Raw genomic sequence first — 992592 nt, 5'->3', positions numbered from 1 at the left:
TTTCCGTTTTAAACTGTCACGTTTATATTGTCTACCCCGTTACTCCTGGTGGCAGATTAGTCTGGAGTGATGGAAAGCACTGAAGTAGCTCACCTGAAGCTGAGCACAGTAAAACAGGGTTTAACAGTCCAAGCCAGATTTACAGCAGCCCATAGTAGTGTAGTGCTGTAATTAATGGGAGACAGCAGTGTCAGTGCTGTGTGAAAGTTCAGTGAAGTCTGACTGTAGCTGTGAGAAAATCCCATTTCTGTAGAAATATTCTGTGCTATAAATGTTTGTGGTGAGAAGGCGATAGACAGCGACGGTACTTGGGAGTGAAAAACCTCCCTTCCTTTGGTTTTCTAGCTTGATTCTGAAATGTGGCTGAATGTGGCTGTCATCTTCATATCTCACCCAGATGATGAAAACTGTGCAGAAAGCCTGCTGACTTCTGTCTATAGCATGAATTAACAAACTATAATTCTGTTCCAGGAAAAAGGATTCTGAGGAGGCTGAAGTGAGGGGAGCTGTGATGAGGCTGCAAGTTCAGAATTCATCCTTTTGTTTGCATGGGGTCTTAAACCCAAGCAAAATGACCTTATGGATGTTTATAAGTTAGCAGTAGGTGCAGAGAAGTCCCCAAAGTCCTCTAAATGTACCTGTTGCAATGATTATTAATTTAAACAACAGATATACAGTGAGCTTGCAGTGAAACTAAGGTATCGTGCATAGCTGTGGGACATCTGCAGCCCATCTTCTCCACCCTGAAGTCTATGGAAAGTGGCCTTTGCTTTTTCCTCTGTACGGCAGAGTCTGCACAGAAGTACGTGCAGAGCCCGTGCTGTTTCCCTGCTTTCATCAAAGCCGAAGGCAGAGCTCTCCAACAGGCTTTCACAGTTGAGGACCAGAGGCTGATGTGAAAGGATACTGGGGGAGAATGGTTTGCATCGGCAATGTGCTGTCTCATCTGATAGTTCAGCTTCTCTCTCACCCCTCTCTAATACCTCTGATCTGCTTTGATATTTCTTTAGAGAAATGTCTAAAAGGATATTTCTCAGAGCAGCTTTCAGAGTTCAGAGTGGCAATTTATCAATTAAGAAGTAGATAATGCAGGTAGCACTAACTGAAATCAATCTCACGGAATGATCTGTTGTGACATTTACATGGTAAGTTTTCTGAAAAAGGTAAGTTACATCAAGAAAAAGGTTGGAGCTGAAACCTTGCCGTAAAATACACACACACACAAAAAATCTGTAAAAAAAAAAAAAATCTAGTTGTTAATCTACACCCAGCCCCAGTTTGTTTGTGATTTTCAGCCACTGAGGCTTTGATGCTGCATATCAGAAACATGGGGAGAAAGGCAAATTCAAAAAGCAGTATTTTTACAATCAGTCAGACCCATTTCAGAGCACATTCTCAAGGCAGACATTGCTGCCTACGTCACCCAGTGCAGGTTGTAGAGATGTTTGCAAAATGCAGCTATAAGATGCTTACTGCCTTGTGCTGCTTTTCAAACAGGTTGAAGCTGAGAGCACTGTTCAATTATCCCCCATTTGCTGAACAGAGCATGGCTGGAAAACAAAGCAAAACTAAAAAAGCATAAATGCCCGATCTGGTAAAAATCTACTGCATTTTTTCATGCTATGATCTGTTTTCTTATGCCTCTGTGTGTGTACTACAATTTGCCATTGGTTCTGAGCCATTTTTTTTTTTTATTGCAAATTTACTCTTTGCACATTGCTTAAGGGTTTGGCTGCACTATTGATGCTGTGTGTTGTGGGGATGGTGGAGTCAGCAAAGCAGAAAAGCTAATTTGTCCCTTGCATGTGGGGACCATCTCCAGGTAGATCTGCGTGGTGCTGGCAGAGTTGTCTCCTTCTAAGGATAAGGAGAGAGTTTTATTTTCTGGGGCTGCTCATACATCCCCTTCTGTCAATATTATGTGAAGCCAAGTAAGTGAATATTTCTCAGCAGTGAGAAGATGCATTCCAGCTTACTGCTCTTGAGGAGAGTGTGTGAGAATTCCTAGAAGAGTTTGGTTCAGTTACAAAGGTTGGAACTGAAACTAATGGTTTATTTAGCAGGGAACAGAGCATTTTTGCTAAGATGGTTCCATATGAATTCCAATGGGGGGCTTGGGCTCCTCAGACACCTTCTTTAAGTAAGATGTTGTACAATGAAATCCATTGCAATTGAGATTTATCCTGATTAATTGTCATGTTGCTTAGGAAGTTGTCCTCTAATAAAGCAGCTGTCCCTGTTGGCTCTGGACTTCCCTGTTCACAGAGCACTGTAGCTGACTTGGTGTTGTGCTTCTCGTAACCACAGTGATGCCAACAGCTTCATTTATGAAAGATCGGTTTTGCTTCCAGAAATATTTGAAGACAACAGTTAAATTCAGAAAAACAAAACATGAGAAATAACTCACAAACACTGAGAGTGGAGTGAGAATTGAAGAATCATAGTCAATCCTATGAAAATATCCTCGGTTTCTGGCAAAATCCTTAGCTATATCTCTTATGGTGTCTCTTCTGATGGAATTTAAAAAAGTATGTTTTTAGATGTTTGTAAATACTGTCATGTGGTTATCCAGAACTGCTTGATACACATTATAGAGGTGTCCTGACCAAATCAGCAGTTAAGATTCTTTGAACTCTATAATACAGTGATTCCTTTACAGAAGAATATGCTTATATTGTCAGAATGCTCAGGTGAGCTTTTGTTTTGGGTCCACGACTCTAAAAATGTTTCTGAAGAAGGTCGGTCACGTGAGTACCACAGGAGAAGCCTGCCTGGGAGTAGCTCACCTGCAGAAGCAGAGAGTAATTGTCATCTTGATTGGAAACTTAGTGGGCTTCACTCAGAGCATTGAAGAAATGCTCTCTGTTGATTCTTGAGTGCTTTCCCAGAATGAGGAATATTATACTGATCTGTGTTTTTTTATTATGATTTTTTGTTTGGTTTTCTTTTTGTTGTTGTTGTTTTTTTTTCTTTCTGCATTATCTGCATCCCCCCACCACCTTCTTCCTTTTGGATGGGCAAGTATATGTCTGCATGTTGCCTGTGGAGCAGAGCCACTCTTCCACTTGGTCAGGTAATTCATTAAATGTGCCTCAGTTTGCCTTGGGTGATGTGCAAAAAAGGGATAAAAATACAGATTATTGCAGATCCTAAAAGTGCCAGCAGCCACTGAAGATGCAATGGATGTGGTAATACTTTACAGAGGGTAAATCTTTCCCCCCTGTTTCATTGCAGGTATTGTTTGCTCTGCAGACTGAGTCCAGGCCAAAGCAGCCCCTGTCCCTCTCTGGGCAGATGTGTGTTGGCAGAAGGAGCCCACGGTCTGGGGGTGCACAGCCAGCTGTCCCTCAACACCTGGGAGCAGCAGGTCCCCATAGCTTCAGGAGGGACAAAGATGAGCTGTGAGGTAGGGGGAGCAAGCAGGAGAACAAATCCTTGCTGCAAATACAGTTAGTTTTTCTACCCTTAAGCCAAGCGGTAAGATAAAAGACCCCGCTCAGCTACCCTTGTTCAAGAGGCATTTGGATAATGCCCTGAATATGCTTTAATTTCTGGTTATTTTTTAAGTGGTCTGGCAGTTGGACTCGATTTTTGTAGATCTCTTCCAACTGAACTATCCTATCCTATTCTATTCCTTACAGTTTTTCAGCTGCTGTCACCAACTCAAGCACCAGATGTCTGCACTGGAAAGAAAAATGAAATATAGCCTCCAGAAAAGCAGTTGGGAAAAGGAAAGGAGAACCAAGTGGCAGGGAGGGGAAGTGCAAAGGACCTCAAAGGGCCTGGAAAGTGAAGTTCGTCGAGTTCCAGATAGCCTTTGTGTAGGATGTGGTAGTGGCAGTACACATTTGGCATCAATATTAGGGGGTACTGTTCATGTTATTTACCCTGGCAGATGGAGCACTGTGCTCCCCCAGTCTTCAAGGTCTGGAGTTAACCTCCACCTCTGACCCTTGGGGCCTATAGGCACACACATATGTTTAAAAAATTTCTGAATGAACTGCATGAACGAAAAGGTAAAATATAATTTAATTACAATCTTAAGTACACTTCTATCTGTACTGCTGTAAGAAATGCTCTCAAATTTGTTGAGTTAAAGAAATAGACAGGTCCCCCACACCCCCACACTGTCAATTAAAAAGTTGCAGTCCAAATGCATGGTTTTTTTTTATGTTGGTGCTGTCTCTGCTTCTGTGACCTCCTGTAGGACACAGATAGCCAGCTGTTTGTTTATTCACATGGGTCCAGCGAGACATTTTTACCATATGTTCCTCTCGCTTATTTCTGTTTTTTTTTTTTTTGTTGTTGTTGTTGTTTTTGTTTTTTTATCTTTCAGGCTAACAGGTCTGTCACATCACAGAGGAAGAAAAACCATGCACGGTCATAAGCAAGAGTCAGTTTGTCCAGATAAAGGGATGGAGTTGGGCAGCAGCGAAGAAGGCTGACATGGTAAGTACACAGTCATATACAGCCAAGCCACAGGAAAAAAATATACATGTAATTCAAGACAGAAAAATGTTTAAGTGCATGCCTGCCTAGTGCATTCAGTCTGAGAAAAACATGCCACCTCCCTAAATTCTGCAAGCCTTTTTTTACAGATGTAGTACAGTTATATTTTTTATGAGCTATAAGTTGTGATTTCTCTATTCCACTGTCTCACAGACATCTCAAATGTCATGTCTCTATCTCCCTTGTCATGTGCAAGCCTACCTCCGATTCTAGCTCCCCATTTTTCTGGTCCCTATAATTCACATTTATCTTTCTATGCTGTCTTATTAGGCTTGGGATTTTTTTTCCTAGCTTTCAGGTGCCTTCCTGCAGCGCCCTGGTCACATTAACCACAGAAGGGCACCTAGCCACACGTGTGAGATTGTAAGCCATGTTCAGAGCACCACGTCCTGAATTGCCTTGCTGGATGAAGGGAGGGCAGAGCCACTCACAGAACACAGTTACTTCCTACTTTTTTTTTTTTTTCTTTTTAGCATATTCAGCTTCCTCTATGAATCTCAAATGCTGTTCTCCCAACCTGGAAATAAAACTAGCTTTCTTGTTTTTTACTGTTGCTTATAAATGCCTCAGGGCTGGCAAGGTATGGTATATCATCTCTTTGTTCTGCACTGAACCACCCTCAGTGACTATATATTTATTGTTTGTTTCCATTTATTTTCTTAGAAACATTAACACAAAAAGGACTGTGTCTGCTCAAGGGAACACAGAGAGGCTGAATGAAGAATTTGAATGGGAAAGAATGTACTGTAGATTATTTTGTGAGATAAAGTAGTAGTCATTGTGTGCTTAGAGGAGAGAAAAAAGAAGTGGTTCCAAAGGTCTTGACAAGGTGTGTGAAAGGCATGTGGATCCAACACCCTGTACAGTAGCACGGGGTGGCGTTCCTGACTCAGGTCAGCCAGTTCTTGTGCTTAAAATGATGTACAGCCTGAACTATCTCACTGAATCACACTATTGAGAAGCTCTGGAGTAGTATGCTTATCACAGAACTTGTCTTAAGTCTTTTATTAGCATGTCAGCTGCGGGAACTTTTGGGGAGATTAATTAGTCTGATTTGTCCCATGATATCCGTGGTCACAGGATTCAAAAATGTAGCTGCCCCATGTCTCTATATCCACTGCAGGGTGACTTTAGTGCTCCATCATGTCAATCTGATTTTGCCTCCAGGTCCCAATAGAATCTAAATATGTTCACTGCCCCTGTTAATGGTCATGAGTAGTGATGTCCTATGTAACAAAACTGCTAGCTGAATATTTGCCTTGAACATGTGCTTGTAGCATTTTAATCAGATCACCATTGTTAAGGTCACACACTGCACTTAGACAGGCTACTGTTGTGTAGTTATAAAGCTGCATCTTATGGGTTGCTAGGGGAGGAACATCACAGGCAATTGTCACAGGGTCAATGGCAAAGAACATCAGGTAGAGTAACTTGATTAAGGTTGTGTAATGTGTCTAAAACTGGAAAACATCAGCAAGATACAACCCCCCTGGGAAGCTTTGACTTCAAGTGTAAGTGCTGGGTCAAATACAGGCTTGTTGAAATTCAGACAATATTTCTTCTGTAATACTCATCCTAAACAGAGGAGATCGTTTCATTTTTACTTCCAGTTCCAAATGCAATACCATGTAAAAGTATCAGAAAACACACTTAAAAATAATTTCAGTATTGAAATTGCAATTCTGAAAGGCTGGCCAGGGATAAAACATAATAACTTTAAAGGTCTTGATTTTCTTATATTGAGATGAGTCCTGTTGCTTCTTGAAGGACATTAGGAACATATGCCATCTCTGCATAGCACCACATACGGATTCTGATGCTAGGAGGCTCTGGAGGAACTTTGGACTTGTTTTTTTAAAAAGACAACACATTTTAATTCATGTTGTTTCAGGCATTAAAACTGGTGAATGATGTATTTATTGGTCCTGGTAAAAAGCCATCCTTTTAAATTACTGATTCAGCAGATTAGCCACAGAATTAAGAACAAAATTTTTACAAAGCAAATATGTCTAGGAATCAGAAAGGAAGAATAGTGTTACTAATCTGTAATCCCCAACCATTTCATTCTCATCTGCAAGGAAAATATATTTAATAACATCATTTGTTCTGTTTCAAAATGTCAACTTTGTAACAGCAAGGCACAATCAAAAGCTCCATATTTTCATGTTCCTGCTCCTCCCTACTTTATGGTAGTAAATTTGATCCAGTTTTTGATAATAGACAGCATTGCAAATGGAAAGGATTATAATTAGGACATATCCATTATACTTTACAGGTTTATTACTGTCCCAGAGGCTTGCAAATAGTTGAGTGGGATTTATAGACTATATATAGACTATTTATAGACTATAGGACTTGTGCAATACTGGTGTTCTTTTAGTACGTGCTGTCCAGGAAATAATTGAAAGTGAAAACCAAGTTGCTTCAGAGCAATTTCAACTCTATCTCCTTTTTATTGTGAGAAAGCCAGGCTAAATTCTTTTCCCACCTGGAACAGCCAACAGCCAGGCTGATTTCTGCTTTCCCAGGCTGATTAGTTATCACAGACTTTTTTTTGTTTGTTTTTTTGTGCTCACTAAAGATCTCAGGATGTCTTAGTTTCTCAGGTACCCAGCTGAGATTCAAAGATGCCAGCTACACTTCTCAAGGATGATCTCTGGGTTGCCAGGCTCTGAGATCCGAGGCTGGCAGATATCTTTCTCTGTCAGTATTTTAGTGGACATCTTATTCCATCAACATTTTTCCTTTACGGCTGCTCTCTTCACACATCCCTCTGCAGAGGCTTAGAGGGGTGTTTGGGCATCTTACTATAGCTCTGTGAACACTCAAGGTGGCCAGTGACAGTGCAGGGCTTTGCTGTGTACGGGCTTTTAGAGTCTTCTCTAGGTCCACTGTGACCAGTTAGGCTGCTAGATCAGTGTCCACTTATTGTGAAGGCAGACTGACACCTGGGTGTCCAGAGGATATCTCTCTCCTCCCCCCCCCCCCCCCGTTTATTCCACCTTACCCACACACAACCCCATGCTTCCCATGATGGCCTTTCTCTCCTGCCGTCAGCAGGTCTGCCCAGTGGTTCCTATCTGTCATTGCTGTCACAGGAGCCCCTTTGGGCAGGGAGCTTTGCTTCTGTGCTGCCATTTAACAAATCTGTCTCCTGTGAAGCCAGACCTTAGAAATTAACTTGGATCAACAGCAAAATCGTTGCAGGTTGCACAGCTAGTCACTCAGTCCTTGATGCACATACCTAAGTTACACTACAATAGGTATTTTTCATTTAAGTAGGGTAGTTTTTTGGCATTTCTGTATGGGGAGAGGAAGGAGGAATTCTCCTTTCTCAGTGAAAACATCTTTGACCCATGAATGCAATTACAGTTTATCTCAAAGGACACACCTCTTGATAGACTGATTTCTACTTGCATCATCTGTAAAAGTCTCTGTTTGATTTCTGCAGCATCATGCTGGTCCAGAACCTCATTATGAGTGCTGAACCCAACAACCTGCAGCACTGATCTCTAGATCCTGCATTTTTCTCAGTTTCCATCTGTTCTGGAATATAAAGATGGGTGATTGCTGGTGACTTTCAGTTGAGGCGAGTCGCCTTTGAGTGGGTCATGTAACAGCATGACCTCCAACTCCCCAAACCTAAGCTATAGTACACTCGTGCTAACCTGCTCAAAAGGCAAAAGAAAAACCCAGAATAAAGCTAGAACAAATAGCCAGAAAAGCAGGTTTTGAAATTTTTGAACTAACTAGTACCACATCAAGTTCATTCTGAGTCTAGATTGAACCAAGAATTCCTAGCTGTATCCCCCTCATACTGCCACCCTGAAATGCTATCTAATAAGAGTCTCTGTAACACATACCAGACATTTTTTAGAATAGGACATCTTCGGATTTCTAGGAATATTGCTGGTTCTGTATACTCTGAAGTATTTCTTTACTGGGTTAGTTTTCTGGAGCGTGTTTCCACCCTCCCCCTACACCCTATCTTAATCTTTGTAATATCTTTTCCACCTTACATGTTCCCAAATTGAGAATAAACTGGGAAAAAAAAAAAAAAAAAAAACATACCTGAAGCAACTTGGGCTATGTTGCTCTTTGAGAACTGATTCCTATGTACACAAGTGAGGATGTTACGCATAAGACATAAGTCAGTAGTCTATTGTGCTAGGGAACAGCAAGAGGAGAGGTGCTTTCTAAGAGAACATGAGCCACAAGCCAGGCAGGTGAAAGGGACACAGAAATCGGACAGCCAGCAGGGCCAGGGCCTTACTGTCCAGGGCCCCGTGCAGCAGTACCTGAGTGAAGGAGCACAGCAGAACCAGAGATCATGGCCAGTCCAGCCAAGAGTCCACAGGATTAGGCAATATCAACGTGATGAGGCAGATCCCTGGTCAAGCTGAAAAATCATTCCATACGTAAGGTTTAAGATCAAGGCCAGCATTGCGAGGCAGAGTAAAACGCCAGGGCCAAGATCAAGCCAGGAAGTCAATCTACAGAATGAAGTCTGGATCAAGGGGCTTGAACAAGGAGCAAAGACCCTTGGCTGAGCTTAAATAGAGCTCCTGGACCCATGGCTGTGGGGAGGGGGCTCCAGTGAGGGTGGTCAGGGCCATTAAGGGTTATTAGAGCCTTCAGGGCCTTGATAGTGTGTTCCTTTCAGGGCTTTGCCACTCACTTCTGTTTGTTCACAGACTACTTGTTTCATTTCTCTGTATGGGACTGTACTGTCCTTGCTTTTGTTACCTCATCTAGTGTGATTGCAAACACTTAAAATAGGAAGTCTTGTTCCTTCCATGCCTGCGCAGAAACAAGTGTAGGAGGGCCTTTGTCTCGACTGAGTCTTCTGATAATAAAGTGTATAGTATCTGTAGACAAGTGTGTTCCTGGCAGGATTCCCACAAAAACATACACTTTTGCAGCAGGAAAAGAGGATGCTGACAAACTGCCATACACCTCGGTGGATGTGACAGAATTTGACTTTCAGAGCACAAGCAATTGCTGAGGCATGTTTTCTCATCAAATACTTCTCCTCTGATCACTACAACATTGGCATTCGGAGGTTGTGAGTAGGCAGCAAAATGTACAGCCACTGTTTATTTATAATTTTGTCTTTTGTAATCGAGAGGTAGATTGTAAGTAAATGTGTGCAGCTATCTTCAGAGGGGTCCTGTTAGTCTGCATGACCTGCTTCTCTGCAACCCCAGGCAGGGACTGTGGCAGCCACACTGAACACGGATGCCTGTTAAAGTCAAAGGGGGATTTACAGGTGGGAAAATTGGCGTTTGCTCATGTGATGGAGTTGCCTTGAATATTTATGTCATTGATATGCCTATGTGGAGGTTTTTCGCCGGTGGGGCTGTCAGGATGTAGAAGGGAAAACAGGAGGGATTTCAGGGGCAGTGTGAAAACCACTGACTTAGGGTATTTCTCCTCCAGCGCTGGCAGCTTTGAGCAGCAATTCTGAGTTTGTGAGTGGGACAAAAAAGAATCTGAGGTGAATGTAAAGATGCTCCCAAGAGGAGAGGTGAAGTATAGAGGAGAAAAACGGAGACCCAGAGTCCTAGAGGCTACGGCTTGGGGTCAGACTGAGCCTGCCTGACAGCGCCAGTAGGAGCAGCGTGTGTGCAGCTCCTCGGCTGTTGTGAAATCCTTTCACTCAGCGTTTGGCACTGTTTGAGCCAGCGCTCCTCGAAGAGAAGAAGCTGTTTGGAAGCACCATGAAGGTACCTGCCGGGAGCGAACCACCCCTGTGAAACCGGGAGCCGGTGTGGAACAGGGGGCAGCCGCGGTGCTCCAGCCCGGCCGAGGACGGACCCGCGGACAAGCGAAGGGGCTGCAGCAGGCAGGAGGGCTGCGTGCCGGCACCCGGGAGCCGATCGGTGAGCGAGGGCTGCAGGATCCCTGCAGCAGCTCAGCCGCCCACCCGTGAGACACGCCAGGCCCTCTCTCCGGCCCAGAGCCCCCTCAGCACCGAGGCCCGGGCGGGCACTGCTGCTTCCCCGCCCGCCCCCGCCGCACCTCCTGGCCACCCGTGACGGGCAACGAGCACGGCGGGCGGCGGCTTTTCCACCCACCTCGGCTCTGCAGAGGCATCGGGCTGAGCCTGCCAGGTGAGAGCAGCCCCGCGAGGAGGCCGGGGGGGTGCTGGCAGAGGCACCGGCTCAGGGCTGGCTGTGGTTTGCGAGCAGCGCAGCCTGGGCACCCAGCGCTGGCTTGGGCTGAATCCGCCGGGTGGTCTGCGTCCTCCTCTCCAGGTAGGGTGAGCCTCCCCGCTCCCCAGCCCTGTCTCGGCCAGTGGTGGACCCACGGAGGATGTGAGATGCGTTGTAGGAAATGAACAGGGGATGCTCTCTTTTTGTCTCTTCGCTTACAGGTGAAGACTGCTCAAACCTTTGAGGTGTAATGTTTTGAGTTTTCTGTTAAATTACTTACTACCGTGCTGAATTAATTACCTGTCTGGCCTTTCTTGAGTCCTGTTGTATATGTAGCCTTGAGAGTTTCCTATACCAGCAGCCAATAAAGGGCACTGTGTGGAAACAGTAACATCTCAATGTTTGCTGCATTGTGCACTGCCTATTAATTTTGCACATGCGATGGGAGAAGTTCCTGTGTTTTCACTCTAGTTCATTTGTTACATTATAAACTTTAACCTCCAAGTCATCAGCTCTTTATTTGGTAAACCTGTTGTGCTGCTGCATTCAGTCTTCTTACTGTGTTTCTCTGTGCCTTAGGCATTCACCCTATCCTTTTTCAAAGGTCATTTTTTAAGTCTGTGATGGCCTTTTTGAAATGTGGTGAATGCTACTGCATGTAGTATGGGAGGCTGTTGTGTGTGATAGCAATATTTCCAGTAATCTTCATTTTTACCTATGTATCAAAACAGTTTAGTTTTATTGCGTGCTGAGATAGGATTTTTGGTTGAGCCATAGGCATTAACATACAGGTCCCTCTTGAGAGATAAATTGATTTGCTACCTTGATGTGCAAGTTGCTTAAATTCTCTTCTGCAGTACTGATTTATGTGTGATGAATTTTATTAACAGCATACTGCTGTCATCAAGCCAAAGCACCATGCAGCAAGACTTCTATAAAACTTAGTAAAATACTATATTGATAAGGCAAAGATTGGAATTCAAGGGAAAAAATCTTGTTTCACCTGAGACAGGTGTCTCCTGTGCTGTGGTGTTCTGCCTCTGCTACAGCAAGGTACAATTTAACAGGCTTCATCAGGAACCTGAGCAGGCTTTTTTTGAAAAACCTCTGTGTGGTGCTAAGGCCTGGGCAATACAGCCCTAAACTCATCCCTTCTCTTCCAGAGGAGGTCTCTGTAGGCTCAAACTACACCAAGCTGTGACCTGGCACTGTTGTGGTCCACACGTGGGATCTGTAAACAGGCATTGCTCCAAGATTGCTTCTGGCGTACAGTGGGTTAGTGACTGTTGAATACTGGACCACTAAAAGCAGTGTGCTAGTTCCCCCCCCCCCCCATATGCATGGATTGAATACGCTCGGACCTGAGCAGCAGATATTGCTTCCTTGCTTCTTTTAAAACAATAAAAGATACGCCAAAGCTTGTGTCCAGGGAAGAAGGTAGGTCACTTTGCAAACCTGCTGAATGCTGCTGATTGCAACAAGGGCTGGGAGAGCAAGTGTTCCAACAGGAATCCAAGCTCTTTTTTCCTGGTCACTTTTCCTGAGTAGATGACAGAGAGGAACAGTTTTCCATGAAAGTAGTAGAAAGCAGTAGCTGCTGTGACACTAACAAGCCTGAGCCAGCTTTTAATGTTTAAGAGCTACAGAACCAATGCCAGCTGCCTGCTGTTGGTGGGAGTACATCAGGTCAAACTGTGTTCAGCCCTCAATTTGTTATCAAAGGACAGTAAAGTTGCTGAAACTGTTGGAGTGGGTCCTGTATGAGGAAGGACTGATTAAGCTAGAACCCTTCTTTCTGGGAAAGAATTCAGACACACATTAAGGCAGAAAGGTAGGACAAAAGTTTGCAAAATAGCATAGAAAAGGTTAGGAGAGAGAATTTTTTCTGAAACTGGCTCCTCCTAACTTTGATTTGTACCTGGTTTTGTGCTGGAAAGACAAATAGGAGGAAGTTCTTCAGGCAAGCAACAGACCTATGCAATTCCTTGCCACAGTTTCTGCAGATTTGAGGTTTACAGGGGTTAGAGGGAAGACAGGACAAGTACAAGGAACAGAGATCCACTGAGGATTAAAAAATGCCTGTTGGCCTCAGTAATCTGAAATTTGGAACACCATTTCAATCAAGTAGGCTCTACAATTGTCCTGTTGATACCCTTTCATGGCGATCTCCTTATGGCCGCAGTTGGAGACAGTTTATGAGCCTGCCAGATCCTTGTTTCCTGGTCAGTATGCCTGTTTTTTAAAAAAATGTTATTTGCCCATATCTTTACTAAATCACACATTCTTTCTGCCAGACAGATGTATACCCACTCATTGAGTTTGTATGATCAATAGCTATTCCTCAATGGGAAAATGAAAGAACCTTTCTTTTTTCCATTTAGCATATTCCTTGATTCAACAATAGAACATGAACTTTTCTTCTTGATTGTTTTGCTTTTCTTGATTTTTTTTTCTTTATTAGGCTGATAGGAGCTTATATATTTCTTCAACAAACAGTGACAGCCACTTTTGCTTTGTATCTACCAACCCACCACCTCTTCTTTGCCCTGTACTTCTCTGGCTTTCAGGACTGGGAAGGATGAAAGCCCTCAGCTACAATGTTTACTGCAGTCTACCTCAAATTTAGCTGCCAGATAAATAATTACCTGCCCTTTAACAAAAATATTTTACTTCTGTCTGTGTAACTAAGTAATATTGCAAATGTGTTTTTGCACCTAGGTCTCTGGACAAAATGGGGAACTTGTCAATGAAACCCAAGCACCTGAGACAGCCAGATAGACATGTAGCAAACCTCTCTATTGGTTGTGCTGGCAACTATAAGTTTCTGAAGGACCCAGGTCTAGGCATCCATGTGACTGGGCAAGCTGATGCTCTTTGCAGCAGGGTGGTTGAACTGGAAAAGGAGCTGAAAAGAAAAGATGAAGAGTTGCAAGAGGGTCAAAGTCTCGTTGCTGAGCTTCAGGAGCAGCTGGCTATGCAGACTAAGGTCATAGCAGAACTCACCAAGGAACTTCAGAGCAAGTGTATACAGCTGAACAAGCTGCAGGATGTTATTAGTACTCAAGGAGAACACTCTCTTCAGCCTTCTCCATTTAGAGCAACTCCAAAGAATCAAGTCTCTGCTGACAGGAGGAAAGGAGCTAAGGAAGGTGTATCTGCAGAGCCAACAACACAGCTATATGATTTGAGCAAGCAAGCTAGGTTTTCCTTCGAAAAATCAAGAGTCCAAAAGGATTTCAGGTAAGCTTATTGCAGAGTGGTTGTATGTTTGTGTTACAGGAATATAGCTGCAATCCCAATGATATTGTCTTTGTGAAAAATTACAATTTCAGTACCCAGCTTTTTTTTTTTTGCATAGGTTTTGTCACTATGGTAGTTAGATGCTGGCTGGATTTCCATTTAGCTTTCAACCAAGAATCATCTGCAGCCCCCTAACTTCAGATCAAGTGGTGGGTGGCATCTTCGCTTTTAGCCCCTTCAGTATTTGTCTTTACTGTCAGCTAAGCAGAACCCAAGTCTCAGGTCCAGGTTTGCCTACTGCTTAAAGTTTAAGCTATTCTCTGGAGTACTGATGGGCAGAAGGCTGGATGTCTTCACATAGGGGCAGATTCTTAGTCCTGCCTTATGGATAGCTTAGGAAGGAGCAGGTGGCCTCAGTTCAAGTGCAGCGTAGACATCAGTTCACAGCTGTGTACTAGCTTTGTCAGCCTGGTGTCAACTCACTCGTGCAAAATATACACAATTTTTTTTACAGCATAATTAACCTGTTAGTAGCTTCCTCCTCTTCCCCCAGTTTCAGTCCTTGTTAAGGAACCCATTTTAACTTTTTCTGCTTTGAACCATTAAACTTCTAGCCTCTACAGAAGACAGAAGGAGCTGCAGTTGCAGCTCGCCTTGTGGACAATTTTCAGACTAGTATTCCTACCCATACTGCAGACCCTCTTTTACCTTACAGTTTAGGCCTATCCTGATTATCTGATTTAATATCATGATAGCCAGAAAATATGTGGACTGCAGCCAGCAACCAAAGTATCTCCTCTTTGTGGGGAGCTTTAGTATTTTGAGGAGTTCATGGCGCATTTGAACCTGTACTGCAGTAGAACTAGGAGTTATCAGGCTCAATGTAGTTGTCATCCATCCTGTGTTGTATCCTCAAAGCTATCTTTTGAACCTGAAAGGCTGCCTGAATTACCCTAAGGAGCTGAAAGCTTCAGCAAGCAGTGTTTTTCTGTGTATGGGAACTAAGGGAACTGTAATTACAACTTGTGATAAAATGTTATTACCTGTCTTCTCCTTGGCATAACCCTTGTGCTGAAGTCCACCAGATTGTTTTCTAGGGTGCTTTCAGAAGTAGAATTGTAATAATACTGCAGAGTGAAGCACAGGACAGGATGATCTACCAAGTGCAGCACAGACTTGACCATTCAGTACAAAAGCAAATATTGCAGCTTATGCAGTCTAAATGTAATGCTGATCATACAATAGATAAGAGCCAGGAATTTTCTGTCTTGATTCAGTGGCCGAGCAGTTCTAACACTGCCATTTTTCTTGAATGCCATCTTCATTTTCTTGTCTTCCTAAACAATGGCATGAAATGGAAAGGATAAAGCAGAACCGGTCTTTTCATTTTCCCTCCCTCTAATCTTTAACAATCTGGTTCAAAATAGTTATGGTAAGGCTCCCATAGATCCATAACAATTTAGAATACACCATTCCTGTATTGATTTGATCTTGACTTTAGTGGAAACAACTTTTTTAGTATTCACCCCAAAAGCACTAAGAACAGACCACCCTACTCTCCTCCCCACCATTTCCAGCTTTTATATTATTCTTTTCACCTTATTTCCTTCTGTTCAATGCTATCCATGTTTCCTTTATTTACACTTCATTTTTTATTTTAATGGCCATCACGGAAGATGAGAATTCAACTTTCATTTGTCTGCTAATTACTGTCCTGAGTATAAGTAATTTTATAGTGAAGTTGAACTCATCATTTGTTTCATTACACACTGCTAGTAAGTGCATCAACTCTGCCAGAGTAATTAGCATGAGAGAACTAGCTATGTGTTCTATACAAAAAAAAAACATTGCTCCCTAAGCTGAACTGAGAAAAAGTAATAAATAAATAAATAAATTTGGAAATGCAACCAAAACTTCAGCTTTAACATTAAATATTAATGGAAAATTTGTTGTAGCAGACTCAAGAGCTCACGTGAACTTATTTCTTGGCAGGATTATGAATGAAGAAAAGCATATCATAGAATCTTAGAGTATCTTTATTAAATCAGAAGAGCTAGAATTAGGAAAAATGATTTCTAGGGTATCCTAAGTATTCGATAGATCATGCCAGAGATTAAATTACCTTTTCTTACATTATTAAACTCAAATTCAACTTCATATTTTACCCATTGTTCTTAAATTACCAAGTAATCTTCCATAATTAACCATTTTCTAGATCTATTTTTGGTAGGACATAAAATGGCAATATATCTATGTTTTACTTGTAGATCTAGGGACATAGTCCAATAGTTACTAAGACAATTAAAAAGCTGATTATGGACTCTTAATAGCATTACAGCAATAAAACTTACATTTTTTAAGTGGTGCTTTGTAGTAGGGATTTTTTTTTTTTTTAAGTCTAAGAAGTAATGTAAAAGCATGTCAGAATAGTTCTGGTTTTATATACACTTAGAACTGTCTCCAAGAGTTCATGTCTTTCTGGCTGAGGTTCTGAAACTTTAGTCTGCATTATGGGCAGAATTCTGTTATGCAGTCGAAGTGACTTTGTTCAAATGTCTTGGGATTTGAAAGACTAGAAACACCAAGAACTGGTGCCTTGAATTAATATAAGTGCAGTACACTATCAAAACCTCATTTCCTGTGGAATAACGCTCAAAGGGCATACCCAAAATATTTTATTCATTTGCAAGTTGGCATATTTTTTTTTCTGTTGCAGTCAGTATTTGTTGGATTTATGTCTTTTGGACAGCTTTTAGACTCAGACAGAATGTTTAGTACCTTTATCAAAAAGCTATTTTATAAACTCACATACATGATATGCACCAAGGGAACAAATTAGATTTTACCCAATGAATCAAGTAATGGGTGAAGACTTCGCTCAGACTTCTGGGAAGAGGTCTATCTTTTGATGCAATAGTGGCCAAGCTATCTTTTGATCTTCCAAATGCTTCAGAAGCATACAGAAGTGAGGAAAGTACCAGAAGTGCTAGAGGCATAGTAGTGCTGTGTCCACCACCTAGGTAAGCCTGTGATACACGTGCACTTGTTGAAGTCATCCCCTTGCAATTGAGATAAAATGCCTAGAGGTTCAAGCATTTGGTTTTCTTACACAGGTCGTAAATACTTCAGGCAGGTCTAATTCAAACAGTTGGCATTCATGAAAGGACAAAGTCTAACCTTGACTGTCTACGGAGTTCTGTCCATCGTGTTTAAAAAAAAAAAAATGTTTCTTTATCCTAGCAGTGGCTATAGGAGCTTTTAGAGTTGTTAATGTAAGCAGCTGCTTCCCCTTTACAGAGTAAGGATTTAATGGAGCCCTGGGGGGAGAATAAAAACCTATCTCACACTTAACAGTTATGTCTCCTGCCAGTCAATACCAACAGAAATCCAAGATCTCTCATCACTAGGACAAAGTTAGATTGAGAGAAATCAGCGCTCCCTGAACTATGTCATACCCTTAACCTGTGGGATGACAGGTATCTCCTCGGGGAGGAAATTAACTACTGTTCACAGAAAGATGTTTTTGAACTGTCAAATGGTATTTATGGGGGTGTGACTGTTTTGAAAAGGGCCGCATGGAACATTGGTAAAATTGCTAACAGCAGGGAAGGGAACCAAGCCTGTACAGAAGCGCTACAGCAAAGCTCAAGCAGTGTAGTAAAGGAAAGTCCTGCTAGTGGTGGGACCCAGAAATACCTCAGGAACACCAGAACAGTTGTATGGAGCTGTGCATCCCCTTTTTAGCCTCTAGAAAGAACAGTGCAGTAACTGGTACAAATATAATATCAAGTGTCACCTGTCCTTTCAGGACAAGTAATTATTTCCAGCAGATCTTAAAGCTAAGGTAGGTGTAGGGGAAGCAGAGAAAAACAAAACAATATGTACTGTGCTGGATGCCTATGAAATGAGCAAGCAACTGATTGAAGAGCCTGAGGCATGATTATGATACTTCTAGGTCCTTTGCTTAGTAGCCCACTGCACTTCCTGAAACAGCAGCATCAGAAGATTCAGTATTTCTGCAAGCTTTAGTGCTTGCTCTTAAGTATCAGTTTATAAGCCATTACTGTATTTTATTGCAGTATAATGTGCATGATGCAGGCCAGGATAAATTAAATAAGCAAGGTCATTTTCAGCAGAAAATCAAGTTAGAGACTATATTCTAATAATGCTGTTGCTTTCAGAAGAAGCTAAATTATTATCTCTATTTCTAAACACAGTCTTAACCATTACTGCTTGATTTTATTTTCTTGCCTCTTGTCATTACCATTACTGATTTTCAGACATTATATGCCTAGTAACATGTTAAATCTACTTTTGTTCATTCCTGATTTCCCTCAGGAAACTTTCCCACATTACCTGCGTTTGATGAAAGCTTTGCCTTGTTTTACAAATAGAAGCAAGAGGAAACCTTAGATGCTCCAGAAAGCTGTGAAGGTGTTAATTTTGTTAGGCAGTTTGCCTACACCAGCATAATAGGAACAAGGGGACTTGAAAGCAGAATGTAACTTTCACTGCAGCAGTAAGAAAAATCACTCAGCAATTCCTTAAAAGATTTATCAATGCAGCGTTTGTTTAAATGCATTCACTTCTGGCATGCATTCAAAACACTACAAGGCTTTTTACAGGAAGCCTTTGACCTAGAGCATGTGTCAGTCAATCAGACTTCACAGGCTGCCCAATGTGTATATAGAGCCAGCTTTATCTCAGTTGATCGCTCATTGTTAGTCAGTTCAGCCAGCTTTGATTTTTCCACATTCTCTCCTTCTTAAAATCCAGCCACTGAGATCTTCTATCAGCTGGAAAAATACACTGATCTTGTCTTTGCAACATCCTTTTCTATATCAACATTTCCCACTCCAGGAGATAGTGCAGAGACAGCATTGCAGGGAGCAGTAAGGACATGGCTGGTCCCCAGGGAAAAGCAAGCCAGGAGCCACAGATGACCACACAGCACCCTCACTGACCATCCCACAAGGGACAGACAGGTTAGGCAGAACAGGGTGGCGATGGCAGCATCCAGCATAAATCCCATCCAAGAAGCAATCAGTCCAACTGCAAGCTCTATCCAGGAAACATAAGCAAAGTACTTACAGTGTGGTGCCAAAATCCCTCTAAAAGAAAAAATCAATCCCTATAACATAGCTCAAATAAAACCAGACTTCCCGGGCCTGAGCGTAAATAGAGTATGCAGGCCAATGGAGCAGTGGGTGCGTGGATGGGGGTCCCAGGTGAGGATGGTCAGGGTGGTGATGGCCTGTTACTGCCAGCAGTGGGGTCCTCGAAGGCTGCTCCTTGAACTCTGGTGTGCCTACTTTACATGCCTTTTGTCTGACTTTTGTGAATACCCCAAAGCTTTTCCAAAGACATTTCAATGAAACCACCCTGTATAGTTGTACTTTGCAAAGGGCATGCTTAGGGAAGACTTCTCCCCTGTCTGCTCCTTCTTAAGGAGACAGGGCCAGTTTGTCATCCCAAATGGGCAGACCACTACCACACTTTTACACAGATAGGAGCATTTATGCTGGTTTTTGTCATCCACGCAGAGGAAGTGGATACAGCAGAGGTAGGCAGAGTTTTGTGTGTAGGAAGATAGAGGACAAAGAGCAGTGCGGAAGGGAGCTGCATTAATCCCAGCCCTCATCCCTGCCCACCCCTTACACCCTCTATCCTGGGCTTATTGTGCAAATGTGGGGACAGTGTTCAGCAGGTACTCTGCAAGCTGACCTTTCCATGGTGTCCCACTCATAACTTAGTTTAGTAGCTATGAAAAGGGAATGCCATAGGATCAATGGCCTTTTGCAGGTTCAGGGCAAGTTCTCTGTAGTCAGTTGTTTAACCGCAATCATTTACAGCTTGCTTCATTTTTCCCACCACCAATGTCTTTTAACATGTTCCTAAGAACCAGCAGTGCCTGTTAATCATGCTTTGGCATACTTTTTTTCCTTGCTGCTTACCTCACTACAAAGGAGAAACTCTTCATACCATCAGTGTTGAATTTAACTCTGTTACTATCTTCGGTGTTTTGTTTCTGCTGGCTATTAAGAACAAAATACACTGGAATGTTAGAAAAGTGGACCTGATTTTATAACAGGTTGCCATTCCTGTACAGGCAGAGGTATGTGAAGACATACCTTTCACATTTCATTCCTTCACATAAGCAAGGCTGTATATTTTAGTCATGCATTGCAGAAAGAACACGGTGAGAAACAGTGCGAAACATCTGGGGAGCGTGCCTTCTACTTGGAGCCTTTTCACATCTAACATGATGCTTTCTTTGTTGGGATTATGCAGGAGGAGAGAGGCCATGGTGTGGCACTGCTTCTGGGATGCATGTTAGTTGCAAGGATTGTAATATGCATAATTGATACTGGTCATGTTTTCAGTGTTAGAAATTAGACGAAGCATGTTGAGAGGAATGAATGCCTGGTGAATAATATATCCCAGCAGTGCTTGATCTTTGACACTTTGCTTTTTGATCGAAACCAGTGAGAAGAAGCTCATCACAGACGCCCTGAATAAAAATCAGTTCTTGAAGAGACTGGAGCCTCAGCAGATCCGAGATATGGTGGAATGTATGTATGAAAGGACTTTCCAGCAGGGGAGTTATGTCACCAGACAGGGAGAGCCAGGCAATCACATTTTTGTGCTCAAAGGTGAGTACTGCTTGCTTGTACAATGCGTAAGTGCTAAAACCAGGAAAATAATTTATAAGTCTTTGCAAGAGACAGGAATGTTGATATCTGCATTCCTAAATGACTCATGCTGGCCCCACTGAGGGCAATGCAAGTTTTATCTGTGATTTCTGTGAAACACTGAAACAACAAAAAGTACCCTAGAAACTTGAACCTTGATTTAATGCTATTTCCTAGTAAAATAAATTGGAGTGTTTCTTTCAGCTCTGAAACTTAGAGGCCAGGAGAGGCTGGTTTGTACCTGCATTTCAAGGCACTGTTTGCATCCTTGCTGCTCCCATTTCTGTGCTTGAGGGAGTGGTGAAGCCAGAAATGCATTGATTTACTTTCCCTCCTTTCTGTGGAACAGAGCTCAGATTTAATGCATATTATCCTGATGATTTTTGACAGAGGGCAGACTGGAAGTCTTTCAGCAGAATAAACTCCTCTCCTCAATACCTGTGTGGACAGCATTTGGTGAACTAGCCATTTTATACAACTGCACACGGACAGCTTCTGTGAAAGGTATACAAAGTGTATTATAACAACATGGTGTGGACTATTGTGAGGTTCCTGTTATATCCAGTTTATCTTTGAAATTGTCATTTAATAGATGTCAAAATCCTAATTCAAGAGGTAATAGAGTATGTAGGAATTACTGTTGTACTTTTTTGTTTCCAAATCATTAAGTTATTGAGTCTCACCAAGATCCCTTTACATGTTGCATTTGTGACTGGCATTAAGAAGAAGGTTGAGTTTGATTGTGAAGAAGATAAGGAATTGCTAGGTGAGACATCCTGCTTCTCCATGGAAAATACTGGCTCTTGCTTAGTGTTTACTGTCTGACCAGGATAGAGGTCAGTGCTGCTGGGATACAAATATCCATCTTCCTTTATTAGACTGGGTATTAATTCATTAAATATCCCTAGATTCCTTTTCTAGCCTGCCATATTATTCTGTGACAGACCAGTAAGTGACCACATAGGGTTTTCATTCCTCATCCCCATTTTTCCAGTCTCCACCATTCTGTGAAAATAACTTGTGTTTGGAGGCTTGTTTCTGGCCTCGTCTCAACTGAGGAACCTTGAACCACCAGTAAGTATGAAGAGTTCATGTTTACTTAAAAGGGAGCAAATGGAATAAAACAGAAGTTGTTTGCTTTAAAAGCTTCTGGTCTTTCTTCCTGCACCCAATTTAAGTACTTAATCATTGCTGGCTATGTAGATGGAGTAAGCTCCTGTAATCTTTTTTTTTTTTTTTTGTGGCTGCCTGATAAATAGAACAGCATCACTAATGTGATTAGTTTTTGTACTAGCATTTGAATATGTTCCCTATTTTTCTTTTTTGCATGCTGTATAGTATTAGCATTGTAAAGTGATGTTTCAGCATAGTAAGATGTCATGCTGTTTTGGATCTTTATTAGTGTGAATTGTTTTTGAGGTAGGACAAGGTCTCTCCAACTGTTGACAAGAAAGGATATTTGTATACTTAAAATCCCTCCAGAAACCCACACCTCCCCACTAGCTTTCCTGTGTTTCCTTGTGGTGAAGGAAGAACGCTGCAATGCCCAAACCGAGCACAACTAGCAAATACGTAGGCGAAAACTCTGATGTGGATGCTGGATCTAGTCAACCCCCTTACCTGCAATGTTTGAAAAATGACAAGCGAAGGAGTTTAGCCAGACAGCATTTTAATGACCATGGTTACCCAGCAGCATCTTTATATGCATTAGCTGTATTTGAAACTGAGAACAAGATTTACTGCTGTGTTTCTTTCTAGATTCCTCTTTCTGTCTCATCTTTGAAATTGCAGGTTTTTGTTTGTTTGTTTTCTAGCTATGTCATTGGTTTATTTAGTTAAGGTACAAGATACAGGAGATGGAAAGCTTTCATACTTTCCATATTTTCTTCATGGAAAGTAAACTGAAAGATATTGTTTAGGAGAAAACCAAAACCAAAACAAAACCTTCGGTCTCCCTTCCAGCATCCAGAAATATTTTTTGAGCTCTTTTAATATATGTCAGTTAAGAGTGTATGTGTACATCAGGATTAAGTACAGTGACTGACAACTGACCTGTGCATCTTTTTAAACCTAGCATTTTTCTTTCCTGTAAAAATGGCTTTATGTTTCTGATAAATAGTTAAACTGGGGAAATAAGTTGTTCTTTTTTTTTTTTTTTCTGTAGCTTTCTGTAGCATTTATCCCAGAGAAAAGTTTTATTCCTTCAACTTACAGAAGGAAAACTACTGAGTACAATGTAGCATCTTGAGAGAGAGAAATAGAGAGAGATTAAATTAAATAGAATCACCATATTTTGCTGAAAGAAATAAAAAGTGCAGTGTATTCTGTTGTGTCAGTGACTGCACACAGAGGCCACTTAGTGGTTTGCATCTTTGATGCTGGGTCTTGTGGACATTTGCTGCATTAATATTTTTATTACCTTCCTAAATATAATCAGTAAACTGTAAGATTTGTTTTGATTGCTCTTCTTTCCCTTAGAAAATGGTTAAATTAGAGGAAAAAATGTGTGAAGATCATAGGATTAAATGAAATTACGTGAATTTCTTGACCTCTGTTATTCCTATCTTCTTGCATATCTCACAAACGTTTGCATGTAATCAATCTGAATTAGAGATGGATCTGAGCCATAGTATTCAACATTTATATCATACATTTATGTCACACACACTTCAGCCAACTCTTCTTCTTTCAAGTCATCTGTTTTACAAATTACATTGGAGTTTTCAAGTGCAAAGTCTATCCATGATTAGGAATAGATTTTCATGAGCATTCAGCCCTGATTATGCCCATAGCAAATGGCTAGTTTTTCAGGGTTACTCACTCCATGGGGCTGCTTTGAAAGTGCACACTGAAGGAGCCATTTGGAAATCTAAGCCTTATTTTAGTGAGGGTTACTTATGTGGGAGCTGGATTCTTTTAAAAGTCTGATTGCAATAGGTGTTGCAGGTTTAAAAATTTGTCCTTGGGCAATTTGAAAAGGCTAGTCTATTTTGTACCATGGCCTGATACTGTAATATCTGCCACCAGATCATAATGAAACATTGTTGATTTGTTTGGTTTTATTTTGTTTTCTTAAAGCAATCACCAATGTAAAAACATGGGCATTGGACAGAGAAGTGTTTCAAAACATCATGAGAGTGACAGCACAGACAAGGCAAGAACAGTACAGAAGCTTTCTTAGAAGGTAAACCTAATGCATTTGTGTTTTCTAAGTACTGGTCTGAGCTACTTGGTAAGGTGCACAATAGTATTGTGCTTGTCTGTCTTACAAAGGGACAGAAAAAGAGGTGCATTAAGGAATGCAAAGGGCCTTAATAACCTGAATATTTATCTCTTTCAAATTTTTAGGATTCACATAATTATTTTGTTTATTTTGACTGTCTTTATCTATTGCATTAGGAAACAGCAGTATCTGCTTGATGAAATGCATGCTTTTAAGTAATGGAACAAATGTATAGGCAGGTTACATGGCTAGAAGTTAAAACAATGTTTTCAATGAAGACAGTTAATGAAATCGTCCTACTAGAAGTTCATTTGCTGTTGGAGTAGATTAAATAATATATTCTTCATCCCTTGGAGACTTGAATATGAGAACTACATATCTTTATTTATGAACTCTTTCCAATATAAATTACTAGGAAATCTGTAGAGAGGTAAAGGAGAATAATACTATCTCCTACGGGGAATACTGAGAGATGTGCAGTCTTTTTCCTTTAGAAGAAATTACGTTAGAGGTTCCAAATCATAATTAGCTGATTTCATATTTTCTTTTCCTTTAAAAAAGCATCGCCATTCTGATATGGTTTCAAACTGAAATCTCAAGCCTGGCCTTGCATGTCTTTTTGCATCCACTGCTTGTCTCCATCTTTGATTTCCATCAGTATTTCTTTGTTGAGCCCAGTAGCTAGAGAGCTCCACGATTTCCAAACTTTTACTAGTCAGAGTGCTACGGAGGAGAGGTTTTTCCATTCTTAGCAGCAAGTTCACTAAGTCATCACTGTAGCTGAATTCTCTTTTAATAGTTATAAAAGTAATAGTGAAGTTTCTAACTTTGTCTGATTTCGCAGTCTCTGCAGTGCTTTTGAAAATACATTACTGGAGTATTATAGTGTCTTGTTTTTGCAATGAGTGGATTCTGTATGACTTAATTTTGAATTTGGGCCATGTGCCTGCTAGAGCTTTTTCTACCTAACAAAGTACAAAGGTGATTTACAAACTAAGCAATATTTGCTACATTTCTATAATTGTGCAAGTTCTACTTACCTAAAAAGCAAGATGTGAGAATGTTTCAACCTTTCAAATAAAGATTTAGTGCATGTTTTATATTATGTGTTTTGTATCACAACACCAGTTTAGCTAGTTATAAAGTGTGATTGTACAAATTCTATAATGAGAAGAAATCATGTAAAAAAAGTGGAAAAAGTGTTAGTCATAATTTTTTTGTTTTTTTTGGCTTGGCATTTCTGTTTTCTGGTAGTGTGTCTCTCCTAAAAAACTTACCTGAAGATAAACTAACCAAGATCATGGACTGCCTGGAGGTGGTAAGATACTGTTAAGTTTTCCTGAACAGTATTCAGTAAACTTTTAAAATAATGAATAATAAGTAGGTTAAAAAAAAAAAGATTATCTTCTTTTAATATGACAGTATTTTTGAAGTGGTCAGAGTGGATTCCAAATACCAACATTTAGTGGCATATAACGAAGTTATATCTTTGGCATCTAAGAAGTCAAGCAACTAGTTAAGAGCATATTCTGTCTATCTTATATTAGGATTAAGCACATAGTTGCTGTCCAGTTCTCTGATTCGTTTTTGGTAATCATGCTTTACTGGCATACAATATGGATACGTAATATTTTCATTTGCCTTGGAATACATACACTGCAAAATGTAAGGGAAAAAAGACCTGTCTGTCTTAGGGATGCATCTGACAACAGCATTTGGAGGTAAAGTTTAGGTATATAGTCGTAGCTGTGATGTTTTCAAAGAGCAGTGGTAGCTATTGATATTATTTGTATTGGGAAATTCTTTAGGAACTCCAGTCTTGGAACAGTTCTACGAATAATTGGAGGAGAAGAAAAAATTAAGTGGATTTTTAACAAATCACTAAACTGAAAGTTATCATGGAAAAAGTTCTTGACTGAAAGTTAAAGAATAGGGCAGTGAAGGCGGGATTCCTTAGCAGAGACAGAAAAGCTGGTGTTTTGGTAGCTTGGAATAGATGATTTAGGCACTGCCGCTGAGGTGTCAAGCCCCAAATTACTTTGAAAATGGGACTTGGATTTGGAACTCTTTTAACAGCTTTTTATATTTTATCCTCATTTTTTCCCTGCTTTGTAGGGATGATACCAGTGCTAATATTTTTTGTTCCATAGTACTGCATTTAGATATGTTACAGATCAGCCACCAAGCTTTACACAGTGGAATGCTTGCATGTTATTATGGGACACAACCTATGCTGGAGTTAGGAAGTTAAACATCAATGGAACATTGAGACATATTGACAGCTCTGCAAATAATCTGATTTATCAAAGAAGCTAATGATATATCAGGCAACATTGTCTCTCTCTTTATCACCCAACAGGAGTACTATGACAAGGGAGATTATGTTATTCGGGAAGGAGAAGAAGGAAATACCTTCTTTATAATAGCAAAAGGAAAGGTAAGATGTAATAAAACAAACTTATAACAAATACAAACACTGGTATTTCAAAAGCTATCTTGAGGGGTGTGGTCTTCGGTAAAATGTGTTCAGTTGCTTTTATGTTCACAATGCTGTGATAAAAGCCTGGACTAGTATTGCAAAGATGGGAACCTTATTTTCTTTGGAAATGAAGCCATGTTGTACTGTTACAACGTAATTCAGGTATGTTCTGAAGCTTCTCAACTCTGTAGCAAAGATGTAATGTCGTTTTTTTTTTGTAAATGAGATTTGATCCTCTTTCTTCTGCACATTTCATTATCTGACAGGTTAAGTAGACCATTTTACAGTCCAAACACCAGTAGGAGCCATGTTTTACTTATTCGTTGTATTTATTTCATGATTTGGCAATCCAGGAAACTCATTTGAAACAGTAAAGCACTACTTGAGGAACTAAAGAATATAATTTGCTTCTTCCAATATTTTAAACTATATTGGTGCTCAAATATGTGGTATGATAAAATATTTTTTAAAAAATGCACACAAATATAAAACTCTGATTATTTCATAAATTCTCAGGGATGATTTATTTGTAAAGGTACAAAATGTTAGTTAATATTTCTGCATGCTGTTTAACTGAGAAGCCAAAAAGATAATATGATGTCTGCCCACTGTGGGAACCTGAAGTATTTTTCTTTTTTCATTGAAATTGGATTTATTTTGCTCTTATTTTGCTTTTAAAAGGTGTAATGAGAAAATGTTAGAGGATGAGAAATAATAAATAAGTTTGGTTTTGCCATTTCAGCAAAAATGTGGGAAGGGCTGCAGGATGTTTACTGGTTTTAATTTTTGAGAGAAAGTAGAAATTACATTTATCTGTTAAATACTGCAGCTTCACTGAGTTTTAAGAATTTATGAAATATACAGAAAGAAGGGGAAACCATGGGATGCTTTGACTTTTACCTTCCTAACTTTTTGTTCCTGTCCTTTCAAGGTGATAGTTACCCAGAGTACTGCAGATCACTCACAGCCTCAGCTGATCAAAAGTCTACATAAAGGAGATTACTTCGGAGAAAAGGCTCTCATTAGGTTAGTTCTCACTGTCTGGTGTATAGTATTTCAATGGATATGTCACTGTGTCAGATTGTACACTTCATGACTGTTTTGAATATAATCTTTGTTTTGATTGAAATGCCAGCAGGTCGAGGCAATGGCTGAATTTGTCTTAATATGTTTTTTGTTTTCAGAAAAGACTTTAAAACTTACACTGTCATTTACCTTTTTTTATCCTTGAAAAAAATAATAAATTGCTGGCCCTCTCTGCATTGTTGCTTTTTATTTCTAAAAAGCTGTGATGAAAAATTGTTGTTTCAGGCTCTCTATGACTCCTAGCATGGATAAGTTCAATTGTTAGGAATACAGAGAATATGTGACCTATGAGCCAATAGCTTCTTCCTAGTAAATGTTTTCAGGCTTTCATGAGCTGTCAGAAGGTCTTGGTTTATTATTTCTGGGCTCCAGATAATTTTTACCCACACTGCTGCATTACGTGATGCCAGCCCTGTTTTGAAAGAGTACTTAAGTTCTGGCTTCTGGGGATCTCTTCCTGATAGAATTTTTGTAGTGGATTGTAGTGGCTAGTGAAGTTGCTGTGGTCACTCATTTAATTTTAAACCTGTGTTGGATAGCACTTGCAATAAATAAATTAAAAACTTCTAAGCTTTGGAGAACTTCTTTGTGCTCAGTATCTTGAGCATTCCCTTTCTTTAGTTTATTTTCTCTGTGCTTTGTTGGCCTTTAGGAACTGCTCAGGGTATTGGGGGCACTCACGTCTCATAGGCTACATTAAGACTTTGAAAAGATCTTTCTTTTTAGTAACCAACTGTATGAGTAAATTCACATAGGACATAAATATTTTATAGTAAGCTTTCTTCATTCCCTCTCACAACTGAAAATATGACAAGTATGAATAATGCGCAATAAACTCCCAAATACATTTGGATGTAAAACAGCCACTGGGAAGTTGGGCCAAGAGAAGAAAACTGCACCTCTTTTTACAGTTCAGATTGTTGTGTTGTTTCACATGTAGGCACTCACGTGTGTGATTGGGCAATAAGCAGTATTGTAACAATCAGGCTGATGGAAAAGGAATTACTTCTTAAGAGGACGTTTACAGAAATGAAATTAAAATATTTGCATACAGGCTACTAAACAACAACAACGAAAGATTGAAGAACTTAGAAAATACTCAAATTGATAAATAAGTTTCTGGGCACCTTGGCATTCCTTTCTATGAATATTTATGTGGATGATTGAGTGGAAAATGTTTGGTGTGTGGAATGTTTTATCTCTGAGGATCAGTTCTGAAATGCATAGTTAATCTGTTTGAATGCTATTTACATCTCCACCTAATTTTCTGGGAGGTTTCTAAAGAGTCATGATTCAAACCCTATTGAAGTGGGAATACAAACTGTGCTAAACAATAGTAAGGACCTGTAAAATGCTAGAATTGTGTATTTGGTTCAGCAATATTAATACAAATACAACCTACAGAGGTCTTGCAGGAGTTTCACCTCTAGCAGCTGTTACCCTCTGTGAATAAGTACAGTGTGAGGTATTTCAAGGATTTTGATATGCTTCTGAATTCTTCTAATCTGTTTCAATTCTTAGTGATGACGTCAGATCAGCAAACGTTATTGCAGATGAATATGATGTGGAGTGCCTTGTTATAGATAGAGAGTAAGTATCATGCTATGCTTTAAGGAATGATCTGCATTCTTTTTAGGCAGAACAACAGTAAGAAGTAACTTCAGCATGAGCACAACCACAATGTTTTCTTAAGTGAGTACTGAACAAGTGGTTATACTTTTGGTATTCTGAGCTGTGGTCATGCTTTAGACATAGACCTAATGAAGAAAGGCTCACAGAAGGTGCACGGAGGGAGCAGAGAAGCTTAGGAGTAATTCAGTTATTCTTTTCTTTCTCTCCTCATGGTGGTGATGTTTGACATTTAAGTAATATTCTTTGGCTCAGGGGACAGCAAAATCCCTCACGTCCCTGTTTTGGGTATGTTCATTTGTCAAGGGGATCGTGCAGCCCAATTTGCTGGTTTTGTCCAGTAGAGGCCAATTGCAGACTTTCTAAAGTAGAAAAAATGGAACAGTTGGAGGATACAAGGAAGAAGATTCCCAGTGGAAAGCAAAACAGCAAACCCACATTTCTCAGGGCTAACTGCTTCAAGGATGCCTCCTTGGAACGTGGACAGCCACCCTCATTTTCCTTGCTGAATCCCCAAAAGGGTCCTGCTGAGGGCTAAGATTCTGGCCCAACCCAGGAATTGACGTCTTGGGCTGTGAATGCATTTTCTTCTTTAGTTCTTTAGCTTGTTTAAATGGGTTAGAAAGAAGCATGCCAGAAGCTGGTGGTACATCATTCCCACTGTGCTGTCACTCACCTGTGAAGAAGGAGAGGTGATATCAGTTGCTTTGGCACTGCATGCCCAGGGTTCAGTCCATTGGAGGGAAGGAGTGACAGCCTAGACTCACACTACGCTAGTTCTTGTGGTAGGGATAGTGGAACCACGCTTAATAATCGGTGTCTATGAGAGTCAAACTATGTCCAGCCTGCTCTGAATTATTTCAACATAACAGGAAATGATCTGAGATCAGGTGCTTTGTCCCCCTACCCTTTGGCAAACCAAATTTGGTACTTCAGTGGGTTAGCACCTCATCAGATCTCTTAAAATTTTTACCATCTAAATAATAGGGTCAAGTTCTGCCTGGGTCATGGCTTAGGGGCAATGTAAAGTCCTGATACAGCAACACAGATTTTGGTTTCTTTCTCTTTCCATAGTATGTACAGTAGTTCATACTGTTTCATTGGGGTTTTAGGACATTTAATCAAACCGTTGGAACTTATGAGGAGCTCCAAAAATACCTTGAAGGCTATGTGGCTAACCTGGCCCGGGCTGATGAAAAGCGACATGCAAAGTAAGTCAGATCATTTGTTCTTCTTCGTATCTTCTTCAGTAGATAATCACAAAAATAACCGATAGATATGTCAGTAAAATCATGGATGGTAGTTGATGGAGACAGGCCTTTGGGAACGATAGGAATCACTACACTAAAACTGTGTAGGTATGCTTATTGAGTCCATGGAGTTTTCTTTTCTGAAAATTAGAGTACATAGAATCTCAGTATATTGACTTCCAACCAAGAACTAACTCTATCCAAAGAAAACTGAACACAGAAAAGTGAAAGTGTTTTCAAATGATGGACTTACCTTTTGCTTTCTGATGGTAAGTTGACTGGTAAAACCACTAAAGGTCAACCTCAATCCCCAAAGGAGTTAATAAAGCTGTATTACTGTACAAAAGATAAATTGCCATTTCCAATAGAAATAGGCAGACATAGAAGAAGCAGTCTATTTTTGATGTTTCAGCCAAGCAGTAGTGTGGTTAAAGGGTTTGCTTCTAATGGTGGACCACACCTATTTTTTCTGTGCCTCTGATTTCAGCCTAAGCACTGCTGGAATAATAGCAGAGTATGTTTTTCTCCTGTGTAAAAATATAGCTGCACTTCTGTTTCTGCTAATTCTGCTTGAACTGTTACACAGTCCTAGAGAAATTTCTTCTCCAAATTGAGAAGAAATTTTGCCTCTCCTCTCCTCTCTTTTTATAGGAGTATTAGGGTACTGTGATACACGTTGCTGGCAAGGAAAGCGTTAACCTATGTTAATTGTCTTAATGCAGAAGAAGATCCTTCTGTGGACAGTCGACCAAAGAGGTGACCTTGGAGATGATACAGCTGCAGGAGAAAGTAGCCCAGTTCTCTTCTTCCCCATTCCAGAATTTAGAAGTTGTCACAACTCTCGGTGTTGGTGGGTTCGGAAGGGTTGAGCTTGTAAGAGTTTGTTTTAAACATATTCAAGTAGTTCTCTTTCTTAAATAATTGATTTAGGTGCTGAAAGATGTGGAGGATTTTAACATTTATTCTGCATGATGTGATTCCCAGAGATAATTCTATATAAGGCTTGTTAAACGGTGTTTTCAGGACTTAGATGTTCAAAAAACCAAATCCACTCTTGTGTGCTTTCATCTCTTGTTGTTAAAAGTATCTTCCTCATCACTATACGTATATTCATCAGTTTGCGTGTGTGACATTTACCGATGTGCCTACCTGCATCGTGTCCCCTGAATTGCAGGTCCTTTCCCCAGATTCTGCCTGAAGTTATCTCCAGGGTCATGACATAGCCTTTGTTGTTGGAATTGCTTTGTTATGCCCAACAGCTACAGGAAACAGTGTGATCTGATTCTGAGCTGTGTTCATTTTGAATTTTCCCGCAATTTGTAATGGCTCTTTTGGGTCATATTCTATAATATGAACAGCCACATTTCTGGGATGTGAAGAGCCTCATTAGACTTAAGTCTTAAAATTCCACTTTGCTCTGGCTGGGTACCAAATATCTGAAAAAAAGTGTGAACACTTCTTCTACAGGTTGCTGGAGTTAATGGTAAACAAAAGGTGATTCTAATGAACACATATAGTCTTTACAGTAGTTAGACAATCAGTTGTTTTATTCTGAATCAGACTTCACCAAACAAATTTCCACATTGGTCGACCGCCAGTTTGGGAATTCTACAACTTCACCTGGAAAATAAGCTAAAAATTAAATTCTCAGCTAGCCACAGAGCACTGATAGCTGCTACTTTGATTTCCTGGAAACCCTGTTTTATCTTCCATTTTGGATAATATTTCATTGTAAACTTTCTTCATAAACTGCCTCTGCTTTTTTTATTATTATTATTATTTGCATTATGCTAGTATTTAGAGATCTCAAACTGAAATTAGGACCCACTGCAGTATAAACTAATCTTAAAATACAGTGCCTATCCAAACTGCTGCTGTTTTCTGTACATAAAAAGGACAAAGATAGCATTCTCTTCATTTTACAAGTATGGACTGGGACCCTAAAAAGCTCTGATGCTTTACTTAAAATCATACAGAATAGTTGTGCAGAAAATCTGGCATTTATCCCTCATTCTAGTCATCAATTTCAGTCCCGTGCTGTGTTGAAATGGACCGACACCAATATACCCATTGAGAACAAATGGGCAAAACTTCTTTACCTCATATGTACTTACCATTTTTATTCACAGGTTAAAGTGAAAAATGAGAACATCGCTTTTGCTATGAAGTGTATAAAGAAGAAACATGTAGTGGACACCAAACAGCAAGAGCATATCTATTCTGAAAAGAGAATTCTCGAACAGATATGTTCTCCATTCATTGTGAAGTAAGTTCACCACAGAGTTTCCTTAAAAGCTGACCCACTGAACAGCATTAGAATGAAGTTTCACATAAATGAGTTCTGGAGAAAAGACATTGTGGGTCTTGCAATTCATTTTGCTTGTCCTAAATAGCTGTTTTTGTGTCTCCACAGACTATACCGTACATTCAAGGATAGTAAGTATGTATACATGCTACTGGAGGCTTGCCTTGGAGGAGAATTGTGGAGCTTACTGAGAGACAGGTAACAGCAACAGAAGTGGAACCTTGTCCTTTGAAATCACCAGTCAGCTCCATACATCTGCTGAGTAGGTTCTCTATTTAGCTTGACAGGTACAGATCTATTACGGAGGCTGTGAATGGGAAAGGGATCAGATTTTCAAAATTCATTGCCCTACAATACTTTGTATACAGCCCCCTTCTTCCCCACTCCTTTCTAAAGTTAGAGAATTTGTTGAGCAATCATCACTTCTTTGTATACGCAAGATGCTGAAAATAAATACATCCTGCTGGTTTCACAGAAGAGCCATACCATTTCAGTCTCACTCTATTAATTTCCCATTGGATATGAAAAAAGAGACTATTGGGGTATTCAAACATTCTTGGTGGTTGGTTTCTAAGCAGCAGGCATAAGCCAATGCTAGTATGTTTCTGTATTCATGGCTAGATTTGCAATGTGTGACTGCTTTTAGCAGAGCAGCACGTCAGCGAACGTATTACAAAATAAGAACGGGATAGCATAAACATTGTGCCAGAGGCCGTCTTTGAGCTGCCTGGAGGACGTAACCCCTGCAATTGTTTGTTCTTTAGGCTCAGCTTGTCTCCCATGGCCCCATCTATGTAGGTAGAGGAAGAACATGTCTCTAGTGGTTCTAATGCTGGTGTCTCTGAGCTTGCTGCTGCCCACCACCAAAGTTCACCATCTCTCCAGGAAGCAGAGAACAAGTCCTATGAAAAACTGAACAGCAGCTTCCTGTACAAAAGGAGAGAGATCTGTAGAACTTGAGAAGGGGAATGAGTGAAGTGTGTCCTAAGCTAAGACATTGCATTATCAGGTAACTAGCAGCAGAGCAGTCTTTCCATGCTGACAACCGTGGCATGGGCCACTGCCATAAGAGTATTGCACTGTCTGCTGCTGAAAAGTCAGCAATGAGCTTGAGAAACAAAACACTGTAAGCAGCCCTCTGACTGAGAGAAGGGAAATCCTTCTTAGCAACTAATGGAATCCCTGCTCTGGCTAGAAGTGCTGTGGGATCTCTGTTAGCATTAGAGAAGCAAGATGCTCGCTTTCATGAACTTGTCTAAAAATGATTACCTGGAATAATTTATTTGTACACATCCACAAATGTAGAGACTGTAAGCAAGTTAGGAGAGATCGTCTCTTTTGGTTGTTTCTTTATGTACGAAGAGGTTGGATCCAATCTGTCAGCATGGGAAAAACCAAATTCAGCAAGAAGTACAGAAATAATTTGTTTGAAGGTATTCTTGAGTTATAACGATACTGTTGTCCTAACACAATGCTTTATTTAGTTCACATTTGGAAGTGCTGTCCTTCAGGGAGGAAGGACTGAGGATCTTGCTCCCTTTCTTTCACCAGAAAGTGTTTAAGGCAAATTTGTTTCCAAGTGGGGTTGTTCTCTATAATAGCACCTGGCACTTCAATTCATTGAAAAATTCCTTATTCTCAATTTTTATTTTATACTGTGGTGTCATTTAGCTCTGTGTTGTTATAAAGTGGCTGCATTTCACTGTCAGATGAAGTTATTGTGCACTTGCAGTGTATCTAGACCTTTGGGATTTTTTTGCAGTGAGAGATGAAGTATCACTCAAAATATTGTCAAAACAAGCAAAATCATTTACAACATGTGATGATTCAAAGGCTGTCCCATGAAAAGATATTTGGTTTAGCTTCAACCACATGAGTGACATACAGAATGTCAATGCAAAAACGTTGTTCATGTTCTGGGTGTTACATGTTATCTGATTGCTGACTGAGGTATTTTTAGAAGTTAATACTGTCTGCAAAGTTAATGATTGTTTTTTCTTCCAGAGGCAGCTTTGATGAACCCACTACCAAGTTCTGTGTTGGGTGTGTGACAGAGGCTTTGGACTATCTACATCACACAGGAATTGTCTACAGGGACCTGAAGCCAGAAAATTTAATTTTGGATGCTGAAGGATACATAAAATTGGTAAGATGTACTGTTATCTTTTTGTGCCTGTATCCTGTTTCCTTGCAGGGGGATATAAATAGACAGCATGTAATTATAGTACCAGGATCCTGGAGTTTAATATCCCTTACTTTTCAGTAGAAAAGAGGGCAGGCTACTGGTTGTGTGGTGAGGAACAAAGGCATTGCAAAGCTATTTCAAGCCACAAAATGGGGATCTGCAGCCTCCAAGAGCTCTTGCCACAGTGTAAACCCTAAAAGTACTGTCTCCCACCAGCCATTCTTAATGAAAAGGCAGGAAACGTTTTTTCCCGGGACCAGAATGCCCTCCCTGACCAGCCTCAAGAAATCATAGGTTCTACATTACCTCTGTAGAAAGGGAACACAGTGAACAACTCCTGATGTACTTGACTGTGACAGTAAAATTGGAGAGAGATTATCCTCCAGAGAGCTTGAAACATCCACTCTTGAGGACAATGAGCAACCCACCCTTTTCCATGGGCTGTAAATCTTGTATCCTCAAGGAGAACACGGGTTGTTCTGTCCAAAACAAGAATCGTCTGGGAAATTACTCATGAAAGTAAATGGGACTACTCTGTAATATTCAGTAATCCCATGGAATTACTCCTCTATCCTTCCCAGTAACACTGTAATTGTTCAGCTATAAACAATTGGTTTTACTGGTGACTGTGAGATCTCTAGAGGAGGTGTGGAAGCAATTAGGACCTTAAACTTTCTCAGTGCAAAGCATGTCTATGTTATACAGCATATGTTCATTTTCATCAGGTTGATTTTGGATTTGCAAAGAAGATCGGGTCAGGACAGAAAACCTGGACATTTTGTGGAACCCCTGAGTATGTTGCCCCAGAAGTCATTCTGAGTAAAGGCCATGACTTCAGTGTGGATTTTTGGTCCCTTGGGATTCTTGTGTACGAACTCCTTACTGGCAGGTAAGTGCCTACTGCTCCCAAGTTCTTACCTTATTTATCTGTTTTGAAGAACACTTTAAAGGTTATTTTTAAAAGGAATTTTGTTATTTTCCCCATCAGTAAACAGGAACAACTTGCAAACTGATATTTTTTTTTGTCTCTTCTGTATGTCTACTCATACATCATTTCAGAAATGTCACAGACGATCGAGGCAGGGGACATATCCTCAGTGCTGGCTTATCCATCCAAGGAAAGAGCCAGACACAGGCTATAGACACAGGTGTAGAGCTCCTTTAACAGATGCTCATGCTTCCTATAAGGAAGACCTAACAGCAGGCTGTTCTCACCTTCAGTGGGCGAAGGGGTGCAGTGGGATGGGTGAACTGTGAGCAGGGCTCATTCTTTGTCCCCATGCACACTTGCATGACACTTCTTTGTGTCCAATTGATATTAGTACAACATGGAAGCTTCTGAGTCAGGCTCGGGGCAGGGTTAGCTTTGACAGACATGTGTCATGCAGTATCCCTGATTCCTACAGGCAGTTTGCCAACTTCACACCCTTCAAGTATCTTAAACAGGCTGAAATGCAGGTTGTCAAGCTAGGAACGTGTTTGTTTTTTTTTTTTCCATATTCTCAAATGTTTGCTTGGATAAGAAATGGCCAGATGTGTTCTTGCCAGCAATTCTATGTAACAATGTGCTTTCTTTTTCTAGTCCACCATTCTCCGGGGCTGATCAAATGATGACATATAACTTGATTCTCAAAGGCATTGAAAAACTGGACTTTCCTAAAATAATAACAAGGCGGCCTGAGGATTTGATCCGCAGACTTTGCAGGTAGGAGGGGCAGTTTGTGAGAGACTGGGTGTAGATAGTTAGAGCTATTTAAGATCCAGATTAAAGTCATAAATTCCTTACAACTTCATTTAACATTGTTATGCCTAACATGGTCTATTCTGATTATATTCAGTACACATGCATGCCTCTGAGCGTGTCACGCCTCTTAGTCTGCACAGCCTTAAATGCAGGGTGTGGGCTTCCTCTTTAAGTATGAATTTTTCTGTAGTTTTCTGAAAGACATTTTAGGGAAAATGTGTGTAGCTGAGGGCTAAGGAAGGAGCTAGAGAACTTAGTTTTATTATCAAGTTTTAAGAAATGCTTCCAAAATTACTTAGGCATATAGCTCCTCCACAAAGTTTAGGTCCTGATTTAAGGGCTGGCTTAAGCCCATTCAAAAGTGTGCAAAAAGGTTCTGTTTCAAAAGGAGCTGTCTAACTCAGAAGCATTAGCACATTGTCAGAGTCACGGCCTGTGACTGGTGACACTGCTGACTTTGAACTCCCAGCTCCTGTGGGATTTCATCCACGGCTCTAGGAACACATAGCTGTGTTTGCACAGTGGGATTAAAATGACCTTTGAAGCTGCTAATTTTGGCCTGCCTCCTTTTACAACTCGTGAACAGACCTGCTGGCCAAGAAGATGTAAGGTGTGCAACTAAAATTCAACCACTTAACTTCCTGCTACTTCTAACAGCAGAGTGACACTGTCTTGGCTTCCAGATTGGAAGATTTCTCCATCCTTGGGAGAAAGGAGGAGAGAGAAACACCTCCTTATGTCTCCTCATGTGACTATATGTTGTATGCAAGCTTCCTCCCTGAGTAACTGTTCAGTGCAAGCAGTCAGGACCAATGCTCTTTTCCAAAAATAATAACGTTTTCAAAATTTTTATGCTTATTCTTTTTCTGTTTTTAAGGCAAAACCCTACAGAAAGATTAGGCAATCTGAGGAATGGAATTAATGACATCAAGAAGCACAGGTAAGTGAAAGAAACTGCCAGGAAGAAAATTTGTTTTTTAATTTGAGAATATTTTTAGTATTTTAGAACCCAGTCCACTAACTCCATAAGTCTTCAGACACTTCCAGACAGATTGTGTAAGAGATACTCGCGTTGCTATTGAGTATGTTTGCTACTTCAGCAAGCAACAATATCAACATAAATCCTCAGCAGGATCAACTAGAAACATCTTGTTGTTGACTGGTTTTTGTTACAGGTTGCTGACACAGAAGTTTAATTCCATTTGCAGAGAAATTAATGCCGGTAGTAGTCAGGATTATCTGCCCTCTTAGATCTCCTGAGTCTCTGATCTAAAGCCAAACAGTTGCTGTTCAAGAAGAGTAGTTAAGGGCTCTGGAGCAATATCAGATTTATGTCCTCTTTCTTTTAATCAAGAAAGACCTCAGTGGATTAGACATTTCCTGCTTTTTCTTTTCATCTTAGTTATTTCTAAGCCCTGCAGTTTGTTCTGTGGAAACGAAGTGCTTTGGCTCTTCTATTTGTCTCCCTTTTCTCATGTTGTTAAAAGAGGGCTGAATCCCAAGGCGACACATACATCTTTGCGTGGCAGTGCTTAGGCATATGCATCCATGTGCACTAAACCATCTACTTTAGACTGCCTGCCACTTCAACACTTCTGCAGAGAGGAGATGCCATGTACCTGGTGGTTCTGAAGCTCTCCCTGCTACTGCTTCCTTGTATGGCAAAGACAGTGCTGAGTTTCCCACTTCTAACAAGTGTGTTGTCACATGGACTGTTGTCATGCAAAAATGTTCTATAGCCCTTGTTCACATGCATTTAAGCTTTTAATAATACAATGCTTCTAACAGAAAATGGTCTGTCTCTCAGTCTCTCCCTGTCAGTCTCTCATTTCTTTTTAATCAGGTGGTTGAATGGTTTTAACTGGGATGGTCTGAAAGTGAGGAAATTAACATCACCTTTAAAAAGAGAGGTATCGGCTCTGGCTTTCAATATCTTCATGCTTTACTAATATAAAGGTGCTTGACTCCAAAGAAACAACTGATGACAAGTGCAGAATTTCCCCAAAATGTATTTGCATTATTATAGCTCTCCATGTTTAATGAAAGCTGAAGGAAGGAGAGAGAGACCCAAGCGATACATAACTTAAATTCAGTTAGATAATGGAAATGTTATTCTGCCTGTGTACTTCACAGTAGTTTTTCACCATTATTATAAGAAATGGTGAACATTTATTGATGAACAGTGAAAAAATGTATTTTCTTAGACGGAAATGTTAAGATGCACTGGTCACGTTACTGTGCAGAGTACAAATTCCTGTATTTTCATGGTATTACGGCACATCCGTAGATAAGCTTCACGTTTTAAGTGGACCATTTCTCTTTGCCATAAAATGAAAAAAGATTGAGTGTAAAGAATCTGAAGCTCACTTTGAACACAATTTGAAACAAACAATTCCACAATCTGCTTTGAGTAGTTACCCCATGTTTGTAGATGAGGTCTTAAACAAATTTGAATCAAAACCGAACTTAGCGTGGACCAGTTTTCTTACTAAATTCATAGGCCTCTGGATGAAATCCTGGATTTCATAATATTTGGGGAGTGTTTTTGTACATGGATGCTAATGTTATTGTTCTGTTGTGCAAGTTAATTTCTAGAGTTCTAGCTTTTAAAGAAGGAGGAATTTAATTCAATGAAAGAAATCATCCCTAGTCATGTTAGCCTTTCCTCCCTCCACTGGTAGCAATACAAATGACGCATAATCAATTGAAAGTATTTTCAAAAGGTACCTTCTGAAATAACTATTTCTTTGTGTTTTTCATGTCATAGTTGTCTGGACCAACTGATTACAGCTACTTTGATAGCTATCCACCTGAAGAGGGAACCCCTCCAGATGAACTTTCAGGCTGGGACAAGGATTTCTGATACTTCCTTCTTCCGGGACATTTATAGAGACTCATAGGCATCAGTTCTAAACCAGTTCTCATGTTTCTTGCTTAAAAGCAAAGCACGCAAAGTTTTTGACAAGCATGATGTTCCCTGAAGAATAGAAGACAGTGCAGCAACCAGAATCTGTTTGGGTAATGCACCAAATTCTCTGTGTGCCTCCTTATAACAAGGGCATGCAGATGCAACCTGAATACTTTTTGATACACAGTGTCTCTGTGAGCATTTTCAGGCACTGTGGGTGGGATGTATGATTTGCTATTGGAAGTTTCACTAGCTACTATTTTGATATTAAAAAGGTTACTATATGTCTTAATTTTTAAAAAAAAGGGCCAGGATTAGAAGCCCATGTGGCATGTGTCAATAGCTGACACTATAGGCGTTTATTTTTCATTCTATTATAAATTTACTGGTTCACTTTTTCCAGTAAGGGACAGAACTGCTTTCATCCAGAAGCATGTAGAAAAGACTTCTTCTGCAACGTTGATTTGATTTGATGCTGCAGTTGGAAACTGCTTACCAGTTTAGTTTTGCACTGGGTTGAGCATGTGAGACAGGCCATAACACATCAAAGGAAAATCCAGTAAGAAATTAGTTGTATGCATAATAGAAGTTCTCTAACTGCTTCAAAGAACTATGTCCATTTCTTAAAATGTTGTGCTTTTATGTAGTATGAAGATAAAATAGATGGACAAAAATCATTTACCTTGCAAGAAAAAATAAGTAAGTACAGAATCCTGTGTTCTCCTTCAAGCGTTCTTTCATTGATATTTTAGTTTTCATTGGTATCTTGCAGAAATGCTAGATATGCTTACCTCAGTGCTAAAACTCCCACCCATTTACAACATTCTGCTTGCTCTCACTAGATGTGAAATACCGTTTCAAATCATATTTCATTAACATATACCTATTCTTAGTTCTACATGTACAGTGGGAAAATAAGAGAGGTGTTTTTTTTTTTCTGTTGTAGAAAATTCTATTCATGAATCAGTTAAACTATTGTGTTCTCTTTTGACCATCTTCCTTTCTCCCTCCTGGCTGCGAATGACGTTTAGAAAGGCAAGAAATGATAAGCCTTTCTCAAAAACAGTATAGAAATATGATTGTTCTTTGTTGCTCAGATGTTCAAGCTCTGTTTTCACCTACTTTGGCACAAGGAAACAAATTGTGAACCAGAACCACCGAGCAACTTGAGCAAGGAAGGCCAGCAAAAAGCAAACAAGGTGGTCAGGAAGCTGCGAGGAGAGTCTGAGGGACCTGGGCTTGTTCAGCCTGGAGGAGGGAAAGCTTTGGGGCACTTTGTATGACCAGGTAGAGCCTTGAGCATCTCAGTCTGAATTCATTGTTGGTCCTGCTGTGAGCAGGAGGTTGGACTGGATACCTCCCGAGGTCCTTTCCAGCCTGAACGATTCTGGGATTCCAGGAAATAATTTTAACTGTCAGCCAGTGGTGTAAGTAGAATATAGCAAGATGTGCTTTCCCATATGACTTTATATATGCCTGATTTTTGTCACTTATCCTTTAGATCATGAGAACAGGGGAGTCAGTCTGAAATGTTGATTGGATAATAAATGCAGTTGGATGTTGTGTGTTCGTGGTTTAAACAGAAAAACTCTGCTGCGCTGTTATGAGCCACGACTGCTGTAGGAACAGACGTGTTCCTGGGGGTCATGCTGGGCTTCGGGCTCAGTGCATCTGCAGCCCCTACTAGGATTTGTTTCATTTCCCGCTGAGGCAAAATCCAATCTAAATGGAGATAATGAAGATGCCTCAGCACCCTGCATTTCACATGCTGGATGGAAAACCTCCCAGGAAACTTGTAAAATGTGCTCAGGGCTTAGTTGCTGATGACTGCTATATGCTTAGTGGCTGGTCATGACCTTTCCCAACTGGGCAACAGAGGGACTGCCCCAGGGACTGTCCACTTTCCCCATTTCTGGTAAGTGAAGGAACCTGAACCTCCACTTCCTAAGGCCAGTGCCAGACTTCAATTTGCCTTTAATAGGAGTCTACAGGGACCTGGGGCTGGATTCCCTTAGTAATTGGTGAGGAAGGAATGTTCTTTTTTTGGGGAACTTGTTCTTCACTGAACCTCTGCTGGATGAACTTCTGGTTGTGCTGTGGCAGAATATTCATTTGGCTGGTTTGGGCAGAAGGCTAACAAAATGCTTCCATAAAAAATTGTAACAAATAAGACAACGTATTTATTGAACTTATTTGTTACACTGTGTGGGCTAATTGATTTTTCCATGTTAACAAGTATTTTTTACTGTTGAGTGGTCATTGTTTTGACAGCAAATCACTTTACATATTCTGTAGAAAATTCAGTCCAAGTAAAGTAGTATTTTCCATTGAATGTAAAGGAGGTTGGATGGAGCCCTAGGAGGAAGACAGCACGCATTTTGCAGATTCTGTTTCCCTGCCTGGTTGTAAGCTATCACGGGAGCTCGAAGCCAGCAAAGCCTGTGTGAAATGATGGTAAGCATACACAGCCAAGAGGGTGGAGCAGAGGCTTTAAGCTGGGATGTTAGATGCTTCAAACTCTTGCAGCTAACTCTGCTTAGTAACACCAAAGAGCAGATTTTCTTTTCAGGATTTAGACAAGCATTAGACGTTATGGATGTGTTTCCCTGTGTGTCTGTTTCTGTCTTTCTCTCATAAATATGTTTATTAAAATACCGTTGGGCCAAGTTTTATAAAAAGCTTTCAAATGTATTTTTCCATTGTATTTATAGGTAATTTTCTTTTATATATATAAATATATGTTTTTTAAGTGAAGAAATAAAAGTAGGATGTCTAGTGCAGTTAGCAATTAAGTCTGTGCAACTGTAGGATGTTTTCTTTATACAGCAATCATATATTTTGTTTTACCTGCAGTGTGTGCAAATAAAAGAAGTCTACAGTGCAATGTGCAGGACATTCCCTTTTTACAGTCTCATTCCATACAGCGGTCTGGATTCTTAGTCCTGAATTGTACTCGGGGTCCACATGTTTCAGAAGAGACTGAGGCAGAATAGACTACCCTGGGCACAGAGTCACAGATGTTACTTCTTTCAGCACCCCCCCCCCCCCCCACACACACACTATGCATTCCCTGGTTGACACTGAGAAAATGAATGCGTAAGACGCTACAATAAATGAGGTCCCAGGTCTTTTTGTATTCATGTAGAGGTCCCACATACATTGGATTCATTTCATTTCTGCCATGTATGCAGATGACTGAGCTGTAATTTTCCAGAAACAGAAGCTCATACAGTAAAAACTAAACATTACTTGAACTAACCCAAACTGTCTTTAACAGATGAAAGTACTTCAGGCTTCATCTCCAGCCCCAGTGGAGTTATGCTGTTGTAAAACAAGAGCTCAAACTGGCAGTTCAGGCTCGAGTACCTCCATGGCACTGGAGATGGTGGGAGATCTGAATGGACAGCTATGACTGTGATCACATTATCACTTACTGTTGCACTTCACAATTTTAAGGTCAGTTAAAAACAGGTTTTGATACTCAGGTTTTGGGCAGACTGTGGGTACGTCTGAAGTCGCTTGTCTGAGGTCTTTCCTCAGTGCTCTCACTTCCATTATACCTTTCTGTCAAATTGCTTTTATTTCATAGCTCTGAGCAACCTGGGTCTCGCTCTGCTTTTTTCCATTAACTTCTGCCACTAGAGGCAGGAGGGATGATGATTCTTCCCAGCGGAGGACAGAGTTGAAGACTGGTTGGCCTGGGCTGCACAGATGGAAGCAGCTCCTCTCAGCTCCCACATCAGAACAGAGATGTGGGTGAGCACCTCAGAGGGACAGACGGGCAGGAGCAGCAGCAGAGTGTAAGCCAAGATTCCCAGGTATATGCTATTTCTATCCAGTTAGTGGGAGTGATTAATTTTCACCATGTCCTCACAGCTGCCCCATCGGGCCTCAGGAAGGGGGAGGCTAGCTACTCTGTTCCCTGAGATAACAGCCTGGTTCTTTACATTGTGCGCAAAATCACGCTAGACAGAGAGTTACAGTTTCAGAGTAAATTAGCCTGCACGGTAGCAACAAGGTGGCTAATTATTTTCTTCCAAGTCTGTTATTCCTTGTTTGCCCCACTAATGTTGCCTGACAATCTATTTTGGGGATAGCGAGACATCAGCAAGATTTCCCTCAGTGTTCAAGTGTATCCTTTTGCAGAACTCCTCAGTGTTAGATCGTTGTGACTTCTGACACACGGAGATTTCCGGCTGGTTGGTGGGAGCTGACACAAAGCTACTGAAATAAGGTGAGCTCCTGATCCACACAAGTCAAGGGTAAACTGTGGCCAAGTTCCCTTAGCCAGTATTTCATTGATGCACAGCAGATGAGAAGTGGCAAATGTAATTTTTTAAAGCTTATCTGATGTTCTTTGCAGAGCCAAAAGCCATTACCCTTACCAAGGCTGCCCGCCAGCTACATCACAAGCCAGAATGAGTATTCCAATTAAATTATTTGGCTGATAGCAGCAGGCATGACTGCTTAATTATCTAGTAAGTCACTAGGGAAGTCAAGTCCATCCCTGGGAAGATGGCTGGACACACCATTTTGCTAAAGAGAAAATGCTCAGGAAAAGGAAAGCTTAAATACACCCTGGTGTGTCTCAAAAAGGCCCCCAGCAACGTTGTACGGCTACACAGCTTTAGTGTCTGGCTGCCGAGGGCTTACATTACTGGTGTTTGCTGTCACATTTCCTTTTGGTTAGGGAAGCCGACAGAAATGTGCCGGACCTTATCATGAGCTATGTCCTCTGTGGCACGTTGCCCTGCCGGGAACCAAGCGAGAGGGGACGGTGTCCTTGTCCTCTGGGTCAGCGCATTGCACTTTATGCAGGGGATGTCGGAGGCAGGCGTCTGCGCTGGGGGACACTTCCCCCAGCCCCTTTGCATCCAACTTCATGCTCGTGCTGTGCCTAGGAGGTGCCACAGCCAGGCAGGCAGGGAGGTGGGAGCATCCCCCATGCTGAATTTAATACTCAAGTGGTGACAGAAGACATAGACTGAGCTGAGCTGAGCTCAGCCCTGACCTTCTGCCCCAGAGCCAGTGGCTCCAGCTTCCCCCGGCGAGTGGGACGCTGGGGCTTGGCCAACCCTCACCTGGCGGGGGCCTGGTTCCCCTCACATTTCCTGGGGGACTGACTGCCCCTCTCGGAGGCCGCAGCTTCATTTGCAGTGTGAGGATGCTGTGTTGGACAGCTCCAACGTACCTTCTCCTCTGTGGTGGGTGAAATCTGTTTTGCAACAAGCTCTCTACAAATAGAAGATTAGATTGGGTTAGGTTTATTGTTTGAGCTTGCGCGCTGTTTAGTAGTAGCCATTATCGTGCAGAACCGCATAAACAAGGTATTTATCCATGCAGCTGTTACAGAAGGCAGCTAGGGGAAGCCCCTACCTCTTCTCGTGCTTGCAGGTCCTGCTGTCCGAGAGCCGGAGCCACCTTCCAGCTTAGCCAGTGGCCCCCCCATGTGCCCTGGTGACACCAGGCCCTGCAGCAGAGCGGGGGGTTCACAGGTGAGCCCCACAGGACGGGCAGCCTGGTGCACGTCGCTGCTTCCGACCGTCCTTAAAGCCATGGCTGGAGCCCCCCCAGCTCAGCAGCACAGACAGGCTCATTTTCACCGCCAAGACACAGCATTGAAAAGCTCTGCTGTCTGCAGCTGCCTGTCATTTCAGCCATTTCAACTGTCTGTCAAAGAATAATTCATCAGCGTCGACATCCTGGCCCAGCAGTCTGTAATAGACTCCCACAGCGACATCCCCTTTGTTTGTTCATCCCTTAATCCTTACCCAGAGGCTCTCAACTTTGCCTTCACCAACTTCAAGATCCACACAGTCCATCCCCTCCTTCATGTACAGCGCCACCCCACCACCTCGCCTACCTTGTCTGTCCCTTCTGAAGAGCCTGTAACCATCTATTGCAACACACCAGCCACAGGACTCATCCCACCAGGTTTCGCTTATACCAATGATGTCGTAGCTGTGGGACTGGGCCAAGACTTCTAGCTCATCCATTTTATTCCTCATACTGTGTGCGTTTGTGTAGAAGCACTTCAACTGCGCTTCCCTGCATGCAGCATCTTGTGGAGCCGACCGAAGGACCTCACTAGTACACAGTCCCTCTGATTCTAGTGCACCATCCCTCAGCTTATCATTCCTTTCCCTCTTCGACTCTAGTTTAAAGCCCTATCTATCTGCCCCTCTAACTCCTGGGCAAAAATCCTTTCCCCCTCTGAGAGAGGCACATCCCATCTGGTGCCAGCAGGCCCGGTGTTGCATAGACCTTCCCATGATCAACAAACCCAAAGTTCTGCCAGTTGCACCAGTCTCAAAGCCACAGTGTTAATGAGTCTGCTTGTCGACAAAGATCTCCCCTATTGGAAGGACAGAGGCAAACACAACCTGTGCCCCTGAACCTTTAACTAGTCTCCCTAAAGCCCTAAAGTCCGTTTTGATTGCTCTCCGACTTCTCCTTGCTACTTCGTCATTACCAGCCTGAAAAACCAGTAGCAGGTAGTAGTTGGTGGGCTGTACCAGGTGAGTGACTTTCCTGGCAATGTCTCTTACCGAGCCCCAGGGAGGCAGCAGACTTCCCTGTGCGTTGGGTCCGGACAGCCCTCTGTCACTTTCAGAAAGGAGTTCCCCATGACGATAACCCTTCTTTCCTTCTTGACAGAAGATGTAGCGATGCGGGGGGTAGGTTGCCTTGCCTGAGGCACCCCTTCCAACCGGGATGGGCTTTCGTCTACATCGTTGTTTTGACTGTCGTGTTCTAGAGCCTCATAGCTGTTATATAAGGGTAGATGGGAAGGTGAGGTGGGCAGGGACAGGGCTCGCCTACCACCCCGAGCAGAAACCTGCTTCCATTCCCCCCCTTGGCCTACATCCCCTCCTACTGCCTGGTGGGATGGGGGCACTTTCGTCTTCTGTGTAGCAGGAGGCACTTGTGTTGTGGCAGGCTCGTGAGTCTGTCTCAGGGAGGGCAGAGCATGCTTCCACCAGTCCATTTCCTTCTCTGACTCCCTGATGCTCCTTAGCCTACTCACCTCCTTCTGAAGCTCCGCTACCTGTTTGAGCAGCTCTTCAACCTGGGCACACCTCCCACAGGCATACCCTCCGCTGCTGCTGTCAGACACCGACAGAAGACTCGGGCACACCCTGCAGCCCAAGACCTGGACGGCCACGTGTTTCCCTAAGACCTCTGTCTGGGTAGCCACATCGGTGACTGCGGCTGGAGAGGCTGCAAGAGATGTGGAGGCCATGGTTTTCTGCCTGGTGGCTAGCATGGCCGGGCTCTTCACGAGCAGGTTACAACCACCGTTGGAGAAGAGCGGTGACAGCACTCTCCCTGCTCATCCTGCCTGCACGCACTGCCACGCAAACTGCAGCGCCCTGCCCTGAGTGCTGTGCCACGCTCTGTTTGCATGTCCTGGTCGCTCGTGCTCCACAGGGGCTGACTTTGTACGGCAGGGAGGGGTCGCTGCTCCCAAGGCTGCCTCGAGTGGCCTCGATCCCCCGCTCCGCTGCAGAATGCGTCTGCCCCGGAGCCGATCACCTCGGCGATGGGAAGCACTGGAAGCAAGCAGATTTGTATCGGCCCGAGGGCTGGTCACTCGTCGTTTTGCTAATGGGCAGGAGAAAAGAAGATCCACGTACAGAAACCGATCCACAGACTCACTCACAGTTTAAGATTACTCTTGCCCTAACTGTCAAAGCATTCGCCTGTAGCTCACATATCGCCCTGTCCTCCCCCCAGCTTCCATTTTAGTCACAAAGGACGGAAAACCACCCACCGCTGTGGGACCTGCAGGCAGAGAACTGGGAAGGCTCTGGCTCAGGATTTCTATTTAAGCAGAGCTCGCCGTGCTGCCTGGTCTAAGTAAGATAAGGGCCACTAGCACCATCCCATAGCAGCAGGGAGGGTTTAATGTGTGAAGGAGTAAGGGCAACAGAACTGATTAACAACTGGTACGGCCACGTTATGGACAGGGGGAAGCCACTGGGAGACTGAAATCTGCAGCCAAGGAGCCTAGCAGTCAAAGCAGAGATCTGGAAACAAACTGTCTGCAGAAGGAAATACTGTGGAGGTGCCGTTTGCGTCGCAGGTCTGGCCGGGCAGGCGGGTGCAAGGAAGAAGCCAGAAACCAGAAGTCTTTTACTATTCCCCCAACGCCACCCCAAAGAACATTTGATCTAAGGTTTTTTACGGAAATGCACTCGTATGCCATCAATAACCATACAAACGAGCTGCCGCTGCCTAAGGGGAAAGAAAGACACCAGCCAATCGGTTAAATATTTTGCATAAATACTTATAAAAGTGTCAAAAAACTTATAACCGCTTCCAATTTATTGCTTTGGCACTTGGACTGTGACAGTACTGGAGGAGGAGGAGAGGGATTAGTGAGCAGGGATTAGTGAGCACTGCTGCCACCCCGCGCCAAGTGGCAGCCCCGATACCCGCGGCTCTACCTGCCCACGTCCCGCTCCGGCGTCCCCAGGCCCCCGGCGCCCCCCGGGGGCCGCTCCCGGGCCGTGCTGCGGGGTCCGGGGCTGGCGCCGCGGCCGCGGGGCCGGTGGGGCCGGGCGGCTGGAAGCCCCCTCCGCGGCGAGGGCCGAGCCGGGCTGCCAACGCCCCCCGGGGCCGCTCCTCTCCTCGCTCTCGGTGTGCTGCTCTCAGCACAAAAAGGGTTTCTGGCTGCTGCCGCCGTGCGGTGGGAGCGAGAAGCCGCCGGCTGCAGCGAGGAGAAGCAGCGCGGGGCCCATCGGGCTGCGAGAGGACAGAAAGAGCCGGGGCAGGTAGGGGTCGGTGCCTGCGGCACCCGAGCTGGAGGCTTTCTCCCAGCCGTGGCCGGCACTGAGAGCCCCTGGTGAGGCGAGTGGCAGCACTGAGAAACTGCGACGATGGACAGACCAGGAGCCGACCTGGTGCTCAGGCACCAGCACCAAAAAGGTACAAATTTCACTTGCTTTCTACCCAAAAGGAGCCCCTCTGCAGGAGCTTCTCCACCAGAGCCTCTCCGCAGGGGTCTCCCGGCCATGCCGCATCTCTGGAGCCAGACACCCGGTGCCCTCAGTGAGTGTGGTGCGGGCAGCACCGTACAGGCGTATGTGGATGGGTGTGCGCACACGGGTATGGGAACACGTACAGGTAAGGGCTCAGGGGGGATACACGTGCTTCAAGAGCTGAATTCTGTATTAACTTGTAGGATAAGCACCTGCTCTACTCCTGTAACAGATGCTGGCCTTCCTAGTGGTAATTTGGCTCTAATTGATGGTACGTTGACACCTGGGTCTGCTAAGTGGCGTGCCTGCTAACTGGGGGTAACTGAGCCCGTAGACATGGGGCCTCTCAGTCCTTGTGCACTGCAGACTCCTGAGACACCTCCCCCCGCCCCATCTCTGCTTTCATGCACCCTGGTGGATGTTGCTGTGACTGCTTTGGAGGGCAGGGAGCTCAGGTGGCATCGAGGGCTGTGTCTTCCCAGCTGCAATACGAGGCCACCACCTCACTGGGGGCTTCTCCAGCACAGCTGGTGGCACACGGGAATGGCCAAAACCTATGAAGTCTCAGCCCTGAGCCCAGACGAGGAACATGGACCTGGCAGCACCGGGGGACATCTGCGCTAAAGGCAATGTCCGGTGAGTGCCCCGACGGTGCGGTGCGTGGGGGCAGCTGGCAGGGTCGGGCAAGCAGCAGCTACCCAGGGAACCCCGAGCTGAGGAAGCTGGCACTGGCTAGGGATTAGGAGGAAATGTTTCTGCTTGTAGTTTCGTGTTTATTTGTCACTGATCAATTTGCTTGGTTCGTCTTTGGTCTTTAGCCAGCTTGCTTGGTTTGTCTTTTTTTGACTTCAGACAATTTGGTTTGAACGCCTCTCTTTGGCGTTGAGGAACCTGGGTGGGCCGCCAAGGGATTGGGTTGTATTATTGATGCTGCTAATTGATGCCCAAAGTTGATGGAACTTGCAGCTAATCACAGCTCTGGCTCGAGAAATGCTCTTTCTTGTTACAAGGTGCCTCAAAACTCCAGCCCTACCCAGCTCCTGTTCCTGCTTGTTGCAAGCTCGCTGCAGTTCCAGCTCAATAAAAGCTCTTTCTGGTTCTAAGCTAATGGGAGCTCCGGCTCCTTGGAGCAATCTGGTGTGTGGCCAAGGTCGTAAATCAATCACTGCCATAACTTCATATTAATATGACCTGTCATAATTGTCCAAATATGGTGTAAATATTGGACAATTAAGGCGGTAACTATTCCAGACAATGAGTACATGTGGGAAGGGGGGAAAGTGCCTTTTTGCTCATCTCGAACACTTTATTCACCCTGATGCATGCCAGCGTCCCTGGGGTCAGGGACTAACACGACCGGACCCCCACCTCCAGCGAGGGTCTGCACGCCCAGGCTGCCCCCCTCCCACCGCCCAGCCCCAACACCCTCCTCCCTCCCTCTCCTGCCCAAAAGCCCACCTATCCAGGGCACCCCACTGTGAGAAACATCTCAAATAATTTTCTTCAGACAGGATCTTCTGTGAAGCTATTTTATTCGCGATTGCAATGGCAGGCATCCTGTCAATCAGGAGTGCATTTTGGTAAACAAATCATAACCTTATATTCCCTATTACCTGACACCTGATCACCTCCCCTGTTTCCTCACTGGCTGAATACTACAGGCTCACAAGCTACTCGACACTCCTCTATACCACATATGTACAATTTTTCTTTTTTTCAACCCTTTAATTTCTCCTTTCTTATGTTTTGAGAACTTGTGATCTTTGTTTTACTGTCCTCACACTGCTCATCCTGTTTTTCTCAAGCTTCTACCTTATTTTGGAACAGTGAGGCCTTCTACCGTCCACTTATCTACTTACCATTTCTCCTTATTATGACTACACAACTACCTTGGAATACAGAAAATTAGTTCTGTACTGCAAAAATACAACTTTGTTTCTCACAATTCCCCCCTCTTCTTTTCTTACTCCTATTGTTGTTTTTGCACCTCTGCACATACCGCACTCTTGAGCTTTTCCAACATTAAGGTGCAGTGTTCTTCTTTGGATGTCACGGGGGATGATAGATATACAATGCCATTATTATTACAATACCAACAAATAATTGTTTGAGCCAATTCTATTCAGGTAATCACGAAATTAGTTTCTCCCAAATGTTTCTAAATCCCCAGGAATTGTCATCTTGAGCTACTCTATGTAGGATCTTGTGTTTTTTTTTTCCCCAAATATTTTTGAGATCAGTCAAATTCATCCTATTTGATCTGCATATATACAGCAACTAGTATTAATTACGGTGTACACTCCTCCTTATGAGATTATTAATAAATCTAATACTATTTGATTCTAGAGTACTATTTTTGCAAACTTATCTAACTTATTTTCTAGATCTTCAATATATTTACAATATTTTTGTATTTTGAGATATTTACAGTAGCTTTTTCTAATTCATTCACCCTTAACCAAGGTAAAAACCACCTTGCAAAACTGTGAAATGCTAGAGAATTTTACTAGAGGATTATTTGGAGTCCACTTAATTCTGCGTGTGGTCTCAAGGGGCTTTGGCTTTGTGGGTCTTCAATAATAGTTACATTTGGAATTATTTCCTCCAGGGTGCAAGCTCCCTTCCATCCTAGGGGCAACACCTTCCTGGCTTTATTACCACATAGCCAGTACCACACCTTGCCATTTGGGGCAGGCCATCTGGTTACAGGATTCTCATGTTGTATCTGGTGCGCATTATGTATATTAGCATTCCCGTGGCTACCATATTCAGTACAGTACGGATTATTCCCTATTTCATGGATATTTCCACACCCAGGGTCAGTAATACTGCCCCCTGAGTTTTCTATCAATGTTGTTTAAAAAGCACCTTTGATAACACAGTATATTGTAGCCAGGACTATGTGTAGGGAGCTCAGCTTCAAAATCTATTCCTTCCCGGGACTGGGTATGATCTGTCATTTTGAGAAATCTAGAGAATCCAGACACAGTTGCTGTTGGAAATAGCGATCAGGGACAAGGCCTTTTCAGTCTTTCTGGGCATCTGGGTGCAAATCCAACAATTATTTCGAGATAGAACTCAAGAGATGTTCTGGATTAATTGGAAATGCTGATTTTTTCCCTCCATCCTATCGCTAATCCATTGAGAATAGGTATTACCAAGATAAACTTAAAATACATCATTTCTATGTATACATCGCTATAATAATAAAGAAAAACAATAAAAATCACAAACTAATAAGGATTCTTCTGGTGGGGATTAAACACCCCCCTTTTCTCCCACTTCCAGGGAGTGTTCCCTGTAAAGACTCCAATTCTGTGTAATTCAATCCCTTTTACTCATTAATTCATTAAGAATTTTTCTAAGGAGAAGTTAAAGGTTTACAGTAGATAGTTTTAACAGTTTTTTAACCTTAAAAGTCTTTGTTAATGCAGTCTCTCAGGTATCGAGGTTAACTGATGCTTTTACCCAGGTATGAGTCCACCCTTTCTCAGCTGTTCTTACTGTCATCTCAGTAGTCAGGAGCACTTGTAACAGTCCGTCCCACTCAGGTTGCAGTTTCAATTCTCTCCATGTTCACATCAAATCCCAGTCTCCTGCTAGGAATGGATGGATCAGGGCTTCCAAGGGTGGGGTTGGAGCTAATGATCCACAGGTCATGAGAGATGACAAAGAGGACGACAGCCCGAGTATATAGTTCTTAAGAAAAGCATCTTTTGTCTCAGTTTGAGGTAATTCATTCCCTTTGTCCATGTACAGCAATCCAAATAATATTTCATATGGTGAAACTCCCACATCTTTTCTTGGTGCAGGTTGAATTTGGAGAAGTGTCAAAGGTAAGCACTTCGTTTGGGGAAGCTGAGTTTCCAGAACTTAGTCAATTGCTGCTTATTGTCTGATCCTCTCCACCCTTCCAGAAGAGGAAGGATGCCAAGGAGTGTGAAATTTCCACTTAATTCCTAGAGTCCACATTAGCCCTTGCAATATTTCTGACATAAAGTGATTTCTTTGATCAGAGTCAATATTTTCAACAATTCCATACCTGGGAGTTATTTGTTCTAGAATTGCTTTAGTTACTATGTTCGCAGTAGCAGATACTGAAGGGAAAGCTTCCACCCACCCTGACAAATGATCTACCGAGACTAACAAGTATTTAAATCTACCTACTCTAAGGAGTTCTGTAAAATCTACCTGTACATTTTGGAAGCGTTGAATTCCTGGTTCTCACCCCCCTTTGGGCTGACTGCAGATAATTTTCCTATTCACCTTTTGACATACTACACAACTCCTGCATACTTGTTCAGCCAGGGTATTTGTATTCCTACACATACGTATTTCCATAGCACAGCGTCACACATTGTTTGAATTCCCCAATGACCCTCTTGATGTAAAACAGTTAATATTTGCCTCATTAGCACTTTATTCAGCATTTCTCTCCCATCAGGGAGTATCTATTTTCCTTTGGACTTCGTGACTCCTAATTCCTTAAAAACCTCTTTCTCTTAAAACTTTTACTTCTTTTTAGTTTTGGGTAGGGGTAGCTCAACAATACCCTGAATCCTCTCTGGATTTATTCTTCATTCCCCCTCAGATACTAGATGCCCTAAATATCTGACTTCTCTTTCTATGAATGGAGGGCTTAGGCTTTTGGGAAGTTTCAGCAATTCCCCCACCCTCTGGCTTGCAGCTCGCTCTCCAGCCCCAAAAGGCAGCGCTGGCTCTCCATTTCCAAGCTCTGAAAACGAACAACTCAGCCTTGTTTCCAGAGCCCCCAAACCACACGACTCAGCCTGCGCTTTCAGACACTGAACACATATGACTCAGCCTCTGCTCGAGCTCCAGAAACACACCTTCGGGGGGGTGCAATCGAGCCCCTAAAACCACCCTACAACCACCAGCCCTGCTCCCCTGCTCAGCCCCGGCCTTACCCCTCGCTGTCAGCCGCTGCACACCCCCCGGTCCTTCCCATGACCCTCAGGGAAGCCCAGCACCGCCTGCTGTGCCCCCAGCACAGCCGCAGCACCCCGGCTCGGAGGCCGCAGTGCGCAGCGGGCAGGCTGCATGGCTGCAGGACCGCAGCTCCACTAGCACAGCACACCCTGCCCGGCCTTGCCGTGAGTTGCGGGCAGCAAGCGGGGGACACGTGCTGGGGCCTTATGGGAGTGGAGCCATGTGCGGCAATCGCCGGCCTCGCTGCTGGCGCCATGGCCCGGGATGCCCTCGGCTCTCAGGACGCCAGCGCACGCGGCCGGCTCGTGCCCGGTTTTCATACAGCCCCACGCCCGTCTCCTCAGCGCGCTCCCTGCCCAGCCTGTGCTGGGGCTCGGCGCTGCCCCGCCTGGGTGCGGGACCTTGCACTGGTTGGACTCCAGGCCGTGGGGAACGTCACCGGGTTCACTTCCCAGCCAGCACGGCGCTCCCCACCTGCTGCACTTCAGCCCCCTTGCTGTGGCTCCATTTCTGAGAGAAAGCAGCCCGCTGGGGCGCAGAGCGAGACAGGACGTGGCTTGTGGTCGTTAGAAGGAGCTCGCGATACTTTGATACCGGAGCAGCCTTCTGACACAGCAGACAGCCACCTACCCGCTGCTCTTACTGCCCGCCTCACCCTTTCCACGTAGCTTGCAAATGGGACTGCTTGTGCATCATGTTTGGGTCCACAAAACAGAGACAAGGCGCTCGTAAGGCCGGAGGACCACGGGGCCACAGACAGGCCCACCAGGAGGCAGCGCATCAGTGAAACTGACCAGGTATCCCTGCACCAGGTAATAATAATACATGTGATGTTTACGTCCTGGTGACTTTAACTGGCCTTTTCTGCAGCACAGATAATGTCCTGAGGTGTGTGAATGCCGAGCCTTACGCCATCTTCATCTTGTTCTCGGTGCTAAGAGCTCTGCCTGCGATATCACGGTGTAAGTGCTCTACTGCACCACGCCACCCTGATCCTCAGCTCAGGAGTCATTCCCGCTTTGCATCATCGCAGGTAAAATCAGACTCAGGCTCCACAGCCCGTCCTAGCACTCGCCACTTCAGGCCTTTTTTTAGCAACTCTTATTCTTCCCAAATGAATTCTTGTCTCCTCTCCCTACGTAACTACAGTTCCTGTTTCACAAACGTTCCTGTTCCTGTTTTACAAACGTTGCCTCCAGGTGCTGGGGTACCGGCACGGAGCCCTTCCCACCTCGGCAGAGCCAGAGGCTGCCCCAGGAACCTCGCAACTGGTGGCTGCAAGGACCACAGCTTCTGCCCAAGCTATGGGGTGCCGGGGGTAACGGCCCTCTGTCAGATTTAATATTAAACAGCACATGCAGATGGATGAAAGCTATTCTGAAGCGCTGTCTGATAAGGCTACGCCCCACTCGTGGTTTGAGATGAAACATCTCTTGTTTTATGTATTGTGAGCTGACCAAAGGTCTGCTCTGTGCCAGGGCTGTGTCACACACCTGACTGCACAAAACACAGGTCTGAAAGGCTGAACTCCCTACTTAATCAGTTACTAATATCCAGGTTTTTTTTGTTTTGTTTTGTTTTGTGATATGGCCACAGGTTCGTCTTGAAATAGATGTTGAAAAATTTATGAATGTTTGTTATGCATTCTCATCTGACAAATAAGTGTGCCAGGGTTTCTTAGTAGCTGACAGGCAGATGGCAGGCATGGCCTTGAGGACAGTAAGATAAAAAATAAATTGACTAGGGTGGAAGCTCCTTATCTCTCAACATTCAAATCAGTTACTTCAGAAGGAGCAGGTTTCGAGCCCTGCAGCAACATGAGGTCTGGGTTCAGCTGCTCCTGTGAAGACTTTGTGTGACTGCAGTCACAGCAAACCCCCTGAGATGTTAGTCTCCCCACTGATGAAATCTCTTGTCTTACTGCTCAGGAACCATGTGCCCACACTGTTCGTCCTTCTTTTACTGCTAATTTTAATGCAATTACCTCAGTACTATACTCATACAAAACTTTCAAGCATCTCTACAACTAGTGAAGTTCACAGCTTAGTCCCAGTAGCCTCACTAGACTGACTCCCCACTTGATCCGAACAGTTTATGTGCTTGCTGTATGCGAGGAAACCTCACAGTCAAATTAAATAACCCCCATCCACCCCCACAACGCTGCAGGAAGAGAGGCTGAACACTTTTCACTCCTTGTTTCAGACTGCAACGCAAATGCAGGCTGCAGCTCTCTTTTAGGTGGTCCTGAAGGCAGGACCAAGCACGCACTGACCTGCTCGGAACTGATCTGCACAAATGATCTGTGACCTCAACTGGAAAAAAAAACAATCACATTGCATTCTAAGGGTGAGTACCTATGACAACGAGTGTTGTTTGTCATCTCCGTTTTCCTTCTTTGCTTTATCAGTCATGCTGACAGTGATAGCCTCCTCTGGGTCATGTGCTAGTGCTCTGGTTATTGCTGACTCAATGGGGGATACCCGAAATGAGACCAGGTGAGAGTGCAGATGTGCTCCCTGCATGAAATACTGGTATTTTCTGCATTTATCTAGTCATATAAATACCTTGTCAAACACTACTGGGACCACGCTGTAGCCTTCACTAGCTACTAGGACGCTTGCAAGTCTTATATAAATATAAAAAATTAAATCATGTTAAAATTAGTAATAAAAGAAAGGGTAAGAGCCCAGGAATGCGATTCCCGAACATTAAGAGATTAACTCACTCATCTACAAAAGCTGGCTTGGCGACGGTGCCGGGGCTGCAGGCACGTGACAGCAGCACAGCCGGGCTGCAGACGGAGCTTCTCCAGGCGCGACTCGCCTTTGGGGCTGCTGCGCTTGGGATCTGCAGTGCACCTGGCACAGGGAAGCAGGACAGGCAGCAAACCCGAGGAGCAGAGTGCTCAGCACCACCACCACCACTGCGCGTGTCAGCGCAGCTGCTAGAAAGCCGTGGCCTCTTTGAGAGGATGTCCAGGCACAGCCACGGAGACAGCATGCGCCAGGGACCAAGTTGCCTGCATCAGGCTGTGTCAGGCTTGGTTCCCTGCACAGCATCAAGGACATGCCCTCGCCCGTTATCCCACAAAACCACCACCACTCGGCAGGCTGAAGTAAGAAGAGGTGAAAGTCCTGCCTTGCCCTGGCCCTGCCCTCTCCTTACCCCTGCGGAGGGTGGAGACTCCCCTGGGTGACGGCGCAGGGGGAACCCAACTTTAGCAGAAGATGCGATGACGCCGGAGCCACAACCCGTCCCTGCCGGCCGAGCCAGCGGCTGGGGACACCGCTCTGCTCCCCACGGCTCCCACTGCCCTGCCACCTCCTCAGCCGTCCTGCTGCCCTGACCCAGCGCTGCGGGTGAGTGACCAGCCGCGGCCCCGCCGCTGCGGCTGCAGCAGGCACAACTCAGGCTGGTGGCTTGCTCTTCTGCCCCCCGGGGCACACAGGGGCTGCTCTGCCACTGTGAAGTGTTTCCATCATGGCGTGCTTGGGTTCGGTTTTCTGTTTTATCCAGTGGCTTTGAAAACGTAACGAAACACCTGCCTACTTTTTCCTAGCTCTCCAAGGAATTGGATTGAGAAATTCGGCATGGAATTCATGAATATATGATTTGTAAATGGGGGGAGAAAGCTTCGAGGGTTAAAGTAAAATTAGTGAAACAGTGAAAAGTTAAGACTATTTTGCAAGAAGAGCCACATTCAGAGCTTGCCTGTGTGTCTTAATGCACTGCAGACAACACTTACCCGAGTGCAGAGGGCTGCTTTGCACCAAAGGCAGGCTACAAATTCCCAGTAAATTGGTTTCCAATTAACTTGCAGATTGTCCGAATCGCATTATCCGTACTTACTCGAGCAGTTTTATTTTCCTATGCGTTTTTCTGAGAAAGAAGGCTGTGCGGTGCTGGGCTGGCAGTATGAGGCTGTGCAGCCCTCTGAATTTATATTTATCCACGGTTTAAGATGCATGTCTATAATACAAACCATTTCAGCTAGCACGCCACAAAGCTAAACTTTGTCCCCATTATCGATAAGAGAAATAAAAGCTTTTTCAACAGTAGTTTCCCTGGCAGGCTCAAGGATTCAGAAAAAGGAGGACAGGTTATGATTTGAAGGCTTAGACCTTCGTCTAGAAAACTTTGCCGAAAGCTGCTGGGGTCACCAAAACTCTTCCTCCCTAAGTAATTTCAACTCCAATTCTCTATAGAGATAAAATACTTAAAATAATCAGACAGATTTTCAAAAATCAACCAAAATGCACTGCTGAATTTTGCCACTTGAAATTTTGCCGCCACTTCACTGGGATGTTTTTTTGTATTTGAACTGCACATTTCGCCGGTGCCAAAGCTTTGAGGAAGACTGGCATGAAGGAATGTCACTTAGCTTTTACACATACAATATATCTTAAGGCTTTCAAATCAGATTCACTAAAACAGTTTGAAAGACTCCAGATAGGGTTTGGTGCAGTTAAAAGATTAAAGTAAGATTAAGTCAGTGGTAGTTTGTTGTATGTTTAGTTGTTTCTCATTTTGCTTTGTGCCATTGCATATGAACAGAGAATAAGACTTTGTACTTTGTAAGTCTGAGAAGCAGACACAGAAAAGTGAGCACAATGAGTTTGTCTTCGCATTTGAACATCGGGCAATGAGATTTCATGGTATATTTAAGAAAGTAGTTTCATTTTGCCACTACTAAAATGTTAAATCTCAAGATCCAATATTTTGTCTCCTGAAAAAAATCTCTGACACTAAGTCTCTCTAAAGGAAAGTTTTTTCCATTAGGCTTGGACTGAGATCAATGTTGAAAGCAGTTGCAACAAAAATATTTTAGACGATGTGGGGAAAATAAATCCAATTTTTAATAGTCCCAAAGAGCGCATCAATTTTATATTCAACTGATGCAAAAATAATGGATTTTAACCAGAGCTGGTTTGATGAGGATATGAAATATTTCATCGTATTAATAAGTGTTTCTGAATACGGTGGCCAGTACACAATGTCATTGACTCTCCTGCTCCTTTCTGATCTAAAGGATTTGATATTTGAAAGCAATTTGCAATGAATTCTAGGCAACTTCATTTAGGGAATTCTAGCTTGCATATGAAGCAATTTGATTAAGATTTTGTCAAGGTTGTTTCTTTGTCCTGCAAGTGTTCTGAATTAACATGCTTCGTAGCTCTATCTCACATTAAACTTAATAAATTTTCTCTACAAGAACTACAGTAATATTTACAAATCCATTCTGAAGAAGCAATTACAAACAGCTAACAATTACATTTGCCATAAAGGAGCATCCTCCTGTATTCCTATGGAGAAGCTTAGTGATAGATCAGAAATGGAAGGGTTTGTTTATAAAATGAGCATCTCACTGGGAGCACTTATCCTACAGGAATGAGGAAAAAAAAAAAAAAAGGTTTCCAAAAGAGAGAACCAAATTACAAGCCTCATGCTGGGGCGCACAGACTTTACTTCTGTGGGTAGCGCTTCCTCCTCTCCCTGCGCCGTGGCAGCTGCAACCCAAAGCACTGCTGGAACAGTCTCCAGCTGGAGGTTTCCACCACAGGAGCTGGGGATCGTCCTGCTCACAGCTGGTATGCAGCCTCCAGAGCTCCCTTCCCACCAGCACGTCCAGAACCAAGGCTGTGTTATCACGCCGAGCACAATGGCCATACTCCTTTTAAAAACTAACACAGATTTCACATAGCAGCTGACAACTACCCACTCCACTTTTAAGCAACAGAGAATTTTGCCGTTTCGTTCTTCAATGACCACTAGTCGCTCTGAAGAGCCACCGCAGCCGCTAAGCACCGTGCTGACATACATCAGCAGCCTGGCTGTGCCAGTGCCCTTCTGTGGCCCTAGCTGCCACTAAGCAGCAAACCCAAACAAAATGAAAAACAAGGAAACCATTCCACAGACTCCCACCTCACACACAGCATGTTCGCAATGTTCCATCAGTAATACTGAAATATTAAGCTGAGAAAAATCTGGGTGAGTAAAATACTCACCTAGGTACCATACAGATGCATCAGTATACCTAGGTCAGTACTGCACTTTCTTCTGATGTATTCCGCACCCACACCGTGCAGCTGGCTGCCCAGTGCTTCAAGGGATTTTGTAACGGTGCCGCTCCACAGCTGAGGGTTTGGTAGCCCATACGTGTGCAAGCAAACGTCCGTCTGCTCAGCGCACGGTGAGACTGTTGGCGACACGTTCCCCCAGTGGCTCTGAGCGCACATCTCTGCTTTAGCAAAACCTCCTCTTACAGGGCAGCAGTTGGTGCCCAGCCAGGCTAGTCCTGCTGCTCTCCGGCAGGCAGAGAAGTCTTCCCTGGGGCAAGCAGATAAGAGCGCAGGGAGTTTGTCAGTAAAAGGCCTCCAGGCTTTAACTGCCGCACATCTAAATGATGCTCAATTTACTGAGGATCCATTTTAGCTTAACTTAAAAATAAACCAGTCCCATCCTAATCACATGTGGAACGCGGTTTCTTTTCATCACGGGAAAATTGGTGCAAAATTATGTGACGGGCTGAAACACTAAGACCTCACATTTCTGCTGGCAGGGAAGCCCATGGTTTTGTCAGAAGAGGTGGCCTTGGTGGGATCGTGCTGCTGGCCACCAGCCCTCCCATGGAGAAAGCCTGGTCCTGAAGGCAGCACGTCACTGTGCTCATCGCCGCCGGGAACTTGGCTGGCTGTCAAACAACCACAACAGCATGCCAGCATCAGTGGAAAAGATAAGGGCTGGGTTTTTATGTGACCATATGACTCCGTTAGATTAAATGGCTGTTTTGGAGAGGCTCGTTTTATTAACTGCTCTCCCATTTATTCAGCATGCCTGAGAAGGTCTCGCCATCTGTGTTTCCTGCTGCAAGGGAACAGCCACATCAACGTAGGGGACTGACCTTCCCACAGCTCCTGGCAGCTCCTCTTGCCTCTCTGTTGCCCCAAACTGCTGTGTTACCAACATTTCCCCCGGGGCCAACTGCCCTAGTTAGACTCCGAGCAGTCCCCCGATATACACTGAGGGGCCAGATCCTGCCCCTGTCTCAGCTAGCCCGTGCCACTCGGCAGCACAAAGGGGACAAAGGTCTGCCTGCGCAAGGCTGGCCAGCATCCCCCAGGAGCATGTTCCTCCAGCGCAGCCTCCCCGTGCTGCCTGCACCTTGAGATGGGCTTACAGGTAGGAGCCTGGCTGACAAGGGAAGGGGTGAGGTAATGATGGTTATTACACTGCAACAGCCTTCCGGATTTGACATAAAAACAAGCCCAAGGAAAAGAAAGCCTTGGGAATGGTGCCAGTTGCTGTGTTCCTGTAGCCTCACCAAATTATTTCAATTAAAAACATAAACCAACGATTTCTAAATTTTACTGTCACTGCACAGGAGTGCCAGGGGTGAGAGGAGTATCAAGCCAGGTCCCCCTGCCCCTCACAGGTTGCAGCTGGCCTTTCAGAGAGCCCGTTGCGCCGGCGGTCTCAAACATGCTGGCAGAATTTATGTGCAGTGCTCCTCTGTCCCAGGCTGCCCTCCAGGAGGAGCGTCAAGTCAGCAAAGCCCTGCAGTGAAAGGTGCCTGGAGCTCGGGCAGGAGAAGGGCTCGCGAGGGCTGGGAGGCTCCTCCAGCTGCAGGCGCTGCAGCCGTATCCTCGCCAGCTCTGCCTCACCTCCAGCTGCAGGACCCAGATGGAGAGAGACTGGGATGGATGCATCTGCAAGGGCCCCAGCAGGTCCAGTGCCACGCACTGGGACAGACACATCTTTCTTCTCCATACCTAACCAAGCTTCTTCTCCCCCCCCCCCCCCCCCCCCCCATTTTCTTAATTTCTAGAGGAAAAATGGCAGGAGGCCAGTCCCACATAAACATTCAGATGTCAGAGTCGAGTACAAACGGCATCCCGAGCAGCAAGCAGACCTCTCCAGACCTGGCAAACCAGGGAGGAAGCACACTAACTTTCCACAACATCTCCTACCATGTGAAGGTGAAGTCCGGGTTCCTGTGCTGTAGAAAAACAGCCAGTAAAGAAGTTTTGAGAGATCTCAAGTAGGTATTTTGACCTCTCTTTGGAGTAAGCCCATCTTTTATTTCTGTCCTGGCAGCGAAGCCCACTGCCATCACTCAGCTACTGAGCACAATGCGCAGAATTATATATATGTTACATGTAATATATATACTTGCTTTCACCTGCCTGAGTTATGGCCATGGCCAGAGTACTGTGGCTGTGGCAAATGAGCCACTTGTGCTCACTGCACGCTGCCCGGCACGTCTCCCACTGTGCTGTGGTGATAAACACAGGCAGCTCCTCCTCGCTCGTGCCTTGGCTCACCCCAGGAACACAGGAAAGACCAGCGGGTGCTGGATTCACACTGTGGGTCTTTTGCCCTATGCAGTTCCCGTGTCTACAAACCATGACCTGGTAAAATCTTTCCCACTGTCCTTGAGGGCCGCACGTTACGATAACTCACCTGCCTTACGTTGGTTGTTTGCCACAAGGCAAGAGAAGGCCCGTCTCCTGGTTTGCTTTATGAGACCAATGCTTAACATGCGTTATTCTTTCCCTTTTTACAAAAATTGCAGCATCTGCATTTGCTTCATTACATACTGGTTTTTGTGTTAAAATCACATATAAAGCCACATATGTATACTGTGTATGTTTCTTAATCTGTAGAACCAGAAATTTCCACGATAAGAAATTAAAGGGGAAGAAGCACGGGTCAGAAAGTAAAACCAAGCCTCCAAGGCTGCACGGTGCTAGACCACGAGAACGGCTGTCCTGGGCCAGACCCAAAGCCCAGGTACTCACAACGGGGACTGCTAACAAGCAGCACCAGAGTTCAGTGCCAGACAAAGCTGGCATCACAACACGCAGGCATTTGCACGTGCAGCCTGCCTCTTGCGTACACAAGTGCTCGCTGAGTGCATGTTTAGGGGCTAGGCAGAACTACCAGCAATGCCTGTGCATGCTCCAGCAACCAGGAGAAAAGGCAGCAGCATCCCCATCCATCATTTCTACAGGCTTTTCTCCCCAGCGCAACACTTAAAAACTGTTTCCACCCGGCTTCTGAGTGTAGCCTACCTGAAAATCAGATTCAGAGAAACTCTGAACTACTGATGCCATCTATCTATTTTGTCTTACAGTGGCATCATGAGACCAGGACTGAATGCAATTTTGGGGCCCACTGGCAGTGGTAAATCTTCGTAAGTGTCCCCTCTGTTCTATGCATTATTTACACCAAGGAGAAAATGAATCTGCCCATATTTTGCAGTAATAGACAAGACTTTCAGGGAAAGATTTTGTTTTCATTTACAACTGTGCAAATCTCACTGATTTCTGAGAAATATGTGAATTCAAAACAGGCAATCAGCTTAAATGACAAATATGTAATTTAAGTGTAGCACACTTCACTGATACACTACGTACCATTCCGGGTTAAGCTCCTACTATTGAGTGAATGGACACAAACTGTGAAATTGCACAGACCTCACTTCCTTAAGAAGCCAGGAGAAAAGAAACTCAGCCCCTCGAAGGCTGACGGATGTTTTCTAAATGGCATCTTTCTACTACAGAATGCCTACACATCGCTGTCCATCTTGTGTCATCTGACCTCGTACATGCTGATTACACAAAGTGACCTCCTTCTCTTCTAGGCTGCTCGACATTTTGGCTGCAAGGAAAGACCCTCACGGGCTTTCTGGTGACATTTTGATCAATGGAGCTCCTCAGCCTGCCAACTTTAAATGTACCTCTGGATACGTAGTGCAGGTAGGAAAGCATTCATCTCCCCAAGGCTGCTCCTGTCCCCGCCTGCCCGCAGCTGCAAGAAATAGCGGCAGCGCTGCAAGTACACAGCTCTCACCTCCACTTGCCCGGGGTGGTGTCACCAATGCCGTGGTCTGTCCAGGGTGGGCTGGGGCGCAGCACATGCCAAGAAGTGATGGAAAACGACATCCCTCCGGGCATACCTTTCCCTCCTTCCTCCTTGGAAGCTCCTGCCACATGTTGTGGCAGTTGCCACCACCCCTCTCCATGCAAGGACCACATAAAACACAGCTAGATGCAGTTATCAGAGGAAACACAAATTGCCGAGTGAACACCGAGTATCTGCTCTTTCTCTTTTGAAGGACGATGTGGTGATGGGAACCCTGACCATCAGAGAAAACTTCCAGTTCTCAGCAGCACTCCGTTTGCCAAAGTCTGTGAAGGAGCAGGACAGAAATGAACGAGTTAATCAGATCATCAAGGAGCTGGGTTTGAGCAAAGTGGCGGACTCCAAGGTAATGGCATTTAAATGCAGTGCTTAAATCACGAAGAAATAAGAAGTGATTTAATTAGCCACGTGACAGATGAAAAAAAAAAAAGTAAAGTAGTAAAGTAAAGTAAAGAGAATTTCAGTACTGTAAGAATTAACAACACCTCTGCGTGGTGACCGGTACAGGCTCTGCGCTGCTACTGCATGCGTTATCACACCGTGGGGACGGGGAAAGGTAGTGAGGATACCGCAGCTAACTCTAATGTCAAGAAATTTCTTACAGCTATTCCAGAATGCCGCCGTGCCAGGAGGATGCTGGTCACTGCAGCATGTGTTATCAGGCCATGTGACACAAATTTCTTGTTCCGCACCAGGTTGGCACCCAGTTCACTCGTGGGGTGTCCGGGGGAGAGCGGAAAAGGACCAATATCGGGATGGAGCTCATCACAGATCCCACCATCCTCTTTTTGGATGAGCCAACCACTGGACTGGATGCCAGCACCGCTAACGCCGTCCTGCTGCTACTGAAAAGGTGATGTCCTTGGAACCAGTGCCTGCACTTGGTTTGCACTTGGATTATGATTAGAATAAGCAGACAGGGAAATCACACGTATCACTGTTTTCCACCGAGCCAAAACTGCAAAGGCAGTAAGAAAAGGCAGTCTGGTCTCCCAGTGCCAAGCAATGTCCCAAGTGCACACCAGGGCTGCCGTCTGTCCCTGACAGCTATGTTCTTAGATGCAAGTGTTTATTTTCACATCTGCCTTGGCCAGAACAGTGATAAATACGCCTGCCATACAGTCTGACTACAGATAGTAGTTAGAACGCAGCTAGATTCTTCCCCATCACAACATCTCAGCCCTATCTTTGGGAAAACAAAAACTTGCAAATTTTACCTCATTTTGCATTTCTTACACTTCAACAACTTAAACGCCTCTCTCCAGAGCCTTCCAATTTGCACCAGAGCCTTCCTGGACCTTCTCCCCCAGCAGCCTCCCCAGCGAGAGGGAACTTCCCTTTTCTCACAAAGGCACTTTAGGTATCACCTATAGATTTCCTCTGCATCCTTTTTCCTTCCCCCTTCTCCTCTCTCACACGCCGACTTAATTGCCCTTGACCAAGCCTTAACTGACCTTGGAAATTCTCTGTCTAAATGCTGAAAGGACTCTTGCAGCTAACACCTCTGTTATTCTTCACTCTCCGTTCAGGATGGCAAAGCAAGGAAAAACAATCATCTTCTCCATCCACCAGCCACGGTACTCCATATTCCGGCTGTTTGACAGCTTGACACTCCTGGCCGCGGGGCGGATGCTGTACCACGGCCCCGCTCAGCAGACCATCGGCTACTTCCAATCTATCGGTGAGCTTAACGCACCGTGGTGACTGCTGCGCCTACATCCGCAGCTTGCACGAGCATTTGAGCAAGACAAACGGCAATAGCGCGTGATGAGAACTGGATGCGGTATGGATTAGCAAGCCCAAGATTTTAGCAGGCTGAGTGTTTCTCTTGGGGTTCCACCTCCTGACCTGTATGTTTTGGATGACAGGGCTGACTTCTAATCAGCTGTTTCTGGGCACGTGTTAATCAGACAAAGCGTGGGCTGGGGTTGAGCAGGCGTGCTGCCCTGCCTTCACTGATGGCACGTCCGGCAGCGCCGCTCATCCCTCGTACAGGCGTGGTGGCTGCACACAGCCTCTTGCCCATCACCGAGCTGCCACTTAGCGCTTGTCACGCTGTCACTGCAGGCTACGAGTGCGAGCCTTACAACAATCCTGCCGACTTCTTCCTGGACATCATCAATGGGGACTCCACGGCGGTGGTGGTGAACAAGACCGACGAAGCCCACTCAGGTACAAGGCAGAGAGCTGAATGCAATATCTGCCACGTGTCTGTAGCCGGGCGTCCAGCCCGACACAGACACATCACTCACAGTGTCAGACGAGCAGTAACAGTGTTATACGCGCATGCGGTTATCTGTATGCCTCGGGTTATCATGTACTGCTGACCCATGTTGCTTTAAGGCTATGACCTTCCTAAATACTGTTTGTTTATACATTGAAAATAATTAACACTTCCTGAAATAAATACCAAATTCATGTACAGCCCTACTATATAAAATATTCCTGTCTCTGCAATAGTTTGCCTCTCATAAAGAGGTATTTATTAATTTATTGTTGTTATCCATTTCTTCAACAAACTGACCTGTATGCTTTTGCGTCACAATCAAATTACTAGGTGTTAAAGGCACAAGAATATTTGTCTGTGCTGAAGCTGTAATGTCTGGGAATTTAAGGAAATCTTGTTACAGCTCAGCACAGAGAAGTAGCTGGTTTCATCTTCAAGGCAAATCAACGGAAGCCCTGCACTAGCCCTAATGATAAACTGGGACAATTATTCCGGTTAGGAACAAATTTGGTGTAGCTATGCCAGTTATTTTTAACATAATGGAATGATTTATCTGTTCTGAAATTCCTATTTCCCACCTCCTCGTAGGCTGGGAATAAGGACAGGGAAATGCTTCCCTGAAGTTGGGGTAAGGCTGAAATCATCCCCAAACCAGCAATTCTCACCTGCAGTCACGCACGCTTTTTAGCACAAGGCTGAGTGCAGCGGGTCTCTGGAGCTAAACATGCATATCAATTCTTCTCCTTCGTTAGTAATGCTCCCACCCCAACTGCAGAACTCGTTAGACCTAGCGCCTAACGAATCTTCCCATCCCTTACACTACTCTTTTTTTAAATCTTTTTTTTTTTTGAACCTTTCCAGCAGAGAGCATTGAAGAACACATTGAATACAACACAACCTTGGCTGAGAAGTTATCAGAAAAATACTGCAACTCTGCCTACTACCAAGAAACAAAAACAATACTAGAGAATATTTCTTTGGGAAATACAAAGAAAACAAAAGCATTTTTCAGACAAATTACATATACCAATTCCTTCTGTCATCAGCTGAAGTGGGTGTCCAGGCGCACGTTCAAAAACCTGGTAGGAAACCCTCAAGCTTCCATAGCTCAGGTAACGTTACTTGTATCTATCTGGTTTGCAATATATGTTGACTTTCACCCGCTCCTGTATTAGACCAGCCGTGGGGAACAGTTTTGCCTCTTGGTATTTTGACTGAAGGTAGCATCTGAAAAAAAGTGTGTGCAGGGTCTGGACACCTGGTTCACCAGAGGATGCCCTGAATGCTCCCATATGACCAACGCAATGAGTTCAGTGATGTATTTTGGGCTACATAAAACCTCAGGAGGCAGGATCTTCTCCAGCGAGGTGTTCTGCTCCCTGCTGCTGGCCAGGGACAGATGACCTCCCCGTAGTTGCACACCTCGTCTCAGGAACATGCCTCAGACTCTAGGCTGATTGTCCAGCCTTGGCACAGCAGGATTTGGCCTCAAATCTTGCCCCTCACCTCCACCCAAGGATAGTTCAATGACTACGCTTGCATAATTAATTATCTTAGCTCACTAAGTGTTGGCTCGCATGTAGAGATACTTTCCCAGTCCGTTCACAATGAGTGTGATACCTTCTGAAAAGTAAGTCATTAAAACCAGAGCCTGGCCCTTGCTACAGAACATGAGCATGTTCTACCAACTGGCCCTGTTAGCACTGCTTTTTCAGCAAAACCAAAGCCAGAAGTGTGGTCTGGTTCAAAGTCGCGTGTTGCCTTCAAACACGGAGGCTACCAGGCCTCAGGAGTCCCCCAGTGCACCAACCAAACCCTGCAGGCTCTGCGCCAGCAAAGCTCCCATGGCGATTCACAGCAGGGGAGGCAACAGAAAAATCCAGCCCAAGGCAGGGGCAGGGACTGCTGTTTTTGTTACATTCTACATAACAAGTGAACAAAGCAGCCAGCGTGGAGTGGAAATGAGCCCAGAGTCCCCAAGGTTAAAAGGCTCCGAGTACGTGTGTGTGTCTGTATGCTGATATTATGGAGATCCTTAATAATTGCTTTGTAAAAGCTTGACCTTGTGACAAGAATTAATCTCCCACCCATCTCATAATACCCCAAGGTTAACGGTCCTGACTTTTTCTCACAATCTCTTTTCTTTCCCCACCTCGTTAGAGATGGATTTTACACGCATTCCTTTACAAGTGCACGCTTCATTAAGCCTTGTTCATTAATCTCCTCCAAAGGGGTCTTGCTAGGATCCTTGCTTTCCCGTACCCTTGGCTTCGGAGCTCAATTATCCCGACACTTGTTCCTGTCAGCAAGATCTTCGGGACAGGGTACCCCAGACCAAGTGATTTGGTGTGTTAAGGCTCAGGCATCGCTGGGGCTTACAGATGACAGAAATGCCTGATACCAATGCTGTTAAGAACAAATCCCGTGAATAAGGTGTGCAACAGAGCCCCACAGCTGTACACTGGGGAGTGTGAAAATAATTGCTGAGGCTTTGAAAACAATGAGAACAATACTTTTCTTGCTCTTTTCTTTTTTTTACATTTAGGTGGTTGTTACAGTTTTCCTGGGACTGATTGTAGGTGCCATTTTCTTTGGACTTAAAAATGACACCTCTGGCCTCCAGAACAGGTTAGTCAGTTCACTCACTGGATTTCCAAAAGCTCCCTCGTTGTTCTGATAGGATACGGGACAGGATGGGATAAGCAACCACTGAGAGCATCAGGAAATCTATTGGCCTCATTAGAGCAAACGCTCCTCCTCAGTACGTAAGGTCATGCTGGTTTAGTGATGTGGAGGTGAGGGTGGTCTCCTTCGTCCCTGCCCAACAGCGATGCAGGAGCCCGGTCCTGCCCGGTGTGCTGCAGCCTGGCTGAGCCGTCCAGCTGAAGAGAACGATGTTCCTCAGCAGGATGACATTTTTCAGTGTCCGTCAGGCAGCTGAAAATGCAGAACAGCAGCAGACTGCAAGGAACTGCTTCAAAGCACTGACATATCTGCCGTCTAGTTTTAAACCACTTATAAAAGTGTGACAGCAAGGTTTCCTTGTCTTTTATCAGACATATGCTGCGCAGCCAGAGGATTTTTAAACTCTCAGGAAATTAAACTTAAAAAAAAAATGGGAAATTCAGTTCATTTTCAAGCTTTTGACCATATCAGAGAACAGACTGTCCTTGCCCTCGTGTAGCAAAATGCTGTGCGCACCATGTCAGCTTTGCTGTGGCCCCAAATTTGCAGCCACGCGTTTTCCTGGGGAACCCTGTACAGGAGGTCAAACATTGCCACACTCCAGGCACTATGCGTGGGCCTGCACATGCCGCAGTGGAAAAACCACATTTGTATAACATTTTTAATGCTGCCTACCGTTTTGCTGTTTGTAGAGTTGGTGCCATGTTCTTTCTGACCACCAACCAGTGCTTCAGCAGTATTTCAGCTATTGAACTCTTTGTTGTGGAAAAGAAGATATTTATGTAAGTAAACCCTATTAAAACATGAACATGGTCTATTGTTAGAGAGGTCATCTGTTTGCTTATCCTCCTGGACATTTAAGTATGCCTTGTGTAGGGTTTTCAAATTACTTCCCTGTCAGTGCTCCATGCGTACTCTTAGCCTGTTTGTTAGTGAACTGTCTGCAAATCCCCCAAACCATATCTATGATTGCACATGCCTCAGAGTTTTAAATTAATATTTATAGGAAAAAAATCAGTGAACACCCTATTTAGGTATTGATCAGTAAGATTGTGACTCGCTAGTGACAACATTAAATAGTGCCTCACTGGACTCTTTAAGGCTGTACAGATTGCACTACCGAGAAAAGGAAAGTTAATTAAGCATTACTCTCTCTGTTTTGCCAATACAGACCTCTACTAAAAAACATGTGCACAAGTATTCATATTGATTTGCATATGAAAACAGCACCATTACTGTAGTGAATGGCTTACTGGACGTTAACATTACAGTCTATCCATGAAAGAACTTTTTTTTTTCCCCTTTTTCCAGTTCACGCCAGACTTCATTTGTCTCCAAGTTAAAACAAATGTACTTTAGTGATCAGATTTTGTGACATGCTGTACATATTTCTGTGTTCCAGACATGAGTATATCAGCGGATACTACGGAACAGCTGCATATTTCATCTCAAAGCTAATGGCTGATTTGATACCCATGAGGACTTTACCGAGCATCATCTTCACCTGCATAACATACTTCATGTTAGGCAAGTATTGCCTTTCACAGTTCTGTTACACCCCACCCCCCCCCAATAAATTAACAAGACTCTCACTTGTATATATGTATATGTATATACGTAGATTTATATATGCTAGAGCGCTACATTGGCATGGCACCAGTTATTGTGCTTGCCTGCAGCATACCATGCTTTTACAGACACACTTCTTAATATCTGAGCATTTTGATCAGAACACGTAGTGTGTTTCTTCTCCACTGCCCTTAGAAAGAGGAGAGTCACAGTCATTACCATATGTGTTTGATTTCTTCCTTTTCATTTGTAGCTGTTTTAACTTTCAGTGACTCTTACAAGATACTTTTTTAATGCTTGCAGTAATACCTATCAAAGGAAAAGGTTTTTTTATAAGAACATCGTGTAGTGTGAGTTACTATCAACTTACTCTTTTTGGTGAAAAGTCTTCTGGTTAATGAGCAGAAACTTGAAAATTGCTGGCACCAACTTTTACAACACTGCAACACCTTCAAATGCCATGCTCAAACATGTCCCAGGCAGACTGTTTTCCTAGCATAAGGCTTTTGGGATGTCCCAAAAGCTTGAAAGTACAAACCAAATTACAAAATCATCACAGTACACTTTGATCAGAGTTTTTCCCCCACGGAATAGAAAAGAAGGCAGCATCAGCTGTCATTAGACTCAGTCATCTCTCATTAGACTGTGAAACTGGGTCACGAGAGACCTTGCTACCAAAGCCACAGCTACCAAATACCACTGGCAATTAGGGGAGCTCTCCGCTGTAAAAAGTGAAATACTCCATAATTGTCACTTATGGAGGCTCACCAGGAATTGTTGTTTTCATAGACAGCATAGAAGCCTTCCTTCTCCTTGGCCTATGTGGAGTACCCACTCTTAACTTCTACCACATCTTGTGCGAACTTTCTCCAATGTTACTGCAGTTACAGGCATATCCCTTATTCATCCTGCCCTCTGCTAACAGGGCATGCACATTTTGGATGTCACAGTCCAGCTGCAGTCTTGGGTCTCAACTGCACAACCTATGCTGCCAGACAAGACAGTCTGTAGGCAGCACAGCACTGTAGAGCTTGTGGTATCGCTTTTGGCAGGATCATACTGAAAACTTTCTTGTTCTGCTCTTTAAGGTTTGAAACCGACAACAGAAGCCTTCTTTATAATGCTGTTTACCCTTATGATGGTGTCCTACACAGCCACTTCCATGGCTCTAGCCATCGCAACAGGACAGAACGTGGTCGCTGTAGCCAACCTATTTATGACTATCACATTTGTTTTTATGATTGTGAGTAGCATTATTTACTTCACTAGAGAGAAATCCAAACTGCACAGAGTTCAGCCAAATTCTGCAAAAAGACCACGGGGTTGAGTTTGGATTTGTGCTTTCCAAAACAACCTGGGGCTGGGTGCAAGGCGGGGAGAGTTTCCCTGCGGTATTGTCAGCAGCTCCGGCAGGCAGAGTACTGCCAGCAATGTGGAGAAGTGCTCGGAGCGATGGTCCATGGACACGACTAGAACCCCTCGCTCTCTGAGACCATGACTGTACTTGCCCCTGCGCCTGTGGCACCAGCCACCAGGCAGATTGGAACTACAACAGCCGAACCAACAACCAAACCTGCCAGAAGCGGGCTGCCTCAAGCAGAGTGTATGCAGCCGAGGAGAAGGACCTCATGGGGCCACGGCTTCAAGCTCGGCAGCAGAAATGCTTCCTTCCCCACCCCACTGCAAGAGCTCCTTCCTTTAGAAATGCCTGCCAACTTGGTTTTAATCTGAGGAAGAGGAGTCAAGAGCTAGAAAATACCATGTTAGCAGCAACTTTTTTTTTTTTAATCTTTTTTTTTTTTTTTTTACTTTATTTTCATTTACTCTAGATTTTCTCTGGGTTGCTGGTAAATCTCACGAGCATCATGTCCTGGCTTTCCTGGCTCAAGTACTTTAGCATCCCTCGATATGGAATGACAGTAAGTGCTGTAGTTTCCTGTGTACTGACATGAAGATGATTTGCTTAAAAGGAAGCCCTTTACTAATGATAGAAGAAATTCCAAATTTAATGCATTAGTGAGCAAAAGATGAGCTAGTTAAATACAGCGATCTTCAGACTTAGTGTGGTATCTTGAAAGAAGGGCTTCTCATCAAGTAGCACCCATGGCTGTTTAGAAGAGCTGATTTCTATAAGAAGGAAGGACCTCAAATGAGAGAGAGAGAGAGAGAGAGACAAAGCTAAGCAATTATATGCACTGGAACATAATGGGACGAAAATGATACAGCGTAAAGAACAGTGTTATCCCTCAAGAAATATTTTTTCTCTTTGCCATCAACCAAACCCACACCAAGCTGACAACTTTTCTCCTATTTTTTGATAATTTAAGGCACGGTCGTGTTTCACTGAGAAATCGGGACTGTGATATTCCTGTGCAAAAGCACTCTAACCCATGGGTGGTGTTACAGCTTACAGACACTCGAGCATTGTGCTGTGTGGACTGCATGAATTTCTCTCTTGACAGAAAAGGCACTGTGCTGCTCTTGGTTAAAAAAAAAAAAAAAGTATATTTGGCCAACATTATAAATAATTATACCATCACACTTTTATAATATATAGCAATTGAATTATGTCTCAACTTGCTAACTTATCATTCCTTTACCTGCTAATTTCTGTTGTCATTGTTTCTTTTACTTTAAAAGGCATTACAAATTAATGAACTGTCTGGTCTGAACTTTTGCACCATCAGTAACAACACAGGGTTACCTGGCAAGAATAACTTTCAACAGCTAATCCCTATGTAAGTATTTGGGTACATTAAAATGAATCCCACCATGAGTCTTAGTCTGTTCATGGACGTTTATCAATGACCAGCAGAATTCACAGGAGCTTTTATATGGAAGATGGACTCTTACTGGGTTTTTGCATAGGTCTGCAGAGAACAGTCTATGCTTTGTCACACTTCATTAACATTAGACATACCTGGCATTATGCTCTTCTCTTTTTTTAATACTATATTTACTGAAATGCATATGCACATTACGATCATGCAGCCTAACAAAATCAGTTTCAGCCTCCTGCAAGAAACTGACTGTAGCTACCTGAAAAATAAAATTATAAATAGAAAATAAAACTGTAACATTTAACAGAGGTTTGCCCAGCCTCCTATTGACACAAAATCAGAGGACAACTTCTAGGGATCTTCCTAGATACTTAAAACAGACAAAGTTTGTAAATGTTTGTATTTATCTGTAGGTGGTGTACTGGAGACCAGTATCTTCAAAATCAAGGCATTGACGTGAGTACCTGGGGCCTCTGGCAGAATCATGTGGCTCTTGCCTGCATGACAGTAATATTCCTTGCAATTTCATACCTGAAACTCCACTTCATGAAGAAGTTTTCTTAAACCAAGAAATAAAAATTCAACTGGCTCTGTTCAGCAGCCTGATAAACTGACCATGCAACTGACTTGATTATTTTTATGATACCTCCTTTGTACTTTCCTGATCGCAAAGCTCTCTGATGTAATGCTTATCTTTGTGTAACATTAAAGACACAGTCTGAAACATCTGGCACGCTTCAGTTCTGTTTATTGCCGTAACAAGCATACAAGTCCTCATTTCCTCAGCAAACCACCCAGCACGTTCCTGTTCGAAATTTAACACATGGAACTACCATTTAGTGGCTTAACCCGACAAAACAAACGGCCCTGTACTCTCACCAGCGGGCACGGAGGGCAGCCCTAGCACAGCCCGCCTGAGGCAGGGCCATGCGGCTCCCCTCTTTCTTCTGAGGAGATTTCTCGGCGGCACCGTCCCCAGCACCCGGCGCCGCCGCTCCCCGCCTCCCTCCCCGCCACACGCCGACCTACCGGCCGCTCCGCCACCCCTTCTCCTCCTTCCCCCTCTCCTCCGGCCGCCACCGCCGCTGCCCAAGGGCCGGGGGTGGGGGGCGGTCGCTGGGCTGAGGTGAAGGGGCCGGGAGAGCCCGCCGCGGGCTGCCCGCGGCCGCCGCTTTTCAACCCGGCCCCCGGGGCGAGGGGAGCTACGAGACCAGTGCCTGAGCACATCACCAAAAAATACTAGAGGGACTGCCTCCACATCGTACTTACAGCCATTAATTTTGGCCTTGAAAGAAGTACTCGACTGACTGTCCTCCCTTTTACACAGCCTGCGCCTAAACCAAGTCACTTTAGTTCTAGTCACCTAGTCACTTTACACAGCACACTTAATTTAAATATCTGGAAGTGCTTCTGTTTCAGAAAGTGCCTGAAGGCCCAGTCCTAAAACCAGTATCTTTTTTTTAAACAGCAGGATTTAGTATGGTTTCTTTGCCATTGCTATAAAGGCAAAGATTACTTGAATTAGCAGCTGAAAAACATTCTTTAGAAGTGTCTTTCATAGCAGACAAAAGATGGAAATGATTTTATTTACAACTTCACCCACACTTTATCATTCATACATTTACAATTCTGAAGAAGTTTCAAAACTCCTAATGTAAGGCCAACATAGAAAGTTTTAAAAAACAAATAATTGGTCACGCTTAGTCAAAAATTTATTGCCAGTCCTCAAAAAGTATACATATGCAATCTTATACAGGAAGGTGTTAAATGTGACCTCGATTTTACAGAAAAAAAAAATACAAAGAACACATGCAATAAAATAATACACACAAAAGAGATCCTTGACATTGCCAAGAGCCCTGAAAAACTGAGGAAAGCTAAGTACTTGGAAGATCATTAATATATCTCTATTTATTTACTTGAACATACTCAGTTTTCCCAAAATAGGTTATGATCCTGTTAGTTTTAAAAGTAGCCTGCCAGTTTTGCATTCCAACATATGCTGCCATCCATTCATATTTTGATAAAATAACATTAGTTTTTCAAAATATAAACTTCTTGTTATCATGAAATGATCTCCTTATTTAAAGAACTATGCAAACATTCTTTATTTTTACACTGTTATGGGTGAACCAGAAGTCCGCCTTCAAGCATTTCCATGTACGTAAAACTAACAACTAGAACCAAATATGAATGAAGTAATAGTTTTGTATTAGTCAGGTCTCCTATTAGTTGATTTTACCACATATCTATTTTGATTTTATCACATATCTAAACATACAGACTTCCAAATTAACAAAATAAATATACAAATAGAGTATTTCTGGTTTTGTTTTATAGTGAGACTATGAGGCCCAGCCTTGACACAATCTTACAACCCAGTAGCATGACAAATATTTCTGTGTTTAAGCAAAAGATTTATTCTACATAATCTGTATTTGCCATAGAGACATCTCAGCAAGCAGCATATGGCTCTGATTTTGCTATGCATAAAAAGATGAAGTAACCAAACCTAAGTTGCTCCTGTTCAAGTCCTGAATTTGGGATGTGTACATTCCATCTTCATGGCACTTTGCTCAGTATAGGCGCTTGCTACTCAGTGACATTTTCTGCAGAGCATAAATATTACTTGCAGTATAAGTTTGAGTCTTTTGCTGTATGGGAGAAAGAAGAGATCAGCAAAACAAACCTCAGGTTTCTCAGCATGGCAGTTCCAGCTGTATTTTGTGGCTGAACAGGGTTTGAGTTCGGACAGATTTCCGCCTTATACACAGCAGCAGGGTGAAGGTGTTACGGATTCGATGTTAACTCGATCAGGAAGCCAGCTTACTTTGCTTTTATCTCATTTCATTTACTTCTATAGATTCTTTTTAGAATTGAATTTATTAAGTAATGCCTCTCTATACTACTTTCCATATATTGATAGACATACACAAATACATATAAAATATTTTACTTACACTGACATATTGATCATTTATATAAATCGAATTGTGGTTTTCTTCTTCTTTTAGGAGTCAGGTCCCATATGCTCTTCCATAATTCTGTAGAAAGGACTGCATTTAAGCCAAAACAACACATCATTTAAGACAGCCTCACTGGGATAGATATATCTCCGAGTTGTTGCTTATTTGCTTTTTCTTCAAAGTGTGCCTTTTGTTTTTGAGGTCTGGCAGAAGAGTCGTGGTATTACTTTGTTCTGGGAGATGTGACCATACCCAGCTTTCTCTCTGCTTTGGTTTTAAGATTTAGCCAATGTCTACTTTTGTGTGCTTTCTGCAAAAATTCATACATAATTATTTACAAGATATAATTATGTGAACAAAGAGATCACAAATATTTTTTTGGAAAGGAAAGTAACTGAAGCTAGGCAGTATTTTCTGTAAGTCTTCTTTGGGACAATATTTGTAATTTTTTTTAAGTAATCAAAGCGATAACGGGATCAGGTTAAGTTTAGTTACTTGCCAGTAAAATAATTTATTATTAAGAAATAGCATATGAGCACTAAGTCCTATCTTCCTCTTTTGCTCAGATTTTACTTAAGTGAGTTCCCTTCAATATCAGTGGCAATATATTTCATAAAAGCTATTTAAATATGGAAAAGGATGTCAGGATTCAGCCTGACATGGCAGAATTTCTCATACAAGGAATTTGTGGAAGGAAAAATGGAGAGGTTGAATGTCGTTCCTGTTTTTGTTCACATTCAGGATGCCATGGCAAGGGAAAACAATATTTTTTTTCCATTCATCAGCCTCAGTAGTCCATATTCAAAGCATTTGATAGCTTCACAGTAAGCCTGCTGTACCATGGCCCTGCTCGTAACATTTTACAGTAACTTCAGATAGATTGGTGAGCTTTCACCAACTGGGGGCTCTAATCACGAGGACAGACTTAAACCTTTCACCTTGCACTATATGGATTGTGTTTGTAAAGAGAAACAACATTAATTAGAGTCCCTTTGGTTATGAAAGAAAGATGTAAATATAACTTACCTCGGCTCTCTTCTGGTGAGGGTCTGAGATGATAGATTGCTGAGTAAAATGCCAAGACAACAGGTTCCCATACAGCTTATAAAGAGACTCTGTTTTCATTAAAGTACGACACTTCTCTGGTTTTAAATGACACTGTACTTACTGTCAATTTAATTCACATACCCTAGCTCTATTATGAAATGGTGTGCAGCAAACCATTTACCTGAATATTTTGGAACTCAGTCATCAATTCCTGGGGTAGGAAAGCTCTGGTGACCAGTGCTTTGCAGTCGGAATGTCCTGCCTCCATCTTCAACATTTAGTAGGACCCTAGGAGGAATTCATGGACAAAGCACCTAAGTGAGTCACAACTATTTGGAAAAGATAAACATGACATGCTCTCTATCAAGTGGTACATTCCAAAGCTTTCAGAGCTCCAGAAACAAGTATCAGCAATCTGAAATGCACCAGAAATTAATCATGAGCCTTTCTCAGGCCAAGTTGTAGGGGTAGAGGGAGTATTTTTCCTATTTACCATACAAACTGCCTGGAAACTGTCCTTTATCTGGTAGTACTTTGTAGATGTTTGTTAAGAATATGCCTCCCACGAACACCACAGATGGACATGGTACTCGCACGATGCAGGTAATTGTTGTAAACTGCACAAAATGGAAAGGACTACAAATTTCTAACTATCCACACGAACAGACTAAGATGCTTTAAGCCACCAGATCTAATCAATACTCCAGAGGGAACCAGGGATCTAGCAGTACTCCGTTACAGTTATGGACATGTCCTACATTACCTTAAAATACCAAAGAAGTTTTCCACAGCACCCACCACACCGCATCCACCACTGTAGCGATGGTTCATTTTCTGATTCAAGTGCCTATTTTAATGTGAGTTTCTGGAAATACAGGGAGGGTCCTCTCTATTCTTATCTGAGCTCGGTAGCTGAACTTTCATCTTTCCAACTTTGCATCTTTCTGACTGATGGAATGAAGTAAAGCACTGAAAGCATTTATGAAGTGTAGACCCAATTATGACCTCAAGACTTTGGCCCTTTGCCATTTCTGCTAACACTGGGGCTTTTTTATTAGTTATCTGTAGTACCTATGTGACTACTTTTTACAGATGTTTGTCATAGTGTTAATCTTAGAGTATTCTGTACCCTTTAACTAAATCTTCCATTACTCATTTTTTAATGCCCAGTACTGTTTCAGTTCTTTGCAGGTTACAAATGTGAGCCCAACAATGGTTCTGATTTTTTTTCCTGAATGTTACTTATCAAGAATCAATTGCTGTGGCACTGAACAAAATGTACATGTGACATTCTTACCAGTATAAAAGGATGGTTCCTTTTTCTCAGAAAACTGTTTCACAGATTGAGAATAAGCAATATTAATATTTTATTTGCAAGATGGTAATCTATTTCCCCTAGTAAAAAGAAAACCATTATTAAGTTAAAAAAAAAAAATCTGAGACTGGATTAATCTTTATGCAAGTTTAGGGGATACTTCTAAAAATCAGTACAAGGTTTACATAGACATTGGTAAAGATGGTTTTATATAAATTGTCAGACTAGGCAGACATAAGGAAATGAGGCCTGTTACGGCATTCTTTTTGAAGATTTCTATTCTCCTTCCTGTTTGCAAGGATTTAAAAGCCTTCCAGCATGTCACCATTTGGTATCTTTCTTGGGTAAAAATTTTAAAAGAAATTGCATTTGAGATTTGAATATTTTTTTAGCTTTTGTGCTTGCATTCTCCTCAAAAAAAAATCACCTTGTCATTACATTATTCCATTGAAATACTGAAAAATAGTATATTAAAACTTGGTGAAAAATCCAAAGTGTGTTTAGTCATTAAAGCACTTGAACTGAAGCAGGGATTCCAGCTTGTTTCATGACTTGCATCCATAAATACTTGTGTATACAATTAAGGCTTTACTACTTGGATCAGAGCTTCTAAGACAGTAACATAATAATATATGTTAGCCTCTTAAGAAACCCAAGGGAACTTCTTCGCATACTGAGGATATAGCAAGTCCTATGATTTGTTTTTGAAAGCTCAGTAACACACTTTCTATAAACTATATCCAACATCACTAGGCACGATAGCTAAGAGAAATAGGTGCTGTACATACAGTGTTAAATACAAACATTTCATTTCTTTACCTGTGCAACTTCCTTGATAGCTGTAGTATTACCAACTTGTGAGGCATACTGAGAAGATAACATGGTTTTAAAAATGCCTTCTTCCTGCCTCATTCAGGTCTCTGTCTCATGGAATTACCCCAACATAAATTTCTCTTTTGATTCCTTGCTTTGAGGAGAAAGCTGCAGAGAGGTGAACAAAGAAAGCTAACAGAGCTTTCATTAGTACCATTTTCCATTTACGTTTTTTCCTTAACAATAAAATTAGTCAGCAAGGGTCTTGCTGAACTGATCAGTAATTATTATATCGCTTTGATCATTTACTGATGGGGAAAAAACAAAGCCTTCAGAGTACCAAAGCTGCCAGTCAGTGTTTCTTACCTGCAGTTTACTTACATATTTTTCCTTTTTAAGTAGAAGATAACACTGAGGAGATCAATGGCAATGAGTTCTTGCAAAGCAATCAGCAGAAGAGTACTACAGGTCCTTGTACAACACAGAAACATAAGGAAAATTAGAGAAGCTTTTTCTGGAAGAGAAAAAAATTCCATCAGCCCAAAAAAAAAAACACAACGCACCAAAAAAACTCTGGAGATAAAAAAATATGTAGTCACTATCACATGTACCTTGAAGAGCAATGGAAGGGGAAAATAAAAGTCAAGAAGAATTAAAAAAAAAAAAAAGAAAAGAGAAAGTAATTACTAGCATTAGGGCAATGAGCCCAGAGTCCCCAAGGTTAAAAGGCTCCGAGTACGTGTGTGTGTCTGTATGCTGATATTATGGAGATCCTTAATAATTGCTTTGTAAAAGCTTGACCTTGTGACAAGAATTAGACTCTCACCCATCTCGTAATACCCCAAGGTTAACGGTCCTGACTTTTTCTCACAATCTCTTTTCTTTCCCCACCTCGTTAGGGATGGATTTTACACGCATTCCTTTACAAGTACACGCTTCACTGAGCCTTGTTCATTAATCTCCTCCAAAGGGGTCTTGCTAGGATCGTTGCTTTCCCGTACCCTTGGCTTCAGAGCTCAATTATCCCTGACACTTGTTCCTGTCAGCAAGATCTTGGGGACAGGGTACCCCAGACCAAGTGATTTAGTGTGTTAAGGCTCAGGCATCGCTGGGGCTTACAGATGACAGAACTGCCTGATACCATTGTTTTTGCTGAGATTTGTCATACATACTTAACTGCGATGTAAAAATGTAATCATTCTGATTATGTCGCTAACTTGATTGAAAATGTGTTTTTGTGTATAAAAATTCCTGTTGTAGTTTCCTGACATTGAAGAGTAAGTGATTTAATCTGGATTCTAGGAAACTTTAAAAGACTTACTTGTGCAAGGTTTTATTAATTTTAATCAGAATACATTATCAAGCTTTGCTGAGGATTTGCTGTATTGTAGTCCATGGAATTTCAGGCTGAGTTTTCAAAATTTTAGTTCTTACAACTTTGGGAATACAGTTAAGTATTACCAATACAGAAAACAAACTGCCTAATAATTCTTGTCGTGTACCACTATTATTAATTTTTGTTATAAAGTTAAGAACGTTACTGATTTGAAAGTATTTTGCCCTAATTCCAGACTAACAGCCTTCATTGACTATGCAAGTGGTTTGAGTCCAAAAAACTGCTGGAAGAGAGAATTGCCTTACAAATACAAAAATTACACTGCTATGCTACAATTTCACCTCCTAGTTTAAAAAAAATCCAGAGCTTCATAAATCCATTTCTGTTGTTTGCTCATATATATATGTATTTGTCTTTTGGTGTGGTTACTACAGCTTTTGACAAAATCTTAATTTTAGTTAAATACATATTTATTACTTTGTTATTTACTTTTCTAGGGATAATTGTTGTAGCCATTTTTAACGTCTGGTTTACAAATTTTCTATGTGTTGCTGATAAATATCTTAAGTATTGGAATTTTTCTTTCCTGGATAAAATATTTCAGTATTCCTCACTATAGCCCAACAGTTCTAGGTTTTCTGCACATTTTATTAAAATAGTCTTCTAAGAGGGACCCTCATTGAATTCTGGGGGGGGAAGAAAGCAATGATTTACTGACACTAAATGCTAAATGCTAATTGTTGTAAACATCAACTTGTCTCTTGAAGGTTTGGTCAAGTGCAATCACTGTCTTAGCATTTATCTGTGTATTTTCACAAAAATGGTATAGCACAGCACGAGAGAGCACAATCTCAAAATGTAAATAGCAGCAGTGCCAACAAAGACTTGAGTTAGAGCTATGTATCTTCCACGCTACACATTTTTATTTTCTCAATAATCTACTGTGTATTTGTGTGAATATCATTCTAACAAATGCAAATAACTTCTTTCATCCTAAATATTTCACATTTTTTAATTTAAAAAAAAAAAGTTCTCCTTCTGTCAGAACTTACATTCATCTCACTGCTAGCTATCAAAAAAGGCAAATGTCTTCTAAGCATAAAGTAAGTGATTTCTCTCCACATCTCATTCTCCCTCCTTCTGCTTGTGGGGAATGAATTCAGAAGAATTATGTGGCTCTTACTCCAAACATGCATCTCAAGCTGCGCTTCCTGAAGAAATTTTCCAAAGTCAGCAATACTACAGCATACACACAGCACTCACTAAGAAAGCTTCCCTCTTACCATGCTCTGTGACTTTTATAGTACACTGACTAGAGGATTAATACTTAAACTCAGTATGTATGAATTTCATTAAAGATTGTGATGATTTCATATTAAGCACTCAATTCTCATTAATATGGTTTACTTTTTTGCTGGTGAGACAGTTGCCTACTCTTTGCTGCCCGGGCAGAACTATGGAGCTTGTATGTGAGCCTGGGATTTCCAAGGTGCATGCAACCCTCCAGATGTAGGATCATCTGAAACAAAGGGAAAAATTAAGGGGAGAAGAAAAAAAGAGTAATGGAGTCAGCTTAAACAGCAACTGTGAAGTACTAAAGGGACAGAGTTATTCGCAGTCAGAGCTGCTACCTGAAATAGCAGAAGATAGATTTATGCAGATATAAAGTGAAGCATTAAGGAAAGCATTGTTTGGGCAATGAAGCAGTTGGATCAACCCAGTCCTCTCTGCTCATTTACAGCCTGTACTTCCTTTTAACATTATTATTTCTTTTGAGAGTAAGGTATGATAAGATGCAAGTAATATTCACATACAAAAATAGCATTCTTAATGTTCCGTTACAAATAATCCACATGTATGGCACAATATTGGCTTTACAGATTATATAAGAAGTTTATTAGGAAGTAAAGTGCTCAGTTTTACAGATCAATACATTCTTGATCATTGTAGAAGGCTTGCATAACTAATAGCTTCCTAATAAGACCAAACACTGTACATTTATTTCCTATGCAAACCTTACCTTATTACTAAGTGACAAATGATATTAGAATCTAAAATTTAAAAATGAAATAATAAAAATGTTCAAAACATTTGTCAAGTGCCCATGCACTTACTGCAAGGCCTATTGTCAACACACACGGGTACCCCATGAAAACTTAATGCACTTCAAGATGAAGTTTGTTATTAAGTAACGACACGTTACAGAAATATACCTCAACAAATACAGCTATGAATGCACATATTTTCATTTTCATAATAAACATATACTACAAATAAAAAGGAGCTGCATGATTGAATGTACATTTTCAAATACACGTTTTTTTTTTTCACAGGCCAGCTATTTCAAACCATACTGCCAGGTCTCTCTTGTCAGAGAGCATCAATTTTTTCCTAGTGCAGGACAAAAAAAAACAACACAGAAACAAAAAGCCCTTCACAAGACTCACAATCTGTTTTCTCACTTTGCTCCATTCTTGAGCCACAGCTACCAAGAAATTCCAGTCTCCGCACTGAACTTCCTCCTGCTCCACCTTTTATTAAGTAAGTTTCTGTGCATAGGGTTTCTCGTAAACTTAAAAACAGGAAAAGGCATAAAGTCTTATTTAGTTTTTGCACATTCTCTGATTAAAGGGAATGCATTCTGGGTATGTCCAGGCAATGTAGTGATAAGAGCATATGCAAAATGTAGCTTTGCCCACATAGCACCACTGCAAGAAGTAGTACTAGCCTCTAGCAACAACTTTAGTTTGAAACAAAAATACACCAATATAACATAAATATGCTATTTTTACTTCATTAAGTAGGCATTTTTCCTCTATATCTCCTACTAATAGCTAAGATGTATTTGATTATGTAGCTTTCTGTTTTCCTTTAAGCCAACTGTATGAATTTAAATACAAGACAACTGCCATCTTCAGGATAAAAACACAACTGACAGCCTCTCTCCTAAACCAACAAGCCATAGACTGAAACAATCTGCTAGGCAAAACCACACACACTGTGCTTCAGTGCCTTCTAGAGGAAAACAACATAATTTGTGGTGTACCTCCTTTCAAAAATAAAGCATCTGTGACATGGAAAGCACAGAAAATTAAATACTAAAAATCAGTGGTTACACTAAAAACACCTTTCCAAAGGAATCACGTTGAATCCCTGGAGAAGAGAGTACGTAAAAGCATATCTAATAATTTTACAAGCAGATCTGTTAAATGTAAATACAGGCTAAATAGATGAGGTGCGCTTCGCTGAGCACTTGATTGGGTTTTCCCTACCATTGGGCGCCCTGCCCATCCAAGGAAGAGTTGGCATTTTTCAATCGTGTGTGATTTTAAATAATGTGTTTTCTGCCAAGTTACTGTGTTTACCTAAAGAAGCGAGGAATATTTATCCCAATAACACTTAGATCTTCAAAACATGGCACTAAAAATGGGCACTGTACAACAGAGCTGAAGACGATTACATTAACTGGGTGTAAGAAGGCAATTCTCAAATATTACTTTTTAAATGCTAATGAAATGGAAGGAGGCATAGCATATATGGTTTCTATTACAGAATGATCTGATTAACAGGTGTACAAACTCAGTGCACTTTCTTCTGTTTAAAGACATGTAGTATTTCTCAATAATAGGAAAAAACGGCCATTTTAAAGTAAAATGTTAGTACACCAAGAACAACTCCAGAAAAATATACAAAAACGCAGAGTTAAAATAAAAAGATGTTGATCTGTCTCTTTGAAAAGGGTTAGTTAAAATGAATGAGACAATAAACTAGTGCCGTTTTCTTTAAAAAATGTTTTTCAAAACTTTTAAAAATTCTGTTTTTCCAATAGAAAGCAGAAAACCCACAGCTCTTCATTTGAATGGTTTAGCTAGAGCACATTTTGTCTAAAGCTTGCTGTCCTCGTGAAGCTGTTCCCCATAATACATATATCAGAATTCTGTCCAGGTAGATTTCCTCTTGCATTTTCACTTCCAAGGCTAGCAGGCTGGCTGTTGGTGACTTAAGCCTGACGTGTGGCTTATGTAGGTCTGAATATGCCTTATGAAGAGAGTGTTTCTTCTTACACACCACTGGACCTTTCCTTCAGTGGTCTGATCAGAATGATCACCTTAAGCTGGGAAACAGTGGAGTCAGGTGTTTGCTGGCTTAATACTGGCCCCAAACTACCAAGCCGATCCTACACATGGATGTTACTCCCCCCATTCCCTCCTCCCCCATCAATACCATCCGACTGCGAGGAAGATGGCCGCGAGTTCCTCGAACGAGGCTGGCCGTTCAGTCCAAGCGGTGTTCCCAAACGATGGCTCATTTGGGATGCCGTATCATCTGATTCCCACCGCTCCAACTCCTCTCGCACAAGCCGCTCCATTTGTTCCCTGTGGATTTCATTGTCACGACCCAGTCTTTCATCCTAAACAGATACAAGATGCAAGATGTAAGTACAGTTTCCAAACTGCAGCCTCACCAAAATCCTATGCGATACAGGAAATCCCTGTAGCACTCAAGTGTTTCAAGAGGCTAGAGGCAAATCACAGCTAGTGCAGTAAATGGCTTTCTTTCCACTAACGCAACTCCCGGGTTGTTTCCTTCACTTATGAAAGCGTAATTTGTATTACACTTTTTAATATTTAAGTCTGCCTCCAGAAATGTAAAATATACTGAGGAAAGAATGCCCCCAAGGAAGCTCCAGATCAAGAATCAAGCAGATTTTTTGGGTGCAACAACAATAAAAGCCAGGGACACTATATTCATGACAGGGCAGCTGCGAGTCTGACCCACATAACCCACCAAGACAGAACATCTCACCCACCCCTTAGCAGCCCTTTTCTGACTGTTCTTGACCCATCAGGGAGCTGACAGGTTTTAGTGTCTGCAGAAATAATGCACTTATCCTGCTGGCTGCTTCCACGTGGCCCTTTGAAAACGGAAGGTAGGAAGGGAGGCAACAGGAGCTAGATAACCACACACACTCCCAGAAAAAATCAGGAGGAGAAGAGCAGGCTGCACAGCCTGCTGGGCTGGATCACCTTGACTCTGCCAGACTAGTCCATAAAACTTTGTATTCATCCCAACAGACAACAAGGGATGAAAAAGCTTCTTCAGTAACTCCTCATCACCACTGCTGTCCTGTCCAGGGGCTTAAAGGGTGCTCTGCAGCCACAGTGTGACACGGGTCTGCTAGAAGATGGCTTCTCATATCTGAAACTTGCATCATGTCCCTTCAGTAACACAAAACTCAAGATTGCTCGGCCAGTGCTAAAGCAGCCACGTCATCTTTACCACAAGTCCCTGCACCCTCCCAAGCCAAGCAGCAGAAAACAAGTACTGACACTAAATAAGCCATGCCGGCTGTGACCAGCAGGTGACGACACAGGACAGAGCGGGGTTACTTACCTCTGTCACTCCGTCCAACAGTCTTCCCAACACATCTCTCCTTTTCAGTTTGGCTCTCTCCATCGCTTCAAGCTTCACAATAACTGCATCGATCTTGGAGACGATACTGCCGATTGAATGCTCCATGCGATCAACCCGCCTCATGAGTCTGAGGGCAATAAACAATAATTCCAACTTATTGAACTAAGTTGAAGTGCTTTGTAAACTTACACACCTCGAGATTTTACTACTAGGAAAAAAAAAGTAGTAGTTTTCTGGCATTATTCTAACACAGCTATTTTCTCTGTCGTTTCGGTGACCAGGTTTTCACTTTCTTTCTTTGAGGGGTGGGAGGGAAGGGACAGACTCCCATGAGCCTCTCTAAAATACAATTCAAATATTACTTGAAAGCTACAGGTGACTTCAGCACCTGAAAAAAACTGACTTTTACTGAATTATTTGACTAACATTCAGTTATAGGAGAGACTACAACATACCTTACATAAAAATTCCCCAAGAGAAGCCCCACCATGTAGTTTTGCTCCCCTAGGAGGCTCAACTTACACTTGGAACTCTTCGTAGGAAACCCCACTAGAGCTGCTGCCCCTCCTCCTGGAGCTGTGCCCACTGTCTTCGTCCTCGTCCTCCTCAGAGTCATCCAAGCTCCGGGGGAAGCTGCGGCTGCTTAGAGGACGTGGCAGAGAGCTCCTGTCCAGGTCCAGATCCTCCTTTAGGGCAACACAACCCGCAGACAGGGAAGATATAAAGACTTGTCACCTGTGCATTGGGGAGGCCAAAGACCTCCACCTTGCCATTTTACAGTTCTGCTAAGACAGCCAGGGTAGAAAGCAAATGCAAAAGGAAACAAAAGTTTTCTTCTGGGGCAGCAAACCAGCACAGGGAACAGACTGGCTGACGGTGCTGATGGCAAGCTATTCCTAATGCTGAGCTCACCCTCTCTTTTTCCAGGTCATCTCTCATCTGCTGGTGTTCATGCTCTGTCAACTCCTGGTCCCCATCCTGATCATATTTGGTAAATATTGCTTCAATCTCTGCATCAGTGTGGCCCTTCCTAAAAAAGCAATAAAAACAGATCCCTTACTTTTCATTTTCAGATGCTAAATCAACTTCATGTGCTGGAAAAGCAATTCACTCCCAATGAACTTTCATCCCCAAACAAAAGACACAATGAACCCAGAGCTGTCCATAAATTCTACCCCACCAGGTATACAAAACACTGACCACAACAAAGTTCAGCCCTCACTTTTCATTACCTCATGGCACAAACCTCCCCTGACCTGCACCCTGATCCTTCCCAACCATCCTTGAACTTCTGAAAGACATCGCAGAGGCAAGAGCAACTTGCACGGAAGACTTCACATCATACGCCTGGGCACACTACTCAAGATTAAAAGTAACAGCTTCCTTACCCTTTTAGATCTTGCCGGAGTTCATCAAAATTTAGTTTCCCCCCAGTTTTCTTCAGTTTAAGTTTGACCATGGCTTTATTGTAGCCCTAAAAGAAAAAAATGAGATTTCATGTTTTACTTGGCATGAAGCATTAGCACTTGATTTCCAATACACTTCTTTTGTGGATTACCAAAATCTACTAGCATACACAAGCATTCAGTGTGTTCCAAAAGCTCTGCAAGAACCTGTCTTTTCCTCCAGTTTACCCATTTTTTATTTCAGTGCTTAAATTAACAACATGAAAATACCCCTGCAGCTAGAATTAAGGCTTTTATCATTCAATTGGCACTGCAGGTCAGTAGGAATAGATTATTTCAAGACACCTTTGGCAGCTACTGACAGTTAAGTGACAGTTTTAAACAACGCTGATAAATTGGGTACAACTTATATTGGTCATTTTGCTTCCCTCATTCTTCAGTTGTACGAATGATTTCTAAAAACAGTCCTCATCCCAACAAAGTAAGATTTCTCATTTTTCCCTGCTCTGTTTTAACAACCAGTTCCCAAGTTTAAAAACACTGAATCACTGGTCATGCTAAGTATGTGTTTAGACATTTCTGACCATGGTACAGCACCGCACCACCCATGCCAGAGCACATGCAGGTGCATGTGGTTTTTCCTAAACTGAGATTCAGGTTGAGCTTTTAATTCTGTATTTGAAAACCTTACCGGCAGCTGCCCTGGGAGCTCCCAATATGTAAAACAAGACTCGACTCATCTTATAGCCTGATATGAAATAATTTGGAATTCTGTGCCCAAACAAAATGGCACTTCAGCTTCATCAAGTGAATATCTCTCTATCCACCTAGACAGACATATCCTGTGTCATATTCACTAGAGGCTGATCCTCTGACATAAAGTCTCACATTGCTAAAATATGTTGTGATGCAAAGCTTTCATTGTTTAATTTACATTCAACTCACACATTTATTTTAATTAAAAGATGTGTGTTTTCAACAGCTGTTGCCAGCTTTACTCTTTAGTTCCTATAGTGTTTTCTGGATTAAGTTCAGATGTGAGGAATGAGACATGAAACAAAACAAAACATTACTTTTACCTTTCTGATAAGGTCAGACAGTTCCATTTCTGCCTTCTGTTGTGCCATATCCGATTTGACTTCAGAATATGTATCATTGATAATGGCCAAAAACATGTTCTGTTCATGGAAGAAATGAAAAAGACGCTTAAAAAATCTCCACAAGTCCAAATCCTATTACACCCATGGCCTTCATGTGCAGACCTACACATTTGTTTTTTTGTTTATTTTTTTAAAGGGGCCAGGAGAAAATGGTGCCATATTTAAAAAGCAGTAACACCAAGTGCTTAAGGTATTGAAATACAATGCCCTTCAGCTTTTAATCAGAATTACTGGTAATTAACCTAACTGGGGAATTTGTTTCTAAAGAGGGTTCATACCTACACACGGTGGTGCCAATAAAATGTGTTCTACCTGCAGAAGGTCCAACTCGTACACAAAACATCTGTGAATTCATCTCGGCATTACAGCTGGCAACAAAAATGCCATGGAGATGCAAGTTAATTACTCATCCCCTAATAACCAGCACAAACACAAGGATCTTACCCTGTTACAGCCCTTCTTGTGGTTCAGAACAAAGATAAGAACAAAAAGATGTCAAATCAGACACTTGGCATGCTTGTCACCAACTCTGACATGACTTCGGTGGCTTGTTCAGAGAAGAGAAAGAAGTGGTCTCGCTGCCCCTGTGCCCAGCATTTTACTAGACCTGTGCAGCCATTACTGAAAGTGTCCTGCTGACTGTGGAATACGCATGACTGAACTGCAAGCTGGACATTTGAGTCCAAAAAGACTCAACATACTGGCATATTCAATGTGCCACTCTTGTGGAAAAGCTTTGTTAACATTATTTCAGATATAAAAAAAATCCTTTTAGAAGAATAGTTTTCCGATGTCATATTGTTATACATTCTGGTCTAACACCAGAAAAAATAAGAGATACCTGGGCTACTGTCTACTTTGCTTTCAGCTGCCCAAATATAAGTGTCAAGGATGCTGCTTTCTGCCTATCTTCTCTAACTTTATTTCCAGGTCTAAGCCTGGTCTCAAGAAGCCTTCACCAACATATCCCTCTACCCAAATTAGAGCATGTGCACGTTAATAAATACACAAACTGCACTGAGCGTCTGCTGTGCCTTCACATTCCTGAGCTTTTCTGCTATCCCTTAGAAAAAAAATAAAAATGTTTCTTTCCCTTGCTGGCCTCTGCACCTCTGGATTTTGTGAGGTGATTCAAAGCACCTGCCTCATGCACTTCTTTGGTCAGAGTAACCCATGTATTATTTTCCAGCTGTCTCCTGTTGACTACCACTTCTTCTCATCCCAAAGAACAAATAAGAACTCACTAATGACAAGGGTCATTAAATCAGTCTGCGAGTCAGGATGATACATGACTGCTGTACAATTTTAGGTTAGTAAAATCCTGCTTTGATTGTTGCCACCTTATCAAATCACCAGAAGACACACCATTCTGGGAATAATCTGAGGACATCTTGCTCACAGAAGTTTCAGCCTGGAGATAGCATTAGAAACCAGATTACTGTATAGCAAAGCTAGTACCAAACTACTGGTAAGCTACATACAGGTAGAAGATACTGGGACTCTTAACTTATATTGACAAAAAAAAATGGTTTTACATGATGCCCTGGGTTTCGGAGGTCTTTCTCACTCCACCTTTTGGTATTTAACTTTCATTAATAAGACTGTAATATGAATTCAACACTACTGTGAACAGAGAGTATACAAACGATGGCTACTCACTACTAATATCTGTACTGTGTGAATTTAGTTGAGACACTCATGTCTACATACTGCTTCTCAGATACGCTGAGCCTCCTAAAATACTGTTTGTCTAGAAGTACAGGGGTAACCTGCAGGGGAAGGAGAACCCCAAGTTGTTTTATGGAAATAAAGAATTGGTCCAGCTCTGCCCCAGACGAGGAAGACAGGATATGGGCTTGCTGTGTATACAAGCCAGGCACTGCTTAGAATTAGAAATGAAAAATTCTTCGTAATAAATAAAAAAGTAAACCAACAATGTGGAGCACTATAAGGGAGAGACAACAAATACACAACGCATATCTACTTAAAAGGAAATAAAAAGCAAAAAGTGTAGTGAAAGATAATGTAAAAGTGAGGCCCTTTACATGGAACGCAAATGTGCTCCAAGTAGCAGTAGGAATCCAAGAACAAGAGATGCAAAAATGGCCATAAAAAGAAACTTGCCACCTACCCACCCCATGTAAACAAAGGTGTACATACCAAAAGAATGAAGAACATAAAGAACACAAATGTAGTGAAATAAATTGGTCCCAAAATTCGATTAGCTTCTTCAACCTCTGTGAAGTTGAAGTCTCCCAAAATGATGCGGAACTGAGTAAATCTTTAAAAACAAAACACATCCAGGAGTTGAGAAAAACACTTTTGGAGCTGTGCACTTCTCAATCTATTTCACTGTAACAGTCAGATGGGCAGCAGAGAGGTCTGCACTACTATACTTCATCAGACATTGCCAAGTCAGTTTCTCAAACCCACCTTTAAGCAAAACCAAACCTGTGATCAGATACAACACATGAAGCATAACTAAGGTGGTTATTTCTGGCTTTTGGTCACAACTGACAATGGCAGCAAGAGGAAGCAAAGAAAACCAATGACCCAAGCCTGTCGCTCTCCTATCTCTTCTGCCCCTCACGTACGTAAAATCCCAACCATTTCCTTCTAAAGCTGCCTCTGCCTCTCTACAGGAAACACTTTGCTCCCTATTGCCCCAGTGTAAGGGGGTGTGGGGGAGAAATCTGTCAAAACAACTTGGTAATTACCACACTTAGAATCAGGTTATGTTGTACCAAACCAATACAGGGGAAATTGATTTACTGTCCTATACTGAGTCCAACCAATCACTCATGGATTCTCGTAGATACCGACAAATGACTAAGCATTTCTAAAAAGCAGCTACTGAGCTACACCAGTATTGAGATGTCTACAGCTTATCTCTTTAGATAGATGTTACAGGATTTCTTTGGTCTCTGTTGAGGTGTACTGAGAAATTCTTTTCCTTTTTTATTATTTTACTTACATGCAGTCCTGGAAAGTGCTGAAATCATCGATCTGAGTACCAAAGACAAGATAGGCCAACTGAGCGTATGCTAAGAAAATAATAAAAAACATAATAGCGAAGCCAACGACATCTTTGACACAGCGAGACATGGTAGTGGATAACTGACTCATCGTTCTGTTGAAGTTCACAAATTTGAAAAGCTGTTAATAGAAAAAAGAAAAAAAAACTGTGAAGACAAGTAAGACAGTTTCTCATCACAACTGCTCTCTGGCTTTTTACACAAGACGCCCTACTGAATTTGAAAAAGTCAGGTAATTTATATTCAGAAATATACATTGCTTCCAAAAAAACACTAAGGCTTGAAATGTGAAGAAAAAAAAACTGTGAGAAAACTGACTTCCATTTGCACTCCTATTTGAAACTCTAGCTTCGGAGCAGTGTTACTGATATGCTTTCAAAAGTCTATTTATTTATCTTTACATTCTTTCAGAATGAAATAGAAAAATGTGAGGAAACACAATCTCACAGCTGACCTTGCTTTGAGCAGGTGGTTGGACGAGAAACCTCCTGAAGTCCCCTTAAACCTGCATAATTCTGTTTCTCTGCAGCTCTGCAGTTAGTTATTTCTAATAATAAGCTGCTTTGTTTTTACACGGTGACGCAAAAATTGCATGCAACTTTGACCTACAAAACAGCAGGAGACTGGATAACTTGCTTGATAATTTAAGTATCAATTTGGAATATCATAGCTGAAATGCATTTATCGTTGCTCTTAAAGTTTTCCACTGCTAGACAATTCATAAAGTTAATGTTCCTCTGCAATTTTTACATGCAGAGGACAGGAAAGTCAGGAAGACAAGTAGCACTAGGAAAGAGAAATTAAAATGAAAAAAAAATAAGTTAAACTAAAGCAACATATCTAATTTTGGTATGAATTGGACTAGCTTTCCCACATTTATGACTTGAATCAGACACTACCAACACTTCTATAGATACAGAATTTTTGAAAAGATAAAATGGGTACAGTTAAGCCAATCTAGGAAAAAGCAGTATCCAGTACCAAGTCCTGATTTGTCAATTCAGGAATAATGAAAACATTTCCTCACATTCCTGCTGTGACAAAGCACTACAGACTGCATCTTCAGTACTTAAACGAGAGCTGAATAAAGCAGAGAGAGAATTATAACCTTGTTTTTAATCTGCAAGAAGGTACCCTTGTGCTCTCTATCTGTTCCATGACCAATTTTAGGAGAACATGATGAAACTGAAAGAAATACATGACATGACATTCAGAACACTCTGAAAGCTTACATCCTGATTTTAGAATAAGGACGGGAAACTTGGAGTTACCTTAATCCAGACAAAAAACACAGTGACTGCGGCAATGTTGTTGAATTGCATTTGCCAATAGGCCAAGGGTTCAAAGTTGGGGAATGAGTTCTGATCTTCCAGCAGCTTCTTCAGGAGCATATCAACAGTTGAAGTCCTGTAGATGCTAATTCCTATAGCTGCCACAGAGAGCTGAGAACAAGAGAAACGAATGTGTGAAAGGTGATGAGAGTTTTAAAACACTTTATTTTAGCCTAAAATATTCACAAATAGGATGATGGCACTACCCTTTAAACCCACTATGAATGCAGTGCCATTAACATCTCCCACAGAGTGCATTTCAGAAAGCAATTTCAGGCTATAAAGATTACCTACCACAATGATAAGGATATCAAGACAATTCCAAAGACTTCTGAAGTAGTGCAATCTATGAATGTGAATTTCTAATATCTCTTCCACCGTATAGTAAAGAACAAAGAGACAAAATGTCATTTCACAGGCTGCCAGGAAAAAGTCAAAAGTAGAGATGTAGTGAATCAGCTTCACTGGCTGAAACTGCCAAGACGTAAGAAGGCCTCCAGTTGCTGGAAACTCCACTAACAACCTGCATTTGGAAAAAAAAAAAAGTTTCATTTAAACAGTGTCCACAAAAAGCACTACTAAAGAAACTTGGTTTTATTTATATTATTATTTAAATCAAGTGGAAATAGGCAAAAGCCCACACACGCTTCAAAGAAGTCTTCATACAGTTGAGTAAACCCAACTACTGTTCCCTCAATTTTAACTAAAATCCAAAGCATTTCAGAAACAGTGAAGGAATGCATAAAGATCTGCCTGCATTTCCACCTGTTTCACACTACGTAAAGACTGGCGTTGCACCAGTTGGTGTTCTCCACCTATGTACTATAATGACCAGGGAAGTCATACAAACTGCACCCAAACTGTTGCGGCATCAGGAAAATCTGAACTGCCTCCAGATGCTGAGTGCAGCCACAACATGCAGTCCCACTTCCTGGACAGGGAGGCATGCCACTTCAGTAGTCTGGAACAAGCTCTCCCTGATGTCTCCTTTGACTCCAAAACACACGCTTACCCATGCTCTTAAAACTAAGCAATCAGAAGAAAATGCCAGGCCCACAACCTACATCATGCCATGTGAACGCCACTGGTGTTTCTGTGCATACCTTACAACGCAGAATAGGTTGATGTTCGCATTGTATACGGAGAAATCAATGAAAGCTGCTCTCGTCCCTCTGTCCAGCCACAGGTTTTTCTTAAGGCTGGCAATCTGCACAGCTGTCACTTCCCTGCTCCTTGAGAGGTCTTGGTAATAACCAGCCCCGCTGTACGTGGCGAGCAAGCCCCAGTGGCTGCTCCCATTCAAATCCTTCTCGTTGGTGTACGTCCAACTAGTTCAGAAGTAGTGAGACAGAGCATGTTAATCCTTCCACTTTCAACTTACAATTAACAAAACAAATAAAATCTGACCAAAAAAACCCACCACCAAGTTTGGTAAGGTTTCTTCAGGAGTAGACTTCACAGTTTGCTGGATTTAGGTAGCTTTACAAACTGGATTTTAGCTGGCTTTACAGACAGAACATAAAGCAATTCCAGAGTTGCCCCTGAGAAGTGACTAACCATACCATCCAGCATAACCCAATCAGAAAAAACATACATCTTTGTGACAAAGAGTACTACGTACGCTGTCCCATTTCGAAGCCCAAAAGGTGCAGTATCTTCATTAGCTACAGAATAGACATCGTAGCAGTCTTTGATTTCATCCTTTAGATCCTCGGGTATGGAGCACGAACCATTTCTCACTTTCAGCTGCCGAATGCGAGGCACCCCTAGGAGCAGGTTCTCATAATAAATGAAGCTTTTGTTTTCTGCCATGGTTTTGTTGTTGTACCACATATCCCAGTAAAGACCATCCAGCAGAGGACCTTCTGTGAACTGCGGAGGAACACAGAATTTTAGTTTGCATGTTGCCAGCACTGTTTTTATACATCTTAATTCTGTGGAAATGTAAGAATATTTTTTTTTGATGTTAAGGCAAAGGTCTTACTGTTAGCTGTCCTCCAGAGACATTCCCCAGCCCTGCCCTGCCCTACTAGCATTACCTAGCCTAGCATTACCTTCACATATTGAAGGCCAACTTTGTTCCATCGCTTTGACAAAGAGGTCTTCGTGAACCAACCCCGTCATGCTAGAAAAAAAGAGCTTGCAGATTGAATTTACAGGCCAAGACAGGAGAAACAAGTCACAGCAGCAGCAAGCTAACCATTTGTTTATAGTATTACCTTCCAGAAGTCATCCATTGTGGACAATGTTTTGAAGTCAGTTTTCTCCATTTTCGAGACAGGTGTTTCCAGGAAGAGCTGTGACATAACCCTCGTGTAGTAATACATACTGGAACTCACTGTCCCGTAAGTCACTGCAAGAGATTTGGGTAGGGGGTAGAGTTTAAAGGGGGCAGGGGGAAGAAAAAGACAAAGAGTACCTATTCGCTTGTTTTGGACAGATCGGGTTGCACTTGCATGGATTCTGCACTAAAAAGTCTAAGTTTCAGAACAAAGCCCACACCAAGCAGCAATTGTCTGTCAGCTGTGATTACAATATAAAAAGCAGCGAAGAACAGATCGATCAACCAGTTCAGAACACACAGTTCTCCTTCCCACACCTCACTTGCAATTAATGCTCCTACAAAACCCAACACCAAGAACCACAAAGGCAGGACTCAGCAGCCTGAAGAGAGGCAGCTAGTGCCATTTGAGGTGTCCTGAGCTATCCAAGGCCTCGGCAGAGAGCTGGAACGGATGATGCAAGGTGTTGGAAGAACCATGTCCTGCTACAGCAGAAAATGATACTCAACGTAGGCAGCGTGGGGCATGACAAACAACACTGAACGTGTGTTGTTAGACAACAAAACTCCACCCAAGGTGTGCAGTGCTTATAAGAGAATCTCTCCGCAGAAAATAACGGCTGCATGCTACTTCTTTCCCTTGCGCTGGGCCAAGCATGAGGCTGAGGACCACGGAGCATAAATTATAAAATGACATACAAAGCCCTGACGGCTTGAGAAAGCAGTCTCTGGCACTGGTACTGCTACTGCCTATAAATACTTAAAACCATTTCAAGGCTAAAACCCAGAGAAGCTTGAAAGATCACATCTATGGTGAACAATTTTCATCTGTTCTCACAAACTTACAGAAATATTTTATTATAGGGAAAAAAGCACGTTTTCTTTAGCAAATGGAGAACAAGAACTATTTTTAGTAAACGTCTCCTGCTGCGTGGCACGTTGCATGTGAGCCTCAATTGTGGAATACCTGGATTCTCGCAAAAATAAATAACACAAGGATTGCTAATAGCATTTGGCCAGAAGCAGAAAGCACCCTCCTAAGGCGTGTCACACCAAAGACCAGACTGTCCCATAGTTACTGCTTAAGTGTAAAATTAAAAGAGATCGTACTTAAAAAAACTTAATGAGTTAGCAGTGTCCGTACACATTTGGCATACTACATTTTTCCCCACATTCTGTTACCAGAAATATTTTCTACAGCAGAATGAATTATGAACAGTCTGTAAGCAAGCTGTTCCCACCAAAGACAAATGTGTTCTCATTCAAGTCCCTCATGCTACACCTCTCCCAGTGGTTGAGCCACAAGCAGCCTTACAATCCCTTGTCCATAAACCTGCACCAAGCACTCCTAAATGTCTCAGGAAGGAAATAAACATTAGAGTTAGTACATAATCATTCGTGCTGTACATCACCTAAACAGCTGTGAGTTGTGTCACCAGAATAAGGCTTGTTTTTTGTTTTAGTAATTGTGCTGTGGACAAGCAAGGCACTTGCTCCCAGAGCTGTTTTTTTGTTTGTTTGTCTGTCTGTCTGTCTGTCTTCAGGGGAAAAAAAAAAAAAAAGGTTTTAATTCCCCAGAAATAACAACAGCACCTTGCCCTGTTAGAGCTGATCAAAAATGACAACTTGAAAGCCATTTACACTGTGGACATTTAGAACAGAACTGCGCTTGCTAAGAACTGGGGGTAACCCACCAGGTTACACTAACTTAATGCACACAGATTTTTTTGTTATTCTCACTAGTAACCAAGTAAAACATCTATTTCATCAACACCACATCAAGTTTTATTTTGCACTGACTTGCTGATTGTTATGCAAATATATGAACACACCTTGTTTTGGCAATTAATATATAAAAAAATAAAGATTCAAATCTAAGTTCGTATGCCCAGAAAAAAAAAAACAAAACAAAAAAAAAACTGCCCTCAGATCTGTTATGTTACACCTTAAAGCCCATTTTGGGTCCATGAACATTATGTGCATTAGGCTGGAGATCCACCAAACTCCTCACTTCTGCCTGTTTTTCTCAAGCGTGTCTTTAGTAAAATTGACTAACAGTATCTTGCGTGGACTCTAGAGTACATACCTAAAACCAGTCATGTGCTTAAAAGACAAATAAAATAATAATTTTTTAAGAAGTGAGTGGAGGTTTGCATTCTGCTTCCTCTCTAGGCAGTCAGTAAGATTGCAAACCTTGAACCAGACAGCCATGTCTCGCATACTTGGACGTAACACTCATAAGCAGAGCCTTACTGTGTTTCATATGAAAGATAACAAGACAAATGACACTAAAATCATATAAGTCTCCAGTGATCCACATACACTCGAGCATAAGGAACCACATGCATTAATGCTGAAGGGTACTTACGGACACACAAGACCACGAGGAAAATCATGTATGTAACCAACTCCCGTAAAACACTTTTCAGGTATCGCTCTCTGCTGGTGTTGCTTTCTTCCATGAGTCTTGTGCCCCACAGACCTTTTAAGAAAAACACACACAGTGATACACACAGGGGTCTGAGACCAGATACACAAGTGGCACAGTTAGTCGAGTGGCTTTGAAAGCTTCACCCACGTCATGTCTGCCACAGGTTCTGTGCTGGATTTTAAACTGATCTAAGCTCAAGCAAAAACTGCTTCTCTCGTTACCATTGTGCAAGTCGAACTGGGCCCACAGCAGTGCTAGCTACTCGTGAGGGACCATAATCATTTACTAACAGTGCAGCAGAACTCTTGTGGAAGCTGCTGAATATCTGCCAGAAGTGCTGCCACTTAAATTAGGTGGTATGAAAACACACCCAAGTATACAAAGGCATGCACAGGTAGCCATCCTCCAAGATATGCTACAATTCATGTTGTTTTTATCCAATTTTAATATGAAAAGCATTATCGGATGAATGAAAATGCACATTCAGTACTGAACCTTTATTAGTAATTCTAAATAACTTTCTACCTGAAAGGGATGGTAGGTCTGTCAAACACCTGTAAAGAAAATATGTTGTAACCTCATGTTTCTTTCCTTGCACAGCAAAAATTTAGCAGCAGCCTACGGGACCAGCTGATGTTGAGCTGTCAAACTGGACAACTGCGTTACAACATCCGTGTGCTACTAGCTTCGTGGCATTACACCCAGCATTCTCAAGACAAGAGTGTATAAGAACTCACTGGACGGTGCTCAATACTTCCAAAAGGGTGACAGAAAAGCAAAAGGATCTATTAAATGGAGTTGTTAACAGTAAAATGCATGAGAGTGGAAAGCAGTTAGTAGCAACCACGCTGATTTCCTGTGCCTAATACCGGAACAGAACAAAAATGGGAACAGCTGGTGCTGTTCAGTCCAGGATTGTTACCTTCAGGGAATTTATCTTTATTTAAGCCTAAATAAATTTGACCTTAGTTTATGGTGGAAGGAAAAGCATATAGAAATAATATTTTAACTCCTACAGCAGACTGCCAAAATTCCACTCTTTGCCTTATCAGGCATCTTAAACTGCCAACCTTTTCAAACATTCTTCATGTTCCCAGTAGACGGAAATGAAGCGACCCCAAAATTCCTAGGAAAAAATCTTGGATCCTTCCATCATGCCACAGTAATTTGAAGGGAATGGAACAGCAACAAGAGATAGCCAAAACAAGCTATAAAGCTGACAAGGAGGAGAGGGTCTGGTTGCTTTACAACCTCTGCCGCCCAGACCAGGACAGCCAAAGGGCTAAGCTGCTCCCGCCGAAGAGCTCCATCTGCTAACAGAAAGTCAGGAATGAGGAAGCTCTTCACTCAGCCTGACGAGGAGTTCTATTCAGAAAGCATTAAGGCGCCTGATGTTTGCAGAAGCCTTGCAGCTACCACAGACTGAGTTGTGACCTAACCACAAAGTCAACTGGGAAACCTCTCGCGCATATGCCCAGCAAGCACCGACAGCCTTCGCGCTGATCTCTGCTCATGCTCCTTGATTGGTTAATTACACCCTTAATTACACCCTTCACTGGCATCGGCCCCCAGAAGAAAAGAACATTTCCAAAGCTGTTCTATAAGGGTAAGTCTGAAAATTTACGAGTAAGGACTGCTGCTTTACTACACGAAACGCCAAATCCTCACCATTAGGTCATTCTGGAAGGCAGAAACACAAAACCAAGAAGGTTTACAGAGTCACTAGTAGCACAGAAGGCAACAAATTCAGCCCTTAATCCAGCAGTACGTTGCACTAGCAACCCTCATAATAAAACCAGGAAAACACTGCAGGAGAGAGGAAGAAAAGGCTGGAGCAGGCAGTGAGCTGAGCTGGCGAGAGCTGTGTCCAGGCTGTCAGCACATTACTCACCAGCAAGAAATGTGGAGAAAGCTTGCAAGCTTCATTTCTGTCCTTTTAGAAAACCGTTACAAGTCAGCAAAGAACAAGAAGTTTCATATGAAAAAAAAAAACAAAACAAAAGAAAACAAAAACCAGCACCAGAGATCACATAATGATCTCTCTGTTAAATGAACGTTGGATTTACCCAATAGCTAGCTTGAAGCATTCATTAGCTGCCACGTTTTTAGCAAACACACACAGTACTTCCATTTTTTACTGCATTAGAATATTATTTCAGATGCATCTAAATGCATAGTGGTGATAGGCAGTGCTGGATTTAAGTTGACATCTAATGTGAGCACCAAAAACGTTGTTTCTAGCCTTGATTAATTATTTCATTTCATTCCTTATATACATTTGTTACGCAGGTAACACAGGAAATTAAAATCTGTTTGCATGCATAAAAGTAGTTTGCATGTATATGTATATATGCACTTGTAATATAAACACACAATGGACATATATACACACACACACATACCCCTTTATATACGTAAATCCAAGGTTATAAGGTACAGAAGGCACATAAACTAGTCAGGCTTTATGGAAAACTTCCAAAGGCACCCAGTAGCTCTGCAGGGACGGCGCTGCCACCCCCCAGGTGCCCACGGCCATACACCTGCCCAGAAATGCAGAGGGAGAGCAGTGTGGCCCCAGGGAAAGGTTCCTCCTCCCGAAACAACCAGAGCAACAACACCGCCTCCTGCTCCAGCTGAAGTTAACACTCCTTTCAGAGCCAGTACTAACCCAACTCGGTACAGATCGGATGACTGTTATCACAATTAATGAATGGCTGAAAATGGCGTTTGACACTGCCATTTAACAATAACCAGGAAAACCTCTCAAGAATACCTCCACATGCACGACCTCGTACTGACGCACACGAGGACACAGTAAGGCTGGGTGACCAAGCACAGCTCCTGCGGGAAGATAACTTTTCCAGCCTGGCTCTGGAAACGGCCCTTACCCTTGCCCATCAAACCTTCTGACAACTTTCTCAGTAGCTGAGATGAGCCGCCACCTCCTCCTCTCCTTCTGGCAGCTGGGGAGATCTGCAAAGGCAGGGGAGGCTTACATTGCAAATGAGAAGCCCCACAGACAGAAAACTAAGAGACAAACAATCGTTATCAGTCGAGTTTCTATTCACTTAGTAACTCCTGTTGCAGTCTCCCTGATCGCTGCAATTACCAAAATCCTGTTTCCAGCAATCCTCTTTGTTAGCATGTCTATTTCACAACCGGACAGCAAGCAAAGCATAAGCTGTCATTTAACAGCACTCAGCTGATGAGCAGCAACCTGCTTATCCACGGTACCGCTATTATTTTTGGTATCCAAAGGATTAATCCTTCTTGTATTGCATCCTGTCCGGTGAAGCAGCATTTCATCAAATAGATCTCTGCTAATTTTCCTCTAGTTATCTTCAAATAAAACTAAGTTTGCCATATCCCAGTGTTCGAAGATCCTCGTGGTTATCCACGAAATGTCACTACCGAGTGCCGTTTCCAATACTGAAACCTCCATTTTCTCTTTGACAGTTATCCTTCAAGTGTCCCGTGTCAATTTCAGGCTTGCAATCAGCCCTTTCGCTATGTAGCCTGAAGCCATCACATTCCCCAGAGAAGGTTCACTGCCCACACAGCAGGCAAACGCAGTCCCCAGCGGTACCCCTACGGCACGAAAGTAATTTCCTCCACCTATAAAATTAATGGCAACCAACATTCTCGGAGTTACAGAGCCAGAAACAAACCTGTCTACTGCAGGAACTTTGGCTGCACTTGCCTGTAAGCACAAAACGTACATGGGTCAGAAATCAGCAGAAACTGCAGATAGGAACCACAGGAATAAATCCACTGCGAACATTCCTAGGACATGAAACCAACTCTTTGTACTTTGCGGCTAAAAATAGAATATGAACAGCGTTCACCGCCTAAAACACCAAGAGACAGCTTAGTCCATAGCCATTATCAAAGATTTTTTTCTTCAGTTCTTTTTTCTTTCTTACAGTGCAAGAAGATGGAACCTGGCACCATTTGCCAGGCAGCACACGCTTGATTAATTGCTCACACCCAGTAACAGAAAGAGAAGCACACCGGTTGTGTAACATTACCATGCCAAAACTGGTCCTCATCTTTCAGCCTGAGAACAGAAATTAAATGTTCAAGTTACAGATGTGCATCGGCTCCCAAACTGCTTATTCCAGCTGAAGCCGTGCTGCTTTTAGGCAGCAGAACAGGGCCTGAACATCTCCTCCAGCAACGCCTGCCTGGAACCAGTGCTGCCCTGGGCTCATTCTGCCCAGCACAGCATGCAGCTTCGCCAAAAAACGATCCCTCTTGGCACTGCTGCTCACACCACTGAACTAGGTGAAAATACACAAACAGCCTTAAAAAAATAAATAAATAAATAACCAAAACCAAGCATACTAAAACCAAATAACCCTCCTGCTCCCCAAGCCATCCCACACTGCACTAAGCCATGGCTGCAGATGCACTGTGTGTGATTCAACGAGAAATTTTACCAAACCTTTGCTAGAATGGTCTCTCATAAGGTGGATAAAAGCATTGTACTTTCTTTCCACCTAGAGAGCACTCTGACCTTACTCAAATCACAGAGCATTTAGCTTTGACTTCAGATTCAAAACAACTCAGAAACCAGCACCAAAACCAGTCCTAATGCAGATAATCTGTTTTGAGCACTCCAGCAGAAGCCAGGACTGAGGTGAGACAGCAGCAATTAGGCCAGGTTGGAGCCATCCTGAAATCGCTGTCACATTCGCCTCGCGCAGAACCATGCCTTTTCATCACAGCTGCAAGCACGCACAGCAGGATGCTTCTCATCGCTGGCTGGTGGGAAGGAAGCACTGTTAGCTGTGCATTTCTATACCAGGACTTGACTTTCTCTGTGTTAAGCAGCTCCTACCCAAACCATTTATAGACCTCAGTGACTCACTAAGCTAAAGACACCACCGCAGACTCCAAACAGAGCACTGTCAGTTAGTATATAATGTGTAATTATCACTCACATTTTTTTCCTGGGCATTCTGGTCTCTCGTTATAAAGTGACTTAGTTCACTGAAGCAGTCTCCCACTAATACCTGCTGCAAAGATCCTCTAATCCAAAACCTCTGCAAATCCGACTTGCACCCAGGTAAAACACCCCAGCGATCCAGAGGGATTTATTTTGGTTTGAGACAGCTCAAGTCAGAGCAGTCGTAACAGCAAATGGCTTCTGAATGCACACAAAAAACAAGTGAAGATGCAAACGGCGCAGAACCGTCTGCTTTACAAGTCCCTGCTTCAAATGGGGTGCGTTTTAACGCTTCTGCTGACGCTGCGACAACCAGTAACATTAGTGTCCACCACACAGGAAAATTCATGTTTTGTAAGAAGGCTTAATTTATAAAGGTATTCTCTGGCCCTTAAGCACAGTAAATCTTTGTGCCTTGATGCTGACATTTCACACTTCTCCCAAGAAGCAGGGGGGCTCTCGCAGGAGCCCTGAATCAACCCCCGGGGTCGTTCTCTCTGCCGTACCGGAGCCAGAGGGCCAGCTGAGCAGGGAACAGCCCTCCACATGCCACGAAGGCCCCGAAGCCGCTCGGGCCGGCCTCGCACTGAGAGCAGACAGAGCGCGGAGGCACAGAGCAGCGAGGTGCGCGCAGGGCGAGGCTGCAGAGGCGGCGGGGAGGAGAAGCAGATGGGAAGGAAGGGGGGTGGACGGGCAGCCCGCCCGCCGGGGCTCTCACCTCGCAGGCGCCGGGCCAGCCGCTTGGCCCAGGCGGCCCGGTGCGGCGCGGCGCCGTCGGGCGGCCCCTGGTGGCGGCTCGGAGCCTCCGCCGCCCCGCCGCGCCCCGCGGGCAGCCGCCTCCGCTGCCGCCGCCCGCCGCCGCCCTGCCCCGCCGCGCCGCTGCCCAGCGACGCCGCGGGGCTGCCCCACTCCACGTCCATCTCCAGCACCGGCCCCCCCGCCGCCGCCGCCGCGGCCGCCGCCGCCTCCTCCTCCTCGGGCTCGAAGCCCGGGTTGTCCCGGCTCCACGCCTGCCGCGAGCAGGCGGACGGCGGCGGCGACGGCGGGCAGGGGCCGGCCCGCGCCGCCTCGCCCAGCCGCTCCAGCTCCAGCTGCTCCCGGCCGCGCCGGCACTCGCCGCGGCCCGCCATCAGCCCGCCGCCGCTGCCCGGGGCGGGGCGCAGCCGCCACCGCCCCTTCCCCGCCCTCCGGGGCCAGCCCGGAAAGCCCGGGGCACGGAGGGAGATGTAGTCGGTCCGTCCGGCGGTCGGACGGTCGGTCTGCCCGCAGCACTGCTCGCGGCCGGCCGGCTCTCTCCCTCCCTCCCTCCGGCGGCCCTTGAGGGGCGCGCCCCTCCCGCTCTTTTCTCCTCAGCGCCCCTCCCGCCACGCAGTCGGGCGCTGCCGAAATAAAGTTTTGTGGGTTTGTTCTGTGTGTTTTGGTAAAAGCAGAAATAATCACAGGACACACACAGACGAGTATTTCACCTCATGTACGTGTGGAAGCTCCTCGCACCATGAGCTACGCAGCTCCCCCCCCCCCCCCCCCCCCACAGCAACACAACCCTGAGGAATGGGTTTTTTGTGATTTTATTTAAATCCGGTTACAAAATATACACAGGCAGCAGGATGCGCAGCATCCCCCGGAGGCACCGCTCCCCAGCACCCCACCACAGCCTGGCTGGGTGGCCAGGAAGCAGTGCGCCCCAACTTGGGCATTGCCACGCACTCTGTGTTTACAGATACCACAGCAGATCTGCTCTCCCCCAGCCCCACATTTTGGCAGAAATTACAGAAAGAAGGAACACACCAGATTTCCCTCAAATTGTGACTTCATTGTTTTCAATGCTGTGATGCTCTCGAGCATTCTCAGCACTCTCCAATGTCTGGTTGCTGGTGTCATCAATAGTGGGGATGCTGGCAGCTGCGCTGACCCGTCTCTCCCTGCTCTCCAAGCTGTGGCGGCCATCTCCTCTGGCACCATCCTGGCTGTCACCTCCCTCAACCTCGGGGCTGTCGAATTTCTGACGGCTGTCATTTTCCATGCTCTGGTGGTGGGTGAGCTCGCTGCTGTCCCGCTCATGGCTCTTGTCCAGCCACTCTCCACTGACAGCGCGCTTCCCTGGGGCACGGTGGGCAGCCAGTTCCTTCTGCCAGAGCCCCACTTGCTGGCTGTCCCCATGCAGGGCACTCTCATCTTCCTCTGTGGCATCGTCTGCAATGAGCTGCATTGCACAAAGGGAAAATGAAGAGCCATCAGCCGCCTGCCACCTGCACTGCAGTGCTACACCTCTGCTCTGAGACAGTGTGGACTTACACAAACCGGTCATGTTATAAGAAACTCAGGTCTGATCCTGGACTCAGATTTCCTGTGTGCAAGCCCATCAGGGCAGTGCAACCCGCATTACCGCCTTGCTTGCAGCAGCGGGCTGTGCTCCTGCCTCTGCATGTCCACAGCCCTCACTGACTGGGGGTGTCCAGAGGAAAGGCACCCCTCTGGTTACGCCTGCCTTTACCTCCCGCCAATCCTTTTCAGAGCTGACTCCCATATGATAATATCTCCATTCTCATCTTCACCACCCTTTTCCAATACCCGCTGCACAGCCCCATTCACCTTTCTGGCAGCTTTGCGGAGCTTGCTCGATTTCACCATGCTGGCTTTGGCCTTCATCCTGTATGCCATGCTGTCGCCCCTGCCCGCGTTGTCCCCACGGGTGAAAGGGAAGGGAGGGGAGGGTGCCGTTACTGGGATGTCAGTGGGAAAGTCTGTGACAACCTCATCAGACTCGTCGGTGTCATTGGAATCATTATCATCATCATCATCGTTATCGTCATCCACAGCCTCGTGGCTCTTGCTTGGCACGTCAGGAAAGTGCTGGAAAGCATTAACCATGCATCAGTCAAATCAACATACACCGAGGCATGCTGAGCAACGTCCCTCCTGCTAACCCAGTGCTTAGGCACTGTTGCAGACCTAAGTGCCCAAATTGTTCCTAATTTGCCCCATCCTGCCTGAAGCCTTGCTTTATTTAGGGGGAAATGTTACCACAAGAACTGCATTTGGCTGAGGAGAGCAAGTATGGCTATGCACTGGCTGCCCTGCAGAGCTCAGCTGGCATTTAGCCATCCAAAACACTTACCGGTTTTACCGGGACATTTTCAGCATTTTCTTCTGAAGAGTAAAGAGTCTGAAAACAACAGAAAACTCACTATATTAGCACAAAGGGGCGCATTCAGTGGAGCTAATAAACAAGCTCATTATTCGTAAAGCACTTAATCCTAAATCACAAGGTTTGGCATTGAAAGATGCCACACTTTCTCCCCCAGTCAGTTGGGCGTACCTGCTGAAGTGATGCCAGGTCATTCTGCGGGTGCTGCAGGAGCTCTTGAGAGTGAGAATTCACAAGGTCGTGGTGTTGTCTGTGCGAGTGATGGCCCCTGGGGTCCTTCAGGAGAAAAAAGGAGGTTTTAAGGAGGAAAAAAGGAGCAGAGCAGAGCCGGTGAAACTGCTGGTGCCGTGCAATCTGTGTTCACGCAGGTGTGGCAGCTGCAGCACGTACTCTGTTCATACAGGATGTGTCCTCAACCATCCCCTACCACAGGGAGAGGACTGGGAACAAGCCACAATCACAGATGAATGTTAGACCCAAATAGGATGGTACAGCAGATGTGCCTGTGCTCATTTTAGTGACATTTGGAGTTATATCTAAACGCTGTGGTTTCTGCTCATTCTCAGGCTCTTTTCCCTACAGTGATCTATCTCCCTCACCATCAAGGCCCCAAACTAAACGCAGTAGCTGGTTCTTAGAGAAAATAATTGATTTTACAAGTTTTGTAGTTAGTGATGGGGTATAAATCAAATAGCTCTATACAAGATGAATATCATTTGCTCACACCACTCCAAAATTCACAGGAAGTGGGCTGCAGTGCTCTTCTAACACTAGACATTGTTATTCAACCCACACTAGTGTGTAGTAGTATAAATCACAACTGCTTTGTTAAAGACAACAGATAGAACAGAAGGACAAAGAAACTTACGTATTTTTCTTCAGAGCTGGCAGAAATGGCATGCTGCTTGGATTTAATCTTGAAGGGAGGAAAGAGAAAAAGGGTTTATGGGTATCAATTTCTCGCTAAAGTGCACAGAAAATATTGCAAGTGATCACTAATACACATTTATGATGTACTCACCGGCCATGCAGCAGCAACGCTGATAAGGCATAAGCAAAGAACTGTCACCTTCATTGTGATGTTTTACCTGGAAAATAAGTTGTAACGATAAGTTAATGAGGTTAATGAGGAACTACCACAAAAAAAATGCCATAGGCTTTTTCTTTCTCCTGGTGTCCTTTACTGTGCCTAGAGCAACTCTCTAACTCGGATTCAGCCTGCCCATTGCCATCTTATTCTTCTGTCCCCCAACTAGCTGGTTTTGCAATGACTTAGCAACTCAAAAGCTACAAGAAATTTAAAAGCAGATATTGAAAATTGCTGAGCAGCGGGGAGAGCAATCCCACTGAGAGGACAAGCAGACCTCTTCTGAAAAATAAGGTGCTATGCAGGTCGGTAAGGGTTTGTTATCATCGAGTTAACATCATTTCTTCAAGAGACCAGACAACAAAAACCCAGCTTGGATTTGTTTTTCAGTTACTTTAAAACTAGTTTTCAGAATTATTAACTAGAGTGGCTGTGAGTAAATTCACTTTACGTGAACAGGAACCGCTTTTATGGACAGACTTTCGTTTCCCCTTCAGAATTTTGAACAGAACAAGCTGCATTTCCAAGCAGGAGATGAAGTGAAATAACTGCTCACACTGCAGTTTTAGCAATTTGATAAAAGAGTGGTGCCTGTGGGACAGTGCTGAGCTGCAGTAAATTTTGGTGCTGACAGACCATTTCCCAGGATAAACAACATCCCTGATAAATTAAGCCAGTTCTGGAATGAACAAGGAGCATTTAAAACTTCAGTAAGTCATAGCAGAAACGAAAGGCTACTACAGACATTTAAAACATATTAATAAGCCTGGCAGTAAGGCAGGGCTCTCTGTTAGAGGTACTGCAGTCCCAAGAGATACACAGAGAAGGGCACACATCCCACCGCTTCAGTAGCATGCAGCACCAACTGCAAGCCTGCCAGGAGAAACTGGGATATTACAAGGCTGTGGTTACACGCAGAAGGAAGCTTTCAGGGTTTTCAGTAACCTCCTGATATCTATCAGCACACAGATTTAAAACTGTGATTTTTTTCTTTTTTGTGGTACTTTGTATTGCTTCAGCAACCACCTTCTCCCTCTAGAAGCAGACCTTTTCCCACAGAGAAGCATCAAATGTTCCTGCCCAGCAATGCAGCTCTGGAAGCTCGCCTTGGGTGAAGCTACAGACAGATAGGCATGCATTGGGTGAAAAAGCAAAAAATTACCTTTTCTGGTGCTGGAGGAGTCTGCTGTAGCAGGAGGGCTCCCAGTGATCCCAGCAGCAGCTCCTGCTCGTTGGCTGCAAGAAGCTCTGGCTTTCTCCCTTCGTCCCTGACTGCCTGGCATCTGCAACCATGGGGAATTTAAACCCTGTCCCCGAGACTGGCCACCAATCCCTGCGTGGCGGAAAAAGCTGAGGTCATGAGGCTCCTGGCCACCGTCCTGCCCACGTTCTCCTACACTTCCTCTTTGGCTTTGTGGCTTTTGAAGCAAACAAAAGCCACTCTATGGTTAAAACATTACTTATGGGCAAGATCATTAACCAGCAGGTTTGTTGAATGCACAGCAGTTGGTATCGTGTAGGAGGACTTCAGGGCACATCCGTCCTCCTTTTGTAAGGAGGCAGAGCACTCCTTCCCAGAAACCTTTCACGCCCTGTTCTGTAAGGGGTAGGGATACATAATGCCTGCAGGAAGACCTGAACATAAAGCTCCCCAAAAATGTATTAAGGAGATTTGCTCAGCAGGTATACATCTTGCAACGGGAATTGCAAAGGCAGGGCGCAGAAGATGGCTTTCTGCCTTTTCAGTCTGAACAAGAAAACAATATTAGTCTGTCTCAATAAGCTTTCTGCTTCCAGAAACTTGTTTGGAAAGGTACACCAGATCCACTGATATGCTAATTAAAAAGGGGTTGTGTGCCATTATCTGAAATTCTCTCTCCGTTTCCATTCAGTAGTGTCCCCTCTGGGTCCTTTCCAGTTTCATTCACTCTTTCAGCTGGACCAGTTGAGTCACCTGCTGCAGCTGTCTGCTGCACTGAGCCCGCTGCAGGATCCTTTCCAAGGACCAAATTCGAGGCATATACTCCATCTCAAGAAGTGCCATGACTAGTATTGGGAACAAAGAGATGTTGTGGGATGAATTTCCACACCTGCCACCCACTGAGCAGCATGTCAGCTCTGCCGATGGGCAACAGGTCTGTTCTGATAGCACCTGGCCTGGACAGCCTGGTCCCCCTGCCTGGTCTGTGACTTGCTGCCAGACTTGCAGACCCCCTTCCAACTGGTGTGCCTTTAAAATAACACAGGCGTGCCATTGAAGCACAGAGAAACCTTCCCAGCAGTCATTTTAGAAGGCAAAATATTCATAGCTGTCTCAAAGCCCTTATCTTTCTCCTCATTTCCGATACCTGGTTAATGTTTGATTTTGCAGCTTAACATCACTGAAGATGTTCATTTTGTGAGAGAATGGCTGTCTGTCCCTGGTCTAGCAGCAGTGAAATAGACACCTTGTCATGGCTCCTGTCACCAGTTACCCTGTGCTTACTAACACTTGTGTTGTTTATTTGGAAACACCACCAGAAACACACCCAAGTTAGCTCAGCAACTGTCCCCCACAGCATCACACAGAACTACCTCATTGTATTTTTGAGTTCAGATCAACAACAATTATAAGTTTAACTTAGCCTGCTTAATAATGTCACCTTAATAATTTAAGTTAATAGTGTAGGAGAATTGGGTAAAAAGCTAGGACGTCACTAACAGCTCCGAACATTCATGAGCCCATGCATGCATCCACTTGGATGAGGGCTGTCATAGCTTTCATTTTTGGAGCAGCAGAATCACAATTTACTACCTTGTCAAAGATTTTTAAAGCATAAAAGCCTTCAGGAACAGAGGTTTCCTGAGGATTTAGATGGCTTCTGTCATCCCATCGCATCCACAGCTTGGTGCTTTTGGAAAGCAGGCTGTTTACCGAAGACCTTGGATGCAAATGCAGGCCTACATCTGCAGGTGGGTGTTCGTCGGATATTTTAGCTTCAGCATTAGGTAGTAGCTGATACACCGAGTTAATCATACGTTGATACGGCTGTTGTCTCTCACGAGAGACATGACATGAACCCCAGGGAGTTGTTTCTGGCAAACAACTGGTGTTTCCAGCCTGCTGGGAGATGGCTATGCTTCTGAGCACCACTGCCAAGGCCACGGGACTGATTTTGTAAGAGATGGAGAACAATAGTCATGTTTTGCGCTAATTCAGAAGCAGGACATGCAGCGACCGTTATTACTAAAGAGCTTCATTTTATGCACGATCAGCTAGTATGGAGCTGTAGTAAATTTAGCACTTGTCTCATGCCCGTCATTATGTGGTTATTCATCCTGTAAATTGTTTTGCCCAGCCGAGAAATTCCTGTGCCTTGGCAGGAGGCAGTGCTTCTCGTCCTGTCAGAGATAAGCAACAAGCGGAGCAGAAAGGGGGTAGGCTTCCACCATTTTCACTTCCCACATTAAGCTCCCAAATTCCTGCTCCATCTTGGGCATGGGGGACCCCTGCCTGCAGCTACCTGAAACACCCCGTCCAGGAGAGTCAGCCCTCCTGACCTTTCCCATATTGGCCCTGCTCGCCTTGTTGTCCCACAGTCGTCAGTCCTCTGGTTACAATCCCGCCTGGGTTTCCTACTTGCCCTGGACCCCATTCAGCACATCGGGCTGAGCAACAGCTCCAGCTGCACTCTGGGACCAGAGCAGCATCCTCTACGTGGTTGTGACTAAGGCCAGGACAGAGAGGTTATTTTTTTCAGCAGCGTTACGAACGCTGTCAAGGAGAAAACCCAAGAAACCCCAACTTGGCAGTGCTCTTATAAACAACTGCTCTGCAGCTACAGCATCCCAAAGAAAAGCAGGCTTGCAAAATGCCGGTTTCTATGAAAAACAGATGGAAACCAAAACATTCTTGCACCGCAACCATGTTGTGTGGAGTGACACGGCCATTGCAGAATGATGCAGGGACCTATGACTTGTCTGCATATTGCAGCACCCAATACTGGAATACACGAGGCAATAACATTTCTGTTCTGCTGCGCAGTGCAGATGCCAAGCTGCCAAGGCGAGTGCCATTTAACCCTTGCTCAGGCACCAAAGGGGATTTCAGAATCCCACATACCCAGCGCCAGCTCTCGCCCTTCCAGGAACAACGCTGGCCCAGGAGGGATGGATAGGGACAGAAAGCAGACTTTCTGGGAAAACAACCCAGATGTAAGCAGCCAGCGGATGAGAAAGTGCCAAAGTTTGACAGATAGCACCAGCTTTGGTCTGCCATTTCCTCCCCCTATACCTGGAGCGTCCACTGGCTTCCTCCTTCTGACCCTATGAGGCTAGCTGCTACCTGTTTGCAGTTTTGAGTGCCTTCTCAAAAACAGAGGACTAAATAAATAAATAGATAAATAAAAGAGAGAAAAGAAAAGAAATCTGAGAAATAGCCATACAGCTGTAGGCCAGAAATCCACGAGGCTGAATGGCCTCAGCCAGATTACAGCTCTAGGATAGCCAAGAGCCTGCTCCTACTACAGCGTAAATACAGCCCAGCTGTCTGTAGCTTCCTAAAATGGAGCCCTAGATGAGTCTCCTCCCTTAGCTTTCAAAGCCAGACATAAAATAATAGCAATAATAATCAACTTTTCTGGATCATTTTTCCCTGCTGAAATTCACGTGATTTAATACCAAAGCCAGCGGCGTGGCTGCAGGAGCCAAAGCAGCACAGAGCAGTTGTGTTATTTTCCCATCCGGTAGTCCCTGGTACGAGGAGCAGAGCTGCAGACACTGCTGTACTGCTGTGCTTCAGCACCGAGCTGACAGGACAAGAATTGCATTTGTTTCAAATGGAAAATTTAGGAAACTGTCCGGACTACTATTAGAAACAAATGCAGCAGGCAAAAACACATAGAGCTGTGCATGATTCTTCCACAGCGGTGCCATTCTGTGGTGTACGTAACCCCTAAAAAGCAGTTGTTTGAGAGCTGGAGGGTGAGGCTTGTAGCACCCCAGCAGGGGCTGGGCTGAAGCAGCTCTCTTGAGGTGTTGGCTCTGAAGCCTGAACGCTGCTGCAGAAAGCCCACAAGACCTGTGCTTAAATCTTCTGTGTGCTCCTAAAAAGTCACCAGCACCCTGCCCGCTCATGCCTCATGATCCAAGAACTGAGGGCAACCTAAGCGTAGAGACAGCTTTGCGGAAGACTGCTTTTTGAGCAAGGATTGCAAAGCATGGTGACGAGCCACTTCCCTCTCCCCCTCCCCTGCCATCTCAGCACCCCTGTTTCCTATCCCCGCAGCACAATTTTCTCCTCCCAGGGAGAGAGGACACTAATGGAAAGGTCCGCGTGTGCAGAACAGGCATGGAAAGAACAGCATCGCCTCGCTCTGCGTTGCGAAACTGCCGGAAAGTCACAAGACACCCATTCCACCTAGCAGAGGGAACGGGGAGCAGACAGCCTCCCCAGAAAAGCTGCTACCTGTGCCAGAGGCAAACGCTGAACAGGGCAAATTTCCCAGCACCTCCTGGCAGGGAACAGCACTGACCAGGGAATTTGGAGCACTGCCAGGCGCTGCACCATGCTCCGCAGCACGCGGGTCTGTGGTTACCCGCACAAAAGACCTGTTGTCCACATCCTGCTTGTGCTTCTCTGTCCCCAGAAGGGCTGGGGAAGGTGAAGCATGAGCTGCGATGGAGTGCAGGACTGCCGGGATGGGCTGTGACCCTGCCACTGAACCTGAACTTGGACCCAGCCTGGGCTGAGCACCAGAAACCACCCTGCTTTCGCACGGTGTCAGTTTTTTTTGTGAGCAGTTTTCATGGTTTTCAGTCTGGGGCCGCTGTGGTGGGAAGGGGACGGATGCAGCACTGAGTCAGTGTGAAAGCAAACATCTCTCCTGGGCACTGCACGCGGAGTGGGAGGAAAAATCCTCTCATGGACCCGGTGAAAGGAAATTAGAGACCTGGGGACTGGGTTTGGAGAGGAAGTAGCTTGGTGGAGAGGCTGATCTGATTTTGTGGGAGAACCAAAAACCATCAGGCCAGGGTCAAGGCGTCCTGCCCGAGTCGGGAAAGGCTCCCCGCCAGAGGCTCAGCTCCAGGCTGGAAAGGCAAGACAGCTCCTGCTCATCAGGGCAACCTGTTTTAATTAGCATCGGGACAAACACCTCCAACACCATGCGCAAGCAATGAGCCAGTATAGAACATCCCTCACATCCAGCACTTTCTCCTCCTGTTCTACCTAAAATTGCGTTAAAAAAATTATGAATGTAATTTATTTTTTTTTCTGATGGAATGGAAAGTAGTCACTCACACCCGAGAGAGATATTGCCATCCAGCAAGTCAAGGGACAGATTCAGTTTCCTAATCGTATACTTGCTCCCCCGGCAGCCTGCCACGCGGGAAGGACAAGCTCCTGCTCTCCTTCCTTGCTTTCCAGCACCCTTAGGAAGGGAGTGTTTTTTTGGGGAAAAAAAAAAAAAGATAATCACATCCAGATTTAGGAAATAACATTTTGCACATAATTCATAGTGGCTACCTAGAAAGATTATCGGTTGAGCTTACAGCTATAAATTTGACAGAATAAATGGCAAACTGTGGTTGGCATAGGGATGCAAAGCAGGAAGTGCACTGGAGCTATACATTAACTAGAGGAAAGGAAAGTCTAAGAAACTCGGTTAATGAGCAGGCTCGAAAGCAAACAGCAAGAAGGGACAGCCACCAGGACAACCAGTCCTGGAGAGGCATAGGCAGCATCAGGGATCTTTGCATTAGGAACAACATTACAGGCCAATAAATAACAAGCCAGAAGTGCAGTTTGCTCACAGAGCCTTGTTTATCACCAAGAGGTCAAGTGACTTCTCCTCACCCATGGAAAATGTGAGCACAGAAGATGACAAGCAATTTTGGGAAGCAACATCCGTTCTGTATGGAGAAATTTGATCTGTTGTACCCAAAATAACTGATGTTGAAACACAGCCTAACTCACGTCTAAGCCATCGATTAGACAACAGGAGGAAGCAAGATGGTTTTTGGGAGCTCGGTTGGTCTCATCTCAGGACGGGGGGCGGTGGCAGAGCTGCTGGGCAGCACTGACTGTGCCCCTGAGGGGCAGCAGAAACACCAGCACCTGCACCTTCAGTAGCACTGACGCAGCAGCACCTGACCCACACAGCTCCCCAGTGCTTCACCCTCCTGCACCACCCTAGCAGCAGCATATGGATGTGAAAAGCAGGAGGAAAAATAAAAAATCAGATGGTGGCTACAGCAAAACGCAGAGCAAGGTGCAGGTCAGCAATGCTGCTCAGATTAACAAACCCTGGCAAGAGTGTTCTTCTGTGTTCAGCATTTGTCAAAAGGTGCCGAGCTCCCTTGGGCAGGCTCTGGTATGCAGGGGCACACACAAGGTATTTTTGCTGTTTTGAAACAGGAGGCACGATTACATCCAGGGCTGCACGATGGCAGCACGATGGGAGCGAGCTTCCTGCAACGCTGCTGCGCTTGGACTCAGCCACGGCCGTGCATGCACACAGGTGTGCACATAGAAACACATCCACATGCGGTTAATAAGTTACGTTCCCCTTTCTGTCCCAAATGAAATTCTGGAGTTCTGAGTCACACGGAAGCTACAAAACAAATGGAAAATCACAGCAACAAGAGAGAGACCTGGAGCATGCGCCTGTACAGTACGTCAGAAGACCTAATGCAAATAACCCAAGCCCCCTGCTTGAGAGAAGATGGGAAGAGGAGGGACGAATTCCCACAAGTAGTCATGGGTGTGGGCATCTCCTCTGCTTGCACCCCAAGCAGACACAGTGGTTGTTTTCAGATATACCTTCCAACCTCCCGGACCCAGCCGCCCTGCCTCTCTGCTAGGTCACTGCCATCACGGGAGGCTGCAGGGTAACACAGCATTTGTACCATTTCACAGATTCACGTAGGAGGACAAGTGGGACCAGGTCTCAGGAGCAAGAGCAGGACAAGGTGGGCTGTGCAGAGAACACTCCCTGTGGCTTTTTGGCAAACACTGTGAGTTTCACTGCAGGGCAGCACGGCTGCTTTTCCAGTTGAGTCACCCTTTTCCAAAGACATGCCTGCTGGATGGTCTGGGCTCTTAAAATGATTGCAATTACATTGATTTTCCACCAAAGGTGACTATAACCAAAACACAGTAGCATCAAAATCCTAATGGAAACCACTCTTTGAACTAGCCTTTCATTCAACTCGATGTCTACCAACCCTTCCCACCCTGATGTCGTAGCATGTAACTCACATCGCTTTCAGCACGGGTCAGATTCATCGTGGCTCTGTGCAGGCCCGACATCGCAGTGCTGCTTCAAAGGACACACGTTTCCTCACGGGTCGTGCAGCTATCAGGTCCTAGGTAAGGTATGAAAGAAAGGAGCCATCTATAAGAGAAATGGTAGTTCGCCTTTTTTTTTTTTTTTTTGTCTGTCAGCCCCAGCTCCGTGCTGCCCACACATCAGACGGGGCACAGAAGCCCCAGAGGTGCTCAGATCTCACTCTCAACCCACAGCTATGCCAGCATTTCTCCCAGCACACTGATTTCCCATCAGCACGGATACTGGCAGCAAACCCCACAGATACAGAACAGCAGAACAAACAGAAACCTGGCCACCTAATTGCTTTCTGTGGCCATCACTTCTAAACTCTAGCGGGAAGTCCTCCCCATAGACTTCGGTGGGGAAAAGCTGCATTCATACACGCAGGGACTGTGTGTTGGGCGGCTTTCTGTTACGTGGGCTGTGCAGACGCTGCAAATTGAAGCCTCAGACAGCAGGGCTGCTCCTGTTTCACCACCACACGGCCTGTGGACAATTAGCCCGTCTGCACCCGCTGCCCCACACCATCCACACGCAGCAATTAGTGGGGGCACGAGGAACCCAAGCCCAACAGCTTGCGTTGGGCCAAATCCTGCCATCCAGCAGATGTGCTGTGAGCATTTCTCCTATTCGTCATCGCAGTGGCCATGGCTTACTTCTAAGACCTTGCACCTTTGTCACACATGTTGGGGTTAATTTTTCATTTTTTTCAGCCGTGCATGAGGCATCCCAGCACATATTTTTTTAGCCCTTGGCTAAGAGGTGTCCACCTGTGCTGCATTTCAAAGGATCGTACCCTCTGGTGCTTGGGAGCATTTTCAAGATGCCCCCACTTAAACAGTACACAATGCTCCACTAAGTCTCGCTAACTCTCCTGTTCGCTCTTCTCCACTTACTCCTCCTGTATTGGTGTTATTGCACATTAAAGCCATTATTCTTTAAAAACCACACTGATGAGCACCAGTTCCACCACCCACACCACACTCATGTCTTGGTCTTCTCCTCCCAGCTACCCACCCCAGCAGGCTGCCCAGGTAGCCAAGCCTCCAGTGGGAAAGGTGTTAGGAACACTCTGGTGTTAAAAAGCTGAAAACAGGGTCTGGAAGAGAGCAGTGCCCAGAAGGAGCATTTTTCCTGCAGGTTGTTCAGCTGTTACTCTCCAGGAAATCTCTTCATCCGAGCAGAGCCTACTCTGACGAGTGGCAGGGGGGAAACTGGGCTTTCCAATGAAAACAGCGGTTGGTTGGCTTGTTTGTGTTTTCATTTCAACACAGTAATCTCTCTGCAGAACAGTCTAGGAAAGCAGAAGAGAAACGTGTTTTCTGTGAAATGTAATTAACATGGTTTTCTTCCTGTCGCGAGGTATAATTGCACATACAAACCGAAGCACAAGAATGGGGTTATTCTGAGCTCTGGTTTGAGCATTTCAAAACACTGTGATGGGTTTGGTTTGTAAAACTGAAGAGAGGGCAGACGTCTCTCTGCCTTCCTGTTTAAGGCAGTGGTCTGGGAAGGGCTGCCATAACCTATAATGACAGCTGGCTCTCTGAGAGCAGCTTGTTCCCCCCAGTCTATAAATGCAATTTTCCACAGAGTAAACATGTGCCACAACACGCGTGTGCTCGTGAGCCACTGCTCGACATGACAAACCCCTTTCTGATCCCAAGTAGTTGTAAAACTTGTGTACAAACACCAGTCCTGACAATCCGCACGTGGCGTGCACCGGGGCATGAGATACTCCTGCAGAATTCCCAAAATCCGCCCAATTCTGGGCAGCAACCAGAATCGGCCCTCCTCACAGTCACTGCCTCTCCCTGGCCTTCGTGCAAGGAGTGCTGAGATCCAAGACGTGTTTTCTGAAATGAGAGCAGCAGTGGAGGAGAAAGGTAAGAGAGATGAACCGAGCAGGCAAATATTTTGATTTCCAGGGAACTGCACAAAGACCACAGGACAAAGCCTGAGAGCTTCTGGAAGCACGAGCTCCTGCTGAAAGTCAGTCACCCAAAAGGTGTCCCTCTTGCGTCTGTTTTACCATGTTCTGGCCCATTAGGTCCAGGAGGTTACTGTGTTACAGAACACTGACTCAGTGTTGGCTCAGCAAGGGTTTTCCCAAGGACCTGGTGCTTCCAGCAAGCATTTAGCAGCAAAATCCCCTTTCAGCTGCATTTGCGGAGGCCGCGACTGGTCTAGCCATGCTTCAGAAGCAGGCAGGGATGCTGAGATGCATGCCCTGCCCTCCCTCCTGGTCACCGTCACCACCAAGGCGTGCAAAAAAAGCCACCCAGGGCAAGCACCAGCCTCACCCGCGTGTTTTGGAGAAGCATCCAGACCCCAGAGGAGCTGAGCTCCGACCTTGCACCTCAAGGTACCGAAGGGCAAGAAAACACAAATAACTTCTGAGCCACTCCAGAGGTGTGACAGACTGCAGCATCTCGGTAATGTGCGATTTTCCAGCAGCCTCCTGGCTCATGAATCATGTTTCCTCAGTGCCATCAGCAAGGTCAGCGTGCCAGCTCTGGCCCCGTTGCTTGCTGACAGAGCAGCCCCAGCAGCATTGCTGCCCATCCTGGCTTCCTCTGGTGCGCGTGAGATGGCAAAAACACCCCCAAAATGGGAGTGATTTCCCCTGAAGGTCAGGGACCTTGCTCTTGGTGCCTGGAGCTGCGTGGCAAAGGCTGTGCTACCTCCTTGTGGTGCCAGGAAACCCTGAAACTCTCTGCCTGCCACACCAACTGCATGAGGAGCGGAAGGCTTGACTCTTCCCACAAGGCCCAGCACAAGGCAGGTGGGAGCCCTTCAGAGACACCTCTGGAGCTGAAACAGCCTGGGTATTAATTACAATTATCCAAAACCCCACCGCCATCTGCTTGCAGCATTTCTCCAACCCCTCTAGACCCAGGAGGGCAGGACAAGAGGTTTCCCACCACAAGAGCTGTGGCATCACCGCATCCATGTTAACGCGGAGCGAGCAGGCAACCAAGAAAAACAGCAAGCAGAGCTTCGTGGAGAGCACAGAGCAAACGTCTCACACTTTTGGGGTGCCCCTGACTTTAAAACAAAGGCACCGTCGGTACCTGGGTGATGGTGGTGGTGGCCCCACCAGCTCCAGTGGCCATAGTACCTCATCTTTCCAGGTGGGGCTTACAAACAGGCTGGTGGCCATGCCAGGATGAGGAGCTGCTGCCGCTGCCCTCCCCAAAAGAGGGATGGTGCTTCCTCAGGGGCTAAATAGCTGTGGGGCAGGGTGTCCCTGATGAAGGGCCGGGCTCCTCCCGGCACAGCTGTGCATGCTGCAGGCAGGAACAGCTGCATCAGGGCCTGGGGAGAGGTTGAAGCTGCAAAACCTGGGGTTTTCTGCTGCTGAGGCCACTGCCAAAAGCCTCTGCACCCCGTGTGCCAGGGGGCCGAGACGCTAAACATCGCTGGAAACCCACTGTGGCTGACATTTCTCCCATAAGCATTTACCCAAATAAACAGCTGCCCACGTGCACCTGGCTGCTCTCCCTCCAAAAGCCTTTTCCCACTAGATGGTGCCCAGCTCTCGCCAGTGGACAGCACAGGGACACGATGGGTGACGGACGGGTAGGAATCGCGTCCGGGGGGGCTGCTTGCGGGGCTCCGCATGGCACGCCAGTCCCCACTGTGAGCACAAAAGTCAGCAGAGCCTCAGTGACAGAAATGCCTTTATTTCTGCATCGTGCTGGAGGCTGGAGGACACGGGGCTCTCCTCACCGTTTTGCTACGCCGCCGCCGAGCGCGCGCTTTGTTACACTGCTGATTTTTGGGGTGGCGGGAGGGGGGGGACACACACTGGTGGCACCTTAGAGAGGCCCAGAGGGGCCATGGTGGAACCGCGCCGCCCCCCTCCGGGCACCCCACCCGTCCTCCTCGCCGCTCCCGCTGCGGCTGCCTCGCTCCCCCTCCGAGGACTGGCTGCTGTCGGCGCTCCAGCGGCCGGCATGGGCGCGGGGGGGCATCGGGGGGCTGCCCCCTACCCCGCCGAGGCTGTACAGGGCCCGCTGGTGCAGGTGGAGCTCGTCGGCATGCCTCACCTGGTCCAGCTGCCTGGAGCGCTCCAGCGCCGCCAGACCTACCAGCCTCCGGCCTCCATGCAGGCGGACGAAGCCCCCTGCTGAGGCCGAGGGCGATGCCTTGCTGCCCTCAGGGTGCTGGGCCCGGGCTCGGGGGCTGCCCCACAGCCTGGGGGCTCCCGGCACTCTGGCGGCGGTCCCAACGGCATCCCCTGTGTGGGCTCTGCCAGAGGCCAGCCTCGCCGCTGCCCTCCTGGGTGATGACGCTGCCTCCGTCCTCGCCGCCTTTCCGAGTTCAGCTTCCTCTGGCCAGGCCTTGGGCCCGTCCTGCACTGGGGACGCCGTTCCCACCTCCCCGCTGCCTCCTTGCCCTGCAACGGCGCTCCTGCTTGTGTGCCCAGCCAGTGTGCTGGCAGTGGTGCTGCAGTCCCCTGTGGTCAGTCCTGAGGATGCCATGCTGCTGGCACCCCCGCTTGTGACAGCAGGCCTCCCCCTGGACCTTGGCCCCTCACCTCTCACCTTGTCGCCATGGTCCCCATGGCCATTGACCACTGTGGTGACAGTAACGTCACCCTTGGTGCTTCCCTCAGGGATGGGGACCATCAACCCTAGTCCACTGGGGACAGCGGTGGCACCGCTCCCATCATTCTCTGTGGAACGGCCACCCCCAGGGCTGCTGGTGATGCTGTCCCTGTGGCGTGGGGTGTCTGTGGCGGCCAGTCCCTCAGGCTGCCCCCAGGGCCCAGTGGTCCCCACGGTGGGGACGGCGCCATCCTCGCTGCTAGCGCTGGTGCTGCCCGGGGTGCCACCGTGCTCACCCATGTGGATGTTAGCCCTCCCGATGAAGATCTTCACCTCATCCTCTGGGGTGATCTCTGTGACACCAGCACTGCCTGGCAGCCCCCTGGTGATGGTGATGGCACCCACATCGGGAATGTAGGCAAACTCATCCACGCCTTCGGCGTCCATGTGGACGTCCTCCTCCTTCTCGGTGACAGAGCTGACAGCGGCGCGTCCTGTCCCCATGCCACCTGTGCTGCCTGCCCGCCCTCGGCCAGGCGTGGTGACATCGCCGCTGCCCTCGTCCCCAGCCCCTCTGGCAGCCGAGACCCTCTCCCGCCCAGCTGTCACAGCCCTGTCCACCAGGACCCCCCACACACCACCATCACTCCCATCCCCTCCATCGCCGTCCCCACGGGGGCCACCAGGGCGGATGCTCTGCAGGAGGATGTCCTCGCCACCGTTGACCTCCTCCAGCGACACCAAATCCATGTCACCACTGCCCTCCGAGCTAGCCAAGGTGGGACCCACATGCGTGCTGGCACCCAGGCGTGGAGCATGGCTCTCCCCGCGGCTACCCGGGGTGCTGCGGTTTTCAGGCTTGGGGCTGTACCCATCCTCCAGCACATAGCGGCCTCCGCTGCCTCGCACCAGAGCCTCCCCATCCTCCTCTCCTGGTTGGTGCACGGGGACAGCGCTCTGCTCATCAGCCTCTTCCTTCTGTGGGGGGCAGGGGGAGGGTGGGCATGGGGCAGTGGGCGCACCTCGGGGTCCCACACCACCCCCGGCACCTCTCACCTTTATCTGCGTCTGGTTCCTCCGTGTGGAAAACGAGTACACATATTTGAAGATGTAGAAGCCGTGCTTGGTGTTGCAGCCTTTCAACAGTATCTGGGGGGAGAGGGAAAAATAATTTCCTTCTAAAAATGGTGGCAGAAGCTTCCCTGCAGTGGGGTTCCGCTCCAACCACCTCCCTCACATGCCTCCCGGGCTCATGCGTCCCATGTCCCCTGGCTTCATTTCCCAATTTTCCATGTGCTTTTTGGCATGGCCTGACCTACCCGGTGCTGTCCAACGCAGTTCCCACTCACCCTGGCCGGTGGCAGCGGTACCTGTGGGCAGGAAAACACCAGTGGGAGCTGCAGCCTGGTACCCGGGATTGCGTGGGGTAAGCGGATCTGAGTGGTGCTGCGGGCTCTGCTGCCACAGCACTAGCAGGGTTAATGGGATCACTAATGGGGTAGTCACTGGGGTGGTTAATGGGGTAGTCACTGGGGAAGTTAATGGGGTAATAGATGAGGTATTCGATGGGGTACTTAATGGCTTAGCTACAGGGGTAGACGATGGGATAGTTAATGGGGTATTGGATGGGGTATTCAATGGGGCAGTTAATGGAGTATTCAATGGGATATTTGACGTATAAATGATGCATTTGATATGACAGTTAATGAGGAATTTAATAGGGTAGTTAATGGGGTATTCGAAGGGATATTTAATGGGGTATTCGATGGGATAGTTAATGGGGTATTCAATGGGGTATTCAAGAGGGTAGTTAATAGGGTATTAGATGGGATACTGGATGGGATGCTCCTTGGGATATTAGATGGGATGTGGGACGGGGCAGGGGACGGGGCTATTTGGTGGGTTGCTCCCAGTGGGCAGCACCATACTCACGGGCGTGGGCAGCACGGCGCCCAGCAGGCAGAGGCAGAGGAGGGCTGCACGCATCCTGGGCGGCTTCCGGGGGCACAGCATCACCCCGTGGAGGGCTCTGCACCTGGGGTGTGGGCGGGTGGCCCCAGGGGCAGCAGGGCAGGGGGGGTTACCTGTGCTCCTCAGAGGCTGGTCCCTGCAGGCGACGCTGGGGGCTCTGTGCCCTTGGCTGAAATTTAAAGTTGCCCAGGGGGGGCCCAGAGCCAATCAGCTCCTGCCCAGGGCCATTTGTCAGGGCTGGGAGCGCCTGCGGACGCTGGGCTGGGGAGGGGGGGAGTAATTTCCATCTAAAAATGAGCCTGTGGTGGCAGGCAGCTATCAAATGTTCCACCTGGCCGCGCAAACAGAAAGCACGGTGTATAAATATCTGTCCCTGGGGGCTGCAATTGCCCGATAATTAGCGCGGCTCGCAGCCTGGCACCCGGCCAGCCCTGCCGTGGGAACACCAGGGCCACGCAGGGACCCTTGGACCTGATGCTGGCGTCCACCCCCCAGGGTTGCAGCCGCTCCTGCTGACCCGAAACGCTCATCCAGAAGCAAACCACGCCTCACGAGCCAGCTCCGTTCAGTTGCTTTATTGCATTTGGGTTGGTGAGATACACAGAAAATGGGAGGTGGCTGCTGCGCGATCCCAAGCGCTCCTGCGCTCACTGGCTATAGTAGTAATCCTGGCCGTAGACGTCGTAGCCATGCCCCTTGTAGTAGCCGTACTCATCCTCGTACGCCCGGTAGCTGTCCCCACGTGCGTAACCCTCATGATCCCCGTAGCTGCCCTCGGTGGGGCCCTCGTCCCCGCGGCCCCCGGCCGTCACCACGTACTCCCACTGCTCCTCAGCCGTGGTGGCCTCAGTGTGCTCCCCGTCGCCTGCCGTGGTCGCCTCGACCAGCTCGGTGGTGGCAGCCACAGTGGTTGCTTCAGGTTCCTCCTCTTCCTCCTCTTCCTCTTCCTCCTCCTCATCTTCCTCCTCCTCCTCCTCGGCTGCCGCGGTGCCATTGCCATGGGGCCCCTCCGTCCCCGCCGTGGTGTTGGTGCTCGTCCCATTGACGCTGCTCTCCTGCTCCTCTACCTCTTCCTCCTCCTCCTCCTCCTCCTCTTCCTCCTCATCGCTGTCTTCATCCCCACCCTTGCCCTTCGGGGCCCCCTTACAGCCCTGCAGCACAAAGGAATAACCCAGCATCAGCTGTGCATTTCAGGGGGCCCAACTTTGGAGGCCATACACTGATCCCCCCGCCCCCCTGAGCTCACCTTTTGGGGGTATGCGGCATCCCCCCCCAGCCCGCCGTCCCCAGGGGCCACCCCCTCGCCTGCCACCTGGGTTCCTGGGTGGGACGGTACCTGTGGGGACAGGAGGGGACACAGCGTCAGTTGCATTCCCGCCCCCCCCCCCCCCCCCAAATCCAACGATGTGTGGGTGTGAGTCCCCCAGATTTCTGTGTTTTTTCTTCTCCAGGCTGGAGGGCCCCCTATGGCCAGTACTCACCCCACCTTCCCCCTCCTCCTCTTCCTCCGAGCCGTCCCCCTCTTCCTCCGAGGAGTCGCTGCCCTACAGAGGTGAAGAACGTGCTGCTGGGTCCCATCAGTGTTATGAGCCCCACGGCCTCAGCCCTGCAGGTGCTGGTGTGGATGTGCGGGGGCATTTTGGGGGCAAAACCCCCAGGTGTGGGGCTGAGATGCCCGTGAAGCCCCCAGTGGACCCACCTGGTAGCGTTGTTGCGGCAGGTAGGCATAGCGGTACAGGTAGTACCGGCGACGGTTCTTGAACACCTGCAGGGGAAAGGAAGGAGGGGATCAGCCCTACTGCTTGGGGTCAGCCCCCGCTGCAGATCCCCATCACTCGGGGAGGGATGCAGCGACCCCGCTAACGCTGGCACCACCGCGGCGCGACCCTACCGTGTTTTCCTCCGAGTCGTCCGCCCCCACTCGCCGCAGCCAGCTCTTCACCTGGGGGAAAGGCTGCGTTGGTGTCAGCCCGGGGTGGGGCAGGTCAGGGTCCCCCCATGGTCCCCACACTCACCGAGAAGGCGGAGGCCATGGCCAGCAGGCAGGCGAGCAGCAGCGCTGTCCTCATGGTGCCGGGAGCAGCGGGAAGAGGCAGAGGCTGGTGCCGTGCCTGGGGAACACCACAGCTATGCCCCAAAAGGCAGAGGGGACATTGGCATCTGCACTTCCCATGCCCAGCCAACCCCTTCCTAAAAACACGGGGTACTGCTTGGAGGAGCTGTGTCCCCATGAATGGCGTCAGTGGTGCCGGTCCCTACCCTGCATCCCCACCATCGCCAGCAGGATGCTGCTGCCATCCTGGGTGGAAGGCAGCCAACCCATATCCCCAAGCCATCTCATACAGCCATACAACAGCTGAAAACACCCCATGCCCCCTCTCAGCCCCCCCAAAACACATTAAATCCATGCAACCCCGAACAGAAAAAACTCACGCTCTGCAGCACCCGGGGCTCCCAGCGAGTCGGCCGGCACTGATTTCCCACAGCTGCTGCCCTGTGGGATATAAGGCGGCCGCGGGCCCCCCCTTTCCCCCCCAGACAGTCGCCGCCCTGCCCTGGCCCTGCCCACCCAGAAAACCCCCAAATCTCTTCAAGCCAATGGCCAGCCTCGTGCTGATGCCAGGAGGGATGTGCCGCTGCACTTAATTGAGGGTCTGGCCATGGCTGGAGGGTATAATAATGTCCTGGGCCTCGGTTAAAATAAATATTGGGAATTCTGGTTTTGGGGTGTTTTTTTGTTGTTGTTGTTTTGTTTTTGCTACTGCTGCCTCCCTCTTTGGGAAACTCTGCTGCTGTTTTTTTCTGTAAAACAACCAAAATAAATAAATAAATGGCGATCTCAGAGGCCCAGCTTCCACGGTCCAGAAAAAGCGAAAGCATGGACCAAAAAAATGCTGAGTCCTGACGGATGGGGCTGCCTGGAGAAGCCCCTGGTGAACTCACTGCCTGGGACAGAAGTGTAATAAAAAACGCAGAGCCTGCTCCCGTGTGAGGTGGGATGGGGCTGGAGATGAAACGCTTCCCGTCAGCTTGTCCCCAGGTCGGGACCGCACGGGTGAGGCATTGTTTTTTTGTCCTTGCCTTCATCCCCACATCAGCACGGAGATGTTGGGGAAGGGCTCCCACCGTTCCCACATCTGAGGGGACGGAGAGGTCCCTCACGGCCACCCAGGGGACCGGTGGCCCCGGTTGCAAGCATGTGCCTGTGGGGCAGAGCTGCATGTGCCCAGCAGGCTTCAAAGCCCACGGTGTTGCTGCAGCCATAATTACAAGGGAGCAGCAGGGCTGGCCACAGCTTTCGGCCAGTGCCTTGGGCCAGGAAAACCCGCAAAAAAAAATTATATATATATAACAACAATATATAAACAATACATTTTTCCAAAGCCATTGCAGTGCTCTCTGTTAAAGAGGGAAAAAAAAAAATAGGGCTAGGTGGGGATGGGGACAGGCACAGCTTGCCCAGGTTGGAGTTTAAATTTAATCAGAGCTGGGCTGCAGGAGGTGACCCGTAATGTAATTAGAGGGACACTGCCTTTTAAAAAAAGAACTTTGACTCTAAAAGTGCTGATTTCACCCAAAATCCCTAAAAAAGCCGGGGGATAATGACCGTGTGCCCACACACCTAAGTTTAGCTGGCAGGGCAGAGCCGGCACCAGCCAGCCCCGGTGTCCCCACGTCCCCTGATGCCACCCGCGATGGCGCACGTGGGGCTCGCTGTGCCGCAACCCAACACCCGGGGCTCCACAATGGGCTCATTACTGCAGGTGATGACGAACATGGGGCTGGGAGACCGGACCCCCTGGAGCCCCAAGGAGGAGGAGAAGGATGAGGAGGAGGATGGGGAAGGCACCCCTGAGCTCTGCCCCACAGGACACGCGCCTCGGGGCTCGCACCGGGACGCCCCGTCCTGGTGCCAAGCGGCACGTTCCCGCCTGTAATTGGTATTTTTGCAGCGCGGCAAGGCGGTGCCGTCCCATCTCCTCGCCCTGCAGCTATTCTGGCAGGAAACCTCAGCACCAAAAATAAGTAAAGCAAACACAGGCAGAAGCTCACTCGACACGGGAGGTGGCGGGGAGAAGGGCGGCGTGTGCCCCCAGATCCAAAGCCCATCGGCCGGGCATGGGGCTGGCTGTTTTTTCAGCAAGCTGTCAATTTTAGAGTAAAAGCAGGAAGGGAGAGCACCTAAAACTCTTCAGGTATCTGGCTAAGGTATTAGCACCCAAATGCTTGCATCAGCCCACTGCAAACACACGTTTCATATTATTTCCCATTTTCTCTGAGGCACGAAACCACATCAAAGGAATTAATGCTATTTATGCACCCAGCTAAAAGCAGGCAACGACTGGGGCTGCAACGCATGCTCCCGAAATGCAGGGACACGGAAACAGGGCAGGTCCATGAAACGCAATCACGGAGCTGTCGCAAACCCGAACCTGTCAGATGCTGCCCGCGCCAGCAGCAGCAGCGCAGGGCTGCAATGCGTGCGGTGTGTGGCCGAGCTGCTACGTCAGGAGGACAGTGCCAAAACCCACACCAATCAGTCACCGTGCAACTCGTACGGATGGGCTTCGACGCTCGCCACCAACCACCTGACTGCGTACAGCATGCCCTTTCCAGCTCAGGTGCTCGTTTTACTTTTGCAGAGGAAGGCTCTGGGGGTGCGTGTGCTGTAAGGGGTGCTGCGTGCCGTAACGGACCTCGTGCGCTGCCTTGTGCTTTGCAGATGGCACAGCACCGGGTTTCGGCTGGCAGCAGCAGGTGGTGCCTCCTCTCCTCTTCTCTCCAGACTTAGCTCTTCCTCCAGAAACCCGCTCCCTGCAGCTGAAATAAAATAAAGCAGTGCCTCTTCCCGCTGCGCGTGAGAACCTTGCAGCCTGGCACATGAGGCACCCGCCCGGCACCCCTCTGCAGCTCAGATTTGTGCCCAAAATGGCAAAAAGGCACCCCAAACCAACCTGCTCACCTTACAGCATAGCCCCAACCTTCCTATGGCCCAGCCCATTTCCTGCTTTTCTACCCCAAATCTCACCCAGCTGGGGGCAGAGCCCGGTTTGGGTTAACCCCTTCTTGCCCAGCAGCTCCCTCCCCCCCCCCCCCCCCCCCCGCAGCCTTCTGGGAAAGAAAAGCAGCAAAGCCAACAGCAGTGGGGTCTGATGTTTTTTTAATGTTGATGAAGACGTACACAGGATATGTTTCAGTTTCGAAAAGGTAAGTGCCATTGACACAAAAAGGATACAATAGAATGCTTTCTGTACATTTCTTACAAAATATTACATACACCTCATCCTGACGTGGTGTGACACTCCACGCACGGCTCCCCGTGCAGCACAGGTGGGCACTTTTAGGGAGAGTGCCGGGACGCATCTGCTTGCGATGCAGAACTTGGGTTTTACCCGTGTCCAGCAACCCCCTCACAAGTGACTGCCCCACATGGCCAGCCCTCACCCATTTTGTCCATAGCATCTTCCCTGGAGGAAGCTGACCTGTCCACACAACCAAAAAGTTATGTGCTGCTCTCAGTACCCATCCTGGCAGTCGTTGTCGTCATAGTCAGCGGCTGGCTTCCTGCGGTAGGCGTCCAGCCGCCGCTTGCGGCTCTCGCTGCCCAGGCTGCGCGGAGAGCTGGCGTCCTCCTGGGAGTGGCTCTGCTCATCATCCTCGTCCTCTGGGGACGCACTGTTGGTGCTCTCTGTGGATGTGCTGTCCTCGCCTGTTGTGTTGTCTTCATCCTCGTCGTCCTCGTCACTGCCCTCCGGGGATGCGCTGTGGCTCTCGGCCGATGCACTCGGAGCATCCTCATCAGGTTTGGAGCCGTTCCCATCCTCCTCTGATTCCAAGCTGTCCTCTGTAGACTTACTCTCCTCCTCCTCCTCCCTGGACTTGCTCTGCTCTTCCTCGCTGTCGAGGTCAGATGGTGCGCTCCTGTCCTCAGGGGACGCCCGCTCCTCCCTGCTGCCACTGCGCCCCTCTGGTGTGCTCACTGCCTCCTCTGAGCCATCCTCTGCAGATTCTGTGGACTCCTTAGCCTCCTCATCTGAGGCCTCCTCATCTGAGGCCTCCTCATCTGAGGCCTCCTCATCTGAGGCCTCCTCATCTGAGGCCTCCTCATCTGAGGCCTCCTCATCTGAGGCCTCCCTGGAGGGGCTATCCCTGTCCTCATCGTGGCTGTCCTCGTCCTCCCCAGACCTGCTGGCCTGGCTGTCCTCCTGCGAGTTGCTCTTCTCCTCAGCTGAGGGGCTGTCCTCCGTGGAGTCAGTGTCCTCGGCCTCCGGGGACCGGCTGTCCCCATCCTCCCGGGGGCTGATAGAGGCCCCCCGGACACGTCGCCCTCTGCCCAGATTGTCGAAAACTGAGGGGTCATCGCCCTGCATGCCTTCACCGCCCAAGCCGGCGCTCTCCTCCTCGTCCTCCTGGCTACTGCTGCTGCCCCCTCCCCGCCTGAAGCTGCCACGGTACCTGCTGTAGCGGTGCTGGGCCATTGCACTCTCACTGCTGCTGCTGCTGCTGCTGCTGCTGCCACCATGTCCTCCACCATCCCCAGTGCCATAGCTGGGCCCTTCACCCTCTTCACCGTCCAAGGTGTCGTCCCCGCTGTCGTCCTCCTCGTCCGCGGGCCAGGCAGGCAGCCCGTCATGCTTGGCAAGGTCCTGCTCCACGTGGTTCCCAACAGCGAGGTCCCTGTCACCGCCGTCCCCTGGCCCCACGCTGGCACGAAGGTGACCGAGGCTTCCACCGCCCAGGAGGGGGCCCAGTACCCTCACCTCATCCCCCGGCACCGTCTCCTGCAGGTAATAACAGCATGTAAGTTCCCTGAGCATCGCTGCCGCCTAAGCCATGCAAGCCTCTGTGGACCCACAGCATTTCCCACCTCACCCCCTCTGCTACTGTGGGTGGGAGAAAAAAATCCAGCCCTTCTTAGCTGGGGCCAGGCATTACAAGAGACTGTCACCTTATGTGTTAGGTGCCATATCATCCTGCAGAGATGGGACAGGTCATCATGCACAGATATATGAATAAGAAGGCTTTGAGCTCAGGGTAGCCTAAACCGCAGCAGTTGAAAGCACAGAAACTCCTTTTTTTTTTTTTTTTTTTGCACAAGCATAGTGGAGCGCTTCAGGTTAATAGAAGACATGCACAGAGAGACAAGGTCACTTGAGCTGAAGCCCCTGCAGCTTAAAAAAACTAAACTGATGGGACAAAGCTCCTGGACCCGCAGCAGAAGCAGCACTCCCCACGGGGAACGTCCCACTGCCACGGGATGCGGGCACCTTACCTCAGGCTCCAGGGGCGCGGAGAGGTGGTTGTGCACCTAAACACCAAGAAAACACCTTGCATAAATTTGGGGGCAGGAACAGTGGGGTTTGGAGCTCGGGGACTGCGCGGGGGATACTCACAGGGTGGGCGTAGGCCGCAGCCCACAGCATCAGCAGCGCCAGCAGCGCAGCCTTCATCCTGCTGCCGGTGCAACGCAGCCAAGGCACGGACGCGTGCGGTAGCGTGCAGCGCGTGTGCTGCCGGCCCGACGCTGCTGCCCCGGCATTTAACCGCTGTCCTGGGCGGCCAGCAGCCAATGGCACCAGGGCCGGGTGCGGAGGTGTCGGCGGGAAGCGGCCTCCCACACTTCCTCCACGGACGCCGGCCCCAAAAACAGCTCCTGGTGGCGGGGGGGGGGGGCAAGTGGCAGGGCTGGCCGTTAATGAGCTGACAGGCCTGCGCTCTGTTTTCCTTGCTAAATTTGCGCCCCTCCTGTCAACGTTCCCCTCCTCCTCACCCGATTCCCCTCACAGATACCGTGGGACGTGTTTTCCTCTTGACCTGTGACCAAATTATATCCCTGGCCCCCGCCAGATGCAAGCATGCATCACCGGCCTTATTTTAGGCACCTCGAACAATTACGATGTGTTGTTTTGCTCCCTGTGTCCAGCCCGCATTTAACTCGGCCCCTGAGGACCCGGTGACTTCTCACATCCCTGCTTGGGAAGGGGACTGGACCCCCAAAACAGGCATCAAGCAGCAAATCCCCCAAGGAAGGAGCCAGGGCCGCATCGGGTCGTGATTTGGGGTGAGGTGCCTCAAATCCCAGTCACGTACCATTGCCGCTCCCTGTGACGCGGGTACCTGGAGGGCAGCCATGCTCCTTGCCTTCCTCTGCTGTAATTATGCCGCCCTCCTGCTATATTTACCTCTGCCCAGTGGAGCCGGACAGGAAGCATTGCTGCAGCCCAGCGAGAGCCTGGAGGAGCAGGATGCGGCCCGGGAGGCGAGCAGCAGAAGGTGCTGGTGCCCAGAGCCAGGAAGTGGTTCTTGTTCACCCTCAGCTCCTAAAAAATGGTGTGAATACTGAGTTTTGAATGTCAGGAGGACAAGAGAAACCTGCAGTGACTCAAAATGCAACCAGAAGCACTGTTACATTTACTTTAGGAAAAAAAAAAAAAGGCCGTGTGAGAACTGAGTACTAAGCATTTCCCTCACGCACCCGGTTCACATCTCTGTGCAGAGAGACCCATGCAGGTACACAAAGATTCCCTTCAGGTTGGTTTTTTTGGGGTGGACTAACTTTTCGACTGATGTGCTTGGCAAATGCTGCCCTGAGGGTTTCTGGCAGTGCCCGGGCAGTGACACCATGCGCTGCATGGTCTGCTGGACAGAAGTGGCCTCAACCCCCCCCACCAGACCTGGGGAACCTCAACCCACCCTCACCTCCAATCCATGGCCTTGTGAGTGCGGCCACCCAGCCCAGGCTCACGTCTTGCCCATGCCCAAAGCCGCCACCTCTTCATGGGGCTGCACAAGTTCAGGTCTCCCCCATCACCCCACTGACAGTGTAGTACAGCTCCTTGCCATTTTGAGATCCTTCTCCACCTCCATCGGAGGAAAACACCATTTGCTCCTAACACAAAATGTGTTGGAAACCCCCAAGAATGCACAGGCAGCGCTAAGGCACGTAACTCAGCAGGGTATTACACGTGATGCATAATACTTGTGCTTCTCCAGAAGGCTCCAGGTGCACCGTGTGTCTGGAGTGACCAGAACTACCACGAACTTGAGCTGCACATGGACATTGCCCATCTTGGGTGCTTGTGGTGGAAGAGCACTCACATTACCCACACTGGCCTCCACCTCCGCTCCTCCTTGTTAATGCAAGTGCATGCCTGAATAAGGCAGCAAGGCAAAGCACATGGCAACACACCTCACCCCAAGGGGATCCAGTACAGATCAGGTCCTTCCAGCTTACCTCTGTGTCTGCCTCATGCTGGTTGAAGGACCCTTCTTGTTCTGTTTTATTCTACTTTTTAAGAATTTGGTCAGCGTGACACTTTGGACAGTATAGGGCATTAGTTGAGTCAGTCTGGCTGAGGGGCAAAAATAGCCATCCCTCCGTCTGCGCTTTAAAATAGCTCCTCCCCAACGGGAGTCAAATGTTCCCAGGCTGGGAGCAGTGTTTATTTCTCTCCCTCTTTTTTAAACTTTTAATTTCAGCTTGCGTAGGCTATGTGGTCAAACATGACACAGCCCAGCACAGCAGCTCCGAGGCGACAGGGTTTAAGTCTCTAATACACCGAGTGCATCACGCCTCAAAGGCCCAAACCCAATTTAGCAGCCACATACGGGCAGCCTCAGCTGAGCGTTTCCGAGCCACTTCCCGCACACAGCCAGCACATCTAGATGGCAGAGCCCTGACTGCCGTTCTCCCCTCTATCAGGAACACCACACACACAAATACAGTCACTACAGCTTTTATTCAAAACTGATAATGAAATAGAGAAGTACAATACAAGAAAAAAAAAAGAACCAATCAACACAAATGAGATCCCTGAAAACCATCGGGCTAGTTCTTTGCCTTATGCACACAGGGCACAGGTCAGCTCACCCACGCCAGGCTCATCAGCCACCAGGGCTGCAACATCTGCAGGGACAAGCCCAAGGAATCCCACCTGCTCCCAGCTTTCCTGCAGTATTTTTCAGTAAGGAAAAACAAAGCGATGATGTCAGACTCCTTGACTAGCACATAAAATCAACTTTGAAAGCACCTAGTCTGTATGCCTCTGGCTTGACTTTTTTTTTTTCCCCCGAAAGGAAGATGAAATAACCAGCTAAAGAGAGCACAGGAGGATTTTTTTTCCTCTGATTTTCTTTTTTAATGATATGCCCCTATCATAGTGATCTTTTGTTGATATTTTTCCCGACAAGTTCTCCAGAGATAGCTCAAGTAAGAAACATTGTCAGTTCATATGCATTTATTATTATGCTCCAACTTAAGAGCTGCTTGTAAATTTAGACAGGCACAGGACACTACCCATTTCAGACGGATAAACATAGCTTTTAAATTCAAGAAAACAGTGCTAAAAGTTAGGTTTTTTTAGAGTATGCAAATTTCAGTAAACAATGAGCCTTCAGGAGGCATTTCAGTTTTCATTTGTTTGAGGTGAAATGGAAAGAGCAAGACAAGTAGTAATGTGAGCCAGTACACAGAACAAAAATGAACACATGATAATAACGTACATATTCAAACACATCGATTATAACCACTATCAGCACTTACTTCCAATAGGGAAGGCCAACTTTTTCAGCATGAGCTGCTACAGGTTGTGATCTTTCCAAAGTCTCAAGTGCTTACATACAAATATTCTAAATGAGAGCCACCTCACCAGCTCAAAGCCTTAACGTGCATCATCCAGCACGGAAGTTAGAGCCCTCCCTTCGTGCCTGACCAGCTGTAACCCTAAGTCACAAACAGGAGGACTTACGCTCAGAGCCCTGTCAGCACCACCAGGCAGACTACAACCCCAAACCACCTAGGGAACCTTGGAGAGGCACATCCACACTGAATGACCAGCCCTGGCTATAAGCAGATTCAAAATGGTTTATTTTCTTCCAGTAGTAAGTAAAAAACCATGTGGACACATACAGTAGAAATAATATGACAGAAACAACAGCTGGTGTATTTACAGTTCCTTTATATTCTAAAGCAGCTGAATTTCAAAATATTTATATTATTTCAAATTAGCATAAAGCGTATTTGATAGAAAAGTCACATTTTATTTGGGAATCAGAACTGGCACCGAGGTCAAATTGTACTTTACATACAAAAAACCTGTAAATTCAATCCTTGTACCTGGTATGCAAATGGATGGCTCAACACCACTCTCTTGTGGGCACAGGTCTGAAGGCCTGTGGCTGTATCAAGCACAAAAATGTGCAGATAGTTGCAATAAAAACAAACCTGTCCTCAGTCCTTCCTGTTACGCAACACAATGCAGGGCACGTGTATTAATCAACAAAAAAATACACTTCTCTCCGCTTTTCCTCTTCTTGCTTTGTTTCAAGAGCTCATTTAGCAACACAAAGGGGAACCAAAACAAAGGTATCAGGACCTCCAGCATAACTCTGGTACACAATAAATTCATGCTCTTCTATACCATGGAGCCATCCTTGATGCAGTCAGACACTCCACTAAAAGGTCACCTAGCTGTCAAACACACCAGTGCTCGAGTACATCACCCCAAGTCAAATAAAAGGGGGGAATAGGATATAATTACTCAGTTTCCAAATGATATCATCTAATGAGTCACAACAGTAATTTCTAGGTTGCAGTTTTCCGGCACACCAACTACTCAGCTTCCCTCCCCCACATACTTTACCATGACAGTACAGCATCTCTTTCTGGTGATGGAAACATCATTCCATAAACCATAGGGTTTCCTAAAATGACCCTCCCTGGCACTGCAGGACTCACTGCAGTCATCCCCACCAACACCTATGACTGAGACAAGCTCAAGCTACCTGATGACATTCAGGGAGCAGCCAGGGGTCTTTTCTTAACCGATTTTTTTTTTTTTTAATCAAAGGCAAAAACAGACTTTGATTTGTGGAACATTCTGCAGATAACTAAGAGCTTTGATAAGCTACACCAGTCAACAAATAACAAAGGCATAATCTTTCAAAACCTTCAAAAAAAAATCAAACCCTCCTCTTCCTCCCCCAAGTCCCAATACATCTGTTGAAAACCAAGATGGGCAAAGCTTTTAAATCACATACACCTTTTTTTATAACCTTCTGGCTCCTACAAATTCCAGCCTCAAGTTCCTACACAGCTCTTTGCACAGCTATCAAGAATGTGATCTGATCCTAATTCTTGGGTGGAAATCCTTACATAGACAGGGTATTTGAGAGAATCTGGCACCTTTTTTGTCAAGTGGGAATTGCAGGTCAATTTTAATAGCTACTGTCTCCAAGTGTTACCAGAACTAAGCCTTGCATGTTTTAGCTAGTGTTAAGATTAGCATTGGACCATTTGTTCTAACCTCTTGGGAACTACCTGCGCATTGATTTGTTAGCTGAGGATCTGCCCATACTTGGGATATTTAATCATCACAGAAAAACACTTACCTCCCATCCCCCAATAAACTTAGACATATTAAAAAGAGGGATGTGCATGGCGCACTGCAAAATTCTAAATAAATAAAAAGGATGGTCTTTTTATTGATACACAACAAAAAAAACAAAAAAACAGAAGTTCTGAAATCTCACCTCTCCCTTCAGATGCTGACTAGCTGACAGAACAGCAGAATTTCAACTCCAATAGGCATCAATCAGTTTCCAGGGAAAGAAGCAGAGACAAAAGGGGAAGGGATTTAAAGAATTTCTCACAGGCTTTTTGTCAAAGTTTGATTTTCTGTTTGGTTTACAGAGAGATGGCTCAGCTGTGATATCAGCCTTTTTTTTTTTTTTAATTCATTAACAATAATTTTCATAATTGGCCATACAAAACAATGTAAGTTTTTGTACACTTCTCACTGTAGCTCGTCTACTCAGATTCACGATATCTGTTACCTTGTGGTATGAACAGAGTAGAAGCTAGTACAACCGTAACCTTCAAAAAACATGTCAAAACATCATCCAAAAAGAATTATTTTTCAGAATTTGCATTACAGTTTGCACCATTCATGCAATTCATTTCACTTTACTTTGACCTCTCTGCCAATTGTGTAAGGACAACATACAAAATGCCCTCGTCAGTAATGGATGATATTGGAAGAATGGGAAATAGGAGGCTGGATCTGCTGAATCTACCGCACACACCGCTGAAAGTGCCTCTTCTCGGTGCATCTGCTCCACTAGTTGTTATCTGAGAACCTCCTCTGAAGTATGTCAGCTCAGGAGATGTATTTTCTAGAACAACAAAAAGGAAAAATAAAGATTAAACTCATTACTAGGGAGTCAGTACAAAACCAAAAGCCACCAGGCACCTGTTCCAGACAGGTGCCACCTACAGAGCTTTTCACACATACACGAGCTCACTCTGCTAGTACCATCACTCTCCAAGAGACAGCACAGCAATGGCAACAGCATTAAAAGAGCCAATGCTCAAGAATTATGCAAAACTCCAAACAATCCCTTTGTTATCATCATCTACTTTTCTTTTAATTTAGAGCTTGACTTTTCACTCCTTTCCCTTCTTTTCCGCAGGCTTGCACACACCACATGCAGTATATTGAAACGACACCAAAAAGCTCAGCAAGGACCAGCATCCTCCCTGCTTCTCTTGCTCCCAGGCTTGCAACGTGACTGCCCCGGCCAAACTCGTAGCTCAGCTCTTTCTGCCACACTGGCTGGCCTCAGAGCTATTGCACCCATTCCCTTTGGCTCCCCTCCCCCTGAAAGACTAAATATGTCCTTCCCACACTGTGGCTGAGCTCCACTGGCCCAGAGCCTATGAACACTGAATGGTCTTTCTCATTCAATTAATTCAGCAGAATTTCACTAATTTATCCCCCCACCCCTCTACCTCATCCTGTGGAAGCCTAAGAGGGTGGTTCATTTATTTTTACTGAGATCCACAGAATCAGATCTTCATTCTCTGAAGCTCACAGCAAAACATTTTCAGAGTCCATACTATATGCTAAAATATACCACAGGGAAAGAAGCAAGATCTTGCAAGGCTCACGGATTTCCAGCGTGTCAGTGGATAACCAAGCAGGAGCACCTCTTCTACTGCTATGGTACTGTTTCTTTACTTTTTAATTAAAACCATAGAATATCTTCTCTAATCCTCTGTTTCCCCCCCTGTGGACTGAAATAGCTAACGTTTTCTTAGAGTACTGTTGCTTATTTTAAGGATAAATCATATCAGACATTTATGCCTGGAGCAGGAAGAAACGTGTTCTGTAGAAGAGAAAGCACTGTATAGTTATTGTGTTGAAAAAGGTGACCTTTATCTTACTGTTGAGACCATTATTTTCCCTGTGATCCTGCAAAACAATAAAGCATTATGTGAGAGCCAACAGCAGTGAAGCAAAATATGTACCTCTTGCAGAAGTGTACAAATGTCCACTTGAAACTGCTGGGCAACCTGGTTTCCCAACATCTGACAATTTCCTGCATTACCAGCTCAAGAACCTCATCTGACAGAAAAGGCCACAAAAAGCAAGGTACACCCTTGTCCTTTCCCATAAGGAAGTGAAAACACATGAGCTGTGGCTGGTCTTGGAGGAACCTTTCACAAACTTATTTGTAGAACTGGTAGAAGCCTGTAGAACCTACAGGATCTGCAAAGGAAAGGCAGGTTCAGGGACACGGCAATAATCACTAATTCATAAGAAATAGAGAAAAACATTCTCACTATTTAAGAGGTCTCATTTCATCCCATCTCAAAATGAATCAAAATAGCCTGAACTTGACTTAAACTACTTAGGAAAGATAATAGATCTAACAATAACATTAAGCACAGATGAAATATTTTATTTAATAATTGTTTCAAGGTGTCCTCAAGTACTTTCGTTTCATATTTTTGAATTAAACAGCCATCAAGACCAAAGGCTTTTGCAGCTGTAAAACTGGTAACATCAAAAGGATTGAGTCTCATTAGCAGCCACTTCCTGGTGCAGAGTGAAAGTAGAATAATTTCACCTTCTGGGATATGCTTTTATTACTTTCTCTTCATTTACTCTGATCAGATGTAACTGTGCCTTTGTTCTGTATGCACATACACGTGATTCAGTTTAGGTATGTGTGTGTACACACATACTCCTACAAGAATTTCTGAAACAGACCTACACTTACGAGCTCTGTACCAATTGCACTTGAAGAACATCACATGCACATCTTGGTTATTGCAAGACTTTGTACAGTGAATTCTTAGTTTCCATACTCCACCAAATACTTGTACACAAAACTTGATCCACTCACAACTATTTGTGCTGTGATTATCGCCTAAGAGGTCCACATCTTAGAAGTATTTATCAGTGAGGATAGGCATCAGCATCTGCATTTCCTACTAACAGAGCTGACACACCACCAAGGACAGTGCTTTCACAAGAATTCAAGTAAGACTATTTTATTGCAATCTCAAACTGATTCAATGGGCTGATTTCACAATTCGTTGCGTATCTTCCTGATGATACTTTAGGGTACGTGAGCATAAGCTAAAGCTTCTGTCATTTAATGAATTATGAAAAACATCAACATCTTATCACACTTCACCTGACTCTCAAAGTTTTAAAGAGCTCATAATCTAAAGTCTCATCCTTATGAGATGAGACTTGGTGTCCCCTGTACACAATGAGAAGCTGAGTTCCAAAGCTGACTTGTCTTCTAATTCTCTTTTCTGAATTCTGGACAACAGCCACGCTCATTAGTGATGGTGGCAGATTAGGTAACTTCATTTTCTAGAGTTAGGTCTAATGACCAAGGACCATGCAGAATTATCTCCCACTGCCAGAGCTGAAACTAGGTCAGTTCACATGCTTTCTTTTGTCCATCACAAGGCATTTGTCACCTTCAGCCATGACCTCCACCAATTAATCATTTCTGGGTGGCATTTCAAAAGGCTAGAGAACCTGCTACGTGTCAGCTGCATGAGACTTGCTATTTCAGTGGCTGAACAAAAATGCTCAACCAAAAACAAAACAAAGAAGTAGCAGTAAAGACTGCACTTGCCATCTCATCTATTCTTGCAGACGATTTTATCTGATTTCCCACTTCAGATGCAGGCTTCCTGCTGTAAGCAATGAGAAACAGTGAACTGTTGTCAGATCCCTGGGTGACTGAGAAGAACTGTTATTCAAAATACATGTGGTACAGCACAGCTGAGGACAGGCAAGACTGGCAGGCAGGTCAAATGTCATTACTTCTAGACCTCTAGACAAAAATCACGTCATTGATCAGTATTTCAAGTGACTGCTGACACAATTGATTAGCAGCAGCCCTTGCACAGTCCTCCTGTCAAGGATAAGCTCACAAGAAGTTTCTTAGATGGCCAAGAGTGCATTGCTCGAGTGTCTGCTAAGATGCCAGCAACTGCAGGACTAGGAGGAGTGAAATAAACCCCTGAGCAATCATCTCTACAACCTAAGTTTGGAAGACATGAGCAGAAGTCTTATGTAAAACTTGAACCACTGAGTTACAACCATCAGGTTTCCAGACCAAAGACCTAACTATAAACACTGATGTCTGTCATTTTTAATACACTTAAGGATACACTGCAATTTAGCTTGCGATCTGTTTTTCTCTGTCCTGTCTGGATGGACATGGCTATTGTTTGCAAGTTCAGCAAACCAAGTAGATTAACATACATTGTTTTAAAAGCTATTGATATGTCAGATAATTTCATTTACCGTATCATACATTTCTGCAGCTCTTGCTGGTCACAGGTCTGACCACAGGCTGCGACTGGTGTTCACTGTGCTTAGGAGGCCATTGGGTACTTTTGGAGATGACCATGTCACATGCAGCCCATACTCACAGCCAACTGCTCCTCATAAAGTAACTCCGCTCATATCCTGACAGAGGCTCTCGTGAGCTGGGACTACTCCCATGTGCAAGCGCTGCAGGAACCTGCCTTGGAATGACTGAACATGGCCCAATGTACCTGAGTCCAACAGGACTGAGTGCACAAAAACTTCCTTAGCTTCACCTGTCTCCTCACAGCAGCTCTGCACTGTTATCTGAAAAAGAGACTTTTTGGGTTGTCTACTCAAAACGACTGTCACTGGTGAAGCAAGGCCTTTTTTTCCCCCATATTAAGCTGAGCAGCACGTATCCTACAGAGACCCCACTATCATGGATGAAGTGAGTCAGAGCTTTTGCCTCCTCCAAGTTTCAGGTAAATCAATTTCTTTCCAAGACTGAAAAAGGGCAGAGTGAGGGCCTGGTTAGCATTGCTTTCTCAAGACCCCAAACAAAAGTGTTTTCCAATTACTCATTTCTTTGTCCAAAAATTCCAATTTAAGACACTGCATATTATCTTTTGACCAAGCCTTCCTACAGATTTCACTGCAAAGTGTGGTGACTGCGTTGCTCTATGTAGATGGCTGCTGCTTTTAAAATAGCTCCCACCGTAATACTTCCACACTGGCAGTTCTGCTGATCTCAAGCATTACAAAAGCTTGTTTTTAGGCACTGTCCTGTAGTATAAATTTGAAAATTAAAGTAAGAACAAATTGTCTTCACATTTAGATCTCAGTGTAGAAAAAAGGTACTGTCACAATGCAGATCCTTGCATCATATGACAGTTAGGTAATGCTGAACTTCTTCCATGACCATCAACTTAATTACCATGCATTACTTATGACCCACAAAACCACTCATCTCTGCACCTGCCCAAGCTTCTGTAACAATGACTTGTCTTTTCTAGCACCAGAAGGCTAAAAGAGCAAGTGCAAAAATGCCATTGCCATGACCTTGGCAGCAAGAAGGGCAGCAGGCTTGCAGGAAGAGTTCTTTGTGCTTTTTTCCCCCTAACCTCAAACTAAATCCCCTGCTCCAGCAAACTGCCTCAAATCCTTCACATGGATTATTTGTACCAAACCCAACTGTTCTCCTGGGTTCTGGCAAAAGATCCTTGCATATTTCACAGCCAAGCCCCTGGCGCCTCACCGAAAATGAAGCAATGCCAAAGGAAACACTGGTCACCCCTGGAGGACCGAAGGGACCCCAGCCCATTGTACAAGGATGTTTTTTCCCCTTTATTGAAGCCCAGCTGCCGTGTTATTGACTTTGCAGCTTTTATGACAGCAATCCCAGCTTCCCCCACTGCTCCCCCTTCTTTATGAATGCTGCCAGCACTGAGTTTTTTTATTTTTTTATTTTTTACTGTGGCTTTTGAACTTGTTCAGTAGTTCCGTCTGCCCGCCTCAAACAGCTCCCTGTACTGATAGCATAATGGAATTGGCACCAGAAACAAAACAACGAATTAGATATTTCACTCACAGCAGTCAGGTCCAATATGAAGCACCAGAGTTCTGAAGAACCCCAGAACTCCTTGCTCCAAAACCCATGCGAGGAAACACTTCCTGCATGCTATTGCTGCCATATTGAAAAAGGGAAACAACAGGAATTAACAAGGGCAATACTTGCGTAAGCATCACAGCTCAAGAGGCTGTTTAACTCTTCAGATGCTATTTGGTGATTTGTGGCAGATTATCCCACTGCAGATCATTTTGTAAGTGCTTGCAACTCATTTGGACTATCACGACAGGAAGAGATGCTTAACTAGACTTAGTTCCTATACTCAGTTCAAGTAGGTCAGACTTCTCTGATAATTAAAGATTGATTCTTCCCATGGGTGACTGCAGGCTAGTGACTAAGAGAAAAACAATGCAAAAGATCTGTTTTGCCGCATGAACTCAAGAGTTATTCCAACCATTTTTTTGTTATTTGGATAAAGGTGGTGGAGCCAACTTACCCAGTTAGAGCCAGATTTGAAAAACCTAATCATAAATCAAATCCATTTATAGCTCTCAAAGTACTTTACCAGAATAAATGCATCTAATGTGATTTTAAAGCTGAGAAACTCAGTGATGGGAAGACGTGCCCAGAGCTGCTTTGCTAGCCAAGAACAAGGAGACAGATGAAGACTACCTGACTTGTAAAACTGCAGTTCAACTACTACTTCCCTCGGTCACTTGCCAGGCCTTCAAGAGCATGGCATACAGTTTTTGGGGCTATATGTTAATAATCAATTTGATTACACCACTTTCTTGTAAGTCACCTGCATGGCTCTCAGTCTAACATAATGTGCCTTTAATCTGAAGTGATTGCCTATATGCAATAATTAGGAATTCTGCATATCCTCTTTGATGGCTTTTGTTATATTCTGTCTCTATGAGAGAATCTCAGCTAACCCTGGATGCCAAAGAGATAATTGATGTTGTATGTTGAGCCACATTTGGAGACTGAATTAGTTCATTGAGAGAAAAATTGTTTGCATACTAGATGTGCCCCACTAATTAAGTATTTTGCTCTTCATTAACTAAAAGATATTGACATTAAATAATTCAGGAATGCTGGAAAACACAGTAAGCTTCCAATCTGTATATTCCCAACAGATCTAGGCATGGCAGGAACCAGGATGCTTGTTAGTTGGTTCACACTCTGGCTCCAATAAGCACAAGCTCCTCTGGAATTCCGCCCCCCTTTTTGGGTTTTGGTGTCTATTCCCCCCACTCCCCAATCAAGAACAACTGCCTGGATGAACATTTGGAAACCATACACTGAGCCTCATGCATTTGCATACGGTTGACCTAACTGAAAGAACCACTGCCAATTTCTTCATATGCCAAGGAGCTTGACCAGTAACAGAGACTACAGTGCATCAGTTAACAGAGGAATAGGTGTTTCATTTAGATTAATAAAGGTGTGGGGGGGGAACGAAAATTTGTGATGTAGAAATTGAAAATATTTTCAAGGGCAGGAGGGGGAAGACAGAGGAGACTTTCTAAGGAAAAGAACAACCATTAACATGTGGACGGAAACAGAAGCAAAGGAAAAATGTTACGGAAGGAAGTTACGACCAGGGGTAAAAGTAGAGAAGGAAATGAAAAACAGAAAGAAAGCAAAAGAGCAATAAAGGATAAGCATTCCTTTTTTTTCCCCCATTTTTCCTGGTGATACAGCTACAGCTATAGGAACTTCCAGTGCATGTGCTCTGCATAGGTGAGAGAATATACTAGCGATACCTGCAAGGTAAAAATAAGTTGCCACTCACTTAAGTAAAAATAAGTTCTCACTCACTTAAGAAGGTTGGCTCAGGCAGAACTCCAATTGCATCCCATATTCTTTCAGCTGCTCGTCTCACACTGGTATGTAGCAGAGCTGGGTTTGGTGCTCCCCAAGCAGGACTCAAGCAGTGCACTGAGCATTCTACGCAGAGCTTCTGGCTTTGAAACCTGCTGGAACAGAGCTTCACCACCCAATTCTTCCCACTACTGCAGCACAGTACAGCAGCCCTTGGCTGTAGGGATGCCAATCAGGCAGCGTCCCAAAATTGCATGAGGAGGGACATGTTTTCCAAGAAGTACTGTCTCAGAAGAGTGGATAAAGCTTTACAGGACAGAACTTATAACTCTGCCTTTCAGTGAGCCCACTAGAGTTTGTGGGTACAGCATGCAATCTAAGCTCGGTAAAAGAACCAGGATCAAAGCACCCCCTGAATAAGCTGGTCTAACACCTGAATTCACATACAAGTGGGCACAGCATCCAAATGTTACAGGGCTTCGGACTGATCTGTACCATACAGCAGCCACCACGTTGCTTCCATCCATTATTTCTAAACCATGATATCCACAACCTAACTTGGTTTCTTTTGATGTTACTTGCAGAAAGGAAACCTTCAAACCCTTCCATTGTACCACTAACTATTGGCCTGTTCAGGAGATGAAAACCATGAAGACTCTGATGCTCTTGATTTGCCTGCTAGGATCAGCTTTGGCTATTCCAGTAAGTGCTCACCACACTATTATTGCCACTCACTTGAACTTTCCTTTCCTGTGAATACTCTCTTAATCCACGTAGTTATACAAAATTATTTACATACAGATTTTTAATAATTGCCTCTTCTAGACATATCCCTTAAACCACCAACTTGGAGCCTGGGGACAGAAAGCTGCAGAAAAGGTACTGATGTTCTTAAAAGCATTAAGAGGCAATGTATATTTTTGATACCAACTATGAAAAGCCATTACCACATACATACCCTAACACCCCCGTCCCCAAATTATTACAGAGCATATCATGCCTCGCACATCACATAGCTAGCAATGCAACAGGACAAAATCTAAAGCTCAAAACAGAAGTTTGACTTATATACATGTATTCCCTTATAAACATTGCACTCATTTTCATAGAGGCAATAAGCTCCACCAACAACCCAGCTTGTGATCCTCACTGCTCCATTGAAGGAATAAGATGCAATCCTCAAATTATCATGTCAAGTCATCATATGCAAAGTCTCAAACGTAAAAATTTTAGCCACCATAGCTTTTGTTATTCGCTATACAGAGCACTAGAAAGATTCAGCTCGGAAAACCGTACTGTGGCTGAGAAGCCAGATAGGCAGCTCTGATGGTAGTGAGAACAATGACTTCAGCAGTGCCAAGCCATGCATGCGGGCTAAGGACAGAGCTCCCAATTTTTCATTCATGGTCAAGCCAAATGAAAATTGCTTTGTAATGCACCGTTCTGGTGAGCATCTGTGGCTCAGACAAAATGGGCACGGGCTCCAATCCAATCAAGTTTTGTAAAAACTAAATTCAGAGGATGCTGTACAGAACTAACATACAAAATCCCTTCTCCCCTGCTAACATTTTCCTATAACTATATCCAGCTCCGTGCAGCTTTCTAGATGCATTCTATGTCACTCCAGACAGTGCTCTGTGTTATGAAAACCAAGCAAGTATCTGTTCCTAGTCAAGTTTTCAGCAGAACTGGGACAGTTGGCAGCCTACAGCTATATCCCAGAAGCAGACACCTGCATGAAAAGAAATCACTGTGATACCAGACAGATAAGCCATCAGTTCCGCATCAATACACAGCATTTCTCCAAGGCCAGTTGTCCCTAAGATGTGACGACTACAGCTACATTGACCAAAACTTAGATCATCATATTAAGGGACCCCAGTATCTTTACAAACAAAAGAGTCATAAATGTTTATTTTAAAATAAAAATAATGGCATAAAAAAAAAAAAACAGTTGAAAACCACATCCAGGCACAAACAAATTGAAGCTGCAGCACATAAAAGCTTCCTATTGAGACAGGAGACAAAATATCTTCCTCAAAAAAAGACTGTTTCATCAAACAGGGGCACCCAGAGCAAAGGATTTTAATGAAGGCTTGACCTTATTTTTGTTAACTATACAGAATTCCAAGCCCTTTGCAGAAGATTGGTTTTGGTTCAAGATAAAGGCATAGTATGTTTCAGGCCACAGTGCCCCAAAACATAGGAAAAACAAACTACTCATGAAGTTGAGTTTGGTTTGATTTCATCTTGTGATGCTTTGTAATACATAATGACCTTTTATAACATCTTCAAGAAAAATGCATTTCATCTGGACAAAGTTCCCACTGACCTTATTAGATTTCAGTCAATATGCATTCTTTTCCTGAAACAGTTAAGAGTTGGAAAACATAAGGTGAATATTTTGCCTAGTACTTCTCCTGCATCACTAAGTACACTAGACAAAAGAAACAATTTTTAGATACCATCTTGACATTAGGAAACAGGATATAGCTTATCTGCCATGAGCCAAATAAATACATCTAATCCTACAGTATTTGTTTTAAATTATTTGTCTAAGTATTTGTTAGTGGAGTATTTGTTTCCAAGCTTTCAAGATTCTTCCCACACTAAAGGAAATGCTTTTCCATCAACTTGGACACTTAGAATTAACTTCTGTTTTCATAAATGACTCCCGAAAGCTTTGAGGAAAACCAGTTTCAGTGCTGTACTTTAGTAAAAGCAACACCGAACACCCATATGTGCTCAGAAATACATCAGAAGTTCCTGTTCTCAACCTGCAGTAGCTGTGATGCTGTTTAACAGCAGAAAGGGAATCCCTGCAGCAATAGGGAGCAGTCATTTTAGAACTTGCTTTCTCCTTGAGGATTTGTACCTTGCCCTCAAGTTACCGGTTTTGCTGTTGACGTCACTGCACACAATAAAAGCCTCTCAGCTCCCCTCAAAGCTTAGGTGGAGTTGCATGGACTACTTAAACTCTAGCCATGCAGAAAGAGGGGACTGAAGCCAACTCACTGAGAAGCAGAAAGGATATCAGATGTCAATTTCATCATTTGACCTAACTTGTTAAAAAGTCACTTACAAAGAACATAACAGTGTCATGTTTCTCTGATGTATATGCCATTGCACCTACTTCAAAATGAAGCCCTAAGACTTATTAATCTACTTGTTAAACGTCTTTTTTCCTTCAGACTAAGCCTATTCATTCTGAAGCCCAAGAGGAAGGGAAGACAAGGCCTGCAAACGAGGGTGACTTGCAGCCCAGTCACAGAAACATAAAAGCAAAGACACCAGTAGCAGATGCTGAGCACAGGGAGAAGCCCTGGACAGCTAGAAGACACGGACAAAGTGGTCACGAGCATCAAATGAAAACCAGTCTGAAGAGCATTAACTTCCTTTCCCTGCAGGGTAAACCAGGCTTGACTTCTGATAGCCGGGAGAGTGATTCTGGCAGCAGTGGAAGAGAGCGGTCCAGCTCTGACCACTACCAGCTCAGGAGGCATGAGAAACACAGCAACACAGCCAACCAAGCACTGGATGCTGGAGAAAATCCAGTGGATGCTCTCAATCTCGATCATGAGCATAATGAATGGAAATATAATAAAAATACAGTTGACCTATCTGAAAACAACAATGAAAGCGATGAAGAGGAAAACGTGGAAGAAGAGGACGAGGAATGGGGGGAAGTGACTGATTACAGGGATATGAAGCACAAAGCCCACCGGACAAGTCACGGAAACCAATACAGGAGACAGCAGAAAGAAAACAGCAGGCAGTCTGATGAAACACTGAGAGATTCCAGTCAGCCAATCCAGATAACCAAGAGACACGGTGAGAAATTCAGCACAGAGGAGGAAGAGGAAAGTCATGAAAAGCCCTATAAGGAAGAAAAAATCCCCCTCTCAAAGAAAAGTCATAATGAGAATGAAGATGAAAAATGGCAAAGCCAAGAAAACAAAGATAGTTTTCAAGTAAACCATCAGAGCGATCATGGCATGGTGATGAAAAGACAGGATAAGGAGGGCGGTAGTATTGATAAGGATGATATCGATAGTGGAGATGATGGTGAGGAAGATCTCAGCAATGCCTGGAAAGAAGCAGCCTATGAGGAAGAGGAGAGAATCCAGAGGAATGACCAAGACAGCACCAGCAATGAGCCTGAAGGAGAAGGAACCACTGGGGATGCCAGTGCATTTCAGAGAGAGAGATGGGATCACCAAGGTGTCAAAATTAAAGACCTTACTCACTCTGAAGATGCTAACTACCACTATGAGGTGCCTAATTCTGACAGCAAGCAACAACTGCAAACAAGCGGCTCTGTTCAGAGTGTGAATTCAATGGAACCTGTAGATGAGGTAAATTTTCTTTAAAATATAACTGGAAGAGTAGAGAGGGGAAAAAAAATCAGTCCCATATTTAAGCTTCTTGTGATTAAGAGGTCCTTTATGTGCTCCCATATGCCCCTTGCAATTAAGGGGACATTTTGGAGAAAAAATGGGTCTACCAAACTTAATGTTTTGGAGAAGTCTGATCTCCTTTTACACATTGTTAACCTAGTTTGTTACGCGTCACTTCATGTACAACATTGAAATAAATTGTCCAGAAAGGAAGTGAACACAGCTCACGTAATAGCTTCAGTCCCAATGGGCCATGTAATGAAACGTACTTATAAACATGGACACTTCTATAACAACACTTGGAACCAAGTCTCAACCCAAGTACCGAAGTCTGTTCACTCCCCTCTCCCACTTTCATGCATACCTTTCCTACAAAACTGAACATTTTTCAAGGGAAGGGACAGGATTCCCTGCATGACCACCCCAGCGGCTAGCAGACTTTTGCACAAGATGAAGGATATGCACTTTGTCCCTTCAGACAAAAGAGAATATTGCACCCTGACCTCCCACATCAGTGTCAGCCACTAGCTAAGCAGGAGACGTCCATTAAAAATAGAGACTGTTTGCTACATCTGTTAGTTCAACATCTACACTGTTGAAAACCAATGAAAGCTTTCCAGATGGAGTATGGTAGGCACCTCCCCACAGCACTGTAGGAGGGACAAGACTGAGGACACATCCATCCTTTCTCCTTCTTCACACACAGCATGGCCACTCACAGCGCTGCTGCAGCTCCCAGGCACTACTGAGATGCTGTCTATGCTCACTGACCCATTGGGACCACCGACCCAAGTAAGGACTAAAATGCCAGTTCTGCCAAGCCTCAAGGCAGACCACTGCTCTATGTCAGTCAGTGCGAAACTACAAGGAGCCCAGGTCTTGCTGGACTCCTAGCTTCTCTCCACCCATTACTTTTTCCCCAGAAAAGAGAGCACTAATACTAGGCCTCATATACTACCTCATACTAGGCCTCATACAACTGTCACACATTTTGCACAACAACCCCTTTCTGTAGCAAATATAGCAAATTGAGTCAGGTCTATATTTGTATCTGAAAAAAAATTTCCCAAAGTATTTTTTCTTTCCAAGATTTACCACAGCTTCTGCTTCTCTCTGTGACTGTACAGGTTAAGACCACAGGCAGTTCATACAGTGTGAGAAGTGCAAGCAACAGCACTGGGGAGGCTTTTCCGGGTGAGTAAACCACATGCAAAGCCCACACATCACCATAACTCTCTTTGACTGGGGAATGTGCTGGCCTGCAGTTCTTTTCTGCCTTCAGCAGCAAGCCATTTCACATGACTGACCTGCGCTGGTGCATCATCCTGCACCACAGATATGTTCCAAGAACAATCCCTTTTGCACACCCTTGGATTCACTCATTTGTTTCTCAAAAACATTTAGATAGCGTACATATTTTTGTGTCAGCATTGCAGAATGGGAAACATTTTCCACTGAAACTCCTCAGTTTAACACTTCTAGCCTGAATTAAACTAGGAATGGGTCAAGTGTCTCAGATGCAGCAAGGACGCATGGGATAAGTTTCAAAGAAAGCTGGAAGTGAACGTCAGCCCTTACAGGAGAAAGCTTTTTCTAAGAAACGTTTCCCCATCCAACTCAAGCCTGGGAACACCATGAGTCCCTCAAAATAATGCACTTAAAATTTGGCTCTATTATTCAGTGAAAGATCCAGCTATGTTTTCATAAACTTACAAAAAACACTTGACTCCTTGGTGAGTGTTTGGCTCTATTTTGCTTCAACTGTAAGCAGTACTTGACAGAAATGCTTGGTTTCATCCTGTTCTAACATTGCCTCCCTCTTGATCTTACCACTAGACCCATGCAGGAACTTCCACTGCAAAAGAGGAAAAGTCTGCCAGGCAGACAGACAAGGGAAACCCGGCTGTATTTGCCAAGATCCTGCTGCTTGCCCTTCCACCAAAGATTATGAGCGTGTAAGTATTACATTCAGTGCACAGCATGTGGGAAATCCAGCTACAACACTTACAGGATACCACATTCCCCTGCTATTATTTCAAATAATTCTACCCTAAAAATCATGCTAGTAGGTTTGGGTCATTTCAGTAACTGTCAATGTAAGCACAGAGTACCAGCATTTACAAATACTTGAGAATAGTATTAACATATGTAGCTAGAAAGTACTTACTGTGATTTTCTGCCATTAGTCTTCTCTCAGGGAACATGGCTTTTTCCTGCCATTAAAAGTAGTCATCATCCATTTAAGGTTTCCGAGCATATAGCAAATACTAGTGCAATAGTCCAGCAGCATCTCAATTGCTGTATTATTACCACATGAAAATAAATTCAAGTGTCTTGAAATAGGGTGCTTAAGTACAGTCACCTAATCTCTATGTAGGCATATTATAACCAAAATTTTCAGTACTTCTGATCACATCCAGTCTCTGTGGGGCATTCACAACTGCCACAGCATATTGCAACAACCACTTCATTATTGTAATGCCTCCTTTACTGACCAGGTAATTTTTCAGAACATGGTGGGGGTGTGTTTGTTTTTCACTCCTTTAGGTTTGTGGCACAGATAATAAGACTTATGACGGTACATGCCAACTCTTTGGTACCAAATGTCAACTTGAAGGAACAAAAATGGGACGCCAGCTGCACCTAGACTATATGGGCTCCTGCAAATGTAAGACTTGTTTTGCCATATAGAATTGACTTAGATATAAACAAGCCTTAGCATCACTAGCTAACCGTTAGTGATCTGCTTTCTTCCTGTGCTCTCCCCCTTCTCCATCAATTAACTCATAAGTAAAACTGACTTTCCAATTCTAACCATGTCAAACAACTCACTTTTCCTACAGTTAATGTTATTAAGTGGCTGAATCCCAAATACATCCCTCCTGTGCTTACAATCAGCACAACCCCAGCACTATTGTTGTATTTCTTTACCATCTGAAGATTTTTCATATCTTTACTCTCAAAAAAAACCCCACCACAGTACATAAATCAACTTAATAGATGAAAATATCAAGGTAAAAAACAAAGTCACCTAAATACAGGAGTCACGATCAAGAGGCTCTAATTGATTTCTAAGCTCTTCTTCAGTTGCCGTTTATCCCAGGAGGAGGAGATTCCTTTTCTCCTAGAAACTCCGCTTTCATACAAGTAAATAGATTGATCATAGCTTCACTGCACAATTCTGCCTTTAAGGTGCACAGGTGTGTAAAGCTTGTGGCTTGTGCAACTGGTAAAAGATGCACACCAATCAATGAATTATACATTTATTATTGAACCCATTAGTTGCATTCCCGGTTTTATGTATTAACTACATCAATTTTAAGATGAACTGGAAGTTTGCTAGTAAGAATCAGGTCTAACTTGGCTCAGAAATGCTTGAATGAGTATTTAACAAGCGATCCATTAACAAAAACTTTGTTGTCTGGCACAGACATACCTCACTGTACTGATTACGAAGTAGATCAGTTCCCCCTCCGTATGAGAGACTGGCTCAAAAACATCCTCATGCAATATTATGAACATGATCAGGATACAACTGGATTCCTAACTGAAAAGCAAAGGAATAAGGTAAGCAATCCATTTTCGAATAGGACCATGCAGTTACATTGTTAGAGTGTGATGAAGCAGCCCGCAAAAGCCATTCGCAGAATCACAGAATGGTTGAGGTTTGAAGGGACATCTTGAGGTCATCTGGTCCAAGTGAGTGACACTCAGTTTTCAAGTGAAAACCAACTTTCTACCACCCAGTAGACCTAAAGCAGAATCACACTACATTGGCTTAAAGCATAGTTAGCATTTACTGCCACTGAGCATTTTTGTTCTTAAATAGGGGGAGACAAAGGATTTACATCAGATAAATTGGCGACAGTAGGCAGTTTCTGAAGATACCAACGTCATAACTGCCTAAGAGCTGATCTGCAGACAAATAGTTAAAGTTGAACAAAACCCTGGGCTGCTCTAACTCTGGAATCAAAGATGCAAACAGCAGGCGACAGCAGGCTTACACAAAATGTTCTTGAGGAGTACCAAAGACTACTCCTATAAACACCAAGAGGGCCTGTGGCTGACCAGGAACATCTCATACTAAATGGTATGAATTACCTGGTATCTGATATGGCTTATTCCATGCCAAAGCGGAGTTGCTTACCCCAGAACAGTGGCTTGTGTCTCATATCCTGAGGCTACTGCCCTGTTTAGCTGGCCCAGATAACTACATTGTAGGGGTTTGATTTCCTCTCCAGTTACTACTGAAGCTCACACAGCCACCACCAATCACTCGGCAAACTTGAGGTAAACTTTCTGTACAGCATACAGCCACAAACACTAAACCCCCTTTCCTCTGTAGTATTTTATCAAGAGCCACTTCTTCAAATCATCTCCTTGCTGGAAAGCTCTCTTCAGGCCAATCTTCCCCCCCTAAACAAAAATGGATTTCTCTGTGGTCTTCAGGTCAAAAAGATCTACCAGAATGAAAAGCGTCTCATGGCTGGTAACCACTCAGCTGAGCTTCTCTTGCATGACTTTGAGAAAAACTATCACATGTACGTGTATCCTGTGCACTGGCAGTTTCATCAGCTTGATCAGCATCCAGCTGACAGGTAAAAATTCTTTGCATATTAAGTTCTGATTTGCAGGTCAAGCTAAGGCTGTTTTACCTTGCTATACCACGTCAAGCATCCTCTGACATACAGGACCAGTCCCTCAGCCGATACAAGCCAGTATCCCCCCCTCAGAACTCAACTGAAACACAGGACATTTCACTGCTGCGCTGGAGCAGTGTCTTGAGCCAGAACCTGCTATCTTCTTGCTTTTCATAATCATGTTACAGCTAACTCTACAGCTTCTTAATTGCTACTCATGGCCTGATCATGGAGGAGAATGCAGTTCATGAGATCCAGCTGCCACAGAACCTAGGACAAACAGGCTAAATACAATGGGCAGATGCCTGTCAGCAATAATTAACTAGTGAGGTACTGTTTATTAAACCAATACTGACAAGCTCTCAGTTTAAGGAGCAGGTACAATAAGACAGCACTAATGTCACAATTCAGAGAAAGCCCCAGCTTACTTCTGAAAATAAGACTCAGATTTCAGGCCCTCCATCAGAACACTCAGCGTTGGATCAGTGTCCAACGATTCAAGGGTGCAGGCCCTTAATACCTCGTGTTGATCACACCTAGCATCTTACAAAACAACTAAGCACCTTTGCAAACTTCTCCTTAAGATCAACAGCAAAATGACACCACTGGTGAACTGTAAACACAGGACAATTATGCTTGCTGTAGGTAAAAGATTTTAGAGAGAGCAGTTAAAGCTTATGTTAGATTATCAGGTATTATACATCACCCTAAGGACACAGGACAGAGTCACTACAGAAGCACCAGAGCTTCTCTGTCAAAGCCACTGCTGCCATCTTCTAGCCACACTGAGCATCTTTGATGATCCTGGTGATTTATCACTGAAATATACCTCTACATATCTGCTCTTTCAGATCACTGACACACTCAGAGCTCGCTCCCTTGAGAGCCTCCCTCGTTCCCATGGAACACTGCATCACCCGTTTCTTCCAGGAGTGTGACCGAGACCAAGACAAACTCATTGCTTTGAAGGAGTGGTGCCACTGTTTTGGGATTAAGGAAGGTAAGCCTCAAAGACCAGGAAGGTGTGCAGGACAAAGTGTTCTCATTAATACTTGGCTAAGTCTCAGGCCATAAAGTACAAGAAAAATTCTAGACAGAAGCTACGACTAGTGTGCACAACAGCAACAGGAATAGTAATGACAAGACAGTGAAAGATGCAAGGTTCTGAAATGGTTGACACAACCAGGAAAAAGTCATGTTTTTCACTAGGAATAATTTGGGAGGTAGTTTGTAATAAATAGGAAATCGCTCCTCTCTGTGGTGTCTGACCCTGTATGTTCTGTCTCCACCACTCCCGAAGTATTGATTTTTCATCCTTTAGTGCCAAAAGCAAGGCTAAGCAAACTTGTAATGTAAACCAATGGTCAGAGCATACCGACTGAAGATGCACTTGAAGAATCTCAGGCCAAGTAGTGAAATTAACTGAGACATCTGCAGTTAACTATACTCATCTGTACCTGACAATATGCAACACAATCACCATCGTCACACTGCAGCAGTAGGCCGGGCAGTGCATTTAACCTAACCCGTGCCTAATGCGACACATGCTGAGGCTGCCCACCAGACTTGGTGCTTCCTGAGGCTTCAGCAGAGGGATTTTCTCAATCCTACACGTGCTAGGCATATGTTTGGCTCAGGTCGATCCAGAGACACCTGAGATATCTAAAAGGCTAGGCACTACTGTGCTTGTGATGTCTCCAAAATTAGGCAACAGCTGAACAGAAGCTGCTGTGACTGATGTTACATTAACATGATGACATTCCATCTAGGGCACTCTTTAGAAATCCACATTATAGCCTTGAGTGACAGCTAAGCAATGCAGCCAGTTTTTAAACAAGGGTAGCAGCAGTACAGGTTAAACCTAGAACAGGTGCATGATAGAAGCTGAGCTAGGAACACAGATTGAAAACTTTTTTTCAAAATCCTACTAGCTACTCCCTAAACTCAACCAGAGGCTGATTAGCAGAGGTCAGATATTCACTGAGTTTATACTCTGTACACAATTTTTCCAGCTCTTCTAACTACACTTAATGAGTAACAAACCACGTGTGGAAATAAGCTACGAGTTAAAATATGCATGTACTGCTGCTAATGATTGCTCATCCAGAGAAGGTCTTAGGGTTCATCCTTTAGTTAAAACTGACGGTAAGGGCGTAGGGGATTCTCAACTCACAAGCAGCTTAAGACCTAACACAATGAACAATGAAGCACCTACCAAAAAGGCTCGAAAGGAATGGCTCCTGACTATAACAGCAACCGTATTTTTTAGTGCCAATAATGTTCCCATACCTAAGCCCGATTAAATTTTCCCGTGTCAATTTCTTAATAACAACACTACATAAAAACAATACTTTGGCATCAAGTATTCAAATGTTATTAACATTTTCTTCTATGTTGCAGAAGACATAAATGAAAATCTCCTGTTCTGAGCCTGGATGAGCCTGTTCTGAGCCAGTATCCCAGTGCTGCACTACAACTGGTCAAATATATAAAGCCCATTTATTACTGTAATTAACAGCTTCATAGTTTTCAGAACAAAGTTGTCATAAGGTTCTTGTAGGCTGAGTTATTCTCAAATAACACAAGTGCATAACTGGTATAAATTCACTAACAAAAAAATTTAAGAACTCCAAGTGGCTCATTGCTGAACAGAAGTGTTCTCCTCCGCATGTACCTATGACCTCTCTGAAGCAAGAAGTAGAATTAGCCCAAGAGCCGAGTTGTTGACAAAGCTCTTCTTCAGTAGAACTATAGGATGTGGATCTGAAACCTATCTTGACATAGGATTTATTTCTTTTCCTGTTACTGTCAGTTTAACATTCTGCATAGAAGTGTCAAATAAAGATAATGTCTACCTAGATTTTTTTTTTGTTCTGTGGTTTGTTCATTTTTAAGACTTTTGTCAAAGAAAAGCTCAAGGTAAAGGTTCAGTGGAAAATCCATGTTAAATTTAAGGCTGGAAAAGAAACTCCAGGATAGATCAGAATTATCAGAATTTGGCAGTCCGTAAATTCTAATTCCTAATGCATGAACATTATCGGCTTTTCAGCAATTCCTGTCCCTTGGAAAAAACAGTAACAGTGCAGGAAGTGTGTCACACACTGAATTCCAGCTGAGCAACTGTGTAACAAACAACTGAAAGGACCATAGCAAGCCTGGGTGTGCATACAAAGACAAATTAGTGATAGGTCCACAAGAACGCAGGAGATATCTCAGCTGCAACTTCTCCTCCAGTGGCTTCCTTTCCTCCACAGAAGCATTAACTACTGCCACCATTTTTCCACAGAAAGAACTGCCACCTACTCCTTTCACCACCTGCCAACTCTTGTTTGCCTGAAAGCGAGCACAATTTAGGCATGGAAAAGCAAGGACAGAAATATTAGTTTTGAATCCCAGTAGCTTTGTGATGTCATGCCAAACACTTCACAAAGAACAGACACCCCAAGTGTCTGCTCTACACAGGAGACCCCAAATACTCTTCCTACAAAGGCAGACCCCAAACCACCCAACCCCCCCCCCACCTGAATGATGGTACCCTCCCAACAAAAGCGAATGCCATTGCCCTTACAGTTTCCCCTGTAAGCCCGACCTGTCACCCGCTGCACCTTCTGCGACGTCACCCAGCAGCCTGTACACATAAACCCAGATTAGATGTACAATGACACATGCACTGCGCTAATTCCTTTTGATAAAGAGCCTTTCTCTGGGACTTGACATCTCTTAGGACGAGGAACTTTTGACAGCCTTTTCTTCTGCCTGCCCGCAGCCTATTGCTTACTTGCTCTTTCTACAGCCATGAGTCAGCCCACTTAGAGCGATCCAGGTGAGTTCGTTGCCCTTTTTAGGACAGGACAACACACAAGGGACTGTCCTGTTCTCCGCAGGCTAACCCACCAGTGCTGTGCTCCAGCCAAACGGTAGGAAAAGATGCAGCAAACCAGAATTCATTGGGACAAATGGGAAAGAAAGGCCCTTAAACCACCCAAGCTACATGGGGCAGACGAGTAGACCCCAAGACCAGTACAGCCATGGAGATCTGAAGCACCTGGCACGTGAAGGAGCCAGCATCCCACCTGCTCCAGAGGTCTCCGTGATGCCACTGCTTCCACGTTCCCACTGTGGGGCACAGAGGAGGAGCACCTGCTGGCGTTCACATGGAGGGATGCTGCTCTCCCAGAGTGCTACACCAGTGAGATATTCAGCTCAGCTCACATCTGCTGCAAAGGGGGGAGCTCCACCAGTCCATCATTAACCTACAAATCATAAAAAACTCCATTAAGAATAAGGACCATAAATGACCACCTGTTTCACATGCCAGAAATAGCACCAACCAATAACAGTAACAGTGCAGTTAACTTAAAAATATCTTAACACTTATCACTTCATGTCTTCACAGTATGGTGAAGTAGGCAAAAGATTGTGAACCTCTGTGGACTTGATTGCTTCCATTTAGTTTTAACGAGCATAAATTGAAATTAGAAGTATTTTCTCCCTCCACAAGCGAGTATCAGCAGTGAAATGTCATTCCCCTCCAGCTTAAGGCAACCTAATTTGAGATACAGGCACACACACACACACAGCGCCCTTCCAGCCACACTCCTTGTTCACACTTACCATTGCACAGTTTTATCCATCATGGTTGGTTACAAGCAACAAGGCACCAGGACGTTGCTACCCAACACAGGTTGGCTGCTTACTTTTTACTGACTTGGCAATCTGATTCTTCTTTTCCAGCTCCCTGTGCTGTACTGCTTGATACCAGAGATGTTTACATTAGGTTTAACTTTCAGTCTGCCTGTTTGGCCTGATGGCAAACACTAGAAAGAAAGAAATACAGGAAACAACCACCTCTGCTGCTGTTTCTCGCTCCAAGGTTCATGCCAAAAGATGCGGGGTCACAGTTCTCATTTTGTTGAACACTGACCAGCTTTACCTGATTGCATTCCCAAAAAACATGTGCACACTAGGAACCCCAGATTACACCTCTGCCTCCATGGCCTTGCATGCGTCCTAAAGGAAAACATATTAGAATTTCTGCACATTTTCTGCATGCATCTCAAGTGCATTTCTACTTGTACCTATCTGGGTTTTTTAGTCACTGCTAGTGATTTCCATACATGGGGACTTTCAAAGAAGTCAACAAATTACTTAACAAAAAGAACACACTACACCAATAAAGAAAACCCACTAAAGAGCACAACAATTACTTTCTGCTCTTTCATCCCCATACTCTGGAACAAACTGCTCCACCACTATTGCAGGCAAAGAGCATGCTTGGTAACAAACCTTGAGTAAAACAGACATCAGCCATGTCTTTTGTAATAGACGCATCCATTGCCAAATCTGTCGATCCCCCGAGGATTAAATAAAAATCATAATATAAAGGTCATTTGCAAAATCTGGCGGCTTTATCAGGTGAAAAGTAATTAAACAGCCAGCAGGGTTCATGAGGATATGACACATGACACCTTCCAGATTCCTGATGTGTGGCACACTACCCAGCAGCGTATATATAGATGCCGGCCGTCCAGGCAGCGCTATCACCGCAGCCAGCCGACTTCTCCTGACCCGCTGACCAGCCGCTCAACATGCAACCCAAAGGTAGTACCGGGGCGAGCTCTTACCCCACTGCCCTGCAGGACAGAAATCTGCTTGGGTATGGCTGCAAACTGCAGGGAAGGGAAGGGAACAGAAGGGAAAGTCCACGATGAGGGTGGGCAAGCGCTGGAATGGGTTGCCCAGACAGGTCACAGAGCCTCCGCCACAGGAGATGCTCAAAGCCCAGCTGGAGCAGCCCTGGACCAGCTGCTGCAGTCAACCCAGCGTGCGTGCGTGCTCCCCGCGCCTTCCCTTCTGCTGGAACTGGGGCGCTGCAACTCTGTGCCATCTGCTCCACAGGCGTCTCGCTCAAAATGAAGCTCCTCTTGCTGTCCTGCGTCGTGAGCATGGTCCTTGCTGTCGCCAACGCTGTAAGTACCGAACAAAGAAACAGGCGGGCGTCCAATGCGGGCAATCTCCATGTTGTCACTTGGAAATTGCAAGGTTTTTTAACCGATGGGAGAGCCTCAGAAATACCAATGGCTGGTGCAAGGCTGAACACATGTACTGTACTCCCATTCCAGACTTCTGGCTTAAGATCGAGTCCTCCTCAAACTTTAAAGCAAAAGAGAAATTGCAAGGTCACTCCCAGCCCATCAGTGGGGGCCCCCAATTCCTTTGTCGCGCAGCTGACCATTTTCCAGACACTGAAGAACAAGTTTCTCCTGCAGATCTTGGCTTTCTAACAGGACACACTTAAAAATAAACAACTGAGCACTTTGTTTAAAACAAACAAAGAAAAAAACAAAGAGAAGTGTGTTTTTTCAAGTGTGTTTTGCTCTAACAAAAAGTTGTTTCTTCTTCTACAGCAAGACGACAGCGATAGCTCTGGTGGGGAGAGCACTGAGGCGGTAAGGCTTCTGTTTCTAAATTACTGGGTCTCACCAGTTGTAACATTCAGATTTAACCAGGCAGTTGGCCCTCACCTGGGAAACACTGACACACAATGCCTTTCTTTTCACAGCCACGAACAGGACCCTTTTTCCGGCCCTTTCGTCCCTTTTTTCGCCCCTTCCCGAGAAGGCTCAGGGCTGCTCAATCTTCCTGGTTGCGAGCCTGAGGTAAGCAACCTATCTTGCTGTACAAAAACACATCTGCAGCCAGCTCTATCACGACATTTGCCTACTTCTCACTGTTAATATTTCAATTGTGCAAGAAATTTCATGGCCCAAGCAAGCATCAAGATCTAGCTATGAAGATACTTGAACAGGCATAAAGCAATGGTGCTCTGTACAACATACCGTCTACGATCAGGTACTCCAGCTGAAAATGGTCTAGCTGGAAATCTTTCTTGGGAACAAACGACTACCAAAAAACATATCCAAGCCCCCGTACCCCTGCCAGAATGGCCTGAAAACTGCTGAGGACAGGAAAATCATTAAGAATTTTTACTTCCACAAACAACACACTACCCTTGTGCAGTTTTTAAATCTCATCCAGCAGGATACTTTCAGTGATTTTCATTTCCTTCAGCACTGCACATTATCTTAAGCACTTCACAGAGAAGAAAAAATCATGCTACTTGGACTTGCCACACCATAGCCAGCCGTATACCCAGCTGTCAGGAGCTGCCCAGCCACCTCCCGTCAACACAGAAACAGCCTCCTCCTGGGGCCATGGCTTCAAAAGACAATTACACTGCTAAGGGCTCAAATAAAACATTCATTAAGACGTTAAAACAATTAACTGCTCTTGGTTCTAACCTGCAATTCTCCTATTGCTCTGCAGGTGCCTACCTGGATAACCATGGCTGTCTCCTGCAGGATGCTGCTGCTTCCAGATGATCTTCTGCTTCCCACATCTCCTTCATATCTTCTGTCACCAATGTGCTGAAAATGGAGGACCACCAACAACAGGGTCCCTGTTTCACACGCCCACTACTGAAGCTGGTGTGTGGCAAAGTGCATGGCTCTCAACCCTTCTCTGCTTAATTCCTAAATCTGAATAAATGCTGAGCATCAAATGACTAAGGTCTCTTCATCTCTTAATTATTTCTTGGGAAAAAGAAACACATCAACGTCACTTCAGCGACCCTGCTTGCAATGACCATGAGTAGGAAAGGAAGGGAACTCCTGAGGCTGGCTTTGCCTTTTGTCCATGCTAAGACTCACAGGCTCTCTCAGGTCTTCATCTGGCCCTACCAAATACTACCCAGCACTCTGTGCTTTTAAGGGCTTGTTTATCACAAACATTGCTGCTGAAGAAAACACCAGATTTTAACTACAATTTATGATAGTGGTTTTTGTAAATGAAGGCTGTGGAAGTCTACACAGCAACAGAAACCACTGATGCTGTCTTATAACACTGCTGATGAACTGAAATGTATAGGAGTAAGTAGGGCAAGGATTGACAGGAAAACTAAAAGCTCTTACCTTCACTTTTTCCTCTGAAAGTTAACTAATATACTCTCATGCTATTTCACAGCTAAGCTTGACTAAGCACAGGAAAAAATGGCAACCAATACATCTCCTGTTGTCAACAAATGCCTCAGAGGGCCCACGTGCGCCTCTTGACCAAAAGTTACACACATGACCTAAAGCATTAAATACAGCCAAAACATTTGGAAGATTACTCTCGAGGCCACACATCCCAATGATCCTGCGTATGGCACTGTCTCCCCAACAGCTGTACTGCCACGTGCAGTGTGAAGAGAAGAACGTCCGAATGTGATTTGCCCAAAAAAACCAGTCAATGTATACCCTCCAACCGTGATATTTTTAGATAGACACACTAGGACATTCTCATGTGAATACCATAGTGTTAACTAGAAAGTAACTAAAGGTGAAAACTCATCTCAAATAAGACTTTTATTCAGTGACTTTTCTAAGGAGAAACCACTCAGAAACTTCGCTTTTTTACATAGCTCTTTAATTCATCTTAGAAATTAATTCAGATTATCATCCTACAAGTCTCACAGGCCTGAAAGATCCATTCTCCTGATAAGAAATCAGTGCAAAAATACAGAGTTCAAGTGTAGCTCAGAACTACAATCAGTCAAATTCCCAATTATTTCATAAAACGCTGCAGATACGAAGAATGGCTGAAAACAAGTAAGACAAGAAAGAAGTTAACAGCTCCACATTAATCTCATTTTACACTTGAGAAATCCAACAAAGCCATTTTATATTTTCCAAAAGCCTCCATTACGGCACGTCTCATTGAAGCCAAAAGTTCTGGCAGATATTTAGCCAGAGCGTGACCCCACAACTGTAACACTGCATGCACTTGACACAGTCAATGTTATACATCACTTGCAATGCAACCTTGCTAATCCAGGGAAGAGTTTTTGCCAGCTGAACTTCAGCACTGAAAAGGACGTCATTTCAGTTTCAAGGCTGGGCAGCTGGTATTCCCCTCGTGTGGGAGTCTGTTCCTCATTTACATCACTCACGGCACTCAGGATCAGGATCCTCTTGCCAGTGGGCTCCCCGTTTCTCAGTCACAAGCTTAATGAAGTAGCTATGGTTGGCATACAGCTTGAGCTTCTCACTGATGTCAACCCACTTCACCATCCCAGCATCATCACCTGCTTCCAGAGGCAAGTTATCCATTGTCTCACCTGTTCACAAAACAAGCGTTAGGACATGCTGTTTTCTCCTACTTCCTCTTCTCACACCTGACCAGTTCTTCCTTTCCACAAGGCTCCCTCAAAGGCAGCAACCTTCAACCATTTCTCAGAGAGAAACCAATCAAGTAGCTCAATGAGTCTGTGCTAGAAAACGTTTCCAGACTTGAATTAAACATTTTTTCGGAAATTTGAGTGGCACAGCTACAACTCTTTATGGCCACTCCTAGGTTAACACCAGGAGTGTGACAAGTTACCAGAAACCATTACAACAGCGCAAGTTTAGCCAATCCCTCTGCATCAATTAAACGTTTAACATCTGATTGCTTACTTTCTCAGGTACTCAACAAAATAGGAACTGAATTCTGAAACTTACATATGCCTGCAATCCTGCCCCTCCCCTCCCCAAATTACTATTTTATCAAAGTCACCAAAGTAAAAAACATAACCAGTACTTAAATAAGGATGCAGAAGGGCTTTCTAGTTGCTCTGAAGTTGTTAAAAACCAAGCCAAGAAATGCTTATTAAAAAAAAGTATATTGGAAACAAAGACCAAAAGAACACCATGTTCATTTTTTTCTGGGGGCTAATAAATCAAAAACCAGCAGCATATTAAACTTCACCACTGTTACCTCTTAACTACCCAAGAGTGAAAATATCACTGTATGACTTCTGTCTGTCTGATTTCCAGACAGAGAAAGCAGACCGATTCACGTCAAGAGGGGAAAGATGAGCATTCAGGATAACAGATCGATGCAAGAACTAGCAATGTATGCTCATTCCAATTAAATGATAGAAGGAATCTAAAGCACAACAATTGCTCTGGCAGAGTAACAAAGATAAAAGGTGTCAAGAGACAACAAGTAAGACAACAAAGTCAAGAACGCAGTAAAGACCAGCCAGCAGCCAGAGGCAATGCACCTAAAGCAGGCACTGGTACTGACCGTGAAGAAACGAAACCCAAGAGACTTCCAACTCAGTCATTGAAATAGGAAATTAAACCAACTCAAGCTAAATACAGTGACCGGACAGTGACTGGCCTAGTGTTCAGTCTATATAACAAATGCACATTCTGCGATTTGGAACTAGCTAACACAAAAATAAATTATTTTCAGGCAAATCCCTTATGTTCCTTAATTCAGGACTGAAAGAAATCCAAGGGGAACGACAACCAATACTGGCTGTGAATGAACGTGACAAAAGATGGGAGACCCTCACACCCATTGCTTTCAGTTTAAGAATTAAACTCAACTTGCATTCTCTTCCACTTTCATGGCTCACCCCAGCCCCACGTACACAAAAACAACATCTACAGTAAAAAAACAGCAAAAAGCACAAGCAGCAATGCCTACCTGTTTCATCGTGATAGTTCACAGCCTCCGTCTCCATCCACGCGTTGTCGGTGTTACGAGGGTCATCCACATATCCTCTGTACACCTTACTCAGAGAACAATCACAAGAAGTTCAAAAAAAGGCGGCATCATTAAAAATCACCCACAGCCACTCTTACAGAGTATGCAATTGTCTCTTCCCTGTCTTATATCACAAAACCCTGAGCATCACAGCTTATTTCGATGACAGTGCATTTTTTCAACTCCTAACTAGGTACAAGTTACCCCAAGGCTATCTCAAAAACACAGCTTACCACAAAGTGCTCCTGGCTGAACAGCCTCTGCAGTTGCTTTTCCAAGCTTGCTTTTTCCTCAGGAGATTTCTGCAAGGAGTTCAAGGCCTCTTCCCCAAATTCTCGCTTCAGAGTAGCGCTGATCTTCTCCCCTGGGTCCACCATCCCCTGAGAGTGGAGGAAAAAAACACAACTGAGGAGCCTAAGACCTCCCTTGCTATCACTCTTTTACTGGTGCTTACGACATTACACCCATAGAAATCACGCTCTGGTTATGTGAGAAATTCTACACTTATTTGTAAAAAGCAAGCAGACACATCCTTCAAAAACTACAACAGATGAAATTATACCTGCATTAAGCAAAGGACACCATCAAAATTAAATACAAGTACTGCCCTGTAATGCAGGAACAGCAGAAAGCCTATCAATTGACGCTTGGGAGGATAAAGACAAATTGTTTATAGAACCTTTCTCTTCCCCTCTACATCATGAGGTCATCCCCAAAAAGTAATTATACCACATGTATGCCAGTTATCTGCTTATGGACTTGCCAGAGAGATGTCCACCGTTTCCAGAGCTTTGCTCTTACCCCCGGGATGGCCCACTCCCCACAGTCTCTCCTCTTTATAGCTACGAACTGCAAGATGTTTTTGCCAGTAACTGCGTGAGCGATCTTATTGCCACTTCCATCCCTCTTCCACCTGCAGAAAACAACACATAAGGACATTTGTTGCTGCTGCTTCTTAGAAGGAAACCAAACAGCAGAGCTCCCACACAATGGCCTGTTGGAGGGCCAAGGCAGTGGATCAAGCACAGTTCTGGATCAAAGACAGACAAGAGCTGTCTGGGAAGATCTCGTCCCTCCATTTTTGCAGCTAGGTCCAGAACATTGGTATCTACTGTAACTCTCACTGTGAAGCCTTTACGTCTAACTGTACTTCTACCTACCTGTAAGATAACGATAACTATACTTTCTGCTATGACAAAGTATAAATTCCAGCTGCAACACTTTCAAACCACCCACTCAGCACCAACAGAAGGCCTCAAACACCCACCACTGCACTCAGGATTTAGAATAACTGCAGTAATTACAGCAAAAAACTACTTAAATAAAGACAAAAATCAAATCCGTGTTGGTTTTACTTCAAAGGAAAAAAACAGCAGCATCGGTAGCCTTCTGAAAAGGGCAAGAACTAAAAGGCAGCGGCGTGACTTTAACAATGGTTCTGTCTTCAACGCGGTGTTCCTTAGCTTGCAGTTTGGTACTTGCACCAGCTCCTCTGAAAGCTCTAGGTGTAATACACTTGACATGAAATCACACAGGCTCTGGAGGCAAAACCACCATTAAAGTAAAGCACACACTGACAAAACAGACTAAGCAAGCCCTCATCTCCTTCTCCTGCACACCAGGCCACCCCAGTGTTTCCTCCTGTGCAAAACCAGGCACACCACTTCATTCACAGCTGAGGCACCAAGACAAAACCCTGTTCCTGCAATTTATTATGCCTCAGCTATGGTCTTTTGGTGCATTATTCAGACAATAACAAAATGTCATGTTATCTTTTAATTTTCACGTTTGTTACTGAAGAGCATTTGTACAGTGTATTTCTACTGAGTTACACTTTCTTGATCTTTAATTTGCCTTCTCAGCATTTCAGAAGCAATGGCTTATAATGAACAGCAAGTCCTAAGCATTTTCCAGGAACAAAGGCTAAAATACTTTTGTGTTCCACATATCTATACATCTCTCCATGCACATATACATACAGGCTTACACAGAGCAACACACAAAAAGCCACCTGACATGTAATTGCTGGTTCCCAAATGCACAGAAAAAGATGTGAATGCTTTTGCTTTACTGCACGCCACCTTTCGGTCGCTTGTTCCTTACCTAGTCACAATGGGATCGGCGGCGTGGTTTGGCCCCCAGCGCCCTAATAGTCCTCTGCCTGTGAGACCAGTCCTTCCCGTGGGATTTCTGAAAGATGCAGCACAGCACATTAAATAAGTGTATGGCCCCACGTGGAGCTTCAAGTGTTCTGCAAAAGCAGCTCTTAAGGAAGCTGCAATAACAAAGCTAAGGATAGCACCGTACATCCAGTGTCAGCAAAAGCTTTAAAGAATAAAGAGATTCTCTCCTTCATTATCTTTTTGTGTCTGACAGTACAGGCAAAGAACAAAATAGCTTTGTTATTTTCCAGATGACATATTCCTGATCAAGTTTTACTCTCATCACACAAATATCACCTGGTCTGGGAACCTAATCCAGTTTTCAGTTTACCAGACTACACATGCACGTAGCATTTAATTACAAAAAAATCCCAGAGGAAAAAAAAAGAAATTAAATTCAGGTCTGATTACACATCTGTGCTACACGAGGATTTGTTAGTGGATCTCATCTACTCTGCCGTAGCGCACCTGAATGGTATAAAAAACTTCAGAGCACAACACGTGGTCCGATTGAGGGAGCTACTCCACCACACCCTACTATCAAAGGTGCTAATGACCTCCTCCTCCCAGGTTCCCACAGCCCAGTGTTGGGGCACAACTGGCTAGCATTTCAGTGCCTCGCTGCCACAGCCTTCTTCCCAAAAGAACCTTCTGGCACTGAAGTATCGTTTCTTCTGTCTCTTGGGAGGACCCTCTTGATTTTATTCTAGCAGGTACCATCTACCTAAACTGATACAGACCCATAGGAGCTCTAAAACTACATCACTGAAATGAATATGCAAAGAAAATCACTCACCGGGGCCTCCCATTTTCAACCACATACAAGCCATTCCGACTCGTCCTCTCCACGTCTCCATCTCTCTCATTAAATTTGGGAGAAAAATTTTTATCACTGCAGAAAAGAGTAATTAGAAGCAAGTTAAAACCCAACACACCCCCCTTGCACCAGAAAAGGTTGGAGGCCAGCCACCCAATCTACAACACCCCTTTGGCTAATGGGCAGGTTTAGATGGAACTTAAAGTACAGGCCCTCCCTCTCCTGTGGGAAGCTATACAGTCTGAGCAATTACTGATGACTATCTCTGTATTTAAATCTTCAGCTACGCGTGGCACTCTAAAGCATTTAACGTTTTCTCCTCCTACAATTTCATTTAGAGGATGTTTCAAAGCTGTTCTTGTTCACGTTAGGGAGCATTAGATTTTATCCAGTGACAAAGCCAACAAACACTTTCCTAACTGAAGAGCAGCGAGCAGTTACATGCTAAAAGCAATCAACAACTTTGCAAAAGTTTACTGCCCATGCCCTGTGTGCACCTCTGAAAATTGAAGCACACGCTGGTAGGGTGGCCTACAGAAGCCTCCTTGCTGCTCCCCAAAGCAATTCCCCTCAAACCACCACAGGAGTCAACCTACTGACCAGCTTTTTCCTCACAATCCATTTGGGAAGCTACACTAAAAACCAACTCTGCATTTTCAAGCATTACCAACACCTCCTACAAGAGCATCTGGCAGTAGGTAAGTGCATGCACCTAATCCCCTCACTAAGCAGCCTACGGCATTCCTCAAGAGGAGAACAGAGAACGTGTTCACGGAACCAATACACACATTCACAGAGCAGTCACCATCAGGCATTCAACTTGCTGCATTTCCTGAGTCAGAGCTCAGCTCCAGACCTCCAGATCTAACTAGATTCTTCTCATCTTGCATCCAATTACGCATGTACGTACTGAAAACTTTCTCCCAAGCTCTTATTCGCACTTATCAAAAATATTGGAAAATATGTATCAGTAAGGGTTCTGAGAATTTTACTTCTCTCACAACACACAACAGCTGTAGGAACAGTTGCCCATTATTGCAATTAACACTACTGCTTTACCTCAATCACCAGCTGACTAAAACCATGTGTCAAAGACATTCACAGCTGACCCAAACCATTCAGTCCCCCAGCCACCATCCCCAGGTCTTAGCCTGCAAAATCCCTCTAGCATCACGTGACACTTAACTCAGCCGATCAGTATTTCCTCCTGCCCAGTTCAAAAAAGCCAAGAGCCACACTTTCCACTCACTTGAGCTGAGGATCCGCCCACTTGGGTCCGGCCAAAACAGCCGCTGCAGTGTACTCCACAGGATTATAACCTTCCCACTGAGTTAGCCAGCCCACTTTGTCTTCAGGAACTTGGCTACGCTCAATGTGCGATCCAGGATATGGGGAGGTGAGAGCTTTGCTGTGGTAGAACTTGTTAACGTTACAACTGTTGAACATGTTAGTAGGGTGGAGATGGGACCAATGGGTTGCAGACAAGTTACTGAAAGAAAAAATAAATATCTTATTCCTGAACACGTAACGAGTAAGTATTAAGCCTGTTATTAAATCTCACATCTGAATATGAGACTAGAACAAGCAGAACAGCCTAGGCATTTTGCAAAATGACAGCTTTCAGCAATGCATTGCTGTTTCTTTCAGAAAGCTTGCAAACAGTCACTTGGGACCAACAGGTTCTGAGCTTTTCCTCCCGCTCTGTGAAGCACCAAGTATTTCACTGGACACATGAGGACTTTGCTGCACGAGAAGCTGAGAAGTGTCAGTGCCATTCTGGGCCGGGCAGTGCTGTGACCATTACTGATCTCCAAGGTACAGCTCAGGTGTTGACCAGGACCTGCAGCTGGGAGGCCTGCACTTGGGCGTTTCATCAACAAACCAGCTCAGCCTTATGAGAGGCCTGCTCTCACAGCTAGCAGCAGAGCAGGGAAAACCAAATAGGAAATAATCCAGAAGCCTTAGCAAAACAACCTTATGAGTTGCTCTGAGCAACAGTTTTGTGTGACATAGCAGAGAGTAACATACACCTTGCTCTTCTATTTCTGGGAAGGCTTTGAGCACGCAACCAACTCAGTGAAAAGGAAAAACCTTGGTCTCCTGTAATTTTACTTTGCCATGGGTGTTGCGGAGCTGACATTCTGCAGCTGATAATTAAGTTTTTAAAAGTATTTAGGTTATAGTGGCTGATGTGCAGCTCTTAAAAATGCTACGCAGGTTAATTTCAGTGCACGAAGCAGCCTTCCTGTACTCATAATAATATGTTTATAAACTGTCCCCAAAATGCAGGGAAATATTCGAAGAGGCTCAAAGTACTGCAAGGGGCTACAGTCTTGCAAAGTGCTTAAAAAGGAAAATATTTACAAGCTCTCAGCAAGAAGCCTTGCGGTTTCGGTTAAGGAGTCCCGGCACATGAGGAAATCCATCTGCTCTGTAAAAGGGCGTGAGCTTTAGCAACCGCCCGTGCTGACTGCGTGAAGACGGGCAGCGAGCTTTTTGAGAAGAAAACCCCCAGTTTATATTACTTACTAACCCCATCGCTTCACCTCAGAGGGGCACAGGAGGCTGCACCAAGCGAACCTCTCCCAGAAGGGCCCCTCCAGCTCCCAGCCGCAGCCACGCCACCCGTGCGGGCGCCGGCCGCAGCGCTTCTGCCGAGCGCCCCCCTTCCCCCAGCAGCCCCGGGGGGCGGCCTGGCCCCTCGCGAACCCCACAGCCGGGTGCTGGCGGTACCTGCGGGGCCGCAGGGCGCAGCGGGCGGCCGGGGGGCCCAGCGCGGCGGCGAGCCCCAGCAGCGTGAGGGCCGGCGGCAGGCCGGGTCCCGGCAGCATCGGCAGCGAGCGCGGCCGCCCCTCCTCCCGGCACGGCTGTCCCTGGGGAGGGGCGGGGCTCTGCCGCCCCCTCCCTCAGTGCGCGGCCAGCGGCCCCTGGCGGTGGGCGCTGGGGGCGCTGCGTGCGCTGGGGGCGCTGCGTGCGCTGGGGGCGCTGCGTGCGCTGGGGGCGCTGCGTGCGCTGGGGGCGCTGCGTGCGCTGGGGGCGCTGCGTGCGCTGGGGGCGCTGCGGTTCCTGCGTGCGCTGGGGGCGCTGCGTGCGGCGGGATGGGCGCGGTGCGGGAGCTGGCGCTGTTCCTGGGCACGCTGCTCTACGCGTACGCCGAGGCGGCGGTGCGGCTGCTGCTGCCCGCCCGCAGGAAGGCCGTCGGCGGGGAGCTGGTGCTGCTGACGGGGGCCGGCCGCGGGCTGGGCAGAGCCACGGCCCTCGAGTTCGCCCGGCGCCAGAGCCGCCTGGTGCTGTGGGACGTCGACACGGTAACGGGCCGTGAGGTGGGGGGGAGCGGTTGGGGGGTCGCTGAGGCACGGTGTAACGGGCACGAAGGGGGGAACGGGCAGCCGTTGCCAGCAGCAGCAGCGCCGGGACACGCACGGGGATGCCGGCCGGGCAGGCGCTGCATCGCGTTGCCAAGGGAGACGCTTGAGCCCAAAGCTTTTGGCAGCTAAGGTGATGATGTAAGATCGGAAAGCATGCCCCTGCGGATCTGGTTTCAGGGTAAAGGATAGACATTTCTCTAACATAAAAGACAGCCATCTTCGTCAGATGCTTCTCCACTCCACTGGTTTAAAAATATATTAAAAAAATCTTCTCCAAAGGTGCTCTCTTCTCGAGGTCCTCCCCCCGGGCAACATGTGGGCGCGGTACAGTGGCACATAACGTCCGCTCCTTTCCTTCCTCTCCCAGCACGGCCTCAGGGAGACGGCTGCGGAGTGCGAAAGGCTGGGAGCCACCGTCCACACCTTCGTGGTGGACTGCAGCAAAAGGGAGGAAATCTACGGCGCTGCGGAGAAGGTAGGGGAGCAGGTGCACGAGCGAAAGCTTAGCCAGATGGGCTTGGGTGTCAGGAAGGGCTGGAAAACTGCACCCGAGGTATTCCACTCACGGCGTGCAAGTCTTAAAATTGCAGCTTTTTTGTTTCTGTATGTACAGAGAGGAAAGCGGCCCTTTGGGTATCACAGCCCAGCTCATCCTCCTTTGTGGGCTTCTGTCCCTGCGAGCCCCCACTTTAGGCTTTAGACCCATGAAGGAACGTCTTCCTTTTAGCTTGCTGAGAAACAGGCAGACACCACTGTGGAAATTTGAAAGACTATTGTAGAAAGTAAGGTTCAGGTGGTCCAGAACATTCAGTATGTCTACAGAGCCAGCTATGACTGCAGAGCATATTTTTCTGTGGGTGAAGATTCTATAAAAACTGGCATGTGTAAAAACATCACATCTAAATCAGCTTCCAGGATACTGCACACTTCCTACTGGATCAGGAAACACAGCATGATTTTCTTCTCCCTGAAAGAAAGAGTTGTAAAAATTAAATTAATTGCTGCTCATAACCTTGCACTATTGTGATAACAAATGACACGTGGCTGCATGTTCTTTTTGCCAAAAAGGTGAAGAAGGACATTGGCGATGTCTCCATCCTCGTGAACAATGCTGGTGTGATCACGGCTGCCGACTTGCTCTCGACCCAGGACCACCAGATTGAGAAAATGTTTGAGGTCAACATTCTCGCCCACATCTGGGTAAGGGCCGCTAGCGCGTTCGTCCCTCTGTGGTGGTGTGAGTGTTATTGAGGAGGTGAGGGCACCCTCAGCCAGGCACCGAGACCCTGCAGGCAGGAGATGCATGGCTCAAAAATGCAAAATGTTTTTTTGTAGCAAAGCCCTGAGAGCAGGCAGCAGGGCCAGCCTCTTCCCAAGTGCTCCTGTCAGCCCAGCAGGGCTCCAGGTCTCTACCCCGGGGCATTTTGTACCTGCCTGCATTGCTGACTCTGTTCTGGGCTCCTGGCACTGTCTCAAGCCCATCCTGGAGCCTTTGCCTGTGTGTATCACCTTCCTTATACCCCTCCAGAACTTCTCTCTGCATGGAGGTGACATGGCTGGGCCCTATCAGAGCTAGGCCTTGCCTTTCCCCTCTCCGGGGACAGGGACAGCTTTCAGCAGGGAAAACAGAGTGGTCAGTAAACAATTTCTGCTTGCAGGGGACTAAAAGGTGTGCTACAGATTGGTGTGCTGAGAGATACCGGCAGCGTGGCTACTGACAAGTGAAACCTAAAAACTAGGCCAGGAGCAATGTGAACATCAGCTTCTGTCAATCCCTGGCTTTGCTGAAAGGCTCCTTTTGGAAACTGGGATGCAAATTGTCCCAGCTAAAAGGAGACTGGGTGTCTCTGTGGTTCTCAGGAGCTTGGTGCCATGCAACCCCAGCACTAGGGGTAGGCTTAGTCACTTAACTGCACATAACTGAGTAACTTTATTGCACATAATTGGGGCCAGCGTTGAAGACTCCTAAGAAGTTATTGTTTGTTTCCTCCTCCACATGCCCCACCTCTTCTTATTCTAAAACCCTTTCCAGACAACCAGAGCTTTTCTGCCAGCAATGATGGACAACAACCGCGGTCACATTGTTACAGTGGCTTCTGCAGCAGGTCATTTTGTAACCTCTTTCATGGTGGCTTATTGGTAAGTGACTTCCAAATCAGCTCTCTTCATTTCTTGTTTTTAATTGTGTCTTCTCCACCAGCACACACGGAGTAACCGAAATAAACATCCCACTGAATAAGCTACTTCCAAAGAGCAATGCTAAGGAGAAAAAAAACACAACACCCGTCAAATAAGGACCCACAGAGGTACCCACTAATTTCATTATTAGCTCTGATTGAGGTGATTCAGTAAAGGATTAATGATGTGACCAATCAACTAATGAAATCTTCTTACTTTTTTCTCTCCATACCTAATCCAGATTTTGCTTTGTTAAAAAAAAAGGTATCTTCCTTCCCTTCTCCTCCTTAGAATGTAGCACTCCTGTGAGTTGGTGTGGTGTTAATGAGAAAATCCTTACTAAGCAGCTTTTTGCATTTCTAGCATTTGTGGCAGTGACTGCAGTGGATAGAAACGCTTCTGCCATCATCAGATAAAACAAGGTTTTGACTGTAAAACTACTGTAATCTTTTGAGAAGATAAAAGATACAGTAATACTGAGTGCTGTAAGGAACATGACACTGCTGAGAGGCCAAAGTACTGCCCAAGTTTAACAGAGGCACTGGAAACGCATGCACAAAATTGCAGAAATACTGTTGTCTGGCATAATGTCATACTGCATCTGACCTAGCCCTCTACAATAGTGTTTCCCAGCAGAAGCATCTTTCCCTGGGTATGTTCCTTCATGGGGAGTCACTGTTGGCCATGTAAGAACACCTGAGCCAGGACTTTTAGCTGTATTACACTGTTAAACTTATTTGATATTGCTCATTTGATTTGTTTCTGCTTGGTTCTGTTTTATACTCCTGGCCTCCACAAACTTCAGTTGCGCTAAATTGCTTAAGTCCTTTGTTTCAAATCTCGTGCTTCAACGTCACAACATGCTCCACGTGATACAAGAAGCAGTAGGATTGTTGCCCATACCTATAATCCCATTTGTTCTTAATTTTGCACACTTCAGAAAATTCTTCAGAAGAATTCAGCTTAAAACATTCTAAGTCAGCTGTATGGATTCACACACTATAGTTTCCTAGCATTTATCTGCCTGCTCAGTAGTAACCTAAGATTTTCAGAGTCACCCACTTCACATCTCACTATGCCCTCCCCTGGCAGCACTATCTATTTCTGTGCTACACTGTGAGACAGTAAAAGCCAGCATTAGTTCCTGCCCTATCTCTTAGGGATGGATTACACGTCTTCCCCTGCTAGTCAGTATTGGGTGTTCTTTCAGCCCCTTTCTATTTACATCACGTTGGAAATAGCATTCCCATCTTCTCATTTGTGACATTTTTTCCGTCCAGTTCAAGCAAGTTTGCTGCAGTTGGATTTCATAAAGCTCTAACCGAGGAACTATCTACCCTGGGAAAGGATGGAATAAAAACAACGTGTGTCTGCCCAGTTTTTATGAACACTGGATTTGTCAAAAACCCCCGTACAAGGTAATGTTTTGATAAAAGCCACATCTCAGCCTGCCTTTCTTTGCATTTAGATGTATTTACCCCTGCTTTAGGACTTGCTTCCAACCTGTATATCAAAGGGTAAATAAAATTGGCTGAATATAAATCTCTATCTGCAACATCACTTCAACCACAAGACCTGCATTTGAATTACCTGACTTTGCCTGCAGTCAAAGTATCCTACTTCACATTCAACTCTCCCATGTTTTACCTATATCATTCTTAAATTTATGCTTTCCTTTCATTTTAGGCTTGGAAGGATTTTGGAAGTTGATGAAGTTGTGAAAGAAATGATGGAAGGAATACTGACTAACAAGAAAATGGTTTTTGTTCCACCACAGCTGAGCATTGCTTTACTTTCTGACATGTAAGTGGCATTAAAAAAAAGGGGGGGGGGGAAATATTCAACACAACTGCGTGAGTGTAGAAGCATCACACTTGAACCATCTAATTCAAGTTTTACCATTGGAATAAGTGTCTTTTGCTTTCACAGTAGGAAAACTTTCAGTTGATATCATTGAAATAAATACCCCTGAATGATGGCTAGACACCCAAAGTCTACATTCAATCCAGTTCCATTTATTTTCTACCATCTTTAATATCTTTAACCAATATACTAGGTCATTAAATTCATTTCTTATTTGACTTCAGTATGTCTATAGCCACTTGAAAATGTGCATCAGTCTGCAGGAGACATTTTTTTCCCTGACTGAATTACCTCAAGCATCTTACACCACATGTCAAGGCTAAGGAATTACGTGGTGATTATTCCTAATGACAATAGGAGAAATAAAAGCATTTTGTTGAGTCCTGTCATAGGTCATTACAACCCACTGTTTGCAGAGAGCTGCTGAGTGGGGAACTCGACTGCTCCACAGGCTGGTAAGGAGGCAAAGGGAGACTGAGGGATCTCTCTTCCTTCACAGACAGGATTTCTCATGGGCTTGCCAAGAACAGCTTCACAGGTTCTCTGAACCAGCAGCCACAAGCTCCAGAAGCAGCTGAGGAACTGCTGCATTTTAGCCTTCACTTCTTCATGTCAGCACCGGAAGGTCTAGGCCACAGGGGCTGGGAAGGGTGCTTGAGAAGGACTCTGCTGCTTCTCCTGGCCATGAGAAGCACAATTTGTCCTCTCAGGCTTCTTTACCAAGTTGTAGTTGCTCTGCTGGGACATTTTCACCAGAGCTCAGGTTCGAAGCCTAGAAGGCACATCAGAACAACTAAATTGCCATGTCAGTTAGCTCCTACAGTCCCTCAAGAAACCCTTGGTAATAACTCGTTTGTGAGAAGACAACTTGGCTCTAACCAAAACCTCCTGTTTATGAGAGGCTGTAAAGATTCTTCTGTTTTCCCCAAATTCCTCAGTCAACCAGATGAGGTTTTGAAAGCAAAGAAGGCAAAGGCAATTCTCACCTTATTTTTAATGCACATGCCTACGTTTGGTGTTAAACCTTCCTGGATGCAGCAGCAATGCTGCAACCAACATCCTGCCCAGGGGATACCTGTCCTTGGAGTTGTCATCAAAGGAGGAAGGTGGTGAAGGGATCAGAATCAAAGCTAGCCAAAGAATTTCAAGGGCTACATATCCTTGGGAACTACTCCCCAGTTTCAGTTTTGGTCTCTGTCTGAGGCGAGCACACATTCTGCACCCAGACCAGCTCTTGTCCCACCTGTGCTGCCACTTTTCCTGTGACCCAAGTTCTTATCCTAGATTTCATCTCACGATTTTATCTTTCAGGTTGCTTCCAGAACGTGTCTCAAGAGTTCTGAAAAAGCTGACAGATGTTAAGTTTGATGCAATTGTTGGACACTGGAGCAAACAGTGAACAACAAGTCGTTTGTCGTTTCCCCATGACACGAGTGAAAACAGAACATGGACCATGTGTAGCGCAGCGGTTTTGATTCAGAGCAGAAGCAAGACAGGTACTTCCTCCAGGCCACCACTGCCCTTCACACCTAGAGGCTTATCCCACACCTGCAGCAGGAACACACCTGCATAACATGGAGTGTTACCAGAGCAGAGATGCAGCTCTGCAAGTGAGAAGGGCTGTTTTAGCTGTGCATTGTGACATCGCTAGCTCCTTCCCTGCTTCCCGCATGCACCGAGGCAGCCAGGAAATGCAGCAAAGCCCGTTTTTGGGCAACACAGGGATTGCCTGAGTATATTTATGTTAATCTGGACTCATCACTGAGCAAAGTGATCTTGTGGGAAGAAATTCATACGGGTGGTCTGCTTCATCTCAATGAATCATTTAAATTTAAAAATCCTGTAACACACACTCCATTTTATGTGCTTTTGTAGTGAGTACTTGAAAGAACACAACCTTTTAATCAAGTGTTACCTGAATGTGTTGATTGTCGCTTTATGCATGAGCAACATCAGCACCACTTGTACAGAATAAATACAGTTCTTTACCCAAAAGTTGCCTCGCAGCAGTTCAGCCATAACCATGTCCTAGAGGTGCGTTTAAGGCACAGCAGCGTCAAGTAACGCGCCCTCTGCCGGTGTCATTTCCCACATGGCTTATCGGTAATCCCCAGGCTCTTTCCAACCAGCTTCCTCTGAAACAAGCACAGTATTTCTTGGCCAGTTACCGGGTGCCCTCCTGCATTTCGTGCTCACTTGAGAATGCAACTTATTTCAACCAAAGGTAGAAAAAGTTGCACTGAAAAAAAAGAAGATATGGACTTATTGTCCTCACACTAGCAGGCACTCTTGTCTTTAAATAAAAATCAAGGAGATGCTAAACCTGGAAGCTCCTCATTGAGATGCCAGGGGTGAACTGAAGTAGAAGTCTATGGGACTTCCACACACACTGCTGCATTAGGCACGGCTACATGTGGGTGGCTTCCAGTGTAATCCTTGCTCTCCATACCAATGTTCTCCTGGCCTCCTCAGTTCTCTTCCTGGCCACCAGAGTCAATACAGCTCAAGCTTACCCCAAAATCTGGTTGTTCGGGGTACCTGGTGGAAGCCTATGCCATCAAACTTCATATAGCCGCTTCCAGCAAAGCCCCACACTCAAGCAGAGGAGTCTTGCATGCCAGCTTAGGGCACTTACGAGCCTGGTGGGGACTCTGCTGTCATGCTCTGCTTCCGCCTTGGCCACCTCTTGGAGCTGGCACTCCCCTGCCTCAGCCCCAGCCCCAGCTGGAGGCCCATGCCAGGAAGGCGGCAGCACTGCTGAGCTGTGAAATCAGAGCCTGGCTGAACCACCAAACATGTTAATTGGGAAGAGGAAAAAGTTCCAGGAGAAAACCAGCATCTAGCTCTGAGCATCCCCACTGGCATCAAATATCTTCTCCCACTGAAAGTATGAGCAACTGTGGAGCCAAGGTACAGCAACAAAACCTCTAACAACTCATTTTAGCTGTAAGCCAATACTAGTTCGAGGGCAGATGTTTAGGGAGATATTTATTTTCCCAGACTAGGGAAAAAATCCTTGTGTACAGTTATAAACACGATTCAAATATATCCAAATTTCAAACTGAAAAGTAAAAGAAAAAAACAATCTCTTTCAAACAAGACTAAGCAGTTACATTGTTTGAGGTGGGTGAAGGAACTCAAGTGATTCACAGTTGAATTTCTTCCATTTTCTACAATTACTATGTTATAGTAATAGTAGGAAGTAATACTACGTCCTACAAAGGCAGGCCCCACGCCCCCCTCCACCTGAACCACAGCACCCTCCCAGCAAACAATGAACGGCAGCCCAAAATGCCGTTGGGGCGGCTCAGGATGCACCACTCCACCTGCCTCCTACTCCTTCACTCGTGAGCCAGCCCAGCTCCAGCCTGATGCTTTGCAAGACAACAAAAAAGCCAACAGGATGCTCGACACAGGAACGTCTTTCATAAGCTAAGGGCGGCTGCCCAACAAAACCCAACTCGCTGACAGTTTCCCTGTAAGCCTGACCTGTTACCACGTGCACCATTACCCAGCAGCTTGTACACATAAACCCATATTAGATGTACAAACAGCACACACAGTCTGCTAATTCCTTTTGATAAAGAGCCTTTCTCTGGGACTTGACATCTCTCAGGACGAGGAACTTTTGACAGCCTTTTCTTCTGCCTGCCCGCAGCCTATTGCTTACTTGCTCTTTCTACAGCCATGAGTCAGCCCACTTAGAGCGATCCAGGTGAGTTCGTTGCCCTTTTTAGGACAGGACAACACACAAGGGACTGTCCTGTTCTCCGCAGGCTAACCCAGCAGTGCTGCGCTCCAGCCAAACGGTAGGAAAAGATGCAGCAAACCAGAATTCATCAGGACATACGGGAAAGAAAGGCCCTTAAACCACCCAAGCTACGTGGGGCAGACGACTAGACCCCAAGACCAGTACAGCCATGGAGATCTGAAGTGCCTGGCATGTGAAGGAGCCAGCATCCCACCTGCTCCAGAGGTCTCCGTGATGCCACTGCTTCCACGTTCCCACTGTGGGGCACAGAGGAGGAGCACCTGCTGGCGTTCACATGGAGGGATGCTGCTCTCCCAGAGTGCTACACCAGTGAGATATTCAGCTCAGCTCAGCTCCTGTCCTCTGCTGGGGGGGGGGGGGAGTTGCAGTTGATCGTTAACCTACAAATCATAAACACCAGTAAGAATAAGGACCATAAATGACCACTTGTTTCACCTGCCAGTGTGTTAACCAGTAACAATAACACTACAGTTAACTTATGAAGTCGGTAAAAGAAAGGTTGTGACCCTCTGTGGACTCGATTGCTTCCACTTGGTTTTGATGAGTCTAAGTTAAAATTAGTCATAAGTATTTATCCTCTCTACAAGGAAGTATCATCAGTGAAGTCTCATGCCTACCCAGCATCTGGCACCCTCCTTAGAGATACATCCCCCCCGGCCCTTATGAACACACTCATTGTGCGAGGGTTTTAGTGGGAACAATCTTAACTCTGCAGTTGCTTAAAAGATGAACCAGAGTAAAAATATCACATTTATTGACTTTCCTTCTATTCCAGTGAAAACATCAGGTCAATGTTAAGTGAGACGGTAAAAGCAGATACGGCTAAATGTTCTTACACAGGTCCATTCAGGTAGATACGAGTTCAGGATGTATATATAACCTCCAGTCCACATTGAATAATAGCTGTACTTTGTTAGGCTAAAGATCAAAAATACTCCACAAACAGCACAAATCAGCAAAACAACCTCCAGCTGGTTTCCACTGAGTGGAACCCAATCATAAAACTCTTCTCTGCAACTTAGGGAAACTGCTCAGTTAGGTGGGTTCCCTCCACACGTAGAGTTGACCGCCTCTGCTCCAACATTAACAAGCCACCAAGATACAGCTGCTGAAGACAAGCAGCCTTCTTCCTTTTCACTTACCTGACAATCTGAATCTCCTTTTCCAACTCCCTGTGCTGTACTGATACCAGAGGTTCTTGCCTTCAGTCTCATTTCAGCCCACCTGCAGGGCCACATGGAGGACTCCAGAAAGAAGGAAACACTGGCCTCACAGGTCAGCAGTAACTAGAATTCACAAAGTCCTGCTTCCTCAGGAATTCCAAGGTCCTTCTCCTCTCAACATCACAGAGTGGCTTAAATTGGAAGGGACCTCTGGACATCATCTGCTCAAGCACAACCTAGGTAGGCTGCCCACGACCACACCCATGTGGATTCCAAATACCTTCAAGGAGAGAAACACCACAAATCCTCTGGGCAACCTTTGCCAGTGCTCAGTCATGCCCACAATAAGAAAGAAGGAAAAAGAAAAAAATGCATTTCCTGATGTTCAGAGGGAACCTCCTGTTTCACTTTGTGCCCATTGCCTCCTGACCTGTCACTGGGCACCACTGAAAAGAGCCCAGCTCCAGCTCCTTTACATCTTCCCTTGTGGGATTTACAGGCATGGATCAGATCCCCCCAAACCTTCTCCTCTAAGCTGAACTGTCCCCACTCTCTCAGCCTTTCCTCATAGGTGCTGCAGGCCCTTAATCTTCTTTGAGGCCCTTCGCCAGACTCCCCCCTGCAGCCCCAAGTCTCCCTTGTACTGTGGAGCACCCATCAATACCCAGCACTCCAGGTGTGGCCTCACCAGTGCAGAACAGAGGGGAAGAACTGCCTCCCTCAACCTGCTGGCAATGCTTTGCCTAGTGCAGGCCAGGACACCAGCAGTCTTTTTCACAGCCAGGGCACATTGCCAACTCACATTGAGTGTGGTATCTCACCCAGGCTGACTAATGATCATTTTCTTGTCCTTCACATGCCTGGAAAGGGTCTCCCAGATCAGCTGCTCCATCCATTTTGGACAGCGTAACTCTCCATCTCAGTTAGCAGCTTCAGTACTCTGGGCACTGTTACCACACAAGCATTCCTGCAGCAACACTAAAATGCAGAACCCTATAGTCAGGTGAAGATCTTTAGTGAAACAGACAACAGCCATTCCTTTTGTAACATATGTTTCCACTGCCAACTCTGTCGATCCCCCAAGGATTATATGAAAAACATCATATAAAGGTCATTTGCAAAATCTGGCTGCTTTATCAGGTGAGAAGTAATTAAACTAAACAGCCAGCGGGGTTTATGAGAATATGACGCATGACACCTTCCAGCTTCCTGATGTGTGGCACACTACCCAGCAGCGTATATATAGATGCCGGCCGTCCAGGCAGCGCTATCACCGCAGCCAGCCGACTTCTCCTGACCCGCTGACCAGCCGCTCAACATGCAACCCAAAGGTAGTACCGGGGCGAGCTCTTACCCCACTGCCCTGCAGGACAGAAATCTGCTTGGGTATGGCTGCAAACTGCAGGGAAGGGAAGGGAACAGAAGGGAAAGTCCACGATGAGGGTGGGCAAGCGCTGGAATGGGTTGCCCAGACAGGTCACAGAGCCTCCACCACAGGAGATGCTCAAAGCCCAGCTGGAGCAGCCTTGGGCCAGCTGCTGCAGTCAACCCAGCCTGCGTGCGTGCTCCCCGCGCCTTCCCTTCTGCTGGAACTGGGGCGCTGCAACTCTGTGCCATCTGCTCCACAGGCGTCTCGCTCAAAATGAAGCTCCTCTTGCTGTCCTGCGTCGTGAGCATGGTCCTTGCTGTCGCCAACGCTGTAAGTACCGAACAAAGAAACAGGCGGGCGTCCAATGCAGGCAATCTCCATGTTGTCACTTGGAAATTGCAAGGTTTTTTAACCGATGGGAGAGCCTCAGAAATACCAATGGCTGGTGCAAGGCTGAACACATGTACTGTACTCCCATTCCAGACTTCTGGCTTAAGATCAAGTCCTCCTCAAACTTTAAAGCAAAAGAGAAATTGCAAGGTCACTCCCAGCCCATCAGTGGGGCCCCCCCCAATTCCTTTGTCATGCAGCTGACCATTTTCCAGACACTGAAGAACAAGTTTCCTCTGCAGATCTTGGCTTTCTAACAGGATACACTTAAAAATAAACAACTGAGCACTTTGTTTAAAACAAACAAACAAAAAAACAAAGAGAAGTGTGTTTTTTCAAGTGTGTTTTGCTCTAACAAAAAGTTGTTTCTTCTACAGCAAGACGACAGCGATAGCTCTGGTGGGGAGAGCACTGAGGCGGTAAGGCTTCTGTTTCTAAATTACTGGGTCTCACCAGTTGTAACATTCAGATTTAACCAGGCGGTTGGCCCTCACTTGGAAAACACTGACGCACAATGCCTTTCTTTTCACAGCCACGAAGACGACCCATTTTCCGGCCCTTTCGTCCCTTTTTTCGCCCCTTCCTGAGAAGGCTCAGGGCTTCTCAGTCTTCCTGATTGCGAGCCTGAGGTAAGCAACCTATCTTGCTGTACAAAAACATATCTGCAGCCAGCTCTATCACGACATTTGCCTACTTCTCACTGTTAATATTTTAATTGTGCAAGAAATTTCATGGCCCAAGCAAGCATCAAGATCTAGCTATGAAGATACTTGAACAGGCATAAAGCAATGGTGCTCTGTACAACATATCGTCTACGATCAGGTACTCCAGCTGAAAATGGTCTAGCTGGAAATCTTTCTTGGGAACAAACGACTACCAAAAAATATATCCAAGGCCCCGTACCCCTGCCAGAATGGCCTGAATAGAAAACTGCTGAGGACAGGAAAATCATTAAGAATTTTTACTTCCACAAATAACACACTACCCTTGTGCAGTTTTTAAATCTCATCCAGCAGGATACTTTCAGTGATTTTCATTTCCTTCAGCACTGCACATTATCTTAAGCACTTCACAGAGAAGAAAAAATCATGCTACTTGGACTTGCCACACCATAGCCAGCCGTATACCCAGCTGTCAGGAGCTGCCCAGCCACCTCCCGTCAACACAGAAACAGCCTCCTCCTGGGGCCATGGCTTCAAAAGACAATTACACTGCTAAGGGCTCAAATAAAACATTCATTAAGACGTTAAAACAATTAACTGCTCTTGGTTCTAACCTGCAATTCTCCTATTGCTCTGCAGGTGCCTACCTGGATAACCATGGCTGTCTCCTGCAGGATGCTGCTGCTTCCAGATGATCTTCTGCTTTCCACATCTCCTTCATATCTTCTGTCACCAATGTGCTGAAAATGGAGGACCACCAACAACAGGGTCCCTGTTTCACACGCCCACTACTGAAGCTGGTGTGTGGCAAAGTGCATGGCTCTCAACCCTTCTCTGCTTAATTCCTAAATCTGAATAAATGCTGAGCATCAAATGACTAAGGTCTCTTCATCTCTTAATTATTTCTTGGGAAAAAGAAACACATCAACGTCACTTCAGCGACCCTGCTTGCAATGACCATGAGTAGGAAAGGAAGGGAACTCCTGAGGCTGGCTTTGCCTTTTGTCCATGCTAAGACTCACAGGCTCTCTCAGGTCTTCATCTGGCCCTACCAAATACTACCCAGCACTCTGTGCTTTTAAGGGCTTGTTTATCACAAACATTGCTGCTGAAGAAAACACCAGATTTTAACTACAATTTATGATAGTGGTTTTTGTAAATGAAGGCTTTGGAAGTCTATACAGCAACAGAAACCACTGATGTTGTCTTATAACACTGCTGATGAACTGAAATGTATAGGAGTAAGTAGGGCAAGGATTGACAGGAAAACTAAAAGCTCTTACCTTCACTTTTTCCTCTGAAAGTTAACTAATATACTCTCATACTATTTCACAGCTAAGCTTGACTAAGCACAGGAAAAAATGGCAACCAATACATCTCCTGTTGTCAACAAATGCCTCAGAGGGCCCACGTGCGCCTCTTGACCAAAAGTTACACACATGACCTAAAGCATTAAATACAGCCAAAACATTTGGAAGATTACTCTCGAGGCCACACATCCCAATGATCCTGCGTATGGCACTGTCTCCCCAACAGCTGTACTGCCACGTGCAGTGTGAAGAGAAGAACGTCCGAATGTGATTTGCCCAAAAAAACCAGTCAATGTATACCCTCCAACAGTGATATTTTTAGATAGACACACTAGGACATTCTCATGTGAATACCATAGTGTTAACTAGAAAGTAACTAAAGGTGAAAACTCATCTCAGATAAGACTTTTATTCAGTGACTTTTCTAAGGAGAAACCACTCAGAAACTTCGCTTTTTTACATAGCTCTTTAATTCATCTTAGAAATTAATTCAGATTATCATCCTACAAGTCTCACAGGCCTGAAAGATCCATTCTCCTGATAAGAAATCAGTGCAAAAATACAGAGTTCAAGTGTAGCTCAGAACTACAATCAGTCAAATTCCCAATTATTTCATAAAACGCTGCAGATATGAAGAATGGCTGAAAACAAGTAAGACAAGAAAGAAGTTAACAGCTCCACATTAATCTCATTTTACACTTGAGAAATCCAACAAAGCCATTTTATATTTTCCAAAAGCCTCCATTACGGCACGTCTCATTGAAGCCAAAAGTTCTGGCAGATATTTAGCCAGAGCATGACCCCACAACTGTAACACTGCATGCACTTGACACAGTCAATGTTATACATCACTTGCAATGCAACCTTGCTAATCCAGGGAAGAGTTTTTGCCAGCTGAACTTCAGCACTGAAAAGGACGTCATTTCAGTTTCAAGGCTGGGCAGCTGGTATTCCCCTCGTGTGGGAGTCTGTTCCTCATTTACATCACTCACGGCACTCAGGATCAGGATCCTCTTGCCAGTGGGCTCCCCGTTTCTCAGTCACAAGCTTAATGAAGTAGCTATGGTTGGCATACAGCTTGAGCTTCTCACTGATGTCAACCCACTTCACCATCCCAGCATCATCACCTGCTTCCAGAGGCAAGTTATCCATTGTCTCACCTGTTCACAAAACAAGCGTTAGGACATGCTGTTTTCTCCTACTTCCTCTTCTCACACCTGACCAGTTCTTCCTTTCCACAAGGCTCCCTCAAAGGCAGCAACCTTCAACTATTTCTCAGAGAGAAACCAATCAAGTAGCTCACTGAGTCTGTGCTAGAAAACTTTTCCAGACTTGAATTAAACATTTTTTCGGAAATTTGAGTGGCACAGCTACAACTCTTTATGGCCACTCCTAGGTTAACACCAGGAGCGTGACAAGTTACCAGAAATCATTACAACAGTGCAAGTTTAGCCAATCTCTCTGCATCAATTAAACGTTTAACATCTGATTGCTTACTTTCTCAGGTACTCAACAAAATAGGAACTGAATTCTGAAACTTACATATGCCTGCAATCCTGCCCCTCCCCTCCCCAAATTACTATTTTATCAAAGTCACCAAAGTAAAAAACATAACCAGTACTTAAATAAGGATGCAGAAGGGCTTTCTAGTTGCTCTGAAGTTGTTAAAAACCAAGCCAAGAAATGCTTATTAAAAAAAAGTATATTGGAAACAAAGACCAAAAGAACACCCTGTTCATTTTTTTTCTGGGGGCTAATAAATCAAAAACCAGCAGCATATTAAATTTCACCACTGTTACCTCTTAACTACCCAAGAGTGAAAATATCACTGTATGACTTCTGTCTGTCTGATTTCCAGACAGAGAAAGCAGACCGATTCACCTCAAGAGGGGAAAGATGAGCATTCAGGATAACAGATCGATGCAAGAACTAGCAATGTATGCTCATTCCAATTAAATGATAGAAGGAATCTAAAGCACAACAATTGCTCTGGCAGAGTAACAAAGATAAAAGGTGTCAAGAGACAGCAAGTAAGACAACAAAGTCAAGAACGCAGTAAAGACCAGCCAGCAGCCAGAGGCAATGCACCTAAAGCAGGCACTGGTACTGACCGTGAAGAAACGAAAGCCAAGAGCCTTCCAACTCAGTCATTGAAATAGGAAATTAAACCAACTCAAGCTAAATACAGTGACCGGACAGTGACTGGCCTAGTGTTCAGTCTATATAACAAATGCACATTCTGCGATTTGGAACTAGCTAACACAAAAATAAATTATTTTCAGGCAAATCCCTTATGTTCCTTAATTCAGGACTGAAAGAAATCCAAGGGGAACGACAACCAATACTGGCTGTGAATGAACATGACAAAAGATGGGAGACCCTCACACCCATTGCTTTCAGTTTAAGAATTAAACTCAACTTGCATTCTCTTCCACTTTCATGGCTCACCCCAGCCCCACGTACACAAAAACAACATCTACAGTAAAAAAACAGCAAAAAGCACAAGCAGCAATGCCTACCTGTTTCATCGTGATAGTTCACAGCCTCCGTCTCCATCCACGCGTTGTCGGTGTTACGAGGGTCATCCACATATCCTCTGTACACCTTACTCAGAGAACAATCACAAGAAGTTCAAAAAAAGGTGGCATCATTAAAAATCGCCTACAGCCACTCTTACAGAGTATGCAATTGTCTCTTCCCTGTCTTATATCACAAAACCCTGAGCATCACAGCTTATTTCGATGACAGTGCATTTTTTCAACTCCTAACTAGGTACAAGTTACCCCAAGGCTATCTCAAAAGACACAGCTTACCACAAAGTGCTCCTGGCTGAACAGCCTCTGCAGTTGCTTTTCCAAGCTTGCTTTTTCCTCAGGAGATTTCTGCAAGGAGTTCAAGGCCTCTTCCCCAAATTCTCGCTTCAGAGTAGCGCTGATCTTCTCCCCTGGGTCCACCATCCCCTGAGAGTGGAGGAAAAAAACACAACTGAGGAGCCTAAGACCTCCCTTGCTATCACTCTTTTACTGGTGCTTACGACATTACACCCATACAAATCACGCTCTGGTTATGTAAGAAATTCTACACTTATTTGTAAAAAGCAAGCAGACACATCCTTCAAAAACTACAACAGATGAAATTATACCTGCATTAAGCAAAGGACACCATCAAAATTAAATACAAGTACTGCCCTGTAATGCAGGAACAGCAGAAAGCCTATCAATTGACGCTTGGGAGGATAAAGACAAATTGTTTATAGAACCTTTCTCTTCCCCTCTACATCATGAGGTCATCCCCAAAAAGTAATTATACCACATGTATGCCAGTTATCTGCTTATGGACTTGCCAGAGAGATGTCCACCGCTTCCAGAGCTTTGCTCTTACCCCCAGGATGGCCCACTCCCCACAGTCTCTCCTCTTTATAGCTACGAACTGCAAGATGTTTTTGCCAGTAACTGCGTGAGCGATCTTATTGCCACTTCCATCCCTCTTCCACCTGCAGAAAACAACACATAAGGACATTTGTTGCTGCTGCTTCTTAGAAGGAAACCAAACAGCAGAGCTCCCACACAATGGCCTGTTGGAGGGCCAAGGCAGTGGATCAAGCACAGTTCTGGATCAAAGACAGACAAGAGCTGTCTGGGAAGATCTCGTCCCTCCATTTTTGCAGCTAGGTCCAGAACATTGGTATCTACTGTAACTCTCACTGTGAAGCCTTTACGTCTAACTGTACTTCTACCTACCTGTAAGATAACGATAACTATACTTTCTGCTATGACAAAGTATAAATTCCAGCTGCAACACTTTCAAACCACCCACTCAGCACCAACAGAAGGCCTCAAACACCCACCACTGCACTCAGGATTTAGAATAACTGCAGTAATTACAGCAAAAAACTACTTAAATAAAGACAAAAATCAAATCCGTGTTTGTTTTACTTCAAAGGAAAAAAACAGCAGCATCGGTAGCCTTCTGAAAAGGGCAAGAACTAAAAGGCAGCGGCATGACTTTAACAATGGTTCTGTCTTCAACGCGGTGTTCCTTAGCTTGCAGTTTGGTACTTGCACCAGCTCCTCTGAAAGCTCTAGGTGTAATACACTTGACATGAAATCACACAGCCCACATCATTTCAGCCCACCTACAGGGCCACATGGAGGACTCCAGAAAGAAGGAAACACTGGCCTCACAGGTCAGCAGTAACTAGAATTCACAAAGTCCTGCTTCCTCAGGAATTCCAAGGTCCTTCTCCTCTCAGCATCACAGAATGGCTTAAATTGGAAGGGACCTCTGGACATCATCTGCTCAAGCACAACCTAGGTAGACTGCCCATGACCACACCCATGTGGATTCCAAATACCTTCAAGGAGAGAAACACCACAAATCCTCTGGGCAACCTTTGCCAGTGCTCAGTCATGCCCACAGTAAGAAAGAAGGAAAAAGAAAAAAAAGTGTTTCCTGATGTTCAGAGGGAACCTCCTGTTTCACTTTGTGCCCATTGCCTCCTGACCTGTCACTGGGCACCACTGAAAAGAGCCCAGCTCCAGCTCCTTTACATCTTCCCTTGTGGGATTTACAGACATGGATCGGATCCCCCCAAACCTTCTCCTCTAAGCTGAACTGTCCCCACTCTCTCAGCCTTTCCTCATAGGTGCTGCAGGCCCTTAATCTTCTTTGAGGCCCTTCGCCAGACTCCCCCCTGCAGCCCCAAGTCTCCCTTGTACTGTGGAGCACCCATCAATACCCAGCACTCCAGGTGTGGCCTCACCAGTGCAGAACAGAGGGGAAGAACTGCCTCCCTCAACCTGCTGGCAATGCTTTGCCTAGTGCAGGCCAGGACACCAGCAGTCTTTTTCACAGCCAGGGTACATTGCCAACTCACATTGAGTGTGGTATCTCACCCAGGCTGACTAATGATCGTTTTCTTGTCCTTCACATGCCTGGAAAGGGTCTCCCAGATCAGCTGCTCCATCCATTTTGGACAGCGTAACTCTCCATCTCAGTTAGCAGCTTCAGTACTCTGGGCACTGTTACCACACAAGCATTCCTGCAGCAACACTAAAATGCAGAACCCTATAGTCAGGTGAAGATCTTTAGTGAAACAGACAACAGCCATTCCTTTTGTAACATTATGTTTCCACTGCCAACTCTGTCGATCCCCCAAGGATTATATGAAAAACATCATGTAAAGGTCATTTGCAAAATCTGGCTGCTTTATCAGGTGAGAAGTAATTAAACTAAACAGCCAGCGGGGTTTATGAGGATATGACACATGACACCTTCCAGCTTCCTGATGTGTGGCACACTACCCAGCAGCGTATATATAGATGCCGGCCGTCCAGGCAGCGCTATCACCGCAGCCAGCCGACTTCTCCTGACCCGCTGACCAGCCGCTCAACATGCAACCCAAAGGTAGTACCGGGGTGAGCTCTTACCCCACTGCCCTGCAGGACAGAAATCTGCTTGGGTATGGCTGCAAACTGTAGGGAAGGGAAGGGAACAGAAGGGAAAGTCCACGATGAGGGTGGGCAAGCGCTGGAATGGGTTGCCCAGACAGGTCACAGAGCCTCCACCACAGGAGATGCTCAAAGCCCAGCTGGAGCAGCCCTGGACCAGCTGCTGCAGTCAACCCAGCGTGCGTGCGTGCTCCCCGCGCCTTCCCTTCTGCTGGAACTGGGGCGCTGCAACTCTGTGCCATCTGCTCCACAGGCGTCTCGCTCAAAATGAAGCTCCTCTTGCTGTCCTGCGTCGTGAGCATGGTCCTTGCTGTCGCCAACGCTGTAAGTACCGAACAAAGAAACAGGCGGGCGTCCAATGCGGGCAATCTCCATGTTGTCACTTGGAAATTGCAAGGTTTTTTAACCGATGGGAGAGCCTCAGAAATACCAATGGCTGGTGCAAGGCTGAACACATGTACTGTACTCCCATTCCAGACTTCTGGCTTAAGATCGAGTCCTCCTCAAACTTTAAAGCAAAAGAGAAATTGCAAGGTCATTCCCAGCCCATCAGTGGGGGCCCCCCCCCAATTCCTTTGTCGCGCAGCTGACCATTTTCCAGACACTGAAGAACAAGTTTCCTCTGCAGATCTTGGCTTTCTAACAGGACACACTTAAAAATAAACAACTGAGCACTTTGTTTAAAACAAACAAACAAAAACACAAAGAGAAGTGTGTTTTTTCAAGTGTGTTTTGCTCTAACAAAAAGTTGTTTCTTCTTCTACAGCAAGACGACAGCGATAGCTCTGGTGGGGAGAGCACTGAGGCGGTAAGGCTTCTGTTTCTAAATTACTGGGTCTCACCAGTTGTAACATTCAGATTTAACCAGGCGGTTGGCCCTCACCTGGGAAACACTGATGCACAATGCCTTTCTTTTCACAGCCACGAACACGTCCCATTTTCTGGCCTTTTCGTCCCATTATTCGCCCCTTCCTGGAAAGGCTTAGGGCTGCTCGGTCTTCCTGATTGCAAGCCTGAGGTAAGCAACCTATCTTTTTATACAAAAAAGAAGTCTGCAGCAAGCACTACCATGACATTTGCCTACTTTTTACATTCTACACTGTAATCATTCTGCAGAGTACTTTTCAGAACTTAAGTGATTTTCATTTCCTTCAGCACTGCACATTATCTTAAGCACTTCACAGAGAAGAAAGAATCATGCTACTTGGACTTGCCACACCATAACCAGCCGTATACCCAGCTGTCAGGAGCTGCCCAGCCACCTCCCGTCAACACAGAAACAGCCTCCTCTTGGGGCCATGGCTTCAAAAGACAATTACACTGCTAAGGGCTCAAATAAAACATTCATTAAGACGTTAAAACAATTAACTGCTCTTGGTTCTAACCTGCAATTCTCCTATTGCTCTGCAGGTGCCTACCTGGATAACCATGGCTGTCTCCTGCAGGATGCTGCTGCTTCCAGATGATCTTCTGCTTCCCACATCTCCTTCATATCTTCTGTCACCAATGTGCTGAAAATGGAGGACCACCAACAACAGGGTCCCTGTTTCACACGCCCACTACTGAAGCTGGTGTGTGGCAAAGTGCATGACTCTCAACCCTTCTCTGCTTAATTCCTAAATCTGAATAAATGCTGAGCATCAAATGACTAAGGTCTCTTCATCTCTTAATTATTTCTTGGGAAAAAGAAACACATCAACGTCACTTCAGCGACCCTGCTTGCAATGACCATGAGTAGGAAAGGAAAGGAACTCCTGAGGCTGGCTTTGCCTTTTGTCCATGCTGAGATTCACAGGCTCTCTCAGGTCTTTATCTGGCACTACTAAATGCTACCCAGCCTCCTCCCTGTGCTTTTAAGAGACTATTTATTACAAACATGGCCACTGAAGCAAACACCACATCTTAACCATAATTTAAGATAGTGTTTTTGTAAACAAGATCCATGTAAGCTTAAACAGCAACAGAAAGCATTTATGTAGTGTTAGTAATACTATACAAGATATAAAGTATGGGGAAAGAAGTGTACAGGGATTTAAAGGGAACCTCAAGGCTATTAGCATGTTTTAGATAGAGACACTCTAAGACATTAGGATGTGAATAACTGTTAATCCTACACAGGTATGTAACCAGGGCATCACAGTTTATTTCAACGGCAGACATATTTTTTCAACTCCTAACTAGGTGCAAGTTACCCAAAGCTATCTCAAAAGACACAGCTTACCACAAAGTGCTCTTGGCTGAGCAACCTCTGGAGTCGCTTCTCTAAGCTTCCTTTTTCCTCAGGCCATTTCTGCAAGGAGTTCAAGGCCTCTTCCCCAAATTATTGCCTAAGAGAGGCACTGACCTTCTCCCCTGGGTCCCCCATCCCCCTAAAGGGGGAAGGAAAAAAAAAAAAAAAAATACAGAACTGAGTATCCCTAAGGGCTCCCTGGCTGCCCCCCTTTTTCAGCGGTGCTGAGGACACTGCACCCCCTCACGCCAGGCTGTGCTTATGGGAGGAGTCCCGCGTTCCCTTGTCAAAAGGAAGCAAACCCCAGGCTAGGAGAATTTAAACTCGAAAAATTAGAACGGGCTAAAGGACACCTGCCCTAAGCACGAGACACCACCAGAATTAAACACAGCCCCCGCCCTGCGGACAACAGACAGCCCGCGAACCCCACACGGGCACCGGGCACCCTCCGCCCGCGGCCCCTCTGAGGCGCCCAACGGGGCCCCGCCACCGCCCCTCCTCCCCTCATTGGGCGGAGTCCCCGCCCCCCCCCGCGCTGCGCTCTCCGATTGGCTGCCTCTTCCCCCGCCCCCCGCCGCTGTCAGGGTCCCGGGCTGCGGGCGCTGCGTGCGCTGCGGTTCCTGCGTGCGCTGCGGTCGCTGCGTGCGCTGCGGTCGCTGCGTGCGCTGGGGGCGCTGCGGTTCCTGCGTGCGCTGGGGGCGCTGCGTGCGGCGGGATGGGCGCGGTGCGGGAGCTGGCGCTGTTCCTGGGCACGCTGCTCTACGCGTACGCCGAGGCGGCGGTGCGGCTGCTGCTGCCCGCCCGCAGGAAGGCCGTCGGCGGGGAGCTGGTGCTGCTGACGGGGGCCGGCCGCGGGCTGGGCAGAGCCACGGCCCTCGAGTTCGCCCGGCGCCAGAGCCGCCTGGTGCTGTGGGACGTCGACACGGTAACGGGCCGCGGAGCCCCCCACTCCGCCCAGGCGAGCCCCTGCGGGGTGCATGGCACATAACGTCCGCTCCTTTCCTTCCTCTCCCAGCACGGCCTCAGGGAGACGGCTGCGGAGTGCGAAAGGCTGGGAGCCACCGTCCACACCTTCGTGGTGGACTGCAGCAAAAGGGAGGAAATCTACGGCGCTGCGGAGAAGGTAGGGGAGCAGGTGCACGAGCGAAAGCTTAGCCAGATGGGCTTGGGTGTCAGGAAGGGCTGGAAAACTGCACCCGAGGTATTCCGCTCACGGCATGCAAGTCTTAAAATTGCAGCTTTTTTGTTTCTGTATGTACAGAGAGGAAAGCGGCCCTTTGGGTATCACAGCCCAGCTCATCCTCCTTTGTGGGCTTCTGTCCCTGCGAGCCCCCACTTTAGGCTTTAGACCCGTCTTCCTTTTAGCTTGCTGAGAAACAGGCAGACACCGCTGTGGAAATTTGAAAGACTATTGTAGAAAGTAAGGTTCAGGTGGTCCAGAACATTCAGTATGTCCACAGAGCCAGCTATGACTGTGCAGAGCATATTTTTCTGTGGGTGAAGATTCTATAAAAACTGGCATGTGTAAAAACATCACATCTAAATCAGCTTCCAGGATACTGCACACTTCCTACTGGATCAGGAAACACAGCATGATTTTCTTCTCCCTGAAAGAAAGAGTTGTAAAAATTAAATTAATTGCTGCTCACAACCTTGCACTCGTGTGATAACAAATGACATGTGGCTGCATGTTCTTTTTGCCAAAAAGGTGAAGAAGGACATTGGCGATGTCTCCATCCTCGTGAACAATACTGGTGTGATCACGGCTGCCGACTTGCTCTCGACCCAGGACCACCAGATTGAGAAAATGTTTGAGGTCAACATTCTCGCCCACATCTGGGTAAGGGCCGCTAGCGCGTTCGTCCCTCTGTGGTGGTGTGAGTGTTATTGAGGAGGTGAGGGCACCCTCAGCCAGGCACCGAGACCCTGCAGGCAGGAGATGCATGGCTCAAAAATGCAAAATGTTTTTTTGTAGCAAAGCCCTGAGAGCAGGCAGCAGGGCCAGCCTCTTCCCAAGTGCTCCTGTCAGCCCAGCAGGGCTCCAGGTCTCTACCCCGGGGCATTTTGTACCTGCCTGCATTGCTGACTCTGTTCTGGGCTCCTGGCACTGTCTCAAGCCCATCCTGGAGCCTTTGCCTGTGTGTATCACCTTCCTTATACCCCTCCAGAACTTCTCTCTGCATGGAGGTGACATGGCTGGGCCCTATCAGAGCTAGGCCTTGCCTTTCCCCTCTCCGGGGACAGGGACAGCGTTCAGCAGGAAAAACAGAGTGGTCAGTAAACAATTTCTGCTTGCAGGGGACTAAAAGGTGTGCTACAGATTGGGTGTGCTGAGGAGAGATACCGGCAGCGTGGCTACTGACAAGTGAAACCTAAAAACTAGGCTAGGAGCAATGTGAACATCAGCTTCTGTCAATCCCTGGCTTTGCTGAAAGGCTCCTTTTGGAAACTGGGATGCAAATTGTCCCAGCTAAAAGGAGACTGGGTGTCTCTGTGGTTCTCAGGAGCTTGGTGCCATGCAACCCCAGCACTAGGGGTAGGCTTAGTCACTTAACTGCACATAACTGAGTAACTTTATTGCACATAATTGGGGCCAGCATTGAAGACTCCTAAGAAGTTATTGTTCGTTTCCTCCTCCACATGCCCCACCTCTTCTTATTCTAAAACCCTTTCCAGACAACCAGAGCTTTTCTGCCAGCAATGATGGACAACAACCGCGGTCACATTGTTACAGTGGCTTCTGCAGCAGGTCATTTTGTAACCTCTTTCATGGTGGCTTATTGGTGACTTCCGAATCAGCTCTCTTCATTTCTTGTTTTTAATTGTGTCTTCTCCACCAGCACACACGGAGTAACCGAAATAAACATCCCACTGAATAAGCTACTTCCAAAGAGCAATGCTAAGGAGAAAAAAAACACAACACCCGTCAAATAAGGACCCACAGAGGTACCCACTAATTTCATTATTAGCTCTGATTGAGGTGATTCAGTAAAGGATTAATGATGTGACCAATCAACTAATGAAATCTTCTTACTTTTTTCTCTCCATACCTAATCCAGATTTTGCTTTGTTTAAAAAAAAAAAAAGGTATCTTCTTCCCTTCTCCTCCTTAGAGTGTAGCACTCCTGTGAGTTGGTGTGGTGTTAATGAGAAAATCCTTACTGAGCAGCTTTTTGCATTTCTAGCATTTGTGGCAGTGACTGCAGTGGATAGAAACGCTTCTGCCATCATCAGATAAAACAAGGTTTTGACTGTAAAACTACTGTAATCTTTTGAGAAGATAAAAGATACAGTAATACTGAGTGCTGTAAGGAACATGACACTGCTGAGAGGCCAAAGTACTGCCCAAGTTTAACAGAGGCACTGGAAACGCATGCACAAAATTGCAGAAATACTGTTGTCTGGCATAATGTCATACTGCATCTGACCTAGCCCTCTACAATAGTGTTTCCCAGCAGAAGCATCTTTCCCTGGGTATGTTCCTTCATGGGGAGTCACTGTTGGCCATGTAAGAACACCTGAGCCAGGACTTTTAGCTGTATTACACTGTTAAACTTATTTGATATTGCTCATTTGATTTGTTTCTGCTTGGTTCTGTTTTATACTCCTGGCCTCCACAAACTTCAGTTGCGCTAAATTGCTTAAGTCCTTTGTTTCAAATCTCGTGCTTCAACGTCACAACATGCTCCACGTGATACAAGAAGCAGTAGGATTGTTGCCCATACCTATAATCCCATTTGTTCTTAATTTTGCACACTTCAGAAAATTCTTCAGAAGAATTCAGCTTAAAACATTCTAAGTCAGCTGTATGGATTCACACACTATAGTTTCCTAGCATTTATCTGCCTGCTCAGTAGTAACCTAAGATTTTCAGAGTCACCCACTTCACATCTCACTATGCCCTCCCCTGGCAGCACTATCTATTTCTGTGCTACACTGTGAGACAGTAAAAGCCAGCATTAGTTCCTGCCCTATCTCTTAGGGATGGATTACACGTCTTCCCCTGCTAGTCAGTATTGGGTGTTCTTTCAGCCCCTTTCTATTTACATCACGTTGGAAATAGCATTCCCATCTTCTCATTTGTGACATTTTTTCCGTCCAGTTCAAGCAAGTTTGCTGCAGTTGGATTTCATAAAGCTCTAACCGAGGAACTATCTACCCTGGGAAAGGATGGAATAAAAACAACGTGTGTCTGCCCAGTTTTTATGAACACTGGATTTGTCAAAAACCCCCGTACAAGGTAATGTTTTGATAAAAGCCACATCTCAGCCTGCCTTTCTTTGCATTTAGATGTATTTACCCCTGCTTTAGGACTTGCTTCCAACCTGTATATCAAAGGGTAAATAAAATTGGCTGAATATAAATCTCTATCTGCAACATCACTTCAACCACAAGACCTGCATTTGAATTACCTGACTTTGCCTGCAGTCAAAGTATCCTACTTCACATTCAACTCTCCCATGTTTTACCTATATCATTCTTAAATTTATGCTTTCCTTTCATTTTAGGCTTGGAAGGATTTTGGAAGTTGATGAAGTTGTGAAAGAAATGATGGAAGGAATACTGACTAACAAGAAAATGGTTTTTGTTCCACCACAGCTGAGCATTGCTTTACTTTCTGACATGTAAGTGGCATTAAAAAAAAGGGGGGGGGGGAAATATTCAACACAACTGCGTGAGTGTAGAAGCATCACACTTGAACCATCTAATTCAAGTTTTACCATTGGAATAAGTGTCTTTTGCTTTCACAGTAGGAAAACTTTCAGTTGATATCATTGAAATAAATACCCCTGAATGATGGCTAGACACCCAAAGTCTACATTCAATCCAGTTCCATTTATTTTCTACCATCTTTAATATCTTTAACCAATATACTAGGTCATTAAATTCATTTCTTATTTGACTTCAGTATGTCTATAGCCACTTGAAAATGTGCATCAGTCTGCAGGAGACATTTTTTTCCCCTGACTGAATTATCTCAAGCATCTTACACCACATGTCAAGGCTAAGGAATTACGTGGTGATTATTCCTAATGACAATAGGAGAAATAAAAGCATTTTGTTGAGTCCTGTCATAGGTCATTACAACCCACTGTTTGCAGAGAGTTGCTGAGTGGGGAACTCGACTGCTCCACAGGCTGGTAAGGAGGCAAAGGGAGACCGAGGGATCTCTCTTCCTTCACAGACAGGATTTCTCATGGGCTTGCCAAGAACAGCTTCACAGGTTCTCTGAACCAGCAGCCACAAGCTCCAGAAGCAGCTGAGGAACTGCTGCATTTTAGCCTTCACTTCTTCATGTCAGCACCGGAAGGTCTAGGCCACAGGGGCTGGGAAGGGTGCTTGAGAAGGACTCTGCTGCTTCTCTTGGCCATGAGAAGCACAATTTGTCCTCTCAGGCTTCTTTACCAAGTTGTAGTTGCTCTGCTGGGACATTTTCACCAGAGCTCAGGTTCGAAGCCTAGAAGGCACATCAGAACAACTGAATTGCCATGTCAGTTAGCTCCTACAGTCCCTCAAGAAACCCTTGGTAACAACTCGTTTGTGAGAAGACAACTTGGCTCTAACCAAAACCTCCTATTTATGAGAGGCTGTAAAGATTCTTCTGTTTTCCCCAAATTCCTCAGTCAACCAGATGAGGTTTTGAAAGCAAAGAAGACAAAGGCAATTCTCACCTTATTTTTAATGCACATGCCTACGTTCGGTGTTAAACCTTCCTGGATGCAGCAGCAATGCTGCAACTAACATCCTGCCCAGGGGATACCTGTCCTTGGAGTTGTCATCAAAGGAGGAAGGTGGTGAAGGGATCAGAATCAAAGCTAGCCAAAGAATTTCAAGGGCTACATATCCTTGGGAACTACTCCCCAGTTTCAGTTTTGGTCTCTGTCTGAGGCGAGCACACATTCTGCACCCAGACCAGCTCTTGTCCCACCTGTGCTGCCACTTTTCCTGTGACCCAAGTTCTTATCCTAGATTTCATCTCACGATTTTATCTTTCAGGTTGCTTCCAGAACGTGTCTCAAGAGTTCTGAAAAAGCTGACAGATGTTAAGTTTGATGCAATTGTTGGACACTGGAACAAACAGTGAACAGCAAGTTGTTTGTTGTTTCCCCATGACACGAGTGAAAACAGAACATGGACCATGTGTAGCGCAGCGGTTTTGATTCAGAGCAGAAGCAAGACAGGTACTTCCTCCAGGCCACCACTGCCCTTCACACCTAGAGGCTTATCCCACACCTGCAGCAGGAACACACCTGCATAACATGGAGTGTTACCAGAGCAGAGATGCAGCTCTGCAAGTGAGAAGGGCTGTTTTAGCTGTGCATTGTGACATCGCTAGCTCCTTCCCTGCTTCCCGCATGCACCGAGGCAGCCAGGAAATGCAGCAAAGCCCGTTTTTGGGCAACACAGGGATTGCCTGAGTATATTTATGTTAATCTGGACTCATCACTGAGCAAAGTGATCTTGTGGGAAGAAATTCATACGGGTGGTCTGCTTCATCTCAATGAATCATTTTAAATTTAAAAATCCTGTAACACACACTCCATTTTATGTGCTTTTGTAGTGAGTACCTGAAAGAACACAACCTTTTAATCAAGTGTTACCTGAATGTGTTGATTGTCGCGTTATGCATGAGCAACATCAGCACAACTTGTACAGAATAAATACAGTTCTTTACCCAAAAGTTGCCTCGCAGCAGTTCAGCCATAACCATGTCCTAGAGGTGCGTTTAAGGCACAGCAGCGTCAAGTAACGCGCCCTCTGCCGGTGTCATTTCCCACATGGCTTATCGGTAATCCCCAGGCTCTTTCCAACCAGCTTCCTCTGAAACAAGCACAGTATTTCTTGGCCAGTTACCGGGTGCCCTCCTGCATTTCGTGCTCACTTGAGAATGCAACTTATTTCAACCAAAGGTAGAAAAAGTTGCACTGAAAAAAAAGAAGAAGATATGGACTTGTTGTCCTCACACTAGCAGGCACTCTTGTCTTTAAATAAAAATCAAGGAGATGCTAAACCTGGAAGCTCCTCATTGAGATGCCAGGGGTGAACTGAAGTGGAAGTCTATGGGACTTGTACACCAGTACAGACCAGAAGAGAAAGCCTTAACAGGGACGCCAGCGACTCCTGGATAAGCCTTCATTTCAGCTCACTGACGCTCTTCAGACACACATGCACAGCAATGAGGGTTTTCATATTCCACTCCTCTCGAACGCTGGCACTGTTCATTGCACAAGCTGCCGCAGCTCCAACAGGCTGGGATGATTCCTGGCTTCCCCCTCCCCACCCTGCTCTGCCCCTTGCAGGGGAGCAGCAGAGCAGGGTTTGCCAGCAGGAGGAGACAATCCCAGCGCTGTGGCCAACAATCTGTCAGGCACCTCACCCATGGGGCACTGGCCAGCCCCACTCTGCCCCTGGCCCAACCCAGCAATGAAGTCACAGCAGGAAGGCTGGGTCAGGATCAGCAAGGCACTGAACACCTACAGCGCCACCAACGCACAGGCTGGAGCTTTAACGTGGGTGGCAGGCCAACGGGCAGGCCTATGTGGGGCCACGGCCCCAGAGGAGCCCCGCTCTCCCTCACAAGCCTCCCTCCTGCTTCCCTGGGCACCACTGTGACCAGGAAGAGGTTAAGCCTCCAAAGGTCTGTGTAAACTCCCTTTGGCCTGCGGAACAGCAGAACACCGTGCGATGAAACGCCGGTCAAAGACCTCTTCGGAGCACAGAGAGGTTTTCTGCCTACTTGTGCAACTGCTGGCTGCAGCAGGCACTTGCTGGCTGGCGGCCATTTGAGGGAGACCTGAACACACTGCTGCATTAGGCACGGCTACATGTGGGTGGCTTCCAGTGTAATCCTTGCTCTCCATACCAATGTTCTCCTGGCCTCCTCAGTTCTCTTCCTGGCCACCAGAGTCAATACAGCTCAAGATTACCCCAAAATCTGGTTGTTCGGGGTACCTGGTGGAAGCCTATGCCATCAAACTTCATATAGCCGCTTCCAGCAAAGCCCCACACTCAAGCAGAGGAGTCTTGCATGCCAGCTTAGGGCACTTACGAGCCTGGTGGGGACTCTGCTGTCGTGTTCTGCTTCCGCCTTGGCCACCTCTTGGAGCTGGCACTCCCCTGCCTCAGCCCCAGCCCCAGCTGGAGGCCCATGCCAGGAGGGCGGCAGCACTGCTGAGCTGTGAAATCAGGGCCTGGCTGAACCGCCAAACGCGTTAATTAGGAAGAGGAAAAAGTTCCAGGAGAAAACCAGCATCTAGCTCTGAGCACCCCCACTGGCATCAAATATCTTCTCCCACTGAAAGTATGAGCAACTGTGGAGCCAAGGTACAGCAACAAAACCTCTAACAACTCATTTTAGCTGTAAGCCAATACTAGTTCGAGGGCAGATGTTTAGGGAGATATTTATTTTCCCAGACTAGGGAAAAAATCCTTGTGTACAGTTATAAACACGATTCAAATATATCCAAATTTCAAACTGAAAAGTAAAAGAAAAAAACAATCTCTTTCAAACAAGACTAAGCAGTTACATTGTTTGAGGTGGGTGAAGGAACTCAAGTGATTCACAGTTGAATTTCTTCCATTTTCTACAATTACTATGTTATAGTAATAGTAGGAAGTAATACTACGTCCTACAAAGGCAGGCCCCACGCCCCCCTCCACCTGAACCACGGCACCCTCCCAGCAAACAATGAACGGCAGCCCAAAATGCCGTTGGGGCGGCTCAGGATGCACCACTCCACCTGCCTCCTACTCCTTTGCTCCTGAGCCAGCCGAACTCCACTCTGATGCTTCACAAGAGAACAAAAAAGCCAACGGGATGCTCGACACAGGAACGTCTTTCATAAGCTAAGGGCGGCTGCCCAACAAAACCCAACTCGCTGACAGTTTCCCCGTAAGCCTGACCTGTCACTACACGCACCATTACCCAGCAGCTTGTACACATAAACCCATATTAGATGTACAAACAGCACACACAGTCTGCTAATTCCTTTTGATAAAGAGCCTTTCTCTGGGACTTGACATCTCTCAGGACGAGGAACTTTTGACAGCCTTTTCTTCTGCCTGCCCGCAGCCTATTGCTTACTTGCTCTTTCTACAGCCATGAGTCAGCCCACTTAGAGCGATCCAGGTGAGTTCGTTGCCCTTTTTAGGACAGGACAACACACAAGGGACTGTTCTGTTCTCCGCAGGCTAACCCAGCAGTGCTGCGCTCCAGCCAAACGGTAGGAAAAGATGCAGCAAACCAGAATTCATCAGGACAAACGGGAAAGAAAGGCCCTTAAACCACCCAAGCTACGTGGGGCAGACGACTAGACCCCAAGACCAGTACAGCCATGGAGATCTGAAGTGCCTGGCATGTGAAGGAGCCAGCATCCCACCTGCTCCAGAGGTCTCCATGATGCCACTGCTTCCACGTTCCCACTGTGGGGCACAGAGGAGGAGCACCTGCTGGCGTTCACATGGAGGGATGCTGCTCTCCCAGAGTGCTACACCAGTGAGATATTCAGCTCAGCTCCTGTCCTCTGCTGGGGGGGGGGGGAGTTGCAGTTGATCGTTAACCTACAAATCATAAACACCAGTAAGAATAAGGACCATAAATGACCACTTGTTTCACCTGCCAGTGTGTTAACCAGTAACAATAACACTACAGTTAACTTATGAAGTCGGTAAAAGAAAGGTTGTGACCCTCTGTGGACTCGATTGCTTCCACTTGGTTTTGATGAGTCTAAGTTAAAATTAGTCATAAGTATTTATCCTCTCTACAAGGAAGTATCATCAGTGAAGTCTCATGCCTACCCAGCATCTGGCACCCTCCTTAGAGATACATCCCCCCCGGCCCTTATGAACACACTCATTGTGCGAGGGTTTTAGTGGGAACAATCTTAACTCTGCAGTTGCTTAAAAGATGAACCAGAGTAAAAATATCACATTTATTGACTTTCCTTCTATTCCAGTGAAAACATCAGGTCAATGTTAAGTGAGACGGAAAAAGCAGATACGGCTAAATGTTCTTACACAGGTCCATTCAGGTAGATACGAGTTCAGGATGTATATATAACCTCCAGTCCACATTGAATAATAGCTGTACTTTGTTAGGCTAAAGATCAAAAATACTCCACAAACAGCACAAATCAGCAAAACAACCTCCAGCTGGTTTCCACTGAGTGGAACCCAATCATAAAACTCTTCTCTGCAACTTAGGGAAACTGCTCAGTTAGGTGGGTTCCCTCCACACGTAGAGTTGACCGCCTCTGCTCCAACATTAACAAGCCACCAAGATACAGCTGCTGAAGACAAGCAGCCTTCTTCCTTTTCACTTACCTGACAATCTGAATCTCCTTTTCCAACTCCCTGTGCTGTACTGATACCAGAGGTTCTTGCCTTCAGTCTCATTTCAGCCCACCTGCAGGGCCACATGGAAGACTCCAGAAAGAAGGAAACACTGGCCTCACAGGTCAGCAGTAACTAGAATTCACAAAGTCCTGCTTCCTCAGGAAATCCAAGGTCCTTCTCCTCTCAACATCACAGAGTGGCTTAAATTGGAAGGGACCTCTGGACATCATCTGCTCAAGCACAACCTAGGTAGGCTGCCCATGACCACACCCATGTGGATTCCAAATACCTTCAAGGAGAGAAACACCACAAATCCTCTGGGCAACCTTTGCCAGTGCTCAGTCATGCCCACAGTAAGAAAGAAGGAAAAAGAAAAAAAAGTGTTTCCTGATGTTCAGAGGGAACCTCCTGTTTCACTTTGTGCCCATTGCCTCCTGACCTGTCACTGGGCACCACTGAAAAGAGCCCAGCTCCAGCTCCTTTACATCTTCCCTTGTGGGATTTACAGACATGGATCAGATCCCCCCAAACCTTCTCCTCTAAGCTGAACTGTCCCCACTCTCTCAGCCTTTCCTCATAGGTGCTGCAGGCCCTTAATCTTCTCTGAGGCCCTTCGCCAGACTCCCCCCTGCAGCCCCAAGTCTCCCTTGTACTGTGGAGCACCCATCAATACCCAGCACTCCAGGTGTGGCCTCACCAGTGCAGAACAGAGGGGAAGAACTGCCTCCCTCAACCTGCTGGCAATGCTTTGCCTAGTGCAGGCCAGGACACCAGCAGTCTTTTTCACAGCCAGGGCACATTGCCAACTCACATTGAGTGTGGTATCTCACCCAGGCTGACTAATGATCGTTTTCTTGTCCTTCACATGCCTGGAAAGGGTCTCCCAGATCAGCTGCTCCATCCATTTTGGACAGCGTAACTCTCCATCTCAGTTAGCAGCTTCAGTACTCTGGGCACTGTTACCACACAAGCATTCCTGCAGCAACACTAAAATGCAGAACCCTATAGTCAGGTGAAGATCTTTAGTGAAACAGACAACAGCCATTCCTTTTGTAACATATGTTTCCACTGCCAACTCTGTCGATCCCCCAAGGATTATATGAAAAACATCATGTAAAGGTCATTTGCAAAATCTGGCTGCTTTATCAGGTGAGAAGTAATTAAACTAAACAGCCAGCGGGGTTTATGAGAATATGACACATGACACCTTCCAGCTTCCTGATGTGTGCCACGCTACCCAGCAGCGTATATATAGATGCCGGCCGTCCAGGCAGCGCTATCACCGCAGCCAGCCGACTTCTCCTGACCCGCTGACCAGCCGCTCAACATGCAACCCAAAGGTAGTACCGGGGCGAGCTCTTACCCCACTGCCCTGCAGGACAGAAATCTGCTTGGGTATGGCTGCAAACTGTAGGGAAGGGAAGGGAACAGAAGGGTCCACGATGAGGGTGGGCAAGCGCTGGAATGGGTTGCCCAGACAGGTCACAGAGCCTCCGCCACAGGAGATGCTCAAAGCCCAGCTGGAGCAGCCCTGGACCAGCTGCTGCAGTCAACCCAGCGTGCGTGCGTGCTCCCCGCGCCTTCCCTTCTGCTGGAACTGGGGCGCTGCAACTCTGTGCCATCTGCTCCACAGGCGTCTCGCTCAAAATGAAGCTCCTCTTGCTGTCCTGCGTCGTGAGCATGGTCCTTGCTGTCGCCAACGCTGTAAGTACCGAACAAAGAAACAGGCGGGCGTCCAATGCAGGCAATCTCCATGTTGTCACTTGGAAATTGCAAGGTTTTTTAACCGATGGGAGAGCCTCAGAAATACCAATGGCTGGTGCAAGGCTGAACACATGTACTGTACTCCCATTCCAGACTTCTGGCTTAAGATCGAGTCCTCCTCAAACTTTAAAGCAAAAGAGAAATTGCAAGGTCACTCCCAGCCCATCAGTGGGGGCCCCCCCCAATTCCTTCGTCACGCAGCTGACCATATTCCAGACACTGAAGAACAAGTTTCTCCTGCAGATCTTGGCTTTCTAACAGGACACACTTAAAAATAAACAACTGAGCACTTTGTTTAAAACAAACAAACAAAAAAACAAAGAGAAGTGTGTTTTTTCAAGTGTGTTTTGCTCTAACAAAAAGTTGTTTCTTCTTCTACAGCAAGACGACAGCGATAGCTCTGGTGGGGAGAGCACTGAGGCGGTAAGGCTTCTGTTTCTAAATTACTGGGTCTCACCAGTTGTAACATTCAGATTTAACCAGGCGGTTGGCCCTCACCTGGAAAACACTGACGCACAATGCCTTTCTTTTCACAGCCACGAACACGTCCCATTTTCTGGCCTTTTCGTCCCATTATTCGCCCCTTCCTGGAAAGGCTTAGGGCTGCTCGGTCTTCCTGATTGCAAGCCTGAGGTAAGCAACCTATCTTGTTATACAAAAAGAAGTCTGCAGCAAGCACTACCATGACATTTGCCTACTTTTTACATTCTACACTGTAATCATTCTGCAGAGTACTTTTCAGAATTTAAGTGATTTTCATTTCCTTCAGCACTGCACATTATCTTAAGCAACTTCACAGAGCAGAAAAAATCATGCTAATTGGACTTGCCACACCATAGCCAGCCGTATACCCAGCTGTCAGGAGCTGTCCAGCCACCTCCCGTCAACACAGAAACAGCCTCCTCTTGGGGCCATGGCTTCAAAAGACAATTACACTGCTAAGGGCTCAAATAAAACATTCATTAAGATGTTAAAACAATTAACTACTCTTGGTTCTAACCTGCAATTCTCCTATTGCTCTGCAGGTGCCGACCATGACTGTCTCCTACAGGACACTGCTGCTTCTAGATGATCTTCTGCTTCCCACATCTCCTTCATATCTCCTGTCACTAATGTGCTGAAAATGGAGGACCACCAACAACAGGGTCCCTGTTTCACACGCCCACTACTGAAGCTGGTGTGTGGCAAAGTGCATGGCTCTCAACCCTTCTCTGCTTAATTCCTAAATCTGAATAAATGCTGAGCATCAAATGACTAAGGTCTCTTCATCTCTTAATTATTTCTTGGGAAAAAGAAACACATCAACGTCACTTCAGCGACCCTGCTTGCAATGACCATGAGTAGGAAAGGAAGGGAACTCCTGAGGCTGGCTTTGCCTTTTGTCCATGCTGAGATTCACAGGCTCTCTCAGGTCTTTATCTGGCACTACTAAATGCTACCCAGCCTCCTCTCTGTGCTTTTAAGAGACTATTTATTACAAACATGGCCACTGAAGCAACCACATCTGAACTACAGTTTAAGACAGTGTTTTTGTAAACAAGATCCATGTAAGCTTAAACAGCAACAGAAAGCATTTATGTAGTGTTAGTAATACTATACAAGATATAAAGTATGGGGAAAGAAATGTACAGGGATTTAAAGGGAACCTTAAGGCTATTAGCATGTTTTAGATAGAGACACTCTAAGACATTAGGATGTGAATAACTGTTAATCCTACACAGGTATGTAACCAGGGCATCACAGTTTATTTCAACGGCAGACATATTTTTTCAACTCCTAACTAGGTGCAAGTTACCCAAAGCTATCTCAAAAGACACAGCTTACCACAAAGTGCTCTTGGCTGAGCGACCTCTGGAGTCGCTTCTCTAAGCTTCCTTTTTCCTCAGGCCATTTCTGCAAGGAGTTCAAGGCCTCTTCCCCAAATTATTGCCTAAGAGAGGCACTGACCTTCTCCCCTGGGTCCCCCATCCCCCTAAAGGGGGAAGGAAAAAAAAAATACAGAACTGAGTATCCCTAAGGGCTCCCTGGCTGCCCCACTTTTTCAGCGGTGCTGAGGACACTGCACCCCCTCACGCCAGGCTGTGCTTATGGGAGGAGTCCCGCGTTCCCTTGTCAAAAGGAAGCAAACCCCAGGCTAGGAGAATTTAAACTCGAAAAATTAGAACGGGCTAAAGGACACCTGCCCTAAGCACGAGACACCACCAGAATTAAACACAGCCCCCGCCCTGCGGACAACAGACAGCCCGCGAACCCCACACGGGCACCGGGCACCCTCCGCCCGCGGCCCCTCTGAGGCGCCCAACGGGGCCCCGCCACCGCCCCTCCTCCCCTCATTGGGCGGAGTCCCCGCCCCCCCCCGCGCTGCGCTCTCCGATTGGCTGCCTCTTCCCCCGCCCCCCGCCGCTGTCAGGGTCCCGGGCTGCGGGCGCTGCGTGCGCTGCGGTTCCTGCGTGCGCTGCGGTCGCTGCGTGCGCTGGGGGCGCTGCGTGCGCTGGGGGCGCTGCGTGCGGCGGGATGGGCGCGGTGCGGGAGCTGGCGCTGTTCCTGGGCACGCTGCTCTACGCGTACGCCGAGGCGGCGGTGCGGCTGCTGCTGCCCGCCCGCAGGAAGGCCGTCGGCGGGGAGCTGGTGCTGCTGACGGGGGCCGGCCGCGGGCTGGGCAGAGCCACGGCCCTCGAGTTCGCCCGGCGCCAGAGCCGCCTGGTGCTGTGGGACGTCGACACGGTAACGGGCCGCGGAGCCCCCCACTCCGCCCAGGCGAGCCCCTGCGGGGTGCATGGCACATAACGTCCGCTCCTTTCCTTCCTCTCCCAGCATGGCCTCAGGGAGACGGCTGCGGAGTGCGAAAGGCTGGGAGCCACCGTCCACACCTTCGTGGTGGACTGCAGCAAAAGGGAGGAAATCTACGGCGCTGCGGAGAAGGTAGGGGAGCAGGTGCACGAGCGAAAGCTTAGCCAGATGGGCTTGGGTGTCAGGAAGGGCTGGAAAACTGCACCCGAGGTATTCCACTCACAGCGTACAAATCTTGAAATTGCTGCCCTTTTGTTGCTGCACATACAGAGATCGCAGTGGCCCTTTGGGTATCACAGCCCAGCTCATCCTCCCTCACGAGCCTCTGTCCCTGCGAGCTCCCACTTTAGGCTTTAGACCCGTGAAGGAACATCTTCCTTTAATCTTGCCAAAAAACACACAGACACCTCTGTGGAAATTTGAAAGACTTTGTTGTAGAGAGTAAGGTTAAGGTGGTCCAAAATATTCAGTAATGTCCACAGAGCCAGCTGTGACTGTGCAGGGCATATTCATCTGTGTGATGTATAGAAGACTGCAAATACCGGCAGAAATAAAGGGGAAAATGTCACATCTAAATTGTCTTCAAGGATACTGCACAATTCCTACCTCAAATAAAAGAATTGTAAGAAATTGCTGCTCACAACCTTGCACTCTTGTGATAACAAATGACATGTGGCTGCATGTTCTTTTTGCCAAAAAGGTGAAGAAGGACATTGGCGATGTCTCCATCCTCGTGAACAATGCTGGTGTGATCACGGCTGCCGACTTGCTCTCGACCCAGGACCACCAGATTGAGAAAATGTTTGAGGTCAACATTCTCGCCCACATCTGGGTAAGGGCCACTAGTGCGTTCGTCCCTCTGTGGTAGTGTGAGTGTTATTGAGGAGGTGGGGGCACCCTCAGCCAGGCACCGAGACCCTGCAGGCAGGAGATGCATAACTCAAAAATGCAAAATGTTTTTTTGTAGCAAAGCCCTGAGAGCAGGCAGCAGCTGATACCTCGCCCCAGGGGCTGGACAGGGTAGGGCCAGCCCTGGCTCTTGGCCCAGCTCGGACATGGAACAGAGCTCATGTACAGGGGCAGCATTCAGCAGGGAAAACAGAGTGGTCAGTAAACAATTTCTGCTTGCAGGGGACTGAAAGGTGTGCTACAGATTGGGTGTGCTGAGGAGAGACACTGGCAGCGTGGCTGCTGACAAGTGAAACCTAAAAACTGAAAGGAGACTGGATGTCTCTGTGGTTCTCAGGAGCTTGGTGCCATGCACCCCCCAGCACTAGGGGTAGGCTTAGTCACTTAACTGCATATAATTGAATTGCTTAATTGCACATAATTGAGGCCAGTGTTGAAGACTCCTAAGAAGTTATTGTTCGTTTCCTCCTTCCCACGCCCCACCTCTTCCTCTTGTTCTAAAACCCTTTCCAGACAACCAGAGCTTTTCTGCCAACAATGATGGACAACAACCGCGGTCACATTGTTACAGTGGCATCCGCAGCAGGTCATTTTGTAACCTCTTTCATGGTGGCTTATTGGTAAGTGACTTCCAAATCAGCTCTCCGTTTCTTATTTCAAATTGCCTTCTGCACTACCAAGGAGAGTAAGAATAGTTTGCCACTGAATAAGTTACTTGCTAAGCAGGACGGCTAAGGAGGGGAAAAAAACAAACAAACAAACAAAAAAAACCACAACACCCGTCAAATAAGGACTCATGGGTGTACCCAGTGATTTGCTTATTAGCATTGACTAAAAAGGAAGAATGTTTCAGTGAAGGAATGATGATGTGATAAATCAACTAATAATGTCTTCCATTTCTTTTTCTCTCTATACCTTCTCCAGAGTTTGGTTGGTAAGAAAGGTATCCTCTTTTCGTCTTACAATATCATAGTGCGCTTGTGAGTTGTTGTAGTCCTCAAATAAACAATAGGTAGTTTTACTGTTTTTTACTATTCTCTTTCTTCTTCATTTTAAAAACTTAGGCAGTATTTTTGTCCCCTGCAGTGAGAAATGCTGGACAGCACAGGCTTGCCTCAAGTGCTTCCTTAAAAAAGGAAACACTAGATTTATGCATGTGAATTACTGTTTCCTAAGAATTCTTAATATTCTTCTGACTATTCACTGCTAGGGTAACCTATGTTTTCCCCTCTAAATTCCACAGTGTCTTCCCCATCAGCAATATGCATTTCAGCACTATGCTGCACTGAAAAGCAGCACAGGGGAAAGTAGAATTATTCCCTGCCCTCTCAGGTGGATCGCCTTTTTTCCCCCCCTCAAGTCAGTACTGCATGTTGTTTCAGCACATTTCCATTTGTATGAGGTTGGAAATAGCATTCATACCTTCTTATTTGTGCTTTTTTCCCCACCAGTTCAAGCAAGTTTGCTGCTGTTGGATTTCATAAAGCTCTAACTGAGGAGCTGTCTACCCTGGGAAAGGATGGAGTAAAAACAACATGTCTCTGCCCAGTTTTTATAAATACTGGATTTGTCAAAAATCCCAGTACCAGGTAATGGTCAAAATTCAGCATTACATATTTGAATCTGCTTTACAACTGTTATTCAAACTGAGTATATAAAAACTGAGGTTAATTGATATATACAATTGGCTAACAAAAATTTGCAACATTTTTTATCCTACATAATGCTCATCTTTTAATTACCTAACTTGGTGGAAGCGTGAAACATCCTACTTTATATTCAACTGCTACCTTTATATTACCACTGTTGCTCTTATATGAATGCTTTCCTTTCATTTTAGGCTTGGAAGAATTTTGGAGGTTGACGAAGTTGTAAAGGAACTGATGGAAGGAATACTCACTAACAAAAAAATGGTTTTTGTTCCATCAAATCAACGCTTTGCTTTACTTCTTGAAAGGTAAGAACAACATAAGTATTGGGAATAAGTCCATGCGTGTACAACTATTAAGCTTGTAACATCGGATTCAAGTTTAACCATTAATTTAGAACACGTGAGGAGACAATGAAATAGCATCATGTTTCTTTCTAATGAAAACAGCAGAGAACAAAAAGTTTTTGTTGAGTCCTGTCATAGGTCATTACAACCCACTGTTTGCAGAGAGCTGCTGAGTGGGGAACTCGACTGCTCCACAGGCTGACACGGAGGCAAAGGGATACCGAGGGATCTCTCTTCCTTCACAGACAGGATTTCTCATGGGCTTGCCAAGAACAGCTTCACAGGTTCTCTGAACCAGCAGCCACAAGCTCCAGAAGCAGCTGAGGAACTGCTGCATTTTAGCCTTCACTTCTTCATGTCAGCACCAGAAGGTCTAGGCCACAGGGGCTGGGAAGGGTGCTTGAGAAGGACTCTGCTGCTTCTCCTGGCCATGAGAAGCACAATTTGTCCTCTCAGGCTTCTTTACCGAGTTGTAGTTGCTCTGCTGGGACATTTTCACCAGAGCTCAGGTTCGAAGCCTAGAAGGCACATCAGAACAACTAAATTGCCATGTCAGTTAGCTCCCACAGTCCCTCAAGAAACCCTTGGTAATAACTCGTTTGTGAGAAGACAACTTGGCTCTAACCAAAACCTCCTGTTTATGAGAGGCTGTAAAGATTCTTCTGTTTTCCCCAAATTCCTCAGTCAACCAGATGAGGTTTTGAAAGCAAAGAAGACAAAGGCAATTCTCACCTTATTTTTAATGCACTTGCCTACGTTTGGTGTTAAACCTTCCTGGATGCAGCAGCAATGCTGCAACCAACATCCTGCCCAGGGGATACCTGTCCTTGGAGTTGTCATCAAAGGAGGAAGGTGGTGAAGGGATCAGAATCAAAGCTAGCCAAAGGATTTCAAGGGCTACATATCCTTGGGAACTACTCCCCAGTTTCAGTTTTGGTCTCTGTCTAAGGCAAGCACACATTCTGCACCCAGACCAGCTCTTGTCCCACCTGTGCTGCCACTTTTCCTGTGACCCAAGTTCTTATCCTAGATTTCATCTCACGATTTTATCTTTCAGGTTGCTTCCAGAACGTGCCTTGAATTGTCTGAAAAAGCTGACAGATGTTAAGTTTGATGCAATCATCGGGCAGCGAAGCAACCAATGAACAGCAAGTTGTTTCTCGTTTCCCTGTGGCATGACTGAAAGCAGAACACAGACCGTGTGTAGCACAGCAGTTTTGATTCAGAGCAGAAGCAAGACAGGTACTTCCTCCAGGCCACCACTGCCCTTCACACCTAGAGGCTTATCCCACACCTGCAGCAGGAACACACCTGCATAACATGGAGTGTTACCAGAGCAGAGATGCAGCTCTGCAAGTGAGAAGGGCTGTTTTAGCTGTGCATTGTATCAGCCCTAGCTCTTTTCTGCACCAATACAGACAGGAAATGCAGCAAAGCCCATTTTTGGGCAACACAGTGATTTCCTGAGTATAAATTAATCTGGCTCATCACTGAGCAAAGTGATCTTGTGGGAAGAAATTCATACGGGTGGTCTGCTTCATCTCAATGAATCATTTTAAATTTTAAAAGCCCTGTAACGCACACAGTTTTATATGCTTTTGTAGTGAGTACCTGAAAGAACACAACCTTTTAATCAAGTGTTACCTGAATATGGTGATTATCGCATTATGCGTGAGCAACATCAGCACAACTTGTACAGAATAAATACAGTTCTTTACCCAAAAGTTGCCTCGCAGCAGTTCAGCCATAACCATGTCCTAGAGGTGCGTTTAAGGCACAGCAGCGTCAAGTAACGCGCCCTCTGCCGGTGTCATTTCCCACATGGCTTATCGGTAATCCCCAGGCTCTTTCCAACCAGCTTCCTCTGAAACAAGCACAGTATTTCTTGGCCAGTTACCGGGTGCCCTCCCGCATTTCATGCTCACTTGAGAATGCAACTTATTTCAACCAAAGGCAGAAAAAGTTGCACTGAAAAAAAAGAAGAAGATATGGACTTGTTGTCCTCACACTAGCAGGCACTCTTGTCTTTAAAGAAAAATCAAGGAGATGCTAAGCCAGGAAGCCCTTCATTCATGTGCTGGGGTGACCTGAAGTGGAAGTCCAAGGGACTTCTACGCCAGTATAGACCAGAAGAGAAAGCCTTAACAGGGAAGCCAGTGACTCCTGGATAAGCCTTCATTTCAGCTAACTCATGCGTTCTTCACAGCCCAACGTAAAACCAGAACTGATACCAGTTAACATGCAAGTTTCCATATGCTTCTGTTTCTTATCTCTTCAAACACAAACGGAGCTGATTGAGGGCAAATTCCACTCCTCTTAAACACTGGCACTGTTCATTGCACAAGGTGCCTCAGCACCAACAGCTCAGGATGATTCCGGGCTTTCTCTTCCTCACCCTGCTCTGCCCCTTGCAGGAACAGGGGATCAGGGATGCTGCACAGCAGGAAGCAAGCCTGGTGCTGCAGGTGTTGGGGCCATGGCCCTAGAGGAGCCCTGCTGTCCCTCACAAGCCTCCCTCCTGCTTCCCTGGGCACCACCGTGACCAGGAAGAGGTTAAGCCTCCAAAGGTCTGTGTAAACTCCCTTTGGCCTGCGGAACAGCAGAACACCGTGCGATGAAACACTGGTCAAAGACCTCTTCAGAGCACAGAGAGGTTTTCTGCCTACTTGTGCAACTGCTGGCTGCGGCAGGCTCTAGCTGGCTGGCGGCCATTTGAGGGAGACCTGAACACACTGCTGCATTAGGCATGGCTACACATGGGTGGCTTCCGGTGTAATCTGTTCTGATGTCCTTCCTGAGCATTTATCTTGCCAACTGAGATTCTTCAGACAATTGAGAGCTCTTGTAATCCAGCTTTACCTGCTCTTATGCAGCAACAGGTCTAAGTTTGTGCTGCTGGCAAGAACCAGCAGGAAAAAAAAAAGAAAGGGCTCCTTTGGTACTCATACAAACTGCATGGAACAGGACTTTCTAAGCACAAGTTCCCAGGTTGGGACAATTTGATTCCTAGTTGTTCCTATGGCTGAGAAAGGGCTTGTGAAAATTCCACTCCTGGAAATAAGTTAAAATTAATAATGAACAAGTTATCCAGGTAAAGGAAATACTAGTTTTGCATTTCAAACTAAAACCCTCCTAATGGCAAAACTTTTGAGAAGTGTTGTTGGAGCCACAAGGGAAAAGCAGGCTAATAGGCATGCATGTCTAGTGAATTATTTTTTCTTCTCCCTTTCTCAGAAGCAACCCTGAAATTTGAAAAGAGCATTTTTGTCTTGCATCTACTCTGAATTAAGTTCTGTGTTTTTGTGCGGTTCCTGCTTTTATTTGAGCTGCATATTCCCACTTTTGCTTGGCATAAAGGAACATAAAAGTGAGAATTTAAACCTAGCAGAAGCCTATGCCATCAAACCTCGTATAGACACTTCCAGCAAAGCCCCAAATTCAAACAGGGGCATCTCACTTGCCAGCTTAGGGTGCTTATGATCCCGGTGGGGACTCTGCTTTCATGCTTTGCCTCCCTTTTGGCACCTCTTGGAGCTGGCACTCCCCTGCCTCAGCCACAGCCCCATGCCAGGAGAGTGGCAGGACTGCTGAGCTGTGAAATCGGGGCCTGGCTGAACTGCCAAACGTATTAATTAGGAAGAGAAACAAGTTCCAGGAGATGACTAGTGCCTAGCTCTGCATGTCCACACGTTTTCAGATGCCTCTAAGAGGCTTCAGCTCCTCTCGGGTAGACCCACTCTTACTGACCTCCTACTAGCACGGGTTAAAGCTCCCCACAACACCGCAACGTGATCTGTCTCTTCAGCAAAGTCTGGGATTACCAGCTCTGCTGCATTTTCCAAAGTTCTTGAATCCTCCTCTCTGTGTTACAACTATCATCCATGTTGCGTTTCTTGTCACAAACAGAGGACACTTACAAGTGAAACTTGTGTCTGTACCTCATATTGCCAGTGTCTCTGAGCACCAAGGTAGCACTGAGGCCCCAAACTCATACCTGGGGCAATACTCATAATTTAATGCTTGCTGGTAATGCCAATATATGCATGCAATAATATGCAAATTTAGGCAGCAGTTCAGGAAATGGAACTCTAAATGCACAGAACTTCCTCAATCCAGAAGCTTAATGAAAAGGATTTTTCCTACTATCCCACTGAAATTAAGCATCTGAGATCACTGTCTGTTCACCAAGGGTGAAAGGCTGCCTGCCAAATTCTCATCTGAAACAAATTTCTCTTACCCTAAACCTCAAGGATTCTTTTAAGTCTGCATCTAGCCATGCGTTTTGCTTTTTCGAAGCGCATCTCTTGCTTTTGATGGTACAGTTTGAGCTCACCACCACGAGTACCTCGTCCTCACTGCAAGACCCCTATCAGCGTATGAATAATTTTACACTGACCTACAGACCTCTTGCCAGGAATAAACCTGCTCTCACCCAAACTATTTCCCCCTCTGTGTTCTCAGCCTTTTAGCGTTTACAGCTGGCAGCTGATCACGTTCCAAAACATCACAAGCAAAATCGCTTACTCTCATCTAGTAACTTCCGTGCCCGTACAGGCACACGTACAGGCACAGGGACCCCTCCAGGCGCAGCCCGACGCCTTCAAGCACCTCACAGGCTCTGTGAGGGCTGCCCTCCGCTCGCGCGCGCTTCCCGCCTCCCTCCCTCCCTCCCTCCCTCCCTCCCGCCGCCGCGCATGCGCCCTGCCCACCACCGGCGCCCCCTCCACCGGCCGGCGCGCGGCGGCTGAGGCGCAGGTGAGCGGGCGGCGGGGCGCGGCGGCCCCTCGCGGGGCTCCCCCGTGACGGGACGGGACGGGACGGGACGGGCGCGGGGGGGGAGCTCGGGGGGCTCCGGCCCCGGCGGAGCAGGCGAGGCCGCCCGGCGCCTTACGTAACGCCCGGCCCCTCAGCGCGGCGACCGGGGCCTGCGGATCCCAACGGCCGCCAACGGCCCCCGGACGGCGGGGACGGGCAGGGCCGGGCCGGGCCCGCTCCGGGGGCTGCCTGGTGCCCTGCCTGGTGCCTCGCCCGCTGCGGCCAGCCCGCCTTTACCTCTGCAGGGAAGCTCGCTGGTGGGTGGGAAATAGCAATTAAGCAATTCTGCGCCGTTAAGAGGGGACGCGCAGACCGCGTAGGGCTCGTTTATCAATCTCCTGTCCTAATGACTCTGTATTCACGTATATATGATGCATCGTGTATATATAACGACCGGGGTGCGTAGCAATGCTGAGAATGTGGGCTTTCTGGACCGCTCGCAAAGGCTTCTGGAAGCGCAGCCAAGGCTTATTTTTGCACCTGTGACTACCAAGTAGTTTCTGCCCCATTTCAGTATGGGCATATTTCCACCCACCGTGTTCCTTCCTGGCAAGGCAGCTGAAGCCAGCCCTAGCGAGCAGCTGCTTGAGCAGCTACTGCTGGGCTGCAGTTGGTGCTGTGCTGCATGCATCCTGCCTTCACCGCCTCTCTTGCACTACCTGCCCTCTGCTGTCCAGCCTCAGCCAGGGAGGATCTCATCCCTGACGATGCCTCTCGCATGTTGTGGGCAGCAGCACCATCATATAGGTACCTGTAGAAACTCATCAGGCTCTGCAGTAGACTAGTCAGTGTTACACATCCGCACTTGCACAATTAGATTTATGTGTACTCAGATCCAATGCCTGTTCATAAGCCTACCAATAGCACAAAACCCCTCGTTTGAGCATTTCTAGTTGTGAGTAATACCTAACTCATGGTTCCGTTTCCATATCCTGTAGCTGAGATGCCCTCCTCCGTTGTGCCAGCGGAGCTGGGCAAACAGTCCTCTTGTTCTGGGGCATCATCTCCAAGCTGGTGTGCTGGGGAGGAGGGCATGTGCTCCATGTGTAGGCTGGCCTGTTTGTCAGTTCACCACAGAGGAAAACAGCGATGGTCATGCCCAGCTTGTGCCTGACAGCTCTTCCATTTTGCTGCAGAATTCCTTGAGGCGCGTTACTTGTACTGGACCTAACCGCTCTGTCAGCCTCGAGGCATTTTATGGTTGCTTCAGTTTCAGTGTTTGGCTAGAATGAACAAATCAAAAGCGAACGAATCACTTCAGCACGTTATGGTTAGCTGAACTGGAGCAGCTACCTTGTGCTTGTGCTCTGACCGACCACTCCTGCTTGTTTCTTGAGAAATAGCTGGGCTAGGATCCTTGAGCCCTCTTCCGAGGACCGGAACATCATCTCTGGACGGCTGCACTCTGCCAACAAATATTTCTAAATGTTTATAACTTGACCAGTAAAATTGCTGTGCTTCTGCCAGCAAACAATAGTGTGATACAAACAATGTGTACTTTTTTTTTTGTCAGGGCATTACTCTTCCATGGAAGGTGTTAGGCTGCTGCCTACAGACTAACACCGGATGATGCCATGAATGAGGCACTTCCTTCAGCTTCCTTACAGCCAGTAACTTACACTGCTCAGGGAGGGAAAATGCCAGTCTGTACGCAAGCGTGGATGCTTCACTGCCAAGATAAAGAGGACAGTGGCTGGCCATGGCAATACTTGCTTTTAGAGAAGAAAGAAAGGCGCCGCATGATTTGTGCGCAGCATTCTCCGAGCACTAACCTCCCCTCACGTAGCTGCTGTTACATTGCATTCTTGTTGATTTGAGGAATGTCTGCAAACAACTTTTCTCTGTTGGTCTGTGGAGTCGTGGTACGACACTGACAGAACATCATGCATGCTAATCTAAATGCTTATTAAGCCTCCTAGCAAGTGATTTTTAAACTAGAGTACTTGTATACAATTCAGGAGATGAAAAATACAACTTTGTTATGCTATCTATTTAAGGCTGTGCAATGGCAAAACAATTTGTCATTCCAATTCTGGCTAGGAAGAGGAGTAGACTGGAGCTGAAGCATGCTGACCTTCAAGACTTCTGCGAGACCTTCACGTTTCTGCAGTTCACTATCTTGACTGAAAAAGCTATTGCTAAAACTCATCGCTGGTCTGTTTAGAAGCTGCGAACAGCAAAGGCCTGTAGCCAGGCATTCATATCAGCCCAGACCGGTATTTTCTGCAAATTACACCTCTCTTCTCTCCTTGTCCCGACAGATTGTATCACAGACTTCCCATACGTGTTCTTAATATTGCGTGTTACCTCTTCTAATATTACTCCTGTGTGTAACTCTACAAGCATGCCGTGTGAACGCATCCGCCTGTTTACAGGAAGTAAGGTGAGGTACAGGCTGCTGACTTCCTCTAAAACCTCTGGTTGTAAAAAACACTTGATTTCCACAACAGACAACAGTAATGCTCACAGTGATATTTCTCAAGCGAGATACAACTTGGCAGCCCTTAGTTATCCCTGGGCAGCTGCAGTTATACAGGGACCTCCATCTCCTTCCAAGTTAGCTTTTCAGCTGCCTCATGGCTTCGGCTGCTCTTTTCCATAGAAGCCAATGATTTGGTTAAAGACTTGAAATCTCAGATACTGAAATTAAGACAAGTGTCAGATTTGGGGATAGAGTAGCTAAGACGACCTGAGGAGCAAGACACATCACAGAAACAAGATGTTCCTGAATTGGTGACTTTGGGGAAGAACTAAAATCTTAACCTAAGATATTAATATCTGTCCCAAAGTCTCATCACAATGAAGCTGTGGTGCGTCATACTACTTAGTATCTGAATTTCATATTCATGTTTTATTAAACCTGTTAATTTTAACATGTCTTAAAGTAACTTCTTTTTACCTGAGGTTTACCTTAGTGTCATGTGCCCATACACGTATTTGATATTGCCGTGACCTGTATCAGAAGCTTCCCCTGGTACATGTGATTCCTGTCCACGACTTTGTGCGTGTACAAAGCCTTGGTCTCCCCAGTGTGATTTCTAGGTTCTGCCCCTGTAGTACCATGTCTGTTCTTGGTATGTACCAAATATATCAATCCACGTAAGTGCACAGACCATCTCCAACAGCTTCATTTGATATGAGCATCCTGTGAGGATGAAAAACATTGCTTAAAATCAGTTACGGTTGGCTTTTGAGTTACTGCTGAATTTATTACAAAAATAAAAAGCCGTCTCAGCAGTGTTGATTGAGGTTGGGAAGTGTGAGTTTGAAGATGGTGTTCACAATGTCCTGTCCAGAAAGGGTGAAACTTACACCATCAGCCACTTTTATGAAGGGTCACAGTGTAGGCTTGTAAAGCTGGGTGTGCAGGTGCAATTAAAACATGCAGACACGCTTAGCACGTACACCAGGTGGCATAACCGTATTCATTAGGAGCTGCAAACTATTGCCTGCGAGTCAATGACAGTTGTCTGAAAGCAGTGTTTCTATGCCACTGTAAAAGTACCGTCACATGCTACATCTTACTTGTGAATAACACATGATGCTCTTCAAAACCCTTGTGCAGCATTCTAACTTGTGTCTTTTTCTTGGCTGTCTTTTACAGGAAAGGTACCTAGCTTGCAGCAGCAATAGAGAATATTCTAAGCACACCGCACCGTAACCCGCCTGGCCAATTGCTGCCACCCGAGCTGTAACTGCATGGAACACGGAGCTGTCAGCCACGCTGAGACCTAGAGCAGAAATGTATATGATCGCCTCAAGTCACTTCCTGCTCTTTTTGATGCTTGAGGAGTTGCACATTTACTAAGGGGCACGGGTACCTTAAAAATATTCCAGAAGAACAGAAGTCCTGCGTCCAAACGTGACTTAGGTTTTTATTTTAAAAGTTTCTTACCTGAGTCAGTCGGCTTCCTCCAACACCGGTGCCCAGGAGCAGAAATCGCGGGGTAAGAGCAATGATCAATTCTTAGCGTAGAACGAAGAATGCTCATGCAGAAAGTTAACCAGCAAACATTAAACCCAAAGCTAGCCAGTGTAAGAGAGGCACACGCTACTAAATATTCCCTCTGCTTTCCAGAGACTTTTGTCTTAAAACCTTACAGATCCATTTGTTTCCCTTGCCAAAACAGCTTGTAACCTGAATCAGTAACTGCATGCTTTCAATCAGTATTTCATTTTTCTCGTGGGCTTCATCATCTTCAATAAAGCACAGCCTACACCTCACTGATTTAATGTGATTCAAGTTTTCATGGATTTGTGACACAGATGAAGATTGAATTGCGCTACTGAACTAAAAACCAATTTGCTGTTCCCCTACTACTGAACTTTTATTTGCAAATAAAAAGGTGGACTTCAAACTTAACCAAATTGAAGTCCACAGCAGCAGAAAGAGTGAAATATTTCTGTGACAGAAGCAGAAAAAGCCTTTTCCTCTCTCCCTTGCCTGTGGTATCCCAGATGCATATTTCAGTCCTGGAAAAGCTGTGCTATCAGTACAACTAAGATTCTTTTTGTCAGAACATTATACATCTTAGACACCACAAACTTCGTCAGCTAAGATAAGTAGACTCTAAAAAAATAAAAGCTAGCAAGCAGTAACAAACTTTTGCAGGATGCTCATTTTCATGCTTTAAACATCAGTCTTTGGGTTAATGTTAGATAAAAACAAATCATTTTCATTCCAAAGTTTCTCCGTAAATGTAAATTTCTTTTTAGTTCCTGTTGAAACAGTATTAGAGTGGTTTCATTTTTGCGTTTTGCTTTGTATATTTGCATAAATACACAAAACACTTTAGGACGGCTTTAGCTGTTGAGTTTAAGGAAAACATATGTACTTAGTAATGTGTACATACAAACATACCTGCTGGGTTAGGATCAACATTCTGCACGTGTCCCTCTGCTCCTCTGCCATCCACAGCTGTTAGGTCAGGAATGGCAGAGAACACATCCTTGCCTTTTTGTTTTTGTTTGCTATTTTCTCCAAGAAGTGAGGGGAACAAGTCCATAAACAAGGGGTTTTCCTAAAGGTACCTGCGTACCATTTTGTCTCTGGGCCTGTTTTACCTTCTTTCTCTCTCAACCCACCCCAAATAAGAATGGAGGTAGTATTTTTTGCATGGGATCTAATGGTAGGTACTAACAGTAGCTAATACCTCATTTGTCCTTTGGTTTGTGTGTGTTTTTTTTTAAACAGGAAGATGAAAAGGACTTAGCTGCATTTTAGGACTGACCCTGATGGGCTGGATTTTGTCTTGGCAGGAGCATTTGAAGATTCACGCTGAGAAAGACAAAACAGCCAATGGCTTCAGAATCCTTGGTCTCCGAGCAGGGAAAGCAACATCTGATGAAGGGAAGAAGGCGGCCACAGCAGCAGCAAACGAGATCTTCCAACGGTGACGGTGAAGACGACATCTTCGTCTTTGAGGCGAATGAGGCTTGGAAGGATTTTCACAGTTCTCTTCTTCACTTCTTTGAAGCTGGAGAGCTCTGCGACGTGACACTGAAGGTGACAGTGCCACCCTCATCCATTGCGTTTAACAGGCTGAGGATCAGCCTTTAAATAAGTGTGTTGGAGATGGCAGCGAATTTGGGCGGGGGGGGCGAAAGCAATACAATACTTGTTGGATCTGAGGCATGTCCAGATAAGCTTTTTTTTTTTTTTGTCATTTAGAAAGTTCACAACTAAAATGTGAATGTTGAAGATACTGACAATCCCAGAGATCAAGAACGTGACTGTCACCTCACCCAACTTGCCTTCTAAGCAAGTTCCCCCAATTGATCAGTTCATTACTATGCAATTTGATCCCAATTTTTCTATTTTTGCATTCTGTGTTGCTCTTATGTACCTTTCCTGGCAAACAGGATTTCTGGAACAAATCTAACTCCCAGCATTCGCAAAGAAGAAAAAGAACCTCAGACAGTCATGTCGTTCTACAACCAATCAAAGTGTAAATGAGAAGGAGGGAACCAGTTGTACAATTCTTGCACTGCATTGTGTTTAAATGCATTCTTTGCAGCTCAGCTCTATCTTATTTATACCCTGATCACAAGAAAATTATATTTACCATTTGTAGCTGTGGTTGCCAGCACCTACAAACCTTCTTTTGGGGAAGAGCATTTCAGAACTCTTAACAACGCATCCCTTCCCTTCGCTTCTTTTGACCTCATCTTCTCCTTTCTCCCCTTCCATCCACCCTTGCAAAAAAGCCTCCTTTTCTGTTTATTTTATAATGGTCTTATTGCTTACAGTTGTTATAAGCATAGTTAATGTGTGTTCTGGCTAGGGAAATTGGGCATGGAAAATATACTTTCCTATGGCTGCAATTTAACTTTCCATAAGTTAGGCTTTTCTTACTGTTCATTTTTATTTGTGTGAAGCTGTTTTGGTAATTTAAAAATATTAGATTGAAGGCTGCCAGTCCTGAAGTGGAGAAGAGGATCTGCGGAGGCTAGAGCAACGGCTTCTTACAGAGTACTAACACTGTAACCGTCGTAAGCCACGGGAGCACACGGGGAGACTTGTGCTCTGCAAACTTAAATCAGGAATTTCTCCTGAAGTACTGCTCCTGTCGTGTGAACAGCTCATTCCTGTCTTTGAATCTGTCCTTATGCTCCTCCATGTGTATTTGCTTTTGGAACTGAATGTGCTGCTCACTAAACAGCTTACACCTGTGTTGATGACACTATTAAAAAGGAAAGAGCGATTCTGTATTGAATCACATCTAGAAAAACTCCAAAATATCCTATAGAATTTAAAATCCCTTTTTTTTCCTTTTAAATCACTCACACCTTAATCTGAAAATGAAGACGTACTTGAAATCTGTCAATGAAATTTGTTGCTTAACTCCCATCCCTTTATGTTAGTACAGACTGAAAGATGGCCAAGTTTGTAAGAAATCACTGCTATAACACAAGTATTAGGTTGACTATCTTTTAATATAATTGAAATCTGCAGATTTCAAAGTGAAAATTTTGTTTCACAATTTCTGATCAGAATTTTAAAAAATATGTGAAATAGTACATCTTTTGAGCACATCTAACTAACTTCTAAAGCCTTGAAGTGATTGGTAACCTTTAATAATCCCTATGTTTATTTATACTTGCTCTTATTATTGCAGTTTTACATGATTTTGCTTCTATGAAGAGCATTACAGACTCCTCAAACAGTAGTAAAAGTGCAGAGGTTTAAATTAAATAGTTTTAAAATGTCACTTTAGAGTTTTTCCTGCAAAATCTCTACATGCTCATAAAACAACCAAGATTTTTTTTGGCAGTCACCTCCTGTCTCCAAGATGCTTTGAGAAGGTTCCTAAGGAAGCTTCCTTTAAAAAATGGGGCATGGCTCTTGAAAGACAAAAAAGTTCAGCAGATGAATGATACTGCTTCCTTGTGTTATGGCCTTGCCATGCTCTGGTGGCCAAGTTACAGCTCAAATCTGCTTGGGATGCACTGATCTAATGTCAGCAGTACAGAGCAAACAGAGTGTGTTTGTTTCAGCAAAATATGGGAGCTCAATGCGTATTGAATCCAGAATTCTACATTTTCAGCTTAACTGGCCTTTCTTGTAGAGCTGAAGGAAAGTAACTGAAAAAATAGTTCTTTCTTTTCTTTTTTCACAGGTTGGTACAAAGCTCATCTCCTGCCACAAACTGGTGCTAGCGTGCGTTATACCTTACTTCAGAGCCATGTTTCTTTCGGAGATGGCTGAAGCCAAGCAGACTTTGATTGAAATCAGGGACTTTGATGGTGACGCAGTAGAAGACCTCGTGAAGTTCGTGTACTCCTCCCGGCTTACGCTGACTGTAGACAATGTCCAGCCACTCCTGTATGCTGCCTGCATTCTTCAGGTGGAACTGGTGGCAAAGGCGTGCTGCGAGTACATGAAGCTGCACTTTCATCCCTCCAACTGCCTGGCGGTCAGGGCGTTCGCAGAGAGTCACAACCGCATCGACTTGATGGACATGGCCGATCAGTACGCCTGCGAACACTTCACTGAGGTGGTGGAATGTGAAGACTTTGTGAGAATCTCACCTCAGCACCTACATAAACTCTTGTCCTCCAACGACCTGAACATTGAAAACGAAAAGCAAGTTTACAGTGCTGCTATCAAGTGGCTGCTAGCCAATCCCCAGCATCACGCTACATGGCTGGATGAAATACTCGCACAGGTAGGGCAGAGTGAGGCACTGGGTGCCTGTCTCATCCCTGGTGTGGTTCTATATCAACTGTTTATATTTGGGTAGATTTTGAGAAGAAAAATGCTTTTACCAGTTGGTGCTTCATCTTGTATTCATAGTGGTGTGTTGACAGCGAGAGCAGGTTAGGCCTCAGGAGCATCAGGAACAAATTATGTTCTCCAGTCTCTGTCAAGAAAAGAGTATTCACTGTAAGCTCATCAGAGGAGGGAGCTGGGGGAGCCAACACAAAGCTCTTTCTGTGCCAGAACAGAGAATTCTTAGATTTACATGTAGTGGAGAACCTAGAGCCATCACTTCACATGCTTTGATACTATGCAGCCTGAAACTAACTTCCCTTGCTGGTAAGTATTTGCACTTGTGAAAGGCGAGCAAAGCTGTTTGTCACATGGCTAGGAATGGAGATAAGTCGTCAAGTCATGCTACTTCTAGAATGTTTTGTTATACAAACAGCAAAAGACCAAGGTTTTGCAGCCCTACAGACAGGCCAGGAAACACATTCTAGACCTTTTCAAGGTAGAGTATCAGCGCTGATTACCTGTAGGATCCAAAAGGAGTTTGCATTTTTCACATCCTTCAGATGTGTTAAGAATTTACTGCTTCTGGGAGGAAACCCTTAGGCAGGCATCCCTTACAGCAGGGCCACTCAGCTGAACATCATCCTGTCAGAACGGTAAGAACTTCAGTTAAGCTCTGCACGTGCTGGTTATGGAAGTTTAAAATACAGCGCCTGAGACAAGTAGGCAGAACCTGCCCTGGGGAGGAGGGAATGTGCCACGTGCTGCAGAGTGCCGCACGTATCGCCACAGGAGGGATCAGCTGTGGTCTGACAGTTGTCACTGAACACCAATTTGAACGCGCTGCATCCAGCAGAATTTCTAATATTTACATCATGCGAGTAACATGCTGCTCTTGTTGCCTCGATGCATTATTTTTTCATTTTTCCCTGTAAAAGATCTCAATTGTTTATTAAGTGACTTCCAAAAATTTTCAGCTGTATCTAGACTGGCATAAAATTTTTTGATACAAAAACCCTTCTTTAGCACACTATTAATTAAATTTACAGGCCATATAACTTGAACATTTTTAAAAGAAGAATTAGGTTGGTGTTTACAATCCAGTTATGCTAGCAGATGAGATTAATGGCTTTACTCTATTCATGGAAACCAGAGTCCAGAGCAAAACAATGAGAAAGTAAAACCCTTCCTGCAAATACAGGTTGTTTGCCAAAATGTGTGCAGCCTGCAGTTGCATTTGACATTATTGCTAGCAGGAAACAGGACGGGCCTTCCTGACAGTTATTATCAACACCACAGTAAGTTTTATGGGCTTCACTGTTACAATGAGGTTCTGAATTTTCATCAGCCTTGTGTTGTTACTGCATTATTAACCTTGTGAGCTTATTAGCAGGACTATGGTAGTGCTTTGAGGCAGCCTAAAATAAAATGGGGCCAAAGGGAAGGAAGAAATGGGATTGAAAGCAAGTGGTTAAGGAATAATTGCTAGAGAGACCTGCTTACTTGAAAGACAGGGGTACTTGCCAGCCGTGAACAGCACCGTTCTGCTGCTCTGAGAAGCCCTGGAGGTGCTGGATTTGTCCTTCACCATTCTTGCTGAGCTGCCTGGAAGCTGTGTGACGGTGCTGACTCCAGCCCTTAGCAAGCCAGGTGGTGCTTTACTTCAGTTCACCCGTCCAGACCTGTCCCGCCTGTTGGCCTTCCTGCTGTTGCCCCACTCCGATTGTCCTTCGTATTCCTCATTGTTTCTCTCAGAAGGACCAACGTGAGGTTTGCAGAAATTAATTCCTATGGGGAGGGACATTTCAAGGTGGTCTTTGAGAGGCTGACCCTATTTTGGAGCTGCTCTGTCACTGGGGATTGCTCGAGGCAGGGACTGCAGGTGGCCAAGCAGCACTGTCCCACCCAGGCAGCGCCTGGTGGTTGTGTGTAACACCACCCATCAGGAAAACTCAAGTCTGAGCAATATAAATGTCACGGTATCAACAGGCAGCTGCCAGCACGGTTACAGCCTTACAGCTCTCGAACCTTCATGTCTCTGCCTCACCATTCTTTTTTTTGATATTAATCTTTTTAATAGTCTTTAACCTGCTCCTGATACATTCCAATATTAATCTGACATCAAGATTTTATCTTAATTTGAGTGGACTGTACAGCACTGTAGCTCCATCTGCTCCCTGTGGACTTTGGCAATTAGCTGTCCATGGCCTGTTTCTCTTTATCCTGCAGCCTGTCAAGTCATCCTAGAGAAGGGTGTAACTGTGCAGTCAGTAACACCTCCTTAATATTCACTTAGTTCACACTGACAGACTTGCCACCCAAGATAAAACTCTAGAAAAAGTCCTTTTGCACAGGCACAGCAGTGAGCTGAAAATTGGTACCCTCACCAGACTAACCAGAAATGGGCGATCCCAGTGAAACGACCGACCCTGCTTGGGAAGGAACAGCTGGCCACGCTCAGGGCACCTGCAGCCACGGCCCTCCTGGTACAGCCAAGCTGCCCTTCTTCCTCCACTGTGAATGCATTGCCTACAAATGCAAATGGTTGTAGCAAACATTTGTCACTAAAACGAACTGTTTGTCTCAGTGTTGTTCTGGAAAAGAAAATGAAAGTTGCTCTTTTTACCAAAGAGCACGGGGCTGACAGTAGGCTCGGAAGTTGCAGTCTGTTACGCGTACGTCACTGTAAATGGTTAGATTCAGTTTAGCCAGTTATTCCAACTGTGTTCATTTCTGTCAGGTACGACTGCCTCTCTTGCCCATTTGTTTCCTTATGGGTGTTGTGGCAAAGGAAGAGATTGTCAAGCAGAATCTAAAATGTAGGGATTTGCTGGATGAAGCAAGAAACTACCACCTTCACCTGAGCAGCAGGGCAGTGCCAGACTTTGAATACTCCATTCGCACAACACCAAGGAAGCAGACTGCTGGTAATTAAATGTGTGTCTGATTATCCAGTATGAAGTGGTGTGGAGAAAAGACAGCGCATCTGCGTAGGGCTAGACAGCTTGGTATAAATGGTTGTTAATGCGTAACTGGGAAAACCATTGTGTACCTCTGTGGTGATTAGGTTCTGTGCTACAGTTTCTTAACAGAACTTTAGCGGTTTTTTTTTCTTTGTTTAGAGCAGTATTTATTCTGATCAGCCAGAACTGTTAAGTGTATTATGTGCAGGCAGTATGCTCAAAGCTCTGCAGAAAGCAATGGGCACTTACCTTTTGGTGCGAGAAGGCTGAGCTAGCTTTTAGATTCTCTGCCTAACCTACACCAAAAGCAAGTGATATTACACTGCAAATTCTAATTTCTACATTCAGTTAAGATTTAACAAACAATCAGTTTCTCTCCCTAAGCAAATCAGAAAACATATTTAAAATATGCATTGCTTTTGCAAGAGAGTAGACAGTTAATTGCCCTAGCAGCATGCCAAACAAAGCCCAAAGTCCAGCATCCAATATGCAGGGCAATGACTGTGCCCCTTGAAGGGAAATACAGCTTCTCCTGAACTACATAGTTTTCCCTCTACTCTGCTATACAGTTTTATCCCTGTTTTCCCTGCTAGCTCTCTGGAAACCTGTTATGTCTCCTTCAGGTGTGCTGTTCTGCGTCGGTGGTCGAGGAGGATCAGGCGACCCATTTCGCAGCATTGAATGTTACTCTATAAATAAGAACAACTGGTTCTTCGGCCCTGAAATGAACAGCAGGAGAAGACACGTGGGTGTCATCTCCGTGGGAGGTCAGTAACCTACTCAAGCAACCCTGTTCAAAAGGGACTTGTTTGCACATTTTGCTGGAATTGGTGCTATTGCTAAATAAATGCCTTGCATGGCTTCTCAAATTCATGTTAGTAAAGCTTCTTCTCCATGAAGGGGTTGTTGCTTCTGAAACAATCTCAGAGCACAAATTCCTAAAGTGGAGTTACTCAGCAGTCACCAAGACTTCGCTAGTACTCATGCTAGTTTCCTTCACAATAAAATCCATACGGGCAAATTGCTAAGACTGTAAGGACAGACCTACCTTTAGTTCTGGGTCTTCGTCTTCTGCAGCCAGGCCCGGGCAGTCCAGAGCAGATTAGCACTCATGATGCAGCTCTCCTTTGTACATGGTATCCCCTGCGTTGCTGCAGCAGAACAGAGATCTGCTTTCCCTGTAGAAAATCTGGAGAGGCTGAGGTAAACATGAAATGGATCTGATCCACGCTACTTGAGCTACGGGAAGAATCCCTGTTTAAATATCTCAAGGTTTGTGTAAAGTCTATGATAAAACAGCTCTCTGATTGAGTACAGCATATAAAAATATCGGGTCCTTAACTTAATAAAACCCTGATACGGAAAACCTTTAAAAACATTAACCTTTGTTTGAGCTTATTTCTCCACATAGGCAGGGAGACTGTACAAGTGAAAACTGAAACACTGCCAGGCAATCTCTGTATCCAAATAATGTGCATGCCTTTCAGGTAAAGTCTATGCAGTAGGTGGACATGATGGAAATGAACACTTAGGAAGCATGGAAGTGTTTGATCCTCTCACAAACAAGTGGATGATGAAGGCATCGATGAACACAAAGAGGTATGTGTCCCAGGATCCACACGGGACAAAATTTAAGTCTACTCCACAATACATCATTTCTTGTTAATGCTAAAAAACTGTGCGTCTGTCCTGCCTTTATTTGGGTTTCCAAACTTGGTTGTTTTTTTTGTTTGTTTGTTTTTTTCCTATTATGTGGCCTGAATGCTAACAAACACTTAATATCTGTAGAGCAAACAAAAATCTGCATCACATACTTTCATACATCACATATTTGCATGAACACAAAGTTGTTTGGAACATACTAAGTGTTTCAGTGCAAAACTGCATAATTCCTTCTCTCCAGCAAGAGGTCCTGGCTGGTAATGTGGGTTTTCTTTGCTCTTTTGTTTTCTGTTGCCCCCCCCCTCCCCCCCAGTATCCTTGTTTTGTTTTTCGTTTTGGTGGTCTGGCTTGTGAAGCAGAGAGAACTCTTCCATTGCAGCCCTACTTATGTTCTGATAACTAGGGCCTTTCTGCTAAGACAGATAAAAATTCTGAAACTGGTTAAGTGTTTTGGTATGTTATCTCTTTTAAGCAATGAGCAAGATACGTCAGCATGACATGCATAGTAAAATTGTTAATGTCCAGTAGTTACCTGATTTTTGCCACTGGAAGCACTAAAACACTGAAAGACACATTGTGGATTTTTCTTGCCTTTTGCTGCTGTAAGACTCTTCTATGGAGTTATAGAACTCTCAGATCTCTGTTTTTTTCCCTGTCATTTAAATCAACCTCATTAATTCTACATTTAATTCCGTGATTTGTTGTTTCTAAAAGTGACATGTACAAGTAGGAGTGAAATACTGGCCCTGGCTGCACCCTAACAATTTGTGGCTGTGACCTAATCAAAGGAGAAGGCCCAGAGTTGTAGAAATGTCTTCTCACTCCTCTTCCTCCCTCCTGCCACCATGCTGGGCATATTCTTGGTGAACTTCAGTTCCGGATTTCTGTGACATTTCTTTCTCAGGAGATTGGTAAATGAAATGGCTGCTGTGCCTTGGCCACACCCCACCCCTCCAGTTCAAGAAGGCAGTGCCAGAACATTTTATTGAGAGAAAACTGCCACCATTGGTTGTGACTACAAGTTACCTGCTGAGGCAATATAAGATAAGCCCAGGATATCGCCACAACCTTTATTCTGTTGAGGGATTCTACCTTCTGCACACTTATATCTGCAAACTTACCCTCTGTGCAGTAACACGAGAATATTCTCAGAGAAACAGTAAATCAGATGTCTTGGTAGTTTCAGTAGTATCTTACCAGTTTCATTCTAGACCACACTTTACACTAAGCTCTCTGACAACGACACATTTCATTTCACACTCTGATTGTACTCTCATATTGCTAGATTTTGCAGCACAGGTTTGCCTGTTAGTATGTATTATCACCCCTCAAAAATTGATTTGCAAGCTATAGCAGCAGCTATACCAACAAAGTTAAAACCAGCAGGTTTTAGTTCTCCATCAGACACAACAAAGACAGAAGCTGCAAGATTCAGTATTCAGGTAGAGCAATCTAATAACTAAGAAAACCTCATATATTCACACATTTGATTAGAATACTTATGCCTTTGATGACATGCAATCAAAACAGTATTCCATGCTGCCTGGCCTTTTTTCTTTCTTTCTTTTCTTTTTTTTTTGTTTTTTAATAGGACTTTCTCTTTTTGCAGTCTTAAAATATTGTAGCTTCAACAGTCCTGTTCATGGATGGCACAATAACATATAGGTAAAGCTGAGGTGAAGTTAAGATAAAACTCTAGATTCCCCTCTAATGGGAGGCTGCAAACATACAAAAGACTTTCTAGGTAATGCTGTGAGGCTGACAGAGCTGTGCAGAGAATCAGCCACAGTTACTGATCATTATTTATTTAAAACGTCACCTGATAACTTTTCCTGATAACCTGATAACTTTTCTCCCATATTTTGACATACTTGCCAGTCAGGTAATGTTGCACCTGATGCACATTTCCCATTCCCATTAAGGATTTGCACTGTGGTATTGATCCTATGGTTTTCTTAGGAGAGGAATCGCTCTTGCCTCCCTCGGCGGCCCCATTTACGCAATAGGAGGCTTAGATGACAACACGTGCTTCAGCGATGTGGAAAGATATGACATTGAGTCTGATCGATGGAGTGCGATAGCTCCCATGAACACTCCCAGGGGAGGAGTTGGCTCCGTAGCCCTCATGGTGAGTTACTGCTTCCTCCCAGCTCTGCAGCAAGCAGCAGAACTGACCTCGGGGACTGCTTTTCAAATCTTGTTTTACAAGGCAGAACACAGGATTTAAACCAAATGCAGCTGGTAGGGCTGAGCTCCTCTGGCTGTCAAAATCCTACAGAAGCTTGCAAAAGGTGTGGGTAGTGTGGGTATTTAGGATAATACTCCTATCAAACTGTGCTCCCTGTTTGAGAAGTACTCGAGGTACTGTGAGCAAGCACCAGGACACTTGAAAAACAACAGGGGAGAGCGAGGCTAATGCTGCAGGTCTCATTCAGAAGACTCTGCTTTGTTATTGCCACCATCTTTGAACGTGCTGCATTTTATCTCCACTGTAATCCTCCCTGTGTACTCTGCAAAACATCTGCAACAACACACAACCTTTTCACTTCTTTAGCTGGAAAACAGCATTTGCAAGTTAGATAAATTTGTTGGAATTCCTACATCAAGGTAAATAATTAGGAGGGCATGGTTATACCGTATTTTCCTGTAATTCTAACACTGCCTATGAAAAGCTACCTAAATACATATGTATTACAAATAATCTTTCTCTATACAAATTTTTCAGAACCACGTTTACGCAGTGGGTGGCAACGATGGTGTAGCATCTCTTTCCAGTGTGGAGAAATACGATCCCCATTTGGATAAGTGGATAGAAGTGAAAGAGATGGGCCAGCGGCGAGCTGGCAACGGTGTCAGCGAGCTCCACGGCTGCTTGTATGTTGTTGGTGAGTAGGTGTGGGGCATTTCGTCGTGCAGTTTCTGCCAAGCACTAGTGTTTGGAAGGGGCTCTCCTTGCTAAAGGAACTGGGGAAGAGACAGACCTGGCCTGTACTGCATGTTCTTGGGCAGAAGAAAGTAAGCACAACCAGGGCACATTTAACTAATTGTGTATGCTAAAAGGAAATAAAATCCAGTTCCTAACTCATTTCAGGAGGGCTATACTGTTCAGAACAAGATGTCTACGTATGAAATCACTGTGCAACTCACTCATCACAAGTTTCCTTTTAATATAAGTTATTACTAAAAGTTGTTACTACACATACGTGCAAAGCACTCGGTTCTGATTTCAGCACAGACCCCAGCAGCTGTCTGGTGCAGAGATTACACTAAGTCCCTGGCCTGCTAATAACCTGGGCCCGACTTGTTCTGCTCAACTTGCATTTACCTTCTTTCCTGAGGGAGGAACATTCCAACTTGGGATGCCACAATAATACTGAGTTCTGCGTTGTGTATTAAAAAGTAGTAATTAAATCGTTTTTGAGTAAAATGTACCTTGGACAGCTGACCCCACCAATGGGAGTCCATCACTGAAGTCAGTCTTACTTGAGGATTTTTTCCTACTCAAGTTTTCAGCAATTGTTTCTTTTGAACATACTGCAAGAGCTTGTTTTATTTAAACCTGAATGAAATCAAAAACCGTGCTTACACCAGGCTTACCGTTTTTTTTTCCATTCCAAGTTAGAAGCCATTTCATTATAACTACATGCAATACAAATTCAAGGAGCAAATGACAGAAATAGCTCTTCCAAAGTGAGTTTAAGAAACAGCATTAATGTGATATGTGTAAGGTGACAGCATAGAGAGCTACTAGATTGATTTTTAGGACATTTTAAGAATCAGATAAAAACACAGACCTGGACACTAGCCCACTCTATACTAAGAAAGCCCCGATAATGCAAACCCGGAATATCACTACCACCACCAAGTGGCCAAATACGAGTACATGATGACTCCTTGCAGGTGGCTTCGATGACAACTCTCCACTCAGCTCTGTGGAACGCTTTGACCCACGCAGCAACAAGTGGGAGTACGTTGCAGAGCTTACAACTCCAAGGGGTGGAGTCGGCATCGCAACACTGATGGGGAGAATTTTTGCAGTGGGAGGTCACAACGGCAACGCATACCTGAATACAGTGGAAGCATTTGATCCCATAGTGAACAGGTAATTTAATGTTTTTCATTTGGCTTACGAAAGTGCTCATATCTGCCTATATGAAAACACAGCTTAATAGAAACTGTGTGTAGCAGGAGCATGTCTGTTGTTTCCTGGCAGTAATTGAGTAATATTCATGGTGAGTGATGCAGGAATGCTGCTCATGCTGCTGGGTTCTTGAAATACTTAAATACATTCTCCTCCTGCTTCCTCTTCCTGTCTATCCCTTGTCCTCTTACCTTCATTCAGTTTGTGGTGGTCTCAATCTGATTTTGCACTAAACTTACCAGAGAAATAACAAAAATGAACTAACAGGTTGTATTTTTGTGCAGAGTTAACAGCTAGGTTCTACAATAGAATTTCAGACACTGGAAATAAATAGTTCAGGTTGCTCAGAAAGGCCAACAGCTTACTTCTATTTTTCTCCTTTGCCCTCTCCTCTAGGTGGGAGCTCGTCGGCTCTGTGTCACACTGCAGGGCTGGGGCAGGCGTGGCTGTGTGCTCCTGCCTCAGCAGCCAGATCCGTGACGTGGGCCAAGGATCCAGCAACGTTGTTGATTGCATGTGAGCTCTGCTGCCTCCTCCAAACTCCAGAGGAGTCATTGTACAGAGGCACTACAGAGCTTTTAAATTTGGTGTTTTGTGTGGTAGGTTAAGAAATAAACACTATACATTTTCTCTGTGAAAATGTTACCTTCTGTGACTTTCAGGCTTTGGGTGGCTTTCTGACAATAGCTATACAGAAAAGCCTGTGAAAACACGGAATAACAGTGTGACTTACAGGAGAAAACCTGCCAAGAGCTGTAATCATCCCGTCTTTGAGAAGCTGCAATTTCAGTCACTGGAGGCAGCTGCTGCAGCGACTTGTTATTGAACTGTAAACCAGGCACGGGAGGGTGAGGAAGGGAGAGCAGCAGGCAGTGCTGCCAAGCCTTACCCGACAGCCCTGCTGCATGTTTCTGAAGGACCAGAGTGCTGTTTATTAATGTAACTTATTTTCAGGATTCAAGTCTTAAGCATTTCCTAATTGTAGAAGAGCTCTGAAACACAAAGCCTTCCAAGTTTTAGAAGGTAACGACATCCGTGTTTCTCATGAAGCTAACTGGAGTACAGAAGTTAACTGCACACCTCCCAAGGGACTGTTGGCTGCAGTGGGAACTGCAGGTAGTCTTTCTCAGGCCCACACACTTGTTAGAAAGCTGAAATTTAGCCTCAGCCTGAATTTAGCCACTGGACTACTCAAATTATTTTATCCTCAATAAAATCTGTAGTAGTGACGCCCTCCAAAAGACAAATTTCTATGGAGAGATCATTCCCAAAGTAACCAATGTAATTTGGCCTTCTTGAGATGTGTGCCAAAATGTAGGCTTCAGTGGTCTCAGAATTACCTTTTTCAGACTAAAGGGAAACATAATGTAGTTGCAGTGTTCACTTAAGACCTTTAAATGCAGCTCTAGGAAATGACACGTCCAATTTCAGTACCCAGTAACAACTCTGTGGCAATAGTAGGGGTGCTGGCTCTTTTAAGATCATTCAGCTAGAAAGATCTCTCCTCAAAGCAGTTTCATGGCTTAAAGCTTAAATAAACCAAAGAGAACCAGCAGCAGCAACAAGTGGAAATAAGCAGTACTTACCTTAAAGACCAAAATAGGAACTTGACACTGCTCCGTGCAAAGACATCTTGTTACACAGTCACAAACCTTGAACGCGAGGTCAAGTCTGGCTGGAAAGACCAGTGTCCTGGTCTGCATCACCGCCAACAGGTTGAGACTGACGCCCTGTGGTGAGCAGGGCCCCCAGGTGCCACCGTGTTCAAGTGACCAGGGAGTGCAGCAAACTTCTGTGCCTTCAGTACCAGGGAAGAGGTGCGACCACCAGCATAAAAGCACAGCCACCTTTTACTGTTGTGTTACCATCATTTCGCTTTTCAGTTTCAAACAGTTTGCACGTGGGTAGCACCCAGGGACATAACAAACGGTACTGTAAATAATTAAACACTGCAATAAAATGTTTGTACTTCACCTTGTTTATAGTGTGAGTGGATCGTGCTATCTTGGGGAAACATGAAAAGAGGGAGCATTTCTTGGGGGAAACATGAAAAGAGGGAGTATTTCTCGGTTCCTGCAAAGTGCAGCTCTGAGCAGGAGGCCTTTGTCCGTGGGGACAAACCTGTGCTAGAGCCACGAGCTGTACCACCCAGTACCCGGCTCAGTCAGGGCACGAGGAAGGGGCGATGGATCACACTGCACTGGCTGCAGGCTTGCGCTGGCACTCCAGGCGTAAGCTGGGACCTTTTGGACCTTCCACAAGGCCCAGTGAAGCCGCTGCTACCCCTGCTCTCCTCAAGATCAGAGCACTCTGAAGGGCTGCAGCCTTGCCCAGAGTGCCACAGCAGCACGGCCTGCAGACACAAAGCTTTTCTCCTTCCCAGTAACGAGGCTGGAGCCAGGCCGCCTGCACACCACCCGTGACATCCTGCTCCAGACCCCAGCACAAATGCCCCCATGCAAGGGTTTGGTCACCCCTCTGGTGACTGTGGCACAAGGCAGAGCAGGAGCAGGCTCTGAGCCACTCTTGACCTGGCCACATGTGTGAAGAAAGGTGTTTTTTTTAAAATACTGCTCTCTCCTAAAAGCATCTCCTTTCCATCAGCCAGGCTGGAAGCACAACTGGATTAAACATCCTGCTAAAACATTCAGCAACAGCTCTTAATGCGAACACCAACCAGATGTGGGGAAAAGGCTGTAGAAGGTGCTGCACTCGATGCTTACATATTTCCAAGTGTTCAAAAACCATGCGTGCACTCTTAGTCCCATCAGAAAGCCTACGTGCTGCTTTTCCCCTTCCTGAAAGCCAGCTGAGGAAAACCATTCCCTCTGCTCGATCCCACTGTGTCCAAGCCCGGGCAATGGAGACGCACAAAGCCCAGTGGCCACCAGGCTCCAAGTCCCTGGAACTTGTAGGAGGTCACCGTGTTGTTCACAACTTTTGTGTGCACTTACCTAAATCCGTGTCCCCACTGCATGGCCTTGGCTTTGTGCATTCCCCCTTCCCCTTTCAACAGCATTTTGATTCTGAGGTGATCAACAGGAGTTGGTAATGAGCTGCACCAGAAAATTCACATCAACATAAAAATTCAGCCAATTCACCTGTCCAGGCTTAATTACAACAAATGCCTGGAAAGTCCAGGTTATTCTCACCTTTAAATGGGGCCTTTTATCTTTATTTAGGCTGAATCTACTTTTAAAACTATTTTCAGCATCACTGCTGTGCACTATTTTGCAAACCTAAGTACTTTATACCAGATGCTCCCCTTAAACGTTTTGCTGACCGCTTCTGCCACATCTGTATTTGTTTTCTGAACCTTTGCGTGTTCTCTGACTGGAACTGGCAGAAAACACAGCACTCCTAGCCAGGAGATTAAACTTATATTTGTAATTCTTTCCTGGCTCTGTCAGCAAGGTTGGTGCTGCTGTCATTTCATGACTTTTTTTACGCAATTCCTTGGCTTACAGTTTTGTTTTAAAGCTGTTCCAGCACCAAAAGCAAGTCAACAGGCAGCTGCATTACGTCTGCCATCTGACTTGTGTGGTCAGAAAGGTCTGCAAGGGTTGCTGTGCGCCACCACTTGGAACAAAAATCCCACACTGATAAATACCTGCACTGTTTCTAACACATCTCCACCGACCGGGCGACTTGACACTTTGGTCCCTGCCCGCAGCTGGCGTCCGGATGGAAATGATGACTGGGCTGTGAGCACAAGGGGCCTGGCCGCCCCGCTGAAGTGCCCCTCTGCCTGACAGCGACCCACGGGAGCACCTCTCTGATGCTTTTTTAACTATTGGTCCTGAAAAGGAATGCTCTAAGCAGCAAAGTATGCTGTTACAGCCATTCCTGGGAGTGGCATCAAGGCTTGGCTCTGGTTACACAGCCAGCGAGAAACTTTTTTGTCTTTGCTTGATGGTAAGACTTAGCTTAGGCCAAGAATCATAAGCAAATTGTCTTCCCACACATGCATTTTCCAAGAAAAACAAGAAAGGAGAAAACAGAACAGTGCAAGTCAGCACACCTAACCCAGCACGTCTGGGAGAAAGTAATTACAAACCCACGCGATGGGCACCCAGCTGCGCCCTGAGGCCTTGCTTCAATTCAAGGAGACGATGTGCCCCTGTCTCACCTGCAGCCCCCGTGTGCCCCTGTGTGCCATGACCGGGATCCGCCTGCTGCTGACGGCTGGTTGTTAACAGAAGGTGAACTAAAATTCATTAATTAATTTTTTCCTCACTGAAAGAAGGTGGACAACACAGGGTGGTCAGGTGGATTGCTGGCTCTGCCTTCTCTTTAGTGCCATCAGCAGCCACAGGGCCAGATTACCCTGCATGAAGGTATCAGGAAAGAGGCAAAAATTAAATGTGACCCTACCAGGCTCGTGGTGCTCCTGAGGACAATTTGCCTGGTAAAACATGCCTGCCCCTCACCAAGATAGATGCAATTTGGAAGCACACATCAATTTTTTTTTGCCAAAGCAGTACTTACGGATGAGCGCCAGCATTGCTGTCTCCTCAGGATGGACACCTGGATGTCAAACTCAAAGGTTAAAAAAAAAAACCACAAAACATACTGCAACGATGTCTTCCTTCCAAAGGCAGTAAGGAGGTGAAGGTGTGTTCATGCCACTGAGTTTTTTGGGAAATTCCAGCATGTGCCAAGGAAAACGCTGCGCTCATGCGTGGGCAGAGCACGGCTGAGGAAGGGCAAGACCGCTCAAGCTCAGGACTGCCAAAACAAGAAATTCCCTTCTCCCCTCCCTCCCCCCAGGTGGCTTGTTTGCCATTTCGCCTTTAGATTGAACCAACATCTCCTTCATCTGAAGAATTTAAAGACAAGCAAGTCAAAATTCATTTCTTTTAATTATATATATATATATATATATAACTATACACACACGCGCACACAACAATTCATCCCCAGTACAGAAGACAGACAAAAGATCTGTGGCACAATTTCTTTGGAGAGATTTTTGTTTGTTTTTCCCAAGCTGTATCACAGATCTGATTTTCACCTTTTTCAAGGACTATAAAGGCAGCTACTTCTTACTGACAGAAGCCTCAGAGTGCAGATTCAGCGCCGCAGCCCCAGTACACCTCCTTTTCTGGGGCTAACTTGACAACATTTACAACCCATGTTGGGGGAACTCCACAGTTACTTTGTTAAGGACATCCTCACTGAGAACTGCAGTATTTTATTTATGCTTTAAAAAGCTGAGCAAGGTAGGGTGAAAAAAGAAAAAAGGAATTAAAACACAAGCCCATATGATAACTCTTGAAATACAAAGCCCACGGCGAGGACCCAGAAAGGCAGGGGTGAGCGTGGCAGCTGAGCAGCACCTGCCGGGGGGGCCCTGCCACTGCCACACACCTCTACTCTGCTTGAGAAGTGCCGTATGTGAAGCCTTTGCGGGCACAGGGTGCATCTCACCAAACCCTGCTTCCTGGGGACACGCGGAGAAACCAAGCAAAGCAAAAACCCTGCCCCCACAACCCTCACCAGCTCCTGCGGGCAACCAGCAAGGAGGTGCACGGCTCTGAGCAGCTTGCAGAAATGCCTCCCAGCAGCAAGGGGCTGCGGCTGGGCAGCCACACGCTTGCGGACATCGAAGCGGAACAGAAAGAAGCCATCAGCTGGGTTGCGGTTTTGATGGCTTAATGGAAGTGGACAACGCTGCTGTGCTGTTACGACACGAAACGTTGGACCCAGAGAAAAGCTTAACCTCAGCAATACTGAGTGGGAGAGGACAAATCCCAACAAGACTTCCAGGAGCCTCGTACCTTGACAAAGCCCATCACAAAACCCCACTGACAACACGCTGCAGATGTAGCACGTACAAAACGCTTGCTTCAGGAACACAAAGTTTATGGAAACAGATTGAGAAATGCTGACGGTGGCCTTGGAATACTGCTGATTCCGGGTAGTGACAGTGGTTACTAACAGTGCAATTCACATCAAGAAAGCACAGGCTGCCAAAGAGAGATCTCAGTGTCTGGAGGCCAGCAGAGAGCTGAGCGACTGCAATCAACCTTAATGCAGCTGGTTTGCCAAAAATAACATTTGCCTCTGAAACAGATAAGCAAAGCCAAGGAGAGAAAGACAGCTAATCCATAGTGTATAACAAATCTCAAAATAAATTATACACGGCTGCAAAATTAGGTTTGGTCAATACAGGCTCAATAAATAAACACGCAAAAATAAAAACCCAACCCCAAGTACGTCACTGCCACAGGACGCCCAGGCTGGCACAACACTGCTGCAAGCTCCAGGTTTGGCTCTGCCGGTCACCAACAGCTCGCCCCGTGGCCACCCTGCACTGTGGCAAACCTCGCAGGGGCCAAGCTGGCTCCAAGCTGATTGAAACATCTTCTGGTTTTGGCAAACTGTGTCCAGTGCCACCTTGCCGCAAGCTCCTCCTGTCTAGTCCACAGCTCAAGACTGCAGCAGGTGCTCACCTGGGGATGTTTCACACTGCAGTTTTTGTCAAACTAGTTGTTCTTTTCCTTTTACTTCAAGATCAATTTTGCCCTTGGGATTTTACATGCGCAGTGAAAAACTGCACTGACCTAAAAAAAAAGTGTACATTTCCATATACGCCATCTGTAAGAGCAACATATCTAATGAGTATTAAAACAGATTTCAGTATTCTCTACGCTTTAGACACTGTGTTAAAAAAAACCACATCCATTAGTAGCAAACATCGTAGGTGCAATGCATGTTGCAGAAAGGACCTGAAATAAACACGGATTATACCACAACAGTGCATAGAGATGCGAAGCCGCTCTTCCAGGGAACCGTGACGTTTTCCAACGGCAAGCAGAGAGCAGAACACCCAGAGGAGAAGCGCGAGGCCATGGGGACCCCCTTAGGCGGGTGAGGGGCGGCGGGGCAGACGACCCCGCGGGCTGACAGGGTGCCGCTGCCCCTCGCGGCACGGCACAAAGGCACTAACCAGCCCGCCTGCGCAGACCTGGTTTCTCGACAAGAAGCTGAGAACATGAGGACTCTCGCAACGACTCGTAACAAATGGGCTACTTCATTTATTGTTTATTACCCCGTAGGAATGAATCGACCATCTCGGACACTCCACCACACACAGGGCAGAAAACGGTATTTACAAGAGGGATGTGCATCCCCAAAATAAGTTTAAGATGTACAGATTTGCAATGGGAACCAAGAGGGAGGGGAAAAAAAACACAAAAACAAGGACATTGCAGTCAGACTTTGACTTTTGGTTACAGAAGAGATCTCTGTCTCCATGTAAGTGGGGCTTTCCAACTCTTAAATAAACAGCATCTTAAAAATAGAACATTTGACAATTTAAACACATGTATTATTCCTTCTAAATAAATATTGTGTGGAAATGATGCTTTGTTGCCACCATACCCTCCATCTCTCCTTCGGGGACTCAACCATCACCTCTGTTTTTCCTTTTTTCCTTGGATGCATGGTTTTGTTTTCTAATGGCAAATCCTATTTCCTTTTTTTTTTTCCTTTTTTTTTTTTCTTTTTTCCTTTTCCTTTTCTTTCCTTTTTTTTTTTTTTTTTTAAAGGGCCTGACCAGACTCAGGTGAAAACTATGGGCATCTTCCCCTATCCCTCACAGGCCTCTGACCTGGCTCATGGTTGAAATACGATGGCTTTCTAAAAAGTAACAACTATGTAAGCAGTCTCCTCCGTAACAGAAAGAAAAAGCCGGCTGCTGGCGTGCAGCCGGTTACCGACGCTTCCACAGGCCCCTGGCCTTTGAAACGAGAGCCCCCCACCGCCCCGGGCGCGTGCCAGCCATGCAGCTGCACACACTCCGCTCGCCCGCTGGGCAATGGGTGCTCCCCATCCGGGTTGCAAAGTGCTTGGAGGGCCGGGGGCCACGGCTGGGGACAGCACATGAAATGCCGTCCCAGGCTGAGCGCCCTCCCTGCTCCCACTCACCCTCACCCTTGCCGTGCTTCTTGCCCACTCCCACGCTGCTGTCCGGCTGCCATGAGGCTTTCTGCCTTCGTCCTGCTCGGCTGGTGGGCCTGACACTAACTCTGCACCAAGACCAAGTCAGAAAAGGCCGCTGGCCCGCCGACCAACCCCAAAGTGCACACCAGGAGCTGGACCTGGCTGTCCCCTCCCACGCTTCCTGAGATCGCAGCCCTAAGTCCCAGCCTCCCCTCCGCACTCGGGCCAAAGCCGGGGTAGCGCACGTGAGGGTCGGCAGGTAAATCAGGCAGGGGACAGGGACCTCCCTTCCACCACTAGGGCAGCTTATCCCTGAAATGCGCTAAGGCTTTGAATAAAGTGAATGTAAGACGACTCGAAGGTCCGGGAAGACGCCCGGGGAGGTGCGTCTCCGGCACGGCACGCTCCCGCCAGCTCCAACTGGAGCTGAGCCCCGCAGCAGGGGCCACTTCTACAGGACCTACTTCTGGAAATGCAGACCTTTTGCTGATATGTGTTCGCTGCTGGTTTTTGCGAGCCTCTAAACCACCAGCAGGTATTTTACAATGGAGGTGCTGCTGCATGTGTGCAGACCTGTTCCTCCATCCTGGTATTAGGTGGGAAAAGGGAACTACTTCACCGGAGACATGTTCCTTCCTGTAAGCACAATGATTTTGGGATATCATCCTCCTCTTTGCCACTCCCGCATCTGAGTCAGCAACAGGGCGAGGGATGCGAGAGGGGACCAGAGGGCTAAGGCACACTATTAGACATGAGGATGGCAGGATGCTGCTGTCATGCAACAGGAAATCTTTGGGTACAGAAGGCTGTCTTTTTACTGAACGCACAAATGCCGCAGATACTGCCTTCGCTCTTATTGCCACTTGCAAAATCGCAATTTCAAATGTGCAGCTCCTGACAAGGAAAAAAAGGCTTGCAAACACCTCATTATTCCCTTCCATGATCCCCTGAAGACAGATTTCCAAGTCCCTGGGCCCGTCCTGGGGCTTGGCTGAGGAAGAGCACATGAATTACCTCCCACACAAAGAATGCACGACTTGGGTACCAGATCCTGCTCTTAGATACTCACCAAGACCTGCGAGGGTTGCGTGCCGATATCCAAGTGCAGGATTTGCCTCGCTTTCCACAAGCAGCCCCTTCCCGCTCACCCGCAGAGCCCCAGAACGGCCGCGCGCCCCCACCCACCGAAACCACCCAACGCAACCGGACGAGGCGTCCTCAGCAGGGCGGGCGCTGAGCTGTTTCCAGCCACACCTGGTGATTTCACCACCTTGACCATGTTCAGCTTATGTGGCTGAAACCGAGTGAGATGGCGAGCAACACAGCGTTAGGGGCGGGCGTGTGGGTGAGCGTACGGCAAGGAAGAGGACCGCAGCAATGGTGACTCCAGAAGTGAACGTGCAGCACCGATGGCAGGGCTTCACCCGACTCTCAGCACAGGAGCTGGCTGGCGAGTGCACGCGGGTGAGGCTGGGAAGCAGGCGAGGCAGATCACTCGGCTGTCTACTGTAACATAATGCTGCTGGGTGCTGATGAGGACGCTACTCGCCATCCGAGAACCAACGTGGTGTGATGGACAAAGAACCAACGCGGTGTGATGAACTGCATCCGTGCTTGCAAAAACACTTCTCTGACATCTCTTCTGGGCACACAGCTGTTGCAGACTGTGGCATGTTGCATAATAACTCACCTCTGGAGGCAGATTTCCTTCTTGTCGGCACTTCTTCACGTGTGATTATTGTCCTGCTGGTTATTCGTAATAGAAATGTTTATAGACCATCAATACATTGAGCCATTCAGACAATTCATTGCACTTTGTTGTTTTAAAGGAAGGCGACATCAATGCTGGGGCCCTCCTCTGTCTCTTCTTTTTCAAGGCAGCAAAATGTTACCCTAAAAACAAAGTTCATTTTTTTTTCCAGTGTAACCAGATCCCTTCCACTCTGATTTATTTTCCCTTGCAGGTGCTTTGTATCCCATGATTCAGCAAGCCAGACTGTTTCTGAGGCTTCCAAAGTGCAAAAGAGTTCAAGGTACTTAACCACCTTGAGCACCAGTTAAGGCGTATTTGTCTCCAGTCTCAGCCACTGTAAACCCTGTCTACTGTAGTGTACCAGTTCGGTCATGCTACTGTTCAGTGCCAGAGGGCACGCCGCTGCGCTGAGTTCAGCAAAAAACTCTAGAGAAGGAGGGGAGAGAGAGAGAGAGAGAGAGAGAGAAAGAGAGAGATAGAACAATTGGTTGGTTTCACACAAGAGGCACAGCCGATGGGCTGGGGGCAGCGAGGGGGGACAGCAGCAGTCCTCAAGTCTCACGAAAGACCTTGTTAATGCACAAAGATCAGGGCTTTCGCCAGTGCAACAAGCACGTGACGCAGGGCGCATGCAAGGATCACACACACACGCACTGAAGTGCCTCCCCACGTTCTGGCATCGGAAGGACATGGACACTCCATGGCAGGTGAGCAGGAGTCTGGGTGTTCGTAGCTCAGTCCCTGCCGCGCATGTCCCCCGGGTTTAAGAAGCCAAATTTGAGCGTTTTTCTGAGTGCTGCCTGGAAGCACGAGCAGCTGTCATCAGACTGGTCCCTGCTGTCCTTCCATCCTCAGACCACGGAGACCTGACAGCTCCTCAGCCAGACAGGCCTCCAACGTCTCCACCAAAACAAGTGCCAAGCCTACATGACTATTCACTGTTCTGCATGGATCCACGCCCTCAGGAGCATTTAACAAACCAGCCGTCATTCCCCTGCACTGAAGCAGCAGCCTAGAACAGGGGTTGATTTTCATCTTGCTTGATGCACGGTTGTGCTCTGCCTGCTCTCCCGTGGGTTTTCTTCCATGACTCATTCGCTCTGGCTTACCAGCACATGCCTTCAGTGTGGCAGCCTTTGATCAGCCTCTCGAGGATACAGCCCAAAACACTACACGTGAACTGCTGCTGTGAGCACGCATCTGCTCAGCAGACAGCCAACAACTGGAGTTACTTTATTCAACACTTACTTACACAGCCTTTTGAATTTCAGAAACTGCCTTACTAGCATGAGTGTTTTTACAGCCTTCCAATAATTTAGGCCAGGCACATCCTTGTCATTTTCTTTTGCAGGTTTGGCAATACATCCCTTCACTCACAGTAGCTGACAAAACATGGTGTCCTATGAACAACGGCACTGCGAACACCACGTGGGCTGGCTGGTCACAGACTGAACTGTGCCCGCTCTGGGGCTGTTGCTTACCCACAGCTGCTTGTGGGACAATGAAACACTATTTGAAACAATAAATCTCTAAGGTAAAAAAGTAGCAGAGGATTTAGGAAATGCTACTGGCAAATGCCAGTCACATGCCCAACAAGGGCTCCCATTGAAGTGCTGCTCGCCTGCTCTCTTATGGCAGGAAACCAGCCTCGCCATTTTCAAATCAAGAATACCTGGGAGGCTGACAAACAAAATGAAACACCAGGCCATTGGGCACAAACCTGTTTGAAAGTTGGGTGAACCAACTCCGAAAACCTAAGCTTCCCACAAAGGGAAAAACAAATAGCAGAAAAACACTGGTGCTTCTCTTGCTACTGTGAAGCAATTTGCCTGGTTTTCTGTGCTCGATACTCTCACCCCCTAGGCTGTTAGACTTCTGAGGCTACTGAGAAGTACTTTTAATTTGGAACACTCACCAACGCACTGCCAGCAAGTATCTCTGCCTAAAACCAGCCAATACACCACAGATGTCTATTTCCACATATTTGAGGCTTTGATCTGTAGGCATGGTGTTTGCTACACCGAGCGTTAGGATTTAAGCAGGCACATGCAGATAAACACAACGTGCAAGACAGAAAAGCCAAAGGGAAAAAACCTTACCCTTATTCTTCCTGGCCAGTGCATCAGCCTGTTCCCAAATATCATACGCATAGAGGATATAGGAAGTGATGTTGACATATGAAGAGGTGATGCTTGGGATATTATAAGGGATGGTGACTGAAGAGCTAATGCTGTTGCCACCACAATTGCTAGCATTTGATCCTGGCTGAGAACTCATGGATCCAGCAGGAGAGGGCATTGGAGAAAGAGGAGAAGGCATGCCTGTGCTTCTGCAGGAAAAAGAAACACCACCATGAATGTTACCTTCAGCAACAAATGTCTTACCACAAGGCTCATACCAGGAGCTATCCCATGCCATTTGGGCCTGTGCTACGGAGTGTTGAAAACTGAGAAGTGTTCAGCTAGAGAGGACATAATTATCCTTCAGGTGCAAGGCCAAGGTTTTTCAAGTGATCCCCAACTCCAAGCACTCCTCTTGGGACAAAAGAAACAAGGGATCGGACACCCAAAAGCATCACCCATCCACCTTCCAAAAACCACACCTATTGGTGGAAGCCTTCACCAGGTAATCCAAGTGTTTTTACCTAACGACTTCAGGCATGCTTATGTTGTCCCCCGCTTATGGAGACTGGAGCTTTCTGGCAGCTAGTCCTTTACTTGCAGACCTGGAGAAGCTCAATGTGGCCAGCTCAGCTGCCTGCTGGCTTCACCCCATCATTGCTTCCCACTGCTTCACCCAATCTAGTTATAATTTACTTGTACAGACAGCCTCCACCACTGCTCCTGGGAGACTATTTACATACTGGTCAGCTGTACTGCACAAGGTGGCATAAGAATAACTGGAATTTCAGACCAAACAAGCCTCTCAACCACAGAGTTTAAATGGAACAGATGCAGAGCTGAGCATCTATTTGCCACACACCGTTACTGCAAAACACAGTAAAACTCCTAGCGCTGCTAAAAAGCAGGCCCAGTGTGCTGGGCTTTGGGTCAAACACTTTTATATGACAGCTTTCCTTTTACTTTTGCTGCTACATATACAAGAACTCTGCAGCAAATACATAAGAATGACAAGATGTTCAATAAATCAGAAGTCAGAAAATGTGTTTCTTTTTCTTAATCAGCAGCTAAATCGGAGAAAAATACGGAAATACCACTTTAAAGTGAGGCTGCCACATGGTAAAGGCATAATCCCACTGGTCAGTAGCCAGGGAGAGGGGATGGTGTCCCAGCAGGTCTTAGAGATCTCTGACATCCAAAGGAAGGATGAGAACACCAGGGACTCTGAGAGGAGCTCAGTGACATTACTCTCCCTGCTCCTCTGGTGGAAAACTACTCTGCATGATAGGCGCTAACCCTCTGGATCTCACAGAGAAAAAAATCCCTCTCCGATGCAGAAGATGGAGAATAAGAGAGCAGAAACATACTTGCACCCTGTAACAAAACGATTTCAGGTGGCAGGGCAGAGTCAGTCGCTCTCAAATGCGGCTAGCATCTCAAAGATCCCCGCTACTGTTTTCGCTTACACCTTCATGGACGCACCACAAGACCCATATTTCTACATCTTACCTTGCAACACATGGAGAAGGTGCTTGTGTTACTCTGGAAGAACTCTGCAGCAAGGAAGAGAGTTCTTGTTAGTTTTGTTGGCCCACACCAGTAACAGCTACAGCTGTTCAACTGGCAGCTTGGCAATACACGTGCCCTACCTTGAAGTGGTCATTCAGGATCCTGGAATACTTTATTGCAGTGTCCTTTTTGTAACGAAACATTGCCATGTGCAGGAGGGACTGGCAGCGCATGCTGTGAACAGAAAGAAACCCAAGAGTCAGCACCTGTGCCCACTGCTGCTGGCTCGCCAGCAATCCACCATGTGGGATGGGGCAGGCACCCATCAGCCTCTCTGCAAATTCAAGAGACCTCAGGATTTCTCCTGTCCTGCTCATCTCAGAAACGAAGACTCAGTGAAAAAAAAATCACACAACAGAAAAAAAGAAAAAAGAGGAAGGGCCACGTTTTAAAGAAATGGGTGCCCAGCCTCTTACGGATGTCATGGGCTGAACGTGCCCCTGTCCAGCAGCACCTCAGCTCTGTTCAACATGGCCAAAACGTGGGCAGGCACATCACATTCTTCCACCTGAGGTGAAAGTCCTTATGTGCTCTCAAGTTACCATCAGATCAAATTTTAGAGCCGGTGCCTTCCACATGTGGTCCCTTTAGGTATTCTGGCTCACTTCAGAGATGTTCCAGTTTGCTCTGGCTTTTATATTGCTTTTTCCCTTGCAGAACTCTGATTCCCATTTCACTCATTCCTTTGCCCCGACAGCAACAGGGCTTTCACTATACCAGATCTAGGAACAGACTATGAAGTCACAGAGAAAACATTACGCACCATAACACAGCAAAGATTTTTTCATGTGAAGATGCTGAGGTGTCCGTAAAGGGTTTTAATGTCATTATGAATCTAAGGAAACAAAAATAACAATCATATCAGTCGTCAAGGCTCTTAAGTCCCACTGTTCACGAAAAACTAGCACATACCTCTGTAGAGAGGTGGGGGTTGGTCTATTCTCCCACGTGCCTAGTGACAGGACGAGGGGGAATGGGCTAAAGTTGCGACAGGGGAGTTTTAGGTTGGATGTTAGGAAGTACTTCTTTACCGAAAGGGTTATTAAGCATTGGAACGGGCTGCCCAGGGAGGTGGTGGAGTCACCATCCCTGGAGGTCTTTAAAAGACGTTTAGATGTAGAGCTTAGGGATATGGTTTAGTGGAGTACTTAGTGTTAGGTCGGAGGTTGGACTCGATGATCTTGAGGTCTCTTCCAACCTAGAGAAATCTGTGAATCTGTGAATCTGTGAATCTGTGAATACCACCATCTTAAACACTGGTCCAAAAACCAGGAAACTTGACCTGAATCCTTGGTGCTGGCACTGAGTGCTTCGTATGATTCTGAGCAGACAACTTTGTCTGAAAATGCCTTGTGTCACCCATAGTAGGAATAGATGTAGCCCCTCACAGGACCTCCTCTCCTCTTAGACTGATTAATGGGCAACATGCGCACATGTACAACTAAGTGCCTCCCCAGGGAACCACCACAGACCTAGGGTCCCCCTGAACTGAGGGTGAAATATTAATTCCAGTGTTTCTGGCCAGGATAGACATCTTGGTGGAATTCTTTCTTTTTGGAAGGTTTAAAAAAAAAAAAAAAGGGCAAATCTCCTTTTTGAAAGCAAAACAACAACAGCATTGTGGAAATACAGTCTGTCAAAACCATAGAGCAATGACATTTTTAAAAGTAAGTTTGAAGCCTACTACAAAAAATAACAGGCAGCTGTCTCAATCAGCTTCACAGGCATCCAGAGCCATCCTGGTTGCAAACAAATGACACAACCAACGACTCTCCTCCAAACATACTGCCTAACCGTCACGGTTCCAAAACCACTTACTTGATGAGATCTATCGTGTCGGCGAATATGCTGTAAGCAGATTTTGGTGCTGATGCATCTGATTCCATGGCAATCCCATATTCAATGAAGGAAAGGGCAGCATCAAGGTACTGAAAGGCCTTTCCAGTCTTGTCGGTCTGTTGGGAAAAAAATCCCATTTTCAGACTACGGAAAATACTATTTCTCTCTACCCGAATTCCTTTTCTCCTCCTAAATAGGCAGTATTTGAATAAAAAAAAAAATCACGTCAAACCTCCAGGTGATAACAAAAGGGTTCTCCTCAGGGTCCCTAACGTAGTCCTAGTCATCAGCTCTGTGTGCTCTGGCTACCTGGGTCTCCACCTTATGCTCTGACACAGCCAAGTGATTTTCTCTGATAATTTATTTTCTTCACATTCTTTGGATACTCTTGGCTGGCACTGGGGGCAGGCCTCATGCGAGGCAGGTGGGGTTTTCCCACTCTATTACTTTCCCCACTTTATTTTCACAGGGGAATGGCAAGTGGCAAACATACATTACCTGACTGAGCCATATCTAGCAAAAAAAAACGTAGTTTAACCATGCATGCTGTTAAACTGCACGCATCTGAGACAGCCAGCAAAGGGCACTTTCAAGTCTTGTTCACCAGCAACACAATCATCATCAGAATCTTGATATTTCAGAGAGAACTGCTGTAAAACCAACTCTCTGAGCCATCTTCTCAAGACAGAGTGATAGCTCTGCAAAGCAAAGAGGCCTGCTAACCTCCAAGCCCATTTCGATTCCTATTCTCCAGGCATAATCTCTAAGTGTGTTTATACAAAGGGAAGTGCCTGAAAATTAGGCAAATGAAAACAGCCTCTCCACGTATGACTAAGCACATACTCCGTTAGGTGGAAGTGACATGAGCCAACACAACTTGATCACGTGCCTGCAGCTATCAGATCCCCGTGCAAGAGCCGCTGGACTTTTCTAGCAGAGGTCCCAGGCTTACCATTGCATCAGCTTTGTGCTTCAGCCTCTTGGCCTCTTCTATGTGATATTCCATCGAATGCTGTCTGAATTGGGGGCAGACAGAGGAGAAAAGACACAAGAAAAAAAGCGTAGTGTAAGTATTGATTTTACCTTATCTAGAGGATGCTGTGACTCCAGTACAACCTGGTACTGTTACCAAACGCACGTTAGAGTTATGATAATCACTAAATCAGTGTTATCTGCCTGTTCGTAAATACACAGCTGCTGAATGCACAAACAAAATGGTATGAAAAGAAGTTGATTTTTTTTTAAGACTATTTAAGGATATGATAGAAAACCAGGTAAAATTTACATTTGGACATAAAAAAATAATAGGAAATTAGTCTTTTGCGAGTACAAGCTTACTTCTTCACTTCTATGTAAAAATAGTAGTCATGTGATTGCCTGTCATTCCTCAATCACAACACCCCCATATTTTGTCTGAAGCATACAGCACACCTTGCAACACGATGCACTCATCTCAGAGCACAAGAACTTGCGTTCCAGGTAGCTCCTTACAAAGGATGGGGTCACCAAGGCTGCTGCAGGTCCCAGTCTCCTAACTGATGATAAAGCAGGACCAGGCATGATTCTGAGTGCGGGAATAATCTGTTCACCGCGCAAATGGCATGGAGCCACCTGAGCACTAACACAATGAGCCAGAAAGGAATCACGTCTTCTCAGAGACATCAGTCTCCTGCACAGCACCTTGTCACAGACAAGTCTACCACCTGTCAGGAATCAGACAAACCAGCACCCATCCCTTGCAGGCAGGCAAAAGAGACACGGCCTTGCAGAGGGGGATTGTCTCTGAGTTAAGAAGTACCTGCGTCTACACCAGCTCCCTCAAAACAAGAGCTGGTGAGAGGAGGGAGCTTTGCTTTGTGGTGGGTGGGGAAGTCCCAGAGGTGAGAAGGACGGGGCAGGTCCTGTATCTCTCTCTCTCACAAAAGCAGTGCTCAATATGGAGCAGAAGCCCAGTGTCTTCAGAACGAACAGATGAGGAGCACAAAACACACACTTACTTTTCAAACTTGACTTGAGGTCTCCTTGGCTTGGAGGTACCATTTGGCAAAGAAGGCACTGGGAAAGGATTCGTGACATCCCCTGCAGATCCCTGAAAAATCACAGAGCGAGATAAAGCTGGTTAGAGACATCCATCTAAAACTGTTCTAAAGCACAGCTTTCCTAAATTTAAAGAGAAAATGTTTATTTGTCGGAGACATAGTATACTTCTCCAGGCTCCCCGCTTTCTTCTTTCTTTCTTCCCCAGTCCCCACTCCAATACTGGAAATGAAAACTTGGCTTCTCGCTAGACTGCTGGTGAGGGTTAATACCATTCAGATTTTCCCTGAGCATGCAGAAATTAGGTAGCAGGTTTCCTTGCACAATGGCTAAGAGAGCAGCAAGGACGCTAGGAGCACATTTTTCACGGCCACTAGAAAAGGCAGGAACTAGTACTACCTATTCACACTTACTCCTAGTTTAACCACACAGCAGTTGCTGACTCTGCATTGCTATCTACAACATCGGGAAAAAGAAAGCAGTTAGAAGCCAGCACAGACAGTCTCCATTAATGTGCACACACATCAAAGTCCCAGACCACAAACATCCAGGCACTTGTAAATGGCAATATAATTGAATTTTATAACCCAATAATGCAAAGATTCAGCTGCAAGAATCATTAACAATAATTTTGTAAGCAAACTATGAAAGCTCATAGTGAAGATTACAGTTAAAACCAAAGGTTGCTTATTTTCAAGAATGAACTTTTTTTTTTCCTTTTGTAAACACACTTATTTTCACACCTGTTGTATTATACTCGCAGTTGCCTACAGTCAGAACCAGGTCCTGGCACTAACACGATTCTCTTGCCTTTAATTTTTACATGGTCACAGCTTCTCATTGTGTTTCACAAGTAAGATTAAAATAAAACAGAAGATGGAAATTGACCTGAGATATTACAGCACGGGCGTTAGGGCTAGCAAGATAGGGTCACAGATAGCCACCGAAGGGGCAAATATGCTTCAAAGAGCTTTCTCTAGTGACTGGCTTACCCTTCTTTTCGTTCAATATCCTAAGGGAAGGTTTCTAAAGCAAATCACACAGTACCCACGGGTCGCAGGATACGCCAGCAGTAACGGATACCTACTTTGTTGCCCTTCACCTGTTCAGGGTGCTTTCTCTCCACCTTCTTGTGCTTGGCAGACAAAGGATCCTTGTGGCTGCTTGAGTCCCTGGCAGTGTTGTTTTCTGTGGCAGGCAGCTGGCCGTTCTCACTCCTGGGTCTCTTTTGGGCCATCTTGGTTGACTTTGGTGCAGAATGTGCGGGAGACATGGGTGGCAGTGGTGGGGGTAGCAGGAGATCTTTCTTCTGGGTCTCAAATGATGCTTTTGGTGCTCTAGAGGTGGGAAATGAATTTTGCAATTGGCATGAATACAATGTCTATATAATATAGGGATTTTTTTTTTTAGCAGAAAAAACAATCAGAAAACTTAAATACATTGTGTACCAATTCTGTTCAAATATCTCTGGAAATGTAAACTGACTTGTTAACAAAGAATCTTGCAAAAGCAAAATGAAACCTCAGGGACTTCACAGTGCATTAGATCCCACATGTTCAGCTGTCAACAACGCACAAGCAAGTTGCTTTTGAAGTAGGAATAAGCCCCAGGGCTTATCCTTGGAGGAAAGACTTGCAACCAGAATGTCAGAATGTTGCAAAAATGACATCCCTCCAACACAGCACCTTTTCACTGAAAAAGGGGGAGAGGTAATTCCAGCAAGTAAAATCCCCGGGACACTTCACCCAACATGGCAAGTGATGCACAGCGCTGCCCCTCTCTCCCGTTACGGTAGAAGATATCTTTTACAGTCAAGGATACTTGCCCTGACACTTGATCCTGTGCGTGCTTTGACAGAATTAAACTGAGTTGTTCCTTTGGGACTTGCCAGCTAAACTAGACAACACATACGAGTTGGGAGGATATGAGGGACAGAGACTTAAAATGCTGTGCTTTTAAATGGCAGAGCTGATCATATTTAATAACTCTGTGGCAAATTTCTGATCATCTGGGGTTAGGATTACCAGGGAACTCCAGCAGTTATAGGCAGCACGCAATAGCACTAAACCTTGTTTTGCAACTACCCGTTTTTATTTCATTTTCCTTCAGCTCCTCAGTTTCCAAGAATGCACAAAATGTCTAGAGCAGTGAATGCCAACCCTCCAGCTGCAAAGTCAGGAGAGGAAGAAACAAAATGAAACGCAGTGAGAAGTGTGAAGTTGAGCAGCTTGCTCAGCTCTCCCTTCTTAACTGTGCCACCTCGTGCAGCACGATCCTCCAGAGAGGGCCTTTTACAGGGAGCAGAGCAGCAGCCCCAACCTCCTTCCCAACCTCCAGCCAAGTTAACCTGCATCCCTGACCTGACCCTGGAGCTCTCTCCCCACAAAAAAGGATCCAATTCTTCCCGCTCTAAAGGTCACCACATGGCTAGAAGGGGCGCTGGTTTGCTCTGAGAAAAGGGGAGGTACGAACCCTGGATTCAAAACCCTTCCATTATTAGCAGGGCTGCAAAGTCCCTTCACCTGGCTAAACCCCAGTCCTGACGTTTCAGTTCTCTGTCTCACTTGCTCTGTGAGATGAGAATTTTCTGGCTGTAAGGGCCACCTGAAATTTGAGACAGGGTCACGATTCCAAAGGCACCCTGGGCGTGCGTTTGTTCAGTCACACGAGCTGCATTTAGTGGAAAAGGGAAATGCTCCCTATCTATCCTCACCTACATACACAGATCTGTTTTCTGGACCATAAGCATTACAGCCCCAAAAACAAGTAAGACAGCAGAAACCAAGAAGGGGAAAATGTGTAATGGATGGACCAGAGCACACAGCACTCTGAACTGCAGGATGGACAAGTTTGTGTTGAAAATGGTCAACTCTTCATTCCTTCTCAGCTGCTAGAAATCAGGACAAATACCACCACATTCAATGGTTTCACAGCAGCATAATACAAGTATGGAAGGGGAAACAGGCACTACAACGTCACCTTGTGCTTGAATAACAAGAACATGAACATTCTGCATTAAAAAGGCAGAGGAAGATCAATGACACCAAGTATAATTGCACATCTGCAACAAATAAAGAGGCAAATAAATTACACTCTCATAGCCACATGGCTGGTGTCAGGACATACAGACAAATTTGCAGCAGATTAAGTTTCAGAAAGCACATTATGTTAAACAAACTCACAAGAAGAATAAAAGGTACAGTTCCTTGCTTTAAGCTTTAAAAGAAAGGCTCAATTTCTGCTATCCCACCGCTGTATACTCACTTCTGTTTAGCGGAGTCTTTGTTAGTTGAAGACTGCAATGATTTTGTTTCTTTGTCTGATTTCATTTTCTTCCTATCAATCTCCTTCTCCATGTCCCTCTAACAAAAACAAAACAAAAAAATCACTCAGATCTAGGAAGTTCATGTACAGTACAGACCAACACAGCTACATTTGATGGCTTCATGTTAAAAAAAGAAAAGAGATTGGAACTGACAAAGTGGAAAACGAGAGCACAGTTGATTTCAGGCTCAACGACAAGTATTCTAACATGACATTTTATCTACTTCTGCTGGTTAGAATAATTATTTTGTAGTGGAGGGGATGAACTGCCTAAACCTCTCCTTGCCAACAGTCTGAAACAAATGTACTTCTATAGCTGAAGCATTTCATGATCTGTTCTGGGTGTTGGTTTTCTTCTCCTAGTGTTTTGTGATACGTTTTTGTTTGTTTGTTTGTTTTTGTCTAAGGGAAGGGAAAAAAAAGCATTCATTGGAGACCTAGACTACACAGGGATGTAGTCAAGATGTTTTACTAGCAAGAATCAAGTATAGCATGAAATTTTGAAGTGTCAATTAAATTTGCTGCCTATACACTGAACAGCAGGAACCACTGAGGCAGAGGGAAAATAAATGACACTTTTTAAGCACACTCTACAAATCTTACAATACAAAGCATTCAGTACCAAATTATCGTCTCACCTGAACAGAAAACCTTCAGAATAATTCATTATAAGACAAGGAAATGCAAAACAAAAGGAGCTCTTCAGCCAGCACTACCCATGGAGTGCCTGGTGCTAGCCCAAAGCATCCCAGGACTTTGCATCTGCCTCCAGGGGCACACGCAGGTTAACCTCAGCGCAATGGGAGCTCTGCAGGTTGTGCATGGCACAAAGTCCACCTCTGAGCCTCCAGAGCATGGCTCCAGCAGGTGCACGGGTTAAGTTCTCACACTGCTTGTCAGATTGAGCTTCATGCTGCTGCAGAAAGAAGCTGTCTGGGTTAAAGCCTGAGCCACCACAGGCACGCTGACCTAACGCGGGTGGTGAGGCTCTGCAATGGGTTTTCCAGCTGTGCAATGCTTAGGCTGCAGGGCACAGGATGCCCGGTGTGGAATAGCTCCTCTCTTGGGTCTCAGGGAGAACAACAGGAGCAGTGAGAGATTTACTGCCTGTTTATTTACTGCCTGTTTACCTTCCTCCTGCTGCTCTGCAGGACAGGGACTGCTTGTGCCTCCCATGTTTCTTCACCACTTCCCTGCTCTTCTCAGTTCTCCCATGTAACCATGGGAAGCTCACAGGGTGACAAGTGTAAATGAAACCCACCCCAAACCCAGTTATTCACCCCACATGCTAAGCCACCTGCTCCTTGAGGAGGGACCAAAAAGATATATAAGCAGCGATGAATACATGCAGCAGGCCTGTTCATTGCAAGTCTTGCAGCTAACTTGCTGTGCAGGTGAACCAGCTGGCTGTGAGTATATTCACAGCCTGCTTTGGGAGGCAGCTTTCAAAAAACCACTTGTGAACAAACCAAGCGAAGGAATTCAAATGAAAGCAACTATTCCTGCTGCAGGACTCTGCAAAGGGATCCCTGGAAAGCCCCTTACTGGAGACGTGCATCTTGTGAGCATCAGCATCTCTGCCAGTGCCACAGCAGCTCCAGGAGAAATCAGAGGCTTTTTCGATGTATTCATCCAAGCACTGAGACGCACAGGAGGGTTTAGTGATGGTTGTTATTAGCAGTGGTTTAGTTCAAAGTCTGCATTTAGGGAAAAGCAAAAGGCATGGAGCTGCTGGCATCACCCCTGGAAATCACACAGTTCACAGCTGCAGAATTTGTTCTCTCTCTGCGTAAGCCAGCCATCACAATTGTTTCCCAGAAACCCACAACTCTAGACAGGAAAAGGCCACGCTACTCGGACTGAGGCTGCAAGCAAGATGTAACAGCAAGAATTCTTTGAAAACACCAAAGCATTTGTTAGACAGCTTGCAGGGCTTTTTATTTGCTCAGCAGTGGATTTTTGACCAATAAGAAACATCTGTGAATAGTTTTTGACACATCTTCCCTTTAAAAGTTTGGAAACACCATGGTATGAGAAGGACAATGAGCCCAATCTGACCCTATGAAGCAGAAACAAACTCCAAGCACGGGATTTTCAAACAGCTCCACACTCCCTACACATCACTGCAGTCCTTGCACAAACCCACCTTCACCTCCACCTCTACCTCTCACCTTCCTCTTTTTGAAGGACTTGTCAGGAGTGTCCGTGTTTCTCCTCTCCACATCCTGTCCCCTTGCACCAGGGAACTCCTTTGCCTCCACTCTTTTCTGGTGACCGCCTTTCCCGGGGAGCTGGGGAACTCTTGACAGCAGTGGGAGATCAATTTTAACCATGAGACTGTGAGGGACATGCACGTCCCTCACTGGTGACAGCAACTTCTTCTCCTTGACACACAAGGGAAGCTTCTCCTTGTCGAAGTCCTCTCTGAGCACAGCAGCAGGTCTGTGGCCGCTAGTCCTGGTGGGAGTCGTGCCCTGGCCCTGAGAGAGGGGGCTGAGAGTGAGGTGCTCCTGGGTACTGCCCACCACAATGTCCCTCGGGGGCTTGGGGTCCAGCAGGGCTTTGGCGCTGGCCTGATGGGAGTTCTTGTGCTTTCTGCTCTCGGGGGGCTCTTGCAGCCTGGGTTTCAGTTCTTTTCGGTCGCTGGATTTTGGCCTCCCTTTCGTTTTTACTTTTGGCTTGTCTCTGGAAGACTGGTCTCTAACCTCGTAAGGACCAGGTTCGCTCTCCACCTTCAGGCCTCCCTTGGGCCCCTCGTGCACTGGAGGCTTGCTGGGCCTTTTGATACCAACAGTCTGCCTCTGCGAGGGCTCCTCAGCGCACACGGGAGACTTCTGGCAGTTGCGTTTGGTCGGAAGGTGAGCATCCTGAGAAGCCCTGGCTGCTCGGACAGAGCTCTTGTATTGAGGCTCCCTCGGCTCAGCGTGCTCGTGGGAGGAATCGCTGTCAATATGCTGTCCTGGCTCCTTGTCCTCCTCATGTCCATCTGTGTGGGCAGTTTCTCTGGGGCTCTCTGCTGGCACTGCTGGAGGGTTCACCTTGGTGAGCCAGTTGTCAAGCTGCCACTTGTTTGAAGTTGGTGGGTCAGGCTGCAGACAAATAGAGAAAGGAAGGATGCAAGACTGACGCCTTTATCTCAATCCTAACACACATTATCAGAACCCAGTAAAATTTCCCCTTACTGTTAAAGATGAAAGACCATGACAAAGTGGGGACGCTCTAGTACATACACATCAACATTTAATTCACAAGCACAGGACCAACCACGTGGTACAGCTTTCCTGGATCTCTGCTAGCCCTACCTGTTGTGCAGTAAGAGATACGCCTGAAAACCCCTGCTTGGTTTGCTCTGTGCCACTACCCAACGTCTTTGTACAGTCAGACAAGTACCAACTGTGAAAACAAAGTAGGTGCCATCCTCACAATGCATTTACAAAGTAATCTGCACAAGATGGACCAAGAGCTGTCCCAGCTGTCACATCTCGCTGAAGTCTGACAGGTAGGTTGGCAGGCTCCCTTGGCTTAAGCAGTTACCAAAAGAATTTACACATCAAGCTCAGTTTCTTCCAAGTCCTCTGCCTACACAATCCAACACTCGCGTCCCCCTGGGTCAACCAAGGCATGAGCTACGACTGACTACTGAGGGCCTCTGCAATCAGTCAGATACGTAACATAGTTAAGAGAAGCCCTGCCTAATCAAAACAGAAGTCTGACGTATCAGGAGAAAACTTAACCAGCCAGCTGTAAAAACAGACATCTGAAGCTGCAAATTAGGGGCACAATTCTCTAGGGCCCATTCTGAAAATGCCGCTTAATTTTCAGCATTGCTCAAATGTGTCACTTGCGATCTGGGCACCATCAGAGCACAGCTACGCTTGTGCCCTCACCAATCCTCCCCAGCCACAACTCTCTTCTGAGGACAGCCACAGCACTTCTCAGAAAAGAGAAGCCCTAGCACATGAAAGGCTTTCCAGGACTAATTAATCCCTTCTGCTGGCATTTTCTTCTCCACCCAGACTCTACCCTTCTTTGCGACGTACAACATGTTGACAAAGAAGACGTGTCTTCAGCTGTGTCTGGGTGACTCCATTTAGAAAGTTGGTTTATAAAATGGACTTGGTTTTATCACATTTTAAACTTCCCAATCACAAATGATAGTAAGAGACAATATTAAAAAAATAAATAATAATAAGCAAATACTGCGTATGGTTCCTAAAGTCTTTGCTTTTATGTGAGGAGCTGGATATAAAAAACACAGAGCATGTGCACCACTTGACTCCTTGTGTAAAATGAACAGTTTACTGAATAAAAAGGGGGGGAAATGGTCAATCCACGATAACTAGGACTTCACTAGAGTGAAAACAACACTGTAATACAGTATATTTTCAGTATAAAGCAGGCATGATTTGGTGTAAGAAGGTAAGTATAATATCTGTTTCTCACATAGCACAAGGCAAAGTCTGTGAGTGAACTGCTGCAGAGTGAAGCGTGTTAGATGTGAGATCAGAAGACAGGTCTTTTCAAAGCTTCTGCACGCAAAATTCTCCCTGTTAATGTGCTTCTAAGGTAAAAGAAAGGAAAGCTAAGGCTAGGGAGATCAAAAGGAATAAATGACAAGGTTTCTGGGCTTTGTGAGAATTATCTCAAAGCTGTCAGTGGACTGGTTTATATAAGCTGTGGTCCATCAGATATAACCCTGCACTTCCTGCTGGCCCAAGAATGTTTTGTGAGCTGGAGGACCTGTTTTAAACCGCAGGACACGAGTACATTTGTAGCAGATTTTTAAAAGCTGCATGGTCTCAATTATTATGCAACTTTGAGGCACTAAGCTCTGTTTGCCTGCTTTTCCCAATAAAAGCCTCAGAAACGCCAGTGCAGCACTATGTGAGCCAAACTCAACAGAAGCAAGTCTAAGCACATTCCAGCCCTTCCTGCAGGCCTGATCACTTCAGCTGGGAGAAGCCAAGTCTGTCACTCATGCGCAGGAGCTGCAGAGGGGCAGTGGCAGCTTCCCGGAGCATGTCAGGGAATTGGGCTCACCCTGAAGCAGCTGACAGCCTCAGCACCCTGAAGAGCTGCACGGGCAGAGGTGGGCCCCAAGCACTGAGGACAAGCTGCAGTTCCCACCTGTGCCTTGCTTGTGCCTCATCAGTAAAGGCACCAGTTCCTCCAGGAGTGCTAGCCAATGACGCCAAAAGGCAAGGGTCAGGCACTTCAAAGTCTAATTTATGCTATTACTACAGGTTATTTCATTGACAAACTCCTGCAAAGAAGCAAAGGGCAAGTGAAGCTTGATGATGCAGCAAAGATGCCAACAGGACACCTGAAGGATGATGGTATTTCAGGTCCCCTGTCTGACTGCGTTCAGCCAGCAGAGAGCCTGCATTAAGCAGCCCCTACAGTTCACGTGCATTCACCTCAGGAGCTGACACTCTCGGAGGGTCAGGGTCGTTGGCTTCACTGTCACTCGAGCTGCTCTCCGTCTCCGAGTCTGAAGAGCTGTCTGAGTCACTGGTGCTCCCTGACTCTGGGCTGCTGGAATGTGCTGATGCCACGCTCTCGGGCTTGGACTGCAGGGCACTGCAAGGCCACCAGGAGATAAAATTAGAAAGCAGCACGCGTCAAGGTTACTTACTATATTGATATGGAAGCATTCAGAAATAAAACTTAAAGTTTTGGCACTGGAAGGAAAGGGGACAAGGCCAAAAGAATACACTGCCATACTCCAAGATAAAGCACCGGAATAAAAAAACCTCTGGAAATAATAAAACCTTCAATTCCAACCCAGCCATAACTATACAAGCAGGATGTCACTGCAAGAGTACAAAGCCGCATTTAGCCAACAAAAGGCTTTAAAAAAAAAAAAAGCGACAAATGCTATTCTGCAAGTCCCAACACTCAGCAGAAAAGATGCCTAATAAAGACTAACAAGACGGAAACGTACATGCCCGGATGGTTTCTCTGTTTTTATTTTCCCCCTTCACAAAAAGGGGGAAAGCAGGTTCTCACTTCTTCACCCATGTTACTTGCTTGAGGTGCTGCAGCTGTTTTGTGAACAGCCCCAAACAGCAACATTTTTTGCAAAACCCATCCCTGCTCACAAGTGCTTTGCCCCAGCCCTGCTGACAATGGGAGTGGATGGAGCTGAGGCATACCTTTTTGTTCTGAAACCAACTAAAGAAGTCAAAACATTGACTTCTGACTCTGAAAACTGTTTCCCATGTCAGCTTAAATGCATTTGTATGATGTGGAGGCAAGCTCCTTGCTGATGCAGACTGATATTGCAAGAACATACTGTTTCAAGAGCCTGCAGAGACAGTCGGTCATGCCAAGAAATCGATACGCCCTTGTGCAAGCCTGACTTTGTAGACTGTCACCAGTGCTTGAAGAGCACACACATCAAGCCAGAAAGGTACATAGGTGCTCTCTTGCTGGGGTTTCTCCACCTTTCTGCTTCTAATCCAGGTATGTGGCTTTTCAGTCAACCTTGAATACTGCTTCTAAGTTGCCCTATCAGGAGGGGCTGAAGCAGCCTCAGCAAATTTCTTCTTCACCTACTTGGCTGTTTCTGGCTTCCTTCCGAACTACAGCTGCACTCATACCTTAGCCATCACTATTACAACTGAAAATCCCATCATCTCCAGTGTGCTCTCCAAATAATGTGATGGTGTGGAAGAGGAGAACGGAAGGGAACAGATGGGGAAATACAATTCTGGTTCAAAGGCAAAATCTAGCATGCCTGGACTGCTTTCTAGTTGAAGCTTTCTGTAAAACCTCACACAACTAAAGCCAATTTGGCTTCAGGCAGCTAGAAACCAAAGCTTGCATCTATGACAGAAATGAGGGACCCTTTCCCACCTACCCTCATATAAAATAAACAATTCTTTTTTTCCTCCTTATCTGTCTACCTAGCAGTTTGGGAACAAACCTGTACCTTGGAGGAGCAAGTGAAGAAGGTGGCTTTTCAACAACCTGTTTTGTTCACAAAAACAAAGAGGAGAGGGGGAGGAAAGGTTAGCTTAAGGAGCTCAGAGCAACGCAACACGTCGCGATGATTTAACGGGATGTCTGTGGGCGTAGGGTATAAAACATCTAAAACTGACTTGGTCGTCACCACTGTCTTCACTATCACTGAGCTGCAGGTCGTCCTGGAGCATTCTGAAAGACAACCAGAAGATACACATCAGCCAGGGCAGACACGTTTTCAAGCAGCAGACACTGAAAAAAGACTTGGTTTGCACTTTCCAAAACAAACGGACCTCCCCAAGGCCTTTTAACATTTGGCATGCTCAATCTGCTAAATCCTCTCGTTACCTGAATGAACAACAAAATGGAAACACACAGCCTAGGCCTTTCAGTGTGCCTTCCACCTGACCTCAGGGCACTTTGCAACACAGGGTCAGTACCACTGGCTGCCATCTGCAGACAACTGCTGGAACAAGTCCAGTCCTGGTACAGCAAGAGACGGGCAAGCTTTTAGCTGGCACTAGCTCCCCAAGGGGCAGAAAGCACCACAAGATGCGCACGTTCACATGTCCTGCTCTTTGTGGGCTGCAAATACTTCTCCTGACACAAAGCTCCTCTTTTTGCTGCTCAAATCTCCCATCACACACACATACCTAAGCAGAGGCCAAGGTCAAGCCAAGCTCCTATTCCTACTCTGCACAGCGAGAGCCCTAACACTGGGGATTCACATACCCAAAGCAGTTCCTGAGTGGTGAGGCACAAGTCCTGTTCTAGCATTGCTAGAGCAGACAGTGGGCTGCCTGCGAGTGTTTCCAGATGCACCATTCAGTCCTAAGTCTGCAGGTGGTACCTGCTGCTTCCAATTTCCCCGTCCTGTATGAAATTGGGGTCCTCAAAAGGCTGGAGGAGAGGGATTTGTGGGCAGAGACCCCACGTTCTCCTGAACTGTCATTCCCCCCCTTTGGCAGCCACGTAGGCATCCTAAAAAAAAGCCAGAAAGCAGAAAGGCGAATCTCTTATTGCTTTAGAAGTACGGGGATTCAAACCTCGGGCCTGCCTGGAGACTGCTCAGCCTAGAGAGCTCCTATTTATTATCCCCACTAACTCAAGTCACCTTATACTTAGACCAAAGCAGTCAATAGGCAAAGAGATGCCTTCATTGACACAAGACCATGTTTAGTGTCAAAGCTAGCAATGTTCTCACACCGAACGAGTCCACAAACCGCAAGCAATGAATCTCAAGTCCAAAAGAAAATTTCAGAGCAATTGACCTGTCAGTCAACAGATAAAATCTATTTCAGCAGTCAGTAACTGAGGATTAGGGTCAAACAATAACTTAGGCATTATCTCAGTACCTTTCAACCTTTCCCAGCACCAGATTAAAGCACCATAATTCAAAGGAAAGACTATCTTTCCTTCAAACAGAAAGCTACGTCACTTCTATTAGCTCTAATGGAAATTGCACATTCAGAACGAAGAGAGAACAGACTCCAGCAATTATTCTCAAGGTTTGTTTCTGTTGTTGCCTGTTTTATGTTTCCTTTTAGTACCAGGAACAAATCCTCTGCTTCCACCATTTGAGGAGGGAACCCAGCCCTGTACATAAAACCACGGGAAGCGCAGTCAGTGATTTCCTGCTACTTGAAAGCCTTTCTGCTCACACTGAAGGTCAACCACTCACTTTCTAGGGCACCTCAACCCCAGCTGGAGCAAGCGAGATGTCGAAATCAGCCGGGAGCCCTCCGGGAAACTCCACACCCCCCTACAGCCACATACCAGCAATGACAGCGCATCAGTTCGGCAGGACAGCCTGAACATGCTAACACACCCATGGCCCCGTCTGCTATTTTTAGCAAGGAAGACAGGTCCTTGACACAGGTGCCTCCTCACGCTGGTGCTGGGCGACAAGCACTGAGCTATGGGGAAGGAGATCGTTGGTGAGGCTTCGCCATCTCAACCACTGCGTACTCAAGGGCGAGTTGCTCTGAGCCTTTCACAGCATTCACAACGGAGACATCTCTTCCAACAGCTTTGCTGCTTTTACACGTCATTTCCTAATAATATATATTTTACTGTGGATGCCTCTAAGAAAAGGAACATCAAAACACTACTGCTGAAGTCCCTTGAAAAGACAATTTCAAATGCCTAAAACCAAACACTTTTATTTTGGTTTACAAGCAAGTTGAGATTCTAATACTTGTGCGACTGAAAACCGAGCATACTGCCCTCCAGAATTAACTTCTCTTCATGCAGTGCTGTACATCCTCACTATGAAAATCAGAACTTGTTGCCTGAAGCTGAATATCCACTAATGAGAAAACCCCAGACCTCCAGTCTCTTTGCAAAACAACACTCCAATACTGTGGCAGGCTCTCTTACTGAATTACACATTGCATGTCTGAACTGCTGTCTTCATACATTGCTGTCATCCCATCTGCTTGCACTATTAAGCTGAAAAACTTCGGCCATCCAAATTAATCTCTTACTAGGGATGTTGCCAGGTTTGATTTTTTTTCCTTTCTTTTTCTTTTTTTCTTTTTTCCTGTATGGGGTTTGGGTGAGGGGCCATTTCCGTTTCCCATGTGCTTGCTGTTTGTTACACTTTCAGGCTCTTGGTTTGGAAGATGAGGAAATGGGAATGTTTTCCTCCCTGTTAAAAAAAAGTCTTTTTATCTAATCCTTCTTATCTTTTTATTTACATCTTTGAATCTAGTAAAAATTTGCTATCCTAGGGTACATTCTCATTTTGGCAAGATGTATACTTTGGTACAGTTTCCTTCCCAAGACACCGGGGTTGGCAGCTCTGGACCCCAACTGCTGACTCTGATGAGACAGCATCTCTTCTTCATGCATTTTATTTTCAAGTTATAAACCCCTCAAACCTCAGGACAGAATGTAAAAATGAGTTAGGTTAAGAAGGTCAGGGTGTCCAAGTAATAAGAGACAAATTGAGTTCTCCTGCCTTCCCTTTTCCCAAACTCAGACTAGCTACTCCCACTGCAGCACCAGCAGTGTAATTCGTTGCTGCTGACGTTATTTTTCCAGTTACGAGGTCTTTTGTTGAAACACGTTCACGGGGCTGCTAGCGTACAGTTCACAGAAAAAAAATTGGCTTCAGAAGGGTATGTTTCTACGTGACACACATCTGAGTCAGAGTTTACTAAAGACTAGGGTTGGGACCCACGCTCTTGTACCTGGAGCAGGATGGCGCCCAGAGGCCTCCGGTGCCCACCAGCAGGGCCCACCCCTCCTGCACAGCACTGCCTCCCGAGGAGTTACCAGCCCCACTGCCCCGCGTTACCTCACACTGATGCAGAAAAGGCTCTTGGTGCCATAAGGGCTCTGCCTGCTGTCACCTTCGCAGAGCTACGTGTTTTCTTTGTTCAGGCATTTTGACTTCGCCATTCCCTCGTGGCTGTCCTCTTCCATCTCCCAGCCTCCAACACCTCATTTCCTCACACACATTCCCTGTGGACACCACCTGGAGCCTCTGCTTTTAGAGTAAACACTGGAGGGAAGTGCTACGAGACACTGATGTGGCAAACAACCCCCCTCCATCTCCTACTGAAGGCAAACGGCATGCAGCCCACAGCAACGTGCGCACACTGGCTTCAGCTGGAGCCAAAGCTGGTCTGCCCTGCAATTTAAACACACTTCCAGGGATGTGAAAATGTCCTGGAAGTTTTTCCTGGGTTTTGTTTTGTTTTACCTTAAGCACTCTGGCCTACAGATGCATTTCCTTTAGAGGCTAAAGGATACACTAGGCAATGCTACCTAGATTGTCCTTTAAATCTGATTTAACTGTTTCTACTCAAAAGAACTGCCTTTTTCACCTGAGCTGCTGGTAAGTAAAGCACAGAGTGCGAGAACATTGCAACCACTTAACTTCAATTTAGGATCAAGGAAGAACATTGCTACCACTTAAATTCAATTTAGTATCAAGGAGGAACATGAAAATTTTATATGAGTCACACTTTTGCATGGCTAGACAAAGCCACTTTCCCCAAAACAAGGTTTCAACAAATTGTTAAATAGCCTACTTAAAGAAGATAAATCTGCCCTAATAATCTTTATACTTTAATTAGCTCAGCACTTAAAAGATGCTGAGTTTTCATTTGCAGGACCTGCCGCTTATGCACACATCATCAATATCCCTGTGAATCTATTTATAAAGAGCTCTTTTCGTGAGATGAGTGGCGCTAAAATCAGCGCAGCTTGCCCAGCAGCTCCACTGAAGGCACGGGCTGGCCCCTCTCTGCTGGCTGTGCTGAAGATGCATTGCGGAGGCAGAGGTCGGCATCTCCCCCGTGAGCAGGAGGGTTGCTCCCATTCCAGCACAGCCAGGAGCTGACCTGGGGGCTGCACCCAAGAAGGAAAGCCACCTGGGAACCTGTGCCTGCTCGGGGAAGCTGGATGCTTAATTTGGGCACACAGATGCCCAGGGATTTCAACCTCTAATTAAGCAACACAAATGCTGTTTGTGTTCAGCCAGCCACAGTTGGTAACACGAGCTACTATCGGCAGCCGAGTTTTCTGAGGGTCACGTGGCTTCTGAAGAGCAAAGAAAGCCCTGTTTGGCAAAGGAGAAAAAAAGGAGACAAAAAGAAGGGATGCATCACTTCAAGGGGAAAACGCAGGGCAAGTCCTCGGGTAAACCTCCGTTCAGTCCATTTAGGATGTCAACCTAAGCTGCTCTGTTCCTCTGCCTTCAACTGCCTCTGTCGATGTATGGCCACGGTAAGTGAGCGCTGGCTCCAAGATGCTAATAAAAATCACCACGAAGGGAAAGACATTCACTGATGGACATCAGCAAACCGAGGTTCCCTTTACCCTCGAGGAGGACCAGCCCGTGAAGGCAACCAACGCCCAGGGACGGGGTCCCTGGCTTGAGCTGCCTTGTGCCTTCCGCTCAGCTGGTCCCAGAGGGCTTGTGTTTGTCTTAGTTCATATGAAATCCCTAAACGCAGAGGCTCAGTGAGATGCTACCAGAAACCAGCAGCAGGAAGGTTCTGGCTGTCCTTTGGAGACTGGTCAGGTCAGGAAGGCTCGAATGAAAAGCCTGAACACAAAATCTTGCAATTCAGCTGAGGAGGAGAGCCTCTTGCTTGTGCCCTTCCCAGGTTTTTATTTTAATTGAATTATTTATTATAAACTAAAAAAAAAAAAAGGTGTAAGCTTTGTAGTCTGCAGTTTGCAGCCTTCCATGGAAGGATACAGTGTGAAGTAAAACGAGCTCTTTATCACTGAGCTGACAGGCATTTAATGCCTGGGCAATTGACTCGCACACAGACCACTTAGCCTCCTGGATGTGGAAAGGTTTCTATTATTCAAGGCTCAGAACCCATCAACGCTGCCATCTGGCCAGGTTAATCCCGAAAGACTCAAAGTCAGCCCACACAAAACTACTTTCAAGAAATTCCTGTGATTAACCTAATTAATAGACAACCACTTGAACCTACCAGGACGCTGCCAAGTTGTTTTTTTTATTGCCATTATGGATCTTTCCCACCAACTTACAACTTGATATTGAAGCAATACAAGTATTAGCTGGCATTCCTTCCCTGCCTTTGTAAAACTGTTGCCAAGATTATGCACAAAGATCTGGGACTCCAATTCTGAGAAGCCTTCTCAGAGAAACCATAAAATAATAGGGGAAAGAAGAGACACAAAGAGACAAAAGAAATATGTAAATAATATTAAAAAAATATACAGGACCCCACTTTGCACCTTGCTAACTTGATTAGATAATGTAAGTTGAGGTTTTTAGAAACTTCATATGAAGGTAGTTTTTTTTTTTGGAGGGGTGGAGGGTTTAAATAAAATTTTTAAAAAAATTGAAGAACAACACTTCTCACGAACTTTCCCTTGGACAACTGAAAAAAATTATACCCCATGATTTCTATAAGATGTGCAAGTTTTCACAAATTTTGTAAGCATAGCTTTACTAACCTTCACAAATTCAAAATGGTATGCTAAATGGATCAGATTCAGTTTGTTTCTAATTTATGTCAGTTTAATGCATTATTAATACACACACACTGTGTGACAACGTATTAAGTAGCCACAGATTAACAGAGCAAAACCCCCTCCACTTGGTATATTAATAGTTGTGTGGTTTTGTGTTTGTGTTTTTTTTTTTTTAATACAGTAATGATAAACATGAAACAGCAATATTGCTGTGGCTGTAAGTTCCCTCCATTGAAATTTTCAGAGAAAAACTGAACTAATAAACTTTAATCTTCAGAAACTTCAAGTAAGGCATTTTTTAATTCATTACAGATTCTTTTAAGTAACTGCACAGTAGAGCATGGGAACTGAGTCTGGTTACTTACGATGTTCTTGGTTGAGAACTAGGCAACGTTTTTGAAGGTGCGTCATACTGTTCTGCAAATCAAAAACAAATCAGTTCTTTTTACTTGCCTCACATGAACTGTATTTTACCCTACAGTCTCTGGGTGTCACAATTAGAAAGTCACTCTCTTCCAGGATGTAATTCCTTGCCAGTGAGATTATTCATCATCCTAAGTGGGATTTCCTAACAAAACACTGTTTGTTCTCTGCTGAACTGCTGCTTTACTTTCCAAGTAAGGAACGTACACAATCTCTGAGGCATTATCTAAATTCTTCAGTGTTCAACCAAGCCCAGGAAATTGTGCTCCTTAATCAATGTAAACATTTGATATTCTCATCAATCTCTCACACACAACACACAAAGTTATCTGTGAGCTCATACAGACATTGCTGTGTATTCTTTGGATTTCTACTTACTCTGATTCTGTGCTACAGATCCAACATGCTGTGATTCCTGCAAAGAAAGGACAAAGCGAAAAGTTGAGAATAAAATACACCAGCTCTCTCTCAATAGCTGCATGTTGGTGATGTGTTTTCAACGTGTAACTTATTGTAATAAAAGTCAACTTAACCACAGCTTGCCTTTGAACTGTCTAAGAGTTTAGGTTGCTCTGACGTAGTTTAGCACTAACATGATGTGCTACTGCCACCAAAAATGTGCTGCTGGAAAACTAGCAGTATGTGCCTTTTTGAAGGAATATAGAAAATTTTGACAGAGCTGCCAAATATTTCTGTTTAATGCAGCCAACAAATATTTTTCTTGAAAGTAAAGGTTAAAACTTTTTTGTGCTGCAACAGAGAGGAGATGCTTAAAATGTTTCTGCAAAGTAGTCACATTTGGAGTCCACAATTCGAACAAACATCTATGTCATCTAAACAGCATTCATTCACCCTTCTCTCTGGCTCAAACATCTTACAATTCTAAAAATATAAAGCTTGCTAAAAAAAAAAAGGTAAAAGATAATCACACTACCACATAGCTCACTCAGAAATAATTACTCGTAAGCACCATCTGATCTAATTCTCAGTAAAATTATGCATTTCACGCAGCAGTTATGTAATGTGAGATCCACTGTGCTTTCGTTTATCTGATTGCTTCAAAAGATAATCTCTCCTCACAGCCTTTACCTAAGAAAGGGATGGGGTCAAAAATTAGATGAATACACATGCAAGCTGGAAAGCTGTCTTTAATATATCAAAAGGTCTGACAAAAAGAGGCTGTTTTACCTTTGTTGGAAACGGAAATTTTGAGGGCTCTGCCGTACTAGGTGTATGAATAGCTGTCAGAGGAGGTGGCCATGAGTGGGTCATTTCCTGGAAAGAGATGGAGAAAAGTGGATTAGGGTATTTTTGCTGATACTTGCAGTGAAGTTTTAAGCTTAAGACTCGTATCTACCTAAAGTCCTTGTAGGCTGGACTGCAGACCATGGAGACAGCACCGCAGTGAGAAACCATCCTTGGGATGCAGCATCTGCCCTGTGGTGAGCACTTGCCCCTCTCTGCAAGCACATTTGCATTGCCCAAGCAGCAGCCATCTCAGCACAGCTTGCAGAGCTAAGCACCTACTGCGTTTGCAGCATCTGGCCTCGGCATTACAGCTAACAGTTAATAAAAGGAAAAGCAAACAAAACCTGCACATGAGTAGCTGTGGGCTTTTTCAGAGTGCAGACTGGGCTCGGTGACAGCACATGTGCGAGCAGAGCAGGGGCAGCGCACCATGGGACAGGGCTGGCTGGGTAGGACCAGCCTCAATGCACGTGCTCGGCTGGCACCGCCGTTGACGTGCTCAGAACGCCTGGCACAGAGCAGCAGCTCTGCCTCCAGCCGGGGCTAACACAACACTGGCGCTGGACTCGATTTACAGAGGTAGGAACTGTGCTCGTGCTGAACGCATCTCGAGACAGACATGCACCACACGTGGCTTGCCTGAGGACTGGAAAGAAATGTATGGAGAAGGTGCCTGCAAACTATATGGCTGTACCGCGTGCACCAAATACACCGACTGTGGTGTGAACATCTCTACCGGGCTGTAATTTTGGGGCGCCTGTTTTCGTCAAGGCACAAAAGCTCAGAAGTGGCTCCAGTTCCCTTATCAATTAGGAATAGCATAAAACATGAAAATTTATAGGGAAGTGACTCCATGTGGCTACCTTTGACTCTAGAAGCAGGGATTGGATAAATCTAGGAGGATTTTGTGCAAGAACTGGAAACAGCCTTCAAGTAACCTGTGTAACCATCCGGTCATGTAATTATCACCCTTATCTTCTTGTTTCTCCCCTTCCACTCCTCAGCTCGCTGCTCTCTACACTCTCTAGCTGTGCAATCTTGCAATAGACAGCAAACCCCTCAATATACTGCTCTACATCTCTTCAGGCATGTGTATGTGTTTCCTTTTGGTTGCATCAGTGTCTCAGAAATATCTAACAGCAGCCCCCTGGCCTGGCCGAGGAGTAGCTCTGGCTGGTTCAGGTGATGTGCCCATCTTCCTCTTGGATTGCACAAGGCTGCGTTGTGTGTATGCACTGATGGGTGTGACAACTCCAGCTGTATCTGAAGCTGTCACCTTACTTCTCTGCAGCATACCCAAAGACATGCTTCTGGTGATTGCAACACCAGTTGATAAAAAAGAAGCAGAGCAGTATTTCCCCCCTGCATGTTATTTTAATGCAAGCAAAATATAAGGAAACACAAGATGTGGTATTTAACAGCACCCACCTTCAGAATTTCTTCAACGCACTGGACATCACTGGGGAAGGTTTGCTACAACAAAAAGAAGAGGAAGAAGTGTGAGTTTGTTTCAGTTTTACCAACTGACACTGGGCAGATAAACTCAGCAAACATTTGCTCACCCCTAGTTCTATAAGCTTCATGGAAACTCATTAATTAAAAAAATGCTAGCAAGAAGTAAAAGGCCATCAGAAGGGCAGATAATAACATGCCTCTACAAAGCTTGTTGTTTTCAAGTATTTAGCAGAAGCTATATTCTAAGAAATTTGAAAAAGTAGGAAAGTGTCTTCAAACAGCTTCTCCTGAAGAAATCACGTAAAGAGAAACAGAGCTTATTAAACAGTGCTGGGATTCTCCTCACTTTGTGACTTGCCTTCTTACTTCTACGCAGCCACGTGCACTCAGCCAAAAAAGAAACTAAAGCCCTAAGCTTAGAGAAGGCAAAATAGAGGTGGTTTTTAAAGTGGAGGTTATCGTGCACCAAGAGCTTGAATTCCAGCTCTCAGACTCATGTGAATATCAATTACCATTAAGATACTGACATTTAAAAAACAGTGCAATCGTGACGCGCACATCTCAGAGCAAAACGTTGGCTCTACCACCAAGTTGGAGCAACGTGCTGGCTTTTGGCAAAGCCTGCCACGAGTCCCAAGCAAAAGCAATGCAGGGGCTGACAGAAGCGCAGCCAACACCTCCTGCTCCAGGGGATGCTCCCTACTGGGAAGCAGAGGGCAGCGAGCTCCCCTGTGTGGCCAAAGGGATCTCCCCCAGCAGAGGTAAAGCAAGAAAGGGCTTCACAGTAAAGACCAAAAGTGTCCTCAGTGCTCACACAGGAAGGACACTCAACTGTTTTCCATATGCTACACCACAGAGGAAACAGCAGGTGAGGAACCCTTTTGCCCTGCATCCTCATTTGCCTGTGTCTACACAAAGCCCTCGTGGAACAGTACTCATCTGCCAAGGATTTGACTGCTCTTCAGAAAATCATGCACGCAGGGCTGCCACTTACTCACCCAAGATCAGTGGAAACAGGGCACGGCAGCAAACTTGTACCACGTGGCAGAGTTCAAAATGCTTCATAACTCATGGTGCTGAAAAGGGATCCTTCCCTTCTGCTTTTTTTCTTTTGCTAGCAAGCTTAACCTGGTAGCATAGCCACCTAATTCACTGCTTAATTTCATGAGTTGTGAACAGCAGGCACAGAAAATTGCATCTGGTTGTACAGAAAAGCAGGATTCAGCTAGGAGGTGGCTTCAGAAAGCTCCTGAGGCCTTGATGATCCTTTCACTTTATCAGAGCACAGGCAGCCTGATCTCGAAGTCAAGAGCCAACCTCGCTGCCGCGCTGAGGACCTATGAGGAGCCACCCAGCAACATCTGGGGTGCCACGGGGGTTCGGGAGCAGCAGGAGGAATCGATTCAAAGGGCAGGTGGCCAGCCCGAAAGCCAGCACGCAGACATGTGAAACATCCTGAGCTGCGTATACATCACCTGCACTTGTAACCCTGCGTGGTTTTGCAAGGGAACATGAAGGAAAAGCATTGCTAGCACAACTGCTGCAGTAAAAAAAAAAAAAAAAAAAAAAAAAGAAAAAAAGAAAAAAAGAAACCCCTGCACTTCTGTGCAGTTAAAATCTCCCCCTTTCCACTCTATAGTTATTCATTAGCTGCACGCACACAGCTTCCAAGACAAGCCATCCAACTATAGAGACGATGCATGTTTTTAAACAATCTTCTACTAACCTTGATTACGAATACAGAAACATTTTACAGCATACTGACAAAGCCTGCCAAAATTTGAGCTTGCATTACCTTGTTGCTCAAAACAAGTGCAAGCAGAAATTTGTGCAGATTTTCTCACACGACTGTGAGGAACATCAGACACCGAGCAGATTGTCCTCCAAGGGTGCGTAAGTGCTCCGTATCACAAAACAGGCTGAAATGCATCTATCAGGCAAAGACAGCAGTGAGGATCTCAAACTCAGCTTGCTCCATCCATGATTTTTAGAGGATGTGGCAACACGGCTGCTTTCAGGGAAAGCTGAAGCAGTAACACCTATTAATCTGCTTGTAAAGCATGTAGCAGAACAGCTACGAAGACTGTGCGAACACACACGTGATGAGTATCTCTTACTGCAGAACAGGCACCGCTGTCAGCATGCGGTCATCATGGGTGGCCGTAGAACATGTTGTTGAAAGATGTTTCTGTTTTGCTGCAGACGGAGCACATTTGTTCAGCAGACCTCTTGCTTTCAGGCACTTACCGATGCCCCGTAGCGTCTGACGCACGGGAAGCCCTTTCTTCATATGCCAAAAGACAACTTTTCTCAACTCTGTCACCTAAGGCTTTATTGTACAGATAGGTTCTTAAACACCCCTTCACAGAGTATCTCCTGAATTCGACATCATTTTCCTATCATGAATAACTACTGTTACGATACGCAAGAAACAGGGGGCGAATAGAAATGAAAATGAGATTAATTAGACAACAATGCTAACAAGGTTATCATGCCTGCAAGCTTTTTTTTACTTTGTGATTCCTCTCGCACAGCCTCATCCAGCAATTAAATGTGGCCTGTACAGCAAACATTTTCTATGTCAACCTGGCAGACAACCATTAGCTCTTCTGCTTTTTCTTTCACTGGTGGCTCTCTCTTTCTGGTGATTCAGCTCCTTGAACCACCTTGCCACAGCACCAGATGAATACAAGAAGGGGTACAAGCAAGGGGGAAGGACAACTCGTGCTAACACTCAGCTCACCTGTAGGGAACAAAGTCTTCATTTTACACAATTTCAGTGTTAGGTAAAACTGTGGAATCCAGAGCTGACTACCTGAGGTCAAAATCTCCTCTGGAAGCACAAAGTTCCCAGCTTCACCCTGCTCCTGCAGTGCTAAAACTCCTGGGAGGTCCAGTGGAAGAAGTGTCACAGGTCTTGGTGTTTTTCAAACCTGGAGTGCCTCTTACGTTGCATCTCATACTGCATAACTTGAAAGTAACCATTTAAAAAAAAAAAAAAAAGATGAACTGGCTATTTCAGCTTTCTGAAAAGATATCCTCCCCTGCAATGTATGCTTTGCTACCAGCTCATTTCCTGTTCCCTAGAAAGCATGCAAATAGGTGCCACGACACTGCATTTTCTTCTCTTGCATGCACTAACCCAGTCCAAAGCATTGTTTTTGCCTCAGTTCTCAAACATGGATCAGATTTCTTTAATTGTTTGCAGCTCGGCAGACGGGAAACAAAAGAAAGCGATGCCTTAGTTCTGAAGTGCAGGACACGCTTATGAAACTCACTGCCCTCAAGAGCTCTCTGAGGCGTAAAACCACACTTGTTTCCCCCCTGCACGTTCTGTCAGCACCTGCCCCTCTGATACTCCACCACAGATTCAGATCGGGCAGCACCGGGCACTTGGTGGAACTGGCCTTGCCCATGCAGGTGAGCCCCAACCACGACAGTCGGCTGCCACGCCGGCTTTCCCAGCTGCCAGGAGCAGCCTGACCTCGAAGTCAAGAGCCAACCTCGCTGCCGCGCTGAGGACCTATGAGGAGCCACCCAGCAACATCTGGGGTGCCACGGGGGTTCGGGAGCAGCAGGAGGAATCGATTCAAAGGGCAGGTGGCCAGCCCGAAAGCCAGCATGCAGACATGTGAAACATCTTGAGCTGCGTATACATCACCTGCACTTGTAACCCTGCGTGGTTTTGCAAGGGAACATGAAGGAAAAGCACTGCTAGCACAACTGCTGCAGTAAAAAAAAAAAAAAAAAAAGAAGAGAAAGAAAAAAAGAGACCCCTGCAAACCACAGGAGAACTGACTGCACATGGGAACCTGTGGCGCTGATGAAGAGCTAATAAAAGCAACAAAGCTGCACCAAAGAAAAGCGGTGCAGGAAGGTAGATTTTCCTCTGATTTCTTTCAAGTTCACAGATTGTAAGGTTTGGGTTGGTTGGTTGGTTTTCTTTTTTTTTGTTTGTTTTGTTTTTCTCCAAGTCCTTAAAAAAGTATTGGAAATTTGAAAAGGAAAAATATGGAATTTGACCTAAAACTTGCTGAGATGATTAAGTCTTTATGCTCTTTCCTGTGAGCTCTGGTAAGTCAGTAACAAATCAGACTGTGCAGACAGACTTAAAAACAAGCGGTAGTTTAAGAATGCAACCACCCCTTCCCTGACTTCAGGGTGGGAATACTTGTGTAAATTTAGGTTTTCCTTAATGCGATTTCTCTACTAAGTCCAAACACATTTATTTCATTAACTTAGAGTTAAGCAGGAGCTTGTATTATCTAATTGGAAATCTTTGTTGATACGATTTGTTTAAAGCCTCGAATTTGACCCAGTTAAATACATCCTTAATGACTGGCTCCAAACATGACAGCCACAGGTTTTAAACACCATTTTGTTATGGGCATATTGCCCTGGGTTTCATTACCACTGTAAATTAACACACAGATAGTACCTGACAGCAGGGTCCCTGTAACAGCAGCTTGAATGCTCTAGGAAATTCGGGGAAGTGCTGTCAGAGGCAGGCAAAGCCACAAGAAGAAAAGTCAGTTTTCTCTGCAGGTTGCCCAGGACCAGGATTAATTTTCACAGCAGGTGAAGAATTACCATGGGACTCATCGTTTTTAAGGACGGAAGAAAGCTTGCTTGATTTCAGCAAAAACAGGACAACCGCAACAAAAACGGTACAAGAAGGTAGAAGACAGAGGGACAAAAGGAAGAAATGGAGAGGAAACTGAAATAGAAAACTAATTTTATAAAAAGCTCCTTCTTGACAAGGAAAAAGTCTCTGGTTCATATGCCTTTGTCTGAAGGAGCACAGTGCTTTGTGCAGATACATTTTAATAAAGGACCTTCCAAAATCGTGAGCTGCTGGAACGAACTCCTGCAGCCCTATTAGCCCTGCCCTAATAATACTACAGCTGAAACCCAAATAAACAAAACATCAAAAGTAAGTGCTGCAGCAGAGCCTGCATACAGCCATGCAGACCAGAACTCCAGCCAAGGCCGATGATTTCATTAGTTAATTAGTGTCCCCCTGACGTCTCCAGAAGGAAAACAAGGTGTCTTTCAGCGTAAGTGTTGATGGTATGAAAACCACTTCTGTAAGAGCTGCAAGTCATGACTTTGAGTATTTTTCCCTTCCAATCCCCCCTTGCTGCAATTTATGCCATTAGATATACTTGTTACACTATTTTGAGTAGCCTGACTCCACAAAAATGTTGCTCGCCACAGGTGATGGAGATAAAGCTGAGCAAGCAGAACAAACCAGAACTTGTACCAGAGGCAGTTTGTTGTTGACGGTATTTGTCAGATGAATAAATGAGGCAAATCTGCACACGTGCTCTGTTGGCATAACCACAGTTACGTGTGAATTTCTGGTAATACAAACTACTCACAGGAAGGGAGCGGAGCAGGAGGAGAAATCATGGCTTTGGTGATTTTGGTCTGGGGGAGGAGGGGAGAGCAGCACAGGCTGGCTGAAAGGTGGTGGGAGTCAACATTTTCTAAAGCAAAGAAACGTGAAGTCAGGCATTATGGTGCATCAACATGTCTGCAAAATTTAATACATGATCATCAGCAAGAATGTGCTATCACGGTTAAGACATATATATGCCCAAGTGACCTATCAATTACAACAAGGTTATAGCGAAATCACAGTGTCGTAACTGAGTAAGGAGTTCATAAATTCAAATGATGGGCTACGTATTCCCAAGGTTTTGAATTTCTCAGTAGCTCCAGCTTTACTTGCTAGCATGATATAACTGTTTAAGAGTCCATGTTTTGGTCAAAGTCAGCAGGAATTATGCTCTTAAAAGCAAACAGCTCTTTGTAAATAAATTCTACTCACTAAGACCAAAAGTGAACATAGCAACTTCTTGTTCTGTTCAAAAAAAATATTGTCTGTTCTTCTGTTTAAAAAAATATTCAAAATATTCACACTTCTGAGAACCTACACATGCTTCCCAGACCTCCTCTCTCCCCCTGCCCATTCCTGCCCACTGCTGTTTGTCTTGCCGACACTCGGTGCCCACCTCACAACCCCCCAGGTATTGGCACAAGGAAGTCCCTTCCAAGGCCCTCAGGAACTGCAGCTGTGAGCAGGCTGACTTCCGATGTCAACGAGACTGTCGGCGCTGGACTGCTTTCCCTTGCATGGTGACAGTAACGCCGTGCACGCTGCCGTGTTACAGCTAGCACGATGCACTCCCAAGTCGGAGGCAATGTCGGCTTGAGACAGCATTTGACAGCAAATTCTGATCTTCACTTGAGTTCAACAAAGGCACGACAGCAGTAATGATATTTGTTAAAACCATCAAAGAAACAGGAGGTTTTAGCAGCGAGAGGTATGCCGCAGTACTCAGAGCAACTCATATCATTACTGACTGCCATCTCTCACAAGCTTTTCCCTTTCCAACCTCACTTTCCCCTTGGAAAAGGAGGAGAGCAAGAGTTCTCCTGGCAGCAGTGCCACCTGATGCCCCCAGCTGAGCAAACAAGCGGTGGATGTGGAGGCCCCAGCCCGGAAAAGCACTCCTTCCCTTTTCTGAACCAAGACCTTGGGCTCATTTGTGGGTTTGCAGCTCCCAGAACCATGCAGCAACCCGTCGAGGAGCACCAGAGCTCAGCATCAATGCTGGTGCTGCTATGTCAGCAGAGAAGCGGGTGCTTGTCAGCGCATCCGGCGTTGCCTTCCCAGGGGAAAAGGAAGCAAATGTGAGCCTTTAGAGAAGACAAGTTTCACCTCTCTCCTTACATGAGCAGAACTCTTCACTGAGAAACAGCCTAGGTGCTATTTTTAAAACTCAGGAAAAAAATTAAGAAATATTTTCAAGTGCTTCCAAACCAAGGAACTTAACCTGTGGGAAATAAATAGCAGGATATCCTTTTGCTTGTCAAGGCAACTTTCGCCATTGTTTTACAACTGACCTGAATGCAAACAGAGCATTTCTAGATTGTATGTTTTGGAGTCGAGAGAGAAGAGCGTCTTATTGTCAGTGACATTATTTGAAGTCACGTACGCTCAGATGAAAGGTCGTCTCCCTGAGATGAATATTAGACACATGTCCCAGAAAGCTCCCCAGCCTTGCAACAGAAGGCTCGAAGCCTGTCCTATGACACAACAGAGCGCACACACCGGCACCTCCATCCCCTCCTCTGCACACAGCTTTGTGCACTCAGCAGCGTGCTTGCCCAGGAGGTACGGGGGTGTCCTCCCCACATCCAGAAATACTTTCCAGGCAGGACAGGAAGCTGCTGGGTGCGCTCTGCGTCGGCAGCTTGGCGAGGCCAGAAACCGAAGCTGAGAAGACAGTAGAAAGGCAGCTGTTTGCTCCTGTCCCCTCCCATCTACTCTGGGGGGGAGAAGCAGCTTCTCTGTGTATTTGAAACACTCTGACTGCCTTGTAATAAAAACCCAACCAAGGGGAGATGGCTGCAGCATGGATCACCAGGACACCAGCAAAATTCTGCCTAAGGGAAAGTTTTTTGCATCTTTCCCTGAAGCAACTTTAGTGGACAGCAAACAATGAGACTTACTTGTAGCCCTGGAACATATTCCTCTTGAATAGACAGACATATCACATGGCACAGAATATATTCCTTCCGCATGTCCAGCCAATGGAGCACAGCTGAGGACTGACAAGCTACAGGAGAACCTTTAGCACAGTGCTTCCTTCAAGTGAAAACATTCAAGCTGCAAATACACACCCTTCCACCTTGAACAAACAGATGGCATCCAACCCAGTCTGAATTACAGTGTAGTCTGAACTGCAAGGAGCGGACAGGCTAGCAAAAGAAACCAAAAGATGCCTTTTAAAAGGAGGTGAAGGCTGGAAGTCTTCAAATTTGACTCAACTTTGTCTCCTGCTAAGTCAGTTTGCCCCGTTTTCCAAACCCCATAGCATTCTTCATAAACCACTGCCATTCAAAATGCAATGTGCTGAAGGCACATCATAAAAATCTGGGGTTATTACGCAAGGGAAAAAAATGCTCTTCAAGTAGCGAGCATCTTGAACTATACGCTTTGAAAGAAATATATGCTACAGTGCTAATACGGAATCATTCCACACATTGTTTATTTTACAATAGACTCTTAAAATGTGCAGCCACCAAGCCAGTGTTTTCATGTTAGGGACACAGAAAAGACTTGTAAATATATACAGCCATCAGCCTTAAAAATCAGGAATTGCTCCTTTTTTTTTTTTGTTTGTTTATCGAAGTCAATATGCATTAAAACAAATATTTGAGTTTAGGTTCTCATTCAAGAGGGAAGCTCTCTTGTAGAAACCCTGCTGATACAGACACCCAGTTCTCTAAACGTCTCTCAAGGTGAGGGAACAGCATTGCCATGTTGTCCTTATTCATTCTAAATTTAAGCAGCCAAAGATAAAGAATGATCCTCTGAAAACGTGAAATACCCACCAGAGTTTTAGAAAAACTGAATGCTGACCATATTTCTCTTCTGACTTAACGAAGCTTAACAAGCAAGTCAAGAACATATTTCTGGCTGTGGCAATATCTGAGCTACTCAGCATTTATGAGAGCGAAGTGCGCATCTGGACCAGACACCCAGACCCAAATATCTGCAAGTGCTGCGAGTGGACGCTTAGCTGAAGTTTCACCATTTGCTAATTCTGCAGCTGACCAACAGGTTAACAATCAGTCCCTGCACCCAGAGCTATTGGTCTCCCTTTCCTTAGCGGCCAAGGCAAACATCAGGCTGGCTCTTCCCTCCCGTGATTCAAGAAGAGCTCCATGTTAGGAACTGGCAGAAAGGCCAAGGGATTAATAGATACAGGAGCCTGGAGAAGCAAGCCTCACAAAAAGTGGCAATGCCTTCTGCTAAGCCAAGCTGGCCGCGGGGCAGGAGACGCCTTCCTTTGCAGCATCAAGCCCTTCTCGGGTCTGAAGCACAAGGCGGCTGCAGCTTGTCTTCTGTGTGGCTGGGGACGTGCAAAGGCGGCCGGGCTGAGGGCAGAGCCTGGTTGGGAAACCCAGCCGGACCTTTTGCTCGGAGCGGGACGGAGACATCATCTCATCGGGCAGTATCTGCAACACTTGGCCGCAGACAAAAAGAGCACGCTGATGTCTGATGATATTCATAAATGTCTGACCAAATGCACAGGAAAAATGGAAACCTGCTAATGCAGTATAGAAAGTGAAATTAGTATGCTGAAAAGCGGAAGATGGAAAAGGCAGGAACATCACCTTTTCCAACTGGGAGTTAAAATATTCTGCTGCGAAAAACAATAAGATACAACTTAATTGTCCAAGTATCATCATTAAGATGATGAAAACTAGCAGCTAAAGCTTGGGAAGGAGGGAAGGAAATACTAAAGATGATTCAGGCAGCGACATCATTAGACATCAGTCAAAATGAACCATGAGACCTGAAACTTTGAAGTGCAGCAGAACCCCCCACAGAGGCAAAAAGAGAGGCACAACCGACAGCAGACGGACTGTGCTGAGCACGACGTCAGGGCGAGAACAGCACTGCTTTCTGAATGTTCCTTCCAAACCAACACACCGGTGGAGCCAGGGGACGGCCAGGAGGAGCGCAGCCCCTGCTGCCTGCCTTCCCAGTACCACTTGGCCAGGCAGAGGAAGAGCCACACGCAAGGTTTTACAGCTGGTCACGGCTAAGAGCCCCTCTGCCCTTCCTCTGGGGGCTCCAGAAGCTGCTGCCAGCCCCGCTGCCGCCAGCCCGCCCCGAGGTCCCTGTGGCCAGCGCCGGGCGGCGCGTGGTGCGCTTACCTCTGTGAACATCTCGTAGGGCCTTCCTGCATGGCAAGGGAGATGTCCTGTCTTCGTGCATCCCCTTGCTGGCCCTAATCGGTGCCAACAGGTTACGGTGCCTTTTGTGCTGGTGGCGGCCCTGGCAGGAAAGAACTTTTCTTCTCTTCCCTCGCGCCGAGCCACAAGAAGCCGCGAGCGCTCCCAGGCATAACTCCCTTGGCTCCTCTCCGAAAAACGCTCTCTCAAGCACACGGTTGCTTAGCAATACTCGCCTTCCCCCTGTACGGTTCAAATTGGCAACATCTGTCCCTTCGGCACTTTCCACTCGCGCAAGAAATGGTGCGGAGAGTTTTAAAATCTACAGGCAGGTTGGCCGAAGAGGTTTCGTGTGAGCTGCTACAGCTGCTTGGGCGCCGTTTTGCTGGTTTATTTCCAGCCTGGATAAAACGTGCTGCTTCTTCCAAAGAAGAGGCACACAAGGGAAAAAATGTCTTTTGCATCCGGTGGGACTCACCTATTAAATCAAATACAACAAGTAGCTTTTGCTGTTTATATAATTACTTCTGCATGCTTTGGCTTGGTTTAAAAACAAAACAAAAAAACAGAACACCACACCATGTGGATCCCTGTCCACTGGGATCGGGCTCAATTCCTCCTAAGGACGTGCACATGCATCAGGAGAGAGAAAACAAGGGAATCCAGGAGTTGTTTGGGTACTCAGAGGCACAAAAGCTGTGTGCAGCCCTGACCCTGTGCCCAGACGCTCTCTGTCCCTCTGCTCGCCTCTCCTGAAGCTGCCCGAGGAGCGCAGGGCAGGATCCATGCCTGTGGATGGACCTGCAACAGAGCTGGGGAGCTCAACCACAGGAGGGGATAAAAACAGCAAAAGCAGTGCAAGATCAGAAAGGGATCCACCCGCTTTCATCTCCGAGAGCCTCAGAGGGCCACGGGGAAGACCCAGGTGAAAGGCTCCTTGTTCAAGGGTTGATGCTCACCCCTCGTGATGCTAGCGGTGACTGGATGAGACTGAAAAACCTGTGCCACAAATGCACCCCTTGCACCTCCCTGGCATGCATTGGGAAGAAAGTGGGTAGGGCAGAAAACAGTGAAGACAGTGAAGAAACCCAGTGCAAGCTTGGTGAGGCACGGGGGAGAGAAGGAAGAGAGCAGAAGGCAGTCTGACATACCCAACCAGCTGCTCATCCTTTTTTTGCCTCTTCCATCTTGCTTTAGCAGAGAGTAACATGCTGCCACTGCAAGGATCCACTGAAGCGTGAAGTTTTCCCTAAGGGTTTCTGAAATATGCCCCAACCACAGCAGCCTGGGTTGCAGAGGATGGATGAAATCAGCCGTGTCCAAGACAGAAAAAAATCTTTCTCCAACCCCGAAAGAATTATTAAATAAATCACAAATTAAAGACACCTTGGCCATAGCTCACATTTAAACATCTTTTAGGTAAGAAACAAGCCAGCTCTCAGCTTTTCATTTTAACAAGCTTACCACCCCAGGCTGAAAGAGCAAGAAAATCATCTGCCAGTGGCTGCCTAACACAGAGCGCACCACGGATGGTCTACGCAGTGGGATTTTTTTTTTCTTCCAAGAAGCGCATTTAGAATGAATCAACACTTTTTGTACCCCCCGCCATCAGAGGCCTTACAAAACTGCAGGATGATGGAGGCTGGGCGCCAGGCAGACCAACAGCTGAGGCCAGCACCGTCACTCCTCCTCCGAGGCAGATCTCTGCCCTGCTTGGGAAGCCAGCTGCTGGTGGCTGCCTTCGGTTTGCAGCCCATCGGCACGCACACCGCCTGCCACCGGCGCTGGCTTGCAAGTTACCTGGTTGGAAGGCTTGGCTGCCATCCGCTGTCAGCCCTCCTCAGGCTTTGTGCATCACCTTTTTTTTTTTTTTAAAAAAAATAATTATTTTTTATTACTCAGAACATCGGGCAGTCACAATCACAGTAGCAGCTCTTGCTCTGCTTACCAAAGCGTGTTAGTAGCGTGCTTTGAGGAAAGACTTCTCAATTCCCTTTTGATACCACCTTCTCGGCACTACATCCGAATGTTTCCTTACTCATGTACTCGCTTTCTGAAAAGCTGCGTGCATTAGTACACATGGTACAGATGAAGGTTTGGAGAATTTCTCTTAACCACAATTGCAGGATATGCATTTTACTGCTTAATGCACAGCCGTTGACTTAAAACGGGTTATCACAGAAAAAAAGCAGCTATTCAGATACACAGCATTTAACAAGCACTAATTTTGTGCTGCACAACAATGGTAATTAAAAACGGAAATGCTCTCAAGTTCTTCCTAAGTTCAGCTTGGCTCCTGACTTGGCAAACCACAGAGGACCATGGGTTTCCAGTTGTTTTTACTTTTTCCTCCCTTTTTTAAGCAGCTCTCTTTTATGCAAGGCAAAGGTCTACATGCTATGTTGGAGTCACAGCTGATTGCAGCCAGGATGGCTGACCACAAGCCCTTCACAGGCAGATCAACAGACTGGCAAACCTCAACCCCCCCAACATGGTGGCAATGAATACACTGTGGTAGCTCGCTTAAGCACAAGTTTGTCACAGCCCGGACGAGGCACTGAATTCTGAGTCACCTGGAAAGATGCAAGGCAGCTCACGACTCAGTCTCTTGTTGCTTTGTGAAGCAATGGATTTAGCAACTGAATTTGGACAAACCTGGTGCTCTGAGACACTCTGGAGAGAAGCCAGCTCTTTGCCTTATGCCAGGCACGGTCCACCCATACCTGCTGGGAGAAGCTGGTAAGGACTGAGCCACTCTAAGAAACACCGAGTGTTTCTGAAGGCATCCCCTCCTCCTTCCCCTTCTCACCATACTCCAGGCAGATGCAGCACCCCCACTCCTTTCCTCATGATACCCCCTTGCTGGCCTTCCAAACAGCAGGAGCACAAACCACCCGCCGCTGTTGACAGCTGAATGCAGCACTATGGATATTTAACCTTTTTTTTTTTTTTTTTGGAGGGAAAGCGAGCGCAATTCCCCTGATATTTGGTATTCTGCGTAAGAGCCAAGGCCAGATCTTGGATCCAAGCGAACAAGCAAGGATCTCCAATCTGAAGAGCCTTGCAGCTGAGAACTGGGAGCTGAATGTGACCGGAGTGCACCTTCACCAAGCGTAAGAGGAAGATGAACGAGCACTGCTAATTTATGACCTCTGCAGTCTGACACACGAGCTTTGAACATCAGCGTCTGGTTCAGCTGCAGTAACAATACAAGACGTCCTTTTGGCTTCTGAACCAAACACCTGCCTCCTTGCCCCGCATAACCTCACCCTCCAGCTCTTCCAGAGCATTCTTTGTTCCCAGGACTTTCAGTAAACATTAAAAAAAACAGCAGTAACAACTGTCATTAATGTTTGATCTGCCTGTTTTGCAGTCATGCACCAACAAAAAGACAAATTTACACAATCCTGGCGAAGCAAGGAAATCCATCTCAAGCCACATATGACACTTCTGACCACGAAGAGGGCAGCAGGGGAGACACGTAACTAAACTAACAACCTGTGGCTTCTCTCCTGGTGCGAAGCAAAAAACAGACACACAAAAACAAGGAGAGTCAAAAAAGGAAATCAATCTCCCCCCCATTTAATAAATGTTAAGTAAATACAAGGTTGGTGAAAAGAAGAGAATAGCACCTTAATCCAGGATTAAAACAATACATTTATTTCTAGTTTACAGGGCTCAACTGTCTGGCCACTTCTGTCAGTGGAAGAGTTTAGTTGCCATGGAAAGAAGTCACTGAAAACCTAAAATGGACTTTTTATTCATCATCTAAATGTCTCGCTAGGTATTTAGTCACTCCTATATGCTATACCATGATCACATTTTAACTGGTGACCCTTCAAAGATGTGTACTGAGGTGAACAGGGCTCAACGACAGCAATCCCACTGTGAAAGCTGAGATCTTTTTGTATATCCTGTGCCTCAAGGATAATGAAGTACTACCAGAAAGACTTAATATACCTTTATGTGTTTTTTATTTTAAACATTGTTTGTTTGTTTGTTAAACTAGTTGCTTCCCAATTTACTTCCCAGTTTGTAGGTGAAAGAGGTGGGTCCCGTGACGCTTCATCGCATGTGATAAAGCAGCTACCTACTAACATTAATAAAACTGCGAGGAAAACAAAGCCAAATCTCTTTAGACAACGTGCCCTTAATAAAGCTTTAGGATTTATAAACACTCTTTCTCAAACCAGCCTCACTGATTCTGGGCCCTGCTGTCAAGCCAATTCCCTTCCAGGCATCTCCGTCTTTGCAAATGGAGGTAGTAGGAGCGTTTCTGGTAGTGCTGCAGCTCTCCTGAAGAGATGGAAAGAGAGACTGGCTTTAAAAGCATATTTGTTTAAGAGCTGTGAAGAGGTAAAACTTGGTACATTTAGAGAACGCATATGTTTACGCTTCACGCATGGTTTTTTTTGTTTTTGTTTTTTTTAAGTCTTCTCAATAAATTTGGACAGCTGCCTTGAAGAGAAGGGGATAAAGTATGAAAGCAAAGTTTTTTTATTTGGAAGAGATGGGAAAGGCTGTTCAGCTTCTGTATATGAATGCAAAGTGAGTCACCACAGTTATCTGCTGTGGATTCATTCACTTGACAGCGAATCTGCTCGTCTATTCAGACTGGAAGGTTTAACTCCTCACTGTTGCCATGAGCAGAAGCTGCCGATAATGAATTCACAGCTGCAGGTGACACGCCTTCAAAATTCAACTAACCTCAAACCATGTGGTCAAAGAAATGGCTTTCCTAAATGATGTCGGGAGATCACGGGAAAAACTGTACTTTGCATGTGGCTGTTCAGCACAATTGGGGCTGAAGGGGATAAATAAGTGTAAAACCAGGCTTTGAGTTGCTGGGAGGGAGGGGGAAGAACTGCAGCGTTTCTGCTAGCCCAGACCCACTCGCTGCCACACTTCACCAAAATCATACAATGGTCAACCTGTGGTTGAAGGATCCCCTGATTTGCCTTCCCAAGATCCTACCTGCCCATAAGACGCCTTGCTGTTCCCAGGAAGCAAGCCAGACCACCCCTCTCCCCAAGCCACTTATCTCATACTGCACATCCAGCACATGGACTTGTCCAGCTGTGCCATAGTACCCTTTTCCCTCTTCACTCTCCAGGCTTTACACTGAAATACTGTGTCATTAATGACAAAAAAAAAATACAAAAAAAACCCCACAAATAAGTAAATACCATAATGACAAAGCTCAAAACAGGCAGAAAATGAAGTCACAGATTTTCTACTAGAGCTTCTTATAGCCATTATTCCAAATGTCCTTGCACAGAAAACAGTCAACAGAGGTCACAGCCTACCCCATGGGAGGGTTATTCAACACATTTACTCAAGGGGTCATCTATCAACTTCTAAGTTGTCCAACCATATAAATAAAATCAGGGTTTTGGCTTGTGCAGAATCATTTTCTACATTAGCTTTGATTCCCTTTTTACTATATTCTTACTCTGCCACAGATGTAACAGCACTCCCACACCAGCACTGCTACTGCACAGCTCTGGCAGCTGTAGGATTTTGGATAGGCATTTAGAACCAAAGTCATGTGCTTAATGGAAAGTGAGCAGAGAAGTTTCATTCAGTAGACAGCATCGTGGCTAACAGTGCCCTATCTGAGCTCAGATTCAAACAGACACATAAGCACACAAAGCATGGGGTTGTGAAAAAAGATAAGATGAAAACAGTAATGGAACCAGAGCTGGGACAGAACAGGGAAGTCTCATTTCTGACAAGTAAGCGCTCTTTCTCAACGGAAAAGACAACACCAAGACAAAATTCAGGCTTTACAAAGACAGTTTTAAAACCAGAAATGCCCTTTATCTTTGGGGTAATGGGTAATGAAGAATGGGTAGTGAAGAAGTTAAGACCCCGTGCGTTGCTTTATTCCTCCCTCAGGAGCAAAATATCTGGTCGAGCAAATAATGAAATCCAGACCTCGCTGCTCTTTCCTTTTTGAGTTATGATGTGCAATGCTGAATCTACTTGGAAGCAAACACTGTCTCTCAGCATGAAACTATTTTCACAACTTCTTGACAATGTCATTTTGCCAGCTTCCTCTCATTTTCCACAAGAAATTGCCTACAGCTACTTGCAGCTGATGAAAACATCCTACAACACTCTTTTCCATGAAAAGCAGACCGCACCCGTCCTATCCCTTTTTATTACAAATGCAAAATACAACTTGAAAAGCATCTCTGCAGGTCTCCTCACCCAAATGCCTTGAGGTCAGCACTGTGGGTTCCTACATGCTATAACACACAGGATGAGCATAAGGACAGGCATGGTAAAGCTTCCCAAAACACGTGCAACAATATTGCTCCTACTCTCAAAGTGCTGCATCAGGGCGGGCTGCAAGCCACTTGATCCTACAGCACGTCTCAGAACCCCAAGACTTGTCCGCCACCACATGTGACAAATCAGATAGGTGACCTTGGGGTAGGCACAAACAGATGGAGTACAACGAGGGATCTTGCTGTCTCTAAACAATTACAAAGGAAAGGGGAAGCATCCCCTGGTTAAGAAGCGACTAATTCCAGCCACTCCTTCCCTTAAAGTCTCCCCATAGGCTCATAAACAACATACCCCAGTGACTTCACGGCAGGGTCCAAACATAGGTGCGAGATGCCTTCTAACGCTGTCAGAAAAGCCGTCCAAACCACTCTGACAGCTGCTCTGGGCTTTTTCTCTGAAGCCAAAGCTAGAACAGACTAGTCTAATCCTGTTCAAGTGTGCCAGTCTCTACCACACAGTGCATATAATCTCTAAACAACTGAACTTGCAGAGAAAGCTACACAAAACATCTGTATCCTCAGAAGATGTTTTCCCTTGCTGGCACGAGTGGCAGCGTTCTTCTGAATCACACACTCCATGCCCAACCTTGCTGCAACCTATTGCAATGTCTCAGCCTGGAAAACAGCAATTCATGACAACGACTGCAAGGGGAGAGTACACGATGAAACGACATCTCAAGATTGAAATCTAACTGCAGATCTTCCAAGCCATAAACATGACCAATTTTAAAACGGGGCGCAGATGAAGAAGCGTTTGGCTCTCAGGAAAATAACAAGTACTAGGAAGGAGCTGTTCTTGGATGCGCAGGAATAACTGCACATTTACATGCAGCAGATCTGCCATCTTTCCTCTGCAAAAACCGCAGCTTCCCATCCTACGCCTGTTGGGACATCCCACTTCCTCTCACTCCTCGGGAGAGAAAGAACAAGAGCTAGAACAAAGGTATGCTCAAACGCGCAGGCCAGGCCGCTCTGTGCTGGTAAGAATGAGCAAAAAGCAGACTTGTTTTCATTTTTCTCCTGGTTGGGACAAGGAAGAGGGCACCTCCTTTGCTTGTATGCCAAATATTACAGAACTTCTGGGATCCTATCACTGAGACTTCCTCCTCTGTGCTAAGATTTACTTAAACCTTCAAAACATGCTCAAAAGGGATGTGAAGAACGAGAAGACAGAATGGTGATATGTTTCCTGAGGATGCTAGGCTAAATTCTTCTGGCAGAAATCTACATCATGTTTTTTCTTCATCACATTCTTGCCTGACACACTATGGTGAGATCTTGCAGACTGACTTTGGTGAATTCTGGGGTGCTCAGAGTCACGTACCACAGCGCCCCAGAAACTTGAGCCTATGGGGTGACCGTAGAAATCACTGGACGATCAGCTGTCCCAATATTCAGCCAGTATTTGGGGCCTCTACCCACCAGCACGGAGATACAGAGATAGAAAACAGCCTCTCTAACCACAAAACCTGTCGCAGCCTCATCAAAATCACCATGAGCACTGCAGTTTCACCACTCAAAGAGGTATCTCACCCAGGTCAGCTGAAGCCAACCTCAAAATGCACCTTCTAGACATTGTAATGTGCACAGCCGTCAGCGCTGCCAGCAGTCAACAGAACAGCCAACTGGTCTTCAGTGACCTGCTCTCCCACAGCTCAACGTACCCTGCCAGCCAAGCCCCCCGACCACTGCACTCACCTCAATGGGCTCAGAAGGGATTTTCAGCTTGGATAACTTGGCTTTGGCATTCGCCTTCAAATCTGAGATTTTCTCATACGGTTCTGTATGGTACTCCTCTGGGAGAGGTTTGAGCTCCGGGGATTCTACCGGTGCCTGATCTTGGCCATCCATTGGCCTGACATAGGCAGTTGGTTTCTGCTGCATTGCACTGGTTTTTGATGGCAAAGGTGGGGGAAAGGTCTGCGAGGAAGGCTGAGTGGTGCCAGCCAAGTTAATGGCTGAGCTGTCCCGACTTTCATTCTCCTGTGAGCCTGCCACTAGGTCCTGAGGTGATTTTGTTTGAGTGTAGGTCGGCCCATGACTTTTGCTGCTGTTCTGTGACCTGGAATTATGCTGGCTGGAATGTAGAGGTGACAGAGGTGCCACTGGAGTAGACAAAGATGACAGCAATGGAGAAAGCTCCAGAAGGGAGGCCTGAAGTTCATTAGCACGACCCTCACCAACAGCGCGCCTCTCGGTTCTCTTGTGGCGAGAACCTGTGTGACTTTCCTGCCCACCACGACTGTGTTCTTGACCTTGGCTCCGGCTGCTGGACAAGCTGTGACTCTTGGCATGCAAACCTGAAGCCGGTTCTGTTCTTGATTGTGCCTTTTGGTAGTGAATGGAGTGGCTTGGAGGGGGAGGAGCTACAACCGGAGGTCCCATGTGTGGATGGCGGCTTGCATGGTGGAATGAAGATGGTGTATGGCTGGTCTTTTCAGGGAAGAACGGGCGATCGGGCTTTCCTTGAGGGATCAGAGGAGCGATGCTTTTTGGTATCCCTATGAGATTCTGATGGCACCTGGCGCTGATAAGCTCCTTGACCTCCTCGTAATTGCCCAGCATGTTCTGAATACGGCTTGACAACTCATCCTCTTTATTAGTCTGAAACAGAAGATCAGAAAGTGGGAAATTTAAAAAGAAAAAAATAACCCCAGAGATCCAGCTCAAGAAGAGACACCCTTCAGGATCTTATTTTAATCGCCACGCATCACCACAACTTCAGTTAGGCAAGCTCATTTTGTTTCTGCAGGCAGTCTCTCCAAAGAGAATAAGACCGCTCCTAGCAGCATGAGTTCTTCGTTACAAATGCTGCAGGCCCAACTGCAGGTCTGCGAACATCAGACCACTTCGTTTCAACCATAGCTGCAGACAGATGTGTGGCCAAGCTACGTGTGAGCACTCTGCCACAAACTTCCAGACTACAGGAGGCCCCCGAATGAACCTGCCCACCCCAAAGGCCATACTGTACACTGCCACCTGCACAGCTTTATGAACATACACTGCTGATTTAAGTGAAGCAGATGGGACGTTGTTAGATCTGTTAATATCGTACTCAAGCCAACTATACTTTGCGCAGAGGCCATGGCTCTGCTCTTCTGCCCCAACCCTCTTTTCTCTTTGCCCTCCACCACACAGCCCTACCGTTACCTTGTAGGGCTCGGCAAAGAGTGGGGTGTTCTCACTGAACTTGTCTCTCTCCTGCAGCGCCTCCTGATTCCGCCTCTCTCTCTCTCGAATACGCAGCAGGTTTCTGTCCTCATTGTACAAGCTTCAGGAAAGAGAGAATAAAGGATGGTTAACATTTCATGAGCAGCACTATCAACAGACATCTTTGTGCAGAACCCTTGGTTTTCAGACAACTGTATCCATCCTGCACAGCAGCCATTCTGAAATGCACAGGGTGCTTACCGACAACAAATTGTTCGCATCAGGTATTTGCCATCTAGCATTGTAAGGTAACGTACCGCATCCAGCGTGTACCCTTCTCAGTCATTGCTACTGCTGATACCTTATATCAAGAAGGACGGGGAAGGAGGAAAATATTCATCCATTTAATGGTGAAAAATGACTTGAGAAGTACTCCATAGTTCCACTCCAGTTCTTCTCTTGGGGAAAACGAAGTTTCAGAGTTTGAACTTTGCTGACTTCAGAAACAAGCCTGTTCCTCTTTACTTTAAATGGACATTTGGAAAGCAGCTTACTTGGGAAACCATTTAGTTGCATTTAAAGCCATCACATAGCCATATTTAAAGAGAAGGTCTCAGGAATTTGGAAAATACCAGGCAAAAACCCTTCCTGAACCACAAACGCACAGTCCTCACTCCATCAGCCCTACATCAAAACAGCAATAAAGCTGTCTCGTATGCACAGCGGGACGACTTCATGGAAAACCAGACACTGTAAGCTAATGCTCCTCTGTGAAATATTACTGCAAAACAAGGAAATCCATTGCTCAGATATTTCTGGACATTTAGAAAGAAAAAGCATGCCCGTGTAGTGTGCGGACGCAGGTATTTCAGCCCTCCTTCACCACCGTGCAGCCTACTGCATGCATGCAGATCCTCTGCTACTTTTAGGTTGGCTCTGAAGCATCCCAGTGTGGAAGGGAAGAGCCACGTCTCGCCCCCGAGCAATGCCTTCTCAGCTATCACACACACACAACCACCTACTGAAGGTTTAACTTGCCCTAGAGGAGCAGAGGTTCTGCTCCAAGAGTTAGCCAAGAGGTCTGACAACTGCACAGGGGTATTCCTGACTCCATACAAATCTGGAAAAGGATGCAGCCTGGTGGCAAATTTCCATACATGGAACTGCAGCAAGGATGTACTTGTGCCACTAAGGCAGAAAAGCATATTCAGGGGTCAGACGACACGCATTTAAAATAGTTTCCAATTTTTGCTAGTGCTGAATGGTTTCCAAACATAGCAAACCAGAAGTTTCCATGTACTATGCTTCCAATTACTAGGTAACCCACTTCTGAAAACAATGCAAGAAATTAAAATAATAAAAAGGAACCACAGATCACTGATTTGGTAAATATACTCAACCCTTCTGTTAAAAACAATATGCAAGAGAAATATTTCCTCTGTGCATCTGATGTCATCTTGCATGTGAAAAATGTCCTATTTATAAGCAGTTTGTTGGTCAGCTGCCCTGTGTGTGTGCGCTGGGAAACCTCTGTCTAGCCAGATGTGATAGATATCAACTGCAGAATAAAAGAATTAGGGCAAATTAGACGAAATATTGACTGCATCCACTCCTTGAAACCGTGTGTATGTGAGAGAGTTCTTAAATGAATGCATTTCATGTTGACAGTATTTTCTAAACATTTCTGTCTGAGTTATCTGGAAAATTTTTACTGAATGAAACATCATTTTCCAAACATTCCAGGAAGTAAAAAGTGATTCCGTAAATATCCTTTATATAACTCTAAAAAAAAATCCCTTCAGAGCAAGCGTGAAAAAGCCCTGAAACATCTTTTTAACTGCTAAGAAGTTGGCTGTTAGCACAAAGCAATCCCCTGACACTTCCCTTGTACACAGCTGTGAGATTACAGACCCATTTCAGGAACACTGATGCCAACCATAGGATAAACTTATTACCAGATGAGTGAGATTTAACGTGGACCAGATCCTCTTCCCCCGCCGCCCCCCAAAGCCCTGTCGCATTTCCCAGGTGGCTGCACAAGCCAACAAAAGCGGAGCAGGGTGGCTGCCCTTGGTGGCAGCCCTCACTTCTTCTTTTCCTGTCTCCTTGCCCTACAGTCATCTCTTTCCCTGAGCAGACTACACGGCTCCCTTGCAAGCAGCTCTCCTGACCCCTGTTTGGGCTCATTTCCTCCCTCACTGTGACCACGTGCTGGGCTCCAGCTCTGCTCCCAGCCTTGACTTCTGCCCGCCAAAGCCAGCACCAAGTATATATCTGAGGCTAACAGCAGCATTCAGTTCAGCGCCAAAGCTACAACGGGAGCATGCACGTAGAGCCAACTCCTCGTGGTGTCCCAAGTCCTCCCCCACCCCAGCCACACAAGTGGCAAGAAACAGGAGACAGCATGCAGCTAAAATTAACTCTTCCTCCTGGTGATCCCAGGAGACAGCATTTGCTACTACAAACAAACCTGAGAGTGTTTACACACAACGCACATTTACTTGTTCTGGTCACATGCCACATACTTTTTTTTTTTTTTCCTTCATCACACACACCTCTTAGGGAAAGCAGACGACACACCTTTTGGACATAGTCCCATCTCAGGCTGCAAATGACTTTCTAAAACACATTTCTCCACCACTTCCTTTGGTATCAGTTGTTTGCCTGGTCAAGTTTTCCCCTGGCAGTGCTTAGGCCATTGTTTCCATTGCTCCGTGGGCAGGAAGACATGCAAGAAATTAGCGGACACAAAGGGGATCTACTTTTTGCAATGTGACAAAGAGTAAAAAGAGCAAAGCTCCTTCCCCTCCTTCATGTCTTTGGATACACATGTGCATTTTGGCCTGCACGGCACTGACAACACCTTAGGCTGTCCTATAGCTATTTCTTTCTTGATGCACGCCATGGATACCAAGCGCTTGGTTCTTTGCAATACAACTGCTGCACTAAATATACATCCTTGTTTTTGTTTGTTTTCTCCCAAGTGCTTATTAAATTACTGACAGTGTTGGCTGAAGTACAGTACTCGCAGATACTGTGCTAGCTTTCCCCAACACAGATTTTGCTAATGCAATTCGCAGATTGTTGAGGCACGCTTCAGATCCAGGCCTCCCGCGGGTGAACTGCTGAACTGGCACAGCTCTGTGCTGAAGCGTGAGATCACAAGTAACGAAAGCAGTTTAAAATACTCATCTAAACAAGACAGAAGGACAAATGCAGCAGACAAACCATCGGTTAAATCTCATTTTATCTCCCCAGGTGAGAAATGGTTTGCCTCTTTCAGTGAGGATGGGGAAGATGAAGGCAAGCCTCTTGGAGAACGCTGTCACGACCAAAGGAGTAACTTCCCTTCTCCCAGCCGACCCACTCCTGACCATCACAACAACCTCAGTTACCTTCAGATATCCCTTTATAGCCTGCCTTGTTGTTTAGCAAGGCTTTCGCAGCAGGACCCAAGAGCTGAGATCTGACGTGGCTCACTCTGGCAGTGCCCCCACTGCAAGGCGCTCAGGGCTCGCAGAGCCTCCAGCTGATGTGGGGAGCTGGGACCAGGGGAAGGATGTCCACGATGTGGCCTGTGCTCTCCCTGTGTATGATAAACCCATACAGAATTTGACTCTGTATCAGCAGTTTTTGTTAATGCTTGCTGGGTAAGAAGGGCAGGAGCAGTAACCTAGTCAGATGACCCTTCTTCCAGAAAAAAACACCCAAGATCACACCACTATCAACAGCAAGCCAAGACTGAAAAGCACCTGGGGTGATCCACAAACATCAGCACAAGTACGTGTGTATTTTGTTGGCTGGAAGAGCACTGAGGTTATGAATCGCTTCTCAGCTCGAAGCTGAGAAGCCAACAAGTGGAAATTCTGACTGGGAGGCTTCACCTTTTGGTCACTTGTCCCAGCTTGCGGAGCAGGTGGGTGAGCCAAAGCCCACTGAAATAGGCAAAAATATTCCTATCGACTTCAATGGACCGCGTGCTGGGCACCGAGTGAGCATTCTTCAGTCATGCAAAACAGGCCTGACCTTGGACACAGATGAGCAACGCAGAAGGAAGGAGCGTCGTCATTTGGACGCTACGCAGCAGCTCACAGGGCTCAGCTCTGGTGCCTTTCCAAAAAAGAAAACAAACAACAAACTCGAAAAACTTAAACATTTAGGGTTTGAGCTGCTAAACATTAGATGTAAACCAAAGCAATAGTGCCACATTAGTGCACACACCACAGGACTGCATTTTGTCCTCTTTACCAGAAGCTGTCTCAGCAGTAACATCACAACTATTAAGATAAAGCAGGCCGTGTGCGTGCACATACATACAGGAGCAAAAACTGACGGGAATGGAGGCAAGAGGAACATCAGTCTGAGATTTTTGAGACCACAGAGGGGGGAACACCCTGGGGGCTGTTTGTGTTTGTCCTACTGGGACAATGCCTGCTGTCAGCACAGAAGGAGCAGGGCTCTGGTTTTACACTGTGCCCTGTCACAAATGTCTCACAAGCTCCCAGCTTAGAGCAAGAGAAGCAGAAAACTCGCAGGCAGTTTAACAGCAGCAGTAAGAAGGATCCAAGCCACGTATTATGACCTTGCAAATTGTTTTCTGAAGCACTGCGTCCATGTGGATTACGGATATCCTTCTATTTCTAGGCTGGCAAGCATCCAAATTCAGAGCCATTGAGCTGTTTTCGTCACAGGTCCTGATTACATCCAAACAAAAGGAAAACCCTACACAGTCCAAACTCGCATCTCCTGCAACCGTAATATTTACAAAGAGACACAGCTATCTTTGCTCTGTGTATCCCAGCGCTGAACACTAAGCATCTTACGTGCTGCTTGCTGCAGAAGCAGCAGCTGTAACACGTCTAAGGACCTTCTCTTTCCCTGAACCCTCCTTGACCCGCAGCCTGCTTCCCAGCAATAAATTCTTTTTCAAGAGTGTGTGAAGAGAAGAGGAGGAGGGACCGAGGGGGTGGAGGGATGCTGCGTTCCTGCCCTGGAGCCAACTCCAGCAGGTCTGAAAGGAGACCGACATGCCGACTCCGGCAGATACAGGCACTCTCCCACGGATGGGCTGGCAGGCACGGCTCGGCAGGTTGCCCTATTCCCCCCGGCACTTCATGGCTGGGCAGCTGACCACCCATCCATCACCTCGGGAGGTCACCCGCTCCATTTTGTGCTCAAGGAGCCCCATCCACGCTCATCCATGCTTTCCAAAAGCTATCAGACCGACTTTCGTTCAGAATTTTCCTTCCACTTCAGAGCACAGAAGGGGACACATTTTCAAAAGCAGAAAGGGGATAAAAATCTCATCGTGCAGTTGAGAGAACCTACCCTAAGTTTGCTTTAAAAGCTAGCCCTTAAGCTAACTGAAGACAAAAGCTAAAACTCCTGTTAATTCATGTATTTTACACTGCAAGTGTCAGGTTTCTGTGCACACCACCTCACAGTGAGGGGCTTTTGTTTGGAACAACTTTTGTTGCATTACACTAGGTGGCATTCTGAATTCAGACCACGGGTATTCGCGTTCTGCTGAAATCTCCATGCTTTTTAACACAAGCCTGCAGTCATCCGAACGCCAGCATCTGTGTTTCAGTCAACCATTAACCTGACCAGCTGGGGTATGCCCCCACACTGACAGCACCATCCAGGCTCGGGTCGGTAACGCGAGCCATGAAGAGAGCAGCGTGCTCTGAGACCATTCTCACAGACATCGCAGTCTTTGCCACGGTTTCAGATGCTGGCAAGTGGCTATCTAGCCCATGATGCCATTTTCAAAAAATAGACAGCTGTGAAAGGAAAGTCTGTCTCTGCTCCTGACTTGCGTGTTCTCTGTATGAAAACAAAAGTAAAATAAAAATCTGCTTTAGTTTTAATTGCAGTAAGATCTGCTGCTGGCTCCCAAAAGGAATTACTCCAGCAGCAGGGAAGGGGGTGGAAAAAGGCTAACAGCAAACACAAACAGCGCTCACTTCCTTCTGAACACACACAACCTCTTTCTCCAGAACATTAAAAGGGAACATTTCCTTTTAGTACAACTGCAGGAAATCACAGATTTATTAAAGCCATTTTGGCATTAAAACAGATTCTCTTTTATCACGAGAAGCTGCTGATCAACATTTCTCAGGGCTGAGGGACACGTTCCTGCCTCATTTGGAAAGCAATGCAGATCAGGCTCGGCTCTCGCACCGCAGTGCCCAAGCAGCTCGCCTTACAATGTGGCTGTGAGACAGGCAGATCAAAGACAGACATTAAAGCTAATAGCAAACACCATCAAACGAGCCTCGTCCCAACCTTTCCTTCCTTTCCTTGCTGGAAAGGCTGCCTCACATCATTAAACACTACTTCACAGAACATACACAGTTTGAACAGAAACAGACGATAGAAGCAAGCATATGGCAGAGGCGCAACAGATGGTACAGTTAGTCAATTATTTTCTGCATCGTCATCACACACCAGCTTCGGTGCATGCTTTCCAGAAAACACATCTTCACACTGGAGAAATAAGAGGTGGAACTTGGATTTCAAGCACTGGCTCCCCTCCTCCTTCAGCTCGCCACATGTGTGCAGCCCTGTTTGCTACCCGCGCGACAGCAGCGTTACACCTCCCGGCCCACCTGCAGGCCCACCATGGCTGCAGGAAAACTGCTGCCCCTGAACTACAACAGCCTTCCCAGGTAACCCAGAAAGTCAGAGAACGGTTGGGGTCTTTTAACGGAGGGCAGGGAATCACCAGTTTGGTTAAGGAGAAGTTAAGTTGGCTTTTTCCAGAAAAAAAATCATTTTTACTTAAGTAACGTCAAACATCTCCACACTGCCTCTCCTGTGGTAATCTTTGGGTTCAAACTCCTACTTGTTTCCTATTGCTGTCGCCAAGTTTAAAAATACATTAATTACTACAGTCATTAAAAGGTTTTTGCTTCCTTTTGGCATCAGTAGGCCTTGATTCACCCAGCAGCTCCCAGGAGTAAGCCCAAGTGTCTGCTGAGAGGAGCTGAGCCCCTGCAGTGCCCGGTGACTTGAGCAGCAATCGGGAGCTCGCCTCCTGTGACGTTCTTCACACAGGACAAACCCTTCACAGAATTGGGCCTACAGCCGCCCACGGCTCAGCCTTCACAGACACACCACTCACCCTACGAAAAGAAACATGCGCTGAGGGCCAGCTTCACTTAACAGCTGTCTACAGCAGCAGCCTAAAAAATCTGCAAAGACGTGACAATTATTTCACACGGTCTCCACTTTGTCATCTTCAGTAAGAGCACTTAACTACGTTGTAATCAAAGCACCTCAGCAAACCAAAAGAGGCAGTCTCTCTGCCCAGGATGCCCCAGAAATGAAGTCTCCAAAGAAACCCAGGCTTGTACCCTCTCCCCGGTAGGCTGATGTTAATAGAATGCTGTCAGGAAAGGCGTTAATTACAAGTTATGCAGGGAACACGAAAGTTGTCATTCTCCATCTAAATGCAAATATACCGGGAGGGCTTCTATGAAGGTGTGGATGTGTGAAGAGTAATTACAAGGAGCACAGCCGAGGCGGCGGAACAATGATGAATTTAAGGCTTTGTTTGATCTGGAAGTGGCAGGCACAGGAGGAAATGTGAAAAATTTAAATCACCGGGTAGAAGCAATGAAAAATCCTGACCACTTTGTCTCTTAGAGACGAGCGCTCTGTATACAGCAGCCTAATTCATCAGGCACACGTCTCAGGATTTCCCCAAGCCAAGTATGTGGTCCGACCACCTTTCAGCCCCGAAGGCACTTATGTCTCTTCGGGTAGTTGAGGAAAGGAGAGGAAACTGTGAGCAGGCAAGAGGAGCCAGCGTCTCTTGTCACTTCATCGAAAAGGATCAAAAGATTAGCCTACTCAGGACACAGATGCGCACACAAATCACTGGGGTTACTCTGCAATGGGCAAAACTGAGTTGGCAGTTGTGCAGAACTTCGTTCTCCCTGCCGAAGCTGGAGACTTTGGCCTGCCACTAAGGTGATTACAGCCCAGCAAACCTTAGCACACAGACACAAGTGCTCCAGAGGCACTGCCACTGCATGCTCCCGGAGAGCAGACTAACCTGCGCTAAGTTTCGATGGTATTTCTGGAGGCATGTGCCTAGCTTGCTCTGACAGCACCTTACATCCTGGCTGTGAGAACCTGCCCCTCGGAGAAATGGCAATCCTCGCTGCGCGGATCCTGCTTGGCCAGGGAGGGGACCCTGAGTCACCAACCATCAGCCCCATACTGGTCTGCAACGAGTCCTGAAGAAACTACCACACTGACAGAGAAGACATTAACCCTGCACAGGTATTTACATCACGCCTCCCTAGATCAAAGGCTGCTGCAAGTAAATACAAGGCCTTGGCATTATCAACCAACGCGCAGGGTGGGGTGTAGCCTTTCCGCCAGAATGTAAACTTTGGCTCTGCTCAGAAGTTGAGCTCCGAGAGAAAACATCGACTGTCAAAGCACAGGGAAATCAGATTTCAAAGACCAGCCTCTCCATTCCTCTCGCTGCCCTCACAGCCATCGTGCTCTTATTTCGCTTTCTTTTGCCACCTGTCTTATTTCAAGCGGCCAGACATCGACTTACCATTTCTGAGCCCTTTTTTCAGACACTGCTTCAGCATGCAGACTCATAAGCTATTTGGAAAAGACTTTTGGGAAGACCCCCTGCATAGCGTTCGTTAAGCACCACCCATCACCACAGTGACTGCAGAATCGCCTTCGACTTTTCATCTGTCACTCTCCATCTTCCTTTCGGACGTGCCTGGGTGTCACCCTGCAGGATCTCAGGCCCAATTCTGACAAGTCTCACTTGTTATCTTCCTGACGGCTCCTTTACGCTGAGGCCAACTCCTGCCTCGGAAGTTTATTTTTCCATCAGAACAGCCACGCTGCATGACACTTGCTGCGACTCTGCACCAACAGCCTCGAGCACTTGCCCTCACGCCGCCATCTCCAAATGCCTCCACACGACAGAGCAAGCATCAGCAGCGTTTCGTCTTCCTTCTGAACACCCACGGGTCCACCAGCGATGAACAAGAAGTGAGCTGCCTGTCTACACGCAGCTCGGGGCAGCTGAGTTGAACCAAGCAGGCAACGTGGCTTCGAGGACAGGAGAACATCCCACCTTTTCACTGACAGAACTGACAGTCTTAAGAGTCCTGGGAATTGCTGGGCACAGACCTGCTGTAGTAACTCACCACTCTGCTTACACTGCGCTGCTTTAGGAACTCTTTTGGATTGCTTAAGAAGGACGCAGTTTCTGACTTTAAATGCACAAGCAGGAAAAAAACCTACATTCCTAAAACAAGCTTCTTCAATTTACTAAGGAACGTTTACTTGGTGGATAGCTTTAAACCCTTCAGTTCATCTCCTGTCTCTCCTCCCACCCTGAGAAGCATGATTTCTGAGTTTATGTTGTAGCACACTTTTTTTTTTTTTATAGAAGAAACTCTGGCTAGCGTAACTTATTATTCTAAGTCACCAAACACAAAACAAAGCAATACTTTTTCCAGCAGAGCATCATACAGCAATCAGCACACAATAATTCAATTTCTTCAAGAGAGTTTCATGAAGAACACGTACAAGAAAAAGAATGTCTTTAAACTGAAAATTCAGTCCATTTTTGCATTTAATATAGTGCCCAGAGAGACTCACTTCTGATCAAACACTTCATATGTACAGGCAACAGCTTCTCTGATAAAAAGCTACACCCCAGTAGCAAGCTCTCCCTGGTTAGGAACAATAGATTATCAGCAGCTATGGAATTTACGCCTGTGAATCACCCTTACCACAAAAACTGCTATTCCTTTTTTAGCTTTATGTTTATGTTTTTACCTACCAAGTGCCATGCAGGCTAGGAGAATAACCTTACCAGCACGTATACCTGCCAAGTGCTTCCCTGCCTCCCTGATGCAGCAGAGCTCCCCACCTAAGAACTGGGACATATTTGCAGATCGAAGCCCAGACGTCCACCAAATAGAGGATAAGGAAAAAAAAAGTCATTACAAAGCCCTCGGCAAATGTCATGCACTCCTCTGTAGAACTAATGCAAAAATGACATGAGGAAAAAATAAGGAAACAAGAAGAAAAACACAGGGAGGAATAAATCACCGAATTTTCTTCAGTTGTCTTATTTTTCCCAGTGATTTTTTCATGTTAGATCTTGAGAAACCTGACCGAAAAAATAAACTGTCAATGTGCAAGGGAGAAATTAACGACATACTCTCATTTGATTTCCTCAAATGATGAGGAGGAAGACAGAGTTGAAAAACCCTCTTTTATGTAAGTCGCGGTCGCTCTCCAGGGCTGATGGGGGCTGGTCTTGTTCCTCACAGCCAAAGCATTACAACACAACCTTGACACGAAGAAACTTGAGGAGGAAGCGACCTATCTCACTAAGGAAAGTGTATGCTTAACTCACCACAGATGTATGACAGCACACCAGGGGTGCAGAAAGGCTACTGTCACGGTACACAGCCTTCTGAAAAAGTAACCTGTTTTCCAATGTATGCAACTTAAACGTGCCACCCAAAGCCTGAATGTATTTTACCTATGGCAGTGAAGAGAAATCCTCCTGCAGCTTTTACACCAGCTGTTCCATGTGCAAACCCACCCTGACCACAAGAGCAGGATCTATGTTTACCTCAATTTCCCATTTTCAGGATTTAACAGCCAAAGGTGGTCATACAGTCTCCCATCAACAAAATCTACCTCGCGTTATTCCCAGTCTGCCAGAGGGCAAGCGCAGGCACAGCGGCAGTAGGGTAACAAACCACTGTGCGCAGCCACTGGGCAGGAACTGTTTCAGAGGCACTTACCCTGGCCCTACAGCACCAGGAGCTTGCTGCAAGGGAGCTTTCCACTTGATGGGAAATGGGGGAAAAGCACTCTGCAGCTGCCACGTGCCAGGGATGCGTACAGGAGATCAGATGTGGCCGTGTCAGGATGGCACGGCAGCCATTTGCTTGGAGAAAGGAACGGTCAGGCAGTAGGACGCAGAAAAGGACCAACAGGACAAGTTGCAGCATGGGCACCTGTTCAAGAGCCAAGTCTCCACCAGGGCTGCGGTACCTGGATCAACTCCCACTGCTCAGGAACTGACTCAGCTGCAGCATCACCCACTCCCACAGTGTTTCTTCCTCTTGATTAGCTGCATCCCACTCATAATGAAAACAATTAAGTCAGCCCAAGAGACATAAATAAACCCAGATCAAGTGTTAGCTTACAAACCGCAGCTTCTGAAAACGATGAGACTGAAGTGAAATACGTGGAGGAACGCCGAAACACAAGTTAGGTCAAGCACGGCAAGATCCTCCAGCACTGCAATTCAACACGCACCGCTGCAGCCGTGCCAAATCTCTGCTGTTACGGCTCTGCAAGTCAGTTATATGAGTAGAGGAATGCAGCGGCTACCACGTGGCAAGCAGCAAGCCTCTTTGGCAGGGACGGGCTCTTGCCGCGTGCGTACTGCATGAAATCTTCTTCTCTCACCATAGCCACCTGCCTCGGTACTCCTGCTCTCAGTAGAAATGCAGCAGCTCTGGGGAACTGCTCTAGGCTTGCCTAGGAAGAGAAATAAAACCTCCATTCTGTTCCATTTGCGTGGGAACTATCCTGCCTGTCGATTTGCATTGAAGTACTGCGTGAAGTAGCATTTGTTGTTGTTCTGTACAATCAATTCATTGGTAACATGCTTAAACACAGCAAGAGAACCGGGCATTTGCAGCAGAGAATTACCAAGAGAGGAACAAAATCATGAAATCAGGCTTCTGTTCCCTTACAACAGGTTCCAGAAGTCTTTCACAGGTAAATCTGAGATTAAGTGGAAAAAGCTGCAGCAAAGTTGCACTAGTGCAGAAAGAATTTAATAGTCAAGGGATCGAGTAAAACATATTTTTGCCTTTTAAGTATCAATTTCTCAGACCCATTTCACAGAATCACAGAATTGCAGGGGTTGGAAGGAATCTCAAGAGATCACTGGGTCCAAACCCCAAAATTTCATTCATTTGTTCACACAATCACAAGATTTTGATTCCCACACACCCATTTTCATTTTACTGATCATAAGAAAGGAACTGTGATTACTTAGAACTAGTGTTTTCTTCAGACCAACTGTCCTAAAATTGTGTTCCTGACCTCGCACAGAAGTACTCGGTAAAGGAAAGCCCAGTGGTCCCCCAACACACTTGCTCTTTCCTAGGGGGCCGCACAAAAATGGGGAGCCTTTCCAACAACTGTCATGGTAAAAGCTCTGAAAAAAAAAAGTAGGTTACAAAAAAAAAATCCAGATATCAACATATCAGAAAAAAAAAAAAGATGTTTAATTATCCACCTGAAATGACTTTGAACAGCAAATCAAGGATTCATGTCTTGCAATCTATTATTCTACCTCAGTTCATCCAGCATACAGCAATGTTTATCGCAGGTGCAAGAAGTCAAATGCAATACATTTTCTACTTTAAGGCTACATTAAAATTATTCAAGCAGATGTGCTCTTTGTTCACTTTGTTCACTGATTTTATAGAACTAGCTCCTTAAATCCTCTTAAAAAAACCCAAGAAGAACACAAAACGTTGCTCTCCACTTCACCAAAGAAGTTTAACAAGATATATGTTGTTGGATAAAAAAACAAAACCCTGCAATGTTTACTGAGCAGCTGCTTTGTGTGCCTGCATTTTAAATCTCTTGTTGAACAGCATCCTCACCCTACAGCTACCGCCTCTGCATGTCCAGCTGAGTGAGCACGCTGCTGGGTTTCTGCAGAGCCTGCTACCAGCCGACCTTGTGCAGGCTGCGCCAAGCAGCTCGTGAGTCCACCAGGACCCGAGAGCTACGCAGTCCGTCCACGGGTGCCCCATCATGGCCACGCTGCCAGCCAGTGCCCCACGTCCTCATTTCACGTGTCATTTCAAATGACACCTCATTTCAGTGTCAGCTGCACTGCCTGCACCACCATGTGCCTGCAGACCACCGGTTTTGGCACTAGCAAAATCAAGGAATATTAACGGCTTAAATTCTTCCATACTTCCATAGAAACGGGCAGCAAACAACTCATGCAACAAGGTTTCCTATTCCCCTGAGTTCTCCCTTTATATAACAGCACCTACAAAGTAACAGGTTGAACAAGTCTTATCTGCATAGCAAGGACTAAGTAGGAACGGAAAGAGATTAGCACTGTTTGCAGAAGAAGCCTGCTTATACGCTCAAAAGCCTATTTAAAAAAAATCTTTCCTGCACTCTCTGCCAGGTTACAGGTATTCCACAAGTATTTCCTAATTTTTCCATCCACACACAGAACCGTCTGCACATTTTCCCATGGTTTGTCGCTTTTGTTTGATGTTATTAAGAGGTTTCAAACTGCATTTGAACCATCACTCTGATGTCTCTATAACAAAGTGGCTCATTGTCATTCAGAAGGGCTTGGAAAGCATTCAAACCATGCAACGGCAATAATCCGCGACAGGGAGCATTAGGCAGGTACTGAAGCATGCCTAATGCACGTTGCAAAGCATATGTCCCTCCAAAACACATGCGGAGGTGCTTCGCCTTTCCTTTCTGCTGCTTGCTAAAAATACGCGTATGCGGTACATTTTGCAGGGGCTACAACCATCAGCAACGTGGGCGGGCACGCGCATGCTTCCCGGAGAGCCCAGCCGCAACACAGGATGTCCCAAACTTGCAAAGAAAGGCTCGGGCAACCGAGGGGCTCCTGCCAGCATGTGGAGCCAGCACAGGGATCGCCCACGGTATGCGGTGGAAAAGGCAGCGCTGACAGGAACCAGCAAGGCCGCTTCCAAAATGTTTACCCTGCGTGGGAATTCGCTGATAACCCTGCTCTGCTTGGGAGAGCACACAGCTGTACAACCAACACACTGCCAGACCAATACTGAGCCGCTCTGCTTTCGCCTGCTGCTGCTGAACCTCGGTGAGATACCCCAAAGATTGACACGGCGTCTGTAAGGCCTGATGGGCCTTGGGAGGCTTACAGCAGTACCCAGAAATCCTAAAGCCAACGTGCCTGCAAACACCTCCCCTCTGCGGCTGGAAAGCCACGCGCTGCTTTTTGTGAACCACGTAGCAGCCAAAGCCATGATTTTTGCAGGAAGGCTGAGGGACAATGCATTTTCCAGCTGAAATGGCAAACTGCTGCACAGCAGGAGTCATCTGCCAGCAACTGGGCAATCTGCTGATGAACACTTTTTTGGGGTTGCCTCAGGACAGAGCAGGCATGTGTATCTTGCCACTATTAATTGTTCTTTGTGTATTTATCCCCACAGAATTTAGGTGTCCCACACAGCGACTACATCAAACGAGGCAATTTCTGCCTCCAAAAGCACTTACATTGTCCATTTATTTGCAATGCTTAGCTTGATGCTCGGACTGGCAATAAATTATCCTTCTTAAGTGTTTAGCCTATTTCTATTAATATTCTTCCTTCCCCACCACCCTCCTGCGAGTACAGTAACCACGGGGGGTGGATCGACATCGACAGCACTGCAATTAAGAGATTACTCTGTGAGGTTTTGTATTTCTGCCTGGTTTCATGTTCCCGTTAAAAGCACTTGGTTAAACAACTGAGCAACTGAAGGCAACGTAACCACGGGAGCCTTGCCAGCAGATCCCGGTAAAGCAGCCCCAGAAGGGCAGGCAGCGCCCGAGCGGGAACAGAGACGGGCTCCCAAAATCAGGGAGAGGACAGCGAGCACGACTGCAAAGGGGCCAGCTTGGAGGGAGTGTGGGAGGAGCTTACCGCCAGCCGGGAATCTGGGTCAGAGTCAAGAGCCACTGGCTGGACACCTACATGCAGGACAGGAGGGTTTCCATGCAGACGCAGCAGCTTTGGTTGTGTCGAGAAAGAAACTGCAGGTTACTGCTGGAAGCCCCCACTTTGTCACCTGCAAAACTTCAGCCCTGAGATACGATCGATACAGTGAAGCCCTTGCCAAGTACCAAGGCTGTGACAAATGAGAAAGATGCTCTTCCTCCCGCTCAGCTTGGCAGGAAGCTCACGGAGTGAACAGAAAGATCAGCTGCAACTCCTGCAAATGCAAATCAGAGAGGAAGCTCAACTTCAGCTAAATAAAAATAGGCCTATCTCAGCCATCACAACATATGGTCACATCACATCAACTTTGCTTCCCTTTTTCAAGGAAAGCAAAACCTGACAGCCAACTGGTAAAAGGCAACTAGTCAACATCCTTGTTAATTACGTTACAACTCTTCTATTGTATTGGCTTCAACACCCTCTCTATCATTCTGTTTCCAGTTTGAACTCTCTAAGGGACTGGGGTCTTTCCAAGCCCATTCTGAACTGCTGTCCTTCTGTCCGCAGAAACCACCACTCAAAGGAAGTCACATCTGCTCAGACGATAACAGCGGTAATTTCATGCCAAACCTGCAACCACGGCTGGCAAATTACACCAATGTGCCGTAGGATCTCACAGGAGAAGCTCCACGAGGCACACGCAGCCTTCTGTCCATTCAGGACTTCTTCCAGGGGCAGGTCGCTTCCCTGATAAAACCTCTGGAGCCTCTGCCCATTCAACGATTTTCACGGCAGTAGCCCATGGCCTCTTCCAGTCCCCATCCTCTATGGCACGGTGGCAAGAGGCAGCTTCAAAAGGAGAAGTGAATCAACACCGCCTCTCCCTGGGGTTCCTCGTCCTCAAACCTCCCACGTGCCTTTTCCAGCCAGGCTTATTCATCGCCCTGAGCAGGAGGCTTTTTGCTCTCCCAGGGTCTCAGCAGATGCCCTGCATTAAGCACCACGTCAAATTTCCAAAGCAGCTTTAAAATCCTTCTGCGTATGCTGACGGGGATTCTTCCTCATCCCCGGCTTGTGCCTGCCACTGCTATACGCGGTGTGGCAAGCCTCGCCAACAGCCTCTCCCCAGGCTACAACACCTCCAGCACGGGCTAACCCCCAAAATAACCCAAGCTACATCCAGCCCAGTCATCTGTGGAAAGCTAGGCGTTTTCAAGAAAATACAGGCTGATCGTAAAGACTTGCAGTAACTCTTTGCCTTTTTTTTCATTGTTTTTCAAACAGAATTTCCCTAAATCTTCTGCACATACTCTCTGCAGAAGTCTGTATCTTTTCCATGTTACTCAGTGGTTCAGTTGTTACAATTACTAAACACACCACCAGAGACACATAAACGTTTTTGCACTACAGATGTGGTACCTGTATTTCTAGAAGCACCTGAAAAAATGGGCAGGAGGAAGGAACAGAATCACTATTGCTTCTTTTGCCTATTCTACCTAAAACCTTGCTTTTATCCAACTTCACCTCAGAAAAACTACTGGAATCCTTTCTGGCCAGTATTTTGGTCTAAAACACCTTTTTTTTTTCTTTTTTTTTTTTCCTAACTTAACACTTCTTTGCTTTAGAAAATATGACATTTGCAAGAACCAACACAACAGAAGAACAGGAATAGAGGAAATGGTGAGACTAACAGCCTTCCCCTCTCCCACATCACTTCTCTGTCATGCACACACAGAGAAGTCACTCCTCAGTTTAAAGCTGTGAATCAGGAGCCCTTTTTGAGCACCTGCTTACACAGATGCAGACACAATAAATATCCTCCACATTTCACTTTCTAGCTCCAGGTCAAGAGTTGCTGTTGTGCATACACTCGAGCAGGGCTCTTCACCGGAATGCTTTCTGGAACTGGACTTGAGAGCTGAAAGGCAACAAGGAAATCAGATCTTGATCGTAAAAGTGGTCGACTGCCTTACAACACACAAGCTAAGCCTTTCAAAAGAAGGGGACAGCTCAGCTGGCCACGAGTTGGACCTGAGCACGAGTGACAGTGATGGAATTTGGAGCAGAAGCCGTGCATCGCTTCCACCCAGAGGCTACTGCGTGCTGGGAAGACGTGAGATGCTTGTCCTTGCTCACTGAGGGGAAAGAGAAGAGGAAGGGTGAAAGAACCATTCGAGGACTTTCTAAGAAAAGTGCATCACTTAACTGAAGACCTTTAAAAAGCACCATATTAACCCCAGTGACTGCTGATGGTGTCTCAGCCCTCCGAGCCTGTTTCACACGTGTTGAGGGACTCCTCTAGGGGAAGGAAAGAAACACTGAACAAACCTAAACAAATCATAATTTGCTTGGCAGATTACTATACATAAATGGTCTTTAAAGTTGTTACACTCAAGTAAACATAGCTTATATCAATTATCATCTGTAAATTTCCATTGTTAAGCTGGGAGAGAGGTGGATGGCACATTTTCAAAGGAAGCCATTTTAAAAAAAGGAAACCACTACCTTGGTATTTAATACACGCACAAAGGAACAGACACATAAAGAAATTATTTTCCTGATATTTCCCCCACCCAGAAGTTGTTTATTTCTTCATCTGGCCCATGATCGACATCTCTCACCCACCAAGGTCACAGCAGGAAAGGAAAGGACCAGAGGAAGACGTGAAACGGTGGATAGCACAGAAACCCCTCAAAAGAAAAGCAAAAGATAGGCTCAGAACATGGAAAGAAGAGAGATCTCTTCACACCACCATCTTCTATACGACATTTCTATCTGACTTTTTGAAGGGGGTGGGGGAATATGTTACTCACATTACTTTTGAGTTTTACATTTGCAACAGCTGAAAACGACTTTTTCTCCCCTTTGCCCCTGTTCTGGCTAGCACAAGTAATTGTTGCCGAATCTGAAAGCCCCAAGAACAAGCACTCTGAGGAGAGCTGGGTGGACACAGGGCCACGTGCACCATCCTCACCTGAGACAACAAGTGATCCGTGCGTGTTGCTACCAAGCGAAGTACAGCACAGAGACAAATCCAGCTCTTAGGGCAAGGACTGAGACATAAGATCCAGTCTCTGAAAGGTCTGAATGTCAAATTATTGTTCATTAGATTCAAGAAACAATCCAGATCGTGTCTGGCTTTGCATGCATTAAAGGATAGGTTTGTTTTGGTTTTGTTTGTTTTAATAAAATAGCACTTGGGAACAGATTTTAATCAATTGCTAAGCTTCCACAATAAATTCAAATAGTGGAACAACATCAACACACACCAATACAGCTGCCAACAACCAGCCTGAGGTGGGTTTGGTTGCAATTATCAGATTGTGTGGCAATTACAATCTGTTTGCATTTATTTAAAAAATCACAGAATGAAGGTTCTGGCTGCGAAAAGCAGTGCTAGACTGTATCAGATGTCTGAGCTGTAAGGGAAAGAACGGGCTCCCTGCCCATCCATTCCGCATGTGCCTCCAAAAACCTATGGGAAAGGGATGCGTAGTTAGGGAAACCCACCTACCACAGGGCCGCTAGCTTGACTGACTTGGAAGGAAAACACACCTTCCAAATCATCAGGAACCAGACCGATTCATGTATTTTGACAGGGCTTGGGAGTGCTTGAGCAGCGCTGCTCAGCGACGTGCCAACGTAGTAGGGGTGGAAACGCCAGCTCGGGGCTGTCATGTTTTGAGTCACTCAAAGGCCGAGCTCATTCCATTTACCCATCGAGGGCTTCAAACTGGCCTAGAAGGAGGAGAGGATTAAAAAATGGAAGAAAACTTCAGGGCAGCTTCAGAGGGGAAATCTAGGTTCTGCTGGAAACCAAGCTGTTAGCATCATTTTTTCTTCTCCTTTCCTAAGTCAAACTCATCATCTCAGACAGACCGGGCTGCCTTGCACACACAAGGTCATGTAACGGCACAGAAAGTCTCTGGCTAAAACACGTTTCTAGCATGGTTTACTCCTGCACAAGAAGCTGCAGGTTGTAGATGGCTACTCAGAACCAATCCTTCAGCACACCACTGTACTCAGAGGGGCTCATTTTATGAGATGAGTTTACCTGAGCCAGTAACTCTTCCTTTAGCCATTGTTACTAATGGCTCCCTGTTAGGCTGTGGAACTGCTCAGTACAAACACTTGTATCCTGCTAAGACGAACTAGAAAGTGAAGCTCTTTTTCCCCTTAAATAGAACTTACTGAATATGTTAAAAATATTTTTTTTTCATAGGTAACTTATGGAAAAAAAATCTCCAGCACCTGTTACAACTAGACGGCCCAACTCCTACAGCACTATTAGCATCATCTCTGCTCTCCTTCAGCTCTTGTACTTGCAAATCCTTGATTACATTATACCATCTAACTGAAAAACTCTGCCTTTTCCCAGCAGGGAAGAATTTCAGCTAGCTCCTCCAAACATCACATCATTTTTATCCCGATAGCTTGAGAACACTGAAAAATCCTGTACCGGAAGAACAAAAGACATAGAGCTATTCCTTTATCAGCATGTGCTTTAACAGAGAAGGCTGGGATTTTTGGAACAAATCATAGAGAACAATGCATGAAAGCTCCGTGGCACTAATTGACCCAAAGTATTTTTTCAAAGGCGAAACATTTGAGTTGCTGCATTTTTCCATGTCAGCCAGTTTAGGAAGTTTTTTGGTCTGTTATTTTTAATGCCTCGATGTATGAGTCAACTGATTTTCATGCAGAATGGCATGGAAAAAACGTCTCTGAATACCACATCTCGTTATTGTCGTGCCTCTGAAAGGAGACAAGACTTTCTCAAAGAAAAGAACACAAATCTAACTGTTTTTCTTTCCCTCCAGGATTTGGGCAGTTCAACAGAATTTTCTTAGTCTCTAGACCAGCAGCTTTCTTTAGGCCTGTAGCCCATTGCACAGAACCAGGCATTTACTCCTAGGAGGTTCACAAAGCCAGCTAAGCAAAGCAAGCCTATTATTAGTTTGCTGAAATCAGCCTGTGTACAATGGACAGGGGGTTGCAAACAGATAAAGATGATTAACGGTGTTCTCAAACCTCGGCGTAACGATCGCGTTCCCCTAAAATATTAAAAGGGTATCTTTGGTCTGCAGGAAGTTATGGAACATTGTCTCTTAAATCAAGGATCTGTGAAACTAAAAAACCATCACTTTAAACATTTCACAGACACAGCATTTAAACAAACTGAAAATCACAAGCTTTCAACATAAACGTGCATAAAGCATAGTCATAGATTGCGGAAAGAAAACAGCTTATGGACTTGACATGCTTGTGAATTGGCACCGACAGAGCTTTAAAACCAGCCGGTTGCTCCTGCAGGAGAAGCACTGCCTGGTGCACTGTCACGTGAGAACCTCAGCTGGCCATGGGTTCAGCTCAAAATCACAGGAGACGAGGCGCAAAGTCTCCGGTATCATCATCTCTTTGCCTTGTTTCCCCCCGGACAGGTACCACTACCAAAGTGTATTTCTTGTTTCCAACTACGCTGCAGTAGCAAGGAAAATCTACTTTTCCCAAGAGAGGCATAGAGCGTGTGCCCAGTGATGTGTGTCCAAGGCACCTTCACCTCTGCATCTATAGAAACCACAGGGGTTTTAGCGCTTTTAAGATAGGCAGCTCCAGGAGCTCAGCGATACGGTGGAGCTGACGCTCAGCGCTGGCCAGCAGTTATCTCACCTCCGCAGCCTATTTCTTTGCCTGTACTTCCAGCTCGCCAGCCAAACTCCTCCTGGTAAACACACAGACACAGGCACTGGTGGCTCTGAGCAAGCCCAGTTCCCTGCCCCAAACAAATGTGCTCCTAGACTGACGACAGCCTGTTCTCTTCCCAGCCCTCAAAGCTGGGTGTTTTCTCCATATCAGCCTGCTGGGGAGAGAGAAGCCTTGAGCAAGAGCTGCAGAGCAGTCATGAGGGAGAGTTTCTCAGCCGTACTTGCAAAGATGGATTAGCTCTGTAATATATTTGTTACATACAATCTCACAGACTACAGAAGCGCACAAATATTGAGAGCAATTTCTTACCAGGTGTCTCGAACTCTTTGAAGATGTAAAAACCCCTTTACCACTACACATTTTAATAATTCCTTGCAAGTTCAGATGCTAACAGCTGTCAGTATTTCAAACTGCAATGCCTGTAACTCAGCTCAGGAAAGGAGGAAAAAAAAGACTTGCCTTTCAGAGGAGGCACCCGCACTCACATACCTCGCATACACACACCAGCTGCTAAACACTACTGTGCCATGAAGGTGCTGCTCCTATGTTGATGAACAAATACATCAATTACTGCTTATAGATTACACCATAAATGGTATTCTGAGCAAAAAGGTATATATACACACACACACATATACATATATATATATCTCAAACACTACCATACACTTCTTCTCACTTTGCTTTTCTTAAAAAAAAAAAAACACACAAAAAAACAGCATCTGCTGTACTCTTCCTGTTTAGGTTTTGGTGAGGATTTTTTTTTTTCCTTTAACAAGTACACAAAGGAAACCCACGCTTTAGGTTGTTGGTTTTCTTTCTTTTTTTTTTTTTTTTTTTTTTACAGTTCTGAGAATGAGTTTTACTGTTGTCACAGAGGTTAACCATTAACCATTTGCTTGTTGACCTCTCTCTAAAAACTAAAGCAGGGGCATTGCTTTCTCTTAACCTGAGGGGTAATGCCGCAGAACAACACTGGAACTTCCCATCACTGTTAAAACAAACATTTAGTACAATGAAAAATGACAGCTCTAACTATTAAACAACAAACAAGGCTAATGCTGAAGACAAATGTGTGCAGATGAAGCACAGAGCAGCTGTGATGAAGCTGGTTCCCTCCCTTCCACTACAAGATCAGGGCAGCAGAACAACCCTAACACATGCCAAGCCAAACCCGTGTGGTAAAACCAGGCGACGGATGACTTCCGCACCTGAGCAGCAGACAGCACCTGGGGGCTGCTTCCCCAAATTGTCCGTGAACACACAGCTGAGGAAAATCTGCACGAGCACTTGCCTGCTCCCCAGTAAAGCCTTTTACCCGAGCAAAGCAGCTCTGCCTTCATCCTCCCACGGTGACACGACGCATCTCGGAGTGATGTCTGCCCCAGCCAGTCGCTCCACCCCAGCGCTACGTGTGTCTTCTGCCCTGCATCATGGCCAGAACCAGCCCCAGGAGCCTGAGTTGCAACACGGAGCACGGCCATGCTTTTTTCACGGTGATGTACCGCAGGGAAAAAACCTCTGTGCCATGTTCAAGCCCAAACAGGATGAGTGCTTTCCTATAAATAGAGGTTAAACAGCCTCTGAGCTCCCTGCCGCCCTGTACTTGCAGCTGGCAGTAGGAAGGCAGCCTGCATGCTGTGGAAAACTCTCCCTCGCCTCCCTGTAGCCCACCACGACAGGAGGAACAGTCTTAGCAGCTTTCCTATGTATTTACTGAGGTCCCTTCGATAACATCTTTTAAAGGATTTAACAGCTTCATGCTCTCGTTCACTGTGGCTACACACAGAAAGAAAAGGCTGAGGAGAATTGATGCAGTTCATTAAGAGCTTGTTTCCTGCTATTTGTGCTGCATCCTGCACTTTCTCCTAAAAAGCAGCAAGAAGATGCCTCCCTCTACAATACAGATTCAGGCCCAGCAAAAATTACTTGATCTGAGGAAACGTTCCCTTCCATCCCAGGGCTGGCACACTGTGATAATAGCAATTCCAAGGTTTCGGGGACTTGGGTCCTATTACAGCTTAGACCTGTAATCCTCACCACCCCTAACAAACATCCTGGGTGTCCTCTTCCCCGGAGGAGCTCCAGTCGTGGGCCATTTCCAGCTGGGCTGCCCCACAGCAAGCTCAGAGAGCCCAGACAAGTAGGCAGCTGTGGACTGAAACTCCCCAGGAGCCTGCAAAGCATGCTGCAGGGCAGCCAGACATCGCATGCCAGAGAAAACCCAAGTGTAATTCTCCAGGATGATTTCAGAGAAGCGTGGTGGATGTTTTAGCTTTCAACTTACAGGTAAGGCACACTTGGACACTGTTTCAGCCCTTCTTCACCTGCCTCAGCTGACTGGAATGCAGTATCACCAATACTCACATCTGCCTGTATCAACAGGACCCGCAGAACAAACATGTTATGAAACGTGTCTGTTGATCTGGCCTGGAAAGCTGCAAAACGACACGGAGCAAAAAATCAAGCTGCATCATTCAAAGTAGCTCTTCCTTGGGAAAAAGCCTCGGCATCACTCCCTTTAGAAGAGACTGTTTTGCTGCATACACTGTGTTTTAAACGCTGGTACAGCCACAAGGTTTTTTTCGGCACATCATCTGCTCCTTTTTCTACCCGAATGAGTGGTCTAGCCCCGTTCCGAGGCGCCCCTGGGGCCAGCTGCGGTGATGGGGCTGTCGGGGTGGAAAGGGAGGGCTCCCCAGGGTGCTGCCCATCCTCACCCTTCCCTGCAGGGCCAGCTCAGAAGGAGCAAGGTGAGCCTGGCGGGGATGACGGCACGACACTGATTGTACGCTGCTCTGACAGTGCTGCCCTACAAAGATAAGGAAACGGAGTTGGTTCTGCCTACCTGCAACCACACTGAGCACATCCAAAGCCAAGTTTTACAACAATCAGGAATTCTTAGCATCCAGAGTAACACAGTATCTATCCATAATTTTAAGTGTAACCAACAGGGTCCACAATGATCCTGACCAGCCCAAGAGCAGCAGCCTACCTCTTCAAAAAAGCAGCTATGCATTTAAAGATCCTCAGCTTGCGATTGCTGCAGCAGAGCTTGTTTTTTAATGAAGAAGGGAGCAGAAGAGAGCTGGGCTCCACCACCCGGCAAAGGAGCCACATCCTTGTGCCTCACTGACCTCTGCTTGGAGCTGTCACATTGACAGAGGGTCTCAGTCAGTCCCACATACCTCCTAGGGGTCCTGCCATACCTCGGAGCATCTGCATAACACTGCTGAGCATCATACCGTATCCAACAAGAAAGTGAACTTGTCCTTATTCTGCTCGATTCAGCTTCTGAATTTCACACGTTCCCGAATACAGCACAAAAACCTGACAGAGGCCGTGCTGCCCGGGGACACTGCAAGCATCAGATCAGCCGCACATTCCAGAAGTGAGTGCATAGAAAGCTACGGCTGCAAGCCTACAGCTCAGCCAGCAACTTGAAAACAACCCCCCTACTTTCTGCACAGAACAACCCAGACCGAGGGATGGTTTCTCCACCTAATGATTCTGGATATAAGCTAATTACAGTAGCCAGTAGCAGAAGCTGATTCATCTCAAACAGCTAAAACAAAACACCCAACTCACTGTGTAATTCATTCTTAAGATTCAGTATGGAAAAAAAAATTGTTACGGCACCCATTAACACACCAGTTTCTCGCTCACTACTACTGTAGTTTTTAAAATGCTGGCGAGCAGCAACAGGCATGTTTTACCACCTGGTTTTCTTTATCCTTCCACCCTTCAGAACAAGGGAATCCAAATGCTATGGGAGCTGCCCTGGATCACAGCACTGAAGCTGAAGGATAGGTGCAGGATTTTCTTGCTGCCAAACCCGCACCCTCCCCAAGTTCACATCCCTTGCACTAGCTGTGCCTACTGAACACCCAGCATGAGAAACAGCAAGCCCAAGCAGATGGAGGAGTGCCCGAAGATCTCATACTGAGCGATACCTAAACACTGTGGTGTTCTGTATCATACCAGCTCATCAGTAATTTACTGAGCTTGCAGATTTTTATTTTTTAAGAAGAGATGCAAAACCAAAAAGCTCGCCCACATCTTTCATCAGCTGCCTACCAGGGAGAACCCTCTGGCATGTTTTAACAAATTCATTCCAGAGACATTTGGCCTCTCCTTCCTATGCAGCATAACTCCAGTTATTTATTGCACATACGAATTCATCCTTTGCTGTTGAAGAAAAGCTTTTATGCACTCATACAGCACGTATCTGTTGCAATGAGGCGGATAACACAGCCAACTTGTGCCACCAAAAGAGGAGTATCACAAACACTAAGCTTACTGGTAAACATAGCCTCTCTCCTGCAAGAGATTCATTTCTGCTGCTCGTTTTCACTCCTACTCCCTTTTAAAGGTCTTTTAAAGTGATCAGTTATCAGAATTGAAGACTGATCTTGAAGCACACAGAGGTTGCCTTCTTACTCACCGCGCCGAAATGCTCTGACGCAGATTTACAGTGTAAGAGCCTCACACCATCCTGACAAGAAGCAGAAACCAATGCACAGAATGGAGGAGCAGGGCGGCAGGTACGTGCCGTGGGTCACTCATTCTGCAGTGCTTGGCCCCACAGGCCAGCCCTGACCTGTGTCCCTTCTATTCTGGGCATCTTGACGGACAGAATTTTGCTCTTGGTGGAGCGGCGCCTGGCCCAAGAGGATTACGCCTCCCCCTCGTGGGTTACAGATGGGGCTGGGGGCTGCTGCTGGGCCCTGGCACCCAAGAAAATGGCTGTGCGACCTCTGAGACAGCAAGCATGCCCCTGGCCTTGGGGCCCAGCCAAGCCTCAAGGCCAGCCAGCAGCACCAAGATTTATGCTGAACCCTCTCTTAGCATGTGGGCCTATTAAAGCAATGCACTGATAATGCAGGCCAGTAAATCATGCGAATCAAGCAATCGCACAAAGGGGGAGGCAAAAAAAAAAAAAAAAAGCTGGAAAATTAAACCTTGGTCTCTTTGTTAAGTACTCCCGGGCTCCCCACACACAGTGAGAAGAGCAGGCAGTTGTAGCTCGACAAGAGTTCAGCTGCTAACAAAGCAATCAATCTTCCAGCCCTTCCTCCCCGAAGCTCAGGGCTCTGTCATTTTGCAGTTTGTAATTTAAAGCCAGCTCCCGGCTTCAAAGCTGCAGCGAAGCGCCGCTGCGAAAGCACAGCGCCGGTGCCAAACTTCTGCTTCGGCGATGCCACCATTTTTCTTCCTGCGCGCAGGGAAGGGGAGCGGGGCGGCCGTGCGGTGCGGGACGAAGGAGCCCGAAGCCGAGTTCCTGAAACGCCCCCGAGAGCAGCCGAAAAGCTGCCAGGTGTTTCCCACGTCCCTTAAGGAGCGTGGCTTCGCCAAGCGCGGCGGCTGGGTGAGGAGAGGCTGCCTTCGGGCTGCCTCCCCCCGTACCCCGCTTCTCCTTGGCGAACCGCAGCTCGCCCGCAGCCTGACCCCGGGCTGCCGCCCGCAGCCCGCGCTGCCTCCTCACGCCGAGTTACGGCACGGAACCGCGACAAAACCCCCCAAAAACGAGTACCGGGAGCAGAGGCCGGGATCCCACCCCCCCCCCCCGCTGCCGGGCCGTACCTGGAGTGCGCAGCCATGGCGAAGCTCAGCGCCGGGCCCCCATGCGGCGGTGCCTCAGCCGCCGGCCGGCCCGGGGCCCCTCGGCCATTTGCCGGCCTCGCTACGGCGCCGCCCGGCAGCTGCTCCTCATCGCCCCGCTGGCGGCGGCGGCCGGGGCTGGCCCCGGCTCCCCCCGCCCCACGGCCGGGCCCTCCCCCGGCTCCTCGCACCGCCCGGCGGCGGGGAGGCGCCGACCGGGAGGCCCCGGCGCCACAGAAGGGCCCCAGGGGCGGCAGCGGGCCCCCCTCCCCCCCGGCCCCGTCGCCCGGCGCTGCCCGGCCCCGCGGCGGGCAGCGAGCAGGGGGCGCCGCGGCCCGGCCGCGGCCCCTCGGGGCCCGCCGCTGCCCCCCGGCCCCCCCGCGGGAGGGGCGCTGTGGTACGGCCCGGCCCGGCCGCAAATGGAGGCACGGGGGGCGGGCGGAGCGACTGGAGCAGCCCGGGGGGGTGTGGGGGTGTGTCTGGGGAAGCGCTGAGGGGAGAGCGGCGGCCGCGGGGCTGGGGGCTTGCTGCGGGGGGCTGGAGTTGGGCGAACGCAAATAAAGCGGGTCGCGGGCAGGGCTCTGAAGAAGGTTAGCAAAACGAGGGGCAGCTTCACAGCGCGGCGTCGGAAGCGGCTCAACGTGCAGGTGCCCACGCCTCAGACTGCAGGCTGGGAGAAGGGAGAAGTAAAATAAAATAAAAACAAACCCCAACCAGTTACGCAATCGGTGTGCGAACCGATGCAGAAAGCAGCGCTACCCGTCCCTTTCTCTGGGTGTTCCTTGGCACCATTATAAAACCCAACTCCTGCAACTCCTCCAGGCCAGTCATGAAGCAAACACTCGGCAGGCAGCACACTTACCGACGTCCCCTCAGCCTTTCTTGGCAGCTCGGGCACAGCCAGCATTTCCACCGACACACATTCCCCATTGCTGTTTTAAGCCCATCAGTATGTCAAAGATCAAAAACCCAGAGAGCAGCTTGTACCCCATTCATGTGAAACAGTAGATTAGATCACAAAGTACTCACCACCACTACCCGCAACTTCTGCAGGCCTACTGGTTCAAACAGGCAGTTTAAAAACATGATAGCTACACGATTAGAAAACATCCCTGTCGGCTCAAGGGCCACAAAACATCGTCCCCTGTTGAGCAAATGGGCCAGCCCTCCATCACTGGGGGCAATGGCAGGAATGCTGCCAGCCCCAGCAAAGCAGGCCTTGCCCTTAGCCAAGCGTCCACTCACGATACATGCTTCTAAACTGAAAAGTGAGCCTTTTCCCCTTTTTTAAAGTGTTGTTTTGCAAGGCAGAATCATAATATTATATAGGTGCAATGTGCAGACATCAGTTATTGCAGTGTCTGCCCCCAAAACACGACCGACTTAGATCAAGTTGCACTGGAGATGGAGACTCTACAAAATCTCTGTGCCCATGTTCATCTTCTCTACCAGGACATTCACCTCCCTTAAGTGGCAAAATCTGGATTCAGTGCGATGGACATGACCAAAAAGAGTACAGGAGCAACTGCAGTTTTCAAAATTTGTATTCTTTTCTTCTTAGGGCTTGATCACATCATTTAAAATTATGACTTAAAAAAATATATACATAAATAATCCCACATCCTCTTTGAAGCTCATTTGTCACTCCAAGGAACTTCATTTTTCCCCTAAGAAAATAATAATGCCAAGAATCTGACATCTTCAGAGAAAAGAATATGGTTCACTGCTGCTAGAAAGTTCTAAGTATGTAAGTATAACCAAAAGCACTGATAATGAACCATACTATTACTGGCACCAGAACTGCATATCCAGCCAACGTTTTAGAGGGGTTTTCCCACTAGAAGAAAGACTGCCCTAGAGAATTATACGTATAATTATTTTCTGCAATTTCAGCTGAAGAGATTAGGAAACAGGGAAAAAGGGAAGGGACGCATTTACTTTTTTAAGAGTATCTACATTTTTTCAAGTCAAGTAATTAAAATTTCATTGAACCGTCTTCATGCAAGCAACAACAGAATCCTTTTTGAAAGAAGGGGTACTACGCAGAGAAAGGAAATGAGCTGAAATCTATCTCAATGTTTCATCTTTGATATTTTTTTCCTACATAGATGTATCTAGGAAGTTAAAACACTTCTGAACATTCATAATCTATGGGTAGAACATGAGGTCCTTTCACCCTGCTGTTTAAACAACGAAACAAAAAATACGTCCTGCCACACCAAGTCACACACCCCGCAGGCTCAGCGCTGGAAATGCACAATGCAAACGGGGGCAATTAGGCCTTCGGCTACCCCACACCCTGCTAAGACCTGCGACTCCTGCACTGCTCCAACAACCTGCTTGCTGGTGTTTTCCATGTTTTTCACACGCAAGTTGGAACTATTTTCTGCATTTAACAGGACGGTTTGCACTTGAATCAAAGCTGCTACAAAACACCACAAAACACAGCAACCTACTCCCATTGTCTGGACGGTAAGTGTGCACAAAGCAGGCAATCCCATTACTTTCATTCAACCCTGCAGAAAGCCCGTGATGGAGGTGATGGCGGTCAGCATTCCTCTCTCCAAGCCCTACACTTCAGCTGCTCACCCACACGAAGGGAATGCTAAGTACTCCAGGCTCCTCAAGTGCTTAGGGAAACATAAAGACTCGGACCAAATGTCAGATCTGCTTGACTAGAAATGAATTTGGACCTGGGCCCAAAGTCCAGACTACATTTCCAGATGTTTAATGTAAGCCAGGCGACACAGCTTTTAAGAAATTTGTCAAAGAAGACCATTAAATGAAAGGGTCATTTTCCTTCCTGTGAGAACAAATACAAATCTTCTGAAGACACGCCTGGATGCTTCAGTCCCGTATGAAGAGACTGACAGCATCAGTAAAGGATATCTCAAGCCCCTTGCCTACACTTAACCAGGCTGGAACCTGCTCTGTGTTCAAGACAATTTTGAAAATTAGATACTTACAGGCTTCCTCTTTGTCTCCAATACCAAACAAAGCTTTTGTCTGTCCACACTGCACAGATACACCACTTAAGAAATTTTAAGAAATGTCATTTGTCAAATTACAGACAGAGCTGCTGTCTGTTTTAAGGCCCTCTTCGGCTGTTCATAGAGCTTCTCTTAATCCAGATAGTACAGGCTGAAGATTTCCATAAAGGTTATCTCCCTGAAGATTAAATACAATCCGTTTCAGCCCTTTCAGGCATAACAATAGATGACGGAAATATATATATACTCTTGCCAGAAGAGCTAAGCTTTTTTCCAGGAAAAATCATCAAAAACAATATGCTTTGTTTGCATTGAAAGTTTCTAGCAGTTTTCTGCCCTTTTGCTTGAGAAGCACTTGTTGATTCCCACATTGTGCAAAGGCATTGATGTTTAACAGGGTGATGGCCTTCCAGCAAGGTCTTCTGCACTGATCCGAGGTATGCCAGGCTGTGCCAAGGTGAGGCACTGGCACAGGTAGCACAGAGGCTCTCCGAGAGAACATGGCAGGAGAGAGCCCTCCATACGTCACTATCCAGCATTTCAGCCCTCCTCACATCTCATGAACGTCCATGAGAGCCGCTGAGACAGGATAACAGATGTCTACCACCCTTCACGCTGCCAGGTGAGGATGCCTACCACCAGTTTCTTCAAAGCACAAAGCAAAGCCCTTTGCTGAGCTCTGGAGAGGCTACAGACCTGCAGGTCAAGCAAAGGATGACTGTACAACGCCGTGGCACAGGAATGCCAGCCTAGCAGCTGGCTTTATTTTTTTAATTGAACTTACACTGTGATGAAAAGGATGCTATTATTTTTGCAAAGGTGAGCACTTCAAATTTAAGAAATGACAGTATCACTGATGCCTAGGCAACAATGATGAATGTGTCTTTTAAGACATGGCCACGAACCACACAGATCCCACTGCCAGTCCTCAGGACAAAGCAATCCTAATGGTGTCCTCCCGTCCCCAAACTGCATCATGCTGAATTTGGCTTGACAGTGAATTCAAATAAAAAGCGTACGAATATCAGCCTTTAAAAAGATGAACAAAGTCACCATAAAGTCACGCAACGCATAACCCCTGGACAGAGCTTCTAAGTAACATCAATACTCAAATAATTTGAAACCTTAGTGCAAAAATTGCACAGCACAGCTGGAGAACATCAGGGTCCTGCTGACTACTGGACCGGAGGAATAACACAACCAGGAATTGAAGCAGGAAAGGACTGCGATATGTAGGACACTCGCACTGTGCTTCCCCTAGTGCTGCTCAGTTACATGCTACTTCTGACTTGCAGAGTGGTTTGTACTCCTTTCCGAGGAAGATATCTCTGGGGAAAGAAAAGGCAAAGAATACTGGGAGTGACATGTGAAAACAACATTTCAAGCTTGGTGAAGATATAAAAGGGATTTTAAAAGATTTTAAAAGGGATTTTAAAAACAAAACCGAACATGTTCTTTGTCAAAGCTGTAAGTTAACAAGGAAGACAGTAAACTGCTCAAGCACATCCTAGTCCTTTCAGATTTTCTAAAACATCTCAACAATCCTACTTGTGCTTCCTGGGGTTTTCCAAAGAGGCTGGGCAGGACAGGGAGCTGCTTTCTACCAGCAGAGATGAACAATAATTCCTGAGCTGTGCTGGCATCCACTTTCCATGTTAAAGGAAGGAGAGGGAGGCAGAGCACGGAACAGCCCACCCAGAACAAAGCCTCACAAATCCCACACCACAAGAGTTTCATGTGAAGCAAATGCCATTATGATGCTATTTTTTAGGTTTCAAACTCACAACCCAGGGGACATCCGAGAGGCCCTGCATTCCCAGCCTCTGGCTTCTGGCTCACCAGCTGCCCTAAAAACAAGATTGTGCCATTCCGGTTGGAAGGCTTGATGAAAACGGATAAGTTCCTGTGGAACATTTCAAGTCCAACAAATCAGTGGTTCCCCGAAGAAAGCTTTCTGTCCGAATACATCCTGTCAGCTGTAGAGCCCTCCCTTACATCTGTTTTCAAGATTAGCAGGCTGCAGCTTTTCCCCACCTGTTTTTTTATTCACCCACCAGGGTTACAAGTTTCCCCTTTTCAAGTCCGTGTCTCTGAAAAACACATTCCAAGCCAAGGAAACAGTCTCCATGAGGTAAAATGCAAGCAGAACAAAACAATAAAATAAGCTTTTCATACTCCATCTCATCACACGCTCAGGAATGCACTTCTGAGGTGAGGAGCAATACTTCTTAAAAACACCACAGGAAAAGCTTCCTACAGGTGATCACAATTCAACAAGTATTTAAGCTATTTAGCAGCATTTCGATATTAGAAGATCCGCTCTTATCTACCTACGGATTGAATGAGAATGGATTTCTCCAGAGATGAAGCTGGTGATTAAACATCGCACAGAAATGCAAATCCAACTGAACAGCAAATGAAGCTGCACAGGCAACCTAGATGCCATCATTTCCTAATTCTGAATTCCTGAAAATGCCAGACTACTGACCTCAGGCACCAATGGTAAAACACAGGATGCGGGTACATTATGTGCATTTTATACATGAAGCACCGCCTCCTCCAGCCATTTACCTAGCTGGATCCACAGGTGCTGACCAAAAGGAAGCTGACATGTATAGGGAAAAAAAGAGGCTGAGATTTTTTGAACATAAAGCGACATTTTCAAATAAGGTGCAGAGGCTGCGAAGAAGTGGCCCAAGACAGTACCTACAGCATCGCCAACAGGATTAAAAATCAATGCTCCTACTGCAGGAAGAGCATTATCTCTCAACCCACCAGTAACAGCACCTGCCATACCTGAGTATCAGTTCCGTACTACTCAGTTCACACATCCATGGATTTTGAAAGATATCATGTGGCATTTTATCTTCAGCTTTGTTAATCCATTAAACCTGATCCTCCTGAAGCACCTAGAAGCTTTCCACATCTTCACAAAACTTCAGGAAGACAATCTTTACATTACTCTTTTTTAACCTGTTATGAAGTTTAGTTGCTGCAGGGCATTTTCTGCTATAACATCTTTCAGGGGGCGGGGTGGGTATGTATGGGGGTTCTTCTAGGTTTTATTAAAGAAATCTTTACATATCTTTGTTTTCAAGAAGTGTTAAAGAAGTGGTGGTGGGGAAAGAACAAAAGAAGCAAAAATATTAATGACAGAAATCAGTACCTAACTTCTGGTGCAAGATTCCAACAAATATGGATCAGGGACTGTTCAAATGGCAATACAGCATCCCTTACTCAGCAAAAAATTGCAGTAACACATTAGACTAATAAATGTATGATAATCCATTAAGTTTGTGTGACAAATCCCAGAAGCTTACACTATTGCAAAACAGTTCAGCAAGCACAGAGGGTGAATACAGGAGTAGATACCACACTGTATTAAAATCATTAGACACTACATGGCCTGTAAGCTTTCCTCAAGTATCACATTTGCTGTAAAATAAACCATATGCTTGTTTACACCCAGAAATAGGTCAGCTTCCTGCCCTACCAACCTTTTCAAAACATCTCATTACACTGTACCACATCTGTGTTTTTTTTTAAACAGACACACACCCTTACTTTCAGTCTTCAAGAGTCACTGCTGTCTTTTAATTAACGTGGGCCCTCCCAGCTCTGTTGACTAGAAATACATCTCACCACCACCACCATTTATTGCCACTGATGAGTCCTACTCGTTGGGGGGTGAAAAGGGTCAAATGCGTATTGTGATTCCAGATACGTGAAGCGGAGGGTGGCCTTTTCATTTGCAAAGGGGACTTCTGCACCATGTCAGAAGGAAAGATGGCACTCCTGCAAGGCTCAGCTGCCCCAGACTTGCAGGAGATTTCTAACCACTCAGCTCCAGGAGTATTCTTAGCTGTCAGCACCCTCCTTCCCCGCTCCTCCTCCTCAACTCTGTAGAAAACCCAAGGCTGCATGCCAGCAGACAGGTTCATCCTTAAAGAGCAGCTAGCGTTTTGGCAATCCCAAACCCTGCACAAACCTGTCAAGGGCTTGATATTCTCCTGTCTTCCTCCACTACCAGCCGAGGAAGTAGCTGCGCAACAAGTATATGCATTGCTACTGTAAAGCACAGGCTACACCACCATAAAGCAGTGTTTCACAGGCTCCACATGTTTGGAAGAAAGGAGATAGATTAGTCTGGTCCCCACACTCCTGCCTCCAAAGCACTATTGGAAAGCAAGTAAAACTCAGAAACCCGTACATGCAAGCATGCACAAAAACCAGTTTAGCAAGGTAAATCAAGCTGCCTGCTGTGAGCAATGGCAAGAGCCTGGAGAAGGCTGAGGTAGCAAAGCTCTTTGTTGACCCTGATTCAGCAGAGCACTTCTCCATAAGCTTGCTTTATCACACCTTCTTCAACTCGGCACTTTTCAGAACTCGAGCTGGCTGCCAGCAACACATCCTTGCCAGGCAATGAAAAGCACTCAGATTTCACCAGGTCTAACCCATACTGCATGACTACAGCAAGGCTACAGAAGCAGCAGGGCAAAGGCAGGAAAATCAGTACTGTAGTGAAAAAAATAGGGGAGGAATATAACCAAGAAGTTATTTTGACTTGAACAATAGAGGACTAAGATAAATGCAGGCAGTTATGGAAAAAAATGTTCTACAGATGTTAAAAATCAAACATTTGTGAGAAAAGAGAGGAAAGCAACCCTTTGTGCTTCAGTATTTAAATTAAAGGAAACATTTTTAAAAAAAGAAACCACCTTCTCCTACGAATGAGACTGCACTGGAGGCTGCACCCTACTAGCTTTTGGCAGCCATCAGGAGGAATTTCCACCATCTTCCTTGGCACTACTCACTTATCGCTCCTCATGTCTTTGAATGTTCCATCGCCAGTAAGGACTTTCACAAACAGCTCAAATCAACAGAGAGAAGTTTATAGTCCTTGTTGGCTTTGGCACTGGAGCTGTCAGAAACCACACTGTGAACGAGTGTTAAATATCCTGATTTATATTCCAATTGAATCAAGATAACATCTATGTACAGAACACACTGTACCCTTCAGATTCACTACAGCTGTCAGATTCATTTCATAGTGATATCTAATCCCTAGATGAGGCAGAAAGGTATGTAGGACACTAAGCAAGTGAATGCCCACAGTTTTGGTTTGCATTTTGATCAGGCAAAAATACATTATATTCCCAACAGAAACCATCCAGAAATAGATTTTTTAATGGCTAACTCTTCACAGCTATATCACCAACTGTGATGTGATCACCAACTATAGATGAAGATGTACTTTGGAGGGTGACAGCAGAGGAAGCACAGTAGAATTGTTTGAATGTCTTCACAATAGCTAAGTTTAAGTCTCTGCCCACCCACGCCTCCCCCCTTATGTGGCTTTACAGCGATCGCTGTCCTTTCATGCCTCAGGACAAGCACACAAAACAGGGGAAAAGAACACTGACCTGTAAAAAAAGCCTACTGGCAGTTGTAGAGAGTCTCATGAGACAGTAATGGGAATTGCAGAAAAAATGACCCCCATAAAATCACTTTTGCAAGTTAGGCATCTAAGGGAAAACCCTCATTGCCCCAGTTTCCAATGATGTGTGCTTGCAAGACTCAGCCCCCTGGTCAGGACTGATTTTCTGAACTCAAAGGCATTAGAGCACAGGGGTGATTATTTGAAGGGCTGGGTTTGCCTCATGCAGATCAATGGCAATGCTGCCCCCTGTGATGACGAAGCTGCGAACCCAACGGGATATGGAACAACAGTGCCAGTGCACTGCTCTGAAGAGATGGAGGCATACTGTGCTGCAAGAGAATGCCCCAACTCAGTGTGACACCTGCAGATTACACAGGACAAGGGGCCACTTGCATCAGTGAGGGTCCCACTGAGACCTGGTGTCAAACACAGTTCATTTCACATTAGATGCAGGTTACAAAAGGCATCAATTCTTTGGTAAAAGATAGCATTAGTTTGAAACCACTTCCATCCCACCCAGTCATAATGATTCTTTCATTGAGGTTTTTATTTTTTTTAAACCATCTCAAAATTAGTCTCAGCACCTGGGTAGCCAGGATTACACAAAATGAACTCCTACCTGTCTGTGGTGCTCTTGTCGTCTGGAGATGCCATTGCTTTGTTTTCATTTAAGTCACCTCACCTGGAAGAGAAAAAGCAGGTATTGAACATCTCTTTTGCAAAAGAACAGCACATTACACTCTGCTGATGCAACCCAAGCTTTGCTTCAACAGTCAAAGACCAACACAAGAACATCCTTCTTCAGAGTCTGAACAGAGAGAGAAAACAGAATTAAATAAGGAAACCTGAAGTACCTTCAGTGACCAAAGAAGCAAGTCATTACAGAATCATCCAGGTTGGTAGAGACCTCCAAGATCACCTAGTCCAACCTCTGACCCAACACTAACAAGTCCTCCACTAAACCATATCACTAAGCTCTACATCTAAACGTCTCTTAAAGACCTCCAGGGATGGAGACTCAACCACTTCCCTGGGCAGCCCGTTCCAATGCCTAACAACCCTTTCAGTAAAGAAGTTCTTCCTAATATCCAACCTAAACCTCCCCTGGCACAACTTTAACCCATTCCCCCTCGTGCTGTCACCAGGCACGTGGGAGAACAGACCAACCCCCACCTCTCTACAGCCTCCTTTAAGGTACCTATAGAGAGCGATAAGGTCGCCCCTGAGCCTCCTCTTCTCCAGGCTGAACAATCCCAGCTCCCTCAGCCGCTCCTCGTGAGACTTGTTCTCCAGGCCCCTCACCAGCTTCATTGCCCTTCTCTGGACTCGCTCGAGCACCTCCATGTCCTTCTTGTAGCGAGGGGCCCAAAACTGAATACAGTACTCGAGGTGCGGCCTCACCAGAGCCGAGTACAGGGGGACAATCACTTCCCTAGCCCTGCTGGCTACACTATTCCTGATACAAGCCAGGATGCTGTTGGCCTTCCTGGCCACCTGAGCACACTGCTGGCTCATATTCAGCTGACATTACAGTATGGTGATGTCTAAAATTTTTGTTACAGTGAACAGAAAATGAAATCTAAATGTTTATTTCCCTTCTCTCTCTGTACACTCTGCTTTTAGGTTTGGATTTGTGTTACATCCAAAATCTCTGTTTTATGTTAACTCTCCAGAACCATTATGCACTACAAAATTAAGACACAGTACTCATCCCCCCTGCCTGATATTTTCAGAATTGTGCGAATGCCTCAATTCTCCCTAGCAGTCTAAATTTTCTCTCAATTATGTTCAGGGTGACAGTGTGAAATAGAACCCAACAGAAAGGTGAGACATAACCTAATGAATAGATTGCTTATCCGAGCAATCACTTGAATTTCTGCTGCACGCTAGGTTGGTAGCTTCAATCCCCAATGCACAGGCTGAGGCACAATCTCTTCATCAAAAACGCTTACAGTTTAAGAGACTGAATACTGGAAAAACTTGGAAATGCTGGGACTGGTCCTGTAAACACTTGTTAAGTTTCCAAGAGACCTCTTAGAGCCCCAAACACTCATCACTACATGATAATGAGTGCTTGCAGGAACTGGTCCTAACTGTCTAGGAATAGCAAAATGTGTTTAGCAATCATCTGACTGGAACAGCAATGCAGCAGGAGCCACCATGGGATCCTGCTTCTCACAGGCAGGTTTTTCCAAAGGTCTAGCACCCACCTAAGCCAGCAGCTATGCCACTCTCTCTGCTGAGCCTTTCAGCATTGAAAACAAGGAGTTAAGTGGCAGCTGGCTCAATACCTGCCTGAAGTGGGGAGAGAACATCGAGTTCTCCAGGGACACAGCATGCACAGAGCCCCTGATGTCCAACTGGCAGCCACTGCAGTGCTCCCAAACCACGCAAGCCAGATGTATGGATCACAGGTAAGTAAGAAGCAGGGAGTCCTGAGGCGCATCTATCCCTTGTCTCAGCAGTGATCCTGCGTTTCAGAGAACTATGGGCTCGGCCAAGAGCGTGACAATCCAGGCTCCAGGCTGTTCTGTTCAACTGCAGAACAAATATGCCATTAGGGCACTCCCTTCAGACAACCAAGTAGCCTTCTGATGAACGGAAACCTTTGTGGAAAGGGGAAGGAGAGAAAAAAAATATTTAAAAAAGATACAGCTACTGATTAACAGGTAACACAGGAAAAAAAATTCAAAGCAGCAGTGCTCAGGAAGCAAGGAGGAAACAGAAGGGGAAGGATGTTGCAGTAATTACTGCAAGAGACTGACTCTTGTGCTGCTGTAACAGCAGTTCCACCTCTCAGGGCATTCAGACAGGTTTTAGCCACTACACAACTAGTGCCATTTTGGCAGATTGCAGAACATACATCCAAAAAAGTCTTCCCTCTGCTCCTGTGCACATGAAAGAGACAAACGTGGAGCATAGTTTGTCACAAAGCTCTTTTCACTCTGTCCAACACCTCTTCCTCACCTTCCCTGCTTGCCCCAAGCTTGCCTTTCTCAGTAGGGCAGAGGAAGCCAGGCGTGTGCAAGACTGACAGCACCTGAACAGCTTGCAACATGCTTGCCACATGGGTGCCCCGTACAGCTAAGAAGTGGTCTACAAGAAATTTGCCTGGGGACACAAAGGCAGGATAACAAGCTGGGCTTAATCATCGTGCAAGATCACCTCAGCAGAAGTGACAATTTGCAACAACAGCTGAAAGCATCCACATTTCTCTCTGTGACATTAATTTGCAGCATCTCACATGTCTGAGGGAGCAAAATGATTTCTGTCTGGAGGGCAGGCTACAGGAGCAGCATGCAAAGCCATGTGAACTTTTTTAAGGTAACTGAGAGTAAACAGGAGCAGATGCTATGGCAATTAGATGAAGCAGCTGACCTCCAGGTCATGGTTTTAATCCCAGGTCAGATACCATTGTATGACCACTCTACGAACTGCAGAAAGACACAGGCCACTGACGATGGGAATTCCTTCGGACAACCACCTCGACCTGCGGCTAAGAAGACTACAGATTAGACACGCATGCTAAGTTTAGAAAACAGATCTGAGCGGGAACAAACCCTTAATATCCGTTCCCTTCTAAGAACAATGAAAACTGTAACCTTCACTGGTGAATCAACACCTTAAAGGGAAAGGGGCATCCACTTGAATTTAAAATAAACAGAGCACAGACCTCACACCTTGCAATAACGTAGGCAGATAGAGGTGCATTCACACTTCTGATGAAGCTGGGTGCTGGGGACACGTACTCTTCTGCCAGCATCTCTTTAACAAATGCGCACGCATCCAACAGCAGCAACTGGATTTCCTTAAACTAGCTACAAGTTTTGCAACTGCCTGTAACAGCACCAGGTTTTCAAACAATGTTACACTTACAGAGCTGCAGCAGGGACTTACCCTGCGTGGGCACCACTGATCTGTCACACTTCGACAAGTTACAAATGCTTCTGCTTTTATTTTCTACAACCAGACAATGTTTATAAACACAGCCTTTCATTTTCTCTTCAATGTCAGTTAAACTATCTGGGTAATTTAGCTAGGATGCTTCTTCCTGTTCTAAAAGCAGCTATTTTATTAACACTGCTTTTTACTTAAAACGCTTCAAACTTTGTTTCTTCACTCATTTTCAGTGCCATCCACTACCTCCCTGATGTTTCAGGGATGCTAGAATGCCGAAGTTTTCCTTCAGAATCTGTCCGGAAGCCTCCTGTCTTCCACAAGATTTGCAAACATCACTTTTTAGGTATGACACGCTAACCATTTCTGTCGTTTCTTTTTCTTTGCAGTTCTTTGTTTCATTCTTCAAGAATCAAAGCTACAAAACCAGACTAAAAATAGAAATTAATGCCTGTGCACATTTATTCAGCCTACTAACTTATCCTCCCAAAATGGTGACACTAACAGTCATGCAAAAATGAGCTAACATAACAGGAGACACAGCTTGCTGTATGGGAAAAGGTCACATTTTTATTATTTGCTTTACTGAAGTCTTAAAAATAGCAATTCTAATATTACTTCACTATAACTCTTAAAGGAGAAAAAGGAAAGGCTAGCACCGCATGCCTGAGCATATGCAAAATACTATAAATGCACCCCTGACAGCCCCTGGAAGACAAAACGCTGCAAGCCCACCTTAGTGGTGACATTGCAGAAAGCCCAGGCTCCTAACCACGAGGGGTAGCTCATCTTCTACCTGTGCCAAACCCTGGTGAGCCAAGCTCTATTTTAAGCTGTTAGGTGCAGATTAATCAAGAGATTAGTTAAAGCTGGGGAAGTGCAGAGCTGCTGGGGGTGTACCCTGTGCTTCTCCAATGGCCAAGAAGAACACATACTCTAGCAATTAGTTGAAAAAGATAATTGTCTATACTGAGAGGCAACAGAAATGCTCAAAACCAGACTCTTCAGGAGATCAAAATTTTATGAAAGCAAAGCGAAATAGCTACTGTCATAGACAACCACAGAGTACCATGAAAATGAGAGCAGGCACCTAAGTGGCACTGATAGTTCATTTTTTATTTGTAATAAGTTGCTTATACTCCTGTATTTGGCAGAAGTAATTTTTGCTTTCCTTAGCTGGACATAACTGTGTTCTTTCTGCTTTTCTCCATCAAGCCACAGGCAACCAGCTGCTCTGATGAACCCAGAATCTGTTGGGAAGGTTAAATCACATGTACCCATTTGAAGAGCTCCCCTTCAGGCCTGATATAATTAATTTGATATTGTTATGGAAAAAACCTTACATATTTGTATATACAAAATTATTCAAAGAGACACCTCAGTGCCTAGAGTCAGATAAGACTTTGGGTTATTACAACAAATAAAAACAGTCAACAGTTTGGGCTTCATCTCTCTAATTCGTATTTTTCCCCACGCAAGCTTTACCATCTTCCTCCAAGCCAGTGAGGGCTACAGCTGAACACTGACCAACGACTGTGCACAAACAAGAACAGTGCTGGTACTCAACCCAGCAAAAATGCCCAGATAAGCTCCTTTCCCAGAGCAGATCCCCAGCTAATCAGCTCCCAGCTACACAAACTGGGGGGCAAACAGAGAAGCCCATCTCTGCTGGGCTGCAGAAGCAGGCGTGCAGAAAGGTGTGAGGCAGCTGGAAACAGGGCAGGAGTGGAGGGAAGAGCATGATGCCATGAACTTGCTTTGTCAGCACAGACCTGTTTCTGCCATCACACTAGTACATGCAGAAGACGTGTAAATTCTTGTCTGGTATTTCTCCTCAGATTCCAGAAGCAAATGAAAAGCGTCTAACCTCCGAACGTGCTGTGCGTTCCCAAGGAGCTCGCTGGTATAGGAAGTGAAACCGAACAGAAACACCAGGAGAACTGATGGACTGAGAAGGCTGTTTGCCATAAATATTCTCTTGCTATCTTACCCCTCTTTTTTTTTTCCCCCCTAACAAGCAAAGAAGCATTTTCAACACAGGACATCTAGCAGAGTACAAGAGAACTCCCTCAGTGTTCACACATGCACGCACATGCATTCACGCTGACAGATTATCATAAAACCTGTGCCAGACCCTGCAGACAGATCTTCGGATGTACATGTGTTCTGCACACAGGAGAGAAACCACACACAAACAATTTCCACCGTATTCCCTGCTTCACCCAGCTTCCTGTGGGCCCTCTTGATGTATTAAACAGCTTCAGCCAATTAACTAAACAACACATGAATTTTATCTCATCACAAAGCCTGCCACAGAACCTACCTCAGGCTGAAAACCACCACAAAGGTACTAAGAATTGCCTAAGCACTTGGCTAGCAAGGTCACTATGTGCAAAGAGCAACTTTCAGGAAATACAAAAGCAAAACACCAGCACGAGGTCTTGCAGCTAGGAAGGCAACAACTGCAACAACTGCTGTTTCTGTAGAGTAATATTCCTTTCACAGAAATGACTTCCTAGCAACAGCAACTATTTTACTGCCAGCTATTAAGCAGGCAGAGATGTGTGGAAGAGCAGGAAAGTAAGTAATTAATATAGTAACATCTGTGTATCCTAGGACCTTCCAAGTCTTATTTCAGACTCAATGCCGTTAAAAGATTAATTTCGTGCTAGCCACCGTCTCAAAGCTGCTTCTGTCAATGCTGTTTAAATATCGATTGTCTAAGACTCACTCTCATCTTCATTTTTTAGTTTTAATTCAAAGGGTTAGAAGATTGTCTAACAGGAGTGTTAGACAACAGAAGGATGCCCCCCAAATCATAACACTCTGAAATGCCATCTGTTCCTCAGAGATTTGCAGAATTATGGAGACTGCTGTGTGCAAGGCCTGCATACTGTTTTGCTGCAGCAGTCACACTGCAGTCGGCTCGTGCCGAACCTCTGCCTGATCTTGTTTTGTTACGTTGCCAGGGGCAGCTGATTCAGAGGAAACTTCAAGAAACCCTCAAAAAGATATTTTTAGGATCACTAGCTGTCCCAGCGGTAGCGCTACTTCCTAACCACGCACTAGCTCTTGGTCTGTGCTTTGATACAATTCTGCTCTGCAGAGTATTTCACTTGGCTGACCTTGCTCATGCCAGCCGGACAACTCTACATGGAAAGACGCCTCCAGGTTGGCAGCGCAAATCCAAGGGGCAGTTTTATGGTGGAGACATATCCTTCCTGCCAAAAGTTACACCCCTGCAAGTCTCTCCCTTGTCCAGCCTTCCCGCGAGAGAGAAATATCATGTGCATGACACCGAAATCTGTATTTGGCCAGGTTGCTTACAACATTGCAGAGATGTAGGATCACAGCACAAAACTGTCACTACGGAGCGCTCATAAACAAGAGGGATTGCATGGCTGTCCTAGTCCTCAAAGAGACGTGTGTTTAATGCTCAATCAGCACCAAGCCCTCCTGGAACCTTACACTCTCCACTTGAAATTAATTTCACACACTGCAGGCTGTTAAAAATAAAAATCCATAAAAATGGCCTTACCCACAATTTGCGTGGTGTGGGGACTTCTAGCAGAGAAAACAATTTGTGGCATCCAGCTTGCAGAGCAGAGAAGTAGAAATCTGTAGTTAGAACTGTAGTAGCAATTTTCTCTCCTAAAAAGGAAGTAAGAGAAAACTAGGACTGCTGGAAGAACTGCAAGGAGTCACCAGGTTCAGCGTCCTTTATCCTCTGTACCATATGCACAGAGATCGAGGTCAAAGATACTATCTGTGCTTTCTGTGAATGAAAACTAAGGGACAGCACTGCAAAGGTACAGCTCTGACCATTTCCAAAGCCACCTGTAAAAGCAATGCTTAAGAAAATAGCTAACAGTTGAGCTTGTGAATTACGACTTCTGAAATCTAACAGAAGTAGATGCTGGCTGCTCTGGGGACAGGTCATAGTTTTACCACGTTTACAAGAAACCCACCCCCAGATGAAAGAAGGTGAATTGGCTGAACCCAGAGCTTATGATTTTTTTTTCCAGGCCTTAATTTTCAAATGAGCTGTGTGATTTTGAGGGTCAGCTGAATGACAGCATGACTGTCAAGGGGGGCACTGCTAAAGCGGTGGTGCTGCGGAGACCTGAAGGGAGGCATACCGCCACGCACACCTACCTTCTAGCTCCGCCTGAAGGTAGTGGCGCTGTGACTCCCCATGTCCCCCGGAGCCGGGCACATGGGTATCACAAAGACACTGCCAGCACCAGCATTGTGACCCCACTGCCCCGTGTTCCTAGCTTCGCAGGGACAGCTTGGCCCCATCACCCATCTCCACCTGAAGCTGGGGACATCAGGACAAAGGCATGTCATTAGTACATATAGCACAGATGTACGTGTATGACAAAACCTCCCAACCCCTTGTCCAGAAGGTGGTAAAAAGCCATCTCAGGAACCCTTAGGAACCAGGACCAGAAATGTGGCTTATTTTTTCCAAAGGCTGCAGTACCAGAGGGATTAAGTGGAAAAAGAAAAAAGGCGAGAAAACTAAATGAAATAATGACTTGCACATTTCATTGGCAACCACACACTGATGGAAATAAAAGGAGGCTGAATTTACCTATCTAGACAGGCTAACTTTGGACTGGGGCCTTTACAACAAGAATTTCGTATATAAATCCTTGGTTAAAGGAAAAAAAACCTCTCGAAACTCTGATATCCTGTAGCCAGCCAAACACCACAGCAGTCCAGCTTTGAGCAGGAGTGTATGATTCACAGAGTCTTCTCAAGTTTCCTTAAATTGCAGCTACTTCTTGGAAGATTTAAAATTGAAAAAGGCTTCTGCAAACCTTCCCAAGCATCCCCATCATATTGTGAATGCAGTATTAAATTTCCTCAGTGAAATATAGACAATTAATCTAAGAAATTCAAAATGAACACATCACTGAGAAGGCTTAAATCACCAATTCAAAGAATCAAAGAGATTATTTGCTCAGCTCTATGCTGACAAATACTTGTCAGACTTTTTCTTTTTGGTGAGAGGTGATTCATGCAGCTCAACTGCTCTACTCACTTGCCAGCTGTGCAATCTTTTCAACATCGAGTCTCTGCACTGCAACTCTATGCCAGATTTATTTTTGTTTTTTTTGGAAGGAGGGGGGAATGTAATCCTGTAACAAATTCCTATTTAGGATGGCTTTCAATCACAACATTAACAGCACTTAACATTTGATCTCATACACCTTGGCTTTGCTGGAAAAGCTCTTGGTTTGTTACATGATGAGCTGGTTTGCAGAGAAGTCCTGCCCTAATGCCCTGGAACCCAACAGGACAGGAACTCTTTCATCTTAGAAAGATGGCACGATTTCAGCAAATTAATTGAATATTCTATGCGTTTCTTTCCATTAACTGTACGTACAATAAAATGAACTGTCTGACTTCCAGCCTTTTCCATGGTAGACAAGTGTAAGATGTCTGGGGCACACAAACTGCTCAGCTGCCTCATTTTTGGACTCCTGCTGCACACCGCTTCACATTCCTTGGCATTTTTCTGACAAAGCAACAATCATTAGATATTTTACCCAAAATGTACTGCCTGAACAATTTCATTTCAGTACGCAGTTCAAACCATAGTTGTTAACAGAGCAGTTATCTTCAGTATACGTTTTCCATTAAAAGACTCGAGAGGCATCAACCAGCACTGAATTCAGAAGCAGAACAGCACAGTCATTTCCAGCCTGGAGGCCTGAGGAGACAGTGCTTGGGGATGTTTTGGCTTCCTTTTGCTGCAGATGTAACAGCTATCACCACCTAGTCTCTTTCCACCTAGCCTGCTTTCACATCCTGAACTTCTACAGTTGCTATATCCCTGGAAATAAAATCAGACTTTTCATTTCACCTCAAATTGTTTTAAGTTTTCCTACATCCTGAGCTTTACATTTGCAATTTTGCTTCAAAGAAGTTCCCGTGTCCCATTTTCCCATGGTGAATGCTGGAGTGACAAGCATCAAGAACTATCTTTCAGTATTTAAAAAATGAATCAATCCCCATTTATTTCTTCACCAACGTTCCCGCAAACAAGCATGTCCTGTCCCAGTTAAAACCAGCCAGTGCACACTCGTGCTGCACAGTCTGTGCCCTCCTCACAGCCCTCAGGAAGCACTGAGGAGAAGCAGCAGAGGGTTTGGGAACACTAAGATGGGCGCTGTGCCATTCCAGCTCTGGCTACCAAGCTGCAGAGTGCCATCTCGTCCTCACCCTCAGGGTAAATCCTGCTCTTACGCAAAATGCCAGCAGGGGGAAGTCATGCTTCTGCCTGTGAAGATGGTTTTCCTCCACTAGCACCATAAATACTCTGAATTATTTGCTTCCACAAAACCTTCAGCCAGATAATCAGCCCAGAAAGGCTGCTGGGTGTCAAGGAGCAGGTTCCTTGTGCTGGGATCAGCTCTGTGGCTGTGAGCTGCAGAACTCTTGGCACTTTTTAACTCAGCCAGTCTGTTTACCCTAACCTATTACCTGCTTGCTATTCAAATCAACCCTACGTATATTCGAATATAAAGGGCTAATTCCTCCCAGCTGTGTGGGTTAGTAAGGATTTGATGCAATGACTGCAGGATATTTGCCCCCAGCACCAGCCTACATGCACATCATTTCACACATCGGTCTGTACCATGACTACTTTTTGCCCACAAACTCTTCTTTGGTCAAAAAGATTCCAGCTACTCCCAGGCACTACAGCATCTAAGTGACTAATCCTTTACAATTGTTAAGTGATCAGTATTTTCTGATTCTTTCAAATAAAAATTAAGAAAATATGTTAATTTAAATGCTAGAGCATCCAAATGAGAGTGGACAGCGGACACTTGGGGAGAAAACACCTGTGAGAAGTGAAAAAAAAAAAAGGATGTGATTTTTTTACTTGAAAAAAAGAGTCTGGACTATTTTTTCATTTGAAAACATTTCTCTAAATGCTCTAGAGGCCATTGCCAGGAACGGGCAGGGCAGATTTTAACTTAAGGAGCCTATCACAACTCTTTTCCTGGTCCCTTTTGGTTCATTTTTCCTATTTTTTTTCCTGTTCTCCTTACTCTAACCTAGAAATTCTAGATCAAAAGAGCCTGAGATAGGCCCACTGGATTTAGGAGAAAGGATTTTCGTCAACTCTCTTAACCTTCAATCAAGCCTAAAGGTCAGTTTTCCTTTTATATACATAAGAGCAAAATTGAAGCTGGAATTAGCAAGTTTATTCACTCTCTTCTTCATGGTTTCTTCAGAATCGGGTAACTAAAAAAGAGCACAGATTCCAAGCAGCAAAGCTCCTCAAAGCTAACAGAAACTCCTTTTGTAGGTGGGCACCGAGGCAAAGGAGGCAGTTCACTGCAGTTTTTGCCACATGTACGGAGGTGAGCTTCATAAAGTGCAGACTGCAGAGTACAATTTACACGGAAAGAGGACATCCAATCCTGTGTAAGTGACACAGCAGCACAGCACTGTTCTTTACACTGCTCTACTATATTAATCACTCATTATTAAGAGACTGCAACTTAAACATGCTGGGCAGTAACCAAAATACATTGTAAAAGGGACTCAGCCGAAGATGTACATAAAAATGCTCCCCACTAAGCTGACCAGGAAAGGCAGGGACATGATTCTCCCTTGTCTGGGCAGAAAGACAGCAAAAGCACCATGACAAGAGCACCACCACCAGCAGCTTCTTGCTCACGCATCCTGGCAACCCTTCACATGCGATGCGACAATCACGGAAGGGGAAATTTCAGCTTGCCAATGCCAGGAAGCTAGCTAACATGCTAAAAGAGGCTTCAGCACGTGCAAGATGAAATGGCAATCCTTATGTAACAGCAAACACTAAAAAACAAACCAACCACCCACCCCAAACAATGTAGAAACCACACCACCACCCAAGCCCACCAAAAATAACAGTAGATTAAACATGAATAGCAGCCGATTAAGCACACATAAAAAGCAGAAATAAGAAATTTAATTCATTTCTGTATCATCTAAGTCAACAGCATGACTTCTCAACCTTCACTTACCTATCTATCTGTCTGTCTGTCTAAGCCTTTAACTGTAATGGTTTCAACTTTCTTTTACCTTTTCTGGCGTGACTACAAGTCCAGTGACTGTAATGGGAGCATGGGCCCCATGTGGACATGATGAAACCTACGTCACTTCCCAATGATCAGGCTGAGTCCCGGCCTCAAAAAGGACACAGGTGCTCAGTGTTAGAGAAAGTGAGTGGGAGACAGGAGCTGAGCTTGAGGATCCCTATGCTTCAATTCCCATATTAGAAAAGGGGATTGCAGGTAGAGGCCCTGGGACTGGAAGGATTCCCTAAGCCACTGGAGCCAGTCCTTCCCAGTCACTGCTAAACTAGGAAGTGTATCCTATGTGTATTTAAATCAGCAACAGCACTTTGAGAAACCTAATAGCACCTAAGGTGTTTATGCAGACAAATCATTCTGTTTTCTCTGAGCCCTGCAGTGTGCATAGAAGCACAAAGTGCAGGGTCTTGTGCACATAAATAACCCACTTTCCCCAAATCTTGCCTTCTAACTCCTGGAAAAGCAAATTAAAAAGTTAAGAGAGAAGACATGTAAAAAAATTGTTTCTCTTCTCAGATTTTACCAAAGAAACAGAATACTTGTAAGCTGTGCTTAGTGATGCTAAGGTCTGAGTTAGAGCTGTGTGCCTCAGGCCCTGCTTTCTGCTGATTTGGCTACGAACGTGTTGGGCTTGGGCTCATTACACTGTCACACTGCTCTTCCTAAGCACCTTTCTCCTAAGACAAAACCTATGGAAAAGATGAGCCTGCAAATCACTGCAAATCCAGAAGATACTGAAAGTTTTCTTCACAATGTGAAGAATCCCCTGATTCTGTGTTTTCATTTCTATTAAATCTACTCTTTCTGTCACACTGGGAACATCACAGGCACAACCCCATGGAGCCAGCCTTGCAAGAACCGGGAAAGCACGGAACGGCTGCTTATCCAGACATTCCCAAGAGACACACTGTCACACTGCAGAGAGCCATAACTGTTGAGAGAGGCCTGATACCACCAAAAGAAGGTATTGCCTGCTTTCTGAAGCAGCACAGGGCCATTCTGAATGACGTGCCTTCAAACCTGGTTAATCTGAAGGGATTCCACTATAGGTGGAATTCCATTCATAGGTGCAAGGGACCGATAATGACACTGACCGCAACCTTGAAACAGTCAGCTGCAAAACGTGCATATAAAAACTAGCTGAAGTGGTTGCTGTCTTCACGATTAATTCTTTGATGTCAAAGTAAAACATGTTCTAAGTGGAAATATGGGAAAAACAATTAGAAAACCTCTGGGTTCTATTGACAAAATGAATTGTCATCACCCTTTTCCAATAGGGAAACCAGAGCACAAGGTGGCTATATTACCCATTTTAAGTTGGAATCTGACTCAGGTCTACTTGAGTCCCACCAGAAGCCCATGCAGAAAGGAGAGATGCAGCAGGAGAGTAAGAAGAGAGACGGACATGGCACTGAAAACTGCCAAGTGTTTGCACTTGCCTTGCTTACAAGAAGTGCTTGATTCCCAGTTATGCAAACTCAAACTCACTCTACAGCCAGCCAATGTGCAAGCACATCTCACCTAGAAGTCATGGGCTGCACGAAGTCCAAGCTAGCCCCTGGCAGATGCGGGGATTGCTTGAGTGAGGAATTCAATTTGCTAGTCTTACCCCCATGGGAAATTCCCTCTCTAAGTGTTAAATCTCTACCTGCCTCTGAAGGGCAGTGCTAAGACTATGGAAATTGGATTAAAGCTGGGCAAGATTCTAGCTCAAAACCCCTTCTGTAATCATTTAAAACTCTTCCTATCTTCAGCTGTAATTACTGCAAGGGGAGAAAGCAAAGCCACTTCTCTAAATCTTGCATTAAAGCACTCTCTTTTCACTTTACAGCTTAACTTCTTAAAAATACATTTTACAAAAAAAAAAAAAAGTTTATTTTTAACTTCTGACGGCAGCAGCTTCTCAGAGGAATTTCATATCCCCCAACAATCCTTTCAGGATTAGCGACAGCACTGAGTCAGACTCCAGAATGTAAATGCTAATGTAGCTGAATTGCTTCCTGTAGAGCTGCATACAGAGATGTCAGGTGCACTGGGTCTGTTACTGGTAGAAGTGACCTAAACCAGTTGCTTATTTTGACCAGGCAATTCCAGCTTGCTGACTAAAGAAGTCTGCATTCTTATCCTCTGGAATTTCTGTGTGTTTTCATGAACAATTTTTTACAGATAAGCTGTGATTTACCATCTGATAGTACTTGGGCATGTTTGGCAAAATCTCAACATTAAACTCAGGCTGAAAAAAGGGAAAAAGGAAAGTTTCTGGTAATATGCACAGCAATTCTTTACACAGAAGATGGTAAAGAAAATGATATGAGGAAAACTTCTCGCATTCCTCCCCCCCCTCCCCCCCCCCCCCCACGTCCTGGGGAAATAAGCACTTGCTAAAATCACATCTGCAGGAGATAATGCTTTCCTTAATTAGACCATGAATGATACAAGTGTCCAATCCTGGGAAATAAATGAGAAAACAAAACAAAACAAAACCAACTATTATTGGAAATCACCTTTTCCTGGGAGAACCCTACTGTTGCAGTTTGTACTCAGTACACTGCAGATAACTGCTGAAAAGGTGTCGGTATCATTCTGTTGGCTCTCTTTTGCCCTTGTAGCTATAGAGGCTGAAAGGACTTCTGAATTAAAAAGAATAGCTAGGATTGAATTCCAGAGCGCGCTCAGACAGCAAGCTGCATCTGACCTGCACGGCACGAGGATTGGTGCAAGACGACCCCTCCCTCCCTCCGAGCACAAGCTGATGCCAAACACCCCAAGAGCCCCATCCGCCTGAAGCCTGGCGCCCCAAAAGCTGCTCGAAAGGCTGAGGCAAGAGCGAGACAGGGGAAGCCTTTAGCCTGAAATAAACACTGCCCTTCAGACCCCGCACAAGGCTTTGTTGCTATTATTTACCTCCTGGGTCCCTCTCTGGGAGGAGTCACTGCACGCACAACAAACAAGGAAACCTTACGTTCTGTGGGAAGGGAGAGATTTTACTACTGTTAAAATGCCATTTGTAAAAAACAAACCAAAACACTTCCTTCCATTCCAGCCTTCAGCTGTGCTCTCACGCAGTGCTTCTTTGGGCTTGAGGATGAATTTCTATAAGCAGGAACTGACTAAACATAGTACATTGCATCTTTCTGAACACATAAGGTGATAAATTTCTTGGGTCAGGTCCTGATGTGCTTTTGCCTCATACCAAGAACATTGGCAAGTCTCAGCAAATTATGGGAGTGAGACAGCTAGGAATCATGACACAGCACGACCGCACAATACATCGTGCTAGGGAAAAGCCAGGAGGCCATGCTTGCTGTGGTTCCCTCAGTTGCACTGGTTTTCTGCCCAGCTCTGTAACTTTGGAGCATGGAAGAAGGTTCTTGCATTTCTTGGAGCCTCTGATACCATGCTTGGATTCTGAAAAGAACAACAAAGAGCTGTTCTCAAAATGGTCGCAGGAAGGGCTTACCGCAGCACACCAGAAGTACTGAACACTTACAGTGAGCCAGGGATACAAAACAACAACCACTAGGGCTCTGCTGGAAAGAAAAAACAACGGTACGTGGAAAAACAGGTTGCAGCAGGGGGACAAACACACAATTTTCATATGAACAAACAGCCTTGCTTGTTTAACTGCAAGCCTGGCTCACATAGCTCCTGCATAAATCTAACTTTGCTTGCTAATGCTTTATGTTTTACTGAGGAAAGCCAAGCAAAGCAGGCAGCTGTGCTCTGGGAATCGTTTCCGTTGAGGCACGGGGAAAGAAGATCGAATTATGCTGATGGACAGACTGGCAGTGCCCTGGGCACAGTACCGTGGAGGAAATGCCTCGTGATAACCACTTGCTCCCATCCGCAGCATCAGTATGATAACCTTTTCCAGAATAGAGCTGACAACGATGCCCTTGTGTCACTGTCCTGAGATCCAGCCTCAGGAGCTAGCAGGCAGCATTACAGTTGCTTCACAGCATTCAGAGCTTGTCAAAAACACTGAGACAAACAGACTTGACCTTACTCTGTAATTTCATTTGTTGTAGCTGAAATTTTTCTTTGTGGATACATCAAGCGGACCAGGACCAGTTATTTTAATCGTCAAGTCTGAGGTCACTGGCCTTTGAGACATTATTGCTAGAGAAATAACTGCTAAAAAAAAACCTTGTCATTTCCTAGACTCCACTGAACAACGCCAGCACCTAAAGACAGCCTTGACCTCGAGGAGCTGACAACCTATATATAAAGAAGCGACAGAATGACAGCAGATGGACAGAGAGCACAGGAAAGCAAAGATACTCCACACGGCAGGCTGACAGGCCATATTTGAACATACCAGCAGCCCACAGGGCATCAGAGCAAGGGTGAACTACGACGAGACAAATGAGATGACAGGCTATCAGCTGCTGGTGTTGTTTGGGATGGCTCCAATGGGCTGGAAAGGTCTGGCTTCAGTGGGTCCATGGTGGCACTACTCTAGAGGCGTTCTGCTTTCCCTAATCCCGAAAAGGCCATGCAGAGGAGATGCAAGAAGATACAGTCCTGACTCTTGACCACTCAAGGCCAGGATATTTTTAAACCCACAACTGTTTGATGCGAGAAATTTATTTGCTTGACAAATGTCAAAATAGCTGTGGGGAAAGTGATCCCATTTTACAGTGCATAGCCAAGTCCTCTTCTGCTTTATCCCCTAACTCTGTCCAGCTTCCAAGTGACTCCTGCTGCTCACCGCATCGAAGCTGGCTCTCCCAGCCCAGGCAGGAAGGTGTTAGGTGCAAAATGCTGAAAGCCCTCAGCTCTCATTTCAGTAGGCTCAGCCTCAATGCCCAACACTGGTAGAGGAGGAACCAAATTCCAGCTGTTACTCAAGCTTTGAATTCTACCTCACTCAAGATTTCAAGGCAAGAGCAGTGAAGTTTTGAATGCTCATTATTAAAACAAGTCTTCTAACTACACTTATCAATTAGAGAGTGCTTCTGAGTCCTTACAGAGTTTCCTGCAAGCCTGTTAGGTTCTGCAGCTATTAAGGACCTGCCCCTTGCAGTGCCAAGCACAGCATGCCCAGCTGAGGGCAGAACTGCAGCTACCATCACAGGGAAATTCGCTGCTGGGGAAACAGGAACAGAAAACACCACAACTCCTTTGCTTATCTTCTGGACTCTTTTGCATACTTTCTTTAACTCAGTCTGTTAACTAAAGTTGGGTATGCATTCAGACCCAACCTCACCATTTACAAAAGAACCTTCCACTTTTGGAAAAACCAGCAGCTGGAACACACAAAGGCTCACCTCAGCGCTGGGGGATCCATTCATTGTCAAAGGCTGAAGCAATGTTCTAGGAGCTGGAATGGAGACTTGTAGAAAAGAAGTACAATAGGATGGAGAGGAATGTTAATGTCTTCTGCCTTTGGGCACGCGACTAACACCTGGGTTTGGGATTGCGCTATTAGTCAGACAAGGAATACATTCTGAAGCACGTATAGAGTCTGCCAGGTCTCTGCTTAACACCAAGATGATAGATGGTCATGTTACGACACCTGCACAGCACCCAGGGATATTCTGAGGGACAAGGGGCTTCATTTTCCATTGCCAGCGCTCCGTCAGTTTTCCTTTAACCAGTTCTCCATTTGCCTCATGGGCCGGGGAGAAGATATCCAAAACATACTTGCTGTCAACAGTGCAACTGTGTAGGAATTTCAAGTATTGGAGTCTAGTGTGATTCTTTTACGTACAATTTGTCAGGTGTACAAGCAGAAACTTACGCCTGATGTGAAAAAGGAACTCCAGGTGCTGGATTTTTGCCAGTGATTTGTAAGAGCAACAGATTTCAAGGAGAACATGCAGCATTGAGGAAGATGAATAGAGGAATGAAACTCAGATCCACAGTCACCATAAAATGATCCAAGCAAGGCCAGACTCCGTAAATGTTTCACAAAGGGGCACAACTGGCCCTAAAAGGCACCCATGAGATTATTTCAACAGAACACCTCAAGAAGTTGAAAACCAGTATGAAAAATAAAGAGTGCTCTGAGGTAACACTGAAACTTTTTAAAGGATGGTGACACTACAAGGAAGGAACACTAAGATGTTTTTTGTCCTTAGCCTTCAGTAGGGCCTGTAAATTCTGACTGGCAATGCCAAAAGCATTGCTGATGCTGGAGATGCAAGAACTAACAAAACAGACTTATGCAGCGAGTTCTTGAGGAAGGAAAGGCTGAATAATTGGCATACTACCTTATTTTCCACAGCAAAGCTTTCACAAGAATTTTTATGAAGAAAAATAAAAATGGTTTAACGTCTGTGGAATACAACCCAGCAATAGAAAAAGGTGGTGCTGAACATGTTCTTCCCCCAAAAGAAATTCAAAGAACTAAAAAGCATACACACAGAGAGACACATACACGTATACATAATTGAGAAGAATTATGAGCATATGTGAAAACACAGCTGCAGACGTGTCATGTGTTTTTAATGGGATATTTCATTATCTCTATCTGCTTGAGGACAATGTGGAAATACTGTATATCTAGCTTTAAAAGAGTTGAAAAACCAAATTAGTCCATGCAAAGCTCCTTGTTAATGAATACCAGGTTGTTTCTGTGACCAAGCTGACTCATTTAGAGGTAACACTTTGTTTGGGAATCTTGTTATTATAATCAAGTAGCAGTCACAGCCCTACCAGAGGAAAAAAAAACCAAACAAATACTGAGGTCATCACAGTACAGCAATGGAGATGAAATCCACTTCCTGGGACTCATCTAAGCAAATTAGTAACTAAATCTGCTCCCAGCCCAACAATTTCTCCTTCAGATCCCATTCTTTTAGCCAGCAAGATCTTGCCTTCATTAAAACAAAACCAACCTCCCGCTCCCAACATCTCATTACAAAACAAAGCTCCCTGCAGAGCCCACTTGACTAGCCAAGACAAATCAGTAGAAACAAAGCACAACAAGAGAAGTTCAAATTCAGGTCTGAATGCCACCTGCAGAAGGCATTCTTCAGTTTTATGAACCAGCACTGCTCACACCCCCTCCCAAGACTTTCAAGTGACTCAGTCGCTCTTTTTTCATAGTTTACACAAAAATAACTGCTGGGTTACACCAGACACACTTGTATCACCAGTAAAATCAAGTAACGCAACACAGAAACACAACAAAACTCACTGTGCCTCTAACATTCATAGCTGTTGCTGGGCTGTCCTCTCAAAAGCTGCTTAAATGATGAGTAACATTTCCCAGAACCCTTCGTTTGGCCAAGATCAACTAACTGAACTGGAAAGGTAGCGCCGAACAGACTGTCCACTCCAGCAGGGCGAAGAGCCGCAAACCATTCCACGTTTGCCCCTGGTTTCGTTACAACTTGACTATCGGTGGATGCCATAACAAACTCAGACTGGCATCCCGACGATGCTTCACATTCCTGAATGTTGGCAAAACACCTCCCACTCACTCAACAAAAGGTGGCCCTTGGCCCATAGGTTTCTACCCCTGGGGTGCTCTAAAGCAGACATCACATATCGTGCATATTAATAGCAGGTTTGTTTGGGTGAGAAATACTACGATGACATAAACCAAGAAGTTATAAGCATATATGAGGGGCCAAACCGCTTTGGTTTCCCAGTGGGAAAATATTTTTCAGCAGAGAAGTCCAAAGCACTTCAAAAGCATTATAGCGCCTGCAAGTCAGCTGGTTTTTCAGCTTCCAAAGCTTAGATTTTGTCTTTATTCTACGTTGTTCATCATATGCAGTACTCATGGCCCAGACATTCTGTTGATGCACCTTCCTGTAAGGGGTTTGCAGGGGTGGGTTATACCACTGGCTTCTGCCATGTCTGCAGAGTCACTCCAGAAAACCTTCGCTACCATGCAGTTCACTATGCACAGAGTTGTTCAGCTCCTGAGATTTCTCCTGTTTCATCTTCCATAGTCCTCCTCAGTCCCACCTCACCACACAGACAACAAAGTATGTGCAGCTGTGGAATTATCCGGACACCCAAGAAAGTGAGTGGCTGTTTGGACTTGCACTGTCAGAAGATGACAGACGAGAGCTTTAATGGAAAACAAGCCCACGTCCCAGCAAGAAGCCTGCTTCCTTTTACTTAAAGCACCTTTTGAAATCTTTCCCTCCTGCCCTTTAGATCTTCCTGCAAAACACTGGGCAGTTGATGCAGGGAAGCAATCCAGAGTTTTCAATCATTCCTAAGTACTTACTTTCCCCAGATAGCTATTGAGCTAGCTATAGAAGGAAGCCCACTGTGAAAGAAGTGGCTGCTTAGAAGCATTCAAGGAACAAGAGTAATGAGTCCTCAGAACAGCCTCCAAGGAGTGATTGGAATTAATTCTTCATAGGCCGTTGCCCTCCTCTTGCATAGAGGAAGACCATCAACAAAAGCCAAAGTACAGATAAACTACTAATGGCACAGGGCTGCTTATTTAGCAAAGCACATATGCTTCTGTCAGCTAATTCTATTTGGAAGAAAAAAGAATCCTTCCCCTGTTAACACAAGGACAATCCTTTAATTAGAGCCATAATGGGGTATGTATCAGCTTTTTCCCTAGTCTAGCAAACTTCCTGCTGAAAGTCAGATACCCTATAAAAGGGAAAATCCCTTTCAGCTCTAACATGCCCTGGTTGCTTAATCAGCAAGACGTCGCAATGTTATTTAAAAAAAAATAAAAAAATAAGTAAATAAAAAGGTGTGTGTGTGGGAGCACTCAATATTTTTTTTTTCCCCTGAGAATTATGTGGTCAGCCTCCTAAGAAATCACAAAGTATTTATCCATCCAGGGAAGTAGCTTCTCAATCACTTTTCCTCTACCTACTTTTAAGGGGACATAAAGATTTCAGGTAGTCTAACCCTGTGGAGAAAGATAACATCACTGCTTGCTTCCAACCTGATTCCCCATGGATACCAAGCTTAAGCAATGACATTGTGTGAGCATGTGCATTTTCTGGTAACAAGTTTTGAGCTATGCGGTCCATTTCAGCCCAGTGTCACAGATGGTGAGTTCCACCTGTTAGGCAAAAGACAGATACCCACCTTTCTCAGTGCCCTCAACAGGTACAAGACAAAGGAGCAATTTCATCTTTATTGGATATCAAATTCCTCAAAGCTGAGACACGAACGGGAAGAAATTCAGACCAATTTTTTCTTTGTTTTTTCCTGGGGGTGGGAAGGTTTGGTCAAGCTAATTATCCTCCGCTTTGGTGCACCCATCATTAAAAGGAAAGTGGGTACAATATACCATACTGTAGATCTTCGTATTTGTGACAACAACAAGCAAATCCTGGAATCTTCCACTGATTTCTGTTTCCCATGGGCTGTTTGCTGTATTGTGCAGATTGTTTGCACAATACAAAAGTGGGCTTCACATAGCATAGCATATAAAAAAGTTCCTGTTTCTATACTTTTTGTCTTGTATATGAAAACATCTAAGGGAAGAATTTAACAGCTTTAAATATAATGTATTTTTATTTTAATAATGTAATTTTTTATTTTTGAAAACCAGACATACCCAAATCCTCTAAACTCACTACTTTTGTGAAAACAGTAGCAGCATATCAGCTGTCTTTACTTACTTTGCCTGTTGACAACTGTAGTCCTGAAAATGTTCTCTCGTTACTTTAAAGCTCCTTCATACAGGTGTACTGTCAACATGGCTAGTCAATTTGCCTCTGCTTCTCACTATGCACACAATTTGTTTTCCTTCCTTAATATACACTGCTCTTAAAAGGCGTAATTTTTCAGCTGTGCTGGTAAGCTGGAGGGAATAAAGATCATAGCATTACTGTGACAAGTGAAAAAGGCTCTTTTCCTTTCTTCAGTCATGCTATTGCTAGTTATATTACCATTAATAATATATAATGCCATTAAATAAGCTAGATGGTGACCGTTCCAGGGTTGGGACAGCAGAACACTGTGGGGTATATGGTGGTTTCACACCGGTAGGTAGCTCAGCACCACCACGCTGCTTTCTCGCTCCCCCTCCTCAGGCAGACAGGGAGAAAATACAGTGAAAATAAAGCTCAAGGGCTGAGATAAGGACAGTGAGATCAATACAGCTACTATTTTGAAGAGTGAAACCTTGGAGAGTCACAGGTCTCTGAACTTATTTTTACCCTTGCAATGCAGAACGCTTCTAGCAGTTTTTCCATCATCAAAAAATGCCCACAGAGCATAAAACTAAGATTTCCTTTCAGAACAGTTGGCTGTTTATAGTATCACTAAAACACTAAGTTACTTAGGACTCAGTATCCTGCCTTCCCCATCAAACGTGGCTGGTTTAAGCAGAGCAGGTTCCATTGTTGTCAGCTCATTGCTACAGCATCCAAGTACCAACCCACCATAAAAATGTGATGCAGGTCTCAACACCCACGTATGCTGAAAAACAGGGAGGGAAGGGAAAATAACTCTTCCTTTCACCACAGTGTGGAAGCTCTCTAGAACGGAACCCACAGTTCTGCAGCTTTTCTCAAATGGATACTGAAGAACAGGCACCAGGAGGGCCCTTTTGTTGCCAATCATGTAAGAAGTGTAGCAACCACAGTGTTAGGGAAGGATGCCCTGTTAGGCCAGGGAAACCAGTAAAAGGACACAAAAATACCCAGATCCACTGATCAGTGTATTTTAAGTGTATTTTTATTTACAGAGTAGAGATGCCTAATAAGTTATAAGGTTAGACATCTGATAATTCAACTTTTTTTTTTTGTAAAAGTATATAAATATATACATGAAACTCTATCAAGTAAACATTATTAACTGTGATACTTACAGTAAACATTCACTACTATCCTTACGCTAAAAGGCATCTCTTAAAGCTTAAATACTGATTTCAGGATACCCTCTATAAAATAGTTCTAACTGTACTAAAAGGACAAAAAAGTCTGTGCCATAAACAAGCTTTTAAAAGAGACTAGTAAAATATCTTCGTAATAAAGTTGACCAGGCCAAAAATACTGCTTTATCCCACCCCCCGAAGAAACAAATACCCCAGAGCAGTTGCAGAACTGCAGGAGGTATTATAAGATTATTTTTTTCTTCATTGTTTTTTAATTAAAATATTTTTATTTCAGTACTTTATCACATATTAAGGATGCTGCAAAAAAATGCAGCTTTTATTAAATATTATTTACTGTTATACAAGTATCTCACAGATGTGTCCATGGGCTTAAGACACTAGTGGTATTGCATGAGCTATCCCTTTTCCATATACTATATACCTTATCTGGAGTGATGAAGAGACTATTTAGAAAAAACATTTGACAGCAACTGAAGAAAATGACTGGAATAATATTAGCAGAACAAATAAAACAGGTGAGAGTCTTTAGATCTCCTTGCTTCCTTGTTTTAAAAGCACTTCCATTCATTATTTTATTTCCCTCTCTGTTCTTCCTGTTGGAGATGGTTCAGGACACATAGGACAACTTGATAGCAGAAAATGTACTGATCCTGCAAGGGAAAGGAAATCAGAGTACACATGAAAAACGCTTGCACCACCTAAGCAATTCACTCTCACCTGCCACAGCACTTGATTTCAATACTATTTCTATAGTAAAATAAGCCAAAAAAATAGACAATTGAGAAATATACAACCTCAACTTCAAACAAGGATAGGTACTTGCCTGCCACTAAAGGTATAGTTTTACACAGGGCATTTATCATCCTTTCGTTTCATTTTTGATGTGAAATAGAATAGACTAAACACTTCACAGAAGCAGAAATGAAGACAGCAAGTGACCTTTAAAGATCTTTGATCACTCCAACTAACAGAGAACTCAGATTACTATCTGAGATTAACTAATAGAGAACTCAGATTACAGGGCATCTTATCATCTTATAATCTTAGGTTTTATAGGCCAATACAGGTTTGAGAGCTAATCTTCATTTTGTGGGAGAGCTTGGGGTGATAGTTCTTTCTGGTTTATTTTTTAACTGCAGTTAGACAAGTCCTTCATGTTCAAAAAGTGGTGCAAATCCAAAGTAAGGTTAAACAGCTCCAGATCCAGATTACTCCTAAGATACTCAAATTTATTTCTAGTTAAACACCTCCGCCTAAAAGGTGGTTTCAAGATGTCTCCAGTAGTTTCAGCGATTCACGGCAGCTATATAGTTAGGCTTTCTCTTCAGCATGCAATGCAATTCTTTTTGACAAAAAAGCTCATCTGATTTCTACTCTAACATATGCTTTAGAAGAAGAAAACTCTAACTCCAGCTCTATTATTTTTTTAACCACAAACTGAAAGAGCACAGAGCATCTGATTTAATTCCCCCAACACAAACATTGCATTAGAGGACATGAAGACAACCACTGCATGCCTTACAAAAGGCTTCCTGGCACATCAGAGTTCGAATTCCAGCATCTTTCCTGTAGCCGGAAGGCTGAACCTGGAGAAGCCAGACTCACCTCTGTCTGAACCATCCCATGCCTCTGCAGACGCATCGTGCGCACCAGGTCTGAGATGTCAAACTACAAAAACAAACAGCAAGTGAAATGTTGAAAGACATACTGCATGTAAGAAAATGAGCATCACACAAAAGAATCCAACTAGCTACATGAAACATTTCGTAGTGAAACGATTTACAATTCAGTGTATCCTGCACATATTTGGCAGATTACCAGCATGAGCTATCTTGGAGCGATAAGGATGTGGCCCTCCTACACCATATACCTTTCTCTTTTTTCTTCCGCTGTACGCCTCTATTGGCTCTCTTGCTTACGCATACCAGGAACCAAGTATACAGAAAACAGAGCCCCTCATCCCAACCTAACACAACGCTTTTAATTTCTACAGGTCTATACGAGTTCTAGACATTTAGTGGGTGCTTGGAAACCCTGCTGATGACATCATAGCTCACCTCTACAAAATTCACAAAAACATTTGCTACACCGGTCCAGCGAAGGATACAAACATTAAGGAGGCTAGCACCCTCCTGTGGATCATCCTAGAGAGCAGGGTGCTGTCTCAGAATAAGGTGTTTGCACTGTGTGTTTTTGATGGATTTTTGTTACTTGTTTTAAACACGGAAATTACACTGTCACTAAGATTGGGATTCAGTTGCATAAACATATACTCTGCTTGCCTTTAGCAGCTCTGCAACTGTGCATCAATCTCTGGCTCATCAAGCGTCACATCTGTCATCTCTACTGTCATTTACCGTAAGAGTTTCTCAGATCTGTCAGTATATCCAGCCAGTACGGCAAGCATTTTAACTCTTTTCCTTCACTTGCCTGAGCTCTTGTGGCAATACACTCTTATTCCCAAGCCACACTCTGAAAATCTGCTCAGTAGATCTCCTTGTAGCACAACCTAGAATATGTTAGGCGGCACCTCATATAGCGTTACTGAGCTCTCAACAACCAGGACACTTAAAGAAATTCCCTGATCTAATCCAAGAACCAGATGTTAGATCTCTCCCTGCACCCTTCTGCATCCCCATCATCATTAAAGAAATATTTGCACAGCTGCTGCTGTTTTACATCCTCATTTATGTTACACTAAGATGTGGACTACATGCTGACCTCAAAAGCATGGCATTTTCTCGAAACCACTGATCAACTCCCATTGAGCAGCTCCTGCAAGTCAAAAGCACAGCTTACCCATCCTGTCAGGTACTTACATCGAGATCTCTGCTGATTAATCCCAGAACTACATCTATACATATGAGGGTCCCTGACCGGCCAATGCCCGCACTGCAGTGAGTTACGATGGGTCCTGATTTGTAGACATGCCGCATGTATGAGATAAAAGTTAGCAGGTCATCTGGTTGAGAAGGGGTGTCATGGTCAGGCCAGGCAATGAAGTTCAGATGGGAAATGTGTCGTACTTCACCTGTCTGAGGTTTAAGAACAACAGGAACAACAAAATGTTACACACAGAATGAAGAAAAAGACAGGTAAGTTCTCAAAAGAAGCAGTTTCTGAAGAGACGGATTTGCCCCATGGAAGTGGTCTCTAATCCAGTGAAACAAGAGAAGCCACGAGCTAAACTCCTAGCTGATAATTAAACTGTATAAGGTTCAATGTGCAGGCTGAGTTAATCAAAAACAGGAATGAACCAGACAAACTGAATAATGAGTGTTACACCCTGATATATCTTTCTGTTTACATGACCAAAGGCACATAAAGAGCCACACTAGCATCATAAAATCACCTCCTGGCCCATCAGGCCTTCTCTTGTAAAAAGTCACTAAGTGGCACAACTTGCAAGGCAGAAGAGTTGCTCAGTAACATTCATTGGCCAGAGAGAAGCTCCATGTTACATCTCCACATGGACATTGCAATTGAAAGCAGGCAAGCCACAAATACGAGAACTAAAACATCAGCACCCAGGAAGAAGTTCTCAGCATGCCAAATGAGATGCACTTACCTGAATCTCTTCTAGCTCCAGCACTCTAATGATAAAGCCTTTCAGCTGCTGGAATCTTACTAGAGCAAGCCGTAGTCTGTCAGTTATCATGGTAGTTTTATTGAGTGCATCTGGCCAGTAACGCTGGCATTTTATCTTTTCTCCTTCAACCTCCTGAGTCATCATGGCAATCACAGTACATTTTTGTTCCCAAACCATTTGCCAGAAATCAGCTACAGTAGTAGGGAGAGGTCCTTGACATGCAATGTAAATGAACTCTTCGTTCCCCACTGGCATGCGAATGAAGCTGGCATTGATGTATCCACCTTCAGTCCCAAGAGGTACTCTAGTGGTATCATCTGCAATCCCAACGCAACAGAAATACTTTAATGCTATGCATGCACATTAACAGACCTTCACACAGTAGAGATGCTGAGCCTTGCACACTCACATGGTGCTTATCTTCAAAGATGTTTCCAAATTTTATTAAAAAGAAAACCCAAAACAACAGAAAACAATATAATACTTGCTTTAAGATACAAGTCAGTACTTCTTGAGAAAAGAAGATAGCTAGGGGAGAAACTTAACCAACAGACAGGCAGGGTATGTCACTAAAACTGCATCACCTTTGAAACTGAATTGGAGTATTTTTCACTCAGAGGTAGCCTCTGTCAGTTCTCACTACTCCTCAACTCATCTCCCAGCTAACAAACCAACTTTTATTGTAGGAAACTTACTGGCAATTGCATATACGTTTGTTATTCCCAAATGTACATGGGTAAAACTGAAAAAAGTTCTCTGGCTCCATAAATATATCTCATTTAATAAGTGGAACCTTCTCAAATAGCTGCCAAACCCACGGACATCCATTCCTACCTACCACATGAATTTGTTGCTTACCAATACTAAACTGCTTTATAAATATTCAATTTAAACTTGTAGAAAATGACATTAACTTTTCCCTACTCAGCAGTAGAACTGGGACTGGGAATCAAACCATCTCAACTTGTGATCCAATTCATGTGACCATACAGATGGAGACAAAATATCAACAGTGTCAGATTAGTTAGGACTTACAAGGAAGTATGTTTTTGTATCTGTTCTTCTTCCTGTTCTCTTTTGCTTGTCCAATCAAACACTGATCCAACGGTTTTAACTCTTGAAGATTCTGCAAGGAAGAAATAACTTATACATTACAATGCAATGAATGATGACAAGTGGTAAAGCAGTCTCTCAAAGACACGAAACAAAGAAAATAGTCCTACTGTGGATATGCACAAAAATCAGGTCACAGAAAGGAAGCCAATGTCAGATACCTAAAAAAATACACCACCATGAAACAAACCAATGGAAAAAAACCCTGTGATCTAGTGAATACTTCAGCTCCTTCTCCTAAAGGAGAGTTTAACAATGTTGAGACATGGAAAGGACCGTTTTCTGATTCTGCAGCTAGATTTTGTAGCATTTATTTACCTTATCCATGCCTGTATATTCATTTAGGATAGAGAAATGAAATAAGAATTTACCAAAAATTTACTAAAAATAAGAATGACGTAAACACATTTTTGAATTGAACTGCCAGCTCCACCTCATCTCATCTCTCAGCAGCTGGCGGGGGGAAGGGAGAGATGTTTGGTGAAGGAAGTCTTTTCATCCTTTTAAAGAGCTGCAAATCAAAGCGCTGTGGTCTTTAAGGCGGTGATGAATCAACCATTCTATTTCTAACTGTTTCATCCTCTTAAAAAGCAAAGTTTTAGAAAAAAGGACCTAAGGACCTAAAAGGACAAACAGTTACTCACTTCAATCTCTTTAGAAGGGACTCCCTGTTCCAGCAATCCACGCAACATCCTGATGACCGACTTCAATTTGGCTCCTGAGTACTTGCCTCCAGGGAGCACATTCACAGTAGGGAGGGAAGAGATCTCTTCATTTGTCACCAAAGGGAAATCTAGCAGAAGAATAAGGCTGATTTAAATGCCTGTATAAACAGCTAAAATTAAGGCAACATAAAATGCAGTGCGGTGCTAGATTTCTTTGTTACTGTTATATATGGTTTTCCTGCCATGCAGGGGTGACTCATACATTATTACTATCTTTTACAAAAAAGGCATGACCAATAAAGCATCTTTGAGTGAAACAGTCTTTTCAATGCTATTTGCTACCTCTGTAGATAGTTCCTCAGTTTGACAGGCAAAACCAAACTAACAAACAGCAAGAAGCAAAATTGGCTTTCATTAATCCAGGTACCAAATGGAATGTTTTCCTGAACTTACAATAACTAAACTAAAATAAACTCCATATATACTTTAAATGTAGGTTCTTAAAAACAATAGTCTACTAAATTCATAAATATAAACATGGATGAGTTCAGAAGTCTCCAGTTAAATAAAAATCACATCCTGTGAATTCATCTGTAGCGCTTTTAAGTCAAGATGGCTTTTAAATGTTAATTGTAAGATGCATTAAAAACACTGTTTTCTCCAATAAAGCCTGCTTCCTGTAAGACCTTCAGCGCTCCTCTGAAACACAAAAAAATTCATAAACCAGAAGTCTCTGCTATTGCAATTAAGTGTCTTTTTATCTACTAGCTTAGGCAAAAGGTTTACATGGATTATTCTTTACTTCTTTTAATGAATACAGATACTACAGACAAAATGCTACTGTGTATGAATTTCAGGAGCTAACATTTCTAATCCTATCTCAAAAGGAAAAGACTAGCTTCTGCCAAATGCATCAGACTTCGCAGTACTTCACCCTGCCAAATTGAGCAACAGTGGAAAACTGAGACTCAATATAGGGGGAAAATATTGCACAATTTGAACATGCAGGTACTACTTCAAGCACACAAGATACTGATTTGATCATGGTTAAACCACACAAACCATCAAATGTTGCTACAGTTTTTGTCAGATAGATGCTATGGGAGAGAACTGGTTTCAACTCTACTACAACTAGAGGCCAAATCTTGACAATACTTGTTCTGATCAGCTCTCACACAGATACTACAGCTGTAAAGATCCTTTCCAGTGGGTGGTGGAGCTGTTATATTTCCCATTATACCTATCACTACACCCTCAAAACACATCCTAGACATTTTACTATTCAGTTCTGACATATTGTCTCCTTAATGTGATCCTCAGTTTTCAGTTGATTATTTGCTGAAGTTCTTGCCTTTATTTACACGTTCCTGGTTGATTGATTCAATTGGCAATTCATCGCTTCCCCACGTGATTTCATCTTCATCTGCTTGACTCAAGGGAGGTTGTGGAGGTGACCTACAGAAGACAAGGAACATAAGAAACAACACCCAGAGATAACACATTTGCAATCTAATGAAACATTACCAGGAGGTAATTTATAGCTACGAGTTCTTCTGGACCAGATCCATATAAGTGATCTCAAAAAAAAAAAAAAAAAAACCAACCCACTTTTTTTCCAATCACCTTCAATCACCACTGGGGATTTAAAAAAAGATGACAGTGGGGAAAGAACTCGGACAATATTACTCTAGTAATAATAATCACTGCAATTACATTTCAAAGGCAAAGCAGGCAAATAACATCCAATAGAATATTTGGACCATTCACATAATTCAACACGTATGTACTAGGGTACCTATTTTAAACTGCAAGTTTTCTACCTTTGTTGAGAATGGCAATAAAGATATCAAGTAACTACACAACATAACGGCACTGTTTAAGCCAAGATTCAACTCAAACTTTCCAGAGGCTTTATCAAAACAGAAGCACATACATCTTGACTGAAGCACTATTTAGACTAAGGACAAATATTAGCACAGAGAAACCACTGTGTGAATTTCCAAGATTCAAGGTGTCTCGAAGCAAAAGCTGGAAACGTGGCCAGGCGCATCCTTAGTTTTCCATGTAAGAAGAGGAAGCCCCAAACACCCAAGTGGAAACAGACTGCACACACGTCCTAATTACATGTTGAAACCATATATCAAAGGAATAAATACAGCCAGGGCACAGTAAACCACAGAAAGGTGACTAACGTTCAGGTGAATTATAACCTTTTCAATAACAAGAACAGGCAGACAGCAATTCAACAAGACATTACATAAATAATTATCCGTATCCCTCTTCCCCCTGCACACACACATATGCTATATTTGCATTGTAACAGCTCTCTTCAGAGCTTCATATCTCACCGGTTTACTTTCAAGCAACACTAGAAATCTTACCTTTCTGGCACAGCTTTTTCTTCACAATGGTCTTCACAACCATTTAAGTGCGTTGGCTAGTGGAAGAGAAAAACACACACATCAAGATCATAGTCATAATGCTCATCCACTCTAAATTATCAAGGATGTGAGCAGTTATACAGAGTTTTTCTGAAGGGGACTAAGTTCAGAGCATCAAATAATGTAAGAGTTTACTATTTTAGCTCACTAATGCAAAATAACAGAGAAGAACACTGAGCACTTGGAAGAAGGCTGCACTGTAACAAGGCCAACAGCTATCTTAAAATTATTCCTGACTCATGGCAGCAGTAAAGCCATCCACATTTTTTCCAGGTGACTTTTTTGTTTGTAATCCTTAAAAACCTCTTATGAGGCAAGTCTGACAGTGAACACTTAGGCATCCTGAAAAGCCACCGCTGCCATAAAGAACAGAACAGGGCTTTACCTCTAAATTCTAGGTACTCCTATCTATGTCTTACTCAAAAGACAAAGATGACTCAGCAAAGAAGAGGGCATTTAAATTCTCCTTTGGAGAAAGAACAACTCTCCAAAATGATTTATGCTTATTAGGCCATCCTGGAAGTTTCCACTGCCATAGTCAATTAATTTTACTTTTGGATCTCCTAGAGAACGTGACAGAGAGCCAGATTGCCATTTTGTCTCTCAGCTCTCCCTGACTGGACAGAGAAATCCACAACAGCTAGGATATGGCAGATACAAAGGAGTTCTGATAATTTGAAGTGTGAAACCATACTAGCGCATCTAGTGACTGATATAGAACAGGACATGTAATAATGTAGGGTAAATCGCACGTAGAAGGTATTCAAGTTAATGAAAGAATTCTAGCAAAAAGTAAGGAGAAAAGAGGCCTCAAATTTATATGTTGCACAGATAAATCTACACAATATTCATTGTGACTACTTCCCTTATTTGAGCAGGAATCAAGGCAACTTTTGAGATGAAATGACTGAAGTAACACTAATGAGGTATTTTATCACAAAAAACAACAACACATGGAACAAAACAAAAACTGGTTTTATATGAGAAAAAGTTTACGCTAATTCTATGCTTTGTTCTCTTGCATAATTATTTTATTAAAGAGTAATCATACACTATTTCAAAAATAACTTTTTATACACCATTTAAAGCTACTATTGATAAAGATAATTTCATTTAAAATGCACGTTAAGGTTATTTCCACAAGGCCTATGCAAATAAGTAAAACAATAAATTAAAACAGACTGACACAACAAAATCTGCAGACATGTCTGCCATCTTATTGCCATCTCACCTCTGAAAAATCTTCAGGTAAAGATGACCCATCACAGTCAGTATCTTCAGACTTATCTTCTGTCAGCTTCCCATTCATTTCTACTGTAGCAGGAAAATCAGAATGCAGAAGACACAGCATGAACACAATGAAAGTTATCCTGAAACTACCTTCTCAGACATGTATTCCTGTGTAGGGCCAAACATGTGTAACAGGATTCACAGGTGCCAGAATAATCAAGAAACAACTTTTAAGTCCCTTTACTACCAGCGTGCTGGAGAATCAGACCTACAGCTTCCTCCTTCTTAACTAGAAGAGTTGTGATTAAAAGCAAGGTTGTTTGCACAGCTAACAGAATGTATGTTCCACAGTGTAACAGACGGGCAGGCCAGTGCTAGGAAATCATCAGATTCCCATGTCAACAGTGTTTCTGCAATTCAATTACATTTAGACCTGCAACGGTTATAAACAAGGCTTCTACTCTCTCCTTGTATTACCAAGTCCTAATCAAAAGTTCTGGATAAAAACTGGCTGCTATAGCAGTTCTCTGCTGCCCTGTCTTAAATGTACAATATATGTTCATTTGCAAAGAGATCGCAGCTAAAAGAAATTGCAAGTAGTGGAGCTCAAAAAATGATATTCCTCAGGTAAGGTCCTGGCACACCCAGAACCTTAGTATTCCTTGATTTCTAATATAATGACAGGTGACTATAAGCCAACGAACTTAAAGAGCAGCAAAAAAGCTGAAGTAGTTACAATTTTGGAAGGTTTATCTTCAATTCTGAAAGGAAACTCTATACAAGTTAGCAAGCATCTTGCTTGAGCAGTGGGGAGCATCCATAGCATGACACCACAAAGAACAACAAATCATACTGCACACAAAGTTTCAGTTAGTAACAACTGCAGCTGAGGAGACCAAAAAAAAAGAAAATAAAGCTGCACAAACAGAAGCAGCTACTGAAAAGATGCACGGTTTTCCTAAGAGATAACGCATGTTGGAACAAACTGTTTGGTTTTGAGAGATCTCAATACATTTCCAAATTTTGCAATCTGCGATCAAGGCAACATTGGAATGCCAAAAGTGTGATTGCAGCTAAAGAACTAGGTACCTAGGCACTAATTCCACTCATGAAACAATTTGAGAACAGAACAGGATTCTTTCTCCCAGATTACTGAATGCAATGATTCAGATTTATCAACCTAGAACTTGACATACTAACTGCATCTGAAGTTCACTGGAAACAGCAACCATTTGTAGTCTACTTTGGAAACTTTCACTTCAGAAAACAATTCAATGTCACCTGTCACACTTGCTGCGGCTTACTCAGCACCTATTTCACAAGGCATGTTGTTTCTAGTCATCTGTTTTTTCAGTGGCTCACAGTACCTGACAGATGATCTTCTGATGTGGCCTTCTTGATGTGTAGAAGGTTCTGGGCATCTGATGTAGCGTTACTACGATTTAAGAGGTTCTGGGCTTCCTCATCTACAACATCCAACAGGTATTGGACAACTTCATTGTGATCGTCTTCATCATAATATTCATCATCTGGAACCTCTGTTTCTGAGAAACACATAGCATAAAATGTCAATTTTTCCCAAAATGGGTTGGGGGCGGACGAGGAGGAGAAAGACAGGGGCAGACAGCAAGGCATTATTCCTAGCTGCTATCGTGGCTTTCCCTCATTTCCCTCTGACGCAAAATCTAATTTTCATATATCTACTTCCAACATGAACTAATTCCTCAAGAGCACACCACGGGGCTTGAAGATGATCTTTTAATGTTGACTGCCAACCTAGCTTTCACTAATTTCAGTCTATTCAAACTCTATTACCTTGATTCTCTTTCACCCGCAAACAAATGGTCCCTTATCTCATCTCTTCTTACCTGATTTGTCACTGTGTTTAGAAAAATCCGCTATCTGAGTGGCAAAGCCAAGGGAAGAGACATCTCCAGACCCTGTGAGATTCATCAGTCCTTTTGTGTGGTGGGTGTTATTTTCTGTGTTTGCATGAGATGGTCCTAGGATGCCATTGCCATTGACCTAATAAAGTGAAGAACACTACAAATTAACTCTTAAAGAGTTTGGCATCTTTTTAAGCAGTTTAGCAAGTAAAAAGCACACAGCTCCACTTAGCAAAAAGCACAAAGAAACTAGTCATATCCTATTTCATCTCAGACAGCTGGGTGATGGGTGGGCAGAATTCTACTTGCCCATTTGGCAGCTTTAAAGTTTGTTTGAAGTTTCAAATGACATTAGCAAAGGAAAAGAAAGAAAGTAATTAAGAAAAAAACACACAGAGATGAAGAATTAACTACTACAAGAAAACACACAATAACATTTCACATTATATATCCTCAATAAAATGTGCTGGCTTCAAGTCTTTTGGTGCCACATTACACCTTTTCCTCAAAAAAAAAAACAAAGGCGAAAAGGAGAAAGCAATCTGGTGATGTAACATGCAAGTATCTGCAGGAACTGGGAAGAGAATAGATAATAGCCTTGCATCCTCTCATAAGATCACTTGTCTTTCTATAAGGCAATCCTAAAGAAAGAGAAGATGAATTCCCAAAACTAGCATATTTATTATCATCACTGCTTTTTCATAACAAATGGCAACAGGGGATTTGCATAATTAAACAGTGCATTAAGTCAAACTAAATTCTTCTTTAAAAAAAGAAAAGGAACAAAACTCTAACTTGTGTAAACTATATTCTTTTCTCTAGTTAATGAAAATGCGCACCATAGAGGAAATGTTTACCTTGGGCCCATAAGCATCGGTTGTCTTTTCTGTTTTATCACAGGGATCACCATGAGAACAGCCTAAACAAAATGGGGAAGAAAATCAACAACTTAAGAACATTATTTTTACCATAATTAAATTAGTCCCCATCAGTTATTATTATAAAATAAACAAGATGTTTTGTATTATATTGTGAAATGAGTAACATGTCTGCCAGTCTGATTAATGGACATTGCCAAGCTTACATCTGACAAACTAAAACTTCAAAAAGCCATAATAAAATAAAGTTCAATGGAAGGGGAAGCTTGACTCCTCATAAAAATAACCAACTTTAAAAAAAGACAAATGTTAATAAATAGAGTAACAACTTAACGTGTAAAGGCAACACTGGCATTCTAGGGAAACAGGATATGATTTCCTTTCCCTTCAGATGTATAGATTACAACCCTGCAAACATCTGGTAATTTGTTGCTTGTTTATTTTTCAATAAACATCATCTGACATATTGGTCCTTGTTGTAAGGTACCTTCCCTTCTTGGTCAAGAAAAGAGTGATACCATGATACATAAGACCATTGCTTATGTCAGACATCATATTACTGGTATAATAAATAAGACAAAGAGGAACCACTTGATGCTGTGTATGTAGCTTCTAGTGGAGTTCTGGATTTCCTTACACATGCTTTTACAAGCTGAGAAGCGTTTAGATGAAATTACCAAAAGGTAAGAATTGCTTGTTGTGAACCTATGCATGACAAGTCATCTAAGAGAAGGGAGTTTAAGGTGGTATCTTTGAAGATTCAGTTAAAAGGCATCTTCCTAATCAATATCTTGACTAACTCTTTTGAAACAGAATGTTTAGCATAGTTGTCGAGTATGTGAACAACAATGAAATGGAACAGTTCAATAATTTTACAAGGTGAGATCAATATTCAAAACTATCTTGATACATTAAAGGCAAGTGTGAAAAACAAGACCTTGATGAATCACAACAAATGCCAAGCACCACACTTTAATGGAAGAAACAAATGCTTAAGACAGTGACAGCATAAACATTGGTTCAGCAGGGAAGCAAATGTAGGTGGTAAAACATCCTGAATTTAAGTGAGTGAACAAGGTACTATTTAGCCAAACGAAGTTCATCTCATCTCACTCAGGAAGCACTAACAGGAATGCTGTCTACAGAAAACTACAACCAATTATTTCTGTCTGCTTGGCCTGTCTGTGAGCCTCACTCAATGTCGTGTGTGACTGGAGACACCATGTTTGAGGAGGAAAACAGCCCAATGTAAACAAACTGGAGGGGAATGATAAGATCAGTTTGGGCTTGTTTGGTCTGCAAAACGATTAACAGGTGACCTGAAGCCCTTGCAAATGTAACAAAATGATATTTTTATGCCTCGTCAGAAGATACGGGACACAAGTAGAATAATTATTTTTATTATAATTATTTTTACAAGTATATCATAAAAAAAGATCAGTTGAACTTACTCCTTTGGCTTGTTTTTAGAGAAAATTTCTAAATTTCAGTAGAAACAGAAACACAGAGAGACTATTGCTGAATCTCTTTTAGTGCAGCTTTTAAAGCAAAGAGCCAGCAGACACCTGCTGGAGCTGATCTCAGTACACGGAGTTGCAGTGCAGCAACTGCACTTGGATAGCATCTTAAGATGCATACAAGTTCCTTCATGTTCATGGACACATGCATTTCACCTGCAATAAGTAACCAAGCAAATCTTACCATTAGATTTTTTTGACCATGAATTTGAGCTGTCGGGGATTTTGGATTTTGGAAGCACTGGATGACCATCTCTATGAAAAGAAATGTTTACAGAAATGTGTATTAACATATATAAATCAATAAAAGCATAATTATTGCATATACATACATCAATATCTGATGACCAGTAGAACTGCTAGTTGTTCTGTCTATTACAAGAGCTCTGGAACTTTAAAATATTCCATAATAGAGATAAAAGCACTGGTAGTTTGGTTAGTTCCTACTTCGGGAAGGAACCAAGACTTGGTTAGAGATGGAGTTTCATTCTGGATTCCCACAAAAAGATTTGACCTCAAAACTCTTCCCCTTCTCTGACAGAACAGAGGAGAAAGGTGGGGAGGGAGCAAAGAACAGCAAGCATGGCTGGAAGATTTCAAAAATGAGGTAAATGTCACTAGGCTTTCTGTCCCAAGCAAAAACTAAAACTCACAATAATCTGGAGAGTTTGTTAGACTGCTGTATTCCATAAAAGAAGCAGCAGGGATTAGTGAAAATGCAATGGTAGACTAAGATCTGTGCCAGAGGGTTTTGACATTCAAGGCTGTGCCAGAGCATCCATGCGATGACAGAACTATTTAAGCACTGAACATCAGTTTATCTCCTTTTTATGCTTACAGAATGCTCAGTAGCAGTTTGATTTAAACAACAACAAAAAGGGAATAATTGCATTAAAACAACCTGTGTTATATTTTGAAAACGATACTTTGAACACTTATGTTTCATGGATGGACACTGCCGTGTGTTCCCTAGAAACACAAAACACAACAAGTACCAAGTACCCTTCTCCCCTGAAGCACAAAAATTGGGAATATACATCCCCTTTTTGTGGCATCAGTCTTCAGTAACATGACAGCTGGTACCACTCCGGTGAATCAGCTATCATAGCATGAACGCGTTTTACCCAAATACTCATATAATCATTTGTGGTTTTTTTTTTTTTGAGTAAAACGAAAGGGAAGCATTTGCTTCCAACATACAACATACCTGGTCGCTTTGAGCACCACTTTAGGAAGGGATGTTTCCAATGACCTTTTGGCTTCTTTCAGAGACATTCCCTGTGTGCTTACTCCATTAATGTAATGGATAATATCTAGCTCATGGAGACTCTCTTCCCTGGCAGCAACTGATCTGGGGAGAATGTCACTAATATACACAACTTGGTAAAGGCTGTCATGACCTCCTGATAACACCAGACCTGTGTAGGTAAAGAAAAAAAAAAAATCAAGTTCTTGCTTTGTAAATGAAGAAAAAAAATCGCAGTAGAGAAAAAAGCTGTATAATTCTCTGTTACCTAGCTCCTCCTTATGACATGTTAGTGTAATATCAGGCAGTAAATGAGGCAATACTGGCATCTTGGGTAACTCCAAAACGCGTCCTAGCACTAATCTGACAGTTTTGGGGGCAGCACGGAGAAAATTTACTGCATCTGTATGACTCATGTTAGTGACATCAATGTCATTAACCTGCGAAGAAAAAAAAAAAAGAAGCATCTCCCAGTTAGGTTCCAAATAAAACAGACAGTGTTAGAATAAACAATCACTACTGTTCCTGTTGTTGATGCTTGACATTAAAGGACAAAACTATGGATGCTTTATTGACAACACTTGCGGTTACTCATACTTATTTCCTACTTTTATTTCTTTTGTCTAACTGCTATCTAATTATGCCTCACAAAATGTACACACCTTTGTTCCTTAAGCACATTTACTTTAGCACACAATGGAGTTCACATTTATTTTAGGGTCAAAGTTGTCCTTTTCATGCAATCACTCTATCTGGAAATGGTAATTCTCTCACTTTTATTAGTCGGTCTCCAGGTCGTAGTCTCCCATCGCTTTTGGCAGGATCCTGAACAATGTCATGAATGTAGCAGCCAACGTTATCGTTACCTTTGGTCACTGTGAAGCCCAGACTACCCTTTTCAGACTTGGTCATGGTGACTTGGAGCTCTACTTCCTAGGGAAAGAAAGTAGCACTTTACAACGCATACAAACAGAAGCAAACACTTCACTGAATTTAAGAGCGTCAGAAATATAAAATGGATTTACCTATCGGTTTAAATGGAACACAAGCCTGAATAAGTACTGAGATGTCTGTCTTAGCAGGCTCAGCTTAGCTGCATCAAGTAATTACCTCTAATTTGGACCTCTTTTTCATGAAGCTAACCTTGTGCCGAAGGCCCATTATCTAAACAGAGTTGTCAAGGTACCTGTCAAAACTGACACCTTAATTTACCCTCAACTAGCTGCCAAGCAATAAAGACTCTGTATTTTCCAAGAAAGACAATACAGCAGCAGCTATTCAACTAAAGTAGGCAAATATATTTTCTTACGATGGGATACAACACTAGCTTTTCTTAGAACTGAACACAGGCATATGTTTTGTCTTTTTTAATTTGCATGATTTTTCGTTTGAAAGATGCATATCTACTTCACTTGCACATAAACTCACACAGCACCATGAAGATTTGAGGAAAAACTTCTCCAAATGGAGTATAGGCTAGAACAGCTCTGTAACTTGGAAGACTCTCATGATTAAAAAATATCGAGCCTCGCTTTTCATTTTCTTTTCTATCTGTGAATCGATTATGGGAGGCTATGGAAGCACAAGTCCCTTCTGATACACAACACAAATGTTTCTCAGGTGGCAGTAAGCTATCTCAGAAGAATCTTAAAAATAAGCTGCATTTTGTGGCAGAGCAGAAAATTTGGGGGATTCAGAGATACTAAAGCAGCAAAGAACAGGGTCTACTCAGTTCCCTTTTGCCCTGATTTATCCCATTCTCTCCAAACAACCACAAAGCAAGGTAACTGCCATATAAGGTTAATCTAAGAACACTGCCTAGAGCTCAATAAATGCTTAATGCCAAGCGTTCTAAGGCTGAGATGACACATGAAATACACACGCATACATGCATACAGGGAGGCTTCCACACTCAGAGGGAAACATAAAAAACCTTGAAAAACCCAGGCAGAAAGCATCTGCCAACGCTTGTATGAACAGCCACAGCTCAGTGGTTACAAATGGCAGATGTCCATGTGCCATTTATAAGACACAACTCCAGTTTACTGCAAGTATAACTTACAACTATCCCCTTTGTAAATTAACATTCGTAACTTTCATACTGTCACTCCCAATACCACAGCTATAAAAACTTCCAGTTGGCCACAGCAACAAGTATGCTTATATTACTGAAAGGCAGAAAAAGGACATTACTGGCTCATATTCTTCAGCATTTTTTTCCAACTGGCTGAGTAACGATGCCATTCCTCCCAGGTGTGGAGTCAGCTCAGATGCAGGAGTAGCAAAACAGTTGTTCATTAAAACGGATGTGGTAACATCAGGAACAGTTCTACAGGTTGGGATCAGTGGCAAATCCAATGGCACAGTGCTAAAGATAAAGAAGAAAATCAAGGATCAGTTTACACAATGTACCTATCACCAATAAATGAATATACAAACCACTACAGTATTCCATGTATTTCCATGAGTAGGTCCAAAAAACTATTTTTGTAAACACTTTCTGCAGCACTACAAGGGTCATTATGAGCAACGTACCTGTCGTCCTCTAGCTCCGACTTGCTAGAAGTTTCATGAACAGAATACAAGATGGCGCGAACAGCCTCTTCCTGCCCGCTGCGTGCCTCGTACTGGCTGTGTGCCTGTGTCACAGCTTCACCGGATGTTTGGTATAGGGCAGAACTCCAGCCAGAGCCCACCTGTGCTGCTGAGTCCATCACCTCCTCATCACCACTTCTGCTGCTGTCACTGTAGCTATCTCTCCTCGAGGGAGATTTTAGTCTTTTCTTGCTCGGATCAATGGTTTCATTTTCATCTGAGCTGTCACCCTGTTCTCCAGTCGACGGACCAGAAACTTCTCTGCTGACATCTGGAAATACTTGGTGGGGTGAATGGATGGGAGTCTGCAGAAAGCAAGGAGATTTAATGCATCAAACTCCAATTTTGCAGAGAGAAGAAAGTTGCAAAGACTGCATTAAATTACCAGAAGCAGTCAGTGACCCCTTCCATTTAGAAGTAGCCTCAATTCAGTGAACATACTATGGTGCAGTTTTACCAAGTTCAATGCAGCTTTGCCAAGATGAATTATGCAGAACTTGGAAACATATATTGCTAAACAACTGCAACATCATCTATGGAAAACAAATACACTCTGCGCTTTTGCTTCTGAGAGCCTGCTGACAGGTGCTTCTGAGCTATGAGGAGCATAATATACTGCTGATGGTTAAAGTGCAACATAAGTCAAACTGATTTCACACAGCAGGGAATCAGAAAAAGTTTTAAACAAAAAGCTAAACAATAGTCTACAAAAGCCATCAGAATTTACACCAAACGGAGACTGTTTAGCCAAGTTAACGACTATGGTGAGGATAAAAGACGGTTTGGCCAACCATCACATAATCCCAAGAACGAAAAAAAAAGTTTATAAGCTTCACATATGCTTTTATGGCCAAATTCTTGCATTCATGACCATGTCCATCTGTGTTAGTGTTATATACAAAAATTTTCACTTGATCATTTACTTATTTTAATATATGTGCTCCTTTATTAAAGGTATTCCTTACTAGAAATGGATTATAGGATTAGTTGTTTGTATTATTATGCCCACTTGTTCATCTCATTTTCTTACTCTAATCTTTGCTTTGCTTACATTTTTATTTGTACATTTAGGTTTCTGCCATCAGACTTGAATGGATTTAACAGTGTGAACATGAAATTAAGTAACTTAAATAGAATTTTTGCCATTCCTTTTATACTTTTTTCCCTGTATTATGGAAAGCCTACATTTCAAACTCCTCTATATATTCTCTTTTACTGAAATATTTGTTTTTTCAATTTTTCTAAGTATCCTTCTGTTGAACAGAATGTTCTTCTGTTCTTTTGATTTACTTACTGGAGTGCTTTGTAACATGTTCTTTGGAACATCTCTCAAGTCCAGCAAGTAAATATAACAATCTTTTCCCCAGTTTTACATGTGCCAGAAGCAGACAAATAGAACATACTTTTCAAACCTATCATCTATTAATCAACCCCCTCCCCCCAAAAGTTTAAGCCAATCTCAAATGTTTTAGACTACATAACAATATTAATAAACAAACCACAAATACATTATGGAAGGCTTGCATTCTTTTAGTATCTGTGAAATCCTTGGTACACGGATAAAGGAATTTACCAGAGGAACAAAATTTCTGTGAGTGCCGTTCACCCATCTTTCCACCCCCATTTTGCATTTATTTAACTAATCCACCAGACCAAACAAATAAACCTTCAAACAGTAATTAAAAGAAAAATATTCTATGCCATAGACCTTACCAACAAAGAAGGATCGATGTCTGGTAGTATACCAGGTGGTGGCCGACAAAGGAGAAGAGAAACTTCTGGAGATGTTCCCCTCAGAGCAGAGATGACTTCCTATGGCCAGAGTTGGATTCAGTATTAGACACAGACACCAAGACTTCCAAGGCTACCACACCACTAAGACAGACGGTAGAAAGCACATACCTGCTGGGATAAACCCTTCAGTGATGCCCCGTTCACTTTGAGAATGACGTCCCCAATTTCTATCTGCCCACTTTCTGCAGCAGGCTGCCCAGGAAAGAGCTTTTTCACCCTCACAATGGTTGAGCCCAGCTGCTCTGGGGTAAGATTATCCTCACGGCAGAAGCTGAACCCAAGGCCTGAGCTATTCTTCAACAGCTTCACCTCAAATGTGTTCTCTGCAAGAGAAAGAGTTACACATGATTTTCTACACCATGCTGGTCATTAAAAAAAACAACAGCATGTGCTCTGACTCCAGATGTGACATTGCACACTCTCCCCCCTCACACAGTTCTCCTTCACCTTCCAAGTTGCTGAAAGCCAGGGCGTCTCCAAAGCAGTCCATTCAGGAGGCTGTTACAGCCGAGTGGTGTAACCGTTCTGGCCACTGATCAAACATTTTTGAGAGAAGTAAGGGTAGATCCTGACAGACAAGATAAACCCCACATGGGAAGACAAAAAGCCACCTGAAGTGGCTTTGCCATCTGAGTAGGCTTCCCTCCCTTTTCACACATCCCCAGCAGGAGCTGAAGAGTGCCAGCCTCTTGTCAGCCAGAAAATTCTCACCTTTCCAGTCTCTCTTCTGGCCTCACCCAGCTCTTGATGTCTACTCTCATCTAGACAGGAACAGCAGGACCTACAGGAGCTCTCATTTACACCTGAGTATCTCGACCTCCACTTGGTATGCTTTTCTTAGCAGTACCAGAGTTAGCAGCACCCCTTTTACCCCAATCTTGCTACCAACCTGGGCTGCAAGGCTGGCAAAATTGGGAAACAACCAGGAGCAGTGAGAGAGGAAACAGTTAATAGCCACTGAGTTATGTTAACAAGATGAGAAAGGAAACCTTCACAACAAATGCAACAGCACAAAAAGTAAGAAACTCCATTATGTGCTGGTGCTTGGTAGAGACTCCTACCAGCTTTGTCTCCTGTCTGCCTTTCTATTTCACAGAAGATAAGAGAAAACAACTAATAAAGCTAAAGGATGCTTTGAGCCTTCAGACAATTTTCCTACAAGACCCGACCTGCAGTGACAAAGCTGTAGTCTTTGGCATTTGTAGCTTTTATCGCTGGCTTCTCCTGAGGCTCACATTGCCCCACCTGATTTGGAGGCGTGCACTGTGGCGTTACCGGAGCATGAACCTTTGCTGCTGAAAGTTGCCCTTTTTCCAACAGCAGATGCACCACCTAAAGGGATGAAACAATCTCTAGTTAAGTTGCAACAGTCACAGAGATGACACACAGTTTATGGTTCTTTCTAACTTCTCAGGATCTTAAGTTTTACAGCAGCAAGTTTTATGGACACCTCCCTCCCTCACATGTCCTCAGTTTGCTCCTTATTTTAAAGGCTGTGAGCGACAAGTTCCATAATAAACTAATGGGCTTGCAAATTATTTGTCAAGGCAGAATCAGAAAAGGTTTTCTTCCAATAAGGCTCTGAAGGGGTTAAGCGTCAAAGATGGTGTGATTTTCACATGGGTACAGGGAAGAGTTAAAAGCATTTTATAAAGTGTGCACAGACAGTAATCCTTCATAGTTCTGGATGTGTGCAGTCACTGGCTATTTTCAGGTATGCATGTACTTCCACAGATCAAGCAGCAGCCATGAACAGCACTACGAGGAGACACTGCTGACAGACTCTAGTGCCTTCCAAAAAGATAACACTCAAATAAAGCTACTCACACAACATGCAAACACAGCTGCACACATGGAGGCCCTTATGTTCCCAGTGGATCAGATTCAGGACCTTACTGTAGCATGCCAGAGCTGTTTTCCAACCCACGTGCCCCAGCTTCCTTCCTACGAAACTCAGGGTCAAGCAGAAGCCAATGGCTTGCAGATCTCTCACCCACACACAGCACCAGAACTTGGCTTGGATGGACAGAGAGACTTGGGACCCAGGAAGCAACAGTCTCTGAGAAATCACACCTGAAACAACCAGCACACTGCGGAGAATTCCTGTCTGTAGTTTCCTCTATTTTTATTCCCTCATGAACAGCCGGTTTACTACAGACAGAAGGAATGAACAACCACCACTTACCTGCCCAGTGTTTCTCAGTGTTTCCACAGCTTGTTTATGGGTAGCGCCTTCCAAACTAATCCCATTGACAGAAAGCACACGGTCACCTACAAATAAATGATGAGTCCTTTGAGAAAAATTAATCAGAACATCTGTAAAACATACGTGACATACAAAAACCTTCAAGTCTCAGCTAACAAAGGCAGTTACTGAAGTAAATCCTCTCTCCCCTCCGTTCTCTGAACAAAGAAGAGAACTAATCTGGCATAACAGCGTGTCAAAGCCAGCATTAACTGTGAGAATGCTATCTGCCACAAACCTCAAAATCTTTATTAAAAAATATTTTAGTCTATAAGGGCAATTCTCTCTTTAGTAAAGAATGAAACCTGGCTTAGAAACACGAAAAATCATAGCAATTACATTGATTTTCTCTGTCAAGTTACCCTTAACAACAAGCAAGAGGGCCACAAATAAAACAAAGCCCTCTCCATGGCTGGCACAGAGAAATATTCTGCATTACCACAGGCTGCATTAGGGAAACAGAAATCATGCAGCGTATTTCATATTTTTCCTTTCCACCATCCCTGCACTTTTCTGTTGGTTCTGCAATTGTCTTAACATTTTATCTTTCCCTGCAGAATTACCTGTCAAATCATTTGAGACAGTATATAAAATTACAACTGCAAATGCAGTAGCTCAGGGAAACTGCTCTTCTTCTCAGTGCCTCCTCTAATCGTACTTTCATCCAACATATTTCCTAGCTTCTAGGCCACAGCGTACCCCTCAAGTCCACCACAGACAGTTATCTGTCATTTTGCACATTAAGAGTCTGACTGAACCAAGTGAAATATTACCTTTTTCTATCCTGCCATCTGCTTCAGCTGCTCCCTTAGGAATAATCGCTTTCACATAAATGCCACCGTGCCGTATGCTAGTATTTACACCACCCTAAAAGGAGAGCAAAACCAGGATTTGTCAGCCTTTTTTCAGTCAGAGCACTGTGTAGTTAAATGCTATGTCACACAAGGATAGCTGCACTCAGGAAGCACTCTGGCTACTGCCATGTATAAGGAACAGCCAAACCATCAAAAGCAAACTGTTTCACAAAGCATGTTCCCACAGTCATGCAATTTGTTACAAGTGAAGCTGGGGTGGGAAGACTGTAAAAACACAATGCTTCACAGTGTAGATGCACTCAGGGCAAACAGGCGTCTTTCAGCAAAAAGACGTCTGCTCTGCAGTTGAAGGCTTGCATGCACACAGACGCTCCGAGATGTTTGAGAGCACAGCACGCATCAACAGCCAAAGCAGAAGATGCATACCATGCACTGTCCTACTCCGATTCACCCTCTCTGATGTAACACCAAACTAAGGAGTGCTGCCTTCTCTCACATCATAGAAGTCTGAAGGTTTAAGCTCAAAACACCTGCCCAAGCTCAAACGGCACTGCTTTTTGAGGGCCTTAGTGATTCTGGCTCACAGACAGCTAATGCTGCACCACCAGAGCTTCTCCACAGACTCGGAGGGCAGAGGGAGCCCAGCAATGAGTATATTGGAATATTAAGCTACCCAAAAAGCATTTTTTAAGACACAACAAAAACAGGAGCTGTGAAAAACGTGTGCATCTGAGTTCTAAATCCTTCTCATCACCCCGAAGCGCCACTCTGCAGGGTAGCAGGCCCTAAATGCAAACTACCTTCAAAATTTTATAACCTGATGAGAAATTTGTCCACTAAAAAAACATTTTTGATCTCATAAGGCAGTAACCTTGCGAGGCAGTGTCAGCCAGGTCTAATTTGGATCTAAGTATTTTTTTTGCTTTCTGCCTTTTAACCAGCAGAGGGAGAACAAAGAACACGGTGCATGTACGCATGGAAGTGCTCAGATACCCTGAGGTAACACTACTTCCACTGCCTGCGATGCCCATCAGAAAAGGTCTTATTTCTCTCCCTTGCATGTTATTGGATGGCAGGGGCCAAATACCATCTTTTTATTTGTACTTGCAAGTAGTTTCTACGATAAGATTCTACTAGGACTTTGGGGATTTACCATAAAACAACAAAAGGGGAGATGACAAAAAAGGGACTTAAAATATTATAATTTTTCAGCTTTGGTGAGATGAATTCTATGTCAGTAAAGCTGTATACTCTGCAGTGACTCCAGAAAATGTTTTGCTTCCTTGTAATTTAGTAATTAATGGGTTGCTGGGAGTAGAGAAAAAGAGAAAACATCTAAAAACCTTGTCAAACAGTACCGTGACACTTATTCCCAAGCCGTTATCTTTTTTGGCTAGTTCAACCTCAAAGATATCTCCAGGTTTAAGAAGTGCTGCAGTAACCTTTTTAGAATTCGTTTTGTGTGCTGTATTCGCTGAGGAAGATTCCTTTATTTAAAACAAAAAGCAAAAAGAAAAACAAAGAGAAAGGTTTCTGTTAGAACAGAAGTTTGCAGTTAAGACCCCCACAGGATGAGCTTTTGAGTCAGATGCAGCCAAAAGGAGTCCACATGGGAAAGGACCCACCAGTCTGACTCGTAAGACTCATAGCTTTAACTCCTCTAATGCTGCAGTCAAAGTTTTAGTGCAGAAACATGCCTGGCCTTCAGCGGCTGAGTCTTTACTGTCAAAGTGAGCTGGTTGTGGAACAGAGAAACTGTTAACTATAAAACTTCAGTATTACAGCAGCCTAGGGTCTGTTGGATTATTACAACTTCACTGAACTATCTCCATCAGCCAAAAATAGGGATCACTGCAAGTTAGGGATGAATTTGTAGTACTTTCTCGTGTGCTTTCAGCAAGGTGAAGCAGCAAGCTCTCTGCTCGGGCATGGCTCGCTGCAATGAAGTTCTCATTAAACAAGAGCATTTTTTCCTTGATTAGATAATGAACTCCCAAACAATAGGAGTTGAGCTGCTATTCTAGCTACTCATTCCAGACACATCACTACTAATTTATCTAATCTAGGAAAAATTTAAATTATCTTCCAGGTAAATTAATTTATCTTCGGGAGTGGCCATTACCCCACAATCACACTGGACAAAACCAAAGAACTGAAAACATGTTCTCTACAGAATCAGCAAGAGCACTACACATTCATCCCAAAGCAGAATCTGCCTCAACTAAGACATGCCCATGATGTGATATTGGAAAGCTCTTGGAAGTCACAGGAGTGATTTTCTCCACTCATTTTGAACAAAATCACCAAACTAGTAGAAATTAGCTACTAGCATTTGCCATTAGCAGGATAAGCTGCAGGCTAGGCTGGCCTTCTCCCACACCCTTTCACCTTATTCACACCCACAGGCAGCTATTTCATTCCCACTCTTAACACCAATGGGAAATGCTCATATGAAATAAACTATGCCTTTTTATCTGCCTGCTGCTCCTGACTGCTGGAGTAAGTTGCTTCATCCATGTCAGAATCTCCTCGGTCAGAATATTCCACCGACTCTACTACCCCAGGCCTTTTAATTTTTGCTCGAGCACTGTCAGACGACGATCTTCTCTTCTCATTACTTTTTGAAAGCCCAGTCTGGGAATCACTGTTGTTCTGAGGATCCTGCTGGGCTCTGCCACTTGCACGTTTGCCAAAGAAGCCGGCAGTCTGGCTCTGAGACAGGCTGGCACTCTCAGTTCTGGAGTCCTGGGAGCTCATGCTCCCATCCCGCTTGGCTCCTGACAAGCCAGACAAACTCCCTGAGACAGGCCTCTGGTGGCCATGGGGCCGGTTGTGCTCTTCCGAAGAGGACTCTGCCTCATTGTCTTGCACGGACGACGGCCTCCTTAAATAAGTCCTGGTTCCATTAGTGAGGTGTGCAGCGTTGGATGATGCTGAAAGATCATGAGACAAGACAGTCAGGAGCTGCTGGTAACATCTTGTCTGCAGTGTTACAGAAATTTCTCAGTTTACAGCCATGCACGGTTTTACTGGTCCATATCACGTAGAACACTTTCATCTTAAAGTGCAAGCAGTGTGTCCTCACTAAAGTTTACCACAAGTTATCTTACTGCTAAGTTCAATGCGTCTGCTTTCAGTCCCAAAACACAACTTCAAGCACGTATTAGCTGGGTTTTCACAGAAGTGACTGAAGTTATGGGTGGCTAGGTCAGTTGCTCAGATCAGTGAATTAAAGGAAACAGAGAAAGGACTTTACAAAAGTTGTCAGAGAAGGCAGATCGCTCAAACTCAAAGAAGAACTCTTTAATAGTAAAGAATATTTCTCTCCGTACCTTTGGATAGCTTGTCCTTGGGCTGAGAGATAACAAGTGTCACATCTTCAGGTGCATTCTCTATAATTTCTAATGCTGCATGATGGCTGACACCCTCTAAACTTGTGCTATTCACGGATATTAGTCGGTGTCCTGCACAAAATGATTTGTTCAGATACAATCTAACATACATATTTTCAGCCATCGTTGATGACATGAGTGTGCAGGTCTGAACACATTTATGCAAAGCATGGAATAAAAACTACTAAAATTAAACTGATGCTAGGAAAAGGAACCCCAATCATTAATAAGAAAAAAATCAACAACTGATGATATTTCCTTTTTTGAAACTGCCAAACCTTTCCCTGTTACTTTTTCCTGATTTTTTTTTCACTCATTCAACCTTTTCCTTTGCCATAAGCAGAACGGATGCAAAAACAGAAACTGAGAAGTGAAATAGACTGTGCAGTTCAGTTCAAGGCACAGACTAAAATAAATAAGCACTGATATTACATAAAATCCATTTTCTCTCTTTTTTTAAATAGTATTAACAGGATTACATGCACTTTTCCCTAAATCCTGGTATGGATTGGGAGTTTAAACAGTTTTAAATTAGAAAGTACCAATCAAGAGATAGTATCAAAGAAAACCTCTCTCTTTTTACGAATTTTCCATTTTCTACTCCTTCAAGTTTACAATTTTTATTTTGATGCAAATGTCGTTTATTTTCATATTGTCTAACTGAGATGTACATCACCAGTTTTCTAAGTTATCCTGAAGGAATCTGAAGTTTGGCACGTTTAAGGGACTGACTTCTGCAGCCATAGATGACAACTGCACTACATAGGTGTTTGGCCTTTTGTGTCATGTATACCCCTCTCCTAATTTACATTATTCACCTGGCTTTAGAGATCCTTCCAGATCAGCTGGCCCTCCAGGAGTAACTGAATGAATAAAAATTCCCAGATCAAGTTTGCCAGTCTTCTCTCCACCAACTATTTGAAAGCCTATTAAAAAAGGCCCGATGCAAATATGTCAGTGATCAAAGTTTATCTTAATACACTGCAAGTCTATATTTCAAAACAGACAAAAACTTAGTCATTCCAACATATGTAAAGTAACAGAAAATCATCTATACATCTCGAAGAATTCTACATGAAAGTAAACGCTAAAGCTTTTTGATAAAACTTTACTGCGCTCTTGTTTTTTAAGTAAGCAGTTCAGACTTTGTCTAGCTGTCAACTGTGGCACAAAAAACATGCACAAAAAGATAACATTATATGTCCATTCACTGACTGGATGAAATGTATTTGCACTTAAAATGTTAGATGCTTTACTTAAATGTCTGACCCTGATATTAAGAACGGGGTTCGTCAAACCCCAGTTTTGTGTACTGAAGTGCAACATACCTAGGCTTTCTTTTGAAGCTTCTAAGATCTATCTGCCAATTCTACAAGCTAAAGCTGGCAAAGATGTCCATGATCAAGAAACAAAAAGGTCAAAGATGACAGGTCTCCTCTACTCTAGCAGAACAGCAAAGTAACAGATTGCATGGGAAAGAAAAGGTAAAGTTCATATGAACTGCTATCCTTTTTGGTCAGCTCTTATCTTAACGTTTAGTGTTGACCCTGCACAATATGATCTTGTCGACTTTTTCCCTCTTCAAATTTACAAAACAGTCTTATGTGGAATGACAGAACTATACCCTAAAGGATACTTCAAAGAGCCTCCCCTCAAGTGCAACTGTTATCAAACTAAAGAGAAAAATTACATGGGTTTATGGAAAACAACAACAGGAAGAGGAATGGAATCCAAATATCTCAACTTCCAGACTCACTAAACCTCATACTAATGTTCCATTCAATGATATTATGAGAACACAATTATTTGTTAACAGCTTTATAAGGTTTTCTTCTTTAAAACCTCCAAGTTGTCACAACTGTGAGGTGTCCATGTGTTAGGTGAACACAGAGACAAACTTCAAATGCTAACTTCTATGATGATTATTTCGCAATAATCAGAAATGTTATACCACACGTAATATAGAGAAGCTGAGAAACAGGCTTGCTTAACACCAATCAAGTCAGTAGCGTGTGCTGTTAAGAAAGCCTAGCCTTCTGCATCTTAAACAAATGCCTTAGAAATCCAACTCATGTCTGTTTTCCTCAGTCCTATGATAAATACTTCAAAACAGAACACCAAAACTGTATTTTATTTTCAGCTTCAACGAATATAAAAAATAACAAACTCAACAATTTTAAAGTCACTTACCTAAACCCATTTTTTCATCCTTTTTCAAGTTCACTAAAGTGATCTCTCTTTCTGGCGAGGAAACTCTGCTCTGTGTTGTTTGCAGAGAGTCAGCTGAAAAGCCAACATTTGCTGATCAGGCACGAGGTGAACACTTGCACATGCACATCCTTTTAGGTTTGCCTTTAAATCCTATTCCATAGGAGAAATTAGTCCTCTGATAAACTGAAAAGCTTCTCTGAAGCAGTGGGTCCAGCTTGGATGTTCCAAGCCACGTATGAGTAAAAAAGAAAAAATAAAAAAAATTGCACCTCATCTCATCTTCATCAGGTAAAATCTTTGTTTCCTCCTAAGAAAAGCACTTAGCGTAGTCTGAGCTCACCTGAGCCTTAAATCTTCAAATTGGTAGGTCTTGGTTCTGCCAGGTATATAGATCTGTGGTTATGTACCCTGCCCAGGGACACAGGGCTTAAACACATTGGTAAAAGTGAAACTGGGGCTTAATATATTAAGTTACTAAAGGTTAAGAGTGAATTCTCTTAATGACGGTCCTTTGTTTAAACAGTCAACATTAGAAACATCTTCTAGACCCTATCTTGTTTAAATTGACTTCCACATTTGCAGGTCTAAAGGCTGGTGACTCTGCCGCTTCTCAAATCTGAGCACACTCATGGTAGCTTTATGTGACTTATGAGTGTTCTCAACAGGCTGAAAGAGATCCAGGCACTTAAGAGACAGAAGCAGCATGATTTGGGGGAAAAAAAACCTAAAAAAAAAAAACAACAACAAAACCCACCACAACAACATCTCCTGCAGTTCAAAAAAAGGCAATGTATTCTAAGTCTGACCTCATGACTTTTCTACCTGTAGAAGATGGAACTCGTTTAGACTGGACAGTTAGCTCAGTTTTGCTGTAAATGGTACAAGTGCTTCCACAACAGCAGAAACCTAGTGTGCTCTGCACACCAGTAACAAACAAAAAAACCTGATGCGAGAGAATGTGACAGACTTCTCCATCTGGAAAAGGGTTATGATCCCCACTGCAAAAGTCAAAACACGTTCTTTTGGGACCCTACAGCATCATTAGCCTCACAAGTAAGGGAAATGAGCTTGGAAGGGCATGGCATGTTAGGTAACAACTGTCCAAGCATCAGGCTGAACAGACACCCTCCACAGCAGAAAAGCATTACACAAACGTAAAAATCTCCCTCAAAAAGCCATCCAAAACAAATATTGGAAGCTGTATCTAGCAAAACGTTCCACATCCAACTAAGTGGCAGAAGTATCTGATTTAAGAATAGCCAAGAAACAAGACAGGTTCAAGTAAAGCACTTGACAAGTACAAATTAAAAGTAACTGACTGAAATAATTAAATGGACATGCTATTTATCAACTTACTGCTCTCTTTTAATGGTGTTGATGATGGAAGATTTCCAGAACTATTCATGCTAACGCCTGCAACATGAATGCAAATATTAGACATTATCGTTTTTTTCATAAAGCTATGGAGAAGCTTCAGATTTTACACAGAACATGCATGAGCTCGTGTCACAATATCAGATTACTTAGTTGAAAAATGACACCAAAGAAGTTATGGTTTAGCAAATTGTGGTGATTAAAGTACTTTGGTCGCAATTCGAAGTTAAGAGAGGGGGGTAGCTCATGCAAAGGCAAAGAATTAAAGAAAGGACAGAGCTTTGGCCTTCACAGCCACTCTTAACTTCAGATAAAATTAGCAGGGTTTTAAGGAAAGGCCTAAGTCAAGGACTAAATTTTGTTACACGACTTGATGAATATACCTAACCTTATAAAGCAACAGAACAGTAGCCTTGTAAGATTTTATACAGTAACAAGCAAGTTTGGGCAGTAACAAGCCACTTGGACCAAATATTTCTATTCAAATTGGTTTGCACTTAGGACCATATTTTCTTTGGAAGAAGCAATGCTGAGTAAATAAGGCTGTACTTTACAGAGGATGAAATAATAAATGTACTAAGTTATGGAATTAAATGAGTTAAGACCATTCAAGCTTTTTAGCAAAGCAGCGCAGACCTTCTCAAACTCTAAACCCTAAAGTTTCAGCTGATGAGTTTCATCCACAAAGAATATATGTCCCCCAGCAGCATCAATGTCCAACATGTAACTAAGATGGTTATTGGACTTGCTGACCCAGAGATCATGGGTTAGCACATGATAACAAGACTAATTGTAAAGCTAAATGCACAGGATAAATGGCTGCCATCAGTCTCTACAGAAATTCCATGCCTCATCTCACTTCTGAGCAGCTGATGCTCTTAATCCAGAAAAAGCTTGGTTCCCAGTTCAGTCCTTGTTTTGTGTGCAGTTGTTAAGTATTGGCACATCACTATTTGCATTTTTTTTATTTCACAGAACAGAATCATAGAATGGCCTGGGTTGAAAAGGACCTTAAAGATCATCTAGTTTCAACCCCCCTGCTCTGGGCAGGGTTGCCAACCACTAGAGCAGGCTGCCCAGAGCCACATCCAGCCTGGCCTTGAATGCCTCCAGGGATGGGGCATCCACAACCTCTCTAGGCAACCTGTTCCAGTGCCTCACCACCCTCTGAGCGAAAGGTCCACTTCTATCGACTCCCATAAACTTAACATTCTCCCACTTGTTTTCAAATTCCGTAACCAATCAATGTTATGATATTAAACACACAAAAAGCAAGTTAAGGTTGCAGATACTTCAGTCATCCTTGCTTCTGTTATTTTAACAGGGAACCTTCTATAACCAGAAATTCATGACAGAGCTACTAAAATTTTATGTTCCATAATCCAATGATTGAGTTTAAAAGCATTCAGCTTGTTTTTTTGTGAACTTGATTTTTACTGTCTGCTAGGACTTATTTGTGCAATCGGTACCATAAACTATTGATTCTTTGCATATCCGTGTATAGACTCGTTTGTCATTTTCTCCATAGGAGTATTTTTTTTTTTTATTTCTTTGCTACAGTTATTCTGGAACTACAGGCGATGTGTCTGGAGTACTTTAACATGTGATCCCTTTTTTAAGTCCAAATATTACTACCACTTAATATGTATATCAAAGCATTACATCTGAAGCAATTTTAGAGGTTAGTTAGTAAATACCGCAATAGGATTTTTGTATGCTGACCTACAACATAGGCTTGACCAGTATCTTCAATGGATGATGAGTCCGATTCATTTTTCTTTCTTTCAGGACTTCTACTTAAACCTGCATGAGATTTTGAACTTAAAGGGGAGAAGGAGAGAGGGGAAACCAGACAGAGGGAAAAGGAAATTGGGAGAGGGAAGGAAGGATCAATGTAATAAAATAATGGTATGAATAATAAATCAAAACCGATGCATATGTACATTGACTGTACACAAAGGCATTTCAGGGTGGTCAGAGAGACTCTTACTTGCTCAGTTTTAATGCTCCTGCTGCCAATCCAGTATCAAATTTCGGCATTTGCTGAAAGACTCTTCCCATTATGTCCTCTATTTTTTGGGAGGAAGAGTCCAAAGCAGCAATAATATTTTTCCTTGGAGGGTAAACCGAGATATGGCTCTGACTCAGATCATGAAATGATTTGCTCATAACCCTGGGTCTGTCTTCCCATGAAGTCTTCTCGTTCTTGTCCTTTGAAGAGCCAGGAAGAGGCTGGAAGAGTGAGAGCTCGGAGCAGGACAACCTCTTCAGAATCTCTGCTTGAACTGACAGAGGTCGGACAGCAAGTCGGTTCAAAGTACTGCTGGCCAGGCTACCGGTACTGATTGCTCGTCCCATGTTGAATCCTTTGACAGACTCTGCATGAAGGTTTAGACTCCTAAATGAAGCTCGCTCTGCAGATTGTTTTTTTTTTTAAAGAAGAAACAAATTCACATTATAAAACAGAGCTAATGCAACCTCTTTGTATAAGGCATGCATTTTAAACAACCAACTCAAAGCTTCTTTTTTTCCTGTAGGCATAACACCCAAAAGTATGCACCATCATCAGGTACATACATATGACGTCCATGCAGCTTGCTCAAAAAGCAAAGTTTGGATTTAATGATAGTATGCTAACCTAACTGTATGCTACACTGAAGTTCAAAAACACTAAGTTGAAAAACATTTATCCCCTTATTAGTACAAAGATTCGTACTTCCTGTTAAACTGCCACGCCGCCTTATGAACAGGCACTTCACTTCCGTCTGCCAAGCAAGTCATCTTTGTCGCATCTCGAGCCAAGTGAACTGTAAGACTATACCTCCTTTAACCTGCTCGTGCAATTATTTTCCAGAATTTGAACAAGCAGCGCTGCCCCACATCCACGCTATCAGATCCCACACAATTTCCATCCAACCACTGGTTAACTCTCTTCACAAGTCCCTGACACTCTTACAGCCCTGTTGGCTAAACGTGGCAAGGTTTTGGTAGTAGGGGGCCATAGGGGTGGCTTCTGTGAGAAGAACCTAGAAGCAGCCCCATGTGAGGTATGGGCCCCACTGCTGACCAGAGCCGAGCCAATAAGCAATGTTGTTTGCACCTCTGTGAGAGCATATTTAAGACGGGAAAAAAAAAGACGCTGCCACACACAGCAGGTGGGAGAGAAAGAGGAGTGAGGAACAGCCTTGCAGGCGCCAAGGTCAGTGAAGAAGGAAGGGGAGAGGTGCTCCAGGCGCCAGAGCAGAAGTCCCCAGCAGCCTGTGGTGAGGACCATGGTGAAGCAGGCTGTCCCCCCGCAGCCCATGGAGTACCACGGTGGAGCAGGGTTCCACACTGCAGCCCATGGAGGAGACCATGGTGGAGCAGGTGGACCTGCACTGACGGAGGCTGCGGCCTGTGGAAGACCCCTGCCGGAGCAGATTCCAGTCTGGACCTGTAGCCCGTGGAGAGGAGACCACGCAGGAGCAGGTGACCTGGCAGGAGCTGCTGCCCGTGGGGGATCCAGGTTGGAGCAGTTTGCTCCTGGGGGATGGACCCCGTGGTACGGGCCCATATCTGGAGCAGTTCTTGAAGAGCTGCTGCCTGTGGGCAGCCCACACCGGATCAGTTCAGCAAGGACTGCAGCCCGTGGGAGGGACCCCACAGCAGACAGGATGAGAGTGACTGTAAAGGAGTGGCAGAGACAAAGACTGACCACAGACTGACCACAACCCCCATTCCTCCATTCCCCTGCGCCGCTCGGGAGGAGGATGGGGGGAAGGCGTATTTGGTTTCTTTCCTTCGTTTCTCGCTTCTCTAGCTTGTTAGCAATAGGCAATAAATCTTACTATCTCCCTATGCTGAGTCTGTTTTGCCCGTCACGATAATTGTTGAGTGATCTCCCCGTCCTTATCTCAACCCTTGAGCCTTTTTCATCGTATTTTCTCCCTGTTCCTCTTCGAGGAAGGGGAGTGAGAGAGAGGCCGTGGCGGAACTCAGCTGCCCACTTGAGTAAAACCATCACAGCTTGGCAGCATCTCTACCCGGTACAAGAACATCAGTTCACTCAGGTGAACTTGGGGACCTCCCCTGCCAGAAACATCCTAAATGTTCTAGCACAGAACAGACAATGTGGACTGGGGTTTGCCAGACTTTATGACCCCTGAAATCCCAATTCCTTTAAGCAGCAGAGAGAAGCAGGTTTTGGATTGTAGTTAAATTACTGTGTCAGCTGAGTCGTGGGAACCGTCTGGGTGAATATTCTTAGCTGAAAGCAAACACGAGATAATATAAGCTAGCCTAACCCCGCCTTATTCAGAGCAAAGCTGAGCTGAGCCCACATCTATTAGCCTAACTGCCTCCTAAGGCTAGCAGGTAAGTTCCTGTGGCTTGGCTCTCACACAGAAGCTTGATAAGCTGTGGCAACATGTTTGCTGGTTAAAACCTCTAAAGGAAATCTGGCCATCTGAACCCTTCATCAACTTCACTGATGTCCTGGAGTCAGTTCAGAGGGAAGATGGAGGAAAAGCAATCCTCAACCACGTAGATAATTCTCATTTTCTGTTAGCTAGTGTTTTAAGCTCCACACATGCAGCTGGGAAATAAGCTGCTTTTGGAAGCAGCAGTGTAACTTGCAAGGGAAACGTTACTTTTTTGCAGGCATCATCCAGCAGCACTACTAAATGCTGAAGCATTCACCACTGCAGAGCGCATTTGGCTACCACAGCCTCAGCACTGCCATTTGAGGAAGACAATCCTTCCTCTAGTAGGAAATTAATGTCAGAAATTAACTGCAACAGTAACTCAATCCTGCTCTGTAATAAACACACAGATAGAGAGAAGGTTTAGTTGTGGAACACATTTTGTCATTTTAAAATGTGAATTAGCATACAACTATTACCTCCCTATCCACATCAAATAGCTGATAAGCAATGTAAGAATGGTTCTGCTGGATCAGATACACACAAATCTGTTTCCTGACAGTGACAGAAGCTCAGTGATGCTGGCTCTTGTTGCGTTCACATCCTGAGGAAGAGTACCCCCATAAAACATTTTAAGATTTCTATTCTTGACCTTGTACGTACCCTCTGACAATACAACACTGAATTTTCCTATGGATTTCAGGTGAGTGTTTTCTGCCAACCCCATAACTGAGAATTCTCATGTGCTCTAAAATCTTCCTTTGTAAAACTGACTTAACCCTTCAATCTTTGTGGTTTTCTATACACCCTTTCAAGAATCCAAAAGATCCATCTTAAAACTCGGTGCCTGGTTCTGTTTGCTGCATTGACACAGAAGCTGTGCATAAAAGAAGTGATTATCTCTCAAGTTATAGCTAACATCCTTTCTTATGTGCCATAAAATTGTTCCTTACTTTTTTTCCCTGAACTCTGTGTCTCATCTCTTTTTATTCATGCAGAAAGAATGTTATCCAAGAGGCACTCTCCTCTTATTTTCCCAACCTATTTCTTTTCATTAAGTTTGTGTATGTTAAAATGTTTTTTCCCAGGACACTGTGCAGCAAGTGAAAAACATGCCATGGAACATCACAGGAACTATCAAATTGCTCTCTGTTATGTCTCTATCCTCTGTTATATTCCATGAAAATTCATTCTCTGCCATTATGCACACCAGATCTTCTCCCTTTTCTCAGAGTATTTTCTCCACTTATCAACTGAAATCACATGCGAGTCTGCTAGACACAGTAAAACTGTATTTCTGAAGTCTTTAGAAGCATTTGAATCCTCGTCACTCTGCTACTCCAACCCATGAACGCTGTAAGCCTTAGGTACACGTGTGTTTACTCTGTTGTTAACCCACAATCAGCCCTTAAGAAGCCTTCGACACGTGCAGCTTCTGGGATGATCAGCCTAGAGTTACTAATGTCCTTATTGACCTGTCCTTTTCTTTACTGTTTTGCTGAGTTCTTCCAACCACCACTTTCTGTTTTCTTTTTTAACTAATGTTTTAATAGCTCTGGGAAAAAAAAAAAGAAAAAAAAAAGGATGCTTCTGCAGATGAATAATAATGCTTCCCAAATACTGCTTGGGATCTCACTGCTCTAACAGAAGGAAAGCAGTATTTGTAATTAATATGCTATTTGAATTAGCTACTTCATTACTGTTTTCTCCTATCTGTATTGCAGTATTTTTTTATTTAAAAAATACTATTGTAATAATTTTATTACTATATATATATATATATGCAGGAAAGAGAAACAGGGCTAATCCATTTAGGTCAGTGAAATTATGGCAAAAGCAAATTTTTCCCTTGCATTATTTTTCCTTTTAATGATAGAGCACAACAGAATTAACCACAGCACAATCTTCTTCTGGTTATAAATGACTGATGAGACTTGAAACCGCTGAATTCAAAGAAACCTGCACTGCACAGAAATGAACTACTATTTTCCAGATTCTGAAAGCATAACACCTACCTCATCTGCAAGCAACCAAGTTTGCCTGCCATGACAGCCTTGCATGTACTGCCTTTCTTTGCGTTTCAGTGCAAGCTAACACTAAGTGCAGTACCAAGCACCATACCAACGTACCCTGTGGTCCCACTATGCACTAACAAGTTGGTTGCATCTGACTGAATAGAAAAGGCTGCAATATACATATATATTTATATCACAATCTCTACTGCAATGGGGTCACGGACTCCATCCCAGCTAGGATGGTGGAAATCTGGATTAACAGCAACTGGAATGCAGACAGATAAAAACACAGAACAAAAAGACTGAGCAGACAGACTGACCAGAACTGCATTTTCAGGTCTGCACTGACGTCAGGCAGAGAAGCCAGCTCTGATCCAAGTAGGCAAGAAATTACTACAGGGGCTGTTTTTTTCTTTTTAAATGAGTGTTCATCAGATACTTTCCGTCTAGAAGAACACCACTTCACTTTCTATTATATACACACAAATTAGATGGCAATTCCTATCTGAAGAAAATTGACTATCATCAGTGTCGTTCCTTAGTTGGTCCACCAAAAAGTAAATAGAATAAAAAAACAGCTACCCTCTCCACTTACAGATGCAGCAGCATGAAATGCTCCCTGGTTTATTTGCCCTAGTGAGTTCACACAGTTTTATCCATAATTCCACATGATGAAATCAACGCATTTCACATTAAGCAAAATCTACAAATCACATTTAGGAATTATCTTTTTTTTCCTAAAAAATACCAAAAGCTATTATTCAAGATTGGAGAGCACTACTAATGACCTATTTTTAGATTCCTTGTATTTAAAAGGAACTGCTGGCTGCCAGCTCTGTGCGATTGCCAACTCACTGTCTCAAAATAAACCTAGCTAGTAGATTCTCCTTATACATTCTCTCTAAATGTAGAGCTACACATGTAGTGTGAAGCTGAAGTCCACTTTTTTCTCCTTATAAAAATACATATAGACTGCTATTAAAAACCACCACAGCACCACAGTCCTTACCAATGTCCTGAGTGTCTTGGTTGCTCTGCCTGGTTCTCATCTGTAACTGGAACTTATGCTGGGAAGAGCAGAGATGCAGAAGGTACTGACAGGTCTTACTATTGTCAGTCTGAAACGCATGCTTGATACCATCTGATGTGTTCTGCAAAGTTATTTTCTTCTTCTACATGATGGGGGAAAAAAAAAAGTTTAAGACAGTGATTTCTTTTACCCTATGAATAATTTTTTTATTTGCTTTTGCATAATGACAGCATTCAAACTTTCCTGAAAAAAATGCATCGATGGGAGAGATTTCTGTTTAAAATAGGGGTTGAAAGTAATTTGAGATTTACAAAGAAGCACTTTAAAGCTACTTCTGGGCTAGCTGAGATGGTACTTCATTATTATTTAATTAGTCTCTGCTACTGTTACTGCTGAATAACAACTAGCACTGTCACATTTAGCAGGATGAGTTTTTGAAAAACCTCTCCGAAATTTACGGGGGCTGGTACCGCTCAAGAGAAGAGGAACTATAAGCCCATCTATTTATGAAATCTATCAGCTAATGCTTCAGGTCTTTTTAAGATTCTTGAAATTTCAATTGACCATTACAATCCTAGAACAGACAACACAAGCTGCAGCTTTTCAATATGGTATCAGAATTAGAAGTACTGTTTTCAATACCTCTATAAAAGCAAGCATTGGCAGCTCATTAACAACTGACACACAACCCCCAGTGTAAGGTATGCTCCCTGAAGTTGGCTGGTATAGCCCAGACCAAGTGTCTCACCCACTGCCATCCAATATATCACTTAGCTTAACGACTCTTTTAAACACCTCAGCTGACAAGCAAGGTTGGTGCAACAACTCTTTCCAGAGAGCACTGGCATTTGCCAGTACACGGTCCACTGACACAGGATTCTCACCCTAGGGCTCCTTCACTTCTCAGGTGCCATACAGGGTGCCGTACAGCAGCGTGGGCAGAGTGCCCAGAAATGCACTAGGTAGGTAGAGCTCTTCCCCACACTCCCAGTAGCCTCTGATCTATCTTTGCATTAGTTCTTTCCTAGACAGCAGGGAAGCCATGTTTCATACCATTACAGATTTGCTGTAAAGCACTTCAAAACACAGGTGCTAAAATCTCTTCTGAGGCTGGAACCTGAGCAGCATAGAATGCACGCTAGTAGAAAAAAAAAAATCAAACAGGGAAAGAGGCTGACTTACACTAAAGGATATTTTCTTTGTCTCTCTCCATGGGAAGCGTAGTACAGGTGTGCGAGCACCATTGTGGACCTCAAAAATAACAACTCCTTTGGAGCACACTCCCAGAAGGATACCTGTTTGGGATCTCTTCTCAGGCAACACATGATGAAGATGAATGCCATATTCTGTGAGCCTCTGACACAACTGCATAGATCAACGCAAAGAGGGTCTGAAGTTAAGGATACATAGTACAAGTACGAAATATATATATTTATGTATACATATGGATTTTGGAAAAAAAGATTGCTCTTCATCTGGTGATTCCACTTAGGTTATGAATGTGATGATAACACACATCAACACGAACTGTTCTAGATGGTTTTAAGTCTTGGCAGTATCTGCTGATACACTGGCCAAGACCACAGCAAAGGATTCATTAGGATTCATTACAAAATCTAACAACTCAAGTATGAATAATGAAAACTGAAATCAAACTTTCCACACATTAATTGCTAAGAATAAATTGTAACCAGTCAGATGCATTTGTTGTGTTAAGACATTTCTTAAAAGCAGAATTATATCTACGCTTCCATTCCGTGATCACGGTAAGGCATCCCCACAGCTGAAAGAAGCAGTTTGGCTCACTTTGCACTCCCAGTCCTTCTTCTCGCTCTCTCTTCAGTACTTGCTTAAGGGACTGATGCAATGAATCAAACGAAGAAATCCAACTGCTCTCCCTACCCCGCCCCCAGCCAGGCTAGATTTGGGTAGGATCAAGTCCCCAGCTCTTGCTCGCTCTAATTCCTGGTGGTTATAAGAATGTTTCTGCCACATGAGCAACAGCCAAGACCACCTCTGCCACTGCGGTCTCTGAGTGTGCCGCTGCAGTGCAGAGAGTGACTCTGGAAATACAGTGTAATAGTTATCCAGCATCTAAGTTGCATACTCTCAGATGCTTAATTCATTTTCAGCCATTGAATCAAGGCTGGACTTGATCATTATCTCATGAGCAACAGCAGCAAAGCCCATAATTATATTTCTTAATCGGTCCTTTTAGAATAAAGCAAGTATGTCTGCAATTATAGTTTTCCTATCATCGTACACACTATCTGCAAAAGGAAGTCTGCTTGGTAATGTTTCTGGCTCGCTTTATACCATGTGTCCTAACCAGCATAAAAGGTATTAGATCTAACAAAACTTTTCATGATTTAAATTCTCTTTTTTCCCCACAGCAGAAAGAACAAACTAGATAGGGCATGCAGGCTGTGCTGCCTCATAATCATGGCTTCCTTTAGAATGAACACAAGAATCAATAGTTGCTTTTAATTAACCTATTTGAGCTAAAGCAAGAAGACTACTGATGATGGAAAAAAAGCATAAGGGATTTTCTCCTCATCTATTATGATTTTTTTTCCACTTTTAACAATTAATCTTTTGAGATCTTTTCAGCTTTTTTCCTTTCAAGCTGGCTTCCTCTGATTTCATTTGAAGTCCATGCACCCAACTTCTCAAAAGGAATTTCAAGCAGTCAGACTAAGGAAGCAAACAGTTACCACTTACCTTCAAGAATTCTAACTCTGTCTCTTTTTCAGAAGCACCCACGTAAGTGCTGTGCAATTTTGGCAGCTCTTCCTTGATGTAGGATGTATCTAGTTTCTCCATCACTCTAGCTGGGACATAGTGTTCTAGTCTGAAATATGACATGCCATGCACCTACAACATGAAACATTTTTGTGACAGCATTTCCATATGCTACGGACTATATGGGTGTGACTGAGTTTATTTAGCTTTAAGGTTAATTTCAGGCAGAATTGCACATTTGCAAACTCAGACTGAGTAAGGGGACGGATTCAGACTCCCAGCTGTGACCCACAGCTTAGTTTCACATATAGTTTCAAAGCCCATCCAAGCCTGACTCCACTTCTACCGAATAGGGAGGGTTCAACATCTAGATCTTGAACTAGGTTCCGCAACAGCCCTGTGCATGTTCTCTGTTAGACTGTAAGAAAACTACAGTTGTCAGCAGCATATTGGCTGACCTTTTTGTCTAGGGCAGAACTGTGAAGCACGCATGGCTGCTCACAGTCCGTTCTTTTATTAAGCAGCAAGAACACAAAGAACACAGTTTCTCAGAGATGAAATTGATGGTGTACCTCTGCCTGGTAATCTCCATACTCAGCTTGAAGAGCTAGGGATGCTAATAATAAGGCTGTCTCATCATCACAGTGCATCCTGTCTTCCAAGATGTCCTTCCGCAACTGCAGATAATACTGGTGACAAGTGAGAGTATGCCTAGAAGAAGGAAAACACAAAAAAAAACACAAGAAAACACACCATCTTTGGTACTGTTCCTTTTAGGAATTTAGAGTGTTTGATTAATATCCAATTTCCATACATAAATTTAGGGCTTAAGAGGTTAAAAAGATGTTCATACACTCACTGTATAAGACTGACATCATCCACAAAAAACTTGATGCGAAAAAACAGAGTGAAGTTGACAGGGGGCTTGTTCTTTTTCTTTGGTTCTTCTTTCCATCCTTCTGGAGCTACTTTACTTAGCTTTATGTCAGGATCAACGAAGAAAAATTCATTGTCTGCCATGAATGTTAAAGAGAAGCACATGAGTAAAAACATCAGAGTCAAGTAATTTTTCCAGCTGGAGGATCAAGACCAGATTTTTAATTCTGAAACTCAGTTTTATACAGTAAGGTTTTCTGATGGCTAACAAAGGCTTATGAACAGAATGGCTATTGAAGGGAAGAAACACTGAATAACAGTATTAGAAATAATTTTTAGTAATGACAAAAATAGGGGAAGGGAAAAAAAAGTAATATTCCACGATAGCCATGAAATTGGAGCTACGGCGTCTTTAAAATTTTAAATTTCTTAACCCATAGGAATTTCAAATCTGTCATTCCCTCCCTCCCTTGCTACTTATGTCCAAATTATGCTTCTGCAAAGTATTTTCAAGGCTTTCTAAACTGCCTAGGGCACTGGGAGGCCGCCACAGACGGAGAATGTTCTCAGGCTGCTAAGGTTTTCTATCTCTTGCCAGTACTCTGAGTGCTACAGTTCTGCACTAGTCCACTAGACAAGAAAACAGGAAACTTGTGTCTCAACACGTTAGTTCTGCCAAAATGACCTTCCCCCCAGTGAACAAAAAGAAATCCAACTTCTGGTCTGTTCTAACAGCAAAAAATAAACAGTTCAGAAGCAAACCTTTTTTAGCTGAACACAACTCTCTCTACACCAGGAGCCCTATTAGTTAACCCAGCACCCCCGCGGGCCTGCCCCCACAAGAGGCTGCAGCATTGCTGAGAGCATATTATCAGAACCCAAACCCCTCTCACATCCTCTGAGGGGTGCCATACAGAGCAATACACATTGTGAAGGCAGCAAGCTGCAGTGAAGAACATGCAGCAACCAAAAGGAACAGGCTGCCTGAGCCGAGATGCCATTACTCAGGCAAACAAATGATTTTAATGAGTAGAATTTTTCTTCACTGCAGAACATATTTTGCCTCAGTACAAAAGCATGTAACTCAAAGTAAATGCCTTGTACGTGCCAGGCAGTCTCTGATCATCTTGTCTCAACACCCTGTACTTATCTCTTACTGCTCTATACCAGTCTACTACACAAAAAGATTATTCTTACCTCTTAAAGTAGCCAGCCCAAATAAGTGATGCTCCACTAAGCCAATATGGGCAACAACCATATCAAAGACATCTTTACATATTGTTTTGGTGTCACAGGTCAGCTCCAGCTTCTGCCCACTTAGAAGCATCACATTTACTTTCCGCCTTGTGTCATCATTCTTCCCTTTCTTCGTCTGCGTTGTGTGAAATAAAATATCCCAATGTTCACACTCACGGTAAAAGTGCATTTGTTTATTTGTTCGTTAAACTTCCTACACCTGCCACTGATTGCTCAACAGCCCCTTTCTTACCAAGATAGACTTAGGTAGATCCAAGGAGATGAACGGCTCAATCGTCATTTTCACAAACTCAGGGCCAAAGAAATTCTGCAAAGCACAAGCATATGAATGAATACTGTGTTGCTCGAACAAGAGACCAAGGGACGGTTAGTTCCTGACCTGTACACACTAAAGAGGAACTGAAGGCTGAAGCTGGAAAATTGTTATGAATTCCTCACAGGAGCTGGTCAGTTATTTTGTCAGCATGCACGCCAGATGCGCTAGCAGGCTGCAGTTTTGATGGCATTGCTACTTTACATGTTTTCCTTCCTTACCCGGGCAAAAAGCTAACACTCTGATATTATTTGTCTTCCTTGAAAATATAGGGGTGTGTGCTGCATATTAGGACCATCTGGGCTTATTTCAGTAATCTATGTCCTAACATTGCTAAGGTTTTCTGCACTGGCAGCAACTCTGCCTTGACAGATCTCTGCGTGCAACACCCAACTCTCCTGTCCTGAAGTCTGAAATGCTTCAGTCTCATTCTGTCTGCTGGGTTCAAGCAAAGGTTCTGGCAAATTTCTATCTGCCTGTAGGCAAATAAGCATTACGTATTTGTTCTCCTGTGAATTACAGAAGAGCATGAACTGTCTAAACTGTTCAAAGAAGTCCTCTGCACAATACTGACTTGAATATTGCCTTAAGGAAGTGGTCTAAGATTCACCTAAATACTTGTTAGTTAAGGCCTATGTGAATAAACTGGCCAGAGTGCTAGGGACTGGAGACACACAGAGCCAGTATGACGACTGCGAATTCACCTGCAAATCTTGTATCACTGTTTCCCATGCATACAAGAAAAAGAATTCAATTAACTGAAAGCAGCAGCAGAGGGCATCAAACTGTCATCTCCTCTGAACATCATCCACTCCGTTTACCTATGTCTCTGTCTCCCTCTTTAATCTTGTACTTCATCCACATACTAAGAGAGCTGGGAAAGCGAGGGGCAGTTTGCACGACGAGTCAGGGTGAACCCAAACACAAAATGTATCACCTTTTTGCCATTCTTTCTTTACCTTCCCAGCTTATTTAATAACTACTGATGGTGGCGTGACACATCTACTTTCTACTAAGAGGAACCGATACTGGAAAAAATATACCTTATCCCCATTAGAGCTCTTGATTGTTTAACCTTTAACCAATGCAATGTTCAGTCAAGGCTTGCTGTCTGTTTCAGTATCTTTTGCTGCTTCTTTATGCTACGCGGCCACTAACACCACAAAAGCTCAGGAGTTTACTTTGTGAGAGTTAAGCCTTTCCTACCACAGCAACACCAACCACCTAGTATTTCATCTGTTTATGGCAGGACCCAGTTTATGAATCCCATATATTTCAATTTCAGTCATGACATTGCTCCATTTCAATGAAAATAAGAGTTCACCTGAGATCAAGGCATTACCCTCAGTTTTCTTTGAGTCATGGCAGTTTCCAGGGCTATTTCTCTCAGCGGATCTCTGGTGATATCGAGCATTGAGGACCTAATTGCATCTCCAGGGTAGAGGTTCGGTCGGGACTGCCGAAGAGCCATTCTAGCTTGCAGTTGCATCATTTCTTCTTCCTGACGCTTTAGCATCACTTCTTGACTTATAAGATTGCCTTCAAATTGTGCTTCATGCTGCCTGTTACATAGTCAGAGAGGATAAAAGACATTACGGGTGTGACTAAGACATTCCTCTGCATTAAGCACTTATCAAAGTGGAAACCCAGAAACATAAACAAGCTAACCAATACTATGGTAAACTCAACATTTATCCAGCAGCCAGGAGATGAACAGGGTGTTCCTAGACAGAAGCACTCCATAGCAAGCAATCAGTATGGAAAATGAGTAGAACATGCCAAGGTTCTACAACTGCCTGTCATTTATCTGTATGAAAATAAAGGCTCAACTGCAGTCTAAAAAATACTCGACACTACAAACCAGTGGAATCCATACAAAACCAGGCAATCTACACGAGGAAGAACAACTGAGTCTGTTCAAGCAGAGACTGTGAAAAAGGTATGCTTGAAAAGATGTTGTAAAAAATAAAAAAGTGTACTTTATATGGGTACGTATTGCTCCAATCATTTCCTCCACAGCAATTCTTTACTAACTCCTTGCACAACATTGTATTTTATTCCCTGAACTTTTCCTTAGCAGGAAATATAGCTTAAAATATTTGCTATGCTTTACTTGAAATATTTACTATATTTCATATTTATATAAACATTTTATATGTTTATATATATGTTTATATATATATATTATATGTTTATATGTTTATTTATATGTTTATAATCAGCATCCTAAGTTATTCTAAATACCATACTAAAATGTTTTAATCATCTTTTTTTTTTTCCTGGAAAAAAATAAATGTTTCTCTTAAACTCCTAAGAATAACTTGGGTGATATATAGGCATGACAATAAATTAAGTAAGAGTCTAAATGAATCATTCGAAGGAAAAAAGTAGAAGAGAACAAAAATAAAAAGCCACCACTGTTTCTGTGAAAAGAGCAATCTAGCCTCCAGTTCTTATCTCAGCAAATATGGATCCCCAGTATCCTACCAATTTTATTCTAATTAGGAAAAAAATCCAGGTCTCATTTTGGGTAAACAACCATTTTTATTTGAAAAATTGGAAAAAAATAAACACAACTTTGACTTCTCTCCCTGTCTCCTGTACTTACAAGTAAAAAACACCTCTAAACCCCAAACTAAAGAGAAATGAATCAGGGCTTATTGTTCCCCCTCTGTTTACAGAACTACACAGACACAATTTTTCAACACAAGTAGACAGGAGAAATTAACAAGAAGTTCATCTACCAAAAAATACCTTTAACAATGCAAAGGCACTTTGACCAATACCAAGCTAAATTAGCTCTGTTAGCAATTCTGCCAGCTAAGTTAACAACTCTATTTTTCAAGAGCTAAGTTAGTTCTGACGGCACACTAGAGCAATGAAAAACACAAAAGAAGAAAGAAAAAATGTTTTGAATCCTGTACACCCCTGCACTGAAATTTAGGAATACAGAGGAATGTGAAACAAGTCCTGCACTGACACTTTGTAGTAAGAAGGTAACCTAGAAACTTCTTCAGACAGAAAAATTTATCATTAGTTTCTTTTAAGAAGTAGGCATATAAGTTTGATAAATGACAAATCAGTTACCAAGAGAAAAGGCACCTGCCCAGACAGCACAGTTGTCTACGATAATCTGTGGGCATAATTTCAAATCTATTTCCATCATCTCAGAGCAAAGCTTCTAATGAATGCCAGCAGTGTGAACCATACAGCATGTCCTCATACATTTTCTGATATTGGAGTTCCATCGACCAACATACAAAAATTCCAAACAATAAAACGGCACAGATGTGCCAAGAGCTGAGCAAAATAAGGCAGAGGTTCCTCAAACGGAGTTTCAGGCAAATTCTTGAGGAGTTACAGAGAAACTTATTGATGTCAGCCCATTATCCTTCCCATTGTGCTGGGCTTTCCTAGCATTGCTCCCCTTCTCCCTCCTCTGCTTCTTTTTGCAGCAGACTTAATAACGTGCACCTAAAAGGCCAAAGTAATGAGGAAAGTGCTCAGACCTGCAAAGACTTGTGCACAAGCTTAGCTTTTCACAGAGAGAAGGCTTATTAAGATCAACATAGTCTGTGTGGGAATATTCACAATGAAGTTAGTTAAATACGCCCACAAGCACTCTTCAGATCAAGGTCTAAGGATGGGCTCCAAAATGAAAAAAAGAACACAAAACAAAACCAAAACACTTTCTGAATGTAAATATCTATGAATTATCAAAGTTGATATGCAAAAGTGAGGCATGTTGCAACTGGCTGTATCTGAAAACACTTGCTAATGTGAAAACCACCCCTACTGCTGAAAAAAAATGCCTTTTTAATAATATATAGATCTGTGCAATAGCAATAATAAATTACTGTGCAAAACAGTCTCGTTACGCTGGTTTATCTTTTTAATTCACATGCATTTCTCTGAAAACGTGAGTGGTGGCAGGGAGAGGAAGCTCAAAAATCTGATGCTTCAGAAGTTTTCCCAGCTCAGGATATAAACACTGTCACCACCCAGAGAAAGCACACTCCAGCATCCCAGATAAATACAGTAAAGCCAGGCTTGGGCAGACTGTCTATTTTCCATGGAGGGTGGCAACTTGATTCCCTCTCCAGGTCCCAAGACAAGAAATATACCTCTTTCAACAGCGGAGAAGATACTGCTGACAGATCCAGGTAGAGCTCTTTTGAGAAGTTTGGAATAGGCAAGTGTTATTACTGCCATAAAAAAATCCCAATGACATTCCTAACAGATAGCAGCGTGTTTCCTATGGTTCCCCATAAGGCAAGTAGTTGGCTGCTACTCTTTATTTTCATCCATGTCTGGCTGCAAACCACTGTCTGGCGGTTAGATATTAACCTAGGATGGCAGGTGAGCAGTCACCTGGAAGGCTGACTCCTGTCAAAGCAGCAAGTGAATTCACTCCTCACCTAGCATACTTACCACGGCATGAGCACATAGTGGATCACAGAAGGAAACAAGCTGGAAGAAGGGGAGCAGGTAGCATTCTGCAACGAACAGTGCAGTGGAAAGGTTAGGAAGAGACTGAGAAAGATGGATTCACAGTGGTAGGAGAGGACGGAGATGCAAATGGAATCTAGCAGGTAACTGGAAAGAAAAGGCAACAGAAGGAAGAGATCCATGTCAGCTGCTGCTCCTAGAGAGAAAAAGGAAGAAATAGTAAAGGAGGAAAAAGAGATAAAAGGACAAAAATAAGAAATACGAGAGGCAAAGAGGAAAAGGTCAAGTATCCATTGCCAAAAGGAAAGCATTCCAAGAAGTTTAAAGGGTAACAACTGTCACAGAACACAAGAAGGGCTTGGGCTTACTCTAAAATTACTAAATAAATAAATAAATAAAATCTATGGCTTATGTTTGTTTAGGAGCAGGCTGCTCCCCCAAACAGCACAAATCTTGCTGCAGCTTTACCACTTTCTTAATATCAGCTGCTGACTTCCTCAAATTCAAATCCCCCCATTTGATATACACCTCACTTGTATGAGATTTATTCCATGGATAATTAAGCAGACTGCCTCTAAGGACGTGCCACAGGAGCAGTGAATTTAAAATGTACCAAAGTACAGATGCTATCTCTGAATACAGAGAAAAACACTCTGAACGGCTGCAGGGACTCAAGTTATAGGTTCGTTCACATGTGCCTCCCCAAACCCGGAGCAAAAACCATTGAACTCTGAGAATGTGCTCCCTGGAACTACTTGCTATCAATGATTTTACTCTGACAGTTTATGGTTCTGAAATTATGAAAGTCATGGTCTTCTGCAGCATGGAGCATTCTGAAGGAGCAATACACAATATGCTGGATACAAATAGCAGGTTATTTCCTTGGAAATGTCCCTGCTGAACCAGCTACGATCCGTCAGTGGTGGTACTCCTTTCCACACTCCATACCACCGGGAAGTTTTAACAGCTGTTGGAGAAAGACACAAAGAGAAAGAGACAGACAGACAGACCTGTCTTCTGTTCAGCTCACATAATTAACAGAGATATTATCTAAGTATCATTTCAGGACCAAATTCTGCTCCTGGCTGCTTTGCTCTGTTTCTCAATGGGTTTAAAAAAAACAAAAAGAGTAAAATTAGCTTTCAGGAATTCAGTCTAATTTTTTATTTTTATTTTTTATCTTGGATATACTTACTAGTCTGGTACTGAGAAAAAGGTTTCTCAGCTTATGAAAATAGGGTGTCAGTTTCTAACTCTGTAAAGAACTACCTGTGGTACCCTTCTATACCATTTTTGTGCAGGTATAGAGTGGTATCTTTCAGCAGATGCAGAGATATGCGGCCAAGCAAAACCAGCAGATCAAAATAAATATTAAGCCTTGGAGAAAGGCTGTAGAGTTCCATAAATGTGAAGCTCACACCACTGCTAAGCCAAGGAGATGATTCTACGCTGCACTTACAGAACAGTATTTTCCTGCTGGATTTCACACATACACAAATTACTTCCATTAAAGGTACCAGTCTTAACAGAACAATATAAATTAAAATAAGACAATGTAAAACGAACCATGAGAAAGTATGTACTCTTTTACCACAGCACCTTCACTTGCATAATAGGCCTGATTCATTTACAACAATGTGACTTGTTTCCATACCACATACTACACTCTGTTTCTGAAACGTTTTGTAAATAGAAACCCAAGCTCTCTACCAGCATCCACCAACTACTGACAGGTTATTCTGAAGCACTGCTGCAGCGTTGAATTGGCAGCTTCCTGGCGTCAAAATCAGCCACTGTGGAAATGAGGCTGACATAGCAGTATTCACCAAAAGGAAAAGCAAGGGCAAAGAATAAATTTATGAGCTCGTTCTGTGCACTCAGTGGAAGTAGTCGCTTTGCCATTTTACTGCTCTAAGGTAGCATAAAATTGGAAGCAGAACTTTACAGCTCTTTAACAGGTTGACATGCGACATGAACCTGTAAGCAGGGTCCTTGAACATTTGCCCTGCAAGCTCCCATACAAGCCTAAATCCTCTTAAGTCACAACAGGACAGATCTCTTAGATTGCCTCAATGTTGCAGCACAACACCTACACTGTTATATGAATTGATACTGTATTTCTGCCCAGCTAAGTAATGCTTAAATACTTCTCCGCCACAAGAAATGCCAATACATATATCTCTAAACAACTTCACATTTTCCAGGCAAAGTGCAAGTGGTAAGGAAACCGATACATTATTTCAACAGACCTACAGAAGCCATAAAATTTCCAAGTTTGTTCTTTTTCTCATCTGCACCCATACACAGCCCACCTGAGACCCTGCCTTACTCAGATGCATTTAGGGGAAACAACATAGTGCAAGAAGGACATGTTATTTTATTTTAATCTCCATGTTCAAAGCATAGCTCTATAGGCTAAACTACAAGGACATATCTGGCAGCCTTGCCACATTTCCTGAAATGTTTACAATCTTCAGACACCTCTGAGTTTCTTTAATAGAATAAAGCAGGATTTCCATCTGGTCCATGCTAAAAAGTTATAAATATCCTACAATACTGAGCACAGCAGCAATCATTCTCCCGATCTATCCCAAATAAAGCTAAAAGCTGCTGAGAGATGGCTGTAGTTGTAATGAAATGAGAGGAGAGAGAGAAAACACCTCTTCCCCGCCCAACCCAAAATGCTGTTGGAATATTTTTGATCAAATATTCCAAGGTGATTCAGCATGTGACAAAGACTAAAAGAGGAAAATTTTCCATCTAAAATGTTCACGCCCATAAAGATTATCAAACATTTACAATGGAACCACACACAAAACCTAGCAGGTATGGCTAGAGTACCCTCTGCTGTACACAAGTACAGTCTAAAAGAGAACCTGCTTTTTAAAGCAATATTGATAAACAGCATTTAAAAAATAATTAATCTAAAAATGCAACAGAATCATACGGACTTAATATTCCAATATACCATATGGTAAAATAGGTTTCAAAAAGCCTAAGTTGTTACTAAATTGGCCAGCCTAACCAGTGCTGAGATTATACAAAAAAAAGAAAATAATCTAACATTATCATAAACCAAGAGTTTGTCAGAATAAACAACCAAATGTATGGCTTTTAGCTTATTTCAAAGCAATTGCATATTATCATCTCATTATTAAATGAACACATTTCAAAATAATACCAATACTTCCTAAAAATTTTAGGCAAGTATACCAAATAGAAATGATTAACTATTTCCAAGCAGAACATAAACCTTGACCTTCTAACAGATATGCCAACATGACAGAGCGCAACCCAGTCTCCAATAAATACAGGAGCCAAATTTGGACTCACAGCTGGTATAGTTACCTCTACACCACATGCACGATGAGACTTGGACTGACTGCATTACGCGATTTTGAAACACCATCATCGTTCAGACAACAATTTACTAAAATTAGTAAACAGAAGCTAGGATGGGAGTGAAAAATTGGTTTGCAGATTTACTATAATTTCTCTGATAGAGACTGAGCACTCCAAGACACAGTTTTCACATGGTTTACCTGGCTCTCTGAGAATTAGCTTGACTTGACGTTGAGATATCATCAGCGCCCGGTAAAGCACCGTTGGCATCATCTCTCTTGAAACCTTCATTTCTTCTCACTAGCAAACCAAAAGACAAATTAATACCTGACTGGGCAAACAAAGCATACAGAACGATCCCATTTAAAAATCAAGGATTTATCAGTCATATGAGATTACTTAGAAGGAATCAGATTTCTATGTTCCGCATATTAGACACGCTAGTATTAGGAAGTTGATTTCAGTTTTCAGAGAAATCTTACTGCTTCCCCCAGTGAAGGTAGCTACACTACAGAATTCCTTTGAGGAAGAATACTAAGGAAGGCTTAAAAAAATATGCTGAAAAAATAAATACACGATTGCATAGACACCTTTCCAACACAAAGGGTTTCTTTTTCTGCTATTCTATTGAGACATGAAGTGACAGAGACACCACACAAAACCGCTCCAGAACAGTATCAATGCAGCTAGACAAGGTAATTCTGCATCCAGTTCACAAGAAGGGAGTTAAGAATCCAGTATACTGCTGAGCTCCTGTGATTAATTTTTGTCCCTGAAATCTGATCCTTTACTATGAAAAAGTTTTTTTTTTTTTTTTTTAATAATAAACTTATCTGCTTTCCTGTTTATAATGGTTAGCTCCTTTGCTGGTGTGTCTTCCTGCAGCAGCACCTGAGATTTTAAACTTCTGACCTGATTTTGCAAAGTGCTTGGCTTTGATTTCTTATTGTACCCTCAGTGAACAGAGGTAGTAGCAGGAGAGATCTTGGACAACACATTAAAGCCATGTTGATTTTGAAATTGTTCTTTATGACACCCATTTCATTGACTCTGGCTACTGGTACCCAAAAAGCAGCTCTCTCTCACCTGTACAGACTTTGGATAGAAACTCTTAAGTAGCCTGTTCTAAATGGCTGGAAACAGATGGGAGGATAGTTATTGTGCCTCAAGACCACTGCTGTTACTTGCTGCTTGTTTCTGCTTATTAGGCTTCAGGCTCAGTATTTAGGAGGACTGCCAAAAGATGTGGAAGGAGTGGTGAGCACAGGGCAGCTGGGTTGGAGCATATTCTAGCACTGCTTTCATAAAACACCCCAAGCACTTTTTTCCATGTTGTGAAGAAAACCTTCCTGTCATATATCAACAAATAATACCATTGCCTGTTTTTCCAAGCCACTGATTTAGTAGAACTTACATAAATTTGTCATACAGTTAGCCTGTACTATCTACTTTTTTGCGTTACACCAAAATCTTTGGTTTATAAATTATTGACCGTTTTATCCTCTTAGTAAAGCCTATGGAAATCCAAAAAATTAAACCATATACGTTCCATAGAAAGCTTTTACAAGTTACTGAGATTGCACGCTAGCAACAACTAGGATTGTTTTTGTGCCTGTGAAGACTGTGTGCCATTTAAATCAAGCACTCCAGTGAAGTTAACCATTTCCACCTTTTCCTACCATGTTCCCTTTCAGAGTGCTAAATGTCAAATTCATTTCTGAACAGACTGCCAATTATGCTGAACTGAACACAATTATTTAATTACATGAGATCATCTTACAACTTCATATTAGTAGTAATTATCAAGCCTCCTACTAATGATTTAACTTCCCTCATTTTTTTTTTTCCTTTGAACTTTCTTCTTGCCTTTTTTTTTTTTTTTTTAATTTCTTTTACTATTATTTTTAAACACAGGTCTTACCTTGCCTGAAATCTGGTTCCGAGGAAATAACAGATGGGCTTTCACTCGAAGTACTATAAACATCGCTGTGGTAAGATTTGTACCTTCTCAGAGGCTCTGAAAGTTTAAATCAGGGTGTCAGAAAAGAATAACAGTTCTAATGCAAAGTCAAATACAAAGCAACACTTGAAATTTGATCTGTTCAAAACATTTTAAATGCCAGTCTGTGGTTTGGGAGTCTGAAAGCAAAGGGAATGCTCAGTGGATGCTGTGCAGAAAACTAATAGTTAGAAGAAATTAAAAAAAAACACAGAAAAACCAACCTACCTAAAGCCCCACAAGCCAACAAAACACACAACAGCTACAAGCCCCAGTATCCAGACCAAAATTGACTAAAACATTTGGCGCATGCCTCGTGTGTAGAAAGCAACAGCCAGGACTCAGCCCCTGGCTCCTTCTCTATGAGAAAGAAAAAATATCCATAGCAACAAAGCAGGAACTGGAAAATGAGAATTCATTAAGCCTTAATTTGACATCCATAGAATATGATTAGCAATCAATTATTAAGTCCCTGCAGGATTTTTAATTAACCAGAAGAGCTAATTGCTTTTGAAGAGGAAGCAAAACAACGCAGCCTCAACTCCTAGTGTCAGTGAACTCTCCACATAATGTACTGAAAGCAAAAGGAATTGGAAGGGATACGTACTTGATATTTTCAGCTATCTTCAAAACTTTGTCATATGCAAGGCAGGGAACAACCACGTACAACGCTTATAAGCAAGAAACAGAAAACAAAAAAGCCTCCACACTTGGAGACTTCCAAGGCTTTGCTGTCAAACGGAGCACACTTCAGATGTCCTTCTTTCCAAAAGGCTGTCTTCGGTCCACTTAGAGTTAACATTTTCGAAAACAGAAGTGATGATACAGAGCAAGCACATGTAACAGCTGTAAATACAAGTGCCAATTACTGCAGTAAGGCATGTAAGGGGAGGAGTAAAAAATGGTGAAGAATCGAGCATGCAGCAGCAAGAGATGTGAAGTTATTGCAGACCACAGCTTGACCAGGTGTGATTAACACTAGTGATAAATTTACTAAGTGAACCATCTTAATAACAAAATTATTATATAGAAATAATGAAAACATGTTTTCTACCCAATCCAATGTTGCCGAGGACACAACTGGTAAACTAAGCTTATTTCCAAAACAAGCAAAAAACCAATACAGAGGAATTCAGTTAATTGCACTTCCCCCTTCTGGACGGGAGCAGCAGAATCAAACCATAACCAACCAGAACATCATCCACCATTAAGTGAAACACTGCTACTTCCTCTACAGATGATGAGAAATAACTGAAAACAAAGAAAAGAGGGAGATGGGCAAAGGACTCCAGCATCAGAAGTGCTCTTCTGAACAAAGCAGTTACCTGCTTTGTTTGGAAAAGCAGAAATGGAGCAAAATTGGCAGGATGAGATATTTAGCTCAGTTCCTGGGAACAAGTTTTCCAGTACAAGGTTACCAGTATGAAGGGACAGGCTGAGCAGCAAGGGTGCAATCCATCACCACAAGAGCTGGACGTGGCTGATCCAACCCCAGCCCGCCAAGGCTCCACAAACAGAGCCTGCACCAAACTGATTTCTGTCCTCCACTATGTTCTCAGAGAACTAGAACCACATGTTACCAACTGTGCCCTGTCACTACCTGCACAACCTCACTAATTATTTTCCACTAATTATTAACAAGCAACATATTTTAGGCTCACAAGTAACATTCTCAAAACTATCTTCTGACGCGTGGTTTAAGCCACATCCTTGTTTTTCCAAGATGATTCTGCAAAAAGGAATTCTGAAGTTCCATCTTCCCACATTCAAAAGACAAAACCCTCTGAGAAAAAACAACAACAAAAAAGGTGCAGCAAACCCTGAATGAGGCCAGAGGAAAAGTCGGACATGCAACTGACAGCACTACTTGTTTGGATTTGGCATGGTGGCAGAGAAAGCTCCAAGCAAGAAAAAGATATGAGAAGAAACTAAGTGCTGCAGTAGACAAACACTGAAGACAAGATTGTGTTAATTTTGCAATACTCGTTTCCAAAACCTCCAAAAGCTGGTATTTCCTACAACTGCCTACCAGCCCACTCAGTTGTGCAGCTCCCCAGGGCCCCAGCAAATGCAGCAAGATGCTGCAAGAGACACACAAAAAGCTGAAGCCCGGTGAATCCTACACACATGCCTCACTTGATTCTCGCAGCTGAGCACCACTGCGTGCACATCTGCAAAGCGACCTACAGCTCGATGCAGAGAATTCATTGGGGGGTTGGGGGGGCTTGCTTCAGCCTTTCACAATGGCTACTTTCAGCCTTCTGGATTTTACACCACTGAAACCCACCACCAATCTAGCAATGACTTGCCTAAATAGGAAAATAACCCCCAAGTTCAGTGGGAAGCCTTCTGTTGCGTATTTTAAAATGCTCCCAGCCCTTCAAATGCGGCATGAATCCTAACATGAATACTGAAGCTACAGTGGAGAAATGCTTAAGTGAAAACAGATCTCCTCTTTCCCAGTAGTTTTATTAGCTGTAGATTTTGCAAGTCTGCTAGACCGTCTTTGAAGCAAAAGGAAGGGAAGGGAACAATAAAACACAACATGAGATTTTAAGCAGATTTTTTTCCACCTAGTCAGCAGCCTGGGCTTCCTGAATTGCACACAGAACTGTGGCTCCGTCCTGGCTCTCTGAGACATAAAATTTTGCAAAAAGAAAATATACATAAAATGGTAAAGCAGAATATGAAACAAGCACTTGTTGCGGAGCTATCACACTCTGCGGGCTGTCCAGCTTCCCCTCGCTCAGCCCATCAGCGGATGCCCTGCTGGAGGCCACGGGGGCAGCTCGTGGGCCAGGAACACCAAGTGAGATTCCCAGTCACCGCTCAGAGGTTTTGCACCTCGCCACAGGAGGCCCAGCCAGCTGTAAGTCTGTTATCGCAGTGTTAGCAAGCATAGGCAGAGCTGGAACCAGCTGTGCCTTGTCACACCTTCCACTCTAAGGAGGCCAGACAGCTTTCCCTAATAACACACGCAAAGATCATCTTCTCATTTCCCCAGTCATTTTATAACCTTCCCATAAGGGGCCGTGCCCACAACTATCAGCCCTAGCTTAAGAACAGAGGTTTAGGGGCAAATGAGAAGCCACAGCCTCTGCTTCGGGGTAAAAGCAAGAGATTTTTCTTTGCTTCGCTCAGTTTCAGGAAAAATATACATAGCAGTGGAACTGATTGCACGGACAGGATACATGCTGCAAGAGGGAGATTCAACCATCAATACGGAGACTGCTGTATCTACAGTGCTTGCTGAATTCACCCAGTAATTCATGCTTGCTTCTCTCCTCTAGCAAATTCTCTTCAATTCTAACATATCATATTAGGTTTAACTTCAGAGAAGGCGTCTGGATCGCGTCCAAACCAAACCTCTTCTAATGAAGAACTGGCTTCCAAAGGTCACGAGTCCGCACTCTGGGACTGAGCTGAAGCTGAGCTTTTCATCCAAGAATTTCAAAAACAAGGACCAACTTTTAGCCTGAATAGCTTGGAAGGAACTGTAAAATGAGATCTGCAAAAGCTAATGATGACAATAAACAACTGGTCTCCAGAATTCACATTTTTCCCTGGGATTTTTGAATAGCCTTGGTATTTTTATTTTTGTTTTAAGAGTCTGTAATGAAGATGTAGATATAAAACTTGTAATAAAAGTGCAAGCACCACAACATGGGGATGAAAGCTGCCGTACAAATGGAAGAAAGCACGTTTGTGCCATTTTTGTAGCACTGCAGTGGTACTTTTTGAAACTCCCCGTGGAAGCCAGCAGAGCACAACCTCACAGGCACCTAACCCAGTACAAAACAACAAACCACGCCATTTACGCAAGGCAAGACGTGCAAGCCCAGGCTCGTAATTTACAGAAAGCCTCATCCCAGCCAACTTCAACAGAAATCAGAGGACCGCATTTAGCCTGGAACGTCATTATCCCGAACACATGACTCACATTAGATACACAGGTTTTCAAATGCGCATTATTACAAAATTCTTACTGGATGTGCAGAGAAGGAAAAGGATAGAGATAGAAGAGTTCAACAAGCAGTTTCCCAGCAGGGCGGGTGTTCTGGTTTGTTCTTGGGGTTCTGGTGGTGGGCATCTTGAGTACTGAAGAGCTTCACTGTAACGCCATGAAACTCATCCGTGGTCTTTTGAGAAAGGGCTGGGATGTGCTTCTTTCACAGAAGCATAGAAAGTAAGTTAGAGTCATGTTTACTCTTCCCTTTCCTCTTTTCGTCGAATACAACTTGAATTACCTTCTGTGAGGCAGCACGGCAGATGTTTAACAGAGAGCGTAGTGACCCAGAATGAATCCCTGGTAAGGATTCCTATTTGACACATGCTCACAGGTAACACACAGGATTTCCACCATCCTGTTTTACTACCTTTTGTTAAGCTATATAATTCAGAACAAAACAGCTGTGCCTGATGCCAGAGTACTTGTACCTTATAGGTATTTCACACAAGTATTTCTTATTTTCTTCCTTAAAAGGCCAATTTCCACAGCACCAGCTTAAGTCATGACCCGAAGTTTTCTTAGTTAGGAACAGTTCATTAGCCTACCCTGCAGCTTCATGACTGTGATTGCTGAACAGTAACTGAACCTTATCCATACCGGACATACCAGCCACATGACAATTCCTTTCACCGCCACTGAGCTGAAATCACACTGCAGCAGGATGAGCCTAAAACAAGTGTAAACTGAGCCTCAATTTGCTTTCACATGCAAACAGCATACATCATTGTGGGTGACTCGCATTTCCTCCACTTAGCTTACCTGTAGAGTACATACAACTCAACTGAAAAAGAAAGTATGCATGTCATTGAATCCGCAGAGGTGAGTTTGCAGAGCAGCTATTCCTCCTCTGCCCTACATCCCACCTCCTGCTTAACCTGCTTCTCCTGTAGCTCCCCAGTTCCAGTCTCTGGGCTTCATTTGCTGGAAGGCATTCGCTACCAACCTGCTTACCCATAATATACTGACCACAATAACTTTTCCTTATTCCCAAATGCAACTTCTAACTAAGAGTTTTAAAAATCTGAACATTTAGAGTACCCGCAAGCTTAACTCGCCAGCCGAAGACATGCAGCCATGACATGGAAGGTGTATAAGTGGGGTCCAGACGAGTCTTCTGGGGAGCACATCAATTAACAGTCTTGCGAGATAAATACTCAGAAGACTTGGGAGGCAGAGGCCAATCTAGAAACACAGAATCCTACACTGTCTGCTGCTACCTCTTAGAAGCAGACACCACTATGTGAAGAAAAAACAGAGCTAATCATGCAGGATTCCAGTTGAAAAAAACAGAGGAAAAAGAGAGGGGGATAAACACAAGTTGAGGCCCTGGAATTCACATGGTTCCCAACTGCAAACGTGTTGAACAAAGACAGCCTTGAGAATATTCCCCAACCACCCCCAGTCCCTCACCCCTGTATCCAGCATTCCAACACTCCAGCACAATCAACTTTTTTGGTATCCTCCCATTTTCCCCCCGTGTGCTATTTAATCCACAGCCAGCTCTGCATTACTACTCTCCCAACCGCCTCTTGTGCTCCTGTGCACCAGGACACAGAGAATCTTTACTCCTTGCTCCCTCTTGCATTCATTTCCAACGTTCCCATAAGCAACACTGTACATAAAAAGGATACACATTTGCTCAAGGAACACAGAAACCAATTCCCTTATAACTATGAAGATGCATGAAACAAGGGGGAAAAGGCACCTGAGCCAACGAATGGGGGAGACTGTCAGTAGTCTGTCTCAGAGCCACATGCCTGCATATCGTGCCAGCTGAAGGCAGGCCCAACACGAAAACTGAACTGTTTATGCTTTGCAGCTCTCAGAAGATACCATCAGTTCTGTGGGTGAGAAGGCAAAGAAAGCTGGGAGTAAGGGAGAAGGCACAAGGCTCTCATGCTCTCGAGCAGCGATCCAGGCTTGCAAGATGCCAAAGGCAGAAGGTTGTTGGCTCTGACAGGGGGTGCTGTCTGGGGGTGCCAAGCAGCCATTGCCAACTTGCAGATCATCAGCACCATCAGCTCACTCGGTACAGAAGAGCTGCTTGGGTTTAACACCAAAGCTGACAAACTACATGACAAAAACAAGAACAAATAACAGCAGCAGAGATACAGAACTCTCTCTTCCATCACTTGACAAGATGAAAACACATTTTTGGAGTCTGATCTGAGCGTTCAGAATTGGCTGACGTGCACCTGAGCTGAAATAGCAGCCATCTTCTCTCCCCCCCAGCTTGTGGCCAAGCACCTGGTCACTGACAAACACCCAAACTTGGTCTACGACAACCACCTCAGCCCTCAAGCAGCACAGAGGACAAACATACAACACAGCAAGTTTGTGAGCAAGACACTTGGAAGACGCTGCCTCTGGAGGGTTTGGGAGGCTGCATCCAAGACGTTCCAACTGCAGATTATAATGCAGTGTGGATGGTTAGTAGCTCGCTACAAACTACCTCATTACAGCACAGCTGTAATTAAAGCTCTGTCATTCTTTCCACTATAAACTCGGCTTTTCATGAGTTTATAATTTGGGTTGTAAAAATCTGTTCCGAGTGAAAGCTTGGCGTACCAGAGCCTACGCATGGGAACATTTTCTTTTTCCAAGACAGTCAGCTCCTTAAGGTTTTATGAATAACAAAAAAGCTTGCCAGCTGAACCCAAAATAAGCTAGGGAAGAACTAAGCCACGTGTCACTTAAATTCCTTTGTAGTTTGAAGAGGGAAGTTATATCTGGCAAAGCTCTGCCTGTGCAGAGTCCGATGACTTTTCACAACTGAGAAAACAAAGAGCTGAAGGCAGAGGCTTACCTACTGTTAACACGTAACCTCGAGTGGGACTCAGGCAAACTGAAAATATCCCCAGACGTACCAGTGAGCAGGCAGATGCCCGCCCCTCCACTAAGCCCAACCACTGACCTTGCTCCCATGACTCCAGGCTCTCCTCGCCCCTCCAAGCTGAGCAGACCCTTTGTTCCCCACTGGGCAGCTTCCCAGGTACCTGCTGCTTTCTCTACCTCGCTTCTCTCAGTGCTGCCCCGTGGCGGTCACGCTGTGTCAGCCCCAGAAGCCTAACATAACCCGTAAGGAGAAGAAGTGCAGTTGCTGTCGTGTTCCCCAGACACCTCACGCACGGTGCTTCTCACCGCTGCCCACCAGCTGCAGGCAGACAGCTTGGTACCACCATGTGCTGCCCAAGACAGCCACCACCCCTATCCCAGCGCTGACAATTGTTAGCGCAGCTCTCAGCCAGGCTGGCTCTATGTCAGAAGAGCAGATCCACACGCACTCGGTAGTACCTGCAACTTGGCAATATCCATCTACCCACTACTTGCCTGAGAAGTACACACAAGAGTAATGCACAGAGAAATAACTTACATGCTGTGGTTTTGCTTCTTAGACAGATGAAGCTAGCAGTAGACTCTCTTTAGGAAAGGTCTCAAGGCACTCATCTATTGCAAACAAGACGTGCGGTAAGAAATAGCAAAATGTATGGAACAAAGAAAGGAAGTGGAAAAGCAGCCTGAAGAGACTTCACATCTCAGGGGGTTTGTGACCCTGCCCTCAAGGAGAAAAGGAGTCCTTTCAGTCAGACTTCTCAAGCCACCTCCAACCCAACAGCAACCAAGTCCTCTGTGAAAAACCATTCCCCTTTCATCTTACTCAAATACCTCTTTGCACTGACTCTCGTTAAAAATTGACATTCACAGTCCAATTTTGGCCTGAAACTTTTAAGAAGTTAACTGAAAAATAAATGGCGAACCTGCAGTAAAAGTGCAGAGTACACAATCCTGACTCCAATGCAAGAGTGAAACATACCTCCTTCCTCTACTGAAAGTAGTAACTCAGAAGACAAGGACACTGAGACCCAGCTATGTGCTGAGAGTATCGAGACTTTTTCTACCAAGTGATGACTGAATTCAGAAGGATGGGCAGTGAGTCATGAGCTACGGCTTCGATCTGCCCTCACTCAGCTCCTCCAAGTGTAAAGCGCCGGCTCCCGGTTTGCTTTGGCTGCACTGTCACCCATTCTCTACACTAAGCGAGCAGTTTCACACAGCTGAACCATCTCAGTTCGCAAGGCCCAGGCACGTTACCTTTTCTGTCGTCTCCCAACCTGTTTGACTGAGAACGATAAACCCTTGCTCATCAACGGGCTTGGCCGAGCTTTTGGTTTTGCTGTTGTGCAACACAACCCCGCACGAAGCTGAACTCCTCAGCAAGGAAGCTCTTGATCTTTCCCAATGGAGGGAGTGGCTGCTGACACTCCGCAAGGTGCCTATCTCCAAAGGTTCGAGTTGACTCATGCACTTGATACGGTCCCCTTCAGTTTCACACTCTTCAACCAAACATAAAGCAATGTCCCCACTACCCCATCAGACATCTCAGTAGGTAATTACAGGTGGTCAACTTCTATTCTGAACAAACAATGGTTATCTCCACTGTACTATTTCCATCTACATTCATTTTTTCACTTGATAATGTTACCCTCACTGGAAGATGTTAATGCCGTAGCACAGAAACCCTTCGCTTGTCTTTTCTGCGCAGCTGGTACATAATCACAGCAGCTTGTTGAACTGCTGATGCTGTTTCAGTAAGGCTCCTTCTTTCTGGAGCTCAAGGCTCACGTGCTCAGGAGAACATGCTTCCCATGCTGCCTGCAATACAGCCTCCTCCTGAGATAGCACACAGGGCACAAACAGTGCTTTACAACCCCGATGAAAGGCTTTATCAGCTCTCCTCAACAGGGGTGTTCACACCTCAGTGCAGGAAAACAAGGCAGAGGTTGTTATTTCTGGCAGTTGTCACTTCTGTCACACAACAGCCAGGCCACCATGATTGTTCAGTTGTAACCATTTTCTACACACTGGAATACATCACCCAGCTAGATCTGCACGTACAGCTCTTCCAGCATATACCTTAGATGAACAAGCAACACCTTCTTGTCCATCATGAACAGGATCTGACTTGGCACTCAGTTTCAACCCAGCTGTCCTAAATTTACAACCCCTGTGTCCTGGTTCCAGTTAGGACAGAGTTAAGTAGCTCATAGTAGCTGGTAGGGTGCTATGTTTTGGATTAGGATGAGAAGAGCGCTGATAACATGCTGATGTTTTAATTGTTGCAGAGCAGTGTTTACACCAGGCCAAGGACTTTTCGGCTTCTTGCTCTGTCCTGCCAGCGAGCAGGCTGGGGGTGCAGCAGGAGCTGGGAGGGGACAGACCCAGGACAGCTGACCCAAACTGGCCAAAGGGGTATTCCATACCATCTGACGTCATGCTAAACAATATATAGGGGTGGCTGGCCGGGGTGGGGGGGCCGGCTGCTCGGGAATAGGCTGGGCATCGGTCAGCGGGTGGTGAGCAATTGCATTGTGCATCACTTGTTTTCTTACACATTATTATTGTTAATACTATTACCATTATCACTATTATTATTATTATTGTTATTATTATTTTCCTGTCTTAATAAACTGTCTTTATCTCAACTCACAGGCTTCACTTTCCCGTTTCTCTCCCCCATCCCAGAGAGGGAGGGGGGAGGGTGAGCGAACGGCTGTGTGGTGTTTAGCTGCCAGCCGGGTTAAACCACAACACCCTGAAAATCACATTGCATGTTCAAAAGAAACGAAACACGCTGTTCCCCATTACAGGGCTCCACATAAAGACGTTTCCATAAGTGTGCACACAATAAGTCCCAAGGTTTTTCTCCCCCAACACGTTCTCTAAATTAACCGAGGGAACTTATTGACAATTCTCCTCACTGAGGTAAAGATCTTAAGCCCAAAAGAAACTACATATTTATGGGGCTTAAGTGGATCATCCAGAATTATACAGAGCAAAAACTGAGAGATCTGTAGATGACACACTTCTTTTCCTTCAGGGTATAAATCCATCCTTAAGAGCTCAAGATGAAGGTTTTCCTTGAAGGAAAATTACCTGACAATTGGCTGTTACCTATATATTTCCTAATTTCACTTGATGAACTTGACACTGGCTGACTTAAAAAGAGCATCTAAATTCACTGGCTAAATCATCTGGACAAGCGCTTTCATCTTGGTTGGCAACAGATGTTTTAATGCTTTGATTTTACCTAAAAACAGAGGACAAAAGTAAGAGCTCAGCAGTTTCTAGAGTTGCTATTAGAGAACTCAAATTTATCATAAAGACAATCTCTGTTTAATGACTGGAATGATTCAGAATATCTAAAAGCTTCACTAACCTTCTACATTCATGGCTTCCCGCAGGAGCTGCAACTTCTTTTGTCTCTCTCTTATCCTGTCAAAGGCACTCGATATCGCTGCGGAAGTTGATGTCTCTGGCACATGGCGCGTTTGGTCCAGTTTTTGAGGTCCAAAGACATCCAGTGCTATGCTGCCATCAGAGTACCTTGCTTCCTTGTTTCTGGTGGTGGTAGAAGTCCGCACGGTAAATGTCTCGCACTGATGACCATGCCTGTGAGGGTCTCCAGCATGGTCCCTCTCAGCGGCCTTGTCAGTTGTGCAGAGCAAGTCTGTGGAGGAAGCCCATACCTTCCGCCTGGGAGCGGCATCTGTATGAAGGTGACCTTTTTTTTCAAACTCATTGGTTTTACATCTGTGAGGACAGAAATCATCTTCCTGTCCTGAGTTGTAATCTGAGGAAATGCCCTGGAAAAATTCTTCCTCGCCTTGTGTTCCTCTAATGGACAGAAATCCCATAGACTTGCTAAGCCCTTTGTTAAGCATGGTCTGTTGAGAGAAATGAGTCTTGTGTCCGTCATCTGCATCAACCACCAAGGTTTTTCCTGGAATAAGGAGACATTTCATACATGTAATTTGTACTTAGTACAGAAGAATGCGACAGAAGTTACTTACTTGGGAGTGTACACCAAGCACACATTTGGCATCGATTTGGTCATGCAAAAGACTCAGGCAGCTGCTACCTCAGTCAAAGACAAAACTTCAACTACCTCATAGCTCAGAAACATTATATTTGTCCTATTTCTGAAGAGCTCAAGAAAAACTATAGCCTAGTATAATTAAACAATAATATTAAAAATGACTACTAGGTACGTGTGCAAATTTGTTTTCTCACTCACTGTATTTTTAACCTAGTCTGGACTACCACCAGAAGCACTGTTTAACCATCAACCCAATATCAGCAATTCATTTCACCCCTCACACACAAAGGCACAACCTGCAGTTTCTCATCACCTCTCAACAAGTCCAGGTTTGTTCCACACATTTACAGATGCCTTAATGTACTATTGGTAGCAAGGGAAGAATGACTGTGCAGATAGGAATTTAAAAAATCTTCGATCTTCCTGTAATGACTGTTTTTGATGATGAGTCTCTCAAGATGCAGAATATTCTAGAACAAAAAACTGATAAAGCGGTCAAGGTGATGGCACAAGCCCGTACACTTCACGTTTTGTTAATAAATGGATCAGTCAATATTGGTGAACGCTGCCTCTCCTCCCTCTCTCTTATCATGAAATAACTTTCACAATAAAAAAAAACTGTCAGAGGTGTAATATTCTTGGTGAAATACACACTCTCAAAAGAATACCGTATAATGGTCATGGAAAAGCTGTGATGCTTATGTTGGTCTCAGGCCTAAGATTTTCTAAATGTACTTGCCCAGTTTTACAAAACTAATTACAAACATTACTAAGCACAATGAAACTTAATATTCACAGATGAACCCCCAGTTTACTGTTCGTATTCTTAAGACTTCCTGAGATCAGAATAAAACAGTAAGCATCTTAATATTAAAGTCACAGAAAAACGACCAGTATTGAAGACTGACCAACTGCTATTTCCTATTAGGTAACACTAAAACTTTTCAATACTTCTGCAATAATGAAGTGATAAAAATCCGAAGTCTATTTTAGATACCACACATACAGAAGTCTACTCATAACTACAACTGATCAAATACATTACAAAAATCATCATCAAGTCCAATCTTTTCAACCTGCAGCATACACACTGCATTCATATGGCAATCTCAACCTCACCCTGGTACCACCACTGAGAACAGCCGACTGCAATGTGTTCTGTGCAGGACTGTCTAAGCAATGCCTGCTCACCCAGCTGGTGACAGTGTGATGTATGTGCCTTTCTTAGAGCGAGCCCCTTCCTTAACGTGATATTGCCACACACAACCTCGACCACGAAGCTGTCTTGAAGCCCTCCTCACACAGGAAAACAGCCGTGGGCTCAGAGGAAATACGTGTGCTCTATCTTCTGTTCTAGGAGATGGTTCCAGTGCTAGCGGTCCCTCCTCCCTTGAAAATCAACTGAGATCAATTGCCACTTGTTCAGTGGTATTCAGCTGAACTTCTATTATTCTTTTGCATCAAATTTCAGAGAATGCCGTAAGGTTGCTGATACTTGCACTTAGAAATGCTTTAAAAGCTTGTGGCTTTGTACCTTTGTACTCTGACGTTCTACTTGAAGGGGGACTATTTCTTTTCAGTTTCTATTTCTGTGATAAAGCTAAAACCAGATGCTTAAAAAAAGCAAAACAAAAGCCAAACAAAACCAGAATGCTCCCCCCGGCATCTTACCCCTCCCCCCAAATATTTGATGGTGACATGTTAGGATTCTGATTGCCCAAACATGTCTCCATTACAAGGTTCCCACATGTTCCAGACATTCAAAAGAATAAAACTAAAGTGTTTGGCAATGAGAACAAATTTCTCTTCTGAAACAATTGGACACATCACTTCATATTTTTATAAATATGGCTTCAACCCTAAACTCGATTTAGAATATTTATCTTTGTGGTCAGGTAAATCTCATGTCATGTCATTCTCTTATGCTTCTCTCAGACTGCATGTCCCTCACAAGGCTAGTGAATTACACACAATATTCAAGGACACAGCAAAGCCTTTTGAAAAATAATTTTTCACTGTCAAGTTCCTACTGTCTATCAAGCACAGTGTGATGACAGCCCTTCTGCAAACACATACTTCACATTCACGCACATCTACATCAAGATCAGGCATCCTAAACAGGATTGTAACTCAGGCATTAGAGACAGGGATAAAAAGCAAAACACTTCATTATTTAAGAGTCTTACCAAAACAGAAAATCAAAAGGAGCTCCAAGAAGCCTCTGCGATAATGACAGTTCCAAGGTATACTTGGGCAAAAAAAAATAAAAAACAAGACAATCTCCCTAATAAAATTTTTTCACTTTTTTTTTTAAATGGAAAAAAACAAACAGACAAACAAACAAACAAAAAAACCAACTCCGATACAAGAAGTATTTGCAAACACAAGACCTTAGTGAAAAAAGTATGGCAAGCAAAGCAGGAAAAGAGAGACAGCTGTCACTCCAATAAACTACCAGTGCTGTAAATTCAGGACTGCCTGGTATGTTATTGGTCACAACTCAGAACAACATCCCCGGCTCAGAAGGTCCTTTACTGCCCTGCGTGTAGAAGCATTACCTTGTTTCAGAGCACCCACAGACACGAAGGAATCCACTGTTTGCCGCTGATAAACTGCTGTTGGGCAGCAAGGCTCCTTGCCTCAGCATGCAAGAGGTGCTTTCTGTTCCCCACGTTACCCACCCACCTGGCATTTCCTCATGAGGAAAAGTGAACGCCGGGAACACTGTCTCATCAGCAGTGACCGGGAAAGTACTCATTGCTGCAGCTTGGCCTCTCACTCAGCTAATTGTGTAACAACGAGGAGATGAGCTGTCCCGTCAGGAAGCAGTGCAGGAGACATGCTGCTTCCCCACTGCTGACTGACTGTGCCCGCAGGTCTTTCTGTAGCTCATTTCCACAGCGACCCACATGGCCTTCGTGTTTGCTCTTGAGACTCTAAAATTCTCTTGGACACCCTTTTTCTTTCCTTCATTACCTTCCCCATTCCCACCTCTGCTTTTCACCAGTCTTGGTGCTTCTTCACACCTCTGCAAGACAAAAATCCCTCTCAACCTAATTCCAACAAGCTCTCCCCAAACTGGATCACAGTGTCAACGTGAGGCGTTGAAGAATCATCCTCAGAGAGAGGCAAAGAGAAGACCAGGAGTGCAAAGCCCGCTGAAGTTGGGCATGCGGAGAAGGAGAGTGAAAAGAGCAGCAATGCTGGACAGTGCAAGATCCGTACTTCACACCAGCCATACGCCCATGCTGCTCTTGGCACCAGAGAGCAGAGGTCCACACGACGATCAAGGTACAAAACTTCTCAGCACGGAAGCAACTTGGCTGCAGAAAGCAGCGAACAAATTGGATCATCATTACTTGGGCCAACCAGCCATCACTCCAGGCCAACTCTTCCTTTTGTAATAATTCTGTCCCCACCCCCCTCAATTCTGTAAGCACTGTTATAGAATTCCAAAGTCACAAAACCAACCATTAAGGAATTCTGTCTGTTCTTCCTGGACTTGCACAACACGCTACTTCAGTACTATTTACATCAGGAGGTCTTAAATGACTGCAGTAAACCTCTTTCAGGACAAGGCCGACCATTCCCTAATGGTACACTGCCGGCACAGGGAAGCCTGGAATCATCTGTGCATCCTTAATACAACAGTCTTCAAAGCACTTGTGCAGAATTTTTCTGACACCCCCAAACATTTACTTTCAGATGAATGGCATACACAAGTCCAAACTCATTGAGCCAACATGCAGTGTACCCATCACATTTATTTTTTCAGCTTTTATGATGAAATGTGGCAAAAAGAACAGGACTGCCAGCGAAATATGAAGAATAAAGATCCAACTAAGGATCAAAAAGAACCTGGCTACATAATTCAACTTCTACATCTTGAAATTATAATGGAAGGTCATAACGTGAATCGTGCCATCCTTTTGAAAATGGCTTCTCTTTCTAATGGAAACTCTGGAGACCTATCCAAAGTTTCTTGGCTCCACTAATGACATAAACTATCTCCTCACCCGGCACCACACAGAGCTACTCTACGCTTCAGTTACCCAGCAATGTGACAGGACAGAGAAGCGCTTCCCCACATCTTGGTAACGGTGACAGGACAAGCCACAAGCAGTTAAGATACCGCAGCATGTGAGCAATGACAAGGAGCAGACTTTCCCCTTCCCCCAGAACTTTTCTGCTGAAACCAACTCTCAGAACAGTATCTGGGCTCTCAATTTCACATCTCGCCCCTGGGTGTTTATCTTCTACTTGATTTTACATTAGTGCAATTATTCATAATTACTGTAAATAATTCAAATGCAATTATAGTAATTGCATGATTCCAAAGTATAATATATAGCGAAGGAATACGTACCATGAAAATAGCAATTAATCACCAAGAGTTCACAAAAAAGAATCCCTTCTGGTGCTAAAACCCAAATCTACGTTTCCACACGAGCACAAAAGGCCGAAGTTACGTTTACTACATGACCATGGGCCTGCTTCCTTTTTCCTTTGGAGTCTTCAGCTATGAATGCAACTACACCCTTTTTGACAAGTGTTATTTACGAACCATCTGTCTTTCTCACTGCCAGTAATCTTGTCCATTTTCATCTGAGCTAGAGAGCTGTCATCTGGTCCTCCCTAAATTCAGTCTGTCTGCAATTATTTGTGTAACACCTTCATCGTACAGGCAATTGATCAAGCATTATGCAAACACAGACTGGGTCTATTTATACTGAATAAACTCAGTTCGACTTTGTTGAAATGCTTTCTGATCACCCCTTTCTTTTGTCTGTAAAGAACAGAAAACCTTTTCCAGCTGCATTTCAGCAACGCTTACAGGTACGCCCATATGTGCATGCACATGTGCTGGGCTTGGGGGGAGAAAGAGAGGTCGCCCACGCGTGTCGAAAAGAGCAGACCATCACTGCTAGACAGGAAGCTCAGAAAAGAGGAACTGATTATGCCTAAGTTTAAAAAAACATCTCCCACACAATCAGTGTGCAGAAAAGCTAAAGAGAAAAATCCTTATCCTGAGACAATGCAGTTTCTTTCTCAGATGTGAGTGGGAAGCTGATGGAGGAGTTGGATTTGCAATCCCTTTGGGGCTGGCTGTGAGCCAAACAGAAGACCACAGAGCCAGCTGTGGCCTGTGGGTTGCCTGCTAGAAACAGCACCTCCTCCTTTCTCTTACTTTTTTTTAATTGTTGAGAAATTCCAAGTTTGAGATTGAAGCGCTCCTAAAATAATGTGTTCTTTGTCAAGGACGAAATGAGCTGGACTGAAGGACTGTTCAAAGTGCTGTGCGTAACAGCAAAGCTGTAAATCCTTTAGAACAATTTGTGCTCGGCTTTGGACAGGCATGGCTCCTCTATCAAACAACCTAAACAGCTCCAGAAACTCCAGTCTTGTTCAGAACAGTGGTAGAGAGACACTTGCCAAGCTGCACCTCCTAAGTGCAGCATTTCACCTCTCCTGTTCCTCAGCATCTCTGCAGGACAGAGAACTGCACGTTGCAGTTTTTTCTACTAAGGCTTATGGTTTGATTTCCTTTCAGTACATTTCTGAGTCAATTAGGCAAAGGTCCACCCTGCTTTTCCCTTCCCAGATTTGGGCATAGTGCAGAAGAAACTCAGGCATACAGCTCGTTTTCTGCACAGAGACAGCATTTTACATTTCCTGTTTGCTTTACTCCTGGGTCTTTGCGTTCCCTCTCATTTTGTCCCAGAGTTCCGAGTTTGCCCTCAGCACCACCAGCAGCACTGCCAGGCTGGAAGCTCAGTAAAGCAGCAGCAATTATACCGAAGATCACAAGATCTCTACCACCACCGACCACCAGAACTGCAGGATGCACGAATGTATTGGAAGAAAACAGACACCATTTCTAGAGTGCAAAACAACGACTGAAAAAAAATAAAAATCTTCATCTGGCTTCTATTTTGTTTTGTTCAACTCTTGAAATTTTTCTCCCACCTACTCAGTTCTGTTTTTCTAATAGCAGGAAGATGGGCAGGGTGTGTGTGTGTGAAGATTGCCAGATAAGAGATTCTCAAATCAATGGAATAAAGTTCTGTGTTTTTTTGGTGTTTTTTTTTTTTTTTTTGGTAAGTGAAAGCTTTGTGCTTGGATTTAGCAAGAAAATGAAATCTGTTTCAGTTCACATATGTAGGTGATCACTATAAACTCTTTCTTTATAGACTAAAAGCTACATTTTCATCAAGATTGGGTACTAAAACATAATCCGCAATTAATTTCCCTGGATCGAAATCAAAATGGCTTATTTTCTCTTTCCTGTGAGTTTTTGCTGGGCAGCCATATAAGCAATAAATATTCTGGAGAGAGCTAACTGAACATTAGTATTCCTGTTAAAATTAAAAGGATTTCGTGGAGCCTGAGGATCTTTTATTTGGTTTACAAAACCTACCATTTTTGCTGCACTTAACAGAGTGTATAGTCTAATTAAACAGGCACTTCATCAACACTTAGAATTTTTTTCCCTCTTTCCACTTTCCTTTTACGCAGAGACAAAGTGAACGTGGATGATACTTTAAAGTCATCACAAGCAGAATAAGGTGGCATACATGCTTTTGACAGAGATGAAGGTTGGAAATTTGATGGCTCAAACTGCAGCACTAAAACACACAAGGTTCATTTGGGACAGACTCCACGATGTAGGAGTCAAGGTCACACTGAAGAGCATTCTGATAGGAAAGCAAAGCCAAGAAACATGGTAGCTAAATTTCTTGAAAAGACAAGTATGTTTTCAAAGGTCTGCTCTTGGTGCAGACAGATCCTGATCACAAGGTGGAACTTAATAAGTAAACACACAAGGAGACACAGCAATACTTCTCTGGTGCAAGATTTCATTTATTTGAGAGCTGGGAAGCAGACTCCCAGGCCTGGTTAAGTTACGGAGATTTCAACCAAGTTTTAAATAGGCTACATTTTTTTGAGGGATGAACGCTATAGTTTTTAGCAAAAACAGTAGTGGGGTGAATTAATTCTTGCTTTATGTTCGGAAGAGTTTGAAAATTATTTGCTGTTTTGTCACCCCAAAAGAATCTTATCAAACAACTTCCACAAATAATTCTTGAAAACTCTTAAGGTTGACAGTGTTTTGAACAGGAAACCTTAATAACTCATATGTTCAGATGACTCACACCAGGTTTTACTGTTTCTATTTCTGCTGGCTAAGTCAGTTCCTAAATATTGTGCTCTGAGTATGACTTGACTAAAAGCAAACATTCTGTAATATTAATTTAGAATGAATTACTTCTGCAGTCTGCCCCGACATAAAGCTCATTCACCAAAATAACCACAGAAAGTGAGTCATGAAAGAGACAGAAAATAAATTTAATTGGGGAGAATATTAGCATGAAGCTATTTAATAATTTAATAATTGTACTTAAGATGTAAAGACAGAAATAAATAACTGAAAACATCCAACCTTGGCATACAGGAGAACAAAATACCTGATTTCAACACGTGAAGTAGAAAAACATTTCAAAACATTTATCCTAAGCCAATAAAAAGCCCCAGCAACTGTAATTTTGGATGACCGAGATTTGCAAAACTGATCTTAAAGTTCATGTTTAAGTCTTTCAAAGACTGAAACTAGGAGCACATCTCTCTTCAGCTGAACCATCTCTATATTCATTAACTCAGCATAACTGATCATCAATCTGAAGTTAGACGCAGCAATATTTTGATACTCCTGCATTCATTGTAAATCAATAAATAGAACAAAGAATTAGATAGCCCTGAATCAAATGAGAGCTATCACTCATTAATATCAGACACCCTTTTCACTGGGATCACCCTAACTTTCAAATATATGATTCAATAAGTATGCCACGTGGAACTGAAAATAGCTAGAGCTCATTTGGTTATGAGGATGTCTTGTTCCATATGTTTCTGATGGTCTATATTCCCTGAGGGCTTGGCAAAGTGAGATGAAGGCATATATTGAAGATGGAAACATACAGAATTAAGATGATGCTAGTAAAAAAAAAAAAAGGACCAGGGAATGGGACTGAAGTCAGACGTTGAAATGGAAATGTCTGTGGGGGCGACTAAGATGGTTTTAAGCCCTTTAGGGAAAAAGATATAAGTAAACAGAGTTCCACAGGTAATTAATGTGATATAGGGAAACTGAAACAAGTTGGAATGGAATCAGAATAGGCAGAACCTAAAACAAAACAACAAAAAAAAACAACCCACAATGTTCTGGTCTGTAGCAGCTGACTCAGCTGGACACCTCAGTCTGAGAGAACCATTTGTTCAGGCAGTCCTCTCCGAGCTGGTAATTTCACAAGCTCACACACTGCAGGGAACCTGTTCTGCCTGGCACTGTGGCAATCTCAGGCAGAGCCAGAAGGCAAGTGAGCACCCAGCAGCCAGACTTCCAGCTCCACAGCCCTTCGGTGACCCAGACGCTGCATACTAACTGAATGTTGCATTAATTAAAATAAAAAGCAATGCCTCTCAAACATCTCAGAAGCACCGTCATACATACTAAGTGATTCAAAGAAAGCAAGGATAAGAGGAAAGAGTATTCTGGCCATGACATTTTATGAAGTCAGAGGATACAGTAGGAAAACACCAATTAGATCATCTAGTCTATACTCTGTAAGCAAAAGACATAGTCCTCATAAAACGTTTCAGGCATTAAAGAGAGGTTATTTGACTGGATACTGAGCCAAAAAGCCATGGAGATACTGGCTGGAGCTATTGCACCAATCTACAAAATTTAGTAAAACCTAAAAAAAAACAACTTTGTTGTTAAGATACAGTTAAGACTTTGGGAACAAACATGACTTCTGGAGATTAAGAAAAAATCATCTGCTAAACAGCTTAACCAGAAAGCTGTAAGAAAAATAAACAGAAAAGTAAAAAACCTCAAAGCACACACAGACTTCGACAAGAGCATTTTCTAAGAAAAATAAAAGCAGAAGAGCAAAAGACTGTTCAGCTGTATTAGCAAGAGAACAAAGTAAAGAAAAAATTAGGGTTGCTAGTACAGTGAGAACAGAGTTTAAAAACAACCTTGCTATGCCTCCAGAACGAAACAAATATTCATTCTGACCATTCTCAAAACAGGCAATTTATGATAATCATGGGATCAAAAGCAGAACAGATGATGGAAATGAGAGTATGGAAATGACCAAGCTTGAGGTAGTAGCCAAATGCTAATGTGCTCAAATCAAGTTCTGCTGTGCTACATAGCAAATTATTAATTAAACTGAAGATGATGGGAATCCACTTGAAAAGCAAAAGAAAAGTGCCCGGTGAGGAATATGGTATGTACTTGCAGAAGAACAAAGGTGTGTAAAGAAACCATGAATATGACGAAACTAGAAATTGGGATAGAAGAGGGTTCAAGAAGAAACTAACAATTTAACAAATCAAAACAATAAGGTTCTAGCACAACCTTTGCAGAACTGATGGGAGTCAGGGAAAGAATTATTTTTAAGACAAGAGCTTAAGGAGGAAGGCATGCTACTGTTTACAAATCCAGTCAGCTGGATTGATCCAGTCCCAAACCCTGAATTCCTAGAGGTCTTCCTATTGCTGCAGAAAGACTCTGGAGGAGATGAGAACTGTTACTGTTTTTGGAGGACACCAAACTAAAAGACAGAGGGAGCAGCTCAAGCACATCAGCAACACGCTTTCATTCCATGTTTACTAGTGGTAACTAGGCAGAGAGCTAATACAAGGTAGCTGAAAAGTCTGTGCTGCTAGCATTTACAAAGCTGAGTATCTGTGGAAGATATCACATACTGCTAACCAAGGTACTCCATTTACTGATGAGCATTTTAAAGCAGTAAAGGTCTCGGATAATTATCGCATCACACTGCCTGCCTCACAATGACATTGACTGGCCCAACTAGAACATCACAAAACGCTCCACAACTCTTCCAGAAAAAAAGATGAGATTGGTCATTTGGAAGAACACCTACTCTTGTCTGAAAAGCCTAGCACAGAGCTCATGCTGCCACAGACCTTGAACAGAAACATCTAATAAAGTCTTGGCCAGCAATTGGCTGTTGTCCCACATCACTTAATCCCTTTTACTTCACGCTGGCAACAATGGCAGTGTGTCCCCAAAAAGGGCCGTTTCCCTCCCTCCCCCTTTTCCTCTTTCCTAACCTCCCTGAAGCAGCTTTACAACCTTACCTTGTTTCCACGTCCACCTCACACTGCCAAAGCACAGCAGAACTCTGACAAACACACACCACCTCTGCTAAGGGAAAAAGAGGGGGTACCAAGAAGCTTTGTGTGCAGGGAGAAGAGCCCTGAGCTGCCTGAGAAGGCAAGCAAGCGGCTGTATGCAAGGAGCGTTACAGTGAGGTAAAGCAGGGCCCACAGAAATGAAGGAACTAAGAGAAGCCGCTTCCTTTTCCTCCAGTTGCCTGAAACTTCTCCTCCCCTGAAATAAAACTTCTGGCCACCTTGTTCCTAGCATCAGGAACAGAACCAGAAAAAGACGTGTATTTTCTAGAAACAATTTTTCTCTTGTTGACATTGTCTGTGCTTTGTTAGACATGGAACTACCAACAGGGCTCTGTTACCGTGAGCAAGGGCTCCAATACTCAGCTTCTTTGGCTGCAAAATCTACCCCGCAAATGTGGTCTCCCACAGGGCTGTTATTGCCATGACCCTCCCTGCAAGGAAGCACTTACCTGTGGGAAGTCCTTTCCCCCTCAGCCTCTCCCGAATAGCCTGGCTCCTGTCTGGCTGCAATTTTTTATCTCCATTGCAAGCAAGTTGATCCATCTGCAAAACAGGCAATGACGCCTAGTTACGTACTGAAAGAACTCATAGTAACATTAAACTAGCGCCCATTAAATAACGCACAACACAAGGTAGCATTGAACATTAAAGTTCAAGTTCGGAGTACAGGCTCAAATGTTTCAAAAGAAAAAATGGTTTCACCAGCGAGACCATCCCCTGTAGTACTGACATCTGAATACTCAGGGCAGGATTTTTAGCACACAACTGGTTGACTTTTTTCTAGTAAGTATGAATTAAGTTCACAACTGTGAAACTTAAATACATCCATCCCTGCAAACTCCAGAGACAGCACCACTTGAAAACCTTATGCGTTCCATCGTTGCAACATGACTGGAACTTGTGATTAGCCCGATGTGTCCTCTACAGGATCGAGAGAACTGTCTCGTACCTGAGAGGTTTTGGTTGATAACTCAAGCAACTTATTTTGTATGTAATACCTTATGCACTTGTGAGAAGTTACATTTATCCCCACAGGCACGTTCTTTTTGTATTCCAAAATTCACTGTTCTTATTACTAATTTTTAGCTTTTTTTTTTTTAAACACCACTTCTCCAAAGAAGTGATTTTTACATACACAATCAATCATTCATTAAAAAAAAAAAAGCTTATTTCCTGTAACAAAGACTTCTCATTGAGGTGTTTTGATATGGTGGCAATCAGCCCAACCTAGACAGTGGCTTAGCTGGGAGGTGGGATGGAGACATCAAAGAGCTTTATCCATCACAGTTACTGTGCAACTCAACATGAAACAGGTTCAATCAGTCCTATGCTGTATTGCCCCTTACAAAGGATATTAACATCAAATGAAAAGATGCAAGAGGATCTCTCACTGTGCTTCACATATCACCCAAGGACCTATTGCAGAGCTCAGGCTCCTCCAACCTTTGAAAAGCCCAGGCAGGATCAGAGGCACACTAAAGTTTACTCTGGTTCTGAAAAAACAGCTTTACGTGCGTTTCTTATTAAACTGAAATTCAAGGACACATACAGAGTTAAAATGTTAAAACCAGCATGGAGGGCTAACTAAGGCGCAGAAAAACCCAGAAGCAGAGCTATGTTGCTGTTGTTCTGTCAACACATGGCTCTACTCAACTGTAAAGCCTCGACTTAGATTAAGACATACTTCTGCCAGAGGAAAATTAGAATATTAGCAAAGCTTCAATGCTGGATAACGTCTAGCAGTCCTGCTCCTTGGTCCTTGCCTTCCGTACTTGGCACAGTACGGGAACCCAGCAGCTAGATTCAGCACGTGCATTTAGGACCACCACTGCTGTCCTTGGCTGGCCAGGCCAGTCAGTTTGTCACACTAACTGTGGAGACCCTTTGCAAGCCTGGTGACAAAGACAAGATGAGCAGAAAAGCAGAAAATTTGCTAAGCAAAAAGGGCCATTAAGAATCTGAAAATGAATGACTCAATTCTCCACACTGGCTGTTTCTATAGCTCATGGCCTGATTTAAGATTTAGATCTTCACTTTAGTAGCTTCAGTGATTAAGGCCTTGAAGGCTTTCATTCCACTGAATCACAAGCCAGATCCATTTGGCAGCTGCACAAGAGTTTGGACATTGCAGGGAGGAGCACTGGACTGACAGACTTAACAGCGAGGAGCAAACCGGATTGACAGACATAACCTCACACATGAGACAAATCTGGAACTCCGACTCAGTGCTGCTTCTAGAGCCCTGTCACAGACAGCTTCTGCTGAACATTGGACAAACACAGGGACCTGTAACATCATGCAAGAACTTCCAAACCAGATTTATAAAGAGCCTAAGTAACTATTAAATAATAAAACAAATTGTTAAATGACAGTACTATCAACTCAAATACTTTTCTTGTAATTACAGTGCTACGTCTCTAGACACCAGTTTTTTACATTTGTGTAACCTCTACGAGATAGAGTTTCAACAGTATAGAACAGGATAAAACTCAAGATCACCACTGCATATCACTCTAGCAAAAACATACTCCTTGGCATTTGTTAGAATTATGAACAGAACACAAGGAAAAGGAAGCACTGACAAAAGAACAATCTTAACAATATTGACAATTTATGGCCTTCCTTGGAATTCAGAGCCTGAAGTCATTTGACTAATCTGTGGCTACGTTGTGATGGTTTAGGTGAAGGCAGAGGACGCCTGTCAGGAATAGTAACTCTGCAGGATGATTTCATGTAGCATGCTTCACTTCTTACAAGAGTTCAAGGCATTTCTCATCATTAGACAATAAAGTCCTCCACAAAATCCTATCTATCCAGGAGCTGAGGAGAAGTGCAAGAGAACTGGCACACTGACTAAGAAGTCCTTCTTCCAGATAATCATTGACTGTCCCAAAGTCAAGAACACTTATAAAACAGAAACACCACAGCCACCATTTTTGCAGCATTTCAAGTAGGAATAGGTCTAATGTTTGCCCCCAGAGCTTATGTTTTTTCCTACTTCTCCTCCAAAGAGGATAACCATTTCAGAAAACTATCTTCCTCAGCAACAGCAGCTTAAATCTTTATTCCAGGAAGAATTGTCGAGTGCACAAACTGTTACCAAGAGGAGAACAACTCTCTTCCTACAATTTCAGAGTTTTTCCCTTTCAACAATCCCCCTTATCACAACTGCAACATGGTCAAACAAGAGGAAGAATGACTGCACAATGACTCTGATTTAGCAACTTAGCTCTCTTCCTGCTGATCTCCCTTAACCCTCAGATGCGTACGAAGACTTACCCCAGACAGGCTTCCCAGAACCAGTCTGACTAACTGTTTCACGTATGAAAAAGAAGGGGCACAGTTGCTGTTCCGTATGTGGGCACTGCAGGCATCCAGAACGGTCCGTACAGATACACGGGCATAAATGACATCTTCACACATGCCGAGGAGTATGCTGTTGAGATGCTCTCCAAGTTTGATAGGCTAATGACAAACAAAAATGGGAGGGAGGTGAGAATCAATTTTAATTGTCACCTGCAGCACACACATACAAACAAAAGACATTCAACGTAATAAAATGACTATTCATGAGGCTTATTGCCTACATCAAATGAGTGCCAATGTGGAAGTCACCATCTAGGTGGTAAGAAGTTGCAGTTACAGTCATTGGACAATCAGCCAGGATCTAGATTTGGCTCCTACAACAGTATGGTCCCTACAAGCTGCCTGATCTGTACCATCAGGACACTGCCACTTTCCTTTCTCAAGGGCTTAATTACCAGTGAAAGGGTTTTGCTTAAAGGTCTTTGCTGTTTTTAAACACTCTGCCAGTCACGATGTCATAAAATTCAGTCCTCATTACAATCATTCTGTAAGACTCTGTCTGCCACACTACTTTTCTCTAATTCCACACTTGGATATTTTTTCACTCCAGCTGGGTCAGCATTTCCAAAGTCCAGTGCCACCACCAAACATTATCAATAAAGAAGTAAGGTCTCAAGCAGCAAAGCCACTGGTCAAAAAAACAAACATATGGTGGAGAACAATCTAGGTTTGATTGTCCTCTCCCCAACCAGTTAATCCAGCACACTGCCAGTGGAATACAACTCCACAGGGTGCGCAATGGTCAGAGATAACACCTGTTCTCAGGAGCCACCAGTACTTGAGGACTCAGCTTCCCCCTGTGCAACTGTCCCATCGCGGGGGGTTATCTACAAAGCACAAGCTCTGTCGTGTGCTTTTTGACATAGAGCATTTTAAGACATAATCTTCCCACCTTTCCTGTGTTAGTGCTCCTGATTTATTTTTTAAATGGTGCCATAAATAACTCTTTTGGATCACCCCGGTATAACTAACATAGGCTTTTCCCACCTATTTTTCCAGCACTTCTTCTCCCAAATCATACAAATCATTCTTGCAGTTCAACCAAATTCCCAGCAGAGAAGCAGCCCATCAACCAACAAATGCAGACAAATAAAATACAGTGAAATTCCACACATACAAACTAACACTTAAAAGTTATGCCATACACAGCCTGTCCTTTTGCCTCTACTACCTCCACAGGTCAGAGCACCAGAACATTTGGTGGAAAATTCTGTACTTCTGCTCCCCCTTTCTTTCCAGACATACCACACCACACCATACTTTGGAAAAACACTGAGCGAGAGAGAGCATTGAGAAAGCACTTCTTCTTGCTGCATTACTATAAAACTGTTGCTACAATCTAATACTAAAGGAAGGAACAAAAACATGGAAGAAAATTCATTCCTACCTACCTTCTGCTGAACACCTATCTCAAGCCATTCTCCTGCTACTGCTCCCTTCATCCCTTACAAGGCAGGTGAGCAAAGAAGGGGGATAACTGTCCAAGAAAACAGTGGAGTTTGGGGGACAGACATGGTAGACTACCAAGAAGTATCCCTATAACTGTCAGCATCAAATTTTGTGACTTCTGCATTCAGGAAGCTATTTCCAAAGCAGGAGGACTTAGAACCCAACTACTACTCTGGTACAGAAAATTTTAGAAACCGAGCACTTCAGCTCCCAAAGCCTTTCAAAATTTCCTTCCTTACCCTTAAACATAACGCCAATAAATAGGACTGAACCAAAACACGAAACAGAAATAGCTCAGCTCCCTGAGCTGCACAATGCTCTGTCAAATCCCTCAACACCAAGTCTCTCATTAAATGCTCTCTCTGTGCATTTCACCTACTTTTCACCCTTTTAGATAGTGCCTTCAAGCAGTTGAGCTGGGAGCAGGTGGGAGCACCCAGCCAGATGACGAATTAGGCATTCCAGACTCTTTCCACAACTAAGTGAAGGCGTTCTGCTGGGTGTGGGAGATAACCTCTTGAGCAATAACATTCAGCTCTAAGCAGTCTGCGACTGTGTCTGCAGTGGCTGACAAGTCAGTAGCAAGTCTACTCCCTCTTCCAAGCAATTCATACCCTTTTTCTTGGCCATTGTGCAAGGCAAGTATTGGCACGTGACAATTCCAGACTCACTGAAATTACAGCAGCAGAGATCACAAGCTGCTTTATTATGAGTAAATCAACAATGTTACTTAAATGTTTATTTTTATACATAAGCCTAAAACAAAACAAGTATTTTTCAGCAGCATTAACTGCTGTTTTTCCGCCTGTGACACTACAGGATAGACTAGCCCAGATATACCTACATGGAAACTGACAGACGTTCTATCAGCACCTTCTTTCTGCAAGCTAACAACAATAGTCTTACACACCACGGGGAAAAGCTCCAAGTAGAGCAAGGAAGCCACACTCTTCTGCGTCCCACGAGGACATCGTGTCATGTTAATTCACATGTTGAAGTGGTCACACTACCAAGTCTGAGACCGTGATATTAAACAAAACCAAATTCAAACTTACTTGGCTTTGAGGTACTTCATGGTCAGCTCCCCAGAAGAGTGTCATACCAAGAGAATAAATATGCACCTATAATAAAACACAAGACATTTATCAACTCAGAACAGCACAGGAAATGCAAAGCACCTTCAAAGCAGAGCAACTAACCTAGTGTCACTTTGCCTATATACTTTCTTGGCAATTAAGCTCATCTGTATTTCAGATATTTTATTTTCTTTTGCCTGAGAGCTAGAGAAGTAAATCCTACTGCAACAAAAGGTACTGTATCTAATCAGTGCCGCTGGCCTCGCTGTTTAGCTTCACATGTTCATCTCCTAAGGAAGGCAGAATCACACGTATCTGTGTCAGCAGTGGCGCAGGGGAACAGACTGCATGGTGGTATCTAAAGCTCCTGAAACCTTTAGTCTGAAGGCAAGGCAGGCTTTAGCAGGACTCCATCAGCTGGCTACTACTGTCAAGAAATTACTAGGACTGGGATCAAAGGAAAAAATGTAATGAACACAAAAGCATTAATGCATAAAGCAGTCACCTTAATCTATCATTTGTATTTTAAGGCACAAAGGCATTAATCGTTACATTCATAATTAACAGTTAATATCAACAGCAATGATATTAATATACATCTTGAACATATTAAATCCTTCAGGACATGGAACACAATCTTCAAATATTGCAGATTTCAGACTACAAATACACACAATCCAAACAGGTCACTGTGAAAATAACAATACAGCTAAGGAACAGCAGTAAAAAAAATAAAAACAAAAAATGGTTTTTCTGGACTATGCAAGTAGCATACACTAGTGATGACTCTCTACCAGGTTATTAGTAATATCTATGTAACTTCAAGCAAGCAGCTGATTAAATTATTGTGCAGACCATGAACAACAGTTACAGGGACAGTGATAAGTTAGGGATGATTCATTTAAGGCAACCTCCTTGCCAACTAAAAGCAAAACATCTTACTTAAGTCCTAGGTATATTGACAAGATCTGTTCAGGCTCTGGAACTTCATATACAGGTTTTAAAAAGTTCCAAGTAAATCGACTGGACAAAGGTAGTGGAGTGAACAGAACCAGTGTGATGCTCATTTTCTTCTTCCCAAACTCAGTATGTAGAATTGTTAGAAATTATGTGTCTAGTACTAGCTTAAGGTTGTACATGAGAATTTATCTCTGCACTGAGAAGTCTCTTAACGTACAAAATGTGTTCACAAAGACTCAGAGGGTGATGCCAAAATGTCTTCCTGTTTAGATCAGACCGCTTGAAAGACATTATAATGTCTTTCATAACTACTACATGATAATGGCCTAACTAACATTACTGCGCTGTGCAGACTTTTAGCCAAGAACACAAGTATAATGTATGTTTACATTTCTCATGTAATAAGGAAACGTTTTCTGTTTTATGTATTCAGAAAAGCAATACACTGCTTTGGGACAGGGTAAGGAAGTAATTACTAAATACACGTAGAAGTAACCTATTATTAAAAATTGCTCTCTTAAATTCAATGGGCTTTATTCAGACAACACTGGAAATGAACACACTCCGAGAAGCACTCCAACCTTAAGCTTCTGCCACTCAGATCACTTGGCCGGCCTTTATAGCACGGCCTGAGAGTCACAGCAGGACAGAACGGCCTCCACCAGCACGCAGCAGCGATTCGCAGATTCCTCACTGGCACGCTTCAGTCCAGCTGGCGAACAAACACTGAGGAGGGGAACGGGACCAGTTCATGCATTCAGATAAGCGTGCAAGAAGGTTACGCAGGTAGAGGAAAACAGAGACATGGCATTTTTGTGAGGAAGCCGGAGCAGAACCACAGAGAACTTCTTGCTCAGAAGGGAGAATGTCACCGTGGCTTTATTCTGTTCTAAAACTGAGAAGCATGTCATCCTCAGCAGCATCCTCAGCAAAAACACTATAGCACAACCTATAAGACCTCAAAACAAAGACTGTCACTACTACAAAAAATGCTACCCTACTAGCCTATCCGAAACCAGCTTTCACAAAAAAAAAATAAGTTTAATAGTCTATGATGTGGTACTCCATCGTATTTCAAGTTTTAAGTGAACTTGGAGGCTTCGTAAGTACAGCATTGTGTAGTTGCTTGCAAGCCACTACTACACATAAGACAAAAATCTATCTGCTACATACCTACATACCCTTTTGGATTGTCAAGTAATACCTGCACGCATTATATCCTGTAACTCCCTCCTATTTCATACAGTTTCTCTTCAGAACCAGATCAATAACAATATTGCTGCTCGACTGGCGTTTGGCATTTCCCCTAACAAATTTCTAACTGCTTATTATGGTCTGACAGCCTTAGCTCGGGACAGAAAGTCAGGGTGTGGGGGACATGAAATCCTACACCAGCCTGTTTACAAGATTATGGCTAACTGACATTTGTGCAGCATTACATCAAGTTCCTTACCCGAGACAATGCATGCATGACAAACTAGGCAAAGATGATCTCCTGAAAAACTGTATTGTAAAAAAAAAACAAAACAGGAATTTGGTAATTTCAAACGATCCATAAATAATAGGTGGTTCTGTGCAGTACTAATGGAAAACACTCATCTGTCTCTCCAGAAGAAGCAATCTTTGACTGAAGAACGTCACATGCACCCTTAAAAATTAAAGCATTTACTCAAAAAAATTGAGTTCATCTTCATTTTACAATACTTGTAATAATTTCCACAATATATAAATCAATGCCAAATTCAATTCCCAGATTCGTCTCTTATTATAACTTCAAATGGTTTGCTAACTGCATTTCCAATTGGCTTGCAATTATATCAGGCTTGGTTTGTATTCAATTTGACCGAGTGTCTTGAAAGAACCAAAAGGGTATTCACTGAGTGACTATCATTTTGTCCAACAGTTATCACTGAATACACTGTTCCATTCGGCTAGCAAGTGAAGTCATAGCTGAAGAGCTGAATGCGACTCTGTTGTTGGCTGATCAGAGGCCAGAAGAAACAAGGCAACAAGAAAGCCCAACTTGCAGACAGGGCCTGATTTCAGAACAAGAACCAAAAGAGGAAAACACCAAAGATTTCCATGAGATGAGTCTAGCAAACTATGCTGAGATGCAACAGAACAACAAAAAAGAGGTTTAAATGGGTTTCAAATTAAGTCAGCATGTGCAAAACAAGACCTAAGAAACATGAAGTCACAACAAATAAACAGCGTACACTCCAACGCACAGTATGTTGCTAATGTGAAGGGAAACGAGCAGAAAAAAGGATGCACAGACCAGTTATTTATCAGCTCTAATATCTCCAAATAATAAAGCCATGATAAGACTCAAGTGTTTATACAATAAAATGGGAAGAAATGAAAAGAGATTGCTATTTAGAGTTGCAATTTTATGCCAGGAGTAAAATTTGTTAGTTTTGCTAGGTTATTCCCCAAGTGAGATGTTTGATATTGTTTTACCATTATTGGAGTGCTTCACCAGTGTCTCTACAGTGAAGATTAACCTCCTTTCCTTGTTCTAGGTAGTTTTTCCCTGCCATACAAGCAAGCAAATAGCCCTACAGGATCAATATCTTGGAAGCACCCAGACATGAATACCACACTGGGGGCACAGCTCTGTGATTTATCTGCCAGGCTTTAAACTGGGAACAAGAATGGGAGCAGCTCATTTTTTTCAAGTGTTTTTACCATCTCAGGGTATTGCAACAGTTCCTTTTTCACCTGCCAGTGTGGACAATACACTTGCAGAAATTAAGCAGAGTTAATTCACAAACCAGGTTAATTTATCCTAAGCCCAAAGCTTGAAGCTTCAACCTAATGCCAAGACGGAACACCGCAAGCTAAAGGGTTTTATTTAGTTTATAGGTGACTGTGTGAAGAATTTGCTTATGTAAAGCCAAAGCTTGTACATTTCCACACACAATTGTTTCCCAATACAAAAAGCAACACAACTGCTGCAGTGGAGAGGCTTGATTTTGTCATCACCCTGCAGCAAGCAGTTATATTGCTATCATGAAATAAATTTGCACATCTGTAATCAGAGAGGATTAATCAGAAGTGTGTATGTGCTGAATGCCAGTATTTGGTCATTGTTTATTGATATGCTGCCTGCTCAAGTTTACAAGCCAGAGGTCCTTCTGATGATCTCTTTCCTGAAGATAAAGAAACATCACAATGTGGCTTTAAATATTAACTGCTCTCTATTTTTTTCAAATAGAAAAAAGTACCATACTGAATGAATCCCGGCATGGAACAAAGAACACAATCAATTCTGAAGAATGTCACAAATGTGCCATTCAGAATGTTTTTTTCTGATGTTTTTCAAGGCCTGTATTGCATGTTAACTTCAGAGATTACATTAGAGACAACATTACTATCTTCAACAATGTTGTCTCTCCTGAAACAAGATAAACAATTCCAATACTATGACTGCAGAGCTTGGCAGTTGTATCCTGCTTTGCTGAATCTGATTCTTGCATTCACAAAATAAATCAACAATCAAGCAAAGAAATCAAGAATACTGCAGAGACAAAAAGGTCAGCTTAAAGCCATTTTGTGAACTCATCAACAGGAAAAGGCAGCTGCTCTCTGCCATGGGAGAGGTATCGTACCTTTTCCACGTCTGAGAGAGATGACAGAGACTGGTTCTGCAGAACCTCTGGAGCCGTGAATGCTCGCAGATCTTGTTGGGACACATTGTCGTCAGTAAACGATACGCTGCCAGATGGAAGCAACAGGAGAGACCATGGAGAAATGATGAATCCCAGAGCAGTAGGATCAGCTGTATTTGAAAGAAGAAAAGAAAAAGCCCCAAATTAACATAAAATTGTTCTGTGGCATTCCTTGATGTAATTTTATTAGCTCAAAGACAAATTGAATATCAAAATGCTTCCTTTTCCACCTGTGACGGTTCATAACCACAACAGTAACCCCAATTTTCATCACACTAAAGAGTAATATCTCTTTTTTTCTTTTTTTTTCTTTTTTTTTTCTTTAGTTCTGTGCCATTATTCATATCACCAAGGTCATGAGGAGCTCGCTAAAATGTCACGGATCTCCTGTCCTCAGGTTATTTCATGTCTGAAACACAGCTGACAACTAAAATGATCAAATTCTATAATTCTGATTCTATGAAATGCTATAGGATGCATGTCATTAAGGTGAGATCCTGCATTAAGAACAGAGTTAACTGCTATCTTAATAGCACTGTTGTAGCAGCAATGATCTGAAGAGGGAAGACAAGGTTAGCAGAGAAAAGGAATACTCCATATTAAGACTAGCTGATAGGACTGGGACAAGCAGAGAAGTCTTGGGACATTACAGTTGGATCCAGCCCAAAGAAAAAAGTATTTTCAGAACTGAAAAATAAGAAAAAAAAAATTGAGACAGCAGCGGAAGCGGGCAAAGAATAAACACAATCCCTTTGTAAGATCCTCCTTTCAAATCTTAGTTTAGAACAGCAGAACAAACTGAAATTAGAGCAAAGAACACTTTCCTTTTCCATTTTCTGGAGTTAAAAGATTTTTTCTACGTTTCTAACAGTAATATAGCTCACTTTCACTGAAGGAGGCACAAGCTTTTAACGCTGTAAAAATAAAAATTAACTCTGTTTCAAAGAGTTGAGGAAACCCACATTTGATGGACAGGTCGGTCCTCCTCCTCTACATAACAAGCAACAACAGCAGAACAATTGTTTCCTACTTCAGCACCACCACTAACAACATTTTCCACTCTCCTATCAGCTCAGGATGCTCCTACAGTGCTGGTGCCCAGGCTGTTCAACTATCTTGTAATCTAGAATATTTCTAATCTCCTAGGAAACGTTTTAAATTACTGCATGCAGGTATCAGATGTAAAAGGATCTAGCAAACATCCTTCCATTCCTTCTATTCCCCTTCCTCCAAAAAGAGCCAAGGAATTGCTTCTAGGCGTCCCATATTCTCTGACGTGGGAAGCAGAACTGTATTATTAATTGGCTAGCACAATTATCCAGAAAAATGTCCAATTTTGAATTCCTGCAGCTCAAAGCTTCCCCTCCTACACCAGTGCATGCAGAAAAAATAATTTAATAGAGAAGCCACTAATACTTTTTTCAACCTAAGACTAGCACACTCAGTGTTACAAACACTCTTTAAAACCCTAAACAGAATTTTCCCTTACAAAGGAAAAGGAACCACTGAGGGCAACAAACATTCTAGAAGATTCTGCATACTCTACTTGAATTAATTATTTCAAGTTTAAACACCTGAGAGCGATTAGTAAGTGGACCTGTAAAAACTTGTGCTTTTCACTTCAAAATGTTTGTACTTAAACAGACTTTTTCTGAAAGTTTTTAGAGCTTCCATGTGAACAGAGAAGTCCCCACTCAATAGTAACTTGAAAATACTGTATTTATAAACCCAAGCCAAAAAAAGCATAGGATATATGCTGTTTTGTTACCCTGTGACTCATGTTTTTTTTCTTTATAGCAATTTGGTTACATAAAGTTTGTTACACTTTTTCTAATTCATCAGTGTGTTATGCTAAAAGCTCGTATGAAAAGCTTAGAATTCACCTTGCAGAAATGGTTTCTCCTCACTTTTTATGACATAGAAGAGAAGCTCTCAGTCTTCCTGCCTCAAGGGGACATACTTCATTGCTCTGCCTTCATCTTCTGGATCCAAAGCAAGTAATTGCTGCAGAAGGCAGCTCTGATCACATAGGCTAAATCAATTCAGCTCTTGTACAGAACTGCTGAGCTGCCCACGGAAACCAGCACACTTCACTGCAAGCAACAACAACAAAAAAAAAACCTACCCTAAAAAATATACAAAATACAAATATAAAACCCTGCATGATGATCTTTCTCTTCTTATTCAGAGAGGATACACAGGAGCAAGAGGGTTTTCCTATCATATTAAAATAAAAAACTCAAGAGACAAAGCAATGTATGGTACTTGAACCTACCAACATCAGTATAAGACAAAGTAAATAAAACACATGGGTGAACTAACAAGTGTTGTACAAGTTTATTTCTGTTTCCAGAGCTTGTCCAGTGTCACTATTTTTCCAAATACTGAATTCATCAAGCTGTGAAAAGAAAAAAAAAAACGCACAACCAAATCACTGAAGAATTCCATTTGCTGAGCTACTTCAGCAACACGAAATGTATTTGGCCAGGAGAAAAACTTGATGCAGACATTAATCACCATTTCTTCGACTGCAGTACATACTTTCCTTCTTCCCCATGGGGACCCCACTGACCCCTAGCTTCAAAAAGATTTAAGCCTATCATCATTTGTATCACCCATGAAAAGATACCTGTTTGATACAGTAGGAAAAATCATCAATTGTGTACAAGATGATGATTTTACTGCAGCACGTAGCAGACACACAGCACGAGGTACACAAGATTACCTCTTCAGGCACCTTCTCTCAATGTGATTTAGTTTTAACAATACTAAAATCAACACGCTTCTTCGCACGTAGTCTTGCAAATACCAGTTTAAACCTACTGTGGAGCATGCCCTTGTCCCCTACAGATGGGCAGGCTGAATTTATTGACCCACATAAAATACTTCCATCTACACTCTACAGTCTTCACGACCTGAGGCAACATGCAATGAACACAGTTAATTCTAAGATTAGAAAAGGGTCTGCTTTTGCAAAGCTTCTTTTGTTGGCACTTTTTTTAAAGCTTCCTCTTTTAGTAGCTTTTAACTCATATACTGGAGTATACTGCCTACATCACAGCTTGCTATCTACATTTAAAAGTGATGAGAATAAATCATTCTCTATTTACTTCCTTAAGGCAGCATCTGTCACAAATCAAATCAATTGCCTCAAAACTCCTGCAAATGCAAATTTATCCTGAAAATAATATTTTAAAGTTACTCTACTCTTCCACTTCACTGTTTGTGCCATAGAAAAAAGTAACAAAGACAGAATGCATCACAGAGCCAGGGACCATAACAAAACAACGGGAACTCCTTTCCAGAGATAACATTCATGTCTTCTCCTCTTCTATGCTTTCAGAAACATTTCTAAGAGCAGTGAGGGAAATCTATTGCCCAAAACACTGGGGAAAACGATATAAGAAGAGAGTTGGGCCCATCTTTCTGAAAGCTCTGCAAAAGTCAGCGTATGGCTCCCAGTCAGTTTTACATCCAGGATGTTTTCAGCCGCGCTGGTGCTGCCAGCCTTCTGAGTTCATGCACGAACTATGCAGCTTGGTAACAAAACACTTGTGAGAGCACAGTTTATCCAGCAGTGCCAAGACACAGATAAATAGTGTGGTCTACTTGAAGGGAAAAGAGTAAATTGGCTTTAAAGGCAGTAAAAACTGGAAGATTATTCAGCTACATAGCATCTGGAAAATAAAAGAAAGACTTCTAAACCTTTAAATGGTTTAACAGGATGCAAGTTGCCAAAGAAAAAAACAAAAAACAAACATTCTAAGAGAGAGCGAGTTCAGGCAGCAGTTTAAAACTGATCCATTTTACAATAGTGATGGCTGGTAACTCTGAATTCCTAAACAACAGGTAGACTTCAAGCTCTTAAAGTTGCGATTTCTCCTACTTTTTCTCCCTTAGGCCATAGCAATTAGCAAAAAATGGTAGGAAATGATGAACATTTCAACCCTTTCAGGACATCAAAAAATGTCTTAAAAGAGTCAACACCCCAAATAAACCAAAAAAAAACCCAACAACCCAAAACATACACGCACAGGATTCTCAGCATTTGCCTCTTTGCATTGCTCCCTAGCCATCACCAAGATGCAGGAGGATGGGACTGAGCAGAAAGCCTTGGCACGACATTCAACCACTGGAAACCAGCAGCACAGGGAAGAGTGGGAGGTGTACTGAAAGTTACTCTTTCCTCAGAGGACTGGAGCAAGAAATAACGTGAATGACTAGTTTCTGGGAAACCCCTGTCACTCCCAGGACTCTCCCTGCTCAGGGTAACAGCACGCCGTGCCTTACCACCACCTCAAGCACACCCTGCAGAGTTCCAGAAAGAGTGCAAGTAAAAAGCAAGACTTGCTTAGGGAAGAACAGAAACCCAGCCGAATCTAAAAGTCTGGCCTCATTCCTCCTCCTCCACTAAAGGATCAAATGTTAGCACAATGTGGAAAAAAAAAACATTTTGCAACAGTTATTGGTGAAGGCGAAAAAGAATGTACTAACACCTTCCTCCGAGGGGGTTGCTGGAAAATGAGGATTTGTTTCCTCTTATTGCCTCTTCTCTCCTGTCAGCTAAAAGACTCCATTCCCTGCCCTTTTCCCCCTAAAACCAACTAGCTCTGATTACTGGAACCCACCACCAGCTTCCATCAACATGTTTCACTTTGCCTTTTTCCCTTTCATTAAACTTACCCAAGCTAAGCAGATGCAATGGCATGACTTGACAAGATTTACAGGTCCCCAAAAAACACAACTGTCTTTCCTCACATGCACTTGCAGATGGTATCGCCTTTTTTTTTTTTTTAACATAAATCATTCTCCGTTTATATTTCTGTGCAGAAAGCCAGTCTGTACAGTAGTTCTGTCTTCACTCAGCCTGACTTTCTATTATCAAAAAGGTTTCCTCCACTTCTCTTCCTCATCTCCCCCTCCGAACACACATTTCTCTAGAAACACAAGGTGTGACTACTTTTAGAACCCAGGAAACACTGTAGCACAGGAGTGGCCTAAGCCACCAAGTCTTTCCCACTTTGAAGTTTTGATAAACTCTCTCCAGTTCAACCTCTTAAATTAAAAGAATGCCTGGCTTACTATTCTGAACACCGGAGAGCACAGCACCTACATGCTCGCCTCCGAGATGCTTCACTTCAAAGCCTTGTTCCTTTGACTTCATGCAGCACTGAATGCAAGATACGGCATGTCTGAAACAGCTGATACACCCTCTGAACAACAAAATAGTTATTGCAGATAATTAAACAGATGTAAGAGAAGGGCAGGTCTGGTATCGGCGTTTTCAAACCTCCAGATTAATTTCAACTTCACTACAACTGATGTCAGAACTGCAACCAGGAGTACTGGATTGTCTTTCTCCTTCATTTAACAGCTTATAACATGCTGACAAGACAGCTACCAGAGTTGATCTTCTAAATCAGTGATCAGCAACTGGGCATTTCCATCTAATTTTTCACTGCTTACAATGACTACAATCAAATTTTTAAGTATTTTAATGGGTTCAACAATTTTTAGAACTGTAAGTACAAATAAGCATAAAAACATGCACATCTATGGATCAGTCACTGAATTCGACGTGGTGTGACCTGTGATTAAGAATGTAAAACATGGAATTTTATTATGTACTTATTTATTCAGTGCTTTGATGGATAAATAGACAGATGCACCAAGAGACAAGTATAAATCAACAAGTCACTAAATCTGTCACAGAGGCTTGCCTAAGCAATTTTCCCTAATTTCCTGAAACTAGTTTAAATAACAAATGAATTGAAGAACACTTTCTCAGTTGGTGGAACAAGAGCAAGAATTCCCAACTTCAAAATTCTACCAGGATTTAATAAATAAATACATAAATGGTTGCTTGGGTTGGCAATTCCTTTAAGTGTGTGGTTGCTGGACTGGTGTAGGAGGCTTCCAATAGAAGCCAAGTTAAGTGACGGCAATTTCCATGGCCGTTTTGTCCTCCTGATTTCAAAACAGTTGGACCATGCTGCTGAACTGTTTTTTGTTGTTGATGCTGCTTTAAAATAAAGAAACTTAATATAGAAAATATTTATCAAAGCTTAGATCTAGTTACAAAACAACATTATCAGGGGATCCAGAGCGATACAAGAGCAAGAAAAGACCATCCCTGAGACTGATCAGAGTCAAGCCTGTGGTGAACTTGCCAAAACTCAGAGCTTGCCTGTGTTGCCCTCTGCCCAGGAGTGGCTGGTCAGTTCTGAAAAACTGCCAGTCTGACTTCTGCCACTGAACAGCTCTTTTGTGCTCTCTGTATGTCTAAAATTTAACTGGAAAGCAGGATTTCCCTAGGATCCTCCATATGCTGCAAGTCCTCCACAAAGAGCAAATGAAATTGAGTCAGACAAGAAAGCCCACAGGAAGCTTTGCATTCTCAAATGCATGTGTTGCTCTGCAACATATCTACAAGCCAGCACAGAAACTGATATTCAAGATGACCAAACAAGATGTCTATATTTTTTTTCCTTAGCAAAGCCAAATCTTCATTAAAGACTGGTTATCTTAATCTTGCTGGGAGGAATTAAGTTGTTTTTGTCAACCATTGTTACATTGTAAAGCTCTTTCATTTAGGTGTCTTTTAAAGAGCATTTTACCACAGGGCTATACCCCAGGTTAATTAATAGCATGCGACTGAAAATAGTTTGCTGAACTAGCAGAACAACTCAGTAAAACACCTTCATATCCCAAAAGAGACAGAATCTTCTGGCACTGATTTTATCTGAAGCTGTGTTTTGGTATTCACTGATAGGAAGCAAGACCAGAAACTTCTGCCATCTTAGCCAGTCTTGACTGGCAAACACTCCCCTACCTTAAAAGCATATACCATAAGTCCTGGGGCAGATTTCCATTTTGTGCTCTCATCTTTCAGTACTTGTCTCTCCAAAGGAGGGCTGCCTGTGTTCTCATTCTCAACACTTCCTTGAAGCCTTCACAGTAATTATAACTCTTCTGCACTACTCAAGCTAAGAACAGATGAGCTCCTGTTTTCACTGGAGACTTCTTTTAAGTCTACACTTCTTAAGTAGTTTCTCTGCTATGCATTTAGGGTACTGGCTTCTTTCAGGTGGACTTCAAGATGGAGCTCATGGTGTTGATTCTCAAGTATGAACCTGTAATCTTTCAAGATGCTCTTTAGTCCAAGTCACCCACAGACTCACCAACTCACTGTCTTAAAATGGTTTCCATAGAGATGCAACAGAGAAAAAGAAAGAAGACACCAGCTTTCCCTTTAATTTCATGATTATGATCTTAAGTAAATCTTGTTCAGATATCAAGTACTGTATGAAAGTTTCTGCCAATATGTGCCTTCTTTTGAGTTCTGTGAACTATTCAGAGATCATACATATATCCATGTATGAGATAGATCTAGTGTCTGACTAGACATTTTCTAAAGCATATCTTAAAAAAAAAACACAAAAAAAACAATTTACAGTTTCAGCAAGATTATACATTCAAGCCAATCCTATGCAAAATTACAACAGAATTTTCCCTCAATAATCAAGATACATCTCTTGCATAGTAATGTGGCAAAAACAATAGCCATTTTCAAAGTGAGAACTTGCGATTTTTCCTGAATCAAGTTAAATACTCATACATATGGATGCCTAGATAGAACGAGATGACAGCCCCACACGTTTTCTCAAGTGCTAGATGCATCATCGAAACGCATGTTCTGTCTGAGGTCAGGTCACCTAAGTCCAAAACTTCATAAAAATGGGGAGAAAAAAAATGGTGGGTGGGTGAGCAATGCGCTTAAGGACTTGCAGATTATAAAAAAGGGAAGGAAAACCTAAGGGAGAAAAGGGCACCATACTTAGATCAAATGCTAGAACAGATGATCGTTAGCAACACTGCAGATGCTCAACTTAAAACCTACTACTTTGGGGGAGGTAGGAAGAAGAGAGATTTACTTCTAACTCCTGGAAAGCAAAACATGCACTCACATTCCTCTCAGTATCTATACCTGGATCGCTAAACCCACTCTGGGAAGTGACTCCTGATCATCTGCTCAAGTTTTCAGTGGTTCACCTTCACCTCACTCAGGACTAAATCACTTCAGAGCAAACTGGTCATGACAGCACTATACTATGCTGTACAGTATACTACAACAGATTGCTCCAATGGCCTCAGAGGTATTTTTTTTTTTTTTTTAATGTTTCCATCTCTTTTCTAAGTGTCTAGAACAATGCAGAGACTATGTGGTAGTTTCCTACCAAAGTAAAGTTGTCACCACATGAAACCACGTGTTCTGTGTCCTGACAGAACATGAAGGAATGGCTGAAAACAGCCTCAGGGTTGAGGTGCACCTAGGAGCAATTTATTATGTGGGTTTAGAGTCAACGAAGAACAAGAGAGTGTATTACAGGTAAACATAACCAAGATGTTTCCATTCCATATATCCCTCCTTTAAAATGCTTACCTTTTCTGAATAGCTCTTGAAGGCTTTCTGCACTTTGATTCAAAATAGCCCATATTTCTTCTTCTTGCAGTGGCCCGCCCCGAACCTCCAGTGCCTCAGCCAGTGACACATGCATGTTACCTGGGAAATAAGACACAACCCATTTAAGAGTGCTTAACAGCTATTTTCTCCTTGTATGCAGCACTCATGTAGTAATAAACAATTTTCAACTCAGTCACAAAAAGTCTCTGATATTAACAGAACTCAGCAGATACACACAGTAAGGCCCACCTGCTCTTAGGCAGATGAGAAAAAGGTTAAGACAACAACAATCCATATTAATATGATAGGCCACTAAACCAGTACATCCAATAACCTGTCATTAGTCCTTATATTATTAACAAGAGTTTGCTCTGTTTTAAAAAAAATGACAATTAATAGCTACAGCTGATTTGCATTAATAGTCCTATTAAAATGATTCTGAAAGGCCTAAGTAAGATCAGCTGCTGTTAGAAAAGGAAGCTTTTGTGACAGATTTTCAGAGGGCTGTGTGTACTATTTCATGACCAAACAATATGAAGCACAGCCTGCAAACATACAAGCAAGCTGTGGGTCTGACAGGTATCTTATGTTCAGCTTCTGTGTACACGTAACAAAGTGAAGGAAAACCATACAACTGCTTCACATACAACTGGCACAGAGTGCTGCTCTATTATGCACACCAGGGAATTCTGGATTTCACGGTGGTGTCTCAGATTTCATTAGGTAGCTCTAGAATCAAACTGCATTACTCGGGCTACGAGACCTAGACTTGTAGAGACTAAAAATACATGACTCCCAAAGGGAACAGAAAATATTTAGCACAGAAGGTGCTAAATATTCTAAATATTTTTTTAGCACAGAAAGTGCTAAATATTGTAAATAAAATATGCTGAACACAACACCACTACCAAAAATCTCCCCCAAATACTTCCCTACCACTCCCTCTTCCCAGTCCTGCAAAATGCTGATTATTTTCAGCTGTGATTAAACAATAGCACGGGCTGTTCTGCAGGCAATATAAACCATTTGCCTATTTAACACCACTACTGAGCCCATAAGCATGTCTGCTCAATCTCCCAAATACATTACATCAACAGGACAAGAATTGTACATAAAGCAGTTTCTAGATCACAAGAGCAAGTCAATGAATATCCATCCAGCTACAAAGGCCACAGCTGTAGCATGGTAAGCCAGAAGATCCGCTTGTACAAAGCCAGCAGTAGCTTGGCTGAAAGAAAAAAATAAATAAATTCAAATTGATTTTGAAAGCCCAAGTGGAATAGAGCAAAACTTCAGTCCCTACCAACACAGTCACGTGCAAAACACTTCGAGTTGGGATTTGAGTGGGACTCTAAGGATTCTAAGGAGAATTCTCTAACTATTTTTCTAACTTTCCTTCCTCAAGAAGATCAACAAAACCAAGAAATTTTGTAACTCTTCTTCCTCTAGAAAGATCTGTGACTCTTTTTTCCCCCATGTTTTTTGTTTTCCCCTGCTCCGCCAGAGCCCCAAGCACACTGGACTTGGTCCAGCTGCCATTATTCCTGTGGGCCTGAAAACTTCCAAAGCTGTTTGCTCATATTGCAAGGCAATGAAAGCAAAAATCCATAGAGGTTACTTGACCTTACTAGTCCTCAGAAAGAATAAGGAAACAATGTTGTGATTTCTGCCCTTCCCTTCAAGTTTGTGCTGACCTATTTATGGTCTTTGGTTACCCTGGAAATGACCAGAAGAAAACATGGTCTGAAACTGCATTTTCTATTCGCTGCAGGCACTGTGCACCATAATCCCACACTCTCTGTGGATTTTACACAAGGAGAAAGTGGCAATTTGTAGGAATGGTAGGCTTTACAGTACACAGTTCTTCTGAATTTGCCGTCTCCTCAGATGCTAGGACCCTGCAATAGTGTCCGGCCTGTTGTGAATACAGAAGCTGGAGTGCTGAGTGCTCAATACACTCATAACCTTTTCATTTAGGGCAATGCTTCAAAGTTCTGATACACTGCAACACGCTGACAGCATTGAGTCACTTATACAGGGGCAAATCATACAAAGCTTTTGTAAAAAACCCTATCAAACTGTTCAGACTGCTACCTTCACCTCCTTCAGTCATTGTGTTTTTCAGACTATCAGGCGGACTGGCAAAAAGCATCCAGCTGCACCGGGAAAGTTCTCTTCACAAGGTGAGAAGTCAGGGCACAGTTGTGATCCCCAGGCACGTCAAAGGACTCAGTGCTATGAACTCTGCATGAACCAGGGAGGCGTGGATCCTACACCCACCCAAAAACCATGCGAGGTCCCAGCAACATGCGCGAGGCACCATGCATGCTGCAAGAAGTGCAACGTTGTGTAGGAAGACGGCAGACACATGAGAACAGGTGACACTGGAGAAGCATACACACACACGTTACTTGCAAGTTGCTTGCTCCAGAACTTACTTCTTGACCATACAGGAGGGCAATTTCCACAGGAAAGGAGTTGCATCATGTGGAGGCCGCCTTTTTTGCTTCAGGACAAGAGAGTAAATTCAGGTGTAAATCATTTGTATCAACAAGCCCTGAGTGCAGTTTCTCACCCTCCACGCCATTCTGCCCTAAGCCACGCAGGCAGCACAGTTCCAAGAAAGAATGCTGCTTGGGCCAAAGGCCTCTCCCATATCTCAAACACTTCCTTTAAAAAGCCTGTTTACCTCACCGGGGCCAGCTGCCAGCTCCTCCCTGCAAGGCAGACAGCTTATCCACTCCCTGATGAGTGGGATGAGTAGCTCTTTCTCTTCCCTGTAAAGTAAGCTAGGAAACCTCCTCGCCCCTGTGCTCCACCGCCCGTGTCAAGGCTCAGCACCTGGGCAGAGATGGGCAGCAAGAGCAGCCCCCATGCCAAGCCTCACTGCCAAACCTCCCCTCGGCCAGGTATCCGCTGACTTGTCGTCCTGCTGCTTATCAAGTTTAGGACAATTTGCTTTTTGATCATTTGTGCGTGCAGCAGAGGTGCTCCACAGCCTCACATTCCCCCACCACTAAGGTTTTCCTCACACCTTTGAAATCTGAACTGGAATTCATTTGAAATTTGGAATGGAAGGTCCCCCACAGCAACTGAGAATTAGGCACAGCTGAATAGCCTAGTCCTTCCTGACTTTACTGAGCTCTTGCCACTTGAAGTATTAAGAAGCTATTGCAATAACTGTGTTTAATAAAGACTAGAGAAGCAGTACTTTGGTCAAAGTTCCTAAAAGTATTAAACTTAAAGTCAAAGGGCTGAGCTGCTTCAACTCAGCCTTTGTTCAACTCCTTTGTGTTTTGTTTTTAAACACCACACATTGTTTGCTTTTTACCTCGCCTTCCACATCAGCACTTTTCCCGATGTTGCAAATTCAGAACCCAAACTCCAAGTCAAAACCTCTGCTTGAACAGCATCAGCTCACCAAGACGCCTGCAGCTACCTCATTCCTGTTTGATATCTCATCAGACTACACTGCCAAGAAATGTAGAGAACAGCTGCTCTGCTTACACTCACTGTAGTTTGCAAGATGTGCTACAAATAGTGAAAAAAATCTAGACTAAAAAACATTGTACTCTGCTATTCGTTTTACTCCTCTGACAAAATTTGAAACAGACAAAAGAGGTAGGAAGAAGGCTCTGTAAAAATCCAAACTCTGCTCTGTGGTGTTTAAAGAAAAACAAGCAAGTGAACAAAAAACACCAACTTTTCTCTCGCAAGTCAAACTCTGTTAGGTGACTTCATCTGCCCGCATCATTGCCCATCTGCTCTATAGGTATATTTTGGTAAAAACAGCCATTTCTGAGGAGCGCTTTTCTCTTAACAGATAAGCAAGGAGCCCTTTATCAACTTCTCTTTTGTTGATTCAAATCTTTGAAAGCAGAAGTAGATTTAACAAGACCATATTGTGTATTTCTGTCAAAAAAAAAAAAAACCAACAACCACATCTTAAAATTAAAATCTCTAAAACCACAGTCAGCTGCCTAAAAATAAAACACTTTTATTGAGCACTTGCTGCATGTCAAGTGCTTTCTAGAAGCACTCCATGTTCACAAATCCCAGTGAAACTGAACTGGAGCTGTACCAGGACAGCTTGGAAAGTCTGACCTCTCCCATTACAGAACCTAAGCATCTCGAGTCATTACCATGCCCTGTAATTTCAGAACGCTGGCACCCATCCTATTTATTTGCATTGACCCACATCTTACACTCCTGAAGAAGACCTGGAATGCATCTATCAATTAGTTTATCCCCAATAACACTGTTGCTGAAACTCTGCTTAAGTACAGAACCCTGGAGCCTAGTTAGAAAGCTTTTGCTTCAATACTCTTTGAAACCTTAGCTGCAGGTCCAATTTGCATAGACTGCCCACAAAATAAGGGAACGTTTGCAAATATTCAAGTCAAGCATGCAGTCAGGGTAAATATATGAGCTAATCAAGTCAACTGCGTTTATATATATTTTTTTAGAATCCTGAACTGAAGATACTTATTGCAAATTATTATCATTTATCCCCTTAAAGAATAAAGAAACCAGCCTTGTACTACGTCCACCTTTTTCACTTCTCCTACAGATATGAAGAAGGGACAAAAATGGAGAAGAGCCCTGCAAGATGCAAATCCCTCCTCCTCCCCCCCACTCCCCCTTTTTTTTTTTGTCTTAAGGTTTTGTTAGGTCTCTAAACAAGCACTGGAAATCATGTGAATCAAAGTTTGAGACCAAATATGCTTCCTGATGCCTTTCATTCAATTGGTTACCTGGTAAAAATATTATCTGAGCACTCATCCTTTATTTTGGAGATGCCACTAGAGACCAGGATTAATACCTCAGAACCTTTTTCCTCTGCTCCACTTTTGGCAGAGATCAGCTTCTTCCATTCCTATTTTTCCTTTTGTCTTCTTCTCTCTCCTACAGGCAGACAGGACAAAATACCAGCAAAACAGCCCCGTACTCCTGGGCCTCACATTTTTATCAAGAAAGTTTCTTGAGAGTTGCATCTCCTCTTCAAACTGACTGCTTCCTCCTGGAGCTTACACTTCTGAATTAAAGGAGCAGAAACTAACTGAAAGTTGTGATAAAACAAAGACTACGACAGAAGCTGCGCACTGCCAGAAGTACGGGGGACTGCTGGCCTTGCTGTTCAAGCTACATGGTGATGCTCTCACACACTAACAGCTGAGACGTTAGCATTTCCTTGCAAAGCCTTAATCAGTCTTGTATTCCAGTGTCTGGAAGACAGAGGAATGTGACTTATTTATAATCTTGGCTTGCACCTCCAGGGCAGGCATAGTTTATTTTAGTCGAGAAGTGTTTTTTTTTTCCTGGAAGGTGGAAAGAAATCAGCTTTCGGCACCAGACTGAATTCGCAATGGAAGACGAGCAAGGGTTATTGCTGACAATATGCTCCCTCTCTGGCTTTTCTGTCTCTCTATCACCAGAACCAGATAAACTTGTTTATCTGAGGCTTCGTGTAAGGCAAACTAGTAAATCCAGTCCAAAACGTATATAATAATCATCATGAAAGTCATGTTTTCTAGGCAACTGCAAAATGTTCTCTTATACATCAGGGTAGCTGATGTTTCACATCTGATATTAAAATTCTATTCAGAATAGTGTATAATTATCACTACAAAGTAAGCATAATCCACATAAATCAGGGCATGACTCTTGTATCCCTCTCTTGGTTTAATTGTCAGTGTAAGATCCTTGGGTAACTCCCTTATTTTGCTGCTGATCAGCTCCACCTCGGATCGGCACGTCTCCTTGCTGCGTCTCTCAGGCTCACAACTTTCATTTTAATTGCTAAGTAGTGACGGAGTACTTGTGACTAATACAAACTTTATAAACGGAAAAGCAGAAATTTCAGGGCTGCAAAGACAGCTTGGTGATATCAACACTTCTCAAGTAACAGATGAACCCCTAACACCCCTGTTCACACAACAGATGAAACTCTTCCATCGACAAAATAATTGCAAACAAAACATGCTGTACTCTTGAAAGCCTAACTTCCTGATGTAGCGATGCACTGCCACATTCCTCCACTTACGACAAACCAATTCTAGAAGGTGCAGCAGTCTCAGTGAAGATGCCTTCCCTGGCAGCCCTCTGTGCTGCTCTTTTCTGTGCACAGCAGCAGTCAGGCTCTTCATGAAGCGCACAGATGACACCGCTGCGGTCAGGTCTGTGTTGGTGACAGGCGCTGTCACCACGCCTAAGCCAGACCACGCTGACACGAACTGCGAATGGCACCTCCAGCTCCGGCCCAACAGTTACCCCACCGCTGTGCGAAGAGCTACACATTCCTTGCGTGCTATAAAAAGGTCGTGACTGAAGCCTGTCCTTGTTCACTTGCAGCTCTTACCACAGGCAAAGAAGGAACGTGAGCTCTCGCTAGAGAAGCAGAAACACTGGCGCACACACCAGCTAAATACCGCAGAGTCACTGGGAAGCATGCCTGTAAGACAACAAGTACCCTTTCCTGTGACATTTTAGAGGTATGTACAAGAAAGACAATGAGCCTCTGACGTGGAACAAGTCCAGAAAGCAGTGCGAACCGTACAGCGTAACTGCTTTTCCTATCACTACGAAGAGAATTCCTCAGTGATCCCACCCGAAGGCTTGAGAAGAACAGTGAGCACGTATTTAACACCAAGACATAAATTGCCACAGACTAGAAACTAATTGTACACACAGAGTTTCAGTAATTTAACAGGTACCATTAGACCTGTATTGCTGAACAGCTGAGTTCCCTAATGCACAGACTTACTCTAGAGTGTGTTTTTAAAAACTTGGCTTAAGCTCTCTCCTGTGGTAATGAGGCGATGCCGACTGCAATACACTAGATATAGTCTCTAGTACCGCTGGGTTCAGATTCTGTTAGATATTAATCTTTCCATTCTCAGTAACAGAGAATGATACGTTGCTTTATAACTATCCCTTCTCAGTACAACATCCCCCTGCAGTAAGGTAATAATGAGTGCAAATGAAGGCAGCATGACTGGATCAGCAAGAACCTAGGCACAGATCTTGCCAAAAGAGTAGGAGTCCTCAAATTTCTTGGATGCAGCATTACAAAAAGAAAGTTCAGTTCAGGAAGATTTACATTTTTTCCTCCCTGAAGAAAATGGCTGACTTTCAAATAGGTGTAAGAATATCATGAAATTGAGATAAAATATTGAAAAAAATAATAATTCTCACCAACTTTAGTAAGATAAGCATTAAGATTGTAGCAGTATTTGGAAATTGCTGTTAAATTCAAAATCATCTTAACAAGTATGAAGACTTCCCCCAGGACGTGTTATTTAAAAACCAGACTTGAATCCTATATATTCAAGTCCAATACTTCAACAAATTGCTTTCCTTTGCTGCTGTCATGATGGTTGAACTGCAGGGTTCACACTGTTTTTCATATTTTTAGCCCCATGGAGGAAGGGGGTATATGAGCAAAAAGCCTTGTTAGTGTCATACACGTGACCAGTCAGTTTCTCCCTAGTAAGAAGAATCTAACCTATGGTACTCATGTGAGAAATATGCTGATTTGAGAAACAATTCTGCTGTGTTTTTAGTTTGCAGTCAGCACACTTGCATACCCCGACTAGTGATCTGCTAGCAGGGAACACAGCTTGTGTGCTCAGCCAGGATAAATCTCTGGCATCTGGCAGAATATCTGTCCTAACTATCTGTAGGGCCTACCTTGCACCTTTTCTTCCATCTTTGATGCTCAAGGGAGTAATACTCCCAACTTCTCAGAAATGGCAGCTTCTCTAAGTGACTGCTTATACTGCCCAAACATAGGCAACCACCAGAGAATCCCAGGACATGCAGCAGAAAAAAAACACTGTGCTACCTTTCCAGACAGTTACAATTTCATGCTTCATTTCTGGAAAAGAAACTGCAGTGCCATACGGCACAAGGAACAGAGCATTACGAGGTCTGCAGCTAGATGACACCACAGATACCTTATCTGTGAACTCACCTGTCTGGGAATAAAGCTATTACTCACACAAGAGATGACTAATTCTCATTGTGAAAGGCTCAATTTCTACCCTGAAAAACAGACAAGACAGAACATAAGCCTACATTTCAGCTGTCAAGAGCTGTATACACAAGAACAACAGCATTTTTTAGGACCAATGCACAAGCTGGGAGGTCCTTTTTCTACTTAAATTGAACCAATTCAAGGTCAGTAGCAAATATCAAGTCTTCCTCAAAGAGCGCAGCATCTTCACTCTTCTACAGCAGGAAGGGACATTTTGCTCTCAGAAAAGCTTAACTTGGTATGCAACATTCTTAGGTAGCAGTAAGAATGAAGATATGGTATCACAAGACATCAGATATATGCTTTTGATATGCCCAAAATACAATTTAAGAGATATGATCTATGCTCCCCCGACACACGTTAAAATCTGTGCAAAGATTTCTGCTCAAGAAATTGAAGTGGCGGAGGGCTGCAGAGGGAAAAATCACTGACTGTTTACCATGATTTCATCCACTTCCAAGTGAAAAGCAACTTCAAGCAAACTACCTCTTCGAAGCAGATATATCTGATGATACCCCATCCTCTTACTGAGATCTCACCAAGAAACGTGCGCTCTCCAAGGGACCAGCAGGTATGCAGACAAGCTGCTGGCTGCATTTCGCTGGTCCATGGAGTGATGGTCCTACACAGAGCAATTAGAAGGACAACAGCTGATAAGCTGCTGCTTTATTACAGTTTCCTCAAATGAAGGCAGACTGATTCTAAGGAAATAAGAAGCACCGGGAAGTGAGATTACATACCTGGCTTTCTTTACGTCAGCCTTCAGGAAGCGTGCATTTTTAAGAACACATACCCATGAGAGAGCATGTATGTGCACATACGCATGTAGGTGTGAGTGCATTGCATTACCACACACCTATACAAATTGTATATATGCATTTGCCTACACCTATGTTCTTCATCTACACCAGAAAATTCATTGTTAAGTTTCACTCACAGGACAGGAGAAAAGCTCTGAAGGACAAACGGAGTTGTAGAGCAGCAGGAACACTCATTTATTTCTAGCAGTAAACATGGACTACCTGAAAGCCAAATGAGAGGGCCTCTAAAGCCTATTAAGGGTTTTGGCCAAGGAAGCTTTAAAGTAAGTTTCTGTAAGCATTTGTCAAAACAGATTTGATACCGGCAGATGGGCTGCAATGGCAGGAACAGACTTCCATCTGCCCAGAAACCAGCTTGGTTCCACATGCGTGCTATTGCAGGTGCAGCACTGACAAGTTTCACAGAGTAGGGCCATTCCTACAGAAGCTCTTTAATGGTGTTTCTCATCTCTATATAGAGATGTCCTCTATAGAAAACTCTGCTATCCATCAGTGACCAGCTTTTCCATAAAATAAAGTTCTATAACTAATACTTCTTGAAAGCACTTAGCACCTGTTACCGTGATGTAAAAGATGTTTTCCCTTCATGAAATGAAGCCGAGCTGAGAAACAGACTGCTGAAAGTCATCAATATGGTCCTTGTACAGCGCTACATCGCATTTTTCCACCCCTTGAGTGACCATCTGCCAATGTAATATAATTTGGGTGAGTTGCCAAAAAGGTCTGCACATTACCTATCTTAAACATTATTTGGTGAAACCAATGAGGAAAGGACAGGATGATACAGAAGATACTCATGCTCTGATTCAGATGCATGCAGCACAAACATGGAGATTCCTTCTTCTGCCTCCCAGCTGCATGGCGTAAGCATACAGATCACAACAACTAGGGTTATCACTTATTCTTGTAGACTGCAGATACCTTCTTTCTGCATTTTCTTCCATACCCATGCACACAAGAAAACAGTTAGGACTATGAGGGTACATATGCTCTGCACACCTACTCCCTATCCAGGGCACAAATTGTGCAGTGTGTCAAAAATATCTGGAAGAGGGCAGTCAACATGCAGCATGTTCTTTCATGCTGTCAAACAGAGACGTTAGGCAAGATAAGGCAGCCGATCTTTATAGGAAGGCTATTACTCCTTAACAGTTCACTACAGGATTTCCCAAAATTCTGAAGCATCTGCTTCTGCTGGTTATTTTTTGGTCATGGATGCCTGCTTTTTAAGCGTAGCTCCACGAAAGCCAAAAGCTTCCCAAGCAGCTTATACTGTCTAGTTTAAATCCTGCAATTAGGAGGTTTTAGCTCCAGATTAATTAGTAGACAAAGCCACTCGAAGACTTGGAACACCTATGGTTAGGAAATCACGATCTTGCTCTAAAACATGAGCTGACACACCACATAGGGCTTTGTACCAGAATTACACAAGTTAACAAGAACGTGATCAGGAAACGAGAGTCCCTCAGCCTGTCACTCTGCTTATTGCATTTCAGAAAAATATCCAATTATATGATTCAATATGCTGTTCACAACTTAACTGCTATTAAATTGACTATACTGCCCCTTGAACAAATTTCGAATACACACCCAGTTTCTGATTCATCTCAAATTAAGATGCTGTGCTTAATTTATTTAGTCCTACAGCCATGACATTCTTCATGTCTTAACTGCCCTCAACGGTGATGTGATTATTAGTGCTTTTCTTTTAGATGGGACACGACATTACTTCTTTCATAAGAGACTCCTCCACCTGTTACCGCTGCCCAACTTCAAATCCTTGCCAAGCTTATGGTTACAGCGCCAAAACATTCAGTAGGTTTCAGAGCACAAAAGGGACGCTCACCACAAAGAACACGAGCTTCAGTATCAATTGATGGAACGTGAAATAGCTGCAGGGGTGATTTACAGGACTCTTAACTAGACCTTCCACACGAGGCAGGCTGCCCAAAGCCACCAACAGTCCGCAGCACAACACATCTGATTTCGTTCCGCACTCTAGAATGCACAAGCGCTCCATCCAACCACCAACTGCACTCCTCGGTGCTTTGGTACTTGGTAAGATTACAGGACAGAACAAGCTACAGAAGGTGGCATTGCCAAGGAACAGGAAAAACAAGATAGCAGCACCTCCTCCCATTACACAATGCCAAGCCCTCTGTCACCAAAAAGCAGAGTTCAGGAAGTTCTGCTTTGTCTGGATGATAAACTCATTCATATTAGTAGAGTTGCAGGACAAAGAGCCATATTACACCCTTGGCTGCATAACAAGGACAAGCTAGCAGAAACTTTTCCTCTGCAGGCCTACAAACCATGAGAAGGATGCAAGTGCCAGCATCATCTTTCTTCTCATTTAACAATATTCCTATGAACAGCAGCAGAGAGCAAGTCAGACTGAGGATCTATGCGCACAATGCCCATGTGCAAACTGCGCTCACCGCGCTGGAATGGAAGCAAGCAGGAGGCTGTAGGAACCTCTGAACCCACGGCCCTGTGAGGGATGAACTGAAATGAGAAGAGAAGGATAATATAACAGTACTGGCATTTCTTTATTGATGCAGCTAGACCACAGAGAGTTAGACCAGTTAAAGAATGCAACAAATTTTGCTGTCTTCTAAAACTTTGTGGTAATTCCATGTTCAGCAGCTCAAGCCCAACCCTTTCACTCACGGAGAGCCAAGAAAACACTAACCAGAGGAACTAAAATAAGCAAAAACATCACATTGAGGCAAAAAAAAATAGAATCATCCTTCCAAAATGTAAGAGCTCAACTCTAATACAACATGGCCTGTATACAACAGACTTTATCCCAGCTTTCATCACTTCCATGAATGGATACAAGTTCCACAACAATCCCATTTTTTCCTTCCTGCATTGCCTATAAACTTTGTTCATACAATACTTAATTGTAATGATGAGTTATCAAACTGGAAAACACTTCCAGAAGTTTTGAATATTTTGAAGTTGGGAACAGAAGAATTATAAGAATAAAGTTAAAGTTAACTGATGGCTATGATGGTAACAGATAAGAACAACTGTGCAGACTGAAGAGTCTGTGGCACTCCAATATATGCTGGCGTATACCAACGAAGTGGGAATGGGTGCCCCCAAGTCTACTGTAAGAACTGGAGCTCACTCTCCTTCTGGCACCCGGTAAACACTCAGTTCAATATTAAGCTTCCAGCCATCCCAAATACCATGCTACACCTGAGAAATCAACAGAAGGAACAGTCAGTCCACAGCAGTAGGAAAGACTGAAAAATCCCCTCATTAGAACATATATAACTCAAACATGCTAAGGAAATAAATGATGTCTTCAGCTCCAATTAGCTCCTTCACACATCCAAGCTAAATACTGCAGTCTGTCATTAACTCTGGAGGGGAAGTGGAATAAACTGTAAAACCACCATTATCAGAATCGTGATACTCACTAAAAGTCCAGAGTTCGATGGATACAAAAGAGAAATTAAAAAATGGAATGGAAAAAAATAGCATTTTTTTTTCCACATTAAACACATCAGTTGTGCGTGCCTAAACTCATTAATTAGGTTCATATTCTTTCTTCATTTTCTGTCTTTTGCAAGTTACAACACTGGAAGGCATCCATTCCTGCCATTAATTGATCCTTTTTGATCATCTTTTTAAACTTCAGAGAAGAAACGCAACCGTCACCTGCACCAAGTTCTTGGTCTAAAGAGTAGTTACACTGCCTTCTTCTTCCAAGTCCCTTTTCTCCAACATCTACTTTTTATACCATACAGTCAAGTCTGCCTTATAAAGTCTTCCATTTAGCTCCAAGCATAAAGCGTTATGGAATTTATGTCTGGTCAAAAGATGCAGATACTCTGTGGATCATTACTATCATTACTAATCAATTACATAAGAAATTATTTCTTCCTCAAGTCCTTTGGTAGTATTTTCATGATTTGGTTTACTTTACTGCCCATTTTTCATCCACTTACCTGGAAGCAGAATATTAACCCCAGTTCTGTTGGGTGAAATAATTGCTTACAACAATTCACAGGCTGCATTTTAAAAGGCAGAGATGAAAATTTTGAGTTTTGGCAGAAATGTTAACTGAAGACAGCTGGCACTAACTTAGACTTCACCTTTTAACATGCTGATCAGCAACCCCTTCCATTTTTCAGTGGTCTTCCACAATAATCACACTTCTGTAAAACTGGCTGTAAGACTTCACTCTGTATGCTACATCCCAGTATATATAAGCAGGCAGTAAAAACCCCAGCAGCTCCAGCTGGCAGCTGGGGCCAAGAAAAAGGAAGAAGGAAACCCAAACTTTTCCCACCTGAAATTCACACACGATTTACAGCTGCTCTGTCTTAAAGAGGCTGCTGGTCACTAACTACAGCTTTTGTCACACAGGAAAATCTCACTTCTGCACCAGAAGAAAAAATAACTGGGAACAGTTTATAGATAATATAACCTGGGGCTCCAAAACTAAATGCAAACACTCCTATTAAATGCATCTTACTTGGTGGCACAACAGCCTCTCCCCCCACCTTGTTTTTAAAACAAACTGTCTTCATAGCATATTATTGAAAAAACATCATAAGCCTTGAAACAAATGCTGTCCGCATAAAAAGTAAATGTATATAGAAATTATTGAAGTCTAGACAGGCAATAGTTTCTCTTCCACTTCTTCTGCTTCCCTTTTCAGTGGTTTTGAAACAGCCCATTTTGCATTATCAGCAGACTTCCCAAGTTGCAGTTCACATTACAGTGACAAGTTAAATTCTGTGATCTTCAATTCTTTAATATTCTCAAAGCAAAAGCAATGGGTGGGACAGAATCAGCGAGAATTAATGCATATATCAAAGAATTCAGTTAATGTCAGGCAGAAAAAATATTTTCTGTAATACTGCAAAGTATATTCTGTAGTATGAAGCACCAGGGAAAATTCCACATAGCAAATTAAATTCAATTTGTTTGTTCTATTTGGCTATTTAATACTCAGTGCTGAAAGACAAAGAACCTGTCACTGTCTGACAACATCAAATAACTAGGAGGTTTGAGTTAAGAAATCCTCTTTTTGACTGTTATATGCTTATTTCAGCATGCAAGGCAAAAGAGCGCACACAGCAAACTACACATGTACTAGTGCCAACAGAAAATAACAATCTGATGTTGAGGCAAGCAAGAACAAAAAGAACGCTTTTTATCTTTACAGAATGCCTGTCAGTTCTTCATGAACATGTTCCTCATCCGTCAAAGAAATCAACCAATTTACAACCCCACAAGTTGTTTTTTGCTTGCTTGCTTAATTATTCCTGTTCTTTAAATTACTAGTCAATTTTCTCTTTTTCTGCTTTCAGGTCTGCACAGAACAATTGTGTAGGGCAGAAATGCCCACGTACCCTATACAACTGAGCCTAGCTGTGCAGGTGAGATTTAGAACTTCAGGATTTGCACTACTACTGTACAAAGGGAAACCTGTCTGCACATATTGCTTGTTTTAACATTCCACTGCATTTTATTCTTCAAAAGTTACTTTTTGCATGAATGCTTAATACCTCTCCCTCAATGTAAACATCTAATGAGGTATAAAAGGCCCAACTCTGTTACACTACATTTAGTAGCTCTATTTTTTGCTATTCGGAATACATCATTTAAAAGCACACCTGGAAGTTTACTTTCTTCAGATGGTGATTGTTAATTTATCTGAAGTTGGTTAAAAAAAACAAACAAAAAAACCAACATCTTAGCATCCAGTATTTTCTGACTCATATCTACCTAGAACTCAATTAGCATAAAAAAATGACCTTTTAACACTTATTATGTAAGGGAAACCATCTTAAAAGCCATAGGTACACTTCAATATGTGCGTGTATCCACCAGCATACACACCAGCACCAAGTTCCTTAACATTTTGCGGTGACCGAACGATTCATACTTGAATAGACTTGCCAAAACCGTTTTATTATTATGTCAAGCAGTGAGAGCTTCCAGTTTCACCTTCCTCTTTAACACCACCTAATACTGCAACAGAAGCTTAGTGATAGCACTGGGGTGTTCCTGTCTTTTTTCCTCCTCTCTTCCTGACCAAGTGATTGTTTTCACTCTGCAAAGCTGTATGCGTGACAGCTAACTCCCTTGATTACTCAACTACCTGTCATTTCATCGCTCCTTCAGGTGTCCGTAAGGATTCCCAGACAAAAAGGATGAACAACCATGCAGGAACTAACTGCAGCTTGAACCAGACACCTCAAGGCCCTGCTTACATTTCTGCAGCTAGGTGGAAACTTCTCTTTCAGGCACAGCCTTGACAGCTGCTGCTACCTAAAATGCAGAGCTCTGAGCTAAGTGCAACCACTGTGCAGCTCCAACATGGACTTGTGCAGATCAGGAGAGCACGACAGCTCCCAGTGTTTGAACTCTTTGGCTGCATCGAGGTTTGGGTGGCGCAGCCAAGTCACAGAGCCACTAATGGCCTATGTCCTGTCAATTTGTCTAACCCCTTTCTGAACACATTTACACTGTTAGTACACAGGGCACTCTGGTCCAGTAACAGAGCTCTAACTCAGTACTGCGCAGAGTATTTTCTTGTTTGCTGTGAAGACATTAACTCATGTTCTCAAATTCCACTACAGAAAACCAAATTTCACTACAGAAAAACATGCCAAGGGTTTTGAAGTACCTGTAATGCCTTGTGGTCACCTGGCTTTTAGTGGCCACTCAGCCACAAACGTCTGCAGCCACTGAAAATAAGAGAAAATGCTTTCCCCTGCCAGCCTTGGTTGTGTGCACTACCTGACAAATCAAACAATCCTCCAGCATAGAAAATATTGTCCATTCTGCTCAAGAGGACACAGGCAAGTCAAATAAAATGATAACGAAAACCATTTGAGGGTTTTCTTTAGCATTCTGTGACAGAACAACAAAACAATCAGGCTTACGTTCTTCTTTTACATACCATATTCCTCAAATTCAGAGCACAGAACTCTATTAGGAAACTAGGAAAAAGGGGGAAAACTGTAACTACTGGAACTGTTTGCTGATAGACTTAAGAAAACATTAATGCTAATGTAATAAAACAACAGTATCAAAAGACACAGAAAACAAGCAAGGAAAAAATTTTACGATCCATCACACAGTTCAGAAGCACCAGTGTCTTGCAACAGTCATCAACAGCACACACATTTTAACTAGACGTGGAACAACTTCACAAAGCTACATCACTAATTCAGTTCTAAGCTTCAGGCTGATTTGGCTGCTCCACACGTGACAGCCTAACTGCAAAGCCACTCAATACATGAGGCTCTATAGCTGATGAAACACACTGATCACTGCCAGCTAACAATCTTTGTCATCAGATAATCTTTAAATTCATTATTAAGGTCATTGAAAGGATTGCGATGGCAGGGCACACTGAAAAGTTGAACAGTTCAAAATTTAAGGTTCTTGTTCTTAAGCACATGCATTTGCCAGCTAAAGAGAAGAAGAAACCTCATTGAGGAAACAGAACTGTAAGGTTTTGCTGTTTCCTCAGAAAGTTACAGTTGCAGATCCTAATAAGCGGATCACTACAGCAGACTTCCCAGGCAAACGTCTCTGTTTTTGGGGTTTGAGCAACCTCCTGGCTGAAAAGGAATAAAGTACAGCAGTTCTCAGTAAGTGGCAGACCCGCGAATACTTCCAAGTTTGAAGGTATGAAACCTCACCCCAACCTTTGTCAAGGAGAAACCTCAACTGACAGAGGCCTCCACCACCTATATGAGACGACAGGGACATTCTGGTAAAGCGCATAACCTGGACCAGAGAGAAATAAAGATGCCCCAGCATGCCAGAAATGCTTCTGTCCTTCTTTCTTTATTTTTTTTAAAGCTGTGTGCACTGCAAAAAAATACTGTTTTTCTAGTGCTATTTTCACAAGCTAGGCCTCCTAGGTCATGAGATATCATCTAATTAGGTAGATGTGTTATCATCTTTTGCTGCTATTCCATCTACAGATTTCTAACGCTTATCAATATGCTGACTTGTTCTGAAGCCAAATTAATGAAAATAAATCCGTTTTTGAGCCTTGCATAAAACAAAAGAAAATGTGCTTCAGAATGACAAGAAAATATACCTCAAACATAAAAAAATATTTGAAATATACTAAGACATTTGAAAGAAATACCATAAAGAGACCCCTGCAGGAGAAAACATCATTTACTACCTGGTGAAACACAACAGGTAAGGAAGTGACGAATGCTCTGTAATGTGGCTGCTGGAGGGACAACTCTGCATAACCCAAACTGGACAGTTGCCCAGCCAGTGATGTGTACTGCAGAGACTGTCACTCCAAGTGACACGCATGCTGATACTCACTGACATGCCAAACGAAGAATGAAAGTAGTGTTTACACCACTGCATCAAACGCTTGCCTGGCACTCAAACTCCCCGTTAACTCACTGGTGGCAAATACAGCTTGGCTCAGACCTGTGAAAAGGGAGCTATTATTTTACTGACCATAATCCTAAGCACTAGGATGGGATCTTCCACTTACTGGTTATATGGGAAAGACACTAAAAGCGATATATCCATTCCTTTTCCATTCTGTAATTCTTCATTCAAACACTAAATTTTGCACTAAATGCACTGGTATCCTGATGAGCAATCTCTAGGAATAAGATTGCTATAGTGTTCAACTACCCAGACACGACATGGGGAAAAAAAAATCCAAATACTTCTTTTTTCATGCCTTCATAACTTCAGGCAACATGCAGGCTCAAATCTTTCATCATTTAAACCAGGCGATACTTTGCCAGGAAGCATGAACATAGACATTTGTAACAGTTTAAGTAAGCTTCAAACTTCAATTTAGTCCCCTCTAATCTATTTAATGTTTTAAAATTCAACTACAGAAGCGGTAAGCAGAAAAAAATCAACAGCCCCATCAAGAAAGTTTCAACACACTTAACATCAAAGGCAGTTGATAAGTCAGAAATGTTGTAGTGAACATTTCAACAGCAACATCCTACAGGCTTTTGGGATAGCAGACATGGCTTTACGAGTCAGGTCCCATTACCTTTCCTTGGTGACCCCATGAAAACCCTGGGACCGCCGGTGTCACAGGTTCACCGTTTCTTTCTGCCCTTTGTATAGTCACTCACATTTACATGAAAAACTGAAGATACAGTAGCCAATCTACACACACCATTGAGATGCTGAAGAAACTAATAATAAAGAGGGAAATAAACATCATCTGGAACATAAAGTTAATCACTAGGAACAAATTCCCCTGCACAAACAAGGAGCTGCAAATGAGAGTATCTATAACCCTTGTGATAATGAGATAAGTCACATTGTGTCTGTACTTAGTAATAACTTAGAAAGCCTTTATATTCGGTTCCTTTTTTTTCCTCCTGTAACAAGCTTTGAGGGCCTGCCCTCTGCCTGAGCACATTACACAAACCTGAACACATTACACAAAGAAGAATCAAGAAAGACTACAGAATGGACATGTGCTCACAGATGCTTAGATCTTGAAGCATGCCACTTGGCTATAAATATTATTTACATAATCAACTTTTTACGCCTTTCAGTGCTGATTCTGAAACAGCAACCAAGTCAACAGCATATCAAACAGTTTCTATAGTACCCTGGCCTAACTACAGTATTACAATGAACTTGTACCTTTTATTCTGTACAGCAAACAGCCATGGCGTTAAGATTCTGACGTACAAGGATATCCTGGAACATGCTGGGAAGACTACTGTCATTGGGCTTGGACAGAACATCACCTGTACCTACCTACAACTACATATATACACACACACACACACAGAGCTTTTGAGATACAGGATAGTAAACGTGAGAGAACTTGATGTTTCCACTGAGTTATCCAGTAACTGTCTTGCATCAACTGTAACGAGGAAGATATTCTACCTTTAGAAAAATTGCATGATCCACCAGCTTTCCCCCCAAAAATGTTCAAGAGCAACAAAACTAAACTGTATTTCCTGGAAAGGTATTAAAGAACTTGTATTTAAGTGCTCTCACTTGGGAAAGAGCAAAGAGTTAAATAGGTTAGGAATTTCCCCTCTTAAAATCAGCATCAATTTCCAGATTACAGCACAACTATGCATCTGCAACAGCACCATCAAGAAAGAACAGTCACCCAAGTAGTCTTTCAGCTCAAGATAATTTTTTTTTTCTAAATGAAACAGACTTCAGAGATGCCACTTTTGAGAAACTTCCTCATATGTATGCCTGAAACCAAGCACCTACACTACACACAGGCAGATGTCGATACGACATGAAGACCATTTTCAGATTCATTTTCAAGAACTTCAGCAAGCTCTATAGGAAGTTCACTCCCACATTTCTCCCATGGGTACAGACAAATGTTCTTGACTAAGACAATTTCGCAAGAAAAAAAAAACAACAAACAATTCTTCATCCATAGCTAAGAGAATACTCCCCATCCCCAAACATGTCCTTCCCCAAACAAAGCAGAAACACACACAAGTCAAGTCTTTTTACCTGAGAGTCTACAGAAAATGTGACGGGTGTTTTTTGAGAGGCTAGCCCAAGCACTGGACTAGGGCACTAAGAAATTTGTGTTTAAATCCAAAGTTCAGCACTTACCTGTCATTTTTACATCAGTTCATTTCTCTCTGTGCTTTGCTTCCAGCTGCGAAATGGAAGGTAAAGCCTCCCTCTCTTTTCCAAGTGCCCCATCTCATCTACGCTGACAATAAACTGTTTGAAACAGGAACAATTAGCTGACATGACAGCTAATTTGAAACCTGACATTACAATATTACCTACAAATCCTTAATGACACTAAATGTCCTGCAAAAACTATAGTATTCCCTCCAAATACCAGCAATCAAAAACCAGCAGTTTCAATATTATGCCTCCTGTGGTGCTTGACATACTTCTCGCAGACATTTCTGTGGCTTGCTGGTGTGACATTATAAATTTACACATAAAAGATAAAGAACAACAAATGAAACCCTAAGAACAAAGTCTTCTCACCTCTGTTTCTTTTCCTAAGGAGTTTCATAAGCTAAGTGGAGCAGATCTCTATCCTGGCAACTGGATTTCAAATTCACCCAGCATATCATTGTCCCAAGGCAAACTACTCAATTGCCTTTTATGAAGGCATTTTAATAGATAATGATTCACAAAGAATATGCCTAGCTGCTCACCAGGTATTTAACTGGCACAAGAGAAAGAGAAGCTTGGACAAAATAAAAACGGCACCAAAGAGTCGTCTTCTGCCCTTCCCATCTGTAAACACCAGCTTCCTCCTCTACACTTCAGGAGGAGGTGGGGCTGGGAAACACTGCTTTCAGAAGTTCCACCCTTCTTTACAGATGCACAGATTTCATTAATACTTAACTGGCGACATACAACATTAACTTACTCTGGTATTCATTGCTTTCCATCCGAGCTTGTCCCATGGAAAGTGACAGCTTAGGGCAACTGCTTAAAGATATTTCCTGCACCATGATACACAGGACTTGAGTCCCTTTGTTTCACTGACCAGCTCATTTTAAAAACAGCAAAATTCCAGCCAGTGTTTGTGTAAACAGGGAAAGGTGACTGACAGAGCATCAGGCAGCTAACCAACACTTTCTCACATGTCTAAAATGTGGCAGCCAGACCAATGCTTACAGGCTCACTTGCTTAACAAAGTGCTGGGGAAATCACAATTTTACAACTATCATCAACACAACAAAGTCCTAGGTTTGGTGCATGGGTAAACAGGAAAGCTCTTCAAAATAAAATCCTTTTCCCTTAAAGAGCTGATGCCACTCTTGTTCGAGTGACCAAATCTTGACAGGTGCTCTGGAACAAACACTAGGGAGACTCTTCGGACCAAGATCTCCGCGACTGCAGAGCGCTCAAGCAAGAGGGTGACTATCTCTTATCTCAACCAGACTCCCCAGGCCATGCAGTTGGCTATTTCAACGTGTAAATATTTGAGGACATTTAATGCACAGCAGTATTCAGAGGCTTGGGTGATAAAGAAGAGCTTTGTCCAAGTGACTGGAGCTCCAACAATAAATTCCGTTGAAGAATCTGCCCAGTTCCATTCTATCTGCCTAATTACTTACTTACCTTTCTTGCAGGAACAGCATGTTATTAGGGTTTGCTGATTAAGATTTGAAGGCACTTTGAAGATTTATTGTGCTACACAACTGCTAATTATTATTTCTCAGACCCACACTGGGTTGGGAGGAAAACAGCTATGTGCCAATTTATTTCAGATCTGTCTCCTGTTCTACTTGTTCAAGTTAAAATACTTGCTTTGCTGTGCTTTTAAGTGAGTCAACTGATAAAATGCTGTGTGTTTCAAATTGCAGTCCTTTGGTGTGATACTTAACCCATATTTCCAAGAAGCACATGGCTGAGAAATCCCCCTCTAAAGGAAAAACAGCAAAACAAGGCAAACACACCACCTTCCCTCTCACTGAATGGGCAAACGCAACACCCGTGCCCTGACAACTCCCCCCGGGCAGGAATCTCCTCCCTCACCTAGGCTTCTGCACAGGGGGCATGCAAAACAGCAATGCTATGCACAAGTTATCACAGCTGTAGATGTCCTGTTGCAGTGTTTATTAAGAACTCATCCATATCGTGGCACGTTTGTACTTCCAGGGGTCTATAAAGCTGTGAATAAACTACTAAATCCCACCTTCTCCACACAGCCTGCCTCCCTGGTGAAAACACATGCTGTGCACTCAGTCCTCCTTTCACACTCAGCCCATCCTTATCCCACAGATACTTCCCAGTGCCACACACTCTTCCATCCACTTGAGCGTCCTCGAACTCGTGGCTCTCAGCCTCCAGCTCTTCTCAACAACCATGTCAGCACTGTGAGACTTTTTTAATTAAGCTGTTCTAACAGCACTCTGTGATACAGCCTGTCTCCTGTTCCACCTGGTAACTTTTTAACCCCAATCCTCCAACTTAATTTGTATATTCAAAACCATACCTTCCACTAAAAAAAATCTACAGATCACCCTAAAGCAGCTGAAATATAAACACAGACCCTTCGGTGCCTTACACATGTCAGGCTCAACTAGGCCATGCAAAGGCACGTTTAAAGAAACAAAGATATTAATGTACAAATACTTTCCCCGTGGAGTTTATAATGCATCCTATGCATTCAGAGCAACAGTTAAAAAAAATATATCAGTACAAAACCCCTTATGTACACAAGGTTTGTTTTTTATCGGGCAACAGTGAAAGAAACATCTCATTACAGGGGGAATTCATGTACTTTTCTAGTCATCAGACAAGATAGCAGGGTTAAATAATGAGTAACGAAACCCTACAGTCTAACTTCACTATATAATTTCTCTCTTGTTGTCGTTCTTTTCTTCCTTTAAAATAATGCTTACATATAAAGGCTGTTTATGGAGAGACATGCTTGTTGGCAGGAAAAGAGGCACTCCAGATGAAATACAAATGCCCAGTATGAAAGCTGAACAGATAGGCATGTTTGATAGCACTAGGAGTGGTGGCAAAATCTGTTGTAACTGCACTACCAAACAAAAGATTCTAAGACCAGATTTACTCTTTCCTCATCGGTACTTCTTGCACAAGAACCAAAACGCTCAAGTTGTTTTCCTATTTGTATCTCTGTACTGGCTGATTCCAACTGTTGCTGAAACCTCTTTAAAACGTGTCTCAAGACATCCAAAGATGGACTGGCATTGCCAGAAGAGGCCTGATACTCAAGTTGAACACCGACAGCAAGCCTTCTCCGCAATCCTTACTCCACCAGCCTGAGCCCAAAGGAACAAGCTGGAAGCCAAGACACATAAGGACTTACACATTCGGTGCCGGCCTTCTCACCTGATGATCAGACCCCGAGGAAAGCTGTGGACTCGGACCCAGGTCCACCAAACGCGCTCCCTTCCCACTGAAAGGGCTTCATGCGCCCATGATGGCTCCAGCCCCTGCTAGCTCCTTCCACACAGGACTTTCGGCCTCCCTTCTCCACATCTCGCGCCTTAATGAGACGCCCAGACACAGATTACTGCAACCAACTTCACAGTTTTCACGTCCTACTTTTACTTCACATCCCACCTACAAAACCAAACCGGTTCCCAAATGTTTCCCCAATAAACGGGAGGGGTATGTAGCAGCTCCTGGCGGTTCCCTATGAAGTCACTGCCTTTGTTGTTTCAAACATGCAATTTAAGGAGAATGACACAATCTCGAATATGCGAGAGATTACCCTGCGGTTTGCGGAGGTGTCTGTCGATTGCTAGGAGATAAAGCGCCAGCGAAACCTACGCTGCTACTCAGCGCCGACCAATAGGTTCAGACCTCGCTTCTGCCCCTCCAAAAGCGTTGGGGGAGCGAAGAGCGTCCCCCTGCAGCGGGCTGCTCCTCTCCTTGCCTCCTCTTCTCCTCCCGGGGACCCCAACGCGCGTGGGGCCGGGACTCAGAGCCCGCCTCAGCCGCAGGGGCGAACCCGCAGCAGCCGCCGAGCTTTGTGCAGCCTGCCTCCCTCCCTCCTCCTCCTCCCGGGGGCCGCGCACTTACCGGCCGCCTTCAGGGCGACGGAGGCGAGGAGCCCTCAGCAGCGCTGGCGGAGCCGTGCGGCCGGCGGCTGGGAGGCAGCGGGGGGAGGCCGTCAGGGCGCAGCAGCAGCATCTCCTCCCGCGGCGCCCCTCTCCCTCACGGCGCTGAGGGGCGGGCACGGCCGCGCTCCCCGCCCCGCCGATCCTTCCCCTCTTTCCTCCCTTCTCCTCCTCCTCCCTTCAGCGCTCCCCGCCGCTAGCCGCCGCCCTCCTTCCTTTCCCTCCTTCCCTCACGCCCCCGAGGCGGCGGGGAGCTGCTCACACAGGCCCGGCCCCGGCTCGAAGGTAACCTGAGGACTGGCGCAGCCGTGGCGCCGCTAACGGCAACCTGCGCTTGGCCCCAACTGCCCTTCTCTGCCCCCCTCCTTTTTTTTTTTTTTCTTTAACAGTTACCTCGGTTCTGGTCCATAAAATGGCAGCGCTGATGCCTGACGTGGTGGGACAGTGTCCTGTAGACTCTAGGGGATAGCGAAGGGAAGGTGAAACGACGGAGCCGACCATCAGCTACAGCATAGCTAAATTGGTCAAAAAAAAAAAAAAAAAGATTCGTCCGTGGCCCAGTTTTCAGACATGACCGTTCCTTTTTAGCACGTCAGACGCGTTCTGGTGAGAAGGCCTGCTTGGTGAGGTGAAGTTACCTCAGAAAACTGCCTTCTTTACCCGTTCTGAAGGCGAGGTTGGTGGCTGGAGCCATCTTGGAGCGTCTCTGGGGGTGCCTAATGGCAGGCTCCTGTCAGGCCAGCGGCAGTGACAGACCAGTAGCTGAGGTGCAAAAAACATCCCCATTTCACTTCTTTCCAATGAACTTTCTTCAGAATGATAGTCAAGAGGAGTTGTTTATTTTTCTCCTGAAACATTTGTGTGGAAACGATTACTTGAGAGCAAATAAAATGCTTTGCCGTAAGTGTTGCATCATTAAATACAAATTCCTTTGTGCTAACTGCGGTATTAAGGGCTCGATATGAAAGTGAGTCTGCCATAAGTAATAGTGTCACTGACTTTGTGTAAGTCATAATAAATATAAAGATGAATGGTAGAGCTAATTAACATTTTAAGAGACTACAGTAATCTGAGATGTTAGTTATGTAATTTAAATACTGTTTTCTTGTAATACAAGTTTCTTAAGTTGATAACTATCTATTTACATTTTAAGGTGAACTCATTATATTGTTATCCACCTTGTGAACAAGAAGAAAGCTTATTTTGGTCTCTGTACACTTATACATTTCCACGGCAAGGGCCCACCTCCTCATTCTACAGGTTAGTCTCTTACTGAGAGAAGATTTTTTATTTTTATTTTTTAAAGGATGTTGACGATCTGCAGTAGATTTTATCCCCAAACTCTGCTTCTATGCTTCAGGTCAATTTATAGTTGATAACAAGTTACTATATAATCTTTTTTACTTTGTTTGAAAATGGGGCATAGAAAGGTCTCTTTGTAGGGAAATGTTTTTTGCAAAGACACATTATTACTTGAGGTAAACGTAATGAGTTAAACAGGACTTACAGATGTGTTAAAACTCAGCCTACGTAATAAGGCAATATTACCTTCTTGTACTAGAATGTCTCTGAATAAAGCAGCCTCCTCCCCCAAAAGTCACCTCTCTTAAAAGACTGCAAATTTGATTGTAATTTACTTTCTTCTAAACAAGATTTAGTTCCTTGTTCTATATCCTACTAATAAGCATCTGTTTGGGACACTGTTTTCCTTAGCCTTGTAAATGTGTGAATACCTTAACGATTATCTCATTAGACTATTTAATTTTTATTTTTTTTAATTAACTATCTTGAACAAGGAAACTTGGAGCTTAGGATCAATGGAAAATATAATTTCCATCTTCACCTACTATGCATTTTACAGGGATGCAAATACATGAAAAGCATTGCCGTAGCTTTAGAGACTTCTTATATCACCGACTAAAAGAAAGACAACACATTGTGCACGAAGACTGACGCCTTGGACTGTCTCCACTGTGGAAAAACACAATGGCTTTTGTCAGTGCGGTATTTCTGTCATTTATCGTGAACGCTATGTATATTTACTGGGAAGACTGACAATGCCAGCACTTAATAGATTCCAGAGCATGACTTTTTCCTTAGCTGATCAGAGGAAGTTTCCATGCTAGCTACATCTACAAAACTTTAACTTTTCTTCTGCACAGAGTGTCTGGCAAATAAATATACTCCAATTATTCCACCTCAAACCCTTGCATCATTTACTCAGTGCTTTTGCATAGCGTAGTACATCAATGCCTAGAAAAAAAGATGCCAAATCACATTATTTGTTCTTGTTGAAACCTCCTTAATAAACAGGTGTGCCTTTCTATATGTCTCAACTGGGGGAGTCAAGAGCACCTCCATGTTCCTGGTTTGGGACATGTCTGGCCACACCTTGGCTATGTATCAGGACAAAACCTGTACATAAACCAGCACCCTCCCTTAATCTCATGCTCATGGGTAACTTGGGAGTCAAAAATTGTTTAGCATGCTCCAGTGTACTTTTAAAGGTCAGTTTAGAGGAAGACTAAGTCTAACCATGCACATTTTGCAACTAACGAAAACCATTTAAAACAAAAAGGAAAGCCTAACTCAGCTGCATCTTAGGGCAATTCACACACAAGTTCTTAGGCAGCAAAGCACCTTCTTTTTTACTTAGACTGTGAGGTGTTGTCCTTGCAGTATCGGAAAGATCCTAAAGAACTGAAATGAGTGGCTGAGAAAGAAGCAGCAAAAAGAAATACAAGAAAGATTAAATCTCTGAGAAAGATTAAGTGCAGTGACTGTCTGGGATTTTCAAAAGTGACAATTAATTTTGGGCGTCTCCCAGTTCTGGTGCCCAAACAGGAACCTATTTTCAAAAAGCACTCAATGGTATCTGAAGTTTGGCAGCTTCATGCACAAATCCCTTCCAAAATGTTAGCCATTTTTATATTCTTTGGCTAAATGACAATCAAGGGACAGGGCTACAAACATTTGATGAGGCTGAATGCCACTGTGAGAAATAAAGTAATTTTGGCTCCCTACCTGTAATGAAACCTTTCTTGTAGGCCACTGCCAATGAGATTTCAAGTGTGCTCACAGGCTCTATAGCAGTACAATTGCAGAAAAGAAACCTGAAACATATTTGGGATTCTAGTTATGTATGTGCCAGCTAAGAAAGAAAAAAAATAGATTTTACTAGGAAAATCTCTCCTATAGTAAGTCTTACAGCTCTGAAGGATAATCTTGGAGAAAATCTAATATTCAGAATCTAATTAGCTGTAGATACTTAAAAGCAGACTGGTTGAAACAGTTGTAAATATATGGTAGAGAACAATCTTGCCCAGACAGAAACTACTTGTTCAAACAGGTCCTTCCTGCATTCAACTTTGGAGTCTATCTTAATGAAGGTTTTGTTTGGGAATATTACAGTCAAGAGTTAAATCAGAGCAGCGGAAGAGAGACATTAAAATGTATAGGGAGAGGAGGAGAAAAGGAGTTGTTTTTATTTGAGATTTGAAATGAGATGAAGGGTCACCAAGGCTGGGAAATACACAAAGGCTGTCCCAGACTCCAGCCTATTTGGAAGAAAAGGCTCTCACATAACAGTAGCGAGATTGTGTGGAAGGACAGAGCTGAGTCTAGACAAGCAGCCGGTGGGGGGAGAAAAGACAGATTTTTTTTCCCAAATTGACATGTTTCTATTAATTCCATAATTAATGACTTTCAGGTGACCAAATTTTAAAGGCCAGGCAGACAATTTGGATTCGGAATATTCTTTTGCTGCAGCTGTCCAAAATCTAAAAGCACTGTGTTTATCTTCACTAAGTACATTGCCCTACTGCTGCACCGCAACTTAGCATCATCCTGTGTAGAAGTGATAGCAGAAATTTGTTAAGCATGGTAAGAGCTTCCTATTTCCATTAAATGAATAATGACCTTATTTGCACAAATGGCAGCTTTATATTTTGCAGTGAGCTTCAGTACTCACATGTCAACCAGAAAGCCTGCTTACCTGGCGGTAAATTTTATCATTTGGTGGTCATCCTTATTTCTGTTTTTGATGTCCTGCAATAAAAGTTGCATAATGACAGTTTTAGTAAGTGAATCTCTGCAGGCAAACAGCTCTGGTATGTAGATCCAAAAAGGCATTCGTGCACTTTTTTGTTACGCTTTCACACTGAGCTGTTGCGATTGATAAGTCTAGTCACCTAATTTTTTCTGCTGAATCTGATCTGAATTTTCTAAGTTGACAGAAATGATTGGAAAACTTTTTTTTTTTTTAATAAAAAGTATACAAAATTAATACAAATATTATTACAAATAGTAATACAAAATACTCTGGTCCTGGAAATTGCACTTAGTGTTTTCTTTATGCTTTTCACATTCCCAGTATCATCTTTTCAATGACAAAATCGGACCATTACATTTTTGGGTAGCAGCAAGACAGAGAGAAAGAGACAGCTGAGATTACAGGTAGTGAAATGGTATCTTGGTAAAGATGGAAAAGTTGATGGATGACGAGATCAGGATAGGAGACAATGATGTAAACGTCTTTTGAATTAAATTCTTTAAAACAACCAGCCAAAGAAGACCAAATATAGACTTCAGGGAAACACAGTGAGAGAAACAGAGAATTAAAGTGGAATCTCTGTAAAAACCTCTGAAAGAATTAAGAGAAAGTCAAAAGAAGAAAAAATAAGAAAATGATGCCTTAGAAATACTGTACTCCCTTTAATGGTGCCAGAATGTAATTCCATATTCAGCAAAATCTCTTCTGTCCTTCTGCAAATCTCTTAAAGGTATAGTTCTCATTTTGCATGCTGCTATTCTCTGTTCCACCAGAGTATTTACACTGAAATCTGGGGAATTACACCAGAGTTATACTCCAGATTTATACTGATGTTACAGCGACCATAATCTGCCTCTAGAGGAGACAATTTTTTCACCCATATATGGTACAATCTACTGTCGTTTGTGCTTCTACTCACATTTGTCGTAACAAGCTGTGAATTACTTTTTCCAAAAAGTTGCTCTGTTCCTAAGAAATGCCTCTGTGTTCCTGTATAAGAAAAAGGCTTATTTTAGTATACGTTTTTTGACTTGTACAAATACAAGCTTTTAAAAAGTCACTCACTTGCTGGGATATCTGATTATGATGTTGTTATTTTTTTTTGTTGTCTATTTTCTTAATTAATTGAAACTTATGTTGTCAAACTAAAGGGACTGATTTCATCTGGAGAAGCTACAGCTTTTCCACACAGTTTTGCCTACTGAATTGGGTTACTTTTAATTGTATTGGAATAATTGTATGTCTGTGCATTTGTGCAGGCGTTGTTTCAACACTTCGCATTTACTTCCTAATTGCTTACTATCACCAAGCTGCCATGGCAGTATTACTTTTCTTGCAAGTCCTTACCAGTTAGTTTTGGTCTCACAACTTATAAATCAAGGCTCCTTTTAAAGAAGTGAACTCTGCACACAGAGTTAGGGGCATCCCTCTAGTTCTGTAAGTTTTATTTTCAGTAATATGTATCTAATCATAGGCATATTGAGTATGTCAACCACTAGCTAACTTCAGTGTGAATTGCATGTGAACATCTGTAGGAGTTCCACATTTACTCTGGTGATTAAAATAATTACATTTTTCATGTAGATCATTTTTAGAAACTTCTTTCCTAGTTCTATTTAGCTTCATTGCTTCTCCTAATGACATTTTACTGCTTTGTTAACTGGAAATTATTTTTGAAGTATGAAGCAGTATGTTGGACAGCCTGTGCCTTTTATGTTGCTGTTGTACTATGTATTTCTAGAGCTGGAAATCTTAGCGGAACGTATAACAGTCATTAACCCTAAAGAGAAATTTCTTCAGTATCCCCTGGTCATAAATTACTTTTAGAGCAAGCAGAGACAGAAAACAGCTTGCAATAGAAACACACCCCTGGAAAAGTTTCTGTCTTCTAAAAGCCACATTATTGTCTGATACCCAGTGAAGGGAACACTTGACAACGTGTGTCGAGCGTTAATGAAGTACGTAATTTTCAATTCTGACTTTACAGTTCCGATTGTGTCATTTCATGTGTCATTGTATGAATGATAATATTCTCACAGCTGTAGCTCCTGCCTCTTGAAACTTTCAAAGCAGTTCCTATACTAATATGCTAAATCTCACGTAAGGTAAGGTAATACCATTCACATTTCCAAAGAGGAAAAACCAAGGCGTGACCTGACATATTCTGGGTTACACAGGAAACCTGGTGCAAAGCACTGGCACTCAAGATGATGTGTTTTGACTTCCACTCTCATGCTCTTCCTACAGAAGAGCTGGTAGTCCAGAAGGAATCTGCCTCTTGCTTAATTGCTGGTAGGTTTTCTTCTGGCTACACATAGCAGTAGTTACTCATCTGTTTTCACTTCCCTACCTTTCATAATACGTCCTGCGCTACTTTGAATATAAAACATACCCTTTTCTCCCTGCAACTGTGGAGATCGTCAGGTAGAAGACTGTCTTATTTAAATTTCAAAGGGCTTCTTTGTAAACTACTTCCTTATGGTGGAACCACGAGTTTATCCTTTTAAATAAAATCTTTACGCAGCACATTTAGAAATTACAGGGCATTGCATGCAGGGAGCATTTCAGGCTACATTTGCAACAGAACCTAGTGCATACAGGCAGAGTCAGCATGCAAAAACGTTCTGATTTTTTGAGCAACTTTTATCGTTCTGAGTTTGAAACTCTTTAGCTTGACACCAATGTAACCAGTTTACCAGTGCCACCTAAGAAAATCAAAGAAACCATACCTCATTCTCTTTGGCAGCTTATATTTTAAAGAATCCAAGCATAAAATGTTCCAGGTGTACTTATCACATGACTAATTGCAATAACTACTTTTCACTTATGGAATGGATCTTATGTCAATTACGTTCAGTCTTTGTCATTAAACATGCCATGATGGCTGAATGCTTTAATACAACAAATAACAATATACAGTGGACCAATGCAATATCATGCAGTGCTACCTGCCTTTTCATAGCATCATCAAGCCCCTTATGCATCCTCTTTTCTCAGACAACAGCGGCATACCAACAGAGCTCCTCTTTCCTCAGACAACAGCAGTCCGTAGCACAGCATCAACACTGAACAGAGACCGAGGCTGTATAACAGCAAAACCACCAAATGCTCCTGTATCACCTGTCTGGGACAGCACACGCACCCTAAAGAGGTAAGAATTCAGGCCATAGCTGCTCCTTCTGCCTGCTTTTCTCCCCAGATAAAGACTGCTGACCAAAAGTGAGAGGTACTGCGGCTGGGTACGTAGTTCACAAGCTGGATACACATTGTGAAAGGCTGAGTGCTTGGCTGGAATTTGGGTTGCTGGGGCTGAAACTGTCACGTGCTCAGAGCTATGAAGGGAGATGTGTGTGGAAAGGCTGGATAGAAGCTGCAAGAGCAGACCAGAGTGGCATCTGTGGGGACAGAGTGCGGGTTGGTGCAACAGGCTGAGGGGCATGTCAGGAGGCTGTCAGGCACACCTCTGGTAACGAGACTCGAGGCACTGTGCTTGTCTGCCACGTGCGTAGCAGCGCTGAAGGCAGGCACGTACAAGACAGCTGTAGAGCTGGGACTGGAAGTCTGCTAAATCAAGTGTCTGCTGTGTGCCAGGACAGCGTAATCTGTGCCTGGGCATCTGCAGAATGAAAAACACACACCAAAGGGACATTATCTGTCTTGTTACCACCAGTGCAAAGAACAGTCTCATTCTAAAATGATAGTTCTCAAAGAAGCTTTTTCAAGTGTTTAATTTCAAGTGTTTAAGCAGAAAACATTTTTTTTTCTGTTTCTTGTGCTAGGATTTGGTTGCATTGTCCACATCTCTGTGAAATTTATCACAGTGCAGGGAGACAGAAAATAATTGTGCCCCAAGGAATACACACTTACCATGAATGCAAAATATATCAAAGGGGTATATTCAAATCATAGCATGCCGTGATCAGAAAGCATAACCACATTACCAGTCAAAGCTGGAGGAAAGATGTACAGAGGTTGTCATTAATGGAGTGCTCTTATTACTTGGACCACACGAGTACAAATAACATGTAGTACCCTGTGATGCATATCACAGTAGATCTGCTTGAGGTCAGAACAGGGAAATTGCCATTACTTCTGGAGAAAAAAAATGGCATATGTTTTTCCACAACATATTTTCTGATCCTCACGTAGCAAAGGTTCTCCATTGATAAGTACTTTGACAACTTCAGGCGGAACAGGCTATTTTCAGGCTTAGAAACAGAGCAGTAGTACGTTTTCTAGTTACCGCATTTTTCTGTCCTGCTAAGGACTATGCCTTGCATAGTGATAGACCATTTCTGTAATGACTCCTGTTTTCCCTGACTACACATATTTTCATGTTCTGCCATTGCATGCAGTCCTTACTCCTTCATTTCACCCCAGCTCTGTACTTTTGATATAACTGGACAGAGATGGTTCTTAGTGCAGACGCTTTGCACTTTCTGCAGACCATCAGTAGCGAATGGTCCTCTCGAGAGTTGGTGCCAAGGATTTTGGAGAACCAGAACTTAATGCACCAATGTGGTAGGCAGCAGTTATCCCGCAACGGAGTTTGCTGTCAATAAAAGCAGGGTGTGAGCTGTCACAACCTTGACCGCTCCTGCTCTCAGACCAAATGGGGACATCCTTCTGTGTGACTGGACTGTAATTAGCCAGAAATGAACTGGGAAAGTTGAAGAAGGTTAATTTATACATACCTTTAATGCTGTGAGGCTTCCCCATGAAACAGTATTTGCCCAGCATTCTGAAAAGTGCTAGTACATCAAGAGTTTGAAGGAGTTGTCATCATTGAAAGACCCTGGTGAGTCTTGACTTGAAGTCTCATAGGTGGAGGCAGAAGCTGGCCAGCTTTCATTCAACCAGTAGAACAAAAAAAGGAGAAACATTAAAACAATAGGGAAAAAAAAGTGAAGCAAAATGTCTAGCACACTCTATTAGTTTCCTGTTAAAAAATAAAAGCGAAAATCAAGGGGATGCATGCAAACGCACTGTGACCAAGTCTGTTGTAAACTTACCTGCTTAACATGACAGTTCAAAATGAAGCTTCAGATAAGGGGGTTTTGCATCTGCAGCTGGATCAGACTTTGGCCTAAACCCTTCGCTAGATGTGTTTGGGGAGAAGTCTTTTCTATTACAGGAAACTATTTGGCATCAATTATTTCCTTTACCACTTTTAAATAGAAGTATCGTCTCCAGGGCTTATCACGCACAGACTTAGACAAGCGAACTTAACCATATATTATGCACACGCAGGCAACAAAGTAGGGAAGAAGGTAATTTTCATTTTTTATTTTAATCTAAATGAGCTTGTAATTGCTAAATAGCTGTAGGAATAACATTATATATGAAATCACCAGAGGAGAGTATCCACATTTTTTAGGGTGCCTAAGAGTGGACGTCAAAACCTGAATTATGGAAAATAAGTTCATCAGGAGTCACTGAAAATTTGAAGAACTTTTCCCTCTTCCTATAGAAATATATTGGTATTTTAAAAAATAGTGCTGGTATGGCTGCCTTATACCAATAGGAACAGTCAGTTTTATATAAGCAAGCCTGGCATTCTTTTATACAAGAGACTTTTTTTTTGTATCCAGTGGTACCATTATCACATCATAGATTTTCCTTTTCCTAAAAAGAAGCAGATGTGACATTACATGATTTTAATACCAGTCGGCTATCGTCTTTTTGACAGTAGGCTAGTTTCTGCCAGCAGTGCTCAAGAAACTTACCCGGTAAGTAGAACAAGTCTGAGAATTGAAAGTACATAAGCTCAAAAGTTGCCAAAGTATTTAGCTGGAGAAGTTTGCCCTCTGTTTTGTGATTTCGCAGCATGTAAATTGTGAACTTATTTTCTAATTTGTCTGATCGGTAGTGTGCATAAATAAACATGAGCCTGAAGATGGCTCATGTATGTTCAGAACAAGTATTGTTTACGTATTCAGTCTTCAGAAGTATTCAAGCAGACAAAGTGACTGCACACCCAAGTCAAATGCTGTGGTTGCTGCTCCATGAGTAGACAACCCAAATTTGGGGGCTAAAAGCAGAGGTACCTAGCAATTAAGAAAAAAAAATATATTGCTTTTTGTGCTGTAAATCTGAGATCCCCAAGAATCACTATGCATAAAATAGTACTCAGAAGAAAAGTACTCAAGCAGAAAAACAAGGGAGAACCAAAGCAGTCTCAGTAAGTAATTTGGAAAACGCGGAAAAAAGGGAATTCCTTCCAAAATTCCACTGTGTGGGGAAGGATTTTTTTCTTCTGAAGTCCTTTAGTTAGAGTTATCCTTGTGTTTCAAGGGCAGAAATAACACACACACACGAAAAAAAGCATAGGGAAGTCTTCATAAATTGAAAAATACCACGTGCATGAGCCACTAACTCATCAGCAGGCATTTGGGCTGTATGCATTTACTTCCTCTTGACCCACTGCAGTCCAGTTCCTGGTCCAGGAGACTTCACTGAAGATGACTGACTGACAATTGGTGTCCCCAACACAGCAACAACATCATCTGCTTTTGAAACATACCCTCGGAAGAAAACAGACTTACCCCTCGCAGTAGCAGATGGAAGTTTCCTGTCCTGTCCCCCTGATGCTGACCTGCACTCGCACAGCCTGACAGCCCTGTGCACACACTCCTCTCTTGCAGTGTTCCTAAGCCTTCCTGACCTCAGGGAGGCTGCAGTTCTGGGGCTCGATCACGTGCTTGCTCCAGGAACTGGGATGAAAAAACTTGATTCTCGATTGCCTCCTTAGCCATCCCTGTGATCAACTAAACTTGGTGTTACAGCGTTTGAAATTCTTCACAGACTCATCTCACCTTCTGACTCTAAACATCGTGTACGTTTCCACCTGCTGGCTCATCTTTTCCCATCTCTTCTCTGTCCTGCTCTAGCTGGAAGTTGCTTTTACCAGTGGTGCAGCAGCCACTTGATTTTTGACCTTGAAAATCTCATTTTATAACAGTTTTTGTTTCCTTTAAGAGCAGTAGTCTACACCAGTGAAAGTGCCATTATTCCATTTTCCTAACTAGTACTTGCAATGTTCGTGTACATTATGAAACACAGGGAGCATAGCTAGAAATATTCAGTTCTAGAAAATGAAATGCAATGAAGGGAGATGTTGCAAGCAAGAACATTTACTGATACTGCCATAAATACACTGAAGTCAGTGGAGCTGCACTGATTAACTGTACCTGCTAATGCTCCCAGTAGTCCTTGTTACCTTGTTGTGTAATTATTACCCAGCAGGGGGTCCAGAGGATATTTTTTTTACTGCACTGCTGAAGTGCTTTCTATTACAGAATACTGGCCAAGCAGTAATCCCGAAACAGCTATTTTAGAATACTGCCCACTTAGAACTGGCTTGACACTGTAGATACTCTTGTGTATCCCAAGAACACACTTCACTGCAAAACTACTCTCTCTCCACAGATGGTTTAAGTAAAGTGACTTAAATTTTAAAGAAAAGTCTGGAACTCAGCTGACTTTGTTGGCATTGTCTTGGCCATGCTGCAGAACTGAAAGGTATTCCTTACATGTGGGACTGTGGTCGGATGCACATTGTTCCGCTCTGGAGAAAAACAAAGCAGCTGCCTTTTCACCCTGGACTTTTTTTCTCTGACTTTTAAAACAAATAATGAACAGAATCAGAAATGCACATGGATTTAGCATGTTACTGAATCTTTCAGTCTGTTTTGCCATCTGTATGCTTGGGTGTTGGACTGTTTTATATTTTGGATAATATGCTCTGAGTATTTGCAGTGGAACAGTACCTTCTTGGCCGAGCTGTCATGCCATAAGCATGCATGCTGTGACCAAAACCCCTGGCTCCTTCAAAACATCAGAACAGACAGCTCTCTGGAATAGCACAGTTCTCACCAAAATCAAGGTCCCGTAATGGTATTTAACTAAACAGATGAGCATGGCTGACAACCTGGAATTTACCACTAAGCAGAAAGGCTTGTCGAGGAAAGCGCTAGATTGTTAACATCCCAACATGCACTGTGTTTATATCAGCCAAGCCTTTAACAGACACCCCATTTTTGGAAGCCTCCTCTTCCGTTCTGCCCTGCAGAATTACTTGTTTAGAGTGAAACATGGGAAATTCCGACATCACTGTGAAATGTTTATACATCCATTTTCTTTGGACCAGCTTTGACTTTATAGATAAATTTTCCTTCAGTCTCTTGCTATTCTCCTGCACAGCTCAGCATTCAGAGTTGAATTAAACAACTCTCAATTCTATTTATTCCATGCTGTAGGAATTTAATTAATCTTTTTATATTGATAATAAATTAATATTCTGCTTTACAGGTTCTTAAATACAGGGAAGCCTATGCAAATTTTAATTCAGACTGGGTGCAGAATAATAAAAAACTGCATCATGACCATAACAGATGTTCCTTAGTGGGCATCTTAGTATCCCTGATTTTGACACTCTTATTCTTTATAGAACAGATGGAGAAGATGGAGATGCTTAGTGTGCCGCACATGATTTTGAATGGAGATGCAGCCTTCTGAGGAAGTTTAGTTGTCAATTTAGGAAGCTGCATTTTGGAGTTATGTGTTTTAGGGTATGTTTACAGATAGCCAGTCCTGATTTGTAGCATTTTCAGTAAGACAAGAGGAGTCATGGGGCGCTGATGATAAGAAAAGAGCAGGAGCATTTATGCAAGTAGCGAACTTCAATGTATGGCAGCACTCTTAAGACGGTAGTATGTGAAATGGGAGCACACAATAGATAACGAAATGGGCATCCTGACAGCCTAAATCTATATAAATACAATGTTACTTTTTAAAACCATAGAATTTATTTTATCAAAATCTAATGTGAATATCCAAAGAGTTATGGACTTCATTCCATAAAACTTAATTAAATTTTTATTGCCTGAGGGAAAATCCTGACGGTGTTGAAACTTCAGACGCTGTTGGAAATGGGATATTTCACTCTTATCTAGCATCCTAAATAAAATTGCAAGAAGAGTAGTGTCCAGGATACAGCATGAAAAGCACTTTGCTTTTTATCAGAGTACCTTCCTATTTCCATTTTAATTTAATGTGTCAATAAATAAAGGTTATAGCTTTATATAAAAACTATGAGCAATCTCTAGAGTAAAAACAAAGTTTTTCCTCAGGGCTGTGGTTGCAAATCGATTTGAGTAATTAGAGAAACAGTTGTAATCCACATACTAAAGGATAGCTAATATTTTTATACAGGTCTTGAATACCAAAGTATTAGAAAAAAACTCGCAGAATTATCCTGGCAGCAAATTCAGTATATTTGATCAATATATTACTCAATCTTCAACTGAAGTGAAGGAAGTAGCTGAAAACCTTGTCATGTCTAATGTTCACCACCACCCAGAGTACTTGCACAATACAGAATCATAGAACTACATTGCATCCAGTATCTCTGAATTGCAAGGCAGAAATTTTTTATTTGCTCAGCTATTCTCCTGTGGGCAATCCCCGGACATGGCTGTGCTGCATGTGATGATAATAGTACTCTTAAAAAGGCAATGTTCAGGAGGTAAAAGTCTATAAAGCAGCCCATACTATGGCTCAGATTTCAAAGACTCGCTTTTATTTTCAATCATACATGGAGTATTTATTCATACGGAGGAGCTTTAAAATCTATACAGTGTCCTTCCTCCTCCTCCCTTCTAAAAATATAACTGGTTCAGGACAGGAGACATAAATAAGTCATTTCCTGAAATGAGTGTTCTTTTCTGAAAAGTCTGGTGGTAGTTGGAATGGAAGTTCCAGGAGCTGGGAGCAGAGAAGAGGATGGGACTCTCACACTCTTACAGTGCACTGCTCTAGAGGAACGGTGCATTTACCTACCTCTCAGGCCAGAAAAAAATCAGTTACAATCAATACTAACGAAAAACAAGCCAAAATTGCTTCAGTTGCTATTTCTTCAGTTGTTTTCCAGAAAAGAATTACATTTAGTCTCAGCTGTTAAACAGTTTCTTTCACTGCCTCCATCTGTATATAAAGTTTGACCTTGATTCTGACCTCCCCCTGCCAGATTTCCTCTTAGGCAGTGGAGGAGGTTTTGCCTGAACATGGATTAAACTTTAAAGGGTACAAGTACACGCCCTGTACTTTTATCACCGTCATGTTAGTCCTTTTAATTGCTATTTTAAGTCCTGCTCAGTTGAAGAATAGTGATTTTCTTTCCCAGACTCGGAGCTGCCTGCCTCGGTCTTTTAGGTTTGAAACTATGTGGATGGGTAGGTGAAATCCATATGAGTTTGTTTGCGGAGGCCTCCCTCCCACGGGCAAACCAAAGACTAGTTCTTAGCCTCTATGACAAAAAAACACATTCCAGTTCACATTACTGAGCCCCAGGGAAAACATCATATGTCAACTGAAGCAAAACCTGCAAGTCAAATTATCTGACATCAAAGGCCACTACCCCCACACTGGCAATTGCTCTCAGAACACTGTGCAGAAACGGAGTCCTCCTGCCATGGAGAGAAATGCTGGGGAGTCCACTGCGCCTCTGCAGCGCAAACCTGTGTGCATGTGTTTCAGGGGCAGTAATCTTACACGAAGTCACAAAAGCCTGGCACTACAGCAGCACGCGTGGTATTGAACCCGGCCTCTGATTTGGTATTATTTACATCCAATTGCTGCAGTAAGACCATTCCCAATTAGCAGGTATTGCTTTGTTCTATTGTGCTCATTAAATGAGGTATTTCCTAAAAGAGTGATGACTGTAGCCAGCACAGCTGTCAGGCAGTCATTCATCAGTTCAAAACGCTGAACGCAGCATCAGAACTGGATTACTTACACTGTCAGAGCTGTTTCAACCGGCTGCTCAACAGTCCAGTAGCGTATCAGTTCATTAGTCCTGATTAATTGCACAGCTTGGCTGAAACTATAGTCCCACATTCCTTAACAACCTGCTTTATTTTCTTTCAACATAAAAGCCCCTAAAAGAAAAATCCAAACTCTTCTCGCATAAAGACTTGAGTAATTGCAAAAAAGCCACAAGAGTAGATTAGTTTGTTACTACTATTGAGACAACCAAACTCCTCTGTAGTAAAAGAATGAAAGGAAAAGAATGTAAAATATCCTCTGCAGTGCAGTGACCTGGGGGCAAGGCTATTGCTGTGTTTCAGTGTTGTGGAAAAAAGAGAAAAGGCAAGCCATTGTGCCAAAATGTTTCCAGGGATATTTCTCCAAAACACCACACTAATTTAAAGCAACTGCTGCCTATATATAACGTCATTTACTCTCTTAAGTAGCCTTTGAATATATTCAGCATTGTGATATGAGTTACTGACGTGTGAAACACATGCACCAGTAATTCTTACTTAAAAAACCTGATACAAACTCATTGCCTGATACAGGACTTAGTAGATTCCGATTTACAAAAATAAATTGGTTAGGATATCTTGAAAAATTAATTGCAGTTTTTGATGTAGTTGATACTGCTCTGACTGCTGCTCTTCCATTTAATTTTCTTTTGTGGAAAAAAAAAAAAAACCCAACTCATGTGCGCTTAATATATTATGTAGCTGTTACCTGCATATTAACTAAATATCACCTACACCATCATATCATTGACAGTATCCACTCCTTGCATGCGCTTCACTATGAAGTACAAAGTCATCACAGCAAGCGTGCAATGTTGATGCAGTAACATTTTTTTTCTTGACTTACAATACTTCTTAAGGGCAAAGTAACAGGAATTTAGATGTAATCACCATTTTAAGCAGCTCCTCTGACATGGTTAAATGAGAGATGTGGTAATTACTGAATGCTATTATCTTTAAGGAGGCTCATTTCCTGAGCTGACAGAGTAGCCCCTAATAAATAAACGCACTAGACTTAAAACCAGAAGATACAAACTGTATCACTTGTCAAGATTTATGGTTTCTAGAATATTATACTGTTTACTCTGTATGGGACCATCAGGCTCAACTGTACAAATCTGAAGGAAAGCTTAGCTGAAATTAGCATTACTCACAGTAGTCAAGTCTGATTTCTTTGAACTTCAGTCTGCCACTCCTGACTGTTTCCACTGCTACAAGAAGTTGTTACAAGGAATAATTAGTAGTATGACAAGGTTGACCTCTGTATATTTTGTGGTACTAGGAGCAGTCAACAAACGTTGTTCCTAGATAACAAGACAGATGTTACTGCATTACACACCACACTGGACATAAGACTGGTCAGTCTCTAAAGCCTCTAAACACAGGAAACATGGACTCAATGACAGATTCATATACCATGGTGTTGCTTTTTTTTTGTGATTTTTAGAAAAAGTTGCCATTTAAGATCTGTATTTACTCTTTTCTCCTAAGTTTCCAGTTTCACTACTTTTTTTTTTTTTTTTTTTTTTAATCTATATTGCCTCGTTGCCAGCTGGAGTGGCTGGAGACAGCCCATACAGCACCAGGGCAGAGCTCACCAAAGAGGAGTCCTCAGAGAACAGGAGGCTGAGATGAGCAACATATTCCTGTTTTGGAATTGCTTTGTGTTAAGTATAGTAATTTAACCAGAAAAAGGTTCTGCACAGATCCCAAAAGGTGTTAAGTCAGAAAGCTCCGTCGTTAATGTTACCAGAAACTGGAGTAAGGCACACGTGGTATGGTTCAGAGAAAGCCCATCTGTAAAACTGGGTATAAAAAGACAAACAAAGCGAAAACAACTGGAGCAGAGATTTGTGGTTAAAAGAACTTAACACGAAGCCATTTCCCTGCATGATAGCGGTGTCTTGTTACACTGCTGCCTTGTGGCTGAGCTAACTAAAGGGAAAAGATGCTTCCTTACCTAGCACATCTATTTAGCTATATCTTTGAACATTATCTTGGAAGAAGTTTTCATTGTGTAATTTCAGTTTGGATGCAGACCAGACAGTTGAAAATGCTTAAAAAGTAATATTTTTGTTATTTTTTGGTGGACTTTTACTTCAATAACTCCAAATCATGTTGTAGAGATCAATGATGGCCAAATCTACCCACACACAGAACTGGCTTAGTGCCACAATCACCTACCACTCAGTACTGCTCATTTGAGCACCTTGTCGTTATCTCCTACACTAAAGGGAGGGATTTATACACTTTCATACATAGCTTTTATTGGAAAACGAAAAATAATGAAAACTTACTGAAAACGTAGAACTAGCTTTGTCCAAGAAATGCTCCAGACCATCAAGTACATGATGAACTGTCCAAGGTCAGTCTGGCTGGAGAAGAAATGCAACAAGCAGGTGATTTACATGCTGAAGGGTTCACTGAATTTGGCTCTCCGTGGAGCCTTCAGCACATTTGCCTTTAGGTGGCACTCTTTGCTTGTATCAAGCATCTTCCTTGATAAAGGGAGCAGCTGTGTCTGTACAGCTCTGCAAATATCACATTCAGGGGAGTAAGATGAGTGCAATGTCAGCCTGGGATAGGGGATCTCATCTGACAAAGCCGAAGCTGGAATGACCATGGCTGCCATGCTCTGTCAGCTTTAAAAAACTGTTTGTACTGCACACTCTTGTTTTGTTTTTTTTCCCAACTGCAGGATGGTCCAGTGAGCTGTTGCAACTAAGTGAAAGACTGATGCGGAACTGCAGTCCCTCTAGATTTGGTATTATACAGCGGTGCCAGTGAATTTTTGCAGTAAAAGTGAGTTGTTTACATTAGTCTCAGTGCTAACCACTTAAAAACCCAGTGCTAAAACTGACTGACAGCTTAGTTATTCAGTCAATTTGCTAATGCTAGGAATTATGACCAAAAAGAGTGATTAAAACTTAGTTCGTATGTTTCAGAAATCACATATAACTGTTGGCAATGAGTTACTTTAGCAATACATACTGTAATTTTATTGCCCTTTCCACTAACAGTGTCTTGAGCTCGTGACAAAAGGACATCAGAAAATCAAAACCGATGAGTACAATTCCCCTGAAACCTGGCCAACGTTCTCCCACTCACCCACCAGCAGTCAGCAGCATGGTGTTGTGTTGCGGTGTTTCTCCTTTATGGTGAAAAAAACCTATGGGATGTCTGCGTGTTGCCAAAAAGGAGAATCTTTCTTTATGTAGGGAATCATAACAATCCTACAACTACTATGTACTGACAATTCAGAAACACATACATTAAAAATCTTAGACGACTCATGCTCCACAGCGGCTTTGTAGCATGCATTCCCATCTGCTACATGTTATTAACCTTTTGAAGGAGCTTTTGGACAGTGTTCTGGCTGCTTGAAACACTGAAATGCTTTGGAATCCTGCCATGAGGTTTCATTACTGGACTGTTTCTCCTACTGTTCATTGATTTTAAAACCAGAGTGTCATCCTTCAGCCCCCTCAGTTACTTGTTGGGCCCTGCAGTACCTCCAATTTTACTGAAAAGAGCTTTTGTGCACATTCCAAATTTGTCTGTGTTCAAATCCTGTTAATTCTGGACTGAGGCTGACATAAAGAATCTTCATTCCTTCTGGAACACCTACATCCACAAATTTTCTCTGCAAGGCAGACTTCTCTGGAGAACAAATGTGGGGTGGGGACATTTAACATAACCCTTTGGTGAGCTACCTCCAAACCACAACTTTTGTTATTTGACTACTTTGGATCATTATTCATATAAAAAGGAACAGAATCAAAAAGTGAATCCTTATTCTAGCTGTGATCAAGTGAACTGCTGAAAATACTCAAAAACAAATCTTTTCCCATCCAAGATGATGGGATGGAACTGAAAAGGTAAGGCTACTCCAAGAGCGGGAGCATCACCTAGACAATGCTGAGGACAAATCCAGCAAAGAATGGGCATAAATTTATCTTCCAAAACAAAAAATAAATGTGTTACTCTTTATGAACACTTGACGACAGATCAAGGCTTAAAAAAGTTTTCATAGTTATCTGCAGTCCATTTCTTAATCACTATCGTAGCTTAATCCTGTAACAGCAGACAGGTCTTTACCTAGCTTGGGTTAAATGCAGGAATGGGAGATTGTATAACTTTCCACCTCTTTCACACATTAAATCATTAAGCATTTTCAAAAATTGAAGGGCTGTTTTATTGTGGCAGCTACTCCTTCGCAAATTCTGTCTTACGAGTTTGTAGGAATCCAAGATAATTCCCCTTCTTCTCCAGTGTTACATATGAGGTAGAGGTGGGAATAATTCATGTTTCATATTTAGCCAAGAAAAACGTTAAATGTCCCATTGTTAGTTCCAGGCTAATGACACTAGAAAGGCTAAAATCTGGAAGATTACACTCCCCGTGATGAGAGTTAGTTAACAAAAACAGCAGTCTGTCCATTAAATAGCCATATTCAGAGAGCCAGCTGTTTTCTCCAGCACCCTAATTACTATTCCACATCTAAGTGCGCCTGGAATGTCGACAGAACTTCACAGAGAAGCATCAAGAAGAACCAACAGTTATTCTTACCCTGCAGTCCATTTTAAACTAAGACGGATACATCAGCAAATGAGTATTAATTTAAGCATCTAAACTTCCTCCCTGACTCCCTACACTGTACCCATAATCATGTTTTCTCGGAGGCACAGCAGATTTGCAATTCAGGCTCCACGCTGTGCGGTTAACAGGGGCTCGGGATAGCACGTTGAAAAGTGAGATCATCTCGGTGTTTATCAGTATGGACTTGAGGAGAGTCTGGGCCACAGGGCAGTGAAGGGAGCCGATGAAAGTGTTGCTCTGTAAGCATCAGGGCACAGACAGAAATGTAGCCGACGCTGAGCAGCCCCCAGCAAAGGGCTTCACACAGAAGAAAAAATCTTCAACTCTATCACCGAATTAGAAAATGACTAACATGCAGCTCACAGCAGCCATACATTCTGCAAAGGAATAACTGGGCCCAGTGTGTTTAAATGGGCTGCCCAACGCCACAGTGGTCCATCAGTTTGAGCACAAAGGTTGTTCACTGACCTTCATCCCACTCATCTGCCTCAAGCGGAGGGAGAGAAAGGTTTGCAGGAGCTGTCCAATCGCCATCCTTCAACTCTGCTTCAGCACAGACGATTCCATGGATTTGCTGCAGCTCGCCAGCGTGTAACACACACTACCTCTTACCAAGCAAGTGATGATTAGGCTGTCACCGCAACTGACTGCAGGAGAAAAATTCCAAGGCTGGAGTGTTGCTAAAAAGGTACTTCTGTGTTATACCAAGGAGTACTCTAAGAGGCCTGTCCTGTTCAAATTTAACTTCAGATTTTCTGGAATTTAGGACTCTGGGTTTATGTAAAAATAAATCACAGTCACAGCTTCAGATAGGGATTCAATGAGGTGTATATAACTGAAATATGATCATAAAAATTCTGAATCCCAAAAAGGGCAAACCTCTCAAAAAAGAGGAATCTTGAGTTGTTTCAAATGGCACCCAGTGAAACCAAAAAGCTGTTCCCTATCTTCCCCATTTTGCAGTAAGAATCACAAAGCCCAAATCTCCTTGTTACTGGAAGCCAGAGGTTTGTATTACATTTTAGTTTAGCCACTCTCTGCATACACAAACTGGGGGAAAAATAAACCTTGAAAAGTCTCCTGTTTTAGCAAGTCAGAGCAAAAATACCAGCTCTGCACAGTATGTTTGAAAGGCTATTTAACTACTAGCCTTAAGAATTTCTCCCTTTATAGTGCTTACAAGGTACTCTTTTATATAGCCCTCCCCAGACCGCTTTGTTTTGACAGAAGGCTGTGTTTTTGTTTTGTTTTTTAATCTCATGATAAATCCAAACATAAAAATGTCCATTGTGTATTATGGTTTGACTTACTTGGGGATAAAACAGGGCACAGATAGCTTGTGCAAGAAGGGAGAAAAACAGCAGTGTTTTCCAAAAGGCAGCACCTCTCACCTTTTTGTTCCTTTTCACTTGAAGCAGAGTGCAGTACCTTTAACTTCATGAAAAATCAGGCCAAGACAGGCCACAAATAACAACTACGGTTGGTATGTTGTTTTTCCTATTTTGTTGCTGTTAGTTTGATTTTGGTTTACTTTTTTTTTTTTTTTTTTTTTTTAAAATGGGGAAGGACATGGGAGAAGGAATAAAGAGCTTTTCCTTGGCTGTTTTCCTTCGTTCTGTCCAGTCATCTTGTCATTTTTTTCTACATATTTAGTCAGTCAACCAGAGGAATAAACTCATAAGCTACTTGAAAACAGTCCGAGTCTCACAGACACTAAGGTCCGTTTACATGCCTTTAGTGCTGTAAATGCTTCTTAAAATGAGCGGTGACTGCCAGGGTAAAGCCTATGGAGCACATCACATGGAGCACTAACTGGATTTTGTAATCCTGGCAACTTTCACATGTTTACAGCTTGATCTGAGTCCCCTAGTGAGCACTGCAGGAAAAGGAACAAGAAGCCAGGAGGACTGCATGAATGTACTTGGCCTCATTTTCATTGATAACCCCTTATGCCATTCAAATAGGACTCCAGAATACACTATTTTAATTAGCAAAGCTTGTTTTTAAGTAAACAACACAACACTCCTTCTAGAACAGTCACAGTCTCCCCTGCTAGACATACAGGCTTTTTGGCAAGATCACATTCAAACAGCGTGAAATTCACCTCCGTGTGCGGCCCCCTTTGGCAGCCTTTGCTCCACTTTAGCCTCCACTTAGCTGCTCCGAATAGCAGCAAGTGGCACATAGGATAAGGACCAAGATTCGCTACAACCTTCCTCCCCCCAAAAAGATGGTCCGAATCCACATCTGTAAAGATCAGCAGTTTTTTTTCCCCCCACTATAAGGTCATAAAGGTGTAATATAGGCGTCATGCATAGAGTACATACCATATTTGAATTGAGTCCTGTCCCTGCATGACTTTGAGCCCCAGCGAGAGTACAGATGCACAACACATTTAATGAAGCCCCCGATCAATGTGGTTTACTGCATTGTGCTGTTTATTGGGAACATGGCAAAGTCATCCAACCGACAGGAGTCAGGACAGCAGTGAGAAGTAACTTCATGAGGAAGCTCTGACAGGATTCCTTTTGACAAGTGGAGAGAATGAAGTTCCCATCCTAGTTCAGTAATTGACAAATGAACAGAAATCAGAAATCATTGATGCAACATTGACCCATAAAACACTGATGATTGAGGTGAAGTTCTTCCCTGTATCCACACAGGGAACAACAGAGAGTCAGAGAATAACAGGATAAGAACAAAACAATATGGAAGTAAGGTCGGTTCCTTAACAGATGTCACTACTGCGGTCCACTTACGCTGGCATTGGTTCCAGCTTTCAGCTATAACCGTGCAACAAATTGGACATGTCTCATCTTCCAGTCTTGATAGGAAACTGTTGCCGTTGTCGATTTTCTGTTGTTGGTTGAGTTTTTCTTTTTTTTCTTTTTTTTAAACTATGTTTATCAACACTGATACATTACAGATCTTGTTAGTTATACTTTGAAGTCTGATCATGCAGAACTACAGGCAGGTGCAACTTAGATCTTATTACAGGATGGACATGGCAAGGTGAACAGTTGTTTTTGCTAGTTAAGATCTGGAGCTTTGTTACTGTTGTGGCTTTAATATATACTGGCCATAAGTCCCACTTACTCCATTTACTAAATATACATGATTCTCTATGTACATTGAAACCTCCAGCACCCTCCTTTTCAGCACGTGACTGACTTAGGAAAAGGTCAGAGGTCGACCATATTTAGGCATACAGTGGCCTTACTGCAAAAAGGTCTAACAGTAGTAGTGTGTTGGATTATTACATATTAGTTACAGAAAAAAAGTCAATACAACTATTTACATTATAAATATCTTGCTTTCCAGAAGACAAGAATGGCCCTGTTCAGTGAAAATTAACAAAAGAGACAGGGTTACCTGTCTGAAATGATAAACATGGTAGGGATACATTTATTTCCCAAACTGACTGTCTTCCTTCAATATGTGCTTTTCAGCTTTTTACTCTCAGATAGAAAGGCACCATAAGCCTCAGCTGGAGTTTTTCAACATTCTTTTGTCGAATCAAACCCTTCTTAAAACTCAAACTTGCCATGGGTCAATGAGCCTGAACAGAAATGAAGTTAAACAGTTCACCTCTCACAATTGATAGTTAATTTAAAAAAAAAAAAAAAAAAAAAAAAAGGAAAAAAATCAGGCTGCACTGGCAAGTTCCTAATATGTTAAGCAGACTGCACTAAATTCCACTGGACAGGTCTGTTTTACAGCTCATCAGTGAAGATGACACATTCGCCATTCCCCTGTGCCCCCCATCTTTCTAATTAAGACATTATTTATGTGTGGAATATTAAAACCTTACGCACAATTATGTTCTTTTGGTGTGCACATGTGAAAAAAATCACCTTGAGCTTGCAGATAGGTAACCGTGTCCTTTGTAAAGTGGTGGAAGTTCAAATAAGCACAGCCATCAGATGCTTGAAGATGTGTGATTATGTTAGTTACAATTACACTCTTTATCCACAATGAGAATTTGGATCAAATATGAATACAATGGTGAAGTTCTAAAAATCACATCCATTTGCACTCCCTCTCTTTCTTGCGCATACACACACACACCATAAATGTAAAGTAAATCACTAACTCAGACTTATTTTTTTGCCAGACCATTAAAAGGAAAGTCTAATTCTCCCCTGCAGGTTGCCTTGCCCATTACTGTCCCTGGAAGCACGCAGAGTTTGTTGGAAAACGTATTATTGTCATTGTTAGGCATGTTTGAATTCACATGAAAATTTAAAACATCAGTATATAGAAAGACCTGAAAGTAGAATTATTCCATCATTTTAAATACTGCAATATTTATAATATAAGTAACTGTGGCTTTTAAAAGTTATTTTGAATTAAAATATTTCTAGTATATTTTACAATGATTTCAGGATATTCAAAACATAAAATATTTCCTTTTTTTTTTTTTTGAGGTGGGAAATTTGCTCAAACTGACTCTCTCAGGCAGTTTTCATCTTAACTGTTAGCATATTTTCATGAGACAGGACACTGGGGGAAAAGAAATCTCTGTACTGTAATGTTTATCAGTGAGCACCAATCCAAATCAATTTAGTAGCAGTATTTTCAAAAAAATCCTAAAGGCACGCCAACAAGTCTAATTTCTTCAGAATCATTATCCCAAAGGTAAAGCAATATATGTGAAGGTAAAACCTTACAGATGAATACTCCTAGTTATAAACTTAGGAGAGCGGTACAGTGACATTATCATCTGTCTTGGGTCATCTCTTGAGGCCAGCATCATGCGGGAACTGATGATTTCCAGAAGAAAAACACCAGTGCACTAGGGAAGAACCTCATCAGGCTTTCTGTGGCTTCTTTTCCTTTTGACAAGTTACCATACTTGCACTCCATTTTAAGCTCTTTTTTATATAACACAGACTTGAAGATTCCTGTGTGTTTCTATGCTATGGAAATGGAGATAGTATGGGAGGATTCCCAACCACAGCATGATTTGCATAAATTACTTTGTGACCACCTCAAATAGATATCTGGAATCTCTGAAGATATGTTACATTCTAGCAGAATATATTCAAAACTCACAAGATACTATTCTGACTACTGAGTCAGCATCTGAAGAGTGATTTCAAAAATTATAAAAAATTTTGGATTGAAAACATATATAACCTTCCATCAATTTGAAGCAACTCAATACTTTTTCCTCATTTCAACTCACAAGTGAAAAAGAAAAGGGAAAGAGACCTCTTAGGAGCAATTCTGACCTTTTGTATTTTTTTTTCTCCAAATTTCTCATGCTATCCAGAAGTAGTCCACCTGGAAATAAAGCTGGAATGTTTATCAGTGACTTCTCTACATTCTCAACACTATTTTTTGCTGCTAGTGCTCTGATTAGCCATGGATAATTACGATGCCTCTGTTGTTTTCCTTGCCCTGCTGATGGTTATCTGCATGGCTGAAGTGAGGCACCCGGGACAGAACTTCTTAGGCTATTCAGACACTTAAGAGACAGCTAAGCTTTGTGGCATATTTTCAGGAATACCAAAGTGTCCAGCTGACATTTGTGCTGACGAACGATACATGCCTACGCCCTTCTGCCAATAGGCAGATTGCTGCTTCAGTGCCTAAATACTTTGAAAAATCTGTCATTAAATCTCTGTGTTTCACCCCCTTCCTACATTCCTGTAACAGTGGCAATTTTACTTACAGCTACAAACCTGAGACTGAGGTTAAATTACTACTCAAGTACTATGTGGTAACTTGATAATCTAGGAGGTAGACTTGAAAGATCACTGGCAAGAAAAAAAAAAATGCATTTATCATGATCACACTGCACGGAACATTGGAATAATGAGCAGCAAGACATAAAGAGAAGGGTCTCAAACTTCCAGCATCTGAAAGAAAAATACCTGTGCACCTTAGGGTAGCTACGGATTGTCATCACTGCCATCTGTTATTCAAGGGTACTGCGTTCCTGTAAGATACCAGCTGACTGCACCAACCTCCCGGGCAAAGAAGAACAAAGGATACTGTTCCTACCTGATGGTTGCTGCTTCGGTTTGGACAGGACCATACAAGGACCAGGACTGAAGGGAACTATTGCTTTTTTTTTTTTTTGTCAATGGCTTTTTTCTGCTGTCCAGTGTGGACAGCCCCAAGTCTCCTCCCACAGCCAGAGCTGCTCACCGAGGAGACTGACTAATTCAAGGATAGGACGAGATGCACTAATTGTTATAGGCCCCATTTCGACAAGGCACTTAAACACATGCTTATGTCGATCACTGCTGAACAAAGGACAAAAAAAGCATGTTACTTAGAAAATTAGATATGCATCCCTACAATCTCCACAAAATGTGTGTACAGCACTGGTGCTTAGCAGAATCTGGGCTTCTGGGAATAAAACTATATATGTTCTGTGTTGGGGGTTTATTTACCGCCCATCTGCAGGACATTTTCTGCGGTAACCGGTTCTCTCCCCAGCACTCACAAAATCAAACAAGACTAAATTATACCACTGGACTAAGTGTAGGGTTTTTTGGCTTTGTCAGATAAAACACAGACGATCTGCAAGCATCCATCTACTACAAATGGGTTTTCTGCTACTGCCTGTGCCACATCTCCATATCATCACTGGCGATGAGCTGTGATTATTCCTAATTCCTACATTCTACATCTGCTGTATTTTTGCAGTTCCACTTAGCTTTGAGAGTGGTTTGTTTTTTCCTTTTTTTTTTTTTTTTTCCTTCTTGGTTAAATAACACTAAAATGGTGAAAAATAAGGAACTTAAAACAGATGCTAGATATCTGAACGTTACTAATATATACCTATAATCATTTAAATCTGGAGGCGATACATTCCATTATTGCTAAGAAGTCACCCTTGGAGTTATTGCCTTCATACCTAACAAAGCATTGCTGTTTACCTTTGAATACTTCTATGATCACTGGCTTTCAAGTGAGCGTTACCTCACTGAACAACAACTTGATGCTTCATGGCTTAAGAGAGAATATTGCTAAATATTTTAGCAGTAGTAAATTATTGCTTTCACTATTACTGCTCTGAGTTTTTAGAAAATCACGGACCTAATTTCATTTTCAATTTTTTCCAGAAAAAATCTACCAAAAATATCCTTGGAGAAAAAAAATTACACTGTTTCCTACAGCAATTTGGAGGCAGCTCAGCTCCACCACCGGACCTGAAGCTACTTTTTATTAATTTCTCTCATCTTCCCTCGTCCCCACCCTGGAGAGAAGCTTTCTTTTTTCTTTTCTTCCCTTTGAAGAAAAACTGACTTGCTACTCAAATTTTTTTTTGTACTGCAGAACAGTACGTTTGTAAGCCACCTAAAAGAACGCTTATATTTTTGGAGAATTTTGAATATGTAATAATGAGTGATTTTAAAGTATCCAATAATATATTCTAAAAAAAATCTTTTTGACTTTTGGAAAAGCATTCCAGTGTCATTATGTCATTTTGTTTTACATGGCACACACTGGTAAGAGGAGAGATGACACACATCTTAGTTAATTTCCAGCTCAGGTGATTATGCTCTTGCAGTGGAAAAAGCCAGTTGCTGTTTTAACTGGAAAAATATTCAGTTCCAAAATGGTATGTGTAGTTTTGCCATTCTCCGATACAAACACTTGCTGTCACTTACCACTGGGAAGCCTACGTATTCTCTGGCACAACCCAAGTTCTTTGGTGCTTGTCAGAACTGGACTCATCTGTATTCTTGTTTATTCTTACAACTCTTTGTTATTAGAGAACAGGAATACTAGACCCACTCACTGTGTGGATCTTGTCCATATAACACAGCTGGTAAAACTTCCCAGGGAGTTAGGTGATTTGCCACGAGCAAGTAAACAGCCAAAAGCATCCAGGCCAGCCTGTTCTCTTAGTAGTGGAGGCTCCTGTAAGGGAATGATTAAAGGGAGAACAACCTCTAAGCCGCAAACACACTGAGAAGGAGAGGGTTGCAAATTTCCTTCGTTTAACTCAGTAAAAACATACACATGAAATAAAATCAAATTTTGCATGTCCTTTTGACCAGTATATCTGTTCCCCAACCTTGTCATACCCCCTAAGACACAAACATACCTGGAACTCACAGTAGTGAGCCTATTTGTAAACTAAGATGATAACTCACTCAATATTGACAGGAAGAGCTGCTTGCTGAGATGAATCTTTCTGGGCATAAACATGCATAAAAACCATTCATTCTTGTTCCCTGTAACCTGCAAAGATACATGTGCTTCCTTCTAACCTGGTCTTAGCCTGGCTTATCTGCTCTAAAAATCAGAACAATTTCTAATATTCACACACATTTTCATGTGCAGCTCTGTGGCATCTTCTTTCAATACAAATTGGTTATTATCTCAAAATATATATAACAAGTCTCAGCAGAAATTTTGGTGCTACATCTTCAAGTCTCTGAGGGAGCCGCAGTTTGATGTGGTTATTTTCACTTCCACAAACTCTCATGCGAGATATGCAACCTCATCAATGACCAAGGAAATAGCCTATGTACTGGTGGTATCACATAAGTATTTATGCAGTTCACCTGAAATGGGCCATTTAGTTGTGGAGTGCATACTGAGGATGTATGCAGGCGTGTGTGCTCCTATAGGCACACAGCTGCATACACGGCCAGAAACCTATTGGCGTGTGTGTGTGTGTGTGTGTGTGCTACTTGTATAAGGAGAAAAACACCTGTATATCCCTATCTGCCTCGGTGAGCAGAAGACAACAGAACAGAAAGTGAAGGCAGATATACACTTGGATGTTTTAGAGTGGTTACTGCACACCTTGTCATGCCAGTGTGAGAAGGACAGTTGCAAGTTGCTGGTTTTGCAGCCATTAATTTTGCATCTTACGGGGACAGACAAAAAAAACATGAATTAGAATAATCCGTTGTTTTTTTTTACCCCCCAGTAAGCATCATTGGAAGAAGACCAAAGCAGAGCAACTATAAGTTAAATATACACTTGAGCTTAGCTGCATTACATAATTCTGTAGGAGAAGCAGGCTGGAAAGATTTTTTTGTTTGTTTCATTTAAATCTTTGTTTGTTTGTTTTTGTTTTTGTTTTTTATTTCTCTTCATCTCTTAACTCCTGTTACTTTTTCCTCCTCAACTACATCATCCTCTGAAGAACGCTGGGTTTCGCAGGCAGGCGGCTAGTCACCTGCAACAACCGAGGGGTCCCGCAGAAGCTTCCAGGCTGCTGTCTGTGTCAGACGCCAGAGTTTGATCCGTGGACATGGATGAGATGTCATTGACAGATGAGGACGGAGGGAGGCTTTCACTGCTGTTCACTGCTGCACCTGTGCTACGAAAACGAACACCAATGTGATTAAACCTGAAACCCCACAACTTCTTGCAGTTTAGGAAAAGCAGAGAACACTTACCCTGTGGCAACAGGCATGTAAGTACACAGACCATCTTAAGCAACACTAAGCTGAATATGGACCATGCAAACTTCAGACATTAGGTAACACCCAACAAGATTTTACCAAGAAATTCTCTCCCTCGAGTCTGTTCTGAAGAGGTGTAGCTCATATGATGTCTTATCATCACTCCACTTCTTATCTAGGCTTCTTAGAATTACAAAGCACCCAGCAATCAGTTGTCAGCTAGGATCACACAGGCATGAACATGATTCAAAAAAGAAGTAACAAACCAAGTCAAGCCAGCAAAGCCTCCAGACACTCTCATAAAAGCCTAGTTCTTGTAGGTACTTGAGTAGAATGGGGCGGCATCAAATCATCTAGTGACAGTGCAGAAATGAGTGTGGGGGAGGCAAAGCTGGGTTCTTCCTCAGTTAAGGCCTAAGAGACCAAGCCCAGGATTTCAGCTGTGACAGTATTTTTGGGCATCCCACTTTACCTTTCCTTTGTAAAATGACAATAATACCATGTTTGAACCTTACAAATCACTCTGAATCTCTAAGATGAAAAATGAACCTGTATGAGATTATCAGTAACACGATCCAACATTTATCACACCCATAAATATTATTAGGCGTTATTACTAGAGCAACTATGTCTCGAATACCAAGCAGACCTATTTTTGAGTGTTAACACTGCAGTTCTGGTAATCAAGCTCAACCCATTAAAAGTGCTGAATTGCATTCAACTTCTGAAATTGATCTACATAACTGCTGGCGTAGGCCAAGTGCTTCAGTTACTTCCATTTTCCTTTTGTCAGTACTGAGAACACACAGTTATTCAATGGGGCCGAGTACCTGAAGGAGAAGGCTGTCCTTTTACTACTCCATTTTTAGTTTTTTCTTCAGAATTCATTACTTCTTTGTAGATGAGTTCTGGAAGACAGAATTGCAACAGTCACAAACAGAAACCAGTGCCTGTGATCAGGAACAACAAAATCAGGAAACAGCAGCCCTCCTATAGGTGCACTGGGGCTACCCTACGTTGTCTTCATGAGTCTGACAGCTCTACTTGCTTAAGACCTCACTCTTCCATTCCCTTCCTCTGTGACCACCTCTTTTTGGAGCTGAATTGAGACAAATCGGGTTAAACTAGAACACATGAATTGTTTAATGCTCCACTACCCAGAAATGAAGCAGCAGAGTAATACAGCCTTATCAAGTATAAGAAAACTTCCGATCTATCACCCTGCTACACAGCACTCTCTTCGACAGATGATCAACTTAAACTTCAATGTAGCATTGTAATCTGCACTCTGGAGTTCATGTTAACCTGTGCAGATAACGGTGGTTCTCAGGACATTCCTTGTATCTCGTGTTTTCATTACAAAAGCACCAGTTTGCTGGTTTCACTTCTTGCTGTGATAGGAATTCTTTTGGCTTTAGAGATGCACTTGGTAGTGAGACATGGCTTACTTGCCACAGAAATACCCCTTTCCATATAATCTTAAATTGTGATTACCTTTCCATTCCTCGATTGTATGTTCCCTTTCATCCAGCTGTTTATCGTATATCTGGGGAGGCGGCTGCAAGAGAAATAAAACGATTTATCAGATTGTTCTTTATATTGTAAATAACTAGGAGTAAAGATAAATTTTCCTCTCCCTCTTTGTAATCCTTCCTGTTCATGCAAAAACACATGAACCATATCTGAATATTAAAGGATTTAACAGTTCTGGAAATCAACACTTTATATAGAAGAAAACACGATACTTCTCCCTCTTCCTCTTTTAAACAAGAGGCATAGTTGCAGTGCAATAAGACCCTGGTCAATAATGCCATCATTCTGCTTGCACTGAGCCCGGAAATTCCACACACATGTTGTCTGCACTGGCAGAGAAAGCACCAGACAAATAACAATCCTGATTAATTAGTAGTAACATTAACATATTAACTTTTAAGTCACATGTTGGATACCAGACTTGCTGCTATACAGTGTACCTTCTCAGAGTAAATCTAATTTTAAAGAAGAGAATCTCCCCGCCAGAATTTCTGACCCATGTTCCAAATTCTCAAGCTTCCCAGCAAACATAGCCAAGCCCACTGCAAACAAGGGATGTTCCCAAACAGTGACATTTGTGTGCTGGGGCTAAAGACAAGGGGAATGAGGTGAAGTCCTGGACTGCAGAGTCTCACGCCTGAGGAACGAGGGTCAACCTGAAACACATGCGGAAAGTTCAAGCAAGCCCCAGGCCTCAGCAGGGGTACCTCAGGTTTCACCACATCAGCAGGGTAAGATAAGCCACATAAGAAGGCTGAGTCCCAAAACAATGCTGCTGTATTCTCATTTAGCTTAGCAATCCTGTCCCAGTCAGTCCTGAAGCTTTAAAAATCGATAAGACTCTCTGTGGAGACACTCTGTTTCATGCTGTCAGGGAGCTGAACACTACCCAAGAGCACAGCGAGCCTCCCCACTGACTGGCAGGGCACAGAAAGCTCGATCCCCTCAGCCGAGCCTACTGCACTACTGCTCAGACGCTTGGCCAGCCCAGCACCTTGCATTTCCTAGCGGGGAAAAGCAGAGAACGCTTGGTGAAGGCACGGAAGCCCCAGGGGCTAGAAATTTAAAGAGGAGTTGCAGGAGCTGTCTGCTGGCTCTTGGCTTTTGGCAGCAGCAGTGGGTGAGGTCTTAGAGCCGCTGTCTGAGGCACAGCAACAGACCCGCTGCTTCTCTGCCAGATGGAAGCCAAGCAAGTCAATCAAGCTGGACAGGAATATCCTGCAAGTACCTTCCTTTCTAAAGCTTCAGTGAGGTTACCCACAGTACAGGCTGTGGGTAAAATAACTCCTACCAAGCATAAACACTCTTTTTACACCCTCCATTGAAAAAGGGGTATTTCTCCTCTAGCCAGAAATAACAAGATTGATTCCTTCACTACTGTACGTCTCAAATGCGCAAATTACAGAATCAAAGGCAATGAGTGATCAGATGCACATTCCTGGCCTCAGTTCACACAACCACAAAATCTTTGGCTTATGTCTCACCTAATTTATTTCAGCTATGTCTTAAGCAGGCATAATTGGTTAACAGTCAGGAAGAAAAGCTGCAGTCATTATTTCCTAGATCAACACATTCTGGAAAGGAAGGCATTTTCCAGGGAGAGAGCCCAAAACAATCTCACTCGTTACCAAACTCCTCGTTACTAGGGAAGCAACTGATTGAGGGTGAGCACCCAAACTCTGTATTTCACATGCTGTGGGATGCCAGAAACTGCACCTGCTCAGAGCTTCCCGCTGCTGTGCCGTTGTTCATACTGCAGACTGGTACGTGTGAGCTAGGAGAACCCACGGCTATGAGATGTGGCTCTTGGCAGGGACGTGAGAGCCAATGGTAACTAGCAGTAACCGTGATAATGGAACAAATAAGTGCCTCTGCTTCTCACAGGCAGGATGTATTTATTACCTCTAAAGCCTGCGCAGAACACAGGTGAGGGGAGCTCCACTGAGAGGCCAGGCCAGCACCCTCTCACTGAAACAGCAAAGCTTTCCCATCTGAATTTCCTCATTCAGGGAAACAAATCTTTAGGACTCGTGTAGGACATTTTCATTGATTCTGAGGCACAGCGCCGAGTTGAGAATACCACAGCAGTTTGAGGAATGAAGTTTTCCTGCAATCCTCATTAATGTTAACAAGAACCACTAAGCTTAATGCATTACCATCAACCTAGATAATCCCCTTCAGGCTGACTGCTCAATTTCTGCTACTTTTTTTTTTTTTTAAAATTTTCTTTTTAACCAGCTTCTAAAATTAGAGGGAAGAGGAGAGGTTTGTGACAGAGACACTGTCACAGCAGTGAGGAAGACAGAGCAGCTGTTATACCTGGATCCTCCACTGGCACCTGAGTTCAGGCTTTACTTGGTGCAAAGGTTAGCCTAAAAATTACTTTCCCGCCTAACTCAAATGGCTGACAAAATGACCGAGCTCATCACTGTTCATTTTCTACATGGATACAGTTGCGGTACTATAGATACTCTAATACATCCTTCCTACAGCACATCCCAACTGAGAATTACATGCTAGTTGGTACATGTTTCAGAAAAATTATCATCAGACTAGCATTAAAACAAAGCAGAGTAAAGACCAGGCCTATGGGTGGCAGCATCTAGCTTTTTTTTTAAACTGTTTTCTCCTCAAATCAAATTGATTTGTAGGCAATTGAATTTGCAACAATAACAAAGAATACGGTCTATATGTGGAGGCAAAAGAGAAGGAAGGAATGGTATTTTTCTTGTATGTATTAATTGCTTGCTGTTTCAGTGGTTCTTGTGTTCTAAACTATACCAATTTCTCAAGTATTTTTGCAGTGTGTTTAATTTTCATTGAATATAATAACAAAAAATCAGGAAATACACATATGGGTCTTTTTCTAAATTATAAAAAAGGAAAAAAAAGGAACATTCTTCAAGTGGTCACACAAACAGGAGATAACTGGACTCACCGAACACCTTTCTAACATCCAGGAGGAAAAGCTTCTCACCAGGGTAAAAAAGCAAGACATATATTGAGGCTGATGAATTCTTACTTCACTAAAGCGACATGGACTGGTTTGCATACGACTGCTAGGAAGCGAAGGGAATGGGCCTGAGCCCCCACGTGAATAAAGCAGGTCCCCTGCTACCCCTGCCTCTGCAGAGCTGGTGTCAGCACAGTGCAGACCTTAGGATGAGCTATTTTTAGAAAGCTTGGCAGGAAGAAAGCTTGCTTCTGCATCTGTTCCTGGCCTCACAGGGTCTGGAGCAGTGATTGTGGAGCAGAGGACAAGGCAACGACAGAGCTGGCAATGTATAAAGACCAGAGGCACCAGAGGCTGTAAAAATGAATGGTGTGAGGTTAAACAATTGGTTATATGGCTTAGGTCCCCATAAAAGGTGAATATAAACATTCCTTTGTGCTTTACTACACCTTCAGTTGTATTACTGATAACATTTATACATTTATTTTTGCAGTGCAAACAAGTACACCAGGGTGCTGTCAAAAGAGGCTTGAAGTCTCTCTGGCTAGAGAGGAAAATGTCAAGGGCTCTGCGTTTCACCCAGTACTGCCTGGGCAGCCCACAGCTGGCTGGCTGTGGGCTCAACTAGGGAGGCGGCAGAAGAGATGCCTCTGCCCGTGTGTTCCTTGGAGCCTGCAGAGCCTTTTGGAAATCTCAGCCTGTAGTTTGCATCAAGGAAACAGTGGTCAGCTGAACTGTAAGGGTGCCATGCAGCAGGAGTCGAGGTTACTTGGCTACATGCAGACAAGAGAACAGCTTGCAGATATGTTCCAGCAAGCTGGAAAATGCTTTATTTGGTTTGGAAAAGGAAAAAAAAAAAAAAAAAAAAGAAAGAAAGAGCTTTCTTCTAAAACCACTAGTTCCCACTGACAATAGCAAAGACTGCTGCAGTAGCTCTGTTCAGCTTCCATAATTAATCAGCTATAAATGGATAGATGTTGCTGACTAGAGAAAATATCTGTACCCATGTACAAAACAAAGCTGCAAATTTCTTTTGTGAGACAGCAGACGTGCACCACCGACCTCTGAGCAAAAACCCAAACCCTGCAACTGATTGCTAAAAGACCCTGTGGCAGATCACCAAAGAGTTCTGATACATCTGAATAAATACAGGGCTAAACAAGAGAAGAGAAAACCAGAAAAGCTGCACAGCCTGACAGCCTTGATTTTGCCACTGAAACATCACCTGTAGTAAAGGTGACACTGAAGAAAAACCTTTGAAGTGTTTTTTGCCAAGGTCACAGAGCTCACAGGTAAGTAAGAGAAAGGTGATTTTTTTTCCTTCTTTTTCTTTTGGACAATCTATGACACTTGAAACTACTTTTGAACAGGTTGTATTTAACAGCTGGACATAGATTGTTTACAGACAAAATGCTGAAACGATAAAGTAGCAGTTTCTTTTTGGATGGAGAGGACCTTGGGCTGAGACCCACCAACCAAGCTCTTCTCATAAGCACTGTAGGAAATGACATCACATTAATAAAGGGTAAGGTGCAGCAGCTTGGCATACAGAGAAAAATCAATGATAATTCAGAACTCAGCCCCAGCTCAGAGGTGGTTCTAGATGCAGACATATCCCAGTGTAACCAAGTCCTGTGAAAATATAACCAGTGAAGAAAGCAGTGTGTGTTACAGTGAAAAGCAAATCCATAAAATACACCACTGTTGTAAAACTCTTACCAATGTAGAGAAATGCTTAAAAAGGACATTTTTAACATCTGCTCTCACAGTTTTCTAAGAAATCTCGCTTCTAATGGATATGTCAGATAACGATAGATGCAGTTAAATCTAAGTTGAATTTTGATATCAGCTAATGAAAAGCAACAGATAATCATCTGCAACAAATTTTAATACCAGATTTGATCCATGGAATGGAGTGATATTGTTCCCAAGTAAGAACCAATACGAAATCATGCTGATACTCAAGAGATTGCAAAATGAAGCGATTCCTCCATCATTTATAGGTAAAAAGTTTGAAAGATTAAGTCCTAAGCAATTCTATTACCTAAGAATGTGATTTGGTACTGATAAGCAGCTCTCTTCCCCCTTCTAAATCATCTCTAATGCCAGTGGTATGGAAAGAGTTAGACTGGAGACCAAGCTGCTCAAGCCAACACCTTCATAGAGAACAACCAGCACAACTGTTCTCAAGTTCACTTTCAGAGCTGCCCAGTTGGCAACGCTGAAGCTATTCTGAAGCACTTGCCTAGGAATTCATTCTACTGACATACTGCGTAAACATTTTGGGATAAAAACAGTGACATGCATACAGACACCACTGTATAAACATTAGGGGAGATATGAAAAACAAAGTATCAGATTTTGCAGATAATCTCAATGCAGTGTAAGAATGCATAGCAACTTCAAAAAAGGTAGCTGTATAAATGAAAAGTCTCAAGCACAACGTTTTCAGACAAGAAAACAGAATTTAATAAGACATCAGGGAGCTACTGAGATTAGGTACAATAAACACAGTAAGTTTGTAGGCAAGGAATGTTAGAAATGTCTTTCCTAATGTCTTTAGAAATGTCTTTCCTAAAAAAAAAAAAAAAGAATAGAGCACTTGAAGGGAAAAAAGGTATCATGTGTCTCATTTATTCATGGTAGTAGTCCAAATATTGTTATGTAGCTAAACTAAATACCATACAAGGAGAGTAATAAATGTAAGCATATGTTTAAAAGTTGAGCCAAGACAGTTTCTTCATGTAGCATATAGGAGGATGGAACCTCTAATTGAAGTATGAAATAAATTACTAAGGTCTGTGGGTTCCTAGTACAGATTTCCTGTGTAGTATCAATAAATGACAACTTCTCTTTGATCTCTGTTTGTCCCACATACAAATTCGGCGTGATGGTACCTTCCTGTGAGACACCAGTCAGGCTCAGCAGCGCTACAGATACTTGCAAATCCTTATGAGACTGGGAGGTACTTGGCAGTGATGCTGTGAATTGACTGCATATCCTCCCCATTGGGATGACTACTGAAATCAGGCAGTAAGTTTTTATGCAGAGTTGCACTTGAAACTCAAGACACAAAACATTTTGTGTCTGCGCCAATCTACTAACAGCTGTCATCTAGGCTTTGTCCCAAGCTTAGATTCACTTTGCAGTAAGAGACAAGGAGTATTTCAATTAAAAGTTGAGCTGCTCATCACCTCAAGGTGATTACATGTCCTATTTATAAGAGTTATAGCTGGCTGAATAATGGATTTTTTTTTTGCTACGGTGCTTGAAATGTGAAGTGGAGGCTGCTTTGGTCACAGCTGTCGACCAACTAACTCCATTTAGTCAATACTTTAAGCAATCTCCTGAAAAGCCACTTATCAAACTTGGTATTCCTGTGTAAATGCCTCCTACTTCTAACAGCAGATTATCTCACACATTTGAAACCGAACATCCTTTGCTGTAACGTGTCTTACTGCTATCCTAGCACTAAAACTGTTCTAATGTCTGCCTGGCTGCATTGATGTCTGTGAAAGAGAACAGGCAGGAAAAGAAAGACACTTGATATGGCACGCTGGGTCACAGAAAAGAGCTGAAGTTTCTTCGGGTGAGGGTATACTGCTAAGACTTGGTCTGGGAAAGGCATTGCTGGGAAAGGCGTACCGTATAGTGGTTAGCGTATCCCCATGCCTATTTATTGGGCACAGTTCTTGGACTTACCTAAAATATCAGGGGCTGACTGCTACCAGACATGCTCTAAATCTAGGTTGGTAACAGATTTCAACAGTTCCAAAAATCTAAGGAATTCCACATAATCATAAACATACATTACCTGCAGAGATATGTTTTTGTACTATTTTAAGACATTTTAATTGTAATTGAGATATCATCTTCTAAGTGAGTAACACTATTCAAATGAAATTTAGAGCAATGGCGTACTCTTGGGAGAACCTATTGCTGCGATTTCTTATCAAAGTTACTGTGGCAAGCTGGGTGGGCTGAAAAGAAGCTGACTATCAGGCTTAATAGGTTGGACATGAGAATTTCCTCCAAGTCTGTTTATCCACTCCAAAGGTAAGTTTAATAACTGTGCAGTGCCTGTTTCTAACTATGAACACAATTGTTTCAGAGCTGTTGCGGTCTTTGGATATGGTTTGTTCTTTGAACAAGTCTATAGGAGAGTCACAGCACTGTTTGTGTAACTTCGTGCTGTTGGTGAAAAACAAGTACCATGTCTGATAACAGTTTCTTCCTCTGCTTATCAGGGAATCACAACATGATATTTAAGGCAGACCAGAAAAGTATGATGTTGTTACATGTCAGGAGGAAAAAGGGTATTGCATTCCTACCACTGCCTATTTCTGTTAGAGTCTTTGCCCATTAGAATGAGACATAATAGTTTTATTGCCCCCAGACAGCCTGTGAAGGACCATAAACTTTTAATAGATGTGTAAAAAGGGATTGTAATTCTCTCGCTAGTCCGCTTTTTTACTGGACAGGGCTATTTTATCTGTTCCTCACACATTCAAAATGCCATAAACCTGGGCAGATGTAGAGGGTCATTACCTCCAGGTGAAACCTGGACACCAAATTCTCTTAACCATCTTCAATGCTCTTCGCGGTTTACTCCAACGTACGCTGACACTTATGACACTGCAATAGCTCACTTCAAAATGCCTGTCACACAAAATGCTTTCTGTTACCTCTTCTGCCAGGCATCTGAACCAAATGAACCTTGTACAGCAGATAACTAGCTGCTTTTGATGAAGACCAGATCTTCAGTCGTGTGATGAAAGCCCTCACCCTATGGAGAAGTGCTTATCAAGTGCTACAAAAGGGAGGGTGCAGTAAACATGAGCAGATGCAACACAGTGCAGTACTGTGAGAGGTTCAGCACAACCAAGTGAGCAAAAGCGTCTCCACTGCTCACTTGACTGGTGCTCTGCTCTCAGTTTCCATGGCCTGTTCTCTTGTACGGCAATCTGTGAAAGAATGGGGTTGTTTCATGCTGTGAACAATGAAGGAAAACTCATTTAGGTAGCAGATGCTCCTCTGCAAACTTTCCCTAAGCAAATGGCAGAATATTCTTCTTGGCTACTCCATTCTCTCTCCCTGTCCTCCCTCCAGTCAATCCTTTCCTTGCCTGTCCTCTTTGCAGGAAACAGCTAAGGCCCCTATTTTACCCTCTGGCACCTAGTCCATTAAATGGATGGCAAATCTCTGCACTTCTTCTCTAGAGGCAGGGCCCACCTAGGAGAAAGCAAAGCAAAAACCACAGTCTGTACCTGGTGCCACTCCAACATGGGATGATGCAATGTAAAATCTGGTTTACACCTCTTCTTTTCCCTTCTCAAACAATAAAGCTATTATTTGTAATGTGATAGGCAGGTATATCCCCAAATACAATGTATTTACTTGTGTAAAGGAAGAGAAGAAAAGATTGAGATTACTGTAGTACCTATTAAGCTTCTGTAAAGTGCTCCTGATCCCTCTGGCCTGAGAGGAGATCTGATCCACCTCACCTCTTCATCACACCAGAGTGATGCAACTCAACTTGGATAAGAACCCAGGCAACAGAGAATCGAAGTGTTGAGCTTTTCTTGAGTCAAAACCGGGCTTTTCAAAAATGTCCGTCTCTAAAGCTTTATTTTCAGACAGGAAAAATAGACCTGTGCACCTTGGATAAGACCAGTTACAGAAGGCAGACCCTGACTTAAGAGAAGACTTGCTTAATTGTAAAAAACAAAAACACACACCAAAGCAAAAACAAACAAAATCACCAGCACCAGGACAGGTTTTTTTTGTTTGTTTGTTTATTTTGTTTGTTTGTTTTAAGTGCAAGCAATTACTGCCTAGTAAGAGTCATGATTACTTCCATGAAAATCCACCAAACAGTCTGGACAAAAGAAAAACCTGACTAACTGCAATTTGTCTAGTGAAACAAATGCCCAACATGTTGTAAACGTTGTAAATGTTTTTAGCAAAGATCATCTTGGTTTAAAGATAATGCAAGAAATGCTTCAGAAATGGCCAACATATTTAAAATAGCATGCCTGAATTTCAATGTGAAATAAGCAAAAAGAATGGAAAACAAGTGTAGAACAGAATAGCAGGAGAAAATGCAAAATGCATTAACTGGTTTATCAGGTAATGGAAACAGCAAAGGGTCAAAATAGTCCAATTTCCTGATAATTAAAATATGAGAACACTTTTAAGAGACATAGAAGTGTTGAGCAAATGCTGCAAAGTATATTATTTAGAAAAGAATGACTACTGTGCTCCACACATGGCTTTATTATTATCAAAGTTTGCAAGAGAAAGCACCACAATGTCTATTCATGCACAGATACTGTTCCTCTGGTTGTAAGTCTTCCAGTCAGGGAATACAAGCCATTCACGCAACTTTGTACACACCGAGAACAGAAATCTTACAATAGCAGACTCACCTCAGAGTTATTAATGTTAGCATAAACTATTTGTCAACTAATTCCAATAATGGATGTAGATCTTGAAACTATCCGTGGATAATAAGAAAAAAAATGTGGCTAAATGGTTTGAATAAAGGCAAGATCAGGAGGTATGAAAGCACACAGCCTGTAAGTAAAAGACTTATCTGAGTTCTTTTCACATCAGACTAGTTCCTTCATACGGAAGTAATGCACAGAAATACAACTTAATTACCTGTTAACAGAATGAGGCCTGCAAGAGGGATATTAAACTGGAACAGGCATGTTGGGGTGTAACATATATCAGCATATCATATGCTAGAACCTCAGAGTGACTGAACTTTTTTAAAAACAATCAAGTGCACAAAATCAAAAGGCTTTCTAGATAGCAGAACCATCCCCTCTAAAGCATCCCTAAGTAATACACTTTGTAAAAAGCTTACACAATGGAAATTTGGTGTTTTTCTTGTGTTTTCCATTTACTCTTCCTTCAAGGTCACTGCTCTTTTAAGAGCACACACTGAATTGGAACATGTCTCTGAACAGCAATGACTGAAATTTGCAGGGATCAGGGTCTTACCTGCCTGTTGTGATAAGTAACATTTCCAAACCTGCTGCAAGATTAGGCTCTGTTTCCATACACTATTAGGAAACATCTCTGAATTTATACCTATTCATACCATGCCATTGAAGTACCTACAGATTACACTGATTCCTGTTAACACCAGCCTGATCAAGGTGTGCAGGGAGGTAAATGAGGCATGACAAGATTGAAAGAAAAATTCAGTTTCAACTTCTTTGCCCGCAGTATATGTGGTACCAAACACTGAACTGTGGCCCAGGAAATCACATGAGCCTCTGCCTCAGTTTAATAATATACATTCCACTAAGATTTCAAGATTTTGTATTGTTTTGTTTGATTCTCCTCTTCTGCACATACATCCTTGAAGATAAATACAAGTGACGCTTACTGTTTTCCACATGGTCAGGTTTATAAAGAAAGATAACTTTTTTTTTTTTTGCCAGACTGTTATATAGCTAGAAAAAACAGGTGAGCTACTGCTTCAAAATACTCTTCCCATCTTGACTAGAAGAGAGAGCAGAAAACGGCTTCATGTACTTAAAACTTTTTTTATTTCTTCTATCTGTTGTCAGTTAATTTAACAAACAGATGCATTGTGTCCCAACAGATATAATTTCACATGAATCCAGAGACTACCACAGTCAGAACATCGTTTCTTATAGCACGTTGGTTATCAAGCTGCTATAAAGCAGGAGAAAAACATGAATCACATCTACATTTTGCAGTCTGAAATAAGGAATCACATCTGACTTACCGCCTCCACTTCTGCTGGGTCATACCAGACGTTAATGTATGGATGCTGTAAGGCTTCATCTACCGATATTCGCTTAGCCGGATCAATGACTAGCATCTTTGATAAAAGGTCCCTGGCTTGGCTGGCTAGAACAATGAAATCAGACAAAAACGGTTATTAGTACGAGAAATCAATGCCACCAGAGAAAGGTGAATTGGACTATGGAATGATGCAGCCCTTCTAGAGATTGCTTACACATACTTCTGCCCCATCCCCTGTTAGGGCAAGAGCTCTTCAGTAACCACCATTAGGCTGCATTCATTAGAAAGGTGCCAACTTCAGGCCAGCATGCCAGAAGTGCCCTAGCAGGCTTCACTGAAATTTTACATGCTGTGGGCAGATTAAATGTACAAGGCTGACTAATACACCCAAGAAAAATGAGCTTGAGTTATCTGAATTACTGCCAGGATCAGGAAATAAGCTAGCAGAATGAAGTATAAAACCATGACACTTCTGAATCAAAACCTGAAACTTACATGTACTCTTAAGGTGGTTCAGAAAAACATTGAAACTTCTCTGTGCTTTTCCACATAGCCCTCCGGGAGCCATTAAAATCTCCTATTTGGAGATTTTAATATTTGGAGATTTTAATAGATATCATCAAACCCCTTGTTAAAAAAAAAAAATCAGCAACTTACTTTCTTTGCTGTTGCTACTAGTGTAGTGTTCAATTCCATGCTTAAAATAGTTTACTATATATCACACAACAGAGAACTTGAAAGAAAGAAGAATGTAAAAGAGGTATCAAGTGCAAAATGTTATTAGGTTTCCCATCTCACACAATCCTGCTATCAAATGAAACTTAACATTTCTTACTGAACTATTTAAGCAGGAGGTGGGATGACACAGTGATGCACCAGCAGAACTCTTGTAATGCACTGTTTCTTCTTCTGACACTGTATCTTTAAAAGGACCATTCAGTTTGCTTAAATGCACCTGCTTCTTATATCCAAAAGGTAATAGCGCACTTTGTGGTTGCTGTTCATCAGTTCCAAATCCATGAAAATTTATTTGTTCAAATTTATTGTAGGAGGAGTATGGAATTCTGTGTATCCCAAAGCATTCGCTCAGACCTTCACTTGGCTCCTAGAGCTGAGACAGCAGCCTTGCTACCAAACAGCTGCTAACGGGAAGAGTTCTCTGGGAAATGGAAAGACATCTCAATTGCAAGCAATTGAAGATCATTACAGGTCACTGTAGGAAGCAACCCAAAGTACTCAAGAGGTGCAAAACAGATACACAACACAAGTTGGTAGGTGTTACAGAGCTGCAGTGAGAAATCCTTTTTATCCTAAGCACACATTAATCGGTCTTTCCAGTTGGAGACAGAAGTCACGTTGAAGTAAACCATGGCTTCAAAATATGATTAAGGCCATCACAAAACATGTCAGTGTATATACTGTAGAGCAGTATATCTAGTCGCACCAGAATTAAGTTACTGCTCAGCTTTATATGTCAAAACTGAACCATAGCATTTTTCAAAATAAGAAATCCACCCACAACACATATTAAACCTCAGCTATATCAAGACCATTTTGGCTGATGTTGCTGATACCTTTCCGTTGTCTAGGAAAGGCAGAGCTACGAGGCAGGCACCTGGCCAAACTGGTCCTTTCTAGTTTAAAAGAAAAGCGTGCAAGTGTTGAGATGTTGTGATGAAAGCTCTCCTTTTCCTTTGTGCTACAAGTTTTAGCAAGAGAATAAAGGAACACCACAGTTCCTCATGATACAGAAGTACCATAAAGAACAAACACCATGTGGTTATGCTTGACACATTAATCAGTGACAATGCAGACTTCCTTGGCTGCCCAAGTACCAGGTTCTCCAAAAATCACTTCCAAAAGCTGCCTCTCAGCTCAACATAAGGATTCATTCGTCTCCGCAACTAAATGCATTAACAACTAGAGAGAAGACAAATTGGGAAAATCCTTCCTTGCACTGTGGCTGTTCACATGTTAACTGTGGTCCTTTATCAGACATACCTTTGAGTTTGTTGTGTTCTGAGTCAGCTGGGAAGAGAGAGTCTGGAAAAAGTTTGGGGAAGGTGAGGCCAGCGTACTTGGGTCTGTTCTCAACGTAGTTCCGTACTGTTGGCTGCAGCTTCTTCATGAATTCTGGACAGGGCGTTCCCAGCTGCTCGATAACTTTATTCCACTGATCAATATCTGAACATAAGTAATTAAGGAAAACAAAACACAAACCCCAGTCTCCTGGCCTTTCTACACAGTCACTCCCTGGGAATCCTCAGAGGTGTCCACTCCCTTCATAAAATCTTTGCAGCCGCTACCTTTTCGCATCATTATGCCTCCAAGTCCTACTGCCTGCAGAGAGCACAACTCTCTCCCATGTCTACGTTAAGTGAAGGTGTTGTGCAAATCCCAAACCAACAAGCATGGGGAAATACACAGCCTGCTCTCTTGAGAATGTCATCAGCAGCTTGCTCCCCTTCTGCACACCTGCGTGTCGCTCCAGCTGCACGGGCACAGCAGGGCACTGCAATGTAGTCACACAGCCTCTGTGCTGTCAGTGCAAAGCAAGGCCCAGCTGACACAAACCACAGAAAAGGAGTTCTGCCTGGGACACAAGTCGCCCTCTACTCACCTGCTTTATGCCACTATGATTACTCTCCCGGATAACTTAATCAGTGATAATTGTACTAAAACCACCCATCTGAAGCCCCCCAAAAGCGATTTGTTAGATGTCACAAGAATTTACCGGGACTCACTGTCTGTAGATGAACGATGCCTTGGGTATAGACAGATGTTTCTCTTTAACGCCACTGTGATGGCTATCTTGCTAAACTGTGACTGACTAATAAGAAACACGCTTTCATGCTTAGAAACAAATCTTATTACAGGCAATTTGTACTAAACATTTTCTTTTTTTTTTCTCTGTTTTTGTTTTCTTGAGACAACAGTTACACAGCTGATAAATGATTTGAAGCTCTTCCAGCCACATTCAGAACAACCACGCCAACAAAAAAAGTTAAGTGACTAACTGGAAGGTCAGTACCATCTCTACATTGCTCTTATTCACAGTGCTGAGAATCTGATGATAACATGAAAAAAAGGAATACCATGTGCAGACATGGGTACATTTATGCTAAGAAATGTGGTGCAGGGTGCTTTGTAAGAACATACTGGAAATAAGCTTTTAAGAGACAAACATCTGAAGCATTTCAGCACAGGAACTGGGTTTTTATTCTTCATGTACATTACTGTTGTCATGACTGTCTTAACTGTGAAGGAGTTTCCCACATACCAGACACAATTCCTCACAATTTAAGAGACAAATCAGGTCCATGGGATGGAGGCAACATGAAATAAACATGAGGCGGCAAAAAGCAGATTTTTGGTGCAGAAGCTATTTCAGATTTTCAAAGAAGTGTTCCTGCTTAGAGAACCAGAGATTTAAGATTCTTACATAGTTTGAAAACCCATCAAAGAGATTTGCTTGAAGTTTCTTACTAAGTTTGGGTTTGCCTGATGTCTTATTTGAAAAAAATCAAATATATTATAAAATTGAAGCCTTTCTAATCAAAAGCATGTAAAGGGATGAAAGGAATTTAAATGTGCTTTAAAAAGGCTCTAACAGTGTTTTGAATTATTTTTATTCCAACTCAAAAGAGTTGTTAAAAACAGTAGTGGTCTGTGAAAACTTTCCAACAAACTGGCATTTATTAAACTAGAAATATTCATGTAGAGCAACTCCCTTCACCCATTCTAAAAGTTGTATGTATCTTGTGTTGTCTGTGAAAACTATCTTGTCCCAAACAGAAAATGAAAGAAATGCAACAACAAAAAAATTAGTCAATTCTATAGCTGCTTGAAGAGCAGCCCAAGTACTTCATTAAAAAAAAAAAAGTCAATACGAAGTCACGTTTGGCATTTTTGATTTGTACTCCAGTGGCACACTTGCCTGTGTACTGGCTTGACCATTTCAGGGGCAGGTCTTTCTGAGGTACATTAAACCAGAGCGTAAACGCGTTGCAGAGCAGCACAGAGAATACAAAACGGCAGCAGTGGCAGCTGTGCCAGGAAAGCCATGCTTGGAGGCCATGGCTGGAAGCGGTACCATGCAGACTGAATGAAGGCTGTCGGGTGAGCGGGGGCAAACGTAGGGCCTGCTTCAAGGTGGCAGTGCAAAGCTTGCACTTGTACTGGATGCAAGGGTGCATGAAGAAGGCAACTCCCAGTTCAGCCAGCATGGGGATGGGAGTGCAGCCCTGCAACTTCAGGCACTGGCCACAGCAACCACAAGGATTGCTGTTGTGTAACTGAGTGATCAGAGCAGATAACTGGGCTTCTTCACCATGTCCTTACACACCAGTCACCTCAGCTATCCCTTGCCCCAAAAACAGCATCAAGGAAAACGCATCAACTGTGCATGGTAGCACCTGCACTTGAGAGAGAAGAAAGTATCTCACATGCATTTGTTAGCTGCTGTGTGGCACAAACACTGGCACGAGGATGACCACAAAATTACAGCAAAGAAATGGAAGTTTCTTAAAATTTAAGAAATTGAATACAGTTCTGAAGTGTGTATCTTCTGAATTGATAACTGTATTTCTACAGTTTCACAAAAAATAACTTGTGATTGAAAAACAAAGTTCAGAGATTGTGCTTAAACTAGCCAACCTCAAAATAGTAATAATTTTTCCCCTTCTAATATTTTGACTACATGAATTACACTTTTTTTTTTTTGAGTCATTAATTAGATTTTCCGATGTTCAACAGTACAGCTTTGCAGGAGATACTGTTTGAACTAGGATGGTTTAGCTCTACTCGAACAGAACTAACAGAAAATCTCCTGTTGCAAAACTCATGGCCGATGTCCACAGACCAATCACTGCTTTCCCATGTTACCGAGGGTCTCTTCTCCAAATCCTTCTCAAACACATCTGTGCACTGTCAAGTAGAAAATGCACGTTACCTACCAAAATGCGATATTTTATATATGCAATATTTTATTATAACAGGGCTTTTGTAGTTGTGCTGGATGGCAGTGGTAACAGCAGGAAATCACTGCCCAACAGACTGGAACCCCCCTTCACTTGTTAAGCAGCACATTTATACTGCTTTTACTGGGCTGGAACAGGATTTGCTCCTTCTGGTTTAACATGCTTCTGCTGGAGAGGGGTACAACAAGAGCACATCCAATATTTCTTTTATTTGTAAATGTAAGGACCATGAACATGACATGGTCACAGGGCTCTTCCTTCACAAGAGATGGACAGGGTAAATTAATCTTATTACTATGTCAAAAACTGCATGGAAGTGCCTGATAAGTTTTTTTCCTTGAATGTGCAGGTTTCACCAATGAAAACTGCCTGCATTGCTTAGGATCCAGATTTTTGGTGCACCCAACCTGTCAAATTAGAATAATTACTCTGAGCAGCTCTGTATTTCTCCCTCTGACACCAAACTGCACCAACAACTGCAAAGCTGATAGCTCAATTCACTTTTACCTTTGAAATTGTAATTCTCTCTCTCAATCCCCTACTCAAGAAAACCAACCAACCAACTTCACTGTGGGATACGTCAGTGCCAGACATCTATTTTTCCCCACAGCCCTGTAATTTACAAACAGATGTCAACACAATTTATAATAAACACAGAAGAAATGCAAAGTGGTAATATTTGACAAGACAAAAAATATGGGGTATTTTCTGCGACAAGGTGAATGCTTTGAGAAGAACGGGGTATTTGTGAAAAATAGACTATAAGAGAAAATATTTTGCAACTTAAAAGAGGAGTAGTCACTATTTATGTGCTATAATAGAGCATATGAAAATAAAAATTACATGTAGCACACAAGCAAAATGACTTCAAAAAATCACCACTGATCATTGGGTAGTGGTGTTGGCTGTGCAGCTGTCATTAACCCTGTGGATGGATATACATGATGACACCTTGATTACAATTTTCAACTACATTTTTTTTTTAGCTGACACTTCATTCCATTGCAGAGAATGTTAGCTTATGTAACAGGAAGTAAATCAATGCTTAGTGGATAGTCTAGATACTGCAGAGTCGGACTGCAATCTTGCCCTTGGTAAGTATCACCATTTCACTTGGGGACTTTGCCTCACCACTGCAGTATCTGCTCTGACTACTCTGGGCCATGACTAACTTTCTGTATCACGTCACGCACTTACGTTCTTGTAATGTGCACAGCTGCACCGCTGATGATCGAGTACCTAACCTAGGAGTATAAACATCAGCATTACTAAATACCTTCTAAATGAACCGTGAAACCACGTGTAGAAATCTTGTGCCCAAATTCCGTGTGACACATGTAATGTGACTGCAGTTACAGAATAAGGCTCCATAAGTGATAGCTTGTGTGGCCATCTCCAAGTTCATCACACTAATTTTACATCTCTCCACTTAATGTCTTATTTCCTTGTAAGCATTCCCAAATATCAAATACAGAATTCAAAGGCACATCCTTCCTAACCTGTTCAAAATGCATTCAGCAAGTGAAGAAATAAATGTGTCTAACCATGCCTCACCAAATACACAGCTCAGCAAATAGAGAGGACTAAAGCAACTACTTAACTCCTTCAAATCATTTATGCAGTGGTATGAGAAGACAAGCAGACAATCCTGAGTGGAACTCGCGGAGTTAAGAGTCAGCTCACCAGCACAGTCTGCTTTCGAAACTGATCCTGAGCCAACACAACAAACCAGGTTGCCTTTCTGCCCTTGCTTGAGGCAAAAGTGTATCCAAGCTTCATCATAATAGTTTCTCTGTAAGCAGAACTACTGCCCCTCAACCTTGAAAAGAAATTTCATTTAACATTTAAAAAGAAAAAAAGCTTTAGCTCACATTAAACTACATCATGCCCATACACCAGAGGTGGTAGAGAAGCATCAGAATTCCAGTGATCAGTAAAGGCCCATGGGACTTTTGACATTTCAAAGCATTCACTCAGGAGTTTACACAAAGAACGGCAGCAGAATTCTGTTCTCAGCTCCACCCGAGCCATTTCAGTGAATTCAAATGGATTATAGGAGCAGAACAGAGCTGCAAGTTAACTAAGCACTCCGTTCTGTGCTTATTCCAAGACATTTCCTATTTTTCTCCCTGTGAATTTTCTGTAGCCATCTGAAATTGCTGCATTTTGCTATAAAAGTTGTTTCAGTTGGGTGAATGGACCATTTAGGTTTGGAAACAGAAATGGTATCAAATGATCTATACCACTTAACTGCTGGAAAATGGCAAACAGTTAATTTTGAAGTCAGCTGTATGACTGACAAGCCATTTCTCATGAATATTCAATCCTGATTCAAAAACGCTTTTCAGTTATGTATGCATAAAAATGGACACAAATGGGTATTAAACACTTCAAATCAAAGCGTGGTCGTGAAATAAAGCACTTGTGTGAAGAAAAAACACAAGCTGCTAATATATTTTGGTCCACTGCCAGTCCTAACCCATTTTACACTTATTTTATGTAGAAGAGGAAGGTTTTTTTTTTTTTGTTTGTGGTGGTTTTAAGAATCAGATTCATATTTATTTTTGCTCCTTTGATGCTTGAATACATACCTAAGTATGCTACCCCCAAGCTACCAGGGCTCATAATTCCTTGCTGACGGAATTACACAGCTGCCCAACTCCATCACGTATCTGAAGAAAAATAACTCACAACCATGACTTTTACAGAAATGGTAGTTATCTTCTTTGCAGGCTGTAAGAAGACGACAGCACGGTGGTCCATCTCAACCTGCTGCTGGTTCCGACAGCACAGCCAGCACAAGAGGGAGAAGCGGCTGATTCAGGGCAGGGTGCTCAGCATTGCTCCCTGGGCCGTCAAATAAAAGCTAATGGAACCACAGAAGAAAAACCGAGCAGTACATGAAGCGCTGTGCAAATTTAGCAACACATTATAAATACAAATGAAGAACGTGAACTCAATTATAGAACAATGCCAAACACATCAGCAGCTGCTAATGCTGATTTCTGTGGGGTTACTGCAGTATTAAACTGCATGTAATGGTTTAATTATAGAGGCTTTGGGTGATCTCTTTTTAATAAGTACGCAGCTGTGTGAAATAAAGCTGTTTTGAAAGCACTACATGGGATACGTTCAATTCCTTTTGTACTTATTTGGGGATTTCTTTAAATAGTATCTTCCAGAACTTCAGCCTATTAACCTAAAACCAGCAATGAGCTACAGTGCCCCCTTACCTTTATCACTCCATATTCACAGAAAACACAAGCACAGCCTGGGCCAAATCCTCACAAATAAGTGCTAATGAGTTACATTAACACTTATAAGTGAAAGGTTTTCTTTCACATATGCAGACGAGTTGTGCTTCCCATCACTTGAAAACTCTGGGGAGTTGGAGCGTTAATTTCAGTACGATACCACTTTGTGCAAAACTCAGAGTATTATATTAGACAAGGCTGTGAAAATATCATTGCCTACTTTCATTTATTTTCTGCTCTTTAGATATTACTTTTTCATGTTTTAATCAGCATATTGAACCCTTTAAAGGGTGAATGAGGCCACAAGCGAAGTGCGAAATTGAATTAGTAAGTAACACTACATGCATATGCAAGCATACATACACACAAATATACACACGCTTTCAGAGAAAGTTGCATTAAAAATGAATAGTATCTGGAAACTCCTCTGTCACCTACTGAACTACAGGGTTTAGTCAGAAGGAAACCTGGCGTGCAGGCCATGGTCAGTTCTCATCTGTGAAGGCCACGGAGCACGAGTCACTGGCTTCAGATGTGCACAGTTCTGGTGCTTGTACTCCCAGCAGGAACCGCTTTGACCAGCTGATAAATAACAAAGTTCCTATCGAGGTTTTCCTAAAGCATCCAATCAAAGAAGTGTGATGGCTGCCTCGGGCCCGAGTGCAAAATGGTCTCTATGGAAAATTATACATACTGAGTCTGCTCGGAGCGCTGGGCCACTGATTTAAAATGTTTTGACTATAAACCATCGCTTCTTGATGTCCGAAACATTCTGATTTCACTTAATGGCTACAAGACTTAGATAAAAGGATGAGTGAAGTCCCTTAGAACAGTTTCTGAGGAAGCCCCTGGCCTTTTGAGTCATACAACTGCTACAGATTTAAGGGATAATTTTAGTGATGGGAGGCAGAAGAAATCCCCAAAACGAGGCCATTTCCTGCTTCCCTACCTCAACACCACTTGGGCAGCTAAGACAAGCAAGGCCTGAGTTCATCCTACCTTCTTCCTAAATTGCAGGATGTCTCCCACATCATGCTGAGGCAAATGGCGACTCGTGCCTACCATGGCACAACCTGAACTTACAAAGACTGTCATTTATGAAGCAAGAAACCCCATAATTAATGAACAGACATTTATAACACAACAGAACTGGAAGCAACTGGTCACTGGCTGCTATCAGCAGGAAGCAATTCTGACCAACTGTGTAGGATGTTTTCCCTCTCCTTACGCTATACTCACTGTGTTCTCCAGGTAAGGCTTTTACTGAGAGATGTAATGGTTTATTGACATTGTGGCTTGCAAGGATTTCGCAGTGGTACTTTCAACCCAGCTTGTTAGATGCAGTATGAATGGACTAGTCTAGCATGCAGGAGCTGGAAGGGGAAGGGTCACAAGTACCTACTGAGGCCAAATCGGCTGCTGGGAAGGATACGATCAGTGCCAGGAAACAACACAGCACCTTTAATCATTTCTCCCATGATGCACCCTACTGACCACATGTCAACTGAAAACAAAAATGAAATGAAGGTAAACAAGAAAACAGAAACAGAACAACAAATAAATGAGAAGACTTATCCAGTCATGCCACCATAGCGCAGGGCCCGCAGCCCACCTGCCTCGTGCCCTCCGCGACGTGTTCCTGCTTGTGCACGCGCCTTGCATGGCAGCGCAGCACGTCTGAGAAAAATAGACTCCATCAGCTTTTGTTACCCAGTGTGGATGCAAGACAATAACGATTAAATGCAGAAAACCAAATGAGACCCACAGCTGGCTACTGTGTCAAAAGAACATTCATAATTAAAATTCACTAATTAATTGTCTTTTTTAAGTTTTCATTTGCATTCATTACCTAGGTTTATACCGCTTTGTACTGTAAATGAATGCTGGTCTTTGCATTTAGTGAGGATATGCAAATTGCTTTTCCTTTATCCTTTCAGCTACTGAGATCCATGCGTATTTTCAAAAGCTGAACTGCCAGCAGCCACAAAGGAACCCTGGGTCCCCAGGAAGACACATCCACCAATTATTCAGGGGTGGAAACAGAATCTGTTGAGGTTATTCAACTACCATTATGCTCTCTTTAGAGCTTGCCGGCTCAATTCCACGGGATCTCAGTGCAGCCATCAGTCCATCAGAGACAGGGGTCTTGAGAATCTCCTAAGATTTCTGTTCGGCGTGGTAGGAAATGCCGATTTCTAAACACGACAGTTGAGACAGAAAAGCACTGAGCCATACCTTCTGCACTGAAATTCAGAGCAAATCAGGGGACTATTTACCTGGTACAGAGAAGAGCAGTTCAGCTGGATTGAAACAAAGCTAACCACAATTTACACCAGAACATGAGATGAAAATCAAATTCCTTCCGTCCAGTGTGTCACATTGAACTGGTGTTTTCCCCAGTACCAATACCATGAAACCACATTACCTCTGCTGTCCTTGCTCTATGATTAAGCCATAGGGCATGGAAGCATAAAAAGGGACAGCCTGGTCTCTCAGGGCCAGAAGCTGCGGGGAAAAATGAAAGCATCATGCTGCTTGGTTAAATTTACTCCTGCAATTTTACATTGAGCAACAGTTGAAAGGTGATTTGATTTTGAATGCAAATGTCCTATCTGTGGCAATCTACATGCCTGGTTTAAGGCTCCCTGTTGCTTTACTTAGCATATGAAAAGCTTAATCTCTACAAAACAAATCAATAAATAAGTAGAGAAATAAATAAAAGGCTACTTGTTAGGAAGCAGTAAGCAAACCTAGAGATGCAAATTATTGCTGCTTTCATCACAAGCTAAATGGCATGCAAAATATCAGGAGAAGATAGAGCAAGCAGTTGTTTGTTCATCTGTTATTAACCCCTTTTTAATGTCAGAGGCTGCCTTCTGACGTTACTGCTCTGCGCTGTGGTCAACAACGCACAACTGGAAGCTCACTCAGTGACTCACTGAACAGAAAACTCTGCAAGGCGGATAGTATTATTCTACTTGATTCCTCAGGCTTTGGGAAGGAATTTTGAAAACACCCAACTCGGAAGCAGTAAAGATGAACATCTGAATATATCTGATATCTGAAGAGGAAAAAAAAACCTCTGCCTTCTTGCTCGCCCCCCTGAGCCACTTAGAAATAAGTCAAATTAGAGCCCTTTTCTTGAACTGCGGTTAGCTGGAGGCGAGGGGGTTTGTTACAAGGCATACACAGCAGTGATCATCAGCGGCCCCAGTTAAGGCTTTGAGATTGCTGTGCAATGCTCCGCGAGCCTCAGCCCGGTGTTTCATGAAGTCCGGCATAAATCCAGACAGACTCTGAGTCATTTCAGTATTGCATGCATCAGAAAAACAACCCACCCAAAATCTCAGAATATTTTCACTCAATTCCAAACCGCTGAAAATTTCCATTAGTTCAGGATTTTTTTTCCAAAAGCAAGATATTCAAAAAGACTGGTGATGCTCCACCAACACAAGGAATATCTTTAAACTTCAAACAAATGCACACTGATTTATTGTCATGAAGAGATCTGCACAGCTTCAGGTACAACTCCAGTTTTAGCAACTATTTGCCTTGATGTTTTAAGATCACTTGAAAATGACCATTAATGAATTAAATCCACAACTTTTCACCTGAGTCTTTGAAGTGAAATTGCTGAATTCGGGCAGCCTGTGATGTGAAGCCCCCTCTCAAAGTACCTGTGACATGGATTACCAGAAGTGGTGAATTTTTATCCCTTCCCCAGTCTCTACAAACTAGACTGCTGCACAAAGCTGTTCTGAAGTTAATGGCAAAACACAACCTGTTTTTAATCAGCCTGCCTTAATGCGTACAAATACTTCAAACTACAAGAACATTTTCCAAGGACACCAAATGCCTCCCTGCCATTGCCATCTTGAATAAATGGCCCTGTAACCTCCTTCTGCACCACCTCTGGGACTTCACTAAAGACTATGAAAGGGAGCCCAGATGAAATAACCACAACTGCTCTCGCTAAGGCTCCTGTTGAAGATGGCTCTTCAGAGCTGTACAGTCAGCTCCGGTTTGCATTCAATGAAATCGTGACATTTTAAGTAAAATTCAAGAAACATGCTGCAGGAAACTCTGGAGGCCAGAGATGCAGGTGCAGCTGAATAAGCTTTGTGGTCCTCCCCAGCCTCATGGGCTAGTTCTCAGGTCCTTCACTTGCTCTCTGTCCAGGCTGTTGTTTGCCCAGGGAAAGGAGCAATGGATCATCTCCACTGTAGCTGCTGAGACCCACTCCAAATGCCACGCACATTACGGACAGTACGGGGGTCTTATACTAAATGTAATCTGCACTATAAACCATTAGAATATGCATACTGGAATTAAAAAGAGAGCGGAATGGCATCAGCCAAACCATCCTCATAGCTGCACTGAAGTCTCTTTGAGACAGACTTTGTCTCATATGGGCAAAACCTGTGGAACATCAATGTGGCTTCAGCAACTCAGATATTCCTAGGTTTCTCACTCAAAAATACTCCATTTTTAGTTGTCTTTAAAAAAACAATACACAGAAGTACGTTTCCAGTCCTTAAAATGAAGTCATATGAAAATTTGAAGTTGTTATTAACTAGAATTGAGCACAACTTCAGCAAAGTCCTGCAGTTTTCAAGACTTCTCTTATTTCCACAGCACCCCAGTTTGGGTAGATTTTAGCTGATCCCACTATTACTGATGTAACCAAGACAAAAAAGGAGGAAGCATCGAGCAAACACAGAGAGAAGCTCGGCAGAGGACTACAAAGGTTTACTAGAATTTGCAGGAACACTTTTGTCTGTAACCTGTCCAGAGGTCTACCAAAAATTAGATTTCTTCCCATCAGGGTCTGACAGTGTCAGACTAAGAAGCCTCCCTGACAGTATTTTGCAATGTCTGTTTTGGGCAATTAAAAAGACACAAAAGGCAATTGCTAGCCGGTACACTGCAGGAGGGTGGAAGGTGTGCTTATTTTTTGGACACCAGCTAGCTCCTTGCAACCTGACAGCGCCTGAATGGCCCCATCCTCCAGCCCTGCTCCATCTCGAGCATCCTACTGGGTCAATTAGATGAATGACTTCAGCAATGTTGGGCTTCTTGATACCAAAAAACAGGTGTCCAGAGACCATTTTAATAAAGTTAAATATTTTTTTTTGAAAACGCATACTTTCAGTTTATATTAACTGGGACAGTGGTTGCATACAGGTACCATAGTCTATAGGGATTTCATGGCTTTCTTACAGTAACTTAGAAAGAGGTTTTTTGTGTATATGAGAATCTGAAATTCATTTCTCCCATGTTTTAATTTCCACAAAGACTTTAAAAATGCAATTTCACTTAAAATCAGCAGTAACTCAGCACAATGGTAACTCAGGGCAATTGTTTGGTTCAGGTTAGCTTTTTAAAATTTGGTTTTCTTAATACTTGGCAGCAGCTGTCAATTTTTTCTTGCATGTGTACTGTGTCAGTTGCACACATGGATGTTCCTACTCCAGACTAGAAATGAGTAAGCTCCTTATACTGACAGCAAGTGCACGCAGCAGACATCCTTCTGGATCACGAGAAAGAACTGAAAATTTTGGCTTCTATACAGACATGCCTCCTTCAGCTAGAAAGCCCACTGCTGGAAGGCCTTTAGTAGCACAAGGGAAGCTTTATTTTGTTGTCACTCCGTGAAGTTCACCTGCAGCTGCGTACGTGCCCCTCCAACCCCTATTGCACCTAGGAGGCAAAATGGATTCAACAGCACCAGACAAAGGGGAAATGATATGGACCCCCACACAAACCAGTCTAACAGTGAGGTTCATGGGGTCAAACTGATTAACAATTGAGTACTGACTTGGAAATTAATGCACTGAGTCCTTTTTTATTCTTTGTTTCTTTCTACCAGCTCGCCTGAAAAAAGCCATCAACAAAAGATGGCAGCAGTTGTGACCTGGCCCACATACACCACCTTTCAGCGTATGGGATTGCTCGTAATTTAAAATGTTGGTCTATCACAGAATTTACACAATGTTTTCTCCATTTGTTCAAAAACTCAGTTATTCTGTTGCTATCCCTGAATAAGACTCTATTGTAAGATATTTTTCTCACAGACAGACAAATGTAGCAATTCTCATGCTTCATTTTTTAAGCTACACTATTTAAATTATGTAGCATTCATTTTTTGCCAGAAACAGGGCAGGACGTGACTCATAACTGTCCTTTCTGGTTGAAAAGGGAGAGACCCACTAAGCATGGTGCTACATTTTAACACAAATCTTTTTTTTTTCCTGTATTCTAGTTGCTTAATAAACTAAAAACTGAATCACACCTCTCTCCAAATATGTTAAATGGAACTATCCTCACTATTTTTACAGCTGAAATTCAGAATTTATTTTTTCATTTTATGTTTAAAAAAAGAGGAAGAGAGCTTGTTATCTGTAAGAGAAGAGTAACCCCAGTGTTTCTGGGGTGTTGCCAGGAGTACCAGGTTCAGATTTCAGCAGAAGTTTGCTGTGCAGCCTGCCCCACGCCTTGCCCAAAATGCTTGGCACCTCTGAAGGGAGATCTCAAAGCTGTCCACCAGTAACAAAAACACCATTCTTATCTCACTCCTAGGTTTTGCATCCAGTATATTTCCAGTCTATGCTCCCATAGGATGAGGAGCCAGTACAACGAGGCTGATTCCTCCTCAGCAAACCTCCAGTTCTGCATCTATCCTTTGGTAAAACCTAACTGCAGCTTCAACTGGCCACTGGTCAGAGCTCCGTTTCCAGGGAAAGTCGGCAGAGCTGAAAATAGGACAAGCGGGACCTAACTCTGTCAAACACTACAGAGTTCACTTGAGAGCCAGCAAAAAAAATATTAATTAGTTCCATGACTGTATGTCTACAGAAACTGGATTTTCTCCACACCAACTGCCAGTGTCTGCTGATGCCAGATTTTCACGGTGTCTTTCTGCCAGCCTGCTGCAAATAATCTTTTTGTTTCTGAACACGGAAAAACCATGTCATGTTGCTACATTTTATTCTGATGGGCAAAATACACACTCCCTACACTCCCCAGCCATCACCAGCAGATTGTCTGGCTTAGCCTGTGATAAAGCGAAGGCTAAGTACACACCTCTTTGTTTTCATTTTCTAATATTGCTTTCACCACCTTGAAAGTGGTAAAAATAATATCACCTAAGATGAAAAAAACAAGATGGAAGGGAAACAGAGTTAAACTTACGACACAGAGCTCATGCAAGTAAAGGAAAGTCCATTTTTACGTTAAGAATATCTTATTTCCGTTCAACCTGGAAACCACACCAGATATACGGTTGCTTTATACTGTGTGAGTCAAATTCTTTGTTTTAAAGAAAAAGGTTGTATTGACTCAGTTCTGAGCCCATACAGCACTGAGATGAATCCAAATCCATGATGCATTAGCAAGCAAAAGATTATGATGTCACCACAAATGTTATGAAGTCACTACTTCCAAAACATTAACGCAGAAAAACAGATTTACAGGAACCAGATGGGCCAAATTAGGATTCTTTTTTTGTTGTTGTTGTTTCATATTTTTCCTTTGAAGAATAGTAAGTGAAACTATTAATGTGCTATCATAATGCTTGTATTCTACACTGTTTATTAGTATCACATAAGAACTACGTAAAGAGGAATGACTACGGGTTTTAAAATACAGTAACTGATTTGTGTGAAATAATTCTGTGCATCTGTTTTTCATTTTCAATTTTGTCCGTATCAGTAGTGCGCTGTTTCCGTTTACTTGTACCTCTGGGGATTCAATTTCTTGCTTCTATCTTTACAGTCCTGGTATATTCATTACAAGGAAAAGGGGAAGGGGTGGAAGAGAGGAACAAATAATAGGTGAAGCTGCAGCAAATGGCACAAGGATACAGTCCCTTCCTGGAAAGAGGATTTTGTGGCGAACCATTTCTCCCATAATGCATCCCACAGACCATATATCCACTAGAACAGCAGAGACAGGGAAGTGAAGAAGAAGGAAAAAAAGCAAAGTTAACTATGACATTTTATTCCTAAAGGAGGGGGAAAAGAGCAGGGTGATCAGAACAGTTCAGTTTGTTTTGTTGCTGTTTTTTTGTTGTTGTTGTTGTTCTTTCCCCACATCTCACCAGAAGCTAAAATGATTAAGTAAAAGCTGTGTCAGTCAGCTTGATGGTAGTGAGCAACAATGGTGCAAAATGTTTAAAATTAACATTGCTGGAAAAAGCTAGCAAGTAAAGCAAAAACTGCACAGACCCAGGGTTTACACTGAGTTTACAGTGGAAAATTTTTTTTTTTTGGAAATTAAAAAGCACAAAACACCCCAGACAATGACCATCTGAAAGAAACCCCACTTGCAGCAAGGCAGTTTATAGGCTCTGTCCTGCAGGAGCGAGTCTCCCTGCACTACACAAGAGGTCCCAAACAGAAGCACTCACTCAAGTGAAGGCTGCATGGATAAATACCATCCTTGAGGGTTAGCTACGGGTCCTGCTTTGTGGTCAGAAGCCATGATGTCCTGTCCCTACGTACCTATCTGTGCGTGTCTGGCTGTACCTACATACCGACAAAGAACCACAGAGGGACACTTGCATGCAATCTGCTTTTTACTCCATAGGTACTCAAAATAAATGCTAAAATAAACAATTGCTTTGGAGGACAAGTACCAACAAGAGTAAGAATATTTCTTATCTTCCTGATCCTCCCTGCAGTTTCTAGATGCAGTAAGTGAGGTTACCTGTTTGACTTGGGTGGGGTTGGATTTTTTAGCCTTTCAAGCCTTACAAGAAAAAAGGCTAGATAGATGACACTAGGCACAGAAGAGACCTTGAGCCAATGTGAAGGGGAAAACCTGCTTTAAAATGCTTTAAAAAAACATTGTTTCTCTGCTTTGAATCCTCACTCTGTAGTCATATTCAAACTATATAGCCAGTTTCTTCGCTTTTTCTTCCCCCCTTTTTAACCTTCAAAAGCTAACCAAAACAAACCAAAGAAACAAACAACTCATTTTTTGGTACAACAAAATAAAGGTGAAATGCTCCGTTTGGGAAAAGGAGGGTAGAGGTATCAGGGGCACAGGACAGCAGGAGCATGCCTGAGGCGGTGGCAGTTTTCTTCTGAGTGATGGTTTTGGGACCTTCCACAGGAAGCGCAGCAAACTGGTGATAATTATGCATCTTTAGCCAACCAAGTGCAGAAAGAAAATGAAAGCAGTGAACGGTCCTTATACAGGCAATGTACGTAGGAAGGGGAAAAAAGTAAGGGAGCTTCAGTAATGTGGCAGCACAGGCCAGGGCAGGGAAACACAGAACAAGCCTTTCTGTTGCCTTCCCTGGGAGCTGGGTGAGAGCCTCCAAGCAGACCAGCTCCTCAGACAGCTGACCTTAATTTTCAAATGTTTTGCTTTCTTTCTCTGTTGACTTCATTTTCACTTAGCACAATTAAGACAAGACCATTCATCCTGAGCCAGATTCACTGACCAGGAGAGTCAAAGGAGGCCTCTCTGTTAACTTCCAGGGACGTTTGAGCAGGACCTTTAGACGTGGCAAACATTCTTAGTATCTTCCCAGCTGTGCACTTCATCACAGAACTGTCTCTAACTTTTTCCTAGTGTCATTTTAATCGTGTGAAACTGAGCGCCTTTTCTGTCCTTTCAGGGACAATTATAACAAAAAAGATAATCATATGTTTGGAAAGAAAGAGAAAGCAAAATAATTCATTTCACAACAGAAGAAACTAGATATTTGGAGTAAGGAGCAATGTAAAGCATGCTGAGCCTAGATCAAATTTATAATGACACACATCAAAATACTTCAAGAAACTTTACTCCTCTTTAATATATTATTCTGTATGGTTAGTATCCGCTCAGTAACTCTCACCTTCCTAGACTTTCATGTGAGAATCTGTACTGTAAATTCACAAACATTAAAATGAATACAAAGGCTTGCCAATTTTGGCAGAGGTTTTGTGAGTATGCCTGTGTTCTTGTTCAAGTCACAGAATCAGCTCCCAAAATCAGTTTCACTGCTCTTCACAAAATGCCGTTGGCTGTTAGTCAAAGTTTTCCTGTGGGTTAGCTTCTTCAAAATGAATTAAATAGGAGTCTTTTAAATAAATTCCTGGTCTTGGCATTTGCTGTTTTACTCAAGCATTTGTCATTGAAAAGCCTATCATACAGCAAAGTGGCAGCTTTTGACAGCAGAATCTGAATCACAGCAGATTTTTCTCCACTCCATGCTTTATCCCCTCCTTTCCTGCCTTGTTTACCTGATACTCAGATTAGGTACAAATGAGAATCATTTTTAAAGTTTTCCCTCCATCCTTTGTGAAAGTGGACTTGCCCCTACTTGCTTCTTCATAGTGCGTACCGCCTACCTGCTTTTCACTAAGTTTCCAGGGACCGAGAGGTATCCAGATCCCACACAGACTGTTCAGAGCAAAACCCTATTTACATCCAGAGAGATTACATAGGAATTCATGTTTTTTTGTTGTTGTTGTTTTTTAGCTTCAGCTTTTTTCTCTCCTTTCCAACTCTACTTTTCATAAAGCAGAGACACAAACCGCAGAATTTATATCTAGATTTTCTCCACATGAAACCTATTAGCAAAAAGTGGGACTTTAGTTAAACCTATCATACAGGCAGAAATGGCTCTTGAAATTCATAACTAATTAGTTTTGTAGAAACTGTGGAATGGCTAGGATTCCCTATTTTAGCTTTTACCTCTCTTCTTCCTGCCTCGAACAATTCAATGACCCAGATCCAAATACTTCGTTCAGCAATTACCCTTGTTCACACCCTGTTTCATAGCCACAGAAGCCAAATGCATTCTGCTCAGAAACGGCTGATTGTCTTGGATAAATTCAATGATAACTATGACCAGGTTTCCCACTATTCTGCAGTCCCATGCCAATAACTTCACCAATATCACTCTACAAATACAGCCAGTAGCTGCAGTACCCAACACTGAGAAACTGCTCTAAATCACCTGCCTTTTAAATTCAAGATATTATTTCCTGTTACGTTTTCTTTTTCTCCTTCTGGTGCCCCTTACAGTTGTGAAGGTAGACATTACGCTTCAGGTCTCACTGCACTTGCTATGAAATTGCAGCCCTACCGTTCTCCTTGTAGCCCATTCCCAAGATGACCTCTGGTGCTCTGTAGTAACGTGTCACCACATACGGAGTCATCATGAAGCTCGTGCCTGCAGTCCGGGCCAGTCCAAAATCCAAAATCTTCAACGTGCAGTCAGATTTTACCACGATATTACTTGGTTTTAAATCCTGAAAAGATAGTGAGAAGAGGTATGACTGCACTTCATAAAGCTAGCCACAGCAGTGATCTGGACTGATATTTTAGGTCACCCTTGAAATATTACTATACTCTCTGACACCAATAGTTATAATCACAAATCACTTGCAGGTACTTGGTAAAATCTTGCTACTGTTTCTCTCAACATCCTTCACAAGGGTTGCTAGTTTGGCATATTTGGAGGCTTTAGTTGGATGGTGGGAGCTTACTAGTGTTAAATTAACTGCATTCAGCAGTTTAATAAGATTGGATAACTATTTGATTATTATTATGATTATTTTTTTTAAGTGCTGTCATCCTAGTAGAGACATTCCAACTGTATATGTGGAGTTACCTTACTGTTTGATTTATATTAATTATTCAATTCATCCTTTCCCAGAAGACTATCTTGAAACCAGATCTATCACCCTTCTGCATCTTTTATGCCAAGAAAGGAGACCTTGGTTTATGGCTAAACAATGTTCACCTTGGAACACATTTTATTAGCCCTTCTTCTCTTCCTTTCATAAGGGAAGATAAATATTTTCTCATCTGTTTTTTAAACTGGGAAACAAAAATTAGTAAAAGCACATTTTAATAAAGAATGAGGATATTTTAAATCCACTGAGTATTGCCTCCTGCTTGCAGTCACATGAACTGTTCCCTCTGTTGTCAACAGTCACAGGTAGCGAACTCCGGCATTCACAGCCGGGTGCTCTGCCCTTAGCAGACACCGTGCTCTGAGGTAGAGAAGTAAAACGAGAGGATGCATTTAATACACACTTCACAGCCTTTTCATTCATTTTAGCAAACGTAAATCATGGTTAGTACTAATTCCATATGTTCTGCCTGCTCTCTGGGGAGCTTGATCTGAGTTGTATGACATTGAGCTGGATCTTGATCATACTTGTATGACACAATGACACATACGACTTGTACAACATCAATTCAGATAGTCTGAATGCCATGCATGCACATTAAGATGCAGACAGCTGCAATTTCAAGAGCAATACCCGTTTTCTGTATGTTTCAGAGATCGTATGCACTTTGGTGATTTCCAGTGCTTATTGTTTGGTTATTACTAATAAGGACATGACCTTTTTAAAGTTCACAACTAATCTCACTATTAAAACGGTCAAAAAGCTACTCTGACAAGGGGATGGGCTATGACTTGTAAACATATGGCCATTTTCCTGGGGGATAGGGCTTAGATCCACAGTACACAAGATACTCAACTGGTTTCTCAAGTCCTCATGAGGATGCCATTTGCTGCCCTAACTTTCAAACCCAAGTCTGCTTACCCTGTGAATGATTCCTGCAGAGTGAAGATGCTTGATACCACAGAGCATTTGGTAAAGTAGATAAGACATTCGCTCATGGTCGAGCTCCATCTGTATGACCTGGCACAGATTGGCATCCATTAACTCCATTACCAGGTAACTAAATGAAAAAGCAAAGTCATGAGCTTATCATCTGTGTTGAGGAAGAATTACAGCATCATTTCCAGTGAGTAACAAAGCCTTTCCTTGTTTCAAAATGTCACTGATTTCTGCTGACTGGATATAACATAGCTGGAGAGTATAAGCACAGAAATTGCTCACAACCATATCGCCATGGTGCTTGTCTCTCACTGCACCAATGCTGTCCTTGGTGGGCCTTTCTTAGTACATTCCCCAGAGACTGTACCTTACATGCACACGCAAGCAGCACAAAATTGAACCATGCAGAACACAGAAGAGCCACAAGCATCAAAATGACACGACTACTTGGCCTTTGATCATCATGAGGAATGGATACCGCAGCACACGTAGGAATCTGAGAGAAGTGGTGCTAAAACATGCATCCCCACGTGAAATGTCTCCAAAACCCTCCTAAGACTGCATGACTAAACTCAGTTCTCAGTACAAACAATTGGTCTTGAGCTTCTGGTAAATAAGCTTTACTGACAACCTCAGCAGGACCTTATCCCAGTCCCCTTGAGAGGGAAGTTAATAAGTTGAACACACACAGCTCATTTCTTATGAGACTTCTCATAAACACAGCTGAATCTTAATTATAACAGGGCATCAAAGCACTCTCAAACTTTGGGGAAAACACTAGCTTTCTATTTCTGTGTGACCTACATGCCTCATCTTCTCCCCAGCACTAGTTATCTCCTCTGCTCTGCACATGTCTGCAGCGACAATTTTATGCGGAAGACTCGTATACCAAAACCAGAACCATACTTGCCACTGCTATCTGTCTGTTGGCATCACTGCTATCAGAGTACAGAAAGGAATACATTTCCATACAATGCATACAGAATATGGGAAAGACTGAAAGATAAAAGGCATTCAGCTATATAAAACACTATTTAAAATTTCATTCAGGGCAGGTTCCTGCTACGCACAGTAGTGCTTGTGCAATAGGCAATGCTCAGCAGAGACGCTAGTTATCCTTTGCACCTAGCACTGGTTCCCCAGGCAAGTAATTGTAGGCAGTCAAAGGTTAGTACAAAGCCAACATGAAAGGAGGAAATATTTCACATCTGTCTCTCTTATGGGAAATTATTTCAGAGTGAACTGCTGCATTTCAAAACCTCATGACTCAGGGAGCTGTGCAACAACCATCATTTCCCAAGCAAGCTAACACCACAAAAGCAGGCCCTTTTAACTACTCACACCTCTTCCTACGCATTTGAAGGTAAATGCAAGTAACTGTAACTCTCTCAAGAAGGGTCTCACCAGCAGGCTTTGCACACTTACAGCACTTAGGAATCCCAACATTTGGAACCTTATAAATGTCAGAAGTCTCTGAACATGGGAATGCAGGGTATCTGTCTACCAAAGCGTGGTCTACACATGATCGTTTTTAGAGGAGCTCACAGCCTTTGTATTCTGCCAAGTTACTGAGTTCATGGTACACTGTAATGCCCCACGTCTCTAAAGCTTTAGTTTAATTACTTCCTGTATTACTTACACATCCTGGAACTCCTCCAGAGATTTCTGTGGTGTGAAGACATTTAATAAACTGATAATCTGAAAAGCAGAGTAAGACAAAAGGAGGAAGACAAGTGATAAAGGTAAGCAGTTGAACCCATTTTGAAGTGTGTGTTAAAGGACAAACTGTTTTCCACTGCTCAGTTTATACCAGCACTTCTCACTTCATGGCTCAGTAAGAAGCTGGCAACGTTCAAAATAAAATGCCTCACATCTCTAAGATTTCTTCAAGGTGCACTTGAAATGGTTTCTGAGAGAAGGATTAGTAAGGAATGATAAACCAAAACGATAACGGTGAAAGAGCCCTCTCAATTTTGAAGTTACAGGTTCAAAGACCAGCCTCAGCTCAGTCTGTGGGAACAGTCCTCTTGCAACAGCCAGAAGTGTCTTACATATGGAGAATGCACGTCTGAGGGGAGAAGTAATCAAGGACCATTGTACTGTAAGTAAACAGAAGACCTTCCTTCTCTCTGACACACTCTCAACTCCTTTGAGGGCACTTGTCCACACAAACTGACACAATTTCCATCCCCAGACGTACTGCATTTTAGTACAAGCACTTCAGAAGGGCAGGTACATTCTAGGCCAAAACGGGACTTCTGTTATGCAAGGTGTATTACTTGCTTTTTAAACATGCTGGGCTACTGAAAGACACTGATAGCAATGTGCAAAGCAGCACAGAGGAAAAACGTGACCTTAGGGATCCAAATTCCTCATGCTTTCCTTCTTGTGAGCAGGAAAGGTAGGAGATGGAGGCAAAGCCACCACGAAGATCACATCTGAACCTCTCCCTCTCTGCCTACACCACCTCTCTAGGCTTGTCTTGACAATCTTCTCCTTCATGCGCACTTCTCAAAACTCTTAATCAGCAAATGCTGCACTGTCCTCAGCTTTTATGCAGCATTTTAAAAATTACACATTTAAAATGAGTATCACTACTCTGCAGTCCTCTGCTCTTCTCCAGTCTATTCTAAACGAAGTGAAAACACATCATTCTCCTGGTTACATGGAGGACTACTCACCCCTGCATTTTCAAAGCCTCCTGGATTGCTCTGACTGAGGGTAGCTTCAATCCATGTCAGTAGGGAAGAGGCAGGTACACACCCAATTGACAAGGTGAAACAAGGAAAAGTCAATGCCCAGAGGTGGGGGCAGAGAACATTAAATGTGACAAATCCCACTTTTTGTCATTTTAGGGCCAAACCTTTTTCTCCGCATGTGAATTTGTGACTGGTGCAAAGTATCAAACCTCAGCTTACATCATGCTTTTCAAGCTCATCTACGCTCTGCATAATGAGAAAGCCATTTCAGGATCTGAGGCAAGAGTAAACGTAGCTAACTAAGAAATTCACTCCTATTGAAAGGAAGGGGCATCCAGCAACAGCAGCAGAGGAGGAACTATAAGAAAATAAAATCCTTGGGAAGTCCCTTGAGCAATGCATTGGGGCAATCCTACATAACCCATTATAAAAACAGCAAGTGTACATACAGGCAGACAGACAGTTCTAAAACAGTTACTATTAACATACAGACATGAGGTATGTCCACTGCTACAGTTAAGGATATTTTACTTCGTTACAAATTCTAGATTTTATACAATAGGTAGTGGGTGTACAAAGCAGGGTAGTCTAGAACTTCCTAATGTTATTTCAACAAGAGCACTTTAAGTAAGAGGAATAGTGCAATGTGTTGTGGCTTCAGAGTTCCTGGCTCCACACTATTAGCTGACATATAAATACATGGAAATGGTCAAGTGCTTTGGGTTCTTTACTTTCTTCAGCATTTTTAAAATAATCTTCATAATGATGGCCCCTTATCTTGCACAATCTGTACATCACATCTGTATGATACTAGGTTTCGGATGAAATCCAGAACAAGGAGTGACACTTGAGCTGGGCACTCCAACTCAAGAAACACTGCTTTGAGTCTTGAGCCCTAGTGACAGGAGGATGGAGCCAGCATTCCAACCATCACTTATATATTTCTGGAAAAACAGTAGACAAGAACATATTCTGCTCTCTCCCCTTCCATCACCCCCCGCCTACTCGCTGGGCTCCATTTGGCACAGCCTTTACAGTAGTATATGCAATAAACGCATTCTCCTATATTGGCAAATAGTGTCAGAGAGAAGGTAGCCCTTGAGCATACTTCACTTCTCATTTCCTCTCCTGTGAAAAGGCATCCATCATAAGAGGTTTCTTCCTAACAAACCAAAATACTTGTTTCCTATAGAAAACTTACATTTTTATGATTCACACACTTCATGAGGACCAGCTCTCTGTAAGCTCGCTTGGCGTGAGTTTGGTTCTGAAATGGTCTGCTGAGCTTCTTAATGGCCACGTTTCTGTCAAGGACAGCATCATATGCAGCACTGCAGTAATTACAAACAAAAGGGTTATAGATCTTAGAGGACATCCTTCATTTCTGATGGCAAATTCCTGGCCTCAAGCCTATTATTCCCATTTTTCACCCCGAGAATAGTAGTGGGACAAGGGAGAAAAAAGAAGACATCAAGAGGAAACATGTGCCACCACATCAGCAGAGTACAGCATGCACCACTGCTTCTGAACTCTGGTTTCATAGGAAGCTAACATTTATTTTCAAGGAGTGAAGAAAAAAAAAGAAAACATTATGTAACTCTAAATAAAAATACGATAAAAACTTGATGAGATGAGAAGTTCTTTCCTAAAGCAACAACGTGCAGTGGGTACAGTGGAGAGGCATATGCTTTTCCCATCATGATTAAGGACACCTTCACCAGGTGGCTCAGTGAACAATTCCCCACTTTTATTTAGAATGAGTTTTGTCTTTTCCTTATAATACTTTTAATGAAATCAAATTATTTAATCATTCCTACACACCATATCATCCAGTTCTACTTACACACCTAGAAAAAGAACAATTTCACAAAATGTCTTTGTCATTTCCTTTTAGTAATGAAAAAATTGTTGCATATGTTTAGTTAAAAATTTTGAGAACATGAAGAAATACAGGCTATGGTTTGCAAAGCAGACTCTTAAAAACGGGCTTCTAAAACTCTCTTTTAGCTTTTAAAATATTTTGCACAACCTTCACATATTTTGATAACCTTCACCTCCTGTGAGTTTGTACCACTTTAATTTTGGTTGCTGCAATATGACTACACAAATGCCAAATTCTGCGTTTCATAAAGCACAAGTTCTCAGCCGTGTTCTGCAACTAACAGTCCTCAGATCCTGTTCCCAAGTCTCCCTTTTCTCAAGAAATTAATTCCTGCTTACCGTAGGCATTCATTGACATTCACTTACAGCATCTTACTGACCACGTACAAAGCAGAAAGCATACATCAGAAGCTTAGTTACAAAGCCAACAAAAATTTACAAGCTCTCTAAAAAGCGTTGGCAATGTCTGTCTTGAAATGTCTCCTCCTCCACCTGCATGGTTTCCAGTTACACTACTCCTACATCAGGAACACACCAAATACATCCCTCAAAAAAAAGCAGCTGGTTACTAGAGGTGGTGAGGAATACTTTGAAGAATGCTTTAGTAAACTATTGACATTTGGGGCAGGGTGGTGGGATTTCCCCCTGAGAATGTCTGCAGACAAGGAAAAAAGCAACAACTCATGAATGTCCTTCGAGATACTCTGGAATTTTCAGGAAGTTCCATTTTAATATTTTCATAGTGCAACTATTTCACATCAAACCCCAAATTTACAAAGAAATGTAAAAATAAATAGAAAGCCAAAGGAGTTTAAAAACATGATCTTTCTATAGTTAAATGCTTTGCCTCTATCATTGATGGACACACACTTTGAATATGCTTTAGCAGACAAATGTCTCAGCTAATCCATATTACCTCATCACTCAACAGCTTTTAAAAAGAATAGTCCACATAAGACTCAGTTGAGTTATATAGGAATGTTTTAAATCACTGTCATCTCATTTTCTATTCATGTGTTTTAATTTCATTAGTTATGTCACATCATCATAGGAGTTACCAAACAGTAACACCAAAAAGTTTGTCTGGGCAACCATTTTCCCCAGTTTCTGTTCTCTGATCATTTTTCTGAATTTTCTCTGTCTGTCAAGGCAAGAGATACAAAAGCACCCATCTAAAATCAGAAAAACAAAGCTTTCTTAAGCCCTAGGTGTTATGATCCATTTCCAGTCCTCTACATATTGTAATGTCTGCTTCCTCAACTATGGAGAAAAAGAAAACAACTGAGATACTCCTTTGTACAGCACTATTTGCTTTGAGATACAAGGATCTTACTTGTAGTTTTATTCTTGCCTTCTATCAAATAAATGGAAGGTGTCCAACCACTTCAAGACATCAATAGGTGAATTCATTGCACCAAGTAGATTAATAGTACTGATGCTTTTTGCTATTCACTGGAGAGAATCTTTTGTTTCCAGACAGCCAACTATGCATTTTACTACAATGAAATTACAGATACCACACGTAGGTCCCCGCTACACAAAATCCTTTCCTCAGAACACCAAGATTAGCACTGATGATATATATCAGCCTTCTTAAGACAAACTTCCATCACTGGCAGAAGAGTGGCTGTATGAACAGGTGACTCAAGGGAACAGGGGTAAGAGAGAGTAACAAGTGTCTAAGAACTGATGTAAAAGGATCAAGCATGAAAGGCAATTTCAAGATCTCCAGTAAGAGAGCGGACTTACATGTAAACCCTGTGCTCCTTTCTCTGGAAGCTGTATTGGAACTTTGCTCAACTATGAAATTATTTTCAAATTTATATAGTTGCCTATTTTTGTAACAAAGACTATAATTCAACTCCCAGTCTTGTAATTAAATTTTAGTTCTACTTCAATATGAGCTCAGAAAAAGAATCCTCCAAGCTTACTATCAAATCTCTGGCAGCTGCACAGATGGAAAACACAGTAAATAAACTCTTCCATTGTAAATTCTGTTTATGACTAGTTTTGTAAGGTAAATGTTGGTGTTAAAACTGCCTTTTTAAAAATGGTAAATAATTTGAAAAAAAACACACAACAATTTAGCAGAGAAAAGTTTTAGCCAGATGTGAAAATAAATTCACGGCTACCAAGGCTTATATGTAATTATAGCTATTTAACAACTTCTTTGCTGACTCCAGCAAAAAAAAGAAAAAGAAAACAAAGGAAACTAAGTGCAATTCTTTTTAGTCCAACGGATTTACACAAGCAGATAACCATTTACAACTAATGCTGCGCACAAGTTCAAACTGCAAGAATCAATTATCAATGCTCTCTTATCACACACTTGAAGGACCAGGCAATCGTTTTTCCACATAAATTAGCAAGCCAAGGGAAGCATTCTAGTTTGACGTCCAAGATGCTGTTTCAATAGACACAATATAGTATGGGAAGGATCTTTAAATCAATATCTCTTTTAATCAATAATGGAACTTAACACTAACCACTTCCATTATAATCTACCACAGAACTGACTGACAAAGTCACAGAAAACATTCTTTTTAAAATAGACTCTTAGAGATCGGTAACAAAATGGCAATTTTTGATAGACTTCATCTTCAAGACTCTTTGGATGGGGTAGTTGCATCCTTTTCAAGCTCATTATGTTTTCTCCAGCCACTACTGGACTAAAGCAACCTTACTCAAGAGATGATGGACTAGAAGCCCAAAAGAGAGGAGAAAGCTCCTAGCCGCCAGCCCCCCAGGACAGGCTGTGAAACAAAGATATACCACTGAAACTGGACAATTTCAAAAACAAAGGTTCAAAATGTAAAGGAACCTGTTAGAGAACTGGAGGTATCATTCAGTGTCCACGTGCTTCCATGTATTTATTAAACCTACTGCACACAAAATCTAGTCAAAAAGGAAAAGATAGGTCTTGCTCTTCAGCTTGCCCAAGCCTGCATTTTATGCACTACCCTGAAAAAGCGTGCTTTCAAACTGTGCCTCAAAGACTTACAGCTCTGGTACCAAACTGAAGTCCTCTGAGAATGGAGAAGTTCATCATCCGTTTCGCATGATGGATTTTTCATTTAGATATTAAGTATTACAGAACAGAGAAGAGCATACTTGGCACATTTTGTCTACAGAGTATCTTGGTCTCATGTCTCATTATGTTATGGTATTACTGAAATTATTACTGCAGCATTTTAACACATATTCCCTTGCTTCACTATGGCAGACATGCTGTCTTCTACTTTGCAAAACAGAGCACTCCAAAGGCCCTGGTTAAATTCAAGTATGTTTTAGCTGACTTATGTTTTTTTCAGTTGTTAGATTAAAGCTCTCTGGTTATCTGCACATTAAACAAGAAAAGGTGATTTAAAGAGGTCTATGCACATTTATGTACAAAAATGTAGGGAAAATACTAAAAAACAGAAAAACTGCTCACTTGACCAGTCATAGCTATGCTTATTGAAACAAGACTCAGGCATAGCTAGAAGAAACTACTTGAAAATCAGCATCTCCCCTGCTAGATCTGTGGTGGTGTGTATCTGGGTAACTACCACCCTAGAGATTTTGTTCAGAGATCCGAATGCACACATGCATTTTCTGAAGAAAGCAAACACCAAGGAGTCCAAGTCCACACCTCATGCAGTCCCTTTACTTTCACCCTTAAAGGATTATAAAGTATTGCTTTCGTATTCATGAGATCCGCAGTGCAATTTGAACACCTATTATTCATTCTAAGTACTGCACTCAGCCCCATTGCTTGAAATGTCAAAGCCAGGCAGCCCTTTCTAGCAGAAAAAAAATAAGAAGTGCAGTGAATTTATATTTCTAAAGGTAAGAAGATTCAAAAACTTCACTGTGAAACCTATTTCACTGTTCAGACAGATTGAGACAGCCACTATCCACTAAATTTTCAGATTTGTAGTCTGAATTAAGATGGCTGAGCCACCATAGAGAAAACAATGCAAGTTGCATGGATACAACACTTATTTTTAGCCAACATATTTACTACTTAACTCCACTCAACATACTCCAACAGTGCTATACTGTAAGTTCTCCACTTACCCTACTGCATAAAACTATAAAACCACAACATGATTCACTGTGTGGCAAAATAAGCTATACACTTCTAGAACCACTGGGAAAAATGGGAATCAGAGGCTGGAGTGTACTACGGAAAGAAAAGCTCTGGAATAAAATTTGTCCTCATCTACTTCATGACAAATTGTCCTGTTACTATGCTGAGCCTGCACAAATGACTTTTTTTTTTTAAAGAACAACTACACATGTGAAAATACCAAATTTGTTAATGTTAACATGGTGTTCTTTCCTTAAAAGCTCTAGCAGCTCTTAAAGGTGACTATCCTCTCTATCACCATCACAAACCTTAAGCACATAAACAGAAGCTCCACACCATGCAGAGAACACAATCACATTGATTGAGCTGACAACTCAAATGCACAAGCTTATGCTCTTTTTGGTTGTACAAAAATAGTTCTGCGGCTCTCTCATCTGCCGCTTGAACTTCAATTTAGTCATCTTTCTAGTTACATGAGCTGGTGATGCCCTAAAAAAGGCATCATTTTGGAATCCACTGCTCAGTTTTGTAGGTGGATGCAGGACGAACTCCTTTCTCAGAGCCATGCTCACTCACAAGAGCTGCATCAGGACAAAGCATGAAAGGCAACATGGCGACAGCTGTCCTGTTCCTGAGAGGTGTGCCAGGTGATGTAGAATAGGTACCATTTTAGTTTTCCTGGTGATTAAAATATTAAGGAGAACACTTACATACTTCTCATTTCTACATATTCCACTGATTTATTTTATACTTAGCTCTGTAAGTGACTCAGTTGTAGCATCATTTTCTGGCAGAACTGTCAGAAGAGAAGTGGTGCTTTCTGATTCTGCATTTATCATGCCACTAATTCAGTATATATTTTGCATGCTGGCAACTGCCAGGCTAGGAAATTCAGCCTGGTCAGTGATACAAGCCAGCATTTTTTTATTCTGTTTTTAAGTCCTCTAGACCAAAATGCTTTCCTTCACACAAGTGACACTTAAGAGATAACAATCTCTTGGTTTCCAAACCATGCTGCAAGCTTGGGAATTTACTGAAGCCAGAGCAAGGTGAACATCTGAAAAATGGATCAGAGCTAGGGATGCTTATCTGTGTTCCATGACAGAAAATACAAGGGCCAAAGAATTTGCTATCTAATTTGTAATTAAACCCAATCAAGTCCAATATTCCGTCTACCCAGCATTTAGCAAAGGGGTATAAGATGAGAAATCTGGTGAGCAATTTCCAGATTTGACGTTCTGAACTCTCAGCAGGGTACGTACACTTGTGACACCTTTCAAGGTTTGTTAAGTGTCAAAGCAGCAAAGCCAGAAGAGTTCCAGTTCCCTCCTTCTACAGCCATGTACAAGACTAAGGAATTATGGACACTAAGGAAAAGTCTGAGCAGAAGCTGAGTCTCTAATACTTTCCAACTGGCAGTCACGTGATGATTCTGTTATTCTTGGATCTGCAGACTGAAACAGAAAAGAGCTACTATCTTCCATACCCACCTCACAGTTGTAATTTAAAAAACTTAGTGGCTTGTTTGATGAAGAGAAAAAAAGCTGTCAGTTTAAGGAGAAAGAAAGAGTAACATTTCTTGCTGCAACCCTCAGCTGCTTAAAAACCAAAAATTCAACCAAGCACTGAAATCATATTGTCAGCAAGCGATCATCTACAATGAGATGAGCATAGGAGGAAAAAGAAAGTTTTTATAAAAGATTAACCCTAAAAGACTACTCAAATTCTAGTTTCCCAAGGCAAACCCCGTGGCTTCTGCAAGGTTATTCCAAACAGAGGCAGATAATCACAGATGTTGAAACATTACCTGTTGGTGTTCTGGGAGGGAACAAAGCCAATGCTCACACTTGGGTCACATTTACCCTCCCTGCCCCTACTCGGTAACTAACTCAACCAGCCCAAGCTGCTCTAACTCATCCAGTATGCTCACATCCAACTGGGGCAACTCACAGTGAGGGACATCTCTGACACAAGAAAAGATAGCAATGGGTGAAAATGACGCTTTATCAGGATATAAAATATTTTACCTGCTGTACAGCAAGCCAAAATGCCTCACCACTTTAACGAGAACAAATGAATATGTCACTTAAGTTGTAGGGTGGCCCTGTTACTCCAGAACGCATCAGAAATTACAAGATTTTCCTGATTCAGTTTTAGAATAAGATGGTGTTTTTTTTTTTCCTTATTAGAAAGTCTACCCCCTTCTATAGATCATGAGGAATTAGTGACTCCAGAGCTACAAAATGCAGTTTTGATTTGTAAATGGGCAATGAATTTCAACTTAATGGAAAAATTTACTACCATCAATACAGAAAAGAACAAAAGCAAGAAAACAAACAAAGCCAAAAAAACTACACTGATGTCCTCTCGGCCACCTGCATTCACACCTGCTTCTCAGTCCTCCTCCTTTCTGCTGCCCTTCCCAACTGCTTCTTTTTTTTTTTTTTTATCACCAACTCTTTCTGGTCAGTTTTCCCAGTAGCACCATGCAAGACGTGTCTTATATTGTTCAAAAACTTCACTTAGGCTTCCTATGCAATCCCTTGTTTTGTATTTTCTTTCTGTTTTGCTTAATACCTGTTATATTCTGGTTCTTCACCTGTCCCAGTTGTTCCTGTTTGTTGAAGGAAAGCAAGTCATTAGATGACAGATAACCTTTTGCTTTCTGTTAAACACAGTGAAAATCTGTAGACCACTAATGTCAGAGAATAAAGAGCACCAATTCATGCTGACAATGAAAGCTGAATGAACTAATCTGCATTTCATTCAAGACTAGCTCTAGTTTTCTATTTCCAGTTCAATTTCTTTCTTGTTTTGGTATTTGCCCGTTTATTTAGATGCTCTGCCCTGTAGCCCCACTGCTACGATTCCATATGGTCACAGCAATTTTCCTACCGCAGAAGAAACCTCCTGTCCTGCTCTGCTGTCAGACACACAGTAATCAGTGCGGAGGATGCAATAATCTTCATTTCAGCGGTGACAGGATTTCAGGATAATGGATTAGAGGGAAAAGACTGAACTCGGTTAAGCAAGGACTGCGATGCACTGACTTGTTAATTCCAATCTCAATTTCCTGACTGAACTGGTATTTACCTGCATCTGATTTCCAGGAAAAGATAACCAGAGACTGCAGGAGAAGCAAGTGTCTTAAAACTGTTGGATGTGACAAAGTACAGGAGCAAAAGAGATGCAATATGAAGAGGAGGAGACCTGGCAGAGGCCATAGGAAAGCCCTTGGTGGGGTAAGAGCAGATAGGTGCTTTTCATCAATAAAGGGAGTTATGAAATGTTACTGCCTGATAGCCAAAAATCTAAATAAAAATGAGTTATTAACCACCACTGAAAGACCTAAGGCCACAGAAACTTCAGTGACTTCTCTATAGCCACAGAACTTACTAACAGCTGATAAACACCGATGTTCTTTTTTAATGGCACTAAGTATCACAGATGCTTAACCATATCCACTCATGACCATGAACAAACTTGCTCTCTACCTAGGAGCTATACTGAACCAGCTGAAGATCCTGGGTGTCACCACTCTCACTGGAGCCACAAAGTGCCTCTGCAGCACTGCAGCTTATCACCAGGTTTAGCAAATACTGCTCTTAGGGTTCACAAAAACAGGTTGTGCACAGACGGTTTCTAAAGCACCTGATTTCATTTTTTGTTTTTACACACATCTGCACAGCGAAAATTTGGACTGGATTTTGCCTGCTTAAGTTTTGTAGTCATGGAAACCATACAGGTTATTTAAGGCAAAAAGAGGAAAGAAAAATGGAGTCAGAGAAATAGGCAGTCTTGAGTACTTTAGAGACAGCCTCTGATCTCTATGCTCTTGGAGCGCACTGTGGCACTTTTTTATTACATGTCGTTTGTAATGCCCAGGATTTAAATTACATTTTAGATTTCTGTGTACTAGTGAAGGGGAATGAAACATGAGAAGATAAACATAAAATACATGGCGACTATCTCCCTGCCAAGAGCCTCTGCAGTTAGGCAACAAAAGGACATGACAAAAAATATTTGAGGAATATTTTTTGTTAAGTAATTACATCTAAGTCCATATCCTTTCATTCCTTTAAGCTTTCAAGGACAAAAAGAAGATACAAACAGTAACTCGTTCAAACATGACATCTCAGGTATCTCTGTCATTTAAAAACAGTTTTTCATCCTGTCTCAGGTTCTCTCACGCACTGTTACTAGATATATTTTTTTCTTCTTCTTCTTTCTTACTTAAAGAAATTAGTAGACAGAAGTAGTTTTAAGAATCAAAGCAAATATGAAATATAAGCTGTTTATTCTTAAAAACAATTAAATTAACGTAGCTGATTTTTCAGATGTGTAATGTACAGTGTAATGTACATATGGCAGCTCTCTATAATCCTTAGGCAGACCAAGCTCAGTTATTTGTTCAGTCATTAACAAGAACATCGCAAGACGTTCCCTCCTCTCACTCCTATGCAAGCAAACTGACTCTGAATATGTGCTACTGTGCCAATTCTAATAACGTTACCTTCACAGACAAATCTGCTCAATTTAGATAAATGTATTCACCCCTAATATTCCAGAGCCCAAACCCACAGAGATACTAAACCTTTGCTGTTTCCACTGGGAGTCACTCAGCACCTTACAATTCATGTGCCAGTGATTCAGATTCTCGAGACAATTTCAACATTTGCTATTTTTCTGAAGAACGAAGTCACAGATTTTGCAGAATGAAAAAACAGAATGTGCTGTTCCAGGTATAAGTCAGACGGTGATCAATGGCTAACCGAATACATGTAATTAATTTTTTGACATTTCAGGGCAATGACATGCTGAAAATCCAGAGAATACTACAATGTAAATGCAAATTGTCATTGGAGAAAAGCACTGCAATGTTATAATGAATGAGTGAAGCCTGAAACTTGCTGTCAGCTTCCTTATGGTATTTCAAAATTTAAGAAATTCCTGAAGTGGAAAAAAAAAAATAAACTGGCAACAGTTCAAACCACGTACTCTTGGGAGAAAAAAAATCTCATCGAGTGTTGCCACTGTATGAGACAAAAAGCAGAAAATGTTTTTGAATTGCTATGTTCATTTCACTAGCAGTGCAGTAATAGTTCACAGTGCAAACTGACAAGGTATTTTCTGTATTCCTCTCATACAGAACACTTGTACAAATCTTGAAAGGTTGTCTTCAAAAACCTCCTCAGGAGCAGAGTGTCAAAGCACATCAGCAAAGCATATAACAGCATGAGAAACTTAAAACAACCTGAACTAATGGATACAAATTGGAGAATCTTTAACAGAACAGGATAAATCCGCAGCAGCCATCAACAATTTGAAGTGCAAGGAGTAAGCAAGACGTGACTGCGGAAACGAAATGCAGGTAACCCAACTCAAGATGTGCTCAGCACTGACTCAGGAAAAAGCCCACAACCAACCAAATTAAAACCTCCACTCCCTTCAGGGCCAGGGAAATTGTACCTGTAACTGGATGCACTGTTCACTTCATTTTTTTTCTGAATAACGTGTTCTTTCTTTTCTTCTACCAAAATTCCTGCTCTGCGCCATGATGGGAAGACCTTTGGATTTCAGTGGAACTAGGCTGGTTTACACAAGCAGAGACACTGACATCTATCTACTTCACCTCCGGCACATAGAAACCGAAATATTGTCAGGGCATGGTCCCACCTTTAATTTATTGATTTCCAGCTATAGAACAGAAATAAGCAATAGAAATAAGGTAGCGTGTTAACTTGAAAACACTCAGATGTCCATCCTTCTTTGTCCTTTTTCACTTCACCACAGCACATGCACAACCTTCTTTCCTTGATTATTGAGAGCTGGGAGTTGAGTATGAAGTGGCAACTCCATTTTTCTTCAGGTTTTACCACTACTCCCACTGCAGTATCCCTTTGGAGCCTTCCATTCAGACCAGGATTCAACTGTGTTACACACAAATGGATATTAAGAATAACGACCATACAAAAGAGCTTATGTGTTTTTGCGAACTCAAGAATCCGATGTTCTTCACCATTTACGAGCCCATTTCACAGAGAAACTTGTCATATTAAATCAAAATCTACTTCTAAATGGCTCTGTTGATTTAATATGCTCAGTCTTCAGTGACTTCTACCAGAGGCCTACAGGATGAAGCAGGCTACCCTAAATTATATACAATAAAAAGTATTTTTAAAATATATGGAGAATTAGAGTAAGTTTTCACCTACAGGACACTTCCCTGGGATAGCTCAAGGAGAACAGCAATGAAAACAAACTTCATATTGGACATGGCACAGTGGACAGGACATGCACTAACCCCATCAACCACCACTCTAACTCCATCCCCTGAGTCTGGGCACTATGGTGACTGTTTCAGGGAGAGAATCCACAGGTGAATAACCAACCAGGAGCACCATCAGCACAACATTGTCAAGTGCAAGAACTTTGTACTCCCTAATATTCAACCACCAAATAACAAATCAGCAAAGGAGAACAAGCCTTAGACAATACGGCAAGCTATTGCTTGACTTGCTGTTAAAGCAAACTCAAAAAGACTATCTCCTTCATTCTCATGCTCAAAGAGATCATAAAATCACTCTACTAATTCCAAAAAACACTGCAAAATTGCCCAGTTTATTGCTTCAAGGATATTAATCTCCTAAAGATCTGCAGATGAGGAACCTTTTTAGGGGGTTATAATGCTTCCAACTAAAGAGTTCCCAGATCTCTTCAAAACCATCCTCAAACCATCAGCCTGCTCCCATATTCCTCTCCCGGAAACATTTATCCAACAAAGCCAAATTTCTTGCATAGCACAGAAAGCATAAAGCGCAGCCCAGCTAATGCTCCTCTGATCAGCTGACACAGCACTAGACCATATCCCAACATCCCACAGCATGAAACCCTGTCTTGAGTCTTCAGAGAGAAAGAAAAACCTTCAGTATTTCAGCTGAAAGACATCACCAAGCTCATCTCGCCCAGACAACTCAGTCTTCAATAGCTAACACAGTCTTGCAATAACAGACACAGCTATAGGCACCAACGCAGTCCTAAACAGGCCCAGTTTCTTTGTAAACTACTATTACGATCTTAATTACTTGCATCCCTAAGTATATAGGTTACACCTTTGCTGTCTACCTTGTAAAACAAGACTTTCTCCCTACTTCCACCATACCCCATACCCCCCTTCAAATCGCTTTTTAGAACATTCCTATACAATGTATTTTTTCTAGACATCGCAGACAGCATGATATTATCACAGACGGTACCAAAACTGTTAACTGCAAGCTATAGCAAAAAACCTCAAGATCAACTGCCTTGCTTGCAGGCAGAAAACACGTGAAACATAAAAACTACCCACTCCAACATCAGCATATTTCTGGTGATTTTATGGAACACGAGAACTCCTCTCCATCCACCCTCCTCTAAACTGTTCATATCATATCCACAGGCAAGGAGTGACCTGGCTCTTGCTCTCCCTTATAAAATTAGACAGTTGTCACCTCTTCTCCCTTCTAACATTGCAGAGGGGTATCAAGTCCCCGTTCTCCATGTGGTTTAGCTGCTACATATCTAATTAAACCCAGAAAAGTGCACTCAACTTATTTTTACCTTTGAAGTTTTTTGTTTCTATTGCAGACCTAAAGATCAACTCATGGTCAAAAGCCTGTGTACTTTTCCTAACTGTAACACTTGGCCCAAAAAACTGTAAATTTTGTTTCACATTTTGTTTTCACTTGAACTTTTTGTTGTTGTTGTTTTCTCGCTTGATTTTCTGTCCTAGGACATTCCTAACTTTTCCCCATCAACTCTTTCTATGAAAGACAAATTCCCATTATATTAATTTTATTTTGCTTAACTTCTATTTTTTGTTGTTACTGTTGCTCACATTTGATCATTACAGCGATTCAGTTGCAGACAGACTCAACAAGGTCTGATTTTATTCTAAAACAGACTATAGTCAGTAGGAAGAGAAAATATATGATACTTATTTAAGTGGACAACTGGTACAGACTGAACATTGTTAGTACTTAATACAATCATATTTCTTTTAGAACCAATTTTAAACTAACCTTTAGCCCTCTTCTGCTTAAGATATGAAATAAAGTACTTGATACTTTAGATCAATCTTTGGACTCTTGTGTTCTTAAGTATACTAAAGGTTGGATGTGACAGACGGAGGACTAAGGATGTGTTGCTAATTGTCACACTGCCAATTATAGTGCCCATGTCAATGATCCATGGAAGTCTGCTTCCCTAAGTTACAAGAACCCATTGCTTTCCCATTGTCTTTAACTACAAGGTAACACACACTACATCAAAGTCAGAAAACAGCAGTGATAAAAACAACAGATAGAATTAGGCTTCACCTTGGATCAATTTATAGAGATATAAATGTCCCACTATTAAGCAGGCAACAAATGCCCTCACAGAGACATTTAAACACATGCCACTTCAATTGAAATAAAAGAGCCATTTCTAAAAATACAGCCAAAAGCCAAAGAAAATGTTGTAACCTTTGACCATCATTTCAAATTCCATAAACCTTTTGTATTATTGAGAAGAGCTAAAAAATTCGTCTTTTGTTTCTGTTTTTCACATCATTGCAACACCTCTTTCAAAAACAAAAGAAACATTTGGCAGTTACCTCGATACGAAAGGCTTCCGTTCCCAATGCTTTAGAATGCTAGCGGATGTGACCACTTTCTATATAGCTCTCAGTGACTTTTACTGTACAAAGACTAAAATTACAGGGTTTACTCAGGATATAATTTGCACTGCCTCTGGAAATAGTGCCACAGTTGTCAGTTATATTAAGATCTTTCTCCTGCTTTCTTGCCAGTTACATTTTGCTATGTGGAGAAAAACCCCATGCTAACACTTGCACCAGCAGCAGAATTTATTAGGCTCCTTTTGCCTCAGGATGTCTATTGCCTGACTCTTATTTGTGCAATTTTAGACAATGTCTGTGATTAGCAAAATGTGAAGAAATGCAAGAGGCAAATCCTATTTAAAAGCATAAGAGAAACTGCTGATACTTACCAAACTATTCCCTGAGCCCCAGAGCCAATAGGTTTCAAGTTCTGGTAGCGTTTGAGAACTGTGAAGGTCGAGTCACCTACTTCCACACTGTAGAACTGGTTGTCAACTTTGCTTTTGCTCATGTTGTAATGTTTGGCAATATATGACACATCCACTTGTTTCCCAAATCCCTGTTGTAAAGAAAAAAGGAAAGGGAGAGGGAGGGAAAGACACAGAAATGAAAGCTGGTGAAACATCAGAATATTGATGAAACACAGTCAGCCTAGTTTTCAAATATAAATTCTTGTCATTTTAGGCTCATTGTCAGAGATCTGCATGAATCCTCAAATGCTTTCAAAGATGATGCCAAAGCCTCTTTCTCCCAGGAAGATACCATAAAAAGCCACTGATTGAAGGCAGCTGGTGAATTCTCCAGCTGATGGTGGAAAAAGTTACTCTCAGCTACTGGTCTGCACTTGCCATTACTATTGCTTTGTGACTGCTGGCTTGTGTGTTTGTGCTGATTCTGCCCTTATTTGTATTGTAATAAATACATTATCTTAGAACGAGTGGACTTGTATCAGTATGGAAGTGAACAATAGACACAGAAATCAGACTCTTCATTATCTGTCAGATAGAGTTAAATACTATTAACTCTAAGTTATTGTCAAATAAGCTTGTTGAGATGAGTAGTAAAACTTTCCCTTAGTGTACGATAAAGGCCTTGAGAGCCTTTCAATAGGAGCTGCAAAAGCAAACAGATCAGCTGATGAGAGAACTGTCATCTGACCTGGTTCCTGGACAGTATTCAGTAGCTCAGGGGATCCTCAAGTTCTGCATTTCTAGGAATAGGAGAGTTGTTCTTGTGATCTTACAAATGCATTAGTTCCCAGAGAAGACTAATTTTCATCAAACAAACACAAGTTACTGCAAACTTTTTGTGCTTGCATAGCAGCTACCACTGCAGAGCTGTAACCTTCCCTGTACTTGTGGAATTATTATGCAAAGAGTTCCATTATAACCTTTTTACCACTGCCAGTAAGCTCCGTTCACTGAAGATTATGGAGTAAAGTATGTAATAACTTTTAGTTACATTAAATGATGTAATGATGAGATAAAATTCAGAATTTAGCAGTTTAGTTTAGGATTCTATACTATATGATGCTGAGCAGAGGATGCAGAAGTTCAACCTGTTACAGACTTGCCCTGAAGTAGCTGATGATTCACTCCCCCAAGTCAATGTTTTCCTGATGTACAATGTTTTCTCTGAGGAGGAGCCGAGCCCAAATGTACACATCTTTTGCTGCATATGTCTCTCTGCCTGTGCATTCATTTCAGTGCTCACAAATGCAGCTTCTCCATTTTCTCTCGCTCTATTACAAATTGCTTTTCCAAAAGAGCTGAATAATCAACCATGCTGCATGACTAAACAATACCAAGTTGAATTTTGATGCCAAAGAAAAATGAAAAGTCCCTTTGGGTAATATTATTTTTTCATTGTAAAATGACATAATTCCACTGTTCCATGAAGCTGGTCATTAAAAACAGAAAATTCATCCTGCCAAGAACTCGGGCTCTCAGGTTCACCTTACAACTACTAATGCCTTTTTTCTGTCACTTATCTCACTTGAGCACTTGTTGTCACTGGACAGCATTGGTTAAACCTAACCATCTCATTTAGAGACTTGAAAACATTCTAACAAATGTAGTTGTTCATTCAAACAGAAAATCTCATTTCAGAAGAGCAATTAGAAACATTATATTTACTCATGAAGCAGACACAGGGCAAAGGATTCGCTATGCCAGCCCCCAAACGCAGAAAGAGGAGGCACATGGACACCGAATCAGTGCTAAGTTCAGGGTTAAAGAGTGGAATAAGTCTGAAAGAGGTATGAAACATTCTCATCTGATGAACAAAAATATGCATCTCATTTACACTTGTGTAACCTTAGTCTTAAAACTCCTTCCACTATGTGAAGACAGATGCATAAATCTGGCCAGCTCAGCTACTCACTGACCTGGCATTGAGAGGCTTAATTTTAATAATATGCAGGAATTAATTCCCGCTCTCCCTGACCAGACCAACATATTTGCAGAGTGTTTTGTTCTGATACCATTATCAGGGCGATGCAGACAATACTCAGCATTAGCACCCATCACTCCGAAACCAATGTTATGTAAATATCAGCATAATGATGGCAATTCCTTTGTGAGCATGAACCACAGCCAGCTCCTCTGGAGGTACAGACAGCATGGCTTTCTCAAAGCAGGCAGAGAACCAGACTTCGGCCTGGGAGAGCCAGGCCAGCCAACAGCACAGAGGCTGTGCTGGTGGAGAGGATGTGGAAGGCCGCAGCCAGTGAGAACACAAAGGAAGTAGTTTTGGTTGTTTTTCAAAAAAGTAACTTTTTCTAAAAAAACAGTGGGTGGTAAGGAGCTTTGGTAGATGAGACCAACACCGAGAATTACTTAGAAAATTCAAGGCAGGATGATTTAGTTCTAAGTTCACTCCAAGCAAAATGCCTCCTGCTAGCATGGCAGGCTTCAGCTTCAGGGCCAGGCCAATCAGTCTTCAGGTCGGCTACCGATTTGCTTCCTGCCTTTAAAACCTCACTGGTAACAAAATGTAGCAAAAATACTCTATTTTGCTGATGTATATTAAAGAGAAAATAAACAAAATTAAAACACAGTAAGCCTACTGCCTAAGCCCGAAGTACTGCTTACGTCTATAAGAACGTTGGGACAATGATATAATTATCCTTGTCACAATCATAATTTAAATCAAATCCCTAAACCAATGAATTAACAACGTTAGTGGATTAATCACATTTGAGCACATCTCCAAACCGAGACAACATGTAATCAAATCACAAACCATCTACAAGTCAATACAAAAGTCACTTCCTAAACACCGACAAGGAAATGACAGTTTTGTTTTACTCAAAGTGCAGCTAAAACGGCTTTACCCTAAAGCAAGGAAATTCATGCTCATAGCAGAGCACGTCAGTGTCAGTTTTCATTTCAAATCCTGATTAAAAAGGTCTTCTCCAAGTCTTCAAATCCACGTTGCTGATCTCAAAGCAACATGTACACCACACTCGGGGGTCTTTCTGTTCCAGTCTCAGTGCCCACTGCGGCCCTTCCACACGTGGGAATAAAAATGTTGTTTTTGCACAGTTACATTGTTTAGAGGGAGGGAATGTGGTATTGAGATATGCTTGCAGTGATAAGAAAGCTTAACAGATGACGTTGTAAAAGGCAGACAGCCAGAATCCTTAGAGCAATTAGGCAGAAATCACTGTGTAAGAAACATTATCACCTCAAAGAGTATAAAAGTTAAAAGAAATTTGACTTATAACAGGCAGGCAACTGAAAGCCATGCATTGTCCTGTGAAGCACCGGATAGGTTGTGAACCTGGATTATCCAGTCAATGGGGAAACAGGGGAGGGTCCCGGTCGTCGAGAAAAAAAGTATATAAACTGTGCTATGGAACTAGTAGGCACGCTCCTGCTTGTGAGACACCCGCAATTGCAATCGCGAATAAAAATGCTACTTCACTGAGATCCTCACCTGAGCCTATGTTATTGGCTACAGAGTATTTCTCCCACACAAATCTCAGTGCTGGCACAGCAGTTGATAGGCTCCTTTCCTTACAGCCTCCCCCTGCCCTCTTTCACTACACACCGTAAACTACACCTAAATCAGGTTTTCCTCTGTAATGCTTACAAACTCTGTACAGGTGGCTTAAGTTAAAACTTTGATGATCTGACAGCAGAACACGAATTTTTAGCATATGCTCTTCTGTACACAAACTTAAAACACAACCTGCTTTTGTAGTTGGCTGATACTGTTACCTTAAGAAACCAGAAATTAGCACTTTATTAAGAATTACCTGGGGAAAAGAAAGGTGCTTATACACTTGCCAATTGGGTTTACTTCAGTAATCACATTGCTGATGGACAGGTCTTGCAAAGGTCTTCTAGAAATTTCATCGCAGCTCATAAATGTTCAGGTGAACTTGAGCAAGTTACAGTATTGGGACTCCAACATAGCAGTAAACATTGCAGGTGTGATTAAATTATCAAATGCAGAAGTCTCCATCCTTTTCACTTGGAACAAATCCTAACAAGTTTCACAGACCTCTATGCAACATGAAGAATTATTCCTGACAGACAGACAAATGATGCATTTGAGCGTCATTACTCCGTGGCTGCCACAGACATTTGGACAAGGGAATTACAGTCTGAACACTAACCAGAATTTAACTTTTTCCCACATACAGGAACGCACACAACATTTTCTTTGACCAGTAACAAAGCTTGTAACACATTCCTAATGCCATCCTCCTTCCTCTGCATTGGGAAACTTGAGAGTAAGAGAGAGAAACAAGTTTTTCAGACCCGACATGATAGCCATCTGAGCTGGGTCAGTTAAATGGATAGCCGTATCTGCAGTTACTTGCCTCATATCGCAGCCACTCAGGAGGGCAGGAAACCAACTGTCAAGACTCAAGGGTTTGAGGTGAAGGAAAATGACACTTTAACCATAATTAAATGCCTAGAGAACACGTATCTTGTTTTCAGAGAACAATTATATAAAAATTCAGTCCAACTCAACTTACTGCCTGAAGCACAGCTACAAGCTGCATATTTTTGCTTTTTTTGTTTTGTTTTACAGCATGGAGAAGGGTAGGAAGCACAACAGAATAATGCCATTACTTTCTCTGTTCTGAGGGGAATTATTTCCTGATACTATCCCTGTTTATTTATCGATTTCTACCCCATGAAAGTAGTATATAGGCTATTTTTCATTGATGGATATTTGTTTCTGAACACCATTCCTCCCATTATTAATACGCTGAAAATACTGTGACTTCTTACAGCTCTAAGTCTCACATACATGTTAGCTTTTACAAATATAAGCAATTTATCTTAAACTGCCACATTAGCATGGTTCTCCTTGCACTTCGCAGACAATCAGAGCTGTATGAAGGTATGGTAATAAAAATCAGCTTAGAGGAAACTTTCCCTCAATATTAGTATCCATCCCTGCACGTGCACAATGCCTACAGGAGCAGATAGGCATTTGAGGGTGCTATGATTCAAGGTTGTTGAAAACAACTACATGACTCTGCTTGGAGTTTGGGCAGGAAGAAACCAAATGAGGTTTAACAAGAGCAAGTATAGAGTCCTGCACTTGAGAAGGAACAACTGCATGTATCAGCACAGGCAGGGGGATGACCTGCTGGAGAGGAGGACCTGGGGGTCCTGGTGAATGACAGGTTGACCATGAGCCAGCGGTGTGCCCTGGTGGCCAAGAAGGCCAATGGGATCCTGGCATGCATTAAAAGGAGTGTGACCAGCAGGTCAAGGGAGGTGATCCTCCCCCTCTACTCTGCCCTGGTCAGGCCTCACTTGGAGTACTGTGTCCAGTTCTGGGCTCCCCAGTACAAAAAAAGACAGGGACCCGGTGATCTCTTGAGGTCCCTTCCAACCCCTACAATTCTGTGATTCTATGTGTGAATACAGGCAAGGAAAGAGCTAGGTGGAAGACTGAACAGCCTCTCCTCTTGTGCAAGTGGCACAGGGCCCAAAGATGAGCAGGATGTGAAAGAGAGGACGTTCTGGTCTCGTGGTGGCAATGGCTCCCCGGGGCCTCCATCAACCTGACCCCATCCCAGACAAAGAAAGCAGGAGGACAGCTTGTTTTGGGCAGTAGATGCCCTGGATTCCTCAGGGTCCAAAAGAACAATATCTTAGAGCTACAATTTGATCTTAAAAGTCACATGCTGGGATTTTACAAGTGGAAGTTCTGAAACATGGCAAAGTCCTGAGTGTTCCTGCCAGCTCTGAAATTAAACATTCAGGCAAGCCCTGCTCACCTGTGTACACCTGCAAAGCCAACAGACCTATTTAACTGCTGTCCTCCCACTTGACGGCTGTAATGCTCTCAGAAGATTCAAATGCCAGAATTGTGGGATTAACAGACATTTGCTGAACCTTTGCTTTGTATTTAATGGTCATAGGTTTTGCTAGATACAACTGGAGCGCCACAGAAGCTCACATTTTAGAAATATCAAGTTCCTTTGCATAAAAAGTCCTACAAGATTATTTTTCATTGTGAATTCTGTATATGCCATGTTTATGGCAGAACTATTATGTCCTCTTCTCACCATTAAGCCAGGCTTCTCATTTATTCTAGCTTTCCCTGTACTCTAACACCAGAGATAGAGATGAAATCTCCTACAAAGAATATCAAATATTTTTTTCATCTTCTGTGCACCTACATTTAATATTACAGGTTTTTCTCTTATCAGCCACATCACACCACAGTTCCCCATTCTCTCATCTCATTCCCAAACTATCCCTTATTTTAGTGGTTCCTATGTGGTCACAGGTTAATTCTCTGCCTTCTTTTAGACCTCCCTCCAGCAGTCTTCTGCTGGATCCAACACAATCTGCACTCTTGAACTCAGCCTTTCAAGGAGCCAAGTGACTCTTTCCACAAACAGCTCAACTCCGATAGACCAGTCCTTGATCGTTTCACTTTTAAAATAAGACTTATTAAAAGGAGTATAATATATGCATGTATTTTCTCCTTAAACCATTCTTGTTTAACATCTTCTGAGAAATCAAACATCCAGCAGCTTCAGACCTGGCTCTTCTTTCGTTCTGATTTTCAAGAATGAAAAGGGCTGCTTTCTCCTTCCTTTTCATTTCTATCTACTCAAAAAAAAAAAAAAAAAAAAGCAAAACTCCATTTAGATATTCTTCACTTGTCTTCCTCATGCTCACTGAGATTTAACTGCTTTCAATTGCTTCTTTTTTACAGGCACAATATTTCTCAGTCATTTTAAACTGGGGTATCACAAGTTACTCAGAAATCACCACACCTCACCTACAAGAGCAATGAGGAGAGGTAATTTGTACTCGTCAGCTTGTTCTGAGGCCCTCAATTTGAAAAAGAAGCAGTAACATGGGAAGAAGCAAGATACAATTAAGATTAGGAGAGAGCAATGGCCACTGCAAGTTGGCCAAAACAACGCATTGGCAACGCTAAGAAATGCAAAGAACAGCCAAACTTAACACCAGCAGCAAAGGAAGCCTTGATGCAAAGTCTGTGAAGAGCACAGGAGAACTAAGGCGGGATTAAGTTTCTCACTAACCTGGGGTCACACTGAACTACTGGGTATCATTTAAGAAGCTTTCTTCTACTATGCATGCAGGACGGCACGAAAGGAGACGTGAAATGCTATGACCCCATGTGCATCATGGCATCCTTAGAAAATGAAGGGTAAAGAAGCAGCACAGATTTAACTATTCCAAAAATTCAATATCTCAATACAATTATATAATAACAGTATTCACTGTGAAGACAGCTAATGAAAATATTCTCCCTTTTAAAATAAAAGGCTACAGAAAGCTGAATAATTTAATTGCATTTCTTGGTAGAAATAGACAGCTCTTGATATTAAACAGTATTGTTTTAGTCCTAGAAATCTAAAATACAGGTCAGTGCTTGCAGGATGGTTTATGAATGCCAATTTACCTCCCGTTGAGTAGAAGGCATAATTATAGGGCATTCTGGATCAAGACAGTTTATTTAATGGTTAAAGTAGTAACTCCGTTGCATCTGATTAAGGCATTAGTTTTAATTAAAGTGCCTTATCAAAGTTAGGACTAAATCTAAACAAACCAGATGAATGAATCAATTAAGAGCAATGCAATCAATAAGAACCAGTCTTTTTTCTTGCTAAAATGAAAAGTTTGCTAAAATGATCTGATTTTTAAGTGGTTGTCCACACTAGTATTGCACTGAGGAAGTCTTTATACATTTTGTTCAAGACAGTTGAGTATCACAGGGGAAATAAATCACAATTTTAGAACACAGGGAAGAAAATGTCTAAAGAGGAATACAAGTATTTTAGATCTTTTTGTTTGGGGCTTTCTTAAGCACAAACTGAGTGTAAGTTTGCAAAAATACTCTCAATATGCAAACTAAAAATTCATTCTGAGGGTTTCTTTTGGTAGCATCAGTACAGCACCATGACGCAGAAACACATTGTATCTGGGCATCAAGTTGTTTAAACTGTCCAATGAAGACTAATGATGACACCACGCTGAGGAATTAGCATGTGACTTTGCATTGCTGATTCACATTAAACCTTTCCTTAGTGTGCATAGCCAGATCCCAGTTATCTCAGAATCCCACTGACTGTTTGCTTTTGATCAAAAAAAATATTTTTGCAGCATTATGGAAATACTGTCACATAGAAAATTTAGTAATGAAGACGTGTTTTTCAAGACAAGAAAATTTAGGACTACTGCTTCAAGTAAAAAATTATAAATTGTATTATAATGGTTAAAAATGACCAAACCTTAAAAAAGGCCACCCACAGAAGGACATCCTTTTAGGCATTTAGTTAATATTCAGCAATTTCATGTCCTGTTCTACTCAAAACACAATGGCCTGCATTACACTGTACTTCAGTAAGGATGTCTAGGGTCCTACAGATGTGACGTGTTGGGAATATCAACCTTACTAAGGTCTCATGAAATTCTGTAAGCTGAAGTTCCGTTTGTTCTGCCTTTCTATTATTTTAGGAAAGCAGATATGCTTTTTGTCAGCCAACAAAAAGATAACTCTTTCAGCAAAACATCTAACTACCAATTTATAGTTGTGCCATATTTAATTTTTTTATTGCTAACAGGCAGAAAACACATTTTTACCGTACTGATGCTGTTGTCTGTTTCTCAGAAAGGGCTCCTCCTTTTCCACGAGTTGGAAATCCTTAATATTCTCATCATGCTGAGCTAGCATCTCAACATACAAAACTAGCAGACAATGCCATAAGATCCATTTTACGAGGAGCAGCCTAAAACCAGGTGTATGTCTCTTTCCATAATAGAACAAAAAACTATGCTGTTTAGACCATGAGAGAGAAGTCACCGCAAAACAGTTATTACAAGGAATATATGTCCTCACCGGTAACAATCACTGGAGTACTTTTCAGTATTTCACCTCTAAAGAATGCAAACTTCATTTTTCGGGTCTCTTATCTAGATACTACTGGCATCCTTGTCATCTATAAACACCTCAAGAGGTGAGTGGCACTATCTACCTCTTGCTGCTGCTGAGCGCTCTGTCACATCATCTTTTGCTAACAGCAGTCCCTGATGTCTAAGACTTACTGATTCAGTAGGCAGAATTTTTCCAGACCTAATATTACCAGGTTGAACATATATTCCATGTCCTGCCCTATGCAATACCAATGAACACCACCTATGACAGCTAAGGTCTTAATGCAACAAAACATTTAATTCATAGGGAGCGTTCTCGCATTTAAAGTTAAGTATGTGCTTAACTGTTATTTGGATCATGGCCTATCTTTCTGGAGAGAATAAATTAACATGAAGCCTAAACTAGCTTTTATCCTGAGGGGGATAAATTGGGAGATCTGAAGACCTTGAAAAGCTATTTGTGCAATAAGTGCTTGAGGGATAAAATCTTGTTTGCTGCAATGCCAGAATAGTATCTCTTGCATTTATTGGATGACTCCTCTTTGGGTACCTGCTTGCAGGCATTAAACATGAATGAGCTTCATCTAGTGATAAAAATTCATCCAAAATGCCATCGATTTCATCACATACTCTTAAACAAAAACACTGTACATACATTGCTTTCTGTATGTGGCTGTAAACACTTTCTAGTAAGCTAGAGTAACAGCAAAGGAATAATTATAGCAGCATGGTTTCATTACAGTTTAAATCAAGAACTAAGAGTGCAGTGACAAAGCATTTGCTGTACATTGTCAAACACTGACTGATGGCCAGGCTAAAGGGGCACTGAGTGTAAGAGGAGAAGACGGAAAGTACCTTTCCTCTGTGCATATAAAATAGAAATGTTTCTGTTCGGCTCTTCTTTGGTGTAACTAAAAGGGAGAGGAAAGTTCGCTGTGCAAAAAAACTCTATTCTGCACACTGAAAATAACCTTTTCTTATCTAGTTTCTTTCTCATAAAACATGAGGAAAAACCTTTTTTGCACTTTCTGCAGAACTTTTTTTTTCTAAGCAAATTGTCCAAAAATTTCAGAAATGTCATGTTTGAAAAAAATCCTGTCTTCTTTCAAAATTACTTATCCCTGATCTGTGAGATTTGTACAGTTTTTGTTGAGGAAGGTATTTCAGGCTATTTATTGCAATTACCTACAGAACAAATTATCAAAACTGAGCAGAAAACAATGGAAAAATTAAGCTAGAAATTAACATTGGAAAACATTAAGTGAGAAAAACTTATGCACATAAAGAACAGGAGAAAGGATGGAGAAGACTGTTAAACAGATTATCAAACCCAAAATCCAAGCTCCATTCTAGAGCTGATGACTTAGGAAGGACACAGTCAACTTTCTCAGCAAAACAAGTATTTTGTACAGCTGTGTTAAAAAACTAAAAACTAAACTCTCAACACCTGTCACTGCTCTGCTTTACATGCTTAGATACAACTTATACCCCTTTCTTTGTGAGAATTGTACTTTCATTTTCTTGGGCCCCAGAATGTAACCAATATAAAGGGGAAAACCAGTGTTTACCAAATTCCATTTCTAGGAATGCAGCACTGGACTCACCCCTCAAAAAATGAAGAATATCCCTTAATGTCCCTCCACACAGTCCGATTACCGGTGTCCCATCTCACAAAAAAAAAATAATTATGAAGAAAAAGAATTCAAACACCAAACACTTTATAAGAAGCAAACTAAAAAGTCATCTTTCATTCCTAATGGAAACACATGTTTACAGTTTTGACACCAATGTATGTTAACTAACTAAATCTAACCAAAAGAACCCCAAACTGGACAAGGCAATGTGCTTTTTTCTCCACCTCCCAAAGTTAGTTTGAGCTGTGCAGAGTTCAAGGCACTGTGACCAAACCATTTCAAGGCTAATTTAAAGTACAGAATTGGCTACAGCACAGTCTCATGACTCTGAAACCTGCACAGCACATTTTGCTCAACTGGAGACGAAACAAACCCCACAGAAATTCAGTTGCCCTCCCTACACTCCCAGTAAACATAGAGTAATAGACAAAAATGTTATTCTTAGATTACAATGTAAAGGCTCTGTCTCACAAAAAGAGAAGCTAAGATGAAATACTTTGAACTCACATTCTGTGAATTAATTCTGTGAAAGCATCTACATGGGTATTGTTATTTTACGTAAAGGATTTTGTTTGATTCATCATTAAATTTATGGGTAGTACAGCCAAGATTATTTTCTGTTTGCAAATTGCTATTGTTTTTCCTTAAAAATCAAATAATTAAAAAAACCAACTCACATTAACAAATATTTGGTCAAGGCAAAAAACAAAAATCATTAAGAGCAAACTATGGCAATCAAATTAAATAGAAATGTAATTTCTGTGATGCATTCTTCTAGCTTTTGTATTTACTCTAATTCTTACAGCCAGTTACTTGCAATATGCTCCCAAAATTCATTTTTATTTATTTTTTTTAAATATGAGTGTATAACTGCAAAAATAAAGTACAAGTATATACTGTACCTTGTTTTACCTGTAAGGAACACACACCTGACAAAAGGCAATTTTCACATCCAGGGTAGGTTCACCACAATAGTATAAGAAATGGCGGCTCATAAATACCTGCAATTACAAAAAAATAAAGAAAACTTGGATGCCTGCTGACGTGCAAGTACAGTACAGCTCTGTATACATTTGGGCTATGAAACCAACCTGAATTACTACCCAGCTCTTGAATAACAGAAATTTGTTACAACATTGAACTGGGAATGGGCTTTAAAGTCATTCTGATACTTGTCAAGGTTACAGCCTCATATAGGACTTGATTGCATCAACAAATTTTTAACAGTAACTGAAGCCTTTACCTCAAAGTTTATCTTGTCACTTGTATATTCTTATGTTCTCAACAAAATCAGGTCAACAGAGTTCTATATAATGTGGGAATGGGAGACAGTTATTACTAAGGGGAGGTAAAAAAAAAAACAAGTTCTAAGATAGCAGTTAAGTAGAATTAGAGAAAACAGAGTGCCTAATTATACACCATATAAGTTCAAGGCCCTACCACTTTAGGAATGCTATGTGTAGTTCTGGTCCTCATCTTAGCATCTTGCAACTAGACAAGATAGAGGAAAGGGCAGGAACAAAGCTCCAAAGCCCACAGATTGCTCCTATGAAATAACTGCATAAATAGATTTATTTTTTTTCTTGGCTTACAAAGAACTGAGTGGGAATGTGCCAGGGATCCACAAAATGAGTGGCACAGTGACAGTGAAAAGGAAAACACTTTTTCCCCTCAATTTGATGTCATGTACTTCTACTTAAGTTACCAAACACCAAGCTCAGAATAAGCAAAAGGAGATAATTCTTCATATGCCTTTTTCTCAGACTGCAAAAGGTCCTGCCTCGAGTTGCTGTGGATGGCTGAAGTCAACTCAAGTTCTAATGTGATTAGACAAATTCACTTAAGCAGAAATCTGCTGAAAGCTATTAACCTAGAAAGTATCAGCCTCAACACAATGCTGAGTCAGTCTGCCACTATGTGCTCTCCCTGTTCTTGGATTCTTTCATGGGCATCTGATGCTGGCCAAGGAAGCCCTGTACTAGACTGCATGGTGCTGTATACCCTGTTACAGTTGGTTTTACTTTCTTAATTCCATAGTGCCACACTCAGCTCTAGCAAAGTCACCATCCCTGGAGGTCTTTAAAAGACATTTAGATGTAGAGCTTAGTGATATGGTTTAGTGGAGGACTTGTTAGTGTTGGGTCAGAGGTTGGACTCAGTGATCTTGGAGGTTTCTTCCAACCTAAATGATTCTGTGATTCTGTGAAACCCTCTGTAGCTACTTTCTAGCAAGGGAAATAAAACTCAGATGTTATCAGGCTGAAAGAGGTAACTGTCACAAGACACTGGAGGATATTGATTTTTCCATGTGACTCCACTTCAAAAAAGAAAAAAAACACGCAAAAATCCTTCTCACAGTATATATAAGACCCAGCAACTTTTCGATCAAAAGAGATAAATAACACAGAACTTCATATGTTTCTTTCAAATATAAGCTCAAAGCAATAGCTAAAAATGCAAAATGCAGCCATTGCTCTGCTAAGGCACAGCCACGATTCTGAAACTGTGTGTACCTCCTTATGGCCCCTGGGATATTTACCTTTTTGTTATAGGGACTAATAACTGTAGCTGTAAAAAAAAACAACAAAACAACAAAACAAACAAAAAAAAACACACACACTTGGAGCAACTTCAACTCACAAAAACTGACCATGACTCAAGAAACTACAATATTCACTGATACTTGCAAACTTGAATACATCATGTGTTCCTATGTGATTAATTTTTAATGAATGAATGAATAATCCTGTTATGAAAGCAAGTGTATGACCTTTTCTGCATCATGTTACAGTGTCTGAGATTGCTGCCTCATTGCCCAGTGAGTCATTAGTGGAGCTTCACATTCTATAGAGGGTTTGGATTAAAACAAGGAGGAAAAAAAATGCTTTTAACATTAGTCATATTCTCAGTGATTCTGGAAAGCCAATAGGTAATTACACTCTCACCCTGCAGACATATATACCAGGAGATCCTATTGGCTGGACTCATTATGTTGCTATAATCATCTGTGACCGATATGTCAGCAGGCCCGTACTCAAGACTGAACGTACTAATAGGAAGCGAAGAAGGGACGGGAAGGAAATCTCATTCCTCACAAAATTTACTGCATACACATTACTTCTCATACACGGCTCCTCAACTTTCCACCGCTAAGACCATAACTCTTATTAGTCACCCTGGGCAGAGCAATCAACCACTGAAATTTATGAACAGGAATACATTTTACTATTTATTATGTTGTCCTTGCATGCAGCTACTGCTGATAAAATATGAGAAGTGTGACATGCTTTAATGGCCTAGATCAATACTCACATTCCTCTGTACATGAGATACAACAAATGAATCACAAGACCAGGAGTGAGAATACCTTTCTGTAGCACAGAGGTTTCCAAGACTGTATATCCAGAGCAAGAGATTTGAGTTTGTGTTTTCCATAGGGCATGCCTTCATACACGGAATTTATACAAAATTTCCTTCACTGCCCTCAAAGTTATCACATGTGTAGCTTCTGGTTTCTTAAAGCAGAAAATACGTTCACACTCAACTACCCTTGATTGTACCTCATCAAGCACTAGCTGGCAGGCTATCACTAGATGCATCAGACGTGCCAGCATCAAGTGAATGAAGACATGGCTTGATGCTGAGACTTGCTAGTGATCTGAGTGGTAGGCGCAAGCATAAGCATTTAAGATTTCTTTACCCTACATCTGACTATCTAGTATTACATTGAGCAAAACCATCCAGACTGGGGAGAACTGAGCAGCGCTGATGCAAGAAAACATCCTGAAAAAAACCCAGGACGGCATCTAGCTTGGTAGCCAGAGATTGCAGTAGCATCTCAGGGAAGAAATTTTTTGATGAAACGACAACAACGTGATCTCAAATTTTCACTGGGATCAAAGTCTCTGCATACCAGAACCACTAAAAACATACAGGTCTCAGCAGCAAAGATACTGCAATCTAGTTCCAGGCAAGACCCAAGTGGGAGACACTGAAGCAGTAGGAGCATCTTTACCTTCTGCGCCTTCTGCCTTCCCTTCACTGAAGAAGCTCATTTCCCATCTTCTCCTCACTAGGAATGCACACGCTTGCATGTGTACTTGTTCTCTCATTGCCTTTTTCAAGTCTCACTGCTGCTGTGTCAGGACTTCATCTAAGAGGACAACATGGCTCTGGCAAGTCCTTTATCAGCTCTTCTTTATCAGCTGCATCACAAAGCACCACTGCAGATATAATAGACCAAGAGCTGAAAATCCTCTTGGCTGCCCAGTGGCACAGCTCCCAGGTTAACCACTGCCTGGGACTGTGAACTATGCCCATGGCCTGGCCTCCACCTGCCCTGACACTTTGCCACCCGCTTCTTCAGCCCTCTCCAGTCGCTCTCCCATCAACAGCCACTCTTCCGAACAAAGCGGGCTCGTGACATGCCCCGAGTTCAGGAGCGAGCTTCCCCTTCCCCTCAGTCCTGCAGGACTGCTTGTTGGTAAGGAGGATTAACTCATTGTTATTCAAACAGCTCTCTGAAGCCTGAAAGGATTAAATCAATACTGTTCGTGTAATTACTGGGAGCAGAGAGGAAACAGCCCGATGAGAGTAGACAAAGCAAACTAGAAAAGCAATAGCAACTGCACTTCTCCAGCACAGCCTCCTGCAGCGAGTCTTCCTGCTGCTCCTTGAACCCCTTCCTGACCCACAAAGCCATAGTGTCAGCACTCAGCGAACAACCGGGCAGCCGGGCGCCCCGTCTTCTCCAGCCCTCCTTCAGTCCCAGAGCGCACAAGGCTGCCAGAGTCGACTTCTGGACCACAAAAGGAGAGCCACCGTTTCCTTGGTGGAGGCCCAACAGATGCAAGTTCTCCCTCGCTCCACATGGATATCGCCTTGGCCTGTCAGAGCAGACTGAAAGCTGCTGGTGGCAGCCTGGAAGAGCAGTGTGGAGCCTCAGGGCAGTTCCGTGCAGCTTCGTACTTCAGAGGGACTAAGGAGCCAGCTGCCCTGCTGCTACACCTCGGCCTTCATCACAGCCTGGGCAGGCAGGGCTCGCCTCACTCCAAAGCCAAAGCTGTTTGGTCCAATACACCAACCCAACGCTGAAGCAAGCCTCCTGAAAGGTGCTGCAGCTGTTTGATGTGCTTAAGCCAGTGTTGCTGGTGCTCAAACAAAGCAAGTCCCCACCCCAGCCCCAGTACTGTTCTCAGCACCTGCCACATTGCTAAAGGCTGTACTCTGAAAGGCATTCACGTGTCCTACAGTAAATCGACTGGAAACAAATCCTTCAGATCCAGACTATGAAAATATCCTCAAAAATAAATGAACATGTCAAGATACAATTTAAAAAGAAATCAAGCTCCAGCTGAAGAGATCACAGAACTGCTTGCATATAAACATCAGGAGGTTAAAACCTGACAGGGTATGGCTGCAACCTGGAGGACGAACAGAACCACGGGACATATCCCAGAGCCTCATCCTGCATTTCTGCTGATTTGGTTCTCCTGTGCAAACACCTCACATGTGCATAACGGGTACAGCAAATGTGCTCCCTATCTTCACAGGCATGTAGTTTATACTCAGGCTCCAAAAGGCCAGAGTTATTTATTGCTGCCTGCTATTGATATTTCATTCAGGAACAGAAAGAGAACATGAAAAATATTAATGAAATTGCAGAAACATTTCCAGTTATTTAAAATATATATATATATATCCTGTTCTACTTCAGCAAGAGAGGGTAATTTATCAGTTCAGCTGTCACATAAAAACCTTCTTGAAAAATACTAATGTTCGAAGATGAACATTCATGAATTATTAACGTTTCCTGTTTTGAAAATGTGTTTGACTCATTTCATGCATTTCCAGCAGCAGAACCCCTCTCCTCCTTCACTGAAAACATTCCCTCTCCGCACAGCAACTCATCAGTCCCCGAGGCTCTGAGGAATGCCCCTGGGAGATCACTCCTGGCACTGTACATTTATCTGAAGTGAAACTGGGCTACCCACCTCTGTACACACCGCAAGGAGAATGACGAAGTTACAGAACAGTGTCAGTACACCTTGCTATTTTAGCATCCCTGTACCTTGAACATAGGAAATAACAAAGACCTGACCCACTTTGCGTAGCGTGACAAGCACATGGGGGGTACCAGGAATTTGTGACCCCCAGTGTCACCCAGCTGCACACGTGCTCTGTCCTCTTAACAAGCCAGATCAACAAGGGCTGCAGTTTGCCTGAATTTTTCCTAACTTGGCTGCCAATTAAGATTGAGATACATATGCCCAAATATCCTGTCTTTTTTTTTTTTTTTTAAGACCAATCCTTTGGGCTCATCAGCATTTTTTTTTTCTGAACTTAATTTGTTGCTGTGCTTAAAATAGATGTGAGCAAAAACAGAGTTGATATTTTCAATATCAGTTTGAATTAGACCATCTGCTTGGCAAGAGGTTTCAGGACCTTACAGAGAATAAGGAAGAACTGAAATTTCCAAGAGGGTTCTTAGTAGACAAGGAGTGTGCATCTACTGAGAAAGAGTGTTTATTCTGTTGTGCCTATGCTCGCATGTTAATTATTCTTGGAGTAACTAGGGAAAGCACTCGTGTGAATAAGGTAATTATTAAGGTTAAATCCCAGCAGAAACAGCTTACTTTTTACTGAGATAAGCAATGCTAGCAATTAAAAATTCACAAGAATCACAGAAGCAGTCCTAAAACTGAACTCCTGGAAGAGAACGGAGCCAGGTAAAGACAGAATTTAAGAATAGCATTCTGGAGGAAATATTTATGGAAAAAGAAAATGAAAAGAGCATGCAAACTGCAAAGATGGAACTGACAAACAGATTTGCTTAGTGATCTTAGCCCACAGGCAGAAGAGATGAGCTCCCAGTCCGGCCTGGTGACCAGCTTTCCAGTGTACACCCAGGTCTATTTTTAACACTTCCAAAACCTGTTGTAAATACCCAAGCTGTAAAAGCCCAATGTGTCGATGTCAGGTACCTACAGCTCCCAGGGACCTTTTTTTTTTTTTTTTTTTTTAAAAAAAAATCAGGCTTTCAAAGCCAAGCTGACTGCCCAAACATTTACTTTTATCAACGCATGCTATTGAAAATGCAATGTGCTCCTGGAACGTCTTGCAGCAGATGAATTAGTCAATGTTTATGATGTTCTTACAGTCTCTTATACCATCTTTTCCTTTGTAGCTGAATGTCTTCATTCTCTGATGCACATTCAAAGAGAAAAAAACCTAGCCACTTTCTAGAGGCATTAAATTAGACTGATACTGGAAGCAGCTCTGAATTATCACAGGATGAACCTCCAGGTGACCAGTATGCAACACCATGCCTATTATTATCACCAAAAATGAAGAAAATCTAATCACAAAGAGCTGAGTCCAGTGAAATGCTTACTATTTGCCTAACAGAAGGCAAACAACCTTTACCTCAGGAGGTAAACAGCCTTTTGCCAGTAAAAGCAAGTGGTTTTTTTTTTCTTTTTTTTTTTTTTTTTTTTTTTTGCATTTGTTTTTGATCTGCCTTTTCTTTCTGGAAAAACTAAAGGAAATAGAATTTAAGGTAGCCACCTCACCACAGTGAAGTACAAAATTCTTCCTTCTCAGAAATCTATTTTCCTCGGTTTCAGTCTGAAAAAACAATAAAAAGCTGTTCCTTAGATAAATGCCAGTGGTAAAACAGCAGGAAGGCATGTAACGAGTCACATCAAAACTATCTGTAATACATTCCCAAGTCAGAGCACAACCTCCCAACCTAATTCAAATTCAGGTAGATTTGCCTATAAGTGATGGCCTTGGCCCTGTATCACTGTGAAAAATGATGTACATTCTAGAGAATAGACAGCGAGTAATACTTAAGTACTGTCTACGTTATGCAGTACCAATAAATTTAACATATTTTATGAAGATATACATACTAAGCTGTAATAGCTCAGAATGAACTTGTAACACTCCAAACAGTAAGCAGCATGTTAAGATTGAGATCCAGTTGCACTGTTATGCCAAGTACCCATTGCACCAACAAAGGGGGCATGCAGAAATAAAGAATATTCTAGGCAAACTCTAATAAGTCATGGAAGGCCAGGGCACCTTGATACAGGCATAAATCCCACTTCAGAGCACTTTCATTTTGTGGCTCTATGGTACACAAAACTACAAGTTCCATGGCAGTTTCATTTGGAGGAAAATTAGCTGTCTCATGGATTTAAGAGGAAAAAATTATGAAAACAAAATACTATTTAGCCATGGTTTTACTTGTTTGATATGAAACTGTATTAGACTGTACCCAGGTTCGTATTTTCTGTATCAAATTTTCATGATGGAGACAGAAAAAGCCATTTAGGGCTATGGAACAGCTTGCTGAACTGAAACGTCAGTGTTTGTGAACATAACTTGAAAAGAACAGTGTGACTGGCCAGTTAGCCAACCTGCACAATTTACACCCCCAGTTTTCCAGAGCAGAATGACAGAGGTGCTCAAATTGGGGGGACCCTGCGACATGTCACAGCCAACCTCCCTGCTCAAAGCAAGGACAGTTGTTTCACTTGTCTGCGAAGTTAGAATGCTCAGTCCCTCCTTGGTCTGTGTTTACACATTAATGCAGCAGCTATACAACTAAAAATACTATTTCTCTAAAAAAGCATAAGAGGCTTAGTTTGGGAGTACAACTCTGTGGCCATGAGCAGATTATGCTATAAATTCTGCAGCTACAGAGCAGCTTATTTCTCAAACAACTCAAATCCAGAGTCTTTCCCTTCTGAAAAGCTTTCTCCCCTCCTAAGCTCTAACATTTGTCAATTAATTATTCCTGTAACAAAGATGCTAATAAAACTACTCATCTCAGGAGTGCAAGGAGGATTTAATGCAGCATCGCTGCGAACTGCAAGTATCACAGAATCACACAATCATAGAATGTTAGGGATTGGAAGGGACCTTGAAATATCATCTAGTCCAATCCCCCTGACAGAGCAGGAACACCCAGATCCTTTCACGCAGGAATGTGTCCAGGCGGGTTTTGAATGTCTCCACAGAAGGAGACTCCACGCCTGTCCCTGGGCAGCCTGTTTTAGTGTTCTGTCACCCTCACCATAAAAAAGTTTTGTCTCATATTTAAGTGGAACCTCCTATGTTCCAGCTGACACCCATTGGCCCTAGTCCTATAATTGGGTGTCACTGAGAAGAGCCTGGCTCCATCCTCCCGACACTCACATTTTTTTCTACAGTTTTCTGAACTTAGACCAGATGGGTAAGGAGTTAGTAAAAACAAGTCACGCTCCTGTTAGGTTCTTGTATCTGAGTAAGACAAAGAAGGATGCACTGAAACACAAAGGTTTATATTCAGACCAACAAACTGACTTAGCGTTGCAGAAAGTAAATAGAGGCCAGGAATTTAACAGAGATTTGAGCCTTAGATAAAAAAAAACAGGCTGTCCAAGTCTTTAATAGCTAATGGCTACAGCAAATAAGATGTTATGGCTTAGGGCTTGAATTAGGGTCCTCCTATTTGAGGCCTACTGCACAGATAATATCATACATGGTTACTGATGGATACTTACACTTACACTTATTTGTGTGTCTTTCACAAGAGACCAAGAGAAGCAGATAAAAACAGGCACAGCACTCCAGTGTTCTGGATTTGTTGCAGATGACACTTTGCATCTCTGCTGCACCTATTCCAGCAGCATTTTGGAGCCTCTACCATTTCAGGAGACAACCCCCGGAGGGACCCACAGTTTATTACAATGTGCATGGACTTCTGAGGGCTGGGATTTAGCATTGTCATAAATGTGTATGAAACAATTCCTACCTTTGGTTCCTTTCCCAAGTGTGAAATGCCCAGCAGGAATCATATATGCCATATAAAGTCTACCTTCCCAAGCCAAGTGGCACAACACTACTCAGGTGAAGCTAAAACAACAACACTGAAAAAATACCACCCTGTTCACTGCAAAAATATTTTCCGGCACTGGTTATCTTTTTGTACTAAATAACAATAAAAAAACCAGCATAAGATACACTGTGTTTTCAGTGGCCATCACTGCTTCTTTAATTGCAATTGCAGAGCTATAATTCTACTTACATTTTCCACTCTCACTTGGTGAAAGGAAATAGGGAATTCTCAGAGTTTTCATCACACCATATCTTCGGAGAGACACAAGAGAATATGGAGAGAGAGTAAAGAAATATTTGGTCCTACTTGCTGAGCAGGAAAGAATCCAATGATTTGAGGGGCTCACAGATTAGTGCTTTACATCAGACACAATCTAGACAAGAAGAGTACAACATTCATTCCACATAGAAGGTTTCAAATGCAATTTTTCATAAGCTATTCATTAAAAAAAATAAAAACAGATGAAGAGAGAAAATGATTCATGGAGACCAACTAATACAGTAAAAAAGTTTCATAAGTGCTGCAAGTGGAAGGCAGCATGCCAAAGTTTCGACAAGAATACCAAGACTGTTCTTCATATCACTGCAAAGTAAGCTGAAGGTTTAACATAGGGTTCCCCTCATAGCACACTTCTTTTAGCCAAGGAAGAACTTCACTTAGTGCTTTGATAAGAAAAAAAGGACCTCAAGAAACATAGTGGGCAATTTTCTAGACTCAAGAGTTGGGAAAACAAAAAGCCAAACTGGTTGTTCTGCAATTTCTCCCTCTTCATCCTAACCAAGACACAGAAGCACCAGCTTGTACATCTTTCTGACTGCAGTGGAAGGCTCCCTGTTATGTGTAAACCGCTATCTGGAATCTGTTCTGCCAGGAAAATGCACATGGAACCATGTAAAGCATGGGCACCACAATTGTAGAGAAGAGCTCCGAGCGTATTAAAGCAGAGACAGCCTAGGTATTTCAGACAAGCAGGTAAAACATCTGCCTCTCCTATTGTCAGGTAGCTTTTAATATCTACAGAAACAATGCCAGGTCAAATTCCTCATATGAAACCACAATTTCACAGGTTCTGAACCCAAACGTAATCTGAAATGACATGGTGGCCTATATTTTTTCTTGTGCTCCAGCTCCCCTCAGAGTTGGGCAAAGGGGTGAACAGCAAAGATATTAGGTCCAGTAAGCCACGGGGGCTACGGGCAGTGTAGGGAAGAGTTTAATTTACCCGGGTACACCACATGTATGGAGGATTTCTCACCCAAAACACTACCCTTCATAAGTTACTATCTACTGGAGCAAGAACCAGCTGAGCATCCCTGAGCAAGTTTTCTGCATCCCAGGAACTCTGTAGTGAGTAATACTAGAAAGCAAGGGACAAAGACTCCACAGTAACTTAAATAACAAACGTTCATGTTACTTAGAGTTTGGACTGGAAGATTCAAGATGTGTACCAGAAAGGGATAAGTTGCCAAGATCAGGGTAAACATGTATTTTACCCAAGTTACTTTTACTGAAGAGTTTAAGAAGTGCAGGAACACAACCTTATCCTACTTTTGACTCCCTAAATTTAAGTGAAAGACAAACTCTCAAGCTTTGCACCTTATTATATATTTTTCAAAGATACTGGAGTCTGTAGGCTTGCTCTTCTAGTATTTTTGACTTCTTCAGCTGTGCCTCCCTTACTTGAGCTTCCCCTCAGCTGGAACACCTTCTCAAGTCCACATTGGCAGGCTTTCTTCAGCCTCCCAACAAAATAACAAGGTAAACACTCTTATTTTCTCCAGCACCTCACAACTGGTGAGTAATCGTACTCTTTGCAAATCATTGTTTGCATTTGCATAGTACCCATCCGATTTAGACTAAACACTTGGAGAATATAAACACTACTCATTTTGTAAACCTCCAACAGGCATGCCACCAGATCAGTCTTCTTTAGCAATAATAATCACACCCCTTCATGTGCCCATAATACGGTCATCTGAAGACGAGAGAGCTCTTAAGGGAGACATTAAACCCAGACAGCCTTTTTGTTCCAGGAAAATCTCAGTGGTTTAGCATGTGCTCAAGGCAGAAATGCTTCCCAGTGCTCTGAAGAAAAGACTAGTGGAAGAAAAACTGTGATGTGAATTAAGAAACAAAGTAATGAGAATTTTCAGAAATGACTGTTTCTAATTTATAGTGGATGTAAAGACATGAAGAAGTGAAGTTTCAAGTTCCAGGTAAGAGCATTGCTGACAGCTGCTTTAATTACAGCTAATTACAAAGACCCATATGCAGATGAACTCGCTGTCTTGACTGATAGCTGATGTTCTCAATAGAACCAGAAACATGCCCCAATCCTAAATTATTCACATTTGTTATATTCTTGTCATTTTCTCTCTTCTTTCCCTTACCTTGTCTTTTTCCCTCATTTTGGGGTATTTCTACTCTGCAGCATACCAAGGAAGCACCAGTAACACCCTGTCAACAACAACCTGAAAAACAGCACAGCTGCCTCTTTCTCTGTTCCTGTTTTCAACAGGTTGGGAAATACCACCATCTCTTATTTTCTTGAGTCTCCCAAAGGTGATGTGTGGAGAATACAAGCGTAAGCAGAGAGCACTGCTGTTTACTTTACAATGCTTATTTTGAAAAAGTGCAATGAAAGACACTGGCTCCCTGTACAATAACTACATTTAAGCCCTGCTTCCTAAACAAGAGCAGATGCCCAGGGAATCAAATAAGGCAGTCCCTAAATATTTTCTGATATCATTTCAAGCTCCAACAGAAGCTGCATATAAACACAAATCAACTTATATCCAACTGACCTGGCATCACATGCGAGGAATTATCCAGCTGAGAGACTGCTGATTGATTCCCCTTCCCCATTTCAAAAAGGTAGTACGAGCTACAGCAAAATGCAATGTCACCAAGTTGCTGCAAAAACAATTTGCTGTGCATGAAAAACACCTGAATTCAGAAGAGAAGTTTGCTTTACATGGTCTCCAGCTTCCTGCATACTACAGACTAGAGCATACTTTATCTTACAGTAAGTAAGCCCTTTGCAATAATCTGCACAGATCACGTATTTCCCAGGATACGTCTATGACTTATACAGCAAAATTATTAAAAGCCAGGACCACTGACACTGTGCATGGAGGAAAGCTCATAACAAAAGACGGCTAAAAAAAGCCTTCCCGCCATCCCTCTTGCCCACAAAGTACCATGTGCTAAACAAAAGGATGACCTAGCTGTTTTTCAAAACCAGGTTTATGTCACTCCTCAAATGTTCCTTTACACATATTTTATGGGTAAGAAAACCAAGACACCACCAAAACAAATGACATGCCCACCCAGTGACAATGTCAGGAGTAGGGACCTGGGAGTTTTTATCCAGCTATGGAAGGCACTAAAAATTAATTATTTTTGATACAATTTCCATTTAAAAAATGCAAATGTAAAAAGAACGTATCAAATCCCTAGACAACAGATACGTTAAAGAAGATTGGGTTTTGCTGAAACCCATCCTTCTCAGAGCTGCCCCAAAAACAAAGCAACAAAATCCAATTTTGTTTGCACAGCCATGTTCTTTCTTTTCTATACCAGTTTTGAAGCTGAGCATTTTGCAGAGCAGAGATGAGCAGTGAACAAACTAATTCATTTCTCTGTAATACCTATTATTTTCTCTATCATCCTTGTCTTTTACTTTCTTTTTAAAGCTTTTTATTTTTCTAAGGCGTGTTTCTGGGGTTTGGTGAGAAATCAAAAGTTTGCATGAAAAATAACACTACGTTCTTTGAGGGGCATGAAGTTATAAGCTGGGCAGCAATAGGTGAATGGTGGTGGGAAATAGGAAAAGCAACACAAGTTTTTTTTAAGCACAATGGTAACTGTAAAGCACTTGTAAGTGTGCTGATGAAAGTCACCTTTTCCCCTCTTAACTCTTTGTACCTCTATCAGCACCTTTTATACATCATTCTGTGTCTCCACTGATCCTCTGCCCTCATTATGCTTTTCTCTACAACATGGCAAAGAGGAACGCTTTGTGTTACTTAAAACCTACAAGTACTAATATTTAAGCTGTGGCCTTAAAAACAAACAGAAGCAAATCTGATAACTGATCCTGATTCTCAGAGGAAATACTTGACAAGAGTAGATTTTTTTTTAAACTACATATTCCATCAATTTTCCAGAATCCATTATCTATTAAAGCTCTTACCGCTTTCAGAAGGATTGCATTTACTATCACTTACATTTATTTACTTTTTTTTTTTTTTTTTTTTTTAACTGGGGCTAACAGTCGAAGTATCTTCTGCTTTTTTTTTTGGCCTACCTAGCCATCACCAACAATCCTGGGAAAGCCACAACTTTCGGTGATTTTTCAGCATTTCTTTTCCTTTGTGTATCAACACGATTCTGAATTAGAGGCCAAAGCTTCTGAAAACTAATGCATGCACTGACTCAAAATTGAATGAATTCTCTGAAATAGCAAGTGAAACACTTCAGCGCATTACTGGGACCGAAGATTTAGCAGACTCAGTCCTACCCAAAAGCTGTGACTCATCGCAGTTCCCTCTTACCAAGTCAGGCCGTCTATCTCACAGCAACATTGGATCTGCAGGTAGCACATCTCAGGAATTCACAGTCAAAGCCACTCTTTCAGCAAAAGAACATTCAGGGAACGGCGTTATGTTCTGCCCACTACCCAAGAAAAACAGAAAAATTTCTCACATGCAACAGACTTGGCAGACCAGGTATATAAAGTCTATACACATTTGGGAATGTCATGATGTCAGCACCGAATGTAACCTATTTCAAGTGCCCCAGTGCTGAACCATGCTGCTTATCCTCATATGTGCAGCGTAAAGAATTCACATGCAATTGGCATCCTTAAAAAACTTCTGGGTGTGTGTCTGGGGAGAAGTCCAGTGCTTGCTCTTGTCCTATGCAAATGACAACTTCTTCAAAACTCGAGCCCCCTGTATCTAGCTAACAAACACCACGGTCTCAGAGAGGCAGACTGTTGTAGATTTTATATTAAGCATATCTTTCCTCCCAGAAACTTACAAAAGAAAGGACTTCTGGGGAGGCATGCAGCCTGCCCTCCCCTCCATTATCCATCAACTGTAAACTCCACCGTCTCAATGGCTCTAGTTGCTTGCGGCTTCCTGCTGGAGCTGTTAGAGACCTGTGATGCTGAGAGGAACTTCATGAGACACAAAGTAAAAACAGAACAGAGGTTTTTGTTTGCAATCATCCAGGCAAAGCACAAACCTCTGAATAAGCACAGGAGGAGTCTGTCTTGCTTTCTGGGCTGCCATCACCTCTTTCACAGCACAGATTCACAGGAAGTTACATAGCTATTAACACAGCATTTCTCTAACTGCTGATAGAGGGGTAGGACCAGACCTGAACACGATGACAACGACGCTGCTTAACAAAATTAATTCCCCATACAAGCTCTGCACCAGTGTTCCCAGGCTGACCTGGAAGCAATGCCAGGTACAACAGCTGGAACAGCATTACCTCCTCCCAGCATCACCCCACCACTTTCTGAACGCCAGCCCAGCTTCCAACGACATACGGGGACGCAAGAAGAGAAATGCCTCACTTAGTGTTATTTGCCATGCACTGACTTAACAGGCAGCCTACAAGTATAGCTGCGGGAGGGCCACAACCAAGGATGTCAAGCTTACCTGGTCACATTACGCCATGAACTTCATTCGCTATGTTTAGTTTTATCGAAGTTGGAGGGGAAAAAAAGTAGGCTACGTTAAGATACAAGAATGCTTTGTGATTTTCTGCAGCTGTTCTCACCATTGCTTTGCAAATGAGTTTAATACAGAACGTCAGCCAGAACTATATTTAGTCCTTGTTAGTGTGTTAGCACTATCATGATTAATCATTCTTATCATATCAGCATATGGGCACTTAAAGATGAACTGAGAAGAGCTGCACTGTACCTGTTACTGCTAAGTCATCTGTATTATCATTTATACTATTATTATACTCCATATGTATTATAATATCACACATCCTTGCAGGAAAGCATGTTATAAATGCACCAAGATCTTGAGTTTGTAGAAATTTAAATAGGGGCCTAAAGCAAATACTGGCATAGAAATAAACGTGTATGTAAGACATTGCACAGCATCTGTAGCTGCATCCACAGAAAGAAGTAATACTGAAATTAGATTTAGAGGTCAAATTTATCTAAAATATAAACAGCTAAGTAAGTCATGTCCACAGAGTGCAGCCTATCCTCACCCACACAGTGTCCAGGCTTCGAACCATCATGCAAGACGTCATTCATTCATGAACTATGATTTTTTTTTTGAAGGTTCACTGACTGGTCTAATAACAGGCCTCTTCTTCTTTCTGTCTTTTAAGATGAATGAAGGCTTTAGTCACAATCATTTCTCCCTCACAGGGAGCTCACTACAAATTACAGCTACAAAAAACAAAGTACAAAACACCTTTATAAAGCATTTCTTTTCCTGGACTGGCTCTCTTCCTGTTACTGTGTCTCCTGTTTTACAGTGCACTTACCACAGTGCAATCTGAATACTTCACTAACACCTTTTTTCTGTAGTAGCTCACTTCTTAAGCACAGATTTTCCTTTTTACAGTTTGTTTTCACCAACGAGTAGGTGGCCCTGAGATGCCTTACCAGGGAAGGGAGTAGTCCCGATGGTGGAGTTTTGCATTTTGCTGAGGTGATGCACTTGGAATTGTTCTCAAGTCCTCCTGGGGACTGTTGCCAACCTGGGGTCACTGCTCAAAACTGCTGCCTGCCCAAATTCCACGTCTGTCCCAGTGGAAGACAGTTGTCAAAGAGCTGGACGTGCAGGGTTAAGCAAGCCCGGGCCTGAGTGAGCACATTTGGGGATGATTTATTCCATATTACCATGTTCCATTCCAAAACTGCACTGCAAGTCACCCAGAGATGTCCATTTTTTTCTGCTTCAACTAGCTGTGCTCTTTCAAACACTCTTCAGCCATTTTAAGGTCAGTGTTTTCACCCCCTGGTGTACTCTGCTGCTTAATAAAGCCTAGAGATCAGTACCATGGATTGTGATAGCCAATGAGTGCAAGATCCTGGTCAAATCCAGGTAGAGAACATTGCTGCTGCTGTGGACCTTTAGGTATAGAGAACAGACCAAAGGGCACATAAGCAATATGCAATACCTTAATCCTTAAATGTGCCATAATGCAAGAATAAAGAGTTTTTGTTCTGGATCTTCTGTCTGCACAATGCAAAGGGCTGGCAAGAAAGGGAAAATTCCGTATTTGGAGAAATTAAGAAGTCTTTTGAGGAAAGGTGAATTAAAACTCCAAAAACATTAGTTTTGAAATACTGCAGAGTAGCAATTTGAGAGGCAATGAAATCTTATCAATGGCATATAGGTGAGAAAAGGGTGCATTACAAAGACATATCATCTACTCTTAGAAAATAATATGGCCACTACCATACTCAGCCCCATGAAAATACAATAGCTCTTAACCATCCTTTTTTTTCTTTTTTTTTTTCTTTTTGTCTTGCCTACTCTGAATTTCATCTCTCTCTGCCTTGTTGTATGGAACAACTGGAGTGAGCCTTGGAAACTAGGGAACTGGGAAGCAGAAGGCAACAGCTTTGCAAATTCTCCTATTAATTTATTCTACATGCTGCTGAAAAGGCTCTCAAACAGCTTGGCAAAAGGGGCACTTCAGACCACTGTACGGCCCATTTATCTCCTTATTCCTTTGTTTTCTACAAAGGGTTAGACTGTATGCCACATTTAAGGTATAAACTTCAAAAGGAACCAACAGCTGTTTCAAGCCTTTAGGACACCTTGGCTATCACTCAAAAATGGGCAAGTCTTGCTACGTATCCAGCGGTCTCCACTTCTCCACAAACTTGGTCCCTGACCATGCTCTACTTTCTGCACTGTCCTGGCAGAGTCAAGTCCGTGGCACCATCCACTCTGCAAAGGCAAGAATATAAGAGGAATAATCTTTCATTTCCCTTTTTTCCCTACGCATTATGTTACACTTCTCTCACCACCTGGAGTTCATTTCTGATATTCCTGGTAGCCCAACTATAGGAAATGCTGATGAAGGAGACACCAGAAAATTACCCAGTCTATATTCCAGCCTGACAGCAGGATCCACTGTGATTATTTCTGACAGGCATTTTCCTAATGTGCTCTTCACACTGGAACATGCCCTTGCAATTCACATTACATTCAATAGATATATTCCTGTTTACCATGAGTAAAACCTGCAGCCTCAGAAGAACAGTGCTGATCTCTGAGGGTAGGCTTACACACGTATAAAAATTCACAGAAGATAAATATACTCTAGGCCAAATTAATCACTGATAGAAAAGTTAAGTGGGGTTATGCCCACCTCTAAAATGAACCAGTACATGTCCTCTATAAAGCTGTTGAAGAGTTTTATCTGTTAACGAAGAGTCTGTATGTTTAATATTCTCTCATGACAGTTGCTTTACACATGCCAAATAATATTTTAAACAGCTTCTGCATTTTAATTACCACAGTCTGATGAAACACAGGTCTAATCAACCTGACCAGGACACCTCAGTACTTCATTTAGGTCAAGGAGTTTTCTTACCCAGTTTGAATAAGCAGAGAATTCAGGGCCACGAACACTTGACTGCTGGCTCCGCAGCCCTTCCTTCCTTCTACACTACAGTTTGAGGGAAGTTCACCGATGCTGAGAGCCAATGCCTCTGTGTGAGCATTTACCCCTGGCTTTTCAATGCCTGCCAGATCTGGACAAGTAACCAGTAGTTTCTTATTTTCAAGTCATCAGTGTCACTTGGAAATTAACTGTAGTACCTACTAAAATCAACATGGGATGGGTGCCTACCATGAGAGCTCAAAGAGCATCTCTGGAGGTGACACAACAGCATGTGGTAGCTGAGCAAGCACCCAAGTGTGAGGATGGCCCCCAACACCCACCAGAGCACTCTACTGCCATTAGGGGACTTCAGAGCTGCTCAAAACCCCGCTGGGGCTCTCTTCAAGCACAGGTCCCTACCCCAGCCATACACTGGCACACCAGCCAACTCACACACGCGGGATGCGAGTCCCACAGGACCGCAGAGTGATCCAGAACGAGTCGCACAAGGGGCGGGGGGGGCAACCAGCAACCACTCTGCTCTGACAAATGAACCTATTTGTCACACACCATAGGACACCATCCCTAAAAGTAACAGCAATATGCTACTAGGGAAACAATATTTTACTGGATTGCAGAAAGGACACGAGCTCTGGACTAACTTTATTCCTTAATCAATTTACTAACAGAGCATACTGCCTTCAGTGCTTCATAGGTGAAGAAATGGGCAGCATTTGCTGTCAAACTGACACGTGAAGGTGAAATACTAAGCACGCAGTGGGGTGTTTGTGTTTTGGGGTTGTTTTCTTTGGTAGACACAACACTTAGGAGCAACACAAACAGAACAGGACATCAGACCCACTGGTAGAGTTGCCAGCACCTGCCATTCACTACCCCTCAGCCCCGAGGAACACTTAACAATACAGTAAAGACATCTCTGTCGTAGTACACTTAAGCAGAACACCTTGTATCATGCTGTGTGTTGAAAGGGGTGTTGTTGTATAAATGAAATTCACAACATCAGCAATAATGAACTGGATCTTTAAAACGCTCATTGAAGCGACATGGACACCTGCAATTCTCAGTTAGAAAGGCACGTTAAACCTCACAGAAAGATGCTTCCATTTCCCCGACATTTCAGTGGATTCACACCTACTCCTGGCTGCATTTCAATGAAGATAAAAATAAACACCATGTACGCTACCCCAGCTCCCCAGCAGGAGCACTTCCATGACTGGGGATGGAGGAGCTTTCTGAAGCAGAACTTCTCAAAGACGTGCAGCGTCAGCAGAGCGCGCAGCAGCTGTCGCTGCTGATGGGATGGAACCTGACTTTGCAAGAAGGAAACTTCCAGGAGAAAGAGGAGAAGGCAAAGGGAGAAAAGCCATGTGACCACTGCGAACTGTACCAGCAGTCTTCCCCAGGCAAATTTCAAAATTGAAATGTAAGGATGATTTTAAAACCAGGCACCACCAGTTTGTTGTGTTAAATTATCCTCAGCAACAGAAATGTTTCCCTCATTGGTCCCTAGCAGTGTAGCCCTTCCAGCCTCTGGTGCATTACCCTCAAAGTGCGCTGCCCAGCATGACCAGCTTTTGTTCTCTTCTTTTCCTTAATACATTATAGGTATGAATGCATGCTGACATACTTAAATGGGTTCTCTCTCACTTGTTCAGTAACAAACCTTCTGCACTAAGTTTTTGCTAAAAAATCCCTGCTACTGCAAGTGAAGGCTTACTGAGGAAACTTCACACAACAGTTATTTAAGATGATTTTTTTAAAGTAACTTCAGAACTCTGCAGGTCTTCACCCAGAAGATAACCTCCCTATCCCACGTTTCCTTAGTCCAAGTTCTGAAGAAGTTAATTTCTTTTTTTTTTTTTTTTAATATATATATTAACTCTAACCAACTAGCATAAACCTTGGATTTTTAACATGCCCTTCAATAAGGAGGGCCTGGCAGACTGAAGGATCTCATCAAAAGAGAAGGAAAAAATCCAGATTTTTGGTACTGTCTACCTATTTCAGAAGGAAATAAACCAAGGCGTAAGTGTGAAGGACTCGAAAAATACACTTGCCGGTGGGGTTACATCTCCAGGCCCACAGGAAGCATGCTGTATCTGTCCTTCAAATAAATAAAGCTTAAAGTAGAAAATCACCAAAAATACCTCATCCTGAATAACTGTCCAAAAGTAACATGGATCACCTTTCTGTGAAGTGCTGTTCAACACTGGCTTTTAGGCAACGAAAGTTCAAGGAGCTGGCAGAATTAATAGTCAAGAGATACCAATGTCTTTGCAAGGAATACTAAGAGCCAACTACCTGCAGTTATGATGGACTCAAAGCTTTCAAATCACCGTCATCAGATGCTGTGCGCATGTACAACTTCTCTGAAGCAAAGTGGGAAGCCATCGCTGCCAGTGAAAGGACCGTTACTCTTTGCAACACAGAGACCAGAAGTAGAAAAGTGTATCCATTTTAATCCAAAACTCTAATTTCTTTATAAACTGTACAGATTTTAGTAAGAGGAGGTCCATAAGAAGAATTCAGTTCAAGTTTTTTCCTCACATTCAAAGGGACGGCATTCACGTTAGAAATGAATCTACAGCTTTTCTACCTCTACAATGGAAAGAATTGCATCAAATGGCAAGGTATCTTAAAACATCTCTGACAAAGCAAGCAAGGGTCTTTGTCCCTTACTTCTTTGTATTGTTGGGCATGCACAGTCTTGATGCATTTGAGCTTATCAAAAGGTTCTCAACAAAACAAAAAGACCCCATTCATTAAAATTCTGGCTGCGTACTGCTGTTGCTACAATTGTCTGTCTCATGCAACGACATTGTGAAGTTCAGGGACAGATGAGTGAGGACATCAAAGCCAACTCCCTTTGAAAAGGGAAGGGTTTGATAGCTTGCATCTTTTCTCTGTTCTGTACTGGACCCAGACACTAAATCCACATGCCTTCACGTCACAGGCAAATGCAAATTCCTATTTTCCAAGTTTCCTGGCAAATTCCTATTTTCCAAATTCCAAAGACCATGTCTCAAGTCAGGTCCCACTCTTATCTGTTGAAGCACTGAAAGCAAGCCTGAGTTCCAAAAGGGGTTTTGCACTCTCACATGAAATTATCAGTATGTTCAGACTACGTCCATGGAGCCCACGAGCTCTGGCCCAGACACCTCAGGCACTGCTGCTAAACAGCCATGCAGCACACGGACTGAATAATAAACAATAAGAGTAATTTGTAAAAATTATTAAAAAAGCTAAATGAAAACAGGCAGGGAAAGGTGCTCAAATAGCAAGGCACCTACAAATGCAGAAAATTAAAAGGTACCTGCAATGACTAGACCCAGAGGAAAAGAAGTAAAAAGGCAGATGAGTGTTTTAATGTTACTCAATTTTACCAAAAAGGCTATCTTGTCAATAGAAATGGACAGCAACACTGCAACATGACATTATCCATTACCTAGTGACGTAAAATATGTACATGATCTAAGCATGTGTTGGAATAGGCATGGATACAAGTCTATCTGTAGGACCATACCACTGGTTTACTACCAAAACAAAAAACACCATATACAAAAACACCAAGAGAAAGGAGCCTAACAGAACCTAAGTAGGGACTGCAACAAAACCCATACCAGGGAAAGTAGTGGAACTGTGAGGCCATCTCACCACAGCCATAGGGATCTGACCCTAGGATTATTTGAAGTTTTAACCAAATTTACAGCTTAACAGCCTTAAAGAGATGAAGCACTGAACAGGTCATCGTGAAGCTACATTTTCTAAATCCAAGCAAACAAAAAAGAGAGACAAAGTAGTAAATGAAAGGTGAGAAATGACTACCCATAGCCTAAGCCTAGAAAATACTTAGGTGCATTGTGCTCATCTCCCAAAAGGCTTTCACGCTCAGGAAGAGTAAGTTAGCAGGGGGCGAAGCCAAGACAAATATTTCCCTACAGTCAGACACTGACAGCAATTGCTGACCCTCATTCCCTGAAAGTCAGTGGCATCTTGTCTTGTATTTAGATAACGGAGATTAGAGGTTTCAACCTTAGGAAAAATTGTTTTGTACCAATTCAGTAACTTCATTTCTGATTATACAACACATTCGCTATCTCATGAAACAACAGCATGCCACACTTTGTCTGGTATTGAGAGATTAAGTTCACTAAGTGTCTTTCTAGTGATTTTACTGGGCTCTGGTTGGCAGTAGAGGCCTCACATTTACAGCACCAAACTGGCACCCTCCAGCTAGGTTTGACTGTCCAGCTTCAGCAGAGTAATAGCTTGTCTGAAGTCTTCTACTTCATTGATGAATGTGCTCAAAGACTTTGCACAACAAATCTAAACTCAAACTGGAAACTGGTTAACCGATAAGCCCAGCTTGAAGCTACAGCATGCTTATTTTAAGCAGCTCTCTTTGCCCTTCCAAACAGTGTTATGCATGTAAAAAATTCTGTAATATTAAAAAAATTATCACCACTTAAAATATTCTCTAATATCCAAGACAACTGACCACGTTTTAGAGTGAAAGCAGAAGTAAGGCATGCTAATCTAGACAGCAAAAGTCCCCAGGGAAGTCTTGGCCTTCCTTCACTGATGCTGTTCTGCCCTGTCCATGGTGGGCAGCCAACAGTCGCCATTTTATGGTGAACTGCTGGTTATTTGGCAATTATGTGGGGTTTGTTTTGTTTTTAAAGCCCTTACCTTTTCAGTCACTTAAGGACCACAATTTCATCTTTGATTAACTATATAAATATACAATAAATTAATCTATTTTAATGAAGTCTATAATAAAATTTCAAATATTACATGAAAGATGTATGCCTATTTAGAGAGATCTATAATCTAACTTTAGATACAGATCAGTGTGTACGTATATAAATATATATATATACACATTTATTTATAAAGGCCTTCTCTACCACTGGGGTGCTAGAGTTTAAAATGCAAAATGGAATGTTACAGAAAAGTTATAAAAAAAACACTGAGAAGAGATGCTGCACCAAGCAAGTGTAGAAGAGCACAGCAGCTGTGTAGATGCCAGTATATGAAGCAGCATCACATCCAGCTGCCTTTGATTTCTCCAAAACGAGACACTCACTGGAAGTTAGATTTACCAATCAAGTTTTTTTGCTGCTGGACATCCGGAGCAAAACTCATTCCACATCACTCACACACAGCATCTCAAAAAAAACCCAAAAACAACACACGCAAGTCGTATAAAAAGCTCTGTCACTGATGATGTTCAAAGTTCCATTTCTTAGCCAGTTTCACAATCTCGAAGTTGTAAAGCTTTTTTCTTTATTTTATTTTATTTTTTTAAAATAACTTGAGGGGATAATAATGTAACTACCAAAGCTGTTGTATGGCTGACACGATCAGATGTAGTTAATCACTAGCTCACCCTCTAGGTGCCAAGGGCTGCATGAAGCATAGGATTAGAAATGTGATTGAACAATAGTGTTCCTTAAGCTGTCTCCTCTTCAACTCTTTGAAAAGTTATTTTGCATAAGAAAAGTAGAGTATCTAAAAGCTAAAATACCTAAGTTAAATTACCAGCTCATAATTCATGTAGCCTGGGTCATAATTCTGGTCTCCTTGGAGCTCATTTTACTGTCAGGTTCTCATCTTCTCTTCATGTGGTTACCATAGATGATGAAGAGGTAAAAAGAAACAAATGCAGATTGACTCAGGGGCTGCTTAGGTAGGTGGGCTGCGACCCTGTAAATGCTAAACAAGATTTTGTTAACTACTTGGAACAATGAAGGAAGCTTCAAGCATAATCAAAAGCAAAACACTGCAGAGTTTTATTTCCATTTAGCGACTCTGTGTTTGAGGGCCTCTCAGGCTAAGCCAGCATAGCACCTGCCTGAGAAATGACAACTTGCAATCCACGTACATTTAAAAGTTTTCTGCAATTTATTTTTTCAGTAAGAGGAGAAAAACTACCAAACCACTGAAGTTACTTTTTCATCTGCTACAGCTGGAGTAGTCTCCAATAGACTCATATATAGGCTATATATATATATATATATGACTCCAGCAGGTTAAACTATGCATTACAGATGTATTATTAGTAAGGAAGTTATACCAAATTCTAGGTCACACCTAGCAAGTGAAAAAGGCAAGCATGTGAGATGGCATTGCACTGAAGCTCTGTAAGTCCAGTGACTCAGCCAAAAAACTGACCTATCAATACACTGACTGCTCATGCAGCTAGCTCACGTGTCCCAAGGGACAGCCAGATCTGGAGTTACCGTAATTCCTTAGCATAGTAGCTCATTAAAACTGCATAGGAAACGTTAGGGTGGACAGTCACAGACAAGTGATAGTGCCCCATCGTGTCCCCCAGTCCCATCTCCTCAGCTATTTCTCATCTATCCGGGACCTGCGGCCAAACAAGACACGATGAAATGAGAATCAGTCAGCATCAGTAACCATCTTCACCTTCAACATTACCAAGGGCTACTCCAGCACACCAAAGCATGCTACTGGATGCACACCAACATAGCTGAGGTTGGAATAGAAGAAAGAACAGCCTGGAAGACAAGGCTGCTGGTGTGTGATGTTGAAACTGAGCTTGCCTCAACAACTGGTCCTGTGCTGGCACTGGATAGGTCCTGTACAGCACAAGTGCCTGCTCACAGCTGCGCAACCCTTTGCTGCGCCCCATCCCGGGACTTGCCATAAGCCAGCTATTGCCTGCACAGAAACCGCACTTGCACAGCAGTGATTCCCTAACAATGAATACTACCGAGAAATGTGCAAATAGCAAACATTTCAACGTCAAGGTTAGAATCAGACTGTTTTTTTCAGGTAAACCAAGAAGCTGGATTTCAACCACTCAGGAAGAAGAGACAGGTCAGTCTGAAACCTAAGTGGGTGACCTACATAGCATGCACATTAGATGAATGCCAATCGGCTGCCTGCTCTATCTTCCTTTCATGGGGCTATCTTCCTTGACAAAAAGTCATGCTGGAGCTGACAAGATCCCTGTCTGTGCAATAATCGATGTGCAGCCTTTATAGTATTTGTAGTATGTTTTGCCTCAAAATACCTAAATATGCATTTTTCACTGTTTTTAAGAAGAATGCTTTACAGTTCAGAAATCACAGGTTACAGTGAGTGAAGAGAGCTCTGTCTCAGTAATTCCAGTTGGCTCCTCCATCAGTACAACCTAACACGACAGCTTTCACAATGCATCACCTTCCTGAAACATGAATGCTATCTTTCTGAAGGACTGCGACGATGCTTAGCATGGTTGCCAGTCTGGATTACAAGGAGCAGACCACTACAGTACTGACTTGCTCAGAGCAGAATACTCTTTGGGCAAATACAGCTAACCTTTTGCAAAACCAAAGACCAGAGAAGCAACGGTCAGAACTGCGGCAGTCATCCATCCACCTATGAGATGCAGAACAGGTAGCCTTCAGAGATTGGAGCATCAGCTGAGAATTCTCTAACTTGAAAGCCAGCAGAATTGGCTAGTACCAGGCAGAGCAGCCAAATTTTAAGAAGAGACAACCAGAACTAAGCCACTGCAGAGCACATTTGTCACCTACCTTGCTGACAACATCATTTCCAGGACTGATTATCATGTTCTACGCTACCACCTACAAAACATTCAGCTTGCCATCCAAGGCTACCTGTGGGTTAACTGTAGTTATTTAGCTTTATGGATTTTAGTAGCAAAATCTGTTATTTGGTGGTGTAACTAGCCGTATGTTCACCTGTGTTTATTAAGAACCCAGAACGACGCAACAGTTGAACAAGTCCTTAGCTGTTGCTGTGGCCCAGCACCACAGACTCCCACAGCTGTCAGAGCAATGAGAGAATGCTTCAGCTTGGTTCATTGCAGAACCATCATCTCCCAAACAACATACAGCAAATAAACCAGATGATGGCAATGACAAGTGGAAAACGGAAGTTATATATTGGTTCTATGAACTGGGTACCAATCTATTTTATTTTTAATGCTTACTTATTATGTTGTTATTGTTGATAATGATATTACAACTGCTACTTTTGCTACAGTGACCAAAAGGGCAGGTCAGTGCTTTGCAGAGGAAGAGAATGAGGCATCTTTTGGCCATCATAAGGGGCCACATGGCTTCCTTTTGTTCTTCCATGTTCTGTAAGGCTGCACAGGTGCGCTGCCCAAGCTCCCAACTCACTAAACCAAATGGTTTAACCCACTGAAGGGGGCAGTAAGCAGAATTTCCCCAGCTGCTGCCTTCACAACAGTTGATTCAAGCTGCCTGTCAGCCAGAGCCAGAGCTACGGCCTGTACCGCTGAAACACCTATATGCTCTGATTTAACACAGCCTTAGAAAATAAATACCATGAGAAATTAGGTGAACAAATTGTTAGTGTTACCATACTGATCAGGGCAAGTTCTCAGTGGAATAAAAGAAAAAAGTATAAAAAACAAGCAAACAATAAATAAAACAAACAACAACAAAAAAACCCACCCCTTTCTTCCACAAAACTACAGTAGGGGTAAATAATTTCTTCTAAAGAGCATCACTTGAACGTCCACCCGCAAAGAAGAAAATCTCTCATCCAAAATGAAACGCGTCAAACAAAATGGTTCTTTAAGCTAACCCATGTTCCTCTCGCCACCTCCCAACCCTATTGATCAAGCTGTGAGAAGGCACCGTCTCTGTTCCTTCCCAGTCTGCTGAATGTACCAACTTACCACATCCTGCTGGTTTATTTCCTCCTCATGGGTAGTGGATGTGCTGCCCGACTACTCAAGGCTTTCTGTGGTTTCCATCTCTTCCCCATTCCCTCTCTGGGAACAGCACACATCCTCTCTGAACATCAGTCTCCGAATACACTTTGCTTTTGTCTCTCGAAGGTGGCTAACCGCTGGCTGCCTGCTCTCAGCATGCAGCCCAACAACACTCCTCCTCCTTCTGACTTCTTTCTTACATCCTTGCCTGCTTTCGTGGCCACAGTCAAGTGTATACACTGGAAAGGCTGTTTTAAACAACACCTTTCTCATTTCAACAGCACAGTTTCCGTGTTTTCAGAAATGACACCCGAGCATTGTCTACATCTACCTCCCCAAATTCTGTGCTTTTCCTGAAGTTTTTCTTATCATGCTTCTTTTCACGCATTTTTGTGCATTTCTGTTAAGGCTAATTGTATGCATTTTTCTCCATTATGACAACTTTCGGAGGCTCTTTTATGCATTTTCCCACAATTTTGAATGTGTTTCTATGAACTACATACGAACTTTTGATATCATATAGCATCAAAACAGTCGAAATGGCCTCTTTTGGCCATACTGATGCTGCAAAAGACTAACATACACAAGAAAACTCTACAGAAAACGCCTCTGTAACCTTTGGGAAAAAAATAAAGTCCTGTCCCTTTACTAACAACTGCATGCTTTGGTGTTTTAGATATGTGTACCTGAATCCATTACGTTCCATCTGAAAAAAGCTTTTCTTTCCTTAATTCTGCATAGAGACCATGTTCTGTTTCCTTGTGAGCTGCAGCTTTCCCAAGCTGTTTGCTCTCTTCAGAGCATCTAGTTCCTGATCATTTCGGGTTGCTGCAGTACATAAGGGTGAGGAATATCCTTTCAAACTACAACTAAACCCCTACAAATCCTGTTAGGGTATGACTTGAAATTCTATCACATCTCCTCTAAGATTAGAAACTCCCAGCAAAAATCACACTCACCAAGCACAGATTTGCTCACTGAGCATTAACATGGTTTTCCACCCACTAGTGAGATCCCAAGTCCTTTGCAACCATACATGAACATAAAAGAATTAAGACTCTTTAGTGATACGTTAAAATTGTCTGCTTTAACATGTAAATTTTCACTTAAGTCTGTTTTAGTAATTTCATGCACAGTAATAAACTTCAAAATTTGTTAGTACTGACTCTTCCTATCCATCCCTTCCCAAGGAGTTGCAATGTACCCAAATTAGTGTTTTTTTTTCAAGAGTATTTTTTATGATGCTGCATTTTTTATTATTTTATTTTTAACCAGCAATTTAGCAAATGTGTATTTCAGGCTGTGTATTACAAATCTTTGTCATTCAAGCTTATATTCCTCTCACTGTTCTTACCACAATGCCTACAAAACAAACTCTAGCCACAAGCCAGCCGTTGTCACTATAGGATTATTTGTCAAAAGCAGTGAAATCACAGTTCTGTACATGAAGAAGGAAGGAATTTGACTTCTTTCCAGGAACTTCTTGTCCTTCAACTTTCAGAGAATCTGTGCACTGAATTGAGAGGTCCCTAATATCCAACATTTAAAAAGAAACAGCATCTTGACAATCTGAGTGGAGTCTCTAAAGGGCAGATAAAAAAGTTATCAGGCAAGGAAACCCTCACTGATTTCAATTGGATGATTTAAAGTAAGGAAGCATCACTTTTGCCAGTAAATTCTTTTCTGCTCCCTGTCTGAGGTTACTGCAGCCACTTCAAAGAGCCCGCAATTACATTGCCAAGTATTTTGTAAAATGCAGCTCCCAACCAAAATCATTAAAAAATAAAAACACAAAGGGAAGCCTACCAGAAATTATTTAATGATGTCAAACTGTAACTGCAATCAACTCCTTACTCTGGGATGCACAGCAAGTCAAGACCTTCTTTGCGTCTGCTCTCTGTAACTTTAGTTCGTTGGAGCAGAAATTCCCTTTATATTTGTGTCTTGTGCAGTGCAGATAATGTCACCAGTGTTCTGCAAGCAGAGCGCTGCAGCACATCACCACCACTTTGTAGCTGATCACAGAAATGACTTGATGAACTTAAACCTTGCTTTCTAGAACTTGGATGTTCTTGGGAATTTTTGGTATCATAAACACTTAAACTGATGAAAAAACCTTCTGTAGGCTTACTGAAATAAAAATGAATGTCATTATATTGCCCGTGGTTTCAGTTTCCAAATTAGAACTTGCTATTGTCTTACCATAGGCACTAAGATGCAGTGGACAACTTTTTGCATGATCCGTTTTTCTAAATGAATTCTACGGGGTGTCACAATCTGTTAGTTAATAGTGGAAGTGGCCTGAAGGCTCCATAACAAACATAACCTTGAAAAATGGTAGCTGAAACAGTCTAAACGCACATCAAACCAACCGAAACAGTCATAACTCAGTAACCCCTTAGCACTGAGACACATCTGAAGCAGAACAAATGACTACTTTGAGCCTCAGGACATATTCTTACATGGGGACCTTTTGGGCTTCCTCCTTTTTTTGAGATACTGATTATCAATCAGTCTAAGCATTTAATAAACTATAGTTTAGGTAACACACTTTAAATTGCAGGACTGGTGTACCAAAAACCCGAATGTTGATGTGACACACAAATACATTCCTATTTTTGTATATTGTACTCTGGTCCACAAAAGCCCTCTAGGAGCTCATCAGTGTCCCATTCCAACAACCTAGAAAGAAGTCTCATTTAACTCCTTATCCAGACATATTACTGCAGCACAGCTATGGGGCGAACAAGGGCAAAGAAAGGACAGCAGTAGAGCAGTCTGACCTGTTGAGAAACAGAATCTGCAAAAAGCCAATACAAAGGGAGGGTAAGTATGGAAGGGGAAGGCCATTATCTTCAAAAGTGTATTGCAACTACAACTGTCTCTGAGCATCCCAACACAAATGCATTCTCATATACGAAAACCTGTCAAATGTAGAATAAGTGAAAAGATGTAAAGATAAAGATAGCTATATAAAGATAAAAGATAAAAGATCCCAAAATAGCAGTCATTATGTTGATTTCATTGCTTTTCTTAAATGCACACAAGCAAAGCCTCTAAGCACTAATCATGGCCAGCAGCACACTAAAAACAGTGCTGCAGCTTGCATTCCTGGCTCAAAAGTACTCACTTGGTATGGAAATTTACATCTATGATTAATTAGTTAAAATACAATGGGAGAAAGTGCATTATGGAAGAGAAGAATCACTGGATAATCTGAAAAAGTAACTGAGTAAGTGAGGGTGCAGAGTGATTTCAAATGAGCAGCCGCATGAGGTCTTGCTATTTTGCACGTGATCACATACAGTAAATTCACCCAAAACAATCAATTTCTGCGGGAAAATTAGAGGCATAGCTTACTCTAGCTAGTAGTGTATGGCCTGTATTCTCTACATGGCACCTCGTAAACCCTTACACAGAAAGCTGTGGATTACACATGCAGTAATGCGACCTCCATGGCTACCTGTTTTATTCTTGTAATTACTAGTCCTTTTGGGAGCAACTTTTGAACATTCACTGAAAACTTGGCTCCTCTTTTAACTTCAGGCCACTAAACCTAAAATCAAACAAGAGTTAGCAAAAGCTAACGGAGAATAAGCACCTTGTTTCATTATTCTTCTGTTTGACTTCTGTGCAATGGATAGCATCACTATGGTGGTACAACAAAGAGAGCCTCATTTGGAAGGGCCATAGGTGACCACAGTTCCGGCTGTCTGCAAAATAACATCAGCTGTTCCAACAGAAAAAAAAGCATACAAATAACGTTCATATCTAACAGCACATTACACATCTGAAAGTTACCCAGGATAAATCAACCTCACTCTATTAAAGCATTTAACCAGTCAACTGAAAAGGTTGTGGGTTTTGTTTCTGTTTTTTAAATAACACCTGTGGGTCTTCCCACAGTTGTTTTATGAAGTACTTCATAAAAACTGCAGCCTTACACACTTCCTGCATTTTTTAAACCGAAAATCTGGGATAACCACTCAGTGTATGGAATATTCAACTCTGGAAACTAAACAAACACCATCTCAATTCTTTGTGTAGAGAACCACACTTTACCACTCCAATACAAAGCCTTCCATGCAAGCCTAAATCCCATGAAAGAGTTTAAAAATAAAGCATCTTACATGCTACAGCAAAAATGGAGCACTGTTCATAATAATATGCCATTTACACTGCTTAGATCAAAAGCATTTATTTCTAAAGCCCACATTATACTGCAATATCCAGCACATCTACCAGCTGTATGTATTCTACAAAGTCCATCCAATCGTGCTCGTTTAACGTGTGCAGTGCTTTGAGCATGGAAGTCTGCATAAACCTGGCCTTTGAATCTGACAGCCTATTCTCTCATCTCTGATGCCTGAACAGTAACACTACCCAACTGTACTGCAAAATGGCCAGTGGCTTGATTTCTCACCAAATAAGTTTCACAAAGTTCCTTCTACTAAATAATGCATCCATTTGCAGGCTGTTATTTTACTTTATTGTCAGGAGTCAACCCTAGAGACTCTGCACATAATCTACTTGTGCTACTCATATTACTCTTTTTAAGAGACGTTAAATACTCTTAATTTCAGGAGTAACAGCTGCTGCCTTTGGGTGCATTTTTGAGAATATTAATATTTCATATATTATATATCAGTTAATAAATATCATCGGTTCATATCTATCAATTAATAGTTCATATTCTGATTCTAAACAGTAGGTGTTCAGATGAAAGCTCCAGGATTTGAATTAACTCTCAACATTTTCCTCTGCTGAGAGTGCAACTGCTGCTGGTCACTTTAACAGTATTGGCAACTGTTCCCCTCTCAACAACCACTTATCCTTATCTTAGTAGGGATGATCTGCCTCTGCTTAGACCCTGAGATATCTAAACTGCTGATTAAAGTTGCGGTTCTGGTCTATGACAAGGGACTGAGCAGTCTGCAGTGAGGTGTCAGTTCAACTGGGCATTTCACACACCGTAGTGTTCCAGGCAGAAGGGGAAGGTCAGTTCTGCTTCACATGCTTGCCCAATGCTTACCCTGTGCAATGACATCCCATGTTGATATGCCACCAAGATACTCTCCACCCAGAGAGTGCAAGCACTCCTTCAGGGCACGGGGAGAGCCTCAGGGTCTTGTACCTCAATCTTGTCCCACTCAGCAAGCAAACAAAAAAACCCTCTGGCTGAACAATGTTTTCTTACTCTTGCTAATGCATGTTTCCAAGATGAGACTCATCATCAAACAGCTACAAGAACCACACAGCTCAGCATGCCCTAAACTCTGAGGACTCCAAACATTCCAGGCATTACCTTTTGCAAGAAATTATTTGAATGGATCATCTCTCTTTTATTGTCAGAATAGTGCCATTGCTGAGGACTGAAATAATTAATAGAGGTGAAGTATCCAGATGTTTTAAGCCACATTGTCACTCATGTCCCTGGTTCAGCGCCTCTCCGAGACTCAAAATGAATTAGGCTGTTAGCAGGCTGGTTTCACTTGCACCTTTTCTACATTCAGTAACTTGCAGAACCTTCAAACCTCTGATTCCATTCAGGTTATAAACTTCGTATGAAGAAAACAGGGTTGTGCTTCACCGATTCTGAATAAAAGCTTAATTAATACACTACTGGCAATTTTAGACATGCTGGACAAGCATTTCTCAATTTCTCAAATGGTTGTGAACTCAGTTGTACTTTACCTAACTACACAGGACAGAGTTGGGAGCTTACAGATGACCAGAATAATCACGAATGTGAAGGAAAGCTTCAGGTACTGAAAAAAAACCACAAAACAATCCCAGCTGCAGAAATGGCTTAAGACAGCAGGCACAAGCATGCAATGCCTATCTGAACGCTGCGACATTTTTAGGAACGTGCCCCCAATTCTCTTATGACCAGAATGGCAAAGTGTTGTAAATATATATGCCTCAGATGCATTCTCTGGTTTTTACCTATTACAAACTAAATACATAACCCCATTTATTTGATCAGGAATACTATTACAGTTCATTTATCAGATTATTACAATCTGGCTAAATACCAAACACAAACATAACAGTTTAAATCCCATTCAACTTGCACTTTGTACCTCAAAGCAGAGAGTTACATTGAAGTCCTCAGTGCTTTTTACAAAGATGCGCAAGGAGTGGTTTCAGCTGCTGTTTGCTCATTTTCATGGCCAAAATTATTACCTCCTTTCAGACCCTGCAACCAGAAGCTGTACTGAAGCAGTCATCTCAATAACACTGATAAAACAGGTAGCAATCTCTGTTAAAAAGTAAGAGAAATTCTTTTACCAAGCTAACAGTCCATCAACTGCCTTTAGTAAGAGTCATCACCAGCCATGTCACATAAAAGGCTTGAAATCTTGCCAAAAGTTTACAGAAGATGTAGGAATGAAGATCTTCTCCATGGCAAGGAAAGGTCTAACCTGTGTCCAGAAGCAGAACTCAAAATTTTTTGGATCTCTTGGTCATGCTTACCTTTTATAACAACTTAAAGCTGATTTTTTTTTATTTTTATTTTTTTTGTCTCTTGACAACATACTCAGGAATAAATATACTTTATACCACAACATTTTGTCCATTACTTACGTATTCAGTTTCATGGATTCCCTGTCTCTAGAGGTAAGAAATGAGCAAGCACATATGACAGCAGGTGTTAATTACACATAAAAAAAGTGTATGTATATTTCGTCTTCCGCTCATTACTACGCTTTGCAGAGACAACACTTAGAACACAACACCAGCACCAGGCTACAAGGTCGGGTCTCACTCTGAGGCATTTCAAAATATTTGAACATTACACCAGTGACAAGAATATGAATGAGGTCTTTGCAACAAACACAAACATTCAGAGAGACAGGAAAAACACACCTCTGTCACCTGTGCTGTCAGTTGGTGCCTTAAAAAAAACATGTTTTTAGACAAACACCGAAGGGGGGGGGGGGGGGAGGAGGAAGGTGCAAAGAAGAAAGGGACATAAAGCAGGATTTTAAACTGCACATTCACCTTTACAAAAGCCAAAATGAAATCATTGGCCCGCTCCTGCAGACTCTTACCTTAAAACAACATTTCTCCAGAAATGAGGCTTGCCTGCCTTGTGAGTTACAGAAGTTGACAGCAGCAGCTCACCTCAACACCAATCAGCACTAGTTTAATTCTTTCAAGGCCGAAGAAAAAAAAATCTAAAATTAACAACTAAAATCTTGTTCACAATGCTCAGAACAAGAAAACTGCTAACTCCTCCGGAGCTTGAAAAGGGCTGTAAAGAACCGTAGTGAGGAATTAATACGCAGAAGATGGGAACTGGGGCGACTGAGAATGTCCCAAGAAGACAGAGGAGACCAAGGGAATCGTCCTTCCAAAAAGCCTGAGGAAATGCCTTGCAGGAAAGCACACAATTTAGACATAGAATGGTATCTTTTTTTTTTTTTTTTTTTCCCCAAACCAATTTCTCTCCCCCTTAGTTCCACTCCTAAACTTGCTTGCTGCCATGTATCAATGCATTCCTTCAAGCACCTTTTTCTTCTGTGCCTCATTTTCTCTCCTTTCTCTTCTGGTTTTCATTCTTTTATCTGCTTCTTCTACCTATGCCTTCTCCTCCTTTTCTATTTTGTTCACTGTTCTCTTTCGATGCCCAACACTTTTTTTTCTCCCTCTGCTGCCTACAATGCCTTCTTCTCACTTGGTCATTCTGTATGACTCCTCTTCTTAGGAGAATACCCTTCTCACTTCTACCATTTCACCTTTCCCCCTCAGGGACACCATTGTCTTCTCCCGGGCCATCGTTACTTCCCTCCCTTTCCTGTCTTCAGTCTGCAGAGTTTGACCCCAGAATCGCAGCTTGGCTCAATGCCCCGTGCACTCTCTGGCATAACCTCTCAACCTCAGTGAGGAGCGTCTTGCTGGTCAAACAGGCTGGTGACAAAAGCAAGAGAGGCAACAATAGTACCTTACTCACATGGGTGCTGTTTGGTCTCATGTCCCTTTGTTCAGCTGGAGTGAGATAGATAAGATTTTTGAAGAGGGGACATGATTGACGCCAAAGAAGAATCCCTGTTCTCAATGAAGTGCTGAGAAAGGCATTTTTCATTCACTTCATGCAACCATTTGATATTTATGTGACCTGTAGACATGCAACCAGCATGATGGCTGGCAATCAAAAACCCATTCTGAGGTATTCTGGGAGCACAGGGATGGTAGGAAGCAAGCAATCGACTTTTCATTGATGTGCTCCATGGCTAAATTACCTCGGAGACAGAGAATTTGAGTTTTATATTACCTGACAACCCTACCTGACACTCCTAATGCTGCTGAACATGTTAGTCTACTCTGCACTTGAGTTCAGACACAGACTTGGCAGGAAAACAACAACAAGCACATCAAAAGCCAACTTCCATATATTAGTTAAAAAAACAAAGTTTCAAGTCACCCCAAGCTCCATCTGTACAGCTTAGCCCTGAAAATCTCTAGATGTGTATTTTCAGGAACCCCAAGACTGGGCTATTAGTGTTAATTTCATTATGACACAGATTAAGCTATCATCTGTGTCCCTGATTCTCCAAGCTTAACAATGAAAAACAGACTATTAAAATTTAATCCAGTGTAGCAGCCAGCTGCCAGAAAACATGGACAGGCTCCGAATGTAGAAAGAACCATGTGCTCCCTGCAAAGCAGTTATTCTCTCTCAGATTTCTGAGTAAATGTGGAAGGACACAAATACACAACCCCCTGAACTCAGAATATCCAAATTAACAGACTTCCTTCCTGCCAGGATAAAGTTCATTAAACTCCCTTCAAATACAGCAGATTAACTGTAATTGATCACATACAGAGTTGGATGGAGCTGGAAAATGAGCTGGTTTAGAGATGTAGCAAACAGTTAAAAGCAGCTGAGATGTTTCATTCTGTATTCTTAATAAAGACAAACAGCGAGCACATTTCTTATTACTTCTGGGCTTAAAAAATAACAGCGATAAAATCAAATAAGAGCTACTAACATTCTGCTGGCTTCAGCAGCTATCAAAACAGAGTCTGGCAAATGGCCCCATTTTGATCAGGAACACAGAGTTTTAGCAACCAAAACAGAGACAATTTCCTTCCAATCAAGTTCCTTGTTGCTCACTGATCCCTTCCACTCTTCCCTGCCGCAAGGAAGCGTGATTCTACATATCCAACCACCTCTGAAGGGAAGCCAAGATTTCTGAATGCCTCCACTTCTGTCGTCTTCATCTCTGCCTGAGTTTGCCAGAATGCTTTATGATACAAGTCTGAGCATCTCTGTCCTTTGACATTTTCACTTTCCCATTCACATCACTAAAAAGAAAGTTATTAGGACTATGACACGCATTTATCCCCCAAATGCCACGATTTCTTTTTTGTGTTTCACACTACCCTAGCATAAGCTATTGAAGCACCGCTATGTCCCCACTCTAGGAGGAACCAGCAAATGTACTTCTCAACCCACAGACTGGAGGCTGTTCCCCTTTCACTAGGGCTTATTTTATTGGTGCTTCTTCAACATTGAGAGGATTATTCATGGAATAAGACACATCAGAAAGAGGAAAACATTCACCGTCCACTCCGAGTCACTGCAAATTTTTGACAAGAACCTACAATCCCCACTTGTTTCTACCAACTTGTAAGATTTGCTCTTCCTCTCAAATGACATGTTCTTTCCATATAAAAGCAGTAAAAAACCATCCAAGTGCCTCCTGAGGAGACAGCTTCTGAACACATCTGAATCACACGGAGCTGGGACACTGAAACTGAACAACAAAGTGGCATTATCTTACACTTCTTTCCCTGTGAGTTTGTAAATCTACATACACATGTGCCAGAACAGGCTTGTTCACTAATGCAGCAATGAGAAAAACACACACAATGCCCTCAAGCTGGTTCCGGCTCAGCTCTGTGAACCCTTGGACTATCTTTTGACAACTCCCTGCTTTCACAGTGCTCTTCTCATTCAAACCATGAGAACTTGAAACAAAAGCAGGAACGGAGATGAACAAAACTATAGGCTATGATTCTGCTTGAGATCCCTGGTGTTCTCTTTGCAAGGATGTGTGTAAGGATCCTGGTGTAAAGATCCAAAGAAAAATGGCATAATTTCTCTGGTGAAACAAAGCAAGCAAGACACTGCACAACCCATTTAACTTCCATGCAAAATGGTGGAACAGACGACCCAAAGATGGCATGGGGAAAACTACAGAGAAACGTGCCATTCCTCCTTGCAACTTCGAGGCGTGGAAGTGAGCAAGCTGACTGAGGCCTTGGGATTTGGGTCCCCAGCATCTCAGAGCCTCACGGGCTGTTTCCCTGCCAAGCAGCCTCCCAGTGTGTGGCAGCAGCATGGAACAGGACAGTGTGCCCCCATCCGCCCCACAGCTTTTATCAGGACCAGTCCGCAGCTCCCAGCAGATGCTTTCCATCTGGAGCCGCACGAGCAGGAACCCCTCTGTTGATGCTTTCTGAACAGTGTCTTTAATACTCGGTATCTGTCCACCACAGGTGAGCTACCTGTCTGCTCTCGTGAAAGTCTACCTTCCTGCCTTTTGGTTTCCCATCAGCTATGGTATCCAATGAGAAGCCCTTGGGGCAGCCCCAAATGCCAGCATCCCTCAAGCCCACCATCCTCGAGCTCTCTCTTACGTTACTTGCCCCATACTGGGGTCTCCAGATGCCTGCGGAACCATTTCAGTTTATTCCTTAAAAAAGGCATTTTCCTGCATGTCCATCAAGAAAAGGGAGAGAGCACAAAGCCATGGAAGTGCCATCATTTAGACACCTTTCAACCCACCTCAAGCAGAGGCCAGTCAGAATTTGATCCAGACCAGAAGATTTTTCCAAGGCTTTTAAAATACACTTACAGCACCTCCAGCAGGGGCGTGGAAAAACCATGTTAAGTGTTTGACAGGGCCTACAGAGAGTTAAGGAAGTACAGATGTAAAAAGCTGATGCCCAGTGCTGTCAGCAGTACTTAATTATTGCTAATTCTTGCTCTAATAACTCTTCACACACACAATGGTGCATTTATTAATTTTAACAAGTATGACTATTTTGTTAATCATCAGTAAGGTACATGGGATCTAAAGCAAGGGAGGTTTCTGGACAAGAATAGGGGAGGAGGTACAGATTCCCTGTTTAATTTAGCAACTGTTGCCATGGAAATATCTATTTTTTACTGACTGCTGATGATTATCTCATGTTTGAAATGTGATTTACGCATATTCTACATGAGAGCAGGGATGCATATTTATAGATGAACAAACTGTGGTATTTCCAACGTTAAAATGCAGCATGCTTCACACAGGTCTCACAAAAACATCATTTGTCACAACAGACTATTAATTATGCAAATATATTGGCCTCTTAGTATATGTAACCCAATTACCAGAGCAAAGCAGCAGGTCTTCCCAGATCTGAAATAAACAGGAACAGGAAACATAAAGCAACTCCCATTTTCTTCCTCGTCTTCTTCCCATGAGGGGGAGAGACAGAAGCAGAGGCTGGCTGGTCCAGCAGCTGCTGTTGTTGCTGACTTCCACATGCACAGGCTGCATGAAGACATGGAAGATATTCAGGAGTCTGCTACAGCAAGATTTTTGTCAATTTCTTCATATGGGCTTTTGTGCCCAAAACTCATTTCTGGAAAAAAAACACCACCAACAACAAAAAAAAACCCTAAAAACGAAACAAGAAACCAATGTTCCTCCACAAAGTTAAATGTCTTGTCTCTATTGGCTTTGTCCTGGCACATGCCTGCTAGTCAATCACATACCATTCCACACACCCTTCTATTTTAAATAACCGAGTTACACCAAAGAAACCATGGGGATAATACACTTGTGTGCTCGTTGATTTCTTTTGTGAAATCAACAAATTGTATTTTGACTCAAGGGATGTCATGAATTTCATCCCATCCCATTCCTTTTGATTTCTCCTTCAAACATTAAGGTCACAAAGTGATGTTTTCTTTATCAGTAGCAGTGGAAAACAGTGAATGAGGACAACAAAGCTGAAAACTAGATGAGCGACAGTGACTAAAGTTACTTCAAATATAATAAAAAAAATTTCTTACTGCAGGCTAGCAGAACAAAACACATAGCCCTGTGAGAACATCCCAGCAGCCAGAAGAAAGGACTTTTCTAACAAAGAGGACAAAACAATAACTTTAGCACAGAGCAACTTACACTAGTCCTGAAGACGGTGTCTAAGAATCAAGGAAATGAGCGCAGTATCTTCACACTTAAATACTGCATTTTTACACACAGAGTTGCAGTGCAGCTCCTGAGCACTGGGGGTAAAGAGCTGTTCCTGTGGTGTGGGAAGACAAATATTTGTGGGCAGCAGCAGGTATAACTATCTCATCTACCCGTGAAAGACCCCAGATGTCCTCTAACTTTATATTTAAGGCTGATTCTCATGATGAACACAAAGGTAGAGGAAGAAGAAACTGCAGCGTTCACTTGGCATTCTGGTTGAGCAACTGCTAGATGCTGTGCCCATCAACTGCATCATGCTGTGTGACCGGTTGAACTAAGGTACCCACCGTTACCAGACACATACAATATAAAATACTTAAAATTGCTAGAAATATTCCTCTCTTTGGCAGCTTTTGACTTGGCTGTTATCTGTTGACCAAGTTATCAAGAAGAAACTTGACACTGGAAGAAACACCACTAGAGAGAAGTTTCTTTTCCTCAGGTAATAAAGGTACTTAACGCTGGTTATGAACAAGTTCTTGTTACACCTGCACCTAAAAAAAAGACTACACAGATACGTGAAAAATCCCAAGTAAAAAAGAAGAATTTCTGTTTTAGAATTAAAAATAGTTATAGCTATGCAGCAATGGATAACTAGATAAATTAAAAAAACTGCTGAATGCCAGACTTACGGTGCGAAAAGCAATGTACAGTTGCAGAGCTGGCCCTAAGTCAAAACAACCCAAAGTCCCCATACTGACCAGACCAGCCAGCTGCGCAACAGCAGGCTCAAAGTAAGGGAAGGAGAAACTAACTGCCCAAGTTCAAGTAAGCACAGAACAACAGCTCCCATAAATAAATTGAAAAGAGACTTGGTACTTGGACAGAGACACCCAGAATCTGTCCAACACACAAAGCAGCAGCAGAAATGCTGAAAATCACAACTGTTGTCCCACGCAAAAAAAAAAAAGTAATCCAGCCAATAACAGATCTACACATTCGTTGTTGAATTTTGATGCGCTCATGCTATTCTTCTGTACGTGGTAACATAGATTAAGAATAATTACAAAGTAAAATGGTTTTTAAACTATCATTTAAGAGGGCAAATAGACAGCAAGCCATCCGTGGATTGCCTTAACCCTTTCTTTGCATGTTAACACGTGAAGCACAGACATGCTCCCCTGTCACGATGCAAGCTCTTAGCCTGGCTTCTTGGGTCTGCTCCTGCGTGTTCGGTCTCATTTCTGAACCCTGCAGCAGGGTGAGGAACCCACCAGCTGACTGGAAGATGAATCCAACAGTTAAGGTCAAGACAATACATGTATGCATTTCAAGTTTGGCACTGCAGCTACAATTCTCCTACTGTCCTACGACTGAAAAAGGTATCAAAGGTATTTAAAAACTAGCTGACCATTGTGTTTGTAATAAATGGAGATCATGGAAGAGTCACTTGTAAAATTCCTCACTAAAATGATTACCAAGACCAAGGGCACCCTTGAGTTCTCTCTCTCTCATTAGAAATGGTATATTTTCAAAACCAACTGGATAGATGTATAGAGTTAAAGCTAGCGTGCATTATAACCTTACTGTAGTTGAAGACACACGGGACCAAAGAAGAGCCGATTACACAATCCCCAGAAATGCTGGGAAAGTAGAAAACTTAGGGAGTAAGCCCAATAAATACATCAAATGCTGAGTCACCACTGTCATATGTGGATGCAGAAATATGTCCTTTGCAGTGACAGTGACAGATGGAGGAAGATGCACATACAGAGCTGGTAAAAGGAGGGGCTGAAGCAAGCAAGCCCACTCGGTGGGTTGACAGCCTGGCAAAAGCTGCGGAGAGGCACAGGGAAATGGGATGCATACAGATTTCAGAGACCTTGACAACGCCAGCCCAAGACAGCAATCATCAGTTCCCATGCCAGACATTCCACACAAATTGCTAAAGACATACATAGTAATCTATACAGACACTAACAAATCAGCTCAGATAATCAACTGTCTGAACCACGTACTCTGGTGAAAAAAATGTATGTTTTTCCATCTATCTACTTATTTTTGGCAATCAAATCAGCTGACAAAGTCTTTTTGCAAATGAGCACTGAAAGACCTGAAGGCGTTGCCGGCATTCACATAATAGCTGATGACATGGTAACAGCAGCAGCTCGGGGACAGACTGAAGCTAGACATGGCAACAGCCCAAGCAGAACACACCGGGGTCATTCCAGATAAAACCTGGTTTGTGTAAGACCACAAACGCCTGGGACACCTGCTCTTTTCTGACAGAGCCTACCCAGTGGGGCTGAAGCTACTGCTAAATAAAATAGTAAAGGCATTTCAGAAGATCCAGTTAGGGAATATGCCAGGTTTAACCTTTTTTTTTTTTTTTTTGACTGCTGTGGCAATTGCTACATTACACTCAAGGTTGTAAAGACCGAGCTCGGAGAAGTTAAGAGTTAAGATCAGCAACACATGGATGGGATTAATCAGGGAGTGGTCAGCACTGTTACAATAATGGCTACTGGAAATGCTCGAGTGGGAGGGAGTCCGAAAATGAAGATGCATTCACTTAGCAATACACTGCAGCACTCTTTTTAAAATTTATCATGAATAATCATTAGAGTGCTTCTGGGTGGAGGCAGGGAGAATTTCACATGACCCAGATCCTGGCTGTAAACCTACACAGATGGGATTATAGCTGGCTCGTATCTCATAGCAAGAGCTCTGTTTCTGAATTACGCCTTTTACTTCACTCCTGGTCTCCAATACTGGGAAGCAACGACATTGCAAGTTCAGCAACTTCAGCCAGCAAACATGCTGGTATTGCTATGGTTGAAGAAAACTACGATGTAAATGCAGCTAGGCATGGGGGAGACGTATAGTGGAGGGAAGACTGATTTCTGCCCATGGAAACTTTTTTTTTCCTACATTGCAATTAGATTTTCATGTATTCTAGCTTAATGTAGTCAGTTCTTAATGCTGTGCTTAAAATTAAGTACCTGAATAGTCTGATTAAGGCACTGTTCAATTGCTTAGATTTGTCGGGATGATTCAGTTGCTTAAAATTAAGTATGCATACAATTATCTTGTTAAATCGCGCTGTCTCTTTAGTCCTGGGGGTAGTAGTGGATTCAGAAACACTACTCGCAGTAACAATAATGCAAATAGAGGGTAGAATGCTGTTGAATACTGTTTCCCATAACAAGAATTAAGTAGTTGACAGATGCTGTTATTTCTCAAATCAAAATTGAAGAACTGCAGACTAACAATGCGGGTGACTACACCTAATTTACTATTTCTTCAATTCCAATTCCCAAAGCCTGAATACATTGCCTGTCTTGCTTCTCTCACCTTCTGTTTCTCTTATTAGTCCTCCTAGAAGCAAACTAGAGTTCCTTTTACTCTACTAATAACACAGAAAGTGTAGCAAAATGGTTATATTCATTCCTATTAGAAAAACTCTTCCTTATCATACTTGTTCACTACTAATAATAATTAAAAAAAAAAAAAGGAACTGAGAGCACTATTTTAATTTCTTTCTCCTTCCATAGTAATCAGGTACCGAACACCGTCTCAATTGCCCCTTTAATCTGTGGGTCAAATATTAACAGGCTTGAATGCAAATTCTATTAACTAATTAATTTAGGGCCGAACATTGCTTAGATATGGTAAGCATTTGAAATTCTAATGGACATGAAGGTTAAATAGTTGTCAAAAAACAAAAAAAATCAGTTGTCTCCTTATATCTAAATTACCTCACAGGAAATAACAGGTTCCTCAGTCAAGCTAAATGTTTTGTGTATAAACCTGGAGCCTTGAATTTACAATACATACAGGCAGATTTACATACACCATACAACAACATACTTGCCAGTACATGCAGAAGCACCTTTTGAGCCCTAGGGACATAAACTGCCAATCACAGTGAATGGCACCAACTTTGTGAGCTTCCCTCATACCACAGTAACAACTGTGATGGCACTTGTGACAAGTACCAGCACGCAGTTCCAGAAGGTCACTGCCTACAGTCAGAAGACATCTGCAGCCTTCAGACACTGAAATTCTCCCTCTTTGAAGGGTTGGGCCTTTTAACTTCTTGGTGGCTTTATTACTTTTCATGATGGACTGCTTTCAGGTGTTTTTTTTCCTTATTTTTTCCCCCCTTCTACTCTGTGTGATTTCCTTGTTTTTTCTTTCTTTCCCTGCTACAGTGGGAAAGAATTTCCATTTAGCTACCTGCAATAATTTATTCTGCATTTCCTGCTGCAGTGCAGGTTAGCATATATTTAATTTGGTTGGTTATATGTGCTTTCTGTGTACTCATTCAAAAAAAAAAAAAAGTCTGCTTTTATTTAGCCCAGCAAATCTACTCTGTTGTTTTATTTGTTAAATGCATCTTAAGTTCTATCTACTTTCAAAAGGACAGACAAGTTTTCCTTCTGTTAGCACACAACTGATGATATGAGGATTTCTTTTCATGCATACGTATGTAGCGACACATGCCTTGAGCACAGACAAGCTGTAGAGAGGCTAAGCACAAAGCCTTTGCTCTGAGGAAATGGGAATTATTCTGAGGAGCTGAAATGACACATGAAATCCTTTAAATGCAGCCTGGGCAAGTTGTCAAGGGCTGGTTCAAAGTGCTAGATCCCAGCCATGATTCAGGAACTTGCTGTCCCAACAGGGGAGCTGCAAAATAATTAACTGAGGCTGCTACATTGCCCAGCCACAGCTGGTGGATTGCTTTCATCATCACCCACTACAGGCCATGCTCCTCAGCTCACTTTTTGTTACTAAATCTTACTATTTACGGCTCAGTCCAGCTACCTGTACTTCACAACCATGGCCTGCTCAGTTGGAGCAGTGTCCAGGAGTTCCCCTGGGCAATAGTTGTCGACTTCCTTAAGACTCGTTTGCCCTCAGTTCTGTTTACCCAACCATAAAATAGAGGCAATAACACTTATTTTTCAGAGTTGATATGAGGTTTATTAAAGCTTGTTTAAGTGCTTTGTTATGCTTGAATGAAAAAGGAAATTATTATTATCATTTTTAATGAAGCTTAATTATCAAAGTGTTAACATAGGCATGTTAGAAAAATGAACTCTGAATTGTGAGCCAGCAATTTAACGCGCTTTCTCTTTAAACAGTACAACAATTTCATATTCATCTTGCTATCACTAATCTTCACTTTTCCCAATTGCACAATTGTTTCCCACATTAAAACTAAGACAAGGCAATATGTAAATTATATTTGGCATCTTAACTCTGCAGAAGGAAACAATACCTGCTACATTACTTGGTGACACGTCATCACTTGAATGTTGATTAAAAAATTGGCCTGCAGATAAAACTATCCTGGTTGCTATATACTAATTTAAGCCACACATCTGTCTGTCATTGGCTGAACTTCTAACCTGGGAAACAAGTTATCTTGGTGATGTGCTATACCAGCCTGAAATTTGTAATAGGATTCTCTTGCAATTTTATACACAAATCCTAGACAGTACGCTTTCTTTAATCAGGTAACAATACAAAATCTTTTCTTAAGTGGCTTGTTTGGAAAACAACTTAGGACTAAAAAGTATGTAATACTGAGGATTGCTCAATTCTTTCATTACAGAATCTGTACCAAATAACCTGCTTATATTTGACATAGCAAATTGTCAAAACAGGTATTGATTCAAATCCTCATCCCTAAATCTTCTGTAAATATGTTCTATTAGCTTAAACTCTGTCACTTAGACAATGTATGCAAACAAATAAAGAACTCCAGGCTCATCTTTAAATAACAAATAAAAGGAAATGTCAACTATCCCACCTCATTTCCACACACAACCCCCCCTCAAGTCTATTTGTACTTCAGAAGCTCCTCAGAAAAGGTAAATCACCATAAAAATTGTTTCAATGAGCCACTGCTCACAAATCCTCTAAGAGGATAAACAGTGGAGGTTAAAACAATGCATCTTGAAAAAAGCTCCTCTGCACTTGTGCTACTCCCTGCCCAAAATTGCTATCTCTTTGGGAAAGCATGTGTGGTTTTCCCATCTTCCAGGGGACTTCACTCAAGGCAAAGATTAGACTCATTTTCAACGACTCAAGGGTCTGATGCTTACTCAGACTTTCCTACTCCAAACTTCAGTCACAGATCAAGGTTGTAGTCTAAACAACTATTTCACCTGCAGATAACTGATGGTACAGGTTCGCTTGGCAGATTTTCATGGGATACTACCCTTAGCTGCTTGTTCTACTCAATAACTCAGTTGATGAAGGCTTAATATTACATTAGCTGCAGCCTTTTTCTGCCCTCTCATTCAAACACCCTTTACATTGTCCTCTCTGTTTCTGGACTGCTACTTATGCTAGCATAGCGCACTTGTCAGCAATACATATCAAACGTTTAATGATAGTCACTATATAATAATATATATGAGAGACTCCTGACAAGGAAGAAAAACAAGAATACATGTGTCAGGTACAGCATCAAAACTACCTTGTCTGGCACTTAGAACAACATCAGTGCTGCCATTTCTCTTTGCTCAGCAGCATCTTCCCTTTCCCTTACCCTTGTTTTTACTCCAATGGGTTACATCTCAATACCAAACACAGCACTTTGCAAACAAACATGCATGTATTTATCACATGCAATGACAAATCAATTCTTTCACTGACTTAAGTTTCTAACCTGCAGAAGGAAAAAAAACCCTGAAAGGTAGCTATGATTTACAGTTTGTCTATTTGGACTACAGGCCTGACAAGTCAATGCAAATAAGCAATGCTAAAGATGCACTGTGCTAGAGAATTAAGCCATAAAATTCTCTGGCATATGGAACAGTGCCAAATACCACATGTGCACAAAAAAGGCCTAGCTCTGCGCCCTGTGTAAGGAGCTCTGAATTCCACAGATTTACTGCATTTTATACCTCACAATGCAAAGTTGCAGTAAACCACAGTATAGCTCGCTTTTTTAAAAACAAATAGGTCCCCATTATATGCATTATGAAGACGCCATCATTAGAAAGCTGACATTTAACATGAAAAAAATACAGTATAAAAGGACTAAGTGCAAGGAAAAGAGTTTAATATCAAAGCAACACCATTTTCTGATGGTAAGCATGATCAATTTAATGGCACTATCTGCTCTTTTTGCTAAGTATTTTGGACCTTGCCCTAACTGAAAGAATATGCTTGCATCACAAATTATAGTCATGTTTAACACTGACTCATGTAATACTAAAACCATCAACAAATTCTTACTTATTCTGATAACTTACTAACCTAGCAGAAGCTTTGAGACTAAATATTTATTTTTACTTTAGGAACAAAGACTCTAGATGTTAATTTCACGTTATCTGACTGTAGTATTGCTCAGTATTTAATGTGACATAATGGTTTATATCTCTCGACATCATTTTTTCTTTTCATACATGGCAATAAGGAAAAGGAAGTTTTATTAATGCACATCCATGAAATCTACCAGGAGATACACTAATACTATTCACATGAATTATTATTATTATTGCAGTTAGTTATGTATTCATTGAAGGCACTGTAAAAAATATGAAGGGAAGTTATAATCAGCAGGAAAAACCTCTCCATGGGTTTAGGTGCTACGAACATTACAAAGCCCTTCACAAGCCCTAAGTGAAATGCTCTATCAGAAATGTACATCCCACGTAACGTTGCAGTTAACTATATATATTTTGCCTATAATTAATTCTGCTTCTCTCTCGCTACATTTACACCATGACTGTTAGTTGTCTCCCCATATGCTTTTTGGAGCAGTGATTCAGTCCTTCCAAAACACAGCTCTGCTACAACACAAAAATGCTCAAGAACACACACATTCGCTTTTGGGCACAGACAAAAGACATTCATGGCACTCCCTCCTTGAGACAGCTCTCAACTCCAAGTTAAAACTTTACATTACAATGTAAGGATTGAAAAGAAATAACATCACAAAATTCAAGTGCCCAAAGCAACTGCCTCATACGGAAGAAAAAACAGCAAGAGAAATCTTGCAAAAAATAAAGGCACATTGCTTCTTGGTTTCTCTGTGGTTTCTCTTCCCCAGGTAGAGACACGACACCCAGTGAACAAAGTGAAAGAGCTGCTGATTTCTGGACTCAACAGTAACAAAATATTTTGAGAATCTCACACAGATTATGTGATGCAATTAATTCAGGATTTACTGATTAAATAATGGAGCATTCTAGGCAAGGTAGTCTGCTTCATAACCACCATGGCTACTGAACAGTCCCACACAACTTTCTTTTTCAAGGTACAGATTTGCTAGCCTAGACTTGCTCTACATTTTCAATTTTAATTTTACAAAATTACCTGTATTTTAATCCAAGTGCTTAAATTGCAGAAAGCCTGCAAAGCTGTAGTGTTTATCTAGAGCAGCAAGAAGCAGAGGAGGCGGTGGATCAGGTTGGTGGATCACAAGTAGCTCACATCACAAGATGAGCAGAAGTGGGCTTCGTAACCCTGCAGGATGGGTAACAAAAACACCAGGCCCGACAACGTCAAACTCTGTATTGAGACAGCACTGGAGAAGAGAAGAAGCACACAACTGCTAGGTCAGGCTGCTCTACAAAGACACCTACCATGAAACGTTTTTAGCGATGCTTCAGGAGTTGAGCCTTTTTTTGTATGCTCTCTCCTTAGCAAACTTTTTATTTTCTCCCTTTTCATACAACACTACTTGATAAGTAAATTGCTTTATGCTTGCAGATGAGGAAAAGTAGTTTACTGAGCACTAGCAATTTTCTGTGCATTATTTCCATGTGTGAGGTCAGATCTCAAGCTGCCATTTGAGAGATCATCCCTTACAATTCGATTTGGACTCAGTTGCTGACAGTCAAATCCTGATCGAAGATTTAGAATTTTTTTTTTCCTCCTTTTCTTCCCTTCAAAAAAATTCAGGATCACATATAATGGGCTATGGTGTGATTTAGAGACTGTAGGGTCTCTAGGAAATGATTTTATCTATAGTATTGTTGTCATTTTATTAATGCTACTATTGCCTTCACTCTGATGAAGCAGCATCAATATTCCCCAGTGCACCACATTCTCTCCTGCCACAAGTCAACATCACTCCATTGAAAACACCCAACAATTCTAGTTTGAACCAGCTCCAAGTCTGCTCTGAGGTACTCTGATCAAGCTGTGTAATAGAAAATTCACACAAATTAATCATTAACTACTCAAAAAGTACTCTTGCAGCGGGGAAAAAAAACTCATTGCTTGCTCAAGGACTAGCAACTCAAGTGCACTTGAAGCCTGTTCACCACCAGCACAAGGCACGCCTCCAGGCTGCCTGCCCGTACTGTTTCTACGACCCTACCAAGTCTTCTCCCACTAGGTAATGGGCATGGATGATATGAGGTCCAGACCAGTCAGACCAACAAACTCTCAAGCCAACTGCTCACATCCGTACAAAGATTCAGGTGAAATTTTCTCCAACACATACAGCACCATGTGAACAGCGACATTAAATCGAGCCAACAGAAGGCAAATGACAAGGGGTGTAAATCATCGCCTTCTGTTTTTTCAAAGCCTCAAAAGAAAAACAGAGGATTGCACTGTAGGGTTGTTAGATTAAGGAGCGTACAACACCTAGAAATCATGGTTTTTATTCAAGTATGTATTATTTTAATTTGTACAGACAAAGGTATATTTGCCATATTCTTCTCTCATGAAAGACCTCCACAATATAGCCTTGATTCAGATTGACAGATAATAAAATTAATTTTATGTACAACAGCAAATTAAGCTTGCATGATGCCATAAAAATATCTATCTACACAATGATGACTGAAATCTAACATAAATTAATGCAGATGTTTAAGTAGCATTATGATGCACAATTAAGCCATGCAGATCTATTTCAGGAACAGCTCAGAAAGAAGTTTTTCTTTGTTTCAGGAAGAGCAGCATTAAATCTTTTCCTGTATTTATTTTCTTACAGCACTCCCACCCCAGGCGCTACTCCAAGGAGTGTAGCCCTACCAGCCGCAGCTAACTGGAGCTGCATTTTTCCAGAAAAAAAGGCAGTAAGGAAGTGGATTAGGAAGACTCCCTATCATACACTGCATTGATCTATATGAACTAACCCAGGACAACAGTCACGTAAACACAAAACTGAGCACAGGGTAAATTATTTCACAGTCTGCAGTATCGAGAGAGCCTTCAACAATGCCTTCTGGTATGCTAAGCAGCATTTCCTAGCAGGCTGCTGTTCGAGCCACACAGGACTTTCAAGCCCCTGCAGTCTTACAGTGGGTTTGCACAGGTAGGGTGTTTTTACTCCTGGGATAGAACTAGTACCTACAGATAAGTTAAAAATCATCATTTGCAATTCAACTAGATTTTTTCTTCATATTAAATATCTAGAAAGGAGGTGATAAAGCAAAAAAAAGTAGGCAGAAATGCTGAAGAAGAAAACACCATTTGTGACAAAGAAGAAACTTCAGTCTCTCAGACAAAAATGCACAAACCAAACCCACCATACTTCTGGAATACCAGAGAACTCAGCAAGAGAAACCCTGTCTGTTCTCCCTTTCCTTCACCAACTTTTTAGCCAAGGGCCACTGAGGACAGTGACCTTTACTAGACGGATTTTTCCCACTACAGACTGAACAATTCTGAGTCTTAACAAATAGAATGAAAGCTACTCAATACCCAATGGCCCTAGAAGGTCTATTTAACAGTTATTTCTCGTACCCATCACAGGTGAGCTGTTCTAATTAACTGCACCAGGAAGTCAGAGCACACTAAGAATGCACAAGCAGCAGCACCAAGCCTGCAGCCATCATCTTCTCTGTGCCAAGCCGCTCCGACACAGAGGCCAGCATCCCACACAGCAAGGCTATGGCAGGGCCCGCGGGTGAGCCTGGGGTCTGACCACAAGTTCATATAACCTCCAGATAACAGCCTTCTAGACACTCCTCCATCACATGGGTCTGCCTCGTCCCAACATAAAATGTCTGAGAGAGAAGGATCACAGAGTTATCATCACACTAGCAGCATCGCATTGATTAACCCCGTTCCTGGCTTCCACTGATTTAATTCCCTCTTTATAATTAGGAAATCACTGTTGATTTCCTAACAGAACACAAAGAAACAGTCAAGTCAATGTACCACACTGACAAGTCTAGAAGAGGAAGCAGGCAAAATATTTCCCCATGTGGTTACAAAACGCTTCCCAACGCTTTGCATAATATGGGTTCATGTGGCATGCCCATAAATATAGCTGCCTTACTGCTGTCTTGGTCTCCTTCCCACCCTTCTGCTGGCACCATTCTCTGGGCTTTTTGCTATTGATTTGGCCTTTTCATTTACTGTTCTGCATTCTACTCGAATTCTTTCCATACAATTTGTGTGGATGACACTGAAGAACTATTCAAAGGTTCAGAGGATATCCATCTGACCCTCTGTTTCCATATACCACAGCAATAGTGCTGGATGTTTTCTGTAAGATTGGGAGGAGATCATGCCAAATACTGAACTTGCCTGCCAGGTGGCACAGAGTTATATTTTCCACCAGCAACTTCAAAAACACAGCAGAGATGCAAATATTTCATCTGAGATGTTCACAGGTCACAGCTGGCACAGGGAAGTATTAAGGTCAGGAAGTTCACTCCTGTTCAGCAAGCGCAGACTGACATATGGCAGAATAAAAGCATTTGGTCCATCAGCATTTCAGAGCAAAATTAAACAACTGGGGAGCCCCTGAAGTAAGACATCTGCATTTCAAATTTTTTACACAAAATTAATTTTGAAATTTTCAATTATGCAAATAACATCACCATTCCTAGTAGCCAGGGTTGTGTTGTAAGGAATGCAGACATCAATCCAGAAGCGAGGCATGTTTGTGTCTTCACAAGTATTCAGAAAGATAGCATGCGTGCACTTCCCAACTAACTCCAAAACTCATTTTTAACGTCAGTCCCAGAAGTCTAAGAAATTTGTCATTTCTCCCCAAAATTCTGAGATACCATGAGGGAATAACCTTGGTAGAAGCAATGCAGTGTTTTGAGGCCTCAAGCTTTCAGATACTCAAGGTTTCCTTTTTGTTGCTGTTGTTAAGGAATAAGGATGAAAAGCCTATTTTTTATTAAAAGAAAGCTCACAGTTTCTCTCAGCCTAGGGCATTAAAAAATCCAAATGTGCAAAAGCATTGACAAAACTGTGTTTAATTATTATTTAATTAATATACTAATTTCACAGGCTTTGGGGATCAGTAATATCCAACAACAGACCAAGGATGGAAGGAGAAGGGATGTGCATGAGTAGTAACAGCATAAAAAAGAAGGCTGACTTCAAAAGGGAGTGAAAACATCCTGCTCAATGATATGCTGAAGAACCAAAAAAGAAAACGCACAAAGAAAGACAAACCCAACAGCAGCAACAAAATCTACACATTTGCAAAGACAGTTTGCTTCCATTTTGTAACCTTTTTCATTGCAGTTTATTGAAGTAAAATATGATCTAGTAGTTTCACTGAGAACTCTTTTTTTCTTGCACTTTGCAGTAAAAAAAAACACACCCAACATCCTTGAAGAGTACGGAAGGGGGAAGGCAAACACCCAAACTGCTGTCAATGACACTCCTGGAAAATCTTTGTTATGTGCATGTACGCAGTTGATCACACGACAAAAAGCTTTTGGAAACGTATTAAAAATGTCATCTCTCACCAGGGAATAAAATTGCTCATTACATAGCCATCATCAATAACAGACAAGTTTGTTGTAGGTGTTTTGTTTGTTTTTGTTTTTAATATATATGGCATGCAACATTTTTAATATGCACAACCTTTTCCTACTAAGAAAGACGGAGAAGTAAAACACCTGTTTCTCAGAAAACTTGCCTTGTAGCTCCTCTGATAAGTCTGGTTTAACTCCACCAAACTCACTGGAGTTATTTCACATTCAATATGGGCTAGATGGAGTTCAGAATTTCACTTTGTGTACTCAATGTTTACACAGGTGAGAGAAACAAATATTGCACATTCCAGTTGCAAGATATTAAGCCAAGACCCTCTAAAGATTAAAAGGTCCTTAAATGTTTAAGTGCTTAGAAAACTAAAATTACTGTATCCCAGGTACTCTCTTCATCTGCATAGCCGTATGAATCCTAGACTCTCTTTCATGTTTTCTACCGAAAGGAACTCAGCTCCCATCGTCCACAGCACTTACCTTATTTTTGTGTTAAGCAAAATATCCTCACTTTTTTCATTATTTTATTTGATGAATACTGGTAAATATTTTGGTATCATAAATGCTATTTTCCCTGAACATTTTGATTTTTTTTTTGTCCTCCCATAGGGGCAAAAACAGTATACTTACTAAACAGTATACAATCAGAATCCTTTTCTTCCTTTGACAGGTAAAAGCAGACATCTGATTTCACATACAAGTTCCACTGTTATAAAACCTGTGCTTTCATAAACAGGAATGTCTTGATGCAAGATACATAATTACATGTTCCAAGTCATTTGCATGTGTACAAGATCAACATTACCTGAAGAGAACCTGCACAGAAAGCGTAAGCATTTCTATCTCAAATCTGCAGATTTAAGACTGGCTCTGATTCATGCGCGTTCACAGGACTGTATCCCTAACTGATATGCATACAAAACCTCTGAATTCATACTAAACTAAAGACAACTACAGATAATTTTCCTGTGGAAATGCAACTCCAGAGCAAGACCTTGAGTTCATAATTTTTATTTAAGTATGTTCACCATTTTTGACTCTCAAAAAGCTGTCACTCTGAAGGAAACTTCGTCAAGTAATTCTCTACCTACAACATCCCTGAGAAAAAAGAACTTGAGTTTGACTGGTATCAAATACTGTTTCTGAAAACCTGCTGCCTGTGCTGGTTTACCCATCCTAAAAACTAAAGTGAGAAGAATGAAGCTGGAGGAAGTGACTTAGATGAGCACTGAACTCAAGAGATAAAGTACTCCAGAGACAGGTTGTGCTCACCCAGCTTCTTCAAAAAGTTTTTTCAACATATACAGAAATTTTTAAAATATTAATGGTGAGAGAATATGACGTGCCATGCCTATGAGCTTATCAGATTAACATGCATACATGATACTATAAAAACTACATGCAACTTCTTTTTAACCACTGTTCATCATAGACACGCTGACAAAAATCTTTTGTTCTATTAATATTGCAGTGGTATTAATTACCACCAATGGTAAATATTTTGCTCTTACCAGTTTATATAAACTCTGATCATCTACAAATAGCTTATTACCTATGTGATGCTAAACACACAAGTTCAAATTAAAAGCAAACACACAAAAGGTTCTATGGTTTTGCAGCTCATCATGAATTCAAAACTCAGCCAAGCCCATTCATGTAAGAAAGGTTAAGTTTCACAGATTTAAGAGTCCACATATTAAAGCAAGATGAATGCTAGTGTCTTGCTAGCAAGAATTAGCTTCTGTCCAATGCCACATATTTTAAAATCCTCAAGAACTTATCAATATCATGGGCGTAATATGGGGAGGTTTTCAAGTTCTACATAAATGCCTTTCTGTCACCGGATGGCCGCAAGTCAGGGATGTGAACATTCAGACCTCCTCCTGCCACAAATTACTCCTCACATCAAATATCTCGTTCTCCCCCTTGGGAAGCACTTGAGGTTTCAACCTTTCAGTCATCTAGCAGGCATTGCTTTTTGCTACTTTCTCACTCATTTTACTCCAGAGCAGAATCAAATAGATTTACCTGACACCTATTCATTTCTCCCAGCAGCTCTACCAAGGATGACAAAGACACGCTATCAGAGCGCTCATTTCATTATTACAGTAGTCACATACCACTACTGCCCACTAGCCAGGACAGACTGCATGTTTTCATCTCTGCCTGATTTACAAATAAAAATGAAACCTATAACTCCTACTGAGAGAGCAGACATATTTTGGTGACTTGAATTTACATCCTATTTTGTAACAGCTCCAGAAATAAGATTTGATACTGACCAGTGGTAAAGGCCAAATCACAGAAGACCTGCATCAAGTCCAGAGATCAACTTATATTTGTTGCCCCCCCCCCCCTTTTTTTTTTTTTTTTTAAACCTGTTGACTTTCAGATTATGCTGGCTATGGTGACTGGAGCTGGCAAACATCTAGCTAGTGCTAGGGAAAAAACGAATATAAGCTTATTTTGAATGGAAATTTAGTTACCTTAAAGACTCGCAAGATTTCACAATGTCTATTTTGTGATTACATTGGATACCTAAAACCAGTTCCTCCCATCCTAAAGGTATGCCAAAATCACCTTACAGAAATTATCAGGATCAGAATGGCTTGCAATATAAGAAGTTTTCCTTGTAAGTATGCAAGTAGACTTGCACATGATTAAAGCCATAGAGTACTTGAAAAAATGCTATTTGCTATTCATCACTACTCTCAGAATTTATTTTCTTGTCCAGGGATGAAGGAATTTACAGCAAGAAAACCTGTCAGGATTCCTCACACTCTTCCTCAGTCATTTCAGACTGAGAAACAAAATCACTTTCTTCTCTCTCACCACAAATAAAAGAGAAGCAAAACAGTAATTACAAAACAATGGTGTAAACCAGTGGATACATCAAGCCCCCAACACATTATATGTAGTGGTGTTTTTTTTTTTTTAAACATTATTGTCTTCACATGTTCATCAGGACCACACTCCCAATACACTCCACCTGCTATATGTACAATGCAGCAATGTTACGCTTGAAAACAGCATATATAACAAGACAGCATGATGCTCAAGTTCACTAAATGTTACTGAAAGTTGCCAGTGAAATTCCACCCCCACCCTCCCCAAAATAATCAGTATGCCCACTGGCATCAAGCAAGATTATTCTGCCAAGGAACGTGATTTGTTAAAATCGTACATTGTTGACTCACCACGGCGTTTGATATGCCTCATCTATAGGAAATGGGTCAAAGGCAGCAACTTCATGCATGGGTTGCCATAGCTGCTGTTTGAGTCTGGCTGGCTGCTGGTACACGTTTCTAATATTAGCCCTAAACACAAAACAAAGAGAAAAATATTTGGGTTTTATTCTTTAAGTCAGATAGAGGAACTTCAGAAAACTAAGCTAGCCTGGAACATCAATATTTGCATGCAATACAATAAAAAAAAAAAAAGATTTTTCCTCTGATATTACCATTAGACACTCAGTTACAGGCAGTATCTGTACAGGCCATTAATTTACTCCTGAAAAGAAGAAAGGTTAAAGATCAAAAATAATGCAGCATGAAGTGCTGTTTAAATGGGATAGCAGTGTCATGGTCATTTTCCCCCAAAATTAAAAATGAAAATATGAAAAAAAAATTCAAGGATGGCAACTCCAACTGTTCAAGAAATCAAGTTCAGGACTGATCCAGGTTACAACAGATTGCACTACAAATCATGAAACTGTTCTTCATTAATGGTTGTTGTTTCTAACCTGTCTTTTCAGATCGGATCAGATCTTCACATTTTTCCTTGGAATATAAAAGATTAGAAACACTCACTACAACACATTGAGATTTATGTGCAGGCATCTATCACTAATACCTGGGGATTTAAATTAAGTTTGACTTGTGATCATGTGAGTTGGCAACATGAATGTTATGAATGGCTTTAAAAACGGAGGCACAAATACATACAGGCATAAGGAAAGGCTTATAAATTACTGGTGTCTACAAACTTCGAATCCTCTTTAAAAAAAGTTCAAATGGCAAAGTGCTTGTACTTAAAGACAAGCTTAAACAGCAGTGTAAACAACAAATGCAATAAAGTAGAGAGGGTGAAGAGTGACTAAGAGAGGTAACAATAAAGCAAGTTCCACTCTGGTGTCTAACTACCGAACAGAAACTCCAAGTATACAGAACAGGTGACTGATGTTAAGCAAAATGCAGCCATGTTCATCACTGAGCATCACTCAAGTTAGGACAACATTTTAAGAGAGATCTGAACTGTAATTCTGTAGTAAGAAAAAAATAATATCCTCAGGATAAAACAACAGCTTAATCAGAGAAGGCCCAAGACACTTCACTGTACTGGGTCAACAGTTGCGTAGTCTGAGGCTCCCTGAAATCCCACTGTAATTAGCACTTCCCAATTTCTTGAATTATCTGACCTATTACTGTGCAACCCTGCTGAAATAGCTCTTGACTTGATGGGAACCATGATTTTGTTTTTTCTGAGCCTTCCACTGTTAATGTTTATTACAAAGCAAAAAGCTGGCAGCAGTGCTGCAAGATGGAAACACCCCCCAAACGTTCCTTGCCGTCAATGTGGTGCAAGCCAGGCTCAATACTTGGAGAGTCATGAAGCTCTTTTTTTTTTTCCTAAACAGGGAAAAACAAAACAAAACAAAACAAAAAACACAAGTGTAGAAATACAACAGCTCCTTTTCTTTTTCTGACCCTAGTAAGGGCTCTGACACTGTCCTACGCTCCATGTATGCTCCGGGATATCCGAAGACAAACAGAAGTTCACAATGCTCACCTCCCTTCCCTAGACACAAAGGTTACAACATTCCACTGACACCATTAAGTTCACGTGCAAAATTAAAGAATAAAATAAAATCATTAATTAACAAATAAAGAAAAAAGATCAAAAAGTATCAGGACTTGAGTTTCCTATACTTATATTTCAAGGACTAGCCAAAACTGCTCCTGAAGTTTGGCAACAAAACTAGGGACACCCAGCTAAAAGGCAGTATAATAACTCATCTCAACAAAATCTGTTCAGTTTCTGAAAGGAGTGGATTGTGTACCATGAAATCCCATCCCTTCCCCTTTATTGCTTTTGATCTGTACTCATTATCACAGCATAAGAGAAAGAAAATCCAGCCCTAACGTCTGGCATTTTCCACTAACCAAGTAGTATGTTGCTTTCAGTTTTAGACCAACATGGTTACTTGGGTACAAAAGCTTTTTTGTTTCTCTGAAAGACTGTTTTTCTTACGTTTGTTTCCACAGATGGTGCTGCAAGAAAGAAAGAAAGCTCGCAGCAAATGCATTTTTTCTTTTAGCTGCTCCCCTCTATGAGGGTTAATTTTCCTTGCAGGTGGCTGATTCAAATCAGCAAGTTTCACAGAATCACAGAAAAGGGGAGAAGAACTGGAGTGCTGGAAGCTGAGCTGTATTCATATTCAGTAATGTGGCCCAGAGAAGTCTCCCTCCTCTCCTCCCAAAGAGCAGAGAGCAGCAACTATGGTAACACTGCAATCTTCAGGCTTAGAGGTCCTCATTCCTAGTAGTGGTATTGGAAACTCAAAATGTAACCAGAAGAAGGGGAGGCCTAAGGTCGTAAGACTACTCTCCATACAGAACAAAAAAACAAAAAAACAACAAAGTCTGTACTTGGTTTTAAAAAGCTTATCAACAAGCTGGCAATATTTTCTGTTATTCAGGAATTAGCCCAAGGATTTAGTGGTTTATACTGCACAACAACTCATACTGCACAACAGAGATACCAAACACTAAAGCTGGGGATCTATCTCTAAATGTGACTTTTCTACTTTCCAAATCTTAATAAAAATATGGTATCTCAAAGAGCAATGCTAACATCCTGTTCTTTTTGGCCTGCTTTAGCTTCCCCTTACTGCGTGAGTTTTGCAACAGCTTGCCAGCTATGGGTGAGCTTTATAACATTCCCAAATGTGATGGCAGGGAAATTTTGATAGCTATCCCTTTGCTTTCAAAAGCCAGATTTAATGCTGTAACAGAGTCGGAAGGTATTTTGTCTTACAATTACTCATCCATTACTGTTAAATCTCTAAAAGGCTACAAACGTGCCAATCACTTGCAGAAAAAAAAAATAATAAAATAACAACAACAAAAACCACACTCATCTTCAAGATCTGCTCATAAAAGGCCCTTTCAGTGTGCACACATTTCTAACAATGAGGGGACATTTTCTACTATCAAGCAGGCAGAAGACAGGCAGATGAAGAACTAATTTTGCATGCTAAGCAATTTTTGCCATCACCCCATTTAGAAACAGGCCTGTACTCCTAATACTGCTCCACAAAATGATAATTGGAACAGGACTCTGACAAATTATGCATGCACTGAAACAGCAGGATAGAGCAACGTGTGAGCGTGCAGTTTACGGAGAGTCAGGGAGAAGGAACACAGTTTAATGGCTGAGGTCAAATCACCTTTGTCATTCACATCTGCATCTCATACAAGAAAGCCATTCATTTAGCCTGCAGGAAGGTATTTCCTGCAGCCTTTATACGCAACCTTTCCTAGCAGCAACAAAGTGAGCACACAACAAGAGTACCGAGCAAGAAAATACTACTCCCGAGCATTCCTGGCCAGTGGCTCCAGAGCAGTGCTCCGCAATAGGGTTAAAAGATCAGAGGCTGGGTGCACTCCACTTTCCCCAGGAAAGGGAAACCAAACGCAGCTGACATGTGGGTAAAACAAACATCCCTGTGCAGTAAGAACACCATCCCGTTCTACCTTAACCTTTCCCTTTTGCTGAAGCTGGCCTTGCATGGCAAGCTCTGTGTCCTCCAGCAAACTGATTTCAGGCTTCTCCTGATCATTTATGATATACATTTTCCTCTTAAAACATTTCTACACTATGCTGTCATTTTTTTGAAAATCTGTATTTTCATATAGTGTTGGTTTGCCTTTAAACAGGTCTCTGGCAAAACTCACAGAGGGAGCAGGAGGCTGCATTGAGGCTATCATGAAGCTATGCAGCAAAACGACCCCATGTAAACAAGCTTACAATCACTCAGGACACAAATGCCGTGGAACATGCTCATTGTGGCTCACTGGAAGCGCAGCCTGCTTATTCAACAATGCTGTAACACTTCATTAGCCAGGTAAAATTTGCTTTATTTCTTATTAGGCCCCTCTGCAGGAAAAAAAAAAAAAAAAAAAAAAAGGCAACATCTTCTGCCGGAGGATTCCCTGCAAAGCAACATTGATTCCACTGCAGTGTCTTCCAATTGTTGAATTCTCTCTTGCAAAACAACTGCCCTGTAGTGTGCTGTAAACACCTCTACAAAAAGCTCCTGATGGCTCCATCAGATGCAATAGGCTTTTCAGTCCACTTACATATGGGGGGGAGTGATGCAGAAGACTGATGATTACCCGAGATGACCACTTCTTTAAAAACACCCCCTACCCCTCTATTCAATGCAGTTTTTCAAACATCTCCCCACAAACACCTTCCTTTCTTTGCCCCGCTGTTCAGGCGCTTTCCAAAGGCCAAGACTTCTGTCCTTCCATCTTCCAGTTGCTTAGCATTACCCTCTCTTCTAAATTTACAAATTCACATTTCAAATGACTCTTTCTGGACTATATAACCTGCATAATGCACTCATTTCCACTGAATTGCAAGCCAAGACACCTCCTTCCCCCCAAAGCCCCCAAGCCATGTTAGAGGCGATGAGGCTGACGAGAACACGACTGTTTACATGCGCCAGCTGGTAAAACACTATCACTCCTGTCCATGATGTGCCTCTGCACTGCTCCCACCGCCACCGGTCACCTCAAGCACCCGAACAGAGCAGCTCATACACACCCGAGCACAGGAGAACGACAGCTCTCCAGCCACAGAACCTACAGCTGCAGCCTTCTTGCTTCGGTTAGCAGTTGACTTCATTAGCCAGTGTCCCTCTCCCCCATTTTTTAAAGCAGCAATCAATATTCATCACCCCATCTTGCGAAAGCAGATTAATCATAGAATATAAGCAGCAACCACCTACCATTCCGCGCTTGCCAACTGTTCTCCTCGTCCAGCAACCTCTCCCCCAAACCGTGAATTGAGGTGGTATTTTTAAGTCACATTCCAAACAGCGCCGAGGAAAAAATGGGCTTTTTATAAAAGTAAAAAGAATAAAAAGATGGGCAGCTGGATTTGAGGCAATACAATGCTTTCCTCTAAAGAAATCAAGCAAAGCCTGGGGGAGAGGGTAGAGAGGATGGAAAAAGGGGAGGCAAAATGTCCAATAATAATGAAATAAAGAGGGGGGGAAAACGAGTGGCTTGCTGAATCACGCTCTTTCACTGCCTGGAAACCATTGTGCGGCGTGATGCTGGCTGTACCATTGTGCAACCTACCAGAGGAGACAGGCAGGGGGCCTGGGGAATGGGGCTGCCATGGCAACTGGAAGGAGCACACATGACGTCAAACACCAAGGTCTCGCGGGGGGGGGGACAGCGCAAGGGAGCGAAGAGAGAAGTCTCATCTGCAGCCACGGCCGTGGTACCTCCTGGAGAACGGGGAGCTGGATAGCTGGAGCACTCGCCGGCGGCAGTAGCTCCGGCAGCTGCAGCGCTGGGGAGGGAGCTAGGCAGTGCAGAGAGGCAGTAATAACGAGAATCATTTTCTCAGGGCAGATACACTCTTTTGTTTGCATTAGCTGCTATACCGGGATAAATGTCCATCACCCTCCAAAAAAATCCAAATATTTGAAATTCATTTCTGTTTTGTGCTCAAGGAAGGAGAGAAATCACAAGCCAGATCTTCATGGCTCCCAACACAGCTCTTCACGCAGCTACCACTTGTGGGAGGAAGCAACACAACGCTCAGGACAGAGTCCCTCAGGACCCAAGGGACAGCTACCGATCTCCCCATCCACAGCATGTCGTGCCTCCTGCCGTGGTGCCCCATGCCCCCAGCCTACAGCTTGCTGCTCCTTCGAGACCCCACGGCACAGAGGTACTACCTCAGTCTGCGCTCACAGGACCAGCAGAGTCAGCAATGACTCCAGACCTCCTCACGTCCGAAAGTCATGCTGACCACCTTTCTTCTGTGCATGTCAAACTGCAGGACACCTCCTCTCTTCTGACATTTAACAACACAAAGTAAACTGGTGAGACTACTGTGCTGGACCAGACTGCCGTGAAACTGAGAGTGCCAGTCACAGAAATACCACTGAGAATTTGTACCTTGTTGGAATGGCTATCTTCTGTGAAGTGCAGACCGTTTCATTCAGTGTATCACCAAGTACAGCTCCAAGAAACGCAATGCTGCCTCTGCCAGCTATCTGAACACCACGTGGTACCAAGTACCAGAGCCACGCACAGCCCCACGCGACCCAGAACCTAACTCAGATGCTACCCAGTTCAGCCTAGGCAGCAGATGCCTTTCTAAAGGACACCCCAAAAGCCTTCCGCAGGCCATACTCTGACAGAGGAGGTAACCAATGAACCCCTAAAAATGGTTCACTATGGATGAAGTCAACTCATCAGCCGCACCTGGTACATGAAGTATACATTGTTCTTAAGTACACAATGTTCTTCCACTCTTTCTGCATTAGCCTGTTTCCCCTGCATGCTCTGCTATAGGCATTTATTTTTTACAAGTGGATGTTTTCACCTTGATCTGTGCATCATTCCTGCATACACATAATATATTAATAAGCATGTACACCAAAATTTTCTGTCCCTTTGTCTCCATACCCACATCCTTCTTTTCCCCACACTGTATCACATCTGTTCTCTCAAGGCCATAAAGACCTTCTTTTCAGCTGCCATCTAAGTGTCACACTTGCACAAGAACTACCACTGCCTCTAGTGCAGAGCGATAACAACCCAAGAAGGGTTTTCTCCCTTCCAAATTCTATGGAGTATCACCGCACTACGCCCTGAAAAAGTACTTAGAATCATCAGAACCACAGAATCATCGAGGTTGGAAAAGACCTCCAATATTCTGGCCCAACCATCCCCCTACCACCACTCTGTCCCTAAGAGCCAGGTCCAACCTTTCCCTGAACACCCGTAGGGACGGTGACTCCACCACATCCCTGAGCAACCTGTTCCAATGCCTAGCCACTCTTTCTGAGAAGCAATTTCTCTTAATTTCCAATTTCAAATCTGAACCTCCCCTGGCGCTTCTTCTGTGCTTAGTCTTCTTAAGACTCTAGAAATACACTATTGTTATGCAAAATACCATAACGAAGTTAGCTCTGTGAATAAAACCTATGCATTAGCCTCTTGCATGCATGTATATGTGCACACACGCACACTTTTTGTGAAAACATTTCAACACTTACTCATTTAGAGAAACACTCTGCCGCTGCAATCATATACAAATATTTACGTGTGTGTATACATATATGTATGAGTTTATTACTAATCTGAAACAACAGGGATTTTTTCCTTCATCCAGATATTTTAACTGTATTATCTAAAATGTTCAGAATATATTCAGGAAGAGGTTCAGTGGAAGGAAATAATTGTATGCATCAGTAGAATGGCAAACACCTCTGGAAAAAGCATTCACTACCCGCATAGTAGTGCATTAAGGGAAGGGGGTGGGTGCTTCTGGCACAATTAAGAGACATGGGCTGGGTGGAGGGTGAAGAAAGAAAAAAAGCCTAAGCTTTTGCAGAGGTGACAGAGGTTTCAGAACATAATTAGGGTATTTGCCCTTGGAACAGCAATCTAATGGAAAATAGCATCTTTGCAGATGCTGCTTTTTGTGATAAAGAGATGCTGCTTTCTTGAGCTGCACAGCTATCCCAGCATTTTGCTCCATGCTCCTCTGCAGTGATTTCAGCTAGCTGTTTGCTGTGTCCTGCTGAGATGACTTACTGGCTTGGCTAAAATATACAAAGATCCCATAAAAAGCACTCCAGCCTGGAATTGGCCCACAGCTAAACACTGCAATGGGTTGAAAGAGTGCAGAAAATGTGAGTGAAACAATTTAAACATGTTTTAAGGCTGGAGTCTATAGGCACCTGCTTCCCAGAACAGCTGCCCTGATCACAATGAGCAGACAAATGATTCCCATAATAGGCAAGAGCAGAAGAGGGTATGAGATAAATATAATATAACCTTGATTGAAGCAAACGTTTACAACAGGAAGATAGCTACAAAGGTCACCGTGAGCCAATTAAAGTCATTTTCAGCTAAGCTCTTATGCCCCTTTCTGCTTCTGAAATGTTCAGGAGATCTGGTCTTTTTTAAAACAAAACTTCCTCGTTTTACTTTAAATGTAAATTCCGAAATAAGTACACGGAATCTGTAGCCCAGAAGATGAACATGAGACTGTACCTCTGACCTACTGTCATCAGACTAGGAGCTCAGATGTTTGGAGAACAATTATGTCAGGAATTGCTTACACTCACTTCTGTATTTAGACAAAGAAAAGGAGAGCCGTCAACACAAAATGACAATGTTGAATGGAGATTCTGGTCCACCTGCATTTCTAGTTCCTTGTCTGATGATGCTATAGAGTTAAAAAAAAAAAGATAATAATAAAATAAAAAAGATGTAGGTAAACGAGATGCTCAAAGACCTAAGCACCACTTTTAACAGACGGAAGAAAGCTTGCTATTAACAGATTTTATATTAATCTTCCAAAATGGTGCTACCAGGGGACCAGTAGCTACTACTCTGCCTGTAGGGGAAGCTCTTGGTGATTCACTGCTAATCCACATGAAGCCCGAGATACAACCGGAATTGCTCAAGCAGTTTATGCCATTCCTCCCAGAGCCTGCTGTGTCTGCTGCATGGATGGCTGAATGTAGCAACTCCTCAATTGCTGCAGTCTGCAGTCTGGTATATTGAAGTAATTTGGAATTGGCAAGGGCTTAATGCACGGGGTTGCAAACAGTGGTGGCTCGGGAGCTGCTGTACACCCTGTTCAGCTCCATCTGCCTTACACAGGTCACATCATCATTCTCACTGGCCAAGTGGATCACATTCAATTAAAGGCAACTAAAATAAAATCCTAGTAACCAACAGTCTTAATACTTTAAGGCAGAAACTGACAAAATCCATCTCTGGAACAAATTCTTGCATCCTACTCAGCACTGAACCTAGAACTCGGTGGTTTCTCAAGTTCTGTTTCAGCCATTATTATTTTTTTTATGATACATCCTGATGTAAATGTAGCACAATCAGGCTGAACACTGAAAAAGTGTAATAAAGCATCTACAGGAGCTGGAACCCCGACTCACTGTTGTCCTCCCAAGGGATATGCTCTCTATACATCAAATCCAAGAGTTCCTTTGTTCCAAAGCTGTTTTTCGTGTTTAAGAACTCAAGATATAAACTTTTTTTTTTTCCCCACAGCTCAGTGGTATGCAGTACAACTCCACTGTATAGAACTTCTCACCTATTTTTAATAAAATGTAAGTATTTGAAATTCCTTCATCGATTTAATTCAATCTCCTTCTGTAACATAATTACTGATGAGGACTGACCTGGACTTTATCTCGGGGAAAAGAACGAATGATCATGGATTTTATGCTTATCATAATCAAAATGCCTTTAAAACTATCTCCTTTTCTGCATGATCATTACACTAGCAGCTAAGAGAAGCTCTTTAAGAGTTAAAGAAGCTGCACACACTCCTAGCACTCTGCCCACCCCTTGCCACTACTACCACTTCTTCGCCATTGTATCATAAGGAGGGATAAATTTAATCTCAGAATTTTTCATTTTGTTATATAGATGGATAAATATAAAGCAGCTGAGATGGTTAAATTGATATGACTGGCATCACATCCACTTTCTGGTCAACTGCTATTGAAAAGCACAGTTTAAACAGTAACATCTTATGGCCCGACTGATACAGAGTTTCTGCAGTTATCAAGCGTAACCAAGAGACAAAAACTGGTAGCTGACAACAGGCAAAAATATGGCAGAGAAGGCCTCGGCTGTTGGCCAAGTTCACTGTTATTTTCTGGAAATTTATTATTTTAAAAGCTGAAAAAAAATATATATATAGTAAAGAAGAAGAGTACTTTTAAGAGAAACGGTTAAGTCAAAATATGTATTCGCTACCTGTATATTTCTAAATCAGTGTCTTATATAGCATAAAGCAAACCTACATTACATCTACATATTACAATAAGCAGCAAGAGGACAGGCACTAGCACAAGAGAAATACGCATGCGTATGCGTGCACAGGAACATATAAATTAGACCAATTCAAGTATTCACACTCAGCACAATTAGGAAGAAGAAGTTCTGACCCCAAAACCATAAATATCTTCAGAAGGATACGTGTGTACTTCACTGGGCAGTGAAATAGATGAAAAGATTGTTCTGGTAAGTACTTCATTCAACAAAAGGAAAGAACTTAAAGTGCTAGAGAAACAGGAGCTTCCTAACAGGCATGAAAATTCCATCTCATCTGTAAACTCAACTGCTGCATTTTTAGTGAAAATTATTTTAGTAGTTATTTGACTACAGAGATACCAAGAAAAGTACTTCAGCACACCAAAGCACCGCCATTTTGTGGCAAGCACTCGCCCACACTGCTCTGTCTACTGACAAGGGATACGTGTCCTGAAAAACTCTAGCAGATGACTACACACTAAAATTAACTAACATAATTTTAAATAAACTTATCCTGGATGTTTTATTATCCTAATGATAAAAAGCATTGCAGAAGGTGCTAAAGGTGCCATAAACTGAATGCCTTCTACAGAAAACCATTATCATTTTAAACTGCCATATGAAAGTGAAAACAAAAAAAACTGCTCAGGTGTAATTTAGTTTTCAATTGCCGTTTCCTGTATTCAATAATTCTTCCAAAGTGCATCATTTCACGCTCGATTTTCCCTGCAGAGATACATAAGGCACATACCAAGAATTCAATTATAAATGATTCCAGTTCAAGAGAGCACTAAACAGAATTTAAACTTGTCTCAGGAAGCAAACAAACAAAAAAAATCAACCTCTTCCCCACTTGCCCCATTTACAAAATATGGATACACATCCACCATCTTCAACATACCAAAACTTCACCTGAAAACAGTGACACGCTTATAGCTGACTTGTGAACATTTCTACACAGTTCACTGCACTGCAACCTAAAAATTAAATCAGACTCTGACAGATGGTGTCCAGCCTGTCTGAAGATATTATCTGCTGTATAAATATTGATTTTAATAAGTTGCGCTCCAAGTATACATTTTGAAAGAATATAGTTTTCTATCTTGAGCCTGACTGACAGCAAAAAGCCTCGGTTGTGTTACCATGGCAATAGTATGTTCCCAAAGGCAGGATTTGTAAAAGTTGGACCAAGAAGCTGAACACCGCTGTATTCAAAGTTGCTCAGACCTATGGAAATGGGAGAAGAATGAATGTCTAGACTTGGTCAATCACATCGATCTCAGTGCCCTGTTGACAGCTAAACTTCCTCTTCTCCCAAAAGCTGACTGGCTCCTGGAAAACTTCCAGAGCTTTCCAAACATTGCCTTTTCTTAAGAAAGTCTTTGTTGGTAGATTACCTGCCTGGGAGTTGTTTCTCTTCTTCAAGTTACATTTTGGATAACAGCTTGTGCAACCCATACTCATAACTCATTTTTCTCACACTCACCAGGTGATGTTTTGCACTTCCGAAGTCCCAACTCCCTGAGTCTTGCACATGAACAAGCCTCTGCTCCCAGTGCTCCAACCCAAACTGTGATCATACAATGTAAGAACTAGTAGCACATGATCCGTTTATTTCAATGCAATTGGTTGACTATCTTCCATATGTTTGGTTCCCCCAGGTATTTCTCCCAAATACAGTTTCTACAGTTTCAAAGGTGTTCTTGTTCAGATTTGGGAGTGCAATGATGGTAACAAACAAGCATTTGTTAATGTTTTATTTCATCTCAGCCCCGACCAATGCAATAGGTCAAGAAGACTTCACTTAAGCTAGGGAGATGTACAGACTATCAAGACAGAAACCAGCAGTGAGGATTCTAGAATTGCCTGCAAGTTAAAATGAATTACAGGATACAAACTCTCATTCAAGTCTTCAGAAATTCATCCACAGCCAGACAGCTATGTCAACCACCCAGCGCACCGTATAAGAGATACACCTTCTCAAAATATGTAAGAGCCCTCTTCACCATACCCACTTTCTGCACGCGATTCCCGCCCCAGGCACTGTGACCAAAGGGAGCTCTGGCTGCCTCGTCCCAGCAGAAGCAGCTCAGGCTCTCTCATTTCACATCATACTAGCCAGCACAGAAACAGAGGAGCAGAAGAAGTAGCTGGAAGACCCTATTTACTCTTCCTTTCTCAGCTCCAAACACAATCCAAGGTCTCTGCTCATTAGCACTGCAGGGCGAAATGGACACAACGGTAATTTAATGCCACTCTCTATTGGAGTTTGCGGAGACAAGCAACAGACAGAGAACGAGGGCCTCAAAGTTGTTAATTCCACGATGTACTCAGCTGCCTCTATCATACAGCATTATGCACATTTGGCAGAGCAACATTTTGAAGCACCAGATTTTAATATTGATTCTGGAACGAAACAACAGCTAAGTGGGGACGATGTACAAACCTGCCAAGCTAGACAGGTCCATAAGTTCCCCAAAGGTGCAAAATGTTGATATGAAATTAGTCTAATGCCAAGCCAGCATAATTTCATTTCAAAATTGAAATAATAGCTGAGATGCAAAGGAGATCGTGTTCTCTAGGCATTCTCATTCCACTAATTGATACACTGTTCACGCTTCTAATCCTCCCCCCTCTTCAGCGCCTCAGCATACTTCTCTTTTCATTTCATTCTGCCATATTGCAAAGGATGCCATAGAAACATCAAGAAAGGAAAAAAAAAGGACACTCATGAGATGAAAATCCTGCCTAGGCTAGAAAAACATAAGAATGGATCCCAACCTATTTATCTCACTAAAAAAAACAACACACCACACATACACAAATTCTGTGATCACAATAAGTACCTATACTGGAAGAAAATATCTGTTCTGAATCTAGCAAATTATGACAAATCTACAGCTGGTGCCTAGAGTATGAACTGAGCCCCCAGTGAAGTCTGATACAAACTCTACACTACCCAGCTGTCTGTCCTCCTCTCCCATCCAAGCTGCAATGTGGGACATACTTCAATTTACTTCTCCTTTCTGTCAGACAGATGAGGCAAGATAAAACATGTGGCTATGACTTGGAAGATGCTCACGAAACACGGTGTGTTTCTTCTTTGCAGACAACACCAAGTTAAGTGCATGTGTCGATCTGCTCGAGGGTAGGAAGGCTCTGCAGGAGGATCTGGATAAGCTGGACCGATGGGCTGAGGCCAACTGTATGAGGTTCAACAAGGCCAAGTGCCGGGTCCTGCACCTGGGCCACAACAACCCCAAGCAGCACTGCGGGCTGGGAGATGAGTGGTTAGAAAGCTGCCTGGCAGAGAAGGACCTGGGAGTCTTGGTTGATAGTCGGCTGAATATGAGCCAGCAGTGTGCTCAGGTGGCCAAGAAGGCCAACAGCATCCTGGCTTGCATAAGAAACAGTGGGGCCAGCAGGGCTAGGGAGGTGATTGTCCCCGTGTACTCGGCTCTGGTGAGGCCACACCTCGAGTACTGTGTTCAGTTTTGGGCCCTCGCTACAAGAAGGACATCGAGGTGCTCGAGAGAGTCCAGAGAAGGGCAACGAAGCTGGTGAGGGGTCTGGAGAACAAGTCTCATGAGGAGCGGCTGAGGGAGCTGGGCTTGTTCAGCCTGGAGAAGAGGAGGCTCAGGGGCGACCTCATCGCTCTGTACAGGTACCTTAAAGGAGGCTGTAGAGAGGTGGGGGTTGGTCTGTTCTCCCACGTGCCTGGTGACAGGACAAGGAGGAATGGGTTAAAGTTGCACCAGGGGAGGTTTAGGTTGGATATTAGGAAGAACTTCTTTACCGAAAGGGTTGTTAGGCATTGGAATGGGCTGCCCAGGGAAGTGGTTGAGTCTCCATCCCTGGAGGTCTTTAAGAGACATTTAGATGTAGAGCTTAGTGATATGGTTTAGTGGAGGACTTGTTAGGGCTGGGTCAGAGGTTGGACTAGGTGATCTTGGAGGTCTCTTCCAACCTAGATGATTCTGTGATTCTTTACATCACAGTTTCTAAGTAATGTCTTGGCATGGATTCCTTCCATGCCCAGTACTTTGCCTCCCAAAACAAAGTACCATGTGCCCAAAATAACGTGTCAATCTCAAACAATAAACTAAAGCATTAATCCACCTCTGGGACAAAAAAAAAGGAGATGGCTCTATACTGTTCTGTCACACCGTTATCATTGCCTCTGAGGAACCTAATAATAAAATTAAGGTCCTTTGCACTTTAGAAACAGTGTTCTGTGTAGTTCTTCTCTTCATTTCACATGTGATTACCTTTGTGTGTAACACAGTAAGACCTCTCCCCAAGGTAACACAGCAACTTCTGACATTCTACATAGCTCAGAATATATTTAATATAGAAATGGTTACCTAGTAAAGTAGAACAGAAATACCCACAGCACACAAGCTGCCCAGTAGAATGTTTATTTAGAGCTCTTTAATTTGCATGCAGTATGTCATATGAAGATAGTGCCACAGAATTCAAGTATCTCACTAAACACAGCCGACCCTCACTGTTTGTAAAGGTGCTTTCAGTGTATTTAAAATAGTAAATTAAACAGTATTATGACAATTGCCAATATTAATGTGATAACTGTTCAGAAATGTTAATGTGAAGAAAACCACATTCACTTTTTTCTCTATATGGTTTACTTTTTTTTTTAGTTACATCTTGCAATAAAGCAAAGTACTTGAAACTCTAATCAAATAGAATTCATGAGAAATTAGTCAAAAAGTATCTTGAAGGAAACAAGGGCAAAAATGACAGTGGCAAAGTTATCTAATCTGGACCACAGTGATGACTGCACAGTACAATTCAGTAAGTCAAGTTTACAAAAAAACTTAGAGCACCAGCATTTCTTTCTTTTTTATTTTTTTTAAGCCAGTTTCCCTAAATAAAAAAACCATTTGAAGAATTTCAACTCAAAAGAATACTTAACTAGACCACAGGAAAAGCAGTGCTATGTTTTTAGTCTTTTATAGATATAATATTAACTTTTGTTCAGAACTACAGCAGTTTCACATCTGCACAGCTCAAAGTACACCTTTTTCCTTTAAGACTTCTATCTTTTGTCCATATATTTTAACTAACGGATCTCAAAGATAACCTCCTAATCCACTTGGTTACATGGCTTTCTGTTGAAATGTTCTCATTAACACAGAATGCTCCTGGAATTGAGAGGAGAAGCTCAGCATTTTGTTCTGAGAAAGTTGAAAGACTTAACATACTGCCAGCAGCAACAAGTCAAAAGTGCTATCAAATACAAGCATCACCTTTAATCTGCATGATTGCCCAGCAAATGCTTATAGCGAAGCCTTAGGTTTGAGTTGGCACTAAAAGGACTGGAAAAACACATGAGGGGGGGAGAAAAAAGAAAACAACTCTTCCAATGTGAACTGTAAAAAAGAAGACGTGTCAATCCATAGAATTCCTAGAAAAGGCACGAAGTTTGAATTCACTTTCCTCTTAGACATTTTCAGCCAAGCAGGAAGGAATAGGAACAAATTCCAATATAATTTTAGCTTTTTTTCTATCATAAAAATCACAGAACAGATGGACAAAATGCTATACAATGAAACCTTCACTGAGGACTACTGCACCAACAGAAAAACTGCCTTAAATAGCCACGTAAAAGTTGCCCCAGATCACTTCACTGAAAACCATCTTTACTATGTATCTTCTTTTGATAGTGTTGGTTCAGTAAAGAAACCTAAATACCTAGGAACTGTGCACTGATGCATCTACCTTTTGGGCCTGCGGTTCCGTGACCTGAATTCACATCTCGAAGTTGTACACTAATGCTTCCTGTACAGTGCTGGGGAGAAACTGGTGTCCAACAGAGCTGCAGGCACTGAGGACAGCAGCCACCTCTTTAACACAAGGGCAAATACTTCTAACAGCAGCATATCTGAATTCCTTGCTCTGCCGAGAATACTGTCTCCAGGTCTCCTCTCATAAACCTGGGTGCCTACAGCTGTTCTTTGAACGGTGAGGGAAGCACCACAATTTTTGTAGCACAGCTGGAAGAAGCAGTAGCACTTTTAGGTACCAGCACAGCGGCATAACTACTTTTCCAGACAGAGACAGGCTTCAATTCACTGTGTCTAAGTGAATGCAAAATCCAAAGCCAGAAAGTGAAAACATGAGAAAATCACCTGAGCACTTTGTTAGAAGGGACAATACAGAATTATCTGTTCAGTTCACATAACTGTTTAAGCAAACAGGAGGAGCCTTTTGAACACCCAAAAGAGCCCTAGACAGTGCTTTAACCACACAGCCACTAACATGGCAGGCGCTAACCTTTACATCTTTCTCGCTTTGGTTCCCGTTTCTAAACAAAGTAGCCACAGCTGCATTCACGAAGAGACTGATTTAATTACTAAGTATGTTTTCAGCCTCTCAATAGTTAGTTGCAGCTCTATCCTGTTTCTGGATCCCTGCATTTAAGAAAGATATAGGTGACTATCTCAGCAGCTATGTACAGAAAGGCACAGAACTGGAGATGACAAGAAAAAGAAATGGTCAAACTTCACAAATGTATGCTTTTAAATAAACACGGTTCATGAACATTCACTGACCCCTGCTGCAACTGCTCGTAGTAGGGAAATGGGGATGACCCTGATGAGGGTTATCAGACAGAGCAGTCCGAACATTTCAAACAACTATTTATTAATGCTTAGCTACTAACAGCTGCAGATGAAACACTCAACCACATTAGTCAAATATGAGGTACAGCATACCATGAATCTCATGCTGTACAGGTGGCTCACCTTTATTTGATGGCTTTTAGTCTCCAAGGCAGATGGAGCGAGATAAGGAGTTCAACAAGAGAAGCTGTGGTCAGAGTGAACTGCTTCTTTCTTCCCCAAGATGATCACTGGTGTTTATATACAGCTTTGTACAGATAAAGGCTAGTCTTGTCCAAAAGCTTCCTAGTATGCATTGCTGAAAATCGAATTACCCTGGATTACCCACACATACATTACCTACTGGGCATCACCTTCTTTCAGCCTATTCAGACAAGTATATTCAATTTGCAGTTGTGTGTTCACCTTTTCTTCTCTCCTGCTTTGTGCTCACTTCCTTCATTTAGCTACTTCATTACTTCTGAATGCAATACTTAGAAGAAGCAAACCTCCTTAAGTATTACTGGAAACTGGGTTTATTTTGTAAATATTATGAAGGAACAGTGAGACTGTTAATTGCAATGTTTATTGCAAATAGTGAATAAACAAATAGCTCTGCCACAGGACCTCTTCCATCAGCCTACTGACAGTAAGCAATACTAAGGAAGTTCACCTTCGATAAGCTAAGATGGTTCAAGTCTTTCTGAATATGAAACAATCAGAGCCTTAGAGAGCAGAACAAAAGTAAAAATAGCAAGCATTCACTCCAATGATTAGCTTTATTTACTATCACTGAAAGACAAACTTTGCTTTTAATATCTACTGTAAGTCCTATGCATTTGGATTACTTCAAGTGTTAACATTCTAGTTAGTAATTACTTACCATTGGCCTAGTCTGTCAGAGTTGGTCCACGTTTGCACCTTTACAGAAAGATGACATGACACTGAAGTCGAGTCACTGAATATTTACATAGTCCTATCTCTTTCTGAGAAGACGATCAGATCTAAACAAACAGAAGAAAATTTTTCATGTTTTCTCAGAAAATGGAGAAACAGCTGTTTTTCTAGATATCTAGATACTCAACTACAAACATTATTGCAAGTATTACATATACATACATGTCTATACTTACATATAAAGCAGACCCTTTTATATAAAAACTAATATTATACAAAAGCTAGCAAAAATCTATTTTTATTTGATAATGTCACGCAAGTTTTACGATCAATTTCAACAGAACTACAGAAACACAACTTAGAAGTTCATTTTTCCTATTTTCAAATTCTTTGTGGGCCTGTGTTTACCAGACAGGTATGTACAGAAGCAACATTACTATTTACTACACAACCTATTTCAGCTAGTCTTCACTAGCCTTTTTCCCCATATTGCACAAGTCTCAACAGGGAAAAACACCTCTAAAGCCGGCAAAAACAACATGAAGCAGATTGAAGGTATGATTATTCCTATTTCAGGTTCCAAATTATTGATAACCTCAAAGAAGACTTTAAAGAATTGACTCGTCATTATTAGGACATATTTATATTCCACATAACTTATTATATACATGTAGAACTTTTCCAATCCCTACACGGTACATAAATAAGGCTTGGGTTTTTGTTTGTTTTCCCCAGATGAATGCTGTATAATTTGGCTTCCAGTGTGGGGAGAGAAGACAGCATTACTTCATTTTTCTACTTTTCTCCAAGTATTTCAGAATGGCTTTGACTGGTCAGCAACTTCGGGCTGTAAGCCTGCAGTCACCTCTTGGCACTGAAAAATCTGAAGAAACTGTGCATTTTCACCACAAACTCCCTGAATTTTCTGCTCTTTGCATACCTATCTCCACACACACACACAGAGCAATGACAGAGCAGAGCCAGAAACCACTAGTATCTTGTGCATAGCCTGCGTCCTACTCTAAGCACGCAGCCTGGCAGTGCAGTGGCCTCATACAAAGGTTTATTCCACACTTGGCTATGTTTGTACAACGTGGCCAAGGAGATGCATGCAGTCCCTACCAGGTAGTTTTTTCCACATTGCCCTTCAACAAGCATGTTCTTCCCTGGTGGAGTGCTAGGAAAATCCTGTCACTCATGCAGATGAGGAAAACCACCATTCTCAACACTATGACCCACCTTAGGCAATCAGTGTTTGGCACCTTATCAACATAGTATGACTGCAAACTGGAAACACACACATGCTTCAGTGCTAGCTATACAGAAGCAAGAACTCCTACTGGTATTAACCTTCATTGCCCTTCAGAAGTCACCTAGATCAATTTGAAAAGGATTTTGTGGACTACCGCTGTCACGAGCTTTGTACTGCCACTTGCATCTTCCTACATAACATCCTCAAGCCCATCCTTTATATCCCGCTGCTCTCTGCACCAGGCAGTTAGTATCTGCTCTGGCACACACTGGAAGTAATGAAAAGCCTCCCAGTGAATTCAGCAGTAATGCTTCAAGCCCTTAGGCAGGCCATTTTTCAAGTGCTATGCAAATTTGTGCCTTGTAAAATAAAATTTTACTCCACTGCTACTGCATCTTAAAAGATGTGGCCGAGTATTTTAAACTTACTGTCTTTCTACCAGAGGAGAAGTAACACAAGAGCAAGAATAACTACACAAAACAGGCAAAAATGGAGGGTGGGAAAGAGTTACAGCCAGTACTCAGTAACTATACCAAAGCGTATCAAAAAGCAAAGGATAGCAAACAAAAGATCTAAAAAAATAAATGCAGAGGCAGATAATTTAAAAATGCCTCTCTTTTCCAAGCCTAAATTAATTGCGTTCTTAGAGTGGGCATTCACAGAAGAAGCAACACTGTTGTTCAGTTAGTACAAGAGAATCCCAGTTATGAACACAGCCCACAACCACAGTAACATGGAGAACTAAGACAAAACAATTATGCACAGGAAGTTTTGTGTTTTAAAGAATTGGAGCTATTCAATAAAAATATATCAACCCTTTTCAGAGGCTGGGGTCTGCGTTTCTCCATTGCATGAGACTGTTATCTGTTCACTCCATTTTGATTATGATCAACAGAATGGGGTAGAGGCAGCAAGCAGCATTCCACAGACCCACACGCAGGTATTAACACCAGCATAGTTGCCTGCAAAAACAGTACCACAGCTGTAGCAGCCTCATTTAATTCAACCCTTCCCATCCACAGGTAGAGTTGAAATTGTTCAAGATCCTAGGACAAAAGGTGCCAGAGAAGATAGACCCAGTATTTATTACTCAGCAACCAAGACCAAACAGAAAAAATAATAGTAATAAGAGAACCTCACCAATAGCCTTTCCAATCCCACACGGCCAGCTGGCAGTGAATGATAAGGGAAAGCACTGCAAAGTGCTTTTTCTCTTGCTTTTATAACATTGCAATTTTATATGTGGTATATGGCACACTGCCATTTCCATTTTTGAGTGCAAAAGCCTTGTACAGAGAACGGGGAGTACAGCCAATAGAGCCAGATCTACTGAGAACTCTGAATGAAAATTTATTGTTTCATGGTGAACAGCAAGCATTTTTTTTGTTACTCTTGATTTTCAGCATTATTTATTCAAGCAATTAACAGACTATTAATAAAAACATGATCAGAAAGGGTGTCATTTATCAACTCTACTTCAATTCCCTTTTGCCAAAGGGCTTTACGGCCATACAACCCATGTATGAATGGTACTCTCCCAGGAGCAGCAGAATGCCTCATGTGAGAGTATGCGCCGGGCGCAGGCACAGAGCTGTCAGATCTCAACCCAGCCAAATGACATGGAAGTCACTGCATTCAGCCCCACTAAGTTGCAGCAAAACTTACCCATCTCTAGAAGCAGCTCTGACCAACCTGTTGTGGTGACAAGCATGAAATCACTGGAGATAAGTAACCAACTGTACATTCACAGCCACACCATTCCAGAGACTTCAGTCTTAAGACTGGTGTCAGTGTGGGTTTGGGTGTCAGTGGAAGGACTCCACAGAAGGCAGCATTTTTGGCTAAGAGCTGTGCGTAACATATGGTAAGTAATCATTAACAATTAATTACTCATATGATGCTATGAATAATAGCAACTTTTTTCCCCTAATGCAGATAAAAGGCAAATACATACAGAAGAATAACAGCAAAAGGCAATGTTGATAGCACAGATGAATGATTCTGGGTGAATTTCACTTACACCTGGTTATCTAGCTTTTTTTTCTGCTCATTGATGTAAGAGCCAAAGTATTCTTCAAGTAATCAGGATTTGTCTCTTTGTTTTTAACGTAACAACAGAACACAGAACCACATAGACAAGGACCAGCCACGAAGGACGGAAGACACACTATGCTATACAACTCATGGCTTCCCGGTGTAACCCTTTATGCCAAGAGTCTCCATTTTCAGATGGCAAAGAATACGCATTCTCGGTCAAATTTCTATTCTAACTACAAAGTCATCAGACTTCAAAATATTCCATTCATCCCCTAGCTTTTTCACTTAACAGTCTGTTTCTGTCCATATTACTTACTCAGTTGTATTTATGGCACATTTATTTAAACATTTCCTCTATGCTTTCGAATTGCTCCTGAATAGTATAAATAAGCAGATCATGAGACAGCATCCTTCTTTCAAAACCCAGATATTCCCAAAGCCATTCTAGGAAGTTAATAAGTATACTGGAAACTTAAAAACTCAAGGATAATAGCAGTAAGATTAAAAATCGCTAAATCTCAGATTAATGGTAGTGTAATACTGTGAAATTGTCATACTACAGCATAATGAAATACTAAGATTAATGCTAACTAAATTATCTATTGTACTGCCTCTATAAGAAAACAAAACAAAAAAGATAAACAAACAAAAACTTACAAGTCTGTTTTTTAAATGAAATTGTGTGTATTTTAATGGGCTTTTGTGTAAAAGTACTGCAAAACCCGCTGCAAGTGCAAACATTGTAAACCAGTGATGTTAGTGAGTGTTTTGAATAAACTCAAAAGATTTAAGAAAATTTCTGAGGTAAAATTTAACAGAAATTAAATAAATGCTAATAACTCCACATTGAGATTCTTCCTGGGAGAATTTCCAATAACTTTGCAAAGGTCCAGGTCCCAAGACAGCTGAAGGAAGACTCAAAAATAACAAAAATAAAAAACATTCCCACAAAAATAAAAATCTCAGGCATATCTGAACGCAAAAGAAATCAGATATCTATTACACTCATGATAGAGAGTAACATAGGCAAATAGTTTTTTATGCAATGGCAGTTGGATTTACAACTTCAGTAACACAAATATATATATATATATATATGTTTTTTAAAACTGTATGTGGTACGTATTTTGTCTGTGCTGTGCCTATATGCAAATGCTTGATGAGGTCATATTGGACCTGCTTGCTGTCTTAACCCCATGTTAAACTGAAATTTTAGAAATGGTTATGAGAAACAAATATTAATGGCTAATTAACATTGTTTTGTACTCACAGTGCATGAAGCCAATAAAATATTTTCGGACTCAACTCGAACTCCAGGGTAACTTTAGCAATGTATACAGGACATGCATAAAAGCTTTTACCTGCTACAGCAAGTTGAGAAGTACAAAAACACCTAAAGGAGCTGAAACAGTGGATAAAGTGAGTACTGAAAACATGCTTGGTTTTGCCTTCTTTCTCTTTATAATGCTGTCCAAAAAGATACCTGCTTTTTGAAAGACTAAGAACCAAGAAACAAGCTTGTGCATTGGCAAATTTAATATTTGAATTACACCATACTTCATAAAGGTAAAAAGTAATGTTGAGGTACTTTTAGTAGCCTATTACTCTTCAATTAATCTACATAAAATAGAATGAATTTTTACAGTCTTCACTACATGTTAAAAGTCTTTTTCTCAGCATCTGCAACTCTGGGACATACCCGTGTGTTTCCAGTATTTGTTTTATTTATTAACACTATACAGTGATATACACACTTCAAATTTAGACGTGCTTCTGATACAACTGCCACAAGTAGTTTTGTAGTTGGGGTGTAATTCTGATTATCAGTTTTATAGGACCTGTTTAAAAAGGATAGGATTATTTTGTTATACAGATATCCATCACAGGTAAGAAAGAACTAGACCAGGTCATGTATATGTTTGTAGTGGATTAAAAGTATTTTTTATCACTGTTGTATTCATGCTTGCACGTATCAGCATAAGAATGCAGTTGTGCTCTAGTCCTTTGACTACAATTAAATTGATTTACATGCAAGAAACAGCAGTGCTAATATCAACGTCTTATATACTGTCGGTAGCATTTCATTTGCAAAAATCAGTGCTATAACTTCATATTTCAACATGAACTTGAAAAAAAAAAACATTTTAAAAAACAGGTTTGGTGGTGGTTTTGTTATTAACTCATCCTCAAGTACAAAAGACCAATATAGAACACAAAACAAACATCAATATGGTGATAAGGTCACCAAAAATTTATACCCCAGGTCAGATTGCAGTAAGTAAACCAGGTGAATGTTGTACAATTTTAAAAGCTTTAGTAAGAGGTAATCTGGAGAAGGAACAAGACAACTGAACAGACTTGCAAAGTCATTGATACAGCAGTATGATGCAGCACGGTATATAGGTCAGAGTTCAGTTTTAAACTTTTATACTTTAAACTACTACTACAAATGAGGAAAAATAGCATCAAATACCTCAATTAACAAGCAGACCTTCTTGACACAGAAGGACAGCAAAAAAATACATCTCTTAATATACCTTGGCATACAAGACATGGTTTACAAATATAACACCCAACTGTTTACTGGATTTCCACCGTGAGCATGTATGAAGCATTAAATGTCTCACTTCACTAAGGGGTATGTTGGTTATAGAAGGAGTAAAAGACTTTCAAACTTGTGTCAAGACAGGTTATGAACTCTGGTCTTTTAGCACCTGTTCTCCTGCGTAGTTTTCAAGACAACTGTAAAGTACATTCAATGCCATTAAAACACAAAACAGTGGTTACTACCGCAGCAGTTGCGTGAGGGATATATGCTATTCTTTGTTTCCAAATTGGAAATTATGCAAAGACACACTTAGTATTATAATATTAGATTTGCTGGATTTATTTGACCACTAAATCCCCCAATGTCAGACATGTTCAGAAATCCTAACAGCATTAATCCAGGCTGACGGCTCACAAAATAAATAGCATCCACGGGGACTTTGCCCCAGACACCACAAAAATTGACTGGCATGACTAATTAGAAAAGCAATAATGACAAAGTGTTGTTTCTTACATTCTCTTTTCCCCGACGTGAAAAATCCAAAACTTTCATGACTGTACTGATGTTTGGTGGGGTACAATGTTGCACAGTGGCAAAAACTTGTCTAAAGCTGCAGCAAAAGACATAAATAAAAAGAAAAAAAAAATAACTTCTACCAGTAAAGCCCTCACTGCCTATGCCAGGAGTTCCTGCAACTTGTGCTATCTAGACGACATCTCTGAAACCTCCAGATAGAACTGGCATTCTATAACACCAGTTCTATAACATGTTCACATTAGCACAAGCTAAGACCATCTCTCTTCAAGTAGCAAAACACACCAAACCTGTCTTTTCCTTGAAATCTTCCTGTTTATGTGGTCTACCTAATACATAATGGTGGTGGTTCTTGGATAAAAGTCCCCGATCTTTCACCCATATTACAGGCCATGGCAGAATATTGCCAGCTGCTCACATTTATTCCAGGGAGGCATCATCTAACTTGGTCTAGCTTTCCTCAGAAGCACACCTTAAGCATTTCAACCTAAGTACACAAAATAACATAATACCTGTGTATGGTCAGAAGGAACCTCTCGCCCACAGTCAACTCCTGTCATGATACTTCAAGTCAATTCTAAAATAAGACTATTGTTTTATGTTAATAAAGACCAAAGGATAAATGTTGTCAAATATAACACTGAAATATAACAAGTTTTATGATCCTAAGTCTAACTTGGCTTCTGTGAACCGAAGTGCGCAAATTATACTTAGGCTTACAACAAGCACACTCTGTAAGCGTGTACTTGCAGAGTTGGAAAATGAATTTCTAGGTTCACAAAAAAAAATAAGAATATGAAAATAAAAAAGTAATCTCAAAATCTCTCCCATGATAAATAGTTTCCATGAAGAAGTTTTCTCAAAATGACATGACTACTTCCATTCTCTGCCAGCTCAGTTACGCTAATTTTTAGTAGCCATTTCTTGTAATGATTGCTATTTGTATTAATTACAATGTGCTTCTTCCCTTGCATTACTTTGTGATTTATTTTCACTAGATGTGCAATTTAGAGCAAAAACAGTGGAACGTTTGTAGGCAGTATTTGAACTGGGGCAGCATGCAGCGACAGGCCATACCAGCACTTGTTTTTTTGCTTTGGGGTTCTGGTTAGTTTTAGGCAGTATGTAACACCAGAGGTGGACAGAAGGTCCTCCATCAAGAATGCCCCCCTATTCTCCAAGAAGCCTCAGCACTCAGCCAGGATAAGATGAATACAGTATTTCAGCACAGTTCTGTAACCCTGCCACTTCTGCCACACAGAAAGGCAGGACCTTTTGTATGAGGTAGCTACTCTCCCCCCTCCATCCTGCAGGTTTTCAAGCACCACAGTACAGCTACCATCCACACAGGAAAGCCATTCCCAATTCACATTACATCTAAATTAGCCACAAAGAACAAGCCTTTCTCAGCACCCAACTCCCCAGTGCATGACTTAGGCATGGTCCTGTTTGCAGGGCTGCACTGGTCTCTCCCATGTGCCCTGGTTTCTACATGTGCTGGGCCAAGTGTGCACTGCCTACTTTCTGAACACACTCATGGGTCAGCAGACAGAGACAGGATTTGCTATCCACTTGTGGCTTCTGACTTCTTAAGCACGTGCTGGTGTCTCAGGTGAGGAATAGTTCCCCCTGCGAGAGACATGTGTTTCTGGCCTCCACATCCTCAGGTCTCCCAAGCACTGCCCCATAAACCCAGATACTGCACTCCCTGTGATGCTATTCCTATCATATAATCATTCTTAACACTACTGAATTTATTACTTCCAAGTAGTTTAACCAACTTGTGAAGGACTAATTTCGTCCTTGGCTTACATGATGGGGGGGAGAGGGGGAAAGCAAGGCTTTGTTGTCCTAATACTATTTCAGACATTTTGCTGTATGGATTGGCAAAGGAAAAAAGGGAGGGAGAAAAGAATTCAGTGGTCACAACTGCTTTATCACGTGAACATTATAACCAGACCATGAGAAAAATCAGGAAAAGGAGAGCAGTGATCCTTCCTAGCTGTTTCAAAAGAATTTCCATGCAGTGATGTGTGGCACAGTCTATCCTACAAGATAATAGTGAGGTTTCCCCCCCGCTACCGCCATTGACTGGTTATATAATACCTTAATGCACTCCTCCTTGGTCTCTTAACAAAAGCAGGATGAGAGGACGTTCGATTACTTTGAGGAATCTCCTGTTACGTGTATTTTAACAAGGCTGAATTAAGTGAAGCATGCTCCAAGGGGTGTGTTTGATGGACATTGACATTCATCTGATTTAGGTTAACCAAAAAAAAAGAATCCCATTTGTTATCTACTCTAAGACAATTGCTTTTATAAGTTCATTGTTAAATAGATTTGTATCCCCCCTCCCCCCAGTGGATTTTACTTTTTCAGAGCATTCTACTGAAGGCTTAAATGAATGCCTTACAGGTCAGCAGTTTCCTTTTCCTCTTTCCCTTCTAAGAGCTTGGATTTGTGAGGAGATGCCACAGTCTGATTTAGGACGGAGTTGGTGGTAGTAAACTACTATAATCCTAAAGTAGCAGAGTTTTACCTGCTAGGAGGCAATTGTAGAACCTAGCTTATTCCCTGTGAGATTTGTAGCTTAGTGAACAAAGGCACCATGCATGCACCCTTCTAGCTCTGAAGAGGTTCTCTGCAGCATTACAAACATGACATGTCTGCAACACAATTAGTCTCTAACAATAATTTTGGTGGTGAAACATACAGATAAACAATGAGCCATCTAACCAAACTGTATGTTACTGAATAATGCTCTGCACCAAAAATAATCACCTTCAGAAATTCTTACTAGTAGTCACACAGGTGCTTTGCTTTTCCTAATTTGGATTTTAGCCCTTTGTGTAACCAAATCAGTACTAGCTGCTTTCTCAGACATGATCTTAAATGGCCAATACTTACACTAGCAGTAACCTTGGTGCTTAAGACCTGGTACAGCCTCTTTCTTAAGTCCTGCTCACCAAGTAACTTTTACATATAGAAAAGGAAATTACATTATTTAAGTTGCATCAAAGTTCATACTTTGGCTTTATTGGGCTGTTTTTCACGTATTGCATTTTAATTAATGAACCTAGCAAAGTTGGATTTTTCTCTATGGTTTTGTTCAAGAAAAAAAATAAATACTTGTCAGTAGAAAATTTGTCTACGCCTGTCTTTGACTAATAAAACATTATCCATCTTCTTCATTTTCAACTTCACCTGATGCAGTTCCAATGTCTAATACATCTGCAGAGAAATCTGCAAAAGCAATTGGTTTTAATGGTCTTACTTTAGGAGCTTAACATGCAGTTTCCTTGTGTGTTTGTGCAGAAGCTAGCTCAGTGTGACAGAGCTCCAGGCAACACAGCATTACAAATAATGTGGTCTTCTGCTGACAAACACACAAAGCCATCTAAGACTTATAAGATCTTCAACCATGTTTTAAAACTAGCAGTCGTCTTCTTCATTGTCCCACGAGGCCAGAGTGAGGAAAGGATTTAATCATAGCTTATGGAAAGGAGAAACCAAGTCCTGGTATTCTTTTTTTCATTGCCTCTCCTCTTTTACATTGTTATATTTGAAAATTAGTCAGGATTTAGGACATTTTCTCCAGCTAATAGCTTTGGCTTCTGCATTTACTCTGTTCCTGCTCCCCATATGTGACATCAGGCTACAGTGAGGAAGACTGAGGGATTGTTAAAATACTACATGAATTTAACTGTACTTTGAGTTATCCTTTTGATTTAAGGAGCTGAATTTAGCTAAATGATCTACATAGCATTTGAATAGATTATTTCAAACAGCGTGCATTATAGGTCTGTATCTGGTGTTTCTAAAGCTAACTTGGAAACAAACAAATTTGGAAGGATTGTGGCACCTGCTGGCCAGCCTGAGATGGAGGCCACCTGCACCTGCCTGCTGGGCTGCAGGAATCACCCTGCAAGCTTGATAGTTTCTTGCCTTTAATGTGACTGTGCTAGTTGTTAAGTAGCATACTTTGTGAAAATGAGTACAATATATCAGCTGAACTTTTCCAGGGACATGAGAATATGCAGCATGCAATCAAACGGAGCTGGGTGGTTTAATACGGTAGTATTTGTTGCTTGCATTTCTGAAGGACTGACTTTTCACATAACTCAGACAGCAACTCCAGTGTAGCCTCAAACTCTTCTTTTAATTCACACTCATGCTTATAAGAATTGTGTTTGATCATGAACTTACTAACATAGGTTGTTTGCAATTTTTATCCCATGAATTCAATTGCAAGCTTGTGTGGAACTTGAAGATGAATTTGATTCTATCTGTGGGTATTACGGTTAAATTTATTTTGAGGTCATACACTCATTCTGCACTTAGAGACTTTGAGTACACTGTTGTATGTGCATGGATATAGCTTTTGCAATAACCAACAATAATAATTGTTTGTCGGATTCAAATTATTTTTAAGTTATTTCTACTTAACCAAAAATGTCATTGAAAGTATGCGAAGAAGCCAATCAAGGAAAAAAAGGTTAAGCCTGCAGACTCCTCTCTGTGTCATAGAACCACAGAATATCCCAAGTTGGAAGGGACCCATAAGAATCATCAAGTCCAACTCCTGGCACCGCACAGGTATGCCCAAAAGTTTAGACCATGTGACTAAGTGCACAGTCCAAGCTCTTCTTAAATTCAGACAGGCTTGGTGCAGTGACTACTTCCCTGGGGAGCCTGCTCCAGTGTGCGACCACCCTCTCGGTGAAGAACCTCTTCCTGATGTCCAGCCTAAACTTCCCCTGCCTCAGCTTAACACCGTGTAGCATAATGGAAAGCAGAAATCCAAAACTAGCACTCCACAACCACATCTCATTACTCTTGTTTTACAAATCCCATCTTCAGGCTTTCAATTTAGACTGTACCACCACAAATGGCCTTTTAAGCTTCATGGCTGCCCAAAATACAAAATGATGTTCCCAAACTGGGCAATGTTTCCCATAGCAAAGTAGTAAACCACAAAGATATTACACATGAATTCTCAGACAGAAACAACAACCACAGGAGTTGGAACAGAATAACAATGCAGTTACTCTGAAAGGCTGCCATCCTGTGGCACTTGAGGTACGCTGTAGTAGCTTGTTGCCCTGAATTAATGGTCTGTACACTCTCTGAAGTGGGATAGAGTGCATGTATTCGAGGCAGCTCATAGGTAGATAATTACTTCCTCACTTCTGTTCAATATTTAGGTAGTTTGAAGAGAAGGCTGCAACCTCCTGTATGTATCAACAGCATCGTAGTACAGCTCATAAGCCAGGGCTCAGTTTAAGAGCTTTTATTTCCATCAGACGAACTAGTGAACATAACCTGAGAATATATTAAACTTCATACTAGTTCTCTGATATTGCTGTCACATTAATCCATAAATCCTAGTTGCTGAATTTGCTGTACTACATCTGAGGAACCACTTCTCATGAGTGCTTTACTCCCTTAACCTATTTGTTACTTGATTTGAAAGACTGTAGAGAGAAAAAAAAAAATCCTGTAGAGTTCATTCCTTTAGTGCATAAATAGTATTTTTAAGTAGTGCATATTTTTCCAGGTAAATCAACAGGACTTTAGGATAGACATTTCAGGATTTGACCCTGTACCTGATTAACTGCTTCTACTTTAGTTCTTGCTCTTCTTTGTTTGCTGTAAATGCATGTTACTCATTAGGACTAATGAATACATGTTCCTTCTGACACTTACAGCTTTTCTTCATAATAGTATGAGTAGAAAAAAATAATTTTGTTTGCATTATGATGTTATGAATAGCCTGTGCACATGAGCTAGGAACAAGCCTGTCATATTTTCTTTCTCTTCTGGGAACAGTGCTACAATTCTAACCCTGTTCTAAGAATACTTTATGCAACAAATAATACAAATTCTTAATTAAGATGAGCTTGTAACTACTCAAACTTATAATTATGTAGCAAATAGTTGTAGGAAAATGGGACTTCCACCCCTCAGAGAAGCTTTGTTAAAAAGGTTAGAGAAAAATGGGCGCCTGACAATTTCTACTCTATTATTGTAGAAATGATCAAGAAACCACGTACAGTCAAATTACAGTGCTTAGAAATATGTATTCTCAGCTACTTAGGTAAGGACTACATCATAGCTTAGGAAGATGCGTAAGCCGTGTGTGTGCATGTATATGTACATATAGAGAGAAAACTTCTTTAAAAGCTTGGGTTAGATCCCAGGCAGTTAGTTCAGCTTTCTTATGTCTGTAGTCCATTATCTGCAAAGATAAAGAAGCTCACCTACAGCCATAGTCTCAGTTACTTCTCCCCATGCTGGTTCCTTGATTTAGTGTCTGATTTCAGGTAGCATTGTTTCACTGGAGATGCATTTCTCCTCAGTGCTACCTTTCTTTCCTTTAGATCCCCTGGGCTGTGATACCTTTCAAATAGCATACTAGCAAAGCTTTTAGGCACTAATTATAGCTCTCCTCAGTAGCAACCCTTGAAATGCTAACCACATTTAAAACAATAGCCCTGTGGAACTGCCATTGTATACATGTCAGTGCATGTATTGCTGCTGCACCATCGCTCTGCTCTCCAGAGACAGCCCATGATAGCTGCCAGGGGACATTCTCAGCTCCTTCTCTTTTTTCCATCTACATTTACCTTTCCACCACCAGGAAACCATGAATTCTTACCCAATCTACAGCCTTTGGTCCTTACACATTTTCCAAGCTGGCCCAATCTTTGGAACCATTCATAAATCTTTTAGTATTTATTCTCCTCAGTTTTTTTTTTTATGGAAAAGGTATTCATTCTGAATGGGAAATCCGGTCTTCACATGGAGGAAAAGAAAAAAAAAAGACATAAAACCACCTAATTCTACTTCCAGTGATCACAGAAATCTCTAAGTATTTATTCCATCTTTTCTCAGCCCTAGGAATTACTCTGCATGTTTTTTTTTTTTTTTCTTCTTTTTTTTTTCCCTATATTTCATCCTACCTTGGGGGAATTCAGCTCTGCAATGCTCAGGAGTCACAGCATTTCCCACCTTGCAGGAAGCACTCCTCCAAGGAGACATGACAATCTGCTTTTCCCTCTTTCAAGCCAATGCAGTCTTTCTGCTGAACGAGCTCTCAGGCAAAAGGTAAAACATGGTGTTGCAGAAGACAACACAGGAGGAAAGCTCACAGCAGCTCCCAGCTATCTACTCAGCTGCTGCTATTTCTGCAACCCTATTTCTTGACTTCCTTAATTTCCTTTAACCTATAAATGAGCGACCTCTCCACCAGGCCATTAAGACTCAGGTAAAAAGGAATCTGGGAAATCTCACAGGTGAGGTGAAAGGAGTTGATGGCAATTCAGTAATTGTCAGAATGAGACAATGCCCTTCTTTTACAGGAGAGGTTAGTCAGTGGAATCCTTATCGTGTACATACAGAGAAGGCCATCTTCAATAAATCACACAGATTAACAAAACACTTCACTATTCCACACTAATGAATCCTGATTGTAATGTTTTTGTGTTTTTTGTTTGTTTTTATTATTATTATTAAAAAAAAATAATACTCCTAATTTGGGACCCAGTATGATTATTCAGGGACAAAGATGCTGACTCATGGCATCAGATCTCTGGAGCTTCAAAAACCTGGACATGTTGTACCCAGACTTACTCTATGATACTTGTTATTGACAGAAACAAAACCATCTGACCTGCATCATTTCACCCACATATTTAATCTGAATTAACTACAGTCTCTTTGTCTAAACTCATGCAATATCTGCCTGCTGTGATGGGTAAATAAAAAAAGACATATTTCACTTTCATGATCAGGTGTTTTGTCCACTTTGAGCCCAAGTGTCCATGTCTGCTTTACAAATCTTCTGTATCATACATTTATTACTATTTGCTAACCTTGAACAGGAAGGCTTAAGCCATTCACGATTAATAAAAGACACGGTACATCTGTCTGCAACTTCACTGCTTATCTTCTCTGCTTAGTCTTTTCCTTGGCAAAATAAAAATGCTGAAGAAAAATGCTGGGTTCCTTTATTTATTTTTTTCTGACTGTAATCTACACTCCTTTTCTGTATTTCTGCTTCACCTGCAGAACTATAAATTACTGTACGCCAGATGAAAAACTCAGATCTTAATGACCCTGTAAACGAAGCTGAACCTGTATCCCACTGTCATCCCAAATACCTACAGTCCATTACGCCAGTTCTTCACTAGCAGCTCAGTTTTGAAGCATTAAATTTGAACAACTGTAGTGTGAATGTATTTTTAGAAGTTTCAGATGTTGGTAGTTAACCTACATTCTGTCATCCTGTTCCTTTACTTGCATACTTCTGACACCCCTTTGCTTCAAGTTGCTCTCTCTGCCTTTCCCCGAGTCATGAATTCTTCCCCCTCCCCAGCTCTTCTCCCTGTCTTTTTTCCCCCCCCATCAAGGTAATGTTTTGTGAATAGCATTAGCAACGTGGAATAGAAAAGGATGTTCAGGTTGGACATTTGGAAACATTGATCCTGCTAGACCAACAGTGCAGCAGTGAACTGATACTTGCGTGATCAGAGAAGTCTCATCCTGGAAGGTCTACGAGACTTGGCTACACAAAGCATGGCTGATCAGAGTTTCCTTCCTGCCCACATTTTTATGATTCTAGAAAATTTAGTGCAAGCACTTTAGTTGATAAGATTTCACAGAATCACAGAATCATCTAGGTTGGAAGAAACCTCCAAGATCACCAAGTCCAACCTCTGACCCAACACTAACAAGTCCTCCACTAAACCATATCACTAAGCTCTACAGCTAAATGTCTTTTAAAGACCTCCAGGGATGGTGACTCAACCACTTCCCTGGGCAGCCCATTCCAATGCCTAACAACCCTTTCGGTAAAGAAGTTCTTCCTAATATCCAACCTAAACATCCCCTGGTCCAACTTTAGCCCATTCCCCCTCGTCCTGTCACCAGGCACGTGGGAGAATAGACCAACCCCCACCTCTCTACAGCCTCCTTTAAGGTACCTGTAGGGTGCGATAAGGTCGCCCCTGAGCCTCCTCTTCTCCAGGCTGAACAATCCCAGCTCCCTCAGCCGCTCCTCGTAAGACTTGTTCTCCAGACCCCTCACCAGCTTGGTCGCCCTTCTCTGGACTCGCTCGAGTACCTCCATGTCCTTCTTGTGGTGAGGGCCCAAAACTGAACACAGTACTTGAGGTGCCTTTCATAAACCCATGCTGACTGGGCCTGATTGCCTGGTTGCCCTGCAAGTGCCGCGTGATGACACTCAAGATAATCTGCTCCATGAGGTTCCCCGGCACCAAAGTCAGACTGACAGGCCTACAGTTTTCCAGGTCCACCCTCCAGCCCTTCTTGTAGATGGGCATCACATTCGCTAGCCGCCAGTCAAATGGGACCTCCCCTGATAGCCAGGGGACTGCTGATAAGTGTTGGAAAGTGGCTTGGCCAGCTCTTCCGCCAGTTCTCTCAGTACCCTCGGGTGGATCCCATCCGGCCCCATCGACTTGCGTACATCTAAGTGCTGTAGCGGGTCGCCAACCATTTCCTCGTGGATTATGAGGGCCACATTCTGCTCCCCATCCCCTTCCACCAGCTCAGGGTACTGGGTATCCAGAGAACAACTGGTCTTGCTGCTAAAGACTGGGGCAAAGGCGGCATTAAGCACCTCAGCCTGCCACTGTAGGGATGGAGGAAAACACCACCTGCACTCCCGCTCCACCTACTAATCATGCCAGTCCCCTCAAGTCCGGCCTGATAGCCTTCAGGCTTCTCTCAGCAATTTCATCACTATCTGGATGATAGGCCTGGACTATCAAAATAGGATAGTAATCAGGGGGGCGAACCAGTTTAGGAAGGTTTCTGGCAATGTCCCTGACCCAGGCCCCAGGGAGGCAGCAGACTTCCCTACAGGTAGGGTCAGGCCGACATACAGGGCCCTCTGTTCCCCTGAGAAGGGAGTCGCCTACAACAATCACCCTTCTTTCTTTCTTAGTGGAGGCAGTCTTGAGGCTTGGAGATGACTTCCTCGCCCTAGGCATCCTCCTGGGTAGACTTAACCTCATCCTCACCCATCAGTCTCTCAAGCTCCAAGGCCTCAAACCTGTTGTGTAAGGGCACTCGGGAAGGCAAGGCCGGTAGCGAGGGGGACTCCCTGTGACGCCGAGCAGTGCCTTGTTTCCATTCCCCCTCACCTCCTAAGGCCCCTCCCTCTGCCCGACAGCAACAGGGCAGGGGGTCCACCACTGTTTGGGGTGTCTCACCCCGGTGCCTTTCCTTCAGGCCTTGCAGGGAGTTGCCCCACAGGTCTGTCTCCTGCTCATACTCCCTGATAGCCCTTAACCTCTCCACCTCCCCCTTGAGCTCCGCCACCAGGCTGAGCAGGTCATCCACCTGCTCACACCTCACACACGCGGTGTCTCTGCCACCCTCTGATAGCAGCTACAGGCTCAGGCACTCCCTGCCTCCAGAGACCTGAACTGCCGCATTTTTGAGCGGGCAGTCAGTCTGGGTCGCCACAGGCTTTCTAGAAAGAGCTTTCCGCCTAGTGCAGACCATGGCGGTTTAGCTGTAGGTAGCCAGCCGGTAGATGAGCTGTTCCCCTGAGCGGGGAGGGATGCTCTGCCCTGTCCGAGCGCGCCCTGCCCGCACGAAGTGCCGTGCCGTGCTCTGTTTGCCCGCCCTGGTCGCCGCGCTCCCCAGGGGCTGCCTTTGAACGGCCGGGGAGGGGGCACTGCCCACTCTGCCCACGGCTCGTCAGCCTCCCTCACGAGGGCTGCCGGGGCCTGGCGGCTCCCTCGGCTGCCTCGAGTGGCCTCGATGCCGGAAAAAATGCCCTGCCTGCCTCGATCCCCTGCTCCGCTGCAGAACGCATCTGCCCCGGAGCCGATTGCCTCGGCGAGGCAATACAATTTCAATACAACAAACAGCCCGGCTACTCCTGGAGGTTTCAGGACTGCATCTGTTGGTATAGGCTGCAGAGAGAATTACATTAAGTGGCATTTCCTTGTTGTCTCTCAGACTTCGTTAGATGCATCACAACACCTTTACACGTTCAGAAGGAAAGACGAGCTCCAGGGCTGCTCTTAGTCTCTCTGAAGCCTCAGATCTGACTTCCCCACCACCCCTGCAGACACAAGAATATCTAGAAATAAATTCCAAGAGGCTGTACTAAATGGGCTATGTTAACACCTGTTTTGCAATTCACATGCATCTGTGCCACCAGTGTTTCAAAAAACGAGTATTCTAGCATTCTAAAGCGTTGCTAGAACTGCTACTGAAACTTTTTCCTTAGAGCAAGATGCTAATAAACTGGCCTAGATCTTTTACTATCATCATTGTTGTCTGTTACAGCGGTTTTCTTTGTATACCAATCAATCAGCTCTCTCTCAAGTCTCTTCTAATCTTCTTCAGCTACAGATAATTAATTATGAGTACACGGAACAGATTTAGCCAGGAGACTCAATTTGACATTACAGTTCTCACTTCTGTTTGAGAAACTCCAAATTTAACTCAGGTACTAGTCTTTGCTAGAGCTCACAGTAGAAACCACCATTTCCTTGCTTCTGAACAAAAACACAGCAGTATTTCCTCTTCGCAATCCAGTGGGTGATTTTCTGAGCTCGGTTGTAAACACCTTTCCTAATAATTAAGAAAGGCATTTGCAGCAAGGCAAGGAAGGTGCTCTGCATGGCATTTTGTGCTGTATTGTTCCCTTCCCATAGTAACCCCATATAAAGGCTGTTGGCACCAATACAGAGCTCTCAAAACGGTTTTGGCTATAGAAGTTGTAATGTGACTTAGTGGAAAGCTTCCTGCAAAGATGAGGTAAAAGAAAGGGGATGTCTTACAGGGTTACTGTTACAGTCCAGTACGTTTTTGCCTAGAGAAAGCATATCGGATTGTGAGGTGTTGAAACAACAGTAAGGAGTATGTACTTGACATCAACTCAGTGACTGCATCCTACTGCAAATTAGATTTTAAATTTAAATCAGGATTAATATGACATGGTAAGCTATGTCTCTTAAAACGTTTTATGGATTTGAGTATAATTGGAGCTTATTGCTTGCTTTTTTTTTTTTTTATAAGAAAGTAAGAAACCAAGCAAAGTGATCAAAGACTGTTCCCTCCCTACCCCACGTATTTAAAAAAATTGAATTTTTCCAGTTCATATCCCTCATTACAAAACAACAGGTTTAGCTAGAGTATCTACAGATACTCTAGTATCAGGAACATAAATGTCTGTCTGGGCACCCTGCAGATCCCAAATGTTGTCCAGGGTATAGTGGAATTATTTTTAAATAGCAATCCCTTCCTAAACTCTTAGGTCAGCATGACGATCTTTCAGTGTCTGCCATCAGTACCAATCAAGTCAAGAGAGAGATTCTTTTATCAGAAGTGCTTTCATGAACTCGTATAAGCCTTCATTCAGCAGCACTCTCAAGTATGCAGTTCCCTGCTAACTGTACCGGCACATAACTGCGCTCTGCTGAATGGCACCTGTGTTGAGAGGCTGTTGTAGCCTTAGGAAGCTGTTCTGTGTACTGTGGAAGCTCTAGTCTCCGTTCAGAGATACTGGTACCAAGGTAAAAACATCCCAGCCACTATAGGATTCTCATAAAAATAAACAATTCTCTTAATTATTTTCACTGGGAAATAAAGAGGATGCTCAGATGAGAACTGCTGGATAAAGGCAAGGCTCTGCAGGTGCGTGAGTGCCACGTGGGAGCTGCCTGGCTGCTCCGCTGTTAACACTGAGTGTCCGTGTCCAGCCACCACCTGGCACGATGCAGGAGTGAGGCTGTGTTGCACAGCTGGCACCAGCTCAGGTCCAGCCTTCTGCCCATCACCAGCTTCACCCTCGCCGAGGTCTTCCGTCAGGATCGCTGTGCCTCTGTGTCATTGCTGGATCCAGATTTTTCTTGGTGGAAATGCAGGATTACAACTATTATTCTGCACATGCAGGAAAGAAGATTTTCTTTTCTCTTCTGACAATGAACCAATTAATTTAAATAAATATAAAAACAGGGTGTGTTAAAAGAACTCGAGAAGTTGTCAGGCAAGCTGTAGGAGGATGTGCAAATCATACTATTCTGCAAAGCATTACACACACCTCGTGGAACACTCCTGGTAGCTAGCAGAAAGAAATCACAGGTCCCTTAGGAAAGCATAAGCACTGCTACAGGAAAACACTTCAAACAGACGATGAGGCAGGGTTGGAACTGAATGTCATCTCTCCTGATTGTTGGAAGGCACAAGGAGGCCTAAAAGATAGCAGGTATGCAGGCAATTAAAAACAGGGTAAGATAGAGGGAAAAAACAAGATTGTCTTTCTCAGAGGAAGAATACTAAGGCGTGGATCAGCCCCAGGCAGCAACGTCTCTTGCAGGGGGCTCTAGCCCCATTTCTACCCCATCATTTTTTTCTTATTACATCTCGAAGAAGACAGAGGAAAGATTCTTTGCTTTTCACAGATGGAAAGGATCATGTAGGCACAGTCCCTCGCTCTGAACACACAGTGGTATGTGCATGGTGGCAGAACTAAATAATCACATTTCACAAAACAAGGTTATAAAATGGAGTAGATTTGCTTTTTTAGAGGCGTTTCAAACTGACTGTGGTTGTGGCGCAGAGAGCGTATTTACAGAGCTAGCTACCTGTGGTGTTCCATTGAAAAGCCAGTTATTTCCCTTCTTCAGGTCTTAGGGGCTTTTTGCTTGTTAGATGTTTAATACCTCAGTGCTTTTAAGCATCTCTTGAGATTCCTCTTGTGACTGAAAATGTAATTGCCATTAGTGCAACATGGGTCGTACTCACATTCATAAAAATGGCAGCAGACACTTGAATATTTATAGACTGCGCTAGCTTAATATAAATATAATGTTCTATATTTACATAATAATAGTCTAAAGGACCAACAAAGCACGCAGAAGAACAGGTGTGTAAGCACTGATTTGAGACTCCGGATAAGAGACACACAGCCCATGGTAAGCCCCAGGCCTTCTCTTGAACTTCATTCTTTCTCATGTAAGTTCGCTTGCTGAGTTGTTGGGGTTTTTGTTCTGGGAAACCCAAAAGCCTCACAGGTTACACTGAGAACTGAAGAAAAGATAGAAGTAATCTGCAGGCACAAAGCATTCTTAAGGACATGGTTGGAGTTTACCGATAACAAGGATGAATTAGTCAGTTACAGATTTCTTTTTTTCTGTCTGTCTCCTGAGCTTCCTGCAGGAAAGTAGATGTTTTTCCCACTTTTGGACAGCTTTAAATTTCTCACTACATCTGTCTTTTTATTGTATCACTACTGTTGCACAGAACATACTACATGAAAGTTGGGCGCCTGAGCAACGCTCTTGTGAGAAAAGAAATCATGGGCGAAGCGAATGCACAGATTGCTCAGTGACCTAGGTGACTTCGTCAGTCACTAATGCTTGCAATTTTGTGTTGATCCTGCGCAGCTAAATTTCACCCCCGGAAAATGTCTGCATAAATAGCACAGTGTGATTACTCTTGTCTGTATTTATGAGCTGCTACAATATGTTCTCCCATTTACCATCTAAAATGTCTTTTCCTAATGTGCATTACAGCTTATGAGGGCTTAGTTCTTCCTTGTAATGTATCAGCATTCAAACGAATTGCCTCATCAGTAAGATTGCTAACATTACTGTGGCTACTACAGCTAACCTTTGCTGCATGGTAGGAATATATTCAGTGAAAAAGTACTGCAGCTAACTGGAGGAAAATAGGAAAGAACAGGCATCCTGGTATACAGCTCTGTGTAAGCATCATTTAGCTTTTCAGTTACAGCTGGTTTACTCATACCAATGTGTATTTAACTATTACTCTCCTAAAAAAAAAAACAAACAAAAACAAACAAACAAAAAAACCCTTATGGTTTTCCATGTAGTCAAACCATTTCCGTCCTTTATGTTTATTATGAAAGCACAATTATTACTGAGCTTGAAGATGGTGAGACCAGCCTTTCCTTCTGCTGCCTCACTTTAGAAAACCAGCAATTCCCACACTTAGCCTGTTTTATGTGTCTGGTAATGGCATTCAGTGTTAGAAGCAAACACTTGAATTGCATGTGATACAGAATAAAGACAGACCTCCTTTTTGTTGTTGTTGTTGTTTCTTTTCCTTGTTTTAAGAAAGCTACTGTTGGCCTGGTAATATAGTCACATAATTTCAATAGGGCAGGTCAGTTCTTGCTAAAAGCTTGGGACTTCAGGTTTTATTCAAACACATATTTCCTGGCCCTGGATCACAGTTATTTATATTTGCAAGGTTTATTCTGCAGCTGCTTTTCTTTTAGTGTTAGTCATTTTCTGAGCATGAGTCATTATTGTGCATACTTGGTCTGAGTTGTTAGTACACTGCAGAAAACCTGAGCAACCATGTGAATCAGTAAGTAAAAACAAGCCCAGGAAGATTTTAGTGATGGATATTAGGACTTAATGGGGAAGGACTTAGAATTGTCCAAGAGGAAATTTTACGAGGAGAAGAGGGTCACTGCTGAGTGTGAAGTCAAGCTCCAAACACAACCTCCAAGATGTCCCGTCTCTTGTGGAAACAAAGAATAGAGGAGGTTTGGAACCTGCCTTGAAAAGGGAAGTTGTTCTAGCCAGGAACCTTTCATCAAGAAGAAGAAAGTTTGCTTTGTGAGGAAGTGCAATATATATTCCCAAGATAGGAAGCAAGCTTCCCTGATGCTGAGTTGCTTGGTCCCTCTACACAGCCTCTGAACAAAGAGGAAATGGTCAGTGGTTCAACCAATTCTTTTCCATTCTGCATTTCTGGGCACTACCAATCAGTCTTTCCTTATATTTTATTGCCTTCCAATTGCATCCCCCTGCCCAGCTCAGCCCCAGCCACAAAGGAAAAAAAAAATGAGGTGAGGAGAAAGAGAGGTTTCAATAATCCAGCAGGTTACAAAGCACAGGTTAATATTAATCTTTATTCCCCCCCCCCCCCCCCCCCCCACTAAGTCATTTCCTATATACATAGACTAAAAGACTCCAGGAGATGTCTGGTTTGGCTTCCAAAGGGGTCAGAAAATGAAGTTGGGTTTACAGCATAGAAGGCTTGGGGCTTTTATTTTATTTTTATTTTTTATTTATTTTATTTTGTCTTTTGATACAATTGATTGTATAAAATATGCTGAAGACAGATAAGAGGAATTCTTCTGTATAGCTGCTACTTCTATGAACATGAATTTATCAAAGACCCTTTAAACTTAAGTAGTCAGGCTGATCATGTAGTAAATCCTTTCAACTGAAGTAGTCTTTCATGAACTGCAAACCATTAATGTTGCTGTATGGGAGCCTGTGGGCTTCAACAGGCAGGTACACAATGATGTCCACTTGAAAAAAAGAGCCTGCTTATCTCTGAGCATATGCTATATTTTAGGCACAAACGACATTCACTCTAGAACACGTTAAAAGCTTGAGGGGTCTTCTCATCAGTTAGGGGCAAGAAGGTCAGTCAGCCTGCTGCTCTGTGGTTTTCTGGTAGCAAGGGCCCTCTGGTAGGCCCCTGCTATAAAACAGAAGTAATAATCTTGACTTTAAAAACCTTGCTGTAGTTTTTCTCAGGTCAGTTACACCAGACTTCTTTGATGCAGCTCTAGCTTCCTGATACTTGCTCTGCCTTATTTAAAAGGCAACCTCTGCCTTTGGCAGTGACAATAGACGTTTCTTCTTGCACGGTGACAGCCTTCTCGTTTTCCCCATCTCACACATCCCCTGTGCTGGCATGGCCTCCTCATTGCTTTGATTATTCTTTTCAGGTTTCCAGTGTGCTTTGTTGTTGTCGTTTTGGCCAGCCACAAGCTGTTGGTTGTATCACATCCCCCATCCTGATATGATACAAGACAAATGACCGTGTTTTCCAGTGTCAAGGGCAATAGGATGTTCTAATTGAAAAAAAATATTTCTGTCGTAGTGATGATGCATTTCTGCCTGTAGGCTGTATTTCTGCTACTTGTGGACCAGGAGATCTAAGTTTGAAACTAACCTGCCTGGCCCAATCAGTCCCCAGAATCAGGAAGAAAAAAAAGCCCGGTACGGTGTCTGCTGAGATAAATCGCTGAACTAGCAGTGAGTAAACAGGACTGGGGCAAGATGTTTTCTGGGTCTTTCCTCAGAAGTTGGAAAAAGGAAAGGGACAGAAAAGAGCAGAAAAGAAAAAAGAAAGGAGAAAGGAGAAAGGGGCTGGCAGCAGCAGGAGGCCCAGCAGCACGGGGAGGTTGGCAGAAGTGCTGCCACATCCTTACACACTCAGCGACATGCCAGCCTGTCTTGCCAAGCACATTTGTAGCACTGAAGGGGAGAGGAATAGAGCACTTCTGCAAATGGTCTTGCGGCAGCTGAAGTCAAGGGAAAAAAGGAGACATGAAACAGAAATGGACACTAGAAGCAGAAGTCCCAAGAGTTCTCTTGGCTGCAATGGCGAGGGAGGGAGGAACTGGGTGAAATCCTGGCAAGGTGGTGATAATAACAGAGTGATTTCAAGCTGTGGCATGTGGCTGACCTTATACACTGTATGAATAACAAATGTACATGTAAGCATGTGTACAGAGAAATCTGAGGAAGCAACCGGAAAACGAAATCGAGGGAATCCCTAAATCTCCACAACTGATACACCAAGAGCTTTTTCCCGTTTATTCAGAAGGGGTTACTGGGAGTTTTACTGGTACTATCTATGGCAAGATGAGGATCTTTCTGTTCATTTGAAACAATTCATGCTTGCATCACAGCAGGGATAAGCTGCAGCCATCTAGTGGACAGGAGCGCAGTGGGAAGTCGCAATCATAATTTTTGTCTTAAATCACAGGACTCAGGTCACTGTGCAAAAAGCAAATAATTCTTCTCAAAGGATAGGATGCAGCCCACACTGATACAGTATTGGTCAATGTGGGTATGCAAGTGCATTGCAGGGTTTAAGCCCATTTATGAAAAAGTTCAAGCCAAACCCAGCTATTTTCACTCACAAACACCCACCTTTAATGGTGGAGAGCCTGTAATAAAAACTGTGAGGAGACACCGGAGTTACAAGTGGTACGTGTTATCACTTGGCCTGTTGGTAGAGAGGCCAGTGTAGATTTAAGACTTAACACTTAGTTGCTGCATAGGAGTGGTCTGCGTATGTTGTGTTACTGTCTGCTCCAGCAGAATGCTGGGCTTTTGCTGATGCCGTCCAGACTACTTTCATGTAAACCATTCTTTAATATCTTAATTATTTTCATTTTATTTCTTTATATTTCATTGTCAGTGTGCATCTGATGACTGTATGAGTGGCACAGGTTAACCTGAATGAGTTAAATGTAATTTGCAGGAAACAAAGCCAAATACAAATCTCTTGTGGGTTTTCCTGCTGCATGATGGCACCTGACTGAAATCCTGTTCTCACTACAAAGCAAAGTTGTTTTGTTGACTGTAGGCCATGCTGGACCTTAAATATTGTCTTAAAGAAGTCAGTCAGGTCCTGCATGAATTAGGGGAAACTGTTTTGGTACAGCCTCACATCTTTTTCATTTCCAAACCCTGACATGTTTTGTTAGCAAAGGTTTGCTGCTTGAGCACAGATTGGCTCTTGGTTATACTGGTGTCATTCTGAACTGATGTCATTTAGTGTTTTAGAATTGCTTCGTATTATGCTTGCATACCTGTCAGGGAGACTTTGAGTTGCCTGAAATGAGCAGATGATTTATCCTTCTCTGACACGCAGGGTCAGGAATGTCAGTGCCAAGTTGCTCCAGGGAGGTCTGGCATTCATTTATGTTTAAGCCACTGTAGCTGAGGACGGAAGACAATAGCAAATTCGTATTGCTGTAGCATCACGCACTTCTAGGTAAAGATTACCACTCCCAGTGCTAGCCGTGGCATGAACATGGTATGTTATTGCTGTCCTTGGAAAGGTTACTGGTTTGATTCCAGCTTCCTGGTCTACATCATTCTGCTGATGTGTTTTTCTGTGGTCAACGCACACCTATTTACTCAGTATCCCTCTACTGCAGATGAAGATTTTATTTTAAAATCAATGAAGAATTTATAACAAAGGTTCACGACTGATTCTTTTCCAATTTTTTAATTCTTAAGTAGGAAATCAATGCTTACAACAATTACTTTGATGTCCGCTCGTCAGCATGGGCATCAGTCTCCTGCCAACCTGTCATTTTTTATTGCATTGGTGAGTTGCAGTGTGTTTGGCTCCCCAGAGTAACATCTAGGTTAATTAGCTATAGCACTGAAAACCAGGACTGAAGAACTGAAAAGCGTGACTTGCCTGAGGCGTGTTTCAGTGTGCCGCTAAGGTTCTGCTGCAGTGTCCTGGAATTACAAGTTTACAAAGAACAGCCGGTATATCTATGCCCGCTCAGATGAGAAGGTTTCAACAAAGAAACAGATACTATAGTTGGGTTTTCTTTTTTTTTTTGTTTCTTTTGTCCTTTTTTCCTAACAGAAAAACTCAAGACAGAATGTAAGTATTTAGTTCAAATTTTAAAATTGCACAGAAACAATTTGTCAGGAAACAAAAACCTGTCACATCATAAATCCACAGCACCTGTTGTCATCACTTACCTCTAACGTGTATGTATCAAGATTAAAATTCACTTAAACAAGCGTTCCTAAATCACCTACAATCACTTACCCTGTGGCTCTGTTGCTGGCAGTAGCGTCCCTAGAGCTCAGACGTAACCCAGCCGTGCCCTCCCTCCTTGTGGGCATGCTTCCCAAAGGGCCAGCTCAGTGAACGTTTCCCAGCACAGAAATAAATCTTCTCACCCACCTTAACCCTTATCTTTATTTTTGTCCGAGTGAAACCTGAAGGTGTAGCACTTAGCGGGGCTCCCAGGCTTGGGAGCTGGCAGTCCTCTCCCACTGCACTAACACGGAAGGCCCTGCTGCAGCTGGGAACTGCCAGGGCCTTGTCTCTCAGCGCTCGGGCCGTGCTGCAGGCCCACTCCAACACAGCCTGGCGTGGCACATGACATATTTTGCACGGCAGGAGCAAAACACAGGCGGCAAAGCTAAGCTGGGGAGTGTGCCAGGCCCTGCACAAGACTGCAAAAGTACCCAGCCCCTGCTGGCTCGGGCACATGGAAAGCTGTCTGCCCTTAACTCAGCATGTCCCCCTGAGCTGATGTCAGCAGCTCTCCACCTCTTTCCTTGCTAGGAAAGGTTTTTAATGGCTCACTGTGCTTTTGATCTCAGGTTCTGGCTTTGACAGAAACAGGCCTGGCTGGCAGCACAGAATCAGATGAATGAATAGTTCATGAACTGTTCTCCTAATGGCCTGTGGAATTGCCTCCAGAGATGCTTCATGTTTGTCATGGTTCTTGCTTTCCATTACAGCCTCCTTTGATGTAGGTCCCTTCAGTCAGACATAAGAAGACCAATTAAGACAATTGTGATCCATTCACTACTAATACTAAATTATGTAAATATCTTCTTCATCATCCACATGTACTGTGGGCACTATTAGGGCAAGTCTACACATGGGAATTATTCTGGAATGAGGTGTGAATTTGCAGCTATTTCAGACACCTCCCTATGCTCTCAATATAACACAAAACGCACATTTGCAAACATGAATTAAACAAAACCTCACCAAAGTGCTCAGTCAAGGTTAGAAGTGGCTACAGGAAGAGCTAGCACCACATCAGGCATCTTGTTCTGTCAAAATCCAGGTGCTGTAGTTCAACCTGATCTAAAGAAAGCACAGTTTAAAATACCAGTCACTGGCATGTCTTCGTGCTGCTGGAAACTAGGAGGGCACTTTCTGTTACCAAGTATGCAGAACTGATTTGCAGGCAGTGCTAGGTGCAGTGAGTGCTTTCATTTCTGCTGAACTGGAGCCTACATTTCAGCTTGCTGACCTTAAAAAAAAAAAAAAAAAACACACCCATTTATCTAACTGTTAAAGTTAATTTTTAGGATCAGAAAATAAAAAGAGAATCATCCTGCTTTGAACAACAGAAAATACTGGTGCTCAGAGCTACCTGGTTTTGGCCTCAAGCTGAGTCGCTTCCTCCATGCTTTACAGCTAAAAATTACAGCTGTGCTCATAATAGTATTGTAACCATCACAGATTTGGCTCCTATAAAATCCAGCTGAACATGAATCATTTTACACTTCTTTAGCATGAAATGAATAATACACACAGAAGTAGAGAGGTTTTTCCATTCTTGCATTTAGGAGATTGAGAAATGAAATCATATTGCATATAAAACTCATTATCCTTGACTCCTTAGGGAAAAAGGGAGGAATAGATTTGCATTGTGTTCATTTATCTGGCCTCAAATTTTTTGCACTCTCCATTATTACTGACATACTAAAGAAACTTGTTTTCCTGCTGACATGCATTTCTCCAGCAGCACTAGACCACCGCCACTAACAGTAAATACAGGCATTATGACAGCACCTAAAAGCCTAGTAGGAAAAGATCCTTAGCTGCTGTCATCACTTCATAAACCTCTGCAGAGCTGTAGCAATTTGCATCAGCGGGGCATCTGCCATATATAATTCTGTTTGCTGAGAAGGGCTGCTGAAGGATGGTCTGTGGCCATTAGCAGCTCCCAGAGCGTGCGCCGGTAACCCACGGGGCTCCTTGCTTTGCATTCAGCTGCTTGGCCACGCATTTCTCCACATCTGTTCTTACTGTTAGCACAAAGGACAGGTAGCAGCCTGGAAGGTAGTCTATGAAACAGTCTAGCTAATGGTGTCTCCACAGAAGGTAAACTACCGCCTACGCACAGCAATTTCACATATATTCCCTTCCTTGTTCTCCTCATCTCCCCTGTTTGCTCTAGTTCTGCATGCCCACATCAAAAGTACAAGTGCTAGTTTCTTTTTTTCCACCTGTCCCCCACCCCAAGCACACACTTTCTTGTACATTTGCCAGGGGCTGAAGAGAGTCTGCAAACACTCTCTTCTTCAGTGGACAGACAACAGAGGGAATTCCAGATGCGAAAGGAAATTAATAAGGAGTTTGACTCAGCTAGGAAGGGTTCAAGGGTACAGCAGCCAGAGGCAACTCACTGTTTTGACTGGGTTGTCAAAACATTCAAATCACTGTACCTGTTTATTCAGTGTCTTCTTATCCCACCTCGGTTCTATTCATCAAGGGATGCTATACAGTGAATTCATATAAGATCATCACTCTTTCTAGCAAGTTGAATCTTTCTCACCCATTTTGGACCCTCATTTTGACTACTGGAGAAAGTACGCCTTGCTTATCCTAAGAGCAGTAATCTTACCAAGCTCCTTTCCTCTTCATTCTTAAGAAAGCCTAAAATGCCAGTTTTGTATATCACTTAACATAACATCTTTTATTTATTAATTTTAATATTTGCAAGACTTGCTCTGTAAGATGCTCAAAAAAACATTTAGCAAATAAGAAGAATAGGCTTAATTATTCTGCTACACCAGAGCACGCTCCAAATGTGGATTCTTAGAGAAAGGAAGACAGAAGACTTTCTGAGCAAAACAACAGAATCTAGCATTTACAAGGTACAGTGAGTGTCTGCCACCAATCCAGTCTATTCTGCAGACACACATAGGGCCACATCCCCCATCACTGTTTTCTGGTGATGTGGCTGGAGATGGGATTAACAGCACCAAGCAAGGCTCCATCCCTTGCTGTGTCCATCGGCTGTAGCATCCTGGTAGCCTGCTTTTCTTACACACGTGCTGCCCTGAACTCATGAATGTAATGTAATGTGATGTGATCATAGCCTGTGATTGGAGCAGGTTGATAGCTCCTGGGAAGATTCTGCCTGCTGTCTATACTGATGGATTGTAAGAGTATTGTCTCTTGTGCACTGTGCACAAGGTAAAGTGATGCTGGGCTAGACGGCAGAGCTTTTAAGTGCTGCTCCCAGCTTGGAGCTTTCTGGTGAACTCCCAGAACACATTTTTTGTTTGGGGAGTTCACAGAAATTCCCATGAGACAGAGGGGAAAGCAAATTTATTTTTAAACCTTCTCATAATTGGTAGCTGAAAATCTCTCAGTGTCCTCTCATGGTAGGTAACATGGCCAGCTTGGCCTTACTCGTGCTGCTACAGAGACTGATGAAAAAATGGTTATCTCAGCTACAGCCTTACTTTCACTTAATACCTTGACACTAAGCTTACTGGAAAAACTGCTTTCATAAGATAGGTCCTGATCAACAAATACTCTGCACAGAATCTTGATAGTTATTTTCAGAATGTTTGGGCTCAGGTTGCTTTGACCTTAGTTTTGTCAATAACTCCTGCCCCTTTCCAACCCTACTACATGAGAAGGAGCAGATTTTGTTCTCTGGTCACTGTTGTCCTGGATTGCAAAGCAAGAAATTTGGGAAAATAGCACTCAGCCATACAACTGGGAGCTAAGATCCTTGAGGAACTGAACTACAAGTACTGGAATATCTTTCCTAAGGTGAAGACAAGCTTCGAACCTAGACATTAACAAATCCTGCCTAACAGCAGCTTCCAAAAAATCATTCAAAGATATTTGAAACTGTGTGGTCCAGCACAGTTGAAGTTGAGTCCAAATGGCATAGCTACACAGTGAACTTGACTGATACTGTACTGAGCCAGTACAGAGACCTCAAACAAGAGAAAGCTAAGCCAAAGAATAGCTCTGTCCAGGTTCAGCTCCTGGAAGCAGATCACCATGGTATGAGCTGAGTGAAGAGAGTACTAAGAAGTAGGGTACGAGAACAGGTGGTTGGAAGATCACAGCAGCACCTGGAACGGTTTTACACCCGTCAAGGTATGGGCACCAAAAGGAGCATGGCTAAACAGACAGAAAGCTGAGGTGCTCCCAGAGCAACAAAGACCTTCCAGAGGACATCCTGGCTATGGAAAATTACTTCTGCATCCAGGTGACTGAAAATGCTAGCTAGTTATGTGTGACCATAACGGCTACTAATGGTTTCTATTTTCTTCCAAGACTAAGTCCTAATTTCAAAGTAGATCAAGATCCTTGTGATACAGCCGTAGGAGAAAGAAAGAAAAAAAAAAAACAACAAAAAAAAAAAACAGATATTCACTGACTTCTTAGCCTGCCATTGGTCAGAAAGAGCCAGGCCTACTCCATCCTCACCCCTACACAAAATTCACATGGGGAACCACTTGTCTACAGTACCTGCAAAACAAAAAAATTCTCAAGGATTATGCCCTAAAGAAATCACTGAGGTTATCATCAGCCAGTCTGAATGAAGTGTGTTTAATAGCAATCTCAAAAAAAATTATACAAAAATGAGCAGGCTCTATATCTCTATATACACCAAAAATGAAGATTTTCACTGAAATAGTTTGTCTTATAAACCATCTTGGGCATCTTGAGTGAAAAGACCTGAAGATAAGCAAAAACACTCTGAAATGCATTTTTAAAGTTTGTGGTAGACCAGGAACTAAGCTTCAGAAAGCAACAATCTGGATTCAGAAACCAAAGCGTAAGAATAAACCTGTTCAAACATATAAGGAAAGAATGCAGACGATGAGATCACTGGAAGCTTCCAGGTTTTTTCCTGTGAAAACCGAAGATAATCCAAATTGAACAGAGAGAGTACATGCACCTTGAACACCTTCCCTTCTTCCATATATATTGTATAGCCCAAGGCACTGGAGGCAGCTGTGGACACGAAATGCAATTTTACCAAGGAGCTGTCACTTTAGCCATCCTAGCAGCTGGTAACCTCAGAGCAGCACCTTTCCCACTGTCTCAGGGGCCACCTTCTGCCTTGCCTGTGTGGCGGAGCTCTAGGTCATTGTTTATGCAGGTCCTTCAACTAGTCAATGCAGTTGTGTTTAAAATACAGGAGAGCATGAGAGCTTGAACAGCAGAGAGAGTGCTAGAGGAAATGAAAAGGAAAAATTTAGTTTACTGTGACTGAGGAAGCAGGACTTTCTGCACCTTACATACTGCTGCACGGGCTAAGATATACCTCTAGTCTGAAAATAGGAATCCCAATTACAAAAATACACATCTCAGAGACTTTGCTGTCATGCCAACAGATTTCAGATTCTACATAAATTCTGAATTGACTTTGAGGCTTACTGCATATGATACCAAGGCTTTGGTAACACAGACATAATTAACGTGGTAATGTTTCCTTCTCTTACCATTGCATGGACTTTTCATGATTGCTGCTAGCCAATGCAAAACATTCTACTTCCTCTTACCTTGGTCTCTCCCTGAGTTGTTCTCATTTGCATACAGACTGGATGTGCACTAGACTTGTTTACAGTAATTAGCACAACAGGCACCCTGACTGGAGCCTCTGAACCTCAGATAACACAAACAATGCATCCGCAAGCACCAAGTGGAATGCTCCACTCCCAGTTGTTATTTCTCTGAAACGTGGACCTCATATTTGCTTCCCACGTCTAATTAATATTTGTCTAATGTCCATGGTACAACCATGGACATTGTAGCCTCTTTGAGGCTACATTTAGAGTTCTTTCTCAACTGGAGTTTGAAAATAACTGTAATACATTTCAGTGACACTAGAGGGAAGCCAAAATGTTTCAACAACCCTCTAAAAATAAAACTCGCAGCCCTAAACACAAAGTTAAGAAACAAAAAAAAATCTTTAGCATGGTATAGAAAATACCGGTCATACTTACTCTATGTAAAGATGCCAAAAAGGTTATTAATTTACAGCACAACTTTGGATTTTTTCATTGGCAGTCTGCATGCTGTTAGGCTCCACGCCGTTCCCTCTGGGTGTTTCCTTGGTGACGCTATGAGCCTGGCTGCTTTCACAGTTGTAATGCATCTCCAACAGTGAAAGTTGCTAAAGTGCACTGTAAATACGGGTGGTTAAAGTCCGTGTGTTTTCTTCCTTGTTTGCTGCTTCTGATACAAGCCCTGGTAATTTCTATTCTGCTCATCAGTTGTGTGGTTTTGTGTTTTGTTCAGCATCCATCACATTACTAAGGCTGTCCAAATGTCCCGTTCACCCACTCCATCTGTCTGTTTGCAAGCGCTACAGGAAAGGCTCCTTTCACCCAGGATGCTGAGGTAAGACAGATGTAAATGTGGTCAGAGCAAATGGTTTACATTCCTGCTCTGAGCTGCAGTGATCAGGCGCAGGGCTGTGTTAGGGTACCCCAAAAAGCGCTAGCCATATCTTCAACCAACTTCCCCTTACATTCCCTTTTCCCCTCTTTCAACTTCTTACACTTCACTACCCACACTTCCTCCCATACAAGCACCTTTCAACACTAACTGTCTGATTTCAGTGGCCTGACATCCTTACAGGGTGTTCGATATGGGTGCTCTGGTAATTTCTAGCCAGGTGGAAATTTTGTTAGATCAGTACATTTGTTACCCACAGCATACTGCTGTTTCTCATCCTGCTGTCTTTTTTAAAAACGACGCAGAGGGTTAACCATCGGCACACATACCTTAACGTATCTGTTTATCTTCACTCCCCAGCTAGAGGGGGGAACAAAACAAAACAAAAAAACAACATTTGATATACAAAATAAGCTGATGGTAACACAATGCCAAAAATAGCTTATTATGTTAAGTGCAAGGGAGAAAAGCCTTGATATAAAGCTTGATTGCAACAACATTTCAATTTACCAGTTTAAATACAAGACTTGCATTAAAATATTTCTTGAGATACATCTCTTGCTCTCTAAGGTGATTCTTTTTTTTAAATTTATATACACATATCCAGTTGTAACACTTGACAGTAGTCTTATGAAGCATTCAAAGAGCATAACTTGATAAGTACACGCTGTAGATATGAATGGTTAATGTCTATGATTTCCTCCTTCAAGGATTTATAACATTATGTCGAGTACTAGCCTCAGACAGGTGACCAGCCACCTGATGCAGTGTAATACCCACAAGCCCTTCCCTGAGGTCCCACAGTCCAAGCCTCCAATGCTCACTGGATCCAGATGGTGTTGCCTCTTTCTGGTCTGCGAGGCTCTACTGTAAGTTCTCCAAAAGTGGAGAAAAACTGCTCCATTTCCTTCTGCAGCATGTCATTCCTCTTCTCTGCATCTTCTTTGGCCCGTTCTGCATTACGCATTTTGATTTCTACCATTGTGAACTTCTTCCGCTCTTGATCCAGCTCTTCGTGTAGGGCCATCAATTCAGTCTCCAAGGTGAGATTTCTCTGCTCCAAGCTGCAGAAACCGAAATAAAAGCAAACAGCTCCTGAACAGCACTCCTTTCATTCACTTGTGCAGAAATGCACACCACCACAAACTCATGCATTTGCCTTTTCAATTACAAAGCTTATATTGAATTTCCAAGAGGTGTATCTACAAACTATGTCTTCATCAATGATCCCTTCCCATATGGCACTCTCTCCTCCATAGCTCGTTTAGAAAATGCATGATGGCAGCCACTGGTTACAGTGCACAGTGGCAAACAGCTTCATGTAATTCTCCAGCAAATAGCTTAAGTAAGCCTTTTACTTCTGGAAGTGTTGACTCCCAGCTCCCACTGTAGTTGCACTAATTTAATGTAAAAGGTCAGAGTAACTCCCCGAATGCCTTTATTTTGCAACTCAGGTTTGTCAGTTGATTTATCTACTGTATCAGTATTTACGAATACAGATTGACAATTCAAAAACCAAACAAAAAACCCTGCAATCAACCTGGCTTGTTTGTTGTCCTAAAAAGTTACCCTACTTTTGATCTATTTATCACTATATCTACCCTAGCGACCTTGTGTTTGAGAAGACTGTGCACTGCCTGTACACAAAGACATGGCTCCCCCATGTCTTCTCTAACAGGCCTGAGCTTTGAAGGAAAGACTCAGGCAAAGCAGCAGTGCAGAAATGGGACTGTGAGCAGAGGTAACTCCCAGATGTAGCACTGTCTGACTAGGGACAGGGACTCTGGAGAGAGGTTAGAACAGTCTCCCAGTCCCAAAACTTACACGTGGAGTAATGCAAGACTGATTTCACTGAAAGGTGATGCACCTCACTTGCACCTCGGTCTCTGGAGGACAGACACTGAGTAATGAAATCATTGCAAGAGCCTACTGATTTTGTCAGTCAGATTCCACACAAACTCCTAAGGTTCTGGCTTTATTTCTGGTGCAGTGTAGTGTTTTGCAACAGAGGCAAACAGTTGCTCTGAAACAAACCCAATTGGATCATGATACCAGAAAAGCAATTCCATATGCCAGCAAACTCAGTGCAGAGCATGCAGTGATTGCAGCTAGTGCAGGTTTTTAGCAACCCGTAAGAGAGGGCACCTCTTTTCTCTGCAAGAGCCGATCAGATGGCAGAGCCAAACCATCTTACCTCTTTAACCTTGTCTCATACTCTAGTTTTTGCTTGGCCATCTCTTGCTTCAAGCTGGACACCAGGCTGTGGAGAGCACTGTGATTGTTAGTACTGTTGGCCACAAATGTTTCGCTGTTGTCACTGCTGCTGGTGGCCCGGCTGCTGTGGCCCCCCACGCTCCTTCGGTCACTTTTGTTCTCATAGTCACCTGGGTTGGAGAGGTCTTCATTTGGTGGTCCATCCAGCACAGAGTCTTCAAAGTTACCCGCAAAGAAGTCCTGCTCTGGGCAGGTGGTGGTGGATGAACGACAGGAGGTGGAGTGCTCGGGGAGGGATATTTCACAAGATGACGTTGACCAGGTAGCACTGTCCACGCTCTGTTTGTCGTCAGAGTTCACCATAGAGAACTGCTGGTGGACGTTGTCATAGGTGGAGAGCCTGTTGTGCTGACCCGACTCACTGACTGAATCCTTTTGCTTGTTGTCCCTCAGCGTGACATAGCCATTGGGTGCCCAGCCCGCGGCCCGGTTGCTGAGGGTGGTGGTGAGCCCGTCAGTGCTAGAAACACCCATCCGCACACCGCCGTTCTGCATGCTCTGTGTGCCCATCTTAGTCACCGCTCCTTTCAGGGATGACGTTCTCCTGCTCTGCAGGGTGCAGTTGGGTAAGGTCTGGCTCTTCTCCTGGCCCTCCACAGAGCTGCTGAATGACCCGTTGGTGACTATGCCACTGCCTTTATTAAAAGCGGGATTTTTTTTCACCATGAGCGGTGGGCTTCTGGTGACATCTAATTTCTGGATGCTGTTCCTGGGGCTATTTGTCTTGCTGCCTGGCTGAGCAGTCGGAGATTCATTGTCCACGCTTCCCCTTTGGGGAGACTCAGGTTTATCCCAGGAGCAGCGCCTCACTGCTGTCTCCTTGGTGTTGTTATTCTCTTTGTTCTGCAGCTGCCCCATGATTGCTTTCTTTGGCATTTCATTGTTATTGTTGCACACCTCAGGTCCCATCTCAGGGTCTGCGTCCTTGGGAAACAGCTCTTCATGCTTGCTTATCATCACTGACATCAGCTGCTGGACTACTACCGTACCTGAAAGAAGGCACCAAGCACGTGGTTATTAATGACCTGTTTTATTTAGAGCATGAATGCACTTTATGGGTCAAATTCCACAAATACTTAGCAAAAAATCAATTTACACAAACATTTACTTAGTATGTCCATCTGTATGACACTCTGAATCTATACAACATGCCTGAAATTCATCTGGCCAGCATGCCAGATGAGCACCACCTCTTCTTTCCATCAAAACAAGCCAGCACACCTCACAGACCCCCAAACAACCACAATTTTTGCAAAGGAGCTATTACTGTGCCAGTTATTGCATCCCAAGAAAACCACAGAAGGAGATAATGAGTAGTAAAGAATAATGCCATTATAAGTGATGTGTTTCAATGTGGAAATCGCTTAAAACCAAAGTCCCATTTTGGCCAAGCACTTTCATGTAGTAGATTAACAGAAAGGCGGCAGGCGTGGGATTCACATTGCTGCAACACAGAAGATTCAGTCTTCTGGAGCAAAACCGCAATAATGTGATGGAGTTTATTTCTTGTGAATGCCTTTAACCAGTACGCAGTGAGACTAGATGCAAGCAGGAGACTGTCACGTTATGGCATGGTAAGGAACTTATATAGAACCACAGCTTGCTACTTGCTTTAATAAATGACTGCATCTCCAATAACCCCTTGCTGTGCACACCACTTGGCTGCACTGCAGTTTACATGCTACCGTTTATAACTGGACTTGGGATAATAAAGATGTGCAACTGTTATTTCTTTAAACTGAACCTCGTTAAGGACTATTAAGAATCTTTCAGGAACAAGGTCAAGGTAGTCAGAACCATCCCATTTTTAAACTCCTGCAGAGCTTTCAGAGGTAGGCCGTGCTCTTTTAATCAGTCGTTTCCCACTGTGTAATATCAACTGCTTCGGAATACTTGGAATATCTTTATAACCTAGCCTTTTAAAATAAAACTACTAAGAGACAAATCAGGCAGGTACTTGAAAACAGTTTTTTAGTGTTTTTGTGTGTTTGTTTGCTAAGGCAAAATCATGCATTAAAGGAATCATGCAGCAGGAAAATTCACTTAGTAATTCCCCTGGCAGGTGTAGCTGTATTCCTTCAGAACACAGCTGCACTGTTCAATGTGCAGTCTCTCTTAAAAGTTCCTGTACATTTAACTAAGGAGAAGTCATAAATCTGTTTAAGTAAAGCTGTTTCTCATGAGTAAAAAAAAAATAAAATGTATTTCCCTTCAGTGAGTATAGTAACCATGCCATCTTCTACAGCAGCCACCACCATTTTAGGCTGTTGAGAAGCAGGATGGAGAAATTTCTTCAGTCATTGCAAAAACAGTATTTTGTTTCCACCCACTTAAAACATCTTTCTTGCTCAAACTTAAACAAAAAACTCCTCTCAGCAGCCAGTTCCGAAAAAATACAGAACCAGAAGATACCTTTTTTTTTTCCAATTATTAAATGAGTGGCTAACTCCTTTTCCTATCCCAATGGGATTTCCCATCTCCCATGGAGAGATGATGTAAGATGCCTAAACTAGGGCTTCAAGGACACTGTGAAGCTTATCTCTGCACCCCAATGTCTGATGGTCATGATGGATTTGAGAGAAGTATCTACAGAAACAAAGGGTAAGCCACAAATGCAATTTTAAGGGTACTTGGAGCTGCAAAGATTGATGATACTCATGCACAGTCACAGCAAATGTGCATGTAAATTGGACACCTGCCCTTGCAAAGCCTTTTGAGTCAATTGCATGATCAAACCATTCCCTGTGACAATGAGAACCCAGACATGACAGTGCAGATGGCAACTAAAAACCCTTTCCAAATTAGAAAGCTTTCTGGCTTGTTTAAGCTACTGTTCAGAATACTGTTCAGCTGCCCTGGGTATTCACCACTTTTGTTACATGATTTGGAAACACCATGTTTCTGTCTTCAGCAACACAGTTGTTGTGTTGACAAATGGAAGGAGGAGGAAATACAGGACCCCAGAAGAAAGAAAGAAAAATAAAAGAAGTAAATAAACAAAGTCTATGGGGAATTATTACATCTGGAAAGAGGAAAATCTTCAAATTCAAAGAAAAAAATAAATCCACACACTCACAAATAAACCAATCACAAACTACCTTTTTGAATTTTGGTAAAACTGTCAGTGCAAGGTCAGTGTACAGCCCTAATTTATGAGAAAGTTAAGCAAATCATAAATACTAAGAAATTAGTGGTTGGAGGGAGAAAAGGCACCATGTAATTTATGGAGAATGAAAACCATAAGGTTTAAAAAAAAATCTTACTGTGACAGTGATATTAGTTCTAATGACAGCAAAACGTTACAGCTAGACACTGCTGTAAATAACAGAATGCAGCCATTTGATCACTGTTGTGTAAGAAGGCGTGCAATACTTCTCTGCCTTCTGGGGGTTTCTACATGGGTCACTGCAGTATGAACTTGCACCAACTTTATCCTTAAAAACTGCAGGTGAAATATTAACTGCACCTCTACTACATGTGCTGAATAAGAACATGCCGTATCTGTAGCAAGTGTTTAGAGGAAAAGTACATTTTTAATTAAGTTGCCAAGGCAGCAGAATTTAATGCAAAATCTGTTTGCAATGCTGTAAATGTCAGTCACTTTTACAGTATCTTGCAAGATTTAACCCAGCAGTTCCTTCACATTGAAGAACACTGTGTCTGTAGAGACAAATATATAGAATTTACTGTTCATACAGCACAGACTGGTATGTACTGTTTGTAAATCTAAAGATATCCCTTCTTTCTACCTTGGGTTATTTACAGTCAACTCACCCTCCATGATAGTCAAAGGATCTTCCACTTTAGGGCGAAGGATGTTGGGGCCAAAAACAGTAGCCAGATTCTGCACGCTCATTTTGTTTACACCTGAATAAGACTGGACTTCATCAAGGAATCTGTGTGAAAGAAAAATGCCTTTGAGGAACATTTAAAAAGGGAGGAAAGAAAAACAATCACAATGTATGAAAGTTTCTTAACACTGTTGAAGTATTCCGTTCCATATCCTCATGGAATGTCATGAAAGCTCAAGGCTATTCTCCTCAGCTTCTTAATTTTTTTAAAAAATTATACATCAATAAAAAAAAAAATCTCACTCTGAACTAACTTTAAGATAACTCTCTTGAAGATAGTGACTTTCTCCAGCATATTCATTCAATCAATTATTTGACTCATAAAATATCTTCAAAATGCAAACAACTAATTAATTTTTATAATGGTTTGTTTATACTAATTTTCTCTTTTTTTTTTTTTTTGAATGTTGGGAACTTCCTTTAAGTTCACAAATTGCAACTCTTGAAGACTTGTTTTTAAGATCTTATATGTTTCCACACAACTATTCTACCAGACGTGTGCAGTTTTCAATGACACCATGCTTCAGGAGTGCAGAGCTAAGGCCAGTAACTGTAGCTAGAAATGGGAAAACCAGGGTCCTATGAAGCAGACGGTATATATTTACTTCTGCCTTTCTTATATTCTTGCAGGAGTACTTACCTACAGATGTATTTCAGTAGATTATAATTGACAGCTGGCAGGCTCTTTACTTGCTTCACCAATTCTTTCAGGCCCTATATATGCGGTTTAAAACACAGTGGGGAGGCAGAGTTTTCTTAGTATTTTGCTACAGAGACTGAGAAAATGTCAGCAATTCCAATTACAAGACAATAAACACATCACTGAAACTGCAGTAGTAAGACAAATGCTATATACGTTACCATTGGAAACAGCTTGTAGAACTCATTTTGAGGTGAGACGGCTATATTCTGCTAACAAGGATTAACTCTGGATAAAAATGCATACATATATAACTGACTTGGTTTCATCCCATCTTGCCCTCTGCCTTCGCTCTTTCTTATTTTGACCAGCAGCTCCATTCCTCCTCCTTATGATAAGAAGGCTGAGGCTTCGAGGAACAGTTCTGGTTTGAATTAGTTGGTGTTTTCAGATGACAAACTATATATATATATATATGAACTTAGTTCTGGTCCATACTAGAATCAGACTAATAAACAGCTATTCCAGTTTGTGCCCACCTTGGGAATGTGATGAGCAGAACTGCACACAGTAATTTCTGTGCTCTGTGGAAACAGCCCCTGGCTATGGTCCTTGCCAACCAGCGTCTTTAAACTCTTGTTCAGTATGGTGTTTTGGTGCTTTGCCAACATCCATGGGGTCTGAATTACAGCACGTTATGAACAAAATGCCATTCAAGATGGACAGACCACAACAGCACGAGTTTGCTACTTGTAGGCTAAGAAAAAACGCACAGCTCTTTCCTTTAACAGTGACTACTCTTTTAACTTCTATATGGAGAAAGATGAACTGAAAACCTAGTCAGTTTTACAGCTGGATTGCTAAGCCACTAAAAACAGGATTGAAAAGGCTCATTTTCTGTAGTGCTGATTACTGCACACTGCCAGTACCAACTCCAGCACCACAAGGCCACTGTGATTTGATTTTTGATTTCAAAATATAATTGTGAAAATGCTTCACAGCATAGTTGCAAACCAACTACAAAAATACACTCTCAAGTAAACTAGTATCAAATGAATGAAAATATAAGAATGAATATCACTGCATAAAACATGCAGTGGCAAACTGCAGCACTGTCAGGTGCCTTTACGTTGGAGCTATCGGTAGTTAAAGACATAAAAAACAGATGCAAAGCAGATAGCCGCAACTTAAACCAAGCTCTGAGGATCCCCTGCCATAACTTGTGCAAAGAGCAAGTAAAATCAAACCAGCTGAAACTTCTGCTCCCACCTTTTGCAAGCTGCTGACCCTGAGCTGTAAAGGCTAGCCAAGCACCCAGCCTGCATTCAGAGGGTTTAAGAGATCAGGACCAGAGAAGATGGTTTCCAAAGACCTTTCTTCCCCCCATCCCATTAGAGGGGAGCAATTACCACCTCTGCTTTTGGCAGGCATTAAATGAAGGCTCAGAAAAGAGAGGGCCCCTCAGAAAGGAGGGACTCATACTCCTCTCAGTTAATTGGGCCGGATGGGATCCACCCGAGGGTACTGAGAGATCTGGCGGAAGAGCTGGCCAAGCCACTTTCCACCATTTATCGGCAGTCCTGGCTATCAGGGGAGGTCCCAGGCGGCTAGCAAATGTGACGCCCATCTACAAGAAGGGCTGGAGGGTGGACCTGGAAAACTGTAGGCCTGTCAGTCTGACTTCGGTGCCGGGGAAACTCATGGAGCAGATTATCTTGAGTGTCATCACGCAGCACATGCAGGGCAACCAGGCAATCAGGCCCAGTCAGCATGGGTTTATGAAAGGCAGGTCCTGCTTGACAAACCTGATCTCCTTCTGTGACAAAGTGACATGCTTAGTGGACGAGGAACAGGCTGTGGATGTGGTCTACCTTGACTTCAGTAAGGCTTTTGACACCGTTTCCCACAACATTCTCCTCAAGAAACTGGCTGCTCATGGCTTGGACTGGCGTACGCTTCGCTGGCTTAAAATCTGGCTGGATAGCTGGGCCCAAAGAATCGTGGTGAATGGAGTTAAATCCAGTTGGAGGCCGGTTACTAGGGCTCAGTACTAGGGCCAGTTCTCTTCAGTATCTTTATCAATGATCTGGATGAGTGATCTGATCGAGTGCACCCTCAGTAAGTTTGCAAATGACAGACACCAAGTTAGGTGCATGTGTCGGTCTGCTCGAGGGTAGGAAAGCTCTGCAGGAGGGTCTGGATAGGCTGGACCGATGGGCTGAGGCCAACTGCATGAGGTTCAACAAGGCCAAGTGCCGGGTCCTGCACCTGGGCTGCAACAACCCCAAGCAGCGCTGCAGGCTGGGAGATGAGTGGCTGGAAAGCTGCCTGGCAGAGAAGGACCTGGGAGTCTTGGTTGATAGTCGGCTGAATATGAGCCAGCAGTGTGCTCAGGTGGCCAAGAAGGCCAACAGCATCCTGGCTTGTATAAGCAGCAGCGTGGCCAGCAGGGCTAGGGAAGTGATTGTCCCCCTGTACTCGGCTCTGGTGAGGCCGCACCTCGAGTACTGTGTTCAGTTTTGGGCCCTCACTACAGGAAGAACATCAAGGTGCTCGAGCGAGTCCAGAGAAGGGCAACGAAGCTGGTGAGGGGCCTGGAGAACAAGTCTTACAAGGAGCGGCTGAGGGAGCTGGGGTTGTTCAGCCTGGAGAAGAGGAGGCTCAGGGGCGACCTCATCGCTCTCTACAGTTAACTTAAAGGAGGCTGTAGAGAGGTGGGGGTTGGTCTGTTCTCCCACGTGCCTGGTGACAGGACGAGGGGGAATGGGCTAAAGTTGTGCCAGGGGATGTTTAGGTTGGATATTAGGAAGAACTTCTTTACCGAAAGGGTTGTTAGGCATTGGAATGGGCTGCCCAGGGAAGTGGTTGAGTCACCATCCCTGGAGGTCTTTAAAAGACGTTTAGATGTAGAGCTTAGTGATATGGTTTAGCGAAGGACTTGTTAGTGTTGGGTCAGAGGTTGGACTTGGTGATCTTGGAGGTCTCTTCCAACCTAGATGATTCTGTGATTCTGTGGAAGGGTCCAGTTCTAGCAGTATTTGAAATGTCAAAATGCAATTAAACAGAAAGAATAACCTTAGAAAGTTAGAGGAAAAGACTGCAATCAAAAGAATGAGCCTATTTATATTTACTTGGAAGAAAAAATGTCTGGCTGACTTGAATACTGATAAACACACAGAACAATGTAAAATCAAGCACTTAATTTCATTTAGTACTTCTTCAGACTAATATACAGTACCCTATGCCACTGCAGGGCACATAGATGAACAAAATAGGGATTCTATCACATACTATGTTATGCAAATGTAAAGAAATTTTGGAAGGTGGCCTACTTTAGACATCTTTATGATGCCTTCTGATTCAATGATAGGCAATGAATAGATTCCTTTGGTCTATAAGCAAAAGTTAGTAAAATGTATCATCTTCAAATGCTTAGAAGAAATGTGTCATCCTAAAATGCTTACCCCTCATTTTTTTGCAAGAGTTGAACAGCAGCTCCTAAAACTCGAGCTCTTACAGTTCAGGATAATGATCCATTGAAAGAAAACAAAGTGTCTTCCATGCAAGCTGGAAGTTATTGACCACAGTGATGTTCATTTGAACTGGTTTTGGTGACATGGAATAAACACAGCAAAGGGTATGTTGTGTTTTAATTCAGACTTCCAAACACATTGGTAGCAACAACTTGCATACAAAGATGGTGTCAATTAGTTCAAGCACACCTTAAATGAGGATAGGTAATCAGCACCTTGTCTCTTTCTCAAAATTGTAACAGCTTATAACACGCTAGCCTTTTAATTCATCATACTACTCAAAGTGCAAACTCACCGTTTCTTCCTCCTTGCTGAGCATTTTGGCACAGGAAAGAAAATCTTCATATTTTGCGTATGGTATGACTGGCTCTGGGAGTTCCCTTAGGTACAACTTCAGCAGCGATGCCACCGTGTGCACATCTGTATTGCTGTTGGGTTGGAATACAGTAGGTCCTCAGTGTGAACCAGGAGAATGCAAATTACAGGCCAAAAGCTACTTAACATTTTGATTGTCATCCCAGATTTTACTGTCAGCATTATATATATTTATAGATCATATCTGTGATCTGGTTTTAGTTTTATTGTCTTGTAAAGAACTTAGAAGGTACCTGCAAACAAGAGTCCATCAACTCTGTCAATGTATTATTATAAATAATTACAAATTGGGCCCAATTTGCAGACATAGGTGTTGAGATCCCAGCTGTCATTTACATGCATCTCACACCAATCATGCAAAGTCTGGCTTAACTGCAAGACGCACTTCATTCTGACCCAAGGCAGCAGCCAGGCATTATATTTACACAGTGGGGATTATTCTCCTAGCAGAGGTGGCTCTAGCTCCCAAAACATCCCCAGCATGTCTCAGTTCCACTGTATCACTGCCTCCTTTGATAGGACCATTAAGCAAGCAACTTCTAAAGACCATATATTCTATGTGTTCAGTCCAAACTTCATCTGAATTACAGGTCTTTTCCTGGCATGCGTTTTCTTCCTGTGAGCTCCCACAAAAAGACTACTCTGCCTTTCAGCTGTACCAGAAGAGAAACAGAAAACATGGATATGCTCTGTACACACAATGGTAAATCCTCGAGAAATGAATTTTAGCTCCATCTTATACAGAATAAGACAAACCACTGCAAGTTGCTCGAATTCAGAACATGTCTGAATGCTAGAATGACAACTAACATTTTAGGGCTGAAGGTCAAAGAGCTGATATAACATATGCTTTGTTGCAATTCCATTTATGGAAATTTAAGTTCTTTTTGGATATATCTAATAGCATTCTAGGCTCATTAGCAGGTGTGTTAAAAGTAAGAAGACAGGACAAAGAACAAAACCACAGGTTAGGTATGCAATAAAACTTCCTTAAATCTTTCCATAGCATGTAAGATAACATCGGGGTAACTTAGGAGTGCTTCTGTGAAAAGAAAAGTATAGAAATAGATAAAAAAAATACAAATTTGTGTGAAGAAATCTCTCTTTTGTTACTTCCAACTCCTCTGAACTTAACTACTCGGGCATTTCTTAAAATCCTTCCTTACTGGAATGTTCTACATGCTTTCCCTGGTTCAGGTAAGAAGTTGTACTGCAAGCTGATACCCTTCCTTCTGACTTCTGAAGAGTTTGAAAAACAGATACTGAATTACACTGCTTTAATTCATAAGAAATAACTAATGCACAGACATTTCTATGATGCACATCACTGTATGTTTTCTTTTTTTCTTTGAGGACTCCATACTTAGAACTTTTTAACATTTGCAGTCTCACAGAGGGAACCACTGGTATCTGATGCACTTAATGATTAACATACCTCTAGCAAAGCTTATTTGGGAATGATCTCTATTAAAACTAGAATGGCTTTTACTAAGTTAAATCTTAACAACAATGATGGGAACAACCTTAGATTAACATGCTATGGTATGTGCAATCTAAGTCAAAACAGAAGAAGAGCAGTGATAAGCACTGTATACATGTAAATGTTAACTACCACCACCACCCGCAAGAAATAAATTCCCAGAAAACAATGCTATTTCAACCATGAAAAATTGCCAGCCAAAATTCCAAAACATGTATCAAAGTGCTTTCTTCAGAAAAATTATAAATAAAGCATTAACTCAAATCTGCATTTTTTAAAGAAGGTGCAAATTCTAATCCCTAGGTTGCAACCCTGGACTGCAGGCCTAGCCAGGCGTGGATCTAAACTGAGAATCCTGTGTTATTTGCCCTTCTTGGATGCATATCAAACGTGTAAGAAACAGTATTATACACGAAACTAGATATAGCTGAACTATTTTATGAGATTTCAAATGCTAGCTCAGATTTGGCATTTATCCTTTGCCTTGTACCTTTCCCCAGTCCAGATGCAAACTAAAAACCTCTTCTTGACATCTTGACAAGCAAAATTCATTACCAACCACATAGCTCGGAGTCTTAAAACACAGATCCTTTTCTCCTCTCAGGTACTTGCTTACATGTCTTTTTGTTGCTTTTAGTCCTGGTGTTCAGAGCACACAGATGGCATGCATGTCCCAGCAGTTGTCACTATTCATCCTTGCCCAAGATGCAGATCATCCATAGAGCTCTTGAGTTTCATAAGTTTGTTGGTGTATCAGGAAAGCAAAAAGCAAGTACAGAGGGAAATACATTTGCTATTCAGACTGTGAAGGAGAGCAGCAGTTGCAGAGAGCAGATGAGAACTGGCAGCTTTAATACAGTGCCCTACACTGCAGCATGAAAGGGAAGGGAACACAGGCTGTGAATCTGCGAAGAATTGAACTCCAATTGCTCTGCATTTTTGGTCTTTCTCAAGATTCTTCTTATTATTTATCTTTAGCAAACAGGGTATCTTCCCAGGCCTTGCTGAAGAGCTGAATCATATCTTTCCAGGGATTATTTGCATTAAACTACAGAGGTCCTTTGAAAATACAAGATTCAAACAGAGTAAGAAAAATTACCAAAGAACTATCAAAAACTGATCCATAGGTCTCCCAGAAGAAGCAACAGCATCTTCTCTCTATTGCCAGAACCACGCTTTGGGTAGTACCTAAGTATAATTTCCACACCAGTCCCTTAGTGTGAAGTAAAATACTTGCTCCTTGAGGGCACAGCTGATGGGGGGGAAAAAAGGGGTCGGGTGGGAAACAACAAGGAAAGCAGCCCAACACTGTGCAGTTTATGAACTTTCACATTTCAGTATTCAGTACTGGCAGAGTAATGCTCTGGGCTCAGTTGTGCACTAAAAACTTAGGCTCTCCTGCAGGGGAACTGAGAGAGAAATGGAAAGGCAGGATGCCAAGGAGAGAAGAAAAAAAAATAATAGGAAGACTTGTATACTCAAACCAATGTCCTGAAATACATGCTGTATCTGAGTCTACAGCAAGGTGCTTTCTGAGCTGGGGTAAGAAACCCAGGTCCCAGTTTAGCAGACGGGGACATATTTGCAATCTTTGAAATTAATGCTGGCCTTGTACTGACAGAACGCTGAGGCAATACCGCAGACTGCCACAGGATGGTGCGATTACAAAATAAGATGGTTGAGTTAGATTTTCCCCTGAACTGTACTGAAGCACTGCTTGGGACTTAATCTATGCAGAAAATACCATGCATATGTTGGCAGTATAAACAAACACATATGTATACACACATCCTGCCTGTGAATCTTTTTAAAAGAGCTCGATTTTTTAAATTCTATTTAAGTGGTAGTTAGAAGCAAGCAACTTTCTTCTTTCATTGCTACATATTGATATAAAAATGTCAAATAATGCAACTAGAAGAGCATTTCATATAGTTTCAGTATGTTTAGACCTTTCAATCTAGTATTAGTTTTTCACCCACTGTTTTAAAATGCAGAGGTAAACTTAAAAACATCAGACTACAGCTTGAATCCATCTGGTTTTTAGGTGTTTCAACCCACAAATACCCTCAAGCCAACTTCAGTCACAGAGGACAGCTGTGAGTTTCAAAGGAGTTTTCAACTCCAAGCTCTCTTGAGGATCAGGAGCACTTATTTCCATTTCCTGTTTACAGCACTGTATGTTGTATCCACAGTCTAAGTCAGCCATCAGTATTTACATACCTGCCTTCAGGGCATTTGTGTAATCGGTACTCCATGGATCTTTTCAGGGCCTGTGCAGGGCCTTTTCCTCAGGGACTTTTTCCAGCTACAACTGATCAGTTTAAGAAAAGACAGTATTGCCCTCTTCAGTCTTGGCCTTGCTTACATCCTAGAACCATTACAGCTACAGACACTTAATAATTATACCTATCTTGACACTTCTTTTGCAGTGTGGCATCGTAATATCAAAATGTTTAATGATTATACATTCATAATGAACATGATTAAAAGTATTTATTAACAAGTTTTGAAGTACAGAATGTCAGTTCCAGCAGAAAATCCTCCTTATTCTAAACTGGAACAATCCTCATTAATTGAGGCAAACCTTTCCAAGTGGAGAATGAATGATTACAACCCTGAAATGGGAATGACAAAGCACAAAGTTGAAAATGGAATGCAACACAAAAAGCAGCAGCAAGCTGAGAGACAGTCCATTTCAGCATCTTGTGTTAGGTTGAGAAAGATTACTTACCCACTAAAACGTTAATACTGCTTCACTGTTGATGCTTTCGATGGAGCATCCCCCACCCCAGCACTGTCCATGCAAAGGCATTACAAATGCACACGCACCACAGCCTCCCTGTAGTCATCAGGACACACGTCTTCGAAGCGCCATTCGTCCAGACTTTGCCATTGGTATCCCTCATGGCAGTGCTGTTTTGACAGCGTTTGCCTTTGTGATACCACAGACACTGTGGAAGTGGTTGTCAGACGGATTACACTGCCTGGGGATTTTCACCCTCTCCACCATAAACAAAAATTGCTGAAGCCCAGCAGGTCACCAGAAATCCCCGCATAACCCTCACTCTCAGACAAGCGCACAGCATGTTCAGAGAGCTGGAGTCAGTGCTTCAGCACACAAAGCCAACAAGCTCCTCATAAACTTTCAGAGAGGAAATAGGGCAGGGTCACATTACAAAAAGATAAATGCTACACCAAAAATAGCTCTGGACCACGATGACACATATACAGTTTGCAAAAAGAACAAACAGTAGGAAACAACAAGCTGTGAGGCTCTAATTTAATTCAGGAGTTCTGGTAATAAAATGAAGGAGAACAGTACGAACAGTTTGTGTATCAGTACATCCCTGAATTACTGGAATTGCATCTCTGTCCTTTAAAATATGTCACAGATCTTAGTCCTGCAAACAGAGACTCTGTCATCAACATATCCTGAACCCATCCCAACACCTGGTGGCTGTGTCCCTGCTTAGCTGCATTCAGGTCTTGTAGAGAAGCTCTCCTGGACCAGTATAGATGTCTTCCTGACACGGGAGGATGAGTTTGCAACTGGCTGCCAGTCTGCAGAGAGCACATAATGCTAGAGTCCATGATAAACCAGTGCTGAAATACTGCAAGTGAGCAGCATCAAGGAGTATTACAAACACGAATAACTCTTTACTGAGAGAATGAGAGCGCTGCTACTGTTGAGGAACCAGCACTCACAGGATGGCCAGGCAAAGCCTGTGTTCAGTAATGTTAAGGTGACTCAGGAGCGATGCAACTGTTGTTGGAGTCAGGCTTTGGGCCAGAAATGCAAAGGTCAGGTCAATGCATAACATAATTGGTTGAACACCCTGTGCAATTTTTGTCCCCTTGTGTAGATACCTTCACTTTCCTGTATAATGTACATACAGTACAAGCAGTAGAGTGCGTAATCTAAGTGCCAGCTGAAATCTTGCCTACAGCTTGTGAAACATGCATCAAAGCCTTTACCATCTTCGGCCCTGAGCTCTGTTCTCCTCTCCTTGCTGCCACAAGAGCCTGGCTCTACTTTAAGTAAACTTCATAGAATCACCCAAATTATTTAGGTTGGAAAGGACATCCAGAGGTCATCTAGTCCAACCCCTGCTCAAAACAAGACCAGTTATGGCAGGTTGCTTAGTGCCTCATCTACTTGACTTCTGAGTATCTCCAAGGATGGGGACTGTAAAAACTCTCTGAGCGCCTCTTCCACTGTCCGGTCACACTCTTGCTGGAGGAAAAAAAAAAAAAAAAAAAAAAATCCCGATATATAATCAGAATTTCTCGTGTTTCAGCTTAGCAGGTAGGATTTATTTAGAATAGTTCAGTTGGAAGGGATCTACAAAAATCATCATGTCTACTGATCTCTTTTCTTAATCTTCTATTGAGACAGAAAAAAACGAAACACACACATTCTGCTCTTTTGTCCTTGTGCTATGTTTGAGAATCCATGCTACCTCCCAAGGACCCATTCACAAGAGCAAGCACTGCAAGGAATACTAAAGATTGACAGACTATTTCCAAGTTAGACATCCACTACAGGAGCCAATTCATTCTAAAGCCTGATGCGTCAAGAAGAGCAATGAAGACAGCAATTTAGGACAGCAAGAGACGGACTTTGTGGAAGGACATAAAAAATTACTCACGAAATATAGATCATTAAAAAGAGGTGGTGGGTGCTTTCTGAGGCCTAAAAAACAGATGGGTTCCTATCAGGAAACAATTAGCTGCCTCCAGCCAACATGCTGCCAAAATATCTAATCATTGCTAGGTTGTTCAAAAAGACTGGTACGTTTATGCAGAGATTTTGCAGGCATTCTACAAATATATAAAACTGGGTAAACCCCACAAGTAATTACCTCTTCTTATTTATTGGAAGAGAAAGCCACAAATCTGGCAAGCCTTATTATATAAGGATGTTCTAAAACACTCCACATGCTTACAAAATGTCATCCTTTCTTAAAAACTTGCCATTGGTAGTGGAAAATGCCTTTTCTTACCTTCTTAAATTACAGCCCCACAGCAACAAGTGAAAAGCAGGTATCTTCACTAAGGTTAAAGAGCAACTCCATTTCCGAAACTGAAATTCATGCAAAGCAACTACAAATTCTTGCTCACTGCCAATAACCAAAACCACACACTCCTACAGCAGGACACCAATTAAACTGATTTAATGACCCTTGCATCACACTAGAATATCTTTGTTAACGTGTATTTAATTGCTAGATTAGGTCTCTTAACTCATGCCATATGCAGAGGTAATTTCTGCTAGCTGGGTAGGAAGAGGGCCAGGGTTAGAACAGACTTGGAAGTGGCTCCAGATGCACAAGTGATGAGCAGGGTGTCATTTGTGAGGATCAGGGAAGGAAGCCTGGAACACCACAGGCACAAACGGATGGGAATTTACACAAGCCTAAGGCCATTTGTGTTGGCAGGAACTGGCTTTCTAGTAAAAACTTCATTTCACATAAGTGCTTTGTGTAGGGATTACTATGTTTTTCCCCTAGGAAAGGAATAAAGCCCCATTCTTGTGGGGAACTGTTTCTAAACAACTTCTTACATAGAGGATTGTATTTGGAAAATAAAGAAAATTCTTAACTAGTGATATCCAAGTCCATGTCTACCTGTAGCCCTCACAGTGCCAGTGCACAGTGCACCCCCAAAAAGACAGCTCCCATTGCATGAGACTGTAAAGGGAATTAGGCTGGCTTCCTAGATAGATTACTAAGCGCCAAGGCCTGTGCAGTGCCTAGAAGAGTGGTCCTTTCCTCTGCATCGCAGACCTCTGCTGGGGTTGGGGGGGGATGCTGCCTAGCAGCAAGGAATGCCTTAATGATAATTAAAGGAACAACAAACAAAGGTTTGTCTTGTTCTCTTCCAGAACATCTTTCCATATACTACAATAATACTAACACATAACAAAGAAGAAAAAGATAAAAATATTTCAGTATTATGCTTTTAAATGTCGTATACACTCGCCTTCTAAAACTCTGACAGCTTTCCTGGAAACTGCTAAGCCCTAAAACCGTGGAGGACCTTGATAGATGACTGCCTGAGGTCTGAAAAAGTAAGGTTTCCTGGAAAGCACAATTACTTCCATGCTACAAAAACATTTGTTTTGCCAGGCTTTTCATTCAATTGTTGTACCTTGATTCAGAAAAGATATACATAACACACCATAATTACTCCACCAGGGACCAGAGTATTTCTTTATAGCTGTACTTTCTTCAGAGTTGCCCTTGTTTTGTCTGCTCAGCAGTTTTAAAATACAATCAGCTGTCCTTATCAAATTTGCCTTCAGCAATTTGGAAAACGCTGTCCCCGTGTCCACTGTTCAGAGAAGTCTTGAATCTAGAACTGGCACACCTGCTTTCTCTCTTTTGCATCAGCACTGTAATTTTACACCAGGTCTGGAGGGCTGAGTGTCCCCATTACCCCTCACACTACAGAGCCAGTGAGGGGGTGCCCATGCCCTGCTGTACATGAGGTCGGTGTTCTTGTGCCCACCGCTTGTGCCTTGCTACACAGGGGGGCTGCTTTAGTCCTACAAGCAAAAAATCTCAGAAGCCCTAAATGATTGCCGTGCTGCCTGAGCATGCTCAGGGAGACTGTGCCTTCGCTATCTTCCCTCAAATACATGCGCTTTTCATGGGCTTCAGGACATGTGCAGACGTAGCCAGTGGAGAGGAATCCCCCCTAAAATCATTCAGTCAGGTCGATTTGGAGTTGGAAGTAATTTATGGTATGCTTTGAATATGCCCTTGCTGAGGGAGGATGCAAGAGCGATTGGTAGACAGTGCTGTTCTCCGTATATTGACTTGGGCATGCGGTCCTTCTGACACCGAGGATATTACCTCGTACCATCCTCATCATTCACCTATTTTTCTTTGACAATCCCAGTGATTAAATGTGCAGGGACATACCTAGTTCCATGGTCTGGATTGTTTGACTGTGGTGAATAACGGCTAATGTTTGCCAGCCATCACGTCCTGCCACTTACATATCCTTTCCTCAGCTGATAGCTATGGTGACTAGAGCAACAAGGAATATTTTGTCCTATCACCTACTGCCTTCTCTTTTAAAGGAATCTATACGCATGAGAGAATGTAAAAGGGATTTTGTTTTGCTAAATGTGCAAGTGTGTGCTTGCCTTTGCTCTTGTGCATACTCAAAAACGCAGGCAGGTAAACAATGCAATTCTAAAGCCAAGCAAACTACTGGGCTATATATATCAATGATAACGGTTTGAAATTCCAAGCCACATACACAGATCAGTCACGTAAGTATTAATATCTGTTTCAGTGACACTTCAAATATTTTTTTCTCCCTGAGAAATCATAATTCTCATGTCTTCTGGCAACAATTGTGATGAACAGTAGATGGAAAGAGATAATATAAAAAGAATAATCAAATTTTATGTGTAAAAATTGCAAAATGAACCCTTATTGCTATTTTCCTTATGCAGTGCCATATTTCCTATGCTAATTTTACAGAACAAATAGTCATAATCCACTTTGTATCTTTACAAACGTGTGATTTGTAATGCAGCTGAGAGACTTCAAATTTAAAATGTAAGCCACACAAGCAGAAAGAAACCTACCCCAAAGGCAAGCAAAATGGATTCCCTGGAGGGGACAATTCTACACAGAGATGGCAAATACCAGAGATATTTCAAATAGTAGTGAGCACACATGATTAACTAATTGCAGTGCTAGTTCCTCAAAGCAGATATCATAGGATGTGCATATAATACATACATACAGAGTGGGATATTATTTGATTTTTTTTAAACTATCATACACTTTTCATTATTCTTTTTTTTCCCTTCATACAAAAGGCATCAGCATTTTTCTGCTTTTGCAACTGTACCTCCCCTTTGCAAGACCACAAGAAATGTGAATGCTGATGTGCCAGTTTTTGTAACAGGTAGTATGTTGGATATTTCTGATTGGATACCGGGTTTTGTCATTTTGCAAGTTTAAGAAATTTCAAATATTGGTTCCACTCTCACTGAATTGTGTACAGAAAGCTCACAATTCTTAAGCAACGTTTTATCGACCTATGAAATAAGATCAAGCTCAAATTCATATGTGAAGATTTTTTGCTATTTTCTGAATTGTCCTGGATTCACTGCATTTTTGTAACTGACTTCAGCAACAGCACATCCAGCTGCTAACTCATGGGAGCTACAATTTGTCAAATGTGTCTCATGTTTACAAAACATGGCTGGAATTTTTTTATCCTCTGAGCAAGACTAGTTTGCTTCCTTGAAATGCACCGCGCTCTTTCTGTTTGCTTTCATTTGTCTTTGTCAAACGGGCACGGACAGGAACACAGGAGAGGATAAGGGCAGTGTATCCACAGAACCGTGGACAGCAGCTAAGCTCAAGGCCACTGCGCAAAAAAAGACATCTGTGCAACTGAACTCCATCTCCCAAAAATAGAGATTTAATTTTAAAAGAGTACTAATTACAGCTGTAAAACCTTACCTTTCTTTTTCCTTTTGTTTCTGCAAGTTATGAATTGTACAGAATTAGCTAACAAAGCATAAGAATGGTTATTTAATAATCTAATTTCTCACATAAACCCATACACCTGCATACCTAAGCATTTCACGGTGACTTCATTTATTCTGAAGTCTTTGTTTCACTTACGTGTACTTACATGCAGAAAAACGTCGCTATGAAAAATGGCAAACTACTCAAACATCAGCTCTTTGTATTACTTCCAGCCCCAATGACAACAGCTAGTCTTTCTCCCAGTCCGAGCTGGTGACCCGGCACTGCTATGGAAGCGTGACCTGGATTCCATTGTGTTTCTTGTCCCATCAACAAAACTGTCAGCTAAGCTCTAAATGCTAAATCATTATTACTATTGATGTATGAGAAGGAGGGAATGTAAATTAATAAACAAAAACCAGGAGATTTTGCACTACCAGACTGGTGACTACAAATAGATAATTGCAGAATAAACCCCGTGGATTTCGAACTCCATGACAAAAACTAAGCACAGCCCCCTCCCCTAACATACTTTCTTTTCTCTACAGCAACTTTTCAGACTGTGGCCGCTTTCCAGGAGCTCAGCTTGCCATACCAATTCCATCAAACGCAGATAACATGCTGCTGTTCAGCACAAGGAAAAGAAAGGCTACCCAAAACCAAGGTAATATGTAGGTGTTCTTTCAACATTGCGAAATGAACTCCAAAGCATACAACTGATACAAAAGATTGTAGGAAAAAAGTAGATGCCCAATGGCAGAGGTGAGAGCAGAGATTAAATCTGCCTGACTTCTGGTCCATTTGCTACAGCAAAGTCACACATTACCTCCAAATTCAAATGTGAAAAATTAACCAGAAAAAGGACCCTTTAAAAAGGACACACAGGACTTCTATAAATTCTCAGCTTCAGAAGCAGAACTGCAGTACCAAAGACTGATAGCTAACTCCTGCTCATGTTTCTTTTTGCTGTAGTGGAGATCATGTGCTTACTTCACAGCACTGGCGTTTAAAATCTCTTCTCCATTTCATCTGCTAGAGCTCAACTAGCGTGCCTGTTCCTGGGTCTCATTAGTGTGTGCTACAGACACTGTTAAATAACTTTGCAAAAATAATTTAAGCAGCTCATCTCTGGTCTCATTTGCTTTGAATAGATAGACCTTATGGCACCTCTTTCAAGCTGTACCTCTCAGTGGGGTGTTCAGTACATCATCTTCCTGGGGCTTGGGGGCAGTCTGTTTCTTAAGCATTTCCTCCACAATAATTTGACTTACAGGCATTGAAAAAATAACCTTTGGTTTCATTTGCCCATAGCATTTGCCCACTTGTACCTTTGGTAGAGATTGTGCCAGGAACATGATATTTATCATGCAGTATTTAGCTAAATGTCAAAGAAAGGAAAAGATACTCAGGGGGTTCCCGACTACTGTAATTTTCTACTCATTTTTAGGTAAGTTAGGCTATATTTGAACAGTCTGTAAGCATGCTTCAAACGTTTACCAGGTAAGACTATCACTTCCCAGAGTCTTCCAGCTCCATAAAACTGTTTTCTGGTCAGTCATCCTAACTCTCACTTTCTGATTAGGAATTAATAAAACTCGTATGAAGAAAATCACTTTGCTTTTCCACACAATTATAAATTCTTGGCATTTCCTAAACTAAGCATCAGGACTTAGGAAACCATTCAAGATAAAACAGACTACAGATGTCTGCCTTCTGTGCATCTGTGAAACACATACCTTCATACATACTAAATTTGCCTACTTCATAGAAGTAGGGAAGAAGGGGAGGTAAATGTTTTCCAGCAATCAGGTTCGTATCATGGTATATTTTTGCACTAAAAGATCAAGCTGCGCTTTCCTTCCTGTTACTTGCAATGCTATCAGAAGTCCCACAAAATAAATGTAGCCTGCCTCTTCCTCCTCCTAATTCAGATTAGACCCCTGGTGGGAATGAAGGATCCCAAATCCATTTTGGAGGTGTATTTATGGGTGTTACTTACAGCACACATCGAGGACTACAATCCCCTAAACCGGAATTTCATTAACATCATACTAACCCTTAATACGGAGTTTAATACAGGCTTTGGGGCATTTGTAATCAACTGGTTCTGTTTCTCTGACTGTACACCTTCTGAATATACAAACTATTGCAGTGGTTGCGTCAGGAGAGCTGAACTTACCCAAAAGATTGATCTTACAGATTGAAGCCATCTACAGGTGTGTGAACAGGATTGGGTTTTTGGCCCATAAAATTCTTAATAGCTTTGCAAAATTATATCAATACTGGAACACATCTTGGACCTGGACACTCAAAATCATTTGGGTTTAAGATTATGGTCACAGCAGCCTTTGTTTTTTAAAGCCAGAGGCTCAAAATTATAAAAGATCACACAAAATTGGACTTCCCTTCCAATCAGTTTTATAGGTAACAGAACATATTGCAATTGGTGATAAGACAAATTCTTCCTTTGTGGTACTGACTAAATCCCAGCACCAACACTGCATTTCAAGTTATACCAAGATCAAGGAAATCCAGATATTTCTGATTAAGCCAAACCATTAATGATACATTTTGTAACCAGCATTTCATAAATGGAACTCCTCCAGAAATGCTTTGAAATCAGACATCAAAGTCAGAAAAAAAATAAAATGTTACAGTGATAATAGGAAACATGCAGAAAAAAAGTACAAAAGCATTCATTCTATCTGCCGCTGCCACGTGTCTTACAGCACCTTGGGTCTGCCGGAACAGCAGACCGCTTTGTGTCCTATCTAGGCTTCAGGGAGTGGGGGACAGCTGGAGGATTTTACCTGTCAAAAGAAGGCTTCTCTCCACAGTCAAACGCATCCTGCAACTCCTTGACAAGATTAGCCTGCCCAGGCAGCCGAAAAAGGCCTTCTTCTTTCAGCCCCCGCTGCCGGATAAAATCCACACACTGCTCCACCAGCATAGGAGCCAGGCGGTTCCCATATCGCTTTTCGTATCGGACAGTGTCTTCTAGTTTCTGGCCAAAAATACCTACATGAAAGAGAGATGTAACATGGTTGCGATTCACAAAAACGCGCGAGGAGCCTGTATCTTTCACTACAACCCATGCAATCTACAGCTCACTTCAATGCATGGACAATTAATGCACCCCTTTCTTAAGGATAAATTGCTGCATCTCACATCTGATGCTGTCACATAAATATGATGATGACATAGTACACAACAATGCTCTAAAACGTTCTTTAAAAAGAAAAAAAATATAAATTTGAAGTGACTTTTCAGACCAAAAGCACAAAACACAGAGAAATATTACAAATAGCATTTTCTGTCACAAACCTTCTGATTCAAAAGTGATGTACATCTCCATTTTCTTAGCTTGTGCCTAATGATGTGTATAAAATCAGGTAGTTTCTGTATGAGTTTCAATTATATATAAACACTACCTTTACACATGGAACACAGGAGACTTATAAATATAACTCAGGATTTAGTTCATATTAAACCAAACAATTAATTGCATTTCACAAAATAAACAAAGACCTCTCCTACAATTTATTACCAGCTGCATTAGCACTTTAGGAACAATAAATTGTGTGTACAAAAAAAAAAAAAAGATCATGAAATGAAAGGCAAAAACATGTCAGACAAACTTCAGGAAACCAGTATTTGGCTTTAGCCTTGGAAAAACATGGAATTTTACCAACAAAATTAACTTCAACCCCAAACTGAGGATACCATTGTGGACACTGGAAATACAACTCCTCTTCTGTAACTGTTTTACCTCTCCCTTTCCAACTGCAGAGCCAGCCATCACAAGCATTATCACAGCAATGTTCAGATATATCATCTGTGATGGAAGTTCTCCCTTGAGACCATTTGTTGATTGGAGCTGGGGCTGGAGCAAGGCAATCTAATTTCTATATATAGCAACACAATGAACAGCTCTAAGGCAGCCATGATAAGAAACTAAATACCAAATAACTATCTATACCTGAAAGACTGCTTTTGCAATTACGTATGACAGAAAGTGAAAAAAAAAAAAGCAGTAAGTCAAATTCTGCCCTTCACTGAGCACACAGTTCCTACCAGTTTGAAAATGCGCAACAAGGAGAACAGAGTTATTTTGGTTTTTCTAAAGAAAGCCCACAGCTGAGCCAGTCAGCTTTTGCCTCTCGCCCGAAGAACCTCTTTCACCCACAAATCACCGATACGTAAACACGTAAGTAACCAAAAAGTAAGGTAGGATGCAGAGCAAAGCGTCCTTCAGAGCACCCTTCAATGTGTACATCCTTCCTGCAACAAAAGAACGATAACTCCTGCCTGTCCTTGTGGTGAAAGTTGCCTTGTGTATGCTCTGGGATGTTACAGCAAGTAGGTAGCAAGCTGTCAGCCACCCACACTGAAGGTCTGGGGCTTGCATTTAAGTGCAATTATTTTTATGCTAACACAGGAAATGACTGGTGAGAATAATGATGTCCAGCTAAGACATCCAGAAATTATACTGAGATGCAGAGCAGCAAGCACATTTTGCGATTTCCATGGTACTCACACATGTGGATGCCAAAAACAGCAGTAGGTAAAGTGACTAAACGTTACACAGTCACTCTTTACTAGCCAACTTTTTTTCAAGTTGTACAAAAACCAAAATCCCCAAATTTTTGATTCAAGAAGGAATTTTTGAAATTTCAGAGTCAATCAAGCTTAGAAGAATACTGACTAATGTAAAATATTTGTGTCCCTGAAGTTCAGCTTCATCATGCTGGCAGAGGGCATTAACTATGTTTTCTTATTTCTTACTTACCTTCCTCATCTCCTGCAAACTTGCCCAGGGCATCACAGAAGTATTATATGAATTTGGACTTCTTGTATTTCCCTGAGTTAAGGGTTGCTGCTGGTCAACACTGAGGACATCCTCAAGTCCTCCCCATTTTCTAGACTCTTTCTAAATGAAGCAGAATTAAGGAGGAGATCTGATATTAAGTTAGTTAAGGAATCAGTGTGATTGATTCTAGGAATTTGGGGATTTCAAGGGCCCTTCTGCATTTGGAATTGCACCCAAGACCTTCATCTAAAGACTCGGCTCCATTAGGGAAATCAATTCAGAAAGACCCTCTACAATTCTTAGGGTTTTTAAAATCCAGGCACTTTGAGGTACTCTTAAAAAAAAAAAAAAAAAAAAAAAAGTCTTTCCCATCAAAAGCACCTGTTCTACCCACTGAAACAAATCCAAACCTTTTTCTGTAGAGGGATGACACAAAAAACTTCATTAAGCACCCATTCTTTATCACTTGAACCCATGTGGTACAGCTCATTAAGCAGATAAAGGAAATGGCATGTGACAGTTCCAAAAACTCTTCACAACCAGGTTCACAACCTCTCTGGGCAACCTGTTCCTACTACTTGGCTGTCGAGGTGAAACAGCTTTCCTTATTTTATCCTGTCTGAAACTATCTTGTTCTGTGTATGCCAGTGGTCTCTTACCCTCCCTCCACCCACTGTTGTAGAAAAGCCCAGCTCCACCTTCTTGACAATTTTCTCTTACTATCTGAGACAGCTTCTTTTTGCTGCCCCCAAAGTCGCCCGTTCTCCTAGCTAAACGCACACCGCTCTCTCTGCCTGTCCTCGCACAGCGTGTGCTCCAGCTCCAGCACCTTGGTGGCCCCTTGGCTGAACAGAGAGTATTTGGAATGTGATCTAACAAATGCTGAGTAGATGAGGTTCGCTTCCCTCCCTCTGCTGTCTCTGCTCCTGTTGATACAGCCCAATCTGTAGTCAGTCTTCTTTGCTGCCAGGCCAACTGCTGTCTTCTGTCCAACTTGCTGTCCCCTGGGATACCCAGGTTCTCTTCCATGGAGCTGTTTCCCTGTGGTTATTCCTCCTTAGGTGCAGAACTTGACCCTTCTCTCCTAATTTTGTCCTATGAATGTACATTCAGAGCTTTCCTTCAACGGTTCTTGCTCGTAACACAAGAGTTTTCAATTCTTTTCATCAGTGGAAAATATGAATATTCCAATTATATGACATACAATTAAAACTCACGCTCACTGACAGTACGTTTACTATGAATAAGCTCTGTCCTATTAGCTCTACTTTCTTCTCTCCACACTAACGTTCCATTCAATAACGTGCATTTTGCCAGACCTTTACATTTTGCAGAAGAAAGATTAAGTTCTCAAACCTACCAGATTGCTTTGAAACTAGTATTAGTAATGACACTGTAGTCAAAACACATCACTTCATTTTTTGGGATGGTGCTGTATTTTTTTTTTTTAAGAGCTGGCTTTCAAAGCATGTCTAATACATAAAGAAATAAACTAGAATAAGGGGGATTGTGCAGTGGGAGCAAAAAAGAATGCCCATGTTGTCATAAGTTGCTGATGCATCCCAACACAAGCTGTAGAATACTGAAAACAGCTGGCAATCATAAAGCATTCAGATGCCCAGAAGTAGTGCTACACGGTATTTTTGAACTCATAGAGAAAGTAATGAGTGATTCATGTACAAAAGGTGACATACTTGAAATGGGTATGACCAACTTAGATGCGTATCAGAGAATCACAGAATCATTTAGGTTGGAAGAGACCTCCAAGATCACCTAGTCCAACCTCTGACCCAACACTAACAAGTCCTCCTCTAAACCATATCACTAAGCTCTACATCTAAACGTCTTTTAAAGACCTCCAGGGATGGAGACTCAACCACTTCCCTGGGCACCCATTCCAATGCCTAACAACCCTTTCGGTAAAGAAGTTCTTCCTAATATCCAACCTAAACCTCCCCTGGTGCAACTTTAACCCATTCCCCCTCGTCCTGTCACCAGGCACGTGGGAGAACAGACCAACCCCCACCTCACTACAGCCTCCTTTAAGGTACCTGTAGAGACCGATGAGGTCGCCCCTGAGCCTCCTCTTCTCCAGGCTGAACAACCCCAGCTCCCTCAGCCGCTCCTCATAAGACTTGTTCTCCAGGCCCCTCACCAGCTTCGTTGCCCTTCTCTGGACTCGCTCGAGCACCTCGACGTCCTTCTTGTAGCGAGGGGCCCAAAACTGAACACAGTACTCGAGGTGCGGCCTCACCAGAGCCGAGTACAGGGGGACAACCACTTCCCTAGCCCTGCTGGCCCCACTGTTTCTTATGCAAGCCAGGATGCTGTTGGCCTTCTTGGCCACCTGAGCACACTGCTGGCTCATATTCAGCCAACTATCAACCAGTACTCCCAGGTCCTTCTCTGCCAGGCAGCTTTCCAGCCACTCACCTCCCAGCCTGTAGCGCTGCTTGGGGTTGTTGTGGCCCAGGTGCAGGACCCAGCACTTGGCCTTGTTGAACCTCATGCAGTTGGCCTCAGCCCATCGCTCCAGCCTATCCAGATCCTCCTGCAGAGCCTTCCTACCCTTGAGCAGATCGACACATGCACCTAACTTGGTGTCTGTCATTTGCAAACTTACTGAGGGTGCACTCGATCAGAGCACTCATCCAGATCATTGATAAAGATACTGAAGAGAACTGGCCCTAGTACTGAGCCCTGGGGGACTCCACCAGCGACTGGCCTCCAACTGGATTTAACTCCATTCACCACGACTCTTTGGGCCCAGCTACCCAGCCAGATTTTAACCCAGCGAAGCGTACGCCAGTCCAAGCCATGAGCAGCCAGTTTCTTGAGGAGAATGCTGTGGGAAACGGTGTCAAAAGCCTTACTGAAGTCAAGGTAGACCACATCCACAGCCTGTTCCTCGTCCACTAAGCATGTCACTTTGTCACAGAAGGAGATCAGGTTTGTCAAGCAGGACCTGCCTTTCATAAACCCATGCTGACTGGGCCTGATTGCCTGGTTGCCCTGCAAGTGCCGCGTGATGACACTCCAGATAATCTGCTCCATGAGTTTCCCCGGCACCAAAGTCAGACTGACAGGCCTACAGTTTTCCAGGTCCACCCTCCAGCCCTTCTTGTAGATGGGCATCACATTGGCTAGCCGCCAGTTGACTGGGAATTCCCCTGATAGCCAGGACTGCTGATAAATGATGGAAAGCGGCTTGGCCAACTCTTCCGCCAGTTCTCTCAGTACCCTCGGGTGGATCCCATCCAGACCCATCGACTTGCATACATCTAAGTGCTGTAGCGGGTCGCCAACCATTTCCTCATGAATTGTGAGGGCCACATTCTGCTCTCCATCCCCTTCCACCAGCTCAGGGTACTGGGTATCCAGAGAACAACTGGTCTTGCTGATAAAGACTGGGGCAAAGAAGGCATTAAGCACCTCAGCCTTTTCCTCATCTCTTGTCACTAAGTTTCCCCACTCATCCAGTAAAGGATGGAGATTCTCCTTAGTCTTCCTCTTCAAGTTTATGTATTTATAAAAACGTTTTTTTTATCTTTAATAGCAGTAGCCAGATTGTGCTCCAGATGAGCTTTGGCCTTTCTAATTTTGTCCCTGCACAGCCTTACAACATCCTTATAGTCCTCCTGAGTGGCCCGCCCTCTTTTCCAAACCCTCTTTTTCTTCCTAAGCTCTAGCCACAGGTCTTTGTTCAGCCAGGCCGGTTTTCTTCCGTACCAACTCGTCTTTGGGCACATGGGGACGGTTTGCTTCTGAGTCTTTAAGATTTCCTTCTTGAAGAGCGCCCAGCATTCCTGGACTCCTCTGCCCTTCAGAACTGCCTCCCACGGGACTCTGCCAACCAGTGACCTGAACAGCTCAAAGTCTGCCCTCCGGAAGTCCAAGATAGCAGTTTTACTGATCCCCCTCCTGACTTCGCCGAGAATAGGGAACTCTACAATTTCGTGGTCACTCTCCCCAAGACAGCTCCTGACCACCACATCTCCCACCAGTCTTTCTCTGTTTGTGAACAGGTCTAGCGGGACACCTCCCCTGATAGGCTCACTAACCAGCTGCATCAGGAAACTATCTTCCACGCTTTCTAGAAACCTCCTAGACTGCTTCCTCTGAGCTGTATTGTATCTCCAGGATATGTCTGGAAAGTTGAAGTCCCCACAAGAACAAGTTCTGGCGATTGCATGACTCCTGCCAGCTGCTTGTAGAACGCCTCATCCGTCTCCTCATCCTGGTTTGGTGATCTATAACAGACCCCCACCAGGATGCTTGCCTTGTTGACCTTCCCGCTGATCTTAACCCATAGGGACTCAACCTTATCATTCCCAGTCTTAAGTTCGACAACATCAAAACACTCTCTAATACAGAGAGCCACGTCACCTCCCCTTCTGTGCTGCCTGTCCCTTTTGAAGAGCCTATAGCCAGTCATTGCAGCACTCCAGTCATGGGAGTGGTCCCACCACGTTTCAATGATGGCAACCAAGTCATAGCTTGCTTGCTGCATGATGGCTTCCAGCTCCTCCTGTTTGTTGTCTATGCTGCGTGCATTAGTGTAGATGCGCTTCAGTTGGGCCATTGCCCTCTCTCACAGCCCTGACATTGTTCTCCCAGGCTCATGTCTAATGAGCCTCATTTCATCCCTGTCCCCCTTCTTACCTAGTTTAGAGCCCTCTCAATGAGCCCTGCCAGCTTCTGGGCTAGGATCCATTTTCTCCTCAGAGATAGGTGGGACCCGTCTGCAGCTATCAGGCCGGGTGCCAAGTAAAGCACCCCATGGTCAAAAAAAACAACATTTCTGTGTTGGCACCAGCCTCTGAGCCATGTGTTTATCAGGTGGTCTTTCTGGGTCTTCTCTGTACCCCTCCCTGCCACTGTAGGGATGGAGGAAAACACCACCTGTACTCCCGCTCCATCCACTAACCATCCCAGTCCCCTGAAGTCCCTAAATTTATCACAGCAGCAAATCACAGATACTGAAGAAAAAACTTTAAAAAACAAACTATACATGAGGAAAAATAAAACCTGGTATGATGCAGAGATGACCACTGTGAACAAAAACAATGTCATTGAAATCAGGGCTGAAAATGTCCTGATTTTGGTTCCCAAAGTTGGTTCCCATTTGGTTCCCATTGAAGTATTTCTACTACTAACTGCAATAAGGTGGTTTGCAAATTAAGGGACTTTTATTGAGACACTTAAAATATACATAGCTGGGAATGCCTGGAGGAGAGGCAGAATAACCACAGCAGTTGTCTAGATTTGACGGATTGGATTCAGATCCCACACGACCTTCAGAACACAGTTCCATCCAGTCTGGTCATGTTTATCTTCACAGCCAGAGGGGTCTATGCACACCACCACCCACATCCCAGATGAAGCCTCAGAGAGTTGGCTCTCCAACTATGTGAATGGTGACAATCGTTTACCTGCCGTGGAGGCATGAGGATTTCCATATTCTACTTTGAGAAGCTCAGAGCTAGGGTGGTGATGTTGAAAAAATATGCACTAACCTTAAGACCTCAGTCTCATGGGAAATCAATGGGAAATCAACACGTCATGCATTAAGGGCTTCTAAAGTCACTATTTACTATACGCTGTTTTCCAGTTTGTTTGGCTTTGGAATTCATCTCAGGCAGGCTTGGTGTGGTTTTGAAGTGTAGACTGAACTTCTCCAAAGGAATTATTTCTTTCACCTAATAAATACAGAACACTGCACCAAGCAACACTTAGCCATGAAAGGAATTAGTTGTGATAAGCCTGCATAAATATTGACTTGAAGTTACAGGCTGATGCCTTATGGAAAAAGTACTCTGTTGCCAGGGGCAGAAGAGGCAGAAACATGACAACTCTGCTTCCACCTGGTTTTGTCCTAACTTTTACCTTGTTCGTCATCTTTTTGTTTTATGTTGGGTTTTTCACTGTCAAGGAATAAAAGCCAAGATCGTTGCCCTGTAAAGGTTCCCTTTCTTCCACTATCTCTTTTGAAGGTCCTTATCTCCTCTTATATCACAAGTGACCACTCCAGAGACACCACAGATGAATGGTTCATGAAGACTAAGATGTTGACTGTCACGAAGCAAAGGCAATGCTGTGATGAACTGTGGTTACAAACATACTGTTAACACAATGCTTAGAAGAGACAGACCAAGGTGAACGCTGTAAGCTATAGCTGGTAACTACTAGCACCTCCTCTGCAGAAAGGCAGTGAAATGATGGTCCAAATTACAGAGACAAACAACATCACAACCAAAACCACAGTTAAGTTCACATGCTGTTTTTTTTGAAGTCAACTTATAATACTGTAACTAAGCAAGAAAACCTCCATGGAAAAAGAAATAAAAGAACCCTCGTGTTGCATTCCAAACCCAAGTTCTCCTAAATCTCAATCTCTCTAAAATCCAGAAATGCACATATGCACGAGTGCCAACCTGTGGATAGGGTGTCAGAGAAGAAAGCAACAAAAACAAGCAAATTTGGCATTCTCACGGCAGCAACTTGCTTGTCTTCCCCACAACTGGAAGAAAGCAGGGAAATGTACAGGTTTCCAGTTCTGACCAGTCTTTAGATTTAATCAGCAGAACTGCTTTTTCAGAGAGGCCCTTGTAGGTCTTTTAAAGCTATATCCAATTAAGCCAAGATCACGCATAACATCAAAGAGGAAAATCACATGATAACAAAGGGCATGCTGAGTGGTTATTCATTAACTAGAACATTCCCGTGGCAGAAGTTTTGTAAACATTTTGAGAAACTGGATTTCCAAGGCTAACAGATGTCCATAAAGCTTATGAAAGACACTACAGTCCTATGTCTAAATTCTGTGTGTGTCTGCTCAAGAGTTGTGAAAGCACTGTGGCATTTTCAATGGTACATACTCATAGTTAGAGCATGTTTTTAAAATTTAAGAATGCTGTTAGTCAATGATCTCCGTAACTACCGCACACAGTCAAGGGTCACATCTCAAATCTATTGACTCCAAGTCCAGTAGGAAGAAAGGAGGGAGAAGATCTAGGTGGCAGTTCGGCTCCTTGCTCCTTGACAAATCACTTGGAAAAAACCCGCCTGCCTCTCCAGGTCTACCGCAGCACACGTGGCTGGTGAACCAGAAGGTTCTGCCTTTTCCGTGCTGCCCCTGAGCAATTCAGACAGCAGCAACATTTTCAGAAGCATAAAGCCCAGAGGGCTGATAATTTCAACACAGAGCCCATGCCTGTACAGCGTGTTCTCTCATTGTGCAGCAGAGAGGATCTTCCACCTTCCAGAACATGCTCTTAGTTTATGGACCGTACTGATCAGAAAGGGCCAGTTAAGGGCTAAGGAACTGGTCTCAGATTAGAGTACTTGAGGCACCCCTCAAACTCTAATCGGTAATTGACACTGAAAATAAAAGATCAGGGGAAGGGTCTTCAACAGCAACACAGGGATCAAGTCCTCCATGGCTGTGTAACACTTCATATGGAGCTTTAAACTGTTATTTCTCACCAGCTTTCTGCTTTGCTGTTCCCCAGCACTACATGCTATTTTGAGAGGATCAAATGCACGCAGTATTTCCTTCTTCTCTCCAGATGTTTTTAATGTAAAGGAGAGGGAAAACAAAACAAAACAAAACAAGAAGACACAGCAATGGCAGAATTTTGCTCTTGTTTGACTCATTTTCTTACCTACGAGCCTTCTCCTACCCCACAGTCAATGTGATGCCAGCAGGAGATAAGGTCCCTGCCCTGGAGTTGAGCACAGCTGCACAACAGAGGTTACTGCTTAGAAAAAACAAGTCTGAAAGAAGAGCAGAAATAGCTACTGGCTGGAAAAGAAGGGAGGCAATTTTTAAAACATCACCAGGAGCTTAACACAGCTGGATTAGGGCTGCTACTCTTTCTCCGGCCATAGCCAATGCCACTTTCTTCTCCAAAACTGGTCACTCACATGCCACCTGATGTTCCCACCACTGTATGCAGTAGCAAGTCACCCTCGGGTATTCATTCCTTTCTGCACTTACGCTCTATGCCCCCTCAGGAGGTTCCCATGATGCTACTCAAGCAGAGAGCATCTCCTCCAATTTGGGCTCTAAAGACTTTTGGCTCTGTCTCTGTTCAGATACCACCTTCTGAGCAGCCATTTCTCCTATGACGTGACCTTCCTCCAAAGGACAGTTCATTTTTCCGGGCCTAACACAATGCAGCTTTCATCTGGATTTCCAGAAGGGGTTCTACAACTTGCATCATCATGATGGTACATCTCTGTCTAAATTTACAGTGTTGTGATTCCCTTGTAGTTCTTCCAGTGAGCAGCCAACGGCTTTCCCTGTTAATTTTCTTTGCTGTGTTGTATCGCACAGCTTAGAATTTATCGATCTGTTTTATTTAAGTGTATGGGCTGGGTTTGCAGAAGGCTAGTTTTGCCCATTTTTACACTTAGGTATACAAACTGCAAATGAAGTTACAAGAATTCTTGAAGCCAATTAGTAAGATGAGTGTAGTTGGCTTTATTTGCCTGTTAAGTCACTGTAAAGGCTTAACCGAAAGTCCAATTAACTATCATATTTCTGTTGACTCCAGTGGGACATGGACCTTGTTAAACATGTGCACCATCATTCTGAGCTCTCTGATCTAGGGGCCTCGCGGCAACACTCTTGACAGAACATGTGTGTAGGAAAGGAACTGAAACAAACGATATTTAGAGGAAAGCAAATGAGCAGCATGGCCTTTGTCATTCAGTCCTCTGCCCAAAGTGCTGCAGCTTCATTTGGGGTCTTAGACATGAAGAATTGCTGTGTCAAAACATATGGGGAAGGAGTAAACAGCTGACGCTCTTCTTGGAGAGGCTAAGGCTGTACCCTGGGGCAAAAAGGCAGCTGCCTGCAAAATTATCAGTTAATCCTTTATTAAACTTCCAAACATTTCTCAAATAGTTAGGTGTACAAACGGGACACAGACAGCTCTGATTTACACCAATACCTTGAAATGCACTTGCACACTTGATACAGACATATCCACGTCCTCCTGGGCGTGGAAACTCCAGCAAGCACGGAAAACGCTGGCCTCAGGGAGGAGGCTACAGGGGACAAACAGCTTTCAGTGCCATGTCAGCGGCAGGCAATAGCTGATCCCTGCTCTAGTTCTGCAGGGAGCACCCCACTGGTTGTGATTCCTCGTTTCAGGGCATCGCCCCTGCCTGCACACAGCACCCTCAAAAGCAGTGAGGTCACTACATCACCACCGAGTGCTGCAAGCAGAGAGCTGCTGGTCTTGCTAAAGGACAAATGGCAGCAGGGAGGGACACATTAGGGAGGAGCAGATGATGACTGTATTCGTATAAGCCCCGTGTAAGGTCATTTCTCACACTTCAGAACATGATGGTTTAGCACTTTCACTTGGATTTCCTGCTCCAGCATAGTTTCTAAGGCAGCACCAACATTTTCCTCTTTCCCCACCCACATTTTTTATCCTTACCATAGAGGCAGTTTTTCCCCCCCGCAGCCCCAGCACCGTAGTACCTTACATCACTTGCTGTATCGCTCTCAGACATGTGTTTCCCTTCCAGCTGACATATTTTGAAAGCCAGCCTCCTCTTTGCCTTCCTCCCCTCAGTGCTGCCATGCTTTGCTTCTACAGGTGTACATGCAATGCAGAAGAAAACTGGCCTTAAAAATCTCTCTGCAGCAGGTGGAAAGGCAAGTACAGGCTGCAGGTCAGCAGAATCAAGTGGCAATGCAGCACTTGCAGCAGGACAGTGCACTGTAGGGATCCACTTCAGTCCATCAGAAATCTCTGAATCCAAGGACTTGGTCTTCTGCACACATGCACTTTTACCTATTTATCATGTTCTTTTACTCCCTCTTTTCTTGCCAGTCCTCCCACACAAACAAGATAAAAACCCAAACTCTTTTCCCCAGTATTTTGCCAGCCAAACAGGCAGCAGTTAGCATCCCAGGTCCAGTTCCCCAGCTCCTCTCAGTGATTTTTGCTCAGAAGCTCTGCAATAATCTTGTCTCAAGCCACCTCTTTCAGGCAGCCCATCATTCATGGGTTATTATGTAGAGGAGACAGTATCAGCTGGCCAACTACAAACAAATGAACAAAGAAGTAAATAAATCATTCATGAAATGTCAGCATCTGCATTGTTTCATGCCTTTTGTTTCGGTGCTCTCGTCTGCCTGCACATGCAGCCCCCATGACTTCTCAGAAACCTGGCTTCACTAGCAAAGCAGAACACAGTGAGAGAACAGACCTACCTTTACGGAAACTAAAACACCGCTTAATTCTCCTGTAAGTAGTTTTAGGAATGAAAGGAGGTGCCGCTAAGGCACCTGGGCTGCGGACTCCAGCATTTCTGTCTTCAGGCATCATACAGGCCAGAGACCCCACGTCCCTCCAAAGCTTTCCTTTAGCAGCTGCATCCAGACAAAACACCAGGGCTGCTCATCGTTACTGACTGCTGAGGAGTTTCTGTAATAGTGTATTTTCCTCTGGAGCTAGGAGATTAGTGGTCTTCTAGCTCTTGGAGAAAGCTTGAAGTAATTTTAGTGTTCTCTTCCCTGCTTCAGTTTTGCTTTAGGGAACAATTTCCTTCCGTCTCTCTGTTTCCTTTCGTTTCTTTTATTTCCTGCGGTGAGACAACCGTCTATTATGCAATGGCACAACAAAAGAGTTTCAGCAGAAAGATGTATCTTCCATTCAAACAGAAGTGCCTGCACAGACAGAGGCGGAGAAAGACCTCGTCCTCCCAGCTGGAACAGGGGGTGGAGTGGCAGAGACTCCAATTCCACGGGAAAAGGTCAGTGCTCTGCGGTGCACAAGGAGAAACAGGAGAACAATACCGAAAAGGCCACCAAAGAATCCTCTGGGATACGATACTCCTCGCTGGCTCCTTTTATCTCTGCAACGGAGGAGCAGAAAAAGCAGCCCCTTCACCCAAAGGGCTCTCTGTCCACACCGGATTCCTCTCAGGAGGCCTTTTATATACCTGGCTCCCTGACGTCCGTCCGTGTGGGCTTCTCGTTCGACTGCCTTCGAACTACCAGAAGCTCTCGTGGGAGAAACGCGTCAGATGCAGCAGCAGCAGCGTGTCCTTGCCAGCAGGATCCCGGGCTGCTGCCGAGGAATACATGCCTCCACACGGGGATGCTCTGCTCGCTCCCTCCCGGTCCCGCGCCTGGCAATGGCAGCCACCGCCGCTGCGCCAGCCCCTCGCATGCAGCAGGTGCAGGGAAGCGGCGGAGAGGAGGGAGCTGCTGCTGCTGCTGCTGCAGCGCGGATTTCTCTGCTCCACCGGGTGACTTTGAGTTGACTTCAGGCGGCTGTCGCGTGCGGCAGCTCGAGCAGCAGGCAGGCTGTGCCCAGCTCCCGCAGGAGGTACCAGACCTCCTGCCACGACCCTGCTAAACGCTCGCGCTCCTTCTCGCCTCCTCCCTCCCCCGTCATCGCAGGCTCTGCAGTTAGAGGACAGGCCTTTCCCTCCTGTTAAAAACTGCCTTTTAAAATCTAATCAGGAAAGGAATTTCATGTGCAAACAGGCATTACATGCCCTGGCTCATTTACATTTCTCTTCCCTGACAGAGATTTTTCCACAGTCACCTTGTGCTTTTTGTGCAAAAAACAAGCTGTTTCTGATCACCACAGCGGCTTCCCGCCTCCCTCCCCTCCTCTTCTCTTTCTAGCACAGGTTAACAAATAACGTTTTAATGATATGGTTAATCATTCACAGAGCTCCTTGCTCTGGTACCAGGAGTCCTTTCCCACTGCAAGCCAAACTTCACACACAGGTGGCTCACCAAGACTCAGAGACATCCATTGAACACACACACAACTTGCTTACAATGCTTAAAAGAACTGGAAAATCCAAATATGTTGCTCATGAAAGTGGCACTGGACTTTTATGACACCAGACTATTGTAGTTTACCACCTAGTGTTGAAATTTAAGAAGCAGCTAGAAAACAGGTATTGTGATTAACTGAAATAATTTTGCGTTGCAAGAAATGTACTAGTTACTGGTTAGTCATTATTATACAACCACAACTTTTCTGTATCTTGTTTATAGCTAATGTAATAGATTTCTTAACTTCAGTGGCTACAGCTGATCAAGACAGGCTCTTAAACGCCTTAAGCCAGAGGAACCCTTCTTTAGGAGGGTCATACTGTTGCAGAGCAGCTGTAGACACATCCCTGTAGGAACAGGTAAGAAAAATACGAGCGTGTCCACCCATACATGATTACAGAACAGTTAACAGTCCTTGTTAAGACTTAAGATATCTCAGAATGTCAACTTAAATAACCCATAGTTAATCAACCAGGGAACATTGTATTGGCACAGTTCTTAATGGTGACACCTCCCTTGATACTGCTTTTACCTTGTACTGAGAGTCAGATGTTCTCCATAAACACTAAACCCAAAATCACATTCTGTCTATTCTCACGTTTTCCAGGAATTAACTGTTTGTTTCCTAATACAGTAATCCTGAAGTCAGTGTATATGCTCAAGATATCCAATAGGGAAACGAGAACACATTTATAAGTGTGTTAACTACAAATTTATTTAAACAGTAATCTAAGGATTGCACCCTTCTCTTTCTCTCTCTCTCTTTTTTTTTTTTTTCAAATCAGCTTGCAAACTCCTCAGCTAGGTGCTTCTCTCAGTATTTGGCGTTAAACACTCTTACAACAATGAGGGTGTCCTGCGAGTTTCCATGGTGGCTGGAAGGATTCCCAGCTGTACAACAGAAATAGCTCTTGCCCTATAAAAGCAAATGAGGGGCTGGTGAAGAAAGCACGGGGTCAGGGCTCAGGAGATTTGGTTTCTATCTGTAGCTCTGTCACAGCCTCTGCGCAGATGGGGGCTAGAAACACGGCTTCACCAGATGTCAGCTCCCCACCTGTAAAATGGTGACACCTCTCCGTTTGCCCAAGTACTGCAGGGCTGCCGCAGCTCACTGTCTGGCATGGACAGACGCTGTGCTGGTGGAAAACAGGTGTACAACACGGAGAGAGAGTTTCTCTCTGTGAAAAATACACTTCTGTTATGCACCCAAATGTCTGCATTGCTGCAGTAGCTAACGCTGCTATTTGACTCAAGTGGGAGAACACTGAAGAGCTCAACATGAGGACTTCTTCATGAACAGAAGGTTGGGGATAGATAATCTTTGTGCTACATGAACATGTGCTATATGAAGTACACTTCTCCCCTAGCCTAACTTCAGAAGCCCATGGCCCTCCCACCTCCCCACACCAACTCAATAAGCCTGTAGAAGACCACACTTTTGAGGATAAACCCCTCACTTTGTGGGTTTTAAAAACATCATCCTGCGAACCCTATATGCCCAGTCCCAGGACAGTACCAGCTTATGAACACATAAGACCACTTCTCAGCAGGATGACTGCTTAGCATTATCTTTCCAGCACGTGTTTCCCCAGGAGGAACCAAGAGAAGACAGACATGTTTGAAGACGTGCCAGGCAAGCCCCAGCTGACCAAGTCCCTCAGGGCAGCCCACCAGTGAGGACAAAGCCTTCTAAGAACTAAACAACCTGAACAAAGCACAGAAGAAGATGGGGGGTGGCTTAGAAGAAAAGTTTTGATCAAAATGGTAGTTTCCTTCAGTCCCTCCCATCCTCTCTCCTGTGCTGTGTCTGACAGGTGAAAAAAAAAAACGCATACGCAGTCACCTATCACAGCTTTCTGTGATAACTGCTCTTCTGTATGATCGGAGACAATTCTGCCTTATTTTTCCATGCTAACAACACCTGCAAAGAGCAAAAAAAGCACACAATGCAATCCAGTTGCTCTTCCCGTAAATTCAGTACTATTAAAATTGTTGGGTCTGCCCATCAAAAGAAAAAGACCAGCATACAATGCTTGTGCTAATATTCCAAGGCTCACTATCAGAGCTTACAGATTTATAATAACATTGTCACTGGCAGGAGAATCACTGACAGCTTCTTCTAACATGGATGGTCTTTTAGCTGGTGACCAAAGGAATTACCCTAGGTCTCCCAGTGGAAAGCTGATTTCGCAGAAGACACATCTTCTGTGAAAACTTCCCTCACCTTGGCAACATGCTATCCTGTGCTATCCCTATCAAGGAAAGTAGTTCCAGATAGTTTAAAGCCTTTTAATTGAGTGCTTTGTGTAGGAACACACCTGATGCCTGTGTTGCAAGTGAAAACAAAGGACCTGTTCCACTTTTTGGAAAGATCTAGACCGTTCTTGTTTCCTCCTCTTCAAATTCTGGCTGAGAGTGAGGGATGACAAAGTCGCCCCTATGTCTTTGTGCAACTTGGAGCCTTGCATTTTCTCTCGCTGACTCACCTCCTCCAAATGGTGCCCATATAACCCTGCGAATGGATTTCACCCAATCCTCCATGTCATTCTGCGTGCCCGCCATGAGAAGGTACGTCTCATGATTAGCTGTCATCCGCTCTCGGTCTGCTCCTGCAAGAGAAGATAATTGCACTTTAGAAACCCTTTTGCTTTCCTGCCGAGCCAGCTCCTGCCAGACTGACTGCGGAAAGTGGTAAAAGCAGCTCCGTGGCAAGCAGACATGACACCGTGCACTGGAGTGTTTATCATCAGCTACGGCACGAAAAGAAGGTCCTGTAAGTATATTCCCCACCAGACAGCGAGGAGCTGTCTTGCTTCCAAAAGGAAATGAGAGGATAAATGTCATCGGTAAACAAAACCAGCCCCATGCTGTTCCAAGAGCCACGGGGCCTGCACTCATCTGTAACCTGATATATGCACTGGAAGGTTTGCAGCAGTTACTATGCCACAACATAGAGAATAAACGCAGCGAGAGAGAAGTGTGCTTTGAACAAGTGGGGACGAGTCCATCTTTGTTTTCAGGAACACTGTGTCACATTCCTGGCAATGACATTTGCTGCTCCCGAGCGTTACTGGGAATCTCTGAGGAGAAGGCAGCTGATGCTAGGAGCGGGCACAGCACAACCCGCTGCTTTGGATGGGTCTCATGAGGATTAAGAGGGAACACACTGATTTCTTATTCCTTGTAAAGGACAGACTGGCACTGAGAAGGTAAAAGTCAGAACCTGGCTCACCACAGGTTTTCACACCTCTAGTACTGCATCAGTTCCATCCTAATGGGCACTACGCTAGCTCAAGAGCAGATGGGGATTCGAGCCACCCTTCCAGCACCGCAGTAGGAACAAACCCTTCTAGAAAGACAGCACCAGACATTTTGAAGTCCTTTCATTGAGCCAGCAGCATGTGCTATATTTCATGCAAAAACTACAAATCCCACGAGTTTCTGTGCTTATCTCTTCACAGCTTCTTCCATCCTTATCTTTGATTCTGGTCATATATAACGTAAGTATTTCTGTTCTTGCCTCAGGAACACTGCTAGTCTTCTGCAAGGTGTCATGCTCAGTGGCTAACAAATTCAACCATGACTTCCTGGCACAACCATTATGAATAAACTTACTTGTATACACCAGGTTCTGCAGAACTAAGCCACACAACTGCAAAAATAACTTAAACGCAGTTTTACAAACACAAGCCATATTTCCTAGACATAGGCAGATCAAACTGACAACTCATTCTTAGGGTTTAAATCATTACTCAAAACTTAAATTTGAACTTGGAAGCAAATGAAACTCATCTTCTGCCAATTGTACCTATACATACAGCAAGCATGTGTTCCCACACACAGCATCCCAAGGACTGATACAGCAACCTGAAGTACAGTGCAGGTATGCTTTAGGATGTATCACAGTTTAAAAGTCTGAAAAACACTATTTTTTTTCTAAGGCATTGTTAAAGGTAGCAAAGAACCTATTTTAAGTGCCAACACTACAGAAAAAACAGCGTGTGTTTTATTTTTTGGAACATTTTCAGTTACTACCATAGCAACTGCTACAAAACAAGGGCCTTTTATGCTTCATTCCACCATTTTTTACCTTTCACGGAATAGGAGGATGAGGGTATGGGAAGGAGGAAGCATCAGCATTCCAAACAGCAGCACTCCACACCAACCCCGTCCAGCAGAAAGCACATGGTCAGGCACTGGAAATGCACACCCAGCCTCTACGGTTTTTTTGGCCAAGCTGCCTACAGCCAGGACAAATCTCACACTTAAACACAAAGAGTAGACATGACACACTCTGCTGAACCTGGTCCCAAATTTGATATAACATCTAGAGTACTTGACTTGGTAAGACCCAGAAACAAAGATACAAACAAAAAGCCTCAATATATTGCCTATTAAATGTAATAGTAATAAACATAGTATAGAGAACAAGCCTGTAACATAGCTGTGTCCTTTTCTTTGCTGATAAAAATCCTATTTACATTATCATACTGTATTGCAGGCATCCTTTTACAGACCAGGACCCTGTAAGTTGCTGTACGAAAAGATGAATTCACAGAAAACAGAATTCAGATCTAAGAATAAAACAAGAGGTGACCTGATTTTCTTTCTAAATAGGGAAGAAAAAAAAGATGACAACCATAGACATCTAATGACCCTCCTTCTTGGATGTCTCTCTGGTCATTGCATATTCTTTTAATAATGTACATAGTTAAATTCAACAGATTATGTGAGATTTACTCAGTCATAATTTTCTAACAAAAATGCTTTCTGGAGAGCGCTGTCCAGATAAACTGGATTAATCTTGTGAGTCTAGATATTTGATTTACAGTGGAGATTCCAGAGCAGTACTCTAAACAACTAACTCAAGTAAACACCCATTCAGCTAATACAGAATTAATGTGTTTAATTTAGCAGAGAAAGAAAACAATGTTTGGTTTGATTTTCTTTTGGTCTAAGAAAGCAAAGGTTTCCTAATGAAAGAGCTCCACCATTTTATATCAGTACTTGATTTATCTACTTTGTAATTAGACCCCTTTCTTTTACACCACAATACTAGCTCTTGCACGGTTCTTCTACTTGCGCATTAATTTAGTTGTTATTCAAAAATTGACAGCAGCTGGTCTTAAACCTTGCTAAAGGATTTTGGGAGATACAATAACATGTTTAATTTGTGTATTATTGCAACTGTTAATTTTCTAGTGGGATTGTATTTAAAATACAAACCAGACAAGAGTATGGGGAAAGACAAGAAGAAATGCCCATGGTTTGGTAAAAAGTCACCTCAAATAACTAGTTATCAGTGAAACTTAAACAGAATGACAAGGACCTTTCTACATCTCAGTATGTCCACAGGATCCCTCTGAAAGGTACTGTTTAAAATCTTCACTCTTGTTTTTTCTTCCATATATTACTGTAACAGCTATAATGGAAAGTGAGTAGATCACCTTCTCCAAAAATGAGACATCTTATTCGTACCATAGATACTGGCATTAAGTGCCTCAACTTGAAAATGGTGCTGTGCATGGAGTCCATTAGAGATGTGAATGCATTCTTAATCCTTTCATATGGGCATGCAAACCATAATACATTTTACCTGTTTTGTTGTATAGCTCCAGATTATGCCTTTTCAAGTTCCCTTTCCTGCATTTGCAGTCCAAATACAAGAGACACATAATGCTGGGGGTCACGGCCTGCTTGTGGCCAGCCACCTCAAAGGGCTGGAACACGAACTCAGCTTTTGTTTCATCTTTTCCACTCATTACTTGCAGGTGTCACAGGACCTGGAAGGAGCAGAACCCAGTGTACCTGATCAAAGAAGTTGACTCTGACATATTCAAGATGAAAAGCTGCTGTTCACACAACTGATGTTTACATCCTGTTCCTTACATCCTCTGGTAACTGCCAAACATAAGTGGATCCAGTTTGCTTCTCGAAACTACAATGTAATATTGCATTTTTGTTTGTACAGCCCCAACCAATCCATAATCTGTTTTGTTTTCTTGGCAGCATCAGAAATGAATTACATCTATTGAATAAATCAATCCAGAGCATCCATTTGGACTGGAAACAGTGAAACCACACAATGCCATGGTGAATCGTCCAACTCAAAGAGGTCAGATTTCTCCCCCTGCCCCTCCTCCTGCACTAGCACTGACTTACGGGTTCCTAAATGCCACTCCTGCCTCCTCCAGCAGCTCGGTAACTGGTAAATACAGACTGCTGCTGCGCTTCCTGACCAGGGCAGCCTGAGACCACTCAGCCCCATGCTGGGCGCAGCCTTGTGCGCCGAGCTAGCGCTGCTTTGATACAAGCGAGGCGAGGTATTTTAAGAACTCCTGCCAGCAACCGGAAAAAAACAATTAAAATACAGAAAGGCCAGTTCCTGCAGGGATCCACTCCACAGGGGAAAAGAAAGGGAACAGCCTGCGTTTGCTCATGCAGCACCACAACACGCAGTTGGAAAAGCATAAAGAGGTGGTGACAGAGTTGAAGGGCGATTGTTTCCTGAAGTATCAGGCTCAACAGCTCACCTGCTTTGTATCATCTGTTGATAAAATGTGAATGTGCACAGACATTTTGCACTCAGCTGGGAAAAAAAAAGTCAGGTAATGTGTTTTGTTTTCGGAATTTCTTCCTGTCCAACCCAACACCCTTCTCCCACCTGAACTCATAAAGGCTGAACTCAGAATCAAATATTTGTCATTTTAAAAGCATCTTGAATTTCTTACAAACAGTAGTTCCAGCATCCTTGAGAATGAAATGTAAAGGGATTAAATTCATACCATCTGTTTAAAAGAGATTTTTTTTTTCCCAAGAAGAACATCAAAAAGTAGGATTAATCTTTTTTTTTTTTTTTCTGAGCTGAGAATATCATGGCCAACCTCAAAAGAATATTCACATTCCAATAAAAAAAAAAAAAAAGTTGGAGGCCAATTTCAAAGTGAAACAGTTCCCAGCTCCCTTCTGCATTTCGTTAAGCCACAGATTCTGAAACCCTCATTCTCAGCTTGGGAACTGAAAGATGGTGAAAAGCAGATTGGCATTACAACACAAGCCGCTGGGTTTTCTTCAGAAACAACCTCCTGCTTGGATTCTTCACATTTGTTTTCTAAATCTTTTGTTTCTCGGGAAAATGTTGAATAGAAAAATTTCAGTCTGGTAATGTTTTCAATGAATACACTGAATATGCCTATATATAGTATTGAAACAGGAGCTCCTAGTTACTCATCAATTCAGGAAAAAAAAAAAAAGACATTTATAAGCCATATACATCCAAAAAGGTTTAGGAGCTGATGCTTGGACATAAATTTCTGAAAATCTTGCCTGAGGGTTTTTTTGTTTTTGTTTTTTAAGAGTATCTTTCAGATAGTTCTGGCCACTACATGGTCTGGAATTTCTAGCTGCTACTGTCCATCACCACTTCTGCATAGGCACGCTAAATAATGCCCTCCTCTTCTCCTCAAACATCTTGTATCAGCCGAATCCTCATAGCTGTACCAGCCTTTAAGGTAGAAGACCTTATCAGGTACAGCTGATATTCCATACAAATTTTTTGCAAATCACAACAGTACGCATCATCTCTGTTTTGCATAAATCTTCTGATTCTAGCCCCCTGTAGAAATAAGTGCCAACCCTCTGTGCAACATAGCAGGCATGCTCTTCTCCATTAAGTGTACAATACTAAGTAATTTATAGTTCCTGCTCAGGACTCCAGTCAGTATTTCTTTACAAGCAAAATAGCAATAATTACCACAGAATTCGTGACACTCTCCCAATATACTTGGTGTTCCTAAATGTTCTCTGTGTTGCAAATTAAGTGCATGGTAAGTGACATACTTAATGTGTTTCTCTGGAAAAGCTCATGTGCATTTACTTCATCAACTTGCACTTTACATCGTTTGTATTCAGACTTTGTAATCCAAAGCAGTAGTTGTCTCTGCAAATGGCAGGGGCTACTAGGGTATCACGGACCAAGATGAACAACCTTATTCTCTTTTCTTTTTTTTTTTCCTAATGGAACTTCTTTTTTAAGAATGAAACAGAAATAATGATTACCCAACCTTGTTATTAACACTAATCACTGCTGCTTTAAGCAAAGCTGTCTGACTTGACACACTGATGAGCTTCTAAAAGACCGTTCGATATCAACCCACACTCAGTTGATATGGGACAACTTGCCCTTCAAACTGCCCTTGAACTGTGAGGCCAGTTTGAGCACTAAAACATTTTGTGGTCATTCCAACTGGGCCAGCAGAATAATCTAACTGTAAAAAGCTTGGTTGTAACATGGGTTGAAATTTGCAAAGCAAAATGAGGGAGCTAAGCACCTGGATGTAATTGTATTTTAACAGGATTTTAATATCTAACTGGCTCTGGGATTCATTGAGAAACCTTTCCTTATGGCAAATGCAAATATGCTTGAGGCTTCTATTACGGTAGGACAGACTTAGCAATGGCTGCATCTCAGATAACTGATTTAAAGACATAACCGAAAGAGACACAGCTACTTGAACCTTGCAGCATTACTGAACTGCACATACTGCTTACTAAGCAGCCAAGCATATGTTCTTACAGCTGTGTTGTGGTGGAGGGGAAGGTAAGGGACCAACGAATTCCTGCAGATCAGCTGAGGCCTTAGTTCTGATGATGCAGATATAACGTGGGGCTTGCAGACAAAAGCTGGATTTCTTCTTTTTTTTTTTTTTAATTTTTATTTTCTCAAAACCTTCTTTATTTTGCATATGCCTGGCATTGCTTCTACTATTCTCCACTATGTAAAGCTTTACCAAGAATTGAGTACCCACTTAGTTCATCTAGGATGAAAAAAAGGAGTATATAGTCCAAGACCCAGTCAGCCCTCTCTTCTTTTTCTTTTTTTTTTCCACACAGTTAAGATAGTCTGGAGAACTGAGTTCTTCATAACTACGCAAAAGCTCATGTGAAAAAAAAAAACACACCACCACCAAAAAAGAAAAAAGCAACACTATGAATATCAGAGTTAAATACTCCATACTTACAGGAGCTTCAGCATTACTTCTGAAGCGACTGTTAGATAACGCATGCTGTATTTTCTCATCAGGGAAACCTGGTCCATTGAAACTCTACACAGAGCCTTGTATTTTCTGACAAGGCTCAATTCATTTATGTCTTCCATGGCACAGTTTCTCTAAAGCATGTCTGTATCAACTTGGGGTAAAAGAGAGCACCCTAGAAGGGTCTCTATTTAAGAGACATTATCAGAGCCATATGGCAGGTGGATACTCCAAGAGCCAAAGGGAAGAGAAAAATCACCCTGAACTAGGCGGCAATGAAGAAGCTATACTCTTTGCAACTAAACAATCACGTCCTAAAATGCCTGATAGTTTTATCTTGCATTGAATTCCGCAGAAATTAAAGTACAACCTGGCAACTCTTAGCATTTCATTCATATTCACAATAACAAACAAACAAACAAATAAAAAACAACAACAAAAAAAACACTGCTCAGCTTAGAGACTAAGAGGTTTAGGGATTCGTGTATCTTAGCTTAATATTTGATGATTCCCAAGATTTCAGGATTTGTGTTTTGAAGACCTTCATGGCAAAACTGAGTCCAAAAGTTTGTTTTTAGAGAAAATGGAAGCTGATAAATTAACATGTTGTCCCTACTGCAGCACCTGTTCGAATCCCATTGTAAGAGATGCTGAAAAAGAAGCTGAAACATTTCACTTCCATATGAAAAAGAATACAATTGAGTCATACCAATAATTAAAACAAGGAACTTCTTGCCAGCTCTATTCCTGGTCCATGAAAGACCACCCAGACTAGAAAGATCAAAGAGATACTAAGAAAAAAATCCCACATGCTTTGTAAGTTTTCACTATATTAGGTGAAATACCTTGACTGGTATTCCACTAATGTTTGGACAGATAAATCTACCTGGATGGCTAGGTGTTACAACACAGCAGTAGCCACCATTAGAACTTAATTTCTAAGCATTTCCTAAAATGTATTCCATAAAACTTGCCAAATACTCTGTTTTATTGTTCTGTTAAAACCAGAGCAGGTATCAGACCCACTGTGATATTTTGAGTGCCGTTACGCCTCTACAGCCTTGATGACAAGTAATAGACGGGGTTGAGAAAGATAGACAAATTACAATTCCAGTTCTTTTACCCAGGGCTGTCCTGTTTATCTGCTGCTCTTGTCCGGCTCAGTGCTGTTGTGTCATCTGAAAGGAGATGGCCTGTAGATATGCTCAAATCCCCTATATGTTTTAAATGATTAATACCACCACCACTGAGAACCTTGGCTTTGAAATACATAGTTATCAAACTCACTGTTGTTTTACTACCAAACCATATCAGAGGCCCTATTTAATTTCTCTTTCCACACAGAATACGCTTTCCTCAAGAGAGCAATTAAGAAACTGCAAACAAGTCAATACTGAAGGTACTGCTTTTTAAATACGGTAGTATAAAGACACATTTTCTGCTGATAGCGTCCAACCTGATTTTCACGTTAATCATCTTGAATAGCAGTTCTTTGCATTGAAGGTGTATTGGTTTTTGTGCATATTAGCTTTTAAGCATAAGGGCTGCAGGCTAATTTAAGTGGTTAAATGGCAAAAGACTGCTAACACAAGTACATTCCCTGGTGGGCTTTGTGCTCTATCACAATTTCCCCACTTGCAGCATAAGCCTGAAAAACAGCAGGAGGTATTCGAGAGGGGGAGTTGCTTGCATGAAGCTCTGAATCAGCTGCTGTTGGATACCTGAAAGCAGGCTCAGGAAATGTATTCACCATCTGTAACATGATGAATAGTCTGTACCAGTAGCTTTCAGCCGTGCTGCAGGGCTACAACTGCACTACATGACTATAAAGGTTTTACAGAAAAGCATCTTACACGATAAGAGCATGAAAGAGTGCTATATACACGTGTTCTGTGTATTGCACAGCTACCAAAAGTCTTTGTGCTAACATAATTATTGCATAAATACCTCAGCAACAAGCTGTGATGCTTGCTCATCAGCAGTCATAACTATGTTGAAAAATGTAAGCAATGTGGGAAAAGAAAGCAGTGAATTCAAGCCATCCCTCGTACATTTAAGAGCTCTTATTTTTCCAGAGCACTTTATCTTTTCAGGCACACATCTCACTCTGCCTCTCTCCCCTACTTTTGCTGCTCTTTCTTTATTCCCAGTTTAAAATTCACCTCTGCTTCAGGTGGATTTCTCTGTTAGCCACCTTATCCTCAGACACAGATCCCACTTATTCTGCCACATCTGTTCCTCCTTCCCTTTCCCGTAACTAAGACGCTGGTGCCAGTACAGTTAACTTTTGCATTCCCCCTTGACCTCGTGCCATTCCCACTTAAAAATCTCATCTCTCTTCTTGCTCAAGGCACACCGCCCAGAACATTTTGTTTACAGGCTGCACTGAAAGGCCATCACATCGTGTCGACCCCTTCACAGCTCTGCACTCCGCCAGCCCCTGAGCAGCAGCACACATCGCTGCCTCCCTGGTTAATCAGTGCCACGTGGAAGTCAGAGGCATGCTTGCTTCGCACTGCCGATGATAGTTTTCAGCCTTCCAGAAAGAAGTTTTCAATGTTGTCAGCATCCTTGTGATATAAAATGCTGTCTGAACTGTCATGTTTGCTGTTCTATTGTTGTGACTTTCAGCTGTTTTCAGAGCTGTTGGTAACATTTTTTGCATCCATTAGTGAATCCACTTATTTATGTTGAAGTTCTGTGAAACTGCAACAACAAAAAACACTGTTCTACCTCTTTTTCAGCCATGCTGAGATGAAATCACATTCTTCTGCCTGTACAGTCAATATTGGAAATGAACTCACAGAAGCAGATAGGAAAGAAAGGACAGATTTCCAGGATGCAAGTCAAACTTTTAAAGAGAATAAATAGCTTCAGTGCAGATGACTGTAAATACACACCCTGGCACTAATGTGAAACTTTCTAATGCTGACTAAACACATATTACAATATTACCTGGTCTTAATAAACTATTAACAGCACAGGGAAGCAGTGAAATAATTGGATGGAACGGCAAAAGTTGCGTTCAATATCACTTTTCAAGAAAGCTTCTCACTCCTTTTCTCTTGCAGTGGAATCTCACATGGGTATTTTTGCATCCAGACGTGGAAGATATAACTAAACAAAAACCAGAGTTTGGCCACAAGAAATCCACTCCTCTACATCCATCCTTTCTGCTAGGATTTGAGAGATACCCAGTATTGATCCAGTTACAGAAAAAGTGTTGGGGGACCCACTTGTGTGTCATCACTTTCAAAACTTGTACCATAAAGAGCCATCCTACGAAATAATGAGTTCAAGAAAGTACAGATTAAAGCAAAGAGTCTTGCCAAATTCCATAAACAATTAAAAACATTAAAACATTGTGGCTTTTTAGTGAAAACTTGGAAACACAGAGGATATAAAATCAGACTGTCAAAGCCTTATTTTTTGGACAAATTAATCAGACTACTTTTGTCTATTGTTTCCTGGGAAGACAAGCATCAGTGGAGTGACAAGAGATTTAGTGGGTCCCTTCTCTGCTATCTGCCATAGCTGATTTATCCTGAGAGAACACAAATGACAGCCAACTTACAATTTTCTCTGACTTATATGACACACCTTAAAGACAACTTACTGCACTCCTATCATTTGACAATAACAACCTTCTTTCAAGTTGGACACCCAAAATGACCACTGTGTAACTTTAAAATAAACATAGAGATCAGCCACATATGGAGAAACTCTCTGTAGGCACGTACCTGAAGAGAGAGAAAACAACCCACACGTGCATTTGCTGGTCTAGACATAGCGACCAATATAGAAAGATGCCTTGCAAGGAGACTGTGAGGGCTCTACTTTGGCAAAAAGCAAAATCCTAGAGCTGCTGCTGCTGGAGAGGTGGCTGCCCTGTGCTACCAAGTGCTTTCTTTGCTTTTCAGCCTCACATCATGAACTGCGCTGAAGTGCAAAGAACTAACTTGAAATGGATTATTTTGTAAGGTCAGTTCCTCAGCACTTACTTGTTTGGCATCTGACCTTGAAGGAAGTTAAAACTTGTCACGATTTTAAGAAAGGAAGGATTGATACCAGAATAAAAGTTCTTAAGCGTACAACCACCCAGGGACTGGGGGGCTTACCTTTAGCCATGGGCACATGAACTTCAGCGTGCAAACCAGGATGCCTAGATACCACACCTATGTCTTCCTCAGAGTCTTAACAGGAATGACACTCGAAGCATGTGCACACCTCAGCTCTCAGCATGCGCACATTAAGCGCCCTGTTCCTCCTAAGCATGGACTACCCCGAGCCTTCAGCAGCTACAAATCTAGGTGCTCTTTTGTCCCTCTAAACATGCTGCTGTATGCAAAACAGAATGGTAGTGGGGACTGGCACATCACAAAAACGAAGTTGAACAGCTAAATTATTGTGTATCTCCTTTGGAAAGCAAGCCAAAAAGAAGAGCATTGCTCAGCAGGCAACTGTCTAGTACCCCAGGACAGTGAAATTGCTGGTGCTCAGCCATATATTGATCCTGTCCTTGTAATTCTGTCTCATGCAACAGCTGGGGTCATTGCTCCACACAGGCAAGAAGACATTGTTTGTTCTTAGATAACAAAACTGGTTTGCTACACAGAAATGTTGTTCTTCTTCTAATTTTACAGGGCAACGATTTTGTTAACATCTGGCAGTAAAGATACTGCGTTTCCAACAACTTTGAGGGAGAAGCAGTTTCACTTCTCCAGTGGAAACTGCACATGCTCTCCCCCAGGTTCTGAGCATGGTGCTTTCCAGTTTGCACTGAATTATGCTCAACTTATAAGTACTTCATTTCTACACAGAGCAACTAGTTATTTCATCTATTATCTGGCCTCTAATTAGATCACAGTTGAAAATAATAGCTCTTCGTGGCATGTATACACAACCCAAAGGATACAGATATGCTAACTGAGCAAGTATGTATTATGCATACACATCACTTCATCACAATGCACTTGTTTAATAATGCAAACCCATGTTTTAGCAGTTCAGAAAACAAAACAAGAATAAGTTACTCAATGAAACTTGAGGGCTAATTGATGTACACAGAAGAGCTAATAGAGAGTTATGCTTCTGCATATCACCCTCTCGGTTACCTAAAACAGCAGGAGGTTTTAGTTAGCAGTTCAGGACATTTTGTTCCTCAACTCCTCTGAAATCAGATGTCTCCAGGAGCACTGTGCCTCCTAGCACCATTTTGGGCTATCAACTCAATACAAACTCAGAAGCGGCGCCGCTTCCTGGATTATCAGCTCAACTCCTCAGTCCTTTAAATGTTTCTGAGATTTCTAATTCAAGTGCCGCTTTCCTCCAGGAAGAGTCACCAAGCACCAGTTACCTGCAGAGCACAAAAAGCGCTCAGTGCCTTGCAAATCTCCACACGTACCTCCAACACTAGGAAGTTTGTTCACTGCTGCCTACATCTTCCCCCTCAGAGGTACATCACCGGGCTCGTCAGAGAGCACCTGCCAAAGGCTCCGGGCCCGGCTGGTCATAGGCTTAGGTGGTTTCAGGGCTTTTGTGACCAACGGAGCTTTAACTTCTCAGACCAGTGGATTTGCCCCCAGATCCTCATTCCATCTGAGAACAACCCACAAAAACGCTCTTATGATGCAGTTTAAAAAATAGGTTGGGTCTTCACATTTGAACTAATCGCCACAAGCTTTTTTTTATGGCAAAGAACTGCCAGAGGGTGATTCACCTGAGCTATCTTTGGAATCTCTTCTAGGATGAGATGAATCACTCTGTGGAAATATCAGGTCTCTTCTGAGCTGTTCATGTGGGCACCCTCACATCAGCTTTCCATGCAAGTTCACTGACATGAGAGTGTGTCTGTGTGCATGCTTTGAGGGTCCATTTCTACACGCAAATGTTAGCTCCCTGTTCCCTGGGCTGTTCTGGACTGCACACCAACTTTCAGACGTGCACAGGCATGTGATCATTATTAGCAATTTCTTAAACAGCTAATGGTTGAAAACATATCCCTGAAGTGCCTACAGACTATTTATTTAATAAGAAATATCACTAACCATACCAAGTAAGTAATCCTTAACTAAGAAAAGTTATTCAAGATGATTGTTTTAACAACTGGGAAAAAAAGTTTATGTAATAAAATCATGACAGCACATAACAAACATGAGATGGAACTATTAGACATTTCTGATCTATTTTTGGCACGTTTCTTTAGGTCTGTGGAAAGAGTTAAACTCTGACGATGGGAAATGCGACAAAAATCAATGGCAATCTGGCAGCTGCAAAGTATGAACCAAAGCAGCCACACACTCAGCAGATGCCGGCTAACACTGGAGAGACAGCATCTGTCCTTCAGGTCGTTTGAGCTTCTCATGAAGCACAGAGCCTGAACCACGGAAAAGTTAGAAACCTGGGGCAGTGACCTCAAGATGACATGAAAATATCTGCTACTGACAGAACAGGAGAGAGGAATTTAACTGACATTGGATCCTCTTAAAAATTTACTGTTCATAAACACCACATGCAATGTAGGCTGAAGCCTCCATCCAAAGATGGTAGAGATTTCCAATGTATTACTGCCTAATAAAAGAGCATGCTCATGGTAATTTGAAGTTAAGGAAAAAGATTTCAGTGATGGTTAACAAGATTCTCTAGCTGCATTGGAAGCTACAAAATCATTCAATGGCAAATTATGTTCTTTTGATGAATTCCTAAATTCTGTCACATTCTCTGACAGCTTATACATTCAATCAAAGGGTTACTACTCATTATCAGGTTAGTATACACTATGGGTGCTATTTCTACATGGAGGTATGTACTGTTTTTATTGTGATGTGCACTACAGACAGACCCAGCAAGTAACTAACCTTAAACCATACAGCATATCTGTCAGAAAGCATTTTTGTAAGAATAAGAACAGAAATTATATGATAAGGTAGAAGTTGGTGAGAGATAAATACTTCCCAGCGAGATGATTAAATTTATCACCAAAATCTCCTATTCCAAATATAGAGGGAACTGCAGGATCACTTAGTGTGTCGTACATGGAAGTTGCCAAAATCTGGGGGATATTTTGGAAAGGTGTCTCTGGTATCTCAGAAACACTCTCCCAGAATCAATGACAGCTCAAACTGGCAAGTGTCAGAAAGCACATGAGGGCACTGCTTCTCGCAAGGTTTCCCACGTAATTTCTAGAAATCAAGTTTTCCCAATTAGGATACAAACTCTCTGATGCTTATCCAAACGAAACAGCTGAACCCATCTGAAGTGTGCTGAGGCACACACCAAGAGGGGGGCTGCCCCCAGGCGTGGGGTGTTTCAAGTGCCACAAACAACATACCGGCAGAGCCGTGCTCACATGAGGAGCTCAGCAGAAATGCCAGGCACAGCACTTAAAATGACTTTCCCTGGTCTTATATGGATTAGGCAGGAGCTGCCAGATAAAGCTAAGTTCTCTATCATGGTAAGAGCCGAGTCACTTCTCCCATGTGTCACAGAATAGGATTGGAGTCTAGGGTCAATCTATCAGATGCAACCCAATTAGTCCCCAGTTCAAAATCATTTCCTCCCCTGCAGTTCGCTCTATAGAAAGAACTACTGAATTTAGCATTGTTTTATGTACTCACAGAGAGCTAAATTGCACATTCGCAATCCAGCCCCAGGCCAGGAACAGAAGGCAGGGGTACAACAGCCTTAGAGCAGGCTGTGGGAATGACTGCTCCTGCACAGCAATCAGGTGCGACAAGCATCACTCAACCCTTCTGCGAAGGGGTGGTCGGCCAGCACTGGGAGATGGAGGAGAGGCGCTCTCCTACCTACCAGTGTCTGCTTAGGTTAGAGACAGAGGCTGGAAAAGAAGGAAACGAAAAACTGAACAGAGCAAAAGTAGTTGAAAGACAATCTTTAGGTAAGACCCAACTCTGTCTTGCATTTGCAGCACAATTTTCACTTCCTTGCAAAGAATTCATCTTCAAAACATTCCTATGGTCAGAGATATAGCATATCTAAATTATGAATAAAACAATAAAAGTACCTAAAATGTAAATTATTTGTTCAAAGCTTTATGGAAAAATCTATTGTACAGCTCTGGGAAAAGCACCACGATTTAATCCTGAGGGCTGTGTTTCCTTTGCAGGAATTCTCCCCTGCCACTTTCTGAACTGTCAAGAAAATAAATAATTGGATACAAAGTCACTTTGAATGTTCAGTTTTTTTTAACAAATCTCTGGAACTGTGTTCTTGTGTCTCCTGTGAATATTGTACAGAGAACACACTTATTGATAGCAAGGTGAACAGGAACACAGTTTTACCACGCACTACATTGAAGTAGTGATTACAAATATTCCCAGAAGAATTATACTGTAACTCTTTATCCCAAATTAAAATCTCACAAAGGAGAAAAAACCAAGTTGTTTATGGCTAATTAAACAAAGAAAGATCACTACGCTCCTTATATATTAAATACAATGTCAGCTGAAGCCCAGTAATACAAATTACTCTCTCATTAGTGAGCACTGAAGTGGAGGGAATAACGCTCAACTGCCAAGTGACCGGGTGTTTTTTTTTGAGGGCAAAAGGCTTGTTCAAATGGATGCAATGACTAAAGGGCAACCTGCTAAAAAGACAAGAAGCCACATGACTACGCAGCTTACCTGTCTCGAGCTTCTGTGGTACCCAGGATGGAGAAAGCACTGACCTGGCAGTGGGAAGAAGCAACTCAAAACAGGCAAAGAGCCCTTCCTGGGGAGCTGGGTCGTAACAGGAGAACCAGGATGCACTATCTGTGCTGGCCATGGCCAGCCTGCCAAGGGACCGAAGTCAAAACTCACCAGCTCAGAGCTATGTGACACTGTAGGGATGACACGTCAGAAGCAGTCCTTCACGTGCTGGTACTAGTCAGCCTGAGAGAAACGTTGCATTGCCATGCTGTGGGATACAGTTTTTTCCTGCGTCAGCTCTGGCAGGGGAGTTTGTTTCCTGCCTTCATTTCTCTCTCTTTGCAGTCTCTGACCAGACTCATTTTTAATGCAGAATGGCCTCCAAAGAGTTAGGTTTTGGCCATTGCATCGAAACTGCTGGGAGGGGAAGTGGCCTGTTGGATATGCAGATTAATCTGTTCTGTAACTGGTATACACAGAGTAAATAAATTTAATTTACACAGAAGAACTTGATGGTTTCTCTTCTACTGAAGGATTAACTATCAATGCCTTCAAAGGCATCTGGCAACAGTAATGTGCAAGCTGTCCTTCTTAGGGGGCTGGACTACTCCAGCAGTAACTTCTGTTCCACACGACAACACACTGACAGATAGACAAAATGGATGAAAACAGTCCCAAAGACCTGCAGATCCGGCCTCTGTATCCACAGATGGGGTTGGGCCTTCTTCTCTACTAGCCCGTTGCTGCAGTAGTTAGGCTGGGTATGTCCAAACCCACACAGATGTCGGGGCACACTGAAGGAAGGACAAGAGCCTCTCATTTTATACCATCGTGCAGTGCATGTGCCAGCTGGGAGTTGTTCTTTGCCACTGACTTACCAAGGAAGCTGAGCAAAGTCCTGCCATTTCCCTCAGCTTCAGATGCTCTGTTACAAAACAGGGACAATTGCCTCGTGCTTTTCTCTGCTCGTTTTTCTGAGATGAAACGCTCTGTTTAAATGCTGATCAAGTAATTATAAAGACACAACATCCCAGGGAAAAGAAAATGAAAAAGGCAGCAGGATCTGAGGGGAGAGACCAGGTTAATTCAAAACGATGGTGGAAATATAATGATACAGTTAGAGCGGTAAACAAATCTAGACGTAATGAATTACTATATTAAACTAAATGTCACTATGCATTCTTACCATGTAGGCGTAATTCTCACAAGAATGCCTTGAATAATTCTGATGAACTGAAACACACCAGGACTGCAATTTAAAATCTAATAGCAAAGTCTACCACTCAGGACTGCTAATAAGATTTCTGCAGCTTAATAGCTTTTCTCCCTGAAAGCAGATTTTGCTTAGACACATAACTAAACTTACAGACCTCTTCTCTCAATTTTTTAGTGCAACTTCCACGACTGTACTAAAACACGCACCACGTGGCTGGGTGGCAGATTTCTCACCACAGAGGCTGGGCCGCCAAAATGTCAACTGTTTCAGTAACCATTGCCCAGCCAGACTCAGCTCTGAGATCTGACAGCCCTGATCCAGCATGCAGTGATACAACAGGAGGTGTATTTTTATACATAAATGGGTGACTTGGAATGAAGCCCCATTTCTGGGGTGAAATCCCAACAGACACACCTAGGCTGCTACTGCAGCAACACTTGAGGCTTCCACAGGAAAGAAGATTGCCAGAAATACGAGAAGTTCTCCTACTGCATGGTGCTCTTGAAGCCCAGCTCCTCGAGAAAAATCAAACGTATGGCAGGGGACAATACTGCCATGTTCAGAAGAGGTTTCCTGCTGCAACACGAATTAGTTATTTCTTTGAAATTGGAAAACCTATTAGAGAAGATGCATTCTCTCTTTTTTTTTTTTTATTTTCCACAGATATCAAGTGACCTGTCATGAGAAGACTCAGTTGGTGCTAAGGGATTAATTGGCTACGTGGCATCCCGACTCACAGGTCTGAAGAAAGGTAAGCTCAGGCCTGTCCCCAAAAACCATGTCATCTCCACCACACTGTGCTGCGTCTCAGTTTTAATATTGTAAAGTGCACGTCTGTGACCTCATTTGCTATCCTTTGATGCAAAGCAAAAATCCTGCTTGGTTTACAGCACAAAGGAAATCCTCTGTGTTTGGTGAGGAATGCTAGATGACGAGAAAATAAAGCACAAATGCTCAAATTTGTTATAATTCCACGTTAAGATAGACAGTGACAAAGTAAAAGAGAATATTCATGAAATAACATGCTACAGTTCAAGTTACAGTTTGCTAATTGAAGTCTAAAAACATGCTGACCAATTAACCCTTGCTTCACTGAGGTGTTAAGTAACAGCTAGGGCTTATCAACCCCCATTAATCTAGTGGCAGATAAACATAAACTCTCATTTCACCTACCTGCCATTTAACTGTGTATTTTCTCCATGCTCTTCCTGTGTGCTTCAGTCTCCCAAGGCACACAACCCTGATCCTTCATTCACGTTTTTCTTTTATCTGTCATCCTGCCTGGTTCTGCCTCTCAATAGTAGATGCACACCACATATACTCACCCGGTGATCTGTGAAATCTGTTGGAGCACTTTGTGAAATCTGACTTGGAATATGAATAGCTAGTCTGAAAACTGTTTTCTCGTCTAATGCCTCCATTTGTGTATCCTCCTGAGACCAGCAAGACTGGGATCCGTCCATGCCAGACCAGAAACGATCGTGAGCCATTACATTCATTACATGAGTCATTACATTCAGCAGCTGCTGCTGCTTTGGGATATTCCTTGGACTACACATTTGCTTGAGCAAGAAGGAAGTAGTTCCCACCCTTGCGAAGTGGAAGTGTGGAAAAATGAACAAAAGGGAGAGCTACAGCAACCTGACAAGGACAAGTGACAAAGGAAGGCCTGAGGAGTTCTCAGGGAGGACTTCAAGGACTTCAAACCTTCAGGCAAGAAGGAACTCTGCGCCTGCAGGGTGTGCGGCCCCAGACACAAGCAGCTCCCACCTCCGCTGCAGACAGAGCAGGCTCCCCCAAGCAGCCCACCCAGCATTGTCCCCACCTGATGGGCAGCGTGCTCGTGAAGGACACGCCAAACACAAGCAATGCTTTTAGGAATACTACTAATTTAGGTGTTGTCTAATCTCTTGTGCTTTATCTCTAAGTAAACACATCTGTGTACTTAGTAACTTCGCACAAGGTCTAGCCAGTGGTTTTTTTTCTTTTTTCTTTTTCTAAATGTTTAATGCTCCTGACCTCACAGGTCTGAAGTAGCCGCCCAGAGACTGGAAGGCTATCACCTGCGGAGAAAGCCTACAGAAGACTGTGTTTGTCTGTGCTCCGACAGGATCTCAGGAATGACCTTTGGGGACAGGATAATGGGCACGAGTTTCAGCCCTGAGGAGGAGTTGCTAGATAGGGACGTACATACCCCAGAAAAGCCAAGAGAAGGGAGGGTGGCACTGGTGCCTGGGCTCTTTCTGTTCAGGCTCCAGACATTTCAAGCACCTGGGACTCCCCCTCTGACAAACCCAGCCCTCAGGGTGACTCTGTATTGACACTGCACATGCACACTCATGTTGAACTGCCAGCCAACACTGAACAACTGGCTGTGCCCATCTGCCCATTTACAGGGTGCTTTAATGCAGGTACCCTGTAAAAGCAGACATTTGCAATATTCAGTATTTCCACTTAGCTTCCCATCCTCTCTGTTTGGGGGTGGATTGAATATTCCCATTCCTGCTGCTCTGCCCTGGAGCTTGGGAAGCAACCCCAGGCTTTGATGGCAAAGGTTTTGTTTGTTTGTTTTAAATAGCTGTAGCACTACAGCATGGTAGATGGGTAGCCATCCTGAAGCACTTCAACAGCAGTATTTTGCAGTGAGTTCACTTCATGTAGCTTTGCTATTGCATTCCTTTTCCCAGGCTAACAGAAGTATGCTGAAACCCAGCAACCAACTCCGGCACGTGCAGAACAGCTTCACTCATCCTCTCATCACACAATTAAAAACCACATCCTGCACGAGGACTAGGAGCTCCACAGAGCCCAGTCGCACTGCACCAGAAGGCACCATGCTGCGCCTGGAGGAGAGCATCTTCTGCCAGCAGTCCCCTCCTCAGCAGCAACACAGACCTCCCTTACAGCTCCATAAAACAGAGCGGCACACGAAGAGACCTGCTCATCGGGTAACTGCTGTCCTGAACATAAAAGGTATACTGCTACCACTTAAATAGCAGCATGCTGCCACTGCACATCCCAAAGCACTGCAGTCAGGTTAGCCTCATTGAACTCCACTTAATAAGCAAATCGTGGCCTCTTGCACCAGTTTCTGCTTGTGAGTGGCCTTAAGATGTAGCACCATGCAGAGCTCATTACAGTAATCCACTCCTGAAGTAATGAGGTGTGTTGCATGAATTTGGCAAATTGTGCAATAGAAAATGGTTACATCCTAATGAGGTGCAGATGGAAAGCAAAGAGTGCATATAATAATCATCTAAGACACTCTATTCCAGCTGTTCTTTCTCCACATTTTGGACAAATGATGTTAGTCCCTCATCCACAGGTCCCACTGCTTCATTACCTGACCACCCTCTCCTAACCCATTTTGCATGGGCCACGGGCACCAAAACGGTCATCCCAAGCTTCTATGTATAACTGCACAAAATCTTCCATTTCACTGTCTGCTGCTGTGAGGCAGCTGTGACTGACACATTTGACAATGCATCCATTTATTTTCTTTCACTAATCTTTGAAAGGATGCTTCAAGTGGCCTCAGTAAGGCACATAAACATGAATTTGTTTGCAAAACAAACCAAATTTCTCTGTGAAGCTACCAAGTAATGCAGAGCCTCCCAGACAGCACGTCCATCCTGTCAGAAGATAGCAGCAGAAGCATTCATGTCTCTCTGTCAGTATTTAAGCACACAGCTGGGGAAACCACAGCCGTGCACCGTGCCTGCTGTGTCAGAGGCTGGTGACTCCCAGACTTCCCTCAGAGACTGCTGTGCGCCGTAGGCTTGCGCCCTCAGCAGATGGTAATCCTCAGCTGACTTTGATGCGGGTGGGCTCTGTAAAACCACTGAAAAGAAAGTTATTGCACAACATTTCCGCAGAGCACTGCACTTAAGAGCCATCCTGGAGCAGGCTAAACATATATCCCTTCAGTGATTAGTATGGGTCAAGAGAAACCAGTTACTGCTTCCCAAGCTATGCCAGAGGCTGGAGATTTTTGTCACCTGTGTTAGCTTCACCAAGGGAAAAGACTCCCTGTTGTCACTTGCCAGGAGCTGTATCCATATGTCCCAAACTTGATCTCTGCTGTTCAGGAGATGGACTGCTCCTACCACTTCCCACCACCATCACAGCATGGCTTACCACAACCCACATGCTGTGCAGACTGGCTCACCTGGATGCTTGCTTTTGTAAAACCTAGCTGTGCGGATCCCACAGGAAACATGACTACTTGACGAGTGGGAACAGGGAAATGCCACCCAAAACATGCTAACACTGAACACCGACTGTAGCTCAGGTCATAAGCAACCTTCCAGTCAGCTCTACTACTTTTTGCTCTGGTCTCCACAGAGTTCACCTGTGGTTCTTGCAAAACACTTCTGTCTTCCCAATCTGCCTCTCCCTGCAAGGGGAATGGGAGGTATAGGATCAAAAGAAGACAAGGATATCAGCAGCCTACCAAATCTGCTCAAAGCCAGGCAAACAACAGCTCTGACCTTGGAAGCAGTCAAAGTAAAATTACGTCTTATCTCATTCCCAGCATGGGTTTCTGATTAGCCGGAAGGACACTTAACATGGCGAGAAAGAAGTACCCTCACCACACACAGGACAATCTTGCTTGCACGCAACAAACAATCCCAAGAATAAATCCACAGGAATGAATCCTGACTAGTTACTTTAGGTAAGGAGGTGACAGCGTCCTCAGACTCAACTGCCGGGATGCCATCCTATCACTAGGGATTAGGTCAGTTGCTGCTCCAGCCTTGGAATTCAATGTCCTTGTATTTTAATTATTTTGTAAGATATTTTTAACCTGCCAAACATAGCCATTCATTAGACAAGATTGAGGAAGGGTAGAATGGCTTCAAGTATTCCTCTGTGCTGAATGGAGATTTCTGTTGGGTGCCTGGAGGTGCAAAAACCACACTGGAAGGTAAAGGGGGAAGACTGCAGTGCTGGGCTAACAATACACAAGTCCATTAGGGAACAACTATACTGTTTGATCACACTTCAATGAAAATGTAAATCCTATACCATACATAGGGTTAGAAAAGAAATGAGAAGGTTCATGCCATTTGCACCACAGGCTATTCAGAGCAAACCCGTATTTTTGATGGTAACAACGGGAGGTGAAGCACTTCAACTAGCTGAGAGTAATACTTATTTTGGGGGTAAGCAGCAGGTCTCGGAATTGAAATGTAGCTATCATCTACAATATCATCGGTAGGTATTTTGTGTGTGTTTTCTCTTTTTTTTTTAAGGAACAAAATACTATCCATTTTGGTTATCTCAGTGTATGCAGTATCAGCTATATAACAAGCATCCTGTAAGCCCAAAAACCTTACTGTGAAAAGGAACCAGTTTACAGAAACCATGGGATTTGCAACAGCCAAACATTCTGAGAAACCAAATGATCTCTGAGAACAAACCATGCTGAGATTGTTCCCAAGCTGCATTTGGGAAAGGGAGAAAGAACACATTTCTGGCTCGAGTCCTGAAAGACAGCCTTTCATTTTCTAACCTGGGCAAGTGCAGAGAGCCTTTATTTAAGAAAATAAACAATTAAATTAGCCAAATATGCTTTCTATTCCCCAACCTACTTCCTCTGTATTTTGTCTCCCTGAACTGATAATTTAAGGGCAAAGGAGTTGCCGATCCTGACCATTGACTCCATAAAGCGAACTAATACTCACTTTTGGCAGAGATGCAGCAGAAATTGCTAAGTCTCTGAGCCAGGTTCTGGGAACCAGTAATTTATTGGTCATTAGTAAAGGCCAGAACCTGGAAGCTACGTTGCATGAGAAATTTAAGAGAGGCTAATCAAAGAACAGAAAATTAGATTAATAAAATTTCAAAAGGTAAAGTATTTGGAAACATTAAGTAACAAATAGCAAGTATACCACCATCCTGTAAACCAGATGACGGCATTTGAATCCATCTACCAAAGAAACGCGCTCTTCTTTCTGCACCTGTCATGCTGAACACACTGCTGCACACACCTGCAGTAGTTTCCCCAAGTGGCATCACCAGAAGTTCAATGTCCTGGAAAAGCAAGGAGGCTGTTATACGGATATGCAGTACAGGCTAATGATGAGACTTGTATCTACTCCTGCAAACAAAGTCAATAGCTATTTTTTGTCGCGACATCTGCAAAGGGTCAAAGATAAAATCGGAAACATTTAATTCAAGAGCTTTGCAAATCTTTCCACATTTATGACCATACACAAATAATCTCTATTTGAGATTAAGCATCTACAATTAAGCATTACTTTCATAAAAATAGAAAAGAAGTCCCAACCAGCAACAGAAATCCTGGCTAAAACCAAAGAATAGCTTCTGCCCTCCACCAGAGAAATGAATGCAATTGTAGGCATAAATATCACTGCAAATCGCCCAAAGACCAGACTCAGCAGTTCTTCCTGAGCCTGTTGAACGCTCTTTGTTTACAATGGAGGCATTGCAAACTCAGTTCCCTGCTGGGAACCTCAGTCCGATTTTGAGCTCCAGGGTCCAGTTTCAAGAGGAGGGCTGACCGCTATTGAATCAACAGCGGCTGAGCTGCTCTGCTGTTTGTCCTTCCTACCTCGTTCCCCTCTGGGGAGTCCAGCAGCCATGCAACAGAAGGAGAATGCCACTTATCAGGGGCAGCATTAACTTCATCCTTGAGAACAAAAGCCTCAGGTATCGGCCCCAAGGAGATAAGCATCTGGCCCCTTCTGCACCAACTGTAAGCGGTGGCATTTAGGCCCCTGCGTTTCCTGAAGGACACACTTGAGGACTCCGGCAAGCTGTGCCCGCCTAGCAGCAATGGGCTACAATTTGCTGCTTTGCTTTTAGTCAAAGCTAGAGAATGGTCCTTGTCCCCCTAAAAAGCACAAATGCGACTGAAACACCCCAGTGGGAGGGCACAGGCACAGGCACCTGAGGCATTAAAATCCCTGCTCACATGCGAGATGTGGCAGCACCATCCACAAGCCTCTAACCCAAAGAAAGGGCAGACACCCAGTGATATTAGCACGTGAAGTCTGAAAGAGTAAGTCAGGCACAGCACTTTCTGAGACACCTAGGGACGGGTAGAGAACTGCTGAGCTGTGTGAAATGTCACATGCTGGCAGTATTTCAAAAAAACAAAACAAAACAAAACCCCTGCAGTTTCAGCAGACACATGCCCGACCCTACTGTATCCCAAGGAACCAGAGACTGCAGTGATGCTACACAGCAATGGGGGGCAGGGGGGGGAGGAAATCCAGGGGAAGGAAATTCAAAGGATCCTACCAAAAGGACAGCCATAAGCCTGTGAGCCATTCCCCATGGTGTGCCAGGCACATGGTTTGTCCACAGAGGCTGCTGCTCCATCCACGCAAGCTTTGCAGACCTGGCCCAGCTGCTCGAAAAGGTGCTGGGATTTCTGCTCCTCAGCAAACAAGTTCCCTTACTGTAACAACCTTACGTGCAGACTGAGCCAGCTGACGGAAGTGAAATGCAAAATTAAGGGCTTTTCAGGGACACCTAGTAACAGCAAAAGGTATTTAGTGTTTTACCAACACTCTATTTGAGATTATATATACGATATATATATATATATAGTATAGTGTAGTATAGTGTGTATATATATATACACACACACTATATATATATATACTATAGTTGGTACTAATGTTTTCCCTTGTGTAAATCAGTCTGCAGCAAATTGAATCCCTAATTTCACTACAGGGAGCCTCTACTAAGCACGATCTTAAGCTCCGTATTTCACCTCAGACATCAGTTTCATCAATTAGAAAGTACAGATAGAAATATGTGCTTCTAGATCAACACTTTTTCTCTATTGCATACGATGACAGATATGTTATGATACTACACAAAAAGCAACCAGCCAATTTTAACCCCAAAGCAAGGTGCAAATCCAGAATATTTCCTCTGAGAAACAATAGGGTTAAACTGGTCCAAACGTGGCAGCAGCAGGCTTCTGCAGGCTAATCTTTTAACTAATGATAAAACAGTAAACCTCTCTCCTGTTTCCTTTCTCAAACATTTGAAAGCCACCTGTCAGGCTACCAGAACTGAGGTTTTTTTTTTCTCCTGCTGTCTAAATATTAAAGCAAGTTTTTTTTTAAATAGCCAGTTGAGTATCTATCCTGAAACAAACACAAACATTATTAATATAAACTGAAACTTTTAATCCTTTAAAAAGGACCTTTCAGGATATTCCACTGTTCAGGCTTAGGCATTTTCTCTAGACTAACCCTAGCTAAGCAATCAGCATTCAACCACCACAATTACTTAATAATTAAAAAGATGTAAAAGAAAAGATACTAGGGCATCAATAGTGATCCTAATTGCCATCAGAGTTAAAAAATGCCAGTTCTTAATAAAACTTTGTTTGTCATCAGGGATTTGCTTTGTATCTACCTCTCATTATATCATATAGAGCAGGTAAGCCCACCACCTGCTAAATATCCTGCCTAAGGGCTATTTAGGGTAGAAAACCTTCCTAATGATATAAATTATGTTTCTATTAGATGCGCCACATACCATCTCTCTACTGCTACCACCTCTAGTCTGCCAACAGGCAAGGGTAAGCCCAGATGAAAAGCTTATTTAATTCTTAGTTTATTTCCAAGGAACTTTGTCATTTCCTTGCCAATGCCTTAAAGAACTCTGCAGTAATAGAGAGGCTTTGCAGTAATCCTGAAGGTCTTTATAAAAATAAGATATGGTAATTCAGCAGTCCCTGCAGAAATCTGAAAGATTTTCAATAGCGTTATGACTGAACATTAATAAAGGAATCCACAGCTTGTGATACAGGTATAGCAGTACTGCTGACAATATTTCATTATAAAAATTCCTAGAGGGCAGCAGGGATCCGAGTACGAAGACAGCACTGACATCCACAGCTCATAATGTAAGAAAGCAAAATTTAGACCATAAGTTATTAAAGAGGAGCTTGCCTCTTGCAGTCTTTGGAGCTCATTCTTTAAGATGCAATTCCAGTCTTCAGTCCATCTAAAGTGCATGTTAAAATGTACCAAGGCAGCATTGTCAGTTGGGGTGCAATCGTCTTTCAAGGCTTTACCAATGGTTAATAAACATTTTACCATTCGTTTTAATTAACATAATCACCATACTAAATTCTTGTAGGAAGACCACAGATTAAAAGTCTTCCCTGGATATTGATGTGACAGGTTTATTAATATTATTGCACAGTGACTGCAATACCTATCAAGACTGATACTTCCCACTCGACATACTGTGCCTATAATTTAGGAGTGGGACTTGGTAACATAAAACCTTGAGCGCACAGTGGCGTAGCGTAATGACTGAAGAGAAATGAGATGGAATTACAAATTTAATCTCCTTTGATATAGTTGTAAGAAAAAAGCATATAGCTAATACAGTTGGCAAATTGTGAGATCAGAGGAGGAGCTGGTGAGTGGGGTGGCAGGCATTTAAAGTCTCTGGAAAAATACAAACAGCCGTAACTATTGCACGAGTCCCCTAAAACCAGCACCTGGCTGTGGTGGGGAAGCAGGCTGTGTGGCTCTGTAAGGCAGCACTTTGCTTACTGCCTGCTCTGCGCCACTCCGACAGCCATAGCTGAGCTGAATTCACATTTCATGGTGACTGAGGCTGACGGGAGACAGCGTGCGTGGTCCCTAGCCCAAAGTGGGACCTGGAACACCAAGGAGCCCTCTGCCCCGTTAGTCAGCTACAGATGACACTTGCGTTTTGACAAGGATTTTACTTGTAACGTAACCCAGCACTGCACTAGGACTGCCAGGGCAATGGGGGTACCAGCAGGATTTATGGCCCTGAGCTTGTATTTTGCAATTTATGCCAAGAGCTGCAAGTTCCTGAAAAAAATAGTTTTTCCTCCTCCCTGCTCACTCAACCTCTCATTCCAGATTCACAGAAGGACTCCAGGAAAATTAAGCTATTACGTTCTTAAGAATTTTTGATTTGTTTAGACAATATGCATGCAGAATGAGAATGTAAAATATTTATTCAAGCAAATGACATTTTACCATTTTTCATGCTAATGCGGTAAGAGGAGAATGAAAACAGTGTGAACTGAAATTCTTTCTCCCAATAGGTAGAAATTAGATATCAGGTGAGGCATAAAATTTTTTTTAGAATGTCCATTGGGAAGTTAACCACACCACAGCCTGACATTCAGTTTGAGCCTCGCTTCTTTTGCATGTGTGTACATTCATATGTGCGCAGAGGGAAAACATACAAACCAACCTCTGCCCTGGCTTCCTCAGCCCTATTTCTGGTATAATAGTTTCCACAGACTCAGATGGCTCATTCTTCAACTTAGCCCCATTGCATCGTTAAAACTTCCTAAGTTCTTCTTCAGGTTAAAATATGCCCAGCCACAGGAAGTAAGTGCAGACTCACACACTCTCCTAGACTGCTGTAAGTCACCACTGGTGGTGTGTTTTGTTTTGTTTTCTAAACATGGGTACACAGATCCACTTACAACAAGCACTGCCAAACACGAAATGCCTATTTGCTGAGGATGCGATGGGTGTGGAGATGCTTGGACAAGGAGAGCTGGCCCCCAAGGCTTGATTCCAGTTATGCTCGTGGCCTAGCAAAAGACCCAGGTATGTTGGCTCTTAAATCAAATGTTTTGTACTGCATTTAACCCTTATGGCATCACATGTCCAGATGGTATTAGAAGCGGTTCTTGAAGCACACAGCTGCTATGGCAACAGCTTTTGCAGGAGGCAGCCTTCTCCTCTCCATGCAAACAGCAGCTATAATGGCACCGTGTATTCCCAGGGACACCCCAGGGAAACACCCCCAGTCACAAGTTAAGTGGGCAGACTGCTGCTTCCGTCAGCAGCACTGTTTCTGCAGCTTGATGGGCTTTCACTGGAGATGTTCCTCCTAAATACAGACTTCTAAGACAGGGTAAATAGCCAGGGCTGCCTCAGGGACTGCTTCTGAATGACAGCAGCTCTGTTCTCAGCACCCGCAGAAGGCATTAATAACCACCACAATTACTATAGCAAAAAGGCATGGAGAACTGCTAAACAGCCAGCTACTACAGACTTACATTTATTAGAAAACACAGGCCTTCCAGGTTGCTGAGCACCCCTGGCATATTTTAATAACAGAGCGGAAAGGCAGCCACTTCTTTTCATGAGCTCCTGCAGGGCAGGCGGCATCGTGCCGGCACAGCCGCAGCAACACGGATGAGTATCGAGGCAGACAAAATCACAGAGAGAGAAAGGCAGCAGCTACCCAAGCGAAGCTTTTTCATTAGTGATTGCCCTGGACCAGAACACAGTATCTGAGCCCTTTCCCCTGGAGATGCTTCAGTGGAGCTGGGATCCCAATGTGGACTTTGAGCCCTGAGACCCCACTGTTTCTCACTTAAGGCTTGGTCTAAGGCTTCACATTAAAAGCATCGTGCAGGAGAAGGGGATGTGAGACTTAAGTCTCAGCCCTCACCATGACAGCAACTCCTGCCTGAGCTTAGCTTTGGCTCACAGCTACTTTTTGTAATGCACATATATCTGTGGAAGGTTAATAAAAGCCAGTTACGGGGAGGTGAGGACTGTAGCTGCTGGCAGATGCCAAGCTGCTAGTCACACAAACAAGAAAACGGAGCCAGGGCTCGCCCAACGGCCTTGGCAAACGCCATCGGTGCTTCTGGAGCAACAGGAGGGGAAGCACCACAAGCAGCTACAGCCATTTCTGAATGGCAGAAGCCTTTGCCTGGTGGCGACTCTGCACAGGCAGCCGTACGCTTAGCAGAGAAGTTGTTCGTTCCCTGTAGGGGTACACAGATTAAAGGAATGCATCACATCTGTGCTATCCTTGAAACAGTGCCATCTCATTTTCATCAAGTCACATCATCTGCTGCTTCAGAAGAAGAGTCAAGAAACAAACCTCTGCTTCCCTAAAAACAAATAAACAAACAAACAAAAAAAACAGCCCTCCCCTAGCAAAGCCTTCTGCTCTATTGATTACGTTTAGCAGCATGAGTGCCTTCGGCCTGGTGTCAACCGCCTGCCCCAGGCTCTGAGAACCAGTTCTCTGCAGACAAGACGTGACCTGTGACGCACAAGATGGTTATGTTTGTGTTTTTTGAAATGCCTCACCAGTCCAGCCAGCCAGCAAAAAGCAACAGGCTCCTACAGGGAGGTGGAAGGGTAAACATGGTCATCGAGCCCCCTGCAACACGCTGGCCACAAAGGCAACACAGACGGAGCCCTTAGGAGAGGGCAGCCCAGTCCCACGGGCTGCGTCCCTCGCTCAGGCATGGCCAGGGACGGTGGGGAAGCCGTGCTTCAGACAGGAAAACCAACAGCCGTCAGCCCAGCAGCTGCAGCAGCCAGGTCTGCTGCTGAGTGAACCTGCTCTTGGCCAGGGCAGAGAGTGAGGACGGGAAGGTCAGCATTTCCTTAGCTCACCCCATGGCTCGCGACTCCGTCTGCTCCGTGTCACAGGGGAGTCTGAGGGACCTCTGCTGGTGTTATTGTTGCGTATGAAAACCTTTTTAAACAAACGCTTGTGATCCCCACATAAATCTCGTTTTTTGAATATCTGTCACGGGCTGTGGCCCAAAGGCAATACACATTTTCATACCATCAGGATTTTTCTGTCATGTGTGCAAGTCAATTAAGAAAGGAAAAGACGCATATGTGAGCATATTTTTCGGCAGTTTGCCATGGACTGGAAAAGCAGTTGTTTTCTTTAGCTGCTGCTATAAATCAAAGCGTGCAGATATGAAAATATTAAGGTATCCTTATTTATAGCTACGTGAGTGAGCGAGTTTGCGGAGTACTGGCCAAAGAAAACAAAAAAGTCATTTCACCAACTCAAGATGACAAGGCTTTTGGCTTTCCGGGTAAAACAAAACTGGAAAGGTTCTTTTCAGAGCAGCAAAAATATATGGTAACCCAATACAAAAGTATTTTCCTCTTATGCCATATTTCAACAGCATTCTTGATGATTTTAAAAGCAAGATAAGATTCTTTCAAAAGGAAAAGAACCTCCAATCAACTATTTTTTGACAAATCAAACAAAATCCATGTTTTTTGTTTTTGTTTTTTACCTGAACCATTCGGTGTATTCAAGTGAGCTTCACGTATAGCTTCAGTCTACTAAGAATACCAAACAAGCTGTCTGGCCCCGTTTTACCACAGCATCAGTTAACAGAAAATGCTTTTTCTCACTTTTTAGTGTTAGAAATTTGGCCTGTGCTGCCTGCAACAACTGCGCCACCACGGTCACCTCTGAAGCCTCTCCGTGGCTACAGGCAGTGCCGGCAGCACGTGCACGGCTCCCTGCGGCACCGGACGCCGTCTGCTCTTCTGCCCTCCTCCAGGTACACACGTATCACTGAGCAGAGTAAAACGAGAGTAAACACGTAATTTAAACGTTCAGCACCACACTGATAACCTGCCTGCAGCACACTGGCCGCTGCTGGTTCCGTTTGATGCCATGGCAACACATTACCTGGGACAGAGCTGCCAATTGCGGTATTTCGCTCATTTTGTACTCTGGTGTTTTGTAATTTTAGTAACAAGTCATTAAGATGGGCAACTAAATATATAATCTGGGCAATTAGATAGAAGGCACAAAGAGCAGCAGCAATTTCTGTGGTTTGCCACTGCACAGATCCAGGCAGAGCTTTTCACGTTGTTGGGTTTAACCAAGGATTCCCAACAGCAGGAAATGGCGACGGCAGCTTCCCCGGCCAGCAGATTCTGCCTGGGCTCAAGCCTGTAAAACACAGCCCGGTTTCTTGACCTAGGTCAGTAAATTCAGTGCCAGCTTGAAAGCTGAGCTGAGTTCTGCATGTTTCCAAACAGTCATTTAAAATTTTTTTCGTTCGTAATGCAAACAGATGTTGCTGCTCTCACAGCTTTGATCTCAATGTACATCAAATAGCCAAACCAAAAAGAAACGCATGATCTCTGGGGTGGAAAATGAATAATTGTGAACTACTGTTTAATACCCAAACTGGTGATTTTTATTTGGAACTCTTATACTTGGATACTACCTCTGCCCAAGCTGGTAGCAAGCTGCATGCACCTTTACATGCATTGTTACATTCAGGTAAGATATTTAGAAAGCAAGTGATGCATTCTGACATGTTACCTATCCATGCTGTAAAGCATTTGCTCCTGGTCGGCTGCATCAGTCCATTGCCTAGCCTCTGCCACTGAGCATCATCCCTGTGCTGAGGCCTCTCCTTTTTTTGGTACTTGCTGGGGCAGCTCAGCCCCAGATGTTTGGATCCCAGTCCCTGGCACTCCCTGGCTTGTCTCGACTTCCCCACCTCTAACACCATCATCCCTGCGTTCCTGACGCCGGAGGAAATACACAAAGCATGCCTACTTTCCACACTCCACATGCCAAGTGGACATGCCAGTCGTGCTCGAAAAGTTACACAGAAAAGGCACAAAAATGAAAACTTACCAGTATAGAAATACCAACATCATTCCCTTACCCTAAGCTTTGCTTCAGCATCTCTTGCCGGCTGAGCTCCAGAGGCCAGTGCTGCCACTGTTTGTTTGGGGGGACGCTTCTTGGAGGTTACAGGAGCCCAAAGGGCTGCTCCACAGCACCGGGGCCCTAAATCCTGGCACTCAGGCAGGCTGACCAACCTCCAGAGCAAACACAGCGCAGCCCTTTCCCCTCTGCTCTTCCTCATTGTCTGTGCTTGCCTGTCTGAGGCTGCCTTGGGCAGTAAAAGCTTCTCTGGGCCGTGTTTCTCCTTTCACTCCTCCACCCGCTCCCACAGAGGCCTTGTCCTGAGGGTGTCAGGAATGCACCCGTCACTCTCCGCCACAGGGAGACTGTCCCCAGCCCAAAGGCAGTATTTAACCCACTTCAAAATATTTACTTCCAACTAATTTACACTTTGGTATTATTGCAGTCTTCCATCTCTTGCATTTTCTCAAAGTTCTTCAGCTGGGAACAGAAAGACAGATTTTTACAACTACAAAACAAGCTTCCAGACGGAAAGCTGTTTTATGAATTGCTCTTTAAACAAACAGGGAAAGGATTTAGAAGCCAAAGGGAAACACAGCAGTGATGACAGCCAGGTCTGAAGCCTACCTGATAACTCCTGCCCGTTTTTCACCATCCCCTCAGCCACAGCACATAATATAACCATTCTGTTCTGAGCAATGTCAGTCAATATTAATTAAGGGCGCAGGCATTTTAACACAACCACCAGACTGCTCTCTCAGTCTTCAGAACAAAGGCATCATTTTCTTGCTCCTGCTCTTCTAAAATAATCTCTGTCCCTGGGTAAATTTAGATTTCAAGGGAAAGTGCAGGAGGTCTCCAAGAACCTCATTCAAGTGCTGCTTTCACTGGGGAAAGGCAGATGTTTTTATATGCAAAAAAACAAACGGAGTCCCAGGCCAGGGGCAGACGCAGCCCAGGAAGGAGAACGGTGGCAACGGGCAGTCTGTGCTGGCTGGCAGGTTTTGTTTCTGGAATTTGCTTCAGCAAAAGGTTAATCCCTGACATGTTTTGGGGAGGCAAACACCAAGCTGCCATACAAGCAGCCGCATACAATGAAGAGATTTTCACGGCCAGGGACAGAAAGGTCACAGACGCTCATCAAGTTCACATTTCTCCTGCGGAGCCACGGTGAACGGTAAGGCCCTGAGCATGAGCCCCTGCCCCAAGTCACATGAATACGAACCAAGGAATTTATATATCCCAGAAAGTGGGGAAAGGGGCAGAAAGTTACGATGTGCAGGTGCTATAAAGGGCATCCTCTGTACCAGACACCCCTAATCGGCCCCAGATAGCACAGTCAAGCTATGACAAAAATGAGGCATTAACAATTCTCAGCAACAAACAAATGCATTTGGTGGACGTGGGGTTTTTATGATGCTACGGCTCAAAAGGCCCCACAAACAGAAAGGGAAGTGCATTTTGTGAGCAGGTCTACAGCAAAGCAGTACATTTGCTGGCCCATACACTGCACATTTAAGCTCAGCCTTGCAATAGTTACCAAACTGTTTAGGCTACATCCTTTATGCAGCCAAAACCGGAAAACCAGAATCTTGGGCAAGTCCCTCCTGCTCCCAGAAGAACAGGTGAGCTACAGCATGCAGCCACACTACATGACACTACAGACACAGAGGTAAGGGAAACCAGGAAGTCAAAAGGGGAAAAAAATATGGAATTTTGCCATTGCAAGTAAGGAGTGTTTTCTCTACCCAGAACTAGAGAAAGATACCACAGATCATTGAATGAGAAATCGCCTCTAACTGTTTCCTGCCCACACCATGCCCTTTTGCTCAAGTTATACCAAACACCACATCTGCAATCCCTGCAAAGCAGTCCGTCACTCGCAGTTCATCCCCTGCCTCCCTTCCGGAGCTCTGCTTTTGGCCAGCTCCTGGAACCGACGCTCTCCCAGCCTTTGGTACATGCAGGGTCAGAAGCAATACAGATGCAGCCATTCCTTCCAGCTTATTCTCCTGGGCTTTTCCTCTAGCAGCTCCAATCTCTTGAACTGCTCTACTCAGATAAAAAGATTGACAGCATTGTAAGAAAGAGGTGGCACAAATAAACCGTCCAATATTTCTTGGGTCATATTCCGAGAGACAATCACAATAAATACAAATTTATTTCCTAAATTACCTTGCTAGCTTTTTCCTCAGAGCTGTATTTCAGGATACCCTTGAGTACTTCTATATTTTAGTATGCCATTTCCCCTGTATATTTACTAGAATAGCACTTTATCTTATATTTCTTCTTTACCTCATTCATTTCAAATCTGAGCATCTCTATTTCTGCTTCATTAAAAACTTCTCTCATAGTAGGCCTACATTTTTTAAAAAATGTAGTTCTTTTTATGAAGTGTCTGACATGAGAAGCTGGGTATTTTTGCAATTTTTCTTCTGCCTCCACATTAACACTAATCTCAGTTTGAATGTTAGTGTTGGAGATTAAAGCTCACTGTTACACTTTGCTCGCAATGAAATGGACTCGATCCTCATTTTATCCTTTTAGACTTCATGCTTGCAAGAGGAAGTTTACAATTTTGTGCTTAAACAAACCAAAACCAACCAAAACCATTCTGCTAACTGGCTTCAGAGAAAACAACACTGTGCAACAGCATATAGCAGTACAGTATTACACTCCTCAAAATCCATTTTCTATTCCCCTTCCATTGATTTAACTGAGAGCAAAAGCAGACCCAGGGAAGCAACTCTCCCTCCTGATTCAGGGGAGCAGCTGTTTTCTAAAAGGTTCCGGAGTAAAGCACAGACATTTTCTCTTCCCCTTGCCTTTCTGGAGCAAAATAACGTGATCTGGGTGAGGCCCAATCCTGTAGCAGCGGGGTGGAAAGCACCCTGAAGGACATCCCATCCCACTGCCCCAACACCGCTCCCCGTCCGCATCCCCTGATGAGCGATTATCTGCCACCTCCTACCGATGATGCATCTCCCAGTGCAAGCCAAAATAAAGAGAGAATAAAGCTGGACTGCAGAAAGGATCCGTGAGTGCCACCTTGACTTGTGTTAACACACAAACGCGTCCGTGGGTGGTGGATGACAAGGCAAACTTCCCTGTTTGCTTATACTGGAAACGGCTGCCAAAGTGACATGGGAATGAAGCACAATGGTTACATCAATGCTGCTGTTTGCTGAAAACTTCTAAAAATACCACAGTTCTCTACTGCTGCAGTGTGTAACAGCTACCACTGTACAGCCGGCATGCCTGCAACACATTCTTAATACGCATTAATTCTGATCTTATTTTAAGAAAGAGAGTTTTTTCCTTAGTCCCCGGTCGTTTTTGATGGCAGGAAAAACCACCTGCCCAAATAATCCTGCCTTCTTGTAGGATTTACTGAAACCATTCTCTCTAGGAAAGAAAAATCATTTCTATTTACATTACCTAGAAATAAGAACTCCCTTCTATCAGGAGCGCTGGGAGTTATTCATAGCACATGCTGACATACACACAGGCTTTCCTACTACTGACACAATGGAAATTTCTCAGCTGGAAGGATTTCTCTGCCCTCCTGCTGGAGGTGCATTACAGCCACAGCTTCTGTGCTCACACTGACCAACTCAAAGTTGAAATTTTCACGCTACAGAAAGTTTCAGTGGATGCAGGATTCTGCAAACAGATTCCAGTATATGCTAACAAATTCCAGTATAAGCTGCTTAGATGTCAGTGTCTTTGTACGACTACAAATTGCAGTGTTGACGAACACATTCTGACAGAAATGCCACAAATTTCATCTGCTCTTTACCCTGGGTCAACTTGTAGCTTTTGGCATATTTCGAAAAAGGGATTTGCCCCCTCCATCACAAACACGACATCCCTCTTAACCGCCGTGTCTCCCTTTTCTCGCCCGGGACAAAAGCAAAGAGCACACGGAGTACCTCTGCTCCTCACTGCTGCTGTTCCTCTCAACTCCCAGGCTCCTTGCCCGTTTGTCAGGATCGCAGGAGACGCTGGTTTGTCCCGGCACAGCCCCACCTTCCACCGCTAACGGGCCGTAGCTGCGTCACTCTCCTCCACTGGCCCAACGTATGTTTTATTTCCATTAGGGCAGCTCAGGCTGCTGCCTAAACAGCCCCAGACAAAGATTACGCTGCCGCAGCGGTTTCTACATGGAAGAGCCATTCCCCGTTAATGCCTGTTGTGCCTGCAGCAGCAGGAAGCCGCTCCGTGCAACCCTGTGACCTGCAGTGGGCAGGGGGAGCGAGACGGGGCCGCCTCGACGCCAGCTGGCTGCCATCCGCCCCAGGGCAAGCCGTACTTCAGGGCCGCTGCTCGAGACTTTTCCGAAACTCACTTTAGAAACCTAATTTTGATTCACCAGATGTACAAGTGATCGGTGGAGGGGAAGCAAGAGAGCAATCTGCTGGAATCCACACAGGTCCAGATATAATCACTTATTTCTTTTATACTGCGTACACAACGACTTGGTTCTCCAGATGTGAAGAGCACTAAACAAATCTAAGCAGATTCTTTCAGTTTAGTTACATAACTAAACGGCTTCAGCTGCAGTAAGAGAATACTCTGAGTGCTCTCAGTGCGCACACTACGCTCGGAATTAGCCAGAACTGATCCAACACATCACTGAGCTGGGAGGCGCTGAACTAGATTAAACGTATCCAAAGCCCCACGGCACACATAACAAAAGGGACAGACAGCACGGCACTGATTCTGCAATGACGGCAAGTGGCATCGCTCCTACAGATTACAAGAAAATGACATGCTTGTCATCTGCTTTTGTGATGCTGATATCTCTGTACTAAAAATGCTCAGGTACCTACCGCAAGCAAGTTGATCTTTGGTGCACTGCATTTTCTAGACCGATGCTACGCTTTTACCCTTAAGCTGCTATTACGAGGTATGCACGCAGGCAGTGAGCACCTGTCAATTCTGTTCTCAGCAAACTAGGAGCTAACAGAGCACCAAAGACAGTTTTCAGCAGTGACATCTCGGCATTTTGCCTCCCAGCTCCAGCAAGTGATCAGCTATGGAGTACTGCAGCTTGCCTGCTTAGGGCCAGTGAGTGCTTCCTGGTGTAGACTGCGGCTGCACAGTGACTTTGGTCACATTAATTAGACAAAAACTGAGCAGGCAAAGGCTTACACACTTCCCTGCGCAGGTGCTCCACCACTGGGAATCCTACCACCGGCTCTGAAGACAGGCTGCCAAAATTAAAGGTCAGCTCCACTCCGTCCTCCTGAAGCCTTGCCTGCCTGTTTACAGAAATGGACTTATCCTAGTTCAGAGTGAGGGGCGGGAGGATCACTGGTTCCATCTGCAACACAGCAGACACAACACAGGCAGACGACAGGAAAAAGGGGTAAGAAACAGAAGGGTTTGTGGTGTTCTCTTTCCTCCTGAAGAAAGCAAGCTTTTGAAAGGTGGAGAGCTCGTAACACTGAATTCATCTGCCAATGTTAGTAACTGAGTGCTGTCAGGACTGAGGTCATCTCAAACTTCGATATTTTCAAAATAGTCAATACCTGGAAAAAATGCTTCCTCTGCTGAAAAATATCCAGGCATTTCCTTTGCTAAAAATAAATTACGTCCTACATGTTTAGTATCTAAAGAATCCAAAGCCAGGCATGAGGTTCCAGCTTGCAATGCCTTGCTCTGTTGCCTGTTTGCCTCCTTTTGGGGTCATTTTTATTGGGAGGACATGGAAGTACTGAGTGGCCAACACACAAATGAGTGCTCAAACATCTTGCAAAATGATCTTTTACATGTACAAATCATCAGATAAATACAAATGCACAGTATTTGTGAACACAGGGCATTATACACTGTATAGTATATAGCAGAGGAAGAGTCGCCTCAGCTGTATCGATTTAAATTTCATTTAAACGACTACATCACTCTCACATTCCAGTTCCGGCAGCAATAACCACAGGAGATGAGGCAAACAGTCCCCACTGCAAAGTCACAACTCCCGTTTGTTGTAGAGAACAATACCTGCCAAGCACACATCCTGTCCTGGTGCCTGCAAACGGAGAGGCTGAAGGCTTCGCCCTGCAGCATCTTTGCAAGCCTTAGGTAACACGGTGCCCTTGAGTTCCCCACTTGGTTCCCAGTGTTCACGTGCCAGACTGTGGGGCTCTCCCTCTTCACTTCGGTGCCATTTTTGTCTGTTTTTAAATGAATACTGTGATCACCTGTTCCTGTTTGTATTGTCTTATCCCACCCCATCACGATCTATCACAGACTCTCTGTGTCAGCCAACTGCATGTTAGAACTCCCCCACTAAAGTCTCAAGGCAGGAATTCAAAGCAATTTAATAACAGTAACTGCTGTTTCAAAACTGCACAACTATCCTCTGGCAGCAGAGTTCAAGGCCACAGGAACCTGTTGCCATTGCTGCAGCCTTCCTTGCTTGAAGCTTTCTCTGGGGAGTTGGGGAACAGGTAAAAGCTCGCTGGAGCTGAGCAGCTCTGGTCTCCAAAGACAGGTGTATTTTTATTACTCATCTGCTGTCAGATGAGTAAAAGAAAAAACAGTTGTGTCCAGGCCTTCCTTCTACTGACCCACTGGGGGGAAAAAAAAAAAAAAAAAGTTTTATTTTCCAGGAAGATCAGAAGAAAACATGAGCTACAAACATCAAAGCAATCAAATGAGCTAGAGTTAACCCGCTGATTCTCATTCACCCATTTTGTTATTGCATGACTGCCCTCACTATTACACCTGCCTATCTATCCTGTGCTTGGTAAAGAAAGCGGAACAACTACCGAGGACTTCAGTAAATGAAGGGTTTGCCTTCCTTACTCCAGACTGCTCCCTGCTTCTTGACAACTCGGACAGCCTTGTCCCGAGAGCCAGCCTACCAACAGCTGAGGCGAACAACCAGGTACCAAAGGGTGGAAGAGGGTTTCCGTCTGGGATGGAGCACCAGGAAGCGCAACTGATTTTCACCGCCGCTTCAGCCCTTGTTCCTCGGTGGTCCTTAAAACTAGGCGTCACATTGTGTTACCAATAAATGCCACTTTTCTGGTAAAGCAGTTCACAATACAGTTGGAGTCTTTTTTCCCTTTTGCTCAGGCCGGAGTCAGCAGCATCCCACAATCAGTACAGGAATGACGGCTGTCTCAACAGGACGTGCTGCCCCCTCCACAGAAGCTCAAGTTACCAGGCTTTACACCAGCAGCCTCAAAGCAGGATCCGTCCCTTCCCCGCGCAGCGGCATGCCATGCAGCAGCGATGCTGTGCCTTCAGCATGGTCTGCTCTGTCTGGGCCCTGATTTTCACCACACGCAGAGAACAACAGCCCAAGAACTACATTCAGACTTCAGCTATCCAGAGCCAGACGTACAGAAACTCTGCGCACCCCCCAGGGTATATACTTCTTTGCCTTAGCTTCCTATAAATAGCCCTTTAGAAGAGAATGAGGCTTTCAGGGTTTCTTTCTTTTTTACCCGGTGTTGAAAAGACTTCCTCATCCATACACTTTTGTCGCTTTTAGCAACTCACAGGTCACAAAGCAGAAAGTTTCCTGACAAAGGAGACATGACCTATATATTGCCTTACTCAGCTGCATTATATCCTTCCCTCGCCTGCTTATGGAATAAAGCAAAATGTTGCACATAAAGAGGGGTTCGGGATTAGGGCTTCTGCTTGTGTCTCTTCAGTAGCTTTTTCCACAGCATTGGTGAAATCCTTTAAAATTTCTCTACCACATTTTCCTCATTCTGCAAAAAAGCAATTAAGAATATTTACTGGCCTCACAGGGAAGACACACTGCTTCAGTTAATTAAAGCTTCTGAAGACTTTAAGATCACCCAGCGAAGGGCTTTACAGGAATGCAAAGTGCGTAATAAACCCAGAAAATGACCCAGCAGAGACACAAAGGTCGTATCTGAAGTGAAGTGTGTCCAGTGAAGGTCTCATTGAGATTTAAACAAAAAAGTTGTCATATAAATTACTACAACATGCTTTCTCACTGTAGCTTGACTGAGATTTTACAATGTGTGTGAGCTCACGCGCTAGTTGGTGAACTGGAAGGAATGCATTTAAAGGCAATTTGCAAATCAGAGACACCCGACACAAACTGCTACCTATAAACGTCCTAACTGCTTTAAGAGCTGTAAAAAGACGCAATGAGGGCCCACGCAAGCCCAAGTAAAACTGCCCCTCACTGCTACATATCACTGGCTTAGACAAAAGCCTAATGTATTAAAAAAGGAATCAGCCCCTTTCAACACTACAAAGCCTGAAGGCCTACGGCGAATGTGTTCTTAGAGCACTGAAGGACAGGACGCCCTGAGCTGCGAGGGCAGCAAATGAGGCATGCCAGGACAGAACAAGGTGTGCACAAGGGCAGGGGACACAGCAAGCTGCTGTAAAGCAAGATACCACGCAGTGGCTTAAAATCTCACCGGCTGCCTGCCTCACCAGCAAGTCACGGATCAATGCAAATATTGTACAATCCTTGGTGTAATAATTACACAGCAGTGACTGCCGTACATCAGGGTAACCTGGGGGAGAGGCCAAGAGAGCTGTGTCCTGCCTGGTCTATCACCGCATCTCTTCGAGATGCAGAAAAAAGGCGAAGATAAAGCCGAGTTCATCCGTTCCCCTCAGGATGCTTCTAGGTTCTCCTTCAAGATGGATTGGTGCTAGCAGTGCTCACTGGAGCAGACACGTTAGACACGTAAGATGCAATACTTAACTTCTGTAGAAGGAGAGTGCTCACGCAGGCTGCAGATGACATTGTGATCCAGAGCATTTAAGGTTGCTGGCACTAACTCATCACCACAATCTTTCTGAAAAAACACAGAGTTGGCCTAAAACTGGTCAATAAGCCTTGCGTGACTACTTCTATTGACTGCACGACTTCCCACCTGCAGCATTTCTGATTCACCAGCTACTGTCCAAAGATCAGATTTACAGGTTTCTGCCAGTAGCAACCAGGATGAAAAACCTGTTTGTGGATCTTAGAAAGAAACGATGATGCACAACAGAAAAATATAAAAATCAAGGCCTAAGGCATAATCCAATTCCACGAGAATGACTTTTACTTCCAAGACTCCTTAAAGCTTAAATGCAAAAATTATTTCCTGAGGACACATTTCACATTCAAAGCAGCCACAGCTCTTCTAATTCTGAGCACCTAAACAAATATACTGCACATACCTCTTTTAATTAGGACAGATTTTTCTATCTCATCTGTGATCATTTATTGCAGGCTCTGATTGCACGGCCATCTCTCTCAAAATTCAAGTTATTCTGGTCTTAGTTTTACACCTTCATTCTATCATTTCATTAGTTTTCATGTTAGGAGTGCAAAATTATGAAGCCACTAAGCCACCTTTTCTTTTACAGTAAGCAAAGATTTCAATGTCAGGTGATGGGAGGACATGAACAAGCGGCATTTGAACACACATCTCTTGCCACTGGTAACACAACACCAGCAATCAGCTCCCCAAGAGGTGGGTGTTCATAATCCACAGACAAGCATGGCGGCTTTTCACTGTTACAGGGAACATTTTTAGCTTTTGGCCACTTTATATCAGGAAGTTAGTATTTGCTTATTAAAAGTCCAGCTCATTTTCAGTGCCAATGTCCCCTGGGTGTAATAAAGTGAACTAAGCAAAGCCTGAAGCAGAATGCAAACAAGGAAACTGAAACAACTGCTGGATGTCATTAGCTCTTCCATGCGCTCTCAGCCAACAGTCCTAAGCACTAACATGGACGAGTATCATCTGTGCTCTCCCCAAGCATATGACAACTGGTTTTAAAAGGTGTTCTCTTCTGCTTCTAGCTGCCTTTTATTCCTTTATAAAGTGTAAAATATTCAGCCTGAAAAATGCATCCCTTTTTAGTTGACAAAAAAAATCGTGTCCATCTTTTCATGAATACCATTCACTGCTGAGCTCAGCTTTTCATCAAGATCTATCTGCATACCTGGAGAAGGGGCAGGTTATCAGGAGCATCACGCAGAGCGGCTCTTGTCCCAACCTGAACAACCCCATGGTCCTGGTGGTGGTGAAAACCTGACACTTATTTCCATGCTTAACATCAACAACGCATTTCTCACAAGATCTGCTCCCAAGAGCAGGTGTGTTCTTGAAAAATCAGCATCAAAAAATCTGCAACTGCTCCTCTGGCAGCAGGAACAAACAGTGGGAACTCACCTGGTTACGTGTGCTGTATTACAGCACTTCGTAAGTCAATAAACTCTGTCTTGGAAGAACAGGGAGCTGCAGGGTCCGTGGGTAACGGTCAGGTTAAGTACTGCAGTCATCTGCACCATCTGACTGACGTTCACAGACAGAAAAGTCAATGACTTCATTTAAGGATTAGAACGAGTTTGGTTTTGCATCAGACTTGGCTTAAGAAGGATGAGCTGGATTCATTACAAAATGAAGTTTAATTAATAGACTACTTCAAGTTATAATTAGCTAATGAAGTTCAGGAAAAAAAAAAACGGAAAGCAGTTTTAAACTGAAGTATGTAACTGATTTACAGCTCTTCAATTACAGTATGTGAAAAAAGACAATGTGATAACTGCTCATCTCCAGGACTGGCTCAGAAGCCATTATTTCTTTGAACTAATGATTAAATGCCTCAACGCAGTCTGGACTTCACAATTTGCTTTTGAACTGTATCGCTTGCATTTATAGCCTGCAGAAGATACAGGGTGCACTAGTGATGTGCAATCCATCTCTTTTTCATCCCAGATTGTACAATAAAGACAGAAGGAAATTGCTTCTCCTTGAACCAAGATTTCTGTCCGTTCTGTGAGGATGCACGGACATTAAGGTACAAGCATTACCCAGTTTTAGGGAGAACAGGAGCCAGCAGCAGCCCCTCAACAGAGCAGGGCAGCTCTGCAATATCGAGAAGCAGCTCCAGAAGTGGGGTGCTCCAACACACCCTGTGGTACCACCTCTGGCTGAACCCAGCGCACGGCAGGGGACCGGCGGCACAGCGTCTCACCCTCCGACCCAATTAAGAGGCTTAGGGCTGCAGGGAAAGAGGAGGAAGGGATTTTACATCCAGACACTCTGCAAACACATGCTCACTTCCTAACACCTCCTGGGAGCATTGTAATTACCTTCCTCTCACCTCTCATGTGGTAAGACCCACACTACCAAAAAAAACCTTGACAGCTGATGTTTCGGTGTGTCTTTGAGTAAGGCAGCTAAGAACAGGCATAGCTTTTCTGAGGTAGTGGAGTTTTTTGCTTTAAGGACCGTGCGTCTTTCCAGCACAGAAGGTACCAGAATATTGGGATCAGATGATCCAGCCACACAGACCATCTTCTGTGTCAGGCTGATTCTAGCACACAGCAGCCAGCACACCCCCACTACCCCTGTGTTTGAACCGCAGAGCTGGCTTGCCTTCACCTGTCATATGAAATTTGTGACTGGCACGCTCCAGGCTTTCACCTTTGCCACCATCGATGGCTTTGTTGATGGCTTCAGCTCCTCTCCTTTGCTGTGCAGCTCTCTGAACTGTTTCATTATTTGGCCTTTTCTGCCCTTTGCACATCAGAACTTCTCAGATAACTCCCTCTGTCTGTTCAGCTGCTCTGTGAAGCACTCCAGTTGAAAGGCTACGTGCTGCCCTGTGCTGACAGCATGCTGCTACGCTCTTTAGCTAGCAGCAGAAGAGCTACAGCAAAGATTCTCCAGCAGAAATGGTGTTATCTGCTCCTGCAGTTTCCCCTTTCCACAGAGCCATAAGCATTTCCCATGCAGTAACACTATCCAGGCTGCGTCAAGTGTGGAAAATAGAACTTGAAGGCTCAAAACGAGGCAAGAGCAAGATCTCTTTAGAGATATCAGATGCTCCTGTTGAGGGCTGGGATACTGCAAGCACAGCAAACCACCTGGAAAGGAACACGCTGATTCTCAGGCCAAGCAAGGCTGCAAGCACAGAGCTACTAACAAGCAACCAACCGAAGAAATGACTAGACACAAACAGGTTTGAGTTCTTGCTAAGTATTAAGACCCTAATTTTAATATCTGCTGCCAAAGGTCTCGATTAGCCCCACTGCTCACAGATAGGAACAGAGGAACAACGTGTGGGACTCCAGCCCACACGCATCTGTCCCTGCCCTGTGTGGTGCACAAGGCATCATCCTCCTGCAAGGCAGCGTGATGCCTCCTGCCCAGGCATCTTCCAAGACGAAGGAGTGGCCACAGCAGTGACAGCTGAGGGACTTGCTCTCCACCCTGATATGGATTTTGGGCCAAAAAATCTGCAGGTCCCATTTCCCCCCTGGTGGAGTCTGCTGCTTTCTAATATAAAGCTGAGTCATAAGCTAGCACTTAACGTGCCTAAACTGATGGCTGAGTTGTTGATGTGCTCACTTCAGCAAAGACTAAAAGAAGAAACTACTTACAATCTGGGTAAACACAAAGTGAGGAGACACGGGAGAAAGGTGTACACAAAGAAATTGGTAAAGCATAAATATAACAAACTCTGCAGACAGGGATCTACAGAAGATCCCAGGGAGAGAACAGCAAGTGCAGGTGCTTGCTTAGGGCTCCCCGTCCAAGCGGTTTGCTTGGTAGCAGCCCACAAAACACTCGGGATAACAGGAGGAGGCAGACCAGCACACGGTGTTGACTGAGACATTTCCAGTCCTCCTTTACAGCAGTTGCTAACATTTGTGCATTTGGTCTCCATGAGCAGACACACAGCTTTGATCTACACAGAGACGTACAGCATCTCCCAGAGATGTGCTATTTGCAATAGCACTAAACAGTTGTCATTGAAATTCTTGTGAAATCTCATCTACTTTTTCCGGAATTAACCCAACTAATTATGATCTTAATTATTCAGAGCATATAATAAGTTCTAGAGTATGGGAACTCAGTTTGCTGAATTCAGATCATGGAGTAATTGACTCTTCATTCCAATTGCCTTCATTTAGTGATCAGTGTTGTGACTGGCAACTCAGCGATCGGTGTTAGAAACTATTTCTGGAGGAGGTAAATCTAGTTTGCCAGCATCAATGAGAACAAATCAGCGGACTTTAATTCTGATATTTGATTTTTTTTTTTAAAGCCCTAAAACATCATTAAAAACCTCATCTCACGTGAACATGACTGATCACAGCCAATCGTCTTGACTCAGTCCATACAAGCTTAAGGCCAACACATCTTACCAATCCCCTGTTTGTGCCATCTGCACCATACACACCCAAACACACGCATCTAACAGGAACACGCAGAACGCTTGGCCGTGAAGCTGCCCCTTCGCCTCTCTTCAAATGCCCCTCCAGCAGAGCTGGGCGACCACAGCAGCTCCGAGAGCAGTGCAGGGCCCTGGCCGGGACAGCCCGTTTCGGTAGCACACGTTCCCAGTGTGTGGAGGAGGCGGCAGCAGCTCGGCCAGCTGATACTCGGACAGGGCTGTTAAACACAGACTTCGTGGGAATTCAGCTGGGCCCCTTCCTCGTGCATTCCAACAACGCATCAAAAAAGAGGCATGCCATGCTCTTTTAAGATAATATTTTCATAGACGGTACCATACCCACAGTTGTTTCAAAAAGCAGCTAAACTTGAAGGCTCACCCCGAAGTCTGAGACTGGCCAAAGCAAGGGCTTGGCAAACATTACACAACCGAGTTGAAACAAAAGGCTGAAAACACAAAACAGCAAAGCATAGACAACTACCCCAGGTACATCACGTGTGTGAAAGTTTCCTTCCCTAACCCCAGTTGCTGTTCCCGCGCCCTGCAGAAGCCAGGAGCTCCTGTGCAACCAACATCCTGAAGCCCTCCCTCCAAACGAAGCACGCTTTAAGCAGCTGCTACACGGCATCAGCTCCGTGAACCGAGGAGGCAGCGGGCAGGATGCTGCCGAAATCCAGGAGCTCATCTCCTTGGCAGTATCACAACAGGGCCACGGCACACCACGGACCACCAGCCCTCCGGGAAATAAACCTGACGCCCCGAGATCTCACCTGGCACGAGCGCACGCTGGCAGCGGAGTCAGCGAGGGCAGGGGCACCGCGGGCGCGACAGCCAGCACCCCGGGGCTGCCGCCAGCCCTGCCCGCGCTCCCGCTATCGGCTGGCTGGCGGCCGTCCCTGCCGTGACTCCATCGCCTGGGAATGGCAACCACCTCGCCCCTGGGGCTGCGGGCACACACCTCACGGGACCAGCTTCCTCGGCGTGGGCCTGAGCCGCGCCAGCCACCGCGGGGACAAAGGGAGGTCGGGACCGCTGCCGGAGGGAGGCCGCGGCACCGGGGAGAGCCGACCCGCGCCAGGCACCGCGCACACAGGCACGCGTTCACGGTCTGCCCGGAGCCCCCCACGGCCTGCTCCGATCAAATCCCCTCAGCCGCGCGGCCAGGCCGAGGCAGGGTGTTTTCTTTTGCGAGTCAATAAAGTTAGCAGGGAGGAAGGGGTTGTAGTACTTGGTTACAGGCTACTCACCCCGACACTGAAATGGCTGTGTTTTGTGTGGTGGTTTTTTTTTTAAAGCAGAATGCCTTCACTTCGGAAACTTCTTTTTCACTACTGCCATTTGCTAACTCGCCCAAGATACTGTAAAACCCCAGAAAAGGCTAGGAAAAAAAAGTGGAGAGGATTTAAAAGCTGACGGTCAGGACAGGAATTTACGGAATGAAATCTTTAAAGGCAAGAGCAGACAGAGCCAGCCAGCTAACGCTTTCATGCCCTGCCTCTGACCAGCGGATCCACTTCACGGGCACACCAAGGGTTACAGGATTTTACCTGCTCTCGATGAGGGCTTCTCCACATCGGCTGGGTCTCCTCCGCGTAGCTAACAGGCTGCCGCGTCTCCTGTCGGCTCCAGCAAACCCCTTGCAATCACAATGTCACAGCTCCCCGGGCCTTACAATCAAGTGGTTTGTTGTAAGAGAACTAAAAATAGTGCTGAATTTTTCGCTGAAGCACTTGCTTGAGTGAACATAGTGCCAGTCAGCCCATGCGTTAGGGAGCTGCATGCAGACCTTTAGGATTAAATACAGCCCAGATTTTCCTGGAAATATGGCTGCTGACTTTTTTAAACAGAGTTCCCCCCCTCCCTTTTTTTTTTTTTTTGAAGGACAGCAAAAAATAAATCCTTCTTTCTGACCACTCAGAGACAAAATGAGTGGAGTTGTTTTAAGAATGTCCTCAGGGAAAGAGTGAGTCACTTAAGCTGCTTTTATGATAAAGATCCCTGGAGGAAGTATATCTCCTTAGTAAGTAGTCTCCAAGTTGTTCAGGGATCTGTCTGCCCTGCTGAAAAACAATGTTTCACATTGTTGGGTTTTACAGTTTTGTGTTTGTTTTTCTAATAGTCTTAACACCTGCTTCCACCACGGAGTTAACACCGGCATGGGAGCCGGAGCAGGATTTGGTACCAGCTAACACACCAGGAGGGTGGTAACAGGAGGGTCCGTCCTGCAGGGCTGTCGGTAAGGTCTGTGGAAAAGCACGGAAAGCGACCCACAGGGACACTGCACATGGAAGCACGCAGCCCAGGTTGCAAAGTGCAGGACAGAAATCCGAGGTAATTATTTTGCCAAGATTCTCACTGCTGTGGCTTGAGAACAATCACTGAAGACGAAGGCTGCAAAAATATCATTTGAGACACCAACACCAGTGCTGCTGCCAACGTCCAAGCTGGGATCCCAGGAGCATATTTAGATGCAAAACTCCCCATCAGCGTACACCAGACTGGCACACTTTTACCCTGCTGCATGCAGGCAGACGTAGCAAATAAGCTGAGAAGTGAGAAGATGCAGGCAGCTGCTGGCAACAATTGTTTGTGGCATTATAAATGGCTGGTAAAGCTAAAATCCATCTCCTGGTGGTTGCTTCGGTCGTGAGGCAGACACCAGAGTTCACCTGGCAGCACGCGGGGACGTCTGAACCATGCTGAGAGTTGGGGCTGATCACTGCCCAGCCGACGTTACTCTGTAAAAACATCAAGGATTCCCCTCTCTATCATAATGTACACCACCGAGAAGGTGACATCTATATCTTTACTCTGAGACTTCCTCAGGCACCATAAATTTGCAGGAAAAGTTATTTCTTCACTTCCATAAAGAAACTGCCACTGGCAGAGAAGCTTTCCATAAGCAGCTGTTCAGGGCTGTATTTGTGCGTTTACGTTTATGTACATACACACGCACAGCTGTGAGAGAAAGATACACATATTTCAAACCCATATTTTAGGACGGATTCAAACACTAGGAAGTTGGAGAGTTTCTGGGAACAGCAGAGCAGAAATGCTGTTTGTAATATTCTTAGTTTGATCGATTTTCATATGAAGAAGCTGAAACGTAAGAGATCAACAGTATATGGTCTGTTTGGCTGTTAATGTAGAATTGTCTCTGCGTTTTTCTTTCCCTCACGTGCTTTCAAGCACTTTTATTTTTGTTGCAAGGAGAGGAGAGCTGCAATATTTCCTCCCTTGTGGGAGGACTGGCAAATTCCTCCTACTCTTTTTCATTGCTGACAAAACATGCTGTAGACCTCTGCATCTACTTAGCAGCAGAGGCAGACACAAACACAACAGCGTCTTCATTCCTGCTTCACTCTCCAGCTATTGTTTATACAGAGAAAGAGCATTAACAGAGCACACGTCTCTCACTAATTTAGCCTCACTCTGCCATCTGCTACTTCCCATAAGTTGACCCTAATGAGAAAATACTTTAAAACACACTTGAGGCCCAGCTGCACCCAGTCAAGCCACCAGAGGAGGGGAACATTCCCCTCCCAGTACGTCATCCCCCGATGCTACACCCCTGCCCCTACCCGTGCCGGGGGGAACGCTCCCGTCCGGATGGACGTGGCCCCGGGCCGCGGCCTCTTGCAGCCACGCCGAGCAAGGATCCAGCTCGATACCGCCTTCCGCGGTGCTCCGCGGTTCTCCCCTCCCGCCCAGGGTAACGGGAGGGCTCCGAGCGTTACAGACCAGCAGCCAGCTTTCTGCAGCTGCTCCGGCGGGAGGACATCACGGGCAGAGTGACACGAGCATCCGGCAGGCAGCTTCTGCCTGAGCAGTCAGGCGTTGGCTCACACTGCGTAGGGAAAGAGTGGAAACGCAGGACCGGGTTTGCCAAGATTTGGAGAAGTTCAGTACTGAACTGGCAACAAGACCGCTACTGCTGCTGCCCTGCAGACGGCTGAACCGCATCACAGCGAGGATTAGCGATCTGCCACTGGAAGTGCTGCTGCTGAAACCCTCCAGAGACAATTCCTCCTGAACATCCACCTAAACCCCCCAGAGCGCTGCCACCCCCCTTGGTGCTGGGGCGGGACTGGGGTGGAGATGTGCTGGGGCCAAGAGCGCGCCAGCAGAAACAACACCCACTGCCTGGGAAGGCACTGCTGTTTTCTTAACTGCGACCAAAGCAGCAAGTTGTTACAGACCATGAGTTTTTCTTCATTTGGATATACTGCGCATCACAGACCTAGAGGCAAACCAGGGCACGTTTCCAACACTCACCTCTGCTGTTATCCTGTAACACACTGGAGGGCCACGCTTTGCACATGAATGACCTAGCTGAGGCTACTGCAAAGGGCAAGAGCTGGGCACACGTGAAGGAGCATCTTGGCTTAAAAAGGGGCCTCTGAAGAGCACGGGGTGTTCTGTCACCAGCCTCTCCGCACAACTGCCTATTTCACATATGCTCTTCACTCATCGTAAAGCAAAAGCAGCTCTGCGAAGCCCTGCTGCCCCTCGGCCAGTCCTTGTCTTTCATTTCACATGCGCTGGGAGCATGACTTCGGGAGGATAACAACACCAAAAAATGAAGATTAATCATCCATGAAAGGTGCAGAGCACAACGCAGAACACAGTTCCATGTTATTACCCGATCACACCAACTGGTTAGTCACTTCTGCTCTGCCTCTTAGGTCCAGGGTATGCTACTTAAAGTATTTGCTTCAAGTTTCCAACATCCCTATGAAAAGATCCTTCCTTATTACTGCAGAGACCGTAACTGAGCACTCCGGGATTATTTGTAATGCTTCATGTGACCTCAGAAAGCAATTTTTTTCATTGTGCATGTTTCAGTGGGATTTAAGGCAGGAATGTGCTCAGGGGTGCCAGCAGTGCTACACCCATGTGTAAAGACAGCAACACCCAGAGACGCGAATCATAAGGATCATACACTGCTGTAAATTTGGCTGTCCGGTGGATCCCTTGTGCTTTATGTCATACGTTTAATAATATGAGCACAGACACATCAAAGAAGGAAGTATGAAGGAGGACAGCTAAACCATGTGGGTATCCATAGAAGAATGCTGAGGAGGAATCCTAAAAATACAGAGCACTCCCCAACTGCTTTGTGAATTTCATGTGACAAGAGCACATTGGGTCCTCTGTTAAAAGCTCCTAGATGACGTGGGGATGTCCTGATTTGGATCTGCCCTCTAAATAATCCGCAAGTCTCTCATTGTCAGTGAAGTGCAATCTCTATTGGAAGTAAAGCTGGCAACTTGGCCCTTAAAATTACTAAAAGAAATGCACTAGGATGACGGGCATTACCAGAAGTTCCTATGAGAAACCAAACTGGTTTTCTGATTACTCCACAGGATGCAACTGGGCTACACGCATTCTGGGGGTGGGTGAAAAGTCAGTCACAGGCAGGACTAGAACAGCAAACTGAAGGACATACCAAAAGGGAGAGGAGATTGCAATCACAGAAAATGAGAATTGGGCACAGAAATGATTTCCTGTGAGATACAGATGCAGCATCTGGTTTTACATATTGAACACAGGAATAAATCTTCCCAAGCTCTTTCCTTCGCTTCCTTCCAACTGCACCACAGGCCAAATCCAATTCAGCTGATATGTAAGAAATGAGTCTTCCTCTGCAGGTGTGCATGTTTGGGGGTTTGTATTCGCAACCCAGAGGGATGCCCAAATAACTCGTATGACATACCAAGATCTTCTCATGGAAGCTTCGGTCAGCTGTACCACATGAAGGCCTCTCAGCTGCACAACTGTTTAACTTGCCCAATTACATTTTTGGCTGCCCTCCTGCCCTGCAGCTTAGACAAACTCTCTCCAGGAGCTAGGTCACAAGAAGGAATTGCCAAAATATGCTACTTCTCAAAGAGCTTATTCCTAGGGGAAACAGGAAGCATGAGAAATGTTATAGCAGGTCTGGAAGAATTTTTTGTTTCTGCTGAAATCTGTTACAACATCTTTTCTTTTTTCCCCTTGTATCTGTTACTTTGAAACACACAGGTTTATAAACACATATTAGTACGCCAATGGCCCTTCAGACATTAACTCATTTTCAGTTTTGATGCTGAGAAAGTATGGTGTTTGTGTAATTCATTTGTCCTCCTGACATAACCAAACACCAGCTGTTATTTACTTGGTTTTTAAACAAAGTAAACACAAAATTATTAATTAAATAGGGAATTCAGAAAGCTTAGATGTGGATTCAAAACGTATTACGCAGTCACACTAGCTTGAAGTCAGGGAGAGCACAGGAAACCTGATGGATCCTCCAGTATATTCTCAAAAGCAGCAGCTTGATGCTTTACGTATGTGTGCCACGAGTACCTTGTTTGACATAGAGTATGGACTTTGGTACATTCGGTGATTAATCAAAATAGACCATTATAAGCTGAGAAGAGCCCAAATGCTTGTTCTGCCTGAGTCTTCCTCCACACCACAGTGAAACACTGGTGACAGCAGCACCAAGGTTTCAAATCCAGAGAGGAGACGAGAAAATAAGCAGGAGTTCTGAAGAAGAACGTAGTTTTGAGGTTTGATCATGAAAAACAACCCTCTAGGTGAGCCAGAAAAAGCACTAATCTTGCTCTCTCGAATGGAAAGCATAACTCCTCAAATTCTCTGCTGTTAGGGAGCAGCAAAAGCACAGGTTGCTGTTTCCTGCAAGGTTTGTTTCCCAGCAAGTTCTCCTCCAACAGCCCAGCGAGGCGTGCCCAAGGGGCAGCACAGCTCCTCTACAAGACCCAACAGTGCAACCCCAGTTATGAATCAGGAGTTACAAACACTGAAATCACCTTGAAACAAACAAGTCATTCTTTTGTACTTTAAACAACACATTGTTCCTTCACTTGTCTTCTAATTTCTGTGTGTGTTGAAGCTTTCTTCTCAAACTAGGAAGTCTGGAAGGCCACAGCTCCAGTGAGCTGGGACGGGCATCTTGCTCCTGCTGGGGAAGCATCCCGAAACAGGACTGCCATCGGGAGCAGCTCTGGCAGCCAGGTCAGCGCAAGAGGCAAGGGCAGGGCACGCGTGGAGGAGGATTGCATCTTGCTCTGGACAGGAGGAGTTACAGGAGAAGAGGCATGTTGAGCCTCCGCTCTCTTAAAACTTCTGGGTGGGTCTTGTGTTACCTGCCAGCCCACAGGCACTTTGCGACAATACCATTTCTGTTGGGCGATCCCAGCTTGGAGGGCAATAACCACTGTTCTGCTGAGCTGGTGAAAACGTTTCCTCCAAAGTGCTTTGTCTGCAGGACCTTTCAAGGTCCTCAAGAAAACTGTGACTTACAGCTAACGTATAAAATATTAACATCTGTGTTAGATCGCACATCTGGATCCTGGTAGTCTCGATGAATCACAGCACTGGTCCCAGAGAAGACCTGCCCTATGCTGTGTAACTGGGCCTTCGTCAGGAGGCCAGCCACGGCTGTTTTCTCACCATGGCATGGCGTGACACATGGTTTTTTATATGCCAGGGCTTCCAGGAGAGCACAGCAGCAACAGGCCAAGAATTGGTTGTGCACCACCATTTCCCAGTTCACAGACAGACACCAGCTGCAACCTGCCAGCTAGGACCAGAAGGGTGTTCCAGAAGCATGGACCCAAGCAGGCTGGAAGGCAAAGTTAAATTTCTGTACTTCACACTGATCCAACTTTGAGAAAGGGCCAGGGGAAAAATACGGTAAGAAGGCAGAAATCTCACCTTCGTACACAGAAGTGCTTTTGGTTAGTTTGTAAGCAGACACAGAAGAGTGGTAGTAAAAACTCACTCATTTTCCATTTACTTTGTAGCTAAGTCCTAAAATAATAAGGGTCAACTGAGTATTAACTACTCTCTTCAGGGGACCAGATGAAGAGAACAGACATTCCTGTAGCTAATGCCAATAAAATACTTTTGAGAAAGGAGTTGCATAAACATAAACAGATTATTCCTCTAGGCTACAATAAGCGGATAAATATTTTTCTCTCCTTTCCACAGATAGCAAAACAAATGTACCGAGGCAGCAGCGAAACACCTAGGAGACCAGAGAAGGGCAGCTCCAGAACAGCAGTGTAATGCCTGGATCCCCCAGCCTCTGCTCACTCCAGTGCTGCTCCTTACACCGCTGGACTCGAGGTAACAAAGGCCCACCTGCCCTGCCCAGCACAGAGGTGCCCCCACCAGACAAGCCCTGCCCCACAGCAAAGGCAGGGGACAGCTGTTATCTCGTGCCTAACGTGGTTTGCACTGAGAATCCCAAGTTTACAGCCTCAAAGAGCCTCCTCCCTACCTGCACGGCGGTTTCTGCAGCTGCTTGAGCGAGGCGCTCGCTCTGCGCCTCTTCGCAGCTACTCAGCAGCCCCCTGCTTCTTTGGTTGGTCCCGCCTGGGGAGAAGAAGCTGTGAGCGTCCTCCAAAGGGTGGGACTGAAACACGTTCGGAGCACAGCCCTGTCAGAAAGCATCCAGGCTTGTTGCCAGCATGCAGCCAAGGATGTATTTTGCACACAAGGGAGGTTTGGGGAGAGCCTTACGTCCCCGGTGGTATTTAGGGGTGCTGTGCCTCGCTGACCTGTGCAGCAGGTTGGCTGCAACCCTCTTGCACCTGGATGGGGATGCAAGGTGCTGCTTTGCTCCCTCCTTGAGGAGAACAAACCTTGACTTTTTATTCTGTCATCACCCACGAACAAATATGATAGATGTCCTAGTTCAGCATGGTCTTAAACCGTTTGGATAACCTCTTCCTCTATGGCCCTCAAGAGCACATTTTTCCAAGGAGATAAAGCACAATTCTGCCTCCCTTTCACCCTGAAACAAGCAACCCTTACTGACTGCCAAGAAGCTGAGGCACCTTGAAGGCCTTTGTAAATCTGTGTCTGTTACAAGCATGACAGGAACTTGGAGGAACTCAGTAAAATCAAAGCCAGCTCTGTGTTAATGATGCAAAGCAGCATCATTCTCCCTGCCTGACACAGACAAGCATACACAGACACACACAACCCACAGGGACAAGCACCCACAACATCTTGGCTCAAGTATTCTGTACGTACCCATGCCTTACACGCCAACACTCAGGACATATGACAGGTTAAGAACATTTGGAAGCAGCCAGTGCCACTTCCCAACAGGGAGGTAACCAAGACCTCGCCAACCAGCGGGCCTGCACAGTGAGGGGTAGCCTTCAGACAGCTCTGCACCGCTGTACGATGCATGGGGTCAGTTATGTCCTGCAAAAACAAATAATTTCAGCTAGAGCACAAGTACTTCAAAAGCACAAAGGAGTTTCACATTATTGCTACAAATGCAACATTTTCCAGACTGCAGATGTGCGCTCACATTGAGAAGCGTTTCCTTTATTTCATGTATCCTTTTCTACCCCCTTCCCTGGATTTATAGATACACCTGGCAATGCACGACTTCATTTGGTGCTCACACGGCTTTCTTTTTCACGCCCATCCATACAAAATGCATACACGGGCATGGCATTCCAGCCAGACCCACAGCACCTACAAATAATCCAGTGCCCGTCCATGCGCTTCGATGACCTATAGGCAGGTATAACCAGGATTTATAAACGCCAGCATTAGTCGACACCCTCCCATTACACGAACTGGAAGAGCTCCACGCATTCCTGCAGCACAGCGAGTACTGAACACCCCAGACAACAGTGGCACAAGCTGCGGGCATTTGCCAGGGCAGCCTGCAACAAGGCTGCTGCCGCTTCGACAAGAGGCGGTCCAGCTGGAAAAGACAACCCAATTCCTCGCCCCTGGATTCTGAAGAAACTGGACACCCAAAAAGCAAAGTAAGAGTTACTGGTTTTACCCACTGCCATTATCAAGTGAGAGAGAGACTGAAGCTGCTTTCCTGCCCTCCAGCCAGACTGCTAGATTGTTATCCATGGCCTCCTACGGAGCCGCTCTGACTTCTCAGACACTTCGTGAATTCCTGACAAGAGTTTCCTTCAGGTTCCTGCAACATTTGACACACCTTCCTGTAGCGGAACAGGCAGGAGGCAGAGAGCATTCTGCCTGTTCTATCAGCTCTTAGTATCAGCTCATGTATTAAAGCAGAAAGAAAACCATCTCACTCAGAGATGAGAGCACTGGCAAACTGGTAAGTAGTTACCTGAGCTTAAAAGGCTTGCTCAGAACCCATACTTTTTGAAGCTTTTAATTCATTTTTGAATGAAGTATGCATTTATTTTACAGAGAAAGGTGACAGACTGGGCTCCCTGGGATTTCAGACAACTGTAAGCAGAACCAGCGTAGCAGCACCAGCTCCCAAAAGGCTTTGTCTGTTCACCAGGCACTTCGTCACCGTACAAGGGGGAGCCCAGCTCGAGCACCGCCGCAGAAGCAACACACCTGCTGCTTCAGCAGAAACACTGCCACATGAAAAAGTTGGCTCAGCACGTTTCAAAAACTTAAATCAAATGGATCTGGGATTAAAATTATCAATTGATTTCCCTCATGACCTTCCTGGGAATTGAACCTGTCTACACAATTAAAGTGCGTAAAGATTTTCTCTGAACCTATAAAAGCCTCTTATTTATAACCACATCTCACCACACTAAACACCCTGCTCCAATCTATTACAACTTGACGAGATGACAAATACTAAAGCATAAACTGAATATACTCCACGCATTATGCATTTACAACACAGCAAGACTTTATTTATCAATTTCCATCGGAATTAAGAAGCAATCTCCTGAGCTGCTGAATTTGTACGAACCCAGTGACACATTGCTAGCAGGGAACTCATCTATCAGCAACGTGGGTTTTGTTTTGCTGCTTATTAATCTCAGTGTCATTGTTGTTCAGGACTATGCGAAGCCCTCACCAACGCGGCTGTGCGAGCATTGGGGCGTCTTCCTGAGACTCACTAGGGCATTGCTCAAGTAGACCCCAATCCAGGAAGCTGTGGTGAGAATTGCAGATATAACCCACCCAGATGGCACAATCTTATCGAAGTTTTGCATGTCAATCTGCTCGGTTAATTAAAACCCTCTCCTCTCCGCAGTTAATGGCAGGTCTGTGCAGCAGAAATGGCACCGGAACAGATGTTAGTAAATTTGTCAAAGCTGCAGGATGATTGCTCTGACTTCGCTGTCTTTTGAAGGACTACTCTATTTACATTCCCACTGACCTCCCATGTCAAATCTGGTAAATATTACCTCTCCTCTGGCTGCTCTACAAGACAGCCTAAGCCAAGTTTGTTGGTGAAAGTCGTCTGCTTTGAGAAAACACCACATGATTACAGGCAGCCGTTTCTAAGATTTCAGGAGAAAAACCTTCGATGATGAAAAGCATGCCTTATTTTTAAATAGGCCTTTGTCTACATCGCCTTTCATCTTATCTTTCCAGGATTCCCATGAAAAAACACAGTCATGATTCAGGAGAAGAAAAGAAGTTGGAGACCGCCTCGGCTCAGTCACAGGAAGGCCTATGCCGCAGTGGCATCAAGAGCACACAAGGCAAAACGAAGGCTGCAGGTAGGCAGGAGTCCCCCACCTACGCCAGAACAGCTACATTACAAAAGCTGTCTCCTTACCACGAAGGCAACTAGTTGGTAGCAACGTTTAAGGGTCTGACGCATCCGTTCAAAGCACAAGTGACCTTATATTCTCTTTATTGAGCAGTTTGTCTTAATTGGTGTAAGAAAACGCCACGTTCCAATGGGGTGCTATGTCCTTTTCTAGCTAGGGAAATAACCCCGCCAAGATTACAGTGTGCAGAGCACCACGGCCAGCAGCTCTATCTCAGATGGCTGCTCTGAGCTGCAGGCACATGGGAGTGCCGCAGGATCAGTCCCCAGCAAGGAGCTGCCCAGGTGCTGTGAGGCAGACAGCCTGGGCCAGGCAGGGTGAGCAACTTTTCTTGTTTTTGTGATTCTGTGGAAAAGCCTTTGTAATGTGAGATGCTCCAAGACACGGACTATGCATTGAGAAAGTGGTGTTAACACAGATGTTACCTGCCTCCCATCCCAACGGCTCAGAGTGCTTTTCAAACTCAGTTACTATCACTTGAGTTGATCAGCATGCAAATTAAAGCAATTAGGCAGCAAGTGGCTCACTTGATTTCACTCGAATATTAAAAGAGCCAAAGGAGCTGAAAGGACCTGGGTCCATGGTAAGTTGACGAGCATGGTGTCAGAGTTGTGCTTTACAGCACTGGGAAAAGTGCAGAAAGAAGAGAAAAAAAACAACCGAAAGGCTCTCCTGCATCTTTTAACATCCTTGATCATGCAAAAACCATTTGTAAAATTACCATACTTCCTTCTCCTCCCACGCCCACCTTGCAGCATCCCATCGCCCCTACTTAGCTAGCAGCCAAGCACACACCTACACTGACCTGCAGGACTAGCAACTCGCTGTCCGCTCGCTCCTCTGCTGAAAAGCTTTTTCTGCTGAAAGCTAATACACAAAGGGCTGACAGAAAGAAAACCAACGTGGAATAGGTTCTCCAGCGAATTAGGGACTGTCTAGTATCCAAGCAAAATGTCACCAGTAGTTATTCCTTCCTTATCCATCACTTAATTCCTAGCTAGTTTATGACCAAATTCAACTGTACGTGGTTCTTAGGGAAAGCAAGTACCTTACTGCAGAAGAATATAAGGTAGTGTTGAGATGCCTACATCTCCCTAAGACACCAAGTAAATTATTTCGTCACTTTAAAATATGATTATTGAACACAACTGAATAGTTCTTCGAAAATGAAAGCCCTGCACAATCATTTATTACTCACCTAATTGCTATTGGTAGGGGTGTATTTTTTTTTGTTAATTGGCACCTCATTCAATCACTTTCTTAACCTCTGCATCCACTGGGAAAAAGATTTCCCATAGCAGTTCTAGGAAGCACGAGTTGATTTTATTTACTTTAAAAGAAAAGCAAGAGGGGACAGAGTAACCTCCCTGGGATGTCTTGTTTCACTTCAGAGGAAGAACAAACATATCCCCGCACTGCTGTTCTTCTCAAAGAGTACAGGTCAGATTCCCCCACTCAATTGTTCCTTTTTCATACACATGCAAGACAACTACAGAACCTTGCTTTATTTTTTTTTTTTTCCTCAGCAGTGCAGTGATCTGTTCATGGAGTCAGCTCAATGCTGTCGAATTTTCTGTGTAGATTTCTGTTTGCAACTATGAAGAAATCATCATCTCAATCAGCAGCTATCATGTTATTAAAATCAACCTTTTGGCAAAATTTCCTTTTAATACATTTCAATACCCAGTTTGCTATTTAAAACTTCTCTTTACTTACATTTGCTTCTCTTCAAATGTAGCCAATGAAGCTTAGTGAAAGCAATGTGCCCACCCATACCATGGGGTCAGCACAGTTAGGTTATGCTCACCAGTCATGAGAATTTCATAACTGTAAACTTGTCCACATTTTGAAATGAGCTGTGGAAAATATTTTGACTCAGGCTCACCTTTGAAGAAAAAGGCATGCTTCTAATGCAAGCATAAGACAGTCCGTCTTTGTGTTGATGCTCTCCTTATAAACTAAACAATAAACTCTTCAGAAAAACATTATTTCTTGCAGATGGGAGAGCAGACTGCTACAAAAAAAAAAAGTAAAAAAAAAAATCAAAAAACACGCAAGGCAAGGTAGAAGATGGAAAACAGTTAAGGAAGCAACCTCAAATCACTTAGGATTTATAAAGACGTAGGATTCATTACTTTCACAGATGCCATTTCTGATGGCTTTAATTCTGAGATTCAGCAATTTTACTGGAAAGAATTCATAGCAAGCCGTGGGAACTGCTGGATTTGCAGCAATTAAACATAGGCATGGGAAAAGATGTTATGCTCTGCGGCGACGGGGAGTTCAAGGTATTGTGCTAATCCAAGGCCTGCTAGGATTATGCTCAAAACAAACATTTTTGACTGAGCCTTTAACAATGGAAGATACAGAAGAAAAGAAGTCAGCTTTCTTCCCCTCTTTGGAGAGGTGTGCAACTCTGGAGTTCAGAGCTGTTTGTTTTTTTGTTTTTTTAAAGACGTGTGTCAACTGCCCATCATCACCCATAAACATACATAGATATATTTTATTTTTTAAATTTCAAGCAACATAAACTTCTGATTTTCATAGGGCATCTCTTGTAACAACATCTCTTAAGCATCTCCTGAAATCTGAACATTAGCTCTTAATGGATTGAAGCAAAACCAGTAGCAGCTGCTGCTCACCCCACCTACTGCCATTTCGCCCAACAGCTTAACCGCAGCTTACAGCATTCCTTACAGCAATATAAAACACTTTTCTTCTCACATCATCCATTTAATTCCACCTTAATTTTTTCAATTAAGTGAATGAAGATCAAAGCTAAACGTGTGACTAAGTGTGGATCTGCTGGCTGTCTCACGTCTCAGATGCGATGCTCAGATTAGATCTGCTGTCTGAGAGCGCAGCAAACTTGAGGTGCCTGCTAATGCGTTGGTATGCCTCTGCTGCCTTCCGAAACACCATGCCAGGGTAAGTGCAGCAGCAGGGCGCAGAGGATGGTAACTTTTTTTTTTTTTTTTTAAAATCAGCTGGCAAAGTGAGCAACGCCGAGCCCTGCAGAGAGCACACAGGCTGGTTTCAGCCCATGCTGCTGTACCCACAAGGCTGCTGCTGCTGCTCAGGCTGCCTGCTTTCATCCAGCTGCTGAAAACCACCGTGACTCCTCTGATGAATCAGTCCTGGAGCTAGAATTATGGAGAACTAGACCAAAACATCAGCAAGCACTGCTACAGGCATTCTGCTACAGTGGCTCTGCTCTGCTGAGCAGGCCAATGTAGGGAGCCAACAGCAATCGGCTGAGGCCTCCCAAGAAGTGGAAGGACCAAAAGGGGACAGCTCTGATCTCCCCCGTGTACATGCAATAACCTCTCCTGATGTGCGGACATCTGATGAGCTGAAATGACAACAATCTGCTTGCTCTGCAGCTCGTATTTGCAACTCAGGGTTAACGAACCACCACTGAACCTAAAACACGAATAAGGGTAACAGAAAAAACATCACATAGAAACGTAGAAAGAAAAATCAAATTAATTGTAGCTGCAATTTTCAAATCAGTAGGTCATGATGGGTAGGAAATTAGATTAATGCGTGCTTGTGCAAAGGTTAAGGAGTGGGACTTCTCTTCCCACACTTGAAGGGGAAGAACAAGAAAATGAAAAGATTTTCCCAGGTCAAGGGTTGTTTACAGTTATTAAGATTAAAGGTCGAGGGCTTATGGGAAAAATGCGTCCCTAAGTGGATGACTTCCCCTTTTTTGGGCCAGTTTTGTATGGGCAGTCATGGCTTCATATATGACACATCAAGAGCAGAAGCAGCTCTGGGAACAGGAACAGACATGCCACATCAGACAGCATGCTGCTGCCTCTGGTCTGGTCCCTGTGTTCAGCATCTTCAGAAAAATACAAAGTTTATCCCGTGTATGTGCAAACCATACTCAGCTTTTTGGTGACTTTCTTTCAGTCCCATGATCCATACGGTCATCACGAGTGCAGGCTGACGTGCTTTGCAGCTACACCGCTGCAGGCAGGTCGTTCTGCGCAGAGATTGCCCAGCCGGAACACCCGCTTGCCCAGCTCCTCGCGCACATCAGGGCTGGCAGCCAGCTGCCAGGCTGGGCAGGCAAGATCCTCTTTCCCTGGGAGTGAAATATGACCGACTCCGTAAGCACAACTATTACCAGCTCCACCTCCTGGACATCTGCAAGGCATTATGCTGCTTCAGAACAGCCTTCTACACTCATGTCCTAATTAAAATGGGATTTTTAGATGCATATACAGACAGAGCACAGTGTACCATATGAACTCCCTCCATCTCAGAGTGCCTGCAGGAAGGCACAAGCCCAGCCCCGCAGAGCGACGGCTGCGGCAGTTGCACCCTGGAACAATTCGTCCATCACGAGCAGACAGTACTCGGGAACCTCTGCGACCTCAAATGAAGTTTCCAAAATACCATGACCAAAACGAGAAGCACTACAGGTCACGAGGGAAATGCCTCTTCTGAACATATTGAATGCTGAATACTCACTGTTCCCTGGGATTCCTCGTCATAAAAACTCACGCTGTCCTGCTGGTGCTATTAGTAAGCTGTAACATTTCATATGGTTCTTGTAGTCAAGGGACCAAAATATCCCTTTCTTTTCCCCTAAACGCAATCAGGCAGAGGAGCAGTCATTCTGCATCGCACAGTCCCTCCTCCCGACCTCACGCATGCAGGCAGCTCTGGCATTTCTCACAGGGGGCAAAGGGAGAGCATTGGCAGTGGTGTTCCCAGGCAGCGGTGTTACCAGACGCTCACCGTGTTATCACCCCAAAAATGGTTTTCCTCTCAGGCCCAGGGCCAACTGGGGCATCTAGGCACAAAAACTGTACAAAGCACGCATGCCTGCAGCTTTTGCTGATGCACGCCGTTCTGCAGGGAGGGACAGGCATCCTAATGGCTGTTAGGATGCTTCTGCCTGTCGTCAGTCATTGTGGGACTCCAAAAGCTCCTGCCATGGGTACCCACCAACCCCAGCATAAAAACTCAGCTGGAACTCAACGACTTGCTTCAACAGAAATGTGCTCCTTGTGTAGAATTTCAGGTAAAAAGGCAGGTTCACCTGTGTTTCCCAGCAGTCAAATTACCAAAGGCAAATGTATACAGTTTGCAGCACCACTAACATTTGCGTTTGGTGCTTTAACTTTCATTTGATTGTCTTCACTTCTGCCCAAGGATGAATGGAAAGGTCCTTGTGGCCCTGGGAACAAGCTCTTCTTACACAAAGGTATTTTTCCATCTCATTAAAGTGAGAAATGCATTCCTTAAAAAAAAAAAAAAAAAAAAAAAACAGCCTTCTTAATTCTTCATAAAAGTTGACTGCATACTATGACGATGACTTGGTACATGTTCTCCAGAAGCTCATGGAAAAAATGTTCAACTAATTTCTGTGTCAAACCACAGTAAGTCAGTCTGACAGAAGCCAGAATTTGGAGAGCACTTACACAGCCTTGGCAGAAATCACCAAAAAAAATATTCCTAGATGCTGTACACAGTAAGTTACTTCACCGTGCAAAGGCAGCCCCCAAAAAGGTGGAGTTCACCCCGGGGGAGAATCGGAAAGCTATCTGTGGGTGGGGAAAACATCTGCTAATCATCAATATCAGCACTTGGAATTATGCTTAGTGCTCACTAGAACTACTAAAGGGTGCCTAAACCAGACATGTTTTAGCATACATTTCACTTCATAAGAAAACGTGGGATGCAAACTACAAACGGGAGTAAAGCAACAGGCTCCAGGAACGAGCAGGTGTAGAGGAAGATGAGGGCCTGAGCAGAGGGAAGGCGGCAGCAGCAGGAAGGAGGAGTGTTGTAAGGCATGCGGTCACCCGAACAGAACACAGGGCATGCGATAATGCTCGCCCACTACTCAGCATACTTCCAGCACACCACTGTCCCCTCCAAGACCTACTTTTCTCCTGTTCAGTACAAAATGGAAACGTCCCCCGCTAATGAATATTTGCGTTTACTCGCTCACGCTTTACTGGTTCTACAGGCCCAGTGTTAAAGCTCACTCTGCATCAGATTTTGCTCAGAGAAACAGAAAACATTTCACTTGGGGTGCTTGGGAAATTAATCTGGGGCAGACACATGAAGACAGGATGCCCACAGAAGTGCCGTCATGAAGCCCGACCAAGCACCGCTCGCAGCACCCGTACCGAGGGTGCAGGCAGGCAACAGCTTGGCAGCGCCTTGGCTTCTTCTGCTTCTTCAGCATGGGGCGAGAGCTCGTGCTGGTTCTGGGACCTTTTTGGGGAACAGGCTCATTGAATTGCCTCTCTTCATGCCGTCAGTTACAAACCAGGCATAATAACCACACTGCACACCCAGAAAAATGTTAACAGTTTCCAGAATTAATGCCAACAAACTGGACAGTCAGTGCTGCTTCCACGCTGCCCCCACAGCGCTCACAAACGACAGCGCTGGGACATGACAGTCCTGACCACTGGAGTCTCCAGGCTGTCAGGTAGCCCCAGCTTCCTTCTACGTGGCCATCCTGAAGGGGAGAATGGTCAAAAACCTGGACAACCAAGCAGAAACTACAACCAAAACGCAAATAGAAGTGCTCTTTAATGTGAAAACAGGGAGCGCAGTTCCCTTTAACTTCAGTTGTATCTCCACACAGGCACCAGGAATCGGTTCTCACTACACGCTTTCTGGCAGAAAGCTAGACCATCACACGACACCAAGGGCCTGAGAGTCTCAGGTAGCGTGCTCCTGGGCTGCGTGTAGCAAGAGCTGGAGCAGCACTGACAGCTGTGCTGTGTTCAGTTGCGCGGAAGGCAAGTACTAGGACAAAAGAAAAGCCACCGTTGGTAAGGACAGCCTTGCTACCACCACTCCGGACATGCAAGTAGGCGAAAAGGAGATGAATAGGGAATAAAAATAGGACCCATTTAAGACAGAAGCGATGCCCAGCTTTTAGGGACTATACCAAGGGTTGTGATCACCTCTCTTGGAGACGCGCTCTGGGACAGAGCAAATGCCGGCTCCCAGCCAGCATCTCACACAAGTCCCACACCCTGCACATGTTTGTGCACAAGCGCAGACACCTGCACACCTGCCTGGGCCCCCCAGCAACTGGGAACGTGCTGCTGTGTGCAGGAGGACAGGATTGCAACAGCCAAGGAAAACAAACTGCCTTCTGGTGAGAACAAACTGGGTGTAAAGCTTCCCCGGGCAGCTGCAAGCCCATGGGTGCACAGCTCCTCACCGTCCCTTGCCAAAGTTGATCCATTCTTTGACCGTGCATAAATCAGCATTTCCCCATCCAAATTTTTCACAAACAACAGATGGACACTATTTTTCTTCATTATTCATCCAGGAAAACCAGACCAGTACCTCTTGGGTTTCCGGGGGCAGTCCCAATGTAGCAGAGGACAGAGAGACGAACAGTTCGCAATTCCTGTCCCCTGCTGAGAGCACCAGTGGAACAAGGATATCAGGCACAATGAGAATACTTACAAAAGTTCTGTCTCTCCTACAAAGAAATGCAGCACATCATTCTTTTTCTAATTATTGTTCTAAAACATGTGCATTACTGAAATATTTAATTTTGACTTTCCAGCTTGGCATTTTCATTAAAAACCTTACTAAAAGCAACCCACCAATCTCAGTGAAGGCTTCAGCAATACTGAGCAGACTGGACTAGCTAGTTATAGTAAGTAGCCAAGTCTAATATTTTATCATCTTCTACATTCTTGTGCATAATTTGATGTTTGTGGAAACGCACACAAACTCCTGTCTTCATACACTACAGTAAATATAAACCTCTAACACATCAGTGGGAAGAAATAACCCTATCAACGTAGATGGGCAATTTTATCTCACTGCAGCTTCCAAGTTCAAGCTTATGAATAACTAACTGCCATCGCTTCGGATGGTAAATGCACAGCTGACACATCAGACCCTTTCTCATAGCTTTAAAAAAAAGCAGCCACCTCTCTGAACAGGGACCAAGAGGATTCTGGCTTTACATGTCTTGCCCTGCTTCCTGATTTCTCTGCTTCCCTGCACAGAACAAGTTCGGCTAATTCAAGTAGCAGAGCCGCAACAATACTGTCTCTCCAGTACTGAGGATTTTTATGTGATTCGTTTCAGTCGCTGATGATTCAAGAATGAAAGAAAATTGTATTTTTAACATATGTTTGTTACATTTTTGGAAGAAGAAAGGAAATCACTTTGCACAGGCAGTTTTATAGATAATTCAGTCTCCCATCTTGGCTTGTTCTCTGTTGACTTGGAGTTCTCAAGTGAACTACAAATTGCATTACCTCCCAGGTTTTAGGTCCCAGTGCTCCAATTACAAGAGTGGGCTTTTTCTGGCTTTCACAAATTCCTAGCTGCTTCTGGGAAGAAGCACTGGTTCTGTGCTGACCCTCCTCACGCAGATTTCCTGTTGGATTTATTAACTCTTTGTTCGTTGTCGCTACTTCTCCTCCCAGGGTCCACGTGAGTAGGGGCTACTGCAGGAGCGAGCAGCAGATGGCTTGGTCCAAGGGCAGTCACCCTAAGCTGCGTTAACTGCCTAAGCAATGCTAGGTATGAGGGCATATGGTCGCCCTATCTTCCCCGACCGATTCGTGGAGGTAGGCAACACTTCTTTCAATTCAGTTTTGGAGGGTTCCCATGTTCCATACATAAATCCATTCATTTCTCTTGACAAACACTGATCTCTCTCTGTGTGCTGTCACCTACCCAAAATGCATCCAAGTCATTTTCCAAAGAAATGTGATTTACAAGGCTTCCCTCCCAGGGCACACTAACCCAGTCCAGACCAAGCAGCAGTCACGCACGTGCGTCTAGATCCCTTCTGGGGCGGAAAGGAAAGGTCTCGCTGCACCCAGAACCTGCGATTACATGAACCGGGGCTGCCCAGTGCTTGTGGGTAACAAGCACCGTGGCTCTAACAGCTGCTTCAGCAGCTCTCCGAACAGAACTTGCACTGTCAATAACACCCTATGAAATAAACTCAAACTGGGCCTGTGCCCACCTAAGGACCCCAATGGCCTCACAGGAACATTACTCCAGACGGTTACAGAAATCCAGCCGCGAGGCACACGCCTTATCTCCCTTGTGCTGCTTGACTTTAAATCTTTCACTCAGTAAAACTGAGGTATGTGGCACAACAAACTCCTTCAGAACTTTAGTTCTTTAAAAATGTTTTAATCAATCAACTGAGAAAACCCAGCTGTCATGTAGCCCCTTAAGCTGGCATCGTCTATCCTGCGTGAAAGCTTTCTGTTGCTGCGCTGTGACTCTGTCAGTGCAAGCCTGGAGACAAAGCCACAGGATGCTTGTTTTGCTCCCGCGCCTGCAACGCCAGTCGCAAACATGGGGGTCTGACTGCACTGGGAAGCTGCAGATGTGTCAGTTGTGCGTGCAAATGTCCCACAAATCCAACTGGGCTCATAGTCAGTCATTATGCATTAAAACACTGAAGGAATTAACTTTCCAGCTAGCAACACGAGTTGAATTCCACTTTTATTTGCTTTCCGAGTTAATGTAAAACCTCCCAACAGCCTCCAAGAATTTCAGCTTTGGGGAAATGCAAGTGGCCATTTGCCACCACAGCTTGCAGATGTGGACTTCCTCTCTCAGAAACCAGAATATCCTTTTGCCAATCTAAACATCCTTAGGAACATCTCCTATGCTAGAGCACTGCTACTTTCATTTGTCAAGGAACACTGGTCTCAGAAGGACCGAGCTAGCATTTACACAGCGCTGAAGAAAGTACTTTCTCCCTGCCAGATCTTTATCCTACGTTCTTACCCCAGGAACAAAACACGGTTTCATACCCATCTCCTAGAGAGAAATAACAAGCAGATGCAGTTGAAAGCATTAAAAAAAAAAAAAAACAAAACACAGATAATCACCCCAATCACAATTATACTGTGATGAATATATTGGAGGGGGAGGGTTTTTAGCTGCTGTCATATGTTTTGGAGGGATAGCTGTGTAGCAATTACCTAGAAGGCTGAGCCATTTTGTACAGTGCAGGGTGAAGACCTGCCTGCTTGCATGCGGGTGGAGGCTCCCTCTGTGACATGGCTTCTCCGTGGCTGCTGCACCTTTCAGTTCTGTGTTGGTGGCCACAAAGACAATAACTCAGCTGGAGCTTTCCCTGCCTGTTGTTTCTGAAACAAATAGCTCTATATAAATTCACAGTGAAATAATCCAGTGAAGCATCCACTGGGTTTCTTTCCTCCTACCTGCTTCCACCAGAGCGTAGGGCAGCAGCAGCTGCACGATGTCCAAGCCCAGCGTGCAGCCAGGAGCAGCCGTTCCCGCAGCTCGTCCCGCAACCCAAAACTGCACCCAGAACTTTGACAGCGGCCGCGGCACACAGGTACACGCTTTCTGCTTCTCAGTGGGGAAAAATAAAAGCACATTCCATCTGTTTAGGAGACCAGAGGGCTTCCTAACAACTTTCTGGGTGCTAGCCCCTTTCACTTTTTGGTGTACGCGCGGTACTCAGCAGGGAAGCCCAAGACACAAGCAGTAGCTGCTTGGCAGTATGCTTCAGCAACAGCATGGAAGCAATTTAAAGGAGTTTCACTTATGATCACACACACTCGGAAAAGTGCCCTCTTCACCCAGCCCCTCCAGAAGCAGCTTCTGAAGACAGCGAGGGCCTGAAGTGTGCTGTCACACCCCAGTGTAGCATCACGCCACCCAGAAACTACAAATACCCCCAAATCTTCCCCGCTCTTCACACAACAGAGCAGCTGCAGCGTCCTGAACCTGAGGCAGAGTGATTTTGCTGCCTGCCATTCTCACCTACACCTTTGCCTACAGGCTCCCAGTTGCCTCATCGGTAACAAAGTGAATCTGATCACTGCCATCAGTCATCGAGCAGATAGGTTATGTTATCTAGGGCGGACTGGCAGCAGTTGGAGTGCTGTTTGAAGTCATTAAGTCACTACCACTAAATCATCTCGGAAAAAAATAAAAGACTCAAGTCAGAGCAGAAAGCGTTTGTACATGAATGCCCTTTTTCTTCTGCTTCCTGACATTAAGGGAACAGTAAGTTCATCTTCGGCCGAGCCCCACGGGACACACTGATGGGATTTCACAGAGCACAGAACTCCAGTGCACGGGCTGCTTACAGGACCTAAACAGCGCTGTTTTTATACTGACCCCCTGAAACATTCCAGCTGCTCACATACCACAGGGAAAGCCTGCAATCTCTGTAATTTCTTAAAAATAATCCCAAAAAGAGACCGGCATCATGTTTTCAGGTGCGGGCAACGAGGGAATCTACATTAACTTTAAGGTGGCATTTCAATAACTGACAAACATTTTATTAAGATCCAACTACACGAGTTTCCTTATCTTAAAATGAGATGATTTCTATCTAATCCAAAGTCTGTGCTTTAAAGAAAAAAACATTCCTTTGTCTAGGATAAAAATCTTGCATTATATACAGAACTGTGAAGCGTTAGGTATGTCACAGACAGGCAGGAGAGCTTTCCCCGGAGGATTTCTGCGTAGAAGGTAAGGGCAGGTTTGGAAGAGTTCTTACTGTGCATGGGGTGTCTGATGTTTCCAAAGGCTGTCACGCTGTAGATGGTTTTTATTGGTATGACGCAGAAATTCTGGCCTCACAAAGGAGAAAGTTTTCTTTTAACCACGTCCACATGTATATCAATATGCAATGCCGAGTACACATGCTTGCATTTGCATACACACATGCCTCTACACAGCAAAGACACGCTCTGTAGATGTTTTCATTATTAAATAGCTTATCGCTGAAACAGGATCCGATCTTTGAAAGAAGTACTCTAAGTCAATTAAAGAGGATCAGTTTCAAGCCAGCAAAAGTCAGATTATAGGTATTGTTCTTATGTAAAGGTCAACACCTTTCAGAGGTAACTCAACCTTTTTTTTTTTTTTAAACTTTATAACAAGCGATGGGCAAGCTTAGAGAGCACATTACTGTGGACTTCTTATTGTTTTCATGCAGTGCAGTAACGCAATGAAATCTGCAAAGAACAAAAGACTAACTTTGAATGTTATTGTTTGATTTTACACTTGAGAACACACTCCCAGAGCTGTGGTGTATCTTATTACATATAGGGCATTTGGATGAAATCTGGAACAGACTTCCTGACCACATGCACTTATTCAAGTCCTTGTGATGACTCCCCCAAGCACATTCACACAGGGGAGAGGGGGGTGTTTAAACATGGCTACTACAGCTAAATTCCAGTTGGAGACTTAGGAATTTTCAACCTAAAATCCCCTTTCCAATTTCAAGGCATTGCGGTATTTTCCACAACATCCTGTCATCATCAGGCTGCAATCTTGTTTACAGCTGCTGGGAATTTTGCCACCAGTCTCAGGAGTCAGATGTACCACTGCAAAATTCCTAGTAACTGGGGTGGTTTGCCAGACAGAGGTCATAAATGTTTCTGGTAGATACGAAAAAAAAAAAAAAAAAAGAGAAAAGGAAGAGGAAAGGAGGAAAGAAAATAAACTGCATGAAAATATTGAAGTCTTTGGGAACTTACTTCTTGTAAATGGTTGCTGGAATCAGTGAGCCAGTCACAAGTAAAATCAACCCACATGGACTATTTCCCCTTCACATTAGTGAAACTATCTTTTAGTTATACAGCTCTTATATTCTCTTATACACCTCTTATATATATCTAATACACATTGCTCCTTAGCTAAGTAAGAGAATGCTGCTCACTAACAATAGGAACAAGCCTGCCATACACCTCCCCACAAGGTGCAGGAGCACAAAACCTCTTTGCAACAGGACTGATTTATTATAATAGTATAATTTATAAAACACTTTGGTGCGCTGATACAAATGTTGATCCATCTCCACCAAGAAGTTGCTTTTGGCAAACGCTGCTCTGTTTGGAAGACATTTCACAGCAGCACAGCCCGACACAGCCGGAGATTGTCAGATGACAAGGAGGCCCAAAACAACTGGTATTCCCCCTCCTCAGTCCTCTCTGCTTCTTTTTGACTAGCCATTAGCAATAGGCACTTCTTGATGTCTTCCTGACATCACACAGGTGAAATACTAGCTAGCCAAGTATCTCTAACATTCAACCCTAACCACTGATTATTCAAACCTTTCCTTCTGGAATGGGCAAAGAATAAAAATCAGAAGTACTTCTGAAATGGATGGAAGCCATTTGGGGCCAGACTTCCAAGTACTCCCAGTTACACACAGATTAAGGTCAACCACCACGGCGAGCGCTTGGCATTCAGCAACCTGGAATAACTGCATGTGGGCGCTTCTCTGCTGCCAGAGGAGTGAATCATCCCTCGTCAGCAGAAGCTCCTTTTGCAATGTGTTAATACAAGGTGGAACACTTCATTCTCTCTTTTTTTTTTTTTTTTTTCCCCAAAGCAAGGTATTCAAGGGAGTCTTTTCTGACACAGCTGCACGAGCCAAAGCACGTGGGTAAGAGCCCCGTACTCAAGACAGAAACGCTGTGACCACGGGGTGCAGCACGGCTCTTGTGCTTGTGCCTGTTGCAAAACTCAAAGTCCAGCTTTTTCCCAGCACTAACAGAAAGATGAGGGCAACGAGTCAGAAGCCACGCTTCAGGGGCTGGAACAGCTAGCCGAGAGCTTTTCATCATGCAGAGCAGTGGCAGCAATTCATACACCTCCTCCAGAATACAGCAGTGTTCAAGCAGCCCCAGAAAACAGGAGGCCTGCGTGTCATTAGCACAGCGCCACTACACCTGGTTTTGTAGTTACACAGTAACACAGGCAGCATCTTAGGGCCCAGCTGGCTACAAAGGAAATAACTGGAAAGCATTTCATATAAACTAAATGAGGAGAGAGCAAGCAGCTCATTGAAACTTTAAGTTATCATCACGTTCACACATGAAAGCCTGTTGCTTGCATAATCAGTGATTTTTATAATTTCTATGTAAGTTGTAATTTAAATGCAAATTCAAGAAACTGTTTATATATTTACTTTCTCTTCCTAGACTGCCTTTTTTTTTTTTTTTTTTTAAATTCCACACAGATTTAGATGCCTGCCATACGTTTTAGAGTCCTGCCATACACCAGCAGGAAATGTAATTTCCCTGGAAATGAACTGCCATCCTGGATGACCTCCTTGGATCAAAACTGAGTTCCCCGACTTGACAGTCGAGGCCCGGCTCAGTTCCTCCAAGTGCTCACACAGACATCCACAGGACTTGGCACAATTCGTTGGAAAGTTCACTACGTTGTCGGGGTGGGTTTCAATTGAATGACACTGAGGCCAAACTCTTCTCATTTACAACAAACAAAATGCAGGGTGACTTCAATTTGCTTAGACCGCATAAACACGTGTCAAACAAAAGTTTCAGCTTTGAAGAGGAGCATCTTTACCTGAGTGATGCTCATCATATCACGTAGGATAGATACGCACTGCAACTACTAACACCGGAAAATAGAGGTGAGGAAGCTAAGTGTACCTTGTGGCAGAAGGCCACATTCCTTGTGCATGTCAGGCACTGAGTTAAGCTGACTTGACTGCCCTATGGGGGAACAAAAACAGAGCAGGAAGGGGTTTGTCTGAAGTCATCTCGAGATCTAACCACTGTTCTGCAGCCCGTTCAGAGTTGCTGCTGTGGGAAATGCATAGCAATCCTACCTCCTCTTCACGACGTCACCCTAGTGCACGGTCCAGACACACGGACACCCTGCCCGTTCTCCCAGGATCATTTTATTCCAGACGAGTACTACACTGTGATCGCTGCCATGCATAAGCACTCGCCAGGGGCCGCCAGGTTGGGCAGCAGGCACGTTGGACAGGCAGCTTTCCAGCCTCCTCTGCACCAGGCTGCCCTAAAAGCCACTCCGCTGCCTCCTGTGGCCAGCACAACGGGGGGCTGCAGAGGGCAGCACTGCCGTGCTCTTGGGTTGCATCACCCGGCACGGGATATCACAATGGAAAGGGAATATTAACTGCATTAACCCCCCTGTCACACCCACTGTGAAATTCCCTCAATTTCAAGGCCTCCCTGAAAGCCAGCACACAGCATCCGCACCAGCTCTTGGGGACCTCAGCTGGTGCAAAGGGAGCACAGTGCAGGAGAGGGAACATGTCAGAGATGGAAAGGGGATGGCGATTCCTTTCGGAAAAAGCCACTGAGTAGAGGAACAGCCAAGGGCCCGGCTCCAGTACCGCTCCAATGCCACAGGATGCAGACTCATCAGGGAAGTGGAGCTGCAGCAACAAGTGGTGCTCTCAGCTCGGTGCCTGGCACCGTGTCAGGGCAGAGCTCAGCCTGCATACCAGCTCTGTTTGTCTGAGACGTCTTTATCTACTGCTCGGTCACCCACCTCAGCACAAGGAATAAACAGATTTGGAGAAGCTGATCTCTTTATGCTTTTGGATTCATTTTAAGCACAGACAAAGGCCATTAGATAAGCCTGTTTGGCAATGCCTATTAGGAGGGAGTTCTCTGTCACTCCGCAGAAGAAAATATTGCTGGGGAGCATCATGAGAGGTCAGGCACCACCGTTTCTGATGCACAAAAATCCAGCCTGGGATTCAACCTCATTTTGTTTAAGAGCTGCCCAAGATTAGGCACTTCAGTACATAAGTGACAGCAGCCACTCAACTTACCACGACAGTCCACACTGCGTAGATCTCACCACCTCACACAAAGCAACTCCCACCTTACTAGTAAAGGGAACATGTAGTCTGCTGAACAACAGGGCTGTGCAAAACCTTGATGCTTTCCTTAGCAGCAAGCTGTGCCCCCGAAGGTGGAAAGGGCAAGATGAAGGGCTAAGTGCAGCAGTTAATCTTTACCTTTCCTCTTCAGAAACAGGTTAAGCACAAGAGACCGCCAAGGATGAACTCTGCCTACACCAAGGCTGAAAATGTCCACATCCTTCTGGAAAAGACTTTAGTCAGATGCTAAACCATATGAGCCACCTGTTTTAAAAAATAAAAATACAAAGGAGAAGGATGGTAACCAATTACAGTGATGGTTTTAAGGTAACATTCACATACCTCAATAATGTTGCATTTGTCTCAGTTCTGCCTACAGCCCAAGAAATGTAACACACCTCAAACAACACGTTACACATGACTGCCCCACTCTCAGACTCTGCAGCCCAGGTGCTTTACCCAGGGCTGACACGGTCTGAGGGGGTGCCACATACCACCCAGCTCTCCTCATTACTGACGTGCATCTCCACGGGACACATTATACATTTCCACACTGCAATTTAATCTGTTGAGTTATGGTGTCATCAGTCAGACATTATTTAATTACTATGGAATAAAAGCCTTATTAAAACTCTCCCCAGCCTTTGTCAGAGCAAGGCAACTTATGAACACAACTGGATCTTCAGGGCATTTGCAAGGGAGTATTCCCCATCTATTTATTTTAAATAACGTGTTGATATGTAATTGATGCTGTCAAAACAGAAAAGGAATTAAAAGAGCTGATGCATCAAAAAAAAAAGCTGCAGATCTAACAGTACTTAACGGTACTCTGAGGACATTAAACCTACGTTATCCCAGCAGTGGTGTTGACACGCTCTGCCAAACCTATTTGAAGTGTGGTTTTATCACGGAGGTACGTAGGAGTCCCATGAGATCAAAAGCCCTGTCAAGTGGATAATGAATTTCACATTTTTCTTCTCCCACCATCTGCATGCATGGACAAAGCTGTACCCAAAACACAGTAAATCAACATACACACGTACACATACTACAGCACCTTCTGTACAAGATCCCACTTCTCAGACAAACAACATGGCTTGAAAAGGACTGGCATGGAAAAAGCCTTTGGGGATTCTTTAAATAGGTTTTCTTGCACTGATGTCTAACTCGCCTTTGACAAGGATTTTAAAGGAGAACCCCAAATCTGCATTCAGAGCGAACAGAGGAATTACAGCATTTTACATAAATGCTGGTTCAGTATCAGAAAAGAAATCTACGATGATTAACATGGAACCACAATAAGTGGATCTGCACTCATTTGTGCAAAACATGGATCCATAACAAGTGCCACTTGGCACACGCAGAAAGAACAAACCTCTGGGGAAAGCCATGCTTGTCCCTCGTCCCGGCTCCTGCTGCTGTGACAACTTCCCCAGGCAGCACCCTGGCCTCTCTGACCACCCGTGCTGCTTTCCTCTCACTCAGAAGAATTGCTGCTGAGTGCTACCACCATGCCTGGGGCACGGCTTTCTGTACTCCCACTTCACTTTTAATTAAAGTAGAACTATAGAAGGCACACTTGGATGCCTGCTTTTGTTCATGAGGTAGCACAAACATAAAAAAGAGATGTTTGCAGCTCAGCCATCATAGGAAACACACTGCATTGGTCGGTAATCCCTTTCTCGTATCACGGTGGAGATGAACATCTGGGTTCTTTATTATTCAAGCTGCACTCACTCTGTATAATACTTCACAGTTACAAAACACAAGAAAATTATGCATATATTTCCAGGAAAGCAAAAGTAAACCTACCTGAAGTGTGCCAAAATATCTACCTATTCCCCTCCCCTTCCCTTCTACAGCAAGCTCAGCAGTGGAAGAGGGGGAGACAGGGAGGAGAGCCTCACATTAACTAACGCTTGCAGCTAACCAACACCTGCGATGCATCTGGCAGAACGTATCATTCAGAGAAATGGACGTCCAACAAACAGAGTAGGAAAACATTTTGGAACAGCTAAAAATGGCCTTGGTTTCAAATATCGATCACTGCCAAAGCCATGACCTCTCTGGAGCCATCATCCAAAACAGAACAGATGGAAGCTAAGTGTGCTTTTATCCATCACGGGCCCATAATAAATCGCAGGCTGCTCATCCTGCTGGGGTTATCCTTCACCATTTTGCAAGCACTCCTCTGCAGCACTGCAAAAAGGCATTTATACCATGGTGGTTCTTTTGCTGTTTAGCACAGCTCGACTCGACTTTCCATTGATAAGGAAATGAGAAGGGTACAGCCCAAATTATTTCATTTCCTCCAGAGCAAACACTTGTTTCACATGTCTTTTTGGTAGCCCAGCATTTCTTTCCACTATTCATTCTCCTCAGCTCCAGCCACTCTTGTCTCTCAGACCCTGAGTTTTGGGTTTGTCTTGCCTGCAGCACAAAGCACTGTGTCCCCCCCCCCCCCCATCATTTTATTCACGTAGCTGAGCAAAGCTCTACCTGATGGCTTCGGCACTTTGCCCAAGCTTTTTGCTGAGGACCTTGCTCCTCTCTTCTGCCCCCAGGAAGCAAGGTGACATTAGAGATGACAGTGACCTGCATGCAGCACAAAGCGCAAGGCCCAGGGCTCGTAAGGCCCAGGGCTGCAGTGCTCTGTCCTGGAGGAAACCATCCCCGGTTCAGCTCATCTTGTCCAAGTCCAGCAAGGCCTCCACGGAGCCAGCTCTTCCTCATCAGGCTGCACAAACCTCCTGTTATTACCCTTGAACATTTCCAGAAGCGCTACTGGTGTCGCTGTCTTTGACAGGCCCACTACTCCACTACGGTCTGGGAGCCCCTGGACAGCCCCCCAGACGAGTAGGATGTACTCACTCCCGGCCAAGCATGTCGCTTCTCAGCAACACCCCGCGGTGCCCGAGGCTCCCCGTCCCTCTTACGCAGTGCCCACGCTGCTGCCGTGTCGTGGCCACGGCGCCCCTTCCCGGGGGCAGCACCCGTGGGCTCAGCGCCAGCTCCTCCTGCCAAAGTCAAGGACAATAATGTGCTCTGTGCTCGGACCAAGCTATGCCAAGCGGTAGCAGATGGCGTCTTCCTCACAGGCCCCGCCGCAGTTGGCACACTGCAAAGATCAGCCTTCCCCGGGTGCTTTCCTTCTCCCTCCTCCCCGCTGGCACACAGCAGGCTGGCTGACGAGGCTGTCACATTTTCCCTAATTGCCCCTGAAAGGAGCCCTTTACAGAGCGGATCTTCTTGGGGTCCTGCCTCGAGAGCAGCCCTCACCTCCTCCCACTGGAAAGCCTGCTCAGTCTGAAGCAGAAGTCGACTTAACACCATCCAGCGCTGCTCCTTGACGCTATTCCTGCACTAATCATCACGTCAGGCTTCATTAAGACCTGACAGTTGACCTTGGGCTTACCATTTGAAGCTCTCTCTTCACAGGCGTGCATCAATCACATGCTCCTCCTCAGAATTTCTGCCAGAAAACAAAAGCTAACCACTCACTTAACATCATGGTGATCTGAAATACAGCACAGAAGACGACGATCTGGCCACCAGTTGTACCCACTAGCTTTATAAAAGACACACAATGTGACCAGCAGAGATGTACATCTCCAGAGGTAGCAGCTCAAGCTGGGCCTGCAGAGGACAGACAATACAGCATCCTGTGCAGAGCCGTTCCTGTCCCAGAGAAAGGTTCCCCTTTGCTGTCAGAGGGCATGTGTCAGGCTAGCCCGGCTTTCACCACCCTGCACAGCAAATCAACACCAAGTACCAGTACATGAATAAACTCAAACTGGCAGCTGCGAGGTGGAAATTCTGCTCTTCAGCCTTAGATCTGACAGCTGGACTCAATAAACTAAGACTAGCAAGGGCCTTGCACTCACCACGGGCTTCAAATTTTGTTACACTTCTCTAACGCACGGCTAAAAGGCAAGAAAGAAGCGACTTTATTTAAATAAGAATCAGGGTTCCCCAAGCACCAGCAGTGGGACAGAGGGAAGACAAAAACAGCCTGCAGAAGGACTGGATGAAGACCAGAAGACCTCCGAGCCTCTTACAGCCACAGGACGGAGGATGAGATCAGGCAGCAACATCCAAGCACATGAGAAAACATGAAACAAACTTGCTTTAAGATCAGGAAACTTCAGGAAAACAAGCCCGTTTCTGCTCAGATATGCTAGGTGCTAGGCATTACCATTTTGAGGATGCAGACCCTCCTATTTTGCCTCTCCTGCCTCCGATTTTTCCTAGCACCACCTTTCCTTTCCACTTCATATCATTTTTTGGAAACATTAAGTCTCAAGCTGTATCTTCTGCATGCTGCTGACATGAAACAAGGTAAACGTGAAAGCCCTGCACAGGGTGTTCAACACAGAAGTGTCTATCACTTCACTGGAGTTTTTGCTGCCACCACTAGAGGGACATGAATGAACCATTAAAAAAAACAACAACAACAACAACAACAAAAACTAACTGAAGCTAGTAGCTGTTCAGCCTACTATTGGCGTTATGGAGATACAAGTAATGGTATTTCTTCTGAGACATAAGGTTTGCCTTGACACACCTGGAAAGCCCAGAAGTATCACAACACGTGATTTTCTACTGGGAAACACAAAGGTGTGTCCACGGCACATAGTTAATGATCACAACACAGAGATTTCTGAATCTCTGCTGTACCTTCACAACTCATTCAAACCACAGAGCTGGGGCCAAATTTACCTTCAGCCCCACACAGTACTACCAAGAGCCATTTCTGGTCAAACTCAAGTGCCAGCTACAGTGCTGAGGTGCTGAAATTCATCCCTGCTGCGCCTTTTAAAATGGAGTAGGAATAAGCAGTGTCCTCAAGCACAACTTCTGTGATATGAGCTACACCTTCCCCCCTAAGAGCAAATCCCATACCCAGGTATACTGATGGTGGAAGACGTGTACCACAAACCTGGCTTGTAAGTTTGTTCTACGCTACATGGCTTTCGGAGGTGTCCCAAACTCTTCTAAGTAGCAGACAACATGCAGAGTGACACCGGTGGGTCACACAGAGAAAGAAGCGTGTCAAAATGATCAGCACGGCTAACCTCACCAATGAAACAAGTGCATCAGATCATGTGCATCAGATGTTGAGCAGGGCCAAGTACAAGCAGTCTGCTTCTGAAGTAGAAGCAGCAATTGAAAATCATTTCTTTTAACCTCAATTTCATATCCCACATTTCACTCAAGGCATAGCGATGCAAACAATCTGCACACGTGCAGAGCAGTCATGCAGCATTCTGCCACGTGAAATGAATGCCATTGAGAATAGATGATTGAAAATAAAGTGACATTGCTTTGCAGGAAGGTCAATGAAAGCTACATGTATTCAGGAGTTTCCACGAGCACTTCATCCACCACCCGCTCTCAAAAAAAGACCTTGGCAAGGCAATGGCGTTCAGAAAGGAGGCAGTAGTACTGCTACTGTTGTAAATATACACACTTTCAACCTATACTCTGTACTCATTCACAAAGATAAAATAAAGGGTTCATGATAGCAGGCTTCATTTACTCAGATTTCTGATGGCTCATGTTTCAGAGGCTTCAGTTACACAGCCAAGCCATATGAGTGCAGGTAACGTGCCTATTCTGCACGTACTGCATGCTTCACAGAAGACATTTAGATAAGGGTTCTAAATATCTCTCACATCTAGATTTAGTTCCTATGGTTTTAAAAGCAGGTGAACTAAACTACCCTGATTTCTACCAGGTTAATTTTAAGGCTGACCACGAAATCTATGAATTAATTTTTCTATATTTCAGTAGAGATTGGTAATTAAATCATATATTTCAGGCTTTTCTATGTTTGATAGAAGTGCTGGAGTTCTACCAGAAAAAGGGATTACATCTTCCAAATGCAAAAAGGTGGAACATCTCCCCTTGTGGGATAGCCAGGACCTTTTTTTTTTTTTTTTTTGTAATTCTTCAGTAGCCCTAGACTGAGTAACCCCAATATTATTCTTCAAACAGATGTGATATCATGCGAGGATCTTCCATATGAAGGAGATGGAGTGAAACTACTCACATGATGCAGCAAAAATGTGTCACACTCCTTGCCTTTTGTCTCCTCCTAACCTCCCAGCATAAATGACACAAACTTTACTTTTACCATTAGTTCAGGTTTACATTTCCAGAACATCATTAACGTGCAAGGATGTTACTTCTTGCAGGTATGCAGGTATCACCTCAAAGCCATGTGGACACAAGGGTACAAAGGAGTAGGGACTTGGTTCAATGTCACCAAGTCAGTCACTGCTGAACCTGGGACAAAAATCAGGTATTTTTCAGCTCAGTGCCTTCCCCCAGTGTTCCTCAGTAGTCATGACAACAAATGCAGGAAAAAACATAGCTAAGAAAGTTTATTTTATGCACTGACCTGTAGGGAACTGAGCTTGAAATTAGCAGATTTTATGATGGCAGTGCAGAAGCCAGATGGCACGACCTGCACCTCATTTCATAGAGCTGTAGGAACTGGGAGGGTTTGAGTTTTATTTCTCAGAAAACTATGAAGGAAGCAAACCTATTATGTGCATGTCAAGTATCTGAGCATCACGATGACTGCTGCTCAGGACAGAAAAGAGCACGCTCCCCCAGCGCCAACACCATCAGCCTTTAGCCAGCTCCCTTTCTCTGGCTTGCTGACTCTACGCATTTCCAAGGGTCGCTTAAAAAAGCGGGTTAAGTTTGTTACAGCTTCCTTTGCAGGCCGAGAGCAAGACAGAGCATGCCACCCCATCGGCACACAGCAAGGTGGCTGCCTACAAACCACATTTCTGAGATTCTGAGAAAGCACTGCACTAATAAGGCCAGCACTGCATTCAGGAGACCTTCAATGGGAAGAGAATAGTGCTCACAGCTGCGCTAGCGCAATACACCGCTATAGAGATTCCTCTGGACAGTAAGGCTGGTGCCCGTTTGATTAAACAGCCTGGCTGCTCCCTCCAGAAGATATCAGAGGCACAATTAGTTCAGCTGGCAGTATCAGCAATGCCCTTGAGGTCCTGTGCTCCTGACAACTAATGAAGAGGCACTGCTGGCTGTCAGAGCGTGCAGGGGGAGGCATTCATCTTCGCGGCAGCGCCAATTAAATCCACCAGGGTCATACCAGTAGGAGACAGGAATTCAGTGCAGGGAACAAGCCAAAGCCGACTGGTTTTATACACAGCCTTTGGGTTTTATATGCTACAGAGAAGGGAATCAATTGTTGGTTAGCCATGCTTAGGGTGAATGGAATACAGAGCATCTGCATGAGAGCACGTGTGGTGAGAGCATCTCAGTGCTAGTGGGTGTGCGCGCTATGGAAAGGCTTTTTTCATTTTTTCCCCCTCCTCAATGGGGTGAGAAACTGCTCTGTACACCAACACTTTTTTCTCCTGAGGCCCAAAGGAGGGAATTTATTCAGTGTACTGCATTCCTAACACTCTGCTAAGCCTCCAGAAAAACTACTTGCAGTACGCAGGGACATACCCCCACCTCGGACACGGCATTTACTCCTGAGAGAGAACATTATGCAGGGAGCTCTCACCCCTTAGTCCTCTCAGGTTTAAGTCCTTATGGAAAGCAAACAGCTCTTCTTCCAAACATTGGGGTTCAAAACCTTCTAAAATGTTTCCATCCCTTAGATTTGAGATTTAATTTTGTCAGTCGTTGCAACGTGTCACCTAACCATCTGGCCTGTTTGGTACCTCTGTGTCAAGTCCAACCTTTGCAGTCCTGCAGAAATCCTGCTGTGCCATGACCTCTAGGACCATGAAGCACTGATAGCAGAAGAGAATGGCACTGAAACAGAGTCTGCAGAACGCATTTATGGGATACAGCAAGTCAAAGCAAGTGTAATTTTTAAGTGTCTTAAAAACAGCAGCACATCTTAAAAATAACAGCAGTAGGTCTGGAAGCAGCACTTAGCATTTGAAGATCTGCACTGTTCTTGCACACATTACAGAAGGAAACTGTATGGTGCTTCCAAAACACTGAGAGACCATGCATTGTAGCTCAACCAATTAAGACAATCCAGTTAATTAATAATCAGTATCCAAGCTGTTAAGGTATATGGGAGCAAAAAAAAAAAATTGTCTGTATAACCAAAAAAAGCATTCGTATTTAAATCCTGTTTTGACTTTTTTTTCCTGCTAAAGGCACACAAGTGAACTGGGGAAATCCACACACTCCAGACCCCGATGGGCCCCTGATGGAAACCTCTACCCATCTCCAGGTGGCACGAATTCCCACCTTCTGCAGCCTTCCCGTTTCAGATGCTCAAGAACCCATAGTGAAATTCTCAGAGGGTTTATCTGCCAAGCACCGTGTATCAACAGGGAACGAGAGGGTTTTTAATAACTTACAACGCACTGGCAGCCGTTTATCTTCTGAAACCTCACGACACGCTGGCGGAGGCTCAAGGGCCTGTTTGGCAGCAGTGGAATCAGAGCGACATGTACAGACAGAAAACAGCTCCCTCCTGATCCCTGCCATCAGTGCGCAAGACCTACGGCATCTCAGCTGAATTAAAAATAAAATGGCTCTTCTACAAGAGTGAAAGCCTTGTCCTTTGGAACCGGAAATAAATATCATTAGTTTTGAGGAAGGAAAGCCTGCTGCAGCAGTAGCAGCAAAATAATTTCTAACCCACCCTTTTACGTAAAGGACCCTAAAAAAAACAAAACTCAAACCCACTTCATGCTCCCTACCAGAACAGTCAGTCTGCAGGAAACTCCATTTGCCAGATGGTATGCAATTAAAAAAGAAGATGACAGAAAGAAAGAAAAAGGCCTGTGGACACCTCTTTTTTCTGACTAATAAAAAAATCATTTTAATGATTTCAAAGTCCTGGGAATTAATATTTCACTTCCTTACAGAGATTCTCTAATAAAGCCATGGGCTTTGGGGAAATGCTCTGTATTCCAAGACCTCACAAGTCCATACAGCCAACCTAGAAAACTGATGAAATACTGCTCACTGTTCTGGGAAAGCTGAGCACAGGAATCTCAAGCCAGAAGAGAGCAGCAAACAGCTCTGACAGGCTGGGAGCAGCAGCAACTGAAGTCCTCCAAAATAATGTAAAACTACTCAGTAGGGCACTCTCCAAGACAGCATCTGGGAGGACTCTCCTAACACCGATCTGCAAAACCTACTCCTAAATTACCTGAAAATGATTCTTACGAGGGAAGCTGAGATGTAACAGCAGCCAAATGTTTGATCAGCATCAGAGACAAACACTGCTGGAGTGCCACAGTGAGTCCTGAGACAGGCTGGCGTGTGGCAGTCTGGAGAAACTGCTTTTGGTTAACACTCTGTCCAGATAAAGCATTCAGGAAAGTAGCTTAAATATTTTAAGCATGTCCTATTTAGATTTATATCCAGCGTTTCTTTCCTCTTGAAGCAGCTGAAAATGTGTCACTGGGGCAATCTGTTTGGCCTGATTTCACTTCGCACCACAGGAGGAAACAATGCTTTCACTGCCCATCATCACACAGTAGCTGCTTTCTGAGAAGATGTTCGTGCAGAACCCGTGCGCAGGAACAGGAGCAGTGCAATTCTCCAGCAGCACTTTCCAGCCTCTTTTCCTGGCCACAGCTCTTGGGCCTGACAAACCAGCCTGTGAGCACGTGGAGCGTACCGTGCTGAGGTAATTCCTGCTCTCTGCAGTCCCCACCATCCACGGCTCAAGAAAGGCCCCATGTTCTAGGGGTAGGGAGACAGCCCCGGAGCTGTACAGACATGAGATCAGCAGAACCACAGGTCCAGAGAGAAGCAGCAGCAGAGCCAAGCGACTTCCCTGCCATACTACAGCTCCTGCAGAACAGCCTGAGTAACCCTTGAGATCTAAGTACAACAATGATTTTCAGTCACAAAGGAAAATTTGAGGGGCATGCAAGTTGTTGCATCTTCAGAAACATTACTATGGCAGCATATAAACTGGAAGGATTTGTCACTGAAGTTGCTTTAATACAGATGACCGATTTTCTCATTTCTTCCCCATCAAGTGACCTGGTAACTCAGTTCTACCCAAGTAGCAATGAGTTCAGAGACACTGGTGCTGGACTGCGATACTTCGGGTTCTACAAAATGCCTTTCTGAAGACAACGGGGACTTCTCATTTCTATCCCATCCAGTCACTATTTAACCCCTGCTCAGCAGCCACCACCACAACTGAAATGAAACATTCCCCTGAGCACGAGGGAGGCTGTTAATAACCCAAGTCATTAATCACCTGGCGGTCACACCGACTCCGGTGCAGAAAACGCCAGCACAGCGGAGCAGCCTGGCCCCACGCTGTACAAGATATGGTTCCATTCCTGTCAAGTATCTTCATCAGATCAGGGGGGAAAAAAAAAATCAAGTGTTAAATAATGTCACGGCTTAAGGAATGAACAGAATGTTTTGAAAATGCAAATTCAAGCATCTGTATTTTAATTACAGCACCAACAAAACTAGAAGGCATTTGTCTCCACACATACATTTCTTTCATTCATCTTCACAGACGGCCGTACAAAGAGAATTAGTTTCATAGTATAAACCAACTCCCACATGCATTCCCAAAATGATTTGCATGTATTTCCAATAAACAAACACACACACAGGCCACCCACTGATGTGATAGACAAAAAGAGGACTTGTCACTGCTGCCTTTGGGATTATAAAGCGTCATTCCAAGAAGAGCGTGAGCCTCAGTGCCATACATTTAACACGAGGTTCAGCTAGACTGACAAAAGAAAAATCCCTGCAAGTAGATCGTGTTGCTACGTAGCTGTTTTCTCACACAAAAGTTAAGAAATGCTAAAGAGAATGTTGGCTACAATATATTATTCTCAGTTATATCCATTAAACCACGTCCCATCGTTGCCATCTACCTCTACAACCAAAGTTCACGTTGAGTCCCCACGAGCACCCTGGTGACAAGCAGCTCCCTTACGAAGCACTGACGGCACTGCCTTTAGCAGTAAGGGTGACACAACAGCAGGAGGAAAACTCACTTTGTCTCTGCTTAACATACAGCTGACAATGCTTCCATGGGCACTAGGATGCTTTCCTGATCAGTCCGTGTCTCAGTTTTATTTTGAGCTACTGAAGACTTAAATTTTTGTCACGACCCCATGGCACAGTATCTCCCCAGGACAACTGCTCCAGTGTCACTACAGCTGCAGAGTCATTACCAGAGGGCAAACAATAAGTATAGCACTCCTACCTTAAACACTTTCAAACCTCATACTTGGAATGAAAAGTGAGCTAACAAACCCAGATAGGTAGGAACGCTATCTGATCTTCAGCACGTTGGGCACATAAGAGTTCAGGCTGGCAGGAAATGTCCTGAGAGCTGCTGGCACTCCGAAAACCAGCGAAGAGCAGTCAATTATGGGAAAGGAAGTAACAAAGATGATGCCTGAGGCTTAACAGTGTCCCGGCACCTCAAGAACAGGAAAACACACGGTGTTTTCTGGAAGCTTTCTGCAACGTAGGCAACAAACAGGCATTCCAACTCAGTGGCAAGGCCTGGCCTCCAAATGTGCTCTGCACATGCCAGGGGAATCGGTGCTGCTTGGGGCAGCTTCACACACAGAACGAGCAAGCACTTCAGAAGGTGCTACAAGATGCACAGAAGGGCCTGCCTTCAAAGTATTTGGCTGTTGTAGCCATAACCCCATACTGTTTCCTACTACCCTGTCATCAGCCAGATGCACAGCTGGCATTTCTTCGGCAGCACCTTCTAGCTGCAGCAGAAACAGAGACTGCTTCTCCCCTGGCAATGTCCTTCAGGAGGAGCGGGGGCAACAGCACCAAGCTCAGTGCCAGCCTGCTTCTGCTGCTCTGCTCTGGTCCCGCAGGGCAGGCACTGTGCTTCAGCAATGCTGACAGCCTTGCTTCTCTCTCTCCTGCCTACAACCCCCAGAAGAAAGATAAGCTTCACCTATGAAACGACTGAGTGCAAATCCCATGTTGCCTGGAAATCGGTCCGAACGCATTCGGCACGTTCTGCAAAAGGAAGGCGCTTATTCAATGGAAACCAACTCTCAACACTTCTCAGTGGAATCAAGATTAGAGTTGACCCCAGGCTTGTAAAGTTAACAGGTTTACCTCGGTACTTTGAACAACACATAAGATAGAGAACACAGGGAAAAACTTAAAAATATGATCGATTCAAGCTGGGGTGAGCGTTAAGGAAACCTCAAAAACGGATACCACGCTCCTTTTCTTCACATACTTACCCCTTACAGAACATAGCTGTCATAGTCGGATTCCTTACTACATACAAAACAAAAGGCACTCTGTGTTGAGCTGCGGCTGCGAATTCCACTTTGCTCTGCTCCTCCTTACCTGATGAGTGAGTGGCCTCCTTAACTTGGAAGTGTATTTCCTATTTGTTGCACTTCACAATACATCAAAATCTCCACATATTCGTCACGACAAGTTTTTTAAGTTCACATCCACTGGGTTTAAGAGCAAGAGCATAGAGATCGATTTCAATAAACATTATCTACAATTCACCATTTTAAATAGCCATAATAGGAAACTACACTGGAAGGTAATATGGGGATTAAGAGAATATATTGAATAAACACAGTGGGCTAACCAGATGTGGAGACACTTATCAAATCACTCCAGTAATACAGGCAGTTAGGAGTACCACTCAGTTGGCAGGGTAACATTCTTTAGACAAACCCACTCCCAGAAAAACATAAACAAGAAAAGCCAGGCTAAAAACAAGTTTAGGTTTCAAAGCAGCAATGCTCGGTGTTGTTATCCACCCCCAGGGACAGGGTAGCAACATTAGGTGCTGCTACCGGTGCCATCAGACCACAGGCTACTCTGAGAAGCTGTTGCTGCCAAGTAACTGATCCCTTTATTGCCAGTAGAAGCTCCATTTTGTGACATCCAATACCATCTGAAATAATTGCACAATACACTTGTACCGCCTGTATTCCACAACACCTGGCTGCAAAGCAATCATACATTACACTGACAAACAAAAACCACATTGTTTTCCTATGCTGCCCAGAGGTAAGTGAAAAAAATACATGAATCAGAGTATTAACAAATTAACCATTTTTTTTTTCCTTAAATCGAATCATTAATCACCTTCAGCTTCTGTTCTGGCCGAACAGATGTGGCCATTCGTCACTGAGAATACAAGTGCAAACAGTTTGTACAAGGAGCAGAATATCCTACCTGGAACAACTTCAAAAAGGAACTTCCCTGGACTTTCTTCATTGCAGGGGTGCTCAATTACTCTGTTGCCAGGCAGAAAGATGGTACCCTAAGGAAAAAAGCAACATCAAATAGGGGATCAAAACTGCTACCTGACTTTGGATAGACAAATGCTTCCTTTTTTTTCTTTTTGGCAGCAGCATACATGAATGCGTGTTATTGCTCCTGGCCAGCTGATTTCCAAAGCAAGACTGAGGAGGGATTATCCAAAAAGCCAACATCATAGAACACCTTAATTAACAAAGGCATTCAGTAATAGCTATAACCTTTTTTTTTTCTCCACCCATCTGTTAGGCTTTTAATACCATGCAGATTTTTGTACCACTCAGACCTAAGTGTGCTGCAGGGGACACTTATCTGAGACTGAAGGGGTTGGTTTGATGCATTCACTGCTATGACCTTCACTAAGAGCAGGACTGCCAACTGGTGGAAACAGGACAAGGAACATGAGACAGCCTTCTCACAACAGAGAATTCAAAACCAAATAGAAGAATTAACCCAAAGAATATGTAACTTTAAAAAGCACTGTTAACAACATGTACTTTATGTCACACGCCATAAACCATTATGACTGGTATAATTTTGCTGCCCATTGTAATTTCCAGCTTGAACTGTTTCTATCGAAAAAAGCTCTACATGCATCATGGGATGAGCAGAATGGAGTCTTCGCTCTGGAGCAAATTTCAGTGGCTCAGGAGCTTGTGTCGGTGAATACATAAACATACTTACGGTAATTACACACCATGTTATTCAATTAAACAAAACAACACAAAATTAAGGAGACCTAGCCTACAGCACTGTAACCTAAAATCAATTTATGAGTCAGTAAATGAAAACTGCACTTAAATTGGCTGTGAATTCATTAGCTGTACGCATGCAGTCTCATTACAATGTGATGCTTTCTGATTCTTTGATGTACAATCCCTTCAATATTTATTTCACAGTGAGCTGTCATAATGACAGACTTTTAAGAACCTAAGAACAAAACAGTCATAATATTTGTAACTTCAGCTCTTTTGTTGTACAGATGAAACTTACTTCCCCTACTAGAATGCAAAGCCTAAATCCCACATGGCAGCTACATTTATTTGAAGCGATCTCAGCAACACCATACAGAACACTGCTCTTATTTAAAAAGAAAACATGCTCTCAATTGCTAATATATTTTAGTATTTTTAAAACTACTATTGGAAACATTGAAGCATATGAAATACATACATATGTTTTTCTAAACACATATGCGGAGGACCATGGGCTGTTGGAGCTGCGAAGCTTCAACTAGTTCAAGCTTGGTTTTATATTGCATATAGAATAAAAGAAGTTTCAAGAAAGTTTAAGATCTGCATATACTCAGCCTCTAACTGAAGGCCCACTTAATGATGTGCTTGCCAAAATACTGCAGTGCAGCAAGAATGACATAAACCCACTTTGGCTTAGGATCGCAGTACTACAGCCTCACCTGGGAGGTTTTACCCCACACTCATCACCCGTGTCCAAGAGGGACTCCATTGCTCCCAGGGAAGCTGATGGGAAAAGGAGTTCCCATGCCCTCCAAGATGCTGACTACAAATACCTGATTTTCTATACATCTGGAGGGATTTTACTCAAAAAGCTTGTTGATACATGAGGAAGTGAACTGCTTTCTTGCCCAGATGTGTTTCTGGCATTTATGCTAACCCACTTCTACAAGGCTCAACCAGTCTGCATGCTCCCTTACAGCTTGTCCTGCCACCCCTTAGAGAAAGCTACTTCAAGTCCACATTATCAGCAGTCGCTCCTATCAGGTGTTCTCCTCGCCCTTCCAACTTCTATCAACAAGATTTATCAAAGATTACTACATTCTCTTTCCTCTTGCAACCAAATGCTGTGTTTAATTCTGTGTGTTTTGTTTTGTGGGAAGCTTCCCAGGAGTTTTCTGATACCTTTGTGCAGTCGCAGTGGACTCAGAGGATCTTCACAAGGTTTCTTCCTCTGTCTGCTGCTACAGCTTGGTTAACCACATTGCAGAAGTGCCTGTGTTGCTTTGGCAGCAAAAGTTTCCTATGTTTTTTCCCTGCCAGGAAAAAACCTGCAGCCATCACATATCGGCTCGTTCGGTGTGAGTGCTGAGCGACAAAGCGGCAGGCGGGCAGTTACCGCCACCGAGCCCAAAAGGTTTCAACCACGAGCGCGCTCGCTGCTCGCCCCAGCGAGGCACTGGGGCAGCTTTGGAGCACTTCTCCACTGCACAGGGGAAGTAGCTCTGTACAGGGATCCCTACGTGCGTTACGGGTTTTCAGTCCCTTTGCCAAACACTGCGTAATGGAAAGAGGTTTTACTCAATATGAACCGTACAGAACTTGCAGTGCACAATGCACAGCACGTCCGGTTTCCTGGCGCACAGAACAACAAACAGTACGACAACGGGAACAAGTAACAGTCACCACAGATCTAATTACCATAAGAATGAAGGAGACAGATGTTCTGCATTGAAGTATGATGATCTTAATACCAGCTAAGTAAACAGATCTCTGGATCAATGTACTGCAGGTAATGCAGCCACCATCTTGCAGTTTTGTAGCCAGCCATACTTGCGCAGCGTGCAATGCGAGAGACAAAAAAATGCTGCCGTGCTAGAGGCACACTGAGGAGGGGGACGTAACACACCAGGAACGCAGACAGACAGAGAAACTGCAGAAGAAATAGAGTTGGTTGGATAAAATGGGGTCAACAGATAGTATAAGTTTTTCTGGCATAAATTCCATTGCATTTGACATTTTCTCCTCCCACTACGTTAACACATTACTCAGGTTTGTTTCTGTGGAAGAATGAGAGTTGCTGTTCAGTTCCCAGAAATTCCCCAAAGAGAACTATAAAGGGGACCTTTCCTTTACTTAAGAAAAGGTTAAAGTCTAAGCTTTTTGCTTAATTTTCTAATCAAGAAGCAAATTCACTTCCACAGAGGTTAATACCACACGTACTGTTTGCATGGTAACAAGCACCAAAACACGTATCCTGACCTAACAGAGAGAGCTGTCCATTTCCCTACAACGGGATTAGGGTATGTGTAAAGAACCTGTACATTTCTCTGCTGCCATACCTTGCTTTATGGTTCAGCACCTCTCTCTGCCCAACATACAGTTCTTGCCCATAGAACAAAACAATATTGGCTTGAGCAGCCACTAAAAAAACAACTAAACTCCTTTTTGTTCCCCAAGAGACAGCAAGGTGACACCAAATTAAGCTGTAACACCACAGAAGACTCTGCTTCCCTAAAAACTGAGACTCACACATTGTATGCCTCTGGATTTTTTTTCTCCAGTAAGGGAAAGCGAGAAGAATGACCATCTCCTGACTCCATCTGAAATTATTACAAGCTTTTTCTCTTTCTACATCTATTTCTCAGCACTAACCACTACCTTCCTGGTGAAAGGAAGCCTTAACACCCTGTCCTCCCACCCCCTCCATTCTGCCTGCTATTCTAAGGGACTCAGACAGATCTTGAATCCACATGAAGCAGCTTTTCCATCCAAGGATGATTTTCTGTGGCATCTCACGAAGCTTTAACACCTCTGTTTTACCCCTGCTCTCCTGGCTTCTCCCTAGCGAATGAGCATATTCACCTAAATGTCAGCAGCTTCTGCAAGGAACTCTGCTCCTTTTCCTCTTCTTTCCCAAGCTCATCACAGAAGGGTGCGAGGCACTGGGGTGAGAAAATTCATGAGTAACACCCATGGGAGCACCTAATTAGATCCATGCGTGAAAGTTTTGATAAAATTAGGTTTCATTAGGTTTTGCTCAATAGGCAACAATTACTGTATTTAGGTATTACTGCAGAGGACAGAGGCAATTATGGAACAATCTTACCTCTAGAATATCTTCCTTCCAAGCAGAAATTTAGCTTATTAGATATAACTATTCTCTTTTTTTTTTATTTTTTATATTGACCACCAAAGAAAAAAGCCAGCACAATGCTTTTTATTGCATCAGAATGCTGGGGAACACGTCTTACAGACCTTTTGCAAAGAAAATTTACTAACTTGTAGTCCGGAGAATATCGGGGCCTCAACCTCAATTATTGCCTGAAAGGATGGTATTTGGCAGCAGACAGTTTCAAGTACAGCCTCATGTTTATACACAGAGCTCTCCGGTGACAGCCTTGACAGAAACAGCAGCAGAGATATAATGCAGCATGTATGATTGAACAGGTGAAAAACCAAGTCAGTCATTAAATATTGAACTAAACATTTTTCAAGAGGATTCAGAGGCAGAAAAAAACAAACAAAACAACAACAACAAAAAAAAGGCCCTAAAACTGAACTGTCTACTCCATCTTGGTTCTTATCTTGTTTTGAAAAGGTGGGGAACCAGTAGTCACTGCATGCAGCTGCCTTACCTCCAAGGGTAACGCCAATATAATTTATGCTCTTTCCTTGGCTAAACGCCCATGGCTGAATGAAAGAATCAGGATCAAGTCCATGATGGAAAGAAAAACATTTAAAATTACGAGAATGCTAATGATAATCAAGTGCATTATGCTTTCACACTGTGGGAGGACTAATTTAGGGGGAAAACAGTGTAAGAATCTGTAGAAACACTAACTGCAATACCTTGTCAGAAAACAACGCAGAAAAGAAATAGGTGCATCATTACAGAGGCATTTCAGAGCAGACTGGCAAGACCTGGCACACCATACAAGGCACCAGATAACTAATTATCAGTGACAAATGCTGTCTTCTGTCCCCCAGGCTGGCAACAAAGAGCATGGACAATCTCCTCTGAACCGCAGTAGCCTCAGCCTGAACCTGTTCAGGTTCACCTGCTGCCTTTTTTCAGAAGAAACCTTGTTTGGCTGTCACTTACATACAGGCGACCACCTCTATTCCTTAAGTCCAATGTGAACAGGACACGAAACAGTCAAGAGCTGAACTGCAGGGTCTTCAGCACCAAAGTGTTTCAGAAGCAGACGAAGGCACATACTTAACAGGAATCATTAACTCCTAACTGTTCTCATCTGGAGACAAGGGATGATTCAAGGCTGTTTGGATTGTGTTTGTTTGCTGGATTTCCATGCTGAATGTGAGAAGTGAAAGCCCTTACAATTCCACCACACGCAGCTCCTTTCCAAGGAAGCCGCATGCTGCCAAGCACCCTGCTAGTGGGCACGGCGTTCCCAGGTCAGTCAGTAGCAAAGGTTCACGCTGCTGCAGGGGACCTGCCAATTGCAGAAACGACTTTCTCAGCAAGTGGTCAGAGAAGTGGCAGACGCTTCCACTGACTGATTCTTCTCTTTCCTGTGCAAATGTTCTTGTTTGCTTTCAGCTAGCAAGCACATTCCAGGGGAGTTGATCTATCCTATAAAGTTATCATCATTCACTTTTTCATTAAAGAATGAACTGCACTTTCATGTGAAAAAATATTAGGGCTTAACAGCAAGGGTTATCCATCTCTTCCAGGTTTTTTTAATGCCTACATGGCTTGTTGTTTTAATATCTATGTGCTGTTTATATTTTGTCTAGATAATAAATGTTTACAAGCACAGCTTAGAAATACTACTGCACTGCAAATACCACAGAAACATTTACACATCCCACTTTGCTTCCGGGCAGCCGGTGTGAGGCACTTGTCTGAGGGAGGACACTCATTATCAGCGCTGCTCATTAGCAGTGAGCCCATCTCTGGGAGTCTGGGGTCTTCTGAGCTACCTGAACAATTAACGCCAACAAAGAACACCATTTGCTGATTACAGGTTGCTTCTCCAGCTGTACAATTTGCGTATGGCATGTTTTTTTTTTCCATTTTTTTTTATTGAATTCAAAGCAAACTAGCCTGTTTCTTCTGTTCTGTGACACCTTCTCTAATTTAAAACTGGACTTCTCAGGTAGTTTCTCATCTTTATACCTGAACCAGATTGCACATTTCTATAGCTTTGATGTGAGACCTAGTTGTTCCTTTCTCCACGTATTTTGGTTTTGAAAAGTATCCTTAAACATTTTTAATAGGCAGCTTAAATATTGAGCAGGGAATTTTGGCTGATTAAAAGTAAATTTACTAACTAGAGCAAACTTCATTACTGGATGAACACGAGTCCATAAAACACTGACGTGGTACTTCAACATCCTGAATTTGCCATGGAAAGCAGATGCTTTAGACAAAACATAAGGTGGTCTTCTAAACACTAGGCTCTTGGGCACAAGAGACACTACAGAAGTATCTATCAATTGGAACACACTTGTACAACATCATCTGCAAATCTGGAGAGCATAAACACACAGTGTCATCAGGAGGTTACTGCGTGGTGCTGTAGCTGAGTATGCCTTAGTGCTTTGCCATTTGGAGAAGAAGGGGGGGAATTGCTCTGGGGAATGCAAGCAAGGTTTTGCAGGTTTCAATGTGAGAAAAGTAAAGGGTTGTCAGTTCATTTCTGTCAGTCTGCTGAGAATAGTATCCCTGCAACACATGCTTTTCAAAAAGAATGCGCAGAAGACTAACTGTGTAAGAACCAAGAGCGGCAGACATCCCCTAATTTCAGTAATTAGGGATCTCCACCAAGTTAAGCGGGAGCTGCTGCAGGTCAAGCAGCGCACCCAGGGGCCACAGTAGCCCAACACGGTTGACCGTACAGGGGGTTACTGTGGCTTCGGGCATTTAAGCACCGAAACACAGCTGATCTGCTTCCCCGCAGGAGTGTGTCAAGCTTCCTACAGACCTGCTGGGGGACCTCGCCAAGTGCCAGACTGACTTGGGTAAAAATGGATTTGGGGTGACTGGAGGCCAGCGTAATTAACTGCACTGCAGCAGCTGCTCTGTTCCATGCTATATTCATATAAATAGCTTAGATTCCATGTTGCTATTTTAATAAATTACCAAAATATAAATGACCATGGAAGTCTGCGAGACAGCCTGCAATATCCCTCACCAACAGGGAGGATGAACCGCAATTTATGTCAGCGGAGAAACCAAGACAAAGCTCCCACAGCGGGTGAACAGAAAGCAAACAGCAGATTTTCTGGCAAACAACCAGCAGCGCTCAGGCCACCGGATGGTTCCCTGCCTCAAGCTGTTGCTGGAAAGGGTCCTTTCCACTGGCCAAGAACAAAAAACAGCTGATATCAGCCGTCTGAGCACTCTGACTGCAGCTGGAGAAAGGGATCATCACGGGAGAGCGAGGTAGCGATCAGGATGCTGTGAGAAAAGGGGAGTGGGCATCCCAAATGTAGAGGTTGCTTGTGAGAACTGCCACCTGGTTCTGTCTGATGGGAGCTGGTGGTCAGCCAGAAGACCAATGGGAAAGCTCCGCAATTCCCGTCTCACATTTGAGCCCTTGGGAAAAAGCTCCTTCAAAATCTCTTGAAGTGGGAATACGCAGTGAAGGTACTTAATGAGGTTTTAATATTTTACTTTAAGGATTCAGTTTTGCAAGCCCAGCACTGCTAACTAACAGCTATTATTGCCCATGCCCGATCCCCACGCAAATGGCAGGAGCCCATTTCTGACATCAGGCACAAGGAATCCCCAGGCTAACACAAACAGCCCTGCTGCTGAGGGGCACGCACTGAGCACTACGCACTGAGCCAGCAAGTCCTCACAGACAGGCACACGTACGAGCTCACGAGGAAACACGGACACTGACTTTGCCAAATGAATACAGCAATACCACTACATCAGCATTGATGTGAGCAGAGAGCAGTTGTCTTGTGTCAGTCAAAACCTCAAGAACTTGAATTATGCCCACTGTCACCATGGCTTCACCTCTCTCCCAGTCGTCTTCTTCTCAACAATCCCTGTTTGTCTTTAAAAGCTCTGAGGATGCTCCAGCCAAGTTTCCCCAAGTACCGCACAACTCTCCGTACAGCTTTCTCCCTTACTATTCCATCTCCTGTCCTCCTGGCTTTGACTTTTTACAGCACCTTCCTGCCTTACATCCCTTCTGCAACACCAGACAGCTTTGGTCTGGTCAGCACCTAGCTTAGTTGCAGCTGAGTGTTGGATGTGGAAAGCATTCCTGGGTGAGAAATCACAGGCAGGGAAGGACGAACAAGGAACCAAGCCTCCCCTATACTCCTGGATGGAAAAGAGTGGGGATTCACACTAGAATCCATTTTCCTATGTTCTTCACAATAAGCAAAACCTGAGATGGCAACCTAAGGCCCTTACAACACACATTTAACTTGCCAATGGTAAAACAAAACAGCAAAAAAAAAAAAACAGCATGTAAATCTTCTGCAGCCTCTCAGGGGATGCCACGCTTCCCTGGGCACCTGTTTTGTGTCCGCAATGCTGCAAAAGCCTCTTCCTTCCCTTTTACAACAGGCTGCCCCAGAGAGGGGCAGAGAGGTGAGCCCTTCTCCTGCTGCCACAAAAGAGCCCCAAGCCCTTCTTACAGCACCTACCGCACTCGCTTTGCCAGCTTGCTGCTGTTTAATTAGAAGAGCAGAGCTGCTCCACTGAGAGGCACGTGCTAAATGCTATCTCCGAGCTCCTGAGATGAGGGAAGTCTCAGCAAAGGCTAATGACAGCGTTAATTTGACTTTTTCCATTAAATACAGAACAGGTCATTAAAATCTTTAACAGGTGGCAGGTTTGGCAGCTCTACCACGTGTGGGCTCCAGACAGATTTATCTGTCCTTTTGTTTTAAAACATTTATGTGAACGCATTTGCTGAGATAAATCACCTTGTTCACAAAAGCATTCTGTTCAAGGCTGCTGTTTTAACTGTTACATCGATCAAATTAAGCTGTAAAATATTAGCATAGGTTTTGACAATCATCATCATCTCATATCTATGACTTTGCTGCTCTCTTCATTAGTTTCCTACTCCAATTCTGATAATTTTTACATTTTAACACAGCGCTGTCAAGGAAATACAGGAAACCAACGGGGTTACTCCCTCTGTGCGGCCGGACAGATACAGGGAGCAGGGAGGGCAGTTGCTGACGATATTTCTGACCGTGCCATGCAGAAGCCCAAGAGGTACACCAACACTCACAGCATGATTCCCGAGTTGGATGGGGTTAACCTGCAATTCAGCATTTGTGGGGAAAAAAAATATAGATTTTTATTTTATGAAGATTTATGAAAAACTACTCCCATGGTAAGAGGCACTGAGAGCCTTGTTCCTGAGGTCACAAGTCCTTGGTTCGGCCTCATTTTCTGCCTGCGCCAGCAGAGGTGCCTGTGAGAGGCTTGGACCTACGTGGAACGAAGAGAGCGACCATCATTTCTGCTGCCACAACACGCTGCTGGAGCCCTGCTGAAGAGGGTCTGCCCCCAAACACACTTAGCACAAGGACAAAGGAGAACCTTTCCACAGCTCTAAATGAGGAACCTCACCCCTAGACAACCTCCTTTCCTTCTCCGAAGGAGAGTTTCTGTCCGTGATTGCTCCAGGCTAAGTTTTATTTGTTTCTTTTCTTTAAAGGTGAGAAGGTCAACCGATGTGGTATTACTCCACTCCATGGGATCAAGCAGATGTCCATTTTCAAACACACGTTTTTGCTACAATTTGATGACCCCCCTCCTGAGTGTAAGATAAAGGCTCGTGTTCTCATTTATGCAAAGACTAACAAGCAGCAAGTGCTGAGAAGAATTTAGGATAAAGAAAATTACTTCCAAACACAAACTGCTTTATCATCCAGGAAAAGCAATGCAGGCACCAAAGCCTCCAAACGCTCCTGCTTGATATTCGAGGCACAGCCCTCCCGACTGAGCTTCAGTGCACGTTAACTGACACACAGCTGCTCCGTAACATACAGACAAGGCCTAACATCTCTCTGGCCAAGAGGCCTGTTAAATGCGAGTGCCAGTCAAACGACTGACAGCCGCTATCAGCCTGGTGGGATTCTTCTCTCTATTATTAAACTGAGACAGCTACAAGATCCACGTAAAGGGTGGGACACCGCCTCACATTAGGGACACTGCCAGGATTTTTGGGCTTCTGCTGCTCATTATTATTAGCATCACGCTAGCGGCAGAAGAGTTTAGGTCTGTCCAGATCTCCACTGTCCTGTGCAACATCTTTACAACAAAGATACGTGGCAAAAGAAGATGGTGGATATCAGAGCAAGCAAAAGCAGGTGTGTTTCAGCATTTAGATTTTTACCAACTATTAACCACCCACTTCTCAAAGCCAGGAAAAGCCCACTGCCAACCGAGACCCCAGGGTCAGGACCGGTTCACTTTCCAGACGTAGCTCCAGGCTCCAGCAAGGCAAAGCCTGAAAAAAGCCAGCAGCAACATACTGAGGCAGGTGCTTCAAATCACACTCCCTGCGGCCAGTTACCACATTTCACTCCCCAGGTTGTGCTTTCAGTCATCCTCTGCCAGCACCAACTCCTGCAGTTCACCACTTTTTGGCAACCAACTGCTCCCTTGGCCAGCAAAGCAGCTTGCCCTTTGCTGCAGCGAGGACAACAGGGCAGACGGTGCATCTAACCCGTGTCTCTGCCCACCTCCATCCTGCCGTGCACAGCTGGGGCTGGCTGCTTCCCTGGATGTGATGAGCGCCTGCTCTGAGCACTGCCCTCGCAGACTGGGCCCCAGCAGGCTGCCTTTCCCGTGGTGCTGGCGGTCCGAGCCAGAGAGGGCAGGAGAGCAACTCCAGAAAGCCCCAGTCTGTTCTGGAAGTGTTTTCCGACTGCCAGCTGGGGAGCAAAGAGCATTTCAAGAGTGCAGTTTGGGGTCACTCAGTTTTCACCTGCTCCACGAGCCACCGCACTGGGCTTGGTGGAGAACTCCGAAAGCTGCTTTCCTTAGCAGCTAGCCGTGTTGTACATGCTGCTCCTTCAGCTGCAAATACGGCCTTTATCCCAGGGGTAATGGACTTAGAGCAGGCTATTCTTAAGCACTAATAGGCTAAAAGAACCCAATTATTTTCATTTAAAGACTAACAAGGCTCTCCTGTGAGCTATTCATTTTGTTGCTTGAGGAGCCAGGCATCACTTGTACCAGATCCAAGTAAATAAAAGGAAGGGAGACAAAAGTCACCATGATGGGCCCTTTTAATGGGCACAGACCTCCTACAGCGTTGAAATTCCCTTGAAATGGGAAAAGAGAAAGATCATTAAAAAGCTCATCACGATAGATAGAGCAGTGTGCAAGGGTCAGGCTGTAGACAGAAGCAATTATCGCTGAACTGCTTGCCATCCCTAATAGTTGGGGAATTTCAAGGCAACATTTTCATCATTTAGAATGAGTATGGGATTGGGAATACTCCAGCGCTGCTTCCCTCAGGCCACTCGACGCTGACCTGATATCGGTATTAGCCTAATGCACACAAGGGATTACGTGAGATTACAGGGAACAGGTCCCTTGTTAGCAACTTGCCATCTTCACTTTACAACGAGGGAACAGTCCCTGTGAAGGCTGCCTACCTCACCTTCCTCACTGGCTACCCACAAGCCTCTAATTACACCGTAAAAAACATGCATAGGTAAGGGGGCTGCTAATGACCGCAGGGCCAAAAAATATTTCTGGTATTAGAAAGCAAGGTGGAAGACAGCCTATGTTTTGTATGGGGAAGAAAGCCCTTTTATTTTGTCAACATCTCAGTGCTTTCCATATTCAGTTCTTGTTCTTTCTACGTAGCAATGCTTCTTGGTAAAGCCAGGCAGAGAAAATAAGGCCTGCTGAAGTTTTTAATACGATACTGAAAGTGGGATTCAAAAGACACAGTAAAAAAAAGTAAAGAGCAAAGTAACACACCACTACTGAGAGCTGCACTTGGTGCTGTTGCCATTAAAATACCACCTGTGATCTCCAAGTCACCGATATCTTTACTTGGACCCTCTGCACCCAGCTTGGCTACGTGTCCAACCAAAACGCAAACAACCAGCTGAAGGAGCTGATAGCCAGAAGCAGAGACAAGTGAATTCCCTAGGAAACAGTGCGCAAGGGCAGGCTTGTTACTCAAACAGCAATCCAGGAACGGAAACAAGACCAAGTTGTATTCACTGCCTGTCCTTGGACTTCAGGTTCTGAAGCGTAATATTACTTATTACACTTTCATTACATTTTGGGAAATATGTACTTTATGAGTAAAAAAAGTGAACTGTGAGTTTTGACTGCCTGGAGGAGTCCTCCAAAGGCAGGCCACTGCTCAAACTCCAGCTTCTGTCTGCTTGCCAACACGGCGGGCACCTCAGCACACCCTCAAAAAAAGCTTCTAGCTTAATTCCACAGAACCTTGCTAAAATACAGGGTCATCCCCCTGTGATCAAGTGCTTTCTTCAAATGAAGACGATCTTAATTTTCCCATCGTTAAAGCCATATTAATGTATTTTAATTACCCGCTGCAGCCTCAGGGCTGATGACACAGCCAAGTCATTTTCAGCACTCGCCTCCTCCCCAAAACAGCCTCAGCGGTCACACAGTCACTGTGTCCAGCTGGGCACTTCAAGCCCAGTCGCGCCTCCACACCTTGGACCCGATTTGCCCATTGGGTTAAGCCCCATAGCAGGCTCCGTCCCTGCTGCTGCTCCATTATCTTGGGCATCCTGCCACGAGCCTCATCGAGGCAGTCCACGGCCACACGTTCTGCCCCAGCAAGCTGGATTTTGTGCTGCAGAAGAGGAACAGCAACAGTCGTCTAATTTATTGGGACTGTTTCTTTCTTGATGCAAAACTGTTGGGAGCTGTCACCCATGCTCACTCGCTCTCTGTTTTAATGATGCAGGACAGGAGATCCTTCTAGAAAACCCACAGAGTTTGTACGGATTTGTGTTTTAGGGTTTGACAAAGTGATCCTGTAGAATTCAACAGGGGGTGGTACATTCCTTACAAAATGTTTGGCTGGCAGACATCAATCGTGTTTGCATTTCTGAGAAAACTCCTGTACAAAGCGATAGCACAATTTTCATTCCACTCTTGGCATTTTAAGTGATACACAGCATTTCCATAAAGGTTATGAACAATGTTGGGATAAACAGGCATAAATTTGAATGTTACTCTGTTGTCCACTCTTCTCTCTGGGCAAAAATCAGCCCTCAGTTTCAGAATTTGCTGAAATGGCACAGCATAGGTATTGTCTGTACTAAAATAATGAACAATCCTGAGATGAAAAGCACTATGTGTTGTCTGAAAGTACCTCATAGTTACCTGAAAACCTACTCAAACAAGTCTGGGAGGGCACACAATGTCCAGCACGTCCCACCGCTGTTCCCAACCCTTCCCGCCTGCAAGGGAGTCACAGGAAGCCTTCCTCCTCACCCAGCCTCTCAGCAAAGCAACGAAGCACGGCCATGCTCTAAGTGCCTCCAGATCTCTGGTCTAGAGAACGTTTTTTTTGTGTGTTTTTGTTTTGTTTTACATTTCCACCACTGTGCGCCTGGATAAGAGAAGCTGGGCAGCAATGAGTAATTGCAGCTTTCACGGCATCCCTGCCCATGTGGCACAGTGCCCTTGAATTTCCACAGCCGTGGGAAGCTCAGTGCTCCTTGTTCCATACCAAACGTATCCCACAGACTATAAAGTGTCTTTAAGAACCCGACTTGGTAGTTTCAAGTTCTTCCAGGTGAATGGAAAAACTAATTTCTTTGCTCATTTTTCACAGGATTGCTTGGTGTGCTTGTGCAGGCAAGAATTGAATACATAAGATTTTCATTCCTTTTTCTGCAGCACTGTTTTCTCTGTTTTCCTAAAAAAACACAGGCCCAGGGCACACAACAACAAAGAAACTTAACTTCCATAACACACAACCCAGGCAGACCCCATGGCTTGCTTAGACACAAACCTGTGTCCCTCTCAGCACCCTTGCATCCTTTTGTGGCCTTAATCCACAGGTAACTATCCATATACATCTATAACTATACTACCTTCAAAGTATTTGAAACTTCTTTTCAAATCCTACATAAAGTGATATCTCTAGCTGCTTTCACATATGTTGTGCATTTTATTGTGTTTGTTAAGTTATGCATACACTAAAATTAACTGTGGATAATCGAACAACATCTGACAACTGCAAACCAAGGCAATTCCTTTGGGGATACACACGCCTGCTCCCCACCAAAGACTGCCCAAGCTTCTTTTTATTCAAGAAGCCACATATCAGGGGACACTCTGAAGTTAGTCTGGAAGCTCTCCGTCCATTCAGATACCTGACAAACAACCAAACCTACAGGGTTAGGCGAGGTGGGACTTGCCATCGGCGCTAAGTGACAAAGGCACCCGGGTTTCTGCCAAATGAGCCTCACGCTCACCTGAAGCGCACGTTCCTCCAGCCGTGTCGAGAACCTTATCCCTCCTCCATCGCCAAGCCGGTTCAGAAGCACACTCTTCTGAGAGCCTTGCAGAGAAGCCAAGCCCCAAGCTGAAGGCGCTAGCACTCGCTGCAAGCCTCAGGCACAGGAGGTCAGTGCAATACCTGCACGGCCGGCAGCTGAAGCCCCGCTTTTAAGCAGCCCTTGGTGACACAGCTGCTGCTTGAGAAGGCAATCAGGTAAGTAAGACCCGTCACTCTCCGTACACAACTGCTGTCACCTGCACTCCACTCCCCTCCTGCTGGTTGTCAGCACCCTGCCTCCCCTACCCCTGCTTGCACGAGTCCCCAGCAAAACAGCCATAGCCGACCTTCCAGCTGCCACACACCGCTGCCTGGGGACTGAGCTCAGCCATCACACAATCTGTTTTCGCATCCCCCAGCTACTGCTGCCCAGCATAATAAAAAAGGCAAGGCACTTTTCAGACCTTGCCGGGTGTTGGTGCCAATGAAAACTTGCCCAGCCGCCCACCTCGGCGCACCTCTGAACTCACGAGTCCCACGGCAGCACTGCGAGTGCCCCTGCTTGGCACATAACGCCAGGGTCTATGCCCAGCAGCTCACTGCAGGAGTACCTACCAGCCTGTTACAAACTTATTTTAAAAAATAAATAAATCTAAAAGCCAGGATCTGCGTTTATAACTGGTTTTAAGGCATTTCCCACTAACGCACCAATCATTGTTATGACCTAAATTGCCTTAAAATGAAAAAGATACCTTTTTTTTTTCTTAAGGCCCCGCCACCCAGAAAAAACGACATTTTAGCTGTATCAGCAGACATGACTAAGGTATTTATATGCAGCTGGAAAACTAGTGCAATACAGATTAAGGAAATGAAACTGTACCTAGAGCCAGTGAAGTGATGGAACATCTGCTCTCTCTGGAAAAGCAAAGACATACGTTTACCTCCTGAAACACTGAAATATTCACAACCCCCCGAGTGGCTTTCAGCTACCAGGTCCCTGCAACAGTGGTGGCAGGCAAAGCTCCATGGGATGAGTGCTTTGCCAGGGACTGCTGCTGGAGGCGACCTGGGCACAGGCGGCCGCTGGGCAGGCAGGCCATCCCTCTACTGGGAAGCAAGCAAAACAGACGCCCACATAAAAAGTCCTCTGAATTTTCAAGCGTGCACTTGAGCACAGGCTACTTCATTGCCTGTGGTCCTCCTCTCTCCGCTCTCACTCCATTTTTTCCTGTAGCTGCTCAGTGTTTTATTTATAACCCCTCCGAGGCTGTGCTGTGCTTCAGCTTCCCACGTGCACAGAGCAGCAGTAAGCCCAAGTCTTCCTCAGGCTGTTTCCCTGTTTGTCTTCTGATTCACAGCGCTGTCAGCACCTGCAGCTTCGTTGTGTTTTGTGCAGACAACGTGTTGCTGGATGCAAAGAAAAACCCAAATTTTTGTCTACTTCCATCTGCAAGCACTTGGACACTTCTGATACAGCAGGGCACTTGTCAGGAGAACATAGGCTCTGCTCACTGAGATAACAGCATTGTTGCCTTTGGGGTCAGGTGAGAAAAGGCAGCCACCTTGCAGTACTTGTCCCTACAAACATCTCTCCTGCTGAACCCTGATGTGCTCAGCATCTCCCAAGGCTGCTGATCACAGCTTTCTTTAAGCACTTAATAGACACTTCTCTCAAGCCACCTTCTCGCTGGCTACCCACACAGTAGTGAACTCCATCACGCGCACCAGTTCTTTCCTGGATAGCATCTATTGTTCGCAGCCACCCTACATGAAAAGCCTTTATGCTCTCCCTGGATGTTTGCGACACACTGGGGACCTGCTGGACACAGTTCATAGGAGAATAGTTGTTTTTTTTTTTTCCCCTTCAGCTGGTTCCATTCTTCAGCAGCCATTTGTTCCATTGCTGGCGTTACCACTGATGGGCGAGAACCATATGCATTGTTCTAATGTCTCAGAAATCTTTTGGCATTTTGTCGTCTCATTTATTCAACATTATTATTCTATTGTCAAACACTAATTTAAAAGCATCTACACACTGAGAGCTCAAGAGAATTGTGTAAAAAAAAGCCCCTTTGTTCCTGTACCATCCACAGAGCACATCTTCCCGAGCTCCACTGTGAACTGCCTAGGGTTTTAAAAACAATAGCGGCTACAGTCTTTTATGAGAAAGCTCTGCAAGCCAAACAGAGAAGTTAATGCCATTTGCAGATGTACACTGAGTCTCACAAGCTGAGCCAGGCAAAATGATGCCAGCAAATAATTATCCTCTGAAGAAAACAGAGAATGTCAGGAACGGTGGTTAACAGATTCATGGATTTCTTACCAGCTCCTTTGGTCCTGCAAGTCCAGCTCTTCCTCCCTGCACCTGCTGTGAAGCCCTGGTCCTGTTCTCTAGCCGCTCCTTTAACACGCTCTTCTCTCCATCTCGGGTTACTGTCTTGGAGCGTACACACCACAGCTAGTATTTCTCCTTCAGGCCCCTCTGACCACTTCACCTGCCCTCCCAAGGTCTAACGCTTGCACTCCCAACTGTTGCAGCATCACATCCAAGGCCCTCATCGGGAAGACAGTGCAGCTCTGCACACCATGTGTAGCCTCTCCGAATTCTCCCTGCTTGCACCCCTGGCACTGCCAAGTGACAAACATCAGCCAGACCGGTTCATGCTTGTACTAATGGCCCACAACCAGTTTCCCACTGGGATCCCAGTACTGGGCACCCTTCATCTCCTCTTGCCTTTCCAGCAGTGCTCCCGCTCCAGCAGCACAGACACAGCAGGACGGGGGCGATGGAAATCCCTCATCCACACCCCGCAGACGTGGATGCCCCAGACCTGACAGGCGGATATTGCCAGCACAAGCCACGTGCAGACGGTCCTGGAGGGCTCTTCACCCCTGCCCCCCTCCTCCATTTCCTCAGCTCTGCTCTTCTCTGGGAGCACAGTGCGATGGGATGAGGAGGAGCCAAGCAGAAGCATGCTGAAGTCAAGTTTTCTGAAGAAAAGATGGTCTTGTCAGAAGTCCTGTGTTTCGGTGTCCTTGTAGCACACCACAGACTGCTGACAGAGACCCCTTATCACCCAGACACACGCAGAGGCAGCAGAATGAGCAGGACCCCGGCAGTGGAAAGGACAAGGAGAGAGACATCTGTGGCACAGGCCCACACCGCTCATGTTGGGCCAAACTGCTCCATTGGGGTTCCAAGAACGGCAGTGCGCTCACAGGCATTTTTAACGTGATGTTGGGATTTTCATCAGGACCCAGGTAACGGCGAGAGTGCTGTCATCTTCTGGGAAATGGTGAAAAGCAGCAACAATCCAACCCAGCAGACCTTCATTCTGCTTAGTTAAACACTTGGTAAGAAATGCGTACTGTACTTAGCATTCAAGTCAACCTATCAAAAAAGTACAAGAATACAGCTGTGCTGCCAACATCAGCCAAGAGTGGGTGTCTTCATTGTACTGCTCTGTGCTTTGTGGCAGCTAAATCGACTAATTAGCTTTATTCGCCATGTTAAATGCCCCGATTTAGATATTAGACCAGCCATTTGAGAATTCAGAGCAGTAGATGTTTTCTTCACTCAGTTAATGGGATACTTCTTCCCGATGCAGCAAAAGGACATCAAAATAATCACTGTTTACTGGACCAGCTATTACACAACCAAAACAAACACTGACCCACACTTATGCTTTTGGAATGGGATGCACGGTGCTCCTCACAATCACAAACACATTCACGCTCCTTGTGAGAAACAGCCCCCAAAACGCAGGGTCATAACGCGCTGATCCCAAACCCCTGAGTGCACGGCTGGGGGAAGCAGGGCTGCGGTGCTCCCACGTCCGAGTGGTGTGGGCAGCACAGCACCAAGAGCCGAGGCCTGCTCCTTCACCAGAGACCGAGCTGCAGCCGCCAAGAGCCAGCGACAGCTCCGGTGTCTGCTCCAGAAGGTCATTAACTCTCTTGATTGAAGCAAGTGCTTCAGTAGAATTGGGAGACTATTTTAAGGGGGAAAAAAAAGCCCACCGTTTCCTCCCTGGCATCTCCGCAGCACAAGGTACGTGAGCCCCTGACTGCAACTGGCTGAGAACAGCTGAGTTGCTCGTAAAATGGTAGGTTTTACTTGTGTCCTGGTGTGAGCCAGCGGGAAGAAATGTATTGTAAGCATTTCTTCTTACTGTCACATTATAAAGTACCGAAGATTTATTTTTCCCTGTTCCCTCCACCTCACCTCTTCAAAAATGAGGCAATCAGCCAGAAAGTTGTAAGCCAAAAACTTCAGTGTATCAGAAAGGCTGACACAGAGGCTCTGTATGCTTTATTTTTCAGCTGTGGCTAGTACCTCCTTTTCCCAGATAGTGCTGGTTATATAAATGACATTATATAAATACAGAAAGAAAATTAAGAAACACACCTGGAATAACAATCAAACCCAGGAAGCAAAAGGAAAAAGATCTTCTGTTGATCTGAGGCTAGTTAAACACAACATAAATGTTTTACAACCTAGGCTGTGAATGAAATCTAACGCTGGACTCCTTCCAGACTAATCCGTGAATTCTCATAGCAAAGGGCATTGCTTTGGGAGCCCGCTGTTACACACGTTGTGCTAAGCTTCCTCCCCGAGTAGCCTTCCATTCCTGGCAAGATACCTGGGGACACAAGAGCTCTGATATCATACGGAAATTCACCGTTTTCTCCATTCCACCAATTTCTCCCCTTAAAAGAAATGCAGCACTTTGGATGCTCGTGAGATTGATCCCAAGAACAGCTCAAGGAAGGTTACAGCAAACGAGCTTTGCTTTGCTGCATCTCCTCTCCTTGCCCAACGCTGCCTTACGCCTCACCTGAGCTCAGCAGGTCTCACAGATCCATCTCCTCTTTATCCTTTTCACCAAATCACTAATGGGAGTTGCAACTAACACCGACCGATTATGGCAGTGTTTCTTATGAGGCACTTTCTCAAAATGTTTCTTTAGGCAATCTTCCCCCTGTTGAAATGGAGATTTTTGTAATGCACAACTTCTACACTTCTGTAAAAATTTACGTAGCACAGCTTCTGTCTCACAGGAAACTCGTTTTTTTATGTTGGACTTGAGACTAAAGACAAAGAGGTAATACTGCCCTAAACCACGGGGATCAGGAAAAGCTGGGAGGCTCGCTCTCGGGCTCTCCATGGTTACTGATTCCGTATTAGAAAGGGCAGATTTTATCAAAATGAACTGAGCAACCACCTAGTTTTCAGTTTACCTGTAAGTCATTTGCTAAATATACTTTTGGCTTGCAGAAGCTAGACAGAGTGGCAGTTATCGCTGGTACACAACAGGACAGCTATCGTTCATAGGCCTGGGGAGGAACTCTGGCACCTCAATACTCGGCAGCAAAGTGGCACGTGGTAAATTTCATACCAATGGCAGTCCCCAATTCTTCCACAACATCTTTTCTCCCCGTAAATATTAACCCTTTTCTTCAGATGTGCAGCATTACTTAGTGCACTTGAGGCAAGGAAAAGGAAAAAACCTGCAAGCCTCCCACATGCTCCCTGGGCTCCAATACAGATAAACACTTCCACGTTTTTTCTGGCTGCTCACTCACTTTTTTGCACCCTCCTAGAGCACTTGTGCTATTTCATGTGCATTTTTAGGATACGAAAGCTCCAATTAAACAGGGAAGAGAAAAAAAGGATTTGTCCTCACCGAAGACCGAGTTGGGAACAGGGGCTGGGGGTGGTCTATGCACATTCCAGCAAAACGACCAATGCATTGCTTACTGTAGTAGATATAGGACACAGATATGCAAGTTTTTAATTGCTCCACATCCTTAAAGTGCCAAGTACTGTCCCTAGGCTGGAGCAGCCATTCGTCAGAGTAACAGAGACCAGCAAGTTTGCCCTAAAGCATCAGCCTGCTGCTTAAATCACAGCCTCATGTCTGTTTGTCCACGACCCGCATTGCAGTAAGCGTTCAGTTCGTGTCAACAGGCTTCTGAAACACGTGCCCGGGCTGTGCAAGTCCTCACCACTGCCTCTGTGCTTCTGGTCACCGTTCAGGAGCTCAAAGCATTTGCTTTTTCTTGGAGACACTGCAGCTACTCAGAGCAGGAGCTCTTTGTGGGTAGTTGCACAGGCAGTGAGGGAGTGTAATGGGTTTTATTCAGCAGCCCTAGCAGTAACAGAGAGTGCTTTTGTTAGTCCAACTTTTGTGCTAAGTCTGCTTAAGAGGATGGCCCTCCAGCAGGGGAAGTTAATTTAGCTGCTTCCATCACCATTCAGCCCTTGGCCCCTGTTGTGAGGCTGCCAACACCAAACCCCCTGTGACGGCCACTCTCATGAACTTGTTCTGTACAAGGGGATTGCAGAGGTCTGCCTCAGCTTGCTAGGGCACATGTGGCAACCCAAAGGCCCTAATAACAACCACATTCAGGAAGGTCTTTCATCCGCAGCATCAGTATTACATAGCATGCCTTCACCCTTTGAGCTTGCATAGGATCCAGGTCATTTTCCATCATGTTCACAGAGAAGAGCATTTACACAGTCCTGCTGAACAGAGCTGAAATCAATGGACTTGTACAAATGCTGCTAAAAAAATTATCAGTCCTTGGTTACTACAGCAACTGCGTGGAAGAGGTCCCTTAGCAGTATGTGAGAAATAAGCAAGCACACTGTCCTGGTTTCAGCTAGGACAGAGTTAATTTTCCTCCTAGTAGCTGGTAGGGTGCTATGTTTTGGATTAGGATGAGAAGAGCGCTGATAACATGCTGATGTTTTAATTGCTGCAGAGCAGTGCTTACACCGGGCCAAGGACTTTTCGGCTTCTCGCTCTGTCCTGCCAGCGAGCAGGCTGGGGGTGCAGCAGGAGCTGGGAGGGGACAGACCCAGGACAGCTGACCCAAACTGGCCAAAGGGGTATTCCATACCTTATGGCGTCATGCTAAACAATATATAGGGGTGGCTGGCCGGGGTGGGGGGCCGGCTGCTCGGGAATAGGCTGGGCATCGGTCAGCGGGTGGTGAGCAATTGCATTGTGCATCACTTGTTTTCTTACACATTATTATTATTAATACTATTATCATTATCACTATTATTATTATTGTTATTATTATTATATTCCTGTCTTAATAAACTGTCTTTATCTCAACTCACCGGCTTCACTTTCCCGTTTCTCTCCCCCATCCCAGAGAGGGAGGGGGGAGGGTGAGCGAACGGCTGTGTGGTGTTTAGCTGCCAGCCGGGTTAAACCACAACACACAGGTAGAATTTCTTTGAATAGGGATGTTTAACTACGGCCTGCGTGAGATAACACAACACAAATTAAACTTTTGCACACCTTGAACATTGATTTAACAGCACGTGCTATGCTGGAAGCTGACTGCACCAGCTCCAAGTTAGGAGTTGACCAAATGTCCTGCAATCTGATCGGGCAGGCTTCAAAACACAGCTGGCAGGATTTTACACCAAGCTAGCTGCACCCTCCCTCAAAGAGACAGGGGGCAGTACAGCGAATGTCAGGGAGACACAGATGCGCTGGCCACCAAGAACCGAAATTAAGCTGCTGGCTACTGGATGACTTATTAGAGTGCCTATTTTTTCCAGTCTAGCAGCAGCTGCTGGCTGAGTGTAATTATACCCAGTTTACACAACACATGGTAGCGTACTCGAGAGCTTTAGCTCTGTGCGCACACATGGGCAGTGGTGCTAACATTCTCCACTGACACCATGAGGGTTTGTGCTTTGTTCTATTGAAAAATATTTACCAAAAGACTCACTTCTCAGTTTGGATCGAACAAAGACAGAGAAGGTTGGAAACACAGACATTCTCCCCAAAAAGGCTCTGGGAGAGGAGCTGGGGCTGCAGTGCCTGCCGTGTAGGCTCTCATGTGGGATCAGCTGTTCATTATTCTGCGCAGGAAGGATGAAGGCTGCACCTGAGACATCCATGGAAACCAAGGGAGAAGGAAGAGCTGCAAGCCCTGTGAAATGAGGTATGCAGGGAGTTGAAGGGATGGCTGCAGGAACAGGCTGTGGTTTGCAGATGTCACCACTACAGGGACAGACATTAACGCAGCAGCTACATGCCAAGCTGATGAAGTAAGACTGAACACTTCTTGCACTGCACTAAATCCTACAAACCATCTCCAAGGGAAAAGTGAATTTCTATCAGCACCAGTCAGGGGCAAACCACTGAGCAAGAATTGTCTGAACCTGGCACAGAACCCGTGACTCTGTGCAGCCTTTAGTGGCACTCCTATAGTTCATCTGGGACTTAATGCTGGACGAGACACCTTTTTTCTTCCTGTGAAAATATTTAATGCTCCCACAGGGCCAAACCCAAGGCCTCCAAAGTGTTTCAAAGGAACAGAACAAAACCAAGAATTATTGAAAACTCAGGCCCACATTTTTGGTCTGAAAGAAGCAGAAGAGGGGATTAAAGCTGGAATCTGATCACCTCCCAGCTGAGCACCTCAGTGAATGAGTTTGTGGATATTCATCTCAGGCCCAGGACAGAAATTCAATCCTGTGAATTTGAGAAACCTTTCCCAAACAACAGAGCGATGGCATCAGAAACACCACGGTTTCAAAATACTTTGCTTTATCACCCTGAATTCTTTAGTACAAAATTCCCATGGGTATCTACTGACAAAACATATTATACCTTTAATAGCACTGATGTAAATCACTGTGGTGAAAAAAGCATATCTACAAATAAATCCTTGAAACCTGCAGCAACGGCCAACCGACAAACTTCAAGGCACAGCATTAGAAATGGCAGAACTTTCTACTGCACGTGCAGGCTAAGAGCTATCCCTCCATAACCACCTCTGTATTCCCGAAACTTCACTGCCCAAGATGCTCAAGCCCACTTATATTCATGCGCTTGTGAAGCCATTCCCAGAAAACTCATAAAAAAAGGCCCCAAGCAGTTTTGGGGCTTTCACTTCACTTTCAGCATCAACCAGCCACCATGGCCATTTGCTGTGTGAAAGGGACCAGTCCTTAGATTGCTTCACCTGCAGCCGTGCCAGGTTTTACCTGGTTTTCTCAGGTAGAAAACAAGCCAAGGAGAACAGGAGATTCTGCTACTCGCATCAGACAGGATGCAGCCCTCCTCGTCTATTCTGAAACTCATCTAGTCAGAGGGTTAACAACTTGATTTAAAACTTGAGACCTTATGTTCAGTGAATGAAGACCAAGAATGATGAGAAAGGAAAAAAATGCACTTGCCCTAAATAGAAAGACATGTCTCATAGAGGCTTCTCTTCCTTCAACTAAGTGTTTCAAGAAACAGGAAAAATCACGACATCAGGAACACGGAGCTAACCCAAAATGTGTTCCAAGTTTGCACGACGCATTCAAAGCTGAAAGGAGCGGTACCTTTCTGCAGTGAGCGAAGTCAAAAGCCATGCAGGGAAAGGAAATAAGGGCGAGTTCACGCTCTGGCTGACAGAACAACAACAGGAGAGTGAGAGCAACCGGGCTGCAGCTGCACGGAGCTCGGCACCACGCTCTGCTGCGGCCTGCAGCGCTCACGGCCCCAGAACAAGCACTCCACCAGCACCAAGTATGCAAGTGGGGACAGAGCCACTTACAACGAGACCCCTTCAAACATCCGAAAAATGGGGTTGCTATTTGCTCTTTACTTGGTATTTTAGACAAAATTCAGCAGGCCCAGCTGGCAGCCTTTGATCAGGAATGCCCTGGAGCATGTTACTGTTAGAGAAGTTGTTGGCAGCTGACTGTATTTGCAGTACACCAGGGCATTTGGCTTTGTTAAAATCTTCATCCAGCATCCAACACGGTGTCCTTCCGTTCCACTCCATCCATAGGAACAGGTTCAAGTGTATTTTACAGTTTTGTTGTGCTTTTTTGTTTGTTTGTTTTAGTTTTATTTTGTTGAGGGGGATGGAGGAGAAAGGTGGGGAATTTTCTTTTTTTTCAACAGTTGTGAATTCATCACCCTCCCAAATCAGTATTCAGTACTAGAAAGCCTTTCTGGTGAACCTCTTCATAATCAGGGAGCATCACTGGTCATCTCAGGAAAATCCCATATAATTTAGTTCTGCACATTGAATTTTTGGTGGAATTGCCAAGAAGCGTGCTTGCTCTGTCAAAACCCTGGGTTTCTTGTGACATCTGCATGACTGCTTGATTAATTTTCCATTCACAGTTGGCCAGAGGTCTTTGAGCAAGACCCAAGCAGCGAGGCGTGCAGAGGGTGGGTGCTGCACATCCTCCTCCCCTGCACGCGAGCGAGGAGCCGCTCTCGCCACCCAAGCAACCTGCGGAGCAGCTGCTGTGCTGGCGACGCTGCTGTTCTGTATTTACACTCAAGCTGGTTCCTGTGGATATCCAAAGATGAGGACCAAGGCAAATCAAACTCTCATGCTCCTTACCAAAAATCCTCCAGGTAACAGGGACAGACAGCCATTTCTCGTGATGCGTTTCTAACGTGCACGTACAATTAAGTTTTCCTATCTGCCCTGCAACATTATCCATTCCTTTTTAACTTGTAAAAGGCACCATGTTCTATTTTTCATCGTATCCGATACTCATACTGAGAGATTTCCCCTACTGACAGACTCTGTTTCCATTTTGATAATTATCACACTAGTTTCTATTTAACGCATTCATTCCAAGCTTTGTTTTATATTAAAAAACGTAACAAAATTTTGTCACTTGTATCCTGTTAATGCCAATAAATGGAATTGGCTGCCCGTGGTGGTTCTTTTTGCTCCACACAAATCGGATTAAATGAAGCACGCATATTTTGCCAGAAAGCAGTACTTTAAAATATTCTGTTTGTACACCAGAGACAGTCTTCCCCTTACAGGCAGACGGTGGTTACCTGTACTTAAGATTCCAGCAGACAGTTATTCAGTTTCCAAAGACACTCAAATCCCAAGTTTAAGGTTTACACCTTAGCATTCCTACCTACTGTTCCTTGCCAGGGTCTGGCTAAGATCCTGTGAGCAAATGAACGCTGTTAAGCATTACTTAAGCCAAAAAATGAGGAGCATAATAAGACCTAGAGGATAAAAACCGCACACCAGGAAGTTCAGGACGGGTTATCTACTGAAAGCGCAGATCAACCTCAACTTTCAGGCACACACCAACAAGTATTTCCTGAAGGCCAAAGTTCACAGTTCTTTGGGATCTCATTACACACCTCAAATTCAATTCCATAAAACCACATAGGCCACAACTCTACAGTGGCAACTAAACAGGTGCCTAAAACAGTTGAGAGTGGGTGAACTTGCCTGTTCTGGTTCATTTACAGCCCCATATCAGTGCTGCTCCATCCAGACAGGTTACCTCGCTTTGATCCCAAACCTCATGTCCTCAGCACATAACACCAGGGCTGTGTGACAGCAGAGCTGCCCCACAGCTATTGCACCTGCAAGTTCCGTCCCGCTGCTCACCCAACCACCCAAGTTAACCCTGGGCAGAGGGGAAAGCAGGACAGACATTTTCATCAGCTGCCAATAGACAACAGCTGTACTGTGAAAGAGGGACTGCTAAATGCTGATTTTCTCAGCTGCCCATATTTCAAGCCAGATAGGTGACCTTCAGATCCAGCTTAATGCTGGCTTCCTAAAGCAGAATAGGCTGTCAGGAGTACGGTGACTAGCAGAGGCAGCAGAGAACCAACAACACGATACCCTGAACCACCTCCAAGAGGGAAAACACTACGCAGAATCATCAGAAGTCAGATTTCTTCATATGTTATAGGCTTGCTCACTTCTTCACTTTGCCTTCTGGAAGTACCTAGATCAATTTGCTATCCCTACCTGCATCTCCACTAAATGGAATTGCCATCCTTGCCGGATCCCCTGAGACACTGCAAGGATATCAGCGCACAAGACAGCTGCTGTTCTTACTGATAAAATATTACAAGGGTAAGATTGTGTTTGATGATAATAAGCAATCAATGAAAATTCACTGACCTTGACTAGAAGAATAACAGGCATGTATTGCTTCTTTTTCCTCTGCTCTCCTTCAGTAGCTCTGTGCCCCTGCAGGCAGCTGATACAAATTGGCAGAGACCTTTCCCTACCGACAGCTAATGACTCAAATGTAATAGTCTGATACCAAGGAGACATACACATATATTCACTACAGCATGCTGTAGCTGCTTATATTTCTAACAGCAAATGAGCATGCTTCACAAAGTGGAAACCATTCAGTTAGAGTGTCGACATAAGCAGATATTATTTATTTTCTTTACTCCCATCGTACAGTGTGGAGTAATTGCCAAAAATTCCTTGTTAAGGAAAATTAAACTAATATTCACATTTTAAAGAAAATGTACGGCATTGAAAAGGCTTTCAGGGTGGAGTGTAGCTGCACTACCTAAGCGTTCCCTAGGCTTCCAACCTTAGATGCTATCGCACTGGGGGAACCTGTGTGCTGACTCTAAGGAACAGGACGGAGCGTAGAGCAGAGCGGAGACACCACAGCTAGGCTCTGTGACAAGAGGGGGACTCGATTGTTCTTGTGCACACCGAGACCGATAAGCTGCACATTTGCTATCCTGAACCAACAACCTGCCATATTTTTGACAAAATGCTGTACTCTAGTGAACTTTTGCTCATTATAATATCATTATAATACCAAAACACACCTCCATCCCAAAAGCTACCCGCCTCCGAGGTGTGACCACCCCTCACTGAGCACGCGCTCTGAATTTCTCAGAGCCTATACCTTTAAACAAAAGCAAGCAAACTTTTCAGCAATCATAACCAAGATATGCCTGACCAGAGTCACTCAAGCTCCACCTAAAAGATAGAAAATAATACAGATTGGCTTAAGAGAAAGGGGATGTTAGGGAAGATACCACCACGAGGGATACCTTCTGACTTCTGGAATCAGTCGACAGGCTGAGCCTCTCTTCCCCCCCCCCACTGAGACGCCGTAGTTTAAGATTTGAATACTTGGTTATTCTGGGCGTCTCAGGGGAAACAGAAATCTCTATAGAGTCTTTGTGCCTTTTAACACGTTAATAGCCAGGCTGTGTATCTGTGTATTTCGCGCATGCTAGCTTGCTTTTGCAGACAGTAAATTATCGCTGGCAATCCAAAGAACCTGTGTGTACCTGTTGTGGTAATAAATTGCACTTAATTGCATTGTTCCTAGCCGTGATAGTTCTCACAGAACGCAACTAGAGTGAGGGCGTGCTACGTTCTTGGTGAATCCTTGACCTTGATAGTTCAGTACCCTGAATCCAACCAGACCCGTAATGGTTAACTGGCTACACCCCTTAACACAACATACAGTCACTCTTAGATTAAAATCTGACAGGCAATCCTATTTTTCTGAAATTCAGTTTCATTCACATCTCCTTCACTTCCACACATACAAATGTCACGGTGTAATTTTTGGTGCGGAATGGACAGAACCCAAGCCCAAAATTTAAAGCAGACTGGTTCTCAGGCATTCACTAAATTCACACCACAAACTGGAACCTGCATTTCCCAAATTCGCAATAGGGCTATGCAGATAAACTCAGTGGCTTGCCCTGTCCACTCCTACCCACGTTCTTCCATCTTCTATAAATGCACGCACGAAATAGAGCATTCCCCAGGACCAGGAACCATACCTCTTTGCCTGCTTCCAAGCACAAGCAAAAAAAAAAAATGCAAAATACAAACTACAATCTGACTTGGGAAAAAAAAAAACACCCTTTGAACTGTCTTCCATCCCATTAATCCCATTACTGTCTAAATGTGTGGCTGTACTGTATGCAGACTGTGCAATCCAGTAGTGAAGAAACAGGTATTCATCCTAAACACAGACGCCACAGTACGCTGCCAATATAATAACGGCAAAATGCTGCTCTCCATCTCCTAATGACCTCCTCACGCACTGGAAATTCATGCTGTCAGTTGACTTCTTCGCTTTAGTTCTTCACTGCAAGAACACCGGGGTTCCTACAAGGTCACATCAATTTTCTTGTCAAAGTGAATGCAGCAGATCCTTATACGTAGTTAATGGGAAAAACACCCTTCTGTACCTGGCATCCAACTTGGGACATATTTCAGCGACACACATGTACCATCTGACTGACCCTCAATTTGGGCTGGGGTTCATTCATCTTCCAAGCCTAGCAGAATATTTTAAATTATACTGCTGGTAGCACTTGTTTTTTCTTTAAACCTTTTCATCTGTACGTATCTTTATAAACTACTTCAGATTAAAGTGGAAAACTCAAGCAAACTATCAGCTATTTAATCAACTGCTACCAAACTTATCAAAGCAATCCAAAGACTGGAATAACCACCTCCATTTCACAAAAGGAAAGCAGCAAGGTTAATAGCATCTTCTGAGGTCATCCCACTGGTCAGTGGCAGAGAGATGAAAACAATTTGGGGTTCCTAGTGCTGTACGATGCTCCATGCTTTTTGACACCTCTCAGTAAGCGACAAAATCCTCAAATGCACCTAAACATATTGCCAGATGTCAAGTGCTATGAAGAAGAGCTGTACTTCCTGAATTCCAGCCTCTGGCTCATACACACTTTTATTTTGATGTCCGCTTTTCAAACTCTTCATTACCAAAATAACTATAGTGAAAGATACATTTGATTCCCCAGAAATTATTACTTATTGGATATTCACAAATGTGTAAAGCATAAACTTGCCATGGGTTATTTAATCAACCTATACAGCCTGGCATACTTTTAAGGGTCAACAGCTACTAAGGCTGCCATGTGAAATCGGTGCTCTGAAAGCTGCTTGTACAAGAACCTTCTCTGGGAACAATTACCTGAAGACCGAATGGTTTTCTTAACACATGCACCTTAATGCAGGCTGCAAAGCTTGATGAATTGTCACGGCCTGTGCCATGCAGGACGCTGGATTAGGTAGGTCTGACATCTCTGAACTAACCGCTAAATCTCCATAAACGCATACCATCAAAAATTTAGTAGGCATCAATAATATGCATAGGATCATATGTTTGAGTATCTGCACAGATGTAATTCTCAGAGCATTTTCTAACATCACGAGATGATTAACAGCTAGGACTACCATACTCCTGCAGGTGCTAGCACAAGGTCTCTCAGCTTATTATCACAGTGGCTCAGAGCTGCCCTAGGCTGAGCGGCAAGAGTTATTTACTCTGTTCTTATGGCACTCTAGAGACAGACAGCCCTAAAGCATGCCTGTAAAAAAGCTAAATAAATAGCAAAGTAGATGAACATTAAGGAGCAGTAAATTACCACCACAGAAGCAGGCAGCAGACACAAGTCTATTCCACGCTACAGATGGCAATGTATTCAGGCTGCACTCTTAGGGGATTTCCTATCCAGGAAGGCACAAAGCTGTGGTACTCCAAGATTTTAAACAGCAGAAAAATAAGCAGTACCTTTAAAATACAGTGTATTCATCTGACTCAAGTAAGCGCATCGGACCGATTTTTACTACTTGAACTTAATTTGGACTATGCTCCCTTAAAAATGCTGCGATGAGAAAACCTGACCTGAAAAGGAAGCTTTAGAAGCAAGTGTGGTTGGAGAACCATGTTAATTGCCAAGGCCTGACTCTGTTCTGTGGTCACTGCCAACAAAATCTCAAGTTGTATTGAGTCTGTGACAGAGATGGAGAGGTTTCTTGAAATGTGAGACAAATCTGCTCGTACGAACTTAGTTCTCTCCCCCACCTCCCATCCCATCTCCTCCTTTCACTTACCAATGGCTTGGTTTCATCTTCGTCTTTGAAATAGTACAGCTGGTCCCCCTTGAGAACAAACCAGCGCGTGTGCCAGGTCTTGACGAAGCCTCCTTGCTTCCGCAGCCACCCACACTTAAAGGCACTGTGCCGCCCACGGCTCGGAGGAGGACTCTCTGCAGGGCCAGTGTGTTCGTCCATACTGGGCCTGGGCAACTCTCCTGATGAGAAAGGAAGGGGAAAAGGAAAAAGAATCAGATCATGAGCCCAGCAGAAAGCTGTTCCTTTCAACACAGCTGAGAAATGAACATGCCCTGACTACCAGAGAGTGCTAGCAAGGCATTTACCATCTGACTGCTTACTCTCATACAAGCACCCATCAGCTGTGTGAGTACTGCTCACCTATAGGAGACAGCAACAACAATGAAATGAGTTGTTTAAAAGCAGCCAAGAGGCAAAAATTGCTTCAACTACAGCGTATAATATCTTCGCAGGCAGAAGAAGACATCAGCTATTTCTCACACTGAGTGCTGCTGGATTACAGGCACTGAGAAGGAATGAACTAAGAGTACGTCTTCATACCAAGGAAGGCAGGATGCTTCCCGCTGCCAGACAAACCTCTTAATATTCCCTGACAGGCTTTATCACACCATATAATAAGGCTTCTGTTTTTATTTTATTTTCTTTTATTTTTTAACTATTGTCACTGGTATTGTGGACAGTAAATATAAAAAATAGCTGCATATCCCATGCTATAACCAACCCCATGGCTGAAATCGGTGTGTCCAGCTGTGCCTCTTTACAGACATTTTGCCAATCATACAAAATGTTAGTGCATCAACTCGAGGCGTGAGACGTGTCCAAACCAGCGCTGAAGGGTGGAATTGAACTGACAAATTTTCAAGTGGCTTTTTGACTTGTTAAAACTATACTTGTTACCATATCTGGACAGTCACAGACATTCTAGACGGATATTTTACATACAACTGTGTAGTCACATGCTAAATCTTGATGGTCAAAAGGCTTCTCCTGATACCTTACCAAGTTTAGAGCTCAAAAAAATCAAGATTTTCTCGGTTGCACGTTGTGATATTCTCAGTTGAAATACAAGTCCAACTGAGACCCAAGTGTGCCAAATTGCATATACTTAAACAGAATAAAATGCAACCAAAACCACAAAAGCGCCAGCGTGCAAAATGAACGGTGAAATTTCAGTGTCTGAGTGCCTGAAAGACAACCTCTTTCTTCTCCTGGACAACCACCAGCAGCCATCCTTGCCCAGCCGGGAACCTGCACAGCTGCTAGTGCCTGGGCAGGCTGGCTGCCTAAGGACTTTTGTTGTTTCTACACACCCGGGTAGAAAAAGAACAAAATAACCCAGACCCTGCAAGCAGGAGATGTTTCTGACTAGGAATATCTAGACACAAGCTTTCTGTTGTGACTTTGGCAAAAGATATTGGTGACTTTGCGCCCAGCACTCCTGCTCCGTTCCCTGATAGAAACAAGGCTGTTAACGAACACACTAACAGGTACCAACGGTGCAGAGGTTTGTGCTTGGCTTTTAAGGAACATGAGGAATGGGGATACACATTCGCTTGATAGAGTAGACGATCCCTTTGACAATTAGCACCAGTTTTTGTCTGGATATTGCTACATCAATGTAAAATGAATAGCAATTGTAAGAAAGCAAGCGGAAATAACTGGAGAATGACAGCTTCCAGCCAGGGATGTTTTTCAGCATGTTTTTCCTTTGGTTCCTTTCTTCCTACCCTTCACACTTATCCCCCTTTGGAACAGCTGCCCCAGCTGCTGTCTCTGCCGTGGTTCCACTGCTGCTTGTTGTAACTGAGCTCAGCCTTTCACTCCACCCCTGCTTTGGGCTGGCTCTTGGAAGCTGTCCCCTGTGGTTACAACCCTTAAGGTGCCTGCTCTGCACCACAGTTTTTGCTGCAAAGTGCAATATCAGAACTTCAATCGCTTGGTGGCCATCTCAGAAGCAGAAAAGAAAATGGGTCTCCTGCCTCTTTGGGGTTCACCTGAAGTTATTTGCAACAAGCAACGACTGGATCATCTTCAATATATGACCTCATGCACACGTGGCAGGTTTTCAAGACAGGCTCACACCCTGCCTCTGCTCATCACCCACATGCAGTGGGGGTGTCAGGAACCAGGACAGACCTACCTGTCCCACACGAGGCCACCCTCTCTGACAGAAAATGCACCTAACAAGTACTCAGAGTTTCTCCATCCCAGCAGAAATCTCTCGGACAGTGCTGGCTTTTGGGGGGGCAAAGCAGATGGGGAGAAGCAGCTCTCCAGCTCACGTCCTCAGGAAGCCAACTGGCAATCATTTTAAGGAAAGCATTGCAGCCAGCAGGTAGGTTGTTACAACTTAGAACAGGACAAAATGATTTCCACGGGCCATTCCCTGCTCCTTGCTATGCACCTGCAGAAAATCCCAATCCACCTCTGCTGCCCAGGCCGGCCTGGAGGGAGGAGAGAAGGAGGAGTTTAAGCACAGCGACTTCTCTTGGCGCACTGCGAAGGAAGCCAGGTCCCTACTGCACCTGGACCACAAACAGGCATCCGACCGCCTATGAAACCCCGGGCTGGAAGGTGCCTTGCTGCTCCACTCCACCCAGACACGGCACTGGTGCTGACACCAGGACACAAGCCAAGTATGTGCATTTCAGCTAGACAGCCAACGTGTTGATTGATCTGTGCCTCCTTGCTGATAAATCTATCAACCCTTTTCTGTAACGCTAAAACACACGAGGTGCAAGAGCAGTCTCCAAGCAGTAAGTCCTCGCAGGTAGTGGTAAGATTTCCTTTAGATTAATGCTATATTATATCCTGAGACACTTTCTGTACACAACCGCCATATTATTTTTTTTATCAGTGAACTGATTCTCTTCAGCTGTTAATTTCAGCCACCTGACCTGTTTTTGGTGCACATTATTATATTTAGACACAAGACTACATTTTTTGTTGTTGTTGTTTTCCACCACTCCTTTGCTTTCAGAGTCTGCCTACAACAAACCAGACTGAATCACAAATTCCAGCAGCTGGCTCACTTTCACCAGTTGTTTTTACAGCTGCTTCAACACCAAGATCATAAAAACAAACTGCAGAAATATCAGGGTGCTGGCAGTGCTGCAGGGAACAGCGAGGTGCAAACAGCATGTAAATAACACATGAACACGTGTGGAATTATATCAACACACTGCGAGTCCTCTCGCTCCCATGAGACCAGGCAGAAAGCCACTACGTTTTCAAGCGCTAAAGAAGCGTATTCCTCAAACCCATCTTCTGAATGGGAAACACAACTCATGCCTTCCGCCAGAGCTAGCGCCACCGACGTGGCCTGCCTCCAGCGTAGGGAACGAGCAGAGCTGGACAAATCCTGCGCAGTCCGTTCACTCTGGGCTGGCTGTGGGCAAGATCTCCTGCTGTCATACGGACACGGGGAAACACAGGACTTGGCAGCTCCCCCAGGTCCCAGCCCTTTGCCAGGAAATCATCAGAGAAAGTTATTACAGCACGACAAACCCAGTCGCAATGCAACCCCCGGACTGCACCAAGATGTTTGGCAGGGAACCCTGATCTTGCTGTGTGATTTTATTCCCCCTCAAGTTTCTCATGGCCCAGCTGGCACACTTCCAGCACGCAAAGCTGCATCAGCTTTCGCTTCCAGCGAGCCTTCTCCATCCCTCACACGCCACAGCAGCTCCCTTGAAGCCCGTGCTCAGCCTGGTCCGAACCAGGTCGGGGCACCAAGCTGCCCAAGCACTAGCCCAAACCCGCCCTCCTGCAGTCTGACACAGGTCTGTTCCCCTTCCCCTATTTGTGCCTGCCTGCGTGCCAAATTCATAATGATCTTTGTGACACAAATGTATGAAATGGCATTTCGATACTTCCACCCTTACATGAAGGGATATACCTCATTTTCCAAGCAATGCCTAACTCTGGCTTCCTCTCTGCTTATTTCCCATGAGCTACCTAGAGTCTAAGTGCCCAAGCTGAAGGTTATCAGCTTCTTTCAGGTATGGAGCGCTGCCTCTGAGCAGAGCATTTTCTTTTGATTTTTCTCCATTTAACCTGGTTGAATAACAACTCTGATACCTTTTAGTGTCTGAAAACACCAGCAATGGTTATCTTACTCGTAACATATCTTAAGACACCCAAATCTCCGCAGCAGCACAGGCACACGTGTGTCAGCAACTGCTGCTGTGCTACTGGCACTAACGCTCCTCATCACAGACACATCCGGCCCTTCTGAACTCCCCCTTCCCAGTTCTGTCCTATCAGGGACAGGCTGACAATATTTAGCTTGAAAGAATTTCACTTCCAAGGCCTAAATAATTACTTCTCGGGCAGGAAAAAAAATGTGAAAGCTGTATCATCGGTCAGATTAGACAAGGCCTGATGCAGAGCCCAGCGAAGCCAATGGAAGACTGCACTACTTTGCAGCGCACTCAGGGAGCTGTTCCCAAACCAAGATCCAATACTTCTGCCAAGACATGGAGCTCTTGGACCAAGGTAACACTTGAGTGCCTGAGCTGCATTCAGTGCCAGAACCACCCTAAACATCTTCTTACACTGGCTCAATTTCTATTATCAGCGTGCAGTTTATTTACAGGAACTCAAGCACAACTATATCTAGCACAAATAAAAGGGCACCAGAGGATTTTTCAAGACTACTTGAAGGTATTCAACTGCTACCAAAGTACAATGGAAACTGTGACTACTAAATTCCCTTCAGAATGACCCTGGAAAAAATCACCTTCAAAATCCTTTTACCTTAATGTATTCAGGATAGCCCTCTGCCCAAGCTGGCATGTAGGAAACCCAAGCAGGCCAGATGCTCAGTTTCCCTGGTAGAAAGCACAGCTGGGTAACCTGATGTCTTCCCGAGCATCCCCAGAACCTGTCAATTCCTGTTACATAAAGCAAAGCAACTGCAGCACTTCTGTGACTACAGCATCATGTGGCCACGCTGTATTTTGGGCACTTGTCATAGGCTAAATTTCTGCTGTTTAAAGGCAAACAGCAATCTTCAGATAGATGCTTTTTTGTCCCTACATTACTGTTGTGGCAGCAGGAGGCATAGGAAAGCTGCACAGCTAAGAGCCCCCGTCCATTACAGACTCTTCTGACAGCACCAAGTGGTGCTTTAGTCTCACCACTTCCTAATCCAGCTGCCTACTTCTGAGCCAAGAAGGACCCCACCTGTAGAAGGCCAGGAAACTGGCATGCCCTTGCAGACAATCCGCCTGGCTCGCTACTCTCAAGTGTAGGTGGTTGGAATATTGTGATTTAGCAGCCATTACCAAGAGTCACACCACAAAGAAGAGTTTTTAAAGTTTCACGAGGAACTTAGAAGGCTAACAGCACCTCTGTTATGCTTCTGCATGTTACTTGTTATGCACACATCACGTCCTCAGGTTTTTCCTCACATTGCAGCACACGGTGGTGAGACAAGGTTGCTGCTGCCAGTGTGATGGAAGTAAAGGCATGATGAAAGCAGAGAAGTCCCTCATCTTCCTGGTTTCCGCCTGGGCTTCCACTTCAGGTGTCTTATTCTGTAAAAGTGGCAATGCTACAGAGAAACTGCACACAGCAGGAAGTCAGCTGTAACCATCTGGAGAAGCACACAGAACAAGAGACAAGATGGAGAAGAGCCTCTGGTAGCTGAAGGGTCAAGTGATGCAAGATGGACAAAGAAATGCAGAATGGCTGGCAAGCCTCAAGTGGCAATGCTGAGCAGCGAAAAGGTCAGGGAGAAAGTCAAAGGCTGCATCTGGAACAGCAAAAAGATACTCCAGCTCCCAGATGTCGCTCCCAACCAATGGGCTATGCTGCCCAGAGCAGCTGAAACTGGAAAACCCCAAATCCTGTTTACAACTTCATACTTCACATGGAGAAAGTGATCACGAGGACAGCTTAAAAACAACTTAATTCACATATGTCACTGGTAAACACTTGAGCATTTACAGGACTAGCTTACAAAAGAATTGATCAAGAGTTGGGTCCAAACATGATCTCAGCAAATCATTTCTAAAAGTATAAAAATAATTTCTGGCACTACTCCTCGTTCTAAAAGACTGATGACCAAAAGCATCAAGTGAGGATGTCAGCAGCTCTCTGACAGTGACTAGGCTGCATGCTCTTTTAGGAAAACCAACACAGTGGGACTGGCCATGTTGTCCTCCTATTCTCAAAGCAGCTCAGGCTTTAGGTGTTCCTTGCAGAATTGACCAAGAGAATTAAGATGTTATAAATTACATTCACTAAGTATGCGGGCAGGTGGGAAAAAAAATCTTAGTTTGTCAACAGCAGCAAAAGCCTTCACCCAAAGCTGCTGCAATTAACTGCTCCCTCCATGCTTTTAACCCATGTTCTCCTTAGGAAAAAAAAAAAAAAAAAACAGAGGATGAGTCAACATGGAGCCCCATTCATGCAACATGGGAATAAGAACCCATGAAGAAAGATGGGGGAGAGGAAAAAATTCTTCTAAAACGAAGGAGCACACAGGTCCTGCAAAAAGGGTTTGTGGTTGCCAGAGCATAAGAGGAACATGTGCTGCCTGCACTGCACTTGAAGTCTATCTCTTGTTCAGACCAAGCACAGCCCCCGTGAAGTCCCAGCGCTGCAGCAGGCGCTGGCTGGCCACAGCAGAGGCTGGAGCTGTGCTTCTGTGGCTGCAGACCCAGCTGGACATTGCTCCCTACATACCCAGGTTCAGAGCAGCAGCAATCTTCTCCTGGGGGCCTCAGTGGGAGCCATGCTGGGGGTAAAGAGGCAGGCGTGTGCTGTACGCAGGTGATGAGTCAGGCAGTTTGTTTCTTGGCTTGGTCTCAGGACTACAAATTCAGGCAGGTCAGAACCAAAGGGTCAGGCTTGGCACCCTCGGGGGTGCATCTCCTTCCATTCCTGCTCGTCTCCGAAGCGGAACAAACAGTTGTGTCCTCTCTGCAGGCCAACCCCAGCAGGACCTCAATTTCCAAGAGACTTCTGAGCAGAAATCAGTCTAGTTCTAGAGCTTTTCAGAAATGTTTTATGTAAAAGGTAATTGCCTCTGCCACTTGAAAACATGAACCATGCTGACAAGTTTCCATGCTACAAAACTGGAGACAATATAGCCAACGTTTTTGAAAGCAGATGTGTGTCTTTCCACTGAGAGCGCCAACACAAAATAAGCTCCATTATTTTGTAGTTGCTATTTCCAACTTCTGCCCAGGAAAGCATTAATTCATACTTACAGAATTCACATTTCAGTTACTTTAAAACCAAGTTTGTATTAGGAATTAGAAAACTAGAATTGGAGTCTAAAATCCCTCCTATATATTGAAGAAAGCAGCTTTGAGTCTGCCGTACTAACTACCTCAGCTGTTTCAGCAGAAGATAAGTGATGCTGCAATACTGCTAACTAAGCACTACTACTTCACAGCCCTTTTCATTAAAGCTCCACGCTAATACTGTCTCCACCTTCCTCAGCCAGCCTCTGACTCCCACACCCTAGACTCTCAAAGTCATTCTCATGTAGGAACTGTCCAAATTCACATGGTCCTTGTCCTTTGTAAGGTCAACCTGTGCAAGGATGGTAGCATCTCCTCTTCCAACCAGTGCCTAAAGAACTACTGAAGCCAAAGATGCATCTCTGCCATATCACACCCACAATCTTCAGGCTCTGTTCCCATATCCCATAGCCAAAGGCTTTTAGAGAAGGTGCGTTCATTTTTTTGTGTTCACACGTGTCTCTGGCGACTACATACACTGCCTGTGAAGTGTGCACGATGCCGAGCCTAGCTGCACACTGCCATCCTCCCCACGCTCATTTGCTCATGGAGCAAGGAAGAAGTAGGACAGAAGTCAAGAGCCTTTTCAGCAATGACCTGGTTATCTTCAGCCACCTGAAATCTAGCAAAAACCCACGTAAACACCTTTCTCCTGCACTGTTCAACCGAAAGAGAAAGCAAAGAGAACATTATATCCTCCATCAAGTAAACAATTGAGAGCCGGGAGAGATGCACACCGCTTAGCTACACTTAACCTCTAAGGTAAACATTTCTTGTTCTGTTCCTAGATTTTTCAGAACTAACTGTGAAAACACTGCCAACATACCTCCAAGATACACGTTTCCTTTTTGTAACAACCTACGTTAACCAGCATTTGGGCTATGCTTTTTGTTCTTCCCTAAATTTGTGAGTGGGCAGACGAGCACGTTCAGATCATGTATGGCCTCAGGAAGGGATTCAGGTTCTTGGGGAGTCGCTGAAAGGCACCGGCTAGCACAGTAATGCATCACGATGCTCAGTGACAGAGTTGCATACAATTATGATTTTAATGCAATGGCATTCTCTGTAAATCAGTTCCTGCTTTGCTCAGCTGGCTAATGCACTTGTTCCCCGCACTTGCAAATTACATCCTTGATCATGACTGAATAAAAGCTCATTGCAATTTCCAGCATGGCATTAGAAGCAGTAAATTACAGGAGGGGAGAAAGCAAGCACACTCCTATGGATATTACAGATGGGTACAAGCTAACTGCAGACCCCAGTGCACAACTTGCCAAGAGCATGTGGTCTGAGGACAAGGGTCGCTGCCCAGACGCGCTCCTTTTGCTGTGCCAAGGGCTCCAGCACTGCTGCTGGCTGAGGTCCCTGCGTGCTCCTGGATTTTCAGCTGCCCTCAGCAATGCACGTGCAGTCACTGTCTGCCCTTCCCCATCTCTTCAGTGGTCACCGGTGAAGAAAAATAGGACTAAATCATGTTCCTTTCATAGAATATATAGTTTTTCCCTCTGTCATCTACAGCAAGTGTCACAATTGTCATTTCAAAAAATATTCATTTTCAGAAGATCATATTTTCACACTTGTAACCTTTACGTTATCTATCACCTGTACCAACACAACCCTGAATTTCAAAAGCAACGTGTTTTATCAGTGCAGGATTACAACAGAAGTTTAAATCAGTGCCTTGCAAATTCAAACAGCTCCCTTACTCGTCTAAACACATAGAGAGAAGATTTATTTTTGTAAAATACAGTGCTTTCTGGAAAGTATGAATTATGTGAGGTGACTGCTAAGTACATGAGAAATGCAGTCATCAGCACCACAGGTTATTCCATACACAAGCCCAGTGCAGCAGAGCTGGGAAAAAGCTTCAGCTGTGACTTTTGCTATTTTAAACCCATTCATTACATACAACATTTCCCATGGAATTCTACTTACAGCCAACCTCTAGAAGAGATCACAGAAAAGCCAGTGTAAGGTACTTAGATTAATCCATTCTTTTAAGAACTTCATACTTGACTTCTCTCTGCATGTGCAACCCTAAGAGCATGCACTTCTACTCTGCAGCCACTTGACCTTGATAAGCTAATGATTTGAGAGAGAACAGAGAAGGCATGCAGGCAGGCACACTGATTGTGCACACGTGGACACCAAAAAAACAGGTCTGAAGCCATTCCAGGGGGTCCTAAATGCTCCAGACTAGCCATGGTTTTTATTTAAGTACTGGGTGTCTGGAATGCATCTTCATTATATACTATACTATATATATATATATATATAGTGTGTATATATATATATAGTATATATACTATATACAGTATATATACTATATACTATACTATACTTCATTAAGAAATTGCAGTCACGAAAAATCTTACCTACTACAAGCAACATAGTTTCACTGACATCAGATTGTTAGCTACCACTTCTCTCCTCCAAATATTTCATCATCTTTGCATACAGTTGTTCTTCCAAGTTAGAAGTCAAAATTTCTCGATAGCAACCCTATAGGAGGTGATTTGATTCATAAAAGTTGACTTGTTTAGACCAGCTTGATTCATCACTTACCAAAATTTAAGAACCAAGTTTAATCAGAGCAGATGCAGGTTTCCCTAAGATTTTTCAGCTTATCTTCTAGAAAAAAAGAAGTTAGTACTTGGGAGTTGGCAGAACAGATGCTGTCGTTATTCTTTCTTGTGACTTGAGTTTTCTTTTCTGCATTAGCTCTTGAAAGGCTTTGTTATTTCTCCACATTTCTGTTTTCATTATTCCTACAGGTCTTTTACAAGACCTAAAATCACCAGTGCTGCTTCAACACTGTAAGAGTAAACAGCAAGATTCTTTGACCTTACATTTCCCTAACAAAACCATCAAAAACCTAGAAAGTTTCTAAAGAATCAGAAATAGCTTTATGCATAAAATGTTCCGATTTGACAGAACGAGAAGCAATCAAGCTGACAGATGTCAGACTTACTTTGTTGATGGCATTCAGCTTTCCTGGCAATGAGCTGGCAAAGGAATCTGGAGGAAACACATACAAAACCACACCAATGCTTCCACATGCCAACTCACTTCTGAAATTCTACAATTTCTTTTAGAGAAGTTCGCCTCAAGATGTTGAAATTTGCCACGTGCTTCAGCGAAACAAAAAACGAAATTAATTCGTTTGCTGTTTGTGATAAGGCATCGTAACAGAGCCGTAACATCTACCAGCATCCTCCACCGAGGCCAGCCTACGAGCCCAAACACACAGTATTAAGAGAGCAAACCTCACCGAGCGCCTTTTGATAGGACACGCGAGAAGCCGGCAGGGGTGGCCGGCTGCAGCGGGCTTCAGGTCACCATGCCAAACCGTGCAGAGAGCGCAGGGCAGCAGCGCGGCTCCTCCATGCCACAGAGATGGGGACCATAACCTATCAATAGATAAAAGCGGCTGAACCTTGGAAACCCTCTCCGCTGTACATAAACAGAGGAACAACTCCAGATCGGTGCTTTCACTCGCAACACACTTGCAGTTACATTTCTTCAGGAAAGAAAACCCGTTTCCGGCATTCCAGCTCAGCTAAATTGGACACAGATGATGCAGCCCTTTTCCAGACACATGAAGGACAATGCAGCCGGAATCTCAGCTAGGCCCTGAAAGATCCTGTACATAAAGCACTAAGCTTGCTACAACACAAAGGGGGTCGGGGAGGCAACTACTGTGATTTCATTCCATAGTGTGATTTAGGATGATATTATGAGGCAGAAACGTTAAAGGAAAGTAATAAAAGCCTTTCATGTACCCTCAAACGAAGTCAGATGTTCGTGTGTCATGTATCTGGACAACTTCTGCTTTCAATGGAAGCCTGATCCCCACTTCAAAGGGAGGAAATTAGACGAAAGGGGAAAGAATGTACACCTCTAAGTACCGGCGGCCCCAGGAAGCCCAAGACCAAAGGACCAAATCCATCCGTTTCCCAGCACCCCCCAAGACAGACCAAATCCTACGAGCTTATTTAACCAAGAGAAACTGAAAGTATGAGCACTCACAGCCCTCGCTCTCTGCCACCAGAGTGTAAACCCTGCTCATTGCGTTACTGGAGTAGTCACAGCACAGAAACACAACCTCTGGGCATACGCTGCTCATGTAACTGCGGGTTACTGCTGTGAAAATAACCCGTACCCTCCCCCAGGTGTGGGCAGCTTTGTTCTCTAATTGCTGTTGGGGACCACAAACACAGACTGAAACAGGGTATGTGCTCAGCTTCCTGAAGGCTTCGTTTGTCCTTGAACATTAACGTACCATTGACTGAGGCCAAAACACTAAAAGCACACACTTAAAACTCAGCTTCCCAGGTTTATCCATTCTGAAAATACTTGCACACATTGGGAGTTTTTTTAACGTGGAAGAATTCTCCTTCAAAGCTCCATCCTTCGGTACAGTTGGATAGGAACTAGACTGATCAGTAAGCTCTGCATTAAGTTGCTCTGACTTGGGAACTTCTGAGGTAGGATGCAAATTTTTCAGGTCATCTCTTTCCCTAATATTTGCTGATTACTACAACACTTTCTCTCTTTAATTACTGGTCTTCTAATGTCCATTGCTAATTAAACATATTTACACTTGTACGTGTACGACTACTCACCAAAATATGACAAGTAAGACTAGGACAAATGAATTACCAATCAAACCATACAGAGCTCTTTTCACATGGATGATAATTCTGGATAGGTACTTAAAGAAGTTGATCGTTTCCAAAACTCCCCAATTCTCGTACTGCTGGAAAGCTACCTGCACGTTGGGAACATTTCCTCCTTTCCATGCCAATCCGATTGCAAGACAGCAAGGTGCTGAATGAAGACAGCTGGATCCTCCACCAGAACTGGGAGGAAGGAGAAGGCTGCTCTCAAACGACTTCTCACACAAAGGGCTTCCAGAGAATGCTCCGCAGCAGCATGAGTTTTACTACAGGTGAAATTATCACATATGGGCAACAAGTTATTGCTTTTCATCTGCCTTCCTGGGATAAGCTGTTTTTAAACATACACAGGAACTTTGCAGCATTGGTTGGCCTGGGTAAAGCAGGCACAAACTGCAAGTTACAAGTGCATTAAAAGGCAATACTCAGCCCTGCATTCTTTTCAAGGGATAAAAGGAGTAACAAAAAGATCTGATCAGGGATGATAACGTCAGATATACCAGAAGCTGTCCCTCAAAATCCTGTAGCTATGAAGTAACAGCCTCGTGTTGTGCAGATCTGGATGCATTCAGCAAATAACATCATTGCTTAATTGGTGCGGTGCGATACTTTTGTTTGTGCAGGAAACACAGCTCAAAGCCTCTGAATTTTTTTTTTTCTTTCAGACATATTCAAGAAATTCATTTCCATAAGGAATTTTGTATGAATCCCTCAAGGTCAATCATTTCATTTTCTGAGGTTTGCCGCTCTACCAGACTCATAGCTCAGATGACAAAATACAAATGGGCATTGGTAGCTAACCTAGCTCTCAACAGCGCAAACTGCTTTCTTTGTTGACAAGACAGAGAAATATTGGGATTCATTCCTGGAAAGATCTTGAAAAACTCGAGACATGCCACCCCTTTGCTCTTGAACTTCCCCCACACACACCCCTGTACTATCAAGGTTCTGATGGATCTTGCTCATCTTTCATCAATGTGGGGCAGACGAGATTCTTCTCAGGGCTTGGGCATCCTAAATCCTGTACAAAGCATTTTTTACAGTTACTAATGGCTGGCTGTAGAACACAGTTGGCTTTAAAGATAAAACCAGAGTACGTAGAGCTAAACCACCAAGAAAACTTCTGCTTTTACTTCATCTTCATCAGTACCATCAGGTCACTGTAGATAGCACCGAAGTTATCCCTACGGCTGACACCACCTGACAATTCCACTGGGGCAAATGGGACAACATCAAATAAGCAGTGTGGTTTTTTTGTTTGCTAACATGTTTTGCTGCATCTCTGCTGTTTCACACTAAGCAAAGCACTGAAAAATTTCACTTGGAACAACCCCAATTGTTCTTTGCAAATTCTTGGCCAAGCTATAAAGATTCCCATTTTGAAGCAATTAGTACCAGTAAGAGAGGCCTGGGTTCATTTTCCCCATCTGAAAAACCGCAGGTGGATGAGTAGCATGCATGTTCAAACCCCATCAAAGTAAAGGGTTTTAACACACACACACACACAGTGAAGTGGCGCATTTTTCCCAAGGAGGGCAGTAAGTGAGCTAAGAACGGACTTGTCTGGCAATCCCAGAAAGACTTATCCACTACCCCATGAGGACATTTCGACCTGCCATCCTGTCAGCAGACTGACAGGATCTAGCACTGCACACATCTTTGCAGATGCTGGTGCAAGGCTATGCCGACATCAGGGTACTTGCCCAATGGACCTGTCACTGAGGAATGACACACAGAAGGAGGAGAAGAGAATACACAAACAAGAACAGCCAGACCCTCTCCGTTTTAATTGGTTTTCCAACCCTGAAATACTTAGGGACTGTTTTGTAGCAGTCTGAAAAAGGCATTGAAGAGAAGCACTTCACCTTCCCCGGGGTATTTGCTCCGGACCGCTAATTCTGCGAGATGCAACCACAGTACAAGTACAGAGAAGAAACTCTGAAGCAAAACAGAAGCAGTCATTTTAGAGCCTGATTACTGCCTTTTCTATCCTGAAGCCATCACAGAGTGAGGATGAGAACCTCTCTGAAAAGATCGACTTTTGTCAGGGGACAAGTGAGCCTGACACCCAACCTATCGCTGACACCGAGTCTGCCACTAGTGCACCACCACACAATAATTACAGGAGAGAACTCCAAGACTAAGGACAGCCTCACAACCAGCTCTTTCTGCCTAGAAGATAAGTGAATACTGGCAGAAAAAAAAAAAAAAAGATAGCAGCTCCTCTACAGTATTACAGAGGCAAGATTTACGCAGGATTTTAAATGAACAACAATATAAACAAAGCAGCAGACATTTATCACAGTGATCACTTGAAGTTGCTACCTGGTAATAAATCCTTGTATGTGATTTACTGCCAGATTCATGTACAAGTTCAACTATGCAGAACAGTTCCTGAGAAGATGAATAGCATCATTTTAAGGTTGTTAAAGCACAATTATGATCACATTCCTACCGAACCCTACCGAAGCTTGTTCCAAACCCCACAGCTTTCTAACTATCTTATCATCTCAAATTTGATTTCAAGTCCTGCTTTTCATTAAAACCGATGGTTTCAGAAACATCCTAACACCTGAAAATTCAACACACAGTGTTATTACTTATATTGGATGCTAGCTTACAAGACGTGCTGAAAATTAAGCCTTGCTGCACTTCAATTAAAAAAATCTATAAATCACAAGAGGTGACGAGCTGCCAGGAACAGTTACAATTACACGAATGGTTGTTTTCTGGTGCCAAATTCTTTGGGGAAGTGGTTGACCAGCCCTTACCCAGCTAACATCCAGTGGGAACATTGAACAACTCCTAGAAGCGGGAAACCAGCAGCACTGAAAGGTGGCAAACATTTTTGCACAGTGCCTCCTCCCTGCACACCCAGCACCGCCCTTCATCCGGGGACATGCAGGCGGCAATCTGATCGTGTCCGTGTCACGGTTCACACGGAGGACTAAGCCACAGTTTATTACTGAATTACAAACCACACACAGCAAAAGGAAGACAGAAGACAACTGAGAAGATGTCACTGCAGCGGGCAGACAAAAGGAAGTCTAGACACATGCACACATTATGAAAGTAAAATATTTTCAACATGACTTCCAGTTCTTCTCTCTGGAAAACAACCAGCGTATGTACTAAAATCTAATCTCAGGTTATTTGAATTACAGTTTAGAAATAGAAAATACCCACAAGAATGGGCAAGTTTCTGCTGGTGAAAGCAAAAAGCCCGTGACAAAGAGCATAGCACCTGATGGAATGGAAAATACAGAAAGAGCTTTAAGAGGAACAGCTTTCAAGACATTGTTGCCGAACACAGCTGCTTTAGCATCCTGATGGCAGCTCCGCATAGTTTCCCTCACACAGGGCAGGAAGGGCACCAGCAACGCTCCGAGTGGTGCGAGCCCTCCCGAGGTTGCTGAGGAGCCCAGGGTACCGGGTACAGACCTCGCGTCTGCAGCCTGGGGAGCATCCAGCTCCTCATCACTCACCTCGCGGCCCTCTTTTTCACAGGGCTTTGCCTTTCAAGCAGCCCTGCAATAAACGTTTTCCTAACAAGCATTTCAAGCTTCAATCTGCAAAGCAGAACCTTAGCAAGCTGTCTCGGCACCCCTGAAGAGAAGGCTTTAACAGTGGTCATTTGGAAGCGGTGAAACATTTTATAAAACTGCAGACTTTGCCCAAGCTATTCCGGAGTTTTCCTTCCGATCCTAAAACAGCAGTTGCTCCTGGATAGAAGAGTAACTTTAGGAAAAGACCATGCGATGCTCAGAAGAACTGCAAGAATCACACAGAACAAAGGACACGGCTACTCCAGCCTATTTCTTGTGAGATTCACATTTCAAAAATGCAACTTATCTTCGCTGATGAAAAAGAGCCTGAAAGTAGTATAGAGTAAGCATTGGTCTCTTTCTTCATTACCGATTCCTAACTCTGGTAATATGTAACAAATGATTTGCAAGCTTGCTCTCCCATTCAATATGGAAAACAATACATCATACCAACGTATTATCAGCTTCTTTTCAGAGTTTGATTTTTCTCCCCCAGAGACAGAGACAACTTGGAAGGCATTCAGGGCAGAGGAATGAAGACGAGCATTTGGCTGGACTGACGCCGCGACAGCCAAGAAAAGAACACGAAGCATTCCAAAAACGTTTCAAGGGTGCAAACAGCCAGGGGAACGACGACTGGAAGGGAAGGATGACTAACATCAGCTCACTGAGGCAGGTAAGGTTCATGGAATCAGCCAGCCGTGCCCACCGGCAACCCTCCAGTGCGGCAGAGTCACCTTCCCACAGCACGTGTGAGCAGGCGGGCAGCCCCCCGGGGAGGCAAGAGACGCGCAAAGCAGCCCCCCACACCCCAGCAAGAGCCCAGCAAGTGTAAGTCCCCCAGTAGGGCGAGGTCAGCACGATTTCTCAAACCACAGATTTAAATGCCATCCTGACTGGATGAAAGCACAAAGGTTCAGGATGAAGCATCTCAGTATCCCTCCCTGCTAATTATTCTCTTTGGTGTGTAAGAAAACACCCCGAAGTCAAAACTGCTTTTACAGCGGTTTGCACAAAGACAGTGCCTAATCCGAACAGGTCAAAACCAAGAATTTCAGCATACGAAGACGTGAAAACGAGTGATGGACCAAACAGCAGTATACAGCTTTTTACTTTTTTATCACCTTTGAACCGCTGAAGTAATTTTTCTTCCTACATTCCCTGAAGGACATGGAATTTAGTCCTTATTTGCAAGACAGTGTGCAGAAGTTTTCCTCTTTCAGCCTGCAGATTGACACAAACAACTGGAACAATCCTTCCAAGGGTCTAAAAGCACGCTCCGTGTTTCTCAGCTCGCTGTTAGGTCAACATCGACGTTCCCTTTCCCTGGTTCCCGTTTCATGTTAACACACTGTATTTTTCTCAGCAATTCTTCTCTGTCTCTTTCACAGGGTTCCAGGACAGGCTAACACAATATAAATGGAAGCCTTTTTTCGAGGAAAAATCACACCAGTTCACCCCAAACCTGTTGGTGAAGCTCTCACAGAGTTGTCCCCTTCCTGCCAAGCAATGTTATTCCTTCTGGTCCGCTGTTGTTAGAACGAGCTCGCAGGTAGCCTCCCAACACACAGATGCTTGGACGCTTCCTGGCCTCCTGTTGTCTCCAGAGAACTTGCTCTCATCATCGTCATTAAAAACTTGCCAGCCCTGCACACCCACAAGGGGACTAGCCAAAATCTGGCTCTCCAGAAAAATAATAAAAAATAGCTCTTATAATGGCATCGCAAGAGTACATTGTACTTCGATAGCAATAAAACATGTCTGAAGAACGGCTTCTCTATTTTAGCTGCAGAAAATGACAGCAGTATTAGCATAACTGTGCAAAAAAAAGCACAAGTTATCCTGACGACCTGAGCTGTGAATTAATTACTACAGAGTAATGACTGAATCATTCACGGCATACTTTGAAACTTGCTGATGCTTAAGGCTATTTGCGCGGCTTTTAAAACATCGCGGTCTTCCAAAGGGAGAATGGGGAATTATGGATGGCCAGCTGAGACGAGGGATTCACTTTAAGCACCAAAAACCTGGCAGTTTCAGTTCAGCAACTCGCTGCTGCATTTGAGACAATTCACAAGCCCGCACAACACACCAGAGCATCTGGAGTTCATTTCCCTTTGTGTTGTGCTGCCCCCAATGCCCAAATTAACGCAACGTTTTCATCCAGTGCCACCCTGGGCTATCCAACAGCGTTTTCTTGAATTCTGCAAGAAAGATAAAATCCAGAGCTCCATTTGGCTGCGCTGGATGTCTGTGATCAATAAGGCGATGCAGGGTCTGTTTCCTGACTGATAGAGACCATTTATTTTCATGCAAGCGTTTACTGGCAGGCTGCTGGCGTCCACCACTTCCTTCCCGCAGAGGCCTTGCGGAGCCCAGCAGCTGCGCGTCGTGGCAGCGCGGATGTGTGCCACTATTACCAGCAGGCAAACACGCCGAAGAAGTGCCAGCTTGGGTAAACCAAAGGGGTTGGAAGGCCTGGAGAGCCAGGGCAATTATTTGTTTTTGTAACGTGGATTTCCCCCCCTGCTCTCTCCCAGCCTGCAAATGGCTTCCATATACACTTCTTGTTTCTACACACAGAGAGGATGACGTATGTTTAAAGTAATTCACGAGCACTTCTCAGGGAGGTATGGCTTCTGTACAGGCTGGCAATGCCTGACTGCTCTTGCAGCACCCTTTGCACTTCTGCAGCCCATTCCCAGAGGACAAGACTGCGGGTCCCTACTCCATGTATCACGGCCGCCTTCACTCATCTCCTCACAAATCCATGGCTGTCACAAAATACACGTGGGCAGCAAAGCATCAGAGCTCTCAAATAAGCTCTTCCAAATAGTGATGAAGTACCTACAGCCAAATACACGGCAGTGAGGCATCACGATTCTGTATCCACAGGTTTCATGTCGTAGCCCCAGGAACAACGCCAAGTTAACTGAGGAAGCTGTAATGAACTCACAGCACACGCAAAACCGAGATGCCATCAGCAGGAGCTGGCCGTGCCGGGCCCAGGGCACTGTTTTCAGGATCCCCAGGACAAAGCAGCCCTGATTTCTGCACACAGAGACGGGCACACCGCAGCACATCCCCGCCTTCTTGGCTGAGTATCACCTGCTCGTCAAGCAAACTCAGTCCTGTCCTGTAGGAGCATCAGCCTTAAGGATGAGACTTTTTCCTGATTTCCCGTTGCAATTTCAGAAGCTTTAAGATGACTGTGCTGGCTCCAGCAGACCTACCACATGAAATGGGTTCACCTTCTGCACCTCCGATCCCTGCTCCACAAGCTTCGCAGTTCAAACAGCCATCCTCATGATGCAGCAGCATGCCAAATCCCTTAACAAAAGATGCTGGTTAACAGTAAATTGGTATTGCTTCTACATTTCAAGGCAATTTCAACCCAAGAAGCTGCTAGTTTTACGATGCTGCACAACAGCATACTAGCGCTAAACAGGGTCAGCAAAACCCCTGTCGTTTCCACAAAGTTCAGCTCACTCCAGCCACCTGCAGTTTCAGCCCGTATGCTCTCGTCCCAGGACAGCTGACGGCCACCTTCCGTCTGGGCAGCACCCTCCTGATGAAGACCTGGCCAAAAGCAGTACATTTTCTACAAGCTTTCAGCAAAACCAGTCTCTCTCTCAAGAGATCTTTCAGCACCACCAAAAATATCACAAGTTGCCACTCAAAGGCGCTCTCTAAAGAGCTCTGTAAAAGTTTAATAGGCCGGTTAAAGAGGGGAGAAATTGCAGGACCGTGTCACGATTTCCATAGCACTTTACTTTTTCCTACCTTAATCGTCTCAAAAAATTCTGCACATGATGGACTAGCCAAGAAACACAACAGCTTCTTTTTGTTCCGCTTTCCACGAGCCCCAGAACAAACTGTTTGCTCATATCAGTTTCCAAGCAATGTGTCTAGGCATCCAGGCTGAAAAACCAGAAGAGCCATTCAAGCCTCCTGGCTTGCAAATATAAAGAAAGCTTGTTGAACAGGCCTATTTGGTGCAGATTTATTTCTCATTTCCAATAACTCCTCTCTTCATTTTTGCAATGAGACTTGAGCCCTTTCATTGCTAGTCATCTATACCAGATGCCCAAAAGCTGTGCGTCTGCCTGCTTCTAAAAACACAGCGGAGCATCCCCTTTTCCCAGATGTCCAGCAGCGCTCTCAGCTCTTTTCTGAGCTCACGTTTTCATCCTCCTTCTGGGCACGGACATTAACTCCACGCTGATTGGCAAAGGACCTTGCTGCCACCAGTTCTACACTCAATATTCGCCAAGTGGGCACCCCAAAGCCTGCGGCCATCCGTTTAGCTGTGCTGGTGGTACACCACAGCCAGCATTCGAGCACTGGCTCCAACTGTCCGTGATTTCCTCATAAAGAGGGATTTTGGATGTGTTTATTATTTGGTTTTCATCCTCCCAGGCAACTCCAGGATCCCTTGGGTTCTTCACAAGGCCAGCCATCTCTTTACTCCTTACAACCACAAAAAGGTAGATCACAGGCAAGAACAGCCTCATATTGCGATATAAATGAAAACCTCCTCTATCTCACTGCCCTCCAAAGCATTGGGCAGGCAAGTGTAGATGCACTTTTTCTCCAAGAAAGAAGTACAAAACAAGAACAACGTTGATGCAGAACTGGAAGGAAGGAGGGAAGGAGGGAAACGATTGCGTGGTAAATGTTAGGACAGCTATCACAGTTGCCCCCTGCCCTGCCCCAAGAGCCACGTTGGGCAGTCATGCTGCATCAGTTTTGGCCTGAGGAAAGCACTCCCAGCCAGCCTCAAGCACCCTCCCAGCAAAGCAGCAGCACATGCCCCGGGCACTGAGCATTGTTTCATCTGCACCCCATCCAGCCACCTGCCTAGGCTGCTGCAGCTATGAACAGCCCTCTCTGCTTCCCAGTGACGCTCCTTGCAATGCCAATTTCCTTGCCCTGGACTCCCTCAGCATTTGATGTAACAGCACAGACCAGTAATGATTTCCTTCGCTGGGTACTTCCACTAGGCGTTGCACAGCAATTTGTCTCTACTTACTGGACACAAGTTACAGGTTATTTACTGCACAGACACATGCAGAGTAATAGTAACTAATGCGTCCTTCTGGCTAAGCACCCTCTTCTGTCCCTCCCTAAGAAAATAAAGCATGGTCAAACTCACGTTTCAGAGCCCTCCTGCTCATGCTGGGCGACGAAGCCCTCCGAAGCAGCATCCCGGGAGCGACAACATCAAATAACCTGCCAACGTCTGCCGGCGGTCTCAGCATTTACAGCTTCTTTGCTGATGCTCGCGGAGGATCGCCCCGTGCCCAGCTCCTGCGGTGCGCTTCCCCAGCCACCCAGGCGAGCCTGCACTGCACAGCGCTGCTGCACCAAGGCTTAATCTCGTTACGTGATAACGAGTCTTGACACCGAGTGTGCCATGTGGTGCGTGCTCAACAGGCTGCTTCAGCCCTTTCCTGGCGGCGGCCGAGAGCCACGGCTCCTGAAGCCTTGCAGGAGCTGGCCACGCAGTTACTTCCCAGGAGTGCAAAAGCACCATCAAGCAGCTGTGTCAGTAGCTCCCTGCACCCCAGCCCAGCACCCCAGGGCTTCCCAGGAGCTCCTCCCTGCTAGAGGTGTTCTTTGGCATCCCGCTTTGCTCAGGGAGGGTACACAGACAGGTACCCCTGCCTTACCTTAGTTGTCTCCCTACAGCATGTCGAGCCACCCAGTGCCTTTACGAACAGAGATCAAAGCTGCCCTCTCACACCCACTGGCTGCAATTCCCTCCTGCGGACAGAGGCTGAAGCATCTCACCACGCTCCCAGCAGCTCACGCGGATGAGAAAGCAACCCAAAGGCACCTGGTCTCCTCTGCTTACCCCCAGATCTATGGTCTTCTCCTCAAGTGTCGATTATTTAAAACTGCGACTTTCAGCAGTGCCCTCTTCCAGCCACCAGCAGCATTTTCAGTCGTGTCCCCTGAGAGGAAAGCCCACCCTAGGAAAGCCTGCTAGCATAAAGTCATAAATCTCTACACAAATGTATGTTAACTATCCTTTCTTACACATTCCTGTAGGATGAATTTAAGTGTCTCCAATGTGAGTACTGCTGTACTGCCTCGGGAAGAAGAGTTTCTGGTACAACGAACAAGTCTTTCAGATATCTAACTTGTTTCCTTCGTATTTTACAGCCATCTCCTCTGAATTGGGCTCCTGCTCCGAGTGCAAGCATACAAGCCATTCAACTCACTTGAAATGGTTTTGATTATCACTCCTCATTTGCCTTTTTTTATTAAAAAAGGTTCAGGGTTCAAGTTCTCAAGCTTTTTTCCTCCATCTAAATCCACGGCTGCTGGAAACCAAAGCGAGCTTACATTTCTTGCATCAAATTATTTCAAAGGTTTGGGCTTAAAGCTCCTCAAACACAGGGACAAGGAAAAGTTTCATAAAAGCTCGAAATCCTTTTCCATGCTAATGACTTAATAATTTAAAGTTATTTCATCAACTTTTGAGGTACTTGTACCTCAACTGTATTTAAAATTGAACCTTCAAGGCTTCAGACTGCCATGTAACAGAGTTATATGCATGCTTTATTTTTAATTTAAAAAAAACAGCAAATGGCACTGCAAATAAGACTGTCTTAGAGCAGACAGTGAATGATATTTCACCATACATACGAACAAAGTTAATCCCCAGGCTTGCAACCAGTTAGTGACTAGCAGGTGGTGTTGCTGCTACGATTTCTTTCTGAAACTTCCTTTTTGGCCACAGGGCAGAACTTGTCAGATTAAGCCTTTTGACCAGGACTTTTACCATTCATTTCTCAACTCCACAAAATTTACATCAAAAGTTACTGGGATCAAAACACCTCAGGCTCCAGCAATGCTGCTGATTAAGCTCCCAGATTACTACAGGGAGTACAGTAACACAAAGCCCATCCGCAAACCTCTGATGCTAGCAGATCGCCTTTAGCTCTGCTTAAAGACAAAACCTAAGCAGGCTTTTAACTTGCAAACCTAAGGAAGGGCTCATAGCCCTTAAAAAAAAAAATGAGGCGTGTCACTATGTCCAAACAAAAAGGCACAGCAAGTTTTCTTTCTCCAGACAAGTCCTCTAACACCTCTCCCTAATTTTGCTCGCTGCTTAAAACTTAAATTAAAAAAAAAAAAAAGTGGGAGCAGCTGCACAAATATTGCAACTGCCAGAGACAGAGCTTCTTTCCAGCCTGCAGGATTTCTCACTGCGTTTTGCAAGACCACTTAGCAGCAACTACCCACGCTTGGGACCTGCAATTTTGATCTCAGCTGCGGCTGGGAGGTAAAAGCTTCGCACGCGTCCCCCGCAGTAGATGCACACACAAGCTGACCCACACAGAGCGCCGCTGGACACCCAAGGCCTTGAAGGAAGCCTCCGGGAGCTCCAAAATAAAAAAGCTTACACAACAAGCACGCTGCTCGCTCCAGCTTTCCTGAACAGCCCAGATACTGGGACAGGGAGCTGATAACTAGAAAGAGATGTACAGTACAGCTTTTTCCTTCATCATCTCACGCAGAATAATACCACTAAGTCCACAAATGGCACAGCACTTTCCAAGACAATACTTAGATAACTGAGCGATGGTATCAGTAAAAAAAAAAAAAAAAAAAGCTTTCACAAGTTTGCCTTCATCTCCTTGGTACGTCTGCATTTACCTACTCCTCTGTCTGGTATGCTCCGAGAGGAAGCAGGACAGAGGAGCTTCACACTGTGCTCTGTATTGATAACTGCAATTCCCCGTTCCCAGCCCGAGCAGGTAAAGTGAACAGGATTAGTGCTCCATTACAGTAATAATTGACTCAAGTAGCCAGTCCTAAATATAGTCACGGTAGCAAGAAGATCTTGGAATTACCATAGAAAGCAACGTTTCTTAAGGCTTAGAGATTTCCTTGAACTTTTTTTCCCCCTCAAAATACTGAAAGAATCATGAGCCACTTTGGCCGTTGCAAGCTGTACCCACATCCAGCTGATCCACGGAGTAAGAGTTGAAGAATGAGAAGCAAATCTCATCTGCAGCCTCTGCAGCACCTTTCTTGCTCCAGCAACGCAGCAGTGGCCTCACACACACGAAGCCGTGCCTGACTGTCTGCAGTGCTCTCCTTTCCTGGGTGCTGGCGTGCAGAGCGCTTCAGCTTCTTCATTTCCCACTGGGACACCCCACCAAGGTGCCAGCAGGGCGCACGGAGAAGGACTGCCTACCCAAGGAACCCGCAGCAGGCTTCCAAGCTCTGCTCTGCCCCAGCACACGGGACTCGCTCGTGGGATTCACTTTCTAAACACTCATCCCTGCAACACTGCTCAGACAAGGCTGCAGCCTTCAAAAATCACAAGTGCAAACGGTCATCCCAGCGTGCTCACCAACACCACTTCTTACCCAACCTAATGTCCACGCAGCTCTGAATGAAGCAAGGCAAGCGACGGTCTGCTGTGGTCCTTCAGTTTCCTTCCATCAAGCACCAAACAGAATACCAGGTTATTTTTTTCCCCCTAGTTACGTAACATCCAGACAAAACAGGATCGTGACGGAGCAAATGGGCGCCTAGGAGGGGACAGAAGTCGTCTCTCCAGCCCAGCGTGCCATCTCTGAGGGGCTGAGGTTAAACCTCAGGGCCAAGCAGAAATAACACAAGCACAGAATGTCACTTTCAGCAAGCTACCCCTGAAACCTGGGTTTTCCCTTTACTAACCACAACATTTTCCAGCAAGCATCTGTGCATCTTAATTAGACCTTATTTACATCTTACTTGTGCGCAGTCCTACCTCCTTTCATTTGTTTTGAACGCACCACCACTGCCTTCAGATACACCCTGGTGTTCTTGTCCTGGCAGAGAAGGGCCCAAGCGGCCCCTTCACAGCCTTCCCATAGCCCTTGGTAACGCACGTGGCCCTACGTCACTTTTCTTGCATTTTGACTTTTTTAACACATAATGGTTGTTCGGTGTGGCAGGCAAAGAACACCAAGCCAGATGCAACTTCGAGCTGCTCTAAAACCATGGGCAACTGTAGGAAAAGGATGGGAATTAACTGGTTAATTCTTGGAAGCAACAGGTGTGAAACCTCTTTTCTAAAGAGGTACTGCTCATAACTGATATAATACCTTACTGCGCAGAACTAAACATAAGAAAACAGATGGTATTTCATGACAGAAAACTCCATAAGCATTGCTGAGGAATTCAACACAGGTTTGTCTTGGTGAGCCGCAGCGCACACAAGCCCCTCAGAACAAAGCAGGGCTGCAAGGAACAACACGAGCTGCTTATAGCTGAAAGCAGGGTGCTCGTGGGCTCCCCGGAGGCCCCTGGAGGCTTGGGGAGCGCAATGTTTTGGTCCAGAAGGCCAACAAGACACAAGCTGAGCCAGGCAGACAACGCGAAATCAACAGTTAACAGCCCAGTCACAGAGCGTGACTGCAAATGAAGAACCTTCCCGGTGCAGGTGGTTTCTGCTCTCAGGGGAAATACCTTATTTTGCTGCTCAGCCGACGGCTTAGAAGCAAAAATATGACAGTGGCTGAAAACCCGTGCAGGTGACGAGTACCAGGGAAGCGGTTAATTGTGAACAGGAAAGGCGACGGACAGACGGCTGTCTGGGCACCAGCCAGCGCCTTCTGGCCCAACGTCGCACGGGCTGCCAAGAGCTGACAGTACCTGAGAGCATCCTTCTGCAACATCAGCCGAGGGCCCCGCTCAACACAACCGCCCCCTGACTTGTGCCATTGCAAGGCAATTTAACGAGGAGAAAGAAAATTGCAATATAAAGGTTGTTACGTCTCTGGATTCAACAAGACTGCACCTCAAGTGCTACCTCCAGTGCAGGTATTCAAACATTGAGGAGCATGTCAGAAAACTGGAAACCACTTCAAGAGTAGAATAAACGACCTCCAAACGTAATGAAGGAACTGGGATTTTCACTTCTACAAAAAACAAAGGCCAAGAGCAAGGCAGCAGTTCAGATGAAGCAGAAATTTGAAAGAAGAAGGCTATTGAACATACAAAGAGCTAATAAGCACCAGAGCTAACAAAGCAGGTAGCTAAAGACAAACAAATAAAACAAGTAGTAAAGCACATACTTTCAGACTGATAATGACACCGAGCGAGTATACTGCAGAATGTTGGGTTGAGAGTGTCAAGTGACTTCCTGTTAGCAAAACCATCTCTTTCTGGAAGAAGTTGCCTAGCTTTAATGGGAGCTAGTCAAGGACTCCTATGGTTCATTTTCTATCTGTAGTCCATTCAATACAAAATTAACACACAGCTTCTCTCTGGTTCTTACCATCCACACTTTGACCACCCAAAAGGAAGCAGCAAAATTGCCGAGCAGAAGGGAAGAGCAAGGATGCGTGCAAGAGGCTGCAGAACAGGAACAGGTCTCTCAGCACGCAGCTCGTCGCACCACCAGCCACCTCCTATGTCTATTCCTGCCCAAACTGACAGGGGAGTAACAAACTCTACAGAAATCTGTTTCCTTGCAGTCCAGCAATATCAGCCACCTGTTCTGCCTGGAGTCCTCGGCATCACAGAAGCCACCTACCAGACAGCGAACACAGCATTCCTACACGCCATGTTTTCCTTCACTGTGTTCCTTGTCTTAGAGTTTGAGAAGATGGCTTGTCCTTTCCTTTATGTCTGACAGCTAACGTGCAGTCTGCTCAGCCACAAGGCAGCCGAAGTTTGTCTGTGTGTGTGGGCACACTCTTTATTCCAGAGCTAACTCTCCTTATCTTATCAGGAAATGAAAGCCAAGAAAAGACCATGCAAAGAAAAAAGCAGCTGGGAGACAAGACCACAAACCAAACAAGAGGCAGACAAAACTTTAGGCATCATGCATGAAGAAACACAAGTTCTAAGCACATTTATTTTTAACTCAAGCCACTGTATCACATACTGAAGGATACCTTTTGCAATAACAGGACTTGCCAGAGCACAAGATTTTCACAGGGACTGGAGATCAAACTTCACTCTGTCTTTCCCTCTGCTCATACTTCTGCGCACCTCCCGCAAGTACAACATGGTACTAAACTGATTTTGGCAGCGATGGGATGCTTTGCCCCTTGCATAGCCACAACACCCTCCCTTAACTCTTAGTTCAAGGGGAAACCTTTCCCCCCAAATGCACAGGAAGACACCGTCATCTTACAGGTACAGAACTGCTCCCCTACACGAACACCTAACCGAACAGCACCTTGGTGACAGCTGATATCTCAGAGTTATTGTCTTCTCCCAGCAACCATGCTTCTTAACACAAACACAATTCAGATTCACGTTAGACAAATTCCAAGTATTACAGTCACTACGCTTACACAGGGAATTAATTTGGTTTCTTATTTCTCCCTATGCAGGACAAGGACACCTACCTAAAAAAGGCCCTGCAGTTTATTTCCACTTACCTATTGTACAACGTCTCTAACGCTGAACACGATTTATTTACTACTCACCACAGCTGAAAAAGAATGCACCCCCACCCCCATCGGCAACTGCCTGCATGTTACTGGAACAAATACAGACAGATAAATATTCCCTGCAAGCCCAAATGACGAGGAAAACAAGGATGACTACTGCCTTATCTTAAAAAAGAAATCCGCTCAGTAACTCAAATGCACTGAAGATTGCCTAACTCTTTGGCGATTAAAATCAAAGTGCTTATTGTGAAGCCTGTCCCAGTGGGCATGTCACGTCTGAAAGCCTGCTACAGGCAGTTCTGGAGAAGAAAAGAAGACGTTAGGACAACCAGCGCAAATCCCGAGACGAACATCACCGTGGGCACTGCAGAAAGCACAAAGGGCTTTTATTCCCGTTGAAGCCACGAGCCCTGCGATCCCGCCCGCTGTGCCCGCACCCCCGCGCCCGGCCGAGAGGCACGCTGCTGGCTGCGGATGTGGCAGCACGCGGCCACGCTCGGGCTGCCCGCACGCACCGCACCGCGCCGCGCCGGGCCGGCCAGCACCGTGCCCTCCTGCCAGCGAGCCCCGGGGCAGCGCCGAGCCGCCTTACCCCGCTCCTGGCCGCGGCGAGCTCCCCGGGCAAGGACTCCTACCTGCCCCGGGCGGGGCCGGCGCTCTCACCCATCAACGCGGCGGCTTCCCGAGCCGGCCCGGGAAGCGGCCACGGCTCGTTTTAGCTCGCCCGCGCTCCGGGCCGCCTTTCCTTCCCCCTCCCGCCAGCGCTCGGCGGATCCGGGCGCCCGCAGCCCCAGCTCCCGGCCGCCGGACGAGGAGCGCCCCGAAAAGTTGGGAAGCGCGGCTCCGGCCGTGCGGGTGCGTAAATATAGGGTCGGGAGGCTGGGGCGGCCTCCCAGGGCCGGCCCTCAGACGCAGCCCCGGGTTTCGGATTTCATTGGCGGCCCCCGAGCAGCGCCGCCGCTGCCGTGCAGGGCGATCCCGGCGGGGCGATCCCGGCTCCCTCCCCACGCGCGGCTCCGAGGCGCCCGGCGCCGCTCACCGCTGCTGCCCCGTCCTGCGCCGAGGGGCTCCCCTCCCGCCGCACGCAGCAGCCAGCTGACACCCAGACGCCCTGTGACCCAACGCAAATTTTTTCCTTTCCCTCCCCCGTTTTTGGTTTTTTTTTTTTTTTTTTTTTTTTTGCCCTTTTTTTTTTTTTTTCCCCTGCCTGCAACGCCTCCCCGGTCAACGGAAACCCATTTTCGTGGCGCTGACTCCCGGCCTGCAGCCCTGCTGAGCAAGGACCGGGAGGGAGAAGTGAGCTCGTGCGGAGCCGGCGGAGGGCTGCGGGGGACCCCCACGGGGCTGCGCGCCACCTCCGCAAGCCCGACTGGGTCGCAAACTCCAACTCATAACGGGAATTTGGATAGAAACTGCAGCAGGAGCTGGGGTTCGGGAGCAGTGAATGACACCGCTCCTCTCTGCTCCCACGTGCCTCAGGGAGCGTGAGGCCGTGCTGCGCTTCTCCCCGTGCTCGGGAAGAAGGCGGAGGATGCGTGGCCTCGGCCAGCCCAGCACCTCACAGCCCTGCTGCACCGCTTCCAGGTGGGAGCAGGGCCCCTCTGGCAAACCCCAGCTGCCCCCTGTGTAGGCAAAGAGCCCACGGGGGCCTGGTGACAGGTCTCTTCTTCCAAATCCCCTTCAGGACACCAAGTTTCTAACACCACGCTGCAATAAAGTCCGAAGAAACAATTCCTAATAATAGTACTTTGCTGCAGCACAACATTACCCTTTCGAGCCTAAGCGGGGCCCCACACACTGTGCATCCTCACAACCAAGCGCTGCCACTTTCACGTCAGGCTGGGGGGTTCTGATGGCTGGAGCCGACAGGTTTGTGGAATAAACTAGAGAAGTCTTCCTGCATGACCCGGAATTCAGCACTGATGCACGTGCAGCACAGACAGGCCCAGGCACACTCGCACAGGCTTCCCTCCCATCGCCCATTTCTTGCAGTTCTGTGTCTGCTGGTCCCAGCTGCACCCAGCACAGCAGCACTAAAAAATCCCTGCTACTACAACAATTAGTCACAGCCTTCCGAAGGCAACCAGTTTTCTAACAAATTCCACAGACTATGAAGTTTTTAAGTGGATGAGGGATGAACATTTACACACTCGAACTCCCAATAAGCTACAGCTTGCAGCAGGAATGCCATTGCAATGGAGCAGCTTCTGCTTCTAACAAAAAAACATCTAGGAAGGTGTTTGATTGTCCAGAGTGAATCCCAACGCTGACCTCTACCTCTCAGCAATGCTGCAGTAAGGGCAAAGACCCTCCTACACAGCAGCCGGCCCCAGTACTGGTGTACGAAGGGGAATACCGAAGGCACTTTGCTCACCCTCCTAGCTTGTCTGAGCGAGCAGCCAGAAGTGAGAACTGTGCAAGCTGCTGAGCACAAGGGCTGGTCCCTGCTCCGTCCCTGGGAAGAAAGCCCAGACAGATAAGACGGGGACAAGGCAGAGCACAGCCATTCCCACCATCCCTCTTCCAAACGCAGGGGTGAGGCCAAGAGCAGTCCCAGCCTGGGGGATGGCACACTGCACCACAGCGGCAGGCACCTCGTCCCAGCAGCCACACAAGGCTGGGGAAACAACTCGTCTTGCTGTGACTTCGCTGGTTTTGGTTTTTTCTTTTTTTAGGAGAGTAACCAGAGCATCCAGGTCTACGTGGCCACTCAGGGGGAAGGTAACCACGCACAACCCTCAGCTGACGAGGGGGACAGAACGCAACAGGCGCACAGCAGGCTGCCTGTGCTGGCCTTCGGCTTGGGCACCTGCCAAACACCGGTGCACGGGGAAAACAGCCAGAATGACATGCTACAAGAAACGTTTTTTTAATGGCCTGGGAAGCCTTCCACCATCAAGGAACGTGGCTGCTCCCATGAGGTGCCTGTGCACGTGGGAGCTGGGCTTTATGCATTGCAGTAACTGACACTGTAGAGAGACCTAAGTCGGGCACTTGCGTAACTTTGGTCTCCATCGATCCGCGCCTTCCCTTGACTTGAACAGCAGCCACATCAGTACACAAGGCCTCTTGTTTAGGTTGTAGGAAATGGCTGTTCTGCTACTGTGCTGCTCTCACAGAAGAGAAGTAACCCCGGGGAAGTTTCCAGCCGCCGAAGCGAGAGGAGAGCAGCACAATGCACTCGCTAGGCACGGCGGCAGGCAGGAAGCGAGCGGGAGGGCAGCCAGGGCTGCTGGCCACGCGAAGCCCCTATCGAGCACAGCAGAAAGCCCGCAGCCACGTGCACACAGCCCCGGGGCTTTTGGAAACCGGGCTGCAGAGCGAGTCACAGCAAGACGAGTTGCTTCTGCAGCCTCACGTGGTAGTTCGGGTGTGCTTAGAGACAGGACCCAGAACTGACACCTCTGAGAACTGACTGAGAAGTGCGAGGTCCTCCCTGAACACACAACAAAGTACTTGACACCACTGAGCACTACGCAGGTGGTATCAGGAGTGTCTGGAGAACTTTGTGCATTTTTAAAGCTATCAAAGCTACCAGGATTGCGCTGTCCAGCAGGGATTTTTTTTAATTTTTTTTTTTAAATCTCAAAAGCCCACAGCCACCGAGACACCTGCGCCTCCTCACCAGTTGCTACATTTCCTCATTCCCCTGCCTTACCACTTTTTCCACCCCTGTTCTTGGTAACTGAACTGCCGCTGAAACTTTTAGGGGCACACAACAACACAGCACTTCCTATCTGCGCATTCCGTTTTCTGGTCTAGTTAAGTGTGACTAACGTAGGACTCAAGATGTGCACGCCACAGAGGGGAGATCCATAATGCTGTCTTCCCAAGAAAGCTTTTCCATCGCCTCCCTCCCCCTTTCTGTGTAAGTGCTCAGATGAACATAGTGTTTAGGTTGGATGTTGCTATCGAGCAGGGAACTCGTACTTTAATACAAGCCCAATTTTATCTCATCTACTTCCTTCGAGTCCAGATTGCTGAGTCTAGAGTCATACCGAAAACATTATGAATAGCAAATGAATTTAAACTGGACACACAAAAGGAAGCTGATTCAACTATGACCTGGCTGAGGAAACCAACGATGGTGACCCCTGTCAGGTGCATGCCAAGTCCTATTAACACAGCCCTCAGAACTGGAAAGCTGTCAGGAGCCGCAGGATAGAGCTTTAATAGATGTAGTGGCAATTCCTGGCACGACAGAGCCATGTAGAAGTGCAGAAACAACAAGGTACACTAACAGAAAGCTTTAAACCTAATTTTTTTTCAGCGCTCAGCAAGTATGGGATTTGACTCTTTCACAAGGCTGCTGACAAGATCCTAGATTAGATCGGATTTTACGACACTTGGCTTTGATTTCCTCAAGTTCTTATGATATTGGTCCAAGATTACTTAGGAATTAGCCCTTACTAGCATAAACGTGGCATGTTTTCCCAGCCATACAGCAAATTTCATTTGGGCTTGCCAGGCAGGAGAAGGGTAACTGACCCTGTATCTTTGTTCAGAAGCACAGGACACAGGGACACGCATCCCTGCAAGGGGTGGTAGCACACAGGAAGGAGTAAAATTAAGGAAAACTTGCCACTGCAGCCATTCTAACAGTGAAACCTGAGTTAACACAAATCAGAGCTCAAAGTAACTAACCAAAACAATTCTGGACACTGGACCAACTGAACACCTTACTTCTCTTCCCTTCTACATCGGATAAAATTTTCAAATCTACACATTTCATGGGCTGTCTGCCTAAGCTGCCAATGAACACTTTGCAAAGCCCTTGGTGATACGCTATTTTTTTTATTATTTTGTAAATAACAACAGAAAGAAGGGTATCTTCCTACAAGCTGAAATCCCCATGGGTAAGGAGTGTCCTTGCCCGTCCCTGTTATGAACACTGACAGTGCAAAGAAGGATTTCTTCCCTTTAAAAATTAAGAGCTATACTGCAGCACTTCTGTTGTGCCACACATTTCATAAACCTCCTCAGTTGTCCATTTTGCAGCCGCAGCAGCCTGGTATTAAAACAGACTCTGTTACAATAGAAAAGGCTTGGTGCACAGCCTTTGTACAGTTCATTTTTGGTATCACATATGTTCAACCTGAAAGTGTTTCAGTTTAAACAAATCCCACGTCGAGTAGACGTGGGAAGTCAGCAGGCAGGAAACCCAGCGCTGACGGTGGGCTCAAGCCAGCCATCACAGCACGCACCAGACTGCAGACAGCACAGCTCCAATCCTCCCCACCTCTGCGTGCCTCCCCAGCACCCTCACCATGTTTTGTTTGCTGCTTTTCTCTCTCTTTTTTTGGTGAACACTCGAAGCAGGGAGCATTTATTAACAAACAAGAGACAGCCAGTTTCTCCCCAAATGGCCCACACAGTAAGAACTACTTTTAGGTACTGGCATTAAAAGAACGAGGTGGCTTGCATGGAGAAACTGGAACCCAGCTTGGTATTTTCCACTTTGCTCAAGCTCATTACAGAAATCTCCAGTCTGCACTACCTGATACAACAACTGCAGATATTTTGTGCTTTGAACAAAACCGAAAGTTACACAGCTGAAATTTCAGAGTTGGTGTCAGTTTATATCGAGACATTGAGAAATCAAGTAACAACATGGAGGTCTAACTTCCTTAGTGAATTCAGCTTGTTTATCAGGAAAGCCATCCTGCCAACATTAATGACTTCAATCTGCATTAAAAAGTACTTGGTCTCTTGCTTTAAGACTAGCATCTTCAAGCCTGGAGATACGTTAGTCACAAATTGTGCCTTCAGTTAAAAACACTTCTATGCAGTACTCAGCATCTGAAAAAATGTTGAAGTCAGCTGCACAATACCCACAAGTCAGAAGACCAATTAATAGTATTAACATCACTATTATTGTTTTTGGTCTGTTTAAGCTCATCGTCTCTTTTTCTGTTTAGATGAGGCATTCAATATTTCCTTGACTGGTCAGTGTAAGAAAAGATAATATCCTACCTGCAGAATGACCAGAAACAAAGACTGTAGTACAAAATCCTGGTGAGAAGATAATTCTGGCTACACCTACTGCAACCAGAGTACTCTGTTACTATACCCTGACGTTCAAAAAATGCACTACACGAACACAAGACAAAGCACCTAGCAAGAGGGAAGCCGTTAAGTGTCAGGATTTATTTTGCAGACGCATTTAAAATACATCAATGCTTTAAGCAGAACCAAACAGTACGGTTACAGTCTGCATTGTCTCACCTCGTTCTCGCAGACGCCAGCTCTGAGCAACTCCTCTTTCAATAAGCAGCAGAAAAAAAACTACCCACAAATACTTGGAGCACCTCACCACTGGCCCAGCAATCTTCTCAAGTTGCTAGTCAGTGAAGACATGTTCTTAGACATCATAAGCAAACAGGAGCTCCAGTTTACATGCCTCTTAATAGGTGGGGTGGAAAATAGTTAATAGGTGGGACGGAAAATAGAAACATCCACCCTGTAAAGCAGCACTAAATTTACAAGGGAAAAACAGCACCCCGCGGTGAACCCAACTGCAGGAATAAATGCATCAAATGTGATGAATCTCACAGAGTTATGTCAGTGGGTAAAGAATTCGGTACAGCCTCAGCAGCCAAGCTGTACAAGTGTCACGGTGTTTGTATTTCACTGTCCCCACCGCTCCCACTGGGCAGTCTCCCCCACCAAGCCTGGCTGGAGGGCCCTCACTCATCCAGCTCTGAGCTCACCTCTGGAGAGAAACCTGAGAACACATCAGGAAATTTCCTGGGGTGATACCGGACGCCTTCCTCTGCTTCCTTGTACCAGAAAGCTCTTACAGCAAATGTACAGGTACAGCTATTGCATGAGGCACAGTTTGAGTCCTTGTAAAATCCTTTGAGTCCCAGTTTATGACAGCACTGACTTCTGCTGCTATCTGCGACAAAGCATCGCCCCAGACAGCTGTGGTTATGTTACGTCAGTGAAGAACAAGTACAGAGGGGTACAAGGCAGCATCTCAAACAGCTCTGTGGATGAAGGAAACGTCTGCATTTTAGGAAGGAAGCCCTGAAAAAGCGAACAGAGGCATTACTCTGCATTTCAGCGTGGCGGCACGGGAGAGGGGGCAATGTGACAAACCAGCCAGCACATAACAGACAGGGGTTCCCCGGGGGCAGTCCCGACAGGCCTGACTGCCACTCTGATGAGTGACATGCCTCATCACGCAGCCTGCGTCATTTAAGAGGAAAAGGGAAACAGTGCAGAGAGAAATATGGGCGGATCACTACCGATAGCTACTGGAAAAGCTAGGGAAACAACTGTCAAGCAAATTGCTCACCAAGTGCTCCCCTGCATAGGAAACAGGCTCAGTCACCAGGGACAGATGAGAAAATTTCTTTTAAAAGGTGTGTGTAAGGCATTGAAAAAAACACCACATACACGTTCCTTGGTCAGCTGTTGTTAGTGAGCACGTGTGATGAGTGAGCCCGAGTAGGCAAGGGTGATGGAAGGGAACAGCTCAGTTCCCTCGTGCTGAAGGATTATTTTAAGGAACGAGTCACCAAAGATGACTGCTAAAATGCCTTGAATTCACCCAAGAAAGCCCCTGTGAGAGGATTGCTCCTGTCAAGGCTTGCACAGTACCTTAGAACCGAGCACAGCATTTCCCAGGCCACACGTCCCTCATCTTTCCACATCCGTCCATGCCTGCGGGTCCAAGTGCCCCCTCTAGTCCCATCACATTATGTCACAACAGCCCGTGTCACAGGTGAGGTACCACGGGTACCTAATGCCCAGGTGACACACAGACCTGGAGCCCCCATCACCAGCATGCTGTACACCAGGGGAACCTCACTCAGCCCCTGGAGCTTCGGTAAAGGCAGAGATCTGCTCACAGGACGGGGTCTGCAAGCCTCAGGCTGCAATGATTTCAGGGCTTTCCTGGCACATCCATCGGCACTTCCTTCAAGGAGAGATGTCTGCAGGGGCTGACAACATCTGCCATCCTACTACCACAAGCGTTTCCAGTTATATTATCAATTTTACCCCTCTGTGTAGCTCACCCTGCTTAGCACCAGAGCTCAGGTGGCTTTTGGTAACAGTTTGCCTTCTCTCAAGTCTCACGGACACTTCCTGCCGCGCTTCAGCTTTCACATCCAAGTTACTTCTCAGTTCTGCAAATCAGGTCTCGCTGTCTCCATTGCACAATGGTGCACAATCCACAAAGGAAAAGCCAGCACAACTGCCTTCTGCAGCAGGCCAGCTAGCAGCGCTCAAAGCATCACCCGGGAGCCCCGGGTTGGGCACCAACTATGTGCCGTGCTGTAGCACAGAGCTAAGAGCCAGCACACACAGCCACAGCTCCTGCCTCACCCACGGAGTGTTTGAGCACTGCCTGACAGCTGCTTCCCATCCAATCCGCCCTACTATTTGTTCTGGGAGCTTTCAGAGCCCCCCACTTAAGCTCTCCGCATTCCAACAAGGGATTCAAGTGACAGACAGCTCCAGCAGCAGACGCAGTATTACCAGGAGGCACAGCAGTGCCGTGTCACCCCTTGCTCTTCCACTTGGTCGGTAGCATCCTGAGATACAACAGACAATCCTGTCTCTCAAACAGCCATAGTTCCAAAACACTTCCTCAGGTACTCAGAGCAAGACTTCCAAGTCAAGAAGGTGAAAGTAGGTGGCAATTACTACTCTCCAGGACGGATTACATACAGACCTCTCACAGTTCAACCCCAGTATTTCCTCAAGCAATTGAGCCAGAACTGGTTACATTTGTGTTAAAAACATACACAAAGGACCTGGAATACAGGCTGAGAAATCTCATCGCATTTTCGCAGCACACACCACAAACAGAGATGATCTGTGGTCCCTCTCAGGCAAACCATGGGTGGGAATGAGGAGCCACCCATGCTCCTGGGTGGAACAACTGCTCCCCTGCTCCGCCAGGGCTGCAGGAGAAGCCTCCCGTGGCAGACCTCCAGACCCCAAACTGGAGATAGGACAACAGCACCTGCTGTTTCCACAAGAAGCATCTCACCCGCTGCTCCCAGGAGAGCCTCAGTCATACACTCTTCCTCATCACGAGGGATGGTGCCACCTTTCATCCTTGATGGGGAAGAGCATTTCCAAATCAGCACAGCACTCCAGCACTCAGACTGTACAAGAACTGTTGAAAAAACAAGAGAGAGTTCTGACAGAGGTTGCCAGGGACTCACACCTGCCTTACACTGTGCGTCTCTGTGCCGGGCATCAGCACACTAAGGCATCAACAAGCGAATAACAAGATACACTAAATCCCAGCAGCTACTACTGAGACTTAAAAACTGAAAACGTCCAGTTAGGAGTAACATTTACCTAACAGGTGACTATCAACACATTAACTCCGAAGGATTGTGCTCGTGTGGGGCAATTATGCAAGTCTTTAAAGCGTTAAGAGATATACCCTACAGAAATTTCAGTGTCTCTTTTATGCACCTCATCATCTCAAACATCTGTTCTGACCCTGTATCTTTGCTGCTAGAGATCTGTTTACCTCTGTTTGTGGCCAAGTAGTTCAGAAGACCACCAAAGAACCAGAAAATATCTATTTAGGAGACCAGCAAGGAGCATTTGCAGTGTAAATAATGTCTAGGAGGCTAATAGCATTTGCATCATTTGCCTCATTTCCAGCGAGCCTTTCACACAAAGTTGGCAGCCCTAGGAAACTAAAAGCTTCTCTCCGGTAAGGCATCGATTAACAAAAATCTACAGCATCAACAGACTGGGGAAAAAAAAAAATCCAGAAAGGCTTTGAACAGATATGACAATACCAAAAGGGCTCAGCCTGCTGCCCCAATACACTCGGTTCTGTGAACGCCTGGCTTCTTGAGGTACAACTTGCTGTTGGGCACAAAGAGACAAGGCTCCTCCTGCACCTGCGGGGGGACCCAGGTGATTATAACACTTAGCGAGGGCCACCTCATCCAGCCCCCGCTGTCCCCTCAAGCCCCTCACTAGCCAAACGTGGCCATACACAGGACTACAGAGCAGGATGAAAGCCCAGCTGGCTGCATGAGAAAACAAGAAACTTGCTGTGGAACCAGGGTGCACCTCATGGACGACTGAGCCCACAGCAGGACTCAAATGCCTTGCAGGGAGGCTGCCAAAAACATTTCTAGTTCTCGGCCAGAGCCTAGATGTCAAACACAGACCCGGGCCTTAAGGCAACCTGAGCCTTCCTGCTTAGCAGACGTGCAGGGTCAGATGCAAGAGAAAATGCAATGGTATTGTGATTAGTGTGGGATTTTTTATTTTTTTAATGTGTGTTTTTAATTTTTATTATTTTTTTTTAAGGCCACACTCATTCCTGGCCCAGCTACAAAACGACAATGGCGTGGTTTGGCACAGCCATCCTGCATCCCCAGACAGCAGCAAGGTGCTGCAATAACATGACAACGGAGCTGAAAAATGCAGAGTAGAAAAACATGTCCCAGACTGGAAAGCCATTGCTACTGAGCCTTGCACAGAAGTCATGGCCCAAATCAGACTCATGACTAGGATATTTCAGCAAATCTTGATGTTAAGAAAACTCACTGTTACCTTCCCCTTCCAAAAACCTAACTGTGGCATTGCTTGCTTCTGGATATCCCCACCGCAATTGCAGTATGTCCCATTAAGGTCTTCTCGAGCACCTAACTGGCAATTCTCAGAACTGACACAGATGCCACAAGTGATATAAACAGAGAACGGGATCCAGCCCAAGAAAAGCAATGAGCTAGGGGCCATGAGATTGGAGTTTGAGTCCAAGTTCCTGCCAGCCAAGCGAATCTGGGCAACCCAAGCTGCTATGCTGGGTCTTTTTCTTCCTCCCCTACTTGTAACACATCTGTTTCAACTTAAGCTCAGCAGGACAATGGCTCTCTGTTGCTACAATGCCCAACATGTTGTGCTTCCATTAGGAAGCAACAAAAAGCTTACACGCTACGTAAGGTGACTGTTCAATATCCAGGCAGAGTGCTCAGAGATTCTGGCACAGTGGTTTCTTTCCTGCGTTTTCTGCTGCAGAGGAACAGGATGAAGTCACCCACTCACAGCGAAGTACAGAGGAATTTGGACTGTGCAACCCATCTCATCAGATCAGGGGACGCACCTCATCTCACTTCAAGCAGTTGTGGAAGGCACAAGCAAATAACGCCTTGCCAGCTTTTACACAGACCATAAAAATCAGAGACGGCTCACTCATTTAAGAACCATTCCCAGCAGAAAAAATACACAGGGTAAGCCTTCATCACTTTTTCCCATATTAGGTGTTTTTCAGATGGCATGGAAGCAGGTAGGAAAAAGAAGCCCAGTACTGGCCCAACTACACGGCGTAAAGTGAGTCTCACAAAAGCAAGTGAGAACTGGATACCATTTTGCATTCAAGAACCCTGGCCTGAGAAACGGTTTGGCACAAAGGCAGCACCTTCGAGCACGTCTCCTCCTGAGATAGTATCACACAGATTTCTAGGTTGGAAGAGACCTCAAGATCATCGAGTCCAACCTCCGACCTAACACTAAGTACTCCACTAAACCATATCGCTAAGCTCTACATCTAAACGTCTTTTAAAGACCTCCAGGGATGGTGACTCCACCACCTCCCTGGGCAGCCCGTTCCAATGCTTAATAACCCTTTCAGTAAAGAAGTTCTTCCTAACATCCAACCTAAAACTCCCCTGTCGCAACTTTTGCCCATTCCCCCTCGTCCTGTCACCAGGCACGTAGGAGAACAGACCAACCCCCACCTCTCTACAGCCTCCTTTAAGGTAACTGTAGAGAGCGATGAGGTCGCCCCTGAGCCTCCTCTTCTCCAGGCTGAACAAGCCCAGCTCCCTCAGCCGCTCCTCGGAAGACTTGTACTCCAGACCCCTCACCAGCTTGGTCGCCCTTCTCTGGACTCGCTCGAGCACGTCCATGTCCTTCCTGTAGCGAGGGGCCCAAAACTGAACACAGTACTCAAGGTGCGGCCTCACCAGAGCCGAGTACAGGGGCACAATCACATCCCTAGCCCTGCTGGCCACACTGCTTCTTATACAGGCCAGGATGCTGTTGGCCTTCTTGGCCACCTGAGCACACTGCTGGCTCATATTCAGCCAACTATCAACCAAGACTCCCAGGTCCTTCTCGGCCAGGCAGCTTTCCAGCCACTCATCTCCCAGCCTGTAGCTCTGCTTGGGGTTGTTGCAGCCCAGGTGCAGGACCCGGCACTTGGCCTTGTTGAACTTCATACAGTTGGCCTCAGCCCATCGCTCCAGCCTATCCAGATCCTCCTGCAGAGCCTTCCTGCCCTCGAGCAGATCGACACACGCACTTAGCTTGGTGTCATCTGCAAACTTACTGAGGGTGCACTGGACGCCCTCATCCAGATCATCGATAAAGATATTAAAGAGGACCGGCCCCAGTACCGAGCCCTGGGGGACACCACTAGTGACCGGCCTCCAACCAGATTTGACTCCATTCACCACAACTCTCTGGGCCCGGCTATCCAGCCAGTTTCTAACCCAGCGAAGCGTACGCCAGTCCAAGCCCCGAGCAGCCAGTTTCTTGAGGAGAATGTTGTGGGGAACTGTGTCAAAAGCCTTACTGAGGTCAAGGTAAACCACATCCACAGCCTTTCCCTCATCCACCAAGCGCGTCACTTGGTCATAGAAGGAGATCAGGTTCGTCAAGCAGGACCTGCCTTTCATAAACCCATGCTGACTGGGCCTGATCGCCTGCTTGCCCTGCAAGTGCCGCGTGATGACCCTCAAGATAATCTGCTCCATGAGCTTTCCTGGCACTGAGGTCAAACTGGCAGGCCTATAGTTCCCCGGGTCTGCCCTGCGGCCCTTCTTATAGATGGGCGTCACACTGGCTAGCCGCCAGTCAACTGGGACCTCCCCCGATAGCCAGGACTGCCGATAAATGATGGAAAGTGGCTCGGCCAGCTCCTCCGCCAGTTCGCTCAGTACCCTCGGGTGCATCCCATCCGGCCCCATCGACTTTCGCACATCCAAGCTCCGTAGCAGGTCGCCAACCATTTCCTCATGGATAGCGAAGGCCACGTCCTGCTCCCCATCCCCTTCCACCAGCTCAAGGCACTGGGTATCCAGAGAACAACCGGTATTGCCGCTAAAGACTGAGGCAAAGGCGGCATTAAGCACCTCAGCCTTTTCCTCATCCTTAGTAACTAGGTTTCCCCTCGCATCCAGTAAAGGATGGAGATTCTCCTTAGTCCTCCGTTTCGCGTTGATATATTTGTAAAAGGATTTTTTGTTGTCTTTAACGGCAGTAGCCAGGTTGAGCTCCAGATGAGCTTTGGCCTTTCTAATTTTCTCCCTGCACAGCCTCGCTACATCCTTGTAGTCCTCCTCAGTGGCCCGCCCTTTTTTCCAAAGATTATAAACCCTCTTTTTTCTGCTAAGCACAAGCTGCAACTCTCTGTTGAGCCAGGCCGGTCTTCTTCCACACCGGCTCGTCTTTGGGCACCTGGGGACGGACCGCTCCTGTGCCATCACGATTTCCTTCTTGAGGAGCGCCCAGCCTTCCTGGACTCCTCTGCCCTTCAGAACCGCCTCCCAAGGGACTCGGCCAACCAGCGTCCTGAGCAGCTCAAAGTCAGCCCTCCGGAAGTCCAATACAGCAGTTTTACTGGTCCCCTTCCTGGCCTCACCAAGAATAGAGAACTCTACCATTTCGTGGTCACTCTGCCCAAGACAGTTTCCGACCACCACATCTCCCACCAGTCCTTCTCTGTTAGTGAAGAGAAGGTCTAGCGGGGCACCACCCCGGTAGGTTCACTGACCAGCTGTGTCAGGAAGCTATCTCCCACGCTCTCCAGAAACCTCCTAGACTGCTTTCTCTGTGCCGTGTTGTGTTTCCAGGATATGTCCGGGAAGTTGAAGTCCCCCACGAGGACAAGCGCCGACGATTTTGCAACTTCTGTCAGTTGCCTATAAAACTCCTCATCCGTCTCCTCATCCTGGTTCGGCGGTCTATAACAGACCCCGACCAGGAAGCTAGCCTTGCCAGCCTTCCCGCGGATCCTAACCCACAGGGATTCAACCTTATCATTCCCAGCCTGGAGTTCCACAACATCGAAAGATTCTCTAATGTAGAGAGCCACGCCACCACCCCCTCTGTGCTGCCTGTCCCTCCTGAAGAGCCGATAGCCAGGCATTGCAGCACTCCAGTCGTGGGAGCGGTCCCACCACGTCTCCGTGATGGCAACCAAGTCGTAGCCTGCCTGCTGCACGATGGCTTCCAGCTCCTCCTGTTTGTTACCCATGCTGCATGCATTAGTGTAGATGCACTTCAGCTGGGCCATCGCCTTCTTCCCGCTCTTCTTCATCGCTCTTCTTATCAGAGATAAGCACTGATACGAAGAGGGCGGCTCAGTGACTCAACTCCACGCAGCTCACAGACACTGGAGCAGGGCAGGAGGTCCCACACAGCCGCCTCCCAGCTCTCTCTGTAGGCACCTGCTCACGCCAGCACCCCAGTTATTAAATGGTGCTGGCAGCTGGGACACTGGAAGGGGCTTCCGAAGGAGGGATGCAGATGCACTACACGGACCATGGTTTTGAGGAGACGCAGGAGCTGTTTTTACTACTGTCCAGTCGCATCCATGAAATACCTTTAAGTTTAGCTGGAGACAGCATCACCTTTCATTTCAGACATACTGACTGCAAAATCCCAGTTCTGATACTTCTGCTCGATTCCTCCCCAGAGCCACCAGCATTGTACTTCTCAACGGTATTTGTGAAACCACCGCCTCTCACCAGCTGACCGCCCAGAACACCCCACCATTACAGGAAACAGAGAGAAAATACACACATCTAAGAGATTACAACAGTCACCGTAACAGTTCAAGTCCTTCAACATCCACAGACTGTTAGTTACCTAACATTGTATCAAGAACATATTCCATTTCAGTAAACTCATTGCCATACCTCCAGAGATACCATAGCAAGGTACTCACTGCATGTGGTCCCCAAGCAATAAGAGAACAAAAAATGAGTAAGGACATTGGGAAATTAAGTATCCAAGATAGCTACGGAACAAATTTTGCATAACACACAAACAAATGGGCACAAGATAAACCTCTCCATTGGGTAAAAACAGCTTAAGATGCACAGAACAGGAGATGAAAGCACATTACCACGTGAAGTAGTGGAACACACAATATGATGCAAGGACGTTTGTTATATGCTATGGCACAGAGGGCTTTGGCTTTTGGGAGAGCTTCACTGTACAGACCACCATCCATCACATGTACCTCAGGGACGTGCAGATGATCTTCAAGTCGGAATGGGAATGTGGACCTAAGTGCCTTTTCTGACTTTTTCCCCAAGCATCCCCACCCTCCTCCCACCCTCCACACATTTCCTACCTCTTCACTTCACAGCTGTGCCTGGCTACTACATCCATCCCACAGCGTGTCCTCGTGCTTGTTCACACACTCCCGCTGAGCACAGATGAGACGACAGGCGAGCATTTCCTCCTGTGTTTGATTCAGCCCCTGGCCACCTGTTAAACACATAGTACAGACCTCATGGCTTCTTATCCTCATTTTGCCTGTGACTTCTGTAGTCCAGTGCTGTGGAATGGGACCATAGTTGCACACAGTGCTCCGTAGGACTGGCAGGCCTCCTGTCTAACCGCCCTTCACTGTAGCTGGTTAAATCGTGTTTTTAGAAATATTTTAAATGGCCTTACCCACCCCCATGGCTTCAATGAAGCTGAAAGAGAAAATGCTCTTCACCAGCTGAAGACCTCTCTCTGTACCAGAAAGTGTTTCTCTGAATTAGGGTTAATATGTCATCACCACCACTAAGAAATATAGGGCTTGTAAAGAGAATAACTGTGAGAGAAAAAAATGGTAAGTTTGGCTTCATATGTTTAAGTAGCAAAGCAAGATCTACTACAAGGAAATCACATTTGGTTTTAGCACAATGCGATTATAGTAATCAATTGGATCTCTGCTGAAAAAAAAAATAACTGTCATCAGCAAGTGGAAAACTTGTTAGCAGAAAGAAAGGAATAAGTGTTTTGTCCTCAAAGGTGAGCAAAACGCCATTAGCATTCATGTTACCAGGAGCAGCCAACAGCAAAACTGTAACGGAGCATCCAGCAAGCCTACTCTGTCTCTGCTTTTTAGTATTCAGTTACGAATTTTAGTTCCCAGTCTCGTTTCACAAGGGTTTTGCAGGTATCCCTCAAGGAGCCAGGGTGAGAAGTCAAGAACTTACTGCAGTTGCTTTCATGAATGTTATTTTCAAATAATTTTTCTATCCTTCACAGACTGAATGCAAATATTTTTTGTACTTTATGCAAACATCTTTCCTAAGCACTTTTTGTGTGTGAGATGAAATATGGCACATCTGGGGATGAGCAAGGGCTGAATGAGGTGAAGCCACTCAGAACGTCACTGACAGCAAAGAGATGACCTGGACACAGAAGTAAACCATTTCATTTGACTTGCTTTTAAATAAAGTGTATTCTGAAAAACTGTAATTGTTTGATAATACGTGCAGGATGGCTGTAATTCAATGAGCAACAATGCTTTTATATCTGATTCCATTTTGTTTTCAGAACTTTTAGGAAGGATTTGCCTTGGGTGCTTTTAGTTCACAGCTTTTCCATCAAGTAAATGGATTTGATTTCACTGACAAGAGTGGGATGGAAAGACTCCGTTAGTTCAGAGAGGCATGGATTGGAGGTGTCTGTCAAGCCCAGAAAAATAGTACTACTCCAGTACTAGACAAGAAATTCTGAGAGATTTTCAGAAATATTGCAAAGCTCAGTTTGTTTTCATTTCCATTTTTAGTACGTATATAAACAAACCCTAACACGAAAGAGGGGAGGTTTTCATGACGTGATAAAACACTCAGACTACTCCCTTGGTCTACAATGCCACCGGGATCATTTTACCGTCTTATTTCCTTGCCTCTCCCTGCAGTCCTCTCTGGTGTTCTCCCCCTGCACCCTCGCTCACCCCTGAAATGACAAGTTGGAAAATGACATTTCTCCATGTGGCGACAGGCGACAAGGGCAGCACTGCACACTGGTCTACGTGCTCACAGCGGTGGTTTTAGTCAGACACAGAAGGCCAAATGGCGAGGTGATGTTATCCTTCACGCACGGGATGAAAAAGTGCAGCCATCTGAAACACAGCAAATATAGCAATGACAGGGACACCAGTGCTTCAAAGGTCTAAGCACCACTCCTTGAGCAAGCTGTTCACGTGCAGGCTGACAAGGAAAAATCGCGACTTTCAGCTGCTGCTTTTTTGCAGACAATTTGTGCTTCCAGTTCAGCCAAAGCTCCTCATATCGTCACTTTCTGGAAGTACTTTATGATCTCTGCCACCAGAAAGCAATTCCATCACCAAGCAGGAAGGGCAAGCAGTGAAGATGAACCTAAGCCACAGCGTGCACCGCAATGATCAGGCGTACTGCAGCAAACAGTAATTGTTACCCAAAATACAGTTGGTTTCTACTTGGGCTATCCCCACAAGCGGACAAACCCAATACCAAGACCAAAACAAGTCCCAGCTCCTAACAATCCTCAACCAAAATGACCTTTTCACACCCTCCAGCACATTTCTGACAACTAGCTGATCATTTCTGAACTCATAAAAACAACTTTTTTCCCCAGAACCTCAAGCAAGGCCAGCCATTTACTTCACCATGGCTGGTCACAGCTAGTTAACATCCAGCTGCCAAGTATCAACATGTTCCACAGTTACCTACCTTGTGCAAACGATGCCTTTTCGATTTCTGTGATAGAGCGCTGAAGGCCTCATTAACTGAGAACACATACTGGTGACAGGTACAGCCCGGGGTACTGAAAAACCTCACAGTGGAGTTTCCCCTTCTGCCGCAAACCTGAATAGGCTGTGCAACACCACACGTCAGTACGTTTCCCAGACCCAGAAGCCACACAAATTCTCAGTGTTAAAGGGCATCTAAGTGCAGCCACATACTGAAGTGGAGCTGACAGTTGGCTTCTAAGCAAGCAAAACTGCACGGCCTCAGTTTCATCTGGAATCCTTTTGTCTTTCATTGTTTATTCATACAATCCCATGGCCTAAAGTACAAACATATTCACCTGACAGAGGCAGAGATGAAGTAAGGAATGCTCCTCTTGGTACCACTACAATCACCTCACTTTGTGGGGAAAAAACTCTTGTCTGGGAAAACAGTCTTCATACTGCATAGGGACTGCCTGCCTGCTCAAAGAGTAGCCTTCGATTAACAGAGGAGAAGCAGAAGCAGATGCTTAAACTGTCAAAAGGAAGTGGACAACTTTTATATGGTTCTAACTCTGCCTGAGGAAGTGCAAGACCATCAAGGCAATCTGGTGCAAGACATGGCTCACTTACGGGAACATAAGGGCTCAGCGTTCCTCCCAAATGTTACAGCCACCTTGACAAAAGAGGCCACGGATTTTTTGCTGAAAATGCAGAGAAAAGTAAACTTATAAACCTAGCACAAGTGCGACCCTGATCCTTAAGTCAAAACTACTCCAGTGTTCTGCTTCCTGGAAATTTGGAAAGAGGAAAAGGGAACTGCTTAGCCATGTATATTGCGCTCTTACCCACTGGCCACTCTGTGACAAGATTCAAACAAGCCAAGTGCTTACAGCAGAAATTGTAAAAGCACGATACATACACTGTGCAACAAATGTGCTCTTCATCTAAAATGAACTGGACAGCTTAATGCATCCTGCAGATATTCTGACCTTACTTTTCAGACCAGGTTCTCTACCGCTTGTGCCATAAGAAGAAAGCAAGTAGAAGATCGGTCTTGAAATGAAAGCATGTTGTATAGCAGTGTAATTACATTCTGCACAGTATTTTCCTCCCCACTCAACAACCAAGCATTAATCACTCTTGCTCACTGTGAAGAGGCAATGCTGCTTGAAGAAAGTGTGACTTGATGGCAGTCCTCCTCCGGAGCCTGGTGCCGCTGTGCAGCCAGGAGCCTGCTGGTCCTTCCCAGCCGAGCACTGACCACACCTGTGATGAGGAGGCACATTAGGGACAGCCTTCTGCTGACGGGCCACAAGTTCACCGGTCTGGTGGCATCAACGGCAACTTAACAGTTGTCCTTCACGTAACAGCTAGAAATGAACACTAGCACTCTCGTGGGGTTTACCTGGAACATACTGTTACCGAAGCATAGGTAGCACAGCTGGCCTCACCTCCCAGCAGGTGAAAACCAAAGTTGGGTGGCTGTGGTTTCCTTGACATGGAACAGCTGCACCAACACACTGCTTGCTTCACTTGCTCCTTCAGCTACACCCCACGCAGATGCACACGTCAGTGTCCCAGTCCTGGGCCATTTGCTGGGCAGCTCTCCCAGCTCCGTTTGCAGCTACTCCTGGTGATAAATGACTTCTCAAGTTAGGAAGAATATACAGACAAATATCTGCAAGATCAGCCTCCAGGCCTCCTGGGTTTGGTTTTGTTGTGTTTTTTTTTGTTTGTTTGTTTTTAAGTCAGCAACAATATTTCGCCAACATTATTTAGCATCACTCAGCCCAGCACAGGGCCTCCACAGCAGCTGACAGCTTCCCTACAAGCTCCTGCATGTAATTTTTATGATCCACTCACTACTTGTACAGCAAGAAAGTCTCCCTCCATGGCTGCCACCACCAACCAAGGGCACCCCCAGAGCTCTGCTCGAAGGAGCCATCAGATGCCTGGTACCGCGGCCGAGCTGCTGGCATGCACATCAGTGGGATCACAGCCACGCATCCACTGCCTCAGCAGTTTGCAGTGCAAGCAAGCCGCTAAAACACTAATACCAGAGTCGCAGATACCTTGAATCATCTTTCAATTGCCCTCTCCAAACAGATCAAATTCAACCTCACCTTTAAGAAAAAGGTAAACCAAGGCTTTTAAAACGAACCCATAGTTCAGCATCACTTCTGAAAGCCTCACTAGCCTGTGGCACCAGCAAGGCTTTTTTCAAATCCCTCTTTCTCAACCTTCCCAAGATTAGTGGTCTGAACTTCTCCAACTTCTGTGAGCATCTGCAGAAATGGCAACTGCTACTTCAGGGTTAGCATGGCCTCCAGTTACAGCATCCCACAGCACCAAGGCAGGAGTACGTAATTTCAAACAAGGTATGTAATACACTGGTTCTTTGGAAAAGGAGTATTTCAAGCGCAGGCTCCTCTGATTTTCACTGATGCTTAGTACCTTTGGCTTTAGTGGATTCTATAAGACCAGAGCTGTGTCCAGTATTCCTAGAACAGTCATGAAGCAAGCATCTGAGCCGAGACGAGCTAAAGCCGTGTTTAAGAAACCTCCTCTCTCCGGAGTGCACTACTGCAACAGCAGCTGCTGCCTGGGGAAGAAGAGGGACCGTGGCAGGTGCTCCATCCAGCGGGGCCGAGGGGCAGACTGCAAGAACCACCAGCACAATTTCCCGTGCTGCTGCACAGAAGAGGGAATCTGCGGAGCACTCAGCTTCGGCACAAGGGACAGCAAGGCCCTGAGGTCAACTTCGTCCCTGCAGAGTCCAACCGTTTCACTCACCTACTGTCCTCAGAGGGCCTTCTCCTTTCCTGGGGATCCTGCTGTGCAGAGGCCGCAGCAGCGAGGGCCTTCTCACGTCCCGCCACGCTGCTCAGCCAGGGTGAGATGGGTTTTGGCCCTTCCGCTTTTATTGGTGTCCTCTGTTCACACTGACTTGCCTGTGCTGCCTGAGCACCACCTGCACAGCACATTGCCCTGACTGTCATCTCTCTGCCTAAGGTGGCTGCAAGCATGTAATAAATGAGCGGAACTAAATCACTTGTGTCCCTTACTGGAGTGTTTAGCAGGCACGAGACTGCACTGCAGCACTGATCACACAACCTCCTGGGCAATACTAACTCAGCTATGACAACCAGAAGATGGCTGGATTAGGGTAGTATTTCATCTCTGAAAGGAGTTGCTCATTATTTTCCGCAATGATCTCATCTCAGAATCCATCATTTGCTTGTTCAGTTGTTTTTCTTTTCACTGCAATATCCATGGCTTAGATTGTGAGCTGCGATAGAAAGGGTAGTGTGACTTAGCCAAACTGACAGGGGGTGTCTGAAGAAGATGCACGAGTCAGCTGCAGTTCAGTGACAGCTGCCCAAGTTTATCAGAGAGGGAGAAGAGCCGAAAATGCTCCCCCTACCTGCAGGGCAGACTCCGTTTGGCTGCTGCCTGCACTCCCCCCGTGGGCATCCAAACCATGCCCTGATGTGATACTCATTTAACTCCCAAGTTACACTCGGATCACAAAGCCTACTCAGTTTCCAAAAGCCAACTTGCAACAGGTTACCAAGAGCTCTGCACTCAAAAATCTTTTATTTCTAATAGCTATGCAGATTTTGCAAACTTATCTCCCTATTACTAAACGATGCTGAGTTTTAAGTTGTAAATTTATACTCATCACTTCTTCCTGCGCCATCGTACATAAAAGAACACGCTTGGTTTCCATAAGTTACATCCAGAAAGTGACATGAGACATGGTGACAAACACTCAAAGCTGACATCAAACAAATAAATTACCTTGTTTCAAGCCCAACCTGTTCCCCGGGCACGTGTTTTAACGTAGCACATGAGTTACCAAACGCCCATTTGTGATAATGAGAGGTGTAATTCCTGGGGACACCTTACAGACAAAGCAGGTCACCCACTACTATCATGCCAAACTGCCAGCACAGTTCATTATCAGAAGACACCTTTAGAAAACATATTTCTCATATCTGGTTTTCAGATCTACCCACAGGTAACCGCTTGAGGAAATGAATGAAGATGTGGTGTGGTCTGCTGGGTTTCAACTAAATGCCTGCTGTAGAAACAAGCTAAAACATTTTTACCGAAATATAGGTAAAATATTTTAATTCCTAATCACTTGAGTAACTTTATCTTCATGAGAAGAAATGCAACATTTTTCCCCCTTAATTGTACAATACAGTATTTTTAGCTGTACAAATACAACTGAAGAAAATTTAGCTAACTTGACCAAATCAGCTCAGAGGTTTAAGTCCTTTTAAATAATGGACAAGTGGCATTTAGCATCCTACCTACTGAATTTTTATTTTAAAATTGCACATGGTTTTGAAGTAAACAAATGACACTGTCCAGCGCAAGCATGATACTGATGAGGTTGCAAAATCTGAAATCCCACTTCAACCTATACAGACTAAGTTCCTTCAGCTCAGGAGAATTTATTATGCCGCAGCAGTGTAATCCCCTAGGTTTGTTTTTCAACACAGGCAACTAGGCAGCTGTCCTTTAATAAAGGAAATATTTAACCCTATTTCCGTTACATGGACAACAGTTTGCATGGCAGGGAATCCAGGATCCAAAATACCTCGAAACTGGATTCCAATAGTGACTAATACTGCTAACATAAGCTACATCAACTTCAGCATCAGGCAAAATGACCTACAGTGTAAGAGACAAATGATGCTTTATACCATTACACTAGTGCAGCTGCAGATGTTCCAACTCCCGATCAACATCTTGCAAAGATCGTGTCAGCCATTTCAGATCTCTCTGAGTTACATTTACAATTGGTCCTGTCTTGCATCAACTTGCCCAGTTTAAAAAAAAATCTGTCCACTCTCGTTTTTGTGGTAGCAAACATAAGTCAAGGAACATGGCAAATATGATTCCACATGTAGGGGAACTAAAGTGACTCAATAAAACGCTACCAACTGTGCACTGTCAATGCAAAAGACAATCGCTCTCTCATTCAGAACACTGGGGTATGTTACTAAGAAATAGGGCAGAGCAACTTACTGTGGAGGAAAATCCATCTGAAGATCTCAACCCAATTGAAGATTGCCAAATGCTACTAACACGTGCGATAGACCTCGCACTAGGCACTTTATGGACACGCTAAGTTTACTCAGCCTTCCTTAACACCAGGCCACGACCACGCTCCTCCTTGCCAGCAGCTACCTCTGCCTACGCGGGCACTGCTGCCCCACAGCTCCTTGCTGGGGAAGAGCTGGCCAGAGCCCTCATCCCATACAACAGCGTAGGATGGTGTAAAGCACCAGTAAAGCAGCCAGGGAGGGCTCCCGGGGTCCCACTCACCACCTCGCATGGTGGGTGCCAAGTCCTCGGAGCAAGGCAGCAGCACGTGCCGGGCTGTGACACCTCGCCTGTCCAGACCCTCATCCCCTGCTTCTCCTTAGCACTGAGGCTCTTCCGTAAAATGCTGGAGCTGAAGCGCACAGCGAGGGCACCCACTCTAGCAAACTGTTTTTTGTCAGGTTTAAAAAAAAAAAAAAAAAAAGGAGTTGGGAAACATCTGGCATTTTCTCCTTCTGCCAATTAGAGTCCTCTCGATTTCTGGAAGTGCAGCAATATTTCTCAGTCTCAAACTGAGAGCGGTCTCAGATTCTATCAACTTATTTCGGGGCTAAGGCAACACTAAAAAACTACTCAAAACATTTCTCAGTAATAAAAACAGTCTAGAGTGGTACTTCTCATTTAATGTATGAATCTTAATGGATTTGAGTCATGGTTTGTCAAATATTAATTGCTGACTTTTTACCCTTTGAAAAATACTTTTGTCTGAATCATAACATGAAAAATACAAAATGGAAAACAGATGACAGAACTGGTAAAGAATTTGTCCTTTCAGTTGTACAAAGAACTGAAGTTTCCCACAAGCAAACCGATATTCTAACCACGTGCTTCTGAATGAGACAATCTTATAAAGCTTTGTAGCCACTGGTACTAAAAACCAGTGGCTTCCAAGTCACGGTAACTTTTCTTCCTTATCTGGAAGCCTTCCTTATGCTTTAATAATTAAACCTGCTGTTCTTTAAGTCAGAGAAGGACTTGGTTACTGAAGCTATGAGGAAGGTTACTGCTTTTAAGGTTACTTACTTTAACCAGTAACAAGTTACATTTTCACCCTGGCTCCTGCCTCATTGTCTGAGAAGTGAAAAATAAAAAAAAAAAATAAAAAAAACACCAGACAGACGATAATGTACATTTCCCAGCTGATATAAATAGGTATACTTCCTATTTATTCCCCCAGATGACACTAAGCCCTAACATACCTAGGGCTCTTACAGCTTCACCTTAAGGACAATAGGTGTGGTTTAGATTCACTGATTTCAATTCTAACAGATCCAACATATTTAATTCTAACATTTTTGAACCGTGTTTGCCAAGCCCCTGTGGTGTAACCCTGGCCCAGCCAGAGCATCACACTGCCTCAGCACAAACCTGTGCCTCCCACAAGCTCTATGAACACAGCAAAGACAACTTCTGGGTTTCACCTGCTACCTGCACCAGCATGGTGGCTCCCAGCACCTTCCTTGTACCCAGCCCCAGCTGTCACCTGCTTCCGAGGCCATCCTACCACAGCTGTGAGCGGGAGGGAAGGTGGAAGGCAGCATCCATCCTGAATGAGGGGCAGCACGTCCCCGAGCAGATGCAAGCTCCTAAAATAAAGCTAAGCAAGAACAGCTGCAAATACCGTAACGACTAAACAAACAAGAGTCCAGATAAATTGTACCAACTTGACGGCAGTCTGACAGAAAGCATTTTGATCTTCGGTTTTAAATCACTGTGATTAAATTAATCTTAAATCAACTTACACTGTATTCATTTAAAACACTTTTCAACTGGTGCCACTAAACTGATATAAAGGCAGTTTGTTTTCTTACCCAACAGCTTGTGCTTTGTTTCTCAGCTACATTTCACGAGGCTTAACTACTGCAACACTGAACCTTCCCTCTCAGTCCCTACTTTGTACTCCTGTCCCCGTGGAAAGCAAACAACCTGTGGGACAAATGGGTGATGAGACTCGCAGAAGAGAGAGCCCCAAAAATCTGGCCAGCTTGCTGAAAGGCTCGGCAACCCCGTGGAAGAGCACCCTGTAAGCCTAGGAAGCTAAAGAGGCCTTTAGCTTTAGAGGCCCCAGGGGGCTCAAATTTTGCATCCGTGTCAGATCCAGCGATCTGTGCTTCAAACCCACGCCGTGTCTGCAGGAACCTGAGGCACAAACTAATCCAGGTAGCTCAGCAAATGTGAATCACGCAGGGTGCACGCAAGCCCTGCCCGCAGGTCTATAAACAGGGAGGGACAAGCCCGATACATGCAGCAGTAATTCCAGGTGTTCGCAGCGGGCTCATGAAGCACCATCTTGGTACTCACCTCCCTCACTAAAAAAGGTGCTAAGTTACCTGTATTTTGATATATCCTGAAACCATGAAACGATCATCGCGTCAATCACCAGAGGTGTGCAAACAGTAATGCCTTGCTATGTCTGAAGAGACAGCTGCCAGCTGCTCACAGCCTTCTGCGTGAGCGTGGGGAATGCTGAAAGGAAAATTACAGGGATGAACAAGTCATCTAAGGCTGCTGCGGGGGCAGCACTGTGTTAATATCCTGGTAACCTGGCTCGTGCTGCCCATTTCAAGAGAGGATGGGCTGTGGAAACACAAGGCGAAGGGAAAAGTTCGCCAAGAGAGATTAAAAGCCCCTAACACTTGCAGTGCTGCTGAAGCAATGTGGGTTTTTCTCCCCAGTAACGCTTCAGAGATGTTGCTGCAGTACACTAAGCGCAAGTAGACAACTGAAGTAGAACTTCCAAAGACTGGGCTATACTCAGGAGGAAATGTTACGTGACTTATTTTTAAGATGCTTTGAGACAGCACTCAAGCTGTTTACTGAGCAGCCTGCTTACCCATTTAATCAGAGCGGGCCACCCACATCTGGCCCAGCACAAGTGCATATGCGCAAGAAGAATCCCTTACAAGCAGGGTAACCTTTGTAAATCAACTGACCTTCAGCAAGCAAACACTCCCCTTTTGCACCATGTTTATAAGGAGAAAAATCTTGTCAAATACACAGAGTTTTACATGATTTTTAAATCTCAGAAGATATATTGGTAACAGTTTCCAGGCCAATAAGCGTGGAGTAAGTTTAAAAAATTGAGAATTTCTTCTTCTGAAGCATGTCAATATTCGAGCATTTATTTTAGTTCCAGTTTACAGAAAAGTATCAGTACCAAACTGTTTACATACCACACATGCACCTAATTGGTTTCAGCCTGGCAAGGGAGCCTGAGGCCCCCGAGGAGCAATGGCAAGCCAGAGATCCCAGGCTGATCATTACAGGGGCTGCTGGACACTGCCGGCGGACAACTGCCACATGTATGTGACCTGAAGAATGTGTTTTGCTCCTATTTCCCTTTTCGCAGAGGCAGAATGAAAACCAACAGCAACTACATTTCACCTTATTTTTTCCCCAAACCTACAATTTATTCATGGAAAAATACTTGCAGGCAATCTCTTAGGTTTCAGAACAGGGAGAACAGAGAGGCAAACAGCCTACAGCCGCAAGAAATGCAACAAAGCTACATCCAGCACCGGAGAATAATCAGCAGGTTTAAGTCAGTTTCAGAAACCACAGCCTGGACTAAGCAACGGGACTGATGCCTTCACTTATGAATGATTTGGGGTCTGATTCCCTGTGTCTCCAAGCCAAGCAAGTTTCATCAGCAGCTTGTTCTCACCTCACTATGAGAGCACACTACACTTCCATGTGCCACTGAAAGGAGCACACTCTTCTAGAGACGGGAAGCATGCAAAATGAACAGCACTCCTGTACCGTTATTTGCAACATTGTGCTGCTGTTCCCACCCCTCTTCGCAGTCAGTGCTCAGCTCCAGAGGGGCACCAGGGGATTGGAGGGTGGTGGGAACAAGAGCAAGGGTAACGGAGCAGATCACGGGGGAACTGAGCTCGGCTGAGGCTGTTGGTGTATTTATGGAACATATATGGAGGAAAATCACTCTTCATCTCTGTGAAAGGCATAAAACCAACAGCTTGAGACTGTCTCCAGAGTAATTACCAGCCAAGACATTCCCTTCCCTGAAGCAAGGGTTCAGACTGCTACCATCAGGAGACAGGAAGCTTGCCTACAGATTAAAAATCACATTGCAATTAAGATCACATGCAATATTAGATTAGAGGATGAACAGCATAAACAGTACTTCTTGTACAGTGACTTAAATTGCAGTTTATTGCAAGCTGAAAACCTCAATGCCATCTCTGTAACAGAGAAGGCTTTTCTCACATGAAAGCAACTCATCTTCATGTCTGCAATTTCCTACTTCCATTGCAGTGAAAGGGAAGGGTCATTCAGCAGTGGGTTGCCTATTGCGGTGCCTGAATATATGAAGGGTTTAGAGCTCTGTGTATTGAGCTCCTGCTTCAGTTGATTTCTACGATTGCTCTGTGCTATTACCTATAATTGTTCTGCAGCAGCACACTGCATCACCACAACATCGAGTCCAAGCATTCTGCTGTGCAACAAGCCAAGATGTAGCTCCAACTGTTCCCAAAGGAGAACGAGAGGCAAAAGCCTCTTTGCCTACTAGATTTTCACTGCACACACGGAGTGTCCATCAGGTTAACTGCCATAAGCCTTTGAGAGGGCAGAGTGCTGACCTCCAGCAGCAGCTTTGTTCAGCACAGCACGCAGCCTGTGGGCACCACCAGGTTGCCATCCCTTTTCTCCTGTCCTGGTAACACGCCACAACAATGGGAGATGCTGCTCCTTTGCATATACTTGGACTACTCTGTGGCTAGAGGAGGTTAGAACCTAGTTATGTTACATCCTAAGTCACTGTAAGAAACACAGAACAAACTAAACCCAGTGCCCCCTAAAGCTCTCAAAACCCAAACGACTCGTTATGGACGTGACTTTAAAATGACTTCCATGACAGCTCAAGAGTTACCAGGCAAACAACAACCAACTCCATGCACCTGCAGGGAAGAAAAGCGTGATCACTCAGCTATATCCTTCAACTATTTTTGAAGTCTATTTCGCATAAGTGGCCAATTTCAGGCTTCAAAGCTGTCATCAGGTGTAAGGTTTTAAGAGGCCAAGAAAAATACCACCTGCCATTCCTTTTGCATTTCACTTGACCTGCTTATCTACCGCCATAACCTCATAGTGCAGCTTTGGGAAAAGTAATTGCAAAACCTCACATGAATTGCAAAGGGACAAGCTAGGTGTAACAGCACGTTAGGCAGCAATGGAACCTCCAATAATATTGGAGGGTACTGAGTCTCAGCTCTTTTACCAAACAGCAAAGCAGCCCAGACTCAATCTGAGGGAAGAAAGATATTCCTGTCTACGATTTATTAGCTGCCAGTGCCCGGCTGTGCAGTAAAACTTCCTGAGGAGGAACGGCAACCCATAACCTCCAGCTATCCGTCTGGGCAGCGCAGGGATGAGAGATGAAAGGCTGCCTCCACATATACCACGGGTCATCAAGGGGGCAGTTATTGTCTGGCTGTACTGCCCTGTCAGCTCTGGACAAACCGATGGCATCATCGCTCGGCGCTGCTCAGCCCTTCCGTTTCTAAAACAGCCACTCAGCCCCATCAGAACCAGCTGCACTTTGCTGCTGTTCCTTTTCACACATCCTGCATTCTGGAAGTCATTCAGATGCTGACCAAGGGATTTAGGATCCAGGTCACCCACAGGTTACAAAAGGGATAAAACACGCTGAGTAAAATTATGTTTTTGATGCACACTTAATGCAGCGCGCATTCAGAAGCCACTAGAGAGTTAAACCTGCACCAGACCTCGCCAGCTGCTGCCTGTGCTGCTGAACCAAGCAGGGAGAGGAGCTGGTAACAACCTGTGCCCCAGCACCCAGAACGTCAAATAGGCCCGCCTTACAGCAGATGCTCGGTGCGGCACCAGAGCTTGCTGTACTAGCAAGCTGTCATTTGTTCGCAGCCTTCTTCTCCAGTGGCCCCCTGTGGGCCTGAGGTCAAAAACAAAGGGAAAAACCTGCGCTCAGCATCCCAGACCAAATGCAGTTTTACTCAGTGCAATGGGATTACCTGACAAGCTGAAAACACAAGCGAGAACGTGCAATGCTCAGATACAGCCCTAATACTACACAGAATATCATTTAAAAACTGCTCACATGAGCAGAGTTAGCAGATAACTTAGCTCATAGAAACTGTTTCCATCCCCCAAAATCAATACCAAACTTACCAAGTTCCTAAACAACTGCCATTCAAGCTGCAACTGGCAAATGCACAACACCCCAAACCAAGAAGCATATCCCAGTTGCTGAAGCAAGTCATAAGGTTTCCCTATAAATACTGGTGAAAACAAGTCCCTCGGCTTTAGACTTACCCCCAAGAACCTCTTTGGCAGTACAGTGTTATTTATCAGCATCGCAGACAGTTGGGTAAATAGTTTGCATTTCTGCAGGCCTTCTGTGCAATGACAGATACACGCACTTCTCTTCCAGTAACACGAAGGGATTTGGAATTAAGATCGTCCCAAACTTTCAGAACACTTTTCAGAGCAGATCCTGTTTGCATAAATGTTTGCAATGAAGATGACAGTCAGAGGAAAATGTATACGTCTTCTTTACACTTACCTAGGAATTTTCAAAAAATTCCTAGAACTGCATGAAAATTGTGACATAGAAAACATGAGCGTGCATGCCAACAAACCTTGACACTGACACTTCAAATAAAATATACAACAGGTACAGAGAATTCAGCTACTACTTAACAAACAGCGATGATTTGTCTGGCCTCAGCTTGGAAGGCAGGCCACAGTAAATCCTCCTCAAGCACCAGGGGAGAAGCCTTGGTGTTGCTCTAGCACCAGCTACGCCCACTTCAGAGTGAGTCTTCCAAAAGCACTGCCTGGGGAGAACCCACGACAAAGTCTGTCAGCAGCTTCGGGGAAAGAAGTAATCCTTGCAATCCCACTTTAGGGCTTGCCTAAGTACATACAAGCTGAATTGGATGTCATTGATCTCATCACCAGGGTGTCAAGTGACAGCAAAACTGGTACAAGATGTTCTGCCCAAGAACAATCTCGGCTCTCAATGACACTGCAACTGGTCTTGCCTGTGTTCTGGGAAACCAGACGCAGATGGGACCTGACAGGAGCAGCACACCGCACTGCAAGCCCCCAAGTGGAAGAGTTAATGCCAGCCAAGGAGAGATGTGCTGCCCTCTCCCATCAGCCACCCGCACCCTGCGTCCAGCCTGCTCGAGGCCAGGGGGAGAACCGACTGCAGGCCAGCCTGGCCAACCTCTCGCGTATCAAGGCCTTGGGAACATTCATCCATCCCTTAAGAGCTGCTGCTACTTCAGGAAGATCTATGGAGGAAGGATGCTTGGAATAGAAAGCTTTTAGAATACGGAGGCAGTTAAAAACAGAAACCCTCGGGAAATGTCCATAAACACCTTCTTCCTCCCCACGCTGCTTTTGTCGTTAAGGAGAGACCGTGCCACCCTTACAGACGCTGTTCAAGCCTCCTGTGTCAACTCCTCAGAAATGTAGCTGATAAATCAGCTTCTCAGCAGCTCATCTAGCACCGTATTCCCCTGGCTTCCCGTGAGACACCCAGCTGTGGTACAGCTCAGAGGCTGGATCTCACCTGGCGAGCACCAAGCAGCTCAGTTTGCGTACCTACGCACTTGGTGGATTTTAACAGGTCACTACAGTCACACCCACACCGCACCGGCCTGGAACCGGGCAGACCACACTGCCCACCCTCTGCTTTGACCGCAGGACAGGGCTTTTTTGTGCCATTTTCCTCTTCCTTGGTTAAGCTCGCCCTCGTAACATGCTGGTAAGGCAGACCTGTACAGGCATATCAAGGTGGAAGAATTCATCCAGAGAGCACACACTAACCCACTGAGGAGCACAACTAGCAAGCCATTAACTGTACGCAGAGCTGTTGATTTGGCTTGGCATCCAACCAAATGAACTTTAATGCACGAAGCTTAAAATGCCTCCAAGTGGTTAACTAAAGAAGGCGTTCAAAACCAAATGGCTTCTTTTCGTAATTGCCTTCCCAGGGCTGGAAACTTCAGGCTGCAAATGTACAACCACCATGACAGTTGAACAGCTAGGTCTTTTTGCCTCAGCAGCAACCACTGTTTCAGCCAGCAACATGAGACTGCGCAGGACATGGGTTGTCTGCAGCACCCAAGTCAGCCAACGAGCAGCTCTGACCCAAAACAAGAGAGTGAGCAGCCACGTAAGCACCTCATGGTCTCTTACGGCTCTAGAGCTAGGCTGGGGCTAAACTCGGCCTGGGGACCCTCCCATCACAGGACACAGCTAGCACACAGACCCCAAACTCTGCAATTCCAACAACTGCCTAGGCCTGCTAACACCGTCCTGGGAGTGCACATCCCATCACCGAGTACCCAGGCCTCATGTCTCACGTATATTCTTCCTATCTCCAGAGTGTAGATCACTGGTGAAGTGCTGTGAAGGACTCACATACCATGTCAGCGCCTTGGTACAGACCCAGAGGAACACCACAACATACAAGTACTTAAACTGAAGCATTCAACAGTGGAAACGTGCAATAATGAAGAACAGGAGTGTAAAGGGAACATTTCTTTGCTTCTTATCCATATACACTCAGGAAAAGCATGAACACTAACGCGAACATAAAATTTCCTTTCTCGGAGGTAACAACTTACCATAAAAAAAGTTTCCCCAGCAGGAAGGCCTCTGGAGAACAGATACCAGAATGAACATCTTAGCTGTGCTGGGAGCAATCAGAAATAAAAGCTATTAATAATAAAGAAAGAAAAAAGGAACTTAGAGCTTAAATGATGGACCTTCTTTTTACAGTAGAAGAGAAACACCGCAATTTTTCTTCCACGTGATTTCTCAGACCTTTTACTCCCTTCTATGGTAATTTATCAGTAGCTTGCACCTTGGTTATCATTTGCAGTCTCAAACCATGAACACAGCAGTCTAAGGGCAAACAGACAAAATGTGAATCATGCTCCACAGCTAGGAGAATATCAAATCGGTCAGTTGGATCATTTTAAAGATGTCACAAGTGCTGTAACAAAAACATGCCCCTAGTCCTTATTTAGGATCAAAGGAAGGAGATAATTGTCATCTTGATAGCAGCGCCAGCGGGAAAAGCCGACATGTACACACACTGATCTTTCCTCCAACACTTCTTCTAACACTTCTTCTAAGTCTTCTTCTAACGTTATAGCAGTCCTCTCCGTCCCCTTGAAATCCATCACGCAGTGCCCTGAATTCTGGAGCACCTGCATGTGTTCTGTTTGTAAACAAAGGCAGAGTGAGCTTGCTCTCACTGAGACCGGGCAGCTGCCCACGGGCTCTGCACCAGGGAGCCCTTGCTCACGGCTCAATTGTCCCACTAACCCCAACCAGTTCCACAACAGCAGCTCAGGAAGGGTTACTTGACAGACGAAGCCCTGTACAGACATTAGGGGCACCGCTCGGATCCCAGACAGTCACTAACAACCAGACAGAGCCCCTTCCACTTCCCAACCTGCAGGAAAACAGCCCTCGCTCCTTATTGGGAGGGAGTAGAACCCAGCAACAGCAGATCTAAAAGGCCTGCCAACTTCTCTTCCCATCCTAGTGTCATTTCATGATTTTTCTAATGAGATGATTTGCTGGCACATACTATGCATGCTATCATACGGATTAAGACAAATAAAGCAGTATATATCCATTTTCTCGGTGCTTTATTTTTTTGGTCTGTTTTTAAACGAATCCCCCCCAAACACACTTTATCTTTCGTGTTTGCATCAGAAGCAGAATGTAGTAGAAAAATCTCTGGAAGCATGAGCCATCTATAACATCTGACAGAACAAGGGAGCTGTAACAAGCCAAACACCGGTAAATCTTAGGATCATAAAGACACCCAGCTGGTTGCTGAGAACCACAGTTCTCTCTCACCTTGCCCATGCCCAACGCATTCTGTTCCACCACCCTAGTGTCATCAAGCAAGCTTTATAAACAATCATGTTAGCTTGGTTATGTATATGCACCTCTGACTGCTTTTGGCCAGGTTTGTGACATATTTCTGTTGTTTTCCTGAGAAAAGTTAAGTTTGCCCATTTCCCCAACAAGGCTGCCTACTGACTCCTCACAGCCTCGCAATGCAGGAGTGGTTTTGACATCATGCTCCATCATGCAGCTGGATACTAAGAAGGTCCCCAAATATTCAACTTAACATAGTAATTTAATCGCAAAGGCAACACACTTAGAATAGCATTTTGAAGTTACAAAACAAACTCAGAGAAGCAGAAAGCTGTGTGCCAGTACTGCCATCAGAGGAAGACAGGGACCTCTGGAAAGGGAAGGATTTCTACCACAGCCACAACCGTCAGCACCACATTGTTAATTAGTACATCCAAAAACAGCAGATCTCACATCTTTGTGTCCAGGAAAGCTATTTTCCACACTTCTTCCCTCTCTTCCTCTGATGTGTAAACCACTTGGTTCCTCAAGTATCAAGCACATAGCTTTACAGGTGAAAGGATACAATAAAAAGTCTGTAAAAATATGCATTTCTGAAATAGTTTGCCCTTCCCCCCTTTGTAAAGCACACTAATTTTACACACGTGTTATACAGAGCTCCAAGGTGTGATATTAGAGGGTGTCAGCTTTCTCCTGAGGCAGCCCACAGGTTTTAGGTGAGGCTGCCATTTGAAAGCCATGCCTACATAAGTCTTCTATAAAACCCGCTGTCACACCTGCCCGGATACATATTTTAACAGGACTGTTAATGTAGAAAGATACTGAAAGCATGCAAGTTAAAAATTGAAGACCAAATAAATCCTTCACAAGTCAGGCTGTAGGAGATCACAACTATGCTTAATAGACTTCTTTTTCATGCAGGTGCAGAAAAAAGTCAGCTTTTTTTTTTTTTTTAATAAGTATGAGACAGGGAATGCTATGAAGCCTAGAATTCCTCAACACATTGCCTTACATGGCTGAACATAAAGCTTTTCTTTACCTTTCTCTCATAAGATCAGCTCCCAGGCTCACCTGTATCCCTTTGGAGGGCACCATCTCAGCCTGCCTCTTTTTGATCTGAGCAGCTTGTTTCACTCAAAGATGATTAGTGAGCCCTACTGGAGGGAACTTTTTCTGTTTTTTTGCCTGTTTTCACATCTTCTGAGAAAACACTGCTCCCTTGGTCATACCACTCAACGTTTTTCACCACTTATTTAATTTGGCACCTGCAATACAAAATCCCACGTTACTTATTTAGAGGATATTTGCTGGAATATAGAGCAAACACAGCATACAGGATTTATTTGCTTTAAAAGTTTGGCCGTTTGTCTGAACTTTTACCCTATATCTGACATGGAGAGAAAGAATACTTCAACAAATCTCTGAGCAGTAACAAAGCCAGCAAGCACTCAGGAAACAGGGTGATGAAAGCCCATCACGTAACAAAGACAGGACGAGGAATTGACAAGAAGAATTAATTCTACATGACTGCAGTGCAGAAACAGCACTTCTATTGCCAGCGATGAAGCCAAACCCCAAGTCTTTGTGAAAAGCATGATAGAAGATTCGGCCTTGACCTCAGTACAGTTTGAAGGACCTTAAGGTCAAACTTTTTTTTTAAGACAACAGATTTATTTCTTTCTCCGCTCTCCAGATTAAGCAAATACTACCAGAGTTCCTGCAGAAGACCAGCATATGAATTTGGGAGTTAATGGAGCTAAACCATTAAAATGTCAGCCTCAAGGAGCAGACAGGTCCAACACATCAGGTTGGACAGGTAACTGGACAGAAATTCTGCTCACACCATGAACGATTCAATGGGAAGCTGGTGTCTACTGCTTGCTGATCAGCCAAGTCTCAGACCTCAGTGCCCCTGAAACCCAGGCTACGAAGTCCAGACTGCACCTTCTTTCAGATCTTCAGCCCATGCCTAAACAGCATGCCAGACATCAAGGGTGAAAATCATCACGTGCACTTGATAAATGCACTTAACCCTTAATACCTGTTTCAAATGTTAAGACAATATTTTAGCCTGCTTCGGAAGCCACCTTCCCAGGGCCAGGACTCACATTTAGATAGCGGAATTTTTTTCACCCAGCCCATTCAGCTTCTGTCTGACAGCCACTGCCACTACACACAGCATTCAACTGACATGCTCTTGGAGTGAGTCAGCCCGAGCGCCTTGGGCATATGACCAGGCCTGCAGTACATCTGTCACTGTCCCACAGCCCAAAGCAGGCAACCAAAGCAATTAACACACTTCAGATAATCTCAAACTTTTCTCAAGCTTTCTTCAAGCTTTTCTCCTGCCATCCACTTCCATTACAAGAATTATATTCTACTTTTAGGTGTGTAAGATCACTTTAAACTGCTCATTTGCTAGACCTTGGGCTGTACAGCTGCCTCCAGCAGCTGTATCACCAGGGCTCTTGTATTCTGGTTCAGCAGAGAGCTCCCTTTGCTAAGGGTCTCATTCACTGCACGGGACAAGCTGCAGAGCATGGCAAGCAGTCTATCGATTCACCCTGAGGGTGACCACTCAGCTCTGCTGCAAGTAATGCCAAGTGTCACATACCCCATCCCTCAAGCCATCTGCCTTCTCTTGCTGTGTTTTCGTGGAGCTACCACCAAGAGAAGTCTCAATGCAACACAGGGCTCCTGGGGCAGGCTGGCTTCGGTCCCAGTGCGACACAGGAAGCATCATGGAGTAGCTGGGACACAGAAACGCCATTGTCCCCATTCGTCACATGCAGGTCCAGCCCTGTGAGGCTTGTAGCAACTCACCGTCCAGACGTCACCCTGCCAGAACCCAGGGAAATTGTGCCTCTTTTTTGTGGTCGGCTGTCCCCATGTCCGTGTAATTTCGCCTCACTTTTGGCCAAGCAGAAACAATGGTGGGAAAATAAAGCAAAAAGCTGCACCCACCACTAAAACATTCAGTGAAAGTCTAAATCAGCAGGCATTCAGAGAGACACCTCAGCTAACACACTCCTGAGACACGGCATTCTCACCCACAGGAAACCTCATGTGAAGCTACCTTATTTCCCCTTTCTTTTTAAAGGACAAAATCAAAAGTCTTGTCAGCACATGAACAGTCCAGTCTTGTTCATAGCTCCTGTCTGATGACAAAAACATAATCAAGTAACACAAAATGGAAAGGTCTCCTTGGTACTAGCGATAGACAGTTTTAGACGTCTGTGTGAATCCATGTTGCTTTACCAAAAAGAACCTCAGAATTTTTAAGTTACATATGCAGTGAGGAGATTGCCTTCATTCTTCTAAAACAACAACAACAAAGTGCCTATAACAGTAAGATCTGAAACAAAACTTGCCTATACTGCGTTTTATTCTACCATCATTCTTGCCTCTTTTTCTTGGTGCAGTCCCTCCAATGTTAAATAACCTAAGTAATTTTATGTTGTCACCAATTTATATTTTATACATTATTGCTCACTCCCCACTCAGTCCACATTTTACAGCAGTAGATCAAAAGCATCACATCTGGTGACAATCTGCATCTCTCAATGGAAAAGACAAAAATATCAGTTAAAAAACAAGACGTGGATTTTATTTTACAATAGTAATTATTTTCTGGCTTAATCAAAAAGGAAACCAGAAGCAGTAACTTCTTTTACCATATCACTTCCACATTTTAAGCAGAGCTCATGCAGTCAGAACTAAAGATTCCTAAAAAGAGACCATGATTTAAGTTTCCAGTAGTACATGGCCACCAGGAAATTCAGTTCCACGGCATCAAGCCAAAAGTTGGTGTGGAAACACCGAACCTCCCATTACCTGTTTGCACATGCATGCAGACAGCAGCTTACGTTTGCAAACAGTTTGGAGTGCCCTACAGCTGGCTCACTGCCTGCTCCAAACAAGCTATCCAGTTGATTGGCTTCGTTCTCTGTTTTCCACAAGGTCCTGGAAAAAAGGTTTCCTGTGCATAACTTGCCTGGAGCGGAAAGATTTGGGAGGTGGACAAAGGAAAAATACTTTAATTTCCACAAGTTTTCGTTACAATTTTAATTCTTTCTAGCTGCAGAATAGCACAGAGATTCAGCTGAGCCTAATGGTCCCCTAAATACTGTTTATTTTAGTGTGATCTACACCAAATATGCATTCTCATGCCTTATTCTACACATGATGCTGAAACGGTCTTGAGTCAAAATGTCTGTGCAAGGACCTCCTAACAAGTTCCCCTATGTTACCAGCAACTTCACGCTTGCTTAAGACACTTGGCAACGTTGCCTGCGACAACCCTGTACTTCACAGAGTGCTGTCTTCTAGCACGCTGGTAACACAATGTTTTTTAAAATGTACTTTGAAAGCTTGTTTTTATTTGAGGGTGGTTTTGGTACTCTTCTGGGCGCGCATGTGTGTCAAACAGAATTCAAGAGCAAAGTCACCTGCGGTTTGACAAAACCTGAGGCCAATCAGCCTCCCACATTTCTAAGTGCCCCTGCCATTGTATCGAACACTAGAGTGATACAGCATGACGAGTGCTTCAGCATGGCTCAGATCTCAGAGACTCAATGAGACCCAATTCCACCAGTCATTTCAGATGGATGGTGGTGTGCAACTGCAGATGCTGGCTATTTTTCTCAACACACGCAACTCTCGCCAAGCCGATCGACTCTGGGGCAGATGCGTTCTGCAGCGGAGCAGGGGATCGAGGCAGGCAGGGCATTTTTTCCGGCATCGAGGCCACTCGAGGCAGCCGAGAGAGCCGCCAGGCCCCGGCAGCCCTCGTGAGGGAGGCTGACGAGCCGTGGGCAGAGTGGGCAGTGCCCCCTCCCCGGCCGTTCAAAGGCAGCCCCTGGGGAGCGCGGCGACCAGGGCGGGCAAACAGAGCACGGCACGGCACTTCGTGCGGGCAGGGCGCGCTCGGACAGGGCAGAGCATCCCTCCCCGCTCAGGGGAACAGCTCATCTACCGGCTGGCTACCTACAGCTAAACCGCCATGGTTTGCACTAGGCGGAAAGCTCTTTCTAGAAAGCCTGTGGCGACCCAGACTGACTGCCCGCTCAAAAATGCGGCAGTTCAGGTCTCTGGAGGCAGGGAGTGCCTGAGCCTGTAGCTGCTATCAGAGGGTGGCAGAGACGCCGCGTGTGTGAGGTGTGAGCAGGTGGATGACCTGCTCAGCCTGGTGGCAGAGCTCAAGGGGGAGGTGGAGAGGTTAAGGGCTATCAGGGAGTGTGAGCAGGAGACAGACCTGTGGGGCAACTCCCTGCAAGGCCTGAAGGAAAGGCACCGGGGTGAGACACCCCAAACAGTGGTGGACCCCCTGCCCTGTTGCTGTCGGGCAGAGGGAGGGGCCTTAGGAGGTGAGGGGGAATGGAAACAAGTCACTGCTCGGCGTCACAGGGAGTCCCCCTCGCTACCGGCCTTGCCTTCCCAGGTGCCCTTACACAACAGGTTTGAGGCCTTGGAGCTTGAGAGACTGGTGGGTGAGGATGAGGTTAAGTCTACCCAGGAGGATGCCTAGGGCGAGGAAGTCATCTCCAAGCCTCAAGACTGCCTCCACTAGGAAAGAAAGAAGGGTGATTGTTGTAGGCGACTCCCTTCTCAGGGGAACAGAGGGCCCTGTATGTCGGCCTGACCCTACCTGTAGGGAAGTCTGCTGCCTCCCTGGGGCCTGGGTCAGGGACATTGCCAGAAACCTTCCTAAACTGGTTCGCCCCCCTGATTACTATCCTATTTTGATAGTCCAGGCCTATCATCCAGATAGTGATGAAATTGCTGAGAGAAGCCTGAAGGCTATCAGGCCGGACTTGAGGGGACTGGCATGATTAGTAGGTGGAGCGGGAGTGCAGGTGGTGTTTTCCTCCATCCCTACAGTGGCAGGCTGAGGTGCTTAATGCCTTCTTTGCCCCAGTCTTTAGCAGCAAGACCAGTTGTTCTCTGGATACCCAGTACCCTGAGCTGGTGGAAGGGGATGGGGAGCAGAATGTGGCCCTCATAATCCACGAGGAAATGGTTGGCGACCCGCTACAGCACTTAGATGTACGCAAGTCGATGGGTCTGGATGGGATCCACCCGAGGGTACTGAGAGAACTGGCGGAAGAGCTGGCCAAGCCACTTTCCAACACTTATCAGCAGTCCCCTGGCCATCAGGGGAATTCCCAGTCAACTGGCAGCTAGCAAATATGATGCCCATCTACAAGAAGGGCTGGAGGATGGACCTGGAAAACTATAGGCCTGTCAGTCTGACTTTGGTGCCGGGGAAGCTCATGGAGCAGATTATCTGGAGTGTCATCACGCAGCACTTGCAGGGCAAGCAGGCAATCAGGCCCAGTCAGCATGGGTTTACGAAAGGCACCTCAAGTACTGTGTTCAGTTTCGGGCCCTCACTACAAGAAGGACATGGAGGTGTTCAAGCGAGTCCAGAGAAGAGCAACGAAGCTGGTGAGGGGCCTGGAGAACAAATCTCACGAGGAGCGGCTGAGGGAGCTGGGGTTGTTCAGCCTGGAGAAGAGGAGGCTCAGGGCGACCTCATCGCTCTCTACAGGTACCTTAAAGGAGGCTGTAGCGAGGTGGGGGTTGGTCTGTTCTCCCACGTGCCTGGTGACAGGACGAGGGGGAATGGGTTAAAGTTGTGCCAGGGGATGTTTAGGTTGGATATTAGGAAGAACTTCTTTACCGAAAGGGTTGTTAGGCATTGGAATGGGCTGCCCAGGGAAGTGGCTGAGTCACCATCCCTGGAGGTCTTTAAAAGATATTTAGATGTAGAGCTTAGTGATATGGTTTAGTGGAGGACTTGTTAGTGTTGGGTCAGAGGTTGGACTCAGTGATCTTGGAGGTCTCTTCCAACCTAGATGATTCTGTGATTCTGTGAACAGCACACCATTCAACCAGCTCAACGAAATTGCTGGTTAACTCCCTTGCAACTGGGACATTCATAAAATAGCAAACCGACCAGCAGCATCTCTTTCATGTTTCCAACTTCTGCCAGCCTTTTGTCTCCCTTCAGAAACTGCTCACTGCTAGCAAAGCTCATGTTGCCCTTCTCCCCTCTCTGCCTGAAGATGCTGCAGCAATGGCCTGGCTGTCTGCAGCCCCCAGTACCTCCCTCATGCAAACAGAGGACATGCCAGTATGCCACCAAATGCTTGTCTCCAAACAAGGCCAAGCTGAACAGATGGTGCTGAAGTTGAAAAGCGCAGCCTCACATCCATCTGCTGTTGCTGGACATGCATCTCCATTTATGCACACAAACGCGTTACGCCAATTAGTGCCACACACGTACCCAACATGCTAAAGTCAGGGAGAGGAACTACTACAAGCTAAAGCAGGGTGTTCTGTAGAGTCAAAAAGGAAGCATCCTTACTACAGGTCTACCATTATCAGCTACAGACCCCAGGCAGTCACAATTCCCCATAAAGCTGCCTTGGCCAAGCCAAAAGCAGACCACTGAGCACCTGTGCAGAACAAAATAAGCCAGCACATCCCAAATTTTGGCAAGAGAAACTCTCACTAAACACATTCTCATCAAGTCCTGGGTACTGTGGCCCAACGTACAGCCCAGAAGTCAGTAACCTAAAAGCTACTCTTCAGTCTCAGGAAGTCTCAACAGGCAGCATCACCTCACAGCACAAGCAGGAGTAACTCGGTAGGGTGCACCTCGTGTTGCAGCCCGAGGAGGAGTCAGAACTTGAGGACAGGCCAAGAAGAGAAGGATCAATTCTGTCAGAAAAGGGAAGAGAAACTGCACAGACAAGCTCAGTATCAAAATGGCTGCAGCTGCTGGGTGATGTTCAGGAAGATGAACTCTCTTACATCCCCCCTCAAGGCAGAGAAGTGCCTTTCAGCCAAACCATTATTAAATATTTCTGGTTCCACCTAATGTACTTATAAACATAGGGACATCAATATAGCTTAGTTCTAATTGGCAGAATAAGTTTAATTAAGAACGGTAAAAAACAATATCCCATTAAACAGTCTCAGTATCAGCGGAAAAAAAACAAACAGCAAAAACTGAACTATTCAACAAGCAGAAATATGTACTCATGTTTCAGACAACAGCTAAGTCTTCTCCAAAATGTAAAGTAATGGAAGGAAGTTACGGATTGGCAATGAGTAAAGCCCCAAACATTGTATCCAGTGGCAAGCTGTGAGCCACGGCACGAAAGGGATCAACTCATCTCTTGTGGCACTGAATTTTTCCATCCAGCATGTGTCACCCAGGCATGCTGCATGGCACACAAGATGCCAGCAGAACACACAGTGTCCTCATTTATCCTGCTGGCTGGGAAAACCCATGCCTTCCACTTGTCACAAGTGAGTCAGCTGCTGCCGATCACAAAGACCTGATTTTTCACACCTCCAGGACCCCAGCATTGTTCCTTCTGGAGAAAAGAAGCTAAGCATATTCATCTGCAATGAACGGCACTGTACATAACAGATGTGCTCATTTTAGGGAAGTCAGCCCCAGGCTCTCACCAAGCTGCCACCCTGCCCACCCACCTGCAGCTCCATGCTGGGACAGTGTCCTTGTAACTTCCTAACGCCCTGCGTGGCTGGGAGGCCAACACAGAGCCCTTCAAGGCAGGGGGGTGTCCCTTTGGTTCGTTAAAACAGCGCTCACCAGAACACTCTGGTTGATGCATGTGCCAGAAGAGCACCACAGCATTCAGCTTCAAAATGACGAAGCAGGAGACAACAACGGCCCACAAGATTTCCCCGAACTGACTCACCTCGGTCCTGCCTTACTACCTGACTTTAAAAAAAAAAAAAAAAAAAGGCTCAGGCCAGGCTCCCTCCTCACCTCACAGGCATCAGCAGAGGTCCCCAAAGCCCCTTGGCCTCACAGGCCATCGCCTCAGCACTTTGCATCCCCAACAGAGCTGCTCAACCCATGGCACAGCCCAAAACTGGCACCACCCGAGGTGGTGGTGGGGCAGCTCTGACCTCGTGTGGTGTTTGCAGGTGTCAGAGGGCTCCATTCTGGCCGTTGGTCATTGGCAGCAGAAGGATTTGCGAGGGCAGCACCGGGGACACGCATACAGCCACCAGGTGAACAGGGCCACCATCGATTCCGGGTACAGTGGCCCCCAAGCCCGTACCACAAAACCAGTCCCACTTCCAACAGAAAAGCACTCCACTTGGGGGCCGGGAGTGGCTGCTGCACGTCGTAGTTCTCTAAATCCTCAGCACACTAACGAGCTTTCGCTTAATTGTGAAATTGAAGAAATCTCTTGAAAAATTAACAAGAGGCAGAGGAGAGGAGACTTGTCTTTTCATGTTCTTCACCAAGGAAAAAAAAAAGCTTGAATGAAATGATTTGAGCTTAGTACTGGCAAAGGATCGGTCAAGAGGCATTTCTGTATAGTTTCCAAAGCTCACACATCCTGGGAATTTGGCAGACCTCCTGATAAAACAAGCCTCGCTCGCCAGTCGCCTGTCATCCCCGAGAGGGGATGGGGTTCACTGCACCCTCAGACCGTGCTGGAGCTGCAGGAGCAAGCAGAAACTGGGAGAAACCTGGCCACAGCCAGTTTACAGGGGAAGCAGATAAAAGGAAATTATGATCTGCAGACCATTAACTGAAGGAAGCACCTTATGAGCATGCCCTGCCCCAGGCTTGTTCCAAACCAACTAAACTCCATCATGATCAATAAGCCCTTGAAGTGGATCCCAGCCAATTCATACAGAGGAAAAAAATAAATAAATCCCTTGAAACAGAAGAACAGCCAAACAAGACAAAAGGTAGAGGCTGCAGCTAAGTGAGTGCAGCCAAAGGTAACATGAAAGGCTGCACTCAAGACACAGAAGTCCACTGGAGCATCTCAAAGCACCACCACTGTTACACTGTACAGACCATTCTTTTCTCTTCTTGGTTTTTATTCTTGCTCGAGTGGATGCCAGGTGTTCCCTAAACAGATCTTGTTTCAGAACTGCTCCACTCAGATGAATAATAAATAACTCCAAAAGGAAACAAATCTGAAATTTCAAATGCACTTGGGCAGCACAGCAGTTATTTTTGCTCATTGTCTCCACAAGCAAACCTTACTGCCTTCAAAAAGGGTCTATTTTCCACAAGAAAGGTTTCTAAACAGCAGAAAACAGGATTACTGTTAGCTTTTTCTTGCACAGCCCAGAAACCTTAATGCCAACCTGAGTGCAGACCTGTTTAACTCCAGACAGAAAGCTTTTAAGAATTTATGTTTTAAGGACTGTGACAACAGTAGTTGTCACACTGCAAGGAGAAAAATACTCCCTTTTCCTATTTATCCTTGTCCATTTGTACTAGCTACATCACAGTCTCCCCCCAGAGTTTGGATACATTAGGACAAGGCAGGCAGGCACAGTCCCTGCTTGACACTCACTTCGAGTGGCACAACCACTCGGCGTCAGAGCTGCAGCAGCACCAGACCACGCAGTCGCTGTTTCACACTTGGCTTGTTGACTGCTGCACCATCTCCCTTTCCCGACCAAGCTGAAAGGTAAAACTTGAGTTTTCCAGGGCTTGGATTTTCATGTGAAGTAAGCTCTCCTAGGCTACAAAAGCATCAGAACAACTCTTATCCCTCTTTCATCCAATAAACAACTTCTATCCAACTTTTTTTAGCCCCATTCTGTGCACAAAGTTGCCAACAGCAAAGCTCCGACATACCAAGCGCTGCCAGGAACATGTGCACACAACATACTCTCCTCATGATGCTCTTCCTGTTGGATATGAGCGTGCCTCACAGAAGGCTTGTTCCAAACTAAGTAAACTCCTTCAGGATCAGTGAAGCCCTTGAAGTGTATTCCAGCAAATGCTACAGAGAAAAGAGTCTCTCCAAACAGAAGAGCAGCCAAACAAGACAAAAACGCTTACGTAGATATTAACAGTTTGGTAGCCAACTTTCTAAAACACTAAGCCTTGCAAAGGAGATTTAAGCGAGGAGCCAACAACAGCAGTTAAAGTGACCTTTACTAAGTCATTTCCTATACTGAACGATGCACACAGATTTAGCTTTAACACAATCAACTTGATGATAACATACAACCTCTGAGGGAAAAAACATTGGGCAAATACCCTCCGGTGTCAATATTTTTGCCAGCATGCCTTCCCGGCCCACCTAAGAAATGACTTAAAGGAATTGAACAATAGGAACTTGTCCTAGCAGGAGCATGAACTGTGGGACTGTTCCCTTCCTGAACACATGGCTTTTGTCATCTGTTCCCTTCGCAAATACCTGCAATTGCCAAAACCACCTGAACCACCTGCCGTAGCAGCACGCAGGGCCCAAGCCCTTCCCTTACATAACCCCTTCTCCTTTTGCACGCCATTCTGACCACAGTGCAGCTGCAGCAGCAGCAAGAGATCCATGCCGTCTGCAGAAGAATTCAGGCTTCTTCCTGGGGACCACACCTCCACGAGCACCTCCAGCACTCGTTCCAGCCACCACTGCACGTAGTCCCCAGTACTCGAGCTGTGTTTCCATTAGCACTATTGTTCTACAGCGAGGTCAGAGATGGTCCCACCTCCACGTTCTAGCACTGGCCCACTCCACCCCTTCCGCACAGAGACAACTGTTTGCCAAAGCGGTACGTCTGACCTTAGCGCTCACCTCTCCCCATCGCTTCTCAATTTTTTTTTGTGACCCACCATCGGTCTCCCCCTATTGACCTAATTGCACGGGTTCACAAATGCTCAGTCCAGGACGCTCAGCAGCAAGGCCAGAGCACACTGTCCTTAATGAGCCTTAATGTCCTTAATTGTACTGCTGCCAAACATGGGAAAAGGAAGCATCTGCCTGTCCCATCTGAACGCAAATGTGGTACAATGTCGGGGAAATCCCTGTCAGGCAGAAAAAGAGGGTAAAAGTCGATTTCATCTTCAGTTGTGAAGCACTCACTAATACCTTTTTGTCTTCCACTCTCCAGAAACCAACAGCTTTCTCCAGGTAGTGTTTCAGGCCCAGGGTCTGAAGCAGTCATTGCTCTCTTGTCCTTACAACTGCAGGTCACACACAGAGGGACACCAGTAAGGGCAAAACACACAACGTAAGTTGGTAATCCTGCCTAACAACTGGTGCGTTCCTCAAAAGCTTAAGAGCACTTGTTTTCCTAAAAAGAAATAAAACCTTAAAAGATCTGGAAGCAGACAGTTTTCTCCAGGCCTGTGATTTAGAAGAACTTATCTTGGAGACACCTGCAGAGCCGATGAGAAGCACGCAGCATCCACAGGTGAAAGTTCTGTGGCATCGCTCAGATACAGCGACTCAGTCCCAACAAGTAACTGCCTGAGACAGCTCATCCCCAGATAAAGGAGGACGTGTCACATTTTTCCATCAGAGCCAGTGAACAGTCTTCCCAGGTGTTATTATCTATAGGTTTCCTCCTGGTTCCAGCACAGAACAGTTCAAGTTGGCTCTTCTCAGAGTCTACACATCCCCTAACAGAGGAGCTCAGATCCCAGGCCCCTCAGACCCCAGGCGTTAAACCCAAATGGAAGGGGAGGGGGCTGAAGAGCAGGTTCACTGCTCACAGCTGGCAGGCTGGGGAATGTTGGTTCGAAAACAAAGAAAGAGTGGAAGACCCCAACTGCCAGCAGCCCCAGAGCTGCGACACCAAGCCCATCTGCAGCTCTGAACTGAGGAGCACCACGCCACAGAGATCAGCAGGCAGGGGCAGGAGCGACAGCTCCAGGTGACAAGTCCATTCTGCAATGCAATTAGTAGAATGCAAACATTTGACAGATTATTTTGCTGTCGTGTATGGAAAAAATGAGATAAAACAATATTTTAAGTGAGTGCAGAGCAACTGTTCAAAAAAAGCGGAGTCCGAGTGCCAATAAGTGCCAGCACTGAAGCTTCCCCAGCTCTGCAATATTATTGACACCCTAGACCACTATCAATTATTGTGCAGTTGTCAACGCTGGGCAATTGCTGTCACATGCTTGTGACAGATCAAAGTGCTAATCCTTTGGTAACTGACATTTGCTGCATTAAGCCTGCATGAATGAAGTGAAGTTCAAAGGTACGCAAGGATGAGATCTCACTAAGGGGATGAAATCTGACACAAACTTAACCTTTTCCCTGCTCCACAACAGTTCTTCTGAAAGCACATTTTTGGTGCAATTACATTTGCTCAAAAATTACCTCTACCTATCTGACCATTACCAAACAGAAACAGGGCTGAAATTTGCAGTGCTCCCAGGATCATGGAAAAAGTTGCCATTGCTGTAGCCCACTGTTTCTCCTATTAAGCACCAACTTTGCACTTTTGTCACAATGGGCACACAAAGCCTTGGTGGTACTTCCCCCTGTGCTGGTTTGGGCCTCACCAAACATCACTAGACATTAGCCCCACACAACACGCACCTCTAGGAGATGGGTTGCAATGCAACACGTACCTGTGCAATTGCAACCCAAGTCATTTTTCATTATTTAACAGAGACACAGAGAGCACGACTGTTTTACTCAGTGATTTTTAAAAACAAAAACACAAGTGGGCAAACTTAAGTAACAATACACATAGATGTGATGTGTAAGTTTGAGATGAGATAGTTTACATAAATGAAAAACGTGAATTCCAACTCTCATTTCTAGACTACAGTAAGTTGTATTTCAACACACGATTGCAGTTACTAAGAGAAGATGTCAGGGAGGAAAGGACAGACACCAAGGACAAAAGCACCTCTAGTTCAGCCACAGGATTTGTGAACTGTCTCTCCAAATTTTGGCAGTCTCTGGGCTCCATATCTGAAGAAACAGTATGAAAACTCCAGGACACTATTTGCTGTTTCTCAGTTCTTTTTGAAAAATGAAGCAATGATACAGCGGCCTTCCAGCTGTTCAGAGAGCTGGATATGGATTGCAACACCCAACCACTACAGTGGGAGCAGATGCATCACTCTGATGGGAAATCCATGACTTCACACCTTCATGCTCAAACATTTAAAGTTCCTACAAATAACCTTCTGTTTTACGAGAGAGAGCAAACGGGGCAAATATTTGTTGGAATGTCTTGTTAGCTAAGGAAAGCAGTAGGGAAAAAATATTCATCAGCATGTCCTGGACCTGCCAAGAACATACATAAAAGACCTGGGCACCTACAGTTACCTAGCTATGGCTTGCAGCTGAAGTTGCATTAGAACCACAGGTATTACAAACAGGTTCACCATTTCGTTCTTTCACAGAACCACAGAATATCCTGAGTCAGTACCAATCCACAGAGGATCACTGCCAGAAACATTGCTAACAGCTACATGGGCACAAACCACAATGGTTTGCCAGAGGTCTCAGTCAAGCAGAACAAAACAGTAGAAGTCTTCACAAGTGCACACAGTTAGCCTTGCCCCTGCCTGATAACAAATATTTTACATTTGTTTTAGCTGAGAACGTCTGCCTAACACCTTTTATGAATCCGACTGACTGCAGAGGAGGTGTTTTATCAGATCTCCACTGAAGATTTATTTTTGAAAGCATTTTTAATTCAGCACCTGAGCATAAGAAAGATTTAAGCTTTACTCTTTATGCATCAATAGAAAACATGTCACAACTTTTAGACATTTTGTGATGTTTTGGTTTTTTTAACAGCAAAGGTATTTCATTTCAAAGGAAGTTTACCACTGGTACAGGAAGTGTTTTGGTGCTATTCTAGAACCCGTTCCAGAAAACAGGGAATTAATTTGGCTAAAATCTTTTTGATAAGAATTTGAATTAAGACCAAACTGGAATCCTTCAACGTGAAAATCTTAATTAATGGCTGCCCTGCACATAGATTGAAAACTTAGATCCCCACAATGTGAAGTCTTCAGAGAAATACTTATATGCAATTGTAGAGCAGACACCCTACTTGGCCCATGGGATCAGCCTGACCTGTGCCTCACCCTAGGCTTCGTGTCCTCAGACACACCTCCTGTGCTTAGGTCTGCCTGAGGATGGAGACTTACTGCTTCTCTTTCAAGGTTACACTCAGGTTTCACGCACAGCTTGATCCTCAGCTGTTCAGTGCAGCTACGCAACTTGCATTTGAACTAATGGGTATTAAATATACACGTCTCTGGAACCATGGCCACCAAGCTGAGAATTTCAATGGCTACATTTGCATATGTCCATTTGAAACATGCATCCTTCTGAGCAGGTAAAATATTTCCATCTGCTCGAATTCATGGCTTCCTTGATTTCAAATCTAAAAGAAACCCACAGGACTATGCCACCTGATCTCCTCCCACCTGGCAGGAAAACACAAAGCATCTGCTTTTGTGTTTTGTGTACAGGGACCACACTGCTGGTTGCTCTCATTGCCTGATTCACTCCCTGACATCTAGTGTCAGGGCAAGAGCAAAGCCACATGGCATAGTGTGGAATATCTGATCCTGCTGCAATCCAGAGAAAACTCACTGGCCTCAAAGCTTAACAAGTGTAAAATCTCAGTTAAGTAATTTGCTGTGAAAACTTCAAGTTATTTTTTAATTTATAGAGTAACGTCCAGCAAAAACTAGTGGGCATATCCCTGTAAAACAAAAAGTGAATTTCAAATTACAGCCCTCTATACATTGAAGCGTTCACACCTTACGAAAGGAACTCTTTCTTCAAGATGGCTCTTTCTACAGGGAGATGCGGCATTTCTTCCTGTCCAACTATTTTTCCTTGACACTATCCACAAGCTTGCCTTGGGGTACTTGTTTATGGTGTGAAAATAAATTCATGATGCAAACTTATATAAATACCCACTCAGATTTACTCAGGGAGGATAAGTTCCAGGAGAGAAATAGATTGCCTTGGAACAAATGGTGATTGTCAGACCACAGCCAGGGTAGTATTACACAGACAACTGCAGCTAATTTTTTAGAAGGCAAATGCAGCAAGAGGCTCTATTTCACTCCTTTTTCTCCCATAGCCAGCTCTTTCTACTTCAGCTTTCAGCACATTTCCTTGCCCCGCGTCACATGACAAGATCACCACTTTAATTAGATGCCCTGTTGCTATTTCCTCCTTTTTTTGAGAAGTGCAACCGTTCATTCTATATCTGTTGGTAATTTGCCTAAACAGCAGTTATTCACATGGCTGTAGCAGCAAGCATCCACCACCACAGCAACGAACTCCTGTCAAATTACCCTGGTGCTGAGGAACCCATGGCAGCACGGCTTTTTCGTGGTGAAAACCACTTCTCAAGAAAAAGAAAACCCCTAGAAGCTAACAGATTTACTTTTATTTAAGAGAAGGAAGGCATACTTGTACAGTTTTATACATTATTACATTACAGTTACAGTTGTACTGTATTACATTACAATACAGTCGTAATTATTACATTACAGTTTTATACATTATTACATATATACATTAGAGGCTGGTGAGGCACTGGCACAGGTTGCCCAGAGAGATTGTGGATGCCCCATCCCTGAAGGCATTCAAGGCCAGGCTGGATGGGGCTGCGGGCAGCTGGGTTGCCAACCCTGCCCAGAGCAGGGGGGTTGAAACTAGATGATCTTTAAGGTCCGTTTCAACCCAGGCCATTCTATGATTATTCCTTGACACTATTAGTAAGAGCTAAGATCTTGTCAGCACTACAAGACAAAGCACACCAAAGAAGGTTCCAAATCCCCGTAGAGCACGAAGAGCACTGCTTTTTCCATGGTCTTCTGGAAAGTTTGGTCATGCTCTGTACAAATTTCTGACAACTACTGCTCGTCTCTGGACAGTGTTTTTCTCCACCTGGAGGAAGGATGATCACCTGAAGGTGCACAGCTAACCAGCTCTTCTTGCCTGAAGCCCCTCAAAGACTAGCACTCCGCGATGTGGTGGCCCTCTCTGCTTCATCAGACACTCTCAGGATGTCTCAGGATGCCTTGCTGCACTTTCCCTAACACAGGGAAGCTTCTGGAGGGTCTTACACGGAATGGCAGAAAAGCAAAGCAGGTTTCTAGACTGACCTGACCAGAGTGCCAGGTATAATTAGGGTGTATATAGGGATTTCAACTTCAACAGGAGACTGACTGTTAGGAAAAAAAGCAACAAAACCCCAAAGCTCTCAACAAACAAGCTGGACAAGACTGGGTAAAACCATGTTACATCCCTGTGGTTGTCTAAACCGCATGCCCCATCATGTCCCAGGGCTGTGGAACTCGAGGCATTCCTAGTGCTTGCTCAAAGCACAGTACGATTTCTTTCCACACAAACTAATTTAACTCATTTTCACAAGGGATGTTGCATGCCTTAATGTCCTCCACAACACAACCAGAGACAGAAACTGGGAGGCTTCTCCTGGTCCTGCTATTAATACATGCCACTTGTGGCTTACAGGGCCATTGAAACTGGCAGGGAAAAGAAACTGAAAGCAGACAGGCAGGAAGGTCTCTGCTGACCTCAAGAACAAGCACTCAAGCAAGAAAGCACCCCAGCTTTGCAACTGTGATCACAGGCTGAACAGCTGCGCTCACCCAGCCCTTTTCATGGTAACTGAAAAGCACAGGGTGACAACAAAGGTCTTAACACATTTGGAGAGCTTTTCTCAACCTTGTGCTCGCAGCCATCAGTCAGCTGCATCTGAACCTTCCTTCTCAATTACTAAGAAAGGGACAAGAAAGTTGAATGGCGATTCACTTGAGGACATGAGAAACACAAGCTGACTTCAGTCAGAAACAGACGGACTGTAGATTGTATCAAGTTGTAGAAAATATCAAGTTGTGTTCATCTGTTTTTACACAACCATGAGCAAATCCAGTAATCTATGTTTATAATTTTACCCTTACAGACAAAACTCATACAGACTTACCAAATAATTGACTTTTTACTTAAACAAATCTTCAGAGATAGATTTGTTGCCTTTTTATAAGTTTTGTACCAATAAAAGAATAACCAGTACAAAAGCTACGTGCCTATATATTCATTGCATAGCTGAGCTAGGTAACGAATCAAACGCTAAAACACATTAAGATGCCAGAAGGAAGCAGTGCCAGGCTGGAGCATCAGCAGAGAAGAAAACAGTAATCATTTTGTCCCGCACAGTATCGGTGCTCACTAACTTCTGACACTTGGCCCACCTGCAGGGTCCCTTTTGAATCCCTGAGGCCAGATTATTGATGTAACTTTCACTAAAATATACTCTGTTAAAGGTTAGCACCTCCTCATTCTCACACAACAACCCTTATTGCAATTGTCAGTGCCTGAACTAATCTTGCAAGAAAACGACGCCCGAAATAGCATCGCGTTGTTGTTGGGTTACTTGATGCTGAGTAGCACCATAGGGTTTCTGGTTTAGGTTTTTGTTGCTTCAAATATATCATGTATAATGTCATATCTACTAGAAGAATCACGTAGACTGGGATGTTAACACATGGTCCTTACATTTAGCTTTTTTCAGGTCTTCTTTACTAACCCACACCAACCATTTCTATTGGTCATTTTAGGTGCTGAAGCATTTCTCTGACACTGGAAGCCCACACACAGAGCATTGTCGCTCTCTGAACACAGACCGCACCCGCAAGCGGCAAGCAGCAAAAGCCAGGGAAATGCCAGATTTTCATACTGACCACAATCACCCAAACTGTTGCTAAGAAATCCACATCTGACTCCAAATTTACCTCTTTTACAGAAAATTTTGGCGCTTGATTAAGCACAAAATTCCAGCACAAGAGCAGAGCAAGAGGGTGAAACCCCGCTAGAAACCATCACATGTTCAAGGAAGTTCCACGCCAGTGCTGCTGTGAGCAGCAAGGGGCTAGTGCTGGGATATCACCTCCGACAGCGCGCAGCTCTCCAGAGATGCAAGGCCCCATGTACCCAGATGCCACTCGGTTCCTGGCTGCTTCTGCAGCCCCGGTGCCCCTCTGCAGCAGGGCCCGACCTGCCCAGGACCAAGCCACACAGCCCAGGGGGGCGGGAGGCAGCCCACGGATGTAAGCTGAACGCAGACTCTACAGGGTTGATGATTAATACTGAAAACAAATCAGAATGGAGTGGCTGATACTATCCACAAAAGAGTTAATCTTGTGGGCAAAAGATTAAAGCCTAGCAAGGAACCAGGATAGCTCGTTAAAAAATGAAATACTCTGCCTAATGTTTGCCCTTTTACTCATTCCATTCCAGAGCAACTAGGGTAAATCTGCCAGTGTTTTGGCTTGTAGATAACCCGACTAGTAAATCAAAGACCAAGAGCACATAATTAGGAACTCATCTGTTTCAGATTATAGAATATACAATTTGTTTTCACAAGTAAGAGGACAAACCCCATAATTCACTTGACATTTCACCACCACCTTGGCATATCATCTTTCCGCTGGTGAAAATAAATTGCCTAGCAGCTGTGTTATATATTTTACCTAAATGTATATTTAGATCTGTCACATGTGCAGTCTATGAGATTTGTGGCAGTTTTAAGGGGCAGAGACTGCTCCTACTCTGCTGCACACAGGCAGCATGAGAAAACATGGTAGTAAATGGCATCGGGGTAAACATGAAAGCAGTACAGGTGAGCAGGACAGCTCCCTAATACCAATTCATTAGTACCAGCTCACTAAACATCATCCTTTATCACGTTTGAATTCAAATTGCATGGCTGCAACACCCCAGTACTTGGGATCAAAATGGCATGAACAGAGCAATTTTCAGAACTGACACCTAAACGGGTCTGTTGGGAAGCCCTACACCCCTGGACTTGGCAAGCACAAGGTTTTGTACTGCCCGGGATACCAGGAGAAAAGCTGCCAATCTGTGCCTCACGAGCACGTACACGCAATCACGTGCCCTGCCAACAGAAATCCCCCCCCTTCAACAGACAGCCGTTCATGGAGACGCATCATTAATCCATCTGGCTCATGCTGTATTCCCCTGGGAGTTCATTTCCCTGCTCCATCCATCCCACTTAGATGGTGCAAGTGCTGAAGGAACGCTGAGGCGCTCTGCAGGAGCCTCAGCTCCAGCACCGCCAATTCCAGCCCCCAACAACCAGCTACATAATTAGTGAGGCAGTACGCTTGACTGAAGGCACATAAGAGGGAATGGTGTCTGCACGTCTCCATCTCTTTTTTTGGGCCATCCATTCCACCACAGGCGCAGCTCTGTTCTGCTTCCCTCAATCAGAAGCTAACTGGGGGACACTTGAAAGGAATAACAGTTTCTTCAGCTGCAAGCATTGAAATAATTCCTGCTGCTAAAACCAAATACCAAACCCTACATATCCAGTCATTATCTTCATTACAGCTGCCTTCAGTACCTGTTTCCTGGTACTCCACGACTCAAGGGAAGTCTATATTGCCATAAGCAGAGAAGATCCTTTCCTTTCACCTGGGAGGAACACTGCCCCTTACACCAAAGGCAGCACAGTCACAGCTGTGACATACATCTTCCTTCTCGCCTCTGACAAGGAACTGCTGCGGAGACCTCAGCTGAATAGGAGCTCTTGCTTCAAGCTCCTTCTGGCTGATTTTATATACTACTACCTCAAATACCTCCTTGCGAGGCTGGGCTTCTCATGTCCCATACCGCCAGTGCTCTCATCAACTGACTTGAGCTCAAGCACAGCCCCGAGCATCACGGAGCCCTAGTGGCTCTGCTTTCTCAACATACTGCATGTTGCACGCAGGAGCCAAATTAACTTCTCTCTCTAGCCTTTTGGCCCGAGAATCAGCATCTGCCAAGGTGGCTACTTGCACACCCATGCAGCCAGGCAGAGCAAGCGCATCGGCAGGCACACGGCAGCTAGCTTCCCTTGTTGCTCTCTTTCTTCTAACAAGACAGATGACATCAAACCATTAATAACATGCAGCTGCTTTTTATTAGATCACTAGCAGCGTAGAAAGGAAAAACATCTCCCAAGAGTTAGCCATCACAAGTAAGCGGAGAAAAAAACACAACAACTAATTGGCTGAAGTGCATTTAATCCAGAAGGTCAGCCAGCTGTAAGAGATGAAAGGGCACTTTCCAAGGGGTCAGAGTGCAAGCCCTCATAATAAGGGAAGCTTCCTCAGGAACATTTTTATTACTCACAAGTTAAAGCAATGACTGGGACAGCCCCAGAAAATCATTCATACACAGTAACATACTCTGAGACAAGGGGAGGAACCCAGCTTGGTCCCATTCTCTCTATTTTGACATGCATAGGCTAGCTTTTTTCCCTTGTAGTCTCAAGTGACAGCACTCATGTACCATCACATGCTGTAGTAAAACTGTTACCACCAATACAAGTATTTTTTCCATCCATGTGAACACATCTGTAGCTCATTTTGAAAATCTACAGAAGGGCTTAACCACTTACAGAGGTCTGAGTACCACACCTACATTTGGAGCATGACTAATTCTCAGGGGAACTGTTACCCTCGGGAGCATGCAGCTGAAACTGTCATGGCCAGGGGGATTGTGCTATGAACGGCATTCATCTTGCCCACCAAATGCTGCTGAAAGGAATACGCACATCAAATCCATGATGTTGTCTCCCTCCGCAGTCAAGTAAGAAAACCAGCGCCCTCCTGGGTAAGGAACACACCCGTCAGGTGGCCCAGTATTAACTCCCCAGAGCTGTGAACTAGCACTGCAGGACCTGGGCACACCTCCTCCCTCACCCAAGCCCCTGGCATTATGGGGCTTGGGACACAGTTGCATTTCACCTCCGAGAATTGCCTGTACAGGGCTTTGTGTGGCCTCCCATCACAGCCTCCGGCTGCTCCTTCCAGGAGCTGTCTCCAAACCCAGCAAGGCTGAAAAATTCAAACCCCCAAGGGATCCTAAACTTTTACATACATCTTGCCTGCCTTCTATAATTTTTTTCTTGTCTAAACAGATCATCATCTTTTCTGAAGAGGAACCTATAGAAGAGCACAGCCTAATTCCTGCCTCCAGGTATTGGAACACAAACACTCCTGCCGAGCCTTCTCTCAAGCCTTCCTCACAGGAATTTCAAGCCCAGAAGGTGCCACCAGGGACCAACATAACGCAGCAATTTTCCCTCCAATGCTAGAGATATTCCTGCAGGGCATTTTCCAGCTAACACAAATACATGACTGCCTAACAAGCTACATAAACATTCTCACAAACCACCAGGAAGATGTTTGATAGAGGAGACATTAGGTTTTGAATAAAAGTTATTCAATATGCTTAAGAAAGGGTTTTTTTTTTTTAATAGTCCCAGCTCAGTAACCTGTAGTCTCTTCCTGAGACTCCCTAACGCGCCGGCCTGGAGGGTTCTCAAGCATTCAGCAAGATTACGCCTAATCTGTGTGAGTGCCAAAACCAAACTGCAACACCACTGCAAATCACACGCTAAGAACAACCCATGTGGTGAAGTGGCAAGAATCTGAGAATTAAGCAGCGTTGCTCAGGTTTTGCTGCAGAGGAGAAGTTGCTCAGTTTTAAAACAGGAGTTGAAGAGTAGGCGCAGCCTGCAGAGACCAGAACCTTACGAGGCAATTCCTACTGTCACTCGTGGGAAACAAGTTCAGCTCCTGTGAAGCTGATGAGCTGCTGCCAGCAGGAAGCAATGCAGTGAGGTCAAAGTCTGACAGCAATTTTAACAAGTAAGTTTTCTAGGGAAATTTTCACCTCTTCTGCAAGACATTCCCCTGTGCTGGGCGCTGTTCTTGCTGCTTTTAGAAGCACTTCTGCTGCCCTGATTCAGGCTTTTACTAGTCAGCTGCTATAACCACCCTTAGAGAAGGCAGCTCAGAAGTTTCAAAGCGATTAGAGCTGCTCTAAGCCATGCACAAATTAATTGCATCCTAGTACAATGAAGAGATACAAAGGCTACCCTTAACTGAGCACATCCAACAAATTTGGTACAACAGCTCAACATTTTGTGGGATTTTGTCCTGCCTCTCTTTTCAAAATAGCTTGTATGCTTCTACAGTATGCAATCGTTTGCAGCTCAGACACTTCAAGTGAAGGCAAGGCTTGAAGCAAACCCCCATTCTGCCAACTGCCTGTCTAATAAGGCAAAAGCTGAAGACGGTGCCTTGCAGCAAGAGGCAGCACGGCTTCTTGTCTCATCCCTCCCTTCACAGGTCCCAGGGAGCCGCTGCCACCTCCTGCAGAGGGAGAACATGCCAGAACTGCTCACCACATCCTGTAGTCACAGCCTTCCCCTGCAGTGGAATCTTCCACCACAGGATTTGGCTGCTCTTGAGGGAAACCTACCCATTTTTATTGCCATTGCAGTAGTGGAGCTGCCATCTAGATTTCAGGTAGCTCTCCGGGTCACTACGCACAACTCTTTCCAGGAAATCAAAACCACCTGGAAAGCATGAATAAAACATGTCCCATGCACAGCAGTAAAGAAAAGCTTTTATCACAAGCTAAAACAACACTGCATGCAATTGATTCCTTAGGGCACGCACCTAAACAACTCGCCAGTTTAAAGGGTAACCTTTTAATGGGATGTAGATCACAAAACATTTCAGGTACCCAAACCGATGCCATTTCACTGCAGACCTTTGTATCACCAGGTAATCAGGCAGGAGAGCTGCATTGGGTTCCCTAAGTAGCTTCTGATTTCTGTGGTCCATTGCACTGAGAAACTGCTCAACCACTCAAACTTCAGCACAGTTCTGTGGAAGCAGTGCCAACACGAGCTCCCCTTTTACACAACACCAGCTTTCACGGTTACAGCTCTGCTACCTCAAGCCAGGTGCCCTCCGCATCCTGCGGAGGAGTCCCTCGCATGGGTTGGAGGGCTAGGGCACCCTCACAGCTCTGCCAGCACGGCTCATAACCCTACCGCCTGCAAAAGAGGCACTGCTTTTACAGCACGCTATTCATCTGACAGCCTTTGAGTACAGCAGTTCTCACCCGGGTGCAGCACCACCAACTTTCTGTCTCGCAAGGCCAGCACATAGGAGAAAAGCAGCTGCAAAGCTGCGCCGTGTTGCATGAAGCCCTCTGGTCACCCCCATGAGAACAAATCGAGTTTGTTACAGCACAAGTAGTCAATTACAGCACCAGTTACAGCTCGGTACTGCCTGGTCTTCTGCATGAAGACTGATGACCTTACTTTCATAATTTTTTTTTTTTTTTTTTTTAAATCAACTGCCCATTTTGGAAAGTATTTCAAAGAATTAACTTTCAAAAATGAATGTCAGTAAGAAGAAGGAGCTCTCACTGCCCCAGACATGTTCTTTAATGGTAAAGTCTGCGACAGCAGCTCGGAGGGCAGTTACAGCTTGTGTTAAATTTACCAAGCACTGACTCCAAGCTGCATTACGTGTCCATGCTCAGTGTAGAACAGCCAGGCCAACAACCTGTGCGAGATCTGCAGGTGCCAGCAAAGGCCTGCACACCTGCCACAGCCTAGTTGTAGTTGCTGTGAGACAGAACCCATGTTTAATCTTTGAAGCCCTTCAAATATGACAGAAGTAACAAACTCCCTTCCAGGTACCACATTTAACTCATGGAAACACGAAGAAGACATCCTGCTCCTCTCTGGATTATCAATCCAGCTAAATCGAGGGGCTTCCTCCACCAGAAGGAACATCTCTCACCTGGGGGAATGGAACGACTTATTCTGCTAGTCCCAGCAGCTTGAGGAATGACAGTAGCGTACCGGTGAGAGAGAGCTCAGCATTTGCATCAATTCCCTCTTACCATAATACAAGTTAATACCGCAATCTATGCTGACAGCAGCCAGAAGCAATTGCAATGTGTCAACAAAGGAAGAAAATGCCTGCCAAGTCTGTGAGTGTGAGAAACAAAGAAGCATCCTTGGCAGAGCACTGGTGAAGCCTTTAACCACCTTCCCCTCTAACCATCCTAATTGCTTCAGACCCTCAGGAACAGGTAGCAGCTGGCTTAGAGCTGTCTCCTAGCAAGACATTTGAGTTCAAGTAAGCCAGCAGAAAGCTACACAACAATTAAAGGATCGCAGGTAAAGCAAGGCCCAGAAAAAGCCATCTACCCAGTGCTAGCGACTGCAGAATCCCTGCTCTCCAGCCTCACGTGAAGCCATTCCTCACAGCATACATGCAGGGCCAACTCCACCTGCTCTGTTTATCAGCAGTCCTGCCCACAAGCTTACTTCCCTCGCAGTTCCTGAAGTTTTTCACCTTCAAACAGCTTCAGAAAGCTGCAGGCCTGACCAGACCATTAGGTCATCATGTCCGACCTCCTGCAGATCAGACCCTGGCATTTCTCCGCTACCTCTGGGCTAAACTCAGTCAGCATTAGCTGACAAACACTTTCCAGCAAACCTGCCAGTCTGGATTTCAGCAAAGGAAAAAGTGGAAGTCTACCCTTTTCCTGCTTTTAGGAACTGCAGCCTTATTTTCTAGTTACAGTTGCATGTTTCTAACTTCTACCCATTTGTTATTGCATCTCTCACCCTACTTCAGTAAACATCCTTTCCAGGAAAGAAAAACTATAGTAACACAGAGACTCCAGGGACTGCTTTTGAAAAAATTCAACAGCAAAAGTTCCTCAGGTCCTCACCAAAAGGCATTTCCTTATCTTTTTAAGCACAAAAAATAAATCAGTCTGACTTGGCTTTGATGTGTTGCCCCAGCACTTCAATATCCCCTTTAAAAGAGGTATCAAAATGTCAGGGTTATTTCTCTCAATGGCTTTGCCGGGGCTAACATGCAAACTAAGAAGCAATGACACACTTGCATATCTGTGTCTAACTTTGCACGCACCCATTTTAAGGTCTTTTTTGCTTTAGTGACTCACCTGCATCCAGACCATCTTGCCTACCAGCACATCCTCACTGTAGCACAGCATCCACCAATTTATTCTATTTACTTGCAGGCTGCAAACACAAATGCTGAGCTGTGGCTGTTTCTGACAAAAGCCTGCAGCAGGTAACGATTCCTTAATCAACAGCTAGAATGAGATCAGTTCTCTCTTGGCCAGCCGGCTGGGAACAGCTAGCACTTGCAAATCACCAACTCCTGCGATGCTGAGTACCTCTTTTTTCCCAAACCTATTACACCTGCACAATTATTTTTTTCCAAGCTGAATGCTTCTACTGAAGAGACATCATGTGGCTTCTTTGCCAGCAACTGCTTTCCTTTAAGCCAGGCTGAATTACACTACCACCTTCCCAGCCTCTAATTCTTTATTGAGTGAATCTTGTTTGACTTCTCATCTACCTTCCCTGGCACGATGGACAGGCTAGCAAGCCTACTGATGAGCTCTGAGATAATCTGAGCTCCTGGTGCGCTGAACAATGCTCCTCTTCTGGCTCACTGCACATCCCACTAGGCAGAGAAACACCACTTACCACCCAAAGGTACATTTCAGCTAAAATCACCACCTACAAAAATCACATCAAACGTGGAGCAGGTAACTAGGGATTCTTGTGGCAGAAGCTGCAGCACCAGTTGCACAGACCAGCACGAGGCCTTCTGGTCCCATCTTGGGCGTCCAGCTGCCCCTGCAGTACAAACCTACTTTTCAGGCCCTCTGCGTGGCCATACCAGCCCTACTGGCTGCAAATGCATCCTCAGTTCCCAGCCACCACCTCCAGGGACCTTCATACTCATCTTCCCTTCTGTTAATCTCTATTCTGCATGACAGCAAAAAGGCCCTCGGATAAGAGAAGATGCCCTGAGGCAAGGGGAACAGTTACTGAGCTCTATTAGCAAAACCCAATAGGTCAAAACCATTAGTCAGCAGCTCATAAAGGAGACTTACAAAGGCAACTCTAGCTTTCCATCCCCATCTCTCAGTTCTTTCTGCTTTAAGCAGAAGGACAGGTGTGATGTCCAACTACAACTTCAGTGTTATATGCAACTTCTATTCTTAATAACTTCATAAAAAACTCTTCAGCAAAGAATTAGGTTTTGCAGTTGTTTAACTGGTTGTGTTACCCACAACCTTTTATCTTCATTCATTCTTTGTACCAAACTAAACTTACGAACTACAATCAGGCCTGCCTACAGGTGTTTTTAGAGAATTTTAAACATTCTAGCACAGAAATAACCTGAAATTAAGCTCTCGATAACAGCTCAGTAAGCTTCTTTATAGAGAAGATTTTGAATTGTTCCAGCACCTGGCCTCCCACTACAATATAGTCTTGAATGATGTTCCCTCCTCTTTTTCTTGTACTTGTATTCATTTACAGCTTAAAATTATATCACACCATATCTATGTTTAAAGCCCCTGTAGTGCTGTAACACAGTTGAAAACAGCAACACATCACACCTGAGAACAGACAACCACCAACTTGTTCCATTTTTACTCTGCAATGTTTCTAAATCTTAATTTAAGTCTCTGTGATTATTAAATGTACACATGTAGTTTGCAAGAGGCCTGGCTACTCAGCTGGGGAGTGACAGGACTCCTGTCTCAGGGTGTCACTTACCTTCATAAAGCAGGTGACAAGAAAACAAGTACTATAGGCTTAGAGAAAGTTCAAGGGATAACATCATTTTACAAAGACTGTAGTGCTTCAAAACCAAAACATCTTCAGGAGCTCTTCTATTTTTTGCCACTTTTATCCATCACTGTAAAGCGAAGGTATGGACCACAATCATATCTCTCCAGATTGTGCATATGCTAATTCAAAGAACAAAAAAAGCAGTCATGCTGCTGCCCATGACACTAAAGGCTAAAAGGAAGCACAACAGAATGCCATGCTCAGGAGTGACAAGATCAAGAGCAGGAACTGTAAGGAGTGATGATTTCCTGTACTTCAGAGCAGAGGATTACAGCTGACACTGAGTTATGAGCCTATGAAATCATTACAGAACAATAACTGCAGCATACCACACCTTACCATTTCACTCAGATTTTATACCTGGGGCAAGAACTTAGACTGTCTCTATAGAGCAGAGTCAAGCTACACCGAGTATGCAGGGTAATGCAGTCTTCTTACTTACTGGCTTTTTAAAACACTCAGTGGCAGTTTAATGGAGCTCAGGTATGTAACTGCATGGTTTAAAAGCAAAGTCTCTGCAGCACTGCAGTGCTTGGTATCCAGAAATGATCGTATATTCAAGTATCACTCTCTGAAGTCTCCTACAAACAAAAATGGAAATGTGTATGTACCCTCAAGCGTGTAGAAGTTGGAATGATGATTGCAGCACTCGAGAGCCAACTAAAAGACAACCATGCCGAACCTCTCCTTGAGCTGTGTAGTTTCCATAACACGCAATTTCTTCAATCATTCCCCCAAAACCTTCCACTCACACCATGCTGTAAAATGCTTTGTCAATTACTTCTTTTGGAGTATGGTAGCACACAAAAAGGAAATTAGGAAGCACTTTTTGTTTAGCCATAATAAAAACGCTGGCAACCTGTTTCTGCCTGGACAGTGGGGGAATACAAATTGTCGTGACGGTAACCTTTGCTTTGCGACGAAAGCAGAGTTTGTCTTTCCTGTTAGAAAGCAGATGAGACTGTACACAGGTTTTGCGCTAATGAAACCAAGAAGCAGCAAATACTAAAAACTTGAAAGGAGACAGCTTTCTCTACTACACACACTGCATTAAGTTTTTTTAATGGTGGAGTTTTGCAGAAACCACTAGGCTTGTAAGGCACATGGTGAGCTAGCTTGCTGCATAGCCAAACAATCTCATTATCAAAATGCACTTGAACCAACTCAGGATAGTCAATAAACTACTTCTTTAATTAAAAATAACTATAGCAGAACATGTTGAAGACTTGAGACCTTCCCTTATTATGGACAAACACATCCTCCAAATCAACACTTACAAGTGGCATATTGTCAGTTCTCCCACAGATATACTGAGCACAGCAATAAGGATCAAAGTACCTAGTAGTAAACCTAAAGCTATTCAGCAGCTAACCAGCTAATGATACCCACACAGTAAAATACTCTGGATTATGAAATTGCCTTCTCTTTTTACAAAAAACAAAGCAAACAAACAAAAAAAGCCAAGAGCATAATAAATATCTGTATATAATATCTGTGAAAAGTATTTGTTCCTAGAACTTTAGAAAAAATGACTAAATATCTATTGCATGAAAAAAGCTTAATACAATAATGAAAGTAATAACAATTAAAAAAAAACTTAATTTCTAAGGCAGAACAAAGAACAATATACTAACTCAACCTAAGGAAAGTCTACCTACCATACAAGCTTATATAAACTTCAAGTAATTTGGCTCAATCAAAGCACTGATTAGCAGTGAGTTAGCAGGGGGGAACAATCACTAAAAGCAGATGGAGAAAAATGCAAATAACTTGTCTGAAATATGATTCTTTAGACTATGATTCAGCTTCTTGGGATTGGGAGAGGTAAGTGGTATTTTATTATTCATCCTTTATCAGATGTTAAAACATAACGTCTTAGCTTTTTCAAGCCATAAAATACTGGTAAGGTTGTTGTAATGTACTTTGCTGTTCATACTGAACAGGTAATAAAAATTGTTTTTTTTTGTTGTTATAAATTGCACAGCTCATCAATAGTGACTTAATCTACACTAATACTTGCTAGGACATGAGAGGGAGGTGTACAAACATAAATGCTGCTGTTTTATTAGCCTGTACTGCATAAAAGTACTGTCAAACTATCTATTTGCATTTTTATTACTGTTTTAACTTTTAGCTGTTAGATATCTCAGGAATCTAGAAGAGAAGTTAAATAAAATAATGGTTGGTAGTGAAACTTTAAGCTGTCTGAATATGCTTACTTTTCCACTAAAAAAAAAAGAAGTGTTTTTTTTTTTTGCAAGAATGACAGCCATAGTTTTAGTTCCTGTAACCATAGAAATTTTCTACATAGAGCAGCATAGGAAGGGCTGGAATTGGTTTAGTTATCCAGACTGTTTTCTACAGTCTATTTACTAGTAAAGCTGGGTTCTATAAGTGGTTTGATCCTTTTTTTTTTTTTCTAGATAAATGGTTATACTTTTAATTCTTTGCTGCTGCAATAAAATAGATGTTGTATGGTCATTAAGCATCAACTGAAGATGACTGACCATATCCCAGCCTAGCCTTCTTAATCCGATATTTTTTTTTTCCCTCGTATGAAATACTTCATGCAGTGAAAAAAAATAGTTGAGTAATTATAAAGAAAAAAGTCATTACATTGAAAAAATGTCTTGTGTTAGAAGAGATCTCTAAGCTTTCTTAGAGAGAAAATCTAAGACTGCTAAGCTTTCTTTCATGTGTTTTTTCATGGAAAAAGTTATTTGGGGGGGGGGGTTGTCTTCCTAATGCATGGTTTGCACCATTTTGAAGGGTTTTCTTAGAAGTTGTTTTTACCAGACCTCCGTAATTAAAGGGAACTAAGCTTCTGCTGGAGCAAACCATAAAACCAACGCAATCTCAAGAACCCCAAGTTCGGTTACACAAACTACTTGTAAATAATGTTACATGTTCCCTTTAATCAGCCTGTAAAACTCAGGGGGAATATTTGTTCCTTGATACCGTATCCTGTCCTTGTGCCTTTTTCACCTATTGGAGAAAAAATTCACTCTGCTGTGCAATGACCCACCTGTGCATGCCGCGTAATGCGATCTGAATACATGTAAAGGCCCAGAAATCTAAAAGGCTTGGAGGCTGAGGACTTCTTTCTTCTGTGATCACTAAGGACGAACTCAGTTTAATTGCAATACCCAACTGGAAATGTGCTTGTTATCCAGAAGAGCCCCTGCAACAGCTGTGTGCCCAGCTCTCCATCTAGTGGGGAGCTGCTCATTTTGGCTGCATCAGGGTAGGCTATGGCTAAAACGAGAAAGATACACACACCTCAGCCAGCAGTGTGGTTCGGGCTCAGAGGGATTAGCATTGCCCCTGTTCACATGCTGTTGTTGACCACCAAAGACCACTTCTGTTTTCAGCCTAGAGCTAGCCACCTGGCTCTCTGTTTCAAAAAGGTTTCAAGGCACCCATCTCTTGCTTTCCAGAAGTCACTCACTCTGGTCCACTGGGAGAGAAAATATTGCACGAACTAGCTTTGAACACATCCTGTTGTGTTTTTTTAGAGCTGTCTTCTGAGGTAGCAAACGCCCTAAATTGGAATTCATATGCATGGCTTACCCACCTCCATGCTGCAGAAGACATGCTCCCAAGAGAACAGCTGTGGGCAGAAGTCATTGTGACTTCCTTTGCACAAATGAAATTGTTTCATAAATAAAATAAAAACCACCAACCCTGGCACCAGACTAACGGTGACTATATTTGTAGTTCTGTACCTAAGATAAAGTTCTCAGGCAGTACCACTTTCAACAATCAGAAGTAATTTCACTTGAAAATGTGTGGTCAAAATACTCTCCCTTTCCTTGAAAATTGACACCCATTGATGGTACTACCCATTTGCTCATTTGTCTGAAGCAGTTGAACTAACAACAATTGCACAGGAAATAATATAATCGTAAACTCAAATGATAGCTTATTATTGGATCACGGAGGCAAGGTACCTTAAAGTGAGCCACCTCTCCCTATACATCTAGATGATGTAATCACAAGTTTAGCAGTCAGCATGCTTTCTGCGTTCTTTCCTGTATCAAATAACCTGATTCCGTAGCAGCTACTTGCTGCTGTGAAATTATTTAAAGTGGAGATGTGCTGTCAGCCTTACCTTGCTATCCTGAAACTCCCTTTCTTGCTGGAGGTTTGCCCTGAAACTCCAGGTTAATAACTTGCAGCGCGCTCTATTACAAGGGCAGTCTACAGGAAACTGAACTACGTCTTGCAAACAGAACTGCCCGCACTCATTCATTTAAACACTGCATTTGGGGGCTGTCTTGACTTTCCCCCACCAAGGCTTTCCTGCACAGATGACAAGACAGCAACTATTACAAGGTAAAAAGAATTGCCACAGGCTACACCTGCATCACACAACGCAGCACTGAGCTTAGGTTCGGTCTAGAAGTCTGAGCAACAAGACTGTGTGCAGCGCAGATCTGAGCGGGGCAGTGGCAGCAGGGAGCACAGCCAGCCCTGATGGAATCCCAGCTGCAGCTGATGCTGCTCCCGGTGCTGGGGCCCACTCACCAGGGGCATGCTGGAGAATCTGAGGCAGCGCTCTTCTGGCCTCATCACCCAGCTCTCTCTGCTTCCGTAAACAGCGAATGATTTGGAAAGGATCTGAGGTATGAAGCTAGATAGGTGATTGACTGAATGCAAATCCCAGCAGCACGAAAAGAAGAAAGCTCAAAAGCCTCTGCAGAGTCAATGTTTGTCACATCTTTTGATATCAACAGCAGAAATGGAAAAAGAGTTGGAAAGTGTATTAATATTTTGTGAATGTCACTATCACTGCTTGACTCTTCTAGGAAAAAAAAGTTATAAAAGATACTTACTATTAGCAAACAGAAAATTTTCCAGTCGCTATCTTTTCTACATCAGTTCCAGTGCCAAGCAAATCCTTTGTGGTTGTCTTTGTTTTGGAAATAGTGGCTCTGTACAACTGTTCCTTTCAAATTCTGATGGTTCTGAAATTGCTTTTTCTCCCAGATGGGAACAGTGAAATGAGGGAAATCTTGGCAACAAATGTTCTGTTGCAATAGGGCTAAATTATTGTTATTGCAAAAGTGCAAGTTCATTTCCTTGTAGAATTAAACAGACAATTGTGCATCTAACTCAACCCAAATCTATAAGCAACGTATGTTGGATGGGTCACTGAAGTTCTGAAGGGCCAATAAGAATGTAAATGGAATCAAATACAAACATAAGCGATACTTGGTGGATAAGCTATGCAAACAACGAACCACTTTAAAGCACTGAGGCAGTGATGACAGATCCTCCCCAGAATAGTTGTTAACCGAGGTTATACCTAAACTGTCAAGCTGTAATGGTGCGACTAGCTAGAGGAGTGAGTTTACCACACAACTCAGTAGTTCACATCTGGGGTATAAGGTAACTCCTTGCACTTCACTGAACTGATCAAAAGCCTAATCACCAATTTGCAAGGATATATTTTTCCTCTGCTGATACTCTGACTGTGCATCAAATTGTCTTACATTGTCTACATCAGTTTTTTTCTTTGCCCCACTGCAGTAGGCATTAAAAATTTGGGAAAGTTTTAAAGAACAACCTTAAAGGTCACCTGCAGATAAAATCATTTATCCAGTGATTAGGCAAGGCCAGGTCTAAGTTCTGACGATGCTGACTTGGAAAAAGGAGTGCAGCAAAGATGCAGACAGTCAGGATTTGTTCTTGGTCAGCTGGGCTTCTACTGCCACCTAGTGAAGTACCCAGCATCTTACCTGTAGCCGATACGTTAAATACATCTGCACTGTTGGAGGGTAACACAGGAAGCTATTTTATAAAAGAAAAATGACCCTTGTGGGTATCGCATGCAAGCAAATGGAGTACCCAAACACATCTCCAGTAGACTGAGACACTTCTACTGGATGAAGTCACCCCACAGTGAAGGGCAACAGCCATCCAAACACCATCTGTGACAAGGATCTGGAAAATCTCCCACCTCTGCTTTCTTAGAGGAACTTTGTAAAGCGGGCAGCTTCCCCCTGTTCCCACATCAGCTCTGCCACCACTCAGCTTAAACTAGATAAACTAAAGGATGTTGTTATCATCATTCACCAGCTCCAGAATGTTCTAAAAAAAAAAAAAAATCTAACAGCAATACAACTCTCTATGAATAAATATGCCAAAGAAAGCAAAACAAGAATCAAGGCATTCTAGCTGTGGATTTGGTAAAACCTTTTGACTGGTATGTTGAGAACCAACATCCTCTGGGTTTTGAGACAAAAGAGTATGAATATTAACTGATAACTCATAGAAAGTTATTACTGAAATATAAAAACAAGCTAAGAAAACTCTCACGAAAACTGGAATTGCAGTTTGAACACAATGATCTAAGACTAAAAATCTAACCTCTAGATAGGAAACAGCTCTTCATGGAACTTGCTCTTGGCTCTCCAGTATCAGAAGAGCTCTGTCAAAACCTTGCCAGCAGACTGCACGTTAAGACTTGTGTATCAGTAGACCGTGTGGACATGAATCACACAACAAATATCACAAGAGCCATCAAAGAACAGCCATGTTGCCTGGCCTCTACACATAGCAGCTCTAAGACAATGGCTGAGTAGTGCCAGTAAAATTGACTCCCACAGGGAGAGCTCATTGGCTACACAGAATATTACAGGGCTGTACATATGTGGAACAGACACCACACACTGTGTTGTTGAGCTCAGGCAGAGCAGAAAGGCTAAAAAACTCACTTTATACCATTAAAAACTCTGAGAGCTGGGCCATAGCATCATGCTTTTTGTGATTCAGTAAGAAGCGTAAGAAACATTGCTGCAGCAGTAAGCGCAAGCCAGTTGTGACATAATTCATAGGCATGGCACTTGATGCTTATTTGCTCTGAGCCATTCGTGTCAGCAGCATTAAGCACACAGCGCTTCCTATGCTGGGTGTATCTCAGTGTGTACAACTGACCTGCACCACCCTTCCCGTTTCAGGTGTTCAATGCTTTGTGTGGCAGGCTCCTGCTACAGCTGCAGCTCCAGAAACACTAACGATACCTTTGCTGATTTACCACCTCATGCTAACCTAGAGAAGAAAAGCGAGCATGCTTGGCTTCCCATACTCGATTTTATGTTCTCATCATTGGCCATGTCACTGCAACAAGCTCCCTGTAGAACACTGGCCACTACCCCAGCTTTTTTCTACAGCCACCTGTAGCCCACAGGATGCCACAGAGTTCTAGTTCTGTGCCCTGCAGCACCTATGCAGTAGAAGGGCCCTTGTTTTCTTCAGTTAGGGTTGAAGACCTGCGTTGCACAAAGGAAAAACAGAACCACTTGCTCAGTTTATATTTTCAGGGGCAAAAAGCAACGTTTCCAAATACCAGAGTTCCTTCAAGTTACTGCTTCAGAGGGGGGGGAAAAAAAGCAAGGTCCCTCCAACACTTAAACCAAGTGGCTCACTGCAGCCTTTATTAGAATAGTTACAACTAAAAGAAACATGGCACTTGCATTTTTCACAGTGGGATAAGCACCATAGGAAGAAATGGGCTACAAAGCTATAGCAATACAGTGGAAAACCAAATAACATTAAATAAACCAAAACCCCAGCTTGCTGCAGACGTGACAGTTTCTTCTACGTGGAAACCACAGCTTTCAGCGCAGCAGAGTGCAATGCAGGGGCAGCAACAGCATCATCCTATGCTCAGAGGACAGGCGGACTCCCACGCCAAACACAGTATCGCCTAATTGTGTCCTAAGCCGGAGTGAAAACAAGAGGTGTGGCTGTGAAGGCAGGCCATTCACTCAGTTCCCAGCCCTGCTCAGCTCGCTTCCTCCAGCACAGCAGGCGACTGCCTCCCCTCAGGCCACGGCGGCACAGTCACTGAGCCATTTGAGCCTCCATCGCCTGCGCTGTCCACTCCGGGGCTGTCTGACTGATCTTCTCCAGCAGGTTGTTAACCTGGAAACACAGTGACTGGATCTGCTTGTCCCAAGTTGGCAGAGCTTCGCGAGCTGCAGAAGGGAACCATACAAAACCAAGTCAGTCCTGGTAATTCCCCGTCTGTTCAACTGCAACCTCCTCCTGTGGCACTGCCCCCACCTACCTCACAGGCAAAGCCTTCCTTGCAGCTACATTGTGTTCAACTTCTGTATCAAAAGCTACAATGATTCTGGCTGTCTGTTACAAGCCTAACTCCTGCCTTGCAAAGGAAAAGTGAGCAGAGAACTTCCTGCTGAACATGTTCCTACAGCAGACTGACAGAATCCATTCACACTTTCCTGTAGGTAAGGGAATGTGTAACTGTGTAACAGGGATGGGTGAAGTGTGGTCCTCTGCTAGGGCAAGCTCTGCTACCTCCTGGCCATAGCAAGACACAGCAAGCTCACTTCCGACAAACTGTAATTTTCTTGTATTGTCAGACAGCAGCTTAAGAAAAGGTGATTCTGAATGATGCCAACGGAAATCCTGTACTCCAACTTACTCTCAAAGTGAACAATTCCATCAATCTGATCAATGAATCCATTCATGCGGCCCTCGGTTATCATCTGAGAAGCTATCTTCTCTGCCTGAAATGATAGAGAGAAATGCGTTAGGTAGCTGCTCTGTTCTGGAAGAAATGAAAAATGAATATGGTTCTGACAATTCCTGTAGGTTTTTCATCATCTCTATACATGGGGAGGAGGACACCCTACAGAAAGCGTCCAATTGTCTATTCCATATTCTGTACCTTTTCTCATGAAGTATGCTAAATAATTTTTTTCATATGTCTAGTATTGACTATTTAATGATTTCCTATTCCTTAACTATTTATTCTATTATTTACTAGAGTTGTTCTTGTCATGTCTCTGAGGTAGCTTGTTGCTTTTTGTTTGTTTTAAAAAAAAAAAGGTGTAGAAAAAACAATACCTTAGCTGCAGGGATCTCTAGTAATGCTCCAAGCTCTTCGAAAGTAATGTTGTTGTAAAGTTTGCTTGCAGATAGCAAATTGTGTTCTATAACAGCTCTGTCCAGGATACTGGAACCTTAAGGGTTGGATGAGACAACGGTTAAATTAGTATGAATCAAGTATTTGGTTTGTATTTTAAAACACATGGAAAGTGTGGGTTTTTTTTTTTTTAAAGGTTGCATGTGCAGAACACTCAAGTGTGTCTCTTTGCCTTGCATCAGCATATGCCACCAAAAAGGAAAGAGTAATGGATTCCATGTGGTTAATTTTTTGAGACAGGCAGCTTTAACCATTTTAGTTAAATTTCCAGAATAATGAAATTGAGATATTCCTTTTGCTACAAGACCCCGCATCTAAGCTGAGGGATGGTTGCCCAATGGTAACAAAATTACCCACGTCAAGTCCCCATCATGCCACCACAATCTGTCAACAGTCAGGAAGAAGTTCAAATGCAGACTTTTCATGACCTAGAACAATTTCCAGCGGTTCTACCTCATGCAAGTCATCCTAAGCATCCTATCCACTCTCTGTCCTTTTGAGCTTCTTCAGTTCTAACTCATGTAGAGTGAGGCAAGAGTCAAGGCTAGAACTACTGGGAGAGTGTGTTAGTGAAAAGGACTTGAAATGGACAGAAAAATTAGCTTTTTAGAACTAAGTTTCTAGAACAGAATTTCAAAATCTTAATAGCCAATGACAAAAGATGAGACTAAGAAGCTTTACTCTACAACTGTGCTCATGAGGGTAACAATCCAGGAAATAACAATCACAAACAATACTGTGTTCTTTTCTATCACACCTGGAGACCGCAACAGACAATGCTAGATGAACAAGCAGCATTAGGATGCGTCAAAGAAATGCTTACCATCGGCTGTAGTTGCCTTCTGGTGAGGCATTAGCATAGCTGCAAACTCCTGCAGTTGGTTTCCACGTATAATTCGGTCCAGATACATTTTCTCCAAGATCCCATAGGCTGCAAGCTGCTGGCATCTTTCATCCTTGAAAAGCGTAGCAAGCATGCGAGAACGCTGCTGTCCTAGGAGAGTCAAGAAGAATGCTCATAAACTGCCACCACAGAACTCAGAATTTACAAGTAAAGAACAAAAAAGTTGTCTTTTTCAATAGAGATAATTAACCACCAAAGCTCCAGCAGAGAAGACTCGGCTGCTTTCAGTTCCAGCATGCTGTTTGACACTTATTTTTGCATCTTTAGGCAAGATGGCACCTTATCACTGGCAAAAGTGCAAGTACTCCCACTCCGAGTTAAAAGAATGCCAGGAGATAATTGACAGTGTTCACAATTCTGGATTCCTCCATCAGTCCCCACATATAATGCGCACGCTGACTTGCTTCAGGAATATGCAACGTGTGCATGGGATCTCCAGCACAAAAACAAAACATGCATTTTACCTGCTGATGCTAGAATAGTACAATGCAAAGCATGCTTCAGTGCCTCCAGTCGCTCACTTTCGTGGACTATGCTCTTATAGGACAGCTCATTGTATCTTTGGGCAGCCTCAATAAACTTCCTTCTGTAATCAAGAACTCGAGCGTAGCAAACCTAGAAAGAAAATATGTCTGAGTAACAGAAAACTAACATGTAACATGGGGCAGTTAGTTTTACACAGCATAATTTGCATTTGCTGTAATTCCTGCATTATCAATTGTCAGCTCCCATAAACATTGCTTTAATGAATCATCAGCAAATCTGTCTTGAAATGCTTAGCTTACGTGAGGCCTTGACAAACCAAGTAACACGGCAGATGACTGAAAAGGCCTTTTCCAGTGCTGTTCACATGCTAAACTCTGCACATGTCTAAAAACAAAGCAAATGAAATACTATACAGCTGATAGTTACCTAAGCTTTCCCTTCACTAGTGACATTAACAGCTAGCACTTAGATAGTCAATCCTGTTTTTCACGTGTTTGCTTTTCTCTCAAAAGCTGTATCAGCACCTGATACTTCTTTACATTTTTTGCTATTCTAATGCATTCTAATCATTATATTTCCCACCCAATATGCACTTTAAAAAGGTAACATGAGATGTGTGTAGGGAAAAAGGGAAAAACAAACTAAAATCTCATACTCTAAATTGCAACTCTTGTCACATCTGCTATGTTGAAGAACTTCACAAGGCCCCTTTTAAACCACTTGATTGGTACTGTCACATTAGACCAATCACTGTCAATCACAGTTACTAAAATTTCATTTTCATTTTATTCAATTCAATTTCATTTGGGAAATTAGTGTCCAAATTCTAAACGCAGTAAATTGTTCAATAAGCAAAAAGGTAAATTAATTGACTGTTTTGGACTGAAAACTATTTTCACAGATGGTACTTGCTATTTATTTACTGCTGGGGGGAAAAAAAATCAACTGTTTCCAATACTGTACGTGATTTTGTTTCCCCTTAGACTTACAAAGGTAGGGGACAATATTAATCAAGTAAAACTCAGTTATTCTGAGCCACTAGAGCTGGCACATAGCAGCCTTCATGGGTTTCTCTCGAGATTTTAAGGAATCAGCTACCTAACTATTGCTAAGATGGAGCTCTCCTGTTCCCAAGGTCATTTACAAGCTTTTCCCTTTGTTTCTTTTTGTGAGGCACTGTCTAATAACCATCTCTGTGTAGAATCATTTCCCTTTAGACAGAGAACTCAAAGTTATACAACCTTATAATGGATTTGCAGTTGCTCATTAGTTGATTCATTCTGAAGCAGGGAAGCTCGATTAATATAAGCTTCTGCTTGAACTGGGTCATCATCTTCCAGATACAGCCTGGCAATTTTCAGGTAGGTCTCCAGTTTATAATCTACATTGTACTGTCTGCAGCAAAACAGAAAAGAGTGCTCAGTGACGCTCCGCTACTACCTCTGTTCTTTCCTGTTCTAAAGGTATATTATGCTTCTTAAGCACTTGGCAGCTTTTGCTTTACCATGCTTTCATCTTCCCTAAATCCAAAATTAGTGCCCTCCGTTCAGAGTACAGAAATTTGAGATGAAGGCTAACTTAAATCTGGCTCCTACAAACAACAAAAGAAATGGGTTTCTAATGGGATGAAAACTTGCCATGAACAAGGAGCCACTTGGAGGTAGAAGGCAAATTTGCAGTGGAATAAATAGGAGCTGAATGGGTAAAACCTACTGCAACTCCTTCTACATACAAATTGAGAAAGAACAGAAAGGACAGCCAAGAAAAATAACAGTAAGGGTTTTACACTTGAAAAAAAAGCTAATATCAAATTTCAAATTATGTCTTCATTTTGAACTGTAGAAGCCAACATTTCTAAGAACTTGCACAGACATTGTCAACATCTAATAAATAATGAAACACTTCCAGAGCAGTGTTTTGACAGACAAGAATGGTTACTGCAAGCAACAGCCATCAAGCTACACTTGCATCGTCTAGAAAGTACTTTAGCCTAAACTACCTAAACTCCAAGAGAATATAAAACCCCAAAATTCCCACTCACCAGTACAGTTCACTAAGCAGTGAAAAAGTATACTATACAAGGTAGAACAACGTCTAGCACAGTACTTACTTTTGCCCCGTTTCCAAAGGGATCCCCACCAACACTTGTGCAGCATTCCTCCAGTCTTCTTCTTTCTCATAGATGGATGCGAGATGTTGCCTTATTGAAGCAACCTAGGCAATAATAAAAGCCACTAGCAAACGCTGTAACAGTTGAATGGTTTGGAGTTAACGTTCACAGTCCTTTTCGTCGTTTGTACATTCCTCTCCACCTCTCAATATCACAGCAACCTGCGCAGATACAACTCTTCTGACATGAAGGTTTTCAATTCCCACATCAAGTCCTTAAGACCGTACGGTTTAAATATGAGTGCTGATTTGAAGTATTTCCTAATGACCTTGCAACTAGATAAAGGGAGTCGGTGTTCAGGGAATAGTAAGTAGTTCTCTCTTACCAAACTTTTAAAGATGAAATAAGGTTTTTGACAACTAGAACACCAAGATTCATAATGCATTTCTTGCAGTTACACCTCATATCAGGCTGGAGAGATACAAATGAGGTGAACTATGATTAGATCCTAGCTCTGAAGCTTCAACTTTGTAGAGCAGCTGTCAGCAGGTAAACTAAGTGGTAGAATCAGGGTTCTATAAAAACATTTAAAAAAAGACATGTCATGTTGAGGATGTAATTTATGCATAATCACTGTAACATATGGGAAAGTATGGCAGTGCTAGGTTAAAGGCTGGACTAAATGATCTTAGAGGCCTTTTCCACCCTAAATGATTCTACAAAAGTGAGTTCGGTTAAGATATAGAGCAAAAGCTGCTTAACACGGGTGAAGGCAAAAAGACAAATATAAATCATGACAAACTGCTTTTTCTCCTCTAATATTAGATTGCACAGACTTTTCACATAAGTAACTGCAGAATGGGAATTTCAAGAATATTTTTTCCCCCAGTAAAGCGATTTTGGCTTAAATATAAGCATACATATCTACAAATATGTTTTGTTGTTGTTGTTTTTTATTAAACAACAGCTGCTTGTCAAAATGATCCAGTCCTTCCATCACCGGCCTGTCCCCGGGTTGGGTACGATGCAATACAATGAGTACCAGTCAGTCTCAGGACAGTGCCTCCAGTTGCTCAAGCACTGTTTCACTGTAAGAAGACACTTTCTGGCAACAGAAGAGTTATATGCCTGGCATCCTGATAAGACACAATGTCGGTATTCTCTGCATGGTTCTAAATACTCCCTGCATTTATCTCCTTTCACATGTAAAGGAATGAAAAATGGACTCAAAGTAGGAATGTTTGTTTTGACCAGTATTTTTAAAGACTTAAAAATAGTTAGAAGTTGAGAGGAAAAAAAGCCTGCAAACCAAAACCCATTGTCACTGGATTTCTCACCTGCTCTTCAAACGAAATAACTCTAGGTTGTATCTTCTCCAAGGTGAAGTGGTATATGTCTTTGGCTGTGCTGTCGGGAAGACTCGGAAGATGGGTACAGAAATCTGTCAGCAGCTGACGTGAGATCACTAGACTGACATTTTCGTTCACCACTGGTTCAGAAATGCATGGAAGAAAAACGTAAGATGGACACAATGCTCATTAGTGCCTTCATTGTAAGCAATCCCTAGCCTTTCAATCATTTGCTTATTTATTAAAGTAATTCAAAATTTTACATCTGTGTATCAGTGAAGCAGCATTGTTTGTTCTAAAGATGAATTTTATTCCTTCAACAACACTAGAGGTCAGAGTTCTAACACCTAACAGATAACAAATAACCTGTTTCTCGCTCTGATTTATAGTTTTTAAAAACAATTCATTCAGAATCATTGTTCTCAATAGGACATTAGAAATATCTTGGACAAAATAAACCCTTAGGCTAAATTGCACTATGTGTATTCACAAATTTAAAAAAAAATACAACAGGTATAATTTAGAGGTAATCAATAGGCCAAGTATCCAATACAACACAAAAACACCTAACCATTTCTTCTGATTGCTTTCCAAGCTAATTTGAGACTGAAGAAGGAGTTTGTTAGTTAAAAGACTGCTAAACATCCAGTATCCATTTTAGCATTCAGAGCTTACTTGGATTTTACCTTCAGACACTGTCACACAGACAGGTTGGAAAGTTATACTAACTTAGAAGTCTTACATCTTTCCCTAACTTTTGAACATGGTGCTGATGGTTCCTTTCCTAATCATTAAGTTCCAATAGGACCAAGAAATAATGTCTTCATGTAACCTCTTGGAGACGTAACAAATGTGATCCCATGTACGTCTGGCTTTCACTCAGTTTGCAATCCATTATACCAAAAGCACTTACTTGCTTCCACAAAAGCTTTCAAAGCTTCAAGTTGTTCTACACCCACCAGCTGAATTGCTTTTTCCAATATTTGACGATATCTGTCCATAGGAGAAAAATAAAAAACATCTGGGATGACATTTTCACTCACCGCTTCCACTGCTCTGCTTATTTTCTACCTGAGCCTTCCTCCTGCTTTTATTCTCTCTACCTGTGAGGTGGATATTTTCCAAAGCATTGACATTCAAGTGCCAGGCACGTTCACCTGAAATTGGTATCTGACTCTTACCGAAACCCAGGCCAAAAGCATCAATAATGTAGCCAATCATCTTCTTATCTCTTATTATTTGTGCAATTAAAGGTGTTTTTTTTTTTTAAAGTTTATTTATATATCCCTACAATAGTGCAGTTTTCTTTTGCCAAAAAGAGGTGGTACAGAATAAGTAAAGAAAATTGTAACCCTTGTGGAATAACATTACTTATATTAAGCAAAGGTTTAAACTGCCACATTCAGTGAAAATGAGAAACTGCGGTGGAATTTGGAAGTTAGTAGCAGGTTCTGGTCCCCTGAGACAAATGCACGCAGAAAATATGCATTTTTAAGTGTTAAGTTTTTTGTTCTCATGGTTCAAAAGGCCAGTGCAACTCTGGGCTTTAACCTGAGGACGTCTACTACTCAAGAGAGGCAAAAAATATCTGAAATGTAAAAATGTTTAAAGTGTTTTCCTCAAGAGACAGCTTAGATATTATTGGGTATTCTGAAAAAAATTTTTTTTTTTTAAATATGAAACTCCAAAAGGGAAAGAAGAAAGAATTCCTCCAGGAAGAAAGAGGTAGTCAGGGAGTGAGGAAATTTTACTCTAACTGAGCAGCTTCACAGCCTACTCTCAGGGAAAAGAAAAAAATCCACGTGAAAAATCACAGAGCAAGTAGCAGCACCCAAAACATGCGTGTAAATTAAAGGAGGAAAGGGAAAAATAAATAATAATAATATAAAAAAGAAATAGAATAAATAATTAAGTAATAAAATAAAGTAAAATAAAATAAAATGAAGGCTTACTAGCGTCCCGAAGGACCCGGCCCTGAACTCGCCGCGCGGCCCCAACGGGCCACCCACACTAGGGCAGCACAGAGCCTCGGTCAAAAACGAAAAACAAGCAGAAAACGACCAAACCCTGAGGCAAAACCCCCTTTTTTCCCCTTCTTTTTCCTCACAAACCGCGGCTGCAGGGCCCCAGCCGCCACCCCGCCCCGCTCCTGGAGCCCCCCTCCACAAGAACGACCTCCCCCTCGGCGTCCCCGCTGAGGGGCCCGACCCCCGGCACTCACTTGCCCGCCAGGTCCTTGTGGGAGCCGCTGGAGTTCATGAGCTGCGCCAGCTCCTGCCGCGCCGCCGCCGCCATCTTGTAGCCCCGCCGCCCTCCTCCTCCTCCTCCTCCCCGCGCCCATGGAGCCCCGCGGCCGGGGGCGGGAGCGCGGCGGCGCCGGTTGCCAGGGCGGCGCGGCGGAGTATTATGGGATGCGGCGGGGGAACGGCGCGGGGCGCGTGATTTTGAACAAACGCGGCCGCGGCGGGCGGGCGGGCGCCGCCGGGCGCCGCGGCGGGGGGAGCGGGGCGGCGGCGGGGGGGGACGGCGGAGCGGAACGGAGCAAGAGGAGGAGGAGGAGGAGGAGGAAGAAGGGCAGCGGCCGCCCGGTGAGCGCGGGGGGCGGGAAGGCAGAGCCCTGTGGCGGCGGAGCGCTGACAGCCGGCGGCAGGGCGCAGGCTCGGCCCCCGGGGGCCCCTCCGCCGGTGCGGGGCGCTCCGTGAGGGGCTGCGGGGAGGGGGAGGCCCCCCCCGGGGCCGGGGCAGGTGCGGCGGGGCCGGGCGGAAAATGGCGGAGCTTTCGAAACGGGGCCGGCGGCTCCCGGCCACCCCCGCGCCGCCGAGGTGAGGCCCCGGGCCGGGGGGGGGGGGAGCCGGCCGTCGGTGGCCGTTAGGGGCTCGCGGCGGTGGGTCGCGGCTCCTCAGGCGGCCCCGGGAGGCTGCAGGGCCCCGGCCGGGCCGGCGGGGAGGAGCCGGTGCCCGCCCGGTGCCTCCCGGGGCCCGGCCTTTGTCTGAGGGGGGCCGAGGCGCTGAAGGGCCGGGGGCGGACTCCGGGGGGGCCGGGGGTGGTCTCTAGGGGGCGAGGAGCAGCACAACATCGGGCTGGGGGTGGTAAAAACGCGGTGCCTCGGGCTGTCCCCTCACCCTGCTTTGGGGGCACAGCGGGGGCAGCCCCAGGCGGCTGCTAGCTCCAGTGCCTCCTCCGTGGCAGGGAGTTTCCGTGGAGGGACCCCCCCCCCCCAACAAAACGCAGCAGCCTGTCCTTCCCCAAAACACCCGCTGCGTGCGCGCCCCGGCAAGGAGAAGCTGCTGAGTGCGTGCCCCGTGCGGATGTGCGTTGGGCGACGGAGCGGAGATGGGAGCCGGCGCTGTGCTGTGGGCGAAGCGCTCCTCAGGGCTGCCGGGGACACTGCTGGAGAGGGCAGCCCCGGCAGCTTCATGGCTTAAAAACGTCCTTCGTGCTTCCTGTAGTGCTATCGGTTTCAGAAGTTGGTTATGCAAGGCTAATTGTTGAGATTACGTATCAAGAACTATCTAGTGTTGTTTGTTTTGCTTACACTTGTGTGCGCGTTCAAGCCCTGACAGCCTGTTGTTGAACACTGAGCGGTTCAGCTTGGTTTCTCAGAAAAAGCAATCCCTGGTTTCGGGTTGAGGATCTGCTAACCACAGGTCAGCTGGAAGTGTGGCGATGGACAGTGCTGGAGGATTCCGGCCTCAGAGATGCTGACACCTCACGTGTACAGCTATCACCTTCTTTTAGATTTTGGAAAGCGCTCAGTCTAAGCCCCTTGGTTTCATTTCCTTTATGCTTGTTTCAAAAATATTTTATGGGAGACGTAGCAAGGCACACTACAGAGGGTTGTTGAGCTCTGCTTCTGCAACAAACTGTGTTTTTTTTTATGTCACTCGCTTCTGTTTGTGCTCTGTTCCCTTCCTATACTATAGAGGTGGTCCTTTCCTACTTCAGATGTGCTTAAAAATGCTTTCTAATGTCCTAAAGAATCTGTGTATTGCAGTGGTGGAGTTCATTACAAATGCCCAGGAGAGAATCTCCTGGTTTTTTCTTCTTCTTAGCTGCAGGACCTCCCAGAGAGAAGTAGAAAAAGGTCTAAAAGGTTTGCTTCTAGGGCTTGTGTTTTAGCAGGCCTTACTCTTTAGTAGCTTGGATCACTCTGCCACTTAGAAAACCTGCAAAGCAGCATGGGGTTCCCAGGACAGCCTACAACCGGGCTGGCTAGCTTTATAGTGTTAGAAAACAGAAACATTTGTCTGACATGGGAAGAAAGAAGACATCCAGAATAACCCCTCGATTGGCAGTGAGACACGTAGCTATGCAGCACGACAGGTCCACATTTCTGATGTTCCAGACCCAGGTACAGACTGGCAGCTCCTGAGCTCCTCCATGTGTGTCACTGCCCTTTGCAAGCTGTACTTCTGCTCTCAAAGGCGTTCCCGCTCTGGTCAGAGCTCCATCCCTACTTCTGGGTCATCTGTACTACGAGTTCCAGGTACATACACAGCCCCCCTGTCTGTTTATCCCCTGCTTGTTTCTGTTCTTCCTTGAGGTAACTGCAGTGTGCTATGGACACATGAAGCCCTTCTGAAGAAGGTTTTACAAGCCTCTTTAGATGAATCTGATGTTCTTGGGATAAGTCATCTTCTGGTTTTCCTGGGTTCTCTTGTTTCAATATTAGTTTTACCAAAAAAAATTCCAGTGGTCTCATGACTGCCTATTTAATTTAATCTGCTCTTTTCACCCCTCTCTCACTTTTATTTCTCTTAAATGAAACAAGAGACCAAATCTGCAAAGCAGTAAAAGCTTTCTGTTAGAAAACATAGTTAATTGTAAATATTGCAGTGTCTGGTCAGAGATTTCCTGCCAGCTTTCATAGTTTTGCATTTGTTTTACCTTTTTTTTCTATATATTACTCTCCCATTTCTTTAGGAGGCTTGGAACACATGCCTATGCATGTTCACAGCACTACTTGCTGCTGATGGCTCAGCTTCTCCCTGTCGGTTCATTCCTCTTGCATGCTTTCCCTTTCTCTTATGCCGCATAAGCATTTAGGCAGCTACACGTAGACCACGCGCCAAAAGAGTGATCTGCATGAATCCCGACCCGGGCTTGGTTGGAAGCTGGAGCAAATGTGGGCCAGGCAGCCTGTCACTGTACGGCCTGCCACCACGGAAGGACTTGGTTGCGCTGCCCTCTCCTGCTGCTCTTGCTTGCTTGGAACTGACTTTTTTGCTGCAAGGTGGCGCTGAGCTGAAGCATCCCCGTCTCCAAGCACAAGCTGTGCAGGGAGTATCAATGCCAAGCTGCGAGGGGCAGGGAGGAAGGGAGATCGCTGGGCTTCCCTGGGACCCCAGCCCAGCTGGGTCACGTGCTTGGGCGAAGTTTCTTGCTGTGCCTCTGGCACTCGCAGCTTCTGAGCTGACCTGTCCCATACACTGACCTGGCCGGATCCGTTCGTGGCTCAGGGGAGTGGGGTCCTGCTGGGTTAGCATGTGGCAACGGCTTTGCCAGAGGCCTGTTGGACCCCAGCATCAGCAGTTGGAGAAAGGAGGGCTGCGACAGCCTCGGGTTGGGTTTGGAAGGCTGGATCTAACCCAGCTCCGTTCCTTGATCTGTTCCGTCCCTGCAGCTACGAGGGAGCGTGTTGGGAGGGAAATGGATGGGCAGATGCCAAAGGAGGACAGGAGAGCTTGAGTAGTAGTGACGGTGTGGGGACTGGGAATATAACCAAGTAATGCTGACGGTGACATGCCACACAGTGATCAAATTTGCAAAAGATGATATTTGAAATAACCATGAAAAGATATTCCTCTGATGTTTTGCGTTATTAATGTAATAGAAATAGGAGCAGGTGCTTAGTAGACAATTGCCAGTTTGTTGACAAATAAGGGGTTTTTTTGCTACTGGTGTTCCTTTTGAAATCATAATGGAAGCCGACATGACCCACAACTTGCCAAGGGAAGAAGGATCTCCTCGTGATTGCTGAGTGGGCAAGTGGATTCAATTTTTTCCTCAAGCCCTTCTTAAGAAAATGGCTAGCACCTCTTGAGAGGGATGTGAGCCTAATCTTTCCCCCCATTAAAAATGAATGAACCAGCATAGTTGAAGTGTGCAATGTAAAGCTGTCGCATGCCGTGGGCTCGAGGTGGGTGACTTCCAAGGTGTACAAGTTGCCGCGAGGCACACCTTGTCCGCAGTGGGACTGCACAGAGCACCGTGGCAGGTGTGGTGCGCAGCAGACCATGCAGTCTGGGAAGGGGCTGCTGCGCCTCGAGTGAATTACGGTTGCCTTGGGAACCTTTATTTTGAATTTTGTGCCTATAGCCGGATGAATTTATGGCGAAGAACATGAAATGTCTCCTTAGATATAACACCTGATTTTTTTTTTTCTTGGTGTTCCTTGCAGCTGATGAAAAAAAAACTGCTACTTACCCGCATTATGTAATAAGCATTTGGTAAGGAGCAAGGTGTTTTTTTTGTACAATAATTTGCATTGGCATGGTATTTGATAAATCTAGAACTGTGTTCCTCTGGGAAGGATGCAGACCAATTCCCTCTATCTTGTCTTCTGTAGACAATGGCAAAGAGAATGGACATTATTTTATCTGTTCCACATGGGTACTTTTTTTTTTTTACCGTGTCATCACGATTTGTTTTCACTTTGTTGTTACATATACAAACATACTGAGTTTGCAGGCTTAGATTAGTAATTTTTTCTCTTATCTTTGTTAATTTTAGCTTTCTTAGGAATGCTGTTTTTGAGACATGTATTTTTAAGGCCATCTCCAGTCCAGTAAGCTGAAACAAAAGACCCTCTGTTGAAAAAAAAAATAAAAATGCAGTGCTGGGTGATTTTGTAGTTCTCTGCTTTACAACAAAACAAACCCTGCAATTTTGAAGACAAAACATGAAGCAGAAAAGGGAGTAAGGAAACGGGGAATGCATAAAATGAATGAGGCTCCTTTGCCCGTTGTTGAAACAGTGGCAGAATAGAGGGGTTGCAAATAATTGGGCAAATTGTGTAGTACCCTGAGATTGCCTACATGCAGTCATGGTCTTAAATGTGATGATATAGTACCGGCCAAATCTTGGCTATACATATGCTTCCGTGAAAGCTTTGCTGGCAAATGAGAGGAAAGATTTTGACTGTCAAGAGTCTGTTTAGAAGTGCGTTTTCCCTCTTTTTGCACCATTGAACTTTGTGAGTTTTGGTGACCTGGAACAGTTGTTGTGTGCTGTACTTAGTGGGCAAAAAGAGATGCAAGAATACAGCAAACAAGGAAGTGAGTTGGCATGTTCTTTGTCTTGCTTTGTTGTATAAAATGACCTGATAAAATGGTTTCTCTAAGATTTTTTTGCTCTTGAAAGCACCTTACACCAGCAAGTGACCTTGTCGCCTCCTCCTGACCTGTGGCTTGTTTCTGTGTTGCATGGGCTGCTATTCCGTGTCCCTGGCACTAGCCAGAAGGCGGCAATCTGTGGGAAGTACAAGCCTTGGATTTTTATACTGTTAATTCCAGCTTTTCTTGAACTAAGGTTGTTCTGTTTGCTGGGATAATGTCCAGAACTTTAAACAAAGTAGCAGCATTTTGGTTTTTTTGTCTCCTGCACAGAATGGGTTGGTGCTGGTGCTGCGAACTGCCTGCAGCGCTGGCACTAAGGAGGCTGTAGTTGGTTTAACATCTACAGGAGGGAGGAAAGGTTATTACTCGAGTTGCCTGTGAAGAAAAAATTACCTGTTGTATATGAGGTATGGGCTCTACTGGGGAGAAGCAGAAAATGGAAAGGAGGGAGGCTACAGGGGAATTTTTACCTTGTCTATTGGAACAATTGGCAAAAAATAAGAGCTGTGTGACTACACACAATCTCGTCTTGCCGTCACTTACAGTCTGCTGTTGCAGCCAGGCATTGGCGTTGTGGACCTTGGTTTGAGGCAGAGCTGTTGCGGAGCCCAACCTGCGCTGGGCTCTGGCGGGACATCGCAGGGCGCCGGCTTCTTCTGGGCACCTCGGGCATCTTTATCGCGGATGGTGGCGCAGCACGGCAAGGCCACCCCGTGGGACGGTTTGTTGGTGCAGTGCTGAGTCACGGCACACAACCTGCCGCAGCGGGCTCCTTGTGCACAGCCAGCTCTGTGTCTTGCCCCGCGTGACAGTGCTCATCTCCGACTGCAAAAGTAGGAACCAGCGGCTTGCAAAAGCTTCTCTACTACATGGGTTTCATAAGGATACTTGAGAAAACTTAGCAGTTGGTGTTTGTGTTATATGTATAGAAGCTCTGGGACCTTTTGTGATGCCATCTTCAGGAGTGTGAGAAGCTTGCATTGGAAGTGGAAAAGAAGCCAAGATTTTGCTAAAATTCTCATTTCACCTATTGGATTGGTATTTTGTCTCAAAATCTTAATGTGATTAAGACTGGCACAAAAGCCAGTCAGATACTGTACAATCCTGGTTATTCAAATAAGTTTCTTTCAAAAGCAATTTGGAGGTCTTTTATCTAGAGATTGAAGTGGGAGGGAGGGGTAACGGTGTTTTTGGCACCAAGACCTAGTCATGGTTTGCCTGCAGGCAAGCTATTTATCTTCAGCTCAGTCCTGTGAGCGAGTACACTTCTGTACTTGTGAAGTTGTCATGCTTAGTCCTGTGGCAGCTGCTGAGATCTGCAGGTAGGTGTGTGGGTTTGGGGCAAATTATTGCCAGAAAAGACTCAAATGATTGCATAGGACACGTAAGGAATAAAGTTTTCAGTACAAAATGCTTCATTGTGCTGTGTTGTAGAGTATTTCTGGAAGTGAAATCAGCGTTACACGTGGTTTAATTTGCGTTAGAATAAACAGTGTAGCGTACTTAGCCTTCTGACTGGGCAAAGGTGCTCAAGTACCCTTGTGATGTACTGCCTCATCGTCACTCTTCCCCGTTCGCAAAGCCTCAGTAAAGTTGGTGGTTTCCAGTGCTGTTGTGATGAACCTTTGCACATACGTAAAGTGCTAACATGAACTCGTGCAGGAACTGTTGGCAGCAGGTCTGCCCTGCAAAGGTGCTCAGCGTGATAACACCTCTTATGAGTCTGTGGGGAACTCGCTATCAAGCCTTAAACGGCAGCTTCCACGCTCCTCATTTTGCTGCGTGTTTGGGGCGATAGCACTGTGGGGTCTGAATTCTGCCATAGTCTGAACTTGGAAAGCAAGACCAATTTCCAACTATATTTAACAGACTGAGAAGAAGCACTTTTCTCAAATCTGCGTTTCTGGGGCCTATAGATTTCACTTCTCTGGTAGTTTTCCGGTCAAGCTAAGTTCACTATGGACATAGTCATTTTGACGTCAGATTGTTCATGCTTTACTTTCGGACTCCTAAATATTCACAAAACTCAAGTATGTTCATGTTAGTTTCAGGGTATTTCTTTTGGTCTCACCACAAAGTTTGCATGGAACCTAAGGTTAGAAATGCTTCGTTAAATGTACAGACCCAGATTCTACAGACAGGAAACTCAGACTGTTCATGCAGCAACACCTTTGGAGCGTATTTATTGATCATAAGAACACCTGTGAAGTTCTCTTTCTCTGAATTGATGCTGTTGTGTGTCATGAAAACGAGGGCTATGCTGTGCAAGCCAAGGGAAGAGTGAAGGGAAGTGTTCTGATTTTTGGTTTCCATTTTATTTTTAGTTTGCATTGAAGCTCTACTTGGAAGTAGAATGTTGTTTCCCATTACAGAAAGCAAACTGAACCGCTTTGAAGTGTTGTGCTGCAATAAATGTTAGAAGTGCCCCGTTCTTTCCTCCAGGGTTGCAGTAAGCAGCTGGCTAAACAGGCAGGGTTGAGCCTTATCATGCTGAAGCAACCTACCCAGTGGTTCCCTTCTAAGAGGAAAGGAGGGCATACAGATCCGTACAGAACCTACTTCAGTGGTCGATCCCATGCACACTTCTGTTTGTTGGTAATGGGAGCATGAAGAGCTGTCCTAATTATTTCATTCTCTGTTTGAGCCTTCTTAACGTGGACATGCCACTCAGCTGTCAAATAAGCACGTATCAGTGTTGTTCTGCAACATGGGGCCCTGTTGTGTTCGCAGGGTTCACATAACAGGAACGGCTTTGCTCCCGAGCGTGCCCCTTTGCTCCCGAGCGTGGCCCCGGCCAGCGAGGGTGAGCCCCTTACGGGCACTGAGCCCTTCTTGCGGAGCGGCTTTCTCGTCAGCTGGTCCACGATCGTCCTCAGAACCAGGCAGGAGTGCATGTCTTACACTTGCAGTGAGCCACCAACAGCCAACGCTGAAAGTGTGGACCGAGGGGAACAAACTATTTGTGTATGCAAATTGGAAATGCAGATTGGGCACGAGATGCAGACTAGTGTTAGTAAAACGGCCTAGATTTTGGCCACCTTCTTAATGGATGTGTGACTAGTGTGTGGGCCATGCCTAGGAAAGTAGCGTAACCTGTAAGTGGCTGGGTTTTCTGGTTAGGATTAACTCAGGAGAGAAGAGTCTGGCATGGCTTTTTCAGTAGTGCTGCGTAATACCTCTTTGTAATCAGCCACGGCTAGTGCCTTCTTCTTTGCTCATCTGGTTTCATAACTGAAGGAGCATTTGGGCCATACGATGCTTTCTTCTTGTGGTGAAAAGGGGCTGTCCAATCCAGGTGAGATACCTGAGGGTTTTGAAGTGATGGTCTTTTAGAAAGCACATGTGTACATGTAATGTAAGTCAGGCGCTGACAACGTATGTGACATACTGTTTTCATCAAAAACTTGGCTGTGGCTTTTTCCCCTTTCTTTCTAGCTTCTGTTTCACATGAAAGGGTTTCTGACTCATGGGGATTTTTGGTCATGTACTATGTCGAAGGTCTTTGTTAGTTTTGTTGTGAAAATTGCTTTTGTGCTCCGTGTGTGTGTAATCTAATTTCTGCGGTAGCTCGCTGTGATTCCTTGTGTGGGAGAACTCAGTCTGATGTGGAGAAAACAGCTACAGGTCACAGGACAGCTGAGCCCATCAGCCTGTTTGCATCGGAGCGGTTGTGGAGAAGGAAAGGGGGGGTGGTCACGTTGCGTGTGTCGCTTCTGAAGCTGTGGGTACCGTCAGATCAAGGCTTTCTAGTAAAGGCAGTGTATTTCATCTGTCTTGATAAAACACTCCTGTTTCAAGGCGAATAGAAGATGAATTTTACTCAACTTCAAGCAAAGAGATTTGTGTTGTTGATTGCGTTTTTGTGCTCTTTTTTAAGCAAGTCTGTGCAGAACAGTTTCTGTTCCTTGGTGTGCTTTTTGGCTTGCTGTTCTTTATCTGTCCCTGTCACTCTTTTTATATGTCAGTGACCGCAGCATGGAAAGCTTACTTCCACAGTTGAAGTGCACGATGCTTGTTTTCTGCCTCCGTGCCACGTGCTGGAAGTTGAGGAAGGGGAGTGGGAGCAGGTGGAGGAATGGCTTCTGCATTTTTCCACTGAGGGGTACTTGGATCTCTTTTTTTTGTGGCAGCATCCAACTAGTCAATGCCGAGTAATTTTACACTGCTTAATCTCTAGGTATTAAGGCAAAAAAAATACATTCAGCTCGGCAGCCTTGTGGAATTTTGAGATTGCTGCTATTGAAAAGTGTGCGTGAGCAAAAGCTGAAAAATTGAGAAGCGTTTAAGCACCTAAATTTTAATTGCATGTGGCTGGAAGTATCTCACATTTCCCAAGTGAATAACTTAAAAATTGTGAACCGTAATCATCAAGGATTCATTCTGTATTTCCACTGCTTCCTCCTGCTCTTGCCTCTGTTCGATTAAGTGGATGTAGAAATAGATTATTATTTCTTTTAACTCTTAATAGATCAGCATACTAGAAATATACTGATTTTAATATTGTAACTTTATACAAATATCGTGAGGGTTTGGAGTTGTAAAATCCTGAAATATGAGGTGCAGCCTGCAGACAGTTCCCCCGTTGCACCTCTATTTGGCAGAGAAGCGTTGGTGTTGCCGCATTCCTTTGCAGAGGCCAAGCACTCAAAATGTTACCCCTTTGGTATCAGCCAGCCCTCAGTAGGAAGGTAACAATCGTTTGTGAACTTTACAGACCTTTGGAAAAGCCGTGGCGGTGCCAAGGGGCTGCGGAGACGCTTGTAACTCTGCCACTGCAAGGATTCAGAGCAGTCTATTTTCTGGTTCAGGACCTTCTAAACTGTATCCTGTTTTTCACCCTTCAGGAAGAAACTTGCAATAATGTACGGTCATATTGGCATCTGCTCGTGGTGAGTGATGCACAAGGTAGTTTTATAGCAGTTAGTTGTACAGATGGTACAAGTCCCCGTGCCGTTTGTCCCTTGGATGATTGTACCGGCGGTCACCTCGTCAGGGTAGGACTTCACTCGGGTGTTTCATCGTTTCTCCTCTTGGAAGGCTTTTGCAGTCCATAGCTCAAGAACCCAAAGGTATTTGCCCTTGCTGGCTCCGAACAGCGCTGCACCTCAGCACACAGCTCTGCTCCACCTTCAGGTGGCCGCTGTGCCTGGCAGGGGTGCTTGCTTGCCATTTGGTTCGCTTCGTGGGCAGCACATCTGGAAACCCCAGAGCCATCCCTGCCACCAGGGGCTGTGTCGGATGTGATGCCTTAATGAAGCTTTTGGGTTAGGGCTTCACTTTCCACTTCCAGGCGAGAGCTTGTGCACAGGGCATTGCTGCAGCTGCACCCCAGACATCCTGGTCTCTCAGCCTTCCTGTCAGAGCATTTATTTTTCCCCTGGACAGTTCTCCTCACAGTGCAGAGCCCTCGCTGCTGGCTGTGCAGACTGGGAGCTCAGCTGTTCTTACCCAGCTGGCGCTGCTGGAGGGGCAACGAGCTGTGCCTGCATACTGGGGCACATGGGCATTACACTGCCTTCTTGCTGACTGCTTTCCACACCACTGTTTAACTCTGCCCATTGTTTTGATGTTTTTTTCCTGTTCAACATGATAGATCTGCATGTTTTCACTGTTTTACTCTGCCCATTGTTTTGATATGTGTTTTTTTCCTGTTTAACATGATAGATCTGCATGTTTTCACAACAAAGGTGTAATAATAGCACTCAATACTTAACACGGTTACTTTCCTGAAGATTGTGCATTGGCATACTGGCAAAGAAAAGGAGAAAATAGATCGAAGTTCACAGGTACCTGTCAGAACCCTTATCTCCATTCTGCGTTTTGCCGATGTCATCACGTGTTGATCCTCCTACTTAGAAATCTCTTTTAACCTTCATGAAGTTATATTGATAGGAACGTGGTGATCGTTTTTTTAATAAGACCTTTTAGAAACAAATACAGCATTCAGGAGTATTGGAGTGTGAGGTCGGGCAACAGCAAGGTTCAAGTTGTTCTCTATTTTCTTTCCTCTGAATATCAGGTGTAGGTCTGTGCCGTCAGACAGATGGGCGGGGTGGGCCACTTGAGCTGGTCTTTGGTCCCTGCTGCCCTCCTAACTGCTGTCTGCTGTCTTAGTAGAAGGTGACAGAAAGTAATTCGATGAAGTCATTGCTGCCAAACCTTGCTGATGATGCACTTTAGTCCCTATTTTTTCTCTGTTTATTTACTTTACTATTTTTGGTGCATATTTAGCTAATTTCATGTCCTGAGCTGTACTGGGGTAGAGTCTTCTATTAAAGCAATCTTCTTTACATAACTTTCTAGGAGAGCTTTTAATTTGTTGCATGACCATTGTTCTGTGGCCTGAAATGATCTGTTTGTGAAACTGACCATACAGTCTTGGGGGAGTTCTTCAATCTGATGGTATGCTTACCCACTTCTTTGGTGTAGGTTTTCGTTTGGTTGTCAGCTACAAACAACTAAATGCTTACTGATGCGTCCTTTTTGGAGGTGTAGGTACAGCTCTGGCAAGGCCAAGTGATTCCAAGTGTAGTTGGTGAAGCCAAAGAAACTTGGAAATCTAGTGAAAATAGCAGTGTATTTTCTGTGCTTGCTTGAAGATCTCAGATCCGTTAGAATGTTAAGAGTTTGGTGACCTTTTATTATTGGAAAACATTTCAGTAGAGGAGCTGAAAAAATGGAAACAGTATGTTTGCTATAAAAACATTTGCAAAAGTAAACAGCTAAGTGGTTGAGAAATCCTGGGTAAATACCTAAAAATACGATGTGCTTGGATGTTGAAGTGGCTTTTGATGACATCAGCTTCTTATGCAGGTAGGACAAGATTTTCGTCATTTCATTTTGTGCATCTATTTTAGTTCTATCTAATAAACAAAGAAATCAAACAAGCGAGGTACGTTTGTGTTTTCTTTTTCTTGCTGTTTTTGATGACACGAGCCTAAATACAGTAATGAAAGCCATCTGTAAAGCGGTAAGACCTCATACCTCAAGAATCTTTCAGTGTTGATGGCTGTAAACTGTTATTCCAACCACATGTAATGTTTCTTTTCTTTTAACTTACAGGTCTTAATGCCTAACTTGAAACAACTTATTTCTTTTCCCTCTGCATTTTGATATGCGGGAGGTTAGAACTCAGAGTTCTGTTTAAAATCCTGACTCTGTTGCGTTTCCATTTCATTTTTTTCAAAGAGATAGAGGTATTTAGCAACCGTCTACTGGTTTGTAGCATAACCAAATGGTAAGAATAAAGAATATAAATAAGTTCCTTTTGAACTGTATAACTGTTTAAATACATATAAGCAGTGTGTTCTGTTTATACTGCTAAAATATACTAAGAATGGCCTTTCTTCTAGGGAATAGCACTTAGAAATGCAACTTAAAGCAATATTGTTTAAAATAATTTGTCTTTATCGAATTGGTTTTTCCGCTGTCTGATTTACATGATGCCCTCCTTCTCAAACATGGAAGCAATCACTACTTGGATTGTAGTTGACCCTAAGAGCCTAACTTGTGGATCCCAGCCCTTGGTTCCTTCTCGGACAGCAGAAGCAGTGATGGGTTTCTGTGCAGATGAGCTCCAAGCGGTACGGCTTAAGGCACAAGCCTTAAGTTGTTGGACACAACACAGCTGTCCTGGGCGCAAGTCGAGCCACAGGGTTGGTCTTTGGTACCACAGCGGTGGGGCTGCATTTTCAGCAGCATGGTTCCTGACTTATGAATGTCACTGAAGCACAAGGAACTCAGTCAGCTTTTCCTAGGAAGAAGGAAGCTGGATTTGTGGGCATCTTCTCCTCGTGCGCATATCATGGACACTTGAGGGTGTGTGGAGTACGTATATCCGTGCTGTGTACTCACCCATGCAGTGCCCGAGCGTGCTGAGGGGTCAGCAAATGGAGGAAAAGCTTCATTGAGGTGCTGTGTGCAGCCTCTGGCACGGATGCGGTTTCAGTGGCCACGGTGGATGCAGCTACTACTCCCAGCACTGTCCTTAAGGTTTCTCAAGTGGGAACTGACTCGGGCTCTGAAACTAACTGTGGATTTGTTATCTGAGTTGGTCCTCTCATTAATCCACGCAAAAAAATCCTGTTAGCATTCAGACAGGGTAGTAATTGTTTGGCTTTTAGGAAGCGTTTTGAGTTGGGGCTCTATGTTATCTTGCAAGTATAAAAAGAAAAACTGAGTTGCATTTCTCCGTGCTAGCAGAGAGGAATGGACGTTCACCTTGGAAGGGCAGGGCTTTAGCTTGCTCCTGCGTCTGGCTTCTGGGGTAAATACAGCCCCTTACCGGGCAGCTGTTTGTTTGCCTGACGTTTCTGAAATGAGGGTTTAGACAAGGATGAACCCCATTACTTCAGCTGTGGGAATCAAGTCGCTGAGGCAAGATACCTTGCTAGTAGATGTTGACGTGTATGACAAAAGTCATCATTGTCTATTGGATTTGCAAAGCTTTTTACCTCCTGCTTTATATCTCAGTAAGCTTAAATCTCTGTGAACAACATACCGTATCTTGGGGGGAACGCTTTCTCTAGGCATACAAAATTGCCAAGAGTGGATTGGTAAACAACAGGAAGTTGACACCTTTATTTGACTTTAATGGATCATGTTGAAGAGCTTTGATATAAATTCTTGGTGTAATTAAATCCAGCTAAATGGGTTAGTTGTCAAAAATTTCTGCTACTACATTTTCTTTTTTTGGTGATGTCATTCATAAAGCTTTGCAAAATGTCTATTTTCTGGAAATCACTCACTTCTCTTTTTTTTTTCCTCCTTTTTTTTGCAGTACCTGCTCTAGTCACCACTGCCAAAACTGCTACAATGGAGGTGGTTTCAGCAGAAGTGAACAGCTTGCTCCCTGAGGAAATAATGGACACCGGGATAACGCTGGTGGAAGATGACGGCATCGAGGCAGTTATTGTGTCATCACCGATGGGAGATTCTATTCCAATGGAAACAGAACTGGAAGAAATAGTGAATATAAGTTCCACTGGTGACTCTTCAACTACGACTACAGCCCCAGTCACCGCAGAACCGGTTACTGCGCCCAGTAATCACTCAGGCGATGCAGCGGTGAACACCGCAACTGCCAAAACGGAGGGAAACTCGATAGTAAAGCCTGCCTTTCAAAGTGGCCTCCATAAACTTGGTGCTCAGACCCCGGTCACTATCTCAGCCAATCAGATTTTTTTGAACAAGACTGCCGACCTTAAAATAGGCAATCAGAGTATTAAACCAGACGGGCAAAAGCTCATCGTAACAACTTTGGGCAAGTCTGGCCAACCCATTGTTTTAGCATTGCCCCACAGCCAGCTCCCGCAGGCGCAGAAGGCTGCGTCCCAAGGCCAAGCCGGAGACTCGAAGGTACAAGGCCAGCAGATCAAAGTTGTTATCGGAGGCCGGTCAGAAGTGAAACCTGTTGTTGGTGTCTCAGCTTTGACGCAAGGAAGTCAGCTGATAAATACTGCCACCCAGCCTTCTGTTTTGCAGACCCAGCAATTAAAAACAGTACAGGTAAAGTGAGTTATGCTGATGAAACCTCTTTATAATAATTCTGTTGGTGCAACTGTTGTCTGCTTCCTTCGCTGACTGGCACGCGGTTGCTTTCAGCCTTCTCATTCATTCCTTGTATAAAAGCACAGTGCTGCTCTTGGCCTGCTTTTTCATCTGTGTAGGCATTTACAGTCTTAATGTCTTCTACCTCTAGCTACTGTCTAGGAATTTAGGGTTTGCCTCAGAAAAAGTGAGCTATCAAAATTCATTAAAGAGAGTTTTCCCATTATTTTCATTTGATAAAAATAAATTCTACATGCTTTCAGAATACTGAATTGAACTCTTTATGCCTGCCATTTCTTTATTCAGAATGTGCACGGCTTTCCTCTTTTATGATCAAGTAGCTTCTGCCTCTTGCATTGAGCTTGTTATAAATAAAGTCTCCAAAGAACCATACAGTATTTGAGAAGTAACAGAAAGGTACGTCTCGTCTGCCTCAAATCTGCCTAAGCTTATCAATAGATATTGATCAACTAGACAGGATTGTAAGCTGGATGTCTCTAAGCGCTGTTTCCCAACTCAGGCATGGATCTGGAGATAACTGAAAACAGAGAGAATCTGATGGGATCTGAAAAGGTGTTGTAAAGACACAAGTTATTAATGAAAGGGCCTGATTTTCATCTGATGTGTGGCAGAACTAAATGTGAGCAACTTCTTTCTAGATGACTGTGAAGAAAAACTAGAACTCAGTGCAGGTTATGATGGAAAATGATTATTGAAATTAGTGAGATGAGAAAGGAAACTGAAAGTACACAAATGAAAACAAATTTCCTACACTTGAAATTTTTCAAGTAACTTTTCATGCTACTTTTAAGCATACCATGAGCACTGGTAAGTTCCCCAGCTAGCATTTTGTGGTAAGCACACATAAGCAACTGTCCAGGTAGTTTGTTTTAAATCAGCAGATGATCCCTGCACCGGTATCTGCTTTCCCCTCCTTTGTTGCTGTGTCTTATCTCCAGACAAAAATGTTTAATAGTTAGGACCATTTTCAATTTATCTGTGCACCCTGTATGTGGCTCCTGTTTTTGTGCCTTCCATTGTTAATGGTACAGTTGTCATTACAGTTTTCGAAAAAGCGATGTCAACACAGGAACGTGTAAGAGTGGATCATTTCCTACTGGCTTCAGTTACTGCCAACTAGTACATAAATGAAACAGTATAATATTAAGAAAATAACTGCAATGAGCTTTTGCTTCCATGAGATTACCTGTGCCATCAGTGACTGAGAAACTGACTCAGTGATTGATATCTGTTTGTCAGGAGGAATTCTACAGGTTCCTTAATATAACCCATTATAAATGGGCTTGCATCCCTTTGTTAATCCATTTAATTGCAGTTGGGTTGAATTTGTTTGTTATGGTCTTTCTATTAAATCTTTGCTTCCTTTTGCAAAATGGAATGAATTGTTAATGCCTGATATTCCTTTTTTTTTTTCCCCTATAAGGAGATGAGGAAGTAGAAATGAAAAGCAAGAAGGCAGAGTTCAGTTTGTTAAAAGTGACCGATACTGCAGGAAAGAACTACATGTGCAACTCCTAGACAGTACGTCTCCCTGCAGGAAATTACTTAATTATCAAAAGGATATATGAGGCTAGGTGAGAGATTCACGATCTTACTCTATCATAGATGACAGGGGAGGTAACCCACACTTAGAAAATGATGTCACGTGTTAACCCCATGATCCTGACGAGCCTCTCAACCTTTCAGTGCCTTCTTGGCACCTCCTGAGTGGAAAAGGAAGTAGTGAATGCTTCCCTGCTTCCCAAGGGTCTTGTGTAACTTAACTCATGTGAAACAGTTGTTTCAGATGCAAGGCAGCACAGCAGTTTGACTTCGTGCTGAAAAAAAGAATTGATAAAAGGTGAGGCTTAGGTGGATACGAGCTCTGTACAGTTCTCCTCACATTATCAATGTTGTAGGGGCTTTGCAGGTCAAAAATAAAATCCTTTTGTCTTACTGGAATCTAATTGTGACACTTGAGATCTCAGCACTTGAGAAAAGGCAGAATTGATAGAGTTCTGCAAAACGTGCCTTGGAATCCTGCTCCCTCTCTGACTGCAATGTTAGAGGTATGAAGCTGTGGGGTGTAAAACACAGTGGGACCTCGGGCTTCTGTAGTAAGAGGTTTATTGCTCTCCCTTCTGTAGACCTTCTGTAGATCTGGACAGTTCGTCATGATATAGTAGAAACCACTGCCCTGCACGTGTGGACAAAACAATTTGGCCAGCACATGTTTTCAGCCTGGGACTCTGCTTGCGTGCAGGCTTAAAAAGCATGATGTGCTGGCGTACTACCTGGCGCTTGTGTGAGAAGCAGAGGTCCAGACCCATCGCCACTGCTGCGACTGAGCTGCTCCAACCTGAACTTGTCTCGATGTGGTAGCTGGCTCCGCATTTCAGTGGTTACATCTACATGTCTGTAGCTACTGTGGCAAGACAACTGCGGCACCATCAGTGTGGCTTTGTCTCACTGTGGGAAAATAAACTCGCGCACTCCCTAAGCCCACAGCAAATCTCTGCTCCTGACTCAGGGTCCTTATTATCTTCTCTCAAGTAGGCTGTTGTCTTCTATTTCCAGACTCTGTGATTCTTTTCCTATTATGCCAAGTAAAAATTACATAGGGTGTGGCTGCATGGAGGAGCTCCCATGAGGTCATCTAGGGAGTGGATTTATACTATGTTAGCTCCTTTGTGGTAAGTGGCTGTGGCTGTTCCTAGCCCGCAGTAAATTCAAGGTATGCGAGTGCCTTTTTCTGTAATAATATCACGTTGCTTGACAGTTGAAGGCAGGCTGGTCATGGAAGCACACTTGTTCATCTTGTTTAGTGGGAAGAGCTTAGGGAGACACAAATTAACCCTTGAAATAAAGATGCTTGCACATTAAGCTTTTCCTTTCTGCAGGGGGAAGAAGGCTGCTGTGTGCTTCTTAAATTAATAATTTTCTTAGGGAAGAGCTCTTTGCCCTATGAAATACTTCTGCAGTCTAATTCGAAGCAACTTTCCGAGAGCGTGCTTAGCTTACATAGGCAAAAAGGAATAATGGTGACCTCCTTGTGATTAGTACAGGCAGTGACAGAGGGCTCCAGAGAAGTTGCTCTTGCTGAAGCACTGAGAGGACATTCTGTCACCTTGATTATTTCCTCTGGTGTCTCCAGTCTCTACTGAAACAGGTAATGAGCTTCCCACCTTATCCTGGGAGGCTCTGGCAGACACTGGGGCTATCGATGCTCCAGAAGGGCTCGCTGCCAAGAGGCAGCCAGTGGGGCTGCCCGTGCTGCAGGGCCGAGGGAAAGTATGCCGGTTTTTTGCCACGTTTCTGAAAGCCTGCGGGAGTTCAGTCATTTCTTAGAAAATGTAGAGCTTCTGCTTCCCAGTCCATCAGTTTTCCAAAAAAAAAAAAAATCTGAGAAGGGTATCGCAAGTTGAGCCCCCTTGAAGCAGGGCTACTTGTGTTGACCCGCTCTTGTTCTGGGATTTTTACTTTGCCCTGAGATACTTGATGGTAACAGTTGGCTGGTATTTTGTAAGTGTTTATGCAAGTAATTTAAGCATGGATAATGACTGTTACTGGGAAACTGCTGCTGCTGTTTGAGCGCTCACTGTTCCTGCTAGGTGTTGGCCATGTTCTGAGCCAGACTTTGCCCTTGCTTCAGCGACTAGAAGCAATAGCAGGTAAATTACGGTGATAATTTGTAGCAGGATTAGGATTAATTTCAACAGCATGGCAATCTCCAATCTGGCGCTGCCCAGGGTCGGAGCTGCCTGGGGGCCCTTGGCCTCAGCCGGGCACAACTCGGGCACGCAGTGCGGGGTTTGCTGTCGGTGCGAGGCCAGGAGCTGTGGTGCCATCCGGGGGCTTCCCCAGCTGTGCTGCCAGCATGCTGCAGGCAGCCCAACCGGCCTCACGCACCCTCTCTGCGGGCAGCCTGCTGGATTTGTTGCACATTGCCGACCACTTGCAATGCTTTGGCGTCGCGCTACTGTAAAGGAGGTGTTTGCAGTCAGCAAATGCTATAAATAGGGTTTTTGTGTAGGAAACCACAACATCCAGCCTATTTGATTGCTTCATTTAAGCAATTGCTTCTTTCTCAGGCTGTTGAAAGTAGCTGTCATTTCTGTATTTGTCTCCATGTGTAAGGTTTCTCTGCTTGCTCGTTTGAGTAAAAGCAACAGATGTGCAATATCGATGTGGCTCCCCATGTTGATGCCATCTCATGCCTCTGTGACCTTGCTGCAGGTGGTGGCCAGTGCCTGTGGGATGCACACAGGCACGTGGGGCAGAGGAGAGGCAGGACGGGGCTCATCTGCGGGTCTGAGTACAGTATTGCTTACGGGAGAAGATCCTAATGCTTGCCCTCATCTGCTGGCAGCCTCGAGAGTTGGTGGTTTAAAGCAATCTTTGAAAGAAGTCACCTCTAAGTTGAATTTTCCACGCCTGCATGCCAGGGTATAGAAACGGTTGGGATAAACGCATCTGGTAGCTGCCCCTTCAGTGTGGAGAAGGGAGGAAAAAGTTCTGATTGTCCTCGTTACCAAGCCCTGCTGAAAAAGCCTTTAAGTTGAAGCAGTCCGTATCATTGAATTGCACGTACCTGTCCCTGGTCCAGCTGCACTTCAGAGGGGAGATGTCACAGAAGGGACACACGGCCCCCTACTCTTGGGCCTGGATGTACTGATTTGCTTTTGGCTAGCCCATGTCCAAAAATTTCAGGGGCTGATGATCCACGTTCTATTTTCCCATTTGCAGGGTAGGAGTGTGCTGCTATGTCAGAACAGGTGAAGAAATGTTTCAGAGCAGTGAAGAAACATTTCAGAGCTGTAGTAGTCTCATTTAAGTGACTCAAGGAGCAAGTTTATGTCCTGGGTGGCTGAAAAAGTAACTTTTTTTTTAAACTTGAAATTTTGAGACTTGGCTTTTAACTTGAATATTTTTTACATAGGCAGGCCACATGTGAGAAATATTTTCAGGACAATAATAAGGCACCTTGAAAGTGAGGTATGTTTGTTCAGGGATATCTTATGAGATAGCTGTGAGGGGTTTGGCTGTCCTGCTTTGGTGGCTGGCTCTCTCAAGAGGCATAGATGATAACCCAGTTCTCTCCAACATGAGAAATGGAGGTAAAGTGTGAGATGATGAATTATTCTGTCTGTGAATATTGCACTCTATCTTGTATGATGTCGTTAACATGATGATTTAGATCCAAAACACTCAAGTTATTTGAGAATTTTTTTATCCGTCTTTCAGATTGCGAAGAAGACCCGAACCCCAACTTCTGGCCCAGTGATCACCAAGCTGATCTTTGCAAAACCAATCAATAGCAAAGCCGTTACAGGGCAGACCACTCAAGTGTCACCAGTCATTGCAGGTTGTACTTACTTGACTTGTTTTGCTTTATGATTTTTTAAGGTTATTCAAAGAGATGGCAATTGTAGGTTTTTTTTTTTCCTGTGTTGATTTTTATTATAGTTTCCGTTTTAACACCTCAAGCAGTTGGGGGAAAAATCAACAAAGATTTTGATGTAGGTAGAAGCAGATAAATGTTATCACAGAATCATTTAGGTTGGAAGAGACCTCCAAGATCACCTAATTCAACCTCTGACGTAACGCTACCAAGTCCTCCACTAAACCATATCACTAAGCTCTACATCTAAACGTCTTTTAAAGACCTCCAGGGATGGTGACTCAACCACTTCCCTGGGCAGCCCATTCCAATGCCTAAGAACACTTTCGGTAAAGAAGTTCTTCCTAATATCCAACCTAAACCTCCCCTGGCGCAACTTTAGCCCATTCCCCCTCGTCCTGTCACCAGGCACGTGGGAGAATAGACCAACCCCCACCTCTCTACAGCCTCCTTTAAGGTACCTGGAGAGAGCGATGAGGTCTCCCCTGAGCCTCCTCTTCTCCAGGCTGAACAACCCTAGCTCCCTCAGCCGCTCCTCGTGAGAGTTGTTCTCCAGACCCCTCACCAGCTTCGTTGCCCTTCTCTGGACTCTCTCGAGCACCTCCATGTCCTTCTTGTAGCGAGGGGCCCCGTAGTGGTCAGTAACCTTACACTTTGCTCATTTAGATGAATTAGACTTGAATCATTTGATTTTGGCGTGGGGGAGTTGTATGCAGGTAACATTTAAGGCACGCAAATTATTTCCAAAGGACGCACCTGGAAAGCCAGTCACCTTCAGAGCTTTAAAGGATGTCTATCTGTTTCCAGACTGACCCCCTCCCAGCAGGCCTAAAATATTTTCCACATATGAATGTGTTAAGTCCTTACGGAACCAGGATTTGTGCTAGTTGTAAAACGTTGTGCATATGCATCTGAACTAAGGTTTTTGTGTGTTTCAAAAACAAACAAGCCACTTCAAGAGGCATTACCTTTTCATTTGGCAGTACGTGAAAACTGACAAACAGTTAAAGAACCACAACAGAAATAGTTTTTGCAAGAGTTTATTGTTCCATTAGACTTCTAAAGCTTGTTGCCTGCAGAGTGAAAAGAAACGTGCAGGTCACAACAGATCTGCATCATATTGACTAGCAAATGTGTTATTAAAGAAATAAGCTTCCAGCTTTTCAATCAATAAGCTGGAGAATAACAAGTACTTTTCCCTGAGCTGGCGAGGTGAAGATGCTTGTCTAAGTGAAGTCTTCCTAAACATCTTCCTTTCCTCTCGCAACCCCAAACCGCCAGTACAGCTTACCAGCTGAGAGAGGTTGGTATTGCTTTATGGAAGGTGTAGCACATGTGTGTTCTGTTTAGATTGTGTGTGTGTGTTTTTCTCAATCCGATAGATACTTGTAATTGCCTGGACATTTCTGAAAACTGAGGTGCCAGTTGTAATTTTGCAAGGATTGTCAATATAAGCAGCCAGATTCTGTTTAGGAAGCTGATGCCAAGGAGCGCAGAGGGGATGCAGTGAGAAAGGGAAAGCTATCACCAGGAAAAAACAAAACTAGCAGCACTGAATACTGAAGATGGTAAAATTCCCACAGATAGTGACATTTTCGGGTTGCATGTGGCTTTAGCAACCAAGCATGCTGTTATTTAGGCTGCACACAAGTGAGGGTTATCTCAGAGCATGTAGACCTCAGAGGAGGGCAGCTTTCTATGTGGATGGTGCTTGATCATGTTAGTTGCAGTTGACCCAATTTTCACGTCACCAGTTGGTTCTGGATGGCAAAGTTACACTGCTTTTTCTTATATTTTGATATATATGAGAGAATTGCTGAGAGAGAGGCTGTGACAGAAACACACATCTGAGCCAAAGTGCAGCAGAGGAAGGCTCAGTGGTCAAACGCTCTTTGGAAAGCAACTTAAAAGTATGAAGAAAAATCTATTTTCTGCTCTTGCAGTTTTGCAGTATTCATGAGGCTGATTTTGTGATTTGGAGCCGCTGTTTTTGATGTTTAAGCTTCTTTGCTATTGCAAAAGCAGATTGTATGGGGAGTTATACCTCCGTGCATATTTTCACAGGAGTATCATATATTGTGTTAGGCAGTGAAAAAGCCAACCACCAGCACAAACAGAATGAAAAAAAGTCAAAGTTGAATGTAGAGAGACACCAAGCACCTTTTTGGTGGTCACTGTCATAGAGCTCGTTTCTGCTGGCAGAGTATTAAAGGGAAGTGCCCCTCCACCCCTTCCCAATTCACAGTTTTTCTGTACACTGGCAGCAGCCCAGGGACTTGGTAGCATGCTGCCAGCTGGCTGAGTGTTTGTGTGCAGCGCAGGTGTATTGGAGGGATGCGTGCCTGGGGACGCTGTGCTGGCTTTCAAGAATTACCAGCTGGATGCCTCAGAAAGCTCAAAGTAAATGTCAGTTTTATTAAGCCTGAGAAAACTGTTTCTTCATTTGTGGTAACACAGATTGTTTCTGCTTTCTTTCTGAATCTAAGTTAAGGAATTCCACTGTCCTTCTTGGTAGGTAAGGTACCCTCAGAGGCAAGGATCAACAGCGTGCTAACCAGGGAAAACTTGAGCTTTACAAGTTCTAAAAGGGGATACTGAAGCTGACCGTGTCTTTGTTGATTATAGGCAGGGTTCTTTCGCAGTCTGCTCCAGGAACACCACCAAAGACAATAACGATCTCTGAGACTGGAGTTATTGGATCCTCTTTGAGTACAACAACACAACAGACACCGAATAAAATAGCTATCTCACCACTCAAATCCCCCAATAAGGTAAGGACCCCATTCTGGCTGCAGCCCTCCCGTCCTTGCTGCAAAGTGATCTGAATGGAGCTCTGTGTTTGAGTCTTGGCTACGAGCTGTCTGTGATCCTGCCACTCCAGAGTCTCTGTTGCGTGGCACTACGCTCTGCGTTAATGGCCTACACTAGGTTTTTCAGCCGTCTCCTTTAATGTGGTTTTAAGTAAATACGTGGTACTGCATTAATTTCCCATTCCTGTCACTTCTTGCCATTCCCTCAGCATCCATTCCCAGAGCAGCTGTTCTCCCCTAGCCAAGCGCTCAAATAATCCCTTTTTTTGTCTTTAAATGCATTCATAAAAATTCAACGGGCTGTTTAAGAGGAGACCTTGGTTATGTTAATAGGTTAACATTTACTAACTGTTGCCTGGTGCTGCATAGATAATTTAGTCTTCTCTAGTATTGTCTGACATAAATGAGATTGGCAATGATCCTTGATAGAACCGGAGATTGGCACAGGCAGGCAATTGATAGGAAGATAACTCATGCAATGCAGACAAGCATCACGGCGAAGCTGGGATTTTAGACCTGATTAAAATTACCTTGAGAATAGGAATATTACTGGAGAAAGGATGATTGTTAGGGAGGGGAACCAAGATGTATAATGCATGCAAACTAAGTAGCAGGTATGAAAACTAGCACAAGAATTAAGATTTTCTTGTTTTGGATGTGCTTTTAGCTACGGAGAGTTAGACAAACAGCAGAGGATTTGTGTTTCAGAAATATTGCTGGGAAAAGCATTTCAGGGAAGGTGTTAAGTAAATCTTATAATAAAAATTAATAGATGAGTGGGAGTGAAAAGACTTTGCGCTACCTCTTGAGTTCACTGTAGATAAATAATTCTAAGTATCTTTTAAAAACAAATGGTTTCAAAAGCTGGGTTTCTTTTTGTTAAAACTTGAAGTAGGAATTTTAAAAAGAAGTTGAAAACTGACCTTGGAAGGGTTGTGGTTGTTTAGAATAGAGTATTCAAGTGATGCGCTCTGCAGAAATCTGGTCAGAAAACTGGATCGTTACAGGAGTCAGAAAGTAAAAGATATCGGAAAGAAAAAAAATGAAATAAAAAAGTTGAAAAATACTTATGAAGCTCTTATGTTTTGGCTGAATTAATAGCATAAAGTGAGATTGTTTTTCCTTTCCACTACCCTCCTCTAAAGCTTCCCTTTATCATGAAACAGTCACGGTGCTGATTAGAAAGCTGTAACTCAGAAATCTGTCCTGACAATGCTCAGTCTGAGTGTACAGAGTTTGGGGGCGTAAGGAAAAGAGAAGCAGTGCTAGCTGTCTGCATGGGACTTTCTGTGCTGGAAACCGGCAACGCCTTGAAGTTTCTAACATATCTACGTGCTGTGCTTGCACAGTCAGGCCATGTGAGTTGTGACTGAATACAGCGCCCTTGTTCACAGGAAGAACTTGAGCTACTGTGGGAGAACTGTACCTCTCTCACGAGGAGGGGGACGTTTATGTACAGGGTCTTGCATGCTGCTCAGAAATTTAAACTGCTTCTTTGTTTTGCCAAGCAGCTAACAGTGGTGTCAGTGGCCTCCCAGCCTCCCAACTCCCCCCAGAAGACGGTGGGCGTCCCACTGAATGTAGCGTTAGGACAGCAGATCCTCACAGTGCAGCAGTCAGCACCCTCCTCCCCTGGGAAGGCCATAGTCAACCACACAACCGCGCAGGTACAGACTGACTTTCGTTTAATTTCTAGCGTGTCTGCGTCTCATCTCATGCTCGTGAGAATCTAGGGTGCTGAACTGCAAACTGGCAGTCCCAAGGTGTTCTTGTAGCAGCATTTGCTTAAGAGTTGGCAGAAGCATTGCCCGGAGGAGCAGGCGCTCCTCCCATGGAGGGCTGCCAACTATTGGCAGCACACTCAAGGGCACGCGCACTTAGAAAGCAGGTGCCCAAGCCGGAGAAGCCCCACTTGGGGCATGTTCTCGTCTCTGCGTATTAAATCTCCCAAGTCATCTGAAAGGCACCCTGTGCCGGTAGGAAGAATTCCTGGAGTGGTTGGTTCTTTTCCACCAATGAACACTGTTTGTATACCACTAACTAGGGCTGCTTCCTGGGTGTTTCTGAGGCTTGCAACAGTGGAGTTCATATTCTTGTGGTAAAGGTCTGCGTAACCAAGACACTGTGGTCTGAGACCTACAGAATTTAAGTCAATAATTCCATCTGTCTCATTTCTAGAAAAATTTTAAGGTTCTCCCTGTGAGCTTGGATAAGTTGCCTTCCATTAATGGAAGACGAGACAGAACTGAGTAGTCTATCAAACTACAGTTTTTATTTTATCCCTCCTTTTTTATCTTAGGGGAATCTTTTTCTATCTGAATCTCTGTATTCCTGTTTTGGTAAATACACAGGAATGTGTATGAGTGTAAATGAGCAAGGTGGACATAGCTCAGGTAGCGGACACAGTAGCATGCACTGCAAAAGGCCAGAGGCTCAGAGAGATTTTACTAGTCTTGTCTTAGCATGGCATGTGATAATGGGAATGGTGATAAGGAGACGTAGGCACCAGCATGATTTGATATTTCGGAGTAAAGCTGGCAAGACTGTCTGTTTAAAATGTTTTTTAAAATATGAAATCATTCTAATGCAAGCACTCGAAGTGACAGAACTGAGATTCCTGGGTGGTAGGTATATTGAGATCTGATTGAAAGCTATCTGAAACAACACAAGGGTTTCCCTTGTCATCACAGGGCTCAAGAAGATACCCTTTGAAGAGCTGTCACTTAAATTTTACAGTTTTCCCGGTTGTCTTTGGACAGCAGTCAGAAATTCGTGTGCTAGAGGGAGCTTTGCCCAAGCTGGTTTCCCTGTGAGTGTCGCTGTGAGTGTGCTTGTAAACAGTGCTTGTTTCCAATTGGTCTGAGTTCCTGAGGTTTCGATATATTTATTTAGGAAAAAAAAAAAAAAAGTTATCCCAGGGAAAACTTACATAAAAGAGTGAGCTTATATTTCCAGTCAAGTGTGTGTGAAATGAGATTTCATTCTTGTAGGTGTTCAAAGCTGGGAAGCTAGGAAAATGTTATATCAAGTCATATCACTGTATCAAATTTAACGTTAGAACTTAGTTCAAATGTACATGATAGATTTAATATCAGTTTTTAAGAGATTCTGATAATAAAAAGCTGAACTCCAAAAGAAGTCGGATAAAAGGAGAAAGAAGAGGAATAAACTCGCATTTGAGGTCATCAGAAAGAATGGTAAAAGGGCTGCTATCAAGCCCGTACAGTTATGGATGTTTATAAAAATAATAGACATGGACTTGTTATCAGTTTGTCGTTTGAGAGAAATTGCAAAGCTGAAGTATTGTGAATTTGAGATGTACTGCTACCCCAGCTGTGCGGCAGCACAGGTCTGCCAAAATCCACTTCTTTCTCCTTTTGGCATTTATTATTTAGTAAATTTGTTTTGCTGCGGTTCATTGTTCTTGCTTCTCTCATTTCACAGCCTGCCCACTTTGTCATCTCTTCAGCGATCAGTTTATGGATTCTGTTCCATTTGCACCTCGAGGGCTGCACAGTGACTTGTGTGTGTTCATCATAAACTGTGTCCAACAGGATGTATCTGTACACACAGATTAATCGTGCTGCAGTCCAGCACAAACAGTTCTGCAAGGAGTTCTTACTGCGTGTTTTTATTAATAAGAATATTTTTAGTTTTGTCCTCAGCTTGATTTTGAATACAAAGTGAGCAATGTTCTCCTTAGTCAGCTGAAGTCTAATTTGGCATGCACTGTATCTTGGGAAGCAGACTGAGTCATCCTACTCTTTCAAATATTAGTTTACTCGGGATTTTGCTGTAAAGGATTGAAAACAGAACAGAGTTTGCTTTGCACCAAGCTTTGGCTGGCATTGTATCCGTTTGCGTCTCTTTTTTACTCTGGAAAGCAAAAAATGGGGATAACTGACTTCTCATGGATGCTCATGGATCAAAGAGTTCCTCACTAACACATGGAGGAATAGACATGCTGCTGTTCTTTCTGCCTTTGTAAAAGTAACTTTATGCTCTCTGTATTGGCTTAATAGGCTGTGAAATCAGCAGTGCAGACCATTACTGTAGGAGGAGTGGGTACATCTCAATTTAAGACAATTATTCCCTTGGCAACTGCACCCAATGTTCAGCAGATTCAGGTACCTGGAAGCAAGTTCCATTACGTCAGACTCGTTACTGCCACAACAGCCAATAGTTCAACCCAGTCGGCCAGTCAAAATCCCAGTACAAATACACAGCCTCTCCAACAGGGTAAGTGCCGGTGCTGATGTGGTGTCTGAACTAAGTTTTTAATCCTTTGTTTGGTTTTTGAGGATTTAAATAGTTACATAATAGAAATTTTCAAGACTGCCAGATGTATCCGAGTTTGTGGTAGGTTTTGAAAGGTTTTGTGTTCTCCTGCTACCTCAGGTTTGTATGTGGAAATGCTCCTCTGTGTCAAATGGTTTTGTCATTGGGCCTGAATCCCTGCAGCATTTTCTGTTGCTTTCAACTAGCTTACCAGCATGGGGGTGACTTGTGGCAAGTCCCAGTTTCTCAGTATGAGAAGTGGGAAGTCATGAGAGCCCACGTATGTCTTGACAAAACTACTGCAATGTGAAGATCCTTCAATACAAAATGCATTAGAGGTGCCAAATGTTTCTTATGGTTCCTGTCCATGCTTTCTGGAGCTGTGACGGAATCAACGCTCTGAAACCAAGCTGTAGTATTTTAGTGTCCTCTTGGCAAAAAAATTGAGTGTCCAGAGGGGCTCTGCACCCAAACTGATTTTTAAACCATAGCTGCTAAACATATGCCTGCACTCTTGTGCACATAACTGTTCATGTAGGTGGTGTTTTGGCATAAGTGTTGCCTGTTAGGAGTTTGGTCAGTTACTCTCAGCATAGTTGCAGTAGTCGGTGTCTTTGGATTCTCTGCATATGAAAGTCTTGACTCAACTCTGTGCTGAGTGAATAATGCGTGTTAATGTAATGTTATGTCTTGATTGCAGCAAAGCCAGTGGTGGTGAATGCGACCCCAGTGCGGATGTCTGTTCCCATAGTGCCGGCCCAGACTGTGAAACAGGTAAGCTGAATGTAAAAGGCATATTACTGGCTTGTCAGCTGGATGAAAAAGTCCAATTTCAGCACCATCGTGAAATGTTCTATTAATAGAAGTGCATTCTGAACAAAAAAAAAAAGGGGGGGGGCAAGATTTCATCAAGACTTTCTTTCCAGGTGGTGCCCAAACCAATCAACCCAACCTCCCAGATAGTCACTACCAGTCAGCCCCAACAAAGACTTATTATGCCAGCCACTCCACTGCCACAGATACAGCCCAACCTCACCAACCTTCCCCCAGGCACTGTCCTGGCACCAGCACCTGGCACAGGAAACGTCGGCTATGCAGTCCTTCCAGCTCAGTATGTCACACAGGTACAGTCTTAACCCAGAGATAAGTAAGAAAGTAGTGCTGTTATGGAACGTATTGCCTTCCAGTTAGAAGTCCTTGCTCTCCAGCCAAGGTGTAGGGGTTAGTTGTACGCTTTGTCAAAATCTGGCCAATGCTGAGAATGAAAAGGAGAATAAATGAAACCCCCTGCTGAAAGCTGACTAGCCAGTCTGTTCAGACAAGAATTCAGTCAGCCTGTGGCATCACCAGTATCAACCTTATTCTTTGGATCCCTTTTGGTTTTGTTAAATCTGCTGTTTGTCCCTAAAAACACTTGTATTGCATCCTTCCTGTGCACTTGCCCAAATGTTCTCTTAAAGTGAAGAATACAGGTTTTTTGGAAAACTACTCAGACATTTGGTGTTCTAGACACAACCTGTCTCCTTCAGGCTGTCCACCATAGGTCCACATCTTAAGTGCCAGTCTGTCTTCAAAACCTATCTTAGCAGGAGAAAAGAGCTGTATGTAGGTAGAAAAAAAAAGTAGCCCAAAACAGTGTCACCTAGCAGGTTCTTAGGGGTGGTTCCTTTTACTTAATATGAAAAGCAATGTGTGGGTCCAGATACGAAGAAAAGTCAGGATGTAAATAATTTTGTTTTAGTTAAGTAATAAGGGGCTTGTAGGTGAAAGGGGCTACTATAGTCATTTGTGCAGAAAGTGATCCTGATCTGTTGGCGGTCAGGGATGCTTAAGAAAACAAGAGTGAGATGTGTGTTTTCAGGAGCTGGAACTGTTTGTGGTCTGAACATTTGTTTGTGTTATCCGTATGTCTGTAGACACTGTTAAAGAACAAAAATATCATCTAAAATACTGGGGTTTTGTTAAATACGAAGACTTGACCTTGTTGCCTGGTCCAAGTTCTGCAAATTTCTAAATCTGCGCTTGCAAGCATATTATTTTTTATAACAGTATCTGGAAAGCTAATTAAAATACTTTGTACAAGTCCTCTTGAGCATGCTTTAATTTATTTCATGTTACACATTACCTTTTTGTTTTGTTAGTTACAGCAGTCGTCATATGTATCTATAGCAAGCAACACTGGCTTCACAGGGACATCTAGTATTCAGTCCCAAGCACGGCTACCATTTAATGGGTGAGTATTTTGCAACAAGTTAAAAAAAAAAAAAAAAAAAAAAAAGACAGCAAACCTGCGGTATAGGCTGATGAATTTACAGACTTTTTTCAGTGCTATTATAAATAAAGGCAGGGACTCAGATGTTGGGTTTTGTGGGATTTCTAAGGACATCAAGTATACTGTGTTGAGGTTAATAATTCTGACTAAAGGACATGCATCTAACTAATAACTGAACTACCCTCCTGATGAAAGCTATTGTAGCTCCCTCCACCATCTTTGTTTTTGTTTTCAATTCCTATGGCAGAAAGTTGACCTGAAATTTTGTTGATGTTTGTGCTTCATTTTGCATCAGAGCCTGGGAGCTACAGGCTTGAGCTATTTTTCCACATTGCTGGAAAGAGGTAGTGGTCGATACAGGAGCAAGATGCTAAGCACAAACAAATCCAACCAAGCCTCAAAATGCATCTCAAGCCCAAAATGGTTCATAATAGGAGGCTTTGGTTTGTTTATTTGTTCTCAATATTGTATTTTCACTTTAAAGATGAAAATAACAGCTAACGTGGGATATTTTCCCTGCATTGACCCAGCCAGCTTTTAGCTGTTCTGCACTGTCCTTTTGCGTTATTATTTGTTGGAAATTGCGTACGCCAAGGTGCTTTTTGTTGCTGCAGCCTAAACTGTGATGCAAACTAATCCTTAATCCAGATGCAGCTATCCAAATGAATGGGTTTGATTTAATCTCCCTGGTATTATGTGCAGAAATTGCTGGATAGGGATGGAATGAATCTCATCAAAAGCGATTAATGACACAAAATCCTAGCTTTTAAGAGCAGTTAAAGCCTGTGTTTGATATAAAACTCATCTTTGAGCTGAATGCCGTGTTTTGGCTTGCTTGCCCATTGTTCTAGGTTTAGTCAATTTTGTTGTTGCTGTTCAAAGGTAAAGGCATGATCTTAATCTATGAACCTTTTTTGGACCTAGTCCCGTTGCGTGACGACAGGTTCTGGGGAAGTTTTCTCTGACTGCCATTTGCAGTTGTGCATCCTCTAGCTTTAAGCTTCATTTCTACTTAAGACATGTAGACAGATTTGCAACAAATAACCCAGCTTTTTCTGGGTTGGAAATACACTATATATAATAGTTACTTACGTCAGCCAAGAACCTAATGGTAAGGGAACATAAAGACTTTTCAGAATTTTCATCAACCGTTTACTTGAATTTAAAATAGGAAGAAACTGAAACTAATAAAACTGTGTGTGTATAAATAGATGCGTTTTGTGTATCAATAGATGCAATAGATGTATAAATAGTGTATAAATAGATGCATTTTTTCCCCCCTCTACAGAATTATTCCTTCTGAATCTGCAAATCGCCCCCGGAAGCCTTGCAATTGTACAAAGTCTCTATGTTTGAAATTGTAAGTACATCTTGTTTGTTGTTAAGCCTTATCCTTGACACCATATTTATGCCAAGAATCAAAAAGTAGTGTTTTTAAGTATGTCAGAAATGTTATGTCTAGATTGTCATTTAAAGCTGCTGGTGACACTGGTGGAGATGTCACAGTGCACGTGCCTTCATGTAACTCGTGAGCTGTATGGACCCTAGCGTTTCATAATGTTAGTGTTCATAATGTGCCCTTGTGTGTGGTAGAGCCAATTCCACTCAGCAGCTGGAGTTGCAGTATTGCTGTGAGTGACATGACATCCCACAGTATCATCAGTGGGCATCTACTGTGCTTTTGCAAATCCCTTGAGTAATGCCATGCTGTATGAAGTACTTCAGCAAAATTGGGCTGTTATGTTTTTTTTTTATGGTTGGTTGGGTTGGGTTGCAGGGATAGTTGGTTTGTTTGTTTTAAACATTTGAATGGGCAAGCGATTCTTAACTGCTAGGTCTAAGGCTCGATCATCTTCATGAAATCTTTTGCTGTTTTATCGAGCGTGTTTGTAACAATTTGACGTAAAAGCATTTTAAGTTGAGGAATTTAAGTTCCTTGCCTCCAGCAAATTCAGGATGTGGATTTCTGGACCATATCAGGAGGAGATAATAAAATTGGTCTGTGCTTCATGGAATGTTACTCAATGAAGAGGAAATCATTGGTGCGCTTCTCCAAGACAAAATGATGAAGTAGTGTCTGAACCCTCGTTAAGAAATGTGTTTGAACTTTGCAGTTTGGATATCTTTTCATGTAATAGACCCCACACCTGTGTGGGAAGGTATGCCCTATACTGCCTAGTCTCAAAATTGCTTGTTGCAGAGCAGACAGGGTAAACAGGAAGATGTCTAGCTGTTCCTTTGTTTAGCCTTTCTTTCCTCTTACAACATAAGGTGTTGTCTTCATGGTGCCAAATATCCGTTAGATGCCTGGAGTTTTCCACAGATTTTAGTCTTTGGCTCTTGAATGCTCTGGAAACTCTGAGAGAATAACGGCATTGTTGCTCATGTCTTGCACCAGCAAGAATGCTGTTAGGCTTCCACAGGTGCTGCCACCTTTAGAATGCTGTTTGGGAATGTGCTGTTCTGGTGCATTATTGTAATTATATCTTTAAGTGGCTAGGCATTGCAGAGCAAACAGCTAACTTGTTCTGGCAAAGGTGCTTTCTCACCAGTAGTCATACTTCATGTGTCTGTAAGGGGAGTTACTTTTCCCAAATGAATGTTGCAGATGGCTACATAGCCCATTCTACAAAGAAGAAAACTCCAAGGTGATTTGTTCAGTGGTGCTCTGGATTGATGCCATGCCAGTGCTGTTTGTTTTGAAATCTAGGACCGTTGCAATGCTGAATTTTAAGCAGGAGAGAAAGGAGAGCTATTACAAGTTGTTAACACATTTTATGTAGTTCATCCCTGGGACCATTCAGGATGCTAAAAATCACCAAAATGCAATTTGACCAGATGGAGGGTTCTAGTGGCATCCAGGGCAGCCCTAATCTACTTCTTGCAGTGTTGCCCGAGGCAAATGACAGGAAGTGGAAGTCAGTTTGGCAAGGGATTTAGGCTCCTAAAAATGAACATAGATTCCCAATAGTATTTGAAGATCAGCTGAAAAGGATCAGCAATTTCCATCAACTATTGTTGGAAGTGGTACTGGGAGCACTGGAACCTGTCAGAGTTTCTCATGGTGTGAAATCATGTCTGAGCTGAGGATGAATGTGGTGTATTTCCATGTATCAGACCCACAGGGTGATGGGATCTTGTTTTTGGTGGGAGGTAGCACAGGTGCAGAAGAGAAAAGGTGATGCGGTAGGTTATTCCTGTTGGTATTTTGCTGCTTCTTATTTACATCCTTTCCCCTTTAGAAAGTCTCCAATAATGGCAGTTTTATCCTTATTCAGATCCTTTCCAGTTACCCATGCTTCAAAGTCTGAGATGTACTTGTTAATCATAATCTCTTCTTCCATCCCTGCTTTTCTCTCATTCTTTCTTTAACTCTGCCTTACTTCACAGCTGACAATAGCTTCTGGGCATAGCTACCAAAAAATGTTCCTCGCTGTGTTAGTCCTGTGAGATGTCAGGTTGCCTGTTAACTTACTGTTGCAATCAGTTGCTCTTCGTTTTGACTGTATGAGAGCTCCTAAAGCTAACTTGAACCAGCAGGGTCAGGAACTGTCTATGAGGATAACCACCCAAGGACTGCCATGGAACCAAGCCCTATTAGCTTCTTGTGCTGCTTTGAGGACCTGAGCTGTCTGAACATCAGCTCAGACAGACACCTTGTCCATGTGGAGCTCAGCATAGGGTGACTCAGGTGTTCATCAGTGCATATGCATGGTCACCAGACCAGAAACGGCTGGTGCTGCCAACAGTAGTAGCGCCAAGGTAACGGTCATGTTTACAAATGCCTTGTCTATCTTCCGTTTCAGGTACTGCGATTGCTTTGCAAATGGTGAATTCTGCAATAACTGCAACTGTACAAACTGTTACAACAACCTGGACCATGAAAATGATAGGCAAAAAGCAATAAAGGTGAGGGGTCTTTTTTTTTTTTTCCTCTTTCTGATGTCATGGAAGGAAAGAGCCTGTTCCTGCTCGTATATATTTGGGTGTGTTGCTGAGTTAGCGCCGTGATTGGACAGCAGGCCTTTTAGTTTGCTTCAAAGATAGCTAGAGTGAAAGAAGTAGCTGGTGTCTTCCGAAGCCACGGCATGGGGCCGGGTGGGTGTGTAACACCCTGATCTCCCACCTGTGCAAGATGTAAGCTGTTGCGTTGCATCTGTAATTTCTACTCCCTGCATGCATTGTTTGACCCTTTGGATCTGCCTTGACAGGCCTGCCTTGACAGAAACCCTGAAGCCTTCAAGCCCAAAATAGGTAAAGGAAAGGAAGGAGAATCAGACCGGCGACACAGCAAAGGGTGTAACTGTAAACGCTCGGGATGCCTCAAAAACTACTGTGAATGTTACGAGGTAAGAAGTATTCTCTCATCTTAAAGATGCTGGTTCTTCCTTTCAGTGCTGCGGTTTTGCTGCTGTGCTTTGTCTTTTGCTCTTTTTCATGTTGCAATAATAGTTTTGGGTCTCTCTTTTCTTCCAGCAGTTTACACGTAGAAAGCCATGTGTTTTGCAAGATTGATCACTTCTGTCATCTGAGTTTAATTTTAAAACATGTAATAACTCTGAACACAGGCTTGGAGCTCTCCTTTACTGAAGAGCAATATTTTCAAAAGAAACCTACTGCATCATGTCCCTCGGAGCTCAAGTAGTTATTGCAGCATTGCAGAGACACTCTGGGATGGAACGTGTGTGGAAGCCAAAGTCAAAAGTTTGTGTTGCATCAGATAACTGATCGCTCTACGGATGCAGAGACAGTGGCAGACTGACCTGTCTCATAGTTTAACCACTTAAATTCTGCTGAAAACAGCAGATTGGGAAAGAAGGGCATGAGTGGGATACTGTTCATTTGCACTGGATTCAAGTATAAATTCTGGGAAGGCACCTCACCTTGAATTTAAAGAGAGGACAACTACCTGAGGATTTCTGCTAGTGGCTAATTGCAAACAGACTAAAACAAGATCACCTTTCCCCTGTGGGTGGTCCTTAAGGGTGTCAAAACTGCGACAGGCTTCTCACGTTCTGTTTGTTTCTTTCAGGCAAAAATCATGTGTTCTTCCATATGCAAATGCATTGGCTGCAAAAATTTTGAAGAAAGCCCAGAGCGAAAGACATTGATGCATTTAGCGGATGCTGCCGAAGTTAGGGTCCAGCAGCAGACGGCTGCGAAGACCAAGTTATCTTCCCAGATCTCAGATCTCCTAACAAGGCCAACACCAGCACTCAGCAGTGGTGGGGGGAAGTAAGTTAACGCAGCTCGCGATTTTGCCTGGTTCTAATGTGTTTTTTTGGATACACAACAAGTATATCCCTGTCATCTTCGAATGTTACCTAAGCTGTAGGACCAGGAGCACTCGGGTGACTGGAGCGTTTTGCTCACACAGCTTTGTTTCCTGTAAATCTAGTGTGTGCCACATTTGGCTATGTTCAAGCGTGTAACTAAGCATGGTTGCCCATGTGCTGCCAGGAGCCATGAAGTATGCATGTCGCGTTTACTGGGTGGTTGTAAACCTTGAGCCGCCCGTACACTGAAAGCTGGAGAATTGTTCTGTGTACCTGGGCAGGTCAAAATGGGCTTTACCATGTTTCTCAGTGGAGACAGGCACTGAACACAACAGCCTGTCTGTTCATTTGACTGCTGCTGTGCCTTGTTCGCTGCCTGTTGGAGTGAGTGGGTTCTTTGGTTTTCTGTTTGTTTCAGGCTGCCCTTTACATTTGTAACCAAGGAGGTGGCCGATGCAACTTGCGAATGCCTTCTCGCGCAGGCTGAGCAAGCCGAGAAGTTGGGCAAGTCGAAAGCTGCGGCAGAGCGCATGATCCTGGAGGAGTTTGGACGCTGTTTGATGAGAGTGATTAACTCTGCGGGCAAGTCCAAAAGTGACCCTTGTGCCATGAACTGCTGACGCGTGCACAAGAGCCACAATGAAGTGGACTGAACAGAACACTTAAGGCACAGGGACACTTTGGTTTGGCATAGAGGATTTAATAATACTCGTTAATTTGGTGCTTGTTTTAAATTGATTTGCGGAAGATGAAACAAGAAAATATTTTATATCAAGATTTAGAGCCTTTTAAATTTAACTAAATCCTCTTCTATGTAAGATGATGCCTAAAGGTCAATTTTTCTTCCTGATGTACAGCTTTTAACGTGGGTTTCTTAAGGGAAAAAAAAAATAGCTGTTTTCTCCCCTTTCCCTCAAAATAATTGCCTGAAGGGCATATATAAATGATTATAATATATATTATTTACAGTATATGGAGTTGCATTGCTTTGTGTGTACAGGAAAATGCAGATGATGGCAAGAACCAGATGACACTTTTGGCAACAGGCTCATAATGAAGAGGTATCTGTGTGTCGAAGTTAGTTCTAAAAGGCAACGTCTGGAAATGAGCATCTAATTGGAAGGTGGTACCCATATGTAGGACGTAACACTGCATGCTTCTTCAGTGCACAGAGCAGCGTGAAATATGCAGGCGAGTACACGGGGATTGTTTGCAGGTCTAGTGTTGGACAAGTGGTTGAGAATCTCGCTTGAGCAGACCCCAAGGAATTTGGAGGCAAACTGGATAATTGGGAATTTTTTTATATGATCATGGATGAGGGCTCAGGTGTATTTTAAGGTGGAACTCAGAGGCTGACAGTGGCCTGCTCTTGAAAGTGAGGAAGAGCAGCTGTGCCACAGTGCCAAGCTGTCTGCCCAGCGTATGGTGTTAGCTGACTGTGCAGCAGGTAGGTGCTGTTGCTTGGGTGAAGCTCTGTGTTCAGAGGCCTGCAGGAGCCTAATCCCTCGCTGCAGGTAGGGATGTGCAGTCCGTTGTGTTTTCTAGGGTGAAGCTGTTGCCCTGGAGAAGTGTTTAAGCCTGAGAAGCTGAGGTCACAGGAGACCATGGAGCCACAGTTGTCTTAATGAGGACTTGAGACAATCTGGCTTTTAACTGACCTGTGACCACAGGTGGAGGTTACATTCAGCCTGGTTGTGTGTTACCATGATGCTGCTTCTCAGTATCTTGGTGGTTTATTTGGCGTAAGGGTTTTTTAAGTGTTGTTTAGAATGACAGTGCTGTGATGGGGGAGGATGCTAGCGCAGAATCAAGGTTGCTGCCAAAATAGATCTATGGATCCTTTGATCCAAAAAGGAGGAAAATATACCAACATAACACACAAATCACCTTAGAGCTCTGTGTAGATTGGAGCAGGGGATTTTCTTCAGTATTTGTTACAGGCCATCTCAGATCACGTTTCTGATAGTAGAATACATTTGCAAAATCAACGTGGTAGGTTACTTACCTAATGTGAATGTCAATAACAATTTTAATAACTGTCTCATTGCTGCCTGAACAAGATGGCTTTTCTTTTTTTTCCAAAAAGGATTTGCATTCTTCATGTAAAACTGTAAACACAGAGATGTGGCAGAGCTCTTCCTCGAGGTTTTCTGGCGAGGATAAGCTGGGAAAAGATAGGGGCCAGGCAAACGTGCAGCAGAGCCGAGCACCTACGGGTGTGTTTGACGGCAATAGGACAGGAAGAGGCTTCTGCTCCCTGTCTTCACCCTGTGGCCCTGCGTGGTGAGCAAAAGGCCCTTTGTCCTCCATGCTTCCTTGTGCCCCCCTCCCCAGCATGGCTCGGGAGCATGAAGGCCCTGGGAGGTGTGCCAGTTTGGTGTCCTGCTGGTCACCGTCTGAAGGGCTCTGCCTGGTAGAAGCATCTCCCTCAGCATAAACCGCAAGTCTGATAGTGCAAATCTCTGAAAAAGGAATCCATCTCTCATGTAAGTAACTACTTTCTTTCCATAATTAAGACTTGGGTTTATTAAAAGTCAGTACAGTAACTTTACATGTAGATAGGGCAGATACTCAGTTTACTTCTAGTGAGCTAACATAGTATGTCCAGTAAGATTTGTATAAATGTAAATTAGTGTAAGTGAATAAAGTAATAACTACGTACATTATTTTTTAAACAGATTGCAATATGCCTTCTTTTGTTTAGACTTCAATCCATGTTAATTTTGTATATATTCTGTGTCTTACTCTAAATTGCACCTTTTGTGATGTGTATTTATATACAGTGTGCAGAAACACTTGTGAAATTTAGATTACAGTTGTAATTATGTATGATGGCATTGCTTGAGAATATTTTACTTGTAAAGACTTTGAAGGTGCAATCAAATGCTCTTAGTTTTTTCGGTTTTACTTTGAACAAGCTTTCTCCAATATTAAGCTGGGATTCCTCTCTCCCCTCTCCCTGGTGTGATACGTATGGATTGGGTTTTGTACTTCCTTAGCCATTTGAATCAAACTGCTGGACAAGATTTACAGTCAAGCCCATCCAGTTACAAAAAAATAATTGGGAACGGGGCAAGGGTTCATTTTCTAGTTCTGTTTACATCTGAAAGTAGAAAAATTAAATTTATATTTACTAGACCTATTCAAAGAATACACTTTTCTATATTGTAAAAATAAAACAGTCAGATAAATCACAAAGAAAAATAAACATTTATACTATTCTGTAAACACTTTTTTGTACTCCTTTCCTTCAGCACTGACGAATACATACTAAAGAACTGCACTGAAGTATCAAAATCAATACATCTGTTATCACTAGGCTCTCTTGCGATGCAGGTACTGGCTTGACTTCCCAATATGCGATTGAATCGTACCAGAGATAAACTCTGGGTTGTTAGCGTATTTCGATGTCTTTTTTTTTTAATTAAAAAAAAAAATAAGAAAAACTTTGATGAAAAAATGTAGTGTTTGCAGGACAAGAGTTGAGCAAAGAAAAATCCGCAAGGCCGGACCACTGAGCCCGTCTGCCACATCCTTGGGGATAGCAGGGTGCCATGCAGATCTGGTTGCAGGACCTGGGCCAAACTTGCAGGTAAATCTTTTTGGGGAGCCTTTGGCTGCTTGTTAGTAGGACACGAGGCACTGTTTTGATGTGCAGTTTGGGGCGTCTTCAGCCTCTTTGGGGAGGAAGCGCGTGACCCACCCTTGCCGTGGTACGTTACTGGGTGTCGCTGGGGAATACGAGCCAGTTAGGAGAGCCTGTGGGTTTTTTCCTGCCAAGTAAAAACTGCTTTTATTTTTGTGCGTCCAACTGCTACGTTCAGGTTTCTCCTTAACAGCTGGGCGGAGGTGACACAGGATCGGTGCTCGGGGAGTCCCAGGCGCCTTGCCAGGACGGTTAGCGGCCCCCGGGCCTGCCCTGGCTGCGTCAGCCCGCCTCCAGGCGCAGCTGGGCCCAGCGCCATGCTGCTGGCGGAAGCACAGCCCGCGCTCCCGCCCTTCCCTTCCTTCCCTCCTCGCGGCCGCACCACACCATTGGCCGCCGCCGCGCACCCGCCCCCGCTTCCCTCTTCGCTATTGGCTGACGGGCCTTCACTCAGCAGCCGCCGTTCGCCCGTTGGAGGAGGGAGGGAGGGTGGCGTGAAGCCAGCGCGGGGGCCAATCCGCAGGGCCGCTGGGCGACCAATGGCGAGCGCTGCTCGCGGCAGCCAATAGCGGCGCGGCCCCCCTCCCCTATATATAGCGGGGCGGGAGGGAGCCGTTCTCTTTCCCGCCGCGCCGCAGGAGGGTGTGGGCAGCGCTATGGGTCCGAGTCGCGCCGCGCTGCGGGGTGCGAAAAGGTTCACAAACACCCCGCTAAAACCCAATAAAAAAACTAATTCCTCCGAGCCGCTGTCCGATGATGAGCCTCACTGCTGTTCACATCCCGACACGCCGTGACGACCGCTGTCGAGCTGAGGACGGCGGCTCCCCTCACCCCGTGCCCCCCCCCCTTCCGCGCCCCTCGCTGACGCCCCCATTTTCCCCTTGTCGCCAGGCCCCGGCTGAAGGAGGAGCCCGGTCCCCGCGGGAGCAGAGGCGGAGCCCCCCCGGTCACCGCCCGGAAGGCGCCGGCAGCGCCCGGAAACGGGAGGCGGTGCCGGGGCTGCCACGTTGGAGCGGGCCCGGGACGGGTGAGAGCCGGCACGGCCCCCATTTTCCCCTTTTTTTTACCCCAAATCCCCCTCGGAAATCACGCCTGGAGCGGCGGGGCTTTCCTCCCCGTTATACCCCTCTTTTTGGGGCGGCTTCAGGCTTTGATCCTCTTTATTTATCTCCCACTAACGCCCCGTTTTCCCCCTTTTTTAAGCATCACCCCGCCACGAACACCCTCTTCCTCCCATCCCCTAAAGAAACCAACTCCTGGCATCCCCTAACGCGACCGCTCTCAGCGCCCTCCTCCGCTTCATCTTTATCTTTTCATTATTTTTTTTTCCAGCAAAATGAAGCTGAAGGAGGTTGACCGCACTGCCATGCAGGCATGGAGCCCTGCCGAGCAGCACCCCATTTATCTGGCCACGGGTGAGTTTCATGAAGCCGGTGTTAGCGGGCCTCCAGCTGTAAAATGCTTATAATTGAAAGCTGTAGCAGTTAGCTCGTTTCTGGGAGGCGATCTGTAGGCGACAACGAGTTCCCTCTCCTTTGTGCCAGGGTACGGTGATAGCAACCCGAATTGCTGGGACACTACCCCATGTTGCTTATCTGCCGCTTGCCGTGGGTTTCTGTCCGTCCTCAGGGAAAGATGAACGTTCTCCCAAAGCTTTTCCTATTCGTGCTGGGTAAAAAACCCACTGAAGGCAACCGTAGAGAAGAGACTTACATAGAAGTCTAAGTAACTCAAACAGAAGTCTGACCGCTTCTCAGAGCCCTTTTTGCAAGCGTGATTTTTTTAATGCTGCTTTTGGAGCTGCTCTTCTGCATAGCATCTTTATCTCACTGATGAGCCCTCTCCTTTGCAGGTACATCGGCCCAGCAGCTGGATGCAACCTTCAGCACGAGTGCTTCCCTGGAAATATTCGAGCTGGACTTAGCAGACCCTTCGCTGGATATGAAGTCCTGTGCCACCTTCTCCTCCTCTCACAGGTGAGCGGCGGGGTTGTCGCACGTGGTTTGCGCTGAAGGGCTGATGCGTGGGGTTTGGCTGCGGTTGTTGAGGACAGAAGCTCTGCTGAAGGACATCATTACAGCTACATAAGTGGGGCTATATTTTCAGTTCTTGAGCAGTAACTTCAAGGCCTAAAGATCTAAGATTCTTTTGTGAGATTTTTACCAAATGCAGTTTCTTGGGGCCTTAGAAGTTAGGTCTTGCCTTTAAGTAGATCAGGAGGGATTGAAATGAGGTCTTTGCTGCATTTGCACACAGTAAGCTTGTGGCCCTGTTTCAGGATGTTCTCCAGATTCGGATAAGTAACAGTTACAGTGGCTTTTGCAGGAGGAAGCATGAGGCGTAGGGCTGCTGTCAGTCCTGCAGCAACACTTTCCCTGGCTGCTGCTGTGGCTCACAATCCCTGCCCTGCAGTTGTTTCTCTTCTGATATGCAGGGCTGGGGAAGGAACAGCCAGCACAGCTCCGGAGTGCCTTACGCCTGAGCTGTGGGAGAGCTGGTGCTGATGCTCCTTGCTGATTACTGAGGGCAGAGTGATGACATTGAGCCCCTGGGATTTTTTCTCCCTTGCTTTAAATGTGACTGAGATTAGTCAAAGCTTGCCAAGTGGCGTTTGCTTTACTGACTTTCAGAACCCACCTGCTATGGCCAGGAGGATGTAGAGCTCCTTTAGAAGTGCTTCTCTTTGTGAACAGCACAAGTGTTTGACTTTGCCCTCAGAAGACACATTGCAACATTGCAAAGGAGGTTTTTGTTGTCTTTTTTTTTTAAGACAACAACCCATACCTTAGCTTATAAAGTATATGTCAGGTTATATTTTGGTGTACAGCAAATGAAAATGGCTGGGCGAACAAATCCAGAAAAGATGAATTCAGCAAGAAGTTTTGTTAACTGTCCTCCTGTGGAAAATGTGACGCTGCTTCTGTAGAACCACTCTTTATCTTGGAAAGAGCAAAGGGCAAGAGGAAAGTACTGGCGCAGTTAACTCTGGGTTTTGTTCTTCATCCTTTTCTGCTTTCTTCTAGGTTATTTACATGTTGAATCTTGCTGGTGGTGTAATGCTAGTGCCCTGATAGCCTGTTACTCACCCCTTTTGTAGTTACGTGCGGAACTACAAAAATCAGTGTACCCAGAGAGAAGGCCATTTTGGTTTGTGGTGTGGATGAGCGCACCATTACTGTAATCTGGATGCTGTAGCGGGACAGTGACCACTGACACTGAGCTGCTGAGCACTTGGTGCTTACAGTATTCGGCAGCCAGCATATGCTCTTTGTCTGGCCTTCCCCGGTATATATTTTAATATGCCGAGCTTGATGTGCTGTGAAGAAATCAGTCACAGGTAATCCAGAGAAAGCCGAGAGTTCAGCAGTAACACAGTGAAGGCTCAAGCAACTCGTCACCACCTTCCAGAGCGTGTGGGTTTGCATTCTGCTTGTGTAACACCTGCCGTGTGACAGTGTGGCGCTTCATGCGGAAGAATACCATGCTTTGCATGGCTGAATACACAGGAATGCTGTCTTGATTTTTTAACAAGTTGGAGCTGAAGTAATTTCTTCTTTTTTGTGAATGGACACAATGGTTTGAAAACATCTCTGGAAGTATATTTAGTTCTTCCAGTTCAGCCTGGAAACTCGATTGCAGTCCAAGTGACACGTGTCTGTTGTGAGCGAGCCACTCACTGCGCACCCAGCACAACAGATGAAAGTTTGCCCTTCCAGGAGCACCTACAAGGAAAAGGATTTGCAATCTTTTAATAGCTCCACCAATTTTCTCTCCCTTGCACGAACAGTTGGCCACATATAGCAGAGGTTTGCCTGCAGAGTAAAATGGGCTACGTTGACCTGACGGTGGATGGTTGTAGCCTGTGGGTGTCTGTCTTGCAGGTACCACAAGCTGATCTGGGGGCCGCACAGCATGACCGCAGGCGAGCGAGTCTCCGGAGTCCTGATCGCTGGGGGCGAGAACGGGAATGTCATTCTGTATGACCCAGCCAAAATCATAGCTGGAGACACCGAAGTCATTATTGCCCAGAAAGACAAGCACACGGGACCCGTGAGAGCACTTGATGTCAACATGTTCCAGGTGGGTTTTCTGCTGTTTGACATGTACAGACATGGATGAGTGGCATGTCTGAGCAAGTTATTACCTTATACGTATCTGTACCTTTATCAGCCCTTGAGAAGGTTGACCTAAACCTGCTCTTTGCATCTTCATTAGTAAAAACCTGTCCTGTTGCTGGCATCTCGGGAGAGGGAATGAAGACTTGTAGGTGTCCAGTTGATTCCTTCCCCTCATAATTTGATGTTGTCAATGTTGCAGGAGTTTTTAGCTCAGCCTCAGTGTAAAATAGAGGTGGTTTTCTGTGCTGTTTTAACCAGTCTTCCCTTTCAGTTCCCATAGGATGTGCTGATTTTGTCCTTGTGACGTTTTTCTGGGCTGTCACGCTTTTGTTCTGGTGACATTCAATTTAAGATGTCCCCTTTTGGGAGATGGCATCAACATCTCTAAATCTCCTCCCTGGAAAAGGGAGGCAGAACAAACACACTGTGACATGGTCTCTTAAGGCAGAACAGCTCTCGAAATCAGCAAGCTTGCTCCATCGTTAATGAGAGTTTAGTTCCTTGTAAATACAGTGGCTTGGTTTTTCTTCAGCCCCCTCCAGCTGCAAGGGAATTGAGTCGATTTCCTTTCCTAAATAGCACTTTTGGCCCTGGACACTTGCTTTCAGCAAGGCCATCCTTTGTTCATTGTGTCTTCTCGAATGGTTTCCTCTCCTCTCCTGTCCCTCATGAAGTTGGGACTTGCTGGTCAGCAGACGTGGGATGCGATCAAAGGGCGTCCAGCGGCTCCTGTTTGCGCCTTCCCACCCAGACTGTCGCATCCTGGCTGCAGCAGTGAGAGCTGCAGCACTGCCTCCCTGTCTGCCCCGTCCTGCAAATGGCACCGCTCTTCTGGCCGCTGTGCAGCCTCCTCATGGGCGATTGCCATGGGGGGGAGCAATCAGGAAAACAGAAATTTGGCTGTTGGCATGCCAGTCTGTCTCCGTGTATGTTTTTTAATTAACTCAGCGCTATCTGCAATCTCAAACATTGCTTTTATTTTCCTTAAGCTGCTCTGTGTGAACCAAAGGCTATATCCTGAGCTCGTATGAGAAATTGGCACCGTCTTGTCCATCTGATGCTTCCCAGCAGCTAAGACTCTGAAAGCTGATGCTGGAAATACTCTTAGCGTCTGTTAATGTGTCTTACAGACTAATCTGGTGGCCTCTGGTGCTAATGAGTCTGAAATCTATATCTGGGACTTGAATAATTTTGCCACGCCGATGACTCCAGGAGTGAAGACGCAGGTACTAGATCGGTATTTCTTAAATACTGTAAACTAATGAAAAGCATGAATGTCATTTATGTTGAGAGCTCATTAAAATCAACTTTAGAAGCTATACGGAAAAAAGAGACTTATGATAGAAAGCAATTAATTGTAGTTAGTGATGAACTGCGTTTCTGTCGCTGATTGTTAGAGTCCTTGTACAACAGTTGTTTCCTATTAATGTAAGTAAAAATATGTTGCTTTACCGCATATTGTTTCCCAGTGGCTTCCTGAAAGGTCAAGAAAACTGGGCTTTTGGTGCTTGCAATGGGCTTTTATTAGTCTGTGGGGTTTGAAAAGCAGGTATTTTTGTTCGTGTGATGTGCCTCTGTTATGGCAGGAGCCCGTGTCCCTTCAGGAGAGCTCTATAGCTGCAGCTGAAGTAGCTGTCAGTGAACGTGTATGGTAGCACGTCAGTTATGACAGCGCCGTGTTTTGGCTTCCATTATGGCTAACGGAGAATTTTTGCCCGGCTTCATACAAGGGTGACCAACCACTGCTGCCTTTCTGGGAGCACAGCTCGAGTGCTGTGTCGGTCAGTACCATCATGTGCAGCCCCTGCAAGGAGCAAGCTGCTGTCATTCCCCTGCAGCAACGTGGGATGTGCAGACCACTCCAGAACTGCAGTTCTCACTGGCTGCACAAGCATTGCTTGATGTCTTCATGTGGCACAATTTTAAATAAATTATCTTTTTAAAAGTACCCCTTCTAGTCTTAGAATAATGTTGCGTTTTATCAAGTAGTAAGTACTAACAAGCAGAGTCTCTCTGGTTACACCATTTTTTAAATATCCATAGCCACTGCACACAGGATGAATCTCATCTAGTCTGCCTTTGTGTGTTTCACTGCATGTTTGTATCTGAAGACCACAAAGACAGAGACTGAGGGAAAACACAAGTAAGACTAGAAGCAGCTGCTGAAAAGGGAGAAGATGAGGCAGTAGGGTTGGCAGTTACATTTCTGTGTTTCAAGGAGCGTTTGGGTGACGGCATTTAGCCTCTCTTCAAAGATCTCTGGGGAAGAAAATAGCTTTTTGTCCTTTGTCTTGTGAAGGAGCTGGAAGAATGAGAGGAAGTTGTTTAAAAGCATGTACTTTATGCAGCTCTTGTTAGGAAATTATGCAAGAACTTTGTAGTTACTGGAAAATCAGTGTACTACTACTGCGTGGTAAGTTGGAGGCAATGAAGTGAGGAAATAGAATGAGCAGATATCTGGAGTTTAAAGATTTCTAGTTTAAAACTGTTAGTGTGGATACTTTGTTTGGGATGGGTACTTCATTATCACGTGGATATTTTGGGAACCTTGCTTTTGTTAAGGATCTCTGTGTAGGATTTTCTACATTGACAGTTTTTTCAGGGGCTCTACCCTGCAGCAGGTGTATGTAGGAAAGCAGAATACTCGCAGTACCTGTGGTGAATCTCCTTACAAACATGTTATATAGTGGGGCCCAAAAAGAAAGCCTTTTGAGGCCTTGCTTTGTTAAGGGTGTGACAGGCTGTTCTGTGTGCCCGGCAGCCTCTCGAGGACATCAGCTGCATCGCCTGGAACAGGCAAGTCCAGCACATCCTGGCATCTGCCAGCCCCAGTGGCCGAGCCACCGTGTGGGATCTCAGGAAGAACGAACCCATCATCAAAGTCAGTGACCACAACAACCGGGTGAGTTAGCTCGCGTGAGGAGCTGTGCGGGGAGCTACAGGGTGTCTCTTGGCACGGGGCGCTCCTTCTATACGTGACACAGAGATCGTGGTGCTCGCTCCAGTTCTTTACAACACGATGAACGTCAGGCAGTGCTCTTAGAAGGCTGTGTACGTGCAGAGGGCTTGCCCTTCACCAGTAGAGCTTGGCAAGGGCAGATCTTGGTGATGGAGAGCACCACAGAGGGGTTGTCAGCCATGAGTAGGTTACAGAGGATGCTGCCTCCCTATGCTCAAAATCACCATGCCTGCCCCTGCCATGCTGTAAATACAGAAGAGAGCCTGTTGAGCTTGTGGAGGATGAACTCCATGTATAATTCTGCATGTTTGTAATTGGGTAAGGTAAAAACCTTGAAGAATCACCAAGAGCTCATAATGATATTGACATGTGCGCTCCTGAAATAGCTGCTTGGTCACTGTGCTCTGATTCTGGTAAGCTTCCTAACTCCATGTTTTACATATCTGGTCCCTGACATAATAGCAGCACAATAGGCTGGCTTCATCGTGTGATTGTGGGTTGTGATGGGATGTTCCCACAATGATAATCTCTGTCTAGTGATGGCTTTTGTTAAAATATCAATGGAAGTTAAAATTAGCAAAAAAGCTCTGTATGGATGCTTTTACAATGTTCTTAGATTAAAACACAGGATTTGAACAAGACAGTACGAAGTCACCTGCTTGAGAGGGCCTTGGGGAGCTAACTGCAGCTCTCCTTGCTAATGGAAACAAGGAGAGCATCCCACGTTGAGTGCAGTCAGAAACAACGCCCGGAAATACAGCCACAAATTGGCACTTACCTGAAGACCCTGTTTTCCTCATGCTTAGACCTGTTTAGGCTGGTTGTCTTCTGTTCTCTAGCGCTGTTTAGTTACCCTGTGCTGTGGCACAATGTTATCCTTCAGATGCACTGCTCTGGCCTGGCATGGCACCCCGATGTTGCTACCCAGATGGTCCTGGCCTCGGAGGACGACAGGTTGCCCGTGATTCAGATGTGGGACCTTAGATTTGCCTCCTCGCCGCTGCGTGTTTTGGAAAGCCACACAAGGTATGAGAAAAGCCGGAAAGGCTTCCGTTTACGGGGCCTGCGGATTGGAAGGGACCAGGCCTCACATTAAAAACGCCTTCCTCCTGAAAAAAATTGACATTCCTGATTTGTTTTATGCTGTACAAGAGGGAGCTGGAGTTCAAAGAAGTAGCAGAAGCTTGCTTTAAAAAAAAAAAAAAAATACAGGTTTGCACACGCTGTAAAGGCAAACACACCCTTCTGGTACACTGGTATCGACATTCTCCTACAGAGAGTGTTGAATTCAATTTTCATATATGGTGGCTGGACCTTTAGAGCTACTCATGCAGAAAATAGCATCTATTTCGATATATCAAATGCTGATAACATTTAACAGCTTCTTATAACAGGGAGGAGGGGGGAGGGCATTTTGAGGTGGAATGCTCAGATACAGTACCAACTCACTTAAACACATGCTCTGTGTTACCATTTTTCATTTATATTAATCTGTTACTTGGTTGTGACTTTTCACACAGGGGTATCTTGGCCATTGCTTGGAGTATGGCAGATTCAGAGCTGCTGCTTAGCTGTGGGAAGGATGCTAAAATTCTGTGCTCCAACCCTAACACGGGCGAGGTATTGTATTCACACAACTTACTAAAGTTTCAGTCTCTTTGGAGATTGCACAGTGGCATGTGTAAAGGAGCATTTTTAAAAGCCATTGATTTTTCTCGTGCTGTTTTACCCATTCTCGCAGTATGTGCTTCCCTGCGTTTTCACTGTTTGAGAAGGGGAAGGAGCCGGGGATGGATCTTTGTTCGCAGTCCTAGGAATTATGGTGCTGTGGGGTGTTTCTCCATGTTTACTTGTGGTTGATACATGCACCTCCTGAGCTTGTTTTGGTGCTGCAAGACTGCTTCCTGGTGTAGCTAATCTTACACGTGGGTCCCTACTGCTTTTCTGCAGTATTTAGTAGTCCAGAAAATTTATCTGTCTCACAAGGGATAGATATGGACATCACTAAACTGAGTGGATCCTCTTTACAGACCACGTGAGTGTTTGCCCCCAGACCGTGACACTGTTGGAGGGCTTCTTGCCTGCAGTGTAGGCAAGACAATCCTGGCGGACAGGGAGATACGTGTTTCCAAAATTCAGACATGGGTGAAGTACAAAAGCTGAGTAAGACAAAAAGTGGGGGTGGTAAATGTGTGATCTAAGCTGGATGCTGTGCTGCTAAGAAGGCTTTACATTTGGATGATTCATACCACATGTTTTTATTTAAAGTAAAAGTGTTTCCTAGGAGACAGCAAGGCAGCTACCATTTTGTTTCTTCAGCAAAAAATTGGTAGGCGAAAAACAATTTCTTAATTTGTGGTTAAATGCCTCCTGTAGCAGTAGGCTTTTCTGTTCCAGGGCAGGAGAGACTGTCTACTCAGAGTGCAGGTTTTAACTTTCCCAGTTATCCCCCAAAAGTCAGTAGCTGCACACACAGCACAGGCATATGCAGCCTGCCTAGCTGGTCGTGTGTGAATTAAACAGAAAATTTAATGGGAGGAGGAAATAAAGCAGCGGTGTGTGGTAATCTCCTCTGATCGTCACATCCTGCCCACTGTCAGTGTGTACGGGTAATGTGGAGGCTGCTGGGGAGCAAGAAGAGCAGCTTGTTCTCAGGGCAGCCAGAAAGATGCTGTTGCTGCTCATGGTGTTTCCTAAAAGCTCTGATATGTAGGACTTTGGTTTTGTTGCCCAGGTGCTGTATGAGTTGCCAACCAACACGCAGTGGTGCTTTGACATCCAGTGGTGTCCCAGAAACCCTGCCGTCCTGTCTGCCGCTTCGTTCGACGGGCGGATCAGCGTTTACTCCATTATGGGAGGCAGCACGGACGGGTTGAGGCAGAAGCAAGTGGACCAGGTATTGAGAAGCACGCAGCTGAGAAAGTGGATGGGAAGAGGAAAAAGCATGGGCTCGGGGAAACCTTCAGGGGGTGTTGCAACCCTGTGTTTGCAGGAGGACTAATCCAGTGCAAAAAAATGATGCTGTTTGGCTTATTGGAGATGGCATCTAAGAATTTTACCCCCCCTTTTTTTATTTTTGTCAAAGCTTTCGTCCTCGTTTGGGAACCTGGATCCATTTGGTACAGGACAGCCCCTCCCGCCCCTGCAGCTTCCCCAGCAGACTGCCCCACAGAGCGTCGTTCTGCCCCTAAAGAAACCACCCAAATGGATCCGGCGACCCGTGGGAGCATCGTTCTCGGTAAGCAGGGGCCAAGGCTGGCCGGGCAGGGAGCGAGACAGCGGTAGCACCTGCAAAGTACGTCTGGAAGAGGGGAATTGGTCATCATGCTCCACCTTGTGAGAACTTGCCCAGAGTGCTGTGGTGGCTGAGGTGCTTGTGGGAACATCTGGAGTGAGCGCTTGGGACAGCAAGCCAGCAAAAACATGACAAAAAATGCTTGGGAAAAAGCAACTGGGAAGCCCTGTGTTCCCACCAGGCGCTTGTTTTTTTCTGTTTTGGGAACTAAGGCTTTGCTTTTATTTCCATGGTGTTTGCTTAGAATCAAAAAAAAATGTGTATTTGGGGGGTGGGGGCAATAAGTTGGGCAAGTAGCTGAGTCTTCAGTGCAGCTTGAAGGTATTGTGTCTCGTTGCAGAGAAAAATAACTCAGCCCTAATGGAGGTAGCTGGAGTCTCTGTAGCAGCACGCAGGCCAAGGCTCCTCTGCAGTTGCTGGCCTGGCGAGGCCCTGCTTTTCATAAGAGCAGAGTCACCTGCTCTTCAGCTCCACTAAGGGCTTGTTTTTGTGACTCAGAGGCCATTTCCCAAGAGAGCTCCTGCAGATTTTAAGCAGTCCACTTGAAATGGATTTCTGTGCCAAAATACTACCTGATTTTCAGCAGTGTGTGTCTGCTTATTCATTATCTCACCCATGTCTAAATCAACTTGGAGCTGTAAACTGAAATAACATAAGCCCCTTCCACTTTTTTTCCCCTTTGGATTTCTTTCCATATGATGAGGCCGTTCACTGCCAATCTCTCAGTAGACTTTCAAACCGTAAACTAGCTGCCACAAGCAGGGTACGCATCATGCTCGAGCATGTATTTAATGATGCATAGGATCCTTTAGCGTGTTCTACGTTTACCCCAGTAGGCAGCCAGGCTTCATGTAGCTGCTCACTGGTTGCCCTGCAAATGGGATGGGCAAGAAGATTTTCTTTTTTTGGGAAATGCCATAACTTGGAATGTTCCTGTTCCTACCACCATTTCCTCTTCCTTTACCCCAGCTTTTATTGCTGAGCATGACACCATATGTTACGGGATATCCCTTTGGGCAGTCTGGGTCAGCTGTGTCCCCTGCCAGCTCCTTCTGCACCCCCAGCCTCCTCGCTGGCAGGGCAGCCTAAGAAACAAAAGACCTCGATGCTGTGTAAGCACTGTCCAGCGACAACTAAAACGTGGATGCATTATCAACGCTGTTTTGGGCACAAAAAAGCCAAAACATAGCATCATATGGGTGGCTATGAAGAGAATGAACTGTATCCCAACAGTAACCAGTACAATGTTGCAGTAACATGAGATAATCTGTTTATGCTGGCCACTGTGCAGACAGATTTCTCAGGAGTTCCTAGACCAGGTCCTCAGCCTGAGGGGGAAAAAAGGCATAGGAATAGTTGTGTTTATAAGCCCACTTGAATGTGCACACGCTTACCAGCAAGCTTCTTCATTGCATAGCATCGTGCTGGTGGAAGAACACCATGAGCTGATGCCAGGAACGTTTGTCCATTGAATGATAAGCATATATGCATTAAACAAAAGCATGCAGATGTATGTGCGTGTGCATAGTTTGTTTGCATATACTTGTATTTTCACATGTGTCCTCAATTCCAGTTTGGAGGCAAGTTGGTTACATTTGAGAACGCCAAGCCTCAGCAGCAGCCAGGCATCGATCAGCAGCAGCAGCGTCACTACGTCTACGTGAGCCAGGTTGTTACAGAGAAGGAGTTCCTGGTGCGCTCCAACCAGCTGCAGGAGGCTGTGCAGTCCGAAGGCTTCATCAGCTACTGCCAGAAGAAAATTGACATGGCCCAGGCTGACTTTGAGAAGAATGTGTGGGCTTTCTTAAAGGTAACAATGACAGCAGTCCAGGAGTTCCCCATGGACCTGGAAAGCCAGTGCAGAAATGGTTTATTCTGCATGTTACAGTGTCCTAGCAGAGAGGAGATAAGAACAGAAAGTGCAGACTGGGGGAATGGTGCTCGTTAAGCCCTGTTGGTAGGGGTGGCTCAACAGAAGAATGAGGGTCCCAGGGTCAGGGCCCTTGGGACACCATAGGAGAAGTCACGGCTTGCGAAAGGTGTTCTGTGTTTTAGTCATCCCCTCTCACTACATCTTTGTGCCTGCTTTTCACTGGTTGCTGTGAATATTTAGAAGTTCCTGGGTGAAGCAGATTTGCAGACAGTTAACCTCCATTAACCAGATTGAAGCCGTGCTTACCTGCTCAGCTGTCCAGCTCACTGAAACCTTTGTCGTGTTTTTTTGGTTTTTTTCCCTCTCTTAGTATTCACAGTCACTGTTCCAGTCAAGTGAAAAGCCAGCTGGGTGAGGGTGTGGAAATGATGAATTGAAATATACTCTTTGTAACTTTTATTTAAGGTGAATTTTGAAGAAGATTCACGTGCTAAATATCTTGAGCTGTTGGGATACAGGAAGGATGATCTGAGGAATAAGGTAAATGTGCCTGGAAGCTGTGCTTGTGTTAAATGCTTTGCTGCTGATGGCTGTATCTGCCAAGTACAATTGATGTAATCATTTACATGTGGGACTGCAAGAGCCACTGCCGGTAATCCACAAGCTGTTCCATACGTGAAACTTTTTTATACCACGCTATTTTCAGTGTGTTTCTCATCAGACAGTATTTGTCAGCACTGCAGCTTTCCTAATAGCTGTAAGACCAGTGGTGCTGGATTCTCTGTGTAAACAAGGCTGACTTGAATATTTGTGTTATTTGAGGAATTCCTTTGTTCCAGAGGTACTAGAAACCTTGAGTAATTCTGATATTTTTACAGCGCTTGCGGTTTCCTCTGGGTTTTATTAGCTATGTCATCTTGCAATATGGTTGTACAATAAGAATTTCAAAGCACCCGACATACTTCAGAGGCCTGTTTACATCTGAGTGTCCCTTGCTGATGGGAAATTTTCACCCATCCAAAGCTTTGATATTTGTTGTTACAGTTCGTGTGACTTTGTTGATACGTGACATCTTGATTTTGTAGTATCACTGAATCTCCTCTGGTTTTAGGCTTTCTGGTTAAAGAACATGCAAGCACTCTTCAGTGTTTCATTAACTACTTTGCTAATCCAGGATAGTCCCTTTTTATGGGGGATGACTTTTGGTTTTAGGAAAAAAGAAAACAAAGATCACACGTGACTACATTTGGAAAGGCAGACTGGGTTACAGGAAGGAATTTGTACTTCTTAGGGGTGGAGTTTTCTTCCAAGATGGAAGAACATTGTTATCTTAGTGGTACACAGGGATACTTGCTGTGCATTTTGGCTCCTAGCTGCTGGCAGTGCTGTACCCAGGAACTGTCTAATGCTTTATCAGTTCTGATTCAATGGATATTTGAGTGTGTGACTCAGTTCCGTTGTATCAATCTAATGTTTGTTTTGAAAGAGTGGCTCTGTGAACATGGCATCATGTTTATGAATTAAATGACTTCCAGGCCAAACTCATTATGATTAGCAAAAACATTACATTGTCTGTAACAGTTTGTCCTCAGCGTCTAGATTTTTGTAGTGTGACTCAAAGACAAGCACAAGACAAATCCTGTCTTCTGAAAGCAGCTTGCAGTTAAAATACTCAGGTGCAACTTGGTCCTGCTTCTGCAGATGGAGTGGTGGTGGTACCGTGGGGGCAGACTGGAGTCCACTGCCACTGTTGCTCTTGGGTTGATGGGCACTGCCCATGGGGAAGAGCTGGACGCGACTGAATTGAGTGGCCTGAGATGCTGGACTTAGCCCATCATTTTCCTGAATCACAACTTGCTTTTCATCTTACTGATAGAGTGGGAAAAGCTTAAAAAAATAAAATAAAGCCAGTGACTTCAGCTTCTTGGAATCAGTTAGTAAGAACTGGTGTTGTACTTTAGTATTTTGAAAAGCTGGGATTGTTATATGTGAGTCAAGTCCTGGTTTTCTCCTTTCTGTTGTATACTAATGATTAAAAAACAGAAAATTATCCCTAGCTATTTGAGCTTTTTTGTGTGTGAAAACCAGCCTATGGGGGTAAAATACAACTTGCTAAATTCAAGGCAGTAGATGATTATTAGCAGCATTACTAAATCCAGGCTTCTAGATGCCCAACTAATGTGGTTTTTTTTGTGTGTGTTTTAAACTCTGTACATGAAATTGGCATTTTGAGGGCCCCAAAACGAATCTGGAGTCTTGATTTGCCTTTAAAAGCAGTAAAAGCTGGGGATTTAACTCCTCTGTACCTTAGAAAGTTCTACCCCGAGGCCATATGCCTGCTGTGCTTGAAACCACAGCTTCCTGGCCAGTTCCCTGTTCCAGCAAGGTTGTCACCGTTTCGTTTTCCCTAATCAGTGCAGACAGAGGGTTTTTTCTTGTATGCTCCGATAATATTTTTATTACTGTGGTTTCCAGCAGCTCTAGTGAGGTTTGAGGCCCTCGAGTTAACAATTAAACCTTTAAAGGCATAGAGAAGTTGTTGTTTCCACCAGAGCTTGGGGTACACAGGGCTTAGCAGTAAATCCATCACCAGGCTGGGAAAGGAAATGGCTCTAGCTTCATGTTAACTGTTGTGCAAGCAGCAAAGTAGCTACGTTTGCCAGTTGTACAGTTGACGAGTTTGGTGAGAAGTCTGTCCCTAAAATAAACGGGCTCTTACTTAATAAATCTTGGTTGTTCTTTTTAGATTACATCAGCTCTGAATAAAGGGGGTCATGCAGACGGTGAATTGGGAGAGGTAAGCAAAGACGTATGTGTTCAACTCTTCATGTAGTTTTATAATGCCATCGTAATGTGCAAAGTAAGAATAACTTTCCTTTCTGCTTGGTAACTGTCCCAGACAGAGTGAGTCAGTCAGAAATAAGTCAGCACAGGACAATTTCCTACATTAAGTAGGATGAAGGTACCTGTGTAGAATACAGGACTGCTTTTCTCTGCTCAAACCTCCTCCCGTTTTCTAACAATGGGCTGTCAGTCACGGGTTTTGGTGAAAGGTCTCAAGGATGTCCCCGTACTTTCCTTTTGCTGCCCACGTCCCACCCACCATTGCACTTTGCTGTCCATGAGGTAGGACAGAGCCTTGCTGCTTGGCAGCTGGTGTCAAGAACAGCACCTTCCCCGGGCTTAACAAAAAACAAAACAGGACCAAGAGTTGGTTCTGTAACACTGCCCTGCCTGACAGATTCTCATCATGCAGGCACTGCCTGTAGTAACAGCCTGAGTCCACCGTGGGGAGTGTTGTTCTTGTGCCCTATGCATCCTGGATATCATCTGTAGCGGCCTAATGGGGAAAAAAGATTTGCTGCACATTTTCAGGTGCTTAAGATTGAAAGATACTGTGCAGTAGTGAAGAGCAAGGAAATTGAGGCCTCTACCACGTTTGTCGTATTTGCATATGTACTGCCAATGCATTTCACTGCTTTGCAGACTGGCTCTGACTATCGGTTGGAAGGTGGCTGTTCTCTGCAGTGCAGAGTATTTCTTTCTTTTCTGCTGGCTCTTTTTATTTTATGGCATCTTCTCTCTGCTGAAGGCTCCCGCAGAATCTGATGCATCTGTACCGAACGAGAGGGATGAAGGCCAGGCTGCAGAGGAGCTGTTCTTGGGAGAGGTATCTGTTGTCCTCTAGACTAACCCTGTTGGCCTACTGTATATTTACTTCACCACTATTAAGAGCATTTCATCTTGTTGCCTTTTCCTGCTGCTGAGGGTTTCTGGAAATACAAGAAGTTATTGAGAATGAGTACAATGTGGGCTCTTGTTAAGCTCCACGGGTTTTTCTCATCAGTCGCAGGCATCACGCAGACAGGTTTTGGTCACAGTGAAGAATGTGTTCATTACCTAACAGTCCAGTCAGCACCAGACCCAAGGACCATCATCTGCCATAATTTTCACTCTGACGTTCAGCTAACACATACTAAATGATCTGCTGCCACAACTCTCATGCATTCCTCATTTTTTTGTCTTTTATCACTGCTTTCTCCTTTCCCTCTGGTTGATAAGTTACTGAGCAGTCAACTTATTACTGCTCTGCTTCTAGACAGAGCCCTTTGCAGAGATGTAGCTGTGGTATTGGCGGAAAGGGGAAATACTAGTTGCTTCCAATGGGTGCCAGCCCATTTGCACCTGAACAGGGAGTATCGGTCTTCAGTAGTTAGCTCTCTTAACTCTGTTGCAACAGTTCGGCCAGGTTTATTGTGGGCATTTTGTGCTCCACACCAGTGCTTCCTGCAGCTTTTGTTCGCTTCTGCCTGTCTGAACAGTGCTGTTTTCACGTACAGGTCCGTGATTTGAACTAAGGACCCAACCTGTGTTGCATGAGGTTAATAGCACTGAAAATATCAGTCTCCCTCGTAGGGTAGAGTTTGAGCTGTTAGCCCAGCAATGTTGATTTGCAGCGTTGCGTGAGCTTCCCAGTGGAGTTAAACTTGTGCTTGGGGCCTGGATGGTGGTTAAGGGCTCACATGTTGGATCAGCGCAGCTGTCAACTCCACGTAACAGCGTGTTAAGGACACCAAAATCGAGCTGTCTTTAGCTGGCGTGCTTGATTGTTAGTTTGTCAGTCTGTAGTGGTGAACCCATGTATCTGACCGCACGAGGTTTTTACCATACGTGATTTACAAGATACCTCATAACCAATCTCTCCTAAGAGAAACTTCCCAGCCAAACACAACCGTAGCCTGACAGCATGGCTGGTAAATATTTGTGAGGTTGGCCTGGAGCCACGGATGATGCACGAGGGAGTGCTGTCACATACGTGAAGTGAATGGGCCCAGCCACAACATGCTCTCCACTGATATCAACCATGCGTCACGCAACATCCGACAGCAAATTAATTTTGCAGACTGCCTCTCTCATGAGCCAAACATAATGCTTGTTGCAGCTTTGCCTCCCTGCTCCTAATGCGCTGTCAGCTGTGTGCCTGTTGTTCATCCTCTCCAGTATTGTTTCACAAATCAGCATGTAAGCAGGGAGTTCTTACCAGGCCTTTCCTCTTCAACTTCCACTGCATGTGCTGGCACGCTGACTTACGCCAGAGGAGACCATTTTTTGCACAATTTATGGTGGAGAGAGACTTGGTTCTTGGTATTATAAATTGAGGAGAGGTGTTGAAAATCCCTGAATTCCAAAGCTTGCCAATAATGACCTCCATCTTAATTCCTGGGGGAGCCTTACAGAAGCTTCCATCTGCTGAGCAATCTTGTACTGATCCAGCAAAGTACTTAAGCCTGTGTAGAGCACTCTGAACTTCCGTGTTCAAAGTGAAGCACGCGTTCATGTGTTTGTTAAACTGGGGTGTGTGCCTAATGCAGGTGTTTGGAGGATGAGCTGAAACTCTGCATGGAGCAAAATGAAACCTGTGCAGCATTATGGGAGGCTCTTCTTGGTGGGGACTGGAGGTGGAATAGGAGGGAAAGGAGAATATCTGATTTTGTGGTTGTTTTGCTTTGAGAGGTTGTGTGTGTGTGTGTGTGTGTGTGTGTGGGCAGGGTGCACCTGTGCAAAGCAGTACCCAGGATCCAGGTGTCTGCTTGGTGGTTTTTGTGGTCGCCAGGCAGGCATACTTACGCATGCGTAAGCCTTCAGTGGTGGTAAATCTGGGGGTTTTGCTGCTTTTTTCCCCTTGGTATCTTTTGTTTTAAAAAAAAATGGTCTGTTCAGAGAGATCAGAGCTTTTGTAATGGTACATTTACATACACTAGAGATCTTTTAATAAGCACACTGTGAGAAGTCTTGACTTAGGAGCTGACTTGGTGCAGGCACTGGGAGAAGTTGATTCCATGTGCTGAAGCACTTTTATAACAAATGGCAGGTAATAATGTTTTCTCCTTCAAAACCAATGACCTCTTAGGGGACTGGCAGATGAAGGTCTACCTTAACTTCTAGTGCAAGAGCCATATTGTTTAAAGATGCATGTATGCATTCCAAGTGTGTACATAATCTCAAAAAACTTGCTTTTTCTTTCTCTTAGAGGGTGAAAGACAATAAGCAAGAAACTGAAGATTTGGGATCTGCAAAGAAGACATTTAACATCTCTGTCAGTGGAGGTAAAAAAAAAAAAGAGAGAAGGGCGGGGGTAACAATTTCCTTGTATGTGCTGATGTTTATAAATAATAATGTTGCTACTGGTGTTCCAGTGAGAAGGAAACTTCTGCATAGATGATGAAGGATTATCATGACTGGCCTCTGTTACGCCATTCATTGCACAGCAGTCTCGAGACCGCTGCAAATACCGTTTTAGTGCAGGGAAGGAAGTGTAAAGCACTCATGTACCCCATTGCTGTAATGTGGCTACTCCGAGAGGGGTTACACTTACCATGAAAGAACGTGCACCTGGTCAGGCATGAAGCGTGTTAACCTCGCTGTTTGTAAAGAAGCTTCCAGGGGATCTTGAGTAACACAGAAGCCATCCAAACCCTGTCTAGGTTTGACTTTGTTTCCAGTAATGTATGCAGGGGAGTTGTTTCAGAGGTCGTTTAGAAAAATGCTGCCTGTGAAGTACCAGCATCTCGCTCTGCAGCAAGGTAAGTGATGCTTGACAGTGTCCCACCTGATCGTCCTGTGACCACAGTGTGACTGGAGATGAACCTGGAGCATCCCTCTAAGTACTTGTGTGGGACAGGATGCTTTGCGGAGAAAGTTGTGCAGTTTTGTAGAGCTGGACTGAATCACCAGCTGTTGCATTTCTAGGTGACTCTTCTGCCATGGTCTGAAAAGGCACTGCTGTCTTGCAGATGTGGATGGCTTGATTACCCAAGCTTTGCTGACTGGTAACTTTGAGAGCGCAGTAGATCTCTGCTTGCACGATAACCGCATGGCTGATGCCATTATCTTGGCCATCGCAGGCGGACAAGAGTTGCTTTCTAGGACACAGGAAAAGTACTTTGTGAAGATGCAGAGCAAAATCACCAGGGTATGTATTTTCAGCTAAGAAACAACCTGCACCTAGACCCCTGACAACCCCCTTTTCACCTTATAAGTTTTCTTGCTATCTCACAGGTTTGTTTCTGTGGGAAGCTAATATGTATTCCAGTTTTCCACAGTGTCTCAGAGCAAAAGGATTTTTTTTAAATATATTTGATTGATAAGGAGAGAAGAGGCACAGTGCATGGATATCACAGTGTTCTTCACCTTGTTTTCAGTATCTCTGAGATGCACGTACACTAGTAGATTCTCACTGATAAATATCTTAAACAGTGTACTCTTCAGTCTCCTGACATGTTTTCAGGTGCTGTGCAGGATCTGTGCTCAGTGCCAAAAGCTTTAAGTAATGCCTGGGATCAATCTGAACAGATTTTGCTGATGCTTTGTTTCGCTGCGTGCACAGAAGGTAGCTAAGTATATACAAGGTAATCTGAGCACGCTGCTGCTGTGTGCAGGAGACAGCATGTTAGGGCCAACCAGTTATTGATTCTTGTCAGATTTCTGCCATGCTAGGGACTGCTGACGCTGCTCTTCTAAATCTTCCTTTGTGAGTACTGACGTGACTAGCAAAAGAAAGATGAGACGGGAAAAGTGGCCTTAGAAGAGCACAGGACAGTTGGTGTCTAGCAAGGATGGCTGCTTTTACAGGAGGGGAGAAAGTTCCTGTTACTCTTCAGCAGTCCACTGGCAAAGAAAGGTGTTTGATGCAGTAGCAGGAGGCAGCCTATAAACCAGGAAGCTGCTGAAGTAGTTTCCTGGAGCAGGACTGACTGCCACACAGCACGGTCATTTGGGCAGTTAGAGCACCCAGCCTCACAAGCTGCAGCCAGCCCCTAGGTGGAATTTTGTTGGTCACCATCTGTGAGCCAGTTTGAGATGGGGAAAGTTTGCATTTCTAGTATGACAAGAGGAGAATCTCGAGTATTAACACTCGGCAGGGTTTCTTCCCCCCAGCTTCTTTGCTGCATTTGGTCTAAACAAAAGAGAACTTGATACCGGGTGGGAAATGTGTGCTTTATTGAGTTCATCCTTTAGAGAAAGGTGTTTTTATGGAGAGCTGACCAGTTATCTCTGCCTGTGCTAACAAGTATGCGATAACCTTGTTGTTAAGACCTTGTAGTTGTTGTTCAGGTGGTGGTGTTTCTTTTCTGGCCCAAACTGCGCCCTTAGTGCTTGTTCAGCTGTTTCTGAGCTTGAACTCTTGGCATGACAAGGGCATTGTTCACTAGACTCAAGCACAGCTGCCAAGCCTGTCTTTTGTCTGAAGCAGAGTAACTGGAGGCGGAGTCTGAGACAGAAGAAACTGGAATTTCACTTTCAGGGGTTGTGGACAGACAGCCTGTGTGCGTGAGTGAAGGGTCAGGTTACCACAGCCAGCTCAGATGCAGTGGGAGTAAGTCAATCAGTAGATAGAAATTACACTGTACTGGGAAAAAAAGAAAAAAAAATAAGAAAATAAAAAAGGAAATCCTACCAAGATCTTAACTGTGGTCTCTCTCCGTTGGCCCCAGCTCATCACTGCAGTCGTAACAAAGAACTGGAAGGAGATCGTGCAGTCTTGTGACCTGCAGAATTGGAGAGAGGCTTTGGCTGCTGTGCTCACTTATGCCAGGCCGGATGAATTTGCAGCCCTTTGTGGTAAGGATGCTTTACAGACGAATGATATTTATCCCACTTACTGCAAAAACTACACTTCGCCGTTGTTTTTTCCCTTCAGGTAAATTATTGTAATGCCTCACTAGCTTCTTTGATGGGTCATGCAGTTCTTCAGTACCATTGCAGAGGAGGAGAGGAACCTCTGGGGTACTGTATTTCTTGTATGTTCCCTGTTTTTCTGGGCCCCAAACTCTGAGCAGCTGTGTTTGTGCACCGCCTTCTGTGCACAGCCACTGGTCTCCATTTCAAAATGGGTTCTGACAAAGTTGATGTGACAGGTGTCCCAGCCAAGGGATCAGTCTCCTGGAGTGTTTCTCCATGGGGCACAGGTGGAAATGTTTTAGAAAAGCTCTTCGCTCTTTACTGACAGTGTTTTGACTTGGGGGAAGATGCGCTCTTTCCCAGGCACTGAGCAGTTAGCATGCCTGCCTTCTCGTGTGCTGTGTGGCAGGCAGTTGGCCAGGTTTGCGCAATCCATAAGGAAGTTTTATTGCCAATAGTTACATGTCCGATGCTTGTGTGCCTCTCAGATGTCAGCCACGGTGTCTGTCGAGCTGTACAGATGTGTTTTAGCACACACAAGCCCTGAGCATTTTGACAGCTTTGCTCGCAGTTCCTTGGCAGTCATGTGCTCACTGTTCTGGGTGAGGATCCACAAAAAGCAGGTGATAGAGAGGGTGATGATGCCCCAGCATCTTGTCCTCTGTCATGTCAGCTGGTGGACTGTCCTCTCTGATGTGTCTCAGGTTTGCAGGCACTTAGCAAGTCCTTGCTGCCATGACATGAGCTCCCTCCGAGGTGACCTGTGCTGGACACTGGAGTATGTCCTCACAGATGGAGCCCAGAGGCAATATTTCTTCTCGTGGTGCTAAGGAGATGCACAACAGGTGTTGAAAGCTTCCTGTGTGCTAGTAGCAATGGGGAGATCTGCGAGGTGGTTAACAAGCATCATCTTTGCTCCTGTTTTCCTTAGATCTCCTGGGTAACAGGCTGGAGAGCGAGGGGGACAGCCTTCTGCAGACGCAGGCCTGTCTCTGTTACATCTGTGCCGGCAATGTGGAAAAGCTTGTTGCCTGCTGGACCAAAGCTCAGGATGGAAACAGCCCCTTGTCTCTTCAGGTTGGTATTGCTGTGAAGAAAGAGGTTGGAAGTAACAGGTGGAGATCCTATGGTGCTTAAATCAAATGGCCTGTGTAGAGTTTTGATGAAACTTATCTTACTTATCTACCAAGATGCAAACTTTTGCTTCTGGAATGGGTGGTTTTAGTAGAAACAAGTATATATGGTATCAGAAATTACTTGGTGAAACACATTGGCCTTGGGGTCTTGTTCTGTTCTTTGTGGGGTCAGGCTAACACGCTCTCTATATAAGAGGCCCATGGGAAGTCTGAGGGCCTAGAGTGCGTTTGTAAAGAAGTGACTTGGAATGGTCACATCTTCTGCAATAGGTGTATACTTGTACGTTTTTGCTTCTGGAATAGATGGCTTAAATATTAAGGGGGAGAAATCTAATAAATGTGATTTAAACGTAGAGAAAAACTGTAGGAGGGTTCTCATGAACGTTGTCTCTAGGGGTTTGCATATACAAGGTTTGGTTTCCAGCAGTGAAATACATCACATATAGCAAATATCTTGGGGGAATAGGAGGATTGATGACAGTGAAATGAAGCAATTATTGAGTAATTTATTTTATAGTGTAATCTTAGTTTCTTCCATCTGTTCACAGCCTTTGAAGGACAAGTTTTAGAAAGTACTCAAAGTAATTCTACCTGATCATGCTGTAATTCTCTATCTTTAGAAAATTAAAGGGACTGGACTAATTTGGATATTACTTTATTTTTTTCTCTCCACTTGCAAACTGAAAAGTTCTTACCCATCTCTTGGATGTGGTGGCTTTGTTAGACTTGACTTCTGTGTGAATTTACATTTTGATTCCGTTGTTTTGCTCTCTCAGTAATATTGAAAAATAACAGTCATAATTGGTGTGCTTGTTAACTATGGTAAGAAACGGCTGAAAGTCCTACAAGCTGGTGGGTTTTGTGATAATTTTTTTACTTGCCTTTTTTGAAGTACTGATTTGTTAGGACAAACGCAAGTCTATTACTGAATAGTCAGTCAACACTCCTTATTAGCGAAGTATTGTTGAAATCCTTTGTGGTGCACTCTTTTAAATCCATCATTAGATTTGAATGATGGCAAATGAGTATTTGTAGTACCTTGCAATATAATGTAGTTAGAGGAAGAAAATAGGAGAAGATGAGAAAACTACCAGGAACATGTTTCTGTAACTTAGCACTAGGTAGAAACCCAGCCCAGAGCACCTCTGGTAGTTGGGGATGTACAAGGAAGGCAAGACAGGGAGCATTCCTGGTGAATACTGGGAAAACCATCCTCACAGTAACAGCCAGAAAGCCATAGACAAGTCTCCCAGGGCAAGTGTTAGATGCTTTTGATTCAGGTGGTTAAGAACTGACTTAGTCAAATGCTGCAAACAGATAAAAAGCGCCCCAGCTTGAATAGCCCTACTCTGACAGTGGTGATGGGTGTGAAGCTTTCTATCCAGGCTCACTGCTCTCACCAAAACTTTTTACAAAAGAATATTCTTCTGGTGCACGTGCTCAGTGCTGCTAGGGCCCTGAGATCCTGTTTAATAACCTTATTCTTTTGGCATTGAGATGTAGCTGACACAGCTTTGCCATTTGAAGGCACTTGGTGCACAGTTGCTGTTTGCTGTTGTTGTCCCACATTGTGCACAGGGGTGTCCATCCAGCAAACCTGCACTTGGCCCGGACTTCTCATCGGGTGAGAAGGGTCCTGTAGGGCTGCTGAGGAATGGGTTGGCTCTTGTTCTCATTTCTTGTTTCCTTTGTCCTGACCTCCTAGGATTTAATAGAGAAAGTCGTGATCCTGCGCAAGGCTGTGCAGCTCACCCAGGCTGTGGACCCGAATGCTGTGGGGGCCCTTCTGGCTGAGAAGATGAGCCAGTACGCCAACCTCCTGGCTGCCCAGGGCAGCATTGCTGCAGCTCTGACCTTCCTGCCCGCCAGCACCAACCAGGTATGTGGCCTCTGGGCTTCTTGCTCCCCCCTCACTGTTAACAGGCACACTTTGAGCAAGCAAAGATCTCTGTGTAGTGCAGTGTTCACCTGCAAAACTGCCTTTGGAAAAACTCCTCAGTGTGGTGGTCAGGCTGTTGACCTTGCTGAGCTGGCAGCATGGCCTTGTTCTTCTCCATCTTTGTTTCTTAGCCTCATCCTTGCAGCCACTGTCTGCCAACAAGGCTGTCATCGCTGGTACAAACCAGGTACATGTGTACCTCGGTACTTGCTTCTTTGCTTTCTTTCATTTTCCCCTCTTCCATCAGCCGGTATTAATAGGCAGGCTGGCTTGGGAGCGATGCAGCCTGAGGTGGGAAGCAGGTGCAGGCTTACTGGCAGTAAGGCTGGCCCAGTAGCAGCTGCCTTTCTCCTGCAGGAAAGATGGATTCCAGTCCAGTAAAGCAGAGCAGGCTTCTTGGAGGCAGCTCGTTGGCGTGTGGCTGGTCAGCTGCTCGGTGGGATGCACTGGGTGGTGGGCAGTGCAGTTAACCTTCTTTCCTTGTCCTCTGTCCGCAGCCAAACATCGTGCTGTTACGGGACAGGCTTTGCAGAGCTCAAGGGGAGCTGCCGGTGAGACAGGAGGCCGTCAAGACACCGTACGACAGACAGCCTGTGCCCAAAGGACGAGCTGGCCCTGTGGCAGGGCAGATGCAAGGGCCTCAGGCCCCAGTACAGCAGTATTACCAACAGGTAATTGGTTTTTGGCAGTTGCTGCAAGACATCATGCTTGGGTTCTGGAGCATGATGCAGAGGGCACTTTGTTTTCCGTTCTCTTGGGCCACGCTGGGGCTCTAAGATGCACCTTCCAAGCAACCTGGGGGGGGAATGATAGGTGCCGCTCTTCAATCAGTGCAGATGCCTTATTTATTCCTCATCTGGAAATATCCCTCACACCTTGTCAAGTAGCCTGGGTTTGAAGATGAGTTCGAAAAGCCCTCCTGACCATGCTTAAGGGGAGTGTAGGTAGCATGGGCAGCAGGTGGGACGGTAGCAGGCCTGGGCTGAGCGTCAGCTGTGCCAGAAGACAGACCAGGTGAGTATGGGACTGTGGGGGCTGGGAGCTGTGCCGGGATGAAGAGGAGGACTGGGGAGGCAGGTGCCCTGGTTTTACCTGCAGGCTGAGGATGGCGCTCATCAGGCTAGGAGGCGGGATGCCGGCCACAGCTTTTTGCAGAGCGGAGTTGCACTCACGGCGTGGCTCTTGGCCATGTGCAGAGGAGGCGGGTGCAGGCGCAGGCGTGTCGCTGCACGTGGAGCACAGAAAAATGCGGGCAGGATGGGAGAACGGCTGGGACGAGGTGGGGAGGTGGGCTTTGTTCTCTCCCTCTTAATGACTGGGGGTGCCTTCGCCTTCTCTTGAGGGTGTTAACAAGGCAGCCTTCTGAAGGGACAAAGCCTTCATCCCGTTTGTACAGCGTTACCTTGCTAACACAATTGTATCTGATGTTAAATGCATTGCTGCTAATAATGAACTCGGCTATTCTGCGCTGCCTGTCTGACCTCCCTTCCTGTAAGCAATGAGCTGCAATGAGAAGCGATGCTGCGGTTCCCTTTTGGCTGTGGAAAACAGCACCTTGCCTCTAGATGGCATGAGCTTAGCAATGCTTTTCACAACACAGTCCCCCATTTCTCCTCCTGTCTCCCAAATGCCTCAAGCTATTATTTAAGAAAGCTGAGCACATGATTAAAAGCCTGCAAGTATCACAGGCCCTGGAGCGCACTGAGGGATTTGCCCTCTGTGCTCTTGGCTTTGTGCTCAGCAGGAGCTACAGGAAGGGCTTGCAACAGACAGGGACAGGTCCAAGAGGTGCCCAGTGATGTGTTGGTGAACCAGAATGGAAACAAATTACATACTTAAGTCTTATTATTTCTTGGTTGATTTTTTTTTTCCCCCCTTTTAAGCAAGTGGGTATTTTTGACTTGCGGAAAACAGACTCCACAATCAATAAGATTGTAAAGTAGGTATGTTTATTCAGCACTGGGCAGCACGGGGGGTAGTCCCACCAAAGTCGTGCGCACCTGATGCAGCAATTTGCCATGGTTATATGCAGCAAAGAGTTACGTATGCATGAAGTTTCACGACGAGCCTGTACATATTCATAACCTGTCCCTGCTTCATATTAAAATTAGTTCCAAGGAGTCATTTCCATAAACTCCTCCCATCTGCGCTTGCGCAGTGTATCCTGGTGGTGGTCGTCGGGGGTCGTGGGGATGAAGATTGACTCGTCACCGCTAGTTGACCTCTTGTCTTTGCACAGACTCCTTGGCTCTTGTCCATCCACAGGACCAGTTTCTACCAGTTTCTTAAGACAGGCTCACTCTCTTATTAGGAGACTGACACCTTGGTAAGGGGCCCAAGGCTTCTTGCTTTAATTAATTTGCACAATGCACCGTAGTTAGCAAAGACACTAAGTAGCATCCTAGTTTAATGCCATCAGCGCTCTGTCTCTACTTGATAAGAGTCTCCTAACTCCCTCTGTCATACTGGCTTGTTCCAGCTTGAGGCGGCATTTCTGTAATTGTTGTCCCTAATAGGAACATATCGTTAAACTTCCATTTCCTTTTGGCAGAGGATTTCACACCGATTTTCATTTTTTTCAAATAAAAATGCACAAATGGTGGAGGGTGGACAAATGTTTTAGCTAACTCCAGGGTTAAAAGCCTTATGCAGACGTTCACAGCAGCTGTTGTACAGCTGATGGCAGCGTTGGCCTTGGCACTGCGCAGGGTTAGAGAAAGACACACCGAAGTTGTTTGAGCTTTCCTTCTGCCTGCGCTCACGGAGAAGCAGTTAGCATTAAGATGTTTGTGCCTGTGCAAGAGCTTAGTTTCAGTTTTTACCTTCTTTAATGCATCAGAAGCTCAATTTAAATGCTTTGTGTGAAGCAGTACGTTTGAATGTAACAAAGGATTTGTGATTTCCAGCTGTGGTTAGCGATGCTCAGTGCCATGCAGTAGCCTGATGGGAGCTTCTGCGATAGGAGTACGTGATAAAAGGGCTTAGCAGTAGTCATGTTGTGGGCAAACCCAGCTTCGCTGGCACATGTAACACTGCACTCGCTCCACAGCCTTTTGTAGCTTCCTCTTCACTGTGCTTCATCTTCACTCTGTGATTCACTTCGGCTCCAGTGCACGGTGATTTCAGCAGTCTTGAATGCATTTTTTCTCCTTCCTGTGTGATTTTTTTTTTTGGCTTTGTTGGAAGTGCCAGCATGCAAACCTTTCTCTGTTCACTTCTTTGCATCTCGGTTTGTGAAACCCTTTAGACTTTCTTAATGTTTTGTTTTCCATGATTGGTGTTTCTTTGTTCAATTCAGGTTAGAATTGCCCCTACTGTCACTACCTGGAGTAACAAAACTCCCACTGCCCTTCCCAGCCATCCTCCTGCAGGATGTCCCTCTGACACACAGGTATAACCTTCATTACTCCTCTCTGAGCCCCTGCTCCACCCCGTAAGTCCCCCGGTGCAGGCTGCGTGCTTGACACAGTCTGGCGCGGATAGGCGGAAGGAGCAGCAGCTTTCACTGTACGCAGGTTTTGCTCCTCTGCATCCTCTGTTGTACATTTTTGTTTAAAAAAAAAAATTCATTTTTTCACCTTCACCCAGATGAGTGGCTCTGGCAGGCCTCACATGGTAGCTCAGGGTGATCTGAGTCCAGTCCTTGCCCCACAATGGGATATTTCAAGTGTGACAATATGTTTTTTCTCCCTCCTCTGTCCTGTGACGCGTCAGAGTTAACGTGAAAGTCATTCAGTTGAAAGCCGTGGATGGCAGGGCTCTCTCAGACTCGCTGAGCGGCAGGCAGTGCTGGTGAGGAGCTCTGCCTCGAGCAGGAAGCTGCGTGCTCCTCTGCTGCTGCTGAAGTCGCGCTGCACGTGCCGGCTGTGCTTTGTGTCACGCAAGTGTTTGCCCCTGTGCCGGTGGCTTTTCAGGGAAGGTGGCTTCAGGCCTCTTTACTGTGAACTGATGATTTCGTTACGGTTCTGCTTCGGCGCTGCTGGCCATCACTGACTAAATCCTACCTCCCCCCATGCTTTTTCCTCGTCTCACAGGGAGACAACCCACCTCCTCCAGGATTCATCATGCCGGGAGCCATTAACCCCAGCGCGCCGCAGCCAGCCGCGTCCTCAGCGTACAGCATGTACTCGCAAGCAGGGGCCCGGCCCGCGTACCCGCAGAGTGAGTAGCTGCAGCTCCCCTCTCCCTCCCGCCCAGCTGGACTGGCCAGGTGATAATGGGGGACGTTACTGGGGGCAGCCAGCCCCCTCCTTGGCGTTGGGAGGGTTTAGACCAAGCCAGTCCGATGCTTTTTGGCCAGAATCTCCTGAGTTGACCTCAAGAGATGGGTGGAGAAGAGACAGTGAAGTTGAAGAGCTGCGGGGCCCCCGGTGAAAGGCTGTGAGCTTGCATTGGCTCCCCGAGGATGTGGTTCACTTCCTGGGCATAGGCTTGCCGTTGATGCAAACCCTTCCAAGAGGCACCGTGGGGACTGCAGCGGTCCAGAACCCTGCTGAGCGGCGTGGTGGCTCAGGGGAGGAGGAGAAGGGGGCTCCCTGCAGCCGAGGCCATCTTCCCCCTTGGCTCCCAGTGCGAGGCTGAGGTTGGGAGCGGTTCTCAGCTGGCTGGCAGTGCTGAGAGCGCCAGGCTTTGGTCTGAGGGGGGAAGGGGCAGGAAGCAGAGAAAACGTGCCCCTTTGTCCTGAATTACTGACCGAATCTCTTCTTTTCTCCGTTTGTAGCGTATCAGGCCACACAGCAGTACTCTTTCGGAACGGGGGGACCAGCTCTCTATCAGCCTCAGCAGCCTCTCTCTGCCCCTGCTTCAGCCTCTTACCCAAACCCTGCCACTAACACCACCCCTCCCTACCTGCCCTCTGCCCCTGCCCACCCTGCACCCACCCCGCTATACCCGGGGCAGCCTCAGCCCTCCCCCACCGGCCCCAACCCTGCCTCATCCTTCCCCCTCCCTCCTTCTGGTGCATCCTTTCAGCATGGCAGGCCAGGACTTCCAGCAACTTCTGTGGCTTATGCATTGCCTACTGGACCAACAGGTACTCTGCCTGCAGCCAGTGACCTTCCTGCATCCCAGAGAACAGGTCTGCGCTTGGATGGGGGGCAGGCGGGGAGGGGGCGGGTTTATTAGCTCGGTAACTCACATACCTGTGTGCACACTGCCTTGTGAATGCTCTGTACCAAGTTGGCTTGTGCCAGTTGAAAGCATTTCTAAACCACGTGTCATTGTCTCTGTGCATCTGGTGATGCTGTGGTCGTGTCGCTGCAGCCAGGGCTTCCTGATCGGGTTGGGTCTGCCTTGTGCCAGCGAGACCTCCCTGCATGCGCACAGCTTGCGTCTGGCCCAGGACGTGGTGCTCCAGCATCGCCTCCTTAGGAGGCTGTCGTATCCAGCGGATGGGTGGTGGCGCAGCATTAACCTCCTGAGGCTGGCACCAAAACCTGCCACCTGCTGAGCGAAAGAGAAAAATGAGCGAGTTCTCATAATTGCTGCAGAGCAAGTCCCAGTTATTCTCGCAGAACGCTTCTGCAAATGGAATTGGTCAGCTTGTCCCTGTTTTGTGAGCAGCAGGTCAAGCCCAGGACTGGCAGCGTGTTTAATTCAAATGGCATTTCCTGTGGCATCAGCTCACTTTTCTTTTTTTCCCCTAGCCACGTAGCACAATGGGGTTTGCTGTAGCCGTCAATGCCTTAAAAGATAATCGGAAGTGATTTAGAAATGCTTTTACATGGCCTCTTTCCCAAATGTTAATCAGAAGCAGCTGTGCGTGGCTGGCCCTAAGAGCATGTTTGAGCACACACCAAGGTGAGGAGCGATGTCTCCTGGCGGCCCTCGGGACTGCCGGAATGTATTTGTGCTTGCTGTGGGACACTGACCTTGCTGAGTTTAACAAATCTGTCTCTTGGCTGGCAGCCCTGTTAAAACAGCAGCTTGGTGTACGTCGGGCCTTGCAGGAAACGTGCTTCACGTCCAGGGGTCCAGCTGGAGAGTCGAGGACCAGACTTAGGAGCAGAGGGGATGTTAGGCAGGATCTGAGGGATGTTTCAGGGGCGCTGACTGGCTGGCCCTGAGGACCCCACTGTGACTCCCTGTCGTTGGGGTGACGCAGTGCAGAAGAGGCATCTTGCCTTGGCGTTGGCAGCAGACCTGTGAGTAGGTGCTGCTGGAGGCTGGCAGCACACCGTGAGCACACTGCCTTTGCGCACAGGCACGTGTTTTTGGCAGAAATGTGATCCAGTAAGAAACACAAAGGAGCGCAGTGGGGCAGCCTTCGGGGCTGTGAGGCGGGGAAGAGGTGTTTTCCCTCCATCCTGCAGCCACGCTTGGTGTCCTCTGTTACCCTTGCAGATACCCTACTGGGACCTCCCTCATCCCTTCATTATGGGACGACTCAGACGTGAATCTCTAAGCCGGAGGGATTAGTGAAAATGTAGAGGAAGAGTTGTTGGAAGGGGTCCTGGGCCTAGGGGTTGGAGCAGCACGCAATAATGCAGACAGCATTGCTCCTGCACCTCCAAATAGATGCAGAGAGCAAGAAAACTGTTTGTTCTTACCCGTTTTACTACTGTGCTTGCGTCACTGGCAGGCACGTTGGAGGTGGTCGCTCACAAGGTTTGTGGCGTTAACGGCGCGGTGCTGTGATCCGTGGTGCGTGCTCAGCAGGGGAGGCTCTCGGCTTCCCCAGCAGTAGAAACAACGGACAGCAAGGATGACAGCGGCCTATTTGTAACACCCTTGTGCAATTCACATCGGCTGCGGTCTCACACATCTGTCCTCGGCCACTGTAATAGAAGGGAAGTTGAAGTAGTCATGATCAGCGTTGCTTTGCCATGTTTCCTTCCAAACTGAAGAGCTGACTGTGCTGTGCTTTTTGTACATTGTTCGGAGAAACCGCCAGCGCTGTTTGCATTTCTCCCCATAGCCGTGGGGAGAAGGCAGCTGGCACGAGGCGCCAGGCCCTCAGGAACCCAGCTGGAGTGTGATTTCCAGGGCTGTGTGGCAGGGGTGGGCTTCAGGGCACTGCGACGTGTGCCGGGACCGGGCTACTGGCACGCAGCCGCTGCCTGCAGCTAGAGAGCTGCCGAGAAGGTAGAGGTACCCAACAAGCACGCTCTGTCTGCTTCTCATTTATACATTACTCCTTTCAAAAAACACATAAATAGGAAGGGGAAAAAAAAACTTGCTGCGTAAATGCTGCAATTAGTGTGTCTAGGCTTTATATGCTTCGCCAGCAACACGTCTTCCAGAAAAGCAACACTGCTCAGGGCAAGGTGCCTTGGTATAAGATCCCCCAGAACTGCAGCAATAAATCTTAGCTGTAACTCTGTCTGTTGTGATGCAAAGCATGTAGCTGCGCTGGTCATGGCTTTGGAGTGCTGTGCTTCTGGGTTTTGTGGTGGTCTGGTCCAGGAACATCAGGTTTCACTTTGCAAATGCGATTCATTAAGGGTGGCTGGGAAAATGATCTGAAATTTGGAGTCTTGAATAGCACCCAGCCTGTGAACTGGTTTGGGTTTAGAGATGCACTTAAAAATAAACAGTTCTATTAAGATCTCAGATTTTTTGCAAGTGTATACAAACTTAGGATGTCAAGCCATACTTAGAGCTCCAGTCAGCAACTAAGCCCATCTTTATTTTCATTTTCAGCATCTCTCTTTGAACCTGCTTTGAAGGGAGTTGTAGTTTTCAGAGTCTTGAATCTTGTTCATATTGTGAGCTAAGGGACATGTTTGCAGCAGAGCTACAAGCACATCAGACCAACATCAGGGGCAAGAATTGTTAAATCCTGGTGTTTCTCTTCTCTTGGAAATGGTGAACAATGTGTTGGCTCTGTGGTGCCATCTGGGTTTGTTGCTTGGCCAGCAGGCAGAGCATCTTTTCGCACAGGTGTAAGGCTCCTGCATCTCCAAGGTACAGACGAGAGCCTTGACTCAGGAAAGTAGGTGACATCCACCTTGAAGTCAAACCCTCAAAACATCTCCTGAAAAACTTTCTGCAATGGTAAAGTGATGGTGAGAAGATGGTTGCTAAGAGTAATGGTCTGTCAGTTGTGCTGGCCTGCAGGAATAGAAGATGATAACACAGGAAGAGATAAAGAAGTGGGCCAGGACTCCGCAACTTCTCTTAGAAGTGACTAGAAACACTGTTTTACTGCATGGCGAGAGGAAGGGATTTGTTTTCGGGGTAGACAGACAAAAGCAATTTCACAGGGTGGGTTGGTCAAATGACTCCTGTCTTTCAATTGACATTTTAATTAAGTTAGGCGTTTTTCTCCTGACTTCTCATGCTTATTGAAACTAAATCGCTCATTTAAAATTACAGGCAGATTGTCTTACTAGTTTTGAAGAAAAACTTTTTTTTTTTTGGTTCTCTTTGCGTTTTATCTGCAGAAAACCTACCAGCTCAAGACCAGGCCTCTCCCCTGGCAGGTGAACTAGGTACCTCTTACGCTGAAAATGATTACAGCCACTACGTGAAATTAATTGAACAAACATCAATAATGCATACGTTTCTCGGAGAACATTAAGTGCAATGCTGTTTGCCAATTACAATTTAATCAAGTCAAACTTTAATTCCTTAATTAAAACCAATAACAACATATCCGGAGTTTTTAACCACAGAATCAAATGCTGTTTTGCCTTTTTTTTTTTTTTTTAAAGCAAATTATTCCAGGAAATTAATATCAGACTGGGAGGTTTTCTTAATGTGCTAGCACTATCAGCACTGCAGAAGTTAGACTTCCTGTATCAGAAATACTCTGGGAAGGGATTTTGGCGATAGGGAGGAGCAGAGCCCCAGGGACGCTGGTACTGCCTTTGGTTCACAAGAAACCAGATGTGAAAGGGGGTTTAATTTGTTTTTTATTTACCCCACCAATGTGCTCTGGATGTGAAACTTGTTCAACAAAAGCACAGGAGAAAACGAAATTTCAGATCGCTTAAACGAATTCTGCAGTGGTGTTATGTTCTGCTGTCTGAGGTGAATTGATCATTTGCTAAGTGAAAAACGCTGTGGTGAAAAAGTCCATTGGGCAAGGGGTTGGTTTGGGCTTTTTGTGGCTTTGTGCAATAAATCCTGATGGCTTGTCGAGCCCACGGTAAAGCTGACAGAAAATGCTGTGGTCCCGATGGCACGTGCTCTGCGCTGAGACGGGACCCATGTCTAACGCGCTAACGCTGAGCGTGCTGTGCTTGAGGAGCAAAAGGTTTGGCACAGAACACAGCCCCGGCCTGGGAGTGAATCTGCTCAGACGTCCTCTGTTGTTCTTCAGCTCAGAACAAATTGGCCGTGTTGGACCAGGCTAGATTTGGTCACCTTGATCCAGCAGCTCTGCTCTGCTTGCAGGGCGCAAAGCACCCATAAACCTGCTATCGCTGGCGGGGGAAACCTGGCTTTATGGCTCCGTGTGTCTCCGCGGTGGCTGGGTGATCTGGGCTGGAAATGTTTAAGGCTCCCCTTGCCTCTTATGCCTGTAATTACCGTGTTGTGTTGCTGGGGAACATGTATGAAAAAAGTACCGATGACTAATGTCATATGGGTAGGAGAAACCTTCGCAGGTAACCGTCACGTTGTCTTAACACAGGCGGTCTGTGTGGCAGAGCTGTGTTTTGGCCACGGTAGGCAAGTGCCTGCCTTTTCACAGGGTCCATCTGTTTAAAGCAGTTATCTGGCAAGAGACGTGCTATTTAAAAAAGAGGCTCTGCTGGTAGAGCTGCGGCAGGGAGCCAGCCTGGCTGGGCTCAGAGGCAGCACCGTCTCTGAGGTACTCACGGTCTCTGTTTTCTTTCTGTCCCAGGGCCTCAGAACGGCTGGAATGACCCTCCTGCCCTGAACAGGGCTGCGAAGAAGAAAAAGGTATTCAGTCTGGGAAGTCCTGCCTCGAAACAATTGAGTGCTGACCATTTCAAAAGCAGTAATTTAACCTGCTCTTGGGAAGCTTGTTGGCAGGAGAACGAAAAAGAAGGGTTAGCTGCAAACTAAGGCCACGCCTTGTGAACAGAACATGGCCTTCATGCGTTTGCACTATGTGGTATCTCTCTCAAAATGGTTAGGCCTCTAGAGATGGTGATTTTGTGCTAGAGTTGCTGTTGTTGATAACAGCATTGATTCTGGTTTGAATGAAGAGAATACCTTGAACTATGTTCATTGCAGTAAAGCAGATGAGTTTTTCCAGGGATGATACTTAAGCAAAATGATGAGGCTGTGCAAATTGTTATAGATTACTGACGATGCTGGAGCTGAAAGAAATTTGTCCTGATTAAGGGGTGGACCCTGAGAGATCTGCTAAAAGTAAGATAATTTTTGTGGTACAGACAATGTAGTTCTGTAAAAACAATTTAGATCGTAGCAGGACAAAATAACTGGGGATGGTTGGCATAGAGCAGAGTGAGCCTTTTCATCCCCTGGTGCTGCTTTCGTCTTGCCTATCTCCCCAGCAGTCAGCATCACTTGCAGGTGCTGTTGGGAAGCAAGACAGCCTGGAGTATGTGAAGTGTTTGTCACAAGGAAAAAAAGCTGGAGCAGGCAAGATAAGGTCTGTGCCAAGGCGAGAGCAGAAGTCTCCTGTGAGCCTGGGGTTCTGGTCTCTGCAGCTGGTTTTGAAGCTGTTGGAGGACGGTCCAGGGGTGTTTTGAGTGCTCCTGGCTGCCCCCAGTGCTGGGACATGTCCTACAGGCAGCGTGCTGCCTTTCAGGCCTTCAGGTTCTTGGGTAGGAGGGGAAGAGTTGTCATGAGAACAACTGCCAGACCTGAGGGCTTGAGAAAAATCCTTCTGTGAACAGGGCCTTTGCTGCTGCTGTGTGCGCATCACGGCCACAATTTCTGCCACAGCCGGGGCTTGGGGGTCGGCTCCCCTCCAAAGGAGGAGCCGTGTTTAGTCCCACTGCCCAGGTGAGTGTTGAGCAACCATGTCCGAAATGTTTGTACGCTTGTTATGTTCATGTCCGCTGCGTGAGGTAGAGATGGGCTATTACAAAATGACACTACATAGGCTATCGTAAAAAAGCGGGACTGTCTCGCATTTCATCCAACAGAATAGTTTTCAACTGTTTTCTCCATAACTAAGGATTTACTGTTTTGCTCTCAAAAGTCTACCATTGTGATTCAGTGTATTTATAAGTGGTGGTGATGCAGTAACGGGAATATGTTTCTTGCTTTCGCAAACCACTAGATTAGTTCTGGCATCATTCCTTCAGGGTCGCGTTCAGTGTTCTGTAATAGTTCATTTTCTCTGTGCGCACCCAAAGAAACGTGCTTATAGGCATGGGAGCTCTCCTTTTCGTTTGGATTCCCAGGAGATTTGTAGCAGAGACTAGCAGCTCATTTTCTTGTCTCTTCTCTCTACCAAATGTTTCCAAAATATCCACAAGTAAAGACTGGCTGATGCTCAGGGACAAATCTGAACTGCGCTCATAATCTCTCAGTGAAAACCTGTTTGCCAGAAGCTTGATAGCCTTTCAGAAGCTTTCTCGGTGCGTGTTGCTAGCTGTGACCTACGTACTGCATGGGCAGAAAAGTAGTCTGGAAAGCAAGACACAAAAATCTAAATATAATGACCAATGGTAAGAACGGATATAGATGTAGGTGGTTCTTTGCATGCAGCTGCCACCAGAGGAAGGGGATTCTGTATCGCCATCGATGTGGGGTATCACCCTGTACCGCAGGGGCTCAGCACCCCACCTGGCCGAGCTCCCAGGTGCTGGCGTGGGGAAGTCGGTGGGAGCTGGATGCTGTGCTCTGCCACCAGCAGTGTTGACGCTGTTCCTTCTTCCCCAGGTCCCCGATAACTTCATGCCCCCTGTCCCCATCACGTCGCCCATCATGACCCCGCTGGCAGACCCGCAGTCTCAGATGCAGCAGGCTCCGGCACCGCCCGCGGGCGCTCCCAGCTTCCAGGCTCCGCAGCTCCCCGCGGGGCAGCCGGCGCTGCAGGGCCCCTACCCGCCTGCCCCCCAGCCCCTGGGGCCGTGCATCGTTCCTCCTGCTGTCTCCAAACCCAGCACCGAGGGGGCTCCGGGGGCCCCAATTGGCAACGCCATCCAGGTAACGTGACCCCGCTGTTTGGCGCTGGGGGTTTGGATGTCAGCAGAGGCCTGTGGGATGGGAGGCTTGCTGTACTTCAGGCGTGCTCTGCAGAGTTCTTAAGCACTAGTTTTGTGCCATGATGGCCTTTGGCTCCTGTAGCTTCCACCTAGCTGCTCTCTGTGCAGTTAATTCACTAGTAACATGGAGTAACGAGCTGTTTCCTTTGCAACTGCGCTGCTCTCCAGAGGGAGTGGCAGCAGATGCTCATCATGTCACCTCCACGCACCCGCAGGGAAGAGGTAGAAGTTGTGCCAAGCTGGCTAGTAGTGCAACCGGGTTTAGTTATAAAGGACGTGTGGTAGCAGAGTGACCTGGGAAGCCTGACTTGCTCTGTTTCTTAGCACGTGCAGGCACTGCCAACAGAGAAGATAACCAAGAAGCCCATCCCTGAGGAGCACCTGATTCTGAAGACCACGTTTGAAGCTCTTATCCAGCGGTGCCTGCTGTCTGCCTCTGATCCAGTAAGTCTCTGCAGTGTTCCCAGAGTGTCCCTGTGTTGAGCATGCACTGGTAGCTTCAGCTAGGCTGGCTGTCACAGCCCGTCAGAAGGCTGCTTTGAGCAGCCACAAGCAATGTGCAGAAAAGCCAAAGGGCATGTGGGAATTTGGGGGCAGAGCGCAGCCCTGCTGACAGCCCAGCTGCCCAAGCAGCTTCGCTGTGGTTTCTTGTTGTCCTCAGCATGGGCAGAGCACAGTGGTGCTGTTCACAGCCAAGGAGATCTTGTTGGTGATAACCCGCTGCAGGAAACAACGGGTAGCTGAGGAGTGGAAGGTTATGAGCTGTAACACAGCCACTGGAGCTGGACAGGAAAAACATATCCTGTGGCAGTCGGTTCGTTCTGAGCGAGCCATCCATCTCCAAGCTTCTCATTTATCTCCAGCAGTCAGTGAAGAACACGCTGCCCCGCGGCCCAGATGCTGACGGTTCACCTCGCGCCTGCTGCGTGCTGAAGGGTGGATGGTGAAGGCTGGGGGCGTCAGGAGGGCGCTCCCTGTGCTCGGTCAGCAGCCCAGACTCACTCTTCTGTGCTACCAGGAGCCGAGCTGTCAGAGAGCTCCGTGGCTGTGGGAGTATATTGGGCATTCGACGCCACTAGCGTTAGGTCTGCTGTACCATTTCAGCTGGCTCTCTAGTTTTGACTTAATGTTTGCAGGTACTTCCTTCCCCCTTGGGTCTCAGAGCAACAGTTTCAGGGTGGACTCACCTGATTCCTCCTTTGCAGAGCTTATTAGAGGCCATAAACCCTGCTTTGGATGCAGCCCATAAGGTTCAACAGCATTTGATTGCTCAAAATCCTGTTTTTAAAAGTTACCTTGTAGAACAGAGGGATAGAAGCCAGATACTGCAGGGGGCCCTCTGACCTTTTATTCCTTGAATGAGTCTTCCCTCTTCTCCTAGACACACAACAAAGGCAAAAGCATTCAGTTCACATCTGTACCCAGGGATTGCTTTTCTGCTCAGCCAACACAATTTGCTTCCTTGCTTCTTGTTCAGTCTTTGTTCTTAGGCAGAGCGAGTGTTCCTGGCACGTGGCGCTGAGAAACACTGCCCTGACTGTTTCCATCAGTCGTTGTCGGCACATGCGCAGGCACTGCTCAGTCGTTGTATACCAAAGGGGAAAATGGGTACATGAAGAGCGTTACTGCTTAGGGCTGGAATGGGAAGCAGAGAGTCAGGAGAACAAACAACTTCAACTTGTGCCTAATTTCCTGTGGCTGGAGAGATGTCTTGCTGCATATGGAACGCAATTTATTTTTCCTTTCCTTAGCCATTTGTAAAATCAAGTAAACTCATGGATCTTTTCACAGGTTTTGAAAGAAATGTAGGAAGGTCATGTATCCGAGGGCATTACAAAGTCCAAAAGGCCGTTCCTTAGCCGTTCCTAGCATGCTCTTTCTGTACGTGCCTCAGTCCCTTGACAACATAGCCACTGCTGAGGGGACTTGCACAAGTGGCACGAGAGATCTGTGGCCTGTGTTCTCCTCTATGCCCTTTGCCATCCAAGCAGCTTCCCCTAATTTCTGGCACAGCAGGCAGCCACCAGCCTGTCTTTACACCTGAGCTAGAGCATTCCCTGACTTCTGTTTTCTCTCTGCAATTACTTAACCGAGGGAAAATTTCCCAGTAGCCAGGCAGGATGGCACTACCCTAGATGAAGATGTATTGATGTGTGTACTGATGGAGGAGAAAGTTCCAGTACTTACGTGCACTGATACCAGTTCTACTGCTATTGACCTTCTACTTTTTTTTGCTTTTGTAATTGTAACCTGGATGATTTATTTCTGCTGTTTCTCGTTATTTTGGACTAAAATCTTTTATTTCCGTAGCTGTTTGTAAAAACAAGTGGAAAAAAATGCGTTTCCCTAGCAGTTGCAGTGGCACTCCATGTGAAATTTAATGGGATTATTTTAATAGTCTTTTGTGGCAAGGTCATCCCAGAGACACCAGTGGGTGGTTCACTATCATGGAAGCAGAAAGAATCTTTAAGAACAGTTACGGTTATGCTATTAGTTTTTCTGTTGACAGTGAAAACTTATAAACAAGTTTTTGGTTTTACTAGTCATATAATGAAAAATACAGCTAGAATTTGCTGTAAATGATAATGGAATTGTGCATACTCAGGCTTCAATGACTGCATGTGCCCCTAAGCTCTCTGTGACATCATTAGATATTTAATTCCAGTAATATTTTTTCCAACTGTTACAGTGCTTTGCCAGTGAACCATAAAACAATGCTCCTGCTGCTTTTGTCACTTGGCACACCAGCTATATCTGCGGGGTTTGCAGGTGTCCCTTTGGATGTACCTGTAAAGCTTACTATACCTGATAGATCATGAGAACAGTTGTAGGTGGAGAACTGCAGTCATATCATCTGGTCTTACCTAGCAAAACCAGGGGAGAAAAGTACAGAGAAGAGTTAAAATTGTGTTAACAAAATATTTTCAGCCAAGGAATTTGATGGGTTACACGGACTTCTTTGCAGTGGAATCAGCTCAGAATGGTGTCCTTGCTGTTGCTAGTTTTTAATGTGTTTTTCTTTTGCAGCAAACCAAAAGAAAACTAGATGATGCGAATAAACGCCTTGAATGTCTATACGATAAACTTAGGGAACAGACAGTAAGTTTGTGTTTTGTGGTTTTTTTTTTTTTAACATTTCACCCTCCATCGGATACTGCAGGCTATGGCTAGGAATTGGCGTGGCCCCCTTTGCAGTATGTAGCCACTGACTGTTCATTTCCGCAAGCGTGCTTCAGATGTGCCTGTGCAGACTTGGCAGTGTTGTGGGGTCACAGTGTTTATGGCCCTGTGCAGGGACTGAGGGCAGAGCCCCTTGCAGTAGGCAGTAGGGGGATTGTGTCAGGAGGGTCCCAGTCCCAAGCTGGCAGAATCGGACAACAGTTTCCCCACTCCCAGTAGGGAATCTAAGATCCATGCAACCTGGAGTCAAAAAAAAAAAAAAAGTTGCAGACATCCAAGGCTCACAGACTTGATTGGAAGTCAGAAGTTTGAAGATCTGGTGTGTTTTCCAAAGGTTTCCAGAAGGTCTGTGGTAGAATAACAGACTGGCTTTATATCTCTTAGTATGTATGTAGTGCTATCTTCTGCCTGAAAGCTGCTGTCGCACTTGCCAGCAGCTGTGCCCAGGGTGGAGCACCTCCAAAGGTTGCTATCCTTAAATCAAGGACCTAATTCCTGCACCTCCTTGAGGGCCAGAGATTGCACTCAGGACTAGCTAGCACTGTTACTTTTTCAGAACTTAAGTTGTTCTAGCACTGTTACTTTTTCTCCGTGCTGAGCTGCCTTGTCTGGCTTCCTTACAGCTCTCTCCAACCATCATCAGCGGCTTGCACAACATTGTGAAGAGCATCGAAACCCGCAACTACATGGAAGGACTGAACATCCACACGCACATAGTCAGCACCAGCAACTTCAGTGAGACCTCGGCTTTCATGCCCGTTCTGAAAGTTGTCCTCACCCAGGCCAATAAGTTGGGTGTCTGAAGAAACCCTGCACTTGCAAAGCCCGCGATGGAGGCTTATCCAAAGAAGTGCATTTCTACAGCAAACATGCAAGAAACGGACCAAACGCTAGTCCTCACGGCATGTTGCAGTAGAGCGCTGACAAATGGCATTACACTCTCCCTGCAGAATATTTTAGGCGGGCCTTGGAGCCCTGGTGCTTTTCTTTTTATTTTAATCGTTTCCTCATCCTTAATGATTGGTCTACAAATAGTGTATTTAATGGATGATACCCCGTATTGTCAGTTTTTAGATGCATGTTATACTGCTAAACAGCGGCTTTTAATAACAGATGTATGTGTGAAAACAAAAAGATAGGTTGTGTATCAGACCCTAAAACAGATTCTTCCCCTGCACCCCACTGTTCCTTATCCACCAGATTAAAGAGTCTGATCCTATTATAAGTGTATTTGGTCTTTCATTTTATGAAGCTGCTTGCAAATCTGTTATAACAATTTACATGTTAAATAGCTTAATTTTGCACAGGGGAAACTGAGCAAAATAGAGGCTACTGTGATATTTTCAATAAACATTAATTTATTAAAATGTGTCTTGATGAAGTGCAACTTGGAGAGTTTGAACCTGGATTACAGTGGGGCAGCTTTATCTTGCTTCAGAGATACAAGGGTATGTTGATCTCGCATGGTTCATGAAAAATCCCTGCTTAACATTTACACTGAGATGTTTACATTTCAAGGATTCTGAACGCATCTGCATGCATTTTTCAAAGGCTAAGAGCAGAAATAATGCCGAGTGGCTTAAGCCACCTGTATGGTGAGGTAGATATTCCCTGTGTAAACAAGATGCCAATTGTTTCTTGCAGTCCCCTGCAAGTTTGCACTGCAAGTACGTGCTGTGCTGGGAAACTGCAGCCAAGCTTCTGCTGGCCAGTAACAAGAGCGGTGGGGTGGGTGTTGCAGCTCAGTTGGAGCTGGATTTAAGTTTTAAACATTTCAAACAAGTGTGCCATGTCTAGGAAGAACAGTTGGAGGAAGGAATTGTCCAGTTTGGAAGAAAAAAAAATTAACAGGACTTGGCCTGTGCGAAGCTGCTTCTCATGAAAATACCTAGAGTCTGTGTCTGTGGAAATCAGATTTGGCAGTGAAGATCGCAAGAAATATTACAAATAATGCAATTCACAGACAATTTCTGTGACTTTAAGCTGATAATGAGTTATAGATTTGTCAGGGACAACAGTTCCGTTCCTCTCACAAAATTGAGCTTAATCTTATTTCCTTTCCAGTATTTGCTGACCTCATAAGCTCTTATAATTGGGGAACATAAAGCATTGAACTGGAGTCCCTTTGTTTCAGGAGTTTAAAAAGCCATAGGACTAATTTTCTTCTCATTAATCTAGGTTATAGGTTTCTTAGCACCGTTACAAGTAGTTTGTGTTCTGCTCTTGGCATTCAGAAGGGCTTGAAGGTACCCTGCTTAATTTATCCATGCACTTAATAAATCTGGCCCCAGCATGCGGCCAGAATAAATCCAATCCTGCAACTTTCTGGTGCAGGATCTTGGCTGCTGAGGGGACTGGTGCGCTGAGCTTCAGCATCAACAAGTGTCCCTCGGAGGAAACTGGCCAGAGGATTGCTGACCCCCACACCTCAGTTCAAGGTTTAAAAGAGCCAGGCTCCTCCCAGACCTCTTAGGCTGTCCTGTTTGGTTGATAGGTTAAACTGAGGAGCAAATTTTTAAAAAGAATAAATCCAAAGGGAGGTGGGAATAAAAAGACCTCAGTATGATGCAAAGCAGCTATGCTGGGCAGCGCTGATGCTTCTGTGATGAACTGTTCTGTAGGGAAAGGGAAGCAAAATGGGATCTGGGCAGCTTGGAAAGCTGCTGCCTGGAAATGGCCAGCGGAGAGGGAGGATGGGCTTGCTGGGGTGGGCACCGAAGGGACTGGTGGAGGTGCTGGGGCCTCGGGCTGCTCACACATGGTCTCTCCGAGTGCCTTCAGGAGCAAACTCGGACAAGAAGGAGCAAAGGTAAGCAGCGCTGGGGCAGGGCATGCAGACAGCGTACCATTTCTACAGGAGGCTGACTGCTTCATACACAAACAGCTGGTGGAGAGACTGATGGCACCAGTGGCAAAAGTGGGATGCACTCAGGTAGATAATGTGTGGTTGTGGGCTTAGAAACACACAGCACAAGCACTGCTGTAAATCGGAGGGTTATTGCTTGGGAATTGGAGCAGGAGGACCCGAGAGGACCGGCTGGGACCAGCGTGGTACGATGCGGCCTTGTAGAAGACAAGCTGTGGCTAACGGTATTGCACAAAACCTCTCGGACTTCCATCTGTGGGAAAGAGGATGCCAAGCGACAGAGGCTCAGCGAGGCACGCAGCTGTTGGGGACTGAGGAGTTGGTTTAAAGGGAAGAGGCTGAATAAACATTGCTTGTTCACCTGGTGAATGAGAAGCAGCAGAGCACAAGGTAACCTGAAAATGCAGAGGGCTACAAGCACAGAGGCTGACTGGAAGCCGGCGAGAAGTAAGAAGACTTAGAAGTAGTGGGAAGAAATGGGCTGTGAGCTGCCAGAAGTAAAGCTGGGCCGTCCTCTCAAGCTCATGGCTAGAAAGCTGCACTGCCCCTTACAACACAGGAGTGGATGCAAAAATCTGCTGCTTCTCTTCCGAGAGCAGCTGAGATGAACAGTAATTGTCCATCAGTTACGCTGCCGTCTGTTTTACCTTCAAGGAATGCCAAGCAATTTGCGACCCGTCTGATATCACAAATGCAAATGGCCAGCTTGGTTTACAGAAGGCAATGAAGCTCTGCCAATTTACACTGGTAGCAGAATTTGGCCCCAAATAGCCCAACTTTCATTTTACCAAGTGAGAATAGATTTATACTGTGGCATTAACACCGATCAGGCTACTTGTGGTTGCTGCGAGTAAAACTAAAAAGAGACAGAAGGAAAATCTAAGCATGTAATCTGCAGGGGTGTTTGTTGTCTGGCGGCCTCTGACAGCAGGCAGTACCTCACTGCCACAGGCATCGCCATCCCCACAAAACCCTAGGCAGGAGATTGTGCAGTAAGGGCAGCGTTAGTGGAGTTTTCTCCCACTGCCGAGGCCACCGGACTGGGATCTCAGGGGGGTGGTACAAGGGTACGTGCTGGCCCTGGGCAGAACACACAAGTAACGGAGCAAAACCCTTTTTCTGCCTGTAGACCTCTGTAATGGATTTATCTTGTTTTGGCTGGCAGGAGCCCAAGGTCAGCATTAGGCGTGAATGCTGGGGATTGTCTTTTAATCTCTGCAGCACTTGCAGCCCGTGCAGTGTTTACATCAGACTTGTTCTGTGTTGTGCCTTTCTGATCACATCGTTCCCCAACACACAGATTGGGAATGTGGATTTGCAGAAGGGAGCATATGCCAGGCTGCCTGGGCTACTGAGAGAGAAGGAAAGGGGGGCCCAGCTGCCGTAGCTGTTTCCCCCAGCACCCAGGAGGTGAGGGAGCACCTTTTCGAGGGCAGCTTGCCTGTGGCCAGGCCAAACAGGCTGCTGGGGCTGGCTGACTGCTCCTCCCTCCCCTGCAGGGGCTGCCGGGGCCGAGTTGAGTCGCTCAGCCTTGAATGAGAGCCGAGGGCACTTGGCAAGTACTCTGAGGAACCTACACCGATAGTAGGAAGAGTTTTGATGTGATGCAGGGAGGTGCAGCACTAAGCCCCTGGCCTTGCCTCGCTGCATGGCAGGTCAGGTGTTCCATGGGCTCTCTGGGGGTCCTGCAGGTCAGAGGTCTGTCCCCGCATGGGCAGGCAGGAGACAGGGACGTGTTTAACGCGAGCCCCACTCGGCAGAGGCGAACCTGATTACAATTCCCATGAGCTTCAGAGACGGAAGCGTGTCTCATTCCAAGCATTTCTCCAGGAGTGCCCCAGGACAGCAGCGACAGACGACTTTGCCCCTAGGTCTGCGACTGCCCTGTACTGTATGAAGGAGGCTTCTCAGGAACCTGCTGCCCTGTGGCACTGGAAGCATTTCAATATGTACATAGTGAACATATATTTCTCATCCCGCCGATGTCCTAGGCTTTGTTTCCTACTCTACCACTTAAGCCCTTAATTTGAAAAATGCTCTGTGGACACTGCTTAATTTTTCACAACAAGAGAGAAGGAAAAAAAAAATGAGGTCAATCTTGTCAATGTTTTAAATAGCAGAAATATGCTGGTAGCAGGCAGCAGTAGCATTAAAATGACACTCACGGTGTCCCCACAAATCATCTGCCAACTTTCATTGTTGCTGTCCTCTTTCTTCTTTCCAGGCGGAGAATTCTAGAAGAATGTTTAAAATATATCAGAAACAATCTGGGGCTTAATTATATGCTCTCTGCTGATTCAGTTGCCTCAGGAGGTGTAGTTAGTAATTAATTAGCACAGCATGCTCATGTGCTTCATACCAGTATCGCTCACCAGGGTCCGTGTCCCTAGCCTTCGCCCCACAGGAGCCCATGGCTCAGGAAGGCCACTTTCACTGGCTTTCTGTGGGGACCCACAGTGACTCCATCACCAGGACAGGCACCCACACGCTGCCACGGGGCCCAACACAACACACGGGGGTTTCTCTTGCTGGGGAGGCTGGAGGAGGATATGTGCACAGGGGCAGGAGGTGCCTGTGCTAACAGGCCAGCGTCTTGCTCAGGTCAGCAAGGCACCATTCAGCAGAAAGTCTGGCTGGGTTGCCAGCAAATGCAAGATGCCCAAAGGAGGGGAAAACTCTAACATGTCCCTCTGAACACCGGCCTCAGTTCTCATTTCCAGCGTGTGTGCAGCCACCACATGTTTTCCGCTAAGTGCAGCTGACAAAACCAGGCAATTCATATCACAAATTTCTGAATCACACTCAGGCTACTTTGTTTTGTTTTGTGTTTTGTATTTCCTTTGCTCTTTTGAGAATATGAACCCTGGGGCATTTACAAAGAAAATTCCATTTCATGTGTGTTGCTTTGCTTGCAGCTATTTGGTTTTCTTCTTTAGGCACTTCTGGCTCACAGAGATGACAGTCAGATTTGCAAAGTCTTTTCTTTGCATCTCCTGCTGTGAGCCACAGCTTAGCCTGGCAGTGCAGGTCTCTGTCTGCTCCACATGGCCCCTATGTCATGACCAAGGCAGCCTGGTAACTTTTTAAAAGCCAGGGGCTCCCAAATTGTACTGCTGCTCACAGTCACCACAGTGAGCAGGGGCTGACACCAAAGCTCTGCTGCTTGAGTGGTGATTTCTGGGATCAGGGGAGCAGTGACATGCTCCACTCACACATCACAAGTAGTTTCCTGGTGTGTTTGCCTCTTGCCAGGGTGGCAGGACTGTTTGTGGTTGTTAGTTGCTGGCCTTCAGGAGCCACTATTCACCTGTGCAAGTGTGGAAGACCGACATCCATCCTGAGCCCACGTAAGCTGGGTCAGGGCGAGTGCTTTCACCTGGGTTCTTAGAGCTGTGCTCCCTGCATGCTGTACTCCCTTGCTGCCTGGTAGCGCTCCCGTTGTGCTCGCCCTGAGTCTGACCTTCCTCCATTAAACACTGATGGCACTGTACCCGTCTGCATATGGCATGGGCAGGACAAGTGGTGCTGTTTACTCTTGGAAGCCTGAGGGTCTCCTGCTGCACCACAGCAGCCAGCACGTAGAGGTTCTTTCTGCTCCCAGCTGCCAAGAGATGGAAAAATCATTGAACGGCTCAGTCCTCCCTCCTGCCTGCCCCCAACCCGAGTCCTGAAAGGATGTCACATCTCCTCTCACCCTCACTACCCACAGCCTGATAAATGTCACCACCCTGCGGGCTTGTGCCCCCTCACAACGCCCTGCCCCTCAGCGCGGCCCCTCCTGGGGCTGTTAATAATACCAGTGGCCGTTGGGACCCCGAGGGGCAGGCGTTGGAGCCCTGGGGGGAGGGAGCCTGTTGGGACCCTCAGGGGCGGCCATTGGGACCGCCGTGAGGGGTGGCTGCTGGGACCCCGAGGGGCGGCTGTTGGCACCCTGAGGGGAGCCCGCTCGGACCACCCTGAGGGGCAGCCACTGGGCCCCTGATGGGCAGCTGTGGGAGCTCCATGTGGAGACCGTTGGGACCTTCAGGGGTGACCACTGAAGCCCTGAGGGAAGCCCATTGGGACCACCCTGAGGGGCAGCTCTTGGGACCCTCAGGGGCGGCCGTTGGAGCCCCGAGGGGAGACCGTTGGGACCCCCGAGGAGCAGCCGCCGGGAGCCTCAGGGGCACGCGCCGGGACCGCCCTGAGGGCAGCCCGCTGCACCCCCAGCGGCGGCCGCCGGGCTCTCTCCCCCTCAGCGCCGCGCCGGGCGGCGGCCATTGGCTGTCGCTATGCGGGGCCGGCTGCCGACTCCTCCCGCCGCCCGCCCGCCCACCCCCCGCCGCGCGGTGCGGGAGAGCCGCGGAGCAGGGGCAGCAGGAGCAGGGGCAGGAGAAGCAGGAGGAGGGGAGGAAGCAGCAGGAGGAGGAGGAGGAGGAGGAGGCGGCGGCGGCGAGGAGCGGAGCGGAGCGGAGCGGCCGCCCCGAGGCGCCCCC

At 44.0% G+C, this 992592-nt stretch overlaps 25 protein-coding genes and 10 long non-coding RNA genes across 135 annotated transcripts in view; 17 read left to right on the top strand and 18 right to left on the bottom strand.

Moving 5' to 3' along the window:
- Nucleotides 1-10755: 10755 nt before the first annotated feature.
- Nucleotides 10756-40104, top strand: PRKG2 (protein kinase cGMP-dependent 2). Of its 3 annotated transcripts, XM_083835077.1 has the most exons (19): nucleotides 10756-10885; nucleotides 13383-13904; nucleotides 20391-20557; nucleotides 20987-21100; nucleotides 23675-23780; nucleotides 25074-25137; nucleotides 26179-26256; nucleotides 27230-27324; nucleotides 28906-28974; nucleotides 30126-30224; nucleotides 30986-31136; nucleotides 32393-32529; nucleotides 32677-32766; nucleotides 34573-34714; nucleotides 35479-35642; nucleotides 36336-36458; nucleotides 37375-37437; nucleotides 38341-38407; nucleotides 39265-40104. In XM_083835077.1, exons 1-19 carry the CDS (start codon nucleotides 10857-10859, stop codon nucleotides 39358-39360), a joined length of 2376 nt encoding a protein of 791 aa, XP_083691203.1. In that variant the 5' UTR covers nucleotides 10756-10856; the 3' UTR covers nucleotides 39361-40104. The 3 variants fall into 3 exon arrangements, with proteins under 3 accessions (XP_083691203.1, XP_083691204.1, XP_083691205.1); XM_083835078.1 differs by lacking the exon at nucleotides 38341-38407; XM_083835079.1 differs by lacking the exons at nucleotides 10756-10885; nucleotides 13383-13904; nucleotides 20391-20557; ... (5 more) ...; nucleotides 28906-28974; nucleotides 30126-30224 and having other exon boundaries at nucleotides 30986-31113.
- Nucleotides 40105-40255: 151 nt separating this feature from the next.
- On the top strand, nucleotides 40256-79223 carry ABCG2 (ATP binding cassette subfamily G member 2 (JR blood group)). The gene is made up of 19 exons (XM_083835080.1): nucleotides 40256-41859; nucleotides 42683-48336; nucleotides 48410-48534; nucleotides 48912-49025; nucleotides 61165-61377; nucleotides 62473-62532; nucleotides 62983-63097; nucleotides 63457-63609; nucleotides 63959-64116; nucleotides 64793-64944; nucleotides 65331-65435; nucleotides 66352-66602; nucleotides 68036-68118; nucleotides 68868-68957; nucleotides 69578-69702; nucleotides 70833-70987; nucleotides 71574-71663; nucleotides 72385-72482; nucleotides 72938-79223. Exons 4-19 carry the CDS (start codon nucleotides 48979-48981, stop codon nucleotides 73086-73088), a joined length of 2046 nt encoding a protein of 681 aa, XP_083691206.1. The 5' UTR covers nucleotides 40256-41859; nucleotides 42683-48336; nucleotides 48410-48534; nucleotides 48912-48978; the 3' UTR covers nucleotides 73089-79223.
- On the bottom strand, nucleotides 74219-103186 carry PKD2 (polycystin 2, transient receptor potential cation channel). 14 transcript variants are annotated; one of them, XR_014583987.1, is made up of 17 exons: nucleotides 102727-103186; nucleotides 96998-97111; nucleotides 94568-94701; nucleotides 93970-94220; nucleotides 93452-93676; nucleotides 92643-92871; nucleotides 92289-92459; nucleotides 90957-91138; nucleotides 90143-90263; nucleotides 87902-88000; nucleotides 86805-86890; nucleotides 86329-86446; nucleotides 85939-86102; nucleotides 85396-85543; nucleotides 78672-84412; nucleotides 77835-77932; nucleotides 74219-77154 (listed from the first exon to the last, which is right to left on the bottom strand). XR_014583987.1 is itself a non-coding variant. In XM_083835076.1 (16 exons), the coding sequence occupies exons 1-16, from the start codon at nucleotides 103136-103138 to the stop codon at nucleotides 84111-84113; spliced, it is 2646 nt and encodes an 881-aa protein (XP_083691202.1). In that variant the 5' UTR covers nucleotides 103139-103186; the 3' UTR covers nucleotides 74219-84110. The 14 variants fall into 14 exon arrangements, 2 of the variants coding, with proteins under 2 accessions (XP_083691202.1, XP_083691201.1); XR_014583988.1 differs by having other exon boundaries at nucleotides 74219-76825; XR_014583993.1 differs by having other exon boundaries at nucleotides 74219-78833; nucleotides 79032-79136; nucleotides 81409-84412.
- A 374-nt stretch (nucleotides 103187-103560) lies between these two features.
- On the bottom strand, nucleotides 103561-107645 carry SPP1 (secreted phosphoprotein 1). The gene is made up of 7 exons (XM_083834042.1): nucleotides 107406-107645; nucleotides 106178-106244; nucleotides 106025-106072; nucleotides 105328-105432; nucleotides 105127-105174; nucleotides 104601-104861; nucleotides 103561-104211 (listed from the first exon to the last, which is right to left on the bottom strand). The coding sequence occupies exons 2-7, from the start codon at nucleotides 106229-106231 to the stop codon at nucleotides 103807-103809; spliced, it is 921 nt and encodes a 306-aa protein (XP_083690168.1). The 5' UTR covers nucleotides 106232-106244; nucleotides 107406-107645; the 3' UTR covers nucleotides 103561-103806.
- Nucleotides 107646-115726: 8081 nt separating this feature from the next.
- Nucleotides 115727-121624, bottom strand: MEPE (matrix extracellular phosphoglycoprotein). Its single transcript, XM_083834038.1, has 6 exons — nucleotides 121038-121624; nucleotides 120425-120475; nucleotides 120162-120254; nucleotides 117627-120083; nucleotides 116240-116408; nucleotides 115727-115846 (listed from the first exon to the last, which is right to left on the bottom strand). The coding sequence occupies exons 1-4, from the start codon at nucleotides 121116-121118 to the stop codon at nucleotides 118374-118376; spliced, it is 1935 nt and encodes a 644-aa protein (XP_083690164.1). The 5' UTR covers nucleotides 121119-121624; the 3' UTR covers nucleotides 115727-115846; nucleotides 116240-116408; nucleotides 117627-118373.
- A 12-nt stretch (nucleotides 121625-121636) lies between these two features.
- On the bottom strand, nucleotides 121637-123606 carry IBSP (integrin binding sialoprotein). 2 transcript variants are annotated; one of them, XM_083834040.1, is made up of 7 exons: nucleotides 123510-123606; nucleotides 123092-123203; nucleotides 122968-123018; nucleotides 122776-122841; nucleotides 122558-122620; nucleotides 122323-122412; nucleotides 121637-122227 (listed from the first exon to the last, which is right to left on the bottom strand). In XM_083834040.1, exons 2-7 carry the CDS (start codon nucleotides 123143-123145, stop codon nucleotides 121724-121726), a joined length of 828 nt encoding a protein of 275 aa, XP_083690166.1. In that variant the 5' UTR covers nucleotides 123146-123203; nucleotides 123510-123606; the 3' UTR covers nucleotides 121637-121723. The 2 variants fall into 2 exon arrangements, with proteins under 2 accessions (XP_083690166.1, XP_083690165.1); XM_083834039.1 differs by having other exon boundaries at nucleotides 123092-123187; nucleotides 123510-123568.
- Nucleotides 123607-126220: 2614 nt separating this feature from the next.
- LOC310898597 (uncharacterized protein) lies at nucleotides 126221-129227 on the bottom strand. 3 transcript variants are annotated; one of them, XM_083833895.1, is made up of 4 exons: nucleotides 128471-129226; nucleotides 128350-128385; nucleotides 127208-127858; nucleotides 126221-127177 (listed from the first exon to the last, which is right to left on the bottom strand). In XM_083833895.1, exons 1-4 carry the CDS (start codon nucleotides 128525-128527, stop codon nucleotides 126593-126595), a joined length of 1329 nt encoding a protein of 442 aa, XP_083690021.1. In that variant the 5' UTR covers nucleotides 128528-129226; the 3' UTR covers nucleotides 126221-126592. The 3 variants fall into 3 exon arrangements, with proteins under 3 accessions (XP_083690021.1, XP_083690022.1, XP_083690020.1); XM_083833896.1 differs by having other exon boundaries at nucleotides 126221-127162; nucleotides 128471-129225; XM_083833894.1 differs by having other exon boundaries at nucleotides 126221-127858; nucleotides 128471-129227.
- Nucleotides 129228-129337: 110 nt separating this feature from the next.
- Nucleotides 129338-155643, bottom strand: LOC310898611. 4 transcript variants are annotated; one of them, XR_014583491.1, is made up of 5 exons: nucleotides 154744-155529; nucleotides 154203-154382; nucleotides 148926-149036; nucleotides 135385-135625; nucleotides 129338-134249 (listed from the first exon to the last, which is right to left on the bottom strand). It is a non-coding gene; the product is annotated as an uncharacterized lncRNA (long non-coding RNA). The 4 variants fall into 4 exon arrangements; XR_014583490.1 differs by having other exon boundaries at nucleotides 154203-155529; XR_014583489.1 differs by lacking the exon at nucleotides 148926-149036 and having other exon boundaries at nucleotides 154203-155643.
- SPARCL1 (SPARC like 1) lies at nucleotides 134265-153642 on the top strand. Of its 5 annotated transcripts, none has more exons than XM_083833866.1 (11): nucleotides 134265-135079; nucleotides 141677-141794; nucleotides 141918-141971; nucleotides 144284-145447; nucleotides 146617-146683; nucleotides 147326-147444; nucleotides 148037-148157; nucleotides 148920-149056; nucleotides 149939-150087; nucleotides 150981-151129; nucleotides 152533-153642. In XM_083833866.1, exons 2-11 carry the CDS (start codon nucleotides 141732-141734, stop codon nucleotides 152556-152558), a joined length of 2049 nt encoding a protein of 682 aa, XP_083689992.1. In that variant the 5' UTR covers nucleotides 134265-135079; nucleotides 141677-141731; the 3' UTR covers nucleotides 152559-153642. The 5 variants fall into 5 exon arrangements, with proteins under 5 accessions (XP_083689992.1, XP_083689991.1, XP_083689989.1 ...); XM_083833865.1 differs by having other exon boundaries at nucleotides 152530-153642; XM_083833863.1 differs by having other exon boundaries at nucleotides 150981-153642.
- LOC310898606 lies at nucleotides 155641-157932 on the top strand. Its single transcript, XR_014583481.1, has 5 exons — nucleotides 155641-155730; nucleotides 156028-156098; nucleotides 156537-156578; nucleotides 156692-156788; nucleotides 157456-157932. It is a non-coding gene; the product is annotated as an uncharacterized lncRNA (long non-coding RNA).
- Nucleotides 157933-158562: 630 nt separating this feature from the next.
- Nucleotides 158563-166576, bottom strand: NUDT9 (nudix hydrolase 9). Of its 2 annotated transcripts, none has more exons than XM_083833898.1 (8): nucleotides 166217-166357; nucleotides 164933-165172; nucleotides 163663-163758; nucleotides 162808-162894; nucleotides 161506-161617; nucleotides 160938-161084; nucleotides 160645-160729; nucleotides 158563-159286 (listed from the first exon to the last, which is right to left on the bottom strand). In XM_083833898.1, exons 1-8 carry the CDS (start codon nucleotides 166219-166221, stop codon nucleotides 159111-159113), a joined length of 948 nt encoding a protein of 315 aa, XP_083690024.1. In that variant the 5' UTR covers nucleotides 166222-166357; the 3' UTR covers nucleotides 158563-159110. The 2 variants fall into 2 exon arrangements, with proteins under 2 accessions (XP_083690024.1, XP_083690023.1); XM_083833897.1 differs by lacking the exon at nucleotides 166217-166357 and adding an exon at nucleotides 166417-166576 and having other exon boundaries at nucleotides 158564-159286.
- LOC310898609 lies at nucleotides 164940-165981 on the top strand. Its single transcript, XR_014583487.1, has 2 exons — nucleotides 164940-165079; nucleotides 165331-165981. It is a non-coding gene; the product is annotated as an uncharacterized lncRNA (long non-coding RNA).
- A 47-nt stretch (nucleotides 166577-166623) lies between the features above and the next one.
- LOC310898601 (17-beta-hydroxysteroid dehydrogenase 13-like) lies at nucleotides 166624-173087 on the top strand. The gene is made up of 7 exons (XM_083833903.1): nucleotides 166624-166991; nucleotides 167419-167526; nucleotides 168120-168251; nucleotides 169084-169190; nucleotides 170510-170647; nucleotides 170916-171032; nucleotides 172404-173087. Exons 1-7 carry the CDS (start codon nucleotides 166782-166784, stop codon nucleotides 172489-172491), a joined length of 900 nt encoding a protein of 299 aa, XP_083690029.1. The 5' UTR covers nucleotides 166624-166781; the 3' UTR covers nucleotides 172492-173087.
- Nucleotides 167533-177646, bottom strand: LOC310898614. Its single transcript, XR_014583495.1, has 3 exons — nucleotides 177382-177646; nucleotides 175058-177005; nucleotides 167533-168018 (listed from the first exon to the last, which is right to left on the bottom strand). It is a non-coding gene; the product is annotated as an uncharacterized lncRNA (long non-coding RNA).
- LOC310898607 lies at nucleotides 177021-179322 on the top strand. Its single transcript, XR_014583482.1, has 5 exons — nucleotides 177021-177358; nucleotides 177656-177726; nucleotides 178164-178205; nucleotides 178319-178415; nucleotides 179088-179322. It is a non-coding gene; the product is annotated as an uncharacterized lncRNA (long non-coding RNA).
- An 874-nt stretch (nucleotides 179323-180196) lies between these two features.
- LOC310898599 (ADP-ribose pyrophosphatase, mitochondrial-like) lies at nucleotides 180197-187908 on the bottom strand. Of its 3 annotated transcripts, XM_083833899.1 has the most exons (8): nucleotides 187430-187898; nucleotides 186627-186719; nucleotides 186092-186239; nucleotides 185188-185530; nucleotides 183140-183251; nucleotides 182572-182718; nucleotides 182278-182362; nucleotides 180197-180918 (listed from the first exon to the last, which is right to left on the bottom strand). In XM_083833899.1, the coding sequence occupies exons 2-8, from the start codon at nucleotides 186636-186638 to the stop codon at nucleotides 180743-180745; spliced, it is 1023 nt and encodes a 340-aa protein (XP_083690025.1). In that variant the 5' UTR covers nucleotides 186639-186719; nucleotides 187430-187898; the 3' UTR covers nucleotides 180197-180742. The 3 variants fall into 3 exon arrangements, with proteins under 3 accessions (XP_083690025.1, XP_083690026.1, XP_083690027.1); XM_083833900.1 differs by lacking the exons at nucleotides 185188-185530; nucleotides 186092-186239 and having other exon boundaries at nucleotides 180202-180918; nucleotides 186627-186830; nucleotides 187430-187908; XM_083833901.1 differs by lacking the exons at nucleotides 185188-185530; nucleotides 186092-186239 and having other exon boundaries at nucleotides 180202-180918; nucleotides 187430-187863.
- On the top strand, nucleotides 184749-186853 carry LOC310898610. The gene is made up of 5 exons (XR_014583488.1): nucleotides 184749-185164; nucleotides 185462-185532; nucleotides 185975-186016; nucleotides 186130-186226; nucleotides 186619-186853. It is a non-coding gene; the product is annotated as an uncharacterized lncRNA (long non-coding RNA).
- Nucleotides 187909-188009: 101 nt separating the features above from the next.
- LOC310898602 (17-beta-hydroxysteroid dehydrogenase 13-like) lies at nucleotides 188010-194120 on the top strand. The gene is made up of 7 exons (XM_083833904.1): nucleotides 188010-188363; nucleotides 188454-188561; nucleotides 189147-189278; nucleotides 190115-190221; nucleotides 191541-191678; nucleotides 191947-192063; nucleotides 193436-194120. Exons 1-7 carry the CDS (start codon nucleotides 188154-188156, stop codon nucleotides 193521-193523), a joined length of 900 nt encoding a protein of 299 aa, XP_083690030.1. The 5' UTR covers nucleotides 188010-188153; the 3' UTR covers nucleotides 193524-194120.
- On the bottom strand, nucleotides 188832-201783 carry LOC310898613. The gene is made up of 4 exons (XR_014583494.1): nucleotides 201362-201783; nucleotides 199137-199475; nucleotides 196819-198760; nucleotides 188832-189045 (listed from the first exon to the last, which is right to left on the bottom strand). It is a non-coding gene; the product is annotated as an uncharacterized lncRNA (long non-coding RNA).
- LOC310898603 (uncharacterized protein) lies at nucleotides 198751-200789 on the top strand (the record flags this gene model as incomplete). 2 transcript variants are annotated; one of them, XR_014583480.1, is made up of 5 exons in its annotated part: nucleotides 198751-199113; nucleotides 199407-199477; nucleotides 199919-199960; nucleotides 200074-200170; nucleotides 200563-200789. XR_014583480.1 is itself a non-coding variant. In XM_083833905.1 (4 exons), 3 exons carry the CDS (start codon nucleotides 199238-199240, stop codon nucleotides 200155-200157), a joined length of 366 nt encoding a protein of 121 aa, XP_083690031.1. In that variant the 3' UTR covers nucleotides 200158-200170; nucleotides 200563-200789. The 2 variants fall into 2 exon arrangements, 1 of the variants encoding a protein (XP_083690031.1); XM_083833905.1 differs by lacking the exon at nucleotides 198751-199113 and having other exon boundaries at nucleotides 199238-199477.
- A 145-nt stretch (nucleotides 201784-201928) lies between the features above and the next one.
- LOC310898600 (estradiol 17-beta-dehydrogenase 11-like) lies at nucleotides 201929-206956 on the top strand. Its single transcript, XM_083833902.1, has 7 exons — nucleotides 201929-202261; nucleotides 202352-202459; nucleotides 203028-203159; nucleotides 203750-203856; nucleotides 204688-204825; nucleotides 205077-205193; nucleotides 206290-206956. Exons 1-7 carry the CDS (start codon nucleotides 202052-202054, stop codon nucleotides 206375-206377), a joined length of 900 nt encoding a protein of 299 aa, XP_083690028.1. The 5' UTR covers nucleotides 201929-202051; the 3' UTR covers nucleotides 206378-206956.
- Nucleotides 205148-209885, bottom strand: LOC310898612. The gene is made up of 2 exons (XR_014583493.1): nucleotides 209757-209885; nucleotides 205148-205750 (listed from the first exon to the last, which is right to left on the bottom strand). It is a non-coding gene; the product is annotated as an uncharacterized lncRNA (long non-coding RNA).
- Nucleotides 209886-209891: 6 nt separating this feature from the next.
- Nucleotides 209892-227659, top strand: KLHL8 (kelch like family member 8). Of its 4 annotated transcripts, XM_083833868.1 has the most exons (13): nucleotides 209909-209987; nucleotides 211561-212201; nucleotides 212309-212430; nucleotides 213652-213994; nucleotides 215307-215553; nucleotides 217667-218215; nucleotides 221000-221186; nucleotides 221846-221989; nucleotides 222710-222821; nucleotides 224844-225012; nucleotides 225610-225769; nucleotides 226785-226986; nucleotides 227422-227659. In XM_083833868.1, the coding sequence occupies exons 5-13, from the start codon at nucleotides 215347-215349 to the stop codon at nucleotides 227543-227545; spliced, it is 1854 nt and encodes a 617-aa protein (XP_083689994.1). In that variant the 5' UTR covers nucleotides 209909-209987; nucleotides 211561-212201; nucleotides 212309-212430; nucleotides 213652-213994; nucleotides 215307-215346; the 3' UTR covers nucleotides 227546-227659. The 4 variants fall into 4 exon arrangements, with proteins under 4 accessions (XP_083689996.1, XP_083689997.1, XP_083689994.1 ...); XM_083833871.1 differs by having other exon boundaries at nucleotides 209908-209987; nucleotides 211561-212430; nucleotides 215242-215553; XM_083833869.1 differs by lacking the exon at nucleotides 211561-212201 and having other exon boundaries at nucleotides 209914-209987.
- Nucleotides 227660-234045: 6386 nt separating this feature from the next.
- Nucleotides 234046-339801, bottom strand: AFF1 (ALF transcription elongation factor 1). Of its 6 annotated transcripts, XM_083833859.1 has the most exons (25): nucleotides 338927-339801; nucleotides 326660-326791; nucleotides 325420-325585; nucleotides 324803-324915; nucleotides 317987-318049; nucleotides 282873-282993; nucleotides 281421-282326; nucleotides 263647-263691; nucleotides 262159-262245; nucleotides 261349-261385; nucleotides 260913-260964; nucleotides 254718-254772; nucleotides 254549-254586; nucleotides 253032-253194; nucleotides 249786-250703; nucleotides 247555-247652; nucleotides 245378-245627; nucleotides 244251-244342; nucleotides 243206-243269; nucleotides 242233-242369; nucleotides 241178-241249; nucleotides 240495-240588; nucleotides 240355-240398; nucleotides 238825-239054; nucleotides 234046-237151 (listed from the first exon to the last, which is right to left on the bottom strand). In XM_083833859.1, the coding sequence occupies exons 5-25, from the start codon at nucleotides 318019-318021 to the stop codon at nucleotides 237030-237032; spliced, it is 3660 nt and encodes a 1219-aa protein (XP_083689985.1). In that variant the 5' UTR covers nucleotides 318022-318049; nucleotides 324803-324915; nucleotides 325420-325585; nucleotides 326660-326791; nucleotides 338927-339801; the 3' UTR covers nucleotides 234046-237029. The 6 variants fall into 6 exon arrangements, with proteins under 6 accessions (XP_083689985.1, XP_083689986.1, XP_083689983.1 ...); XM_083833860.1 differs by lacking the exons at nucleotides 324803-324915; nucleotides 325420-325585; nucleotides 326660-326791; XM_083833857.1 differs by lacking the exons at nucleotides 317987-318049; nucleotides 324803-324915; nucleotides 325420-325585; nucleotides 326660-326791; nucleotides 338927-339801 and adding an exon at nucleotides 308920-309144 and having other exon boundaries at nucleotides 245393-245627.
- Nucleotides 339802-339948: 147 nt separating this feature from the next.
- PTPN13 (protein tyrosine phosphatase non-receptor type 13) lies at nucleotides 339949-455181 on the bottom strand. Of its 7 annotated transcripts, none has more exons than XM_083833852.1 (48): nucleotides 455027-455181; nucleotides 431639-431758; nucleotides 423136-423305; nucleotides 418544-418609; nucleotides 415953-416138; nucleotides 413123-413216; nucleotides 401787-402350; nucleotides 391483-391578; nucleotides 389762-389861; nucleotides 383113-383332; nucleotides 381690-381764; nucleotides 381398-381572; nucleotides 380184-380337; nucleotides 379897-380035; nucleotides 379304-379456; nucleotides 377765-377947; nucleotides 376562-376724; nucleotides 371128-371551; nucleotides 370860-370957; nucleotides 369120-369176; nucleotides 367743-367835; nucleotides 366371-366478; nucleotides 365493-365624; nucleotides 364627-365093; nucleotides 363504-363647; nucleotides 362119-362212; nucleotides 361286-361371; nucleotides 360270-360432; nucleotides 359209-359423; nucleotides 359020-359118; nucleotides 357247-357611; nucleotides 356905-357079; nucleotides 355486-355644; nucleotides 354980-355151; nucleotides 354673-354883; nucleotides 353650-353720; nucleotides 351928-351989; nucleotides 351053-351209; nucleotides 350552-350728; nucleotides 349186-349268; nucleotides 347895-347950; nucleotides 346865-346968; nucleotides 345493-345641; nucleotides 344771-344861; nucleotides 343715-344052; nucleotides 342966-343181; nucleotides 341752-341814; nucleotides 339949-340796 (listed from the first exon to the last, which is right to left on the bottom strand). In XM_083833852.1, the coding sequence occupies exons 2-48, from the start codon at nucleotides 431751-431753 to the stop codon at nucleotides 340719-340721; spliced, it is 7560 nt and encodes a 2519-aa protein (XP_083689978.1). In that variant the 5' UTR covers nucleotides 431754-431758; nucleotides 455027-455181; the 3' UTR covers nucleotides 339949-340718. The 7 variants fall into 7 exon arrangements, with proteins under 7 accessions (XP_083689978.1, XP_083689980.1, XP_083689977.1 ...); XM_083833854.1 differs by lacking the exon at nucleotides 455027-455181 and adding an exon at nucleotides 454716-454984; XM_083833851.1 differs by lacking the exon at nucleotides 455027-455181 and adding an exon at nucleotides 444625-451006.
- A 29-nt stretch (nucleotides 455182-455210) lies between these two features.
- Nucleotides 455211-483798, top strand: LOC310898608. 4 transcript variants are annotated; one of them, XR_014583484.1, is made up of 7 exons: nucleotides 455211-455349; nucleotides 455454-455964; nucleotides 456218-456324; nucleotides 462113-462266; nucleotides 472637-472740; nucleotides 472959-475225; nucleotides 483659-483793. It is a non-coding gene; the product is annotated as an uncharacterized lncRNA (long non-coding RNA). The 4 variants fall into 4 exon arrangements; XR_014583483.1 differs by lacking the exon at nucleotides 472959-475225 and having other exon boundaries at nucleotides 483659-483798; XR_014583485.1 differs by lacking the exons at nucleotides 472959-475225; nucleotides 483659-483793 and adding an exon at nucleotides 481617-481752.
- LOC310898604 (uncharacterized protein) lies at nucleotides 458015-472618 on the bottom strand (the record flags this gene model as incomplete). 4 transcript variants are annotated; one of them, XM_083833908.1, is made up of 6 exons in its annotated part: nucleotides 472236-472618; nucleotides 469911-471149; nucleotides 463810-463960; nucleotides 460035-460105; nucleotides 459059-459111; nucleotides 458015-458177 (listed from the first exon to the last, which is right to left on the bottom strand). In XM_083833908.1, exons 3-6 carry the CDS (start codon nucleotides 463853-463855, stop codon nucleotides 458015-458017), a joined length of 333 nt encoding a protein of 110 aa, XP_083690034.1. In that variant the 5' UTR covers nucleotides 463856-463960; nucleotides 469911-471149; nucleotides 472236-472618. The 4 variants fall into 4 exon arrangements, with proteins under 4 accessions (XP_083690034.1, XP_083690033.1, XP_083690032.1 ...); XM_083833907.1 differs by having other exon boundaries at nucleotides 471093-471149; XM_083833906.1 differs by having other exon boundaries at nucleotides 471093-472618.
- MAPK10 (mitogen-activated protein kinase 10) lies at nucleotides 476504-631681 on the bottom strand. 19 transcript variants are annotated; one of them, XM_083833886.1, is made up of 16 exons: nucleotides 631421-631681; nucleotides 618074-618194; nucleotides 617335-617509; nucleotides 600665-600784; nucleotides 546245-546316; nucleotides 534682-534851; nucleotides 520900-521029; nucleotides 518639-518697; nucleotides 516982-517120; nucleotides 515508-515673; nucleotides 512287-512358; nucleotides 498193-498375; nucleotides 496172-496296; nucleotides 485415-485478; nucleotides 484751-484828; nucleotides 476504-483830 (listed from the first exon to the last, which is right to left on the bottom strand). In XM_083833886.1, the coding sequence occupies exons 5-16, from the start codon at nucleotides 546308-546310 to the stop codon at nucleotides 483688-483690; spliced, it is 1395 nt and encodes a 464-aa protein (XP_083690012.1). In that variant the 5' UTR covers nucleotides 546311-546316; nucleotides 600665-600784; nucleotides 617335-617509; nucleotides 618074-618194; nucleotides 631421-631681; the 3' UTR covers nucleotides 476504-483687. The 19 variants fall into 19 exon arrangements, with proteins under 19 accessions (XP_083690012.1, XP_083690014.1, XP_083690008.1 ...); XM_083833888.1 differs by lacking the exon at nucleotides 617335-617509; XM_083833882.1 differs by lacking the exons at nucleotides 512287-512358; nucleotides 617335-617509; nucleotides 618074-618194; nucleotides 631421-631681 and adding exons at nucleotides 505857-505928; nucleotides 593086-593235; nucleotides 605482-605876 and having other exon boundaries at nucleotides 476504-483835; nucleotides 546218-546316.
- Nucleotides 631682-650830: 19149 nt separating this feature from the next.
- ARHGAP24 (Rho GTPase activating protein 24) lies at nucleotides 650831-832682 on the bottom strand. Of its 10 annotated transcripts, none has more exons than XM_083836009.1 (10): nucleotides 832558-832682; nucleotides 804607-804806; nucleotides 774699-774786; nucleotides 690273-690395; nucleotides 673969-674176; nucleotides 661098-661230; nucleotides 657270-657343; nucleotides 656553-656674; nucleotides 652699-653767; nucleotides 650831-651568 (listed from the first exon to the last, which is right to left on the bottom strand). In XM_083836009.1, the coding sequence occupies exons 2-10, from the start codon at nucleotides 804784-804786 to the stop codon at nucleotides 651325-651327; spliced, it is 2241 nt and encodes a 746-aa protein (XP_083692135.1). In that variant the 5' UTR covers nucleotides 804787-804806; nucleotides 832558-832682; the 3' UTR covers nucleotides 650831-651324. The 10 variants fall into 10 exon arrangements, with proteins under 10 accessions (XP_083692135.1, XP_083692132.1, XP_083692136.1 ...); XM_083836006.1 differs by having other exon boundaries at nucleotides 832111-832586; XM_083836010.1 differs by lacking the exon at nucleotides 832558-832682 and adding an exon at nucleotides 832154-832515.
- A 241-nt stretch (nucleotides 832683-832923) lies between these two features.
- LOC310899560 (uncharacterized protein) lies at nucleotides 832924-889898 on the bottom strand. The gene is made up of 6 exons (XM_083836049.1): nucleotides 889890-889898; nucleotides 862995-863062; nucleotides 850386-850503; nucleotides 849868-849938; nucleotides 846874-847010; nucleotides 832924-833225 (listed from the first exon to the last, which is right to left on the bottom strand). The coding sequence occupies exons 2-5, from the start codon at nucleotides 863050-863052 to the stop codon at nucleotides 846883-846885; spliced, it is 375 nt and encodes a 124-aa protein (XP_083692175.1). The 5' UTR covers nucleotides 863053-863062; nucleotides 889890-889898; the 3' UTR covers nucleotides 832924-833225; nucleotides 846874-846882.
- Nucleotides 883130-889608, top strand: LOC310899506. Its single transcript, XR_014584355.1, has 3 exons — nucleotides 883130-885713; nucleotides 886021-886753; nucleotides 887237-889608. It is a non-coding gene; the product is annotated as an uncharacterized lncRNA (long non-coding RNA).
- Nucleotides 889899-899012: 9114 nt separating the features above from the next.
- COPS4 (COP9 signalosome subunit 4) lies at nucleotides 899013-907894 on the bottom strand. Of its 2 annotated transcripts, none has more exons than XM_083836025.1 (10): nucleotides 907627-907894; nucleotides 906319-906398; nucleotides 905394-905545; nucleotides 904057-904160; nucleotides 903188-903341; nucleotides 901925-902075; nucleotides 901380-901550; nucleotides 900478-900593; nucleotides 900053-900137; nucleotides 899013-899582 (listed from the first exon to the last, which is right to left on the bottom strand). In XM_083836025.1, the coding sequence occupies exons 1-10, from the start codon at nucleotides 907698-907700 to the stop codon at nucleotides 899449-899451; spliced, it is 1221 nt and encodes a 406-aa protein (XP_083692151.1). In that variant the 5' UTR covers nucleotides 907701-907894; the 3' UTR covers nucleotides 899013-899448. The 2 variants fall into 2 exon arrangements, with proteins under 2 accessions (XP_083692151.1, XP_083692152.1); XM_083836026.1 differs by lacking the exon at nucleotides 907627-907894 and adding an exon at nucleotides 907358-907487.
- LIN54 (lin-54 DREAM MuvB core complex component) lies at nucleotides 907861-945556 on the top strand. 8 transcript variants are annotated; one of them, XM_083836001.1, is made up of 14 exons: nucleotides 907861-907993; nucleotides 921522-922249; nucleotides 927536-927656; nucleotides 930318-930463; nucleotides 932011-932169; nucleotides 934525-934741; nucleotides 935481-935554; nucleotides 935707-935904; nucleotides 936922-937013; nucleotides 938341-938412; nucleotides 940859-940961; nucleotides 941264-941401; nucleotides 942085-942287; nucleotides 942747-945556. In XM_083836001.1, exons 2-14 carry the CDS (start codon nucleotides 921557-921559, stop codon nucleotides 942946-942948), a joined length of 2418 nt encoding a protein of 805 aa, XP_083692127.1. In that variant the 5' UTR covers nucleotides 907861-907993; nucleotides 921522-921556; the 3' UTR covers nucleotides 942949-945556. The 8 variants fall into 8 exon arrangements, with proteins under 8 accessions (XP_083692127.1, XP_083692130.1, XP_083692131.1 ...); XM_083836004.1 differs by lacking the exon at nucleotides 907861-907993 and adding an exon at nucleotides 908046-908227; XM_083836000.1 differs by lacking the exon at nucleotides 907861-907993 and adding an exon at nucleotides 908351-909891 and having other exon boundaries at nucleotides 936928-937013.
- Nucleotides 945557-946565: 1009 nt separating this feature from the next.
- Nucleotides 946566-986476, top strand: SEC31A (SEC31 homolog A, COPII coat complex component). Of its 17 annotated transcripts, none has more exons than XM_083835990.1 (30): nucleotides 946566-946658; nucleotides 946866-947001; nucleotides 947307-947389; nucleotides 947827-947950; nucleotides 949856-950054; nucleotides 951223-951318; nucleotides 952854-952994; nucleotides 953935-954077; nucleotides 954572-954671; nucleotides 955786-955947; nucleotides 956137-956289; nucleotides 957920-958156; nucleotides 958685-958759; nucleotides 960966-961016; nucleotides 961812-961889; nucleotides 964251-964326; nucleotides 965014-965192; nucleotides 966715-966841; nucleotides 967833-967978; nucleotides 969743-969916; nucleotides 970474-970647; nucleotides 973275-973367; nucleotides 974011-974137; nucleotides 974697-975053; nucleotides 978361-978408; nucleotides 979767-979825; nucleotides 981746-982012; nucleotides 982396-982515; nucleotides 985099-985170; nucleotides 985875-986476. In XM_083835990.1, the coding sequence occupies exons 3-30, from the start codon at nucleotides 947311-947313 to the stop codon at nucleotides 986052-986054; spliced, it is 3837 nt and encodes a 1278-aa protein (XP_083692116.1). In that variant the 5' UTR covers nucleotides 946566-946658; nucleotides 946866-947001; nucleotides 947307-947310; the 3' UTR covers nucleotides 986055-986476. The 17 variants fall into 17 exon arrangements, with proteins under 17 accessions (XP_083692116.1, XP_083692120.1, XP_083692118.1 ...); XM_083835994.1 differs by having other exon boundaries at nucleotides 946576-946668; nucleotides 974697-975008; nucleotides 978361-978399; XM_083835992.1 differs by having other exon boundaries at nucleotides 946576-946668; nucleotides 974697-975008.
- A 5607-nt stretch (nucleotides 986477-992083) lies between these two features.
- SCD5 (stearoyl-CoA desaturase 5) overlaps nucleotides 992084-992592 on the top strand; it is a 19615-nt gene continuing 19106 nt past the window's right edge. The window contains exon 1 of the mRNA XM_083836018.1: nucleotides 992084-992592. This exon is cut by the window's right edge and continues 194 nt beyond it. Coding sequence (XP_083692144.1) covers nucleotides 992099-992592 — 494 coding nt within the window. The 5' untranslated portion in view covers nucleotides 992084-992098.

Source organism: Anser anser (genome assembly GCF_964211835.1).
Source record: "Anser anser genome assembly, chromosome: 4".
Taxonomy (NCBI): Eukaryota; Metazoa; Chordata; class Aves; order Anseriformes; family Anatidae; genus Anser; species Anser anser.
This window is presented reverse-complemented; position numbering and strand designations above follow the sequence as displayed.

Bases quoted from the DNA above. Each gene is read 5' to 3' on its own strand.
- IBSP (XM_083834040.1), bottom strand. From the start codon at position 123,145: ATGAGGACAGCGCTGCTGCTCGCCTGCCTGCTGGCCATGGCCTCCGCC. The intron at 123,019-123,091 runs GTGAGTGTGGGG...CCTTTCCCCCAG, and splicing joins CCATGGCCTCCGCCTTCTCG to GTGAAGAGCTGGCTGCGGCG. The intron at 122,621-122,775 runs GTGGGTCCACTG...TCACCTCTGTAG, and splicing joins TGCCGCAACAACGCTACCAG to GGCAGCGACTCCTCGGAGGA.
- ARHGAP24 (XM_083836009.1), bottom strand. From the start codon at position 804,786: ATGGACGAACACACTGGCCCTGCAGAGAGTCCTCCTCCGAGCCGTGGG. The intron at 774,787-804,606 runs GTAAGTGAAAGG...TTTTTTCCTTAG, and splicing joins AAGATGAAACCAAGCCATTG to GGTACCATCTTTCTGCCTGG. The intron at 690,396-774,698 runs GTAGGATATTCT...CTTCTCTTGCAG, and splicing joins CCTTTTTGAAGTTGTTCCAG to GAGCAGACCGAGAGCGGATG.
- PRKG2 (XM_083835077.1), top strand. From the start codon at position 10,857: ATGCTCTCTTTTTGTCTCTTCGCTTACAG. The intron at 21,101-23,674 runs GTATACAAAGTG...GTTTTCTTAAAG, and splicing joins ACGGACAGCTTCTGTGAAAG to CAATCACCAATGTAAAAACA. The intron at 37,438-38,340 runs GTAAGTGAAAGA...CTTTTTAATCAG, and splicing joins AATGACATCAAGAAGCACAG to GTGGTTGAATGGTTTTAACT.
- SPARCL1 (XM_083833863.1), top strand. From the start codon at position 141,732: ATGAAAACCATGAAGACTCTGATGCTCTTGATTTGCCTGCTAGGATCA. The intron at 141,795-141,917 runs GTAAGTGCTCAC...TGCCTCTTCTAG, and splicing joins GATCAGCTTTGGCTATTCCA to ACATATCCCTTAAACCACCA. The intron at 146,684-147,325 runs GTGAGTAAACCA...TCTTACCACTAG, and splicing joins CACTGGGGAGGCTTTTCCGG to ACCCATGCAGGAACTTCCAC.
- PTPN13 (XM_083833851.1), bottom strand. The intron at 423,306-431,638 runs GTAAGCATTTTA...TTTCAAATACAG, and splicing joins TCAAGAGCTATTCAGAAAAG to CTGATCCTACTGCTCTGGGA. The intron at 360,433-361,285 runs GTAAGTGGTGGT...TCATCCCTTTAG, and splicing joins CACTGAGAAACACTGGGCAG to GTGGTGCATCTGCTGTTGGA.
- AFF1 (XM_083833859.1), bottom strand. From the start codon at position 318,021: ATGGCATCTCCAGACGACAAGAGCACCACAGACAG. The intron at 254,587-254,717 runs GTCAGTTTTAGA...TGAACAAAACAG, and splicing joins AAGACAGTGGTGACGACCAA to GTTGTTGAAAAGCCACCTTC. The intron at 241,250-242,232 runs GTAAGTGGTTTT...TTGTTTCCTTAG, and splicing joins GACACGATAGATCTCATCAA to ATTCATAATGACATTAAAAC.
- LOC310898599 (XM_083833899.1), bottom strand. The intron at 183,252-185,187 runs GTAAGAGCTCAC...TGTTTTCTGCAG, and splicing joins CTGTCCTGCAGGGCAGTGGG to GTGGAAGAGGGATGGAAGTG. The intron at 182,719-183,139 runs GTAAGAGCAAAG...CTCCACTCTCAG, and splicing joins GGGAGTGGGCCATCCTGGGG to GGGATGGTGGACCCAGGGGA.
- MEPE (XM_083834038.1), bottom strand. From the start codon at position 121,118: ATGCTGTGCCCCCGGAAGCCGCCCAGGATGCGTGCAGCCCTCCTCTGC. The intron at 120,476-121,037 runs GTGAGTATGGTG...TCCTGCCCACAG, and splicing joins GCGCCGTGCTGCCCACGCCC to GTACCGCTGCCACCGGCCAG. The intron at 120,255-120,424 runs GTAGGTCAGGCC...CTCTCCCCCCAG, and splicing joins ACTGCGTTGGACAGCACCGG to ATACTGTTGAAAGGCTGCAA.
- KLHL8 (XM_083833870.1), top strand. From the start codon at position 215,347: ATGGCTTCAGAATCCTTGGTCTCCGAGCAGGGAAAGCAACATCTGATG. The intron at 215,554-217,666 runs GTGACAGTGCCA...CTTTTTTCACAG, and splicing joins TCTGCGACGTGACACTGAAG to GTTGGTACAAAGCTCATCTC. The intron at 226,987-227,421 runs GTAATTTAATGT...CCTCTCCTCTAG, and splicing joins TTTGATCCCATAGTGAACAG to GTGGGAGCTCGTCGGCTCTG.
- LIN54 (XM_083835998.1), top strand. From the start codon at position 909,786: ATGTGTGTCACTGCCCTTTGCAAGCTGTACTTCTGCTCTCAAAGGCGT. The intron at 927,657-930,317 runs GTTGTACTTACT...TGTTGATTATAG, and splicing joins AGTGTCACCAGTCATTGCAG to GCAGGGTTCTTTCGCAGTCT. The intron at 937,014-938,340 runs GTGAGTATTTTG...CCCCCTCTACAG, and splicing joins GCACGGCTACCATTTAATGG to AATTATTCCTTCTGAATCTG.
- COPS4 (XM_083836025.1), bottom strand. From the start codon at position 907,700: ATGGCGGCGGCGGCGCGGCAGGAGCTGGCGCAGCTCATGAACTCCAGC. The intron at 903,342-904,056 runs GTAAGTACTGTG...GTTTTGCTGCAG, and splicing joins CCTTTGGAAACGGGGCAAAA to ACAGTACAATGTAGATTATA. The intron at 899,583-900,052 runs GTAAGTTGGAGT...TCCCTTCTGCAG, and splicing joins TGGAATTGTTCACTTTGAGA to CTCGCGAAGCTCTGCCAACT.
- ABCG2 (XM_083835080.1), top strand. From the start codon at position 48,979: ATGGACCTGGCAGCACCGGGGGACATCTGCGCTAAAGGCAATGTCCG. The intron at 64,945-65,330 runs GTGAGCTTAACG...CTGTCACTGCAG, and splicing joins CGGCTACTTCCAATCTATCG to GCTACGAGTGCGAGCCTTAC. The intron at 72,483-72,937 runs GTAAGTATTTGG...ATTTATCTGTAG, and splicing joins TTTCAACAGCTAATCCCTAT to GTGGTGTACTGGAGACCAGT.
- LOC310899560 (XM_083836049.1), bottom strand. From the start codon at position 863,052: ATGTTCATTCTGGTATCTGTTCTCCAGAGGCCTTCCTGCTGGGGAAAC. The intron at 850,504-862,994 runs GTAAGTTGTTAC...TCCTCATCACAG, and splicing joins CTGGGGAAACTTTTTTTATG to GTGTGGTCAGTGCTCGGCTG. The intron at 847,011-849,867 runs GTAAGTGAGCCA...TGTGTTTAACAG, and splicing joins CGCTGAGCCCTTATGTTCCC to GTGGCCAGGGGCTGAATCAA.
- MAPK10 (XM_083833886.1), bottom strand. From the start codon at position 546,310: ATGAGCCGCCATTTCTTATACTATTGTGGTGAACCTACCCTGGATGTG. The intron at 517,121-518,638 runs GTAAGTAATACA...TTTTTCATTTAG, and splicing joins CTGGAGGAGTTCCAGGATGT to TTACCTGGTAATGGAGTTAA. The intron at 484,829-485,414 runs GTAATCACAATT...TCTGTCTTCCAG, and splicing joins TACAATCGAGGAATGGAAAG to AACTCATCTACAAAGAAGTA.
- LOC310898600 (XM_083833902.1), top strand. From the start codon at position 202,052: ATGGGCGCGGTGCGGGAGCTGGCGCTGTTCCTGGGCACGCTGCTCTAC. The intron at 202,262-202,351 runs GTAACGGGCCGC...TTCCTCTCCCAG, and splicing joins TGCTGTGGGACGTCGACACG to CATGGCCTCAGGGAGACGGC. The intron at 203,160-203,749 runs GTAAGGGCCACT...AACCCTTTCCAG, and splicing joins ACATTCTCGCCCACATCTGG to ACAACCAGAGCTTTTCTGCC.
- PKD2 (XM_083835075.1), bottom strand. From the start codon at position 103,138: ATGGCGGGCCGCGGCGAGTGCCGGCGCGGCCGGGAGCAGCTGGAGCTG. The intron at 92,872-93,451 runs GTATGCACAGAA...TTCCAAATGCAG, and splicing joins AACCTATTCTGCGTTGTAAG to GTTGTTAGTGGAGTTTCCAG. The intron at 88,001-90,142 runs GTATGTACACCT...TTCCATGAACAG, and splicing joins TTATGTTCTTCATTCTTTTG to AACATGTTTTTGGCCATTAT.
- LOC310898601 (XM_083833903.1), top strand. From the start codon at position 166,782: ATGGGCGCGGTGCGGGAGCTGGCGCTGTTCCTGGGCACGCTGCTCTAC. The intron at 167,527-168,119 runs GTAGGGGAGCAG...TTTGCCAAAAAG, and splicing joins TCTACGGCGCTGCGGAGAAG to GTGAAGAAGGACATTGGCGA. The intron at 171,033-172,403 runs GTAAGTGGCATT...TTTATCTTTCAG, and splicing joins ATTGCTTTACTTTCTGACAT to GTTGCTTCCAGAACGTGTCT.
- SPP1 (XM_083834042.1), bottom strand. From the start codon at position 106,231: ATGAAGGTGACAGTTCTTTGCTTATGCCTTATCAGCGTTGCTGCTGCA. The intron at 105,433-106,024 runs GTAAGTTTCTTT...TTTCTCCTGAAG, and splicing joins CCAGCTCTGAAGAAAAATAC to GACCCCAGGGGCCATCACTC. The intron at 104,862-105,126 runs GTAAGTGTTTTG...AATGCTTTCCAG, and splicing joins AAAATGTCCCGGTAAAACCG to CACTTTCCTGACGTGCCAAG.
- LOC310898597 (XM_083833894.1), bottom strand. From the start codon at position 128,527: ATGAAGGCTGCGCTGCTGGCGCTGCTGATGCTGTGGGCTGCGGCCTAC. The intron at 128,386-128,470 runs GTGAGTATCCCC...CTTGGTGTTTAG, and splicing joins CTGCGGCCTACGCCCACCCT to GTGCACAACCACCTCTCCGC. The intron at 127,859-128,349 runs GTAAGGTGCCCG...TATTACCTGCAG, and splicing joins CCGCGCCCCTGGAGCCTGAG to GAGACGGTGCCGGGGGATGA.
- LOC310898602 (XM_083833904.1), top strand. From the start codon at position 188,154: ATGGGCGCGGTGCGGGAGCTGGCGCTGTTCCTGGGCACGCTGCTCTAC. The intron at 188,562-189,146 runs GTAGGGGAGCAG...TTTGCCAAAAAG, and splicing joins TCTACGGCGCTGCGGAGAAG to GTGAAGAAGGACATTGGCGA. The intron at 189,279-190,114 runs GTAAGGGCCGCT...AACCCTTTCCAG, and splicing joins ACATTCTCGCCCACATCTGG to ACAACCAGAGCTTTTCTGCC.
- SEC31A (XM_083835990.1), top strand. From the start codon at position 947,311: ATGAAGCTGAAGGAGGTTGACCGCACTGCCATGCAGGCATGGAGCCCT. The intron at 952,995-953,934 runs GTGAGTTAGCTC...GTTATCCTTCAG, and splicing joins TCAGTGACCACAACAACCGG to ATGCACTGCTCTGGCCTGGC. The intron at 966,842-967,832 runs GTAAGGATGCTT...TGTTTTCCTTAG, and splicing joins TGAATTTGCAGCCCTTTGTG to ATCTCCTGGGTAACAGGCTG.
- NUDT9 (XM_083833897.1), bottom strand. From the start codon at position 166,514: ATGCTGCCGGGACCCGGCCTGCCGCCGGCCCTCACGCTGCTGGGGCTC. The intron at 165,173-166,416 runs GTACCGCCAGCA...TTTTTCTTTCAG, and splicing joins TGCGCCCTGCGGCCCCGCAG to TAACTTGTCTGCAACCCATT. The intron at 160,730-160,937 runs GTAAGCTGTGTT...TCTCTGAGTAAG, and splicing joins TCAGCCAGGAGCACTTTGTG to GTGTACAGAGGATATGTGGA.